This window comes from Anomaloglossus baeobatrachus, chromosome 6 (assembly GCF_048569485.1).
Source record: "Anomaloglossus baeobatrachus isolate aAnoBae1 chromosome 6, aAnoBae1.hap1, whole genome shotgun sequence".
NCBI lineage: Eukaryota > Metazoa > Chordata > Amphibia > Anura > Aromobatidae > Anomaloglossus > Anomaloglossus baeobatrachus.
The window spans coordinates 112410336-113333688 of record NC_134358.1 but is presented as its reverse complement, the minus strand read 5'-3'; the positions used below and the strand labels follow the sequence as shown (position 1 = coordinate 113333688).

The window sequence follows — 923353 nt, the reverse complement described above, 5'->3', positions numbered from 1 at the left end:
CTAAACAATGACAGCAAGTTTGGAAGTTTTTGAGTCCATCTTCAACCTGAAAATGTCCAACTAGTTCATCTTTATTAGTATAAGCTCATAGCAGTACCCCTCTCCACCTTCTTGGTGTCTGTGCGAAGTGGAGATTTGTGCCTGTTACTTATTCAGCCAGCATCGGACTGGCTACTGGAGCAATCTCTAGTAAGGCCAAGCCTGGATTCAGTTACCTTGCATTACACTCCGGAGCTCTCACCTGCAACCTGAACTGATCTCAGAGTTTTCAGGACTGAACCGCGAGTGCCGAGTGATTGATTCCCCGGAGATTGCGGTTCAGTTCATGACAGCTGTGACAGGCCGGGCTGATCTCCGGAGTTCAGGTGAGAGCACCGGAGATCTGCCCGGCCTGTCTGCAGCTGTCATGAACTGAGCCGCAATCGCCGGGGAATCAATCACTCAGCGCTCGCGGTTCAGTCTAGGCTGCCACTCTGGAGCTCAGGTGAGAGCTCCGGAGTGCAATGCAGGTAACTGAATCCAGGCCAAGTATTACTGGAGATTCCTCCGGTAGCCAGTCCAACGCTGGATCCAGCCACGGGACCCATCTATCTGATCCATCAGAAGTCTCTATCTCACCAGTCCATAAAACCTTTGAAAGATCTGTCTTAAAGGAATCTTGTCACTATGTGATAATGCAGTATAATCTGCAGGCTTCATGATAGGAATCAGGAGGAGCTGAGTAGACTGATATTTAGTTCTGTTAGAAAAAATTCAGCATGATCTATGTTTTATTAAAGTAATCTTCTGTTGTTTCTTGGATTTTCCACCCAATTGCCAGTCCTATCAGTGACTGACAGCAATCTCAGTATGCACCCTCCATCATTACCAAAATACACATCACCTGATCTGCTTCATCCAATACTGTATATACAGCTTGAAGTTGGATAACCTGCAGGAAAATGATATGTTAAAAAAAAATAATTTGTCTAATAATCGTGCGAAAGAGTGTAGCATCTGAAAAACAATGATTTTTTTTTTTAAACGGTTAACTGTACTTTCAAATAACTTTTCAAAATAAACTTCCCTGTGTGCGTACATCAAAATTTCTGACCACTATATTATTTGTATCCTGCATTTTCACCAGTTTTCCTTTCTGCAGCCTATATTTCTGATTTGCAATCCACTCTGAACTGATGAACAGTGTGTTAAAGGGGTGGCAGAATCTGCTGTTTGGCTGCTGCACAGCTCGGTGCGCTTCCTCTGCACCCCAACCGCCACTATAGTACAATACAGCATCAAGCACATCCTTTCTTCATGCGTCACAGACACTGACACACTCACAGGATCTTTTAGCCAAACTTCTTTACTTGCTAACATGTACAGTTCTTTTTCTTGCCTTAAGGCCCCGTTACACGCAGCGACATATCTAACAATATATCGTCGGGGTCACAGATTCTGTGACGCACATCCGGCATCGTTAGCTATGTCATTGCGTGTGACACCAACGAGCGGCTGTTAACGATGGAAAATACTCACCATATCGTCCATCATTGACACGTCGTTCATTTTAAAAAAATCCTTGATTGTTGAGGACGCAGGTTGTTCATCGTTCCCGAGGCAGCACACATCGCTATGTGTGACACCTCAGGAATGACGAACTACAGCTTACCTGCGGCCGCCGGCAATGAGGAAGGAAGGAGGTGGGATGTTACAGCCGCTCATCTCTGCCCCTCCGCTTCTATTGGGCGGCCGCTTAGTTTCGCCGCTGTGACGCCGCACGAACCACCCCCTTAGAAAGGAGGGGGTTTGCCAGCCATAGCGACATCGTTAGGAAGGTAAGTCCGTGTGACAGCTCTTAACGATATTGTGCGCCACGGGCAGCGATTTGGCCTTAACGCACAAACGACGGGGGAGGGTGCTTTCACCAGCCACATCGCTAGCGATGTCGCTGCGTGTAAAGCCCCCTTTAGGCAGGCATATTGCTTGAATGTTACAGGGAATGCTCTTATCTTTTTCAACAAAATTTTGTTTTTTGTACAAATATTCCGGCTGACCGTTTCCCTGGTATTTGGGCTTTCGTTGGGGTACCCAATTACACTAACCATGTTAGATTCGACCGTCTTTTCAGTCAGTCAAGACTACTTTTCCCTCTAAGGGACCACTGACTCTTTTCTCACTGAAAGGATTTGTAAGGTCTCCACCAGGGAATAGCCACTCTTTTCCCAGACTGCTCTGTGCATCCGAGAAAAAAACAGATTTGGCCCAGAAGGCCACACCAAATCAATCTTGTAGGGCTTTTTCTTCACTACGCCTCTCACAGACGCAGTATCCTCCTTCTCCTCAGGGCTTCTCCTCACACCAACTGATTTCTAACCACTCTTTTTCAAATTAAGCGTCTCCCCTTCACTAACTCCCTCTAGCCAAAAGTACCAGGGAAGCAGCTTACACACTGTGGCCACCTAGTGGCCGCTTAAACATATTACAGTACACTATAACATAGACTTTATGCTTTACATAACATATACATCATACACACAGGTTCAGGGTGGTCAAGCCTTACACCCTCTTACAAGTGACTAGCTTCTATAAGCTCTGCCGGGGACAACTCTGCAACCTCTCCATTACAAACCCCTCGGCTTGATGCCAGCTGTCAATTCACAGCTGATATCAACCCCAAAAATGTTACCTCGATTGCCAAAGCACCAGTGCAATCAGAAAGAGCCAAGGTGAATCACCAGCATTGATGCATCTAATGTTGCCACTTCTGGGGTGGCTGCAGGCTGCTATGTTTAGGCTGAGAAAGGGCCAAATAACAATGGGCATTCCCAGCCTGATAATACCAGCCCCCAGCTGTCTGCTTTATCTTGGCTGGTTATCAAAAATAAGAGGGATCTCAAGCGTTTTTTTTTTTACTTATTTGTTAATTCCCTATCACATTTGTTTGCAGGGCAAATATTCTGCTCTTACTTCCATTTTAATTCCTTTTTCAGCCTTGTAGCACTTACAACCCAAACATTTTTAACAAAGGAATGGCTTCCTACAAGGACTCAGAAAACCCTGTATGCCTTACAACCCCCCACGCCTTGGTAACAACCTAAACCAAACAAGGGGCATCATCAAGTAAAAGCAGACTTGAGGAGTATGGACTAGAATAAACTCTATAGGAAACTTTATAGGACAATCAAAGGACTGTTCCAGTCTAATTGAACATCATTTAAGAATGTTGAGGAGTATTTGCGCGGCCAGAATGATTTAACTGGAATTTTTTTAATCTTATCTTTCAAAGATGATTGTGGCTTCCAGCCAAAAGGGCTGTTTTTCCACCTACTTGCTCCTCTCAGTCTTCTCCCGTATGAAAAAGACAAGCCATTCCTTTCTCATTTGTAAAAAAAAAAAAAAAAACCCAGCAAGCTTAGGCAGGAATGGAAAATAATGGAATAAAAACTTTATTTTTTTTACCTATTAAAATAATCTGCATTTGCACCAATAGGGCTGATGTGTGGAAAAGAAATCCAAATAATTTTCAATGAATAAGGCATAATTTACTTGCTGGAGTACGTTGGATTTCGTTTCCACACATCAACACTGTTGGTGCCAATGCAGATTATTTTAAAATGTACATTGTACAATAAATAAACATTTTTATCCTTTCATCCCTGCCTAAGCTCGCTGGATTTTGTCTTTTTCTGGATTTACCAGCCCTAGCCTGGACTGACCAGTGGTGGTGAGTTGGCTTTTACTTTTTCTTACTTTTTCATTTGTAGATTTTGCCTGGGTACAAAGGAATCCAATCAAGAAAAAAAGCCAGAACAGAAGCCGTTCAAGGGTGAATACGTCTGCCCTCGATATCGGCATGTTACATATTTGGAAGCCCGGTAAATAATCTAAATATGTAGCTTGCAACACTCAGGAGCATTGCAAACCTGGAGAGGAGCTAAGAGCTCACTGGGGCCAGTGCTATGGAGGAGGGTGGAGGTGGGGGAGGTCAGGACCCAGAGGTAGGTAGCTGGGTAAAAACTAGAAGAAGGGGAAAAGTGTCAAGGAGCTTAGTCCTTATCTGCCATAACTTAGTAAATATGCCTGTTTGGCTGATATTGGGAATGCCGGGCCAGAACTAGGATGTTGCTCCTAGCCATACCTCCCAACTTTTAAAGAACAAAAAGAAGGACAAAGTATGCAGTGTGTACAGCGTGCAGCGGCAAATTTTGGCCGTGCCCCAGCCACACCCCAAGCCACACCCATTTTGCGCTGAAGGATATTCAGCAGATACCCCGGATTGTTCATTCATTCATTCTTTGTTTTTAGCAGCTAGAACTTTCTCATCTTTATGTAGCTTCACTATATGACATGTTCCTTTTTTGAGCCTGGAAGGCCGTAATCACACGTTGCAGAAACTCTGTGTTTTTTTCTTGACTCCAGAATGTCTGACTGAAGGCCTTTGACCTTCCCCGACAACCCCCTACCCCCTAGGGTTCTTATCTAAAATAAACACAAACACTGCGTGACGTTGGATATAAAGGCCACAGCAGCCCCATTTATTCGTAACAGAAACATCAGCCATGTAACAATACAATTCTTCATTGAAGAACCCGAAAAGGAAGGGGGGGGTACCTGAAGGTTAACCAAAATGTTCTTTGCAACATCAGCCCGTCTCCTGACCCTCAGCCGCAACACACCGACTCGAGAGCCCAAGCCAGATGTTGCCCCCACTATGTCCCGCTGAGACTCAACCCAGCAAGGACCCGTTTACCAAACAATTGCACCGCTAGAGGTAACCCGCTCCGGCACTGGGTTCCGTCCTCTCCTCTGTGCAAACCCCCACCTTCAGACACCCCCCTCCTCTCCGCCGCTGCGACAAATACGATCTTCCTTCTTTTCTTCATTGATGTCGAATCCACAATCAGGGCGGGCGGGCGGGAACGATTCCAGTCACCGTCCAGGTAGGAATGGCCCACCCCCCCTCTGACCTGCCCTATATACTACCCCCTATAGCACCACCCCCTGACCAATCACACTGACCCCTGATCCTAACTGCCCCTTAGCACCACCCCCAAATTTCGCGCCCAAACTGACTTCTCCATTAACCCCCTATTAACCCTATGGCCTGGCATCCCTCCTAGTCATGTAGCCCTCCCTTAAGCCCCTTCGGGTCAGCAGTCCGGGCTCTTCCTTGACTCCGGAATGTCTGACTGAAGGCCTTTGACCTTCCCCGACAACCCCCTACCCCCTAGGGTTCTTATCTAAAATAAACACAAACACTGCGTGACGTTGGATATAAAGGCCACAGCAGCCCCATTTATTCGTAACAGAAACATCAGCCATGTAACAATACAATTCTTCATTGAAGAACCCGAAAAGGAAGGGGGGGTACCTGAAGGTTAACCAAAATGTTCTTTGCAACATCAGCCCGTCTCCTGACCCTCAGCCGCAACACACCGACTCGAGAGCCCAAGCCAGATGTTGCCCCCACTATGTCCCGCTGAGACTCAACCCAGCAAGGACCCGTTTACCAAACAATTGCACCGCTAGAGGTAACCCGCTCCGGCACTGGGTTCCGTCCTCTCCTCTGTGCAAACCCCCACCTTCAGACACCCCCCTCCTCTCCGCCACCGCGAGCGCGCATGACCCCTTGTGCGCGCGAGTCCTCCCACACCAACAAAGCCTTCTCAACCCCCTCCATCAGCCCTAAGGCCCAAATATCATTTCCCACCGAATTTAAATGGACCCCGTCCCGGCGCAACAAGTCGGCGGACGCCGCTTCCAACTCCGGGTGCCGAACAGAGACACCCCCAACCCGGGAAATGAACCGCCCAATCTCCCGATTCACTTTACTTCGCGCCCTGTTTACTGCCTCCACCGACCTGGCGTGCCGCCATGTCAGCCGCGCAACCATATCCGACCAGACAATTATTAGACCCGGGTGGGAAGACAGGAGCTGCAGGCAGTCACATTTTATGTCTTGTATCAGGTCCCTGGAAGCCCGTAGACCCAGGTCATTCCCACCCGCGTGTAGGACTACCACGTCCGGTGCTCTGTCCAGCTGCAAATGGTGGCGCCAGGTAGGCAACACCTCACTCCACAGCATGCCCCTGACCCCGATCCATCGCACAGTAGCCTTTTCCCTGGGAACCCCCAACTGGCGGCCGTCCGGTCGTATTCCCGCACGAAACGCCCCCCAATACACGTATGAGTGGCCGAGCACCCACACCAACAACGGTAAACCTACAAAACAAAAGGTGACAACACAGAGGAGGGGGGGGGGTGAGGGGGGGAGTGAGGGGGGGGGTGGGGGGGGGGGAGGGGCACGAGGAAGAAAAGATGGGTAATGATTACCAAACAAATACCGCCCCCGACCCCCCCCCCCCACCAATATCTCACAACAAGTTCGGCCGGACGTAAGATCTAAACCTGGCCGAGTCCCATCGTCCAATCTTACGGAGAGCCTGCGCGCCCAGACCCCAACGAGCCGCCTGAGTCGCAGCCCCAATCCGAAAGGAATGCGACGCGAACTCAGCCTCGTTGAGACCGCAACACTGCAGGCACCTCCGAAAGATGCAGACAAATTGGTAACTAGACAAGGCTGACCCGTCCTGGTGGGACAAAAGGGACCCTGGGCGAGCTCCCCTCACTTCTAAAAACGCCGACAGCCATCTGACAGGGCACTCCGCTAAACCAGGTACACCCCATAGTTCCACCATCCGACCTCTACCCAGCTGGTCCGTCTTTGACCGTCTCAAGCAACACCGTACCACATCCATACCGCATTCCACGTCCTCCAACAACAAACCTCCGTGACTCCTCGTGTTTCTGCTCACCAGTTCACTAATTCTAAACGCCCCAAAGAAGGCCAAAACAAAAGCGGTCCCGAACAACTGGCATTCATACTCCGAACAGCACACCCGAGGCAAAACCGACAACAGCTTGCCCAGCAGCTCAAAAGATACCGGGCGCCGGAGGTCTCGGCGCGCCCCCGCCCTCCGGTAACCCTTCAGCGCCTGGCGCACCCAGAAATCCTTCGTAACATCCTTCCAGCCCAGTAACTTGAAAAAGAAAGCAATGCCCACCAACCTGCCCGCCACGGCCGACCACGAAAGGCCTTCTTCCTTAGCCCTGCCCATCATGAACAAAACTAAATAAACTCTGTCACCTTCAGATACATGACCTCCCACCTCATCAACCAACTCGAGCCAACGGTCCCACGCTGAATTATAGCTGCGCCACGTACTGGGTGCCACCGAATGTCTGATCAATTCCCAGGCCGGCTGCAAACCAGGTCCCACAACCAGACGGGCCACACGGTCTCCTGCTGCTCCGCGTCCGGCGCCAGCATTCGAAAGCGGTCCCACTGGAAGCGAGATAAAGCATCAGCCACAGAATTCAGCACCCCCGGCACATGTACAGCACAGACCCACAAGTTCAACTCCAGACATTTCAGCACCAAATGACGCAAGAGATCCACCACCGGGGGGGAATCAGCTGTCAACTTGTTAACACACTGAACGACCCCCAGGTTGTCACACATGAAACGCACCTTCCTGTCTTTCAAATCCTGTCCCCAAACCTCTATGGCCACGACAATAGGAAAAAGTTCCAACAGGGCCAAATTCCTAGTCAGACCACAAACCCGCCACGAATCAGGCCACCTGCCGGCACATCATCTCCCCCCAAAATATGCGCCAAAACCACTGGATCCCGCCGCGTCCGTATACAGTACCAACTCCTCATTTGACACCACCTCGCGAAGCCACAATGACCGTCCATTATACAGCTGCAAAAAACGGGACCACACTCTCAGGTCCGCCTTGTGCTCCACCTTCAAACGCACAAAATGCAAAGGGTGCAACACACCGGTGGTGGCTTGAGCCAAGCGACGGGAAAAAACTCTCCCCATCGGCAAAATCCTACACGCAAAATTCAACTTCCCCAACAGGGACTGCAAGTCCCGTAAACGAATCTTCTTGGCCTCAATGGCCCCTTGAACGCAACGCCTCAAATCCACCAGCTTGTCCTCCGGCAAGCGGCACTCCATGGCAACCGTATCCAGCTCGATACCCAGGAATTTCAAAACCGTGACCGGACCCTCCGTCTTCTCCGGCGCCAACGGAACGCCAAAGCGGCGAGCAACCTGCTCCACTGTCCGAAGCAAAAGGGAACATTGCGAGGATCCAGCAGGTCCCATGCACAAAAAGTCGTCCAAGTAATGCAACACTGAATCTAGACCCGCCTCTTCCTTAATTACCCATTCCAAAAAACAACTAAACTTCTCAAAATAGGAACATGAAATTGAACAGCCCATAGGCAAACAACAATCTACATAAAACTTGTCCTCCCACCAACACCCCAACAGGTGAAAACTGTCCGGGTGCACCGGCAACAGGCGGAAGGCCGCTTCTATATCCGTTTTCGCCAAAAGCGAACCACAACCCAATTTCCTTAACCATTCCACAGCCTTATCAAAACGGACATACGATACCGAAACCAGCTCAGGATCAATACCGTCGTTCACCGACCGGCCAGTAGGATAGGACAAATGGTGGATAAGCCGAAACTTGTTAGGTTCCTTTTTCGGAACCAACCCCAACGGGGACACAACCAAGTCCGGCAATGGAGGGGCATCAAAAGGCCCCGCCATCCGTCCTAGTTCCACCTCCTTCTGTAACTTATCCGCAACAATCTCACCATGGAGGCGAGTCGACTGTAAATTTTTCAAACGAATCTCTCCCGTCTTAACAACTGACGGTATCTTGAAACCAAAACTAAAACCTTCACTCAACAATTCCGCCGACCCCCGATCCGGGTATCTACTTAGAAACGGCGCCATCCGATCTACCCTCACCGGGGTCCTCCCTTTTTGACGAAGACTCAGCGGCCTTTCCTTTTCCCTTCCGGAAGCACTTAAGGTGACTGTGGGCGCCACCACAGCCCGAACACTCGTGCTTGAATCGGCAGGAGGAACCAAACCGGCATTCCTTTTCATTGAACTGCCAGCAAACGCCCTTTTTGGGCCCCGGCGAGGTGCCAAATGATCCCCCGCCGGTGCCCCCTGGAAAGGACTGCGATGCCGACTTCGGCGCAGCCATCAGCCGCATCCATAGACTAATTTCTTTGTGGTCCCACCGCAAACTGGGTCTGACCGCCTTCCTCTGGCGAAACTGCTCGTCATATCTTAGCCAAGCAGTCCCCCCATAGGTCCTATACGCCTCACAGATAGAATCCAGATAACAAAAAAGCGCCGAACAGTTATCCGGAGCCTTTTCCCCCACCACACTGGCCAGTATCACAAAGGCCTGCAACCAGTTCTGAAAAGTGCGAGGAATAAGGCGATAACGCCGCCGTTCTTCCTCGTCCTTCTTGCTCTCATCCGGTTTAACCCGATCCAGATTAAACTTTTCCAACGGAAGCAATGAGAATATTTCAACATATTCATCGTTCCATATTTTTTCCCTGGTCTCCTGCTTCAGATGCGCCCCCAACGGGCCATCAAAGCAGACATACACTTCCCCTCTCGCCTTGTCATCCAATCGAACAATGTCCACTGCAGCCGCAGCTGCGGCAGCGGGAGCCGCAGCTGCGGCCGCGGGAGCCGCCACCACCGGCTCACCAACCACATTGCCACTAGCAACCCCTCCAACCGCCGGAGTCGCAACCTCCTGCCCCGTCGCTCCCTGCCACACCAAGCTAGGGCCCCCCACAGGGGCAAACAAACCCCTGACCAACCTCAACAACTCGGATGCCACACTGCCGTCACCCGTCACCACATTCATGACCTGCCCACCACTCGGGCCACCAAGCAAACCACCCATACCACCAACCACATTCACGCCCTGCACGCCATCCATATCACCAGACACACCATCCATAGCCAAACCAGGTGCACGAGAAATAGGAGAAACCGTGGTCTTACCAGGCTGACTCCGAGAAGATCCCGAAACAGCCGTCACATGTCCTCCGCGTCGCACTCCAGCCGCTTCACCGACCTCCACGATCTGGTCCCCGGTGTCGTCCTCCGCGGCGTCCTCCTCCAAAGTGGCCTCATCTTCCTCACTGGACCCAGGCCCAGGGAGCCCGCCGTCCGGCAGACTCGACCTTAGGCCCCGTCCGCCCGCAGCACCATCCATCCTCCGCGACGATCCAGACGCTGGCGCCGCCACGTAATCACCGCCTGGGGCATGCCGTCCGGCATCCCCGCATGCTCCAGCTGATCCCGACGCCGTCCCATCGCTGTCCATCCGCTGTGATCCCAGGCCGGGCCCCGCTGATCCGGGCCGTCTCCGTACTGACACCCCCGCCGACCCTGGGACCCCATGCTCCTGCATGGGCCCCGCTCTGCTCCTGGCCCGTGCTGCCGCCGCCACTGTGGCCTCAACTGTGCCCCGCGATCCCGCTGGCCCACGCAACCCAGCTGCCCCCCGTGACCCCGCTGGCTCATACGACCCCGTCGGCCCACGCGACCCTGCCGACCCACGCGACCGCGCCGGCCCACGCGACCGCGGCGGGTCAGGTGACCACACCGGGTCAGGCGAGCCTGCCGGATCGCGGGGACGCGCCGGGACGGGTGAGTACGCGGGGTCACATGACCGCGCCAGGTCAGGTGACCGCGCCCGGTCAGGTGACAGCGCCCGGTCAGGTGACCGCGCCGCCCCACGTGACCGCGCCGCCCCACGTGACCGCGCCACCCCACGTGACCGCGCCGCCCCACGTGACCGCGGCGGGTCAGGGGAGCGCGCTCGGTCAGGTGAGGCCGCCGGAGCACAAGGGGACGCCGGGCCATGCGAGCGCGGCGGGCCACGTGACCGCGCCGGGTCAGGTGACCGCGCCGGGTCAGGTGACCGCGCCGGGTCACGCGGCCGCGACGCGCGCGTCACTTGCGTGCGCCGCGAACCGGAAGAGGAGGGGAGGCCGGCCGTGTCGCTCACCGCCCCGTTGCCTTGGCGCCCGCGGCCCGACTTCCGGCCGGAGCCTCGCGACGTCCCGGCTCCCGGATCCACCGCCGCACGTCCGCTCGGGCTCCGTCTCCGCTGCCGGCTCCTCGGCGTCATCTCCGGGCTAAGGCGCTCCGGGGGCCGCGTTCTTCGCTGCCGCTTCGGAGGCAGGGGGGTCCCATCTTCCTCGCCGACGCCGGACCATCGCTGGAGCTACTCGTCCATCCAACGCTGTCCACGCTGCTCCGCCATCCTCTTCATCCGTGCCATGAAGTCCTCCATCTTCGGGATCCAGCCACAACGATTCCAGTCACCGTCCAGGTAGGAATGGCCCACCCCCCCTCTGACCTGCCCTATATACTACCCCCTATAGCACCACCCCCTGACCAATCACACTGACCCCTGATCCTAACTGCCCCTTAGCACCACCCCCAAATTTCGCGCCCAAACTGACTTCTCCATTAACCCCCTATTAACCCTATGGCCTGGCATCCCTCCTAGTCATGTAGCCCTCCCTTAAGCCCCTTCGGGTCAGCAGTCCGGGCTCTTCCTTTCCTGCCGCTGTCTGCACCAAATTACACAATGATAATATTTCCTGATTATTCCATTTTTGCTGCATTTTTTTATGCCTTTTCCCCACTATTTCATGCTTTTTTGCTACACATGTGAATCTGCGCTTTTAAGTATTTTTATAATACAGAAAAGCTTTGATTCTGCACTTATAAGAGCAGTTTTCTTATGCGGTTTTGAAGCTCCATATAGAAGATATAGACAAAAAAACACCAAAACCGCAGAGTTCAGCAGCATCTTTTCACAAAATTACATCCACTTTGCTTGGACAATTAAACACAACAGAATGTATGTTAAAAAAAAGCAGCAGAAAAACCCAGCATTTACGCTACATGTGAACGCGGACTAAATGTCCAGGAAAAGTAGATGAGATAACATGCAATCTCCACCCTTGGTGCATCCAAAGATGCTGCTGTTTTTTTTCTTTATAGGCTTCTTTGTGGAGCCTAAAACAAAACGTAAGCAAAAAAAAAGTGCCATTGCCATTCTAAGTGCAGAATCAATGCTTTTCTGTAGTACTAAAATGCTTAAAAACCCAGATTCATATCTGCACCAATCATGGATCACATATTGGAGAAAATGCATAACAAGCGCAGCAAACACACAATAATCAGGGAAGATTGTTATTGCGTTCCGTGGTGTAGACACCTGCAGAAAAAACACAGCATTTATGCTATGTGTTTTTTTATGGGTTTTAATAGAGAAATACAATTGTGCCATGTTTTTACGCCATTTACCGATCCCAATAAATAATCTGATTTCTGTGTTGTGTGGAACGTTATATTTACAGGGACACCAAATATGTCCATGTTATTTGCTGATTTGTGATTTTTCTTTTTTTTTTAAAAAGTGCAATAAAAATTACATTATTCTATTGCTTTATTATTATTTTTAGTAATTTTAGTAGAAGAAAAAATATTCTTGTACTCTTCCTCTATAATACAGGACACAGAGATGCATTGTACAGAGCAGTATCTCTATATCCAGTGTAATCTATCTGTGGAGTCAGAGGTGGCGCTGCACCTTCAACAATGTAAAATCTTAGTTTGACCTGCACCAGACCCTGTGGTTCAACAGCTAGGGATGTAGGAAATGTGTGTAAGGGGTGGGCAGACCCCTTACAAAGGAAGCATAGTTTACCCGGAATACTGTTATTAATAAAAATGTTTTTATTATTATTGTATTGTTGTAGTGGGTCCCCCTAGTGGCCGGGTGGGACGGCTGTCGCCACAGTGGAGAGAAGGAGCCGGCAGAAGCAAGGGGAGGGAGGAGAAGTGTTGTGTAGGGTAGTGTGTTTTTTTGAAGGCAGTTGTGTCCGGGACAGGAGAAAGAGAGCAGAGCCGGGGCAGAGTGTGGGAGCTGGAAGAAGTGGGAAGCCGGAGAGACTGGGGGTGGAGTATACCCAAGAGCGGGAAAAATAGGCCCGCCTCCACTTCCTCCAGCATCTCCACTGACCTCGCCGCCATTACCAGAGTTGCCGAGTGCTAATGAGATGGAGAATTCCAGACAGCAGCAAGATGTGGTGGCCGCGCTGGCAGCCACTAACCTGGGCTGTGGACGTCCTAAGCAGGCTGCAGCTGCGGAAGCACTTTCTAGCAACATACCGGCTGTACCAGGAGGGCAAGAACGCCCGACCAAAGTGACCTGGGTGACAACGTGGGACGCCGTGACCGGAGAGACCACGACTGAGGTCCGGGCGACGTATACCGCTCGGCTGCCGTCGGGGAATCGGCCCCTGGGAATCCCATACCCATACCCAGACCGGGAGACACCCCCGCCCGTCGCGGTGGGACCGTCGACACCTGTCCCAGTGCAAGCTCTGGAAGATCCACACGCCCGGAAGCTGGAAAGAGACAACTGGGGTTTTTTCTGGGATCCAATACAGCCGTCACCCCTACCTCAACGGAAGTCCCCGTCCCCAGAACCGGACCCGATGCAGGAGCGACTTCTTGCCGAGACCGTGGCCCGGGAGATGATGGCCGGTTCCCGGAGTGAGGAGTTTGAGCAGCAGTGCTCCACCGGAGTTGTGGTGAAATTCAACCAAAAGGAGGGTTACGGCTTCATTAAAGATGAAGAGACCGGCGATGACTATTTTTATAATAGAGTACACTTGGACGTTGAAGGCCTACCCCAGCGCCTGCACACGTTGTATCCAGGGGAAAAGGTCCGGTTTATGCGAGAAGTGGGCTGCCGAGGCCTCTTCGCAGTTGGTGTAACTCGGATGCCTACCTCACAGGAGGCGGCTCAATGGCAACAAGAGCTGGAGTGGGAGGAATGCCAGTACCGGCGGCGGTCGCAGCCAAGACCGGTGTTCGCTGAAATCTCCCACCCGAAACGCACCTTGGCCGTAACTCCTGAAGTGAAGCCTGGACCGACCGCTGACCCGGAGAAGGGAACCCCGGCGGTGCTGGCTATTAGTCAGAACATCACCACGCATCCGGTAATAGTCATGGAGATACCTCCGCCGCCGCGTGCAGCGACCCCGTCACCCCCATCGGGGATGAGGAGACCAAGACACCGGAGCCCACCGGCGGGTACGAGCCTTTCCAGAGGTTGCGACGGCTGCCTGGGCAGTCCCTGTCGGACTATGTGAGGGCTCAACGAGCCGAATGGAAACGAGTTCTGCACCCGGAGTGAAGTGCCCTGATCGGCTTGTTTGAAGACCGGCGTTGTTTTGAACCAGCAGAAGTTTACTGTTAATCACCGTTCAAGTTGTTAAGCCCGGAGAGAGCCTGCTGCTGGACTGAGCCAGGGGTTCCTCCGCGTCGTTAAGAAGAAGAAGTTTTGTTTCTCGAGTTGTGTTCCGGCTGTTTAACATCTAAGACCGGGAGTGCTGCAAAAGCCTCCGGGCAGAAACTCCACTAAGACCGGGAGTGCTTGCCAACGGCCTCCGGGCACGACTAAGACCGGGAGCTTCCAGGAGGAACTCCGGGCGCTGGACTGGTGCGCCCCTTGCGGTTGCACAAAGGTGACTTTGCTTGCAGTTTTATGGAAATGATGTTGTTTCTTTCATGTGTAGTTTTAGATTTATGCCTTGCCGGGAGGCTCAGGCTTAAAGGGGGAGGTATGTAAGGGGTGGGCAGACCCCTTACAAAGGAAGCATAGTTTACCCGGAATACTGTTATTAATAAAAATGTTTTTATTATTATTGTATTGTTGTAGTGGGTCCCCCTAGTGGCCGGGTGGGACGGCTGTCGCCACAGTGGAGAGGAGGAGCCGGCAGAAGCAAGGGGAGGGAGGAGAAGTGTTGTGTAGGGTAGTGTGTTTTTTTGAAGGCAGTTGTGTCCGGGACAGGAGAAAGAGAGCAGAGCCGGGGCAGAGTGTGGGAGCTGGAAGAAGTGGGAAGCCGGAGAGAACAGGAGAGGACGGAATCTCAAGAGTGAAGTAGACTGGTGTGGGTCCGGTTTGTGGGTAGCCATAGTGGGAGCCGGGTGAAGCGGAGTAGCTGGGCACATCCCCACTGGAGAGGACGTCAGGGCAGACTTTCCCCCAGCTAAGGAAAAAAACAACGTGAAGTCATCTGCAACTGCCGGTTGATTTTGTGAAAATAAAGAATGTCTTTTATTTGCACCAAAGCATGCCTGGAGAGTGTTTATACGTCGGACGACATCTGCACCACCACACTCTGCCCCACCATGACATCTCCTGTCCCCAAAGTGACGGCGGAGCCAGGGGTAAGCCTGATAGCAAGGGCCACGACTACAACCCCCGAGGCGCCCCTGGCACCCCGTTACATGTGTATGAAAGTTGCTGGTTTGATTCTGGGGGGGAATGTGCAAAAAAAATAATTATATTTTTATTTTTTTCTCACTTCTTTATACAGTAGATTTATAGGAATACAAGAATATGAGTTCTTCCTTCAGCTGCAATCTTTATTTTAATGTAGCTGAATAACCTGCTTCTGGCTGCTCTCCCTGCATTACATGTCAAGATTACAAAATCCTCCTCTGTTTCACAGTATGGGCAGTAACTCAGTGGTAGAGCTCAGACACTCCTAAGTTCGAGTCCCAACTGGGAAACCAGAACCAATGAGAATTAAATTTATGCACTGCTCTGAGTTAATTTATTCACTGCACTGAGGGGAGGAACCTGGTCAGTATATGCAAAAATATACTGGCAAGCACAATCTATATAAAGACATATACATGAAATTGCCACACCCCTTCCATTCCATGTTCAACCCTCCATCCATTAACCCCTTCACAAACAATAGCGCTTGTCAGTATATTTTTGTATACCATGAGTAAGGCAAAGTAAGCCAAAACGCATAGGTTTAACCCCTGTGTGGAAGGTATCAGTGGATCTTTTGTATACATCCATGTAATGTTTTATTTTTTGCAAATAAACCTGAAATTTTACAACATCCTTGGGTTGGATTTTTCCGTCTGCATCGCTGGAATCACAGTTTTTTCCTGTCGTTGAGTACTCCACTCAGAGTTGTCTGAGCAGAACAGATAGAGAAGAGCAGTCTCTAAAGTGAGCTGACAATGGATGTTTTCAGTTTGCTTCAATAGGATAATTATAGAGGACAAAGAAAAGGCTGAGATATTAAATAGGCATTTTTCATTAGTGTTCACTAAGGAACTAACTGTTGCAGGGATCATTCAACAAAGCAAAAATCAAAGTTCTCCTCATGATATAACTAATTTAACACAAGAAGAAGTATGCCTGCATCTGAGTAAATTAAGCATTTATAAATCCCCTGCCAGATGGCATTCATACACAGATATTAAGGGAACTGTGCTCAGTAATTGACAGACCGCTGTCTCTTATCTTCTTAGATTCTCTTGTAAATGGAAAGGGTTCTTTATAGTTAGAGCAGTCAGATTGTGGAATGCCGTAGTAGAACAGGTTGTAAGGGCAGACACTATTAACAGTTTAAAGAAAGGGCTGGATGATTTCCTCAGGACACATAACATTGCTGGTTATAAATGATTTAGTGACAAAATGTATAATTGATGGCGGAAGGTTGAACTAGATGAACTTATGTCTTTTTTCAACCTATGTAACTATGTAAGCTTACTGTATATCATGTGCTAATTGTGGTAGCAGCAGTCATCCATCATGTCTGAAGTTCTACCTGAAGCTTACATCCAATGTCAAAGCCTTGAGGTGAAAGTGCATTGAATGCAAAACCTGTAGTGCCTGTAGGATTCAAGGGAAAAATGCTCATAATTTGTTTTTTTTTGTGATTCTTGTGACAATGGAAAGGAGAGGTCAGTGTGTAATGCATGTGCCATAAGAGGGACAGTGTGTGTGTCATACTTTGTGCAGGGAAAACACTGAGGGCCAATTATTTATTAAGGCGCACAGTGTAGGGAAAATAGTTTTATTCAAAAGCATTATAATTATTTTTCTATTTTTAAGTTCATGTGCTGCAGACAACCAGTGAAGTTGTAAATATGGAGAGGCAAGCTGTGATTGTGAAAAGTCATCATGGCGTCTGGACAAGATGAAGAAAAGAGAGAATGACTCAGATCAGAAACAACATTTTCAATAAGGTACCTGGATGAAAATGATTATTTGTGACTTACTAATTCTCATCAATACTGTGATTCCTGTATGGTCTGAAGTCTGATTATTGATAACAACAACTCCCAGCAACTCTTTACCATTGTTAAGGACATACTGAGAGTTGCACTGTACTGTTGGTGGTTCTGGTCATGTATTCTTGTGCTAATATTAGTTCTGATTCTGTACATATGTAACATTATGTAACTTGTTAGATTACGTTATATATGGCTATGTTAATAAAGTATTGTGCTGTCTGGCAAGTTAAAGGTTGCTATGGTTTTTTGTTTATGTTAGGAGCATTAAAGGGATTGCCCAAGTTTGTGATGAGTCTGCAGTCACTATATGTGACTGCAGACTTCTGAATTCCCACAGCTTGCACTCCACACTGTCAGGATTCTCTGGTGCTGGCGGTGAGAGTGGGAGGTTATTAAACCACACCTATGCAAGTTGCATACATTCGGTTATGTTACAACTAGACATTCATGGCCTTGCTCAATACAAGTGAACTGAATGAGGCCAGAAACGTCTGGTCGGAAAGTGGCTACAAGTATGCAAAATACATAATTGCACACATATAACCGTCCACTCTTGCAAAAAACGTGCTTTGTGCGCTCTGCAAGAATTCAGAATTATGCAGTCACCTACAGTGATTGCAGACTTTTGTCACAAACTTAGACTAGCCCTTAAATTATAAAATGAAGCATTGTAGCATTCCCAATTCTAACAGCGTGTAATATACTCACTCTAAGGACTCAGCTCTGCTTGCTGGTTCCAGGATCAAATTACCACGTCACTCATATGTGATTTTCATACTTATGGTCATGTATCCAGCTGTTCCTCCTGCTTCTCTCTATGAAGCAGGGGCTGCAGTTTTCCACTGAACATTGAAAAAATTATGAAGAGCAGCTCATCGGCACATGACTGTAAGAGTGCAAATTACATGAGTGAACCGTCACATGATAACTACTCAAACTCCATGCGGAGGGGGAGGGCAAACTGAATTCTTACCCCAGGTGCTGGAAAACCTAGATCTGCCTCTGCTTTAGGCCGCCATCGTATGCTTCTCCCTTAGCTAACAAGCTTTTTTAATGAGGGGCAACAACCCATGAAATAGCTACAAATGGAGTTAATTTCCCTTTGAAATAACAAATATTAACTTCTAAGATTGCTACCTCTAAGGCTTCCTTTACATGTCCATGTTTCCAGTATGTATGGTGTTCATTTTTTATGTGGATACCACACACACCCATTATAACTAGGAATGATCGAATACCTCAAATATTCGGCTTCGCAAATATTTGCCGAATAGGTCGCAGCTATTCGACTATTCGTGAATATTCGATGCCCAATGTAAGTCAATGGGTACCTGAATAACAACTATTTAGAACTATTCGGGCTTCGCATAGACTTACATTGCTCATCGAATATTCACATAGTGGCGATTTATTTGTCGGATATTCGCGAAGCCGAATATTTGAAGTATTCGATCATCCCTAATTATAACCTATGTCTGTGTGAAACACATGGAGACATGTCTGGCTTTTTCCAGCAGCATGGATGACAAGGGCTAATACAAGTCTATGGGTCTGTGAAAAACATGTACAGTCTTCGGATGGCATCAGTGTGTCATCCGTGTGCTGTACGAGTTTAACACTGAAAAATATAAGAGAAGCTTTGTAATTTCTTTATTTCTTTAGTTTTCCGTGATAAACACTGATGACAAAATGATGGTAAAAACAGACACACTGATGGCACGCTGATTATACACTGATCCAAAACACTGATGATATCGGTACCATTTTTTCATTTATGTGTTTAAATACAGAAGGAGGCTTAATAGGTGGTCCCAGAGACCCCAGTACTAATTGCATAATCTTGGGTGTATTCATATGTAATAAATCCGTTATGCTCTACATTAGTGAGGGATACATGTAATCACAGACATTAAAACGCTTACTTATTATCGGATGTTATAAAATAGAAGTGTAAATATTTATTTCAACCTCACAAACAGCTTTTACCACAGGGATGTTAAATTTGCTTTATGATTGTGAAATGCAGGGGGGGGTTATTTTATGAAGGGTCCGGCTAATGTGTTAGTAGTTAATCAGGTAATAAAATATGTCCTTTTAATGCATTTTAGAGATCAGTAGCCTTATAAAGGTTATATATTTTTTACTTTTCCAGTGACAGATGTGTATGACACTTGTGTTTTCATTGTACATGTTGCATTTTCAGTTGTGTGTCTATATGGATGGCGATCAGGTTAGCATCAAACTTGAATTAGTTTTTTTAGCAGTGAGAAAAAAAAATCAGTCATTGCTTTTTTTAAAATATAATTTTAATAATAATACAGTATAATTATATGTTTACTGCTTTGCATGATTATGGTGACAGAAAATTGCATGTTTTGAATTGTGAGAGAATACAAGCCATTTTGTATTGTATAGAAACCATCTTGTCTTACGACTGAATGATGTCAAAGGGCTCAGTTAACACTGGTGGGCGGTGAAGTTTCACATTTTTACACACCCCTACGGCTCTTATTGGTGCATAGTAATTTCTTTGTTTGGGATACTATATAAGCTGGTCACATGATGTAATAAAACAGGAAACTCTCAGTACACCACAAGTGTGTGTGCTGTTTTGATTTCTCCAAGCGCTTGTAAAACAAATCTTATTAATTTGGAGTTCCAATTCCATAAAAGGGGTGGATTTCACTCACAGTATGTTTGATTTTGTTGTTGAAAATACACATTTTTTTCCCTTGATTTTTCATATTTTCCCTTTCATTTTATCCTGCCCGTCTTCCAAGAGTCATAACTTTTATTTTTTGACATAACCATATAGGGCCTGTCTTTTGTGGGTTTTAGTTTTCAATTACACAATTCAAATTACTATATTATGTTCAGGAAAAACAAGAAAACAAATGAGTTAGAATTTATAAAAAAAAGAATTACAAAAAAACAGCAATTCCCATATTGTTTTCTGGGGCTGTGTTTTTTTCAATATTCACTTAGCAATAAAAATGGTCTGGTAACACTGTCCTACAAATCAGTATCTTTATGGTGTTGCTACATATAAAAAAAAAATTGTTTTTAACACCATATACTGCGAGTCAAAAAGTTGTATTTTTTTAGAAAATTAAACTATATGAAGGCTTGTTTTATTTATAGATGAGCTGTGATTTTCATTGCTACCTTTTTGATGTCTTTATAACACTTTGATCTTTCACTTATTTGTTTTTAGGGGGGTATGACATTTAGATTTTTTTCCCATTTCAGCAATCATATTATGGAATAAATATTTATATATTTCATTATAAATAAACACATTTGGGCACATTTATCAAGCAAATGCGCCAGAATTCTGGCATAATTTGCATAACAAAACCTGTCTTTTATGAATTGCACTTTGTCTTACAGGTTTTAGAAACTTTTTCTACTTTGTCCAATGAAGGAATGTGGTCTCACTGAAAAGGGTATCGGTGGTCACAAAAAAGGCAAGGCGTAATATATGAGAGTGCACCAAAAATTGCGCCAAAATTGATGCACAGATTTTCTCAAACTGAGCCAACTAGTAAAACTATACTTAGACTAGACAGTGTTTAAATAAGCTAGATTTATCAAACCACATGAACTATTCTGACATATTTTAAGATTATCTAGATGTAGCACTATTTAAAAATTAGACATTTTTGATAAAACATAACTCAATGAACTTTATTTTGGCTTATGTTTTAGAATTTATGAAGAATGTCATCTATATAACTAAACATAGGACACAGGGATTCAAAACAAAAGGCCATGCAAATAGATTTGCTTTCATTTCCATAGACGTCAGTGTTCATAACTGTGCTTATGTCAGTCAAAGAAAAGCACTTTATAACATATGTGGTGCACTAAGTCTGGAAGTATTGATGACTCAATATTGGCTATCACTGGTCTAGTTATGGACATATGAATGCAGTATAGTGAGTTTCATGCTTTGGACTTTCCTTGAATAACTAGAGAATAGAGTCACTGCAGAGAGTTAAACTCCCTAGGGTAACTATTTCGTCCATGTATCACATGGCCAACACACTGCTATTGAGGTTATCTCGTTCTTATTTCAGGGGTGCACCCTATCAGCTTTCTGATTATTAGAGGATGGTGTGGGGATGGGGACTGATTGACAGTTTTGACCAATACTTTTCAACTTAACAAGCAAAATCAACTTTTGTCTATCAGAGTAGCAAAGTGACACTGAAGCTTGCCAGATCCAGCAATCCAGCCAGCTTCAGAGCAGTGTTTACAAACTCTGTAGAAAAGAGTTTGGAAGTGCTGCCCTTCTGGTAAATTGGAGTGGTAGCCAGTAACCTAGGAAACGAGCAGTAAACAATAAACTTAAAAATCTCTGTTCTTGTGAATTAAGATAATTTTTACAGACAGTAACTTGAAAGCTGGTTATTTATACATTTAAGATGTTAAGACAACCCCGTTGAGCTAGCGCCAATCAGGAATTATCCCTGTAGTGGTCATTCTGATTCAGCATGAGAAAAAAATCACAGCACGTTACCAGTTTTCTGCGCAAATTAGATCACACACACCCATTTAAGCCCATGGGTGCATGTAAAACATCAGACTACACTCGGATTACATGGAAGCTTTCATCACTAAATGACTAGCGATGAGCGAGCACTACCATGCTTGGGTACTGGTTACTGGAGTATTGTCGTATTTAAAAGAAATTGCACAGCATGTTGCATATTGTGTTTTCTACAGACACCCTTCTGAAAATGCAAAATTTGGGGCTAAATTAGGGTTTATGTGAGAAAAAAGTTTTAGATTCATTGCTTTATTTCTTGTGAAATATCTAAAGGGTTAATACATTTCTTGAATGTGGTTTTGAACAGTGGGAGGGGTGCAGTTTTTTTTTAGAATAGAGTCAGTTTGGGTATTTTGTGCCATATAGGCCTCTCAAAGTCACTTCAAATGTGATCCCTAAAAAATGTTTGGTAAATTTTGTTGAAAAAAATAGAAATTACTGATAAAATGTTAACCCTTCTAACTTCCTAACAAAAAAAATTGTGCTGATGTAAAGTAGACATGTGGTATGTAACATAACTCTCTGGTTAGGTCTCTGATATATCCTTTTCTGGTCTTTTTCTAATGACTTCTTCCTGTGTCATCAGATGGCACTTATTCTGCAAATGGTTCTAATAATAGAGATGATGGTGTTTCTTGACTATGCAAATACACTACCAATAAATATATTCTTATTGCTGTATGACTAGAAAACCAAAATAAATAATCAAAAAAGAGGAATGAATAATATAAAGACCAAAGAAAAAAATCCCCTAAAACAGTACTTTATTTCTATTAATTAAAATAACCCAGAATCATCAATATAATTCTATCAGACCGTAGTCAAGTGAAGGGGGTGAGGTGCAAAACGTAAGGTAGGGTACGATAAAGTTGTAAACGGGGTGACAGTGTTCACCGCTACTTACAAAGATTATATTAGTAATCAGGGGCACTATGTCTGTCAATTGGCCCTCACTGTCACCTGCCTACCAGCGGAGTTGCACCATAATGTTTAGGGTGCCCCCCGCTCCTCATCGGCTGTTCTCTACCTGAACCTAGTATAATATTTACCAAAAATTGACCCCCCATCACCAAAAGTAATTTGTGAAGATAATTGTGCCAAGAAATCTGTCAGAGGTCAAAAAAGACAAAAATTAAGTCCTCCTCAATAATGAGGGACTCAAACTCACCCTGCCTAAATCTCTAAATCTACAAATTAGACAAATGCTCAAGAACCAAAAACATCAGATGTATATTAAAGTATATACAGATAATAGAATGTAAATTCCCAGCAGGGACTTATCTGCCAGTATCCACAACATTTTTTTGATTTGCATATTTCCCAGGGAGCAATGCACCTAGGATTTCACTGTGTTGAGGGCCCTTGTTGGCTGCCGACAGTGTTTTCTCTGGCTGGTCTCCCCGAGATCAGTGATTGTTTTGTCTTGTTGGTCTACTAGGCATTGCTCCCACCTGGCCAGAATCCTACTCCACACTAACGAGGGGCAAAACCCCAAAACAGCTGTCTGTGGATGGATACCTGGCCTTGGTATTTCCCTTGTCATATCTTTAAACTTGTCAAAGAGTTGGATATTGACTAAAAGGTCCACTTAATATGGTAGTTATGGTGGTCTCCTAAAAAGAGCCACTCCTTGGCTACGTCCTTCTCGGAGGAATATCTGGCTAGTTTCTGTGTCGAGACTCCTAACAGAGGCTCCACGTACTTTTTTGATTAGTATCCACAAAATGTCTCTGTCCCAACACGTTTCCCCCCCGAATTTCTTGGGGTTCATCGGGGGACCTTCACAGGACAATAGTCCAGGAACAAAAAGGCCATCTAATGGTGTCCATTCCAGGTGTAGACAATACTGATACTGTTAGGGCCAGGTGGACGGGCAGACCCAGGAGGTGGATCCACTGGGCCGAACACCTTACTGAAGGCAAGGGGTCCGGTAGCCGGAGCACTACAGGTAGCAGGACAGTCCGTGCAAAAGAGTGGAATGCAGAGGTCCCTGGGACCACGGAGTCACTGATGGTAGTCCGGGTGACGGAGCTCAGGTTCGGAGGCCGAGATGTTGTCAGGCAGAGTCCGGAACCAATGGAGCGAGAAGACGGATCACCACAGGGATCAAAGATGGTACGGACTGACGGGATGGCAGATAGTCAGCGTTCGGGGTTCGGGAATTGGCAGGACCGGATGGCGAGGCAGGAGCGGCTCTAGAAGAGAGATAGGTGAGTATATCACAGAGACAAGGAGACCTGACTCCTAGCTTAGGAAACACGAAGAACAGGCCCCGCCCACTTGGACATTAAACCCCTTTATACCCTGTACCTGTGTGTTCAATTTCCTGTCAGTGGACGCTGGCCCTTTAAGAGAGGGTCAATGACCGCGCGCGCGCCCTAATGCGCATGCGCGAGGCCCGGGTGCCAGAAGCCAGGGCAGGGAGCGGTGAGCTGGAAGCAGGAGAGCCGGGCTGGGGCTGAGTAGCCGACGGGCGCCGGGAGCGGGGACCGGGCCGCCTGGGGACCGCAGGCGATGGAGGCTGGAGACCGGGGAGCGGGGGACGCCTGACAGAGGAGCCGGGTATCGAAGCAGGGAAGCCGGGGAGCGTGGCAGGTGAGCCGGGGAGCAGAGCAGGGGACCCGGAGAGCGTGACAGATGCCTGGGTAAAGTCCCAAGATTGAGACTATTTCATGCCCACTGCAGGGTGACAGGGCACTCCAACCGTCAGGTATATAATAAACCACTTATCGTACCCTACCTTACGTCTTGCACCTCAGCCACTTCACTTGACTACGGTCTGATAGAATTATATTGATGAATCTGGGGTATAATGTTTTAATCAATAAAAATAAAGTACTGTTTCAGGGGATTTTTTTTCTTTGGTCTTTACTGTATGACTAGAACTAGAGATGGGCAAACCTGAACAGTAAAGTTTGTTGTGTGCACCGAACACAGACTTTACCAAAAAAATAATGTTTGAGTTCGAGTGCTTTACGTATGATACTGTCACGCTCCCCGGGTCCTCGGCTCCCCTCCCCGGGTCCTCAGCTCCGCTCCCCGGCTCACCTGCCACGCTCCCCTCGTCCCAGCCTCCGGTGCCCGTCCTCCATAGGTCCTCTGGTCGCCGATCCCGGCGTCCGACATCTTCCCAGGCCCTGGCCGGCTCTCCTGCGTCCTCCTCGCAGCCTCCTTCCCTGGCTTCTGGCACCCGGGCCGCGCGCATGCGCATTAGGGCACGCGCGCGGTCACTGACCCTTTCTTAAAGGGCCAGCGTCCAGTAACAGGAAATGAGGTTAGTCAGGTTCAGGGTATAAAGGGGGTTCTTGTCCAAGGGGGCGGGGCCTGATCTTCGTGTTCCCTGAGCTAGGAGTCAGGTCTCCTGGTGTTTATGTGCCTGTACTCACCTATCTCTCTTTGTAGAGCCGTACCTGCCTCGCCATCCAGTCTGCCGTATCCCGAACCCCGCACGCTGTCCGTCTGCCATCCGACAGCACCTGCCATCTCGGATCCCTGCGGTGACCCGTCATCTTGCTCCAGAGGTTCCGGACTCCGCCTGATATCATCTCGGCCTCCGAACCTGAGCTACGTCACCAAGACTACCTTCTGTGACTCCGTGGTCCCAGGGACTCCTCCGCTGTCTTCACTTGCACGGACTATCCTGCTGCCCTTCAGTGCTTCAGCTGCCGGACTCCCTACCTCCATCTTAGAGTTCGGTCCAGTGGATCCACCTCCTGGGTCTGCCCGACCGCCCGGCCGTGACAGTAAGATCAGGCCATGGATCCCGCTGCTGCACTAATGGCCCTGCAAGAGGAACTCCAACGCCAGCGTGAAGTCCAGACCCGCATGCTGCAATTCATGACCTCCGTGGACACCCGCCTGTACACATTACAAGCATCAATGACGCCTGCGGCACCCAGGTCCCCCGCCAGGCAAGCCATGGCTCCCGTACCAGTGGCAGCCTCTTCAGATGCTTCCCGACTCCGTTTGGCGTCACCTCCTCGGTATGCTGGAGATCCCAAGACCTGCAGGGGCTTCATAAACCAATGTTCCCTTCACTTCACGCAGCTGCCACATCTGTTCGCCTCCGACCAAGCCAAGGTCGCCTTTATAATGTCCCACCTAGAGGGCGAGGCGCTGGCGTGGATGAACCCCTTGTGGGAGAAGGAGGACCCCATGACCAAGGATCTTCAACAGTTCCTACAGGCCTTCCGCAGTACCTTTGACGAGCCAGGACGCGCCTCTGCCTCTGCCTCATCACTCCTCCGCCTACGTCAAGGGACACTGACGGTGGGTCAATACGCCATCCGTTTCCGCACTTTGGCTTCAGAACTCGGGTGGAATAATGAGGCCCTAACAGCCGCCTTCTGGGAAGGACTCTCGAGTCGCATCAAGGATGAGTTGGCGGGTCGGGACGTGCCCTCCACCCTAGATGCACTGATCGCCCTAGCAACTCGTGTGGACATACGTTTTCAGGAGCGCTCCAAAGAGCTATCTCGGGAGAGACGCCCGGTACGGCATTCTCCTCCTCCGCAGAAGTCCTCCGTTCCTCAGTCATCAACAGCTGGGATTCCCGTCCACGAGCCCATGCAGATCGACCGAGTGCGGCAGTCTGAACGACGTCGAGCAGAGCGGCTCGCCCAGGGCCTCTGCTTTTACTGTGGTGAGGACACCCACCTGCTACGCTCCTGTCCAGAGAGGCCGGGAAACTCCAAAGCCTAGGGTTGGTAGGAGAGGCCACCCTAGGTGCTGGGACCCTCTCTGACCCAGTTACATGGACAGTGCAAGTGACCACGGGAGAGACGCGGTTCACGGCTGATGCCTACCTCGATTCCGGGGCAGCAGGCAATTTCATCCAGCAGGCCACGGTGGACAAGTACCGGGTGCCTGTCATACCACTCGACAAACCCCTAGTGATTGCCTCGGTGGATGGGAGGCCTCTCTCTGATACCATCTCCTTGATCACCAGGCCTGTCGAACTACGCATCGGTGCCCTTCACACCGAGAACATCGCTCTCTACGTTCTCCCACACATGTCCCACCAGATCCTGTTGGGACTCCCATGGTTGCGGACACATGAACCATCGGTTAGCTGGGGTACTGGCGAAGTCACCCGTTGGGGCTCTTCGTGTCATGAGAGGTGCCTAAAGTCCATACCACCCCTCCGACGACCTCCGGTTCCTGAGACCCTAACGGGGCTGCCTTCGGCCTATTGGTCCTTTGCCGATGTCTTTGACAAAAAGGAATCCGAGGTACTGCCGCCACATCGTCCATACGATTGTGCCATTGACCTGCTTCCAGGGACAACCCCACCTAGAGGACGGATATATCCTTTATCTCCAGCCGAAACCAGGGCCATGTCAGATTACATCTCAGAGAGCCTAGCAAGAGGGTTCATTCGGAGATCCTCCTCTCCTGCTGGAGCAGGTTTCTTCTTTGTCAAGAAGAAAGAGGGAGACTTACGCCCATGCATAGACTACCGGGGTCTCAATCAAATCACCGTGAAAAACAAATACCCCCTGCCGCTCATTCCCGAATTATTTGACCGGCTTAGAGGAGCTCGTGTGTTCACCAAGCTGGATCTTCGGGGTGCTTACAATCTGGTACGCATCCGCTCTGGTGACGAATGGAAAACCGCGTTTAATACGCGCGATGGACATTATGAGTACTGCGTGATGCCCTTCGGTCTGTGTAACGCTCCTGCCGTCTTCCAAGAACTGGTGAACGACGTGTTTCGGGACCTTCTCTACATCTGTGTGGTTGTTTATCTAGATGACATCCTTGTCTTCTCTCCGGACCTCCAAACCCACAGAGAAAACGTACAGCTGGTCTTACAAAGACTGAGAGAGAATCGCCTGTACGCAAAGTATGAGAAGTGTGTCTTTGAGCAGTCTTCCCTCCCCTTTCTGGGGTACATCATCTCTGATACTGGACTGCAGATGGACCCCAAGAAGGTCTCCGCCATCATCAACTGGCCTCCGCCTTCTGGACTGAAGGCAATCCAACGCTTCCTGGGATTCGCCAACTACTACCGCCAGTTTATCCCGCACTTCTCTGCCTTGACCGCTCCTCTCTCCGCTTTGACCAAAAAGGAGGCTAATCCTAAGGACTGGTCACCTGCGGCAGACGCCGCATTTTGTTCTTTGAAGCGAGCATTCGCCTCCGCCCCTGTACTCCACCGACCGGAGTTAAACCGCCAGTTCACCTTGGAGGTGGATGCCTCCTCCTCAGGAGCCGGAGCAGTGCTCATGCAAAAATCCTCCTCCGGGAAGATGGTGACCTGCGGTTTCTTCTCTAAGAGCTTCTCAGCACCCGAACGTAATTACACCATCGGTGACCGAGAACTACTGGCGGTCAAACTGGCTCTGGAGGAGTGGCGCTACCTCCTGGAAGGAGCAGTGTACCCCGTGATTATCTACACGGACCACAAAAACCTGGAATACCTGCGGTCCGCTCAGCGACTGAACCCACGGCAAGCCAGGTGGTCCTTATTCTTTGCCAGGTTTGACTTCCAGCTCCACTTCCGACCAGCGGACAAGAATGTACGCGCTGATGCCTTGTCTAGGTCTCTCATGCCCATGGAACAGGAGGAAGAGACTATCCAGCCTATCATCTCTCCTAGCAAGATTGTTCCGGTGGCTCCTGTCACTCTGGCCCAGATACCACCTGGGAAGACCTATGTCTCGGAGACCGACAGGCTAACGGTCTTACACTGGGGTCATACCTCAAAAACAGCCGGCCATGCAGGCCAGAAGAGAACATGGGGTGCGATTGTACGCCATTACTGGTGGCCATCTCTTCGCACGGACGTCGCCGCCTTTGTCTCTGCCTGCTCCTCTTGTGCCAGAAACAAGACGCCCAAACACCTCCCACATGGCCGCCTTCTGCCTCTGCCGATACCTTCGATTCCGTGGCAACACATAGCAATGGACTTTATTACGGACTTGCCATTGTCATCCGGGCACACAGTCATATGGGTCGTGGTGGACCGGTTCTCAAAAATGGCCCATTTCGTTCCTATGGCTGGACTGCCCTCTGCTCAGGAACTCGCGGACGCTTTTATACAACACATCTTCCGCTTGCATGGCTTTCCATTACACATCGTATCAGACAGAGGAACTCAGTTCACCTCCCGCTTCTGGAGGGCTCTCTGTAACCATCTGGGAGTGACTCTGGACTTTTCATCTGCATACCATCCTCAGTCTAATGGCCAAGTAGAGAGGGTCAATCAAATCTTGACCTCATTTCTACGTCACTATGTTAACGCCCATCACGACGACTGGTCCGCTCTTCTACCTTGGGCTGAATTCTCCCACAACCACCACATCAGTGAGTCGTCCTCCAGCTCTCCCTTCCATGTTGTTTACGGACTTCAGCCTTCCATCCCATTGCCTGTATCCCCCTCTTCGGATGTCCCTGCTGCAGATACAGTAGCCCGTGACTTTGCCACCATTTGGGACTCTGTCAAGGTGTCTCTAGGACGTGCTTCCCTGCGGATGAAGAGACACGCAGACAAGAAACGCCTGGATCCTCCGTGTTTCTCTCCTGGAGACCTCGTCTGGCTTTCTTCCCAGTACGTCCGCCTGAAGATACCTTCATACAAGCTGGGTCCTCGCTACATTGGGCCGTTTAAAGTCCTCGCCAGGATCAATGAGGTCTCCTACAAGCTGCAGCTCCCGGCCACGATGAGGATACCCAACTCGTTCCACGTCTCCCTGCTCAAGCCGGTGGTCCTTGGTCCCTTCTCCGCTGCTGCCAGTCCAGCTCCTCCACCTATTGCCGATGATGACATCTATGCGGTAAGGGATATCGTGGCCATGAAGACCGTACGAGGTCGGCAGTTCTTCCTGGTGGACTGGGCAGGGTATGGTCCGGAGGATAGGTCCTGGGAGCCCAGGGAGAACGTAGGCACTCCTCTTATCCGTGCCTTCATGTCCCGGTTGCGGGGAGGGGGGCGTGGGGGGGGGGGGTACTGTCACGCTCCCCGGGTCCTCGGCTCCCCTCCCCGGGTCCTCAGCTCCGCTCCCCGGCTCACCTGCCACGCTCCCCTCGTCCCAGCCTCCGGTGCCCGTCCTCCATAGGTCCTCTGGTCGCCGATCCCGGCGTCCGACATCTTCCCAGGCCCTGGCCGGCTCTCCTGCGTCCTCCTCGCAGCCTCCTTCCCTGGCTTCTGGCACCCGGGCCGCGCGCATGCGCATTAGGGCACGCGCGCGGTCACTGACCCTTTCTTAAAGGGCCAGCGTCCAGTAACAGGAAATGAGGTTAGTCAGGTTCAGGGTATAAAGGGGGTTCTTGTCCAAGGGGGCGGGGCCTGATCTTCGTGTTCCCTGAGCTAGGAGTCAGGTCTCCTGGTGTTTATGTGCCTGTACTCACCTATCTCTCTTTGTAGAGCCGTACCTGCCTCGCCATCCAGTCTGCCGTATCCCGAACCCCGCACGCTGTCCGTCTGCCATCCGACAGCACCTGCCATCTCGGATCCCTGCGGTGACCCGTCATCTTGCTCCAGAGGTTCCGGACTCCGCCTGATATCATCTCGGCCTCCGAACCTGAGCTACGTCACCAAGACTACCTTCTGTGACTCCGTGGTCCCAGGGACTCCTCCGCTGTCTTCACTTGCACGGACTATCCTGCTGCCCTTCAGTGCTTCAGCTGCCGGACTCCCTACCTCCATCTTAGAGTTCGGTCCAGTGGATCCACCTCCTGGGTCTGCCCGACCGCCCGGCCGTGACAGATACCTACTTGTGCGAGCATCGTTGTTCTTGGGTACGCTTGATGCGCAGCCCAGTGCGAGCTGCTTGCAGTGTTTGAATGGCTTTCACTCGGGGTAACAACAGCGTGATGGGATCTAGTGTGCACCAAACAAAAAATGAAAAAACCCTACTCACCCTCCCCCAGAGGTGATCTGTTTATGGCTGCCTGCATGTAGGCAGAGACCCGAACTTTCCAATCAGTGACTTCCATTGGGGTTCATATAAAGTTCGAGTGCAGGACAGAATTTTATCTACAGTGCAGTTGAACTCGACAAACCGAATTTCAATGGGTCCACTCATCTCTAACCAGGACTTGTGTTGTAGCCCAAACAGGAAATATGTAATATCTGCAGAATAGCTAGTCAGCAGATATAACTAGTTCTCTGCTGTTAGCTATGACCCCTCTCATTTAAAACTCCCAGGAGTTTATCATTACAAGTATATACTGAGCCTGGCTTGATTTGCTTGATTTTATGCTACTCTGGATACCTGCTTCTCATCTTAATCTGTCTTAGTGTTTAGGGGTACTTCTCACATAGCAATATCGCTAGCGAGATCGCTGCTGATTCACAGGTTTTGTGACGTACCAGTGACCTCATCAGCGATCTCGCTGTGTGTGACACTAAGCAGCGACCTGGCCCCTGCTGTGAAATCGCTGATCGTTAAACACAGTGCTGGTTCATTTTTTGCTCGTTGCTCTCCCACTGTGAAGCACACATCGCTGTGTTCGACAGCGAGAGAGCAATGATCTGAATGTGCAGGGAGCCGACGTCTGGAAGCAGCGGACGCTGGTAACCAAAGTAAACACCGGGTAACCAAGCGAAGCGCTTTGCTTGGTTATCCGATATTTACCTTCGTTACTAGCATACGCCGCTCTCAGGCTGCCAGTTCTGGCTCCCTGCTACCACATGGCTGCACATGGCTGCTCCCTGCTCCCACATGGCTGCACATGTAGCCAGAGTACACATCGGGCAATTAAGCAAAGCTTAGCAACCCGATGTGTATCCTGGCTACGAGTGCAGGGAGCCAGCACTAAGTGGTGTGCGCTGGTAACCAGGGTAAATATCGGGTAACCAAGCAAAGCATTTTGCTTAGTTACCTGATATTTACCTTGGTTACCAAGCGCAGCATCGTTTCCATGAGTCGCTGCTGGCTGGTGGCTGGTGGCTGGTCACTGATGGGCCTGATTGAAAGCTCACCAGCGACCATGTAGCGACGCACCAGCGATCCTGACCAGGTCATATCATGGTCGGAATCGCTGGTATGTCGTTTAGTGAGACGGTACCCTTACACTTACCAGATAATTATCCTTCTTATTCCACTCTACTTGACCTTGGCTACCTCCCTGATATCATCTCAGTCTTCTAATTTTATCATGTATCTGCCCTTTCTGGCTTTGACAGGGATAAACAATTATCATCTACCAGCTCGCTCCACCTGCCACCAACTGCTGGATACAGCCAGGAATCCCTGATACAGTTAGGTCCAGAAATATTTGGACAGTGACACAATTTTCGCGAGTTGGGCTCTGCATGCCACCACATTGGATTTGAAATGAAACCTCTACAACAGAATTCAAGTGCAGATTGTAACGTTTAATTTGAAGGTTTGAACAAAAATATCTGATAGAAATTGTAGGAATTGTACACATTTCTTTACAAACACTCCACATTTTAGGAGGTCAAAAGTAATTGGACAAATAAACCAAACCCAAACAAAATATTTTTATTTTCAATATTTTCTTGCGAATCCTTTGGAGGCAATCACTGCCTTAAGTCTGGAACCCATGGACATCACCAAACGCTGGGTTTCCTCCTTCTTAATGCTTTGCCAGGCCTTTACAGCCGCAGCCTTCAGGTCTTGCTTGTTTGTGGGTCTTTCTGTCTTAAGTATGGATTTGAGCAAGTGAAATGCATACTCAATTGGGTTAAGATCTGGTGATTGACTTGGCCATTGCAGAATGTTCCACTTTTTTGCACTCATGAACTCCTGGGTATCTTTGGCTGTATGCTTGGGGTCATTGTCCATCTGTACTATGAAGCGCCGTCTGATCAACTTTGCAGCACTGGGCTGAATCTGGGCTGAAAGTATATCCCGATACACTTCAGAATTCATCCGGCTACTCTTGTCTGCTGTTATGTCATCAATAAACACAAGTGACCCAGTGCCATTGAAAGCCATGCATGCCCATGCCATCACGTTGCCTCCACCATGTTTTACAGAGGATGTGGTGTGCCTTGGATCATGTGCCGTTCCCTTTCTTCTCCAACTTTTTTCTTCCCATCATTCTGGTACAGGTTGATCTTTGTCTCAACTGTCCATAGAATACTTTTCCAGAACTGAGCTGGCTTCATGAGGTGTTTTTCAGCAAATTTAACTCTGGCCTGTCTATTTTTGGAATTGATGAATGGTTTGCATCTAGATGTGAACCCTTTGTATTTACTTTCATGGAGTCTTCTCTTTACTGTTGACTTAGAGACAGATACACCTACTTCACTGAGAGTGTTCTGGACTTCAGTTGATGTTGTGAACGGGTTCTTCTTCACCAAAGAAAGTATGCGGCGATCATCCACCCCTGTTGTCATCCGTGGATGCCCAGGCCTTTTTGAGTTCCCAAGCTCACCAGTCAATTCCTTTTTTCTCAGAATGTACCCAACTGTTGATTTTGCTACTCCAAGCATGTCTGCTATCTCTCTGCTGGATTTTTTCTTTTTTTTTCAGCTTCAGGATGTTCTGCTTCACCTCAATTGAGAGTTCCTTAGACCGCATGTTGTCTGGTCACAGCACCAGCTTCCAAATGCAAAACCACACACCTGTAATCAACCCCAGACCTTTTAACTACTTCATTGATTACAAGTTAACGAGGGAGACGCCTTCAGAGTTAATTGCAGCCCTTAGAGTCCCTTGTCCAATTACTTTTGGTCCCTTGAAAAAGAGGAGGCTATGCATTACAGAGCTATGATTCCTAAACCCTTTCTCCGATTTGGATGTGAAAACTCTCATATTGCAGCTGGGAGTGTGCACTTTCAGCCCATATTATATATATAATTGTATTTCTGAACATGTTTTTGTAAACAGCTAAAATAACAAAACTTGTGTCACTGTCCAAATATTTCTGGATCTAACTGTATAAGTCCAGATACTTGCACAAGTGTTCAAAGGTGAAGGCCATTTTACCTCTGGGACCTGCTAAACAAAGTGGCTTGTACAAAGTCTAATCATGGAAGCCTGATTAAGAACTGCAAGGTTTCTACTGTCTACATACAGTCCCAGTTCTTTAATGTTGAGTTCAGTAGTCATCCATTAGAATAAATCCGTTAGCAAAAAAAAGTTGTGCAAACATAACTTTTTTGTCCGGTTTGAAAATATTGTTTTGTGGAGGTTCCGTTTTTTGAACATAGGAGTCTATGGCAATTAATCTGCTAACCGATTACTATTTAGTCATAAGTTTGCCTTCCATTTGTAACAGATACATATTTTCCTTACTGTATCTATTTCAAATGGAAGATTAACCGCACTCCGTTAATGGATCCATTTTCCATAGCCTTCAATGTTAAAAAAAAGGGATCCGGCAACAAGAACTATTTTCAAAACAGACAAAAACTTTGTGTTTGCACAACTTTTTTGCCAATGGATACATTCTAACAGATGATTACAGGACCTGTGAACTAAGTGTAAGGCCCGTTTCACACGTCAGTGAAAAACACAGACGTTTTTCACTGGCGTGTAAAACACGCACATGTCCCTGCGTGTGCCGTGAATCTCGGCACACGTGGGTTGTCTAAGTGCAATCCGGGCTCCGTTCTCCGTGGCCCGTGATTGCACTTAGAAATCAACTCACCTGCGCCCGCTCCTGCTCTCCATGGTGCTGAATCCTCCCGTGGTGCAGCATCCGGCCGGCGCTGACCCCTGCAGCAGCTGCTTCCGGGTCGGCTGTGTCGCGCATAATGAATATGCGCGACAGTAATCAGCCGGCTTAGAAGCAGCAGGGAAAACAGGCTGCAGAGGACATCACTGGACGCCGGGTGAGTTAAAATGTTTTTTATTTTAAAAGCACGTTTTTTTCTGGCACGTGTTTCACGGACCACACCACTGCGTGGTCGGTGGGACATCAGTGATGCCAGAAAAAAATGGACATGTCTCTGTGCGGCAAACACGCACACGCGGGTACGCCGCATGGAGACACGTGCAGTGCAAAATCACTGACGTGTGAGCAGACCCATTCACTAGAATGGGTCTGCGTATGTCAGTGATTCTGGTACGTTTAAAAAAAAGCACAAACGTACCAGAATCACTGACGTGTGAAAGGGGCCTAACAAAGACAAATCTGAGCTGTTTCTGTTCAAAGTGGATAATTAGTTCAGGAGCCATGGATGAAGGGGAGACGTGGCTCTTAACTGGAGAAAGAAACTGAATTCTTTGATAAGATTTACTACAAAATTTCTTATTTTAGCCTGTATTATTGATTTATGCCAAGTTTCTTATAATGACCGTGACCATTTAATAAAAGAAGATTAATCTGTTTCCTATTAATCTGTTTTCCTGTAAATTAAGCAACCAACTGTACTAATGTTTGCACACAGATGATAGTGGAGGGGAATACAATAATGTATATAGGGCTATACACATCCTGTTCTGTCAACAGAGTAAAATTAACAAAAACAGGTTTATTCTATAAAGAATACATCGTTCATTATATCAAGAAGGAAATATTCCATTGAATTCCCTCTTTTCATTAAATTACCCTTTTAATGATTAATTTTAGCAAATGACAGATCTTTTTAACATAAGTGTGAGGGAAATCCTGGGATATTAAGAGGAATGATGATGTCCAGTCATCATTTCTCTCATCACCCCCCTGAGGGCAACCCCCCTCCCTTGTCCCTTCACACACTGAGGTACTTCTCAGATGCCAGCATCTGGAAAGGTGTGAAGTCCCACTTACACCTCCAACAGCCATCTCCTCTGATATGGAGATTGCTTGTTCTCTCAGGCCTCTAAAACACAGAGAGAGGAAGACCCCCTGGGAGCTGTGTCCACTCATCAAAGAGAGTGGGCAGGGACCTAGCAAAACCAAAAGCAGCTAGTCCCCGCAGGAGAGCATACTGCTGGCTCCGTAATATCATACCCAGTTATGATATTACCGTGCGTCTCAGCCATACACCTCCTACATCGTTAGAATCGGGACTTCAAGCCGAATCTGTGCATATCCTCGACGTCTATGTGGCACCCTGGGGCGGCGAGATATAGAGAACTGCTAGTAGGAGTCCGGTAAATGAGTCGTGCTTGGACTCAAAATGCAGAGGGGACCCGGGCGGATCTGATGGCACCAGAACCATCCCGATCGGACCTCCCAGTCTGGAGTTGCAGGTAATAGCCCCTTCTGGGATATTACTCTGACTCAATGCAGGGGGAGTGGCAGTGCTTCCCTGTGAGGTCACTAAGGTAGGAGGGGACCTGGATTTGCCCAGGTTGATAACCCTACTTCGGCCATTTCCCAGTGTTCTTTTGCTCGGGGGTCTGGTCAGGGAAGACCTGTGTGAGAGATCCTGGAAACCTGGTCCACGGCGTCCCCCTGTGGCCAGACGCACAAGGTAACTGCTCGAACTGTGTATGCCTGTTTGCAAACCATGCTTTAATTGTAACTGTACTCTGACCTATGCACTGTATATATTCTGTAGATTCCGTAATGTATATATTGTAGTTCTAGTGTGCTTTAGGCTGATTAAATTATATAATTAATCTTGGGCTGTTCTGTTATCTCGATCCTGAATCCCACGTCTGTGTGTTCGGCTAATAGTTACCGTGAATCGGTTGGTGGCAGCGAGTGTGTGCTAAGGATCATTGTGGGGCGGCCAGTGAGAGGCAAGGAGGTTCTTATATATTCTGTCCGCGGAGGTCGGGGGAATATATACCCTGCTCTCACCGGGAACCCTTCAATCATCGGCACAGGAGAATAGCGGCCTCCTTGCTTATTTTCGGGCAATTCCATAATTGGCCTGACTATAAGAGGGGCGCTAGAGAGCGCGTCACGTGCTCTGTCTGTCGGTCGGGAGGTATAAAGGAGGAGTGACTCCTGCTTGTTACCCCCCGATCGTGACATTGGTGGCCAGCACGGGGGAGTTCGGAGTGACCCCCCCTGGTGGTTCGTGACATATTGGTGGCAGCGGTGGGATCGAGATAATAGTGTGTGTGAGTGTGAGACCCATACTCCCAGACACTAAAGACTGCCTGCAGCAGCTGTGGCTGCTGGGGTCTTCAGACCAGACCAACACTAGAGTGTCAGAGTGCAGATACTGTAAGGTGTGTGGGTGCATCGGGTGGCAGTTCTGTGTCAGTGATCAAAGTCTGCAAGAATGGCTGATGGCACCAGGAGCAGAGCTATGGAACTGGCCAATGCTAAGGCAGGAGCCGAAGAGAGGGAGGACGGTGCTGTGTACAGCAATGAGGAGGTTGACCACGAGTCCTCCAGGAGCCCGACGCCAGAGAACCGTTCTGCAGAGGACAGCGCACAACCTGGCAATTATGGACAAGATGAGGAGCAGCTCACCCAAGGGTCCTCAACGAGCCAGATGCCAGCCCTCCGCTCTGCAATGGACAGTGAATCACCAGGCTCCGCAGCGGGCCGCAGATCACCACGTGCCATTCCACCGAGCCTGGCAGGCTTGGATAGCCTTCTTCAAATGGCTATGGCCCTACTCCAGGCTGGAGACCGGGAGGGCTACAAGGAACTCATGACAGAGAGCAAGGCAGAGCGTGAGGCTGCGGAGCGAGAGCGCAGGGCAGAACGTGAAGCTGCGGAGCGCAGGGCAGCGTGTGAGGCTGCGGAGCGGCAGGCAGCGCGTGAAGAGCGAGAGCGACAGGCAGACCGTGACCACCAGCTGCATCTAGCCAAGCTCCAGCCCTCATCAGCCACACGTGACCTTCAAGACACCAAACTTCCAAAGGTCCGTGTTGAGGACTTCCCAGTGCTGGCGAAGGATGGAGACTTGGACTCTTTCCTGACCGCTTTTGAACGGACTTGCCTGCAGCACCATCTGGACAAGGATCAGTGGGCCAAATACCTGACCCCCCGTTTAAGGGGTAAGGCCCTGGAAATCCTTGGGGACTTGCCTACTGAGGCAGATCAGGGCTACGACACCATCAAGCAGGCCCTGATCCAACAGTACAACCTCACTCCGGAGTCCTACCACAAGAAGTTCCGGACCCTGCAGAAGGGACCAAAGGACTCCTGGGCTGACCACCGGCGGGCACTTGCCCGAGCTGCCGACCACTGGACCCAAGGCCTGCAGCTTTCCACCGGACCAGAGATCCTAGACTTGGTCATCACAGAGCAACTCTTATGGAACTGCCCGGAGCATCTCCGCCAGTTCATCCGAGACCAGAAGCCTAAGGAGTCCACGGCTACAGCTGCCCTGGCCGATGACTACACCAACAATCGGGCCCCTGAGGCCAGGAGAGCAGCCACCAGCAGCACCTGGAGAGGGGGTAAGATGAATTCTGCTACTGCCCCACCTGCCCCTAGACCGCAGGGGGTGTCCCCCTCAACTCCCCTCTCCAGGCCCGTGGCAGAACCAAGACGGTATAAAATATAGAAATGTGGCACTCCTTCTATAGTCGCTGGTGCTTGGATAGGGTCCCACCCCAGATCAAAAAATTGAAAAAAATCCAGCACTTAGTGCTGGATTTTTTTCAATTTTTAGAACCAAGACGGTCCCACCAGTGCAACCAACCTGGACACTTCAAGGCCATGTGCCCTCAGCGTCCCAAGGCCCTGGCCACGTCCCCGTCCCAAGGGCCGCCCAAGGTGTGGGTGGGGGTGGTGGTAGGTCCCTGGACGGACAGCTTACAACCTGTCACCGTCGGCCAGTCTGTGACCATGGGACTGCGAGACAGCGCCTCGGAGGTGACTCTGGTGCGGCCTGAGATGGTGTCCCCCCAAGACTTGGTACCCGCAAAAACCCTCGCTGTCTCCGGAATTGGAGGCATTGACCCGGCGTTGCCCATCGCCAGCGTTTATATGGACTGGGGCGCAGGACGAGGGGTGAGGGAGGTGGGGGTAACTGATCGGATCCCTGCAAACGTGCTACTTGGGACAGATTTGGGGCAGATAACCTCCCAGTTTGGGCCCCCCCCCAAGGGCTGAACCTTCAGCCAGTACTGACATGACTCCTGACAATGTTAATGTTTTATCTATGAATGATGTAAGGGAGGAGGGAGTAAGCTCTGATTTTTCTGCTTGCACAGACACCATAGACACACACACAGCTGCAGCTGTGACAGGAGGGGAGGGGGTCAGAGAAAGGTGTGACAATGCCTCTACAAGTAATCAGCCAGTGAGCTGGGATCTTTTGCCCTCTGCAGGGATAAGCAGAGAGCAGGGTGCTGCAGGGGGAGGACCAGTGTGTGGGGTGGGGGCTACCACAGCAAATGTGGGGTCCCCAGAGATTTCACAGCGGGGTTCTGTTTCTGCAGGGGGGGAACAGGCAGGTGAGATTGGGGCCGGTCCCGGAGCGGAAGTGCTCCCAGGTAAGATCTCGGTGCATGGTTCCCCCACAACCGGGGTGTCAGGAAGCCAGGTAGGTCTGCCTGAACCGGCGACTTGGTCAGGAACGGAGGAGGAGCAGGCACGACCCACGGTCGCAGCGGCTGTGGCCGCTGTCACCCGCAGTGGGAGTGCTGGAAGCCAAGGGGCCTCCCGGAGGTCCGATGGCTCTTCCCCTTCTGACCAAGTGGCAGCCGAGTCAGGCGGAGGCCAGGACACAGGTCCCGGGGTACAGACCGAAGATGTGACAGTCTCGTCGATTCTGGCCACATCTAGTCAGGGGTTTCAGGCAGCGTTAGAAGCTGACGACAGCCTGAAAGCTCTTAAGGAGCAGGCGGCACAGCCTCCCTCAGACTCGGACCAGGAGCGAGTGGTCTGGGACCAAGGACGGTTGTACCGGGTCACGTTCCAGCAGGGTTCACCGGAGGCGTGGCCCAGGGACCGACAGTTAGTGGTACCCTATCCGTTCCGGACGGAGTTGTTGCGGATCGCACATGAGATTCCGATGGCCGGACACCTAGGGATCGCTAAGACCAAGGCCAGGTTAAACCAGCATTTCTACTGGCCAAAAATGGGGGCCGATGTGGCTGCCTACTGCCATTCGTGTGAAACCTGTCAGAGAGTGGGGAAGGCGGGGCCACACCCCAAAGCCCCACTGGTATCTCTGCCAATCATCGATGAGCCTTTCAGGAGGGTGGCTGTGGATCTGGTCGGCCCGCTGGCCATCCCCAGCAGCTCCGGGAAACGCTTCATACTGACGGTAGTGGACTATGCCACCCGGTACCCTGAAGCAGTGGCCTTGTCATCCATTCGGGCTGACAAGGTGGCCACTGCATTGCTGGAGATTTTCTCCCGAGTGGGTTTTCCCCAGGAAATGCTCACTGACCGGGGGACCCAATTCATGTCACAGCTGATGCAGGCCCTCTGTAAGCAAGTCCAGGTGCAACATCTGGTGGCCAGCCCGTACCATCCACAGACTAATGGCCTGTGCGAGCGGTTCAATGGCACCTTAAAGCAGATGCTTAAGATGTTGGTCGACTCCCACGGGCGTGACTGGGAGCGGTATCTCCCACACCTGTTATTTGCTTACCGGGAGGTTCCACAGGCTTCAACAGGATTCTCACCGTTTGAGCTCCTGTACGGGCGACGTGTGCGGGGCCCCCTGGCTCTGGTGAAAGAGGCTTGGGAAGGGGATTTGGCCACCCCTGGAGTGTCGGTTATCGAGTATGTCATGCGCTTCCGGGACAAAATGCAGGCCTTGACGCAACTGGTACACGACAATATGGCTCAAGCCCAGGCCGATCAGAAGCGTTGGTATGACCAGAACGCTTGTGAGAGGACCTATCAAGTGGGTCAAAAGGTGTGGGTACTGGTCCCCGTACCACAGGACAAGCTTCAAGCAGCCTGGGAAAGCCCATACCTCGTGTACCAGCAGCTCAACCTTGTGCCTTACCTGGTCACCCTGGACCCTGCCCGTGGAAGGCGGAAGCCCTTCCAAGTGAACATGATGAAGGCACATCATGAGCGGGAGGCGTGTGCGCTCCCCGTGTGCAACCTGCCCGAGGAGGGAGAAGCGGAAACCCTTTTGGATATGCTAGCCCAGGTTAGGGCAGGCGGATCCATTGAGGATGTGGAGGTTGGCCACCAGCTCTTGGAGGACCAACTGTCCCAGCTGTGGGCCACCCTACACCCCTTCCGGGGGTTGTTTACCAACCAGCCCGGAAAGACTGAAGTGGCTGTCCATCACATGGACACTGGGGATCATCCCCCGATCCGGCGTTCAGCATATCGGGTCTCCCTGGAGGTGCAGCGACACATGCGCCAGGAGATTGACGAGATGCTGAAGCTGGGGGTGATCCAGGCATCCAACAGCGCTTGGGCCTCACCTGTAGTCCTCGTCCCTAAAAAGGACCAAACCACTCGGTTCTGCGTGGACTACAGGGGGCTCAATGCTGTCACGGTCGCCGATGCGTACCCAATGCCACGCATCGATGACCTGCTTAATCAGTTGGCCGGGGCTCAGTACCTGACCATCATGGATCTGAGCCGGGGATATTGGCAGATCCCCCTGACTCGCAAGGCCAGGGAACGCTCTGCCTTTATTACCCCATTTGGACTGTACGAGTCCACGGTGATGCCATTTGGGATGAGGAATGCCCCTGCCACTTTCCAGCGGATGGTCAACACCCTGCTCACGGGACTTGAAGGGTACGCGGCCGCATACCTGGATGACATTGCCGTCTTCAGTCCCACCTGGGAGGACCACCTAGAGCATCTAGCACAGGTGCTCAGGCGGATCCACCAGGCAGGTTTGACCATCAAGCCGGGAAAGTGTCAGCTGGCCATGAGCGAGGTCCAGTACCTCGGTCACCGGGTAGGCGGGAGAATACTGAAGCCCGAGCCTGAGAAAGTGGAGGCCATCGCATCCTGGCCCACCCCCAGGACCAAGAAGCAGGTGATGTCCTTCTTGGGGGCCGCCGGGTACTATAGGAGGTTTGTTCCACGCTATAGTAGCCTGGCAAAGCCCTTGACGGACCTCACCAAGAAGAAGCTGCCCTCTGCAGTCGATTGGACAATGGACTGCGAGACAGCTTTCCGGGCCCTAAAGGACGCCCTGTCCAGCCCGCCCGTGCTACAGGCAGCCGACTTCACGCGGCCATTTGTAGTACAGACCGATGCCAGTGACTTCGGCCTCAGTGCGGTGCTCAGCCAGGTGGACTCTGCGAGCCAAGAGCACCCAGTCTTGTACCTGAGCAGGAAGCTGTTACCGAGGGAGGTGGCCTATTCCACGATGGAAAAGGAATGCCTGGCCACAGTGTGGGCCCTGCAGCGTCTGCAACCCTATCTATACGGGCACCACTTCATGGTGGAGACGGACCACAATCCCCTCAGCTGGTTACACACCGACTCTGGGACAAATTGGAGGTTGTTGCGATGGAGCCTTGCGCTCCAGCAATACCACTTCACCATTCGCCACAAAAGGGGCCATGACCACGGTAACGCAGACGGGCTGTCCCGACAAGGAGAGGTCGCGGACGGGCGCATGGGGGAACACCGGGGTGTGCTGCCCCCTAGCGCCCTCAAAAGGAGGGAGGTGTGAGGGAAATCCTGGGATATTAAGAGCAATGATGATGTCCAGTCATCATTTCTCTCATCACCCCCCTGAGGGCAACCCCCCTCCCTTGTCCCTTCACACACTGAGGTACTTCTCAGATGCCAGCATCTGGAAAGGTGTGAAGTCCCACTTACACCTCCAACAGCCATCTCCTCTGATATGGAGATTGCTTGTTCTCTCATCCCTCTAAAACACAGAGAGAGAGGAAGACCCCCTGGGAGCATGTGTCCACTCATCAAAGGGAGTGGGCAGGGACCTAGCAAAACCAAAAGTAGCTAGTCCCCGCAGGAAAGCATACTGCTGGCTCCGTAATATCATACCCAGTTATGATATTAACGTGCGTCTCAGCCATACACATCCTACATCATTAAAAATCGGGACTTCAAGCCGAATCTGTGCATATCCTCGACGTCTATGTGGCACCCTGGGGCGGCGAGATATAGAGAACTGCTAGTAGGAGTCCGGTAAATGAGTCGTGCTTGGACTCAAAATGCAGAGGGGACCTTGGCAGATCTGATGGCACCAGAACCATCCCGATCGGACCTCCCAGTCCGGAGTTGCAGGTAATAGCCCCTTCTGGGATATTACTCTGACTCAATGCAGGGGGAGTGGCAGTGCTTCCCTGTGAGGTCACTAAGGTAGGAGGGGACCTGGATTTGCCCAGGTTGATAACCCTACTTCGGCCATTTCCCAGTGTTCTTTTGCTCGGGGGTCTGGTCAGGGAAGACCTGTGAGAGAGATCCTGGAAACCTGGTCCACGGCGCCCCCCTGTGGCCAGACGCACAAGGTAACTGCTCGAACTGTGTATGCCTGTTTGCAAACCATGCTTTAATTGTAACTGTACTCTGACCTATGCACTGTATATATTCTGTAGATTCCGTAATGTATATATTGTAGTTCTAGTGTGCTTTAGGCTGATTAAATTATATAATTAATCTTGGGCTGTTCTGTTATCTCGATCCTGAATCCCACGTCTGTGTGTTCGGCTAATAGTTACCGTGAATCGGTTGGTGGCAGCGAGTGTGTGCCAAGGATCATTGTGGGGCGGCCAGTGAGAGGCGAGGAGGTTCTTATATATTCTGTCCGCGGAGGTCGAGGGAATATATACCCTGCTCTCACCGGGAACCCTTCAATCATCGGCACAGGAGAATAGCGGCCTCCTTGCTTATTTTCGGGCAATTCCATAATTGGCCTGACTATAAGAGGGGCGCTAGAGAGCGTGTCACGTGCTCTGTCTGTCGGTCGGGAGGTATAAAGGAGGGGTGACTCCTGCTTGTTACCCCCCGATCGTGACATTGGTGGCCAGCACGGGGGAGTTCGGAGTGACCCCCCCTGGTGGTTCGTGACAATAAGCAATCAGTTAAAATTAATTTATAAAATTTATTCATTGTGGGCAGTTTTTGTTTGTTTTTTTAGCTAAGATGTTATGTTTAGACAAAGGTGTATCTAGGTTTTCTGGCACCCAGGACAAGAATTCCGTTTTCTCATGCAGTTTGAGTAGTTGTCATGTGAATGCTCATTCATATATAATATGCACGTACAGTCATGTGTCAATAAGCTGCTCTTCATAATTCTCTAAATGATCATTGGAAAACTACAATCCTGCTTCATAGACAGAATTAGGCTGGTTTCAGACGTCCGTGTTTTAGGTACGTGTGACATCCGTTTTTAACACAGTCATGTGTCGATAAGCTGCTCTTCATAATTCTCTAAATGATCATTGGAAAACTACAATCCTGCTTCATAGACAGAATTAGGCTGGTTTCAGACGTCCGTGTTTTAGGTACGTGTGACATCCGTTTTTAACACGGCTGTCACACGTACCCATGTTACCCTATTGTGCACTCTCACACGACCGTGTTTTCACACGGACTGTGTGGCCCCATTATTTCACACGGAGACGTGCCAGTTTTTCTCCAGCAGCACAGGTGTCACACAGACCGTACACTGATGTGATCCGTGTGACATCAGTGTGACACGTACTGGAGAAAACACGGGTTTTTAAATAAAAATATTTTCTATATTTACCTGTATCCAGCGATGCTGTCTCTGGCTCTGCTGCGTCCCGCTCCTGACCCCCGCTTATTATTTTCATTGCTTATTCACCGCGTTGAGCAGCTGGGAGCAGGGGCATCGCGGTGACAGCGCAGGAGACAGCACCTCCGAGGACAGCATGGCTGGGGACATCGCTAGTGACAGGTGAGTATCCTGCCAGCAGTGTGTGTTCAGGGACGTCCAGGAGGTCATCGGATTTCCCAGTGAACTGTGATGACCTCCTGATGACACCCCTGCGACAACTGCGTTACAGCGAGTGTCACAATGGTGACTTCCAGGGGTTCATGAGAGTTCATTGGGAACCCTGATGAGTCCCTGGATGTCACTGCACAAACTGCTATATACTCACCTGTCACCGGCGATGTCCCCGGTGATGTCCCCAGCAATGCTGTCCTCGGCTGTGCTGTACCCAGCCTGTCCCCGCGATATTCCGGCTTCCAGATCCTCAGGCAGTGAATAATCAATGAAAATAATGAGCGGGGATCAGGAGCGGGACGCAGCAGAGCCGGAGACAGCATCGCTGGATACAGGTAAATGTAGAACATCTTATCATTACAGAGACACGTGTTTTACCCGGTACATGTCACACGCATGACACACATATGACACACGTATGACCATAACCATGCGTGTGACTGGTACCTGATTAAACACGGACGTCTGAAACCAGCCTTAGGAAGAATAGCTAGATGTCACGTCCCCATAAGTATGAAAATCGCATGAGTTGAGTGGCCATATGATGACTGCTGGAATCAGAAGGCAGAGCTGAATCCTGACAGTGAGCATAGTACAATCTGTTAGGATTGTATATGCTACAGTGCTTAATTTTATAGTTAAAGACTAGAGCTTGTCCAGGCTACAGTGCTTAATTGTATAATTAAAGAGCCTGTCCATGTTTGTGATGAAAGTCTGCAGTCACTCTAGATGACTCCAGACTTCTGAATTCACAGTGTGCACTTTTTGGATTCTACCATGCTGGTGGGAAGACTGGATGGTCATGTGAGTGGATGTGTGGGGCCCCGAGGTTCGGTGTCGGTGCAGCGGTGCATTACCTTCAGGGACTCCACTCGGCTGGACCTTGTCACAGGTAGGAACTCCTCTATGTTGATTGTCGTGACGCCACTCTCAGAATTGCGGTCAGTGGGGACCGCCACTGCAGGTTAGGGGTGCCTGGGGCTGATGGTAGGTGCAGTGAGTTGTAATAGCCTCCTGAGAGTGAGGCATGCCCCAGGGTCCCGTGTAGGTGTGTGGAACTACAAGTCGCAGAATAACTCACACGCACAAGCAGGATGTCTTTCAGGGATTTTACTCACTGTTGGTGGCAGGGTGAGTAACCCGGGCGTAGCTGGGATGAACCAGGCTGGAACCAGGTGTCCTTCAGGCTGACTTATGAGGGTGGCTACCAACTCGCCTTCCTTAGCCCGTTGTCTTTTGGGGTAACCCCTGCTTGAAGCCCTGCTGGGGTCGCCCAGGGAAGTTGCTGGTGCCTCTCTCCCCTTCTTTTGGCCCGTTTGCTTGTAGCCTGGACCAGGTCACTCCGGCTGCTTGCCTCCTGTGAACTATGGGCCCTCGCTTTGCTACGTGGCTGCGGACTCTGTAGTGTTGTCTTGGGGGTGTAAAGTGCCCCCTCATGCAGGTTTGGCAAAGGACAGGTGGATCTATCCCTGCCCCGGGACCTGCTACCCGTTTGGGCCTGGTAACTCCCTGACAGTCTCCTTACTTTCCACTCCGTTGCTCTCTCTTTAGCTGTGTGTGGATTTCAGGCAGCACTACCAGGTGACCGTTCTCCCCCGTCGGTAGTCACTGCGCGGACGCTGTTAGACTGCAACAGCTCCAGGGTCTGCTCCTCACGTCTGCTCTCCCTGAGCTGCACACTAAACTGGCTCACTGCTCCTCCTCTCCTGTTCTTGCCTACGTCACCTAGCAACCAGGCTCTCTACCACACCCCTTGAGTGGAGATGGAGGCTTCGCCCCCTCCACCCCTCGAGTGGAGATGGAGGCTTCGCCCCCTCCTGGGATCCCCAGGGGTCCTCTCAAAGGTACATGTGTGAGACCTGATCACTATGCGCCTGTGTAGTCACACCTCGGTCAGCCTTCTGGATTACCTGTTTTGTACTGTCCCCAGCATGGGTGCAGTACTCAGTGGTGCCTGACCAAGTCAGGGGCGCCACATTCCCCCTTAGTTATCACCAGCACGTCCTCGGGCTGCAAGACAACATTTTAAAATGCGTAAAACAGTAAAACATGGTAAAACGTTTTAAAACCCTCAGGTACCATACATCACCACCCTCCACCCACAAGTCCGTTAACCCACCCTAAACCCTCTCAGGCGGCAGGTCACCGGTTTCTTTTGGTAACCAGGTCTGGGCCATCAGCTTCCCCAGACCTTTCTTCCCATCTGCCTCTCCCGTTGGCCGCGCCTTCAGCCACTTCTGGCAGGATGTAGAGGCGGCTTTCATGGTCTGGTGGTTTCAGGGTATACCTGGCCTGGTGGAGCCGCGCCTTCAGCCTCTTCTGGCAGGATGTAGAGGCGGCCTCCACAGTTGGTGCTGACCAGGTACCCTCTTTGTGGTGGAGAGCCAGGCCCCATAAACAGGCGTGCTCCCTGGTAGTGGTTGTACCTCTGGGGTAACTATAAACACTGCGAGAGTTTGTGGCTATAGCCAGTTCATAGCCTTAAGGTTCATGGGTTAAAGTGCAAAAAGAGGTTTCTCACATTAGTTCATGTGGGCACATTTCTTGAACATGTAAACGTTGCAAAACTGTACTTTAACTTGCTGTACTTCTTACTTTACTTTACATGGACTTTGCTCCTTCTTCCTCCTCACCAGGGCTTGGGCCTGTAGGGCTGTGGCACCTGTCGTCATCATCTGTAGTGGTTTCATCAATGGGTTCTTTGTCTTTTCTTTCCTCTTCTTCTGCGTCTGTTTCTTTTTCTCTTTCTTTATCTTGTAGTGTTGAGATAGCAGGTTTACTGTAGGGATTTTTGGGGCATGGTGTAACATCTAGTGCGTACCATCCTCTTTCTCCTTGATGTTTCGTAAATTCTACTGAGTCTCCTATCTGTAGGTTTCTTCCTGGATGTCCTCTAGGTAAATGTGCTCTAACATCCCTTCTGTTCACAAAGATGCCTTCTTTCATTCCAGGTACAACTATAAAGCCATATCCTGTTTTTAAACTAAAGTCTTCCACTACTCCACGACAAAGGGGGCCTCTGACCTGGGATTTAGCTCTCCTTAATGACTGCTTCTCCTCCAAGTCTCTGGCTGTTACTTCGTCTTTTCTATCTGGAGATTGCTGTGCAGGGGAAAACTTTGTTCTGCTGCGGCGCCGTGTCTTGCGGGCTGGGTCCTGCCTGGCTGCTACTTCACTGCTTGCAGGCTCCCAGGTGAGGTATCTGGGCAAATCTTCCTCAGCGGAGGATGTCGGGCCCTCTTCATCCCAGCGGGAGTACGGCAGCATCTCTGGCTCTTGGACTGGCGCTGCATCCACTGCTAATGGCTCTGGGGTCAACTTCTCAGCTTCCTGGCCTCCCCTCCCCCTTAGTTCTTCTGGGCACTCCTCTTGTGGCAGCGCTAGGGATGGATTTTCATCAGCAGGCCAGGGCGGGGGACCCTTTGGCATGAATGTTGCAGGAGTCTTCCTGTGAGTATGCGGAGGGAGCAGATACCGGTCCACCATCTCCTTTGGGAAGTGGGCCTCTAGATCAGCCTTCAGCTTCCAGTATTCGGGGTCCTCCCCCAGCAGGGACTTCCTAGCAGGGACTTCCTTGGGCTGGGGAGCGGTGTCTGCTCTGGCCTTGCAGGCCGGGGTAAATGATTGTACAGCCTTGTCTTGGCGGGCCGAGCCTGGCGTGGCAACGGCCTGGTCTTGGCGGGCCGAGCCTGGCGTGGCAGCGGCCTGGTCTTGGCGGGCTGAGCCTGGCGTGGCAGCGGCCTGGTCTTGGCGGGCCGAGCAGGGCATCGCTGCGGCGGCCTGGATTGGCGTCGCAGCTGCGATGGGATCTGTGCGGGCCGGGCTGGGCGCTTCTGCGGCCTGGATTGGCGTCGCAGCTGCGATGGGATCTGTGCGGGCCGGGCTGGGCGCTTCTGCGGCCTGGATTGGCGTCGCAGCTGCAGCCGGTCCTTGGCGGGCCGCACCTGACGTGGCTGCGGCCTGGTTCAGCACCTCACTTGCGGCGCGGACGAGCGTCGCTGCGGCGGTGGGGTCTTGGCGGGCCGGGCCTAGCATGGCGGCGGCCTGGGTCAGCGTCACACCTGCGGCGTGGAGGAGGGTCGCGGCAGCAGCCGGATCTTTACGGGCCGGGCTGGGCATCGTTGCGGCGGCCTGGGCTCGGCGGGCCGCACCTGGCGTGGCTGCGGCCTGATTCAGCGTTGCAGCGCCGGGCGCCTCTTCAGGGACCGCGGGCATGGCAGCAAGGGTCGGGGCACTCGCGCTGACAGGGGCAACACCGGACTCACCCATCGGTAACATCGTCGGGGTCTGAGTCGTCGCCGCTCGGTCTGGCACTCGTCGTGCGGTTCCCCTCTCATAGGCCTGAACCGCTGCAGCCATCTCCAGAAGCTCCGTACGTCCCTCGCTGATCTGCCATACGACCCTGGCCTCCAGTTGGTCGCAAAACTGGGCAAGTTCCCGATACCACCAGGCAGCGGAGCCTGGTTCTGGGTCTCTGCGTTCAGACGCCATTTCCTCTGCGTCTCCTTCTTCTAGTAGCAGGCTTCTGGCTCCCTTTCTTTCCCGACGTCTCTGAACGCCTCCGCTCTCATCACTCGCGAGGCCAGGACCCTTCAGGGGATCTCTGGGTAGCCACACCTCTTCGTGGGCGGTAACTTCTCCCAGCACGGGCTGCTGTTGTTTTTCAGCGCGCTTTTCATGGTGGCAATATGGCGGCGCTTCCAATTTTCCAAGCGGACCGCCCAGGCACATGGTCACCTGTCTGAACAGGTCTAGTCCTTATCCTGTTCGTGACGCCAGATGTGTGGGGCCCAGAGGTTCGGTGTCGGTGCAGCGGTGCATTACCTTCAGGGACTCCACTCGGCTGGACCTTGTCACAGGTAGGAACTCCTCTATGTTGATTGTCGTGACGCCACTCTCAGAATTGCGGTCAGTGGGGACCGCCACTGCAGGTTAGGGGTGCCTGGGGCTGATGGTAGGTGCAGTCAGTTGTAATAGCCTCCTGAGAGTGAGGCATGCCCCAGGGTCCCGTGTAGGTGTGTGGAACTACAAGTCGCAGAATAACTCACACGCACAAGCAGGATGTCTTTCAGGGATTTTACTCACTGTTGGTGGCAGGGTGAGTAACCCGGGCGTAGCTGGGATGAACCAGGCTGGAACCAGGTGTCCTTCAGGCTGACTTATGAGGGTGGCTACCAACTCGCCTTCCTTAGCCCGTTGTCTTTTGGGGTAACCCCTGCTTGAAGCCCTGCTGGGGTCGCCCAGGGAAGTTGCTGGTGCCTCTCTCCCCTTCTTTTGGCCCGTTTGCTTGTAGCCTGGACCAGGTCACTCCGGCTGCTTGCCTCCTGTGAACTATGGGCCCTCGCTTTGCTACGTGGCTGCGGACTCTGTAGTGTTGTCTTGGGGGTGTAAAGTGCCCCCTCATGCAGGTTTGGCAAAGGACAGGTGGATCTATCCCTGCCCCGGGACCTGCTACCCGTTTGGGCCTGGTAACTCCCTGACAGTCTCCTTACTTTCCACTCCGTTGCTCTCTCTTTAGCTGTGTGTGGATTTCAGGCAGCACTACCAGGTGACCGTTCTCCCCCGTCGGTAGTCACTGCGCGGACGCTGTTAGACTGCAACAGCTCCAGGGTCTGCTCCTCACGTCTGCTCTCCCTGAGCTGCACACTAAACTGGCTCACTGCTCCTCCTCTCCTGTTCTTGCCTACGTCACCTAGCAACCAGGCTCTCTACCACACCCCTTGAGTGGAGATGGAGGCTTCGCCCCCTCCACCCCTCGAGTGGAGATGGAGGCTTCGCCCCCTCCTGGGATCCCCAGGGGTCCTCTCAAAGGTACATGTGTGAGACCTGATCACTATGCGCCTGTGTAGTCACACCTCGGTCAGCCTTCTGGATTACCTGTTTTGTACTGTCCCCAGCATGGGTGCAGTACTCAGTGGTGCCTGACCAAGTCAGGGGCGCCACATTCCCCCTTAGTTATCACCAGCACGTCCTCGGGCTGCAAGACAACATTTTAAAATGCGTAAAACATGGTAAAACGTTTTAAAACCCTCAGGTACCATACATCACCACCCTCCACCCACAAGTCCGTTAACCCACCCTAAACCCTCTCAGGCGGCAGGTCACCGGTTTCTTTTGGTAACCAGGTCTGGGCCATCAGCTTCCCCAGACCTTTCTTCCCATCTGCCTCTCCCGTTGGCCGCGCCTTCAGCCACTTCTGGCAGGATGTAGAGGCGGCTTTCATGGTCTGGTGGTTTCAGGGTATACCTGGCCTGGTGGAGCCGCGCCTTCAGCCTCTTCTGGCAGGATGTAGAGGCGGCCTCCACAGTTGGTGCTGACCAGGTACCCTCTTTGTGGTGGAGAGCCAGGCCCCATAAACAGGCGTGCTCCCTGGTAGTGGTTGTACCTCTGGGGTAACTATAAACACTGCGAGAGTTTGTGGCTATAGCCAGTTCATAGCCTTAAGGTTCATGGGTTAAAGTGCAAAAAGAGGTTTCTCACATTAGTTCATGTGGGCACATTTCTTGAACATGTAAACGTTGCAAAACTGTACTTTAACTTGCTGTACTTCTTACTTTACTTTAGATGGACTTTGCTCCTTCTTCCTCCTCACCAGGGCTTGGGCCTGTAGGGCTGTGGCACCTGTCGTCATCATCTGTAGTGGTTTCATCAATGGGTTCTTTGTCTTTTCTTTCCTCTTCTTCTGCGTCTGTTTCTTTTTCTCTTTCTTTATCTTGTAGTGTTGAGATAGCAGGTTTACTGTAGGGATTTTTGGGGCATGGTGTAACATCTAGTGCGTACCATCCTCTTTCTCCTTGATGTTTCGTAAATTCTACTGAGTCTCCTATCTGTAGGTTTCTTCCTGGATGTCCTCTAGGTAAATGTGCTCTAACATCCCTTCTGTTCACAAAGATGCCTTCTTTCATTCCAGGTACAACTATAAAGCCATATCCTGTTTTTAAACTAAAGTCTTCCACTACTCCACGACAAAGGGGGCCTCTGACCTGGGATTTAGCTCTCCTTAATGACTGCTTCTCCTCCAAGTCTCTGGCTGTTACTTCGTCTTTTCTATCTGGAGATTGCTGTGCAGGGGAAAACTTTGTTCTGCTGCGGCGCCGTGTCTTGCGGGCTGGGTCCTGCCTGGCTGCTACTTCACTGCTTGCAGGCTCCCAGGTGAGGTATCTGGGCAAATCTTCCTCAGCGGAGGATGTCGGGCCCTCTTCATCCCAGCGGGAGTACGGCAGCATCTCTGGCTCTTGGACTGGCGCTGCATCCACTGCTAATGGCTCTGGGGTCAACTTCTCAGCTTCCTGGCCTCCCCTCCCCCTTAGTTCTTCTGGGCACTCCTCTTGTGGCAGCGCTAGGGATGGATTTTCATCAGCAGGCCAGGGCGGGGGACCCTTTGGCATGAATGTTGCAGGAGTCTTCCTGTGAGTATGCGGAGGGAGCAGATACCGGTCCACCATCTCCTTTGGGAAGTGGGCCTCTAGATCAGCCTTCAGCTTCCAGTATTCGGGGTCCTCCCCCAGCAGGGACTTCCTAGCAGGGACTTCCTTGGGCTGGGGAGCGGTGTCTGCTCTGGCCTTGCAGGCCGGGGTAAATGATTGTACAGCCTTGTCTTGGCGGGCCGAGCCTGGCGTGGCAACGGCCTGGTCTTGGCGGGCCGAGCCTGGCGTGGCAGCGGCCTGGTCTTGGCGGGCTGAGCCTGGCGTGGCAGCGGCCTGGTCTTGGCGGGCCGAGCAGGGCATCGCTGCGGCGGCCTGGATTGGCGTCGCAGCTGCGATGGGATCTGTGCGGGCCGGGCTGGGCGCTTCTGCGGCCTGGATTGGCGTCGCAGCTGCGATGGGATCTGTGCGGGCCGGGCTGGGCGCTTCTGCGGCCTGGATTGGCGTCGCAGCTGCAGCCGGTCCTTGGCGGGCCGCACCTGACGTGGCTGCGGCCTGGTTCAGCACCTCACTTGCGGCGCGGACGAGCGTCGCTGCGGCGGTGGGGTCTTGGCGGGCCGGGCCTAGCATGGCGGCGGCCTGGGTCAGCGTCACACCTGCGGCGTGGAGGAGGGTCGCGGCAGCAGCCGGATCTTTACGGGCCGGGCTGGGCATCGTTGCGGCGGCCTGGGCTCGGCGGGCCGCACCTGGCGTGGCTGCGGCCTGATTCAGCGTTGCAGCGCCGGGCGCCTCTTCAGGGACCGCGGGCATGGCAGCAAGGGTCGGGGCACTCGCGCTGACAGGGGCAACACCGGACTCACCCATCGGTAACATCGTCGGGGTCTGAGTCGTCGCCGCTCGGTCTGGCACTCGTCGTGCGGTTCCCCTCTCATAGGCCTGAACCGCTGCAGCCATCTCCAGAAGCTCCGTACGTCCCTCGCTGATCTGCCATACGACCCTGGCCTCCAGTTGGTCGCAAAACTGGGCAAGTTCCCGATACCACCAGGCAGCGGAGCCTGGTTCTGGGTCTCTGCGTTCAGACGCCATTTCCTCTGCGTCTCCTTCTTCTAGTAGCAGGCTTCTGGCTCCCTTTCTTTCCCGACGTCTCTGAACGCCTCCGCTCTCATCACTCGCGAGGCCAGGACCCTTCAGGGGATCTCTGGGTAGCCACACCTCTTCGTGGGCGGTAACTTCTCCCAGCACGGGCTGCTGTTGTTTTTCAGCGCGCTTTTCATGGTGGCAATATGGCGGCGCTTCCAATTTTCCAAGCGGACCGCCCAGGCACATGGTCACCTGTCTGAACAGGTCTAGTCCTTATCCTGTTCGTGACGCCAGATGTGTGGGGCCCAGAGGTTCGGTGTCGGTGCAGCGGTGCATTACCTTCAGGGACTCCACTCGGCTGGACCTTGTCACAGGTAGGAACTCCTCTATGTTGATTGTCGTGACGCCACTCTCAGAATTGCGGTCAGTGGGGACCGCCACTGCAGTTTAGGGGTGCCTGGGGCTGATGGTAGGTGCAGTCAGTTGTAATAGCCTCCTGAGAGTGAGGCATGCCCCCGTGTAGGTGTGTGGAACTACAAGTCGCAGAATAACTCACACGCACAAGCAGGATGTCTTTCAGGGATTTTACTCACTGTTGGTGGCAGGGTGAGTAACCCGGGCGTAGCTGGGATGAACCAGGCTGGAACCAGGTGTCCTTCAGGCTGACTTATGAGGGTGGCTACCAACTCGCCTTCCTTAGCCCGTTGTCTTTTGGGGTAACCCCTGCTTGAAGCCCTGCTGGGGTCGCCCAGGGAAGTTGCTGGTGCCTCTCTCCCCTTCTTTTGGCCCGTTTGCTTGTAGCCTGGACCAGGTCACTCCGGCTGCTTGCCTCCTGTGAACTATGGGCCCTCGCTTTGCTACGTGGCTGCGGACTCTGTAGTGTTGTCTTGGGGGTGTAAAGTGCCCCCTCATGCAGGTTTGGCAAAGGACAGGTGGATCTATCCCTGCCCCGGGACCTGCTACCCGTTTGGGCCTGGTAACTCCCTGACAGTCTCCTTACTTTCCACTCCGTTGCTCTCTCTTTAGCTGTGTGTGGATTTCAGGCAGCACTACCAGGTGACCGTTCTCCCCCGTCGGTAGTCACTGCGCGGACGCTGTTAGACTGCAACAGCTCCAGGGTCTGCTCCTCACGTCTGCTCTCCCTGAGCTGCACACTAAACTGGCTCACTGCTCCTCCTCTCCTGTTCTTGCCTACGTCACCTAGCAACCAGGCTCTCTACCACACCCCTTGAGTGGAGATGGAGGCTTCGCCCCCTCCACCCCTCGAGTGGAGATGGAGGCTTCGCCCCCTCCTGGGATCCCCAGGGGTCCTCTCAAAGGTACATGTGTGAGACCTGATCACTATGCGCCTGTGTAGTCACACCTCGGTCAGCCTTCTGGATTACCTGTTTTGTACTGTCCCCAGCATGGGTGCAGTACTCAGTGGTGCCTGACCAAGTCAGGGGCGCCACACATGAATGTGATTTGTATACTTTCGACCACATTCTGACAAGAAGTGTCCAGGCTCACTCAATTCACTTCTATTGTGCGAGACCAGGCATTTCTAGTTGGTCTGTAACTGCATGTATGTAAGTCACAGAGGTTTGGTTTCGTGACCTCCCATTCTCACCGCTGGCACCAGACTATTCTGACATTGTGCAGTGTTCATAGAGTGACTGCAGAGTTTCATCACAAATTTGGACAAGCCTTTTAATGCTCTTAACATAAATAAAAACATAATAACCCTTAACTTGTCGGAAGGCACAATAATTTATAATCATTGCCATGTATTACAATCTTACAAGTTATGGATTGTTATATGTGTACAAGATCAGAACTAATAACAGCACAGGAATTTATCACCAGAAACACAGCATCACAACCCTCATCAGTACAGAAAATTTTCACCAGAACCACCATCAGTACATGGTACATCAATTGTAATGTTAGCTCAGAAACATATACATTTGTATCTCATGAATCAAGTAATCTCAGTATGTTTTTAACAATAGTAAGAAGATGCTGGAGGTTATTATCAGTCATCATCAGACTGTGGACAATTCAGGAACCACAGTACTGATAAAAATTCAGTACCTCAAATAAACATTTACATCCAGGTACCTTAGAAATTACATTGTCTCTGATCGGAGTCGTTCTCTTTCTTTTCTTTATATTGTCAAGACACCATGATGATTTTACACATACACAGCTCGTCTCTGCAGGCTTCAATCTTCTCCGGTCTTCTGCAGCATGTTCCAACACAGTGCCCTGAAAAATAGCAGAATGATTATAATGTTCTTGAAGAAAAAATATCTGCCCTATGCTATGACCCTGAATAATTAATTGCCCCTGACTATGTTTCCTGCACAAAATGCGATGTACACACTGTCCCTCTTATGGTACATACCTCCCACACTGCTCTCTCCTTTCTATACTGAGCCTGCTCCTCACACTAAACTGTAACCCCCTATACTTCCCAGTCATTATACTGTTTTCCCTCTTCAGACTATACCCCCTGCATACTATTACCTCCTGGCTGTGCCCTTATTCTGTCTTCCTAATACTATTTCCTCATACATGCCCCTCCTCTCTACGCACTCACCATACTGCATCCACACCAATCACCATGGCATACTGTTTCATCATAAATCTAACCTTGCTCTGCATATTGTGTCCTCAAATCCCCCCTTCTCATCATACTGCGTCTGCACCCATCTCCTTTACAGCCACTATTTTGTGTTCACATACATTCCCCCGCTTGCTCCCTATCCTATGTCCTCATATATACCCCTTACGCCTCATACTGTGTCTGCACTCATCCCTCCCACTTGCTCCTCATACTGTGTCCTCATATATCCCCCTTGCTTCCAATACTATGTCTGCACTCATACCCCGTAACTCCGCACACTATATCTACACCCATCCTCCCCTCGCTCCCATACTTGTGTCCTCATACATCCCCCCTCACTCCTCATACTGTCCACACCCTCACTCCCCATACAATGTCCTTTTACATCCTCCCACTCCCCTTACAGTCCGCAACCATCCCCCCTCGCTAGCCATCCCCTCCCTTGCTTCCCAAAATGTGTCCTGCCATCCTCTTCCCCCACCTTGCTCCCTATTCTCTATTAGCACCCATATTCCTCTCACTCCTCATTCTGTGTCAGCACCCATCCCCCCAATGCTCCCCAAGTTATATACTCAATTAATCCCCCACACACAATTACAATAAATCTTCAGCTCTACTGGAACACTTACCACCAACACTGTGTGCACTTCTGTGACACCGGTGAGTGAAGTCAGCAGCGTGATCAGATGGCCTGATCACGCTACTGACATCATCCTGGCCCAGAAGTGCCAGTGGTCAAGGCTTCAATTGTACTCATGCCTGAAAGACGCAAGCACAATTGGCCACTGGGAGCTGGCGCACTGCACTTTCTCTGAGCCAGCTGTAGACTTGAAAGCTAGTGTAGAGAACGCCAACTCAAATTACAGGTGGTGGCAAAATGCAGCCTATGGGCAGACACTTTTGGCCACCGCATCAGATGATGCTGGCTGCACCAGGGGTAAATGCCCTGTTCGCCCTCCCCCTTCAGATATGCCGCTGGTTTAAAGAATAAGCAGTAGCAGTAATCTTACATAATAGTAGACAGCTCAGAAAGAGTGGCTATCTGAGTTGAAATATGTATCTATAAAAATAAGCATTACAGGAAGAGTTGTTGACACTCTATTACTCAAGAGGGATTAATACTCTACATTCTTACTAGGAAAAAGGTATTGTTAATGGTATAATGCTGTAAAGCTTATAAAATACGTTCTTAGCATTGTGTAGTCGTACAATTGATCTTGTGGTCAAAATGATGTAACGTAAAACATTTGCATTACACTATAAAAGTAAATTGCACTTAAAGGGGTATTCCCATATCCAAGATCCTATCACAGTATGTAGTTGGCTTAATAATAATAATAATAATAATAATAATAATAAATAATTAATAATAATAGCAAATAACTCCTATTACAAATTTAGTATAGTTCTCCTGATTAGCTATGTCGCTTATCTCATGCACAAGACATTGCAGCAGATTAGGTATCCATGAATATGACCACTAGAAACAAACCGTCACTCCATGAGTGGTCGTAACTATGGAAACCTAATTTCCTACAATGCTCTACACATGAGGTAAGCAATATAGCTATACAGGAGAATTATACTATATTTTGAATTGGAGGCGTTTGCTAATATTATTATTATTATTATGCTTATTACATATTGGGATAGGATCTTGGAGATGGGAATACCACTTTATTGTTATCTACTAGCAGAGTTGGATCAACTTAGTTTAGGCCCCATTATAAGCCATGCTACACCGGTGTACTGCGAGTGCAGTGCGATTTTTCTCTTGCCCCATAGACTTGAATGGGTGCGAGAGAAACAAGGATCACATTGTACCCACAGCATGCTGCAACTGTTTCCTCTGTCCGATTAGGGCTGAGAAAATAATCGCTCATGGGTGCTGGCACATAGGTTAATATTGGTCCGAGTGGAATGCGATGTTTTATCGCATTCCACTGGTTCCGATTTTCATGTCGTGTGGCTTAGGCCTTAGGGCTGTTCCAGCTCTTACCTAAGTAATTGGACACTTCCCCTTGCTCCCACAAGTCCCAAAATAGTACAAAGTCTTGGCCTATTATAATGGCCTATTATAATGGGATGCGGTAAGTCCGGGACTATACCCGTGGCTGTCTTAATAGCCACTTAGGCTACCGAATATTCTTTACTGTCCCCATAACAACCGCTGACTTTAATCTTCTTTCCAGGAATTAAGTCTACATAGAGCTTGGCACTTACCAGGTTCATCAAGCTCATTGAGCATGTCCTTTGCACATTAGTAATGGGCAGGTGGCATGGGCCTGTACCTCTCCTTAATGGGTGGATGAGCACCTGTGGGTATGTGATGTTGTACCATTTTAATTCTCCCAAACTCTAGTGGGTGCTTGCTAAAGACTTGTTTGTACTCCTGTATGTAAAGCGCTGTGTAATTAACAGTGCTATATAAATGAATAAATATTTTTATTATTATTATTACTCCTGTACTACCCTTTAGACCCCCTGTTTGTGGTGTGAGGGTGTAGAGTCTGTGCCTACATGTAGCTCCTGGCACCACTTTTCTAACTGTCCCTGGGAACTATCACTGGAGGACTCGTCTGATGTGTTTGGGGAATTTGCTGTATGGATGGAATCTGTGTTTACTGTGAATAGCTTGGCAATCATGGCAAACCTGGGCAATCTAACCTCCTCCCCACAATTCAACACTCGCACAGGCACCCTCACCTTCCGGACATCGACTACCCCTCTGGCCGTCAATACTGTGGGCCAATGCTCTGAGGGCAGGGGCTCTACCACTGCCTGGTAATCTTGTCCACGGGAGCCTACAGCTGCCCTGCACCTTATCATCATCTCACTCCGCGGGGGTACTACATGAGGGGCTATATCCATTACCCGTACACTGCCAATTTCTCCTCCAGATAGATTTACCTGTTGTCGCTACAGGAGGGCCCGGATCTCCCGTTGCAGGACTCTTTGTTGCCCTGCTCCTGCAGTCTCAGATAGCTGTTGGAGTAAAAACAATACTTCCCCCATACAGTTCTCAATGACATTTTTTCCCAAAATTATCTTAGAGTTCCGGTGCACGACTATGAGTCCTTGGCGCTCTAACTCCACCCGGCCCACCTTAATGGTCACCTCCTTGAACCCAATTTGAGTTACCGGTAACCCATTGATGGCGTAGATGGTAATACTGTCATCTGGTGGGGTGAGGTCATCATCTGACCAAAACTTCTTATACAGCACATAAGAAATAGTCGTTACCTGGGAGCCGGTATCAAGGAGTGCAGAGGTCGGGATCCCATCCAGGGTGATGGACACGATGGGCCGTCCTTCCACATACCACTCCCACCAGTCCGCTGGGCCTTGTGAGTTTATTCCTGGGGATTGGGCCTTGGCCCCAGGGGTTGCTCGTTTAAAGGACAGAACCGGGCATAATGACCAGTCTTATTACATTTATAACAGACAACTGTCCATACCGGTCGCTGTTTTTTCCTCTGTGTGTCGAGGTTCTCCCTTTCATCCAGGGGACATCCTCCGGGCAGTCGGCTAGCTGGATCTTCCCGACTGGCTGGGCATTTGGCTTGAGCTGAAATTGCCTTTAGTATATTTGCAACATCACTGCTCAGCTGCTGCACCTGCAAAGACATTTCACTGGTTCCACCTATGGGCACTGCCGGAGGTGTTGGCTCTGGCAATGCTAAGGCAGGACGTTTCACATGTAGATGGGAGGCATCAGCTTGCCAGGACTGAAGGAGAGAGTCGGTAACCTCTGGGGGCTGCAAAGCTTTGATAGCCATTTGTTTCAGAGTAGCAAAGTCCCGTGTAGGGTGCTCTAGGGCCCAGAGCCATAGCTTCTTGCATTCTTCCATACACCCCAGGCCCTGCAGGAACTGCTCCACAAGCATCTTGTTCCCCTCCTTTTCACTGATATTGTTGAAAAATTTCAAGGTCCGATGCGCCGCTTGCAGTTTCAGGGCGTAGTGTCTAATGTTATCTTGAGGATGCTGTTTGCAGCTGTAGAATCTCATCCTCAGCTTAGCCTCGGTGTGTGGCACCCTGACCTAGCCAGGTCGTCACAGATAACACACAAACACCCCACCCCCAGTAGACAGGGACACCAGCCAAACACAAAACCCCTGTTGCCTCCCTCCAGGGTCTGATGTCCACACCAGATGGGGGCGGAGCCAAGCGGTTGGCTCCACCCACCGAGAAGTTCACAGGCCTGGAGGCGGGAAAAGTGTCAGTTAGAAGTTGGAGTGGAGTTCAGGAGGTTGAAGTGTGAGGAGTGACCACTTGGGTTTCTGGGTTTGTGGCCCATTCACCAACAGCAAGGTTGGCAGATGGTGGTGGCCGTCTGCAGGAGTGGTGAAGCAACGCGGAACCGTAGAACCGGGGTCGGGCAATGGCCCGCCGGTACCGACCAGGGAGCGAAGTGAAGCCAGCACACACAGGCAGGGCCATCGGACCCCGACCAGGCTTGGAGCCGCCGACAATAGTCAGATCCAAATGTGACTGGAACCCCAGGGGTTTCTTAACAGTAAAAGTACCGATTGAAGGCAACCGCCCACACCGTGAGGGTACACAGCTACCGCCTAAGGCTAGAAACCCAAGGGCCAGCGCCTGCGGGCAAACGGGCTCCTTCCGTACCCATACACCGGGGAGCGGACTACCATTGGGGATCCATAGTAGTCAAAGGAGAACATCAAGGTGCAGGGAAAGACAGCTGTCCGGGTAGAGATACTGCAGCCGGCTGCGGGACCCGTCCATCCAGCCACTTGGTTTACTGAGGACTTTGTACCTTTCTTGCTGAGTGAGTACACCAGTGCCACCTGGCACCGCGCCACGCTGTCCCTGCAACCCTGCACCTCACCGACCCTGCCTCCCCGTCACATCATCGGGCCCCGGGACGACTGACCCCTACCCACGGAGGGGTAAGACAACATCCCAGCTGCCCCCTACCATCGCTCCCGGGATCCCCGTCACCAGCAGTGGTGGTGCTCATCTTCACCACGACCCGTGGGTGGCGTCACGGACTAAATCCCCCAAACCAAACACCCCTTTCACTCACGGGCAAGGAGCGCCGCTCGAGTCCCCTGTTCCGGCCCACCGCTCGAGCCACCGAGCAGCTGCAGCAGCGCCGGACCCGAGCGTTAGCGAGAGCGCAGCAGCGGCGGCGTCCTCCTCATCATCATCCACATCATCTTCCACTCATTCTTGATCCCTGCCCTCCTTGATGTGCCGTGGTGGTTCACTGACCGTGTGCACTAGATCCACCACATCCTCATACTCAAACTGAACAACTGGTTGGGCATCAGTGCACTCAATCTCTGCCACTTCTGGGGTAGGACCAGGTGGATGGCCCGAAGAACCCAAGCTAGCAGCATCATAAAAAAGCACATATAATTGCTGCATGACTTGTGGTTTAGACTTCTTGTCTGATTGCTAGGAGGTGAGGAGGAAGACAGATTCCCCAGTGCTGCAGGTACAGACTCTGTTCTTTCAGCAGGGGACCTGGTGGAAACCAAAGGAATTGGAGGCACTCTCAGTCTTCCAATGTAAAACCGCTTTACTTGTTTTTGGCCTCACCATTCATGCAGCGGTACTTGGTCCTAATAAATTACACAGAATATCTTATTGCTTGCAAGCAATAGAGTAAGGTCTTTCCTTTGTGTTTATAGCAGGCATAAATCGACTACGTCCTCTCCCTGCAGCAGCGTCACCACAACCATGCCCCATATTTGATGCTTTCCTCGTTCCTTGCACCCCAAAAAGTACAGAATGTTACACAGCCTGTATACAGAGAGAGAGAGAGAGAGAGAGAGAGAGAGAGTGCCTAGCATATTATTACATTGCCTATATTCAGATTGGCCACACAGACCCTTTTTTAAGAGTGGCCCCTCAGAGCCTTTATTAAAATTCCCCATATAGACAGTTTTTAAGAGTACCCACACAAAGCCTTTTTTAAGAGTAGCCCCACAGAGACTTTCTTAAAATTCCCCATTATAGACCCTTTTGTTAGAGGACTCCTACTCCTAGTGTAGAGTGGCCACACAGACCCTTTTTAGGAGAACCCCCACAGACTCTTTTTTAAGAGTATGTACTCCCACAGAGCCTGGTGCAGAGTGGCCACACACTAATAAACTCTTAAGCTGGGTTTACACACTGCAACATCTCAAACGACATCGCTGTAACGTCACCGGTTTTGTGACGCAATAGCGATGTTGTTTGCGATGTTGCAGTGTGTGAAACTTATCAGCGACCCGGCCCCTGCTGTGAAGTTGTAATCGTTACAAATCGTTCAGGACCATTCCTAGGTCCTTTGTTTCCCGCTGTGCAGCATGAAGTTTCAGTGTGTGAAGACTTTGCAGAGACTTTGTTAGCAACTTCCCTTTCAAAAGGCTGCTTATCAACGTCCCCAACAACCAGCTAAGTCGCTCTGCAGGTCCGGATCGCCGTTGAGTTGTTGGCCAGGTTTGCCTGTTTGACAGCTCACCAGCGACTTAGCAGAGACTTAGGGAGGTCGCTGTTACGTCACAAAACCGGTGACGTTACAGCGATGTCCTTTGCGATGTTGCAGTGTGTAAACCCAGCTTTAAAGTATGCAAAAAAATCCCAGACCTCTTGGCTCTCTTGACCAGCAGGCTTACTACTGTTTAATTAATTAATTAATTATTAATCTGTCTGGCTGCTATTAAATTTTTGAGGTTCCTGTTTCTTCTATATACCACAATGGAATCAATTGGCACGATTTTGGATAAAATGGGATCAACCCTATGAACCCCTCTTAATTCAAATTAACCAGTATTTCTTCAAAATTCCTTTTACCCTTCTATAAAACTTGTTAAAAATGGTTATGAAACTTGATTTGAACTTCTTACTGTTAGATTAGGCAGCATTATCTAACTTCTTAGATCTATAATGAGACATGTCACTTTATTTTAGCACACTAGTCCTCCTAAAAGCATCTTGTATCAACAACCTGGGATATTCTTTTTACAAAAATGTCTTTACAGAATTTTTGATTCCTTCTCAAAATCCTGTTTCTAATATGCCAAAATTGGCCATATGGTATATTTTTAATCCAGCGAGGTAGATGACCACTGGAGAAGTCAAGGTAGCTATTAACATCTACCTGTTTGAAATAAGTACATGTATTGATTGTTCTAAAATCATGTCTAGAGATTAATAAATATAAAACTTCAAAGGAAATCCAGGAGTATGTGAAGGTAAGTTGTAATCCTCAATGGTTATTATTTACACCCCTAACAAAATCCTTTGCCTACTCCAAATGCCAGACTGTCACGTCTCCACCAGAGTTTATTGCTGTGACTTCTGCTTCGAACACCAGACGCTGCTGTATTCCCACCATGGGCAGTGCTGGTGATAGGGGAAGGAGTCTGTACCAGCTGTTCTGTTGGGCACAGGATCCACCCATCCACTAAGCTGGGTTTTGCTGGGACCTGCACTACCACTGGCTGACTGTGATGGCATGTGCCTTCCAGCTGGTTACCATCTTTCAGCCAGGGCCAAAGGGAAGGCACTACACCCTTATTATTCCTCCTCCTGTCTGCTGGTGGCTGCCAGATATGGTCTTGTGGTATAATGCTGTGCCTCTGGTTCACACCCTGCTCTTGAACTTTTGATAGCTGTGTTTTTTTACCTCTGCCGGCTCATTGATGACTCTCCTGCCTGCCATTTTTTGTACTTCGCTGCCATCTCTGGTTTAACCTTAGCCTGATTTCCTGACTATGCCCTTGCCTGCCAATGTTATCCCTTTTTTTGTACCTCCTGGTTTTGACCCTATCTGATGACCATTCTTTCCTGGATTTCAGTCTTCCATAGACAGCAATCTCCTGGACCTTGTAATTCCAGATCCCTGTACAGGGTTTAAAGGGTTTTGGGGCTCTCAGGATCCTGCTGAGTGGGCGGATAGCCTTTAGTCTCTCTGTGAGTCACCGTGACAGTCATCCTGAGTCTGTGGTCTTGGGCAGACATCACACACACCAAATAAAAAATAAATCATTCATGAAGTCTTTGTAAAACATGATGTGACTTTATAAAAAAAAATAATAGTAGTATTATTAAAAGGCTGGATAAAGGGTAAAGCCCTCATTAATATTTATTAGCATCCCATATTGATTAGAATGGGTTACTTACCAATGCTCCATTGACATAGAGATCCACCATTTTACTGCATCTTGGTTTTTGGGTCCAGTCCCATTATGGAATCTATTTTTGTATGTCTGCATAAAGCTGTATTCACAAAATGGTATAATGTTTTTAATCAAGATATTTTTAATGGTATTTAACTTTTTTTTTTTTGATCAATAAAACCATTGGTTACTAAGCGGTTCATGTGCTTTGGGTTTAATAATGCTTAAGACTCTGCCTCTAAAGCAATAAATGTTATTACAAGTCAATATAAAAGATGTTTACACTTGTAATAAACCTAGTTAAAAAGAACTTAACTCACTATGATTCAGCAAGAAAAATGTTGAGAGAGACATAATCATATTGAGAATGTTTTTTCTTGCTTCTTAATATAATTTGTAGGAAAATTTGGTGTTTTAATAAATCCAATTTCCCTCACATCAACATTTAGTAATGCTTATCAAGTATTTTATCTTGTGGAGCAGATGTGGAGTGAAGTAATATTGCTTCCGCACATGTTATACTGTATTTATTTCCTAAAACTGAAAGCATTTGTAGATTATTTATTATGAAGACAATGTAACTTTCATACTTGTCTCCATCTGACATAAAAACATTTTGACTCATTAATGGCTTTGTTCATTTTTTATAGTAAAAATACATACATTTCTGGGTAGGACTGAAAAAAATTTAGCCCACATGATACTCAACGGTGCCAATGACAAAGTCAGTGGGAAATGGAATATCCATAATAATTATTTCAGCCAACTAGGAGAGACGCTGAAGCCAAGGACATTCAAGGTGATATTTTCAGAAATACTGCCAGTGTCACAAGCATCACTAGAAAGGGAGCCGAAACTTGGGGAGATAAATAAGTAACTTATCAATTGGTGCTCCCCACCTAATATCTGGTCCTCTTCTTTCCACTGTCACTGCATCTGCAGCCTATTCACTGTAGACCAGAACTTCCGGCCGTGTCAAGGCCTTGGAGGCTACTGCATGTCATCTCCTTGCTAACCAGAACACCATAATGTCTGTCTGCTATTTCATCCTTTTTTATCTCCTCAATTTCTAAAACATAACATGGAAAAAATGAAATTCACTGTTACAGATGAGCGAATCTGTCAAGGTTCAGTTTGATTCATGCTCACTGGCTTTCGCAGTGTTCGCCAAACAGGTCAATGAACAGCTCGACAAACATATCCGAACACCATTGAATTCAATGAGAGGAAAAACTTATGTGTTAGCAAGGGCTAGAGAGGCTAGTGTTAGTAAGGGCTAGCGATAGTAAGAGCTAGGGGGGGCTGCAAAAAAAAAGAAAAAAAAGGAATAAAGCATATGCGCTATACTTATCTATTCTCTCGTGCAGCTGTTACACTACTTCCGGGGCCATTCATTATTCCTCATACATATGCACGGCTTTCCTCGCCCACCGTCTGTGATAGTGTCTGTGATTTGTGGAGTCAGACAGCCGGTGTCTCTGATTCGTTACTCTGTCTGCCCGAGTGAAGTGTAAGAATAAATAAATAAAAAAAATGGTGTACGATCCCCTGTATATTGTTACCAGAGCAGATAAAGCATATGGATACAGGCTGCTGCCCTCAGCTGTGCGCAACATCTTGGCTGTGTATCAAAATAAAAGTGAACCCATGCAGCTATTGTTTAATTATTTAAATAAATCATTTAAAAAAAACGGCGTGCAGTCCCCCCCAATGTTGATACCCAGCCATGATCAAGCTGCCAGCTGGCGGCTGCTATTCTCAGGCTGGGGAGGCCCATGATTATTGGGTTACCTCCAGCTCAAAAATAGCAGCCCAGAATTGTCACATCCATTAGATGTCACAATCCCAGTAGTTTACCCTGCTCATCTCAATTGCCCTGGTGTTGTCGAAATTGGGGAAATAAGGGGTTAATGACAGCTCACTAAGCCCTAGATTAGTAATGGGAGGCGTCTTTAAGAACCCCCCATTACTAACACTGTAAGTGAAAAGAAATAAACACAAACTCAAAAAAATCCTTTATTTGAAATAAAATACAAGATTTCACCCCTTTAATAACCCCCAAAGCACCCAGGTCTGACGTAATCCATACGAGGTCCCAAGAAGACCCAGCTCTGCTACATTACTAAATTCATAGTGTGTGGGCACATTTGAAAACATATCCACACATTTTGGCTGCAGGCAGAGACCGAGAGCCACAGCTGTTGAATGCCTGTAGCTGTTCTCAAGCCAAATATAGTGAACAGTTACTGAACAAAACCGATCTTTGACGGTTTTTGAGAAAAGTGTTAGTGAATTTAAAAAAAGTGAAATTGTGGAATTTCATTTTTTTCACAATTTCTCCACATGTGCAACTTTTTTTTCCATTTTGTAATAATATATATGGTAAAAAAAATGGTGTCATTCAAAACTACAACTAGTCCTTCAAAAAATAAACCATCACACGTCAATACTGACGGAGAAAAGAAGGGGATGAAGAAACGAAAATGAAAAACAGAAAATTGTCCGTGAGTGAAGGGATTAATTAATAGATTTTTGTAATAATAATAATAATAATAATAATAATAATAATAATAATTTCCACCATTGGATGTGTTTAAAAAACCTTTCCTGTCCTGAGAATCTTATATATGTGCCCCCTGCTATGTACTGTGTAATGGCCGTGTCTGACCACAGGGACATGGTCTGATCATACCACATCTCCTGGACAGGAGAGGAGGCAAAAATGTATGCAAACATTACAGCATGGGATCAAAAATTGTTCTCTCTTTAATATAAAACATTATGAAAAAATAAGCAGGGAAATGCTTTAACTCACAAAAAGAATCAGCTGTGATCCCATGTTGTGCTATCTATATATTCTGTTTTGCGTCCATCCCAGCCCAGGAGCTATGATATTATCAGACCATGGCCTTGTATGGTCAAACACATCCATTACAGAGTAATTACATTCCATTTTTTTTTAAAACATCCATTCGTAGAAATTATTATTTCAAGATCTGTTGATTAAAATCAACTTTAAAATTAACTTTGTTGGAAATACCCCTTTAATGCTGTTTTTAATTACCGTATTTTTCGCTTTATAAGACGCACTTTTCCTCCCCAAATTTTGGGAGGAAAATGGGGGGTGCGTCTTATAAAGCGGTAGCGGGGGGGGGGGGGGGGTCCTGTCTGAGGCGATCGGGCGGGTGCCTGTGGCTGCATGCAAGCGCCCGGGTACCTGTACTTGCATGCAGCGGCAGCCGGGTACCCGTGGCTGTGTACGGGCGGCAGCGGGTGCTGTGTGGGGTCGGCAGCCAGGTACCTGTGCTTGCATGCGGTGGCAGACGGGTACCCATGGCTGTGTGCGGGCGGCAGCCGGGTGCTGTGTGCGAGCGGCAGTCGGGTGCCCGTGCAGGTACTCGGCTGCCGCCCTCACACAGTCACCCATCTGCCGCCCGCACACAGCCATGGGTACCCGGCTGCCACCGCACGCAAGCACAGGTACCCGGCGGCTTGTACGCGGGGTGGGCGGGCAGCCTGCTGGCTGCCACTCTGTGCATGCGGGGCGGGCGGCTGTGCAGCTTACCAGTTGTCCGCGGTCCCACTTTCAAATGATGGCGCCGGTGGAGCTCTTGGATGAGAGCTCCATCTGCGCACGCGCTGCTCCGGGAGTCAGCGCGTGCGCAGATGGAGCCCTTGGATGAGAGCTCCATCTGCGCATGCGTCGCTCCGGGCGCCATTACTTGAATCGGGACCGCGGACACACTCCACCACTGAGCCGTCGCCGCCGCTCCCACTACTGAGCCGCCGCTGCCACCACTGAACCGGGACCGCGGACACACGCCACCACTGAGCAGTCCCTGCCGCTGCCACCACTGAGCAGTCCCTGCCGCTGCCACCACTGAGCAGTTGCCGCCGCCGCTGCCACCACTGAACCGGGACCGCGGACACTCACTGCACCGGCCTGCTGCACGGCTCACACGCCACGGCTGCTGCCGCCACCACGGACCCCACGGATCCTGCCACCGCGGACGCCACCGCGCCTGCAACCACGGCACCTGCAACCACGGACCCCGCTGCCACTGACCTGCCGCGCCTGCCAGCACAACCTGTGCCTCCTGTGACCCCGCTTCACCACCACTGCTGCCCCCCTCCGGTAAGAGAACACCGGAGTATAAGACGGACCCCATTTTTCTTTTTTTTACCTTTTTTATGTCTAAGTTTGGGGTGCGTCTTATATTCCGGTGCGTCTTATAAAGCGAAAAATACGGTAATGATGGCTCCTACCTACCCTTTAAGTTTGTAGGATTTTAGCTCTGGAAAAGTATGTTATTAGGTTAGATTCCCATCAAAGAAAGGTATGCTTTGTCACAGCTAACATCTGGCTACAGACTACTGTCGGCCTGAGCACTGCGGTTTTAGAAACCTGCCTTTGAGCCTGAAAATATAGTACTGCGGGAAAAGAAAAACTCGCTGCAGTAAGTTATTCTTAACCTCTTCACCCCAGGGCAACTTTCCGAATTCCGTTTTTTTTCTTCCTCTTCTCCCTAGAGCCATACCTTTTTTTTTTCTGTCAATATTGCCATATAAGGGCTTATTTTTGCAGGATGAGTTGTACATTTAAATGAAACCAATAGTTTTACCATATAGTGTACTGGAAAATGGCAAAAAAACCTCCAAGTTCAAAAAAATTGCATAAAAAGTGCAACTGTCCGATTGTTTTTGGGATACTTTATGGTAAAACTGATGTGTCGGTGTGCTGTCTCAGGTCGGTAAGAGTTCATAGACACCAAACATGTATAGGTTTACTTTTATCTACAGGGTTAAAAAAAATCTCAAGTTTGTCCAACAAAAGGCGCACTTTTTGCCCCATTTTCCGTGATCCGTAGTGTTCTCACTTTTTGGGATCTTTGGCTCATTGATGGCTTATTTTTTGCGGCTCGAGCTGATGTTTTTAACGGTTCAATTTTTGCGCAGATGCTGCTTTTTGATCGCCTGTTATTGCATCGTGCGCAAAATGTGTGGCGACCCTAAAACGTAACTTTGGTGTTTGGATTTTTTTTCCACTAAGTCATTTACCGATCAGATTCATTGTTTTTATATTTTGATAATTGGGCATTTCTGAACGTGCTAATACCAAATGTGTTTATATTTTTTCTTTTTTTAATTTTCAATACGGCTAATGGGATGTGATTTGAACTTTTAGGATTTTTTAAATTTTTTTTTAAACTTTTTTTTAATTTTTTTTAATTTTACTAGTCCCCCTAGAGGACTATAAGGATCAGCAGTCTTATCACTTATTCCTTTCTGTAGATCAGAGCAGCATTGCTCTGATGTGCAGAAAAGCTGCTTCCTTTCACACACAGCCCTCTACCGGCTGTAAGAGGAACTAACTCATCATAGCTACAGGAGTCATCACATGACCCTGTGCTACCATGGCAACCATCAGATCCACGTGATCACATCACGTGACCTCCAATGGCGCTGGGTGTTACGGTGAGGCTGCCTGATAGGATAATATATGGAAATAGGCTCCAATCAGCAGTCAGGGTCCACCGTGCAGTGGTGTAAAACTGCAGCTGGAGGCACAAGGCCCGACAAAGAATCAGCAGAACACCCAACAAAGGTGTGCAGCTATCGTGTTAAATGTCACACGATTGCTGTCTAACAAGAACACCTGATCCTCTGTTAACTCACAGTCAGATATTGAAAACTAAACTAAACCTCTGTTACCTCACAGAGATTGGTATATGACATTCACAGAATGTAAGTAATTATTGTGCTAACCGCACAAAGGAAAGGAACCCAGAGAAGGCCCTAAAGGAGAGAACCAAGACAGCCTACCTGGCTAGCTTTAACACTATGGAAGTACAGATACCACGTCTAGCGTGGCCCTAGGAACCAACAGCTTACTGAGGGTGCCCACACAGACAGTTAACGGTCTGACCTCCGATGCCTAACCCTGACCTGGTACTCAATCTTTGACTCAGTCCAAAGGAATAACCATAAGATTCTAGCATATAAAGAGTTAAATATACAAAACCAAAGAAAACCTCTAAAAACAAACTTTATTTCGCTATATTGATATCAATTTTGATTTGGTTAAAACCATCAGGGAAAAGTATCCATACAATAAGATGTCAGACAGATGTCATATGGCAGTGAGAAACACTCAGTCCACTGGACCACGGCACCTAGCCCTGAGTCAATAGAGACGACTGGGAGTGTGCATAGATTAGCATACTGCTCCACACAAAGGGACGACTGCGTGCCCACATGTGGTCTCCAGGGAATCTTAAAACCTCCGCTCCACCTCAAACAAGGAGGAGCTGCAGCCAGCCAGGTCCATGGCCAATGAATGGTAGCCACGTGGCAGTGACGTCACCCACAACCAATAGCATGGCAGCGCATCAGCGGTGACGTCACCTGCAACCAATCAGGTCCTGCCATGTGGTACACATGCGCAGATAGCGGTAAGCAGAGCACTAGTCTCCCACGCATGCGCCGTAGCGTTCTTTTCCAACTTAGGTGCAGAACGCCAAAATGTCTTACCCACAATATGAACAGCAGCCAGCCACATAAAGCACCTTTGGGCATGAGTCAGGGTCTCGGGCGTCAGCCTTAGGACGGCAGGGGTCCTTATAGGAGGCGATCGAGGCACCTCTGCACCTTGGTGTGTAACACTGGGTAACTGAATGCTTACCACGGCGCACTGTTTCAGCTCACTGTCACATTTTGACAGTGAGATACAAGGGGTTAACAGGCGTGAGTGGGTCCCAGACGCACTCTTGTCTGATAGCTGCACATGTCAGCTGTTCAAATCAGATTAACCTGACATGATCCATGACGTACCCAGTACGTCATATGTCGTGAAGAGGTTAACACAGATTTTCATTACACTGCATGTCTCGTCACAGTGGGGAATTCATAACTTCTCAAACTATATTTATAGAACTCAAACAGTGGGGGGTCTACAGTATACATCACATCACATATATACTGGGACTGCTAAACACATATCACATAAGAGACACTAAGGCGGGCTTTGCACACTACGACATCGCAGGCCGATGCTGCGATGCCGAGTGCGATAGTGCCCGCCCCCGTCGCAGCAGCGATATGTGGTGATAGCTGGCGTAGCGAAAATTATCGCTACGCCAGCTTCACACACACATTCACCTGCCGTGCGACGTCCCTGTGGCCGGCGACCCGCCTCCTTGTTAAGGGGGCGGGTCGTGCGGCGTCACTGCGACGTCACACGGCAGGCGGCCAATCAGAGCGGAGGGGCGGAGATGAGCAGGATGTAAACATCCTGCCCACCTCCTTCCTTCCGCATATCCTACGGAAGCCGCAGTGAGGCCGGTAGGAGACGTTCCTCGCTCCTGCGACTTCACACACAGCGATGTGTGCTGCCGCAGGAGCGAGGAACAGCATCGGACCGTCGCGTCAGCGTAATCATGGATTACGCCGACGCTGCACCGATGATACGATTACGACGCTTTTGCGCTCGTTAATCGTATCATCCAGCCTTTACACACTGCGATGTCGCATGCGATGCCGGAAGTGCGTCATTTTCAATTTGACCCCACCGACATCGCACCTGCAAAGTGTGCAAAGTGCCCCTAAGACATCTGTATACATCACATAGGAGACACTGAGACCGGTGAATATACATCGCATAGGAGACAACAAAACTGCAGTATTCACAACATGGGCGACACAGAGACTTCTGTATATAACACAGGTGACACATAAGGTGCTGTATACATCACATAACAGATGCTGGAGCATATACATTACATAGGAGACACCGAGACTACAATAATTTTATATATATATATATATATATATATATATATATATATATATATATATATATATATATATATATATATATATATTATATATATATATCTCACATAAGATATACTGGGAGACTGGTGCATATACATCACATTGGAGATGATGGAAGACTGTTGTATATACATCCCATAGGAGACACTGAAGAGATGCTGAGATTTGTACTTCACATAAGGGACATTGGGGCTTCATCCTGTACATCACATTGGAACTGCTGGGGCTACCTTTTCTGAGAGCACCATGATGTATGCAAAAAGACCCTGAATACAGTGATGTATCATTCAATTTACTGGATGCAGCGGTTGTGACACAATAAGAGTTTTTAGATATAGCAATGCAGCAAAACTAAAAAAGCTGCCCGCGCTCACACCAGTCTCTCTATTTACAATGTCCATAGCCAGTGAGCTGCTAATCACATAAAGGGCATGTCCGACTGCGAGGCATGAGGCAATATAGTCCAGCAATGATAAGGTCCTGAATAGAGATGAATGAACCAGAGATGTTCGGTGTTTAGACTTTTATGAAAAACCTGAGTTCAGGTTTGGAGTTTGGGTACTTTATGTGTGAACTTCACTCGCCCGAGGATCACTGTGCTCAGATACACACTTGGTGCTCAGCCCAGTGGAAGCTGCTTGCAGCATTTGAACTTCACATACTGGTGGTAAAAACAGAGTTATCCTATGTAGAGTACACCCCCAAAAAAATGGAAAAAAACCCGCCTACTCGCCCCCGGAAGTGATTTGGTTATGGCTCGTTGCATGTGGGCGGAAACCCGAACTGCCCAATTAATTACTTCTATTGGGGTTCAAGTCAAGTTCGGGTCCCAAACCAAACTTTAAAATTTAAAGTTCGGCTAACCCCACCGAACTGAACTTAACTAGGTCCACTCATCTCTAGTCCTGAAGCTAAAAAGACATTGCAAGTAAACTACAGCTCAGACCTTTAGTATAGAAATATTTCTGAATTCTATGTTTTAACCCTCACAGACCCTCTGTCTTCAGACTTCATAGCAAAAACCTGCTGACACATTCCCTTTTACCAGCTAAAACGATCATCTAAAAAACCCTCAAACATATAGTTAGCTCCTGGTCCTTGGCTTTCCAATGATGCTGTCAGTGAGTCTCCCTATGATCATGTGACATTGTCAGAGCAAAGGACCACTCTGACAGAATATCAAAGGCTCAAGTATCCATGACCACTGAGAGACTTAGGGCTGACATTGGAGGAACAGTGCCAAAAAGTCAGGAGACTCAGAGCTACCATCTGAGGAACAGTGCCGGTCTGCCTCCTCATGTTGTTGCCCATATGGCGTTGTATTGTTGCCCAGACTAATCTCCGTTGCATCTAATATAAAAAAGGGACTCATTACTGAAAAGCATAAACCTCCATTCCAGCCTCTATTGTCTAGCTCTGCACCCTTTTAGCCAGACCAGTGACCAGTGACCAGTGGGGCGAGCTGGGCAGGGGGGGATGGCACTAGGCCCTCCTAGCACATGAGCCCCATATTGTCCGAATGGTCAGCTATTATGGACAGTACACCCTGCCCTATAGTCTTCATTCCACATACACTAACAGCTCCGTGTTAAATTGACTTTGACGTGGAAACAGTGGTAGAGACATTTCTCCAAAATGTCCCAGTAGCCATTTTTCAACACCCAAAGCATACTGCTAACAACATCCAATAATGTCTAAGAGCAAAGCATTGGACTATTTTGAAGTTGCCTTGTATGAGGCATGATCCTATTAAATATACCGAATGTGGAAAGAGTTGAAACATGCCATCTAGAGAAGGCATACTTCAAACATAAGACAGCTGAAGCGGGTTACTCGTGAGGAGTGGATCCAACACCCGTGTAGGTGCATAAGAGTCACAGAAATTGTTTGCAGTGATTGCCTCGAAAGGTTGTGCAACAAAATATTATATTAAGGGTACCGTCAATTTGTCCAAACCATTGTCATTAATGTTTTATTATTTTTTATTGAACCAAACTTCTGATTTTCATTATATTAAAGTCAGTGAATTTAAATTGTCACTTTCAATTTATTATTATTTAAGTGACCATTGTGGGTTTTTCTTACTTTAATAGAAGGGTACCAATAATTTTGTCCACATCAGTAATTATGGACACTCCTGAATATAGTTAAATACAGTAAACTGTCATATAATAGCCAACTATCAGCTGAGAAATGGATACCACATTATCCCATCTAGCCAATGTTCTTTGACTGACAAAGGTCAGGTTTACACAACCTAATCTTACAAGTTAATGTGTGTTTCTTTTCTAAATGCAATGATAAATAGAAAGATCTTCACTCTTTATTATGTATTTAAAGAGCATCATATTTGGCACCAACTATTACAATGTGTTATTCAGCAGAGGACTGGCTCCATTGTCTACATGTCAATCACTTAAATATCAATAAAACATTCCCAGATCTTAACGCATTGGTTTACTTGGAGTTTACCATGACATATTGAAAGATAAGAGAGTTGGCAGCAATAATACTACTGTATGTAAATATTACTGTACATCAGAACAACAATATACAGTGTATTTTTCATTTAAACCCTTTACAACCTGGCGATTTTCCACTTTTCATTTTCGTTTTTTCCTTCCCGTCTTCCAAGAACCATAACATTATTTAGTCAATATAGCCATATGAGAGCTTGTCTTTTGAGGGACAAGTTGTACTTTTAAATGACACCATTCATTCTGCCGCATGAAGAAAATTCCAAGTGCCATGAAATTGAAAAAAAAATGCAATTACACAATTGTTTTTAGAATTTTTTTTTACCATGTTAACGATATGGTAAAGCGTAACTTTCTCATTTTTCAGGATCTTGGCCTGAATTATGGCTTATTTTTTACATTTTGAGCTGACATTTTAAGTATACCATTTTTGAGTGGATACAATGTTTTGATCGCCTGTTATTGCAACCAAAAAAAACATCATTTATCATTTTAGCGTTTTGATATTAATAGCTCGGGCATTTCTTAACCCGGTGATAGCAAATATGTGTATTTTTTTTAATTGTTTTATTTTCAATAGGGAAAAAAAGAGTGTGATTTGAACTTTTAGCTTTTTTTTTTTTTCTCATATTTTTAAAACTTTTTTTTACATTTTGTATTGATTTTACTAGTTCCCTTTAGGGGACTTGAAGCCTGTACTGTCCAATCACTTTTGCTAATCTGAGCGGTGCTTCAGGATTGCTCTGATCAACAGAAATTCTGTGTTGCTGTGAGTTCTGTTGCTCTTCCGGCATTCACAGCAGGTGAGTCATGACAGAGACAGGGGTCAATAGTTGATCTAACACTGTCATGATAACATATTGGCATGTTGTAATCATGGCAAGGGGCCGCTGATGACAATCCCAGACGGAGAGCATTAGATCACACTGTCAGAGTTTGATAACGCAATTTAAGGGAATAATAGGTGCCAGTGGATCAGAGATCCACCTGCTCCTGCTAAATACACATGTCTGATGATCAGATCACCAGACATGTGTTGGAAATAATGTAGGCTCGCCATGGGAAGCTGTATTAAAAGGAGAGAGGTGACCTAGGACATATAGGAATGTCCTAGGTTTTAAAGGGGTTAATGCTAGTTTTTTAGTAAACATGAAGTGTGAGACAGATATGCAATAGTTAACTACTTATTTTTGTTTATGAAATGTAAAAATGAAACAAAATGTCAATATTAAGAAAGTGAAAACTTTGGGCTAATCTCATTGAATTGCAGTAGAAAACAATCTTCAGAGGGAAGAGAATCAAATGAGAGTGTACGTTCAGACGTTTTCCTAAATTTTAAGTTAAAATCTATATATATAATTGCCTTATTCTGTCTGTCTGTCTGTCTTGCTCCAAAATGACGTCATTACAGTGACAACCGTCGCCACAGCGCATGCGCTAAAGAGAATGCAACCAACGGCTCAGCTAAGGCTCCCTGCACACGTAACCAGGGTACACATCAGGTTACTAAGCAAAGCGCTTTGCTTAGTTACCCGATATTTACCCTGGCTTCGTGTGCAGGGAGCCTAACTGAACAGCCCGAACTACAGGCCGACAGGACGATGCCCGACACTTCCCCGCTCGGCTCCGCCCCCCCGCACTCTGCATGTATACACTGAACACATACACACACACACACTTGGATAGTCACCTGTCCCCAGCCATGGAGTCCCCGGCACTGATGTCCTCAGTGCCATGGGCCCACTCGGCTCCACCCACACCGCACTCCGCCCCCCGCACACATTAGGCTGCTTTCACACTTGCGTTGTGAGGCATCCGTCACAGTGCGTTGTGTGACGCATATGATGGATGCGTTGCAAATAGTGTGCTAATAAAGTCACGGATTCCTGTAAAAGAACGTTTCCGTTTTTTTTTTTTTTTTTTCAATGTTTCACCGGGAAAAGGAGATTTGCGGTCCGGAGGAGAGAGAGAGAGGTAACCACAAATCCCCTGAGTGACTGCAGTGAGCTGCATGATCAGCTGTGCCGTCACTCAGGTGACCCGCGGTAACAGCTGCAGTCCTCCACCCGAGAGCTGTGTCCGTGGGTCACCCGAATGAGGGCACAGCTGATCGCGCGGCTCACTTCAGTTGCTGCGTTGAGTTGATAGAGAGCGGTCGTGTTCTACTGCCGCTCCTGTCAGCTTCATGTAGCAGTGCTGAAAGCGTTGTGGGACCTCTGTGGATTACGTCGGGCCTGGAGAGGTATTTGGTGGTTTAATAAAGTGGTGAAAGAGGGGTTTTTTTTGTCTTTTACTCCAAGTAAAGGATTTTTTCGGGTTTATGTGTTTATTTTCTTTAACTTACAGGTTAATCATGGAAGGTATCTCGGGGAGACACCTGCCATGATTAACCTGGGACTTAGTGGCAGCTATGGGCTGCTGCCATTAACTCTTTATTACCTCGATTGCCACCGCACCAGGGCAATTCGGGATGAGCCGGGTAGAGTCCCAGGACTGTCGCATCTAATGGATGCGGCAATTCCCATCCAGTCCATTCATTACCTTATTATTCCATCTGCTAACCTACATACAAATTCTAGACTACCCGATACGTTAGAATCGGGCCACCGTCTAGTATTTATATAATGTTAATATGTTAAATATTTATGTAATGGTAATTTTATGGTTAATTATCAATTTTTATTGTTGTTGTTACTGAAAAATTCACATATTTTTATTCTTGAATCAAAGAATCCTAAAATCTCACAACTGATATCAGTGAAGAAAGGAAGCTATTTTAATTCTCAAATACAAATGTAAATGTTTTAAAGCGGGCTTTACACACTACAATACATCTAACGAGATGTCGGCATGGTCACGTCGTAAGTCGTAAGTCACGTCGTAAGTAAAAAAAAAAAAAAAAAAAAGTGACGCACATCCGGCATCGTTAGTGATATCGTAGCGTGTGACAGCTATGAACGAGCAGAAATACTCACCTCCATCATTGACACGTCGCTCATTTTCAAAAAATCGAACGTCCTGTTGTTCATTGTCCCAGAGGTAGCACACATCGCTCCGTGTGACACCCCGGGAACGATGAACTGCAGCTTACCTGCATCCCGCCGGCAATGCTGAAGGAAGGAGGTGGGCGGGATGTTTGCCTCTAGCTCTTCCCTCTGCCTCTAGCTCCTCCCTTTACCTCTAGGCCTCCCTTTACCTTTAGTTTTTCCGTCTGCCTCTAGCTCCCCCCTTTACCTCTAGGCCCCCCTTTACCTTTAGTTCCTCCCTCTGCCTCTAGCTCCCCCTTTGCCTCTAGCTCCTCCCTCTGCCTCTAGCTCCTCCCTTTACCTCTAGCTCCCCCTTTATCTTTAGCTCCTCCCTCTGCCTCTTGTTTCTCCTTCCTCTGGTTTACATACAATCTCATCAGTAACAGCTGTCATCTCCTATCTCAGTAATGGGAAAGTCTTCACTGAATACAGATTTTACCTCAGAATTGAGAATTTTGATAATGACTGATCAAATCTGGCAGAGAAAGAAGCAGAGTTGTCTGATAAGATATACTACAAAGTTGCTTATTTTGATGTGTACTATTGATTTATGAAACACAATTTAAAATAGTATGATTTAATGGTCTGAAAGACAATGGAAGACACCAAAAGTAGATAATTGATAAATTATTTTCACAACTTCTGCAACAACACTATCAAGAGCTCTTCTAATTTCAATAATCAAAAGCCATCTTCATGAATGTAAATCCAGAGAGTTCACGTCAAAAAGCAAAACATACCAGCATGATGCACAACTAGCACAACTAGAACTGTGCATGTATGTGCACAGTTCTAAAATTAAGTAGCCGCCACCCTCAAGTAAAAAGGTACATTACTCGCCCTTCATCAGGGTTCTTTTTTAGCTGCCTAATCTCCCTTATTTAGCAATATGGATTTTACATGCTGCTGCAAATTGGTGTGTGAACCTATCCTAGTATAAGTAAATAGATGGCCTCCTTCCATACCTCTAAGAAAACTTTCTTCTGTTCTCTGCTATTTGTTTGTAATGTTAGAATAACGACGTGGGTTGAATGCTGGTGTATTTTCGCCAAAATAACAATTCGTCATGTTACCTCATGTTTATTATTTTATTGATTTTGGAGGATGTGGTCTGACATTGTGTTGTTGAGGAAGAATTGGATGTAAGTGCTTGGTGGCCCACATGATCTAATAATGCAAAAGCCACCAATAACACTCAGGTATAAAAAGGCCAGACTTTGCTAGAAGTCATCTAAATCCAGTTCCATGGCAAAATACCAAGGACAGATGTAACCAAGGTTAACCCCTTTCAGACAAATGCCGTACTCGTACAAAGAATGTCAAGTGTGTGTTTGGAGGGGGAAGGGATAGGATGGAACTTCCCAGTAGCGCTCGATAATGACGAAACTACTACAATTTTGTTTGATATGTTTTAAGATGTTTTTTGTTTTTTCACTATCTGTATTAAAGGGATGCACTTTACAATCCAGAGGAGAGCTGATTAAACAAATAAGACATTACAGAATATCACATAACTCAACAAACACCAAGAGGAGTGAGGGCCCCAGTCACAAGCTTAGAATCTATGAGGAAATAATGGTGGCACACAAGGTAAAATGTTCTTGTATAGTCCAGTTATGATTTAATAGATGAATAGGGGTATTCAATAATACTTTATCAAGTCATCAGCCAGTATTTGTAATGTACAGATATTAATGTTATAGCAATGAGGTGAATTGATAGGCCAGACTGAAGAATTGTGCTTGTAGAGCTCACTGAAAACTGTATAGCTGTGGGTACTGGAAATTACCCAGATTGTCTGTAGTAGTGCATTCCAGAGAACTGGTAAAGCACGAGATAAATCATGCATCCTGTTCTTTTCAGTGGCCACTTGCAACAGCAGCAATAGACTTTCTCTGACCCGACTGCTTTGTAAAAAAGTAATTTTTTTTGCTTTTCCCCTGATCTGGGCAAAGTTCATTATACAGGGAGAAGGAGGTGAGCTGTAACATCCCCTTTTGTAAATGGGGGATCCTTAATTAATAATAGAGGTGCTACCATTCATTATAGTCCTGTCTGATAGGATAATAAGACTGTTGAAAAGTCATCTGTAAATAACAGGAAGTAAAAACATAACATTTATCCTAATGGCTTGTCATGATTCCACCACTTATGATGTCCTATGGATGCTGTGAGTGACAGATCAGCCATTCTATAGGATCAAGGGTGTGCTGGGCTGTCAGTATTTTAAGGGACAGCTCAGTCATCCAATCTGAGGCAAGGGCTGTGAGGTTTCATCCAGGTGTCACCCATTCAGGGTTTATTACTTGGCTGTTTAGCTGGATGGCAGTGTTCAGACCATTGCCAGTAGTAGCTTTGCTCAGTGGTGTATTTGCTCTGTGTTCTGATATCCTGATCTTTGTACCCTGATCTTGGATTTACTTTTTGACCACTGATTTGGATTACCCCTTTTGCCTTGACACACTCTGACCTTAGTTACAACTCCCCAGATTTTGCCTCTGACTATCTGTTTGTCTTATCCCTTTTTCTTCGATGTTCTCTCCTGGCTTTTGACCCCTGTCTTTTGACTTGCCCGCTTTACGGATTATCCACGAGAAATAACTCAGTGGCACATGATCAATGTAATTTTCTTAATATAATAATATAACGTAATATTTCTTAATATTTTAAACGCAGATTTTTTTATATAGCTATTGATATGGAGATTGAAAAACAAAACCATTATCTATACATTTAACATTAAAAGGTGATTTAAACAATTGGTTCTTTTCTGATTGCAGATTGTCAAGGCTGCTTATGCTCCAAAATACCAATCCATGCAGACCTCACCATTGCAGTTCCAGTACTGACTTTCTAATGCTCCTCATCAATGTGTTGTCAGGGCTAAAATGTTGATGCAATATCTACAGCTCATATACCATATTTTTCAGATTATAAGAAATTTGGGAGGAAAGTGAGGGGTGCATCTTATAATCTGAATGTAGCTTACCAGGGTAGTGGAGAGTGGTCTCAAGAGTCCGGGGGAATGCTGCAGTGGCTGTGTGGGTTCTGCGTCGGCTAGTGTGGGCTCTGCGGTGGCTGGTGCGGGGTCTGCGGCGGATGGTGCTGGGACAGCTGTGCGGTGCCTGCAGACGCTGTGTCGGTTCTCCGGCAGCTGCTGCCGTGGCGGCTATGCGGTGTCTGCAGCCGCTGTGACAACAGCATTTATTAAGAGGTGTATTCCTGGTGGTGTGTTTTCCCCTACTGAAACATGTTTATGGGGGGTGGGTTTCCATAAATGCCATTTTCGCCATAATCCTGCTACTGTGAAGCCTAGCCACAGACTGTGATTATCATATACTGCAGGTTCAATGGGAAAGAGAAGAAAGAAAGAAAGAAAGAAAGAAAGAAAGAAAGAAAGAAAGAAAGAAAGAAAGAAAGAAAGAAAGAAAGAAAGAAAGAAAGAACATCTTTTCCCAATAAAAAAAATGTAAAAAATCCATCCATAATATAAACAAATAATTAAAAAAAACTTAAAATTCCAGAATTGCTGCATGGCATTTCCCTAATTAAAAAAAAGTAATTAAAAAAATTCAAAGTATATGTACCGCAGAATCGTAAGGCTCTGCAGGTAAAAACAGGTCCTTATTAAATAGCTCCATTGACAAAAAGAATGAAAACGTTATTGGCCTCAGAATATTCAGAATATTTTTAAACATCTAAAGAAATAATAAAGAGTAAGTTTAATATTGCCATAATGGTACTGTTCTGGATAATCATGTTTCCAGGACATTTTTACTGCACAATGAACACTTTTAAAACAAAACCCAAAAATCAGTGTCTGAACTAGTGCATTTTGGTCATCAATTTACCTCAATTGAAATGTTCTTCCTGTTGTTCGGTAAATTATATGATAAAATGAATAGTGTCATTCAAAACTACAATTTGTCCCACAAAAAAACCTTGAAAGAAGTGGAGAAGAATCCAAACTGCAAAAAACATTGGCTGCATCTTTAAGAGGTTAATGTACTGTTCTTTTAATACTTTTAAAATAAGTCACATTTCATGGTACTTTCTTGGAAAAAAAGTTTGTGAACTAAATATGTAATCTTTCTCTAGTGACTTTACCCTGCCAATGATCATGTTTCATACTTCAAGAGTAAAGTGTTTGTGAAGACAAATGCTCCTTATTAGCACCTGCTACATGGGATATTGATAGTTGCAGCTGTTGCATAACTCACTTCTATAAGTATATATTTCCTTGGATAGATGAAGACAATGTCCAAGCTTCATAAATGCAGAAGGATTGTACAGACTGATGACATTACATTTCTGAGAATAGATATTACTGAAAGTCGTCATATTGTACAGAGTGCACTAATTTAATGTGCACAGTGCACTTTAAGATTAGAATTAGTAATGAGTGAGCACTAAACTGCGGGAGTGCTCGTTACTTGAATTGAGCAGATCCGAAACTCTGACAGGCTGAGTTCGATCAATTAATGTAATGGAACGCAAGCATTTTTCCAGCTGATCCCCTTAGGAGGGTCGGTGAGGCTGGAAAATCACTGATATGGATGAAAACAGAACTCATATGTAATGGACACAGCATGGGGAAGACACCTGGATGCATCCCTGACTGCCAGGTAGCTGCTGGGAAGTATATAAATAAATAATTTTAAAAAAGGGGTGGGGTCTCCCCTATTTTTGATAACCAGCCAAGGTAAGGCAAAAAGCTGCAGCCTGGTATTATCAGGGTGGAAAAAGCCATGTTTATTTGGCTCTTCCCAGCCTTAAAATAGCAGCCCACAGCCACCCCAGAATTTGCACATTCAATTCTGGTGCTTCACTTTGGCTTTTCCCGATTTCCCTGGTGTGGTGGTAATAGGGGTAATATTTTTTGGGTCTGATGTCAGCTGTGTAACGTGAGCTAGCATCAAACCCATGGGTTATTAACCCCTTCAGCCCCGGGGGCACTTTCCGTTTTTGCGTTTTTGTTTTTTGTTCCCCTTCTTCCAAGAGCCGTAACTTTTTTATTTTTCCGTCAATCTTGCCATATGAGGGCTTGTTTTTTGCGGGACAAGTTGTACTTTTAAATGAAACCATAAGTTTTACCATATGGTGTACTGGAAAACAGCAAAAAAAATTCCAAATGCGGAAAAATTGCAAAAAAAGTGTGATGGCACAATAGTTTTTGGGATGTTTTATTCACGGTGTTCAATATATGGTAAAACTGATGTATGGGTATGATGCCTGAGGTTGGTGCGAGTTTGTAGACACCAAACATGTATAGGTTTACTTGTATGTAAGGGGTTAAAAAAAATTCACAAGTTTGTCCAATAAAAGTGGCGCACGTTTTGCGCCATTTTCCGGAACACGTAGCGTTCTTATTTTTTGGGATCTATGGCTCAGTGACAGCTTATTTTTTGCATCTCGAGCTGACGTTTCTAATGGTACCATTTTTGCGCAGATGCTACGTTTTGATCGCCTGTTATTGCATTTTGCGTAAAACATGTGGCGACCAAAAAACGTAATTTTGGCGTTTGGAATTTTTTTGCCACTATGCCGTTTACCAATCAGATTAATTGATTTTATATTTTGATAGATCGGGCATTTCTGAACGCGGCGATACCAAATATGTGTATATTTATTTATTTTTTAACCCTTTAATTTTCAATGGGGGCAAAGTGGGGTGATTTGAACTTTTAGGGGTTTTTTTTTATTTTATTTTTTAAAACTTTTTTTTTTACTTTTTTTTTTATTTTACTAGTCCCCCTAGGGGGCTATAGCGATTAGCATTCCGATCGCTATTATCTATCTGCTGATCACAGCTATACAGCTGTAAACAGCAGATACAGTCACTTTCTTTTTCCCTCTGTTCCGTGCCGAGGGAAAACGAAAGTGAAACATCATAGCTGCAGGCGTCATCACATGACCCTGTGCTACGATGGCAACAACCGATAGTCACGTGATCACGCATGTGACTTCCGGTGGGGGCGGCGGTAAGTAAAAAACATGGCCGCGCGCATTTAGATCTTGCTGCCAGACTTTGGCAGCAAGATTTAAGGGGTTAATGGCCGCGGGTGGAAGCGATTCCACCCGCGGCTAGCAGGCACACATGTCAGCTGTTGAAAACAGCTGATATGTGTGCCGACCGCCGCCGCCTGCCCGCGGGGCTTAACGGGACATGCTCCATGACGAATATATCCGTCCATGGTCGTGAAGGGGTTAAAGGAGTGGTGTCTATCAGGCACCCCCATTACTAAACCAGTAAGTGTAAAGTGAAAAAAAACACACACAGGAAAAAGTAGTTTATTTGAATAAAGACTCTCCCATGCAATCGTTCGCCAATTTATTCTTTTTTAAAAATCCATGATGCTCTTGCATAATCCATGGTGTACTGGTCCCACGACGTCCACCAATCGGTACTCCAAAATATGGAGCCTTATTTGGAGAATGATGCTTCATAGGTCACTCCCGGTCAGCATCAGATCCGGAATTTCTCACGCTCGGTGATGTCAGAAACTGAGTGACGTCACCACACGTGATAAATTTCAGGTCTGGTGATGACCAGGAGTGACCTATGAAGCCTTGTTCTCTGAATAAGTCTCCATAGAAAACTTCCGAGCAACACCAGACTCGGAATTTCTAACACGGGGTGATGTCACCGCATGTGAGAAATTCTGGGTCTGGTACTGACCAGGAGTGAGCTGTTACATCCTGGATGTGGATTCACTGGGCCGTGCAGCGGATTCCCCCAGAGAGGCAACCTGGAGCTAACCCCTGTACAGGGACTGTCCGGTCACCCCGCCAGAGGGCCTAGATGCACGGTAGCCGGAACACGGGAGGTACGGAGTCCAAGTCCTACAGAAGTCTGCAAGAGTCCAAAGGGAACCGTAGGCAGGATGGATGGCTGGAACCGGGTTCAGGTGCCAAGTAGGAACAACAGACAGGATCCAGATCCAGACGAGATGTGCAGAGCGAGGTTACCAGGAACTGGTGACTGGATCAGACTGACGGATGATGGCGGGATCCACAGCAGACAGTCACGGGACACTTCCTGCGGACTCTGCAATCGGGACAATGTCAGAACAGCAGACAGGCTCTGAAGAAGAGACAGAGTTAATCTGGAGACAAAGTGCAAAGGGACCTGAACACCTAGCTATGGGAACACGTTGATCAGGCACCGCCATAAGTAACAGGAAGTCTTTTATACCCTGCAATCAGCTACATCCTGTTCCAGGGATGCTGGCCCTATAAAACCAGGTGACTGAGCGCGCCTGCACCCTAACGCACATGCGTGAAGCCCGGGAGCCAGAGGAAACACAGAAGGCCGGGGACAGGGCGCAGAGGAACCGGGGACACAGAGACCGGATCAGTGGGTACAGAGCGGTGCCGGGACACAGAGACCGGATCAGTGGTTATGGAGTGGTGCCGGGACACAGAGACCGGATCAGTGGGTACGGAGTGGTGCCGGGACACAGAGACCGGAAGCATGACAGTACCCCCCCTCACGCCCCCCTCCCCGTGGCCTGGACAGCAATGGTCTCCCGGGGTTCCCAGGACCGGTCTGTGGGACCGCAGCCCTCCCAAGCAACAAGGAAGGACTGCTTACCCCGCACCGATGTCATGGCCACTATATCTCTTACTGCATACACTTCGTCGTCAGCAATAGGAGGAGGAGGAGTACCGGCATCAGAAGAGAAAAGACCAAGGACAACCGGCTTGAGCAAGGATACGTGAAAGGAGTTAGGGATCCTCATCGAGGCTGGGAGCTGCAGTGCGTAGGAGACCTCGTTGATCCTCTTGACGACCTTGAAAGGACCGACGTACCGCGGACCCAACTTGACAGATGGACACTGCAACCAGACGTATTTGGAGGCGAGCCACACCAAATCCCCAGGAGAGAAGCGAGGGGGACAACAGCGTCTCTTGTCTGCAGGTGTCTTCATCTTGGCAGAAGCATAGTCAGGAGGGACATCAGAAGCAGAGGATCCCAGTAATGGAATGGAAGGCAAGTCCGTGATAAAGTCCATGGCAATGCGCTGTCCTGGAACGGAGGGAATCGGTTTGGGCGTCTTGTTTCGGGCACAGGACGGACAAGCGGAGACAAAGGAGATGACATCCTGATGAAGAGACAGCCACCAATAGTGGCGAACAATAGTGCTTTGGGTTTTCTTCTGACCGGCTTGTCCGGTTACTTTTGAAGAATGCCTCCGTTGAAGGACCTTGAGTCTATCAGTCTCCGTGATGAAGGTTTTCCCAGAAGGAATCTGTGCCAGGGTGGCAGTTGCCACCGGGATGACTTTACCGGGACCAACACTGGTTTCTTCTTGTTGTTCCTCCGGCATGAAGGACTCCGGTGCCAGTGACTGAGGAACGGGCCGTACGGGCTATAGACAGTTTTCGTGGCACAACGTGCCCCAACGAGTGATCGCTCCAGAGCGCCAACTGACAGGTTCATGTACTCGTAACCAGGGCAGACCCAGCAGGAGCAAGTGAGCCATTTTCGGGAGGACATATAGAGCAATCTTTTCGGTATGCAGAGCGCAAACACGGAGTTCCACGGGTTTGGTAATAAACAACATGGGTTCGAATAAGGGCTTTCCGTCCACGGAGGCGAGCACGAGGGGTTTAGCAAGCGGGATGACAGGTACCCAGTATCTGTCCACCGTGGCCTGTTGGATGAAATTGCCCGCTGCCCCCAAATAAATGTGAGCCTCTGCCGTGAACCGGGTCTTCTCCATCGTCACTTAGACAGTCTGTGTAACTGGGGCAGAGGGGGTTCCAGTACCTAGGGTGGCATCTCCCACCAACCCTAGGATTTGGAGTTTTCCCGTCACACGCAATGACGTCGCTAACGATGCCGGATGTGTGTCACGGAAACTGTGACCCCACCAACATATCGTCAGATAAATCGTAGCATTTATACTCTGAACGAGGCTCCATAGGTTGGAGTACTGATTCAGGGGATGTCATGGAACCAGTACACCATGGATTACATGAGAGCTTCAAAGATTTTTTTACACTTACTGTGTTAGTTATGGGGGTGTCTGATAGATGCCTCTCCATTACTAACTCCTGGACATGATGCCAGCTGACAATTCACAGCTGACATCAACCCCGCAAAAAATATTACTCTGATTGCCAATAAAATCTAGAAGAGCCAGGATGAAGCCCCAGAATTGATACAACTAATGGATGTGCCAATTCTGGGATGGCTCTGAACTGCTATTTTTATGTTTGGTAGGTCCAAATTACCATGGACTTTCTCAGCCTGATAATACATGCCTGTAGCTGTCTGCTTTACCTTGACTGGTTATAAAAAATAAGGGAACCCCGTTTCATTTTTTTAATTATTTATTTTTCAAGTAAAACCAAACTAAAAACACCCTTTAGTGCTACATGAAATGCACTAAAGGGTATAAGTGTACAACACTGCCTATATGCCTGCTTTACTTCAAGCTCTCCCTCCTAAATCAACTATCCCTGAACTGCTTCTAGAGAAGAGTTTGCTGAGCCTCGCCCCCCATCTCATATAAGACTCGATGACATGATGTGACTGGACAATCACAGTATTGTCGGTAGGCAACAAGGCTATGGCATTACCGTGTATGGCAGGGAATCCTTGTATAATGAGTGTCCATCTAACAGCCACAAAACATGCTTATGGTAGAAAACCACATTATTCAATCGAGTAAAGAGTGTGTCTGAGCAACCTGATGCTCGATCGAGTATCGAGCAGTGGCAAGCTCACTCATTCATCACTAATTAAAATGAAAAGCTTATATTAGTGTATTCTCTGAGTTTAGTCTCTGAGAGTCAGTATTCAGACTCATTGCAAACAGAATTTAAAAACAGTTTTCATCAGGTGAAACTGAACTATTGCTTCTATCATCTAAATAAAGAGCTTCTGTAAGGACTGGCTCCATAAGAAGCTTCAATGTCCTGGTGTGGCCTAGTAAGTCTCCAGACCTGAACCCAATAGAAATTATTTTAAGGGAGCTGAAACGCAATGCTGCCCAGTGACAGCCTCGACACCTGAAAGATCAGGAGAAGATCTGTATGGCAGAGTGAGCCAAAATCCCTGCTGCAGTGTGTGCAAACTTGGTCAAGAACTACAGGAAACATCTGACCTCTGTAATTACAAACAAAGGTTTCTGTAACAAACAATTTCTGTTTTTCTGTTGTATCAAATACTAATTTCATGCAATAAAATACTAATTATTTATTTACAAATCATACAATTTGTGATTTTCTGGATTTTTTGGGGGATTCTCTGTCACAGTTGAAGTGTACCCTTGATAAAAATTGCAGACCTCTCTATTCTTTGTAGGTGAGAAAATGCAAAATCTGCAGTGTATCAAATACTTATTTTCCTCACTGTAGCTATGTTCTCCGTCAACTAGGGTTTAGACATTAATGGGACATAGATGCACTAAATTGAATTTAGCATTTAAACATACTAACAGTTTTATTTATGTATTCTAATATTATAGAGGATTTCCTCCAAAAAGTAAAATGGGCCAATATTAGTAAAACAGAGGTGTTTACAGTAGTTTGTTAGGATCTGGTTAACAGTTGTGTTTTTCATTTCTGTACTTTTTGCAAATTTGAAAGGCTGTACATTTTAAGAAATTCTAAAAGGAATATAATTTATAGTTCTGCCGAACAGGAAAATGCATAGGAAGAAAAATGCAATCATGCTATATGTAGTGATAAGTGGATTTATTTGGCACTATTCATTTCTCGCACGAATATTAAGGTATTCAGGATATTCATTACTCGTCGTGTATTTTGCTTGTCATCCTGGTGAGTTTTGAGTCCAACCCCACATGTTTGGTGCCTGATTTTCAGCCACTAAACATGCGGGGGTTGCTTACCAATCACAGTAATGTTGTAGCCATCTTTGCTACTGGCATTACTGTGATTGGCAGGTGCAGTGAAAAAAAAATATGTAAAGTCATTAAAGCAGGAGAATTATACTTACAGAGTTTCCCATGGCTGTCACACTGGTTCCAAATCTGATCATTAACCTTTTGAATATTCACTGCTTCCCCCGCCCACCCTCTGTGCCAGAATCTGTGAATAATTGCCCTCACAGTAGCTGTTTGGGTCCCAAAGTGAAGTGTAAATAAAAATATATTGAAAAAATGGCATGCCGTCCACCGTATTTTGATACCCAGTGCACATAAAGCAGACAGCTGGAGTCAAGGAACCCCATATGGCTTTTTTAAAAATTATTTAAATAAATACCGTATTTTTCGCTTTATAAGACGCACTTTTGTTCCCCCAAATTTTGGGGGAAAGTAGGGGGTGCGTCTTATAATCCGAATATACGGGAGGGGGTGTGTGTATATATATATATATATATATACAGAGTCCAGTGGAGGTGCGAGCAGCTCTGGAGTGGTGCTGGGGGCTGCCTGGGGCAGGAAAAGCTGGGAGCGGCAGCGTTTGATCTCCTGCTCCCGCTCATGTAATATGCACAGCCGCTGTCCATCAGAAGCGTGGTGCTGAAACTGCATCGCGCTGATGGGCTGGGGGAGCTGCACATATTATATCTGCCTGTGCTTACCTTTGATCGCACAGGATCCCCCCTCCCCCTGTGTTAGCTATAGCCTCCCGTGCTGCTGCCCATAGTAAAATAATAAACTCTTTACTCATCTCCTCCAGCGTCTGCCCGGTCTCCCTCCTGCTGCTGTGATTAGGCACACAGAGATATCTCTCTGCTGTCCCGATCACATGACCTGCACTAGAACCAGGAAGTAGGAAGTGCAGGAAACACTGGAGGAGCTCAACCCAGAGGAGGGAGACACAAGACAAGACAGTGCTGCAGAAGGTAAGGAAAGAGTTTATTTTACTAAAAGCAGCAACATGGGGCGATATGTAACAGAGGGTGATGTCTGCCTGCCCCAATGGGCCTGTCTGCCTGCCCCAGTGGGCCTGTCTGCCTGCCCCAGTGGGCCTGTCTGCCTGCCACAGTGGGCCTGTCTGCCTGCCACAGTGGGCCTGTCTGCCAGCCACAGTGGGCCTGTCTGCCTGCCACAGTGGGCCTGTCTGCCAGCCACAGTGGGCCTGTCTGCCTGCCACAGTGGGCCTGTCTGCCTGCCACAGTGGGCCTGTCTGCCTGCCACAGTGGGCCTGTCTGCCTCCCACAGTGGGCCTGTGTGCCAGCCACAGTGGGCCTGTGTGCCAGCCACAGTGGGCCTGTGTGCCAGCCAGAGTGGGCCTGTGTGACAGCCACAGGGGCCGTGTGCCAGCCATAGAGGATGTGTGCCAGCCATAGGGGAAATGTGGCATCACTGGGGGACGTGTTCAATATAAGGTGGCCATATCCAGATTAAGGGGGCTAATTTTAGGATGAGGGGGCTATGAGGGACATATACCCTATTATTTCTTAGACGGACACTGGCATTATAAGACGGAACCCATTTATTAAAAAATTCTCTATTCCTTCACCAAATTTGGGGGTGCGTCTTATAATCAGGTGCGTCTTATAAAGCGAAAAATACGGTAATTAAAAAAAAACCTGGTGTGAGATCCCCTCTATTTTGGTGCCCAGCCAAGATAAAGCAGACAGCTGGAGGTTCGTATTCTCAAGCTTGGGAGGCCCATGGTTATAGGGTCCTCCTCAGCCTAAAACTAGCAGCCTGCAGCTGCCCCAGAATTGGTGCATCCTCTAGATGTGCCAATCCTGTAGCTTTACTCAGCTCATCCTGATTGCCCTGGTGTGGTGGCAATCGGGGTAATTTAAGGGGTTACTGACACCTGGGATTTGTCAAAAACTCAAAGCTGTCATCAAGCCCAAGGTTAGTCATGTGTCTATGGGGTCTATGAGATCCCCTCAATGCTAATCATGTAACTAAAATCAAATAAACACAAAATACAGAGAAAAATCCTTTATTTAAAAAGCCACAATCTTTCTCCAATTTGTTAAACCCCAAAACACTCCTGCAGATCCAACTTTAATCCACAGACATGGCATCCCATGATAATCCTGGCTCTGCTATATCCTGAGGTCGCAGTCCTTGGTCACATTAGAAAACGTGACCAATCATTGCTGCGCCAGTGACACACTGACGGAGACGCAGCTGTGAGTGGTGAAGTCAGTGAGTCCACCTGAGATCACAACTGGGGTTCCTATGGTACCTCAGCTGTGACCTCAGGTGAACTGACCTCATGTGAGTTAATTGCGTTCACCTGTGGTGAGTTCACTGAGTTCACTGCAGCCCCTTGAAGAAAAACGCACTGAAACCGTATGAAAAGTGCATGTGGTTTAGGTGCGTTTTTTGCCAGGAGATGCAGATTTGGTGCAAAAATGCCTGCAGACAAATACTCAACATGTTCACATAGTCTAATCTGATAATTCAGCATTGAGTTCAATGACTTTACAGTCTCGATGACTTTTTTGCTAAGAAATGCAGATTTGGTGCAGAAATGTCTGCAACCAAATACTAAACTTGTGCACATAACCTATTTCGGCATTGAGTTCAATGAATTCACCTGATGTGAGGTCACTGAGTTCAATGAGTTCACCTCAGGTGGGAAACACAGCTGTGACCTCAGGTGAACTCACTGACGTCACCCCACACAAAGCTGCAGCTCCATCAGTGTGTCCCTGATGCCACATTGCTCAGTTACATTTTCTAACGGGATTAAAGAGGGACCTCGTGTGGATTACGTTGAACCTGCAGGTGTGTTTTGGGGATTAATTAATTGGAGAAAGAGGTTGTTTTTATATTTGTTGTTTTTTTAAATAAAGGATTTTTCTCTGGTTTGTGTTTATTTATTTTTATTTACATGATTACTAATGTCTCATAGACCTCTACCCATTACTAACCTCGAGCTTTATGACGGCTGTGATTTTTTGACAAATCACAGCTATAATTTACCCCTTATATTACTCCTATTGCCACTACACTAAAGCAATTTGGATTTTTGTGTGTTTGTGTTTTTCTGGTGGAGTCTCATAGACACCTCCCCATTACCAACTCAGGGCTTGAAGGCAGCTGTGATTTTTGACAAATCCCAGCTGACATCAACCACTTATAATACCCCAATTGCCTCAATACTAAGAAATCAGGATGAGCCAGGTAAAGTGCCCCAATTAGAGCATCTAAGGAATGCACCAATTATGGGGTGGCTACGGGCTGATATTTTTAGGTTGGGGAGAGCCCATAAACTGATACTCCCCAGCCTGTGAATACTAGCTCTCAGCTGTTTGCATTATCTTGGCTGGGTATAAAAAATGGGAGCCCCAACAACGTTTTTTTTAAATTATTTATTTAAATAATTTAAATAAATGCATGGGGGCCATCAAATTTTGATTCAAGGCAAAGATAATGTACACAGCTGGGCTCTGCAGCCTCCAGCTGTCTGCTTTATTTGCTCTGGGTATCAAAATATGGGGTACTGCACACAATATTTTTCAATTTTTTATTTATTTTACGCTCCAGTAACTGACCTAGACAAATAGCGTGAAGGCAACCAATCACATGCGCTTGCACAAAGGATGGGTGGGGGAAGCAGTCTCTCACCAGCGCGGACTGCACAGACCTACAGCAGGTTCAAATATAGGCTGTTAGCCATTACCCCAGCTCACTATATGAATCCCCAAGGCTTGATATGGATGTATCTTACTCTCTTCACACTCTCTAGCAGGCTGATGAAGTCATAGGCCTGAACATTATTCTTGAAGTATTGAGGACCCTAACTATTACGTCTATTGGACTGGAGTCGCCAGTATATTATGGTTGTTCTATACTTGTCCTTAGTCTTATTTGTTCATTTACCTCTGCCTGGGATTCTGTCTGTGCACAGGCTTTCAGACTCCATTTTTACGGGCCCCCACTGGTTCTATTATGTCAGCCTGGAAATCCGTTTGTGTACAGGGCAACATACACTGACTGTGTTAGTTTTGCATCAGAAATCTCCCTCTCCAACTAACAATCACAATATTCATACACAATATACCTAACTCTACTTTTGTTAGAAGTTGAACAGTCCTCTTACATCCTACCTCTCATGTGAATACCCTACATTCACTATATACCCATAGATAATTAATCCTTGATGAAGGCCAATTTTAAGGCCAAAACATTGGATTTCATTAACTGTCTGTAATTTTGTACCTATATCACATTAAAGCATCAACAAAAAAAAGCAACTCTACGATTTTTTTTAATCAATCTACACATTTTCATCTACCAATCACAGACACTGTTACAGAGAGTGGGCTGGTGAAGCAATCAATACTCATAAGAGTTAATAATCGGACCTGGAAGCAGTGTGATAGCTGCGAGGAAAATCGATAAGTATAATTATCCTCCTTTAATCGCCATAATACTCTGGCAACATTGTTCCCAGAAACCAATTGTCAGTCAGAAATGCATCCAGGCATCTTCCCCTTGCTGTTCCTATTCAGTTTCTGCACTTTCCCATCCGTTACAGCATTTTTACAGCCCTCCCATACCACCTTCCAAGATCCTCTGAAAAAATATTTGGGTTTCCTATTGACTTGCATTAGATTTGCTATTTGTGACGAATACACGAATAGTCAGGGCTGTAGTTACCACTAGGCACTGGAGGGCACGTGCCTGGGGCGGCGCCAAAACCAAAACAAAAAAAAAATAAAAAAAAATTTATTTTTTTTTAAATCTTCCTCCCTCATCCAAACTCTTCATTAAATCCTGCGTCTTTTTGGAGGAGTGAAGGGGCGCCGCAGTCATTTATATTCGTGTCTATTACCCAAATATAAATGAAGCTGTGAGCGTGCCGGCACTTCCAGGTCAGCAAGGCTCCAATCAGCTCTCAGCCCCAATGTGCGGCCATGCAGTGCGCTCACTCTGCAGGGGTCACAGCAGGGCGAAGAAGCGCCACACGGAGGATGACGGGAGATGGAGCTGCCGATGATGACGGGAGATGGAGCCGCCGCCACCGAGGACCGGAGATAGAGCCGCCCCCGCGGACTGGAGATGGAGGAGCCGCCGCCGAGGACCGGAGATTAAGCCGCCGCCGAAGACCTCAGCCTAAAGTAGGTAAGCGCTTTACAGCCGAAGACAACGTGAACAAACAACCTGGGGGGTGGGGGTGGAAGTGTGTTCACATGATGAGGGGGCACAACATGGAGGATGGGGGGGGGAGTATGATGTGGGGGCGCAACATGGAGGATGGGAGGGATGAAGCATGACGTGGGGAAGCAACATGGAGGATGGGTGGGGATGAAGCATGATGTGGGGGCGCAACATGGAAGATGGGGAGGAGATGAAGCATGATGTGGGGGCGCAACATGGAGGATGTGGGGGTGAAGAATGATGTGGGGGTGCAACATGGAGGATGGAGGGATGAAGCATGATGTGGGGAAGCAATATGGAGGATGGGGGGGATGAAGCATGATGTGGGGGTGAAACATGGAGGACGGGGGGGATATGAAGTGTACCGCCCTGATAGGGGCCCGGCCGCTTCTCCGCTGCTCGGACCGAGCCGCTCGAGGTCCGGACTCGGGTTGTTGGTGGCACAAGCAACTCCGGACTGGGGGCCACATCGCTCTGTTGAGGGGGAAGGCAGTAGGGTGGTGGTGGTGTGGGACAGGCGCGCAGCCAGGGAGGGTCACGTTGTCGTCCAACGGGTCGTGACGCCACCCACGGGTCGTGGTGACGGGATACACCCCCGCTGTGGCTGGAGTGAAGGTGGGCTCGTCCGGGATCGGTGTTGCAGCCGCAGCTTAGATGTTAGCCCCTCTGTGGATAGGGGCGGTGTGTCCCGGGGCCCGGTGGGGAGGGACTGGCGACGGTGTTGTTGTCGGGGTGCAGGGTGCCGTGCTGCTGTGCAGTGTCGTGCCCGGATGGCACTGGTGTACTTACGATTAATTCACACTCAGGCGGGCTTTGCACGCTGCGACATCGGTAACAATGTGTTACCGATGCTGCAGCGATAGTCCCGCCCCCGTCGCACGTGCAATATCTAGTGAAAGCTGCCGTAGCGATTATTATCACTACGGCAGTTTCACACGCACATACCTGCCGTGCGACGTCCCTCTGGCCAGCGACCCGCCTCCTTCCTAAGGAGGCGGGTCGTGCGGCGTCACAGCGACTTCACACGGCAGGCAGCCAATTGAAGTGGAGGGGCGGAGATGAGCAGGATGTAAACATCCCGCCCACCTCCGTCCTTCTCATTGCAGCCGGGAGGCAGGTAAGGTGATGTTCCTCGCTCCTGCGGCTTTACACACAGCGATGTGTGCTGCCGCAGGAGCGAGGAACAACATCGCACCTGTCGCTGCACCGGCATTATGGAAATGTCGGAGGCTGCAGCGATGATACAATAACGATGCTTTTGCGCTCGTTCATCGTATCTAAAAGGATTTACACGTTGCGATATCGACTGCGACGCCGGATGTGCGTCACTTTCGATTTGACCCCATCGACATCGCACGTGCAATGTCGCAACGTGCAAAGCTGCCCTTAGAGTCACTGGTAAACCAAAGTTCGGGTATGGTCGGGTCCCGCAGCCGGCTGCTTGTGTCCCCTGTGAGGTTGTTGGTGGCCCCTTTCCCTTGCACCTCTTGTTGTGTATTTTCGGCTCCCCTGCCTGGTCAGTGGTAGCCCGCTCCCCGGCGTTGAGCGGCCGGAGGAGCCCTTGGTTGCTCGCAGGCGCCGGCCTGTCAGATGTTTGGCCCTTGGCGGTGGGTCTCATCCAGTATCGGTGGGCTTTTGCCTTCTTTCGGGACTTTGGGTGTGGATGAACCTGTGAGGTCCAGCCAGCAATCAGTCAATTTGCCTAAACTCAGTGGCTTCTAAGCTAGGATGGGGTCTGAGTCCCCGGTTTCTGGTGCTCCGGTACCCGGTTGACTCCACGGTTCAGGGCCGGTGGGCGCCAACCCTGGCCCGGTCCCTACGGTTCTGCCGGTTGCTGTACCGGTACACCTTCAGACAGCCACCACTGTCTGCCTGCCTGACGGTTCAAGGGTCCCAGGCTCCTACCCGGGTCCCTGACAGCTCTACAACTCCGCTCCTCTCAATGTCACTGTACAACAAGACTAACTGTATTTCCTGCCTTAGGAAAGTAATCTCCTCGGTGGGCGTGCCTTTCTGCCTGACTCCGCCCGCCCACCTGGTGTGCCCTACTGGCCCTGAGGGAGGCATCAGGACTCCCTTTCGGGTGACGGGTGTATCCTCACAGGGGATTGGGGGTGTGTGTGTGTAATGTGGTAGGTGTAGTTACCTGTGACCCCTTGGGTCCAGGGCGTCACAGAAGCATGATGTGGGGGCGCAACATGGAGGATGGGGGGATGAAGCATGATGTGGGGGCGCAACATGGAGGATGGGGAGATGAAGCATAATGTGGGGGTGCAACATGGAGAATGGGGGCATGCAGCATGATGTGGGGGTGCAACATGGAGGATGGGGGGATGAAGCATGATGTGGAGGCGCAACATGGAGGATGGGGGGATGAAGCATGATGTTGGGGCGCAACATGGAGGATGTGAGGGGATGAAGCATGATGTGGGGGCGCAACATGGAGGATGGGGGATGAAGCATGATGTGGGGAAGAAACATAGAGGATGGGGGGATGAAGCATGATGTGGGGGCGCAACATAGAGGATGTAGTGGATGATGCATGATGTGGGGAAACAATATGGAGGATGGGGGGATGAAGCATGATGTGGGGGCGCAACATGGAGGATGGGGGGATGAAGCATGATGTGGGGGAGCAACATGGAGGAGGGGGGATAAAGCATGATGTGGGGGTGCAACATGGAGGATGGAAGGATGAAGCATGATGTGGGGGTGCAACATGGAGGATGGGGGATAAAGCATGATGTGGATGTGCAACATGGAGGATGAGGGGATGAAGCATGATGTGGAGGTGCAGCCTGGAGGATGGGGGGATGAATCATGATGTGGGGGTGCAACACGGAGGATGAGGGATGAAGCATGATGTGGGGATGCAACATGGAGGAGGGGGGATGAATCATGATGTGGGGGTGCAAAATGGAGGATAGGGGGATGAAGCATAAAGTGGGGGACCAACATGGAGGATGGGGGGATGAAGCATAATGTGGGGGCACAACATGGAGGATGGGGGGATGAAGCATGATGTGGGGGCGCAACATGGAGGATGGGGGGATGAAGCATGATGTGGGGGCGCAATATGGAGGATGTGGGGGGATGAAGCATGATGTGGGGGTGCAAACTGGAGGATGGGGGGATGAATCATGATGTGGGGGTGCAACATGGAGGATGGAGGATGAAGCATAATGTGGGGATACAACATGGAGGTGGGGGGATGAAGCATGATGTGGGGGTGCAACATGGAGGATGGGGGGATGAATCATGATGTGGGGGTGCAACATGGAGGATGGGGGGATGAAGCATGATGTGGGGGCGCAACATGGAGGATGGGGGGATGAAGCATGATGTTGGGGTGCAACATGGAGGATGTGAGGGGATGAAGCATGATGTGGTGGCGCAGCATGGAGGATGGGGGGATGAAACATGATGTGGGGGCGCAACATGGAAGATGGGGGGTGAAGCATGATGTGGGGAAGCAATATGGAGGATGGGGGGGATGAAGCATGATGTGGGGGTGCAACATGGAGGATGGGGGATGAAGCATGATGTGGGGGTGCAACATGGAGGAGGGGGGATGAAGCATGATGTGGGGGTGCAACCTGGAGGATGGGGGGGATGAATCATGATGTGGGGGTGCAATATGGAGGATGGGGGATGAATCATGATGTGGGGGTGCAATATGGAGGATGGGGGATGAAGCATGATGTGGGGATGCAACATGGAGGAGGGGGGATGAATCATGATGTGGGGGTGCAACATGGAGGATGGGGGGATGAAGCATGATGTGGGGGCACAACATGGAGGATGAGGGGATGAAGCATGATGTGGGGACGCAAAATGGAGGATGGGGGGATGAAGCATGATGTTGGGGTGCAACCTGGAGGATGGAGGGGATGAATCATGATGTGGGGGTGCAACATGGAGGATGGGGGATGAAGCATGATGTGGGGGTGGAACATGGAGGAGGGGGGGATGAAGCATGATGTGGGGGCGCAACATGGAGGATGTGGGGGGATGAAGCATGATGTGGGGACGCAACATGGAGGATGGGGGGATGAAGCATTATGTGGGGAAGCAACATGGAGGATGGGGGGATGATACATGATGTGGGGGTGCAACAGGGAGGATGGGGCGATGAAGCATGATGTGGGGGCGCAACATGGAGGATGTGGTTGATGAATCATGATGTGAAAGTGCAACATGGAAGATGAGGGATGAAGCATGATGTGGGGATGCAACCTGGAGGATTGGGGAATGATGCATGATGTGGGGGCACAACATGGAGGATGGGGGGATGAAGCATAATGTGGGGGCGCAACATGGAGGATGGGGGGATGAAGCATGATGTGGGGGCGCAACATGGAGGATGTGGGGGGTGAAGCATGATGCGGGGGTGCAACCTGGAGGATGGGGGGGATGAATCATTATGTGGGGGTGCAACATGGAGGATGGGGCATGAAGCATGATGTGGGGGTGCAACATGGAGGAAGGGGGATGAAGCATGATTTGGGGGCGCAACATGGAGGATGGGGGGATGAAGCATGATGTGGGGGCGCAACATGGAGGATGGGGGGATGAAGCATGATGTTGGGGCGCAACATGGAGGATGTGGGGGGATGAAGCATGATGTGGGGGTGCAACATGGAGGATGGGGGGATGAAGCATGATGTGGGGAAGCAACATGGAGGATGGGGGGATGAAGCACGATGTGGGGGCGCAACATGGAGGATGGGGGATGAAGCATGATGTGGGGGTGCAACATAGAGGAGGGGGATAAAGTATGATGTGGAGGTGCAACATGGAGGATGAGGGGAAGAAGCATGATGTGGGGGTGCAACATGGAGGATGGGGGATGAAGCATGTTGTGGGGGTGCAACATGGAGGAGAGGGGATGAAGCATGATGTGGGGGTGCAACCTGGAGGATGGGGGGGATGAATCTTGATGTGGGGGTGCAACATGGAGGATGAGGGGATGAAGTGTGATGTGGGGGTGCAACATGGAGGATGGGGGGGATGAATCATGATGTGGGTATGCAACATGGAGGAGGGGGGATGAATCATGATGTGGGGGTGCAACATGAAGGACGGAGGGATGAAGCATGATGTGGGGGCACAACATGGAGGATGGGGGGATGAAGCATGATGTGGGGGTGCAACATGGAGGATGGGGGGATGAAGCATGATGTTAGGGCACAACATGGAGGATGGGGGGATGAAGCATAATGTGGGGGCGCAACATGGAGGATGGGGGGATGAAGCATGATGTGGGGGCGCAACATGGAGGATGTGGGGGGATGAAGCATGATATGGGGGTGCAACCTGGAGGATGGGGGGGATGAATCATTATGTGGGGGTGCAACATGGAGGATGGGGGATGAAGCATGATGTGGGGGTGCAACATGGAGGAGGGGGGATGAAGCATGATGTGGGGGTGCAACATGGAGGATGGGGGGGATGAAGCATGATGTGGGGGTGCAACATGGAGGATGGGGGGATGAAGCATGATTTGGGGGCACAACATGGAGGGTGGGGGGATGAAGCATGATGTGGGGGCGCAACATGGAGGATGGGGGGATGAAGCATGATGTTGGGGCGCAACATGGAGGATGTGGAGGGATGAAGCATGATGTGGGGGCGCAACATGGAGGATGGGGGATGAAGCATGATGTGGGGGTGCAACATAGAGGAGGGGGATAAAGCATGATGTGGGGGTGCAACATGGAGGATGGGGGGAAGAAGCATGATGTGGGGGTGCAACATGGAGGATGGGGGATGAAGCATGATGTGGGGGTGCAACATGGAGGAGAGGGGATGAAGCATGATGTGGGGGTGCAACATGGAGGATGGGGGGATGAAGCATGATTTGGGGGCGCAACATGGAGGATGGGGGGATGAAGCATGATGTGGGGGCGCAACATGGAGGATGGGGGGATGAAGCATGATGTTGGGGCGCAACATGGAGGATGTGGGGGGATGAAGCATGATGTGGGGGCGCAAAATGGAGGATGGGGGGATGAAGCATGATGTGGGGAAGCAACATGGAGGATGGGGGGATGAAGCATGATGTGGGGGCGCAACATGGAGGATGCGGGAATGAAGCATGATGTGGGGAAGCAATATGGAGGATGGGGGATGAAGCATGATGTGGGGCGCAACATGGAGGATGGGGGATGAAGCATGATGTGGGGGTGCAACATAGAGGAGGGGGATAAAGCATGATGTGGGGGTGCAACATGGAGGATGGGGGATGAAGCATGATGTGGGGGTGCAACATGGAGGAGAGGGGATGAAGCATGATGTGGGGGTGCAACGTGGATGATGGGGGGGATGAATCTTGATGTGGGGGTGCCACATGGAGGATGAGGGGATGAAGCGTGATGTGGGGGTGCAACATGGAGGATGGGGGGGATGAATCATGATGTGGGTATGCAACATGGAGGAGGGGGGATGAATCATGATGTGGGGGTGCAACATGAAGGATGGAGGGATGAAGCATGATGTGGGGGCACAACATGGAGGATGAGGGGATGAAGCATGATGTGGGGGTGCAACATGGAGGATGGGGGGATGAAGCATGATGTGAGGGTGCAACATGGAGGATGTGGGGGGATGAAGCATGATGTGGGGGTGCAACATGGAGGATGGGGGGAAGAAGCATGATGTGGGGGTGCAACATGGAGGATGGGGGATGAAGCATGATGTGGGGGTGCAACATGGAGGAGAGGGGATGAAGCATGATGTGGGGGTGCAACCTGGAGGATGGGGGGGATAAATCTTGATGTGGGGGTGCAACATGGAGGATGAGGGGATGAAGTGTGATGTGGGGGTGCAACATGGAGGATGGGGGGGATGAATCATGATGTGGGTATGCAACATGGAGGAGGGGGGATGAATCATGATGTGGGGGTGCAACATGAAGGACGGAGGGATGAAGCATGATGTGGGGGCACAACATGGAGGATGGGGGGATGAAGCATGATGTGGGGGTGCAACATGGAGGATGGGGGGATGAAGCATAATGTGGGGGTGCAACATGGAGGATGGGGGGCTGAAGCATGATGTGGGGGCGCAACATGGAGGATGTGGGGGGATGAAGCATGATATGGGGGTGCAACCTGGAGGATGGGGGGGATGAATCATTATGTGGGGGTGCAACATGGAGGATGGGGGATGAAGCATGATGTGGGGGTGCAACATGGAGGAGGGGGGATGAAGCATGATGTGGGGGTGCAACATGGAGGATGGGGGGATGAAGCATGATGTGGGGGTGCAACATGGAGGATGGGGGGATGAAGCATGATTTGGGGGCGCAACATGGAGGATGGGGGGATGAAGCATGATGTGGGGGCGCAACATGGAGGATGGGGGGATGAAGCATGATGTTGGGGCACAACATGGAGGATGTGGGGGGATGAAGCATGATGTGGGGGCGCAACATGGAGGATGGGGGGATGAAGCACGATGTGGGGAAGCAACATGGAGGATGGGGGGATGAAGCACGATGTGGGGGCGCAACATGGAGGATGTGGGAATGAAGCATGATGTGGGGAAGCAATATGGAGGATGGGGGATGAAGCATGATGTGGGGGCGCAACATGGAGGATGGGGGATGAAGCATGATGTGGGGGTGCAACATAGAGGAGGGGGATAAAGCATGATGTGGGGGTGCAACATGGAGGATGAGGGGAAGAAGCATGATGTGGGGGTGCAACATGGAGGATGGGGGATTAAGCATGATGTGGGGGTGCAACATGGAGGAGAGGGGATGAAGCATGATGTGGGGGTGCAACCTGGAGGATGGGGGGGATGAATCTTGATGTGGGGGTGCAACATGGAGGATGAGGGGATGAAGCGTGATGTGGGGGTGCAACATGGAGGATGGGGGGGATGAATCATGATGTGGGTATGCAACATGGAGGAGGGGGGATGAATCATGATGTGGGGGTGCAACATGAAGGATGGAGGGATGAAGCATGATGTGGGGGCACAACATGGAGGATGAGGGGATGAAGCATGATGTGGGGGTGCAACATGGAGGATGGGGGGATGAAGCATGATGTGAGGGAGCAACATGGAGGATGTGGGGGGATGAAGCATGATGTGGGGGTGCAACATGGAGGATGGGGGATGAAGCATGATGTGGGGGTGCAACATGGAGGAGGGGGGATGAAGCATGATGTGGGTGCGCAACATGGAGGATGTGGGGGGATGAATCATGATGTGGGGGTGCAACATGGAGGATGGGGGATGAAGCATTATGTGGGGGTGCAACATGGAGGACGGGGGATGAAGCATGATGTGGGGGTTCAACATGGAGGATGGGGAGGGATGAATCATGATGTGGGGGTGCAACATGGAGGATTGGGGATGAAGCATGATGTGGGGGTGCAACATGGAGGATGGGGGGATGAAGCATGATGTGAGGGCACAACATGGAGGATGGGGGGATGAAGCATAATGTGGGGGTGCAACATGGAGGATGGGGGGCTGAAGCATGATGTGGGGGCGCAACATGGAGGATGTGGGGGGATGAAGCATGATATGGGGGTGCAACCTGGAGGATGGGGGGGATGAATCATTATGTGGGGGTGCAACATGGAGGATGGGGGATGAAGCATGATGTGGGGGTGCAACATGGAGGAGGGGGGATGAAGCATGATGTGGGGGTGCAACATGGAGGATGGGGGGATGAAGCATGATGTGGGGGTGCAACATGGAGGATGGGGGGATGAAGCATGATATGGGGGCGCAACATGGAGGATGGGGGGATGAAGCATGATGTGGGGGCGCAACATGGAGGATGGGGGGATGAAGCATGATGTTGGGGCACAACATGGAGGATGTGGGGGGATGAAGCATGATGTGGGGGCGCAACATGGAGGATGGGGGGATGAAGCACGATGTGGGGAAGCAACATGGAGGATGGGGGGATGAAGCACGATGTGGGGGCGCAACATGGAGGATGTGGGAATGAAGCATGATGTGGGGAAGCAATAAGGAGGATGGGGGATGAAGCATGATGTGGGGGCGCAACATGGAGGATGGGGGATGAAGCATGATGTGGGGGTGCAACATAGAGGAGGGGGATAAAGCATGATGTGGGGGTGCAACATGGAGGATGAGGGGAAGAAGCATGATGTGGGGGTGCAACATGGAGGATGGGGGATTAAGCATGATGTGGGGGTGCAACATGGAGGAGAGGGGATGAAGCATGATGTGGGGGTGCAACCTGGAGGATGGGGGGGTGAATCTTGATGTGGGGGTGCAACATGGAAGATGAGGGGATGAAGCGTGATGTGGGGGTGCAACATGGAGGATGGGGGGGATGAATCATGATGTGGGTATGCAACATGGAGGAGGGGGGATGAATCATGATGTGGGGGTGCAACATGAAGGATGGAGGGATGAAGCATGATGTGGGGGCACAACATGGAGGATGAGGGGATGAAGCATGATGTGGGGGTGCAACATGGAGGATGGGGGGATGAAGCATGATGTGAGGGAGCAACATGGAGGATGTGGGGGGATGAAGCATGATGTGGGGGTGCAACATGGAGGATGGGGGATGAAGCATGATGTGGGGGTGCAACATGGAGGAGGGGGGATGAAGCATGATGTGGGTGCGCAACATGGAGGATGTGGGGGGATGAATCATGATGTGGGGGTGCAACATGGAGGATGGGGGATGAAGCATTATGTGGGGGTGCAACATGGAGGACGGGGGATGAAGCATGATGTGGGGGTTCAACATGGAGGATGGGGAGGGATGAATCATGATGTGGGGGTGCAACATGGAGGATTGGGGATGAAGCATGATGTGGGGGTGCAACATGGAGGAGGGGGGATGAAGCATGATGTGGGGGCACAACATGGAGGATGTGGGGGGATGAAGCATGATGTGGGGACGCAACATGGAGGATGGGGGGATGAAGCATGATGTGGGGAAGTAACATGGAGGATGGGGGGATGATGCATGATGTGGGGGCGGATGGGGGGATGAAGCATTATGTGGGGAAGCAATATGGAGGATGGGGGGATGAAGCATGATGTGGGGGCGCAACATGGAGGATGGGAGGATGAAACATGATGTGGGGGTGCAACCTGGAGGATGTGGGGGATGAATCATGATGTGGGGGTGCAACATGGAGGATGGGTGATGAAGCATGATGTGGGGGTGCAACATCGAGGAGGGGGATGAAGCATGATGTGAGGGTTCAACATGGAGGATGGGGGGATGAAGCATGATGTGAGGGCGCAACATGGAGGATGGGGGGATGAAGCATGATGTGGGGGCACAACATGGATGATGTGGGGAGGTGAAGCATGATGTGGGGGCGCAACATGGAGGATGGGGGGGTGAAGCATGATGTGGGGCCACAACATGGAGGATGGGGCGATGACGCAAGATGTGGGGACGCAACATGGAGGATTGATGTGAATGTCAGTTATGCTTTTGCTGCTGTGAGGCTCCCTCTTGTGGCCAGGAATGGTTTGGACAGAGATTAGGTGTGTTGCGCAATGGGTGTTTCCATTGCTATCTCACTGCCTATTTAAACCCTGGTCTGCTGGCAGGCTATGCCGGATGTCAGTTGTTCTTTGTTCACCAGCCTGCTTCATCCTTCATCCTTCACCACTTCTACCCCAGATAAGTGCTTGGCTCTTTATTTGTTGTTTGGTTCTTTTTGCTCTTATCTGATGTTGCCATTTGCTGTGGTTGTCAGTTTATTAGCAGGCAGGAATCTTCCCTCTCAGTTGCTTAGCTGGGAAGCTCCCTGCAGCTATGTTTGGACTATTGCTCCTATAAGTCCATGTGTTTGTTGTTTCTTGAATTTGTAATGGTTCCTGCTTTCTGTTCATTGGTCTTTCCTTCCTTTAGGATAGCTAGTTCTCCGGCTGGGTTTGCGGTGTACAGGATGTTAGTTCACCCCTCGGCTACTTCTAGTGTTGATGGTTAGTAAGGGGATGGCGGCCAGATTAGTTGCCAATGCTCTTGTCACCTTTTTGCCAATGATTTATGGTGATCTTCCATGTTTCCGGATCATAACAGTACATCCGGCCAACAAATTTTAAGGGTACTCTTAAGAAGGAAAAAAAAAGGTCTGCTGAAAGATTTTTTTTTCTGGTGTTTTTCCTCTTTTTCTTTGGGTTCCGTGGAAGATTTATTTTTCCTAGCATGGATGAATTGGGTGAGCGTGTTGCTCATCTTGATACTAAGGTTCGTCGTATAGAGGCTTATCTTTCACAGACTCCCCTTGCAGAGCCTAAGGGGTACTTTTGCACACTACGACATCGCAGGTGCGATGTCGGTGGGGTCAAATTGAAAGTGACGCACATCTGGCATCGCAGGCGACATCGCAGTGTGTAAAGGCTAGATGATACGATTAACAAGCGCAAAAGCGTCGTAATCGTATCATCAGTGTAGCGTTGGCATAATCCATAATTACACTGAATCGATGGTCCGATGTTGTTCCTCGCTCCAGCAGCAGCACACTTCGCTGTGTGTGAAGCCGCGGGAGCGAGGAACATCTCCTACCGGCATCACCGCGGCTCCCGTAGGATATGCGGAAGGGAGAAGGTGGGCGGGATGTTTACATCCCGCTCATCTCCGCCCCTGCGATCCTATTGGCCGCCGGCCATGTGACATCGCAGTGACGCCAAACGACCCGCCCCCTTAATAAGGAGGCGGGTCGCCGGCCAGAGCGACGTCCCAGGACAGGTGAGTCCATGTGAAGCTGCCGTAGCGATAATGTTCGCAACGGCAGCTTTCACAAGGATATCGCAGCTGTGACGGGGGCAGGGACTATCGCACTCGGCATCGCAGCATTGGCTTGCGATGTCATAGTGTGCAAAGTGCCCCTAAATCCTCAGGGAATCCCAAGCAGCAGGTCAAGATTGTCATCTCCCTGCTGCATGGTGACCCTCAGGACTGGGCCTTCTCTTTGGAGTCTGATGATCCAATTCTCAGTGATGTGGACTCCTTTTTTCAGGCCTTGGGTTTATTAAGCCTTTTTTACACGCTGCAATGTATCTTACAATGTGTCAGCGGGGTCACGTCGGAAGTGATGCACATCCAGCATCAGTAAAACGTTCATCGCATAAACATCGTACCTTTCTCTAGAATTGCACGTCAGATTGTTCATCATACCTGGGGTAGCACACATTGCAGTGTGTGACACCCTGGGAACGATGAACAGATCTTACCTACGTCCTGCGGCTCCCGGCCCACAATGCGGAAGGAAGGAGGTGGGTGGGATGGTTACGTCTTGCTCAGCTCCGCCCCTCCGCTTCTATTGGCCGGCTGCCATGTGATGTCGATGTGACGCCGAACATCCCTCCCACTCCAGGAAGTGGACGTTCGCCGCCCACATCGAGGTCGTATGGAAGGTAAGTACGTGTGACGGGGGTTAATTGTTTGTGCGGCACGTTCAACAAATTGAAGGTGCCACATATACGATGGGGGCGTTGCAAATCGCATACGATATCGTATGTGAAATTGCAACGTGTAAAGCAGGCTTTATATGACGAACCCCATATTGTGGACCAAGCAGAAAAGGCCTTGTTGTCCTTAACTCAGGGTCTGGATTCTGCAGAAACTTTTTGTCAGAAATTTCAAAAGTGGGCGGTCCTTACTAAATGGAATGATGACACGCTGGCGGCTCTTTTTAGGAAGGGTATTGCTGATACTGTGAAGGATGTAATGGTGGGATTCCCCGTCCTTTCTGGTCTTGATGCCTCTATGACCTTAGCCATTCAGATTGATAGGCGTTTACGTGAGCGCAGGAAGATACCTGCTGGTTTTGTGCCTGTGGAACAGCCTTTGGAGCCTATGGAGTGTGATAGGGTCCTTTCTAATGCTAGTCGGCAGGGGTTCAGACAGAAGAATAGACTTGTCAGGTTTCCGGGTTTTCCAGTTCTCTTTTGACAAAAGCTTGCCCTCGGTTAACATGGAGTTTACTGTTCTGTTGCCCTACTTCCTGTCCAGCTGCTTAAAAGGCCGCCTCTAAGCCTAGTCCAGTGCCTGAGTATACTGCTTGCTGTGTGCTCCTGCTTTGCTGCTTCTATTTCCTGATTGCCTTTGGATCCTCCTGAAAGAATACCGACCGACTCTGGACCTTACCCGGTTTCTTCAAGCGGTGCCTGGACTCCGTCTGCCGTCTGTGTTCAGCACTTCTGCCCGGTTTCCTCCCGGTTTGTAACCACTCTGGACTATCATCCCGTACGGACACTCCTGGACTTTACCACTTGCCCCTTGTGTCCCGGCTGCTGCGCATTTAGGCCTTCCGGGGTGATTGCCGGACAGTCCCTGTATAGGGGTTCGCTCTGGTGGTCTCCCTGGGGGAGTCCGGTGCGTGGCCCCGGGAATTCCCTTCGCTCCGTTTCGGGAAAGTATTCCGTGTGTTTGTTCTGCTGTGTTTGTTCCGTTCTGTACCTACCGTGGTTACATATTATAAACATCTTGTACCAAGAACTCGTCTCTGGTTGTCATTGCCCTAACGCTATCGAAATCCTCAGAACATACAATAGTATTACATTATACTCAGGCCATAAGAGGATTTCGCTGGGGCAATGACTGAGACACGAGTAGATCAGCTCTTTTCCATGATTAACTCCTTACAGCAGGAGATGGAGGCGGTACAAACTAAACTTAGAGATGTGGAGGCACAGCTGGGCCATGATCACCAGGTACTGGGTCCGGCTATTCAGGATTTGCAAGTCAGGGTGGAGGCTCAGGAAGCCGTCCCCACTACGTCCGTATCAGCTGCCGGTATGCCTAGGTTACCCCCATTCCGTTTCAATGGTGATCGTAGTCAGTTTCGTGGATTTGTTAACCAATGTATACTGTTTTTTGATGTACATGCTGATTATTACCGTTCTGACCGGTCAAAAGTGTTATGTATAATCATGTTATTAACCTCACGAGCACTGGCTTGGGCTAATCCTATGATAGAGAATCGGGACATTCGTTTAAATCACCTGGATGACTTTCTGACCGCAATGGCGCAAATGTTTGATGATCCGAATCGCCGTGCTACCGCTGAATCGGCTCTCCTTTCCTTACGTCAGGGAAAGCGTTCTGTCGTTGAATACGCCACTGAGTTCAAGAGGTTAGTGGTAGACACCGACTGGGGAAACAATGCATTATTGTCTGTTTTCAGAAAAGGGTTGTCCGGTACCATCAAGGACGAGTTAGCTCGTTCCGAATCTCCAGGGGATTTTGAACTGTTTCTCCAGCACTGTGTGCGTATTGATACCCGCTTGACGGAACGTAGACAGGAAAAATGGGCAGCTGTAAACCGTGTAAACAACTTTGCGTTTCCTTCCAGAGAACCCGCTCTCAGGACGCCACGGGAGGCCGAGGACGTTCCTATGCAAGTGGACTCTCTGCAAAAGCGAGAGACCAACGAACGTCGTGAACACCGGCTCCGTGAGCGTTTGTGTTTCTATTGCGGTCAATCGGACCATTTCTTGATCGACTGCCCGAAACGTCCAAATCGCCCAAATAAGGTATTGGCAGCCATGGCAGAGTGTGACAACACGGACGCAGAGTCCGATATCTCTGAGGCAAGTGGACACTTGGATGCGGTATTTCCCTTGACTGTAATGTCAACCTCACCGAAGGACTCAGAAGGGAAATATACCCATTGCTCGCTTCCCATTCAGATCCGGTGGGAGGGACAGCTAATACCTACCTCTGCAATGATAGACTAGGGGCAGGGGGAAATTTCATGGACTCTTCTTTTGCCAGGAAACACGGTATCCGGACTCAGCAAAGATCCTCACCGGTTACCATGGAGACGGTAGACGGATCTCCGTTAATCTCTGGACCAGTTGATCGGGAAACAGTACCGCTAGAATGCGTGATGAAGCCAGGTCAGCAGGAGACCCTTGTTTTCATGGTAATTTCTTCTCCTCATTTTCCGATTATTTTAGGTATTCCGTGGCTACGGTCTACAAATCCTGTCATCGATTGGGAGACTAAGGAAATATCCTTTCCACCGCAGAGTGGTCCGACCATTAGTCCAACTGTTCCGGTTTCAGTAACACCGAATGTGGAGGGCACTGTACAGGTACCTGTTTTACCCCCGGTTTATCATGACTTCGCTGATATATGCGACAAAAGAAAAGCCGATCAGCTTCCCCCGCATAGACCGTATGATTGCCCCATAGACTTACTCCCAGGGGCGGAGATCCCGTTTGGTCATGTCTACCCGTTGGCGGCACCTGAGCTAGAAGCACTAAAAGAGTACATTGATGAAAGTCTAGCCAAGGGATTTATTCGCCCGTCTACCTCACCAGCAGGGGCACCCATCTTTTTTGTGAAAAAGAAAGAGGGGACTCTGAGACCCTGTATTGACTACCGGGAACTGAATAAAATAACCATCCGGAACCGGTATCCGTTACCGTTGATTCCTGAGCTATTGGAGAGGGTCCAACAGGCAAAAATATTCACTAAATTGGATCTCCGTGGGGCATATAATCTACTTCGCATACGTCCCGGAGACGAGTGGAAGACCGCGTTCCGATGTCGGTATGGACATTTTGAGTACCTAGTGATGCCTTTTGGACTTTGTAACGCTCCCGCGGCTTTCCAACATCTAGTTAACGATATTTTTAGGGATATAATGGACCAATTCATGGTGATTTATCTGGACGATATCCTAATCTTTTCTGATTCCCTACAGGAACACCAGGAGCACGTCAAGACCGTTCTTACCCGGCTGAGGGAAAACCACCTGTACATTAAGCTGGAGAAATGCGAATTCCTTTGCTCACAAATACAATTCTTAGGTTATGTCATCTCTCCTCAGGGACTGAACATGGAGTCTGGCAAGATACAAGCAATTCTAGACTGGCCGGAACCGGGAAACATCAAAGAGGTACAACGCTTTGTCGGTTTTGCCAACTTTTACCGACGCTTTATCCGTAACTTTTCAGAGATCGTTCGTCCCATCACTCTGTTAACCAAGAAAGGACAGAAGTTTGTGTGGTCCACCCAGGCCCAGGAAGCTTTCCATCGTCTCAAGGTTTGTTTTACCTCAGCGCCAATATTAGTACATCCGAATCCCGCTCTTCCCTTTATCGTGGAAGTCGACGCTTCCGACTATGCATTAGGGGCCATCCTTTCTCAAAGGACTGGGGACAAGAGTCTCTTGCATCCGTGTGCTTTCTTTTCCCGCCGGTTGTCCCCTGCAGAAAGGAACTATGACATTGCGGACAAGGAATTGTTGGCGATTATTTCAGCTTTTAAGGAATGGAGACACCACTTACAGGGAGCCGCGTAGCAAGTGATAGTACTCACAGATCATCGTAATCTGGAATTTCTTAAGTCTGCCAGGTGCCTGTCTCCACGGCAAGCCCGTTGGAGCCTATTCCTTAACCAGTTCAATTTTATCGTTACCTACCGTCCAGGTTCACGTAATGGGAAAGCCGATGCCTTGTCCCGAATCCACGCCGTGGACTCCGTGCCTGGAACCCCGTCTCAGACCATGTTATCGGATGCCAATTTCGTTGGAGTAATCCAGGACTTGTGGAAGGACATCAAGCTGGCCTATGATGGTGACGTATTTCTTGCTGCCCCCCCAAATGATGTAACTCTTGTTCTTCGGAATGGTGTGTGGTTGAGAGAGCGACGCATTTATGTCCCGGAGGCCGTAAGACTTCGGGTTCTCAAGTTAGTCCATGACTCCGTGTTGGCTGGTCATAGGGGGGTACAGAAGACGCAGGAATTTTTGAGCCGTTTTTTCTGGTGGCCTACCTGTTTAAGGGATGTAAAGGACTATGTCCACTCATGTGTGGTTTGTGCCCGGTGCAAGGTCCCTCGTGTGGCTCCTACGGGACTCCTCCAACCGTTACCCGTGCCATCTCGCCCTTGGGGGTCTATCTCAATGGATTTTATTGTGGAGTTGCCGGTCTCAGGCGGTCACAATACCATTTTAGTGGTGGTGGATCGGTTGACAAAAGCTGCTCACTTTATTCCGTGTACTGGTCTTCCCTCAGCCGCAGAGACAGTGGATTTGGTCATCCAGAACGTATTCCGATTGCATGGGGTACCAGACGAGATCATCTCTGACCGGGGCGTGCAGTTCACGTCTAGGTTCTGGAAGGGGTTTTGTACGGCACTCCAGATTGATGTCTGTTTGTCTTCTGCATACCATCCTCAGACAAATGGGCAAACCGAACGGACTAATCAAACCCTGGAACAATACCTTCGATGTTATGTCAGCCATCTGCAGGACGATTGGTTGAAGATGCTTCCGTTGGCGGAGTTCTCGTATAACAACACTCAGAGCAGCTCCACTAAGGTAACGCCCTTTTTTGCTAACTTGGGTTACCATCCGAATGTTTTGCCTAGGTCACCCGTAGCGGGTTCGGTGCCAGCGGTGGAGGACCGAGTGACAGAGCTACGACAAAATCTGGAGATTCTAAAGAACACTGTGGCTACGGCTCAGGAGCGTTACAAGAGGTCGGCAGACACTCACCGGAAACCGGCACCCATGTATAAGGTAGGGGACTCTGTATGGTTATCCACCAAAAGCCTGAGGTTGGGTGTTCCTTCGCAGAAGCTGGGACAAAAATTCATCGGTCCGTTTAAGATCACCGGGATCGTGAGCCCTGTGGCCTGTCGGCTGCGGTTACCGCACCATCTGAAGGTACACCCGGTCTTTCATGTTTCTCTCCTCAAACCCGTTTCTCCTAATACATTTCATGGTCGTGTCGTGCCTCCTCCTCCGCCTGTGATGGTCGACGGCGAGGAGCAGTTCGTGGTTGAGGACATTATTGACTCCCGGATCCATCGTCGTCGGCTTCAATATCTGGTACGTTGGCAGGGGTACGCCCCCGAGGACTCTTCCTGGGAACCGGTGGGTAACATTCGGGCACCCCGGAAGATTGCTCAGTTTCATCGACGGTACCCGGACAAACCTGGCCCTGATCCGTCCTGAGGCCGTTTTTGGGGGGGGGGGGAGTAATGTCAGGTTTCCGGGTTTTCCAGTTCTCTTTTGACAAAAGCTTGCCCTCGGTTAACATGGAGTTTACTGTTCTGTTGCCCTACTTCCTGTCCAGCTGCTTAAAAGGCCGCCTCTAAGCCTAGTCCAGTGCCTGAGTATACTGCTTGCTGTGTGCTCCTGCTTTGCTGCTTCTATTTCCTGATTGCCTTTGGATCCTCCTGAAAGAATACCGACCGACTCTGGACCTTACCCGGTTTCTTCAAGCGGTGCCTGGACTCCGTCTGCCGTCTGTGTTCAGCACTTCTGCCCGGTTTCCTCCTGGTTTGTAACCACTCTGGACTATCATCCCGTACGGACACTCCTGGACTTTACCACTTGCCCCTTGTGTCCCGGCTGCTGCGCATTTAGGCCTTCCGGGGTGATTGCCGGACAGTCCCTGTATAGGGGTTCGCTCTGGTGGTCTCCCTGGGGGAGTCCGGTGCGTGGCCCCGGGAATTCCCTTCGCTCCGTTTCGGGAAAGTATTCCGTGTGTTTGTTCTGCTGTGTTTGTTCCGTTCTGTACCTACCGTGGTTACATATTATAAACATCTTGTACCAAGAACTCGTCTCTGGTTGTCATTGCCCTAACGCTATCGAAATCCTCAGAACATACAATAGTATTACAAGACTGTGCTTCTATTGTGGAGACGCTTCTCATAATATCTCTGTCTGCCCTAAACGTGTAAGGAGATTGGCTAGTTCTGTTACTGTGGGTTCTTTGCAACCAAAGTTTCTTTTGTCTGTCACATTGATTTGCTCATTGTCTTCCTTTTCTGCATTGGCCTTTGTGGACTCACAGGCAGCGCTCAATTTGATGGATTTTGGGTTTGCTAGGGATTGTGGTTTCCCCATGGTTGCTTTGCAAACTCCTATTCCTTTAAGGGGCATTGATGTTACCCCTTTGGCAGAAAATAAACCCCAATTTTGGACCCAGGTGCCTATGAGAGTTGCACCAGTGCATCAGGAAACTTGTAAATTTTTAGTATTGCATAATCTACAGGATACCTTGGTACTGGGATTTCCGTGGTTGCAGACTCATAATCCAGTTCTTGACTGGAGATCCTTGTCGGTAGCTAGTTGGGGTTGTCAAGGTGTGCATCAGGACCTTTCCGTGTCGTCCACGTCTGCTCAGGCAGTTGATGTTCCGACCTTCATGTCTGATTTCCGTGATGTATTTAATGACCAGGAATCTGATTCTCTGCCCCCACACCGGGACTTTGACTGTGCCATTGAGCTGGTGCCGGGTTGTAAATTTCCCAAGGGGTGGATTTTCAACTTGTCTGTGCCCGAACATGATGCCATGCGGTCATACATCAGGGAATCATTGGAGAAGGGGCACATTCGGCCCTCTTCTTCTCCTTTGGGTGCTGGCTTTTTCTTTGTTGCTAAGAAAGATGGGTCGTTGAGACCTTGTATTGATTACCGTCTTTTTAATAAAATTATGATCAAATATCAGTACCCTTTGCCTCTGTCTGATCTTTTCTCTAGAGTGAAGAGTGCCAAATGGTTTACGAAACTGGATCTTAAGGGTGCGTATAATCTCATCCATATTAAGGAGGGTGATGAATGGAAGACGGCTTTTAATACTCCTGAGGGGCATTTTGAGTACCTAGTGATGCCTTTTGGGTTCACTAATGCCCCCTCCGTCTTCCAGGTCTTCATGAATGATATTTTTCGGGACCTTTATTGGTAAATTTTTGATTGTCTATTTGGATGACATTTTGATTTTTTCTGATGATTGGGACTCTCATGTTGGGCAAGTGCGGGCTGTTTTTCAGATATTTAAGGATAATACACTGTACGTTAAGGGGTCAAAGTGCCTCTTTGGGGTGCAAAGGATTTCCTTTTTGAGCTTCATCTTGTCTCCCTCCGCTATCGAAATGGACCCGGTTAAGGTTCAGGCTATTTACGACTGGGTGCAACCGACTTCTCTAAAATCCCTGTAGCAGTTTTTGGGGTTTGCTAATTTTTACCGTAAGTTTATAGCCAATTTTTCTGCCATTGTCAAACCTCTGACAGATTTGACCAAGAAAGGAGCTGATGCTGAGCATTGGACCCCAGAAGCGATTGTGGCCTTCCAGGAGCTTAAAAGGCTATTCACTTCTGGCCCAGTCCTGCAGCAACCTGATGTGTCTCGCCCATTTCAGGTTGAGATCGATGCCTCAGAGATCGGAGAAGGAGCTGTTCTGTCTCAACGAGATGCTACTTTGGGTAACCTTAAGCCCTGTGCCTTTTTCACTCGGAAGTTTGCTCCTTCTGAATGGAATTATGATGTGGGGAACCAGGAATTATTGGCTATGAAGTGGGCATTTGAAGAGTGGAGACATTGGTTGGAGGGGGCTAGACATCAAATTGTGGTGCTTACAGACCATAAGAAACTTACCTATCTGGAATCTGCCAAGAGGTTGACTCCTCGGCAGGCCAGGTGGGCTTTGTTTTTTACCTGGTTTAATTTTGCGGTCTCTTTTTTTTTTTTTTTGTCTGGCACCAAGAATGTTAAGGCCGATGCCCTTTCCAGGAGTTTCTGTGCTGACTATTTGGAGGTTGTCGAGCCGTCTACTATCCTGAATGATGGTGTAGTTCTCTCGGCCATTTCGCCTGATCTGTGGTTGGCACTGGCGGAATTTCAGGGGGATAAGCCTGAGAGATGTCCTATGGGGAAACTGTTTGTCCCGGACCAATAGAGAGACCGAGTTGTCTCTGAGGTTCATTGCTCTGTTTTGGCAGGTCATCCTGGCATTTTTGGTACTCGGGACTAGAGTTGAGCGCGGTTCGTGGTTCGTGGTTCTCCAGTTCTAGGCTCGAGTGATTTTGGGGCATGTTCTAGATCGAACTAGAACTCGAGCTTTTTTGCAAAAGCTCGATAGTTCTAGAAACGTTCGAGAACGGTTCTAGCAGCAAAAAAACAGCTAAATCCTAGCTTGGTTTCTGCTGTAATAGTGTAAGTCACTCTGTGAATCACACTATTATGACATTTCAGTGTATACTGTGCGGGAACAGCGCCTTCAGATCACTGCTGTTTGTATAATGGCGATCGCCATTTTTTTTTTTTTCTTGTCTTCCTTCCCTAAGCGCGTCTTGTGGGGTGGGCCAGCATGTCAGCCAATCCCAGACACACACACAGCTAAGTGGACTTTTAGCCAGAGAAGCAACGGCATGTGTGATAGGATGTCCATGTCACATGTCCCTGCATTATAAAAACGGACATTTTCCTCCAGGACGCCATTATCTCATCTGCGTCTTTGGTGTCAGACATCACTGTCGCAGCTCCGTCCTCCTGAGTCCTATCGCCGATACAGCTGTATGCGCTCCATACACAGCGCTGGACAGCATAGGGATAGCACTTTCTAGCAGTCCTTTTTAAGGGCTCAAACCGGCAGGGTCAGAGTTAAGGTGACAGGTCCTGAAAACAGCGCCAGCGTCTGTGTAGCCAAGGTCAGGGATTTCCTCCCTGCATTTCCCTATTAGGAGGGATAGAAAGGCAGGCTTCCATTCCTCTACCCAGAGCCCCAAAATCCTGGCACTGTACCCTCGTGTCCTCTGCATACTCCAACTCATTATAACTAAGCCATTATACTAGCAAACACTCAGTGTACCTAGTGGCATCCTATACGTGGCTATTGGACTTTGCTATAGTCCCACTAGTGCAAAGACATTTGCAGAGCGCGTCTGCCTGCATTGCACACTCCAACTCATTATAACTAAGCCATTATACTAGCAAACACTCAGTGTACCTAGTGGCATCCTATACGTGGCTATTGGACTTTGCTATAGTCCCACTAGTGCAAAGACATTTGCAGAGCGCGTCTGCCTGCATTGCACACTCCAACTCATTATAACTAAGCCATTATACTAGCAAACTCTCAGTGTACCTAGTGGCATCCTATACGTGGCTATTGGACTTTGCTATAGTCCCACTAGTGCAAAGACATTTGCAGAGCGCGTCTGCCTGCATTGCACACTCCAACTCATTATAACTAAGCCATTATACTAGCAATTTTTGCTGCCAGTTTAAGGGCCGTAGTTGCATTGTCAGGGATATTTATTCTTTATTATTCTGCTGTTAATAAAGCTAGACCACCACTGCAATCTTCACCACCTCTCAATTTTTACTACCACATTTTCAGTTCACAATCTTGTCGCAATCAACATGAGTGGCAAAATGACAGATGCTGGTGGAAAGGGGAAGAGGCGTGGTGGAAAAGGCAAAAAAGGTTTTGTCTGTGGGGAAGGTGGCAAAGCTCCATTATCATCTGCTGAAGATAGACCATCTACCAGCAAAAGTAAGATGTCTACTACTTACCGTGGACAATCCGATGTGCTCCCTTTTTTACGGACACGAACAACAGGAACAAAGGTAGATGATGGGCAAAAAAGGAAAATGCTTGAATGGATCTCAAGTGGTCCAACAAGTGCCCTCTCAGCCACTTCAAGTACCGCATCCAAAAAACACCAGTCCTCTGAGTTGTCATCCCAATCACACTTGATTTCTCCCAGCTCTGAAGTCTCCATCAGCCCTGCACAGTATGGTGGAACTGAGATGGCTGAGTCTGCAGAGCTGTTCAGTCACACTATAGCCTGGGAATCAGAGGTCTGCTCCCAAGCTACAGTGAGTACAGAACAGGAAATGGTCTGCAGTGATGCCCAGAACCTTTGTGACTCTGATTCAGGCCATGAGGACCAAGTTTCTGAGCATAATGTTGACCCTTTGTCACAAACTGTAACACCTGTGGTTATAGACAATGAGGAACATACTGATGAAGATGAGACGCAGATACCCGATTGGGATGACAACTTAAATATTCGGTCAGGGCAAGAAGAGGCTTGGTCTGAGGGGGAGGGGAGTGCAAACACAACAATTGATGATGAAGTTCTAGATCCCACCTACTGTCAACCCCCAGTCAGGCACTCGAGGAGGTCAACAGAGGCGGTGGAGGAGGATGCAACCGACGACGAAGTTACCTTGCGCCTTCCTGGACAGAGTCGGAGCACTGGTAGCACGTCTACAACTGCATCCTCAGCCACCACTCTGCCTATGAGCATTATTCGGGGTGGATCAACAGGTCGCATGGCCTCTAAGCCTTGCCTAGCCTGGTCCTTTTTTGACATAGAAAAAGATCGCCCAAATTATGTGATCTGTAAACTTTGTCATGATTCTCTTAGTAGAGGTCAAAACCTCAGCAGTTTGACAACTTCTTCCATGAATCGTCACATGAATAAATATCATAGGTCCCGGTGGGAAGCTCACCGTGCTGCAATGCGGCCTAGCGGAGCGAACCATCCACCGCCTGCCCCTTCCAGTGCATCCGCGCGCTCTTCATCTTCTAGGACTGTGGGGACAGCTGTCACACCTGTTTTTCCACGCACAACTTCCACCACTGTAACCGCAACAGGCAGTTTGCTTGGTAGGTCGTCAGTTGGTTTGGAAGGGGAAACAAGTGAGTGTGTACAGCTCTCTCAGACATCGATAGCACCAACGTTGGATGAAGGCAACATCATGTCTCCGCCTACACTTTCCTCACAAACCTGCATTTTTCCAGGGACACCCTACTCAACACCGTCTACACACAGCAGCCAGATCTCTGTCCCTCAGATGTGGTCAAATAAAAGGCCACTTCCTGCGACCCATGACAAAGCTAAGAGGTTGACTCTATCCCTCTGTAAGCTGTTGGCTACCGAAATGCTGCCTTTCCGCCTAGTGGACACACAGGATTTTAGAGACCTTATGTCTGTCGCTGTGCCCCAGTACCAGATGCCTAGTCGCCACTACTTCTCTAAGAAAGGTGTGCCCGCGCTACACCAGCATGTCGCACACAACATCACCGCTTCCTTGAGAATCTCTGTGTGTGAACGGGTGCATTTCACCACCGATACTTGGACCAGTAAGCATGGACAGGGACGTTACATGTCGCTGACTGGGCACTGGGTAACTATGGTGATAGATGGTGAAGGGTCTGCTGCACAAGTCTTGCCGTCCCCACGACTTGTGTGTCAATCCTCTGTCTGTCCAAGTTCCGCCACTGCTTCTGCATCCTCCACCTCATCTGGGTCCTCCACCTCCGCCCCAAGCCTGCCTGGTCAGGCCACCAGCGTTCTCACTGCGCAGAAGGAATCACGCACCCCTCATTACTATGCTGGCAGCAGAGCGCAACGGCATCAGGCGGTCTTTAGCTTGACATGTCTTGGGAATAAGAGTCACACAGCTGAGGAGTTGTGGTCAGCTCTGCGGTCCGAGTTTAATAAATGGTTGTCTCCACTCAACCTGCAGCCTGGTAAGGCCGTGTGCGACAATGCTGCAAACCTGGGTGCGGCCCTTCGCCTGGGCAAGGTGACACACGTACCTTGTATGGCTCACGTGTTGAACCTTGTCGTGCAGCAATTTTTAACACACTATCCCGGCCTAGATGGCCTTCTGAACAGGGCACGAAAACTGTCTGCTCACTTCCGCCGTTCAAGCGCCGCAGCTGAGCGACTTGCATCGCTCCAGAAGTCTTTCGGCCTGCCGGTTCATCGCCTGAAATGCGATGTGGCGACACGCTGGAATTCAACTCTCCACATGTTACAGCGACTGTGGCAGCACCGCCGTGCCCTGGTGCAATACGTCATGACGTATAGCCTGGGCCAACGAGATGCAGAGGTGGGGCAGATCACCCTGATGGAGTGGTCTCAGATCAAGGACCTATGCACCCTTCTGCACAGTTTCGACATGGCGACGAATATGTTTAGCTCTGACAATGCCATTATCAGCATGACGATTCCAGTCATTTACATGCTGGAGCACACGCTAAACACTATTCGGAGTCAGGGGGTGGGACAACATGAAGGGGAGGAACTACAGGAGGATTCATATGCGCAAGGGACAACAACATCACCAAGGTCCAGACGTTCATCATCACCAACGCAGCAGGCATGGGACCATGGGGGACAGGGATCGACAAGGGCGCATAGTAGCAGGCGAAATGTTGAGCAAGGTGCAGGAGAACATGAAGAAATGTAGGACAAACTGTCCATGGACATGGAAGACTCAGCGGATGAGGGAGACCTTGGTCAAATTTCAGTTGAAAGAGGTTGGGGGGAGATGTCAGAGGAAGAAAGAACGGGTAGCACCTCTATGCCACAAACACAGCGTGGACTTGGTCCGCATGGCTGCGCAAGACACATGAGTGCCTTTTTGTTGCACTACCTCCAACATGACAGTCGTATTGTCAAAATTAGAAGTGATGATGACTACTGGATTGCCACACTATTAGATCCCCGGTACAAGTCCAAATTTTGTGACATAATTCCAGCCATAGAAAGGGACGCACGTATGCAGGAGTATCAGCAGAAGCTGTTACTCGATCTTAGCTCGGCTTTTCCACCAAACAACCGTGCAGGTGCAGGGAGGGAATCTCCCAGTTGTAACTTGACAAACATGGGACGGTCTCGTCATCTTCAACAGTCTACCCGTACCAGTAGGACCGTATCTGGTGCTGGTAACAGCAATTTTATGGAATCTTTTCATAATTTTTTTAGACCCTCTTTTGCAAGGCCACCAGAGACAACAAGTCTGACACATAGTCAATGGCTGGAGAGGATGATACAGGAGTACCTCCAAATGAACATCGATGCCATGACTTTGCAAATGGAGCCTTGCTCCTTTTGGGCTTCAAATCTAGAAAAATGGCCAGAGCTCTCCAGTTACGCCTTGGAGATTTTGTCGTGTCCAGCTGCCAGCGTTGTCTCTGAACGTGTCTTCAGTGCTGCTGGGTGTGTGCTCACAGATAAGCGCACGCGTCTGTCCAGTGACAATGTGGACAGACTGACGTTCATCAAAATGAACAAGTCATGGATCCACAAGGAATTTACTACCCCTGTGTCATCCTGGGGAGAGTAAATGCTTGTGGATTTGGAATGTGCTTGATGCAAATCAAAACATCCTGTTTGCAACTAGGGCACAAGTGCTGCCACTGATGGGGTGTCTGTGTGGCCCAATTTTTGGAAAAAAGGGAGACTCCGCTTGGAGTAACCCTTGCTTGCTGTGTTTTTAAAAGAAGCCAAGATGAACAGAGCTGGGATCAGGAAAGACTTTGCTACCTACCCCGATGTCATCCTGGGGACGGATAAGAATGGCGTATTTTTGAATGTGCTTGATGCAAATCTAGCTGTGAAGTGTACAACTGGGGCACAACTGCTGCCACTGAAGGGGTGGGTGTGTGTGGGGCCCAATTTTTGGAAAAAAGGGAGACTCCGCTTGGAGTAACCCTTGCTTACATTGTTTTTAAAAGAAGCCAAGAGGAACAAGTCATGGGTCAGCAAAGACTTTATCTACCTACCCCGGTGTCATGCTGGGGACGGTTAATTATGGCGTATTTTTGAATGTGCTTGATGCAAATCAAAACATCCTGTTTGCAACTAGGGCCCAAGTGCTGCCACTGATGGGGTGGGTGTCTGTGTGGCCCAATTTTTGGAAAAAAGGGAGACTCCGCTTGGAGTAACCCTTGCTTGCTGTGTTTTTAAAAGAAGCCAAGATGAACAGAGCTGGGATCAGGAAAGACTTTGCTACCTACCCCGGTGTCATCCTGGGGACGGATAAGAATGGCGTATTTTTGAATGTGCTTGATTCAAATCTAGCTGTGAAGTGTACAACTGGGGCACAACTGCTGCCACTGAAGGGGTGGGTGTGTGTGGGGCCCAATTTTTGGAAAAAAGGGAGACTCCGCTTGGAGTAACCCTTGCTTACATTGTTTTTAAAAGAAGCCAAGATGAACAGAGCTGGGATCAGGAAAGACTTTGCTACCTACCCCGGTGTCATCCTGGGGACGGATAAGAATGGCGTATTTTTGAATGTGCTTGATGCAAATCTAGCTGTGAAGTGTACAACTGGGGCACAACTGCTGCCACTGAAGGGGTGGGTGTGTGTGGGGCCCAATTTTTGGAAAAAAGGGAGACTCCGCTTGGAGTAACCCTTGCTTGCTGTGTTATTAAAAGAAGCCAAGATGAACAGAGCTGGGATCAGGAAAGACTTTGCTACCTACCCCGGTGTCATCCTGGGGACGGATAAGAATGGCGTATTTTTGAATGTGCTTGATGGAAATGTAGCTGTGAAGTGTACAACTGGGGCACAACTGCTGCCACTGATGGGGTGGGTGTGTGTGGGGCCCAATTTTTGGAAAAAAGGGAGACTCCGCTTGGAGTAACCCTTGCTTGCTGTGTTTTTAAAAGAAGCCAAGATGAACAGAGCTGGGATCAGGAAAGACTTTGCTACCTACCCCGGTGTCATCCTGGGGACGGATAAGAATGGCATATTTTTGAATGTGCTTGATGCAAATCTAGCTGTGAAGTGTACAACTGGGGCACAAGTGCTGCCACTGAACGGGTGGGTGTGTGTGGGGCCCAATTTTTGGAAAAAAGGGAGACTCCGCTTGGAGTAACCCTTGCTTGCTGTGTTTTTAAAAGAAGCCAAGATGAACAGAGCTGGGATCAGGAAAGACTTTGCTACCTACCCCGGTGTCATCCTGGGGACGGATAAGAATGGCGTATTTTTGAATGTGCTTGATGCAAATGTAGCTGTGAAGTGTACAACTGGGGCACAACTGCTGCCACTGAAGGGGTGGGTGTGTGTGGGGCCCAATTTTTGGAAAAAAGGGAGACTCCGCTTGGAGTAACCCTTGCTTACATTGTTTTTAAAAGAAGCCAAGATGAACAAGTCATGGGTCAGCAAAGACTTTATCTACCTACCCCGGTGTCATGCTGGGGACGGTTAATTATGGCGTATTTTTGAATGTGCTTGATGCAAATCAAAACATCCTGTTTGCAACTAGGGCCCAAGTGCTGCCACTGATGGGGTGGGTGTCTAGGTGGCCCAATTTTTGGAAAAAAGGGAGACTCCGCTTGGAGTAACCCTTGCTTGCTGTGTTTTTAAAAGAAGCCAAGATGAACAGAGCTGGGATCAGGAAAGACTTTGCTACCTACCCCGGTGTCATCCTGGGGACGGATAAGAATGGCGTATTTTTGAATGTGCTTGATGCAAATCTAGCTGTGAAGTGTACAACTGGGGCACAACTGCTGCCACTGAAGGGGTGGGTGTGTGTGGGGCCCAATTTTTGGAAAAAAGGGAGACTCCGCTTGGAGTAACCCTTGCTTACATTGTTTTTAAAAGAAGCCAAGATGAACAGAGCTGGGATCAGGAAAGACTTTGCTACCTACCCCGGTGTCATCCTGGGGACGGATAAGAATGGCGTATTTTTGAATGTGCTTGATGCAAATCTAGCTGTGAAGTGTACAACTGGGGCACAACTGCTGCCACTGAAGGGGTGGGTGTGTGTGGGGCCCAATTTTTGGAAAAAAGGGAGACTCCGCTTGGAGTAACCCTTGCTTGCTGTGTTTTTAAAAGAAGCCAAGATGAACAGAGCTGGGATCAGGAAAGACTTTGCTACCTACCCCGGTGTCATCCTGGGGACGGATAAGAATGGCGTATTTTTGAATGTGCTTGATGCAAATCTAGCTGTGAAGTGTACAACTGGGGCACAACTGCTGCCACTGAAGGGGTGGGTGTGTGTGGGGCCCAATATTTGGAAAAAAGGGAGACTCCGCTTGGAGTAACCCTTGCTTGCTGTGTTTTTAAAAGAAGCCAAGATGAACAGAGCTGGGATCAGGAAAGACTTTGCTACCTACCCCGGTGTCATCCTGGGGACGGATAAGAATGGCGTATTTTTGAATGTGCTTGATGCAAATGTAGCTGTAAAGTGTACAACTGGGGCACAACTGCTGCCACTGATGGGGTGGGTGTGTGTGGGGCCCAATTTTTGGAAAAAAGGGAGACTCCGCTTGGAGTAACCCTTGCTTGCTGTGTTTTTAAAACAAGCCAAGATGAACAGAGCTGGGATCAGGAAAGACTTTGCTACCTACCCCGGTGTCATCCTGGGGACGGATAAGAATGGCGTATTTTTGAATGTGCTTGATGCAAATCTAGCTGTGAAGTGTACAACTGGGGCACAAGTGCTGCCACTGAACGGGTGGGTGTGTGTGGGGCCCAATTTTTGGAAAAAAGGGAGACTCCACTTGGAGTAACCCTTGCTTACATTGTTTTTAAAAGAAGCCAAGATGAACAGAGCTGGGATCAGGAAAGACTTTGCTACCTACCCCGGTGTCATCTTGGGGACGGATAAGAATGGCGTATTTTTGAATGTGCTTGATGCAATTCTAGCTGTGAAGTGTACAACTGGGGCACAACTGCTGCCACTGATTGGGTGGGTGTCTGTGTGGCCCAATTTTTGGAAAAAAGGGAGACTCCGCTTGGAGTAACCCTTGCTTGCTGTGTTTTTAAAAGAAGCCAAGATGAACAGAGCTGGGATCAGGAAAGACTTTGCTACCTACCCCGGTGTCATCCTGGGGACGGATAAGAATGGCGTATTTTTGAATGTGCTTGATGCAAATCTAGCTGTGAAGTGTACAACTGGGGCACAACTGCTGCCACTGAAGGGGTGGGTGTGTGTGGGGCCCAATTTTTGGAAAAAAGGGAGACTCCGCTTGGAGTAACCCTTGCTTGCTGGGTTTTTAAAAGAAGCCAAGATGAACAGAGCTGGGATCAGGAAAGGCTTTGCTACCTACCCCGGTGTCATCCTGGGGACGGATAAGAATGGCGTATTTTTGAATGTGCTTGATGCAAATCTAGCTGTGAAGTGTACAACTGGGGCACAACTGCTGCCACTGAAGGGGTGGGTGTGTGTGGGGCCCAATTTTTGGAAAAAAGGGAGACTCCGCTTGGAGTAACCCTTGCTTGCTGTGTTTTTAAAAGAAGCCAAGATGAACAGAGCTGGGATCAGGAAAGACTTTGCTACCTACCCCGGTGTCATCCTGGGGACGGATAAGAATGGCGTATTTTTGAATGTGCTTGATGCAAATCTAGCTGTGAAGTGTACAACTGGGGCACAACTGCTGCCACTGAAGGGGTGGGTGTGTGTGGGGCCCAATTTTTGGAAAAAAGGGAGACTCCGCTTGGAGTAACCCTTGCTTGCTGTGTTTTTAAAAGAAGCCAAGATGAACAGAGCTGGGATCAGGAAAAACTTTGCTACCTACCCCGGTGTCATCCTGGGGACGGATAAGAATGGCGTATTTTTGAATGTGCTTGATGCAAATCTAGCTGTGAAGTGTACAACTGGGGCACAACTGCTGCCACTGAAGGGGTGGGTGTCAGTGTGGCCCAATTTTTGGAAAAAAGGGAGACTCCGCTTGGAGTCACCTTGCGGTGTTTTACATGACTTTAGAAGGGCGTGCCATGCCTATATCTGTGTGTCCTCCTCTTTTTCCTTGTCCAGCTGTTTTGTTTTCGCATGAGTATATGTCCTTGTCACTTTCCCATGTGTTTGAGTTTTTTGTCACCTTTTGGACACCTTTTAGGGTGTTTTCTAGGTGTTTTTCTGTGTTTGTGATTGCCTGCCATTGTTTCCTATGCAGTTCGAGTTCGGTTCGTCGAACGTTCGACGAGCCGAACTCGAACGGGACCTCCGTTCGGCGAACCGGCCTCGAGCCGACCCGGGACCGGTTCGCTCATCTCTACTCGGGACCTTGTGAGCAGCTCTTTTTGGTGGCCTTCCCTGTCCCAGGATGTCTGTAGTTTTGTGCAGTCTTGTGGAGTTTGTTCTAGGTCCAAGCCCTGTTGTTCACGTTCTAGTGGGCTATTATTGCCTTTGCCTGTACCTAGGAGACCTTGGATGCACATCTCTATGGATTTTATATCAGAGCTTCCTGTCTCTCAGAACATGACTGTGATTTGGGTGATCTGTGATAGATTCTCCAAGATGGTCCACTTGGTTCCCCTGTCTAAGTTGCCGTCTTCATCAGAGTTGGTGCCTTTGTTTTTCCAACATGTTGTTCGTTTGCATGGTATTCCTGAAAACATTGTTTCTGACAGAGGGGTGCAGTTTGTATCCAGATATTGGAGGAATTTTTGTTCCAAATTGGGTGTTCAGCTGTCTTTCTCCTCAGAGTTTCATCCTCAGAGAAAGTAGAGAAAAAAAGTATTCAGCTCACCTATGTAAGGTCCTCCAGTCTGCGGTTGATGCACGTAGTCCTGCGGACAGGCAGGTCCAGCTTCAGAGTAAACGGTAATAGAAAATGAGTGGGACTCAGCACCAATATGGATGAATAAAAATCTTCATGCTTTATTTGTAAAGTTTAAAAATAAAGAAAAGGGTCACAAATCATCCAAAATCGCCATGCGACTTGCCGTGCGGCTTGACGCGTTTTGGACACAAAAGGGGAATTTAAAAACAGTCCTTAATCATAAGCCATGTAGGATGGGAGGCAAGAGATATATATAGCACCTTAAGAAGCAATGAAGTACAAGAGCAAGATGGAAAACAGGAAGGGAGTCCACCCGAAAACATGCAAATTAGTAAGAGGGTTGGTATATCGTTGGATTCTCTTAACCCCATATGCGTATGTATATCTACTGGGGAATTCAATGAAAAACAATTCTTAGATTACAAAAAGACCTCAAAATAAGGTCAATGCAAGCATACATGTGTATATGTGCACCATTCCACCCACCCATATATTTCGTATAGCAATTATTTCACTAAGGAAACAAGAAGATTATTTCATTGGTCTATGAAAAGATGTTCATGCAGATATTATAATAAGTGGATATATCTTATATAGATGGTATGTGTACACATGCATATAAATGCATGTGCTCTGTGGGTGCAGGGCAAAGAAAAAGATAGAGATAGATAGAAATAGAAATACATGTATGTGGACTAGATATTATATCGTTTCCAGTATAGGATTTTATATATTATAGACATATGAAAAAAAAAAAATATATATATTTTTATCTTAGTTTTTATTTCTATATTTTATATGTGTAGCTATATGAGCTCTATGTACACATGTGTGCAGTGTGTACACATGTGTACGATGGAAGAAACATATAAAACATAGGATATCCAGGAATTCAGTTATGAGAATTATATTAAAAAAAAAAAAAAAAAAAAAAAAAATATATATTTTTATTTTAGTTTTTATTTTTATTTCTATATTTTGTATGTGTAGCTATATGAGCTCTACGTACACGTGTGCAGCGTGTACACATGTGTACGATGGAAGAAACATATAAAACATAGAATATCCAGGAATTCAGTTATGAGAATTATTAATGAGATTTATATCCTACTCTGAGATATGAGTAATTCTCCAATAAATTCATATTATCCTTTTGTGTTAATATTTAAATCTTCTGATTGTTTCCTCAGTATATATCTATCACACAAAATGTTCATATGGCCATTGATATTGGAGGTGAGGTAGAATAAAAAAAAACAAAAACCTATGATTGTATTTCATATATATATATATAATAATCATATGACATAGCGTAGATCGGAACGATAATTAAGTCCCTTTGGATGCCGGGTATCGAGCCGTAATATCCATTTGGCCTCGGTGTAGAGAAGTTCACGAAACCAATCGCCTCCTCTTAGAGGTTTTTTGACTTGCTCGATGCCTACAATGTTCATAGTGGAAAAATCACCGTTGTGAAGGTCAAGAAAATGTCTGGTGAGACCTGAAATAGATCTTTTATATTTCGGCGGATTCGAAGAAAGAGTTGGGAGTGGGATGTGGGTATGCTCGGATATCCTTTTTCTGAGAGGCCTGGAAGTGCAGCCTATGTAGTCCTTCGAGCATATGGTACAAGAGGCCTTATATATAACATATGTAGTAGAGCAATTTATGAAAGCAGAAATGTTATAGGAAATGTCACCCACTGGAAAAGACAGCGTTTTTCTCATAAATTTACAAAGTCCGCATCGTGGCAAAGCGCACTTGTGGGAGCCTTTTGTACTAAGCCAGGTCTCTGTTTTATTTTGAGAAATGAAAAGACTAGGAGATATCATATTGCCTATGGTTTTGGCCTTCCTGGCCACGACATTGACACCATTGGATAATATTTGAGCTAACTAACATGTATGCTTGCATTTACCTTATTTTGAGGTCTTTTTGTAATCTAAGAATTGTTTTTCATTGAATTCCCCAGTAGATATACATACGCATATGGGGTTAAGAGAATCCAACGATATACCAACCCTCTTACTAATTTGCATGTTTTCGGGTGGACTCCCTTCCTGTTTTCCATCTTGCTCTTGTACTTCATTGCTTCTTAAGGTGCTATATATATCTCTTGCCTCCCATCCTACATGGCTTATGATTAAGGACTGTTTTTAAATTCCCCTTTTGTGTCCGAAACGCGTCAAGCCGCATGGCAAGTCGCATGGCGATTTTGGATGATTTGTGACCCTTTTCTTTATTTTTAAACTTTTCAAATAAAGCATGAAGATTTTTATTCATCCATATTGGTGCTGAGTCCCACTCATTTTCTATTACCGTTTCATCCTCAGACCAATGGTCAGACTGAAAGGGCTAACCAGATCCTGGAGACCTATTTACAGTGTTTTGTTTCTGCGGATCAGGATGACTGGGTTTCGTTTTTGCCTTTGGCTGAATTTGCCCTTAACAATAGAGCTAGCTCTACCACATTGGTGTCCCCATTTTTCTGCAAGTTTGGGTATCACCCCAGGTTTCTCTCGGGGCAGCTTGAGGCGTCTGACTGTCCAGGGGTGGATTAGGTGGTAAACAGAATGCAGCAGATTTGGGGGCAGGTAATGGATAAATTGTTTCAATCCCAAGAATCTGCCCAGAAATTTGCCAACCGGCGTCGGACTGTTGGTCCCCAGTTTAAAGTGGGGGACATGGTGTGGTTGTCCTCTAAAAATATTCCTATGAGAGTTCCATCTCCTAAATTTAAGCCCAGATTTAGTGGACCTTATAAGATTTCGGAGATTATCAACCCTGTATCTTTCTGTTTGACTCTGCCTGTGTCATTTAAGATTCACAATGTCTTCCATAAGTCCTTGTTGAAGAGACATGTGGAGCCTACAGTTACTGCAGGAGCACCTCCTGACCCTGTTTTGGTACAAAGGAATCTGGAGTATGAGGTTGAAAAAATTCTGGATTCCCGTCGCAGTAGGCAAAAGCTTCAGTACCCTGCGAAATGGAAGGGTTATTGGCAGGAGGATAACTCTTGGGTTGTGGCTTCTGACATTCATGCGGACAGGTTGGTTCGTGCCTTCCATTATGCTCATTCTGAGCAACCCGGTGGCGTTGGTGAGGGTTCGGTGACCCCTCCTCAAGAAGGGGGTACTGTTGTGAATGTCAGTTATGCTTTTGCTGCTGTGAGGCTCCCTCTTGTGACCAGGAATGGTTTGGACAGAGACCAGGTGTGTTGAGCAATGGGCGTTTCCATTGCTAACTCTCTGCGTATTTAAACCCTGGTCTGCTGGCAGGCTATGCCGGATGTCAGTTGTTCTTTGTTCACCAGCCTGCTTCATCCTGCTCCAGGCCACTTCTACCCCAGATAAGTGCTTGGCTCTTTATTTGTTGTTTGGTTCTTTTTGCTTTTATCTGAGGTTGGCATTTGCTGTGGTTATTGTCAATTTATTTGCAGGCTTCCCTTCTTCCCTCTCAGTTGCTTAGCTGGGAAGCTCCCTGCAGCTATGTTTGGAGTATTGCTCCTATAAGTCTATGTGTTTGTTGTTTCTTGAATTTGTAATGGTTCCTGCTTTCTGTTCATTGGTATGACAAGAGTGCCTAATATAGGATGGAGTTCAGATCTAGCGATCTGAGGGCTTTTTGTACTATCAGGTTTTTGGATTCTGGTAGGGTTTTCTCTGGCTACCATCAGTCCCTTTCCTATCCTGTCCTATTCAGTCAGTAGGGCCTTACCTTTTGCTAATCCTATCATCTATCTGTGTATTGTGTTTTCCTATATCACCGCAGTCTTTGAATGTGGGGGGCTTGCTATTCTTTATCTATTTTCTGAGGCAGAGAGTTATTCATCTTTCCTTCCTTTAGGATAGCTAGTTCTCCGGCTGGGTTCGTGGTGTACAGGATGTTAGTTCACCCCTCGGCTACTTCTAGTGTTGATGGTTAGTAAGGGGATGGCGGCCAGATTAGTTGCCAATGCTCTTGTCACCTTTTTGCCAATGATTTATGGCAATCTTCCATGGTTCCGGATCATAACACAGGATGGGGGGAGATGAAGCATGATGTTGGGGCACAACATGGAGGATGGGGGTGGATGAAGCATGATGTGGGGGCGCATCCTGGAGGATGGGAGGATGAAGCATGATGTGGGGGTGCAACATGGAAGATGGGGAAATGAAGCATGATGTGGCGATGCAACATGGAGGATGAGGGGGATGAAGCATGATGTGGGGGTGCAACATGGAGGATGGGGGGATGAAGCATGATGTGGTGGTGCAACATGGAGGATGGGGAGATGAATCATGATGTGGGGGCGCAACATGGAGGATGGGGGGATGAAGCATGATGTGGGGGTGCAACATGGATGATGGGGGGGAATGAAGCATGATGTGGGGGGCGCAACATGGAGGATGGGGGGATGAAGCATGATGTGGGGGTGCAACATGGAGCATGGGGGGAATGAAGCATGGTGTGGGGGGCAAAACATGGAGGATGGGGGGATGAAGCATGATGTGGGGGTGCAACATGGACAATGGAGGGATGAAGCATGATGTGGGGGTGCAACATGGAGGATGGGGGGATGAAGCATGATGTGGGGGTGCAACATGGAGTATGGTTGGATGAAGCATGATGTGGGAGTGCAACATGGAGGATGGGGGGGAAGCATGATGTGGGGGTGCAACATGGAGGATGGGGGGATGGAGCAGGATGGGGGTGTGCAGTATGGTGGATGGAGCAGGATGGGGGTGCGCAGCATGGGGGATGGAGCAGGATGGGGATGCGCAGCATGGAGAATGGGGGCATGAAAATGAGGGTGGTGGACAGCTTAGCAAATGGGGGTTGCAGTATGGAGAATGGGGTAGCATGGGGGGGGAGGCATCGTATGGAGAATGGGGTAGCATTAGGGGAGGCATGGTATGGAGAATGGCGTAGCATGGGGGGGCTCTGTATGGGGAGGGCTTTGTATGGAGGGAGCTTGATATGGAGAAGGGGCAACATGGGGGGCCTCGGTATGGAGGGGGTTTGATATGGAGAAGGGGCATCATGGGGGGCTTGGTATGGAGGGGGCTTGATATGGAGAAGGGGAAGCATGAGGGGACTTGATATGGAGAAGCGGCAGCATGAGGGGACTTGATATGGAGAAGGGACAGCATGGGGAGCATTTAGTTTGGACCCTGGGAGGGCCCGGTATGCAGAATGCGAAGTAGAAGGTTCATTATAGAGTGGGGACAGCATGAGGGGGGCAGTGGGTGCTGCATGGAGAGGTTGGGACAGTAGAGGACATAGTTCATAAATGAGGAAGGTCTGGAGGGTGTAATTCATAGTGGGGAGGACAGTGGGGGTTTTCATTTGAGGGAACAGTGCAGTGGGAATATGTTATAGGAGAGGATAATGTAGAGGCCGTATACTATAAGTGAGTGTGAGGGGTCATTTTTTGTTCTGTGAGCTCAGTGATGGGCAGTTATTTATTCTTGGGCACAGCCTAGGGCTTACTTATGGTGGTTACTCTTTAGTGAGCAGTATTATATTGACACTGTTTGTCTTAAAGAGAGTCTGTCACCAGGTTTTTGCCACCTAATTTGAGAGTAGCATAATGTAGGGGCAGAAATCCTGATTCCACCGATGTCACTTACTGGGCTGGTTAGTGTAGTTTTGATAAAATCACTGTTTTAATCAGCAGTAGCTTATCATTACATGACTACTTGGTGTGCTGCAGGTAGTCCCGCATATTCATGAGCTCTGTAAAACTGCGAGATCTGCAGCAGAGAAAATTACAGCAAACAGCTCAGTAAGTAATACACTGCTGGAATCAGGGTCTCTGTCTCTACATTATGCTGGTCTCAGATGGGGGAGCAAAAACCTGGTGACAGATTCAAGTTAAGGGCACCATTTCAGTATGTGGTGCAGCAAACCAAACAAGAGGGAAGTCTTGGGAGACGCAGGACAATGTGTTGCTAAGAGCGATGACATTTTACTTTTACTCCCAAAATGGCAATTAATCTACAGACACATTTATACAGGGGTCGTCACTCTGGCATATACAGTTTTAACTTAATATTTTATTATATATATGCAGACGGTTCTGTCCCCCCTGGTGCGGCCGATGTCTTGGTGCAGAGGTGCATGCTTCCATTTGCATATTAAAGACAGTCCCTCGTCCTTAGGTGAGAGTCAGTGCTGTCTAAAATCACTTAGCATTTCTGCACCTTTCGTGACACTGGAGGAGCAGAGTAGTACTCCAAGTGTCAATGTGGGTGCGTGCACAATGTGACTGCAGTGTCAGTGTGGGTGTGCACACACTGACTGCAGTGTCGGTGTGGGTGCGCACACAATGTGACTGCAGGTACATTCTGACACCTGGTTGCTGCCTGTATATGACTGCAAATTCAATGAGGAAGGGTGTTGAAGTGAGCAGACAGCAAATCACAGCGCCGTGTCCCCCTCCAGACTGTAACCACTCACTTGTTAAACTTCCAGGTGCATCAAGTGGCAGCTACAGACACAGGATACAGGCATCAGAACGCAGCACTGATGCTTGGAGTGTACTGCTCTGCTCCTCCAGTGTTGTGTGCACAACTGCACTGACACTTGGAGTGTGCCACTGTGCTCCTCCATTGTTGTGTGCACACCCGCATTGACGCTTGGAGTGAGCCGCTGTGCTCCTCCAGTGTAGTGCGCACACCTGCACTGACGCTTAGAGTGTGCCGCTGTGCTCCTCCATGTTGTGTGCACACCTGCACTGACACTTGGATTGTGCCGCTGTGCTCCTCCTGTGTTGTCTGCACACTCGCACTGACACTTGTAGTGTGCTGCTGTGCTTCTCCTGTGTTGGGTGCGGTGCAGACAGGAGATATGATGTTATAGTGCTCACTCTTACCAATGGATCACTATTAATCAAGACAAAGGCTTGGCTATTTTCCTATATTCGGTGGTATTGGTGCACCCAGGCTTAGGCCGCGCTGAGGGTGCGCAGAAATGTCCTCATTTTCATATCAAATATATGTGACTTTTTCAGTAAATATTAAAGGGAACCTGTCACCGTTTTTCGATATTAAACTGCCCCCAATCTCTTGTTAGTGACGCAGTGTAGGCGATGCACATTTTCTGACTAACAAAACATTTGGGTTACTTTAATATTAAAAAAATTATGTGACCGGTTCCTTTTAAGCTGAACTCTATATGGGTGGCATTATTTCTCCACAGACCACGTCCCTCATATAAATATTTCTACAGTCTAGGTGTCGTTTTGAGGTGACAGATTCCCTTTCAGTCAGCTTAAAAATCATCTCACCCAACGAATGAAAGTTTTTGCTCGTGCATCGGGTGATGGACACTGTTTAGATAAATCAGTTTCCCATCTTTGGATGAAGTGTTAATGCTGCTTTAAAGGGTTTTTTCACATTGGAAACTTATCCCCTATCCTTGCGATGGGGAATAACTTTCCCATCGCTGGGGGGTCCAACCACTGTGGCCCCCAGTGTTTCAGAGAACCAGAACATGCAGACAGAATGGATGCCGGGAGTAGAATTTCATAGTCCTGTCTCCTGAGCTGTGCACTTAAGAGGTCTTTTGAACATTTGGTGGGGGTCTCAAGTCCCACCCCATGAGGCCACTTCTCCCTACTGAGCCCACCTCTGCCCTACTAATCTACTCAGAATTAATGGACCCAAACATATAAGATATCCTCCAAAATTTAAGTCTACTGCCTTTGACTAATCAGTATTGTGGTTCCTATATGGTCCACTGTCTAATGATGGCTGGTAACAACTACCAGCATATCCTTACCATTGTTAAGGACATACTGGGAGTTGTACGTTAATGCAATACATATATGTGTATGGGTCTAACCTGACACTGCACATGATTGCTGTACGAAGTTGGCAATGTATCCATGTACTAATGGTGGTTTTGGTGATGTATTATTGTCTTTAGGGTGGTTTTGGTGATGTATTACTGTATTGACAGTAGTTCTGCTGATGTATTACTGTACTAACTGTGGTTTTGGTGATGTATTCTTGTATTTAGTGTGGTATTAGTGCTGTATTACTGTACTGATGGTGGTTCTGGTGATAGTCATGTGGCTGTTGTAATCTTTACCTTATCAGTCTTGATCCTAAAACATAGGGCAGTGTGCTGGACTAAAATTACAGCTATTTGCATGTCTGTCAGCCGAATAAGTAAGAGACTAAACCCCCCATACACTATAGTCTGATCTTTTGTCCGACACCTATCTTGCTCTGCTCTCCAATATACAGGAGCACTCATTCTGCAAAGTGTTCCTATGTTCTTTATTAGAGCCGCTGCTAGACATCTCCGGCAGCAGCTTATCATTTAGAGGATAATAGGATCTACACTCTGTAATTAGACATGCTGGATCCTTATTCCCCTGACAATCAGAAGTTAGAGCCCCCATTCACATTGGACTGTACGCAGAACCTGTCGATATTTGTGGGTTTAGACAACTTTAGGTTAATGTGTATGGAGGTTATAACTACTATCTGAAGGCTTTGGGCACCCTCAGGGCATGTGTACATGTCTTGTAGATGTCTGTGAACCCCCTGAGTTATTGAGACACAAGACATTTGAGGACATAGTCGTCATTTTATCCTGAAGCAACTTTTTTTTTGCTGTTGCTTCTTGGTTGTTTTTTCCAACATCTTTTAGCTACTGGATTTTACTTATTTTTTAAATAAACTAGTAAGCGGCATCCAAGCAGCAGCCGCCATATAATGGACCGGTCACTTATAGACGCTTCATGTGTGAGGAAACCTAACCCAGTTAAAAAGCTCCAAAGACTGAACATATGGACAGCAAGTCATTTTTATATTGCAATGTATGAGTTCATTCTTTTTATATTTAGAGTTTGTTTTTTTTTGGCAGGTTACAGGGCGGATCTGTCTGAAAACAAAACGCTGTGTGCACTTACCCTTAATCTGACTGATCAGAAGGGGGCGCCACCTCTGACAGTGCCTAGGGCAGCATGAACTCCAAATACGGCCCTGCAAATAGTACAAATTTTTCAGCATGAATAATCCGAAACTGAGTATTTTACTTTTCGCCCATCACTAGTAATATGCAGAGTTGTTGTTAAAATCTAGAAATGTTGTTTTGTAACAGTTCCAAGACATCCAAGCAAAAAACAAGTACAATCCGCCTTTCTCCAAAAAAAAAGAAAATAATAAAAAGAAGAAAACTCCTGCGGTGGGAGGAATATAAACCTGTGGTGACTACCAATCACATTCAGAGAATGTTTTTTAAGCTTTTAGTAAATATTACTGGTAAACGGGTGTAACTAAAATACTTGCAGGGGTTGCAATTGCACCAGAACTCTGGAGCCTTGGGGGGCCCCAGAAGTTCCTATATGAAAAGACCAATGCTATTAAAAACTTTCAATAATTGGGGACATGAGCTTTAAGTTACACCACTGCTATTAACCACATATTCACTGCGGACTTAAAATATTTTCACATCTTTTTTGAATAATGCAGATTAAAGTGAACATGTTACTATTTTCAGTGGTAATGTTTTATAATTTACACCTGGATGAACGCTGATATTAGACTTTCACATGTCTAAACATTTAACTAAGCTTGGTTTATTAATTGTCTAAAACTGACCACATAGTTACCGGTTTCCTTCCTACTAAATGTTGGTAGCGTGAAATATTCTGCTCCCCCTAAACTTGAAATCTGTTTGTAAATTTGTGGTTTTTCCTGTATACAACCTCTGGGCTCACACAGCATTTTATATTACTAAACAATATTATATTGGTTATCATGTGTTCTTAAATTAAAAAAAAAAAATTCAAATGTTATATGTTAAGCACTAAAAAAATCATAGGACCAATATTAAAACTCAGAATGGCACCCCCCCACATCTAATGGCTTTGCAAAATGATCTTTTTAAGAGCACATGTCCCTTTGAAAATTCAGTCCAATCTGTAAGCACCATGTTATAGAACAGGGGGAGATGAGTTGATTGAGATATCGTTTTGTTTTTTTTTATAAAAGATTCAGTATAATTTGTAAATCATTGAAACATCTACTATTTCTGGGATGTTTGGTCCAGTGGGCGGTCTTATCAGCACTTGACAGCGATCTCTGTGTGCCCACTTATACAAACAAAGCTGTCAGTCATTGTTAGGACCACCCACTGGACCAAACTTCCAGAAATAGTAGATGTTTAAATGATACAAACACAGATTACACTAAATCTTTTCTCACAAAACTACACTGAACAAAATTATAAGCGCAACACTCTTGTTTTTGCTCCCATTTTTCATGAGCTAAACTCAAAGATCTAAAGGGGGTGTTACACGCAGTGATATTGTTTGCGATATCGCTAGCGAGCGTCCCCGCCCCTGTCGTTTGTGCGTCACGGACAAATCGCTGCCCGTGGCGCACAAAATCGTTACACTTACTTATCTGCCTAGCGACGTCGCTGTGTCCGGCAAACCGCCTCCTTTCTAAGGGGGCAGTTCGTTCGGCATCACAGCGGCCTCACTAAACGGCCGCCCAATACAAGTGGAGGGGCGGAGATGAGCGGAACGTAACATCCCACCCACCTCCTTCCTTCCGCATTGCCGGTGGCTGTACTTCGTCGTTCCCGAGGTGTCACACGTAGTGATGTGTGCTGCCTCATGAACGACGAACAACCTGCGTGCTCAACAATCAACGATTTTTTGAAAATGAACGACGTGTGAATGATGGATGATAAGGTGAGTATTTTCCATCGTTAATGATGCCGGATGTGCGTCACGAAATCCGTGATCCCGGCGATATATCGTTAGATACGTCGCTGCGTGTGACGGGGCCTTAAGAGTCTTTCTATGTGGACACGAGGCCTTTTTATCTTAAATGTTGTTCACAAATTTGTATATATCTGTGTTAGTGAGCACTTTTCCATTGTCGAGATAGTTCATCCACCTCACAGGTGTGGCAGATCAAGATGCTGATTAGACAGCATGACTATTGCAAAGGTGTGCCTTAGGATGGCCATAATAAAAGGCCATTCTAAAATGTGCAATTTTACAGTCTTGTATGGGACCGGAGGGGTCAGAAAGCCAATCAGTATCTGGTGTTAACCCCATTTGTCTCACGCAGTGTAACTCCATTGCATAGAGTTGATCAAGTTGTTGATTGTGGCCTGTGAAATGTTGGTCCACTCCTCTTTAATGGATGTGCAAAGTTGCTGGATATTCGCAGGAACCTGAACATACTGTTGTATACACTGATCCAGAGCATCCAAACATGCTCAATTGGGTGATATGTCCAGTGTGCATTCTGGCCATCCAAGAACTGGGATGTTTTCAGCTTACAGGACTTGTGTACAGATCCTTAAAAGATTGGGCCGTACATTATCATGCTGCAACATAAGGTGATGGTTGTGGATGAATGGCACAACAATGGCCTCAAGATCTCATCACGGTATCTCTGTGCATTCAAAACAGCATGAATAAAATGCATCTGTGTTTATTGCCCATAACATACATCTGCTCATACCATAACCCCACTCGCCACCATGTGCCACTTCATTCACAATGTTGACATCAGCAAACCACGCACCCACACAATGCCATAAACACAGCCTGCCATCTGCCCTGTTCAGTGAAAAATGTGATTCATCCATGAAGACATCTCTCCAACAAATTGCAATAAAGTGGCAAGACCCCAATGAGGATGTAGAACATGCATATGAGATTCCCTGAGACATTTTCTGGCAATTGGTGCAGAAATTCTTTGGTTATGCAAACCAGTTGTTGCAGCAGCTGTCCAGATGGCTAGTCTCAGATGATCCTGGAGGTGAAGATGCTGGATGTTTTGAGGACTTGGGCTGGTGTGGTTACATATCGTCTGTGTTTGTGGGGCCTGTTGGACGGTCTGTCAAATTCTCTGAAACGTCTTTGGAGACGGCTTATGTTAGAGAAATTATCATTCAATTCATGGACAACAGCTCTAGTGGATATCCCTGCAGGCAGCATGCCAATTGCATGCTCCTTCAAAACTGGCAACAGCTGTGGCATTGTGCTGTGTGATAAAATTGAACATCACTGTGAGGCTATGTGTCCACGTTGCTTTTTACCTGCTTTTTTGCTGCTTTTTCAACTGCAGCGTTTAATGCCAAATGGATGGGTTTCTTGTGCACACTATGCGGTTAAAAAAGGTGCCTTTTTGTGGCAGAAATTTGGGCAAAAACTCTGCTTTTCAAAGAAGCAACATGTAAATTGTTTTTGCCATTTGCGTTTTGAACTGCAAAGCAGAGTTTTGCCCAAATTTCTGCCACAAAAAGGCACCTTTTTGAACAGCATAGTGTGCACATGAAACCCAAATTCCCATAGACTTTGCTTGAAAAGCAGAACACATCCATTTTGGCATTAAATGCTGCAGTTGAAAAAGCAGCAAAAAAGCAGGTAAAAAGCAACGTGGACACATAGCCTGACGGTGGTTGGTGCATGGCCCCGCACCTGTAGAGCATTAAAAAATTTAGGAACCCACTCAGAGGTTCACCGTGATGTGGCAGTGGGCTTCATACAGTCTGATCTGAATGTTAAACCAAGAACCTCATGTTCAGCTATATAAATTTTTGCCTAGCGGCATTAGATCAACTGGTGATTTTTGGATGTGCAGTTCATGTCTATTTCTTCAGTTATGTTGCATTGCATGGTCTGTCCCCCTCTGTTTTTTTACTTGGCCCAGTACTCCTCCCATTTGGCACAGGTATTTTTAATTAGCAGGACGGGTTCTGACTTTTTTTGCTCTCAGTTCACCGACTGGGAGTTTGTGGAAGGTGACTCTACCAGCTTCTTTCACAGGGTGTTTGGTGCAGTGTAGCAGCCATTTTTGTCGTGGTTTTGTGTCAGTGGGGTGGTGTGGCCTTGAGTCATAGGGACTCAGCCTTGCAGCATGGGTGCTGTGAGGCACCAGGTCACTTGCCCCACAAGTGCATTGTGGGGTTTCTTAGGACTGCAAGAAATGCTCATCTGGTGGTGAAAAACCTGGCTTAAGGTCTGTGTTACCTCTACAATAAGTATTAAGCTGTATTAGAGGACTCATCCACTTTTCTTATATCTGATGATGAACTCTTAAGGCCGCTTTACACACTGCGATATCGGTACCGATATCGCCAGCGTGCGACCCGCCCCCATCAGTTGTGCGGCACGGGCAAATCTCTGCCCGTGTTGCACAACATCGGCCGGACCCGTCACACGGACTTGCCTGCCCTGCGACGTCGCTGTGACCGGCGAACCGCCTCCTTTCTAAGGGGGGCGGTTCGTTCAGCGTCACAGCGACGTCACAGCAGCGTCACTGAACCGCCGCCCAATAGAAACGGAGGGGAGGAGATGAGCGAGACGAACATCCCGCCCACCTTCTTCCTTCCGCATTGTGGCCGGGAGGCAGGTAAGGAGAGCTTCCTTGTTCCTGCGGTGTCACACGGAGCGATGTGTGCTGCCGCAGGAACGAGGAACAACTTCGTTACTGCTGTAGTAACGATATTTGAGAATGGACCCCCATGTCACCGATGAGCGATTTTGCACGTTTTTGCGATGATGCAAAATCGCTCATAGGTGTCACACGCAACGGCATCTCTAAAGCGAGCGGATGTGCGTCAGAAATTCCGTGACCCCAACGAGATCACTTGAGCGATGTTGTAGCGTGTAAAGCCCGCTTTAACCTCTGTTTTAGTATTATATCTGTTTAGGCCTGATGAATTACCCTTAAATATAGTGGGACACCACCTCACAGTGTATATAAGATTATCCCTGACATATAGTTGATTGTTTCATAAACAGGACTACTCTTAGGGGAAGATTAGGGACAGTGACATCTTCCTTAAATAATAGTGAATCTGAGAGGGTTGGTCAGACAAATTTTCTTTGAGTCCTGTTACCTGAGGCACATAAGTTTGTATATGATTTATTTTAATGATGGAAATAAAATGAATATTTTAGGAGTTTTTTTATTCTGTGAATTGATATAGGTTTAACAAAAACCCTGTGTTAAGCCTGCTTTACACGAGTCGATCTAGTGCGATATCACGAGCGATCGTACCCGCCCGCGTCGTTTTTGCGTCACGGGCAAATCGCTGCCCATGGCACACAAACTCGTTTAACCCCCGTCACACGCACTTACCTTCCGGACGACCTCACTGTGGGCGACGAACGTCCACTTCATGAAGTGGGAGGGACATTCGGCGTCACAGTGACGTCACACGGCAGCCGGCCAATAGAAGCGGAGGGGAGGAGATGAGCGGGATGTAAACATCCCGACCACCTCTTTCCTTTCATTAAGCCGGTGGGTGCCGTTGGACGCAGGTACGCTGTGTTCATCGTTCCCGGGGTGTCACACAGGGCAACGTGTGATGACACGGAAACGAACAACCTGCACCCATGAAAATAAACGATATTATGAAAGTTAACGACGAGTACACGACTCACGATTTGTGAGCGATACTGCGTCGATCGGAGGTGTCACACGAGACGACGTGGTGCGCTATGCCGGATGTGTGTCACGAAAACCATGACCCCCGACGACATATCGCACGATATATCGTCTCGTGTAAAGCCCGCATTACTGTTAGCGGTGATTTTTCACTAGAACTGAAGTGCACCTGCTTGACCTCCTCTCCATTCATCTACTAAACTATGGGACTGTTGAAGCAAGATGAGTATAGCTGTGACCAAACGTTTTTAGACTGACACAAATTTTGGCTTTCACAAAGTTTCTATTTCATTATTTTTTGATCAGAGATTTGTGTAGCATACAAAAGCACAATTATAACTATTTCATAAGTTTTTAACCTTTTATTTATAGATACATCAAGTTTATTCAAAGGTTCGATATTTACAGTATGTTTACCCTTATTTTTCAAGACGTCTGCCTTTTGCCCTAGATATCAACTTCAAGGCCAAATCCTGAATGATGAAGACCCATTCGTGCCTATCAGTACTTGAAGTTTTTCACAATTTGGGTACGGTTCAACTTGCGCATACCTTCCGATGCGAGAGCATTGGAAGTGATATGCTAATGACCCTCTGCTGCGAGTGTGAGCCGAGGGTCATGTGTACTGCCCCGGCAGCAGTCGAACCGCTCAGATCCAGGTGTCGCTACTCGTGGCTAGAGGGTCTCCGAACCCGGGGGCTCAGGGTCACTCTAAAATGTGATGGGGGATTATTTACAGGGGATTAGTTAGTTTGTGACGCCACCCATGGTGTGTGGTAACGGGGAGTACCGACGTTGCCAGTAGGAGTACCCGGGGTGATGGAACGGGGCAGCTAGATAACGTTACCCTGCACAGGTAGGGAAGGCCCCGGGACTCTGGATGATGGGGGGCATTGCAGGGGAGCGCAGGCTTGCTGAGAGCAGGGGGTGATCAGGTACTCACTCAGAAGAAAAGCAGACGCTGACAATGTAGTAAACCAAGTCTCTGGGTGCCGCTGCCCTCTTGGGGGACCTCGTCCGGGTCTCCATCCTCTGAAGTACTGCCTGATGGTCTGGAGCCTGCCTCCGTACACAAATTTTAGTAGTGTCCAAGTGGCCTGTAAGCTTGAAGCTGTCCGGCCCCGCTCCCCACTTTTTGGTGTGAAGAAGCTGTGCTCTCAGGAGCTCACACTTGGGATTTCAGTGGGATGCTTTGGTTGGAAAGCCCTATCCCCCTCATTGCGCTAGTGCCCCTGATCTCTGAGCTTCATGAGGACAGTCCATAAAGGCCCTGTCCTCTGCAGATTAATTGCCGGGTTGCTTGAAGCCTCTCCCTGATCTAGGGTCCAGTACACCAACGTGCTTTCGGTCCGAGACCGACTATTGTACTTGAGCTACCGACCGTCCGCCGAGACTAAGTCCAGGTCTGGACTCCTCCGGAGTTGTTACAATAGCAGCTGGTTCCCAGAACCGGCAAGAAACAGCTCCGACGACCAAGTTCCCTGTATTCATTTGTGTTAGTGTCTTTAAGACACTAGCACAAATGAATCCCCTCCATACGTGCCACACTTCCGAGTACAGTGGAGCCTGTCTGCTCCCTGACCCGGCGTGCAGCGACGCGCTGACGCTGCAGAGAGGTCACAGCAGAGTGAGGAGAGAGCTCCTCCTCCTGCCGTCTGTCAGTGTAAAGAGTGCCGCGGAGGAGGATGGGAGACACAGGAGAGGCCGCCGCTGCTTGGAGCAGGTAAGCGCTCAGTGAGCCGAAGATGCAGGGAGAGGGGCCATATTAAGATGGCAGCTATATGTGGCTAAATGGGGAGAGGCCACATAAGATGGGAGCGTTATATGGGGAGAGGGGCCACATTAAGATGGGAGCTATATGTGGCTATAAGGGGAGAGGAGCCACATTAAGATGGGAGCTATATGTGGCTATATGGGGAGAGGAGCCACATTAAGATGGGAGCTATATGTGGCTATATGGGGAGAGGAGCCACATTAAGATGGGAGATATATGTGGCTATATGGGGAGAGGAGCCACATTAAGATGGAAGCTATATGTGGCTATATGGGGAGAGGCCACATAAGATGGGAGCTATATGGGGAGAGGGGCCACATTAGATGGCAGTTATATGGGAAAATGAGCCATATGGGACAGGATCTGCAGGGGAAAAGGAGCACTTGGGATGAGATCTGCTGGGGAAAGAGGCCATATTGGGATGGGATCTGCAGGGGAAAGAGACCACATGGGATGGGATCTGTAGGGGGAAAGGAGCCACATGGGATGGGATCTGTATGGGGAAGGTCATCCATTCCAATTTTAGCAGGGCTCCTTTAGTAATAATTTTTAAAATCTGTAGAAAAATCATTTAATACAATATGACTGACAGTGACTGGAACATCTGGTGCTGGACAGGAGAGTGAAGGTATATGAGGGGAAGAAGGGGAAATAGATTTTACTTTAAATTACTTGCATTTTTTGGTTGAGGAAAGTGCGTGAAAATGGGTGTGGCTAATCAGAGAACCTGTTGTTAAAAATTTGAATCCCACCCCTGCTACCACTCAACTCTCTCTTCGCTCCATTGGAGCCAACTGACTTGTCACCTCCCACCTTCCTGCCTGACCCCTAGGTTGACGGCCCTATTCCAGCTTAGCAGCCCACTGGTGTGCCTGACAGGGTGTGGTGCGAGGTGTGATTGGGATTTTTGGATGCTGATGGAGGCAGTGCTGCAGGTTGGGAACTCAGAACCAAGAGGGGTTGAGTTCTGCACTAAGAAAAAAGAGCATGCAGTCCCCTGTGACGCCCTGACTAGTCTAGGGGTGTCACACATGCGACTGTGCTGTGATTGCATCACAGCTGCGGAGAGGGAGGGAGAACTTTCTGCCCATTTCCTCCCTGACTTGTCTCTGCGTACATCGCACTGCAGTTGAATGACATGCGAATTCAGTGCGATGTTTCACGAGCTCCTATAGACTTGTATGAGGGTGCGTGAGCCTTGACTCGCTGCCAAACACAGTATGCTGCGATTCACTCCGCATGCTGCTATGGCATGAGAAATCAATCGCAGATGGACACTGCCCCATAGTTTTGCACAAGAATGAGAGCGATGGGATGTTCTATTGGATTGCACTCGTCCGTGCAAAACACAAGTGGAACCGAACCCTTTATGTGTATTTGTTCCTCTTCTCCACTTTCTGATCATTGACTACAGATTTTCAATTGAATTCAGGTTTCTCACCTTGAAACCAAAATGTCAGTGTCTTGTTATCACGCTAGTTATTACTTTTACTCTGTGACATGGTCTCCATCATGCTGGAAAAAGCATTGTTCATCACTAAATTGCTCTTTGGTCATTGGACAAACTTAAGGGTGCGTTACACGCTTTGACATCACTAGCAATTGCTAGCGATGTCGAGCGCAATAGCACCTGCCCCCGTCGCTCGTGCGATATTTGGTGATCGCTGCCATAGCGAACATTATCACTATGGCTGCGTCACACGCACATATCTGTGCAGCGACGTCGCTGTGACGGCCGAACAATCCCTCCCTCAAGGGGGAGGTGTGTTCGGCATCATAGCGACGTCACTAAGCGGCCGGCCAATAGAAGCGGAGGGGCGGAGATGAGCGAGACATAACATCTTGCCCACCTCCTTCCTAATTCCCGGTGGAGGCAGGTAAGGAGATGTTCGTCGCTCCTGCGGAGTCACACAGAGCGATGTGTGCTGCCGCAGGAACGACGAACAACATCGCTACATACGAGACAACGATTGTTGGTGTTTGGACGACCTCTCCAAAACCAATGATTTTTGTCTCTTTTGCAATCGTTTAAGGTCGCTCGTACATGTTACACCCTGCAATGTCGCTAACGACGCCAGATGTGCGTCACAAACACCGTGACCCCGACGATAAATTGTTAGCGATATCACAGCGTGTAAAGCCCCCTTTACTCTTGAAAGATTATTGATATTATTCTTTATCTATAGCAGTGTTTTTAGGTAAAATAGTGAGTGAGCCCACTACCTTGGATGAAAAGCAATCCATACACATACCTCCCAACCGTCCCGGATACAGCGGGACAGTCCCTCTTCTGAGCCTTTGATCCCGAGTCCCGCCCGTGAGGCTGTTTGTCCCGTGCTCCGCCCACCCACTGTAGCCCCGCCTCGCTGTTTCTCCCTTCTATTCATTACAGAGTCGAGCGCGCACCTTGAAACTCCTGTGACTGCTGCTGAGGTATGAATCACCCCCTGCAGCAGAGCCGCCCCCCCCCCCCCTGCAGCAGAGCCGCCCCCCTTCCCCAGAGCGGACATCCCCAGCCCGGAGTGGATCCTCTGCACCAGAGCCGACCCCCCCTCCCCCAGAGCGGACATCCCCAGCCCGGAGTGGATCCCCTGCACCAGAGCCGACCCCCCCTCCCCCAGAGCGGACATCCCCAGCCCGGAGTGGATCCCCTGCACCAGAGCCGACCCCCCCCTCCCCCAGAGCGGACATCCCCAGTCCCGAAGCCTGCGTTTCTCTGCAGCTGTTCTCTGATTCCCCGTGTGCGGCTTCTCACTCCTGCAGACACGCGGGGAGTCAGGAAGCAGAGGAGAAGACCGTGCAATCAGCACTTCTCTCTCCTGCAGATAGCACTGACAATAACCTATGCAGAGTGACATCTGCAGGCTTCTATTAGCTTACCGATCAGTGGTCTCCTGCCTGTGGAGCTGCTGGGTCCTAGCTTCCCAACAGCTTCAGCTCTGCTTTATCCTGGCTGCCCTACCAGTTAAAGGGAAACTGTCAGCAGAAATTTCACAATAAAAATAAAAGATTCCCCTCTGCAGCTCCTGGGCTGCTTCTAGAAAGGTTCCTATTGTTATTGTGCCCCCTTTGAGACCTACAAAAATACTTTATGAAGTCTTACCTTTTTGTATGCAAATGTGTTTTTATGGTCACGGGGTCGGGCTGTCTGGCGTCCGTTATTCCCCCTCCTGCCGCTTTACGCAGTCCCCCATTGCTCATTTACATACACAAGGATGCGTTCCTCATGTAACTGTCCTCCCGAAGTTTTGCGCATGTGAACGCTTTTTCAGGTGATTGCGCAGGCACGAGATTATGGGCGGCGCTGTGATTGTCATCAGCAGCGTTAACCAAGTACCCGCCCATAATCTCATGCCCGCACTTTTCCCTCTGACTCCACCGTTATGCGCAAGTGCTGGCCATATGAACCATGTTACCTATTACCGCTTGCACGAGATTATGGGCGGGTACTTGGATGACTTTGCTGATGACAATCACAGCGCCGCCCATAATCTCGCGCCCACGGTAATAGGTAACATGGTTCATATGGACAGTGCTTGCGCATATCGGTGGAGGCAGAGTGAGAAGCGTGGGCACGAGATTATGGGTGGGTACTTGGATGACGCTGCTGATGACAATCACAGCGCCGCCCATAATCTCGCACCTGCGCAATCACCTCAAAAGCGTTCACACTTTGCACAGTGCTCACTCCCGCGAGAGTGGCACTGGGCATGCACAAAACTTCAGGAGGACAGTTACATGAGGAAGGCGTCCTCATGTATGGAAATGAGCAATGGGGGACGGCGTACAGCGGCAGGAGGGGGAATAACGGACGCCAGACAGCCCGCCCCCGTGACCATAAAAACAGATTTGCATACAAAAAGGTAAGACTTCATAAGTATTTTTTTAGGTCTCAAAGGGGGCACAATAGCAACAGGAACCTTTCCAGAATTCAGCCCAGGAGCTGCAGAGGGGAATCTTTTATTTTTTTTGCTAAATTTCTGGTGACAGGTTCCCTTTAAAGGGAACCTATCAGGTGCAATCTGCACTCAGAGCCAGGAGCCGTTCTGGGTGTATATTGCTAATCCCTCCCTAACTGTCCCTGTATACGCTAGCATAGATAAAGGCATCTATAGAAAAAGTATTTTTAAAGAGCTTATATCTTATGCTAATTAGCGCGGGGACTAGTCCCAAGGGCGTTACTTCACTTGGCTAGTCGGCTCACATAGCGTGTTAGTACTCACACAGGGGCGTAATAACATGCTAACATGCTATGCGAGCCGACTAGCCAAGTGAAGTAACGCCCTTGTGACTAGTCCCCGCGCTCATTAGCATAAGATATAAGATCTTTAAAAATATTTGTTCTTGATCTCTTTATCTATGCTAGTGTATACAGGAACGGTTAGGCAGGGATTAGCAATATGTACCCAGAACTGCTCGTGGCTCTGAGTGCATATTGCACCTGACAGGTTCACTTTAAAGGAAACCTGTCACCAGATTTGGGGCCTATAAGCTGCGGCCACCACCAGTGGGATCTTATATACACATTCTAACATGCTGCATACCTCCCAACCGTCCCGGATACAGCGGGACTTTCACGCTTTACGTTGTTTGTCCCGTTGCCACGGGCGGGACGGCCGGCTCCCGGGCTCCGCCCACCCACTCTCTCTCCGCCTCCCTGCTTTTCCCTCCTACCATCCTAGTAGACGTGGCATAGAGAGGAGCGCTGCCTGTGCTGCTGCTGGTACAGTAAACGAATCTCCCCAGCGCTGATTTCCCTCCCTCCCCCCTCACCCCCGGCCGGAGCCTGTCTGTGCGGTCGGCCGGCCGCCTGTCTGTGCGGTCGGCCCGCCACCTGTCTGTGCGGGCGCCCCCCTGCCGCCTGTCTGTGCGGGCGCCCCCCTGCCGCCTGTCTGTGCGGGCGCCCCCCTGCCGCCTGTCTGTGCGGGCGCCCCCCGCCGCCTGTGTGTGCGGGCGCCCCCCGCCGCCTGTGTGTGCGGGCGCCCCCCGCCACCTGTCTGCGGGCGCCCCCCGCCGCCTGTCTGTGCGGGCGCCCCCCTGCCGCCTGTCTGTGCGGGCGCCGCCCGCCGCCTGTCTGTGCGGGCGGCCGGCCGCCTGTCTGTGAAGGCGACCGGCTGCCTCTCTGTTCGGGCCGCCTCTTTGTGCGGTCGGCCCGCGCCTCTCTGTGCGGCGGCCCGCCACCTGTCTGTGCGGGCGCCCCCCGCTGCCTGTCTGTGCGGGCGGCCCGCCGCCTCATTGTGCGGGCAGCCGGCCGCCTCTCTGTGCGGGCGGCCCACCGCCTGTCTGTGAAGGCGGGCGGCCGGCCGCCTGTCTGTGAAGGCGACCGGCCGCCTCACTGTGCGGGCGACCGGCCGCCTCACTGTTGCTGCCTGCGTGTCCGTGCTGGAGGCCCGCCGGCTGCCTGCGTGTCCGTGCTGGAGGCCCGCCGGCTGCCTGCGTGTCCGTGCTGGAGGCCCGCCGGCTGCCTGCGTGTCCGTGCTGGAGGCCCGCCGGCTGCCTGCGTGTCCGTGCTGGAGGCCCGCCGGCTGCCTGCGTGTCCGTGCTGGAGGCCCGCCGGCTGCCTGCGTGTCCGTGCTGAATGGGTGTGGATGGGGAGTGGATATGGGCGTGACTGTGAAATGGGTGTGGTTAGGGGGCGTGTCCTAAAAATTTGCCGCGGCGCGCTACGCGCGGCGCTAACTTTGTCCCTCTTTTCCTTCTTTAAAAGTTGGGAGGTATGCATACATGAACCCAGCAGGCAGGTATCAGTACATCTGTACACACAGTGAGGTGAAGACAGCCACTTCTTTCCAAGAAAAACATGAGGAATAGACTGATATTTTGTAGAAAATACAGGGACTGGACTAAAGAAGACTGGGTTAAAGTTATTTTCTCCGATAAAGCCCCTTTATTAATGTTTGGGACATCTCAAAGAATGTCTGAAAAAAAGGTGAGTGCTACCATGAGTCCTATGTCATGCCAGCAGAGCATCCTGAAATTATTCAAATGGGAGGTTAATCTTTTACCCAGTGGAATTTCAATTCTATGTATTCAGCCTCTCATTCATCCCACAGCACTCCAGGAGCTATGGAAGATATTTCACAATAATGATGACTCCTTCCATTTAATCTACTGTATGAGTTTAACAATTGCTTTTTGAACTCAGATGACATTGTGCTAGAAATGTAAGACACAATTCAAATATCAAGATGTGTTGCTGCTAGTTTTGTCAGCCATGGTACTGGTACTAATAGTGGCATTCTGAGTCATTGTAAAAGTAGGGGTGGTAAGCAGATGTGGGGTCAAGAAGTTGAAGATATTTCCAATACTGAGATACTGTAACTGTTATCCAAACCAGGAATGATGATTATGATAATTGTATGGTAGACAAGTCTTGGCAATCAGATCGGGTGCCGAGGAGGTATTGTCATCAGATGAGGAGGGTGCTGGCCTTGGCAATACACAGTAGAGGTGATTACCAGCTAAAAGATCATCCATGGGTTTATCTGCTTTGGTACTGGGTGATGCTGGTGGTGGAAGAAGCTCAACAGCATCTTCAAGCTCAGGTCATGGTTATGATAGTTGCGAGTTCTAAATACGGATCATTTGGGTGTGGGAATTAAGCACATGAAACAATATCACCTGCTTATTTGGGAAAAACAAGTTGTCCAGATATATGAGAAAGGTTCAACTTGTTCTCCTACCCGTTGTCCGCAAGCATTTTTTCCTGGTAGCCCAGCCACATTCTCAAACAGTACCTGGTCAGTGTCTTCATCACCATCGTCATTCACAATTACTGCTTGTTGTACTAGGACTACTCCTCCACCCCCTTCTCCATCACACTCCTACAGTATTAGCTAATATGAGACAGAAAGCTTTAGTTGTTTACAGGTTACCGCAAGATGTTTTGTGACATCAGTGACTATTATATTCCTTGCTCTAACAGTGATCTTTGTTAGTCGACCACTGCGAAAGTTAATAATGGTCTTACATTTCTTTCATTTGTGCACAATCTTGGACTGGTGAAGTCTAAATTGTCTAGTGATGGTTTTATAATCTTTTCCAGCCTAATGAGCATCAACAACTCTTCTGAAGTCCTCAGAAGTCCTCAGAAATGTTCTTCGTTCATGCCATGATACACTTCGACACATTTGTTTTATGAAAATCAAATTTTCAGACTTTGATAGATCTCTATTCTCAAAATAAAGCCGCTCGCCCACTCACATTTGATTGTCATGCCCTGAAAACTCTAATTTCACCTTCAAATTATCTGCTAATCTTAAAGGGAATCTGTCATCACATTTGACCTATCTAATCTATTAATATAGGTTATAGACTGCTGAAAAAAGTCCTACCTGTCTGCTTCATATCAGATGCCTTGTTGTGGATAAATAATCTTTTATCACATTATATAAATGAGCTCTTCGAGGCTATGGGGCGGATGGTGCCTGAAAGATAACTGCGCCTCTAAGAGGGTTTGATTTTTTTTTAAATAAAGGATTTGTGTTTTTGTGGTTTTTTTGGTAGAGTCTCATAGACTCCTCTGCATTACCAACCCAGTGCATGATGTCAGCTGTGATTTTTGACAAATCCCAGCTGACATCAACCCCATATAATACCACAATTGCCTCTGCACTAGGGAAATCATGCTGAGCCAGTTAAAGAGACACAATTGGAGCATCTAATGGATGCGTCAATTGTGGGGCGATTGCGGGCTGCTATTCTTAGACTGGGGATGGACCTTCCCAGCCTGAGAATTCCAGTCCCCAGCTGTCTGCTTTATCTGCACTGGGTATAAAAAATGGCCAGAAGCCCCCATCGTTTTTTTCTATTACTTATTTAAATAATTGAGAAAAAAATGTCGTGGGGGAGCCTCTATTTTTGATAACCAGCCAAGATAAAGCACACAGTTGGGAGACTGTATGTCTTTTTTTTCACTGCGCCTGCCAATCACAGTAATGCCAGTAGCAAAGATGGCTATGGCATCACTGTGATTGACAGGCAATCTCCACATGTTTAGTGGCTGAAAATGAGGGGCCAAACATTCGGGGAGGAGACTTGCAACTCACAAGTGAATACCAAAATACTCAATGAGTAACAACTATCCCGAATACCTTAAAATTTGTGCGAGTAATGAATAGTGCCGAATATATTGGCTCATCACTAACAGACACCTCTCTATTAGTAATCTCTGGGCTGGATGCCATCTAATTTTACACAGCTGACATCCACCCCCAAAAATTTTACTCCAATTGCCACTGTACCAGGGCATTCCGGAAGAGCTGGGAAAAGCAGCAGAACTTACGCATCTAATGTGATGTCCCAATTCTAGGGTGGCTATGGGCTGAAATTTTTAGGCTGGGAAGGGTCAAATAATTATGGACCTTGCCAGTTTGATAGCTGTCTGCTTTACCTTGACTAGTTATCAAAATACCGCAACATTTTTTTAAATTATTTATTTAATCCCCAGCAGCAACCTGGGAGTCAGACATGGATCTAGGCATCTTCCCCATGCTGTTCTCAATCTATTTGAGTGTTGTTTCTATCCATCTGAATGATTTTTCAGTCAACCCAGCCCTTCTGTTAGAAACATGCTTGCATTTCCCATTGATTTCCGTTATACTCTTAGTCGAGACCGTGCTAGCTGTCATCCGGCTCTATTCAAGTACCGAGTACTCAAGAATTTTACTGCTCTCTCATAACTAGAAATGTACAGTCTCTTTGCAAGCAGAGGTTGATATGTTTTGAAGATACAGGTGATGTAAGGGTACATTGATTTGTGTAATGCATTAATCTTATTAATACACTAACCAAATGTCTTTTTTGTTTTGCATTGGCTATGAGGAGAGCTAAATATTCATTATATAACCTTTGTTTGATAGCTTAGGTATGATACTTTGTACCCTTTGAAAAGTTAAAATGTAAAAATGTCTGGCAAATAACTATACAGTCTGACCTCTGTAGAGACTATACATTACATGAACATAAACAAAAGAAAATGCAAAGTTCTATTTGTACAAAGCAAAGTCATGGTGACTAGCAGTAGGCAGCATTATTTGTACAGTATTATTGGTACTAGAATATTCATCAGCGCTGCAATACAAATCAGCTGAACTTTCCTGCCATTATATGCAGTTATTTTACCTCCTGTCTGGCAAAATTCGCATCACCTGTTCTGTTACATAGTTACCAGACAAACATCTTTTTGGTTATTTGTTGATACTTTACCTGTCCTAAAATGCTTAGCTATTGTCTATTCAAGAATCTATGAAAGATAGCCGGGGACAGTTAGTGGCTTTCTATACACATTAGTTTGCTGGCAAGTCCAGCAATACTGTGATGCTCAGCCACCAATTATCTTATATTTAGGAGTCTTAAAGGGGTTGTCCACTGCTCGATCATTTTAGAACACCAATTAAATTAAAAACAATTGATACTCTTCTACTCCAGTGGCGCCATTCTAGCCGTATCGGCACCGCTATTCCTGTAGAGGGATGTGACTTCTGTCACTGCAGGATGCAGTAACGAAGCAGCCATAGTTTGGATGCAGATCATCAATAGTCTGCGCTAATGAAATAGTAAAAGCTGCCGCTTACGAGTGGACGTTCATTAGCTGCAGCCTGCATTCTCCATTAACAACATCACTGATTGAGCTGGAATGGCACTGTTGCAGGAGGTGAGAAGGGACTATTTTTAATTTTATTGGGGTCCTGATATGATTCAGCTGGGGTTGTCCAGTATCGGACAATGCCTTTTTTTATTATTATTATTATTATTATTATTATTATTATTATTATTATTTATATATTTATCAAGCCCCATTGATTCCATAATGCTGTATATAGGGGGTTATATACAAAATAAATTTACAAGTTACAATAAACAGACTGGTACAGAGGGCAGAGGACCCTGCCCTTGCGGGCTTGCATTCTATAGGATATTGGGGAGGAGACAATAGGTAGGGCAGTGGTGAGGCGGCAGCTCCGGCGGTGGTGAAGTGGTGGGGCATGGGAGATTGTAGGCATTTCTGAACAGATGAGTTTTCAAGTTCCGTTTGAAGCTTGCAATCTTGCCTTTAAGAAAGAAAAAAACAACTGCTTACGTCTAATAAATTATTATTGTATAAACTTAACTCCTTAAAGGGGTTTTCCCAAGGACAAAGTTGATGTTAAAGTTCATTTCAATCAATAAGTCTTTGAATAATAATAAGTTCCACAATCAGATGTGTTTAAAAAAGTGTTCCTGTGCTGAGATAATCTTATATATGTCCCTGCTATGTTCTGTGCAATGACCGTGTCTGACCGTACAGGGACATGGTCTGATCATACCACATCTTCTGGGTAGGGGAGAAAGAGTATACATAAATTATATAAAGGGATCATAGCTGATTCTTTTTGTCAGGTAGAATATTTCACAGTTTTTAAAAAATGTTTTACCTCAAAGAAATAATTGAGATCCCATGCTTTAATGTCTGTATAGTTTTCTGCGTCCTCACCTGCCCAGGAGCTGTGGTATGATCAGATCACGTCCCTGTACGGTCAGAAACAGCCATTACACAGCACATAGCGTGGACACATATATAAGATTATCTCAGCACAGGAACTTTTTTTTAAACACATCCAATTGTGGAACTTACTGTTATTCCAAGATCTATTGAGCAAAATTAATTTTGTTCATGGGAAAAACCCCTTAAATCATCAAAGTGTATTTTTCTTCTTTAAAGTTATTAGAGGTAATATATGAATAAAAATGCAAATTAACATAAAATTATTAAATTGAGGGATAAAGCAGAGTTTACTTAATGCCCTAATGACGGAGCCAATTTTGACCTCAATGACCAGGCCAAAGTTTAGAAATCTCACCATTGTCACTTTATGAGCTAATAACTCTGGAACACTCCTACGAATCCCAGTGCTTCTGAGAATGTTTTTTCATGACATTTTGTACTTCATGATAGTGGTAAATTTAGGATGATATTATTTGTTTATTTGTGAAAAAAAACGGAGGTTTGGCAAAACATTTTGATAATGTAGCAATTTTTAAATTTTTAATTTTTATGCCCTTTGACTAGGGAGTTATGTCCCACAAAACAGTTAATACATAACATTTGCCATATGTCTACTTTACATCAGTACAATTTTTTAACTTAATTTTTTTTTTTTTTGTTTGGAAGTTAGAAGGGTTCACAGTTGATCAGTAATTTCCCATTTTTTAAACAAAATTTACAAAACCTATTTTAGGTACCACATTACATTGGAAGTGACTATGAGAGGCCTAGGTGATAGAAAATACCCCAAAATGGCGTCATTCTAAAAACTGTACCCCTCAAACTGCCCGAAACCACATCCAATAAGTTTACTAACCCTTCAGCTGCTTCACATAGATGAATCTAACTTGGAATAAAAAAAGTTATATTTTACATAAAAATGTTCCTTTTGCCACAATTTATTCTCTTTTACAACAAATAACATAACAAAATGGACCTGAATATGTATTACTGAGTTTCTTCTAAGAGTGCTGATACCCCACGTGGTCGGAAACCTGTGTTTGGACAAATGGCCGGGAAGGAGTGCCATTTGAATTTTGGAACACAAATTTGGCTGAAATCAATTGCGGGGACTATGTTGCATTTGCAGGACTCCTCAGGTACCTAAACACAAAAAACCCCCACAAGTGACTACATTTTAGAAACTAGATCCCTCAAGGACTTTATCTAGGGGTATAGTGAGCATTTTGAACCCACAAGTACTTCACAGAATTTGACAGAATTAGGTCGTCATATTGAAAATTTTTATTTGTTTCACAAAAAAGTTGCTTTATTATCAAATTTCGCTCTTTTACAAGAAGTAACACCAAAAGGTGGAAAACACAGTTTGTTAACCATTTTCTTATGAGTGTGTTGATACCCAACATGTAGTCAAAAAGTTGTCTTTGTTCAAATGGGAGGAATTGGAATGGAGGGAGCAATATTGGAATTTTGGAAAGCAAATATGACTGAAAATGTTGAGCATTTTGAAACCATAGGTGCTTCACAGAACGTTTTAAAATGTGGATATGAAAATTAATTTTTTTTTTCCACTGAAATGTTATTTTAATCCAAAATTTGTCATTATGAGAATGGATAACAAGAGAAAATGGACCCCATGTTTGTTATGTTTGTTACACAATTTCTCCCAAACACGGTAACGGTACCCCATATATGGTCAAGAAATAAAGTTTGAGCTCACAGCAGGGCTCAAAAAGCAAACAGCTCTATTTGATTTTTGGAATTCAAATTTGGACATGTTGCATTTGCCGAGCCCCCGAGGTGCCAAAAATGTAGAAACACATGTGACCCCATTTGGCACACTAAACCCTATAATGAATATTGGTGTATTTGGTGTGAAGAGTATTTTTAACCCACAAATAGCACATAATTTAATTAGATTGGGCTGTGAAAACAAAAATCGGAGATATTTTCTTCTAAAATTTTACTTTAGCCTCAAAAATGTAATTCACACAAAGGGTAACAGGAGAAAATAGACAGGACAATTTGTTAAGCAATTTTTTGCTGAACATGGCAGTGCCCTATATGTGGTTGGACACTACTATTTGAGTACACAGCGGGGATTGGATGGGAAGGAGCGCGACTTGATATTTAGAACACAGATGCCATTTGAATAGATTGTGAGCTCCATTAGACGAGCAACTGAGATGCCCGGTCAGCAGAAACCCGACAAGTAACCCCATGTTGGAAACATCACTGTGTAAGGAATTCATCTAGGGGTGTAGTGAGTATTTTAACCCACAGTTTGCCTCCGAAAATTTTATAACATTGGGAAGTGGAAATATAACAGTTTAGTGGTAAAAATGTAACTTTTTTATTAACTGCAAATTTGTCAGTTACAAAAGTGTTAATAAGTGAAAATGGACCCCACAATTTATTGCGCAATTTTTACCGAATGTGGTGATGTCCTATATGTCAGCAGAAACTATTGTTTGGCCACACGGCAGGGCTGAGCAGGAAGGAGCAATATTTGGCTTTCTCTTTCTCTCTCCTTTTCTCTCATACCCCCCTCTCTCGCTCTCATATCTGTTCACTAACAACATACAACTCAGTCTTTAACCATTTGTTGTTTATTGTGAGCCTTGGACAGACTGCCCATCCACAATTTCTGTGTCTTTTAGTGCTTCCTGCTCTGCTTGTCTGCCTGCTGTCCTGCATATCTTGCTGTCTTGGTCTTTGTTGATCCACATACCATTTTTCATGTCCGGTATGCTGGTCCATCACCCTCTGTCTATGTTGCTCACCATGACTTAAGCGGGCTTTACACGCTACGATATCGTTCATAGTATCATAGTTTTAAGGTTGAAGGGAGACTCTAAGTCCATCTAGTTCAACCCGTAGCCTAACATGCTGATCCAGAGAAAGGCAAAAAAAAAAAAAAAACCCCAATGTGGCAAACATGTTCCAATGGGGAAAAAATTTCCTTCCTTCGTCCACATCCGGCAATCAGACTAGTTCCCTGGATCAATACCCTGTCATAAAATCTAAAATACATAACTGGTAATATTACATTTTTCAAGAAAGGCGTCCAGGCTCTGCTTAAATGTTAGTAGTGAATCACTCATTACAACATCATGCGGCAGAGAGTTCCATAGTCTCACTGCTCGTACAGTAAAGAATCCTCGTCTGTGATTATGATTAAACCTTCTTTCCTCAAGACGTAGCGGATGCCCCCGTGTTCCAGTCGCAGGCCTAGGTGTAAAAAGATCTTTGGAAAGGTCTCTGTACTGTCCCCTCATATATTTATACATTGTGATTAGATCCCCCCTAAGCCTTCATTTTTCCAAACGAAATAACCCCAAGTTTAATAACCTGTCTTGGTATTGCAGCCCACCCATTCCTCTAATAATCTTGGTCGCTCTTCTCTGCGCCCTTTCCAGTTCAGCTATGTCCTTCTTATATATCGATGACCAGAATTGTACACAGTATTCTAAGTGCGGTCGCACTAGTGACTTGTACAGAGGTAGAACTATATTTTTTTCATGAACACTTATACCTCTTTTAATACATCCCATTATTTTATTAGCCCTGGCAGCAGCTGCCTGACACTGTCCACTAAAGTGAAGTTTACCATCCACCCATACACCCAAGTCTTTTTCTGTGTCTGTTTTACCCAGTGTTCTACAATTAAGTACATAATCATAAATGTTATTTCCTCTACCCAAGTGCATGACCTTACATTTATCTACATTAAACTTCAATTGCCACTTCTCAGCCCAATCCTCCAATTTACATAAATCTCCCTGTAATATAAAGTTATCCTCCTCTGTATTGATTACCCTGCAGAGTTTAGTATCATCTGCAAATATTGAAATTCTACTCCGCATGCCCCCAACAAGGTCATTTATAAATATGTTGAAAAGAAGCGGGCCCAATACTGACCCCTGTGGTACCCCACTATGAATTGAGACCCAGTCCGAGTACGTACCATTAATAACCACCCTTTGTTTCCTATCACTGAGCCAGTTTTTAACCCAGTTACACATATTTTCCCCTATCCCCATTATTCTCATTTTATGTACCAACCTTTTGTGTGGCACCGTATCAAAAGCTTTTGAAAAGTCCATATACACAACATCCACTGCATTTCCCTGGTCCAGGCTTGAACTTACCTCTTCATAGAAGCTGATCAAATTAGTTTGACAGGATCGATCCCTCATAAACCCATGTTGATACTCTGTCATAAGGTTATTTTTCGGTTATTTAAGGTTATTTTTTATCGTTAATGAATTATCGTCGGGTTCACAGTGTTTGTGATGCACATCCGGCGTCATTAACGATATCGCAGTGTGTGACACTTATGTGCAACCTAAAACGATCGCAAAAATCGTTTGTCGCGGAGAGGTCTTCCTAAAACAAAAAATAATTCTCTTCTAATTAGTGATGTTGTTCGTCGTTCCTGCGGCAGCACACATCGCTATGTGTGACACCGCAGGAGCGAGGAACATCTTCTTACCTGCCTTCACCGCCAATGCGGAAGGAAGGAGGTGGGCGAGATGTTTACGTCCCGCTCATCTCCGCCCCTCCGCTTCTATTGGACGGCTGCCGTGTGACATCGCTGTGACACCACATGACCCGCCCCCTTAGAAAGGAGGCGGTTCACCAGCAAGAGCGACGTCGCAGGGCAGGTAAGTCCGTGTGACAGGTGTTAGCGATATTGTGCACGACGGGCAGCGATTTGCCCGTGACGCACAACCGACGGGGGCAGGTACGATCGCTTGTGATCTCACTAGCAAGATTGCAGCATGTAAAGCTTTACAGAATCTACCTAACAAGGTAATGCCATATCACCAACATTTTTGGCCCTTTCTTTTCAAATTGCAGCAAGCCTACATCCTGGAGGAGGCTACAACTTGTCAAATACTCTATATCGTCTCTGCTCTTACCAGAGAGGTAGCTGCACTATGTGTACTTTAAACTGAGAAGAAAAAGAAACAATGACTTGATGTATATAGTCACTTAAAGTGTTTCTCTTTTTAATATATTTGTGTTTGTGTGTGTGTAAAGGATTAGATGTTATGGTGGGAATGACCTCAATGTTAGAATGAGGGAAGCAATTGCAAAAAAGTCAATTAAAGTATGTCAACCTACACGGATCAATGATCAGTCAAGATGCAGCAACAACTCCGGAATCAAAAGGAAAAAAAATATGGAGAAATCAACAATGAAGTCACTGGACAAGATTCTGGAATAGAGGAATATATCACTGGTTACAAAGACATGGCTCATACATAGTCTGGTCTTTTCTGTAGTGGATGTGAAACCTGGACATTAAAGGAACAAAACAGAAGAAGAATCAATGCCTTTGAAATAAAGTGCTGGAGAAGGATATTATTAATACCATGGATGGCAAACAGAACAAACAAATCAAGCCAGACATGTCCCTTGAAGCAAGGATCACCAAGCTACGGCTTGCCTACTTTGGACACATCATACAAAGAGAGCAATCATCAGAGAAGGATAAAACCTATACGGTGGAATGAGTTTAAGGAGCCAAGAATTTATACAATAAAATAGAAATCTTTATTACAATATTATTAAAAACAGGAATTTAAAAAGAAGAGGACACTGACAGAGTGTCGAGGTTGTCAGAAATATAATAAATACAGATACAAATATATTGACAAGTAGTATCAAAGCACACAGGAGATAATAGAATATGAAATAAATCTATCTCTGGAAGGAGAAAGTGAATGTTCAAGAAAAAAAAAAACTCACAAAAGTGCTGGAAACCAAATAAACAAGCAGAATACTGCTGAACATACACTGATGTAAAAAATAGACCCTCCTTAAAGAGATTAAATAAATAATGCCAAAAAAAAGAGAGATTTTTCCCAGGGAGACCAAAAGTCTAAATGCTGGTGTGAATTTCCACAAGGATTAAAAGGAGTCCTGGAAGGAAAATGTGAGATAACTGGAATAGGAACAAACAGGACTTGGAAAAAATTCCCAATCAAAGACAAAAAATAGCAGTCAAAGGGTAAATGTATAAAGTCTCTGTTGCCACAAAAAACTTTTGACCATAGGTATAGGTATAGGTTTTTTCCAAGTTTTTGAGTAAGAGCCTCTGCTCTGTATTTCGGGTCTCATTTAGGTTTTCTTCATCAGAGAAGGATATTGTGGTCAGAAAAATAGAAAGAACAAAGAAGGCAAAGAGGAAGACAAGTAATTCGATGGCTTGATACTATCAATATAAAGGTGGAGAAGACCTATTTAGGCTTGCCCAAAATAGATCTTTACAGAGCCTTCATTCATCAAGTCACAATGGCTCAAGATTGAGCTGAAGGCCATTAAAAGAAAAGAAATGAGGCATTAGTGGTTGTGTTCTAAATTATTTTGTTAAATACCTGTTTTTTTTTAGAGAGGTGAATGAATGAATTGACTTGTTATATGTCTCAATTTTTTAATGTACAATATTAAGTAAAATCAAGGTATTTTGAATTCTGAGTATTATTTGCTGTATTAACAAAACTTTCTCAATATACATACAATAAAGCTTTGGAACACACCAAAAACTACAATAACACCAAATGTTAGGAGTTCAGCCAATACGGTGTTAACTCTATGTATAATTTATTGGTATGAGGCACTTTCTTTGTACAAAATGGTCAAAGTGGATAAAGGATCATGACATGATGGAGTCAAATTTAAAATGCAATAGAGGTAGGGGTATTGTTTTTTTGCTTGGCCTACTGTATTACAAGAAGAAAAATCATAGTATTAGTCATAATAATATTGGCATGAGCTTTGTATGGAAAAGGGGCAAAACTAATATAATAAAAGCAATGTACCGAACAAAGCTAACATCCCAACTAAACCAAATAAATATGATTTATAGAGCCTGGGAAACTAAATGTTGCTATTTGTATGAGTATACAAACTAATCTTGTGTCTATTGTGTATTTATTGGAAGAAGTGTGCAGTATTGTGTAAAGTTTCATTCTTCAGTCAATAGAAACTGTAAGAATAACTAAAAAGAACACAGTATCTTCTCAAAGCTCTTCATAACCCTCAATCAAGCTGGAGTTTTCTTATTTGGTACAAAGTCTACCTTCTAATAAGGAATGTGTTGATAATACTGAGAAATACTTTACAGTAAATAGTGCACCACTGATATTTTGGTGGCCAGTAAGGTGGACCACATAAACATACTATGACCATGGAAAGAGGTTGTAATGGATCTGTGACATAACTAGTGTGCTGGCATGCTCACAGGAGAGCATGAACTCGGACCAATGTTATTCAATGAGGAAGAGCAACTGGTCAGCTTTTTTCTCATCTAGACTCTGAATGAGAGAAAAGTCACAGCATGCTGCAATTGTTAGCGAGGGCCGTATCACTCGCACCCAAACAGGTTTTTGGGTGCGAGTGAAACATCAGACTGCACTTGGATGATATCTGAGAGCAGTGTGATAATGGAAGAGATGGGGAGATTAATCCCTCCCTCTCATCTCTTGTGATCTGATCACAGGATCAGATCACAGTCTCATGAAATTCAGACCACACTGGCAGCACAGAGGGAGCCGAGAGTCATTAGCATATCGCATCTGATGCACTCACATCGGATGCCATACCATCATGTGAATCCAACCTGACACAGTAAAAGATATGGTGGTTAATGGGAGATATTTTCCACCTAGCAAATGCCTTTTGCAATAGTGAGCAGCAGGGAAGGAGGTGAAACCTGGCATAGACCTTCTCTACTAGTCCAGGTTTTGGGAGCAACGCCCAAGGTGCATAGTCGCAGGATTAGCGTAGCATAAATTAGCATCCAGAACCTCTCAATGTGGTGGGTGTTTGGGCTGGAAAGCTGAAGCAGGTTCTGTGGGAATGATATAGCTGAATGGACTGGCACGTCCAGAACCTTTGCTATGCTATTTGACAAGCTAGACTTTTACTTTGCATTCCTGTCTGAAGTAAGACTGTTGACTTATGTTTGTAGTCAGTGTGAATAAAACACTGACTTTTTGGACTGAAAACCTGTGTATGCCTCTTTACTGCATCCCTGTCATCACCTACCAGAACTGATTCCCTACACTAGTTAAACAAATTAGCTAAGAAACACAACTTTTACATAATAATGTACATAACCAGAAAAACATTTATCTCTGCTCTTATATTGAATGTTTGGATTGCATCAGCATGAAGGACATTATACAGCACAGTATTGAGCTGTGTGGCTGTGAATCCAACACTGAAGTGGTGTGGTATCTAACTGCTGTCACAGAACAGGTAGCAATCCCAGTTGGCCTCATTTCTTCATAAAAGAATGGTTTGAGGATGAATGATGAGGTGAAGCAACACCAAACGGTTACTTTTGGCGAATGCAGCGGAACCCCCTCGATCACATGCAGATTTTTGGTAGCCAATATGGGACAGCTTTGTGTATTCACCATTCCATTCAGGAAAAAATGCTCTTCGTTGCACTACAGAACATTCCATGGCCAATTGCCATCTACTTCCACTCTCGCCAGAAACATGAATGCTAATGTCATGCGGGTATCATCATAACGAGGAAGAAGTTGTTGATGATGGCTAATTTTCTACAGGTATGCCCACATAACCGTTCGGAGAAGTTTCCACACTGTGCTGTACAGGAGCCCCAATTGCCTGGAAACACTGTGTGCACTGCTGTTCCCGGCAGGGTTGTTTGTGCCCTGTTCCACGATGACAGTAGCAATATTCTCCACAACCTCTCTGCTTACCAGTCATCGCCTGTGCCCTGGCTGAACACTCAGTAACCCTGTTGCCTCAAAATGTGTCATCAGCTGTCTCAGCGAATTGACTGCCATTGGACTGCTACGTGTGTGAAGGTCTTTCAAACGATGAAAGGCTCTCAGTGCAACTGTAGCATTCCTGGAATTCTCATAAAACAACCGCACTAACAGTGCACAATCTGGCAAAGAGACAGGCATCTTGCAAACCAAGGCGCTCTCACTGTACAGCGCCACTTTTTCACCTGGTAGGGAGTTTTGGTATAACTTTTTTTAAGATTCCCTCCATTTCCACATGCCTTGAAAGCATACATACCAATTTTCAGTCAATTCTTTCCACTGGGTCAGTCTGCACATGGCTCCAAACACCTTAGGTTATTTTATGGCCACCTTGTATAGTGCTGCCATCAGTACCAAACAGACTGAACATAGATTCATCCGACCACAACACCTTATACCAATCTGTCTATTTCCATTGGCTGTGTTCTTTGGCAAACTCAAGTCAGACCTTCTGGTTCTTTGCAGAGATGAAAGGTTTCTTGACTGGAACTCGTGCGTTGAAGCCTACAGCAATGAGCCGTAGCACCACAGTTTGGTGACTCACTTTGACCCCATATTCTTTGTTCATTTTGTGCGAAATCTGTACAGCACTTTTATGGACATCAGATACAGACTTTTTATTAATGAAGTCATCAACTTTGTAGGAGGTTTTCCATGGTCGTCCACTCCTAGGTTTGTCAGCTGTTCCATAACTTTCTTTTTCTTTCTTTATTATATGAGACACCTAACTCTGAGTACAGTTGAATGCCATTGCTACCTCTTTTTGGCTTTTGCCTGACTTCACTCTCAGAATAATAATAAGCTTCATGGCATCTGGTAATAAATTTGGCTTTGTCTTTGCCATGTTTATCCAAAAAAACACACAAAGCAACAACAAAAAATAAAATTAGGCAAAATTAGACTACTCATTACAAAATATGCAAAACATTTGACCCAGCAAATGTGAAACACATAAAGGGATAACATACTGTCAAACACAATTTTCATCCTTAGAGCTGATAGCCATTTGCTTCTGGTTTACTAAAATCCCCAGGAAAATAGCGTCACAACAACCAGACAGAAGTAATCACAATTTTTTTTAAAATGCAAAACTTTTGGTTGCTACTATATGTCACAGAAAGCAGTGCTTGAATGCCCAAAGTTAGACAGAAAGTAATTATAAAGTAAATATGTTCAGAAAATGTCACAAAAAAGCCCAAACTACTAGAATGTGAAAATATTTGAAACAATATCAAACATATAAAACATATATTTTTGGTGTTATTGTAATGCAGCAAGGAATACAGTTATGATGTTCTTCATGCTGTAAACAATGGAAATTATAAAAGATGTCATTTTAAATTTGTAGATAAATCCACCTTAGATAAAGGAAAAGTCTTCAGGAAACAGGTAAAAATATCTGTGAACGAAAAATAGTAGATTTAGTGTTTTTAATGAAAGAAGGTATGCCACTAGGTTAAAAGTAGGCAGTGTTCGCTATTATTTTATCCCTATGTTCCTGAGTATTTGGGGGGCGGGAGGTTGGAGTGGGGGGAGGAGTTTTTGATTGTTTGTTTTTCAATCCGCCATATGTTTCCAGAGATATGGGTTTTTATATTTAGTGCTAACTTTTATGTTCTTTACCAATGGGCGAGTCTTAAGGCTGCTTTATACACAGTGACATTGCTAGCGATGTCGCTGGTGAATGCACCTGCCTCCGTCGGATGTGCGTCACGGGCAAATCGCTGCCCGTGGCACACAACATCACTAGGACCCGTCACATGTACTTACCTGCCTAGCGACGTCACTGTGGCCAGCGAACCGCCTCCTTTCTAAGGGGGCGGTTCATGTGGCGTCGCAGCGACATCACATGGCAGCCATCCAATAGAAGCGGAGGGGCGGAGAGCAGCCGAAAGAAAGTGACGCCCACCTCTTTGACTGAGGATGCAGGTACGGTGTTGTTCGTTGTTCCTGGGGTGTCACACGTAGCGATGTGTGCTGCCTCAGAAATGACGAACAACCTGCGTCCAGCACTAGCAACGATATTTGGGAGTAGAATGACGTGTCAACGATCAACGATTAGGTGAGTAATTTTGATCGTTAGCGGTTGTTCGTACGTTTCACACGCAACAACGTCGCTAACGAGGCCGGATGTGCGTCACGAATTCCGTGACCTCAACGACATCTCGTTAGCGATGTCGTTGTCTGTAAAGCCCCCTTTAGAGGATTCACTAAGGGCCATATCTTTAGCCTGCTCTACATTGTTATGCCATGAACCACACCCCCTTGCATAGATTACAAAAATTAGCTGTAAATAAATAAGTTCATATATCCTGAATCATATGGCGGATTTGAAAAAAGCAAAACTCGATGGAGCAGTAGGAATATAATAATACCAAAAACTGGACACTTTTAACTTTATGACGTTTATTCTTTAAGAATGTTACCTAGACAGCCACCGAAGCAGCTGGAGACATTAAGTGCCAGCAGTAAACAGTGTTCAGTCCAAAATGCTTTTTGAAAGTATACAGACATCTAACCAAACACTTTCCGAAATGATTTAGACCTAAGCCGAGATGGACAGTGAGTATAAGCTCCTTATTTTTCCATTAAATACATTCCCATTAAGGAAACCACAATGGTAGCTAAGACGTTGTAATGCAGGAAGTATCTCGGTTTGATTGACCAAAACTTCTCTGCTCCTAATGCAATCTCTGAATTAATTTTAAAAGGTGGTTGAATAATTTAGAGAAAAGTGTCACATTTCTTTAAAAGGTTTAAAAATAATTAAGAAAAGTGCAATGTGTCAGAATCATGCTTTAAATACAAGAGATGCTAAAATCTTCTGTGGCTGCTATTATATTCTGGGAGACATTTAAAGGAAAATATTTTATTGAAGTTGCTTCCGACATGTACTTGGCGTCAAGCATTTGATAATCAACAATACCTTTGTGCAATTTTGCATCAACTCTTGGGCTTCAGTTTCATCAGAAGCCTGCCGTTAAAACTTTTTGAAATGTTGCAACGTTCTCCTGTTTTTACACCAATCCTGGAGAGCTTCACCAATGTTTTGAAAAGTGTGTGAAGCTTAGTCAGGTGGGGGCCTAGCTAAGTGCATCCAACAATTCATCATTATTTACAATAAAAAAATGGCGTAAAGTATGACAAGAAGGCTATGACTATGATTATGACTAAGGACTGGTTTTAATTTCCCCTTGTTTGTCCGAAACGCGTAAAGCCGCTTGGCAAATCGCATGGCGATTTTTTTGATGACCTGTGTACTCTTCTTTTAAAAAAATTCCGAATAAAGTTCCAAGTTTTATTATTACCACATTGGTGCTGAGTCCCATACGCTTCTTTTTCTACATCTATTCTGAATTACGGACTGGCCTGTCCGGGGACTGCGGGCATCAAACTTCCCCTTGAAGTCTGCATACGCGTGAGCTGAAATCTCTACTATTTACCTCTTACCTTGGCAGGGCTTATGACTAAGGACTGGTTTTAATTTCCCCTTGTTTGTCCGAAACGCGTAAAGCCGCTTGGCAAATCGCATGGTGATTTTTTGGATGACCTGTGTACTCTTCTTTTTTAAAAATTCCGAATAAAGTTCCATGTTTTATTATTACCGCATTGGTGCTGAGTCCCATCTGCTTCTTTTTCTACATCTCTCCTGTTTTTACACCAATCCTGGAGAGCTTCACCAATGATTTGAAAAGTGTGTGAAGCTTAGTCAGGTGGGGGCCTAGCTAAGTGCATCCAACAAATCATCATTATTTACAATAAAAAAATGGCGTAAAGTATGACAAGAAGGCGCTTCAATCCTTGTCTAGAGTACATGTCTTGTGTGGGTGCATGGCAGCAGGGATATGTGCCAAATTCATGAAGAGAGTCCAATGTTGCCTTCATCAAAATTGGCAGATGTATTATATTCTGCAGATGTCTGTGGAATAGAAAATATATCTGTATTTTTATATCTTTTATCAGTCTGTGGGACATTTTGGACCCAGGAGCTGTTTGTTGCCCAAGGCCAGCTGGTATCAATTGAATTTATTTATCCAATAGAAATTGACTACTCCCTACTGCACTTCGGTCCCCTGTATGCAGATATACACTTGATTTTGACACTTAGGGGTACTTTACACACTGCGACATCGCTAGCGTTTGCTAGCGATGTTGAGCACGATAGCTCCCGCCCCCGTCGCTCGTGCGACATTTGGTGCTCGCTGCTGTAGCGAACATTATCGCTACGGCAACATCACACGCACATACCTGGTCAGCGACGTTTCTGTGACCGTCGAACAATCTCTCCCTCAAGGGGTAGGTGCGTTCGACGTCATAGCGACATCACTGCAGCATCACTAAGCGGCCGGCCAATAGAAGCGGAGGGGCGGAGATGAGCGGGACGTAACATCCCACCCACCTCCTTCCTTCCACATTGCCGGTGGACGCAGGTAAGGAGATGTTCGTCGCTCCCACGGTGTCACACACAGCGATGTGTGATGCCGCAGGAATGACGAACAACATCATACCAGTGACTGCAGCGATATTAAGGAAATGAACGACGTGTCAACGATCACCGTTTTGGAACGATTTTGTGATCGTTGATCGTCACTCATTAGTGTTACACGCTGTGATGTCGCTACCAGTGCCGGATGTGCGTCACTAATGACGTGACCCCGACGATATATCGGTAGCGATGTCGCAGCTTGTAAAGTACCCCTTACCAGTACTGTGATCTAGTCTTCAAGTTGCCATGAAGCAACTGGTCAAGATCAGGAGTGTAAAGGGTACTTTACATCCTGCGACATCGCTACCGATATATCGTCGGGGTCATGTCGTTAGTGACGCACATCCGGCACCAGTAGCGACATCGCAGCGTGTGACACAAAGGAGCGATGATCAATGATCACAAAATCGTCCAAAAACGGTGATCGTTGACACGTCGCTCCTTTCCTTAATATTGTTGCTGCTGCAGGTACGATGTTGTTCGTCGTTCCTGCGGCAGCACACATCGCTGTGTGTGACACCGCAGGAACGACAAACATCTCCTTACCTGCGTCCACCGGCAATACGGAAGGAAGGAGGTGGGCGGGATGTTACGTCCCGCTCATCTCCGCTCCTCCGCTTCTATTGGCCGGCCACTTAGTGATGCCACAGTGACGTCGCTATGACGCCGAACGCACCTCCCCCTTGAAGGAGGGATTGTTTTGCAGTCACAGTGATGTCGTTGTCAAGGTATGTGCGTGTGACGCTGTCGTAGTGCTAATGTTCTCTACGGCAGCGATCACTAAATGTCGCACGAGCGACGGGGGCAGGTACTATCGCGCTCGACATCACTAGCAATCGCTAGCGATGTCGCAGCATGTAAAGCACCCTTAACTCATATTGCATTGCTGTCAACCATTCATTACTACTATGGATCCCATTCTTATGGGCTTAAAAACGCCCAATGCTAGGAGTTATTTACTGCTTTTTCTCCATTAGATAAATGTTGGTATCGCTTGCAGCTCCTATGTCTTTTACACTTACATATACTGTAAATATGTACATGGTTTAGTGTGGGTTCAATTTGGACTTAAACTAATTCAGGGGTAAGGTTTGAGATAGGATTTAATTGTGGACATTAGAGATGAGTGGAATGATTCGGGGAGGAATTCCTGAAATTCACGATTTCACATGAACTCAAACATTATGAGATTCAATTCACAGATAACAAAAAGTGATAAAAACTTTCCCAACATAATCTCCCACAATGCTAAAGCATCAGACAGCTGACTGGTGTCCTTTTGTGTAGCCATGCGGGCCTGGACATAATGTCCTACAGCTATGACATCTTACGGATTATCATACTTTGTACAGTCATGGTCAGTACCTGGGCTTTTACAGATCAATGGTTTCCCAGCAGAGCTCAGTTTGTACTGTAGAGTTGTTTTCCATCTCCAGAATTCCTTGGTAAGAATCTCTCTGTAGAGTGTAAGCTATTATGATCAGTGGGGTCGCCTCTCTTGCCTGTAAAGTGTAAGCTTTTATGGTCACTTGTGCTATCTCTCTCTCTATCCTCCCCCTATGTGTCTTTTCTGAGCAATTACAAGCTTTCCATTTTGGGGAAAAAATCTATTGGAGAAAATTAGGGAAAGCCATCAAATTCAAATTTTAAAAGATTCTGTCATCTATAGTGGATATGATCACTTATACATTTATTTTATTTACTAGAAGGTGGCCCGATTCTACGCATCGGGTATTCTAGAATTTACGTATTGTGTAGTTCATGTATGATTTTTGTTATATATATATATATATATATATATATAGATGTTGTTGTGTGTAGTTACCAAGTGTTTGTGTAGGGGCTGTACATGTTCTGGGTGTTGTCTGGGTGTGGCGGGGGGTGAGAGCGGTGTTGTATGTGTGTTGCGTGTGTTGCGTTGTTTGTGGTGCGCTGTGTGTCTGTAGCGTTGTGTGTGTGTTGCGCGGTTTGTGTGTGTGTGGTGTGTTTTGGGGGGAGGTATGTTTTGTGCAATGTGTGTGTTGTGCGGTATGTGCATAGATTTGTGTGTGCCGCGGTGTTTGTGTGTTGGGTGTTGTGTGTGTGCAGCGTTGTCTGTGTGTGTGGGTGTCTGTGTAGGGCAGTTGTTTGTGGTTCCTAGTGTGTGTGTGTGTGTGGTGTAATGTGCAGTGCGCGTGTGTGTGTGTGTTGGGGGGAGGTGTGCACTTCCCATCGTGCTCCATCCCCCATGCAGTGCACTCCCCATCGTGCTCCATCCGCCATGCTGCGCACTTCCAAACGTGCTCCATCCGCCATGCTGCGCACTCCCAAACGTGCTCCATCCGCCATACTCCGCACTCCACATCGTGCTCCATCCCCCATGCAGCGCACTCCCCATCGTGCTCCATCCCCTATGCTGCGCACTCACAAACGTGCTCCATCCGCCATGCTGCGCACTCCCAAACGTGCTCCATCCGCCATGCTGCGCACTCCCAAATGTGCTCCATCCGCCATGCTGCGCACTCCCAAACGTGGTCCATCCGCCATGCTGCGCACTCCCAAATATGCTCCATCCGCCATACTCTGCACTCCCCATTGTGCTGCATCCCCCATACTGCGCACTCCCAAACGTGCTCCATCCGCCATGCTGCGCACTCCCAAACGTGCTCCATCCGCCATGCTGCGCACTCCCAAACGTGGTCCATCCGCCATGCTGCGCACTCCCAAACGTGCTCCATCCGCCATGCTGTGCACTCCCAAACGTGCTCCATCCCCCATGCTGCGCACTCCCAAACGTGCTCCATCCGCCATGCTGCGCACTCCCAAACGTGCTTCATCCGCCATGCTGTGCACTCCCAAACGTGCTCCATCCCCCATGCTGCGCACTCCCAAACGTGCTCCATCCGCCATGCTGCACACTCCCAAACGTGCTCCATCCACCATGCTGCGCACTCCCAAACGTGCTCCATCCCCCATGCTGCGCACTCCCAAACGTGCTCCATCCACCATCCTGCGCACTCCCAAACGTGCTCCATCCGGCATGCTGCGCACTCCCAAACGTGCTCCATCCGCCATGCTGTGCACTCCCAAACGTGCTCCATCCGCCATGCTGCGCACTCCCAAACGTGCTCAATCCCCCATGCTGCGCACCCCCCATCGTGCTCCATCCTCCATGCTGCACCAGCATCAGCCTCTCTACCCGCAGCATCAGCCTCTCTCCTCCCAGCATCAGCCTCTCTCCTCCCAGCATCAGCCTCTCTACCCGCAGCATCAGCCCCTCTCCTCCCAGCATCAGCCTCTCTTTCCCCAGCATCAGCCTCTCTCATCCCAGCATCAGCCTCTCTCATCCCAGCATCAGCCTCTCTCCTCCCAGCATCAGCCTCTCTCCTCCCAGCATCAGCCTTTTCTGTCCCCAGCATCAGCCTCTCTCCTCCCAGCATCAGCCTTTTCTGTCCCTAGCATTAGCCTCTCTCCTCCCAGCATCAGCCTCTCTCCTCCCAGCCTACCCCAGTCTCAGCCTCCCCCAGCATCAGCCTCTCTCTTCCCAGCATCAGCCTCTCTCCTCCCAGCATCAGCCTTTTCTGTCCCCAGCATCAGCCTCTCTCCTCCCAGCCTACCCCAGCCTCAGCCTCCCCCAGCCTCAGCCTCCCCAGCATCAGCCTCTCTCCTCCCAGCAACAGCCTCTCTCTTCCCAGCATCAGCCTCTCTCCTCCCAGCCTACCCCAGCATCAGCCTCCCCCAGCATCAGCCTCTCTCCTCCCAGCATCAGCCTCTCTCCTCCCAGCATCAGCCTCTCTCCTCCCAGCATCAGCCTCTCTCCTCCCAGCCTACCCCAGCCTCAGCCTCCCCCAGCATCAGCCGCTCTCCTCCCAGCATCAGCCGCTCTCTTCCCAGCATCAGCCTCTCTCCTCCCAGCCTACCCTTGTCTCAGCCTCCCCCAGCATCAGCCTCTCTCCTCCCAGCATCAGCCTTTTCGGTCCCCAGCATCAGCCTCTCTCCTCCCAGCCTACCCCAGCCTCAGCCTCCCCCAGCATCAGCCTCTCTTCTCTCAGCCTCCCCATCCCAGCCTTCCCCAGGATCAGCCTCTCTCCTCCCAGCCTCCTCCAGCACGCCGTGCTCCTCTGCCGACACTCACAGATCCGATCGCATACACTCACACACACACACACACACACACCCACCCCCGATCGCATACACTCACACACCCGATCGCATACACTCACACACACCCGATCGCATACACACACACCCACACCCACCCCCGATCGCATACACTCACACCTACCCGATCGCATACACTCACACACACCCGATCGCATACACTCACACACACACACATTGACGATATTGCACATACGCGCCCATACTCACAACATCCGGAGATACCACATGCTTCTGGCCATGTGATCCTCCGGCAGGTCTTGGAAGCTCACAGCACAGTATCGCCGCCGAGAAGCAAGCGATATCCCAGGATGTTGTGAGTATGTGGATGCGATGTGATGTGTGTGTGATGTGTGTGTGTGATCTGATGTGTGTGTGCTGTTATATGTGTGCATGTGTGTATGTTCCGCCGCTGCAGGACCTTGATGTGTGGATGCGATGTGATGTGTGTGTGAGGTGTGTGTGAGAGTGAGTGTGATCTGGTGTGTGTGTGTGTGTATGTGTATGTGTATGTGTGTGTGTGTGCTGTTATGTGTTTGTATGTTCCGCCGCTGCAGGACCTTGATGCGCTGGTAACTATGCTACCATGGTTACTAGCGTATCTCGTCCCCCGCTCGCACGGGAGCCCACACCAGCATACGCCGGCCAGCCCCAGCAATGCGAGGGTATGTGTCGGCTGGTTTGACGGCGTACGCTGATGTGGGCTCCCAGGGGTACAGTACTCACCTGGTAGTCGTGGCTTCATGACCGTGTCGGTTCGGGGAATGCGTGGGGGGGGCGGGGCCAGAGCTAGCGTGCATTGCGTGAGGGGGGGCGGGGCGTGGCCGAGTTGCCAATGCCTGCAGGGTGCCGGGGCGAGAGGCCAATCTGTGGGGGGGCGGAGCCTGGGCGAGCGGCCGGCCAATCCGTGTGGGGGCGCAGCCTGGGCGAGTGGCCAATCCGTGCGGGGGGGCGGGGCCATGGCGAGCCCAGCGGCCAATCAGCTTTGTGTCACCGTAAGGACACAATTTTGGAGCAAGACAGACAGACAGACAGACAGACAGATAGACAGACAGACAGATAGACAGACAGACAGACAGACAGACAGACAGAATAAGGCAATTATATATATAGATTTTAATATAATTTTAAAGTGGATCTGAAACTAGATTTTGAAATATAAGCTTCATATATTGCCTTATAGATTTCTTAGACCTGATGAGTATCGTGTAGTCACTGTCACAATAAATATCAAAATGACTGTATAAACCTCTAAAATCGTATGCTTTATCTCCACCCATCCAGCCATCTCCTCACTGTCCTCTTACCTGCTGAGATCTCACCATGCTTAGTACAAGGTGCAACTGTCAGTCGAGCTAAGTGCATTGAGACTGAATATACTTGTATTCATGAGCTCTTTTACTCCGTGGCTCAACTCCAATGCTCATTTTAATATTAGGATTATACAGTCATTATGGCATGGATTTTCAAAACCAGTATACCAGCCTCACAGGGTCTCAGAAATCTATTAAATAATGTATACAGTTTGTTTTGGGAAATCTGGTGACAACTATGCTTAAAAATGCTGTTGAGTATATCTGTTTTTATTAACATTGTCATGGGTTCCTTCGTCAATATCACACAATCAACAGAGCGAGAGATGAGCGAACAATCCAAAGAACCTTTATTCCATTCAAATCAGAAGGCCCACAAAATAATCTCAACAGACAGAGTGTGAAATAGTCCAGTAATGGGATAAATGTCCCCGGGATGAGTCACACTCCACCAGCAGCCTTTTCCAGGGAAATCAGGGTTTCTCAAAGTCTCTTTGGGGTGCTGGGCTTAGCTTCAGCTTCCCACACAGAGAATAAATCTTGCTTCTCTTTTGTCCTTCTCAGGCAGCATCCCTTTATCCCCGAGAAAGCAGACAGGTTAGATGACTTTCAAGCCCCACACCCCACCCCCAGACCTAGAGATGCAGGCACTGCAAGGGGTGATTTCCAGTATTTGGAGAGTTGGGGAGTAATGAATAGAGAGTCAGGACCTGTCAGCAGGGGTTCAACAAAAGGCAATAAAATGATAACTGAGGTAAGTTAATTAACGTACAGACAGGACAAGAAATACACAGAATGAACAAGGCAACACTCCTAAAATACGAACAGACTCAAATTGCTACACAACCTATCATATCACACCATCACAGACATGTGTAATAAACATGAGAAATCTTGCAATTTCTAAACTGGCTTCTGGGGATATTTTAAAATGTAGCTTTTTGTTTTTTCATTAGTAGCTTACATCAGCTTCCCTATCATCTGAGGCAGGATCTCCCCCTGAAACATATCCTGCACGTGCAATATGAGCTTTAATCAAATTTGCAGCAAAAGAGATAATGCCTTTGCCTAATTTACAGTATGCAAGTGTAGCAGTAAAAGTTAACACCTTATTTGTATGGACGTGTCTATAATCAGTGCAACAGAATATGTTACTGCAATGTGTTCATTATTCAAAAAAATACAATTAAAACTTTTACAAGTATGTTTAAATATCTGTGAACAGTTCTAAGTACAATATATTTTATGACGTGGGTTTTACTTGTTGATTGTATATATTGAACATTAGATTATTAAATGCTGGTTACAGAGAGTAAATTGTATTCTTATTTCATCTTTCATAAACAAGGAATCTGGAGAATATTGTTTTCTCAAGTGATCTATTTTTTTACTTCCTCTTTTGTCATGGGACATCCTGTTTGGAACTTCATTAAGGACAAGGAATGTTGTTGGAGCTTTAGTTACTAAACTTTTGATATACAGTCATAACCAAAAGTGTTAGCACCCTTGAAATTATTCCAGAAAATAAAGTATTTCACCCAGAAAACTATTGCAGTTAAACATATTTTGTTATATACGTTTATTTCTTTTGTGTGTTTGAACAATACAAAAAAAACAGAGGAAAAAAAAGCAAATTGTACATCATTTCACGACAAACTTCAAAAATGTGGCAGAAAAATTGTTGGCACCCTCAAACTTATTATTTGGTTGCATACCCTTTGGAATAAATATCTGCAATCAATCACTTCCTATAACCATCCACAAGCTTCTTACAAATCTCAACCGGAATTTTGGACCACTCTTCTCCCAACAGCAATTTTAGGATCTCCACAAGTGTTTAATGAGATTTACAGTAGATCCAGACTAATTGTTCCCACATCAGAACTCTCCAGAGCTCTTTCCATCCATATCTGGTTGCTTCTTGAAGTATGTTTGGCGTCATTGTCTTGCTGGACTCATAACCTAAGACACAAACCCAGCTTTCTGACACTGGACGCTAAATTGTGACCCAAAATCCTTAGGTAATTGGCAGGTTTCATTATGCCTTGACCACAGTCAAGGTACCCAGTGAAAGAAGGATGGAAAGCAACCCAAAAAAATATTTGAACCTCCACCATATTTGACAGTAGGTTATGTGCTCTTTTCATAATGGGCGGCACGGTGGCTCAGTGGTTAGCACTGCAGTCTTGCAGCACTGGGGTCCTAGGTTCAAATCCCAATGACACCATCTGCAGGGAATTTGTAAGTTCTTCCCGTATTTTCGTGGGTTTCCTCCGGGTTCTCCGGTTTCCCCCCACACTACAAAGACATGCTCATCGGGAACCTAGTTTGTGAGCCCCAATGGGGACAGAGTTGTCATTGTATGTAAAGTGCTGTGGAATTAACAGCACTATATAAATGAATAAATATAATTATTATTTATTTTTATTTTTTTGTAGACCTCATTCTGTTTTCGGTAAACAGCAGAATGATGTGCTTTACCAGAAAGCTCTATTTTGATCTCATCTGTCCAAAAGACCTCTCCCAAAAAGGATTTTGTCTTAAGCGCGCTTTACACGCAGCGACATCACTAGCGATGTCACTTGTGAATGCGTCCGTCCCTGTCGTTTGTGCGTCACGAGCTAATCGCTGTCCATGGCGCACAATATCGCTAGGAGCCGTCACATGGATTTACCTTCCTAGCAACGTCGCTGTGGCCGGTGAACAGCCTCTTTTTTAAGGGGGCGGTTTGTGCGGCGTCAGAGCGATGTCACACGGCAGGCATCCAATAGAAGTGGAGGGGCGGAGAGCAGCCACATGAAAGACACGCCTAACTCGTTGCTAGAGGACGCAGGTACGGTGTTGTTCGTCATTTCTGAGGTGTCACACGTAGCGATGTGTGCTGCCTCAGGAACGACCAACAACCTGCGTCCCAGAAGATCAACGACATTTTGAAAATGAACGATGTGTCAACGATCAACGATATGGTGAGTATTTTGTATCGTTAGTGGCCGCTCGTACGTGTCACACGTAATGACGTCGCTAACGAGGCCGGATGTGCGTCACGAATTCCGTGACCCCAACGACATCTCATTAGCGATGTTGTTGCGTGTAACGGGGCCTTTAGTCACATACATTTTGGCAATCTGCAGTTTACATTTTTTATGTCTCTGTGTCAGCATTGAGGTCCTCCTGGGTCTCCTGCGATAACATTTCATTTCATTCAAATGTCCATGGATAGTTTGCAGTGACACTGATGCACCCTGAGCCTGCAGGACAGCGTGTTGCAATCTTTCATCATTTTTTCTTTGACGTCCACATCCAGAGAGATAAGATCTAGTGCCATGAGTTGTAAACTTCTTGATTATTTTGCGCACCATTGACAAAGTAACCTCAAGATCTCTGGAGATTGACTTGTACCCTTGATATTGTTCATAGTGTTCATGAATTTTGGTTCTCAGGTCCTCAGACATTTCTCTGCTTATCCTTCTGTTGTCCATGCTTAGTGCGGCACACACAGATACAGATTACAAAGATTGAGTTAACTTCTCCCCTTTTTTATCTGGATTCAGGTGGTATTTTTATACTACCCATACCTGTTACTTACCATGGGTGAATTTAAACGAGCATCACATGCTTAAAACATAATTGTTTACCCACAATTTTGTAAGGGTACCAACAATTTTGTTTAGCCAAATTTTTGGGGGGTTTGTGTGAAATTATGTCCAATCTTTATTTATTTTTTGTATTGTTCCAATACACTGAAAGCAAATAAACTTGTGTATGACAAAATGTGTAATTGCAATTACTTTCTGACAGAAATAAACAACTTTCTGGAATAGTGTCAAAGGCGCCAACACTTTCGGCCATGACTGTAGCTATGGACAACATAGCAAAACTAAGGAGCCAAGAAGCATCATACATCAGTATATTTTTTAAAACAGTAGATCCTTGGGAAAAAATGCAAATGGATTCATGTGCAGAGTATCAGTGATATACATGAAAGAAATTGAAAAATATTTGTTGAAAAACATTTTGATAAATTTAAGTGTAAATGTCCCCTGGAATAAATGTCAAAAAGACTCTGAGAAAGGGTATTATCTATTATTTCTAGTGATGAGCAAGCGTGCTCACCACAGCTCAGTACTCGATAGATAGTATCTTTGTCTCGGGTACTATGCCCCATTTCCCGCCAGATTTTATTGAAGTGCCACATTTTTATAAGTGCCCTGCAGTAAAGGTCCAGTCACACTAAGCAACTTACCAGCGATCCCAACAACGATAGGGATCGCTGGTAAGTTGCTAGGAGGTTGCTGGTGAGATGTCACACTGCGACGCTCCAGCGATCCCACCAGCAACCTGACCTGGCAGGGATCGCTGGAGCGTGGCTACACGAGTTGCTGGTGAGCTCACCAGTGACAAGCCCCCAGCGCCGCGTGGAAGATGCTGCGCTTGGTAACTAAGGTAAATATCGGGAAACCAACCCGATATTTACCTTGGTTACCAGCTCACGCAGCTACACGTGCAGAGAGCAGGGAGCAGCACACACTGAGCGCTGGCTCCCTGCTCTCCTAGTTACAGCACACATGGGGTTAATTACCCGATGTGTGCTGCAGTTACACGAGCAGGGAGCAGCGCACAGTGAGCGCTGGCTCCTTGCTCTCCTAGTTACAGCACACATCGGGTTAATTAACCCGATGTGTCCTGCAGCTACATGTGCACAGAGCAGGAGCCGGCACTGACAGTGAGAGCGGGGGAGGCTGGTATCAAAGGTAAATATCGGGTAACCAAGGACAGGGCTTCTTGGTTACCCGATGTTTACATTGGTTACCAGCCTCCGCAGAAGCCGGCTCCTGCTGCCTGCACATTTAGTTGTTGCTGTCTCGCTGTCACACACAGCGATCTGTGCTTCACAGCGGGACAGCAACAACTAAAAAATGGCCCAGGACATTCAGCAACAACCAACGACCTCACAGCAGGGGCCAGGTTGTTGCTGGATGTCACACACAGCAACATCGCTAGCAACGTCACAAAAGTTGTTCGTTAGCAGCGATGTTGCTAGCGATGTTGCTTAGTGTGACGGGGCCTTTACACATAGTATGAATCTAACACTCATCTTTCTTCTTTTCTTGCAGTTATTAATCTCATTCATGAGCTTTGTTTAACACAACTTTAGGCTTCTGCCACACTCACGTGAAATTCACGCACGTGCCGAGAGACACGTATTTTCCCTGCGTGTTGCGTGCAGGTAAGTACGTGTCTCTGGTACGTGCGTGACACATGTGTTCTACGTGTGCTATCCGCGATAGCACACGTAGAACCGGTAATTATTATACTCACCTGGTCCTTCCTGATGTCCGCGCTGCTGTCCGTGGTGCTGATCCTCGGTCTCCAGCCCTCCCGTCTCCCCGCTGCTGCTGCTGCCAGGCAGTGAAGTGAATATTCAATGAGAATAATGAGCGGCGGTCGGCAGCAAGAGGCAGCAGCGGCAGAGACAGGAGGACTGGAGAAGGTGAGTAAATGTTTTGTTTTTTTTTCACTGACATGTGTGTTTTCTCCGGCGCGTGTCACACGGGACCGCATCCACACTACACCCGTGTGGTACGGGTGCGGGCCGTGTGACACCCGTGCTGCCGGTTAAAAAACGGACATGTCAGCGCTTTGAAATACGCACACACGTACAAACGCACACGGACACACGTTCCGTGTGGTTTTACGTGTGTGTGCCTGCTACCATAGGGTGCTGTAGTGGGGGAGACAAGAAAGGCGCAATAGGGTTTTACCCGGTTTACAGAGTGAAAGAGGATAAAAACAGTGCACTCACCTGGCCGGGTTGTGCCAGTCACAACCCCTTTATTAGCATGGATGAGCGCTTGGGTGGTTCTGCAGCGGCCCCGTTATAGAGCAGATTTTGAATATGAAGGACTGGAGAAAACGGGTTTATTGCCGCGCTAAAAACCACGAGCATGTATAAGTCAAAATATTCTCTTTATTTAGATCATTCCTACGCGTTTCTGAGGCTCATCTGCACTTAGTGAAGTCCATCAGGGCACTCACATTGCCCCGGTCCAACCTAGGGCAGAGTGACCTGCAGTAACCTCATTCCAGAATATGAGAGGCTTGCTCACAGAACGTACCCCCCTTTTCTAGAACAGCAGGCTATCCATGTGAGGAGTGTGGCTGCAGATTACTGCACTCACTCTCCCCCGGTCCACAGTGCAGCAACGAGGTCAGTGTCCCTGCTTGCAAGGATCCAGCTGACAGCCGCTGTCTGCACATGCGCCGCCAGCTTTCTAGAAGGAGGCGGAGTGATTGCGGGGACGGAGCAGAAGCCAGGTAACGGGGAAGACCGGGGGCTGACGGGGGGTGACGGCGGGAGACCTGGCGACAACTTTTCTGTCGCATGTGACGTGTCACATGCGGCAGAATGAGCAGGATGAATGCGGCCGCGCGCTACTGTGCGCTGCACGCCGCCATCTTGCATGCTCCGGCGGGGGGAACGGGGGGCTCTTTGGAGAACCGGAGGGGGCTCCGGTGGACTAGACAGCTCCGGTGTACCGGAGGAGGGGTCAGGGGGAGGACATTTCCCTCCGATCTGAAATGTTTTATCATTTCAGATCGGAGGGAAATGAATGCAGAGCCGGCGGCGGCGGCAGTTTTTCGGTGCTCTTCGGCGCCATTTTGACTTCTGGAGGGGGGGTAGGGGTGGGGGGGACTCTCCGGTACCGGGGGCTTTGGGGGCACTAGGGTTTTATATTTCTTTCTTATCTGACATGTTTGATCACGTCAGATGAAAAAGAAATCCGTTTTACCGGTCATTTCTTTTTTTTTCATGTGTTCGTCGGTATACGGTGTATACCGACGATCACATTATCGGGGTCCAAAAAAAACACCCCGATTCATAATCTGGGGGGTCTCAGCTACCCCCGGTAGCTGAAACCTCCGAGATTTTCGGTCGCTGGGGGGCGCTACAGGCTTTTTTCAGCCCGCCGCTTTAAAGCGGCGGAACAGAATAAGTACCCTGTTTTGCCGCCGCTTTAAGTCGTACGGCCGTCGTTATGAGGTTAAATATTAGAGGCAGGGTTCATTGTGTTACAGTCCTCGATGCTGTCACGTACAACCAAAAGTCATTTTCAGGGCTTATTTAAATAGACTACTTTTATTTTTACATATATACATATATATATATATATATATATATATATATATATATATATATATATATATATATATATATACCATACAGACCAAATGTTTGGACACACCTTCTCATTCAAAGAGTTTTCTTTATTTTCAAGACTCTGAACATTGTAGATTTACATTGAAGGCATCAAAACTATGAATTAAAACATGTGGAATGAAATACTTAAATAAGTGTGAAACAACTGAAAATATGTCTTATGTTCTAGGTTCTTCAAAGTAGCCACCTTTTGCTTTCATTACTGCTTTGCACACTCTTGGCTTTCTCTTGATGAGCTTCAAAAGGTAGTCACCGGAAATGGTTTTCCAACAGTCTTGAAGGATTTCCCAGAGATGCTTAGCACTTGTTGGCCCTTTTGCCTTCACTCTGCGGTCCTGCTCACCCCCAAACCATCTCAATTGGGTTCAGGTCTGGTGACTGTAGAAACCAGGTCATCTGGCGTAGCACCACATCACTCTCCTTCTTAGTGAAATAGCCCTTACACAGCCTGGAAGTGTGTTTGGGGTTATTGTCCTGTTGAAAAATAAATGATGGTCCAACTAAACGCAAACCGGATGGAATAGCACGCCATTGCAAGATGCTGTGGTAGGCATGCTGGTTCTGTATGCCTTCAATTTTGAATAAATCCCCAACAGTGTCACCAGCAAAGCCCCCCACACCATCACACCTCTTCCTCCATGCTTCACGGTGGGAACCAGCCATGTAGAGTCCATCCGTTCACCTTTTCTACAAAGACACGGTGGTTGAATCCAAAGATCTCAAATTTGGATTCATCAGACCAAAGCACAGATTTCCACTGGTCTAATGTCCATTCCTTGTGTTCTTTAGCCCAAACAAGTCTCTTCTGCTTGTTGCCTGTCCTTAGCAGTGGTTTCCTAGCAGCTATTTTACCATGAAGGCCTGCTGCACAAAGTCTCCTCTTAACAGTTGTTCTAGAAATGTGAAGGTGTTTCCAAACTTTTGGTCTGTACTGTTTATATAGTCTATTTAAATATATATATTTTTCATACATACATATATATAAAAAGGACATTATTACTACCCTGAGAATCCTGAAAGCTATTTGGCCAGTTATTACTCACAGCCCATTTCCAAAGAAATACATCAGCAACCAAGAAATGAAGAAAGAGAACAAATTAATTTATGTCCTTTTACTCTGTTGTCTGTCCAGAATCCTGTGTCCATTTAGTCAATTAACAGAACATACATTTCTTGTACTAACTACAAACAAGATCAGGAAAAATGATTTCTTGAAGCATTTCCGAAAATCTTCAGGATGAAGGGTAAATTAGTATGGTGGATAATGTGGTCAGATGCTTTTATTACCCATGTAATAACAATCCTGATGTGTAAATCTACTAATCCTCTTACATAATACTGTATACCATTGTAACACAGGTATTGAAAAGTTCATTAATCATACATGTGCCTGGAAATTAACTATAGAAATGCACATCCGTATATGATAATTTCTATGTAAGATACAAATCAAAACATATCTTAGTTTCTATGCATATTATTGAGTGACATATGTTCCTCTCACTAAGAAAATAAGACACCTTGCACTGCCTTTATGCCCCCATGCTTCTTCCTCAATTCAGCAGTTAAAAGCCCACAGTTACTAATAAAATCTGGTTTATGCTCACAAACTCGTCTTTGTAGCCCCTCGTGATTTTTCGGTACTTTGGGGCTTTCAATGGTACACATTTATTTAGAAGAATATACTGTAAATAGTTATTATTTAGATTATGCAGCAGTTAATATCTACAAAAACCAGAAAAATTATAATACCCAAAGTGTCACTTAACTCTACCCAATTCAGAATAAAGCACTGGTTGGTTGAAAAAAATGGAAAAATAATGCTAAAAGAGAGCCGATCCCCAATGAACAGAGCACAGCTCTGCACCGGGTTGTGCTGTGTATAGCTTGGTGAATCAGGCATGATCTTGTGATGACATTGTTCCTGCTGTGCCAAGCCTCAGATTATACAGAAGATATAGGCTGAATGGTGGAGGTAAAAGCTAATGGCTACTGTGAAACTTTCATGCGCTATAAGGGAATAACTGTGGACAAGGGCTCCTAGACTGGCCTTGGGGATGGGGGCTCTAGCTGTCCCCTATGCCATAGATACTTCTGATGATGAAGAGTTCTGGACTGCCGGCCCTCTTACTGGCCAGTTCTGCTCTCATACTCCACCTCCCCATCAGGAGTAGAGGGCCCGGACTGAAGTGATTAATCCAACTCTAATAGATAGACAGGGGAAAAACAAAACTCAAGCTCACTGCAAGCACACATGTAACACCCTGGCAAAACCAGGTAGTCACAGATGACTGTACCCCCCACCAAAGGTACAGGAATCGCCTCCTCCTTGGGAATCTACAACACACTTCCCTCACACAGGAACATCAGCCACAAATCCTAGTCGCCCCCCCATGGCACACAGGAAACACCAGTGTGCGGGACCAGGCAGATGGGAGCGCCCACCTAGGGGTCTTGAGGTGACACGGGGAGAGAACCAGTCAGATCAAGTGAGGAGTTCAAGTTCTGAGATCAAGTGAGGAGTTCAAGTTCTGAGATCAAGTGAGGAGTTCAGTGAGGAGGGTAGAGTGGAGTGCAGCTGAGGGGCTGTGGAGTTTGAAAGTGGAAGTCGGAGCGCAGTGTGGTCGGGTTGGAGCCCTGGGACCACGGGAGGACTGACTAGGTGGCAGACGGCTCTGTAGGGCCACAGGAGACGGCGACTCGGTCGCGGGAGACCCGAAGTGGACCGGAGCAGGGACTTAGCCCTCCAGTACCGACGGAGGGAATCCGGTCCAGAGACCGTGCACGGGCGGGGTACCTGGACGCTAGGACGAGGCAACCTTCAAGCCCCTTGTTAATTTACCAGCGGGACAAGGTACCAGGCCTTGTTCCAGAGGAGAGAAGCCCAGATAGAGCAGACCGGCAGCCCAACGTGGGGGACAGGGTGTCCGCTAATAACCCACTGAAGTCCCACGGGTCAGTGTCTGCGGGCAACGGCTCCCTCTGCGTCCAAAACTGCAGGGGAGCAGATTTCTCCCGTTCCAAGCCGGGTTAATCCACACACTAAAAGACACAAGTGCAGGAGGAAGGGCCCCTACATTGTCAACCCGGGTGCAGGACCACCCCCCCCCTCTAAAGGCAACTGACATCCGGCCTTGGTTTACAGTACGGACTCTGTGTGGATTATTCATAATCGTGAGTACACCAGTGTCACCCGGTCCAATCTGCCGATGGCGCCCCAGCCCTGCTCCTTAAGTACACCTTGGTCCCGGGACCACAACAAACCCCTACCCATGGAGGGAGAACCATCTTGCTGCCCCCCTACATCACCGGTGCCGGACATCAGCCCCGAGAGGCAGCGGTGGTGCCACCATCCCATCACCGCAACCCACGGGTGGCATCACAGACAACCTCCCCTGTAAATACCCCCTCTTTCACTGTTTGCGTGGATGGTTGGTTGCGCGAGCCCCGGGTCCGATCACCACTCGAGCCCCTAGACACGATCCCGGACCCGAGCGTCACTCAAGCAGCCCTGGTTGCCGCAGCGGAGGCGACACCCATCCACGACAACACAAAAACTGGCATCACAAACAGGATTCTTACCCCATCAGTAGATGTCGTGCGCCTTGCTTTGAAAACCGTGAAGCGCTCCAAAATCTTGAATTGCCGCCATCTTGCCTGTCATCTTTGGGGCCAAAACAACAACATCATTGTCATCCCCAAAAAAGTCATGAAGCCAAAGCCCCGCCCCCTAAGAACGCGGGCGGAACCCAGTGACCCCCAAGACAGGAAGTTGCAAAGGACAGTGGGTCTCGAGAGACTGCTGTTGAAAACCAAGGGGGAGCGGCATGTAAACCGAGGGGATAAAGGGCAGGGACACCAGGACTTAGCCAAATCCCATTCCTGGACAAGAAAGCAGCAGGATCTCTCAGGGAGCCGACAACCAGCATGTGGAGGGGCCCATTCCCGGGACCGTCGACTGGATTGAAGCGCAGGCGGAGAAGATGTGCCGGAGAATCCAGGCCCATGCACATTTCATCATTTCATCATGACACGGTGGACCACTGAAATGAAGGGCCTGGCTGCAGCTGTAAGGGCGCGCGAGATGGAGATGTCCTCAGAGGAGCTGGTAAGCAGTGACCCACGCCCCTATGTTCTCCAGGAACCGGCCGCCCCGGCTGAGGGGTCCGGGCTGCCCCTGTCCGCCACGTCGCCTCCCTCGCCACCCGTGTCCGCGGCCAACACCCCGATCGGGCCGCTACCTCAAGCGTCGGCAGTGGAATCTGTCCCGTCTAAACAGGAGGACCCAGCAAATGGGGACCTCGGGTCTTACCCGCTCCAGCGATCTGGCACCCGTCTCGGCCCCGAGCCAGGCCGCAACCCTGACGACATCCCATCCGGCCGATAGCCAGGTCGCAGCCTCGATGACTTCATCCCCGGCCCCGGCTGTCTGCCCGGCCGCAACAGAGATCACAACGGCTCCGGCAGTCCGCCCGGCCGCAACAGAGATGACAACGCCTCTGGCAGTCTGCTCGGCCGCAACAGAGATGACGACAACTCCGGCAGTCCGCCCGGCCGCAGCGGAGGCGGAACCCGAACGGAAGTCTACTTGGTCCGTGGTGCCGACCGTTCCCAAATGCCCCATCCCGGCTGAGGAACAGCGGGCGTGTCCCTGCCGGGAAGAGGAGCAGGCCACTGAACGATGGGGCCCACGGTAGAGAGAGAGTCCGGTTGTCGCTGGCGCCGAGGGCATCCGTATGGGCCTGGCTCCCGAGCAGGAGGCGGAGCACGGAACCCATGCCCCATATTGGGAGCGGCAGCAATGACAGCAGCGCCACGAGATTGCCGCCCGTAAGAAGCGAAAGGCTGAGGTGCTAGCCCGCACCTACAAAGAAAAAGACCACCTGCAGCAGTCCACTTTCCGGGTCCGGGGCCTGACCTACCGAGGGCAAGTTCACCACTTTGACCCCCAGAAGGGATGGGGGTTCATCTACGAACCGGGACTGGAAGCCGAAATATTCGTGTCCTGGAGGGATGTAGCCCCGCATTTACCCATTAGCCATCCAGGTAGGAATCTGGAACCCGTAGACATGGTCAGTTACACCAGACACTGTGGAGAGTGGGGGTGATTCGCCCTTGATGTGAAAAAAATGGGTGGTGGTAAATGGGACCCCCTGCCTCGCCTCCCACCGTTTCTTGTATGAAGAAAAGAAGTAAGGTAGCGGTACCCGGCTTCCTCTAGTTACAGTTGTGAAAATTGTTTTACCCCGGTTTAGTAGTTAAAAAATTGACCATGGTGTCAGGACTGCAGACACCACCCCAAAAAGTTTCTTGGGTCATGTAAATAACCACCCATCTACCTTCTTGTTACTCACCGCTAGAAGGCGGCACCCGCTGGAGAGGTCGATTGGAGGTCCAGTCACCACTGAAACCGATGACTACCCGCCAGGCCAAAGGGTCCCGGTCCAAAGGACCCTTTGAAGCAATAATGGGTACAGAACTTTGACCCGGACACCAACAAAGACACCCACCAGAGCACGGAATGGTGTGATACCTGACTAGCGGGGGCACCAGGGGAGGGTACAGGTGTTTTGGGTGGCGGGAAAAAGGGGTAGATGGTAAAATCTTTTATCAACGTTTAAGATCTGTGCCTCCCATAAAGGGAAGAAATGTTTTAATGTTTAAATGTTATCCATGTTTTACCTCTTTGCAGAAGCAGAAAAATAAACTCTGGTGCCGGACAGCCCGCGGACGGGCTGTTTTTTACCTAGGGGGAGTATGATGTCCTGGCAAAACTAGGTAGTCACAGATGACTGTACCCCCCACCAAGGGTACAGGAATCGCCTTCTCCTTGGGAATCTACAACACACTTCCCTCACACAGGAACATCAGCCACAAATCCTAGTCGCTCCACCATGACACACAGGACACACCAGTGGGCGGGACCAGGCGGATGGGAGTGTCCACCTAGGGGTCTTGAGGTGACACGGGTAGGGAACCAGTCAGATCAAGTGAGGAGTTCAAGTTCTGAGATCAAGTGAGGAGTTCCAAGTTCTGAGATCAAGTGAGGAGTTCAGTGAGGAGAGTAGAGTGGAGTGCAGCTGAGGGGCTGTGGAGTTTGAAAGTGGAAGTCAGAGCGCAGTGTGGTCGGTGTTGGAGCCCTGGGACCATGGGAGGACCGACGAGGTGGCAGACGGCTCTGTAGGGCCACAGGTGATGGCGAATCGGTCGCGGGAGACCTGAAGTGGACCGGGGCAGGGTCATAGAACGCCGGTACCGACGGAGGGAATCCGGTCCAGAGACCGTGCATGGGCGGGGTACCTGGACCCTAGGACGAGGAAGCTTGAAACCCCTTGTTAATTAACTAGCGGGACAAGGTACCAGGTCTTGTCCCCGAGGAGAAGCCCAGATAGAGCAGACCGGCAGCCCAACGCGGGGGACAGGGTGTCCGCCAAGAACCCACTGAAGTCCTACGGGTCAGCGTCTGCGGGCAACGGCTCCCTCTGCGTCCAAAACTGCAGGGAAGCGGATTTCTCCCGTTCCAAGCGAGGCTAATCCACACACTAAAAGACACAAGTGTAGGAGAAAGGGCCCCTACATTGTCAACCCAGGTGCGGGACCAGCACACCCCTCTAAAGGCAATCGGCATCCGGCCTTGGTTTACAGTACGGACTCTGTGTGGATTATTCATAATCGTGAGTACACCGGTGTCACCCGGTCCAATCTGCCGACGGCGCCCCACCCCTGCTCTTTACCCACACCTGGGCCCCGGGACCACAACAAACCCCCACCCGTGGAGGTTGAACCATCTTGCTGCCCCCCTACATCACCGGTCCTGGACATCAGCCCCGAGAGGCAGCGGCGGTGAAACCATCCCATCACCGCAACCCACGGGTGGCGTCACAGACAACCTCCCCTGTAAATACCCCCTCTTTCACTGTGTGCGTGGACGGGCGGTTGCGTGAGCCCCGGGTCCGGTCACCACTCGAGCCCCCAGACACGATCCCGGACCCGAGCGTCACTCGAGCAGCCCCGGTTGCCGCAGTGGAGGTGGCACCCGTCCATGACACACACAGAGGTACAGACAATATGTACTCAGGAGGAAAGAAAGAACAAGTGGGAAATAAACAGACAACGAGAATATTTACTCAACACAACAAATAACGCACAAAAGATCTCCAGAAACTAGATCACCACAGCACAAGCACTGGTATCACAATACGCTATAATCAGCGTGCGAGGACCAATTCCACCATCTTAATAAGGGCAGGGAGTAGCTGTGATAAGTCTCTAGCAACATGTGACTCCAGATACAATCACCAGGCTAGCAAAACTTAACTCCTGGAAGCCTAAACTAAAGAGAATACAGCTTACTTGATGACCAAGCCTGTCTGAGAAACGCAGAAGCCTAGCAAGAAACTTAGTGTGTAGTGTCATAGTCTACTGTGTGAAAAGGGTCAGATGCCGCCCTGACGTTTGGTGAGTTTTGCGCTAAACCCCATGTAACAGTACCCCTCCTTCTACAAAGGGCCTCTGGTCCCTCTTGACCAGGTCTCTCTGGATGATGGTGATGGAAAGCTCCAACCAGGCGCTCCACATGGATATCCAAAGCTAGCACCCAAGTCCTTTCCTCAGAACCATAATCCTGCCAATGAACCAGGTACTGTAGAGAACAAAAGAGTTTAGTATACTCACCATGGATTAGTAGCAGCCTCGTATATTGATGAAAATTCCAAGCTAACCGTCGGCAGGGTAATAAGTACAAATCCATAAACCCTTCAACTGGCATCCACTTGTAAAATCCAAAAAGGTTTCTTTATTCAAGTAATTTTAAAAGTCAAACATGAGGACAGGGCAAGAAGTTGACGCGTTTTGACTCACAACGAGTCTTAACTTTGTTATTAACAATGCTTTATTTTTTAAATTAAGTTTCCTCCAATCCCCTCCCCCTAGGTGTGTTGATTTTGACAATGCCATAAAAAGTAAGATAATTTAAATTGTCTGCGTAAACCTCCAAAAAATGCTTTGACGCACCAGATGTATTCACATTCTTTCCCTTTCTTATGTCTGCCATGTGTTCCGCTATTCTGACTTTTAAACGCCTAATGATACAACCAACATACATTATCGACGCTGCTACTAATCCATGGTGAGCATACTAAACTCTTTAATTTACTTTCATGGTTTGACTGTGTGCTGCCCCCGTGCCAGCAGCCTGCCGCTGCTCGGGTCCAGACCTTCCGGTGAGTGGCTCGAGGGTCTCCGGACCCGGGGGATCCCACGGACACTCCGAATGAAAAGGGTCTGGGGGTGGTGGACGTATATATACGGGTTGGGCCGTACTAGGTTCGTGACGCCACCCACGGTATGGGGTGATATTGGCCACCACCGCTGCAATTACGGGGCACCCAGGGGAGATGTTGTGCAGCAAGTTGTTAACCCCTCCGTGGGCAGGGATGGTGGCCCCGGGACCCGTTGGGGTTGGTGGTGCAGCGAGATGGGTGACCGCTGGGTGCTGGTGTACTCATTATTAAGAAAACACACAAGTCTCTGGTAAACCAAGGTGATGGTGGTCGGTGCCCGCAGCCGGCTGCGTTCTGGTTCCCCCACCCGACTGATGGTCTCTGTCTTTCTCCTGCACCTTTTTTAGAATGGTGGTCTGCCTGTGCTTGCAACTTCAGGAGTCCACTCCTGGCTAGATGTGGCCTAAGGAGCCCTTGCCCGCAGACGCTGACCCGTGGGATCTCTGAGCCCTAGCTGTGGCCTGTTATCCCCCTCAGTGGGCTGTTGCCTTCAATCGGGACTTTGGGTGAGACAGGACTTCTAATCCTGGCCACAATCAGTTAATAAACCAGTTCCAGTCGCTTCTGGACCTAGCTTCAGGGTCTGGGTACCCCCCTGTTTGCTCTGGTTTCCGAGTCGGTTCCCCGGGTCGGTACCAGCGGGCTACAGCCCTGTCCCGGTCCACCTCGGTTCCACCGAGCCGTCTTCCCGGCTCCTGCAGATGGAGACCGCCGTCTGCTTAATAGCCAAAGGTACCAGGGCTCCTACCCTGGTACCTGTCAGTTTTCCTTCAGGCCTCAGACACAGGCCTGACCTCCCCTCTCCTTGAACTCTACAACTGATCTCACTTTTCTCCGCCCCGGGCTGTCTAAAACTCCTAGGTGGGCGTCTTCCAATCGCCTGGTTCCGCTCCCTGGTGTGTCTATTAAGCCCTAAGGGGGTGACTAGGGTTTTGAGGTTGGCTGAAGTCACCTGTGAGGGAAGGGTGTTGTGTAGAGTCCTATTTGTGACTACCTGGCCCGGCCAGGACGTCACAACTGGGTTGTCCACCGTGAACAAGATTTGTACGTATTTTATATATGTAGCTCTCATTTTTCTATAATCTGGAGTATTTCAACATGTTGTGAATGGAAGCAAACAGATTGGCCAGATTGGACCAAGTATTTCAATCTTAGTAATTCCAAACACATTCAAACAAAAAGTTTAAAAAGTCACACAGCTGAATTACTGAATAAGTCTAAAACTAGTGAATCTGGGAGAAATTAATCTACTATAAACAGACCAGGTCTGAATTTTGGTTCTGCCTATAGTGAACAATTTAATTAGGCTAAGCACTAGAGTTGAGCGATGTTCGAGTCGAACGGTTCGCCAATTTCATGCTCAAGTGATTTTGGGGGGTTTTCGAGTCGTTCAACGAACTCAAACGATTTGCTAAAAGCTCGGCAGTTCGAGTTACGTTCGAGAACGGTTCGATCACCAAAAGCGTGGCTTTTCACAGTAAAGCTATGTGCACATGTTGCGTATCTGCATACGTCCTGCGTCGCCAGCACAATCCCTTTCTCTTTCCTACTCACCAATCATGGGCACCTCGCTGCACAGCTGTCAGAAATCTCCAGCGGCTTTTCCTCTTTTGAAAATGTCTGCCGCTTCATTATTCAATCAGGTATTCTGTGCTCTCCCCGCCCACCAGCGCCCATGATTAGTTGCAGTCAGACACGCCCACACGATGAGTGACAGCTGTCTCACTGCAACCAATCACAGCCGCCGGCGGGCAGGTCTATATCGTGCAGTAAAATAAATAAATAATAATAAAAAAAAAATGCGGTTCCCCCAATTTTGATACCAGCCAGGATAAAGCCATACGGCTGGAGGCTGGTATTGTCAGGATGGGGAGCGCCACATTATGGGTAGCCCACCACCCTAACAATATCACCCAGCAGCCGCCCGGAATTGCCGCATCCATTAGCGCTCTATCAGACTGTGCTTTCATTCTTTACTGCTGCTTTTCCCCTCTGTGGGTTCACGGCAAGAGCTGCTTGGTACGGAGGTCAGATTTCCAGAGACGCCCAGTGATATGTCACGTGACCAGCTTTTCAGGAATTTGCTTCCCTGGATGGACATCGTGGTCTAACAGGTCAGAAGATTACTGACATCACACTCCTGTCTTATACCGTGGTTGTGCGAGGGCTGCACAACCACATCTGGTGAGCAAATTCTTTTTCTCCTCCTCACCGCTATCTCCCAGACCCTTCACATGCGCTCCCTTGTTTAATTTTTTATTCATTAGAGGCAGTGGCTCAATGGTTAGAGCTACCGCTTAAGAAGCATTAGTTCACGAATTCAAGTCCTGGCCGCCCCTGTAAAGAATTTAATTTACTTTAAATTATAATTATTATTCATTTATAATTATAATTTAATTTAATTTAATTATGCACTGAGGGGAGGAGTTGGACATCAGCTGTGAGCCGCGAAACACCTCTAAAATCGGAGGAGTTCACGTAATGAGGCTCCATTGCTCTCTCCTCTCTCCTCTCTCTCTCTCCTCTCTCTCTTCTCTCTCTCCTTCCTCTCTCTTCTCTCTCTTCTCTCTCTTCTCTCTATCTTCTCTCTCACCTCTCTCTCTTTCTCTCCCTCTTTTTCTCTCTCTCTCTCTTTCTCTTTGTTTCTCTCTTTCTCCCTCTCTCTCTCTCTCATTTTCTCTCTTTCTCCCTCTCTCTTTTTCTCTCTTTTTCTCTCTTTCTCCCTCTCTCTCTCTTATTCTCTCTCTTTTTCTCTCTTTTTCTCTCTCTTTTCTTCTCTCCTTTTCTCTCTTTCTCCGTCTCTCTCTTTTTCTCTCTCTCTCTTTCTATTTTTTTCTCTCTTTCTCTCTATTTCTCTCTCTCTCTCTTTTTCTCTCTCTTTTTCTCTTTTTTTCTTTTTCTCTCTTTTTCTCTCTCCCTCTCTCTCTCTTTTTCTCTCTCTTTCTCTCTTTTACTCTCTTTCTCCTTCTCTCTCTCTTTCTCTCTCTTTTTCTTTATTTTTCTCGCTCTCTCTCTTTTTCTTTCTCCCTCTCCCTCTCTCTCTCTTTTTCTCTCTTTCTCCCTCTCTCTCTGTTTCTCTTTTTCTCTCTCTTTCTCTCTCTCTTTTTCTCTCTTTTATTCTCTTTCTCCCTTTCTCTTTCTCTCTCTCTCTTTCTCTCTCTCTTTCTCTCTTTTTCTCTCTTTCTCCCTCTCTCTCTCTCTTTCTCTCTCTCTTTTACTCTCTTTCTCCTTATCTCTCTCTCTTTCTCTCTCTTTTTCTTTATTTTTCTCGCTCTCTCTCTCTTTCTTTCTTTCTCCCTCTCTCTCTCTTTCTCTCTTTCTCCCTCTCTCTCTCTTTCTCTTTTTCTCTCTCTCTTTTTCTCTCTTTTATTCTCTTTCTCCCTCTCTCTTTCTCTCTCTCTCTCTCTTTCTCTCTCGCTCTTTCTCTCTTTTTCTTTCTTTCTCCCTCTATCTCTTTTTCTCTCTTTCTCCCCCTCTCTCTCTCTCTTTCTCTCTCTCTTTTTCTCTTTTTATCTCTTTCTCCCTCCCTCTCTCTCTCTCTTTTTAAGTATTGTTCTCTCTTTTTCTCTCTTTCTCTCTCTCTTCTCTCTCTCTTCTCTCCTCTTCTATCTCTCTCTTCTCTCTCTTCTCTCTTCTTCTCTCTCTTCTCTCTCCTCTCTCGCTCTTCTCACTCTCTCTTCTCTCTCGCTCTTCTCTTCTCTCTCCTCTCTTCTCTCCCTCTCTCTCTCTTCTCTGTCTCTCCCTCTCTCTCTTCTCTTTTCTCTCTCTTTTCTCTCTCCCTCTCTCTCTGTTCTCTTTTCTCTCTCTTTTCTCTCTGTTTTCTTTCTCTCAGACCTGGCGATGATCAGCTGATGTGGTCACGTCACAGGATCAGCTGACACTATTAGTCGAGCAGCGAGGCCGGCTTTTTACCGCCCGGCCGGCTTAACTATCAGCTGCTGCTGTCGGACAGGAGTCTGCACAGAAGTGAGTAGTTTGTTTGTTTTTTTTGCACTGATGCATCAGCTGATTGTATAAAAGCTGTTTATACAATCAGCTGCTGTGTCATGTGATTCAGGCCCTTGAACCTGACACATCATCTGATCGCTTTGCCTTCCAGCAAACCGATCAGATGATATTGGATCCAGATTGGACAGCTCGGGACCCTTGACCCAGGATTACTGCTGAGGGGGGTTCTTTATTTCAATAAAGATGTAGTCACTAATTGTGTTGTGTTTTATTTCTAATAAAAATATTTTTCTGTGTGTTGTGTTTTTTTTTTATCTGTACTAGAAATTCATGGTGGCCATGTCTAATATTGGCGTGACACCATGAATTTCGGGCTTAGGGACAGTTGATAATATACAGCTAGCCCTAACCCCATTATTACCCAGCAAGCCACCCGTCACCAGGGCAGCTGGAAGAGTTGGATACAGCGCCAGAAGATGGCACTTCTATGAAAGCGCCATTTTCTGGGGCGGCTGTGGACTGCAATTCGCAGCAGGGGTGCCCAGAAAGTTTGGGCACCCTGCTCTGCGGATTCCAACCCCCAGCTGCCTAGCTGTACCTGGCTGTACACAAAAATTGGGCTAAGCCCACGTCATTTTTCTTTTTAATTATTTCATAAAATTCATGAAATAATTAAAAAGAAAAAGGGCTTCCCTATATTTTTGGTTCCCAGCCGAGTACAAATAGGCAGCTGGGGGTTGGGGGCAGCCCGTAGCTGCCTGCTGTACCTGGCTAGCATACAAAAACATGGCGAAGCCCACGTAAGTTTGGGGGGGGGGAAACTCCTGCATATAGTCCTGGATGGAGTATGCTGAGCCTTGTAGTTCTGCAGCTGCTGTCTGCTGTCTGTCTGTATGGAGGAGAGCAGACAGCCGCTGCAGAACTACAAGGCTCAGGCATCCTCCATCCAGGACTGTATGCTGGAGGGAGAGTCAGGAGGAGCAGAACTACAATGCTCAGCATGCTCCATTCACTAGTGTATGCAGGAGAGCAGACAACAGCTGCAGAACGACAATGCTCAGCATACTCCATCCAGGACTGTATGCAGGAGTTTTTTGCCCCCCAAAAAAATGACATGAGGTTCGCCATATTTTTGCATGCTAGCCAGGTACAGCAGGCAGGTACGGCTGCCCTCAACTCCCAGCTGCCTATTTGTACCCGGCTGGGAACCAAAAATATAGGGAAGCCCTTTTTTTTTTTAATTATTTCACGAATTTCATGAAATAATTAAAAAAACGACGTGGGCTTCGCCCAATTTATGTGTCCAGCCAGGTACAACTAGGCAGCAGGGAATTGGAATCTTCAGCACAGGTTGGCCCGAGCTTTCTGGGCCCCTCTGCTGCTAATTGCAGTCCGCAGCCGCCTCAGAAAATGGCGATTTCATAGAAGCGCCATCATCTGGCGCTGTATCCAACTCTTCCAGCAGCCCTGAAGCCAGGTGGCTTGCTGGGTAATAATGGGTTAATACTAGCTTTGTTTTACTAGCTAGTATTAAGCCAGAGATTCTTAATGTCAGGCAAGTTTGACCCAGCCATTAAGAATCTCCAATAAAGGGTTAAAATAAAAGACGCCACACAGAGAAAAAATACTTTAATAGAAATAAATACACAGACACATTAGAGACTCAATGTTTGTTACTCCCTCTCATCCCTCCACGATCCTTGTCTTCTGTCTTCTTTCTCCTTCAACCCATGCAGCTCTGCTACATCAGACAGCACTGAATGTGAGGAAGACGCTGCTGCGCCGTGCAGTCTAATCACTAAGTGAGTGAGCAGAGGCTCCGGGCTGTAAGCGGTGACGTCACCGCTGCCACCGTTACTATAGCAATGGCAATCTCTGATCACATGATTCCCGGTGCCTTTATTTACCGGCTGTGGCAGCCAGTCCCTGCATGTGGGCTGACTCTGTAAAGAGCGCCCACATGTAGGAACGGGGAAGCCGACCATGTGCCAGAGCATTTTGCCGGTACACGGAGATGCTGGAACGAGCACCGCGTACCGGAGAGATGCACTAACAGGACCTAGCATGACATCATAGCCATGTGACCAGTCTGTAGCCAATGAGATAATAGACACGTAACTGGTCACATGTTATTTTGACATCAAAATAGGTACTATCATCAGTGCTGGTTACCGGGAGGACGCAGCGATTATCGGAAAGAAAAGCGGCAGGAGACAGAGTGCAGGACGCATCACGGGGACCTGTAAGTGTTATGGCAATGTTTATTAATAGTATGTGTACATGTATAATGTGTATTTATGTGTTTGTGTTTGTCTGCCATTGTTTTCAATGGAGTTCGAATCGGTTCGTCGAACGTTCTTTGAATGTTCGACAAACTTGTACTCTGTTCGACGAACCGAACTCGAACTCTAGGGGGGTGTCTCATCTCTATTAAGCACATTGTAAAGTTGGCAGTGAGCCCTGCACATGTCAGCTAATTTAAACAGCTGACATGTGCGGCTATCAGGCATGAGTGGATTCGCTAGCCACTCGCGCCTGTTAATTCTTTGCATCTCGCTGTCAAAATGTGACAACAAGATGAAATAGCATGCTGCTGTAAACATTCACTTATCCAGCCGCCATCGGAAGTCCCATGACGTGATCACGAGGATCCAATGGTTACCATGGTAGCACAGTGTCATGTGATGACTCCTGTAGCTATCATGAGTCAGTTCCTCTTACACCCGGCAGACTGTGGTGTCTACTAGAAGAGCTGCTTTTCTGCAGATCTCAGCTGTGTAGCTGTGATCTGGAGAAATGGAAGAGGGATCAGACTCCTGATCCTTATAGTCCCCTAGGGGTACCAGCAAAATAATAAAAAAGTTAAAAAAAAGTTTTAAAAATTAAAAAAAATAAAAAGACCTAAAAGTTCAAATCACCCCCCATTTGCCCCACTACTGGTCAGACTATACGGTTTCCCTGGTTCTTTTTAGTCCAGCCTGTGGGAGTGTTTTTAGCCCTACATGTGACCTCACATCCTGACTTCAAGTTACTTTCACTTTTAGTCAGTGCATTGTGAGGAGCACATTTCTGTCCTTTGGGCTTCAGAAAGGAAAAGTTTTTGATCACGGTAGCCGCTCTAGGATAATCATCACAAGACTTCCACAGTTACAGCCACTTGAACCACTATATTGCTGCACGATTTCATTCATGGAGAAAAAAAATAAACCACCATTGCTTCACCTCAGCCTGTGTTCATTTGAATCCATCCACCCTGGCGCGCTCTGGTCATGTTTGCCTCACCTAGCGAAAACGAAGATAAGACTCCTCATATCTCTACCCAACTACCTGCCTTCAATCGCCTCTAAGTGGGGCTAGAACAGTGTGTCCAAAGTTTGTTACGGACACTCAATTTTAGCAAACAACCTGACAGACGAGAGTGCGTTGTCTTAGAGCACACACAGGTGGCAAATGCAGACACATAGGACACCACATCCCTCCGGATCTTAGGTCACCAGAAACAACTCATTAAAAGATCCAAAGTACCATTTACATCAGGGTGACCAGCCATGACTGAATCACGATGTACCCCTGAACCTTAAGGTGAATATTCAGAAGGACAAAAGATTTGTTAGATTTAAGTCCTAATGATGTCTCATCCTGAGCATCTGCAATCTCAGATTCCACCTCTGTGCTAAGAACTGACACCACTATTACTTTTTTCAGGATGGGCACAGGTTGCTCACAAGGTTGCCCCCAACCCCGGAAAACGCCTGGACAATGCATCAGCCTTTGTATTTTTAGAACCTGAATGATAAGTAACAGAAAATTAAATCTATTTAAAATGACCACTCAGCTTGTCTCGGTGTGAGACATTTTGCAGACTTGAGATACAAGAGATTTTTATAGTCTGTAATTACAGTAACCCAATGAGTAGACTCCTCCGAAAGTGTCGCCACTCCTCAAATGCCAACTTGATAGAGAGCAATTCCCTATTAATAATGTCATAATTATGTTTGGCCAGAGAGAAATTTTTATAAAACAATGCACATGGACGAAGTTTGCCAATGGACGGACCCTGAAACAATAAAGCTCCAACCCCTACCTCTGATGCATCAACTTCCACGGTGAAGAGAAGAGATACATAAAACTGTATCAACACAGTTGAAGATGCAAAACATTTTTTAAGATAGTCAAATGCATACAAAGCACCTTGAGACAAGTTAGAGAATTCTGTACCCGACAATTTTTTAATAAACGTTCTGTAATAATTTGCGATCGTTAAGAAGCATTGCAGCACTTTAAGGTTCTTGGGACTTTCCCATTTCAAAATAGCCTGCACCTTAGAGCGATCAATCTTAAAATCAGAAGGGGAAATTATGTAACCTAGAAACAGAAGTTCTCAAACGGCGAATACACATTTCTCTAGTTTTGCGCACAATTTGTTTTCCCTGAGAATCTGTAGAACCTATTTGAAATGATTCATATGTGACCCAAAGTCCTGAGAATAAATGAGAAAATCATCTAAGTATATGATAACACATTTCCCCAACAGGTGCACAAATACATAATTTACAAAGTGCTGAAAAATCACAGGTGCATTTGTTAGACCAAAAAGCATCACCAGATTTTCAAAGTGACCCACTGGGGCATTAAACACCGTTTTCCAATCATCACCCTGACAAACCCAAACAGATTATAGGTTCCCTTGAGATCAAGTTTGGAGAACTGTGATGCCCTGGGCAAGCCAGGGGTCACAGGTCACAACACCACCACACCCCACACCCCAGGTAGGCACATCACAGCTAAACTACAAATCCTTGTTGCCTTCCTCCAGAGGCTGATGATTCACACCAGGGGGTGGGCCAGGCGGTTGGCTCCGCCCACCAAGGAGGACACAGCTCTGGAGGCGGGAGAAACCAGGCAGTTGAAGTCTAGCTAAGGGCTAGAGAGGAGTCAGCTCAGGGACGAGCTTGAGAGAAGGAGTCCAGTGAGGGACATGAAGGAGTGAACAACAGAGTCTAGTCCTAGGAGAGGAAGAGTGAATGTCTGCAGAGAGGCAGACAGAGCCAGGGGCCTAGGTTGGAGCCTAGGGCCTCGTAGAAGAGAGTCCGGCAGACGCTAGGTGCCGTCTGCAGGGAGCCGGGGAGACAGCTGGTGGAACCGCAGGTAGCCGGGGCTGGGCAGTGGCCCCCGGTACGGAGTCGGGGAGCCAGCTAGAAGCCGGAGTGCAGGAGAAGGGTGCACGGAAGTAGAAGAAAGGACTTACACCACCAAACTGGGTCAGGGGAGAAACAACAACCGCAGCCGTCTGAGGGTACCCGTCCATCCAGCCGAGTGTTTTACTAAGAACTGTGTCAGTGTCTCAGGCTGAGTGAGTACCACAGTGCCGCAAGGCACAGCGCTGCCCCCGCGTCCCTGCGAACACCAGGCCCTGCACCTCCCTCACCATCACCGGGCCCCGGGATCACCAATCCCTACCCACGGAGGGGCAACGCAACATCTCGCTGCTACACACCATCGTCCCCGGGCCTATAGAGCAGCGGTGGTGAAATCTCCACAACCGTGGGTGGCGTCACGGACAATAAACTATCCCCACACCCAACAAACCCCCTTTCACTCACGGGCGAGGAGTGCCGCTCGAGAACCCCCGGGATCCGGCCCACTGCTCGAGCCACCACTGAGCAGCAGCCGCCGGACCCGAGCAGAAGGGGTGAGCGTAGTGTGCTGACACCCTCCTCCCCGCCCGCTACAGAACCATTTAGCATCATAAATCTGGTTAAATAAGTCTGGAATGAGTGGCATAGGATACGGCTCACAAACTGTAATCTGGTTTCGCTCATGGAAATCCAGACACAATCTCAGTCTAGCACCCTTATTTTTTTACAAAGAAGAAACCCGCAGCTACAGGGGACAAAAACGGCCTAATGTGACCACTAGCCAAACGCTCCATAATGTACTCCTTGAGAGCTTGTCTCTCTGGACCAGAAACATTTTACAATCTGCATTTGGAGAGCTTGGCCCCTGGCTTCAACCTTATGGTGCTGTCATAGGGTCTGTGAGGCAGCAGCTCCTCACACCGCTTTTGAGAGAACACACGACCAAACTCTGAAAAAGGCTTCGGAATACTAGTAGTAATCCCTGTGATACAGATACCTAGACAGTGTTCATTACAGTAAGAACTTCACTATGTCATGGGTCTTCCAGTCAACCACCGGGTTGTGTAATATGAACCAAGGGAAACACAATTTGTGCAGGAAGTTCTTTAAGCACATTGCAATTCATGCGCTCAGAATGGAGTACCTCAATGCAGAGTTTCAATCCCAGTACACACTCCTTGAAGACACCTTGGGAGAGAGGTGACAAGTCAATGGTAAAGATCCATATAGGACTAGGTAACTTGTCAACCCTTAACCCAGAGGAGGGAGCAAGGTGTTTGTTGATTATGTTGGCCCCAGAATCACTATTAATAAACACAATTATCGACACCTCTTTTTACCCCCTATTTTTACCTTAATGGACACTGAGAAACCATGATGGAGGAGATACGTAGACCCAGGTTAGAATTCCCCAACCCCATGTGCCTAACAGTCTTCCTATGGCCAACCTCTCTTTGGGCACAAAGAGAGAAGTGTGATGCCCTGGCGCCGCCAGGTGGTCACACAGTGTAGGCCCCTGCACAACACCTTCCCTCACAGGGTTAAACCTTGCCAACCAAATCCTAGTCACCCCCCCAGGGTAGGAAAGGCACACCAGTGGGTAGGACCAGGCGGATGGAGAACGCCCACCTGGGGGTCTAGAGAACCCGGGGCGGGAAAGTAGTCAGTTGAAGTTGAAATAGAGAGTTGAGTTGAGAGGAGTATGAGTTGGAGTGGAGCAGTAGGAGAAAGTCTGAAGCTCAAGTTCAGAGAGCAGAAGCATAGGGATTGGAGCCCCGGCGTCTTGGCTGGGTGGCAGACGGTGGTCGGTGTCTGTCAGGAGACAGGAAGATGACAGCCGGAGATCCGAGGTGGACCGGGGCAGGGTTGGAGCCTGCCGGTACTGACACCGGAGACCCGACCAAGAAACCGTGCACAGAGGGGGTACTTGGACCCTGAAGCCTGGACCGGAACCAACGGCATAGCTAATTAACCAATTGAGGGCAGGATTATAGGTCCTGTCCCAATCAAAGTCCCAAAAGCAGACAACCACTCACCGAGAGGGATAGGGCATCCGCCAGGGCCCGGTAGATCCGACGGGTCAGCGTCAGCGGGCAAGGCTCCTAACAGAAGTACCGGGAGCAGACTCCCGTGTTCCACACCGGGAAGTCCACCATACCAAAACACAGTGCAGAGGAAAGTGACACAGACCATCACCCCAAGTGAGGGACCAGAATACACCTGGTCGAGGCGGCCGGCCACCAGCACCTTGGTTAACCATTGGACTTGCCTGATTTATTTAATCGTGAGTAAACTGAGACTTCCTGGTCTGACCAGGTGCGCCGGCCCCTGCCATCACCATCCCCCCTGCACCGAGACACCATCCCTACCCATGGAGGGGTTAGCAACCAGCTGCCATCCCATCGCCCCCGGGTGCCCCACAACAGCAGCGGTGGTGCGACGCTTCACCACACGCCGTGGGTGGCGTCACAGACTGACTACGGCAAATCCCGTACAAATACGTCCCCTTTCATTTGACATGTCCGCGTGACCCCCGGGTCCGGAGAATCCCTCGAGCCACACTGCGGATCCGGATCCGAGCAGCCCGGCTGCTACCAACGTGGGGGCGGCACAGAAGCACTAATAAAATTTCCTTACGTATCACCAAGCTGAATGAACTCGAAAGAGGCCTTCAGTGGTGAAGCTGGTGTGACGCCCTGGGCAAGCCAGGGGTCACAGGTCATCACACCACCACACCCTACACCCCAGTTAGGCACATACAGCTAACCCAAAATCCTTGTTGCCTTCCTCCAGGGGCTGATGTTCACACCAGGGGGTGGGCCAGGCGGTTGGCTCCGCCCACCGAGGAGTACACAGCCCTGGAGGCGGGAGGAACCAGGCAGATTAGCTGAGGGGGAGCTTGAGTGAGGAGCTAAGTGAAGGAGTAAACAGTGAAGTGTAAAGAGAGTGAAAAGTGACAGAAGTAAAGCCTGAAGTTGGTCCGGCTGTGTGCCAGGACAGTGTCAGCAAGGTCAGCAGATGGCAGTGATTGTCTGGAGGGGTGACTGCTCGGAGGTTGCTGGAAGGACCGCGGATGGGTAGTGGCCCGGCGGTCTGGAGCAGTATACAAAGGACAGTCAGCACCAGGGCAGGGGCCTTTCGGATCCCGGCAAGGCTAGGAGTCGCCATAATTTGCCAAATCCGTCAGTGAAGGGGACGACTGTCTCCCAACAACCAAGTCCCGATAGAAGGCAACAGCCCAACCGTAACGGAGAGACACCGCCACCGCCAGGGCACCACTTTCTCAGGGCCAGCGCCTGCGGGCAAAGTAGGACTCCTCCGGCCCATATCCAAGCCGGGGAGTGGGTTACCGGTGGGAACCCATCGCAACCAACATCAACTTAGGTGCAGGACAGAGGGACCGTCACCATCACCTACTGGGGAAAGCAAGTGCAGCCGTCCGTGGGAACCGTTTTTCCAGCCGTGTGTTTTACCGAGAACTGTGTCAACGTCTCAGGCTGAGTGAGTACCACAGTGCCGCAAGGCACAGCGCTGCCCCCGCGTCCCTGCACCCCACCAAGCCCTGCATCACCCACCTAATCACTGGGCCCCGGGATCACCAACCCCTACCCACGGAGGGGCAACACAACAACTTGCTGCTTCACACCATCACTCCCGGGATCCCCATACAGAGCAGCGGTGGTGTCAACAAATCACCACAACCGTGGGTGGCGTCAGGGACAATAGACTATATCCCAAAACCCAATCCCTTTCACTCACGGGCGAGGAGTGCCGCTCGAGACCCCTGGGATCCGGCCCACCGCTCGAGCCACCACTGAGCAGCAGCAGCTGGACCCGAGCAGAGGGGTGAGCGCAGTGCTGACACCCTCCTCCCCGCCCGCGACACTGGTACTGCTGCCCCCTCCAGGTAGACTTGGTGTTATTAGACCTCTGACGGAACCAGCAATCTATTCAGATTACAAAAGCGATGGCACACTGAATAGAGGAGGGAGTCTCATACATGATCAACGCCTCCTTTACCCTCTTGGACACGTCCTGAAAAAACTGGTTCTTGAGAGCAGAGTGATTTCACTGTGTGTCCTCTGTGTGCCGGAATTCAGAGTAGTAATTCTCAGGTGGTTGAATCGGCTGTTACAGTAAATGGATGTTAGACTCGGCCAATGACACCTTATCTGGATCATCGTAGATGAGACCGAGCACAGAAAAAGAAATCCGTCCACTGACCCAAACACAGAAGAATCAGGAGGCAAAGAAAAAGTCCAACCCTGTGAGTCACCGTTAAGAAGTGAGACCACAATACCCACTTGCTGTGCCTCACTCCCAAAGGTGAAAATATAATTTACATGCCTCCCTGAAGGAAACAAACTGGCTGTACTCCCCAGCATAACGCTCCGGAAGTGGTAATTTAGGTTGTGGCGATCCGAAAAACCAACACAGATTGTGCCAAGGTAGAACACTGAACCTGATACTGAACCATCCCCTTTAATTTCACCACCTGGAGAGACAGCGCCTGCAACTGCCTTGCAAGAGACGCTATGGGGTCCATGCAGAGATCTAAATATGGCTTATTATAATGTCATGCGCTATAAGGGGATAACCGTGGACTAGGACTCCTAGACTGGCCCTCAGGCTCACCAGGCTAGCAGAACTTAACTCCTGCAAGCCTGAACCAAAGAGAACACAGCTTGGTCGACGCACAATCCTGTCTGAGAAACTCAAAAGCCCAGCAAGAGGAGTAGTGTGTAGTGTCAGACACTGCTGTGTGAACAGGGTCAGATGCTGTGGCGCCTCTGAGTGTCAGGTGCCACAGGGTACTACATCTAACCCCGGATTCCTGGAAGACCAGTGCCGGTAAACACCACAACATACATACAAATCCACGCCCTTTTCCCCAGACTGGGTAACAGGCTAGAGACGAAACTGATGGATGGCCACCTATTGGTCGGGACTCATCCAAGCCACTAGTCAGAAATCTGGGAGGAGGAGGGGCTAGTCAGTGGAGTGATGGGAAACAGACATCTTGTCAGACAGAAGTCACTTAGACGTTAAGTGAGTAAGACGTTAAGTCAGAAGTCAGTACACAGACTGAGGGTGTAAAGTGACTGATTGAGTAAAAGGAGTACTGTTGCCAGGGAGAGTACGATGCAAGTACTCACTGGACTGAGCACTGGTGGGGCGCAGAGCCCTAGTTTAAGAAAATGCTTCAGGCTCACCTAATAAGAATCTGCCCGGTGAGGGGACCATCAAGGACCTTACCGACGTTAGTGTCCAGGGCACAGCAGCAGAGAGGGAACCTGGGAATGGGGACAGAGGTCCAACCCAAGAGAGGTTCAAGCTGCCTGCCATTTGGGCCAAGAAGGAGACACCAGGAGGGGACCCCAAAAACACTTCATGGCACAGGGACCCACCGACTACAGACGGGTGCATGGAAGTAAAGCTCACCAGTTCACTACACAGCTGTACCGCCCCGTGGCTCGGCTGCGACCGCCGAGCCACTCGGATCCGTGCTCGTACGGTGGGTGGCTTGAGTTCCTCACGGACCCGGGGGTCACGTCACTCTGCAAGGGGGTTGGCGCTACACGCAGGGACTTCAGTGGGGAGTTCCACGGCCGGGGCCGCGGTGGTTTGAAAGGGATGTAAGTTCATGATGCCACCCACGGGTTGTGGTGAATAGATGGATACTACCGCTGCCATTAACTAGGCCTCCCGGGGACGGTGTTGCGCAGCTTGGTGTTGACCCCTCCATGGGCAGGGGAGTGATGGTCCCGGGGGGCCTGAGGGAGGTGTTCAGGCGGGGGAGCGAGTGCGTACTGGGTGCTGGTGCGGTGCAGCGCGGTGCGCGGCCCAAAGGCACTGGTGTACTCATTCTGACACAATACACTGGAGTCTCTGGTAAACCAAACGGGATGATGAACGGGGCCCGCAGCCGGCTGCAGCTTCTCCCTGAACAGGTTGGTGGTTTCTGCCTTTCTCCTGCACCTCTTTGTGTGAATGTTTTGACTCCTATGCCTAAGCAACGGTAGTCCGCTCCCCGGCTTGCTGGTTGTCAGAAGAGCCCTGTTTGCCCACAGACGCCGACCCTTTGGGTCTCTATGCCTTGGCGGTGGCTTTACCCTGTATGGTTGGGCTGTTGTCTTCTAACGGGTCTTGTGTGGGAAAGGTCCTTAAGTCCAGTCCTCAATCAGTTGATTTGACTCTGCCCTGTCAGTTCGGGGCTTCGTACTGGGTCTGAGTACCCCTCCTGGTGCTCCGGTTTCCAATTGGTTCCCCGGTTCGGTACCGGCGGGCCACCGCCCGACCTCGGTCCCTACGGTTCCACTGGCTGTAATCCCAGCTCCTGCAGGCGGCCACCACCGTCTGCCTCCTTGTCAGAGGTGACTGGGCTCCAACCCAGCCACCTGAGTAGACTATTGGCAGGCCTGGTCACAGGTCTGCCCTTGAACTCGACCTTTCTCCTTCACTGTCAAGACTCATCTACTTGTGCTCTAGAACTTGTGTCTTTTTCCCACCTCCAGGCCTGTGAACTCCTCGGTGGGTGGAGCTAACCGCCTGGCTCCGCCCCCCTGTGTGGTCATCAAACCTGGAGGGTGGTGACAAGGTTTTTAAGGTTGGCTGCTGTCACCTTTTAGGGAGGGGGTGTGTGTGTGCATGGGACTACCTGGGACGACCTGACTAGTCCAGGGCATCACACAGGCACTGGAACAAAGGGAACACTGGATTAGTAAAGACCAGCACCAGCCAGGTTGCCGCAACTCCAAACCAGTGAGTGAAGCACAAGTTAAATTGCAGCCACTGTGTTGTCTGAATTCTTCCTACACCTCTACATCTGTATGCTACAACCACCATCTTCCTCCCCTGGGATCTAGCTCTACTTGCGGAGAGCCATCACATCTAAGCTGCCTAATACCACCATCCCCAGCAGTGAGAGACTTTGCAGCGGTGGCTTTCCACTTATAGCCGCATGACGCAAGTGGCGTCATGAAAAACATTTTATTTTTATTTTTCCCTTGTACAATCCCCTTTTTAAGCGACCCTCAGGGTCACGGAACCGGGCAACGGCTACCTGTGATACGTCCCAGTGAATACAAGGCCCGAGACCGAGTACCCCAAATCCCTGGGGTGCGTCACTGCCCTGACACTCAGTGAGTTTTGAACTAAATCCTGTGTGACAGAAACTCCATGGACAGCATCTCGTATCTAGGAATGTCTTGTTGAATGCCTTATGATTGAAAAATATGTGCATGGGCTATAAAAAAAAATAATTTTCGACTTTAACAATTTTTAGTGGTGCCTGTTTTTGGATATCTACTTATTTTATATGCTTAGGTAGCACCATTGATTTCACAGCACTTTACAGACATCATCACTGTTCCCATTAGGGCTCACAATCTAAATATCTTATTAGTAGGTTGTTGGAGTAGGGGAGGAAACCCACAGAAACATACAATGTACATAAAAGCTCCTTGCAGATGTAGTCATGTCATCATGCGGCCCAAACATCTCTCCATCATTACAACCAAAAATGATTATAAACTACAGTCTAGACCCTCTGACCTAATGCACACCACATAACAGACATCCACACAGTAACAAAGATGACAATGCAGAGCCCACAAATACAGAACACACATCAGACCTCTATAAACTATTATGCAACACACCCACTAAGTAAATATAGACCAGAGAACGCCAGGACAAGATGCCCAAAAGACTCCAGACCCTCAAAACCTCTTTAATGCAGAGCCCTTAATAAATACTGGTACTCAATAAAACTCTTAAACTGATAGCAACCCCAGCCCTCCTACCTTCCAAATATAGATACCTCCACATACCTTAATAAATAGAGATTAGAGATGAGCCACCCCCCTAGTGTTCAAGTTCGGTTCGTCGAACGGCGGGTGCGTTCGTCGAACGTTCGACGAACACCTTCGAACTCCATTGAAAACAATGGCAGGCAAACACAAACACATACAAACACATAGAAAACACCTTCTAAAGCCCGCTTTACACGCTGCAATGTATCTTACAATGTGTCGGCGGGGTCACGTCGTAAGTGACGCACATCCGGCATTGTAAGTACATTGCAGTGTGTGACAGGTACGTGCGATTGCGATTGAACGTTAAAACGTTCATTGCATACACATCGTACCTGTCTCTAGAATTGCACATTAGATTGTTCATCGTACCCGGGGTAGCACACATTGCAGCGTGTGACACCCCGGGAACGATGAACAGATCTTACCAGCATCCTGCGGCTCCCGGCCCACAATGCGGAAGGAAGGAGGTGGGCGGGATGTTTACATCCCGCTTAGCTCCGCCCCTCCGCTTCTATTGGCCGGCTGCCGTGTGACATCGCTGTGACGCCGAACGTCCTTCCCACTCCAGGAAGTGGACGTTCGCCGCCCACATCGAGGTTGTATGGACGGGTAAGTACGTGTGACGGGGGTTACTCGTATGTGCGGCACGTTCAACAAATTTAACGTGCTGCACTTTCGATGGGGGCGTTGCAAATCGCATACGAAATCGTATGCGAAATTGCATCGTGTAAAGCGGGTTTAAGGTGTCCAAAAGGTGACAAACAACTCTCAAAACACCACAAACACATGAAAAAGTGACAAGTACATATACTCATGTGAAAACAAAAGAGCTGGACGAGTATAAGGAGGAGGAGACACAGATATAGGCATGTCATGCCCTTCTAAAATCATGTAAAACACAGCAAGTGGACTCCAACCAGAGTCTCCCTTTTTTCCCAAAATAGGGCTCCAGACACCACTTAAGTGGCATCAATTGTCTCACAGTAGCAAACTTCAAATGTTGATGTGCATGTGTTGCGGGCGGGGGCCGCTGACGCTTCTGGGGGCCACTCGGATCCGGGTTCGCTGCTGCGGCTTGAGTGGTGACCGGACCCAGGCTCGCACGGCCATCCGTCCTCACAACCGTCGGAAGGGAGAATATTTACCGGGGTTTTGATGTGTCTGTGGCACCACCCGTGGGTTGCGGTGAGAGATGGTGACATGGGGCGCCCGGGGCTGATGGAGTGGGGCAGCAAAATGGGATCCCCTCCATGGGTAGGGGAGGTGTAGTCCCGGGGGCCCGTTGTTGGTACACGGGAGTAATGGCTGTTGGAGGTGGCGTGCCGTGTTGGATCGGGGATCAATGGTGTACTCACAGTTCAGTAATCACACACACAAGTCCAGTGGTAAACCAAGTTGCCAGTGATGGGTCGCCATTGGGGGGTGTATTCGGGTCCCCCACCCCGCTGTAGCAAACATGTGTTCATCCTCCTGCACTCTGTGTTTGTCTCTTCTATGGGACAACTCCGCATGGAACTGGGAAGTTCACTCCCGGTACTGCGTATGTTTGGGTGCTGTGGCCCGCGAAATCTGACCCTTGGGATTTCTGTGGGTTCTGACGGATACCCTATCCCCCGCATTGTGCTTCCGTTTTGCACTCTGGGCTTCTGGAGAACAAGGCCTGAAACCTCGCCCTCTGCTGGTTGATTAACAAGAGGCATGCAACCTTCCTCGTCCTAGGGTCCAGGCACCCCGTCTGTGCACGGCTTCTGGACCGGATTCCCGCTGTCGGCACCAGCGGGCTACAACCCTGCCCCAGTCCACTTAGGTCTCACGCGACCGGATCTCCGTCGCCTGTGGCCCTGTTCACTGTCTGTCACCTAGCCAGGTAGTCCAAGGGCCCCTACCCCTGACTACACTTCTCAGTCCTCACTTCACTCCTCCACTGTTCGAACTCAAACTTGATCTACTGTGTTCCTGCCCCTGACACCTCAGGATCCCTAGGTGGCCGTTCTCATCTGCCTGACCTATTGTCACGAGGGAGTGGCTAGGCTTTAATGGTTGTGTGTTGTACCTGGGTGTGGGTTTTTGGTGGTATCAAGGAGGGTGGACTACTTCTGTGACTACCTGGTTTTGCCAGGGCGTCACACATGAAGCACAATCAAAAATCCACAAGACTTCACCTCCGTCGAGTAAATTTCCGGGCTGCATGAAGCTACTTCCCGGCCTAGGGTCCACGTACCCCGTCATGCCCTGGCCCCTGCCCGGAGATGGCTCAAGGCCGCCGGCTGCCCTCCTCGGCAGATCTGTGCCCCTTGACACAATCCCCTGCGACCGGGGTTCCAGCTCCTACCAGGCCCAGACCAACCTATCAGTCTGCCACCTAGTATTCTCCAAGGAGTCCTGCTCCTGACCTCCTCTCTCCTTCCCCTCCAACACTTCACTTCTCACTGACTTCTAACACTTCTGACTCAAGTGGGCGGCCCTATTCCCTTCAGGCTCCCCAATGGTGTGTCTGGTGGGTGTGGTGCAGAGTGTTCCTAGGGTTTTGACTGGCTAGGCTCTTAGCAACACCAAAGAACAGGGATCCGTAACAAAGGAGGATGTGAATACTGTGCAGAATGGCAGGTTGCACAATACCCTGTGACGACATGATAGGCCAGGGCGTCACAGTAGCAAACTTCACATGTTGATTTGCATGACGCACAATCAAAAATCCACAATCCTTTCTTCTCCCCAGGATGACACAGGGGTAGAAAAGTCCTTACTGATCCATGACTTCTTCATCTTGGATCATTTAAAACACAGCAACTGTTCTCCAACAAGAGTCTCCATAGGGGCCCAGATACCACTTAAGTGGCATCAATTGTCCCACAGTAGCAAACTTCAAATGTTGATTTGCATGAAGCACAATCAAAAATCCACAATCCTTTCATCTCCCCAGGATGACACAGGGGTAGAAAAGTCCTTGCAGATCCATGACTTGTTCATCTTGGATCATTTAAAACAGAGCAAGTGGATTCCAACAAGAGTCTCCAGTTTTTACAAACATGTGGCCACAGAGACCACTTAACTGGCATCAATTGTCCCACAATAGCAAACTTCAAATTTTGATTTGCATAAAGCACAATCAAAAATCCACCAGCCTTTACTCTCCCCAGGATGACAAAGGGGTAGAAAAATCCTTGCGGATCCAAGATTTGTTTATCTTGATGAACGTTAGTCTGTCCACATTGTCAGTGGACAGACGCTTATGCTTATCTGTCAGCACACACCCAGCAGCACTGAATACACGTTCCAAGAGAACGCTGGCTGCGGGACACGACAAGATCTCCAAGGCGTAAGTGGCGAGCTGAGGCCATTTTTCCAGATTGGAAGTCCAAAATGAGAAAGGCTCCAGTTGCACAGTCATGGCATCGATGTTCACTTGGAAATACTCCTGTATCATCCTCTCCAGGCATTGACTATGTGTCAGACTTCTTGTGTCTTGTGGCCTTGCAAAGGATGGTCTAAAAAATTCATGAAACTATTCAATAAAATTGCTGTTACCACCAGATACGGTGTTGCTGGTACGGTTTGAGTGATGACTCGACAGTCCCACTGTTGGCAAGTTAGAACTGTGAGATTCACTCTGTGCACCACTGGTGTTTAGTGAAAAAGCCGAGCTAAGATTGCGTAACAGCTTCTGCTGATACTCCTGCATACGTGCATCCCTTTCTATGGCAGGAATTATTTCGCCAAATTTTAACTTGTACCGGGGATCTAAGAGTGTGGCAACCGAGTAGTCAGCATTACTTCTAATTCTGACAATCCGAGGATCATGTTGTAGGTAGTGCAGCAAGAAGGCGCTCATGTGCCTTGCGCATCCAGGAGGACCAAGTTCTTGCTGTGTTGGTGGCGGCGAGGTGAGAATCATGCTTCCTTCCTCTGCCCTCTACCCCCAACCTCACACAACAGAAATGTGATCAAGGTCTCCCTCATCTGCTGAGTCTTCCATGCCCATCGCCAGTTTGTCTTCCATTTCTTCCTTTGCTCCTGCACCTTCCTCAACAGTTTGGCTGCTACCATGCGCCCTTGTTAATCCCTCTCCCCCACCGTCCCATGCCTGCCGCCTTAGTGCTGCTGACCATCTGGACCTTGGAGATCTTCATATCCCTTCCGCATATGACTGCTCCTGTACTTCCTCCTCTTCCTCTTGTCCCACTACCTAACTCCGAATACTTTTTAGAGTGTGCTCCAACATGTAAATGACTGGAATTTTCATGCTGATAATGGCATCGTCAGCGCTAAACATCTTCGTTGCCATGTCGAAACTATGCAGAAGGGTGCATAGGTCCTTGATCTGAGACCACTCCATCAGGGTGATCTGCCCCACCACTGGATCTCGTTGGCCCAGGCTATACGTCATAACATATTGCACCAGGGCTCAGCGGTGCTGCCACAATCGCTGCAACATGTGTAGAGTTGAATTCCAGCGTGTCGGCACATCCCATTTCAGTCAGTGAATAGACAGGCCGAAAGACTTCTGGAGCGATGCAAGTCATTGAGCTGCGGGGTGTGAATGCCGGAAGTGAGCACATAGCAACCGTGCCCTCTGCAGAAGCCCATCTAGGCCGGGATAGTGGGTTAAAAATTGCTGGACAACAAGGTTCAACACATGAGCCATACAGGGCATGTGTGTCACCTTGCCCCGGCGAAGGGCCACACCCAGGTTTGCAGCATTGTCACACATGACCTTCCTTGGCTGCAGGTTGAGTGGAGAACACCATTGCTGAAATGTTGAGGAGAGCGATAAGATGAAATACTTGAGTAACCTCTGGACATAGAGTACTGTGAGAAGTGTGTTCAATTAAATCAATTCTCTATACATAAGCCAGTCACTCTTCAGAGGAACCCAAAATGGCCCCCGATGACATCACAGACCCTACCATCAGCATGGATCCACCAGATGACGTCCCTCCCATCATCATCACCATGGATCCATCCAATGATGTCATCGACCCGCCTACAATAACGCCCACCAATCAGCTCATGGACTAACACATTGTTCGACCCACTGACCAATGAACACATCTGGACATGCCTCTTTGCAACGCTATATCAGAGCAAGCTCAGTTGTAATAAAGGCAGAGCATGGGCTGACTTCGGTCGAGGAAAGATGAATATCCGACTGTGTCTGATCTCATTTTTCAAGCATGCACTCGATCCACACCAATTAGGCTAGGCAGTAGGCAACTAGTGATCTCTGATTAAGAGTTCACCCTAACATTAATGGCGCCCAACGTGGGGCCAATAGACGAAGACACCTGAAATCCTGATGAACCGGCAACTGGAATGGCATGACGTGCCGTACACCCCAGGAATTTGATCACTTCCTAACGAGAGTGCGGTAAGTCCGTTGATTGCTTGACTGTGTCCGGTTTGTTGGCGTATCTGTTGACGGGCAGACGGGTCTCACGGCTATTGGCCATATTAATCTCAGAAGAACCGTCACATATTCAGTTGCCTGCTGTCTATTGTGTATTTGTCTTGAGGGGAGATTGACTGGTAGTTAGGATAGCAAGTGGGTTTTTGAGCGGTGTTTGGAAATGTGGAGGATGCTCCATGTGGTATGGTATGTGGTTGTTGCCTGTGATATGGTTTGTGGTTCTAGTGGAGACTTAAGTGGTTAATAAGGTTTGGTACAAGGCCTAGAGTGAATGACTCGGCTCGAGGTGTAGTAAATAGAGTTTTGGCTTCAGGCCTAGAGTGAATGACTCGGCAAGAGGCCTAGAGATATAGCGCAGTTTTAATTGGTCAGGTAAGGCGCGTGTTTTTCATGGGTTCTCAAATTTGTTGATATGGTTTTGTACAAGGCCTAGATAAGAGGCTGGTATGTAATGACTAGAGATAAAGCGCAGGTTTTAATTGGTCAGGTTAGGAACGTGTTTTTCACAGGCTCTCAAATTTGTTGATATGGTGAAGGATATTGTCTGTGGTATAGTATACGGCTGTCGCCTCTGGTACAGTTTATGGCTCTGTAAGGAAATACGTGGGACTGCTGGTACATGGTAATCTTGGGGCCTAGCGTAGTGTAGCGTGGAGTGGCTGGTACGGATACCATTGGGGCATAGCGTTTAAGTTGCACATTGTGGCTGGTACGTGGTAGTCTTGGGGCCTAACGCTGGACATGAAATGGCTGGTACGGATACCATTGGGGCTTAGCGCAAGCTTGGGTGATATAATTGGTATGAGGTGTCTTGGGGTCTAGAAAGAGCGCTGGACGTGAATCGGCTGGTACGGGCACCATGTAGCCAGAGGTGACACCATTGGTGTCTTTATGAATTACGGACCATGTAGAAACTGGGCAAGGACACCGTGATAAGGCGCCTGCTGCAGACTTAACAAAAACTTTACTTAGTGTTCAAGTTGTGTGTCAGTTGTGAGTCATCTCCTCCTGTCTTTGTTTGTTTGTTTTGTTGGTGTTGTTTATCTTGAAAGAAAAATTGAGAAATTGATGTTGTGTCTAGTTGTGGTCAGAAAAATCCAGATGAGAGTGGACTTTGTTGGGATGTGGGGATTCTAGGCCGCAATCCTGTGATAAGCCATGTGCTAGTCATGGAGGCAGACATTTTAGGTCAGATTTTAAAATGGTGGATGAAGCACATGGTGGCGAGGCATGCATGGTTTAAATAAAGAAAAGGAAGTGAGTTGGGGGATGTGTGAAGAAGACCATGTGCTCTGCAAATGTTTGAACAAAGACTGGGTGTAGTACTACATACTTAGACAGAAAAATAAATGTTTTTATCTATAATTAGACTAAGATCATGGGCATATATATGTATGTGTGTGTGTATAAATATAAATAAGTAGAGACTACAGAAAATAGGAGAGTTTGAGCAGATGTGAGGTCAGTTTTTCGCTTTTCCCTGCCACATGCTAAAATGGTGGATGAAGCACATGGTGGTGAGGCATGCATGGCTTAAACAAAGAAAAGGAAGTGAGTCGGGGGATGTGTGAAGAAGATCATGTGCTCTGTAAATGTCTGAACAATGGATTGGATGGAGGACTATATACTTGGATAGGGAAAAAAAAAATGTTTTTAACTGTAGGTGGACCAGGACTGTGGGTATATGAATGTGTGTGTATATGATATATATATATATATATATATATATATATATATATATCAGTACGTGCATGTATGTATAAAACACAGACTATGGAATATAGGGGGAAATAGTTGAGGGAAAAAAAAATCAGTTTACCTTCCCCTTCCCCCACATGATGCTACAATCCCAACAAAGAGAAGGAAATCACGTGCTGTAGGGCCATTTTCTATAGGCCTCAGTGGAGCTGACAAAACTGCAGCCACTGAATAACATGAAGTGTTAGTAAATGTTTATAGCACTAAAAGATGGAATATTGAATGATTGGGTAGTTGTGGAAGACACATAATATAGATCCAGTGTGCAGGTTGGATTGAGTCAGGACAGTCACAAGGAGCAATATCTTATTAATTAATAAGCAATAAAAGAATAAGAGAAAAACCTTAACATAAACGTACCTTTGCGGCAGATGACATGATAAATAATACATATTCCAATTATGAATGTGGCAAATAAATCCTGAGAGCTGCATGTTTTAGAAAAATGAAAAAAAGAAAAAAAAAAAAAAAAAGAAAGAAAAATCCAACAGAAGGGAGATGTGACTTGTGTCCAGCAAAAATCAGCAGTGTGCTTCTGGTTTTGGGGGAGGAACAAAAAAAAAAACAAAAAAACCTGTAGAGCAGGATTTTTATCTCACCTTGGATCTATTGTGAGTCAGCTGTGAAAAAGCAGGCCAAACATGGGGGTTTTTCCACATTTAATTCATTGTAAATTATAGTGGAAAAAGTAATTGCAAATAGTTTATTTTACTAATTAAATCCCAAATGAATAAAAATTAACTGCGTACATGTTTAGATTTATTGATAATATTCGTGCATAGAAGTCTGTTATCCAGAGGTTGTGTTACGTTATTATTGTTGTTATTAATAATAATAATAATAATAATAATAATAATAATAATCTTTATTAATAATATATTTATTAATAATTGTAATAATTTGGTTTCAAAGTATGTGGATGATTTATGGCATTCTGTGTTTGATATATAATGTATTGAATCATCTGTTTTCTTTTTTATAGAAAGAAAGATTGTAATGCAGATTTCTGTGGTTCAAGCAAAGGTTAAAAAAGCCATTGAAATAGTTTTCCATTATAAGGTTACACAACATGATATTTATGGTGTTCCCGGTTAGGTACAATCTATACAATGTGACTTTCATGCTTAAATGTAGAGCTCCGGGGCCTCACACTTTTTTAATCTAATTATGTTTTGCTTAATAGATTCAGAAAGGGGGGGATGATGATGTGGAAAATCACACATATTATTTAAGGTTTTAATTTGTTCATCAAATTGAGTTTTTCTATTAAGTTGTCTTTATATTTTTATCTGTGAGGAGGATACAGCAGACATACATATATCTCATGATTGCTCTGATGTAACAAGAATTGTCAGGTTTTGAACATGTCTTAGATGAGGCCATTGCTAATGCAGATTTTGAGTTTTTCCGTAGATGGATCCAGATACCAAGATGCTGGTTGATGCTACACTGGATATGCTGAGGTTACGCAACATGAGGTAATAAAAATCGAACCACTCGCTCCTCTCCCATCGGAATAGGAGAACGAGATGAAGATTTGTGATCACTGTGGTTTGTAGAGCGGAGGGGGGGTAAGATAGAAAAATGTGCATATAGGCAGCGGATCTTTTCTAGTGTGACGTGATAAATCTATAAAGACCGTAGAGAGTGTGTATGAGCCCAGGTGGAGGCGCTCTCCTGTTATCAAAGGAGTCGGTGACTGATGGAGCAGACAACAAAGAAGCAGTGAATGGGCCTAGAGTTGAGAGTCCTTTACCAATGCAGAGCAGTACTATACCTTGGTGGCTCCTGTCACGTCATCCATGACATCTGTCACTCCTTTTGTTCTTAAATCCTTAGAGGAACAAGTGATTCAGCAAGGAACGGAGTGTGAGATGCAGGGAGCCAGTGACCGAGGAAGGTCTGTGGATAAAGGGCGGTAAGCTTTCTCTTCCATGAGCGCTCTACTCAATAATGGCCCAGATAACACATGTGACAAAGAGTGTGGTGGTGGACAAGATATGGGCAGCACCACTGCTTCAGTACCCAGGTGGCCAGACACATTCAGTTTTGTAAGACGTGTGCCTATTAAGGTAGAAAAACTGTAAAAACCTCGTAGCAACACCCCCCTCATCCGCTCTACTGCTCCGGTGGTTGCAGATTAGTCATATACATCTACCATGAGTAAGTTTATATGAGTTTTGTGCGTGTTGTGTGAGTTTCTTTTCAGGTCTGCTCTGAAACATATCCAGTATGGAAAACATTACTGCTGAAAAACTCATAATGCTGGTGGTATGTAAAAATGGAGTTCCTAAAAGTGGTAAAATTACATATTCTATAGCAGAGGTCATTATAGAGATCAGTACCTGGGGATGCCCCTGATGAAACCGTCTGCCATTGTGAAGAGTGGAGAAACGTGTTGGGCTTCTTTCAAGCTAAATGTCTGACAAATATGCATTTATTTTATTAGTTTGAGTGTGAATTGGATAGTGGAGGGTCTGTGATTGGATAAGATCTCCTCATGACTTTGCCTGGCCTTATTATTATTATTATTATATATATACAATGGGTACATGTTATACATGAGAAATATTTAATTTCTTTTAGGGTTTGGTCCTTGAATTTGCTATATCATATTGATTTAAGCTACCAAACAGCTGTAAAATACAGAGTTTGAATGTTTAATCTTTGGGAATGAATTGGATATATACAGTGCCTACAAGTAGTATTCAACCTCCTGCAGATTTAGCAGGTTTACACATTCGGAATTAACTTGGCATTGTGACATTTGGACTGTAGATCAGCCTGGAAGTGTGAAATTTACTGCAGCAAAAAAGAATGTTATTTCTTTTTTTTTTTTTTTTTAAATTGAGAAAAGTTTATTCAGAGGGTCATTTATTATTCAACCCCTCAAACCACCAGAATTCTGTTTGGTTCCCCTAAAGTATTAAGAAGTATTTCAGGCACAAAGAACAATGAGCTTCACATGTTTGGATTAATTATCTCTTTTTCCAGCCTTTTCTGACTAATTAAGACCCTCCCCAAACTTGTGAACAGCACTCATACATGGTCAACATGGGAAAGACAAAGGAGCATTCCAAGGCCATCAGAGACAAGATCGTGGAGGGTCACAAGGCTGGCAAGGGGTACAAAACCCTTTCCAAGGAGTTGGGCCTACCTGTCTCCACTGTTGAGAGCATCATCCGGAAGTGGAAGGCTTATGGAGCTACTGTTAGCTTTCCACGGCCTGGACAGCCTTTGAAAGTTTCCTCCCGTGCCGAGGCCAGGCTTGTCCGAAGAGTCAAGGCTAACCCAAGGACAACAAGGAAGGAGCTCCAGGAAGATCTCATGGCAGTGAGGACATTGGTTTCAATCAATACCATAAGTAACGTACTCCACCGCAATGGTCTCCGTTCCAGACGAGCCCATAAGGTACCTTTACTTTCAAAGCGTCATGTTAAGGCTCGTCTACAGTTTGCTAATGATCACTTGGAGGACTCTGAGACAGACTGGTTCAAGGTTCTCTGGTCTGATGAGACCAAGATCGAGATCTTTGGTGCCAACCACACACGTGACGTTTGGAGACTGGATGGCACTGCATACGACCCCAAGAATACCATCCCTACAGTCAAGCATGGTGGTGGCAGCATTATGCTGTGGGGCTGTTTCTCAGCCAAGGGGCCTGGCCATCTGGTCCGCATCCATGGGAAGATGGATAGCACGGCCTACCTGGAGCTTTCGGCCAAGAACCTCTGCTCCTCCATCAAGGATCTTAAGATGGGTCGTCATTTCATCTTCCAACAAGACAACGACCCAAAGCACACAGCCAAGAAAACCAAGGCCTGGTTCAAGAGGGAAAAAATCAAGGTGTTGCAGTGGCCTAGTCAGTCTCCTGACCTTAACCCAATTGAAAACTTGTGGAAGGAGCTCAAGATTAAAGTCCACATGAGTCACCCAAAGAACCTAGATAACTTGGAGAAGATCTGCATGGAGGAGAGGGCCAAGATAACTGCAGAGACCTGTGCCGGCCTGATCAGGTCTTATAAAAGACAATTATTAGCTGTAATTGCAAACAAGGGTTATTCCACAAAATATTAAACCTAGGGGTTGAATAATAATTGACCCACACTTTTATGTTGAAAATTTATTCAAATTTAACTGAGCAACATAACTTATTGGTTTGTAAGATTTATGCATCTGTTAATAAATCCTGCTCTTGTTTGAAGTTTGCAGGCTCTAACGTATTTGCATCTTATCAAACCTGCTAAATCTGCAGGGGGTTGAATACTACTTGTAGGCACTGTATACTTGCAAATTGACGCCTCTTTATCCCCTGTATCTCACGGTTTCTATATTCCCTCACTGACATTAGCAGCACGTATTAGCTTAGCAGTGTAGGAATAGGGAGGGTGAGCCGTCGGTGAGTGGGGGCGCCAATTCGCTTTATAGGGTGCCGAACTCAGCTGTTAGGTAGGGAGAGTTTAGGGCTATTGCTCCAATCCTTGCCCCCTTCTATATTTGAATATTTAATTGTGTCTATAGTTACATGGGTGTATGTTTGGAATTTTAATGATTATAACATAAACATGTATCGATCCACAAGATAATGGTGGACGCTGGCAAATCATGTAACAAATGTTCTTTTTCTTAATTACATCTTTATATAAGATATTTTTAGTTTAGCACCTACAATGTGATTATATTTCTCATAGATACTTCAGATACAGTGTGATATCCTGACCAGTGATGTACGAGCCTTATACAACTGCCTATATAGTGTGTTAAACATGTGTATCCTCCAATTCCAGATCCTAAATCAGTGTTAGGAGCACTTGGTCTCAAGCCAGGAGACCGGGTGATCCTAAAAAGACAAGTCAGAATGAGCCATGAGTCAGAATCAGATGGGCCAGTCCAGCTTTCCCAACCACAGCAACTTCCATGAAGCTTGAGGGAAAACCCATCTGGAGACAGCAGCCGCTGTAAAGAGTCATCGTACCGGCAGAATGAGAGTCACAACACACAGTGCTGGATTATCTCACATAGAACCTTATGGAGAATTTCTAGATTGGGGATGAAACATGGGAAATAACCATGATAAGGGAACAATGGGTACAGGAACATTACACAAATAAGGGCTCATTGTGGGAAAAATATTATCTGACCTAAACCAATCAATTAGTTTAAGGGTTTAAGTGACTTTTTAAGGATAATATACACTTGTAGGTAACTGGTATTGTCTTATTTGTTGGTATTTAAAGCCGTAAAAGTGCTACTCTGTGTTAGTGAAGGTAATCGGATCCATGCGTAAGGGAAATCTTGTTAAAGGTCTCCTGGTGGTAGATTATGGACCCGAGACAAGAAGAGATCCATTAGAGTTGTGATCATGTGTATTCAGGTAGAAAAGTCTCGAGGATGCGGACAGGACTCAGATGTTGACTGAGAATCAGTCTTTCAGAAACAGTAACGCTAAAAGCTGCAGCATAACGGTAAGAAGCTTATTCTTACAATTGCCTTACTTTTTCTAATCGATTAATCTCAAAATCTGGGTGAGCTCTTCAGCATTAAATAGTCTGTTCTAAGGACTGGGACATTACCTGTGCCTCTGTGAACTGTTTGTGCGGGATGTGATCAACTCACTGATCAATAGTCTGTACCAAGGGGGCATAGGCTTAGTATTGCTTGTATAGCGGATAGCAAAATGAAAAAAAGTTGCAGTTAAAGCATTAGAGCTGATGTGTTAGAGGACTACGGTAGGGTCAGAAGGTTAATAAAGTATTGAGGGGGGACTGTTGAGGAGAGCCATAAGATGAAATACTTGATTAACCGCTGGACATAGAGCACTGTGAGAAGTGTGTTCAATTATATCAATTCTCTATACATAAGCCAGTCACTCTTCAGAGGAACCCAAAATGGCCCCCGATGACATTACAGACCCTACCATCAGCATGGATCCACCAGATGACGTCCCTCCCATCATCATCACCATGGATCCATCCAATGATGTCATCGACCCGCCTACAATAACGCCCACCAATCAGCTCATGGGCTAACACATTGTTCGACCCACTGACCAATGAACACATCTGGACATGCCCCTTTGCAAGGTTATATCAGAGCAAGCTCAGTTGTAATAAAGGCAGAGCATGGGCTGACTTCGGTTGAGGAAAGATGAATATCCGACTGTGTCTGATCTCATTTTTCAAGCATGCACTCGATCCACACCAATTAGGCTAGGCAGTAGGCAACTAGTGATCTCTGATTAAGAGTTCACCCTAACAGAAACTTGGTCTCCAGAGCTGATCACAACTCCTCAGCTGTGTGACTCACATTTCCCAGACATTTCAAGGTAAAGACTGCCTGATGCTCATTGAGCTCTGCTGCCAGCATAGTAAGGAGGTTTGCGGGATTCCTTGTGCGCAGTTACAACGCGGGTGGTCTGACCAGACAGGCTGTGGGCGGAGGTGGAGGACCCAGACGAGGTGGAAGAGGCAGAAGCAGTGGAGGAACTTCTACATACAGAGGATTGACGCACAACTTGTGGGGATGGCAAGACTTGTACAGAAGACCCTTCTCCATCTCTCACCATAGTTACCCAGTGTCCAGTCAGCGACATGTAACGCCGCTGTCCATGCTTACTGGTCCAAGTATCTGTGGTGAAATGAACCCTTTCACACACAGAGTTTCTCAAGGAAGCATTGATGTGTGTGACATGCTCGTGTAGCGCAGGCACACCTTTCTTGGAGAAGTAGTGGCAACTGGGCATCTGGTACTGGGGCACTGCGATGGACATAAGGTTTCGAAAATCCTCTGTGTCCACCAGGCAGAAAGGCAGCATTTCTGTCGCCAACAGCCTGCAGATGCGGAAAGTCAACCTCTTAGCTTTGTCATGGCCAGGAGGGAATGGTCTTTTACTTGTCCACATCTGAGGGACCAAGGGCTGGCTGCTGTGCTGAGACGCCGTTGAGTAGGGTTTTCCTGGCAAACTTCTGATCTGTGAGGAAGGTGCAGGCGGAGATAGAATGTTGGCTTCATCCAAAGGTGGTGCTCTTGATGTCTGAGAGAGCTCAACACCAGCAGCTGTTTCCACTTCCAAAACAACTGACGACCTGCCAATCACACTGCCTGTTGCGGGTAAAGAGGTGAAAGGTCTGCGTCGAAAAGCATGTGTGACTGCTGTCCTCCCAGTCACAGAGGATGAAGAGCGCGCGGATGCACTTTATGGGGCAGATGGTGGTTGGCACGCCCTGCTAGGCCCCATTGCTTCAGAACCATGTGACCGTTCATGGACGAAGTACTCAAACTAGTGAGTTTTTGGCCTCTACTTAGAGATTGGTAACAAATCTTACAGATGACATGAGTTGGCTGATCCTTTGCAATGTCAAAAAAGGACCAGGCTAGGCAAGGCTTAGAACCCATGCGACCTGCAGAGCCACCATCACTTCTGCTCAGAGGCAGAGTTGTGGATGAGGATGCAGTTGTTGACGTGCTTTCAGTACTCCGTCTCTGTCCAGGAAGGCGCAACCTAACCTCGTCGTCAGTAGCATCCTCCTCCACCTCCTCTGCTGACCTCATCGACCGCCTGACTGTGGGTTGACAGTAAGTGGGATCTACAACCTCATCATCACCCTGTGTGTTTGCACTCCCCTCGTCCTCAGAGCCAACCTCTTCCTGCCCTGACCGAATACTTAAGTTGTCATTCCAATCAGTCTTATCAGCTTGTTCCTCATTGTCTTTGTGACGCCCTAAACTAGCCAGGTAGTCACAGACAGGCCCTTGCACAAACACCAGTCCCCTAAAAAGGTAACAGCAGCCAACCTAAAAACCCTGAGTCACCCCTCTCAGGCTTTGACGTTCACACCAGGGGTCGGAGCCAGGTGATTGGCCACGCCCACCGAGGAATTCGGATAGCCGGAGGCGGGAGAAGCAAGCAGATGAAGTTAGGGAGGAGAGGAGAGCAGTCTAGGAGGTGAAAGGAGAGGCGTTAGAAGGAGAAAATGTCTGTTGGGGATCTGGGTCGTAGCCCGGATACCCTGTGGCCAGGAGGCAGACGGTGGTTGCCGGCTGCAGGAGCCGGTAAGACGGCTGGTGGAACCGTAAGGGACCGGGACAGGGTAGTGGCCTGCCGATACCGAACCGGGGAACCAACTGGAAACCGGAGCACCAGGAGGGGTACTCAGACCCAGAACGAGGCCCAGAAACCACTGGACCGAGTCAAATTCACTGATTGGGGTCTGGACCTTAGGTTCTTTCCCACCCAAGTCCCGACTGAAGACAACAGCCGAACGAGGGGGATAGAAAGCCACCGATCAGGCAGAGAGATCCCACGGGCCAGCGTCTGCGGGCAAACGGGCTCTCCCGACACACACAAAGCCGGGGAACAGACTCCCGTCGCTGAGGCGCAGGTGGTCAAAATCTACAAACGAGGTGCAGGAGAAAGGCGAGGACCACCAAACTGGGTGGGGGACCATACGCGCCCAGCTACGGGCACCGACCACCATCTTTTTGGTTTACCAGAGACTCCGGTGTATCTGTCATAGTGAGTACAACAGTGCCCTCAGGCCGCGCACCTCCCCGCATCACGCCAACACGCCTGCACCCCCGCATACTAACCCCAACAACCGGGTCCTGGGACCATCAACCCCCTACCCACGGAGGGGTCAACACCTGACTATGCAACACCGTCCCCGGGAGCCTAGTCAACGGCAGCGGTGGTGTCCACAGTCACCACGACCCGTGGGTGGCGTCACGAACTTAAACCCAAAAAACTACGGCTCCGGCCGTGAACCTCCAAACCAAAACCCCTCACATAGCGCCAGCCTCCCTTCAGAGTGACGTGACCCCCAGATCCGGAGGCGCTCGAGCCACCCACTGACGAGCCCGGTTCCAAGCGGCTCGGCTGCGGCCGAGCCCCGGGGCGGTACATCTCCACCAAGAGGAGTTAAGCCTGCTTTACACGTTACATTTAATCGTGCTATCGCATTTGCGATTGCACCCGCCCCCATCGTTTGTGCGACACGGGCAATTTTCATTGTCAGCTCAACATGCCTCTGACAGTATAACCTCCAATTCCCCTAATGAATTGCTGTTGAGGAAACGCGTCGGGAAGGAGGACGGTGAGTAACACTGGTGTTGCCTGGGGTAGTGTGTGGTATGCAAAAAGTGTAAGGTAACACCAGTTTTATTGGTTTGCGGTGGGATAAGCGGTGAGCAGAAATCCCACTGCTACCATTTATTTCATTATTTAGCACTTTGAGCACATTTGTCACTTTAAATCGTTATTTTTCTCCCTGTTTGCCAATGACCAAATGGTCATATGATTATAGATTATTTGCACATAGCCACTTTATAGGAGTGATACTATCTGAGCTAAGTGCAATTGTGGAGGAAAAACGGTTTTGCACAATGTCACTTTAAATTTTTGTGGATGCACATGAGTGTAATGGAGGTGATAATAAGAAAGCATAATTAGCTCCCCTGTGTTTTGTCTCATGTACATCTATTTTGGATTTTTGTGCTAATACACCTTGTGGTATCAATTGTTGGGTGTTTCGAATTTTTAAATATATATTAATAAAGGTTATATTTTAATTATCAGTGCTATATACATTTTGATAAATTGGTAATAAGGTTTTTCATAGACATGTGACATGCACAGCCAATGAAACATGCCCTTGCTTGTCTGGCAAAAATCCACTTTGCTGTGTGTGTGTCTATGATTGGCTGACAGCCTGGCCCGCCCACTGTACGCGCGGTTAGGTAAAAAACAATGGCGATCGCCATTCTTCCAGCACTTAGCAGCATTGAGCTAAACCCCGTCCCCCCCCCACACACAAACACTATACGCTGAATTTTGATATCATTATTAACAGTGATTGACAGTATTACAGTGAAAAGCCAGCTATAAATAGCTATGCTTTTGGTGATCGAACCGTTATCGAATGGTAACTCGAATGGTCGAACGTTAAGCAAATCGTTCGAGTTCGTCGAACGACTCGAACATCGCCCAAAGCAACTCGAATTTGAAATTGGCGAACGGTTCAATTCGAACACCACTCATCTCTAATAAAGATGCCCAAGAGCCCCTGAACTAATAAAGTTCACAGATCAGACTCCCTTATTAGATACAACCCTGTGCAGACTTAAATCTAGACCATCTGAATCAATACAGAACTCAGACCAAATCCCCTGAAAATACAGACACCCTGTATACAGGCCTGAGATCATATTCAGTTAATACAAACATAACCTTAATATGTTTTAATATTATTTTTTTATACAGGATGAAGATGTTCTGCATCACTTTACAATTGAGCGGGGGCATGCACAGACATTAGAGAGTAACACATAATTGATCAGTTACAGGAGGAATGATGACCCTGCTCACAAGCTTGGAAACTGGAATGAACAAACAAAAGGAACAAAATGGCAAAACCTCAACAAAAGCATGGGCGCATATGCAATAATGAATCGGGTGATCTCTGCAAATATGACTAAACACATTTTTAAAAAGTCACCTAACAAAATTAGCTTTTATATTTTTAAAATGAAAAATGTGATCCACTTGCTTTTTTCCTGTGTAACCTCTTCCACAAATAGGCAAACAAGAATTTTATTTTAACATCTCCCGATTTAAAAAACCACATGAAGGGTTTTTCCAGTGAATTGCCATGGGTTTGTGGCCCATCTATAAGCTAGTTTTTAAAGGGGAAATATGTAAAACCAGAGCCAATGGAAGAGGGGCCCTGTGCAGGAACAATGTGCCCTTTAATGTTCAATCGCTTTTCATAATGCACAATTCCAGCTGTTGTGAATGCGAATGTGGGTCACCTGTGCGATTTAACAGGTTGCAGCAATGCTATATCCACCCCTGACTAGCGCAGACTGGCAATTTAGGTAAAACCATGCAATCAAAAATCTCATATGAAAGTACACTCTTTACACTGACTGTTGCGAATTGTATCCATGGTGCCTGAAGAATTTTTTGCACATGCCAATAGGCTAGCATATTTCTCCCAATGGCTCCTTCAACCAAATAGAACTTTGTTTTCCTATATTTGTAGTTTCTTCTGTGCATTTTTTTCAGCTATGCATTGTTATATCCCAATTTGTCCACAAGATGTCTCCCTAGCTCAGCAGAACTGTAATGCTCTCTCCAATATGTTTCTTTATCAGTTTTCTTCAGTCACTATGACCCCAAGTAGCTAAGTCTCAACTATAACAACTGTATGCTATCTCTAGAGATTTTTAGCTTCTGACCTTATATTTTCTCATTCCCTTAGAAAAGCTGAGGAGTCGTATGCTCCAATGCATGAGGACCCTTTAAGACTACATGCACACAATGAGTAATCGGTGTGTTTTATACCTCAGTATTTGTAGCCAAAACTAGGAGTAAAACAATCAAAAGGAAAAATATAATAGAAACACAAGCATCACTTCTGCATTTTTTTCCCACTCCTGCTTGTGGCTTACAAATAGAGATGAGCGAACCTCCTGCAGTTTGCTTCGCTGAACCAAACCGAACAAAGGGTAATTTCACCGAACCTTTATCAAACCAAACTTCGAAACTTTATCGAACCTTTCCAAACCCATTTGGATTCAATGGGAGGACAAACGTAAGGCACAGAAAACACCTTTAGGGATAACGAAAAGCTTCAAAAACAGCAAAAATATGTTTTACAGTTCAGCACCACTGTTTTGGCATAGCCATTAGCTTTGTGGCGCCCCTGACCTGGTCAGGCACCACAGAGTATTGCACCCATGCGGGAGCAATGCTTCCAGGTAATCTCCAAAGGCCAGGATGAGGTGCACACACAAACATATAGTGACCAGGCCTCCCACATTACCAGAGGGGACCCTTGGGTAGCCAGAAGGGGTTAACTTTCAATTCCCAGCTGGGGGTGTGTTCAGGGGCTGGTTGCTAGGAAGCAGGGCAGAGAGAGAGAGGAAGAGGAGAGTCTGGAGGAAGAAGTTGAAGTGTGTGGAAGGGAGCAGAGGAGCTCTCGTGTCAGACAGGTCCTGAGGAGTGCAGTAGCTGAAAGCGGGGGAGAAAGGAGTACCGTGGGTCGGCCTGAAAATCATCCAGAGAGAAGGGTGGCTGAGTACGGAGATCCCGGTATCCGAGCACACAAGGGGAACTAGATCCCCAGTACAGGCAGCAGATCATCCAGAGCTGCTTAACCTACAGGTGGAGGGGGTACTTCATGCCCTCACCACGACTACACAGAGCTTGAGCCAAGCAGCAATCACCAGGCCCATAAGGGGACAGGGCCAGAAGCCATCCCACCAAGGCCACGCTGCCGGCAGACGAGCCAGAGAGAGGGGAGCAGGGTGGTAACAGCTTCCCTGGAGGGGTCCTACCACGCTTCAAGCAAAGGATCCTCCTAAAACAGAAAGAGTGCAAGGAAGGCGAGTGGACAGCTACCCTCAGAACGGCCTCCTGGAATTCCTGGTTCCACCTGGTTATCACAGTGTCGCCCGGGCATCTCACCGTGACCTCCAAACAGTGAGTAAACACGTTGAAAGACTTCTTGGACTGTGTTTGAGTCATTCTGCGACCTGTGGTCCCACACACCTACACCGGGGCCTGGGGCTTGCCTCACTCTCAGGGGGCTAACATACTGACTGCACCCACCATCAGCCCCAGGCATCCCCTTAATTTGCAGTGGCGGTCCCTGCTGACCGCAATACTGAGAGTGGCGTCACGACAATAAAAGAAGGTTCCGTACCTGTGACCAGACTGTTCCATCCACGTGGAGTCCCTGAAGGTACTGCACCGACACATACTAGCGGGGCTTCACAACTTCTGGCGTCACGAACAGGATAAGGACTAGACCTGTTCAGACAGGTGACCGTGTGCCTCAGAGGTCCGACCGCAAAAATTGAACCGCCGCCATATTGCCATCTTCAAAAGCGCGCGCTGCAGCCCGCGCGAGGGAGAAGAGCACCGCCCACGAAGAGGTGTGGCCGCCCCAGAATCCCCACAATTCAGAGAGCGTACTGACCCAGGAAGTGGAAAGGGAGCGCGCAGATTTTTGAAGAAAAATGGACGCTGCAGGAGGTAATGCCCCTGGTCAGGGCGACGCAGCCCAAGCGAGGCCAGCCCCCGTCACGCTAGACGCAGCAGCGCCTGGTGCCGGTGCCGCGGTCGCAGCTGCGCCGGCCGAAATCTCCCCCATAATGCCAGTTTCCTTGCTGTATGTCCCAGGAGCGCAATGGCTGCCCCAATACGCCGATAAAATAGACACGCTGACCGGGTTTAAGAAGAAGATCAACACCCTGCTAGACATGCACGCGATGACTGGTAAGCAGAGGGCCGCTGTGGTGCTGGGACAATTGACTGAAGCAGCAGAATTGGAAGCTGAGTCCTGGACCAATGATGACCGGAGCTCTGTTGAGACCATCTTTGCCAAACTAGCAGCTGCTTTTGAACACCGCACCGAGGGAGAGCTGAGGACGGACTTCTATAACTGCCGTCAGAAGCCCCAAGATAGCATAAGAGCCTATGCCCTCAGGCTGCAGGCTGCACTACGGGCTCTCAAGCTGGTGGACCCTGTCAGTGATCAGGAAAGAAACCAGATGATGAAGGAACAATTCTTGCGGGGCCTGCGCTCTCCTGAGGATGGGAAGCAGATGAAGCTGTGGTCCCTGGAACACCCTGACGTGGACTTTGCCATTCTGAAAGACAGGGCAGTGAAAGCACTCCAACCTCCTGTGGACACAGACCCCGTCGCACCAGCATGGCCTGCCAGTTCCACGGCTGCAGGAGCGGAATCCTCCTCGCAGACCCTAATAACTGCAAAAGGACTCAACGCGCCAGCAGAGACCATAAGTACGCTATCCTCCCAGGTGCAACAGCTCACTAAGGACGTCGCACAAATCCTGAAAGCAATGCAGTTGCCCTCAGAGACCAAAGTCCCTCATCGGATCCTGCTAGCTGACAACCCAGAGGACGTCCCTTGGATGCGGAGGAGAAGAGGTCCCCCAACCCGAGGCAGGAGCAGTGATCGCTATGACTCATCTGGACAACCCATCTGTCGTCGTTGCCAGGAGGCGGGACACTATGCAAGGGTCTGTCCTTTAAACGAGCCAAACCTGGGGCCGGGGGCCAGTCCTCAGGATTAAGAAGATCAGGCCCAAGTCGCTGCTGTGATCAGTACGTGGGTGGACGTCCTGTCCTGTCCATCGTCCTGGACGGGATCCCTACCCCGGCGTTATTGGACACCGGCTCTCAGGTCACCACGATCCCGTATGTCCTTTATCGGAGGTTTTGGTCGGATGACGATCTCCGACCCCCGGACCCCTCCCTCACCATCTATGCTGCCAACGGACAGCCTATAGACCAGATCGGGGTCAAAGAGGTAACCATAAAGGTGGGAAGGCAGGAAATGAAGGGACAAGGACTGATTGTTGTGGACACTGATATTAGAGAAAGGAACCCGCAAATGATTTTAGGCACTAATGTCATAGAAAATTGCCTAGGGGAAGTGTTGTTGTTGCTTCATCAGATTGTTGAAGGTGCTGAGGGCAGGTCGCAAAGAGCCTTGCAAAAGGAGATCCGAATCATTCTGAGGAAGCAACAGGTAAAACAGACTGGCGGTGAGATTGGTAGTGTACGGGTGATGGATGCTAACCCCATTGTGATACCCCCACGGAGTGAAATGATGATGTGGTGTAGAGCAGCGGTAGGTCTCAGAGGACAAGATTACCAGGCTGTACTAGAGCCCACTCATTCAGACCACTGGCCCACGATTCTGACAGCCAGGGGGGTAGTTGATGTACACAAGGGACGAGTGCCTGTACGAGTGTTGAACTGTGGGGAGGAGGAAGCCAGACTACCAAGGTACGCTACCATAGCCAAACTGTTTACATGCTCAGATGACGCCATAACACCTGTAGGTCCCCTGACACAAGCTGACTCAAAAGAGGGCGAGACCTCCCAAAAGCAGTTAGAGGATTGGTGCCAGAAACTACACGTGGGGACTGACTCTACACCCGACTACCAGAAACATGGGGTTTACAGGGTCGTGCAGGAATACGAGCAGGTCTTTAGTAAGAACCCACTAGACTTTGGTAGGATCAAAGGGGTGCAACATCACATACCCACAGGCAGTCATCCTCCCATTAAGGAAAGACATAGGCCTATTCCACCAGCCCATTACCAGCGCACAAAGGACATGCTGAAGGACATGAAGGAGGCAGGCGTCATAAGGGACAGTTGTAGCCCCTGGGCGGCTCCCCTGGTCCTGGTAAGAAAGAAGGATGGCACGATGAGGATGTGTGTGGATTACAGACGGATAAATCAGATAACACACAAGGATGCCTACCCTTTGCCAAGGATAGAGGAATCCCTCGCTGCCTTGAAAACCTCTAACTACTTTTCTACCCTAGATCTTACTAGTGGCTACTGGCAAGTATCTGTAGCAGAAGAAGATCGGGAGAAGACGGCCTTCACCACCCCAATGGGCCTCTGTGAGTTCAACAGCATGCCATTTGGACTCTGCAATGCCCCCGGGACCTTCCAGAGGCTTATGGAATGCTGCCTAGGGCACCTCAACTTTGAAACCGTCCTGCTCTACCTGGATGATGTCATCGTGTACTCCAAGACCTACGAGGACCACCTGAAACACCTGGCTGAAGTCTTTGAAGCGTTATCCCGATATGGAATGAAGCTGAAACCATCCAAGTGCCATTTACTGAAGCCAAAGGTCCAGTACCTAGGTCACGTGGTCAGTGCAGAAGGAGTAGCACCGGACCCAGAGAAGGTCACAGTCATCCAGGAGTGGCCCACACCTACTACCGTCCGGGAGGTACGCCAGTTCCTTGGCTTGGTAGGCTACTACAGAAGGTTCATCAAGGGCTACACGAAAATGGCAGCGCCTTTGCAAGAGCTCCTGGTAGGCCACCCAAAGAAGAAAGGAAAGACCTCCGGCCCGCCATTTCACTGGGGAGAAGCAGAAGAACACTCCTTCAGACAAATGAAAGGGGCCTTGACGGGTGAAGAGATCCTAGCCTACCCTGACTACAGTCTACCATTTGTACTGTATACAGATGCCAGTAATGTGGGACTGGGAGCAGTGCTTTCACAGGTGCAGGAAGGCAAAGAGCGTGTGATTGCTTACGCCAGCAGGAAGCTCAGGCCTACTGAAAGAAACCCAGAAAATTATAGCTCATTTAAGCTAGAGTTCCTGGCCATGGTATGGGCTATCACAGAGCGGTTCAAGCACTACCTGGCAGCCACCAAATTCACTGTCTTCACGGACAACAACCCCCTGACCCACTTGGATACTGCTAAATTGGGTGCCATGGAGCAGCGTTGGGTAGCCCGGCTGGCGAATTATGACTTTACTGTCAAGTATCGAGCTGGCCGCAAGAACGGCAACGCAGATGCTCTGTCCAGGATGCCTCACCTAGCAGACGAGGGTGAAGATGTAGATGATCTTGAAGAGATTGAGCTGCCAGCGTTCCATCGCCATGGAGCAAAAAAGTGCCGGCAGTTGCGTGCCAACCGCCAAGAGGTGACCCTGAACCCACTACCTCACTACAACTGGAAGGAGACCCAGGAAAATGATCCAGCGGTAGGCTTGGTAAAGAAACTGATCAGCCAGCCGGGCGCCAGCCTTGACAAAGGAGCCCCACCTGAGGCACAGTACCTATGGAAGGAGAGGGGTCGATTATTCATCTATCAAGACAAACTTTACAGGAGCATCATTGACCCGAGGACGCATGAGAAGGTGTGGCAAGTGATTGTACCACAGAAGGATACGAGGATGGTGCTAGAAGCCTATCACAATGGTGCAGGCCACTTTGGTTGGAAGAAACTGGAGGCCCTACTTAAAGTAAGATTCTACTGGGTGGGCATGAGATCTGCCCTAGAGAAGTGGTGTCGAAACTGCGGGCCCTGCAATCTTAGAAGAAGAGACCAGCACAGCCAGAGAGCACCACTCTAGCCAATCCAAACTAAACGGCCTCTGGAGATCGTGGCCCTGGACCATGTAAAGTTGGCACCCAGCAGACAAGGCTACAACTACGCTCTCACTATGGTTGACCACTACTCCAGATTCCTGGTGGTAGTACCAGTCAAGGACTTGACAGGTCAAACTGCAGCCAAAGCTTTCCAAACACACTTCTGTCGACCACATGGCTATCCAGATCAAGTGCTCACTGACCAAGGACCAGCCTTTGAAGCTGAAGTGTTTAAGGAGTTTTGTAACCTATACGGCTGCCAGAAGATCCGTACTACGCCTTACCATCCTCAGACCAATGGCATGTGTGAGAAGATGAACCACATCATTCTCGACCTTCTGAAGACGCTCCCACTAGAAGAACGAAGTCAGTGGCCGGAAAAACTGCCCGATCTAGTGGACATGTATAACAACATCCCTGTGAGTTCCACGAACTGCACACCGGCATACCTGATGAGGGCCAGACCAGGGAGATTGCCAGTAGATCTGGAAATGGGAGTTGAGACCCCTGAAGACCATCTACAAGGTGCTGATTGGGATTCCAACCGCCAAGCCCAATACAAGAAAGTACAAGAGTGTGTGGAGCGAAGCCTGACTCAGCAACGTGAGAAACAAGAAAAGGCCTACAATCGAAAAGCACCTGCTGTTCCTTTGATGCCAGGAGATATAGTTCTCAAGAGAAAGAGAAGACATCATAAACTTGACAATCACTGGGAAGAAGAACCCTATACTGTGTTACCATCGACGCTTAGCAATGAAAAGACATGCCTTATCAGCAAAGATGGAGGAAAAACAACAGCTGTCGTTTCTAGAGATCGCTTAAAGAAATGTCCTGAACAACTAAGAACCCCTGAAGAAATTCCCAACCCTTTGCCAGTTCAAGAACCAAAAGAAAAGATGATCCATACTGTACTTGGAGATTTCCCAGCAAGTTGGCCTCAATACAATGGAGCAGTAGTTATTCCAGTCATTACATTCCCTCAATCTAGAGAAGTAAGAGAACCAGAAGAACCTGTTCAGAACCTGGAAGAGCCAAATGTAGCTGAAGCAGAAGACCATGCATTGGTATCAATACCCAGTACACCCATTATTCACATTGAGACACATACATCGGGTGGGAGGACACAACCTCAGACAGATGACAGTATAGTACTGCGTAGGTCAACCCGCAGCAACTTTGGTCAGCTCCCATTACGCTATAGAGAAAGTACAGTTTAGTTCAAAGTAACGGTATGAAATGTAATGTTTAACCTGTTATAGTTAAGTAACGTTTAAGTGAAATGTGCCCAGAAGGACTATTGTGAGACCTCTTTAAAATGTTTTCTTTGCACTAGTTCACGTGCACTTTTAAAAAATGGACCACTGGTTATGACCTGGCTTTAACCACAAACTCTTGCATTGTAAAAAGTTGCCTTCTTGGTATCAATCCCAGAGTCTGCCTGTTGAGGGGCATGGCTCTGCACCAACAAGGGGGCACGCCTGTTTATGGGGCCTGCCCTCCAACACTCGGAAGCGGGTACGCCTGTTTATGGGGCCTACCTTACACCACTCTCCTCAGGAGAGGAAGATTGGAGGAAAGGTCTGGGGAATGTGATGGCCCAGACCTGGTCACCAAGAGGACCGGCGACCTACCTCCTGGAGGTTTTTGGGTGGGGTTCGGACATGTGGGTGGTTGGTGGTGGAATGGTACCTGGTATGTTTAAATGTAAATAATTGCCCCTGTGTGGGAAAAGTTTGTATTTACCTTTTTCTCTTGTCTTTGCAGCCCGAGGACGTGCTGATGATAACTAAGGGGGAATGTGGCGCCCCTGACCTGGTCAGGCACCACAGAGTATTGCACCCATGCGGGAGCAATGCTTCCAGGTAATCTCCAAAGGCCAGGATGAGGTGCACACACAAACATATAGTGACCAGGCCTCCCACATTACCAGAGGGGACCCTTGGGTAGCCAGAAGGGGTTAACTTTCAATTCCCAGCTGGGGGTGTGTTCAGGGGCTGGTTGCTAGGAAGCAGGGCAGAGAGAGAGAGGAAGAGGAGAGTCTGGAGGAAGAAGTTGAAGTGTGTGGAAGGGAGCAGAGGAGCTCTCGTGTCAGACAGGTCCTGAGGAGTGCAGTAGCTGAAAGCGGGGGAGAAAGGAGTACCGTGGGTCGGCCTGAAAATCATCCAGAGAGAAGGGTGGCTGAGTACGGAGATCCCGGTATCCGAGCACACAAGGGGAACTAGATCCCCAGTACAGGCAGCAGATCACCCAGAGCTGCTTAACCTACAGGTGGAGGGGGTACTTCATGCCCTCACCACGACTACACAGAGCTTGAGCCAAGCAGCAATCACCAGGCCCATAAGGGGACAGGGCCAGAAGCCATCCCACCAAGGCCACGCTGCCGGCAGACGAGCCAGAGAGAGGGGAGCAGGGTGGTAACAGCTTCCCTGGAGGGGTCCTACCACGCTTCAAGCAAAGGATCCTCCTAAAACAGAAAGAGTGCAAGGAAGGCGAGTGGACAGCTACCCTCAGAACGGCCTCCTGGAATTCCTGGTTCCACCTGGTTATCACAGTGTCGCCCGGGCATCTCACCGTGATCTCCAAACAGTGAGTAAACACGTTGAAAGACTTCTTGGACTGTGTTTGAGTCATTCTGCGACCTGTGGTCCCACACACCTACACCGGGGCCTGGGGCTTGCCTCACTCTCAGGGGGCTAACATACTGACTGCACCCACCATCAGCCCCAGGCATCCCCTTAATTTGCAGTGGCGGTCCCTGCTGACCGCAATACTGAGAGTGGCGTCACGACAATAAAAGAAGGTTCCCTACCTGTGACCAGACTGTTCCATCCACGTGGAGTCCCTGAAGGTACTGCACCGACACATACTAGCGGGGCTTCACAGCTTCCTAGGGTATTGACAAAAAAAATATAGGGGTGAATGAGAGACAGGGGTATGGTTGGTGCTCACATACCCCTACCAGTACAGACAAGAGACAATTTTGAGACCTATCTAGTAGTCTTGATATTTAAAAACCTTTCAGGCACAAAGCAGTACAGTACCATCAATTACCCCCTCACCATAGGGCTTTAAAAAAGCAGGTAGGTACGGGCCATGCAACATACAAGCTGTGGCCCAGCATTAGTATTTGAAAAGCAAAGGCAATGTGTAGGCCTCTTGTTCCCAGAACAAGACACAACAAGACACAAACAAAACTACCCACAAGACACAACCTGGACAGCTATCTTGTAGTCTTGACATCTAAAAACCTTTCAGTTAGACAGCAGTACAGTAGCATCAATTGCCCCCTCACCATAGGGCTTTAAAAGAGCAGGAAGGTATGGTACATGCAACACACAGGCTTTAGCCTGGAATTTGTATTTAAAAAATGAAGACATGCTACAATGATTGGTGTAGGCCTCTTGCTCCCAGAAGACTGGCACGACAGACAAAAGACAACTTGGAGACCCTACTTGGAGTCTCCACATTTCAAAAATTAAGGTCAGACAACAGGAAAAGTGACAACAATTGGCACTCACTACAAATAGCCCAACAAAGCAACATGGCTGCGTGGAACCAGCCCTGGAACAAGGCCTGAACCACCATTTCTACCTTCACCAGAGACAGCAAGATGACAGACAGGTATAGGCCTCTTGTTCCCAAATTACTGAAGCTGCAGTGAAAATATAACTTTGAAAACCGACTTAGAGTGTTCAGATTTAAAACCATTTCAAGCAGACAGCAGGACAGTGACTTCAATTGCACCCCTATTATACCATAGTGTATTTGCACAGCTGAGAGGTATGGTCCATGCAACCCACAGGATGTAGCTTGGCATTTATATGATAAAAATCAAGAGATGCGTGACAGACAGGTGTAGGCCTCTTGCTCACAGAAACCTCGCACTACGCTATCACCTAGTCTGCACAGTCTGGGCCTGGGGTGGCAAAGTCACTGGACATCCACAACTTATTCATCTTAATGAACGTAGGGGGTCTACGCTTTCAAGGGATCATCACAATCTAAAACTAGAAAATGTGCTGCTATTGTCCACTAATCTCGTGTAAAGATAGTGGATTTAGGGCAAACCAAAATTCTTGGCAAAACCTTGTTAATGACAACTTTTTGTGGGACACCCAAATACTTGGCTCATGAGGTGTTGATCACAGGAAGATGAAGGAGAAACAGACACGGTTAATTTGGTGGCCGGTGGTTGGGTAGGCCCAGTAGTCCACATTTTAGCGCAGTGAGATTCCCAGAGTCATGCATGTTGTTTGGACATGGGCATGTTTATGTATGTAGTAGTCAAATTATTTGAATTTTTGCCTCTACTGAGTTGTTGTTTACAACATTGGTGTCACATCCTCACCAGAGTCCGCTCCTGCGAGTTCTGCTTCAGCCACCAGGCACTGCCATATTCCCACTGTGGTCTGTGATGGTGATGGGGGAGGAGCCGGTGCCGGTGGCTCTGGTGGGCACAGACTCTGCTCATCCACTAGGCTAGGTTTTCCTGGTGTCTGCAGTAACACTGGCTGAGTATAGGGGGTGTGTGTCTTCCAACTTATGTTGTCACAATTCTTCTTCAGCCAAAGGGAAGACACCACACCTTTTTTATCCCCTCTCTGTCTGCTGGCCATTGCCAGATAAAGATTGTATTCCTACTAGACTCTGGTTCCCCCCTGCTCTGATTATCGATTCTTGCTTTGACCCCGGCCTGCTCTCTGACTACTCTCCTGCCAGCCGTATTTGTACCTTGCTGCCCGATCTGAATTTGAACTCTGCTTTGTTTTCTGATTACATCCTTGCCTGGCTGATTCTGTCCCTGTTTTACATTTCCCGGTTTGACCCTGCCGAGCTACTACTCTCATTGGACTGCAGCCTTCCACAGGTAGTTATCTTCAGGGCCCTGTGTAATTCCAAATCCCTGTAGAGGGGTTAAAGGGTTTCAGGTTCTCGGGATCCTGCTTTGTGAGTAGCTTTCCTCTAGCCTATCCATTACTGCTAGTCTGAGCCTGTAGATCCAGGTAGGTGTTACTGTTGGCAGATAACGAAAGTTGGGTAATACTTTGCTGTCTCAAAAAATGCCCAGGCTAGGCAACTCTTCCTTTGTGTTTGTGCAGAAATCGCTAATGTAGCATCCTTACCTTCTTCCTCCTCCTCCTCATCTGCTTAGCTACACAGCTGCATGACTCTGTGTTCTCACTAAGTTGGATGTATAACTTCATCATCAGGCTCTATGTCGTCCCCCTCCTCCTCTTCCTGACCTGACATCACAGGACAGTACATGTGCGCCTCAAGTATCTGAGTCTCAGTATCATCACCTCAACCCCCGGGGGTTAACATCAGTTGATGAGGGTCGGGATCCTGCTAGGACCCTACTTCATCCGAGCCAGGATCCAACTTACATTGGTGCAGATGCTTTCCTCTTCTTCAGTTTGTAGAAAAAAAGATTCCGGTCTTTGTGAGTAATAGATCATTGGTCTTTGATCTTTTAAGAAATTTGGCTTTATTATTAATAACATAAAGCTCTTGTATTAACACAACGCGTTTCAGCAAGATACACTTGCCATGCTCAGGTGTCTGACACCAGCTGAGACAGTCCCTCATCCCCCAGAGGAATTATACATCTAACACCGGGGTTGTGCGAGGGCGCACAACTTAACCAGGTGAGCAATTCTATAATATAAATATACAGAAATCACTCCACGGGTGCTTCTCATATGCGCTATATTTTTATCTCTGCAGTGATCTTCCTCAGTTTGGGAATCTTTGGAGAGGACCTGTGATGCCCACGGGATACAATGTGTGAACAGCTCTTGAGACTCACCCATGTGTGGTTCCCACAGTCAGTTTGCCAGTTGTCAATTTGTGATGCGGGAGCAAACAAGTGTAATTGGGGTGGCACCTCTGAGGAATGAACTGTGTGTGATGTGGAGGTGCAGGAAGAGGAGAGGCCACTTGATGCAGTGCTTGCCATCCACTCCAGCACCTGCTGTTTATCAGCCTCATTTCAAAGTTGAAGTTGAAGCGATGTGCGGCTGCCAAAGAAAGCTAATTGAGTAGGCTGTCCAGTAATGGAAGTTTTTCTCATTTCTGTGGGGCTAGGATGAACCGGCGTTTGCTCAATATTCCTTTAACTAACAGAACTTCCCACACGTACACCTTCAAAACCCCGACTATACCACCTTCCACAACAACCTAGTTGTGATTTACCAATTACCACTCATGGTTAATCTTTAGTGATGAGCGAGCATGCTTGTAACTACTCGGTACTCGCACGAGTATCGCTGTACTCGGGCTGCTCGGCGGGGACCGAGTAATCTCGCGATACTCGTGCTGTACTCGTGGTCTTCATTTCTGCATGTTGGCGCTCTTTTGAGAGCCAGCCCTCATGCAGGGATTGGCTGGCAGACCACTGCAATGCCACAGGCCTGTTAGTTGTGGAATTGCAGTGATTGGCCGGCCTGCACAGCGTGACCGAGCCTTTATACCGGCCGGCGCGCTGTGCTCTGCTCACAACTATCCAGACAGTCAGTGCAGGGAGAGTGTCGCTGATTCAGGGAAAGCTTTGTGGCCCTTTATAGTTAGTTCCGGAGCAGGGCTGCAAACAGTGTGACCAGAAGTCCTTCTCAGGACTATTCTAGTTGTATACAGGCAGGCAGGGTATAGCCAGGTCGGAGTACAGTAGCAGAGTCCTTCTCAGGACTATTGTTGCTATATACAGGCAGGGTATAGCCAGGTCGGAATACAGGCTAGTGACCAGAAGAGTCCTTGTCAGGACTATTGTAGCAGTATACAGGCAGGCAGGCAGGCAGGGTATATAGCCATTCCTAGTCGTGACCGTATACCAGCCTTCATCATATCTGGGGCTGGTGTACACAGTCTAAAACAGTCCAGATAGTGTCAGACTTCTCAGTAATTGTCGCTCCTAAAAACCAGTTAGGTTCTTATTGCGTCCGTGCTTGCATTTAAAAACAGCACGTGTGTGTCTGTCGGTGGCAGCGTACAGGTGCGCGTTTTGCACAAACTATTATATAACGCACAAGTCTAGTGTATAATACACGTCAGTCAGCAGTGTCTGATAGAGTCAGACTTCTCAGTAATTGTCGCTCCTAAAAACCAGTTAGGTTCTTATTGCGTCCGTGCTTGCATTTAAAAACAGCACGTGTGTGTCTGTCGGTGGCAGCGTACAGGTGCGCGTTTTGCACAAACTATTATATAACGCACAAGTCTAGTGTATAATACACGTCAGTCAGCAGTGTCTGATAGAGTCAGACTTCTCAGTAATTGTCGCTCCTAAAAACCAGTTAGGTTCTTATTGCGTCCGTGCTTGCATTTAAAAACAGCACGTGTGTGTCTGTCGGTGGCAGCGTACAGGTGCGCGTTTTGCACAAACTATTATATAACGCACAAGTCTAGTGTATAATACACGTCAGTCAGGAGTTTATGATAGAGTCAGACTTCTCAGTAATTGTCGCTCCTAAAAACCAGTTAGGTTCTTATTGCGTGCGTGCTTGCATTTAAAAACAGCACGTGTGTGTCTGTCGGTGGCAGCGTACAGGTGCGCGTTTTGCACAAACTATTATATAACGCACAAGTCTAGTGTATAATACACGTCAGTCAGCAGTGTCTGATAGAGTCAGACTTCTCAGTAATTGTCGCTCCTAAAAACCAGTTAGGTTCTTATTGCGTCCGTGCTTGCATTTAAAAACAGCACGTGTGTGTCTGTCGGTGGCAGCGTACAGGTGCGCGTTTTGCACAAACTATTATATAACGCACAAGTCTAGTGTTGAATACACGTCAGTCAGCAGTGTCTGATAGAGTCAGACTTCTCAGTAATTGTCGCTCCTAAAAACCAGTTAGGTTCTTATTGCGTCCGTGCTTGCATTTAAAAACAGCACGTGTGTGTCTGTCGGTGGCAGCGTACAGGTGCGCGTTTTGCACAAACTATTATATAACGCACAAGTCTAGTGTATAATACACGTCAGTCAGCAGTGTCTGATAGAGTCAGACTTCTCAGTAATTGTCGCTCCTAAAAACCAGTTAGGTTCTTATTGCGTTCGTGCTTGCATTTAAAAACAGCACGTGTGTGTCTGTCGGTGGCAGCGTACAGGTGCGCGTTTTGCACAAACTATTATATAACGCACAAGTCTAGTGTATAATACACGTCAGTCAGCAGTGTCTGATAGAGTCAGACTTCTCAGTAATTGTCGCTCCTAAAAACCAGTTAGGTTCTTATTGCGTCCGTGCTTGCATTTAAAAACAGCACGTGTGTGTCTGTCGGTGGCAGCGTACAGGTGCGCGTTTTGCACAAACTATTATATAACGCACAAGTCTAGTGTATAATACACGTCAGTCAGCAGTGTCTGATAGTGTCAGACTTCTCAGTAATTGTCGCTCCTAAAAACCAGTTAGGTTCTTATTGCGTCCGTGCTTGCATTTAAAAACAGCACGTTTGTGTCTGTCGGTGGCAGCGTCAGGCTCCATATTGTCCTTGGATAGAGACGTGCATGATGGCCTGTAAACATGAAGTGCCCATTGTAAGGAAGTGGGTCTATTGTAGTATAGCCCTTAGGCAGGGCAGCCAAAAATTTGGAGGCTCCACATTGTCCCTGGATAGAGATGTGCATGAGGGCCTCAAAACATTGTTCCCATTGCAAAGGAGCGGGTCTCCTGTCGTTGTAATGCCCATTCAGAAAGAATGGGCGAAAAAATTTACCACTGGGGGTATACCTGAAACAACGGCTTAACTATTGTAACGGTCACCATGATGGCGCATGAGGAGAAGGAGGAGCAGTCCAGCGATTAGCCAAAGTCCAGAAGTGTGTTACCATGGGTGAGTGGAGGTACATGGCAAATTCCCGTTACAAACTTTAAATTCCGCTGTCATTTGCTGTTGGTGTGTGGTGAAGTCTGGCCAAATCCAACCCTTGTTCATCTTGATCAGAGTCAGCCTGTCAGCATTTACAGTTGACAGGCGGGTGCGTTTATCTGTAATGATTCCACCTGCGGCACTAAAAACACGCTCTGACAAAACGCTAGTGGCAGGGCAGGCCAGAACTTCCAAGGCGTAGAGACTAAGAGCCAATTCATGCCACGTGTCCAGCTTGGATACACATTAATTGTAAGGCACAGAGGAATGTCAGAGTACAGTTGTTTGATCTGCAACGTACTCCTTGAGCATCTGGCCAAACTTAGGATTTCTTGTGGCACTACCCCTCACCTCAGGGGCTGTGGTATGTGAGGGGCTGAGAAAACTGTCCCACATCTTAAAGACTGTTCCCCTACCTCTGGCGGATTGGACTTGTGCCCCTCTCGGCTGTACGCCTTGGTTGTCCACTGATTCCTGACCTATGCCGCTAGCGTTTTGTGAGGGGAATGCTTTGCCTACTTCCGTGACTATGGCCTTCTGGAACTGCTGCATTTTGCCTGACCTCTCCGCCTCGGGAATAAGAGACATAAAGTTCTCCTTTTAGCGTGGGTCTAACAGTGTTACCAACCAGTAATGATTGTCGGCCAAGATGTTCTTAACGCGAGGGTCACGAGACAGGCAGCTTACCATAAAGTCAGCCATGTGTGCCAGACTCTTAACAGCCATCACTTCAGTATCCTGACCAACACGATGACTGAACATGCTGTCCTCCTCCTCCTCCTCCTCATCATCTACCCTGTCCTCTGGCCAGCCACGCTGAACCGAGGATATGACTGCATGTCATATCCTCAATTTGGCCAGAGAGTTGCTCCATGTCTTCATCCTCCTCCTCGTCATAGTCCTCCACTGCACGTTGTGATGAGACGAGGCTGGGCTGTGTGTTATCACCCACACCCACTACTGTTTCTTGCTCAAACTCATCGCGCTCCGCCTGCAATGCATCATGGTTGTTTTTTGAGCAGAGACCATTTTAGAAGGCAGAGAAGCGGTATGGTGACGCTAATAATGTCGTCATCGCCGCTCACCATCTTGGTGGAATCCTCAAAGTTTTGGCGGATGGTGCATAGGTCGGACATCCATCTCCACTCCTCAGGTGTTATGTGTGGAGTTTGACCCATTTCCCGACGGCTTAGGTGATGCAGGTACTCAACAACTGCCCTCTTCTGCTCACATATCCTGACCAACTTGTGCAGAGTTGAATTCCAACGCGTGGGGACATCACACACCAGTCTGTGTGCCGGAAGATGCAAACGGCGTCTTAAGCCGGCAAGGCCGGCTGAAGCAGTAGGTGACTTTCGAAAATGTGCAGACAGGCGGCGAACTTTTACCAGCAGATCAGACAGCTCTGAGTATGACTTTAGAAACCGCTGAACCACGAGGTTGAGCACATGGGCCACGCATGGAACATGTGTCAGCTGGCCTCGCCTCAAAGCCGCCACCAGGTTCCGGCCATTGTCACACACGACCTTTCCTGGCTTTAGGTTCAGAGTTGTGAGCCAGTGATCTGCCTTCTGTTTCAGAGCTGTCCACACCTCTTCTGCATTGTGGGGTTTGTTGTCACCTATGCAGATTAGCTTCAGCACTGCCTGTTGCCGCTTCGCCGAGGCAGTGCTGCAGTGCTTCTGTGTCGCCCTGGACAAGGCAGGGGCCACAGAGCACAACACTACACCCCACACTCCCTGCAGGCATATCATAGTCAAAACACAAAATCCTTGTTGCCTTCCCCAGGGGCTGTTGTCCACACCAGGGTGTGGAGCCAGGCGGTTGGTCTCCACCCACCGAGGAGGAGGGAAAACACAGGCAGTGAGAGTTAAGCTAAGGAAGTGGAAGGAGGAAAGTAGTAGAGAGGAGAAAAGTGACAGCAAAGAGCCTGAAGTTGGTCCGGGTGTGTGGCCCGGACAGGACAGCAAGGTTGGCAGGATGTGGTGACCGTCTGCAGTGGAGGCCGATTGGAGTCTGCCGTAAGGACCGTGGACGGGTGGTGACCCGGCCGTACCGGACCGGTATACAAAGAGAAGCCAGCACCATTGGCAGAGGACTTTCGGATCCCGGCAAGGCTTGGTGTCGCCGTGAATTTGCCAAATCCGTTAGTGAAGGGGACCTCAGGGTTTCCAAACAGCCAAGTCCAGATAGAAGGCAACCGTCCAACCGTGAAGGGGAGACACCGCCACCGCCAAGGGCAACCGTCTCCCAGGGCCAGCGCCTGTGGGCAAAAGGGGCTCCTCCGGCCCATATCCAGGTCGGGGAGCGGGTTACCGTTGGGAAACCATCACTACCAACACTTAACTTAGGTGCAGGGAGAGACAGTCATCACTAACCTGCAGGGAGGAAAAACCGCAGCCGTCCGAGTGACCCGTCCATCCAGCCACTTGTTTTACCGTGAACTGTGTCATCATCATTGGGCTAAGTGAGTACCTCCGTGCCGTGCGGCACAGCGCTGCCCCTGCGACCCTGCACTTCATCAGGCCCCGCAACCCGCCTGTCATCCATCTCTACCCCATCACCAGGCCCCGGGACAACCAACCCCCCTACCCACGGAGGGGAGAAATAACAACAAAGCTGCTCCCTGTCACAGGCTCCCGGGATCCCCGTCCAGAGCAGCGGTGGTGTCCACACAATCACCACAACCGTGGGTGGCGTCACGGACAATATCCCCAAAACCCAAACCACCCCTTTTCACTCACGGGCGAGTAGCGCCGCTCGAGTCCCCGGGATCCGGCCATCGCTCGAGCCAACGAGCAGCAGCAGCCGTAGAGCTGCGTCAGCCGGACCCGAGCAGTGGGAGAGCGCACCGTCCCCTCCTCCGCCCGCGACACTTCCAGCTTGGGACTGGTGTGGAGGGTAAAGTGGATCAGGATGCGCAGGAGGAGGAGGAGGCTGAGGAGCATGACATTCCGGAGCTGTAGAGTGTGTGTGAAACCCTGACTGAGGTAGGGCCTGCAAAACTTGGTGTGTGAAGGACGTGTTCCGTCCCTCGCTCAGACTGGGTCCCAGCTTGCACAATATTAACCCAGTGTGACGTCAACGAGATGTAGCGGCCTTGCCCACATGCACTTGTCCACGTGTCTGTGGTTAGGTGGACTTTGGCTGAAACAGCGTTGTTCAGGGCACGTGTGATGTTTTGTGACACGTGGTTATTATGCAATGCTGGGACGGCACACCGGGAGAAATAGTGGCGTCTGTGGACCGAGTAACGTGGGACAGCTGCCACCATCAGGTCGCGGAATGCTTCTGTCTCAACCAGCCTAAAAGGCAACATTTCCAGCGCAAGCAGTCGCGAAATGTTAGCATTTAGAACTGTGGCATGTGGGGTGTTGGCAGTGTATTTGCGCCTGCGTTCAAAGGTTTGCTGAATGGATAACTGAACGCTGCGCTGGGACAAGGACGTGCTTGATGATGGTGTTCTTTCTGCGTAGGCAACTGCAGGTGCAGGAGTGGAGGAGGCTTGTTCGCAGGCAGCATGGACAGGGGATTGGCTCGCATGCACAACCAGCGAAGACGTAGCAGTGACATCAGCAAGCACTGCTCCTGGACTCTGTTGTACTTCCCACAAAGTCGGGTGCTTGGCTGACACGTGCCTGATCATGCTGGGGGTGGTCAGGCTGCTAGTTTTGGTACCCCTGCTGATGCTGGCATGGCAGGTGTTGCAAATGGCCTTTTTAGAATCATCTGGAGCCAACTTAAAAAACTGCCAGTGTCAGAGTTCCGGGTTTTCCAGTTTTCTTTTGAAAGAGCTTGCCCTTTGTTAACATGGAGTTTTCTGTTCTGTTGCCCTACTTCCTGTCCATCTGTTTAAAAGCCGCCCCTAAAGCTTAGTCCAGTGCCTGAGTGTACTGCTTCCTGTGTGCTCCTGCCCTGCAGCTTTTGGTTCCTGATTGTTATTCGGATCCTCGTGGAAAACAACCGACACCGACTCTGGACTTCATCTGGTATCATCTAGCTGTGCCCGGACTCCGTTTGCCGTCTTTGGTCGGCACTTCTGCCCGGTTCCTTCCGTTTAATACCACTCTGGACTCACATCACGTACGGACATTTTTGGACTTACCTATTGCCCTTTTGTGTCCCGGCTGCTGCGCATTTAGGGCTTCTGGGGTGATTGCCAGACAGTCCCTGTATAGGGGTTCGCTCTTGGTGGTCTCCCTGGGGGAGTCCGGTGCGCGGTCCCGGGAATTCCCTTTCGCTCCGTCCCTGGAAGGTATTTCCTGTATTTATGTTCTACTGTGTTTTTGTTCCGTTTATGTACATATTTGCTGGTTGCATATTATAAACGTATTGCACCAAGAACTCGTCTCTGGTTGTCATTGCCCTAACGCAATCGAAATCCTCAATACATACAATAGTATTACAGCCAGACTCGGGAAGACCTAACATTTGTACAGGCACCTTGTGTCGTGTTGTTCCGGGGAACAGTTGCCTGACGTCTGCCTGGGGCCACCACTCTGATTCTTACTGCCTGTTGGGATGCTACGCCTCCCTCCCCCTGTGCACTGCTGTCCTCGCTCTGCATATCCTCCTGCCAGGTTGGGTCAGTTACTGGATCATCCACCACGTCGTCTTCCTCTTCCGCACCCTGCTCCTCCTCCTGACTTCCTGACAATTGTGTCTCATCATCGTCCACCCCTTGTTGAGACACGTTGCCAACTTCGTGAGAATGTGGCTGCTCAAATATTTGGGCATCTGTACATACAATCTCGTCATGGCCCACTTCAACAGGAGCTGGCGAGAGGCCAGAATTTGTGAATGGAAACGTGAACGAACAGCTCTTCCGAGTGTCCAAGTGTGGGATCAGTAATGTCCGTGGACGTGTACTCGGCCTGGTGGTAGGAAGGAGGATCAGGTTCTGAAATGTGCGGTGCAGTATCACGGCTACTGACACTTGACCATGTGGAAGACAGAGTGTTTGTGGTGGTGCCAATCTGACTGGAAGCATTATCCGCTATCCAACTAACAACCTGTTGACACTGGTCTTGGTTCAAGAGCGGTGTACTGCAGCGGTCCCCAAGAATTTGGGACAGGACGTGCGAGCGACTAGATGTGGCCCTTTGTTGTGGCGAAATTAGAGCTTGCACACAACCTCGGTCTCTGCCTGCACCACCATCACGTCCACTTCCTTGTTCGTTGACAACGCCCTTGCGCATTTTGCAATGCTGTGCTGATGTGTATTCACTAGACTTGTGCGTTATATCCAAGTTTTTGCAAAACTCACACAAATGCAGCGGAAAGCTGCCACCAACAGGCACACACGTGCGGTTTTTAAATGCAAGCACGGAGGCACTAAGAACCTAACAGGTCTCTATCCAGGGACAACGTGGAGCCTCCCAATTTTTGGCTGCCCTGCCTAAGGGCTATACTACAATAGACCCACTTCCTTACAATGGGCACTTCAGGTTTACAGGCCATCATGCACGTCTCTATCCAGGGACAATGTGGAGCCTCCCAATTTTTGGCTGCCCTGCCTAAGGGCTATACTATAATACACCCACTTCCTGACAATGGACACTTAATGTTTTGAGGCCCTCATGCACGTCTCTACCCAGGGACAACGTGGAGCCTCCCAATTTTTGGCTGCCCTGCCTAAGGGCTATACTATAATACACCCACTTCCTGACAATGGACACTTAATGTTTTGAGGCCCTCATGCACGTCTCTACCCAGGGACAACGTGGAGCCTCCCAATTTTTGGCTGCCCTGCCTAAGGGCTATACTATAATACACCCACTTCCTTCCAATGGGCACTTCAGGTTTACAGGCCATCATGCACGTCTCTATCCAGGGACAATGTGGAGCCTCCCAATTTTTGGCTGCCCTGCCTAAGGGCTATACTATAATACACCCACTTCCTGACAATGGACACTTCAGGTTTACAGGCCATCATGCACGTCTCTATCCAGGGACAATGTGGAGCCTCCCAATTTTTGGCTGCCCTGCCTAAGGGCTATACTACAATAGACCCACTTCCTTACAATGGGCACTTCAGGTTTACAGGCCCTCATGCACGTCTGTATGCAGGGGCATTGGTGAACCTCACAATTTTGGACTGCCCTGGCAAAGGAAAATACTACAAAGACTCACTTCCTCAAAATGGGCACATTAGACTCAAGAGGCCTTCATGTACGTTTCTTCTCAGGGACATCGGAGTGCCACACAATGTTTTCACGTAAAATCTTTCATGTATTAATCTCAAAAAGTAACATACACAAGCTCTATCTCACTATTGGGTATGTGCCCTTAACATTTCCGCCATGAAAAATCATTTGGGGTCATTTTGGAAGGTTTTCTGGTGAGTCCGTAAAACGCTGACAAAATTGTTCACAGCTGTGACGTTTCAGTGATAAATGCTTCAAGGGGTCTTCCCCATGCTGTTGCCATGTCATTTGAGCACTCTTCTGAGACTTTTGTGACATTTTTAGGGTTTCTCCATGCTGCCGGGGGGTCATTTCACAAAAATACTCGGGTCTCCCATAGGATAACATTGGGCTCGTTGCTCGGCCCGAGTACACGAGTATCTTGGGAGGCTCGGCCCGAGCTTCGAGCACCCGAGCTTTTTAGTACTCGCTCATCACTATTAATCTTCCCTTCCCTTTTCAAAAAATGTCAACCATATTCCCACACCTGTCAGACACCTTACACAAAAGATAAATTATTTATTTCCTGCCTCAGTTGGCAATATTGTGAAGGCACTAAAAAGTACCACTACCTACAAACGCGATTCACTGCGTAATTTGGAGCAGACACAATAAAGTGCAAGAAGACCTTTTTAGCTTGTTCAGTAGCAAATTTTCAGCAGACACCACTAACAATACCTAGACATGTAATTTACTACGTAATTTTGAGCAGGCAATTAAAGTCACAAAGACACAATTTTTAGATACTTCCTTAGCACCTTTTTTAGGCCAGGCACTAACAAGTAACAAAATCTATATTGCAGATTTTTAGTTACATAGTTACATTGGTTGAAAAAAGACCTAGGTCCATCTAGTTCAACCTTCCTCCACCAATTAAACATTTTGTCATTACGTCATTTATAACCAACTATATTGTGTGTGCTGAGGAAATCATCCAGCCCTTTTTTAAAAGCTGTTATAGTATCTGCCATTACTCATGCGGTAGGGCATTCCACAGTCTGACTGCTCTAACTGTAAAGAACCCTTTCCTATTTAGCTGTCGGAATCGCTTTTCTTCCACTCGCAGTGTATGCCCACTGGTCTTTAGTATTGTCTTTGGGAGGAATAAGTCATGTGCCAGTTCTTTATATTGACCACACGTGTATTTATACATATAAATGAGATCTCCTCTGAGACGTCTTTTTTCTAAGCTAAACAAATCTAACTTTTTCAATCACTCATCATATGTGAGGCCTTCCATTCCTTGTAGTAGTCTAGTTACCTTCCTTTGAACTGACTCTAACTTCTGAATGTCCTTTTTAACCCCTTCACGACCATGGACGGATATATCCGTCATGGAGCGTGTCCCATTAAGCCCCGCCCCCTGCCGCGGGCAGGCGGCGGCGGTCGGCACACATATCAGCTGTTTTCAACAGCTGAAATGTGTGCCTGCTAGCCGCGGGTGGAATCGCTTCAACCCGCGGCCATTAACCCCTTAAATCTTGCTGCCAAAGTCTGGCAGCAAGATCTATATGCGCGCGGCCATGTTTTTTACTTACCGCCGCCGCCACCGGAAGTCACGTGGGTGATCACGTGACTTTCGGTGGTTGCCATCGTAGCACAGGGTCATGTGATGACGCCTGCAGCTATGAAGTTTCACTTTCGTTTTCCCTCGGCCGCGAGCAGAGGGAAACAGAAAGTGACTGAATCTGCTGTTTACAGCTGTATAGCTGCCTGGTGATCTGTGACCTGCCTCCTGGCACTAAGTTTAACTTCAGCATGGTGGCCCAGTAATCTGAAACTTGCCAGGCCCCGCTCCCCACTGTGGCTAAGTGTGGGAGCTTGCTCTCAGGGCTCACACTTGGGATTTTCTAGACCGCTTGTTTGGAAGGCCCTATCCCCCTCGTTGCGCTAGTGCCCCGATTCTGGAGTGGGTGGGAACAGATCATAAAGGCTCCGTTCTCCTCAGGTTAATTGCCAGAAGCTTCTCCCCGAGAAGCTTCTCCCTGACCTAGGGTCCGTGTACCCCGCCGTGCCTTTGGTCCCGGACCGGTGATAGTGCCAGGCTGATGACCATCCTCCTTGACAGGTCCAGGCACCTAGCCGCAATCCCCTGCGACCGGGGGTCCGACTCCTCTAGGCCCAGACCACCGTCTGCAACCTAGACAGCTTCTCTTGGGAGCCACCACTACCAACCTCCTCTGAGCTCCTCACAGCTCGAGGGCTACTTCACTCCTCTCCTCTCACTGACCAACAACTCACTGACTACACTCCTCACTTACCCTCCCTGACCCCCCCAGGTGGGCGACTCTATTCCACTCAAGCCGTCCACTGGTGTGCCTGGTGGGTGTGGTGCAGGGTGTATCTAGGATTTGATTTGCTGTTGGGGGCAACACTGCAAGATAGGGACCCAGAACCATGAGGGACTTGGCATACTGCACGAAAGGGCAGGTTGTGCAGTACCCTGTGATGACCTGATAATCCAGGGGCGTCACACTTGGCACATATACTTGCACTACATGTAAAATACAACATCTCATTTCATTATTTTCTGGAAGTGTAAGCTGAAATTATATAATAGAGCAGTGTCACATAGTTACATAGTGTCTCCTATCACTGGTCAATAATATTTGCATGTCATGGTAGAGAGGACCCCCAAATGAATGCTAAAAGTGGGCCCTTGGTGTCTCAGTCCATCAATGATATCAGATTGTGAGGAGCAGATACAGATACAGAGCCCCATTGAGCAGCTTATGTGACGCCCTGGCAAAACCAGGTAGTCACAAAAAGAGTTAATCCTCCTTGGCACCAACACAGTCCTCACACAGATATACACCAACCAATCAGGCCCTACTCACCCCCTCCCCAGGAAAATGGGAGGGAGCGAGAGGAGCTTAGGAAGTGCAGAGAGGAGTTAAGTTTCAGTTTGTGCTGTAGTCAGTGAAGAGCTGACAGGGGAAGCTTGGAGCTTCCTGAAGAAGGTGGTAGTCGAGGTTTGAGCCCTGGACTAACGGACTAGGTGGCAAAGAGGGCCACAGGCGACGTAGATCCAGTCGCGGGGAACCTGAGGCGACCGGGCGCAGGGTTGTAGCCCACCGGTGCCGGGAGAGGGGACCCGGTCTGGAGGCCATTCAAGTGTCACGGGGACTAGTCCAGACAAGAAAGAGATAGACAGAGAGTGTGGGAGAAAGGGCCCCTGACTGTATATCTGGGTGTGGGACCCGAGCACACCCCTCCAAAAGGCTCCCGGCATTTGGCTTTGGTTTACAAAAGGACATCCACATCAGTACAGCCTCATCCAGCACTAGGACAACAGAACTGTGAGTTCCTATTTCTTGCCTCCTAAAGACTGCTCCCTGCAACCCCAGCACAGAGACACTGGGCCCCGGGGCATCCATCCCTACCCACGGAGGGGTTAACATCACGCTGCCATCCCATTGCCCCCGGGTGCCCCACAACAGCAGCGGTTGTGCCACACCTCACCACACACCGTGGGTGGCGTCACAAACAATCTCCCTTGTAAATATCCCCTTTTTCACTTGTGGGCGGCGGACCACTGCTCGAGCCCGGGTCCGGTTCCCACTCGAGCCACAGTAAAGCCCCAGATCCGAGCATCCCCTTAGCTATGGTCTGGCCCCCGCCCGCATTTATTTGTTTTTAATCTTCTGGACAGACATGGCAACTTTCTCTATATATTCCTGTTCTGCTGCCACCTTTCTTTCGGGTACTTTTCCTTATACAAGCCCTCACCCTGGGTATTAGCCTTCCAGTAGCCAAGTCTAGACTCCTGTTTTCCTCCAATTCTTGTTCCTATGGCTTCCCTGGTCTGCTTCACTACCTCTTGACTTGTACTGTATATGGGTCCGCCAGCGTAACACTTGCTCTGATGGCCGACTGGTCCCCGGACTCACCTAAGTTTGTCACGAGGTGAGCCGTAGGCTCCAAATTGTTTGAGAATACCACCTGGTTCCGCAACGGTCTCTTGTACAGAGCTTGTTCTTGCTTCAGCAACCTTGTGGCAAAACTGACTCTTCCTGGTCTGTCTCGCTAACAAACCCTCTGCTCTTTCACACTCCTCCCAACCTGACTCTAGTTCCCGCGGTAACCGAGATGTATCTTCTACATTACACATACTAAAATCCTTCAAGCTAACATCTCTACTTAACATTTCAGAATTAATGCATTAGCCAGGTTATGCTATAAAAAACATTATACAGTAATACACATAAAAATGTCAGTCAGTAGAGGGTGCCGACCCCTGCACTGCTCTGCTTAAGTTTCTCACCTGCCGTACTCTGCGGCAGTAGCACTTAGACATTAAGGTCAGAGTCACAATTGCGTTTGACACGGGGAGTCGTGCATCAGGATCACCTGACACAGCCGCACACTCTCGGATAGGAGCAGGTCAGCTGCATGGAAATACATGCAGCTGAGAAGCTCCTGTCAGGAGAGTGTGCGGCCGCCCCGGGTGATCCCGAAGCAAGACTCGCCTAGTCAAACGCAAGTTTGACTCTGACCTTAAACAAGATATGTACATCATAGGAGTTGGGAGATCTGACCACCCTCTACACTTGCATGTGAGGCATTTGGACTAAGTACCCAATAACAATCTTCTCAGGTTGTTATATTTTTTCTGCGTTTTATTCTGCTTTTTCCCTTTTAGGTAATACATTTTCTCTGCAGATTTGAAGTAGTGTTTTTAATGTATTTATGGTACAGAAAGATGTTGTTTCTGTACTTAAAAAAGCAACTTTTTTTTACATTTACATACACTTTGTTTAGACAGCAGAATTTCTGTGCAAAAAAGCAAACAGAAGAAAGAATGCAGCATTTACTCTATGTGTGAACATGGCATAATGCCGGCGTCACACGGGACAATATATCGTGCGATCGCCTGAGCGATCGCACCCGCCCCCATCGTTTGTGCATCATGGGCAATTTGTTGCCCGTGTCGCATAAACCCGGTAACCCCTGTCACACGTACTTACCTCCCACACGACCTCGCTGTGGGCGGCGAACATCCTCTTCCTGAAGGGGGAGGGACGTTCGGCGTCACAGCGACATCACACAGCCGCCGGCCAATAGAAGCGGATGGGCGGAGATGAGCGGGACGTAACATCCCGCCCACCTCCTTCCTTCCTCATTGCCGGCGGGGTGTAGGTAAGCGGTGTTCGTCGTTCCCGAGGTATCACACGGAGCAATGTGTGCTGCCTCGGGAACGATGAACAACCGGAGCACAGAAGGAGGACCGACATTTTGAAAATGAACGACGTGTCAACGAGCAACGATAAGATGAGCATTTTTGCTCGTTCACAGTCGTTCGGAGGTGTTACACGTTACGACATCTCTAACGATGCCGGATGTGCGCCACGAATTCAGTGACCCCGCCGACATATCGCACGATATATCGTACCTTGTGACACCGGCATTAATGTCAAAGTAAACTGGATATGATTTTATGAAAACTCTGCCCACTGTGTCTAAAGACGTGGCTGAGCGTTTTTTGCTTTTTTTTATGTATAGGCTTCTATGTGGAGTCTGAAAAAACATGCAAAAAAAAACCCAGATACTATATAGGTATATAGAAATGTACTTATATGGAGATGTAAGGCTGGTTTCACATTGTGTTATTACCTACCTTCACTGGTCCCATCGGAGCTTCCATCCCATCCCCCAAGCAAAACGGGTTTCAGACGCATGCGCCAATGGGGGCCATTGACTATAATGGAGCAGATGGAGTCAGCGTGTGCTCTGTCTTGCACCATTTTTCAGTGTATACGATTTCTGCAGGTGGACACCCAAATGTAGTAGAAGGGGCCCTATGCAACATTGCTGTACACATGTTCCATCCCATGTCATATCTTTATACCACTGCAGGGTTCGGAAATGTTTTACTTTGAGTCCAAGACATGAATTGTGTGCATCTTCTTGAAGAATTTGGTGCTAAACAAGACCTATTGGCCCAAAGTCTTCTACAAACTTTGCCCTAAATAAAAATTTATACATTTTGGCAACATTTGACAACCTAAGAAGGCATAAAAGCCACCGTACTAGACTAAGAAATATGAATCCAGTAGTGAAATTACATCTTTTCAATGATAAAATAAACCAGCATGGAATCAGTTTATTTCTGGAAATTACTTTATTAATTACAATAAGCTCTTCCTCTATGATGCAGAGCAACACAGATCCACAGACATCTGGTAATAATTATCTTAAACATACAGCAACATCAGCACTTTAATTAAATAATCAGGAAACATCATAATTCAATTATTTGATAAAACCAACAAAACCTACAATGTACTGTGGTCATTAGAGGAGAAAACCGCTGGTATAAAATATATCAGCAGATATCAGGCAATACTACATATGTGTTTTTTACTACCTTTATTTTTAATGGCAAAAAAAGAGAGATTATTCGAATTGTGTTTTTTCATATTTAAATTTTTGTTTTTTTACTTACAGGTCCTCCCTTTGATCTCCAGTGGGTGCTGCACGCCGTCCTCCCCTGCTTCTAGCCGACACACACAGCAGATCGCAGATTTCACACACACATACGCACACACGCACACACACACGCACACACACACACACACACACACACAGACACACACACATCACATCCAGCGCTACAGAATGCTTCCAGCCGCAGGGAATGATGGGAGGAAGTCACGTGTGTATGCAGGTCCTGTAAGCTAGCATTGCGGCAGGTCCTTGCGCTCCACTGCACAGCCTCTCAGGATTCTGCCAGCGAGAAGAAATTGCTGTCACTAGATATGGTGAGTATGTGTGTGATACGATGCGTGTGTGATTCGATGTTTGTGTGTGTGATCTGATGTTTGTGTGTGCGATCTGATTATGTGTGTGATCCGATGTTTGTGTGTGTGATCCAATGTTTGTGTGTTCAATCCGATGTTTGTGTGTTCAATCCGATGTTTGTGTGTGCGATCCGATGTTTGCTGTGTGCGATTTGATGTTTGTGTATGCGATCTGATGTTTGTGTGTGTGCGAACTGATTGTGTGTGTGTAAGATCGGCTGTGTGTGTGTGAGTTCAGATGTGTGTGTGATCCGATGTTTATGTGTGTGAGATCGGATGTGTGTGTGAGATCGGATGTGTGCGGGGATGCGATCACTGCAAGTCCTCTACTCAGCGTCTGAGGAGTATGATTACGGGGTGTCTGCTGTCTATAATGAAGTGTCCTGCAGTATCTGTAACTTTTTAGCTGCCCGCACACTTCATTATTGAACCGGGACTAGGGCTTATTTTCGGGGGAGGGCTTATATTTAAGCCTTGCTCCGAAAAAGCAGAAAATCCCTGCTAGGGCTTATATTTGGGGGAGGGCTTATTTTTGGAAAAACACGGTAGTATGGTAGATACATATATGACCTCTTGTTAGTCTGGCAAAATCTGCTAAATCTAGCATCTCCCTTAAAGAGGAAATTACATCATTTGATAGATACCTTAATAAAAACAACATGAATTTTCAGTTCAAAGTGGGCAGTCACACCAATGTTGCGCCTTTCCTTGACATTTTCCTAAAAGGCAGTTATAAGTGTAGCATTATACACGCATCCTTGTAAAGAAAATCCACCAGTAAGAATTGTAAACTACATGCAGACATCCACAGATCCACATGTGATCCACAATCTTCCAGTAGAAGAATCTATTAATGCCCATCATATGTGTTCCACAGACATTGACTTCAATCATGAGAGTAGAATTATCATACAACATCTCTCTGAACAGGGCTGAAAATCATCTATATTAAGTAGAGCATCATTGTTACAGGATTTTCTGACTCCAAAAAAAGGACAGAAGTAGCAATAAGTCTCTGACAACACATTCCGCTATTTTTTCCATCCCTTTCAGTCTAGATTATAACAAAATCATTAATTTACTTCATAAATACTTACACATGTGTCACCAAGATGAAAGTTAATCCAAAATATCAGCGGGCATCAGATGTGTGGTTAAAATTTTTTAAAAAATAGGGAATTACGTTCCTCCTAGTTTATATACTAATAATAGCAAACACAGTCCTTGGCTAAAATTTAAAGGCTTATATAAGTATGTGGGTACCAATTGTGGCTTTTGTAAGTATATGCACAAAACATACTTTTAATAGAAATACCAACAATACATATAATATTAAATCATACATAAACTTCAATAGCACTCACCTTTATATGGCTACTTGCATCCTTTGTGACAAATACTATATTAGTTGCATTACACATATCTTTAAAAAAAGATGGGCTGAATATATCTTTACCTCCTCCCCGAGCCCTACACTAACGAGTTTCTCATCCTCAGTATTATCTAAACATTTTTGAGAAATTTATAAAGGTAACATCACCTCTCCCTGAGATAAAAGTATTGGATGGGTTAACAAATCAAGTAGGGGAAGGAATTGGCCAAAAGCGCTTTTCATAAGGGAAGTGTTTTGGATACTCCAACTAAATGCACATTTTCCTATGGATTTAAATCATCAAAATGATTTCATGTATTTCTTTTAGGGTTAATGTCTTACATTTCCTTTCTGATAATTCATTTTGCCAAATGTATTGTTTGTTTTATATTCTTTGATGTACTTAAGGGGGAGAGAGGCTTAGGCGGGCTTTGCACGTTGCGACATCGCAAGCCGATGCTGCGATGTCGCACGCGATAGTCCCCGCCCCCGTCGCAGGTACAATATCTTGTGAAAGCTGGCGTAGCGAAAATTATCGCTACGCCGGCTTCACATGCACTCACCTACCCTGCGACCGTCGCTCTGGCCGGCGACCCGCCTCCTTATTAAGGGGGCGGGTCGTGTGGCGTCACTGCGACGCCACATGGCAGGCGGCCAATAGGAGTGGAGGGGCGGAGATGAGCAAGATGTAAACATCCCGCCCATCCCCTTCCTTCCGCATAACCTACGGAAGCCGCGGTGACGCTGGTAGGAGATGTTCCTCGCTCCTGCGACTTCACACACAGCGATGTGTGCTGCCGCAGGAGCGAGGAACAACATCGGACCGTCGCGTCAGCGTAATTATGGATTACGCCGACGCTGTACCGATGATACGATTACGACGCTTTTGCGCTCGTTAATCGTATCATCTAGGCTTTACACACTGCGTGTCGCATGCGATGCCGGATGTGCGTCACTTTCAATTTGACCCCACCGACATCGCACCTGCGATGTCGTAGTGTGCAAAGCCCGCCTTAGTATCCTTACAGCGTCAGTTCGGAGCGTGAATAAGTATTTATCTTTTTTAGATACACCATACCTATGAGTAATGACAGCAGTGTCTGAAATGCATAAGGTTGGCCTTTTTTTTTTATCTCATACATTTATTATAATGCTCTACATAAACTTGATATAATTTTTAACTACTGTGGTGCTGCATTGTATGACCTCAAGAATTTTCTTTCAACTATGTTGGACACAGGCATGGAAAACCATGCACTTAAATCAGAATTCATGGATATTTCTCAGGCCTAAAACACACTTCCGCAAAAAAAACGTACGTGTCTCACGGTCCGTTTTTCGGGTCCGTGTTCCATTTTTTAGGCACGTTTTTCCGGTACGTATGGCATCCGTGTGATGGCGTATGCGAGCCGTGTGTGCGTATGGAATTTCCGTATTGACATAAAATACGTACGTGTGCTGTCCGTGTGCCGTCCGTTTATAAAGGCCCGCATTCAATTTCTTACCCAATTAACGTTGTTAATCATTCATCATGAGGTCCTGGTGTTTTTGTTTGCCATCAATTGACCTGATAGATTGGTAACAAGTGTTTAAGATTTCGTGATTAAAAACGGACACGGACGATACGTGCTGAACACGGACATACTCCGTGTGCGGTCCGTGCAGGCACGGACCCATAGACTAAAGTGGGTCCGTGCCTGCGTGCTGCCGGCCAAAAATGGACATGTCGTCCGTGTAGAAAAGCGCACACACGTACTTACGACACGGACACACGTTCCGTGTGATTTTACGTGTGTGTGCCATCTACCATTGAATAACATGGGTCTCCATGTGTACGTGTCTCCGGTACGTGCAAATACGTACAGCACACGTACAAAAAAAAACGGATGTGTGTTGCGGGTCTCAGGGATTGTGGTGAGCATATACAGTACAGACCAAAAGTTTGGACACACCTTCTCATTCAAAGAGATTTCTTTGTTTTCATGACTCTCAAATTGTAGATTCACATTGAAGGCATCAAAGCTATGAATTAACACATATGGAATGAAATACTTAACAAAAAAGTGTGAAATAACTGAAAATATGTCTTATATTCTAGGTTCTTCAAAGTAGCCACCTTTTGCTTTGATTACTGCTTTGTACACTCTTGGCATTCCATTGATGAGCTTCAAGAGGTAGTCACCAGAAATGGTTTTCACTTCACAGGTGTGCCCTGTCAGGTTCAATAAGTGGGATTTCTTGCCTTATAAATGGGGTTGGGACCATAAGTTATGTTGTGCAGAAGTCTAGTGGACACACAGCTGATAGTCCTACTGAATAGACTGTTAGAATTTGTATTATGGCAAAAAAAAAAGCAGCTAATTAAAGAAAAAAGATTAGCCATTATTACTTTAAGAAATGAAGGTCAATCAGTCCGAAAAATTTGGAAAATTTTGAAAGTGTCCCCAAGTGCAGTGGCAAAAACCATCAAACGCTACAACGAAACTGGCTCACAGGAGGACTGCCCCAGGACAGGAAGACCAAGGGTCACCTCTGCTGCGGAGGATAAGTTTATCCTAGTCACCAGCCTCAGAAATCGCAGGTTGACAGCAGCTCAGATTAAAGACCAGGTCAATGCCACACTAGTTCTAGCAGCAGACACATCTCTAGAACAACTGTTAAGAGGAGACTTTGTGCCGCAGGCCTTCATGGTAAAATAGCTGCTAGGAAACCACTGCTAAGGACAGGCAACAAGCAGAAGAGACTTGTTTGGACTAAAGAGCACAAGGAATGGACATTAGACCAGTGGAAATCTGTGCTTTGGTCTGATGAGTCCAAATTTGAGATCTTTGGATCCAACCACAGTGTCTTTGTGCAACGCAGAAAAGGTGAACGGATGGACTCTACATGCCTTGTTAATACCGTGAAGCATGGAGGAGGAGGTGTGATGGTGTGGGGGTGCTTTGCTGGTGACACTGTTGGGGATTTATTCAAAATTGAAGGTATGCTGAACCAGCATGGCTACCACAGCATCATGCAGCGGCATGATACTCCATCCAGTTTGCGTTTAGTTGTACCATCATTTATTTTTCAACAGAACAGTGACCCCAAACACCCCTCCAGGCTGTGTAAGGGCTATTTGACTAAGAAGTAGAGTGATGGGGTGCTACACCAGATGACCTGGCCTCCATAGTCACCAGACCTGAACCCAATCGAGATGGTTTGGGGTGAGCTGGACCGCAGAGTGAAGGCAAAAGGGTCAACAAGTGCTAAGCATCTCTGGGAACTCCTTCAAAACTGTTGGAAGACAATTTCCAGTGACTACCTCTTGACGTTCATCAAGAGAATGCCAAGAGTGTGCAAAGCAGTAATCAAAGCAAAAGGTAGCTACTTCGAAGAACCTAGAATATAAGACATATTTTCAGTTATTTCACACTTTTTTGTTAAGTATTTCATTCCACATGTGTTAATTAATAGTTTTTATGCCTTCAATGTGAATCTACAATTTTCAGAGTCATGAAAATAAAGAAAACTCTTTGAATGAAAAGGTGTGTCCAAACTTTTTGTCTGTACTATATATATATATATGTGTAAATAATCAATTTTTTGTAATATACCTCATCAGAGAAATCTGTTCCTTTCTCTACCAGGACAAATCATTTAGTATCAAAGCTCTCAATTCATAAGTAAAATCTGTACTCAGTGAAGATAGATTGTTACATCACTGAGATAGGAGATGGAAGTTGCTACTTATAAGATTCTATAGAAAAACCAAAATAATGTGCTAGAACATGAGTTGGTATACATGCAAAGTATAAGCGCATGTTCACACTGGTCATTATTTAAAGAGAACCCAAGATGAAAATAATATGGACACCCTGCTGTAAATACATAAAAGTAATTGTGCATATAAATATAGGGTACTTAGTAAACACTATTTTTGATCAAAAAAACATAAAGCCATCCTACCACAACAAGGTGTACCCAAATTGGGATGGTAACTAACACTCTCTAATGGAGAGTGTTAGTGTCCATTCTGACACATGGTAAGGTTTTAATACTTGAGAGTGTTAGGTACCATCACGATTTGGGTACACCTGTCATGGTGGGATGACTTTATGCTTTTTTGATCACAAATAGTGAATACTAAGCACTCAATGTTTATTTTTATACACTATATTGCTATTTACTTATTTACAGCAGGGTATATGTTTATATTAAGGTTCTGTCTAGAGTGGAAGAAAAGGATTAAGGAGGAGCTAGAGGCAGTGGGAGGAGCAAGAGGCAGAGTAAGTAGCTAGAGGCAGAGGGAGGAGCTAGAGGCAGAGGGAGGAGCTAGAGGCAGAGGGAGGAGCTAGAGGCAGAATGAGGAGCTAGAGGCAGAATGAGGAGCTAGAGGCAGAGCTCCAACACTCCTCCATGTTCTATCTGCATAGAACCTCATCAGTAACAGCTGCCATCTCCTATCTCAGTAATGGGAAAGTCTTCACTGAATACAGATTTTACTTTAGAGTTGACAGTTTTGAAAATGAATGATTAGTTCTGACAGAGAAATAAACAGATTTCTCTAATAAGATATTTTTCACAGTTGATTATTTTCACCTGTAGTATTTATTTATGAAATAAAAATTAAAATGACAGTTACGCTTTAATCAAGGTTATTTGATTAGCAGCACCTGGTTGCTGCTAACCTTCTTATTTCCTATGGACAGAAAATTATTACTTCAACTGATTGCGGCTAAAGATGGTTCTACAGATTATTGATTCATGGGGTGTTCTTGGTTTTTTACACACTGCTTTTGCATTTTGTCATAGTTGTTGTAAAAATAAATGACGCAGTTTAATTTGTCTTGTGTTGCTTCTGTAGGAGGTTATATTTACCTAATAATTTAAGGACCAAATTTTCTTTTATGTCCCTATGCATAAAACCATTGAATTTAAATTATGAGCACTTTATTTTTCTCATGACTGTATTTTAAAAATAACTATAATAGACCAAATGTTTTTGCATGGGGCATTTTTCTCTTACTGACGTATATCTCACATTGAAAGACCAAAGCGGAGGTCGGATCACTAAATGCACAGTAAACATATCCCGAATTTACCTTTTATGATGACTTTCCATTCATTTTTATTGCTGTTAAAAGCTAGAAAATATCTAAAATGTCATTGAACAGCCAGCTTCTCTGCGGCATTATTGCCTTGATCTGTTTGTGATTATGAAGCTTATGAGTCACCAGGAGAATATTTCCCATCAATACACTGAACAAAATATATTGTCTGGAGAGAATTACTGGTGGCTGGCTTTGTTTGCTGCCCACATGATGAGCACCATTGTCATATAGGTGTGTGCAACAGCATAGAATATGCATATTTGGTCTGCTGAATGTACAATGACAATGTCTGAAAACACAATGGATGGCTTTCATTCCAAGCACTTCACCACTCAGACTTACACTACTCTCAGTAAATACTTATCTTGCTATAGAGGACATAGTTAAATGGAACATGTCACCTCGGCATATGCCGCAATTTACCTGCAGATAAAGGGTTAATCTACAGATACATATGGTTACAATGCTGCCGAGTCACCTTACTGAAAGTGCAACTGCCTGGATAAAATTAAGCCAGCTTTGCAGCACATCTGTGTAGAAAGAGCCGTCAATCAAAGTGAATGATTGTGCTATCTGCCGCCACCAATTGATCTAAAAAATATAAAAACAAGAAACAAGCATAAAGTGGAAGGTAAAAAGTCCACCCAATATGTATAAATATTAGACACATGTCAATGGAACCGAGTCCTTGGTTGCAACAGATACACTAGGATGACAAGACGTTTGTTAAAGGGAATCTGTCCGGAGGATTTTGCCTAAAAACTACTTATATGTGTATGTAGCTCTTTCCAAAAAAATTCAACTGTCCCTTTACATGGCCAGTATGTTCCTCCATTACTGAGAAAAAAGAGATTAAATTGATAGGCAAATGAGGCTGAAGATCTGAAGCCTCGGTCACTTCAGCTCTATTCTCCAACCAGAAACTGCCTCCTCCTGCATGTCCAGTGTCACTGGAAGGGATAGAGGTAACCAGGAAATAAGGGCTCCTGGACTGACCCTCAGGTGAGGGAGGCCCTGGCTATCCCTGATACCAGAATTACTTCTGAAGATGAGGACGTGTAGGCTGCCACCCTGGCCCTGCTCATAACCAATCCTGATCTAGTGCCCCCTCTCCCACTACCCAAGAGGGGATCGGGGTCTTGGAGGTAACAGAAAATAGACAAACAGGGGGGAAAACCAAAACTCAGTCGCACTGCACACAAACACAGAGCAATAAGACAACAAATGGAAGAGGGGAAAACCAAAGTAGGGAACAAAATACAAAATAAAGGATAGCTCCACAACAACAGCAAGCATACAGCAACACTTGCACAAGCAGATGCAAAGCGATTCCCTCACTCCACAGCAGAACGTGGTAGAATGCATCTACAACCCCTGGCAAAAATTATGGACTCACCTGGCTCTGAGGATGTTCATTCAGTGGTTTACTTTTGTTTAAAAAAGCAGATCACAGAGATGGCACAAAACTAAAGTCATTTCAAATGGCAACTTTCTGGCTTTAAGAAACACTAAAAAACATCCTGAAAACATAATGTGCTAGCCAGTAACGGTTACTTTTCAAGACCAAACAGGGGGGAAAAAGTATGGAATCACTCATTTATGAGAAAAAATTATGGAATCATGAAAAACAATCAAAAGAACACTCCAATACATCACTAGTATTTTATTGCACCACCTCAGGCTTTTATAACAGCTTGCAGTCTCTGAGGCATGGACTTAATGAGTGACAAACAGTACTCTTCATCAATCTGGCTCCAACTTTCTCTGATTGCTGTTGCCAGATCAGCTTTGCAGGTTGGAGCCTTGTTGGACCATTTTCTTCAACTTCCACCAACATTTTCAATTGGATTGAGATCCGGACTATTTGCAGGCCCTATCATTGACCTTACGTGTCTTCTTTCAAGGAATGTTGTCACAGTTTTTGCAATATGGCAGGATGCATTATCATCTTGATAAATGATTTCATCATCCCCAAACATCCTTTCAATTGATGGGATTAAAAAAAGTGTCCAAAATGTCAATGTAAACTTGGGCATTCATTCAAGATGTAATGACAGCCATCTCCCCAGTGCCTTTACCTGACATGCAGCCACATATCATCAATGACTGTGGAAATTTACATGTTCTCTTCAGGCATTGTTTAGCTTTTCTGAATGTAAATCCCATTTCCTTTAGGCGGTTTCTTACAGTTCAGTTACAGACATTGACTCCAGTTTCCTCCCATTTGTTCCTCATTTGTTTAATTGTGCATTTCCTGTTTTGGAGAAATATTGCTTTAAGCTTCCTGTCTTGACCCTTTGATGTCTTCCTTGATCTAATAGTAGGTTTGCCTTTAACAACCTTCCCATGTTGTTTGTATTTGGTCCAGATTTTAGACACAACTGACTGTGAACAACCAACGTCTTTTGCAACATTGCGTGATGATTTACCCTCTTTTAAGAGTTTGATAAACCTCTTCTTTGTTTCAATTGACATCTCTCATGTTGGCGCCATGATTAATGTCAGTCCACTTGGTGTAACAGCTCTCCAGGGTGGGATCACTCGTTTTTATATGCAGATTAAAAAGCAGATCTTATTTGATGCAGGTGTTAGTTTTGGGAATGAAAATTTACAGGGTGATTACATAATTTTTTCCTCATAACTGAGTGATTCCATAATTTTTTCCCCTGTATGGTCTTGAAAAGTAACCGTTACTGGCTAGCACATTATGTTTTCATGATTTTTTTTAGTATTTCTTAAAGCCAGAAAGTTGCCATTTGAAATAATGTTAGTTTTGTGCCATGTCTGTGATCTGATTTTTTTAAACAAAAGTAAACAACAGAATGAACATCCTCAGAGCCAGGTGAGTCCATAATTTTTGCCAGGGGTTGTATCAACTGCAAGGAAGAGGTGGCTGGGGCTTTTTAAGGAGGAGAGGAGTAGCCAAAAAAGGTTGCAGCTGAGCTCCAATTAAGCAACTTGCAGCAAGGGAAAACTAACATTAACCCTTGCTGCACCAACAAAAAGCAAAGTACAATTAATATTAGTCTCCAGAGTAGGGAGAAAGCTCAAATAGTAGAACCGTCAGATATCACTCCATGCTAAGAACTAAACATGACAACAGGCAGCCACTGTGCCGTGTGATCATCACCTTCATTTACATACTAGTAGAGATGAGCGAGCAGTAAAATGCTCGGGTGCACGATGCTCAGGTCGAGCATTTTAAAATGCTCGGGTGCTCGACCCGAGCACCGAGCCCTATATTAGTCTATGGGAAACTCAAGCATTTTTCTGGCGCCACCCCCACTGGTCTGGAGAAAGCTCAAAAATGTCACAAATCTGTAATAGCAGTGCTCAAATGACATGGGAGCAGCATGGGGGAAGACTCCTGTAAGCATTTCTGACTCCCATGTCACTGCTGTGAGCAATGTTGTCTGAGTATTAGGGAGAGGAAAAATCCTGTGTTCCTCCTCCCCCGTGTGATCTTCCAGTAAACCGATCAGATGATATTGGGTTCGGATTGGACATCGCAGGACCCTCGACCCATTTTCTGTGGCAGCTGCGGACTGCAATTCGCAGCAGGGGGGGCCCAGAAAGATTACAATCCCCAGCTGCCTAGTTGTTCCTGGCTGGACACAAACATTAGGCGAAGCTCACATTGGTTTTTTTATTATTTCATGAAATTCATGAAATAATTAAAAAAAAAAAAGGGCTTCCCTATATTTTTAGTTCCCATCTGGGTATAAATAGGCAGCTTGGGGATGGGGGCAGTCCGTACATGCCTGCTGTACCTGGCTGGTATACAAAGATATGGCAAAGCCCATGTCGATTTTTTTTTTTTTAATCATTAAAAAATAAAATAAATAAACAAACAAACACATGCATGGGCTACCGCTACAATTTCTATTGCTAGCTAGGGGTAACCCAAGCAGCTACTGGCTGTTAACCCCCACTGCTTGGTGTTATCTTCACTGGCAAAGGAAAATACAGGGAAGCCCTTTCTTGTAAGTTTTTTTCCAAAAAACTTAAGCAAAAAATGACGTGGGCTTCGCTATATTTTTGTATGCTAGCCAGTTGCAGCAGGCAGAAACGGGTTGCCCCCAACCCACAGCTGCCTATTTGTATCCAGCTGGGAACCAAAAATATAGGGAAGCCTTTTTTTAATTATTTCATGAATTTCATGAAATAATTAAAAAAAGAATGACGTGGGCTTTGCCCAATTTTTGTGTCCAGCCAGGTACAACTAGGCAGCTGGGGATTGGAATCTTCAGCACAGGTTGTCCCAAGCTTTCTGGCCCCCCCCCTGTTGCGAATTGCAGTCCGCAGCTGCCACAGAAAATGGCGCTTTCATAGAGGCGCCATCTTCTGGTGCTGTAGCCAACTCTTCCAGCGGCCCTGGTGCCAGGTGGCATGCTGGGTAATAAGGAGTTAATACCAGCTTTGTTTTACCAGCTGGTATTAAGCCTGAGAGCCTTAACGTCAGGCCAAGTTTGACCCAGCCATTAATAGTCTCCAATAAAGGGTTAAAAAAAGACACCACACAGAGAAAATGTACTTTATTAGAAATAAATACACAACACATTTAGGGACTCCATCTTTATTACTCCCTCTCACCCCTCCACGATCCTGGTCTTCTGTTTTCTTCAACCAATGCAGCTCTGCTATATCTCACAGCACAGGGAGGAAGAACGCTGCTCCTCCCCATGCTGTGTAATCGAGCAGAGGTTGCAGCGGGTTGTTAGGTGGTGATGTCACCGCTGCCACTGTTGCCGTAGTAACCTACTGAGCGGGTTACTACAGCAACGGTGATCTCCGATCAGCTGATTCCGGCTGCTGCTATTCAGCGGCTCCTGCATAAGCCGCTGAATAGCGGCGCCAGTAAACAGGGATTTAACTCCTGCGGCTCCTGCCGGAGCCAGTGCATAGCGGCCCTGGTAATCAGGTGATCGAAGATCACCGATGCTATAGTAACCTGCTGAGTAGGTTATTATGGCAACAGTGATGTTACGTCTCCTAGTACCTACACTACCTAAGACACACATTAAAGTCTGTCCCTACTCAGCAGCACCTCCCCCTACACTAGCTGATTGTGGATCACACTGCCGAGCACAGCGGCGTCAGATGTCATATGGTTGTGGCATTACAGTGTGTGACAGCCAATCCATGCATGTGGGCTAACTCTGTAAATACCGCCCACATGTAGGGAGGGGGAGCCGAGCATCTGCCCGAGCATCTCATATGTACTCAGAGCTCGCAGAGCACCGAGTAGCGGCGAGCATGCTCGCTCATCCCTACATACTAGTACAAATGCCGATTTCTCTGTAATGAGGAACAGACTGACCATGTATAGGTACTCCTGTTCTGTACTTTTATTTGAAAGAGCTACATGCACTTATAAATAGTTTGGGGGTACAATCCTGCTGACAGATTCCCTTTAAGTACAGTGATACCTGACCTCATTATAAAAATGTAAATTTTCTATTCAAAAACTTTGTCTGTGTGTTATTATATTTGAGTAATTTTTATCAGTGCTCAATTAGACTACATCCCGCTGACTTCACTTTGCATTCCATCTGGACTCCCCCAACCAGAACTGCCCATGGCTCAGTAGTTTTTCCATACTTCATGTTAAAATTCCAAAAAAACTGGGTGACCATTTACTTATCATTCATCAGTCCCCAAACTAAATTTAAAGGGGTAATCTAACAGATACAAAAACAAATAAAAAAGCTCCTTTTAATCTTTGAGCTTTGTTGGTAAGAAACCTAAACTTGGCCACTAGGTTGTGCACATCTACCAGGATTGCCATTTCGTTTCTTTTGTGTGCTCTTGCAGCAGTAGTACACCGAATAAATAAGAGATCTAGTGTTGGTGCAGTGCCATCACCTCAGGGAGGTCTACACTGATGTCGGCACATTGAAAATTCAACAGATTCAGGCTCTGAAATCCCTGTATAAGATGTTCACAGCTCAGAGCTGAAAAGAGTAATTCTCTTTTATGCTTGCTGATACAGTATAAAGAATTAGAAAGTGCATGGAATACACAGTATATAACCTGAAGTTTTCATACCTCTCAACTTTTTGGACGGACGAAAAGGGACTCCTATGTTTATTATGTGAAAGATGGATTTTTCGTAGTATTTATACCGGAATCATTTTTAATTTGTAGATGAATCTGAAGATTCAAATATATTTAAAGAATATACAAGTTGGTGTCTAATGTGATTATGCCCAGTAAGGAACTATACTGAAACGTTTTGGAGAACTATAACATATTGTTTTAATGTGAATCTATTTATTAACTTAAAAAGAGGGACATATAACTAAAGAGGCTGAGAAATTTGGGTCAAAAGTAGGGATTGTCTCTCTAAAAGAGGAAGTATGAATTTTCATTACAATGATAGTCACCCCATCATACTGGCCATCAACTCCATTGTCTCTTTCCCACAATCGTTGAGGCAGTTGTTTTCTATTTTTTTAAATTGTTCACTATCTGTTAGATTTATCCACTGGTTAATGACCTATTTTTATTAATTTTCCCCTCTACTCACTTCCACCTTTTCCTTTGCAAAACCAGGACCACTTGGTATATAAATCTCCACATATTACATCCTGAAGTTGCGCCCGCCTCAAGGGACCTAAGCTCCTCGCTGGAGAAACATTGCTGTCAGTTCCACGTTGGCCACCTTGTCCACACAACCCAAAGAATTTAGGAAAAAGAAAAGAAGCTGAAGATACAAAGACAGGGAATGACACTCCGCTCCATCTCTCACATTCAATATTAAGTAGTTTATCGGAGTGATTGGCGAGAGTGACAGACACAGTAGGGGAGTGAGAAAACACTTGGTGTCCATATTGAACTGCCCTGCATGGTTCCATGATGCCTGATATATGCTGGAAGATATTATATCACGGTTAGTTACAATTGTCTTACATTTATTAGGAGGTGTGCATATTTTACTAAATCTGTTTCAATTCTCTCCAACTATCTATATAGACCAGTCTGCCGCTATATCTTGATTTTGCATGTGCTGCTTTTGGTTAATTTCATAAATTTGAAAAAACGTATATTTAGGACAACTCTGTCTCAGGCTGGTCGCCCCGAGAACAGTGATTGTTTTGTCTTGCTGGTCTACTAGGCATTGCTCCCACCTGGCCAGAATCCTACTCCACACTGATGAGGGGCAATACCCTGAAACAGCTGTCTGTGGATTGATACCTGGCCTTGGTATTTCCCTTGTCATATCTTTAAACTCGTCAAGAGCTGGATATTGACTAAAAGGACTTTATATGGTGGTTATGGTGGTCTCCTAAAAAGAGCCACTCCTTGGCTATGTCCTTCCCAGAGGGATATCTGGCTATTTTCTGTGTCGATACTCCTAACAGAGCCTCCACGGACATTTTTTGATTTATAAAACTACCCAGAAATAAATCAAATCAAATTTGAATCATAATTCATCTTTATTACAAGAAAAAAACATAATATAAAAATACACAGCAGTATAAAATGTAAAAATGATTACGTGTCACATGAAAATATCTAATAATAACAAAATGTACATCTGTCAATATATATTAGACCACAACAAATGTTAATAACTAACATGAAAATTGACAGTGTACAATAATACATATTTTCCTAATCACAAAGTAGTGAGAATAATAAAAAATATATCAGATACTAAATGTGCCACAAACTTATATGTAGTAGAAATTACATTCATTGTAGGATGACAAAGGCATAATATAGTAGCAATGTGGAGTGGATGAAAATAAGATGGCAGATGTAAAATAATAATGAATATATCAGGTGAAAAGTATTTTAACTTGATAGTAACATAAAATTAAACTAACAAGTGCCAATAAACAAATTATGCCACATTGCTACATATTAACAAAACCTTACCAATGAGACACCCTAGGGTGGTGTATGCTGTGGTTTCCTACTTTATGGACTTCTGTTCTGGATATCTCTTCTCCTCGTCCACGTGCACCCATTACCATTTCTTCTAAAAGGAGGACTGAGACTGTTCCAAGGTATTCGGTATAAGGTATTGAACGGTTCGGTGTGGAACCGCTTCTGTTTATTGCATAATCTGGCAAATGCTGTCACCTTTTTTTCCTCCATATATTTAAAAGCAAAATTATCTTTATATAAAAATTAGAATTGAGGTAGATTTCACTTCTTTTTCTTCTTTCTCTTTCTCTCTCTCTCTTCGCTCTCTCTTTTCTCTCTCTTCTTTCTCTCTCTCTCTCTTCTTTCTCTCTCTCTCTTTCTCAAACCTGGCGATGATCATCTGATGCGGTCACCTGACGGCATCATGTGACACTATAAGTCGAGCGGTGAGGCCGGCTTTTTACTGCCCGGCCAGCTAAACTATCAGCTGATGCTGTCGGACAGGAGTCTGCACTGAAGTGTGTAGTTTGTTTTGTTTTTTTTTGCCCTGATGCATCAGCTGATTGTATAACAGCCATTTATATAATTAGCTGCTGTGTCATGTGATTCAGGCCCTTGAACCTGACACATCATCTGATCGCTTTGCCTTCCAGCAAACCAATCAGATGATATTGGATCCGGATTGGACGGCACGGAACCCTTGACCCAGGATTACTGCGGAGGGGGGTTCTTTATTTCAATAAAGATGGAGTCATTAATTCTGTTGTGTTTTATTTATAATAAAAAAATGTTTCTGTGTGTTGTGGTTCTTTTTATCGGTACTAGAAATTCATGGTGGCCATGTCTAATATTAGCGTGACACCATGAATTTCGGGCTTAGGGCCAGTTGATAATATACAGCTAGCCCTAATCCCATTATTACCCAGCGAGCCACCCGTCACCAGGGCAGCTGGAAGAGTTGGATACAGCGCCAGAAGATGTCACTTCTATAAAAGCGCCATTTTCTGGGACGGCTGCGGACTGCAATTCACAGCAGAGGGGCCCAGAAAGCTCAGGCCAACCTGTGCTGTGGATTCCAATCCCCAGCTGCCTAGTTGTACCTGGCTGGACACAAAAAAATGGCGAAGCCCACGTCAATTGTTTTCAATTATTTCATGAAATTCATGAAATAATAAAAAAAGGGCTTCCCTATAATTTTGGTTCCCAGCTGGGTAGAAATAGGCAGCTGGGGGTTGGGGGTAGTTCGTATGTGCCTGCTGTACCTAGCTAGCATACAAAAATATGGCAAAGCTCACGTCATTTGTTTTTTAATTATTTCATGAAATTCATGAAATAATAAAAAAAAAGGCTTCCCTATAATTTTGGTTCCCAGCCGGGAGCAAATAGGCAGCTGGGGGTTGGGGGTAGTTCGTATGTGCCTGCTGTACCTAGCTAGCAAACAAAAATATGGCAAAGCTCACGTCATTTGTTTTTTAATTATTTCATGAAATTCATGAAATAATAAAAAAAGGGCTTCCCTATATTTTTGGTTCCCAGCCGGGTACAAATAGGCAGCTGGGGGTTGGGGGCAGCCCGTAGCTGCCTGCTGTACCTGGCTAGCATACAAAAATATGGCAAAGTCCACATAATTTTTTGGGGGGGCAAAAAACTCCTGCATACAGTCCTGGTTGGAGTATGCTGAGCTTTGTAGTTCTGCAGCTGCTGTCTGTCTGTATGGAGGAGAGCAGACAGCAGCTGCAGAACGACAAGGCTCAGCATGCTCCATTCACTAGTGTATGCAGGAGAGCAGACAGAAGCTGCGGAACTACAAGGCTCAGCATACTCCATCCAGGACTGTATGCAGGAGTTTTTTGCCCACCAAAAAAATGACGTTGTCTTCGCCATGTTTTTGTATGCTAGTCATGTACAGCAGGCACCTACGGGCTGCCCCCAACCCCCAGCTGCCTATTTGTAGCCAGCTAGGAACCAAACATATAGGGAAGCCCGTTTTTTTAATTATTTCACTTATTTCATTAAATAATTAAAAAACAAATGACGTGGGCTTCGCCATATTGCTGTGTCCAGCCAGGTACAATTAGGCAGCTGGGGGTTGGAATCTGGAGCACAGGTTAGCCCGAGGTTTCTGGGCGCCTCTGCTGCGAATTGCAATCCGCAGCCTCCCCAGAAAATGGCGCTTTCATAGAAGTGTATCCAACTCTTCCAACAGCCCTGGAGCCGGGTGGCTTGCTGGGTAATCATGACTTAATGCTAGCTTTGTTTTACTAGCTAGTATTAAGCCAGAGATTCTTAATGTCAGGCAAGTTTGACCTGGCCATTAAGAATCTCCAATAAAGGGTTAAAAAAAAGACACCACACAGAGAAAAAATACTTTAATAGAAATAAATACACAGACACATTAGAGACTCCATGTTTATTACTCCTTCTTATCCCTCCACGATCCTGCTCTTCTGTCTTCTTTCTCCTTCAACACATGCAGCTCTGCTACATCAGCAGCGCTGCATTGGAAGAAGATGGTGCTGCTTCCCGTGCAGTCTTTCCACTCCGTGAGTGATCCGAGGCTGCATGCTGTTAGCGGTGACGTCACCACTTACAGGTGCATTGCTATAGCAACGGTGTTCTCCGTTATTGACCGGCTGTGGCAGCCGGTGAATAAGGGAACGGGGAAGGAGACCGGGAACCCCACCGTGTGCCAGAGCATGTCGCCGGTACACGGAGATACACAAACGATCACCGCGTACTGGAGAGATGCACTGACAGGTCCTAGCATGACGTCAAAGCTATGTGACCAGTCTGTAGCCAATGAGATAACAGACACGAGACTGGTCACATGCTATTTTGACGTCACAATAGGTCCTATCATCAGTGCTGGTTACCGGGAGGACGCAGCGATCATCGGAAGGAATAGCGGCAGGAGACAGAGTGCAGGACGCTTCTCAGGGACCGGTAAGTGTTATGGCAATGTTTATTAACTGTATGTGTACATTTATAATGTGTTTTTATGTGTTTGTGATTGCCTCCCATTGTTTTCAATGGGGTTTGAGAGGTTCGTCATACGGCTCGCCGAACCGAACTCGAACGCGGCGTCCGTTCGACAAACTGAACCGAACTCGAGCCTCTAGAGGCTCACTCATCTCTAGTCAAGAATTATCTTTTCAAGATTCAAACTCAACCGATGATTCAAATTTTCGAGTAGAACGTCTAGACAACAAAATGTCCACAAAAAAACCCTCTGATATATAGCTCATGTTTTACATACATGATTAAAATCAGCACAGTGTAATCTACCAATACAGTTCCACAAAATTTGCTTTGACATACTTGTATATATATATTTTGACTAAGGATTCATTTTTTAACAAAGCAATATAAATACAATATTGCGACATGCTAAAAAAAGCCTTCAATGGACCCTAAAGCAATTCACAACCACTGGGTGGCCAATACAAATATCTAGCATAAATATCTTGAACTATTGAACAGTGTTGCAAAATGTTGTGTGCCTTGTCTATTTGAAAGGAAGTTTTTAAGGATGCGCATGTCATCCACTATCATTTCAGAAATTCAACTCTAAATCTACTCGTCTACTCTTCGCTGAGAAGCAATTTGAGAGGATAATCTTTATTGGCCTGAGCCAGCTTGGACCTTACGATTACAGGGAATCTGTCAGCAGGCTTTCACTATGTAAACTGAGAGCTCCATTATGTAGGGACAGAGACCCTGATTTAAGTGATGTCACTCTCAAGGCTGTGTTTTGCAGTTTCAATAAAATCAGTGAGTTATAAGGCGATTATATCACTAGAGGACTAGGTGCCTTTTGCCTCCTGGTCCAACCACATTCATTCCACTAATTAACAGCTTTGTGTCAATATACACAGAAAGGTGCCAATCAGTGGTGTGGGTGGGATTTTAAACAGCTCAGCATCTCAGCTCAGCAGATAAAACTGTGACTACATCATAACTGCTGTTAGCAGTAAACTGACACATCGCTGGAATCAGGGTCTCTATCCCTACATCATACTGCTGTCAGATTACATAACAAAAACCTGCTGACAGATTCCCTTTAATCCCTTCACTATCAGACATTGTATGTTGGTATTTTTAGTAAACAAAATAATCTTTTTGATAGGAAAAGATATGGCAGCTTTACGTGAAAACTCAATGGTGATATTATTTAGCCACTGTATGGAGGCATTGTTGTAGAAATAGATAGCGATAATGTATTATTATTATTATTATTGTTTTGGTAATAAAAGCCAGCCAACAGTTGTGTGAAAATTCAATAGACGTAATACTTGGTATAAACAGTTTTGTATAAAAAAAATGAAAAAAAAAAAGTTTACCTTTTAAAATAAATCATCCATACATGATCAAAGCTCCTTTAACTTCTTTGGGTGAAGTTGCCTCTGCCTTCATCTTGTCTGCTGTGACCGATACACGTCCAAAATATTGAAGAAGTGTGAGCCCTTTATGTGTTCACATCGCATAACTTTATTTTAGATATGTTTGAACATAATTATAAAATAATTTACTGTATTGATTCAGCCCAGCAGGAACTGAAGGTCATGAATATAAAATCTGAATAACTTACATAATTATCTATGTAGCTCTACCCTGTCGGATAATCCAATTGTTGTCTTCAGACCTTCGCTGTGAATGTTAATTTACAACACTATTTATAGATTCCAAAAATACAATGGAAAATGTTAGCAATAAATAAATCATTGTTGGACAAAGTATTTTAAATGCTGCACATTTAATTTGTAGACACTTATGTATGTGATTGCTTATGTGGCATGGCATATGTACTTTCCTAAATGACCTTCTAGGTATTACCTTTAGTGATGGATGAACCAGAACTGTAAAGTTCGGGGTCTGTACTGGATACCTAGTGTACATGCATGGACCCCAAACACAGACTTTCCCAGGGAAATCTATGGTACTCTTCAGGTTTGGCCACCCAGGTAATTGAAAAAAAGAAAGGAAAAAGAAAGAAAATAAGGAATAAAGCCAGATCGTTCAACTTACCGGCCTTTCCCACAGCTGTCACAGTGCTTCCAGGTCCGATTAACTCTCATACATATTCACTGCTTCCCACACCCACCATCAGTCCCTGCATCTGTGATTGGTTGCAGTCCCACCCTGTGTGACAGAGTCTGTGATTGGTTGGACTCACACATGCTGTCTGCAAACCTATGGTGGTGTAAAATAAATAAATAAACTAGCTTATGGTCCACCATATATTGTGATACACTGTGCAAATAAAACATATGGCTGGGGGCTGTAGCCCCCAGCCGTGCACGTTATCTTGGCTGTGTATCAAAATAAGAGGGACCCTTATGCGTCTGTTTTTAAAAATTATTTAAATAAATAATTTTAAGAAATGTTGTGCTGTCCTCCCCAATTTTGATACCCAGGCAAGATAAAGCTGACCGCTGGTACGCTCAGGCTGTGGAGGCCCATGATTATTGAGCCCCTGCAGCCTAAAAATACAGCTTGGAGCCACCCAGAATTGTTCATTGTTCCATTAGATGCAATAATCCCAGCTCTTTACCTGTTTTTCCCAATTGTCCTTGTGCGATGAAAATCGGGGTAAGGCTACGTGTGCACAGTGCGTTTTTCGCGGCGTTTTTGCGCGTTTTTCGGGTGCGTTTTTGGCCTCAAAACTGCAGGACTTTGCTTCCCCAGCAAAGTCTATGAGTTTTCATTTTTGCTGTCCGCACACATCTGTTTTTTTTACCTGCGTTTTTGAGTTAAAAAAAAAAAATGGACATGTCAGTTCTTTCCTGCGTTTTTCTGCGTTTTCCCCCCATGCAATGCATTGGAAAAACGCAGCAAAACGCAGAGATCAAAAACGCAGCCAAAAACGCACCAAATCGCGGCAAAAACGCATGCGTTTTTTTATGCGTTTTTTCGACGCACAAAAACGCAGCGTCAAAAAGACGCAGTGTGCGAACCTAGCCTAATAAAAGGGGTTAATGACAGCTCACCGCTGCCACTAAGGCCTAGATTAGTCATGGGTAGGGGTCTACGAGACCTCCATTACTAATCCTGTTAGTGAAAATAAACAAACACCGAAGAATCTTTTATTTGAAATAAAATACAAAAAAAACCCCACCCTCTTTCTCCAATTTATTAAGTCACCATACACCCAGGTCCGATGTAATCCACACGAGATCTGGCTCTGCTACATCCTGAAATAACAGTGAGAAGGCACATTACAGAACTCATTGAACTCAGTGACCTCAACTCAGGTGAAATCATTCAGGTCAATGAGATCTGCATCTCCTGGTTTAAAATTGTGGGGTTTTTTTGCCAAGAGATGAAGATTTGGTGCTGGAAGTTATACACCAAATTCCTGCACCAATACTGCCTCTCCTGGAGAAAAAATGCATCAAAAAGCAAAGTGGTTTTGATGTGATATTTTTTAAGCAGGAGATGCAGATTTGGTGCTGAAATTGATACACAAAATTCCTGCACTACACCAAATCTAGATTTCTGGCAAAAAAAAAATCACAGGAGACTCAGTAAGTATAATTGTCCTCCTCTAATCCCCCTAGCCCTTTCTACCCCTATTTTACAGCACAATGTTATCATCCCCATAGACTTATGGCAATGTAGTAAGGCTAGGTCTGTCTGAATGCACCTTCATATGGCAGAGCCCAGTAATGTAGTAGAGCTGGCTAGGACAGGTGACTTCTTGGTGTAGTAGAGCCTAGCTGAAAGTGTCCAAAGCGATGGAGAGGACACCAATTACATGGCTACTCAGGTTGATATCTGCCTCCTGAACTGCTCATTACAACAGAGGTGGACTATATTTGAAACTTGATAAGCAAAATAGCAGAGAAAGCTGGCAGCAGGAGGAGGGAGGAGTAACATTAAAGGGAACCTGTCACCAGTTTTTTGCCCTATAACCTGCGGCTACCTCCAGTGGGCTCTTATATATAGCATTCTAACATACTGTATATTAGAGCCCAGACCGCTGTGTAGAACATAAAAAACACTTTATAATACTTACCTAAACCGGTTGCTGCGGTGGATGTGGCTCAAATGGACGTCTTCATCCTCCGGTGCCGGTACCTCGTCTTTCAGCCATCTTTGTACTCCAGTGGGCTCTTATATACAGCATGTTAGAATACTGTATTCAAGAGCCCACAGGTGGTGGCCGCAGCTTATAGAGCAAAATACTGGTGACAGGTTCCCTTTAAAGGAGTTGTACAGGATGTTAACATTAATTACCTATCCTTGTTTGATTGGACAGAGTACAACATTCGGCACTCTTACCGATCAGCTGTTCTCGGTGCTGCTGCCTGTCGGAACTCACAGTTGCATACCACCACAGCACAGCTATGTCAATGAATAGTAGCTGCAGTCAGGTTCTGTATATCCAACCGTATTGATTCAAATAGGGGCCAGATAGGTAACAGTACCCAGCTGTAACCACATTTGACAGAGCTGTGCTGCTACGCAACCAAGCAGTTCCAGACAGCTGATTCTGAGGATAGGTCATCAATGTTAAACTTCAAAACAACCTTTTAAAGGAGCTATACTCTTGTCTCTTGTAACCTTGAAAGGAGAATTGCTCTGCTAACAAACTTGATTCTCTTGAATGGCAAATTACTTTGCCTAAGGCCTCCGACACACATCCGTTAAAATCATGCACGTGTAATACGGGCCGTTTTTCAGGTTCGTGATCCTTTTTTATGTCCATTTTTATGGTACGTGTGGCATCCATGTGAACAGCGTTTGCTAGCCGTGTTTGCGTGTGGAATGTCCGTGTGTGCGTGAGATACATAACTGACATGTGAGTGTGTTTTGTCCGTGTGAAATGGTACATATGTGATGTAAAATGTTGTTGATGCATACCCGCTGACAGCAGACAGTGTCGCACATAGAGAATGAACTCAGGTGAACTTCACCTGACTTCATTGTCATACCGCGGCTCTGTCTGTGTTGCGTACTGATTAGTAGTCACCCATGAAGGAATCACCGGTGACCGCTAATCCCCAGAGTAACTGAAGTGAGCAGCGCGATTATCGCTGCTGTCACTCAGGTTACCTGCGGCCAGCTGGAGTCACCCACCCGAGACCACAACTCACCTGTGACTTCATCTCTGTCACCCGGGCGACTTGCTGTCACAGTTGGAGGATCCAGCGGTGGCCGCGAGTTACCTGAGTGACGTCATCGTTGATCGCGATACTTACATCAGTTGCTGCATGGAGCTGCCAGGAGCGCCGGTATTCTTCTGCAGCTCCTTTCACCTTCATGTAGCAGAGCTGGAAGCGACGCGGAACCTCCGTGGATTACGCTGGACATGGATGGGTATTTGGGGCTTAATAAATTGGTGAATGAGGGTATTTGTTATTGTTTTTTACTGAAAATAAAGGCTTTTTTGTTGTGTGTGTTTATTTACTGTAACATACAGATTAATCATGGAAGGTATCTCGGGGAGATGCCTGAAATAAATAATCTAGGACTTATTGGCAGCTATGGGCTGCCATTAACTCCTTATAACCCCGATTGCCAACACACCAGGGCAATTCGGGAAGAGCCAGGTAGAGTCCCAGAACTGTCGCATCTAATGGATGTGGCATTTCTGGGCGGCTGCTGGCTGATATTGTTAGGCTGGGGGGCTCCCCATAACGTGGAGCTCCCCATCCTGAGAATACCAGCCTTCAGCCGTGTGACTTTACCCTGGCTGGTATCAAAATGGGGGGGACCGCACGTCATTTTTTAAAATTAATTATTTATTTTTTTTACTGCACATTATAGACCCGCCCACCAGCGGCTGTGATTGGTTGCAGTGAGACAGCTGTCACTCAGCGTGGGGGCGTGTCTCACTGCAACCAATCATAGGCACCAGTGGGTGGGGAAAGCAGGGAATACGAGATTGATTAATGAGCGGCCGGCTTTTTCAAAATAGTAAAAGCCGCCGGAGCAGTGTGAACGCCGTGCAGTGCCGCGTCGGTGATCGGGGATGAGTAAGTATGAGAGAGGGGGGAGACTGATCGACAGAGAGAGAGAGACAGACAAGACAGAGAGAGAGACAGTCAGACAGAGAGAGACCGACCGACGGACTGAGGGAGATTGACCGACATACACAGGAAAAGAAAGAATGACCGACATCGCTAGAAAAAAGCACAAAACATACACAGAGCATACTGGGATGCATCCGTGTCACGTACTTGTGCGCACATAAAAATTGACTTTCATGGTGTCCGTGTGTGCGTGTTCCGTGCAGAAAACGGACATGCTGACGTGAAAAACGCAAGTGTGACCTCAAACATAAATTAACATTGGTGCACGTTTGTCCGTGTCTCCGGTATATACGGAAACGGACCAAATACGCACGTGTTTCACGGATGTGTGTTGGAGGCCTAAGACAGATACATTCTTCATAGTCATCAAAAAGCCTTTATGCTCCTCAATCCTTGTCCTCTACAAATGGCAGCACTCTTTCGTAGGTGAGCTGGTTTCTTTTACTTTGGACAATATGAAACCAATTGTAGCTCAAGTTAAAGCATTTTTCACTCTCTATTGTGGCTCTCTGTAAGCTCTGGAGTGGTGGACTTTGATAACCAGTACTACTCACCTCCACTTGCTATCTAGCCATGATGCAGGTGTTTCCTTTTTGTTGCACAGTTTCTCCTTCCCTGCCTGTCTGCATGATCTCAGTATATCTTACCTCCACTGATGGGAAATCCTGACCTTTAAGTCCCCTGGATGCTAAAAAGCTAGGGTGATGCATGCTAATTCGGTTCTTATGCTGCCCTCTGATCTAACAATCTCACCAACAACTCCAGTGCATATTAGCACTTAAAGGTCAGGGTAAGATCCTCCTTCCTTTCAGCACTTCCTCAGACTAGAAAAAAAACTACCAAGTGACATCCAGCATCAGGCGTTTCTTGACTCAGAGTATCTCCCAAATATTCCCCAGCGCTCAGTCGCATCTTTCATGTAGTATATTGCATATCCATATTGCACATTTGTTGCATAACATACATAATAAATGCCTTTGGTACTGCACAGTGAAAATAGATTATAAGGGCATTGTGCTACCTAGTAAAAGTACATTGATGGTGGCACACAGCATACGACATATATTATTACATCATAAATAGCAGCACATTGCATGGCATATAATATACAAATGTGAATCAAAAATGGATCAGTCATTATCAAAATTCTCAATTCTGGGGTAAAATCAGTATTCAGTGAAGACTTTTCCATAACTGAGATAGAAGATGAGAGCTGTTACTGATGAGATTCTATGTAGATAGAAGAAGAAGGAGCTAGATGCAGAGATAGGAGCTAGAGGGAAGTGTTAGAGGCAGAGGGAGGAGCTAGAGGCAGAGAAGAGGTAGATGCAAAGGGAGGAGGGAGCTAGATGCAAAGGGAGGAGCTACATGCAGGAGGGGAGCTAGATGCAGAGAGAGGAGCTAGAGGCAGAGAAAGGAGCAAGAGGCAGAGGGAAGCATTAGAGGCAGAGAGAGGAGCAAGAGGCAGAGAAATGAGCTAGAGACAAAGGGAGGAGCTAGATGCAAAGGGAGAAGCTAAATGCAAGGGGAGGAGCTAGATGTAGAGAAAGGAGCTAGAGACAGAGGGAGAAGCTAGAGGCAGAGGGAAGCAATAGAGGCAGAGAGAAGAGCTAGATGCAGAGAGGAGCTAGATGCAAAGGGAGGAACTAGATGCAGAGGGAGTAACTAGAGCCAGTTCTCTACCTCCTCCTTCTATCCACATAGAATCTCATCAGCATCAACTGCCTTCTCCTATCTCAGTAATGGGAAAGTCTTCACTGAATACAGATTTTACAGAATTGAGAATTTTGAAAGTGACTGATCAATTCAGGCAGAGAAAGAAGCAAGTTTATCTGATAAGATATATTAGAAAGTTAATATTGATTTATGAAGTAAAACTTAAAATGACGGTTACCCTTTAACCCCTTCACGACCTTTGATGGATCTATCTGTCATGGAGTGTGTCACGTTAAGCCCCGCCCCCTGCCGCGGGCAGAATTCGGCGATCCGCACACATATCAGCTGTTTTCAACAGCTGACATTTGTGCCTGCATGTTACGAATGTAACCCCTTACATCTTGCTGCCAAAGTCTAGCAGCGAGATGTATATACGCGCGGTCATGATTTTCACTTACCGCCGCCCCCACCGGAAGTCACGTGAGTGATCACGTGACTTTCGGTGGTTGCCATGGAAGCACAGGGTCATTTTTGTCCCTGATGAAGCCTACTGGCGATACACGTGGGGCGTATCCCAGGGTCTCTACAGCTTGCAGCTGATACATGTAGATGGGTTACTACTGGTCTGTATGTTTGGTTGGGGCCACTTTGTATTTTCAGCCTCCTTCTATGCTTGAGATCCTTTTACCTTAGGAGGTTATGGGTTGTGGCTGGCTCCAACAGATATGCTGATTGCTCTTACTCTATTTATAGTTGATTATATGGAATGTTGTAAATTATGGTGATTTTGCATGTTTATTGACCACAGTGAACATTCCATTTATAACACTGCTGTAATCTATGGAGAGACTCTGGTGTGGGTATATGTTTTTAAGTATGTTTTAATTGTTTATGCAATTCAATAAAATTCTATTTATTTATATGATAGTTGGGTGTGCTTCACGGTTATGCAGTACTTTTTCTCTTCCCCTTCAGATGTTGTTAATACTGCTTGTGGCAGCACCCCATTAATACTATAAGTTTATATATATTGCTGTGCACCCAAACTCCTTAGTACTATGACGCCTGCAGCTATGACGAGTCACTTTCACTTTCACTCGGGCCGGAGGCCAGTGAAGCAGGAAGTGACCTATCTGCTGTTTACACATAGATAGATCAGAGCGATTGGATTGTTGATCGCTATAGCCCCCTAGGGGGACTAGTAAAATAAAAATAAAAAGGATAAAAAAGTTTTAAAAATTTTTAAAAAAAACCCCTAAAAGTTCAAATCACCCCCCTTCCACCCCATTGAAAATTAAAGGGTTAAAAAAAAAAATATATACACATGTTTGGTATCGCCGCATTCAGAAATGCCAGATCTATCAAAATATAAAATGAATTAATCTGATTGGTAAACGGCGTAGCGGCAAACAAATTCCAAACGCCAAAATTACGTTTTTTCGTCGCCGCAAGTTTTACGTAAAATGCAATAACAGGCGATCACAACGTAGCATCTGCGCAAAAATGATACCATTAGAAACGTCAGCTCGAGACGCAAAAAATAAGCCATCACTGAGCCATAGATCCCAAAAATTGAGAAAGCTACGGGTTTCGGAAAATGGCGCAAAATGTGCACCACTTTTATTGGACAAGCTTGTGAATTTTTTTTAGCCCCTTAGATACAAGTAAACCTATACATTTTTGCTGTCTACAAACTCGCCCTGACCTCAGGCATCACACTGACACATCAGTTTTACCATATAGTGAACACCGTGAATAAAATATCCCAAAAACTATTGTGCCATCACACCTTTTTTGCAGTTTTTCCGCACTTGGAATTTTTTTGCCGTTTTCCAGTACACTATATGGTAAAACTTATGATTTCATTTAAAAGTACAACTTGTCCCGCAAAAAACAAGCCCTCATATGGCAAGATTGACGGAAAAATAAAAAAAGTTACGTCTCTCGGAAGAAGGGGAGCAAAAAATAAAAACGCAAAAACGGAAAGTGTCCGGGGGCTGAAGGGGTTAAGTCCTTATTTTGTAAGTCTCCCATTTAACTGTTTCACAAGCGGGTACTGTGCAGAAAGAAATGCATATACAATCACATTACTGTAATTGTACGGTAAAGTACAAATTAATATAAATTTGCCATGTAGATATTGTCCATATGCCACATTGTGAAGGATTGTCTGCATATTAGCATACAACCTAAATTCTTCTCAAAGGCTGGTATGTGATCACTGGCAATACAGTGAAAAAAGTGGTCATCTTCTGAAAGATGTTGTCTTTTAGTGAGGTTTCACTGCGGGTAATTGGAATTGGGAAGCAGAGGGCGCTGGATAGTTACCCTGTAATCCTGCCGGGGAAATATATTATCAGGAGCACAACTTTGCCGTATTAGTCTCCCATCAACACTGAGCTACAAAACCATCGACCCTGTGCAAAGTGTTAATTTTACATTGCAATTTCACCTTTAATGAAGCGACTGTTATTTTACAATCACCATTATAAAACGGAACATGAATGGAAATGCTCATCTAGTTCTGAATAGCTTCACCGATTAATGGGCAGAGTTTCCATTTAGACGTCCTTTCCATTTTGGTTCTCCAGTTTTTCTCATTTTACATATTCTTTGTAATGAAATGTACTGGAAGAGTTGTCTTACTAGCACATTTGATCTGAGCCGCAGTTTAAATAATTCAAACAGTTTAGTCTTGAAGGGAGAGGAGAAGGTGGACTACGGAGGATAAATCACAAAGGCTCTCTGCTCCCGCCTGTAATAGCGCTTTATCGAGAAGTTTAATCTTAAAATTGCTGCATTGTTCTCGTTAAATCCTCTTTTCCCTTCATCTGGTTTTCCTTTTGTTTTCATTCCACTACGCTGATGAAAAAGCAGTTCTTTTCATTTAATGGGAAATTACGTTTACTGTCATTATGATGTACTCTCTCTGATTTACATTCAGGTACTTTTCCTAATCTGGAAAGTATATCAGTATATGAGTAATCTGCAGCCACTCAAAGGCAAATTTTATCTACCATGTAATTTGATGTTTTTTAATCTCTGTGTAGTACAATTTATTCAGTCAGTATACAGCAAAATATTTGTGTGTATGGGTATACAGTGTGTCCACCCATATCATGTCCACCGCCGTTAACCTGAGAATGGTGGCAGCTATAGGAAAAGAAGTGGTGTCCAGGTATAGTAAAGTAGCCATGTGCTACACAATGAAACCACCTATAGCGCCACCTGGTGGAAAACAACGGAGTTAGCATTTTTATCTCGAAAATGGAACGAGATAGAGAAAAAAGGTGAATTAAAAAATTGTAGGGCATCATCAATTCAATACGATTCGACAACTTGCATACAGAAATGCTATGATATGAAACCCATGACCCCCACAAAACATTGAATGCTGGTCACGCATATGGCGCTCATTTAACTTAAGGCCCCGTTACACGCAACAACGTATCTAACGATATATCGCTGGGGTTACGGATTCTGTGATGCACATCCGGCATCGTTAGCGACGTCGTTGCATGTGACAGCAAGGAGCGACTGTTAACGATGGAAAATTCTCACCTTATCGTCCATAGTTGACACGCCGTTCCATTTCAAAAAATCGTTAATTGTTGAGCTCACAGGTTGTCCGTCGTCCCAAAGGCAGCACACATTGCTACGTGTGACACCCCGGGAACGATGAAGTACAGCTTATCTGCGGCCACCGGCAATGCGGAAGGAAGGAGGTGGGCGGGATGTTATGTCCCGCTCATTTCCGCCCCTCCGCTTCTATTGGGCAGCCACTTAGTGACACCGCTGTGATGCCGAACGAACCGCCCCCTTAGAAAGAAGGCGCTTTCCCGGCAACAGTGACGTCGCTAGGCAGATAAGTCCGTGTGATGGCTCCGAACGATATTGTGCGCCTTGGGCAGCGATTTGCCCATGACGCACAAACGACGGGGGCGGGTGCTTTCACCAGCGATATCGCTAGCGATATTGCTGCATGTAACACCCCCTTTAGATGTTCAAAGTGGCCACTGTCAGTTGCAGGACGGTGAGGCAAGGCCAGCATCCTGAATATCAGCGGTGCGGGCTTTAAATAATGGCCCGGAGTCAGCACATGCGCAGATGAAGCTCTCGGCTCAAGATCTCATCTGCTTACGCCCTGCCTTTGGCCCATTGATCTCCCAGTTGTGGACTTAAGGAAAATGGGGTCCGGAGGTGACAAGTGTGCAGATGAGTTCTCGGCTTGTGATTGAGCCGATAGCTCAATCTGTGCATGCGCTGACTCCAGGCTCCATTTGTTTGACGCCCAGCCTGCCAACAGTTTTACCTCCTGCCTCACAGTGCTGCCATCCACAGTCAGCATCTGGGACACCAGCAGCACCGACGGCAGCATCGCCCTACTCCAGCACTGCCCCTGCCTCCTGTGACCCCGGTCCACCATTGCTGCCAACCCCCCCCTTGGTAACACACCACCGGATTACAAGTCAGACCCCATTTTATTTCCTTTTTTTTCTCCAAATTTGGGGTGCGTTTCATAATGCAGTGCATCTTATATAATGAAAAATATGGTACATTTCGAACTGAGGAAAGGGCATCATTGAAAATGCTTTTCTATCTTCTTATAGCTTTCTCCGGCTTTTTGGTCCTCCATCATTTTCATTTTCAGAGTGCTAGGCAGCAGGTTTTTTATAAAGCTGTGAAATTTGCATCACCTGGCCTCTCCTAATGATGATGGTAAACAAGCCATAAGTCTAACAGGTATATTAAGGTCTGAAACCTTGGTCAAAGTTATCTGAAAATACAAATCTCCAGGGGTGTCCAAACATTTGCATTGGCCCAATTTATTTTTTTTTTTATTTTTTTTGAAATGTACAAGATGAAAAAAAAATGTTTTTGCTTAAAATGCAAAGAAAATGTGTCATCTTTAACTGTATGCCTTTTAGAGATCATTTCATCTTCAACCTGCTTAACTATTCATAATAACAGTCATTTTGGCCAGGGGTGCCTAAACTTTTACATGCCGCTGTATGTGTAAAGGCCGCTTTACACGCAGCAATGTCGTGACCTATATCACTAGCGTGGGTACCCGCCCCCATTGTTTGTGCGACATGGGCAAATCGCTGCCTGTGGCGCACAACATCGCCCAGACCCGTCACACTACTTACCTGCCCTGTGACGTCGCTGTGACCGGCGAAACGCCTCCTTTCTAAGGGGGTGATTCGTTCAGCATCACAGCGACATCATAGCTGTGTCACTGAACTGCCGCCCAAAAGAAGCGGAGGGGCGGACATGAGCAGGACGAACATCCCTCCCACCACCTTCCTTCCGCATTGCGGGCAGGAGGCAGGTAAGGAGAGGTTTGTCGTTCCTGCGGTGTCACACGTACCGATGTGTGCTGCCGCAGGAACGAGGAACAACTTCGTTACAGCTGCAGCAACGATATTTGAGAATGGACCCCCATGTCACCGATGAGCGATTTTGCACATTTTTGTCACGATGCAAAATCGCTCAAAGGTGTCACACGCAACGGCATCGCTAAAGCGACCGGATGAGCGTCACAAATTACGTGACCCCCAACGAGATCGCTTGAGCGATATCGCAGCGTGTAAAGCGGCCTTTAGTGTAATGTATTCTCATTATATAAACTGTAGTTAAATAAGCAGGTAGCTGGTTTCTTCAATCTGAAACTTTCAAGAATATCTGCCCGATAGAATCCCACCCTCAAGTTGATAATGTCGCGTATTTGCTCTCATGTAACCTTAGAGAAACAACCTGCCCACACTGTTTGGATGGGAATTATTCCATAGTAATTACACAAACCAGTGTCGTTTGTTTGAACAACTACATACATTTGCATGTACTAGTAAAAACATCTGGTTCTAGCATTATAACCTGATCTCTGCATATATTATCTGCACTATTTTGGTCTGTTTCCACTTCAATCAGAGCTACACTTTGCATTTTCATTATCCTTCATTAATATGTGTTTCATATAGTGCCAAGAAATTTTTCCACATGGTGTCTCTTGTTCTATTAAGACCTTTTCAGCGTAGGTTCAAGTATTTTGCTAATCTAGCCAATATTTTTTTTATACAGACATAACAGATTGGATACCCAGAGAAAGATGACATTAAACTGTGAGTCAAAGGGTTCTGCAAATAGTGACATTTACAGTTTGGTCTAGAAATATTTGGACAGTGACAAGTTTTGGCATTTTAGCTGTTTACCAAAACACTTTCAAGATATGATTATATAATCAATGTGGGCTTAAAGTGCAAAATCTCGGCTTTAATTTGAGAGTATTCACGTCCTAATTGGAGTAAAGGCCCCGTTACACGTAACGACGTATTAACGATATATCACCAGGGTCACGGATTCCGTGACGCACATCCGGCGTCGTTAGCGACATCATTGTGTGTAACAGCTCCGAGCGAGTGTTAACGATCAAAAATACTCACCTAATCGTTGATCGTTGACACTTCGTTCATTTTCATAAAATCGTTGCTGTTGCAGGACAGGACGCAGGTTGTTCGTCGTTCCTGCGGTAGCACACATCGCTACGTGTGACATCGCAGGAACGAGGAACATCACCGTACCTGCGGCCGCCCACAATGAGGAAGGAAGGAGGTGGGCAAGATGTTACTCCCGCTCATCTCCGCCCCTCCGCTTCTATTGGGCGGACGCTTAGTGACGTCGCTGTGACGCCACATGAACTGCCCCCTTAGAAAAGAGGCAGTTCGCCGGCGACAGCGACGTCGCTAGGCAGGTAAGTGCCGTGTGACGGGTTCTAACGATGTCGTGTGCCACGGGCAGCGATTTGCCCATGACGCACAACCGACGGGGGCGGGTGCTTTCACCAGCGACATCGCTAGTGATGTTGCTGCATGTAAAGCCTCCTTCAGGCTATGTGCCCACGCTACAGGATTTACCGCGGATTTACCGCGGATTTTGCCGCGGATTTACCGCGGATTTGCCGAAAATCTGCAGCAGCAGCACTTCCAAGCCATTTCAATGGCATTTTGGAAATCCTGTGCCCATGCTGCAGATTTTTCCGCGGCGGATTTGCCGCGGATTTTGATCCGGAAAAATCTGCAGCATGTCAATTGTTTGGTGCAGATTTGGTGCGGATTTTTGGCTTTGAATGGGGAAAAAAAAAAAAAAATCCGCATCAAAATCCGCGGCAAATCCGCGGTAAATCCGCGGCAAATCCGCGGCAAATCCGCGGGTGCGGATTTGCCGCGAAAGTCGCGGATTTTCAGGCAAAAAAATCCGCAGGGACATTCTAGCGTGGGCACATAGCCTAAGGGTTTAGGAATCAGAGCTCTGTAATATGGAGCTGCCTCTTTTTCAATGGACCAAAAGTAATTGGACAATTATCTCAAAAGCTCCTTTATGGGCTGCATGGGATATTCTCTTTTAACCGCTTTTGGACTGCCGACAGTATATAAACATCGGCTTCTGCTGGGCTTTGTGCAGACCCGACGTTTATCAACGGATCGCAACCCCCTGCATGCTGACATCACCGGGTTTCTGGTGCAGGATGGTAGTTCTGCCCTGAGACATCACCAGGACCTGATTGGATTAGGTCCTGGTGATGTTAACCCTTTGTGATCGTCTATGTGCCATGATCAATAGTGATCACGGCACATAGACGTTTCATAGGTACAGAGAGCTGCTTATCTTACCTCTCCTGGGTCTCCTGTGTCACGATCATGGAGGACCTAAGGGTTGTCACAGCAGCCGGAGGTCACATGAACCTCTGGGTCTGCTATGTATGGCGGACTGTCAGACTCAGCCTGCATCAGGGTCTGGCAGGCGATCTGCAGTCTGACACTGCCTGTATAATGCATTAATATGCTGCTGCATGGCAATGCAATAATGGCATTACCAGCGATCAGACTAAGAAAAGTAAAAATCCCATATAGAGACCAGGTATGAGAGTTAAGAGTTACGTAAAAAAAAAAACTTGCTAAATGTAAAAAAAAAAAAATCACAAAAAAATTATACCCCAAAATTTACTTATATAAAACAGAAATGAACAAAAAAAGTGCACGTGTTTGGTATCGCCGTGTCCGGCCCGACCTGATCTGTAACACTTTCACACTAATTAACCCCTCCAGTGGACAATTTAAAAAACTGCATCAAAAAATTGATTTTTCCTCATTGCAGAAAAGAAAGTTGAATAAAACACAATAAAAAAGTTGAACATAAATTTAAAAATTATAATACTAAAAATTACATCTTGTCCCACAAAAAAACAAACCACCACACAGCTTCATCAGCGGAAAAATAAAAACAATATAGCTCTGAGAATATAGCAATGAAAAAAATTTTTTTCTAAAAATTGTTTTTATTGCGTAAAAGCGGCAAAACTTAAAAAAAATTATAGAAATGTGGTATTGGTGTAACCATACTGTCCCGAAGAATACACCTGTGCTGTTACTTTTACCAAACAGTGAACAAAATAAAAAAAAAAAATTGCAAAAAACAATTCCTGAATTGCTGTTTCATGTTATTCTACCTACCAAAAATTAGAATAAAAAATGATTAAAAAATGTACTAATAGAAACGCCAATTCGTCCAGCAAAAAACAAGACCTCACATGGATGGCTCTCCAAACGCAACATGGCGTCTGCTATCTATTTCAGACAATTGTGCGTTCTAAAATTCACATGGCGCCAAAATAGTAGCATTCCACCAAATATGAGGCATTAGCATACTCAGAAGAAATTGCAGAATACATTTTATGGTGCATTTTTTCCTGATATCTTTGTGGAAATGCAAAATTTGAAGCAAAAGTAACATTTTTGTGGGAAAAGGAAAAATTTTCATTTTTGCCTTCCATATTTCTTTGGTTCCTGTGAAGAACCTAAAGGCTTAATAAACTTCTTGGATGTGGTTTTGAGCAGTGTGAGGGGTTTGGTTTTCAGAATAGTGTCACTTTGGGGTATTTTCTGTCATCTAGTTCTCTTGAAGTCACTTCAAATGTGATATGGTCCCTAAAAAAATGGTTTTGTAAATTTTGTTGGAAAAATGAGAAATTGCTGATGAACTTTGAACCCTTCTAACTAACTAATAAAAAATGTTGTGCTTCAGAAATTACGCTGATGTAAAGTAGACATGTGGGAAATGTTACTTATTAACTATTTTATGTAACATAACTTTCTGGTTTAAGGGCATAAAGATTCAAAGTTTCAAAATTGCTAAATTTTCAAAAATGTTGAGAAATTTCCAATATTTTCATGAATAAATGCTAAAGATGTCATCTTAATTGTACCCCTATCCTGCAGTACAACATGTCATGAAAAACAATGTCAGAATTACTGAGATCCATTGAAGTGTTCCAGAGTTATAACCTATCAAAGTGACACTGGCCAGAAATAAAAAAATTGGCCAGATCATGAAGGCAAAAATAAGCTCTGGCGTAAAAGGGTTAATACATCATTATTAACCAGGTAAAAGGTCTGGAGCTGATTGCAGGTGTGGCATTTGCATTTGGAAGCTGTTCTTGTGAACACACAAAATGCAGTCAAAGCAGCTCTCAATGTAAGAGACACAAAACATCATCAGGCTGAAATTTATATTTTTTTTTTAGTTTTCAGCCCCTGAAAAAAGGTGTCTTTGTAGAAAAATGGTTTCAATTCCTGAATTTTTCTCAAGATATTTTTATTCAATTCATTTGATTAAACCTGGAAGTCTAAACTTCAACTGGATCTTGGTTGTTTCATTTTAAATAAAAAATAGTGGCGTACAGAGGCCAAATCACTGTCCAAATATTTCTGGACCAAACTGTATATCATGTTGATAAGTTGTGCAATGAATACTTATTTTGATTGAGAATCTGTAGTCAGCCCCAAAAGGTGTCTGCACCCTCATTTCTGGCAGACAAACTTGAGCAATAACTTTCTTTTATGGGCAATAAGAAATCATTTGAGTGACCTTTATCATCCAGAGGGTAGATCTTATGTACCATCGATGAGTTTTTGTGCTTACTCGGTTTGACCTTTCACCAGGTCAAAAACATAGTAAAAATTTGGAGAATCCGAGGCATCAAATCAATTCTTGTGTGGAAAAATGTAACTTTTATTCCATCCTTTAAAACTACATAGTAACAAAAAAAGGCAACATTTCACCCATATTTGGGCTTTTTCAGGTCTCGTAACAATGATAAAAATACAGCTTTTTGAGTGACCTTCATCAATGAAACATACACTATTAGCCTAACACTATGAAAATGTCCCTCCTGATTAAGTTAAAATATTTTAGTAACACATAGCATAAAAGTTCATATAGTGAAGCACATAACCTTACACTTTCAATGGACAAACAAAAAAGTTTTATATTGGACTTAGATTCTAACAAAAAAAAAAACAGTGTTTCATTATTTACTAAAGAGTTCCAAAGTATAGAGGGTATATTGCCTTTAGCCACAATAATGTTTCCCCATACTGCATTTTACTTATGAGACCTATGTAATTTTTTTGTGCAGGGTCTTATGAAACTAGGCGTAAAAACAAGCTAAAAACTAAACATTTGTTTTTGGCCCCTGCTGCCATTTTCACAAAACAAACAATCACAAAAAAATCAACTCAAATACCCAAGTAGGTGGTCCTCTGAGCCCCAAAGAACATCATTATCTCCTTGTTATGATTCTCTGATATCTTCTATTTTAAAGAAAAGCCCTTTGTTTCATATAATCGCGGAGATTTCAGTAGGTAATAAAACGCATAAGATGACCATGTTATTATATGTCACTTCTCCATGGATTTTCATTTCAGTGAAAATAGTGATATTTAAACATATTTTTACCTTGTTTTAAAGTAAATATTTCTAAGTTGGAGATTCTTAATATAAATATAACTGGGACCGAGGCCTTTCACCTTAGTTCCTTCGGTTTAAATGGTGGAATGATCACATAAACAATTTAGGGAGCACGATCCTGGCTGATTCCACTCAGTTATAATCTCTTAATTTCTTACCTGTTCTTCATCATATTGTAGTGGGGTAAGGGTTATGCCCACCCCTGCAGAAGTAGCTGGCACACTGATGGTCTAGGAATAATGTAGAAGATGTAAGACTAATAACCCCACCATGAAGTGTTATGATCCGGAACCATGGAAGACCACCACAAATCATTGGCAAAAGGTGACAAGAGCATTGGCAACTAATCTGGCCGCCATCCCCTTACTAACCATCACAACTAGAAGTAGCCGAGGGGTGAACTAACATCCTGTGCACCGCGAACCCAGCCGGAGAACTAACTATCCTAAAGGAAGGAAAGATGAATAACTCTCTGCCTCAGAAAATAGACAAGAATAGCAAGCCCCCCACATTCAAAGACTGCGGTGATATAGAAACAACACAATACACAGATAGATGACAGGATTAGCAAAAGGTGAGGCCCCCGCTGACTAAAATAGGAAAGGACAGGAAAGGGACTGATGGTGGCCAGAGAAAAACCCTGCAAAATACCAACTTCATGATAGTACAAAAAGGCCCTCAGATCGCACGATCTGAACTCCGTCCTATACCAGGTGCCCTTGTCATACCAATGAACAGAAAACAAGAATCATAACAAAGTCAACAAGCCACAAACACATGGACCCAAAGGAGCTATACTCCACACAGAACTGCAGGGAGTTCCTCAACAATCCACTAAGGGGGAAAATCCCTGCAAGCAAGTAAACTGAAACCAACCACAGCAAATGATAAACCCAGATAAACAAAAGAACCAGACAATAAATAAAGAGCAAGCACTTATCTGGGGAAGATGTGGTGTAGAGCAAGATTAAGCAGGCTGGAGATACAAAGAACAACTGACATCCGGCAACAGCCTGCAATCAGACCAGGATTTAAATAAGTAGAGAGTTAGCAAAGGAAACACCCACTGCACAACACACCTGGTCCAAGTCCAAACCATTCCTGGCCACCAGAGGGAGCCTCGCACCAGCCAAAACATAACTAACATTCACAACAATGAAGATTCTGATCCTCTGTGTCGCCCCTGTGGCCGTGACATGCAGGATCTGGTCCGGATTGGTCAAACGTGTCCCCCAAGGAGAGGGGTTTAGTCCAACGGTCGGGGGTCTGGCATCCGTTTCATCTGGCTGTTAATACTTAGAGAATTTCTCACTTACAGAAAGGTCAGTGCACCCTCAGGTAGAAGGGTATGGCTGGATGGCCTGGGCATGGATGGGAGAGCCCTGTCAGTTGCGGTCCTTCTCACATATTAACGTCCCCTGAGGGTGGGGAGAAGTGGCCCAATGAACTTCATGACCCGGTTTGTCTCAGTGTTAAGTGTAGTGATGGAAGGAGAGGCCTAGAGGTGACAGAAAGTACCCAGGTGCCAGAGATATGGACTGCTGCTAAATTATGTATGAGAGGAAAATATGTAAGGAACCCCTATGGATAGAATACCGCTGCTGGCAAAGTGCAGACCAAGATGTTACGGAAGATAATGGAAATTAAAGTAGGCTTGTTTTGAGAAAAGAGACTGTGACAGGACTTTATTTCCTGAGAAGGTGAATGTGGTGTCGCCTGGAACTGATACGGAATCCTCCTGTGTGTGGTGCAGTGATGGGGAGGCGATGGGTTAATGACAGACTATGCTGTGACCTGTCGTTCCCCTTGCACTCATAACCACTACCGCTGCCTGCCCCATGCCCTCCACTACAATATTACGAGGGACTTATTGAACTAGTCCAAGCTCTTGCTTTCATAGTTTGAGAGGGTTAACGTTCTGAAGATGGGCGTCTTACCAAGGATCCTTTACCTTTTCCAGACTATCCCCTTCAATCTTCCCAGTTCTTTCTTTCTAACGCTTACATTTTTATCTTCCTGGTTTGTTTGGGGTAGCTTGAGGTCCAGAATTTCATACTCAGTGCTGATACGCTCTAGGGCATGAAGAAGGGTGAGTGTTTCAGATATATAGATAGATAGATATATATATATATATATATACATATAAATATATATATATATATATATATATATATATATCATAAAGCCTCCATGCTTGATTGTATTTTGAATATAATCATAAATCCCTCTGATATCTCAAAATATGGACTGAGTTGTAGGAATCTATGAATCCTATCTCATTAGTTAGACTTCTCTGGGGGGGACAGGCTCTGCATTCTGGAGTGTCATTCTTTTCACCCTCATATCAAACTGTCATATCTATTTGTGATCGGGTAATCCATAAGTATAATATCTCTTCTATACCTGGTCCTATGTCTCTGATCATATGAGATAAGCAGAGAGCTAATACTTTTAGATTCCCTGGATCTTTGAAAATCCAATCTCCCAGATAATACATGGTACCTCGGCACAATGCATGGTGCCTATTGAGAACCTAATATCACCTGGTTGCGCTTACAATCAGGCTTTGATGGAGTTTGGTCACATATCTAGTCTCTTCCATTCAATCCCATGTCAAGATGTTTGGCTGAGACCCTTAATGGAGTTTGAAAAACTTTATATCAAAGAAGGAGTTTCTTCCCATTGTGTTTGTCTGCTAAGTGGTTTGTTGAGGGATGCCGAAAGCTTAAATACCATGGCTCCATTTCAGGGGGCATAGGAACAGTAGCTCAATAGATTATTTACCCCTGCCAAGTGGGATAAGATCTTTACCCTTACTCATAAGATTTCCATATCTTGTCCTATCCAAGAGACAAAAGATCTTGTCCAATTTGTATAGGCCTTCAAGCACATTCATCACATGTTCCCTGATACCTTTAATAAGTGTTGGAGATGTGACTCAGCTGGAGGTGATATTACTCATATATGGTGGGCCTGTCCGGGTAACAAACTGTAGGACTACATTTTTTACAGCTTTAATAAAGTTTTTAAGCAGCTTTACTTTCGGTACTTCCAATGTCAAGTTCGACCATCAAGTAAAGACTCTTCCGAATATTTTTGGCAACAATAAGACAAGTCATTCATAGACACTGGAGATCATCTACTCCCCTCTCTTAGCTAGAGTTGGTTAAATCTGTGGACTTTTTTAATTACAGATGTAGTATCTAACAATTTCAGATGATTGGCTCCATTCTGAGTCTTATGAATGTATGAGGTCTTGTTTTAAGAGCTCTCCTGACTTTGCAAATTGGTTAAACAATCTTTGTTAAATCTAGTAATGATATATGCCAATTTTTAGAAGAACTGGTACTTTCCTTTTCCTACTATATTCCCTAAACTGTTTTCCTATTTTATGTTTTATGTTATATGTGCTTCTTCCCGGCCCCCTGATCCCTTTTGTTTGATGTTGTTCTGTCTCTGGTTTCCTATTCAATATGCTATTTAATTTGATAATGTCTTATTTCTTCACGTTTTTTATTTGTTTGTAAAACATATTTGTAATTATTAAATGACTAAATAAAACCTATTGAACCATAAAGGAGCTGCAGGAAATTCTGGAAAGTTCTGGTTGTGTTCTGCATGAGACAATAATCTCTCGTATTCTTCATAAGTCTGGGCTCTGGAGTAGGGTCGCAGGACAGAAGCCTTTTCTTGTAAAGAAAAACATCCAAACTCATCTATGCTTTTACAAATTTACATCAAGATCACCAAATTACTGAAAAAGACAAGGCGCAATATGGGGTCTTATCCTTGTGGAATAAAGAGACATAAAAACAGGGAAATGCTCACCTAGTTGGGTTGTGATCAGTCACAACCACAGTATAAGCTTAGAAATCCTTGGCTGCAGCAGTCCCCATATGATGGATAACCGTAGATCAAGAAGTGAGGGGGTTAACATTGTGCTGCCAGGGTCATGGATCAGACAGAAATTATTGAAGGTGATTTTGTTACACGTTTCGGAGGCTATGCCTCTTTCCTCAAGACAAATCACATGTGTACAACAAGCCAGTATAGTAATAAGGTATATATAGAAAGATAAAATCAATTTGGAATTCATAAACGGCGCATAGGTAATAGCCTGGCACCTGACTAGGCGCCACCAAGCTGTTACACGTGCCGTTTTTTACAAGTTATCATAGACTTGTATTTGAGTTGTGATCTTCAGCTCGCTCCATTAAACACTGGAGCAGCCGGCAGATCAAAAAGTGCATGAGACCTACAAGAGCGATGCTGAAAAAAGATGAAGATGCCAGAGGGTGAGTATAAGACAGTGGGCAGGGGACTAAGATTTTAAGCACCACTCCAGTGCTGGGCAGCATTTGGAGATGTTATAGTACATATTGTTATGCTTGCCGAGCGAGCAGAAATGTTAGTGAACCCACAACACACCGAAAATCCAGAGGAGCTTGACCACAGACCAGGTCTTCTCTAGAGCCCCTAAAGGTGAGAGTGTTACGCTGCAGGTATGAGATGGGTGCCACTTGGGAAGACTGATTTTGCATTGGCTGGCCTCAGGTGAACAGGAGCAACTGTCTCTGGCAATAGGTTGCGACAGCAGCAAGTGTAGAGATTCCATCCGGGATGGATGGATGATACAGCAGCAGTGTCTGATGTGGATACTTGCGGCAGCAGGAGACGATACTTTGTGGTAGCGGGTATTGTGGTAGGCAGCTGGGGTAGCGTCTCGCAGCTGGTAGGGATACGGCGGCAGCACTCTGTAATGCAAACAGGTATAAGCAACAGAACAAGCACAGTGTATTTGTGGCAGCAGCAGCACAGAGCTAGGGGACTTGAGAACTAGCAACATAATAGACTTGTTGCCCAGGCACCACTGATAGGGCAGAGATGCCTTAAGTACCTGCGGCCTCCCAGCTGACCTGGGAGCCACTTCTGGGCTAGGATGATGCTGGCCCTTTAAGAAAGGGGGCATGGAAGTGGGCACAGCCTACGGGCAGAGGTCGGGAACCTGCCAGGTCTACAGGCACATGGACTGGGATGGGACTACCTCCTGGACAGGTGAGGAAACCAACGTCCTCGCTGGGGGAGGGGAGCAGAAGAGTGCAAGAACACCGGCATGGGTGTTAGACATATGGAGTAATAAATTAAGAAACTTAATTACAGACATTGTTCACAATTAGAAAATGCTTCTTTTTCTCACCAGAAAATGTGAAAATGTCACTGGTGCCCATGTACAGTGCTTGTTTTTCCAGTTTATCTTTATTTAAATTCTCCAATATCACACACAGCCCATAGAGGCTTAAAAAAAACAAAAAAACCCCTTTAACCACTAGCCAATTTTTTTAAGGATATTTTCACATGTGAATTTTTCTCTGAAGATTCTATTCTGACTTTTAAAAATAAATTGTAAAATTAATAAATAAATAAATGAATAAAATGTGATAAAAATGTGTGGGGAAAACATAATTTCTAAACAACCCCTCAAAGCTTTTATTAATTCTAATTGCGCCCCTGTATATCCTTCAATAGGCAGAAATCAGTTTGTTGATTTTTCTTTTTTAAGGATTTCTATGGCAGCAGTTACAAATTTGGATCTTGTATTTTGTCCAGCTCCACATAGCAGAATATACTGACACTCCACAGGGGCAGAGTACCGCATCTCACAGATTTCCTATTAGTCTCTATTACATGCATGATTCCTGAAAAAATGGTGCACAGCTGATAGCCTTTACATCATTGTAGCAGACCAACAACTGGTAAAAAACAATAATATTTTTCCCAATAAGTTTTTTTATTTTACCTAATATGTAACTCTTCATGTATATTTATGCTTTCTTTATTCTTAGTTTGATGAAACTGTTCCCAGATAGAGAATCTTGAAGGTGATCTAAAGGAGTGAAGAAATATTCTACCTTGACAATGTCAGTGAGATGCTAGTTGTCATGATCCAGCTGTCAGTGAGCTCTGAATGAAGCTCCATAAGTGTGAGTCATACATGATTAATGGGATATTTATATATGGGATAATGCACCTCCTTGCCTAAAATATAAGGCTGCTAGAAGTCAGTGGGACGGAAGTAAGGAGAGGTCTATTGGTTCAGTAATTTTGTATGAAACAGAAATTGTGTGTCTTTCATATACGCTTATATTTTATAAAATTAATGATATGTCTTATTGTATATTATTTCTACTTGTCACTTATATTTAGGGAAATGCACACCATCTCTGATACAGTAAAAGTCATAAATTCAAGAAGTCTTTCTATATGTTTTTACTCTTTTAGTAAAACATTATGTTCCACCATGCATGACATTGTAGGTATTATATTTTTCAAATTTTAAAGAGAGGCTATCCACCACTACTCAGACATCCCCTTCCTAAATACCATATTCCCCTTGTAGAATAAAATATTCTTTACTGATGTCCAATACAGCGCCACTCCAACTATGTTGTTTGGGTCTCCTGAGGCTCGTGTGACGTTATATCACATGAGCTCTGCTACCATAGTGTAAGCAGTGCAGCTACCAATTAGCTACACTGCTTATGCTTACACTATCCCTGGACATCCGGACATAAGAGCACAGCAGCTCAACAAACAGCAGCCATCGACTGGCTACAAGGCTCACACACCATAACAATGTCACATGACACTCAGGAGACCCAGCACTGACATCGCTGGATATTGAAAAGGGTTTATTCTATTAGTGGACTCCCCTTTTAAGTCAAAAGTATAAAAAGATTTTCTAAGATGTAAAACCTAAGCTTTATTAGCCTTCAATAATAATAATAATAATAATAATAATAAAAAAATAATATCTTCCTTATTGCTCAACAGAGCCATAACAATCACAGTCATAGAGAGTGCAACCATGACCAGGCTCATGCAGGAGTGGGGCCTGCCAACAACAGCCCCGTTACACCACAGAGAGACCCAAGATCCCTGCACTTCAATAGCTACACAAGCCAGCAGCTGATGTCAGCATGCCCGTTGTTGGTGTCGCATAATGTCACTGCAATGCACCACTTGCCCCCCCATGACAGCAGGGGGAAATATGCTACTTCTCGCTTGCAATTGTGGATAGGTAAGTAGAATTGTTTGTTTTTTTGTTTAAAAGTGTTTGAGTAGAGTACCAGAGCGGGCAACATTATTAGAGGATGAGGTCTACGATGAGGGACGTTATTACATAAAGAGCCCAAGACAGGATCTTTATTACAGGAATGGGCACAGGACGGGGACATTATTATAGCAAGGAGCTCAGAATGGGAGACATTATTGCATAAGGGGGCCATGGGTGTTTTTATCACAAGAAGGGGCCCAGGTCTGGGGCCTTTATAACAAGAGGGTGCTCAGTATGTGAGCCATTATTTCAGGATGGGACACAGTATGGAGGACATTATTATTGAATGTGGCCCAGGACAGGTAGCTAGTATTACAGGAAGTGGCTCTGGATAGAGGATATTAAAGGAGGTCCCAGGGTAAAGGACATTTCAAGAAAGAGCAAAGGATGGGGGATATTATTATGGGGACATTATTATAGGGAAGGGGGGCATTACCACAGGACAGAACACATTATAACAGGGGTCCAGAGATCTGACCAACATGCTGTTGTGGGACCCTATCCATATTTTGCATCGGAGACCATAGAACTCTAGATACGCCACTGCTGCTCAATGTCTATGAAACTCCTTCATGACATTTTGTCTATAGTGATTACGTGTCACATTACAAAATAAAGGCTAATGTGGAGCACAATGCCATCAGCAATTAGGTGCCTAAAGGTAAGAAGTTAAGGTGAGTGGATCAATCACTCAAATCTGGTCCACAGTCCAGATCAATGCTCTCTGGCTATGGACAGGAGCTCCATAAATTTCTGTATGCTCCAGGATCCAAGGCTCTGCTTATAATGTGTTGGGCTGGCGAGACTTCGCTTGCGTGTTGCTGGCTGCACAGATGTCACGCAAGGCAGACAAATATTAAGGAAATTCGTATAGCTCCTCTCCATGGCCAGAGGTCACTGACCTGGACCATAATCCTCTCATTTCTAAGGAGAAGCAATAATGACTCCTCTTTCTTAACAACATGTAGTGGAGGACAAATGAGATTAGTAAGTAATTGTACAGAATTGGTTTTGTACATTAAAGGAAAGTTTATTATTTTTCTATTAAGACCCTTTAAAATCCTGCTTTAAAAAAAACAAATTTACTGTATAGAAAATGGGATCTAATTTTAATATTAGGGATCATTTTACATACCTATATTTTCATTTTGATTGGCAGTCTGTCAACGGTCGCAAACAACCAATTATGTGAATTTGCCCAATCATTGGCTCATGTAAAGGGGTCTTAGATTCAGTACTCAAGATTAAACAAAAAATAACAAATCCTCAACTTGTCTTAAAAGTCCCTATCTTGGCTTTCAGAATGAATAGTCATTAATTGACTCCAATAATCCAAGTAATAGTGCCAACTTACTTTTGCAAAGAAGATAAAACCATCCAATATTGTGGTTTGTAATCTGGACAATAAGTTATTAAAAATAATTTTATTAATTAATTATTTTTTAAAAATTCTTTAATATGTATATAACTATTTCTATTAAGTAGAGAAATAAGTAGAAAATAGGGTTTAACTGTGATAATCCATGGTCTCAGCACTAGGACAAGTCAGGGAACCGTGAGGTAACTGCTAGAGGTCCGGAGCCTATGCTTCAACCTGACATGCTTAGAGAGTCATCCGGCTAGAGAGCAGTAGGTGCCCAGAATCGGACAAAGGTAAACGGAGTTAGTGGAAAGGAAACACAGACCCTGGAGCTTGAGGTTGAGATCAAAGATAGCAGGGGTCAGATTGAGGAGCAGTACCCCACAATGAGAGGAAGGAAGGAAAGGAAAGCTATGCCTGTCAGAACAGTGTGAAGAATAAAAGTGAACAATTTTGGTTGGCTAAGCGAACTCCGGCATTGGGTGTGTTACTAATTGTCTATGACGACGACTGCCAGTGGGGCGATGGACACCGGCCTGAAGAAACCAATAAGTGTTATGCACCCTACCCAAAGTCAAAATTGCAAACCGAATCTCATTGGCGAATAGAGTGTGGCCCCTGAGTGACCAGGGACCCTCCACTTCAGAAGAATTCAGCTCAAGGAGGCTACCTCACACCTCAGTTAGATGGAGTGGCTTGAGCCAAATCTATCAGATCCCAGATTAACCCCAGCTTTCACCCTTTAATCCCTCTCCTGGAATCTCAATTTACAATGGGGTCCTCTGGGTTGTATCCTTGGTGTAGCTGCTGGTTTGATGAGTGAGTCTAAGGTAAAGATGGTTAAACAAAGTCAGATTCAGAAGAGACAAAACCAGGTATGGTACAAAAATGGTAAACTAAGTCAGAAGGAAAACAATGGTCAGATGCTAAGAAGTAGGTCAAGAGCAGGGTAGACAACCTACGGTCAGAAACAGGAGTGATTACAGAACAAATGTGGGTCATGGAAACTATCACCAAAGATGTAGGAAAAGCAAGGAATATCCTTCAACTCCCAGCTGTATGCTGGGAGTTTAACTAGGGTGTGTTGCTGTCTCACTGGCTTCAGTAAGGAGCTGTTTACACCTGTTGAGCAGTTGGACAGCTTACATGTTAATTTAACATGAATGGGAGGCCCCAAACGTCAGTCACATCAGTATATCTAGAAGAACAGAGTCGGTGCCACCTTCGGATATTAGCCATAATATCTCCTCTATTACCAGTGCCTTGTGCAGAATGCAAGCAGCATTGTCTTTTCACTGAGACAGACATCACTGGAGCAGGTCTAGCTAAATATGTAAAATGAATCAAGCTAAATTCAGAAGAACAGTGGCATTTACACCATGTAATAATATTACATTTTTTATGGCAAGTGACAGATTTTCTTTAAAATTTCTTTCTTATAGATGTGGAGGTTGCCCCGTGTCATGGTCTAGATGTTAAAAGATTAGAAAGGTCTCTGTACTGTCCATTTCAGTATTTGTACATGTTAATTAAATCACCCTTATGCCTTCATTTTTCCAAATTAAATAACCTCAAGTCTGTTAACCTGTCATGGTACTGCAGTTTACCCAAGATCTGTCAGTAGCATTTTGGTCTCTTAAAAGGGACTGTCCGCAGGTTTTTGCTATGTAATGCGAAGACAGCATGCTGCAAGGGTTAACATACAGATTACAGAATCAAAAGGAAAAAATCCAGCTCCATAATACTCGGATAAAAATTATTAGGTTTTATTACAAAACCTGCTCATAAAATCCAAAATGGCAAATAGCAAAGGGTATAAAATTATATGATATGACCCCAAGGTGGTAGACAAAAACCCCATAAAAGTAAACGGCAACGTGTTTCAGACACACGGTCCTTTATCAGAGCTGGCTCTGACAAAGAACCATGTGTCTGAAACGCGTTGCCGTTTGCTTTAATGGTTTTTGTTATATCCCCTTTGGGTCATATCATGTAATTTTATACTTTTTGCTATTTGCCATTTTGGATTTTATGAGCAAGGTTTCTAATAAAGCCTAATAATTTTTATCCGAGTATTTTGAAGCCGGATTTTTTCCTTTTGATGCTGCTACTCCACACCGGACAGGGTGTTTCTATGCCCCATGGAGGGGATGCCCAGGGACAGGTGAGCTGGCTATCTACAATGGTTTCAACATACAGATTACAGCCAGGCATCTCTTATCACAAAGTGTGTTTTGTTTACCTGCAATGTTAGTTTAAGGCTGGGTTCACACATAGCGACAGCGACAACGACGTCGCTGTTACGTCACCATTTTCTGTGACGTTACAGCGACCTTGTAAGTCGCTGTTATGATCGCTGCTTAGCTGTCAAACACAGCGACGCAGCAGCGATCATAACGTCGCTACATCTGCAGAGAGCAGGGAGCCGCGCACACTGCTTAGTGCTGGCTCCTTGCTCTCCTAGCTACAGTACACATCGGGTTAATTAACCCGATGGGTACTGCAGCTACATGTGCAGAGAGCAGGGAGCCGCGCACAATGCTTAGTGCTGGCTCCTTGCTCTCCTAGCTACAGTACACATCGGGTTAATTAACCCGATGTGTACTGCAGCTACATGTGCAGAGAGCAGGGAGCCGTGCACACTGCTTAGCGCTGGCTCCCTGCACTCCTAACTACAGTACACATCGGGTTAATTACCTGATGTGTACTGCAGCTACATATGCAGAGAGCAGGGAGCCGGCACTGGCAGCAAGAGCGGCGGAGGCTGGTAACGAAGGTAAATATCGGGTAACCAGGGAAAGGGCTTCCCTTGGTTACCCGATGTTTATCTTGCTTACAGCTTACCGCAGCTGCCAGATGCCGGCTCCTGCTCCCTGCTCACTTCATTTCGTTGCTCTCTCGCTGTCACACACAGCGATGTGTGCATCACAGCAGGAGAGCGCCTTTGAAGAAAACGAACCAGGGCTGTGTGTAACGAGCAGCGATCTCACAGCAGGGGCCAGATCGCTGCTCAGTGTCACACACAGCGAGATCACTAATGAGGTCACTGTTGCGTCACCAAAACCGTGACGTAGCAGCGATTTCGGTAGCGATCTCGCTATGTGTGAAGCACCCCTAAGCTTCAGTAGCTTTATCATTAACACAACAGAAGTTTTTCCAGCCCACCACTTATCCAACCCACAGAACCACATAATATCTGCAAGGAAAATCCCTGTCCAGGTAGGTAAAGTCCACGAAGAAAAAGCGAATCCAGTGGATCACAGAAAGGAATTAAATAAAATAGTTCCTTTATTTCAAGCTTTAAAATCCATCATGCAGCATTAGTCTCCACAGATCTGAAAGTGCAAGACTTGCGATCCAACGCGTTTTGACAAATAGAGAATTAATATGTCTTAATCATGGATCCATGATTAGGACATTAATTTTCTATTTGTCGAAACGCGTTGGAGAGCAAATCTTACACTTTATGTTCTGTGGAGACCAATGCTGCATGACGGATTTTAAAGCTTGAAATAAAGGAACTATTTTATTTAATCCCTTTGTACGCATAGAATAATAAATCACAATTTTATCCTCGAGTGATCATCTTCTTATTCTACACGGCAGCGCGGGTTAACCATTTTCCTTCTTTCCTTCACATATTGATCATAGTTAAATTTGACTTGCTACTATTTAACATATGATTACTTATTCAGATTCTTATGTCACTGTATGGTTACTGTTTTGCTACTAAAAATCTACATTTCATTTTTTTTTATTTTGTTTGTATGTTGTAAATCCACGATCGGCTTTCAACACTGCCTCAATCCTTCTGGGCATACCCTCGATCAGATTCAAGCATGTCTTAATCCAGATCTGATCCCAGGTCTCTAACACATTCTCAATGTTGGTGCATACTGGTCAACTCACTTGGGTATGTATACAGCTTTTTCTACATCTCTACCCACAAATGTTCAATTTGATTGAAGTCTGGGGACTGTGCAGGCCAATCCAGCACCTCTACTTCATAGGAATCATAGAATGTTAGAGTTAATTGTCCTTGAAACATTTTTTCGCCAATCTCGACAAATGTATTGGATCATTGACCTACTGAAACACTTTGTCATCTTTTTATATACTCATAGTTGTCGAGTGTTATGATTCAGGGACCAAGAAGGATCAAAAAATGTGGAAACACAAAAAGTAACCAGAGTGGCTGGAACCTTAACGGACTGCAGACCTAATCCTGACACACAACTAGAAGTAGCCGTGGGATGAGCCTACGATGACCTAGTGGTCTCGACACAGCCGGAGAACTAAATATTCTTACAGATAGAAATATAAGATAAGCTAATCTGCCTCAGAGCAATCCCCAAAGATCTAGATAGTCCCCCACATGTAAAGACAATACAAAGCTAGAAAACAGATTCAGCAAAGATGAGGCCCAAACTATCTTTATAGGAAAGCATAGGAAAGAGCACTTTCTGCAGACTTAAAAACCCTAAAAAACCTCAGCACGCCTGACATGGAACAACCCTGTTGGCAAGTAAAAATAATTACAGGCTCACTGCTAAATAAAGGTGCTTAAGGGTAAACAAGGGTACTCAATTTAAGTTAGTATATTCCCAGCACTCAAAGAAGTAAGGGAGGACAAAATATAGAATGCAAGTGCATTTATTATGACAGACTGCAAAAAGTGAAACCTCGACTAGAGCAACACCGACGTTTCGGCTTTTATGCCTTTCTCAAGGTTATTGCCATAAAAGCCGAAACGTCGGTGTTGCTCTAGTCGAGGTTCACTTTTTGCAGTCTGTCATAATAAATTTACTTGCATTCTATATTTTGTCCTCCCTTACGTCTTTGAGTACTGGGGTTATACTAACTTAAATGGAACAACTCTGAGACCACACGGCCTCTCCCCCACTAATACCAAGCATGACAAAACACAATACATCGCAGAATCATGGAGCTAAATATACAGACACTCCATGCAGGGAATGATCCAATTCCACCAGGAACTCCACACAAGCAAAATAGGAATCAAGCAATAGTATCAAAACAGAAAAAACAACAAGAAAGTGGAAACAATAAGCAGAGGTACAAAGACCAACTTATCTTGAAAGGAGTTCTGGTAGAGAGCAGGGCTGGTTTCAGAATGTCCTTAAAACACAGGAAATCAAATGAGCACCGGCAAGTAACAGGAGAAAACTACTCAGTTATATAGTCCCAATCTGAAAGGCCTGATTGACAGTCCTCCACAGGTGTGTGGCTCTCATTCCACAAGTCAACTGCACTGCCAGCACTGACCACAAGAGGGAGCCCCAAACTGGAAAATGTATCCACAACAGTACCCCCCCTTGAAGCCTTGAGGAGGGGTCACCAAACCCTCACCGGAACCCCTGGGTTTGTCAGGATGGGCTTAATAAAAAGCACGGTTCAAGCGATCAGCATGTATGTCAGAAGCAACCACCCAAGAATTATCCTACTGACCATAACCTTTCCACATGACCAGATACTGGAGCTTCTGTTTAGTAATACGGGTATCCAAATTTTTTCCACTACATATTCCAGATCCCCTTCGACCAACACAAGATCAGGAGGCGCAGCCATGGGCACTACCTGTTCAACATATTTTTTCAACAAAGACTTATAAAAGACATTGTGAATCTTGAAAGTCTCTGGAAGAGCCAAACAGAAAGAAAGAGGATTAATTGCAAAAAAAGGAGACATCAAAGTAGCCGAACTAGCTCTATTATTAAGAGCAAACTCAGCCAAAGACAAAAAGAAACCCAGTCGTCCTGATCAGCTGACACAAAACATTGCAAATAGGTTTCCAAAGTCTGATTTGTCCTCTCAGTCTGTCCATTGGTCTGAGGATGAAACACAGAGGAGAAGGACAACTCAACTCCCAGCCTAGAACAAAAAGCTCTCCAAAATCTAGACACAAACTGGACTCCCCTATCGGACACAACATTCTCAGGAACACCAGGCAAACTAACCACCTGATGAAGAAACAATGGTACCAACTCCGAAGCTGATGGCAACTTAGGCAGTGGCACCAAATGAATCATTTCGGAAAATCTATCACAGATTACCCAAATAACCGTCATCCCCTGAGAAACAAGGAGATCAGAAATAAAATTCATTGAGATGTGAGTCCATGGTCTCTTAGGCACCGGCAATGGCAATAATAATCCACTAGAACGAGAACAAGAAGACTTAGAGCTAGAACAGATCCCCCAGGACTGCACAAAACTTCTCACATCATGAGACAGAGAAGGCTACCAAAAGGACCTACTCACCAAATCCCTGGTGCCAAAAATCCCAGGATGACCAACCAACACAGAACAATGCAGTTCAGACATCACTCTACTCCTCCATTGGTCAGGAACATACAATTTCCCCCAGGACATCGTTCAGGTTTGTTCTTCTGAAATTCCTCAAGAGCAAGTCTCAAATCGGGTGAAATCGCAGAGAGAATCACTCCCTCATACAGGATGGTATAAGACTCGGTCACATCCAGAGAATCAGCAAAGAAACTCCTAGAAAGGGCATCCGCCTTTATATTCTTATTACCCGGAATATAAGAGACCACTAAATTAAAGTGCGTGAAAAACAAGGCCCATTTAGCCTACTTAGGATTCAAGCTCCTGGCAGATTCAAGATAGATCAAATTCTTATGATCAGTGAGTACAACAATTTGATGTCTCGCCCCCTCCAGCCAATGTCGCCATTCTTCAAAGGCCCACTTCATAGCTAGAGATGAGCGAACCGGTCCCGGTTCGGCTCGAGGTCGGCTCGATGAACGGGGGTCCCGTTCGAGTTCGGTTCGTCGAACGTTCGACGAACCGAACTCGAACGTATAGGCTATAATGGGAGGCAATCACAAACACATAAAAATGCATTGTAAATGTACACAAACAGTTAATAAACATTGCCATAACACTTACCGGTCCTCGCGATCCCTTCTGCACTCTGTCTCCTGCCGCTATTCCATCCGATGATCGCTGAATCCTCCCGGTGACCTGCACTGCCAGCAGAGAAGCAGGACCTATCGTGACGTCAAAATAGCCATGTGACCAGTCACGTGGCTATTATCTCATTGGCTACAGACTGGTCACATGACTATGACACGTCATGTAGGACCTGCGAGTGCATCTCTCCGGTACACGGTGCACATATGTGTATCGCCGTGTACCGGCGACATGCTCTAGCACACGGTCGACTCCCCGTTCCGTTAGGGACCGGCTGACACAGTCGGTCATTAACGGAGATCACCGTTGCCATAGCAACGCAGTTAGCGGTGACGTCACCGCTAACCGCGGCTCCGAGAGCACCGTTGCTATGGTAACGCGTCTGTCAGCGTTACCGCTAGCAGCCAGCACTGATCACTCACAGAGTGAAGGCTGTACGCTGCTTCCCGATTGTAGTGAGCATTGTAGTGAGGATGGAGGTTCCCCAGCCCCAAGTGATGAGCTGGTGAATCTCATCCTCACTACAATCGTCACTACTACTACACTAGAAAGAAAGAAGACAGAAGAGCAGGATCGTGGAGGGCTGACAGGGGGTAATAAAGATGGAGTCTCTAATGTGTCTGTGTATTTATTTCTATTAAAGTATTTTTTCTCTGTGTGGTGTCTTTTTTTTAACCCTTTATTGGAGATTCTTAATGGCCGGGTCAAACGTGCCTGACATTAAGAATCTCTGGCTTAATACTGGCTGGTAAAACAAAGCCAGTATTAACTCATGATTACCCAACAAGCCACCCGGCTCCAGGGCTGTTGGAAGAGTTGGATACAGCGCCAGATGATGGCGCTTTTATGAGAGCGCCATTTTCTGGGACGGCTGCGGACTGAAATCCGCAGCAGAGGCGCCCACAAACCTCGGGCTAACCTGTGCTGCGGATTCCAATACCCAGCTGCCTAGTTGTACCCGGCTGGACACAAAAATAGGGCGAAGCCCACGTCATTTGTTTTTTAATTATTTCATGAAATAAGTGAAATAATTAAAAAAAACGGGCTTCCCTATATTTTTGGTTCCCAGCCGGGTACAAATAGGCAACTGGGGGTTGGAGGCAGCCCGTGGCTGCCAGCTGTACCTGGCTAGCATACAAAAATATGGCGAAGCCCACGTCATTTTTTTGGTGGGCAAAAAACTTCTGCATACAGTCCTGGATGGAGTATGCTGAGCCTTGTAGTTCTGCAGCTGCTGTCTGCTCTTCTCCATACAGACAGACAGCAGCTTCAGAACTACAGGGCTCAGCATACTCCATCCAGGACTGTATGCAGAAGTTTTTTGCCCCCTGAAAAAATTATGTGGGCTTCGCCATATTTTTGTATGCTAGCCAGGTACAGCAGGCAGGTACGGCTGCCCCCAACCCCCAGTTGCCTATTTGTACCCGGCTGGGAACCAAAAATAAAGGGAAGCCCTTTTTTTATTATTGCATGAATTTCATGAAATAATTAGAAAACAAATGACGTAGGCTTTGCCCCATTTTTGTGTCCAGCCAGGTACAACTAGGCAGCTGGGGATTGGAATCCGCAGCACAGGTTGGCCTGAGCTTTCTGGGCCCCACTGCTGCGAATTGCAGTCTGCAGCCACCTCAGAAAATGGCATTTTCATAGAAGCGCCATCTTCTGGCGCTGTATCCAACTCTTCCAGCACCTGCCTGCTATACCTGGCTAGCATACAAAAATATGGCGAAGCTCACGTCCTTTTTTTGTAGTTTTTTGGCAAAAAAAATAAAAAATGCTTCCCTGGATTTTCCATTGCCAGTGAAGGTAACACCAAGCAGTGGGGGTTAGCAGCCAGTAGCTGCTTGGATTACCCTTAGCTAGCAATACAAAAAATGCAGCGGGAGCCCATATATATTTTTTTTAATTATTTATTTAAATAACTAAAAATAAAATGGGCTTCCCTGTATTTTGATTGCTGGACATCACAGTGCTGTAAAAATAAATCTTTAAAAAAATGACGTAGCGCTCCCCGGTATTTTTGATTCTCAGCGCAGATAAAGCAGACAGCTATGGGTTGCCACCCCCATCTGCCTGCCGTTACCTTGGTTGGCAATCAAAATACAGGGAAGCCCATTAATTTTTTCTATTTAAAAAATAGTTAAAAAAAAAAATTACGTTGGGTCCCCCCATTTTTGATAGCCAGCTAGGGTAAAGCAGACGGCTGTAGCCTGAAAACCACAGCTGGCAGCTTTACCGTGGTTGGGGATCCAATGTGGAGGTCCCCTCAGGCTCTTTTTTATAATTATTTTATAAATATTAATAATTACACAATAAAAGTAGGGTCCCCCCCAAATTGGATCACCAGCCAAGGTAAAGCGGACAGCTGTGGTCTGGTATTCTCAGGGTGGGAAGGTCCATAGTTATTGGGCCTTCACAGCCTAAAAATAGCAGGCCGCAGGCACCCCAGATGTGGCGCATCCACTAGATGCGCCAATCCTGGCGCTTCACCCCAGCTCATCCCGTGCCCTGGTGCAGTGGCAAACGGGGTAATAAATCGGGTTGATACTAGCTGTAAAGTCACCTGAGATCAAGCCCAGCAGTTTGTGATGTCATGGCGTCTATTAGATACCCAACATCATAAACTGTCAGTACTAACAAAAACAAAAAATCGACAAAAGAAATTTATTTGAAAAAACAGTCCCCAAAACATTTCCTCTTTCACCAATTTATTGTAAGAAAAAAAATAAAGGGGTCCCACGACGACTCTGGACCGTCTAGAATATGGGGGGGAGACACTCAGGGAACGTATCCCCCATTTTCTAGGAGTGTGGACCCTTCATGTGAGGAGTGTGGGTGCAATGAATCTGCACTCACTCTCCCCGGGTCCACAGCAGCAGAGTCCATGTCGTAATGGTTGCTACCAAAGCTGCAATGCCCTGCTCATGAGGTAAGGGCATGCCTAATCAGGAGAACTACTGTAGAGGAAGCTCTGCTCACTGGTATATAGGTGCTCAGAGGAAATAATAGATAAAATTAGTGATTAACCTCGGCACTCTATATCTCCCAGACTAAGTCAGTAAGTCACAATGGATAGTAATGCAAAATCACTCTTTATTGGTCCGTATTAAGAAATTTTTTTTTTCATAAGCATATATGTTTTTGTCCAAAACAAGTTACAAATGACGTTTCGGCCTGAGCCTTCGTCAGATTGGACTTATCTGCATGTAATCATGAAAAATGACAATAATCAGTATCACATAAGAGTGAGAGAACAATAACATAAACTCGAACAATGTAGAGGTACAATTGGGATGCAGCAAAAAAATTGCAACACAGCAAGAAATGAAACACATGATACAAATGTCATAATACAGTACAAGGACAATATAGTAATGACAAATATGGGGTCAGAGTAGGCTTAGACAGCTCTGGTACGAAAGAGATGTCAATCATAAAGTAACATGTGCAGTAGGTGTAGAGCTACAGTATGCATGGCAGAGCTAATGGGTAGACTGACCATAGAAAAAGAACGGAGAAAAAGTGGAGAAAAAGTGGAGCATAAGAGGAGAAAAAGTGGAGAAAAAGTGGAGAAAAAAGTGGAGAAAAAAGTGGAGAAAAAGTGGAGAAAAAGTGGAGAAAAAGTGGAGAAAAAGTGGAGCATAAGAGGAGAAAAAGTGGAGAAAAAGTGGAGAAAAAAGTGGAGAAAAAGTGGAGCATAAGAGGAGAAAAAGTGGAGAAAAAAGTGGAGAAAAAGTGGAGAAAAAGTGGAGCATAAGAGGAGAAAAAGTGGAGATTAAGAGGAGAAAAAGTGGAGAAAAAGTGGAGCATAAGAGGAGAAAAAGTGGAGCATAAGAGGAGAAAAAGTGGAGAAAAAGTGGAGAAAAAAGTGGAGAAAAAAGTGGAGAAAAAGTGGAGCATAAGAGGAGAAAAAGTGGAGAAAAAGTGGAGAAAAAAGTGGAGAAAAAGTGGAGCATAAGAGGAGAAAAAGTGGAGAAAAAAGTGGAGAAAAAGTGAAGAAAAAGTGGAGAAAAAGTGGATCATAAGAGGAAAAAAAGTGGAGATTAAGAGGAGAAAAAGTGGAGAAAAAGTGGAGCATAAGAGGAGAAAAAGTGGAGCATAAGAGGAGAAAAAGTGGAGAAAAAGTGGAGAAAAAAGTGGAGAAAAAAGTGGAGAAAAAGTGGAGAAAAAGTGGAGCATAAGAGGAGAAAAAGTGGAGCATAAGAGGAGAAAAAGTGGAAAAAAAGTGGAGAAAAAAGTGGAGCATAAGAGGAGAAAAAGTGGAGAAAAAGTGGAGAAAAAAGTGGAGAAAAAAGTGGAGAAAAAGTGGAGAAAAAGTGGAGAAAAAGTGGAGAAAAAGTGGAGCATAAGAGGAGAAAAAGTGGAGAAAAAGTGGAGAAAAAAGTGGAGAAAAAAGTGGAGAAAAAGTGGAGAAAAAGTGGAGAAAAAGTGGAGAAAAAGTGGAGCATAAGAGGAGAAAAAGTGGAGAAAAAGTGGAGAAAAAGTGGAGAAAAAGTGGAGAAAAAGTGGAGCATAAGAGGAGAAAAAGTGGAGAAAAAGTGGAGAAAAAGTGGAGAAAAAAGTGGAGAAAAAGTGGAGAAAAAGTGGAGAAAAAGTGGAGCATAAGAGGAGAAAAAGTGGAGCATAAGAGGAGAAAAAGTGGAGAAAAAGTGGAAAAAAAAGTGGAGAAAAAAGTGGAGAAAAAGTGGAGCATAAGAGGAGAAAAAGTGGAGAAAAAGTGGAGAAAAAAGTGGAGAAAAAGTGGAGCATAAGAGGAGAAAAAGTGGAGAAAAAAGTGGAGAAAAAGTGGAGAAAAAGTGGAGAAAAAGTGGAGCATAAGAGGAGAAAAAGTGGAGATTAAGAGGAGAAAAAGTGGAGAAAAAGTGGAGCATAAGAGGAGAAAAAGTGGAGCATAAGAGGAGAAAAAGTGGAGAAAAAGTGGAGAAAAAAGTGGAGCATAAGAGGAGAAAAAGTGGAGAAAAAGTGGAGAAAAAAGTGGAGAAAAAGTGGAGCATAAGAGGAGAAAAAGTGGAGAAAAAAGTGGAGAAAAAGTGGAGAAAAAGTGGAGAAAAAGTGGAGCATAAGAGGAGAAAAAGTGGAGATTAAGAGGAGAAAAAGTGGAGAAAAAGTGGAGCATAAGAGGAGAAAAAGTGGAGCATAAGAGGAGAAAAAGTGGAGAAAAAGTGGAGAAAAAAGTGGAGCATAAGAGGAGAAAAAGTGGAAAAAAAGTGGAGAAAAAGTGGAGAAAAAGTGGAGATAAAGTGGAGAAAAAGTGGAGCATAAGAGGAGAAAAAGTGGAGAAAAAGTGGAGAAAAAAGTGGAGAGAAAAGTGGAGAAAAAGTGGAGAAAAAGTGGAGAAAAAGTGGAGCATAAGAGGAGAAAAAGTGGAGAAAAAGTGGAGAAAAAAGTGGAGAAAAAGTGGAGCATAAGAGGAGAAAAAGTGGAGAAAAAAGTGGAGAAAAAGTGGAGAAAAAGTGGAGAAAAAGTGGAGCATAAGAGGAGAAAAAGTGGAGATTAAGAGGAGAAAAAGTGGAGAAAAAGTGGAGCATAAGAGGAGAAAAAGTGGAGCATAAGAGGAGAAAAAGTGGAGAAAAAGTGGAGAAAAAAGTGGAGAAAAAAGTGGAGAAAAAGTGGAGAAAAAGTGGAGCATAAGAGGAGAAAAAGTGGAGAAAAAGTGGAGAAAAAAGTGGAGAAAAAAGTGGAGAAAAAGTGGAGAAAAAGTGGAGAAAAAGTGGAGAAAAAGTGGAGAAAAAGTGGAGCATAAGAGGAGAAAAAGTGGAGATTAAGAGGAGAATAAGTGGAGAAAAAGTGGAGCATAAGAGGAGAAAAAGTGGAGCATAAGAGGAGAAAAAGTGGAGAAAAAGTGGAGAAAAAAGTGGAGAAAAAAGTGGAGAAAAAGTGGAGCATAAGAGGAGAAAAAGTGGAGAAAAAGTGGAGAAAAAGTGGAGAAAAAGTGGAGAAAAAGTGGAGCATAAGAGGAGAAAAAGTGGAGAAAAAGTGGAGAAAAAGTGGAGAAAAAGTGGAGAAAAAGTGGAGATTAAGAGGAGAAAAAGTGGAGAAAAAGTGGAGCATAAGAGGAGAAAAAGTGGAGAAAAAGTGGAGCATAAGAGGAGAAAAAGTGGAGAAAAAGTGGAGCATAAGAGGAGAAAAAGTGGAGAAAAAAGTGGAGAAAAAGTGGAGAAAAAGTGGAGCATAAGAGGAGAAAAAGTGGAGAAAAAGTGGAGAAAAAGTGGAGAATAAGTGGAGAAAAAAATGGAGAAAAAGTGGAGAAAAAGTGGAGAAAAAGTGGAGAAAAAAATGGAGAAAAAGTGGAACACCCTTTGGTACCTTTCATGTGGCACTAAGGGGTGCTTAGCTTTGTATTTAGCCAAAAAAATGAAAAAAATATGACGTAGGGTTCCCCCTAGTTTTGTAGCCAGCTAGGGTAAAGCAGACGGCTGCAGCCTGCAGACCACAGCTGGCAACCTCACCTTAACTGGTAATCCAAAACTGAGGGCACCCCACGCTGTTATTTTAAATTAAATAAATAATTAAAAAAAAAAACACGTAGAGGTCCCCCAAAATTGGATCACCAGCCAAGGTAAAGCAGACAGCTGGGGCCTGATATTCTCAGACTAGGGAGGTCCATGGTTATTGGAATCTCCCCAGCCTAAAAATAGCAGGCCGCAGCCGCCCCAGAAGTGGCGCATCCATTAGATGCGCCAATCCTGGTGCTTCGCCCTAGCTCATCCCGCGCCCTGGTGCGGTGGCAAACGGGGTAATATATGGGGTTAATACCAGATGTGTAATGTCACCTGGCATCAAGCCCTGGGGTTGGTGAGGTCAGGCGTCTATCAGATACCCGACATCACCAACCCAGTCAGTAATAAAAAAAAATAGACGACAAACACATTTTTATTTGAAAAAACACTCCCCAAAACATTCCCTCTTTAACCAATTTATTAGATTGAAAAACAAATCCAGGTCTGGTGTAATCCAAGGGGTTGCCATGACGATCCACACTGTCCCAGTCAATGAAGAGCAGGATGTTCCCCATTGGCTGGGAGAGCAGTGCAGTGACCTGAGCTAACATCAATGGGTCAGCCCAGGTCACTGCAGGGCATGACAAGTGCTGCTGTCAGCGAGGTACATTACCTGCGCTGATCTCCAGCACACTGACAGCCCCTGTCACTGAGTTCAATGACCGGCGCCTTCCCCTCAAGTATCGCGAGAGGTCCGTGACGTCACCGCTAGTCAGTCTCGGGTCGGAAGCGAGAGGTGATGTGACAAGCGGCGGCCATGGAGGACAGTGACAGCGCTGAGGTCGGGATGGCGGGACTTCATCACCGCAGGTAAGCCGAGCGGGGGGGGGGGATGTGTGTGTGTGTGTGTGTGTGTGTGTGTGTATGTATGTGTACATGCCGCGGGCAGGAGGGGGCGGAGCGAGCTGAGCGGAGAAGTGTGGGCTTCCTGCACGTAACTAAGATAAACATCGGGTTACTAACCAAAGCGCTTTGCTTGGATACCCGATGTTTATCTTGGTTACCAGCTTGTGGCAGGCTGCCAGCGATGGCTCCTGCTCACTGTAGCTGTAAAAAGCCCTGCTTTTTGCTGCTAGAACCGTTCTCGAACGTATCTAGAACTATCGAGCTTTTAGCAAAAAGCTCGAGTTCTAGTTCGATCTCGAACAGCCCAAAAATCACTCGAGCCTAGAACTGGAGAACCACGAACCACGAACCGCGCTCAACTCTATTCATAGCCAATAATTCCCGATTCCCCATATCATAATTTCACTCTGGTGGTGAAAAAAAGCACAGGGTCTAAGTTCAGAAGTCACAGGGTCTCTTTGAGACAAGATAGCCCCAGCTCCGATCTCCGAGGCATCGATCTCCACCTGAAAAGGAATAGACACATCAGGCTGCCGCAAGACTGGAGCAGAAGTAAACCTCCTTTTATGCTCCTGAAAAGCCAAGACTGCCTCTGAAGACCAATTCACAGCATCAGCTCTCTTCTTGGTCAAATCAGTCAATGGCTTGACTATACTTGAAAAATTGCCTATGAATTTATGATAGAAATTAGCAAAACCCATAAACTTCTGAAGGGCTTTCAAAGAAGTAGGCTGAACCCAATCATCAATGGCCTGGACCTTGACCAGATCCATCTCAATAGAAGATGGGGACAAAATAAACTCCAGAAAAGAGATCTTTTATACACCAAACAGACATTTCAATCCCTTGACATATAACGCATTGTCCCTGAGAACCTTAAACACTGTCCGAACCTGTTCAACATGAAAATCCCAGTCGTCAGAAAAAATCAAAATGTCATCCAAATAGATCTGGCCAAGTGCCCAATGCCTTTTGCTGTTAAACAACCCCATATGACCAGACTTCCTCCACTGAACTTGATAGTTCTTTCAATTTCTCGATCCATTAGCCCATATTTCTCTTGTTTCTTTCAGACCCATTTGCATCCATCAGAGCTTAGTATGCTGATTTTTGTCTCATCGCTTCAAATCACCCATTTCCAATCTTCTACTGTCCATTTTTCGTACTTTTTTGCAAGCTCGAGCCAACACTTCGTATGACAATATTGAAGTCAAGGCTTCTTCACCTTTATTCTTGCCACCATTCCAGACTTGTATAACATGCGTTGCACAGTGCTTGCATGGACGTCTATGATCTCATTATTGCAAAGCTTACTGCCACCTCCACTGCCAAGTTTGTCGCACCAGAACTGATAGATCTTGTGATGAGCCAACTAGTTAACTCCGATATTTTACCTGGATGTCCACATCTTGGCTTTTGAATGGATGTAGGGACTTCATTTTGTATTTCTTGGCTAAGAGATTGCATTCGATAAGCTGGATGATGCTGTTGCTCTTTTTTTGGGGAATCTTCTTCATGATTGCTCTGCAATTCAAACCAGTGACCTTTCTCCAGGAAATCTACCTAATAACACATTGTTCTGTTAGGGAATGTGAGAACAGGTTGTAATTTGTAGTATACAGGAAGAAAAATATTTTTCCGCCACCAAAAACAAAACAGTAACAATGCAGTGACTTGACAAGAATCTGTATAACTGATCATATGCTAAATAGTTGCAAGCCAAATTGACATATGTCATAGCCCACATCATTGTCTATAAAATGAAAGGGAAAAGTTGAAACATTATTACCTTTTTGCTCATCAGTGTATACACACATAAACACACACACACACACACACACACACACACAATGACCATACATAGACGTATATATACACACACTAGCTCATAGGTACATATCAGTCTCTTTTTTCTTTAGTTCCAGTAGACTCCCACAGTTAAAGGATCTTTGGCGACATTATGGTCACATGACCATTATGTCACCAAAGGTGCTTAGGTAGTCTAAAGGCCACTTTACACACACTGCCGCTGGTGAAAGCACCTGCCCCCGTCGGTTGTGCGTCAAGGGAAAATCGCTGCCCGTGGAGCACAACATCGATTACACCCATCACACATACTTACCTGCCTAGCGACAACACTGTGGCCAGCGAACCGCCTCCTGTCTAAGGGGGCGGTTCGTTCAGCGTCACAGCAGCGTCACTAAGCGGCCGCCCAATAAAAGCAGAGGGGCGGAGATGAGCGGGCCGAACATCCCGCCCACCTCCTTGCTTCCTCATTGCGGGCAGCCGCAAGTACAGTGATGTTCCTCGTTCCTGCGATGTCACACATAGCGATGTGTGCTGCTGCTGGAACAACGAACGACCTGCGTCCTGCAACAGCAACGATATTCGGGAAAGGAACGACGTGTCAACAATCAACGATTAGGTAAGTAATTTTGATCGTTAACGGCCGTTCCTGCGTTTCACACGCAACGACGTCACTAAGGAGGCCGGATGTGCGTCACGAATTCCGTGACCCCAACGACATCTCGTTAGCGATGTTGTTGCGTGTAAAGCCCACTTTAACCTCAGAAGAGAAATGCTGGAGGCCTGTAAAAGAGAGGGGGTCTTGAGCAATTGCCCAGTGGTCCCCCCTCTACTCCCTCCAGCAGCCCAGACTGTAACTAGAGCTTATTTTTGGGATAGGGCTTATATTTTAAGTATACCCCAACAATCCTGTTAGGGCCTATTTTCAGGAAAGGTCTTATTTAAGGGAAACAGGACATTTTAACACAGAATATGTTTAGTGAAGTAGAGATGGTGTTACTATCATAATACAGATCTTAAAAAGTAGCCATAACAGAGTCAAATGAATATAAACTAACCTTCTTTTTTTGGTATCATCAGCCTAATTGGAAATATAGCATGAACCTTTCTCTTTTTCATGATGTACATATCTTTGAAGCGATACTGGTTCCTGCATGGAAATGTCTCGCTATGTCAATTTGAAAATATCATGGGGGTAAAAAATAATGTTTTCTAAAATTTGCATAGGATGTTTTCGTCACTGTACATTTCTATGTCCAGCATTTCACAGCTTTATGACATGTTCAATCAACAGAAACATATGTTGGAAATTCTTTATCAAACAGAATTCACAATGCAATGTTGAAAGACTTCTGGAAACAGCTGCTAACAGCGGAGTGAGATGTGCTGGCTGCTGAAAAGAGAACATTTCATAAATGAAGACTAACCTTTAATGCATTAGATAGCATACAGAACATGCATATTAATTCAACATTCGGTCTTGAATACAGGCTATAAGTCTGTAAGCTATAGTATTTTACTTGATAAAGAGCTGCTGTAGGTAGCAGACAAAAGTACTTTTGTTTGACATAAATTGAAGTTGCCTCAAGTTAAAAGAATTTTGAAAAATATGGAATCTCCTGCATCTAATTTTTTAAACAAAACATTTTTCTTAAATTTTAGAGAAGCGAGAGTAGAGTTAAAAAACCCCTAAGGCTATGTGCCCACCGGACTATGTACCTGCGGATATATCTGCAGGTACGTTCGCAGGTTTCCCGCAGCTGATCGCCGGAATCCGCAGCTATCCATTGCTGTGGGATTCCAGCTATATATCTGCTATATATCTGTAAACCTGTGGACATTCATGCGACTTACCTGCGGAAGTCCCGGCCTCTATCTCCATAGTGGAGAGGCGGGATTTCCGCAGATATTTCCACAGCCATAATTGACATGCAGTTACGTGCGGCTGCGGGACAGCGCATACCGCAGCATGGACACAGCACTCCCCATGTCCCATAGGATAACAAGCGGAGTGTCTGTACTTGCTAAAACCTGGGGATCTATCTAGAAAATCCAGATAAATCCGCAGGTTTCCCACGGCAAAATCCGCGGGTACATAGTTCCGTGGGCACATAGCCTTATAGTCCTGATCCCCACCCACCATCCAGGCCTCCAAAATTGTCTGAATATGACTTTGTACCCCAAAGGAAGGAGAAGAAAGGCTGCAGCAGAGGGACACGTGAGCAGCAGGGGGATGAATCTTTTCTTTTCTTTTTTTACACCCTATGTTTATTATGCTCTGGGAAGGCCTTAGAACATAATATGGAACAATCTACTCAAAATTTACAGCTACATTTGACCGATTTACCGAATTAGAATGTCAGAAGATTCACTCATCTTTAGTAGCTAGACTTATTTTTGAGACACATTTCGCTGTCAAGGCATGTAGATTAGATCAACAAATTAGGCGGCTCTCACATCAGCGGTATTTTTCCACAAAACCGGATCCGTTACAAATGCGTTTCAGCTCAATTCATTTCCAATGGAATCACAGCAAGATGCGGTCACATGCGGTTGCGTGCGTCATACATTTGGCAATTAGAACTCCAGTTTCTAACAATATCAATCTGAAACATTCTCACATTGAAAAAATGAGGAAATATTTATCAAGCTAACCGCACCAGAATTCTGGAGTAATTTGGGCCAATAAAAATTTCATGATTTGCATCATATTTATAAAATGCTTTACATTCATCTTAAAAACAAGGGTTTGCTGAACAGGAGCATGCTTAACTAGAAAAATGGGTTGATGTACAGTGTAGTGTCGCAGGCTAAAAAATGTGCCAAAATTATGGCATTGGTTTCTGGACAAAGCAAGCCATCTAATTTGTGGTGTAAATGTAGAGTAGATAGTCTTAAAACTTGCCAGAGTTATCAAAACAGAATGATCTATGTTCATAAATGTAGCATATTTTATCACTCTCTAGCCTGTTTGCACTGTCTAAAAATGTGGCAGTATTGATAACTATTCACCAAATAGTATAAATAAAACCCAACAGATTAAAATGGTTTTTTTTTCATTTTTTTCTTGTTTTTTACAGAAGTCATTTTTGTATATTAAACACGTCAATAGCATATTAAATTTCTTCCCTTAATAGATAATAATAGTTAATCGCCTTCTACATGTGGTTACTCTTCAGTACCATATTTTCCAGACTATAAGACGCACCTTTTTTTCTCCCAAAACTGGGGGTAAAATGGAAGTGCATCTTACAATCCGGATATGGCTTACTGGGGCGGCAGTGTTGGAGTGGGGTCATAGGAGCCAGGGTTGACGATACTGAGGGCTCAGAGGAGCCGTGGAGCGGCTCAGGAGGGTAACAGAACGGGGTGTCTCGGAGGCGGGTGAATTGATCTGACTGCATGCTCCATTGCATCGCCCACGGATGACGCAATGGACATCAAGAAAATGGCCATGGAGGCGGCGCGTGCGCAGATTGACGCAACATACTTCAAGAGTCCTATCTGCACACACACCGCCTCCATTTTCTTGAAATCCAACTCATCAACCGCAGGCAATTCAACAGAGGTCGCACTCAGATCAAGGGCTTCCTCCACCAAGACACCCCATCCTGTGACCCTCCACTGCAGTGACACTCCTGCAGCCCACCGGCAGATCAATGGCACCCGCGGCGACACTCCCGCAGCCCTTTGACAGATCAATGATGCCCGACAACGCGACAGCCTGCTGTATTGATGACACTCTTGAGCTGCAACACCCTCTTCTCTGACCACGCAGCATCACTGACCCTGCCTCTTGTGACCTTTCTGAGCTGCTCCACCACCGCCGCTCCCCGCTGGTGAGCATTAGGATGAAGACGCACTAGGATTCTAAGATGGACCCTCATTTTAACATTAAAAATAGTTTTTCCTGTTTTCCCCCTCTAAATTTGGGGTGCCTCTTATAATACGAAAAATAATTATGTTAAATGCGTTTGCTTTATTACATTTTCAATCCCCTAACAAACCAGTTAAACATACAGTGTGCTCATATTTGACTGGGATTTCAACTCAGAGTGCAGAAGTCCAGATGTGAATGCTGCTCTGACGTATAATAAAGGCTGAAACGTCTGTAACTTATGAGAACATTTTATTAGATTGACTTTCCTTTATGCCCTTCTAAACTGAAATTGTACTAGCTTTATCCCTCAGTTCTTATTGTGTTTTGTAGTACAATTCAGAACAATTTTTAGGGTAAAAATGGTAACTTGTAATTTACTTAGCAAATTTTCTCTATAGTATAGGGAATATCATTTGCACATCATTCAAATAAGTAAAACAGGTGAAGAGTACAAGATGAAATGTGTATCTGTAGCTGCACCTGCAGCGCCTGAATAGTCTCTATACACTGAAGTCATTGAATAAGGGTTTTATATAGCTATAAGACAATCTCTCCAAATACAATTATACATTCATAGCTTTAAGGGACGTAAATTCACACTTTACATCTTACTACATTCCCATGTGGCAGAGTTTCAGACATTTATTGGAGATTTTTGGTGTAAATTTCCCACCACAATCACAGCACAGTGTAAGTGAATGGGGTTTTATAAAGTTTTCAACATTCTTAGGATTTGCTCACATCTGAGATTCTTGGCCAGAAAAGTAGGCAAATGTCAGGCGTTTTATTCCTGTAGGGAGTGTAACCCCTATGAGAGACTTGGATATACTATTTTTTTTTGGGAACAGGGCTTCCCTGCTAAGCGCAATGGACTGTCCCAAGCCTCCCCTTCTGGTGTTATTTTGGTTCTGCCCAGCAGGAAAAGTGCAGGAAAAAGGAGGAAGTGAGAGAGGCAAATCGTTCCGGGATGTTCCCTGAAAAGTGGACTCAAAGAGTCGGTACCTGACCTGGTAGAAGACATTGCCTGGACGAGCCCATCTGTCCTGTGACCCAAGGAAGGAAAAGCTTCTTCTGCTCATCTCAAGAGAATTGCGCACCAACCAGTTAGGGTAGTTAGGGTAGAGGTCAGAGTAGAAAAATCCACTGTTTACATTTTGTTAATATGTTGTTTATCTATTGTTGGCTGCCGTGATAGTCGAGGCAACAAAGCCGTTCACCCCCGCTAAAAAGTTCAATTGTATATTGGTTTTTTCCCGACCTTTTATTATTTATTTTCCCTGCTGCTCGGCAGCCTGTGTATGCAACAGTTAATAAATTCACCATGGTTTTATCTGTCAACTCGTCTGGTATTGTACCCTACTCTGTCTGCGATGGTCCCTTATGATCGCTTCATTTCTTGCCTAGCATCCATATGTCATGTGAGTACACTGCGAGCGTGTGTTTTTTACTTGCCTAATATCATATGACATGTATATGCCATGCCTGTGCAATACATTTTTAACCTCATCTTTGCTTGTTAAACACACATTGCATATGGATGGCGTATTTCTCAGTTCTTATACCAGATTATTTAATACAAAAATAACTCACCTGGATGAAAAATAGATCAAACTCAAATGTGTAAGAATTAAGCTTCTTACCTTATGCTGCAGCTATTAGCATTACTTTCCCCACAGTTTCAATTCTAACTCGAGATCCTGATGGTATAATGTTTGTCTGGGTCCCTGTTCATGACACTATGTTTGTTATTGAAATACACTCCTTCTATGCCAATGGAGATCCAAATTAGTAACATTTGTTTTACAAGCGCTTGGGAAATCATTGCAGCACACACGTTTTATGGGGTAATGCAAGTTTCTGCTTTATTACATCATGTTTATATAGTATCCCAAACAAAAAAATAACTTCTCAAGACTATACACCAATAAGAGCCCCAGGGGTGTGTGTAGAAATGTGAAACGTCCCCATCCATCAGTGTTAGCTGAGCCCTATGACATCATTTAGTTATAAGACAAGATGGTTTCTATAAAAACAAAACGGATTGCATTCTCTCACATATATACTTCAAATGTATATTACCAAAGTGTGAAAACCAAAAGGGAGAAAAACTGAATGACTCTGCATGATGAATTCCAACTCCAGGAAGAATTGAGTGCCAGATCTGTTACTATATTCTAGGAAACTTCTGGTAAGATTGTAATAGGAGACATTTTACACATGGAGAGGTCAGACTCATCATCACTAAAACTTGCAACTATAAAAATGACAAGACAACACAAAATTAGATAAAAATGCAGACAAACCAAGATATGAACTCACTTGCAAAGCTTAATTTTTCATTCAGACCATATGGTGCCATGGAGCCAAGGGTGACAGTCCAGTGATGCTCAAGTTGCACCAAAAGGTGCTTGTTGTTACCCCATCCCTTTCGCAACCACACCATAAATGAACAATACCATGGATTTTCAAATAGTTCGGATTACAATCATGAAAATTCTTAAAGTAGTTTAAAAAGTGTTGTCATGTCATCAAACACACGTTCGTTCTTGAGGGTACAGCCTTGTAGCTCCCTATATGTAAGGTCAACATAGAACAAAATACATGTGCACGCAGCATAATAAATGATGAAAGATGTATTACATGATATGTATTCAGTCATTTTGCAATCCCTTGAGGGATCTGCGGAATTGAAAGTGTTTGCATAAAGTATATTTTCGCAACAAAGACAGTCACCACAAGGGAAACAGACCCATTTTGGACTTCTTACACCAAAGATATGAAACGCTTTAGCAACTGTGAGGTTGCACACAGTTCACACACTGTATAATGGTAGGTTTTACTCACTTTGCTGTGATGCGAGGTAGACTCAGGAACACTTCTTTTTAAAAGTTCACCAAGTTTAATAACGACATAAACTGCACTGGCAACATAAGCACAAAGCCTCGTTTGGCTTAAAGGAACATACATGGCATTAAAGTCCTTTTAACTGTGGCATCAACCACATTGAATTGGATACAGTCCTTAACATTAGTATTCCACTGACCCCAGCCAGTATTCACAGATGGCTTCTAAGATCTTTACCTTCACCACAGGTTTCTTTCCAGGACATTGCAGCCCTCCATAAACTGACTTCTGTCAGGATATGTACAGGAGGCGCCTTCCTACAGTCCAGCACTATCCATACCTACCTGTATCACGCAACACCTCAGACACATCCATGAGTGGGGTATGTGGATGGCCAGTCCCACCCATCTCTCAGCCATCCGTGATTCTGGCCCTGTGAATACTATAGGAAACATATCTGGCACGAAAAGTACCAGCACAAACTTCCAGGATCACACCATTTATGTGGTACATATCGGCCATTCAACTATATAACCAGTTGCTATCTCACATACCCTCCCTCTCAGACCAAAGCCGTGGACTTTGGCACCTTGACATACCAGACAAGAGAACCTTCTCAGTAGACTTTTTTTGCTTCAGTTCCTGAAACATAGTCTGACACTGTCACCAAATTATTTTTTGTGAACAATGCTCTGTCAGACTCAGTCACTTCATCTATTTAAGTCACCTCTTTATTACACCTGCCCTGCCCCCTAGCGGTTAGAGTGGTAGTGTGATTCACTTGCCCCATATCTACTGTCTGGGCTGATTCTGGGTTCTCACATAAGTTATAGGGTTTCTTGACTGTATCCCTCAGCATCAATATAACAGAGGATTCACTACCTCTAAACCTATTGCATCCACTTTCTTTAGGATGTCTGCTGGCAATTTCTTCTTTTGCCTTTCTTCACTAGCGATCTGTCACTCCATTTTTCTCTTCTTTCGGTTTTAGCATTCAACTTATCCAGAGAACTCCTTATTTTCCGTATACTTTGGGTTGAAGGCAGCCCCCATCTCCTATCCTATTTGACAAAGTTGTTCATCATTTCACAGTCTTTCAAGCCTTAAAGGGAACCTGTCAGGTGCAATATGCACCCAGAACCACGAGCAGTTCTGGATGCATATTGCCAATCCCTGCCTAACCTTCCCTTTTTATACACTACCATAGATAAAGGGATCTTTAGAAAAAGTATTTGTAAAGATTTTTTATCTTAAGCTAATGAGTGCGAGGACTAGTCCCAAGGCATTATATCCCCCAACTAGCTACCCTCTTACCATGTTAGCACACCCACAGGGGTGTACTAATGTGCTACTCAATGCAGCATCACTAGCGGTGCTGCGCATACCTGTGTTCGCTGTGACAGCGGTTCTGAATGTTGGTCACTTCAGGTCATGCGTAGTATGAAGCCAGGTGTATGTGTCCTGGCTTCAGAGAGGTCTACTGTGCATAACTGGAAGTGCATTCAGACGCACGGTGACAGTGAACACAGGTACTCGTCGTGACAATGCTGGTGACGCTGCATTGAATAGCATGTTAGTATGCCCTTGTGGGCATGCTAACATGCTAAGAGGGTGACTTTTCGACAGATGTAACACCCTTGGGATTAGTCTACATGCTCATTAGCATAAGATAAAAAATCTTTAGAAATACTTTTTCTAAATATCCCTTTATCTATGCTAGTGTATATAGGGACGGTTAGGTAGGGATTAGCAATATGCACCCAAAACTGCTTGTGGTTCTGGGTGCATATTGCACCTGGCAGGTTTCCTTTAACTGCTGTACTTCTCTTATGCATGCCACACGATAGTCATGAAGAATCTACACATTGCTAAAGACTCTCCAACATTACCACAAGAAAGAACAGAACTATGCCAACTTCCCTAGGCATCTTGTCTTCATTATCACCGGGAATTCATACTCTTGCCACTCCGGACTTATCCACTATTTCCTGCATGACTCGTCCAATTTTTCCAATGACTTTCCTCAACAGAGCACTAGGTACCTGGACAACATCTTTCACAATACTTCGAGTTTTCCACGCATGCTCCAGCCATCTAGCAACCTCTTTATTCCTCAACTGGATCATCCGCTGCGTGCGAACATATCTTAAGTGCATATCACTCAGAATAGCCACCCACTTCAATGTGACTTCAGTTGTGGACAGTATAACTTACTGTTTAGCCTCGGGTGACAAATACACCCTACATGCTCCCACAGCCTTCTTAAATTCTTCATGCACAGACTCACTGGCACACACTTTTCACAAGGATTCGGGTACATCTTCTATGCACTTGAAAAGAGAAGTCCTCTCCTTTTCGACAGTCACTGGCCAATTGTCCTGTTCAGCTTTCAGAGCTATCTCTCTCTGAACTTCACACTCTGCAAGACATTTTTCCAAGACTGAAATCTGTCGCCCCATCTTCTTCAAAGCTGCCTCATTCATTCACTGACACACTGCCAGACAACCACTGAGCTTTGACACTTCTTTTTCCAGCTTATCTGCTTGGCTCTCATCAGCCTGATTCAGGAACTATTCTTGCTTCAGATGGTCTTTTACTGTTTCCCTGACCATCGCTATTAAATGTTCACCTGGGATGACTTGACAATACTCCCGTCGTCCCTTCAGGGTTATCTCTGCTCTTTCATCCTCAGGAAAGAGCAGCTTTCATCCTCTGATGAGTCCTCTGGTTCAGTCCTCACCTCTTCAGTGGCTTTTGCCACTTCTGCACATACGACCTCCTCTTTGGGTTCTGTAGTGGCACTATCAAGCTTCTACTGGGGCCCTGCAGCATCACCCTCAGTTCTCTCTCTGGTATTCACTGTTTCATCTTCAGCCACCCCAGAGCTGGGTGAAACACCAGACTCACCGTAATCTTCATGGAAGTTTGCTTTAGCAATGTTCCACAGGGCATCTTCCCCTATAGCATTCTCAAGGACATCTTCGCCTAGACCGCCCTGTACTGGTAGATTACCAGCTGTTCGCTCAGCAATTAGAGGAGAACACCCATTCTGTCTTCTCGGTTGGCTATTTCTTCTTGACTTCACCTTGGAGACTACCGTTGTTACAATGTGTCAGTTTCTCTTGCAGCACATTTTTATCGGCCTCTAAGCCAGCAGTTGTCACTAGCCACGTGACCTCCCTCAGAGGCTCCTTCCTACAGCGCAGCACTACCCATACTGGCTGCAGTCTCCCTCCACCTGTCAAACACATCCAGACTCCATTTTACCTGTAGCATGTAACACCTCAGACACACCCATGGGTGGGGTATGTGGATGGCCAGTCCCACCCATCTCTCAGCCATCCGTGATCCTAGCCCTGTGAATACTATAGCAAATATTTGTGGCACTAAAAGTACCAGCACAAACTTACAGGATCACACCACTTATGTGGTACATATTGGCCATTCACTATATTGCCAGTCGCTACCTCACACAACATAGGGACTGCCACGGTGAGTGGTCAAAGAGGTATTAGGATGAAATATAGATAAAGTTGGTTCCATTTTTAAAATTGACCAATATTTAGTAAGCATCCTTCATATAGGCCCCACTTACACATAGAGATGTATCGGATCTTAAAATCTTTACTCCGTTTATTTATTGTATTGGACGTAAGTAAATCACTATGGCTTGTGCCTCTATCATGATAATAGCCATGTTTAATACTTCTCTTGCTTTACGCTCTGGTAAGGAATCTTTCTATTAGGTCGCAAAATTGTTTCTCAAAATATTTATCAGAGGAACAGATCTGTCTTATTCTTAAGAAGTGACCCACTGGAATCGCAGGTATGGTGGAGACGGTATAGGCTGAAGATGCATGTAAGAATGAATTCAGGAGGTCTCTTTACAGTACACATCAATATAAATTATATCATTCTCCTGAACCATCTGCTTGACATCCAGAAACTCAATTAGTTTTTGATAGTATTTATATGTGAGCTTGATACTAAGATCATTATTATTAGTTTCAGACATGAAATATTGTAATTTACTCTCTGTTCCCTGCCAGATGATCAGAAAGTCATCAATAATAACGATCTTAATATCAAGCTCACACATAATACTGTAAAGAGACCACGGTGAATTCACTCTTACATGCATCTTCAGCCCATACCGTACCTCCTCAACCATACGTGCGATTCCAGTAGGTCAGCTCTTAACCCCTTCAACACCAGGCGATTTTCTGTTTTTCTGTTTTGTTTTGGGGTTTTTTGCTCACCTTTTTCCGAGAGCCTTAACTTTTTTATTTTTCCGTCAATTTTGTCATATAAAGGCTTGTTTTTTGCAAGATGAGTTGTACTTTCAAATGAAATCATGAGTTCTACCATATAGTGTACTGGAAAACAGGGTCATGCACACAGAGCCAAAATTCAGCATTGGACACGATGGCGGCAGAGAGGGGAGATCATCCTGTGACACTGCGTATTCATTAGCATGATAGCACACCCACAGGGCGTGCATGTAATGCTACGTTTAAAAATTGTTTACTCGCTGCCATATTCTATCTATAACATTTTTACTGATTGACCAATAGAGCTGTATGATGGCTTAGTTTGGGCAACATGAGTTGACGTTTTTATTGCCACCTTTTTGAAGTACATAACATTTTTTAATCACAGTTTATTCAGATTTTTTCAGACAAAACAAGCTCAAAAAGTAGCAACTCAAATATAATTTAAAGTTATTTTTTTACGCTGTTCACTATGTGGTAAAAGTGGTGGATGCTTTTTTTCTTTAGGATAGTACAATTATATTGATACCGAATTGTTTTATATACTTTGCTACTTTTGGACACTAAAATAAAACCAATATTTTAAAAACATTAATTTGTTTTTGTAATGTTATATTTTGAGAACTTTCATTGTTTCATTTTTTGGGTGAGACTGCAAAATAAGGGTTTATCTTTGGTGGAAAGATTTGATGTTTTCATCCATACCTTTTTTACATGTTACTTTTTGATCTGTTTTTTATTCTAATTTTTGTGTGTCAGTGTGATGAAAAAAATGACATTTTTATCAAGTTTTTAATTTCTTTATGGTGTTTGTAATACAGAAAAAAATGTGACAGTTTTATAAATTTGGTCATTCCGGATGTGATGATAACATTTATGTGTATATTTTTTGATTATTCTTATGTGTAGTCAAAAGCTGCATTGCAATTGGCTTTTCTGTGATTTTGTTTGGTCATTATTTTTGTTTTTGTTTACATTTTAAAAAGAAAGCCCCACCCCGAAAATAAGACTAGCGTATTTTTCGGGGCAAAAAATAATATGATAGTGTCTTATTTTTGGGGGAAACCTGGTATTAGGGAATGCCACTGTAGTTGTAAATATGATTACCTAGTTAAAGGCCCACTCAAAAGTTCCCCCCACCCCCACCCCCACACCCTGAGCAAAAACCTTAACTACATCTCTATGAATTATTATTATTATTATTATTGTTTATTTATAGAGCACCATTGATTCCATGGTGCTGTACATGAGAAGGGGGTTACATACAGAATACATATACACGTTACAATAGACAGACTATCACAGAGGGAAGAGGGCCCTGCCCTTGCGGGCTTACATCCTAAAGGATTTTGGGGAGGAGACAGTAGGTGGGGTGTAGGTTGGGCGGCAGCTCCGCACGGTGGTGGGGCGGCAGCTCCGCACGGTGGTGGGGCGGCAGCTCCGCACGGTGGTGGGGCGGCAGCTCCGCACGGTGGTGGGGCGGCAGCTCCGCACGGTGGTGAAGCAGTGAGGTCATTGAAGGTTATAGGCATTTCTGAACAGATGAGTCTTTAGGTTCCGTTTGAAGTTTGCAAGTGTAGTAGATAGTCTGACGTGTTGAGGCAGCGAGTTCCAGGAGACTGGGGATGCTCGGGAGAAGTCTTGGAGTCGGTTGCATGAGGAGCGAATGAGAGAGGAGGAGAGAAGGAGATCTTGGGAGGACCGGAGATTACGTTTTGGAGTGTAGCGAGATATTAGTTCGGAGATATACGGAGGAGACAGATTATGCACAGCTATGTAGGTCAGGGTTAGTAGTTTGAATTGGATACGATAGAAGATTGGGAGCCAATGGAGGGACTTGCAGAGGGGAGAAGCGGGGTGGTATTGAGGAGAGAGGTGGATCATTCGGGCAGCAGAATTAAGGATGGACTGGAGAGGGGCGAGTGTGTTAGCAGGGAGACCACAGAGGAGGATGTTGCAGTAGTCGATGCGGGAGATTATGAGGGCATGCACTAGCATTTTTGTAGATTGGGGATTGAGGAAAGGGCGGATTCTGGAAATATTTTTGAGTTGAAAACGGCAGGAGGTGGTGAGGGATTGGATGTGTGGTATGAAGGACAGGGCAGAGTCAAAGGTCACTCCGAGGCACCGAACTTTGGGTGCTGGGGAGAGCGTGATGTTATTAATTGTAATGGATAGGTCAGGTGGAGAGTGCAGGGGAGATGGAGGAAAGATGATCAGTTCAGTTTTGGCCACATTAAGCTTTAGGAAGCGAGAGGAAAAGAAGGAAGATATAGTCGATAGGCACTCTGGGATTCTGGACAGCAGAGATGTGACATCTGGACCAGAGAGGTAGATCTGAGTGTCATCGGCATATAGGTGGTACTGAAAGCCATGGGACTTTATGAGTTGTCCCAGGCCAAATGTATAGATGGAAAAAAGTAAGGGTCCCAGGACAGAGCCTTGAGGGACACCAACAGAGAGAGAACGGGATGAAGAGGTTGTGTGGGAATGGGAGACACTAAAAGTGCGGTTGGAGAGGTATGAAGAGATCCAAGAGAGGGCGAGGTCTCTGACGCCAAGGGAAGAGAGGATCTGTAGTAGCAGGGAGTGGTCAACAGTGTCAAAGGCTGAAGATAGGTCTAGAAGTAGGAGTACAGAGAAGTGGTTGTTAGCTTTGGCAGTAAGTAAGTCATTTGTGATTTTAGTCAGGGCAGTTTCAGTGGAATGATGTGGACGGAAGCCGGACTGTAGGTTGTCAAAGAGAGAGTTAGAGGAGAGGTGGGAGGAAAGTTCAGCATGGACGTGCTGTTCCAGGAGTTTTGAGGCAAGTGGGAGTAGTGATATGGGTCGATAGCTGGTAGTAGAGGTTGGGTCGAGGGAAGGTTTCTTTAGGATAGGTGTGACTGTTGCATGCTTAAAGGCAGAAGGGAAGGTACCAGTTGTTAAAGATAGGTTGAAGGTTAAGGCTGGAATTAGGATAGTGGCGAGGTTGGGGAGGAGGTGGGATGGGATGGGGTCAAGTGCGCATGTGGTGAGGTGTGCTTTTGAGAGAAGATGTGCAAGCTCTCCTTCGGTGATGTTGGGGAGGAAGTTTATGGGGGAGGAACAGTGGTCTGTTATATGAAGGGGTTGTGGTGGCTGAGCAGAGAAGACTTGTCTGGTTTGGTTGATCTTTTCTTTGAAATATGTGGCAAATTCTTCTGCGGAAATGTGGGAGGTTGGAGGGGGCAGTGGTGGGCGAAGGAGGGAGGTAAAAGTATTAAATAGCTGTTTGGGGTTGTGTGTTAAAGAGGATATGAGGTTTCTGAAGTATTCCTGTTTAGCGGAGGTAAGGGCCAAGCGAAATGTGTGAATTGTATTTTTGAATGTGGTGAAGTCTTCCTGGGAGTGCGTTTTCTTCCAGCGCCGCTCTGCAGCCCTAGACACTTGCCGTAGTTTTTTAGTGAGGCTGTTGTGCCAGGGTTGTCTATTGATTCGTCTTGCTCTGCTGTTCACAAGAGGAGCGACTGAATCAATAGCTGATGTGAGAGTGGCGTTGTAGAAAATGGTGGCACTGTTTGTGTCGTGGAGTGAAGATATGGAGGACAGCGGTAGGATAGAGTCAGAAAGGGTGTGTATGTTGACGTGTGCGAGGTTTCTGCGAGTCTGTGATACGTGCTGGACAGGAGGGGCAGGTGAGGAGGACTGGGCTGAAAAGGTCAGCAGATGGTGGTCAGATAAGGGGAGAGGGGGGGTAGTGAGGTTAGATAGAGAGCAGAGACGGGTGAAGATAAGGTCTAGTGTGTGGCCGTCTTTGTGGGTGGGAGAGGCGGACAACTGAGTTAGACCAAAAGATGAGGCGAGGGAGAGGAGTTTGGAGATGTACAGTGTATAGTTTGTGTCCATAAAGGTTGGCCACTAGTTCATGGCTCAGTGTGCACAACAGTTACATTGTAAAGAAAAGGGTTAACTAATAACAAACCAGCCACCTCTCTCCAGCCCCTTGATTTCTATACAGCAGTCAGCTACTCCTCTCCCCCCTCTCTCCCTTGCAGATCTTGAAAAGATACTGTTATGTAGCTTGAAAAGTCACTAGCCATCAGCATGCTTCCTGAGCAGTTCTCCTAATCATGGCTCTCACTGTTCCGCACTGTGTGCTTGTTTCAATGCCCTATTATCTCTATATGTAAATATTGTTATAATAGGGTAGACTTCAGAAAAAAACACTGATAAGTGAATATTTACAGCAGAACCAGTGCTGGGCTTTATAATTCTACTAATACAGTAATACTATAGCTGTGATACTTGCCAGAACTGTCACTCAAGGGGGAAAGCCCACCGAGCCAGAAATTGTGAAGTAAGGAGACAGCATAGATCTGAGTTACTCAAAAGACAACTTGAGAATACCTTTTTAAGTAAGCATTGTACTCAAAGGATTTTTTCTAAATCTAAGCATCTTTGCCAATATATTCCTTTACTTAATGTCTAGGCTTACAGTGAATAGCCCCTTTAAGTAAAATAGTGTTCAGCAGAATTCAAATAATACGTTTCTTTTCTGTACACAAATCTTGTGTGATGGATATATTGCAATTTATGATATCAACTAGCTATAAACAAGAAGTCGTAATGACAGTAAATCTATATATTATTCCTTGTCTGGACCATGATGTCTATCAGATTAAATAAGCTTGATAATTTAACGTCAACAGTTGCCATATATCATTGTAATGTGATCAAAAAAAAAGTACAGGGTAATAAATACATTTAAAACCATGTGCAACCGCAATCATTAATAGCAAAATGTTTTTCTATTGAATTGAATGTGGTGAAACGGTAAAGTTCTAAAATGTTACCTTATCACTTAAAGGGGTGGTTCACCCATATTTATAATTTGCTAGATCAATATTATGTTGAGAAACAATGATTCTCTCAAATACCTTATGTTGGCAATAGTGCCTGTAAGAGGTGCTATTGTAGACCGCTGTTCCCCATCACCTGACCCCCAGGCTCCATGACCTCAGGGATCCGATGATGTCACGACAACTTCTTGCTCATGTGACATCAAAGCGGCCGGCCCCAGTCTTCCTCAGTCACTGAGCTGTGGGCAATGTTTCACCACTCGTCACAGCCCAGTGTGTCTCCTGTTTGCAGCACTTTGCTGTGAGGGAGGGGGGAGCAGGGGGCTGATGGGATCTCACGCTGGGCTGTGCTGAGCGGTCAAACATCGCCCACAGCCAGTCACTCAAGGAGCCGGCCGCCGGCCGCTGTGATGTCACATGGTCAGGAAGTTAACGTGACATCACCGTATCCCCGAGGTCATGGAGCCTGGGGGTCAAGCGATGGGTAAGAGCGGACTGCAATGATGCCGCTCACAGGCACTATTGCCAACATAAGGTATTTGAGAGAAACCTTGTTTCTCAATATAATATCAATCTAGCAAATAACTAATATGGATGAACCACTTCTTTAAAGGAAAACTGTCAACTGATTTTTGCTACCCCATCTAAGAGAAACATGATGTAGGGGCAAAAACCTTGATTGCAAGAATATGTTTTATTATCAAAACTGAAGCAAGCAGTAAATTACTGTTTTATCTGCTGCAGATCTACTAGTTCGTTAAATGGTGAGCTCTGTGTAACCTGCCTATATCAGTGATTGACAGCTTTGTGTGTACACTATGAATAACAAACAAAATGGAGAAGATATGAATTCAGGAGGAATCCAAAGCAGCTCCTTCCACCATGGCTGCCAGAATACAAATGAATTTGTATAATCAGTAAAGACTGCTTGGAAGCCCTGCTACTTAAACACAAAGTGGTGTGGCTACAGAGCAGCAGCAGCTGACTTGCACTGCTGGAAAGCTGCTAGCAGCAAAACTGACATTAACTGTTTCATCACCAAGAGAAATAAAACTACATTTAAATGTAGAGTCCCAGATGGAAATGAGAGGCTCCAGTCCTAAAGCTGTCATTAGTCTCTAAAAATAGGGAGACAACCGCGACAGTTATTTTTCTTCTTTTGTATTCCCATGCACCCCTTCCCACCCAATAAAGGGTATATGGTTCATAGTTTCTTCATTATCTCTTTGTCCTCTTCCTCCTCCTCCATCATATTAACAGGGTCATTATGCAGCTCTTGCGGGTGTGTATGATGTCTTCCTTCAAAATGTTTTCAGGATGTGTATGAGTCCTCTTCCTACAATTTTCTTAGGCCCCTTCACACACCAGTGAAAACACACACATCTTTCACTGATGTGATTAAGGTGCGTATGTCTCTCTGTGTACCGTGATTTTTGCACACGTGTGATCTCCATGTGGTATCCATGATAATACACAGAGATTAGGCACTGTATATTAGGCACTGTGCACCTGACTACGCCACTGTTGTCCATGGTGCTGAAGTCTCCCACATTGCTGTGTCCGGTTGTCGCTGTCTCCACTCCGCAGCTACTTCTGGGTCGGCTGTGCAGTGAATATGTGACGCCCTGGGCAAGCCAGGGGTCACAGGTCACAACACCACCACACCCCACACCCCAGGTAGGCACATCACAGCTAAACTACAAATCCTTGTTGCCTTCCTCCAGAGGCTGATGATTCACACCAGGGGGTGGGCCAGGCGGTTGGCTCCGCCCACCAAGGAGGTCACAGCTCTGGAGGCGGGAAAACCAGGCAGTTGAGTTCAGGAGTCAGCTCAGGGAGGAGCAGGAGTGAGGAGCTAAGTGGAGGAGTGAGCTAAAGAAGTGAAAGTAGTGAAAGTAGAAGTGAAGTGACAGTAAAGAAAGAAAGCCTGAAGGTCCAGCTTTGTGTAGGGCCAGATCAGCAAGGTCAGCGACGGCGGTGACTGTCTGGAGGGGGACCGTTTGGAAGTTCCTGGAAGGACCCCGTTGGCTGTGTGCCCGGTGGTCTGGAGCAGTGTTCCGAAGGACAGTCAGCACCAGGGCAGGGGCCTCTCGGACCCCGGCAAGGCTAGGAGTCGCCAAATTTGCCGAATCCATCAGTGAAGGGGACGTAGATCCCCCAACAACCAAGTCCCGATTGAAGGCAACAGCCCAACCCGAATCGGAGAGACACCGCCACCGCCACGGCACCAGTTTCTCAGGGCCAGCGCCTGCGGGCAAAGTGTAGGGCTCCTCCGGCCCAGATTGAAGCCGGGGAGCGGGTAACCGGAGGGAATCCATCGCTACCACAAGTGAACCATAGGTGCAAGGAAGAAGGACATCACCGTCACCTACCGGGAGTGCAGGTGCAGCCGTCTGTGGGACCGTCCTACCAGCCGTTTGGTTTACCGTAAAACTGTGTCCACGTCTCAGGCTGAGTGAGTACCACAGTGCCGCAAGGCACAACGCTGCCCCCGCGTCCCTGCGCCCACCAGGCCCCGCACCTCACAAACCTTCACCGGGCCCCGGGATCACCAACCCCTGCCCACGGAGGGGCAACACAACACCTGGCTGCTCCGCATCACCATCCCCGGGATCCCCTTATCGAGCAGCGGTGGTGAAATCACCACAACCGTGGGTGGCGTCACGGACAATAATCATCCCCACACCCAACAACTCCCTTTCACTCAAGGGCGAGGAGTGCCGCTCGAGAAACCCCCGGGATCCGGCCTACAGCTCGAGCCACCACTGAGCAGCGGCCGCCGGACCCGAGCAGAAGGGGGTGAGCGTAGTGTGCCGACACCCTCCTCCCCGCCCGCGACAACTTGGCGTCACGAACAGGATCTTACCGCTCTGCCGACTGGTAGAGGTGCGCCTTGTTACCGCCGGAGGTATCCGGCAGGAAAATTTCAGAAGCCGCCATCTTTGGCGCGAAAAGTTCCCGCTCGAGCGTCTTCCCGAGCAGTAGAGGCGCGAAGGTCAGAACCCCGCCCCGAGAGAGGAGGGGCCGGAAAGAGCTAAGGGGGACGCGATGGCGGCTGGCTGCATGTAACAACGCAGCTAAAAAGACGGGAACACGAATGGAGAAATGGCAGCGTCCTCGAATTGGAGTGCGGGAATACCCGCCACCGGAGTACCCAAGCTCTGGGGGAAACGAGGCGGAGTAGCTTTTGAGGACTGCGGCCCGGGTGAGCTCCCCGCTGGGACCGCTGCGTGGCTGGAGCGGGAGCTGGGCTGATTCTGCGTGAAGGTGAGGGCGCAGAGCCTGCAGCAGTTGATGGATTGGAAGGCGGAGATGCGAAGGATGGTTGCCGTAGTGGGGGCCCGTGAGCAAGGGGCCGCTGCGGCCGTGCCGCGTCGCGATCAGTCCACCCAAACCCCAGAACCGGCCCTGATTGAGTGGGAGACAGATATCAGCACCGCGGCTGGAGGTCCGAAGGGGATGTCGTTGATGGAGGAAGAGGTCCCAAGTATGCCGCCTCCACCGCCATTCCTAGCGGCTGTCAGTGGTTCGGGGTTGAACTGCCAGTGGGAGGAAAATCCCATGTACCGCTCGGTCTCGGAGTGGGCCGACCCCCTGCAGTGGTAGCCGCCTCAAGGGCAGCGGATGCCCGTAGTACCGTCCCCGTTGGGACCACCACTGAGTTGTTGTTTGTTTAAAAGTTGAAAATGAAAAATGATTGATCCAAGAAGAAGTTACCTGATTGTCTGTAGTGATTGAACCGGCCGGAGCCGGCACCGTTGTCCCCGAGGGGACCATTTAAAAGTTGCATAAGGGACTCCTTATGGACAAGCCCGTGAACTTGCAGGGCACCACAAACGTTAAGTGGCTTGTAAATATGTTGTTTACCGTTACCGTTTTCCACAATGCCGCCTCCGGAGAGGCAGGTTGGAGGGAGGGCCCTGAGCAGAGCAGGCTAGGGCCCAGCCACCAAAGGAACCGGTGGCTACCCTCTGGAGGGGAAGGACAGATCCCGCTCGGGTAACTTGTGCTGGACTGTGGGTCAAGGGGTGCTGCCTGGGTTTTAGGGGCAGCATCAGGGCCAGGTTGCTTGGGTGGGAGAGAGCGGAAACCGTAACCGTAAACCGTTTGTAACGTTAAAAGAAATGTGCCTCCCGTCTTGGGAAGAGTTATGATTAAAAATGTAAATATGTTAATTTCAAATGTTATCTTTTTCAGAAAAAAAAAAAAAAATAAAACCGGTGTAGGACGGCAGCCCGCGGACGGTCTGCATTTTGCTAAGGGGGAATGTGACGCCCTGGGCAAGCCAGGGGTCACAGGTCACAACACCACCACACCCCACACCCCAGGTAGGCACATCACAGCTAAACTACAAATCCTTGTTGCCTTCCTCCAGAGGCTGATGATTCACACCAGGGAGTGGGCCAGGCGGTTGGCTCCGCCCACCAAGGAGGTCACAGCTCTGGAGGCGGGAAAACCAGGCAGTTGAGTTCAGGAGTCAGCTCAGGGAGGAGCAGGAGTGAGGAGCTAAGTGGAGGAGTGAGCTAAAGAAGTGAAAGTAGTGAAAGTAGAAGTGAAGTGACAGTAAAGAAAGAAAGCCTGAAGGTCCAGCTTTGTGTAGGGCCAGATCAGCAAGGTCAGCGACGGCGGTGACTGTCTGGAGGGGGACCGTTTGGAAGTTCCTGGAAGGACCCCGTTGGCTGTGTGCCCGGTGGTCTGGAGCAGTGTTCCGAAGGACAGTCAGCACCAGGGCAGGGGCCTCTCGGACCCCGGCAAGGCTAGGAGTCGCCAAATTTGCCAAATCCGTCAGTGAAGGGGACGTAGATCCCCCAACAACCAAGTCCCGATTGAAGGCAACAGCCCAACCCGAATCGGAGAGACACCGCCACCGCCACGGCACCAGTTTCTCAGGGCCAGCGCCTGCGGGCAAAGTGTAGAGCTCCTCCGGCCCAGATTGAAGCCGGGGAGCGGGTAACCAGAGGGAATCCACCGCTACCACAAGTCAACCATAGGTGCAAGGAAGAGGGACATCACCGTCACCTACCGGGAGTGCAGGTGCAGCCGTCTGTGGGACCGTCCTACCAGCCGTTTGGTTTACCGTAAAACTGTGTCCACGTCTCAGGCTGAGTGAGTACCACAGTGCCGCAAGGCACAACGCTGCCCCCGCGTCCCTGCGCCCACCAGGCCCCGCACCTCACAAACCTTCACCGGGCCCCGGGATCACCAACCCCTGCCCACGGAGGGGCAACACAACACCTGGCTGCTCCGCATCACCATCCCCGGGATCCCCGTATCGAGCAGCGGTGGTGAAATCACCACAACCGTGGGTGGCGTCACGGACAATAATCATCCCCACACCCAACAACTCCCTTTTACTCACGGGCGAGGAGTGCCGCTCGAGAAACCCCCGGGATCCGGCCTACAGCTCGAGCCACCACTGAGCAGCGGCCGCCGGACCCGAGCAGAAGGGGGTGAGCGTAGTGTGCCGACACCCTCCTCCCCGCCCACGACAACTTGGCGTCACGAACAGGATCTTACTGCTCTGCCGTCTGGTAGAGGTGCGCCTTGTTACCGCCGGAGGTATCCGGCAGGAAAATTTCAGAAGCCGCCATCTTTGGCGCGAAAAGTTCCCGCTCGAGCGTCTTCCCGAGCAGTAGAGGCGCGAAGGTCAGAACCCCGCCCCGAGAGAGGAGGGGCCGGAAAGAGCTAAGGGGGACGCGATGGCGGCTGGCTGCATGTAACAACGCAGCTAAAAAGACGGGAACACGAATGGAGAAATGGCAGCGTCCTCGAATTGGAGTGCGGGAATACCCGCCACCGGAGTACCCAAGCTCTGGGGGAAACGAGGCGGAGTAGCTTTTGAGGACTGCGGCCCGGGTGAGCTCCCCGCTGGGACCGCTGCGTGGCTGGAGCGGGAGCTGGGCCGATTCTGCGTGAAGGTGAGGGCGCAGAGCCTGCAGCAGTTGATGGATTGGAAGGCGGAGATGCGAAGGATGGTTGCCGTAGTGGGGGCCCGTGAGCAAGGGGCCGCTGCGGCCATGCCGCATCGCGATCAGTCCACCCAAACCCCAGAACCGGCCCTGATTGAGTGGGAGACAGATATCAGCACCGCGGCTGGAGGTCCGAAGGGGATGTCGTTGATGGAGGAAGAGGTCCCAAGTATGCCGCCTCCACCGCCATTCCTAGCGGCTGTCAGTGGTTCGGGGTTGAACTGCCAGTGGGAGGAAAATCCCATGTACCGCTCGGTCTCGGAGTGGGCCGACCCCCTGCGGTGGTAGCCGCCTCAAGGGCAGCGGATGCCCGTAGTACCGTCCCCGTTGGGACCACCACTGAGTTGTTGTTTGTTTAAAAGTTGAAAATGAAAAATGATTGATCCAAGAAGAAGTTACCTGATTGTCTGTAGTGATTGAACCGTCCGGAGCCGGCACCGTTGTCCCCGAGGGGACCGTTTAAAAGTTGCATAAGGGACTCCTTATGGACAAGCCCGTGAACTTGCAGGGCACCACAAACGTTAAGTGGCATGTAAATATGTTGTTTACCGTTACTGTTTTCCGCAATGCCGCCTCCGGAGAGGCAGGTTGGAGGGAGGGCCCTGAGCAGAGCAGGCTAGGGCCCAGCCACCAAAGGAACCGGTGGCTACCCTCTGGAGGGGAAGGACAGATCCCGCTCGGGTAACTTGTGCTGGACTGTGGGTCAAGGGGTGCTGCCTGGGTATTAGGGGCAGCATCAGGGCCAGGTTGCTTGGGTGGGAGAGAGCGGAAACCGTAACCGTAAACCGTTTGTAACGTTAAAAGAAATGTGCCTCCCGTCTTGGGAAGAGTTATGATTAAAAATGTAAATATGTTAATTTCAAATGTTATCTTTTTCAGAAAAAAAAAAAAAAATAAAACCGGTGTAGGACGGCAGCCCGCGGACGGTCTGCATTTTGCTAAGGGGGAATGTGACGCCCTGGGCAAGCCAGGGGTCACAGGTCACAACACCACCACACCCCACACCCCAGGTAGGCACATCACAGCTAAACTACAAATCCTTGTTGCCTTCCTCCAGAGGCTGATGATTCACACCAGGGGGTGGGCCAGGCGGTTGGCTCCGCCCACCAAGGAGGTCACAGCTCTGGAGGCGGGAAAACCAGGCAGTTGAGTTCAGGAGTCAGCTCAGGGAGGAGCAGGAGTGAGGAGCTAAGTGGAGGAGTGAGCTAAAGAAGTGAAAGTAGTGAAAGTAGAAGTGAAGTGACAGTAAAGAAAGAAAGCCTGAAGGTCCAGCTTTGTGTAGGGCCATATCAGCAAGGTCAGCGACAGCGGTGACTGTCTGGAGGGGGACCGTTTGGAAGTTCCTGGAAGGACCCCGTTGGCTGTGTGCCCGGTGGTCTGGAGCAGTGTTCCGAAGGACAGTCAGCACCAGGGCAGGGGCCTCTCGGACCCCGGCAAGGCTAGGAGTCGCCAAATTTGCCGAATCCATCAGTGAAGGGGACGTAGATCCCCCAACAACCAAGTCCCGATTGAAGGCAACAGCCCAACCCGAATCGGAGAGACACCGCCACCGCCACGGCACCAGTTTCTCAGGGCCAGCGCCTGCGGGCAAAGTGTAGGGCTCCTCCGGCCCAGATTGAAGCCGGGGAGCGGGTAACCGGAGGGAATCCACCGCTACCACAAGTCAACCATAGGTGCAAGGAAGAGGGACATCACCGTCACCTACCGGGAGTGCAGGTGCAGCCGTCTGTGGGACCGTCCTACCAGCCGTTTGGTTTACCGTAAAACTGTGTCCACGTCTCAGGCTGAGTGAGTACCACAGTGCTGCAAGGCACAACGCTGCCCCCGCGTCCCTGCGCCCACCAGGCCCCGCACCTCACAAACCTTCACCGGGCCCCGGGATCACCAACCCCTGCCCACGGAGGGGCAACACAACACCTGGCTGCTCCGCATCACCATCCCCGGGATCCCCGTATCGAGCAGCGGTGGTGAAATCACCACAACCGTGGGTGGCGTCACGGACAATAATCATCCCCACACCCAACAACTCCCTTTCACTCACGGGCGAGGAGTGCTGCTCGAGAAACCCCTGGGATCCGGCCTACAGCTCGAGCCACCACTGAGCAGCAGCCGCCGGACCCGAGCAGAAGGGGGTGAGCGTAGTGTGCCGACACCCTCCTCCCCGCCCACGACACATATGCATGAACATAATTAGCCGGCCTAGAAGCAGGAAACAGCATTGGCTGAAGACAGCATCGCTGGAGATGGGACAGTTTAAAAAGCTTCTTATTTTAAATGTACGTGACTTTTCTGGTACGTGTTTCACGAACTACACCACTGTGTGGTCCGTGGGACATCAGTGATGCCAGACAAAAACGGACTTGTCTCCATGTGGAACACTCGGACACGTATGTGCACTGAACGGAAGCATGTTGGTGAGAAATCACTGAAGTGTGCACAGACCCATTGATTTTAATGGGTCTGTTCAGTCTTAGTCCATATAACAGGTAGCTTGAACCCTGTGGGGACGGTTTTTCTGGTCCTGTTCCCCGGTTCTCCTGTTGCTACTGTGTCCTGAACTTTATGGTCAGGGAGGTTCTGGATGGTCCCCTCACTGTACAGATTTTATCAGGTCTGCCTGGATCGTTTGCCTGACCTAGGATTCTGTACCTCGTTGGTGCTATGGTTCTGGGAGTACTCCACTGTACTCCACCGGCAACCACATGCCTGGATCACTGTTACACTCTCCTGCCAGTGCGGTTACGTCTGCCTCCTTACACTTCCACTTACTGACTGTCTGACCCCTCCTCCCTGGTTGTCGTCTAGTGGACTGGATCGGCTCCACTACCTGTATCCTTTCTGCACCTCTGCTTTGACTGCTTAGGGAGGTTTCTGCATTGGCGGCTCGCTCCCCGTTTGTCCCCTGATGATTCCCTCGTACCTATGGGATGAAACGCGTCAAGACGTCTTCTTAGGACAACATCCCAGATAAGTTTATTTGGCTCACCCTCTGATTGGAATGGAGAGTCTCTGTATTCTCTAAGGGGCCCTTTGCACACTACGACATCGCAAGCCGATGCTGCGATGCCGAGCGCGATAGTCCCCGCCCCCATCGCAGCTGCAATATCATGGTGATAGCTGCCGTAGTGAACATTATCGCTACGGCAGCTTCACATGCACTCACCTGCCCTGCAACGTCGCTCTGGCCGGCGACCCGCCTCCTTCCTAAGGGGGCAGGTCGTGTGGCGTCACAGCGGCATAACACAGCAGGCTGCCAATAGAAGCGGAGGGGTGGAGATGAGCGGGACTTAAACACATCGGCCACCTCTTTCCTTCCGCATTGCAGACGGGACGCAGGTAGGAGATGTTCCTCGCTCCTGCGACTTTATACACAGCGATGTGTGCTGCCGCAGGAACGAGGAACAACATCGTACCATCGCTGCAGCCAAAATAATGAAAATGACCGACACTACACCGATCATACGATACTGACGCTTTTGCGCTCGGTAATCATAGTTAAAACGATTTACACACTACGATGTCGAGAGCGACGCCGGAAGTGCGTCACTTTCGATTTGACCCCACCGACATCGCACCAGCGATGTCGTAGTGTGCAAAGGGCCCCTAAGTGGTGTTTGTATGTGCTGTGCAGAGCCTATTAGGGACATGCAGGGTTTCCCGTCGGTGAATCGGGGCGCCATAACCCTAGGGCGTCATACCCTCCATTGCTATGTAGGGAGAGGCTGACTAGGGCTGATTCAGGGGCAGTCTGTGTGTTCATCCACCCTCCTAGCATTTGCTACCTCATGTTCGGCACATCATCTATTTATGTTTGTTTGTGAAATTGGTCTCAGACCCTTTTAGTAATAATATTAAAAGTTATATTTTAATTGAGGTTTATTCTTTACTGTTTTTGGGTCCTAAATGGGAAATTAATGAGATGAGCTCTTTATCAACCCCACTAAACACTATAGAAGACACAGGGGGAATAGCACTACTTATCATTAGATGACTCAGGTAGAAGTTCAGCAGAATTTTCAACAATGATAAGGTGGCTAAAGCGATCTCGTTGGGGTCACGGAATTTGTGACGCACATCCGGCCGCTTTAGCGATGTCGTTGCATGTGACACCTATTAGCGATTTTGAATCGTTGCAAAAACGTTCAAAATCGCTAATCGGTGACATGCCCCCCTCTTCCCAAATATTGTTGCTGCTGCAGTAAAGGATGTTGTTCGTCCTTTCTGCGGAAGCACACATCGCTCCGTGTGACACCGCAGGAATGAGGAACCTCACCTTACCTGCGTCCCGCCAGGAAGGAAGGAGGTGGGTGGGATGTTCGTCCCGCTCATCTCCGCCCCTCTGCTTTGATTGGGCGGCCGCTTAGTGACGTCGCTGTGACGCTGAACGAATCGCCCCATTAGAAAGGGGGCGGTTAGCCGATCACAACGACGTCGCAGAGAAGGTATGTGCATGTGATGCTGCCGTAGCAATAATGTTCGCTATGGCAGCGATCACCACATATCGGCCGTATGATGGGGGCGGGTGCTATCATGCTCGACATCGCTAGCATCGGCTAGCGATGTCGCAGAGTGTAAAGCGGCCTATACCACAGAGGGGTATAAACCACCTGCTTGCAACCTTGGCTTGAAAGAATGGAAAATATCACCAGCACAGTCCAAAGGAAGTAAGGGGTCCAAAAGAGAGAGAGATGAATCCAGCAGGAAAGCTACCTATACCAATGAATACTGACAGCAGGAACAATTGAAAGTCAGGGACCATTCTACACAGCTAATTAAGAAATAACGTTTGGAACACCATGCTAAGTCTGAACTGGGTGCAAAAAAACCCCAAAAAAACTTAACTATCTAAAGAGAAGGGCTGCACACCAGCGCCAGTGCAAGGGGAATAAATGTAAAGCAGAAACTGCTGTGTGAATACTGACATGAAAAATACAATAGCTATATGTAAAAATAAAAATATGACAATGGTATCTGCCTAACTGCTATGACCTTTAAGAATAAAGAGAAATGTAGCTATTGAATTGATCAATACAACAGAGCCCCAACACCTCTTCACGGTATTCTCTTACATCGGGGTCCCTCCCTAGCTAATGTGTGTCCTCTCTTGCAGTTAAAAAAATGAGTATAATAGCTATTGTATTTTTCATGTCAGTATTCACATAGCAGTTTCTGATTTACATTTGTTCTCCTTGCACTGTCGCTGATGTGCAGACATTCTACGCAGTTAGACGCTGTGGCCTTCTATGACCAAAAACCACATGACTGTCTATCACATTTGTCAAACCCATGACATCAAAAGAAAAGAAAGCTTTGGCACACTCAATTGAAGAAAAATTATGAAACAGAAATTCTCTGCACGTGATTTTATTGCAAGGCAATTTTTTTTTTTAATTAACTGACATTTCAGCTCATAGAGCTTTTATCAGGGTAATACTAACAAGGCATATAAGGGCATAAACCATATGTTATATGGATCAAATGGATCAAAATGTGGTTGTTGAATATGCCTAATATTGCAATATTACAAGTAAACGTAAAAAGGAGTGGTGATGGTGCAAATTTATAGTGGCAATTGTTGGCAGGTACCGTATTTTTCGGACCATAAGACGCACCCTGGTTTTAGAGAAGGAAAATAGGAAAATAAAATTTTAAGCAAAAAATGTGGTAATAACACACTGTTATGGGGCGAGGATCTGCTGCTGACACTATTAAGGGGGGAATATCCCCAAATTCTCTACTAAGGTACCCCATCCTGGTAGTGATCCTCCTGCCTTGTGTATATATTTATGTCCCTCATCCTGGTATAGCCCCATCTTGCTATATACTGCATCCTGGTATGTGCTCCCATCCTGCTATATACGCCATCATCCTGCTCATATATGCCATCATCCTGCTCATATACCCCCATCATCCTGCTCATATACCCCCATCATCCTTCTATATGCCATCATCCTGTTCATATACTCCCATCATCCTGGTATATTGCCCCATCATCCTGCTCATATACCCCCATCACCTGCTCATATACCCCCATCATCCTGCTATATGCCATCATCCTGTTCATATACCCCCATCATCCTGCTATATGCCATCATCCTGTTCATATACCCCCATCATCCTGGTATATGGCCCCATATTGCTCATATACCCCCATCATCCTGCTATATGCCATCATCCTGCTCATATACCCCCATCATCCTGCTCATATACCCCCACCCTGCGGCACACACAAAAAAATAAATAAACGTTTACACTCACCTTTCCTCGTTCCACGCAGCGTCGCTCCTCCCCCTGTCTGTGCCGGCAGTGCTGTGTTGAGCCGGCCATGTTCCCTGCAGCACTGCGATGTATTGTCCTCCAGTCTGCCGGCGCGGCTGTGAAGACACACGTGCGCACAGCGATGACGTCATCGCTGTGAGCACCGCTAGTCTCCAGTCCACATAGTGCGGCAGGCAGACTGGAGGACATCGCGATGCTGCAGGGGAACGGTGAGTACATTGATTCACTGCACCCCGCGTGGGGAGCAGTGAATACAGCCGAGCATGATCACTCCAGGCTGTAGTTGCCAGGGGTGATCACACGAGCTGGCTGTTTACTATGCGCGCGTCCCCGCCCATCATCCCGCCCACCTATCAGCCCCGGCTTCAGTGCTGAGAGAGGGGCGGGAGGATGGGTGTGCATATGTAATGAGCGGGCCCACGTGGTCATGGCAGGCGCTGCTGCTGCCTGCTCGTGCCCCCAATGACCCGCTCCACCGCAGCACCCTCATTTCCCGCAGCCCTGCCCTACATTCAGACCACTAGATGCACCCCCCACTTTCCCCCAACATTTGGGGGGAAAAAAGTGCGTCTTATGATCCAAAAAATACAGTAGCTAGCCAGGTCTTTCACCGGGAAGGAACAACCACGGGAAGGGCAGTCTCCAGTCAAGGAAACCACCTATGCCAAACATGGTATGCATCCACAGACAGCTGTTTCGGGGTATTAGCCCCTCATCAGTGTGAAGTAGGAAACTGGCTAGTGGGAGCATTGCCTAGTAGAAGACTACATAAGCAAGGATGATTGACCTTAGGGAGATCAACATCCAACACTGCGGAGACACCATCACGTGTTTCTCAATGCAGTGATTCTAGAGCAATGCCCCCTGGGAAATATTCAAAACAAGAAAGCCTGCGGAGACACCATCACATGTTTCTCAATGCTGGCAGGAAACTAGCCAGGTCTTTCACCGGGAAGGAACAACCACGGGAAGGGCCTTCTCCAGTCAAGGAGACCACCTATGCCAAACATGGTATCCATCCACAGACAGCTGTTTCGGGGTATTTGCCCCTCATTAGTGTGGAGTAGGAAACTGGCTAATGGGAGTATTGCCTAGTAGAAGACTACATAAGCAAGGATGATTGACCTTAGGGAGATCAACATCCAACACCGTGGAAACACCATCACGTGTTTCTCAACTCAGTGATTCTAGAGCAATGCCCCCTGGGAAATATTCAAAACAATATTTGAATATTTCCCAGGGGGCATTGCTCTAGAATCAGGATTCTCATTGACTTGGCTGGCATCAGGATTCCCTTCAGGCTTTGTGACAAATCTGCACTCAAAAACACATCTAAAAACGCAAAGTGTGAACACAGCTTAATACTCTGACAATATTATTCCCAATGGTAACCCTGGAGGCAGAGATGCGTTGAGGCATCTTCCATCGTCATGCTGTTCAAATTCAATTTGAGTGCTGTTTTCATCCATTTCAGCTATTTTCCTGACCCCCTGCCCTCTCTCCACTCAAACATTTTAGTGCTCACTCATCACTAATGTTTATTATGACGAATGATGATAAAATTCATTTGGAAGAAAAAACTCAGACCAACATCTTTTGTATTAATACTTTGTCCAGACAAATACACTATTATAGATATCCATAGGGGTCATCAAAATTTCAAAAAAGCAAGGAAATATACCCCAATAAATTATTTTATTGTTTAATAGAATAAAATCAGATCAAAATACACCCACTGGGTGTATTTTGATCTGATTTTATTCTATTGAACAATAAAATAATTTATTGGGGTATATTTCCTTGCTTTCTTTAATACTTTGTCCAGACAACTCTAAGAACTCAAGAAGGCAAAACCCATATGGTTTGGTTTTCTGAAATCGGATTATATTGATTTGCTAAATATCCTAAGTTCTTTTGTGACAATATTAATTGCATTTTAAGATAAAAAAATTAAAAAATATATTAATGATTTTATGCTATGTTTTGCTGACAATGGAAATCTTGCAGCGGTCAGTTGAATGATCATGTCATGAAAAAGTCGCTTTCATCCCCTGCTTGCTGCCCCGGCAGTCATTTGCTTGCATATTATGTTTTCGGAAAGTGCAAATATTACAGGCATTGTTTTGCTGCTACATACATAAATACATAAAAATAATATCTACTCTTCAATACTTATTTATTTTATCTAAATAATTTTACAGTTCTGCACAGAATAATTTTTAATTTATCTTAATAGCATAAGCAGAAGTAAAAAACAGAAAGCTGGCTGCCTGCATTGGCTGGGGGAGTTGAATACACCATGCTATGTTATGTTATTCTTACCTTTAAAGGCAATAAGAATAGGAATACAAAAACAACTGGCAGTACTGCACTACATGCAACAGCATCAAATGTGACCCTGATCTTAAGGAGCACCTGTTGTTTTCCAGCAATGGTGCCCCATTTATTTCTTGCGCCCTGTTTTTTTCACTTAAGGCTGCTTTACACGGTACGACCGATTGTGCAATTTCACAATCGATCGTACCCGCCCCCGTCCTTTTTGCGTCACGGGCAAATTGCTGCCCGTGGCGCACAAAGTCGGTAACCCCCGTCACACATACTTACCTCTCGTGCGACCACGCTGTGGGCGGCGAACGTCCACTTCCTGGAGTGGGAGGGACGTTCTGCATCACAACGACGTCACACGGCCGCCGGCCAATAGAGGCGGAGGGGCGGAGATGAGCAGGATGTAAACATCCCGTCCACCTCCTTCCTTCCACATAGAGCCGGCGGCTGACGCGGGAGGCAGGTACGCAATTTTCATCGCTCCCGTGGTGTCACACGGAGCAACGTGTGATGCCACGGGAACAATGAACAACCAGCGCCCGATTTCAGAACCGATATTATGGAACCTAGCGACCAGTACATGACTCACGATTTGTGAGCGATACTGCGTCGCTAGGAGGTGTCACACAGGCCGGCATCGCCAGCGATGCCGGATGTGCGTCACAAAAACCGTGACCCCGACGATCTATCGCACAATAGATTGTCTGGTGTAAAGCAGCCTCAAGAGTATCAATCATTTTCAGTTTTATTTGATAAATTATTAGAACAATTGAAAATAAGTAACTTTGTAATATATATTATTAAATAAATCTGTTTTTTTCTCCTGCAGGACTGATTAATTCTCAAAATTCTTAATTTAGGGGTAAAATCTGTATTCAATGAAGAAAGTGAAGATAGGAGATGACAAGGTGACACTTGGTTCAGATAAGATTCTATGTAGATTTTGAAGGGAGCTCTTCTCTTCCTCTCCTTCTTTCCTCTATATAGAATCTTATCACTCCAACTGTCATCTCCTATCTCAGTAAAGTAATACTGAATACAGATTTTACTCATGAAATGGAGAATTTTGGGAATTATTGATGAGTCTTGTGTGAGAAAGAAGCACGTTTCTCCAATAAGATAGATTACAGTATCATGTGTTCTAAAAATGTACAAAATAAAATTAAAAACGATGGCTACTCCTTAAAGACCCCTTCACATTTCGATGTTAAAAATGCACAGATTGCACGGTCCATTTTGGACATCCAAAATCTGACGCTGTACTTGGCTCTGCCTGTTGCCCTGGTGCAGTGTAAAATAGGGTAATATATGGGGTTGATGCCAGCTGTGAATTGCCAGCTCGCATCAAACCGATATTAGTTATGGGTGGGCATCCAGAAAACACCCCCATTACTGATCTAGTAGTGGAAAATAGAAAAAAAATATTTTGATCAAACACCCCTGACTACAGCCTTTATTCACCAATGTATTAAAAATGTAATTAAAAAAAGTCCGCCATAATCCATAGTAATGTCCCACGATGTTCCTCAAAAACTAACTAGAAGGTCATAAAAAGAGAATATTATTAAAGAACCAAAGGCCGAAAACAAACTCATTTACCAATTTATTCCCCTGCAAAAACCCTAATCTAGGTCCACCATAATCCAATTAGAGGGTCCCATGATGATGCCATATTCACTGTCCTAGCTAAGGAAGAACAGATCATCCCTCATTGGCTGAGAGATGTGGGGAAATAGAAAAAACAGCGTTTCTGTGTGGACCTTCTGAGGGTGGTGAGTGTAAATGGAGTATGGTGTACTACTCACCCCAGTTGTTGTGCACTCCTGCACAACTACTGGGATACCCTGATTTGGGACATGGTCACTGAGAAGAATCTGTGGCTGCTAGTGGAGCGCGGTGTCTCGACATGTAGTGAAGGTGGGAGTTGTCAGTTTCTTCTCAAGCTGCTGTGGTCGGGCCCATGATACCGGATGCGGTCAGATGGCTGGTAAGGCAGGGGAGCTAGTCTAATTGCGAAAAATCACCTCCTACCTGCAGAAGTGTATGAAAACCCTCCTGGGCCACTGCTGCACCTTACATTTCCCAATTGCAACTAGTGCAAAGGGATAGACAGTGAGAGATACCAACAAAAATAGTGTATATCAGGGCACTACAGGCCATGGGTACAAGGATCAAAATTTATTGCACTTCATGTTTCAGGGACTTGTACTGTCCTCTTCCTCTGATGCTCAGAAACGCATAATGCAATAAATTTTGATCCTTGTACCCATGGTCCGAAGCACTCTGATATACACTATTTTCGTTGCTAGCGCTCATTGACTGGGAGAGTAGCCACTGCAGGCTCACACACTGTGCTGTGTAATGGAGTAAAGACAAAATCCCTTTCGGCGCTTCCGGAGGATAAATGGATTATCAGTGCAAGTTTGCAACAACTTCAAGAACAAGGGTTTATTAAGGGTTCAATAAAAAACGGACAATTACGGACAACGCGTTTCAGCTAACAAAAGCCTTCATCAGGTGTAGTTTACATTGCTGGTATTAAGAAAATCTAATTTATAGACTGATCTGTCTATGTGTATGATGTAGGCGGGTATGAGGAACATGGGTGTGTACTTCCAATTAGATTAGCACTCAACCTCGAAGAGGTAAATGGTGGTTCTTGTGCTGAAATCCTTATATGGATCATGTGTAGGGGCAAGCAAATATTGCTGCTATGCATGAATGATACAATTTATGAATGAAAAGAATAAAAATTCTAATTGTTAATAAGGAAAATTTTGGTGTTTAAAATATGCGGTGATATAAAACACATAATAAATTATTCAGATTAAAAACACAATTTTTTTTTTTTTTCCCTTTTTCTTTCCCTTTCCCTCCTTTCCTTTCCCTTCTTTCCTCTCTCTCCCTTTCCCCTTTTGCTCTCTCCCTTTCCTTCATTTTTCCTTTAGAGAATAGTTTAAAATTCATGCACTTATATAAAAATCACTTCCAGATATATTGCATTTATAAATGCAATATATCTGGAAGTGATTTTTATATAAGTGCATGAATTTTAAACTATTCTCTAAAGGAAAAATGAAGGAAAGGGAGAGAGCAAAAGGGGAAAGGGAGAGAGAGGAAAGAAGGGAAAGGAAAGGAGGGAAAGGGAAAGAAAAAGGGAAAAAAAAAAATAAAAAAAATTGTGTTTTTAATCTGAATAATTTATTATGTGTTTTATATCACCGCATATTTTAAACACCAAAATTTTCCTTATTAACAATTAGAATTTTTATTCTTTTCATTCATAAATTGTATCATTCATGCATAGCAGCAATATTTGCTTGCCCCTACACATGATCCATATAAGGATTTCAGCACAAGAACCACCATTTACCTCTTCGAGGTTGAGTGCTAATCTAATTGGAAGTACACACCCATGTTCCTCATACCCGCCTACATCATACACATAGACAGATCAGTCTATAAATTAGATTTTCTTAATACCAGCAATGTAAACTACACCTGATGAAGGCTTTTGTTAGCTGAAACGTGTTGTCCGTAATTGTCCGTTTTTTATTGAACCCTTAATAAACCCTTGTTCTTGAAGTTGTTGCAAACTTGCACTGATAATCCATTTATCCTCCGGAAGCGCCGAAAGGGATTTTGTCTTTACTCCATTACCCACGTGGGAGCACCTGTTCAGGACTCTCATTGCTTTTCCCGAGGATTCGTGCTGCATACTGGAGGATTAATAAGAGAGTTGATCCACTACACGGATCATACTAGCGAAAACAGAAGAAATCTGCACGGTGAGTGTAAAATTCGTATGATCATACAATCTGTGTTTACATACATCTACACTTAGATTTGGCGCCCCGTTGTTCTCTTCTTTTTTTCTTTCCTTTACACTGTGCTGTGTGGGAACCACAGCTGTGAACTGCGATGACTTCTTGAGGTCACCCTACGTCACAATAGTGGGTCACACAGTAGTGTGTGAGCCGCAGAAGGCAGTAATAAGTGGTGACATCATGAGTTCACTGCAGGTCAGTGCCCGCTGCAGTTCTCACACCAAGTATCATAAACGCCCATGGTAATAAACTTCAGCAAACTCATGAGTTCAACTCAGTTCAGTGTCAGAGTTCTCACACAAAGTATTGCGTATCTGACCTCGCAAAAAAGAGACATATCTCCTTGTGGAACACATGTACACATGGATGGTCCACAGGGACACACGCACCGTGTGAAAAGATGGAGGTGTGAAGATCTCTATTGACTTTAATTAGTATGCATGTGAATGTGTCTCCAATAAGTGTTAAAAAGGACACCACACGGACTGGAAACAGAGATTTCATGGGGCAAGGATAAATGTAAGAATTCCTCTTCACTGAAACCAGTTCCAGGTCAGAAACATGAGAGTTCTAAGATGTCTGAAGCGATATTAAAGAAGTGTTCTGTGACTGTGATATTCCTAGTCTAAAGAGATTCAATTCTGTCACCTGGCGGTGCCCATGGTCAACTGATTGCTGACGCACTGCTCCAGCCAATGTTGTGTCTTCATCATTGTTTTGGTATGCCCAACTACATTTACTTAATAGCCACAGAACTACAACTCACTGCAATACCAGGCACAGTGGCAGCAAAATGCACTGATTTGTGCTTGATAAAAAAATAATAGTGAAGTCGTGCCTTCTTAAATTCGTGAAGGTGCTAGCAGTCAGAAACCAACTGATTTGATATTAACTTATTCTAAGACAACACCATCAATATCAAAGTTCTAAAAAACTCCTTTTACCCCTTCCTGACATAGAATGTTCCATATATGGCAGGTGTCATCACTTCTCTCTATCAGCAGCAATTGCAGTTCCCATCCTGAGCCCATTGCCCCCATATCTGCTCCACGATCACGAGTGTTGATGGATTCCCAGGACTCTATAGGAGATAATCATTTATTCCATTTGCTGTAATAGTATTGTAGTACAGAACAAGTGATTAAGGTTCAAGTCCTCTAAGGCGACAAGAAAATCAAGTGAAAATGGCAAAATAAAGCATAAAAATAGGTCTAAAAATGTTACCTTGGAATTTTCCCCCTTTTTCAGTGCATTATATGGTAAAGTAAGTGGTGGCATTTAAAATTACAAATTATTGGACAAAAAACAAGCACTAATATTGCTATGTCGATCCCAAAAAAAGGGATATGTAGTGTGGGGTGAGCGTGCTTGGCCCCGCTCGGTACTCGATCAAGCATCGGGTGTGCTCAGCACACTTGATACTTGATCGAGTATCCTTGTGCTCGGGCACCATGCTTGAGTCATAGCTCAGCCCATTTTACATCTGTTTTTCAGCCTCTAAAGATGCGGGGATTGCATGCAAATCATGGTAATGCCATAGCCATGGCATTACTGTGGTTGGCCCGCAGTATTGCGTCATCGGGTCTATATAAGAAATATATGTATATAATGTGGTGAGAGTTTCTGCTGGAGAAGGAATAGTGTATTAGGCCTGAAACACACTTCCGTTAAAAACACGCACGTGCCGCGAGACATGTATTTACCCTGCGTGTTGCGTGTGGTAAGTACGTGTCTCCGGTATGTGCGGTCCACGTGTGTTCTACGTGTGCTATCCACAATAGCACATGTAGAACCGGTAATTTGCATACTCACGTGGTCCGTGCTGCTGTCCGTGGTGCTGATCTTCGGTCTCCAGCCCTGCCGTCTCCCCGCTGCTGCTGCTGCCGGTCGTAGTGAAGTGAATATTAAATGAGCATAATGAGCGGTGGTTGGCAGCAAGTGGCAGCAGCGGCAGAGACAGGAGGGCTGGAGAAGGTGAGTAAATGTTTTTGTTTTTTCACTGACACGTGTGTTTTCTCTGGCGCATGTCACACGGGACTGCATCCACACTACATCCGTGTGGTATGGGTGCGGGCCGTGTGACACCCGTGCTGCCGGAGAAAACGTGGACATGTCAGCGTGTAGAAAAACGCACACACGTACAAACGCACACGGACACACGTTCCATGTGGTTTTACGTGTGTGTGCCTGCTACCATAGGGTAGCATTGGTGTACGTGTATCCGTGCCGCCGGGACGTGCAAAAACGTACCAAACACGTACCAGCGGCACGGATGTGTGTCGGAGGCCTTAGAGGGATGCTAGCCTTACAATCCTAGCTTCCGAAACGTAAAAAAAAAAATCTATTATATTCTCTCATAATACCACTCTTTGCTGCACTTAGTGTACGGCAAGCTGCTGGAAGAGGGATAGTGTATAAGAGGTATGTAGGAAGAGATTTTAACCTTATAGACCTTGTTGCTGCTATGTTAATCCAAAAGTCTTTTTCAGAGCTAATTAAAATCTATTTGGTTTTCAACTAATACCGCTCTTAGCTACAATTAATGTAGGGAGAGCTGCTAAAGAAGAGATAATGTATTAGAGCAAGTCTAGCCTTAAGGCCCCTTTACACACTGCAACATCGCAAATGACATCGCTGTAACGTCACCAGTTTTGTGACGCAATAGCGACCTCCCCAGCGACATTGCAGTGTTTGAAACACATCAGCGACCTGGCCCCTGCTGTGAGGTTGCTGATCACTACACATCTCTCAGGACCATTCTTTGGTCCTTTGTTTCCCGCTGTGCAGCATGATTGCTAGAAAGTCTCAGTGTGTAAAGGGGACTTTACAGCGACTTTGTTAGCGACTTCCCTTTCAAAAAGCTGCTTTACAACGACCCAATGATTAGCTAGGTCGTTCTGCAGGTCCGTATCGCTGTTGTGTCGTTTTCCAGGTTTGCATGTTTGACAGCTCACCAGAGACTTTGTAGCGATCCCGGCCAGGTTGGGATCGCTGGTGGGATCGCTAGAAAGTCTCAGTGTGTAAAGGGGCCTTTACAGACCTTGTTGCTGCTATGTAAACAATCTCTTCTATAATAATATATTGTTTATCTGCATTTAGTGTAGAGCAAGGTGCTGGAGATGGGATAGTGTATTAGAGGCATGTAGACAGAGATTCTAGCCTTACAAACCTTGCTGCTCCTATGTTAAACCAAAAATCATTTTCAGGGTTAATTCTAATCTACTCTATTCTCTAATAATACTGCTCTTAGCTGCAATTAGTATAGGGAGAGCTGCTGGAGAAGGGATAGTGTGTTAGAGGCATGAAGGTATTGGTTCTAGCCCTACAGACCTTGCTGCTGATATGTAAACAATCAATTCTATTCTATAGTAATGCAACTCTTAGATGAAAATAGTGTAGGGAGAGTTGGTGGAGAAGAGAAAATCCGTTATATCTTTGATTTTGCATGTTTTATTGTCACTCCGTAAAAGTGGTGTAACATTGTTCCCAGTAGTGACCTGGGAGTCAGAGATGCATCCAGGCATCTTCCTCATGGTATTCCCATTCCATTTGAGCACGGTTTCCATTTATTTCAGCAATTTTACTGCCCCCCCCCCCCCCCGTATCCAGCCCTTCTGCGAGGGTCTTCCGGAAAAATGCTCGAGTTTTCCCTTGATTTCCAATATACCCATTACTCAAATCAAGCACCTGAGCAGTCTAATGTTCTTGATTTGAGTAAAAGGCATCTGAACATTTTAGTGATTTCTCATCATTAGTTACAACACATTAACGAAGTCAAGAGAAAAACAAACATGAAGATAAAAAATTAGACAATGATAAAGCCATTAAAATACCATTAAAGTTTTGGGTGCACAAATTCCCCCTAATAGTGTCTGTTAACAGAATTTTTATAAACAATAACCTGACCTCCGTAAGGGTTTTTTTTTTTTTTTTCAATTTAGATGGCAAAGAGAAGCTTTATTGTCTATTAGAATATGATTTTGCCTAATATAACATACACTGAAGTCAGGACATCAATGTGAACACAGTCTTTGCCCAGTAAAACATTATTCTCAACGAATCCCACCATAAATATGTCATTGTTTTTTTCTCATCACCTGTTGATAAACATGGCATTCATAGCATTGTTCTAGCGCTGTCACTTAGTTCTGGAGAAATAATGATGACGCGCATGGAAATGACTTTACTATTTTTAGGGTGAGATTTCTTGTGGGAGGAAATCATGACCAGAAACTTTGATCATATGTTCTCCAGTAATTGCATCACCTTCGTATATCATATGCAGGGATTTACATTGCTATAGTCAGACAGACTTTAATACATGTTTTATATTTTCATTACCAACAACTCGACAGATTAAATTTTATTTAATTTTATGCTAATAAAGTAATTAATAGCCTTAAACATTTCAATTATTTATGTAAGCAGTTCATTTACTTTCTATAAATACTGTATTAAGGCTCAAGTTCAGTGCGACTTACAGTGTACACAAAATTGAGTACACCCCTCACATTTTTTATATTGTATATCTTCTCATATCTTCTCATGGGACAACACTGAAGATCTTACACTTTGATACAATGTAAAGTAGTCAGTGTACAGCTTGTATAACAGTGTAAATTGGACATTGGATGGAAGACATTATTGCGTGTGGGGCAAACATCTACAGTATGTCTTAATAGGATTTAGAACACTAAAATAGCCATACATCTGACCAACATCCAGGGGTGGCCCAAGTCCAGGCTTTGCATCAAGACTCTAGTTAGACCACTGAAAAGAAGTCAGTGTTACATACATTGCTCCAGCATCATCTGTCTCCACTATGTAGCATAAGGAGCTGACAGCTGGGACTCTGGCGATGAGGTTATCACTGGGCGGTGTGTTCAACATCACGTTAGTAGAGTGATCTCTCCTACAGCTGGGAGGTGCACTATACCCTCTTCTGCTAATTTTCATCCGGGGAAGTGTTCTAGTAACTCAGCCTAGCCTTGTTCTATGACTCTTCCTGCTTAGCAGTGTTAGGACTGTCCAGTCATTTAGCTTTAGTTATTTGTAATTGAACTAGGTCTTCTGAGAAACCAGTGCAGGGCAGGTCAATATAAACAATATTGATACTAATGGCATGACTATGTTCAGCAGCCAACATGACGTGTCCTACGTCATCCACACAAGCTGACACTGGGGTCCTGCGCAGGCGCACTTAGATCTGCCCTGAGCAGGGCAGATCAAAGTATTGTAGTGCGCCTGCAAGGGACCTCAGTGCCGGCTCTTATGCATGACATAGGACGTGTCATGCACCCAGGCTTCAGAAGAAGGAGGACAAATATGGCCGAAAGAGGAGGCACCGGTACCAGAGAACGGAGACACTCATCAGACCAGTCTGCACTGCAACGCCCCTTAGGTGAGTATTCTAAATTGATTTTTACATTCTACACAGCGGCCTGGGCTCTTATATACAGCATGTTAAAATGCTGTATATAAGAGCCCATTGGTTGTAGCCGCAGCTTATAGGGCAAAAATCTGGTGACAGGTTCCCTTTAATGCATAATCGTCATTTTAATATTTATTTCATAAATCAATAGAGCACATGAAAATAAGCAACTCTGTATTATATCTTATCAGGCAAATTTGCTTCTTTCTCTACCAGAATTGATTGGTCATTATCAAAATTCTCAATTCTGAGGTAAAATCTGTAGTCAGTAAAGACTTTCCCATTACTGAGATAGGAGAGGGCAGTTGATGCTGATGAGATTCGATAGATAGAATGGGGGAAGGGGGAAGGGTGGAGGTTTGTTTTTTGCTTCTCCCTCTGCCTCTAGCTCCTCCTCTGCCTCTATCTCTCCCTTTTCCTCTAGCTCCTCCCTCTGTCTCCAGCTCCTTCCTCTGCCTCTAGCGCCTCCCTCTACCTCTAGCTCCTCCTCTGCCTCTAGCTCCTTTCTCTGCCTCTAGCTCCTCCCTCTGCCTTTAGCTCCTTCCTCTGCCTCTAGCTCCTCCCTCTGCCTCTAGCTCCTCCCTCTGCCTCTAGCTCCTCCTCTGCTTCTAGCTCCTCCCCTTCCCTCTAGCTCTTCCCTCTGCCTCTAGCTCCTTTCTCTGCCTCTAGCTCCTCCCTCTGCCTCTAGCTCCTCCTCTGCCTCTAGCTCCTTCCTCTTTCTCTAGATCCTCCCTCTGCCTCTAGCGCCTCCCTCTGCCTCCCACCTCCCATCATCATAGAATCTCATCAGTAACATCTGCCATCTCGTATCTCATTAAAGGGAAAGTCACTGAAGTTTGATAGTGACTGATTAATTCTGGCAGAGAAATAAGCAAATTTGTCTAATAAGATATATTACAAAATTGCTTATTTTCATGTGCACTATTGATTTATGGAATAAAAATTAAGATGACAGTTACACTTTAATGATTGAATTTGGTTCTACCCTGAGTATAAGTTCTGACACATTTACTGATGAAGACACAATGTTCATCATCTACATCTGCTTTCGCTGGTATTGAAGATGATAAAGCATCTGGAGTGTAATTAGATATTAACACTGACAAGAAAACCAGATGAGGACAGAACTGAACATCTGGATGAGGGTTTGGGCAGCAGGAGAAGTTCCTGACCCTCGGCTTGGTTTTCCCTCCCCATCGGTGAATGCTCTGCAGAGGTCGTCCTAATACATTGAATGTTCTAATTGCACTTTTCCAGAAAATGCAAATGTAATCTATTGAAACATAATTAGCTTGATTTGAAGTAATGTTGTTCTTCAATCACATTGATCAAAGGCTTCTCAGTTGCATATGTATTCTGAGCATCAGCCTGAATGCTCTGTGCTGTTTAACATTATGACCTTATGACTTTCTATTCTACTCCTTTCGCTTTATGAGTGGCTTTTAATTGGTTCTTGTGCTGTTAGGAGCCGAGGTACAAACCTGTGTCTGTGTTTTCTTACCAGAACAACAGTTTTCATTTCAATATTTTCCTGTGAAATGTAATAACCTCGTCACTACTGATATAATGCGCAGACATGGCTCCTATAGTCAAAACATGGTTTCAGTAAAACACGTTACCTGTCAGCCAAACCAAAGTCTCATTTGCATCATATCTACATATAAGTAAAGTGCACATTTGATCACTGTTGCATATATTCCCATTACTATAGAAAATATAACCAAAAGGAATGCTACACACAAAATGAACACATACCCTATAATAAAGTAAATAGGTAAACAATAGTAGTGCTTGAAAAATAACATAGGATACTTGGTTAACACTGTTTGATCAAAAAGTGTAAAAGCCATCCCACCACAACAAGGTGCACCCATCGGAACGGTCCTACACTAATATTAAAACCTCCCCTTGCATCAGGTGTGAACGTGCCCCTATTGCATATATACCAACTTATGCTCTGGCTCCTTTCTTTTGCTTTTTTTCTGTATTTTTTTGTTCTCTGTACAAATGGGGGTGTGGTCCCTCCCTCTGAGCTGGGCACTTCATCTACATATCTTCCCATGGATAGGTTGGTCTACGCAGAGCACTGAGCTTCTCTGCCCTTATTCACATTGATGTCACTGACACAAGGTAAGGTTTCAACCCTTTGACGACGACGAATTTCTATTTTTTTGTATTTTCGGGGGTTTTTTCCTCCTCTTCTTCCCAGAGCCATAACATTTTTATATTTCTGTCCACATAGACATATGAGGCCTATTTTTTGCGAGACGACTTGTAATTTTGGATGTCACCATTCATTTTATCAGATAGTGTACTGGAAAACAAACGAATATCCATGGACCTTTCCAACCTGATTACACCAGCCCATAGCTGTCTGCTTTACCTTGGATTGTTACCAAAAATAGGAAGAATGTTTAAGTTACTTACTTATTAGATTATTAGATTAAACAAGGCTAAAAACATCCTGTGGTGCTACATGAAAGGCGCTAAAAGGTGCACAGTATAGTGCAATAGAAATTAAACCCTGCCTATATGCCTGCTCTAATCTAAGCTCTTCCTCCTAGATCAATGCGCTCTGAACTGCTTTAACAGAACAGTGTGCAGAGCATCATGTTTCGTATAAGGCCCAATGATGCAATCCAGCCAGGCAATCACAGTAATATCAGTACCCAACATGGTTACAGCATTTCTGTGTATGGCAAAGAATTCCAGCATCTGGACTGGCTATCTAACAGCTGCGAAATATGCAGGGAAGGGACTTGAGCATGGGACTCAAGCACCCGTGATACTCAATCATGTAATGAGTATACTCAAGCACCCTGATGCTCAATCGAGTATAGAGCAGTGCCGAGCACGCTCTCTCATCACTAGTATTTAAGTTGTATTTTTCAAAAAAGGGACTTATAGACTTTTCACTTTACAAAGTATATTCTTTCTGCACACTATAATGGATATTCTGCCAATAAGTGAAGCAGGATAGTTAAGCTCAAATGAACAACTTCTACTTAATTACTTGAAAAATTCTTGTACATGGAATTACTTGAAAAATTCGTGTATTCTTGTATACATCATAATTGAGGGTGGATGCACACCAGAAACGCGTTAATGCATACACTACCATTTGTAAATATTTTATGTCCTGTGTACAAGAATTTTTCAAGTAATAAAGGAGAAGGTGTTCATTTGAGCTGGACTATCCTGTTTCACTTATTCAATAACAAGGCCATGGCGGAGCCTATAGCGGGCTTTACACGCTACGATATTTCTAGCAATTGCTAGCGATATCGTATGCAAAAGCACCCGCCCCCGTCATGCATGCGATATGGGAAAAAGAAATCCAAACCTACAAACCTACAGGGCCTTGTGTGAAAAAGTGATTGCCCCTAAATCTAATAACTGGTTGGCCCCCACTTAGCAGCAAAAACTGCAATCAGTTCTTCAAAAAGACATACAAATGGAGGTCTGCCTCTAAAATTATATATTTAGGGGACTCCGAATAACCAATACCAACCAGAAAAAGAGGAGAACACAGTCTCAGTAGACAACTAGAAAAGAGCACCTGTTGGAGAGAGTAACCAGTTCATGAGATCAGCAAGTTCTCGATTTAAATACCATTAAAGATGATTTATTAACCTTAATAAACCATGAGTCCTTGCTCTTCTTGCCCTTCTAGCTGTTAAATATGTTAGAATAGATACATTTGTCACTATAAATTTATTATGAGGGATAGAGAAAATGATAATCTGGAGTTGTGAGTACATAAAAAATCCCTTTTACAAAAAGATAATCAGTCGTGATGGGCAATTAATAGTAACTATTCATGTTCAGATAATTCTTCCACTATTAATTTGATGACTTGTATGACTGATTATTAGAGATGAAGAAAATAGTAACTATTATATTATTATTATAATATTCATCACGAATAATGAACCTAATGCAAGTTAATGGGAATCTGAGGATTTCTCTTGTCGTGTTGACTTGTCGTGTAGTACTCTGAGATTCGTTACGAATAATCCGAACATGAATAGTTAGTATCAGCCCATCACTCATAATCACATATACAACATGTAACATCAGCTGGAGACCCCACGGCTATAGTGGGGTTACAACACCTGAACCCTTGCGATCGCCATTACTTAAAAAAGAGCATAAAAAAAAGCAGGAAAAAAATACAAGTGAAAAAAAGCACAAACACAATTAAAAATGCACGTTTTTTTCAGCTGCTTTTTTCCTACCAAACATGCTTTTTTGTGTGCAGAAAAGAAGCACACAAAAAAGCACTGTGGTCACATACAGTGCCTACAAGTAGTATTCAACCCCCTGCAGATTTAGTAGGTTTACACATTCGGAATTAACTTGGCATTGTGACATTTGGACTGTAGATCAGCCTGGAAGTGTGAAATGCACTGCAGCAAAAAAGAATGTTATTTCTTTTTTTTTTTTTTTTTAAATTGATTAAAGATTATTCAGAGGGTCATTTATTATTCAACCCCTCAAACCACAAGAATTCTGTTTGGTTCCCCTAAAGCAGGGGTGGGGAACCTTTTTACTGCCGGGGGCCATTTGGAATTTCCTACTAACCTTTGGGGGCCGCACAACATTATCAACTTGAAAAATAACCCAGCTATATTTGGTCAAACGATTAATTAACTCACCCCTACTGTGGAGGCAGGAGCTGCTTCTGTTTGGTGTGACTGTGATGTTCGGTGATATTGATCATCTTGTTTCTCACAGCTGCTTTTCTAGGTTTGTCTCGGTCTGGAGATGCTGGGGGCATATAGATCACAGGAGGGGCTGGGGTGCATAAATTACAGGAGACACTGGGAGTACACATCACAGGAGGGGCTGAGGCATATATATCAGTAGGGGGGCATGGACAGCCTTGGCTGTGGCACAGACAGCACTAGGTGGCTGCACGGACTGCACTAGGTGGCTGCACGGACTGCACTAGGTGGCTGCACGGACTGCACTAGGTGGCTCCACGGACTGCACTAGGTGGCTGCACGGACTGCACTAGGTGGCTGCACGGACTGCACTAGGTGGCTGCACGGACTGCACTAGGTGGCTGCACGGACTGCACTAGGAGGCTGCACGGACTGCACTAGGAGGCTGCACGGACTGCACTAGGTGGCTGCACGGACTGCACTAGGTGGCTGCACGGACTGCACTAGGAGGCTGCACGGACTGCACTAGGTGGCTGCACGGACTGCACTAGGAGGCTGCACAGACTGCACTAGGTGGCTGCACGGACTGCACTAGGTGGCTGCACGGACTGCACTAGGTGGCTGCACGGACTGCACTAGGTGGCTGCACGGACTGCACTAGGAGGCTGCACGGACTGCACTAGGAGGCTGCACGGACTGCACTAGGTGGCTGCACGGACTGCACTAGGTGGCTGTACGGACTGCACTAGGAGGCTGCACGGACTGCACTAGGTGGCTGCACGGACTGCACTAGGAGGCTGCACGGACTGCACTAGGAGGCTGCACGGACTGCACTAGGTGGCTGCACGGACTGCACTAGGTGGCTGCACGGACTGCACTAGGTGGCTGCACGGACTGCACTAGGAGGCAGCACGGACTGCACTAGGAGGCTGCACGGACTGCACTAGGTGGCATCACTAGGGAGACACAGAGAAGTCTGGGGGAGCATAGACATCAACAGGAGGGCACAGACAGCAGTAGCAAGTTCAGAGCACTGGGGGGTACATAGTACTGAGGGGTGGCACACAGCACTGGGGAGCACGGACAGCATAAGGGGGCACAGACAGCACTGACCGTGGCATGGACAGCACTGGTGGCAGCATGGACAGCATTAGGTGGTGCGGACAGCACTGGGGGGGCATAGACATCACCCAAGGGGTACAGACAGCACTAGTGGAGCACACACAGTACTAGGGGGTACACACTGTACTAGGGGTGTACTCAACATTAGGGGGTACACACAGCATTAGGGGGTACACACAGCATTAGGGGGTACACACAGCATTAGGGGGTACACACAGCATTAGGGAGTACACACAGCACTGGAGGGGTACACACACCACTGGAGGGGTACACACAGCATTAGGGGGTACACACAGCATTAGGGGATACACACAGCATTAGGGGATACACACAGCATTAGGGGATACACACAGCATTAGGGGATACACAGCACTGGGAGGTACACACAGCACGAGGGGGTACACACAGTACTGGGGGGTACACAGCATTAGGGGTACACAGCATTGAGGGGTACACACAGCACGAGGGAGTACACAGCACTTAGCGGGGGGGGCGGCAGCGATGGGTTGCGTACACAGTGAGGGGAAGGAGGAGTCACACACAGCAGGTCCGGGAGGCTGGTAAATCTGCTGCAGCTCTTCTGTGACATATCGCAGCGTGCTGCTTACCCCGCCCACCAGAGCACACTAGCACAGGCTGGGGTTAAGCCTAGAATGTATGGGCTGCAGTCAGGTCCTGGAAGTCAGGATCTGGATAGAGCCCGTACATTCTAGCATCTACCCTCAAGGCATCAGGCAGTGAGATTTAAAGGGCCGGCAGCCGGGAAAAGCGCGGCTGCTGCCAGAGCACAGCGGTCCCCGGGAATGTGCCCGGGGGCCGCATACAAAGTTGTCACGGGCCGTATACGGCCCGCGGGCCGGAGGTTCCCCACCCCTGCCCTAAAGTATTAAGAAGTATTTCAGGCACAAAGAACAATGAGCTTCGCATGTTTGGATTAATTATCTCTTTTTCCAGCCTTTTCTGACTAATTAAGACCCTCCCCAAACTTGTGAACAGCACTCATACTTGGTCAACATCTGAAAGACAAAGGAGCATTCCAAGGCCATCAGAGACAAGATCGTGGAGGGTCACAAGGCTGGCAAGGGGTACAAAACCCTTTCCAAGGAGTTGGGCCTACCTGTCTCCACTGTTGGGAGCATCATCCGGAAGTGGAAGGCTTATGGAACAACTGTTAGCCTTCCATGGCCTGGACAGCCTTTGAAAGTTTTCACCCGTGCCTAGGCCAGGCTTGTCCAAAGAGTCAAGGCTAACCCAAGGGCAACAAGGAAGGAGCTCCGGGAAGATCTCATGGCAGTGGGGACATTGGTTTCAGTCAATACCATAAGTAACGTACTCCACCGCAATGGTGTCCGTTCCAGACGAGCCCGTAAGGTACCTTTACTTTCAAAGCGTCATGTCAAGGCTCGTCTACAGTTTGCTCATGATCACTTGGAGGACTCTGAGACAGACTGGTTCAAGGTTCTCTGGTCTGATGAGACCAAGATCGAGATCTTTGGTGCCAACCACACACGTGACGTTTGGAGACTGGATGGCACTGCATACGACCCCAAGAATACCATCGCTACAGTCAAGCATGGTGGTGGCAGCATCATGCTGTGGGGCTGTTTCTTAGCCAAGGGGCCTGGCCATCTGGTCCGCATCCATGGGAAGATGGATAGCACGGCCTACCTGGATGTTTTGGCCAAGAACCTCCGCTCCTCCATCAAGGATCTTAAGATGGGTCGTCATTTCATCTTCCAACAAGACAACGACCCAAAGCACACAGCCAAGAAAACCAAGGCCTGGTTCAAGAGGGAAAAAAATCAAGGTGTTGCAGTGGCCTAGTCAGTCTCCTGACCTTAACCCAATTGAAAACTTGTGGAAGGAGCTTAAGATTAAAGTCCACATGAGACACCCAAAGAACCTAGATAACTTGGAGAAGATCTGCATGGAGGAGTGGGCCAAGATAACTCCAGAGACCTGTGCCGGCCTGATCAGGTCTTATAAAAGACGATTATTAGCTGTAATTGCAAACAAGGGTTATTCCACAAAATATTAAACCTAGGGGTTGAATAATAATTGACCCACACTTTTATGTTGAAAATTTATTAAAATTTAACTGAGCAACATAACTTGTTGGTTTGTAAGATTTATGCATCTGTTAATAAATCCTGCTCTTGTTTGAAGTTTGCAGGCTCTAACTTATTTGCATCTTATCAAACCTGCTAAATCTGCAGGGGGTTGAATACTACTTGTAGGCACTGTAGCTTTACTCCACAGGACCCTCTGCGGCCGACCCATTCCTGGTCTAGATACATTACTAAGTTCACATTTACAAATTTAATTTCTTTTTGCGAAAACCTATTTAGAGCATTGTTCCCTATGCTTCAATAAATAAGCTCAATTAAATCAGCTTAGTGCTGGAGCCACAAATAATAAACTGCGGAAGAATGAAGTGAAGTGCCTGCCATAGCAGCTCTAGCCTTAGGTTAGGAGTAGAGTAAGTAACCCGAAGCATTATAACATAATGTATTTATTTTGGCGGAAATTGCCTAAAAACATGTAATTGCATTTCAGCTCAATTTACTTTTCTGGTTCAATACATCTTGTTTCCATGTTGATCTCTTTAACTTGGGACCTCAGGCAAATTGGATGTTTTTTACCTTATTTATCTTTTTTTACATTATTGTTTTATGCAACAATAGAGTGTCAAAAAAGTTTTGTGTGGATTACTATTATTGTAAAAGAAATCACAAATTCCAAATATATTTGCTGCAAAATCTTTTTTTTGTATGTTGTATTTTCTTTGCTAAAGAACTGCTGACAAACTGTCTTAGTAGCTGTTGACTGAAATGCAATTAGGCCTGCCGAAGTATTATTACGTAGTAGATGTATTATTATGTCGAAAAAGAAAATGCTACCACAAAGTAGTGCACAAACGTTAGTGACAAAATACACTGTTCATATCATTAAGACCTAAGACACACGGCATGAAAATCGGACCGAGTGGAATGAGATAAAACATTGCATTCCACTCGGACCATATTAGCCTGTGTGTCAGCACCCATGAGCGATTATTTTCTCGGCCCCAATCAGACCGAGAAAACAATCGCAACATGCTGCGATTGTAATGCGAAACTCTTTCTGTCGCACCCATTCAAGTCTATGGGGCGAGAGAAAAATCACACTGCACTCGCAGTACACCGGTGTACCGCGAGTGTAGTGCGAGAATGGCAATAGCCGGCTACAGAGGAGAGAGGGAGATAAATCCCTCCCTCTCCTCCTCCGTGCCGGCCTGCCCCTCTTCAGCACTGGCCCGCTACTCCTCAGTGCCAGCCCGTCCCCCGTAGCTGAGGTTCCATCGCATGATCGGACCTCAGTCGCTGTGACACTCCTGTATCACCCCCGTGCCAGCAGCCGTGCTGCTCGGATCCGGATCTTCGGTATGGCTCGAGGGACTCTACTGGACCCGGGGATAACGTGGACACTCCGAATAAAAAGGGGGACGTAGTTGTACAGGGGTTGTTGAAAACTGTCTGTGATGCTACCCACGGTGTGTGGTGAGATGTGGCACCACCGCTGCTGTTATGGGGCTCCCCAGGGTGATGGGCTGGCAGCTAGATGTTAACCCCTCTGTGGGCAGGGATGGATGCCCCGGGGCCCAATGTCTCTGTGCAGGGGATGATAACGGCAGGGGCTGGCACACCTGGTCAGGCCGGGAAAGTTACTCACAGTTGAATCAATCACACAAGTCTTTTGGTAAACCAAGGTGATGGTGGCCGGCTGCCGCAGACAGGTGTATCTGGTCCCACACCTGGATTGATGGTCACTGTCCCTTTCCTCTGCACTTTGTGTTTGGTTGTGTAACGCAGGAGTCCGCTCCCGGTCCTCTGGTTGGGAGCCGTGTCCGTCAGACGCTGACCCGTGGGATCTACCGGGCCCTGGCGGACGTCCTATCCCTCTCTGTGGGTGGTTTTCTACTTTTCAGGACTTAGGTTGGGACAGGACCTGGAATCTTGCCCTCAATTGGTTAATTAGCTAGGCCGTCAGTGCCGGTCCTGGCTTCAAGGTCTGAGTACCCCCTGGTGTGCACGGTTTACGAGTCGGTTCTCCGGTGTCAGTGCCGGCGGCTACAACCCTGTCCTGGTCCACCTCGGATCTGCCGCGCCATCTTCCCATCTCCTGCTGGCAATGACCACCGTCTGCCACCTAGCCTTTGTGTCAGGGCTCCGACCCTGACACCTGTCAGCCTCACTTCCCTCTTCTCCACTCCAAACTCATCTGAGCTTATCTGACTGTTTTCCTGCCCCGGGCTCTCCAGACCCCTAGGTGGGCATTTCCTTTCCGCCTGGTCCCGCCCACTGGTATGCTTGTCCTTCCCTGAGGGGGTGACTAGGGTTTTAGGTCGGCTGATTTAACCCTGTGTGGGAGCGGTGTTATGCAGGTACCTATTCTGTGTGACTACCTGGTTTTGCCAGGGCGTCACATTTCCCCTTGGTTTAATACAGACCGTCCGCGGGCTGTCCGATCACCACCATTTATTTAACCAGAACTGTAAAAAGTAGAAAAAGACAGAATAACAAGTATAATAACAATGGAACAATTTCTTCCCTTACGGGAGGCACATATCTTAAACGTTACACATTTAAACCAGTACAGGACGGACCGGGCCACTTCTCACCGCACCCCCACCCAAAACAACCTGCCCCCTGGTGCCACCGCTAAAAACTGGTGCGCACCCCTTTGCTCAAGTCCAGTAACAGGTTCGGGTGGTGCCCTCACGGACCGGGTAAAAAGTTCATTACCCGGCAGTCTATCTCAAGGGCCCCCAATCCGGGGACCCCTGGGGTGGAGGGTAGTCACCAGTTTTGGTAGTGACTGGGCCTCGGCCGACTCTACCGCAGGCCCTTTCTCCAATCAGCCTCTCCAGAGACTGTGGCGGAATGAGAAGGGTTGTCAGAATGTTCACAACCTTAAAACGCCGCTGCCAGGACAGCCTCCTTCCGCAGCTTTCCCACAGACCTCCACCGGTCAGCACGAGTCCAAAATGCCACCTTCACTCATGGGCGGCACTGTCCAAAAGACTCCGTCTTCAGCTGCCGACACTGCGGGTACGACTGCTCCTCCGGACCTGGCTCCATCCTCCACCAGGGGCTCCGACCCCTGATGGCCTCTTCACTTTTGAACTTGCAGGGGTGAAGACATTCAACAAGAACGGAGCGCTGCATCATTCAACTTTTCTAACTGCCCTGCCACCCCCCACCTGCGGTGCAGATGGCTTCCTCTGGGGAACATGAGGACGTTCCAGCGAGGCCAGGAGGGTCTGCATTCCTCTCTCCTGATGCGGCACTGTCTGGGTGGCTCGACTGTCGCGGGCCCACACCATAGCCACCATTCTCCGAACCTCCGCTTTCCAATCTAGCACTTGTTGCAGCGACTGGGCTTGCACCCGGATACAGAACCTCGCCAGTTCTCGCTCCAGCCAGGCAGCGGTCCCCTGTGGCAAGCGGTCTGATTCTTGCTCCTCGGCATGGAACGCTACTCCGCCTCTACCACTTCTGAGCGCCGCCGCTCCAGCGGCAGGCGCTACACCGCCATCCATATTTAGCGCCAACATCTTCCCGCTTCTCCCCCTGGTTTTTCGGGAGCAGTCTCTAAACGTGGCTTGTTAGTTTCATTTTTGGCCTCCGGGATTACCTTCCGGCTTTGTTCCCAGGGGGCGGGGCTTCAACTTTGCGCACTTTCTCAGGGAAGAAGACGGGTTGTCCTTTTTCGCGCCTAAAAATGACGGCTAAAATGGCGATTTTCAAATACTTTACAGCGGAGCACTGCTGACTGTCCCAAACAAGGCGCACTTTCACCAAACAGGTGAATGGGTAGGGATCCTGTTCACAACACCAAGGTTTTGCCAGGGCGTCACACTTACATTTCACTCAGCTCCCGCTGTGCTGCCAGCGTGAGCAGAGTGTCATGCGAGGATCACATTAGTCCCTATGTGGCCCTGGCCTAAGTCACACAGTAGTACTGAAATTTTATAAACAAAATCAAATCTTTGATCGCACTTGGAAGATGCTGATGTCTGATTCTTAGTGACCCAGTCCTCGTTGTTATTTTTATTTATAAAGGGAGTTTTATCAACTACGGTCGTCCCTTTGTTCATATGTAGCAAACTACTAGTATTTAAGTATTACTTTCCGAACCATACCTGGCACGTCTCATCTATTGTGATATAATATTTCACCTAGCACCTTCACAGCACTTGTGTTATAAAGAATTTAAAGGGAAAATACACTGATACTGATACTGATACACTTGATACACTGCCAATTTTGCAAATTTTCCCACCTACAAAGAATGGAGAAGTCTGTAATTTTTGTTGTAGGGACACTTCAACTGTGAAAAATAAAATGAAAAAAATCCACATTGTATGATTTTTAAATAATTAAGTTGCATTTTCTTGCATGAAATAAATATTTGATACAATAGAAATACAGAACTTAATATTTGGTACGAAACCTTTGTTTGCAATTATAGCATTCAGATGTTTCCTGAAGCTCTTGACCAAGTTTGCACACACTGCAGTAGGGATTTTGGTGCACTCTTCCATACAGATCTTCACAATACTTCTGGGTCCAATCATTACATCTCGTGTGTATTCACTGCTTCACCCGCCCATTGTCTGTGAGAGCATCTGTGATTGGCTGCAGTCAGACTCCTAACATCGCTAATTGGCTGCCCTCACAGGGGCTGTCTGTGTCCCCTAATGGATTATAAAAATAAATAAATACAAAAAATGACAAGCCCGGAGATATGAGCATGGAGGCATGAGGCACAAGCCCCAAGGCACGAGGCACAAGCTGTGAGGTATGAGCCCATAGTCATAAGGCAAAAGCCCAGAGGCACAAGGCACAAGCCTGGAGACAGAAGGCGTGAGGCCGAGAGCCAGGGGCATGAGCCGTGAAGGACTGAGGAGCAAGCAATGAGGCCAACGTGAAGCCAGAACCACAAAACCATGAGACCGGGGCCGCAAAGCTGTAGGGTCAGAGCTGCAAAAGCAGGAGCCATGAGGCGCTAGGCCGGAGCCATGAGATGCAAAGCGGAAGCCATGAGGCTTGGGGCCGAAGCTGTAATGCATGAGGCGAGAGTTGTGAGGCATGCGGCCAGAATCACACTTAATAGAGTAAACTATCTGTGGACTCTTTGAGCGGTACATCTCAATTGTCCAACCACTCTTACCCGAACGATTTAATTCACCCTGAGGGTTAGCTAAAGGGCAGTTTGCCTACAAGAGATAATGTGCTACATCCACATTATACATACTTTTACAGAAGAAGTAGTCAAACAGGACCTAATCAGGTGAGATAATAGTGGAAACATCTGTGTGTTATTCAACCACAAAATGAGGACAAACATGAAGTTCCAGCAAAAATTAAACTCTCAAGCTGAATCAAGAGGCCCTGCTACACTCAGCCATAACATGAGGCAGAAATCTCAGACATGTAGCCTAATCTTAGCTCAAAGATTTTAGATCTTGCCAAACTGAAGACATGCAGCTAGTATCAGCTTAGAGGCTTAGCACATTGAGACATTCACAGTGCACTTACCTGTGCTGACTCTAGTTTAAGCCAAAGCTTCCCCCCATACTTCCACATCATAGCTCATGCCTACGGAAACACTTTAGAGGAACAGCGCGGCCTGGTAATGCCAAGAGTCCTTCATGGAGAGAAGCGGCATCACAGTGAGGAATACTGCATCATTCCAGATGGTGCACTGATGGCTGAGGGACCCCTCCCAGAGAGACGTCAGCCCCGGACCACTTGACAGGGAGAAGGGAAAGTCTAGACCCCTGATCACCCTGAGCTTATATTGATACAGCAAGTGATGGCTGAGCGATATCTCTTCGAGAGGTATAGGCCCCAGACTGTTTCACAGGGAGAAGGGAAGGCCGAGACCCCCAATACCAGAGTCTGTATGATGAAATTCAAAGAATAAAACATCTCCACTCTAGTAGCACTTCTCATGCGACTGTCTCCTGTAGGGACAGGAAATATACTGGAGGGTGGAAGTGGGAAGGGCCTTTTCACCTCTCTGTGATCCTGTCCCTGTAAAAGTCAAGGGAGATTACTTCCTCCTGGTGTGCTGTCCAGTGTGCTGGAAAATTTATTTTAATTTATATATAAAGGGGGAGGTTCACGGTCCCCTTGAAATGGCAAAGGATTGAGTGCACTGTTATGCCCCTTTAATTTGCATTTTTGGGATTTCCCCCCCTTTAAATTAACAGCACTCATATGCCCAGAGCAAGCGTTCCTGAAGTCAGCCACATGTCTGTGCATGTACATGTGATGCCCTGGCCTATCAGGTCGTCACAGGGTATTGTGCAACCTGCTGTCCTGCACAGTATCCACCCTCCTTGGTTAACGGATCCCAGTCCTCTGGTGTTGTTAACCGCTAGTCCAATAGAAATCCTAGGAACACTTCACTTGAACCTGCCAGACACACCATTGGGGGGGCTGTAGGGAATATGGCCGCCCACATGGGGGGTTGATAAGGAGAAAGTGAGGACAGTGACAGTTGAGAGTTGATCCAGGCCGTCCCCTGCTTGCGGTGAGCGCTCCACGGCCGACTACTCTGTCCTCGGCGGACGCAGAGCTGTCCCCATTAACCCCGGCAGCGGAACCTTCAGGATGTCTACCAGAGCCTCCAGCTGCAGAGATGCAGAGCAAGGCCCTCATTCCAGCCACGACAGTGGTCACTCAGATACCGGCCAGACTAGACCCGGCCGCATCACCGGGCCCGTCATCTGAGGAGGAGCACCCAGACCCTGCAACCCCGGCTGCGGAGCAGTCGGTTGATCTGTCTACACCAGCGGCAGCGGAACGAAGATGTCTGCCTGTTCTGCTACCACGTGGCATCCCTACGGCTGTTGGGGCCGCCAGACTTCAAATCAAGCCAGAGCCAAATAGGGAGCGGAGGCCGGACGCTGATGCCCCCTACTGGGAACGACAACCACACCAGCAACAGATAATACCAGTGATGACCACGCAAGAGCGACAACAGCAGGAGATGCTTGCCCGAAGCTGGAGAGAGAAAGAGTACCGGGGGAAGGCCACTTTCCGTATCCGTGGGCCGCAGCACATAGGGTACATCCGGCGGTTTCACCCTGAGAAGGGATGGGGTTTTCTGTGGGAAGCAAACCTCTCAGAGGAAGTGTTTGTAACCCGTTGAGATGTCGAGCAGCATCTCCCTAGTTTCCACCCAGGTCGTAACCTGGAGGCCGGAGAAGTGGTTAGCTACACCCGCCATTGGGGTTAACGGGGCTGGTACGCCTTGGATGTGAAGTGGCTCGCTATGGTTGATGAGCGAGTGGTACCAGCCGCCGCTGTTCATTACCTGCACCCCAGTGAGCGTGAAGAATATTAAATGCTATAGTACTAACAGTTGCGATGCCATAGAATGTTAGGTATCGGTGTTTAGTTTGTTATTTTCCATAGTTTGTTATTTTCCATATAGAAAATATTAGTGAATCAACCAGTTTCTAATGAAAAGAGTGACACTGCGTTACCATTCACTATTCCCATCTATCACTTATTTTTCACTTACACTTACACTGCATTGTATATATTTTTCACACTGTCCCTTTACTATTTTTCTTGTATGACCTGCATTCCCCGTATGATGATTGTGTGATGTCACCACTGGGGGGTTTCCCAGTTCCATACTGTGTCCATGCCATGAACAATACATGCTGTATTATTACTTTGTACTCTTTATAGTTTATCTCTATAATATGGAGGACGCTGTGCGGGTGATTCAACCTTCCAGTGTTTCCTTTGCGGTATGGGCACAGCATGTGAACGGAGCGACATGCCTTCCGATTTACGCTATTCAAAGAGACGTCCCAATCCATGTCTTATAGGGACTATCCTGTGCGCATGCGCTTGTCACACGCAACACTTACTCCTTCTGCCGCCGCTTCCTATCTCGGGATCGCGCTTATCATTGCCGCGGTCCCGAGACCGGAAGTGACGACAGACGCCGCACGGCCGTGCATGTGGTGCCTCCGGACCCAATACATTCTTTAAAAGGCACCCTATTCTACACACACCTATGTTTCCCTTGATAAAGACGGCGAAACGCGCGTTGGGAAGCCTCCCAGTGGTCCCCTTGACTGATTGATTGATACTTTATGCATTTATATGTATGCCTTGGTACGTTCCAGGCCTGATATTCCCACCAGTTCATCTGCTCTTTCGTGGCTTCAGGGATATATACATATATAACTTATAGCTATAGTCCTTCATTGCATTACTTGGTGCATTGGGCATTTCATCCTTATTTATACCAACTTGGTAATATATACTTCTATTCCTGTATGATATACATCTTTGCTTTGGATGAACACAAATGTTGAGCATATCTTTTGCCTGTTGTTAATGAGTGATGCTATATTCCCTGGTCTGATGGATTATAAATGGAATCCATACATATGTATTTATTTGATTGACTCAATTTTCTACCTTTTGATAAGTGTCTAATTCTAAATTATAAGATACATACCTATATGTGCCTTCACGTATAGGTTCCTTTGTAATAACTAGTTTACTGGGCACTCTATACCTAACTAGTTCTCTATCTGGTTATACCTATATACGTTGCCTTGGTCAACAACTTTGTTAAACAATTATACCCCTTTTAAATGATTAATGTGGGCCCTCTGGTTAGATGGAGCACATGTGGAGTGTTCATGTATATATTTATTTATTTACACTGCATATAATTATGTTGGTATGATTCAGTATTCATATATTTAAGCACTGTCTTTTCTAGGCACTAACTTATCCATGTTTGACATACTCCATCTCTGCTCCATCTGCCAGTGAGAACACACTGTTGTTTTATACATTATTAAAAAGTATTTTCTGATGTGACCTTATTCGCTGGTCCAGTCTACATACAGGAGTTTAAAGAATTCTTCCATCAATCCAGGGCTTTGATCATCTTCATATAAATTTTATACAAATATACATGGTCTCATGCAAATTGAATTTGTCCTCCTACAAAAGCCCCTTTATCATAGTCAGGAGTACTTATACTCCCTAGACATCTACCAATGGTAACTATGACCTTATATGATTAACTATTTATGCTCCTTACTTTCTATACATCCGTATTTACGGTTTTATATGAGCTCTAGATCACATCATGTTGCATGGACTAATTCAATTTTCATCATTCCATAGGTATACCTACCAATATTTGCATTGATTGTTTATAAATTCTCTTTACAAACCTTGGGTGACCAACTGGGGGTCATTTCGTATAATCACTGTTTTGTATATTCTCTCCCTCTTTTCTTTACAATTTCTCTTTTGTAATTTTAAACTCTTTCTTACAAAATTTATTCAATAATAAAAATTATTGTTTTTACAGCGTGTGTTTCAGTGTTTTTCCTGTAGGTTTTCATGTTTATGTACACTGGAACCACTAATATGTTTTCCTGTTTATTGAAGGAGATATTGTTCGGCAGTCACAGTGACGTCGCCAAGCAGGTATGTGCGTGTGACGCTGCCGTAGCGATAATGTTCGCTACAGCAGCAATCACCACATATCGCATGTGCGTCGGGGGTGGGTGCTATCGCGCTGGACATCGCTAGCAATTGCTAGCGATGTTGCAATGTATAAAGCCCCCCTAAGTCCCACATATAACTATACAGCTTGAGAAATTAGCTAAAACATTGCTGTTTTTTTCCAAAAACCATGTCATACATAGTATTCGTTTTAAAGAGGACTTGTTAACAGGATTTCAGGCACCAAACTATTTATATGTGGATGTAGCTCTTTCAAAGACAAGTCCAGCAATATTTTCACATGCTTCCTCCATTCCTCCCTTACTGAGCAATTAGCTTTCGAATTTATTTGCAAATGAAGCCTCTGTCACTCCAACTCTATTCCGTGCTCAGAGCTGCCTCCTTTTTCAATGACAGCCTCTATGCTGTGTGACTTCACATAAAGGAGAGGGAGGCAGTGCTGGGTGGGGAATAGATCTGGAGTTACAAAGGCTTCAGATCTACAAATTGCTCTTCTGCCTCATTACATTTCATTTCAAATGCTGATTTCTCAGCCATGGAGGAACATACTAGCCATGTGAAGGTATTGCTGGACTTGTCTTTGAAAGAGCAACATGCCCATATAAATAGTTTTGGGGTGAAATCCTGCTGACATATTCCCTTTAACAAGGAAAAGCTTTAATATCAGACACATACTGTGAACAGGTGTGACTCTCCTAGAATGAAGCAGAAATGTTTTTCCAACCTTGTACATCCCTCTTATCTGGAGACCTCATCATATTAGCTGAATAGTAGAGTATTTATAGCTGACATGGAACAGGACGATATCCATTGCTTCATTACTGTATACAGATTACATTATTCTATTTTCTAATAAATGATGATGACAGGACAAGCTTTACTAGAGCACTCTGTTCTTTTGTCAATCGTTCCTCTTATTTTTATAGTAGCCACGTTCCTTTTCTATTAGTGTCATCATTAGAGCAGCGCAGGACCTATTGTCACTCAAGTTACAGATAAATACTGTCAATGAGCTAGAAAAATATGGTAACATTGAGTCGGTAGCCATAAAACAATGAGCAGTTGTGCTGTACGAAAGTAGGAACATAAATTATATGAGCAAAAAAAGATTGATAGAGAAATCTAAAAATGAACCAAAATGAACCAAAATGGTTTTTAAATAATAAAAGACAGACACTGATGAAACGAAATGTCATTTCTAGGCCGGCAGATCTATTTGGACTTATAATGTAGTCACAGTTGAAAACTACTTGTCTGTAGCACATACCCAGCAAGTGCTAGAATACTATTCATGATGACAGTTCTATGCACTAAAACACAAGATAACACCAGAGAGACGGGATGAACTAAGAGAGTCATTACTGATAGTGATGAACAAGCTGTACCATGCTCTGTAGTTATTAGGAGCAGTCGAATGCTCGGATGAGTGCAATTCGAGCACTCGAATATAATGGAAGACAATGGGGGACTCAAGCATTTTGGAAAAATGCTGGCATCACCAATTGACTTCCATTATACCCAGTACGGGACTTGAGCCCATCCAAGCGTCCAACTGCTCGTTATAAGTACCAAGCACCCGAGCATGGTAGTGCATGATCATCACTAATCACCAAGGTTAGGACAAGTTCTGAAACTAATTCAAACTGATTTTCCTCTTGCTGGTGAGTCTGAACATTTTGCATCTTTGCAGTGATATACAGTATGCTTAAATATAGGTAATTTGAAGGTTACAGAAGATGAATGGATAGATCGATAAATAAAAATAGATTGATAGAAGTAGAAAAATAAAACCAACAATTTTCCATACAATGATAGGTGCAAATCCCCCGAGATTGTCGCCAAAATCTCTTACATACAAAAACTATAACAAAACGTGACAGCATTCCAAAGATGATAAAGAGTAAAATTTAATCCGTCCATGTGATGTTTCGATGGAAAATGACAAAGGCCTATCATTTTGAGCCAAAACATCACATGGGATAATTAAACTTTGACTTTCCATCTTCTTTGGAATGCTGTCATGTTTTGTTGTAAGAATAGATAGATAGATAGATAGATAGATAGATAGATAGATAGAGAGATAGATAGATAGGTACAATACTTTGCCATGCAATAAACAGTTGACTTTGACTATTTGGAAGTGCTGTCTGTTTTTTATTTTCTTAGATAGACACTTTTTTGTCTTTTAAGTTTGGCTTAAGTCCTTCTTCGATCACTTTTTCCAATAAATAAATGGAAAAGTGTCCACAAAAAACATTTTATGTAGTGATGGGCAAACAGAAAAATGTTTGGGTGCTTATTAGTTACTTGAGTCAAGCAGATTAGATTCTCTCATGGGCTCAACTCGAGTGACGAGTATAAAGAAAGTCAATGATTGAGCAGTTTGGCCCTCCTCCTACATACAGCCAGTCATATACAGAGCATTTCTGGGAGGGAGAGTGGGGTGTGGTTTCCTTTTTTTTGGACACCCTATAGCCAAAATGTTGTTTTAACCCCCAGTGAGAGCCATTCAGAGACTGTGACTGGCTCTCCCTGGGCTGCCTGCTGCCATCATGCCTGTGCTTTGTGGTCAATGTTTCATGTACGAAACATCAGAATACCCGGTATACTCAGCCAAGCACCGCGAGTTTCTGAGCACTCTGATGCTTGATTGAGTATCGAGCAATGACAAACACATTCAGTTCACCCAACATTAATTTTATATTAAATACTAAGCTTAAAAAAATTATTTTTTACGTGTTACAAAAACAGGGTACAGCAGCTCAGGTGTTTTCAGAGCCCTGTTTCTTGTGAGTAGCATATAGCACGTTAGAGCAGAATAACTCTTTGAATTTCTTGTTATTTTTTTTTATACAGAGTGAACATTCTTACATTTTTACATTTTACATTTTTACCTAACTGGTTGAGCTGTTTTGCATCCATCATTATCATCCTACAATCATTATTGACATCTCTGCATGGACGTATTGGGACAATACAGAACACATCCCGACTCTTGGTTACACTTTGATATAGCCATCGATGGTGGTTTTTGCCTCATTGATTCTTACAGTGATTTATATTCACCCAGTCCACAGTATGTGCACCATACAGTTAGGTCCAGAAATATTTGGACAGTGACACAATTTTCGCGAGTTGGGCTCTGCATGCCACCACATTGGATTTGAAATGAAACCTCTACAACAGAATTCAAGTGCAGATTGTAACGTTTAATTTGAAGGTTTGAACAAAAATATGTGATAGAAATTGTAGGAATTGTACACATTTCTTTACAAACACTCCACATTTTAGGAGGTCAAAAGTAATTGGACAAATAAACCAAACCCAAACAAAATATTTTTATTTTCAATATTTTGTTGCGAATCCTTTGGAGGCAATCACTGCCTTAAGTCTGGAACCCATGGACATCACCAAACGCTGGGTTTCCTCCTTCTTAATGCTTTGCCAGGCCTTTACAGCAGCTCAGGTGTTTTCAGAGCCCTGTTTCTTGTGAGTAGCATATAGCACGTTAGAGCAGAATAACTCTTTGAATTTCTTGTTATTTTTTTTTATACAGAGTGAACATTCTTACATTTTTACATTTTACATTTTTACCTAACTGGTTGAGCTGTTTTGCATCCATCATTATCATCCTACAATCATTATTGACATCTCTGCATGGACGTATTGGGACAATACAGAACACATCCCGACTCTTGGTTACACTTTGATATAGCCATCGATGGTGGTTTTTGCCTCATTGATTCTTACAGTGATTTATATTCACCCAGTCCACAGTATGTGCACCATACAGTTAGGTCCAGAAATATTTGGACAGTGACACAATTTTCGCGAGTTGGGCTCTGCATGCCACCACATTGGATTTGAAATGAAACCTCTACAACAGAATTCAAGTGCAGATTGTAACGTTTAATTTGAAGGTTTGAACAAAAATATGTGATAGAAATTGTAGGAATTGTACACATTTCTTTACAAACACTCCACATTTTAGGAGGTCAAAAGTAATTGGACAAATAAACCAAACCCAAACAAAATATTTTTATTTTCAATATTTTGTTGCGAATCCTTTGGAGGCAATCACTGCCTTAAGTCTGGAACCCATGGACATCACCAAACGCTGGGTTTCCTCCTTCTTAATGCTTTGCCAGGCCTTTACAGCTGCAGCCTTCAGGTCTTGCTTGTTTGTGGGTCTTTCCGTCTTAAGTCTGGATTTGAGCAAGTGAAATGCATGCTCAATTGGGTTAAGATCTGGTGATTGACTTGGCCATTGCAGAATGTTCCACTTTTTAGCACTCATGAACTCCTGGGTAGCTTTGGCTGTATGCTTGGGGTCATTGTCTATCTGTACTATGAAGCACCGTCCGATCAACTTTGCGGCATTTGGCTGAATCTGGGCTGAAAGTATATCCCGGTACACTTCAGAATTAATCCGGCTACTCTTGTCTGCTGTTATGTCATCAATAAACACAAGTGACCCAGTGCCATTGAAAGCCTTGCATGCCCATGCCATCACGTTGCCTCCACCATGTTTTACAGAGGAAGTGGTGTGCCTTGGATCATGTGCCGTTCCCTTTCTTCTCCAAGCTTTTTTCTTCCCATCATTCTGGTACAGGTTGATCTTGGTCTCATCTGTCCATAGAATACTTTTCCAGAACTGAGCTGGCTTCATGAGGTGTTTTTCAGTAAATTTAACTCTGGCCTGTCTATTTCTGGAATTGATGAATGGTTTGCATCTAGATGTGAACCCTTTGTATTTACTTTCATGGAGTCTTCTCTTTACTGTTGACTTAGAGACAGATACACCTACTTCACTGAGAGTGTTCTGGACTTCAGTTGATGTTGTGAACGGGTTCTTCTTCACCAAAGAAAGTATGCGGCGATCATCCACCACTGTTGTCATCCATGGACACCCAGGCCTTTTTGAGTTCCCAAGCTCACCAGTCAATTCCTTTTTTCTCAGAATGTACCCGACTGTTGATTTTGCTACTCCAAGCATGTCTGCTATCTCTCTGATGGATTTTTTCTTTTTTTTCAGCCTCAGGATGTTCTGCTTCACCTCAATTGAGAGTTCCTTAGACCGCATGTTGTCTGGTCACAGCAACAGCTTCAAAATGCAAAACCACACACCTGTAATCAACCCCAGACCTTTTAACTACTTCATTGATTACAGGTTAATAAGGGAGACGCCTTCAGAGTTAATTGCAGCCCTTAGAGTCCCTTGTCCAATTACTTTTGGTCCCTTGAAAAAGGGGAGGCTATGCATTACAGAGCTATGATTCCTAAACCCTTTCTCCGATTTGGATGTGAAAACTCTCATATTGCAGCTGGGAGTGTGCACTTTCAGCCCATATTATATATATAATTGTATTTCTGAACATGTTTTTGTAAACAGCTAAAATAACAAAACTTGTGTCACTGTCCGAATATTTCTGGCCCTGACTGTATACAGTATGTATTCAATCATCTCCTGAGAAGGGTTTTTTTTTTGCTTGTTCATGAAATAAATAAATTATGACTTGACCCCAACTCTTAAACATCTGGCCTGGTGGGCTCCTTACATCATTGTTAAGACTTGACCACATATAAAATCTGTCATTCTAAATATAACAAAATTCTAAATAACATTTTATACATTTCCTTTTTTATATAATTCTAGAACCATTTCAAATTTATACATATGGCCTCAACTATCGCTGACATAACCAAAAATTACAAAGCTGAGCATTATAGAGACCCTTTTACAAGGATACAATGGCACGGCCATGACTTTGATAGTCTTGAGGGCGGCAGACCATTCAATGTTTGTCTAACATGGCATCTAGAAGTTTATGACATGTTATATTCAGATTTGTTGCCTTCTTGCCTTAAGGTCCAGGTATAATTTTCACCGTTTTAGTTATGTGTTAGTTTAATAGGGAGACAATTTTTTTCTTTTGAGCTTCTAATGTGATTTATTTTGGTTTTTTTTATATGCAAACTTTTTATTTTATGTAAGAGTACTAAACTATAAAGAATGCCTTTCACACCTGGCGGACACGGTCTATTGATTGCAATGAACTAGGTGTAATGCCTAACTTTCCCTGTAGGTGGCGCTGTAGAGAAATTGTACACCTGCTGCCAAGTTATCCTACAGATTACAGAAAATTTGGGGGGATTTACACTAGTAGGACACCCTGCGATCATCCAAAAATCACAAATTATGAAAAGCAAACCTTATAATGGCACAAGAAAATTCCTATTGCAGAAACATCCATTATAACCACTGGTATTATCTGAATAACGGCTTCTATTAGCAATAAATGAAGATGCATCAATGTTTATAATAATAGCAATAAATTCCGGTAGGCAGAAAAATTATATGTAGAAATTATCTAAGTACACAATTCAATGAAAATACACTGGAAGTGAAATTGGAAGGACAAATTTAATAGACTATTTTAGTGTTTGACTTTTATAGCAAAACAATAGATTATGTGGCTATACTAGAACACTTTTCTTCAATTTGTCATATTTTATGAAAATTTCTGCTGAATTTTCTGTCTGTATGTCTGCACTCACTATTAATCCATTGATTTTTTTTTTTTTGACTAATGGTCCACTAGGCAATTCAACACATCGTCCTTCTATTTTTGGATCCTTAAAAGGTTTCTATCTCTGCCTCAAGAATCTTTATATTACATAAGCTGTTATACTTCCCTAGCAAATAGTCTATGAACAATTTCGCCATTTTTCATCCTATATAAATTAAAATGTGTACATTTTAAAACTAACCAGCAGGCCTTATACACTATACTATATTCCCGAACTGTGGTGCTGTCTATGAATTCATTTTCAGCATCACGTCATATTACTTCTCCATCCTGTCTTAGAAGCAATACGAGATGACTGTCACATGTAACAGACAGTCATGTGGTTTCTGGCCATCGAAGGTCACAGCTGTGCAGAATCACTGACTTGCATTGTTCCTGCTGTCATTGCATAGGTAACTTTCCTGCTGGATTCATCTCTCTACCTTTTGGACCCAGCAGGAGCTCACCTTCCACCCAGCTGTAGACTGTCAGTATTCCTTTGGTGTTTAAATACCCCTTCCTTCCTTCCTTTGGACTGTGCAGGTGATATTTTCAGTTCTTTCAAGCCTAGGTACATGAAAGTGATATGTACTCCTCTGTGGTATCGTCGCTGAAAACTCTGACCTGAATCATCTAATGATAAGTAGGTCATGCTTTTCCTCCTTGATGTTCCCCTTGTGTCTTCTACAGTCATTTAGTGGAATTGATGAAGAGCTCATCCCACCCGCTCCTTATTTAGGGCCCAGCACTAGGGATACCTAGGGTCAGGTATCCAGCTTGGCGCATAGGTGCGGAACCTATCTAGGGTGGTGGGGGACCCAAGGGACCAACAGTAGTTCGGTCAGAGATCAACATCTTCCCTCTCTAGATACAGGATTTCTCTTCCTTTCCCTTTTGCCATGCGTATGGTACTTCCCCATACCTAGGGTGACAATGACATTGTCAGATGGACATAGGTTGCTTGCAGTTCTGTAATAATGCCATAGATTTCATGCACAAACTGTCTGTATTTCTATTTTAGATAATCATTTATATAAATCACCATCCCTATCCTATCCTAAATTACACCTGGCAGAAGACACAAACATTGTTTATGGCATGTGTCTGACTCGACCAGTTGCCAGACTTTCAACTTTCACCAATTGATGTAAATCCCAATAACTATTAAAATTAAAAAGCAAATTAGTGACGCCCCTATTATTATATTAGATTAGGTGTGCACCCCACTGGGACAGACACTCCAGTTTACAAGGCCAACATAAATAGGCTTGGCAGCATTCTGCAATAAAATAAATATAAGCAGCAAAAAATATATATAGAAACAATATATGAGCTATTGGTCGATCAATAGTTATATTCCTAATAATTACCATTATACAATGTAAGGCTGGATTCACATGTCCTGTAATGATCCGTTTATAACAGATCCCACGTAGGTCTTGGATTGTCCAAACAGATCACTTTTTTAACGGATCCGTTATCATTATATTCAATTAAACCAATAATGAATCCGTTATCATTTTAGATAGATAGATGTGTAACACATATATAATATTCCACCCTCTGCATATTGTAAGCTTGCACCCTTTAGTGTCTTTCATATGGCACTAAAGGGTGTTTAGCCTTGTTTTTAGCATCAAATTCAATAAATACATTTTTTCTTGACAGCTAAGGTAAAGCAGACAGCCACTGCTTGCAGACCGCAGCTGGCAGATTTACCTTGGCTGGTAATCCAAAACAGAGGTTACTCCATGTTGAAATTATTTATTAAAAAAATTAAATAAATATTTATGTTTTATTTTTTTAAATTTTTTTTAAAAAAGGGGGTGCCCCCAAATGGATCACCAGCGAAGGTAAAGTGGACAGCTGGGGTCTGGTATTCTCCAGCTGGGGAGGCCCATGGTTATTGGGCCCTCCCCAGGTATAAAAATAGTAGGATTTTCTTTATACCACCACACTTTAAGGGACATGATCTGAACCTGTACAATTTGACAGCACCGCAAGTATACAGAATTTACACCAAACGCTCTATATATACATACTTCAAGCTTGTATTGCAATTGCAGACACCTATTTTATATATATACAGTTAGGTCCAGAAATATTTGGACAGTGACACAAGTTTTGTTATTTTAGCTGTTTACAAAAACATGTTCAGAAATACAATTATATATATAATATGGGCTGAAAGTGCACACTCCCAGCTGCAATATGAGAGTTTTCACATCCAAATCGGAGAAAGGGTTTAGGAATCATAGCTCTGTAATGCATAGCCTCCTCTTTTTAAAGGGACCAAAAGTAATTGGACAACGGACTCTAAGGGCTGCAATTAACTCTGAAGGCGTCTCCCTCGTTAACCTGTAATCAATGAAGTAGTTAAAAGGTCTGGGGTTGATTACAGGTGTGTGGTTTTGCATTTGGAAGCTGTTGCTGTAACCAGACAACATGCGGTCTAAGGAACTCTCAATTGAGGTGAAGCAGAACATCCTGAGGCTGAAAAAAAAGAAAAAATCCATCAGAGAGATAGCAGACATGTTTGGAGTATCAAAATCAACAGTCGGGTACATTCTGAGAAAAAAGGAATTGACTGGTAAGCTTGGGAACTCAAAAAGGCCTGGGAGTCCACGGATGACAACAGTGGTGGATGATCGCCGCATACTTTCTTTGGTGAAGAAGAACCCGTTCACAACATCAACTGAAGTCCAGAACACTCTCAGTGAAGTAGGTGTATCTGTCTCTAAGTCAACAGTAAAGAGAAGACTCCATGAAAGTAAATACAACGGGTTCACATCTAGATGCAAACCATTCATCAATTCCAAAAATAGACAGGCCAGAGTTAAATTTGCTGAAAAACACCTCCTGAAGCCAGCTCAGTTCTGGAAAAGTATTCTATGGACAGATGAGACCAAGATCAACCTGTACCAGAATGATGGGAAGAAAAAAGTTTGGAGAAGAAAGGGAATGGCACATGATCCAAGGCAAACCACATCCTCTGTAAAACATGGTGCAGGCAACGTGATGGCATGGGCATGCATGGCTTTCAATGGCACTGGGTCACTTGTGTTTATTGATGAGATAACAGCAGACAAGAGTAGCCGGATGAATTCTGAAGTGTACCGGGATATACTTTCAGCCCAGATTCAGCCAAATGCCGCAAAGTTGATCGGACGGCGCTTCATAGTACAGATGGACAATGACCCCAAGTATACAGCCAAAGCTACCCAGGAGTTCATGAGTGCAAAAAAGTGGAACATTCTGCAATGGCCAAGTCAATCACCAAATCCTAACCCAATTGAGCATGCATTTCACTTGCTCAAATCCAGACTTAAGACGGAAAGACCCACAAACAAGCAAGACCTGAAGGCTGCGGCTGTAAAGGCCTGGCAAAGCATTAAGAAGGAGGAAACCCAGCGTTTGGTGATGTCCATGGGTTCCAGACTTAAGGCAGTGATTGCTTCCAAAGGATTCGCAACAAAATATTGAAAATAAAAATATTTTGTTTGGGTTTGGTTTATTTGTCCAATTACTTTTGACCTCCTAAAATGTGGAGTGTTTGTAAAGAAATGTGTACAGTTCCTACAATTTCTATCAGATATTTTTGTTCAAACCTTCAAATTAAACGTTACAATCTGCACTTAAATTCTGTTGTAGAGGTTTCATTTCAAATCCAATGTGGTGGCATGCAGAGCCCAACTCGCGAAAATTGTGTCACTGTCCAAATATTTCTGGACCTAACTGTATATATATATATATATATATATATATATATATATATATATTTATATATATATATATATATATATATATATATATATATATATATATATATGTGTGTAGAATTATTAGGCAAATGAGTATTTTGATCACATGACACTTTTTATACATGTTGTGCTACTCCAAGCTGTATAGGCTTGAAAGCCAACTACCAATTAAGTAAATTAGGTGATGTGCATGTCTGTAATGAGGAGGGGTGTGGTATAATGACATCAACATCCTATATAAGGTGTGCTTAATTATTAGGCAACTTCCTTTCCTTTGGAAGCGTGTTGGGCAAAAAAGACACAAAATAACTGCCCATGAATTGAGGAAAATCAAGCGTGAAGCTCCCAAGATGCCATTTGCCACCAGTTTGACCATATTTCAGAGCTGCAATGTTACTGGAGTATCAAAAAGCACAAGGTGTGACATACTCAGGGACATGGCCAAGGTAAGGAAGGCTGAAAAACCACCACCTTTGAACAAGACACATAAGATAAAACGTCAAGACTGGGGCAAGAAATATCTTAAGACTGATTTTTCAAACTTTTATGGACTGATGAAATGAGAATGACTCTTGATGGGCCAGATGGATGGGCCAGAGGCTGGATCAGTAAAGGGCAGAGAGCTCCACTCCGACTCAGACGCCACCAAGGTGGAGGTGGGGTACTGGTATGGGCTTGTATCATCAAAGATTAACTTGTAGGACCTTTTCCGGTTGAGGATGAGGTGCAGCTCAACTCCCAGTTTCTGGAAGACAACTTCTTCAAGCAGTGGTACAAGAAAAAGTCAGTATTGTTCATGAAAAACATGATTTTCATGCAGGACAATGCTCCATCACATGCAGTCAACTACTCTATAGCGTGGCTGGCCAGTAAAGGTCTAAAAGATGAAAAAATAATGACATGGCCCCCTTGTTCACCTGATCTGAACCCCATAGAGAACCTGTGGTCCCTCATAAAATGTGAGATCTACAGGAAGGTAAAACAGTACACCTCTCGAAACAGTGTCTAGGAGGCTGTGGTGGCTGCTGCACGCAATGTTGATCGTAAACAGATCAAGCAACTGACAGAATCTATGGATGGTAGGCTGCTGAGTGTCATCATAAAGAAAGGTGGCTATATCAGACACAACATTTTTTGGATTTGTTTTTGCATATCAGAAATTTTTATTTCTAAATTTTGTGCAGTTATATTGGTTTACTTGGTGAAAATAAACAAGTGAGGTGGGAATATATTTGGTTTCTGCACAGTAATAGTTACCTGCACAAACAGATATCCTCCTAAGCTAGCCAAATCTAAAAAAAACCACTTCAACTTCCAAAAATATTAAGCTTTGATATTCATGAGTCTTTTGGGTTGATTGAGAACATAGTTGTTGATCAATAATAAAAAGATCCTCTAAAATACAACATGCCTAATAATTCTGCACACGGTGCGCATATATATATATATATATATATATATATATATATATATATACACACATATACAGACCCCAAGCCTTTCCACTCATTCACAGGCTTCACCCCCAAGTACAAAAATCTTTTAATAATTTTTAAGAAGCAGGGGCACTCTGCAAGAGGTTTGTATGTGTAGGACCCCCCCTAGGATGCCGCGGTCGCCCCAGGGACTTCACTCCACCTTCGGGGACGCCGCGGGGGCTCCCATTGTTGGTATTTTTGGCTACAGGTATGCCAGGTTTATTTACATGGGAGTCGTGACGCCACTCACGGTTTGCGGTCAGGGTTATGGGTGACCACCACTGCAGGTTTAATGAGCGTCTGGGGCTGATGGAGTCTGCAGTCGGATGGTGTGGCCTTCCGTGAGTGAGGCTGGCCCCAGGGGTTCTGGTGTGTAGAACAACAGGTTCCAGAATAACTCAGTCACAGTCCAAGATGTCTTTCAACTTGTTTTCTCACTTTCAGATGTTTTTGTGAGGTGACCCGCGCGGTGCTGAGATGAACCAGGTGGAACCAGGTATCCTTTAGGCTGGTCTAAGGGTAACCGTTAACTCGCCTTCCTATCACTTCTTGATTTGGATAACCCCTGACTTGAAGTACCGTGGGATTCATCCAGGGAAGTCGCTGCTGCCTTTTCTCCCCTTTTTGGCCCGTTTGCCGGCAGCGTGGACCAAGGAAGGCTACAGGCTACAGGCTCGATCCTCCTTATGGGAGCCCTCGTTGCTGCTGAGGCTCGGACTCTAGGTGGTTGGTGTGGGACTTGTGGTTCCCCACACCGGCAGGTTTAGCAGACCAGTAAATGGACATCTAGTCTAGGGACCTGTTCCCCGTGAGTGCCTAGTCACCAGGAGTCTCCGTACTCGACCAGCTGACCTCCTCAGCGTCTTTCTGACCGACTTGCTGGTAACCATTCTCCCCCACTAACGGCTACTACACGTGCAGGGTCTGACTAGCGTGTCCACACACGTCTCTCTCCTGCCACATTCTGCGCTTCCCACCTTCAGACTGGCTAACTCCTCCTACTTTCCTGACAGCCACTGCCACCTTAGCTTCTAGCTCCTCCCCTACACCCCTAGCTGAGATGTGGAGGCAAGCTCTCTCTTGGGTCTGCCCAAGGTTCTGCTCTAAGGTGTGGGAGACCTGGTTGCTATGTGTCTGTGCATACACACCCTATTACAACCTTTGGATTACCTGAAGGTACTGCCCACAGCATGGGTGCAGTACCCAGTGGCGCCTGACCAGGTCAGGGGTGCCACATTCACCCTTGGTTATTAACAGCACGTCCTTGGGCTGCAAAGACAAGAAAAATTAAATACAAACTTTCCCACACAGGGGATATATTTACATTTAAAACACACCAGGTACCATTCCACCACCACCCACCACCCACAAGTCCTGGTCCCACCCAGAAACTTCAAGGAGGCAGGTCACCGGTCCCTTTGGTGACCAGGTCTGGGCCATCTGTATCCCAGACATTTCCTCCAATCTTCCTCTCCTGAGGAGGGTGGCGTAGGGTAGGCCCCATAAACAGGCGTACCAGCTTCCGTGGGTTGGAGAGCAGGCCCCATAAACAGGCGTGCTCCCTGTGTTGGAGAGCAGGCCCCATAAACAGGCTTGCTCTCTGGTGGTGCAGAGCCAGGCCCCATAAACAGGTGTGCTCTAAAGTTGGTACCACTGAGGTAACTTTTTACAATGCGAGAGTTTGTGGCTATAGCCAGTTCATAGCCTATCGTCCATTTTTAAAGTGCACGTAACCAGGTGCTAAATGCAATCAATACTCAAACAGTTCACACAAAAGTTCTTGTGGGCATATTTTCTTAAACGTTACTGAACCTTCAGAGAAACATTTTTAAAACATTTTTATACCTTTCAAACTAACCAGACTTCCTTGTCTCAAGATCAGGGCTCTTTCCTTCAGTGCTCTGATACCTGGAGGGTGCTTTTTGGGTGTCTGCATTTGCATGATGTTCGTTTTGGGCATTTTGGGCATTTTGGGCGTCCCCTGATGGTGGCGACCCTGGGGACCTGGTATAAGCAGTGGGGGTGAAGTCTTAACTCCTTAAGGTTTCCTTTGGACATTGAACCACGTCCAAGGCAAACCAGCCTCTCTCCCCCATATGCCTAGTGTACTCTACTACATCCCCCACATAGAAATCACGACCAGGGTGACCCTGCTGTAGATGGGACTGCACAGCCCATCTGGAGACAAAGATCCCCTCATTCTCTCCGGCCTCCACTATAAAGCCCCACCCTGTGCGGCAGTTGAATTCCTCCACTACCCCACAGTGGAGGGGACCTCTGGCCTGGTGTCTGGCCTGCCGCAGGGATTGCTTTTCCTGCAGGTCCCTGGCCTCCACTTGCTCTCTCTCTGGGGTGGGCTTCTCAAGGAGGTGTCTGGCTCTCACACTACGCTGCCCTCTGCAGGCTGGTCTCCGCATTACCATTATCTGGTCATCAGCAGGTAATCAGGTCACATACATGCTCGGGCTATATGCAACCAGGTATTCCTCCCTGGCAGGAAATGCTGTAACCTCCTCTGGTCGATGGGGGAATAGCAGCACGACCTCCTGGCCTCCCTCTCTCGCAAAGGGTGCTGCGTCCTCCTCCAGTTGCTTAGAGAGTAACTCTGGGGATGAGGATGAGCTCTCATCAGCCTGGCAGGACAGTGAATCCCTCTCCAGCGGAGAGGGTGCTGTCACCGCTTCTGGTCGGGATGGCAGCTTGCGGCCCATAGACTTGGCAAATAGGTCAGCCCAGGGCAAAGGCTTTGATTCTTCCTCTGGCTGATGGGGCACTGTGCCCACTTCAGATCGGGGCGCAGGTGCTGGTCCCTCAGTCAGCGACTGGGGCGCTGTGACCACCTCTGGTCGGGCAACTGAGACAGGAGGCGTTGCGGCCTGGTCTGGTCTTGCCGGGACAGGAGGCGTTGCGGCCTGGTCTGGTCTGGCCGGGACAGGAGGCGTTGCGGCCTGGTCTGGTCTGGCCAGGGCAGGAGGCGTTGCGGCCTGATCTGGTCTGACCGCGGGCGTCGCACCAGGTGTTGCATTGGGTGTCGCACCATACATTGCACCGTACGTCGCATCGGGCATCGCACCGGACATCGCACCAAGCATCGCCTCAGGCATCGCATCAGGCATTGCACCAGGCATCGCACCCGGCATCTGATAACAATGTCTTCCAGACCGTCGGCAATTCTTCCCACTTCTGCCTTCAGTCATGGGCCTGGTCCAATTAATCAACACATAAGTCCCAAACTCCAAAAGTAAGAAGCATCACTCACTTTAGACACTTACAACATTGTCACCAGATTTCAGATCCGGAGACATAAAGAGTGTGTATATGCATATTAATAAGTTCAGTAACTTCTTTTAGGATAAAACCCAAACTTTATTGATAATTAAACATACAAATATTAAAATTCAACAGGGAGACACACCTTGTTGAAGGACGGTTATAAGCCCCTATTGACTATGCACATCAGTATTAATCGTCAGATATAAAGTCAAAGACACTGATTTTTTATCTCTTATTTGTACATTCAATCATTTATAATTAATCTAGGATCGCTATTGTCGCCTAGATGTTAGTACCATATGACTGCTGTATAGTGCTACTCCAATTTCGATTTTATATAGCACTCAAACAGGACTTCCATTCATCTAACATCATAAATAGTCATAACTAGCACATGGGTAGAGGCACGAACAGCAGCGCATCAAATGATGTTTTATTTGGTATCATTATAACCATACAGATACTGCGTTATCCATGCGTTTAGGTCAAGTGCCTACAGATCGCAGATTAAATTTACACGCATGGATAGAACAATTGTGAAATAATGTATCATTTATACTCAAATCGATGCGCTGTCGTTAGTGTACTCACACCATGTGCATCCACTAACCCAAAAGGAATTTTTCTGCATCATTACAAGCTAGTACATATGCATACTTGCAGATATATTTTTTCTATTCAAAGTGTTAATGTAAATTTTGGCCCATAATATCTTCAAAGTCATGCATGATTTTAATGAATCAAACGGCATAAATGTTAATTATGATCATAATATTGTAGCACCAGTCATACATAGTACATATTTCCAATACATCTCCACGTTGCTAAATTACCAGCACTTATAATTAGTCTAGGATCGATTTTATTGCCCAGACATTGAAATTGTACAGCTGCAATATGCTGCAACTTTTGTTTTAATTATCTATAGCACTAAGTCAGGGTCATAGCAATTCTATTCACCTGACATCATAGCTTGCACATAGACAGAGACACAGACGGCAGCGCTGCAGATGATATTATTTTATTTTTTTTATTTATTTTTTGTTATAGTCATATAAACACTGCGTTATCCATGCGTTTAAGTCAAATACCATGATTTATTGACTCAATTTGTACACATGGACAAGTCAGCTATCAAATGGTATATCAATCCTATTAAATTTATAATCAAATTGGTGCGCTGTCATCAGCGTGCTCACACCATGTGCATCTACTATCTCAATAGAGTCGCAAAAGCATTTTTTTATTATTTATTATATCGCATCGTGGACATGCATATCTAAATACTGGCACAAATGTATGAATATGCTTTTTATAGATAAATTCAATATATTATTTTCTATTTAAATTTATTTTCTTCAAAATCATGCATGATCATAATGAATCAGAAGGCATATATCCGGTTATAATCACAACCCTGCAGCCAAACTAAATGTGGTTCTCATTGTATCTCAACATTGCTTGATTAACAATAGCTGTGCAACACACAGAAAAACGCAAGTTTTAACCACATGCTACATTATCTAATATATGCCTATAAAGGAAGCCATATATTAGATAGCAAGAATATACAATTGTTTCTAAAGCATATGAGCACGTTTCACTAATGCTTCTTCAGAAAGAGGCGCCTCTTTCTGAAGAAGCATTAGTGAAACGTGCGTCAAAGGTGGAAGGACGGGTGCCCCACACTCAGGTAAATGAATTCACGTCAGTTTGGCTCATATGCTTTAGAAACAATTGTATATTCTTGCTATCTAATATATGGCTTCCTTTATAGGCATATTTCTATAAATTAAGTTGTGCTACCCGATATCTATGTACGCTGGGTGATTATACATACTTGTGCTTGCTACACCTTGTATTTTGCATACTCCAATTAATACAATGGCGACTAGCCCTATGTAATGTAGCATGTGGTTAAAACTTGCGTTTTTCTGTGTGTTGCACAGCTATTGTTAATCAAGCAATGTTGAGATACAATGAGAACCACATTTAGTTTGGCTGCAGGGTTGTGATTATAACCGGATATATGCCTTCTGATTCATTATGATCATGCATGATTTTGAAGAAAATAAATTTAAATAGAAAATAATATATTGAATTTATCTATAAAAAGCATATTCATACATTTGTGCCAGTATTTAGATATGCATGTCCACGATGCGATATAATAAATAATAAAAAAATGCTTTTGCGACTCTATTGAGATAGTAGATGCACATGGTGTGAGCACGCTGATGACAGCGCACCAATTTGATTATAAATTTAATAGGATTGATATACCATTTGATAGCTGACTTGTCCATGTGTACAAATTGAGTCAATAAATCATGGTATTTGACTTAAACGCATGGATAACGCAGTGTTTATATGACTATAACAAAAAATAAATAAAAAAAAATAAAATAATATCATCTGCAGCGCTGCCGTCTGTGTCTCTGTCTATGTGCAAGCTATGATGTCAGGTGAATAGAATTGCTATGACCCTGACTTAGTGCTATAGATAATTAAAACAAAAGTTGCAGCATATTGCAGCTGTACAATTTCAATGTCTGGGCAATAAAATCGATCCTAGACTAATTATAAGTGCTGGTAATTTAGCAACGTGGAGATGTATTGGAAATATGTACTATGTATGACTGGTGCTACAATATTATGATCATAATTAACATTTATGCCGTTTGATTCATTAAAATCATGCATGACTTTGAAGATATTATGGGCCAAAATTTACATTAACACTTTGAATAGAAAAAATATATCTGCAAGTATGCATATGTACTAGCTTGTAATGATGCAGAAAAATTCCTTTTGGGTTAGTGGATGCACATGGTGTGAGTACACTAACGACAGCGCATCGATTTGAGTATAAATGATACATTATTTCACAATTGTTCTATCCATGCGTGTAAATTTAATCTGCGATCTGTAGGCACTTGACCTAAACGCATGGATAACGCAGTATCTGTATGGTTATAATGATACCAAATAAAACATCATTTGATGCGCTGCTGTTCGTGCCTCTACCCATGTGCTAGTTATGACTATTTATGATGTTAGATGAATGGAAGTCCTGTTTGAGTGCTATATAAAATCGAAATTGGAGTAGCACTATACAGCAGTCATATGGTACTAACATCTAGGCGACAATAGCGATCCTAGATTAATTATAAATGATTGAATGTACAAATAAGAGATAAAAAATCAGTGTCTTTGACTTTATATCTGACGATTAATACTGATGTGCATAGTCAATAGGGGCTTATAACCGTCCTTCAACAAGGTGTGTCTCCCTGTTGAATTTTAATATTTGTATGTTTAATTATCAATAAAGTTTGGGTTTTATCCTAAAAGAAGTTACTGAACTTATTAATATGCATATACACACTCTTTATGTCTCCGGATCTGAAATCTGGTGACAATGTTGTATGGGCCTGGTCCAACCCTGCTCTCCCTGGTCACCTCTTGCAGACGCCATCTTCTCTCTGTCGTTGCTCATCAGGTTCTGGTCACGCTGTAGTCTTCGTTTCATTTCTCGCTGTTATCCTCCCTTTGGACTGGGACGTCCCTGCTGTCTGGAGACAGATCCGCCCCCATCTTCTCTGTTCCCTTTGCCAGAGCGCTCCCTGCAAGCTGGGGCAGCCACACCTCTTCGTGGGCGGTTATTTTTCTTCTGTGCGGGCTGCAGCTTCTAAAATCGCACGCTTTTAACATCAAAATGGCGGCAGTTCAAATTGTTTTTTTTTTTTTTTGCTTTTTTTTCGATCGCTGAGGCGCACTGTCACCTGTTTAAACAGGTCTAGTCCTTATCCTGTTTGTGACGCCAAAAATGTGGGACCCCCCCCGGACGCCGCGGTCACCCCAGGGAGTCCACTCCACCTTCGGGGACGCCGCGGGGGCTCCACTTGTTGGTATTTCTGGCTACAGGTATGTCAGGTTTATTTACATGGGAGTCGTGACGCCACTCTAGGTTTGCGGTCAGAGGTATGGGTGACTGCCACTGCAGGTTTAACGAGCGTCTGGGGCTGATGGAGTCTGCAGTCGGATGGTGTGGCCTCCCATGAGTGAGGCTGGCCCCAGGGGCTCGGGTGTGTAGAACAACAGGTTCCAGAATAACTCAGTCACAGTCCAAGATGTCTTTCAACTTGTTTTCTCACTTTCAGATGTTTTTGTGAGGTAACCCGGGCGATGCTGAGATGAACCAGGTGGAACCAGGTATCCTTTAGGCAGGTCCAAGAATAACCGTTAACTCGCCTTCCTAGTACTTCTTGTTACGGATACCCCCTGACTTGAAGTACCATTGGAATTCATCCAGGGAAGTCGCTGCTGCCTTTTCTCCCCTTTTTGGCCCGTTTGCCGGCAGCGTGGACCAAGGAAGATGGCTACAGGTTCGATCCTCCTTATGGGCCCCCTCGTTGCTGCTGAGGCTCGGACTCTAGGTGGTTGGTGTGGGACTTATGGTTCCCCCACTGGCAGGTTTAGCAGATCAGTAAATGGACGTCTACTCTAGGGACCTGTTCCCCGTGCGTGCCTAGTCACCAGGAGTCTCCGTACTCGACCAGCTAACTTCCTCAGCGTCTTTCTGACCGACTTGCTCGTAATCGTTCTCTCCCACTATCGGCTACTACACGTGCAGGATCTGACTAGCGTGTTCGCGCATATCTCTCTCCTGCCACATTCTGCGCTTCCCACCTTCAGACTGGCTAACTCCTCCTACTTTCCTGACAGCCACTGCCACCTTAGCTTCTAGCTCCTCCCCTACACCCCTAGCTGAGATGTGGAGGCAAGCCCCCTCTTGGGTCTGCCCAAGGGTCCCCTCTAAGGTGTGGGAGACCTGGTTGCTATGTGTCTGTGCATACACACCCTATTACAACCTTTGGATTACCTGAAGGTACTGCCCCCAGCATGGGTGCAGTACCCAGCGGCGCCTGACCAGGTCAGGGGCGTCACATATGTTCTTCCCTTGTTTGTGTGAGTTTCCTCCGGGTTCTCCAGTTTCCTCCCACACTACAAAAAAAAACAGATAGGGACCTTAGATTGTGAGCCCCAATAGTGACAGAGTTGCCAATTATGTAAAGTGCTATGGAAGTAGTAACGCTATATAAATGAATAAATATTATTATTATTATTATTATAATCCCATTGTTATTGCTGGTGCCACAAATCACAACCACCTTATTAATATATTAATATACACAGTACATTCCCATGTATCATAGAAAGACAAGGAAGAAGTGGCAGCAGATAATGGACAGATAGGCAGCATAGGAGGTATGACAGGATGGCAGACTGTAAGAACTTACCGTATTTTTCGCTTTATAAGACGCACCTGATTATAAGACGCACCCCCAAATTTGGTGAAGGAAAAGAGAATTTTTTTTTTTAATGGTAAATGGGGTCCATCTTATAATGCCAGTGTCCCTCTAACAAATCATATAGGGTATATGTCCCTCATAGCCCCCCATCCTAAAATTAGCCCCCTTAATCTGGATATGGCCCCCTTATATTGAATATAGCCCCCTTGTGATGGCACACGTTCCCCTGTGCTGCCTATGGTCCCCTATGGATTGCACACGTTCCCGTGTTAGATAACGCCCCCATGCTGCTGCCCATGGCCCCTATAGATCGCACAAGTCCCCCTGTGTTAGATATTGCCCCCATAGTGCTGCCCATGGCCCCTATAGATCGCACAAGTCCCCCTGTGTCAGATATCGCCCCCATAGTGCTGCCCATGGCCCCTATAGATCGCACAAGTCCCCCTGTGTCAGATATCGCCCCCATAGTGCTGCCCATGGCCCCTATATAGATCGCACAAGTCCCCCTGTGTCAGATATCGCCCCCATAGTGCTGCCCATGGCCCCTATATAGATCGCACAAGTCCCCCTGTGTCAGATATCGCCCCCATAGTGCTGCCCATGGCCCCTATAGATCGCACAAGTCCCCCTGTGTCAGATATCGCCCCCATAGTGCTGCCCATGGCCCCTATATAGATCGCACAAGTCCCCCTGTGTCAGATATCGCCCCCATAGTGCTGCCCATGGCCCCTATAGATCGCACAAGTCCCCCTGTGTCAGATATCGCCCCCATAGTGCTGCCCATGGCCCCTATATAGATCGCACAAGTCCCCCTGTGTCAGATATCTCCCCCATAGTGCTGCCCATGGGCCCCTATAGATCGCACAAGTCCCCCTGTGTCAGATATCGCCCCCATAGTGCTGCCCATGGGCCCCTATAGATCGCACAAGTCCCCCTGTGTCAGATATGGCCCCTAGGCTGCTGCCCAAAGTAAAATAAACCCCTCTTTCCTTATCTCCTGCAGTGCTGAGCTCCCTCCTGTCTGCTCCGTGCTTCTGTTCTTCCTTACTTCCTGGTTGTCAGTGCGGTCATGTGATCGGCACAGCAGGCTGAGATCTCTGCTTGCCTGATCACACTGGAAGCAGGGGCACGAGGAGAAACGCTGCAGGGTGAGTAAAGATTTTTTATTTTAGAATGAGCAGCAGCCTGGGGGCCAAATCTAACACAGGGGTGGGCATGTGCGATCACACTGGGACGCAGGCTCATATAATATGCACCGCTCACCAGCCCCTCACTGCGTGCGATTTCAGCACCATTGGAGATGGACAGCGGCTGTGCATATTATATGAGCGGGTGCAGGAGATCAAAGGCAGCAGCCCGCAGCGTTCCACTGTGCTCCAGAGCTGCTGCCCCCACCTCCCCTGGACGCTGCAGGGTACATATATATATACCACCCCCCCTCCCCCCCCCCGTATATTCGGCTTATAAGACGCACCCCCTACTTTCCCCCAAAATTTGGGGGAACAAAAGTGCGTCTTATAAAGCGAAAAATACGGTACTCTGTGAACACATCATTTCACATGTTGGTTCCTTAGTAACCATCATTCAAACTTACTTAAAGCTAGGGAAGACAGTGTTGGATATTTTTGTTTTAGATGTGTGTATACCCCCTAAGTAGTGTTATGTACTCACTGGATATGTACACCAGGCCCTGAGAACCATTAAAACACTATCTTAGTAGCAAGGATCAAATTATACATTTTAGGAATCAAGGATTTTTAACAAGTATAGATCTGGAGGAATGCTAATACAAGAAAGCATATATCATAGTATCATAGTTTTTAAGGTTGAAGGGAGACTCTAAGTCCATCTAGTTCAACCCGTAGCCTAACATGTTGATCCAGAGGAAGGCAAAAAACCCCAATGTGGCAAACACGTTCCAATGGGGAAAAAATTTCCTTCCTGACTCCACATACGGCAATCAGACTAGTTCCCTGGATCAATACCCTGTCATAAAATCTAATATACATAACTGGTTATATTAAATTTTTCAAGAAAGGCATCCAGGCTCTGCTTAAGGCCTGCGCCACACATCCGTGCCTCCGGTACGTTTTTGGCATTTTTTGCACGTACCGGAGACACGTGCTGATGTTGACATACTATTTTTAATCTAAAAAGCCTCACGTCAGTGTTTGCGCACGGAGCGTGTGTCCGTTCCGTGCGTACGTTTGTGCGTGTCGAAAAAGCGCTGACATGTCCGTTTTCCACCGGCATCACGTCCTCACGGATCCATTAAATCCTATGGGTCCGTGTTTACACGTACGTGATACGGATGGCCTCCGTATGCTATCCGTGTGGTCCGTGTCCGTGTTTTAATTAGAAAGTTTGTTACACTCTGAAATACTTTCAGGTGGCGTAGCTAACATATTTTTTTGCACAAAACTAACTGTGCATTTGCAGAAGGAGTGAGCAAGCAAGAAGTTGTAGTTCTGTGTATTGCAAGATCTATTTTGAGCAAACTTTCGTCTTCGAAATATAATAATAGCACCACGGGTGGACACGGAGAAACTTATAACAGCTGTCGAGACTCACCCACCATTATGGGATACACGTGTAGATGGTTACCATGACCGACTGACAGTTGATCGCCATTGGAATCAAGTAGCTGAGGAAGTGTACCCCAATAATGCATGGTCTAGATGTTCTCCTGCAAAGCGTGCTAAATATGGTAAGTTGTTGTATTTTTTTATAGTTATTTATTTAATATCTATATTTAGATTTGTTCATACTTTCAAACTGTGATTGTTTTGGCATAGTTATGTTGTCTTTTAGTGTAAAATCCTATGAGAAGAATTGGTCTATGTACTACTCAATATATTGAGTTCCTGTACACTTTTTTCATAGTATCACCAAACTTTCATCAGTGTCAAAAATCGAAGTATACTTAAATTTGTAATCTGACTTGGAATTCTTCATGAATTTACTTAATTAACTGATTAAACTGTCATGTTTTTTAAAATTCCCTGTTGTATTAGTCTAAATTTAGTATCACACTTGAAAATGTTGGTTTTTTTTTTTTTTAAAATAAAATTGTTTAAAATGACATGTCAATATCATTACCTACATGTATCAAATAATATTTCGAGTAATTTATAGCCAAATGTCATTGCAAAAACACCAAATTATAATTTAAATATAGATGACAATTACTTAAAATATAATTATTCAGAAATATTATTTGGTTATGTGTGAATGTCTAAACATGTTTTTGAATGATGAATATCTAAATAAATTATATTTCATCCTAAGTATTTGACCAACATAATTGTGTTAAATTGTATATTAAATTTCGCAAACATTATTTAAATTAATGTGTGCAGATTTATGGAGAATGTTGCAAGTGACATATTTGTTAATTTTCCACAGTTGACTTGGTAAAAAGGCGTTGGCGTTCAGCCCGTGATCAGTACCGAAGGGAGTACAACCCTATGCCATCCTCATCCAGCCAAGGCCGCAAACGCAGATATGTCTACTATGAACAAATAAGCTTCCTAGCACCCATCTTAGAAGTTACACAGTAAGTTTTTTTTTTTCAGAAAAAAAAAAAACCCCTGAAGATAATTGGACAAAGATAAATGTTAAGATTGTAATATGTTTTTTCATTTCTTATAGAACGGAGGATAATCTTGACGAATCAGATGATGAACCAACAGCAGGTCCCTCTGCTACAGCCACCTCAGCATCAGAACAAGAACCTGGCAGAGAAGACATTGAAATTCCTGAGACTCAACAAGATGCAGCAACTGAATCACATGAGGGTGGGACAGAGAGTGCACAAACCAACACCCAAGGCTCTTCAACGCAACAAACAACCACACCAGCTACACAAGCAACACAAACAAATGTACTTCCACGTTTTGCACCACAACCTCTACGTGCAAGAAGAATCCGCAGACCTGAGGAAATGAGATCCTTACCGGAAATAATTGACACACGCATTATTCACATAATGAACACTTTAATTCCAGAAACAGATGCCGAGCGTTTTTGTCGCTCTTTATCAACTAGCTTAACCAAAATTCCTTCAGATAGGCAGGAACGTGTAAGAGCTGCTATGCTGACCCTACTGTCAGCTAGTCAGGCAGAACAGGAACCAGTGAGAGTGTATGAGGCCATAGAAAATTGGCGTACCATTATGCAACAACATACAGTCCCAAACACAACAGACAATCAAAATACAATTTCAACACAAACAACAATGGCAACTGTAATAGTCAATAATCCACTATTACAACAATCTGGACAACCTTCAATTGCTTCAAGTACGTTATTCCCAACACCAATTAGACAAGGGTATGTTGCAACCAATACTGGTGCCTTAAGCACAGTACAAAGTGCTACCTCTCAGCAACCCATGAACTATATGAATTTACAACCAACTCAAACTACTAGTTACTTTACTCAACCCACAAATATTGGTGGTTTACCTAATTTGTTTCCAGGTTCAACATACCCACAATCATTCATGATGCCTCATTATCCAATCTCAACTATGTTACCTACACCACACTTACAAACATCAGTCAACTATCCTCAAGGTCAACAACATACACACACACAATACCCAATTACCCATGTAGATCCACAGGTGTACTCAACCACAGGCAATGTGTTGGGACAAACCAGCATGCAACAGACTGTTCCACACACTACTGTAGCTAGTAATAGGAATGTTGTTCAGCAAACAACTGTTTCCATTCCTGAAAATACCATTTCTGAGGCCACACAAAACAACATACTCAGCAACACTCAGGTTACTTCACTAGAAGATCTTGTTGACTTGTGATGCACATTTTTGTTAATCTTAACAATCAAACAACAAATCTGATGAATGTGTCAAAATGTTAAAAAAGAGGGATTTCCAAAAATGTGCTAACTCAAAGTTGAAAAGATTTTAAAAACATGTGTGATTATACTTAGTGACGGATCACATATATGTTTTATGGCCTTTTTTTTTGGAAATTTATTAACACATTTTTACCCAACCAATTTGATGGTTAGATTATTTCTAATATTCTGAAAACACAGTTTACAATATTTTGGTCTATGACAATGTCCAACATGATAGCAACGTTATTGGCCGACATTTTTCAACATTGTAAGCAATGCACACATTTTCTTTACAATTACTCTTGTATGTAAAGTATATTTTGTATGTTATGAAGAATACCATCAAAATTTACATTTAGAAAAATTTAACACAAGATGAACAATATGTACATTTTTAATGTGGATGTGAAAAAATAACATCCTTACTTTATGGATTAATATGCTTATTCTTAATAAAATATTCTGTTTTTGAAGAAAAGAAACATGTTTATTATTGATATTTATTAATAATATTGCATTTTTTCTATAGACGATTAACATTATTAATGTTGTAAGTTTAAAATAAGTTTCCTAAAACATGATAGTAACACAGAAATGTACATACACATACATACAACATTCAGAAAACCATGTTGCTAACAGAAATGTCAGTTTATGATTAACGCATTTGCCCTTTAATACTAGTTTGATTTAAGCTCTTAGATGTGGAGAAAATTTAACCAAGTTCCTATAATAAAAAAAAATTATATTTTTATCAACACAAAACCATCACAATCTTAACAATCATCACTATTATTAGTATCATCAAATCAATTAAAGTAATCAGTAAATAAATTTCTAATTTGTAAACCAGATGTCACGGAATTATGAGACATAGGTTCACCTGTGGGATTAACAACATGGTTTATCTGAAATTCATCATCCACATAAGTTCCTCCTTCATGTATCCGACAGTAATTGTGAAGCACTATGGTAGCCTTGAGTACAGATGTGACAAAGGTTGGCTGCAACTGAATCGTTGTCTGATAAATGCGCCATTTGTTAGCTAAAATACCAAATGCACACTCCACATAACGTCTTGCTTTAGTTAGCCGATTATTAAAGTACTGTTTCCTGTCATCAATGGATCTCCTTGGATATGGTCGCATAACATGTTTGGATAATGCAAATCCTGCATCTGCTACCATCACATATGGTGCCAACGGTCCAGATGTACCAGGTAGGGCAACTGGAGGGGGGATCAATAATGAATTTTCTTGCAGGCGTTGGGCTAATCTTGATGAACGGAAAATACGGGCATCTGAGGCACTACCATAGGCCCCAATGTCTGCATAAATAAATCGGTATTCTGTGTCAACCAATGCCAAAATAACAACGGAAAAAAACTTATGAAAATTGAAATAACGTGACCCAGAGTTTGGTGGCTTTTTTACTCTGAAATGCTTGCCATCCAAAGCTCCTATGCAGTTAGGAAAGTCAACAGAGTCCTTGAAGCCCTTAGAGATTTTCAACCAATCTTCTCTGTTTGGCTGAGGCATCATTTGTTCTTTTAAATGTTGCCATATCATGTCGCATGTGTGACGTACTATACTGGCAATGGTTGATCGCCCCAACAAAAAATCAAAATGTAAAGCACTAAAAGATTGACCAGTCGCCAAGAATCTATGAAAACAAGACAAACAATGATTTACAATTAACACTATGTTTTTTTAAATTAAAACAATCATAAGAAAACACAAACATTGAATCAAAAATGAGATTACATCAATAAAGATCAATTACACATTTCACTGTGAAAAATAACACATTTACACAAATTACAAAAATAACAAATATATTACCTCAGAGTCACCATAAATCTCTCCTCTGGGGAAATGGAAAGCCGCATCCAAGTGTCCTGATGTTGCAAATGAGGTCGTAAAATATTTAGTAAGTAATCAAAACTCTCAACTGACAACCGGCAGTATGAAAAAAACTTATCTGGGAAATTCCGTAACTCAAAAAATAAAGTATGGAAATGACCATGCATAGGCCGCATCATCATTAGTGGATGCACCCACAATCTGGTTCTTCTTACATTATCATAATGCAACATGTGCCGTCTAACGCCAAAACGACGAGATATAATCCAACATAAAAACACTAAGGCCTCCGTGGATAATGGCATTGCCACTATTTTGTCTCAACACATAGGTGCTCCAAGGCATAATACAAGCAGGAAACAGTTTATAGTTAACTTATATTTATGTCCTAATCACATACACCTATGTGTCATTTAATTCCAAGTAATCACCATTATCTCAATGTGTGAAACATGTGAAACACGCACAAAAAACGGACTGCACACGGAACACACACTGACGTATTTCACGCACAGGAAAACGCACACACGTACACACGTATGTCACACGATATGCATACGGACACCACACGGAGGGGAAAAACGGACTGCAAATACGGAACACGGACACAAAAAACGGACTACACCAAACATACGTTTTTTACACGTGAGTGTGGCAGAGGCCTAAATGTTAGTAGTGAATCACTCATTACAACATCATGCGGCAGAGAGTTCCATAGTCATATATATATGGTCATATATAACACAGACCTCTTATCCAGCCTGTATTACTGGGTAGGACACTCCCACAAAAGAAAAATCTGAAAATTGGATAGCCTGGAAATTTTTTAACATGAGGTCTGAAAATGATTGAAGGAATAAAACTTGAAGACTTACACTTAGTGTAATTTTATTAACTAAAATTATTTTTTTCATGGTAAAGGTCTCTACAGTCTTTAAACAAAAAAGATTGATTTGGTGGAGGTTAACTGCTGGATTCTCACATTACACTGTCAGGTTATCCTATGAATAGACAGCAAGGCCATATCAAAAGGCAATAATAACAATATAAAAATAATAATTTATAAGTAACGTAAATATCACTTGGTAAATATCTGTGAATGACGTCTTTCCTGTGGACTAATGTTACAGGATAACAGGTTGAACTTGATGGATGCATGTTTTTATACTACACTATGTTACAATTAGTTCATATGTCCAGTAATTATCCGTTAGAAAGGATCCTGCAGAGATCCGTTGGCAAAAGGATTTCTGCCGGATCCATTTTTTTAACATTGGAGTCTATGGAGAATAGATCCGTTAACGGATTACTATTTAATGCTGTAAGAAAAAAACAGATTTGTTACAAATGCAGGAAAAACAGATCTGTTTTCCATAGATTACAATGTTAAAAAACAAAACAGATCCGGCAGACATCAGTTATTTAACAAAGGACAAAAACTTTGTGTAGTTGTGCAGATTTTTTTTCCCAATGGATCTCTGCAGGATCTTTTCTAACAGATGATTACTGGACATGTGAATTCTGCCTTACAATGCTACGGAAGACAGCTGATATTTTTTACAAAAATGTCTGTGCCTTGTAATAAATATAATATTGTATTGAATATTTTTGTCTGACTGCAGCCAATCACAGATGCCAGAACTGACAGTGGGTGGGGAAAGCAGTGCATATGTATGAGCGATAATGAGCAGCCTGGAGACTGGTAAGTATAGCGTGCTTGCTCCAATCCCCCTATACCTTCTACCACCATTTTTAAGCATCGGATTCTGGCCCCCATAGACTTATATGGGGACCGGCTTCTGGCCAGATATCTGGGATCAAATCTGGGCTGGAACCATTTTTTTTTTTTAATTTTTTAATACAGTTAGATCCGATCCCAGTTATCTGCGAATCCGCCCATCACTAGTACTAAACAGTAGGGGAGGCAAAAATTAAGTTAGCACATTCTACAATAATAAATTAGTATTCCCAGAAACTGTGTTATTACTATAAATTAAAGTTATCTCCCATTCCACGTAAAGGGTATTGGTGAGAGATATAAAGATACAGAGTGAAAACATAAACCGGCCATAATTAAATCCGGCGGCAGATGGAAGCGGCAGTACAATTGGAAGGATTAACTATATATAAATGTACTCAGTAATAAAATTAAATTAGTAAATAGAAAGAGTGAGAACAGTTTACAAATGCAATTTTATCAATTAGTTGTGAACTACATGTTGACAGAAGCTGACGATAACTCAGTATAGTGCGGCTCTAGCCTAGGTAGAGTAGCATGCCCTCATAAATAAAATAAGTAGATTAACTTCCATTTTATGATGGTGGTAATTGAGAAGTAACGTTGACTTCATCACGTTCGGGCACCATTCACACTTCACACCCAGTTTACTTTTTTATAACTACATTTGTTCCCTTATTAAAAAAAGAAAGTTTTGACTGCTAACAGTGCAGTTTTTAATCTAGTTAGTAAGAAATTAAATTTGTATTTCCAAATGCACCATTAATCATGTGAAAAGTAGTAGAGAAGGCTCAATTCAGCAGTTTATACTTTGGCTAAAATAAGGTTTCATCTCATAATGCTAATGTGTGGATTAGATAGATCCCATCTCTACTTCTCATGAAACTACCGTACTTTAAAAAACAAAACAATTAAAGGTCTCATATAGGTATTCCCTGTTCATACACATAGGGGTATATTGACATCACAGAGGCGGGAGGTCCTGCCTCAATGTACCAAAATGGAAAAGTCATTTATTACACAGTCAGTGATGCGGGGAAATTTCTGTATAGAAACATCATTCACAATAAGCATTGATTGCCGAGAGTTAGAAAAGCTGGATCTGACACACCCACGGGATCTCTGGGGTTACTTGTCACTGGGCCAGTGTCGGTTTGGGTTGTCACAGCGGCCAGGCCCGGTTCCGTTACCCTGGCGGTGTCAATAAAAATGGGGAAGGGGATGATGGGAGTAGTTATTTGTGACGCCACCTGTGGTATGCGGCCAGTTATTAGCCGCTGCTGCGGGAAGTTTCTCTCTTCTGGGGCGGATGGTGACGCAGCTCGGGTGTTGCAGCTGTCCACAGGTAGAGCTAGGCCCCAGGGAGGATATTGGAAGCAGTAGTCGCCTATGGCGCAGGGGCGCAATGATGGGAGCGCCGGAAAGGATCAGGCGACACAGAGGGTACAGTTCAAGTTCTTTACTCACTGAAGTCACACCGCCCTTGGAGTGCCATGTCTCGCTGTGATGGGCTCCAGCCAATCCCAGACAGTGCAGAGGTCAAGGCCGGTGTTTCCTTCTGTGTGTCCTTTCCAGTGGTCTTCCCTCCACTCCAGCCCCTGGGCCATGGAGCGGGTCACGGGTGCCCGCAGCACTCCCCGCGAACCCTGAGATCCCCCTTCTTCTTAAGAACCGGGGTCGAGCCTCCAGTTCCAGACCATGGGCCCCTGTCTGTCCTTGTCACCTCTGACTGTTGTCTCTTCCTGAGTGCGACCTGGTGCTTGCTGCACCTGGAGCTAACTGAATGCTGTGTCAGATGGCTCCTTACTTCACCTGCAGGTGCCCCGCCTCCTGGGTTGCGTAACTAGTGGGCAATAGGTCCCATACCTCATGATGGCTACCCCCGGCACCTACCCTGGCCCAGTCCCAGTGACAGAGCTCCCGTGTTAAGTGTTGGATGTGTTGTGGTGGTTGTTTACTGGTGATGACCTACTCCATATCTGAGATGAATTCTGCATGGCGCCTGAAGCCGCAGGGGCACCACAGATCCACTATAATCCACTGTTCTCCATGCCTAAAGCACTTTCGAAAAGAGGTTTTCTTCACGAGAAAAATCGTTAATGCCCACGAATATGTCCCCTTTACAGTGTTGTAAAACCTCTAAATCAAGAGTCTTAAATTAAGACAGGTGATTGGGCCACACAAAAAAAAACACATTTGAAGTTGATGGGCCAAATTCTTGATGAACGAGATGACATTTTTATTGATAGTCATGTTCAAGTATTGGCGTCCTTGAAATTGTTCCTGAAAAGAAGTATTTTTCATAGAAGATGATTGCAATTATACACGCTTTGTCATACACATGTTTATTTCTTTTGTGTGCATTGGAACAACACAAAAAAACTGAAGAAATTGGATTGTACATAATTTCACACAAAACCCAAAAGTGGTCTGGCCAATAATGTTGCTACCTTTTCAAAAATGTGGGTAAACAACTTTGTTTCAAGCATGTGATGCTCCTTCAAACTCACCTGTGGCAGATAACAGGTGTGGGCAATAAGAAAATCATATCTGAGACCAGATAAAAAGGGGAAGAAGTTGACTCAATCTGTGCATTGTGTCTCTGTATGTGCCTCATAGTGTCATGATAGTTTCTGACACTAATTCCTTGTTAGCACCAAATGCACCTTTTTTACACGGGTTCTAATACCACTATTACTAGTGTCGTGGGCGGTGGGGCGCCGCGCTCACCACGCTCGGGTCCGGCGCTGCTGCTGTGGCTGCTCGGTGGCTCGAGCAGTGGGCCGGATCCGGGGACTCGATCCGGCGCTCCTCGCCCGTGAGTGAAAGGGGGGTAGTTTCGGTTTGGGGATTTGGTCCGTGACGCCACCCACGGGTTGTGGTGAGGTTGGGCACCACCGCTGCTATTGATGGGGATCCCGGGAGCGATGGTAGGGAGCAGCTGGGATGTTTCTCTCCCCTCCGTGGGTAGGGGGTTGGTGGTCCCGGGGCCCGGTGAGGTGTCGGGGAGGCAGGGTCAGCAAGGTGCAGGGTCGCTTGGACTGCGCAGCACGGTGCCGGATGGCATGGTAGTACTCACTCAGCCACAAATGGATGCAAAGTCTCTGGTAAACCAAACGGCTGGATGGACGGGTCCCGCATTCGGCTGCTGTGGTTTCTCCCGGACGGTTGGTGGTGGCTGCCTTTCCCTGCACCTTTGTGTATGTTCGGTCCCGATGGCTTCCCACCGGTAACCCGCTCCCCAGCGTGTATATGTGCCGGAGGAGCCCTTTTGCCCGCAGGCTCTGGCCCTTGGAACTCTAGCTGTGGCGGTAGCTGTATTTCCTTTTGCTGGTTGGACGGTTGCCTTCAATCGGGTCTTGGCTGTTAGGAATCCCCTGCGGTTCCGGTCACTGATGGATTTGACCTATTTAACGGCGACTGCAAGCCTGGTCGGGGTCCGCAGGCCCTGCCGGTTTGTGCTGGCTTCACTTCACTCCCCGGTTCGGTACCGGCGGGCCACCGCCCGTCCCTGGTCCTACGGTTCCGCGTTGATCTGCCTCTCCTGCAGACGGCCACCACCGTCTGCCAACCTTGCTCTCGGTGCCCGGGCCACGTACCTGGACACAGTCAGTTTGCTCCTCTACTACCACTTTTATTCCTCACTCTTCCACTTCCCTAACTGATCTCTACACTGACTTCCTTTTCCCGCCTCCAGGACTGTAAACTCCTCAGTGGGTGAGGCCAACCGCCTGGCTCCACCCCACCTGGTGTGGACATCAGCCCCTGGAGGGAGGCAACAAGTATTTTGTGTCTGGCTGATGTGCCTATCTCGGAGTGGGGGTGCATGTTGTAGTACCTGTGATGACCTGTGACGACCTGGCTAGTCCAGGGCGCCACACTAGATGAGAAACTGTCTCTTTCTTTTCTCTTCTTTTTTTCCTATATATATATATATATATATATATATATATATATATATATTAATTTGAATTCAAAATTCTTTTGCTTTCTCCATTTTTATTAACACATTAAACTGGTATAATTCCCTTTATATATAGGGCACGGTGGCTCAGTGGTAAGCACTGCAGCCTGGGGGCCTGGGTTCTATAATTAATAGCGCTATATAAATGAATAAATATTATATTATTATTTATATATATTAAAAAATCCTCACTATTGTCAATGAACAAATGGTATGCGACTTGTCATGTAACGGTCAATTACTTGCACGGCCTTTTTCGAAACAGTAACAACCTATACAATGATGTATTTTGATTACCTTTCAATGTACATAGCTGCTGTTGGTTCCTGACAAAGGCTGCATGACACCTGGGGGGGCTGGCTGCATGACACATAGAGGCCCTGGGGGGGTGGCTGCATGATACATGGAGGCCTGGGGTGGCTGGCTGCATGACACATAGAGGCCTTGGGAGCGTGGCTGCATGACACATAAAGGCCCTGGGGGGGCTGGCTGCATGACACCTGGGGGGGCTGACTGCATGACACATAGAGGCACTGGGGGAGGCTGGCTGCATGACACATGGAGACCCTGGGGGGCTGGTTGCATGACACATAGAGACCCTTGGAGGGCTGGCTGCATGACACATGGAGGCCCTGGGGGGTTGGCTGCATGACACATGGAGGCCTGGGGGGCTGGCTGCATGACACATGGAGGCCTGGGGGGGATGGCTGCATGACACCTGGGGGGGCTGACTGCATGACACATAGAAGCCCTGGGGGGATGGCTGCATGACACATGGAGGCCTGGGGGGAAGCTGCATGACACATGAAGGCCTGGGGGGCTGGCTGCATGACACATGGAGGCCCTGGGGGGGCTGGCTGCATGACACATGGAGGCCCTGGGGGGGCTGGCTACATGACACATGGAGGCCCTAGGGGGGCTGGCTGCATGACACCTGGGGGGGCTGGCTGCATGACACATAAAGGCCCTGGGGGGGATGGCTGCATGACACATGGAGGCCTGAAGGGGGCTGGCTGCATGACACATAGGGGCCTTGGGAGCGTGGCTGCATGACACATAAAGGCCCTAGGGGGGCTGGCTGCATGACACCTGGGGGGGCTGACTGCACGACACATGGAGACCCTCGGGGGCTGGCTGCATGGCACATAGAGACCCTTGGGGGGCTGGCTGCATGACACATGGAGGCCCTGGGGGGTTGGCTGCATGACACATGGAGGCCTGGGGGGGCTGGCTGCATGACACATGGAGGCCTGGGGGGGCTGGCTGCATGACACATGGAGGCTCTGGGGGGGCTGGCTGCATGACACATGGAGGTTCTGGGGGGGCTGGCTACATGACACATGGAGGCCCTGGGGGGGCTGGCTGCATGACACCTGGGGGGGCTGGCTGCATGACACATAGAGGCCCTTGGGGGGCTGACTGCATGACACATAGAAGCCCTGGGGGGATGGCTGCATGACACATGGAGGCCTGGGGGGAAGCTGCATGACACATGAAGGCCTGGGGGGCTGGCTGCATGACACATGGAGGCCCTGGGGGGGCTGGCTGCATGACACATGGAGGCCCTGGGGGGGCTGGCTGCATGACACATAGAGGCCCTGGGGGGATGGCTGCATGACACATGGAGGCCTGAGGTGGCTGGCTGCATGACACATAGGGGCCTTGGGAGCGTGGCTGCATGACACATAAAGGCCCTAGGGGGGCTGGCTGCATGACACCTGGGGGGGCTGACTGCACGACACATGGAGACCCTCGGGGGCTGGCTGCATGGCACATAGAGACCCTTGGGGGGCTGGCTGCATGACACATGGAGGCCCTGGGAGGTTGGCTGCATGACACATGGAGGCCTGGGGGGGCTGGCTGCATGACACATGGAGGCCTGGGGGGGCTGGCTGCATGACACATGGAGGCTCTGGGGGGGCTGGCTGCATGACACATGGAGGTTCTGGGGGGGCTGGCTACATGACACATAGAGGCCCTGGGGGGCTGGATGCATGGAACATAGAGGCCCTGGGGGGGCTGGCTGCATGACACATGGAGGCCCTGGGGAGCTGGCTGCATGACACATGGAGGTCCCGGGGGGGGTGGGATGCATGACACATGGAAGCCCTGGGGGGGCTGGCTGCATAATACATGGAGGCCCTGGTGGGGCTGGCTGCATGATGATCCATGGAGGTCCATGGGGTTGCATAATACAAAATGAAGGACACCTTACACATGGGCTAGGGGTGCACTATACATTGAGGAGTATGGGGCTGCATAATACAATATGAAGATTTATGGGGCTGCATTTTAGTACATATAGGACTATGGGGTCTGCATTGTAATATATGGAGGACTATGGAGGCTACCTTACATATGGACTATGGGGGTGCGTTATAAAACATGGAGGACTATGTGGTGCAGTATAAAATATGGAGAGCTATGGGGTGAATTATAATATATGGAGGACTATGGGAAATGCATTATAGTACATGGAGGACTATGGAGGTGCATTCTAATATATGAAGGGTTATGTGGGACCCTTTATACTATATGGAAAGTTATGTGGGGGCCATTATAGCATTTGGCGAACTATATATGAGGGAGGACAAAGATACAAGCATGGGATGGGAATGTTTTGGGCTCTGAGAAAAAGGCTCTTTTCCTCAGCACCTAGCTTTCCCATGCTCTGCTGTACATGTCGCGGGCGGAGGAGGGGACGCTGCGCTCTCCCACTGCTCGGGTCCAGCTGCCGCTGCTGCTGCGGCCGCTGCTGCTCGGTGGCTCGAGCGATGGGCCAGATCCCGGGGACTCGAGCGGCGCTCCTCGCCCGTGAGTGAAAAGGGGTTTGGGATTGGGGATTTATTGTCCGTGACGCCACCCACGGTTGTGGTGATTTTTGGTAACCCCACCGCTGCTCTGTATGGGGATACCGGGAGCGGTGACAGGGAGCAGCAGAGTTGTTAGTTCTCCCCTCCGTGGGTAGGGGTTGGTTGTCCCGGGGCCCAGTGATGGGGTGGAGGATGAGGGATGGCAGGCCAGGTGCGGGGCCTGGTGAGGTGCAGGGTCGCGGGGGGCAGCGCTGTGCCTCACGGCACGGTGGTACTCACTCAGCCTGAGACGGTGACACAGTTCTCGGTAAAACACACGGCTGGAAAGACGGTTCCCACGGACGGCTGCTGTTGCTTTTCCCCGGTAGTTAACGGTGACTGTCTCTTTCCCTGCACCTTGTGTAATGTTGGTAGCAATGGGTTCCCACCGGTAACCCGCTCCCCGACTTGGATATGGGCCGGAGGAGCCCCTCTTTGCCCGCAGGCGCTGGCCCTGAGAAACTGGTGCCTTGGCGGTGGCGGTGTCTCTCTCATACGGTTGGACTGTTGCCTTCAATCGGGACTTAGTTGTTTGGAAACCCGGAGGTCCCCTTCACTGACGGATTTGGCAAATTTACGGCGACTCCTAGCCTTGCCGGGATCCGAAAGGCCCCTGCCAATGGTGCTGGCTTCTCCTTGTGTACCGGTCCGGTACCGCCGGGTCACCACCCGTCCACGGTCCTCACGGCACCTCCGATAGGCCACTCCTGCAGACAATCACCGCCGTCTGCTAACCTTGCTGTCTCCGTCCGGGGCACATACCCGGACCAACTTCAGGCTCTTAAGCTGTCACTTTCCTCTTTTCACTTCCACCTCTCAAACTCAACTCCAACTAACTCCTCTGCACTCAAGCTCTGCCTGAGCTCAACTCTCTCTTTAACTGCCTGTGTTTTCCCTCCTCCAGGACTGTGAACTCCTTGGTGGGTGGAGACCAACCGCCTGGCTCCACCCCCTGGTGTGGACAGCCCCTGGGGAAGGCAACAAGGATTTCTGGATTTCTGGTCTAGCTTTGATGTGCCTAACCGGGGTGTAGGGTGTGGTGATGTCATTACCTGTGACCCCTGGCTTGTACAGGGCGTCACATTCCCCCTTAGCAAAATGCAGACCGTTCGCAGGCTGCCCGTCCAACACCGGTTTTATTTTTCTGTAGAAAGATAAGAAAAACGGTAACACATACAATTATACTAACTTCATCCCACAACGGGAGGCACTTTTCTTAAACGTTATGGTAACAGTTTCAAACGGTTACGGCTTCTGCTCTCTCCCACCCAAGAAACCTGGCCCTGATGCTGCCCCTAAGAAAACAGGCAGCACCCCTTGACCCCAGTCCTGCACCAAGTTACCCGAGCGGGATCTGTCCTTTCCAGGGGACCCACGTCCATGGGGAGCCCCTGGAACCCCCAGAGGGTAGCCACCGGTTCCGGTGGTGGCTGGGCCCCAGCCTGCTCCACTGCGGGCCCTCCCTCCAATCTGCCTCTCCGGAGGTGGCAACGGTGGAAGCTGCAACAACATTTTTATTTACATCCCACAAGTTTGTGGTTGCCCTGCAAGTTCACGGGCTTGTCCGTAAGGAGTCCCTTACGCAACTTTAAATGGTCCCCACGGGGACAACAGTGCCAGCAACGACCGGTTCATTCAGCGGTAGTAGACAATCAGGTGAACTTCGGTTGATCACTCATTTTCATTCTTCAAAAACTTTTAAAACTTTAAAACACACATATGGTCCCAACGGGGACTGTGACAACGGTGCTCCGCTGCCCTACTCAGAGTCCTCGGCATCACTTTGGGGGAGGGGCGCGGCGCTCACACGGGCCTCCTGGCTGCCCCTTAGCTTTGCATCCAGCGCAAACCACCCCCTCTCCCCGCAGTGCCGGGTGTATTGCACCAGGTCCCCTGGCATCAGGTTGCGGCCTGGGTGCTCTTCTGGCAGGTGAGCATTAACATCCCGCCGGGTTATAAATACTTCGGCCTCCAGGCCCGGTTCATAAATGAATCCAAAGCCCCGGCGGACATCAAACCGCCTCACCTGCCCCTCATACAGCGGGCCCGGACACGGAAGGTCGCTTGCCTCAGGCTCTCCTTCTCCCAGATTGTACGGGCTACCATCGCGGCCTTCTTTCTTTCCCTCTCTTCGATTTCCGGGCCCAGCGGTACTGGCTCCCTCTCCCAATATGGCGCTGCTGCAAGCTCCGGCGCACGGGTCGGGCCCTGCAAGACCTTTTGAATACTGCCCACTACTGGCGATCTGGGCGGCAGGACCCGCGGTGACTTGGCCTTGGACGCCGCCTTGCAGCGACAACCCGGCGCAACCTCAGCCGAGGTGTGGGGGACGGGCACAGGGGCTTTCCGCTGCTGGGCCTTCTTTACGGAGCGGTCCACCGGCTCCGGCTCAGGGGATTTCTCGGGGGACGCCTCCGGTTCGGGATTCGGGGCTTTCCACGGCAGCACCTCCGGTCGGCTACAGGCTCCGGCTACAGGTCGGCCCGCCGGGGCGGGCATGCGGGGTATCGCTACCGGTGGGGGTGGCAGCGGGCCTAGTGGCGGGGTCACGGCTTCCGGGACGGGTGGCGAGGGAGGTAGCAGGGTGAGAGGGTTTAGACCGGGTCCCGCAGCCGCGATGACCGGCCCTTCAAGGGCATAGGGGCGTGGGTCACTCACCCTCCCTTCCGCAGCTTCCTCCTCGCGTCTTCGCATGGCCGCTATGACCTCCACCATGTCGGTCTCCCACTCCTCCATGAGGAGCTGCATCTTGACCTGCAGCCTCTGGTAGAGCTGCGCGGTCCGGATCTCCACCCACGCCGCGGTTCCAGGCGCGGGGGCTACAGTGCTACAGGACGGCATAAACATCTTGTTGGCGGCCTCTCCCAGGAACAAGATGGCTGCAGAGTCCTGGCGTCCCTGCCTCCACAGCCGCGGCTACATGCGGCCAGCCGCCATTTCGTCCCCCTTAGCCTCTTTCCGGCTCCTCCTCTATCGGGGCGGGATTTTTGCCTTCGCGCCTCCACTACTCGAGGATACGCTCGAGCGGGAACTTTTCGCGCCAAAGATGGCGGCTTCTGAAATTTTCTGGCCGGACACCTCCGGCGGTAACAAGGCGCACCTCTACCCAACGGCAGAGCGGTAAGATCCTGTTCGTGACGCCTAGTTGTCGCGGGCGGAGGAGGGGACGCTGCGCTCTCCCACTGCTCGGGTCCGGCTGCCGCTGCTGCTGCGGCCGCTGCTGCTCGGTGGCTCGAGCGATGGGCCGGATCCCGGGGACTCGAGCGGCGCTCCTCGCCCGTGAGTGAAAAGGGGTTTGGTTTTGGGGATTTATTGTCCGTGACGCCACCCACGGTTGTGGTGATTTTTGGTAACACCACCGCTGCTCTGTATGGGGATCCCGGGAGCGGTGACAGGGAGCAGCAGAGTTGTTAGTTCTCCCCTCCGTGGGTAGGGGTTGGTTGTCCCGGGGCCCAGTGATGGGGTGGAGGATGAGGGATGGCAGGCCAGGTGCGGAGCCTGGTGAGGTGCAGGGTCGCGGGGGGCAGCGCTGTGCCTCACGGCACTGTGGTACTCACTCAGCCTGAGACGGTGACATAGTTCTCGGTAAAAAACACGGCTGGAAAGATGGTTCCCACGGACGGCTGCTGTTGCTTTTCCCCGGTAGTTAACGGTGACTGTCTCTTTCCCTGCACCTTGTGTAATGTTGGTAGCGATGGGTTCCCACCGGTAACCCGCTCCCCGACTTGGATATGGGCCGGAGGAGCCCCTCTTTGCCCGCAGGCGCTGGCCCTGAGAAACTGGTGCCTTGGCGGTGGCGGTGTCTCTCTCATACAGTTGGACTGTTGCCTTCAATCGGGACTTAGTTGTTTGGAAACCCGGAGGTCCCCTTCACTGACGGATTTGGCAAATTCACGGCGACTCCTAGCCTTGCCGGGATCCGAAAGGCCCCTGCCAATGGTGCTGGCTTCTCCTTGTGTACCGGTCCGGTACCGCCGGGTCACCACCCGTCCACGGTCCTCACGGCACCTCCGATAGGCCACTCCTGCAGACGGTCACCGCCGTTTGCTAACCTTGCTGTCTCCGTCCGGGGCACACACCCGGACCAACTTCAGGCTCTTAAGCTGTCACTTTCCTCTTTTCACTTCCACCTCTCAAACTCAACTTCAACTAACTCCTCTGCACTCAAGCTCTGCCTGAGCTCAACTCTCTCTCTAACTGCCGGTGTTTTCCCTCCTGCAGGACTGTGAACTCCTTGGTGGGTGGAGACCAACCGCCTGGCTCCACCCCCTGGTGTGGACATCAGCCCCTGGGGAAGGCAACAAGGATTTCTGGTCTAGCTTTGATGTGCCTAACCGGGGTGTAGGGTGTGGTGATGTCATTACCTGTGACCCCTGGCTTGTCCAGGGCGTCACATACATCTTCTCTCAGCACCCAGCTTTCTCATGCTCTGTTATGGAAAAGCTGGGTGCTGAGGGAAAGATGTATTGCAGAGCATGGGAAAGCTGGGTGCTGAGGACAAGATGGATATCAGGTCATGGGAAAGCAGGGTGCTGATAGAGGAATTTCAGATCATGGGAAACCTGGGTGCTGTGGTTAAAAGCCAAGTGTCAGCATCATTATCCTGTACCCCGAGTGTCAATTTCATTATCCCGTAGCCTAAGTGTCAGTGTACGAGCAGGGGCATCCCGGTCCAAATTTTGCACCAGGGCCCATCAAATTCTAGTTACGCCACTGCTTTCACACCTTACCCAGGTGAGTGATTTCCTGCACCCTCTTACACTGGTTCCACTAGGATAAGACACCAGGTTTGCACCTCTTGTCTGTTCAGCTCCTTCGCACCAATACTGGTATATATGTTCCCGGTCCTGGTATTATGTTCCCCATCCAGGATCCATCCTGGTATTAATGATTCTATTCACCTTCCCTCCACTCCCCATGCGCGACATCTTCTAATGTTGGCAGCTGAAATCGGAGTGCATGTGATGGACAGTGCAGGATGTCTCTGCCATGCGCCCCCCTAAGGCAGGAGCAGTGTCACAACTGGAGGAAGCTGGCGGCAGGAACACTGTGTCACACCTGTGACCCACACGTACCTTTCTGCTCACTGCGGGCATTGCCCTGTGCATGGTCAACTTGTTCCACTCCCTGCCGAGAGGGGGGCGGGATTGTGAGCATGGGGAGCAGTGAATATTAATTTTCCTTTAATGGTGAAATTAATGTTTACTGCGCCCTGCAGCAGCAACCCTGCTCGTGCCTCCTGTGTCCCTGTTCCACCGCTGCAGCCCTCTCTACCCCACAGCAAGCCAGGTACATTTGAACAATACAATACACCTTCATTTTACTCCCAAATTTGAGTGGGAAAAAGGGTGTCTTATAGTCTGAAAAATATGGTATATCAAACCATTTTAACTTAAATTTAATTTTTCACCTTTATACAAAGCCTGACACAAAATAATCCTGGCTTTAAATTAGTAATGCCATTAGTGTGGTTGAGAGTTCTCACTCATTAATGTGTAAAAAGGAAAGTTCCATACTCTCTTGATGAACCAGCGTTATTTCCATCTTGAAAACTGATGGCATATTTAAGTTTTCCTGTGAAGCGCCAGTCACCGCCATCTGGTTGTACTTTGGATTGTAGCTATTCCTATTCACGTTAATAGAAGTTTACTCAAAGCTGGGGCATCCTAATTTATAGAAATAGTCAAAAGTCCAATAGGTGTAACCCACACTAATCATAAAGTGATGGTATATTTTACCGATATACCATCACCTTGCAAATGGTAATATGGTACCCCTTTCAAAAACTATACCAGACTATTCTGAATATACAAGACCTTATGCACAAGGTTTACCCTTATGCACAAAGTTTACCCATATGCACAGAGTCTGCATGGTGGAATACATGGTCCTCCCAATTTATACAATGACCTCATAGATACGCCATGCACTGCTGTGAAATGGGCTTTACATTATTATATTATATTATGGAGTTATCCCCCTCTCAAAACAATGCTTCTAGCTAAGAATAGTTTTATAAAGGAATTTGAATCAACCTTTTACATATAGATATGAATAAAATAATATGAAACCAACCCCTGCACCCCCGCCCGATTTTCTGTTTGCCAAATTTTTCTATTTCGCTCCCCTTCTTCTGAGAGCCGTAACTTTTTTATTTTTTAGTCAATCTTGTCATGTGAGGGCTTGTTTTTGTGGAACGAGTTGTACTTTTAAATGATTTTTACGATATAGTGTACTGGAAAATGGCAAAAAATTCCAAGTGCGGAAAAATTGCAAAAATGTACGATTGTATGATTGTTTTTTAAATATTTTATTTACTGTGTTCACTATATGGTAAAACTGATGTGTGGGTGTGATGCCTCGGATCGGTACAGGTTTGTAGACACCAAACATGTATAGGTTTACTTTTATCTAAGTGGTTAAAAAAAAAATCTGAAGATTGTCCAAAAAAGTGGCACACATTTTGCGCCATTTTCCGCAACACATAGCGTTCTCAATTGTTGGGATCTATGGCACAGTGACAGCTTATTTTTTGCGTCTCAAGCTGACGATTTTAACAGTACCATTTTTTGCACAGATGCTACATTTTGATCGCCTTTTTTGCATTTTGTGCAAAATTTGTGATCACCAAAAAACATAATTTTGGCATTTGGATTTTTTACCGATCAGAGTAATTGATTTTATATTTTAATAGAAAATATGAGTATATTTTAATTTTTTTTAACCCTTTAATTTTCAATGGGGCGAAAGGGGAGGGATTTGAACTTTTAGTTTTTTTATCTTTTTTATGTTTTAAAACTTTTTTTAATTTTTTTTATTTTACTAGTCCCCCTAGGGGACTATAAAGATCAGCAGTCTGATCGCTTGTTCATATCTGTTGATCACAGCTACACAGCTGAGATCAGCAGATATGCTCATCTCCTGTCTCCCACAGCACTCGGCCAGGTGAAACAGGAAGTGAATCATGATTGCTACAGGAGCCATCACATGACCCTGTGCTACCATGGCAACCATCGGCTCCATGTGATCACGTCATGTGACTTTCGATGGCGGCCGATGAGTAAAGCTTTACCTCGACCGCCAATCAAATGGCCCCATCACATTTTGACAACACCATTTAAGGGGTTAACAAGCACGGGAGGAACGCAGATCCACTCATGCTTGCTAGGCACACATGCTAGTGATGCACCCCAGGGCCTTGGGGTTATGAATTACTGCTGGGGATTCTCACGAGTGGCCGGTGCCCGGTTCTGTGACCCTGGAGGTCGCTTAAAAAGAAAGGGGAAAAATTAATAAAATGGAAAAATAAAAATAAAATGTTTATCATGACACCACTTGTGGTATGCGACTATATGGGGAAAGCTGCCACTGCAAAGTCTCTCACTGCTGGGGCTGGTGGTATTGAGCAGCTTGGTGTTATAGCTCTCCGCAAGCAGAGCTAGGCCCCAGGGGAGGATGATGGTGGTGGGAGTATGGTGAAAGTTAATGATGCAGCGGTGCAGGAAGAATTCAGCCAACCCAGGGGCTGCGGTTTAACTTGTTCTTTACTCACTGGTTTCATGGAGCTGCAACCCAGCTGGTGCTGGTCTCTACCAATCTTGGTCTCAGGTGATTCGGTATTCCCTTGATCCCAGTGCCAGTGTAGTGATTTGGTGAGCTTTACTTCCTTGTACTCATCTGTAATTGGTGGGTCATCGTGGCTTGGAGCATTCTGGGGGTCCCCTCCTGTTGTCACAGTCCTGGCCCGTATGGCAGGCAGCTTGAACCTCTATTGGGTTGGACCTCTGTCCTCGTTCCTGTGTTCCCTCTTTGCTGCTGTGCCCTGGACACTAACGTTAGTGAGGAACCTTCGTGATTCCCTCCCCTGGCAGATTTATCAGGTGTGCTTAAAGTGTCGTCCTGAACTAGGGCTCTAGTCTCCACCCCGCCGGTGCTTCTGGTCCCGTGAAAATTCACACATACTCTCCCTGGTGACCGTACTCCTTTCGCCCAACAAGTCACTTTACACTTATTGTCTGACCGTTGACTTCTGACTGACTTAGGACAGACCGTCTGACTCACTTCAGACTCTCTGTCTGTCAAGATGTTGGTCTCCTGTCAACTGACTGACTGGCCCCTCCTCCTCCCAGGTTTCTGACTAGCGGATTGGATAAGTTCCGACCAATAGGTGGCTACCCATTAGATCTGCCCTTAGCCTGTTACCCAGTCAGGGAAAAGGGCAGAATTATGTGTGTTTGAATGGTATTTACCAGCACTGGTCTTTCAGGATTCCGTGGTTATCACCGCACCTGTTACTGGATGTACTACCCTGTGGCACCTGATGCCTCAGGGTCGCCACATTAGCTGTACAAAATAGTTAACATTTGTGTGGATCGCCACAGGCTGTCTGCAGCAGCCCGCCGGGATTAACACTATGACCGCTAGGGTGTAATTTTACTGCTCGCGGTCGTTAAGGGGGCTAAGAGCTCATCTGGTGAGGCGGAATCTCAATATGAGGTCAGGGCGAGCCACATGGACCAAATGCAAAGACAAAGTAAAGCCTGATGGCATGTAAATCTGTGAAGACCAGGACTGTAGAGCAGACAAGCAGAGCAGGAAACAAAAGAAACTGAGCCAGAAGTATGGATATACCTAGAAACCCAAAATTAATAGTTAATCCAGGACTTTCAGCAGTCAATTTGTTAAAGGCAGAATTGTATGCTATCAGCAGACAGATGGTTATTACTGTAAGACAGTAGTGATGAATAGGCAAACTGAATATGTTCTGGTAGAGACATAACTGTCTGTTGCAGCAACTATGTGTACAGTAACAGTATGAGCAGAAAAGTTTGTTAAACTTAAAACAGACAATGTTTAACCACATACTGTATCTGAATTAGGAAGTAAATGCTGAAAAGGTGATTATTAAATGAGTGAAGTAAATGATGAGGCAAACTCCTGAAATACATATAAAATGAATAATATTCTACCATAATACTCAGACAACATATACTATAGCTGACTGAACCAGCCTTAAAAGGCCTTGGGTGAAAGGTGTTAAAGGTGAAATAAACAGCTCAAATCCATCTTGCTCTGTGAAGAATGCGGAATAGAACGCAACGTGCGCACATAGCCTCACTGTGGTGTCTTCATACTCTATTGAGAAAGGAGTAAGAGGGAGAAGCAGCGAGAGGAAACAAATATAGGGAAACAAATACAGGGAAACACCGAAAGATCGTGCTAAGCTATTTAACATATATTTTGCCTCACAGATTCTTTGATCCACATTTAGATAACTGTGCTTTATTATCTCCTCCATGCTGCTGCGTCTCTCTGTGTTCTAAGAAATAAAAAGCAGGAGTCCATCTCTGTGTGCTGTGCATGGGAGACATCATAGCAGCAAGTCTTCTCTCACCAGCTCAGAGTGGAATGCAAATTAAATGATGGAGCAGAAAACTTGTGAAAATGAAGTCTTATAATAGTCAAAGTTAATATTATTCCCCATGTATATGCACAGAACAGCTTATTCTAAATCATTACTTGAACGTGCTCTTTAAATTATTGGAAACCTTTAAAGGGAACCTGTCACCAGATTTTGCAACTATAACCTGCAGCCACCACTAGTGGGCTCTTATATACAGCATTCTAACATGTTGTAAATAAGAGCCCAGGCCGCTGTGTAGAATGTAAAAATCACGTTGGGTGTCTCAGTTCTCTAAGTGCGGCACCTCCTCTTTAGGCCATCTTTGTCCTCTTTCTTCTGAAGCCTGGGTGCATGACGCGTCCTACGTCATGTACAAAGGTGGACATTGGAGTACTGCACAGGCACACTTTGATCTGCCCTGAGCAGGGCAGATCAAGATATTGTAGTGCGCATGAGCGGGACCTCAATGCCCGCCTGTATGCATGACGTTGGACGTGTCATGTGTCGCGGGCGGAGGAGGGGACGCTGCGCTCTCCCACTGCTCGGGTCTGGCCGCTGCTGCTGCGGCTGCTGCTGCTCGGTGGTGGCTCGAGCGGTGGGCCGGATCCCGGGGACTCGAGCGGCGTTCCTCGCCCGTGAGTGAAAAGGGTGGGGATTGATTGTGGGGATTTGAGATTGTCCGTGACGCCACCCACGGTTGTGGTGAGGTTGTGACACCACCGCTGCTCTGGACGGGGATCCCGGGAGCGATGACAGGGAGCAGCCTGGGTGTTAGTTCTCCCCTCCGTGGGTAGGGGGTTGGTTGTCCCGGGGCCCGGTGATGGGGTAGGGATGGATTGCAGGTGGGTTACGGGGCCTGGCAAGGTGCAGGGTCGCGGGGGGGCAGCGCTGTGCCGCACGGCACGGTGGTACTCACTCAGCCAATGATGTACACAGAGTCTCCGGTAAAACAAACGGCTGGATGGACGGGTCCCACAGACGGCTGTGGTGTTTCTCCTCCCGGCAGGTTGATGGTGACTGCCTTTCCCTGCACCTGTGTAGTGTGTACAGTTCCAATGGGTTCCCACCAGTAACCCGCTCCCCAGCTTGAAGGTTGCTGAAGGAGCCCTTTTTGCCCGCAGGCTCTGGCCCTGGGAACTTTAGCCTTGGCGGTGACTGTGTTTCCCTCTCTCGGTTGGACTGTTGTCTTCTGTCGGGACTTGGCTGCTGGGAAACCCAGGAGGTTCCCTTCGCTAACGGATTTGGCAAATTCACGGCGACTCCTAGCCTTGCCGGGGTCCGTAAGCCTCTGCCGGATGGTGCTGGCTTCTCTTTGCGTACCGGTCCGGTACCGCCGGGCCACCGCCCGTCCACGGTCCTTACGGCTAGGTCCAATAGGCCACTCCTGCATATGGTCACCACCGTCTGCCAACCTTGCTGATCCGTCCGGGCCACACACCCGGACCAACTTCAGTCTGCTCCTCCACCACTTTCCTTCCTCTCACTTTCACTTCCAAACTGAACTCCTTACTTTTCCCGCCTCCAGGACTGTGAACTCCTCGGTGGGCGGGGCCAACCGCCTGGCCCACCCCCTGGTGTGAACATCAGCCCCTGGAGGAAGGCAACAAGGGTTTTTGTCTGACTTCGTTGTGCCTGACCGGGAGTGTGGGGTGTGTTGGTGTTGTTCTGTGATGACCTGGCTTGTCCAGGGCGCCACATTCCCCCTTAGTAAAATGCAGACCGTCTGCGGGCTGCCCGTCCATCACCGGTTTTATTTTCACAACTGAAAAGAGATAAACGGTAAACAGATTACAAGCATATTAACTTCTTCCCACATCGGGAGGCATATTTACTTAAATGTTGCTAAATGGTAACGGCTTCCACTCTCTCCCACCCAAGTAACCTGGCCCTGATGCTGCCCCTAAGCAAACAGGCAGCACCCCTTGACCCCAGTCCAGCACACGTTACCCGAGCGGGTTCTGTCCTTTTCAGGGGACCCACGTCCATGGGGAACCCCTGAAACCACCGGAGGATTGCCACCGGTTGCGGTAGTGGCGGGCCTGGGCCATCACTTCCCTCCAGGCCCATCCTCCAAATCAGCCTCTTCGGAGGCGGTTCCGGAAAAGCCACAAAACACATTTTTATTTACAAACCACAAGTTCGTGGTTGCCCTGCCAGTTCTCAGGCTTGTCCGTAGCAGTTTCTACGCATTGGTTTGTAAGGGGTCCCAACGGGGACCAGTTGCCGGCAACGACCGGTTCAAATCAGGGTTTGTTAATCTGGTGTCATCTTCGGTTATCATTCACTTATCATTGGTTAACACTTTTACAATGGTACTTTGGTGGTGGTCCCAACGGGGACAACTTGCAGCGGGGCTCCGCTGATTTTGGAGCGGCTACCACCGCAGGGGGTCGGCCCACTCGGGGACCGGTCGGTACATTGGGTTCTCTTTCCACAGGCAGTTCAGTCCAGAACCACTGACGGCCGTTAAGAACGGTGGCGGGGGCAGCGTGGTCGGAACCCCCTCCTCCATCAGCAACATTCTCTCTGGACCTCTAGCTGCGGTGCCGGCCCCCGGCTCCCATGCAATCAGGGCTGGTTCTGGGGTTTGGGTGGACTGGTCGCGACGCGGCACGGCCGCAGCGGCCCCTTGCTCACGGGCCCCCACTACGGCAACCATCCTGCGCATCTCCATACTATGAAGAAAAAGACATGGATCGCACATCCCAAAAATACAATGATCTAAAGCCGCTAGGCAAAAAATTAAATAGAACATGAGGTTGTTTTGTTACCATTCTGATCAGATTGTATATTTATATCAGTCTATCCCCCTCTTTTTTTGCTTGGATCTGCACTCTCCCCATTTGGCACAGGTGATTTTAATCAGCAGGAGACTGCAAGAGGGGTCAGCCTTCTTTTTGCTCCCAGTTCACATATGGGAGCCAGTGGGAGGTGAGTGCACAGCTCCTCTCACTGTGTGCTGGTGCTGTGTGGTGGCTGCTGTTGTGGTGATGTGGTGTCGGTGGGGCGGCGCGGCCTGGAGCCTTGGGGGCTTTGCCTTGCAGCATGGGTGCTGTGAGGCACCAGGTCACCCGCCCTGCTGGCGCTTTGTCGCTGCAGCGGTGGTCAGTGCACGGTGCCACACAAAAAGGTCAGATTAGGGACCCACTCAAGAGGTTTGCCGTGACGTGGCAGTGGGCTTAATACAATCTGATCAGAATGGTAACAAAAGAACCTCATGTTCTATTTAATTTTTTGCCTAGCGGCTTTAGATCATTGTATTTTTGGGATGTGCGATCCATGTCTTTTTCTTCATAGTATGGTATCCTGCGCATCTCCGCCTTTCAGTCCAGCACCTGCTGCAGGCTCTGCGCCCTCACCTTCAAGCAGAACCGGCCCAGCTCCCGCTCCAGCCACGCAGCGGTCCCGGCGGGGAGCTCACCCGGGCCGCAGTCTTCAAAGGCTACCCCTCCTCGGTGCCCCCAGAGCTTCGGTAGCGGGTACTCCCGCGTTCCAATTTGAGGACGCTGCCATTTCTCCATCCACGTCCCCTTTAGTCTCTTTCCGGCTCCTCCTCTACAGGGGCGGGGTTTTGGCCTTCGCGCCTCCACTGCTCGAGGAGACGCTCGAGCGGGAATTTTTCGCGCCCAAGATGGCGGCTTCTCCAAATTTTCGGCCGGACACCTCAGGCGGTCACAAGGCGCACCTCTACCAGACGGCAGAGCGGTAAGATCCTGTTCGTGATGCCAAGTTGTCGCGGGCGGAGGAGGGGACGCTGCGCTCTCCCACTGCTCGGGTCCGGCCACTGCTGCTGCGGCTGCTGCTGCTCGGTGGTGGCTCGCGCGGTGGGCCGGATCCCGGGGACTCGAGCGGCGTTCCTCGCCCGTGAGTGAAAAGGGTGGGGATTGATTGTGGGGATTTGAGATTGTCCGTGACACCACCCACGGTTGTGGTGAGGTTGTGACACCACCGCTGCTCTGGACGGGGATCCCGGGAGCGATAACAGGGAGCAGCCTGGGTGTTAGTTCTCCCCTCCATGGGTAGGGGGTTGGTTGTCCTGGGGCCCGGTGTTGGGGTAGGGATGGACTGCAGGCGGGTTACGGGGCCTGGCGAGGTGCAGGGTCGCGGGGGGCAGCGCTGTGCCGCACGGCACGGTGGTACTCACTCAGCCAATGATGTACACAGAGTCTCCGGTAAAACAAACGGCTGGATGGACAGGTCCCACAGACGGCTGCGGTGTTTCTCCTCCCGGCAGGTTGATGGTGACTGCCTTTCCCTGCACCTGTGTAGTGTGTACGGTTCCAATGGGTTTCAACCGGTAACCCGCTCCCCAGCTTGAAGGTTGCTAAAGGAGCCCTTTTTGCCCGCAGGCTCTGGCCCTGGGAACTTTAGCCTTGGCGGTGACTGTGTTTCCCTCTCTCGGTTGGACTGTTGTCTGCTGTCGGGACTTGGCTGCTGGAAAACCCAGGAGGTTCCCTTCGCTAACGGATTTGGCAAATTCACGGCGACTCTTACCCTTGCCGGGGTCCGTAAGCCCCTGCCGGATGGTGCTGGCTTCTCTTTGCGTACCGGTCCGGTACCGCCGGGCCACCACCCGTCCACGGTCCTTACGGCTAGCTCCAATAGGCCACTCCTGCAGACGGTCACCACCGTCTGCCAACCTTGCTGATCAGTCCGAGCCACACACCCGGACCAACTTCAGTCTGCTCCTCCACCACTTTCCTTCCTCTCACTTTCACTTCCAAACTGAACTCCTTACTTTTCCCGCCTCCAGGACTGTGAACTCCTCGGTGGGCGGGGCCAACCGCCTGGCCCACCCCCTGGTGGGAACATCAGCCTCTGGAGGAAGGCAACAAGGGTTTTTGTCTGACTTCGGTGTGCCTGACCGGGAGTGTGGGGTGTGTTGGTGTTGTTCTGTGACGACCTGGCTTGTCCAGGGCGCCACACATGCACCCAGGCTTCAGAAGAAAGAGGAAAAAGATGGCCGAAAGTGGAGGCACCGCACTTGGAGAACGGAGACCCCCTTGTGACCCGTCTGCACCACATTGACTATTTAGGTGAGTATTATAAAGTCATGTTTACGCTCTACACAGCGGCCTGGGCTCTAATATACAGCATGTTAGAATGCTGTGTGACGCCCTGGACCCCAGGGGTCACAAAATAACATCACATACACACACCCCCTCCCCAGGTCAGGAACATCAGTCAAACAAAACCCTTGTTGCCTCCCTCCAGGGTCTGATGTCCACACCAGGTGGGGAGGAGCCAGGCGGTTGGCCCCACCCACCGAGGAGTTCACAGGCCTAGAGGCGGGAAAAGTAGTCAGTGAAGTTCAGGAGTATGAGTGGAGAGGTGGAAGTGAGAGGAGGAAAGTCTGTGTGTGTCTGGGTCGGAGCCCAGGCACAATCGGCAAGGTCGGCAGACGGTGGTGGCCGTCTGCAGGAGTTGGTGGAGGTCAGCGGAACCGTAGGGCCGGGGTCGGGCAGTGGCCCGCCGGTACGGAACCGGGGAGCAGATTGAAGCCAAGCACCAAGGCAGGGTACTCAGACCCCGACTAGGCTCGGAAGCCACCTTAAAGGTCAAATTTTCTGATTGCGGTCTGGACCTCATGGGTTCATTCCCAACCAAGTCCCGTCAGAAGACAACAGCCCAACCCGTCCGGATTAGAGCCTCCGCCAACGGCTAGAGATCCAAGGGCCAGCGCCTGCGGGCAAAACGGGCACTCCCAACACGTACACGCCAGGGAGCGGACTACTCGTGGGAAGCCATAGGAGTCAAACACATACACATAGGTGCAGGAAACGACAGCCACCATCAACCCGTCCGGGGAGAGTGAAAACACCGCAGCCGACTGTGGGCCCCGTCCATCCAGCTGTTTGGTTTACCAGAGACTCTGTACTTGTCTACCTGAGTGAGTACACCAGTACCATCCGGCACCGCGCTGCACCGCAACATTACACCCGCGTCCACGCTGCCTCCCCGCATCTGGCATCTGCACCTATCCCTCCTCCCTGCTCCCCAACCGGGGCCCCGGGACCAACAGCCCCTACCCACGGAGGGGTCAACACCTTAGCTGCTCTCCGCCATCGCTCCCGGGATCCCCCGTCACCAGCAGCGGTGGTGCCCACCATCACCACAACCCGTGGGTGGCATCACAACCGACATTCCACCACCAACCTCCCCCCCCTTTTCACTCGTGGGCGAGGAGGCGCTGCTCGAGCCCCGGGTCCGGCCCCGTGCTCGAGCCATCGAGGAGCAGAAGCACCGGACCTGAGCTCCAGCGAACCCCCCAGGCGAGCGGCGTTCCCAACCCCTCCGCCCGCGACAGCTGTTTATAAGAGCCCAGTGGTGGTGGCCGCAGCTTATAGGCCCCACAACTGGTGACAGGTTCCCCTTAATTGCGATCATACAAAAGTGCAGCTTGGCCAGCAGATTTCTATGGAAGTTGCCTTATGGCTTTATACAACTCAGAACTTGTACAAAGCTGTAATATGGCTGTGTGAATAAAATGAAAATTAGCTTAGCTCTGCGACATGAATCAAAGAAAAGACAAACCTTCCCAAAATAAAATGTGATTATCACAGTTATATATCGAAATCATAGATTTCATACATCTTCATCGCAATCAAGACGCCAGGTAGATGTTGGATTTACTGAGAAAACAACAATGGCTAATTGGGGACACCCAGCAATAGCTACCAAGCATGCTGAGTGCTGTAGTCCACAAAAGAGACAAAGCCATAGGATTCCTAAGAAATAGCACTGTGCGTGCTGATTTTAAGAGAAAAAGAGATGACAGCCTGTCACATCCTTAGCTGTGCTTGAGGAAGGCTGGCAGCAGAGATTGTGGGCGGCACGGTGGCTCAGTGGTTAGCACTGCAGCCTTGCAGCGCTGGGGTCCTGGGTTCAAATCCCACCAAGGACACCATCTGCAAGGAGTTTGTATGTTCTCCCCGTGTTTGCGTGGGTTTCCTCCGGGTACTCCGGTTTCCTCCCACACTCCAAAGACATACAGATAGGGACTCTAGATTGTGAGCCCCAATGGGGACAGTGTTGCAAATGTATGTAAAGCGCTGTGGAATTAATAGCGCTATATAAATGAATAAAATTATTATTATTATTATTATTATTATTATTGTCAGGGAGGAATCTACTGCTAGAAAATGACGGCTTGGGAGAGATAGAATTAGCCCCAGGGCTGACTGCGGGAGCCACCTGCTGTGTCTTTAAGTAAGACTTGCAGGTAAAAGAAATTGAGTTCCAAGTGATTTTAACACTTTTATCTCACCTCAAGTGAGTTCTATTTGTAAGTACAAAATGTGCAGATTAAATATTAAAAACTAAAAATAATTTCTTTTGCAGGATAAAATATCACACAAGCCCCCTCCGAGTAGCTCTGCAGTCAAGACTACCACATATATCAAATAGGAAGGCACCCAGGTAGGAAATGTTTAAAGTGTAACTGATCTTTATTTCATAAATCAATGGTACACATGAAAATAAGCAACTCTGTAATATATCTTATCAGACAAATCTGCTTCTTTCTCAGCAGGAATTGATCAGTCATTATCAAACTTCTCAATTGGGAGGTAAAATCTGTATTCAGTGAAGACTTTCCCATTACTGAGATAGGAGATGGCAGCTATTACTGATGAGATTCCATGATGAGAGGAGGAGTTAGAGGCAGAGGGAGGAGCTAAATGCAGAAGGAGGAGCTAGAGGCAGAGGGCAGAGTTAGAGGCAGAATCACTGAATACAGATTTTACCTCAGAACTGAGAAGTTTGGTATCACAGGTCTGCAAAAAAATTTTTTTCAAGAGCTGTTTTGGTTATTCCACGTAACCTTTATGTTTTTGAGTGCGCCAAATCCAAAAATGACCTCCGTTTTGTCATAGGACATCATATTTTCTGACAATTTAAGTAACTAAGACAATACCTCAAAATAAATGAAAATAGACTCATAAAATTAATTTTTTATTACAAATGTTTCATGAAAATCATTTTTTTAACTGCAATGAGCTCACTAACACTCACTAAAATCGATTCTTCTTCCCTGTGAGGCTTCTCTTGGTACATTTACGCTTGTGAGTAGCATCTGTAATGTCTCTCTGAAGTGTCCAACAGTAGTCTGCCATCATTGTAATGCTCCATCTTCCCTGGTATCTTCTTGTAGTCTGCCATCATTGTCATGCTCCATCTTCCCTGGTATCTTCTTGTAGTCTGCCATCATTGTCATGCTCCATCTTCCCTGGTATCTTCTTGTAGTCTGCCATCATTGTCATGCTCCATCTTCCCTGGTATCTTCTTGTAGTCTGCCATCATTGTAATGCTCCATCTTCCCTGGTATCTTCTTGTAGTCTGCCATCATTGTAATGCTCCATCTTCCCTGGTATCTTCTTGTAGTCTGCCATCATTGTAATGCTCCATCTTCCCTGGTATCTTCTTTCCATCTCTTTAATGTCCTGGTGGAATCGTTCACCTTGCTCTTCACTCACAGCTCCCAAATTTTCAGGAAAGTTGTCAAGGTGTGAATGGAGGAAATGCACTTTCAAACTCATCAGGCAACCTAAAGCTCGAAATGCTTTCAGCATTCGTCCGACAATTTGTTTGTAGTCAGGGCCTTTGTTATTGAGTAAAAATTTCTCTACGACCTCTTTAAATGCAATCCACCCTTCTTTTTGAGGATGCGTCATGGTATTGATAAACTCTTGATCAGCTATAAGCCTTCTAATGTCTGGTCCGACGAGCAGACCTTCCTTCAATTTTGCCTCCGAGAGGTCTGGAAACTTGGCGACCAAGTATTTGAAGCATTCTCCATCTTTTGGAAGTGATTTTACGAATTGCTTCATCAATCCCAATTTGATGTGGAGAGGTGGTAGAAGAACTTTATGGGGAGGAAACAAAGTTTCTCGGAGGACATTTTTTTCACCAACTGTGAGCACCCTCGGCTGCCAATTCTTCTTGGTCCAGTGATTTTGTCGGTCTCGACTGTCCCATAGACACAGAAAACAAGGGTATTTGGTATACCCAGCTTATTGTCTGAGCAGCATGCACAAGACTTTCAAATCCCGGCACACTTGTCAACCGTGGTCTTCATTTTTAAGTTTATGAAGAACCAATTCCAAGTTCTTGCAGGTTTCCTTGAGGTGTACGGAATGACCTACAGGGATGGAAGCATAAAAACCGCCGTTGTGGAGTAAAACTGCTTTGAGACTTCTTTTTGAATAATCTATAAAAAGACGCCATTGCGCTGAATCATATTGCATTTTGAACTGACCCATCAAACCTTCGACATCGATGCAATAAACCAACTTATCTTCCTGGGCAAAGTAAGGAACAAACTTGTCTTCACAATGTCTGAACCATGAAAAAGACACTCCTAGCAACAATAAATTCTTGCTTTTGAGCCTTGAGCCGACATCTTTGGGAAGATTTAAGTATCTTACCAAATCATTCATCTCCTGGGAAAACAATTTTGGTCTTGTATCATCTTCAAAGTCAGAACTTGATTAATCTGGTTCAGGTATGACTCCACCTTCATCGGACTTAGTTATCTCTTCCAAGGTAGCAGGGGCCTTGGGTACTGGTATATCTGTGCCATGGGTGATGGGACGAATTGCTGAGTGAATATTGGGGTATGAAATGGAATGCTTCAATTTTGAATTATACCTTTTCACATCGCATGAACAAAAGTAACAATCGTCACTATGGTTCTTTTGCTCTCACCATATCATAGGAATCCCATAACGAAAAGCTTTGTTTATTACCCTTAAACCAATTTCGGAGGTCCTTAACACACCGTTTGCACACGTTATGAGGCACCCAAGCTTTATCTTGATCTCCAAGCTTTAGTCCGAAATGTGCGAAGTATACTTTTTCACAAAGTCGTTAATATTCAGCTGTTGCTTCAACACTGTATATTCACCACAAATGTAACAGAAATTGTCAGGTGAATTAATACACTTCCGCTGAGCCATAATGCTAATTTTGGGAAACACGGTTGAATATGAAGCGCTAACACGAAGTGTGAACAGGCAAGAACAAAGATAAAACAATTGAAACAAGCCCGGGCATGTCAGAGCCCGCTCATTCAGCTTGCAAAATGTTGATGCTGGTTTCATTAGCTCACTCTGAAAGTTCTTTTCTTTGAAAGTTATATTTTATTGGCATTATACAGTTAGGTCCAGAAATATTTGGACAGTGACAAGTTTTGTTATTTTAGCTGTTTACAAAAACATGTTCAGAAATACAATTATATATATAATATGGGCTGAAAGTGCACACTCCCAGCTGCAATATGAGAGTTTTCACATCCAAATCGGAGAAAGGGTTTAGGAATCATAGCTCTGTAATGCATAGCCTCCTCTTTTTCAAGGGACCAAAAGTAATTGGACAAGGGACTCTAAGGGCTGCAATTAACTCTGAAGGCGTCTCCCTCGTTAACCTGTAATCAATGAAGTAGTTAAAAGGTCTGGGGTTGATTACAGGTGTGTGGTTTTGCATTTGGAAGCTGTTGCTGTGACCAGACAACATGCGGTCTAAGGAACTCTCAATTGAGGTGAAGCAGAACATCCTGAGGCTGAAAAAAAAGAAATAATCCATCAGAGAGATAGCAGACATGCTTGGAGTAGCAAAATCAACAGTCGGGTACATTCTGAGAAAAAAGGAATTGACTGGTGAGCTTGGGAACTCAAAAATCAAAAAGGCCTGGGCGTCCACGGATGACAACAGTGGTGGATGATCGCCGCATACTTTCTTTGGTGAAGAAGAACCCGTTCACAACATCAACTGAAGTCCAGAACACTCTCAGTGAAGTAGGTGTATCTGTCTCTAAGTCAACAGTAAAGAGAAGACTCCATGAAACTAAATACAAAGGGTTCCCATCTAGATGCAAACCATTCATCAATTCCAAAAATAGACAGGCCAGAGTTAAATTTTCTGAAAAACACCTCATGAAGCCAGCTCAGTTCTGGAAAAGTATTCTATGGACAGATGAGACAAAGATCAAACTGTACCAGAATGATGGGAAGAAAAAAGTTTGGAGAAGAAAGGGAACGGCACATGATCCAAGGCACACCACATCCTCTGTAAAACATGGTGGAGGCAACGTGATGGCATGGGCATGCATGGCTTTCAATGGCACTGGGTCACTTGTGTTTATTGATGACATAACAGCAGACAAGAGTAGCCGGATGAATTCTGAAGTGTACCGGAAAATACTTTCAGCCCAGATTCAGCCAAATGCCGCAAAGTTGATCGGACGGCGCTTCATAGTACAGATGGACAATGACCCCAAGCATACAGCGAAAGCTACCCAGGAGTTCATGAGTGCAAAAAAGTGGAACATTCTGCAATGGCCAAGTCAATCACCAGATCTTAACCCAATTGAGCATGCATTTCACTTGCTCAAATCCAGACTTAAGACGGAAAGACCCACAAACAAGCAAGACCTGAAGGCTGCGGCTGTAAAGGCCTGGCAAAGCATTAAGAAGGAGGAAACCCAGCGTTTGGTGATGTCCATGGGTTCCAGACTTAAGGCAGTGATTGCCTCCAAAGGATTCGCAACAAAATATTGAAAATAAAAATATTTTGTTTGGGTTTGGTTTATTTGTCCAATTACTTTTGACCTCCTAAAATGTGGAGTGTTTGTAAAGAAATGTGTACAATTCCTACAATTTCTATCAGATATTTTTGTTCAAACCTTCAAATTAAATGTTACAATCTGCACTTGAATTCTGTTGTAGAGGTTTCATTTCAAATCCAATGTGGTGGCATGCAGAGCCCAACTCGCGAAAATTGTGTCACTGTCCAAATATTTCTGGACCTAACTGTATATCTTCAATGCATTGATGTGAATTAATTAATAGTAATTTTGATTTTTAAAACCCTAAAAAAAAAAAAAAATTAAGAAAAATTTACTAAATTTGAAGAGAATTTTGCATTAGGTGGCAAATCCTGACGTCCAGGATTTTTTTCAATAATTTTTCATTTTCAGCACACCAAAATACATGGAAATTAGATGAAAAAAATCAAACAGCTTTTTACTCGCAGACCTGTGTAATGACTGATCAATTCTAATGCGGACTTTACACGAGATGAGCTATCGTGTGATGCATCGTCGGGGTCACGGTTTTCGTGACGCACATCCGGCATCGTTCACGACGTCGTCTCATGTGACACCTCCGAGCGACGCAGTATCGCTCACAAATTGTCGTGTACTTGTGACGCCCTGGGCAAGCCAGGGGTCACAGGTAATGACATCACCACACCCTGCACCCCGGTTAGGTACACCTAAGCTAGACCAGAAATCCTTGTTGCCTTCCCCAGGGGCTGATGTCCACACCAGGGGGTGGGCCAGTCGGTTGGTCTCCACCCACCAAGGAGTTCACAGTCCTGGAGGAGGGAAAACTGGCAGATAAGTTTTAGAGGAGGAAGAGAAAGGAGTTAGAGTGAAGCTAGGAAAGTAGTAAAAGAGGAGCCTGAAGTTAGTCCGGGTGTGTGCCCCGGACTGAGACAGCAAGGTTAGCAGACGGCGGTGACCGTCTGCAGGAGTGGCCTATCGGAGTTGCCGTGAGGACCGTGGACGGGTGGTGGCCCGGCGGTACCGGACCGGTACACAAGGAGAAGCCAGCACCATTGGCAGGGGCCTTTCGGATCCCGGCAAGGCTAGGAGTCGCCGTGAATTTGCCAAATCCGTCAGTGAAGGGGACCCCCGGGTCTCTAAACAACTAAGTCCCGATTGAAGGCAACAGTCCAACCGTATGAGAGAGACACCGCCACCGCCAAGGCACCAGTTTCTCAGGGCCAGCGCCTGCGGGCAAAGAGGGGCTCCTCCGGCGCATATCCAAGTCGGGGAGCGGGTTACCGGTGGGAACCCATCGCAACCAACAGAAGTACTAGGTGCAGGGAAAGAGACAGTCACCGTTAACTACCGGGGAAAAGCAACAGCAGCCGTCCGTGGGAACCGTTTTTCCAGCCGTGTGTTTTACCGAGAACTGTGTCAACGTCTCAGGCTGAGTGAGTACCACCGTGCCGTACGGCACAGCGCTGCCCCGCGACCCTGCACCTCACCAGGCCCCGCACCCGGCCTGCCATCCAAAAAAAAAAAAAAAAAATAACCTGTATACCGGGCACACTGCCTCATATATCCCTGCATACCGCCTCATATACCGTGTATACCGTCTCATATATCTTGTATACCGTGTATATTGCCTCATATATCCCTATATACTACCTCATGTATCCCTGTATACTGCATTAAAAAAAAAAAAAAAAAAAAAAAATATCCTGTATACCGGGCACACTGCCTCATATATCCCTGCATACCGCCTCATATACCGTGTATACCGTCTCATATATCTTGTAACCGTGTATAATGCCTCATGTGTCCCTGTATACTGCAAAAAAAAAAAAAAAAATATCCTGTATACCGGGCACACTGCCTCATATATCCCTGCATACCGCCTCATATACCGTGTATACCGTCTCATATATCTTGTATACCGTGTATACTGCCTCATATATCCCTATATACTACCTCATGTATCCCTGTATACTGCATAAAAAAAAAAAAAAAAAAAAAATATCCTGTATACCGGGCACACTGCCTCATATATCCCTGCATACCGCCTCATATACCGTGTATACCGTCTCATATATCTTGTAACCGTGTATAATGCCTCATGTGTCCCTGTATACTGCAAAAAAAAAAAAAAAAAATATCCTGTATACCGGGCACACTGCCTCATATATCCCTGCATACCGCCTCATATACCGTGTATACCGTCTCATATATCTTGTATACCGTGTATACTGCCTCATATATCCCTATATACTACCTCATGTATCCCTGTATACTGCATAAAAAAAAAAAAAAAAAAATATCCTGTATACCGGGCACACTGCCTCATATATCCCTGCATACCGCCTCATATACCGTGTATACCGTCTCATATATCTTGTAACCGTGTATAATGCCTCATGTGTCCCTGTATACTGCAAAAAAAAAAAAAAAAAAAAAAAAAGGAAAAAGGGGTAGAATAGCAAAGTTGATATAAGAGCAATATGAAATAAATAATAAGGCCGATTAAGGCCATAGGATCATTTTATACATTTTTGGGTGATTTTTATATTCAGCGCCAAGGCTGTTCAATGGGTGCAAAATTTTCACCCTCCCTAGCTTGTATTTATATGCATTGGTGGGAGGAACAGTATATTTTCACCTTGTCCAACCCTTTTTTGACAGATACCGCCTTAACTTTCTGTCTGCTCCTTCCTCCCCTTCTCTCCGCCCACCATTGTTCATGTCTGATTCTTAGCTTATTTTAATCAGTCCATTTCATTCATTAGCTAGAGACAGACTAAGAACTATACAGTTCGAAACGCGTCCTCTCCGTTTCTTTGCTCTGGACCCTATTTGGACTTTTTAATATGTTTCAATAAACGTCATTAATTTTTAATACATTTCCTGGATTCGGTGCTGGATTTTTTTTGAAAGAGCAGCGGTGGTGTCCACACAATCACCACAACCGTGGGTGGCGTCACGGACAATAAATCCCCAAAACCAATCCCCCTTTTCACTCACGGGCGAGGAGCGCCGCTCGAGTCCCCGGGATCCGGCACATCGCTCGAGCCACCGAGCAGCAGAGGCCGCAGCAGCAGCGGCAGCCGGACCCGAGCAGAGGGAGAGCGCAGCGTCCCCTCCTCCGCCCGCGACATACTCGTCGCTCAGTTTTAAAAAATTGTTTAATTAAAATGGCGTTGGTTGTTCCTCGTATCCAGGGTAGCACACATTGCTCCGTGTGACACCCCGGGAACGATGAACACAGCTTACCTGCGTCCCATGGCTCCCGGCGGCTATGCGGAAGGAAGGAGGTGGGCGGGATGTTTACGTCCCGTTCATCTCCGCCCCTCCGCTTCTATTGGCTGGCTGCTGTTTGACGTCACTGTGACGCCGAACGTCCCTCCCCCTTTAGGAAGAGGATGTTCGCCGCTCACAGTGAGGTCGCTCAGCAGGTAAGTACGTGTGACGGGGGTTACCGACTTTGTGCGACATGGGCAACAAATTGCCCGTAACGCACAAACGACGGGGGCGGGTATGATCTATCGTGAAATCGCACAATTGGTCGTCTCGTGTAAAGCAGGCATTACAGAGAAAAAAGTAAATTTGTCTGATTAGATATATTACAAAGTTGCTTATTTTCATGTGTACTATTGATTTATTAAATAAAAATGAAAACAATGGTTACACTTTAAGTACGGCTGTTAGAATAGGGGATTTTTTAACATGACAAGAATGAAAATATATTCTTAGATGCTGTATATTCTATAGAGGAAATGTGAATGTGAAAAAAAACAGCTTACCCACAGTCCATGCCTGCTTGATGCTCCTTATCTCACACTCTTCTGTCTATGAGAACAGAAGCTGTCAGCTCACCGGGTGAAATATGCTGTAATGATAGTTAAAAAGAAGCTTCATATCTTCTTCCTAGTGCAAAGTCCAGCACTATATAACACAGCCCCATTTTGTTCTTTGCTATGGACCCTCCTTTGATCAATGTATGATGTAAAGAGGGATCCAAATAAATCCCTTCCAGAGCTTCTGAAAACTTCAGATCTTTTTTATCCATATATTAATCTATAAAACAGGAAAAGGTGCAGGCAAACAAAATCTTTGTCTGTAATATTTGAGCTATAATTTGTTTGCCTACATCTCTTTCTCTTTTATGGATCAATATATCTATAAAGAAAATCTGAAGTTTTAAGAAGCGCTGGAAGGTTCTTTTGTATCCATCTGCACAGCATACATAGATGAAAAGAGTAAACCAACTATAGTTGTTGTGATTTTAGCAAGGTAGTCGCCCTATGATTATGGAAGGGGGGGATTTTTTCTGTCCCTCCCTGTCGCCTACCTGCCAGCGGAGGTGCACCATAAAGTATTGGGTGCCCCCCGCTCCTCGTCGTCTCCCCCTATTCTCTCCCTGCAACCCGCCAGTTACCAAGGGAAACACCCACCACCAGAAGAGGATAAATGGTGCCAGTTGTCACAGGTCAATAGATATTATTCAAACTAAGGTTGCCATAAATATGACAACCATAAACCAGCTGCACAGGCACATAAGTCTACGCAGTCATGCAAAAAAGATACTTTATGTGTATAATCACAGTAATCTAGAAGAGATAATAACAAATCCCAGCAGGGATAACTTATCTGCTGGGACCATCCAGTGACATATCCCGACGCGTTTCCCCCCCTATATGTTTCCTTAGGGGTTCATCAGGGGAAGTTCAATGGGTTTCATATCCATTCCAATCCAAATTTTTCTTCTTGGACAGTCTGATAAACTTGCAACCAAAAAGCGATATCAATGGCCTATGATACAGGGCAAATCGTCTTCCATGCGATGACTGGTTGTGCTGCAGGTATAGTAAATCCCACGGTGCCGTCTACCTGCAGGTATAGGTGAAAAGAGGCCAACATAGCAAAGATCAAAATGGTGCTTGGTTATCATGCTGCACTGGCAATGCGAGAGAAATATTCAGTTTCCTACAGAGAAGAGTCTTGCATTTCAGTAGCAGAGTGCATGGGATCAACCCAGATGCATGGTTTTCCCCATTAGTGTTGTTGATGTACAATTTCTAAATATTCAGTACAGACCAAAGTTTGGACACACCTCATTCAAAGAGTTTTCTTTATTTTTATGACTCTGAAAATTGTAGATTCACATTGAAGGCATCAAAACTATGAATTAACACATGTGGAATGAAATACTTAAAAAAAAAGTGTGAAACAACTGAAAATATGTCTTATATTCTAGGTTCTTCAAAGTAGCCACCTTTTGCTTTGATTTCTCTTTGAATGAGAAGGTGTGTCCAAACTTTTGGTCTGTACTGTAGGTATAGAATTTATAGTTACATAGTTACTTAGGTTGAAAAAAGACCTAGGTCCATCTAGTTCAACCTTCCGTATATTAAAAAAAAATCACAACAAAAAGGTTGCTTTAAAAACAATCAAAATGATTTTATTATTTATATTAAATTTTTTTAAAAAGACATATATGCAAAACAAAAAAAGTCATAAAAAATATATAGCGCGTGCTAAAGTACACAAATAGGGGGACAACTCAACATCCACAGTTCAGAGTATCATAAAAAAAAAATCCATAGATGTGTGCGCATGCGTACCCGGCTCACTTTGTCTCAGTGACATTTAGGGATGTATAGCGCATGCGCCGCCATAATATGGCAGCGGTGTGTTTGCGTTCCACCGTCCACGAGACAATGAACTGCTTTAGAGATTAGTACAGATCACGCAAGCGCCGTTCCCCCTGAATTCTGTGTTAAAACTCAATGTGATAGGCACACATGCGCAGTATATGCCGGACAGCACTCTAAGTATAATCACAATCAGGTGAACTTGACCTATAAAAGCATGGTATACCCCCTCCCTATGTACGCTCCCTGATATAGATAAGAGCGAAACGTACGTAGGAGCGTGTGGGGGATATACAAAGCACAGTCTGAGATCAGTAAGCACTGTTTTATCTATGTAAACCTTTTTGCACTTGCATAATTTATTGACTAAATGTTTATTTATTTGTTTGGCGGATAAGGAGCAAGATTTAAAAGCATTAGGCACTTTTTATCAGGTTCACACCAATGTTGATTATCTGGGTAAAGATTTTCAGGAAACATTAGACACTTTATTTGTTTGTTATCATTATGGTTTATCATTATATATTTATAATATTTTATTTATAATGTTCTATATTTATTTAATTGTTGTTGCTGTTATAGTGATATAAAATATTGCTTTTTAATATTTTATTTTTTGCACTTTTTGCAACTAGTGAGTTTTTCTAATATATATAGCACTGAGGCACTTTTTAAAGTATATTTAATATACTATTTTTTTCACCTGAATAATATATATTTTTTAACACCCTTACTATTTTACATATATTACACTTTATATAATTAGTTATTACATATTACTATGGAACTGTGACACTAAATAAATATAGTATTTTTTCACAAAAAAAATGTTCTTTTTTTATATAAATATATTTTTTCACCCTATTTAATAAATTATTTATTTTGTTCTAGTATATTATTTATTTATGCTCCCCAGATTAATTATACATTTTTATTTATGTTGTGTAATTGTTATAAGTGGATTTTTTTACTTTTTTATGATACTCTGAACTGTGGACATTGAGTTATCCCCCTATTTGTGTACTTTAGCACATGCTATATATTTTTTTAGTTTTGGATATGTCTTTTTAAATAATTGAATATAAATAATACAATAATTTTGGGCCTAGTTTTTGTGATTTTAGTATTGGTGGTTCTTTTGCCCAAAAAGTTACTTTTTAGTATTATCTATAAGAGAATTGTGTATTTAATAGAATTTATATAGCATCTGTCTATATTTTAACTCATGTAGGATCTCAATTAATGTGGTTTTCTCATAAGTAAATAAGAAGAAAGATAAAGGGGCACTCCGAAAAATTTAACAAAAATAAATATTTAAAATAAAGTACATTTAAATATTACAAATTTTACTAAACACCTTTATTACCCAAACAATTATCAAAAAGGTAATTTTTAGTTAATACATTTGAAATTTGGTTGATGAGGTGAGGGACGGGACCTGCCTTTTGCTCCTGTCTTCTCCTCTTCCCTCCTTTCTAAATAAAATGTTTTCAGTAACAACTGCTATCTACAATCTTAGTAATGTAATAATCTGTCTTCACTGAATACAGATTTTTTTCTGGGAATTGAGAATTTTGAAACAAAAAGACCAGGCCTTGGGGAAAAAAGCAGATTTCTCTGAAAAGATATATTATTTTTTTATTTTCATATGTACTATTGATTTATTAAATAAAATTTAAACAAAGGCTATTCTTTAACCCCTTTGCGACATTTGACATACACTTATGTCATGATAGTAAATATATGTCATGGCAGTCATACGGGCACAGTAATCAGATTACACTGCAATCAGAGTACGGGCTCTTGTCCACTTGCGATTAAAAAATCTCTCCGATACTCACCCAGAAAAGTGAGTCGCGTGTCCTGCGTATGGTCTGCATATGGTGACCGTTTTTTTCTCACCTAGCAGCCCTATGACATGCGAGTGTCATGGGAGTGCCATGTGAGTGCTATGCAAGTCTGTCGATTTTTAACACCAAGGATCCGTGTGACATGCGTATGCCATCCGTATTGCGATTTTTTTTTTTTCTCGTTCCCATAGGCTTGCATGGGGGTGCGAGAGCTGAGACTCGGTACAAAATGCACAATGCTGCAATTGCACCGAGAGAACGATTCATGTGGAAAAAAACAGGAAAAAAGAAACTGCATGATTGATTAACACTGGTGCGAGTGCAATCCAATTTTGTCAAGTGGACAAGAGCCCTAATAAAAGATAATGTCCCATATAGTGACTAAGTAAAACAAGATAAAAACTACTCCACTGCCCAAAATGGAGCCCATGAATTTGTAGAACCAAAGTCACCTGGCTACATGTCTCACTGTGCTCGCTCGGTCAGCTTCCTAAGCTTGCCGCTATCTCTTCTCAGTGGTTACCAAAAGTAGGGTGCTGCTGTCTGGGATAGTTGGCCCTGTATGTCCCAAAGTTACAAAGATTTTAATCCTTGACAGGCCAGCGGAAGGATGAGATCCTATCTCTTGTACCATCTTATGTTCTTGCTAAGAATGTACTTTATGCTATTGACTGTTGGTAACCCAATAAAGTCTTACCAAGTTGTGGAGCCTTCACCCTCTGTTGTCTGGGTAGTGTTCTGCACACAGGGAAGGAGTATTAGCGTTCAGTGGGATAAGCTGTGGTCCCTGCAGTCTTTTTAAAGACAGAGCACCTGCTAAAGGCCGCTTTACACGCTGCGATATCGTGACCGATATCGCTAACGTGGGTACCCGCCACCATCGCTTCTGCGACACGGGCAAATCGCTGCCCGTGGCGCATCGCCCAGACCCATCACACATACTTACCTGCCTAGCGACGTCGCTGTGACCGGCGAACCGCCTCCCTTCTAAGGGGGCGGTTCGTTCAGCGTCACAGTGACATCAAAGCAGCGTCACTGAACCGCCGCCTAATAGAATCGGAGGGGCGGAGATGAGTGGGACAAACATTCCGCCCACCTCCTTCCTTCCGCATTGCAGGCGGGATGCAGGTAAGGAGATTTTCCTCGTTCCTGCGGTGTCACACGGAGCTATGTGTGCTGCCGCAGGAACGACGAACTACATCGTTACTGCAGCAGCAACGATATTCGAGAATGGACCCCCATGTCACCGATGAGCGATTCTGCACGTTTTTGCGACGATGCAAAATCGCTCATAGGTGTCACACGCAACGACATCGCTAAAGCGACCGGATGTGGGTCACTAATTATGTGACCCCAACGAGATCGCTTGAGCGATGTTGCAGCGTGTAAAGCGGCCTTTACTCTCATGTCTCCACACGATCAATGATAATCTCCTGGTGCTAAAACAATTATTGCAAGTAAACAAAAGCATAGAGCTTGATAAGAGTCATATTACTGAAATCTGTGTTTTAACCCCTATGGCATGCTGTCTTCAGACAACATAGAAAAAACCTGCTGACAGATTCCCTTTAATAGAATCACTTTCTTCTTAGGCTTGAAACACACATCCGTGAAACACGTGCGTGTTTGGTACGTTTCCGTGTATACTGGAGACACGGCCAAACGTGCACCAATGTTACTATATCTCTGCGGTTACAATTACGTTTTTGGTTATGTCCGTGAGTCCGTCTCCGTGATGCGTTTTGTGGGCCGTGTCTCACGCCAGCATGTCCGTTTTATTCACGCAACACGCAGCACGGACCCAATGAAAGTCAATGGGTCTGTGCGCACGTCCGAGTGACACGGACGCATCTCTGTTTGTTCCCTGTATGTTTTGTGCTTTTTTCATGTGATGTCAGTCTTTTTTCTTTTTATGTTTCGTTCTCTCCCTCAGTCCGTCGGTCGGTCTCTATGTCTGTCTGTCCCTCTAGCTGTCTGGTGGTCAGTTCCTCCCTCTCTCATACTTACCATTCCCCGATCTCCGGCGCAGCGCTGCACGGCTGTTTTAAAAACTCCAGCGGCTTTTCCTCTTTTGAAAAAGCCGGCCGCCCATTAATCAATCTCGTATTCCCTGCTTTACCCGCCCACCGGCGGCTGTGATTGGTTGCAGTGAGACACGCCCACCACGCTGAGTGACAGCTGTCACACTGCACCCAATCACAGCAGCCGGTGGGCGTGTCTATACTGTGCAGTAAAATAAATAAATAAATAATTAAAAAAACCGGCGTACGGTCCCCCCCCATTTTAATACCAGCCAGATAAAGCCATACAGCTTAAGGCTGGTATTCTCAGGATGGGGAGCTCCACGTTATGGGGGGCCCCCCACCCTAACAATATCAGTCAGCAGCCGCCCAGAATTGCCGCATACATTATATGCGACAGTTCTGGGGCTGTACCCGGCTGCGTGGAGGTGACCGGAGCGGCGGTGTCTTCTGCTGCTCCTGTCACCTCCATGCAGCAGAGCTGGACACGACGCTGGAGGACCGTGGAGTACGCCGGACATGGAGGGTTTGACGGGGTTAATAAATTGGTAATGAGGGAATTTGTTTGTGTTTTTTATTTCTAATAAAGGATTTTTTCGGGTGTGTGTGTGTTTTTTTACTGTAATTTACAGATTAATCATGGAAGGTGTCTCATAGACGCCTGACATGATTAATCTAGGACTTATTGGCAGCTATGGGCTGCCAATAACTCCTTATTACCCCGATTTGCCAACGCACCAGGGTAAATCGGGAAGAGCCGGGTACAGCCCCAGAACTGTCGCATATAATGTATGCGGCAATTCTGGGCGGCTGCTGACTGATATTGTTAGGGTGGGGGGCCCCCCATAACGTGGAGCTCCCCATCCTGAGAATACCAGCCTTCAGCCGTATGGCTTTATCTGGCTGGTATTAAAATGGGGGGGGACCACACGCTGTTTTTTTTAATTATTTATTTATTTATTTTACTGCACAGTATAGACACGCCCACCGGCTGCTGTGATTGGGTGCAGTGTGACAGCTGTCACTCAGCGTGGTGGGCGTGTCTCACTGCAACCAATCACAGCCGCCGGTGGGCGGGTAAAGCAGGGAATACGAGATTGATTAATGGGCGGCCGGCTTTTTCAAATTAGAAAAAGCCGCCGGAACAGTGTGAACGCCGTGCAGCGCCGGGGATCGGTGAGTATGAGAGAGGGGGGGACACTTCAGTCACTCTGGGGATTAGTGGTCACTGGTGAATCCTTCACAGGTGACCGCTAATCAGTACACGGCACAAAGACAGAGCCGCGGCATGACAATGAAGTCGGGTGAAGTTCACCCGAGTTCATTCTCATCCCGCTACTCTGTCTTCCGACATGTAGTAACGACATTTTGCATCACACACGTACATTTCACACGGACAACACATACACATGTCAGTTATTTCACTCACGCACACACGGACATTCCACACGCACATACGGCTAGCATACGGGATACACACGCAGGCCACACATACCATAAAAACGGACCTAAAAAACGGAAAACGGACCCGAAAAACGGCCCGTTTTACACGGACGTGGTTTTCACGGATGTGTGGCGGAGCCCTTACACAGAGTATTATATTATCAGCAGCACATCCGGTGTACAGCAGGATGATGTGCTACCAAAAATGCTGACTTTTAAGCCAGTTGAAATAACATTGCATCCAACTAACAAGCATCTTTCTTGTTAGTTGGATATTTGTCAGCCTGTTTGGAAAAGCCGATAATCAGGAATGTTCATTCCCAGATTATGGACCTGTCTAAATGAGCTGTCAATCTGTCATAAGTATTTGTTACGTTACATCTTATCTAATCAATCTCATCTGGATAATTAAGGATTTACTCTTCCAGCTATTTCTTGTTGTTTTATAAATGTCCATTTAGTCTAGCACTATATGTTTCTAGTCCTTTGTGTTTCTTATTCAGACACTTTGGTTTTCAGTTCCTCCTGATTAAAAGTCCTAAGTTGTCTTGAAAACTTATTTGTCTTGATTTCTATATTTCTATTAGCAATTAAAAGGTATCATGTCTGTAAAATAAAACTATGCTTATTTAAGGCAACCAAATGAAAATTTCCTCTATAGTGTAAGGAGGAGGTCGCTTATCGGAGGCTCACCCTTGAAGACGCCGACCATGGTTTTGTATTGTGAACTTTGTCATGTAATATATAATCTGAGAAATTTCTGTGTAGTAAGAAAATAGAAAATATCAGTGTTCTGCAGATATAAATGTAGCAGAGTCAGTTGAGTATAAGGTAAAAATGTTTTGAAAATAGGAAAAGTGCTGCTAACTGGGATGCTGGTCTGGGAACTCAGCCAACACCCTAGGGCAGGGACACTAGGGGTTGCTGACAGGTTTAGTCCCACAAAGTGGCCATTTCCATGGGATACCAGAAGTATAGAGTGTTTCCCACACATGTTGTCATTTTCTATGTGAAGAAACCATAAAGGGAGTACACTTTTACATCTTCTGTTGACCCCATGGTTCTTGTCCCCTGTGGAATCCCTGGCATCTTCTGGGAAGAAACGCGTCGGGACTGTGCGTCTGAACCATACTTCAGATAAGTACCTTTCTTTTTTCCCCCATTATTGCATTGCAATGGGGTCTACTTTTTATTCTGTTTGGTGTTTTGTTAGGGTGGAATAGGGTCAGTGAGGGTCTCCCGTCGTTGAATGGGGGCGTCACAACCCTAGGACGTCATACGCTCCATTGCCAGGTAGGGAGAGACACTATAGGGCCAATTAGCCAGTGTCTTCTTTGTCTAATTGTATGCATATCTCCCACCCGGTCACCATTAGGGTACTTTCACACATCCGGATTTTTGCTCTGCGGCACAATACGGCGTTCTGCAGAAAAACCGCAACCGCAGGGGCTTGCGTTCGGTCCGGTTTTTGCCGCATGCGGCAGATGTAGCCGATGCGGCGGCCGGATCGAACGTTCCCTGCAACGTTTTTTGCTCCGGCAAAAAACACCACATCGCGCCGCATCCGGCCGCTGCGGCGCATTTTTCAATGCATCCCTATGGAGGCCGGATGCGGCGCGATGCGGAAAAAACCGCATCCGGTCGCCGCATGCGGTATTTTCCACTGCGCATGCTCAGTAGCATGCCGCAACCGGAAAAAACCGGACCGGCCGCATGTAAAAACTTATGCAAAGGATGCGGTGTTTTCACCGCATCCGTTGCATAGTTTTCACAGCCGGATTGAGCCGCAGGGCTCAAACCGGATGTGTGAAAGTAGCCTTATTCTACAGTGCTATGCAGAAGTTTGAGCACCACTGGTTAAAATTACTGTTATTGTGAACAGTTAATCTAGTTGAAAATGAAATAATCTCTAAAAGGCATAAAGTTAAAGATGACACATTTCCTTTATATTTTAGGTAAGAACAAAAAAAATATTTTCATCTTTAACATTTTAAAAACTACAAAAATGAAAATGGGCCAATGCAAAAGTTTGAACACCCTTGGAGATTTGTGTGCTCAGATAACTTTGACTATCATTTCAGACCTTAATTAGCCTGTTAGGTTTGTGGCTTGTTCATTATCATAGTTAGGAAAGGGCAGGTGATGCAAATTTCACAGCTTTATAAAAACCCAGCTTCCTCTAACCTTGTGCAAATAAAACAACAGCCATGGGATTTTCAAAGCAGCTGCCTAGCACTCTGAAAATCAAAATGGTGAAGGCCCACAAAGCAGAAGAAAGCTAGAAGAAAATAGCAAAGCATTTTCGAGTTGCCCTATCCTCAGTTCGAAAAGTAATTCAGAAATGGCACTTACAGAAATAGTGGAGGTCAGGATAGGTCTGGAAAACCAAGCAAACTTTCTGTGAGAGCTGCTCGTAGGATTGCTAGAGAGACAAATCAGAACCTTCACTTCACTGCAAAAGTCCTTCAGGAAGATTTAGCCGACTCTGGAGTTGTGGTACATTGTTCTACTGTTCAGAGACACCTACAGAAAAATGGCCTTCATGGAACAGTCACCTGAAGAAAACCTCTCCTGTGTCCTAACCATAAAATTTCGCATCAGAAGTATGCAAAATAACATCTAAACAAGACTGATGTATTTTGGAAACAAGTCGCGTTAACTGATGAGGTTAAAATAGAACTCCTTGGCCACAATGATCAAACCAAATGTTTGGGGAAAAAAGGAGACAGAATGTCATGACAAGAATATCTCGCCAACCATTAAGCATGGGGGTGGATTAATCAGGCTTTGGGTTGTATTCTATCCAATGGCACTGGGAACATTTCACGGGTAGAGGGAAGAATGGATTCAATTAAAGTTTAACAAATTCTTCAAGCAAACATAACACCATCTGTAAAAAAGCTGAAGTTGAAAAGAGGATGACTTCTACAAATGGATAAGGATCCTAAACACAATTCAAAATCCACATTACCCTATGTCAAAAGGTACAAGCTGAAGCTTTTACAATGGCCCTCACAGTCCCCTGATCTGAACATCATTGAAAATCTGTGGCTAGACCGCAAAAGAACAGTGCATGCAAGAGGACCCAGGAATCTTACAAAACAAGAGGACTTTAACAAGGAAGAAAGCATGGAAATCCCTCAAACAAGAATTAAAAGACTCTTGGCTGGCTACAAACAACATTTACAAGCTTTGATACTTGCCAAAAGGGGTGCTGCAGGGTACTAACCATGCAGGGTACCCAATATTTTGCATTGGCCAACTTTATTTTTTGTTGTGAATTTAAAAATGTAAAATATATATATATGTTTTTTTGTCTAAAATGCAGAGGATATGTGTTATCCTTAACTTTATGGCTTTTACGGATAATTTCATGTTCAACTTGCTTAATTGTTCAGAATATCAATAAACTTGACCAGGGGTGCTCAAACATTTGCATGCCACTGTATACCCTATTTTTTACTATTTTTGTGTGTCCTCTGGTCATCTGACCTTTTAATCATAATATTAAAAGTTATATTTTAATGGGGTACTCCCTTTATGGTTTCTTCTATTATTTACCCTGATTTATTGGCTGCGGCCTGGTTCTAAATAGTCATTTTCTATGTATATTGTATACTGTAGCATATTGTGAAACTTGCTCACAGGCAGCACTCAGAGGGTTAAACTTCCCCTCTGCAGTCAGCCAATGCCTGCAGCTGGATGAGTCACATGCAAGTGGGAGGAGCTAACTCCGGCTATGCAGTGAAGTCTAGAGTCGGTTGGGAGACGGCAGTTGAGAGAGAAAAGAGGGAGTTGACGTCCTCCATTTTGGGAGGATTTCTAATGCATCACTAGTAGGATTTGCTGTCTTAGAGGTGACGCACAGCTCAGCCCAATATAAGGAGAACTGAGTGAGAGTCACCACAGAGACAGTGACCTGATCTAATATGAGAAGTTTCCCCTCAGGGGTCTGCCTGTCTGGTGTGGGTCAAGCTTCAACTGTAAGTGTGGAAAACACTGAGCAGCCATCACAACCTGGAAATAGTTATCCATCTTGTTATCTCCAGTAAAGAGACTGTTAATTTCCAAGGTGTAGTTGTTTCCTTCATAATTGAAGATTAACTGCACAAACCACTATCACCCCCATCAGATTCTACCTGAAGGACAGCTACTGTGCAGACACTACATCCCACTGTTATATTCCCTTTCTACTCGGGGACTTTATGTGTGTGCAATTTTGAGGGGATCCACTGTGATAATAAGCTTGGCCACCATGAGGTAAACTACAGACCACAGAGAGCACAACCCCTGCTGTGCACCACACGAGCTTACCATATTAGTCCTGTGGGAGGAGTCTTTAGGAGGTTAAAGGGATGTGTGATGTGTGGCCTAGGAACCCCTTCCTACCCATCCCTGTGTTGTAATATTGTGTAATATGAATGTATAAAAAAAGTCTTATTGCTTAAATGTTCCCTATTAGAGATGAGCGAACCGGTCCCGGTTCGGCTCGAGGTCGGCTCGACGAACGGGGGTCCCGTTCGAGTTCGGTTCTTCGAACGTTCGACGAACTGAACTCGAACGTATAGGCTATAATGGGAGGCAATCAAAAACACATAAAAATGCATTATAAATGTACACAAACAGTTAATAAACATTGCCATAACACTTACCGGTCCTCGCGATCCCTTCTGCACTCTGTCTCCTGCCGCTATTCCATCCGATGATCGCTGAATCCTCCCGGTGACCTGCACTGCCAGCAGAGATGCAGGACCTATCGTGACGTCAAAATAGCCATGTGACCAGTCACGTGGCTATTATCTCATTGGCTACAGACTGGTCACATGACTATGACACGTCATGTAGGACCTGCGAGTGCATCTCTCCGGTACACGGTGCACATATGTGTATCGCCGTGTACCGGCGACATGCTCTAGCACATGGTCGACTCCCCGTTCCGTTAGGGACCGGCTGACACAGCCGGTCATTAACGAAGATCACCGTTGCCATAGCAACGCAGTTAGCGGTGACGTCACCGCTAACCGCGGCTCCGAGAGCACCGTTGCTATGGTAACGCGTCTGTCAGCGTTACCGCTGTTACCGCTGACAGCCAGCAGTGATCACTCACGGAGTGAAGGCTGCACGCTGCTTCACGATTGTAGTGAGGATTGTACTGAGGATGAGGTTCCCCAGCCCATGATGGGCTGGTGAACCTCATCCTCACTACAATCGTCACTACTACTACACTAGTGAGGATTGTAGTGAGGATGAGATGCCTCAGCCCATGATGGGCTGGGGAACCTCATCCTCACTACAATCCTCACTACTACTACACTAGAAAGAAAGAAGACAGAAGAGCAGGATCGTGGAGGGCTGACAGGGGGTAATAAAGATGGAGTCTCTAATGTGTCTGTGTATTTATTTCTATTAAAGTATTTTTTCTCTGTGTGGTGTTTTTTTTAACCCCTTATTGGAGATTCTTAATGGCCGGGTCAAACGTGCCTGACATTAAGAATCTCTGGCTTAATACTGGCTAGTAAAACAAAGCCAGTATTAACTCATGATTACCCAACAAGCCACCCGGCTCCAGGGCTGTTGGAAGAGTTGGATACAGCGCCAGATGATGGCGCTTCTATGAGAGCGCCATTTTCTGGGACGGCTGCGGACTGAAATCCGCAGCAGAGGCGCCCAGAAACCTCGGGCTAACCTGTGCTGCGGATTCCAATCCCCAGCTGCCTAGTTGTACCCGGCTGGACACAAAAATGGGGCAAAGCCCACGTCATTTGCTTTTTAATTATTTCATGAAATAAGTGAAATAATTAAAAAAAACGGGCTTCCCTATATTTTTGGTTCCCAGCCGGGTACAAATAGGCAACTGGGGGTTGGAGGCAGCCCGTGGCTGCCTGCTGTACCTGGCTAGCATACAAAAATATGGCGAAGCCCACGTCACTTTTTTTGGTGGGCAAAAAACTTCTGCATACAGTCCTGGATGGAGTATGCTGAGCCTTGTAGTTCTGCAGCTGCTGTCTGCTCTTCTCCATACAGATAGACAGCAGCTGCAGAACTACAAGGCTCAGCATACTCCATCCAGGACTGTATGCAGAAGTTTTTTGCCCCCTGAAAAAATTATGTGGGCTTCGCCATATTTTTGTATGCTAGCCAGGTACAGCAGGCAGGAACGGCTGCCCCCAACCCCCAGTTGCCTATTTGTACCCGGCTGGGAACCAAAAATAAAGGGAAGCCCTTTTTTTATTATTTCATGAATTTCATGAAATAATTAGAAAACAAATGACGTTGGCTTCGCCCCATTTTTGTGTCCAGCCAGGTACAACTAGGCAGCTGGGGATTGGAATCTGCAGCACAGGTTGGCCTGAGCTTTCTGGGCCCCACTGCTGTGAATTGCAGTCTGCAGCCGCCTCAGAAAATGGCATTTTCATAGAAGCGCCATATTCTGGCGCTGTATCCAACTCTTCCAGCACCTGCCTGCTATACCTGGCTAGCATACAAAAATATGGCGAAGCTCACGTCCTTTTTTTGTAGTTTTTTGGCAAAAAAAATAAAAAATGCTTCCCTGGATTTTCCATTGCCAGTGAAGGTAACACCAAGCAGTGGGGGTTAGCAGCCAGTAGCTGCTTGGATTACCCTTAGCTAGCAATACAAAAAATGCAGCGGGAGCCCATATATATTTTTTTTAATTATTTATTTAAATAACTAAAAATAAAATGGGCTTCCCTGTATTTTGATTGCTGGACATCACAGTGCTGTAAAAATAAATCTTTAAAAAAATGACGTAGCGCTCTGCGGTATTTTTGATTCTCAGCGCAGATAAAGCAGACAGCTATGGGTTGCCACCCCCATCTGCCTGCCGTTACCTTGGTTGGCAATCAAAATACAGGGAAGCCCATTAATTTTTTCTATTTAAAAAATAGTTAAAAAAAAAAATGACGTTGGGTCCCCCCATTTTTGATAGCCAGCTAGGGTAAAGCAGACGGCTGTAGCCTGAAAACCACAGCTGGCAGCTTTACCGTGGTTGGGGATCCAATGTGGAGGTCCCCTCAGGCTCTTTTTTATAATTATTGTATAAAAATTAATAATTACACAATAAAAGTAGGGTCCCCCCCAAATTGGATCACCAGCCAAGGTAAAGCGGACAGCTGTGGTCTGGTATTCTCAGGGTGGGAAGGTCCATAGTTATTGGGCCTTCACAGCCTAAAAATAGCAGGCCGCAGGCACCCCAGACGTGGCGCATCCACTAGATGCGCCAATCCTGGTGCTTCACCCCAGCTCATCCCGTGCCCTGGTGCAGTGGCAAACGGGGTAATAAATCGGGTTGATACTAGCTGTAAAGTAACCTGAGATCAAGCCCAGCAGTTTGTGATGTCATGGCGTCTATTAGATACTCAACATCATAAACTGTCAGTACTAACAAAAAAAAAAAATCGACAAAAGAAATTTATTTGAAAAAACAGTCCCCAAAACATTTCCTCTTTCACCAATTTATTGTAAGAAAAAAAATAAAGGGGTCCCACGACGACTCTGGACCGTCTAGAATATGGGGGGGAGACACTCAGGGAACGTATCCCCCATTTTCTAGGAGTGCGGACCCTTCATGTGAGGAGTGTGGGTGCAATGAATCTGCACTCACTCTTCTCGGGTCCACAGCAGCAGAGTCCATGTCGTAATGGTTGCTACCAAAGCTGCAATGCCCTGCTCATGAGGTAAGGGCATGCCTAATCAGGAGAACTACTGTAGAGGAAGCTCTGCTCACTGGTATATAGGTGCTCAGAGGTAATAATAGATAAAATTAGTGAGTAACCTCGGCACTCTAAATCTCCCAGACTTAAGCGGGCTTTACACGCTACGACATCGCTAATGCGGAGTCGTTGGGGTCACGGAATTCGTGACGCACATCCGGCCGCATTAGCGATGCCGTTGCGTGTGACATCGATTAGCGATTTTGCATCGTTGCAAAAACGTGCAAAATCGCTAATCGGCGACACGGGGGTCCATTCTCAAATCTCGTTACTACAGCAGTAACGAGGTTGTTCCTCGTTCCTGCGGCAGCACACATCGCTGCGTGTGACGCCGCAGGAACGAGGAAGCTCCCCTTACCTGCCTCCCGGCCGCTATGCGGAAGGAAGGAGGTGGGCGGGATGTTACGTCCCGCTCATCTCCGCCCCTCCTCTGCTATTGGGTGGCGGTTCAGTGACGCTTCAGTGACGTCGCTGTGACGCCGCACGGACCGCCCCCTTAGAAAGGAGGCGGTTCGCCCGTCACAGCGACGTCGCCGGGCAGGTAAGTATGTGTGACGGCTGTGGGCGATGTTGTGCGTCACGGGCAGCGATATGCCCGTGTCGCGCAACAGATGGGGGCGGGTACCCACACTAGCGATATCGGGACCGATATCGCAGTGTGTAAAGTAGCCTTAAGTCAGTAAGTCACAACGGATAGTAATGCAAAATCACTCTTTATTGGTCCGTATTAAGAAAAAAAAAATTTTCATAAGCATATATGTTTTTGTCCAAAACAAGTTACAAATGACGTTTCGGCCTGAGCCTTCGTCAGATTGGACTTATCTGCATGTAATCATGAAAAATGACAATAATCAGTATCACATAAGAGTGAGAGAACAATAACATAAACTCGAACAATGTAGAGGTACAATTGGGATGCAGCAAAAAAATTGCAACACAGCAAGAAATGAAACACATGATAATACATGTCATAATACAGTACAAGGACAATATAGTAATGACAAATATGGGGTCAGAGTAGACTAAGACAGCTCTGGTACGAAAGAGATGTCAATCATAAAGTAACATGTGCAGTAGGTGTAGAGCTACAGTGTGCATGGCAGAGCTAATGGGTAGACCGACCATAGAAAAAGAATGGAGAAAAAGTGGAGAAAAAGTGGAGAAAAAATGGAGAAAAAAATGGAGAAAAAGTGGAGAAAAAGTGGAGAATAAGTGGAGAAAAAGTGGAGAAAAAGTGGAGAATAAGTGGAGAAAAAGTGGAGAAAAAAATTCTCCACTTTTTCTCCATTTTTTTCTCCACTTTTTCTCTACTTTTTCTCCACTTTTTCTCCATTTTTTTCTCCACTTTTTCTCCACTTTTTCTCCACTTTTTCTCCACTTTTTCTCCATTTTTTTCTCCACTTTTTCTCCACTTTTCTTTGTCGCTCTATTGGGAGACCCAGACAATTGGGTGTATAGGCTATGCCTCCGGAGGCCGCACAAAGTATTACACTTAAAAGTGTTAAGCCCCTCCCCTTCTGCCTATACACCCCCCGTGCTCCCACGGGCTCCTCAGTTTTTTGCTTTGTGCGAAGGAGGTCAGACACGCACGCACAGCTCCACAGATTGGTCAGCAGCAGCTGCTGACCATGTCGGATGGAAGAAAAGTGGGCCCATATAGGGCCCCCAGCATGCTCCCTTCTCACCCCACTCTTGTCGGCGGTGTTGTTAAGGTTGAGGTATCCATTGCGGGTACGAAGGCTGGAGCCCACATGCTGTTTTCCTTCCCCATCCCCCTCAGGGCTCTGGGCGAAGTGGGATCCTATCGGTCTCCAGGCACTGAGACCGTGCTTCATCCACAACTCCTGTGGAGCCTGCTGGATAGGAGCCGGGTACCGTTCAGGGACATGGCCCTGCTACTTGAAGGTACTCTGTATCCCTGTGGGGACCGCGCACGGCAACACCTCAGCTTTGCTGGGTGTGCTAGTGCACCGGGGACCGCGGCGCTGACCGGGTTAAACTGTGCCATTACACACTCAGCGTCGCTGAGTGTGTTTATATGTAGGGGCTACCGCGCTAACCGCCGCTGCCATGGGAAACTGCGGCGCGGCTGGGACTTGTAGTTCGCCGGGGACTTAGGCGCCGGCCGCGCTTTTACGGCGGCCACGCTTATACTCGAGTCCCCGGCTTTCTTGCGGCCTAGTTTCCTTTTCTCCCGCCCTTAGCCCTGACAGGCAGGGGAAGGGCGGGACGCTGCATGGAACGAGCAGCACTGAGGGCTGGAGTATGATTTGCATACTCCACCCCCCTCACTGTGCACAGTGTGAGCACCAGTTCCCGCACTTTCTCGGCCACGCCCACGGCTCCCTCCTCTCGTCAGGACGCCGCAGCCATTCCTGTCAGTTCCTCCGACGCTGCAGAGAGGGACAAACCCTGGGAGACCCAGACACGGTCTCTGGTGGCCTCACAACCGCTTTAGGCGGGTGGTAAGCAGCACCTGTTGGTGCTAGCCCCATGGTGCTGTAGTGTATTGATACATTATTTGTTTATAGTATATTCTTTACACTGTATGAGCACAGTTCATTCTGGCTATATACCCTATTGTGTTGCTCAGGGAAAACAATAGCATGGCGCCCACAAAAGGCAGGGGTGCCAAAACACAGGCTTATTATGCTGCCTGCGCCGCTTGTACGACCCAGCTGCCGGCAGGTTCCACTGACCCTCATTGTGTGCAATGTTCGGCCCCTGTGGCACTTCTTCAGCCAGAGCCTCTGCTAAGAGGGGCCCAGGGGGAGCCACCTGTTGACGCTGTTCAGGTGACGGGGACGGAGTTTGCAAAACTCTCTGAGACTATGGCTAAGATACTAGAAGCCTTGCAGTCCAGGCCGGTATCTCAGCAAAGGGACTCTGTTGCATCATTGTTCCCTGGCCCCCCTCAGTTGGACCAACAATGTCCTCCCGGGGTATCTCATACATCCCAGGCTGAGGGTTCTGACTTAGACCCCAGTCCCAGACCGACTAAGCGGGCTCGCTTAGAATTTCCCTCGACATCATATTGTTCAGGGTCTCAGCGGGGGGAATCTCTGGTTGATGATGCGGAGACAGCTGATCAGGATTCTGATCCTGAGGGCGCTCTCAATCTTAATACTCCAGACGGGGACGCCATAGTGAACGATCTTATTGCGTCCATCAATCAAATGCTGGATATTTCTCCCTCAGCTCCTCCGGCGGAGGAGTCAGCTTCTCAGCAGGAGAAATTCCGTTTCAGGTTCCCCAAGCGTACACCGAGTATGTTTCTAGACCACTCTGATTTCAGAGAGGCAGTCCAGAATCACCATGTTTGTCCAGATAAGCGTTTTTCGAAGCGCCTTAAGGATACACGTTATCCTTTTCCCCCTGACGTGGTTAAAGGTTGGACTCAGTGTCCCAAAGTGGATCCTCCAATCTCCAGACTGGCGGCTAGATCCATACTTGCAGTGGAAGATGGGGCCTCGCTCAAAGATGCCACTGACAGGCAGATGGAGCTCTGGTTGAAATCCATCTATGAAGCTATCGGAGCTTCTTTTGCCCCAGCATTCGCAGCCGTATGGGCGCTACAAGCTATCTCAGCAGGTCAAGCGCAAATTGAAGCAGCCACGTGCACGTCCGCGCCACAAGTGGCATCCATTACCACCCAGACCTCGGCATTTGCGTCTTACGCTATTAATGCTGTCCTGGACTCTGCGAGCCATACGGCGGTTGCGGCCGCCAATTCGGTGGTACTCCGCAGGGCCTTGTGGCTACGGGAATGGAAGGCAGATTCTGCTTCCAAAAAGCGCTTAACCAGTTTGCCAATTTCTGGCGACAGGCTGTTTGGCGAGCGTTTGGATGAAATCATCAAACAATCCAAGGGAAAGGATACATCCTTACCCCAGCCCAAACAGAACATACCCCAACAGAGGAGAGGGCAGTCGAGGTTTCGGTCCTTTCGGGGCGCGGGCAGGTCCCAATTCTCCTCGTCCAAAAGGTCTCAGAAAGAACAAAGGAACTCTGATGCATGGCGGTCTAAGTCACGTCCTAAAAAGACCACCGGAGGCGCCGCTAACAAGGCGGCTTCCTCATGACTTTCGACCTCCTCTAGCAGCATCCTCGGTCGGTGGCAGGCTCTCCCGCTTTTGCGACACCTGGCTGCCACAAATAAAAGACCGCTGGGTGAGAGACATTCTGTCTCACGGTTACAAGATAGAGTTCACCTCTCGTCCCCCGACTCGATTCTTCAGGTCATCCCCGCCTCCCGAGCGAGCCGAGGCTCTTCTGCAGGCGCTGCGCACTCTGAAGGCAGAAGGAGTGGTGATCCCTGTTCCTCTCCAGCAACAGAGCCACGGTTTTTACTCCAACTTGTTTGTGGTCCCAAAGAAGGACGGGTCTTTTCGCCTGGTCCTGGACCTGAAACTGCTCAACAAACACGTAAAAACCAGACGGTTCAGGATGGAATCCCTCCGCTCCGTCATCGCCTCAATGTCCCAAGGAGATTTCCTTGCATCGATCGATATCAAAGATGCTTATCTCCACGTACCGATTGCTCCAGAACACCAGCGCTTCTTGCGCTTCGCCATAGGAAACGAACACCTGCAATTCGTGGCACTGCCGTTCGGCCTGGCAACAGCCCCACGGGTTTTTACCAAGGTTATGGCTACTGTAGTAGCGCTCCTACACTCGCAGGGTCACTCGGTGATCCCGTACTTGGACGATCTGCTGATCAAGGCACCCTCTCAAGAGGCATGCCAACGCAGCCTCGACGCTACCCTGGAGACTCTCCAGGGTTTCGGGTGGATCATCAATTTTCCAAAGTCAAATCTGACACCGGCCCAATCGCTGACATATCTTGGCATGGAGTTTCATACCCTCTCAGCGATAGTGAAGCTTCCGCTGATCAAGCAGCAGTCACTACAGAAAGGGGTACAATCTCTCCTTCAAGGCCAGTCACACCCCTTGAGGCGCCTCATGCACTTCCTGGGGAAGATGGTGGCAGCAATGGAGGCAGTCCCTTTCGCGCAGTTTCACCTGCGTCCCCTTCAATGGGACATCCTACGCAAATGGGACAGGAAGCCGACGTCCCTCGACAGGACCGTCTCCCTCTCTCAGGCGACCAAAGCTTCCCTTCGGTGGTGGCTTCTTCCCACTTCATTATCGAAGGGGAAATCCTTCCTACCCCCATCCTGGGAAGTAGTCACGACGGATGCGAGTCTGTCAGGGTGGGGAGCGGTTTTTCTCCACCACAGGGCTCAGGGTACGTGGACCCAGCAAGAGTCCTCGCTTCAGATCAATGTTCTGGAAATACGGGCAGTGTATCTTGCCCTGAAAGCGTTCCAGCAGTGGCTGGAGGGCAAGCAGATCCGAATTCAGTCGGACAATTCCACAGCGGTGGCATACATCAACCACCAAGGCGGCACACGCAGCCGGCAAGCCTTCCAGGAAGTCCGGCGGATTTTGATGTGGGTGGAAGCCACGGCCTCCACCATATCCGCGGTTCACATCCCAGGCGTGGAAAACTGGGAAGCAGATTATCTCAGTCGCCAGGGCATGGACGCAGGGGAATGGTCCCTTCACCCGGACGTGTTTCAGGAGATCTGTTGCCGCTGGGGGGTGCCGGACGTCGACCTCATGGCGTCCCGGCACAACAACAAGGTACCGACGTTCATGGCACGGTCTCAAGATCCCAGAACTCTGGCGGCAGACGCCTTAGTTCAGGATTGGTCGCAGTTTCAGCTCCCTTATGTGTTTCCTCCGCTGGCACTGTTGCCCAGAGTGTTACGCAAGATCAGGGCCGACTGCCGCCGCGTCATCCTCGTCGCTCCAGACTGGCCGAGGCGGTCGTGGTACCCGGATCTGTGGCATCTCACGGTCGGCCAACCGTGGGCACTACCAGACCGACCAGACTTGCTATCTCAAGGGCCGTTTTTCCATCTGAATTATGCGGCCCTCAACCTGACTGTGTGGCCATTGAGTCCTGGATCCTAGCGTCTTCAGGGTTATCTCAAGACGTCATTGCCACTATGAGACAGGCTAGGAAACCAACGTCCGCCAAGATCTATCACAGGACATGGAAAATTTTTCTGTCGTGGTGCTCTGCTCAGGGTTTTTTTCCCTGGCCATTTGCATTACCTACTTTTCTGTCCTTCCTTCAATCTGGACTGGAAAAGGGTTTGTCGCTCGGCTCCCTTAAGGGACAAGTCTCAGCGCTCTCTGTGTTTTTCAGGAAGCGCCTAGCCAGACTTCCACAGGTACGCACGTTCCTGCAGGGGGTTTGTCACATAGTTCCACCTTACAAGCGGCCGTTAGAACCCTGGGATCTAAACAGGGTGCTGATGGTTCTTCAGAAACCACCATTCGAGCCAATGAGAGATATTTCCCTCTCACGACTTTCGCAGAAAGTGGTTTTTCTAGTAGCAGTCACTTCTCTTCGGAGAGTGTCTGAGCTAGCAGCGTTGTCGTGCAAAGCCCCTTTCCTGGTGTTTCACCAGGACAAGGTGGTTCTACGTCCGGTTCCGGAATTTCTCCCTAAGGTGGTATCCCCCTTTCATCTCAATCAGGATATTTCCTTACCTTCTTTTTATCCTCATCCAGTTCACCAATGTGAAAAGGATTTGCACTTGTTAGATTTGGTGAGAGCACTCAGACTCTACATTTCTCGTACGGCGCCCATGCGCCGCTCGGATGCACTCTTTGTCCTTGTCGCTGGCCAGCGTAAAGGGTCACAGGCTTCCAAATCAACCCTGGCTCGGTGGATCAAGGAGCCAATTATCGAAGCTTACCGTTCGGCTGGGCTTCCGGTTCCCTCAGGGCTGAAGGCCCATTCTACCAGAGCCGTGGGCGCGTCCTGGGCTTTGAGGCACCAGGCTACGGCTCAGCAGGTGTGTCAGGCGGCTACCTGGTCGAGCCTGCACACTTTCACGAAGCACTATCAGGTGCATACCTATGCTTCGGCGGATGCCAGCCTAGGTAGACGAGTCCTTCAGGCGGCGGTTGCCCACCTGTAGGAAAGGGCCGTTTTACGGCTCTCTTACGAGGTATTATTTTACCCACCCAGGGACTGCTTTTGGACATCCCAATTGTCTGGGTCTCCCAATAGAGCGACAAAGAAGAAGGGAATTTTGTTTACTTACCGTAAATTCCTTTTCTTCTAGCTCTAATTGGGAGACCCAGCACCCGCCCCTGTTTTTTTGTGTACACATGTTGTTCATGTTGAATGGTTTCAGTTCTCCGATATTCCTTCGGATTGAAGTTACTTTAAACCAGTTTATAATTCTTTTCCTCCTTCTTGCTTTTGCACCAAAACTGAGGAGCCCGTGGGAGCACGGGGGGTGTATAGGCAGAAGGGGAGGGGCTTAACACTTTTAAGTGTAATACTTTGTGCGGCCTCCGGAGGCATAGCCTATACACCCAATTGTCTGGGTCTCCCAATTAGAGCTAGAAGAAAAGGAATTTACGGTAAGTAAACAAAATTCCCTTCTTTCTCCACTTTTTCTCCATAAGTGGAGAAAAAGTGGAGAAAAAGTGGAGAAAAAAATTGAGAAAAAGTGGAGAAAAAGTGGAGAAAAAAAATGGAGAAAAAGTGGAGAAAAAGTGGAGAAAAAAATGGAAAAAAAGTGGAGAAAAAGTGGAGAAAAAGTGGAGAAAAAATGGAGAAAAAGTGGAGAAAAAGTTAAGAAAAAAATGGAAAAAAAGGGGAGAAAAAGTGGAGAAAAAAATGGAAAAAAAAGTGGAGAAAAAGTGGAGAAAAAGTGAAGAAAAAATGGAGAAAAAGTGGAGCAAAAGTGGAGAAAAAGTGGAGAAAAAAATGGAAAAAAAGTGGAGAAAAATTGGAGAAAAAGTGGAGAAAAAAATGGAGAAAAAGTGGCGAAAAAGAGGAGAAAAAGTGGAGAAAAAGTGGAGAAAAAAATGGAGAAAAAGTGGAGAAAAAGTGGAGAAAAAAAATGGAGAAAAAGTGGAGAAAAAGTGGAGAAAAAAATGGAAAAAAAGTGGAGAAAAAGTGGAGAAAAAGTGGAGAAAAATTGGAGAAAAAGTGGAGCAAAAGTGGAGCAAAAGTGGAGAAAAAATGGAAAAAAAGTGGAGAAAAAGTGGAGAAAAAGTGGAGAAAAAGTGGAGAAAAAGTGGAGAAAAAGTGGAGAAAATGTAGAGAAAAAGTGGAGAAAAAGTGGAGAAAAAGTGGAGAAAAAGTGGAGAAAAAGTGGAGAAAAAGTGGAGAAAAAGTGGAGAAAATGTAGAGAAAAAGTGGAGAAAAAGTGGAGAAAAAGTGGAGAAAAAGTGGAGAATAAGTGGAGAAAAAGTGGAGAAAATGTAGAGAAAAAGTGGAGAAAAAGTGGAGAAAATGTAGAGAAAAAGTGGAGAAAATGTAGAGAAAAAGTGGAGAAAAAGTGGAGAAAAAGTGGAGAAAAAGTGGAGAAAAAGTGGAGAATAAGTGGAGAAAAAGTAGAGAAAATGTAGAGAAAAAGTGGAGAAAAAGTGGAGAAAAAGTGGAGAAAATGTAGAGAAAAAGTGGAGAAAAAGTGGAGAAAAAGTGGAGAAAAAGTGGAGAAAAAGTGGAGAAAAAAATGTAGAAAAAGTAGAGAAAAAGTGGAGAAAAAAATGGAAAAAAAGTGGAGAAAAAGTGGAGAAAAAGTGGAGAAAAAAATGGAGAAAAAGTGGAGAAAAAAATGGAAAAAAAGTGGAGAAAAAGTGGAGAAAAAGTGGAGAAAAAGTGGAGAATAAGTGGAGAAAAAGTGGAGAAAAAAATGGAGAAAAACTGGAGAAAAAGTGGAGAAAAAAATGGAAAAAAAGTGGAGAAAAAGTGGAGAAAAAGTGGAGAAAAAGTGGAGAAAAAATGGAGCAAAAGTGAAGAAAAAGTGGAGAATAAGTGGAGATAAAGTGGAGAAAAAAATGTAGAAAAAGTAGAGAAAAAGTGGAGAAAAAAATGGAAAAAAAGTGGAGAAAAAGTGGAGAAAAAGTGGAGAAAAAGTGGAGAAAAAGTGGAGAAAAAAATTGAGAAAAAGTGGAGAAAAAAATGGAAAAAAGTGGAGAAAAAGTGGAGAAAAAGTGGAGAAAAAGTGGAGAAAAAGTGGAGAAAAAGTGGAGAATAAGTGGAGAAAAAGTGGAGAAAAAAATGTAGAAAAAGTAGAGAAAAAGTGGAGAAAAAAGTGGAGCAAAAGTGGAGAAAAAGTGGAGAATAAGTGGAGAAAAAGTGGAGAAAAAAATGTAGAAAAAGTAGAGAAAAAGTGGAGAAAAAAATGGAAAAAAAGTGGAGAAAAAGTGGAGAAAAAAATGGAGAAAAAGTGGAGAAAAAAATGGAAAAAAAGTTGAGAAAAAGTTGAGAAAAAGTGGAGAAAAAGTGGAGAAAAAAATGGAGAAAAAGTGGAGAAAAAAATGTAGAAAAAGTAGAGAAAAAGTGGAGAAAAAAATGTAGAAAAAGTGGAGAAAAAGTGGAGAAAAAGTGGAGAAAAAGTGGAGAAAAAAAATGGAGAAAAAGTGGAGAAAAAGTGGAGAAAAAGTGGAGAAAAATTGGAGAAAAAGTGGAGAAAAAAAATGGAGAAAAAGTGGAGAAAAAGTGGAGAAAAAGTGGAGCAAAAGTGGAGAATAAGTGGAGAAAAAGTGGAGAAAAAAATGTAGAAAAAGTAGAGAAAAAGTGGAGAAAAAAATGGAAAAAAAGTGGAGAAAAAGTGGAGAAAAAGTGGAGAAAAAAATGGAGAAAAAGTGGAGAAAAAAATGGAAAAAAAGTGGAGAAAAAGTGGAGAAAAAGTGGAGAATAAGTGGAGAAAAAGTGGAGAAAAAGTGGAGAAAAAAAATGGAGAAAAAGTGGAGAAAAAGTGGAGAAAAAGTGGAGAAAAATTGGAGAAAAAGTGGAGAAAAAAAATGAAGAAAAAGTGGAGAAAAAGTGGAGAAAAAGTGGAGCAAAAGTGGAGAATAAGTGGAGAAAAAGTGGAGAAAAAGTGGAGAAAAAAATGGAGAAAAAGTGGAGAAAAAAATGGAAAAAAGTGGAGAAAAAGTGTAGAAAAAGTGGAGAAAAAAATGGAGAAAAAGTGGAGAAAGAAATGGAGAAAAAATGGAGAAAAAAATGGAAAAAAAAGTGGAGAAAAAGTGGAGAAAAAGTGGAGAAAAAGTGGAGTAAAAAGTGGAGAAAAAGTGGAGAAAAAAGTGGAGAAAAAGTGGAGAAAAAGTGGAGAAAAATTGGAGAAAAAGTGGAGAAAAAAAATGGAGAAAAAGTGGAGAAAAAAATGTAGAAAAAGTAGAGAAAAAGTGGAGAAAAAAATGGAAAAAAAGTGGAGAAAAAGTGGAGAAAAAGTGGAGAAAAAGTGGAGAAAAAAATGGAGAAAAAGTGGAGAAAAAAATGGAAAAAAAGTTGAGAAAAAGTGGAGAAAAAGTGGAGAAAAAGTGGAGAAAATAATGGAAAACAAGTGGAGAAAAAGTGGAGAAAAAGTGGAGAAAAAGTGGAGAAAAAAGTGGAGAAAAAGTGGAGAAAAAGTGGAGAAAAAGTGGAGAAAAAGTGGAGAAAAAAATGGAGAAAAAGTGGAGAAAAAAAATGGAGAAAAAGTGGAGAAACAGTGGAGAAAAAGTGGAGAAAAATTGGAGAAAAAGTGGAGAAAAAAAATGGAGAAAAAGTGGAGAAAAAGTGGAGAAAAAGTGGAGCAAAAGTGGAGAAAAAAATGGAGAAAAAGTGGAGAAAAAGTGGAGAAAAAAATGGAGAAAAAGTGGAGAAAGAAAATGGAGAAAAAGTGGAGAAAAAGTGGAGAAAAAGTGGAGAAAAATTGGAGAAAAAGTGGAGAAAAAAAATGTAGAAAAAGTAGAGAAAAAGTGGAGAAAAAAATGGAAAAAAAGTGGAGAAAAAGTGGAGAAAAAGTGGAGAAAAAAATGGAGAAAAAGTGGAGAAAAAAATGGAAAAAAAGTGGAGAAAAAGTGGAGAAAAAGTGGAGAAAAAGTGGAGTAAAAAGTGGAGAAAAAGTGGAGAAAAAAGTGGAGAAAAAGTGGAGAAAAAGTGGAGAAAAAATGGAGAATAAGTGGAGAAAAAGTGGAGAAAAAAAATGGAGAAAAAGCGGAGAAAAAGTGGAGAAAAAGTGGAGAAAAAATTGGAGAAAAAGTGGAGAAAAAAAATGAAGAAAAAGTGGAGAAAAAGTGGAGCAAAAGTGGAGAAAAAGTGGAGAATAAGTGGAGAAAATGTGGAGAAAAAAATGTAGAAAAAGTAGAGAAAAAGTGGAGAAAAAAATGGAAAAAAAGTGGAGAAAAAGTGGAGAAAAAGTGGAGAAAAAAATGGAGAAAATGTGGACAAAAAAATGGAAAAAAGTGGAGAAAAAGTGGAGAAAAAGTGGAGAAAAAGTGGAGAAAAAAGTGGAGAAAAAGTGGAGAAAAAGTGGAGAAAAAATGGAAAAAAAAGTGGAGAAAAAGTGGAGAAAAAGTGGAGAAAAAGTGGAGAATAAAATGTAGAAAAAGTGGAGAAAAAATGTAGAAAAAGTGGAGAAAAAATGGAGAAAAAGTGGAGCACCCTTTGGTGCCTTTCATGTGGCACTAAGGGGTGCTTAGCTTTGTATTTAGCCAAAAAAATGAAAAAAAAAATGACGTAGGGTTCCCCCTAGTTTTGTAGCCAGCTAGGGTAAAGCAGACGGCTGCAGCCTGCAGACCACAGCTGGCAACCTCACCTTGGCTGGTAATCCAAAACTGAGGGCACCCCACGCTGTTATTTTAAATTAAATAAATAATTTTAAAAAAAAAACACGTAGGGGTCCCCCAAAATTGGATCACCAGCCAAGGTAAAGCAGACAGCTGGGGCCTGATATTCTCAGACTAGGGAGGTCCATGGTTATTGGACTCTCCCCAGCCTAAAAATAGCAGGCCGCAGCCGCCCCAGAAGTGGCGCATCCATTAGATGCGCCAATCCTGGTGCTTCGCCCCAGCTCATCCCGCGCCCTGGTGTGGTGGCAAACGGGGTAATATATGGGGTTAATACCAGCTGTGTAATGTCACCTGGCATCAAGCCCTGGGGTTGGTGAGGTCAGGCGTCTATCAGATACCCGACATCACCAACCCAGTCAGTAATAAAAAAAAATAGACGACAAACACATTTTTATTTGAAAAAACACTCCCCAAAACATTCCCTCTTTAACCAATTTATTAGAATGAAAAACAAATCCAGGTCTGGTGTAATCCAAGGGGTTGCCATGACGATCCACACTGTCCCAGTCAATGAAGAGCAGGATGTTCCCCATTGGCTGGGAGAGCAGTGCAGTGACCTGAGCTAACATCAATGGGTCAGCCCAGGTCACTGCAGGGGGGTGACAAGTGCTGCTGTCAGCGAGGTACATTACCTGCGCTGATCTCCAGCACACTGACAGCCCCTGTCACTGAGTTCAATGACCGGCGCCTTCCCCTCAAGTATCGCGAGAGGCCCGTGACGTCACCGCTAGTCAGTCTCGGGTCGGAAGCGAGAGGTGATGTGACAAGCGGCGGCCATGGAGGACAGTGACAGCGCTGAGGTCGGGATGGCGGGACTTCATCACCGCAGGTAATGAAGGTGTGTGTGTGTGTATGTGTACATGCCGCGGGCAGGAGGGGGCGGAGCGAGCTGAGCGGGGAAGTGTGGGCTTTCTGCACGTAACTAAGATAAATATCGGGTTACTAACCAAAGCGCTTTGCTTGGATACCCGATGTTTATCTTGGTTACCAGCTTCTGGCAGGCTGCCAGCAATGGCTCCTGCACACTGTAGCTGTAAAAAGCCCTGCTTTTTGCTGCTAGAACCACTCTCTAACGTATCTAGAACTATCGAGCTTTTGCAAAAAGCTCGAGTTCTAGTTCGATCTCGAACAGCCCCAAAAATCACTCGAGCTTAGAACTGGAGAACCTCGAACCGCGAACCGCGCTCAACTCTATTCCCTATGTAAATAAGCAGAGGGTTTAGTCCCCTGGGCGTCGCATTGCCTCGTGGGCGATTGCATGCTTTCCGTGGTATCACACCCCTGTGGGTGTGATACCATGGATTTACATGAGCGAATTTACATGAGCGACGTCACTGTCAGCTCATTGAGATCCCACGCGTGCGCACTTGCCATTCCTGCAGTCTTGTTATCCAGGTGCTTACTTGTCAGCTTCAGACGCACTCTGCGAATGGTCGGAACCACAGGAGTCTTCTGAGCATGCGCAGTGTGCGACTGATGCCAACAAGCAAGCACTCGAATAACAAGGCTTCGGGAAAAGCAAGCGGAGCTGACGGTGACGTTGCTCTTGTAAATCCATGGTATCACGCACACAGGGGCATAATACCACGGAAAGCATGCAAACTCCCAGGAGGCGATGCGACGCTCAGGGGACTAGACCCTCTGATCATTTTCATAGGGAACACGTAAGTAATAATACATATTTTTATACATTCATACACACAATATTACAACACAGGGATGGGTAGGAAGGGGGGTCTAGGCCACACATCATCTTGCTTGTAGGTTATAACGCATATGGGACCTGACAGGTTCCCTTTAAGTCCCTGAGACAGGAAGAGGAAAGGAGGAGTAGCAACAATGGCAGCATAAATAAGGGACAGGAGGTCCGGTGGTGTAATTGGATCAGACCAGATCCCCTTGGATGTCGGGACACCTGGATGCAAATGTGACGCCCTGGGCAAGCCAGGGGTCACAGGTCATCACACCACCACACCCTACACCCCAGTTAGGAACACCAAGGCTACCAAAATCCTTGTTGCCTTCCTCCAGGGGCTGATGTTCACACCAGGGGGTGGGCCAGGCGGTTGGCTCCGCCCACCGAGGAGTTCACAGCCCTGGAGTCGGGAGAACCAGGCAGTTCAGTGACTGAAGTGAAGTGGAAGGAAGGAGTAGTGAAGCTATAGAGAGAAGCTGAAATGACAGTAGTAAAGCCTGAAGTTGGTCCGGCTGTGTGCCCGGACAGTGACAGCAAGGTCAGCAGACGGCGGTGATAGTCCGCAGGGGTGACTGCTCGGAGGTTGCTGGAAGGACCGCGGACGGGTAGTGGCCCGGCGGTCTGGAGCAGTATACGAAGAACAGTCAGCACCAGGGCAGGGGCCATTCGGATCCCGGCAAGGCTAGGAGTCGCCATAATTTGCCAAATCCGTCAGTGAAGGGGACGTCTGTCTCCAAACAACCAAGTCCCGATTGAAGGCAACAGTCCAACCGCAACGGAGAGACACCGCCACCGCCAGGGCACCAGTTTCTCAGGGCCAGCGCCTGCGGGCAAAGTGGGGCTCCTCCAGCCCATATCCAAGCCGGGGAGCGGGTTACCGGTGGGAACTCATCGCAACCATCATCAACATAGGTGCAGGACAGAGGGACCGTCACCGTCACCTACTGGGGAAAGCAAGTGCAGCCGTCCGTGGGAACCGTCTTTCCAGCCGTGTGTTTTACCGAAAACTGTGTCAACGTCTCAGGCTGAGTGAGTACCACAGTGCCGCAAGGCACAGCGCTGCCCCCGCGTCCCTGCGCCCACCAAGCCCTGCATCACCCACCTAATCACTGGGCCCCGGGATCACCAACCCTTACCCACGGAGGGGCAACACAACAACTGGCTGCTCCATACCATCCTTCCCGGGATCCCCATACGGAGCAGCCGTGGTGTCAACAAATCACCACAACCGTGGGTGGCGTCACGGACAATAACCAATCCCCACACCCAAAATCCCCTTTCACTCACGGGCGAGGAGCGCCGCTAGAGTCCCCGGGATCCGGCCCATCGCTCGAGCCACCGAGCAGCAGCAGGCCGCAGCAGCCGCGGCAGCCGGACCCGAGCAGCAGTGGGAGAGCGCGGCGTCTCCTCCTCCGCCCGCGACACAAGGGATATGGGATCCTGGAGGTACAGGAAGCACAGAGCTGGGACACTGGAAAGAACAGTTAGGGCGACGTCACTCTGTGAAGTTTACGAGAACAACTCTAGTAGTTCAGGTGGAAATTAAAGAGGAAAAGTGAAAGTGCTACGTGTAACCTGTGAGAAAAACTTTATCTGAAGTAAAAGTTCTGTTTTAATGAAAAGTAACTTAGTGTCGTCTGAGTTTATACGTCGGACCCTCAAAGACAGAAAGGGACCAACATTCAGCAGCCATCAAGTAAGTGAACGCACCTGACACATTCATTAGGCTCACATACTGTCTGTAGCAGATCGGGGGGAAGAATACAGCCACCAGCCAGACTACAGCGCCCACTGGCACAATGTTACAATAGAAAGCATAAGCGCCCACAAAGAGTGGTATAGTCATGTGTGGAATCACCACTGCACACTATGGTGGAGAGTCTGTAAACCTCTGGTGGCAACCTGCCACACTATGTTCTCCTACCTCTCATGGATGCCTGGCACACTAGTACTTCTCATTGATCTCTGTTGGGTATAGCTTTTATAGACACCTCATAAATGGAGGCTGGTATAACAATGATATAGAAGATAATGAATGAATGACAATAACAAAGAATGACCATACACAATAAATAACTGTCAGCCAAGAGGGCTTCTAAGCCATCATAGATATGAAGGGAGGGCTTAGTCAAGTGATAAAGTGTACTCCAAATGAAGAGAGAAAAATGCAGCTTCCTTATAGCCTAAAAAAAACAAAAGGAAAGGGCATTTAAAACTAATGGTCCAATCCTTAAGAGGAATCTGTCAGCAGGTTTTTACTATGTAATGTGGAGACAGCATGTAGTAGAGGTTAAAATACATAATTCAGAGATGTGTCTTGTAATGCTATTTACTACCCATGCACAAGCTGTGAGGTAGGGCAATCAAATGTTCCGAGGTCAGATACCAAGAGAGTACAAAGAAAAGGGAAAAGACAAAGGTGTAGTCAGGTGATGGTCTGAGGTCAGAATACCAGGAAGATAGTGGGTCAGAGTAAAGGGGCAAGGCAAAAGGATGGAGAGAACGCGGTCCAAGGCCAGGCAGCAATAGATCAAAACACAGAGCACAGGAATACATGGCAAAAGCATCATTGAGCTAATGCTATGATTGGCAATAATCTGGGACTAAAGCGGGCTTTACATGCTACAATATCGCTAGCAACTGCTAGCGATATCGTACGCAAAAGCACCCGCCCCCGTCGAGCATGCGATTTCGTGTGATCGCTGCCGCAGCGAACATTATCGCTACGGCAGCGTCACACGCACTTACCTGGTCGACGGCGTCACTGTGACTGCCGAACAATCCCTCCCTCAAGGGGGAGGGACGTTCGGCATCACATCGACGTCACCGCGACGTCACTAAGCAGCCGGCCAATCAAAGCGGAGGGGCGGAGATGAGCGGGACGTAACATCCAGCCCATCTCCCCTTCATTCCGCATTGCGGCCGGCGGCAGGTAAGGAGACGTTCCTCGCTCCTGTGGTGTCACACACAGCGATGTGTGCTGCCGCTGGAGTCTCAACCACATCGATAATCAACCATTACCGATTTTTGGTTTTGGGACAACCTCTCCATGGTGAACGATTTTCACCATTTTTGAGGTCGCTTAAGGTCGCTGGTAAGTGTCACATGCTGCGATATCGTTAATGACGCCGGATGTGCGTCACTAACAACGTGACCCCGACGATAAAACATTAGCGATATCGTAGCGTGTAAAGCCCCCTTAACTGCTCAGCTAAGTAGCTGAGCAATCACAGAGAACTGGAAAAACTGAAGCATCACCCAGTCTATTATTGAACAGCTGTGTTATCAATCAAATACTGACAGATCAGGATGATCCAGCACTAGATGGGATGAATGAACTGTCACTCACCAAATTGATAGCCCAGCACAGCCCTGATTTCAGAGTGCAGCAAAATAGTCACTCACAGAGTGGAGAAATTCTGACATGTCTCTTATCCAAGTACATGCCGTTGTTTAATGCAATGATTGTTTGAGCAACAGGAGATTATCATTGCTCAGAGTACAGCCATGTGTGAGTTGTCGCGGGCGGAGGAGGGGACGCCGTGCTCTCCCACTGCTCGGGTCCGGATGCTGCTGCTGCGGCCTCTGCTGCTCGGTGGCTCGAGCGATGGGCCGGATCCCGGGGACTCGAGCGGCGCTCCTCGCCCGTGAGTGAAAAGGGGGGATTGGTTTTGGGGATGTATTGTCCGTGACGCCACCCACGGTTATGGTGATTGTGTGAACACCACCGCTGCTCTGTATGGGGATCCTGGGAGCGGTGACAGGGAGCAGCTTTGTTGTTATTTCTCCCCTCCGTGGGTAGGGGGTTGGTTGTCCCGGGGCCCGGTGATGGAGTAGGGGTGGATGGCAGGCCGGGTGCGGGGCCTGGTGAGGTGCAGGGTCGCGGGGGCAGCGCTGTGCCGTACGGCACGGTGGTACTCACTCAGCCTGAGACGTTGACACAGTTCTCGGTAAAACACACGGCTGGAAAGACGGTTCCCACGGACCGCTGCTGTTGCTTTTCCCCGGTAGTTAACGGTGACTGTCTCTTTCCCTGCACCTTGGGAAATGTTGGTAGCGATGGATTCCCACCAGTAACCCGCTCCCCGACTTGGATATGGGCCGGAGGAGCCCCTCTTTGCCCGCAAGCGCTGGCCCTGAGAAACTGGTGTCTTGGCGGTGGCGGTGTCTCTCTCATACGGTTGGACTGTTGCCTTCGATCGGGACTTAGTTGTTTGGAGACCCGGAGGTCCCCTTCACTGACGGATTTGGCAAATTCACGGCGACTCCTAGCCTTGCCGGGATCCGAAAGGCCCCTGCCAATGGTGCTGGATTCTCTTTGTATACCGGTCCGGTACCGCTGGGCCACCACCCGTCCACGGTCCTTTCAGCAACCTCCGATCAGCCTCCACTGCAGACGGTCACCTCCGTCTGCTAACCTTGCTGTCTCAGTCCGGGGCACACACCCGGACCAACTTCAGGCTCTACTCCTGTCACTTTCCTCCTCACACTTGCTCCTTTACCACTCAACTCCTAAACTCATCTGCCTGGTTTTCCCGCCTCCAGGACTGTGAACTCTTCGGTGGGCGGAGCCAACCGCCTGGCCCACCCCCTGGTGTGGACATCAGCCCCTGGAGGAAGGCAACAAGGATTTCTGGTCTAGCTTAGGTGTACCTAACCGGGGTGTAGGGTGTGGTGATGTCACTACCTGTGACCCCTGGCTTGCCCAGGGCGTCACATTCCCCCTTAGCAAAATGCAGACCGTCCGTGGGCTGCCCGTCCAAAACCGGTTGTATTTTTCTGAAAAAGATAAAAAACACCATACAAGTATAGTAACATCATCCCACAACGGGAGGCACTTTTCTTAAACGTTGCAAATGGTTTTTAAACTGTTACGGCTTCCGCTCTCACCCACCCAAGTAACCTGGCCCTGATGCTGCCCCTAAGAAACAGGCAGCACCCCTTGACCCCAGTCCAGCACCAAGTTACCCGAGCGGGATCTGTCCTTCCCCTCCAGAGGATAGCCACCGGTTCCGGTGGTGGCTGGGCCCCAGCCTGCTCCACTGCGCGGGCCCTCCCTCCAATCTGCCTCTCCGGAGGCGGCAACGGTGGAGCCATAACAATAAAATTATTTACAAGCCACTAACGTTTGTGGTTGCCCTGCAAGTTCACGGGCTTGTCCGTAAGGAGTCCCTTACGCAACTTTAAGCGGTCCCCACGGGGACAACGGTGCCGGCAACGGCCGGTTCAATCACTGTGGCAGACAATCAGGTTACTTGCTCTTCAATTACTCATTGTCATAATTTTTCAAACTTTCAAAACTTTTTAAACAGTGCTTTCAACACACATATTCACCCCCACCTCTAAATACTAGTTTCCCTGTACCTAAGTGGGGGTCTACCTAGGTTGGGGCGAGTGGACCTCTGGGGTCCAGTGTCAGTGGTGACAGGCAGCGGGGGAGAGGGAACAATCAGTCCCCCTTCCCTGTTATTATGTGGGGTAGGCGGAGGCATAGGGGAGCTCGGCACAGGTTCATCCCTGGGCACTGGCACTGGTTCTGGCTCACGGTTGACCACTTCCATCATTTCTTCATCCACGGGTTGTGGGAATAGTATCACTGGAAGAATCACCGCGCCGTTCTGTGTAGGCCAGTCCACTGGGAAGTCACCCATCACGGTGTGAATTACCTCTTTTGCCTTCTCCGCTGGTGGAGGAACCGGAACTTCAGCCATTGCCCTCAATGCTGGTGGGCACCTTTTCAGATGGTCCTGGGAAACCGTGGCCAAAGTGCCCCCTTGGTCACGACTGATCTGGTAGGCCTTCCCATCTTCCCATCCTGTGGGCTGTATGACGTATGGGGTTTGTTCCCATTGATCATCCAGCTTGTGGGTTCTCCTTTTCCGCTTCAGCACCACATCTCCAGGCTGGAAAGGGCCAGCAGACGCCTTCTGGTTGAAGCGCCGCTCCTATTGTTCCCGACTCCGACTTAAATTCTTCTCCACATATTCCTGAATCTGTCGGTACTGAACCCTCCTCCGGGTGTCCCATTCAGTCGTCGAGGGGAGTGTTTCTGGGGCTTCCAGTCCCATTTCCAGGTCCACCGGCAGTCGGCTGGGGCGAGCCCTCATCAGATATGCTAGGGTGCACTTCGTTGAGCTGGACGGGATATTGTTGTACACATCGACCAAGTCAGGCAGCTTCTCCGGCCACAGGTTCCGCTCTTCTAGCGGCAACGTCTTGAGGAGGCCAAGGACCAAATGGTTCATCTTCTCACACATACCGTTGGTTTGGGCATGGTAAGGCGTGGTCCGGATCTTCTTGCAGCCGTACAGCTGACAGAACTCATGGAACACCTCCGCTTCAAAGGCTGGGCCTTGGTCGGTAAGCACCTTCTCAGGGTATCCATGTGGTCAGCAGAAGTAAGCTTGGAACGCTCTAGTGGCGTTACGGCCGGTTAGGTCTTTGACCGGGACAACTACCATGAACCTTGAGTAATGATCCACTATGGTCAGAGCGTAGGTGTACCCACTTCGGCTGGGGGTGAGCTTTACATGGTCCAAGGCAACCAGCTCCAGCGGCTGATGTGTAATGATCGGGTGTAGGGGCGCCTTCTAGCTAGCCTCGTCCTTCCTCCTCAGCGTGCAAGGACCGCACTCTCGACACCAGGCCTCTACAGACTCCCGCATCCCACTCCAATAGAACCACTCTCTCAACAGCATCTCCAGCTTCTTCCATCCGAAGTGTCCGGCACCATCATGGTATGCTTGCAGAACGGTGGGTACATTAGCTTGGGGAATCACCAACTGGCGGATTTTCTCATGAGTCTTCGGGTTGATCAGCTCACGGTACAACTTCCCTTGGTGTAGATACAGCCGGGTCCGTTCCTTCCACAAGCGTTGGGCTTCAGCTGGGGCGGCAGGGTCTATCCCAGCAGCGCCTCGCTCCACCAGGGTCTTGACTAGGCGGACAGCGGGCGCCTGGTTTTGAGCTTCCTGCCACTCCTGACTTGGCAGCGGGTCCAGGTTCACCCGTTGTTGGTGGACATGTACCTTCTCAGTTGGCGGCTGGTGAAATGCAGGCAACTCGATCTCTTCAAGGTCGTCATCTTCACACCCTTCTTCTGACAAATGGGGCATCCGAGAGAGTGCATCAGCATTAACGTTGACACGACCAGCCCTGTATTTGATTGTGAAGTCATAGTTGGCTAGCCTGGCCACCCACCGCTGCTCCAATGCACCCAACTTGGCCGTGTCCAGATGAGTCAGCGGATTGTTATCCGTGAAAGCGGTGAATTTTGCTGCGGCCAAGTAATGGCGGAACCGCTCGGTGATAGCCCATATCAACGCCAGGAGTTCAAGCTTGAAGGAGCTGTAGTTCTCAGGGTTCCTTTCAGTCGGCCGGAGCTTTCGGCTACCATAAGCAATCACTTTTTCCTTCCCGTCCTGAACCTGGGATAGGACTGCCCCCAAACCCACATTGCTGGCATCAGTGTAGAGGATGAATGGGTGGCTGTAATCAGGGTACGCTAGGACCTCCTCTCCGGTCAAGGCCGCTTTCAGCTGGCGGAAGAATTCCTCATGCCTTTCTTCCCACACCAGTGGAGCTCCGATGGGTCTACCACCTTTGGTCTGTCCCACGAGGAGGTCTTGCATGGGGGCAGCCATCTTCGTGTACCCCTTGATGAAGCGTCGATAGTACCCCACCAGACCCAGAAACTGCCTTACTTCCCTCACTGTGGTTGGTCTTGGCCAGTCTTGGATGGCAGTGATCTTCTCGGGGTCGGGGGCGACACCTTCCGCACTCACCACATGCCCCAGGTACTGCACTCTGGGTTTCAGCAGGTGACACTTAGAGGGCTTCAACTTCATCCCGTATTTGGCAAGGGACGCGAACACCTCGTCCAGGTGCTCCAGATGGGCTTCATACGTCTGAGAGTACACAATCACATCATCCAGGTATAACAGGACGGTCTCGAAGTTTAGATGCCCCAGACTGCACTCCATCAGCCGTTGGAAGGTTCCAGGTGCATTGCACAGCCCGAACAGCATACTATTGAATTCACAGAGCCCCATTGGGGTGGTGAAGGCAGTTTTCTCCCGGTCCTCCAGTGCCACCGCTACTTGCCAGTACCCACTGGTGAGGTCAAGGGTAGAGAAGTAATTCGCAGTTCTCAGTGCAGCCAAAGACTCTTCAATACGGGGCAGTGGGTAAGCATCTTTATGCGTTATCTGGTTAATCTTCTGGTAATCCACACACATCCACATGGTGCCATCCTTCTTCTTGACCAGTACCAACGGGGCGGCCCAGGGACTACAGCTGTCCCTAATAACCCCTGCCTCTTTCATGTTCCTCAACATATCCTTGGCACATTGGTAGTGTGCAGGAGGAATAGGCCTGTACCTCTCTTTGATAGGGGGGTGCTCACCGGTGGGGATGTGGTGTTGGACCCCTTTGATCTGCCCAAAGTCTAGTGGATGTTTGCTAAAAACTTGCTCATACTCCCGGACCACCCTGTATACCGCTTCTTTGTGATGTGTAGGGGTATTGTCAGTGCCCACGTGTAACTGTTGGTGCCACTCATCTAACTCCCCTTGGGGCGGGTGAGGGCTGGTAGCAGGTGGGGAAACTGGAGGAGCTTCCCCGTGGATGGTGTGGGGATCCAGAGTGAGCAACTTGGCAAGGGTAGCATACCGGGGAAGCCTGACTTCTTCCTCCCCACAGTTCAGCACCCTCACGGGCACTCTCCCCTTTTTTACATCTACCACCCCTCGGGCGGCCATTACAGTGGGCCAGTGCTCGGAGGGCATGGGCTCTATCATGGCAGGGTAGTCACGCCCCTGAGGCCCTACTGCTGCCCTACACCAAATCATCATCTCACTCCTAGGGGGCACAATCAACGGAGCAGCATCCATCACTCTCACTCCACCAATCTCTCCTCCTGTTGAGTTTACATGCTGACGGTACATCAAAGCTCGGATCTCACGCTGCACAGCTCTCTGTCGGCTTCCCGCCGCCATGGCGGCCAGCTGCTGCAGTAGGGCCAACACATCACTCATACAGTGCTCCATCACATTGGTTCCCAGCACTATCTTCGGGTTATGATCACTGGGTTCATTCATGATCACAATCATATCCTGGTGTTGCAGTTCAGCTCGCCCCACCGTCATGGCCACTTGTTTATACCCCACTTGGGTCAGTGGGAGTCCATCAGAAGCAATCAGTGTTATACTAGTATCTGGGGGAGCCAGCTCATCTGTCCCCCAATACCGTTGGTACAATGTGTATGGTATGGTGGTTACCTGTGATCCAGTGTCCAAGAGAGCCATCACCGGTATGCCGTCCACAGCCACGGGGATGATGGGCCGGGCCCCGATATACCGGTCCCGCCAGTCTGGGGGGCCACGGGGTTCTACTCCTGAGGATTGGCCCGTAGCCCCAGGGGTTGCTTGTTTAACGGGCACTGTCGGAAGTAATGGCCAGGCTTGCTGCACCTGTAGCAGGTTGGAGGTCTGTTCCGCGAGTTGTTAGCACTTCTCCGTTGCATCCAGGGAACATCCTCAGGGCTGTCGGCGAGCTGTATCCCGGTTGGAGGCTGGGATCTGGTCAGAGGTTGGAGTGCGGCGAGAATCTTGGCGAGGTCTCCATCCATGTGACGGACCTGGGCAGCCAGCTCTTCTATCGTGCTGCTTGGAGCTGTAGGTACTGGAGAGGTTGGTAGGGCAGGGGCCACCACGACGGGGGCTGTCTCAACTGGCCACGAGCTGGTTCCAAGACTTCCGAAGCTGGGGGTTGCAGAGCTTTAATGGCCCGTTCCTTTAATACAGCAAAGTCCACATCAGGGTGTTCTAGGGCCCACAGCCGGAGTTGTTTGCGATCCTCAGAGGACCTCATCCCCTGCACAAATTGCTCTAATAACATTTTGTTGCTGTCCGCCTCATTGATCGCTTCAGTGTGCGGAGGGCGGTTTGCAGACGTAAAGCGTAGTCCCGAATGCTATGCACAGACCGTTGCCGACATTGGTAAAACTGCATCCTCAGCTCAGCCTCGGTACGGGTCTCAAAGGCAGTCTGTAGTTTCTCAAAGATGGTGGCTACAGAGAACCAGTCCCCCTCGGCCCAGGTCTCCGCCTCCTGCTCAGCCGCGCCGGTTAGCTGGCCCAGCACTACCGCTGCACGTTGCTTATCAGTCAAGGGGTACAATTCCAGGAGCGGGTTAAGCTTTTTCCGGAAGACCTGTAACGCATCAGGTTTCCCGTCATACTGCGGTAGCCAGGTAGCTCCGGGCACATAGGGCAAGGAGAACGGCATCACCTGAGCGAGAGCTGGGACTGCGGCACCCCCCGCCAGCGCGGCCGGGACCTGGGCAGGCCCATTCCCATCCACGGGTGCCACTGCGGCTGTGACCACCGCTCCTCCAGCGGCTCCGTCGGGCGCAGACATCTTGTTTCCGTCCCCCTTAGCCTCTTTCTGGCCCCTCCTCTATCGGGGCGGGGTTTTGGCCTTCGCGCATCCACTACTCGAGGAGACGCTCGAGCGGGAACTCTTCGCACCAAAGATGGCGGCTTCTGAAATTTTCCGGCCGGACACCTCCGGCGGTAACAAGGCGCACCTCTACCAGACGGCAGAGCGGTAAGATCCTGTTCGTGACGCCAAGTTGTCGCGGGCGGAGGAGGGAACGCCGCGCTCTCCCACTGCTCGGGTCCGGCTGCCGCTGCTGCTGCGGCCTCTGCTGCTCGGTGGCTCGAGCGATGGGCCTGATCCCGGGGACTCGAACGGCGCTCCTCGCCCGTGAGTGAAAAGGGGGGATTGGTTTTGGGGATGTATTGTCCGTGACGCCACCCACGGTTGTGGTGATTGTGTGAACACCACCGCTGCTCTGTATGGGGATCCCGGGAGCGGTGACAGGGAGCAGCTTTGTTGTTATTTCTCCCCTCCGTGGGTAGGGGGTTGATTGTCCCGGGGCCCGGTGATGGGGTAGGGGTGGATGGCAGGCCGGGTGTAGGGCCTGGTGAGGTGCAGGGTCGCGGGGGCAGCGCTGTGCCGTACGGCACGGTGGTACTCACTCAGCCTGAGACGTTGACACAGTTCTCGGTAAAACACACGGCTGGAAAGACGGTTCCCACGGACAGCTGCTGTTGCTTTTCCCCGGTAGTTAACGGTGACTGTCTCTTTCCCTGCACCTTGTGAAATGTTTGTAGCGATAGATTCCCACCGGTAACCCGCTCCCCGACTTGGATATGGGCCAGAGGAGCCCCTCTTTGCCCGCAAGCGTTGACCCTGAGAAACTGGTGCCTTGGCGGTGGCGGTGTCTCTCTCATACGGTTGGACTGTTGCCTTCGATCGGGACTTAGTTGTTTGGAGACCCGGAGGTCCCCTTCACTGACGGATTTGGCAAATTCACGGCGACTCCTAGCCTTGCCGGGATCCGAAAGGCCCCTGCCAATGGTGCTGGCTTCTCTTTGTATACCGGTCCGGTACCGCCGGGCCACCACCCATCCACGGTCCTTTCAGCAACCTCCGATCAGCCTCCACTGCAGACGGTCACCACCGTCTGCTAACCTTGCTGTCTCAGTCCGGGGCACACACCCGGACCAACTTCAGGCTCTACTCCTGTCAGTTTCCTCCTCACACTTGCTCCTTTACCACTCAACTCCTAAACTCATCTGCCTGGTTTTCCCGCCTCCAGGACTGTGAACTCCTCGACCAACCGCCTCGCCCACCCCCTGGTGTAGACATCAGCCCCTGGAGGAAGGCAACAAGGATTTCTGGTCCAGCTTAGGTGTACCTAACCGGGGTGTAGGGTGTGGTGATGTCATTACCTGTGACCCCTGGTTTGCCCAGGGCGTCACAGAGTCCTAGTCAGCCACTCTCCTTTTGTGATAAGCAGCTCACTATAATCAATATACATTGAGTGGTGTGAGCGGGGTTAGCTTTCTCAGCTCTGCTGCATTGATAAATCTAAAAAGCCTGATTGTGTCAGAAACACTACACCCAGTAAAGTAAGTGATACATTGTTGGATTCAGGGTCTCTTTTCCGACATTATGCTGCTCTAAGATGAGGTGCTAAAAACCTTTGAATATATTCCCTTTAACTCTTCCGGTATTAATGGAAAGTTATGAAGCCCCCGTACATATTAAAGAGACCTGACACCTTGGAAAATGCTATTTACCTGCAGTTATGTTAAAGGGGTGTTCGGGTGCCACGGTAGGTGTACCGCCCTGAGAGGGGCCTGGCCGCTTCTCCACTGCTCGGGCCGAGCCGCTCGAGGTCCGGGCTCGGGATGTCGGTGGCACGAGCGCCTCCGGACCGGGGGCCACGTCGCTCTGTTAAAAGTGTGGGAGGCGATGGGGAGGTGGTGGTGTGGGATGAGGCGCGTAGCCGGGTGGGCCGCGTTGTCCTACGGGTCGTGACGCCACCCACGGGTTGTGGTGACGGGATGCACCACCGCTGCGGCTGGAGTGAATGCGGCTGGAGTGAAGGTGGGCTCGTCTGGGATCGGTGTTGCGGCCGCAGCCTAGATGTTAGCCCCTCCGTGGGTAGGGGCGGTGTGTCCCAGGGCCCGGTGGGAGAGGTAGGAAACTGATGGCGACGAGGTGGTTGTCAGGGTGCAGGGTGCCGTTTTGCGGTGCAGTGTCATGCCCGGATGGCACTGGGGTACTCACGATTAATTCACACTCAGAGTCACTGGTAAACCAAAGTTCGGGTATGATCGGGTCCCGCAGCCGGCTGCTGGTGTCCCCTGTGAGGTTGATGGTGGCCCCTTTCCCTTGCACCTCTTGTTGTGGTTTTTTGGCTCCTTTGCCTGGACAGTGTTAGCCCGCTCCCCGGCGTTTAGCTGCCAAAGGAGCCCTCGGTTGCCCGCAGGCGCTGGCCCGTCGGATGTTTGGCCCTTGGCGGTGGCTCTCACCCGGTATCGGTGGGCTTTTTCCTTCTTTCGGGACTTTGGGTGTGGATGAACCCGTGAGGTCCAGCCAGCAATCAGTCAATTTGCCTAAACTCAGTGGCTTCTAAGCTAGGATGGGGTCTGAGTACCCGGTTTCTGGTGCTCCGGTACACGGTTGACTCCCCGGTTCAGGGCCGGCAGGCTTCAACCCAGGCCCGGTCCCTATGGTTCTGCCGGTTGCTGTACCGGTACTCCTGCAGACGGTTACCACCGTCTGCCTGCCTGATGTTACGGGGATCCCAGGCTCCAACCCGGGTCCCTGACAGCTCTGCTCCCCTACACCTCCTGTCACTGTCACTGTACAACTTAAACTGTTTGTGTTTCCTGCCTCAGGACAGTAGTCTCCTCGGTGGGCGTGTCTTTCCGCCTAACTCCGCCCACCTGGTGTGCCCTACTTGCCCTGAGGGAGGCATCAGGTCTCCCTTTCGGGTGACGGGTGTGTCCTCACAGGGGATGGGGGTGGGTGTGTGTGTAATGTGGTGGGTGTTATTACCTGTGGCCCCTGGGGTCCAGAGCGTCACATTGGCACAGCAGAGTCTGCTGTTCAGCCACAGCGTGGCCCTGGGATGTGACTCTGCTCCGCGATCGCCTCTTTAATGCAGGGGGAGGTTTGCTAGGACTTGTGGTGTGGGGCACTTACTTTCAGGCTGGAGGCCAGGGCTGGTTCTTTCTTCAGGACCGCTTCTCAGCTGCCACTTGCAGCAGTTCGCAGTACCCTTAAGTACCATAAAGAGACACAGTTCTTTCTCAATGGCAAATGTTCTTTACTATACAAAACATAATCACATCTTCCATGACGCCTTCGGCAGATACATCCTTCCTTAGTTACAGGGGTCACACAAGTCATTTGCCATAATGTCCTTACTGTACACTCCGGTCCCCCGATGAGGTTACCAATAGCAACCAGAGTCACTCTCAATTTGCCAGCCAACCACCTCCCTGGTACTCGGGCTTCCGAGCTCCTCATTCCCTCTCTCAACTTCACTCTGTTGGGCACACTCAAATAGTCCTCTGAATATCCCATTGTCCCATCCACAGGGATTTTTGTCTATGAGCTAGGACAGTCCTTTTCAGGGACAGCACTCCTCTGTATCTGGTTCGTCAGGACCTACTCCCGCTGTGGGAGCCCACTCACTATCCGCTGATTAAGGGAGTTTGTTGGGTATCTGCCAGGGGGTGACCACAATCCAGGTCATCCGGACTTCACCCACTTGGGACATGGTTAACACAGCCCACTCTCACTAGGGCCCCATGGCTCCGGCACCAGGATTCGACGAAGCGGGTCAGCCTAATTAGCTTCTCTTGGGGGTTTGCATGTATCACGCTCCTTGGGGACTCTCCTGCCTCTTCCTGTGTCCCTCTCTAGCTCTGAGTACCAGGAGGAGCTGCCAGCCCAATGTGGCCACCTAGTGGCTGCACATAAATTTCACCAATATATAACATCGCAGTACACCTTATGTATGAAAGATTTGAAGGTCTGGGATGGGCAGAGCCCAACACCCCCTTATAGTTATACATTTCACCGCAAGTAAATAGCATTTCACTAAGTAAGTACTGTGAAAGTGTGGCTACCAAGAGAAAGTGAACGTCTATCCTCCTGGGAGCTGTCGGCTTTCAGTCACCCACAGAGTGCCTACAATTGCTGCACACAGCATGCCCCAACACTTTGATTGACAGCCGACTCTGCACAATTGTGCTTTGAAATGTTACTTTTAGTATTTTTCAAGTTGAAAGGTTCCCTTTAAATGGTAAGCCAGTCTTGCTGAAATTGGTGGTTTGAGACAGTATTGTCCTAGTGCAAGACCAGTTTGAGATAAACAGTATATTCTTGAGCTGTCTGAAAGAACAACTTATATCTTACATTATGCATAAGCAGGCAAGCATTTGCAAGCAAGAAGCCAGTCTAAGCAATACCTTCCCTCTTATGACCTATATGCACTGGCATGCTATTGAAAGAAGATAAAAGGAATCTTAAAGTTATATAAAGCAATACAATTCCAACCGCTTTATCCAGGGATACAACATTTATTTCTGCAAAGCAGTGAAGCCCCTTTAAGATACATTTTGACTAATGTCTTTTCAGCACCATGGACAGAGAGCTGAATTACCACATACACCAATCATTCATACCATTTAAACCACTGACAGGTTAAGGTAAAAACATTGATTATCTCTTGACAATGGCACCTGTCAAAGGGTTTGATATATTAGGTTAGCAAATGAACAGTCAGATCTTGAAGTTGACGTGTTGGAAACAAGTAAAATGATCAAGCGTAAGGATCTGATCAGCTTTGACAAATGACAAATTGTGACAGCTAGGCGGCTCTCCAAAACAGCAGGGCTCGCATACTGGCATGGGGTAGTAAATATATACCAAAACTGATAATGGGTTAACTGGAAATAGGATCACAGGCTTTCAAGGCTCATGGCATTCCTGGAAAGTGAAGGCTAGCCAAACTGATCCCATAGAAAAACTCTGGCTAGTTATGTTAGCTATAATAGACACATCTTAGAAGACAGTACATCACAGTTTTCTGTGAAGCAAAAAACTACTCAGATGCTCCTGAGATCCCTGTTTACTATAGAAAAGACTTGCAATGCGCACCTATGCATCAGAACTTGAGCATCTAATCATACGTATCTAAGCTTCAAGTGGATGACCAGGTGTGGTGCGCCACTTATCATGGGAAGAGAAGACAAGTTGATTAAGGCCTCTTTCACACGTCCGTGTCTCCGGTACGTGATTGGTCCGTTTCCTCACGTACCGGAGACACGGGCACATGTAGACCCATTAAAATAAATGGGTCTGTGCTCACGTGCGTGTTCTGCCATGAACCGTGTGTACGTGTGGAGCATACATGTGCCCGTGTGCTCCACACATAGACATGTCCGTTTTACTCCGGCATCATGGGTGTCACACGGCCCACATATGGACCACACGGAGGTGTTCCGTGTGACACGCACCGGAGAAAACACACGTGTCTGAGAAAAAAATAACAAATCTTTACTCACCTTCTCCAGTCCTGCTGTCTCTGCCGCTGCTGTCACTTGCTTCCGACCGCCGCTCATTATGCTCATTGCATATTCACTTCACTGTGGCCGGCAGCAGCAGCAGTGAGTCGGCAGGACCGGAGACCAAAGATCAGCACCACGGACAGCAACGCCAGGGACAGGTGAGCAGAAAGTTCCCGTTCTCTGTGTGTTATCACGGATAACACACGGAGAACACAGATGTGCCATAAATACAGCTCACGGAAGGCAAAACGCACCTTTGACACGTCCGTGAAAAAGGCCTATGGCAGTGAAATACACTGAACAATTCATGCCTAGGATTTCTTGAGTCCCGTCATTCCTTTGGATCTTACTTGGACTCACATCACCATTATAGCTTTCGTTTCCACTGTCAGACTATGGAATCACCAGTGGGGCCTAATCAGGGAGGTTTGTTCTATATGAGCTCCAAGAAATACTGTTGCACACAAATAATGGGAAAGGTTGTTTGTTGAGACTTTGAGCAGGCACCTTACACCATTGTCAGACAAAGTGATGCTTCATGTAAAGTTCTCATGGGAAACTCCACCATAACCCTTACTCTCAGGGGTTTAGTACTCATAAAAATCAGTTCACATCCCTTTTTTAACATACTCCCTATCTCAAAATGTTACATATGAGGTCAGTAAATATTAGACAACATATGAGCGTAGAAAACACTTCTATATCTACACTAGAGATGAGCAAACCTTTGGAGGTTCAGTTCGCTGGCAGCAGACAAGCCTAGCTACACAGGCTGGAGCTTGACTCAAGCCCCAGATCAAGTCAATGATTGTCAGTTTGAGTTTCCACTCACATACGGCCAGCCATAAGCAGAATACTTCAGGGGGAGAGGGTCTTTTTCAAACTTTTTTTTTGGTGCACACTACATGTGATCACGCTGTTATTACCCTCAGTGTGCACCGTTCAAACACTGCAAGCGGCTCCCACAGGGCTGAGCACTGAGCGTACCTGAGCACAGCTTTGCTTGCGCAAGTTTTATTTGCATGTAAAGTATCCAAACTCCGAACCTGAACCTTGATTTTCAAATTTGGAGTTCGGTTCGAAAACCAAACCTCAGGTTCACTCATCTCCTACCTAGACATTATAACCAGCTTCAAAAGTATTTGCTAATGGTATAGCCTTGAAGTCTTAGAGGTATTTTGCCATTTTTAAAGGGATTGTCCATTAGTCGGACAACAACCTCTTCATAAATATTACATTCCCCAGAGTAAAATAAAAACAACAGATCCTCACCTCCAATACTGGCGCCTGTTCCCGTGATGTTGTCTCCTGGTATTCCATGGCTCATGTGAAATTGAAGGGATGAGTAAGTGATGTAGCCAATCTTAAATAGCCTGCAGTTGTCTCACTTCTTTATGACAAGCTCAGACATCTGAGGAAAGTTTTGTTCAGTGGCCGTTTATAGTTTTCAGTTCTCCAAACTATTAGTGGCCACTGAACAAAACCAAAGTAATATGGTAGAACACGTTAGTATAAGTGCAATGTGTAGGTACACCACATTCCCATTGTGGCTATTAACAAACAAAAGCTAAAATAAAAACAAAATGAGCAAATACCCTACAGTAAGTAAATAAGTAAAAAGTAAGAGTACACATAAATAACAAAGAGTAATTTCTTAATACTATATTGATCCAAAAAGTGTAAAAGCCATCCCACTGAGGCAAGGTGTACCTAATCAGGATCATATGTCTAGTATTAAACCTGTCTAAGTGTCAGCAAAACTCAGTAGATGGGGCAGAGCAGGAGCATGGTCTAACTATATAAATACCTATGTAGACTAAATGCACACCCAAAAAAGGATGACCCACATGAGTCCAGATTTGCTCTACTGCTTATAAGGCCTAACAATGTCACTCGAGCCCTGGGAGACTCGGTACCAGCATTGTTGGATCAGGGACACTGCTGGAGTTGTGTGTCTGTTTTTGATTATTGGAAGATATAGTATCTCAGAAGGGACAAAAGGAAAATAAATCCAGCTCACCCACTTTAGATGTACACTCAATTCTGGGACGGTGCACGGACAACAAAGTCGGCCAAACTGTGTAATCCAGACAGGAGGAAAAATTCCAGCATCCACGTCCACGATATATAAAATTTCTCCTTTATTGGATATACATTAAAAACATTCCATATTCTATGAATAAGGACACAAGACGTCCGAAACACATTCTCTTACTATGAGCTATTTGTGGTTTTAAACTGCATGGAATTTTTTTAATGTATATCCATTAAAGGACATTTTTTATATATCGTGGACCTGGATGCTGGAATTTTTCCTCTTGTCAGTATCTCAGAAGGGGTTGTCCGAGTTGGGGAGAACTCCTAAAGCCCCCGTCACATTTTGCGACTTACCAGCGATCCCGAAATCGATGCGACTTGATAAGGATCGCTGGTAAGTCACTGGGAGGTTACTGGTGAGATGTCACACAGTCAAACCTTACCAATGACTCAGTAACGATACAGGTCGCAGTAGCGACGTGTATAACGATCTCTGCTGTCATTGGGACCCTGTCACACAGTGTCAAACATAGCGATGCGTCCTGCTCAGCAGGACATCGCCTTTGAAGAAAATGGTCCAGGACATTCAGCAACGACCGGCGACCTCAGAGCAGGGGCCAGGTCGTTGCTGGATGTCACACACAGCGACATCGCTTGCAAGATCGCTGTTGCGTCACCAAACCCGTGACTCAGCCGCGATGACGCTAGCGATGTCGCTTAGTGAGACGTGGCCTTTAAAGTGGTGATAGCTGATTGTGTATTTTAAACTATGGAAAGAAGTCAACATTGTCTAAAAGCCAAAGTCTACTTATCAGTATATAGCACGGTGGCTCAGTGATTAGTACTGCAGTCTTGCATCGCTGGGGTCCTGGGTTCAAATCCCACCAAGGACAACACCTGCAAGGAGTTTGTATGCTCTCCCCGTGTTTGCGTGGCTTTCCTCTGGTTTCCTCCCACACTCCAAAGACATACTGATAGGGACCTTAGATTGTGAGCCCCAATGTAGACAGTGTTGCCAATGTATGTAACGTGCTATGCAATTAATAGCGCTTTATACAGTAAGTGAATAATATTATTACAGTTAGGTCCAGAAATATTTGGACAGTGACACAAGTTTTGTTATTTTAGCTGTTTACAAAAACATGTTCAGAAATACAATTCTATATATAATATGGGCTGAAAGTGCACACTCCCAGCTGCAATATGAGAGTTTTCACATCCAAATCGGAGAAAGGATTTAGGAATCATAGCTCTGTAATGCATAGCCTCCTCTTTTTCAAGGGACCAAACGTAATTGGACAAGGGACTCTAAGGGCTGCAACTAACTCTGAAGGCATCTCCCTCGTTAACCTGTAATCAATGAAGTAGTTAAAAGGTCTGGGGTTGATTACAGGTGTGTGGTTTTGCATTTGGAAGCTGTTGCTGTGACCAGACAACATCCGGTCTAAGGAACTCTCAATTGAGGTGAAGCAGAACATCCTGAGGCTGAAAAAAAAGAAAAAATCCATCAGAGAGATAGCAGACATGATTGGAGTAGCAAAATCAACAGTCGGGTACATTCTGAGAAAAAAGGAATTGACTGGTGAGCTTGGGAACTCAAAAAGGCCTGGGCGTCCACGGATGACAACAGTGGTGGATGATCGCCGCATACTTTCTTTGGTGAAGAAGAACCCGTTCACAACATCAACTGAAGTCCAGAACAGTCTCAGTGAAGTAGGTGTATCTGTCTCTAAGTCAACAGTAAAGAGAAGACTCCATGAAAGTAAATACAAAGGGTTCACATCTAGATGCAAACCATTCATCAATTCCACAAATAGACAGGCCAGAGTTACATTTGCTGAAAAACACCTCATGAAGCCAGCTCAGTTCTGGAAAAGTATTCTATGGACAGATGAGACCAAGATCAACCTTTACCAGAATGATGGGAAGAAAAAAGTTTGGAGAAGAAAGGGAAAGGCACATGATCCAAGGCACACCACATCCTCTGTAAAACATGGTGGAGGCAACGTGATGGCATGGGCATGCATGGCTTTCAATGGCACTGGGTCACTTGTGTTTATTGATGACATAACAGCAGACAAGAGTAGCCGGATGAATTCTGAAGTGTACCGGGATATACTTTCAGCCCAGATTCAGCCAAATGCCGCAAAGTTGATCGGACGGCGCTTCATAGTACAGATGGACAATGACCCCAAGCATACAGCCAAAGCTACCCAGGAGTTCATGAGTGCAAAAAAGTGGAACATTCTGCAATGGCCAAGTCAATCACCAGATCTTAACCCAATTGAGCATGCATTTCACTTGCTCAAATCCAGACTTAAGACTGAAAGACCCAGAAACAAGCAAGAACTGAAGGCTGCGGCTGTAAAGGCCTGGCAAAGCATTAAGAAGGAGGAAACCCAGCGTTTGGTGATGTCCATGGGTTCCAGACTTAAGGCAGTGATTGCCTCCAAAGGATTCGCAACAAAATATTGAAAATAAAAATATTTTGTTTGGGTTGGGTTTATTTGTCCAATTACTTTTGACCTCCTAAAATGTGGAGTGTTTGTAAAGAAATGTGACAATTCCTACAATTTCTATCAGATATTTTTGTTCAAACCTTCAAATTAAACGTTACAATCTGCACTTGAATTCTGTTGTAGAGATTTCATTTCAAATCCAATGTGGTGGCATGCAGAGCCCAACTCGCGAAAATTGTGTCACTGTCCAAATATTTCTGGACCTAACTGTATATAGTACAGTCTATATATTGCAATCATGGAAGCAGATATTCTTGGACAAGGGGTTGAAGAAATCTATAAATTCACAACTAGAGTCTGATTTTGGTTTTACCCTCCATGTAGATGGGAAGCACGTCTGGAGCATGTCCTGGAAGGTTTCAGATGGTTAAAGTGAAGAATGCAGGGAAATCCTAGAAGAAAACCTGCTGTCCTGGGCATGAAAATTGCATGTTGGGATACAACTTAGTTTTCAAGAAGACGACATCCAAGAATAATATTGAACAGAAATCTACACGGTAAACCTGAAGTCCAATTTACATTTCCAATCCAATTAAGAATCTGTAAAATGAAAGCAACAGATCAGTTTTCCTTCATTTCTCAGTATCCATACATGTGTACCAGATAGAAACCAGCTATCCACAGCCCTCCAATAACATCATTTTGGATTATTACATTTATTAAAATATAGAAAATCAAGCCTGTAGAAGCCTGTAGAAATTGGTCTTCAGATTGCGCCCCCTAGTGGGTAATAAATCAGTGCATACATAAAAACATCTGTATCAAAAAACTGTAAGAATCCTTTTTCATTACGGCATCAGATGAATTACTGTGACCTCAGGCATTCATTTATGTAGTAAAAATGTTATCTGACACTTAAAAGTCCAATGGGAAACATTCATTTATACCAAGTCCTTCACATGAGGGAAGGTTTAACTTGTAGTTCACCCGGATAACCTACACTTACGTATCAGACAATGGTGAGTGGTGACAAATCCCCCCTAGGATAACACATTTCGGTGATTGCTATATGGTACACTGGGGATAGCCCCTCAGAGAACATAAAACATGATAATAACCACACACAAAGGTCCGTGTAAAAGTAGACATAATAGTCATTACAGTAGGATGGATGTAGTCCTGTATGGATAGGTAGGTCTCACAAGTTGAAATCAATGGAGAGATCACAGAGATTTATATTGCCTTATGGGGATTGTCTGTTATAGAAAAACAATTTTCAAACAATGAATCCTAAGCTAATATGGCATTTAGAAGCTCCGTCCATTAGCCACAGCCAAGGGCGACTATAAAGAGGATGCCTACGTGCTTTAAACGGCTGATCGGTCCATTTATTTCTACGGGCACAGTTCTCCCCTGTAGTGGTGCTGCAGGGAAATTAAACATTTGCTGCCGCAATGATAACAGCAGAGGGTCTGAGCATAGTCAAGAAACCCTGCGAATATAAAGAGATTATACACTTAAGAATGAAATTAAATTGACAGGGAGCTGTAAGGAGGAGGTCTTATGCACAATAAGAAATGGAAAGTCCTTTGGTTAGGTCTTTGATAACTGAGGCCTTCACCTACCCCAAAAATCATGGTCAGACATATCAATGGTGCAACCTGTGGGGTCGCACATGGGCCCAAGAGGTCAGTGGGCCCATTTCTACCTCCAAAACAGGTTGAAATGTGCATTTTGTTGAGTCATTGAACTGTTTTTGCACAGGGGCCGTTTTTGTCTGTGTCCACAAGAGCCAAAAACAGTGGTCTCCAACTTCCTTATGTGAGTGACGTGGTAGTCTGCTATCATCACCATTGCTCCATTCACTTATTTAACACTGATGGAGGTAGCCAAATCGCCAGTCAACTAGAAGGGAATGGATTGATGGTTACACGTCCACACTACCACTCCATTCACAAAGGGACTAATGGATTCCTGTTCTCCGGACTGGTGCAGGATAGGAGTCGAATCCGCAGGGATCATACATTTATTATTTCTTCGGTGGATAAGGTATAAATGTTACTTATGGGAGAAGCCCTTCGCGTAGCAGAGCTCTCAATATGCCCAATATTTGCTAGCAAATGATTATATTATTCTCAGATATCTTTCCTTTTTTCAGTCTTTTTTCCGTTTTGTGATTCCGTAACAGGCAGTGGCAAGGGTTAACAGCCACACGAGCAGAAGCCACCGGCACTGACTTTATAAAACATTGTATCCACCAATAATGTGCTTCTATAAACACCGCCATGCAATATTAATGTGCACAGCAGCTACAATAACAAATATGATATAAGAGCAGCATGCGGCTGATATATTGGGATGCAGGAGGGCAGGAATACACAGGCTGGAGCTTGGTGCTGATGAGATATCCCAGCCCTGATAAATGGCTGCTGCACTCGCTCTCATACAGTACAGGGAGCCAGTGGGGTTTTCCTAGCAACCTTAACACCGGGATTCCTCCTCCTCCTCCTCCTCCCAGTGCTCAGACTGATTAGCAGTGAAGCGGCAGAGCCTCATCCACTGTGTCATCATTCATGACACACGTCGTCTTTTTTTCCCCCTCTTCTTCCTCCTGTAAATCAATAACGCACTCACACCGCCAGAAAACTGAGCTTATTTACAGTGTTCTCATATGAATGTCTCTGCATGTGACCTTTATAAAGCAAATAACCACATATAATGTTCCCCTTCACCCTGGGCCTTGCATTTTCAAGCCTACCCTATGTGATATATAATTGCATACATGTAGCTACTGTATGCTATACTTTCCATAGGATAGAAAACAAAGAGTTAAGAACCATTTTCAAAGAAATACAATGTAAACACGCGTCTTAACGATAAATCAGCCTGTGTAAATGAGCAAAGCGGCAATTCATATAGGATGAAAATGTCATATATCACGTAGATCATGTAAACATAATGCAAATCATTAAATTCTGCTGTGGATATGATCATTTTCTATGTAAAAGGGAGGTGATAAGCTATAGATACAGTTGTGTCCATACTTAGGAAAATGTACAAATCATGCAGGGATTGAGCTCAAATCTTGTGGAGGTGACAAACAACCTCTTATGATATTATTAGGACATGGCACAATTGAGTTACTTTTGTGAAAATGACCGTTCATTACTCCTGATGGTTAGGCTAGCAATTCTGAAGCATTTTTTCTTAGAAATCTGCATTGCGCTGACCCTCTGTTATTTCTCCTAAAAAAGTTATGAAGAAATTGACAATTTGGTGTTACCAGTTGGGGATATGTCCCCATACAGTCTGACTCTGTCCAATCAGTGCCGCCTAAATTGGAACACACCCCTTTGAAAAATAGTAACACCTAGTTGTCAATTTAATCCTACATTTTTGGGAGCAATAACAGAAGATCAGCAATAGGGATGATTGAATACCGCAAATATTCGTCAATGCCCATATTCGCCGAATAGGTCGCCGCCATTCGACTATTTGCGAATATTCGATGCGCAATGTAAGTCTATGGGAAACCCGAATAGTTGCCGAATAGCACTATTCGGGCTTCCCATAGACTTACATTGTGCATCGAATATTCGCATAGCAGCGACCTATTCGTCAGATATTCGCGAAGCCGAATATTTGTGATATTCGATCATCCTTAATCAGCAACAATGCAAAGTTTTCAGAATTGTTGTTTTATGGGTTTTTAAATCAGCCACGTCATGAGAGGCGACCACTCCTCTTAAAGAATTCTGCTAAATGGGGCATTATTTATTAATCAAGGGGAATATCCTTGCCCCTTTAAGGTCTACAGTGGTCCGTACAAGATACATTGAATAAGACAATGACCGGATTGAGTCTACTAAAGCATTTAAACAATTAGTTATGTTTCAGACACAGCCTGAGGATGCACTGCTGTCTTCTGAGGATGGTATTGTATTACCGACCCTCGATATTTCACATAAGTAGAAGTCTTCTGGCAGCATTGTGTGGAGTGTGTGTGTGACCCTTTCTTATTTATAGCTGAACGGCAAGCTCAGTCACCGCCATGCCTGTCACCGCCATGCCCATCACCGCCATGCCCGTCACTCGCGCCCCCTATATACCAGTGCTGAGCGCACACACGGACGTTTCCTGTCCTACTCTGGGGAACCATAACAACCAAGCACATCGCTATAAAAAGGCAAATATACCTTAACCCTTTACAGTAGAGAAGCAGCTGCATTGTACACGTGACCTGATCTCCCACAATAATTGTCCTAATACATGCACAATCAGACAGCGTACAATATGCAAAGTGTGAAAACTGAATTGCTGACATAAAGCTGTGCATTTTCAGTTAGATTTCTGCAATTGGATATATTATTGGACTGTGTCCTTTTGAGTGCGACACTCAGTGAGTTAAGTGCTGCAGTCTGGTAAGGGATGATTGACAGTAAACGTCTCATAATTAAAGGACTACGTATCTAATATTTGCTTTCTAGATAATTAGCACTTTAGCTCTCACAATGTCCAGGGTCACCTACATTTATATCCTTTTCTTTAAGATTGTTTTTATTAGTTTTAAATGTTACGTCATAAATATTTATTTATGATATTGTACATTTCAATAACTAATACAACATAATTCTACACGAGATTGATATAATGTGTGTACTATAACAGAGGTATCCATATATTTGAGTGATAATGGTACATCTTTGTAAAAGCTTCGGAGCACGCTGCTGCTTTAAGCTCGGAAACTCCAGTACTGCAAGGGTTAAAGCTGTGCTCAGAATAGGATTCCCCCGGCCCCCTCCTCTCCACCCTGTGCTTGTTCTCCTCGGGATTTCTTGGCTTTGGTGAGGAGCACTTGCCGATCTGTTGCTGCTGTCCTTGGTGATGCAGAGCTCAATCCAATTAGCTTTCACCTCTAGATCCTCTGAGCCAGATTGTGGGAGATCCAGGCCGGTCCATCCCTTGTGCTTGTGTGCCTGCTGTACAGTGAGTGTGTGATGGTGTGAATGTGTGCGACTATGTCTCTGCAGTTCAGTATCTCTAAGCTGAGCTGAGCTGCCTGCTCTTCCATTCCGCAATCTATCCACAGCCGCAGGACTAAGCAGCCCATCTCCATCATCATCATCATCACCACCACCACCACCACCATCACCACCATCACCATCACCACTGGAGGAGGATGCACTAAATCTTAAGACTAATCTTCATGGCACTCTACAGCCACTGTCCCTCTCTAGACTTGTAGAGCCCTGGGATAGGTCCAAGAAGCAAGACATGGGACAAAAGCTCAGTGTGAAGTGTCTTCTCCTGGAGAACATCTAACAAGCTCTGGTTAAGACATGAACCGATCCTTTCCGGGGCTGGTCAGCTTGTCTTTAATCCACTTTAAGCAAGGTAAGTAGATGGGGTATTTCTCCTCCAACACTGAAGAGTATATTTGTACTATATATCTCTGATATGAGCAGTTTACGGAAGAGAACATTGTTCCTCTCCTACTTTATATGCACTTTTAATGATTAACATTATGTTTTCTATTATTATTATTATTATTATTATTATTATTATTATCAATGTTATTATTATTTCTTCTTATCATTTTTTATATACTATGTAAAGAGAAAGGTGATAAAACATTGCATGGGTTGTGCCATCGAATTGCATATATTATCTACTTATCCTTCGTCCACATTATGTTGTTATTCGAGAGGCTAAAACAAAAACAATAAAGTGTTTTATTAATGAAACCCTGATAAGACAATACTCAGTGTGTCATAATCTACAGAATACACATGTATGGATGTATGTAGAGGGGAATACAATTCCGTCCTGTAATCCCGGCAAATCAAGTTATGTAACATTTAATCTTGAAGAAGCTGCCGGTTCGTTGAGGTTATACAATGAAAATCTTTTAATAGTTGGTTCTCTTCCGATGCTGAGACTAAGCGAAAGGGAGGATCCTCTGTAAATTATCAGTAATGGGAGTTCAGTACTAAAACATAAGACAAAAAAAGGGGAAGAAGTCTAAAGGAGAGATGATTTCAATCAATAATAATCCTATCCGGTGCTGCTCAAGAGCTGGCAGAGCTCGTGAAAAGAAATACGCCAGCACAAAATGTACTGGTCTAAAAAAAAAAGTTTTAAAAGCGTGTGGTTTTGTGTAAGTTACAGGTGAGATCTGTCATTACTTCATCCAACAATAGGCCCATATTGCTTAGCAACACTTTCGAGGCCAATAGGGCATCTAATCTACCAGAACAGGTGGAAATCCAAGGAAAGAGCATCTATGGTGGTGTGGTCATGATCAGGTTGTGACCTTCATCCCAAGGTGAAGATCACCCAATACTAGTGTAAGGCTGTGATTGTCCGTAGACTGTTCTTGGTGAAGTGAGTAATCCCTCAAATACAGTAAATATGAACATCTACCATATCTTCAGTATATACAATAACGGCGCAGAGAACAATGATGATCTGTAACCAAAGGCAACCAGACACTACGGTGACTTACAGCACTTTATTGTCAGGTTTTCCAGCTTTGTAGGCTTTTTCTAAAATGAGACATGCTATGACATTGTCATTTTCCAGCCTTTGTTACTTGCCAAAGCTAAATTTTTATGATTTAGTTTTTTAATTTTATTTCCACGTGTATCATTGTGTTGTCTTGGCACGAGGTCGGACATGTGACAATGAAGCAAAACTGAGTTTTATCACCTCTGATTTTCAGGCTTCTGGTTAAACATAGCAGGCCACATTTATCCAAAATGGCTCAATTGCTGCCAAATCTTTAGTGTACTTACTTCAATGCCACCACTCCATATTTATCACATATTATACGTAAATTTGGGAAATATTATGCCTGCACAACTGCCCCAATGAAAGATAAGAGCAGAGACCAGTTAATAAAATCATGTAATTTTCAATTTTGCTCAAAATGTGACTTTTTAGGCATCTTAAAAATTAAAGTAGTAAAATAAAAGTATTTGTTTAATGCACTGTCTAGAATAATGACTTTTCTGCAACTTTTGCATATAAAGGCCTTCATAAATTTGCATTAGTACTTTATGCTAAAAAGATAACCATGCCCCATTTTCTCAACATTTTTAATTTTTGGCGCAAGTACTAATAAATAGTGTATTAAATGTTGTAAAATATTGATAAATGTGTAGTTACAAATAATATTTATATTTGACATTATGAGTTTTTTATTCAATTGGAAAGAAGAAGGACATTTTGCATTGGCTTAGATGAAACAGTCTTTGATATTATAAAGGTGCTTGTCTGAAAACTGTTCTTTGGGAACATTAGGAGTTTACTTTATATGATTTTATACACTTTTAAAGTATTTTCTTGAATTTTTTTCAAGAAAACGAATCAAATCAGTCCAGATTATAATAAAATAATCACTTCTTTATTTCTATTGAGCACGTTAGTCTGATCTTAGTGACCAGTTCAGGTCAAGAGGCCTCAGAGATAAGTAGTATACTTGCTAATGATGTGACCGGATGGTAACTTGGAAAGGCCTGATTAGTGAATACAATGAATAAGCTTTATTTATATAGAACTAGCATATTTCAAGGTGCTTTACTTTTCAAAGAAAACATTTATAAAGGATATCAGAGAAACAAACTAAGGCTGTGGTCAGACATCCGTAAATTCTCTCATCCACGAGAATCGGGCCAATTATGCAAAGCATCAAATTCTGATCAGAGTGTGTTCTGATTCTCTCGGAAAAGGAGAAGATTGAGAAAGAAAATTCTCTATTTTCTTCATTGTGATATTCCATGAAAATCGGATTTACTCAGATGTCATCTGAGTGGAGTCCAATGTTTTCTGTCGATTCATTGACTTGCATGGCCGAGTACGATCTCCAATCAGGTCCAACTTGGATGCACTGCGTTTTTATCCTTAGACAGAGGCAAGAGTCACACTTGTGAGTGACTCGCATGTAACCTCTCTGGACAGCAGCAGGTCAGCCTCATGCATTTCTATTCAGATGACCCGCTACTGTCCGGAGAGCAGCAGGCAGTGCTGGGTGACGCGATGCGAGACTCGCGCGGGTTATGCGCGAGTCACTTGCAAGTGGGACTCCAGCCTGACTCGAGGATGTGCTCAGCCCCATAGAATAACATTGGTCCAAGTGCGATTCAATGTTTTGTTGGATTGGACTCAAACCAAAAATATGGCGGTGTGTGCAAGTCCTTTGTATTATGGCACTGTAAACACTAACATTTCTAAAACTTGGCTAAAGGGTTAAAAATAAAAGAACAATGTATACTTACCTCTTATATTCCCTGCCAGATCAGTGCTCCGGTGATTCCTTCCATTCTGTGGTTAATTCCTGCAGCAATCAGGTGCAATACATCATTCACATGGCCTCAGCAGTCAGACAGTGATTGGCTGCGGCAGTCATGTAGATAATGTGAATGATGGACAGCACGTGATCACTGCAGGAAGAAATCAAAGACTGGGGGAGACCAATAGAGCAGCAAGGCTGAAATTATTAGAACTAGAGAGGTAGCACAGACATCCAAACAGCCATGTTTGTATTACAGAACACTTTGAACACATTTTTGTGAAATGTTCAGGATGATAAAATGTTGTTTCAATTTGTTCCTTTTTTTAATTAGATATAACATAATTTCTCTTTCTGGAGAATACCTCCTTTCATCCACTCTTAGGATATGCTCAAATGCAGTTTTTGGTGCTCCAAAATTCACGTAAAAAATGATTCATATTGTCTTGCAGCAGGCATTCCTATTATTTGGATGAGTAACACGTCTATAGCGCACGTGTTGCATTTTTTCAGGCATATTTTAATTCAATATATTCTGCCTTGGAAAAAGACTGCACGTCGAAACGCGCGTAGGGTGTCTGAACAGAGCACATATTGGGTCAGGTAATGATTTTTTCTCAGTGATCCAATTGTTTTCTACTCCCCCATGTGACTATTTATTTATGTGAGTAGTACATATTAACCTGTTGCGTGGACTGGATCTTGACTCTACCCTTATTATTTTGATACGCCGGGTTTTGCCATTTTCTGTACATGTGCACACACTGTAGTGCTGGGCAATAGCACTCAATTTTTCGCTGTCTGGTCCATTGCACAGTTATGGAGATGTCATTAATATATATTTGGTGGCAGTATTACCCCATTCACTACTTACACTTTGCTATTTAATTCTATTGATTTTGGGGGTTTCTGTTTAATTATGATTGTGTTCATTCATAACGATTCCATGTGATATTTTGTTTATTCTATGGATCTTCTCATTTGTTAAACTATGCCTGCCCTCATGTGTCTTCTGTCCATATTGTTCTACTGCTGACTTCATGTCCACTTTATGATTTTTTAACTATATTAATAATAAACAATTAATATTTTAGTCTAGATGTTTATATGCGCATTTTTACTATATGAGTTTCAGTTGTGTTGCACTGATGCAGGTCTTGTACTGAGTTTTGGCTTTGTCAATTGTTATTGGCCTTTCTTTGAGCAAGGTTTTTGATCTATAGGTATGATTTATGTAGGGTGTAACTCTTAAGGGGGCTTTACACGCAATGACATCGCTAACGAGATGTCGTTGGGTCACGGAACTCGTGACGCACATCCAGCCTCATTAGAGACGGCGGTGCGTGTGAAACGTACGAACGACCGCTAACGATCAAAATTACTCACCTAATTGTTGATCGTTGACACGTCGTTCTAATCCCAAATATCGTTGCTGTTGCAGGATGCAGGTTGTTCATCGTTCCTGAGGCAGCACACATCGCTACGTGTGACACCTCAGGAGCGAGGAACAACACCGTACCTGCGTCCTCCGGCAATGAGGTGGGCGTGTCTTTCTGCTGCTCTCCGCCCTTCCACTTCTATTGAACGGCTGCAGTGTGACGTCGTTGTGACACCGCACGAACCGCCCCCTTAGAAAGGAGGTGGCTCACTGGCCACAGCGATGTCGCTAGGCAGGTAAGTATGTGTGACGGGGACTAACGATATTGTGCACCACAGGCAGCGATTTGCCCATGACGCACAACCAACAGGGGAGGGTGCGATCAACAGCAACATAGCTAGCGATGTCGCTGCATGTAAAGTAGCCTTTTGGATATGCTCAAATGCAGTTTTTGGTGCTCCAAAATTCATGTAAAAAATGATTCATATTGTCTTGCAGCAGTCATCCCTATTATTTGGATGAGTAACATGTCTTTAGAGCACGTGTTGCATTTTTTCAGGCATATTTTAATTCAAGCATCATGCCAATTCTTTGGCACATTTTTTGTATTTTTGCCATGGTTTTTATCATGGTTTTTAGTGCTTTATTTTTGGTGTGTGTGCTTTGTGTAACAGAAATGAGCCAAAAAAAAACCTTACTACTTTAGCCCATATTAAAGATTTATAGAAAACCACAATGGAAAACCAAGTAAAAAAAAGTATCAAAGCAGCATAAAAAAATGTGTTCTTATAAAAATGCACCAAAAAAAAACGTGTATTTTATGAACAGTTTTGATGCATGGAATTTTCAGGCAGAAAAATCTACATAAAACTTTATGTGACTATACCCCTGGGGCTTGTACAGACGTGGAGGAACTGTTCGAGATATTCCATTTGAACTTTCACAGGGAAAACATGCAGAAGAATCCAGTAATAGCAAAGAGGATGAAATTTCAACAAATCCATATGCTATGGGTATTTTGCTCTTGGAAATTGATATGTGGTGCTATTTTTTAATTCTGCACAATGTCAGTTTCATAATAATAGGTTCAATGGTGGGAAAAAACCTATAGCAAACTCAGTTTTTTTCCCCATTAGATTGGAAAGAGTCTGCCGCAAAATGTTCAAGTCTCCGCCCCCTGCAAACCCCCTGCAAAAAAAATAAAAAAACAAAACCCTCTTTTCAAAATTTAAAATAAAAATAGAAACTATTTTCATCTTCCCTGACATTTCGTAGACTCCCTTGTATGTTTGCGTGATCAGGATCAGAGTGGCCTAGTGGGATGCCAGACGATGCTCCAATGGGCCCTAGGCTCTCAGTGGGCCCCCGAGCAGAATGTAGAGGGGGACTATCAATAACTGGTCCTCAGCAGCAAAAAAATGTTGTCTTTGCTGGAGGCCATTTTAACGACTACTCTGGATTTGAACGAGAAAGAGGAAGTCACTCAGTAACAGTAGCAAGGTGAATGTGAGTTGTTTTTATTTTTTATGGTTTTCTTTTTCTACATCTGCTGGTATACAGGAGGCTATGTGGGGGCTAATACTGTGTGTTTCCTTCCCCTCACCTCCCGCTATGCCTGTCAAGTTGTTCACTTGAATAAAGTCACGTTAAGCTGGTGAGTGCCTCCAGCCTATCTATTTGATGGGGGCTAATACTGTCTACAGGGAATTATGTGGGGCTATGTGTGGGTTAATGCTGTTTATAGGGGACTATGTGGAGTTAATACTGACTATAGGGGACTATCTGGGGCTCATACTGTACATAGGGGCTATTTGGCGGTTAATACTGTCTATAGCAGGCTATGTGGGGTCTTATACTGTCTACAGGGAGCTGTATGATGGATCATATTGTATATAGTGGGGCTGTTGGGTGGCTTACACTGTATACAGGGATTATCAAACTGTATTTAGGGGGGCTATGTGCGACCTCATATTTTATATAGGGGCTGTGTTGGGGCACATACTGAATATATGGGGGCTGTGTGTGGGTCATACTGTATATCAGGGGGCTGTGTGTGGGTCATATTGTGTGTAGAAGTTTGTATATGGGATCATAATATATATAGGGGACTATATGGAGGCTCATATGGGAGCTATGTGGAGGCTTATGTAGTATATAGGTTACTGTGTATGAGCTTATACGTTATATGGAGGGTGTTAGTATACTTAATTCTGCTCAATAGTAAGTGATACAATTACAACAGTCATGGTTTCTCATGTGGCCTTTAGGGAAAATTTGTCACGTCTGTTATCTACTATATACAGAGCTCCAGTGTATAATGGTGGTAATATTAGTGTTATCATCATTGTGGCTTTTATTCATGATCAATATTGAATTATTTGGTTACCATGTGGTCATAATATGTGGTCTGGTCATGGTGTGGAGGTATTTCTCCCTTGTATGTGGCATTATTCAGTCACTATATGGTAGTAATATGTGGTCTGGTCATGGTGTGGTACTATTTGTCCCTTGTATGTGGTATTATTGGTCTTGGTATAGTGGATTGTGTTGCGTATAAAAGTCATTTGTTCTATCTGATATTAATTAGGAGATTTTTTATTTCCATTACAGATTGAATACTTGGAAGTTTAACCCCTCTCTGTCCTGTGACTATTACACAGCAGCAGAGATGCACTTACAGGGGTTCTCTGCTGAAAACAAGTAATTACCTCTCCACAGGATAAGTGATAACTTATTGATCTTGAGAGTCCAACTGCTGGGACCGCACCGATCGGCAGCATGGGGAACTATTATCAAGCACTAATCATTCATTCCCTCAGTTGTTTCGAGCACTGTACTTGGCTTTTTCTGGCAGCCCCAAAGAGAATGAATGGAGCTGTGGCTACACATCCCACCTGCCGCTGCATTGTAAAATGGTGATAAAAGTGCCCTTTCAGGGTTACAGTTCCTTTTTCTTAAGATCAGTTTGGTTTCCAATGGTCAGATTCCACCAATTAATAAGTTATTACCGATCCACGGGATCCACAAGATTGGTGATAACTTGTTTTCACCATAGCACCTATTTGATGCAATCTACCTTAATTGTACATCGCTGTTATGGAGAGCGCACAGTAGATGAGCAGGAATCTTCTGTATTTTATTGGTGATGCTCAAATATAATGGGGTTTACAGCTAACAGGTATTTCCATATATTTGTAGGGTGGACCACTAGAGTCAGTTCCTCAAGTGCGCCCAAGACACCCCAGCCCGACTCTGCCCTTGATCATCTTTGTGTAATCCGGCCTTCTGTGATGTGTTCCATATGAACTAGCACTCAACTGTTTTCCACAATCAGTGCCAAATGCTTATGATTGTGTGCACATCGCTGTATATATTCCTACTGATTCTCATGAGAATTTTCTTTATTATATCTAATATCTATTAATGTTCTCTAAGGCCTCATTTAGATGTCCTCCTATATTCTCATGTATGTTCTATCAATTTTTTTCATGGCCATGTACTTATAGTCTGTGAGCCATTTCACACATCCAATTTTGACCCATTTAGCAGTTAAAACTCCCTCATTCAAGGGAGTCCATATAAAGAATGGTCAGTGCATGGTTGCAATCCGAGTTCCTCCTGTTTGTTGTCCAATTTTCCACTAAAGTCTGATTAAGACAACAGTAATTTTTTTTGCTTCCCAAAGAATGTTTAGAGTTTCGTTCTTTAGTTTTGGATCTGATTTTCATGTGTTTCAGTTTTTTCCCATCAGTTTTTCAGTGGTGATTTTATTGTATGCGTAAAAAATAAAAACATTTCTAAGACTCTCTTTCCCATTATAATGTTAAAAATGGACACCACACTGACATCCGTGTGCTGTTCTACATTTTCATGGGTCCATAGATTTGTGTGAGTGATTTTCTATCCATGAAAAACACAATTAGAACACGTATGTGAAGATCATACACCTTAATTACACCTAATGCTACAAGAAGGTTGGGAATCCTCCATTAGTTTTTGTCTTCATAAGAGAAAAACAAATGACACACGGATGGTTAGAATACACTGAGACCAAAAACAGATGAAAATGCTGTCCATAGTCCTTTTTTTTGCATTGGAGAAAAAAAAACCTGTCACACAAAAGAGACCCTAGACTGATTGTCCATCATTAGTTGCTATCATTTTAGGGATTGTGTTACAAATTGGAAAGATAAAGATGCAAACTTATGTTTGGAACCCCTCAGGAATATGCCTGCTATTTGCTTTCAATATTTGTATACAGCCAAAATTTTTTGCATGACAGGGTGACTCAATCTGCATCATTATAGTTAATGGCCCTGTCGGTGCATACGGGGCCACTGAACGTAGGAAAACTGTCACACCGAGGCGAGGGACCGCTCATTGTGTGGTGCAACACAAATAGAAAACCAGGGAAGATGTAAAGGAAGGCGCTGGCAATATGAAGAAGGAAGCGGGGTCATCTTCTAACACTAATCTGAGTCTGATCCCTGTACTCACTAATGTCCCAAGATGGGTCCTTGTTCCCCTGCACTATCACGTGCTTAAGCCCTATTTGGCCCTGAACACACCCTGACTAGTACACACCCTGACTAGTTTGTAGGCCAGCAAGATACTAGTCTCACTACTACAATAAAACAACATGAGGAAGGTAAGACAAATGGGTACTAAAAGATACAACAAAAAACACTGCTCGGTTTTCTTGCAGGAAACTGCACAGCTGCAACTGAAGCAAATATCTCAGCTTCTCTAGAAACAGATTCCTCCAAAGTAGTCAGTATACAAGATCTGTCACTGGCATGGAGTGAACCCAGGAGTGGGTAAATATAGAGGAAGGGTGTGAAGATAAGATGCTGCAGCTGTGACTAAAGCTGGTGTCACACATAACGACGACGACAACGACGTCGCTGCTACGTCACCATTTTCTGTGACGTTGCAGCGACGTCCCGTCGCTGTCGCTGTGTGTACCATCCAGCAACGACCTGGCCCCTGCTGTGAGGTCGCCGGTCGTTGCTGAATGTCCAGCTTCATTTTTTGGTCGTCACTCTCCCGCTGTGACACACACATCGCTGTGTGTGACAGCGAGAGAGCGACGAAATGAAGCGATCAGGAGCCGGCACTGGCAGCTGCGGTAAGCTGTAACCAGCGTAAACATCGGGTAACCAAGGGAAGACCTTTCCCTGGTTACCCGATGTTTACGCTGGTTACCAGCCTCCGCTCTTGCTGCCAGTGCCGGCTCCTGCACTGTGACATGTGGCTGCAGTATGCATCGGGTAATTAACCCGATGTATACTGTAGCAAGAGAGCAAGGAGCCAGCGCTAAGCAGTGCGCGCGGCTCCCTGCTCTCTGCACTGTGACATGTAGCTGCAGCACACATCGGGTTAATTAACCCGATGTGTGCTGCAGGAGAGCAAGGAGCCAGCGCTAAGCGCGGCTCCCTGCTCTCTGAACTGTGACATGTAGCTGCAGCACACATCGGGTTAATTAACCCGATGTGTGCTGCAGGAGAGCAAGGAGCCAGCGCTAAGCGCGGCTCCCTGCTCTCTGAACTGTGACATGTAGCTGCAGCACACATCGGGTTAATTAACCCGATGTGTGCTGCAGGAGAGCAAGGAGCCAGCGCTAAGCGCCGCTCCCTGCTCTCTGAACATGTAGCACAGCGACCTTATGATCGCTGCTTCTGCTGTGTTTGACAGCTAAGCAGCGATCATAACAGCGACTTACAAGGTCGCTGTTACGTCACCGAAAATGGTGACGTAACAGCAACGTCGTTGTCGCTGTCGTTTAGTGTGACACCAGCTTAAGGCTTTGAGTAATCTCAGCCAGAAGGGAAAGGGTCCTTGACTACTTCAGCATCAAATAAAAGTAAATCCACTCCATGTGGATGAGACAGACATGACAAAAAATGCTAAGTGATTGCCTCTAAAGCTTGGGTCACACTAAGCGACAGCGACAACGACGTCGCTGTTACGTCACCATTTTCTGTGACGTAACAGCGACCTTGTAAGTCGCTGTTATGATCGCTGCTTAGCTGTCAAACACAGCAGAAGCAGCGATCATAATGTCGCTGTGCTACATGTGCAGAGAGCAGGGAGCCGCGCTTAGCGCTGGCTCCTTGCTCTCCTAGGTACAGTACACATCGGGTTAATTAACCCGATGTGTGCTGCAGCTACATGTCACACTGCAGAGAGCAGGGAGCCGCGCGCACTGCTTAGCGCTGGCTCCTTGCTCTCCTTGCTACAGTATACATCGGGTTAATTACCCGATGCGTACTGCAGCCACATGGGCACAGAGCAGGAGCCGGTGCTGGCAGCAAGGGCGGAGGCTGGTAACCAAGGTAAATATCGGGTAACCAGGGAAAGGGCTTCCCTTGGTTACCCGATGTTTACGCTGGTTACAGCTTCGCAGCTGCCAGACGCCGGCTCCTGCTCGCTTCATTTCGTCGCTCTCTCGCTGTCACACACAGCGATGTGTGTGTCACAGCGGGAGAGTGACGACCAAAAAATGAAGCTGGACATTCAGCAACGACCGGCGACCTCACAGCAGGGGCCAGGTCGTTGCTGGATGTCACACACAGCGACAGCGACGGGACGTCGCTGCAACGTCACAGAAAATGGTGACATAGCAGCGACGTCGTTGTCGTTGTCGCTGTGTGTGACACCAGCTTAAGGCCTCACAGACTTCCTTTGATACATCCTTCCAAACAACCTTTCATGTGATACTCCAAATTATGCTATTACAAGTGAGTGTACAGTAAAACTTCTGAAATCCAGCATTCAATAATTTAAAAAAATCTGATAGATCTGCATTTTGATTGGAATGCAATATAAATAGGGAATTTTAAAAAATTAGAGAAAGAAAAGAGAATTTTCTAATTAGGAATTTACTCTGCTTAGAAATATTTTGTTATTTTATTCCTATTTTCTGCATTACTGAAAATTGTTAGATTCATCGATGATGGAATAAAGGAAAACAATGAAGCGTAGGGTCTCTGTGCATGCAGATGTATGCCCTCACATTACAGCGGTCTTAATATTTTCTCTGCTGCAAACAAAAGGGTTGAGCACCAAAGAGTTTCATGGAAAATGTGTGTCCATTTACATGTTGACCTCTAGATATCGGTTTCATGATGGTGCTTAGCTGTGCACGATGGGCTGATATTAGTGAGAGTATAGAATATAATAAATATTGGATATTGCAGTTTTCTCTGTCACAGGAGACACTGCACTCCGGTGATGACCAAAAACTACACAATTTTTTAAACTATATACATCTTTACAATAACACATTTGATAATATCATAAAAATACATAAAATTCACTAAAATGGTAATTTTAGATGGATGAAATAAAATGGAATTATCTCAATGAAATTGTGAGGTGCCCGTGTCTTCTAATTACATATCTGGAATGGATGTCTTGGAATACATGGAACACCAATGCATTTTATTTGAAAAGTAATACAGGTAGAAAATAGTTCAGTATAGGAAGAAGAAATAGAGAACAATACAGTACATATGGAACAGGTAGAAAGCATTATTGTGCATTGCAGTACATGTAATGCCGGTAGGGAGCAGGTCCGTTCATGTGGTAATGGTAGAGATCAATCCAGTACATGTGGGTCAGGTAGAAGGAGGGTCTGTGCTTTAATATGTGTAGTAAGCAGTCCAGTACATGTGAGTCAGGTAGAAGGTGATACTGTGCTTTAGCATGTGTCGTAAGCAGTCCAGTACATGTAGTACAGATGTTTATGTGACACAAATACAGAACAGTATGGTGAGTGACAGGTATCGATGAGTACAGATCATTCAGCTTAGGTATGAAGCAGTATAAGATATATACTGTAGTACCGGTAGGGAGCAGAATAGTACATCTAATATATAAAGCTGAGTGTATGTGTGTGTGTGTGTGTGTGTGTGTGTGTGTGTGTCCACTAAAGGAATCTGCACCGTCGCATTTACAATCACGCAATTTTGCACAGACGCCTCATGTGACCCAGGGAACGTCGTAGACTATTTTTTGACAGAAAAATGTAACCCCGTGCTTTACAGTTAGTCTCTAAAATCCTGCCACCATTAAACTGAATGAAGGTGGGAGCTATAGGTTATTAATAGCAACTGTCAGTGGTTGCTATAGGAACAAAATAAACTGTTAGTTGAAGCTTATGCGTGAGGTGATATGATGTCGGTGGTGAGATGGATAAAGAGAGACAGAAAAAGACAGACAGACAGAGACACAGACAGATGGGGAAAGAGACAGACAGACAGACGGGGAAAGAGACAGCCCTGGAAAGAGACAGCCCTGAAAAGAGACAGCCGGGCAAAGAGACAGCCGGGCAAAGAGACAGCCGGGGAAAGAGACAGATGGGGAAAGAGACAGACGTGCAAAGAGACAGACATGCAAAGAGACAGACATGCAAAGAGACAGACGGGGAAAGAGACACGTGCAAAGAGACAGACATGCAAAGAGACAGACGGGGAAAAAGACAGACGGGGAAAGAGACAGACGGGAAAAGAGAAAGCCGGGGAGAGAGACAGCCGGGGAGAGTCAGCCGGGCAAAGAGACAGCCGGGCAAAGAGACAGCTGGGGAAAAAGACAGCCGGGGAAATAGACAGACGGGGAAAGAGACAGACGTGCAAAGAAACAGACGTGCAAAGAGACAGACATGCAAAGAGACAGACGGGGAAAAAGACAGACGGGGAAAGAGACAGACGGGGAAAGAGACAGACGTGCAAAGAGACAGACATGCAAAGAGACAGACGGGGAAAAAGACAAACGAGGAAAGAGACAGACGGGGAAAGAGACAGCCGGGGAGAGAGACAGCTGGGGAGAGAGACAGCCGGGGACAGTCAGCTGGGCAAAGAGACAGCCGGGCAAAGAGACAGCCGGAGAAAAAGACAGCTGGTGAAAGAGACAGCCGGAGAAAGAGACAGCCGGGGAAAGAGACAGCCGGGCAAAGAGACAGCCGGGCAAAGAGACAGCCGGGCAAAGAGTAAGACGTGCAAAGAGTCAGCTGGGCAAAGAGACAGACAGGCAAAGAGACAGACGGTCAAAGAGACAGATGGGCAAAGAGACAGCCCTGGAGAGAGACAGCCCTAGAAAGAGACAGACGGGGAAAGAGACAGACACACACATAGAGACAGATACAGAAATAGAGAGAGACAGACACAGAGATGGAGACTGATAGACTGATACAAATAGAGACAGAGATAGAAATAGACAAACAGAGACATAGACACAGACAGACAAGGAAAGAGACAGACATAGACACAGACAGACAAGGAAAGAGACAGACAGAGAGACAGACAGACAGCAACACACAGACAGAGACTGGGAGACAGACAGAGAGACAGTTACTATCCCGGGCAACGCCTGGGTACTACAGCTAGTATAGTATAAAGAACAATACATGTAGCATCATGATAGAACAGTACAGCGCATGTAATACAGATGGGAAGCAGTACATAATGTATAGTAAAGTCACAGAACAGCACAGTACAGGTCGAAAGTACTACCAAGCATTTAGAACAAGTAGTAAGCTGTACAGTACATGTAGTGCTGGTAGGGAGCAGTTTGGTGTATGTAGTACAGATAGAGAATAATACAGTACATGCAGTACAAGTATGGTGGAGTTCAGTAAATGTAATACAAATAAAGAAGAGTACAGAGGGTGATAAAGAGCAGTATATTCAGCACAGTACATATATCACAGGTAGGAAGCAATACACTATGTATAGTATAGATAAAGAACAGTACAGTACATGTAGTATAAGTAGAGAACAGTACAGAACATGTAGTATAGGTAAGAAGCAGAAGAGAATGTGTGGTAAAGAAACAGAACAGTACAATACATGTGGAACAAGTACATATAGGACAGGATATGGAATACAGTACATATAATACAAGTATGGAAGATGTTCAGCACATGTAGTACAGATATGGGGGAATGGATATTGAGTAGATGTAGTACAGGTATGGAGGATGTGCAGTACATATAGTACAGGTATGGGGGATATTGAGTAGATGTAGTACAGGTATGGGGGATGCTCAGTACATATAGTACAGATATGGGGGATGTTCAGTACATATAGTACAGGTATGGAGCATGCTCAGTACATATAGTACAGGTATGGGGGATGTTCAGTACATATAGTACAGGTATGGGGGATGCTCAGTACATATAGTACAGGTATGGTGGATGCTCAGTACATATAGTACAGGTATGGGGGATGTTCAGTACATATAGTACAGGTATGGGGGATGCTCAGTACATATAGTACAGGTATGGGGGATGCTCAGTACATATAGTACAGGTATGGTGGATGCTCAGTACATATAGTACAGGTATGGGGGATGTTCAGTACATATAGTACAGGTATGGGGGAAGCTCAGTACATATAGTACAGGTATGGGGATGCTCAGTACATATAGTACAGGTATGGTGGATGCTCAGTACATATAGTACAGGTATGGGGGATGTTCAGTACATATAGTACAGGTATGGGGGATGCTCAGTACATATAGTACAGGTATGGGGATGCTCAGTACATATAGTACAGGTATCGGGGATGCTCAGTACATATAGTACAGGTATGGGGATGCTCAGTACATATAGTACAGGTATGGGGGATGCTCAGTACATATAGTACAGGTATGGGGATGCTCAGTACATATAGTACAGGTATGGGGGATGCTCAGAACATGTTGTACAGATGGACAATAGTACAGTTGTATTTAGTGAGAGCAGGACACTGCGTGCATTAAAGCTGCGCTGCAGAGGCCGGTCACAGTCATCAGCTCAGTCACTTAGTTCCCTCTCACAAGTCTTTCCAATAATTAGCGTCTTCCGGTTAATCACGTGCCACAGATCTGACACTGAGTGTGGGTTTAAGTTTTAATGACCCAGCAAAAGTTGCTGTAAGTGAAAATGCTAGTAATGTGGGGACCCCAGCATAGTGCAGCGCTGGATCATGGACCCAATCACATCATCACTTGAGTGGGCACTGAATTTTGAGTGATTTTAAAGCTATGGTTATATATGTACGACCCGCTCCTAATTTCCCCAGAGTGAGTACAGTATCGAGCACAGCTCACGCATTACCAGGCATCATGGCGGCTCTGGTAGGATCATTAGTCTTAGTCCAACTTCAAAACTCCTTGTGTTCAGTGATTTAGTAAAAGTCACATATCTGCCAAGAATGGATCTGCTGTCAGGAAAATGCACGATAATGCAGTAATGAGTTTATAATCAGCCTCTTCACAGCTCGGATGCATAATTGTAATTTAGTTACATGTTAATGACGTTATGTGTTAGACCGGAACCATCTTCTATCTGGCCACAAATGTATTTCACATAATGATAAACCTCAATATTATGGTGCTATAAGTATGCCTTAGAAAGTAATGCATGTCATCCAGGGACAGGAGAGGGATTTGCCAAAAAAAAAAAATTAACTCATTAACAATAAAGCAATGGCTCCATTTTAGGATGTTGTTTGGAGGAGATTGTACAGGAGTAATGCAGCCATAAATATATACAAGTAGGTAATTAACATAGCTAACGTTGTAGTCAGAGGACAGAATGTAGCCGAGAATTAAAGGCCACGTACAAAAGCTTAAGAAACATTGGATTACGCTTCAAAGCGTAAAAATAGATGATTAAGCCATTAAATGAGTCTGTAAATAAAACATATCAAAATGTGTTATACTGCGCGCTTCATCTGGTTATCACCACTAACATTGGTTTGTACACCATGTACATTCATACAAGGGATTTTGTGAATACAGGGCATTCTACTAAGTTTGGACAGAATGTTCAGACATCTGGCACCGGCCTAATATCTTCTGCAAATTCTGGATTAATTTGCGTTAGTTGTGCCATAAAAGTGATTATGTGTGCGCATTTTATCTACAAAAGGTGCTTTAACTAATTACAGGTCACATTTTAATGACCTTTTGGCCAGGCCACGTATTCCATTCAGATTTATATTTTTGCACAAAGGATATACATATATTTTGCAAACAAAACTCCTGTCCAGTTTGTGTTGTCATGGTAACAGACTACAAACAAAAGTTGTCCTATCCCACATTTATACTCCTAAGGGTACTTTCACACTTGCGTTGTTTTCCTTCCGTTACAATCCGCCCTTTTGGAAAACAGCAGAATCCGTTAACGGATTCCGCTGTTTCCCATAGACTTGTATGGTTGACGGATTGTACCAAAAGGACCTGCGTTGCTTCCGCTGGGCGACGCTCCGTTGCTTCCGCCCAGCGGGAGGAACGCAGCATGTAACGTTGTTTTGAGCAGCGGAATCCTCTGGATTTCACTGCGCATGCTCTTTTTTTTTTTTTTTTTAAATCACAACTTTATTTTGGCTCGCGGTGGCCGAACGTTCAGCTGAGCACCCGCCCGCCGGCATGCCCGGGCGCCGGCAGGTGACAGCGCTCAGCTGATCACCCGGCAGTCGGCTGCAGGGAGCGATCAGCTGATCACCCGGCGGCCGGCAAGTGACAGCGCTCAGCTGATCACCCGGCGGCCGGCTGCAGGGAGCGATCAGCTGATCACCCGGCGGCCGGCTGCAGGGAGCGATCACCTGATCAACCGGCGGCCGGCAAGTGACAGCGCTCAGCTGATCACCTGGCGACCGGCTGCAGGGAGCAATCAGCTGATCACCCGGCGGCCGGCTGCAGGGAGCGATCAGCTGATCAACCGGCGGCCGGCAAGTGACAGCGCTCAGCTGATCACCCGGCGGCCGGCTGCAGGGAGCGATCAGCTGATCATTCACAATAGTCTGCCGCCGGTAAAACTGTAAAAAAAAAAAAAAAAAATCAAAACGGATTCCGTTGTTTTGCAGCATCCGTTGCATCCGTTGCATCCGTCACACAACGCAATGCAATGTATACCGTTCAACGCAAGTGTGAAACTAGCCTTACCATTTTTATTTTTTGGGGTTCTTAGAAACTTTGTGATACTGCTTACATTAAAAAATGACACTTATTTACAATACAAAGTCCAATAGAGATAATCAGGCAGGCACTGCTTTCACTGTGGTGCACATATCCTGGGGTGGCAACCCCAAATATCACAATTATCTTCAATTATTGTTCATTTATTCCATAGTCTAAAGTCCAAAGTAACACGTTTCGGCACAACCGTGGTTGTAAACTGAAATGCGTCACTTTGGACTTAGTTTTTTTTAATATGGATTAAATGATCAATAATTGAAGATAATTAGGAGCGTCAGTCTTTTTTATTTACAAGACAGGTGATACATTTATGATCTCATGGGGTTCACAACTGCCTGCGGAAATAAGCACAGATCATACATGTGATTTGTTGCTCCTTTTATTCTCAATGAGACCTAGGCGTCATGTAAGACTAAAGGCCCCGTCACACGCAGCGACGTATCAAGCGACATATCGCCGGGGTCACGGATTCCATGACACACATCCAGCATCGTTAGCGACATTGTTGCGTGTGACACCAACGAACGGCCGTTAACGATCAAAAATACTCACCTTATCGTTAATCGTTGACACATCGTTCATTTTCATAAAATCATTGATTGTTGAGGATGCAGATTGTTCGTCGTTCCCAAGGCAGCACACATCGCTACGTATGACACCTCGGGAACAATGAACTACAGCTTACCTGCGGCCACCGGCAATGAGGAAGGAAGGAGGTGGGCGGGATGTTACGGACGCTCATCTCCGCCCCTCCGCTTATATTGGGCGGCCGCTTAGTGACGCCGCTGTGACGCCGCACGAACTGCCCCCTTAGAAAGGAGGCAGTTCGCCGGACACAACGACGTTGCTAGGCAGGTAAGTACGTGTGACGGTTCCTAACGATTTTGTGCGCCATGGGCAGCGATTTGCCCGTGACGCACAAACAACGGGGCGGGTACGCTCGCTAGCGATATCGTTATCGATATCGCTGCGTGTGACGGGGCCTTTAGGCCACACGAGCATTTAGTATCCAATGCGAGAGCATCACATACGTTATGCTAGTGACCCCTGGCTCCAGCTCTGCTGTGAGTGTGAGCCGAGTGTCATGCCACTGTAATACAATCCTGCGATTGGATCACAGCTGCGGAGGAGAGGGAGGGATTAATCTTCCCATCTCCTCCATTATCAGCTGATGTGATTATCGCACTGCACTACGGTGTCATCCGAGTGCAGTGCAATATTTTTCTTGCCCCAATAGACTTGTATGGGTGCGAATGAAACTGGATCGGATTCCACCCGCAGCATGCTGTGATTGTTTTCTCAGTCCAGTAAGGGCTGCGAAAAAAAATCGCAGATGGGAGCAGCCTCATAGAGTAACATGGGTCCGAGGAATGCGATTTTTTTTTTTATCACATTCCACTCGGTCCGTTTTATTTGTCAAGTATCCTAGCCCCAAAACGTCCCTGAGTCATGCACATGTTCTGTGTTTTCACAGATAGAACACATATTTGTTATAGTCTCTGGGGTTTGTTTACATGGTCACATGTCCGTGTTTTTTGCAGAGATAGTGATCCATAAAAAGTCACGGTAATATGTCCATTTTTCATCCGCACCACAGCTCAAAATTTACCCATACAAGTTTATGGGTCTGTAAAAACCACGACAGCACAGGGTACAGTCTGTGTGCTGTCCATGATTAACATTGCAATGTATGGGAGAAACTGTTCCATTTTTTTTTCATACTTGAAAATCACTGATGGTGAAAACTGAAACACTGAATACTGATACAAAACCGATGAAACTCGGACCGTTTTTTGCTTACATGAAAAATAACTGACACCTGAATGAGACCTATCAGAGGTAGATGAGTACATCCCCTACCTCCAAAGGTTCCATAGAGAATGATTTATCGATCTACGATCTGTGTGCCATTTTGACAGGGCACATAGTAATCCCTATTCATGTGATCACTGGGGGTCAAAATGGTTGGACCCAGCAAGATCAGAAACACATCACCTATCCTGTACATAGCTGATAAATTTTGATTGCCAACTCCATTAATTTTGCTAAGCATATAACTACTGTGTGTCTGTAAACCTTAAAGGGAACCTGTCACCAGATTTGGGGCCTTTAAGCTGCGGCCACCAGCACCGGGCTCTTATATACAGCATTCTAACATGCTGTTGTGAAGCCCCACAGGTGTAGTGTCGGTGTCGGTGCATTACCTTCAGGGACTCCACGTTGCTGGACCTCCGTCACTGGTAGGAAATCTTCTTGTTTGATCGTGACGCCACTCTCAGTATTGCGGTCAGTGGGGACCGCCACTGCAGGTTAGGGGACGCCTGGGGCTGATGGTGGGTGCAGTCGGATGTATTAGCCTCCTGAGAGTGAGGCAAGCCCCAGGGCCCGGTGTGAGTTTGTAGTACCACAAGTCGCAGAATAACCACACAGGCAGGAATGTCTTTCAAGGGCTTTACTCACATTTGATGGCAGGGTGAGTAGCCCGGGCGTAGCTGGGATGAACCAGGTGGGAACCAGGTATCCTTCAGGCTGACTTTATGAGGGTGACTACTGACTCGCCTTCCTTAGCCCTTGGTGGTTTGGGGTAACCCCGACTTTGAGTCCCTATGGGGGTCACCCAGGGAAGATGCTCCAAGCCTCTCTCCCCTTCTTGTTTCGCCGTGTGCTTGTTCCCCGGACCAGGCCACTCCAGCCTCTTGCCTCCTATGACCTATGGGCCCTAACTGCGGTTACGTGGCTGCGGCTTTTGTGGTAATGTGGTGTGGGCTTTAGGAGCCCCACACCGGCAGGTTTAGCAGGGAAAGGTGAATCTATCCTCGCTTCGGGATCTGCCGCCCGGTTGGGCCTGGTGCTCTCTAGCAGTCTCCTTACTTCCCACTCCGTTGCACTCGCTAGCTGAAGCTGGCTTTCAGGCAGCACTCCTAGTTGACCGTTCTCCCCCGTCTGTAGCCACTGCGCGGGCGCTGTTAGACAGCAACAGCCCCACAGGTCTGCTCCTCACTGAGCCCTATGGAGTTCTGCTCTAACCGACTCACTGCTCCTCCTCCCCTGTTCTTGCCTACGCCACCTAGCAACCAGACTCTCCACCACACCCCTTGAGAGGAGATGGAGGCTCTACCCCCTCCACTATTCCAGTGAAGGTGAAGGCTTGCCCCCTCCTGGGATCCCCAGGGGTCCTCTCATGGGTACATGTGTGAGACCTGATCACTATGCGCCTGTGTTCCACACCCCAGTCAGCCTTCTGGATTACCTGTATTGCACTGTCCCCAGCATGGGTGCAGTACTCAGTGGTGCCTGACCAGGTCAGGGGCGCCACATTCCCCCTTAGTTATCACCAGCACGTCCTCGGGCTGCAAGACAACATTTTAAAATGCATTAAAACATTAAAACGTGTAAAACATTTTTAAAACCACCAGATATCAGACATCACCACCCTCCACCCACAAGTCCGTTAACCCACCCAAAACCCTCTCAGGAGGCAGGTCACCGGTCCTTTTGGTAACCAGATCTGGGCCATCTACTTCCCCAGACCTTTCCTCCAATCTTCCTCTCCCGTTGGCCGCGACTTCAGCCACTTCTGGCAGGATGTAGAGGCGGCTTTCATGGGCTGGTGGTTTCAGGGTATACCTGGCCTGGTGGATCCGCGCCGTCAGCCTCTTCTTGCAGGATGTAGAGGCGGCCTCCACAGTTGGTGCTGACCAGGTACCCTCTTTGTGGTGGTGAGCCAAGGCCCCATAAACAGGCGTGCTCTCTGGTCGCAGGTGAGCCAAGGCCCTTTTCTACGGACGGGCCCCCCTGGTTGCAGACGAGCCAAGCCCCTAAATAGGCTGGCCCTGGTGGTGGTGCCACTGGTGTAACTATTTACACTGCGAGAGTTTGTGGCTATAGCAAGTTCATAGCCTTAAAGTTTATTTCTCACAATAGTTTTTGTGGGCGCATTTCTTAAACGTTGCAAACAAAACTTGTCAAAACTGGTCAAAACAGTAACTTCTTACTTTCCTTTACTTTACTCCTCTTTTTCACTAGGGCGTGGGCATGTAGGGCACCGGCACCTGTGACTTTCTTGCTCTCCGTCGTCGTCCGTCGTTGTTTCATCTGTAGGATCTTTGTCTGTGGTTGTTTCATCTGTAGGATCTTTATCTTTCCTTTCTTGGTCTTTGTCTGTTTCTACATCTGGTTCTTTATCTCTGTCTTTTCTTTCTTGTCTTTCTTGTCTTTCTTGTCTTTCTTGTCTTTCTTGTCTTTCTTGTCTTTCTTGTAGCATGGGATGGCTATAAGGTTTGTTGGGACATAACGCTACGTCCAGGGCATACAATCCCCTTTCGCCTTGATGCTTGGTGAACTGAACTGAGTCTCCCATCTTTAGATTTCTGCCAGGGTGTCCTCTAGGCAGATGAGCGCTTACATCTCTCCTGTTAACAAATATCCCCTCCTTGATGCCAGGGGCTACAATGAATCCATAACCACTTTTCAAGTTGAAATCTTCCACTACGCCATAACACAGGGGTCCTCTGGCCTGGGCTTTGGACCTTCTTAGGCTCCTTTTCTCCTCCAGGTCTCTGACCGTGACCTCTCTCTGCTCTGGAGACTGTGGTGTTGGAGGATACTTTGTTCTGCTGCGCCGTGTCTTGCGGGCTGGGTTCATGTCTGCGGGCTCCCAGGTGAGGTCTTTGGGCTGATCTTCGTCTGCAGACGGTGTCAAATCTTCCTCATCCCAGCGAGAATAGGGCAGCATCTCTGGCTCTGGGTATGGGTCCACTGCTGGTGGCACTGGAGTCAGCTCCTCAGCTTCCTGGCCTCCTCTCCCCCTTAGTTCTTCGCTGCACTCCTTTGGTGGCAGTGCTGGGGATGGGCTTTCTTCAGCTGGTCTGGGCGGTGGACTCTCTGGCGCAGCTGCAGGGGTTGTCTGAATCTCCTTGGGGGTATACGGAGGGAGCAGGTACCGATCCACCATCTCTTGTGGGAACTGGGCCTCTAGGTCAGCCTTCAGCTTCCAGTATTCGGGGTCCTCTCCTATCAGGGTCTTCCTAGCAGGGACCTCTGTGGACTGGGGAGCGGTGTCTGCTCTGGCCTTGCAGGCCGGGGTAAATGGTGATGCAATCTCTTTGCGGGCCGCGCCCTGTATGGCGGCGGCCTGGTCTTGGCGGGCCGCGCTCGGCATGGCGGCGGCCTGGTCTTGGCGGGCCGCGCCCTGTTTGGCGGCGGCCTGGTCTTGGCGGGCCGCGCCCTGTATGGCGGCGGCCTGGATCGGCGTCGCAGCTGTGATGGGATCTGTGCAGGCTGGGCTGGGCGTCGCTGCAGGGACCGGGTCTTGGTGGGCCGAGCAGGGCATCGCTGCGGCGGCCGGGGCTTGGCGGGCCGAGCAGGGCATCGCTGCGGCGGCCGGGGCTTGGAAGGCCGCACCTGGCGTGGCTGCGGCCTGCTTCAGCGTCGCCGCACCGGACGCCTCTTCGGGGACCGCGGGCGTGGCAGCAGGGGTCGGGGCACTTGCGCTGGCCGGGGCATCACTCGACTCACCCACCGGTGGCAGCATCGGGGTCTGCGTCATCGCCGTCCTGTCTGGCACTCGGCGCGCGGCTCTCCTTTCATAGGCCCGAACCGCCGCGGTCATCTCCAGCATTTCCATTCGTTCTTCCCGGATCTGCTCCACAACCCGGTTCTCCAGTCGGTCGCAGAACTGGGCCAGCTCCCGATACCACCAGGCAGCGGAGCCCGGTTCTGGATTTCTGCGGTCAGACGCCATTTCTTCTGCGCCCTCTTCTGCACGACTCTCCAGCTGTGGACTCGCCGTTGCCTCTGATAACAAGCTGCGCAGTTTTTGCTCTGCTTCTTTCAGCAGCTCCTCTCCCAGCAGCAGGCTTGTGGCTCTCTTTCTCTCCCGCCGTTTCTGGACGCTTCCGCTCTCTTCATCAGCGAGGTCAGGACTCTGCAGAGGATCTCTGGGTAGCCACACCTCTTTGTGGGCGGTAACTTCTTCCAGCGCGGGCTGCTGTTGTTTTTCAGCGCGCTTTTCATGGTGGCAATATGGCGGCGCTTCCAATTTTTCAAGCGGACCGCCTAGGCACATGGTCACCTGTCTGAACAGGTCTAGTCCTTATCCTGTTCGTGACGCCAGATGTGAAGCCCCACAGGTGTAGTGTCGGTGTCGGTGCATTACCTTCAGGGACTCCACGTTGCTGGACCTCCGTCACTGGTAGGAAATCTTCTTGTTTGATCGTGACGCCACTCTCAGTATTGCGGTCAGTGGGGACCGCCACTGCAGGTTAGGGGACGCCTGGGGCTGATGGTGGGTGCAGTCGGATGTATTAGCCTCCTGAGAGTGAGGCAAGCCCCAGGGCCCGGTGTGAGTTTGTAGTACCACAAGTCGCAGAATAACCACACAGGCAGGAATGTCTTTCAAGGGCTTTACTCACATTTGATGGCAGGGTGAGTAGCCCGGGCGTAGCTGGGATGAACCAGGTGGGAACCAGGTATCCTTCAGGCTGACTTTATGAGGGTGACTACTGACTCGCCTTCCTTAGCCCTTGGTGGTTTGGGGTAACCCCGACTTTGAGTCCCTATGGGGGTCACCCAGGGAAGATGCTCCAAGCCTCTCTCCCCTTCTTGTTTCGCCGTGTGCTTGTTCCCCGGACCAGGCCACTCCAGCCTCTTGCCTCCTATGACCTATGGGCCCTAACTGCGGTTACGTGGCTGCGGCTTTTGTGGTAATGTGGTGTGGGCTTTAGGAGCCCCACACCGGCAGGTTTAGCAGGGAAAGGTGAATCTATCCTCGCTTCGGGATCTGCCGCCCGGTTGGGCCTGGTGCTCTCTAGCAGTCTCCTTACTTCCCACTCCGTTGCACTCGCTAGCTGAAGCTGGCTTTCAGGCAGCACTCCTAGTTGACCGTTCTCCCCCGTCTGTAGCCACTGCGCGGGCGCTGTTAGACAGCAACAGCCCCACAGGTCTGCTCCTCACTGAGCCCTATGGAGTTCTGCTCTAACCGACTCACTGCTCCTCCTCCCCTGTTCTTGCCTACGCCACCTAGCAACCAGACTCTCCACCACACCCCTTGAGAGGAGATGGAGGCTCTACCCCCTCCACTATTCCAGTGAAGGTGAAGGCTTGCCCCCTCCTGGGATCCCCAGGGGTCCTCTCATGGGTACATGTGTGAGACCTGATCACTATGCGCCTGTGTTCCACACCCCAGTCAGCCTTCTGGATTACCTGTATTGTACTGTCCCCAGCATGGGTGCAGTACTCAGTGGTGCCTGACCAGGTCAGGGGCGCCACACTGTATATAAAGCCATGTGTGCACTTTGCGTCGAGGTAGTTGCAGTTCTAACTGCATCCTCTGGCAGAAATTGTCTTTGTCAAATTTGGTCTTGACCATAAAAACACTATAAATATGCGTGCGTTTTTACCGCGTTTAGCCACGTTTTTACCGCGATTTACCTTCTTTTTCAGTGCTTAAAGTCAGATGCGTTTTGACTATAAATACACTACTAAATAAAGTTTAAACATTCAAACACTTTGAAGAAAATGGAAAAAAATGATAAAAAATATAATGATTAAAATCATACAGAAAATTAATTATTTTATTAAAATGATAAATGTGTGCTAATATTTATATATAAAATTACATTTATTTATTGATTTTCATACATTTAATTGTCGGACTATGTGTGTGTAAAGGGACATATCATGCCATTAATATTTTGTCAAAAACACATGAATTTAATTGGTCCAAAAAGCATGTTTTCTGCATCAAAAAAGCATGTAAAACGCCAACATTTTGAAGTAGATTGCGTTTTGCAACTTCTCATTGACTCCAATGTTAGCAAAACGCTGCCAAAATAGCAAAAACAAATGACATGCTGCTTCTTTAAACGCTGAGTTTTTGCCAAAATTTCTGCAACTAAAATGCTGTGTTTTTAACAGCAAAGTGCGCCCAAGAAATCACAATTTCCCATAGACTTTGCTTGAAAATCAAAACACATGCCTTTTGGCATGAAAACGATGCAGTTCAAAACGCTGCGGAAACACAGGTAAAAACGCAAAGTGCGCACATAGCCTAAGAGCCCAGGCCGCTGTGTAGAACATAAAAAACACTTTATAATACTAACCTAAACGGTCGCTGCGGTGGAGTTGGACCATATGAGCGTCTTCATTCTCCAGTGCGGGCGCTTCCTCTTCAGGCCATCTTCGTCCTCCTTCTGAAGCCGGGGTGCATGACGCGTCCTACGTAATACACACTCGCCGGTCCCACGCAGGACCTCAATACTGGGGCGTGTGCATAACGTAAGACACGTCATGCACCCCAGCTTCAGAAGAAGGACGACAAAGATTACCGAAAGAGGAAGCTTCGGCACCGGAGAACTAAGAAGCTCATCTGACCCAACTCCACCGCAGTGACCATTTAGTTGAATATTATAAAGTCATTTTTACGTTCTACACAGCAGCCTGGGCTCTTATATACAGCATGTTAGATTGCTGTATATAAGAGCCCACTGGTGGTGGCCGCAGCTTATAGGCCCCAAAACTGGTGACAGGTTCCCCTTAAATGGCTGTAAATTAGTCAAGGACCCCTGTTTATTCAATTAAGGAGCTGATTTAAATTAAAATGGATATTCACCTTACAGAGCGGTGGCATTCCTGCAATGTTGGCACCACTATTCCTGGCGGGTGAAATGATGTTGTGAACACTGCAGCCAATCAACGGCCGTTGTTTGGCTGCAGCCTTTATTATTTCAGCAGAGAGGGATTTAGCCCCGATGGAGACTGAATGGCGCCGCTGTGAGAGGCGAGTACACGTTATTTTATTTTAATTGGGGTCCTGAATTGATTAATCTGGGGTGGTCCAGTAGTGAAAAAGATAAATATTTGCACAAAGAAGCTGTATAGAAAAGCTTCTATATAATTTATCTAAATTAGCTGCTACATTTTTTTTATTGTGATGCAATGGAGCAGTAAAAATAGCTGTGAAAGCATAGATAAGATTTACAAAGTAACCGTCATTTTAATTTTAAATTTTAGAAATCAATTGTAGACAAAAATAAACAATTGTAATATATCAAGTAAATTGGCTTCTTTCTCCTCCTAGATGGATTTTTCACTCCCAAATCATAGATTAAATCTGTAAAACCTGTCTTCAGTGAGGACAGATCTTCAAATTCCTGAGATAGGAGGTGATAGTTGCCATTTTTTTAAACTCATCGGAGCAGGAGGATCTGGAGGCGACACAAACATTCTGCTGGAATTTCTCCTGGAACGACAGTTACAGTTTTTCAAAGAACCTTATCGGCACCAACTGTCACCTGCTATCTAAGTAATGAGAAAATCTATGGATGGTTCTAGATGAAAGCATCTTCATGTGTGTGAATGGCCCAATTAGACTCCAGACCTAAATCCTATTGAGAATCTGTGGCAAGACTTGAAAATTGCTGTTCACAGACGTCTCCATCCAATCTCACTAAGCCTCTTTCACACGTTCGTGCCTCCGGTATGTGTTTGGCAGTTTTCTCACGTACCGGAGACACTTACACACGTAGACCTAGGTATTCCTATGGTTTTGGATACACGTAAGTATTTGGGCACGGAACGTGTGTCCATTCCGTACTTACGTGTGTCCGTGTGTTTCTCACGCCAACATGTCCGTTTTCACGCAAATGTGTCACACGTAATGCAAACGGACCACATGGATGTGTTCCATGTGACACACACCGGAGAGAAGACATGTGTCTGTGAGGAAAAAAAAAACAAACTTTACTCACCTTCTCCAGCCCTCCTGTCTCTGCCGCTGCTGTCACTTGCTGCCGACCGCCGCTCATTATGCTAATTGAATATTCACTTCACTGCGGCCGGAAGCAGCAGCAGCAGGGAGTCGGCAGGGCTGGAGACCAAAGATCAGCACCACAGACAGCGACGCCAGGGACAGGTGAATAGAAAGTTCTCGTTCTCCGTGTGTTATCACGGATAACACACGGAGAACACACGTAGTCCATAAACACGGCTCACGGAGGGCAAAACGCACCTCTGACACGTCCGTGAAAAACGTGCGTGGTTTTTCACGAACGTGTGAAAGAGGCCTGAGCTAGGGCCATTTTTCAAAGAGGAATGAACAAATTTCGATCCTGTGGATGTGCAAATCTGGTGAAGATATACCCGAAAAGACTTGCAGCAGTAATTGCAGCGAAAGGTGATCCTATAAAGTATATGTCAAAATATTCAGATTTATATTTTTTAAATATTTAGAAAATCATCTATCATTTCCTTTACACTTCATAAATACTTGCTATTTACTGGTGGTATCTCATATAAAATCCCAATAAAATACATTTAAGGTTGTGGATGTAATGTGAAAAAATGGGCAAAAGTTCACAGGGTATGAATACTTTTTTAAGTATCCTTTTTTTATAATTTTCTATCCACTGCTTATTATCAAGTGTAATCCATACCTATCAATAGAGTATTCCTTGTTCCCGCATGTCTCTCTGTTCACCTATCAAACTGCATACAAAATATAGCAGTTCAAGGCAGACAAGCGATGGGACATTGGCATATGTAATATACTGTATTTTGGGAAGTGAGAGAAAGTAAGATCCAGCACCTATTATCATAGAATCATAGTATCATAGTTTTTAAGGTTGAAGGGAGACTCTAAGTCCATCTAGTTCAACCCGTAGCCTAACATGTTGATCCAGAGGAAGGCAAAAAAAACCCAATGTGGCAAACAAGTTTCAATGGGGAAAAAATTTCCTTCCTGACTCCACATCCGGCAATCAGACTAGTTCCCTGGATCAATACCCTGTCATAAAATCTAATATACATAACTGGTAATATTAAATTTTTCAAGAAAGGCATCCAGGCTCTGCTTAAATGTTAGTAGTGAATCACTCATTACAACATCATGCGGCAGAGAGTTCCATAGTCTCACTGCTCGTACAGTAAAGAATCCTCGTCTGTGATTATGATTAAACCTTCTTTCCTCAAGACGTAGCGGATGCCCCCGTGTTCCAGTCGCAGGCCTAGGTGTAAAAAGATCTTTGGAAAGGTCTCTGTACTGTCCCCTCATATATTTATACATTGTGATTAGATCCCCCCTAAGCCTTCGTTTATCCAAACTAAATAACCCCAAGTTTAATAACCTGTCTTGGTATTGCAGCCCACCCATTCCTCTAATAATCTTGGTGGCTCTTCTCTGCACCCTCTCCAGTTCAGCTATGTCCTTCTTATATATCGGTGACCAGAATTGTACACAGTATTCTAAGTGCGGTCGCACCAGTGACTTGTACAGAGGTAGAACTATATTTTTTTCATGAACACTTATACCTCTTTTAATACATCCCATTATTTTATTAGCCCTGGCAGCAGTTGCCTGACACTGTCCACTAAAGTTAAGTTTACCATCCACCCATACACCCAAGTCTTTTTCTGTCTGTTTTACCCAGTGTTCTACAATTAAGTACATAATCATAAATGTTATTTCCTCTACCCAAGTGCATGACCTTACATTTATCTACATTAAACTTCAATTGCCACTTCTCAGCCCAATCCTCCAATTTACATAAATCTCCCTGTAATATAAAATTATCCTCCTCTGTATTGATTACCCTGCAGAGTTTAGTATCATCTGCAAATATTGAAATTCTACTCCGCATGCCCCCAACAAGGTCATTTATAAATATGTTGAAAAGAAGCGGGCCCAATACTGACCCCTGTGGTACCCCTCTATGAACTGAGACCCAGTCCGAGTACGTACCATTAATAACCACCCTTTGTTTCCTATCACTGAGCCAGTTTTTAACCCAGTTACACATATTTTTCCCTATCCCCATTATTCTCATTTTATGTACCAACCTTTTGTGTGGCACCGTATCAAAAGCTTTTGAAAAGTCCATATACACAACATCCACTGCATTTCCCTGGTCCAGGCTTGAACTTACCTCTTCATAGAAGCTGATCAAATTAGTTTGACAGGATCGATCCCTCATAAACCCATGTTGATACTCTGTCATAAAGTTATTTTTCTTGAGATACTCCAGTATAGCATCTCTCAAGAAACCCTCAAGGATTTTACCAACTGTAGAGGTTAAACTTACCGGCCTATAATTTCCCGGCTCAGTTTTTGTCCCCTTTTTGAATATTGGCACCACATTTGCTATGCGCCAGTCCTGCGGTACCGACCCTGTTATTAAGGAATCTGAGAAGATTAAAAATAATGGTCTATCTATCACAGAACTCAATTCCTGTAGTACTCTGGGGTGTATGCCATCCGGGCCCGGAGATTTGTCAACCTTAGTGATTTCGAGGCGGCGTACTTCCTGCTGGGTTAAGCAGGTAATATTCAAGGGTGAATTTATGGTATCACTGGTCATGTCATCTGTCATGGCATTTTCTTGTATAAAAACCGTAGAAAAAAAGTCATTCAGCAGGTCGGCTTTACCTTCATCCCCTTCCACCATTTCACCAAGACTATTTTTAAGGGGGCCAACACTATCGCTTTTCAGTTTTTTACTGTTTATGTAGCTAAAGAATATTTTAGGATCATTTTTACTTTCTCTCGCAATGAGTCTCTCTGTCTCAAACTTAGCTAACTTAATTTGCTTTCTACATATTTTATTTAATTTTCTATAATTATATAATGCCTCATCACTACCTACCCTCTTTAATTCTTTTAAGGCTTTCTGTTTTTTTTTTATTGCTTCCCTTACAGCTCTATTTAGCCATAGGGGTTTCCTCCTATTTCTAGCATGTTTGTTCCCATAGGGTATATTTTCTGCACAAGCCCTATTCAGGATGCTCATAAAAGTCTCCCATTTGCTTTGTGTACTTTTATTACTTAGTACATCATCCCAGTTTATTGCACTAAGATCATCTCTCAACCATTTAAAATTTGCTTTCCTGACGTTTAGTGTCCTTGTAGCCCCTCTACTAGACATCTTACTAAAGAATACATGAAAACGTATTATTTTGTGATCACTATTCCCCAAGTAACCCCCAACTTGTATATTTGATATGTGGTCTGGCCTATTGGTTAGTACAAGGTCTAGTAGTGCTCCCCCTCTTGTGGGGTCCTGTACCATTTGTGAAAGGTAATTATCTTTCATTGTTATCAAAAATCTATTTCCTTTGCTGGAACTGCAAGTTTCTGTTCCCCAATTTATATCAGGATAGTTAAAGTCCCCCATAATAATTACCTCTCCGAGACTCGCTGCTTTATCAATTTGCTTTATGAGGAGATTCTCTACCTCTTCCATAATATTCGGCATCTTATAACACACCCCTATCAGTATTTTATTATTCATTCTCCCCCCCCTTATCTCCACCCATAGGGACTCTACATTCTCAGTACCCTCACATATGTTGTCACGCAGGATGGGTTTTAAGGATGATTTTACATATAGACACACACTTCCCCCTCGCTTATTTGTACGGTCATTCCTGAATAGGCTATAACCCTGTAAATTAACAGCCCAGTCATAGCTCTCATCCAGCCATGTCTCTGATATCCCCACTATATCATAATTTTCTTCCAACAATATTAATTCTAATTCCTCCACCTTATTTGTGAGGCTTCGGGCATTAGTGTACATGCACGTTACGTATGACTCTGTACCTATATTCCTGCTTACTGCATTGACTGTCCTAACCCTTCCCCCCGTACCACCCCCAATTTCATTACTTGTGCCCTGGTCACTATCTGCACTACATTCCCCTTCTATAAAGTGAATACCCTCGCCCCCCATTCCTAGTTTAAACACTCCTCCAACCTTCTAGCCATTTTCTGCCCCAGCAGAGCTGCACCCTCCCCATTAAGATGCAGCCCATCCCTAGCATAGAATCTGTAGCCAACTGAAAAGTCGGCCCAATTCTCCAGGAACCCAAAACCCTCTTTCCTACACCAATTCCTGAGCCACCTGTTAACCTCCCTGATCTCTCTTTGCCTATCTGGTGTGGCTCGTGGCACAGGTAGTATTTCCGAAAATACCACCTTTGAGGTCCATGCTTTAAGCTTACAACTTAATTCTCTGAAATCATCTTTAAGGACCTTCCACCTACCTCTAACTTTGTCATTTGTGACAATGTGTACAATGACCGCTGGGTCCTCCCCAGCCCCTCCCAGTAATCTGTCAACCCGATCAGCGATGTGCCGAACTCGATGTGCCGAACTCGATGTGCCGAACTTCTATTATGCTGGTAGAATTCTAATAGAGAAGTACCACCCAAAATGTGTGAGTCATAAGTTATAGAGAATGATAATTGGGACAGATCTTAGACCTATTAAACTGTTATGTGCACCAAAAGAGAGAGGGGAGCCAGCATGATCTGAAATTGGCATGCATAATATAAAAAGTGAAAATTCACAGATTTATTCCAACTGTACTACAATAAAAAAAATGAGATTTTTAGCAAATAATTGATCAATTTTTTGAGCCACCCCTGCCAACGTCACGGCAAATCTCAATAGGGGGGTCCTACTCTACATTCTGTATTTCATGTGCCATGCGGCCTCCTAGATAAAGTTAAAAGCAGAACCATAATAGAGCACACATACCTGTAACCTGTATATAACCGCTTCTATGTTGCAAAAAAGGCACTTGTGGATAGAGACCAGCCCAGGTCCCAGCATGTGGAGCAAGCCCTACACATACCAGGACTATATCAGAACTGATCCTCCCAGTGCCAAACAGCAACCATTGATAAAGGCGAACCAGATCCAAGATGGTGCTTAATTAGCATTGCCTGTGGAAAGGGGTGAGGTAACTGAATCTGAACAGCTACCAACAGGAGGAATACATAGCAAACCAAAATCAGGCATGCATGGCATGGTGGTAACCGGCCACCAGAATTTGTAGCATAACTACGACCAAACAGAGAGAGAGGGGAGCCAGCATGATCTGAAATTGGCATGCATAATATAAAAAGTGAAAATTCACAGATTTATTCCAACTGTACTACAATAAAAAAATGAGATTTTTAGCAATATATTCCTCCTGTTGGTAGCTGTTCAGACTCAGTTACCTCACCCCTTTCCACAGGCAATGCTAATTAAGCACCATTCTTGGATCTGGTCCGCCTTTATCAATGGTTGCTGTTTGACACTGGGAGGATCAGTTCTGATATAGTCCTGGTATGTGTAGGGCTTGCTCCACATGCTGGGACCTGGGCTGGTCTCTATCCACAAGTGCCTTTTTTGCAACATGGAAGCGGCTATATACAGGTTGCAGGTATGTGTGCTCCATTATGGTTCTGCTTTTAACTTTATCTAGGAGGCCGCATGGCACATGAAATACAGAATGTAGAGTAGGACCCCCCTATTGAGATTTGCCGTGACGTTGGCAGGGGTGGCTCAAAAAATTGATCAATTATTTGCTAAAAATCTCATTTTTTTATTATAGTACAGTTGGAATAAATTTGTGAATTTTCACTTTTTATATGATGCATGCCAATTTCAGATCGTGCTGGTTCCCTTTTTTTCTATGTGCACCAAAAGTAGTTTTTGCTCATAGGTGGCGAAGGCAACAAGACTATGCTTTACTATAGGTTTTGTGCTTTTACAATGCAATCTTTGTTGATTCCTTCAGCTAATGGCCCCATTAACAGCTGTGATGTCTCCTCCTCTCATAGTTAAACCTTTGATAGTTGATGTTTTGTTCTACATCATGTTATGTGGGTGTTATACATACCAGTAGGTGAATATTGATTCATATTATACTGTCTACAGAATGGTTTATAAACATATATATACCGTGTATATATATATATATATATATATATATATGCTATATGTATATATAGCACTGGCTATATGGACCTATAATTTCCCTGACTGTGTAGTATAAAGCCATTTGTGAGCATTAGCTATACACTATGTTTATGATATTTTTTATTTAATATATATTGAATCTACGGATTTATGCTCTTCTAATGCGGGCGTCACACGAGACGAGCTATGGCGCGATGCATCGTCGGGGTCACGGTTTTCGTGACACACATCCGGCATCGCTTGCGACGTTGTTTCGTGTGACACCTCCGAGCGACGCAGAATGGCTTACAAATCATGAGTCGTGTACACGTCGCTTATTTTTAAAAAATTGTTTATTTTTAATGGTGCCGGTTGTTCATCGTACCCGGGGCAACACACATCGCTCCGTGTGACACCCCGGGAACGATGAACACAGCTTACCTACGTCCCGCGGCTCCCGCCGGCTATGCGGAAGGAAGGAGGTGGGCGGGATGTTTACGTCCCGCTCATCTCCGCCCCTCCGCTTCTATTGGCCGCGGCTGTGTGAGGTCGCTGTGACGCCGAACGTCCCTCCCCCTTCAGGAAGTGGATGTTTACCGACCACAGCGAGGTCGCTCAGCAGGTAAGTACATGTAACGGCGGTTTAACGACTTTGTGCGCCACGGGCAACTAATTGCCCGTGACGTACAAACGACGGAGGCGGGTACGATCGCTCGTGCAATCGCACGATAGATCGTACCATGTGAAGCCCGCATTACATTGTGTGCCTTTTTTATTTGTATTTAAAGATTTTTCGTTAGTAGCTGGCAGAATGAAAAAATAACTTTTACTGTGATATACAGTCAAAACCAAAGAAATGAACCGCAGCATAAGTTAGTATACATGCACCTTGTAAGAGCATGTTCACACTGTGACCATTCAATATACAAAACAAAATGAGGACCATCCCGATTGGGTATACCTTCTCACAGTGGGATGGCTTTTATGTTTTTTTCAAATCAAAATCATGTTAGCCAAGTACCCTATGCTATTTATATTTATTTACTGCCGGATTTATGCTTATTAGGTTTTAATCTTAGTTTTTGTGATATACAGTCAGTAATGTAACATTTTGTAGACTATGGCCCCCGATTCATCAAAGGCCTCATTCATCAATACGAATGTAGTTCACACCAGAGTTGATTGAAGGGGTGTGTTGGAATCAGAGGTGCTTGATTCAATAAGAGGCACATGTATCTTTAAGGAGTTCTCCATAATAAGATAAAATGGCATTCTTGGTATAATTAAAATTGCAGACTGTCCTAGTCATATCTCAGTATAGGCTGCAGACTGAAGATATATAGCTCCCAAAACATATTTATCAACTGGCAAAAGCTGTATCACATATAGCTCAGTTAGGCTGTCTTTTGTGAAGAAATATCTCTTTGTCGCTGAGCACAACGGCATTTTCTCAAGGATTTCAAGGCTGATTGTACTCATTTGTTTTCCAGTTGGGCGCACAGACAGTCTCCGTGCACTGCTATAAAGCAGTCAAACTGACCAAGGTGGGGGATGAAGCTAGAGATCTCATCAGCATGGGTTAAAATATTTCTCTACACATTACAGGCAGTAGCTGACTGAGGTATGTGTGATACAGCTCTTGCGAGTTGAACAAATGAGCTATATATCTTCAGTCTGCAGCTCGTATTGACACGTGTCTAGGACAGGCTGCAGTTTGAATTAAACAGGAATTAAATTTTATCTAATTCTTGGAGAAATCCTTTAATTTCGCCCCCAGCTGGTTGTCCTAGTCACCGGAGAATTCCCATACTTCGTTATGGCCAACCGCCTGCCTACCCTAGCACAGCTCCCCAGAGAGAAGGCTCCTAAGCTACCGGTATATGTAAAGTGTGAATGTGGAACACCGGTGATTAACGCCCTCCTTACCTGGAGGCGAATACTGCAGCTTAAATGAGCTGCAATACTCTATGGTGACTGAAGCCTCAGGGGCGCCACATGTATATAATGAGCTTTGATTTATTCTATGCTACAAATATTACTCCACTCTCACACTGGAGTAGGATTTGGGGCAAGGAGCATGGAGGCGCATGGCTCCTACTGAATAAGGCACTTTGAGCTCCAGCATGTCCTCTCAAGATTCAAGTGAACAATGTTGTTCTTCAGCAATCGAAACCAATATATTTAAAGCATTCCTATAAGAATTTGTTAGCTGCAAGGAGTTTGTATGTTCTCCCCATGTTTGCGTGGGTTTCCTCCAGGTTCTCCGATTTCCTCCCACACTCCAAAAACATACTGATAGTGGATTTAGATTGTGAGCCCCAATGGGGACAGTGTTCCTGATGTATGTAAAGCGCTATGGAATCAATAGCGCTATATAAGTGAATAAATATTATTATTATTTCAAATAATGCACTTTTGTTTTATTGTGGAGTCGTGGTTATGTCACTCGAGTTCACATTTGAGATATTTGTAGAACTAATTAGCAAACTGGAAAATTTCTGCAGTTTCCTACAGAATTTTGGTAATATTCTAGAATCCTCTCATTCTAGACATAATATCCTCCTGTTAAAATGTTCCTAGATGATGATACTTAATTATTCATCAGAACTGATATAATCAGATACCAGCCCGGAAGGTGGTTCGAAAATAAACGAAAATGTCATTGGCCAGTGTTTGCAATCTGCCCTAATGTGTATGTGTGCTGTAAACATAGATATTATAACCTCCATTGAGATCGGGCATTTTATATATAGCTATATAAATGGGTAAAAAAGGAACCTCTTTATTTTAGGGGTAAAAGGTGTTTTCTGCCTTGTTGTTTCCTTGACAATAAGCTTTTCACAAAGCGTTTGCCTGCTGTGACGACCGTACCCCTTTAATGTTTATCTATTGAACTAGCTATTGGTTTCTATCACATATGATGACATTTGTAGCTTTTTGTGCCATATAGCCATATATAAATCAATAGGTGTACATTGGTATACTGTATATTTTTCATTCATATACACTGAACAAAAATATAAACACAACACTTTTGTTTTTGCTCCTAATTTTCATGAGCTGAACTCTGAAAGATCTAAGACTTTTTCTATGTGCTCAAAAGGCTGTTTTCTCTCAAATATTTTTCACAGAGTAGTCTAAATCTGTGTGAGCTCTTCCCCTTTGTGGAGATAATCCATCGCCCGCACAGGTGTGGCATATCAAGACTCTGATTAGACTACATGATTATTGCACAGGTGTGCCTTTAGGCTGGCCACAATAAAAGGCCACTCTAAACTGAACAGTTTTACAGTATTGGGGAGTTCCGGAGTGATCAGAAAACCAGTCAGTATCTGATGTGACTACCATTTTCCTCATACAGTGTAACACATCTTCAATGCATAGAGTTGATCAGGTTGATGATGCGGCCTGTGGATTGTTGGTCCACTCCTCTTCAGTGGCTGCGAAGTTACTGGACATTGACAGAAAATTGAACACACTGTCATATACACCAATATAGAGCATCCCAAACATGCTCAATAGGTGACATCTCCAGTGAGCATGCTGCCATGCAAGGACTAGGATGATTTAGCTTCCAGAAATTGTGTACTGATCCTTGCACCATGAGGCCGTACATTATCATGCTGCGACATGAGGTGATGGTTTTGGATGAATCACACAACAATGGCCTCAGGATCTTGTCACGGTATCTCTGTGCATTCAAAATGGCATAAATAAAATGCACCTGTGTTTGCTATCCATAACTAGAGTTGAGCGCGGTTCGTGGTTCGTGGTTCTCCAGTTCTAGGCTCGAGTGATTTTGGGGCATGTTCTAGATCGAACTAGAACTCGAGCTTTTTGCAAAAGCTCGATAGTTCTAGAAACGTTCGAGAACGGTTCTAGCAGCCAAAAAACAGCTAAATCCTAGCTTGGTTTCTGCTGTAATAGTGTAAGTCACTCTGTGAATCAAACTATTATCACATTTCAGTGTATAGTGTGCGTGAACAGCGCCTTCAGATCACTGCTGTTTCTATAATGGCGATCGCCATTTTTTTTTTTTTTTTCTTGTCTTCCTTCCCTAAGCGCGCGCGTCTTGTGGGGCTGGCCAGCATGTCAGCCAATCACAGACACACACACACCTAAGTGGACTTTGAGCCAGAGAAGCAACGGCATGTGTGATAGGATCTGCATGTCACATGTCCCTGCATTATAAAACCGGACATTTTCTTCACGAACGCCATTATCTGCCTTCTGCGTCTTTGGTGTCAGACATCAGTGTCGCAGCTCCGTCCTCCTGAGTCCTATAGCCGATACAGCTGTATGCGCTGCATACACAGCGTTAGACAGCTTAGGGAGAGCACATTCTAGCAGTCCTTTTAAGGGCTCAAAGCGGCAGGGTCAGAGAGCCATAGGTGACAGGTCCTGCAAACAGCAACAGCGTCTGTGTAGCCCAGGTCAGGGATTTCCTACCTGCATTTCACCATTAGGAGGGAATAGAAAGGCAGGCTTCCATTCCTCTACCCAGAGCACCACAATCCTGCCACTGTACCCTCCTGTCCTCTGCACACTCCAACTCATTCTAAGTAAGCCATTATACTAGCACACACTCAGTGTACCTAGTGGCATCCTATACGTGGCTATTGGACTTTGCTATAGTCCCACTAGTGCAAAGACATTTGCAGAGCACGTCTGCCTGCATTGCACACTACAACTTTTTTAAACTAAGCAATTTTACTAGCAAACACTCAGTGTACCTAGTGGCATCCTATACGTGGCTATTGGACTTTGCTATAGTCCCACTAGTGCCAAGACATTTGCAGAGCGCATCTGCCTGCGTTGCACACTCCAACGAATTATAACTAAGCCATTATACTAGCACACACTCAGTGTACCTAGTGGCATCCTATACGTGGCTATTGGACTTTGCTATAGTCCCACTAGTGCAAAGACATTAGCAGAGCACATCTGCCTGCATTGCACACTCCAAGTTTTTTAAACTAAGCAATTTTACTAGCAAACACTCAGTGTACCTAGTGGCATCCTATACGTGGCTATTGGACTTTGCTATAGTCCCACTAGTGCAAAGACATTTGCAGAGCACGTCTGCCTGCATTGCACACTACAACTTTTTTAAACTAAGCAATTTTACTAGCAAACACTCAGTGTACCTAGTGGCATCCTATACGTGGCTATTGGACTTTGCTATAGTCCCACTAGTGCCAAGACATTTGCAGAGCGCATCTGCCTGCGTTGCACACTCCAACTAATTATAACTAAGCCATTATACTTGCACACACTAAGTGTTTTTTAGTGGCATCCTATACGTGGCTATTGGACTTTGCTATAGTCCTACTAGTGCCAAGACATTTGCAGAGCGCATCTGCCTGCGTTGCACACTCCAACTAATTATAACTAAGCCATTATACTAGCACACACTCAGTGAACCTAGTGGCATCCTATACGTGGCTATTGGACTTTGCTATAGTCCCACTAGTGCCAAGACATTTGCAGAGCGCATCTGCCTGCGTTGCACACTCCAACGAATTATAACTAAGCCATTATACTAGCACACACTCAGTGTACCTAGTGGCATCCTATCTGTGGCTATTGGACTTTGCTATAGTCCCACTAGTGCAAAGACATTAGCAGAGCGCATCTGCCTGCATTGCACACTCCAAGTTTTTTAAACTAAGCAATTTTACTAGCAAACACTCAGTGTACCTAGTGGCATCCTATACGTGGCTATTGGACTTTGCTATAGTCCCACTAGTGCAAAGACATTAGCAGAGCACATCTGCCTGCATTGCACACTCCAAGTTTTTTAAACTAAGCAATTTTACTAGCAAACACTCAGTGTACCTAGTGGCATCCTATACGTGGCTATTGGACTTTGCTATAGTCCCACTAGTGCAAAGACATTTGCAGAGCACGTCTGCCTGCATTGCACACTACAACTTTTTTAAACTAAGCAATTTTACTAGCAAACACTCAGTGTACCTAGTGGCATCCTATACGTGGCTATTGGACTTTGCTATAGTCCCACTAGTGCCAAGACATTTGCAGAGCGCATCTGCCTGCGTTGCACACTCCAAATAATTATAACTAAGCCATTATACTTGCACACACTAAGTGTTTTTTAGTGGCATCCTATACGTGGCTATTGGACTTTGCTATAGTCCTACTAGTGCCAAGACATTTGCAGAGCGCATCTGACTGCGTTGCACACTCCAACTAATTATAACTAAGCCATTATACTAGCACACACTCAGTGAACCTAGTGGCATCCTATACGTGGCTATTGGACTTTGCTATAGTCCCACTAGTGCCAAGACATTTGCAGCACGTCTGCCTGCGTTGCACACTCCAACTAATTATAACTAAGCCATTATACTAGCACACACTCAGTGTACCTAGTGGCATCCTATACGTGGCTATTGGACTTTGCTATAGTCCCACTAGTGCCAAGACATTTGCAGCACGTCTGCCTGCGTTGCACACTCCAACTAATTATAACTAAGCCATTATACTAGCACACACTCAGTGTACCTAGTGGCATCCTATACGTGGCTATTGGACTTTGCTATAGTCCCACTAGTGCCAAGACATTTGCAGCACGTCTGCCTGCGTTGCACACTCCAACTAATTATAACTAAGCCATTATACTAGCACACACTCAGTGTACCTAGTGGCATCCTATACGTGGCTATTGGACTTTGCTATAGTCCCACTAGTGCCAAGACATTTGCAGCACGTCTGCCTGCGTTGCACACTCCAACTAATTATAACTAAGCCATTATACTAGCACACACTCAGTGTACCTAGTGGCATCCTATACGTGGCTATTGGACTTTGCTATAGTCCCACTAGTGCCAAGACATTTGCAGCACGTCTGCCTGCGTTGCACACTCCAACTAATTATAACTAAGCCATTATACTAGCACACACTCAGTGTACCTAGTGGCATCCTATACGTGGCTATTGGACTTTGCTATAGTCCCACTAGTGCCAAGACATTTGCAGCACGTCTGCCTGCGTTGCACACTCCAACTAATTATAACTAAGCCATTATACTAGCACACACTCAGTGTACCTAGTGGCATCCTATACGTGGCTATTGGACTTTGCTATAGTCCCACTAGTGCCAAGACATTTGCAGCACGTCTGCCTGCGTTGCACACTCCAACTAATTATAACTAAGCCATTATACTAGCACACACTCAGTGTACCTAGTGGCATCCTATACGTGGCTATTGGACTTTGCTATAGTCCTACTAGTGCCAAGACATTTGCAGAGCGCATCTGCCTGCGTTGCACACTCCAACTAATTATAACTAAGCCATTATACTAGCACACACTCAGTGAACCTAGTGGCATCCTATACGTGGATATTGGACTTTGCTATAGTCCCACTAGTGCCAAGACATTTGCAGCACGTCTGCCTGCGTTGCACACTCCAACTAATTATAACTAAGCCATTATACTAGCACACACTCAGTGTACCTAGTGGCATCCTATACGTGGCTATTGGACTTTGCTATAGTCCCACTAGTGCCAAGACATTTGCAGCACGTCTGCCTGCGTTGCACACTCCAACTAATTATAACTAAGCCATTATACTAGCACACACTCAGTGTACCTAGTGGCATCCTATACGTGGCTATTGGACTTTGCTATAGTCCCACTAGTGCCAAGACATTTGCAGCACGTTTGCCTGCGTTGCACACTCCAACTAATTATAACTAAGCCATTATACTAGCACACACTCAGTGTACCTAGTGGCATCCTATACGTGGCTATTGGACTTTGCTATAGTCCCACTAGTGCCAAGACATTTGCAGCACGTCTGCCTGCGTTGCACACTCCAACTAATTATAACTAAGCCATTATACTAGCACACACTCAGTGTACCTAGTGGCATCCTATACGTGGCTATTGGACTTTGCTATAGTCCCACTAGTGCCAAGACATTTGCAGCACGTCTGCCTGCGTTGCACACTCCAACTAATTATAACTAAGCCATTATACTAGCACACACTCAGTGTACCTAGTGGCATCCTATACGTGGCTATTGGACTTTGCTATAGTCCCACTAGTGCCAAGACATTTGCAGCACGTCTGCCTGCGTTGCACACTCCAACTAATTATAACTAAGCCATTATACTAGCACACACTCAGTGTACCTAGTGGCATCCTATACGTGGCTATTGGACTTTGCTATAGTCCCACTAGTGCCAAGACATTTGCAGCACGTCTGCCTGCGTTGCACACTCCAACTAATTATAACTAAGCCATTATACTAGCACACACTCAGTGTACCTAGTGGCATCCTATACGTGGCTATTGGACTTTGCTATAGTCCCACTAGTGCCAAGACATTTGCAGCACGTCTGCCTGCGTTGCACACTCCAACTAATTATAACTAAGCCATTATACTAGCACACGCTCAGTGTACCTAGTGGCATCCTATACGTGGCTATTGGACTTTGCTATAGTCCCACTAGTGCCAAGACATTTGCAGCACGTCTGCCTGCGTTGCACACTCCAACTAATTATAACTAAGCCATTATACTAGCACACACTCAGTGTACCTAGTGGCATCCTATACGTGGCTATTGGACTTTGCTATAGTCCCACTAGTGCCAAGACATTTGCAGCACGTCTGCCTGCGTTGCACACTCCAACTAATTATAACTAAGCCATTATACTAGCACACACTCAGTGTACCTAGTGGCATCCTATACGTGGCTATTGGACTTTGCTATAGTCCCACTAGTGCCAAGACATTTGCAGCACGTCTGCCTGCGTTGCACACTCCAACTAATTATAACTAAGCCATTATACTAGCACACACTCAGTGTACCTAGTGGCATCCTATACGTGGCTATTGGACTTTGCTATAGTCCCACTAGTGCCAAGACATTTGCAGCACGTCTGCCTGCGTTGCACACTCCAACTAATTATAACTAAGCCATTATACTAGCACACACTCAGTGTACCTAGTGGCATCCTATACGTGGCTATTGGACTTTGCTATAGTCCCACTAGTGCCAAGACATTTGCAGCACGTCTGCCTGCGTTGCACACTCCAACTAATTATAACTAAGCCATTATACTAGCACACACTCAGTGTACCTAGTGGCATCCTATACGTGGCTATTGGACTTTGCTATAGTCCCACTAGTGCCAAGACATTTGCAGCACGTCTGCCTGCGTTGCACACTCCAACTAATTATAACTAAGCCATTATACTAGCACACACTCAGTGTACCTAGTGGCATCCTATACGTGGCTATTGGACTTTGCTATAGTCCCACTAGTGCCAAGACATTTGCAGCACGTCTGCCTGCGTTGCACACTCCAACTAATTATAACTAAGCCATTATACTAGCACACACTCAGTGTACCTAGTGGCATCCTATACGTGGCTATTGGACTTTGCTATAGTCCTACTAGTGCCAAGACATTTGCAGAGCGCATCTGCCTGCGTTGCACACTCCAACTAATTATAACTAAGCCATTATACTAGCACACACTCAGTGAACCTAGTGGCATCCTATACGTGGCTATTGGACTTTGCTATAGTCCCACTAGTGCCAAGACATTTGCAGCACGTCTGCCTGCGTTGCACACTCCAACTAATTATAACTAAGCCATTATACTAGCACACACTCAGTGTACCTAGTGGCATCCTATACGTGGCTATTGGACTTTGCTATAGTCCCACTAGTGCCAAGACATTTGCAGCACGTCTGCCTGCGTTGCACACTCCAACTAATTATAACTAAGCCATTATACTAGCACACACTCAGTGTACCTAGTGGCATCCTATACGTGGCTATTGGACTTTGCTATAGTCCCACTAGTGCCAAGACATTTGCAGCACGTCTGCCTGCGTTGCACACTCCAACTAATTATAACTAAGCCATTATACTAGCACACACTCAGTGTACCTAGTGGCATCCTATACGTGGCTATTGGACTTTGCTATAGTCCTACTAGTGCCAAGACATTTGCAGAGCGCATCTGCCTGCGTTGCACACTCCAACTAATTATAACTAAGCCATTATACTAGCACACACTCAGTGAACCTAGTGGCATCCTATACGTGGCTATTGGACTTTGCTATAGTCCCACTAGTGCCAAGACATTTGCAGCACGTCTGCCTGCGTTGCACACTCCAACTAATTATAACTAAGCCATTATACTAGCAAACACTCAGTGTACCTAGTGGCATCCTATACGTGGCTATTGGACTTTGCTATAGTCCCACTAGTGCCAAGACATTTGCAGCACGTCTGCCTGCGTTGCACACTCCAACGAATTATAACTAAGTTACATTGTCAGGGATATTTATTCTTTATTATTCTGCTGTTAATAAAGCTAGACCACCACTGCAATCTTCACCACCTCTCAATGTTTACTACCACATTTTCAGTCCACAATCTTGTCGCAATCAACATGAGTGGCAAAATGACAGATGCTGGTGGAAAGGGGAAGAGGCGTGGTGGAAAAGGCAAAAAAGGTTTTGTCAGTGGGGAAGGTGCCAAAGCTCCATTATCATCTGCTGAAGATAGACCATCTACTAGCAAAAGTAAGATGTCTACTACTTATTGTGGACAATCCGATGTGCTCCCTTTTTTACGGACACGAACAAGAGGAACAAAGGTAGATGATGGGCAAAAAAGGAAAATGCTTGAATGGATCTCAAGTGGTCCAACAAGTGCCCTCTCAGCCACTTCAAGTACCGCATCCAAAAAACACCATTCCTCTGAGTTGTCATCCCAATCACACTTGATTTCTCCCAGCTCTGAAGTCTCCATCAGCCCTGCACAGTATGGTGGAACTGAGATGGCTGAGTCTGCAGAGCTGTTCAGTCACACTATAGCCTGGGAATCAGAGGTCTGCTCCCAAGCTACAGTGAGTACAGAACAGGAAATGGTCTGCAGTGATGCCCAGAACCTTTGTGACTCAGATTCAGGCCGTGAGGACCAAGTTTCTGAGCATAATGTTGACCCTTTGTCACAAACTGTAACACCTGTGGTTATAGACAATGAGGAACATACTGATGAAGATGAGACGCAGATACCCGATTGGGATGACAACTTAAATATTCGGTCAGGGCAAGAAGAGGCTCGGTCTGAGGGGGAGGGGAGTGCGAACACAACAATTGATGATGACGTTCTAGATCCCACCTACTGTCAACCCCCAGTCAGGCACTCGAGGAGGTCAACAGAGGCGGTGGAGGAGGATGCAACCGACGACGAAGTTACCTTGCGCCTTCCTGGACAGAGTCGGAGCACTGGTAGCACGTCTACAACTGCATCCTCAGCCACCACTCTGCCTATGAGCATTATTCGGGGTGGATCAACAGGTCGCATGGCCTCTAAGCCTTGCCTAGCCTGGGCCTTTTTTCACATCGAAAAAGATCGCCCAACTCATGTGATATGTAACATTTGTCATGATTCTGTTAGTAGAGGTCAAAACCTCAGCAGTTTGACAACTTCTTCCATGAATCGTCACATGAATAAATATCATAAGTCCCGGTGGGAAGCTCACCGTGCTGCAATGCCGGCTAGCGGAGCGAACCATCCACCGCCCGCCCCTTCCAGTGCATCCGCGCGCTCTTCATCTTCTAGGACTGTGGGGACAGCTGTCACACCTGTTTTTCCACGCAAAACTTCCACCACTGTAACCGCAACAGGCAGTTTGCTTGTAAGGTCGTCAGTTGGTTTGGAAGGGGAAACAAGTGAGTGTGTACAGCTCTCTCAGACATCGATAGCACCAACGTTGGATGAAGGCAACATCATGTCTCCGCCTGCACTTTCCTCACAAACCTGCATTTTTCCAGGGACACCCTACTCAACACCGTCTACACACAGCAGCCAGATCTCTGTCCCTCAGATGTGGTCAAATAAAAGGCCACTTCCTCCGACCCATGACAAAGCTAAGAGGTTGACTCTATCCCTCTGTAAGCTGTTGGCTACCGAAATGCTGCCTTTCCGCCTAGTGGACACACAGGATTTTAGAGACCTTATGTCTGTCGCTGTGCCCCAGTACCAGATGCCTAGTCGCCACTACTTCTCTAAGAAAGGTGTGCCCGCGCTACACCAGCATGTCGCACACAACATCACCGCTTCCTTGAGAAACTCTGTGTGTGAACGGGTGCATTTCACCACCGATACTTGGACCAGTAAGCATGGACAGGGACGTTACATGTCGCTGACTGGGCACTGGGTAACTATGGTGATAGATGGTGAAGGGTCTGCTGCACAAGTCTTGCCGTCCCCACGACTTGTGTGTCAATCCTCTGTCTGTCCAAGTTCCGCCACAGCTTCTGCATCCTCCACCTCATCTGGGTCCTCCACCTCCGCCCCAAGCCTGCCTGGTCAGGCCACCAGCGTTCTCACTGCGCAGAAGGAATCACGCACGCCTCATTACTATGCTGGCAGCCGAGCGCAACGGCATCAGGCGGTCTTTAGCTTGACATGTCTTGGTAATAAGAGTCACACAGCTGAGGAGTTGTGGTCAGCTCTGCGGTCCGAGTTTAATAAATGGTTGTCTCCACTCAACCTGCAGCCTGGTAAGGCCGTGTGCGACAATGCTGCAAACCTGGGTGCGGCCCTTCGCCTGGGCAAGGTGACACACGTACCTTGTATGGCTCACGTGTTGAACCTTGTCGTGCAGCAATTTTTAACACACTATCCCGGCCTAGATGGCCTTCTGAACAGGGCACGAAAACTGTCTGCTCACTTCCGGCGTTCAAGCGCCGCAGCTGAGCGACTTGCATCGCTACAGAAGTCTTTCGGCCTGCCGGTTCATCGCCTGAAATGCGATGTGGCGACACGCTGGAATTCAACTCTCCACATGTTACAGCGACTGTGGCAGCACCGCAGAGCCCTGGTGCAATACGTCATGACGTATAGCCTGGGCCAACGAGATGCAGAGGTGGGGCAGATCACCCTGATGGAGTGGTCTCAGATCAAGGACCTATGCACCCTTCTGCACAGTTTCGACATGGCGACGAATATGTTTAGCTCTGACAATGCCATTATCAGCATGACGATTCCAGTCATTTACATGCTGGAGCACACGCTAAACACTATTCGGAGTCAGGGGGTGGGACAACATGAAGGGGAGGAACTACAGGAGGATTCATATGTGCAAGGGACAACAACATCACCAAGGTCCAGACGTTCATCATCACCAACGCAGCAGGCATGGGACCATGGGGAACAGGGATCGACAAGGGCGCATAGTAGCAGGCGAAATGTTGAGCAAGGTGCAGGAGAACATGAAGAAATGGAGGACGAACTGTCCATGGACATGGAAGACTCAGCGGATGAGGGAGACCTTGGTCAAATTTCAGTTGAAAGAGGTTGGGGGGAGATGTCAGAGGAAGAAAGAACGGGTAGCACCTCTATGCCACAAACACAGCGTGGACTTGGTCCGCATGGCTGCGCAAGACACATGAGTGCCTTTTTGTTGCACTACCTCCAACATGACAGTCGTATTGTCAAAATTAGAAGTGATGATGACTACTGGATTGCCACACTATTAGATCCCCGGTACAAGTCCAAATTTTGTGACATAATTCCAGCCATAGAAAGGGACGCACGTATGCAGGAGTATCAGCAGAAGCTGTTACTCGATCTTAGCTCGGCTTTTCCACCAAACAACCGTGCAGGTGCAGGGAGGGAATCTCCCAGTTGTAACTTGACAAACATGGGACGGTCTCGTCATCTTCACCAGTCTACCCGTACCAGTAGGACCGTATCTGGTGCCGGTAACAGCAATTTTATGGAATCTTTTCATAATTTTTTTAGACCCTCTTTTGCAAGGCCACCAGAGACAACAAGTCTGACACATACTCAACGGCTGGAGAGGATGATACAGGAGTATCTCCAAATGAACATCGATGCCATGACTGTGCAACTGGAGCCTTGCTCCTTTTGGGCTTCAAACATAGAAAAATGGCCAGAGCTCTCCAGTTACGCCTTGGAGATTTTGTCGTGTCCAGCTGCCAGCGTTGTCTCTGAACGTGTATTCAGTGCTGCTGGGTGTGTGCTGACAGATAAGCGCACGCGTCTGTCCAGTGACAATGTGGACAGACTGACGTTCATCAAAATGAACAAGTCATGGATCCAGAAGGAATTTACTACCCCTGTGTCATCCTTGGGAGAGTAAATGCTTGTGGATTTGGAATGTGCTTGATGCAAATCAAAACATCCTGTTTGCAACTAGGGCCCAAGTGCTGCCACTGATGGGGTGGGTGTCTGTGTGGCCCAATTTTTGGAAAAAAGGGAGACTCCGCTTGGAGTAACCCTTGCTTACATTGTTTTTAAAAGAAGCCAAGATGAACAAGTCATGGGTCAGCAAAGACTTTGCTACCTACCCCGGTGTCATCCTGGGGACGGTTAATTATGGGGTATTTTTGAATGTGATTGATGCAAATGTAGCTGTGAAGTGTACAACTAGGGCCCAAGTGCTGCCACTGATGGGGTGGGTGTCTGTGTGGCCCAATTTTTGGAAAAAAAGGGAGACTCCGCTTGGAGTAACCCTTGCTTGATGTGTTTTTAAAAGAAGCCAAGATGAACAGAGCTGGGATCAGGAAAGACTTTGCTACCTACCCCGGTGTCATCCTGGGGACGGATAAGAATGGCGTATTTTTGAATGTGCTTGATGCAAATCAAAACATCCTGTTTGCAACTAGGGCCCAAGTGCTGCCACTGATGGGGTGGGTGTCTGTGTGGCCCAATTTTTGGAAAAAAGGGAGACTCCGCTTGGAGTAACCCTTGCTTACATTGTTTTTAAAAGAAGCCAAGATGAACAAGTCATGGGTCAGCAAAGACTTTGCTACCTACCCCGGTGTCATCCTGGGGACGGATAAGAATGGCGTATTTTTGAATGTGCTTGATGCAAATCAAAACATCCTGTTTGCAACTAGGGCCCAAGTGCTGCCACTGATGGGATGGGTGTCTGTGTGGCCCAATTTTTGGAAAAAAGGGAGACTCCGCTTGGAGTAACCCTTGCTTACATTGTTTTTAAAAGAAGCCAAGATGAACAAGTCATGGGTCAGCAAAGACTTTGCTACCTACCCCGGTGTCATCCTGGGGACGGTTAATTATGGGGTATTTTTGAATGTGATTGATGCAAATGTAGCTGTGAAGTGTACAACTAGGGCCCAAGTGCTGCCACTGATGGGGTGGGTGTCTGTGTGGCCCAATTTTTGGAAAAAAAGGGAGACTCCGCTTGGAGTAACCCTTGCTTGATGTGTTTTTAAAAGAAGCCAAGATGAACAGAGCTGGGATCAGGAAATACTTTGCTACCTACCCCGGTGTCATCCTGGGGACGGATAAGAATGGCGTATTTTTGAATGTGCTTGATGCAAATCAAAACATCCTGTTTGCAACTAGGGCCCAAGTGCTGCCACTGATGGGGTGGGTGTCTGTGTGGCCCAATTTTTGGAAAAAAAGGGAGACTCCGCTTGGAGTAACCCTTGCTTGATGTGTTTTTAAAAGAAGCCAAGATGAACAGAGCTGGGATCAGGAAAGACTTTGCTACCTACCCCGGTGTCATCCTGGGGACGGATAAGAATGGCGTATTTTTGAATGTGCTTGATGCAAATCAAAACATCCTGTTTGCAACTAGGGCCCAAGTGCTGCCACTGATGGGGTGGGTGTCTGTGTGGCCCAATTTTTGGAAAAAAGGGAGACTCCGCTTGGAGTAACCCTTGCTTACATTGTTTTTAAAAGAAGCCAAGATGAACAAGTCATGGGTCAGCAAAGACTTTGCTACCTACCCCGGTGTCATCCTGGGGACGGTTAATTATGGGGTATTTTTGAATGTGATTGATGCAAATGTAGCTGTGAAGTGTACAACTAGGGCCCAAGTGCTGCCACTGATGGGGTGGGTGTCTGTGTGGCCCAATTTTTGGAAAAAAAGGGAGACTCCGCTTGCAGTAACCCTTGCTTGATGTGTTTTTAAAAGAAGCCAAGATGAACAGAGCTGGGATCAGGAAATACTTTGCTACCTACCCCGGTGTCATCCTGGGGACGGATAAGAATGGCGTATTTTTGAATGTGCTTGATGCAAATCAAAACATCCTGTTTGCAACTAGGGCCCAAGTGCTGCCACTGATGGGGTGGGTGTCTGTGTGGCCCAATTTTTGGAAAAAAAGGGAGACTCCGCTTGGAGTAACCCTTGCTTGATGTGTTTTTAAAAGAAGCCAAGATGAACAGAGCTGGGATCAGCAAAGACTTTGCTACCTACCCCGGTGTCATCCTGGGGACGGATAAGAATGGCGTATTTTTGAATGTGCTTGATGCAAATCAAAACATCCTGTTTGCAACTAGGGCCCAAGTGCTGCCACTGATGGGGTGGGTGTCTGTGTGGCCCAATTTTTGGAAAAAAAGGGAGACTCCGCTTGGAGTAACCCTTGCTTGATGTGTTTTTAAAAGAAGCCAAGATGAACAGAGCTGGGATCAGGAAAGACTTTGCTACCTACCCCGGTGTCATCCTGGGGACGGATAAGAATGGCGTATTTTTGAATGTGCTTGATGCAAATCAAAACATCCTGTTTGCAACTAGGGCCCAAGTGCTGCCACTGATGGGGTGGGTGTCTGTGTGGCCCAATTTTTGGAAAAAAGGGAGACTCCGCTTGGAGTAACCCTTGCTTGATGTGTTTTTAAAAGAAGCCAAGATGAACAGAGCTGGGATCAGGAAATACTTTGCTACCTACCCCGGTGTCATCCTGGGGACGGATAAGAATGGCGTATTTTTGAATGTGCTTGATGCAAATCAAAACATCCTGTTTGCAACTAGGGCCCAAGTGCTGCCACTGATGGGGTGGGTGTCTGTGTGGCCCAATTTTTGGAAAAAAAGGGAGACTCCGCTTGGAGTAACCCTTGCTTGATGTGTTTTTAAAAGAAGCCAAGATGAACAGAGCTGGGATCAGGAAAGACTTTGCTACCTACCCCGGTGTCATCCTGGGGACGGATAAGAATGGCGTATTTTTGAATGTGCTTGATGCAAATCAAAACATCCTGTTTGCAACTAGGGCCCAAGTGCTGCCACTGATGGGGTGGGTGTCTGTGTGGCCCAATTTTTGGAAAAAAAGGGAGACTCCGCTTGGAGTAACCCTTGCTTGATGTGTTTTTAAAAGAAGCCAAGATGAACAGAGCTGGGATCAGGAAAGACTTTGCTACCTACCCCGGTGTCATCCTGGGGACGGATAAGAATGGCGTATTTTTGAATGTGCTTGATGCAAATCAAAACATCCTGTTTGCAACTAGGGCCCAAGTGCTGCCACTGATGGGGTGGGTGTCTGTGTGGCCCAATTTTTGGAAAAAAAGGGAGACTCCGCTTGGAGTAACCCTTGCTTGATGTGTTTTTAAAAGAAGCCAAGATGAACAGAGCTGGGATCAGGAAAGACTTTGCTACCTACCCCGGTGTCATCCTGGGGACGGATAAGAATGGCGTATTTTTGAATGTGCTTGATGCAAATCAAAACATCCTGTTTGCAACTAGGGCCCAAGTGCTGCCACTGATGGGGTGGGTGTCTGTGTGGCCCAATTTTTGGAAAAAAAGGGAGACTCCGCTTGGAGTAACCCTTGCTTGATGTGTTTTTAAAAGAAGCCAAGATGAACAGAGCTGGGATCAGGAAAGACTTTGCTACCTACCCCGGTGTCATCCTGGGGACGGATAAGAATGGCGTATTTTTGAATGTGCTTGATGCAAATCAAAACATCCTGTTTGCAACTAGGGCCCAAGTGCTGCCACTGATGGGGTGGGTGTCTGTGTGGCCCAATTTTTGGAAAAAAGGGAGACTCCGCTTGGAGTAACCCTTGCTTACATTGTTTTTAAAAGAAGCCAAGATGAACAAGTCATGGGTCAGCAAAGACTTTGCTACCTACCCCGGTGTCATCCTGGGGATGGATAAGAATGGCGTATTTTTGAATGTGCTTGATGCAAATGTAGCTGTGAAGTGTACAACTGGGGCACAACTGCTGCCACTGAAGGGGTGGGTGTGTGTGTGGCCCAATTTTTGGAAAAAATGGAGACTCCGCTTGGAGTCACCTTGCGGTGTTTTACATGATTGTAGAAGGGCGTGCCATGCCTATATCTGTGTGTCCTCCTCTTTTTCCTTGTCCAGCTGTTTTGTTTTCGCATGAGTATATGTCCTTGTCACTTTCCAATGTGTTTGAGTTGTTTGTCACCTTTAGGACACCTTTGAGGGTGTTTTCTAGGTGTTTTTCTGTGTTTGTGATTGCCTGCCATTGTTTCCTATGCAGTTCGAGTTCGGTTCGTCGAACGTTCGACGAACCGAACTCGAACGGGAGGTCCGTTCGGCGAACCAACCTCGAGCCGAACCGCGACCGGTTCGCTCATCTCTATCCATAACATACGTCTCCCCATACACCATAGCCCCACCACTACCATGGGCCACTAGTTTCACAATGTTGATGTCGCGGGCGGAGGAGGGGACGCTGCGCTCACCCACTGCTCGGGTCCGGCTGCTGCTGCTGCTCGGTCGGTGGCTCGAGATGTGGGCCGGATCCCGGGGGCTCGAGCGGCGCTCCTCGCCCGTGAGTGAAAGGGGTGGTTTGGTGTAGGGATATTGTCCGTGACGCCACCCACGGTTTGTGGTGAGGTTGGGGCACCACCGCTACTCTGTACGGGGATCCCGGGAGCGTTGACAGGGAGCAGCTGAGATGTTTTCTCCCCTCTGTGGGTAGGGGGGTTTTGGTGGTCCCGGGGCCTGGTGGTGGAGGTCGGAAGGTGGAATGTGGGGCCTGGCCGGGTGCAGGGTCGTGGGGTAGCGCAGTGCCAGACGGCACGGTGGTACTTCCTCAGCCAGTAACGCACACAGAGTCTCTGGTAAAACAAACGGCTGGATGGACGAGTCCCACAGACGGCTGCGGCGGTCACTCCCGGTAGGTCAGCGGTAACCATCTCTCCCTGCACCGGTGTTTTGTTCTCGGCCCCAATGGCTTCCCACTGATAGCCCGCTCCCCAACGGTATGTTGACTAGGGGAGCCCTTCCTTTGCCCGGAGGCTCTGGCCCTGGGAGCTCTAGCTCTGGCGGTAGCTTTATCTCCCTCACGGTTTGGACGGTTGCCTTCGGTCGGGTCTTTAATGCTGGGAAACCCCGGAGGTTCCCGTCGCTGACGGATTTGACCGGTTTTACGGTGACTCCTAGCCTGGTCGGGGTCCGTAGGCTCTGCCGGATGGTGCTGGCCTCTCTTCGCTCCCCGAGCCGGTACCGGCGGGCCACCGCCCGTCCCCGGTCCTTACGGTTGTACATCAATCAGCCTCTCCTGCAGACGGTCACCACCGTCTGCCAACCTTGCTGTCAGGTGCCCGGGCCACGTACCCGGACACGGTCAGTCAGTTCCTCCACTACTACTTCCTCACTCTACAACTCCTAAACTGTTCTGCCTTCCTTTTCCCGCCTCCAGGACTGGGAGCTCCTCGGTGGGTGGAGCCAACCGCCTGGCTCTGCCCCACCTGGTGTGGACATCAGCCCCTGGAGGGAGGCAACAAGGGTTTGTGTTTGACTTCGGTTTTCCTAACCAGGGTGTAGGGTGTGTTGTTGCAGTACCTGTGACATCCTGGCTTGTCCAGGGCGCCACATTGACATCAGCAAATTGCTCACCCACACAATACCATACACACAGTCTGCTATCTGCCCTGTACAGTGAATCATTGAAGAGAACACCTCTTCAATCTTCCAGATGCCAATGAATGTGAGCATTTTCTTACTCAAGTCGACAATGAATTTCCGTTAGGTGTGGACCCCGATGGGGATGACGAGCAGCAGATGAGTTTCCCTGAGACGGATTCTGACAGTTTGTGCAGAAATACTTTGGTTATGCAAATGGTTGTTGCAGCAGCTGTCCGGATGGCTGGTCTCACATGATCTTGGAGGTGAAGATGCTGGATGTTGAGGTCCTGGGCTGGTGTGGTTACACATAGTCTGCAGTTGTGAGACCGGTTGAATGTACTGTCAAATTCTCTGAAATGCCTTTGGAGATGGCTTATGGTAGAGAAATGAAGATTAAATTCACATGCAACAATGGTGGTCATTCCTGCAGTCAGCATGCCAATTACATGATCCCTCAAAACGTGCAACATCTGTGGCATTGTGCTGTGTGATAAAACTGTACATTTTAGAGTGGCCTTTTATTTTGGCCAGCCTAAGAGACACCTGTGCAATAATCATGTAGTCTAATAGTCTAATCATCATCTTGATATGCCACACCTGTGACATGGATAAATTATCTCTGCAAAGGAGAAGAGCTCACTAACACAGATTTAGGGAAATTTGTGAATAATATTTGAGAGAAAAAAGCCTTTTGTGAATATCGAAAAAATCTAAGAGCTTAGAGTTCAGCTCATGAAAACTGTGAACAAAAGAAGTGTTGGGCTCACGTTGTTGTTCAGTGTATATATCATATATATATATATATATATATATATACTGTATATATATCCATATCTTTCTTGATGACAGGGATGTCTCTGTCCTTGTACAAAACCTAGTTATTCTAGGGTGTAATTAAAATTAGTTAGTAATATAATATAATTGGTGGTTGAAAACAAAAGGATTTCTTCTTGCATTGTCCATATTATTGTGATGCTTTTTTTATAAAAAGTTGTTTTAACATCTATAAACTTTTACAGATGTAATGTATCAAGGGTAAACTGAGGACAAGCAACAATAAATTAACAATAGGTGATTTACAGAGTAAATAATAAGGCACTGAAATTGTACCTGCTCGTAAATATAATGGCGGCTGTCACTTTGCAAACGATTCATTATTCATTACTATACAACCTACCAAGTTCACTGAGAATAGCGAGGCAAATCCAGGAGCCATACATTTTATTGTCATGTATAGCTTTTCTGCCCACAAAAAATTATTATGGGTGATAAATTTCTACTCTTTGCAGTTGTATACTATGAATATAAAAAAATCTAGATTTTATTTATGATATCAATGCACAAAATGCATCATATTACACAGACAAAATCAGTACTGTCCCTATCGGGGCTCACAATCTAAATTCCCTATCAGTATGTGTTTGGAGTGTGGGAGGAAACCGGAGAACCTGGAGGAAGCCCATGTAAACACGGGGAGAATATACAAACTCCTTGCAGATGTTGTCCTTGGTGGGGTTTGAACCCAAGACCCCAGAGCTCATTAGGATATGTTGATCTAATAGGGGTCCCTAAAAAGGATTACCATCTCTTAGCAAAACCTGTATGTAAACTTTTACTTCTGGTAGGTTCCCAATGAAAATTTTAAAAGGCTTTAATATTAGCCATATCCAGAAAGCCATGGAACCCATAGGGTGTAGGGGCGACATGACAGCCCGGAGGGTAGGGAGTTGATGGGGTTAAACAGTGTTGGTTCGTTTAACAATGAGGAAAAGAAGGTGATTGGTTAGGGGGTGGAGTGTGGTGGAGTGTGGTGGAAGGAAAGGAGGGAGCTTTATGGTGTATATAATAGGAGGTGGGAGTCCATTACCTCCTCTTGCATTTCCTGGATGACAGCTTGGACGGGCTGGGGAACCTCCATCATGACATCCAGCATGATGGATCCGGACATCGCAGATCTGCAGCTTGGACGGGCTGAGGAACCTCCATCATGATGTCCTGAGGAATCCTCAGATCTGGTCAGCATGGCGGTGCAGGGCGCCCAGGTAGTGCAGTCCTACACCCAGGCTGCCTGGGTGTCTCCTCGGCACCTTCCCCTCCCCCCCCTCTTTGCTGTAGTGCTGGCAGTTTCAGGACTCGCTGGGGTCTTTTGGGGAAGGTGGGGGTGAGGAGGACAACGTGAGAGCCCCCACTCCCGTGGGGACCCTCCGCAGCTGGGTGGGCAGCGGTAGCTTGCAGCGCCCGCTCTGGCTGTCGGGAGGAATCTCCTGCAGGGCCGCGACGGCCAAAAAGGGGGCGTGTCCAGCCCGGGGGCCTACTTCCGGTGTGAGGCCTCAGGCTGGATTTTTTGAGCGATGCGGCCGCTCCCGGCAGGGAGCGCGCCCAGCGGCGGTGGATGGACAACACCCCCCTCCCTCCGCGGGGGGGCGGAGGACGGCTGCCTACAGGGTCACCTCACCTGTGTGGCTTGGATTATTGGGACCGGAGGACTGGGCGCAGAAGGCGGCGGCGAGGAGGAGACAGGAGGCGCCTGCAGGGTCACCTCACCTGTGTGGCTGGATTATCGGGACCGGAGGACTGGGCGCAGTAGGCGGCGGCGAGGAGGAGACAGGAGGCGCCTGCAGGGTCACCTCACCTGTGTGGCTGGATCGGGACCGGAGGACTGGGCGCAGCAGGTGGCGACGAGGAGGAGACAGGAGGCCTGCTGTCTATCCTGGAGCAGGCATTGGGACAAGGGTGCAGCTCTCATCAGTAGCGGCTTCCCCCAGGAGGGGAGCGCCCAGCATTGTGGAGGCAACAATCGGCCCAAACAGGGCATGTGGACACGGTGCTCCTGGCGTCAGGGGGCGAACCCGGCGGGCATTCGGTGCCTGCAGCTTGAGGGACTGTCCCGGGATCAGCGACGGACGACTGGCGAAAAGGACGGTGACGGCTGATCTGAGGGCGTCGTCTGGAGGCAGCCTGGCGCGGTAATCAATTTAAGTTTCAGCCTTTTTGTAGTGGTGGGGGGACAGTCGCTGTAGTGGAGTAGTGTCTGGAGATATGGGTAGCAGCTGGGGGGGTTTGGAGCATGTGGTTAGTTCATAGGTCGGTTGGTTGTTCTGGAGGCCAGGGGCAGAGCTACGGACGGGGTGGTCTCATGGCAGCGGGGCCGTGAGGGTGCAGGTGGCGTCAGGTCCGGTGGTTACAGTTGCAGGTTGGGGATGGCGAGGTTCGGCGTTTACCGCAGTTTAGGTCTTGTGAGACTTGGTTAAGGGGGCTGATGATTGCGGCACATGTGAGCGGGTGAGACGGCGCAGTTATTGAAGGTTTGCTGGGGTGTTTCATTATTAATCTTCTGATGCATGGTGGTTCTTATTGGATGAATTATGGTGGGTAAGGTAAAGGGGCGAGGGGTCCCGCGGTACGGTGTGTTCGAGGAGTTTTCAGGGGTTTTTTGTGAGTGATGTGTAGGTGCGGGGCCCCGGTATAGCGCGAGGGTTGCTGTGGATAAGTGAATAAAGGAGAGCGGAAATGTAGGAGAAGGTGAAGTGTTGGTTGCTGTAATGGGTTTGTAGGTTTGCAACCGCATCAATGGTAACATGGGGTTAATTTGTGGCTAGTCAGCATGTTATCCCATTGTGGAGGTTGGTGCTGGGAGGAATGTTGAGTCCAGCGTGACTGAATTGGTGTTAATGTAGGTGCTGGGCAGCTTTGGGCTGCTGTGATTGAACTCGGTTAATCAGCAATGGTGGGCTGCGGACGGAATAATGGAGTTCTTCGGACAGCCGTGATTACGGGTGGGGACTATGCGAGTTATGGTTTGGACTAGAGGATTGGGTACTAGTGGTGGATAGAGTGTAAGTCGGATAGCTTAGGGCCATCTGGTATTATTGGGTGTTTTGCATGGGTGGACTCCTGGCATCTATGGGCTGGTGGAGTCTATTTAATATTCATATACAATTTAAAAAAAAAAAAAAAGGAATGCTTGGCCCGGTGGTAGGTATGGGCATCTGGGTAAGGGTTTGCTTAGGGAGTCGTGGTGCTCCGGTCTCACGGCACGAAGGTATTTGGTTTGAAGGTGCAGTTGTGCGTTACGGGAAAATGGTGGTACGCCCCACGGTGGTCGGCTTTGAGCGGTGTGGCCAAGGTTTTAATTTATCTTGGGGTGTAATATGAGAGCTCAAAGGGGGTTGCGTGTCACAAGGTTTTCCTTGAGATCGAAAGGCCCGGACATGGTGTTTGGTAAAGTTGTGTCTCCTGATGCCCATAGTTGCATATGGAGTCAATCGGGCCAGTGGTGTGGCTGCAATTTTCCGGTGGGCATTGTAGTACAGGGAGCTTGTCGTGGTCCAGTTTGCAGAGGCAAGCGGATTATGCATTATGGTTGGAGGTGTTGTTGGGGACCTTGGGATCGAAGGTAATGCTTCAATATCTTCGCCTCAGTAAGGGGTACAGGGCGATGATTGCGGTTGTTTTGTTTTTTGAGGCCGTATTCATTTTGGGGTAGAGCATAGTTCCGTTAGGCCGTGTGGGCCTCGTTGAAATGAAGAAGGTCCATTAGTGTGGTAGTTGAGTATGTGGGAAGATTTTGGGATTTTCTGGGGTAGACAACTCGAGCCTCTGTTGTTGTCAGAGGGTGTGATGGCGGAATAAATCGGTCAGGGGAGACCGGTAGTGATATTTGGCTCTGGGGAAGCTGCAAGGTCAGCTGTAGGGGAAATTTCAAGGCTATGGATTGCAGTCGTTTTACAGCGAGGTTTCACTTTAGCGGTTTCCTGGGAGAACTAGGTTTGGGGTGCGAAGTGACCCAGTAGCATAAGCAGTGTGAGTGTCATCCTGTTGTTGTATCTCAACCCCAGTGGTGGTTTAATTCAGCTGGAGACAGGAGGAGGACTGACTGTACAGGGTGACTGTACAGTGGTTCTTTGGCCGGTACTGGGGAGGACGATGGTACAGTCGGTACTGCATTTAATTGGTTATAATAAGGCCAGCGGGGCATGGTGTGGATTCCGGTATAGTTTGGGAGCTTGTGGCATGGTGGGCCTGAGTGGCCGTCAGAGGGACCCGGTGGCTCCTGCCACCAAGGATCAGGGGAGTGCGGTGCAGTAAGGTGGACTGGGTACGCTGGATGGTGCATATATGGGATGCTCAGAGTTTAAGTGATAGATGGAAAGGTTTTAATGGTTGGTTTGGCTTGCAAGTTGGGGGAGCAAGCGTTGGGTGTGTGGGGGTCCAGGCCACGCAAGGTGTCACGTGGCCTGTTCTGTGGTGGGGGTAGGTCTGGTCCAGAGGCGGTTTAACGGATAATGTTATTTGATTGGAGAGTCACTTGTAGGATATAGTGGCTCCGGTTACAAGGATCTTGCAGGCATGGGTCCTGCAAGGTGGGGGGTATTGATCCGTAGGTGATTCATACCTCATCTCCAGCCCGGTGTGTGTTGCGGCCAGGGATCATGTTTTGGTGGTGGAAGGTGGTTTCTGGACCGGGCCTACCCAGGGTTACGTATTGTATTACGTACTGTATTATTATGGTATTACCTATTGTTAAATGTTGGGGACGCCCGTTGGACGGCGCCCCCTTGTGTTAGTGTGTAAACAATAGGCAATAAAGGGCTGCTGTGGCCATTTTTTACCAAGTCGCAAGCAGTGTCCGTGTATTATTGATACCGGGTAAGGGTAATTGGGAATAATATAGGAATCAACGACCGGAAAATCCCTCCTGGAAATGTCATGAAGTCACAGTCCATCCACACCATTTCCGCACCTCTCCACCCTCATTGCATTCTTCCCGTTGGCCTTTTTCCTACCTCAATTAATGAGGAAATTTCCAAGAATAGATCATTTGTGGAGGTCTCAGTCAGTTTCAAGGAGATCATGGGAATTTGCTGCTTCTTCTTGGAGCTCCCCAAAAAGAAGTCTGTCACTCCAAACTTACATATTAAACTAAGCATTTTGCGTTGAGAAATATAACTCCTAAAAATATGTTGCTGAAAAATTCCCTGTGAATAGGGACAAAAGAAAATGCAACGCTATCTGAGCATAGTACGCAATTAGTAAAATTGTGTAGTGGGAGCAGTAAATACAGGTTTATCGTGAAGACATTCCAAGTGGTGGTCCAAACAGAGGAAGCACTAAGGAAAGTTGGCCGGTAGTAGCACTCTCCATCTCCAATGACAGAGATATGATGAGATAAGGGGGGATTAGATTCCTGTTATCCGGTAAAATAGTTTATTAAAACTGATAAAAATACAACGCGTTTCGGTTGGGAACCAGCCTTTTTCAGGTGACCAATCCTTGATTATATTTGGATAAAACTGCCTCCTTTCTTGATTGACAGCACTCCCTTACCCAAAGTGAGCAGTGTTTGCAGAGAGTCCTCACTCATGAGCTCACGGTGTGAGGTTTGGGGCAACGTACACAGCTCCTTCCACTCTATAACACTTCCAGATGTACCTGTGTAACTTGTCCATTCCAGACCTCACATAGTGAGCACAGATACTAATATTTGCTTCAGACAGTGCTCACTTGGCGTAAGCAAGCACTGTTAATCAAGAGAGAGGAGTGAAATTTCATGCAATTAACAGTGACCAGTTTGCTGCATTCAGTTACTCGACAAAACCAAGCACCCCAATTATCATATGGAATAAAATGCATTTTTTTCTTATTACAAAGGGGGCAATTTTAATGGAAGCTATTTTATAGGGGCTGTATATGTCGCGGGCGGAGGAGGGGACGCTGCGCTCTCCCACTGCTCGGGTCCGGCTGCCGCTGCTGCTGCGGCCTGCTGCTGCTCGGTGGCTCAAGCGATGGGCCGGATCCCGGGGACTCGAGCGGCGCTCCTCGCCCGTGAGTGAAAGGGGTTTGGTTTTTGGGATAGTTTATTGTCCGTGACGCCACCCACGGTTGTGGTGATTGTATGGGCACCACCGCTGCTCTGTATGGGAATTCCGGGAGCAGTGACAGGGAGCAGCAAAGTTGTTAGTTCTCCCCTCCGTGGGTAGGGGGTTGGTTGTTCCGGGGCATGGTAATGGGGTAAGCAGGGAGCAGGGCGCAGTGCTGCGGTGCGGTGCCCAAGGGCACGGGCGTACTCACAAGTATTTCACACAGTCACTGGTAAACTAGGAATTGCCGGTGTCCGCAGCCTTCGGTACGGGGGGTGTTAGTGTCCCACACACGGTGCAGCAGCTCCTGTTCTTTCCCTGCAGCCAGGTGCCTTTCTCTCCACTCTCTTCCTCTTTCTCCTCAGCCGGGAACGGGGAATCCACTCCCCTGCAGTGATCCGGGTCACCCTAGGTACCGGCGGGCCACTACCCTGCCCCGGCTACCTCTGGCCCCTTCCTCACTACAGCCTGTCCCAGCCCTTTCGGAGTACGCTTCACTATCAGCCTGGGAGCTACAACTCCAGACTCCTCTTCTGTCTGTCTCTCCAAACACTCTGCTCCAGCCCCTCCCCTCTGCTCTGCTTTTCTCTTACCCTGGGGGATGTGGTTTGTCCTGCTGCACCGGTGTGGGATCAGATTACCAAGGAGGATTAACTCTTTCTGTGACAACCTGGCTTTGCCAGGGCGTCACATATAACCCACAAGGCAATATGCCTCATTACTATGTAAGCAGGGAGTGGCAAACATCTCTAAAATCAGGAGATGCTGGGACATTACGGGAGGGGTAGCAAATATGGGCTATATTGGAAATAATAGAGGTTTCCATGTAAAGGGGTTATCTGATCAATAACATTTATCACCTGTCCACAATAGAGATTCTGATTTGTGTGGTCAGTGGGGGTCCAGCCTCTGAGACCCATCCTAATCAAGGGAATAGTGGTCCAATGACAACCCTGTGAATTTTAGCAGTAGTGCGCAAGCATGACGGAAACATACAGTATATTAACTGTGTGCACACTACTGCTCCCACAGACTCATAAAAGTGGTCAGATGTCATGGTCACTGGAGGTCCCAGCAGTCAGACCATTTGTGAAAATGTCTTGTGAATAGGGGAATATAAATTATTATTTTTTTATTACACACATGGAAGAGGGTGTAAGGTTCGGCTGCCCCAGTCCTGCAAACCACCATGTAGTCATGTGACTGAGTAATGTTTGAATTTGATGTTATGGTGTAACGTGTTCATAGAACCACTAGGTGGCCACAATGTATTAACTGCTTCCCTGGTACTCTCGGGCTAGGGAGAGTTAATGGCAGGAAGGAGGTTAATTGGTAAAAAGGTTAAGAACAAAGGAAGGAGTAGGAGAGTCCCTATCAGAGAGAAACAAGCTGCGTCTGTGGGAGACGTGGTGAGTGGAGAACCTCATAGATTTCAGTTTGGCCTGACCTTTGGGTCCAATTCAGGTCACAGACCCGCAGGGTCCTAGTGAGGAGACTACTGTCTGAACTGCGCCCCAAGGTGTGGGTCACGTTCATGTGGCTTGGGTGATGACCATTCCCTGATATATATCCAACATACCTCCTCAGTCGGCGGAAGGTCAGTGTGCTCTTAAGCGAAGGTCACCCCTCGACCCTGTAGGTGGGACAAGGGGTGACCGGAAGGACTTTTTGATTCTGCTGTGTAAAATTAAGCTGCGGGAGAGGTTGAGGGTTCGGAGGCTCTATCAGAAGCCTGAGTACAAGGGAAGTGGTCAGCCGAAAAAATAAAGCATATCCCTGTTGCTAACAGCAACCCCCTCGGGGGCCTGAAGCGTGATGAAGAATTGTATTTGAAGGTTACAAGTAAAGACGTTATGTTGAAGGAACCTATGGGAGTGTCAGTGTTTGTGTCACATCAAGAGAAAGTAATTATATCACACAGTTGCACTGGAGAGGCGATCGGGGTGCAAAGAAATACCACCGGGCTGCACCGCAGCCGAACAGCTTCTGCTACGATTACCAAGGCCGCCACTCCAAACCACATAAGAGAATGGCTAAACACAGCTAATTCAATCAGGCAACCAGTATAGGACACAGAAGGGCACAGAAACAGTAGGACTCATTTTCTATCAGAAAAAGTGTCCTAAAGGTCAAACACAATGATTAATACAAGCAGATATATAAGCTGACAAAATGTAATGACTAAGTGTATGTATATATAATTAAGATAGTTGTGCCAGAGTGCAATTAATGAGATGACTTAGCAGACCTGCTGGGTATTGTCTCGGGATGAAGTAGAGCTTCTTGATGACATAAAGTTGATGATAGCTTATGGACAGAAGACCAATCCCAACATTACAGCTGGGACTGAGCGTTAAAGTCACGCACAGAATTTTGGCATAAGGGAGTGCCTCCTGATTGGTCAGTTACACACTGAGGACACATTCTTTCTTATACTGGCATTAGAGTATTGTTCTTTCAGTTTTATGCTGGTGATGTCAGGTATAATGACAGTATGTATAAATCCATTCAGGGCCTAACAGACATCTTGGAGCCTTTTGGAACAAATGATTAGGTACTAGAGGTGACCAAATAAATTATTCTGATTGAATTCTACAGAAATGTTACAAAAACCCACATTTACCAAACTGCTGATTTTTTTGTAATTCCCTTCTGCGCAGATTCAGCAAAATGGCAGCTACTGATCACCATTTTTCTGAGCCATAAAGTACCATCAATAGGTTAATAAAAGAAAACATTTTCATACTACCTATACTGCTTATCTCTATACAAGTTTGGTAATGCTGTAACCGTACTGACGTGAAGAATCGTCTTGTCAGGTCATTTTACTGCAAACTGAGCATTGTAAAAACATTATTCAAAAAACTATGGCAGAAATATTTAACTATTTCAAGACACTTGCGTTTGTTTTACCCATTTTCAGCACATTATGTCGTAAAATGAATAACATTAAAGACTGCCATTCGCCCAGCAAAAACAACCTCTTATATGCCCCTTGGAAAGCAGAAGGATAGGAAAATGGGGAGCAGTGCACTCCTGAAGATAAGAATTTCAAGTAGGAATATAGGAACATGGGGAGCAGTGCACTCCTGAAGATAGGAACTTGAAGTAGGAAGGTAGGAACATGGGGAGCAGTGCACTCCTGAAGATAGGAACTTGAAGTAGGAAGGTAGGAACATGGGGAGCAGTGCACTCCTGAAGATAGGAACTTGAAGTAGGAAGGTAGGAACATGGGGAGCAGTGCACTCCTGAAGATAGGAATTTGAAGCAGAAAAATAGGAGCATGGGGAGCAGTGCACTCCTGAAGATAGGAACTTGTAACAACCCCTTTTAAGCTTGTTAATACTATTAAACCTATTAATAGGCTGAAACACGTCATACTAAAACGCTGAGAATATTACATGTTTGGATAGCTTACTTTATTTATGATGTGCAGATGGCTTTTCTGGGGGTCATTTACAGAAAAAACACAGAGCATTTAAGATCCTTAGTTCCCATGCTATTAAAGAGAACAGAATGTTTTTTATAAGGTCTATCAGAGTTCAGACAAATATAGTTCATGAATACTTTACAAAAACTCAACCGGACAGTAAAACAAAGAATAGAAACCAAAATCTGAGCTCTAAAAACATTTTTTTCTTGTAGATTGCACACCTGAGTAGATACCAGGGCTAGGGGTCCCATCACATGGTGGGTAAAGGTCTACATTAGTCACGTATATACAGAAAGCCTTGTTTGATTCTAAACATATACCTGGAATAGTGTTTGGTTGTAGTGTAAAACTTCTTTTCTTGCACTAGTTTCCATAAAAGAGGCCAAATCATGTTTATTTCTATTATTATTATTATTATTATTAGGCTTTTCCAGGGAAGTATGGGAAAAGCTGGAAAGTAGATAATTAGCATTCAGGCCCTTATTGCTCTGTTGGACTGTTCTTTTATTGTTTGTATTAATGCATTGTAATTATTACTTTATGATGCTTAAATGTTGCTGATATCACTTCAGTATCCATTAGGAGAACGTGCACTGTGTATTTTGTAATGGAAATTAGAAATCAGAAACCTGCGGAAAGGCAGAGTGCTTGGCCTCCAGCCTGTGCACTTATATCATCGAACCTCATCATCACTTCAATACCTTTATAATTATAACTAAACAATCATGGGTGTCATATCAGAAATCACAGACAATCTAAGGTGTTATTGCTTGAAGCAACCTTGAACTTTTCTGCTTCCATTTTTCTAGAAGAATTTATCAAATATAATTGATTAGTTGCATTGGAAAAGTTCTGATAATTATGCCTTATTATTCCACTTACTATCAGCTGCAGAGAATACCGGACAGTCACAACACAATGGGTGGCATAAAAAACGGCCACTTTTTAGAAACGCGTTGACAGTAGAGTAAGGCTCAGTTCACATGTCCTGTAATCATCCAATAGATTGGGATCCTGCAGAGATCCTTTGGCAAAATGATGTGTGCCGGAGCTACCAGATTTTTTAACATTGGAGGCTATGGAGAACGGATCCGATAACAGATTGCTATTTATCTTCCATTTGTAACAGATCCTGCTTGAAGAAACGGTTCCATTACAAATGCAAGAATTACTAAATGTCAATCCGTTAACAGACCCGTTCTTCATAGACGCCAATGTTAAAAAAAGATACGTTTTTTAAAAATAGACAAAAAGTTGTGTTTGCAGAACTTTTTTCCAAACAGATCTCTGCAGCATCCGTTCTAACAAATAATTACAGGACACGTGATCTCAGCCTAAGGCCGGGGCCACACGGGGATTACTGCGATCCTCGCATGACACTCAGCTCACGCTGGCAACACAGCAGAGCCGAGTGTCATGCGAGTGTCCATGCGACTGAGGTCCAACCGTGCGATCGGACCACAATTGCGGGGGACGGTCCAACACTGAGGAGGGACGGGCTGGCTCTGAGGAGAGACGGGCCGATGCTGCGGAGGGGAGGGAGGAATTTACTCCCTCTCTCCTCCATTGCCGGCTATTGCCATTCTCGCCCTGCACTCGCAGTACACCGGTGTACTGCAAGTGCAGTGCGATTTTTCTCTCGCCCCATAGACTTAAATGGGTGCGAGAGAAACAAGGATCGCATTGCACCCGCAGCATGCTGCGATTGTTTTTCCGGTCCGATTGGGGCTGAAAAAATAATCGCTCATGAGTGCTGGCACATAGAGTAATAATGGTCTGAGTGGAATGCAATGTTTTATCGCATTCCACTTACTACGGTTTTCATGCCGTGTGTCTTAAGCCTGACAATGATAAAAGTCAGACATTTTCCCCAAAAAAATCTTCTAAGTTGAGTGCACAGTGTACACAGAAATCTGTCAAACAGTGGTGTAGGCGGGTGTAGCACTATGTTATATGCTGTATGGCCTCTAGGGTTTTCTCTACTAGTATGTGTGCATCACAGAGAAGAGGGAACAATAATTAAGTAATTCAGAGCTCAGCCGTCAGAGAACTGGTAGATCAAAAGCAGATAAAACCGTGATTTATCCAAAGTGTAGTAAACAGCTCAGTAAGTGACACATTACTGGAATAACCAGAAAAATCAGCTCACCCACTCCAGATCACCTTTCCTCTTCTCCGCGTCATGGACTATCAGCAGGGCAGCCATAAGCAGTTATATAGTTGTATCCAGCACATATATATATATGAAATATATATATATGGTAGGTACAGGCAGCCTCTAGACGGGGAAAAAAATACGAGTCACCACGCATTTTGACCATAAGACATGGTCTTACATGACTAAGAGGTACTTTGCACGCTGCGACATTGCTACTGCGATATCGTCGGGCTCAAATCGAAAGTGACACACATCCGGCGCCTGTAACGACGTTGCAACGTGTAAAGCCTAGATGCGCCGATAAATGATCGCAAAAGCGTCGACAATCGGTGATCTGTGTAGCGTCGGTCATTTTCATAATGTCGCACCAATAGGAGATATGATGTTGTTCCTCGTTCCTGCGGCAGCACACATCACTGTGTGTGAAGCCGCAGGAGCGAGGAACATCTCCTTACCTACCTCCACCGGCTATGCGGAAGGAAGGAGGTGGGCGGGATGTTTATATCCCGCTCATCTCAGCCCCTGCGCTTCTATTGGCCGCCTGCCGTGTGACGTCGCTGTGATGTCGCACGACCCGCCCCCTTAGGAAGGAGGCGGGTTGCCGGCCAGAGCGACGTCGCAGGGCAGGTAAGTGCGTGGGAAGCTGCCGTAGCGATAATGTTTGCTACGGCAGCTATCACAAGATATCGCATGTGCGACGGGGGCAGGGACTATTGCGCTCGGCATCGCTAGCCGATTCTAGCGATGTTGCAACGTGCAAAGTACCCCTAATACAGTCAAAACGCGTCGCAAGTCGCATTTTTTCCCTGTCTAGGGCTGCCTGTACCTACCATATGGAATAAATTACATGGAAATCTTACCTGGAGAGTGCCTTCCTTCCTGTGCTGGATACAACTATATAATTACTGGAATCAGGGTCTCTGCCCTTACATGATGGTGCTCTCAGATGGGATAGCAAAATCCTGGTGACGGATTTCCTCTTATGGTTCATCAGTTACATTTGTGCTGACTACATTAGGTATTTTGTGGCATGCTTGGGTAGGTTATACAGACATGACATCAATTTGGTTTAATCTAAGTTTCGCACACAATTATATGTAAATACACAGCTTCTTTTTATTTCAGGTCATGCAGCCTATTATAAAAATGGGCTCTAAAATAACAATTCCCTAATATAATTAGAGTACCTGCAATAAACAGTAACCTGCAGTCCATTAATGGATCCGCGGTGCATGGGGGGGCGGCAGTTAAAATCCTCATCATCTTATTATTAGTATATTACTGCTCAGGGAACTTACTCAAAAGTAACACCCCTGTCTGATAGGTTCACAGAAGGTGAGCCCGCGCTTTACTATCCCTCAGGCTGTATCTTACAAAGCATGTCTGGTCGCCATTCCTTCTTTTTCAAACAGTGAAAGAAAGATGGTGTAATGAAGTATATTTGTCTAAATGTACTGAAAATGTAAATTCTGTTATCAAACTTCAATCGATCCTAGAAAAGCTTAATTTATCATTTCCCCCTGTGGAATAGGTCAGTGATCTAGCCAACGGCATCACTCAGACTTGTGGCCTCTATAGAAGTGAAGTCAATATTTTTAATAACTCTACTAAGTTTGATGTATTTATTTCTGCCAATTTTTGTTGGTAGGAGAGTTTTATCTATTTGTTGTTTGTTGAATTAGACAATTTATTTAAAAAAAATTCCAAAGGTTTTGAGTCTGAGTTTAAGGGCACGCTCACAGTCATTAGCGTGAAAAAAGTTGGCCCCATTCCGCTCCAGAAAAGTTGGACGAGTGGAATCCGTTTGAGTAACCTTTTGTCATGCGAGTGCAATGCGAATGATTTTTATGAAAATTCTTGCTAATTTTCAAAAATAATAAAGCAATCAAATCTAAAACTACAAAGAGATGATAGATAGATAGATAGATATCCTGCACATAAATAATGTGCCAACCCCCCTACATATTATACCAGGAAAGTGTCAGGAAGTGTTTTTTCAAATTATTTTTATGTGTGTTATTGCTCTTTTCACTTACAGGTTTAGACAAAACAATCACTGATCTCAGGGAGACCAGCCAGAGCAAACAGTGCCGGCAGCCAACAAAGGCGCTCAAAACAGTGAAATCCTAGGTGCATTGCCCCCTGGGAAGTATGCAAATCAAAAAAGGTCCGTGGAGCCTCTGTTAGGAGTCTCAACACAGAAAATAGCCAGATATCCCTCCGGGAAGGACCTAGCCAAGGAGAGCCACTCCTTGGCTAGGTCCTTCCCGGAGGGATATCTGGCTATTTTCTGTGTTGAGACTCCTAACAGAGGCTCCACGGACCTTTTTTGATTCACTTACAGGTTTAGTAATGGGAATGTGTAATAAACGCCTCTCCATTACTAACACCAGGGCTTGATGCCAGCTGACACTACACAGCTGACATCAACCTCATAAACCATTACCCCGATTGCCACCGCATCAAGGCATTGAGAAGACTGAGAGGAGACTTAATAGTTGTCTACAATCAAACTATCTCAAGGACTTTCACACTGTAGAGGGATCAGCCCTATTCTCATTTGCAAAGACTAGAAGCAATGGGATTAAACTGGTTGGGAAGAGACACAGATTAGATATTAGAAAAAAAACTTTTTGACAGTGAGGGTGATCAACGAGTGGAACAGGCTCCTACAAGAGGCAGTGACTTGCCCTTCAATGCAAGCCTTCAAAAAGAGACTGGACAGACATCTATGTGGGATGATATAGTGAATCCTGCTGTGAGCAGGGGGTTGGACCAGATGACTCTGCAGGTCCTGTCCAAGTCTAACATTTTATGATTCTATGATTCTAAGAGCCGAGGCGAGGAGCCATAATTGTACCATGTAATATGATGTGCCACTTTTAGGGCTTTTCAGTGGCCATGTGGCATCTACTCACAAGACCCTGCAGCAGCCACTGGTCTCGGTGATCTCAAGCCTCAGTGATCTTGTGTTCTCCAACTTGAGGCCAGCGAATAGCTGCAGAGGTCATGTGGATAGATGGCAGAGACTAGCCAGGAGCTCAGGTGAAGTGACACTGGAGCGACAAGGGAATCATAAGGTAACTAATGCTTGTGTCTTTTTGTTCTTTTTTTTATTATATTTTATGGCATTCGACCAAATTTATAACTATACAAAAAAATTCATACAAACCTTGAAAATTGTAATCTATGCACACTAACATACAAATGACATTGATCCTATTATCTTAAGGATGAAGCAAGTAAACAATTGAGCCCACCAAACATCATCCTGTAGTGCCCATCTGGGGACTGGAAAACTACTTAGTCATATACTAATATCTGTTCACTGTGTTGCTGTCATTTTTTGCTCTCCTACAGTGGGCAGATCTGATACGGGTCATATCATACCCTTCCATGTAGGCGTAGACTGTATTCCTCTGAACATTTGCCATCCCACATCCGTTATTAATAAATAACCATACAATTTGTTTGTTCTTTTTGGGTTTTTTTGCAAAATTTCAATTTAGAAGTTAAGTGTGCGGTCATATTACTTTCGAAGAATTATCATTAATCTGTCTTTCTGTTTATTGCAGCTTGAATTGTGGGTCTCTCTATATTATCGGTAACCAGCCTAAGTTTTGTGATATCTCTACTGCATTTCCCATGATTACCAACTCCAAGAAGCTCAACTAAGCCCTGTGTGTCACACAATATGGCAGAAAAGGCTCCACCGGGGCTCAACAGAAAGTCCTCAAGGTCAACTCTTTCTCTTCCACCAGAGCCAGTGGAGATAATTCGAAGCAAAGCATGTTCTCGGAGAGTGAAAATAAATGTAGGAGGCTTAAATCACGAGGTCTTATGGAGGACTTTAGACCGTCTACCAAGGACTAGACTAGGAAAGCTAAGAGACTGTAACACTCATGAGAGTCTACTGGAAGTATGCGATGACTACAATCTAAACGAGAATGAGTATTTTTTTGACCGTCACCCAGGAGCTTTTACTTCTATACTAAATTTCTATAGGACAGGGAAACTGCATATGATGGAGGAGATGTGTGCATTATCATTTGGCCAGGAGCTGGACTACTGGGGAATTGATGAAATATATTTGGAGTCTTGCTGCCAGGCCAGATATCATCAGAAGAAAGAACAAATGAATGAGGAGCTCAGAAGAGAAGCAGAGACTTTGAGAGAGAGGGAAGGAGAAGAATTTGATAATACTTGCTGCCCCGAGAAACGGAAAAAGCTTTGGGACCTACTGGAAAAGCCAAACTCATCAGTAGCGGCAAAGGTACTATATACTGTTATCATCCTATGCAATTATACTGTCATGTAACATCTTGTTGGAGGGAGGGTTATTGGTAGTTGGTTGTGCCACAGGTTTTTCTGTAGTCCTATGTAAAACAAAAATGATACATTATAATGTCTGCTGTGTCTCTATGATTTCATCATTTTATAATAATCCAGAAGGAAGATGTATTAATATCATATACCTTGTGCTTCCCATATTTTGTTTTCAGAGGTTCTATTCTTACTATAATACTTTTGAATGAACATACTGTATATATATATATATATATATATATATATATATATATATATATATATATATATATTATCACTGCAGTCTTTTGTGACTGATGCCACTGATTATGTGCAAGTCTTACCCCTATCAGTGTAAGTGCTACGGAACATGAAAGGTGTAATGGGTGGGTATAGTGGGCATCATGTATGGGGAAGAATGTAAATAACTTCTATGTTCTTCGTCATGTCAACTGCTTATTTTGTAAGGTAATGGTTACATTTTGAAGACTATCTCAAAATTTGTTTCTTACTTTATGTGGCGCAAGCATGTCTGTACAATAACTGGGTGTCAGCCAAAAAAGAATATACCTACCCTGCATCGTATGTCATTGCTAGACATTGGGACCGTCAGCAATAGAGAGTTGAATATATACTGTAATCCTAGAATTCAATTATAGAAATTGGGATTGATTTAGTAGACTCAGAATACTTTTGCATGTAATGGCAAAAAACTGGTACATTACCGATGAGTGGATCACTTCATGCAATCCGGCCACAGGCCAGGTCAGTGCTCTCTGGCTGTAGACAGGAACTGTGTGAATTTCGAGAGCTCTTGGGTTCCACGGTGCAGCGTTTGATTCATCAGCCTGCCATGATACCATCTGTGTGGCACATGGGTGACATCTCGCCAGCATGGCTAATGATAAGGTAATATTGGATGTCCACAGTCAGAGAGCACTAACCTGGATTGTGAAGTGGGGCTTCCTGAAGCGATCTGCTCATCTCTAGTGTACACCATACATCATATATATGAAATATTTTACACACTTTTTGTGATGAAAGGCATGGATTTTAGGGAAATGAGTGTGAGTTTGTGGAAATGGGCATGGCTGAAAATAGTACACTGTGTGTGTCAAAACGTTTGGCCCAAATTATTGTGCAAATTAAGCCAACCTAGAGGTGGTGTAATAGAATACAAAAGGGTCTAAAGATGCTGCAAATTTATCATCGAGCATAAGGCTTCCACTATAATACATTTTATGCACTTTCAGACTGTTACTATAAGATTGTTATTATTACTTATTATAGCGACATTTATTCCTTGGGCTTTACATGTAAAACAGGGTTATACATAATAAAAAAACCAGCACAATAATCATGAAAAATACAAGACACAGACAGGTACAGGAGGAGATAGGACCCTGGCGTTGAGGGATCACAGTCTACAAGGGATAGGTGAGGATACAGTAGGTGAGGGTAGAGCTGGTTGTGCAGCAGTATAATGGACTGAGGGTTAGTGCAGGTATAAGGCTTGTTGGAAGACGTGGGTCTTCAGCTTCCTTTTGAAGGTTTCTATTGGAGGATAGAGTCTGATATGCTGTGGTAGAGAGTTCCAGAGTATGGGGGAGGCACGAGAGAAATCTTGTATGCCATTTTGGAAAGAGGAGATGCGAGGGGAGTAGAAAAGTAAGTCTTATGAGGATCGGAAGTTGCGAGCATGTAAGGACCAGGAGAATAGGTCACATATGTATGGAGGAGACAGGTTGTGGATGACTTTATATGTCATGGATAGGGTTTTGATAGGGTCTTTGGGCAGTGGACAGACAGTGAAGGCATTGGCAGAGTGGAGAGGCTGGGGAATAGCAGGGGGAGAGGTGCATTAGTCAGGCGGTAGAGTTTAGGATAGATTGCAGGGGTGAAGAGTGATAGAAGGGAGGCCACAGAACAGAAGGTAGCAGTAGTCGAGGTGGGAGGTGACGAGGGCATAAACTAGTGTTTTTGCAGAATCTTGGTTAAGAAATGTAGAAATCCGGGAAATATTTGTGAGTTGGAGTCGGCAGGTGCTGGAAAAAGCTTGAATATGTGGCTTGAAGGAGAGAGCAGAGTTAAGGGTTACCCCAAGGCAGTGAGCTTGCGGGAATGGGGAGAGTGAACAGCCATTGACCTTGATGGATAGATCTGTTGGTGGGGTTGAGTGAGATGGGGGAAAGATGATTAATTTTGTTTTGTCCAGGTTATGCTACCTAAGTATTAAACAGAGTTAAAGAAAAGGGTCAAGAAAAGGGTCTAGATAAGCATGGCTGCTTTCGTTAAAATGTTTTCATTGAATGTACGTGCAGTTAAACTTCATTCACATGAATGAGACTGAGATTTAATACCAAATATAGTCTGTCGACAAAAGTGACCATACAGGGACATGGTCTGATCATATCACATCTCCTGTGATGTGGAAGAAGTAAAAAAGTATAACGACATTATAGCATGGGAATGGAAATAATTCTTTCTTAGAAGTAAAACATTTTTAAAAAATAGGTATGGAAATGTTTTACCTCCCAAAAATAATAAGCTATGATCACATGCTGTAATGTCTTTATAGTCTTTTGCATCTTCCCCTGCCCAGGAGATGTGGTATGATCAGACCGTGTTCCTGTGAGGTCAGACACGGCCATTACACAGTACAGAGCAGGGGCACATTTATAAGATTATCTTTGCACATGAACATTTTTTTGAAACGCATCCAATTGTGGAACTTATTATTATTCCAAGATCTATTGATTAAAATGAAATTTAAAATTAACTTTGTTAGTGGGAAAACCCCTTTAAGGAAAAGAGCCTACAAGGACTTAAAAAGCCTTAGGACCATATACAGTATATTTTATTTTCACCATTAACAAAAGTCAAAGAAGAGTAGTGGTAAATCAATGAACATTTGCTGTCTTGACACTTTCCAGAGCGGTATTAGTTACATATACTGTATGGCAGTATTTTATCCTCTAATCTCTAATGCGTGGCAAATATGGTTCTGTAACAGTGAAATTGGTCCATATTTCACCATAGTGCTTTTTTGACAATGGCGGTGACGGCTTCAGATTGAAATACAAAAACGTAATGCTGAAATCAGCACCAGACATGAAAATTAGAAGTAATATTTTCCCTTTATAAAACCATTTTCCGTGGTGACATTTTAGCGGTGAGCTTGATAAAGGCCACATCTCATAAATGACCGGAGCCGTCACTGCACAGAGGACACCACGCTCCAGAAAACTCTTACACTAAAAGCAGACCGGAATAAAGTGTGAAGTTTTCGGAACTTCTTAGACAATCAGTAGAATAACATATAAACTTCAGCTAGCACAGGCCAGAAACTGCGCTGTGTAACTGCTGCCATGCAGCTGTCAGCCCATTGTCAATCCATTCTTTATAAGATCAGTCTTTTCAAATTTTTGTTGCTAAGGTTACACTTCCTAGCAACCAGAAGACATTTTTTAATTCATTGTCATAATGTATATCCTTAGTAACCACAGCCAGTCTCTCAGATTTCTGATGTTTTCAGTGAAAGGATGATTTGGGAACATCTATATGTGCATGAAAAGACACTTTGATTTCCCAAATGTTTAATATCAGTGACTTATCCTTACGTACAGCTGTAATTGTGCCTAGTCCTGCAGATTAGTCTTATATGACCCACCTCTTCCGACAAGCCTACAACCTCCCGTAACCCACAGTCTGATACAGCGCCGCACAATCAACTCTACCCTAACCTACTGTATCCTCACCTATCCCTTGTAGACTGTGATTCTTCGCGGGCAGGGACCTCCATCCTCCTGTACCTGTCTGTGCCTTGTATTGTTTATGATTATTGTACTTGTCCCTATTATGTATACCTCTTTCACATCTAAAGTGCCATGCAATTGATGGCGCTATAATAATAAATAATAATAATATTTAATAATAATATACTATATACATACAGTATGTGATGAATCAGCCCAATGATAAGGCCATTCACATACTTTTGTCTGATGCTTAGCATATATGTAGGAGAGCTCTTGACATATACTCTATATGTGTCCAAATGGGACAATTACTGTATGTGGAGCAATAGAGTGTCCTTTTGGTCACCATATGGCTGGTAAACAATAATATACCGAAAAAAATAGTTCAGTAATGGCGTAGAAGACTACCAGATAAAAGTAGCATGCTCTCCTACAGGAATTAATAGACAGTGCTGAAATATGGCTCCTAAAACATTGTTTTCTTCTCATAATAGGTAAGCTGACAACTGAGGCCACCGAGAGATTGGCCCTCTCTATCTATGTCGGCAATACAGCATAAGGCCTCAGTTCCACATGTGTTTTGCACGGACAAGTGTAATCCAATAAAAGATTGCTCTCACTGTAGTGCAAAATTATAGGGCAGTGTCCATCTGTTATTGATTTCTCATGCCATATCAGCATGAGAAATGAATCTCAGCAGGCTGCGTTTGGCAGCGAGTCACGACTCACGCACCCCCATACAAGTCTATGGGAGTGTGTGAAACATCGCATTGCACTCGCATGTCATCCGACCACAGTCCGATGTATGCAGGGACAGGCCGGGGAGGAGATGGGGAGAAAGTGCTCCCTCCCTCTTCCTCGCAGCTGTGATCTGATTGCAAGATCGGATCACAGTCTCATAACCCTTGGTTCACAGTCGCAGCAGAGGGTCATTAGCATATTGCTTCCGATGCTCTCACATCGGAAGCTATGCCCAAGTGAAATCATAGCCAGGCAGCTCCTATAGATGTATGTAGAAAAAGTTCCAGCTGCTTAAGACATCCAAAATTTTATTTCAAAATATTTTAAAAATCCATAATAAAAGCAATGCGATTTGAACGTAAACATGCGTTCTTTTTCAAGCTCCTATGGATGGACTATGTAAACACTGTGAGGCATCCGAGAAGGTCCAGTGATAACTGTCCACATGGGGTGTCCTAGGTATTCATTAGAGGTTCCTCAGCTATAGCAGCAATGGCAAGGTAATGTGGGGGTTGTTTGTATAGAGAAGGCCATATAGTCAGCGTATTCCTACCAAATGTGTTTTGAACAGTCATTAATAAACAAAATTATGATTAAAGTCTCTTGAATCTCTTCAACTGGGCTGCCAACTGTCCAGAAATTCCAGGACAGTCCATAAAAATTGAATACTTTTTTGCTCTGTCCATAAAAAAAAAGTAAGGTGTTCATGAATTTTTTAAGCTGCAGAAATATAAACAAATTAATTTGATTGTAATTACCATAATTTTACAGTTTACAGTGAATGCAGCTGATATTTATATCACAATTCAGGGCTATAGGCAGAAATCACTTATAATCATAATGATTTATTATGGTTTTCCAATTTGCCCGTAAAATAGATTGTCTCTCTGGGACTTTTTGATAAGCCATACAGAAAAAATAAAAAGTCAAGTTGGCAACACTGCTCTTCAACACATTTCATTTCCCTGTAAGTCTGTTTAAATCGTAATAGTCAGTTGTCTTCTGAAACTCCGTAGTGGCCTGAAGAATTATATTTTAACCCCTTCACGACATTTGGTGTAAGTTTATGTCATGATCAGCAATGGAGTACCCATAAAATGAAGTAAATTGATGTCATGGTGATCATGTGGGGGCTATGCCCTCACGATCACCACACGGAGCTCGGCGTAACTTATAGTCGAGCTGCGGCTGTCACTGCTAGGGATGATGCCCACACTGCCCCTGGCTGTTTACCCCCTAAAATGACGCAATCAATAGCGATCACAACATTTAGGGAGCTGGGGGAAGGAGTGCGGTCCATGTCCCACCTCATTGGGAAGCACGCAATGTAGTCACGGAGGCCCGATCATTGTCATGGCAACCTGAAGGCATCATAATTGACTTCTGGGTCAGCCAGCTATGGCAAGCCTGTTGGACCATGCCAGAAGCATGCTCTAAGAGGCTTTTGTCAGTGCAGTGCTGACAGATATAATGTATTGCAATGCTATTGCACTGCAATCCATTATACCAGCAGTCAGACTAATAAAAGTTAATGTCTCATATAGGGACTAAGGCAAAAAGTGAAAATAATTGTTAAAATGTATAGTTAAAAAAAATCTAAAAATAAAGAACAAAAAAAAGAAAAAAATATAATATATCAATAAATCTGTATATTTCTGCAAAAACAAAAATAAACAACAAGAAGTACTTAAAACCGTCACACTAGTTTACTCCTTTAATGAACACCATAAAAAAGTAAAAAGAATAAAGCTTTCTTATTAACTTTATGACAAGGCTACTTCCCTTTTGAGCCGTTCCGTCCTCCCAAACTGTAGTTTTCCACCACATATGGGGTAACAGAGTGCTCAGCAGCAATTGCACAACAAATTGTGTGGTTCACTATCTCCTGTTACTCTTGTGAAAATGAAAAATTTGGGGTTAAAGCAACATTTTTTGTGCTAAAAATGTATTTTTTCATTTTCACGGCTCAACGTTATAAAATTCTGTGAAGCACCTGGGGGTTCAAGGTGCTCACCAACCATCTAAATTAATTCCTTGAATAGTGTAGTTTCTAAAATAGGTCACTTGTGGGTGGTTTCCACTGTTTCGGCACATCAGGGGCTCTCCAAACGCGACATTGTGTGTGCTCTTTATTCCAACCAATTTTGCACTCCAAAATTCAAATAGCGCGTCTTCTTTTCTGAGCCCTGCCATGCCAAAAAATTGTAATTTTGCACCACATATGAGGTATCAGGGTACTCAGGAGAAATTGCACAACAAATTGTATAGTCTACTTTCCCCTTTTACCCTTGTAAAAATATTAAATTTGAGGTTAAAGCAAAATGTTTGTGGGAAAAAATAAAATTTCAGTATTTTCCTTCCACATTGCTTTAATTCCTGTGATGCACGTAAAGGGTTAGTAAATGTCTTGAAGATGGATTTGAGCAGTATGAGGGGTGCAGATTTTAGAATGGTGTCAAATTTGGGTATTTTCTGTCACGCAGGACCCTGAAAATCACTTCAAATGTGATGTGGTCCCTAAAAAATAGTTTTTTGTAAATTTTGTTAGAAAAATGAGAAATTGCTGATAAACTTTAAACCCTTCTAACTTTTCACAAAAAAATAAATCTTCAAAAAAGGGTGTTTATGTAAAGTAGATATGTGGCAAATGTTATTTATTACTGATGTTGTGTTATATAACTATCTAGTTTGCTAAATTTTCAATTTTCTTTGTGCGATTTTTGTTATTTTCATAAAAAAGGCAAATCATATTGACCACCAAAATTTGCCACCATTATGTGGCAAATGTGTCACTAAACAAGAATCTCAGAATCAATGGGAAATACTGAAGCGTTCCAGAGTTATTACCATATAAATTGACACTGGACAGAATTGTAAAATTTGGCTTGGTCAGGAAGGTGAAAACAGGCTCAGGGGTGAAGGGATTAAAGGGAACCTGTCATGTGATTTCTGCTCCGAATATAATTTGACGGCATTATTGCAGTTGTGTATTTTATAATACAACATTGCGATGTTTGAGAAAAAACAAAATTTGCAAAGATGTCCAGGTATTATGGGTCTCACTGGAGAGCGATGCACAGAAATGATTAAGAGTAGCATGCAAGATTCTTGTCAAAAAGGCTACTACAATCAATGACTGGAGTAGCATTTCTGGACTGGGAAAGGCCAACACTTTTGCCGAACTTAACGGTCACAGCCATGTGCTGTCCTGCCCCAGCTCCTTCTCAGTTCTGCCCATTTTGGTTAAGCTGCTTCAAATTGTCATGGAAACACTAAAAATTGCTAAATTTCTACACCAGTTTTCTGGCATAAAAGCTTTGATGAATTGAGCCCTATGTGTCTCGGCTGATTAGTTCGAGATCAGTCCTTGTCGGCTTCTTCCCGTCATGCTTCTCTAAATTGTCAGGTGTCTACCTATATTTGAACATATGGAGAGATCTGTCAGACTAAATGATCAGAGGAGGGCGACTATTCAGTTGCGACTTTCAAGGTATTTTTTCACTGAAATAGTGCAGTGTTTTAGATTAAAACATATATTGATTCAAGAACGATGCTAGACTCTGTTTCATGTTGCCGTAGTTTGGGCAGCATGAATCAGATGACTAGTGCTTTAAAGCAGTAGGTTTTTTAAGCCATTTTAATTATTGCGCAAATCGGTATAGGGCTGCCATATCACGCATACTGTATTCTAGCTAAAATCTCCTCTAAAAAGTAAGTACACCCCTAGTGTGCGACTGGTACTCACAGATCAGCTGCATGGCCAAGCACCTGGGGAGCTTGTAAACTCCATCCTGGCATGGAGATGGTCACGTTAGTCAGTGGAGTGGAGATAAGTGGACCTAGGATGATGCTACCGTCACGTGACAGTTTCATGGAAACCTATCATTCCATGGTGCTTCTCATGTGAAGTGAACTTACATACATAAGATAAAGCAAGAAGAAAAAAACATGACAAACTGGTACAGAGAGAGAGGACCAGACCCTTCCCTCCAGGATTACAATCTACGAAGTATAGGAGAAGGCGGTAGCAGGTCCTGGTGTTAGGGGCAACTCAGGTGGTAATGAGGGGGCAGCAAGGTTATTGAAGGATGTAGGCCTTCTGGGTGGGTTTTCATTCATGGTGGATAATCTGATGTGCTGAGATTTTACCCCAGGGATTAGCACAGTAAAACTTTGTGAGGAACAAAGAAGAGGAAAACAAAAAGGGGAGCAAATATCATGTGTTATGATCTGGTAACCATGGACAATCATGAAAAATCCCATTAATCAGGAAAAAAAAAACAAAACACAAGAGTAGCTGTAAACTGAGCTGACCGCAATCCCCTATCTATCAAACAACACTAGAAGTAGCAGTGGGATGTTCCTAACAGACCTATACACATCGTCACTGCCTGAGAAACAAGCTACACCTCAAATATAAAAATGAGGAATCCTAACTTGACTTGGAGCAGTCCCCAAAGAAATAGCAAGCCCCCAACATGCAATAACGGTGATGTAAGAAAACACAATACACAGATAGAAAAGATAGATCAGCAAAGGTGAGGCCCAACTTACTAGATAGAACAGGACAGGACAGATAACTTACTGTGGCCAGCAAAAAAACCCTGCAAAAAATACCAATCTCCTGATAACCAAAAAAATACTGAGACTACACGGACTCTCACCCACTATATCAGGTACTTTTGTGCTAGACACTTTAAATAGAACTGCAGATATAATGGGAAGAAACAAAATCACAGAACAAATAATATTCTAAAGTGCAAATAATCCAAACATGAACAGAGAGCAAGCTCCTTTTCTTGATGAAAGAACTGCCCTGATCACCAAAAGCAGACACACAGATCCTCACATACAAGAAACCAAACGCAGAACCAAATGGAGTATGCAGAAACACTCTTAAGTGCAAATCCATCAATTAAGCACAGAAATAGTAAACTTATCTGGAGTAGATTCAGGCACCAAATAAATGGGAGAAACAAAAGGGAAATCTCCCAGCCATCTTCAGAAGCAGGCAGGAACATCTATCACCGGTGACCACCAGGATAAAATGCTCTCCTAAATACACTACTATTTCCTGCATTACCAATTAATGCTATCACCTGTCTGAATCACAGATTCAAACTCAGCTTCATTACCATTCCTGGCCACCAGAGGGAGCTCCACACTAGCACCCACTTGGATGACATTCATAACAGTCATGCCTGTTGCGACTTTTTGGAAGAAATATTGAATGCATGGTATTACCATAGTCATTGCTGTAGAGAAGGAACATGAGCCTTCCCGAGCCAGAGGGCCAAACAGCAGCCATCACTCACATATAGTATATATTACACCCTGTAATGCTGAGTATTTATTTCACATTTCATACTACATCTTTGTAAGTGTAGTCCAGGAATACATGGCAGAATACATCACTTATTCATCTCATACTCTTGCTTCAACTCATTAGTCAATAAAAGAATAAAAGCGTTTGACGTACTTGTCCACTAAGTTGTAAATAATTGAGTCTGTATAGGGCCTGTACTTTATCAACTAGCTGGATTACTGATGAGTTTGTCAGCCAAACGCCAAATAAACCTTATTTTATTGATGAATTTCTTGCTGTATCTGATTTTCAGCACCTACTTTATTTGTCTAATGGAAATATTCTTTTGCAAACTTTTCAGAAATGTACTTTGCCCAGAGCGGTGTAAATAAATGTTTATATTATTGTCAGGCTCGGGAAGAGAGTCTGAGTGTTCTGGAGACACTAAGCATTTACGTGCGTTGTCACAGTGTTATGTTCTAAATACTTACCAGAATACAGCGCCATCTTTCACATTAGCAATTTGTATTTTTGGGTATTTTAATGTACTTACGAAACAGAAATCTGAAAAGGAAAAAAAAAATCATTTTCTATATTCAAGCTGAAACGTCAATAAGACTTCTGCTAAGATCTCCAGCACAATTGGCGTCTTCTATGAAAATGAATCACCTTCTTACGTCATTATTTCGTATAATGCGTGACCCACAATTCTTAGCACGATCACATGACAGAAGGGTGGTATAATTACTGAGCTCTCTGCTTTCGCAATTCAGGAAAGAATTGTGGGTGGAAACATAGAATAATAAAAAAGAACTTATACAGATGACATACGGAGGTGGATCATTTACATAGAAAGCAATGAATGTATTAAACACAATAGCTATCAATTCCAGCTGAAAAAGATGCATTTCCCTAAGCTTTACATAACGGGAAGAGCGACGTCAGTTCTGCTGCTTCAGAATCTCGCATGCGTGCGCTTACCATTCTCGTCGCCTTCTCATCCTGGCGCGTGCTTCTCGGCTTCTGACGCGCACTGCGCATGACCGGAACCACAGGCATCTTCTAAGCATGTGCAGTGCGCGTCAGAAGCCGACACCAAACATCAGGATGAGGCAGCGAGAATGGTAAGTGCGCACGCGAGAGATTCTGAAGTAGCGACGGTCACGTCGCTGATGTAAATCCATGGTATCACGCCCACAGGGGCGTGATACCATGGAAAGCATGTAGACCCCCACAGGGCGATGAGACACCCATGAGGCTAGAGACCCTGTCATTTACATAGGACATATGAAAGTAATAAAACGTTATTTAATTACCTTCATATTACACAATATAACAACACAGGGATGGGTTGGAAGGGGTTAGCAGCTCACACAGGCTGCTGCATGTAGGTCAGAACGCTTTTTTGACCTGATAGGTTCCCTTTAAATAAACATGGCAAATAAACAACAAATCAGACTTTGACAAAACAGGCATCCCTGAATTTTGTTTTAACCCTTGTAGAATTCTGGTTTCAGATTACATATTAAGAACCTGCTGACAGATTTTCTGTAAAGTAACGGTACCGACACAGAATTTACCAAAGATGATAAATGTTTTTACAAATGGTCTGTGCATTTGGAGCAACACCAAAATTGTTTTCAACCAATGGAAATCTGGTCCATTAGCCAAAAAATTGTTTATAGATGTTGGAGATTTCTATCATGGTAAACACTGGGCTATAGTTCTGTGTGTGCAGAAGTTTTAGAATAGTCCATAAAAATATGTATAAATTGGACCATTCCTCCTAGACTACGCTCAAGGCATTGTCTATGTATTTAATGCAGAAAACACTACACACTGCGCATGTTATCACCAAGAGGCAGAAAAGACAGACTGATGACAGGAGCCATTTATCAGTACTTCCAAGTGGCTGCTGACTGTTTGAAGTAATGAATTTGTACTCATGTGAAGGCAGTAGAATTATTTTACATTATGAAGTGACTTACTTATACAGGTCACTTTGCCATCACACTTATATTGCTGCCTATTTTCAACATGTCCTTGTCAGGTACAGCCAGAAAATGAGAACACTGATAACAGTTACAGCTTAGCTTCTTTTTTATGCAGTGTAAACTGACCTCTGATGCATGTTAGATCTTCCCCATAGAATTGCATTAGAGGCGGAAATTTTAAAAACAGTTAATATATGCATAGTTGTTTTTATTGTGTTTCTGCTGCAGAAATGCACCAAAAGCGCATTTAATCGGCACATAATGGTATCAATAAAGTGTTGTCAAACACCAGGATGTATAAAAAAAACAAAGCAATTTTATTTAAAGAAGACCAACCACCAGGATTTTCATATATGAACTAAAGCCAGTGTTATACTGGTGCTATCATTCTGATTCTTAATATAACTTTACTTGTCAGCTAGGATGTATACTTTCTGAAATACAGGCAAGTAAAGTTTGATTGATAGGTGCTACAGAATATCTAATAGGTAGATAGGTAGGTAGGTCTGCCTGCCTGTCCTTTCCTCCCTCCCTCCTCCCCCTGTAGTAAAAGAGACAGGGGGAGGAAGGACAGGCAGACAGCGTCGGGAATAACTAGCAAAATCCAACCCACCTTTAGATATTCTGAAGCTACTAACAATCAAATAACAGTGCATTTCACTAACTTTACTTACCTGTATTTCAGAAAGTATGTGCCACCCCCGTGCCAGCAGCCGCCGCTGCTCGGGTCCGGACCTGCTGTGTGTGTCTGTGGCTCGAGGGATCCTCCGGACCCGGGGGTCACGCGGACATGTCGAATAAAAAGGGGGGACGTAGATGTATGGGCTAGGCCGTATTAAGTTCGTGACGCCACCCACAGTGTGTGGTGAGGTGGGACTCCACCGCTGCTGTTGTGGGGCACCCGAGGGAGATGTAGTGGCAGTTGGATGTTAACCCCTCCATGGATAGGGATAGTTGCCCCGGGGCCCAGTGTCTTTGTGCAGGGTATAGCGACGGCAAGGGCCGGCGTGCCCGAACAACCATGGGGATGTTTAGTTACTCACAGTAAATGAATCACATGAGTCTTTTGGTAAACCAAGGTGCTGGTGGCCGGCCGCCGCGGACTGTTGCATTCAGGTCCCCTACCCGGGCTGGTGGTCACTGTCCTTTTCCTCTGCACTTGTTTTGTGTATGGTGGACTGCCTGGTCTGGAACTCAGGAGTCCGCTCCCGGCTGGCTGTGGCCTAAGGAGCCGTGCCCGCAGACGCTGGCCCGTGGGATCTATGGGCCCTGGCGGTGGCCTTATCCCTATTGGTGGGCTGTTGTCTTCTTTTAGGGACTTTGGGTGGGACAGGATTTATAATCCTGCCCTCAATTAGTTAATTAGCTAGGCCGCTGGTTTTGGTCCTGGCTTCAGGGTCCAAGTACCCTCTCTGTGCTACGGTTTCCGGGTCAGTTCTCTGTGTCGGTACCGGCGGGCTACAACCCTGTCCCGGACCACCGTATGCCACCTAGCCAAGGCACCAGGGCTTCGACCCTGGCACCGTTCAACTTGAACTTCCTCTGCTGGAGCTACACCTAGCTCCAGTCCACACTCCTCTCAACTTGAACTCCAAGCTAATCTGCTTGTTTTCCCGCCCCGGGCTGTCTAGACCCCGGGGTGGGCATGTCCAATCGCATGGTCCCGCCCACTGGTGTGCCTATCTTTCCCTAAGGGGGAGGTGACTAGGGTTTCAGGTCGGCTGTGTGTTACCTAGGTGAGGGAAGGTGTTATGCGGGGCCTATCTGTGACTACCTGGTTTTGCCAGGGCGTCACATATACATCCGATCTCACAACTAAAGGTATGTTTAGAATCAGCATGATAGTGTCAGTATAGCACTGGCTTTAGTTTATATAGGACAATCCTGGTGGTTGGTCCTCTTTAAAGCATGACACGCTTAAGGCCACTTTACACGCTACGACATCGCTCAAGCGATCTCGTTGGGGTCACGGAATTTGTGACGCACATCCGGCCGCTTTAGCGATGTCGTTGTGTGTGACACCTATGAGCGATTTTGCATCGTCGCAAAATCGCTAATCGGTGACATGCCCCCCCTATTCCCAATTATCGTTGCTGCTGCAGGTACGATGTTGTTCGTCGTTCCTGCGGCAGCACACATCGCTATGTGTGACACCGGCAATTCGGAAGGAAGGAGGTGGGCGGGATGTTCCGCCCGCTCATCTCCGCCCCTCCGCTTCTATTGGGCGCCCACTTAGGGACGTCGCTGTGATGCCGAACGAACCGCCCCCTTAGAAAGGAGGCGGTTCGCCGGTCACAGCGACGTCGCTAGGCAGGTAAGTAGTGTGACGGGTCTGCGCGATGTTGTGTGCCACGGGCAGCGATTTGCCCATGTCGCACAACCGATGGGGGCGGGTACGCACGCTAGCGATGTCTGTAATGATATCGCAGCGTATAAAGCGGCCTTTAGACTATGATCTCAGGAGGATCTTTTGGTGAGTTTTTGAAAAGTAGAATAGTAGAGCTATGTGTATGAAGTCTGCACGATACCGCATAAATGCCTGCAGCTCTGCCATACACGGCTGTTGCACACCATACTGCACTGTACAATGAAGGCATGCTTCATAATACATCTTAGGATGGAACAAGGAAATTATTTTTTCTCCTAGATTTAAGATGGATTCAAAGGAAAAAAAATACATATCCTTATGCCTCCACATCAGAGGCCAATAGACGTCTTTGAAAGTTATATGATAGATAGAGTTGAGCGCGGTTCGTGGTTCGTGGTTCTCCAGTTCGCGGCTCGAGTGATTTTGGGGCATGTTCTAGATCGAACTAGAACTCGAGCTTTTTGCAAAAGCTCGATAGTTCTAGATACGTTCGAGAACGGTTCTAGCAGCAAAAAGCAGGGCTTTTTACAGCTACAGTGTGCAGGAGCCATCGCTGGCAGCCTGCCACAAGCTGGTAACCAAGATAAACATCGGGTATCCAAGCAAAGCGCTTTGGTTAGTAACCCGATGTTTATCTTAGTTACGTGCAGGAAGCCCACACTTTCCCGCTCAGCTCGCTCCGCCCCCTCCTGCCCGCGGCATGTACACATACATACACAAACACACACACACACACACATCCCCCCCCCCCCATCCCCCATCCCCCCCCATCCCCCCCCGCCCGCCCGCCCGCTCGCTCGCTCGCTCGCTCGGCTTACCTGCGGTGATGAAGTCCCGCCATCCCGACCTCAGCGCTGTCACTGTCCTCCATGGCCGCCGCTTGTCACATCACCTATCGCTTCCGACCCGAGACTGACTAGCGGTGACGTCACGGACCTCTCGCGATACTTGCTGTGAAGGCGCCGGTCATTGACCTCAGTGACAGGGGCTGTCAGTGTGCTGGAGATCAGCGCAGGTAATGTACCTCGCTGACAGCAGCACTTGTCACCCCCCTGCAGTGACCTGGGCTGACCCATTGATGTTAGCTCAGGTCACTGCACTGCTCTCCCAGTCAATGGGGAACATCCTGCTCTTCATTGACTGGGACAGTGTGGATCGTCATGGCAACCCCTTGGATTACACCAGACCTGGATTTGTTTTTCAATCTAATAAATTGGTTAAAGAGGGAATGTTTTGGGGAGTGTTTTTTCAAATAAAAATGTGTTTGTCGTCTATTTTTTTTTATTACTGACTGGGTTGGTGATGTCGGGTATCTGATAGACGCCTGACCTCACCAACCCCAGGGCTTGATGCCAGGTGACATTACACATCTGGTATTAACCCCAAATATTACCCCGTTTGCCACCGCACCAGGGCGCGGGATGAGCTGGGGCGAAGCACCAGGATTGGCGCATCTAATGGATGCGCCACTTCTGGGGCGGCTGCGGCCTGCTATTTTTAGGCTGGGGAGATTCCAATAACCATGGACCTCCCTAGTCTGAGAATATCAGGCCCCAGCTGTCTGCTTTACCTTGGCTGGTGATCCAATTTTGGGGGACCCCTACGTGTTTTTTTTTTTAATTATTTATTTAATTTAAAATAACAGCGTGGGGTGCCCTCAGTTTTGGATTACCAGCCAAGGTGAGGTTGCCAGCTGTGGTCTGCAGGCTGCAGCCGTCTGCTTTACCCTAGCTGGCTACAAAACTAGGGGGAACCCTATGTCATTTTTTTTTCATTTTTTTGGCTAAATACAAAGCTAAGCACCCCTTAGTGCCACATGAAAGGTACCAAAGGGTGTTCCACTTTTTCTCCATTTTTTTCTCCACTTTCTCTCCACTTTTTCTCCACTTTTTCTCCATTTTTTTCTCCACTTTTTCTCCACTTTTTCTCCACTTTTTCTCCACTTTTTCTCCACTTTTTCTCCACTTTTTCTCCTCTTAATCTCCACTTTTTCTCCTCTTATGCTCCACTTTTTCTCCACTTTTTCTCCACTTTTTCTCCACTTTTTTCTCCACTTTTTCTCCTCTTATGCTCCACTTTTTCTCCACTTTTTCTCCACTTTTTCTCCTCTTATGCTCCACTTTTTCTCCACTTTTTCTCCACGTTCTCTCCACTTTTTTCTCCACTTTTTCTCCTCTTATGCTCCACTTTTTCTCCACTTTTTCTCCACTTTTTCTCCACTTATGCTCCACTTTTTCTCCACTTTTTCTCCACTTTTTCTCCACTTTTTTCTCCACTTTTTCTCCTCTTATGCTCCACTTTTTCTCCACTTTTTCTCCACTTTTTCTCCTCTTATGCTCCACTTTTTCTCCACTTTTTCTCCACTTTTTCTCCACGTTTTCTCCACTTTTTTCTCCACTTTTTCTCCTCTTATGCTCCACTTTTTCTCCACTTTTTCTCCACTTTTTCTCCACTTTTTCTCCTCTTATGCTCCACTTTTTCTCCACTTTTTCTCCACTTTTTCTCCACTTTTTCTCCACTTTTTTCTCCACTTTTTCTCCTCTTATGCTCCACTTTTTCTCCACTTTTTCTCCACTTTTTCTCCACTTTTTCTCCACTTTTTCTCCTCTTATGCTCCACTTTTTCTCCACTTTTTCTCCACTTTTTCTCCACTTTTTTCTCCACTTTTTCTCCTCTTATGCTCCACTTTTTCTCCACTTTTTCTCCACTTTTTCTCCACTTTTTTCTCCACTTTTTCTCCTCTTATGCTCCACTTTTTCTCCACTTTTTCTCCACTTTTTCTCCTCTTATGCTCCACTTTTTCTCCACTTTTTCTCCACGTTCTCTCCACTTTTTTCTCCACTTTTTCTCCTCTTATGCTCCACTTTTTCTCCACTTTTTCTCCACTTTTTCTCCACTTTTTCTCCACTTATGCTCCACTTTTTCTCCACTTTTTCTCCACTTTTTCTCCACTTTTTTCTCCACTTTTTCTCCTCTTATGCTCCACTTTTTCTCCACTTTTTCTCCACTTTTTCTCCTCTTATGCTCCACTTTTTCTCCACTTTTTCTCCACTTTTTCTCCACGTTTTCTCCACTTTTTTCTCCACTTTTTCTCCTCTTATGCTCCACTTTTTCTCCACTTTTTCTCCACTTTTTCTCCACTTTTTCTCCTCTTATGCTCCACTTTTTCTCCACTTTTTCTCCACTTTTTCTCCACGTTTTCTCCACTTTTTTCTCCACTTTTTCTCCTCTTATGCTCCACTTTTTCTCCACTTTTTCTCCACTTTTTCTCCACTTTTTCTCCACTTTTTCTCCTCTTATGCTCCACTTTTTCTCCACTTTTTCTCCTCTTAATCTCCACTTTTTCTCTTCTTATGCTCCACTTTTTCTCCACTTTTTCTCCACTTTTTTCTCCACTTTTTTCTCCACTTTTTCTCCACTTTTTCTCCTCTTATGCTCCACTTTTTCTCCACTTTTTCTCCACTTTTTCTCCTCTTATGCTCCACTTTTTCTCCACTTTTTCTCCACTTTTTCTTCACTTTTTCTCCACTTTTTCTCCACTTTTTCTCCTCTTATGCTCCACTTTTTCTCCACTTTTTCTCCTCTTATGCTCCACTTTTTCTCCTCTTATGCTCCACTTTTTCTCCACTTTTTCTCCACTTTTTTCTCCACTTTTTTCTCCACTTTTTCTCCACTTTTTCTCCTCTTATGCTCCACTTTTTCTCCACTTTTTCTCCACTTTTTCTCCTCTTATGCTCCACTTTTTCTCCACTTTTTCTCCACTTTTTCTTCACTTTTTCTCCACTTTTTCTCCACTTTTTCTCCTCTTATGCTCCACTTTTTCTCCACTTTTTCTCCACTTTTTCTTCACTTTTTCTCCACTTTTTCTCCACTTTTTCTCCTCTTATGCTCCACTTTTTTCTCCACTTTTTCTCCACTTTTTCTCCTCTTATGCTCCACTTTTTCTCCACTTTTTTCTCCACTTTTTCTCCTCTTATGCTCCACTTTTTCTCCACTTTTTTCTCCACTTTTTCTCCACTTTTTCTCCTCTTATGCTCCACTTATTCTCCACTTTTTCTCCACTTTTTCTCTACTTTTTCTATGGTCGGTCTACCCATTAGCTCTGCCATGCATAGTGTAGCTCTACACCTACTGCACATGTTACTTTATGATTGACATCTCTTTCGTACCAGAGCTGTCTAAGTCTACTCTGACCCCATATTTGTCATTACTATATTGTCCTTGTACTGTATTATGACATTTGTATCATGTGTTTCATTTCTTGCTGTGTTGCAATTTTTTTGCTGCATCCCAATTGTACCTCTACATTGTTCGAGTTTATGTTATTGTTCTCTCACTCTTATGTGATACTGATTATTGTCATTTTTCATGATTACATGCAGATAAGTCCAATCTGACGAAGGCTCAGGCCGAAACGTCATTTGTAACTTGTTTTGGACAAAAACATATATGCTTATGAAAAAAAAATTTTCTTAATACGGACCAATAAAGAGTGATTTTGCATTACTATCCGTTGTGACTTACTGACTTAGTCTGGGAGATATAGAGTGCCGAGGTTACTCACTAATTTTATCTATTATTACCTCTGAGCACCTATATACCAGTGAGCAGAGCTTCCTCTACAGTAGTTCTCCTGATTAGGCATGCCCTTACCTCATGAGCAGGGCATTGCAGCTTTGGTAGCAACCATTACGACATGGACTCTGCTGCTGTGGACCCGGGGAGAGTGAGTGCAGATTCATTGCACCCACACTCCTCACATGAAGGGTCCGCACTCCTAGAAAATGGGGGATACGTTCCCTGAGTGTCTCCCCCCCATATTCTAGACGGTCCAGAGTCGTCGTGGGACCCCTTTATTTTTTTTCTTACAATAAATTGGTGAAAGAGGAAATGTTTTGGGGACTGTTTTTTCAAATAAATTTCTTTTGTCGATTTTTTGTTTTTGTTAGTACTGACAGTTTATGATGTTGGGTATCTAATAGACGCCATGACATCACAAACTGCTGGGCTTGATCTCAGGTGACTTTACAGCTAGTATCAACCCGATTTATTACCCCGTTTGCCACTGCACCAGGGCACGGGATGAGCTGGGGTGAAGCGCCAGGATTGGCGCATCTAGTTGATGCGCCACGTCTGGGGTGCCTGCGGCCTGCTATTTTTAGGCTGTGAAGGCCCAATAACTATGGACCTTCCCACCCTGAGAATACCAGACCACAGCTGTCCGCTTTACCTTGGCTGGTGATCCAATTTGGGGGGTCCCCTACTTTTATTGTGTAATTATTAATATTTATAAAATAATTATAAAAAAGAGCCTGAGGGGACCTCCACATTGGATCCCCAACCACGGTAAAGCTGCCAGCTGTGGTTTTCAGGCTACAGCCGTCTGCTTTACCCTAGCTGGCTATCAAAAATGGGGGGACCCAACGTAATTTTTTTTTTTTAACTATTTTTTAAATAGAAAAAATTAATGGGCTTCCCTGTATTTTGATTGCCAACCAAGGTAACGGCAGGCAGATGGGGGTGGCAACCCATAGCTGTCTGCTTTATCTGCGCTGAGAATCAAAAATACCGCGGAGCGCTACGTCATTTTTTTAAAGATTTATTTTTACAGCACTGTGATGTCCAGCAATCAAAATACAGGGAAGCCCATTTTATTTTTAGTTATTTAAATAAATAATTAAAAAAAATATATGTTAGCTCCCACTGCATTTTTTGTATTGCTAGCTAAGGGTAATCCAAGCAGCTACTGGCTGCTAACCCCCACTGCTTGGTGTTACCTTCACTGGCAATGGAAAATCCAGGGAAGCATTTTTTTTTTTTTTTGCCAAAAAGCTACAAAAAAAGGACGTGAGCTTCGCCATATTTTTGTATGCTAGCCAGGTATAGCAGGCAGGTGCTGGAAGAGTTGGATACAGCGCCAGAAGATGGCGCTTCTATGAAAGTGCCATTTTCTGAGGCGGCTGCAGACTGCAATTCGCAGCAGTGGGGCCCAGAAAGCTCAGGCCAACCGGTGGTGCGGATTCCAATCCCAGCTGCCTAGTTGTACCTGGCTGGACACAAAAATGGGGCAAAGCCTACGTCATTTGTTTTCTAATTATTTCATGAAATTCATGAAATAATAAAAAAAGGGCTTCCCTTTATTTTTGGTTCCCAGCCGGGTACAAATAGGCAACTGGGGGTTGGGGGCAGCCGTACCTGCCTGCTGTACCTGGCTAGCATACAAAAATATGGCGAAGCCACATAATTTTTTCAGGGGGCAAAAAACTTCTGCATACAGTCCTGGATGGAGTATGCTGAGCCTTGTAGTTCTGCAGCTGCTGTCTGTCTGTATGGAGAAGAGCAGACAGCAGCTGCAGAACTACAAGGCTCAGCATACTCCATCCAGGACTGTATGCAGAAGTTTTTTGCCCACCAAAAAAATGACGTGGGCTTCGCCATATTTTTGTATGCTAGCCAGGTACAGCTGGCAGCCACGGGCTGCCTCCAACCCCCAGTTGCCTATTTGTACCCGGCTGGGAACCAAAAATATAGGGAAGCCCGTTTTTTTTAATTATTTCACATATTTCATGAAATAATTAAAAAACAAATGACGTGGGCTTCGCCCTATTTTTGTGTCCAGCCGGGTACAACTAGGCAGCTGGGGATTGGAATCCGCAGCACAGGTTAGCCCGAGGTTTGTGGGCGCCTCTGCTGCGGATTTCAGTCCGCAGCCGTCCCAGAAAATGGCGCTCTCATAGAAGCGCCATCATCTGGCGCTGTATCCAACTCTTCCAACAGCCCTGGAGCCGGGTGGCTTGTTGGGTAATCATGAGTTAATACTGGCTTTGTTTTACCAGCCAGTATTAAGCCAGAGATTCTTAATGTCAGGCACGTTTGACCCGGCCATTAAGAATCTCCAATAAAGGGTTAAAAAAAGACACCACACAGAGAAAAAATACTTTAATAGAAATAAATACACAGACACATTAGAGACTCCATCTTTATTACCCCTGTCAGCCCTCCACGATCCTGCTCTTCTGTCTTCTTTCTTTCTAGTGTAGTAGTAGTGACGATTGTAGTGAGGGGCATCACTTGGGGCTGGGGAACCTCCATCCTAACTACAATGCTCACTACAATCGGGAAGCAGCGTGCAGCCTTCACTCCGTGAGTGATCACTGCTGGCTGCTAGCGGTAACGCTGACAGACGCGTTACCATAGCAACGGTGCTCCCGGAGCCGCGGTTAGCGGTGACGTCACCGCTAACTGCGTTGCTATGGCAACGGTGATCTCCGTTAATGACCGGCTGTGTCAGCCGGTCCCTAACGGAACGGGGAGTCGACCGTGTGCTAGAGCATGTCGCCGGTACACGGCGATACACATATGTGCACCGTGTACCGGAGAGATGCACTCGCAGGTCCTACATGACGTGTCATAGTCATGTGACCAGTCTGTAGCCAATGAGATAATAGCCACGTGACTGGTCACATGGCTATTTTGACGTCACGATAGGTCCTGCTTCTCTGCTGGCAGTGCAGGTCACCGGGAGGATTCAGCGATCATCGGATGGAATAGCGGCAGGAGACAGAGTGCAGAAGGGATCGCGAGGACCGGTAAGTGTTATGGCAATGTTTATTAACTGTTTGTGTACATTTATAATGCATTTTTATGTGTTTGTGATTGCCTCCCATTATAGCCTATACGTTCGAGTTCGGTTCGTCGAACGTTCGACGAGCCGAACTCGAGCCAGACCCCCCGTTCGGCGAACCGCCTCGAGCCGAACCGGGACCGGTTCGCTCATCTCTAATGATAGATCTGTATGGTTTAGAACTTGCACAGAATTGAAAAGGAATATATATAGAATTTGACAGGTTAGGGTGGATATACAGTATATAGACACATTGCCATGTCATATGCCTAATGCAGTAGACAACAATCCTGTTCTGGTGAACACTGGTTAGGTTTCCAGTGTTTGTTTCCTCATGTATATACGGTTTTGCATATAATTTGGTTTGTAAATATCCTAAAAGCAGGTCTAGTGATAATGGAAATATCACAGTATTAAGGTTTCTCCAAACAATCGCATGATAAATATTCGATAACAAAAGCTGCTCAGATCAAAGAGGAATATATATATTAATATGTATTGAATTGCTTGTGTTAAGGTAATGGTGATTTTGACAATATGGCAACCTATAACAATTTAAAGTGGATCTGTCACCAGATTTTGCAATATAAAGTTAATATTCTACAGGTGCTGGCTTGTCTTTATATGGGAAAAATCTGGTGACCGGTTCCCTTTAATTAAATTGAGTTAAATAGATCTTTTGGACCTGATGAGTATGGTGTACTTCCTTTGAAAATTCATGAACGAACAGCTGTTTAATATTAAAGTGAAAATCTTAAAAGTCCAGCATTATATCCTCATTTTAAAATTAGACGGAAGCGTTCACAAAGAATTATACAGCCGTACTGACATGGATCTCAAAACAATTACAGCAGTTCCATCAGGTCTAACATCTAATTATTAATATACTGTCTCATCAGGTCCAATAATAAATGTAAATTATGCAGCTAACCATAGAATTACGGTATATGGTATCCATTTAGCCCTATGGATAAATATGTTACATAATATTATATGTTATGCACACACTTAGCCCTATAGATATACTGTAAGTAACTAACATAATATTGCATGGCATGCACTTGGCCATATACAGTTAGGTCCAGAAATATTTGGACAGTGACACAAGTTTTGTTATTTTAGCTGTTTACAAAAACATGTTCAGAAATACAATTATATATATAATATGGGCTGAAAGTGCACACTCCCAGCTGCAATATGAGAGTTTTCACATCCAAATCGGAGAAAGGGTTTAGGAATCATAGCTCTGTAATGCATAGCCTCCTCTTTTTCAAGGGACCAAAAGTAATTGGACAAGGGACTCTAAGGGCTGCAATTAACTCTGAAGGCGTCTCCCTCGTTAACCTGTAATCAATGAAGTAGTTAAAAGGTCTGGGGTTGATTACAGGTGTGTGGTTTTGCATTTGGAAGCTGTTGCTGTGACCAGACAACATGCGGTCTAAGGAACTCTCAATTGAGGTGAAGCAGAACATCCTGAGGCTGAAAAAAAAGAAAAAATCCATCAGAGAGATAGCAGACATGCTTGGAGTAGCAAAATCAACAGTCGGGTACATTCTGAGAAAAAAGGAATTGACTGGTGAGCTTGGGAACTCAAAAAGGCCTGGGCGTCCACGGATGACAACAGTGGTGGATGATCGCCGCATACTTTCTTTGGTGAAGAAGAACCCGTTCACAACATCAAAGTCCAGAACACTCTCAGTGAAGTAGGTGTATCTGTCTCTAAGTGAACAGTAAAGAGAAGACTCCATGAAAGTAAATACAAAGGGTTCACATCTAGATGCAAACCATTCATCAATTCCAAAAATAGACAGGCCAGAGTTAAATTTGCTGAAAAACACCTCATGAAGCCAGCTCAGTTCTGGAAAAGTATTCTATGGACAGATGAGACAAAGATCAACCTGTACCAGAATGATGGGAAGAAAAAAGTTTGGAGAAGAAAGGGAACGGCACATGATCCAAGGCACACCACATCCTCTGTAAAACATGGTGGAGGCAACGTGATGGCATGGGCATGCATGGCTTTCAATGGCACTGGGTCACTTGTGTTTATTGATGACATAACAGCAGACAAGAGTAGCCGGATGAATTCTGAAGTGTACCGGGATATACTTTCAGCTCAGATTCAGCCAAATGCCGCAAAGTTGATCGGAGGGCGCTTCATAGTACAGATGGACAATGACCCCAAGCATACAGCCAAAGCTACCCAGGAGTTCATGAGTGCAAAAAAGTGGAACATTCTGCAATGGCCAAGTCAATCACCAGATCTTAACCCAATTGAGCATGCATTTCCCTTGCTCAAATCCAGACTTAAGACGGAAAGACCCACAAACAAGCAAGACCTGAAGGCTGCGGCTGTAAAGGCCTGGCAAAGCATTAAGAAGGAGGAAACCCAGCGTTTGGTGATGTCCATGGGTTCCAGACTTAAGGCAGTGATTGCCTCCAAAGGATTCGCAACAAAATATTGAAAATAAAAATATTTTGTTTGGGTTTGGTTTATTTGTCCAATTACTTTTGACCTCCTAAAATGTGGAGTGTTTGTAAAGAAATGTGTACAATTCCTACAATTTCTATCAGATATTTTTGTTCAAACCTTCAAATTAAACGTTACAATCTGCACTTGAATTCTGTTGTAGAGGTTTCATTTCAAATCCAATGTGGTGGCATGCAGAGCCCAACTCGCGAAAATTGTGTCACTGTCCAAATATTTCTGGACCGAACTATAGCTATACTGTCATACCTCCAAACTTTGAATGATAAGAATAAGGTGGGAGACTTTATTTTTCACTAAGTCACTACCTTAATCTTGTCCAGTCCTTTAAATCTGCCCACACAGAAATAGTACTCCTAGTGAGGCAAATTAGTGTTGCCATAGAGTATGTTACCCCAATCATGTCCCCCACAATGCCCCTCCAACACAGTATGATGCCCCTGTAGTTCCCCCTTACAGTATGATGTTCTCACAGTACATTTCCCCACACCTAGTATGATGCCCCTGCACATGGTACAGTCCCCCAAAGCCCATCCAAACACAGCACAATGTCCCCATGACTTGCCCACCCCAGGGCTGTGGTAAACCCGGTGCCGGGCCGGACTAGTCCGGGGGTCATCAGTGGTGGCAGGGCCCGACTCTGTGACCCTGGCGGGAGTCAATTAATATGGCTTCAGTGGGGGTGATTATTAAAGTTTATATTCGTGACACCACCTGTGGTTTGCGGCTATTAAGCCGTCGCTGCTGTATGGGGCCTCCGGGGCTGATGTAATGGCAGCTTGGATGGTCCTGCTCCCCACAGGTGGAGCGGTGCCCCGGGGCAACTGTTGGTGCTCGTAAGAGTCTATGCAGTGATGGAAGTCTATGCAATGATGGAAATCTATGCAGTGCAGATGAAATAACAGAGGCAACACCAAGGGTGCAGTTTCAAGATGTTTACTCACAATGGTTGTTCAACACGGCAGCTGTCCGGTTGCCCACTGGTGTGCTGGAATCCCCTGTCAGGGACCTCCGCTGATCCCGGGTAGATCTGGGAATAAAAGCCGGTGCACCCCTCTATTGTGTTCCTTTCTTCAGCTGACTTCTAAGCCTTGCCTTTGCTGGATGAACCTGGCTTGGCTTCCACTAGAGCCTCCGAGCCAGGGCTTGCCTAGTGGGTATTCTACCCCCTTTCCAAAGGTTCTGCTGTGGGCTGTGGCCCTGGGCGCTTGCAGCCACCCTGGACCTCGTTTTTTTACTTTTGGAATTGACTTCTCTTCCTCCAGTTTCTAGGGACCGTCCCCTGTGTGCAGCTCGATCCCTCCACCTGATTGCTCTGTGGAACAGGCCACCAGCTTGGAAGCTTTACAGTGGCACTGGAATCCCTTCTGTTCTGCTTGGTGTCACCTGGGCCTAGCCGGGCCCCAGGGTCTTCACCAGGAAGCGTCACTTTCTCCTTCTTGCTCCTGACTGATGAGAGCACTTCTCTTCTTACTCCTCTCCTCCTTCTCTGAGGTAAAACTCCAAACTCACTGCTCCTTTGCCTCACGCAGACCTCCTCACTCCCCTCCTCCCTGAGGTAAACTGAAACTCTCTCACTTGACCTTCCTGTAACTACTCTTCTCTCGGCTGGCTCCTCCCACCCACCCAGTTGCTAAGCTCCCACCCTATGGGAGAAGGGATGGGTCTTACGGCCCCTCCCATGCTGCATGCTGGCACTGTCCCTGGTCCCTGTGTGTACCTAACAATGGGTGTAGTGCAGATTTGCCTGTGGACCGGCGTTCACTCCTTTCCTTACCCAGGATGGGACATCACACCTCTGGCTGGGGTGCAATGTTCCTGTGGCGACGGAACCCTCAGGGGTGCCACACCCACATAGTATGATGCTCCCACACTACATTATATTCTCCCACAGACAGTATACTCCCCCCACAGCCACCCACACAGTATGATGTCCCTTATGTCCTTATGTTCTGGGAATACAAATACAGTTCAGGTGTGGACCTCCCAGAACAGCTCTCCAAATTTGAGACTGTCTAGCTAGCTCTGAATGCTTTGAAGGTATGATACTGTATGTAACTAACATAACTTATATGGCATGCACTTTGCCCCATATATATACTGTGTGTAACTAACAATAACCTCATATAGCATGAACTTAACCCTATAAATGCTCTGTATTGTATGTACTAACCATAACATTGTGCAAATTGCACTTAACACAATAGATATACACTGTACCATATGTAACTAATAACATTGAATATAACGTGCTTTGCCTTATAGATATACTGTACTGTATTTAACTAACATTGCATTGATTGGCACGTGCTTTGCCCTATAGATATACACTACAGTATGTAACTAACATTGCATTGATTGGCACGTGCTTTGCCCTATAGATATATTGTACTGTATGTAACTAACAGTGTATTGATTGGCACGTGCTTTGCCTTATAGATATACTGTACAATATGTAACTAATATGGCATTGATTGGCACGTGCTTTGCCCTATAGATATACAGTACAGTATGTAACTAACATTGCATTCATTGGCATGTGCTTTGCCTTACAGATATATTGTACTGTATGTAACTAACATTGCATTGATTGGCACGTGCTTTGCCCTATAGATATACAGTACAATATATAACTAACATTGCATTGATTGGCGTGTGCTTTGCCCTACAGATATATTGTACTGTATGTAACTAACAGTGTATTGATTGGCACGTGCTTTGCCTTATAGATATACTGTACAATATGTAACTAATATGGCATTGATTGGCCCGTGCTTTGCCCTATAGATATACTGTATGATATGTAACTAACATGGCATTGAATGGCATACACTTTTAGTCTTGTTCTTGTTAAACTTTCTGCAGGTGGCTTTATTAGTCTGTTAAATGGATTTTCTGCTTTCAAAAGTAAAGTCACATTTTAGTAATGAAATTTACTGAAGATTGGTGGGCCTTCCTTTTACTATACTCTACATATTGATCTAAACTAATTGGTTCCAAGAGACCTCAAGGAGCAGTATTTGCACTTCTGTATGTATGTGTAGGTTCCGGTGTGTAACAAAAGTGAGTATCAGGAAAAAGATCACACAATCCTTAAAGGCTTTTTAAATCAAACATTGTGCCATTGAAAAGAAAAAAAATCACTTAGGTGGGCTTTGCACGTTGCGACATCGCAAGCCGATGCTGCGATGTCGCACGCGATAGTCCCCGCCCCCGACGCAGGTACGATATCGTGTGATAGCTGGCGTAGCGAAAATTATGGCTACGCCAGCTTCACATGCACTCACCTGCCCTGCGACCGTCGCTCTGGCCGGCGACCCGCCTCCTTCCTAAGGGGGCGGGTTGTGCGGCGTCATAGCGACGTCACACGGCAGGCGGCCAATAGCGGCGGAGGGGCGGAGATGAGCAGGATGTAAACATCCCGCCCACCTTCTCCCTTCCGCATATCCTACGGAAGCCACGGTGACGCCGGTAGGAGATGTTCCTCGCTCCTGCGGCTTCACACACAGCGATGTGTGCTGCCGCAGGAACGAGGAACAACATCGGACCGTCGCGTCAGCGTAATTATGGATTACGCCGCCGCTGCACCGATGATACGATTACGACGATTTTGCGCTCGTTAATCGTATCATCTAGGCTTTACACACTACGATGTCGCATGTGATGCCGGATGTGCGTCACTTTCAATTTGACCCCACCGACATCGCACCTGCGATGTCGTAGTGTGCAAAGCCCGCTTTATACTCACCTCCAGGACCGCAGCATCTGCCATTACTTATGTCACATTGTTATGTCATATGAGTGCTACGGCCAAGACAAACAGCATACGCTAATGGGCTGCTTCCCTCTTCATTACTTTGAACAAAATTTGGATTTCCAGAGGAGGTGTAAGACCTGCAGCCCCATAGTGGCCCCTGAGCTCACGGGACAATATCATGAGTGCCGGAAGATATAATGCTGCATGGATGGAAAGGCTCCAATCCGTGGGGTGAGTACGATATTCTTTTTAATAGGATCATGTTTCAGTTATGAGGGGGTTGTCCAAGTAGATGACAATACACATTAGCCTAATTTATCAAACCTGTCTCACAAGTAAATGTCTTTGTTGCTCATAGCAATCAGTCAGAGCTTTACTTTACTTGTCCGTTACTTTAATATTGAGGGCTTATCCTTAGAAGAGGTCATCAATATCTGATTGGCCGGGGCCCGATACCCACAACCCTTGCCGAGCATTTCCAGCTCCCTGCTTCCTCCGCTGGGACTGAGAACTGCTGATAAGTTGGGGTTTGGGGTGCTGGACCCCGGCCAATCAGGCATTTGTGATCTATCCTAAGCATAGGCCATAAGTGTAAAAGTAGTGCTCCAGAACAGTTTAAAAATGAAAGCAGAGCTCTGATTGTTGATATGGGTAACAAAGACATTGTAAGGCCTCCAACAAACTCACGTGAAAATCACGCAGTGCCGCAAGACATGTATTTACCCTGCGTGTTGCGTGTGGTAAGTACGTGTCTCGGGTACGTGCGGGCCACGTGTGTTCTCCGTGTGCTATCCACGATAAGTTTATCTTAAAATGTCAATTATTTTTGCAAAATTCATTAAGGATGTCACCTTTTCAATACATAGGGTAAAAGCCTGTAGGAATTCTGCAACCAAATCTGCACCAAAACCTGAATGTATCACACTGTGTGAGGCTTTACCAAGAGATTCACAGCAGATTTGCTGCAAACAAATCTGGTGCATTATAACGGACCCATCCCTCCGTGGTTTATCTGTGCAGATCTCGCTTACTATAACCTATATTGATTTACTTGTCTCGTGTGCTCTTGATATATTGCAGTTCCAGTAGTTTAGTCAATGAAATCACAACTATAATTTCTGTAGTGACATTCTGGGAAATCTGCCAAATTTAATGCTGGTACCTTTCATATTATATATATTATTGGTTCATTATACTAAAAATAGAAATAACGATGTATCATTCGACTATTTCATGTTGTACACGTATTATATGGATGTAGGATGTAACTATTTTATGCAGGTTGCAATGAATGGGCCAAGTACAAGCAATCAGTGTAGTGTAATTTGGTCTCCATAAGGTGCACACTATATCCACAACATGCATATAATATCTAAGAATAACTTTACACATCATATACCGTATATATCAGTGATTTTATGCTTTATGCTACTTCACTGCCCATCCTTTTATCTTCAACATGTGTTTGATTTCAATAAATGTATAATTGTAGTTATTTTGATTACTATGGTTCTCACGATGCTTCCTTAGCCCTCATGTGACGTTCAGCCTAAGGCCAGGGTCACACGAGCGTACAGCATCCGATGCAATATGCTAATGACACTCAGCTCAAACTCTGAGCCGAGTGTCATCTACTGTGCTTAGATTCTTGCTTTGTTCTATTTGGAGATACAGTGGAACCTTGGTTTACGAGAACAATCTATTCTGGGAGTGTGCTTGTAGTCCGCCGGTACGGGATGTGTATCGGGTAACCATCGCAGCCGGTGCTGGAGCTTCCGCTGCCAGCGCGCTGACGTCAAAAGGCATGTGCCGCTTGCCTCTGATTGGTCAGCGCGCTGCCTTTGAGAAGCGGCTGACAGCGGAAGTTCCTCCATTGTTGCAATGGTTACATCCTGTACCGGCGGACTACAAGAACCAGGAGACTGGCGAGGGAACGGAAGGCAAGGTGAGCATAATAAGTGTGTGTGCGTGCTTGTGTGTGTTTGTGTGGACTGCAAGAGCGGGTCAGAAAGTATGGAACCGGAAGTGTGTGCGGTGAGTATTTGCTCGTACAGCAAAGATTGCTCGTAAACTGAGTTACAAATTTACAGCAAGCTTTGCTCGTATAGCGAAATACTTGCACACCAAGTTACTCGTAAACCGAGGTTCCACTGTACAGTTTTTTGGGGTTTTTTTTGCAGTATATACTGTATATTGGACATGTAGACAGCCTCTTATTCTGACTGTGTTCTCCTCCTATAAGCCTCAATTAGTGACAGAGCCTACATTCCCATATATTTGTAGACTTTTAGTCTAGGATGGGTATGACACTAGTATAAGGTCCCATCAAAGGAAGGTCACCTTGCCACAGGTGATGGGCTCTCATGAAATGGCGAAATAATGCGCTAAGCATCTTCATTTTTCTAAACATATTCTTATAACATTAATACAGTTTACATTTCATATATTCTATGTTTGCATATATCTTAGAGCTTGCAGAGTGCTGCTGTATTCTTTTGATTGTGTTTTGTAATCCGATTCTCTTGCATGTGAGAATTAGAGCACAGGTGCGGAGAAGAAGATTAATTTCTCCATCTTCTCCTCTGCCTGTCTGTGCATATATTGGACTGTACTGATGTCATCTGAGTGCAGTTTGATGTTTCACACGCACCCATAGACTTGTAGCTACCGGTGGAATGAAATGATGACATGAATAATTCATTTGACATCATCATTGCAGAACCAGGGGAATCACCAGAGCACCAGTGCTAGAGCAGCCAAACACTGAATGGGTTAATATGGTGATTAGTTTTATTTTATTCTGTTTCTTGCAACTTTCTGAAATTAACAAACAGACTATTTAACTGTAAGACAGCTATGCAATTATAAGGCGAGATTACCCGGATCTCCTTTAAGAACCCAATTGACAACTATATTAGTAGAAGAAATTTCTTTACTTTTCACTCACACTGTGGAACAATATGCTTGCGAGTGACAGTTGACATTGAAGCACAATTAGCTTGATGGTTACAATGGATCTTTAGTGGCACAATATGCTTTATGGTTGTTGGTAGAAAATACTGTACGTCATGATTGCTCAACACTTTTAATAACAGAAGCAGTTTTTGAGTGATCATTGATGGGCCAGGAACCATTAGGCTGGGGTCATACTAGCGTGTCGCATCGGATGATATGACACTCTGCTGCGAGCCTGAGCTGAATGTCATTTACTGTTCTCCGATTCCTGGGCCGAACATATCATTGGTGCAACCTGTACGGCTGTAAAGGGGTCCAAAAGGTAAAGGGGCATACTTCTACCTCCAAAGCATGTGTAATTGTGCATTTTTATGAGTTTTTGGGCTGCAAATGGCTCATATATTATTCTTGCACAAGGGCCCTTTTTTGTCTGCATCCACCAGTGTCTGATTCTCTCGCATGCAAGAATCAGATCATAGAAGATGGAGTGATGTCTCCATCTTCTTCATTCCCTGTCTCTCTGTATATCGGATTGCATCCGGATGACATCGAAGTGCAGTTCAAAGTTTTGCCAATCACACTATGCTGCAATTTTTTTTTCTCATGACGAATCGGCATGATAAAGAAAATTGCAGATTTGCTATCCTCATTGAAATACATTGGTCAGAGTGCAATGCAATTTTTCTCGCATTACACGCCACTGTATTATACGCCAGTATATCCTTAGTGTATTTTTGGAGGAAACTGGAGAAACGCCACACTAACTTTGTGCATCTGTTGCCTGGGACAGATAGCAAACTGATATACTAGTATGACAAGGCAGTGATGTTAACCATTGAGCCACCCTCAAATTTTCATTACAATTACACATTAATTTCTGGGTTTTTTTCATAGGTTATTGTTGTTGTCTGTTATCATGACTTTGGCCATGAGTTGCATAGCAAAGATTACTGTATGCAGCTCCTACTTCATACCATAGTACAAGAGAACATTGCGACAAGCAGGTTGCAAAATGTATGTTTTGTGACTTGCTTGTCTTGGCACCTTTTTGGGGTCATAATTTGACTCCATTAATTGGCTCTATACTCCTAGCAGTGGCATACAGCAATCATTGTTTGGGCAAGTGATGTCATTACAAAACTCGCTGTGTTGCCTAAGCTTAGATTAACTATTCAATACTGACTGTTCGCCACTTCTTACTAGTAGTGATGACCGCGCACTACCATGCTCAGGTACTCCTCAGTACTCATAACGAGTAGTGATATGAGTGAGAACTACCATGCTCAGGTGCTCGGTACTCGTAATGAGTAGTGATATGAGTGAGCACTATGATGCTCAGGTGCTCGGTACTCGTAATGAGTAGTGGTGAGTGAGCACTACCATGCTCAGGTGCTCGGTACTTGTAATGAGTAGTGGTGAGTGAGCACTACCATGCTCAGGTGCTCGGTACTCGTAATGAGTAGTGGTGAGTGAGCACTACCATGCTCAGGTGCTCGGTACTTGTAACGAGTAGTGGTGAGTGAGCACTATCATGCTCGGGTGCTTGGTACTCATAACGAGCAGTTGGATGCTAAGATGGGCGAGATTTGAGTACCCGAGTATAATGGAATTCAATGCTGAACTCAAGCATTTTTCTGGGAAATCTCCTCATTGACTTCCATTATTTTTTAATCGAGAATGTAGGAGATGTTTTCTTATCCAGATTTTTTACACCATTTCCTAATTTGCAATGTTTTGAATTGTTGCTGAATTCACCTCCTACCGTCTAGTGGAAGGCCAAATCGGTCTCATTTTGTTTTTTGGCATTTGAAGACTAAACTTGTGAAGTTTTAAAAGATCATGAAACCTTTTGCTGGGGGGAAAAAAGGTTAAAGACAAAAAAAGGCATTTTGGATTTTGCGGCGCTATCTGAGTGCAAAGCGTTTGGTAAATATGTGGGGGTGAGCTCATGATTGTCCTAACGTTTACTGCGGGTAAATCAGGCATTGAACAATGCTCACAATAGAGCCTTGAAAGTACTACTCCTCTGGTAGATGAGGAGGTGTATCCTGGTGAATCTCTGCAGACCAGACTTTGCTGTAAGTGAATCAGGCATTGAACATTGCTCACAATTGAGCCTTGGAAGTGCTGCTCCTCCCGTGGACGAGGAGGTGTATCCCAATGGACCTCCGCAGACCAGGCTGTAATGCAGGAAAAGGTATCTGGATGTAGCGCTCTCCCAGGAATGAATGGAGACTATGTGGTTCTCCAAGAATTTAATTGGAAGTTGATTCCAACAAAAGTTTATTGCTAAAAGAATTTATGGATTGATAAAATCTTATATATAGAGCTGAGTGTATGTATGTACGTGTCTATATCCACACCATCGCATTTACAATCACGAAATTTTGCACAGCCACCTCATTTGACTCAGGGAATGTCATAGACTATGTTTTCAGTTGAAAATTTAACCCCGTGCTTAACAGTTATTCACCAAAAACCTGCTCACATTAAAGTCAATGGAGCAGGTTATAAATAGCAGCTGTGATTGGTTGCTATAGGCAACAAAGGACATTCTTACTATGAGAAGCTTATGTGTGAGGTAATATTATTTTAGTGGAGAGACGGATAGAAAGAGAGACGGAGACACAGAGAAAGACAGACAGAGAGAGACAGAGAGACAGACAGAGAATGAAACAGAGAGATACACAGAAAGATAGAGAAAGAGACAGAGAGAGAGGCAGACAGGGAGAGAGACAGAGACAGACAAATAGAGAGACAGACAGAGAGAGAGACAGAGAGACAGACAGGAAGAGAGACAGATAGAGAGAAACATACAGAGAGAGAGACAGAGAGAGAGAGACAGGGACAGACAGACAGGGAGAGATACAGACAGAGAGAGAGGGAAAGTGAGATAGACAGAGACAGGCAAACAGAGAGGGAGTCAGGGAAAGTGATAGAGTGACAAAGAGTGAAAGTGGGAGACAGTCACTTATTTACTATCCCAGGTAGCGCCGGGTACTACAGCTAGTTATTAATAAAATTATTAAAATACATGTTTCGACTGATCCTCATCAGCCTTCCTCAGGAAACATATACCTGAAGAAAGCTAACGAGGTTCAGTCAAAATACGTAATTTAATAATTTTAAAAATAATTTTATCAATTCATAAATTCTTTTATCGATCAACTATTGTTGGAATCAAGTTTCAATTATACTCTATTAGAGAGCCACATTGTCAGACTCACGAGCCACATCCTGATACCTTTTCCTCCATTAACGCACCTGAACTATTTTGAAGCATTTGTTGCAGAAAATGTCAATAAATATCACAAGACAAAAGAAGAAAAGTCACAAAAAAAATCTCAACTGATGAATTGTTGAGTTTGTGTACTGTATATGAGCAAACCTATTCTCATATAAAACTATTGTCCTGATGTAATATTTTAATTTTAATTGTATTTTCTGCAGAATATCAGCCAATATTAATTTGGAAAACAGGATGATATTAGGCGACTCCAATTATCTAGGTTTCTTGCGTAAAACTACTTGTCATTGAAGTGCATGCCTGGTTTGTAGCCACTTTTCCTACATGATCTTTAGGGCATTGAGAGCAATTTCCTATTAGTACCTAAGACTAGAATCGTTCCTTTATTATTTCTTTTCTTTTTACACAGGCCTGTATTGAATGTAGAGCACTGCATTGTCCCTTAAAGGTCATTGTGGCTTTAACAACGGGGCTTGCTTTAGCTCCAAGATTTATATGAAGCCCAGCTATGACATCTGGTATCATGTAACTATCGATTCTGTTATTTTAAAGATCTCGAAATATCCTGAAACAATATCTTACAACAATGGCTGATCTTTACTGGTCCTGGAAAAGATCCAGCTTTCCTGCCTTGGTGGTGAATCATTGTTTGATCTTCTGCACATGATACGGGTCACATAGCCCATGAAGGAATGGTTGTAAGCACTGATGTCCTCTGCAGAAAATGCCTGCTATGTTATAAAGTTTCCGTCGGAAATTCACAGAACTAGTCCCTCATTCCCACACTACTGTAATAAGTGAAATTTACGGCTAATGGGGAAAGGACTTGGAGACACAGTATGTCCTTTAGGAATAACCCAATGACCTTCCTCTTAAAAGGATATTCTCATATCGTACTTTTATCGTAGATGGACAGAATATGCCATAAATGTGTAGTAGAGGTGGATCCGACCAATGGGTTTTGCATCTCTCATTAATAGGGCTGTAATACACACTTGGCTTCTATCAGTGGAGAAGTGGTTGAAATTCCCATTAATTTGTAAGATAATGTCAACCATCCCTCTACCGACAGCAGCACGGGGGGCCGATTCCCAAGCAGGGTCGATTTGATTGGCTCCACATCTACTATACATTTGTTTTTTTGGATAGATCTTAAATATTCAAGATGAGAATAGCCCTTGTCCACCTAGTTAAACTAATATCTTAGGTCTCATTTACAAGAAATTCATAGGTGCCACCAGGGCTTCTGAAAACTGATTAGTGTATTTGCTGCAAATTAGCCAATTTCTCCAAATATTAGCAGGGTATATCATATTTCTTGATATCTTGGAAGACAATTGCATTTGGGATGCATGCATGACATAAGCTTAATAAAATTAAATTTCCTCCCGGCAGCGGGGCTTTCAGTGCAGGTTTCATGTAGAATCAGAATGCTAATAACCTGGAGAATAATGCCACATCTGCAGGGTAATAGCGTTTTTTTTCTTGACAGATTTCCTTTAAGGATAACCTGTGTCAGTTGTGCTATTTTTCTCATCCAACATTCCAATAATATGTGTATTCAGCCCAAAGGAAAAAGTAAGATACTGTTGAAATTAGGTCTGGTATTTTAAAAAGTTCTTTAGACCTGATTAATGAAAAGACAAAAAAAAATAAATATAAACAGATAAAAAAAACACTCCAGCATCCAATTATTATTATTATTATTATTATTGTTTATTTATAGAGCACCATTGATTCCATGGTGCTGTACATGAGGGGGTTACATACAGAATACATGTACACGTTACAATAGACAGACTAGCACAGGGGGAAGAGGGCCCTGCCCTTGCGGGCTTACATCCTAAAGGATTTTGGGGAGGAGACAGTAGGTGGGGTGTAGGTGGGGCGGCAGCTCCGCACGGTAACTAATAATTGCAACCAATACAGGAATACCTCATATCAGCCCATATATGGGACACTGTCAATGTCAAGCAGCAGCTGCAAAAGCAAATAAGATTTTAGGGTGTATAAAAAGAGTGATAAGATCCCGTGATCCCAACGTATTGTTACCCCTATAAAAATGACATGTAATATGGGTTATTCACATCTAGAATATGGGATCCAGTTTTGGGCTCGATATTTTAGAAAAGATATTCAGAAGTTAGAGTCAGTTCAAAGGCGGCAAATAGATTATTACAAAGAGTGGAAGTCTTCCCATATGATGAGAGGTTGGGAAAGTTGGATTCGTTTAGCTTAGAAAACAGATGTCTCACAGGAGATCTCATTTATATGTATAAATACATGTGTGATCAATATAAAGGACTGGCACATGACTTATTTCTTCCAAAAACAATACTAAAAACCAGGGGGCACTCACTGTCAGTGTAAAAAATGTGATTTTGGCAGCCAAATAGGAAAGGTTTCTTTACAGTTAGAGCAGTCAGACTGTGGAATGCCGACCACAAGAGGTAGTAATGACTGACACTATAACAGCTTTTAAAAAAGGGCTGGATGATTTCCTCAGTATACACAACATTGTCAGTTATAAATAATTTAACGACAATATATTTAATTGGTGGAGGAAGGTTGAACTAGATGGACCTATGTAACTATGTGTGAGGGCCAGGGAGGACTGGTAGGCCCAGGAGGTGGATCCACTGGACCGAGCACCCCACCTGGAGGGCAGGGTACACGGTAGCTGGAGCACTAACGTGGCAGGAACGGGTGCAGGTATCAGGAAGCAAAGACAGGACCAGGTCACTAAGGTCACAGCGTACTTTAAGGCAGTAATAGGAAACAGGAACAAAGACCTGAGCACTTAGCTCACAAGACAAGGCATAGAAACACAAGCGATGATCAGGCGCCGCCCACATGGAAAGGCCAGTCTTATATACTCAGCACAGCCTCAGGTCATTTCCTATTGCAGCAGTGCTGGGGCTATAAGACCAGGTGAGTTGGCGCGGCCCGGTCCTATACAAAACATTAGTCAGAATCAGACTCCTGAGACCAGGAACAGGACTCTGGGGAGCATGAGCGTGAATGGCAGGCGTGACCGGTGGACGCATGGACTGGATCAGTGAGCACGGAGCGGTGGCGTGACGCAGGTGTGACTGGCTCAGTGGTTACCGAGCGGTGCCTGGATGGTGAGACCGGCTTAGTAGGTAAGGAGCGCTGCTGGGACACCGGGAGCGTGACACTATGTAACCAACAAAGTGTAATGTTCGCAGTTGGAGCAGCCATCAGGTGACCACAAATATGCAAATCACATACTTGCAATCATGTGCTAACTAGTTTCTCATCTGCTCCTCTCAACAGAACATTGCTGACTAGCTTCTCGTCCATTTTCTCAAAATTCTAATGAGAGAAGCAGATGAGAAATAAGTGACACACAAATAGCTAGTAGAATGGGTTAGCAGAGACAATTCCTAACAGTGAGTGTTAGGCTGCTTTCACACTTCTGTATTTTTCCATCAGTCACAATCCGTTTTGTGATAGATGTGACTGATCCATCGCAGATAGTGGTAAAAGTGATGCGACGGATGCTGTGAAAAAACAGATCCATTGTATATTTTTTTTTAGCCGGTTATTTGTCATTGAAAACCTATATGAACCCATCCGAGAGAGAGAGAGAGAGAGAGAGAGAGAGAAGAATTTTTGTAACCAGAAAGGAATTTACACATCTGAGGATTCTCGGTTGCTAAAAGACGGATCCATCACCGGAATCTGTAATTTGATGGATTCTGCCGCATTCCGCCACCCTAAGGCTTCCATTATGCCACACAACGGACGCCGATGCATCCGTCGCTCACAGTTTTTTCGGCGCACATAAAAAAACGTTACATTCTGCGTTGCTTACGCCCGATGGTCAGACACTCCACGACTGATCCGTAGCGCAGCGGATGCAATGCAAGGCCATCAGTCGCGTGACTGATGGAAAAAGACGGAAGTGTGAAAGCTGCCTTAGGGTGGCTTTGCACACTACAACATCGCAGGTACGATGTCGGTGGGGTCAAATCGAAAGTGACGCACATCCGGCGTCACTTGCGATGTCGTAGTGTGTAAATCCTAGATGATACGATGAACGAGCACAAAAGCGTCCTTATCGTATCATCGTTGCAGGCTCCGACATTTCAATAATGCCGGTGCCGCGACAGGTACGATGTAGTTCCTCGTTCCTGCGGCAGTACACATCGCTGTGTGTGAAGCCGCAGGAGCGAGGAACTTCACCTTACCTGCCGCCAGCGGCTATATGGAAGGAAGGAGGTGGGCGGGATGTTTACATCCTGCTCATCTCCGCCCCTCCACCGCCATTGGCCGCCTGCCGTGTGACGTTGCTGTGACGCCGCACGACCCGCCCCCTTAGGAAGGAGGCGGGTCGCCGGCCAGAGCGACGGTCGCAGAGCAGGTGAGTGCATGTGAAGCTGGCGTAGCGATAATTATCGCTACGCCAGCTATCACAAGATATCGTACCTGCGACAGGGGCGGGGACTATCGCGTGCGACATCGCAGCATCGGCTTGCGATGTCGCAATGTGAAAAGCCCGCCTTAGAGAGATGAATGGATCGATGTACTGAGGATTGACTTTTTGCGGAATTCAGTGCCACATAAATATAAAACACTTTGTGATATAATTCACGAGGATTGCAAAAAAAAAAAAATCCTGCCACCATTTCACAGACTGCTGTGAGTGGGCTAATTATATTTTGCATGGCCACGCACACTTCTCCGTAATGTCCTGCAGCTATGACATCCCATGGTCTATCCGTGCCTACCAGTGGATTATCAGACCTAGTATGGCTGGGCACAATACTTGTGATATTTCCTATTGTTAATATTATTTCTCCTCTCCACATACCAGGACAGCACTCAGAATACTTCCCCTGCTTCTTTAGCATCACTGAGATCAGAGATCAGGGGGTCCCAGAGGAGCACAGCCGGGGAGATGACTGGCAGTTTATACAGTACAGTTAGATTCCATCTCCACATTCACCAGGGTGGAAAAGTCTTTTCAGTAAGATGATAATGTCCGCTATACATCATACAACATCGAATTGTATAATTCTTGGGGTCTCTCTCACTCTCCTTTCTATTCAATTACAGTCTTCAGTATTGTGATTTGCGACAAATTTATTTTTTTAAAAGAATTCGGCAAACCTCGCGAATATGAATTTCAAACAATCTGTCTAAGCCCAGTGTGTATGTCGCGGGCGGAGGAGGGGGCTCCGCGCTCTCCCACTGCTCGGGTCCGGCTACTGCGGCCTGCTGCTGCCGCTGCTCGGTGGCTCGAGCGATGGGCCGGATCCCGGGGACTCGAGCGGCGTTCCTCGCCCGTGAGTGAAAGGGGATTGGGATTTGGGATTGTTTATTCTCCGTGACGCCACCCACGGTTGTGGTGATTTGTTGACACCACCGCTGCTCTGTATGGGGATCCCGGGAGTGGTGGTATGGAGCACCTAGATGTGAGTCCTCCCCTCCGTGGGTAGGGGGGTTGGTTGTGCCGGGGCCCAGTGATGAGGTGGGTGATGCAGGGCTTGGTGGGGTGCAGGGACGCGGGGGCAGCTCTGTGCCTTGCGGCACTGTGGTACTCACTCAGCCTGAGACGATGACACAGTTCTCGGTAAAACACACGGCTAGAAAGACGGTTCCCACGGACGGCTGCACTTGCTTTCCCCAGTAGGTGACGGTGACGGTCCCCTTTTCCTGCACCTAAGATGATGATGGTTGCGATGGGTTCCCACCGGTAACCCGCTCCCCGGCTTGGATATGGGCCGGAGGAGCCCTACTTTGCCCGCAGGCGCTGGCCCTGAGAAACTGGTGCCCTGGCGGTGGCGGTGTCTCTTCGTTACGGTTGGACTGTTGCCTTCAATCGGGACTTGGTTGTTAGGAGACAGACGTCCCCTTCACTGACGGATTTGGCAAATTATTGCGACTCCTAGCCTTGCCGGGATCCGAAAGGCCCCTGCCCTGGTGCTGACTGTTCTTCGTATACTGCTCCAGACCGCCGGGTCACCACCCGTCCGCGGTCCTTCCAGCAACCTCCGAGCAGTCCCCCTGCAGACTATCACCGCCGTCTGCTGACCTTGCTGTCACTGTCCGGGGCACATACCCGGACCAACTTCAGGCTTTACTACTCTCACTTTTTCTGTCACTTCAGCTTTTTTCCTTAGCTCCACTACTACTTCCTTCTACTTCATCCTCCTAAACTGAACTCCTCTGTTCCTCACTCAAGCTCTGCCTGAGCTCAACTCAGTTCTGCCTGGTTCTTCCCGCCTCCAGGGCTGTGTACTCCTCGGTGGGCGGAGCCAACTGCCTGGCCCACCCCCTGGTGTGAACATCAGCCCCTGGAGGAAGGCAACAAGGATTTTGGTAGCCTTGGTGTTCCTAACTGGGGTGTAGGGTGTGGTGGTGTTATGACCTGTGACCCCTGGCTTGCCCAGGGCGTCACATGTACATTACACACCATTAGTATTTGCCCTGAAAGTTTGCTCTGAGGTGGAAAACCTCTTCAATTGTTTTCTGCTCTTGTAATTGCTTTGGTCTACAGTATTCAGGCATATAAAATGTAGCAGTGTATATGTAGCGCCCCTGAATACATGAGGGTGCTACAGGGAACTGCATCCTTTTCCCAGGGTGCAGGACCTACCCCCCATGGTTCCAAGTTCCCAGAAACCAGTGTCACCTCCATCAGCACCACAAATTCCAATCAACACCTCACATCATGACCTGTCAAACACACCAGTGGGTTCTTCTAGCTGGAAAGGGGCCACCCACCTAGGGGTCAGGCAGGCTGGTAGGAGGGATGAAGTTAGTCTAGTGAGAGCCCTCAAAGTGAGAGGAGCTGGAGTGTTAGCTCCCGGGGAGCTAGAAGGACCGAGGTTGGGTTGCAGACAGTGGTCCAGGACCAGATGAGTCGGGGATCGGTAGCAGTGACATTGGAAGAGGGTGTGACGGACATAGTCTTGAAGGACTGTCAGCACCAGAAAGCCCAAAAGGACTGGCCGGTACCGAGCACAACGGGGTACAGGACCCTAGGTCAGGAGCCGATTCAACGTCCTGACAATTGACCTGCAGAGGAAGGGAACCTTCAGGGACCTTCCCAGAGAGCTCAGAGATTGAGAGCATCAGCACACCGCAAGGGACAGAGTTTTCCAGAGAAAGCATCCCACTAAAGTCCCAAGTGCCAGCCCTTGGGAGCAAGTCTTCACTTAAAAACTGAAGAACGGGACCTTACAGCTTCAAGCTATAGGGACCCACACAGACACGAAACTATGCACAGAGGCAGGCTCCGGATTACTATGTGACACCAGTGGGACCGGGTACTTGGACGGGCTCCCCGAAGTGGCAGCGGCACAAAGAGAATTTGGTTTACCTACAGTGTGTGTGTTTCTTTTATAAACCTCATCCATCACCACAACTACCCACAGTGAGTACCCTGGTCCCCTGCACCCTGCGCTCCCAAATAGCTACCCTGAGCCCGGAGCCTTCCCTACCTGTGGAGGGACATACATCAGGCTGCTTAACTCCATCTGCCCCGGTACTCCTTACAGCAGCGGCGGTACTCCCATTACCACAACCCACAGGTGGCGTCACCCACTTCCCCCTGTAAATATCCCCTTTCTACTGTTCAAAGTGTCCGCCAAGCCTGGTCCAGACCCCTCAAGGAACAACGATCCCGGATCCAAGCAGCCCGACTAACTCCGGGGCGGAACACCTATTCTTCAAAAGGAGAGAGATTTCACTCTCCGATGTATCAAAGCAGGTAGTTTAGTCCAGATCTGCTAAAAATGGAGGAGCTGGGGTGGGAGAGTGATACTAAAGGTTGCCTTATTCATGGTCAATGATGGTATACCGTACCCCAGAAATTTACCCCAGAAATTTGGCTTCAGTCTCTATTGGGCAAATCTTAATGAATCAGGAGATTCTGACTCCAACACGCCCCTCTCATCAATACTGTCGTGAAAAACCCTGGTCTTAAAGGGTTATTCCCATATCTGAATATGTAGTGGGTGTAGTAATAATAATAATAATAGCAAATACCTCCAATTAGAAATGTAGTATAGTTCTTCTGAAAATCTCCGTCACTTAACTCATGTGCAGGGCATTACAGAAGCTTAGGTGTCAGCCGCGCATATAGGGACAGTTAGTTGCTAGTGGTCGTAACCATGGATACTTAAGCTACTGTAATGCCCTGCACAAGAGGTAAGTGATATAGCTTTTCAGGAGAACTATAGTACATTTCTAATTGGAGGTATTTGTTAATATTATTATTATTTTACCTACTACATATTGGGATAGGATTTTGGAGATGGGAATACCCCTTTAATGAATCTGGGTCTTCATTTTATTACATTTTATTAACTAGACCTGGAAATTCCTTTGTCCATAGATAGTATAGTGGTAGAACACAAACTCCTAAGGCAATGGTTTACCGTTAAATGCTAATAGAAGGCTGTAGCTATTTCCTACCAGGACTCTTTAACCTTTTTCTCTGGGATAAGCCCCTGTGGCAGGCCGAGGTTTAACTACTTTCTGCTAGTTCTACAAGCGTGCCTCTGGGATGGGGCGACCTGAGGGAAATCTATAGACTCTGTGCTGTTAGAATTAGTTTAGGGCAAGGTCGTTTGAATCCATGGAATGATGAGGCGGAGTGATATAAAACAATGGAATATTGCAGTTTGACATTCAGCCATGGTTGTTATTTCTGATTTAAGAGCAATGAGAGGAAATGATGGCATGTGTAGGGAGATATGAATGTCTCAGAGCTGGAAATGTGTGGTAGTAAATTGGCAATTCATGATATACAGTGCGCCTCGTCCTCACCTATAAACAAGTGGCCTATTTTGAGAACATGATGTTTTCCTGTGCATCCTCCACATACATATTGATTACACAATGTCTATTGAGTCCTTATGTAATCATACATCAGCGCTCTATAAATAGCTCCGTACAGCACATAGCAGTCACAGCAGCACCGAGTGACGGTGATATACTCCCAAATGTCACATGGTGTTCCTAAGGTGTCCTCTGGTGGATGGAAAAGGACAAGTGAATGGCATCTATCCACGTATGCCTCTATTTATTACAGTGGTGTAGTTATACTGGGTGAAAAGGAAGCAGTCTCCCAGGATTATGGTGCCTGAGAGGGCATATTGACCCCCATACTACATGAAAAGATGCCAGTATTCTAAATACTAATCCTATTGGAGATTTTAATTGGAGCCCAAAAAAAACAAGTTATCGATCAATCTATCTATCTATTTATCTATCTATCCATCCATCCATTTTTTTTTCCATCGACTACCGGTCACAGACAGAAGAGGGCCCCTGTGCAAGAACTTTATAAGGGTTTCTTTGTAGTCCCAAAGATCATCATAATACACAATTCCACCTGCTTTGAAGGTGACAATGGGCCCTAAGACCTCTTGTGACCACACACACCATTGATATGGCCATCCCTACATCCATCTAGCCATCTTTGTTATACATATGTACTGAGGTGTGTGATGTAAAGCGATGGTTCACTACTTAGTTTTCCCAGCCACATATATATAATGTTGAGAAACAAGGCTTCTCTCAAATACCTTGTGTTGACAATAGTGCCTGTGAGAATTGCTGTTGCAGGCCACTCATCCCCATCACAAGACACCCAGGCTGCGCGACCTCTAATGTCCGGTGTTCAACTTCCAGTTGACCTGACATCACCGAGGCCCAACCTAATCTCCATGACTTACTGGGATGTAGGCACAGTTTCACTGCTCATCACAGCCCAGCATCGCTGTTGCTTGCGGCACTCTGCAGTGAAGGCGAGAGCACGGAGATGCTGGGCTATGATGAGCAGGGAAATGCCACCCACAGCCCAGTCACCCATGGAGACTGGGGCCAGCCGCAGTTATGTCAGGTCACCTGGAAGTTGACGTGACATCACTGGACATCAGAGGTCACGCAGCCCGGGGGTCACACCATGGGGATGAGTGGACCGTAATAGCACCACTTACAGGCACTATTGCCAATGCAAGGTATTTGAGAGTAGCCTTGTTTCTCAACGTTATATCGATGTGGCTAGTAATGCTAACTCGTAAACCACACCTTTAAAGCATCTGGGCCTCAATGCAAATCTGTAATGTAGCTGCTCACTAATAGAGATGAGAATCAGGCGGTTTTTCCAAAATAATTCTATTCATGGATAAGTTATTCTCTGTAAATTTATTGTCCCATATTACATAAGCAATATGACATGGCAGAAAAAAAGATCCCTTTACTCCGCTTACTGCTTACCTTTCCGTCCCCTCTGCTCTTCACCAGCTTCGATGGAGGTTGGGAAGGTTTGGACAAGATCACACCACACTCCATGTCATCATGATGCCATAACCTTTCGCACATTTAGATAAAATTCTCCTGGGCTCCTTCAAACCTGGAAGTCCTGGTCTCATGTGAGAGGGATGGGGATTTCAGTGTAGTGAGGACCAGACAGGTGACAAGGAGGAGCCGGTGAGGTGAGTATAGAAAGTGAGGGTTTTTATACATTTTGATGGTCAGTGGCTGCCATTTTGCTGAATCCGCATGGGAGGGAAGTACAAAAATTTGGCAAATGCGTATTATTGTAAACATCAAGTAGAATTGAATCCTCCTCTAATTCATTCACTCATCTCTACCCACTTATCATGTATTATATATAATTATATCACCTTAATATGTGACTGAGCCGCCCCCTCCAACACCATGGTTCAGTATAGTTTTCTAATGCTTAGAACCATTGGATTCTTACATTTATAACACTCCTTCATATATACAGCCATGGTTTTACTATTGAGTAGTGCGACTTATGTCGCGGGTGGAGGAGGGGATGCCGCGCTCTCCCACTGTTCGGGTCCGGCTGCCGCTGCGGCTGCTGCTCGGTGGCTCGAGCGATGGGCCGGATCCTGGGGACTCGAGCGGCGCTCCTCACCCGTGAGTGAAAGGGGATTGGGTTTTGGGGATAGTTTATTGTCCGTGACGCCACCCACGGTTGTGGTGATTGAATGTACACCACCGCTGCTCTGGCTGGGGATCCCGAGAGTGATGGTGTGGAGCAGCCAGTTGTTGTGTTGCCCCTCCGTGGGTAGGGGTTGGTGATCCCGGGGCCCAGTGATGGGGTTGGGATGGTGGACAGGCGGGTATGGGGCCTGTGGAGGTGCAGGGGCGCGGGGGCAGCGCTGTGCCGCACGGCACGGTGGTACTCACTCAGCCCAATGAAGCACACAGAGTCTCTGCTGAAACAAACGGCTGGATGGACGGGTCCCACAGGCGGCTGCGGTGTTTTTCCCCTGACCCCAGGTTGTTAGTGTAAGTCCTTTCCTTCACCTCCGTGCACACTCTTCCTGCTCTCCGGTTTCCAGCTGGCTCCCCGATTCAGTACCGGGGGGCCACCGCCCAGCCCCGGCTACCTGCGGTTCCACCAACTGGCTCCCCGGCTCCCTGCAGACGGCCACTACCGTCTGTCTGACTTTCTGCACAGGGGCCCTAGGCTCCAACCTAGGCCCCAGTCTGTGTCTGCCTCTCTGCAGACTTCCTCTCTACTTCACTCCTGAACTTCTCTCGGCTTGTTTCCTGCCTCAGGCCAGCTCACTCCAGGGTGGGCGTCCCCCTCTCCTGACTCCGCCCACCTGGTGTGTCAGTCTGAGCCCGAGGCAGAAAGCAGGTCACTTTGGGGATGTCTGCTGTCAACTGCTGGGGGTGGGGGTGTGTGTGTTGTTACCTGTGTCCCCTGGCTTGTCCAGGGTGACACACTTATACAACACATAGTTAATGGACGTCAAATTAGAATAAGCGTAATACAGTTGTTCACATCTGTATAAAGTGTGTTCATTTGGCCACATTTTGCCACATTTCTACGTATCTGTCTACGGCAGCTGTTTATCCATCTATACACCAAACCAGCACACTGTGTGAGCGAACATATGTGCAAACACTGAATATAGGACTTTTAAACTGCATTACTGCCATTTACACTATAATTACAATGTTGAGATACTTAGTGCACAAATTGCCCAATTCATGGGAGCCCACCAGCCACAACAAGGCATTTATTTCTTTGATGGGACCCAAACTCTATCAGAATTACTTCTACTGGGCCAATGCCTACAAATTTAAAGGACTTAAGCCTGCTTTACATGTTGCAATTTCGCATATGATTTCGTATGCGATTTGCAATGCCCCCATCGTATGTGTGGCATGTTCAATTTGTTGAACGTGCCGCACATACGAGTAACCCCCATCACACGTACTTACCCGTCCATACGACCTCGCTGTGGGTGGCGAACGTCCACTTCCTGGAGTGGGAGGGACGTTCGGCGTCACAGCGACGTCACATGGCAGTCGGCCAATAGAAGCGGAGGGGCGGAGCTGAGCGTGACGTAAACATCCCACCCACCTTCTTCCTTCCACATTGTGGGCTGGGAGCCGCAGGACGTAGGTAAGATCCGGGGTGTCACACACTGCAATGTGTGCTACCCCGAGTACGATGAACATTCTAACGTGCAATTCTAGAGACAGGTACGATGTGTATGCGATGAACGTTTTAACATTCAATCGCAATCGCACGTACCTGTCACACACTGCAATGTACTTACAATGCCGGATGTGCGTCACTTACGACGTGACCCCGCCGACACATTGTAAGATACATTGCAGCGTGTAAAGCGGGCTTAAGGAACCAAATCTAGTTAAAAATAATATTACATTGATGGGAGGCTTGGGCAACAAACTATGGAGGCAGTTCCCACCTCCATCAATATTCTAAAAAAAAATCTGACCATCACCTTCTAACAAATTAGAGCCAATGTGAAATATTGCTGTTCTACACTTTGTGCAACAAAATATATTCAAATACTGAATATAGGAAATATAAACTGCATTGCTAGCAATTACTAGCATATACAGGGCTGCATTTGCCAAAAGGCACAGAAGAATAGGTGCCTAGGGCAGCAGGTTGCAGGGGACAGTGGCATCTTGAAGAAAAAAACAAAAACAGTTTTTTTGTTATTTCCTCTTCTCTGCCCCTATAGCTTGTTCCCAGCATTCATTTGCATACATGTCATTAAGACACAAATGCAAATAAATATGTGAGCATGCCGGTGCTTCTAGGGGTAGAGGAGCACTAGTCTGCCCCCCGCCCTGACGTGCAGTGGCGTCATCATGCTTCTAAAGTAGCTGAAGCACAGCAAAGTCACTTCATCACTCTGCAGAAGAGTGGCATTTATTATAGACAGCGGATGGGATCATAATACAGATTGAGGGACTGTATGAGGACACAGTAAGGAGAGGGGGCAGCATAGATGGAAAGACAGTGTGGAGAGAGGGTTCACAGGGCCTTGGTGCAGTGCTAAGTATGGAGAGGGGCAGCATGGCTGGAAAGACAGTGTGGAGAGAAAGCTCACAGGGCCGTGGTGCAGTGTTCATTATGGAGAGGGGGCAGCATGGATGGAAAGACATTGTGGTGAGGAGGCTCACAGAGCCGTGGTGCAGTGCTAAATATGGAGAGGGGCAGCATGGCTGGAAAGACAGTGTGGAGAGAAAGCTCACAGGGCTGTGGTGCAGTGTTCAGAGGGGCATTATCAGGGGACAGAGCAGCATGGAGGGGATGGTATGAGGAAAGAGTAGCATGGGGGCTCAATATGAAGAAGGAGCAGCTTGGAGAGGGGAGAAGTATGGAGAGGAGACAGTGTGAAGAGGGGGCTTAGCATTGAACAGGGCAGCATTGAGGGACAGTATGGATAGAGAGCTCAATAGAGAGAAGGGGTAGCATGGTGGAGGGACAGAGTGGAGACCACAGTTCATAAGGGAGGAAGGTGTGCTACATATAAGTCATAAGGGTGGACAGTGTGGCAGTTATAGTATAGAAGAGAGGACAATGCGGAATAAATATTTTATATAGGACAGTGTGGAGGCAATGGGCCATAAGAAGGACAATGTGTGAGTAATTTTTTTGTGTCAACCAACGACGACAAGGTATAACTTTCTTTGATGGGACCGTAATCTATTCTTCCACCTATGTATCATTCTGGACATAAAAGATGATTCACAACAGATAGTCACACACCTAATTTATTTAATTCTAATCAGTTCTTCATTAAGAAATGGTTGCCTGCTTAAAATATACATACAGGTCAGGCTTTAGTAGTTGCAATCAAAATGATTTAGTAATATTCTTGTTCATTGTCCCGTAACCCATCAGTAATAATTAATAACACAGCGAGGATTAGTGCCTCAGCAATTACTTACATATTTATTGTTATTTATTATTTATCACGAAAAAAACTAATTACAATTTCATGTCAGCTGTTTGCCATCTTAGCCTTTGACTCGTCCTACTATACAAGGTTTACGACTTCATTTTTATTTTTTTCTAGACAATTTATTCAACAATCATAGACCAACAACATTTTTTACACCCACAAAAAAACTAATAATCTATTAAGATTGTAAATCATGTATGTCTGTAGATTCGAAGACTGATATGAAGACCGTTATCGGCATTTACTGTAATCTGTAAAATCATGAGAATTACTATCACAATAATCTGTGCAAATTCCATAAATTTCTAAAAGAATCATGGGCGTATCAAAGTGTCCCTAATTTTAGGGACTGTCCAGGAATTTCTGGTTAGTTGGCCTACTGCTTTTTTATATAGACCGCATCCAGAAAAGATTTGGCAGAGGACTGTGTGTTGGTTGATAAGTGTGTTTCACCTTACATTATAATATATAGAGGGATTTTCATAATCCGTACACTGCAGGACCATGAGTGGTATGTGATCATCAGGGGAATCTAGTCCTGATATTTTCTCTAGTCCAGAAGCTGGATATATCTATTCTATGGGAAGCTGTCAACTTGTAAATGTTGTTCAGTCTATGGGAGCCATGTTAACCCCTTCAGCCCCCAGCCTGTTTTCACCTTAAAGACCCGGCCATTTTTTGCAATTCTGACCAGTGTCACTTTGACAGGTTATAACTCTGGAACGCTTCAACGGATCCTGGCGATTCTGAGACTGTTTTTTCGTGACATATTGTACTTCATGTCAATGGTAAATTTAGGCCGATATTTTTTGCGTTTATGTGTGAAAAGTTTGGAAATTTGGCGAACATTTTGAAAATTTCGCAATTTTCAAAATTTGAAATTTTATGCCCATAAATCTGTGAGATATGTCACACAAAATAGTTACTATGTAACATTTCCCACTTGCCTACTTTACACCAGCGCAATTTTCGAAACAAAATTTTTTTCCGTTAGGAAGTTAGAAGGGTTCAAAGTTCATCAGCAATTTTTCATTTTTCCAACAAAATTTACAAAAAAAATTTTTTAGGTACCACATCACATTTGGAGTGACTTTGAGAGGCCTGGGTGACAGAAAATACCCAAAAGTTACCCCATTCTAAAAACTGCATCCCTCACACTGCTCAAAACTACATCCAAGAAGTTTATTAACCCTTTAGGAGCTTTACAGCAACCAAAGCAATGTGGAAGGAAAAAATGAAAATTTTACTTTTTTACACAAAAATGTTACTTTAGCCATAAAATTTAGCATTTTCACAAGGGTATCAGGAAAAATGCACCATAAAATTAATTGTGCAATTTCTCCTGAGTACACTGATATCTCATATGTGGGGGAAATCAATTGTTTTGGCGCACGGCAAGGCTCGGATGAGAAGGAGCATCATTTGAATTTTTGAAAGCAAAATTGTCTGGAATAATTAGCAGATGCGATGTTGCGTTTGGAGACCCCCTGAGGTGCCTAAACAATGGAGCTCCCCCACAAGTGACCCCATTTTGGAAACTAGACCCCTCATGGAATTTATCTAGATGTTTATTGAGCACTTTGAACCTCTGGGGGCTTCACAAAAGTTAATAACTTTGAGCAATGAAAATAAAAAAAAAAAAAATTACCACGAAATTGTTACTTCAACCAGGTAGCTTTTTTTTCACAAGGGTATCAGGAAAAATTGCAACATAAAATGTATTGTGCAATTTCTCCTGAGTACACAGATACCTTATATGTGGTGGAAATCAAATGTTTGGGCGCACAGCAGGGCTCGGAAGGCAAGGTGCGACAATTGACTTTTCAAACGCAAAATTGTCTGGAATCGTTAGTGGATGCCATGTTGTGTTTGGAGACCCCCTGAGGTGCCTAAACAATTGAGCTCCCCCACAAGTGACCCCATTTTGGAAACTAGACCCCTCATTGAATTTATCTAGATGTTTACTGAACACTTTGAACCCCTGGAGGCTTCACAAAAGTTAAGAATGTTCAGCCGTGAAAATATATATATTTTTTTTTTACCATGAAATTGTTATTTCAACCAGGTAGCTTTTTTTTCCACAAGGGTATCAGGAAAAAATGCACCATACAATGTATTGTGCAATTTCTCCTGAGTACACAGATACCTCATATGTGGTGGAAAGTAATTGTCTGGGCACACAGCGGGGCTCAGAAGAGAAGGAGCGCCATTTCACAGCAAAATTGGTTGGAATTATTAGCGTACGCCATGTTGCGTTTGGAGACCCCCTGAGGTGCCTAAACAATGGAGCTCCCCCACAAGTGACCTCATTTTGGAAACTAAACCCCCATGGCATAAATCTACATGGGTAATGAGCACTTTGAACCTTCATGTGCTTCATACATTGAGGCATAAAAACAAAAAAGTACTTTTTTTTTCCACAAAATGTTATTTTAGGCTCCATTTTTTAATTTGTACAGGGGTAACAGGATAAAGTGGACCGCAAAATTTGTTGGGCAATTTGTTCTGAGTACGCTGATACCTCATATGTGGCAGAAAAACACTGTTTGGGCGCACGGCAGAGCTCCAGAGGAAAGGAGCATCATTTGACTTTTTAAATGGAAAATTAGCTGGAATCGTTAGCCGCACCATGTCGTGTTTGGAGATCCCCCTGATATGCCCAAACAGTGGAGCTCCCCCACATGTGACCCCATGTTGGAAACTAGACCCCCCCAATACAAAGAAATATTAGTTTGGCATAATAAAAAATACAGACGTCAGTAAAAAAAAAAAAAATATATGCACCTGCAACTGACACTAAGGCAAGCGCCACACGTGAGAGCAATGCACAAATCTCGCATCGCATCACGCGGCACAGCTGCACACTCCTGTCTGGAAGAGAGCGACCGTGCCGGATGATGCGGTGTGAGACTCGAGCATCGCTCTCATGTTTGCACTGGGCTGACCCTTACAATATTCAGTAAAAAATACTGTAGTTGATGATTACTACAGTATAATTTTACTGGCCCTAAACTAAGTTTATTTGTATTTCTTTCTTAGTTTACAGAAAAAAAAATTAGGACGAACGCACAGATGTACTGCAAAAAGGGGGGGACTAGGTGGGATGGAAAAAAGATGGATGGAGGATAGAAGGGCGCAACGGATGCAGGAGCGGCGGAGGATGGGTGAGGGGGCACGGCGGAGGATGGGAGGGCGTGGCGGATGGAGGAGCGGTGGAGGATGGGTGAGGGCACAACGGATGCAGGAGCGGCGGAGGAAGGGGGGGCAAGGGGAAGGGTGGAAGGGGAGTGGGAGATGAGATTGGGGATAGCTACCTTACAGAATGGATCTAGGCAGCAGGATTGCAGCAGATCCGGGAGGGGGGAAGAGGGGGCAGAGGATTAAGGGGATGGGAGAGAGCAGGCAGCAGATCAGGGAGGGGGCAGAGGCTGATGGGGGAGTGAGGTGGCAGATGCAAGGGCGCAGAGGCTGATTGGGGAGTGAGGTGGCAGATGCAGGGGCGCAGAGGCTGATTGGGGAGTGAGGTGGCAGATGCAGGGGCGCAGAGGCTGATTGGGGAGTGAGGTGGCAGATGCAGGGGCGCAGAGGCTGATGGGGGAGTGAGGTGGCTGATGCAGGGGTGCAGCGGCAGATGGGGAGAGTGTGGTGGCAGATGGGGAGAGTGCGGCGGCAGATGCAGGGGCGGTGGAGCAGCTGATGGGGAGAGTGCGGCGGCTGATGCAGGGGCGGTGGAGCGGCTGATGGGGAGAGTGTGGCGGCTGATGCAGGGGCAGTGGAGCGGCTGATGGGGAGAGTGGAGCGGCAGATGCTGGGGAGTGCGCAGCGGCAGATGCTGGGGAGTGCAGCGGCAGATGCTGGGGAGTGCAGCGGCAGATGCTGGGGAGAGTGGAGCGGCAGATGCAGGGGAGAGTGGAGCGGCAGATGCAGGGGAGAGTGGAGCGGCAGATGCAGGGGAGAGTGGAGCGGCAGATGCAGGGGAGAGTGGAGCGGCAGATGCAGGGGAGAGTGGAGCGGCAGATGCAGGGGAGAGTGGAGCGGCAGATGCAGGGGAGAGTGGAGCGGCAGATGCAGGGGAGAGTGGAGCGGCAGATGCAGGGGAGAGTGGAGCGGCAGATGCAGGGGCGGTGGAGCGGCAGATGCAGGGGAGAGTGGAGCGGCAGATGCAGGGGCGGTGGAGCGGCAGATGCAGGGGCGGTGGAGCGGCAGATGGGGAGAGAGCAGTGGCTGATAGGGAGAGTGGAGCGGCAGATGCAGGGGCGGTGGAGCGGCAGATGCAGGGGCGCAGAGGCTGATTGGGGATGAGGTGGCAGATGCAGGGGCGCAGAGGCTGATGGGGGAGTGAGGTGGCTGATGCAGGGGCGCAGCGGCAGATGGGGAGAGTGTGGTGGCAGATGGGGAGAGTGCGGCGGCAGATGCAGAAGCGGTGGAGCAGCTGATGGGGAGAGTGCGGCAGCTGATGCAGGGGCGGTGGAGCGGCTGATGGGGAGAGTGTGGCGGCTGATGCAGGGGCGGTGGAGCGGCTGATGGGGAGAGTGGAGCGGCAGATGCTGGGGAGTGCGCAGCGGCAGATGCTGGGGAGTGCAGCGGCAGATGCTGGGGAGTGCAGCGGCAGATGCTGGGGAGAGTGGAGCGGCAGATGCAGGGGAGAGTGGAGCGGCAGATGCAGGGGAGAGTGGAGCGGCAGATGCAGGGGAGAGTGGAGCGGCAGATGCAGGGGAGAGTGGAGCGGCAGATGCAGGGGAGAGTGGAGCGGCAGATGCAGGGGAGAGTGGAGCGGCAGATGCAGGGGCGGTGGAGCGGCAGATGCAGGGGAGAGTGGAGCGGCAGATGCAGGGGCGGTGGAGTGGCAGATGCAGGGGCGGTGGAGCGGCAGATGGGGAGAGAGCAGTGGCTGATAGGGAGAGTGGAGCGGCAGATGCAGGGGCGGTGGAGCGGCAGATGCAGGGGCGGTGGAGCGGCAGATGGGGAGAGAGCAGTACCTGATGGGGAGAGGGGAGCGGCAGATGCTGGGGCGGTGGAGCGGCAGATGCTGGGGCGGTGGAGCGGCAGATGGGGAGAGAGCAGTGGCTGATGGGGAGAGGGGAGCGGCAGATGCTGGGGCGGTGGAGCGGCAGATGCTGGGGCGGTTGAGCGGCAGATGCTGGGGCGGTGGAGCGGCAGATGGGGAGAGAGCAGTACCTGATGGGGAGAGGGGAGCGGCATATGCTGGGGCGTTGGATCGGCAGATGCAGGGGCGGTGGAGCGGCAGATGGGGAGAGAGCAGTACCTGATGGGGAGAGGGGAGCGGCAGATGCTGGGGCGGTGGATCGGCAGATGCTGGGGCGGTGGATCGGCAGATGCTGGGGCGGTGGAGCGGCAGATGCTGGGGCGGTGGAGCGGCAGATGGGGAGAGAGCAGTACCTGATGGGGAGAGGGGAGCGGCAGATGCTGGGGCGGTGGATCGGCAGATGCTGGGGCGGTGGAGCGGCAGATGATGGGGCGGTGGAGCGGCAGATGGGGAGAGAGCAGTACCTGATGGGGAGAGGGGAGCGGCAGATGCTGGGGCGGTGGATCGGCAGATGCTGGGGCGGTGGAGCGGCTGATGGGGAGAGAGCAGTACCTGATGGGGAGAGGGGAGCGGCAGATACTGGGGCGGTGGATCGGCAGATGCAGGGGCAGTGGAGCGGCAGATGCTGGGGCGGTGGAGCGGCTGATGGGGAGAGAGCAGTACCTGATGGGGAGAGGGGAGCGGCAGATGCTGGGGCGGTGGATCGGCAGATGCTGGGGCGGTGGATCGGCAGATGCTGGGGCGGTGGAGCGGCTGATGGGGAGAGAGCAGTACCTGATGGGGAGAGGGGAGCGGCAGATACTGGGGCGGTGGATGGGCAGATGCAGGGGCGGTGGAGCGGCAGATGGGGAGAGAGCAGTACCTGATGGGGAGAGGGGAGCGGCAGATGCTGGGGCGGTGGATCGGCAGATGCTGGGGCGGTGGATCGGCAGATGCTGGGGCGGTGGAGCGGCAGATGGGGAGAGAGCAGTACCTGATGGGGAGAGGGGAGCGGCAGATGCTGGGGCGGTGGATCGGCAGATGCTGGGGCGGTGGATCGGCAGATGCTGGGGCGGTGGAGCGGCTGATGGGGAGAGTGCAGCGGCCGCCGTGACGCTCTCCTCCCGCTGCGCCACCCCCTGCATCTGACGCCGCTTGCTCTTACTGCTGAGTAGCGGCGTCACATGCAGGGGGAGAGTAGCGGCGTCACATGCAGGAGCGCAGCGGGAGAGCAGGGGGCGCAGCACATGGAGCAGGGCAGCGGTGGATCGGGGGCTGTGACTCACAGATGGGCACCCGCAGGGATCGCTCTCCTCAGATTCCACGGAGGGAGACGCTGAGGAGAGCGATCTCCTACAGCGAGCTCACCCGGTCCCAGAGGCACGGTGCTGCTTGGAGAAATCGGTCACAAGGCCGATCTCTCCAATCAGAGCTGGGGGCGGGTGCAGTAAAGCTCACTGAGCTCCAGCCAATGGCCAGTGCTGCAGCAGCACTGACATAGCTGGATTTCAATGCTTCAGCCATTTTCATTGGCTGAAACATAACACTGGCTGTGATTGGCTGACGAACGCCATTCAGCCAATCACAGTCTCCGTAGGTCCGGGAAGGAGACACCACCCCTCCTGAGGTCAGGTACAAGTCCTCTCCTTCCCAAATCTACAGTTTTTTAAAACCGATCGCGGTGCCCGGTGCTCCGGGGCCGCGATTTCGCCATGACGGATCTATCCGTCATGGGTCTTTAAGTACCAGGGCACCATGACGGCTAGATCCGTCAAAGGTCGTGAAGGGGTTAAAGAGAAGGGAAGCCAGTTTTGAACTTAACGGTCCAGTAGGCTGTCCTAGTCAGTAATTGACAGCCTTACTTAAAGGGAACCTGTCACCAGATTTGATGACTATAAGCTGCGGCCACCACCACTGGGCTCTTATATACAGTATTCCAGAGTACTGTATATAAGAACTCAGGCCGCTCTGTAGAATGTAAAAATCACTTTATAATACTCACCTAAACGGTCGGTGCAGTGCAGACTGGTCGGATGGGTGTCTCCGGTTTCCGGGTCCAATGCCTCCTCCTTCAGCTATCTTTGTCCTTCTTCTTCTGAAGCCTGGATGCATGACGCGTCCTACGTCATACACCCTCACCGGCATTGAGGTCCTGCACAGGCGCACTTTGATCTGCCCTGAGACCTCAATGCCGGCCTGTGTGCATGACATATGACGTTGCATGCAGTTTTTCACAAACTAGTTTTATCTATGTGTTTTGTATGAGTTTTATTATAGTCTATGGCACTGGTGGACACTAACATAAAAGGGCCTCTGTGCAATAACAATTTATGTGCCCTATGGAGTCCAAGAGCTCATCAATTCCACCTGCTTTGCTGATAGAAATGGACCCCTTACCTCTTGGGCCCCAGGTTGCACCAATGATATGTCAAACCCTGATATAGGGAGCTGGTCACATATCCATGTATGTTTGCAAATCGAGGGATCCGCAGTAAAATTTTGAGACTTGTCCATTTTGATCCAACTTTTTTTGATCTGATTCATAGATCAAACTCGCCTATTCAAGCCTATGGGTCTGTGAAAAAATTGGACTACACTCAGATGCTATCTGTGTGCTGTCTGTTTTTCACTGATTATTTGCTAGGAGAGTTGTGAGAAACCTACCTCCCCCCAACACCTAGCACTCATGCCTTTCCAAAAAGACAATTTGAGCTCTCAGTGAGAATAATATTAAAGGTAGATCAATACATACAGTAGGTGTTAAGAAATAATATGGCCTCCTTACCTAGCAGATGGACCCTATTGAGCATTGTAATGTGCCTGTACATGTCAGCCCTCTCCATACTGGGCAGGTGCTGACTGTGTTATGCACCTGGCATTTGTATCTAACAGTAGCAACTGTAAATTCAAAAATAAAAAATACACATATTTGGTATTGTTCTGTCCCTAGAAGTCCAATCTATCAAAATCTAAAATTATTTAAAACTACTTAACCCATGTGTTAAACACAAAAAATCAAAATGTCAGGGTCGTAGTTTGTTGCATTGCTACACTTCCCCAACAAAAATTCATTAAACCTTGATCAAAGCATCGCACATATCACAAAATTATGTCAATGAGGGTACAGTTCCACTTGCATTTTGCACGGACAAGTGCAATCCGATAAAACATCAGATTGCCCTCGCACCAGTGCAAAACTATGGGGCAGTGTCCATCTGCGATTGATTTCTCATGCTATATCGGTCTGAGAAATGAATCGCAGCATGCTGCATTTGGCAGCGAGTCTCGGCTCACGCACCCCCATACAAATCTATGGGAGCATGTGAAACATCGCACTGCACTCGCATGTCATCCAACCGTAGAGCGGTACATGGAGCGATGTACGCTCCCTCCTTCTTCTCCGCGCCTGTGACCTGATCGCAAGATCTAATCAGTCACATGACTCTCGGCTGACGCTCGCAGCAAAGGGTCATTAGCATATCTCTTCCAATGCTCTCACATTGGAAGCTATGCGCAAGTGGAACCGTACCCTAAAACTACAGCTCACCACACAAAAAAATAAGACCACAAAAAGTGTCAAAGGAAAAATAAAAAAACTATCGGTTTTAGAAGACGGAGACACAAACTCATTTTCTTTACAACATTATGAATTTTTTAACAATTAAAATAATAAAAAAATATAATTTTGTTTTGAAGTAATCATATGAACCTGATAAATCATTTTGCCAGGTTATTTTTACTGTTCTATAAACGTTATGAAAACTAAACCCAAATATAATGGAGGAATGTTTCACTTCATTTAGAATATTTTTTTCTCTTTTTTCAGTAATTAGGTGGTAATACGAATGGTGTTAATCATAACATAAAAAATAAGCCCTCATACGGTTACATCAACAAAAAAAAATATAATTTAGGTAGAAAAGCTTGATACATATATTGCAGGAGCGATTTCCCTGCTCTTTAGTGTCACTTAATAACATAAGCCACTTATTAGTTTGGGACTATGTTCATTATAATGCCATCTTTTCGACTCAAGAGTCAATTTGGCAGCTGAACTTGGCAGCTAAACTTCCGACTGTGTCTTAGCATTTTAGATTTACCTTCATAAGGACATATACCAAAAGACCCTGACATTCTTACAAGATCATTATAGATTTCAGATTGTTTGTTGTTATCTGACTTGGCACCATGCAAGTTGTCACTTTCACCCTGTACATCTAGTGACTGCATTTTAGCTCTTTACTGTTATTTTCTGTGACACTTTTTGTGGTCTTATTTTTTTGTGTGGTGAGCTGTAGTTTTAGGGTACGGTTCCACTTGCGCATAGTTTCCAATGTTTCAGATATAATATGTTGTTACATAGATACATTGGTTGAAAAAATACCTAGGTCCATCAAGTTCAACCTTTCTCCACCAATTATATATTTTATCAGTAAATCATTCATAACCGACAATGTTGTGTGTACTGAGGACAATCATCAAGGCCTTTTTTAAGAGTCGTTATAGTGTCTGCCATTACTACCTCTTGTGGTAGGGCATTCCACAGTCTGACTGCTCTAACTGTAAAGAACGATTTCCTATTTAGTTACTGGAATCACTTTTCTCCCACTCGTAGTGTATGCCCCCTGGTATTGCCTTTAGAAGGAATGTTATGTGTGAGTCCATTGTATTGAAAACACATGTATTTATACATATAAATGAGATCTCCTCTGAGATGTCTTTTTTTCTAAGCTAAACTAATCCAATTTTTCCAACCTCTCATCATATATGAGGCCTTCCATTCCTTGCAATAATTTTAGTTGCCGCCTTTCAACTGAGTCTAACTTCTGAATATCCTTTTTAAAATGTAGAGTTTAAAACTGGATCCCATATTCCAGATGTGGCCTTACAAGTCATTTATAGAGGGGTAACAACAATAGGTTGGGATCTCAGGATTTAATCTCTGTTTTTGTACATCCTAAAATCTAAAGGTCCAGTCACACTAAGCAACTTACCAGCGATCCCAACAACGATAGGGATCGCTGGTAAGTTGCTAGGAGGTTGCTGGTGAGATGTCACACTGCGACGCTCCAACGATCCCACCAGCAACCTGACCTGGCAGGGATCGCTGGAGCGTCGCTACACGAGTTGCTGGTGAGCTCACCAGCAACCAGTGACCAGCCCCCAGCGCCGCGTGGAAGATGCTGCGCTTGGTAACTAAGGTAAATATCGGGTAACCAACCCGATATTTACCTTGGTTACCAGTGCACGCAGCTACACGTGCAGAGAGCAGGGAGCAGCGCACACTGAGCGCTGTTCCCTGCTCTCCTAGTTACAGCACACATCCGGTTAATTACCTGATGTGTGCTGCAGCTAAATGTGCACAGAGCAGGGAGCAGCGCACAATGCTTAGCGCTGGCTCCCTGCTCTCCTAGCTACAGCACACATCGGGTTAATTAACCCGATGTGTCCTGCAGCTACATGTGCACAGAGCAGGAGCCGGCACTGACAGTGAGAGCGGCGGAGGCTGGTAACAAAGGTAAATATCGGGTAACCAAGGACAGGGCTTTTTGGTTACCCGATGTTTACATTGGTTACCAGCCTCCGCAGAAGCCGGCTCCTGCTGCCTGCACATTTAGTTGTTGCTGTCTCGCTGTCACACACAGCGATCTGTGCTTCACAGCGGGACAGCAACAACTAAAAAATGGCCCAGGACATTCAGCAACAACCAACGACCTCACAGCAGGGGCCAGGTTGTTGCTGGATGTCACACACAGCAACATCGCTAGCAACGTCACAAAAGTTGTTCGTTAGCAGCGATGTTGCTAGCGATGTTGCTTAGTGTGATGGGGCCTTTATACCCAAGTCCTTCTCTTGTTCTTAGTCCTGAGTTTACTTCCATTTAATGTGTAGAAATAGGATTACTCCATCCAAGGGGCATTACTCTAAATTTATCAACATTAAATCTCATTTGCCAAGTGTCTCCCCATCCTGACATCTTCTCCAGATCATGTTGCAATATTGTACTGTTAAGGTCAAATTTTAATATCCTATAGAGTTTGGTGTCATTAGCAAAGACTGACATTTTAATCCCATTCTCAAGGTCATTAATAAAGAGATTGAAAATAATCGGTCCTAGCACAGATCCCTGCGGCACCCCACTGCTGACTATAGCCCATTTAGAGAATGTACCATTTTTGACGACTCTTTATTTCTTATCTTTTAGCCAGTTCCTTATCCATCTGCTTATAGTTTCCTCTAGTCCTTGGTTCTGGAGCTTCAGTATAAAGCTGTTATGTGGTATAGTATTAAATGTCTTGGCAGAGTCCAAATAAACAACATCAACCACATTACCAAAATCTAGATTTGTTCTTACCTCCTCATAGAAACCCCAAATGTTGGTTAGACACAATCTATCTTTCATAAGCCTATGCTGGTTGTCAGTTATATTATTCTCTGTGATATATTTTGGATGTCAGCTCTTATATTTCTCTCAAAAGCTTTGCACACCACAGAATATCCAGGCAGTAGATGGCTGGATCCACCTTCTTAACCTTCTTAATTATCGGTTCCACGTCAGCCATCCTCCAATCCTGTGGCACCCACCCTGTTACAAGAGAGTCTAATAAAATGAGATACAGCGGTCTTTCAATACTGAGCTCAATTGTCTCAATATTTGTGGATGAATACCATCTGGCCCGTAGGATTTGTCAATATTTAATTTTCTCAGAGGCAGGAGTCATTTTTCTTGTGTTAAAATAGTTATATCAGGTGGCGAACTTTAATTTTTACCTCATTGAATGATCCCTTTGGTGAAAACGGATGAAAAGTGCCTGTTTAACATCTCAACCTTTTCTTTTTCCTCTATAAATATGTTGTTATTATCTGTTAAGGGGCCAATATCATCCATTTTTTTTCTTTTTAGCATTGATGTAGTTAGACAATTTTAGACGATTTATTTTAAAGTTGCTGGCAATTTGTTTTTCAGAGGCTAACTTTGCTAGCTTGACTTCTCTTTTACATTTACTATTGAGATTTTGATACGCCTTAAATGCTAGTTTTGTATTCTCAGCTTTCAAAATTTTGAATGCTCTTTTCTCTTGTCATATTGTACTTTGTACTGTCTTATTTATCCATGCTGGTTTCTTTTTATTCCTGGACATTTTATTAACAGAGGGTATAAGTATTCTAGGAGATACAGATTTTTTTTTTTTAAAAGAGAGCAGGGTCCCGCCAGTCCCAGTTTTATGCTAATCTGCCCAGCTCTAGTTAGGTTCCAATTTGATTTTTGGTTATTCCCATCTGATCAAGTCATTATTTGTCCACATAATAGGTGATGCGGATCTCTATCTCCAGCAATTCAAAACACAAGGCATGGACCAATGAAGCACATGTAGACCACCCCCATTCTAATGACCCAATTTAAAGCACTTTTCTTTAGCTCTATGGGGTTACCAGCAGTGCTAATCTCAGTTATCAGTAAGTTATTACCTTTCCCATGGAACAATCCTTTAATCACCATACAAAATGAATGAATAAAAATATATAGTTTCCTCATAGTCTCATAGTTAATATACTTAGAACTTAATTGATTGGCAGGCCCCATTTCTTAGAATTATGAGCTCTGAGGGAGCATTACAGATCACAGAGTGGTGTGCGGGGGTCCTTCCTTTTAGGCTACATTCACCCATGTACCCATTCACTAATGTGTAAAGTGTCTGTATGCTTCAGTACAAAATAAATGGGAACAAAAATAAAACGGAAACCACTAGGATGACACCTGAGAAATAATTGGTTTGTCTTTCTGAGATGGTAATAAACTGGAGTGTGAATGAGTCTTAGAAACAGAATTGTGCTCCGAGGATCCCCGATCTTAAGCCGCAGGAGTATTGAGCACACGGTATCACACTGAATTTATGGATGCTGAAATACAGATTTAATACCAAGTCCACTAGGAAAGCTTTGCATGTAATAATTACTTCACTCCGCAATCATGTTGTGTTTGTCCCCTTATTTCATTTCCCACCAGTATTTCTGCTTTATGGTCTATGAAATTAAGAATAAAAACGTTATTACAAATGTTCCACTACAGAGATATTCCGGAGGTCAGGCCTGCTGTTTCAGGTTTTCATTTTGCACTTCCCTGGAAAATAATCTCATCACATTTGCGCACGCTGTGTACCGCTATCTATTCCGGCTGCAGATTGAACAGGGAAAGTAGTGTTTAGTTTTTAAAAGCTTTGGAATTGTTTGAATACAATAGGAAGACGCTCCAGTTATATTATAAAACATTTACATTAAGTTGTTAGTGTTCGAAAATCCAGCATGGGCCATTTTCTTCAAACACTTTGGCATTCTGCATCGTGATTATCCTGTTTTACTGTAAAAGTGTTGATACATTGTTGTAATACCTTTTGTAACCACAAGGTTTGCTGTTGAAGCACATGTGTAATATGGTGCAAACAAATACAATGCCACCTAGTGGATAAGATCTTTAGTGCAATCAGTTACGTTAGGTTCTGCAAAACACAAGTTATACTTTCCGATGTGTTCTGTCAACTTATCCCAGCACTGGAAGTTCTTAGCACCTACTGTTTTAATAGAATTTTCTCCTATATGATTGAACTCTTTAAATATTTATTGAAAAGCTACATTATACACAGTATATGTATTACATATAATGTATTATAACCTCATAAAGGGCTTGTTTATACGCTGCATTTTTCAGTATTAGCAAAGTGAATGAGTTGTCTGAATTTTCCTGCACATGTTGCTTCTTTTTTCCTTGCGGATTTAAAAAAACTCAAGTAAAAACACATCAAAAACAAGCACAAAACGAGCCCAAAATGTGTGTTTTATGCAGAATTTTTCCTGCCAAAATCCGCTGCAAATACTCAATGTGTTTCAATAATTTGTTTTTTGAAAAAATTGTTTGAAAACAAAATAAAATAGGTCATTGGTAGGTAATGCCTTAAAGTATCAAAAGAAGTATTACCTAGTCATTAAACCCAATGTCCCTCGGCACTGTCTAATGGAGGAATTTTTGGACAGGAGGTGACGAAGCAGCGAACCAAAACGTGCGTCGAGGTGAGACGCCATCCATCATTGCAAAGTTATTCATGTGCTGTTCCTTTGTATTTCTGGTTACTTACTGTATCTGTGCTGCCATTGTTGACCATCACATTTTGCTGCCTCTGTGCTCAGTATATGTGTGTATTTGGCTCATTGCTTTTTCATCAGGCACTTGCCTTTGGTGATTATTTAGTTATATATGTGTGCACACGTTCTTTATCTGCAGACTTTCTATTATTAATCTTCAATTTAGCTGTAGTTACAGTTGATGCCGCCGCAGGCAATACTCCTTCTACCTCTCCCATTCGTGTGTCACTATATCCCTCTTGCACTTTTATTTTGTGATTTATTACATCTTGTCCATATTAGGTATATTTAAGCTATGTGCACGCGTTGCTTTTTTATGTGCTTCTTTTCTGCCCACAAAAAAGCATGTTTTGGCATGAAAAAAGCAGCTGAAAATACAGTGCCTACAAGTAGTATTCAACCCCCTGCAGATTTAGCAGGTTTACACATTCGGAATTAACTTGGCATTCTGACATTTTGACTGTAGATCAGCCTGGAAGTGTGAAATGCACTGCAGCAAAAAAGAATGTTATTTCTTTTTTTATTTTTTTTTTTAAATTGTGAAAAGTTTATTCAGAGGGTCATTTATTATTCAACCCCTCAAACCACAAGAATTCTTTTTGGTTCCCCTAAAGTATTAAGAAGTATTTCAGGCACAAAGAACAATGAGCTTCACATGTTTGGATTAATTATCTCTTTTTCCAGCCTTTTCTGACTAATTAAGACCCTCCCCAAACTTGTGAACGGCACTCATACTTGGTCAACATGGGAAAGACAAAGGAGCATTCCAAGGCCATCAGAGACAAGATCGTGGAGGGTCACAAGGCTGGCAAGAAAACCAAGGCCTGGTTCAAGAGGGAAAAAATCAAGGTGTTGCAGTGGCCTAGTCAGTCTCCTGACCTTAACCCAATTGAAAACTTGTGGAAGGAGCTCAAGATTAAAGTCCACATGAGACACCCAAAGAACCTAGATAACTTGGAGAAGATTTGCATGGAGGAGTGGGCCAAGATAACTCCAGAGACCTGTGCCGGCCTGATCAGGTCTTATAAAAGACGATTATTAGCTGTAATTGCAAACAAGGGTTATTCCACAAAATATTAAACCTAGGGGTTGAATAATAATTGACCCACACTTTTATGTTGAAAATTTATTAAAATTTAACTGAGCAACATAACTTGTTGGTTTGTAAGATTTATGCATTTGGTAATAAATCCTGCTCTTGTTTGAAGTTTGCAGCCTCTAACTTATTTGCATCTTATCAAACCTGCTAAATCTGCAGGGGGTTGAATACTACTTGTAGGCACTGTACATGCATTTATTAATGAATTTGCAAATTTTTTCACTTGCTTTTTTCCTGCTTTTTTGGGGCTTTTTTTCACTCATGGCGATCTTGGGTGCTCATTCACTGTACCCCCATAGTCGCTGCCGGGTCTCCTGATGTTTAACCCCCTGAATGCTGTGGTCAGTGCGATGGCAGCATTCAAAAGACAGGGAAAGGAATCGCTTACCTCTTCCTGGCAATTGGGTCCCTGTAATGCGATTACAGGGATACAATCACTGCCATAGTAACCCTGGGTCATCACCATAATGACCCCAGGTTACTGCGCTACGGAGAGCCTCACACACCATACTCTCCGTAGCTGCGATATAATCCCCTGTAGTCGTAAAGCATTGCAGGGGATTATAGAAACGCAGAAAATAAACACAAACAATTGACATGCTGCTTCTTTGTTCAGCAACAAAATTTGCAAGGAAAAAAGAAGCAGCGTGTGCACAGCAAGTCACGATTCTCATAGACTATCTTAGGCCTCTTTCACACGTACGTGCCTCCAGTACATGTTTGGCAGTTTTCTCACGTACCGGAGACACGTACACACGTAGACCTATGTATTCCTATGGTTTTGGACACATGTAAGTATTTTCGCATGGAACATGTGTCCATTCCGTACTTACGTGTGTCCGTGTGTTTCTCACGGCAACATGTCCGTTTGCTCTCCTGCATCACGAGTGTCACACAGAACGCAAATGTGTTACACGTAATGCAAACGGACCACATGGATGTGTTCCGTGTGACACGCACTGGAGAAAAAACGTGTCTGTGAGAAAAAAAACAAATCTTTACTCACCTTCTCCTGCCCTGCTGTCTCTGCCATTGCTGTCACTTGCTGCCGACCGCCGCTCATCATGCTCACTGAATATTGACTTCACTGCTGCCGTAAGTAGCAGCGGGGAGTCAGCAGGTCCGGAGACAGAAGATCAGCACCACGGACAGCGACGCCAGGAACAGGTGAGCATAAAGTTCCCATTCTCCGTGTATTATCACGGATAACACACGGAGAAGACACGTGTGCCATACACACGGCACACCGAGGGCAATACGCACCTTTGACACGTCTGTGAAAAACGTGCGTGATTTTCACGGACGTATAAAAGAGGCCTTTGGATGTTTTTCCCTTCCTTTTATTAATTAAAATCTGCAAGGAAAAACGCATTAAAAATGCAAAAAAGAACCCTGCAACATGTGCACACAGTCTTACCTATAATTTAATACGCAGTGTGCATCTTTACTATAATACAAATTATTTGATATCAACCTATAAATTAATATGCAAGGTGCATCTTGTTTATATTCATTTCTATATGATTTATTGCAAGCATTTGTTTGACTTATTTATTTTTTCATTTCAGTGACACTTTTTTACCACTTACAATTTTAATTGTTTCTGCTTTATCGATTGGTGTAGTTTCCTGAGTGATGGTGTTTTCCATCTCCCAAGTTTTTACTTTTATTTATTTATTTATTTATTTAATAAAGTATAATTTTTATTCATCATGTGTACTTTTATGTTGTTATTTTTTTCCTTTGTTATGCATTTAGTTTTACCGCCTTATCCTCCGCAGTTATGTCCTATTTCATTTCACACTACACATTTCTTTATAAATCTACCTAGTTCTTACATTATGATTATTTTTGTGTAATGTTGACATACTGTATATAGTTCTCTTTATTGTGCTCATCATGAATTAGTATCCAGTGTCAGTATCACAGATAGTTGCAGTCGACTATGGGAATTCACACTTTATTACTTCTGTTCCATATTTTTTATTTTCAGAATTTTAAAAATGCTTTTCAGAATTTTCAAATTTATCACATAAGGAGTTTTAGCGATGGCTTGTACCCAATATATTAAACTACACATACTGATCATGGGGGTCCAGCCTCTTACTTCCCCACAATCCGCTGAATGAAGCTTCCCATTGCTAGCTTTGTACAAAATTTTCCTACACATGTTCCTGGCCAACCATTTGTCACGGGTGTGTCACAGATAACAGACAGTCATGTAATTTCTGGCAATAAAAGGTCACAGCGTTTAGCTGCACAAAATGCTCCCTAACTTTCTATTGTTCCTGCTGTCACTATTCATTGTACTAGGCAGGTCGCTTTCCTGTTGGATTTTCATCTATTCCCCTTTAGTACCCAGGGGAGCTAAACTTCTGTCCAGCTGCTGATTATCAGTATTCCCCTTGTGCTTACACACTCCCTTCTTCCCTGAACTTGTGATGGTGATATTATTCAGTTCAGTCAAGCTCTAGTTGAAAGCAGGTGGCTTGTACTCCTCTGTAGTATCATCATTGCTGTAACTGTGCTGAACGTCTACCTGAGTCATCTGTGGATAAGTAGTTCATACATTTTCCCCCTGTGTGTCCTCCTTGTGTCTTCTATAATGTTTAGTAGGGTTGACAAAGAGCTCATACCATCCGTTCCCTATTTAGGGGCCAGCACTAGGGATACCTGGGGTCAGGTATCCGGCTCAGCATATAGGTGCAGAACCTATATAGAGTGGTGAGGGACCCCAGAGACCAGCAGTGGGTTTGGTAAGGGGGTCACCATCATCCTCTGCCCTAGACACAGGGTTTCCATTCCCTTTCGATGTTTGCTTGGTATTTTCCCAATAATGCTACAACATACCATGGAATAGCCTCTTCATAGAGAAAAAGGACTTGAACTCTTGTGCTATCTATTGGTTGTAGTAATCCTAAAACTTAATATGGGCCCTTTAACGAACCTTACCATATGACTCAGGGTAAAAGCCAAACTAGTCATTTTGTAGACACATGTTTCAGGCTGTTTGCCCATTATCAGTGCAAAGCAGGTGTGCTAAGCAGTGTGGTCTGCTTTTCAGTGCACTGAGTATGGCCTCTGATGGGTATGGCTGCCTCTACACAACTGCACTTTACTGATAGCTCTTGCTGTGAGGGGTCTCCCTGTTACAGTAGTTGAGGTTTTCTATTATTATCTATTGTGCTACTTAAAGGGTCATTTTCATAATTGAGTTTTTTCTAAAATTATTACCTTGTTATTTATTCTTATTATCATGCTTTAGATCTCTGGATTAATTTACACATTTATGTAAGAGCTGAACCCCCATTGTTTGATTAATTCTTAGTATGTGGTATTGACTATAATGAGCCATGGTGTGATTTACTATTCACCACACTGCATCCGCTTTTTGGGGTTTTTAATAGAATCTTTGTGATGTTTTCAGTCTTCTAGTATTTGTGTATTCAGTTATGTATAATTAGTTTCATATATATATATATATACCTATTCCAGTCTGTTTTGTACTGTTAATGATTGTTGTACGTATACCCTCTTTCACTTGTAAAGCGCCATCAAATGAATACATTTTGTAGTAAAGGTGAAAAATTTAACCCTTTGATTTGTTAGGCTGTTGTTTAATTATATGTCTAAATCCGTTAAAATTGTGGTTGAACCATCATCTCAGTGAATCCGCTTGTTTTTGATTGAATTCAAATGAGAAACATATATGGAAATTTCATTAACATAATTTAATAAATTAATTTAATATGCAGATGAGATAGGTGGGTCAGTCACAAAGGAAGTAATCCACTCATTGTTTGTATATATATGTGTGTGTGTGTGCATTCATTTAATCTATAGATGTGAAAAAGGCTCACTATTAGCCGAAACGCGTATTACGCCTGTATGATAGGACGGAATAAACTACAAAAATATTTCAGAAGATTTGGAGTGCCGGTCCTTTGTATTAATTATACTGTGTGTGGATGCCTTCCTTGGACACATGGATTGTGTGCCGCCTGGAACTTCTGTTTCTGTATATATATATATATATATATATATATATATATATATATATATATATATATATATATATATATATATAAATATATATATAGAGAGAGAGAGAGATTATTGACACTTATTTTATATATACTGTATATATATATTTTTTTTTATTTTTTTTTTTTATTTTTTTTTCATTTTTGGGTACTCACAGAAAGTTTGTCTAATTTTGGTTATTTTTAAGATGAGGGTTTTTTGCTCAGGTTTGGATACTAAGTGCAAAACATGAGGTCTAGTTGGCTGGGTGAGAGGCCTCTAACAGAGTGCCTAAGGAAATTTCGTCCTTGTGGATCGTGCCAATCTGGTGTAAGGAGACTTGGAGGTAATGCAATATTCAATATTGACTTTTAGGATTGTTACCCTACATAGGTGGCAGTTCATCATCTTTCTCTCTGAAGAGAATATTTGCATATATAATTTCCCAGAGGAGCACATCGTGGCCTTTAAGTCTCCTTACACCAGCTTGGCACTTTCCATAAGCAGAAATGTCCCCCCTTGTACCATATTATTCTATATTAGTTAGACATAATGGGTACAATGAGTCTTATATTTGGATATTTATTTTTTTTTTTTGTCCGTATGTTGTTGTCTGTGCTCGGCTCCGGAGAGGCTTGCTTGTTTCCTCTAAATACCATTGAAAACGTTTAGCCATTTACACTCCAATTCCCATTAGCTATTTAGCTTTTTCTTACAAATGGCTTACTAGAAAAGGATTTGTACAAAAACCAGTGATAATTGATGGCTTTTTTTCCTACTTATGTTTAACAGTTTAGAGAGTGTAGCTGCACAATTCTGTTTTCCTGTGGCCACTTTCTAGAATTCATTATTCATGTTTTCACTCCTGTCAGTTGTTGGCAGCACATTCATTTAGAGAAAATTTTAAGAAATTGTGTTCTAAGTGAAAGCTTCAGTGATTTATATTTGTCACTTGTTTTATAGATAAGATACCTTACAGCAAAAGATACAGTACGACATTTCATTACCCACTTAATTGCAGATCACGTTTTACCATCCCTGAAGACAAGGGGTGGTACCTTGCCAATGCTCAGCAGATGTGTGCTGAAATCTAGTGCTGGACTATCAGAAAGTGTGGATCCTTGTGTGTTGCCCAGGACTACGGGGTACTCGGTCCCGGGCTGTATATGTACGGGGATGCTGTGTCACAGTTGTATAATGGCCGATGCCTGGTTCCATGACCCTGGGGACGCTTTTTAAAAGGGGTTATGTAAAGGGGAATTGAAATAGTTTGTATTGTGACGCCACTTGCGGGTTGCGGTTATGGTGATGTAACCGCTGCTGCACAGTCTGTTACCTCTGGGGCTGATGGTGGTGGCAGCCTGGGTGGTAGGCCCTCCACAAGTAGGGCTGGGCCCCAGGGAATGAATGGAGGGGTCCGTCGCAGAAAGAAGGGAGACCACATGATGGGGATGCAGTGCAACTTCTGTTTACTCACAGTGATGTTGAGCGGTGGCTTGTTTAGACCCCTGGTTCCTTTTGTCCCAGTGCCAGTGTGGTGACCTGGTAGTCTCTTTCGCCGGCACCTCTCACTGGTTGGTGGGACCCCATAGCCTGGAGCGTTTATGGGTCCCTTACTGTCTGTCGGCAGTCTCTCGTCCGTACGGCGGGCAGTGCAAACCCTGTAGGGTCGGTGTTCTGTTCCAGTCCCTGGCTCAATCTTTACTGCTGGAGCCCCAGGATTCTTGGGTCAGTGAGGTCCGTGAAGGTCCCGTCACTGTGCAGGTATTTGTCAGGTTGCCTGAAGCTGTTGCCTGATCTAGGGCCCTGTGCCCCATCGGTGCTCTGGTTCCAGGGGTACCTGGCTGTACCCTCCCTTGCAACTACTCTCCTTTGCCACCTCGGTCACCGTTACATAACCCCGTCTGGAGACACGTCCGTCCCCTTCAACTGTCACTACCGGACTCCCTCGTTTGAGTGTCTGTCTGTGTCTGTTTGTCCCATCCCGCCGGCCTGCCCTCTAGTGGACTGGACTGGCTCCGCTTCTGGGTCCCGGACTAGTCAGTCATCCCTAATGGGGAGTCGGAAACTGGGGATGTTATGTGTTCAGGTTTTACCAGCACAGGTCTTCCAGGTCCCTGGGGGTAGGCCCTGCATCTTTGTCAGGATGCAGTACCTAGTAGTGCCCTGAGGGGTACAGGGGCGCTACACCTTCAACACCTAATTTTTGTTTTTGTTTGTATCAATGTAAAGCTGATCATACACATTAAGACTCAAGCTACTGATTTCAGAGATAGGCAATGATTACATAATATGCATAAAAGCCTTTGGACTCTCGCAAGACGAATGTTGTCAAGAAAAATAGGATCAGCCGTGTTGAGTTTTAACGCACAATCTTTGGATCCTCAAGGGAGACAAACCATTATGAGAGGTGTCTGACAGCAGATTACTCTCCACTTATTGACATCATATGCACACTTATCCAAATGAAGTATGCAGGAGGGTTGATGTTGGCTTAGTGAGTATTGAAACCAACAGCTATCTAATATGTATGGCCACTCTAAGGCCTTTAAAAAACCTCGCAGGTTCCCCCAAGCCTCCCAAAGAGGTGACATAGGCCAATTCCTGGTTTCTAACAAAATCATTGATAACCATTTATACCTTTGCAAAATCAAATTTTAATGTATTACTTTTCATATGCTAATTAGCTAGGATTAGTCCAGTGGGATGATGCTTTCCCAAAACTAGTCTTGCCTCAGTTCTTGGCCCTGTCATCTCCTCAGCGCTAGGCATCGTTTGACTACAGGAGATTTCCTTCACTGTACAGGCCGCAATGAGAGGGAGGAAGGTGGCGTTATCACATGATCCTAGGCAGACTAGTCTGGGGAAAGAGTACTTTGGAATGACACCATTCATTTTACCATATAGTGCACTGGAATATTGGAAAAATTACAAGTGCTGTGAAATTGCAAAAAAAGTGCAATTACAGAATTGTTTTTTGTGTTTTTATTTAACATATTTCCTATATGGTAAAACCGACCTGGTAATATGATTCTCCAGGTTAGTACGAGTACGCAGATACCAAACATGTATAGTTTTCTTTTTTATTTAAATGGTGAAAAAATAATTTAAACTTTGTAAAATAAACTTTTTCCAGTTTTGGCACTATTTTCCGAGAACAGTAACATTTTTATTTTTCCGAATCTGGGGCTAAGTGATGACTTTTTTGTGTGCCTTGAGCTGACATTTTTACAGATACCGTTTTTGGGTACATAGAATGTTTTGATCGCCTCTTATGCTAATTTTTTTTTTTTGTTGTGGCAGCCAAAAAAGACGTAATTCTGGTGTTTTGGATTTTTTTTCGTTACACTGTTTAAGATAAATTATAATAATAATAATTTTATATTGTGATAGATTGGACATTTGTGAACTCACCAATACCAAATATGTTTAGTTTTTACTTTTTTTATTGGTTTATTTTTAATTATTTGTAAAACCTTTTTATTTTACTTTTTACTGTATTTACTAGTCCCCTTTGAGGACTTGAAGCTGCGATTGCCCGACTGCCCGTACTGTATAGATCAGTGCATCAGCACCAGCACCGCTCTGTATAGCAGAAATCATGATCTCCTATGAATGTCGCTTGGATCGTCATGACAAACACAGGGTCATCAGCTGTCCCCTGGCTGTCATGACAACCCATTCATGCCCCGCAATCACGTCATGTGGTCGCCGATGGGAGCAAGTAATGTCACGGACCCCTGCTGGCACATGTTAAATCTCACTGTCAGAGATTGTGAGTGGGATTAAACTGGTTAAAAGCCGCACATGTGGATCTCTGATCCACCCACACCTGTTAGTGGCATGTGATGGTGGCGAGAAAGATGCGGGCTCACCTTGTGAGCGCACATCAAAGGCAGAGAGACAGCCAATGACATACATGTACATCATCAGTAGTGAAGGGGTTAAGAGGATAAAAACGTTGATGGTAGTGCTTCTTTAAGGCTTAAATAATTTAAATAGTGGCTTAGGCACTCCTCAACCAATTTTATGTTTGGCAAAATGTGGAATATTACCTTACAAAGGAGCAGAAAACATTAATTACTAGTTGAGGAAATATGATTCCCACTGCTAAATAGGAAAGAGTTCTTTACAGTAAGAGCACTAAGACTGTGGAATGTCAACCGTAAAAGATAGTGATGGCAGATAATATATCAGCATTTAGAAAACGACTAAATATTGTCATCACAACAAATGGCATTGTGGATTCTAAATATCTAAAGACAGAGAATGTATAACGGAACTTCATCTTGATGGGCTTATGTATTTTTTTTTCAACCTATGTAACTTTCAGTATAAGTGCAGTATATTTAGTTTCAGGACGCCCTATTGATTTGTTTGTGCTATAAAACATTGGCCGGCTATGGAAGAAATCTGAAATAAGTATTGTAGGAAAAGGAAAGTTTTCCGGAGTGACTGCATCAGAAAACACTTGTATATTAGTTGTGCTATTTATGTCTGTGGAGTGAGGCTCCCTGAGGATTGCAGCACATAAAAGAGAGGGAAAATGAGGTTTTGAAAGTTATTATTGAGGTAACACTTAATTGGAATTACCTTACGTATTCTAATTTATTAATCGGAGCAGAGGGGAATTCAAGATCTCATATACCATGTTTCTCCAAAATAAGACAGGGCTTCATATTCATTTTTGCTCTGAATGATGGTCTAGGGCTTATTTTCAGGGTTATATTTTTTTTACTCCATGAACAAGCAATCCACATTTATTTTTGAGCAAAAAAAAACCCAATATTCAAATATAGTCAAATTACATTCTGGAACATCAAGATACTTTCCAAACCCTCTATCTATCTATCTATCTATCTATCTATCTACTGTATATATATATATATATATATATATATATATATGTGTGTGTATATATATATATATATATATATTTCTTCTCTATCCATCAATCTCTTAAATATCCTTTCATGTATTATCTATCCTATCTATCTATTAGATAGATAGATAGATAAACAGATAGATAAATAGATAGGTAGGTAGATAGATAGATATGTCTTTCTGTATCTATCTATGCACACATAAACACACATGCGCTGCACATACAGTACATACCAGCCTGTCTAATCTTCAGCTTTAGGCTCCTGCAAATAAGAGACCTTTGGTCACATGACATGATGTCACAAAGGTCCTTAAGCAATGTTATCATCAGGATATGAATGTTAGGGCCCCTAGGAGAGTGGGGGCCATGTGAAATTGCCCACTTTGCTCTCCCTGCCCCCTGGTGCCAGTCCTGTATGCCAGTCTGTCTTCTGTTCCGTTGTTTTAGACTCCTGCAATTAAGAGACCTTTGGTCACATGACTGTGAAATCATCAAAGGCCCTTAAACAATCTTAACCTTGGAATACAAATGCTGGGGTCCCTAAAAGAGTGGGGGCCCTGAGAAATTGAGCCGCTTGACTCCGCTTAATGCCGGTCCTGACTGTAACTAGGGCTTATTTTTGGAGTAGGGCTTCTATTTGAAGCATACTTCAAAAATCATGTAAAATCATGTTCATGCTAGGACTTATTTTTGAGGTAGGTTTTATTTTCGGGGAAACAGGGTACCTGTTGTGAAGAGAATTACTGCAGAGGACGGTTATTTCACCTATAGAGATATCCTTGGAGGCTGAGGTCTATAGCCTAGGGCAAAAGTTTGGAATATTATACAAATTTTGTTTTTCACAGTTTGTTACTACATTGTTTTCTAATCTTTTTAGCTATATATTTCCATAGTTACGGAAGTACACTTATAAGCATTTGAAACGTTTTTAAACTTTTTATTAACAAACTCATCAAGTTTATGCAAATACTTAATATCTATAGTGTTGACCCTTATTTTTCAAGATTTCTGTCATTTGCCCGGGCATGCTGGATATCAGCTTCTGAACCAAATCCTGACTGATGACAACCCATTCTTGTCTAGTCAGTGCTTAGATCTTACCACAATGTCTGTGTTTTTGTTTGTTGCTTTTTAAGGATTGATCACAGATTCTCAATGGGATTGAGCTTTGGGGATTTTCCCGGCCACAGACTCAAAATGTCAAAGTTTTGTTCACTCATCCACTTAATTAACAATTTTAAATTTTGACATAGTGAACCATCTTACTGGAAAAGCATTGGTCATCACCAAATTACTCCTGGATCGTAGAGATCAATTGCTCTTGGAGGATGTTTCGATATTATTCTCTATTTCTGGCAATGTCTTAGGCAAAATTGGGAGTGGTCCTAATCCATGGATGAAAAGCAACCACACATTAATGGTGTCAGGAGGAGGCTTTTCTTTTGGCATGATTTCTTCTCCAGGCAATCATTCTTCCAGTCCCCTGCAGGATAATCCCTGTACTTCATACAGAAGATCAGTCTGGACTTGATTTACTTGATGTTTTTACTGGAGCAAAATTACTTCTTTGTTTCAAACTTTGAGAAAACCAACATTTATGTCACTGTCGGAACAATTGGCAGTGACTCTACATAACTTCCGCAATATATATGTGTCGCCCTGGGCAAGCCAGGGGACACAGATAACAACACCACTACACCCCACACTCCAGGTAGGCACACCTGCTAACCAGAAATCCTTGTTGCCTTCCTCCAAGAGTCTGTTGATGCACACCAGGGGGTGGGCCAGGCGGTTGGCTCCGCCCACCAAGGAGCTCACAACTCTGGAGGCAGGAAGTTACCAGGCAGATTAGCCCAGGCAGGGCTTGAGTAAAGAAGCAGTTTAGCTCAGGAGGAGCTTGAGTGAACAGCAGAGTAGCCCAGGCAGGGGCTAGAGGAAACAACCAGAAGTGAAAGTGAAGGAAAGGAAAGTGGAAAAGGAGGAAAGCAAGAAGTGGTGACAGAGCAGAGAGAAGGAGAAGCCTGAGAGCCCAGCTGTGTGTAGGGCTAGAACAGCAAGGTCAGCGACGGCGGTGACTGTCCGGAGGGGGACCGTTTGGAAGTTCCTGGAAGGACCCCGTTGGCTGTGTGCCCGGTGGTCTGGAGCAGTGTTCCGAAGGACAGTCAGCACCAGGGCAGGGGCCTCTCGGACCCCGGCAAGGCTAGGAGTCGCCCAATTTGCCGAATCCGTCAGCGAAGGGGACGCAGATCCCCCAGCAACAAAGTCCCGATTGACGGCAACAGCCCGACCATTACCGGGGAGACACCGCCACCGCCAAGGCACCAGTTTCCCCAGGGCCAGCGCCTGCGGGCAAAGTGTAGAGCTCCTCCGGCCCAGATTGCAGTCGGGGAGCGGGTAACCGGAGGGAATCCACCGCTACCATCAGTCAAACAGGTGCAAGGAAGAGAGACGTCACCGTCACCTACCGGGAGTGCAGGTGCAACCGTCTGTGGGACCGTCCTACCAGCCATTGGTTTACCGTACAAACTGTGTCCGTGTCTCAGGCTGAGTGAGTACCACAGTGCCGCAAGGCATAGCGCTGCCCCCGCGTCCCTGCGCCCTCCAGGCCCTACACTTCACATCTCTTCACCGGGCCCCGGGATCACCAACCCCTACCCACGGAGGGGCAACACAACACCTGGCTGCTCCCATCACCATCCCCGGGACCCCCACACTGAGCAGCGGTGGTGCCATCACCACAACCGTGGGTGGCGTCACGAACTATAATCCCAACAAACACCCCCCTTTTCACTCACGGGCGAGGAGTGTCGCTCGAGACACCCCGGGATCCGGCCCGCAGCTCGAGCCACCAGGAGCAACTGCCGGACCCGAGCAGAAGGGGTGAGCGCGGTGTGCTGACACCCTCCTCCCCGCCCGCGACAACTTGGCGTCACGAACAGGATCTTACCGCTCTGCCGTCTGGTAGAGGTGCGCATTGTTACCGCCGGAGGTATCCGGCAGAAAAATTTCAGAAGTCGCCATCTTTGGCGCGAAAAGTTCCCGCTCGAGCGTCTTCTCGAGCAGTAGAGGCGCGAAGGCCAAAACTCCGCCCCGAGAGAGGAGGGGCCGGAAAGAGCTAAGGGGGACGCGATGGCGGCTGGCCGCATGTAGCTGCGGCTATACAAGCAGAGACGCCAGGACTCTGCAGACTGATTGGGTTCCTGGAAAAACCTCGTTACCAAGATGCAAGATCCTACCCGCAACGAGGAAGCCCCCGCGCCCGGCACGGCGACGTGGTTGAGGGACCGGACCGTCCCGCTGAGTAACCGTCTGCAGGCCCATATGCAACTCCTCCTGGAGGAGTGGGAGACCGACATGGCGGACGTAGTGGCTGCTATGTGGAGACGCGAGGCAGAAGAGGATTTGGAGGAGCGGGTAAGCGACCCACGCCCCTGTATTCCTGAAGGATCGGCCGCTGCGGCTGAGGGGCCCGGCCGGCTTCCGCTCACCCTGCCTCTCTCCCCGCTATCCGTGATAGCTGCTGCCGCCCCGCCATTAGGCCCGCTACCTGCCCAACCGGTAGCGATACCCTGCCCGGCCGCTCCGGCGGACCAGCCGGCTGCAGACGTCCAGGACGGCCCTGAAATGCACCAAGGGGAACCGCTAGAACTGCGGCCCCTTAACAGCATGGTGCCAGACGTCCCAATAGAGACTGTGCCAGACCCTGAGCCCGGGACCGTGGCCTGGATGAAGGCCCGGGTGATACAATTCCACCAGCGTCAGCAGGATCAGATCTTCCGGATGCTGGAGCAGTGGACCAACGAGGTGGAGGAGCTGATTACAACTGCCCCGAGGTACGGAGGGGGAATGGATGTAGCAGAACCGACTGGTGACCCACGTCCCTATGTCCTACCTGGACCGGCCGCTGCGGCTGAGGGGCCCGGCCTAGTTTCGGCTTATACATCATCCTTACCGTTATCTATGGAGCGCCTCCGTGTAAGCTCGCCTAATCTGCTGCCCCGTGCTACCGTAGAGGGGTCTGAGGTGTTGGATACTGGGGGCCAGGAGGCTGCGGCAGCTGGCGGCAACCCGCCTGACGCAGGACTAAGAGATGACGACTCCTGCCCCAGCTCCAGGTCCGCTGTTGCGGCTGAAGGAGCAATTGAGCGCTCCTGCTATGTGGGGGACCCTGTGGTTTATCATACCCCGCGTACCGGTGGAAATGGGTACCGGGTACCCCTGTCACAGCAGGCATGTCAGTGCCTGTTTGGTGTGCTGGTGGCAGAGGATGGGTTCGCCTTAGCAGAGGAGCCGGAGTAGGGCAATGGATGCCCGCAGCACCGTCCCCGTTGGGACCATCATTGAAGTTGTTTGAAAAAGTTTAGAAAGTTGTGAAAAATGATAAGTGAAATGATTATACCGAGTTTGTCACCTGATTGTCTGCAGTGATTAGAACCGGCAGGAGCCGGCACCGTTGTCCCCGTGGGGACCGTTAAAGTTTAAAATGCATGGGAACTATCCATGGACAAGCCCGTGAACTTGCAGGGCAACCACAAACGTTAAGTGGCTTGTAAATATGTTGGGTACCGTTACCGTTTCCGCAATGCCGCCTCCGGAGAGGCAGGTTGGAGGGAGGGCCCTGAGCAGAGCAGGCCAGGGCCCAGCCACCAAAGGGACCGGTGGCTACCCTCTGGAGGGAAGGACAGATCCCGCTCGGGTGACTTGTGCTGGACTATGGGTCAAGGGGTGCTGCCTGGGTTTTAGGGGCAGCATCAGGGCCAGGTTGCTTGGGTGGGAGAGAGCGGAAACCGTGACCGTACACCGTTGAAACGTTAAAAGTAAAATGTGCCTCCCGTCTTGGGAAGAGTTATTGAAATGTATGTTTTGTTTAACCCTGTTATCCCCTTTTTACAGAAAAATAAAACCGGTGTAGGACGGCAGCCCGCGGACGGTCTGCATTTTGCTAAGGGGGAATGTGTCGCCCTGGGCAAGCCAGGGGACACAGATAACAACACCACTACACCCCACACTCCAGGTAGGCACACCTGCTAACCAGAAATCCTTGTTGCCTTCCTCCAAGAGTCTGTTGATGCACACCAGGGGGTGGGCCAGGCGGTTGGCTCCGCCCACCAAGGAGCTCACAACTCTGGAGGCAGGAAGTTACCAGGCAGATTAGCCCAGGCAGGGCTTGAGTAAAGAAGCAGTTTAGCTCAGGAGGAGCTTGAGTGAACAGCAGAGTAGCCCAGGCAGGGGCTAGAGGAAACAACCAGAAGTGAAAGTGAAGGAAAGGAAAGTGGAAAAGGAGGAAAGCAAGAAGTGGTGACAGAGCAGAGAGAAGGAGAAGCCTGAGAGCCCAGCTGTGTGTAGGGCTAGAACAGCAAGGTCAGCGACGGCGGTGACTGTCCGGAGGGGGACCGTTTGGAAGTTCCTGGAAGGACCCCGTTGGCTGTGTGCCCGGTGGTCTGGAGCAGTGTTCCGAAGGACAGTCAGCACCAGGGCAGGGGCCTCTCGGACCCCGGCAAGGCTAGGAGTCGCCCAATTTGCCGAATCCGTCAGCGAAGGGGACGCAGATCCCCCAGCAACAAAGTCCCGATTGACGGCAACAGCCCGACCATTACCGGGGAGACACCGCCACCGCCAAGGCACCAGTTTCCCCAGGGCCAGCGCCTGCGGGCAAAGTGTAGAGCTCCTCCGGCCCAGATTGCAGTCGGGGAGCGGGTAACCGGAGGGAATCCACCGCTACCATCAGTCAAACAGGTGCAAGGAAGAGAGACGTCACCGTCACCTACCGGGAGTGCAGGTGCAACCGTCTGTGGGACCGTCCTACCAGCCGTTGGTTTACCGTACAAACTGTGTCCGTGTCTCAGGCTGAGTGAGTACCACAGTGCCGCAAGGCATAGCGCTGCCCCCGCGTCCCTGCGCCCTCCAGGCCCTACACTTCACATCTCTTCACCGAGCCCCGGGATCACCAACCCCTACCCACGGAGGGGCAACACAACACCTGGCTGCTCCCATCACCATCCCCGGGACCCCCACACTGAGCAGCGGTGGTGCCATCACCACAACCGTGGGTGGCGTCACGAACTATAATCCCAACAAACACCCCCCTTTTCACTCACGGGCGAGGAGTGTCGCTCGAGACACCCCGGGATCCGGCCCGCAGCTCGAGCCACCAGGAGCAACTGCCGGACCCGAGCAGAAGGGGTGAGCGCGGTGTGCTGACACCCTCCTCCCCGCCCGCGACATATACAATCATGTAAAATAAAGCTGTCAGTGCTAAGTGTTGGCAAAGTCGGACCCATTGAGTGCTGTACCACCAGATATTTGTGTATAGGTGAGGAAAGCTGCGAATACTTAGGCCCAGGTGTACTGTGACTTGTTTTGTCATATATAATGATGATAAAGCTGGTTGCAGAGAGTTTTAGACCTAGTCCTTTGTACTGGAGTGGAAGCCATTGGTGTGTCAACCATCTTATCCAGAAGATGACCATTCTATGGTCACCACAATGGGAAGCAAAAATATCATGATCTACTGACTAACATGTTATTGACATTCATGGGACTGGCTGAGCAAGTAATCCATGAACAGCCTACACTAGAGACATAGCTGCTCTATATGAGAAGCTTTCAACTTTGACACATACACGGAGTCACAACTCTTTTATGATGTACTTATACATTAATATTAAAAGGGTGTCATGGCTCACATGACCGATTTGGAAAGTGACTGGACAGGGGGGTCCCTGCACTTACTCTCAAGCTAAGGGGGTTCCCTAGGCTTACACTCAACCCAGAATTACACCTGAATGTAGCGATGTCTGAGCCCCTAGCCTCTTCCTTTCTCCTGTCCTGGCCCTGATGATAATGTACCCTCTGCACCCACCACCCAAGGAGATGGACCAGAACGGAGATTTCCCAAACCCCCACCAACAAAAACAACAACAGACAGGGGGGCAATTACAACACTCAGACACCCATAGACAAACAGCTGGGAAAACACATGGGGTGAACAGGAACCAAAAAAGGAAAGTGGAAAGTAACAACACCAGGGATAGATTTCACACAAATAATCTCCAGACAACTGCAGCAGCAAAGGAATGTGTGTATCCGTCCACCTATGGGTCAAGCTCCAGAATGATCCTGAATAACTGGCACCCCATGCTGGGAGCAAAGGGTTTTTATCCAGGCTAGAAGTGAACATCAGCTGCATTGAGGAGTCTGCTGCAGCAACAAAAAAACAGGCATTAACTCGTGTGCCTGAAGAAATAAACACATTTAATGTGTATGGTCTAAGATGGTATGAGAGAGACCCCAAACCTGAGCTTGTCACAAAAACTCAACAAGAGACGACTCAACATGGGCTGTTGACTCCATGCTGACTCTTTGCAACGCATTTCCATTTTTCTTTTTTTTTTAAAAGGAAAAACTATTTATGGACAGATTTAATTATTTTCTAGATGCTACTTGACGTCAGTAACATAGCTTCTGATATTACTATTATCAATCACAGCTTTACTTGCTCTTTGACCCTAATGGACCAGCCATTCATCCAGACCCATAGGCCTGGATACAGCAAAATTTACAGTCATTAATCTAAGTTCCAGGCAGCCTGCTTCAGCCTCATTAGATCTCATCATTGAATGACATTTATCCATTATCTCAATGTTTTCTAACAAATTGAATTCTGTACTTTAGTAATATACACGGAAATGACACATATGTTCCAAACATATAAATCATAAATGAACAGATGGCTCGTAAAATGAAATAGAAAGGGCGGATACTAAAGACAAACCCGACCATTGTCTTTATGATTTTTATTCCTTTATTTTCATGAGATACAATAAAATAAAGGTTTATTTGCTCCCAGTGTTTATGTAATCTTAGAACCTTCTGAATAGTGTCTCCTGCGGAGAGAGTGCCTATATGTTTTCTTGTGTGATCTAATTATAAGGTATTTATCTAAGAAAACAGTTGGCAAACAAAGACATTTTATTGGATGCCTTGTGTTTGTGTGGCTCACGGATCATATTATTGAGAAGCTGTAGATTAATACATCATGGGAATCAACAGTAAACGTGCATTTTCACAGGCCGACATCGGGAATCTCCTTCCGGACTAGCATGATGCACAATCAATGGGTAATTGGATCAATTATGCTGGTATAAAAAGTCAGTGTTAATGGCAGCACATCTCCAGGAGAACACAGAGGATGTGCTGTCGATAAAATAATACTGTACGCGGGACAATTCTGTTCCCAATACTCATCGACCTGTGTAAACAGAAAAATTAATGGCTGCTGAGCAACTGATATGTAGTGAATCATGCTTGGTTGTGGGCCTAAACCGTCCTCTTAAATGTATTCTAACTAGGGTTCATTAAACGAGTTCTCAAGACAAAAGGTAGCCATACCCATTAAATAGCTGTCCACTTAATCTTCATTTGGGCGACAGCTCATACAAAGACATACTCAACCCCAGCAAAGTGTTCATATGTTTTCAACAGGGAGAGGAGAGTAAGTCCAAACAAACATCTATGGTAGCAGCCTATCAATCCTAGGAATAAGAGGATTGGGCATTGAACTTAAAACAGGTGATGTTGAGACTCGAGAAAAGTCCCCCGTTTACCCATACACATTAGATAGTCATCTGATCTCAAGTTAACCTGTGGATTGTGCACACATTACTCCAATGCCAGCTTTAGGATAGCCCAATAATGTTTGGTTGTTGAGGGTCCTACTTCCAAGATCTCATTAAGCACAATGGAGTGGCTACAGTGTCATAGATACAACAGATCGTCCGTCCTAATGGCTGTCTCTGATACTGCACCTTGTCCCTTTCCTTTTCTGATATAGATCATCCAAGTTACTCAGAGAACTTCTTTAACTTACCATTCAGGACAATGTTTACAATGTAGTAATGAAAAAACGGTCCAGAGGTTTCCAGTATACCTACCTTTTTAGACTATTGTCTGCATTGAATTGCAGGAATTGTATTGAAGGGCCTTTGGAAACTCAGTTTAGTTCTATTATTATTACCTTTACCATAGAAAATTTATACCTGTAAAGTAGAAATTATCAAAAAGATTTGCATTACCCAGTTGTGATCTCTGGTGTGGTCCTCTGCTGCATCAGGGATACACTTTTTGATCCAATATCTTCAGAATGCTATTTCCTGGGTGTCTCTATCAATTCTCATGGCATAACACAAGTCATGACATTGATTGGGAGACTAATGACTAAGCCTCACACTATATCATGACATTACTTGGAGACTAGTGACCAATCCTCATGCTATGTCATGACGTTAGTTGGAGACTAGTGACAAATCCTCATGCTATGTCATGATGTTACTTGGAGACTAGTGACCAATCCTCACGCTATGTGATGATATTACTTGGAGACTAGTGAACAATCCTCACGCTATGTGATGATATTACTTGGAGACTATTGAACAATCCTCACGCTATGTGTCATGACGTTACTTGGATACTAGTGACCAATCCTCACGCTATGTGTCATGACGTTGCTTGGAGACTAGTGACCAATCCTCACGCTATGTGTCATGACGTTGCTTGGAGACTAGTGACCAATCCTCACGCTATGTCATGGCATTACTTGGAGACTAGTGACCAATCCTCACGCTATGTCATGACATTACTTGGAGACTAGTGACCAATCCTCATGCTATGTCATGATGTTACTTGGAGACTAATGACAAATTCTCACGCTATGTCATGACGTTGCTTGGAGACTAGTGACCAGTACTCACACTATGTCATGACGATGTGGTGTCTACAAAGTGATAGAAGTGGCCAAGAGATGTTCAAACAAGCATTCTGGTCATTTCATACAGGAGAATGCTCAATTACAGGCATCAAAGTCTCCACTGCTTGGCTAACAATTAAAGCTCTAAGAGATGAAAGAATAATTACATATCCTCTTTCTAACCTGATCTATACCCTATTGTGAACTTGTGGACCCTTCTTAACCCTTTGACGACAAATTATGTGCTATATATGTCATCGGTCGTTTTCCTGCCTTTGATGCAGGCTCGTACAGCGAGCCTGCATCTTTTCCTGCATATGCCAGCTGATTTAATCAGCTGATATGTGCCTCTTAAGGCCCAGTCACACTAAACAACTTACCAGCGATCCCAACAACGATCCAACCTGATAGGGATCGCTGGTAAGTTGCTAGGAGGTTGCTGGTGAGCTGTGACACTGCGACGCTCCAGCGATCCCACCAGCAACCTGACCTGGCAGGGATCACTGGAGCGTGGCTACACGAGTTGCTGGTGAGCTCACCAGCAACCAGTGACCAGCCCCCAGCCAGCAGCGCCGCATGGAAGCGATGCTGCGCTTGGTAACTAAGGTAAATATCGGGTAACCAACCCGATATTTACCTTGGTTACCAGCGCACACCGCTTAGCGCTGGCTCCCTGCTCTCCTAGCTACAGTACACATGGGGTTAATTACCCAATGTGTACTGCAGCTACATGTGCAGAGAGCAGGGAGCCGCGCACACTGCTTAGCGCTGGCTCCCTTCTCTCCTAGCTACAGTACACATGGGGTTAATTACCCGATGTGTACTGCAGCTACATGTGCAGAGAGCAGGAGCCGGCACTGGCAGCGTGAGAGCGGCGGAGGCTGGTAACGAAGGTAAATATCGGGTAACCAGGTAAGGGCTTCTTGGTTACCCGATGTTTATTGTGGTTACCAGAGTCCGCAGAAGCCGGCTCCTGCTGCCTGCACATTTAGTTGTTGCTCTGTCGCTGTCACACACAGCGATGTGTGCTTCACAGCGGGAGAGCAACAACTAAAAAATGGCCCAGGACATTCAGCAACAACCAACGACCTCACAGCAGGGGCCAGGTTGTTGCTGGATGTCACACACAGCAACATCACTAGCAACATCGCTGTTACGTCACAAAAGTTGTTTGTTAGCAGCGATGTTGCTAGCGATGTTGCTAGCGATGTTGCTTAGTGTGACTGGGCCTTAACAGCCATAAGTGTATCAGTGATCCGCCGCGGCTGTTTACTGATTAAATCCCCTTGTCAATCTCTGACAAAGGTATTTAAAGGACACCAGCAGGGGACCACACTCTAGTTGTCATAACAGCCGGGGGTTAGCTGATGACCCCTGTGTCTGTCATCACGGTACTCCTATGAAAACCAGCCTGTGTTGGGCGTTCAAAGGAAACTGTGATTTATTCTAAATAAAAAAATCAAACAATTGCAGAATTTCATTTTTTTTTTTGTTATTTCGCCACACTTGGGATTTTTTCCCAATTACCATTACATAATATGATAAAATGAATGTTGTCATTCAAAAGCACAAGTCATCTTGCAAAAATCAATGCCTCACATGGCTATATTGACGGAAAAATAAAAAAAAGTTATGACTCTTGGAAAAAGGGAGGAAAAGACGAAAGCACAAAATCAAAAAATTGAGAGGTCTTTAAGGGGTTGAACAAGAGATTAATGGTGAAATTTAAAAAAAAAAAATATGGAAAAATAATAAAAAGACCGCCCCAACCAAATGCAGTACTCAGTGCCAAAATCACTTAGTTTTCAGAAAACCCCTCTTTTTTAATACAAACTGTAGCTGTAGATGAGGGGCATGTTTTTGTGAGAAATGCATTTGGCTGTGAGTCTTTGAGGTCGCTCCTTCCCTGGCGCCTTAGGCAATGCACAAAGTGTTTCTCTATCCATGCTTATACATTATTATTTATGTTTCAAAGAATATTTTCCACTACCTTAGTATAGATTGATGCCACCCTCTCAACTACATAGTTATTACCACTGGAGAGGGGCGAGCACTAAGGGCCGTTTCACACCTCCGTAATTTTGCCAGAACCCGGATCCGGCACACATGCAGTACAGTTACATTCATTTACAATGGAAGCGCGACACTATGCGGACGCACGCTTCAAACACAACCGCATGTGTCTGCATGGTGTCGCGCTTCCACTGTAAATGAATGTAATTATACTGCATGTGGGACAGATCCGGCTTCCGGCAAAATACCGGAGGTGTGAAACGGCCCTAAAATGCTCGGGTGCTTGGTCCTTGAGTCGAGCAAGTCAGACGCTCTGAATGTGCTCATCTCGAATAACGAGTATAATGGAAGTTGATGATTGGGCAGTTTTTCTTTGTCCACATACAGCCAGGCATAGACAGAGTATTTCCAGGGGAAAGAGAGGGCAGGTTTTTTATTTTCTTTTGACACACTACATCTGAAAACGTTTCAGCCACAATGAGAGCCATTCAGAGACTGTGGCTGGCCCTCCCTGTGGTGCCTGTACACATCATGCAGTGAAGTGAGCCTGTGCTTTGTGGTCGTTGTTTCACAGATGACACATCCGAGCACCCACAATACATGGCCGTGCACTACAAGTACCCGAGCACCTCATTGCACTTGAGTACCGAACAGTGGCCAGCATGCTCACTCATCACTAACACAACGTATTACTCAATAGTCGGCCTCTATAGCATCCACAGCTTACAGGTCAGTAATAAATTAATAAATGTGAGCATTAGAAGTTCAATTCCCAGTGATGCGTAAAAAGTAAAAAAATGAACATGGTTAAAGTAAATTTGCCAACCGTTTTTTGCTACCCCCATCTGAGAGAGGCATGATGTAGAGGTAGAAACCCTGATTCTAGCGATGTATCATTTACTTTACTGGGTCCTGCAGTTTTGATAAAATCCCTGTTTTCTCCATTGCAGCTCTACCAGTTCTCTGTATAACCCTGCCCACACCACTGACTGACAGCTTTCTTTATATACACTGTAAATAAGCAAAAGACTGCCAATCAGTTTTGGGGGCAGGGTTGACTATCTTCCAGCAGGCCAAGTAGTCCTCTAGTGATAATCTCCTGCTAATAAAACATCGATTTCATAAATACTACACTGGTGCCCAGTAAGTGATTCATTGCTGGAATCAGTGTCCCGCTCCCTACATTATGCTGCTCTCAGATTAGGTAGGAAAACCTGATGACAGATTCCCTTTAATCATTGTTGAGCTAATCACGAGATCCTCAGCATTTTTAGCTCTTTAATTACAATGCGACAGGCTAAACTTGGCATGTTTTATAGGAAACTGGTGGAGTTACAGACTGTATGTGGAATATGGAGTTAAATCACATTGATTTCCAGGCTAGGATTGCAGTATCTGCAGAGAGCTGCACATCAAAGGGAAGGTGATGGACAGGCCAAGGACATTCATTGCTGGATTTTCTTAGAGTGCACATGTGAACATATTTCTGCACTTGCAAAAATAGGATTTTACCTTGTTACAGAAAATTAACTAAATTAGATAAAGGGGCAGAAGTAGGTGAATACGGAAGGTCCTTGGTGCAGGCTTAACCTAAACGCACACATAAGACATTAAATTTGCTAGCAGCATTGATGACAGTGACACATTTTTTACATGCAGATTTTTCTCTTTAATGTGCTCTAATGAGTCAAACTAATGGTGTCATGTTGAAACTATTACCAACAATGACACTTCCTTAATAAAATATTGGCATGTTCCAAGTTTACAATAGATGTAAGTAAATTTAGCAGAATTACCATTCTCTATTAACCAGTTTAGCTAGGGTGGGATATACTGTATATCTTGTGAGATGTAACTCAAGAAAGTGACTTTGAGTATTTTGCAGACTAAAGGTCCAGTCACACATAACGAGATTGTTACTACGTCACAGTTTCCGGATCGTTGGTGAGATCGTTGGTGAGATGTCACACAGTCATTTTCCCAACGACTTTAGTAACGATGCAGCGACCTGTATAACGATCTCGTTGGTCGTTGGGACCCTGTCACACAGCAGCTATGTAATGATTCCAACCTCGAATAGGGGCGTAGTGTTTGACGCTGTGAGCCACGTAGGCGTGCATATGCGTCGCCTTTTCCATACCCCTCCGCTCCAATTGGTGGCCAATAATGCGTTCTGATTAGGCGGCCGTCCCTTTTTGGGCCTTGCTTTGAGGATAGAACCTGCGACTCCACCCGGATTCATTCGTACGTTTTTCCCGGTTGCTTGCTTGCTTTTCGGATCAAAGCTGCATCTGCACCCGGATTCATCCCTCCTTCAGTGTTTGCTTACTCTTCTCAGCGCCAACCAATCGGTGCAGAGGGGGCGCGGAAAAGGTGATGCAACTACACGCCTACATGTCACAATTTAAGTTCTCATCTAGGTCGTTAACGAGATCGTTGGTAGGTGTCAACACACAGATTCATCCTGCCCAGCAGGACCCCAGCGAGCAAAAAATGGCCCAGGACATTCAGCAAGAACCAACAATCTCCCAGCAGGGGGCGAATCGTTGGTACGTGTCAAACATAACGAGATCGCTGGTGAAGTCGTTGTTTCGTCACAGAAACTGTGACGTAGCAACGATGTCGTTAGCGATCTCGTTATGTGTGAAGTGGCCTTAAGTTGATAGGTAAGGCAAAAAACAAATAATTGACTGCTGTCTGTTTGTTTTCTTAATACCACCTTTACAAATATAGTGATTGTGTTAATCAATACAGTGAGTATGAGGCAGAATACAAACAGGAGCGAATGAATGGTAGCAAGGATCCCGTGAAATTTAGATTGTGTGACCTTTGGTAACTTGAAAGGTCAATTGACCATGTCATGTACAGGTCATGTGGGAGTTTGGCAGGGTGTCAGATATCAGGTGGCATGTCACATATAATAGATCCTATGAGCAACACACCATTTCTCTGTAGCTCAATGACAGGTAAGGAATAAAACATCGGCCATAACGCACTACACAGTATTCTTTCCCTTGCAGACAATTTTTTACATAATAAAGAAGGACACTGTAATGAGGGACAATGTTATTGTTAATAATGGAGGCCAATATGTATGACAGTGTATTATACAAAATAAGGGAGGACACTGTAATAAGAGACAGCACTATACATAATAAGAGAGGACATTGTTTAACAAGGGATGATCTTAAAATTAATAAGAAAGAACATTATATAATAAGGGATAGCACTTAACATAATAAGAGAGAACCACTATGTATTAAGGTATGAGGTAATTAACGAATATTACTACCATCGTCTCTTTGGACACCATACTGTATAGATACAGTATAAATATTTAAATTCATAGATTTACCAGCGATGTGTCATCAGATTTTTGTTGATCAGACTTTCATGTTGATATTTTGGAGCCACGACTCGACTCGTCACTACAAAGTTTAATAATATAAAGACAAATAATCCTTTATTAAATACATCTTCTAAAAACATTGTGCAGATATAACAAACACTAAATATATAAAACTGGTGAGTGATCGAGTGTGGGAACCTCTGGAAAATGAAATTCCAAGTGCATGTGCACATAAGTTACATTTAAATATGCTAAAGTGCCTAGTGTAGAGGAATTCATATGTCTATGCATACATGTAAGTCCATATGCGTATATAGTGCATCACATAATTACCGTATATGTAAAATTCAAAAGGTAATTGTTGCATATATACACACGCACACACAATATATATATATATATATATATATATATATATATATATACATACATCCAAACAAATGAATGCACAGAGAAATAAATATATACAGTCAAGATAACATAATATCAAATACAAGCTATTTTCAATTGCAACCAGTGGAGCTGTGGAAAGGCACCAGCTCTCTGACCGACGATGCACTAATAAAGAAATCAATTGTAATGGGAGCAATCTGGTCTTGGGTTCCTCCGGCACAGATTGCCCTCATTATAATCCACCCCTGAATACAGGATACAACCCATGAACAGACATGGAAAACATGACATATGTGGTTGGTAGTCTTTTAATTTACCATTCATCTTTTGTATCATTTTTTGTGAGCTCCTTCCTTTTCTCTGTGACCTACAGTATATGTCCCTCAGATCCATAAGTGACCCTTGCATTATTCAGTCTTGGTGAACCCTATACACTGACTAAGGCTGCTTTCACACATCCGGCTTGAGCTCTGCGGCTCAATCCGGCTGTGCAAGCTATGGAACGGATGCGGTGAACACACCGCATCCTTTGCATAAGTTTTTCCTTTGCGGCCAGTCCGGTTTTTGCCGCTTGCGGCATGCTACTGAGCATGTGCAGTGGCAAAAACCGCATGCGGCGGCCGGATGCGGTTATTGCCGCATCGCACCGCATCCGGCCGCCATAGGCATGCATTGAAAAATGCGCCGCATCGGCCGAATGCGGCGCAATGCGGTTTTTTTGCCGCACGAAAAAACGTGCCAGGCAACGTTCCATCCGGCCGCCGCATCGGCTAAATATGCCGCATGCGGCAAAAACCGGACGGAACGCAAGGCCATGCGGCACAATGCGGCACTAATTAAAGTCTATGCAGGAAAATCGCAACCGGCAGCAAAAAAAAACGGTTGCGATTTTCCTGCAAAGTGCCGGAGTGTGCCGCATTGCAGAAACCGGAGGTGTGAAAGCAGCCTTAGTCAGTCATATCTGAATGGTGAAGATGGTGAAGATACTCCATTGCTCTGCCTGAAGCTCAAATGTTATAGCCACTATGGCCAGTAAAACCCATCAATTAAAAGGCGCTGGATAGCAATCACTCCCTAGTGAGAAATGTGGAGCAATATCCAGCTGAAAACAATTTATCCAACAAAATAGAAATCAGCGTCTCACGCAGGGGTTAGACACTTTTTGCTGCCATTATATTAAATTAGTAAATAGAGGACAGATCTAAAGTAGAGCGCTCATTCAAAAGTCTCCTAACCCAAATTATCCTTTGGTTGTGAAAGTGGCAAACTATTCTTTTGTCCATAGAATCAACTGCTTCTGCCCTCAATATCCAAAGGTCATAGTTTATCCTCTAAAAAAATTAAAAAAAAACAATGATCTAAGCTCATTCCAGCAAGAAACTTTTTAGGCTATGTGCGCACAGTGCGTTTTTCGCGGCGTTTTTGGCCTCAAAACTGCATGACTTTGCTTCCCCAGCAAAGTTTATCAGTTTTCATTTTTGCTGTCCGCACACAACTTTTTTTTTAAGCTGCGTTTTTGAGCTTGAAAAAAAAAATGGACATGTCAATTCTTTCCTGCATTTTTCTGCGTTTTCCGGCCATCAATGAATTGGAAAAACGCAGCAAAATGCAGAGATCAAAAAGGCAGCAAAACGCAGCCAAAAGCGCACCAAATCGCAGTTTATCGGCCAAAAACGCACAAAAACGCAGTGTCAAAAAAACGCAGCGTGCGCACATAGCCTTAATCTGTTACAATCCCTGATGATATGCTGCCATGACCACCATAAACGAGGGCTGTGTATACTCTGTATACCTATGTGCAAGGATTTTAGATTTTTTTTTTTGTACTACTGAGTTTTCAATTGAACGTGAGTGACCAAGCCAAATAAAAATATATATAATCTTTATTGAAAATCATTAAAACAAACATGTAGGACAAACAATGATGAGGACACATTCAGTTAACCTCAGGTAAACAGAAATATACAAACAATAAATAGCAAATATGCATACTGGCCGTGTGTCAAAAAGGCATAAAATAGTGCACCAGAAAAAAAAAAAAAAAAAAAAAAAACTGTCAAGTTTCTTAGGGAGCCGAAAGTCTTTGGGTAGATAAGAAATGTCCCAAAGAATGCCTATGAAATAGGACTATATTAAATGCAAGCTGAACAAAGCTTAGTCCTTCACTAAAGACTAGAAGTATGAGATCCGCATTCCCATTACCGCAACACGTGGCATATATCAAGGAAAGCCAAGAGAGCATATGTCTATGATAATAACAGGATTGTAATCCTATAGGATGTAAGTGTAATGGTTATAAAAACATAGAAAAATCAAGTGGTATAACCACAAAGTGTTTCCCAAATGCCTACAGTCCCAAAAGGGAGGGACAGGATCTCAACCACACATATAGGGATGAAGACAGAAACCGACACAAAAAAAAAAAAAAAAAAAGTGCCAGAATGACACTGTAGCAACAGGGCTAGACTAAGGAAGTCATATTCCCAGTGTTATAATGCATGAAGAGGATTATAACAAACAAAGAAGGCGGCATGGCTTACAATACCAACAGTGTTTACACCTTACAAAGGCACAAAACCAGCCATAAAGACCCACCTTAACACTGGGTTATCAGCCCACAATGACACACACCAAAATGATGTTAACCTGAGGGTAGAATACCCCGACACGTGTTTCGCAGAAAAGCTTCTTCCAAGGCGCTCAATCACAGCTCCACCATTGTGCACATGGGGTCTGGCGTCTGACATCATCATGCTCCGCCCATGTCAGACTCGTCATCACATGGGAGGAGCATGGCGAAGCAGGAAGACACGTCGCCCCACAGCACAAAGGGTGGGCGGAGAAATGAGCGCTCCACACCCGCTGGGAAATACTGCCATAGAAACAAGGCAAAACAACAATGTGTCAGTGTTGTTTTGCCTTGTTTCTATGGCAGTATTTCCCAGATGCCAGACCCCATGTGCACAATGGTGGAGCTGTGATTGAGCGCCGCTGCTACACATCACGCTGATGGATGGGGGTATATATACCTGGGTATTGACTGGCATCAGCACCCCTTGGAAGAAGCTTTTCTGCGAAACACGTGTCGGGGTATTCTACCCTCAGGTTAACATCATTTTGGTGTGTGTCATTGTGGGCTGATAACCCAGTGTTAAGGTGGGTCTTTATGGCTGGTTTTGTGCCTTTGTAAGGTGTAAACACTGTTGGTATTGTAAGCCATGCCGCCTTCTTTGTTTGTTATAATCCTCTTCATGCATTATAACACTGGGAATATGACTTCCTTAGTCTAGCCCTGTTGCTACAGTGTCATTCTGGCACTTTTTTTTTTTTTTTTTTTTTTTTTTTTGTGTCGGTTTCTGTCTTCATCCCTATATGTGTGGTTGAGATCCTGTCCCTCCCTTTTGGGACTGTAGGCATTTGGGAAACACTTTGTGGTTATACCACTTGATTTTTCTATGTTTTTATAACCATTACACTTACATCCTATAGGATTACAATCCTGTTATTATCATAGACATATGCTCTCTTGGCTTTCCTTGATATATGCCACGTGTTGCGGTAATGGGAATGCGGATCTCATACTTCTAGTCTTTAGTGAAGGACTAAGCTTTGTTCAGCTTGCATTTAATATAGTCCTATTTCATAGGCGTTCTTTGGGACATTTCTTATCTACCCAAAGACTTTCGGCTCCCTAAGAAACTTGACAGTTTTTTTTTTTTTTTTTTTTTTTTTCTGGTGCACTATTTTATGCCTTTTTGACACACGGCCAGTATGCATATTTGCTATTTATTGTTTGTATATTTCTGTTTACCTGAGGTTAACTGAATGTGTCCTCATCATTGTTTGTCCTACATGTTTGTTTTAATGATTTTCAATAAAGATTATATATATTTTTATTTGGCTTGGTCACTCACGTTTTATAGGTTTTTGTTATTGAATGAGTGTAGCTATCTTTACCTTTTGGTCATTTAATTGGTTCTCATTGAGTTTTCAATTGGTAATCTAGGCTGTTCCTTTCCATTTTAAATTTTATATTTGCCATATGTTGGGGTCGGACAACGAGGGGTCGGATGAAACGCCGCCAGCGTGACACTGTTGTTGTCTTATCCGTTTTATATCCATTGAAAAAATTGATGGCAATAAAGTGCTTTTAGAGTTTGGTCCCATGTTGTAGCTGGTGGCATAGCCGAAACGCTGCCCACCTGAAATGAGCCAATGGCCACATGATTTTTTTTTCACAATTATATAGTTATTGACCTGCCAATGGGAAGGAGGGTGGAGTTTCTGCCACATTGCCAACTGCATCATATGGTACTCAAAGAACACTTTGATTTTTCCTATGTATTGTATTATGCAGAGAGATACCAGCATTACTACACATCCTATGGTTTTCTTGCTTTTTCTTGAATACTGCCGCAGAGTCTCGAATTATTGCTACAGCTCCAAAAATGTGTTAGAATCAAATATCTCCAACCCGAAAAAGAACCTCCAGATTAGTGATTTCAACCTTTCAACTAATTGTTCTTCTTCTGTTGCAAAACTACAAGGCCAACAGCCAAGACATGCTGAGAGATGTAAATTCTCAACAACTTGAAGTCACTGCTGTAGACTATGAAAAGTCAGCTAGTAGTCTGTGTCTTAAGGAGGATTTAACATCACTCTCTGCTCCCTGCTGAGCGCTCTGTAGGGATGCTCCATCTGTTTGCTTGGGAAACGGTATGCAGCCATTCCTCCAATATTGTCATTGAGTTGAATAAGGCAAACAGAGTTTAACACTAGAAGTCCCATAAATTTCAAGCTCCCCCCTGAAGTCCCAAAAGAGGGTCAAATGACCCTTAGTCCAAACTGAATAGAACTAACTAGAAACTAAATGGCTAAACATAATGGAAAACAACAACCTCCTGTGGTGCGACAGTAATGGCCTTAATAACAGAACAAAAGACGGTGATTATAGAATGTTAAAATCCTTCAGGTCATTCGACCCATCTCTGGTTCCAAAGGTAGAAATGTTAAATGACCCCTCTCTAGGACTTCTAGTGTTAAAAAGATACTTTGGACTTTGTTTCACTTTTCGTGTCAGTCTTTTTTGCTGCATGTAGTAGCATAGAGTAAAAAAACTATTGTATCTGGCAAATAAGAGGGGCACTATCAGGAAGCTGGCTTAATCAGCAGGGAGACAAATATGATGGGAACTCTCCTTTATTGGCAAACGATAGGCCATCTTAAAGTGAACCACCTGTCAGGTGCAATATGCACCCAGAAGAACCACAAGCAGTTCTGGGTGCATATTGCTAATCCCTGCCTAACTGTCCCTGTATCTAGTAGCAGAGATAAACAGAGCTTTAGAAAAAGTATTTCTAAAGATCCTTTATGATATGCTAATGAGCACAGAGACTAGTCCCAAGGGCGTTACTTCCCCCGACTTGTCCGCCCTCTTAGCATGTTAGTATGCCCATAAGGGCGTGCTAACATGCTACTCAATACTACTCAATGCAGCATCACCAGTGGTTTTGTGCGTACCTGTGTCCATGGTAAACACTGAGCTGAATGTTCTGCACTTCCTGACTTGCACACTAGACCTGCCTGACGATGGGATACATACACATGGCTTTATACTGCACATGACCGGAAGTACGGGGCATTCAGTTCAGCATTCAACGTGGACACAGGTATGCAAATCACTGCTGGTGATGCTGCATTGAGTAGTATGTTAGCACACCCCTGTGGGCGTACTAACATGCTTAGAAGGAGGACTAGTCGGGGGAAGTAATACCCTTACGACTAGTCCCAGGCCTCATTAGCATATGATAAAAGATTTTTCAAAATACATTTACTAAAGATCTTTTCATGTATGCTACTAAATATAGGGACGATTAGGCAAGGATTAATAATATGCACCCAGAACTGCTAGTGGTTCTGGGTGCATATTTCATCTGACAGGTTCACTTTAAAGGGAATCTGCCAGCAGGTTTATGCAATGTAATCTTAAGACAGTATGCTGCAAGAGTTAAAACAGAGAATTCAGCCCTGTGTCTGTTATCTCACAGTCTTTTTTTGTTTACCTGCAATCTATATATATAATTGCCTTATTCTGTCTGTCTGTCTGTCTGTCTTGCTCCAAAATTACGTCATGACAGTGACAACCGTCACCACACCATGCGCGCTAAAGAGCCTGTGACCAACGGCTCAGCTAACTGAACAGCCCGAACTACGGGCCGACAGGACAACGCCTGACACTTTTCCCCACACCCACACGGAGCCCCGCCCCCCCCGGTGAGTGCTGCACCCCCAGGAGCCCACACCAGCAACCCAGCCGACACATACCCACTGCTCGCCTCCTCCCCCGCACACATTACCCCACTCGGCTCCAACCCCCGCAGTCCGCCCTCCGCATGTATACACTGAACACATACACACACACGAATAGCCACCTGTCTCCAGCCATGCAGTCCCCAGCACTCACGTCCTCAGCGCCATGGCCCCGCTTGGCTCCACCCTCCCCGCACTCTGGCCCCCGCACACATTACCCCACTTGACTCCGCCCCCCTGCACTCCGCTCTGCGCATGTATACACTGAACACACACACACACACACCTGGATAGTCACCTGTCCCCAGCCATGCAGTCCCCGGCACTGACGTCTTCAGAACCATGGCCCTGCAGGATGGGGGAACATGTCAGGATGGTGGCTGCACCATGATGGGGGCACATACCAGCATTTGGCCACATCACAGCATCAACATATTTTTACTAAACTTTACACTGTTCATGGCTTTCTTTCATTACAAGCCATGGACATCATTAAACATTAGACTCATCTATAAAAACTGTTCCTTCTGTTGTTTGTCGTTTTAAAACCAATAAACAATTATAAGAATACTAAATTAAAACTAGCCCATCCAGTTCATTCATTACCTTATTATTCAATCTGCTAACCTACATACACATTCTAGACTGCCCGATACGTTAGAATCGGGTCACCTTCTAGTGTTAGTATAAGTCTCTTATCGTTATCATTAGTGGGTCTCCGCGGCATGTGAGTTGTAGACCACATCCAACTCCTTCTGTGATTAGCAGCTTCTGTCTATGGAAATATGCACTGAAAACCTGGTGTGGGTGGGGGCAGGTTTTCCTGCACTGCTACATGCAAAATCTAAAATCTTTCACCGTGTCAGAATGGCTACACCCAATAATTTAAGTGATACATTGTAAAACTCACAGTCTCTTTGCCTACATCATGCTGCAATCAGATGAGGTAGCAAAAACTTGCTGACAGATTCACTTTAATGTTGTGTGGCTAAGGGACCACCGTTCAGAGTTCAATTACGGTACGCAAGATGAGGTTGCAGAAACAAGGGTACAACGTTATTTACAGGCAGGAGATAAGTGTTTATGTAAGTGCATGAGGGTGAGTAATCTGGTAACAGTAAAGTTTTACACACTGCAGATTCTAGCTGGAGCGCTTAAACTATATATTGCCCCAGCTATTACAAAGACCAATTCAACAGTACAAACAGGCAAGCACAAAATGTTCACAACTTAGCACAACTGCACTGTGCTAACATCCTAGCTGGCCTCTGCTACTCAGGCCGCGCAGTTACCACACTCTGGCTAGAGAGGCCTATGCTACACCCTATTACGTGGCACACCAGTAAAGACTCACAATACAGTCGAGAGGGAACAGGTCAACTCTCAAGAGGTCGGTGCTGTGATGCTCGTTAGCGCGCACTTCTCCTTGCAGGGCAGGGGGAACTCCTCTGGGTGACGTTTTTTTCTTCTGTACGGATTAGCCATCCTAGGAGCGTCTAAGTCCGATACTCACTCGATGGTGACCAAGGCTTTCTCATGGTCCGGCTTGCTATATCTCTTGCAGCCAGCACCGTATCTTTTCCGAAACCACCATTCTCGGAGAGACCACAGGCAGTGTCTCCAATCTGTCATACTTTCAGGTGACCTGACTTCTCCTGCTCCTGTATAAAAAAACAGACCATAAGAGCCTATTCAGATGATGTACGTGCACACACAACGTATCATCAGCATCGTGTACCTGGGCTGCGGCCATCTTTACTAGAAGGGTTTGCCATGTTCTGTATGTGTGTGTACATCATCTGAATTGGCTCCTATGGTCTGTTTTTTTATATAGTTCTATGTGGTTTTTCCAAATAATTGAGTGTAGGGACTCGCAAGTATAAGAATCCGTGACGTGTATTGCGAGCTTACATATTTTGAGCCAAAATATCAACTAATATCTCACTATTTGAGGTATGGCACATTTTATCTATTTTTGCAGGATGTGTGTGGACCTTCTGAATTCAGGTGGTTAAATGGTGAGTCCGTCATGTAATATGCACTCATATAGTGCTAAGTAACCTGCCTGACCTGGTGTTGTGCGTCATTTATAGGCCATAATTCAGACACTGTGCATCTTGCGTGTGAGATGCACTCATGTAGTGTTGATTAGCCCGCCTGACCTAGGTTTCTGGCGTCATTCATAGGTTACAGTTCAGACATTGTGCATCTCGCTCATCTATATGACGGGCTCCCAATGCAAGCCTTATTAGTGTGCATGTCATATGCTAAAAAGCTGTCCCTCCCCTTTAGTGTGGAGGTTTGAGTGGCTGTATCATCAGAATCATGCAACTGGGCTGCGGCCATCTTTACTTTACTTTATCTTTACGTGGAGGGTTTGCCATGTTCTGTGTGTGCGTACATCATCTGAATTGGCTCCTATGGTCTGGTTTTTTTTATATAGTTCTATGTGGTTTCTCCTATTCATGCCTAAACCCTTCTCCCGCTCATCTCTCTTTCTCTCTCCCGCACTTTTTGGACCAGGTTAGTCCAAGTCTGTAATTCAGAGGCCCATAACACAAAAAAAAACGGGAGCACTGCCTCTTAAAGTCATAGCACTCTTAACAGTTTTGAAGGGGCAATAGCCCTACTTTAACCTGTTATATTATAAATGGGCAAAAGTGGAATATATAAAGCACCACTCCAGTGTTTTTTTTTATTTTACCACTGGAATAGTGATTAAGATCTAAGCCCTCTGGCCCTAGTCTTATACTCAATCTCTGGCATCTTCATCTCTTTGCGGAACCTCTCCGATAGGTCTCTGGCAATTTGTGACCTGCCAGCTGCTCCAGTAATTCATGGAACGGGCAAGAGGTCATGCTTCAATGTAAGTTTAGAAGAGCCTCGTTCTGTACTTATTCTGGCTCTCATAGACTTGCATTTAGTGTTTGTAACGTAACTTCTGATTTCCGGACAGTCAGAAGTTGTGGTCACAAGATGGCACCGCGGGACTGAAGCGGTATCCGTAAAAGAGGAAGATGCCGGAGGATGAATATAAGACTGGGGGGCAGGGACCTTAAGTTAAAAGCACTGCTCAAGCAGTGAAAAAATATATTCTGGAATGGTGATTTGAGATGTGCACCGTTACTATGCCTATGTTCCAATTTCTAGCCAAATTTTAAAACCAATCAACTGCAAAAAATATGTACTGCATATTTAAGAGCGGAAAACATTCTCCACCATTCATTAACACCAAGCAATACTGCACTTCATTTTACACTGCGTTATGATCTTGTAAGCTCTACAAAAGGAGACCAGATATTATTTAATTTCAATGCATGGTCCATCCAGGGAGCGTGGGTTCTCCATTAAGTGGAACATTTCTCTGACAATATCAAGCTGTGCTTTAAATAATTTAGCTAATGCTGGACATAAATTATAAATGAGACAAATTTACTTTTAATGTCAATAATTAACAGCTACCAAGAAGTCTGAATTTCATGGTAATAGTAAAAAGTGAAAATTTCGACTGGCTTAATGAATTAATTAATTAATGTATTGTTAATTAGAAAAGCATTAAACTTTTCAGAACCTAATAGAGTTCTTAATAGTTGCTGTTAGAGCCTGGAGTAGCCAGAAACAGCAGTAATATTTTTTAATGGGTCATTTTACTATAACAAGGTTTCGATCCTGCTCCAGAGTGTTTGCTACCTACTGTATGTTTCTGGCTAAAACTATAATAAGATTCAATAGAGAAGTGAAAAGATTTTCTTATTACAGTACAAACTAAACATCAAAAAATGCCAATTAAAGGCAAGTTGGGCAACCCTTTTGATTGCATGTAAGCCACACTTAAGACCCATTTACACGCAACGACATCTCTAACGACATGTCGTTCTGGTCACGGAATTCGTGATGCACATCCGGCCTTGTTAGCGTAAAGTAATCACCAAATCGTTAATTGTTGACATGTCGTTCATTTTCAAAATCTCGTTGGTCGTTGTGGACGCAGGTTGTTCGTCGTTCCTGAGGCAGCACACATCGCTATTAGTGATGAGCGAGTATGCTTGTTACTACTCGGTACTCGCACGAGTATCACTGTACTCGGGCTACTCGGCGGGTACCGAGTAATTTCGTGATACTCGTGCTTTACTCGTGGTCTTCATTTCTGCATGTTGGCGCTCTTTTGAGAGCCAGCCCTCATGCAGGGATTGGCTGGCAGACCACTGCAATGCCACAGCCCTGTTAGTTGTGGAATTGCAGTGATTGGCCGGCCTGCACAGCGTGACCGAGCCTTTATACCGGCCGGCGCGCTGTGCTCTGTACACAGCCATCTCATATTCCCTGCTTTCCACGCCCACAGGCGCCTATGATTGGTTGCAGTGAGACACGCCCCCACGCTGAGTGACAGGTGTCACACTGCACCCAATCACAGCAGCCGGTGGGCGTGTCTATACTGTGCAGTAAAATAAATAAATAAATAATTAAAAAAACCGGCGTGCGGTCCCCCCAATTTTAATACCAGCCAGATAAAGCCATACGGCTGAAGGCTGGTATTCTCAGGATGGGGAGCTCCACGTTATGGGGAGCCCCCCACCCTAACAATAACAGTCAGCAGCCGCCCAGAATTGCCGCATACATTATATGCGACAGTTCTGGGACTGTACCCGGCTCTTCCCGATTTACCCTGGTGCGTTGGCAAATCGGGGTAATAAGGAGTTATTGGCAGCCCATAGCTGCCAATAAGTCCTAGATTAATCATGTCAGGCGTCTATGAGACACCCTCCATGATTAATCTGTAAATTACAGTAAATAAACACACACACCCGAAAAATCCTTTATTAGAAATAAAAAACAATAACAAAGTCCCTCATCACCAATTTATTACCCACAACAAAACCCTCCATGTCCGGTGTAATCCACGGTCCTCCAGCGTCGCGTCCAGCTCTGCTGCATGCAGGTGACAGGAGCTGCAGAATACACCGCCGCTCCGGTCACCTCCACGCAGCTAATGAGGTGAGTATAGCGATCAGCTGAGCTGTCACTGAGGTTACCTGGATCCAGCGGTGGATGCAGCGGTGGCCGCGGGTAACCTCAGTGACAGCAGCTGATCGCGCTACTTACCGCCGCTCCGGTCAGCTTCACACAGCAACTGAGGTGAGAAGCGCGATCAGCTGCTGTCAGTCAGGTAACTCGCGGCCACCGCTGGATCCAGCGGTGGCCGCGATTAACCTCAGTGACAGCAGCTGATCGCTATACTCTCCTCAGTTGGTGCATGGAGCTGACCGGAGCGGCGGTGAGTAGTGCGATCAGCTGCTGTCACTGAGGTTACCCGCGGCCACCGCTGGATCCAGGTAACCTCAGTGACAGCTCAGCTGATCGCTATACTCACCTCATTAGCTGCGTGGAGGTGACCGGAGCGGCGGTGTATTCTGCAGCTCCTGTCACCTGCATGCAGCAGAGCTGGATGCGACGCTGGAGGACCGTGGATTACACCGGACATGGAGGGTTTGTCGGGGTTAATAAATTGGTAATGAGGGACTTTGTTATTGTTTTTTATTTCTAATAAAGGATTTTTCGTGTGTGTGTGTTTTTTAACTGTAATTTACAGATTAATCATGGAGGGTGTCTCATAGACGCCTGACATGATTAATCTAGGACTTATTGGCAGCTATGGGCTGCCAATAACTCCTTATTACCCCGATTTGCCAACGCACCAGGGTAAATCGGGAAGAGCCGGGTACAGCCCCAGAACTGTCGCATATAATGTATGCGGCAATTCTGGGCGGCTGTTGGCTGTTATTGTTAGGGTGGGGGGCTCCCCATAACGTGGCGCTCCCCATCCTGAGAATACCAGCCTTCAGCCGTATGGCTTTATCTGGCTGGTATTAAAATTGGGGGGGACCGCACGCCGTTTTTTTTAATTATTTAATTATTTATTTCACTGCACAGTATACACACACACCGGCTGCTGTGATTGGGTGCAGTGTGACACCTGTCACTCAGAGTGGGGGCGTGTCTCACTGCAACCAATCATAGGCGCCGAAAAGCAGGAAAGCAGAGAATACGAGATTGATTAATGACCGGCCGGCTTTTTCAAAAGAAGAAAAGCCGCAGGAGCAGTGTGAATGCCGTGCAGTGCCGCAGCAGTGATCGGCGAACGGTGAGTAAGAGAGAGGGGGGAGAATGACCGACAGACTGTGAGAGGGGGACAGACAAGACAGAGAGAGACCGACAGAGCGAGACCGACCGACGGGAGATAGAATGAAAAAAAAAATGACCGACATCGCTAGTAAAAAGCACAAAACGTGCGTTTTGGACATCGGAGTGCCACACAATGTTTATGTAAAATCTTTCATGTATTAATCTCAAAAAGTAACATACACCAGCTCTATCTCACTATTGGGTATGTGCCCTTAACATTTCCGCCATGAAAATTCATTTTGGGGTCATTTTGCAAGGTTTTCTGGTGAGTCCGTAAAAATGGCGTAAAACTCGGACAAAATTGTTCACAGCTGTGACTTTTGAGTGATAAATGCTTCAAGGGGTCTTCCCCATGCTGATGCCATGTCATTTGAGCACTCTTCTGAGACTTTTGTGACAGTTTTAGGGTTTCTCCATGCTGCCGGGGGGTCATTTCACAAAAATACTCGGGTCTCCCATAGGATAACATTGGGCTCGTTGCTCGGGCCGAGTACACGAGTATCTTGGGAGGCTCGGCCCGAGCCTCGAGCACCCGAGCTTTTTAGTACTCGCTCATCACTAATCGCTATGTGTGACACCCCAGGAACGACGAACAACACCTTACCTGCGTCCCCCGGCAACGAGGGGGACGTGACTTTAATGCGGCTGCTCTCCGCCCCTCCGCTTCTATTGGACGCCTGCCATGTGACGTCGCTGTGATGCCGCACAAACCTCCCCCTTAGGAAAGAGGCTGTTTGCCGGCCACAGTGACGTCGCTAGGAAGGTAAGTCCGTGTAATGGGGCCTAGCGATATTTTATGCCACGGGTAGCGATTTGTCCATGACACACAAACGACAGGGGCGGGTGCTTTCACGAGCGACATCGCTACCGATGTCACTGCATGTAAAGCAGCCTTTAGTTGTTCATCAGAAGTTGTATACTATTCATACCACGTCCGGTGTGCTGCTTTTCTTCATTTTGACCTATGATTTTTTTTCCTAGATGTATTCCCCTATTGTGTTCTACACTACAGTATATAAATAAATTGAAGACAATCTAGTATGAAAAATAATATAAATGATACAGGGATGACATCACAAATGCCAACTAACCTACGTAAATACAAAAACAAATCTAGAAAAATACAAGTGTTAGACATTTACAGTATAATAAGAAAATATACAAACTTCATTAAAGACTCAGTAGTAACACATTAATTTATAGATACTGTATGTTCTATTTCCTAAATGTGAATACAAATAATGACATACAGATCATAATATATAGTAAGCCATTGCAAAAATAGACGATAAATCTAAGCAATATCCAACCTGAATAGGAGTACGGAGAGGGCATCGATCCCAATGTGTGTTTCAGGCTCACAAGTCTTCATCTGGGGTTATTTTAATGAGATTTTGGCTCATTGTGACCTTGTTAGGTTATATAGAAGTAGTATCATAATGCAGCTTCTGCGTGTTTCACCTTTGCAGATCTATTAAGTTGTATATTTTAGGATGTTTTGATTTTGAACCCTATCTAAACACATTTGTCCATTAGCCCCGGTACCCCTTGAAATTGCTAATATATGGCAAAACATGTCAGTGGGACTTATACCTTAAAGAGGTTGTCCATTACTTTTAATGGTCCATCCTTAGGATAGGTCATTGATGTCTGTTCATCCTGGATTCGACACCGGGCACCCCTGCCGATCAGCTGTTTTCGATGTTCTTACTGGGAGTAGTTAGCCTGAAATGCTCAGTTTCGGTGCTGCCACGTCTTCTGATAGCAGCCGGGTACTGCACATCCGCTTTCTATTAATTTGAATGGGAGGCAGATGTGCAGTACATGGCTGCAGCCACTATCAGTTGACGGGGCAGTTTTGGAATGGAGCATTTCCGGCTGCTGCTGCCGCCGTAGGCACTGGGAACAGCTGATCGGCGGAGGTGCCGAGTGTCGGACCCTGGCCGATCAGACATTGAGGACCTATCCATAGACAATGTCATTAAGAATTTCCTTCAGCAAAAACAAGTGATGATTTGTGCTAGCCTACATTCACAGATCTGTGGCTAGTTCTTCCAAATGTTTGGAACCTTCCTGTCGAGTTCCTTTAAACACTGTTGTCAAGTATATTTAGAACAATTGATTCTTTGTTAATGGCGGTAACACCAAATATTGATTTGATTTATATTTTGTTTATTCATTTTGTATGTTGCTAATAAAAATAAATTAGAAACGCTTCTATTTGTAAAACTTTCTTACCTTGCAGAATTTTTTCCACACTTGTCCAGAATTTTTGTACATTTTTATATAATAAAAGTGAAGATTACGTATAAGTCTTCTGAATGGTAAAGTTTGGCAATAGTGATTCTCTGAAAAAAAAGATATTTCCTGTTTAAAATACATAACCGAAGCTCTAGGGTTACTGAAATTTTCTATTTTGATCTCAATTTAATAGCAAAAGTAGAAAGACTAAACCATTTTGTGAGATCATGGCATAAAGAATTACTTTCTTGATATGGTAATATTTGACAATATTTTCCTGGAATATACACTACAGTTAAAAAGTTAGATATTTCCTTATTTTTTAAATAAAAGCACATTTTTTTTCAATGATGCTAACATTAAATTAAATAGAAATACACTCTATACATTGTTAATGGGTAAATGACTATTGTAGCTGTAAACGTCTGGTTTTGAATGCAATATCTACATAGGTGTATAGAGGCCCATTTCCAACAACCACCACTCCAGTGTTCCAATGGTACATTGTGTTTGCTAACTGTGTTAGAAGGCTAATGGATTTTTAGAAATCCCTTGAAAACCCTTATGCAAGTATGTTAGCCCAGCTGAAAACAGTTTTGCTGATTAGAGAAGCTATAAAACTGACCTTTGTTTGAGCTAGTTGAGAATCTGGAGCATTACATTTGTTGGTTCCACTAAACTCCCAAAATGGCCAGAAAAAGAGAACTTTCATGTGAAACTTGACAGTCTATTCTTGTTCTTAGAAGTGAAGGATATTCCATGAGAGAAATTACCAAGGAACTGAAGATTTCCTACAACAGTGTGTACTACTCCCTTCAGAGGAGAGCACAAACAGGATCTAACCAGAGTAGAAAGAAAAGTGGGAGGCCCCGCTGCACAACTGAGCAACAAGACAAGTCCACTAGAGTCTCTAGTTTGAGAAATCGATGCCTCACAGGTCCTCAACTGGCAGCTTTATTAAATAGTACCCGCAAAACGCCAGTGTCATCGTCTATAGTGAAGAGGCGACTCTGGGATGGGCAGAGTGGCAAAAAAAAGTCATGAGACTGGCTAACTAATAAAAGGAAAAGATTAATATGGGCACAAGAACACAGACATTGGACAGAAGAAGATTGGAAAAAGTGTTATGGACAGACGAATCGAAGCTTCAGGTGTTTGGATCACACAGAAGAACATTTGTGAGGCGCATTACTACTGAAAAGATGCTGGAAGAGTGCCTGACACATCATCTGTCAAACATGGTGGAGATAATGTGATGGTCTGGGGTTGCTTTGGTGCTGGTAAAGTGGGAGATTTGTACAATGTAAAAAGGATTTTGACTAAGGAAGGCTAAAACAGAACAGTGAGGTGAATTAAACCTCCGAAGAATCCAAGCAAAGGAAGAAAGGCAGCATCTCACCATGAGGTTTTTCAGCTTTATTCAAAGCATGTGAATTACAGCATGTGGGGGACAGGGGAGTGCGGGAGCGGCAAGTGAACGACGGCCGTTTTGAGCTGTAACAAGCGCTTTGACTAGTCCACTGCACTGCAATGTGCGTTTTTTTCTTTCTTTTTTTTTTTAATTAAACCTACATTGACAGGCAGGGGCAAGTTTAGGGAATTGTAGGCCCTGTCCCCTGAACATCCAAATACCGGTGTAGCCTTGCTGTTTTTTTTAGTAGAAGTGACACTACTGCACACACTCAATTTTGCTCATTGCCCAATCCAGGATCTCACCGTGTGTTTTTTTGTTTTGTTTTTTTTTTTGTTATATACACTTCATGACATTAGTCCGTAACCTTACAAATGGGTATGGCCCTTATGTCTAAATTATTTGACGGTACTATTTTAATGAGATTTAAATAAACCTAATGTTTTAGAGGATTTTTTTTCTTTTTGGTTTTCTAATATTTGATCCTGTATTGATCAGACTCTTCTATGGTTCTAACAAAGATTGAAGGAGAAAAAATTATTATTTCAAGTAAAAATCATTATTTCTAACCTAATCAATGTCTGGACTATATTTTCAATTAATTATGCAACTCATTTGATAAATAAAAGTATGATTATTCATGGAAAAGACAAAATTGTCTGGGTGACCCCAAACTTTTGAACTGCAGTGTATGTATTTAGAATATAGAAACACTATACAAATATTCTCTGCTTAACTATACAATTCTAGTAAAGTGTAAAACCCTATTTTAGTAATAAAAAAAAAATCTGTATCCATGATGTATGTATAATAAAAGAGAGCAAAAACTTAACAATAAATTCATGATTAGAGGGGTTGGACCACAAATGAACTTTAATTTTCTCTGTTAAATTCCTCTTTTAGAAGCTCCAGGTACACGTGTCTCCTGCTCGTTCTCACACGCTGAGCAGCCTATTCTCCCTATCTGGCTCCTCTTGGGTTATTATGCGAGCCATCTGATGAAGACCGACACAGTAGAAGTTACTTTTCTTCACCAGAACTAGACACAATGTAGAAATTCTGAGAGGGATTATAAAATACACCAGGGAGAGTCATTACACATATGTAAGAGGAATTTCTAGAAACACAAGCAATTTATTAATAGTTTCTAATTGAATCATTGATATATTTCACTTTCTCTAAAGTAAATATTATATAAAGGGAACCTGTCAGTTGAAAAAACGCTAATAACCTATGATATGGCATTAATTTGCAGCTTAATAGCGTCTTGAGCCTACCCAATGTCCGCACTTAGACCCTCGCTGCTGTGAGGAAATTACCTCTTTTCATCCTGCAGTGTTCGGCTACCAGGCATAGGGTGGAATCGGCACGGGTTCTGTCATTGCTCAGTGTAGAGGAAGTAACTGCATTGACTGACAGCTCACTCAGCTTTAGAGCTGGCTGCCAGGAGGAATAAAGATAATTTCCTCCTGGCAGCTGGGCTCTAAGTGCAGGCACTGGACAGGCTGAGACTGCTATTAAACTGTAAATTAACCCCATATATGCTGATTAATAGTGTTCTTTTACGTGACAGCTTTTTTTCAATCAAAACCTTTAAAGGGAACCTGTTAGCTACTCACCTGCTCTGGCGATCCAGTGTGATGAGCATTGCTGGACTTGACCCGGCGCCTCATCGTTTCTTGCGATTGCCAACCTCCTTCTTGCTTTGTGCTAATGATGCTTCCTACGTCATCCACTCAGTGTCCTCCATTGTGCTTCTACGCACTTCACTCCGCCTGGCTAAGGGCAGATCAACACATTGTAGAGCGCGTTATGTACTTTGACCTTTCCCTGCGTCTGCGCATTACAGTATTTTGTTCTGCCTGCAACAGCGTAGAGAGAGTTGCGCATGCGCAGGAGGACAATGGCTATGTGGCTGATGTAAGGCGTGTCATCCACACAAAGTAAGAAGGAGGAAGGTAACTGCAAGAAACAAGGAGGAGCCAGGTCAAGACCCTCAATGCCCATCGGATAGGACTGCCCCACAGGTGTCTAGGTTACTGATACCCTTTAAGTGTAAACTTTATTCTCTGTGGACAGTGATTATGCACCAGAACTCCACATTCCAGTTTTGTGATTTTTTTTCTCACTTTTTCTATATAAGGGTTTTCTGGTCACAATGCACTGATGATCTGCCTATAGAAGAAGTAATCAATATCAGATTAGTAGGGAGGGATCTCCACCAATCCGCTGTTAATATTTAATCTTTACCTGCATGTATCCATTGACTGGAGCTTCATTGTGCCGTTCTGTATAATGTGTAGCAGCCACTGCAGGGTACTGCAGGTCAATTCCTATTCATGTGTAGCAGCTGCTACAGGGTATTGCAGGTCACATCCTATTCATGTGTAGCAGCTGCTGCAGGGTATTGCAGGTTAGTTCCTATTCATATGTAGCAACTGTTGCAGGTTACTGCAGGTCACATCCTATTCATGTGTAGCAGCTGCTGCAGGGTACTGCAGGTCACTCCTATTAATGAGTAATAGTCGCTGCAGGGTACTGCAGGTCAGCTTCTATTCATGTGTAGCAGCCGCTGCAGGGTACTGCAGATCAGATCCTATTCATGTGTAGCAGCCGCTGCAGGGTACTGCAGGTCAGTTCCTATTCATATGTAGCAGCTGTTGCAGGTTACTGCAGGTCAGATCCTATTCATGTGTAGCACCGCTGCAGGGTTCGGTAGGTCAGCTCCTATTCATGTGTAGCAGCCGCTGCAGAGTACTGCAGGTCAGCTCTTATTTATGTGTAGTAGCTGCTGCTTGGTACTATGTCAGTTCCTATTCATCTGTAGTAGCCGCTGCAGGGTTCTGCAGGTCAGCTCCTATTCATGTGTAGCAGATACTGCAGGGCACTGCAGGTCAGCTCCTAAAATTTAAACTTTCCAAGACTTTCAGTGAAACTTATTTCTTATCTAATACTGTGCACTGATTTTATCTAGCACACCAGTTCTCCCTATGGAAAATTCTTGTGAAAGACCGAAAGATCTTTTACATTTGATTTAAATATTGACATTAAGCATAGCCGCCAACAAAAGCTTCAAATACCATCTGGGCTTCAGTGCTCCAAAAGATCCTTTGAGGTCAAGTGCAGAAATTTTGATTAGTAACATAAAATGTACATGCACTAAGTGACACTCTGGCAATCAAAGTAAAATATACACTTTCAAGATCTTTAATCTAACGCAATGCTTAAGAGATTGAGGCTTTATAGTTCCATAAAATATCTTGAGCAATGTTATTATAAAGTGCAGCTCATCTGCAGTAGCTTCGTTATGGTCTGGATTTGTAATGATTGCCATTTTATACACTAATCTTTAATTCCTATTTAATAAGTAAATGTATTACCGCGGTGAAATCTCTGCCTACCTTATAAAAAAATAATGCAATTTTAATTTCAGCTACACAAAAGTACCAATATTCAATTATAGCACGACTTCATTCTTATGAATCTCATATTAGTATTTATTTCCAATACTTTACTGTCGGTTTCTGTAGAGTTCAGCTACAAACTAGAAGAGATCAGGTTAAGTCATTGCCAAGCCCCGAAACTAAGAGCAGCAACAGCATCTTTGATAAAGAAGTATTCATCTGAATATTGATTGATAGGGTAGGTGATAAGTGAGTGATCACCATAGGGCCAACATCTTGGACCACACAACAATTATGGTATATATTATCTAATAAATTATATCTATATTTTTCTCTTCATTCAGAGATTTTGTTTTATATATATATATATATATTTAGTCTGTTAGACTATAATTTTTAGTTTTTTATAATCTTAAGCCTTTTAAGATTGCAGATGTTTTGAGATCTTAAAGTGAACCTATGAGGTGCACTATACACCCAAAACCAGAAGCAGTTCTGGGTGCATATTTCTAATCCCTGCCAAACTGTCCCAGCCTATAGTAGTATACATTAAGAGATCTTTAGAAAAAGTATTTCTAAAGATTTTTTATGATATGCTAATGAGGCCAGGGACTAATGAGGGCAAGGGCGCTAGTTCCCTTGGCTAGTCGGCCCCCTTAGCATGTTAGCACGCCCATGTGGGGCGAAGCGTTAGAGGCATGGTCCCTCTCACCTCTCTGCTGTCACCGCTGCTTATTAGCTCAGTGCACATGACCAGAATATCCCCGGACTTCCAGTCATGTGCACTACAGCAGTTTGAAGCTGGGACACGTACACTCGGCTTCATAGTACACATGACTGGAAGTTGGGACTTCTGATCATGTGCACTGAGCTAAAATCCAGCGACGGGCACGGAGGCAGTAGAGAGTTGTGAGATCAACCATGCCTCTGATGTTGCGATTCATTAGCATGTTAGTCTCTGTGCCCACGTTGCATATTTGCGTGCAGTTACGCTGCGTATTGCACTGCAGCGTAACTGCATGCGTCCTGCGTCCCCTGCACAATCTATGAAGATTGTGCATAATCCATGCGCATGTTGTGTTTTAGAACGCAGCGATTTGCATGCTGCCAATTCGCTGCGTTCTAAAAAGCAACATGTCACTTATTCCGTGCGCTTTGGATGCAGGTCCCGCTCTGTCTATGGTGGGGGCTGCATCCAGAGCGCATGAAATCGGCTTTTTCACTGCATCCATTACGCAGTGTTTCTGCAGCGATTTGGAGCGCACATGTGCTGTTCAAATCGCTGCAGAAATTTCTGCAGGGACACAATGCAACGTGAGCACATAGCCTTAGTACGCTCACAGGGGGTAGAAAGAAGAATAAGAAAAAAATTGAAAAAATAAGAAAAGTATGGATTTCACTAGAACAAGACATCAAATCACAGATATCAAGGTATCATTTTATTCATCTTCCTATGACGTACATGCCCATAAGACAGCTTAGAAGGGTAGATCCTACTGACAGATTTCCTTTCATTTTTCAATCTTTACAAATGGCCTTTAAAATGCATAATTAATTGTTTTTTTCACTATTGCAAATAGTTATCCTCTGTTATTGTATGGTTAAGTGAACCCTCCCGGTGAGCGGAAAGTAACATAATGATCACTGTGATGATCAGCAGAGCGCCACAAGGTTGGCTTCCAAGACCTCTGTGAAAACCATTGACCTTAGGCTGGACTCACATGAGCGTATGGCATCCGATGCGAGAGCATCGGATGCGATATGCTAATGTCCCCCGGCTCAGGCTCTGCTGCGAGCGTGAGCCGGGTGTCATGCGACTGTAACCCGATCTTGCGATCGGGTCACAGCTGTGAAGCTGAGTGCAGGCGCTGCGGAGGAGAGGGAGGGGTTAATCCTCCCATCTCCTCCACTGTCAGCCTGTGCGTAGATCGCACTGCACTGGGATAACATCCGAGTGCAGTCCGATGTATCTCTCGCATCCATTCACTTGAATGGGTGCGAGAGATACGGCTCTCGCAGACAATCGCAGCATGCTGCCGCTTTTCTCGCATCCAGAATCTGGATGCGAGAAAAGCTGACCAACAGCTCAACCTCATTGCCTAACATTGGTCAGAGTGCAATGCGAGAATTTCTCGCATTGCACTCGTCCGATTTTCACGGTCGTGTGAGCGTACCCTTAGAGGGAAAGTTGCTATTGATTGATCAGTTTCCTTGTAGCAGCTTTGTAGTAATACATGAAGACTATTCACAAAAAGGACTTTCCATATGATACCTGAATGGCATTAGTCTGTCAGAAACATTGCTTCCTAGCACCTTTTTGTTCTGGCTCACTGGGGTAGTCCCAAGCTGGAAAACCTTCTATAGAACAGGAATCCTGAAAAAAAATCACTTTAATGTAGTGTCCTGTGTACATGGGTGTAATATAAGACAATATATCATCTCCAGTCCTCAACCTTGGCCCCCAACACCAGCACCATTTATCTACTTGTCCAGTGGTATACAATATGATTAACAATACAGTTGCAACATGTTACTTTATTTGTAGCATTTACATTAATTTTACCGTGAATTTGTGCTATGAATTGTTTCTTATATTTTTTTTGTCACAAAATGATTTCCATTCTTTGCATTCAGAACAGTCTTGTTCCGTTAGCGAAAATTGTGACAGGCAATTACATTACTAAAATCTTTTATATTTGCTTTAATAATTATATGTTTGCTGCTTCTATTTACTGTGAGCTTCAATGTGTGGTGAGGAATAGAAAAGGAGTTCGAAGAAAATCATTGTGACTTAAAAAAAAATGCTAAATTGAAAGATATGCCAGACTTCAGGGTATGAAATGCTGCATTCAAAATAATTCAAACATTGATAGAGCAAGAAGAAATAAGAGTAATGTCCAGGAGCATATGGAAACAACTTGGACTTTTCAATTCCTGGTCTGTATTATAAAGAAAAATTACAGTTTCCCCAAAAATAAGACCTACCCCCAAAATAAGCCCTAGTAGGATTAGTTTTGGCTCATTGGAGTATGCTAAAATTATAAGCCCTAATCCAAAAGTAAGCCCTAATTGCAGTTCAATAAGGAGTTGTCCAAGCAGCTAAAAAGGTTAAGGAATCGAGAAGGACTCTTCATCAAAGCAAGCAGACATCGCCAAATAAATCAGACACCCCTAAAAGTACGCCCTTGACCCAAAAAAGAAAAAAATATTGCAGTCATCAGACCTAAAACAAGTACAGTTTGTAAGTGCTGATAGTGGAGGGGCTCTCACACAGAGATTTGCATCACTGTCTGTTCCCCCGCCCTTCCAGCTGCATTGCACTCCACGGGAGGGATACGGCTTCCAGTCACCAGGGGGAGCCAACTGCTGTAGAACGCAGGAGTACCTGACAGTGATGCAAATTTGTATGTGAGAGACCATTCACTTGCAAACTCTAATTGTTTGGGGCCTGGTAAGAGTGATTGTTTTAGGGGTGTCTGTTTTCTTTTGAGGTAAACATAGGAGTACATATAATAAATATAAGATGGTAATTTCAACCATTGTAATGTAAATGTAAGAAAATGTGCATCTGAACCAGTACTCAGATTACCACAAAATGTTGATGTTCCAGAATGTGATGACATGATTACATTTGAATAAATGTTTAATAATAAATGTGGATTGATGTTCATGGGAAAATATGACATTTCCTGAAAATAAAGGCTGCTTTACATGCAGCGACATTGCTAGCGATGTCGCTCGTGAAAGCACCCGCCCCCGTCTTTTGTGCATCACGGGCAAATCGCTGCCATTGGTGTACAAAATTGCTAGTACTCGTCACACATACTTACCTTCCCAGTGATGTCGCTGTGGCCAGCAAACAGCCTCTTTTCTAAGGGGGGAGTTTGTGCGGCATCACAGCGACATCACACCGCAGGCGTCCAATAGAAGCGGAGGGGCAGAGAGCAGGCGCATGAAAGTCATGCCCACCTCGTTGCCAGAGGACACAGGTACGGTATTGTTCGTCATTCCTGGGGTGTCACACGTAGCAATGTGTGCTGCCGCAGGAACGACGAACAACCTGCGTCCAGCACCAGCAACGACATTTGGAAAATGGATGAAATGTCAACAGTCAACGATTTTGTGAGTATTTTACATCGTTAGCGGTCACTCGTACGTGTCAGACGCAACAACGTCGCTAATGAGGCCGAATGTGCGTAACGAATTCCATGACCCCGTTGCATGTAAACCCCCCTTAAGCCTTAGCGTATCTTTTGGAGCAAAAAATGAAATAAGACCCTATCATATTTTCGGGGAAACACAGTAGAATGACCTTATAGTGAACAATAGCTACCGGTGGACACAGAGAGAAGAGGGCCCCTGTGCAAAAACAGTATATAGGCCCTTTTCTGTCCAATAACTCATTAAAATGTCCCCCAAACTGTTGGACTCCTGTGCGGCTACACAAGTTGCAGCAGTGATATGTCAGCCCTGACAAGACCTATGACTTGGCATCTCAAATATCCAATTAGTAGTGATAATGCCTGTGATGCCGACATTTGCTTATATTAATCGCATTAACAATAATACACTATATAACACTATTGAAATTGCAGCACCAAGAAAAAAAGTCGTAGAATTCTGAAAATCACAGGATGAATAGACATATTACAGATATGTAAGTGATGGGGATGGGGTTCTTGGAGATGGGCTCAATGGAGAGCACTGACCAACAGGTCTGATCACATGCCCCTCTAAAAGAGACTATACCCCCATCTCCAAAGAAGCCCCACACAGTTATTAATTACTTACTACTGGTTATTAATAAATTAGGCTGTTGTAAAGAAAGGCGCTGCATTATACACAAGAGGATATTGGGGCAGATCTGGTAATAATTTTATAGTTTTAGTTATTGGATTAATTGGACTTTTAAAAAAAAAAATAGCAACAAACCATTTTAAATTTAGTACTATAAGGAACAGTAATAAGCATCTATTTTTTATATTCATTTTCTTGTGAAAAACATCATTAGCAGAACTAATTCTTCTGGCTGTAATGTATTCCCTGAAGGTCCTGAGCATGTTGGCCACAATTTATCAAAGCTTTATGAACAGAAAACTGGCGTAAAACAGTTTCAAAAGTTATAACATTTCTGTGTAGTTGCACAAACATTTTGCAACTTTTGAAATTCTCACAACAGTTTTGACTTCTTCGACCAAAATGTGTGGGTTTGGGTGGGACAGGGGTGGGATGGGGGTGACATCGCCCACTCACCTAATATATGGTGAGATGTGGTATAACTTGCAATATAACTCTTACTCTAGTTGATGACAGGAGTGAAATTTGAGGGAAGGCACATGCCACTTTTCAGAAGTGTCTGATTCATTAAGAGGCATTCTTAATGAATCAGGCTGTAATACTATTGTATGTTTTGAGGATTTCGATAGCATTAGGGCAATGACAGCCAGAGACGAGTTTGTGGTACAAGATGTTTATGATATGTAACCACGGTAGATACACAACGGAAATACACAGTATAACAAACACATGAAAATACCTTTCCGAAACGGAGCGAAGGGGATTCCCGGGGCCACGCACCGGACTCCCCCAGGGAGACCACCAGAGCGAACCCCTATACAGGGACTGTCCGGCAATCAACCCCGGAAGGCCTAAATGCGCCGCAGCCGGGACACAAGGGGCAAGCGGTAAAGTCCAGAAGTGTCCGTACGGGATGAAAGTCCAGAATGGTTATGAAGCGGAAGAAACCGGGCAAACGTGCTGACCAAAGACGGCAGACGGAGTCCGGGCACAGTTTGAAGAAACCGGGTGTGGTCCAGAGTCGGTCGGTAGATTTTCAGGAGGATCCAAAGGTAATCAAGTAGCAGCAGCAGCAAAGCAGGAGCACACAGCAAGCAGTATACTCAGGCACTGGACTAGGCTTAGAGGCGGCCTTTTAAGCAGCTGGACAGGAAGTAGGGCAACAGAACATAAAACTCCATGTTAACCGAGGGCAAGCTCTTTCAAAAGAGGACTGGAAAACCCGGAAACCTGACACAGGCACTTCTGACTGCAGCACACCCCCGTATAGAGACGAGTGTGAACAATGGTGATCTTGATTGATCCATCCCAAAATTTTCCATATGAGCAACATATGGATCCTTTAAAGTCATTATCTATACCTTGCAATACTCTTTGCGACTTTTACAAGGTACAGGTCATAAGAAAATAAAAAAAAATATATGACTTATACATCACTTCAGCACAGATAGTCTGGTGATCTCCATCTGGACAGTAAGTGATAATGTCCCATCATAAGTCATATGACCATGAAGGCCACTTATTGACTGTGCTAGCCATGTGACTAATGGATAGACTGTCATGATTTCCTGTTCCAGCAGGGACCACCACAGCATCAGGGTTGGAGCCTTGGAAGACTTTCATGGTAAATAACACTGATTTCTTTATTTTAGAAATATCTCTGTCAATATTTTAAAAATCCTAGAAAGCCCCTAGAAGGAAGTACTCCCATCAAAGTTTGTCCCTTGCACCTCTACAACTTCTGATCCAGCTGCTCCCTCCATGGACTTTTGCGGTGATGACTCATGCGGGGAAATGAGTTGAAGTTAGAGGTACTTGATGGCTGATTAAATCAGCTGTTAATTGCCGGGAAAGATGTGGGCACAGCGTGTGAGCCCGCATCAAAGGCAGGGACATGTACATCATCAATCGTATAGGGCTTAAGACGTGAAAAACTTTCATGGGAGGGCTTTTTTAAGGTTTCAATAGTCATTATTAATATATTTAAAGGAGGAGGGAATAGATATTTGGTCTTGACCCCAGAATATTAGCACGATATATAACCACGTAACATTCTTGAGTTAAGGCGCGAGTTGTCTGCACCTCTCACACGCATGTACACGCAATCAAGCACGCAAGTGCAAAACCACAAATGCAAATACATGTGTGAGTTTGTATGTGCTGCAGATAATTCCTCTTTTCACTCAACAATACATTTTTAATGATTATGAAATTTTCCTCCCATCATGCCATGAAAAGTTTGGCCAGGCAAGGGGCAAATCTCTACCTCATAGAGGCTCCTACTGATTGTCACAAAAATATTCATTACTAAATCAAACTTAGTTGTGTTTTTAAAGAAATCCTACAGTCACTGAATTATTTTATATTACTAGGATACTAGTAGTATATGCCAGGGTGGAATGTGGCTGTATTTATTTCCAGGTCATGTGGGCTACAGGAATAAAACACCGTCACATCACGGCGGGTCACATCACAACTTCTTTATACATCAAATTAATACAATCCAGTCCTGAAAACAGACTCCCAGCCCAATATTCCTTTATTTTTCTAAAAAAAGAGTCCTACTTTAACTTTTTTAACCTGCCCTAAAGTACATAATTTTGAACGAAACTGCGCTTAAGCCTCTAGTTAAGTATTATGTGCGCACATAAACAGTGCGGTTATACCTGTTATATTAAAGCACTAGATCAAAACATACAATTTTCTATTCTGCAAAATGGTGACTCATAGGCCACACAATGTGGCCAAAGATCTAACTGCAAATTACTATACAGTATGACTGAAGCAGGGAAAAAGGCAGGATCCGCCAAAATCCTTTCAAACCAAGTCCTATAACGATTAGACCTGGATTTAAGTTTGGTCTTGATGAGTAGTGATACATTTCCACAGAAATGGCAAAATGTATTGTTTTGCTTAATATTGTAAATTTAATGGTATAGTATTTTTTTAATAAATGTATTTTTTGGGAGAGGAGGGTATATATTGTTCAAATTAAGTTAGATACTAAAAGAAATTAAATTATGTTTTCAAAAGAAAACACAGTATAGATGTCTTCAAGGCTACTGATCCTCCAAAACTAAATCAAATGACAAATGTCATGATTTTTTTTAAATTCAGGATCCTCTTCTCTGATAGTTTTGGCAGAAATATTCTTTAATAATAAGTGCAGTCTGGTGACAAGAAAATACCAAAGCACCAAGCAAACTTTTATTTTGGTTAAATATTTCAACCTTAGGGGTTTTGTACTGTACTAGGGCTGCCTCCAAGTACATAGATACATACATACATATATCATGCAACACACTGCATCAAATTGGTTTGCTGTCCCAGAAGGAAGCCTCTTCTAAAGATGATGCAGAAGAAAGTCTGCAGTTATTTGAGGATAAGCAGACTAAGGACATGGATTACTGGAACCATATCCTGTAGCCTGATGACACCAAGATAAACTTATTTAGTTCAGATGGTATCACGTGTCTGGCGGCAATTAGGTGAGGAATCTTTCCTACAGTCAAGCATAGTGGTGGAAGTGTCATGTTTTGGGGGCTACATGAGAACTGCTGGCCGTGGGGAGCTACAGTTCATGGAGGGAACCATGAATGACAACATGTACTGTGACATTCTGAAGTAGAGCAGGATCCCCTTACTTTGAATTCCAACATGATAACAACCCAAAACCCACCCTCAAACCGACCACTGACTTGCTAAGGAAATTAAGGGTAAAGGTGCTGGACTGGCCAAGAATGTCTCCAGACCTAAATCCTATTGAGCATCTCTGGAGCAAGTGGAGAAGCACATAGTCTCTAACATCCACCAGCTCCGTGAAGTCATCATGGAAGAGGATTCCAGTGACTACTGTGAACTCCATGCCGGAGACAGTTAAGGTAGTGCTTGAAAGTAATGGTGGACACATAAAATATTGACACTTTTGGCACCATTTGGCTATTATCACTTAGGGGTGTACTCACTTTTGTTGCCTGCAGTTTGAACATTAATGGCTATGTGTTATTTAGAGGACACCAAATTTACACTGCTATACAAGCTCGACACTGACTACTTTACATTGTATCAAAGTGTCATATCTTCAGTGCTTTCCATGGAGAGATATATTAAAATATTTACAAAAATGAGTATTTACAAAAGTGTATTTACTTTTCTGATATACCATAAATAGACTGTAAATTATTGCCAAAGTTATAATTGCTAAGAATCATTTACTGTTAAACGTAGAACTAAAGTCTCATGGGTTTTATAATTACTTTCCACAATTTTTTTACCCCTGTAAGGGCCCTTCATACACCGTTATTCTCCAAGTTCAGTGGTCCCGTTGGGGCTTATATCTGAACCCCCCACAAAACAGTATTTGGACGTATGTGCCAACAGGACCATTAACTATGATGGTGCAGACAGAGTTACTGTGTGGTCTGTCGTGGACTGCGTCTGGCTGTCCACCTCCAGTAGGTGTATATGCATGAAAATAATGCACGACAGAGCACAAGGTGACTCCGTCTGCATGATTATAGTCAATGACGCTGTCGGCGCATAAGCCCGAATCTCATTTTGTGGCGGGTTCGGACGTGAACCCCGATGGGACCACTGAAGATGGAGAAGACCACACTGTGAAAGGGCCCTAAGAAACTGTTTCATGACTCTTGACACATCTCATCTACCAGCTTTTAGCTCTAGTCTGCATCATTACATCCTAATGTACTAAAGTAAAGCTAATCCAATTGTTTGCAGTTATGGTAAATGTCTTGCAAATTAACTAAATAGGAATCAAATTATATTTATACTCTACTCCCACATGTACATTATCTGCATTCTGAGGCTAATGCCAAAGTGTTTCTCAAAATGCTTGCAAGATTCATCTTTTGTTGTCTTAGTGAACAGATAAAATTAATTCTGGATGTGAGTACATGGCTGTAAAGACAGGCTAAAGTCATCTGAAAGCTGCATAATCAGTACTCCTTACCTATTTTACTAGGGTTAATATTGAATAATAATCATGCTTGCTAATCATCCAATAATAAATAATCCAATAATAATATAGTGTTCTTTAGACTTCCTTAAAGGGGTTTTCTGAGACGATTTTTATTTTTTCCACTATGGGCCTAAGGACTACCAGGCAGGTAGTTCCCAACTACCTGCCTGGTTTACTCGGTGCCAGCTTAGAGTGGTTATGGACTGCTTCTGCCGGTGATTCTGCGGCTTCACATCAACAAAGCAGCTGTTCTTCTTCCGGGTTGCTCTGTTGATAGGTTGTGACTGATAACGTCATGCTGCCGACAGTTAAACAGTGGGAATCTGGCTGTCAAATGGCATGACATTAGCAGTCACACTGCGTCAACAGAGCAAAGCAGAAGAGAAGCTGCTGCTCTGTTGCTGTGATTACAGTGGAATCCGCAGAATGTTCCGGCAGAGATATGCACCGGGCAGAACAGGCAGGAAGTTAGCAACTACCTGTATATTTGTTTTTTGGACGATAGTAGAAAAATGTATATTTCTGGACAATCCCTTTAAAGGGTTTATCACAAAAGAATAGGATATCTCATATCCATAGGATAGAGGATAGCATAATTATTGATGGGTGTCTGGCCGCTAGGACCCCCAGCAATTCAGAGTATGAGATTCTGGAACCTGGGAACTTAGCTCTGCAGAGATATGCCTTGATTGGAGAAAAGGTGAGCATGATTGGAGCAGAGATCGAGCATGCTCAACTCACCTCCACTTGATATAGAGTTTTTGTTCCCAAGTTCTAAAGCCCCAAAATTAAGATGACAGGTGGGTCCCAGTGGTCACTCTACAATGCGTTTTTTGGCTAACGTTATTATTCCAGATTTAAAAAAAAAAAAAAAAAATGGTGCACACATTTGTTCTCATATTTTTCATCATTTTTAGTAGGTCTTTTCATTTTTTTTTTTTAAATTGTTTAGGACATAAGTTTTTTGGTAATGTTTTTAAATTATTATTATTATTATTATTATTATTATTATTATTATTATTATTTAAAATGCATTTTTCATTTTCCAAATCATGTGATTGGCAGATTCCTCTTGAAATCACTTTAATTTTAAATAAAAAATGCAATAAAAACTACCACCATAATATCACGCAATGATAGCGTAGGTGAGAAAATGCAACAAAGTGGCGGAAAAAAAATCTGCTAACATTCAGAATGCTGCAGAAAAAATGCCACTGCTCCTTTAATGTCGTCAAGAACAGCAGCCAGGTATGTTTACAACAATTAGAAAAAATCTAAATCAGTTACAATCTGAAAACAAGGAATATATAAAGCATTTCTATGCTTGTTTCCGCCAGAAAAACCTAAGGGGCAAACTCTTAAAGGAATCAATAAATCAAACTAACCAGAAGAGATTCCCCAAGACCTCCTTTCCAAAGAAGTGCATTGTCTCAGCAGATATTTTCCTTGTGAATGTTATATGTGGAATAAATCTTGTTTTTTCTCAAGCAAAAGACGTTCCAGTTTAATCTACATTATAATATGCACAGATACCATGTTAGGTCAGAAGCGCATTATCTTCTAGGATCCAGATGCTGCTATCCTCGCACAGTATAATTTACGGCAATAGGCACTTTTGATGGCAGTATTTTTTTACTTGGAGTTTTGTTAAAAATGTTCAAACATTTAACTTCTACATCCTTTTTGTGTTACAGCACATAGTAGATTGACAAATGAATCCATCACTAAACTCATCTGATTGCAGAGTTTGGTGTAATCATAAATCAGTTTACAGCACATATTGCAAACCTTGTCCGGTGGGCTGATGTTATTTGGCCTGTGATGCATGAGGCCCATTATTCTATATGGAGGATTATGTGAGGCCCATTATTCTATATTGAGGACTATGTTGGGCCCATTATTCTGTATGAAAGATTATGTGAGGCCCATTATTCTGTATGGAGGATTATGTGAGGCCCACTATTCTATATGGAGGATTATGTGGGGCCCATTATTCTGTATGAAAGATTATGTGAGGCCCATTATTCTGTATAGAGGGCTATGTGGGGCCCATTATTCTGTATGGAGGATTATGTGGGGCCCATTATTCTGTATGGAGAGCTATGTGAGACCCATTATTCCGTATGGGAAGCTATGTGTGACCCATTATTCTATATGGAGGATTATGTGAGGCCCATTATTCTGTATGAAGGATTATGTGGGGCCCATTATTCTGTATGAAGGATTATGTGAGGCCTATTATTCTGTATGGAGGGCTATGTGAGACCCATTATTCCGTATGGGAAGCTATGTGAGGCTCACTATTCTATATGGAGGATTATGTGGGGCCCATTATTCTGTATGGAGGGCTATGTGAGACCCATTATTCCGCATGGGAAGCTATGTGAAGCCCATTATTCTATACTAGAAGGTGGCCCGATTCTACGCATCGGGTATTCTAGAATTTACGTATTGTGTAGTTCATGTATGATTTTTGTTATATATATATATATATATAGATGTTGTTGTGTGTAGTTACCAAGTGTTTGTGTAGGGCGCTGTACATGTTCTGGGTGTTGTCTGGGTGTGTCGGGGGGTGAGAGCGGTGTTGTATGTGTGTTGCGTGTGTTGCGTTGTTTGTGGAGCGCTGTGTGTCTGTAGCGTTGTGTGTGTGTGTGTTGCGCGGTTTGTGTGGGTGTGGTGTGTTTTGGGGGGAGGTATGTTTTGTGTAATGTGTGTGTTGTGCGGTATGTGCATATATTTATGTATGCCGCGGTGTTTGTGTGATGGGTGTTGTGTGTGTGCGGCGTTGTCTGTGTGTGTGGGTGTCTGTAGGGCGGTGTTTGTGGTTCCCAGTGTGCGTGTGGTGTGTTGTGTGTGTGTGTTGGGGGGAGGTGTGCACCTCCCATTGTGCTCCATCCCCCATGCTGTGCACCCCCCATCGTGCCCCATCCCCCATGCTGCGCACCCCCCATCGTGCTCCATCCCCCATGCTGCCCAACCCCCATCGTGCTCCATCCCCTATGCTGCGCATTCCCCATCGTGCTCCATCCCTGATGCTGCGCACCCCCCATCGTGCTCCATCCCCCATGCTGCGCACTCCCCATCGTGCTCCATCCCCCATGCTGCGCACCCCCCATTGTGCTCCATCCCCCATGCTGCGCACCCCCCATCGTGCTCCATCCCCCATGCTGCGCACCCCCCATCGTGCTCCATGCTGCGCACTCCCCATCGTGCTCCATCCCCCATGCTGCGCACCCCCCATCGTGCTCCATCCCCCATGCTGCGCACCCCCCATCGTGCTCCATCCCCCATGCTGCGCACCCCCCATCGTGCTTCATCCCCCATGCTGCCCACTGCGCACCCCCATCGTGCTCCATCCCCCATGCTGCGCACTCCCCATCTTGCTCCATCCCCCATGCTGTGCACTCCCTATTGTGCTCCATCCTCCATGCTGCGCACTCCCCATCGTGCTCCATTCCCCATGTTGCGCACCCCCCATCGTGCTCTATCCCCCATGCTGCGCACTCCCCATCGTGCTCCATCCTCCATGCTGTGCACTCCCTATTGTGCTCCATCCTCCATGCTGCGCACTCCCCATCGTGCTCCATTCCCCATGTTGCGCACACCCATCGTGCTCCATCCCCCATGCTGCGCACCCCCCATCGTGCTCCATCCCCCATGCTGCACACTCCCCATCGTGCTCCATCCCCCATGCTGCGCACTCCCCATTGTGCTACATCCCCCATGCTGCGCACCCCCCATCGTGCTACATCCCCCATGCTGCGCACCCGATCGTGCTCCATCCCCCATGCTATAATAGTTCTCCTATTATACTCAGAGAGGAGTATAATAGGAGGACTATAATAGGAGGAGTAGTCCTGGGGGGAGAGGAGTATAATGCCGGCTCCCTGCACATGTGTACCGGGAGCCGGTGTACGCTTGTAATTATGATACACATCGGGTAACTAAGGGACCTTAGTTACCCGATGTGTATAATGGTTACCAGCGTTCACCGGCTCCGTCACGATCCCAGCATCGCAAGGGTATGTGTGGCGCTGCTGGGATCGTGACGGAGTCGGTGTACACTGGTAACTATGATACACATCGGGTAACTAAGGGACCTTAATTACCCGATGTGTATAATGGTTACCAGCGTTCACCGGCTCCGTCACGATCCCAGCATCCCAAGGTTATGTCTGGCGCTGCTGGGATCGTGACGGAGCCGGTGTACACTGGTAACTATGATACAAATCGGGTAACTAAGGGACCTTAGTTACCCGATGTGTATAATGGTTACCAGCGTTCACCGGCTCCGTCACGATCCCAGCATCGCAAGGTTATGTCTGGCGATGCGTGCGGAGGGCCGGGGCGAGCGGCCAATCCATGCGGAGGGCGGGGCCAGGCCGAGGCGAGCGACCAATCTGTGGGGGGGCGGAGCCGAGGCGAGGCGATCGGCCAATCCGTGCGGGGGGGCGGGGCCATGGCGAGCCCAGCGGCCAATCAGCTTTGTGTCACCGTAAGGACACAATTTTGGAGCAAGACAGACAGACAGACAGAATAAGGCAATTCTATATATAGATGGAGGATTATGTGGGGCCCATTATTCTGCATTGAGGACTATGTGGGAACCATTATTCTGTAAGAAGGACTATGTTGTGGCCATTATTTTGTATTGAGGACTATGTGGGACCCATTACTCTGTATGGAGGGCTATGTGGTGCCCATTATTCTGTATTGAGGACTATGTGGGGCACATCATTCTGTATGGAGGACTATGTTGTGCCCATTTTTCTGTATTAAGGACTGTGTGGGGCCCATTATTCTGTTTGGAGGAATATGTGGGGCACATTATTCTGTATGGACGACTCTGTGGGACCCATTACTCTGCATGGGGGACTACGTGGGGCCCATTATTCTATATGGAGGACTATGTGGGGCCCATTATTCTGTATTGATGACTCTGTGGGACCCATTATTCTGCATGGGGGACTACATGGGGCCCATTATTCTATATGGAGGACTATGTGGGGCCCATTATTCTGTATGGATGACTATGTGGGGCCTATTATTCTGCAAGGAGGACTATGTGTGGCCTGCAACTAGGTTGGCCCACTCCTTTGTAAAAAGTTTTTAACTTTGGCCCTCTGTGTATTTGAGTTTAACATCCCTGGCTTACAGGATTTTCTGAGTGAAAAAATAGGAGACCCAACCTTCAAAGCATGATAGATTAATTGATGATTCTGCAGCTGGCTATGTACTGTGATAAATACAGTCTGTAGAAACAAATACTCCAATTCATTTATCTCTATTGCCAAAATGCTTTATATATTTCAGTAAAATACATGCATTTAAGCAAAAAATTCCCTCAAAGCAGTTGATAACATTTCAACATTATATACTTCATATTTTACTAAACTCGACAGGCAAAAAAAATATTCTTTATGGTAGAACAAAAAATAATAATACTCTGATATGATATGATCAAAATGCATTTTATAAGACATTTAATTGCTTATAAAAATGTTGGTGATATTGTGAATGGTGTTGAAGGCTGAACCCTCCCTTAAGAGAAAAAAGCTGAGATTTTTGTTGGCCACATATTTCTATGAGAAAGATGTCATCATTACAATGTATCTATTAAAATGAACAGGTGAAAATTTAGTAAATGAATCTGAGAGTCTGCCAGAGATATAGGTGATCTTTTAAAGCCCCTCTCCAGCATTTTTTTTCATTGCATCGCTGGAGTAGTGGTTTAAATCTAAGTCCCCTGACTCCATATTTTAATCACCCTCCGGCAGCTTAATCTTCTATGACCACTGATCCGATCAGTCTCTGGGGATTTCTCATCTGCCGGCAACTCTAGTATTTCATGGAGGTCACAACTTAATACAAGTCTATGAGAGCCTCGTTCTGGCCTCATTTTGGTTCTCATAGACTTGCATTGGGAGCTTGTGATGTAATTCTAACCTTTGACCAGTTAGAAGTTACTTTCACAAGATGATGTTACGGGAGCGGATCTGCATCAGTAAGAGGTGAAGCAGCTGGAAAGTAAGTATTAGACAAGGGACAGGGGGCTTATATTTAAAGCATCACTCCAGCACTGAAAAAAAAGCTGCTAAAGTGGTGCTTTAATCTTGTTTCCAAGTGGTGGCCCCACCTGTAAGAAAGGTACATGCGACACTGTGACAAACCTTTAGGCTAATATTACTCATGAAGAATATATTGTTGGTTTGTACTGTTTTATTTTAGCACCAATCCAAATAAAAACTTTAGCCTGCCTGTTCTCATGCCACAGGCCAAATAGCTTAATGTATGTATATTCTAAATAAAAAAATAGCCAATTTTTTTTTACCTAAAACATTTTTTTTCCTTTGTATTTTCTTTTTTTTTTTGCCTTATTTGTGTACTGTTTATATAAGGTTAATTGTTGATGTGCAGTAATAAATAGGGTTAATCAGTATACCCGAGAAAAGATTTTATAAGAATGGAGCGGGGAGAAATCTAGGTATAATATACAGTGATAACCATGCTCATGGGCCCTAGGGGTTTTAGCTGATTGTATGATCCTCTATGAATAAGCGCCATTCAAGCTTAATAAATACCTATTTATATTAATCATGCAATAAATAAAAAATATACTATTCAAGTATATAAGAGTAAAATGATGTATGTAAAGCACTGCGGAATATGTTAGCGCTGTATAAAAATAAAGATTTATTTATAAAGATTATTTATTTATAAAAGAAGCTAAAATCGGGAAAGTACAGAAAGGATAAATGGTGGTACTCCTGGAAAATAATACATTACAATAGTCAATGATAGGACACAAATCAGGGCTGCAGTCAAATAAGTTATACTATAATAAATACAAATAAATATAAATATAAGAAAAAAGCTAGAAAACATTTGGTTTCCTGTATGCATATGGAGACATACCATGAGATATATGGCAATAATATAACAGCCACTGACCTTTGTTTCCAAATAAAGTGAAATCAGTATACACACAGGGAAAGTCAAGTCACAGTATACAGTATATAACAAAGTGAGTACAACCATCACATTTTGTAAATATTGTATTATATTGCCCTGTAATATTATTGCCATATATCTTATCTTATGTCTCAATATACAGGGAAATAATTATTTTCGTTCTCCCTCCCCCATTATACTTAACTTATTTACCTGCAGCACTACCATTGTTGTAATTTATTTTCCAAGAGTACCACCCTTAATAGTTTCTATACTGTCCTAATTATATCTTCTTTTACTCTTTTACTTATGTCTAATTTTTAATTATTTCCTGATTAATAAAGATATTTTTAGCCATATAGAAAAGCCTGTTTTTAAGGTATTTATTTAAATGAACGCTTTTTGGTTTTAATATACGGATTGGGGATATAGTTGTATCTATTCAAGCTTAGTTACAACTATTTAAGGCCACTTTCACACTGCGTTATAACCTACGTTCACTGGTCCCGTTGGAGCTTCCATCCGACCCCCCCCAGCAAAACGGGTTTTGCACGCATGCGCCGGTGGGGTCATTGACTATAATGGAGCAGTCGGGGTCACCGTGTGCTCTGTCTTGCATCATTTTTAGATGTATTAGCTTTCTGCAGGCGGACACCCAGACTCAGCCTACTACATCTTGGTGTCTGTCTGCAGAAAGCGTATATGCCCAAAAATGGTGCAAGACAGAGCATACGGTCTGCTCCATTATAGTCAATGACTCCATCGGCGCATGCATCCGAAAAACGGTTTGCTGGGGGGTTCAGACAGAAGATCCAACAGGACCAGTGAACGTAGGTTATAACGCAATGCGAAAGGGCCCTAAGACAACATTCTTATTTCTTCTTATTGCTCAATATGAAGACTCTGATGCTATCCTTTAACCTTATTAGTTGTGTAAAACATTTTTATATTGATGGTTTCACAAGAAACATTTAATATTTGTAAATCCTAATTAATTTTCTAAATTATATATTTTATCAACAAAGGTAAAAGCTATTGATGTGTTCAGTAGCTGCACCTTTTATTTGCCCTTCCAGTTGTTTTTTTCTTTAGATATAAAGCTCAGACTCATTTATTACTGATGAATAACTTAGAGAAAAAAAGTAATGTGTCTTTTTCTCAGAGGTGCATACATCTCGAAAAGGCAGCCCTGGTTCCTCAGGCTAGTGTCTCTGTTGGGATCTGGTACATAAACTGTACTCAATCATCTTGCATGCTTCTTGGCTGAGGCATAAGGTAAATGATACTGACATTTTTTTTCAAATTAGTTGTATATTTTTAAAGTAACTGACAGATAGTATATTATTTCAGTCTTCCCATACACTACTGTATAACTAAATTCAAAATAATACGAATAACATTCAAATAATAATATTAAAATGTGAATTTTGCCATTAAATCTCAGGGAGGGTCACTTTAAAGGAACAATGTCTGAAACTGCTTCATCTATCATTTTGTCATATGTATCCATATAAACAGACACAATAAAATATTGCAGTTTTCGCATGTACTGACACCTAGTGACTATCGTACAGGCTAGCTCAAATAAAGTACCTTCTTTTGCAATGAAATTGAACACCCTACCTGTATTACACATTTTTCTGGGCTCACTGTGGCTGGTACTCGTCTTGTAGGCAATGCATGTTGGCGTTGCAATGTGAACCATGTGGCTAGATCTGTCATAGGGCACTGTTACTGGCATTACAGCCATTCCCCTGTGCCTGGATTGAGGGTGAGGGCCTCTCATTGGTTGTGTGGCTGGCTCTGTTATGGGGGTAATGTAGCCATTAATATGGAGGTATTGTGTCAGGCACTCTTGCCGGCTTTACAAAAACGCTTTGTGCTATTAACTGTGATTGAGTTTTTTTACTTTATTACTGTACATCACTAAAAGTGTTGACACCCTTGAAATTGTCCCAGAAAATGATTGCACTTACACATGTTTTGTTATACACGGGTTGATTTCCATTCTGCGTATTGGAACAACACAAAAAAAATGGAAAAAATAAGGCAAATTGGACATAATTTCACAAAAAAAAAATCCAAAAATGGGCACCTGCAATTTAATATTTGGTTGCACACCCTTTGGAATAAATAAATGCAATCAATCACGTCCTAAAACCATTTAATAAGCTTCTTACACATCTCAATTGGAATTTTGGATTTTTTTTTCACAAATTGCTCCAAGTCTCTCATATTTGAAGGCGTCTTCTTCCAAAATCAATTTTAACATCTCTCCACAGGTGTTCAATGGGATTTAGATCCGGATTCATTACGGCCACTTAAAATCTGTCCAGCACTTTGTTTCTCTCTATTTCTGGGGACTTCTTGAGTATGTTTGGGGGTCACCCACCCATTGTTACTGTTTTAACCTAAAAATCTAAATTTTAGTTTTTATTATTTTGTTAGTATTTTGTAAATTCACCTTTAGCTTTCAACACTGCCTGACTGCTCGTCATGCTCTCAATCAGATTCAAGCATGTCTTGACCGAATTCTGATATCAGGTCTCTTCTACATGTTCCCAATATTGGTGCATACTGGTCGACTCACTTAGGTATGTATACAGCTTTTTCTTCAACTCTACCCACTGTTCGATTGGGTTGAAGTATGGGGACTGTGGGGACAGTCCAGTACCTCTACTTCATTGTCATTGAAACATTTAATCACCAATCTTAATGTATGCTTCTAGTCAATGTCCTACTGGAACACTGTGTCATCCTTTTCACACCCATAGTACTCGAGTGTACGAACTAACTTGTTTTGTAGGATACTCACACATAGCTCAGCATTGATACCACCATCGATCCTGGACAAGTATGCAATGGTTTTGGCTGTGAAACAACCCCATATCATTAGACTTCCTATACCAACTTGACAATTCCTTCAATTTCTCAATCCATTAGTCCCTTTTCCTCTTGTTTTTTCCAGACCCATTTGCACCCATCAGAGCCTAGTCTATTGACTTTGATCTTATCGCTCCAAATCACTTATTTCCAATCTTCTATTGTCCAATTTTTGTACTTTTTTACAAACTTGAGCAGACGCTTCTTATGATGATATTAAAGTCCAGGATTCGTCACCTTTTTTCAGACAAACCTTCCCAGACTTTTGTAACGTGCGTCACACGGTACTTGAATGGGTATCTGTGATCTCTCTATTACGAAGCATACTAGACACCTCAACAGCCATGTTTGCCGTGCCAAAACTGATAGACCTTGTGATGAGCCAACTTATTGACTCTGATATTTTTTCTATATGTATAACCCTTGGCTTTTGATTGGATAGATAATAATATTTATTCACTTATATAGTGCTATTGATTCCACAGCACTTTAAATACATTATCATTAATGTCCCCAGTGGGGCTCACAATCTAAATTCCCTATCAGTATATTTTTGGAGTGTGGGAGGAAACCAGAGTACCCGGAGGAAACCCACACAAACACAGGGAGAACATACAAACTCCTTGCAGATGTTGTCCTTGGTGGTACTTGAACCCAGGACACCAGCGCTGCAAAGCTACAGTGCTAACCACTGAGCCACCCATGCACTTGATTCTTCCAACTGTCATGGAAATCACATGATGCAGTTTGGCAATTTTCTTAGCCAAGAAACCGATGAGCAGGATGATGCTGTTTCACTTTTCTTGGGAAATCTTCATGACTGCTCTTCGATTGAAACCAGTGACCTGTTGCTTGGGAATCAACCTAATAACACAGTGAGCTATTAGGGAATGTGAGAACAGGTTGTAATTATTAGTATACAGTCAAATTTACATATGATATATCCAAGATGATTGTCTACAAAGTGAAGGTAGTCTCTGGTTCGAAGCTGTAGTGAATGGTGAGATATGGAGCTTGAATGTCAAAAGTTCCAAACATTGTTACCCTTTTGCTGGTCCGTGTAACTGTGCACAGATTGGAGCTGAAGTTCTTAAAGGACTTGATAAGAAAAATGAATAGGATAGTCTTGAAGGTAATACAACTTCTAAACATGTACATTTTCCCGTTATTACATTGTTTTTTGCAATAAACCATTTTTGTAAACATGTTGACATTGCTGCAGTACAACAGACCATACTTGCTTCCCAGGCCAAGCATTGGCAGTGCTTCCATGACTGGGCGTACGGTCATAACATCATGTGATATGAATAATTCAGCTTTAGGTCATTGACATTAGAGCACACTGATTAATTTCTGCTCGCATGGACACGAGGAAGATAAACATTCCTGCTTATATAAAAATTTCCAACTGACAGCAGTTTATCAGTGTCCTACTTGTATTTTCTGGTGTTATAGAGCCGGTTGTGGGCTTACTGTAAACTGTACTATTAAGTTATATAATCATATACAAAACTAAGATATGAAATGAGAGGGTTAACCTAGTGGACGATGACAGTGTGGGAGGTTGTGCACGGAGTCTGCATAACAGATGGATTTGATGTCAGGGCAACACAGTGTGAGGAAAGCCGTGTCTGTCAGTGTGCTCCAGGCAAATAAGCATCACCAAGAGAGATCTCAGTAATGCTGATTTGTCAAGTGTCACTGTAAGGGCTCGCTCACATGAGCGTATCAATCGGATGAGTGCAATTCAATGCAAAAAGGGATTGCACTCAGACCAATGTTATTCAATGAGGCAGAGCAGATCTACGTCTTTGTCTCAGCTGTATTCAGTGTGAGGAAAAATCATCAGCATGCTACGATCTGACTCAGAAATCTGTTTAGTTTGAAAAAAATATGCCATACCGGCCATCAGTAGGCCATCCGATTTTTATCGATAAATTATAATTCTATAAGATGGGGAACTGTAAATTCTCCTGTAAAAAGATTAATAGCTTCTGAGTAAAAAAAAAAAACAGATTGCATGCAGAGGACAAGTGATGAGAATGGGTCTGATTTTTTTATACGCTCATGTGGTCCCAGCCAAAGGAGACATTCTCTCCTCCGTATTTGGTGAGTTTTTTACCTCAGCAGTTGTAAGGCCACGTGCATACGTTGGGTATTTGGTGTTTTTACCTCAGTATTTCTAAGGCCTCGTGCATAAATTGAGTATTTGGTGAGTTTTTTACCTCAGTAGCTGTAAGCCACGTGCATGCATTGAATATTTGATTAATTTTTTACCTCAGTATTTGTAAGGCCTCGTGCATAAATTGAGTATTTGGTGAGGGTTTTTTTTACCTCAGTATTTGTAATTCCACATGCACACCTTGAGTATTTGGTGTTTTTTTACCTCAGTATTTACAAGGCCTCATGCACAAGTTGAGTATTTAGTGATTTTTTTTACCTCAGTATTTACAAGGCCTTGTGCATAAATTGAGTATTTGTTGAGGTTTTTTACCTCAGTATTTGTAAGGCCGCATACACACATTAAGTATTTGGTGTTTTTTTTTCCTCAGTATTTGTAGCCAAAAACAAGAGTGGAAAAATCAGAGGAAACGTATAATTTAAACCCGCCACCACTCTTTTCCCGTTGGTGTCTTTGGCTTATAAATACTGAGGTAAAAAAGAACACCAAATAGTCAGTGTGCATGTGGCCTAATACGGAGCCTTCTTTCAGTTTCTTACCTCTCCAGTTCATATGGTATACAGATGCCACCTACACCTGCCATCTATAATTACTATTAAAGCCATAGCATTTTCTACAGGTTACAATGTAAATGGTATAAAGGCTATGGAGATATCAGTGGGTAATTGAATTCTGATCTTGTCTAACAGCTTGGGTCTGTAGCCCGTATCCCTCCACTCCTGAAGCTACAGAACAATTTTTAAAGCTGATTTATTACCATACCAAAGTTCAGCTTTGATTTAATTATAGCTAAGCTTATAAGATTGTTACAATGTTACATAGGTTGAAAAAAGACACAGGTCCACCAAGGTCATCCTTTCTCCACCAGTTACACATTCTCTGTTACTAGATTATGTATAACCCATAATGCCTATTGATGTGAAGAAATCATCCAGCCTTTTTTAAATGCTTACCTAGAGTCTGTCATTACTACTTCTTGCAGTAGGGCATTCCACAGTCTAACTACTCCAACTGTAAAGAACCCTTTCATATTTTTATGCTAGAATCGCCTTTCCTCCACACGTAATGAGTGCCCCTTGGTCCTTTGTAAGATTTTTGGAAGGTATAAATCGTGTGCCAGTCCCACACATATATTGGAACACATAAATCAAATCAACTCTAAAGCGGGCTTTACACGCTGCGATATCGTTAATGATTTATCGTCGGGGTCACAGTGTTTGTGACGCACATCCGGCGTCATTAACGATATCGCAGTGTGTGACACTTATGTGCGACCTAAAACGATCACAAAAGCGGCCAAAATAGTTTCCCGCGGAGAGATCGTCCTAAAACAAAAAATAATTCTCTTCTAATAAGCGATGCTGTTTCTCGTTCCTGCGGCATCACACATCGCTATGTGTGACACTGCAGGAGTGAGGAACATCTCCTTACCTGCCTCCACCGCCAATGCGGAAGGAAGGAGGTGGGCGGGATATTACGTCCTGCTCATCTCCACCCCTCCGCTTCTATTGGACAGCTGCCGTGTGATGTCGCTGTGACGCCACACTACCCGCCCCCTTAAAAAGGAAGAGGATCGCCGGCCAGAGCGACGTCGCAGGACAGGTAAGTCCGTGGGATGGGGGTAAGCAAGGTTGTGCGTGACGGGCAGCGGTTTGCCCGTGTCGCACAACCGACGGGGGCGGGTACGATCGCTTGCGATCTCGCTAGTGAGATCGCAGCATGTATAGCGTGCTTAAGCTAAACAAGGCCAACTTTTTCAACCTTTCACCATATGGGAGGCCTTCTATCCCTTGTAATAATCTAGTTACCTGCCTTCGAAACGACTCTAACTTGCAAATATCCTTTTTATAATGTGGAGCCCAAAACTAGATCCCGTATTCCAGATATGGCCTTACAAGTGATTTATAGAGGGGGTAACAATACGTTGGGATCACGGGATCGAATCTCTCCTTTTATACACCCTAAAATATTTTTTGCTTTTGCAGCTGCCACCTGACATGGAGTGCTGCTGCTCGGCTTACTTGTAGCCAGTATACCCAAGTCTTTAGCCTGTTCTGTAGTCCCGCATTTACTTGCATTTAATTGATATGTTGCAATTGGAATACTCCACATTTATCAAGAATCGCTGTGCATGAACACATGTGCACATCGAGAATAAATATGGACAATAAGTTTACATATTTAATATTAAAAAAAAACATTTTATTACAATTAATGCCAACCACTAACAATTATTGCCTATATTTATTCTTGGTGTGCACATGTTGTCAAGCAGAGCTTTTCTTGTGTCATTGTCTAATTTCTGCATGAAGTAGTACCCGTGATTATTGTTATATAGCAACGTTGATGCACCCCACACTAATAACTTTTACTACTCCACATTTATCAACATGAAACCTCATGAGCCAATTGTTGCCCATGCAGACATCTTATCTAGATTGTTTTATAATATTGTTAAGGAGAGTAGAGATAGGAGAGGTAGGACCAAGCAGCCTGAGTGATTTTACTATGAATGGCAATCTGCAGCTGCCTATGTGCTAGTATAGTAGAAGTAAAAAATGCTTTTCAGATACAAATATGATATACTGTACACAATTATATTGTGGTACCGTTTTACACAGTCAAATATTAAAGCATTACCCTCCAAAGGAGTCCATAGCTATAAAGGCTATTTTTTGCAAAGATTGTATAAATGTGGGCTAGATAGTTTCTAAAAGTAGCAGCATTTTCTCTACCATATCATAATTTTAATGTATTCTAGAAAATTGTTACACGAAGAAGAGAAGAATCGGTACATCTAGGAATATAAAATTTTCTTGCTTATTTCCACATTAAATTAAAAAGTCCATCCAAACATAGTATCCTGACGCATTTCTGGTGTGAAGGAGCTCCCTTAATCATAAGATGTATGGTGACTCACATTCTCGGGCGTGTCCAGCTTTCCCTCTGCCCTTTGTTTTACATCATTGTTACTTTAGCATAACTCTGAAGTTGGTTGGACCGCGGGATGTGACTAGTCTTAAGGGGGCTTTACACGCTACGATATCAGTGCCGATTTCGCTAGCGTGAGTACCCGCCCCCATCGTTTGTGCAACACGGGCATATCGCTGCCCATCGCGCACAAAATCGCAAACCCCAGGCACACGGACTTACCTGCCCTGCAACTTCGCTCTGGCCGGCGATCCGCTTCTGTTCTAAGGGGGCGGGTCGTGCAGCGTCACAGCGACGTCACACGGCAGGCGTCCAATAGAAGCGGAGGGGCGGAGATGAGTAGGACGTAACATCCCGCCCACCTCCTTCCTTCCGCATAGCTGGTGGAGGCAGGTAAGGAGATGTTCCTCACTCCTGTGGTGTCACACACAGCGATGTGTGCTGCCACAGGAACGAGGAACAACATCGCTAATGAGAGGTAAACGATTTTTTGTTTTGGGACGACCTCTCCGCGGCAAACGATTTTGGCCGCTTTTGCGATCGTTTTAGGTCGCACAAAAGTGTCACGCTGCGATATCGTTAATGATGTGCGTCACTAACAACGTGACCTCGACGATAAAACATTAACGATATCATAGCGTGTAAAGCCCCCTTTTACATAGTTACATAGTTACATAGTTACTAAGGTTGAAAAAAGACCTAGGTCCATCTAGTTCAACCTTCCTCCACCAGTTCTACATTTGGTCACAAAGTCATTTATAACCAACAATGTTGTGTGTACTGAGGAAATCATCCAGCCCTTTTTTGAAAGCTGTTATAGTGTCTGCCATTACTACCTCTTGTGGTAGGGCATTCCACAGTCTGACTGCTCTAACTGTAAAGAACCCTTTCCTATTTAGCTGTCGGAATCGCTTTTCTTCCACTCGCAGTGAATGCTCCCTGGTCCTTAGTATTGTCTTTGGAAGAAATAAGTCATGTGCCAGTCCTTTATATTGACCACACATGTATTTATACATATAAATGAGATCTCCTCTGAGACGTCTTTAGTCTCTCTGTGCTCTTCCTAAGTTACAGAGTTAAAGCTGCCTCCACTAGCACATGGAAGAGCGCCCAGTTCAGACCAGTGGTGACAACATGATGCTGGTCCGAACAGTCACTCATTGGAAATGCACTGAACCCGACAAATAGGAAGTCGGGAGGAAGAGGAGCTGTGTACTCCTGAAGAAATAATATGAGACAAACCCATTAAGACTCCATTTGAGACTGAATGAGATTCTTATCAAATTCTAGACATACGTATATAGCAATCAGAAACATCACTAATGAAAGAACTAGGGAACAGAAAACAGTTTACAACCTCCAGTACTGAGCAGTACAAGCCTCTCAGTGGCAGACAGGGCCCATTGATGATGCAGAACTGTAGATCGAGGGTTGAAAAGCGTCAATTTATTCACTGTGTCAGCAGATATAAACCGCAGTTATAATCTCTGAAGAAAAAAAAAATCAAGGTCAGTAAAAATTGTCTCCCTAGTGACAAAGTAAATGGTTGTATACAGAGATGCTACACACATGCCTTGGGGATCCTTCAGGCTTCAGTTGTCCTTATAATTGCTCACCTATCTTTTGGTGTTTGCAAAGTTTCTTCTTTCAGTTGTCTGTTGCTTGATGAAAACTAATTCAAACAAGAAAATATTTCCAATTCAACAATGTAAACAAGATCATTTTCCATGAGATTAATGTGTGGTGATCATGAAAGTAGTAGTAAGACGAGTCATTAATATTATTTATTGCTTCTAAATCTTTAGATCGTTAATATTTTCTGCCATATTTCAGAACCAGCACAGAATACAGATGTACGGATCAGATAAAATTAAAATGTGCCTGTTCTTGCGGATTTTCTAGGGAAACTCAATTTATAGTTACTCTCCACTAATTTAAATTTTCTCTATTATTGCACAATTTATTTTTTTTTACTTACCAGGTTCGCTGTATGATAAAACTGACCCGGCAGTATGATTCTCCAATTCGGCACGAATTCGTGGATACGAAACATGTATAGTTTTATTTTTTCTCAAAGTGGTGAAAATTTTTTGCAGAAGTTTGCAAAAAAAAAAAGTAATTGCGATTTTTGTCGCCATTTTCTGAGACTCGTAATGTTCTTAATTTTTGGGATCTGGGGCTCAGTGATGGCTTATGTTTTGCATCTTGAACTGACATTTTTAACTATACTGATTTTGGGTAGATGTGATGTTTTGATCACCTGTTATTGCATCTTAATGCAATGTCTTGGCGACAAAAAAACGTAATTCTGGCACTGTGATTTTTTTTTTCTCCGCTATGCCCTTTATCGATCAGATTACTGATTTTATATTTTGATAGACCGGGCATTTGTGAACATGGAGATACCAAATATGTGGGGGGGTTTTAAATTATATTGTTTTATTTTCAATGGGGCAAAAGAGGGGTAATTTGAACTTTTAGGGGGTTTTTATTTTTTCATAATTTTAAATCTTTTTTTACATTTTTATTGATTTTACTAGTCCTCTTAGGGGACTTTATGCCTGTAATATCTGATCTCTTTAGCATCCCTTCAGAACAGCAAAACTGCTGATCTCCTGTGAATGCCAGTGCTCTGCCGACATTCACAGGAAGTGAGTCATCATCTGACCCGACGCTGTGATGACAAACCATGATCGGGTCATGGGGCTGCCAGTGGCAGCAATGAACAGCACGATCCCTGTAGATCCACCAGCCCCTGTTAGCTTCACATGCCTGCTGATGAGGTCCTAGGTTGTAAAGGGGTTAAATGAAATTCTCCTTTTTGTAAAAATAGAAAACATTGGCTATTAGTTAACCTTTATGGAGAACCATGATAACAGCTTTAGAAACATATTATTTACTGATTCATTCGTATGCATAAAATGTAACTGACCTACTAAGAGGTGAGCGTTTTCTGGGACAGTGTCAAGAAATTTGGCCCACGTTATGGTTTAGAGTCCAGGCTATAAGTAACATTGTAATTGTTTCTCTTGTGTGTTAAAAAAGTTTATACGTAGCATGTTTTGGTGTATGAAATGATTTTCACTGAGGCCACAGTAATGGAATTAAGTGCTTGAAATCTATTTTTATGTTCCCCCTGGGACGCTTCCATTTGTAATCTATGTGTCAACTAAACATTTAACAAAAGAAAGAAAACTTTCCAGCGTTTAACTTGCTCTACCTCCTTGTTCTTCTTGGTAGTAGTCAAGTGTAGGATCTAGTAATATAGCACTTTAATCCCTTTTTTGTGTTATTTCTTTCATTTGAAGGAAGCAAATTAATAGTCTTTCAAAATAAGCCTAAGGCCACTTTCAAACAACTTATCAAAATTCTCATTAAAATTTAAAGTAAAAAAATGCAAGCTGTTCAACGCACTGCAGTACATTAACTGCAGGCTACAACATTGTCATCTGTTTCCAAAGATCCACTTATAGGTACGTACTTAGGTTTAATTACTATAGAAAAGAGCTCAATTAAGCTTACTCTCCACTCCATCTTCAAAGGTGGTTCTGTTGGGTGCATGGTTAGACATTGTGGATATCAATTAACCTTACATTGACTTTGCATTGAATTAATGCAAATTTCACATTGCAAGTTACATTTGTAATAAGCTAAGGATAAAAATGGATCTCACCATCAATATTGTAATGTGTAAGTACTATAAATGCAGTCATGGTGTCTGTGGCAGGAATTTTAAGAAGGTGAGCTCTAGTTCGGTTTTGTCTTATGATTGGGTTATAAATTCGCAAAGGGCACCCTTTCATCATTTCCTGCAATGTTCTATCTGGAATTGTTCCCCTTTCAACAAAGGCAATGTAGATATGGAGATCTGACAATTAGGGGACTGTCTGGTTTGGGAAGAGCCGTGGTATTGTGAACTATCACCAGGAATGAGTAGGCTATATTATTCAAATTGGGTTTATATTAAAAAAGCACAACCACTAATTAAAAGGTCCTTTCCTTTTTTAATTTTAAAAATTGATACTTGCCTTGTGGAACGACACCATTCCTCTGCACTCAACATACTTTGCATCCCTTGCTTTTCTGCTGGTTTCTTTTTTGTTGCTAAAAAAAATGGTCTCACACCAAGTGTTGACTTTCGGGAACTCAACAAAATTACTGTGAAGAATCAGTACCCTCTGCCACTCATCACTGATCTCTATAACCAGCTGTTGGAAGCAAACTTAATCTCAGGGGTGCGTATAACCTGATCTGTATCAGAGAATGAGACGAATGGAAGCCAGCATTTAACATACCTGAGGGTCACATTGACTATCTTCTGATGACTTTTGGGCTAAGTAATACATGTTATTTTTCAAAATGTTGTTAATGACATATTCAGAGATATAAATCGTCAATATGTGGTTGTCTAACTGAATGATGTCTTAATTTAGTCACCTGACATTGTGTCAGACATCCAATATGTACAAAACATAATCCAAAGACTTATAGACAATTTGTTATTTGGCAAGCTTGAAGAATGTGTTCTTGGTTTAAGAAGTACATTTCCTGGGGTATATCTTAGTCTGCAAATCGTTTCCAAATGGATCCCCCTCTAGCTGTTAAGGAATGGGTACAACCCAAGTTCCTGAAGGCCTTGCAATGTTTCCTTGGGTGTGCCAAGTACTATTGTAAATTTATAAAAACAAAAATCCAAAATTTCCAAACCACTTACTGACTTGACCAAAAAAGGGGCAGATGTGGCTATCTGGAAGCCAGGGGTTAGCCGTGCCTTCATGAAATTAAAAGAGCATTTCCAATTTCTATTGATACAGCCTGACTTAGAACATCCTTTTAGAGTGGAGACTGATGCCTCAGAGATTAGAGTGAGAGTGATGTTGTCACAGGTGCACCAACTCCCACTCAACTCCACCCGTGTGGCTTGTTTTTACGAAAGTTTTCATCTGCTGGAAAGAACTATGATATTAGCAATCATGAATTGTTGACAAACAAATGGCCCTTTGAGGAAAGGTGTCACTTCTTTGAAGACGCCAAACATAAGGTCACGGTTATTACTGACCCCAAAAAATTGATGTACCTTGAGTCAGCCAAAAGACAAAATCCTAGGCAAGCTAGATGGACCTTGTTCTTTTCTAGGTTTGATTTTGTAGTGACATTTAGAATTGGAACACAAAACATGAAAGTCTGCTCATACCCCGACTCAGATCAAGTTTCCATTCTAGCTGAGGCTATAATTGCGGTCTCAATAGATTTTGTTGCAGAGATTAGTAAAAAATCAAGAATTAGCCTCTGACAATACTACTCAAAAATTGCTTGTTCTTCTCCAGTTTCATCTACGAGTGCTCTAGAAGTCTCATAATTCTGTCCTTGCAGGTCACCGTGGAATTAGCAATACTATCCAACTAATATCCAAGAGTATGTTAATGCTTGTGAAATGTGTGCCCAAACAAAAACTCTAAGTTACTGCCCAGCAGGACTTTTTCAGTCCTTACCCACTCCAAAAAGTCCCTGCACCTACCTCTCCATGGATTTCATTACTGATTTCCCACCCTCAGAAGGTAAAACAGTAATTTGGGTAGTGGTGGACAGATTTAGCAAACAGTGTAATTTTGTTCCTTGTCTGGGTTGCCAAACTCCCAAACTGTAAGTTGTTTATCAAACACGTTGTATGTCTTCAAGGTATTCCAGAAAATATTGTTTCCAATAGAGGAATTCAGTTTGTTTCTAAAGGGCTACATTTTAATACAGAGGGCTTTCTGTATTAAAATTAATATTGAATAATCCTTTTCATCAGCTTATCATCCAGAGACCAATGTTTAGACTGAATGTGCCAACTAAATATTCAAGCAATTTCTTCATTGTTATGTCTCAGACCTTTAGCTGAGTTTGCCATAAAAAAATCTATATCAATAATACACTAAGGGGCACTTTGCACAGAACGACATCGCAAGCCGATGCTTGCGATGCTGAGCACGATAGTCCCCGACCCCATCACAGCAGCGATATCTTGTGATAGCTGCCGTAGCGAACATTATCGCTACGGCAGCTTCACATGGACTCACCTGCCTTGCGACGTCGATCTGGCCGGCGACCCGCCTCCTTATTAAGGGGACGGTTCATGCGGCGTCATAGCGACGTCACACAGCAGGCGGCCAATAGAAGCGGAGGGGCGGAGATGAGCGGGACGTAAACATCCCGCCTACCTCTGTCCTTCCGCATAGCCAGCGTGAGCTGCAGGACGCAGGTAGGAGATGTTCATCGCTCCTGCGGCTTCACACACAGCGATGTGTGCTGCCGCAGGAACGAGGAACATCGTACCTGTCGCAGTCGCGTAATTCTGGATTTCCCAGACACTACACCGATGATACGATTACGACGATTTTGTGCTCGTAAATCGTATCATCTAGGATTTACACACTACGATGTCGAGTGCGACGCCGGAAGTGCGTCACTTTCGACATGACCCCTCCGACATCGCACCTGCGATGTCGTAGTGTGCAAAGTGCCCCTAAGACTTCTCCATTCTTCTGTAATCTTGGGTATGATCCACATTTTGGTTGCTTTGCGACCTCTGAAGTTGAGACTTCAGTGGCTGATAATTCTATAGACAAGTTGATGTTTGTCTGGTCTGAAGTCAGAGAAAACCTGAAAAGTGCATAGAATAGACAGACCTCATCGGCTAATAAGAGGCGCATTGATGTGCCAAACTTTGCTATTGGGGACAAGGTGTGGTTATTTTCTACAAACTCAAGATTCCCTCTGCTAAGTTGGGTCCCAATTTCATTGGTCTGTATGAGATTATTGAGGTGTTCAATCTAGTAGCCTTCCATTTGAAACTTCCCCCCTCATTACGGATTCCCAACGTCTTTCAAAAAAACTTACTTAAGAGATATGATTTTCCGGTGCACCCTGTTGATAACCCCCCTCCACCTGTGTTGGCTGGAGACAGCCTAGAGTATGAAGTGGAAAAAATCCTTGATTCCAGGATAGTAAGGCAATCGTTGCAGTACCTTTTTAATTGGAAAGGCTATGGACCAGAAGAGAGAGAGAGTGGGTATAAGCCAATAACATCAGTAAATTCCATCATTCCATCCCTGGTAAGCCTAGTTCTAAGTGTTTGGAGGCCCCTCGTTATAGTGGGGTACTGTAACATCTGTGACGATTTCTGATTCAGCCACTAGGTGGCTCCACACTGTTGTTGGACTTGAGGTTCTTTCCAGTCTGGAAGTTTAAAGGGTTAATCTGTTGTTTTGTTTTTTGTCTGCTGTAAGCACTTGGTGGGGCTGTTCAGAGAACAAGCTCCCACTGCCAGTCACTAGGGATTCTTTCCTGGTTTGTGCCTCTGTTCAGTGTTTTGACCTGTTAATTACTGATCATTGACCTTACCTTGCCATTTGACTACCTGCTTTTTTTATTCTGTTCCTGACGTGACCTCCTGGATCTGACCCGTCTTCCTGACTATCCTTTTCAATTTGCATCAACCTACAGCAGCTGACTCTATGGCCTTTATCCAAGGACCACTGTTTAATTCCAGAGCCCCGTACAGGGGTTAAAGAGTGAAGGCCAGGCAAACTGCTGGGTTCTTGGAAATTGAGTAGCTTGCACCAAGCCTGTTTGTGTTAGCCATTTTAGAGCTACCAGGTGACTATTAACAGTACCTACAAGACAATAAAATTTACAATAACATTGGTGTCTTCAAAAGGGAACATGGGCAGTATGTCCACCGTCTGACACAGTAATCCCCTGTGTTTGCCCCAACAGTAGGCATAGTGTGTACCTAGCCTAAATGAGATAATAGAACAGTCATTATTTGTTTGATAAATTCCCTACTTCTATAGTGTTGACTCTTCAGGGCTCCTCGCTAGTTTTTGTCTTTACCTTCTGGCAGCAGTCATAGCTGTCTTCTCACTGCAAAATGGTTGGGGAGTACCGGAACAGCAGCATTGGAGCTATTTTTTTTATTTTATACCAATGGTTACATTTACCTTACCATTGAGTGATCCCAAAGAACTAATTTATTGAAAGCTCAACAATTTATTGCAACATCTAGAGTTTCTATTTTAATAGAGTAAAAAGAGGATATGTATGACCTAGATACTTTTCTCCTATGCAGAAGCTCTCTGGTTGTCACTTTTACATTTTTAGCTTTCATCTTTCATCTTCACAAGTTAAATGTAAACAATATTTTATTAGCTTTTCTTTTCTTATAATACTTCATTCCAAAAGTTATATAATATGTGAAGCTGCCTTGTCAGATCTTATATATTCTCTGTTAATTAAAATGAGAAGCTTTGATATTTAGGTGAGACATTCTCAGTTACTGTGAATAACTAGGTAGTATAAGTTATTGCAATTCTTCAACAAGCTACATGGATATCAATCCTAGCAATGCTTTCCATTATATCCTGTTCTTCATTAATTTTGAACTATTTTCTATAGGTAATAACCCCAACACTTGACAGAGCATGAAAAGAAATGGGAATATAATTGAAACAGGCTGGATCATATGATGCACCACATCTATGACTTTACCTGTATATCTAAGCTCTATCTCTTCATCTCGTGAAACATCCCACGTATATATACAGGTATACAGTTAGGTTCAGAGATATTTGGACAGTGATTGATGAATCCTCATAATTTTAGCTCTCCATGCCACCATTTGTTATTCAATATGAAACAACTGAGATGCAATTGAAATGTAAACTTTCAGATTTAATTAAAGGCTTTGAAAATAAATATCCTGTGAAACATTACAGAATTGCAACCATTTCTCTACAATTAGAAAAGGTTTGGCTTTGTAAAATGCCTCACCGTGTATTTAGTAACAATGGTTGATCATATATTAATATGCATGGATCCAAACCAAAGGCCAGCAGTAATGTATGCAAAAGAAGAACATGGATCCGCATGTGAGTTAAAAAATAGCCCAATCTTTATTACATCATATTAAAAGTATGGCTATGGCAAATTCCATTTAAAACTGTTCATTAGTGACGCGTTTCTGGCATACCAGCATATAAAAAAAGCAAAAAAAGAGGGATAAAATCTCCTCCAAAAATTCAGCAATTTCTTACAGCAAATAGAGGGCAGCAGTTATAACCTGCCCAAGCCAAGGAACAAATGCACTAGCAGGATGAAGCAAGACCCCCAATAAGGTGGAGGCATCACAGGTGCAACAGAAGCAAATCACTCACACACTTTCAATCGATGGAGGGAGCGATTGCTGGATGATAAAATTGCACACAAATGGCTTGTATAGGGTGCCGTTCACACATGTAGGTGCAGAGTAACTGGTTAGCAGCCTATTAGTCATGCCCATACTATTCGACCAGGTGGGCTGCGCCAGTACTATCCAAGTGCACCATACAGGGAGAGGCACTCCAATCTACAAAGCCTACATTAAGGGGCCTGGCTGCATCCTGTATAAAATGTCCTGTGCAAAAAATATATATAAAATATATATGAGGTATTAGATAGTATTATGGCCAAAATACGGTAGCCCAAAATCCACGTTACGGGTCCTCTTTTTGTTTTTTTTTTATATCAGTGTAAGGACCCACAAGCATGAGGACCTGTGACGTGGTTGTGGGCAACCGTATACTGTCCATACAAGCATATAGTTTTGCTTTGAGCAAAGAAACTATTTAACATTAGCACCTTCAATGATCAAATAGAATTAATTAATGGGGTTACACCTTCATTAGAATGAATTAAATTAACTGAGAATTACTTAATTGCTGTATTTGAGAAAAACACCTATGTGTATATATATATAGTAAGAAAGTATAGATACATCCTTTAAATATAATCTAATGTAATGCACCTTAAAATTTGTAATATTAACCAACACAGAATAAACTTGTACTTCAAACAATATATACAAAAAGAAAATAAAAAAAAAATAAACAATGATAGTATATCATAACATAAAAAAATAAATAAAAAATGCAATACAGAAAAATATACTGATATTAATAATACAATAATTCATCACTATAAATGTTATATATTATTCATTACTAATGCTGCTAATAAATAAGCATAGTATCTTTTTATAGATCATCCCTTTAGGTATTTTACTATCCAACCTGGTGATCCAGAGAGTTTATTTTAGCTAAAATACCTATATGAATTAACTTTTGTCTTAAGCATGTAAAATGCAGCTCAATGTAGTAGAGATCTGGTGACTCACTTGGCCATTACATAATATTCCACTTCTTTGCCTTAAGAAACTCCTGGGTTGATTTTGCAGTATGTTTTGGGTCATTGTTCATCTGTACAGTGAAGCGCAGTCCAAACTACCGTGCTAGATTTGGTATGATCTGAGCAGAAAGTATCGCCCTGCACACTTCAGAATTCATCTGGCTGCTTCTGTCTTCAGTCACATCATCAATATACACTAGTGGCCCAGGGCCACCGGAAGCCATGCATGCCCGGCCATCACACTGCCTCCATCATGTTTTACAGAGGATGTGCTATGCTTTGAATCAGGAGTCATTCCAAGCCTTCTCCATACTTCTTCACATCATTTTGGTATAGATTGACCTTAATTTCATCTGTCCAAAGAGTGCTTTTCCAGAACTGGGCAGCTTCTTTAGATTTTTTTTGCAAAGTCTTATCTAGTCTTTCTATTTTTCAGGCTGATTAATGAGTTGCAGTGGTGAACCTTTTGTATTTGCTCTCATGAAGTCTTCTCTTTATGGTAGACTTAGATACTGTAACTTCCAGTCACAAACACCACACTCCTTCCAGCCTCTGCAGCCATCTCCACACTTCACATGGGCATCCAGCAACCTGCCCCCTCCTGCTGCATCCCCCATCCACTCCAAGAAGCTGGAGGAGGGGATTCAGATACTCGGACATAAATTCCCTTGTAAACTTGTAGCTACCAAGAAGCTGGAGTAGGTGATTCAGATACTCGGAGATAAATTCCCTTGTAAACTTGTAGCTAGGACCAAGAAGCTGGAGGAGGTGATTCAGATACTCTTAGATACTGAAACACCTACTTTCTGTAGAGTGTAGAGTGTTCACTTCCAAAGTCAAATGCCTCACCTGGAATCAGCTTCAGACCTTTTACTTGCATACTTGATTGATTAGCAAGGAAATAGTCTATGCAGCTCATTAGAGTGCATTTGAGATAATTGTCCAATTACCTTTAGTCCCTTGAATAAAAAGGCAGCTACATTCCTAGACCCTTACTCCAATTAGAATGTTAATACCCTGAAATTAAAGCAGAGAGTCTGTATCATGACTATGTTTTGGTAAACAGCTACAATGTCAAAACTTGTAATGTATCTAAATAGATAGAGAGGGTATTCTTTATGGAGCCTACTAAAAAGAGATTAAAAATGAACTATCATCTGAATGTTTTTTTTAAAATCAGTGCAGATTTATGTCCTCAGATGATCCCAACTGATCACCCAAAAAAAATCAGCTAGACAGTGCTGAGCTTTTTCCTGACCACACACACACAAACTCTGTTATTTGGGGGTTTTTTTTGGAAAGTCTGTATTCGGCCTGAAAACCAAACACCATACATCAGGTTTGCTCCTCTCTAGTCACAATAACCACTGGGAAAAATGGCGCTACATCGCTGGAGCAAAGCTTCTGCAGGAGGTGAGTACACACTGGTTTTATTTTAATTCAGGTTCTGAATTGATTAAACTGGGGTCATGCAGTAGTGGATAACCCCTTTAATAATACCATACCTTCTACTACGTTGTCTATAAATCTTCACCCTATTACTCCATCCTAATCCATTTTCCTTTTAATTGCTCTGCAGGTATTACGAATTATGCCAACTGCTGCGTTTCGTCCAGTATACGGGACATATTTTATGTACTGTATATTCATGTTTATTGTATTTAAAGCAGGATAAAAGAGGATTATAAAATATAGATCTGTCAATGTGTTTGATGTTATGGAAGGATAATTTGCAGGTCAACATATGAAACTCTGGCAGTTTTCAGGGTGGAAATATCAGCAAAAATGAAAATCACATCAGAGTGCATTTTCAGAGACAACTTAAATATGATGACGCACGAAAGGGGAATCTTACCTTTTCTCTTTCTAAAATGTGTGATATTCTACTTTCTGGAGATGAGGAAATGTGAGTTCTTACTTCTCTGCAGTATACTCTGCATAATTATGGGGAGGCTCATAGTTAGGGTGCTCTTATACTCCTGCACGCAGCACGTTGAATATAGTATGGTGCACCGATACTTGAGCTCCACCAGGTTTCTAGAAAGAAATATCCTTTCATCCCACGAAATCTAATGAGAACATTCACTTTCATTCTCACAAGACGCCTCACTTGGTCGTTCTGGACAGCAGGGCCACTTTTCGTTTAGATTGTTTTGAGACATAAGTCCCATGTATCACCTCCATTATGAAATGAAAAATTCAGGGGTGACATTGGTGTCTTTATCATGTTATTTAACTTCTTGATGACCGTAATCATGGCATGGCAATTTTTCTATTTTTGATAGCCATAATAATCAGATATTTGAGAAAATACATTCGGTTAAAGCATCTCTTTAAATTGTCCCCTGTTTTTTTGAGTTGGGAGCAAATCATGGGGATAATTTATGTTCCATAGGAGGCAAGGTAGTTGGGCAAGTCTAAGGGCAAGTCTAAAGGCCGCTTTAAACGCTACGATTTATCTGACGATATGTCGTCAGGGTTCACGGTTTTCGTGACCCACTTCCGTCATCGTTAGCGACGTCGTTGCATGTGACACCTACGTGCAACTCCAAACGATCGCAAATAGGGTGAAAATCGTTGATCGCTGACACGTCGTTCAGTTTCAAAATATTGTTCGCCGTTTGGAACGCAGCAGACATATTGCTACGTTTGACACCCTGTCAACGATGAACAACATCCACACGACCGACAATATATCGCTGAACGATGTAGCGTGGTTTGTGAGATGTGTACGTGTGACTGCTACAAAACGACCTATGAGCGATCTCGGCAAATCTTAACAACGAGCGTGTCACATCGCTAACGAGATCATTAGCGGTATCGTTGTGTGTAAAGCAGCCTTTAGTCTAAGTGATCTATTGCATTTTGAATTTTTACTTTTCCACCTATGATAGCACACCCACAGGGGCGTACTAACATGCTAATGGAGCGGACTAGCCAGGAGAACTAACATCCAGGGGACTAGTCCCCTTGCTCATTAGCATACAATAAAAGATCTTTAGAAATACTTTTCTAAAGATCTCTTTATCTATGCTACTAGATGCAGGGACAGTTAGGCAGGTATTGGCAATATGCACCCAGGACTTCTCGTGGTTCTGGGTGCATATTGGACCTGACAGGTTTCCTTTAAGACTCCAATTTCCCTCAAAAGTAGCTCTGACTCCATGACTACGACTCTACAGCCCTGCTGATGGGGAGCGCGGGTGATCGGTCGGTATGTAAGTATTCTCTTTTGATTTTCACTCAATGCGGAGTCCAGTTTATTTAATTTTTAAAGAAAAAAAAGCAAAGCAGGACAGCATCTTTCAGAGCCACACGCAATTATTGCATCTATATAAGGCACCGAAATGTTATCAGCTGCCACCAAGAAACTATTTTTTTTTGCTTTTTTTTTTAAAAGTAAATGACAAATATCAGAGCCAGGAGGTCCACCAGCAAAGTGACTCATATGCAAAGTCTCATTCGACACCTCTCCTGGCATTGCAGATGTAATGTGCCATTTTATGTGCAGCTTCACAAAAGAAAAGCTTCCGTGTTACACTTACACCATTCATTACGACAGGTTGTCATGGCATTTGCTTTGTTCTTTCCTCTAACCCCCATCAATTGTGCTGCCTGCTTCAATAGTCCATTTTCATTTTGTGGGTTACATTGTGTGACATTCAGCACAATTCACCCTAGAAAGAAAGGCATTTGGAAATGTCATGCTGTCTATTTTTAGCTGCCGAGTATCATGATGCACAATTGCTGGCCATATTTAAATGAAACACATCTCCGCTTATCTCCGCTTGCTTGTTGTCTACTTTGTGTTTCCAATTTTTTTTAGCATGAAATTGCGCATTGTGAAGTATTTCTTATGCTCTAAAATGCTCGGATTTATCCTAAAGCATTGGCTAACCTTGATGCGCCATAGAAGAACCTACCTTTATGTTATACAATTGCTTATGCACTCCCCTTTATGAGCTGCCGTAATTCAATAGGAACATTACAACATTTAGCAACATATATTCCTTAAAAAATGATTTAAGTCATTGGCAAACTCAGGCAGTTCTATATCAGAGAGTAGTCTAATGTTCTCACGTTATGTTCACCTAAGAATTGAATGCTTCCAAAGCAGAAATTGGTTCACCAAATGGCATGTGATGCAACAAATGATGTGCAATCCATTTTGAGCATATTCACTTGAATCTGAGGGTAGATTCAATTCAGGTCAAATAAAATTTGTCTAATGTGAAAGCACCCTAATTGTATGAAAGCTAGGAAATAGCGCAATATGGTCTTACCCAATAAACATATGAAATCTGAAAAGGAATAGTGGTCACCTCGTGTGGCTATGTGACACACAATCAGTATCAAAGCACGTAATCAGCTGCTACAGAGTCCACGCGCACAAAAGCCGGTATAGATCAGGAATTGAATAAAGGTGAAACTATTTCTGCGCTGCTGTAAGAATGACACAAATCCAAAAATACTGAAATATAGTTGTTTTTATTCTACGCATTTCAAAGTGTGTCCTAACTTCTTCCTTCATAGGTGGATTTTCATGATAAAGAAGTGAGGACACACTTCAAAACGCGTAGAATAGAATTACCTATACTTCAGTATTTTTTTATTTGTGTCATTAATACAGCAGTGAAGAAATAGTTCCACCTTTATTCAGTTCCTTATCTAGCACCCTAATTGAGGCTTAGAGGCACTTTTCACACTACGACATCGCAGCTGCGATGTCGGTGGGGTCAAATCGAAAGTGACGCACATCCGGCATCGCAGTCGATATCGTAGTGTGTAAATCCTTTTTGATACGATTTATGCGCGCAAAAATGTCCAAATCGTATCATCGGTGTAGCGTCGGTCATTTCCATAATTTAGGAAGGACCGATGTTACGATGTTGTTCCTCGTTCCTGCATCAGCACACATCGCTGTGTGTGAAGCTGCAGGAGCGAGGAACATCACCTTACCTGCCTCCTGCGGCTCACGCTGGCAATGCAGAAGGACGGAGGTAGGCGGGATGTTTAGGTCCCGCTCATCTCCGCCCCTCCGCTTCTATTGGCCGCCTGCCGTGTGACGTCGCTGTGACACCGCACGACCCGCCCTCTTAATAAGGAGGCGGTTTGCCGGCCAGAGCGATGTCGCAGGGCAGGTGAGTGCATGTGAAGCTTCCGTAGCGATAATGTTCGCTACGGCAGCTATCACCATGATATCGCAGCTGCGACGGGGGCGGGGACTATGGCGCTCGGCATCGCAAGCATCGGCTTGCGATGTCGTAGTGTGCAAAGTACTCCTTAGTATGCTCTGAGCTATCTCCAGACCGCAAAGCATAAAAAATGAATGGGGGAAGGGATTTAAAAATAAAAAGACACATTATACTCACCTATCATAGACACTTACTTCAATAATATACATATCCCTTCATGTCATCAAGCAGGGGTCTACAAAATACTTACAACTGCACTCTAGAATGCTAACATTGAATAATGGAACTCTGCTATTGCATTACTACTATAGGAATATTTGAAAAAAGAGATACTTGGCTTATGTATTGGCCAATGAATGTGAGCCCATAACCAATGGTAAGGTGATCTCAAGATACTGGGACTCTAACTTAAATGTCTCTATCTGGGTTAAAAACCTACATGTCTGGGCAGGAAGGATCCAGCTATAAAGGAGGATGGACACACCCTGGTTACAGTGCGGAGTGCTCAATCAGAAAGAAATGCACTACAAGTATATATATAAAAAAAACTGACCTGCACATCCAACAAGTGTGAACAGGTGCTGGCTGAAAACACAATATAACTACAAAAACACATACAGCTGCACTCTAAAATGCTAACAATGAATAAGGGAACTCTGGTATTCCATTACTGCTATAAGAATATTTTAAAAAAGAGATACTTAGCTTATGTATTGGCCGAAGCATGTGAGCCCGGTACCAATGGCATGGTGATCTCTTATATATCGGAACCCTAACTTAAATGCCTCTATCCAGATAAAAATCTACATGTCTACGCAGGAAGGATCCAGCTATATAGAAAGATGGACAGAGCCTGGTTATAATGAAAAGTGCTCAGTCAGAAAGAAATGCACTACAAATATATATATAAAAAAATTGACACACACATCAAATAGGTGCTAGCTGAAAACACAATGTAACTACATAAATACATACAGCTGCACTCTAGAATGCTAAAAATGAATAAAGGAACTCTGGTCAAGTAGGTGTCAGCACCCAAAGAACTCATAATCCTCATTAAGGGCCAGGGAGCTGAAGGAGAGGTGAACCTTAATGTCAGCATCGCTCCCTCCAGGGCCTGCACATGGCCAGAAGTCTTGAAGAAGGAAGAGTAGGTGGGTAGCTAATAAGCTATTATTTCTTTTTGACTAATACTCACATCTCCAGCTGCCCTGTGGTTGCTGTCCGGTTCTCTTCTTTCCGTCATTGAGCATGCTGCATCTCCAGTCTCTTCACCAAAAGCCAAGATTTCTGGCTGTGTCCAGGCCGGAGCTTAGCGCACGTCATAAAATTTTGATGATCACGCGACCTTATTATATGTGTTGAACTCCGACCTTGAAACGGCTAGGCTTCCTGGACTATAGTAAAGAAATTCTAGATGCGGCACGTCGACGGAAGAAAGAAGACCAGATGGAATTTGGAGAAGTCAGCAATGATGTATTAGGATTTTTTTGTTTTTCTTTTAAATGCTTGTAACTACGGTAGGGGTCATATAAAAGTTGGATGTTGTTTTGGTGAAATGTCACACTATTTGGTATACAGCTCTTATGTGCATTCACAAGCAGAGGGGTGTATAGCTACTATAGTGCCGTTACAGACTACAAACAATTTGTGTATACTTTAAATGCTTGGCGCTAACCTGCTGCTGAGCCATGTAAATTAGTCACTAATATCCTTCCTAGGTATGTTTTCTCGTGAGCTTCAAAGTTTTCACAAGGATGACCGAAAGATAGGGATAAGTAAACAGGTACACAAGCCAGAGTACTGAGATAATTGGTGGGGGAGGTGTAGGCATGCTACATAAGTAAAAGCAACTGAGCACTGAACTGGCGGTTCCACAAGCAGGCATGTCAAATAAATAAGGTCTTCAAAATTCAAGACGAAATGTAGAACTCAACCAGCAACAAAATACGATTTTACCAGGTACACAGATCCACATTTGAAAGACATTTTACAAGTCAACTAAAATGTAATCGTTCTTGTCTAGCCATAACAAATACAATTGTGAAAAACATGCTTTTAAAAAAACATAGTATGGTGTAATGAATTGGAAAACAGGCACATGACATTACACATATGTCAGTGCATTACCTTACGGTATGTTCACAATTTCATTAGTTACCCTTAACAGATATTAAAATAGCCTATGGAGAGAGCTCTGGGCTTTTGACAACTATGTTAAACAGGTGACTGCTGTTAAACTATTATACCATACGGAGAATCAGGCTTTGAGTTTAGTGCCAGACAGAGAGGCATCGGATGCCTCGAGCATTTTACAATCATTGTCCAACAATTTCCAGGGGTGCTCCCAGTATATTCTATAAATAGATGGTTCCTGAGAAATGTCTATAGAGGAATGTGTTCTGCCATGTGTTACATACACAGCAATTGGAGAATATTTTGATCTATTATTATACTCATTTATAAAACAGATGAAGAACACCATAATAAATATTTTAATTTTATTTAGTTTATTTATGTGTAATGTGGATGATGCCTTGGTACCTAAACCATGCATTGAAGTGTAAAGGCCGCTTTACACGCTGCGACATCGCTAGCGATGTCGTTAGCGATCACACCCGCCTCTGTCGTGTATACATCACGGGCAAATCGCTGCCCGTGGCGAACAATATCGCTAGTACGCGTCACACACATACCTTCCTAACGACGTCGCTGTGGCTGGTAAACAAACTTTTTTTTAAGGGGGAGGTTCGTACGACGTCACAGCGATCTCACACAGCGGGCCACCAATAAAAGCGGAGGGGGAGGAGCAGCCGCATTAACATTACTCCCACCTCGTTGCCAGAGGACGCAGGAACGTTGTTGTTCATCGTTCCCGGGGTGTCACACGTAGCGATGTGTGCTGCCTCAGGAACGATGAACACCCTGCATCCAAAATGAGCAACGATATTTGGAAAAGGAACGACGTCTCAACAATCAATGATTTTTGCCGTATTTCGGATCATTAGCGGTCGCTTGTAGGTGTCACACGAAATGACGTTGCTAACAAGGCCAGAGGTGCGTCACGAATTCCATGACCCCAGCGATATCTCGTTAGTGATGTCGTTGCGTGTAACGGGGCCTTTAGAGTTTGCAACCTCTCAATCTAAACACTAGACTCGGGTTAAAGGGAACCTGTCACTTGATTTGTCCCCTCTAAGCTATAGCTACCCCCAGTTATCCCTTATATACAGCATTCTAGAATACAGTATATAAGAGCCCAGGCTGATCTGTATAACATAAAAAACATCTTTTATTATAGTCACCAGCGTAGCGGTCTGATCTGATGGGCATCTTTGGTCTTCATTCGGCACCTCCTATCTTCTTGCGATCACTGTCCTCTTTTCCTGCTTAGAGTGGATGACACTTCCTACATCATCCACACATCGTCCTCCATTGTGCTCCTCCGCAGGTGCACTTTTCTATTCCCTGCTGAGGGCAGATCAAAGTATTGTACTGCGCATGCACAGGCATTATTTGACCTTTCCCCGCACCTGTGCACTACAGTACTTTGGTCTTCCCACAGCAGGGCAAAGAATGGAGCACCTGCACAGGAGCGCAATGGAGGACACTGTGTGGATGATGTAGGAAGTGTCATCCACACAAAGCAGGAAAAATGGACAATGATCACAAGAAGTAAGGAGGCGCTGGACCGAGGCCAGCGACAGCCATCAGACTGAACCATCCTGCAGGTAAGGGACAAATCTAGTGACAGGTTCCCTTTAAATGGGGTTGCCACATTTGAAAAAGGACTGTATTTTTCTGGAAATAGTGCTACTCTTGTCCATGGGCTGCAGACTGGTAATGCAGTCCATCGCCATTCAAGTAAAGAAAGCTGCATTGCAATACCGAAAAAACCTTGTAGATCCATAGACAAGTAGGCAGAAAAGTTTAAAAGCCACCATAACGTGATAAGATATACCCAATCGGATGTCCTATCTCTAGTAGTCTACTTGCCGGGAGGCCTCAAAATAGTTAAGGCCAGAGCAAAACCCAGACTTGACCGTTTTAACACCTGATCATGGAAAGCTATATAGACTGAATGCACAAAAATGGGGAGCCATGCCCTTGTATGTATGACATACAAAAACTGAAGCAACAAAAATAGGCAGGAACACCTTTTGGAATAAGTGCAACATTTAGGTGCACATTCACACTGGCCAATAACAGACAAAACCCCAGAATAAAAACAAAAGGAGCAAATACCCTGCAGCAAGTAATAGTACATGTAAATAACATAGAGTACTTAGTTAATTAATACTATTTTAATCAAATGAGCATAAAAGCCATCAAATCATGGCAAGGTGTACCCAAATCAGAATGATCCTTTTTTTAGTATTGAAGTAGGAAACAAAGCAATTGACCAATAATCATCCTCCCTGCATAGTCTCTACAGCAATCACTAACCCTGCATATATGTTAGGGACATCACTGAGCATGGTACAAGAAATATTAAACATTTGTCTAAATAAGGCTGCTTTCACACTACGTTTTTTTAACATGTGTCATGAACGTTTTATTGCTGTAAAAGTGGATCCTGTTTTTACAAAGAAAAACGCATGCAAACGCATGTGTTATTTTGCAGGATCCTGCCACTTGAAGTTTATGGGCGGGCATTGAAGTCATGTGATCGGGAGTGAGGGGAACTGAACATGATAGACTGGGAGCCGGCATCTGACAGCTGCGGATGCTGGTAATCAAGGTAAACATCGGGTAACTAAGCGAAGTGCTTTGCTTGGATACCCGATATTTACCTTGGTTACGAGCGTCCGTAGCTGCTAGGAGCCGGGCTGCCTGCTCCCTGCACACGTAACCAAGGTAAACATCGGGTAACTAAGCGAAGCGCTTTGCTTGGTTACCCGATACTTACCTTGGTTACGAGCGTCCGCCGCTCTCAGGCGGGGGAGAGAGAGAGGAGAGAAAGGGAGGGGGAGAGAGGGAGGGGGAGAGAGAGACTGATCACGCCAGGCTGGTTTCTGGGCATGCTCAGTAGAGCAAGCAGGATCCTGTCTATCAGCATGCCAGCGTTCACATGCGTTTGCGTGCAGTATAGTCAGGATCCAGTGAAAAACAATATTTGGACGCAGCTCAAAAATGCTACAAGTAGCGTTTTTGAAAAAAGTAAAAAAACTGCAAGTCGCTGGATCCTCACTATAACGCACACAAACACATGTGAACGCATGTTGACGCGTGTCCATTGCAAATGCATTGAAATGAAAACGCATTTGCACTGGATCCGTTTTTGCGTTAAAAAACCGTTCATGTTAAAAAAAATTTAGTGTGAAAGCCGCCTAACATCATGAATAAGAAGGACAAGAAAGAACTTTTCGAATGTAAATATGCCTATACAGATAATGGTTATCCTAGAGGGTGAATGATCTAAAGACTTTCTTCCACTGCATCTATATTTACAATGTAGACACTTTATAACAGGTGTCTTTTTTCAGGTTCAATAGAGATGTCAGTGTTATTCGTCCATACAATGTATGTACATAAAGCAGTTTACTGTCCGCTGCTTTCGCTCCAAGCAGTAGTGCTGTCATGCATAGGCTATTTATTATAGGTTGAACTGTCATCTTCAATTACTGAAATGTGGGCAACCTTTGTCTCCAGTAGATGTTGTAGATGGAGAATACTTCAGGTCCTATAATAAAGCAGATTATTACACAGTCACATCACAATAGCTTAATGAGTGTTGTCTGGGATTTGATACTCATGATCTATCTTTTGGACAGGTCATCAATATCCAGTTGTGGAGGTGCAACACCCAGCACCCCCACCATTACTGTTATTGGTACCAGTAGTGGCAGGGTCCTACCTTTATGAATATAGCTGTTCTGCAGCACCTGGCAGCAGCCACTACACCTTGAATAGAGCTATGCTGTTTAGTTTCATTCAGTGTTTAGATCTGGCCATTATTGGAGTAATAACAACTGACTTAGGTGCCGGACTTACATCGAAACAACGATGGCCTATCTCAGGGCTTTTCGTACAAGACAAGCCAAGATACTTCCTAAGCCTTTCACACAAACTAACATGAGACTTGGACCTCATCATCTGTAGTAGAAGTCAATACTAAAGTTATTGTACAGCAAATGAACACTTCTATGAAAACTGCCTCACAGGCTGTGCTTCACCAACAACTGACCAGCACCTCACTGGCAAGGCCTGGCTAACCATTCTGAGAAGCACTTGGCCTATCTTAAGGCCAGATCATCAATATCTTGTCATTTTACAACCCCTTTAAAGAGGATCTGTCATAAATTGAAAAGTGGTCAATATTTGCTCTTACTTTATTCCAGCTGCTTTCTTGAATATTCCATTCTTATTGTTTTTAAAATCCACCATATAATACTAGAGATATGGACTTTTTTAATTAGTACTAATTTTTAAGGTCCTTCACAGTAGGCAATGCTTTTAGGGTAGTAATGTAGAGTAGTGTAAAGAGACGCCCCCAAAGGACTCTGTGCCCGCCTCCAGATACTCCTGTGTAAGGACCATAAACATTAGCACTAAATAAAAAGATCCATATGTCAGGAACTATAAGCGGAATTTAAAAAAGCAAAAACAAAACAAATAAAATGGAATACTGTGGTAATAAAATAAGAAAAAAGGCCACTTTTGACCTGGTGACAGGTGCTCTTTAATTTTTCTCCTTGTTTTGTACTATTGTGCCTTGTAAGAAGAATCACAATGTAGTTCAGATGAACCATGTGAATAAAACTAATTTTGCATTTTTAACTGTAGGAAATGACCGCAGACAGCAGATGCAACAAGATTATCTGATACTCAAGAAAGTATAACTGTATAAAAAGTGTTGCAGTGGCAGGTATGGTTTATAAACAAAATTAAACATGCCGATGTTGGCGATAGAAGTTACTTGAAGTTCTCCAACACCAACCCCTGTGGATTTAGCTGGTGCTCTGGTGGTCTGCACCGGGTAAGGAAGCGGTGATAACTGACTGCTATGCCTGTGATTGACTGCTGTGTTCAGATGACTGAAATGCACATCTCTGTGAATATCACTTATTTTATTGTCTAAAAACTATCCCTTAAGTTAGGTCGGGGCCACACGGGCCACTAGTGCGATGCTCGCACAACACTCCACTCGCGCTGGCAGCACAGCAGGAGCCGAGTGTCATGCGAGTGTCCCTGCTACTGAGGTCCGACCGTGCGAGCGGACCTCAGCTGCGGGGGGCGGGCCGGCTGTGAGGAGGGGCGGGCTAGCGCTGCGGAGGGGCGGGCTGGCATGGAAGAAGGGAGGGAGGGATTTCTCTCCTTCTCTCCTCCGTAGCCAGTTATTGCGATTCTCGCTCTGAAAGCGCAGTACACCAGTGTACTGTGAGTGCAGTGCGATTTTTCTCTCTCCCCATTCACTTGAATGGGTGCGAGAGAAAAATGTCTCGCATTACAATCACAGCATGCTGCGATTGTTTTCTCGGTCCGATTAGGGCTGAGAAAATAATCGCTCATGTGTGCTGACACACAGGCTAGAATTGGTCCGAGTGGAATGCGATGTTTTATCGCACTCCACTCGCACCGATTTTCTCGCCGTGTGGCTTAGGCCTTAAGATTTTTGTAGCAATCAGACCCCTTTTAGTGTACTAACTTTTTTCTACTTATATATGTTTCTGGGAAGTGCTTATTGAACCTTATGGCCAACTCTCAGAAGGGTTCGCTTAGATTTCCTAGTTTCCAGAATGACAATTTGACCTAGTTACATAGTAATAAATCCCAACATAGACCCAGAATCATTGTACACAGAATAATGGTGGTTATTACAGTGATATATTGGAAATTGTCATGCTGACGTTTTTGTGGCCTTTATTTAAAGGGAATCTGTCGCCAGGTTTTTGCCACCTAGTCTGAGAGCAATAATATTTAGAGGCAGAGACCCTGATTCCAGCGATGTGTCACTTACTGAGCTGCTTGAAGTCATTTTTATAAAATCACAGTTTTATCAACAGGAGATTATCATTACAGGACTAGTAAATCTGCCGTAAATGATCTCTGTATAACCCCACCCCCACCTCTAATTGGGAGCTTTCGGGCTAAGCACAGTGTATGAAATGCCCACGCTGGAGCCTGCAGGGCTGACACGGTCACCGGGCTGGTGGTGGTTGGGATCAGCTGTGAGTGGCCCGACCCGGCTTCCGTGACCCCGGCGGTTTTCAATAAAAGAAAGTTCGATAGTCCGGTGTGACAAGGGGGTAATGGGAGGAGGGTGACGGGGTTCCTGGGGAGCATGTCACCGGTTGCAGCGACGACTGGGGTCTCAGCCTCCTCTGCCACGGACCCCCTCCCCCTGCAACTCTTCTCTCCCCCAGGAGTGGTATGGGATGGGAACGAGGGTTGCTAGCAGTGCCACCCGTGGTATGTGGCCAGGTGATTAGCCGCCGCTGCACAGTCTCTCTCCAGGGCAGGTGTTAGGTGCAGCCGGGATGGAATCGCTCCTCACGGGTGGAGTGCGGAAGCACCGGGAGGTTAGTGAGAACCGGGGGTGGCAGTCCACGGGAGCACTTGGTCACAGGGTGGTGGCATTTACTGACAGAGTCACCGGGTTCAGGTTCCAGATTCTTTTATTCACTGGTCTGTTCAAAGTCGCACCCGGGTGCTGGTTCTCGCTGTTGTAGCCTCCGGTCAGTCCCGGGCAGGGGCTGGCAGGGTAATCTGAGGGTCTTACTTTTCTGTTGCGGTACCCGAGGCCTGGAGCTCTTGGGAGTTGCCCGCCTTTCTCTCTCTTCTGTAGCAGCCTGGCCATCTCAGGCGCTACCAGGTACATCCCCCTGATCACTGGTACCGGTTCCCCTTCCTCCAGGTATTACTAGCCCTGGTTCGGCTGGTTCCCCTCTGCAGGAGCTGTCCCCGCAGAGGTCCGTGCTGTTTCACATCCCAGATGGTTCTAACACTATTTCCTGTCTGCTCTGCACTGTATCCCAGCTCAGGCCACCTCCCTCCCAGGAATTCAACATGTTGTCATGGGGACCTGTCTATGTGAGGCCACCTGCTTCCCACCCATTTAGGAGACAGGATGTGTTATGCAAACCTAAGCTAGGTGCTGAAAAATTATTAACTCTTTCCTAGTGGTGTGCGTGTGAATTACCAGGGGGACCTCTCCCTGCCCGGGAAGGATATTATACAATACCCTGTAACGACCAAGCTACAGGGGCGTTACATGTACACAAAAAGCTACCAATCAGGGGTGTGGGTGGGATTATATAAAGCTCAACATTCAGAAAACTGGTAGATCTGCCGCAGGTAAAATAGATATGTTATCATAACTGCAGCAGCTGCCCAGTAAGTGATCATTGCTGGAATCAGAGTTTCTAGCTATATCTAAAATGGTAAAGCAAAAACCTGGTGACAGATTCCATTTAAATTAAAATGTAATTGCCCCAACACCAAAGAGTCTCATTAATTGCTTATCTGAGCTCTATATAGCATGAGAAGTACTTTTTCCCCCAATATTTTTAAGAAAAAAATATAGAATTGATTGACAATTCTAAGAATGTAAATCACCAGAACTACAAGCTTGTTTGAGCACCAAGCCAGCAAAGAATGCTGGGAAATTTTATTCTGAAATGTGCAGAATTTTGACTACAGCTCTTGAGCATAATACAAGCTGTAACTTACGATTAATATGAGATAAATAATGCACAGGCAAAGGTAATCAACTTTTTCTGCAAACTATTTCTGTAGACAAACTGTAAAGTATTATGTAAGTGAACATAAGACATTAAGGAAACATGAGACTTAATGTGACCTCCTGTGACCGGTCATCTCAGTATTTGTAGATTTTATTATGAATATAAGGATTGTGTGATCAGAATCTGATTTGAAATAGATTTATGCCTTTCTAACGGATTCTGCACGAGAAAAATCAATAAATATAGCAATTAAAAAAACGTTAAAATAATGTACAGCGAAAATCCATCAAGGAGACTTTATCGGTATTGTATACATCACTTAGCTCTAATTCCTGTCTTGCTTTGTTACTAGCGTTGCCAGAAGCTCTCCATTCCCTGTATTTCAGATTACTTAATGGGGAACTGATGCAGGATTGTGTAAAGAATGAACTCCGAGAATCTGCTCTCTCGGGAGCATCTGTCCATAGACTGCTATGTCAAAGCCAATTAGAATACAGGAAGAGTGCAAAGCTTTACCATTGTCAAAAGAAATGTAAAATCTTCAGCACTTAAGAATCAGCCTTTAAAATCATCAACTAGAAAGAAAAACAGTTTCATCCTTGATGTTTGTAGCTTAGTTGGACAATAGCCCTCAGTAAAGTGCAAACAAATGGGTTTATTTTTGTAAGCTGCTAATAATTTTCCAAAATGTTACATTGATTATCCTCTTTCAATCCTGCCTTTTTTATCAGCATGCTTGCCGGTAGAGAGGGATGTGGCTATGTTTTGAGAGAGAGGGGCAATACATAGCCCATTGTGGCAACTATCATCCTTGGTTGGCCGTCCCTACTTGTAGCCATGGTCTAGAACTACATTTTATATCACATAAGGAGTCTGAGCCACAACCCATAGCTCAGATGACTTTCAAACAACTCATGGACTCATGTGGGACCAGCTCTTCTCCTCCCTTGACCTCTGTCATATTGACAGTAAACGCAGCATCAAATCTTGTCCCTTTCCACATCCTCTTACCTAGAACCACAGGTACTACTTTCACATTTCCGTTATTTTCCCTCAGCCAGAATCCGTCGCTTTGAGGAAAACTGAATCCTGCAAAATAATTTGCAGGATTCCGTTTTTTCTCATAGACTTGTAATTAACGACTAGGGATGATCGAATACCTCAAATATTCGGCTTCGCAAATCTTTTACGAATGAATTGCCGATATGCGAATATTCGATGTGCAATGTATGTCTATGGGAAGCCCGAATAGTTCTGAATAGTTGTTATTTGGGTTTCACATAGATTTACATTGCGCATCGAATATTCGCGAATAGTCAAATAGTTGTGACCTATTCGGAAAATATTCGGGAAGCTGAATATTTGAGGTTCTCGATCATCCATATCAATGACGGATTGTGATTGATGGCCTTGCGTTGCATCCGTTGCGCGTCTGATCAGTTGTGGAATGACTGACCGTCGGGCGGAAGCAACAGACAATATAACATTTCGCCGAGCGTCGAAATGATGCACTGTGCAGGATTCTGTCACAATCCGTCAAGAGGTATAATGGTTGTCTGTGGTGCAGGATTCTGCTGTAATCCGTCACACGACGAAATCCAGTGTTGGATTCCGTCATTTTCTACTGATCATGCCCAGTATGTACACAATCACATTGCAAGGCTCCAAAGCTGGTACGACGGATCCGTTTTTTACAGGGATCCGTCGCATTAGTCACAAAACAGATTGTGACTGATGGAAAAAACTGATGTGTGAAAGTAGCCTAATAGAGGGGCAGCTGCAAATGGAGGCAAAGTCTCTGTGATGAGAAAGTAATTGAGAAAGGGGACTCACCTGGTTTTCAAACACAAGGCCTTTCCTCAATAAAGAGAAGAAGCCACTGGTGGACACAGACAAAAAAAAGGGCCTCTGTGCAAAAACAGTAAGTGGGCACTACCTTCACCCATCTGGTCCTTGCTGCATCTTCTTATCACAGCTGCCAAATTATTCTGGACTCATTGACAGTGGTAAAAAGATGTGCCAAGGTCAGAACAGTTGACCATGATGAGATGGAAAGGTGAGCATTAGGTGAGCATAAGAATTGTTCTTAACCTTTTGATGGCCCTTTACAGTTCAGCAAATTAGCAGCCAGGTTGCCGCCATTTAGCTGATTTGAACGGAAGAAAATAAAAAAAATCTGTATTTTGGCGAATGAGAATTGTGAGTGAGCTCTAACACTGACAGGTATAATGTATTGCAATGGATGTGCATTGTAAGACATTATATCAGCGATCAGAGTAATAAAAGTTAATGTTCCATATAGGGCTAAGTAAAAAAGGAAAAAAAATTATAAGCATAGGAAAATAAAACTAAATAAAGAACAAAAAAAATTACACCAATAAATACGTATATTTATGTAAAAACAAGAAGAAATAAAAAAGTACACATATTTGGTATTGTCATGTCCAGAGCAACCCAATCTATAAAACTGTCACACTAGATAACCACTCCATTGAACATCATAAAAAGTAGCAAAAACTATGTCTTTTCTTAATACAGCTCACAAAAAAGTGTAATAAAATGTGAACAAAAAGTAATATAAATAAAAATATCGCTAAAAATGTCATCTTGTCCTGCAAAAAAACAAGCCGCCATACAGCTTCATCAGTGGAAAAAAAAACAAAAAAGCTGCAGCTCTCAGAATGTAGCAATGCAATTTTTTTTGTTTAAAATTGCTTTTATTGTGTAGAAGCAGAAAAACGTAAAAAAAAACCAATATAAATATAGTGTCGCTGTATTCATACTGACTTGGAGAAAAACAGTGAATGTCGTAAAATAAAAACAAAAAACATACCTAAATTGCTTATTTTGTTTGATTCTGCCACACAAAAAGCAGAAAAGAAAGCGATCCAAAAATATTATGTGGCCTAGAATGGTACCAACTCATCCCGCAAACAAACAAAACCTCAAATGACACCCTTGGCAGAAAAATAAAAAACTATAGCCTTTAAAATTCAATGATGCAAAAAAAACTTTATGCTGTAAGAAAAAGCATTTTTTTTTTGTATTATAGTAGCACAAACAAAAAAAACCAAAACGATATACATTTGGTATTATTGTTACTGTACTGACCTGAGGAATAAAGCCGCATTATCACTTATAAGGAAGTCGAGCTGCGTAACAAATAGTGATAAAGATAATTCTTCAACAGCTATTGATTTGTTCTTTCTGCCTCCTAAAGATCACGGTAAGGCTTGGCTCACATTCATTCTCCACTCTGTGCTGAGCAATTTGTAATTCTGCAACATTCACTGCGATTGACTGTATATGTGTTTTCCAGAGACAAAATCATCACTACACCGGCAGATGAATTCTCGGAGTGGTGTAATTTAGAAAACATGGTCACTTGAGGGGGTTTCTGATTTTCTGGCACTTAGAGGCTCTTCAAATGGAGTCTGCAAACTATTCTAGGAATATCTGTGTTCCGAGAGTCAAACGTCACTCCTTGCCTTATTTTTATAGGTAAGGGGGCATATGTGGCACTGTATGGAGGCATTATCTCTCTACAACTCACAATGGTGGCTTTTGAGCCAGTTCATTAAATGGCAGTTGTATTGCATAAATGGCTGCTGACTGATTCCAAATCATTGACTAAAATTTAGGGAACCCCCAGGTGGAACTTGTCACCTAGAACAGTATCTGCTAGCTGTTCCCCTCATACATTCATCCAGCCCCCCCGGCAGCTGCCCCATTTACTTTTAACGTTTTTGGTTGGTGGTAGAGTTGGTAAAAAATTGATACCCATGTCAGTAACCTGTGGTTGCTGTACAGGAGCCCTGATGGCATCTGTGGCTCTGCTTTGATTAGCCGACCTGGCGCTATGTGACCATTGTGGCGTGATGCATAAGTGATATCGCGTCAGGCCGGCTAATCAAAATCAAAAATCAGATTTATATTTGTATTTTGTATGTAGACCCTTTTCACATGTACAGAATCATGGAATCAATGGTGGTCTAAAAAGAAATATTAATCATAGTAATAATATAAGGACAACATCTGCAAGGAGTGTGTATGTTCTCCCTGTGTTTGTGTGGGTTTCCTCCAGGTACTTTGGTTTCTTCCAACATTCTAGAGACATATTGATAGGTAATTTAGGTTGTGAGCCCCAATGGGGACAGTGATGATAAACTCTGTAAATAAGGGAGTAAAATAAATAAATATTAATATATTGGTAACAGGAATAACCTTTTTATACTCTCTGGGTAGTTGCGTTCAATATTCTGGATAATATATCTCATAGCTTTCAAGTGGCGGGGAGGAGGACAAAATAAAGCTCTTTACAGTACATATATTCTAACTACTAAACTACGTAGAACGAAAAGTATCAGCACATTTTCATCTCAGTTTAGTCAAACTAATGCTTCCATTGAATGATCTATAAATCCACTTAAGTGCTGGTTACATTTTTCTGTTAAAAAGAAATGAAATCATACGTAGTTGTTGTATTAATCACCACTAATTATTCCGCTAGAGGAAATGGAACATTAAGTTTCAGTTTATGTACATTTTCTTCCTGCTATGCTGTTCTTTTAGGCACTTGTTTTACAATGGCTTCTATATTGCTGGCATCATTTCGAAGTACAAAATAAAAAAATAAATAAGTAAATACAAGGGAATATTTTACAGTAAAATATGTTACGGAATGGTAAAGAACTGTGAATTGAGAATAGCAGAGCAATGAAAAAACTAGAAGAAAATATTGCATACATATTTCCATTTGGAAGAGAAACTGCACAAATATGTTAGCAATTGAAGACATTCGGAAAGTTATCAAGAAATAGGGAACGGTAGCATGACTGCAGTATCAGATTACATAGGTTATGTTTATAGTCAGTTACCATGGAGACACATATAGTGTATCACAAAAGTGAGTACACCCCATATATCGTTTCAGGGGACAACACTGAATATATGACACTTTGATACAATGTAAAGTAGTCAGTGTCCAACTTGTATAACAGTGTAAATTTGGTGCCTTCAAAATAACTCAACACACAGCCATTAAGGTCTAAACAACTGGCAACAAGTACACCTGTAAGTGAAAATGACTAAATTGTGCCCATTTTTCCTTTCCAGTGTCATGTGACTCATTAGTGTTACAAGGTCTCAAATGTTAATGGAGATCAGGTGTGTTAAATCTGGTGCTATCTCTCACACACTCTCTCATACTGGTCACTGGAAGTTCAACATGGCTTCTCATGGCAAAGAATTTCTCTAAGGATCTGAAAAAAAAATTGTTCCTTTACATAAAGTTGGCCTAGGCTATAAGAAGATTGCCACCACACTGAAACTGAGCTGCAGCAGAGAGGCCAAGACCATACAGTTGTTTAACAAGACAGGTTCTACTAACAACAGGCCTCGCCATTGTCGACTAAAGAAGTTGAGTGCACGTGCTCAGCGTCATATCCAGGGGCTGTCTTTTCAAAATAGATGTATGAGTTCAGCCAGCATTGCTGCAAAGGTTAATCGGGTAAGGGGTCCACCTAAAGTTGGCCTGGGCTATAAGAAGATTGCCACCATCCAGAAACTGAGCTGCAGCAGGGAGGCCAAGACCATACAGCTGTTTAACAAGACAGGTTCTACTAACAACAGGCCTTGCCATTGTCGAGTAAAGAAGTTGAGTGCACGTGCTCAGCGTCATATCCAGTAGTTGTCTTTTCAAAATAGACGTATGAGTGCAGCCAGCATTTCTGCAAAGATTAATGGGGTAGAGGGTCCGCCTGTCAGTGCTCAGACCATAAGCCGCACATTGCATCAAATTGGTCTGCATGGCTGTCATCCCAGAAGGAAGTCTTTTCTAAAGATGATGCCAACAGTTATCTCATGCGTATAGCCAGCTAAAAGGGAGTTTGTCAGCACAAAAGGACTGTTCAAACCAAGCACAGGTGCTCATTGCACCCTCAGTGCAGCCAAGCAGTTCAGTTTTCCATCACACCTTCTTGCTTTAAATCTGTGCTTGCCCTCTCTTCCTTGATTGACCACTCTGTCTTTACAAGAGCCAGATCAGGGCAGTGATAGATGCACAGCAATTATGTGGGAAGGTGCACTGAACGGCACAATCACACCTAGGGTGCACCAAAAACCTGCCCTTGGTTTAAACAGTCATATTGTGCTAATAGACGTTATACTAGATAATTCCTAGAAGTTTTAAATTATATTTTTTTTATTAACATTTATTATATTCAGAATGAAACCAAAATGTCCCCATCCATATCTGTCTATCCATCCATTTATGCTAAAATCCATCCATGTATCTACTTATCATAAAAAGCATAAACCATATAACGTAAGTTTTACTCTATTCAACTGATATGTACTTTGTTTAATGGGATGCTCATTGATGTCTCTAATAAGGATGCATGGTGCAGTTATTTCGCTTGACTGCAGATTTCAATTGTTAATTGTTATTTGTTGTAATTTCTTAATTTGTTTGCGATGTGTTATATAATGAAGAACATCAATTATTTTAATTATCCTTCTGATAAAACATTTAAGCAGCTTTGATTGATTTTTGCAATAAATAAGAATATGTTTTTTTTAATATTAAGTACCACAATGATTAAAAATATATAAGCATAAAAGGGTAAATAATATGTTTTGTGATATTTGGTTACATATTACTGTGGATCATATGGGCACACTCACAATTCAGCCGCTATGTCTGGCATTGAACACAGGTGTCAATAATGTCTGTCTATGTATGATACCTAAGGGATCATTTAATTCCAACATTTTTTCTATACTTTCCAAATTAAAGGATGCTATATGCCAGTGTGACCCTAGCCTTAAACTGACAGAATACCTGTAAAGGGGGCTTTACACGCAACGACATCGCTAACGAGATGTCGTTGGGGGTCACGGAATTCGTGACGCACATCCGGCATCGTTAGCGATATCGTTGCGTGTGAAACGTACCAAGAACTGCTAACGATCAAAAATACTCACCTAATCGTTGATCATTGACACGTCGTTCAAATCCCAAATATCGTTGCTGTTGCAGGACACAGGTTGTTCATCATTCCTGAGGCAGCACACATCGCTACGTGTGACACCCCAGGAACGACGAACAACACCGTACCTCCGTCCTCCGGCAATGAGGTGGGCGTGTCTTTCCTTCAGCTGCTCTCCGCCCCTCCGCTTCTATTGGCCGCCTGCCGTGTGACGTCGTTGTGATGCCGCACGATCCACCCCCTTAGAAAAGAGGCAGATCGCCACCCAGAGCGACGTCGCTAAAAAGGTAAGTATAGTGTGACGGGTCCGAGCGATATTGTGCGCCACGGGCAGCGATTTGCTGACGGGGGAGGGTTCTTTCACGAGCAACATCGCTAGCGATGTCGCTGCGTGTAAAGCAGCCTTTAGACCATGCTGCTGGCATGGTCTAACAGGCCACCATAGCTGGCAGATCCGGAAGTCATTATTAGACCTTGGGTTGCCTTGGCAATGATTGGGCCCCCGATCGAGTGAGAGATGGAGCACACTCCCATCTCCCAGCCCCCTAAATGTTGCGGTCTCTATTGATCACCGAATTCAGAGGATGAAAGAGCCAGGAGCAGCGTAGGGAATGACCCTGGCTGTGACTGCCGGAGCTTGGCTCACTTAAGCTCAGCTCCCAGAGCAGTGATCGTGTAGGTACAGCTCCTGTGCTCGGGTGATCGCCATGATGTAAGTTTACGTAATTTTGTCGGAACCCCTATCCGACCATGATGTAAACTTATGTCAAATGTTGTGAAGTAGATAATCCAAGGTTTTTTTGTAAAGAAAAAGCACCTATAAATCTAAAAAAACAACACATTCTCCTCAGTGCAGAGCCTCCTTCCTACTAATATTATGGCGTGCAGAAGTCAATGCAGTATTTTTAGCAGCACTGAGATATGGTTGCTATGCCATATCCATAGATATAATAGGCCCCTTCCTATACCATTAGCCTGGATTGGCCAGTAGCCTAGGTAGCAATTAGCTAAGAGAATATGACTTCAGAGTAAACACGTTTTATGGGATCTACTGTTTGCTAAAAACATAAAAACTCTGGAATTTTATCATTACAGAAATGTTTTCCCTTTTGTGGTCACATATTGTGAATGCTCTGAGGAAATAGAACTCATGAATCATTTTATTTCTTTTTTTAGTTACATTTATGCTATGTTGATAACTTTCAGTTTGATGTAAATATTATAAAACTGCAATATATACTACCCCAGTACATAAGGTTATATCATTTTGTCAGGGGCGGACACAGAGTGAAGAGCCTACGTGCAGGACTTGTGTCTGGGTATCACCAGCCGACACATCCTACCTACATATACACGTGCACATTTACATGGATAATCACATCAGGCATATATATATACAGTATATATATATATATATATATATATATATATATATCCATGCTGATACATTATACATACAGTAAGGCCCCCTTCACACGGGAGCACAAAAAACACGTGTGGCACGTTCCGTTTTGTTCATCTTTGTGACTCTCCATGTGTACATGTGTGTCATCCATGTGTACGTATGTCATTTGGGTTACACGTATGGGAAAAACACACATGACACTTGTCACATGGTGTCTGGTTCACAACTCGCCGAGTGTCAGGACTACATCTGTTCACACAGCAGAGTCGGACACTCCACATGATGCTGCTTTTGAGTTGCACAGAGTTGGGCATCGACCAGCTGTGCTCTTGATAGTAATCGAACTTTTAGGAGTTAATTTCTGCTAGCCTGTGGATTACTGCTTGAGTCACAAGTTGCAGGAGACCTATCACAGTCACCTCGGCCCTTTTATGATAGTGGAGCCTGGTCTCCCACGCTGATGATACCTTTATGGAATATTGGTCCTTATCAGGGCCGGCTCCAGGTTTTTGTGGGCCCCGGTTGGAAGAGTCCCAGTGGGCCCCATCCACACGCAGACACACATGTACACATACATATTTAAAGACAAACTCACAAAAATACATATAGAACTGACACATCTATACAGTCATATACACTGACATACTACATAGATACACATCATACATGCATACATACAGACACATACAGCTCTGCTACATACACACACACATAGCTCTGCTACATACACACATAGCTCTGCTACATACACACATAGCTCTGCTACATACACACATAGCTCTGCTACTGTACATACACAGCTCTGCTACATACACACATAGCTCTGCTACTGTACATACACAGCTCTGTTACATACACACATAGCTCTGCTACTGTACATACACAGCTCTGCTACATACACACATAGCTCTGCTACTGTACATACACAGCTCTGCTACAGTACATACACAGCTCTGCTACAGTACATACACAGCTCTGCTACAGTACATACACACATAGCTCTGCTACAGTACATACACAGCTCTGCTACAGTACATACACAGCTCTGCTACATACATACACACATAGCTCTGCTACATACATACACACATAGCTCTGCTACTGTACATACACACATAGCTCTGCTACTGTACATACACACACAGCTCTGCTACATACACACACAGCTCTGCTACATACATACACACACATAGCTCTGGTACATACACACATAGCTCTGCCACATACATAGCTCTGGTACATACAGAGACACACATAGCTCTGGTACATACACACATACCTCTGCCACATACATAGCTCTGGTACATACAGAGACACACATAGCTCTGGTACATACAGAGACACACATAGCTCTGGTACATACAGAGACACACATAGCTCTGCTACATACAGAGACACACATAGCTCTGGTACATACAGAGACACACATAGCTCTGGTACATACAGAGACACACATAGCTCTGGTACATACAGAGACACACATAGCTCTGGTACATTCAGAGAGACACACACACACACACACACACACACACGGCTCTGTGGGGCCCACACACGCGGCTCAGGGGGACATACACGTTAGGGGGGGGAGAAGCCCATACAGCTCACCGGGACCCATAAATCGGTCACGGTGGAGAGGGGGCCCACACAGCGCCGGAGAGAAGCGCTTTGCTGGGGGTCGCTGGTTGTCCTGCATCTCCTTCATCTGTGGGACTGAGCAGACGCCGGTCGGTAGCTCCGCCCACAGATGAAGTTCAAACCAGGAAGTCTGCGCGCCTTAAAGGGACAGCGCTGCAGATTATTCCTGCCGAGGACTGCGGTCCCCGGAACTCGGCCCGGTGGCAGCAGACTCAGGCGAGTGGGCCCCCCCGGCTCTCCAGGGCCTCGGCATTTGCCCGGGTATGCCGGGTGTTGACGCCGGCCCTGGTCCTTATGCATTGTTATCCTGTTGCTGGTGAACTTTTGTGTGCTATTTGGTGTATTGTGGATATACTGTTGTCTGATTATTTCCTCCCTTTCTTTAGTTTCCTCCTGATGATGCATTGTCTATACCTCTGTGAGTGATTGCTGTGGAGTTTGAGTTTTGTTTTCCCCCATCTGTTTATTTGTGTGGCAGTAACTGCTGCTGTCCCTGCTTTCTCCTGGGTGGAGGGAGGGGGGCCACTAGACCAGGGTTGTACAGGAGTTAGGGCAAGGAAGGCGGCCCAAACATTGTCACCTTCAGATGTATCTTTGGGATCAAGGTAGCTAGGTTTCCTCTAGCCTGAGGGCCAGTTTAGGCTGATGTGTTCCTAGTGATCCCGTCACACCCCATGACAACACTGAAGTGAATGTTTTTTTATCTGTTAAAGATGTTCAAAGATAAATGATAGATAGATAGATAGAAAAAAAATACTATATTCCTTATGCATTCTAACCTATAAGCAGGGTGGTATGGGGCCTAGAAACCCCTTCCTACCCATCCCTGTGTTGTAATATTGTGTAATATGAATGTATAAAAAAAGTTTGATTACTTACGTGTTCCCTATGTTAATGATCAGAGGGTCGAGACCCCTGGGTGTCGCATCGCTCCGTGAGTGTTTGCATGCTTTCTGTGGTATCACACCCCTGTGAGTGTGATACCATGGATTTACATGAGCAACGTCACTATCAGCTCCTTGAGATCCCGCGAGTGCGCGTTTGCTATTCTCGCAGCCTTGTTATCCGAGTGCTTGCTTGTTGGCTTCAGATGTGCATTATGCATGCTCAGAAGACTCCTGTAGTTCCGACCATGTGCAGAGCACGTCTGAAGCCAAAGCAAGCACCCGGATAACAATGCTGCAGGAATGGCAAGCGCACACGCATGGAATCTCAAGGAGTTGATGGTGACGTCGCTCATGTATACCACGAAAAGCATGCAAACGCCCACGTGGCTAGGCGACGCCCAGGAGACTAGCCCCTCTGATCATTTACATAGGGAACACGTAAGTTATAAAACTTTTCTTATACATTCATATTACACAATATTACAACACAGGGATAAGTAGAAAGGATTTCAAGGCCACACATCACCCTGCTTGTAGGTCAGAACGCATATGGGACCTGACAGGTTCCCTTTAACCTTTAGGGAAATATTCTCTTGATGTGATGCGATTCTTTCCTGGGCACTAAATATACGTACTTCTACTGCCTTGATCCATATTACAGCCAGGTGCCGCCATGGCTTCTATGTATGTTTTATTATGTATCTTGTTTGAAACTGTTTGTGATTCTGCAATCTCAGGAGATTTCATTTATATCTCCCTGAGGCATTGTAAATGAACATCACATGTGCGGAGAATGCTGCAAACATGTTGCTTACATTCTGGGGACGCTAGACATCCATTTTACTGCCCAGGTCTTCTCATTTACACACGTGGCACATTTAACTGATTATTAGATACAGTATTTTTTTTATTTTTTATTTTTCATACTGTAACCTAGTGCCGTTCCATGGGGACTCCCAAGTCTCGAAACCTCCGAGATTTTTCAGAACTCTTCTCTGATACCCCCAATTCCGCTAGCAGCAGTGCTCAGCTCTTGTGTGAACAGGAGCATAGAGCAGTGTACAGGCTCGATAGAAAGTCTTTGCGAGAATGTAAAAGCTGAGCCCTGTTATTTGCAGAAATGGTCAGTGGTAAAAAATCATGTAAAAAAAAACCCAATGATTTCCCGGCATCAACATTGATCTCCCGGCATCTATGTTTTAGTAATTACTCGTATTCCCATTGATGGAATGTAAAATTCGGCATTGTGCCATTCCTCTGTTACTAATCTTGGATATATATGAATAAATTGACAACTGTGCTACTATTCCCTTGTTATCAAGGCATGTCTCTACAGTGTCTGTCATATAGCAATCGCCTATAATAGTGTCACATTGTGTAGGCACAAAAGATAATGCCTACTTGTCACCTGGGGGTTACAGAATGGCACAACACAGATTTCTGGGTACAGATACTGCAGAAATATTATAGTATGTATGCAAAGACAGATCCTTATAGAATAGGAGTATATTATAATTATAAAGTCCTAGAAGACCTGACACGTGTCACATACCTGGTGTAAGTGCCACGGCTCTTCTGAATCTGGCACCGTTTTCCTTTTATTTTTGTGCCGTTCTATTTCTGAGATAAAGCCTCATCTGCCCTGTATGTAAATCTAGTCTTTTTAGCCAACTAGGCTTCTCTATGGGAGTTTTCATGAACACCACTCCCAGTTGTGTAAAAACTAAATTTATACATAGGGGAAAAGGGGAACATATGTTAAAAATGGCAAGGCATGAAAAAGTCAATTTTCCTTTGACAAAAAATAGAAAATACTGTTATTTAGTATTTTAAGTTTGACAATTGACTTGTCTCAGTTTTCACAAAAGAAATATGCAACTTTCAAATTGTGTTATATGGATAGTGCCTTAAGAGGTATTCTCATCTTCAAGCTCTTATCCCAATATGTAGTAGGTGTAATAATAATAATATTAGCAAATATCTCCAATTATATATGTAGTATAATTCTTCTGAAGAAGTGATAAGTAAAATCAAAAAACCTTTATTCAAATTTTTGTGGTTGATGCCTTACCAGAGGATCTGGCACCGATTTCCCATCTCATAGACTGAAGCTGGTACATACAGTGTGGTGAGCTTCCGCTTTTTTCTTTATAGTTGTTCTGATTCACTATGTCGCTTACCTCATGTGCAGGGCACTGCAGGACCTTAGTTATCCATGGTTATGACAACTAGCAACTAACTAACTGTGACTATATGAGTGGTCGTAAACATGGATACCTAAGGTCCTGCAATGCCCTACACATGAGGTAAGCGACTGTTACACTAGGTATAGTGAAGCAGCAGGCGTACGGCATCAGGGAATGGAAACCCTATGTCTAAGTACGGGGGAGAGGGTGACCCCTGACCAACCCTTCCGCTGGCCCTACATAGGTCCCCAAGCAGGATACCTGGCTCTGGCTAACTGTGAACTGGGCCCTAGATAGTCAACCCCACTAATTTCCAAAGAAGACACAGGGAGAAAATGCAGGGGAAAGTATACAAACAACTTATCTCCAGGATGACTCTGGGAGAGGTACAGCAACCAACAACAATGTTTCTTCAGAAGAATAAAAGCCAACTTCTTGCAGTCAAGGCCTGTACAGGAATATACCTCTATCTCCAGCAAACAACAAGGGGAAATGTGGATATTTAAGGACATAAGAAGTGATGATGATCAACAGCTAAAAAGGTGAGGATATCCACAGGGTCCTAAGAGGAAATGTATTAACCTCAAGCAGGGAAAATACATAAGATGCCATTTAAATCACAGCAGGAAGAATAGAATGTCAGGGAGCAGTTTGTGTAGCCAAACAATGTGACCTTCTACCGCCGGACACCAGTGGACTGTCTGTCATCCATGACACACCCGTGACAGCGACATAGTGAATCAGAAAAACTATACTACATTTCTAATTGAAGATATTTGCTAATATTCTTATTATAACACCTACTACATATTAGGCCTCTTTCACACGTATGTGCCTCCGGTACGTGTTTGGCAGTTTTCTCATGTACCGGAGACACGTGCACACGTAGACCCATGTATTTCTAATCTTTTGGACCCACGTAAGTATTTTCGAACGGAACGTGTGTCCGTTCCTTACTTACGTGTGTCCGTGTGTTTCTCACGCCGACATGTCCGTTTTTCTCCGGCATCACGGGTGTCACACGAAATGCAAACGTGTCACACGTAATGCAAATGGACCACACGGATGTGTTCCGTGTGACACGCACCAGAGAAAAGCTATGTGAAAAACCAAACCTTTACTCACCTTCTCTAGCCCTGCAGTTTCTGCCACTGCTGTCACTTGCTTCCGACCGCCGCTCATTATGCTCATTGAATATTCACTTCACTGCGGCCGGAAACTGCAGCAGCGGGGAGTCGGTAGGACCGGAGACTGAAGATCAGCACCACGGACAGCAACGCCAGGGACAGGTGAGTAGAAAGTTCCCGTTCTCCATGTGTTATCACGGATAACACATGGAGAACACATGTGTGCCATAAACACGCCACACCGACGGCAAAAACGCACCTCTGACACGTCCGTGAAAAACATGCGTGATTTTCACGGTTGTGTAAAAGAGGCCTTAAGATAGGATCTTGGAGATGGGAATACCCCTTTAAGGATTACTGTATTTCTTTTTAGTTTTTGCGTTTTGTTACGTTTTGGAAAATGTAAAATGTAATGAAAAGGTTTTTCAATGAAATTCTTAAAAAATGGTGAGTTCTAGGTACACAAAAATAAACAATGCTAGATGCAGAAAAGCGCCATGCAAAAAAAATTATGTAGTTTTAACAATTGACTCTCCCTGATGAAGGCTTTCCATGCCGAAACGGCCGTCGGGTGGAAGCTGGCACTCGGTCTCCCGGATCTCCTTTGGTATGTATAATCCATGATGGGCATTTGCCCTTTGGACCTTATGTGATCTCTTGGCTTTGGGTGTTGTATTATCAGCAACTGCTACTCTTTATTAAAAACAATTCCGGTCTATTTAGTTCTATTAACTTTGGTATATTTACCTGTGATCCTGTTGGTTGTTCTCACCCATGCTTGATAGCATCAACATTTATGTCTATACTAGGTATAGGTTCACCATCTCTCTATACTGTGTATATGTATCTATCTATTTTTATTGACTTAGTGAACAATCACTCTGTTTTGATCTGGGAATCCCTGATGTCAGCGCTCCTCTTGCTATTGTGCCGCTCACCAAATACCCTAATAAAGATTCACCTTTGCAATTGGGCTTTTTTGGTCGTCTTTTTTCTCTCTCTGTCTCTAGTTATAACAAGTGACCGGTCCTCATTAAATGAATGGGATCCATAGATAGATATGTTGTATTAGCAAAGAGAGAAAACAGAAAATGTGAGCCCAGCCTTATGAGAGCTTTGTTTTGAATAGTTCATTGCCAGCTGAAAGAGCAATGCCGACATCTCCATATAATAAAGACATTGTGCATTGGGAAGAGTGACATGAAACGAGTGGTGGTTATAAATACCGCTATTTTATCAAAGAACCTAATTATGTTGTGTACAGAAAGTTTCCTCTCTGGATGACAGTTGAACTGCACAGGTTGAAACAAGAATCTTATTTTAAATGTGTCATCATAATGTACGATACATGTTAGAGCAGGCAAAAAGCCGTTCATTAAAATTTTATCTATCACTGAAGACAACCCCGCTTCCCAATGGAAGGAAGAAGCATTAAGGATGAGCAGCCGTTTCTTACCTACAATCAATAGAATTTTCACACTACAAATGTCACTATGATATTCACCTTTCATCTACACCACTCGTGTCACAGAGGGGACAGGCTTTTTGACCTGGGAGTGATGCATTTACAGTTTTGAAAAGTGTGGAAAAAAAAATTGAATGTGGCTAAAAGGTGCCTCAAATGACTCTGACTGCGATTTTTCACAGATCTATCTATCTTCACACCAGTGCTGTTTGACCCTGAGGGTTAGGAGCAATCCAGGACTTGGGTTTAAGTGATCCTGACAGCTGATACATGCTGCCTGATCCACAGTCAGCATGTATCAGGCACTGGCTGTAGGATCTCAGCAAGGTATGACTGACTCTAAAACACTGTAACGTTCCAGAGAAAAACATTTTAAAAGTCAAATGGGAGACTAGTCGGACAGCGGCTTTTCCTGGTCCACTGCCCTGGATCGACAGGTCTCTGCCTACTGTGTATATGAAAAATCTGTGGACAAATGAGCGCAAATAGGGTCTTACCTAAAAATTGTTGCTATTTAAGTGAGATGGTCACTAACTTTTTGTGGTTGTGTCTCACACAACACTGAACAAAGCCGAGAACAAGCTGCTGCAAAAACCACGAGCCGTAAGGCTGAGGGCAATCCAAAAGGAACCAGAATGTTGATGTGGCTGCCTCTGCGCTGCTGGAAATGCTGAAATAGCCAATATGTAGAACCTGTATAAAGGTGGTTTATTCAACGCAAAACTATAGTTTCAAATGAAGTCTTTGAACTTTGACACTGTCTTGTGCTTCCTTGGCATCAAGTTTTTAAAAAATCTGCATTCTACTTAAACTGTCCCACTAACACCATATTGTAACTTGGTGGCTCTCCCAATGAAGAAGTGAAGAGCACTTCGAAACGCGTTGAATAAACCACCCTTATTCAGTTTCTATGTTTCGGCGATTTCATCATTTCCTGCAGTGCAGAGCCAACCACATCACCATTCTGGTTCCTTTTGGATTTCTACATGCATATATGAAACACCTGTCAATCCACTATTTCTGCAGGTAAATAGCATTTCTGGAGGTAGCAGGCTCCCTTTAACTTAGAGCCCCACCCTTACTATGACAATGTGAGCAAACAAGAATAAAGTTCTGAACAGACAGACTCTCTTCTGTTTTACAAGAGGTTAATAGCAGGTTATGTCAAAAAACATAAGCCCTTCTGCTCCAAGAATGGAAGTCTGAGATGCTATATCGCTGTCAAAAACAAAGATTTCCAACTCCTGCTCATTCCCACTGGGAATTCATGACTTATCTATATTATGGGGAATCTGTCAGAGGAAACTTAAGGGGGCTTTACACGCAACGGCATCGCTAACGAGATGTCGTTGGGGGTCACAGAATTCGTGATGCACATCCAGCCCCGTTAGTGACGTCGTTTCGTATGAAACGCAGGAATGACCGTTAATGATCAAAATTACTTACCTAATCATTGATCGTTGACACGTCGTTCCTTTCCCGAATATCGTTGCTGTTGCAGGACGCAGGTTGTTCGTCGTTCCTGCGGCAGCACAGATCGCTATGTGTGACACCTCAGGAACGAGGAACTACATTGTACCTGCAGCCGCCGGCAATGAGGAAGGAAGGAGGTGGGCGGGATATTCTGGCCACTCATCTCTGCCCCTCCGCTTCTATTGGGAGGTCGCTTAGTGACACCGCTGTAACACCGCACGAACTTCCCCCTTAGAAAGAAGGCGGTTCACCGGCCACAGCGATGTCACTAGGAAGGTAAGTACGTGTGACGGGTGTAAGCAATGTTGTGCGCCACTGGCAGCGATTTGCCCGTGACGCACAACTGACGGGGGTAGGTGCTTTCACCAGCGACATTGCTAGCGATGTCGCTATGTGTAAAGTGGCCTTAAGTCTATTCTCCAATCAAGCTTTCTCCAATCACAACCAGTGTTCAGTTGACTAAATTCTCACTCAGCACATTCACAGGCTGAACAAGATGTCAACCAACTAAATAGTGTGCATGCGTAGAACAATCATGACTACTCTCTGGCCTTAATGACGCGGGGTGCAGTGTGATTATAATGTTGATCCTTGCATTACTTAAAGGTGATGTCACACACAGCGATGACGACAACAACATCGCTGCTAAGTCGCCATTTTCTGTGACGTAGCAACGACCTCAACAGCGACGTCGCTGTGTGTGACACAGAACAACGATCAGACCCCTGCTGCGAAATCGCTGCTCGCTCCTGAATGTTCCAGGTCATTTCTTGATTGCTGCTATCCCGCTGCACCATGATGATAAGCTCAGCATCCTTGTGTTTGACACCGCAGCAGTGACAGTCGCAACGACGTTGAAGGCAGTGACGTAGGACTGAAGGCAGGACAAGGGCGTGTTTTTGCGGTGTATTTTGCAACGCCCCTATGACTCCGATTGGTGGTTCCAACAGCGTTCCGATTGGGTAACTTGCCGAAGGCGTTACAGTGATTTCATTCTTTAAGTTCCATTCTTTGTTCCACGTAGTAGATTCTCTGTCTGGTGTCGCTAGTGTGTTGTTCTTTGTGGATCTGAATGAAATGAAATAGAATGAATGAAAGCACTACTGCATCTTCCTTTGCTTGGCACGGTCACCCAATCAGGCGCCGCTGTAGTGATCACCAATCGGAATAGAGGGGCGTGAAAAAAGGCAACAGAAAGGCACTGTAGTGATCACCAATCAGAACAGAGGGGCATGAAAAGAGGCAACGCAAAACATGTCTAGGGGTAAACACCACGCCTCTATCAAGGTCTGAGTCGTCGCTTAGCGACACGTGTGACACCGCACAACGACCGTCGAGGTCGCTATGATCGCTGTTCCGTCGCTGCTTAAAATTACATGTTTGACAGCTATCTAGCGATCATCTATGGTCGCTGTTACGTCACAGGAAATAGTGACGTAACAGCGATGTCGTTGTCGTTGTGTGTGAACCCAGCTTAAGGCTACCTATCACACAGACATACTTTGGATGCTAATTACTACCCCAAGCCTTTTATGCTTTTACTTAGATAGGGAATCCTGAAGTGACAAGTTGCCATTAAATGCTCACTGTCCTTTCAACAAACTTTGCATAAATGTATAGTACAAATTAAATTATTTAAAACTTTGTTATATATCCTATTATATAAATATGATTCTTTCTCCACCTATGAGCCATTTTTTCTTCCCCATCTCCAAAACTTATCATTCATTGTTTAAAAAAAATGTGTAAAATCAGTTTTGCTCAAGATAGGATGGACTGCCATCATTGAGGGTTCAAATTACAGCTTCAGAAACAGGAGGGAGAGGAGAAGTGATTTACCTTCCCTCAGTGCTGGACTCCCAGCTACATTGCTCAGTAATTCTGTGTAATGTTCTCCATGCTGCTGCTGTTTCTGAGGATGAGCTGCTTAGACAAAGGAGAGCAGGAATCCCTCACATCGGAGTAACTGTTTATATAAGGAACATTATTGCAACTGACAAATGGAAAATAGAGATAACACCTGCCAAAGGGAAAACTGGGGAAAATGCTGAAATAGCGTATTTTTATGTAAGGTCATGACAGCTTATTAAAAAAATCAACTGAAATGACAGGTTACTTTAAGACAGAAGTTGAATAACAGTTAAATGGGTTTTCCACTATTAATGTGACCCTCTTAACTCTTCTTACTTAACACTTTCCTAATATACTTTTGCTACCTGCCCCACTCCTGTAAGCTGATTTATCTGAGATGTGTATATCCCCATGTTGATGTTTTAGCTTTGATCCTTCTAGTCTGGAGACTGGAATCGGACCAACTGAGTAGGTAATTTCACTGATAGGGGCGGGGTTGCCTCTCTGTGAATGACAGCAGTTGAGCACGCATTCCCAGATTACACGTCACTCTCCTCTCTGTCTGGTTTAGAGAGTGATGCTTTGATGTGACAAGGGCTGTAATCTGCAGATTGTGCAATGTGATATACTATCTAATGATCTGCACATCGCAGCGCTTGTGAGATGAAAGCACCGCACTGTAAAGCAGGCTGAAAGCAGAGTGGTCTGCGCTGCAATGTACCGATCATTAGATAGATCAGTTTGTCCAATCCCAGTCTCCAGACTAGAAGGATCAAAGCTACAACATCAACATAGGAATATAGGAGTCGCAGAGAGATCAGCTTACAGGAGCAGGATCAGTAACAGAAGTATATTGGGAAAGTGTGAGTTAGGAATAGTTAGGACAAATAATAATAATATTTATTCACTTATATAGAGCCATTAATTCCATAGCGCTTTACATATATTAGCAAATAAAAGGGGATCACATTAATATTGGAAAACCCCTTTAAGGATGCTATCCTACATTACCTGAAAACAGTATAGCCTTACTTATGTCATTCAAACAGCACGATCCCATAAAGAGTTATGTGCAACCTACTAGAACCTCCAAGAGCTTTGCTCTTGTGCTTTGACTATATCTGGTATAGCATTGAACTGAATGGGGTTTAGCTGCAGTACCAGTCCCAAAACATAGACAAGTGTTGCATTGCTCCTGGGGAAAATTCGTACCACATTGTCCTGACAAACAGAGTTGATCCTAACTATTCCCAATTTTAAGCCTAGAATGAAAATTAATTTCTTGAAGGAAACCTCTATCAAATAACCACATTCCATAACAACCTGACTTTGGACAGATGTCTCAACTCTGTATTCCTTTATCATATGACTCTTCACTTATATCTGTATTGGAGGACACACTCGCTGGTGATGGAGTCATGATTCTTTTTTTTTATATAGCCCTTACCAATACACGGTGCTGGTTGTTGATTAAAATTATCCTTCCGTCTTGTTTCGATTTGTAAGCTCCTGTGGGCAAGGACATCTCTGCTTTCATTTCATTGTTTCTTCCACAAATTTTAAGCACTGCTCGAGGTATGTTGGCGCTAGGTGAATAAAGGTTGCTATTAATAATATTAAATACATTTTTGGATTCCATTCATTAAGAGTAGAATACTAAAGTAAGCCACCGAGTGCTGGAAGAATAATGAGTCCTGCTAAAACCCTCCCATTATATAAGGAAATCCCCCTTATTTGGATGTTACAATATCTGTTCGACAAGCAAGACATGAAGCATGGTCATTAAACGTGAGGCGGAAAGAAAAGTTAAAGCGTTAGGCATTTAACCATCCTGTGCCATGATATTTAAACAGCAAACTCATAAGCTGTTTACAGGGGAAGAATGCAAAGCACTGGGTTAATCTTCTCAAATCTCCCAGAGCCAGATGTTCCAAGGACTGTGTAGACCAGAGGTCACAGTTAACCTGAAGGCTTTCTCAGCAACAGCGCCTTATTCCTTCTGATGAATCAATCTCGAAGGGAGCTTAGGCTGCCTCCAACAGTATTTAATTTCTTTGGAGCTGCACAGCCAAGAGATTGCATCACTAGGAGCAACATTTTTTTTTTAAAGAATCAAAACATCATCACATCATTTTTGATGGGCATACAATATGGCAGATAGAAACCACCTATGGGATTAGGTGAATGGCATGGATATAAAACCTATAACAGAGAAATTATTTATTAATATACTTCCAACTTGGGCTCAGGAACAAATGTAAAAAAATCTTAAAAAAGTTTTTACTATATAGTAATAATAATAATATTAATAATAATAATAAAAAATCTTTATTTCTATAGCGCCAATATATTCCGCAGCGCTTTACAATTCAGGAGGTCTTATACAAACAAATGACAGTTATAGAAAATACAATGATTAGAGTAAGGAAAAAAAAAGAGACAACCCTGCTCGTGAGAGCTTACAATCTAAAATGAGATGGGGGGTGATATAGCTTGGCATGAGATGGGGGGTGATATAGCTTGGCCTTCTCATGTTATAATGTTATAACATTACAATTTATCATCAGTTGGGATCTGCTCTTATGGACATGGACAGAAACAATGATGTACAGGAAAAAAATGTTGGAGACCTCATTCTGGGGATCGCTCCACATCGACACTTTTAATGGTAAGAAACAAATTAAGTGGTTTCTTGTGTCCACCTTTAGTTTCCAAGACCTATGCCTGCTGAGAAAGTAACAGTTCTTTCAATTTTTATGGCTGAAACCAATAGTACACATGAAAATTGGCAACTTTGCTATATATATTATCAGTGAAATCTGCTACTTTCTCTGCTAGGACTGATTTTTCTTTCTTAAAATTCTCAATACTTGACAAAATCTGTATTCAGTGAAGACCGATTGTTACATTACTGAGATAGAAGACAGTTATTACTGATGAAATTCTATGCATACGGGAGGAGTAAGGAGCTTTTTTTTACTTAAATTTGTTGATGCAAAAATTAATGCACCCCTCATCAAAAACTACTGGTAGGGATGAGCGAGTAATGCTCAGGTGCTTGGTACTCATAACGAGCAGATCGTCGGACGAGCTCAACTTGTTTACCGAGTATATTGGAAATCAAAGGAGAACTTGGGAATTTTTCCAGAAGATCTTCCAGAAAAATGCTTGAGTTTCCCAAGACTTTCATTATACTCTATAAATGAGTTGAGCCCCTCCGAGAGTCCGACTGTTCATTACGAGTACCAAGCACCCAAGCAAGAAAGCGCTTGCTCATCACTAACAACTTCACTCAATATTTTGTATGACCTCTATGATTTATAAGGACAGCGCCAAGTCATCTAGGCTTGTAAAGAACAATTTGGTGACATATTGCAAACTCTATAGTTTTCCATTCTTCAAAAATGACCTCCTTTAGAGCCTGGATGCTGGATGGAGAATGATGCTCAATTTGTCTGTTCAGAATTCCCTATAGATGTTTGGTTGGGTTCAGATCAGGAGACACTTGACCACTGAATGACTTTCTCCCAGTTCTTCATCAGAAATGCAAACAGATGTGTATTTTGGATCACTGTCATGTTGGAAAAGTGCACGTCTACCAAGAGCACAGAGTGATGGTCACATCTCTTTTAATATGGAGCAGTATATCTGACAATTCATGATATCATCAATCACATGTAGTTCCCTGAAACCAGCAACACTCATACAGCCCCCTCATAAAAACACAGCGACCACCATGTTTCACTGTAGGCACAATACATTTTCCTAAATTAATTTCTCTAAATATCCCTAATCCTAAAGTTTTCAGACTTCAAGCATGAGACCAATATATTAAAAAAAAAAAATATGCAATAAACATTACCACTCCCATCTAAGCTAAAAAGAGTTTATTCTGTATATGACCAATACAACAGACCCACTTTTGTGTGTGTGCCCACTGCTTCTTTTTTGCATTTCTGCAGTATACAGAATGATTTCATATTTAGTCTCTGACCCCTACGAGTAGTGCTGAACATCCTTTTTCCCCTTCTCTGCAAATTCTTAGACATTAGGAATTATTTTATAAACTGACGATTTGGTCCTTTTTGGCTTCAAAGAGGAACCTGGTGGATTTAAGTCCATGGATCGAAATGTATTGAGCTGTCTACAAACACTAAATCTGTGATTTTATTGCAGAAATCGTTCTCTGCACGGCATCTACTTACACTTGCATTATCAAAAATACAGTATGTGTAATGTACATTTAAACACTGCAACAAATTTGTACCCCTACTGACTACATTGCCTACATATTACCAAGGAAAAATAAATCCAAACTTTAAATATACTTGGCTGTTTAGAGACAGTGCGACTACAATAGTAAAACTTATACAGCACAGTGCATGAGTAGAAAATTGTATTCAAATTCAAGAATGAGTACTTTAATCTATCAACAAAAGACATATGTACTGCTACAGGATGAGTAAATAAATATTCACAAATTTCTACATTATATATACACAAACTAGAACAAAACACCGAATTTAAAGGGAACTTGTCACCAGGTTTTCCAATATGAACTAAAGCCACCATCTTAAATGCCTTTTTTACATCAGTCAACCAAGCTGTAGATAAGCCTCAACTCCCTCTGCATATCCCAAATAATACCTTTTCTAATCCTACCAAGAGTCATAGTCTGGTTCAATGGTCTAACCAGGTCCTGCTCCTCTATCCCCACAATTATCCTCCTGCCCTGCCTCATGTGGATGACATGTCCCACGTCATCCACACAAAACCCCAATGTCACTCCTGTGTAGCTGTACCTTGCTAGAAATCTTTATATATATATATATATATATATATATATATATATATATATATATATATATATATATATATATATATGTAACTATACAAATGCAGGTCACATCATATTTCAATAGACGGAGCTCATACATCTTCACAAGCTTCTCCTCCTATCGGCCAGATATACATAAACACTATGGCCCTGATTCATCAAGACTGGCCTTGTTCATGCTGATCTTGATGAGGTGTTGTGTTGGAGTCATACACTACTGATTCATGAGGAGGTGTGGTTCAGGATCATCGGCTAAGTGAAATACACCTCTGTTGCACCATGAATAGATCTATCTCCAATCCTTGCTGGAGTATTATTTGTGGTATAGTGAAGGCCGCCATTGATCATTAATTTGACGAGCGGAAGTCATCATCCACCTGTCTTGCCCCAGCTCCTCCTACTTTGTCAGAGTTGAATAAAAATGGTGCGTGAACACCAAAAGTTGCTAAATTTTAGCACTGCCTGACATTGTGAAAAAACTTGAAATTGAATATTCTCGATGTCTCTAAAGCCAGGAATACACATTGGATAGCTGTCGGATGAACGATGCTGTGCTCTCTGAGACCTGCCAATAGACACTTATGCTGCCAGCCTATATCTGGGAGAACAAAGGGATCGAAAGTCTGCAATTAGTCATGCATGATTGACATTTCCCTTGGCAATCAGTCGGCTAATGCCACCATACATTGGATTTTTGGCTGAACCCCTCGATATCAGTGGGTTTGGCCGACATTATGCCTAATATATATGGAATTCTTTACCTTGACATCATGAGTAGGGTAAGATGGAAAGCCATTATTTCCTGTATTAGATAGTTGGCTAGACCAGGTGAAATAGCCAGGTTTGGCTCACTCTGTGGTGTTTGGGCACTTTAACGTCTAGAAAATTTAGACAAAATTTTGATGGGAGCATACACAGTGGAGAGGACATAGACTTTAAATAATGATGTCATTTTCTGGCACTGGATCATACTAGGATATTCTGTCCAAGTGACTACAGCAAGAACTACCCTCAGTCTCCAACATTTATGGATGGATAGAAGGATTACCAGACTACTTATTCTTTCCTTTGATAACATATGGGTCACTTGCTTAGACTGGAAACCTAATCTCCACAGAGCCCTATTGGTGTACTCCTAATTTGGAAGGTGCCATACTATATATTTATTTATGATTATTTTTACAATATTCTACTTAATTTTCCACATTCTCTGCATATAGGCCCTTAAAATGACAGTATCACATGCAACTATTGTCATCCTCTGCTGGATTAATAAAAACTCAGACTACTGGATTAATGAAAGTCTAATATATAGTGTCAAGATTATCAATCCAAACCCCCATCAGTTATGTCCATAATCATGTTCTGTGCTTAAAAAATACATAATGCTATTTTCAGCTTTGCATTGAATGAGGAATGCAATGACAGAATGCATTACCATGATCCTCAGCTTTTTAAAATAAACTTTAATAAAGACGTGAAAGCCTCATCCTACGGCACCACGCAACACACAATTAAAAATGTGTTAATAATTTATATAGCAGTTACAGGCCCATTAGGCAGGCAAACCCTCCAGCCTAGCTGTACACACTAAGACGTTAAACACAAAATGGCTTTTTCAGAGCAGATGGCATTTATGTTCTACGTAGTAAATTATGATTGCTGATATTACTACATTAAGTCCTTTAAAAACTAGGTCAAGATGCTTAATATCTGCAAGAGTATAGTATAAGAAAAACTTCAAATAGGTTATATGCCATGTGACCAGGAGACACTGTTTAGTGGACTCCATGTTGTACACCCATAATTATGGATATGGCATTTACTAAAAGGAGTTTTTAAAGTGTTACTGCATTTTATAAAGTCTTCATAAAACAATTCTTGGGGACCCATCAGAGGTTTTACCTTGTTGGTAAAACATGACTTGTCAGCAGGTAGCAGAGCACCACCCTTCTTCACGACTGGAGACAAGCTCTATACAAAATCTGAGTTTGTCTTCTTTCTCAGAGGATAACTTTACTCAGTTGAGTGCTTCCTTACCTTTGTTTTAAGAACCTTAGGAGGTCTCAACACCTGTCATACGACAATTTGCACAAACTTCGCCGACTGTCATGGTGGCATTGGACTCTGTTCAGACTGCAGATTCTAACACTCTGCCCGATGGTTTCTCTTGTGTCAGGATCAACATAGGCAGACCTGTGCTGATTCATAGACAGGCTATCAAGATTTAATCTCTGCTAGTGTGCTTGCTCCTTTAATCACATGTTGTGGGGAGACCTATAACATTTGCTCCCATTCTGTTTATGCTGGTTGAATCCTTCCACCAATGCCAGCTATAGTTTATTCTGTGTTGATCTGTGAGGTGTGGTGTCCCAGACTCTCTGATGAAAGTTGTGCTCATTGCTTGGAACGGTTGTGGAGTTTACCGCTATTGTTTTGTAGCTTCCTTCTTGCTCTTGTTTTTCCTCCTTAATTGCTTATTGTCTTCACCTTTGTGTGTGCGCACTGTGTGACAGTTTTTTTTATTTTATGAGGCCTACTTTTCATCTGTAGGATGATGCACCATCACATCTGTATTCTTCTGCCCCCTTTGTCCAAGTACTTATTCCTCTTGTGTAATGAATATTGGATGGTACAGGATATTTAATTTACTTTAAACTTATACAACTGAAGCCACTATTGAGAAATTATCTTATTACTTCTTTACTTCTTAATATGAAGTTGACAACATTATGTGGGTCACAGTGAAATGGGGCTATGGAATGAACAGAGAAGCTGACCATTATTCATTGTCATCTTTAACATTCTTCTTATAGAATTACAATTTACATGAAATGACCTAAATAATACTAGCAGAGGAATTGTTTTATAGTATCAAAAATGAATTTTACGATTGCTTTTAAACTCTGGAAAATAGGGCCTCAGCCATCCCAACTCATCATCAAAATCATGAGGGAAATCATAAATGTATAATAAAGGTAATGGGCCTGATTCATCAAGGCAGGCGTCATTGACCCCAGTCTTGATGAGGGTGCATTTTGGAGTCAGATGCTCCTGATTTGTGAAGTGGTACACACTTCTATCAATCAAGAGCGTCTGACCAGTGGTGTATGACTCTGTGTGCTATGTCAGAAATCGTACTCCTGTGAGGGACTGGAGTGAGATTCCTTGCTTACAGATCCACACAGTTCATAATGAATCAGATGAGCTGTGGCATACTACCCCCACTGTCCCATACTACCCCCACTGTTCTGCACCAGGTTCACCCATTTTTTCAGAGCTGGAAGAAACTGTTGTAAAAACACCAAACAGCAAAACAGCAGAACCTAAGATTTGTGACTTTTGAAAGCTTTTAAAGGAAATCTGTCACTAGGTTTTTGCCATCTAATCTTAGAGCAGCGTAATGTAGAGCCAGAGATCCTGATTTCAGCGACGTGTCACTTACTGGGCTGCTTAGTGTAGTTTTGATATAATCACTGATTCATCAGCAGGAGATTATCATGACAGGACTACTTGGTGTCCTGCGAGGTAGTCCAGCATATTCATGACCTCTTTATAACGGCTAGATCTGCAGCAGAGAAAACTTTGATTTTATGAAAATGACAGCAAACAGCTCAGCAAGTGACACATCGCTGAAATCCGAGTCTCTTTCTCTACATTATGCTGTTTTCAGATGGAAAGGCAAACATCTGGTGACAGATTCCCTTTAAGCCAGAATTCTGGTGCAAAAGCTTTAATTAATCAGGCCCAATATGTCTATACTGTATTTTACCAATACAATTCAGTGGATTCTACTCCCTATAGCTTTATGTACCTTCTCAGGCTGGAGATCATTGGCTCCATAAACTTTAGCAAAAAAAAAGAAAAAAAAACAAAAAGGGGCATTTGAAAAATAGAAGAATAAAGAATCTAAATATATAATTGCCCTTTCTGTCTGTCTGTCCAAGAAATGACGTCATACGCTGAAACCGCCTAAACCACCCCCACACAGCTCCAACAGGCTGAACCCCCACACACCCATCCCTCACTCCACCTCACCCAATCAGCAGCGGCCCTGCATCACCCCTCCCCACACACCCACGCCTTACTCTACCCACACCCAATCAGCAGCGACGACCGCTCAATTAGGACACGCCCACTCGCCGAAACCCTGACAACATCCTCATTGCACATACACCAGCACTACCGCTCAATCGGGCCACCATCAAATATATATTTATATATATATATATATATATACATACAGTACAGACTAAAAGTTTGGACACACCTTCTCATTCAAAGAGTTTTATTTATTTTCATGACTAAAAATTGTAGATTCACATTGAAGACATCAAAACTATGAATGAAAACATGTAGAATGAAATACTTAAAAAAGTGTGGAACAACTGAAAATATGTCTTATATTCTAGGTTCTTCAAAGTAGCCACCTTTTGCTTTCATTACTGCTTTGCACACTCTTGGCATTCTCTTGATGAGCTTCAAGAGGTAGTCACCGGAAATGGTCTTCCAACAGTCTTGAAGGAGTTCCCAGAGATGCTTAGCACTTGTTGGCCCTTTTGCCTTCACTCTGCGGTCCAGCTCACTCCAAACCATCTCGATTGGGTTCAGGTCTGGTGACTGTGGAGGCCAGGTCATCTGGTTTAGCACCCCATCACTCTCCTTCTTAGTCAAATAGCCCTTACACAGCCTGGAGGTGTGTTTGGGGTCATTGTCCTGTTGAAAAATAAATGATGGTCCAACTAAACGCAAACCGGACGGAATAGCTCGCCGCTGCAAGATGCTGTGGTAGCCATGCTGGTTCAGTATGCCTTCAATTTTGAATAAATCCCTAACAGTGTCACCAGCAAAGCCCCCCCACACCATCACACCTCCTCCTCCATTCTTCACGGTGGGAACCAGCCATGTAGAGTCCATCCGTTCACCTTTTCTACAAAGACACGGTGGTTGGATCCAAAGATCTCAAATTTGGACTCATCAGACCAAAGCACAGATTTCCACTGGTCTAATGTCCATTCCTTGTTTTCTTTAGCCCAAACAAGTCTCTTCTGCTTGTTGCCTGTCCTTAGCAGTGGTTTCCTAGCAGCTATTTTACCATGAAGGTCTGCTGCACAAAGTCTCCTCTTAATAGTTGTACTAGAGATGAGAAGGTGTGTCCAAACTTTTGGTCTGTACTGTATATAATATGACTTAAATAGTAATCAGATGAGTTGTTATATATATATTTTCAAATCAGCATGAGTCAATTTATTCAGCCCAGTTCACTAAATTAGGATTAATTATTTGGTAATATTTCTGTTACTACTTGTGTAATCTGTAAATGCAGTTGTACAGGCATACTTTACCATACATTTGGGGCACGCTTCTAAAACATATTCGAGAGTTAGTATTTGCAGTTAGCCCACATCTGTAAGGCCATGTTCACATTCCTGATTTGTTTTTACCAAAATGCTGTAATTATACCCCATTTTAACAAATCTTGGGCAAAAAACAGTCTCCGTAATGCAACTTCTAATCATGGCCTAATGGGCGTCTTTAATGTTTGCTACTCTTTATCTTCTACTTTTGTAAGGGAACAGAAAAGCTAAGAAACAACTAAATAGCTGAATATCCAAAACCCTTCTCCACCAAACGTGCGCCTATCCCAGGTGACATGTGAGAGACAGTCATGGTTTGGCTTTGACACAAGACAAACATCGTTAATTCGTCCCTACTAGACAGCATTGTGTGATGAACCATCCTGTGTGTTACAGATAATTACTCTCGTCCTAATTTTTAGACTTCTTGATTAATCAATCATAATCAGGAGAAGACATTAATAATTTCGCTTGTGGTAGAGCAATAACAATCTGAGCCAATTAAGACAGCAAAGTCCAATCTAAATATTTGTTTCCCTCTCCTATACAAGTCACACACTTCTCATGTTTTTCTTAATACGTCACCTACTTATCATCGTCTAACAGATCCACTTTCAATAACAGAGCCGCAGTAAATATGGGATTTTGAGTGTTTTTTTAATTACTGTATATCTCTTAATAGAGACTAAGGGGTACTTTACATGTTGCGACATCACTACCGAAATATCGTCGGGGTCACGGTTGTTGTGACGCACATCCGGCGCCGGTAGCGGCATCGCAATGTGTAAATCCATGGAGCGACGATGAACAAGCGCAAAACAGTCAAAAATCGCTGATCTGTGTCACGTCGTTCATTTTCATAATGTCGGGTCGACCGCATGTACGATGTTGTTTGTCGTTCCTGCAGCACCACACACCGCTGTGTGTGAAGCCACAGGAACGACAAACATCTCCTTACCTGCCTCCACAGTCAATGCTGAAGGAAGAAGGTGGGTGGGATGTTACGTCCCGCTCATCTCCGCCCCTCCGCTTCTATTGGCCGGCCGCTTAGTGATGTTGCGGTGACGTTGCAGTGACGCCGAACTTACCTCCCCCTTGAAGGAGGGATTGTTCGGCGGTCACAGCGACGTTGCCGATCAGGTATGTGCGTGTAATGCTGCCATAGCGATAATGTTCGCTACGGCAGCAATCACAAGATATCGCATGTGCGATGGGGGCAGGTGGTATCGCGCTCGACATCGCTAGCCGATGCTAGCGATGTCGCAACGTGTAAAGTACCCCTAAGGGACAACTACTAATGGCTGTTATTTCAGCCAACTCAGGAAAGCAGATTTGTCAGCTGGCATCATATTTGAAAAGCAATAATACCTCAATCAAGCTCCTTCATATAAAAATGCATAGAATTTGGGGGACTTGGAGGTTCATTCCAGGTGCCATTTACATTTGTCACTTTTTAGCAAACTTTATCAGCAGCTAGAATCTCTCTTCATATATACATTGTAATGTAAACCGAATTCGTCGATGTTGAAGGGTGTGGTTGACAATCTAATGTGTATAAGACCCTCGCCAGGAGTCAAGAATCCGCCATGTTTGATTTTAAACCTCTAATCATTTTGTGGGACCCCCGCCAGGAATCAGGGATCCGCCATGTCTGACTTCGGACTTCCGATCATTTTGCTCTGTCTGATATAAGATGCCATCAGATGTGTCTGTCATTGGCTGTCTCATAGAGAATCTAGGAGCGCTTGGCTGAACTATCATTCCTGTGTATGATGGAAATGACTGATATGGCTGCCAGCTCAACAATCAGCTGAACCATCATTCAGGCTCGCAGCCATCTAATGTCAAGGCTTAGATAATACACTTGCATTTAGCAAGGCTGCGCCCATTTAGTCGGATTCTACATATTGCATACTCACGGCCATGTGACCGTCATTCTAGGCTCTGACACCAGAGCATCCTCACAGTACACACTGTGCACACTGTGAGGATTCACAAGTCTGCAGTCACAAAGCGTGACACATAGACTGCAGACTTTTGGATTTAGACCTAAAATCCCTTTAAGTTCAGGCTATTATCCATTTTGATTAAACTAAGTAATGGCTTTTCTCGATGATATGCTTGTGTGTGCTCACCGGCCTCTGCTCCTAGCCGCTCAGTGGGGCAGCGCGGTATACCATGCGTGTGTACCGGTATGGTGTCCTCCACCACCGTCGCTGTTCCCCAGCCCTCACCGCTCCGTCCCCACCACCACCAACCCCCCCTGCTGCCTCCGCCACCGCTCCCCCACTTGTGTGTGCTCACCCCTGGCCTCTCCTCCTAACATCTCAGTGGGGCAGTAAATCTCCCTGGTTGTGTCAGTCTGCAGAACATTGCTCCTCTTGACACATACACAGGAATAGCCTGCAGAGCGTTGCTCCTGACACATGACACAGGATGAGCGACGCACTGCAAGCTATATATCCCTATGTATGTATGGTTTCCACTCACTGACTGCTAGCAGAGATGTGGGGGAATGTTTCTATTCACTGACAACAAGCACAGATGATGGGGAATTTTTCCACTTATCCTTTTGGAAACAACCAGATTGGGAGGGGGAGGTGACATCACACACAGGCGAGCAGACTCTGCCCACTTTTACTGCAGCTGTAATGTGAGCTATTTCTACAGTGGGATTTCTGTACGATTTCAGCAGCTGCTCCCCCTAGTGTTTAAGAGTGGAAAATATCAAACTTTAATTTTTTTTTTATATTTTTCTCAATTAAAAACAAATAATAAACATAACATTAAAACATTAATACTTTATATTTTTTCAGTTATTGAAAAAAAAAATTTGACGACACCTTCCCTTTAAGGTTGGGTGGATCTTTGTTTGTTAGCTCCTGCTCTCCTGTCTGATAAGGCCATACAGGCACAAGAGAGGCAGGACTTCAATTCAGGATATGCAAATCATTAGAGAACAGGAGAAACAATGCATGATTGGAATTGAAGAAAAAAAGTTCCAGGACCTATGGTGCTGACAGAATGTTGATTAAAAGAAAATGCCCACTCAAGAATAGTAAATGATAAGTTATAAAGCTTGGTAATCAGGACAGTTCCTGGACATATTAGACTGGTATCTGCTCCAAAATCAGTCTTATGTTGTGGATGATGAGGACTAGGAGACTATTGTTTTCTAAACGTAACTTGTGAAATAATAATTATGATGAAAATGGATTTCAGATGGCAGAAAGAGTTAATAGTAAAATTCACAGTGTGTTACAAAGTATTTCATAACAGGGGAAATCATTTGCAGCAAATCCTATATGATGTTGGCAAGCCTGTTGCTATGGCTCCCTCGCTAAGCCGGTGACAAGCAGAACAACCCTCCTTCAATGAACAGATCTGTCTGCATTTTGTACAATCCACAATTTATAATCTGAACATTTGTTACAGAAGATAAATCAGCATAGTGGAGCAACTTAAAGGGGGTGTGAGAAGTTAAAGGGAAACTCTGCAACTCTTAGCGCACCCAGGACCTTGATATCCTTCTATCTCTTGTATAATAAATATTCTGCTTTTTTTTGTTCAAATAGTTCCAGACAATCCTGCAAAAAGGGCCGGAGGGGAAGCTTTGTTTGCATTGAACAAGGATTCCTTGACAATGGGGTAATTTAAGATTGAATAGTTGTGCGGCTTAAATCCGCCAGTGATTTGTGAAGTTTATTTATCAATTCATATCTAAAGATAATTTCAGAATGTTGTCCATTTTTTTTTTTTTCATACCAGCTGAATATTTAATCAGGCATGGATATACACAAAAAAAAAGTTTATTGATAACTTATTCGAGGGGCTGCTGATAAGTCTTTGGCGTTACCCAGAAAGAAACGAGATAGGATGATGAAACTTTACATTTATTCCACATACTCTCCACTGATGTCAATACACTTCTTACATCGATATTCCAAGTTCTGTAAGCCTAGGAAAAAGAAGAATTTTGGTTGTCCCTCAAACCAGGCATCCGTAGCGGCCATGGCATCAGAAATGGTGTGAAATTTGGTACTTTTGAGGTATTTATTCAGGTTTAGAAATAGATGTTAGCTGGAGGCAGCTATATATGGTGAATACGGTGGGTGGTCAACCAGCTTGAAGCCCAGCTCTGCCAGTTTTGCTGTGCTCGCTTGTGTAGTGTGAGCGGAGGCGTCTTGCAGAAGCAAGATTCCTTTGAACAGATTGCCGCACCTTTTGGCCTTCAGAGCTGCCTTCAGTTGGTCCAAAAGTTCAATGTAATACCTTGCATTGATGGTGGAACCCTTTTAAAGGTTGTCCACTAGCAGCACGCCCTCCTTATCCCAGATAAGCCAGGTTTAGGTTCAGTGCACATGATCAGAAATCTTGGCACTTCTGGTCAAGCACATTAGATCTCTCTGAAGCTGGAACACGTACACACGTACATGACCGAGCTGGGACTTCTGACCATGCACCCTGATTCTGAACCTGGCATCTGAGGCGATGACAACAGACACAAGTATACACATGTATGTCGATGACGCTGAGAATTGAATAGCATGTTAGCATGCCCCTGTGGACGTGCTAACATGCTAAGAGGGTGGACTAGTTGGGGGAAATTATGCCCTTACAACTAATCTCCTGCACTCATTGGCATATCATACAGGATCTTTAGAAATACTTTTTCTATAGATCTCTTTATCTTCTGTCCTCTCCTATCGTACCATCACCCATTCCCTGTAGACTGTGAGCCCTCGCGGGCAGGGTCCTCTCTCCTCCTATACCAGTCTGTTTTGTACTGTTAATGATTGTTGTACGTATACCCTTTCACTTGTAAAGCGCCATGGAATAAATGGCGCTATAATAATAAGTAATAATAATAATAATCTATGCTAGTGTATTTAGGGATGGTTAGGCAGGGATTAGCAATATGCACCCAGACCTGACAGGTTCCCTTTAAAGTTTAGAATCCCTATCCACATTTTAGAATTCACAAAATACTTTATTACATCTTCTCATATTCTGCCGTTACAGTCTGTATTATAGAACAGGGTTGCATAAAATATTGTCTTGCTTCAGATCTGAAATCTCAATTATTCCATTTTGCGCAGAGTTTGTCCTTGTGAGTTGGATTCAGGGATGTGTCATATTTACACCAAGCTAATCTGACATGAAAAAAAAACTGCCTCAGTGCTATATAAGAGCTCAGATCAGCCGGTATTAAAGTGTCAGACAACTAACTTGTCTATGTTTAATGATGATCAGAACTGTGAATGCAGCTATGGCTCTTATATAACTTTACTAAGTGATTTCACTATTTACCTAGAATGTGTCTAAATATAAACTATGTGATCAAACTATTAGTAAAAAAAAAATGTTTGCATTTTGTGGGGAGGATTTATTAAACTTAAAGGGAAGTTGACTCGCCCACCCCAGGGCTATGGGACACCCGGTGCCGGGCCGGACTAGTCCAGGGGTCGTCAGTGGTGGCGGGGCCCGGCTCCGTGGCCCTGGTGGGTGCAAATTTAAATATGGCTGGTGACTTGAGGTTTGAATAAAGTTTGTGTTCGTGACGCCACCTGTGGTATGCGGCTATTAAGCCGCCGCTGCTGTGTAAGGCCTCCGGGGTGATGATATGGCAGCAATGATGGTACTGCTCCCCACAGGTGGAGCAATGCCCCGGGGCACTGCGGTGCTCGTGAGAGTCTATGGTGTAGTGAAAGTCTAAGCAGACGGAATAACAGAGGAAACTCCAAGGGTGCAGTTTCAAGTTCTTTACTCACATGTCCTGGTAGGAGCTCACTGGTGCCCTCAGACGACTGGAACTCACTGTCAGGGACCTCCGCCGTTTCTGGGTGATTCTTGGAGTAAAAACCGGTACCCTTCTCTCTAAGGTGTCTCTGTATTCAGCTGTCTTCCTAAGCCTAGCTCTTTTAGGATGAACCTGCTCGGCCTCCACTACAGCCTCCAGGCTGGAGAGTAACCTGTCGGATGATTATCCCCTTTCTAGAGGTTCTGCTGTGGGCTGTGGCCCGGGGAGTTTACAACTTTCCCTGGGCCTCGGTTTTTACTGTTTGGAGATGATTTTGCACTCCTCCGGTTTCTAGGGACCGTCCCCTGTTGCAGCTTGATCCCTCCACCGATGTTCCTGTGGAACAGGCCACCACAGCTCTACAGCTATCCGTGGCCCTGAAATCCCTTCTTTTCTCTGCTTTGTGTCACCTGGACCCTCTGAGTCCCAGGATCTTCACCAGGAAGCGTCTCTTTCTTCTTCTCAGCTCCTGACTGACTAGAGCTTTTCTTCTACTTCTCCTCCTTGCCTGCCTCCTGCAGACCTCCTACTCCTTCCCCACTCTCTCTCAGACTTCTGTTGCTTTCTCTGTGCGGACACTCTGAGCTCACAGAGCTCCTTTCTCTTTCACAGCTACATGCTGTCTCCTCACTCTCTCACTCTCTGAGGTAAACTCCAACTAACTTGACCTTCCTTTCTCTGACTGCTCTCTGGTGGCTCCTCCCACCTCCCCAGTTGCTAAGCTGTACCCTAGAGGAGCAGGGATGGCTCTTACGGCCCCTCCCAGCATGCAGCATGGGAGGGTTACTGCCACTGACCCTGGTCCCAGTATGTACCTAACAATGGGTGTTGTGTAGATTTACCAGGGGACCGGCGTTCACTCCTCTCCTCACCCAGAATGGGGCATCACACCGCTGGATGGGGTGCAATGTCCTGTGGCGACGGAAGCCTCAGGGGCGCCACAAATGTGTCAGCAGGTTTTTGCTACCTCAGCGACTTGTGATGAGTGAGTGTAATCATTACTATTCACTTCTCGCACGGAGAGCACAGTATTGAGTACTCGCCTTGCGATATTCGGATGTCCCACCCAGCAGGATTGGCGCCTGATTTGCAGCCACTAAACATGCTGGGCTTCTTAACCAATCACAGTAATGCTGCAGCCATCTTGGTTTTGGTATTACTGTGATTGGTTGGCCGTGCTTCATACTTACCGATCACGGGAGAAAGAGAGAGACAGAGACACAAATGCATGCAGACATATTCTCCAGGCTCTCCCCATTCAGTTTCATCACTTTCCCATCCACTTCAGCTTTTTCCTCAGGCCCCCAGACCTCTTTTTTGGGTCCAGCAGAAAATTACTCGCATTTCTCATTAACTTGCATTGTACTTGCTATTTGGAACGAATATGCGAGTATTACAAAATACTCATTACAACAAGTATAGCGATTACGAATATTTCAGTACTCGCTCATCTCTAACAGCAACATAATGTAGCCAAGGAGATTCTGAATCCAATGGTGTATCACATAGATTACTGGCTGAAGCCATTCTGAAACAATCAAAGAATATAGATTCATGAACACTACAGAGCTGTCCCACCCACAAAAGGCTCTCAATAGAGGTTGTGCATTGACTGTGATGTGTCAATCAGAGTAAGAGGCGGGTCAGACTGGCATGCTTGACTCTGAGGTGTCAATCACAGCAAGAGGCGGGTCAAACTGGCATGAGCATGAGTCCAGTAATGGTAATAACAGAGCATTAAACCCTTTAGTTTACGTAAACAATTGCACACACTGATAAGAAAAGCACAGTTGTTTTTTGTTATTTTAACTGCTACAGCATGCTGTCTTCAGCTTACATAGTAAAAACCTTCTGACAGATTCCCTTTAAAGTCTGGTTTTACTTGTTTTGAAGGCGAGTAATTGTAGAGGAACTACAAAACAGGGTATGTTGACTGACATATTGAAGACAATAAGAGTTTTTACCACACAGTGGAAATAAAAAGTCGACACTCCCTTGTTAAAATGCTAGGTTTTGTAATATAAAAACATATACTAAGAAGAATCATTTCAAAACTGTTTCACCTTTAATTCCACCCTTATTCAATACAATTCAATTGTAAAAAAAAAAACCCTGAAATCTTTTTGGGTGGGAATAGAAAAATAAAGAACTAAAATTATGTTATTGCATAAATATGCACACCCATAGGTTGGGTTCACATAGTAGCAAACGCTATGTTCAGTGGCTATGTTGGAGTTTGCATCTGAATCCCCACAAAATAGGAGTTGGGTATATGTGCTGATGGGTCCATTGACTATAATGATTCAGGCAGAGTCACCGTGTGCACTTTGGTGCTTCATTTTCAAGCGGATACGCTTATTGAGGGTGGACAGTAAGATGTAATAGACTATTTCTTGCTGCCTGCCTCAGGTAGGTGTATACAGCCTAAAATGATGCACAACATAGCACACTGTGAGTTTGTTTGTATCATTAAAGTCAATGGTCCCATCAGCTCATTTGCCAGAATCTGGTTTGTGGGTGTTTGGGTGTAAGCCCCGACAGAGTCACTGAATGTAATGGCAAATGCTATTGTGGCGCCCTGGACAAGCCAGGGGCCACAGAGAACAACACCAACACACCCCACACTCCCGGTCAGGCACACAGAAGTCAGACTAAAACCCTTGTTGCCTTCCTCCAGGGGCTGATGTCCACACCAGGGGGTGGGGCAGGCGGTTGGCCCCGCCCACCGAGGAGTTCACAGTCCTGGAGGCGGGAAAAGGTAGAGAGATCAGCTAGGGAAGTGAAAGTGGAAGGAAGGAAAGTGGCAGCTGAGCAGACCAAAGTTGGTCCGGGTGTGTGGCCCGGACGGATCAGCAAGGTTGGCAGACGGTGGTGACCATCTGCAGGAGTAGCCTATCGGAGTTTACCATAAGGACCGTGGACGGGCGGTGGCCCAGCGGTACCGGACCGGTAGAGAAGCCAGCACCATCTGGCAGGGGCTTACGGACCCCGGCAAGGCTAGGAGTCGCCGTGAATTTGCCAAATTCGTTAGCGAAAGGAACCTCCTGGGTTTCCCAGCAGCCAAGTCCCGACAGAAGGCAACAGTCCAACCGAGAGAGAGAAACACAGTCACCGCCAAGGCTAAAGTTCCCAGGGCCAGAGCCTGCGGGCAAAAGGGGCTCCTCCAGCCCATATCCAAGCTGGGGAGCGGGTTACCGGTGGGAACCCATTGGAACCGTTTACAGTACATAGGTGCAGGGAAAGGCAGTCACCATCAACCTGCCGGGAGAAACAACACCGCAGCCGTCTGTGGGACCCGTCCATCCAGCCGTGTGTTTTACCGAGAACTGTGTCCTCATCATTGGCTGAGTGAGTACCACCATGCCGTGCGGCACAGCGCTGCCCCCGCGACCCTGCACCTCACCAGGCCCTGTAACCCGCCTGCCATCCATCCCTACCCCAGCACCGGGCCCCGGGACAACCAACCCCCTACCCACGGAGGGGAGAAATAACATCCAGGCTGCTCCCTGTCATCGCTCCTGGGATCCCCGTCCAGAGCAGCGGTGGTGTCACCAATATCACCACAACCGTGGGTGGCGTCACGGACAATAACCAAATCCCCACAATCAATCCCCCCTTTTCAATCACGGGCGAGGAACGCCGCTCGAGTCCCCGGGATCCGGCCCACCGCTCGAGCCACCACCGAGCAGCAGCAGCCGCAGCAGCCGCAGCAGCAGCGGACGGACCCGAGCAGTGGGAGAGCGCAGCGTCCCCTCCTCCGCCCGCGACACTATGTGAAACCAGCCTTAAACTAATAATTTGTTTAAGTACCCTCTGATTTTATGGCAGTTATTAATCTTTTGGGGTATGAATCTATCAATATGGACTTCAAGAATTGTCAATTCTTACCTACCCTTCCTTACAGTAGAGTTCCAAATCTGTCAGACTGTGAGGGTATCTCCTAGGTACAGCACCCTTTTCAGATCAATCCACAGATTTTCAATTGAATTCAGGTCTAGCCTTTGACTGGGCCATTTTGAAACCTTGATCTTTTTCTGGTGAAGTCATACTTTTGTTGATTTAGAGGTATACTTTGTGTCATTGTTAAGGTGAAAGGTGAAATTCCTCTTCATTTTCCGCAGTTTAGAAGAGATCTGAAGGTTTTGAAGCAAAATTGACTGATATTTGGAATTGTTTATAATTCCCTACACCTTGACTAAAGCTTCAATTCCAGCTGTCGATAAAGAACCCCAGAGCACAATGCTGTCTCCACCATGCTTCATTGTGTGGATGGTGTTTTTTTGATGATGTGCAGTGTTGGCTTTGTGCCAAACATTCCTTTTTTAAATTAAGGCCAAAAAGTTCAACCTTGTACTCATCAGACCATATTACTTTTTTGCACATGCTTTTGGCAAACTGTATCTAGATTTTGGCAACACATAGCAAAGCTTCAATGTTTTTCTTTGTAAGAAAGGGTTACCGTCTTGCCACCATACCACACAGGCTACACGGGAAGAATATCGGAGATTGATGTCTCATGCAGTACACAACTAGTAATTACAAGAAATTTTTGAATCTCCTTTAACGTTGCTGTATGCCTCTTGGCAGGCTCCTGAAACAATTTTCTTCTTTTCATCAATTTTTAAGGGATGTCAAACATTTAGGTAATGTCACTGTTGTGCCAAATTTGAGACACTTTTTGATCAGTCTTTATAGTGTTTCACATCTATCTAATGACTTGGAATGTTGTTTGTGCCCTTCTCCTGACTTTCAACACTGAGATCCCTTTACCTTGTTGTAAGCTGTTGAAGGACCATGGCTTTTGCTGTAAAACGCAAGTCAATCATAATCATTCTAAATGAAGGCAGCTATGTACTGGCTTTCTATTACACTTTTCCTCTGATTGTTCTACTCCTGGTTTTATCTTACAAATACTGATGTAAAATACAGACCAAATACTCAACGACTTTAACGCGGCCTTAAAGTGGTCTGTTGAAGTTTCTGTCATTTTGATGTCAAAAATAGCGTCCCACGTTGCATTATTTTAGCCATTAAAAATGGGACTGGTAAGATTATTATTATTATTATTATTATTTATTATTATAGCGCCATTTATTCCATGGCGCTTTACAAGTGAAAGAGGGTATACGTACAACAATCATTAACAGTACAAGACAGACTGGTATAGGAGGAGAGAGGACCCTGCCCGCGAGGGCTCACAGTCTACAGGGAATGGGTGATGGTACAATAGGTGAGGACAGAGCTGGTTGCGCAGTGGTCTACTGGGCTGAGGGCTATTGTAGGTTGTAGGCTTGTTGGAAGAGGTGCGTCTTGAGGTTCCTCTTGAAGCTTTCCACGGTAGTGGAGAGTCTGATGTGCTGAGGTAGAGCGTTCCAGAGTATGGGGGATGCACGGGAGAAATCTTGTACACGATTGTGGGAAGAGGAGATAAGAGAGGAGCAGAGAAGGAGATCTTGTGAGGATCTAAGGTTGCGTGCAGGTAGGTACTGGGAGACTAGGTCACAGATGTAGGGAGGAGACAGGTTGTGCATGGCTTTGTATGTCATGGTTAATGTTTTGAACTGGAGTCGTTGGGCGATGGGAAGCCAGTGAAGGGATTGGCAGAGTGGCGAGGCTGGGGAGTAGCGAGGGGAGAGGTGGATTAAGCGGGCCGCAGAGTTTAGGATAGATTGGAGGGGTGTAAGAGTGTTGGAAGGGAGGCCAGAGAGCAGGAGGTTGCAGTAGTCGAGGCGGGAGATGATGAGGGCATGCACTAATGTTTTTGCAGATTCTTGGTTAAGAAAAGCACGGATCCGGGAGATATTTTTCAGTTGTAGTCTGGATGAGGTGAAGAGGGCTTGGATGTGTGGCTTGAAGGATAGAGCAGAGTCGAGGGTCACTCCAAGGCAACGAGCTTGTGAGACTGGGGTGAGTGAGCAACCATCAAGTTTGATGGAAAGGCTTGTTGGAGGAGATGAGTGAGGAGGAGGAAAGACAATAAACTCTGTTTTGTCCATGTTAAGTTTTAGGAATCGTGCAGAGAAGAAGGATGAAATAGCAGACAAACAGTGTGGTATTTTGGTTAGTAGAGAGGTAATGTCAGGTCCCGAGAGGTAGATCTGTGTGTCATCGGCATAGAGATGGTACTGGAAGCCGTGGGACTCTATGAGCTGTCCCAAGCCGAAGGTATAGATGGAGAACAGCAGGGGTCCAAGAACTGAGCCTTGAGGGACACCAACAGATAGGGGGCGAGATGAGGAAGTGGTGTGAGAATGGGAGACGCTGAAAGTTCGGTCGGTTAGGTATGAGGAGATCCAAGATAGGGCCAAGTCTGTGATGCCCAGAGATGAGAGAATCTGTAGTAGGAGGGAATGGTCTACTGTGTCGAAGGCAGAGGACAGGTCCAGGAGGAGGAGGATAGAGTAGTGTCGCTTGGCTTTGGCGGTTAGTAGATCATTGGTGACTTTGGTTAGGGCAGTTTCGGTGGAATGATGTGGTCGGATGCCAGATTGAAGCCGGTCAAAGAGGGAGCAGGAGGAGAGGTATGAGGACAATTCAAGATGGACATGCTGTTCCAGTAGTTTTGAGGCGTAGGGGAGAAGGGATATGGGGCGATAGTTTGACACAGAGGATGGGTCAAGGGAGGGCTTTTTGAGGATGGGTGTAATAGAGGCATGTTTAAAGCATGAAGGGAATACACCACTTGCTAGTGATAGGTTGAAGAGATGGGTTAGGGCTGGGATGAGGACTGCGGTGATGTTGGGGATGAGGTGCGATGGGAGCGGGTCCAGGGCACAGGTGGTTAGATGTGATCTTGAGAGTAGAGTGGAGAGATTGTTTTCTGTCATGGTGGAGAAGCTGGATTTGGAGGAAGAGGGATGAGTAGCTATGATGAGGGGCTGTGGTGATTGTGGGCCAAAGCTTGCTCTGATGTTGTCAATCTTCCGCTTGAAGAAAGAGGCAAAGTCTTCAGCTGAGATGAGAGGAGAGGGAGGTGGTGCCGGAGGACGGAGGAGAGAATTGAAAGTGTTGAATAGCTGTTTAGGGTTGTGAGAGAGAGAAGATATGAGGGATGAGAAGTAGGTTTGTTTTGCAGCAGTGAGTGTGGACTGGAAAGTGGTGAGGGACTCTTTATATGCAATGAAGTGCTCAGTGGAATGAGACCTCTTCCATCTGCGCTCAGCAATTCTGGAAGCCCGTCTAAGTTCTTTAGTCTGCCTCGTGTGCCAGGGTTGCCTGTTGATTGTGCGGGTTTTGGTGTGTGTGAGGGGGGCAGCTGATTCAAGAGCTGCAGAGATTGTAGTGTTGTATAAAGTTGCAGCGGCATCTGCATCATGTAGAAATGCAATGTCTGTGAGGGGGAGAAGGGACTGAGAAAGGGCGTGTAAATCAATGTGTTTGATATTTCTGCGAGGGTGTGAAAATTTGTGGAGGGGGGTTGCATACTTGGAGAAGAGAGGGAAGAGAATGTGAGTAGGTTGTGGTCAGACAGGGGGAGAGGCAAGTTAGAGAGGTTAGATAGGGAACAGAGGCGAGTGAAGATGAGGTCCAGCGTGTGGCCATCTTTGTGAGTAGCTGCAGAAGACCATTGGGTGAGGCTGAAGGAGGAAGTGAGTGTTAGAAGTTTGGAGACAGATGAGTGGGAAGTGTCAATGGGGATATTGAAATCACCCATGATGATGGTGGGGATGTCGGTGGAAAGGAAGTGTAGTAGCCAGGTGGTGAAATGGTCAAAAAAGGCAGTGGCTGGCCCTGGAGGGCGGTAAATGACAGCCAGCTGAAGGTTGGAGGGGGCGTAGATGCATACGGAGTGCACCTCAAAAGAGGGGAGCGTGACAGAGGGTGGTAGTGGAATTGGTGTAAAGGAGCATTGGTCGGACAGGAGCAAACCAACTCCTCCACCATGCTTGTTACTGGGGCGGGAGGTGTGAGACAGTTGGAGACCGCCATAAGAAAGTGCAGCAGGAGAGGCTGTGTCAGAGGGGGTGAGCCAGGTTTCAGTGATGGCGAGGAAGGAGAGTTTATTAGTGATGAACAGATCATGAATATAGGATAGTTTGTTGCAGACAGAGCGAGCGTTCCATAGAGCTCCTGTTAGTGGGACTGGGGGAGCGGGGGCTGGGTGAATGGGTATGAGGTTGGTGAGGTTGCGGAAATTTTTGTTAGGTTGTTGAAGAGGGTTTGAAGTGACAATAGGGATGTGGTGAGGAGGTCCAGGATTTGAAGCAATATCCCCAGCAGTGAGGAGAAGCAGTGAGAGTGTGAGTAGGTGGGAGCAGGAGAGGCCATGAGATGGACGTGTGTGTCTGGAGACACTGGGTGAAATGTGGAGGAAAATATCTGAGGGGAAGGTGAGGTGGGTGGGGAGGATGGAGGGAGAGATGAATAGTTCATTACTGGGTTTAGGGATCAGAGGGGGCAGTAAAAAGTGAACTATTATAGGGGTGAGAGTGAATAGAAACACAAACATTGTTAACAGTGACTATGTTTCCAGTTACCTTCCGGTCACTTCCGGCCCAATTCTGGCCTAATTCAATGCATCATACTTATATGGTGCATACTTGTATTGGTGCAGACAAAAAGTCTTGTGCAGACTTTTAGTTGCCCCAATATATACATATTCAAGTGCAATAAGCTGTGAAAGGGTGGGTTGCAAGACTAACCCCTTGATCACTCAATCAAAAAAAAAAAAAAAAAGATGCAGCTTAACATAGGCAAAATAAACAAAGGTCATAAAAAGGGGGGGGGGAACAGGGGGGAAAGATCACACTGAGATGCTGGAGGATGTCACGAAGATATTGAAGCAAAGAAAGAACAGGTCAGATATAGTGCAAAAGTAGAGTGCATGAATTGACATACCAGGTATTAGCACACACAGCAGAGCAAAGTGGAGTGAAGATCAGTTCATGGGAAAGTAGAGTGCATGAATTGACATACCTGTGGGAAGATAGACATGGTGGTTAGATGATGGCAGATGATAGATGACCAAGTGCATCATAATATCTCTGGCCTAATTCAATGCATCATACTTATATGGTGCATACTTGTATTGGTGCAGACGAAAAGCCAAAAGCCAAATAGCAACGTGAATAGAAACAGACCCACCGATTGTTATGCAAGAGGAGATGAGAAATTGAGCCTGGGTGTGTCAGGGATAGTAACTGGAATGAATTCTACAAAACCTTTGGATCATTTCACTTGTATTGTTGTCACGCTGAACCAAGGGCTGGTAAGACATAGTACAGTGTATTCCCCACTAGGTGGCAGCAGAGTGGTGAAGGAGAATCAAAGTAACACTGTAACAGAAAGGCAGCTGAAGTACAGCAGAGTAACTTCAGCAGGCAGTTCACAGGCAAACCACAAGGGGGCAATAGAGTAGTCAAACAGTCAGGGTCAAGCCAGGAAAGTCAAGTCCCTGCAAAGAGAGGATCAAAATCAAGTCAGAAAACAGAACTGAGTCATAAGCTGGGAGATCGGGTATGCAGAGGGAAACACAAACAACTGACAGGAGCAGGAAGTCAAGGACTGGGACAGACGGATGAACGGGGGAGGTACAGGTCAGGGCACGGTAACAAGGAGTCAGATCAAACAGAATATCTCACCATAGCCAGTCACAGGCTGCAGAGCAAAACTATAACCAGCACAGGAATGCAAGTGCAGAGACCATATAAAGTGTCTCCTGAAACCAGAACAAGGCTGAAGGGAGTTAACCCCTGACATGACCAGGCCGGGTCTGTGAAACTCTGGAGCAGAGAATACCGGTCCTGGATCATGACAACTATATTTTAGTAATTCAATGATATGTTAGTGAAGGTTGTAGCTCTCTGATTCTTATTTTATAATTTTATCATTCATGTCTGCACTTGTCTCTGGAATGAATCTAAAACACTGTGCTGCCATTCAGCAAGAAATATTTGTATATCTGGATATGTGTTCATGTATTACATTTTGATGACGTATTAATGGGTTTCTCTGGGAACATATAACTAGGACCGAAGCAACAGAGGACTAGACAAGATCTTATTATCTAGTATATCATCTTGTAAATTTAACTCTGATTTATTGAGTGTTCATCATTATCAGTTGCTTGTAAGATACTGACATATTCCACATATGTCAAGCCATGCAGGCAAATAACTCTCCTACTCAATGTGGCTCTTATAATTAAATGAAAAAGAATACGTTGGCCCATAATTGTACATCAATTGTTACTGACCAAAGTCACCATATCATGAAACATCTTTAACAAAATTGACTCTGTTCATAATTATAATACATAATAATATGTTGTATTATAATTATGAACAGAGTCAATGTAGCTCTTATAGTCTGAATATTAACAAGCAACCTATTGACAATTTTGCCATGTACCGTAAGTAAAGGATTGTTCAAGAAGTTGTTGCTTTTTAGGTTTGGCTTCCTTTTGGATTTTACCTATGGTTGCCTTTTTTCTTTTCATTTTGGTGGAGAATGATCAGCTGATTCATTGTATAATGAAAGATTATATGGTTTTCCAGTTTACCTTGTTTATCTATTCCTCATGGTTTCAAGATTGCTGCTTGAAGTCACTGAATGTAAATCTTCCATGTTTTAGACTCTCTTATTTAATGATTTCTAGGCATGTTTACAGTTTTTTTCAGTCCATAAGTAAAGGAGATCCACTACCCCAAAATCATATTCACTTAGGTCCTACAATGATGGGTTTTACTCTTTCCTTTTAGCCATCACATTGGCACCAGGTGGAATTACCATCTGATCATTTTCAGAAACCTCTTTCAATTTACGTTCTTCTCTCATAACTAGAGATGAGCGAACCGGTCCCGGTTCGGCTCGAGGTCGGTTCGCCGAACGGAGGTCCCGTTCGAGTTCGGCTCATTGAACGTTCGACGAACCGAACTCGAACTGCATAGGAAACAATGGCAGGCAATCACAAACACAGAAAAACACCTAGAAAACACCCTCAAAGGTGTCCAAAAGGTGACAAACAACTCACAACACATGGGAAAGTGACAAGGACATATACTCATGCGAAAACAAAACAGCTGGACAAGGAAAAAGAGGAGGAAACACAGATATAGGCATGGCACGCCCTTCTAAAATCATGTAAAACACCGCAAGGTGACTCCAAGCGTAGTCTCCCTTTTTTTCCAAAATTGGGCCCCACACACACCCACCCATTCAGTGGCAGCAGTTGTGCCCCAGTTGTACAATTCACAGCTAGATTTGCATCAAGCACATTCAAAAATACGCCATAATTAACCGTCCCCAGCATGACACCGGGGTAGGTAGATAAAGTCTTTGCTGACCCATGACTTGTTCATCTTGTCTTCTTTTAAAAACAATGTAAGCAAGGGTTACTCCAAGCGGAGTCTCACTTTTTTCCAAAAATTGGGCCCCACACACACCCACCCATTCAGTGGCAGCAGTTGTGCCCCAGTTGTACAATTCACAGCTAGATTTGCATCAAGCACATTCAAAAATACGCCATAATTAACCGTCCCCAGCATGACACCGGGGTAGGTAGATAAAGTCTTTGCTGACCCATGACTTGTTCATCTTGGCTTCTTTTAAAAACAATGTAAGCAAGGGTTACTCCAAGCGGAGTCTCCCTTTTTTCCAAAAATTGGGCCCCACACACACCCACCCCTTCAGTGGCAGCAGTTGTGCCCCAGTTGGACACTTCACAGCTACATTTGCATCAAGCACATTCAAAAATACGCCATTCTTATCCGTCCCCAGGATGACACCGGGGTAGGTAGCAAAGTCTTTCCTGATCCCAGCTCTGTTCATCTTGGCTTCTTTTAAAAACACAGCAAGCAAGGGTTACTCCAAGCGGAGTCTCCCTTTTTTCCAAAAATTGGGCCACACAGACACCCACCCCATCAGTGGCAGCACTTGGGCCCTAGTTGCAAACAGGATGTTTTGATTTGCATCAAGCACATTCAAAAATACGCCATAATTAACCGTCCCCAGGATGACACCGGGGTAGGTAGCAAAGTCTTTCCTGATCCCAGCTCTGTTCATCTTGTCTTCTTTTAAAAACAATGTAAGCAAGGGTTACTCCAAGCGGAGTCTCCCTTTTTTCCAAAAATTGGGCCCCACACACACCCACCCCTTCAGTGGCAGCAGTTGTGCCCCAGTTGGACACTTCACAGCTACATTTGCATCAAGCACATTCAAAAATACGCCATTCTTATCCGTCCCCAGGATGACACCGGGGTAGGTAGCAAAGTCTTTCCTGATCCCAGCTCTGTTCATCTTGGCTTCTTTTAAAAACAATGTAAGCAAGGGTTACTCCAAGCGGAGTCTCCCTTTTTTCCAAAAATTGGGCCCCACACACACCCACCCCTTCAGTGGCAGCAGTTGTGCCCCAGTTGGACACTTCACAGCTACATTTGCATCAAGCACATTCAAAAATACGCCATTCTTATCCGTCCCCAGGATGACACCGGGGTAGGTAGCAAAGTCTTTCCTGATCCCAGCTCTGTTCATCTTGGCTTCTTTTAAAAACAATGTAAGCAAGGGTTACTCCAAGCGGAGTCTCCCTTTTTTCCAAAAATTGGGCCCCACACACACCCACCCCATCAGTGGCAGCACTTGGGCCCTAGTTGCAAACAGGATGTTTTGATTTGCATCAAGCACATTCCAAATACACAAGCATTTACTCTCCCCAGGATGACACAGGGGTAGTAAATTCCTTGTGGATCCATGACTTGTTCATTTTGATGAACGTCAGTCTGTCCACATTGTCACTGGACAGACGCGTGCGCTTATCTGTCAGCACACACCCAGCAGCACTGAAGACACGTTCAGAGACAACGCTGGCAGCTGGACACGACAAAATCTCCAAGGCGTAAGTTGCGAGCTCTGGCCATTTTTCTAGGTTTGAAGCCCAAAAGGAGCAAGGCTCCAGTTGCACAGTCATGGCATCGATGTTCATTTGGAGATACTCCTGTATCATCCTCTCCAGCCGTTGACTAGGTGTCAGACTTGTTGTCTCTGGTGGCCTTGCAAAAGAGGGTCTAAAAAAATTATGAAAAGATTCCATAAAATTGCTGTTACCAGCACCAGATACGGTCCTACTGGTACGGGTAGACTGTTGAAGATGACGAGACCGTCCCATGTTTGTCAAGTTACAACTGGGAGATTCCCTCCCTGCACCTGCACGGTTGTTTGGTGGAAAAGCCAAGCTAAGATCGAGTAACAGCTTCTGCTGATACTCCTGCATACGTGCGTCCCTTTCTATGGCTGGAATTATGTCACAAAATTTGGACTTGTACCGGGGATCTAATAGTGTGGCAATCCAGTAGTCATCATCACTTCTAATTTTGACAATACGACTGTCATGTTGGAGGTAGTGCAACAAAAAGGCACTCATGTGTCTTGCGCAGCCATGCGGACCAAGTCCACGCTGTGTTTGTGGCATAGAGGTGCTACCCGTTCTTTCTTCCTCTGACATCTCCCCCCAACCTCTTTCAACTGAAATTTGACCAAGGTCTCCCTCATCCGCTGAGTCTTCCATGTCCATGGACAGTTCGTCCTCCATTTCTTCATGTTCTCCTGCACCTTGCTCAACATTTCGCCTGCTACTATGCGCCCTTGTCGATCCCTGTCCCCCATGGTCCCATGCCTGCTGCGTTGGTGATGATGAACGTCTGGACCTTGGTGATGTTGTTGTCCCTTGCGCATATGAATCCTCCTGTAGTTCCTCCCCTTCATGTTGTCCCACCCCCCGACTCCGAATAGTGTTTAGCGTGTGCTCCAGCATGTAAATGACTGGAATCGTCATGCTGATAATGGCATTGTCAGCGCTAAACATATTCGTCGCCATGTCGAAACTGTGCAGAAGGGTGCATAGGTCCTTGATCTGAGACCACTCCATCAGGGTGATCTGCCCCACCTCTGCATCTCGTTGGCCCAGGCTATACGTCATGATGTATTGCACCAGGGCTCTGCGGTGCTGCCACAGTCGCTGTAACATGTGGAGAGTTGAATTCCAGCGTGTCGCCACATCGCATTTCAGGCGATAAACCGGCAGGCCGAAAGACTTCTGGAGCGATGCAAGTCGCTCTGCTGCGGCGCTTGAACGGCGGAAGTGAGCAGACAGTTTTCGTGCCCTGTTCAGAAGGCCATCTAGGCCGGGATAGTGTGTTAAAAATTGCTGGACGACAAGGTTCAACACGTGAGCCATACAAGGTACGTGTGTCACCTTGCCCAGGCGAAGGGCCGCACCCAGGTTTGCAGCATTGTCGCACACGGCCTTACCAGGCTGCAGGTTGAGTGGAGACAACCATTTATTAAACTCGGACCGCAGAGCTGACCACAACTCCCCAGCTGTGTGACTCTTATTCCCAAGACATGTCAAGCTAAAGACCGCCTGATGCCGTTGCGCTCTGCTGCCAGCATAGTAATGAGGCGTGCGTGATTCCTTCTGCGCAGTGAGAACGCTGGTGGCCTGACCAGGCAGGCTTGGGGCGGAGGTGGAGGACCCAGATGAGGTGGAGGATGCAGAAGCAGTGGCGGAACTAGGACAGACAGAGGATTGACACACAAGTCGTGGGGACGGCAAGACTTGTGCAGCAGACCCTTCACCATCTATCACCATAGTTACCCAGTGCCCAGTCAGCGACATGTAACGTCCCTGTCCATGCTTACTGGTCCAAGTATCGGTGGTGAAATGCACCCGTTCACACACAGAGTTTCTCAAGGAAGCGGTGATGTTGTGTGCGACATGCTGGTGTAGCGCGGGCACACCTTTCTTAGAGAAGTAGTGGCGACTAGGCATCTGGTACTGGGGCACAGCGACAGACATAAGGTCTCTAAAATCCTGTGTGTCCACTAGGCGGAAAGGCAGCATTTCGGTAGCCAACAGCTTACAGAGGGATAGAGTCAACCTCTTAGCTTTGTCATGGGTCAGAGGAAGTGGCCTTTTATTTGACCACATCTGAGGGACAGAGATCTGGCTGCTGTGTGTAGACGGTGTTGAGTAGGGTGTCCCTGGAAAAATGCAGGTTTGTGAGGAAAGTGCAGGCGGAGACATGATGTTGCCTTCATCCAACGTTGGTGCTATCGATGTCTGAGAGAGCTGTACACACTCACTTGTTTCCCCTTCCAAACCAACTGACGACCTACCAAGCAAACTGCCTGTTGCGGTTACAGTGGTGGAAGTTTTGCGTGGAAAAACAGGTGTGACAGCTGTCCCCACAGTCCTAGAAGATGAAGAGCGCGCGGATGCACTGGAAGGGGCAGGCGGTGGATGGTTCGCTCCGCTAGGCCGCATTGCAGCACAGTGAGCTTCCCACCGGGGACCTATGATATTTATTCATGTGACGATTCATGGAAGAAGTTGTCAAACTGCTGAGGTTTTGACCTCTACTAAGAGAATCATGACAAAGTTTACAGATCACATAATTTGGGCGATCTTTTGCTATGTCAAAAAAGGACCAGGCTAGGCAAGGCTTAGAGGCCATGCGACCTGTTGATCCACCCCGAATAATGCTCATAGGCAGAGTGGTGGCTGAGGATGCAGTTGTAGACGTGCTACCAGTGCTCCGACTCTGTCCAGGAAGGCGCAAGGTAACTTCGTCGTCGGCTGCATCCTCCTCCACTGCCTCTGTTGACCTCCTCGAGTGCCTGACTGGGGGTTGACAGTAGGTGGGATCTAGAACTTCATCATCAATTGTTGTGTTTGCACTCCCCTCCCCCTCAGACCGAGCCTCTTCTTGCCCTGACCGAATATTTAAGTTGTCATCCCAATCGGGTATCTGCGTCTCATCTTCATCAGTATGTTCCTCATTGTCTATAACCACAGGTGTTACAGTTTGTGACAAAGGGTTAACATTATGCTCAGAAACTTGGTCCTCACGGCCTGAATCAGAGTCACAAAGGTTCTGGGCATCACTGCAGACCATTTCCTGTTCTGTACTCACTGTAGCTTGGGAGCAGACCTCTGATTCCCAGGCTATAGTGTGACTGAACAGCTCTGCAGACTCAGCCATCTCAGTTCCACCATACTGTGCAGGGCTGATGGAGACTTCAGAGCTGGGAGAAATCAAGTGTGATTGGGATGACAACTCAGAGGACTGGTGTTTTTTGGATGCGGTACTTGAAGTGGCTGAGAGGGCACTAGTTGGACCACTTGAGATCCATTCAAGCATTTTCCTTTTTTGCCCATCATCTACCTTTCTTCCTGTTGTTCGTGTCCGTAAAAAAGGGAGCACATCGGATTGTCCACGGTAAGTAGTAGACATCTTACTTTTGCTGGTAGATGGTCTATCTTCAGCAGATGATAATGGAGCTTTGCCACCTTCCCCACAGACAAAACCTTTTTTGCCTTTTCCACCACGCCTCTTCCCCTTTCCACCAGCATCTGTCATTTTGCCACTCATGTTGATTGCGACAAGATTGTGGACTGAAAATGTGGTAGTAAAAATTGAGAGGTGGTGAAGATTGCAGTGGTGGTCTAGCTTTATTAACAGCAGAATAATAAAGAATAAATATCCCTGACAATGCAACTACGGCCCTTAAACTGGCAGCAAAAATTGCTAGTATAATGGCTTAGTTATATGAGTTGGAGTGTGCAACGCAGGCAGATGCGCTCTGCAAATGTCTTTGCACTAGTGGGACTATAGCAAAGTCCAATAGCCACAGATAGGATGCCACTAGGTACACTGAGTGTTTGCTAGTATAATGGCTTAGTTATGAGTTGGAGTGTGCAATGCAGGCAGATGCGCTCTGCAAATGTCTTTGCACTAGTGGGACTATAGCAAAGTCCAATAGCCACGTATAGGATGCCACTAGCTACACTGAGTGGACTGAAGGACTGCTATAAAGTGCTCTCCCTAAGCTGTCTAACGCTGTGTATGCAGCGCATACAGCTGTATCGGCGATAGGACTCAGGAGGACGGAGCTGCGACAGTGATGTCTGACACCAAAGACGCAGAAGGCAGATAATGGTGTCCTGGAGGAAAATGTCCGGTTTTATAATGCAGGGACATGTGACATGGACATCCTATCACACATGCCGTTGCTTCTCTGGCTAAAAGTCCACTTAGCTGTGTGTGTGTCTGGGATTGGCTGACATGCTGGCCCGCCCCACTACACGCACGCGCTTAGGGAAGGAAGACAAGGAAAAAAAAAAAAAAATAGCGATCGCCATTATAGAAACAGCAGTGATCTGAAGGCGCTGTTCACGCACACTATACACTGAAATGTCATAATAGTGTGATTCACAGAGTGACTTACACTATTACAGCAGAAACCAAGCTAGGATTTAGCTGTTTTTTTGCTGCTAGAACCGTTCTCGAACGTTTCTAGAACTATCGAGCTTTTGCAAAAAGCTCGAGTTCTAGTTCGATCTAGAACAGGCCCCAAAATCACTCGAGCCTAGAACTGGAGAACCACGAACCACGAACCGCGCTCAACTCTACTCATAACCTAACAGGAAACAGAAAGGTCCATATTTCTATGAATCGCCTCTTTATATATTCTACCACAAAAAAAAAATGTATGGTGTCCCACAACTTTTGAGAGCCCTGTCCAGCACCCTGGAGTTTTTTGTGCTTTATAAGAAAATACTTGTATAACATAGTGATCAATAATGCACAGTGAGACCACTGAGGGTCCAGGGTTTGAGACCTTGGACTTCTAGGAGTGATAACCTTTCATGTTTCATTAGAATAAGCTTAGCGTTACATGGTGAACTGTGGCCGTCCAATATTGGGATTGTGAATATTTCTCTGCCAGTTATATGCAATATTAGTAATTATGGTTGTGCAGAAATTCATCATCATTGAGCTAATATCTACTGTTGAGTCACATTTGAGGCAACTTGCGAGTCACAACACAATCACATTTACTATCATTAATTGCAATATAGTAGTAGTATATTCTTTGCAACTACAAGTTCATGTATAGCCTAATCCCTAATAAATCATTACCAAATAGGATACACACCTAAATGTAGAGTAGTCAGGCATCTGATGTTATACACAATATATCATAAAAGTGAGTACACCCCTCACATTTTTGTAAATATTTTATTTTATCATGGGACAACACTGAAGATACGACACTTTGATACAATGTAAAGTAGTCCATGTAAATTTGGTGTGCCCTCTAAATAACTCAACATAACTCAGCCATAACTGAAAATAGCCAAATTGTGCCCAAAGTATCAATATTTTCTGTGGCACCATTATTTTCAAGCATTGTCCTTAACATTCTTAGGCATGGCGTTCACTAGAGCTTCACAGGAGCCTCTGGATCCTTTTCCATCCTCCATGATGACATCACGGAGCTGGTGGATGTTAGAGACCATGAGCTCGTCCGCCTTCTGTTTGATATGCCTCACAGATGCTTAGTAGAGTTTTTTAGGACATGCTTGGCCAGTTCTCCACCTTTACCCTCAGTTTCTTTAGCAAGCTAGTGGTCATCTTGGAGTTGTGTTTTGGTTCTTTATGTTGGAATACTACCCTGCAACAGTTTCCGAAGGGAGAGGATCATGCTCTGCTTCAGTATGTCACATGTTGGCATTCATGGCTCCCTAAATAAACTGTCGCTCCCCACAGCTGGCAGCACATATACAGTCTGAAACCATTACACACCCACCACTATGCTTGACTGTAGGCAAAACACACTTGTCTTTGTACTCCTCTCCAGGTTGCTGCCACATACGCTTGACACCATGTGAACTAAATAAGTTTATCATTTTCTCATCAAACCACAGAACATGGTTCCAGTAATCCATGTTCTCAGTCTGTTTGTCTTTAAACTATTGGAGGGCTTTCTTTTGCATCATCTTTACAAGTGGCTTTCTTCTGGGATGACAGCCATGCAGACCAATTTGATTCAGTGTGTGGCGTATGGTCAGAGCACTGACGGGCAGACCCCCTACCACATTAACCTCTGCAGCAATGCTGGCAGCACTCTATCGTCTATTTTGAAAAGACAACTTCTGGATATGATGCTGAGCACGTGCACTCAACTTCTTTGGTGGAGAGGCCTGTTCTGCATGGAACCTGTCTGATTAAACTGCTGTATGGTCTTGGCCACCGTGCTGCAGCTCAGTTTCAGGGTGTTGGCAATCTTCTTATAGCCTAGGCCATCTTTATGTAGGGCAACAATTCTTAATTTCCGATCCTCAGAGAATTCTTTGCTGTGAGGAGCCATGTTGAACTTCCAGTGACCAGTATGATAGAGTATGTGAGCGATAACACCAAATGTAACGCACCTGCTCCCTGTTCACACCTGAGACCTTGTAACACTAATGAGTCACATAACACCGGGGAGCGAAAATGGTAATTGAGCACAATCCGGTCACTTTTACTTAGGGGTATGCATTCTTCTTGCCAGCGATTTTGACATTAATGGCTGTGTGTTGAGTTATTTAAGTTATTTAGAAGGCACACTTTACATTGTATCAAAGGGTCATATCTTCAGAGTTGTCCCATTAAAAGATATGATAAAATATTAACAAAAATGTGAAGGGTGTACTCACTTTTGTGATATACTGTAAGACTTCTTGTGGAAAACCTAGATATTGGGCTTTCTAAGTATTATAGGCAGTACAGATATATTTCATCTCCATTAGATTGAGTATAGTCTATGAAATAATTGCAATAATTGAACTTACTGACTACACACTAGTTTCAGTTTTAATTACAGAACTTTCTGTATATTATTTGCACCAAACTTCTCTTCATTATACGACTATCCTTTTTATTAATTAATCAAAGTAAAATAATGACTGTCCCGTCGCGTTCCTTGAAATGAATGACAGTGCAGCGTTATTAATTTTACATTGTGCCTTTGTTTGTTTTTTATTTCTTGGCTTTCTGGCTTCTGTGATAACCCTTTGCCAAGTTATTCTTGTCATGTTGTTATATAACTTCTGAAATAAATCACCGACGCACATCCAGGCTTTCAGTATTTACAAGAAGAGTAATGTGAAAGTGGATAGAGATAAGGCATATGTCATCAGCAAACCAATTATATCCTGGCAACTTCTGTATTATAATCCAGAGCTGAATTCACAATTCTGCTGGTCATTGGAATGTTCACTGTCATCCGGAATACATGATAGGTAACTTACAATTTAGCTAAGCTCCTGGGTTTTTTAATGGTAGATTGCTATAGAGGTACAACATATCAAAAATCACATTTCAGAAGTCAAATGAAAGCTTTGTACTAAATAATACTTTGTATTAAAGGGGTTTTCCTATTACAAGTAGTATTAGTCCATAGGCTCAGTAACATAAAAAATAACAAATTGAGTTTTTATTCAATCAACAATGCCTCTGCTGCTCCAGACTTTGTTGATCGGCTGCAGTGTTAACATAACGTCTACACCACTGCAGCCAATTAATGAGTTTATCAGCTATGCCAATGTAGATAGTACAATATATGGTAGAGATGCGTGTGACAAAACAGCATTGATAATAAGAGCTGGAGGAGCTTTGGATGCGGTTCCTAGGAAACTTGAGTGTAACAAATATGTAGATACTCTAGAATCTGATTGCCTGGCATAGAATGAAACTGAGACAAGGGTTAGGTAAATACTCTGTATTAACAAATAATAAACACAGTGTAAATAACAGAATAACAGAAAGCAACTACAAATTAAATGTAAGTGCAACCGCACTAATATGTGAATGTTCAGACAGCATGTGTACTATTGCGCACAGCAAACAAATACGCAAAAGTCCAGAATATTATGCCAAAGTATGCTCAGCAAACTAGTGATGAATGTCCAGAATAATTTGCGCAGCAAACAGGTGGTGAATGTCCAGAATAATATTCACAGCAAACAAGCAGATAATGTCCTTCCTAGGGCTGAATAAAGTCACGCACAAGTCCAGCACACAGCCCGTATAGATTGAGTTCTAGATAAGAACACTGATCACTAACCGAGAAGATAGTTCTTACTGTCCAAGGAAGTCCAGCAGTTTTAGCACTTCTACTATGAGTCTTGAAGGTAGGTAACAAAGCAAGGATCAGGACAATGCCGTTGACTGCAGTCAGCTGAACAGTACAGAGGCAGAGGACAGGATAAACACGCAGCAGCAAGAAGTCCAGAAATGACTCACAAGCCAGCAGCACAAAATACTCAGGCAAGGAAAGGATCCTGGACTGGAACTTATAAGCAGTGCAGACAGGAAGTTCAAGGGCAAGATGAGGCAAGAGACTCCATCTTGGACGAGGGCAAGCAGACACAACAATTCCATGGAAAACCCAGAACCTTACACTGGGTATGATACGTGTATTTTCCAGGAAACAGGAGTACCTGTGACTTCCACCAAACTTATTCTCCTCAAATCAAATTTTTGGGAAAAAGTTGCCAAAGTTGGTGATTTTGAAGTTCAAAAGATTTGATCATCTCTAACAACTGTTGTTTTATAGGTCACTGAGACTATTAGCTAAAAATATTGGAAATTATACAACATCTTGAATCTCTTCAAGCTTCATGATGTACCATTACATTATGCAGTAGGTGCAGGAGTATGCAGGCTCAGGAGCTGAGCCTGTTGCACACAAGGCAAATCCAGCTGTGATATGAAGCCAGCATTTGCCCTATAATAGCAGTAGTAATAAAAAAAGTTTATAAAAAGTATTGAGACAATAAGGCCATGTGCGCACACTGCATTTTTGCTGCGGTTTTGAGTGCAGAATTGGTGCAGTTTCTGTTCATAAACTTCATGCAGCCCTTCACCAGCAAAGTCTATGAGAACTCCAAAATGATGTGTGCATGTTGCTTCTTTTTTCCCTTACAGGTTTTGCTGCAGTTTTTCTGCAGCAAAAAGAAGCAGCATGTCACTTCTTTTCTGCAGGTCCCTGGGTTTCTCCCTGCAATTTGCCATTGACATTGTAAAAAAAAACGCAGTGACAAAAACGCACCAAAAAACACACCAAAACACAGCAAAAACGCACCGAAAATGCCGCAAAAATGCATGCGTTTTTTGGCCAGAGGGTGCGTTTTTCGCTGCAGAAACAAAACTTCTGTGTGCGCACATAGCCTAACAAAAGATCCTTTAATCACCCCTCTTTTTCTCAAGGAAAAATAAGGAAAGTTAAAAATGAAAAAAATATACATATGTATCCATAACAGTTTGATCTATCAAAATATTAAATTGTTTAACATGTATGAGAAATTTAATAAAGAAAATAATATATTTTGGTTACAGCACCACCAACAAAAAAAAACAAGAAATCAAAGTATAGTATGCACCCCAAAGAAATACCCGCACATAGAAAAACAAGCCCATGTATAGTTCCATCAACTGAAAAATACAAAAAGGTAAAAATCTCTGGAAATGATGACACACACTAAATTTCAAGATTTTTTTTTTATATGTTTGATATCACTGTAATCATACTGACCTGAAAAATCAATCAAAACTGTAAAAACAAAACCTAAAAATCAATGGCAGAATTGCATTTTGCATAATTTTTCAATTAATTATATGGTAATATGAAGTTTCAATCAAAACTACATCTTGTGCTGTAAAGTTATTAAACCCTTATGCAGCTACTGTATATTGATGATAAAGCCATAACATTTGTATTCTTTTTAATAAGGGGAAAAAAAACTAAAATAGAAAAAAAACCAGTTTGCTGCTTCTATAGGATGTTAATGTTAACCCCTTCATGACCATGTCCTTGCCCTTCACGACCATATCACATGCCGAGTCATAAAGTGCCTCTAACATGCTGCAGTGTGGGCAGATGGAATAGCATAGCCTATAGTGTGGAAAGATGGAATAGCATAGTCTGAAAGTATGAGGATATGGAATAGCATAGCCTGTAGTGTAGGAATATAGAATAGCATAGTCTATAGCGTGGGGAGATGGAATAGCATACCCTGTAGTGTGGGGAGATGGAATAGCATAGCCTGTAGTGTGGTGATATGGAATAGCATAGCCTGTAGTGTGGGAAGATAGAACAGCATAGTCTGTCATGTGGGAAGATGGAATAGCATAGTCTCTAGTGTGGGGAGATGGAATAGCATAGCCTGTAGTGTGGGAATATAGAACAGCATAGTATGTGTTGTGGGGACTTGGAATAGCATAGCCTGTAGTGTGGGAATATAGAACAGCATAGTCTGTAGTGTGGGGAGATGGAATAGCATAGCCTGTAGTGTGGGAATATAGAACAGCATAGTCTGTAGTGTGGGGAGATGGAATAGCATAGCCTGGAGTGTGGGGAGATGGAATAGCATAGTCTGTAGTGTGAGAAGATGGAATAGCATAGTCTGTAATGTGGGGAGATGGAATTGCATAGTCTGTAGTGTTGGCAGATGGAATAGCATACCCTGTAGTGTGGGGAGATGAAATAACATAGTCTGTAATGTGGGGAGATGGAATAGCATAGTCTGTAATGTGGGGAGATGGAATTGCATAGTCTGTAGTGTTGGCAGATGGAATAGCATACCCTGTAGTGTGGGGAGATGAAATAACATAGTCTGTAATGTGGGGAGATGGAATAGCATAGTCTGTAGTGTGGGGAGATGGAATAGCATAGTCTGTAGTGTGGGGAGATGGAATAGCATAGCCTGTAGTGTGGGAAGATGGAATAGCATAATCTGTAGTGTGGGAAGATGCAATAGCATAGTCTGTAGTGTGGGGAGACGGGATAGCATAGTCTGTAGTGTGGGGAGACTGAATACATAGTATGTAGTGTGGGAGATGGAATAGAATAATCTGTAGTGTGGGTAGATGGAATAGCATAGTCTGTAGTGTGGGAAGATGGAATAGCATAGTCTATAGTGTGGAGAGATCACAGAGTGGGTGGAGAGGTCGGGTTAAATGCTGCGCTAGAAACCACAAATCCAGGAGATGTGATGAATTCTTTCCTTTATTAACACAGGTCAACGCGTTTCAAAGGCATCTCCGCCTTCTTCATCAGGACATCCGCCTTCTTTCTTTGTCCTGATGAAGAAGGCGGAGATGCCTTTGAAACGCGTTGACCTGTGTTAATAAAGGAAAGAATTCATCACATCTCCTGGATTTGTGGTTTCTAGCGCAGCATTTAACCCGACCTCTCCACCCACTCTGTGATTTTGACTGCATCATCGGGGCTGCGGCTGACCACTCTCTGCAATTATTTTGCTTTATGCCTTCAAAGGAGTTGTGCCTGTCACAACTCTAACAAGTGAGTACCTGTCCTACTTTTTATATCCATCTGTATACCAGATAAGACCCTATCTGCGCTTTTCTTTCTCCACAGCGCTGTTTGAGTGTGGAGAGATGGAATAGCATAGTCTATAGTGTGGAGAGATGGAATAGTATAGTCTATAGTGTTGAGAGATGGAATAGTATAGACTCTAGTGTGGGGAGATGGAATAGCATAGTCTATAGTGCGGGGAGATAGAATAGCATAGTCTATAGTGTGGAGAGATGGAATAGCATAGTCTATAGTGTGGAGAGATGGAATAGTACAGTCAATAGTGTTGGGAGATGGAATAGTATAGTCTATAGTGTGGGGAGATGGAATAGCATAGTCTATAGTGTGGGGAGATAGAATAGCATAGAGTGAAGGAAATAATTATTTGATCCCCTGCTGATTTTGTAAGTTTGCACACTGACAAATACATGAACAGTCTATAACTTTAAGGGTAGGTTAATTTTAACTGTGAGAGAATATCCAAAATAGGATCCAGAAAATCACATTGTATAAATTTTATAAATTTATTTGAATTTTGCAGAGAGAAATAAGTATTTGATTCCTATGGCAAACAAGACTTAATAATTGGTGGCAAAACCCTTGTTGGCAAGCCCAGCAGTCAGATATTTTTTTATAGCTGATGATGAGGTTTGCGCACATGTCAGGAGGAATTTTGGTCCACCCCTCTTTGCAGTTCATCTCTAAATTATTACAATTTTGAGGCTGTCACTTGGCAACTTGGAGCTTTAGCTCCCTCCATAAGTGTTCTATGGGGTTAAGGTCTGGAGACTGGCTAGGCCACTCCGTGACCTTAATGTGCTTCTTTTTGAACCACTCCTTTTTTACTTTGGCTGTATGTTTTGGGTCATTGTCCTGCTGGAAAATGCAGCCACGACCCATTTTTAATGTCCTGGCGGAAGCAAGGAGGTTGTCACTCAGGATTTTACGGTACATTGCTCCATCCATTGTCCCATTGATGCAGTGAAGTAGTCCTTTGCTCTTAGCAGAGAAACACCTGCAAAACATAATGTTTCCACATCTATGCTTGACAGTGGGAACAGTGATCTTTGAGTCGCAGGCAGCATTTCTCTTCCTCCAAACATGGCGAGTTGAGTTAAGGCCAAAAAGCTCAATTTGTGCCTCACCTTCTCCCAATCACTCTCAGAATCATCCTGGTGTTCATTGGTAAACTTCAGATGGGCCTGCACATGTGCCTTCTTAAGCAGTGGGACTTTGCGGGGAACAGCAGGATTTTAATCCATTATAGCGTAATGTGTTACCAATGGTTTTTTGGTGACAGTGGTCCCCAACTGCCTTGAGATCATTAACAAATTCCCCCCAGTGAAGTTTTAGGCTGATCTCTCACCTTGCTCATGATCCTGTATACTCCTCGAGGTGACATTTTGCATGGAGCCCCAGATTGATGTCGATTGACACTCATTTTGTATTTCTTCCATTTTCTTACTATTGTACCAACAGTTGTCTCCTTCTCACTCAGCATCTCACTTATGGTTTTGTAGCCCATTCCAGCCTTGTGCAGGTCTATGATCTTGTCCCTGACATCCTTAGAAAAGCTCTTTGGTCTTGCCCATGTTGTAGAGGTTAGAGTCTGACTGATTAATTGAATGTGTGGACAGGAGTCTTTTATACAGGTGACAATTTAAGACAGCTGTCATTAATGCAGGTAATGAGTTGATTAGGAGCGTCTGACTGGTCTGTAGGAGCCAGAACTCTTAATGGTTGGTAGGGGATCAAATACTTTTTTCTCTTTGCAAGATGCAAATAAATGTTTGTTTATTTTGGATATTCTATCTCTTACTGTTAAAACTAACTTACCCTTAAAATTATAGACTGTTCATGTCTTTGTTAGTGGGCAAACTTACAAATTCAGCAAGGGATCAAATACTTATTTCCTTCACTGTAGTCTATAGGTCAATAGTATGGAGAGATAGAATAGTATAGTATATAGTGCGGGGAGATGGAACAGTATAGTCTATAGTGTGGCGAAATGCAGGAAAAATAAGGTAACATTTATATGAATTGAGCCTAAAAATTATCTCATATTTTTCAATATGGCCTTACGAGCAAAGTATGATGCTGTCTGAATTCCATCAATTTCTACATGATACAATTTGAAAATATGACTTTGGTTTATCTTACTTGTTTTCTCCTGAATCCAGGACAACATTAACATAAGCACAGTAGGGGTCCATTATATTGATAAACCAAAGATAGATTCCTACAGCCTGAGAAAGGCCTTTGCAGCATATAATCACTTCTGTCAAGCCTGCCCCTCCTCAGCCATGCCTCACCGACAGCTGGGCGATTCCTGTCTCCCACTTTGAGAAGCACTCCCTCCTAAATGTGTCTTCATTATTTACCAGTATGAAAAAGGTCTAAGAGAAACTATTCACGCTAATCTCCTGCTATCTCGTAAGACAAAAATAATTATGATAATAATAGTAGGATTTACCTGCTCAACAACAGGACTTAAGGTGGTGTCACACACAGCGACGACGACAACGACGTCGCTGCTACGTCACCATTTTCTGTGACGTTGCAGCGACGTCCCGTCGCTGTGTGTGACATCCAGCAACGAGCTGGCCCCTGCTGTGAGGTCGTTGCTCGTTGCTGAATGTCCAGCTTCATTTTTTCGTCGTCGCTCTCCCGCTGTGACGCACACATCTCTGTGTGTGACAGCGAGAGAGCGACGAAATGAAGCCAGCAGGGAGCAGGAGCCGGCGTCTGGCAGCTGCGGAAAGCTGTAACCACTGTAAACATCGGGTAACCAAGGGAAGACCTTTCCCTGGTTACCAGATATTTACCTTCGTTACCAGCCTCCGCCGCTCTTGCTGCTAGTGCCGGCTCCTGCTCTGTGCACATGTAGCTGCAGTACGCATCAGGTTTCCAGTTGTCACATGCCCAATGATTACATATTGATGACCTATACATAGATGACCTGTCCACGAGATAGGTCATTAATATGTAAGACCCTTTTAGTCTACTCAATACAGCTGCCACATTCCACCCAATTGACCATAAATTATGGGAGGCAGCCATGACAGTATGACACATTATTATCAACAATCATAATACAGTAGAAAAAAACATCTTCTCTAGAATGTGTACAGTAATAAAGGGTTTCCACTTTATAAGTGGCATATTCAATACCGGTCATAGTCTCTAAGAATAACATAGCTGAGTTTATCACATCAAGAGCTCATTGCCATTCACACAACTCCTATGCCCTATTTCATCAGTTTGTGCCAGAATTCTGGTGGTAAACTGTATGAAATGTTGGCAACATTTGCAACACCCAGAGTTGCGTACAAATGTTGCGAATTTAGCAACTGAGTAGTGGTTGTCCGAGTAGTGGATGACACCTTTAAAGTTAAATTTACAGCCATGATACTGATAATTTAGAAATATGTGTTAAGGCTACTTTACACACTGCGATATCGGTCCCGATATCGCTAGTGTGCGTACCCGCCCCCATCTGTTGCGCGACACGGGCATATCGCTGCCCGTGCCGCACAACATCGCCCAGAGCCATCACACATACTTACCTGTCCGGCGACGTCGCTGTGACCGGCGAACCGCCTCCTTTCTAAGGGGGCGGTCCGTGCGGCGTCACAGCGACGTCACTGAACCGCCGCCCAATCGCAGCGGAGGGGCGGAGATGAGCGGGACGTAACATCCCGCCCACCTCCTTCCTTCCGCATAGCGGCCGGGAGGCAGGTAGGGAGACGTTCCTCGCTCCTGCGGCGTCACACGCAGCGATGTGTGATGCCGCAGGAACGAGGAACAACCTCGTTACTGCTGAAGTAACGATAATTGGGAATGGACCCCCGTGTCGCCGATTAGCGATTTTTCACTGTTTTGCAACGATGCAAAATCGCTAATCGATGTCACACGCAACGGCATCGCTAATGCGGCCGGATGTGCGTCACGAATTCCGTGACCCCAATGACTCCGCATTAGCGATGTCGTAGCGTGTAAAGCCCGCTTTAGACCATGTTAGAACTACACCATTATATGTCTGTATGGTTTGATGCATTAATTATCATTAACTACCTATTTCCGATCAGACATCCGTCAGACAGAAATTATCACATATATTAACAAAGTTCTCCACCACACATTCAGCTTTACTGTAGGTGTTTATATCTTTTTAGTGTATAATGAAATATATGCACGGCAGTATCAGGGTCTTAGCGAGGCATCTACTGAATTGCAATGTTATCCGATAAAGTTAGAACACAGTAAATTAGGATGTGCCCATCTTTGATTCCTTAGTAACAGCTGCAAAGTTGCCTATCCTGGTTCTAGGTGATCATAATCATATCCACTTATATTGCCAGCAGAGCTTTGTGACACTAATTATTGCCTGGTAAAGGCACAGCCCTGCAAATGACAAATGAACGGCTGCCACCTAATAATCACTGAAGCATGACATCATTGAAACTACCAGCAAAAATAGATTATGCACCTTGTACTTAGCATAAAATACAGGGTAAAAATACACTAGGGAAAAAAAAACACGTTACGCTCTGAGCACCTGCAACGACACGACTGATACGTAATCACAGGGTGATGAGAATATGCAACGCGAACACTCAAAGGTCGTCCTCATTCAGACCATCATAATGAGAGGCTATAAATAATACGCCTGGTATTCTGGAATGACTGTTCAGAGAAATAGGTGTTATTCCCATCATAGAGCTCAGGTTATTATTAAATTCATTTTTTATATTGTTAAGCGGACATAAAAGGGAAGAAGAGCTTAAAGGGAAGGCACTCAGCAGCCGGTTTTCAGATAAAAGTGATCTACATAAGAAAGCATTGCTTCAATGCTGCTGTTGTAGACAGGAAAAAAATCAGTACATTAATGAAAAGACCAAAGCGCTTAGATGCTACGGGAAATCTTCTGCTTACTTAATAATGTATAAGAGCAAAGTCTGTACTAGTCAAATAGCATATTATTTCTAAAACATATATTCCTAATGTATCACCCTAAAATTACAGACAAGAGGATTGCAAAGCTTTTACACTAAACAATTTTCTAAAATTCGAGGACCTTTATTATTTATACATTTTGATTTTCTTCTCAATTTTTAACTGAGAACCAAAAGTTCAGTTCCTAATACAGATAGAGACATTAATGTTTTATATTCCAAAACTGGGTCCTTCTTCCTAAAGGTAGGTGCACACATCCAACATTCATGGTCCAACCTGTGTGGGGGTGGTGCGGGGCTGTAGTCAGGGGCGAGGGGGTACGTCTGCTTATAGGCAATTCTCCATCAATGTTCTGCGTTCCAACCACCTCCACAGAGCAAGGGCAAAGGGATTGGTTGTGGTGATCCTGGCTGGGTGTGTGGTCTTTGTGTATGCAAGCAATACCTGTAACTAGGCCATCGTGCGCACCAGGATTTTCCCGCTGGGGAGTCAGGGACACAGATTCTGGTTTCTCTCTCAAAAGTCCTTTACTAAGAGTGCTTTCACATTGCATTTCTCTCCCTGTTCAATGGTCTTGTCAGGGCTTCAGTCCGAAACTCTCGCAAAACGGGATTCAGACTTATGGGCCAACAGGGCTACTGACTACTTTACTGATCAATACGGAGTCATCATGTGCTCTGTCGTGCACCATTTCTAGGGATATACGCTTACTGGAGGCAGACACAGTCTATGTCTGGGTGTCCACCTCCAGTAAGCGTATACCCCTGAAAATGGTGCAAGACAGAGCACACGGTAACTCCGTCTACACCATTATAGCCAGTGGCCCTGTCGGCACATACGTCTCAATCCCGTTTTGAGCCAGGTTCCGATGGAAGCCCCAACAGGACCACTGAACAAGGAGAGAAGCACAATGTAAAAGCACCCTAACAGATACACACCGCATTTCTGACACATCATTACTATAAACACAACATTTTCGGTATGGTTCATTTAACTTCAAGGCACAATTTTAGTGCAGGCTGCTCCATAGTTACTGGTACTACTGCTGCTGTTTATCTGTCCTCCTCCTCCTCACTGTCTGGCATCATGGTTTCACACAATAAAGTCATATAGTCCTGCATAGCCATGGTCTCATCCCACCCATTGGGACCTGTATTGAATAACGTTTTTGATTGCAGTTGGACAAGGATTGTCTACTGGTGATTGTGTGCTGACTTGTTTGCTCAGGTCTATGCCAAACCTCCACTTTAGGGCTAGTACCACTGGAGCTAGTCACAACCAGTGAGTCTTCTCTAGAGTTTGGGCCTGATACTCAGGAATTGGGAACAGAGGTGACCCTCGATCCATCCATGACTGGAGTCCTTTCTGCATGCCCTATTCCAAGGGTGACCCTGAAGGTCAGGTAAGGTCAAATTACAAATACCACAGGCACCCACTTTCTTTGGCCTAAGGTATCTGACTGACTTACACACTTCTTCTTCCTATACTGCCCACAAGTGCAGCTTTCTCACTGCTCCTCCTCGACTGACTAAACTTAGATGGATTCAGCCTACATCCTGCGCCTCGCTCCTCCTCCTGTGGATGACCCACAGAGATTAACTATTCCTTGCCTATTCTCTTTACCAGGGAGCAGTATCTAAACCAGCCACTAGATGGCCACACTTACATTTTATGCACAAATATATTGCATACACTAACAATTCACATTATTATAATTTAACTGCGATCGGTGTCTTCAGGGCAGGGGCACATGGGCCTAGCATTGCTTACATCTCCTGATCGGAACTCAACAACCTTGTCTATATCTGCAGCTGCCCATTACTATAGTTCTGTTTTACAAAGCTGTAAGCACTACATATAGCCCTATACTGTAGAGCCCCTATATGACACCATATTTTTCCATAGAGGCAATAACTACTTAACACTATACAATTGCTACACAAGTTCTGTCTTTGCTATAAAGAAGGGGTAAACTGGTGGTTCATTACATTTTTAAAAGTCAAAAAACTTGTCAGTCTGTGAAAAATAAACCATATTTTCTAATCTACTGCCACTTTGAGAACAAACATACAGAACAAAGTATTAGCATTAGGGGGAGTATTACTCTGCACTGTGCAAAACTGCAAAATGACATTTTTGGTGCCACGGGGAAGCAAGGTGCTCCACTATAGTAAATTTTGGCATTGCTGGGAATGTAAAGGTATAAAGAAATTATGAAGTTTCTCTTATACTTTTCAGTTTTAAACACAAGCAGCACACTGATAACACACGAATGCCATCCGTAGGCTGTACATGTTTTTCCACTGACACATAGACTTGTATTGGCCTTTGTCATCCGTGCTGCTGGTAAAAAATGGAAATGTCTAAGAGTGGTTTGGACGGACACATGAGGTATCCATGAAAAGAACGGATACCACACATATTAAAAACATGGATATGTGATGGGGCCTTAAGGGTGCTTTACACGCTGCGACATCGCTAACGATATATCGTCGGGGTCACGTCATTAGTGACGCACATCCGGCACCGTTAGCGACATCGCAGCGTGGGACACCAATGAGCGACGATCATCGAATGCAAAAACGTGAAAAATCGTTGCTCGTTGACACGTCGTTCATTTCCTTAATATTGTTGCTCCTGCAGGTACGGTGTTTGTTCGTCGTTCCTGCAGCAGCACACATCGCTATGTGTGACACCGCAGGAACGACAAACATCTCCTTACCTGCGTCTACCGGCAATGAAGAAGGAAGGAGGTGGGCAGCATGTTCCGGCCGCTCATCTCCGCCCCTCCTCTGCTATTGGACGGCTGCCGTGTGACGTCTATGTGACGCCGCACGAAATGCCCCCTTAGAAAGGAGGCGGATCACCGGTCAGAGCGACGTTGCAGGGAAGGTAAGTCCGTGTGACAGGTATTAGCGATGTTGTGTGCCACGGGCAGCGATTTGCCCGTGTCGCACAACTGACGGGGGCGGGTACGCTCGCTAGCAATATCGGTACCGATATCGCAGCATGTAAAGTACCCTTTAGGTATATTGATATACTAAATAGGGATGATCGAATACTTCGATTATTCGGCTTTGCAAATATTTTCGGAATACTCGCCGCTATTCGACTATTCGCGAATATTCGATGCGCAATGTAAGTCTATCGGAAACCCCAATAACAACTATTTGGTACTGTTCGGGCTTCCCATAGACTTACATTGCGCATCGAATAGTCGAATAGCGGCGAGGTATTTGGAAAATATTCATGGAGCCGAATATTTGAGGTATTCGATCATCCCTAATCCTAAATTATGAAGGTTTTACGTCGCAAATTAATGTTTGGTTACTGTAGTAAAATGATTTGGAACATGGTTAATGTCAAGCTTTCTGATCCTCGTACACGGCATTGCAAAAACAACCAAGTCAAAATATTTGAGAAAGATATATAGCTTTAGATGAAAGAGAATTGTTTTGCTGCAGACTGCTGCAATCTTCAGTTTTGTGAATATTTTGGTTTAAGATTAATGAGTAGGCTGGCACAATATGTGTGCGCCTGTGTCTTTTCATCCGTCATTCACCTTTTTCAGTCACATTTGAATTGGCATAAAATTTCTCTATTTAATGATCTGAGTCAAATATCAAACACATAATTAGCTTCTGACATGCTGAGTAACACTAATCCAAAGGAAAAAAGAGGCCATTACAATCTATTTTAAAGCCTGGCAAATAAAAATTAAATCATTATGTAATTAACCCCAAATCATGATGCCAGGTGACAATGTGTGTTCTTTATCCGGATCTCATTTTATGTTTGCTGCCATTAGGAGGTATATATGTGTGAAATATTATAGGAAATAGTAGACTGTTTATTATTGGAAATGTTATTTCTACAGTAGGTTGATGGATAGATAGATAGATAGATAGATAGATAGATAGATAGATAGGTAGATAGATAGATAGATAGATAGATGTCCTTGTCACTATATCAAAACCAAAATGAGTAGAAGGTGGAATTGTCATGTACTGTAAGGTAATTGTCAGGTATTGTTAACCCTAGAACGCGCAAGCAATTCAATCTACCATAGAAAACAAACGACCTAGCAGGCCTGCGAGGCCCCAGGTATGCGTTCTAGGGTTAAGGGTATGTGCGCACAATCAGGACCCGCTGTGTTCTGGACGCAACAGGTCCTGACCTGTAGGGCCACAAGTCTCCTCCTAAAAGACCGAAAAATCCTCTCTAAAAACAGATATTTAAATATAGTTTTTTTCGGTCTCTCTTTGTTAAATTTCTAATGTTCTTCCGCAAGTCTCCTCCACAGGAGACCGCAGCTGCTCATGCCCACGATCCAGGCTCGGGCAGCTGCGGTCTCTCTCTGTTGTACCTGTGGAGAACACTTGCTTGAGACATGCTGTGGCTCGGAAAGCCACACCGCAAGTCATGTTATGCTGCAGGCAGTACACGCACAGTAGGCACAGGATTTCTAGAAATCCCATCCACTGTGCTTGTACTGTTCATCTCAGCGTTTTGGACTTAGCTGAAACACACTGCGTCCAATGTTGTGAACCCTGATTATGGGCACACAGCCTAAGGATCATTTAAGATATCTGGGTTTTTTTCCCCAAGTACGAGAAAATAGACCCATTTTTTGTGATCAGATTTTGTGTCATGAATTTTTCTCATACATGGAGGGGAAAAAAGTTTCTCCATCTTTTCCTTCTGCCAGTCCATGAAAATCGGGCTACACTTGGATGTCATCCGGATGTGGTGGGATTTTTCACTGAATAATAGACTTGCATTGCTGATTTTGATTTGACTCTCAGATCAAACTTGGACATGTCTCTGCAATTTTGTGTGGACCACATGGTGTGCAAAAAAAAAATAACAGATGTGAAAGCCCTATAGACTAAGCCAGGTACGAGTGCCATCAGTCAAAAACACGCAGGAATCAGACGTCTAAATGAACTGTTATGCTCAACTTCAACTAATTTACACCCCAATGCCTACCATAGTTGTGGTCTCATATGTAATCTTGTGCTCTGTAGAATACCATTCTGTACCAACAGCTTGATTTGTAAAATAGGGATATACAAGCTCCTTACCTCCAAGGAATTGTCTAAAAAAAGGACACTAATGCTCACCTTTGGGCAGGGCTAATATAAACCTGGCCTCTTTACAGACCTGGACCTGTCCGAATTCACCTGGATTTAAAAAAAAAAAAAAAAATCAGGAGAGTCCTGGCAAGTGTTTAATAGTTGGCAACTATGCATACAGTATAATTGGAAATAAATATATAATCTATATTCTGTTTTTATTGATTTTCCACCTTGGAAAGACAATGGTCATAATCGACTATTTAGTTCCTTGCATTCTTTATTTCATGATTAGTCTTATTAATGATATTTTATTAAGATACATTTCACAGTCATTTGCTAAGGAGATTTTGTATTGGTCTAGATAAAATCCTGCAATTTGTTGCAAATAAATTACTATGAAAAGAGGCCACGTAATATGCTGCTTTGCATCGTCAATACATTAGCTTTTGGTCGCTTAGAACAGTAATATATTTAATGTGCACTTAGTAATATAAGTTCAGCTTAATTTCTTCGGATATTTAAATCCAATCCTAGAAATATAGGGAAACATAATGCTTGGTTGGGAGCTAGTTAAGCCTGCCAGATGGATCTGTAAAGCACTTGGGCCACATAATACACAATGAGGCCGCAACACCATAAAATTAATCCGGAAGTCAATGAGGTTTGTTAAGCTGCATAAAGAAATACATGGGATCTGTGACTTTCTGAGATTGAAATCCCTGACAAAATATTAAGGGATGGACAGTACTAGAGAGTAAAAAAATCAATTTCTGCTTTGAGATTGTCCTCCACAATATATCGCAAGGCCCCGGCTTAAAGGAACGCTTCACATGAAGTGGCTTTTGTTTGTGATGTACAAAAGGAAAGAAAGTCATTGTTGTGTTCAGGAGTCTTCTTAAGGTCAGGACATTGCACCTTATACACCTTCTTAAAAGGCCTTGGGCAGAGAATAAGTCATAATAGAGACAGCCGCACAGAAAGACATTGTTGAAGAAGGTGCCAATCAGCAGTATAGTGGGTCTACTGCGGAAAAGACCTTTACGGAATTGATTGGAAGGAGAATGGAGGGTCAGGTGAAGAATAGCCCTCCGTATATTAGGAAAAGTCAGCCACCTTTATTGTCCACCCATAAAAAAGAATAATCTGTCAGTGTTAGCTTTTATGTTGTTCCAAATTACATATATATATATATATATATATATATATATATATATATATATATATATACCCGCATCAATACCAGATGTCCCATGGCTTTGCCAGACACAGAGAGCTCTCGCTGGTGACTAATGGACTTTGCGTGACGTGTAAGTGGATGACTAGTACTCTAACAAGGCGCTAGAAATGTAACTACAGAAATAGCACGAGAGGAGTGGGGAGCATGTTATTTGTTAAAAATAGCCGAGATGAAACGTACCAATAATTAGAACAAGTAGACTGTATAAACGACGTTTTATCACCAACTGAGAACCTCATAACTACACGTCGAAAATATACAAAATAGAATGGCAAACAAAGAAGCCACTCGGAACTTGTGACATATATCCCATACTTGTATTGATTGGAGATCCTTTTGTCTGTGAAAAGTCTGGCTATGGTTACCATGGTAACAGTCTAGGCCACCGTTTCTATGGTGACAGTCTGGGAAATCTGCCATGTTAAATGCTGTTAGTGATTTTGTTACATTATTATTGGTGTGGAGCCAGCTTTGCCACAGCCATGAGACACGAAAAATACAAGTATATTCCTTTGCACAAAAAAGTCTTGCTCTGTCCTTTATTGCAATCAGTTTGCCATCATAATTTTTGTATACCAGAAGAGCCAATCTATGCGGCTGTCAACCATATGGGCACAGAAATGCTTGTTTGTCAGGAAAAGTACATATGAGCTGCCACAGACACAGAGAATAGTAACGACATGCAACTGTCACACGGAATTTTGCACAAACGTCACCGACTATCATTGCGGCACTGGACTCTGTTCAAATTGCAGATTCTGACACTTTGCGCAGTGCTTTCTCTGGTGTTTGGGATCAACACAGGCAGTCTCAGGCATTGACCTGCTGTGTGCTGATTCATAGACAGGCTAGCAAGAGTTATCTCTGCTAGTCTGCCTGTTGCTTTAATCACATGTTGTTGGGAGTCCTATTGCATCTGCTCCCCTCCTATTTATACTGTTGGTATCCCTCTACCCATGCTATTATTTATTCTGGGTTGGTCTGGAAGGTGTGGTGTCACTTGCCCCCATGTTGCTCGCTACAGTACTCCCAATTGTTAACCACAATGTCGTCAACAACAATAAGGGCGGCGTTACATGAGATGATTTATCGGGTGATCGCATGAGAGATCGCACCCGGCCCCGTTGTTTGTGCGTCACAGGCAATTTGTTGCCCGTGGCGCACAAAGTCGTTTACCCCCGTACACGTACTTATCTCCCGAATGACGTCGCTGTGGGCGGCGAACATCCTCTTCCTAAATGGGGAGGGACGTTCGGCATCACAGCGACATCACACAGCAGCCGCCCAATATAAGCGGAGGGGCGGAGATGAGCGGGACGTAACATCCCGCCCACCTCCTTCCTTCCGCATTGCCAGCGGGACGCAGGTAAGCTGAGTTCGTCGTTCCCAGGGTGTCACACGGAGCGATGTGTGCTGCCTCGGGAACGACGAACAACCGGCGCGCAGAAGGAGGGCCGACTTTATGAAAATGAATGACGTGTCAATGAGCAACGATAAGGTGACTATTTTTGCTCGTTCACAGTCGATCAGAGGTGTCACACGCTACGATATCTCTAACGATGCCGGATGTGCGTCACTGAATCCGTGACCCCGACGACATATCGCCCGATATATCGTAGTGTGTGATGCCGCCCTTACTCCAGAGTCACTCTCTTTTACTGCAGTACCGTATTTAGGAGTACTAAGCAGTACAGCAACACACTATAAGGGTTAAAGACAAGATGGCACTATTAAAAAAGTTGTCCCCTACTGGACGACCCCTAATGGATAACTCTACAGTCCAAAAAAATGAAAAAAAAATACATACCTCTCGGGGCAGTGTCTTTTCTTGATACTGTGTTCCCTGGCATTATTTTGCTTGACCACTTCACCCAATCAGCGGCAGACTTTCCTGTAGCCTACAAGGGGTATTCCCATCTATAAGATCCTATCTAATATATAGTAGGTGTAATAATAATAATAATATTAGCAAATACCTCCAATTAGAAATGATAGTTTTTCTGATTCACAATGCCGCTTACTTCCTGTGCAGGGCACTGCAGGACCTTATGTATCTATGGTTATAACCACTAGAAACTAACTAACTATGACTATATGTGTGGTAGTGACCATGGATACTTAAGGTACTGCAATGCGCTGCACATAAGATAAGCAACATAGTGCATCAGAAGAACTATACTACATTTCTAATTGGAGTTAATTGCTAATATTATTAGTATACCTGAAACAAATTAGGATAGGATCTCGGAGATGGAAATAACCCTTTCACTATTCTGGTACAGCCATGGGACACAGTGCTGACATTTGGGCAAAGGCATTGGTCCGGGAGGTAAGTATGAAGATTTTTTTTTATTTTGGGCTGCACATAGTTGCATGCATAGTTGAGCTATCCATAAGAAGTATGACTGTCAGTCTTGATTCTAGCAATAGCAGTCATTACAATTTCTCAGGAAAGAGAGAAGAATGAGGAAAATTGCCAAGAGTAAATGGGACTTTTTGGGGTGACTTCAGGCTACGTTTCTGGAGCAGTATGTGATGTAGATATGGTTCTGGAGCGGCACCATATTTATCCTGTGTGTTAGGCCTGAAACACACTTCCGTTAAAAACACGCACGTGCCGCGAGACACGTATTTACCCTGCGTGTTGCGTGTGGTAAGTATGTGTCTCGGGTACGTGCGGTCCATGTGTGTTCTACATGTGCTATCCGCGATAGCACACGTAGAACCGGTAATTTGCATACTCACGTGGTCCGCGCTGCTGTCCGTGGTGCTGATCTTCGGCCTCCAGCCCTGCCGTCTCCCCGCTGCTGCTGCTGCCGGCCGCAGTGAAGTGAATATTAAATGAGCATAATGAGCTGCGGTCGGCAGCAAATGGCAGCAGCGGCAGAGACAGGAGGGCTGGAGAAGGTGAGTAAATGTTTTTTTTTTTTCACTGACACGTGTGTTTTCTCTGGCGCGTGTCACACGGGACCGCATCCACACTACATCCGTGCGGTACGGCTGCAGGCAGTGTGACACCCGTGCTGTCGGAGAAAACGTAGACATGTCAGCATGTAGAATAATGCACACACGTACAAACGCACACGGACACACGTTCCATGCGGTTTTACGTGTGTGTGCCTGCTACCATAGGGTAGCATTGGTGTACGTGTATCCGTGCCGCCGGGACGTGCAAAAACGGACCAAACACTTACGGATGTGTGTCAGAGGCCTTAGACATATTCTGCGCCTTGTCTGACGTGGTGTGTGGTTGTGTGGTTTAGATTATCCCCTTCAGCCCCAGGGCGTTTTCTGTTTTTGCGTTTGTTGTTTTTTTGCTCCCTTTCTTCCGACAGCCGTAACTTTTTTATTTTTCTGTCAATCTTGTCATGTGAGGGCTTTTTTTTTGCGGGACAAGTTGTACTTTTAAATGAAACCATAAGTTTTACCATATAGTGTACTGGAAAACAGCAAAAAAAATTCCAAGTGTGGAAAAACTGCAAAAAAAGTGCGATCGCACAATAGTTTTCGGGATATTTTATTCACCCTGTTCACTATATGGTAAAACTGATATGTCATTGTGATGCCTGAGGTCGGTGCGAGTTTGTAGACACCAAACATGTATAGGTTTACTTGTATCTAAGGGGTTAAAAAAAATTCACTAGTTTGTCCAATAAAAGTGGCGCTTGTTTTGCGCCATTTTCCAAAACCCGTAGCGTTCTCATTTTTCTGGCTCTATGGCTCAGTGATAGCTTATTTTTTGCGTCTCGAGCTGTCATTTCTAATGGTATCATTTTTGTACAGATGCTACATTTTGATTGCCTATTATTGCATTTTGCGCAAAACTTGCGGCATCCAAAAAACGTAATTTTGGCGTTGGAATTTTTTTGCCGCTACGCCATTTACTGATCAGATTAATTGATTTTACAGTTTGCTAGATCAGGCTTTTCTGAACGCGGCAATACCAAATATGTGTTTATTTTTTATTTTTTTAAACCTTTAATTTTTAATGGGGCGAAAGGGGGGTGATTTGAACTTTTAGGTTTTTTGGGTTTTTTTATTTTTTTAAAAAATTTTTCTTACTTTTTTTTTATTTTACTAGTCCCCCTAGGGGGCTATATAGATCAACAATCCGATCGCTCTGCCCTATCTACAGATCTCAGGTACAGAGCTGAGATCTGCAGATATGCTGCTTTACTTTCCGTGCTGGCACTATCCCGGCAGTGAGAGGAAGTGACTCATGTTAGCTACAGGCATCATCACATGACCCTGTGCTACCATGGCAACCACCGAAAGTGACGTGATCAAGCACTTCCGGTGGGGGCAGCGGTAAGTGAAAGTAATGGTCGCGTGCATATACATCTCGCTGCAAGACTTTGGCAGTGAGATGTAAGGGGTTAAAAATTGCGAGTGGAATGCGATTCCACTCGTAACATGCAGGCACATATGTCAGCTGTTGAAAACAGCTGATATGTGCGCGGATCACCGCAACCTGCCCACAGCAGGGGGCAGGGATTAACCTCACACGATCCATGATGGATATATCCGTCATTGGTCGTGAAGGGGTTAAAAGGCGTAATATGTAATACCAGGTGCCAAAAATACGCCAAAATTGTGGTTAACATTTGTGGCATAAACTAAGTTGATTAAGGCTATGTTCACACAGTGCATTTTTGTATGTTTTTAATGTTTTTTTTTTAGGTTACAAAGATGCACCCAAATGCATTTTGCTGTCCATACTCGGCATCTTTTTTTGGCTATGTTCACACAGGGCATCTTTTGCTGCATTTTTGGTGCGTTTTTGAGGTCACAAAGATGCACCTGAATGCATGCATTTCCTTCTCCCAGCAAAGTCTATGAGATTTCGATTTTGCTGTCCACACTGGGTATCTTTTGTTGGCTTCTTCTTGGCTGCATTTTTGAAGATGCAGCATGTCAACTCTTTTTACTTTTTTACATCGTTTCCAACGGTAAAAAGGCTTCAAAAATGCATTTTTGCCGCGGTGCATTTTTGGTGCATTTTTGGGGCCAAAATTGCTGCATCTTTGTGGTAAAAAAAATATGTCGCGTGTGAACATAGCCTTTGTCTGCATCTTGGCTGTGTTTTTGAAGATGAAGCATTTCAATCCTCTTTGCATTTTTCTAGTGTTTTTGATCCCTTCCAGTCAATAGATATGACTTAAAAAGCGCTTTGGGCAAAACCCGGCAAAAAACACATTCATTTTTTGATGCGTTTTTGCCGCTGGTGCGTCTTTTGGGGCCAAAAAACACTGCATCTTAAGATGCACTGTGGGAACATAGACTAAAATATGGAAACTTTGACTACACAGTCTGCATATACATCACACTTAAACAGCATGAACCTCTATGATAAATCTGGTGCATTTTCACATGTTCGTACCATCTGATCTACAGTGAGTATGCATTGTCTAAAGGCCACTTTAAACACAGAGATAAATCTTTGGCAGATCTGTGATTGTAGTGAAATCATGGACATATTGTTCCATTTGTACACAGCCACAAACCTGGCACTGATTGTCCACAATTTCACTGCAACCACAGATCTACCACAGATCTACCACAGATCTACCACAGATCTACCACAGATCTACCACAGATCTACCACAGATCTACCACAGATCTACCACAGATCTACCACAGATCTACCACAGATCTGCCACAGATCTACCACAGATCTGCCACAGATCTACCACAGATCTGCCACAGATCTGCCACAGATCTGCCACAGATCTGCCACAGATCTGCCACAGATTTGTCTCTGTGTGTAAAGTGGCCTTAAGGGCTCTTCTCCACTTGCGATTTCTATATGTGAGTGCGATCTGATAAAAAATAGGATCGCACTCGCAACAGTGTTAATCAATGAGGCCATGTCCTCTTGCTAAATGTTTTACGGCACGTCTCGTGCTCTCGGTGAAATCGCAGCATGCTGCGATTTCACCAAGTCTCAGCTCTCACACCCCCATGCAATCCTATAGGAGCGAGAGAAAAAATCAGAATCCGGGTGGCATGCGCATGTCATACAGATGGCATACGCATGTCACACGGATCCTTGACACTTGCATACCGCGTCAGACTGGCTACCGGAGGAAACTCCAGTAAGGCCTCTTCTCCACTAGCGTTTTTTTTCTCCAAATTCCATCGCATTGAGAAACGGATTGCAATCTTGCAAATTGTTTCTAATGATGCTGTCTCCATTTCCCTGTTTTTCTCAGACGATACATGGGCTCTCCTTGAAATCGCAGCATGCTGCGATTTGATGCGATTCTCAGCTCTCTCACCCCCATGCAAGTCAGAATCCGGGTGGCATACGCATGTCACACGGATCCTGACACTTGCATACCGCATCAGACTGGCTACCGGAGGAATCTCCTGTAAAACCAGTCCTGGCCGCGGTTACATGCACTGAACCCCGGAGCTGTCCCCTGAGCTCCAGAGTGCAGCCTGAACAGTGAGCACCGAGTGACGGATTCCCCGGCGATTGCTGTTCAGGTCAGCACAGCTGCAAACAGATCAGGCAGACGCTGGAGCTCAGGTTATAGCTCTGGAGCTGAGTGCACGTAACAGCGGCCAGGACTGGTTTTACAGGAGATTTCTCCCGTAGCTAGTCCTACGCTGCTTACCTAAAAACTCACATAGCACTCGCATGACGCTCACATGTCATACGGATGTTATGTGAGGAAAAAAACACACACCGTACGTATATCACACGCAGATCACACGCAGGATACTCGACTCACATTTTGAGCCGAGTATCGCTGTGATTTATAAAACGCCAGTGGAGAAGAGGCCTAATACCAGTCCTGGCTGCGGTTACATGCACTGAACTCCAGAGCTGTCACCTGAGCTCCAGAGTGCAGCCTGAACAGCGAGCGCCAAGTGATTGATTCCTCGGCGATTGCTGTTCAGCACAGCTGCAGACAGACCGGGCTGATGTCTGGAGCTCAGGTGACAGATCCGGGGTTCAGTGCAGGTAACCGCGGCCAGGCCTGGTATTACTGGAGATTCCTCCGGTAGCCAGTCTGACGCGGTATGCATAAACACTCACATAGCACTCGCATGACGCTCGCAAGTCATACGGATGCTATGTGGGGAAAAAAACACACACCGTACGCAGACCACACACAGGACACTCGACTCACATTTGTAGCCGAGTGTTGCTGTGAATTTGTAAACGCAAGTGGAGAAGAGCCCTAAGAATCAGACACTTGTGATAAATCTCCCTAGTGCCTAGAGGGAAAAGGAAACACGTGTGAGGCAGTAGGCTCCAACTTGTGCCTTTTCAGCTGGTTTATGGAAATTCATAAAGTGAGAGAATGATTAGCTGCCAGATACGTTTGCCACCATCTATTCCAGTATCCATAACCCGTACACATTACTCTGGAATCTCCATTTAAAACTTTAATTTCTAAGAATCATTTTAAAATACAAAATCTGTCACTGAAAGCCGAAGAATGTCTCTGGGCACAGCTTCTTGCTAAAAATGGCCCTGACAATCACTTGAAATTAGTTAGACGCTCTTCATTACTCCTACACTACTTTGTTCTTAAAACTATCTTTTGAGATATGTAACATTATATACGCCATTTGAAACAAAAGCAAAATATGAAAGCATCCATCAGACATTAAAATGTTATTCTAATGACGCTGGTTCATAGTGCTGCTCATTTAGTATATTTCATTTGCAATGTCTGTCCCTGGAAATAACCTATTTGACTATTTACACAATGCATTATGCATAAATAACATGTTTTACTTATTCATTCATGAATAATATATATTTAAAAGGTTGTTCAAGATAAATGCACTTCTTAATATGAGTGGATCCTTTTAATTTAACATATGCACAAAAAGCATTGTCTATCTATGTATCTATCTACAGTGGATATAAAAAGTCTACTGTAATGCCAGGTTTTAATCATGTAAATAAAATCATACCAAAAAGAATCATTTCAGAACTTTTCCCACCTTTAATGTCACCTATCATCTGTACAATTTCATTGAAAAACAAACTGAAATCTTATTGGGTGGAAAAAATAGCTAAAATAATGTGATTGCATAAATATTAACACCTTTAAGGGGGCTTTACACGCAGCGACATCGCTAGCGATGTTGCTCATGAAAGCACCCGCCCCCGTCGTTTGTGCGTCACGGGCAAATCACTGCCCGTGGCGCACAATATTGCTAACATCCGTCACACGTATTTACCTTCCTAGCGACTTCGCTGTGGGCGGCAAACAACCTCTTTGTTAGGGGGGCGGTTCGTGCGCCGTCACAGCGAGGTCACACAGCAGCCGACCAATAGAAGCGGAGGGGCGTAGAGCATCCACATTAACAACACGCACACCTCGTTGCCGGAGGACGCAGGTAAGCTGTTGTTTGTCGTTCCCGGGGTGTCACACGTACCGATGTGTGCTGCCTCAGAAACGACGAACAACCTGCGTCCTGCAATGACCAACGAGATTTTGAAAATGAACGACGTGTCACCGATCAACGATTAGGTGACTATTTATGATCATTAACACTCACTCGTAGCTGTTACACGCAGCGATGTCGCTAACAACGCCGGACGTGCGTCACGAAAACCGTGACCCCGACGACATATCATTAGCTATGTCGTTGCGTGTAAAGCCCCTTTTAGGCTGGATTCACACAATGGTATGGCATCCGAAGTCAGTGTATCAAATGTGATATGCTAATGACTCTCAGCTCCCATTGTGCTACCAGCATGAACCGAGTGTCATGTAACTGTGATCGGATCGCAGCTATAGAGGAGAGGGAGGGAGTGATCTCCCCATCTCCTCCATTGTCAGCTGATGCGACAATCACACTGCACTCGGTTGTCATCCGAGTGTAGTCTGATGTTTCACTTGCACCCATAGACTTGTATGGGTGGGGGTGACACAGCTCTCACAGACAATCACAGCATGCTGCGACTTTTCTCTCATCCAGAATCTGGATGAGAAAAAGCTGACCATCTGCTCTCCCTCATTGAATAAATAGATTTTCTCGCATTGCACTCGTCTGATTCATACGCTCGTGTACCCTAAATATAATACTTGGTTGAAGCACCCTTTGAATTTGTGATATTATTGAGTCTTTTTGGGTAGGAGTCTATCAGCAAGTCACACCTAGAATTAGTAATTTTTGCCGTCCTTACAGTAGCTCCAAATCTGTCAGATTTTTTTTAATGATATTTTAAACTGTTCATAATTCCCTCCACCATTTAAAGCCCCTGTTGCAGCTGATGTGCGGTGTTGGATTTACCTTTTGGAATCATGGGTAAAAAATGTAACCTTTGTCTCATCAGACCATAACAGATTTTTCTACGTGCTTTGGGTAGACTTTACAATGATGAGTCAAAGGGCACGGCTAAGTTCACATGTCCTGTAATCATCTGTTAGAACAGATCCTTCAGAGATCCGTTGTCAAAATGATGTCTGCCAGATCCATTGTTTTTGAACATTGGAACGGATTTGTTAATGGATTGCTATTTATCTTCCATTTGAAATGGATCCATTACAAATGCAAGAAAAACGGATGGCTACATAGCAATCCATTAACGGATCTTTTCTCCATAGACTCCAATGTTAAAAACGGATGCAGCAGACATCAGCTATTTAACAACGGACAAGAAAAAACTTTTTCCCAAACGGATCTCTGCTGGATCTGTTCTCGCTCTGGGAGCCATGTTTTATAATGAAGAGCTATTTATATTTTTAAAGAAATTTTTAGATAATAGGAAGTTGTCATATTTAGTATTTTTAATTATCTCACAATGATTACTGGACGTGTGAACTCAACCTAAGAATGTTTTGAACTTTTGACTTTCAGGCATAAAAGTTACTTCTAAATACAGTGAAAAAAGAAAGGAGGATCCAGCATTCACGGAGAATACCGCTATAAAAAATGAATAAGGACCATATTTATTAAGTCTGAAACTCGTCAGACAGCATATATATATATATATATATATATATATATATATATATTGGCAGTATTGTCCATGAATGCTGGGTCCTCCTTTCATTTTTTACTAACTTCACCTTTCTAGATACACTAATCCAGATAATATCCATGCACCACCTCTCTACAGGACTCAATTCCCATGGAATTACAGTAGGCTGAAGTTTTTGTTGTTTTTTCACTTCTAAATACACCCTTTTATTGGCAATTGAGTGCTATGTTGGAGCTGTTTAATTAGGAAACTGCATTAATGGCCAATGACAGAATCCTTAATTGTGCTATAAATAGTGATGGGCAGGTCCGGACTGTAAAAGTTTCAAACGAACCCGAGTGCCAGGCCTGGGCCTGGAATTTTCAGGGAATTCCAGCTAAAGATCCTGATCCATAACTTGGGAAATAAAAAAACTAAAGGAAAAATAAAGAAAATAAGAACGAAGCAAGCGTGCTATACTTACCAAGGCTCTGGCGCAGCTGTAACTGCTCCAGGGGCAGCTCATTCTTCTTCCCGAACCGCTCATTATTGCTCATCCATATGCGCTTCTTTCCCCGCCCACCAGTAGTTCCAGCACCTTTGATTGGTTGCAGTCAGACACTCCCTCAGCCTGTGTGACAGCGTCTGACTGCAACCAATCACAGGTGCTGTCTGCAGGTCCCTATCGTGGTGTAAAAATATGTAAATAAAACAATTGGCATACAGTCCCCCCATAGTATGATATCCAGCACATATAAATGCATTTGGCTACAGACTGCAGCCCCCAGCTGTGCACTTATCTTGGCTGTGTATCAAAATAAGAGGAAACGCATGTGGCTTTTTTTACATTATTTCAATAAATAATTAAAAAAAAAAAAACAGTATGCAGTTGGTTCCCCCCAAATTTTGATACCCAGCCATGATAAAGCCCAACAGGTGGTGCTGGTATTCTCAGGCTGGGGAGACCCATGCTTATTGGGCCCCCAGCCTAAAAATAGCAGCCTACAGCTGCCCAGGATTGTCTATTAGATCCATTAGATGCGTCAAGCACGACGCTTTGCCCGGTGCTTTACCCAGCTCTTCCCGAATACAAGTATTCACTAAAATAAACATGTCAGGAAATCTGATAGGTCCCCTATAAAGGGTTTGTCCTTAAGATAGGTCATCAATATCTGATTAGTGGGGGAGTTGATAAGGTGTTCCCAATGCCGGCGGATAGGATGACCCCCTATAGATTCGAATAGTGCTAGCTCTTCAGTCACTGTACCATTGATGGAGCTGTGCAGCTGCACAACTGAGCACATGTCTTCCGATGGCTGTTCAGAGGGGGTCTGGTATTGCCTCAACACCAATCAGACATGGATGACCTATCAATAGTCCAGGACATTAATATAAAAGTGCTGGACTACTGCTTTAACACTATGTCCTAAAAATTACACATTGAGTTTGAGACTAACTGGCTTAGACGGAATGCAAGAAAAAAGTATCTTAATGATTTAATCTAATTTAACCAGTTATGAAATAGTTGTGAAAAAGCCTGTGGAGAGGTTAATCCCCACGGCCTTAGCACAGTCCAGGTTTTAAGTCACTATGTTTAATGTGTATTTTTCTGTCCCAGCAATAGATCTGCAGACATTTACTACATATTCAGTAAATGGCCTTAAAGGGTTTTAAATCTGATTATTGCATTGCCATCTTTGTTATTTCAGCATTGTTGGAACACAGAATCCCTTAGGGACCTGTTTATGGTTCATATGACTGAATGTTCAGAACTAGAATAATTTGATGATTGATTATCGCGCAGAGACAATCTCTGAATCTGCTGAATAATTTTATAGCCACTGGATAAAAAACAAACATTTGTAAACTGTTATTCCATTAAGCGTTCCGGCAGAAACACAAGTACACAATGGTCTCATTGCCTTTAGTTAGTACATTATTATCCTTAACTGCCTTAGGCCAGTGTCAGGATGACTCTGGGATAATGTGGAAACAGGGCTCTTAAGCTGTCCCTAGGGGGCCCTATTGACCCGCCCCAGGGCCGTGGGGTACTCAGTTCCGGGTGTTGGTTAATGGGATTATGTCACGGGGGCCTGTGCCCGGTTCCGTGGCCCTGGTGGTCGCTGAAAGTCAATAAATAATAAAATAAAAAAAAATAAAAAAAATAATAAAGAAAAAAATAAATAAATAAATAAATAAAAGTATTTTGTGACGCCACCTACGGTTCCAGTATGGTTACTAGGGCTGCAGGTCAGACCTCTGGGGTGATGGTTAGGCAGCCAGTTGTTTACGCTTCCCGTAGGTAAAGCGGGGTCCCCAGGGCAGTTTTTGTAGCCTTACACAGAAATGGCGTTTTTTCTTCACAGCCTTTTCAACTGTCACTTTAGTGCAGCAGCCTATGGCTCCTCAGATGAAGAAATAAAGTGTGTCACACCAATTCATTAACTCTGACCAGATTTTACTTGCAGGTGTTAAAAAGGGGTTCAGTTTCTGATGTTACAGTTTTTGGGTGATCTGGGAACAGTTCAGGATCTCTGCACCAGGTTAGTTGTGTGGCCTCCCTGCTGCGCTGTGTCTCTCCTTCGTACTAGGCTGCCTGTAGCTATACCTTGTCCCTCTCTCACTGTCTTCACCTGTATGGCAGGCGGCGGGAGCTTCTCTAAGGGGCACTGCTGTACTCACTGCGGTCCCTAAGCTCTGTGTAGCGGCTTTGCCTTCAGGTGCTGGTGCGGCCAGGAGATCTGCAGTCTCCCTGGCCCCCGGTCTTTATTGCTGGGCAGATTAGATCCCTCACAATCTCGGACGCCGGTGTCCGATAATCAGCGCTGTTCCTTGGGGATGAACCGATCTGGCTCCACCTCCCCGGTCTCTCCTCTTTTGCCTCACTCTTGATCCCTCAGGCGGTCACCCAGTTACTTGTGCGAGCTAAGCACTGCCCTCTCCACTTTGATGTCTTCCCTCACTCTCTGCTCGCACAGTCTCCTTTTCTCCAACTGTCAACTGTCTCTCTGACTCCGCCTCCAAACCTGGCTTTAAAGGGGACCTCACCTGAACTCGACTTGTAGAGCTCCCCCCCAGACTTGGAGTGGAAATGTTGTATGTGGGATTACCTGATGTGGAGATCCTTCCCTGCCCAGGTACAGGTATATTTGTGGCAACTGAACCCTGGGGTGCCACATTATGCTATCCTTATTCTCAGGGATACACCTAATGGTGGTTATTTGCATAACAGGAAATTCAATTTTGGCATGAAATTTGGGAACTTCTTGTATATTGATGCCAGTCGCAGCAAGCTGCACCAAGTTGGCTGGGACATATGCGGGAAGGGTACATGGTAATGGCGTCCAATCTAAATCATGACCGGACGTGGCGAAACCTACCTTAGAAATCTTACTCCAGTCTCTAACTGGAGTAAGTTATCTTGTGAGGTGCACGGAAGTGCATGCCACTTGCAATACATGCATGATTTATTAAGTGTGATGAACCACTTAATGAATCTGTAACCTCTTACTCAACCACGTCCTTAACCAAAACTGACGTGTATGCCATTTTTAATGGATTGGGACCAAACTGTGCATTGTGAATACAATATGCAAAAGAACAAAATGTTCATCAATACCACATTGTAAATAACTTTAGTGTACACTATACTACTGAGAACTTTTCAGAAATTGTAGTGCTTAATTAAACTGCCGTGTCCCCTAGAAACCACAAAGCAATTCCTAGAATTATTCTTAAATATTTTTAGGCATTTGGTGGTGAACTGACCCTGTGCTCATTTTTCTATCCAACATGTGCTATTAAATCCAATTCTCCAGACTCTCTGTTACTAAGCCTCCGTCCCATTACTATAAATGTGGCAATGACCTGATCTTCATCTTTGTCTCACTGGTGCTTTAGTAAACTGTATTCTAATCAATCTACCGTTCTCAACAAAAGGCTCTGAGCTAATAAACACACAAAGAGTAAGTACTGAAGAACATAAATATTAAGTATGTGTCATTAAGGGGTACTAATTTTTAGGCTGGGAAGGGGCCAATAACCATGGACCTTCCTAGCCGGATAATATCAGCCTGCAACTGTCTGCTTTACCTTTGCTGGTTATCAAAATTAGGGTGGACCACATGTTGTTTTTTTTTAAGTTTTTTTTATTACGTTAAACCAGGTTAAACACCCTTTTGTGCCATATGAAAGGCACTAAAGGGTGCAAGTGTATAATATGTAGGGGGTTATGACATTATTTATCTGCAAGATTTCTATATATTTTATCTATCAATCTATCTATCCCATATCTCGCTATTAATCTATCTACTGTCTCTATCTATCTATCTATATATCTATCTATCTATCCCATGTCTCTCTTTTTCTCTCTCTCTATCTATATATCTGATATCTGTTTCTCTATCCCATATCTATCTCTCTATCTAATATTTATCGATCTATCTAATATCTATGTATTCTCTGTATCTATGTATATAATTTGATTGCTTGATTATTTCTGACAACTCGCAAGAATTTACATAGAGTATTCCTTAATGTAAAAGATGATGTTAAAAAACGCATGTTATATGGATAATAGGATAGAAAAAAATTGCTCACTCATATAGCACTCCCATGACATACAAAGCGAAATACGCACGAAACTCGGCTCACTTTTCTGGATGAGTATCTGAGTGATTATTTATATGTTGATGTGAGGGAACCCTAAAGTGAATCTGTCAGGTGCAATATGCACCCAGAACCATGAGCAGTTCTGGGTGCATATTGCTAATCCCTGCCTAACTGTCCCTGTATCTGGTAGCATAGATAAAGAGATCTTTAGAAAAAGTATTTCTAAAGATCCGTTATGATATGCTAATGAGGAGCGCAGGGACTAGTCGCAAGGGCATTAGTTCCTGCAATCATTCCACCCTCTTAGCATGTTAGCACACCCACAGGGGCGTGCTAACATGCTATTCAATGCCCATTGTCCAGCGTCATCGGTGGGTGACGTGCATACGTGTGTCCATTGTCACCACCTCTCAGACACTGGGTTTAGGGTCAGTGCGCATGATCAGAAGTCACGGCACTTCTGGTCATGTGCACTATGAAGCCGGGTGTACGCGTCCCGGCTTCAGAGAGGTCTAGTGCGCATGACCAGAAATGTCGGGACTTCTGATCATGTGCACTGACCCTAAGCCCAGAGTCTGAGAGGTGGTGACCACAGACACAGGTACGCACGTCACCCCGTGGTTGTGCTAACATGCTAATAGCTCGGAATGAGCGCAGGAACTAAAGCCCTTGCAACCCGTCCCTCTGCTCATTAGCATATCATAAAAGATTTTTAGAAATACTTTTTATAAAGATCTCTTTATCTATGCTACTGTATACAGGGACGGTTAGGCAGGGATATGCTGCTCATGGTTCTGAGTGAATATTGCACCTGACAGGTTCCCTTTAAAAAGAATATCTAAGTTGGTACCTATGGAGGAAGTTTACCTGACACTTATCTTAACACTTATTCTTTGGTTGTGCCTGGGTCAGGTCTCAGGTTCACTTTTATCTTTAATACAGTTATGAATGTGTATTTTGGGGGGTGAAATTAATTGAACAAAATAATACATATTCATTATTAAGGCTGTGTCACGGTTTCCCTTCCCCGTCCACATGGATAGGGGGTGGAGCCTTCTCCCGGGCCTCACTTCCGGAGCTGGGATGCTTTAAATACTGTCATCTCCAGTGAACCAGCACCGGCTATAAGCTTAGCGCTGCTTTGCCTGTGAGTGCTGGTCCCTGTAAGTGTGATCCTGATCCGTCCCCTCTCTGTGCCCTAAGCCTTTGTCTGTGTTCTGTCCCCTAGTCGTTCTGCCATTCGTCTGTCCCATCTCCTTCCTTCCCACTCGGCTGTTTCCTCTGGTACTGACCTCGGCCTGATCTCGACTCCTCCTCTGCTAGTTCCTCCGGTCTTACTGCTGCCTGTACTGTGTATGACCCGGACCCGTCTGACCATCCCCCGCATGCAGGGCCGGCTCCAGGTTTTTGTGTGCCCCGGGCGGAAGAGTCCCAGTGGGCCCCATAAACACGCAGACACACACACATACACAGATACATACACGCACATATACATATTTAAAGACAAACTCACAAAAATACATATAAACAGACAAATCTATACAGTCATATACACTGACATACATAGATACACATCATACATGCATACATACATAGAGACACACACTGCTATGCTGCATACATACATATAGACAGACACACACATACTGCTCTGCTACATACATACATACAGACACACACACACTGCTCTGCATGCATACATACATATAGACAGACACACACACACTGCTCTGCTACATACATACATATAGACAGACACACGCATACTGCTCTGCTGCATACAGACACGCATACTGCTCTGCTGCATACATACATGCATACATACAGACACGCATACTGCTCTGCATGCATACATACAAACACGCATACTGCTCTGCATGCATACATACAGACACGCATACTGCTCTGCATGCATACATACATGCATACACGCACACTGCTTAGCATGCATACATACAGACACGCATACTGCTCTGCTGCACACATACAGACACGCATACTGCTCTGCTGCATACATACATGCATACATACAGACACGCATACTGCTCTGCTGCACACATACAGACACGCATACTGCTCTGCTGCATACATACATGCATACATACAGACACGCATACTGCTCTGCTGCATACATAAATGCATACATACAGACAGACACACATATTGCTCTGCTGCATCTATATATACATACATACAGACACGCATACTGCTCTGCTGCATATATACATACATACATACAGACACGCATACTGCTCTGCTGCATATATACATACATACATACAGCACGCATACTGCTCTGCTGCATATATACATACATACATACAGACACGCATACTGCTCTGCTGCATACATACATGCATACATACAGACAGACACGCATATTGCTCTGCTGCATATATATACATACATACAGACACGCATACTGCTCTGCTGCATATATACATACATACATACAGACACACATACTGCTCTGCTGCATATATACATACATACATACAGCACGCATACTGCTCTGCTGCATATATACATACATACATACAGACACGCATACTGCTCTGCTGCATATATACATACATACAAACACACACCTTGCTCTGCGGGGCCCACACAGGCACGGGGGGACAGGGAGGGGCGGGGAGGGAGTGATGTCCCACACATACTGATCAGGTCACGGTGCAGATGGAGCCCACACAGCGCTGGAGGGAAGCGATGTGCTGGGGGTCGCTGGCTGGCACTGTGACTCCTTCATCTGTGCGACCGAGCAGGACGCCGGGCGGTAGCTCGGCCCACAGATGATGCTCAATGCAGGAGAACACAGTGAATGCTGTGGTCTGCGGGCCTTAAAGGGCCGGCAGCCACAGTTTCCACTGCCAAGGACTGCTGTCCCCGGAACTCAGCCCGGGGGCAGCAGAACTGACGAGGCCGAGTGGGCCCCCCCAGCTCTCCAGGGCCCCGGCATTTGCCCGGGTATGCCGCGTGCTGACGCCGGCCCTGCCCGCATGCTCCACAGCTTTAGCTGTCCGGCTGATGCTGGCAGACACTGCATTAGCACACACTAGGAGTTCCCCTCCTTGCTCATTCAGCTCCGTGTAGTGTCTTTCCCTGCAGGACTCCAGCTCCCCCTGCTGGCAGCTTGATAGGCTGGTTTCCAGATACATAACCAAATAGTCATATATACAGGAAATTATATCGGCTAATTATTCTATGGTCAATAAACCATACAAAAACCTAGATCTGAAGCAGCTAAGCCATAATCATGTGTTGTAATCAAATGTTCTATTGGATCAATTTGTGTTTAAATGACCTCTGCCAATCTATACAGATGGGATTTGAGAACAAAGTTTTAAGTAAAGTTTGATATTCTCACAAAGCCTATTTTGCCGGGTGAATATTGCGTCTTTATACAGAGCCTAAATGGAAAGCTGTTCCTTATTGCAGTTTGCTGTTTCGCTGTAGGCAGTTTTCTGCATTACCATCCAAATTTCTTTAAAATGCTAATGCATGAGTGCATTTCTCTGAACGGTTAATCACCTTCTGTTCAGTCTTCACATTTGCCATGCACAATATTTTTGTAATTATATTTGCAAGGGTACATAGTTTCTCTATTCTGGGAAGATATATGGGTCTGTGTTCACACCAGATTACAGAAGACTGTATGGCTTTTCTCTACCAAAAACTACAACATGCAACAGTGTCACATACCAGGTCATGGACTGGCCATGGACTTTTATAGTAAAAGAAGTCAACTTTACTTTATAGCTGCAAATGTCATAAAACAACTATATAACCATGCAATCCTTAAGTATAGACAAAAATAAGTAGTAGCTTGGGCAATACTGAAGAATTCAATAAATCACAATGTTGCCATTAGTTCATAAAGTCTGCACTAAATGTGACCTGCCAGGGCTGCTTGAGTATTTTAATATTTGTACAATATTTTTTATTGTATTTATCATTCATGGAAAAGTAAGTTAATAATTTAGACAGAAATAGGAAGAAACATTAAAGGGAATCTGTCAGCAGGTTTTTGCTACCTCCTCTGAGAGCAGCATGATGTAGGCAAAGAGATCCTGAATCCAATGATGTAGCACCTAGATTACTGGCTGCAGCCGTTATGAGAAAATCACAGATTTTAGTTTTATCATGTAGCAGAGCAAAACAAAATCTTGCAAAATAAGACGCGGTGATTTTCTGGATTTGTTTTCTCATTTTGTTTCTCATAGTTGGGGTCTACCTATGATGTCAATTACAGGCCTCTCTCATATTTTTAAGTGGGAGAACTTGCACAATTGGTGGCTGACTAAATACTCTTTTCCCCACTGTACATGTTTAAACACATACCTGAAAAAATTGTACTTGTGTCATCAGTGTTTTGTGACCAGTATCATCAGCTGCTGGGTCCATTTTTACCATCAGTGTGTCAGTGTTTTTCATGGATGCAGAAATAAATAAATTACATATCTTCTATCTTCTGCAATGCTAAATACATACAGCACACAGATGCCATCCATGTGCTGTGCATAATTTTCACAGACTCATTATATTGACACTTTTCATCTGTAATACCAGATAAAAACAAACGTGTTTGTGTTTGGGAACGGTTCCACTTGCGCATAGTTTCTGATGCAAGAGCATGGGAAGCAATATGCTAATAACCCCCTGCTGAATGACCCCCTGCTGAATGACCCCCTGCTGCGAGCGTCGTGAGACTGGGATAAAATCTTGCAATCAGATCACAGCTGTGGAGAAAAGGGGGATGAGCACTATCTCCCTCTCCTCTGCTGCCTGTCTCTGCATACATCGCACTGCAGTCGGGTGACATGCGAGTGCAGTGCGATGTTTCACATGCACCCATAGACTTCCATGGGGGTGCATGAACTGAGACAAATGCAACATGCTGCGATTCATCCCGCATGCCTCTATGGCACAAGAAATGAATCGCAGATGGGCATTGCCCCATAGTTTTGCACTAGAGTGAGAGCAATTCGAAGTTATTTAGGATTGCAGTCGTCCGTGCAAAACGCAAGTGGAGCTGTACCCTTTTTCATGGACGTACGGTCTGTGAAAAAACACAATTTTATGAAAAATTCCATAGATTATAACTAAGGATGATCGATTATTAGACTTCCATGGGGGTGCATGAACTGAGACAAATGCAACATGCTGCGATTCATCCCGCATGCCTCTATGGTACAAGAAATGAATCGCAGATGGGCATTGCCCCATAGGTTTGCACTAGAGTGAGAGCAATTCGAAGTAATTTAGGATTGCAGTCGTCCGTGCAAAACGCAAGTGGAGCTGTACCCTTTTTCATGGACGTACGGTCTGTGAAAAAACACAATTTTATGAAAAATTCCATAGATTATAACTAGGGATGATCGATTATTCGGTTTCGCGAATATTTTCTGAATACCTCGCTGCTATTCGACTATTCGAATATTCGATGCGCAATGTAAGTCTATGGGAAACCCGAATAACAACTATTCGGAAGTATTTGGGCTTCCCATAGACTTACATTGTGCATCGAATAGTCAAATAGCAGCGAGGTATTCGGAAAATATTCGCGAAGCCAAATAATCAAAGTATCCCTAATTGTAACAAGTACGTGTTGTACCTGTGAAAAATATGGATCCAACACATAAATGCAACATGGATATCTAAATGAGGCTTTAAAGTAAAAACATTGGAAATCTTCCATAAATCCACACAGAAAAGGAACAAAATGGAATAGGTGTTTTGTTTTAGAATAGAACTAACTTGAAGCATGGCATTGAGAGTTTCCGTGTTTTTTTATAATCTTTTTATAAACATTTAATTTCAAACATATTTATAAAAGAAACACAAGAAAACATGGGGGCCATATATTTCATGAATGCCAGTGACATAATATCATCATTTTAACTAGTTTTATTGGGCGCTCACAAATGTCTGGTAGAAGTTAGAGAAAAATACACTTCGGTTTTGGCGTGACAGTTTCTCAAGTACGAGGTGTATAAAATTGGTTTTACAAGTTTGGTGTGATAGAAATTGAGAGTCCAAATTTGTGTATTTTCATCAAATATACATCAGCCCGCATTGCCCTGTGTTCCATCTAACTGATGCTTTTGAGAATGAATGAACAAGTCCCCAGAACTATGTTCCAAAATGTAGAGGAACACCTGTAATGAGTGGAGGTCATTGTATCAGCAAAGGAGGAGTTGGTCTCTTCTATATTTCACTCTTGCATTTTTATTAATATTTGATGTATTTGTGTACTCTGTAGAAGCATGTATTTTAAAAGGACATCTTTATACCATTACGATTAGTGATGAGAGAGCACTACCATGGTTGGGTGCTTGTTACTCATTAAGAGCAGTTGGATGCTCGGATGGGCATGACTTGAGCACCCAAATATAATGGAAGTAAATGGAGGACTTAATCATTTTTCTGGGAAGTTTTCCTTAAAAATGCTTGAGTCCCCTTTTACTTCCATTATACTTGGGTACTTAAGTCTCGCCCATCCGAGCATCCAACTGCTCTTACCGAGTACAGAGCACCCAAACATTGTAGTGCTCGCTCATCACTAATTACGATGCTTGATGATGTCTCACCTATTGGAAAAGTGCCCCTTACCCCTTACCTTTTCACATATTTTAATAGCATAGTAAAAGCATAAATTGGGCGGACCACATTAATACTCTCAACAGAGTTGAGTGAATACCTAACTATTCGTACTCGCTATACTCATAACGAGTACTATCTAATACTCCCGTATTCGTTCATAATAGCGTGTGCAATGCAAGTCAATGGGGAAAAATGTGCAATGTAACGAGTAACACGAATGCTATTTGTGTGAGTAGCAAAAAGTGAGGAATTCGGGTTACTCGTTACATTGCTAGTATTCCCCATTGACTTGCATTGCACACGCTATTTGGAATGAATACGCGAATATTAGACAGTATTCATTATGAGTATTGCAAGTACGAATAGTTAGGTACTCACTCAACTCTACCTCAAGAATGTAGTGTAAAATATCAATTTATAAGGAAGCGGTTCGATTTTCTAAATTGACCCATAGTATAAGTCTTCTTGATATTGTTATAAAACTGTGAACAGGTGGTTGCTGACAAAAATAAATTTAGCTGAAACTCTTCTGTTGCGACTACAAAATAATGCCAGCGGCATGCACATATAGCACAGGCACAATAGGCAACCGATGACTATCTGATAATATCCTCTTAAGAACTGACTAGATATGAATTTCGTTACTCACTGACCGGTGTTGATGTACCCTAGGCTTGTCATCACAGATTCCAAAATTTGCCAATTTTGCGTTATGTTTATGATGATTAATTTATCAGTGAACATCCAGCAGTCCCATGTCTGCTCCTCTACATAGGTTTATTATCCAAACAACATGACAGCTCGTGATCCAACTCCGTGTGGTCATCTTAAGAGCTATCAAGACAAGGGCAGTAAAACAAAGGGAGCACTACTGTATACTTCTGGCTCCTCATTCCATTTTAGCTTCCTCAGCTGAACTGTAAATTGCACATTTCGGCTTCTTTTATAATAACACTGAAGTGCTGGAACCAGGATCTTAGCGATAACAGCTATCAGCCTGTTTATACAACAGTTTGCAAGTAATGCTTTCACTGAGGAGATTACATGATTTGCTCCTCACATGAGATAATAGAAACATAGCATTTGACAGAAGATAAGGACCAATTGTTCCATCTACAAGACAGTCTGTTTATCTCCTTTCCACTCTTATAATGTTATTTCTCATCCTTATTCCGGTCCCAGGACAGACCCACATTCATCCTAAATATTTCAAGTGTTGCTATTATATTAGTGTGTCTGGATGTGTCGAAACATTGTACATCTTCATCTGAGTCTTGAAAATGTAACACATCCATTGAGGTGCTGTTACAAGGTCTTATTCATTAGCATCTATTAGCGCTTTCTTATCTTAAAGTGGTTATCCAGCTTTTTTAATGCTGATGGCTTTTTCCTAAAATAAGTTGTTATTATTAAATTGAGGGTCCAACGATTGGCACCCCCACTGTTGTACAGGCTGTGGTGCCTACTTTTTAATATTTATTGTGGCTTGCAGACTAGTTTGTACTGCATCACACATTTTATAGCCGCCATGCAAGATATTACACAGTTGTTTCATTGCAGTGAAAAGGACGACACCGCAATGCTTTGCATCCCCACAGTAAAAAGCAGAGGCAAGTGTGAACCAACCTACCAGGTATTGGATACAATGGTCTCAAGGTATCAAAGATTCTACATAAAAGCTATCAAATATCTCTAAATTTTATGCTGCGCTAAAATTTGATGACTATTGTCATTTCTACGCTATTTTTGCCCAGCTCAGAGAAAGTAAGGGAAGCTGTTGCGGAACAAGGACATAGTGAGAAGTTCTCATCCATTTCATGAAGAGAGGTGGCATTACTAAGCTACAAATCTTATTGGGAACATAAGATGTTCCCTTCACACCATAGAAGGTGAAATAGCTGGAATCTCTTTATAAAAAGCAATAATCCCTAGAAAATATTGATTATGTACCAGCTCTACCTCCTTTACAGACATACCTCCCTCCCACCCCTTACATACATCCATCCCCTCCCCCCTCCGTGGTGTTTTTTTGTTTTTTTTTATTTTCTTCTTCTCTCTTTTTCTTGTTCTATTTCTTTCTCTCTTTTCTTTCAATATTATACCTAGATTAGTTTTCAGTTTCCTGTTAATTATAATAAGGTTAAATCACCAATATTAATTAGATACTCATTTATTTGAGAAAACTATGCACTGTAATTAGTAGGTGATTGTTCTTCCTTATCCTTTCTCCTTCCAACTTCTCCATCCCTGTTCCCTTGTTTCCCCAAATAAAAAACCTTTTCCTTAATTTTTCCACCCCATCTTTCCTCCTCCCCTCCAAGATATTGTTAATCTTTATGCTTAGTTGAAATGTTATATTATATGTATTGACAATTGCTTACTCAAAAAATCTCAAAAATGTTGTTCAATTCTTTACTTTGCCTAGAGATTAATAAAAATTATTGAAACACATAACATTTGTGGTGGGGTACACATAGAGGTGCACATCAATTGTCAAGAACACCCGTCTTGATGAATTGGGGCCATTTATATGAATGCCATAGCATCTTTATACAACTGATTGAAGGGTATGTCAATAGTCAAACCCCCACCAATCTAATATTGATGACCTATCCTAGGCATACACCATTAATTTTACATGGATAATCCCATTAAAGTCACAAAATCGACTCTAAAGCTGGTGTCACACACAGCGACAACGACAACGACGTCGCTGCTACGTCACCATTTTCTGTGACGTTGCAGTGACTTCCCGTCCCTGTTGCTGTGTGTGACATCCAGCAACGACCTGGCCCCTGCTGTGAGGTCGCCGGTCGTTGCTGAATGTCCAGCTTCATTTTTTGGTCGTCACTCTCCCGCTGTGACACACACATCGCTGTGTGTGACAGCGAGAGAGCGACGAAATGAAGCGAGCAGGGAGCTGCGGTAAGCTGTAACCAGCGTAAACATCGGGTAACCAAGGGAAGACCTTTCCCTGGTTACCCGATATTTACCTTCGTTACCAGCCTCGCCCTTGCTGCCAGCGCTGGCTCCTGCTCTGTGCACATGTGGCTGCAGTACACATCAGGTAATTAACCCAATGTGTACTGTAGCAAGGAGAGCAAGGAGCCAGCGCTAAGCAGTGCGCGCGGCTCCCTGCTCTCTGCACTGTGACATGTAGCTGCAGCACACATCGGGTTAATTAACCCGATGTGTACTGTACCTAGGAGAGCAAGGAGCCAGCGCTAAGCGCGGCTCCCTGCTCTCTGCACTGTGACATGTAGCTGCAGCACACATCGGGTTAATTAACCCGATGTGTACTGTACCTAGGAGAGCAAGGAGCCAGCGCTAAGCGCGGCTCCCTGCTCTCTGCACTGTGACATGTAGCTGCAGCACACATCGGGTTAATTAACCCGATGTGTACTGTACCTAGGAGAGCAAGGAGCCAGCGCTAAGCGCGGCTCCCTGCTCTCTGCACATGTAGCACAGCAACGTTATGATCGCTGCTTCTGCTGTGTTTGACAGCTAAGCAGCGATCATAACAGCGACTTACAAGGTCGCTGTTACGTCACCGAAAATGGTGACGTAACAGCGACATCGTTGTCGCTGTCGCTTAGTGTGAACCCAGCTTAAGACTGTGCCCAATTACTGTTTATAAATTACCCATCCCCACCTTTTTTTCATGCGCTCGGGATGCTGCCCCCACTATGATCCTTCTGTAAATATAAAGGGGTTGTCCACAACTTAAGACACCTTTTTAAATGCCCTCATGTCTTCTCCATCTAATAACCTTCCTAAACTAAATATTTTCCATGTGTAGTTCTACCATTACTCCCCCCTTCCCCGCTGTCTTGGGATTATATTTGACTCCGATCTTTCCTTCACTCCCTACATCCGATCACTTGCTTGATCATGTCACCTACACATCAAAAACATCTCTACAATTCTACCTTTTCTTACATGTGACTCAGCAAAAACTCTTAGTGTTGCTTTGATTTATTTCTGTCCGAATCACTGCAATTCTCTACTAATCGGTCTCTCTCCCTCTCTCATACTAAACTCCCCCCTCTCCAATCCCTCTTGAATGCAGCAGCCAGGATTATATTCCACTCAAACCGCTTCACCGATTCCTTCACCCTATGCCAGTCACTCCACTGGTTGCCGATCTGCTGCCGAGTCCGATATAAACTTATCATTCTCCACCACAAAGCCCTCCACAGTTCTGCACCGCCCTACATCTGCTCCCTCATTTCTGTCTATTTCTATAATGCCCTCCATTGTGCTAATGACCTAAGATTAACACCCTCAATAATCTAAATTTTCCAATCCTGTCTCCAAGGTTTCTCGTGAGCTGCACCAATTTCTGGAATGTATTACCCAGGACAATTCAATTGGTTGTCAATACCCAAGCGTGCCCTAAAAAAAGCATTTCTTTACACTGGCCTTTCGCCTCACCTTAACTTTTCTCATTTTGAATTTACAAAAATTTCCCCCAACTCTAGTCCCTTGTATAATTTGTTTGCACCCTCCATGCACTTAATAGCCCTCTGTATCTATACTTGTACACATACTGGCTGGTGACTGGTTCATGCAGTGTTATGGGAATCCCCTATTTATTAAATTGATGTCTGTACCATACAATACGAGCATATTTTACCATTTGCCCTTTGTGCCTCTCCTATTTCCTCATAAATTGTAAATTTGTGAGCAAGAATCTCACTTATTTTGGTATCTGTTAAATTGTGTTACTCTATAATGTCTGATATTGTCTGAACGTGTCCCTTCTGAATTGTAAAGTGCTGCACAATATTTTGGTGCTACAGAAAATAAAAATGATCATTATTATTATAATTACTATTAAATGCCAAAGTGCCAAAGTATAATAAGAAAAGTTTATTAACCCCTACTGTACATATACCATTCCAGTGATGTTGGTGCAGGGTCTCCATGTGCTCACGTAATATTGGTATGTCATGTGAGCACTGCAGCCAATCAGCCACCACTGACTAACCACTGGCGGCAGCATTTCCTATTTTGTCAGAGTGGACAACTGTTCTGATGCAAACTTGATAAGCAGTAGATCAGCGACTGCTGATTGGTTGCAGGGCTCACGTGAATGGCGCAGGAGGTGAGTATACATGTTCTTATTTTATTCAAAGGACTTCGGAATTTAAATAGGGGATGTCCATGTAGTGAACAACCCTTTTAATAAAAGTCTAAAAAAAATCTTTATAGTGTATTTAGCATTATTCAAATAACCAATATTCCCACAGGTGCCTGGTTCAAACTTTGTGGCAGAGGTGTAACGCCTGCCTGGATCCACAGGCTCAGACTGGCTGTGATGGACAGGTTAGAGGAAAGCCGCTCACAAAGCAGGACCCCGAGAACCTGAAACCCTTTAACGCCTATACAGGGATTTGGAATTACACAGGGCCTGGGAGATCACTACCTGTGGTAGGCTGCAGTCCAATGAGAGTAGTAACCAGGCAGGGTCAAACCAGGAAATGCAAAACAGGGACAGAATCAGGCAGACAAGGGCGTAATCAGAAAACAAAGCAAAGGTCAAATCCGGATCGGGCAGCAAGGTACAAATAAGGCAGGCAGGAGGGTAGTCAGAGAGCAGGCCGGGGTCAAAGCAAGAATCAATAATCAGAGCAGGGGGGGGACCAGAATCTAGCAGGAATACAATCTATATCTGGCAATGGCCAGCAGACAAAAGAGTGGACAAAAAGGGTGTGGTGTCTAGCCATTGACGGAAGCTGAATAGTGGCAACCTCAGCTGGAAGACACATGCCACCTACACTCAGCTATTGGTACTGCAGGCACTAGGAAAACCCAGCCTAGTGGATGAGCGGAGCCTGCGCCCACCAGAGCCACTGGCACCGGCTCCTCCCCATCACCAGCACAGTCCACAGCAGGAATACAGCAGTGCCTGGTGACTGAAGCAGAAGTCGCAGGAGCAAACTCTGGTGAGGACGTGACAATAGGGTTCTTAGCATGTCAAGCAAGACTCCTTTAACCAGTCTAGTGTCTCAGTAGTAAAATGTTGCTAGTTATTACAAGATCTTGTGACTGACTAAAAGAGCTCTGCAGGTAGTATTTATATAGCACTTATTGGTATATACATTGACGTTTAAGAGCAGTGCTGGATATATCAGGAACCCCTTATGTGGAAAGTTGGACCTGACTTCTGTGGGTGTACTGATATTTTGTATAATACTCATAACACAATATTTTTCACTCAGGCTTGGCAGATACTTGCCCTAGGACAACCTCAATAAGAAGCATGAATCCATACAGCATATATCTCTACTGACATAGGATTAATATGAGTTCAAGCAATGTGCATGTACGCCAGAGGTCGTGTCCCTGCCTTGATGTGTGCTCGCATGTTGAGCCTGCATCTTTCTCCGCACATGACTACTAATTTGATGAGCCATCATGTGCCTCTAACAGCGGCTGGTGGATCGGAGTTCCACCCACTGCTGTTAACTATGGCGCCCTGTGCGTGACGCCACAAATAATATCATACAATTACATGTATATCGCCATCTGTTTAACATGTATTGTAAGCCTCAGTGAGAGTATGGTTTTCTCTGCTGCTAACAACAGAACACACATTTACATACACTCCCTTACTGGGGTTATTCACTTAAGAGAAAACCAAGTCTTGAGTGATGAGCCCTAGAAGGAGAAAGAGGAGGAGCTTAGTTGTGAGGTAAATTTGAGTGGGTGACAGTTAGTCTGAGCTGATGTGAGGTGAAGTGAGGAGCGTACTGAGGGGAGGTCCTGTCCTGAGGTGATTTTCAATAACCTCTGGACGCGCCAGCTACACTTGTAAGGGTATTAGTTCCCAGGTCATCGGTGCCTTCAATGTCGGTGACAAAACTGAGAGACTGCAGCCTTTTTAATAATGGGCAGTGAAATTCCTGGGATCACACTGTCACATGTGAGTCTGGAAGCTTCTAGAAGAAATAGAGAATCTTCCTTCAGGTAGGGAAATAGTAGCAGGAGAAGTACATTATCATCACACAGCAGAGAAGGCCAAACTCCCATAGGGGCAGGGAAAACCACCATCATTGTAAGGCCATATGTGCACGTTGCATCCAGGACCTTGCAGAAATTAATGCATTCCTCTGGCAGAATTTGTCAATGTTTTTCTTGTGTTTTTGCCGCGTTTTGACCCTGTTTTACATGCATTTTCTGTGCTTAAAGTCAGATGCGTTTTTAATACAAATACACTACTAAATTCAAACAATATGAAAAAAATGGAAAAAAAATGTCATGCTTTAAATCATACACAAAATAGCTAATTTTAATAAAAAGAATATTGTGATTTAATATTTATGTATAATATAACGTTAAATTATTGTTTGACTCTTTTTTTATAGTCAGGCTGGATGTGAGGGCAAAAGGAAACGTTATGACCTCACTATCATGCCAAATATGCATGCTTTGATTTTTACAAAATGGGGCGGGACCGCACGCCGTTTTTTTTAATAATTTTTTTTTTTACTGCACAGTATAGACCCGCCCACCGGCAGCTGTGATTGGTTGCAGTGAGACAGCTGTCACTCAAGGTATGGGCATGTCTAACTGCAACCAATCATGGGCGCCGGTGGGCGTGGAAAGCAGAGAATACGAGATTGATTAATGAGCAGCCGGCTTTTTCAAAATAGTAAAAGCCGCCGGAGCAGTGAGAACGCCGTGCAGCGCCGCACCCGTGATCGGGGATCGGTAAGGCCTGTTTCACACGTCAGTGATTCCGGTACGTTTGTGCTTTTTTTTCTACATACCAGAATCACGGCACATGGAGGGACATGTGCGTGTTTTACACGTCAGTGAAGAACGTCTGTGTTTTTCACTGACGTGTGAAACGGGCCTAAGTATGAGAGAGGGGGGAGACTGACCGACAGACAGAGAGAGGGACAGACAAGACAGAGACAAGACAGAGAGAGAGACAGACAGAGAGAGACGGACCGACGGACTGAGGGAGATTGACTGACATAGACAGAAAAAGAAAGAATAGCCGACATCGCTACAAAAAAGCACAAAACGTACACGGAGCATACGGAGATGCATCCGTGTCACGTACTTGTGCGCACCAAACCATTGACTTTCATGGTGTCCGTGTGTGCGTGTTCCGTGCAGGAAATGGACATGCTTCTGTGCCAAAAGGAAACACATACGGATCACAGACACTGACACACGGACATGATGAAAAACGCAAGTTTGACCACAAACATAGATTAACATTGGTGCACGTTTGTCCGTGTCTCCGGTATATACGGAAACATACAAAACACGCACGTTTTTAACGGATGTGTGTCGGAGGCCTAAAATGCAGGAGCAATTGAAAGAAAAACATACCGGGCTGCAATCTTGGTCTGATTCCTTCTACCCGTGGCTTGAGCATCATAAATCGACTGACAGGTTCCTTTAACCCATAATATATGTCTCTTTCAAGAGCGTCTAAGTCTGGAGAGGATTCATTGTCTTGTCTGATGAAGCTTTAAATGATTATTGAGCAGTAATACCTTGTGTGACTGATACGATGGTCTATTGAACAGGACGGCACACAATTGTTTCAGCATCCCTCTACATAGAGCTGTTTTCCTTTCATATTAAAAGGCAACTAACTCTGCCAACAGAAGCCGATGAGTCTGATGAAGATTTAAGACTAGCGCTTCTATCACAGATGTCACCTCCATACTTATATAGTCACTCAACTATATTTAGTTCCTTTTTGAAGTGGCGATGGATGCTGATGTTTCCCAGCAGGTCAATGAAAAATTCTTTTTGATCAAAATGTCATGAAAAGTTTACAAAGTTTATACGCTGTCACCAAATATAAGTTTTGTATTTGATCTAGAAGATAAAATATTTTAAAGCGCATCTGCATCTGTCAGCAGATTTCACTATTTAAACGGCATACATTATTAACCCCTTACAGACATGTCAAGTTGTTGTGTATGGAGCAGGCTCAAGAACTGAGCCTGCACTATCCAGGGTAGATGCCGGCTGTATTATACAGCCAACACTTACATCTAACAGTATCAATTTGCACTAGCTCTGTATAACCACTTAAATCTTATTTCAACCACTTCAATCTCCTTTTCCCAAGGGAAAAATAAAGAAATTAAAAAAACAAGGATATTTGTTATCACCAAGAATCTTATGTATAAAAATATGAATTAACCCATATGGTAAACAGCATAAAAGATAAGATTGAAAAGGCTCCAATTTTTAAGTCACTACTTTTCTGTAAAAGATACAATAAAAGTGATTATGGTAAATCATCATATGTACCCAAAATGGCAGCAATAAAAACGATAGCTCGCCCACAAAAAAACAAGCTCTCACATACCATCATCAAAAGAAGATTTTGTGTAAGAAGAAATTACACAAAGCATTTTTTACCTAAACTATGATTTTTTTTAACTATCAAAAGTTCATGTACAGACTCTTTAATTGATATTCTGCATATACCAAGCGACCCAGAATTGGGTCGAATCGTTGCTTATGCTTTTGTCATTTTCACTCTTACCCAAAATCCGCACCAAAATCCGCAACAATAATTGACATGCTGCAGATTTTTCTGGATCAAAATCCGCGGCAAATCCGCCGCGGAAAAATCCGCAGCATGGACACAGCATTTCCAAAATGCCATTGAAATGGCTAAGAAGTGCCGCTGCTGCAGATTTTCGGAAAATCCGCGGTAAATCCGCGGCAAAATCCGCGGTAAATCCGCAGCGTGGGCACATAGCCTTAGGCCTTAGGCTATGTGCCCACGCTGCGGATTTACCGCGGATTTTGCCACGGATTTGCCGCGGATTTACCGCGGATTTTCCGAAAATCTGCAGCAGCGGCACTTCCAAGCCATTTCAATGGCATTTTGGAAATGCTGTGTCCATGCTGCGGATTTTTCCGCGGCGGATTTGCCGCGGATTTTGATCCGGAAAAATCTGCAGCATGTCAATTATTGTTGCGGATTTTGGTGCGGATTTTGGGTTTAGAATGGGGAAAAAAAAAAAAATCCGCATCAAAATCCGCGGCAAAAATAAGGTGCGGATTTGCCGCGAAAGTCGCGGATTTTCATGCAGAAAAATCCGCAGGTACATTCTACCGTGGACACATAGCCTTAGACCTGATGAATGGATGTCAGAATGGTTGTATAATCCTTTGTATTATGGACTAGCTGTAGTACCCGGGCGTTGCCCGGGATAGTAACTGTCTCTCTCCCAGTCTCAGTCTGTGTGTCACTGTCTCTGTCTCTCTGTCTGTCTCTTTCCTTGTCTGTCTGTGTCTATGTCTCTGTTTGACTATTCCTATCTCTGTCTGTATTTGTATCAGTCTATTGGTCTCCATCTCTGTGTCTGTCTGTCTCTATCTCTGTGTCTGTCTCTATGTGTGTGTCTGTCTGTCTGTTTTTCGTCTGTTTTGGTCTGTCTTTAAGGGTATGCTCACACTAGCTATATTCTCTTATGCAATAGAATCAGATGGATTATGCAAATGACACTCGGCTCAAACTCTGATCCAAGCGTGAGTCGAGTGTCATCCACTGTGCTCCAATTCTCTCTCATGCGAGATTCAGATCACAGGTGAAGAGAAGATAGGGAACTTAATTTCTCCATCTTCATCATTGTTTCTGTCGTCATATATTGGACTGCACTCGGATGACATCAGTGCAGTCCGATGTTTTGTTTGCACCCATAGACTTGAATGGGTATGCGCCGTCTGATATACGCTGTCAATCGCAGTATACAATATTTTTGGATTGCCGGATCGGCATGAGAAAAAAAGAGCTGGTGGGCACTGCTCCATGGTATAACACTGGAGCGAGTGCTATCCAATAAAACATGGGTTAGCACTCATCATGTTATGCGCCAGTGTGAGTGAGCGCTAAAAAAATCTTTATACAACACTGTCCCTGTACTGTAACCTGCGCCAAGCTATCCAATGGGTGGGTAGAGACAAACCTCCACACCTGCTATCAGCTTGCTCTCCTGGCCCATCTGTGATAAAACAGCAGCATTTAAAGATAATTTCTGCAGGTATGCCAGGGGCGCACACAAATGATCATTAGGATCCTAGTTAGATAAAAGCATAACTGGCAGCAGTTTAATAACCGTAAACTTGATGACAGGTTTGCTTTAATATAGGCAGTTAGAATTGTGAAATCTGGTGAGGAATCTACTTTAAAATAGCTTCACTGGGTGTAAGAAAAACATATTTGAATGCATATGAATGAGCCTCTAGATCACAATAGGGTTATATGGTTATGTCTGTATAGTTTAGAGAACACAGGAATTTGGGTGTTGTGACTATAATTTGCCAGAGATTATATACGCTGTATACTGTATACAGTTGAAGCCAGAAGTTTACATACATTTGTGCCCATTCCTCCTGACAGAACTGGTGTAACTGAGCCATGTTTGTAGGTCGTCTTGCTCGCACCTGCCTTTTCAGCTTTGCCCATTAATTTTCAATAGGATTGAGATCAGGGTTTGTGATGGCCACTCCAAAACATTGACTTTGTTGTCCTTAAGCCTTAGTGTCTTAGGACCCCTAGCACATCCCTACATTTTGTCAATGTTGATGTGCAGGAAAGTGAAACAGCTTATTTTACCCCAAAAGGACTGTGTCCTATCTGTATGGCAATGGGACAGGAATACAATTGTAAAAAGAAGGTACCGAAACAGCTTCTTCCCATTCTTTCTTAAGATTGGACGGGATGCCAATTATCCAATTGCCATTATATACTGGTGAGCAATGGGTTATCAAGATCAAAAGTATTTGTTTAGAGGCATTAAAGGCATTGTTGGATATGATTTGTGCCAATTTTTTCTGTAGATATTTCTTTATTTAGTGTTTTTATGAGCGCTGTATTTGTTATTTTCACCCTAAGCATTCTCCTAAACATCACTGCCCAAACTAAGGTTAGAAATAAGAAATGTTGTAAAACACACAAGGAAAATAGGAAAATAAACATATCTTCATGCGTGCACCGAGCTGCCCCAGCCAAGTACTAAGCTTGTCTACTTGATAAATACAGCACTTGTTTTTACCAGATTAAAATGTAAATCTTGTCGAGTTTGTGCTCATCTAATACACCCACACAATAAGCAACATGAAACATTAGAAATGGGAACATCATTACATTCTTCATCTGCCCTGTAACTACATTTTTTAAAATGTGCCTTAAGTGTCTCCACTTTTCAGTTACATTTCCGAATATATTTGGAAAATGAGGAAATTGCTCAGGCTGCCATTCCCAAATAGGAGGTTATCAACAGAAGAAAAAAGACAGGTATTTTGCCGCGCTTGAAGACCATAGACTATGATGTCAGGCAAATGATTCTTTTTATTTCATCCTACGCGTTTCGGAGACCACAACTGTCTCCTTCTTCAGGGAAAGGAACTATTACAGAGACCAAGGAAGAGTGCTTTTATAAAGCAGTCAAAAAAAAAAAAAAAAAAAAAAAAAAAAAAAGGGGGGGAGGGAAAACAAAGGAAGGAAACCCTGCCCATGACATCAGCTCACCATGTGCTGCAGGGCCATGACTCATAGCCACATGGAGCAGAGCCGTGTCAGGATCACATTAGGGATTTCCATAAATTACAAGATAAAACTCGCTGAACATTAATCATCCATCATAAATAAATGTCAAGGGTGCACAGATAACTGTGAAAAAATTGTTAGACATATTCATATCAAACTATGCACACAGATATACATATGATATAGAAAATATGAAGTGAAAAAACACAAAATATAAAGCATCCATTAAACATAAACCAGACATAAAAATAAAACTTAAAACATGAACATTGAAAGCTGCCCCACAGCCAAGGATATGACTGCAAAAACAGTTTCTTACTAATAGCTAATGGTCAGCTGTAATCAGCACCATTAGCATACGGACATAAAAAACATTGCATAAAGTGCAGGTGAGCATACTGAGTTATTAAGTGTCTCTATTTGTTGGTATTGCTGATTTTAGATTTTACTGCTATTACGCAGCGTAAATGCATGATATTATGCAACGTGAGCATGAGCCCTTAGTATCCTTTATCCTATACACATATGTTATTTGATGAGGCATGGTAACAAAAGAACTGTACATTATGAAAAAAAGGGTATAGCTGGGACTTCACAAAAATAACCAAATTTTCTGAAGCACTAATAGGCAGGTAGGTGCTACCTACCTGCCTACCTATTGTGCCCGACACAGATTGGTCACAGTCCGCTCCTGCTGGCGATTCAGCAGCTTCCGCTGATGTCATGTCAACAGAGTGGTGTTTTTTATCTGCTGTGCTCTGTAGATGGGGTGTCACTGCCAACGTTATGCTGATTGTCAGCCGGCTCCTCCAGTCAGGCAGCAGGTAGCCGGCTGGTAATCAGAATGACATCAACTGTCCAGCCCTGTCTAGACAGCAGAGAAGATAAGAAGCCTCCGCTCGGTTGATGTATCCATTGTATCGTCAGTAGGAGTGGTCTGTGACCGCTCTGTGCTGGCAGTGAACAGTGCCGAGCACAACAGGCAGATAGGTAGAAACTAAGGCGGGCTTTGCACACTACGACATCGCAGGCCGATGCTGCGATGTCGAGTGCGATAGTCCCCGCCCCCGTCGCAGCAGCGATATGTGGTGATAGCTGGCGTAGCGAAAGTTATCGCTACGCCAGCTTCACACACACACTCACCTGCCGTGCGACGTCCCTGTGGCCGGCGACCCGCCTCCTTGTTAAGGGGGCGGGTCGTGCGGCGTCACTGCGACGTCACACGGTAGGCGGCCAATCAGAGCGGAGGGGCGGAGATGAGCAGGATGTAAACATCCTGCCCACCTCCTTCCTTCCGCATATCCTACGGAAGCCGCAGTGAGGCCGGTAGGAGATGTTCCTCGCTCCTGCGACTTCACACACAGCGATGTGTGCTGCCGCAGGAGCGAGGAACAACATCGGACCATTGCGTCAGCGTAATTATGGATTACGCCGACGCTGTACCGATGATACGATTACGACGCTTTTGCGCTCGTTAATCGTATCATCCAGGCTTTACACACTGCGATGTCGCATGCGATGCCGGATGTGCGTCACTTTCAATTTGACCCCACCGACATCGCACCTGCGATGTCGCAGTGTGCAAAGTGCCCCTAACTGCCTGTTAGTGCTAAGGCATTTTTTTTTTACGTCTCGGATATAGCCTTTAAATCCCTTCTGACCTTCTTACTCTACGGTGTGTCATTTCATGGTGAGACTCAAATGAGTTTTTGCAGTCATTACATATCATGGAAGTACAATTGTAACTATAGTAACCCAAAGGTTTGGGGGCCACATGTGCCAGAAAAACACTGTGAACTCTGTCTAGAAATTACATTACAGGTGTGCCACCCCTGTGCCAGCAGCCGATGCTGCTCGGATCCGGATCTACGGTACAGCTCGAGGGCTTCTCCGGACCCAGGGACCGCGGGGACACTGCGAATGAAAGGGGACGTAGTTATACGGGGTTGGTTGTACAATGTCTGTGACGCCACCCACGGTGTGTGGTGAGATGTAGCACCACCGCAGCCATTGCGGGGGCTCCCGGGGATGTTGGCCTGGCAGCTGGATGTTAACCCCTCTGTGGGTAGGGATGGATGTCCCGGGGCACAGTGTCTCTATGTTGAGGATGGTAATTGCAGGGGCCGGCACACCTGGCCAGGCCGGGGATGTTACTCACAGTCGAATAAAGCACACAAGTCCTGTGGTAAACCAAGGTGATGGTGGCCGGCTGCTGCAGACGGGTGTATCTGATCCCACACCCGGGTTGGTAGTCAAAGTCTCTCTCCTCTGCACTCGGTGTGTTGTAGGTAGGACTTCCCGGTTTGAAACACAGGAAACCCCCTCTGTGCACACGGTTTCCGGGTCGGTTCTCCGGTGTCGACACCGGTGGGCTACAACCCTGTACCGGTCCACCTCGGATCTCCAGCAGCCGTGTTCCCGTCTCCTGCAGACTCTGGCTAGCCTCTGCCCCCTAGCCAAGGTGTCAGGGGTCCAACCCTGGCACCTGTCAGCTTTGCACCTCCACTCCACTCCGACTTGAACTTCCACTTCGACTTCAACTTCAATTAATTGTTTTCCCGCCCCGGGTTCTCTAGTCCCCCAGGTGGGCATTTCCTAACCGCCTGGTCCCGCCCACTGGTGTGTCTGTCCTTCCCTGCGGGGGGGTGACTAGCGTTTCAGGTCGGCTGATTTAACCCTTTGTGGGATAGGTGTTGTGCAGGGGCCTATGTGTACATCTACCTGGTTTTCCAGGGCGTTACACAGGGAGAACCTGTTAGAAACTTTAACAGCCTCTTACTCACCTCCAAACCATTAATATGACTTTGTAGCCCTTTAAAAGATAAGTTGATCAGTCTCTTTATGACCCCAAAGTGTTTTCAGCAGCGCAGTGCAATGAGGTTTGATGATGCACTTACAGCTCCTTAGCTTCCTCTGTATTCCTATATTAGCAGCACCCTCCTCTAGCTGATTGACAGGTGCTCTGGTATACTGACCTTTGATCTGTCAATCAGACAATGAAGGGTTCTGCTAGTTTAGGAATACTAATTTAGGAAAGCTAGCTTAGGAATTCTAAGAAGCTGTAAGTGCATCATCCTGGCCCAAAGCCTTCACACTGAACTTCAAAACGCAATTTCTCACAGCTATACAGACCTTTGGGACTATAAAGGATCAACAGGTTTAGTATTTAAAGGGCTACAAAGTCATCTTAATGGTTTGCTGGGGTTAGCATTTCTGACAGGATCCATTTAAGGGATTTTTCCAAGGTACTGTACACATTTTAGCCAAAGTGAAGAGCTACAAAGGGTGTCTGTAGCTCTGGGCCACGTGGTATGTCTGCACTGCCCAGACTTCCAGTTTATTTAAATGGCAGCTGTGTAATTTTTCACTTCTCCTGTGGGGGTGCTGCAGGAAAATTAAACACCAGCTGCAGTGTTTTCCCCACAGTTTATTGATGATCACTATGGACACCAGTGCTTTGTTTAAAGATCTGGTATCTGAGCTACCATATAGATGAATCTCTTCACATTATCGCAGTCCCTGTCATAACAGGATGGCACTTTCTTGATCGGAGGATGTATCTTAGTCACATAAGGATCATTTACTATAAACTATTCGCCATCATTTTATTTTTCAAGCACAGAAAATAGATTTATTTCCAGCTGCAATTACATTCTGAATTCTCTTGTATATAATATCAAGAGTCCTACATTTTCCATGCAACTTTATTTATTTATCACATTGGCTTCTGTCTCCACTGAATCTGAATCTAATGAATGTTTAATGGCTTATTCTTTCCTTAGCATTGGCAGGGAAATGTCAGAAAGTATTTTTAGTTTTTTTTAACCACTAAAACCACTTATTAGAAGTTTGTCTTCATGCAGGATTCACATTTTCATTGTCATCCCGTGGCCCAATAGACACACCTAGCTCTGTGTCTCACACCAGACTATTGAGGCTATGTGCCCACGGGACCTTGTTTCTGCGGATTTTGCCGCGGAAAACCTGCGGATTTTTCTGGATTTTCCAGATAATTCCGCAGGTTTTAGCATGTACAGTCAGCCCCCATGTTATCCTATGCGACATGGGGAGTGCTGTGTCCACGCTGCGGAAAGTGCAGCTGCCGACCATGCTGCGGATGTAGGCATCCGCATGTATAATTGCATGTCAATTATTCATGCGGAATTACCTGCGGATGTTCCGGCCCTCCGCTATGGAGATAAGAGGCCGGGACGTCCGCAGGTAAGCCGTGTAAATGTCCGCATGTTTCCCGCAGCTATTCCGCTGTAATCTAGCAGCTAAAAATAGCTGCGGACACCGGCGGGCAGCTGCGGGAAACATGCGCTCGTACCTGCGGATACATCCGCAGGTATGAGCGCCCGTGGGCACATAGCCTCACACTATTAAGCCCTTCACCACCCAACGATTTTCCTTTTTTCGTGTTTTCTTCCCCTTTTCCCAAGAGCCATAACTTTTTTACTTTTCCGTAAATAAAGCCTTAGGAGGGCTTGTTCTTTGCGGGACGAGTTGTACTTTTGAAAGAAACTATTAATTTTACCATATAGGGTACAAGCAAATGGAGGAAAAATTCCAAGGATGATAAAATTGCAAAAAAAGTTTAACTCCACAATTGTTGTTTTTTTTTTTTTTTATTTACCATGTTCACTATATGGTAACACTGACCTAACAGCATGATTCCCCCAGCAGTATGAATTTGCAGATACCAAACATGTATAGTTTTTCTTCAATTTAATTGGTGAAAAAAACAGAGGTTTGTAAAAAAAGAAATAAATAAATTCCGTTTTGGAGCCATTTTTCAAGACTCATGTTTTTTTTTCATTTTTCAGGATCTGGGGTTGTATGATAGCTTTGTCACACTGTACTGAGGATACACTGAAGAAGCTGGAGATTCAGCTTCAGTGCGCAGTAAGCAGACAAACCACTAGAGGGTGATAGAGTAGACAGTAAGCCAGGTATGCACCAGGAGGTCTCTTCAATAGTACTGGAGAAAGCAGAATGCGGTCAAGTGAAAGCCAGGGATCAAAATCCAGGAAGTCACATAAACAGCAGAAGGATGAGACGGAGCCGAGGTCAGGAACAAGGACACAGGTCAGAGGCCGGGAAATCAAAGTAGCATACAAGGGAGTGGGAGTGACGGGTTGAGACCGGGGTCAGACAGACAGGACTTGGGTAAACAACAGGCAGGACTGGGGAGTCAGGCATCGGGATGTATGAACAGAGAGGAAGACGCAGGTCAGGACAAGGTAGCAGGGAGGCAGGACAGATCAAGCATAACTCACGAGAGCCAGGCACGCACGCTGCAGAACAGAAACTATTACTAGCCATGTTCTGGAGGAGCGGTGCAAGGATATAGTGACCTGTCCTCTGGAATGAGGCAGAATGGGATTAACCCATCCCATAACCTGTAAACCCTAAGATAGAATACAAGCCAAGGCTCAGCAGCAGCTGAGCCTTGTATGGATCATGACAGGCCTATGTTTTGCGCTCTACACTGACGTTTTTACTGATACAATTTTGAAGTAGATGTGATGTTTGATTGCCCCTTATTGTATTTTATGGTAATGTTGCAGCAGATCAAAAAACTTAATTCTGAAGTTTGGGATTGTTTTCCCATTACTCTGTTTACTGATTGGATTAATTTATTTTATATTTTGATAGATCAAACATCTCTGGACACAGTGATACCAAATATGTGTATTTGTATTGTTTTATTTTCAGTAGGGCAAAAGGGGAATGATTTGAACTTTTATGTGTTATTTCTTTTCATATTTTATAAAACAGTTTTTCTCACTTTCTATCCCTTATGAGACTTGAAGCTGCGATCATCCGATTGCTTATGCTGTACCGAGCAGCGCATAAGCATCAGCATTAGCACTGCTTTGTACAGCAGAAATCACGATCTCCTATGAACATCGGCTCGCAGCCAGCGTTCATTGGAAAATCATCATGACAGACACAGGTATCATGATCATGAGCTGACCCCAGCTGTCATGTCAATCCATCGGTGACCGGCGATCGTGTCATGGTGCTGCCGAATGGAGCGGGGGAACAGCGTGCTCCTCGCCAATGCATGTTAAATCCTGCTGTCAGAAAGAGACAGCAAAATGTAACTGGTTAACAGCCGCTTGGTGTAAAAAAGCACATGTTGGCTGATCAGATCTGCCGACATGTGCAGGGATAAATGAGTCCTCGGCATTCAAGTCCGCATAAAATGCAAGGACACAACCTTGGGCGTACCAGTGCGTCGAAGGTTATGAAGCTTTAAGGAATCTGTAGTATGAATAGATATTTCTTTATTAAAAAGTGTAATTAAAGCCAGCCACATAGGGAAACATATTTTTGTATAATGTTTCTTTTTATTGCAGATTTTCTATTTTATTTTCTATTCATGATTATGTGAGTGAATTTCTTGTCTGTGGTTGTTAGTAGTGTTCAGAGAGCTTTACCGCAGCCACATTGATATCGGAGCCTGTAATCTAGAAAGGTTCATTGACATCTTTTGGAAAGTGTAGTATGCATGCACCTTGCTCTGTGCAGAGGTCACTGTGAAGACAGAGGAGATGCACAGCCATCCTAAAAGATGTGATACTGTGCTATCTATATATAGATGTTACCTTTCATTATAATCCTCCCTGTGATAAAGATAACTGCTGAATACTGATCTCTACATAATATGAAGTATTAGCTCAATATTAGGCTTAGTGACCAGAGAAAACAATTGAATGATTTTAGGATTTTTTAATATAAATAGCGATATGGAAAATTACCAAAAAAAGAAACACTGTCAAAAATACACAAAGGGCCTCAATTCATCAAAAGCGGACCCGTGGAGGTTCGGTTCGGCAGAATCAGCTGGACTTCAGCTAAAGTTTGGTTTGAAACCTGGACTTGACCTGAACCCCAATGAAAGTCACTGATTGGACAGTTCAGGTCTCCGCCTTCATGCAGCCAGCCATAAGCAGATCACTTCCGGGGGCGGGTGGGCGAGATTTTTCCATTTATTTTTTTGTTTGTACCCACTACATCTGATCGCCCTGTTGTTCCCCCTAGTGTGCACCATTCAAACACAAGCGTATTGCACTGGGCCGAACACTGAGCACAGCGATGCTCGCATGAGCGGTTTGCAAACGTAAAACAACCAAACTCCAAACCCGAACTTTGTTTTTTTTTGTAAAGTCTGTGTTTGGTATGAACACCAAACCTCAGGTTCGATTGTCACTAATCTGGGGTAAAACAGCATTTTGTAACTTTTGGAATTTTTATGCCAGTTTTGCCCAACTCTGCCAATATGGGCAAAGCTGGGGTGGAGCTTGTGCATTGAAGAGACGTGATGCCACAGTTGACCTAATTCATGCTGACCTGTACCTTACGCTACCATTCCTACTCTAGACGTTGGGTGGAGTAAGGTTTATGGATAGACACACGGAAGCATGACATTTTTCAGATGTAAATAATTCATTAGCAGTTGTCTAACTCCAGCATGCTCCCTTATCAAGACTGTGGTGAACAATAACGGACTTGTTAAATCGAGGCCAACATCATTTTCATTTTCTGATGATACTTTATTTAACCATTATTGGAAAAATAACATAAATATTAAATATCTGATAAGTTTTAATACAATAGTAACATTATACCTAATGCTATCTAAAACTTACTTTGGAAATTGTGCCTTTCATTCAATTTTTAACTAAATATAATCTTGCTAAATTATTCCAATGTTTCTTGGTATTTATTAAACTACAAAGAGCCTAAAAGCAAGGTGAAAATGTTCTAACCTTTGTGTACAGTCTTTAATGGCAACTTCTGAAAAAATACAGAGATTTGATGCAGGAGTAAAGCAAATAACAAGAACTTCACATGAAACCCAGTAGATATTAGCATTCATTCTGTCTGACAAAATAAATAATTGCAGAGTACTTACAAATCCTTTATTCTGAAATGACATTGTGGTAAATTAGTATTATAATTTCCCTTATGTGTTTTCAAAACTTTTCATTTACTTCCAAGCCGTTTTTGCCTCCGGTATGTGGTTAAATGTGCTGACCTTATCTAGCCATGACTGCCTTTTATTTTTAGTATTAATTGGCAGAGTGTCCTTCGTACAATGACATTGATACCTTAAATCTCTATTTAATAGAGTGCCTGAGCGCTTCTGCAAACACCATTGTAAGTCAAAGCTTATCCAATTATAATCTCAGTGTGTAATTATGAAATTTGCTCAGAAAAGGATAGGTGCTATTATAAAGTGCCAATTACCTTTCTTCTCCCTCGTGGCAAAAATATGTTTAAAGTGAAAATGTTATTGAAAAGTATAAGCAAACATAACAAGCATTACCTCTGATGGCGCTATGAAGTCCACCAATGCTTTTAACCCCTTAATGACCCATGATGTACTATGTCTGTCATGGGTCATCTCCTTGCTTTTCATGCAGGCTCACATGCCAAGCCTGCATCTTTCCTTGCTCATGTCTGCTAATTAAATCACCCAACATGTGCATCTAACATCCGCGGATATAGCAGCACTCCACCCTTGGCTGTTAACCTGTTGAATGACGTTCTCAATCTCTGACAGCAGTGTGGCGGTAGTGAGGCTCGCTCTTCTGACCTCTCATAGGTGCATACTACGCTATCGTGGAACGACGATGAGTTGTCATGACAGCCAGGGGTCTGCTAAACACTAAAGATGAGCGAACCTAAGGTTCGGTTTTCAAATCAAACCTCAAATTAAAATAGCCAGGGTCCGGGTTCGGAGTTTGGATGCTTTACGTGCGAACTTAACTCGTGCGAGCAACGCTGTGCTCAGCCCTGTGTGAGCCACTTGCACTGTTTGAATGCCTCCCACTAGGGGTAATAACAGTGTGATTAGATGTAGTGTGTAACAAAAAAATTGAAAAAGCCTGCTCGCTCTCGCCCGGAAGTGTTTGGCTATTGGCTGGCTGTATGTGAGCGGAGACTCAAACTGCCAGTGATTCCGAACCTCCTTGGGCCAAGTTCAACCAGTGGAGGTTCAGTTAGTTTGCTGCCAGCAAACCAAAGCTCCAAAGGTTCACTCATCTCTACTTAAGAACCCCTGTGTCTGTTATCTCAGTACTATGAAAGCCAGCCCATAGCCGGCATTCATAGTAGACTGTGATTTCTTCTATATAAAGCAATGTCACAGCATTGCTGTATAGAGAACAAGTGATCAGACTTTTGCTGGTTCAAGTCCTCTAAGGGACTAAATTAAATACAGTACAAAGTAGAAAGATTTAAAAAAAAAAAAAAGGAAAAATATATATGTATAAAAGTTCAAATCACCCCCCTTTTACAATATAAAAAAATACACATATTTGGTATCGCTGCATTCATAAAAGTCTGATATATCAAAAAATTTAAATACATTAATTCAAATGGTAAACAGAGTAATGAGAAAAAAAATCAAAACTCAAGAATTACAGTTTTTCGACTGCCGTAACAACAGAAATAACAGTAATGTATTAACAGTCAATAAAAATATCCTATAAACACCACTTAAATAAAACAAAAATTATAGATTATTGGTATCTACATAATCATACTCACTTGGTGAATCATAGTGTCAGGTCCCTTTTATGGTAAAATTAACTATGAAAATAAAAAAAAACAAAAATATTTGCAGAATTTCATTTTTTTGCTATTTCTCCACACTTGGAATTTTATTTCTGCTTACCAATACATCATAGAATAAAATGAATGATGTCATTCAAAAGTACAACTGCTGCTTGACACTGCTGCTGCATGGTGTTGCTGGCTCCTGTTACTGGGTACATCTCTGGTTTTCACACAATCTTAAAATTGTTTACATTACCATTTTCTTATTAACCTTGGTCATTTTGAATAAGACGCTGCTCTATACTGTGCTAATATACATTGCTGCATATATTTGCTCCAGTACGTATAATTTTGTGAGTTGTTTGATGAAGGCCACTACGTGGCCGAAACGTCACATGTTCACAACAAAATTCTTTTGAAAATAAACTTTGTTTAAAGTATACCCTGAAGAGTGCCTTGTTTTATCTTGGATAGTTCTTCTGAAAACTGTATGGTGCAGGTTATCGTACATGTACACTGATGCTTTATTAAAAATCTATCATGTTTGTGAAGAAAACCGAGAGCATCTTTTCTCATGCAGTATCCTTAGAGCTCTAGAATTAGGAAGTAACAAATGAGTAGATGCGCAGTCAGTTGCTGCTTCCTTCTAGCTGTAATGCCATAGTTATGTCATGAGAAGAGAACCAGAGAAGAGAACCAAAGAGAACCAAACAAGACAACCAGAGAAGAAAACCAGAGAAGAAAACCGAAGAAGAGAACCAAAGAAGAGAACCAAAGAAGGGAATTAGAGAAGAGAACCAAAGAAAACAAACAAGAAAACTAAACAAGAGAACCAGAGAAGAGAACCAGAGAAGAGAACCAGAGAAGAGAACTAGAGAAGAGAAGAGAACCAAAGAAGAGACGAGAACCAGAGAAGAGAACATAACCAGGGAAAGAACCAAAGAAAAATACCAGGAAAGTAAATTCCCTGTTCTGGCAATAGGTGAAAGTCCTGGAAGTGTGCCCCTAACTCTCTGACCATAATTACTATTCCAGTGTCTAGGTGATAATTTATTCAGTCTGGAAAATTCTTTTTAACAGATAATGCAAATTAGGAAGGCCGTATATAGTTTGTCACTAACCTGTACTATTACCAATGTAATTATGTCATTACCCAATGTACTACTGGACGTTTACAACTTTATTATATTGGTCAGAAATCCTTCAAAACCTCCTTATAAATTTAATTTAAAACAATATATTTTTACATATTTTTATTACACGTTTCAATGTAACAAAAGCCAAGTTCATTTTCAATTCATTCTCTAGGCGGGTTCCTATAGATACTATGGATAAAATATCTAAAACGGAGCAAAGCAAAGTTGATATCTTGACATGTTTTTAAGGGTATCTTTGTACGGATGCTCTTAGCAAGGATATTCTTGCTCAGAAGAGCTTATTTTGTAAGGAGATCAGGGTATTAACTGTAAACACAAGGGAAACGGGCTGAAAAGTTAGTTAAAGTCTAAAGGCATTTTCTTGTTTAATAATTTCTATTAAATGTAAGCAGCCTGCTGGAGTTATATCTATAATGTACCACCTATTAGTTTTAATGGCTGCTTCATATGTCTTCATGATTATTATCCATGATCAGGCAATATCTCTGATGTGAAATCTACTTGGCTTCCCATGACAGAAAAGTTAATTCATCTCCCAAAATAGCTCCTTGAGTCACATGTGTTCGAGCCGCGGCTGTAAATTAAACATCAACAGCTTTCCATTGGCAGCAAGTGAGGGATTAATGTCTAGGTCTATTGAATGCTCATCATGTACCCATACAGTGTGTAATTGTTCTGTCACCATCTTCTGGGCTCATGCTGATGATATAACTTTAAATATAAATTGAAATTTATAAATCACGTTTGCATAAGAATCCATGGGAAAGAAAATGTTAGATCGTGTCCACTCTTATTTTGCAGCGGTGGCTATTTTCTTTTAGAAGGATGCTGATCTCTAGATAGTGCTTGGACAGCCAATGATAGGTTCTAGGTTCCCCAGTGTTACACAAGCAATATCTTGCAGGAAAGATTAATTATTACTAGTGGAAAGTATGAAGAGTGCACCAGTCTCCCCCCCAGTGCAGTATACAGCATATTCGGAAACAAGGTGCCCACCTTGTTGGTAGATGTCATAGCGCTAATACAATGGCATCTTGAACCTAACATTGAGTTCCACTACTTGGTCATTATGGCCAAAGAGTTCAATTTTAGTTTCGTCAGACCATAGGACATGTCTCCAAAAGTTAAGGTCTTTGTTCTTATGTGCATTTGCAAACATTAATTTGTCTTTTTTATGTTTCTTTTGGAGTAATGGCTTCTTTCTGGCAGAGTGTCCTTTCAGCTCATGTTGATATAGTACTGGTTTCACTATGAATAATGAATGACACAATCTAACCAGCTTTCTCCAGCATCTTCACAAAGTTTTTTTCTTTTCTTCTTGGGTTGATATGCACGTGTCTCACCAAAGCATGTTCATCTCTGGTACACAGAACCCATCTCCTTCCTAGGTGTTATGATGGCTGGACATTCCCATCTTATTTGTACTTGTATATCATTGTAAAGATGAACGAGGCACCTTCAGGTATCTGGAAATTGCACTCAAGGATGAACCAAACTTGTGCAAGTCCACAACTCACTTCCTGAGATTTTGGCTGATTTCTTTTGACTTTCCCATGATGCTACGCAAAGAAGCATTATGTTTCACGTGTGCATTAAAATGCATCCATAGGTGTGTCTCTTATTAATGCAGATGTTGCCAATAAACCTATTAGCAGCTTCCAAAGACATGGCATCATCATATGGGCTAGTACTCTTAGTGTATGTAAACTTTTGACTTTGGAGAAAGTAATAAAACTACGTTAAAACATTCTATCTAATTGTTCTGGCATTTAGCAAATATAAATAAGTTTGGTAATTCTAATTGACCTAAAATGGGAAAGATTTATTCTGATTTCATGTCAGATAGTGAGAAAAAACATGCATATTTGTCTTTTTAGATAGTGACTGTAAACTTTTCCATGTAAAGGAAGCGGCAATGAGAATGTGCAGCCACTGATCCACTCTATGACTTTAGAAGTGATAGTTATGCATGCTCACTACTGCTCTATTCATATTGAAAAATTTGGGCCATGTATTCCTAGGATTGGAGAGTGGTTTAGCAGATGGACCCAAATGAGTATGCATATACTGTACCATCTATCCTGTAAAGTGAGAATGAATACTGTTTATGGGACTCTTTGAGATAATTTTACCTTAAAGGTGTTCTTTTAAGGTAAAAGTGGCACAGAGATTTTTACAAACGTCGCCAACTGTCACGGCGGCATTGGCTTCTGTTCAGGCTACAGATTCTGTCACTCCACCAAATAACTTCTCTGGTGTGTGTGATCAATGCAGGCAGACTAAAGCATCGACCTTCAGAGTGGTAATTCATAGACTAGGAAGAGTTCATCTCTGCTAGTCTGCCTGTTAGTCTCCTTTTATCACATGTTCTGGGGAAGACAATCACATATGCTCCAATCCTGTATATGCTGGATAAATCCTTCCATCTATACAAGCTGTTGTGAATGTCAGTTATGCTTTTGCTGCTGTGAGGCTCCCTCTTGTGGCCAGGAATGGTTTGGTCAGAGACCAGGTGTGTTGAGCTATGGGCGTTTCCATTGCTAACTCTCTGCCTATTTAAATCCTGGTTTGCTAGCAGGCTATGCCGGATGTCAGTTGTTCTTTGTACACCAGCCTGCTTCATCCTGCTCCAGACCACATCTACCCCAGATAAGTGCTTGGCTCTTTATTTGTTGTTTGGTTCTTTTTGCTCTTATCTGAGTTTGTCATTTGCTGTGGTTGTTTTAAGTTTATTTGCATGCAGGGATTTTCCCTCTCAGTTGCTTAGCTGGGAAGCTCCCTGCAGCTATGTTTGGAGTATTGCTCCTATAAGTCCATGTGTTTGTTGCTTCTTGAATTTGTATGGTTCCTGCTTTCTGTTCATTGGTATGACAAGAGCACCTGGTATAGGACGGAATTCAGATCTAGCGATCTGAGGGCTTTTTGTACTATCAGGTTTTTGGATTTTTGCAGGGTTTTTCTCTGGCCACCATCAGTCCCTTTCCTGTCCTGTCCTATTTAGTCAGTAGGGCCTCACCTTTTGCTAATCCTATCATCTATCTGTGTATTGTGTTTTCCTATATCACCGCAATCTTTGAATGTGGGGTGCTTGCTATTCTTTATCTATTTTCTGAGGCAGAGAGTTATTCATCTTTCCTTCCTTTAGGATAGCTAATTCTCCGGCTGGGTTCGCGGTGCACAGGATGTTAGTTCACCCCTCGGCTACTTCTAGTGTTGATGGTTAGTAAGGGGATGGCGGCCAGATTAGTTGCCAATGCTCTTGTCACCTTTTACCAATGATTTATGGTGGTCTTCCATGGTTCCGGATCATAACAGTACACCCCCTCTTGTGTACTGTTATGATCCGGAACCATGGAAGACCACCATCAAAACCATCAAAAACACAAGCAAAAACGCATACATTTTTTTATGCATTTTTTTTTCAGCCAGACATGCGTTTTTAAGCCAGAGGTGTGTTTTTGCTGGAGAAACAAAACTGCAAGTGTATATGTCACGAACCACCGGGGGGGTCACTCAGAAATCCCCCGCGCTGGCTACCAGTACGTCACAATCGGGGGGTAACAAGTGGGGGTCACCCCTCCTTTATACCTCCCGACCGACAGACAGAGCACGTGACGCGCTCTCTAGCGCCCCTCTTATAGTCAGGCCAATTATGGAATTGCCCGACAATAAGCAAGGAGGCCGCTATACTACTTATGCCGATTATTGAAGGGTCCCCGGTGAGAGTAGGGTATATATTCCCCCGACCTCCGCGGGCGGAATATATAAAACCTCCCCGAATCTCACTGGCCTCCCCACAATAATCCTTGGCACAACTCGCTGCCACCAACCGCTTCACGGTAACTATTAGCCGAACACACAGACGTGGGATTCAAGATCGAGATAACAGAACAGCCCAAGATTAATTATATAATTTAATCAGCCTAAAGCACACTAGAAACTACAATATATACAATAGGGAATCTACAGAATATACATATGTCAGAGTACAGTTACAATCAAAGCATGGGTTACAAACAGGCATACACAGTTCCAGCAGTTACCTTGGGCGTCTGGCCAAAGGGGGGCGCTGTAGACCAGGTTTCCAGGAACTCCCTCACAGGTCTTTCCCAACCAGGCCCCCGAGCAAAAGAACACTGGAAAATGGCCGAAGTAGGGTTATCAACCTGGGCAAATCCAGGTCCCCTCCTACCTTAGTGACCTCAGAGGGAGCACTGCTCCACCCCTGGCTGGAGTTATGGACAAAATCCACAACATGGAATATGGCCATAACTTGGCCTGGGAGCGTCGTAGGCGGACGCCGACGCTCTCATTGTGACAGCTATGAATTTAGCTACAGAACGAGAGGACTCATGACTTGTCTACTAGTTCCCCATTGGCTGATATCACGCCTGGGGTATTTCCCCAGGTCCTGCTCCCATAAAAAGGGTGTGCCAGCATCGTCCGCATGCGGAGACACCATTTTTATGGTTGCCATATTTATCGGAAATATGGCTTGCGAGATATGAACCATTTTTTACTGGAGTCGTCCTGTCTGGATACTTCCAAGCTTGCTAACTAGATAGCAGCCCCTACTACAGGGTCACGGCAGGGAGTCATCCTGTGTCCATTGTTCCCACATCACCTAATCTCCATATCACAGGAGATGGCCATGGGATGTGTTGCTGGGATGTGACACCTTCCCAGATGGTGGACATTGAGAACAAGAAGGGAGGGGGCACTGCCAGGGAGTGATGAGAGCGATTATGACTGGAAGTCATAATTCATCTTCATATCCCAGGGTTTCCCTCACAGTATACACATACCCTCAGAGGCAACCCCTATGAGTACGCAAAATGGTGACCACATTGTCATCTTCTTATCCTCATTGCAAAGAAGAATTTTACTATAATAAAAGAAACTACAGTGTTATACTACAGTATACACCTACCTATACATGGTGCAGATCTGGTGGTATTAACTATAGAGGTTACTGTGTATTAATTTATGCTTTTCAGAACATTTAACAACTGTGCCCCATAATGTAGAATGACCAAATACTGATGCCCCGTTTGCCCTGTAATAAAGCTGACTGATTAGGGTTGCTCCTTGACACCCATATCCACTCAAACACCTCCAGTACTAAACTTATTTATGTGGGTTTCGTTGCTCCTGCCCTGGCCCTCTCCTGGTGTGCAGGAGAGGGGGTGTTAGACCAGAGCTACACAGGAGTCAGGGCTATGTTGGCCGTCCAGACCTCTCCACCATCAGGTGTACTTCTAGGATGAGGGACAGTGTAGCACCCTAGTCTGGGGGTCCTTATCCCTGGTTTTTGTGTCATACCTTGTGTCAGATATACTGTATACCCTTAGGATGTGTTTTTGCCAAAAATAAATACATTAAAATATGCAATAAAAACAGTGTCAAAAATATAAGTTTTGTTGTGGTTTATCTTGGGAAAATGAACCAAATTATGGACATTTTTTTTAACACACTTTCAATAGGAACCAAGGTGTAGGATATAGAGGTCATCGCCTGAACTCCTGATCAAACTTTTATTTAGTGATAATTTCTATGTTCTTTTTCTTTACCAACGGGGCTGTGCTCAAAGTATAATTATTCAGTGCCATCTAAAGACAAACCCCAGAGAGTCGACACCATAAAATTTAGCATTACATAAAAAGGCTGTACATCTGGAACCAGATTAAAAAAGAAAATAAGAGGGGAAAAAAACAAGGAAAAGAGAGTATTCAGGGGAACGGTAGGAATAAACTGGCCACTATTCTGGTCCTCTTTAAAATGTTGTTCACTATGTAATTTACAAATATAAAAAAATAACCTAAATTCATAATCTGCTGCATTGAGCAGTGTATTATTGCTACTAATATGAACATGCTGCAATGTCCTGAAACCACATACTAGAGATCATTACTTGGAGGAAGCTATTATAAGACAGACTGACAAGTGAAGGTCACAGAAGGGACAGTCTCTCTAAGGATAGGCCATGCAGAAAAACATCGCAGAAGACGTCCTTACAATTTTAAGAGTTTTAGACTAGCAGGATTTTATATCAAATCTGTTCTTTTCTCTTTATTCCCTCAATAACCTAACTATATACTGATACTTTATAGAACATACAGAATTTTCAAATTCTTGTTCATAATGATATAAATAATATATAAGGATCGACCTACCTAGGGATGTATAAATTCTGCTGCTGCATCTGTCTAAGAGCAAACCTATCAAATGATTTCCTAAGTTATTATGTAGGTAATGTAATATAGTAAGTTACAGCATATTAGATATAGCTAATTGTACTTTGTGTAGATCTAATGCTATATGTATAACAAAGCATCACTACCCCATCTATGTGCCATTTACATGTACAATTATTAATCTAAGGCTGGGGCCCCACAAGCATATGGCATCTGATGCGAGTGCATCGGATGCGACTCCCAGCTCCCGCTGTGCTGCAAGTGTAGGCCAAGTGTCATGCCACTGTGATCCGATCCTGCGATTGGATCACAGCTGCGGAGGAGAGGGCAGATGCTGCGGAAGAGAAGGAGGGACTAATCTCCCTATCTACTCCATTGCCAGCTGATGCGATTATCGCACTGCACTCTGGTGTCATGCGAGTGCAGTGCGATGTTTCACTTGCACCCATAGACTTGTATGGGCTCGATTGAAAATGGATCAAATTCAACCCACAGCATACTGCAATTGCTTTCTCGGTCCGATTAGGGCTGAGAAAATAATCGCAGATGGGAACAGCCCCATAGAATAACATTGGTTTGAGTCGAATGCGACTTTTTATCGCATTCCACTTGGATTGTTTTACTCGTCCTAGTTCTAATAGATTGCATAGTGCTTTACTTTGGCAGGCACAATACACTTTATAGCTGTGTGCACATATTTTGTTTTTTTATGTGTTTTTTTATGCAGATTTGGTGCATATTTTGACACAAATCTGCATGTTTATCCTTATGCCAGCAAAGTCAATGAGAATTCTGAATACTGTGTGCACGTTGCTTACTTTTTCCTTGCCGATTCGGTGCAGAAAATAATCTGCAGCATGGAAGTTGTTGGTGCGTTTTTTACCGGCGTTTTTTAGCCCTTCCACACATTGACTTCATTAAGAAAAACGCATGCTACAAAAATGCACCAGTGCATTTTTTGGTGTGTTTTTCTGCCAAAAAGTGCAGATTTGATGCAGTAAATTTCTGCACTAAATCTGCAATGTACGCACATAGCCTATTACTTAGGTAACATAGTGTATTTTATAAGGTGAAAAAGGTGAGAAAGTAAAAAAAAAAGTATATTTAAAAACAGAAACTAAAATCCTAGTTATTAAATCCCCATAAAAAGTTTGTATTTTGCAAAGAAAAAGTCAAACAATATACCGTATTAGTCACATGCATAACTACCTATTTAATAAACTGATCTCAATCATTCTCATGACCAATAAAAAAAAATTACAAAATTGCTCAACATTGTTCTTTTGATTATCCTGCCTCGGAAAAAAAATGCAACAAAAAGTGATTTAAAAAAAAAAAAATTGTGTACCCTAAAATTGCACCAATGTGTTGTCATTTATTCTGTTAGGGGTACTTTGCACGCAGCGACATCGCAAGCTGAGGCTGCGATGCTGAGCGCGATAGTCCCCGCCCCCGTCGCAGGTGCAATATCCTTGTGATAGCTGCCGTAGCGAACATTATCGCTACGGCAGCTTCACATGCACTCACCCGCCCTGCGACGTCGCTCTGGCCGGCGACCCGCCTCCTTATTAAGGGGGCGGGTCATGCGGCGTCACTGCGACGTCACACGGCAGGCGGCCAATAGGAGTGGAGGGGCGGAGATGAGTGGGATGTAAACATCCCGTGTGGCGCCCTGGACAAGCCAGGGGCCACAGATAACAACACACACAGACCCCCACCCCCAGCAGTTCACAGCAGACATCCCCACAGTGACCTGCTTTCTGCCTCGGGCTCGGACTGACACACCAGGTGGGCGGAGTCAGGAGATGGAGACGCCCACCCAGGAGTTAGCTGGCCTGAGGCAGAAAACAAGCCCAGTCTAGTCTAGGAGAGAAAGAGAGAGGAGGTCTGCAGAGAGGCAGACGCAGGCTGGGGCCTAGGATTGGAGCCTAGGGCCCTCGTGCAGCAGAGAGTCAGGCAGACGGTAGTGACCGTCTGCAGGGAGCCGGGGAGACAGTTGGTGGAACCGTAGGTAGCCGGGGCTGGGCGGTGGCCCACCGGTACTGAATCGGGGAGCCAGCTGGAAGCCGGAGCGCAGGAGGAGTGTACGGGAGGTGCAGGAAAGGACTTACACCACCAAACTGGGTCAGGGGAAAACACCGCAGCCGTCTGTGGGACCCGTCCATCCAGCCGAGTGTTTTACTAAGAACTGTGTCCTGATTTCTGGCTGAGTGAGTACCACCGTGCCGTGCGGCACAGCGCTGCCCCTGCGACCCTGCACCTCACCAGGCTCCGCACCCGGCCTGCCATCCACCCCTACCCCATCACCGGGCCCCAGGACAACCAACCCCCTACCCACGGAGGGGAGAAATAACAACAAAGCTGCTCCCTGTCACCGCTCCCGGGATCCCCATACAGAGCAGCGGTGGTGTCCACACAATCACCACAACCGTGGGTGGCGTCACGGACAATCTCCCTTACCAAATCCCCTTTTACTGTGGAGTCTGGGATCACAGACCGGGTCACGCTACCGTGATACCCACAGGAGTGACCCCGTGGCCCGGATCTGAGTACCCCCTGGTCCCCGGGCGACACACCCGCCCACCTCCTTCCCTCCGCATATCCTACGGAAGCCGCGGTGACGCCGGTAGGAGATGTTCCTCGCTCCTGCGGCTTCACACATGACCCGCCCCGGGGCCGTGGGGTACTCGGTTCCGGGTGTTGGTTAATGGGATTATGTCACGGGGGCCTGTGCCCGGTTCCGTGGCCCTGGTGGTCGCTTAAAGTCAATAAATAATAAAAATAAAAAAAAATAAAAAAAATTAAATAAATAAATAAATGTATTTCGTGACGCCACCTACGGTTCCAGTATGGTTACTGGGGCTGCAGGTCAGACCTCTGGGGTGATGGTTAGGCAGCCAGTTGTTTACGCTTCCCGTAGGTGAAGCGGGGTCCCCAGGGCAGTTGTAGTAGTACACAGATATGGCGGCCGTTTTTCCTCACAGCCTTTTCAACTGTCACTTTAGTGCAGCAGCCTATGGCTCCTCAGATGAAGAAATAAAGTGCGCCACACTAATTCATTAACTCTGACCAGATTTTACTTGCAGGTGTTAAAAAGGGGTTCAGTTTCTGATGTTACAGTTTTTGGTGATCTGGGAACAGTTCAGGATCTCTGCACCAGGTTAGTTGTGTGGCCTCCCTGCTGCGCTGTTTCTCCTTGGTACTAGGCTGCCTGTAGCTATACCTTGTCCCTCTCTCACTGTCTTCACCTGTATGGCAGGCGGCAGGAGCTTCTCTAAGGGGCACTGCTGTACTCACTGCGGTCCCTAAGCTCTGTGTAGCGGCTTTGCCTTCAGGTTCTTGCTGCGGCCAGGAGATCTGCAGTCTCCCTGGCCCCCGGTCTTTATTGCTGGGCAGATTAGATCCCTCACAATCTCAGACGCCGGTGTCCGATAATCAGCGCTGTTCCTTGGGGATGAACCGGTCTGGCTCCACCTCCCCGGTCACTCCTCTTTTGCCTCACTCTTGATCCCTCAGGTGGTCACACAGTTACTTGTGCGGGCTAAGCACTGCCCTCTCCATTTTGATGTCTTCCCTCACTCTCTGCTCGCACAGTCTCCTTTTCTCCAACTGTCAACTGTCTCTCTGACTCCGCCTCCAAACCTGGATTTAAAGGGGACCTCACCTGAACTCGACTTGTAGAGCTCCCCCTCCAGGCTTGGAGTGGAAATGTTGTATGTGGGATTACCTAATGTGGAGATCCTTCCCTGCCCAGGTACAGGTATATTTGTGGCAACTGAACCCTGGGGTGCCACACACACAGCGATGTGTGCTGCTGCAGGAACGAGGAACAACATCGGACCATCGCGTCAGCGTAATTATGGATTACGGCGACGCTGCACCGATGATACGATTACGACGCTTTTAGCGCTCGTTAATCGTATCATCTAGGCTTTACACACTACGATGTCGCATGCGATGCCGGATGTGCGTCACTTTCAATTTGACCCCACCGACATCGCACCTGCAATGTCGTAGTGTGCAAAGCCCGCCTTAGTCAGAATTATAAAGTGAGATTGTCATTTATACTTGCCCAATGAACTCTATGAAAACAATTCCTGAAATACAATAGTGAAATCGCTGTTTTTCAGCACGTTTTTGCCAAAGAAAAACTAAATTATACCATAATTGCTATATACTCCAATACAACTACAATTAACCCATTCCCGACCGGTCAAATGTTGGAAAGGGGTTAAAAAAACACAATAAAAAAATATAATTAAAAAAAAGAAATACCCCATTTGGCGATGTGGAAAATAAAAAAAAACGTTTAAAGTGCATAGATAAGAAAAAAAAAATACCTGCGTCATTAAATACAGAACTAAGCTTAATTTTTAATAAGTTAAAAGCAATCCGTGTGTCTGTTTTCTATGTGACAGTAAGCACACTTTTCTGTAAGTACAATGTCATCTCATTTAGTATGCATACAACAACGTCAACAGATAAAGCCACAAATTGGTTTACATTTCAGGTACGGTATTATAACCTGCCATGGAGTTGTTTAGCGGCAATGTATAGTGAATAGGTATTTGTCAATATACTGGTATAGTATACAATAATTATGGCAGATAACAATAGGGAACTGCTGCACAGCGCTGTACAAGTGTCGATAGTTCAACTCCACCATAAAAACGGAGTCTTGGTTCAGCCTGTGCGTTTATTTATATAGAGAGAGGGAAAAATATGCCTGACCCTTCTTTCCCCCAAAGTCTTCCTTAGAGGGACAGCTGATAGGCTGATAGTTTCCATAGATATTTATTTCGTTGGAATTGGCCTACAAATTAATAAGGTCTACCATCAGAAATCGGTACCTTTTTTGCTACTTTAGCAAATTGTCTATGCATGTGTGATGTCAGAACATTCCTACAAATATACAGTATATGGACAAAATGATTAAGAAACCCCCACAGTGTCGTACCACCAATAGCAGCAGACCATGCAGCCACTATGTGGCCCATGAGTTGGGATGGCATGAGGCCAGCTCCGGTACTGAGCCACCCCCGCCTCCCCCATCCAGCATCACGCTTTCAACTGTATCAGCGACACGGATGCCAATAAAGTTAAAAGCATTGATGAAAGAGGGAGCGCTCCACTCCCTCCTTCATCTTTCTCCCACTCTGTCTGATGTTTCCGCGTGGCTGGTGGGATGATGTCACTATTGCGTGCCTGCTGTGTTGAGATGTGCAGCACTGCGGACCTATCACTAAGGAGATAGGTGCAGCGGGGGAAGAGGAGAGGTGAGTATTTATTTTTTTGTCAGTGAGTACACTGGTGGAGGACTATGGGGTGTGCATGATAATATATGGAAGACTATGGTTGTGCATTATACTATTTGGAGGATTATGGGGCTGCATTATACTATATGGAGAACTATGGGGGTGCATTCTACAATATGGATGACTATGGGGGGGTGCATTATACTATATAGAGGACTATGGGGTGCATTATACTATATGGTGGACTATGGTGTCTATTATACTATATGGAAGACTATGGGGGTGTATAATATTATATGGAGGACTATGTTGGGCCAATTATACTATATGGAAGGCTATGTGGAGGCAACTATAATATTTGGAGGGCTATGTGGAGGTCAATATACTATTTGGAGGGCTATATGGGGGCCATTATAATATTTGAAGGGCTATTAGAGAGCATTTTTACTTTAAAGAGGTTTATTTGATTGCAATTATACTGTATGCAAGCAATTGTAGTTTTGTTGTGGGGGCTATAACATAGTGTGAAGAGGTGTGGAGGCCATTATGCTGTATGCAGACCTATTATACTGCCTGAAAGGCTGTGTGGAGGTCACAGTTGAGGATTATACTTTGTTATGGGAGGTACAGTAGGGTCATCATACTGTGCATGTGGAGGATCTCACTGTGTGGGTATCATACAGTGTTTATGGAGCACTTTTGTCAGCATCACACTTTATGGGTGCAATGAAAGGGGAATCTAGGTGCTTCAACGGGAGAAAAATATTTTGCAAGGGCTGTAAAGTTGTGAGATATGTTCTCATGTGACCCAGATGATAAATATTAATTTAATTATTGTTTGGGGGAGAATTAGAATTTCTACCATTGGGCCCCATGTACACCCCTGCACCTACACGTTACACTTACAGGAGCTTTTATGATTTCCCATTCTAAATCCCTTAATATTTTTTTGACCCACCATTTGCAGGTATAAAAGTTCTTCTGGGAAGCCTTTCTTTGAAGCCTTTGGAGGTATGTGTGGGAATTTTTGCCCATTTGTCCACAAGAGCATTTATGAGGTCAGACACTGATGGCCTATTTCAAGCTAGAAGGCCTGGCTGACATGCTATGTTCTAGTTCACCCTAAAAATGGTTAAGGTAAGGGCTCTGGTGACTTTATGGAACTTGCTGTGTATTGAGCCACAGTCTTGCAGGAACAGAAAAAAGCCTTCCTCAAACTGTCTTCACAAAGTTGGAAGCGTACAATTTACCAAAATGTCTTTGTATGCTGAAGCATTTAAGGGGTTCTCCAGTTTTACAAAACCATTACCCTGGGTGGTTTGTTTAAAAATCAACCAAACAGTGCTTTACTCATCTTCACTGGCACCAGCACTGAATCTCTGCTGCATCAATGGTCCATCAACCCACAAAACACGTTTCCATTACTCTAGAATTCATCTTACATCACTCTTTCCAATGCTTAGAATTGTGTTTGGAGCTGTAAGCCTTGCGCGCAGTTGTTCAGGTCCTAGAAGATCATGTCATGAAGCCCTCAACACACACTTTTTGTGGTGACACCAATACTAGAGGACGTAGGAGGTTCTGCAATTGGTGACTTTTATGGGCAATGCAACTCAGCATTTGTCGATCTTGCTCCGCAGCTTTACATGGTCTGCACTTTGTGGCTAAGTTGCTGTGGTTCCTTCTGCTTTTCAAAAATACCACTCAGTCAATTATGGAAAATTTAGGAGGGAAGAAATTTCAAGAACTGACTTGTTACATTGGGGGAGTCCTATTAGGAGCCACGATGGTATAAGTGAGCTTCTTGGAATGACCTATTCCGTCACAAATATGAGTATAGGCAAACTGTCAGGAAGGAAGATCTTGAATTCAGATATTAAGACATGCAATACTTTTGACCATATAGAGTATATATTGTCATTCTACTTGTCTGATTAATTAGATTTATTCTACAAATAGATCACTTAGTAACTTGTCGTCTCCCTGTTTCAGGAGACTAGTGACAGCTTCCGGACTGCAGCCCCTCATCTCCATCTGGTTATCCACATTTAAATGTGGTTTTGTTTCCTTAAAAGGTTAATGTTAGTTTTACTGCTGGCAGCTTCTCCAGCAGCCTCTAGCTGAGTAGTTCAGCTGCAGTAGCTGTGTAGTCACGCCCTTCAGGATTAAATAGAGGTGTTACCCAGCAATCCTTGTTGAAGATACAAACTCATTTGTATACTGGCCAGTTGGAGCATTCCAAGAAGCAACCTTTATCCTTTTGTGTTTCAGTATTTCCTCTATTTGTTTTCCTTCCTTTGTGTTTCCATATTGTAGTGGCGTGTCTAGTGAACTTGTCGGCCTACTCACTAGGCAGGTTGAGTTTAGAGCTAGTTCAGGGCCCATGGTATCCTGCTTGCTGACAGGTTGAAAAAACCTATATAGGGACACTAGGGAGCTCAGGAGTAAGCTTGAGGTGAGTTCAGGAGGTGCCCTCTCACCCCCCCTCCCAAGCGGCAGGGAGCTCCGTTGTATTGTGTCCCCGGTGTTCCCCCCAGTTTGTGGTGTTTTAGTGCTTTATTCATTGTGCGTCAGACTTCGGTCAGTGTGAAAATGCTTGCCACGCCCATAGCGTGATAGAAATTAGAGGAAATATTACTTTCTATAATAATATAGAGCCAAAAAAACAAATGCAAGAAAAAAGATGAGCTTCAGAATTTAAGCAAATAGAGAAAAAAACAACTATTGCTGTATGACAGCAGTGGTTAAGATGCTAGAACGACGATTTCCAGATACCTGAGACTACAGAAAATAAGTCTCACACAGGCCCATATTGTTATGTGAGTTGAAAATTTGCTTACCCTAAAAAGGAACCATTTGATGATGACTCCATTACAAAGAGGCAAATTATGCAAAGCATTGTGTGGCTACCAGAAGGACCATTGCATTGTGCGATATGTTTGTGCTCTGTATTCACGTGGTGCAGTACTTAGCTGTATTCATAAAATCAATGACACAAGCCGGGTAATCTCTGTTCTCTGTGAATACTAAACCACGAGGTGCATTTTCTGTCAAATAATATACTCGGCTTATCCGCAGCTCTGTAGCTGACATGTCTGCGCCACTGCCTCATTATTGTACTCTCACACTAAGTAGGCCAGTGTATAAAAGAAAAGTTTGCTTGGAGTAGTGCAGCCGAGATATTACAACCTACAGCTGCCGGAGTTTTAGGAATAAATATAGTGCCTTGTGGAGCAGAAATGTCTTGGGAGAGCTATAATTAGGCAGATAACTACAAGGCACTCAGCTAAGCTAAACTAATGGTATTCTTACAGGAATGATTGCATTAAGCATTACAGGACACACAGCAATGATGTACAACATGTGTGCTTCCCTCCTATGGAGATATTTGATACATTTTCAGTCAAAACAGTAAATTAAAGAAGAAAGACTAGAAGACATTTATTAAAAGATGCGTTAGCAGGAAGCATGTCTCTTAATAGTCTAATCTTCTGCTGATATAATTGTTTACAGGCCCAACGCCTGAGGAAGCCCCATTGAGACAGCCTGAAGCATTGTCATAGCAACCTGGTGGAAATCCAAAGCATGATGCACACATACCTGCCACAGGTCAAGCCGGTTAGGACACCTACATTATTGGATTGGGTGATTTGGATGGCATGAAGTTACTATGACAGCACTCTACCTAATACAAATCAGAAGGGTCATCAGAATATCACTAGTGCAACCTCAGTCATATCTCAGTATTAAGGTAAATTAGTTAACAACAATGAGTCTTTGACGCTGCTCTTGGTTTCTGGTATTTTGTGCAGTCCTGATGTCACATCTTTACAGCCAATCAATGAGCTCAGCGGCTCTGCCGGGGTTAAAAGCATGAGCTGCTTAGAGTTACTGAACCCGCTGGATGCTCTGCAAACAATAAGACTATGTGCCCACGATCAGGCTTCCTTGCATTCTGGATGCAGCGTCCTTCTTTTAGCGGAGACGCGAGTGTTCTCTACGGGAGAACACAGCGGTATGTGTCCACGATCAGGCTTCCTCATGTTCTAGACGCAGCGTCCTTCCTCTTGCGGAGATATGAGTGTTCTCTGTGAGAGAATGCAGCGGTCCGTGCCCAATGATCAGGCTTTCTTACATTCTGGATGCAGCATCCTTCCTCTTGTGGAGACGTGAGTGTTCTCTGTGGACAACGTAGAGGTCCATGCCCATGATCAGGCTTCCTCACGTTCTGAACACAGCATCCTTCCTCTTGCAGAGTCATGAGTATTCTCTGTGGGAGAACACAGCGGTCTATGCACATGATCAGGCTGCCTCGCGTTCTGGACATAGTGTTTTTTCTCTTGTGGAAAAGCAAGTGTTCTCTGTGGGAGAACGCAGCAGTCCGTGCCCATGATCAGGCTTCCTGGCATTCTGGATGCAGCATCCTTCCTCTTGTGGAGACGCTAGTGTCCTATGTGACAGAAAGCAGCTGTCCGTGCCCACGATCAGGATTCTAAGTGCAGTGTATTTTCCCTCTCTTCTGCCACTGAGACTACTCGCGTCTCCGCAAGCATAAATTGTCATACTGCAGCTCAGAAACCCACGCCACAGGTCAGTTTACGGAGCGTTATAAAGAAGCCCAGTGGGAAGGAAATTTCTTTAAATCCCATCTACTGTTCTTGTACTGTACAACGCAGCATTTTGGAAGCAGAAAAAACAAAAAAAAAGACCCTAACCCTTTTTTCAGGGCAAAAAAAAAGTAGACAGTGTCTTATTTTTGGAAAAACACCATGGTAGCACCCCCATTGGCATGTGTCACAGCTTGTAAATTCTTTTTGTAGCCAGCCAAGCGTCTTTCTATTCTTGTTTGAGGGATTTTCATCCATTCTTTTTTGGAAAAGTCTTCCAGATTCCTGGGTCATCTTGCATGCACTGCTCTTTTGAGGTCTAGTCATAGATTTTCAATGATCTTCTGATCAGGGGACTGTGAGGGCCATTGTAAAACCTTCAGTTTTTGCCTTTGAGGTAATCTATGGTGGATTTTGACGTGTTTAGGGTCATTTTACATTTGTAGAAACCATCCTCTTTTCAACTTCAACTTTTTTTCAGCTTGGTCTTATGTTTCCATCAAGAATTTGTTGAAATTTTAGTGAATCCATTTTTCCCTCTTCCCGTAAAATATTCCCGATGCCACTGGCTGCAACACAACCCAAACGTATGATTGATCCACCCCCATGCTTAGTGGTTGGTGAAATGTGCTTTTCCTGAAATGTTGTGCCTTTTTTTCTCCACACATATCTTTGATCATTGTGGCCAAAAAGTTCTATTTTAACCTCATCGATCCACAGGACTTGTTTCCAAAATGCATCAGGCTTGTTTAGATGTTCTTTTACGTAATTCTGACTCTGGACTTTATGGTGAGGACGCAGGAGAGGTTTTCTTCTGATGACTCTTCCAGGAATGCTAAATTTGTGCAGGTGTCTCTGAACAGTAGAACAATGTATTACAACTCCAGATGTGTTTTTGACGCTATGTATCATCACTGCATCAAAAACACTGTCTCTTACATTTTCTGCAAAGTGAATGGGATTTATTGATATCTCATGGCCACTGTGGTTTCTCTCCTGCGAGTATGCTGATAGAATTGCATTACATGTGGAAAATTTGCAGGTAAAAAAACGCATATAAGATTTTAGTGCGTTTCCTTTGCGAAAAAACATCAAATCCGCAAGTAATCTGCACATGACTTTATCAATAAAGTGTTGTGAAACCCAAATACGAAGAAGTATCTAAAACAAAGCAGCTATATTTAAAAATTGATACACCAAAAAGAGAGAAAAACCACAGTGTAAAAAAACGCAATGAAAATACATTTAAAAAAGACATAAAAGTCCAATGAAAAAAAGAAATGCTGTAGAAATTCTGTAACATCAAAAACTGAGCAAATACTCATTGTGAGAACGGACCCAGTCGGTGTGCACTGTGTATAAAGCAGGCTTGGCTTTACGTATGGAGGATGTCGGAGGACATAGTTAGGGAAATATGGCATATTTTTTCTTATTTTTTGCTTTCATTAAAAAATAGGGGAAGGTTTAAAAGTTCACCTGCACGCCACACTTCTTTCACACCTTCACCCATCCCTCGTTTGAAAAAATGGCATACAGTGTGTGCACGAAGTTCAGTCGTAATTACTATAGAATGACTGTATGATGTAAAGACCACTTGTAATGATTCCCTTGGTTTTCATTTATGTGGCGCCCCTGAGGCTTCCGTCGCCACAGGTCATTGCACCCCATCAGCGGTGTGATGCCCCATTCTGGGTGAGGAAGGGAGTGAACACCGGTCCCCTGGTAAATCCACACTACACCCATTGTTAGGTACATACTGGGACCAGGGAAAGTGGCAGGCAACCCTCCCATGCTGCATGCTGAGAGGGGCTGTAAGACCCATCCCTGCTCCCATAGGGTGGTAGCTTAGCAACTGGGGAGGTGGGAGGAGCCACCAGAGAGCAGATAGAGAAAGGAAGGTCGAGTTAGTTTCAGTTTACCTCAGGGAGTGAGAGAAGCAGCATGTAGTTGGAGGAGAAGAACGGGAGAAAGGAGGGAGGAGGAGGCCTGCTGAGGCAGGCAAGGAGGAGAAAGAAGAGAAGGAAAGAAAGGGTCGCAGGGCCGCGGGTAGTCCTGTAGGTACCACGAGCTGTCCTTGTTGGGTACCGAAGCCGAGGGCCCAGAGGCGCTACGAGTAGCTGCAGGCTGCGGTGGCCTGATCCACAGTGACATCGGTGGAGTGATTAGCTGCGACAGGGGACGGTCCCTAGAGACTGGAGGAGTGAAAAGACAATCTCCAGACAGTAAAAACCGAGGCCCAGGGAATTGCAAGCTCCCAGGGCCAGAACCCAGAGCAGACCACCAGAAAAGGGGTAATCAGCCGACAGGTGACCCCCCAGCCTGGAGGCTGTAATGGAGGCCAAGCCAAGTCCATCTACCTAAGGCAAGGCTAGTGAAGACAGCAGAGAAAGAGACACTAAGAGAGAGGGTACCGGATTTCACACTCTGAATCACCCAGAAGACGGAGGTCCCTGACAGAGGTCCCAGCAGTCCAAGGGTCCTGCCTGCCCTGACAAGAACTGTGAGTAAAAGAACTTGAACTGCACCTCTGAAGTTGCCTCAGTTATTTCATCTGCATAGACATTTACAAGCACCAACTGTGCCCCGGGCATTGCTCCACCTGTGGGGAGCAGTACTACCATTGCTGCCATAATATCATCCCGGAGGCCTCACACAGCAGCGGCGGCTTATTAGCCGCATACCACAGGTGGCGTCACGAACACAAACTTTAACTTAAGCCACTTATTCTACTGACACCCACCAGGGCCACGGAGCCGGGCCCAGCCACCACTGACTACCACCGGACTAGTCCGGCCCGGCACCGAGTGTCCCATAGCCCTGGGGTGGGCGAGTCATTTACACATGCCATAATGATAACCTGGTATACCGGGTGGTCCGATTGCATAAAGTTTCCAAAGGTCTGTTGCTAGATATTGTCTTTTAATAATAGTTTGGACTAAAACGACTAGAGAGGAGCAAAGGAACGTCCTGGTGGCATTTTCCTGACACTAGATAATGTTTATACAAACAGATGATAACAATGACACTGCTAAAAATAGTGTCAGTCAATGTAATCCCTTCTTATTACTGCCAAGTATCCATCAAGATAATTTATTACTAAACTACCGAATAACCTGCTCCAGATTTTACACAGACTTGTCATCCATTACAATGTTCTTTGCTATACTACCGGCAAAATGATTAAAACCTCCCGAGATTTATGTACAGCACAGGAAATCCCTACAATGGCTATTAACGACGCATAAAGCTATTTCAAGTGACAGGTTATGGTGACCAGATAGATGAGCTTCGTCTACACTTGTTCTATTTAATATTCAACATGATGGAATCAGTACTAGTCATATTATTTATGCTGTAATGTTTATTATATGTTTTTTTTTACTTCGGTTTAAGGTTGATAGGATTGTTGCCCGGAGCTTAGTACTGCGGTAATATACATATATATTCTTTAATGCACTGGGAGAGTTAGTTGTAACTGTGGAGCTTCAGTTAGTAAATGCTGCGATATTCCGGTATTGTACCAACCCTACGAAAAAATGATATAAAGCCTAAAGGCTCAACGTAGGGATCATGTTGTGTATATTCACAATGGTTATGTCGGATCTTTGAGATCAATACAGTCATCACTATAATGTTTCATGTTTGGTCTGTTGGGAAAATTGCTAAATCTGAATCCTGTGACTTGTCCCATAGCGTTTAATTTCACACAGCCACAAACCAAGAGGAGGAAGGTCATAAACATAATATACAACTGGCTTTATTGGCACCTTGCTTGTGTATAGTGATAGGCGGACTCGCAGATAACCAGGATCAGCAAGACTAACCGGATTTAAAAAAATAAAAAAAAAAATGGGTCCAGCCAAGAATTGATCCCGGATATCTGACTGGACGCCGTTCCCCATATAAGTCTAAGGGGACCATAATATGGCGCTTAAAAATGGTGATAGAATGGATTGGAGAAAGTGCGCTAAAGTTACCGACTCTCCCGTGCTACTGTGACTGCTTCCCGGACGTTCATTCTACTTCTGGGGCCATGCATTATCGCTCATACATATGCACTGCTTTCCCCGCCCACTGTCAGTCCTGGTATCTGTGATTGGTTGCAGTCAGACGCGCCCCCAGCCTGTGTGATAGCGTGTCTGGCTGCAACCAGGGTCTGTGGGTCACTATTGTGATATACAGTTAGGTCCAGAAATATTTGGACAGTGACACAAGTTTTGTTATTTTAGCTGTTTACAAAAACATGTTCAGAAATACAATTATATATATAATATGGGCTGAAAGTGCACACTCCCAGCTGCAATATGAGAGTTTTCACATCCAAATAGGAGAAAGGGTTTAGGAATCATAGCTCTGTAATGCATAGCCTCCTCTTTTTAAAGGGACCAAAAGTAATTGGACAAGGGACTCTAAGGGCTGCAATTAACTCTGAAGCCGTCTCCCTCGTTAACCTGTAATCAATGAAGTAGTTAAAAGGTCTGGGGTTGATTACAGGTGTGTGATTTTGCATTTGGAAGCTGTTGCTGTGACCAGACAACATGCGGTCTAAGGAACTCTCAATTGAGGTGAAGCAGAACATCCTGAGGCTGAAAAAAAAGAAAAAATCCATCAGATAGCAGACATGCTTGGAGTAGCAAAATCAACAGTCGGGTACATTCTGAGAAAAAAGGAATTGACTGGTGAGCTTGGGAACTCAAAAAGGCCTGGGCGTCCACGGATGACAACAGTGGTGGATGATCGCCGCATACTTTCTTTGGTGAAGAAGAACCCGTTCACAACATCAACTGAAGTCCAGAACACTCTCAGTGAAGTAGGTGTATCTGTCTCTAAGTCAACAGTAAAGAGAAGACTCCATGAAAGTAAATACAAAGGGTTCACATCTAGATGCAAACCATTCATCAATTCCAAAAATAGACAGGCCAGAGTTAAATTTGCTGAAAAACAGCTCATGAAGCCAGCTCAGTTCTGGAAAAGTATTCTATGGACAGATGAGACAAAGATCAACCTGTACCAGAATGATGGGAAGAAAAAAGTTTGGAGACGAAAGGGAACGGCACATGATCCAAGGCACACCACATCCTCTGTAAAACATGGTGGAGGCAACGTGATGGCATGGGCATGCATGGCTTTCAATGGCACTGGGTCACTTGTGTTTATTGATGACATAACAGCAGACAAGAGTAGCCGGATGAATTCTGAAGTGTACCGGGATATACTTTCAGCCCAGATTCAGCCAAATGCCGCAAAGTTGATCGGACGGCGCTTCATAGTACAGATGGACAATGACCCCAAGCATACAGCCAAAGCTACCCAGGAGTTCATGAGTGCAAAAAAGTGGAACATTCTGCAATGGCCAAGTCAATCACCAGATCTTAACCCAATTGAGCATGCATTTCACTTGCTCAAATCCAGATTTAAGACGGAAAGACCCACAAACAAGCAAGACCTGAAGGCTGCGGCTGTAAAGGCCTGGCAAAGCATTAAGAAGGAGGAAACCCAGCGTTTGGTGATGTCCATGGGTTCCAGACTTAAGGCAGTGATTGCCTCCAAAGGATTCGCAACAAAATATTGAAAATAAAAATATTTTGTTTGGGTTTGGTTTATTTGTCCAATTACTTTTGACCTCCTAAAATGTGGAGTGTTTGTAAAGAAATGTGTAACATTCCTACAATTTCTATCAGATATTTTTGTTCAAAACTTCAAATTAAACGTTACAATCTGCACTTGAATTCTGTTGTAGAGGTTTCATTTCAAATCCAATGTGGTGGCATGCAGAGACCAACTCGCGAAAATTGTGTCACTGTCCAAATATTTCTGGACCTAACTGTACAAATAAATAAATTGGTGTAGGGTCCCCCCATATTATGATACCCAGCACAAATAAAGCACCCAATCTGCGTCTGACTGCAGCCAATCACAGACAAGAGGACTGCCGGTGGGCAGGGAAAGCAGTACATATGGATTAGCAATTAAGAGCGGGGCGGGAAGAAGAGTGAACGGCCGAGAAGCAGTATTAAAGCCATGTGGAAGACTCAGTAAGGATAATACGTTTGCTTTATTCTTACTTTCTTTAGTTTTCCTTTATTTCTTTATTTTTTTATTTGCCAAGCTGCCAGACTCCGCTCATTACATAGAGTTCCCTGAGAACTCTTGGCCCAGGTCCGGCAGCCGGATACTTTTGAAACCGCGCGGATCCGGACTTTTACAGTCTGGGTCCACCCATCACAATTTGTGTATAAAACTTTTATAAAATATATTTATCACTACTAATATGAAATTAGTGCCTAAATGTTATGAATGCAATCACCTAACTCTCAATATTACCATATCATGCTCCATTCACATGTCCATATGTCTTCCACTTGTAATGAGTAAAGGATTAAAAAATAATCCAGATCCATTATAAAAGGAGCAAAATGGAAACCAAAGTTTTTGAATGTATCTGACTTTAAAAAAATGGATCTGCTTTAAAAACTGACACATTGTTTTTTTTTTCTTTTTTAATGGATCCATTGTTATTAGCAGTGTCTCTAAACAGCTTGATTATTCTGGACATGTGCAATGTTAAAAAACAGATCCATTGATACATGACCTAACAAATGACCATCCATAATGATCTATTTCCCATGAACTTCACTGCTTAACAAATAAAAGGGATCCGTTTGCTTAATATTTTTTTGCTTGGACAAAAAAGTTATGCAGACTAAAATGTTTGTTCTGGTTAAGAAAAAATGGTGATTAAATGGAGGCAAATGGCAAACATGTTATAACATTTCTGTTCCTATTCAAATAAATGGATCCTGTACTGAAATATTATTTCCGCTTCTTTGATTTCAAAAACAATAAAAAAAACTACCTATAGGTGAACAGAGCAAATACATAATCAGCTAAAATTGTCAAACTAAAAACAGCACATATCTAAAAGTATTCTACTATTCATCCAAATAATTTACCCAGCATTTGGATGTGTTCTATTTAGATCATTTTATGTAATTTTTATGTTATGGTTGAGACTTATTTAAAATGTCACAAAAACAGTCAACTGTCATCAAATCAATTGTTTCAACATTAAAACAGAACAGTTATGGAATTTTGGAAATCACTGGATCTTCATTGCGTTGCCCAAGTGGTCTCCAGACCAATTTGTGGCTATAATAGTGTCCAAGATAAATGCAGGACTAGAGATGAACCAACCTGTGCAAGTTCGGTTGTGTGGGTTCCGCCGGACTTTAGACAAAGTTTGGTTTGGGACCCGGACTTGACCTCAATTCCAATGGAAGTCACTAATTGGGCAGTTCGGGTCTCCGCCCACATGCACCCAGCCATAAACAGAGCACTTCCGGAGAGGGTGGTTGTGGTTCTTCCTTTTTTTTTTGCTGTACACTACATCTGATCACCCTATTGTTACCCCCAGTGCGAGTGGTACAAACACTACAAGCGGCTCTCACTGGACTGAGCACGGAGTGTACCAAAGCACAGCCAAGCTCACGTGATTGGTGTTTATACATAAGGCATGCAAACTCCGAATCTGAATTATGTTTTTTTTTGCAAAATCTGTGTTTGGTATGAACAACAAACACTGAACCTCGGGTTTGCTCATCTCTATGCACAACTCATAGTTGAAGAGGATAGACCTCTATTCCAACCCATGTCCTCTATGTAACATCTACGAGAGCACCAATATGAAGATACCTTAATAAAGGAACACCACATCAGTCCTTGCTCTTGGGATTATGATGGGGAGTTGCATAAGGTAAGATAGTGAACCTTGAATGAAAACTGGAAGGAAAACGAACAGCTTGGCGTTATATTGGTTTAACACTAGAACTACTGAGGTAGTCATTTTGACTACTTTGCACTATGTATTTCTATATAGGTGTCACGAGTCCAGTAGTTCTAGTGTTAATCATAAAACCAGTGGCACAGCCTTTTCTGCAAAAGCTCCCAACAGCTGTTTGTTAACACGATAATGCCACCAGGTCGCCTGTTGCTTGTGTCACAGTGAGTTGTCTGCTTGACCTAAACTTACTACTGTAACCTGCAGCGTTTACAGACTTGTCTCCCATTGAGCACACATGGGACATCATTCATTGGCAATTGCAAATGGTGCAGCTAGCAGAGTACAACCACTATTAACCTCATTGATAGCAGCCATGGCTTGTATGTGTGTGTATTATTGTGTGAGGTGCTCATAACTGATACTGAATAAAATTAGATGTTTTGAAAATGTTGTTTCCATTCTTTTCATCATTTTTATATCAATAAGATGTCTAAAAATCTTGTGATTTCCATAATTCCTTCATGGTGTTGCAATTTCAATGTTGAGGTGGTGTGTATATATGAGTAATATTTTACACAATTTTCTTGATACCTAGTAGATAAGAGAGCCAGGTGTATTTTATTTTAATTGTTTGGGTGGTGTTGTGTGACAGGTGAGCCACCCACATTTATTACTTATATAATAGTCTCCAGCATTACCCCAGTATTCCATTATAGAATTTATAGGCCAAGTCAATTTTACAAGCCAAGATTCTTGTAGAGTCGCACAAGACCAGTGCACGTAGATTCCAGATACATAAAGAAAAAAGCTTTTGAGCCTTTAGTTTTGTGGGACACTGCGCTTTATGCAAACAACATGCTTAATATTTTGTTGTGTTACAGTGATGATTGGTGTTATGGATTTTGATCAAGCTGTCAATGTTGTAGAATAATCTTTCTATAATTTTATAGTATTCCATATCACTAAACATGCAGAAGGAGGTAAACATAACAAACAATTTACAATGGAACGAAAGGAGAGGGGACCCTAGCAATAAGCGCTTACCATCTACTGGATATAGAGCAACATGGTAAATGAAAGCCATGACCTCGGAAATTGCATTCCATAGATTGAGGGACATGTAGAGAGCGAGCATTCACGTCAGTCTCCATCCCTGTTAAGGGTCACAATCTAATTTCCCTATCTTGCACAAACACATGTTAAGGCTAATTTATAAGAATCCTATCTTTAGCTTGTAGGAGACAAGAAAACCACAATGAACATGCGAATTAGGGGTGCTTCACACACAGCGAGCTCACTGCCGAGATCGCTGCTGAGTCACGCTTTTTGTGACGCAGCAGTGACCTCATTAGCGATCTCGCTGTGTGTGACACTGAGCAGCGATCTGGCCCCTGCTGCGAGATCGCTGCTCGTTACACACAGCCCTGGTTCGTTTTCTTCAAAGGCGCTCTCCCGCTGTGACACACAGATCGCTGTGTGTGACAGCGAGAGAGCGACAAATGAAGCGAGCAGGGAGCAGGAGCCGGCGTCTGACAGCTGAGGTAAGCTTGTAACCAAGATAAACATCGGGTAACCAAGGTGGTTACCCGATATTTACCTTAGTTACCAGCCTCTGCAGCTCTCACGCTGCCTGTGCTGCCGGCTCCGGCTCTCTGCACATGTAGCTGCTGTACACATCGGGTTAATTAACCCGATGTGTACAGCAGCTAGGAGAGCAAGGAGCCAGCGCTAAGCAGTGTGCGCGGCTCCCTGCTCCCTGCACACACAGCTAAGCGGTGTGCGCTGGTAACTAATGTAAACATCGGGTAACCATACCCGATGTTTACCTTAGTTACCAGTCTCCGCAGCTTCCAGACGGCGGCTCCGTGCAAGCGCAGCGTCGCTTGCACGTCGCTGCTGGCTGGGGGCTGTTCACTGGTCGCTGGTGAGATCTGCCTGTTTGACAGCTCACCAGCGACCATGTAGCGATGCAGCAGCGATCCTGACCAGGTCAGATCGCTGGTCGGATCGCTGCTGCATCGCTAAGTGTGAAGGTACCCTTACTCACAAATGGTATACGCCGGTTAAATCCAAACTCTTGCTCTGAGAATACAACCTTCTGCTGATTTCATTCTTTATATGTATGTTATACAGCGGCAACATATTTCACAGCCCTCTACAGACATTGTTAATCCTCACTGTCATACATGCTAAATTTTGAAAACTGCCATTTACATGCCTTCTCCTCACCCATAAAATAAAAAGCAATGGTAAACAAAATCAGAGGTACATTATAGTTTCCGTAATATAGTAGATGTCACCTGCAGTCTTGTAACACTATGTATAACACACAGTGATAACTCTCTGTGCACAGACAATGTATTACATTAACCAAGAATCTGCAAAAACATTAGTGCATGCCCTCATCATCTCCCGCCTCGATTACTGCAACCTCCTGCTCTCTGGCCTCCCTTCCAACACTCTTGCACCCCTCCAATCTATCCTAAACTCTGCGGCCCGCTTAATCCACCTCTCCCTTCGCTACTCCCCAGCCTCGCCACTCTGCCAATCCCTTCACTGGCTTCCCATCGCCCAACGACTCCAGTTCAAAACATTGACCATGACCTACAAAGCCATGCACAACCTGTCTCCTCCCTACATCTGTGACCTTGCCTCCCAGTACCTACCTGCACGCAACCTCAGATCCTCACAAGATCTCCTTCTCTGCTCCTCTCTTATCTCCTCTTCTCACAATCGCGTACAAGATTTCTCCCGTGCATCCCCCATACTCTGGAACGCTCTACCTCAGCACATCAGACTCTCCACTACCGTGGAAAGCTTCAAGAGGAACCTCAAGACCCACCTCTTCCAACAAGCCTACAACCTACAATAGCCCTCAGTCCAGTAGACCACTGAGCAACCAGCTCTGTCCTCACCTATTATACCATCACCCATTCCCTATAGACTGTGAGCCCTCGTGGGCAGGGTCCTCTCTCCTCCTATACCAGTCTGTCTTGTGCTGTTAATGATTGTTATACGTATACCCTCTTTCACTTGTAAAGCACCATGGAATAAATGGCGCAATAATAATAAATAATAATAATAATAATAATAATAATTACATGTCACTTATAGTCCTATGTGACATTATTACCACCTTACAGTGAATCGATAGTGGTACAAAGGCACTCTGCAGACTGTGTACTATATGTGTATAATGTACAGATAAATCCAGTGATTCACAGATGATGTTCTCTGTGATCGAACATGCGACCAAGCCTCCATAACGTCTTCTATCCATCTCTCATCTCTGCAGAATGTAAGGCACAGATATCTTTGGCTCATCGTTTTTCCAGCCCCCTTACCACTTTTTCCTCACCTCTACACACTACAATGTGCTATAAACATCTAAAGTGCCTCGTACAGTCATAATGGCTTATGGTACATTGCACAATAATACTACCCTCATTTTGTTCCTCTCAACAGTAATAGTGTTCTTTCTGAGTTTCCACACAATATTAGTACCCAGTTTTGTGCCTCCATACAGTAATAGTGTCCCATCTGGGCTTCCACATGGTTATTATGCCCCTTTAGTACCCTCACTCAGTATTAAAGGGAATCTGTCACCAGGTTTTTGCCACCTAATCTGAGAGCAGTATAATGTAGGAGGAGATATCCTGATTACAGCAGTGTGTCACTTACTGGGTTGCTTAGTGTAGTTTTAATAAAATCCCTGTTTAATCAGCAGTAGATTATTATTACAGGACTACTTGGCGTACTGCCAGGTAATCCATCATATCCATGAGCTCTGTATAACTGCTATATCTGCAGCAGAGAAAATATTGATTCTATCAAAATGAAAGCAAACAGCTCAGTAAGTGACACATCGCTGGAATCAGAGTCTGTCTCTACACTATAGTGCTCTCAGAGGAAGAGCAAAAGACTGGTGACAGATTCCCTTTAAATGGAACCTGTCATCTCAGGAAATATTTCTCAGCTAATAAAGGATTACTCTCCAAATAAATAAAGTAAAACTGATACTTTCCTGTGTTACTGTAAGCAGGGCTACAAAGAGAAAATTAACTTGTATGCTCCCTATAGCTGCTCAGTTATAGTCGTAGGGGTGTGCATGGAGTAGTTAGTCATCCCTCTCTACACTATAATTATTGCCAGCACTTTGATTGACAGCTTGCTCTGTAGCATGGTTGCAGCATTTGTGTGCAGAGCAGGCTGTCAATCAAAGTGGAGGGGAGTGATTATAGCTGTTACTCACTATATAAAAAGCGGTGACTGTAACCACATTGCGAATGCCCCCACAGGGAAGATAAGTTATTTTTCCCCCTATAGCCATGTTCCCAGTAAGGCAGGCGGGCATGATACTAACACTATTTACCTGCAAATTTACCCTATATTTACAGATAAATAGCATTTTCTAAGATGATAGGTTCCCTTTATTAGTGAGAACCCACAACATTAATAGTGCTCCCACATGGCAACATCCCCAATCTGTGACTCAACGCATCAGTACGGCATCGTACCGCATGCGGTAGTGATGTGATTTTTTTGCCAGGATGTGTACATTGGGTGCAGGAATATGGTGTAATCATTTCAGCACCAAATCTGCATCTCTTGGCAAAAAAATGCAATTTTCTGTCAGGTGATGCAGGTCTGTGAACTCAGTGACATTTCATTGAGGTTACCTGGGGTCAGGTTACCTGCGATCACACGTGGAGGACAGTGGGACCCTCCAGCTTTTACCGTGACTATCCTGACTGACATCCCCGCTGATTGCAGCTCAGTCTCTGCCTGAACCTCACAGCATTCGGTCATGTTCCACGATTGCGCGCTGTGCCTTCAGTAATGTAGCCGAGCTGAAATCATCATGGGACCTTGTGTAGATTATGTCAGACCTGCAGGGGTGTTTTTGGGGTTAGTATAGTGGTGAAAGAAGGTGTTTTCGTGCCTTTTATATCAAAGGATTTTTTCGGTGTTTGTGTTTATTTACTTTCACTTATAGATTAGTAATGGGGGGTCTCATAGACATCCCATTATTAATCTAGGATTTAGTGGTAGCTGTGGGCTGCCATTAACCTCTTATATTACCCCGATTGCCACCACACCAGGACAATTGGGAGAGCCGGGAAAGTGCTGGGTTTGTCGCATCTAATAGATGCGGCTATCCTGGGCAGCTGCAAGGTGCTATTTTTAGGCCAGGGGCTCCCAATAACCATGAGTCTTCTCAGTCTGAGAACACCAGTCCCCAGCAGTCGGGTTCTATCTAAGCTAGGTATGAAAATTGGGGGGAATGCACGCTGTTTTTTAAAATTATTTATTTAATTTTATTTAAAAAAAAAAGCAGAATGTGGTTGCTCCTATTCAGATACACAGCCAAGATAAGCGCATGGCTGGGGGCTGCAGCCTGTAACCGTATGCTTTATCTGTGCTGGGTATCATAATATGGGAGGACCCTACCCCAATTTTGTTTATTTATTTATTTTTATACGATAGACACACATAGTGCCTGTGATTGGAAGCAGTCAGCTGACACACTGCCACTCAGGGTGGGGGCGCATCCAACCAACAACAGATGCCAGGACGGCTGGTGGGAGGGGAAAGCAGTGCATATGCATGAGCTTAATGCACGTCCCCAGAAGTGAATGGATGGCCACGAGAGCAGTGTACATTTGCACCGTAGCCTCGGTAAGTACAGCCCGCTTGCTCCTATCTCCCTATCCCTTCTACCACCATTTTTAATCACCGGATTCTGGTCCTCATAGAATTATAAGGGGACCGGCTTCAGGCCAGATATACGGGACCGGAAACAATTTTTTCCCAGTCTGTTTAGTCCTGCCGATCTCGGATATCTGTGAGTTCACCCATCACTAATCCTGAGCCGTGCCATGCATTGCTTCCTCTGTGCAGAAAGGTACAGAACTCGTTCTACAGAACTGACATATGTAACTGCTGTCATATGCATATCAGGGACACACAGGCCCGCCGCACATACATCATAGTTGAACATTCCCCATATTAAATGAGGTTGTTCTCCATGACTGATGCTTTAATCATACTGCAGTATATCTATTGCACTGACAAGACACCCTTGAAACAAATGCCCTCTATAACCTATTATTTCGTCTTTCTCTCATACAAATGGAAACTGGATCTGGTTAAGGATTTTTAATGATAAATCATACTGATTAAATAAACATTTGCAGTTACTCTCGTCCTCGCTGTAACAAACGATTAAAAATAGCAGAACAGACTTGCACCGCTACAAACAGATCATCATATGTATTACTGCAAAATGTAGATGCACTTCCTCATAACATTCTAAAAGTAGAACAATCGCCATAGCAACCCTTTTTCTCTGTGAAGTGTAATTAATAAGGAACTTGAAAAGTACATTACACATACATATCCTGTTGTCTTCAAAAACTGAGGAAAGTTCTACTTATCTGTAAAATTGAGTTCTCGCTGAGCATCTCCCACAAGATTCAAGTAAAATAATATACAATTAAGCAAAAGAACAGCATTCTCTGCCCAAGTCTTTATGTTAACGCTTTCTGTGATAGCTTGTCTCTTACTGTACATGTGTGCAGGTTTTTAGACCCCAAAGTAACATCATCCCAGTAAAGTTCTTGTGCTGATGATTCTTCCATATCTTTATATTATATGTCCATGCCTCCGATGTCTCATAATCCATTGGCAAATCCTTATGTAAATGAGCTCCCAAGCGCAAGGGCGTCACTTCTTCTTTGTCCTCCGATGATGGCCTCCTGCCAGTGTCCTCAGTTGAGACTTTGTGCAGGTGCCATCATTGCCACAGCTCTCTCAACATTAACAGTCCATTACTGCGCATGCTCTACCCTGGGAATGACGGTGCCTGCACCAGGATGTTAGCCAGGGGAGCAGAAAACAATAACCTATTAATCACCGACAGGAAGCCAGTGCAAGGAGGGGGCGGAGACCTATAAGTGTAGGCCCAAGCTCATTTGTCAATGGATTACGAGACATCAGAGAGCAGACTTATAAAAGTATAGAAGTAATCATCATTGCAGGTACTTTACTGTCAAGACGATATTTTGCAGACGTAAAAAACCTCTGACAGAATACCTTGAAGCAGCGGCTGCTTAGGCTTGAAAATGTTGAGCTAAAGTCCCCTCATAGGGTTACGAGTTGCTTGACTTGTCTTATCTAAAGTTAAAAGGATTAACTGGAGGAAGTAAAATAAAGATATAATTATAAAGAATAGTTTAAAAATGAGTGGATCAGACAGAATTTGAATATGGCCTCTGCCACACTCACGTGAAAATCACACACGTGCCGCAAGACACGTAGTTTCCCTGCGTGTTGCGTGTAGGTAAGTACGTGTCTCCAGTACGTGCGGGCCACGTGTGTTCTCCGTGTGCTATCTGCGATAACACATGGAGAACCGGTAATTTGCATACTCACGTGGTCCTTCCTGCTGTCCGTGGTGCTGATCTTCGGTCTCCAGCCCTGCCGACTCCCCGCTGCTGCTGCTGCTGCTGCTGCTGCTGCCGCCGGCCGCAGTGAAGTGAATATTAAATGAGCATAATGAGCACGGCGGTCGGCAGCAAGTGACAGCAGCGGCAGAGGCAGGGGGGCTGGAGAAGGTGAGTAAAGGTTTGTTATTTTTTTTCTCTGACACGTGAGTTTTCTCTGGCGCGTGTCACACGGGACCGCATCCACACTACATCCGTGTGGTACAGGTGCGGGCCGTGTGACACCCATGCTGCCAGAGAAGAACGGACATGTCAGCGTGTTGAAAAATGCACACACGTACAAACGGACACACGTTCCATGTCGTTTTACGTGCGTGTGCCAGCTACCATAGGGTAGCATTGGTGAATGTGTCTCCGTACCGCCGGTATGTGAAAAAACTGGCAAACACGTACCGGTGGTACGGATGTGTGTCGGAGCCCTATGACTGTTTGCGCATTTTGTACTGAGAAATTCGATTCACAGATAAATTATTTTCTGCAAATGTAACATCTCTTATTATGCTTCGGGGTCCCTGCAGACACTCAAAAGTCATAACCATGATAAGTAAAAGATAAGAAAAAATCCTTCTACTAACCTCACCGCTCACCTCTCCAGCCCCTCCACTATTCACTACCAAATGTCTGGTGCCTGTTGCATCTCTGGATCGCTGTCGGTGTGACTGAAATCCTCGGGATCTCAGTTTCTATGCTTCTGCACATGCAACGTGATGTTAGTGGATGCAACGTTTTCAGGATAATTTGCAGAACCCTCCCGGGCACCGCCAACCTAAAGATGTGACAAGGGCCGAAGTTGGGATGGTGAGTAGCTGAGGGACCAGAGAGGTGAGTATAAGGGTTAATTTTTGCTTCAAATTTTGATGGCCTTTTTATGGTTTGAGAAATGGTGGCCATGAAGAAGGGAATTGAAAAAAAAAATCAGCATTCTGGCGAATTTGGATTTTTGTAACATTTGGATAGAATTCAATTCCATTTAAATTTATTTGGTCATCTCTAAAATAGTTATAAACCAAACACAAACAGCCTTTCTTTACTAACAGCCAAGAGTACTGCAGCAAATTATTGACCTCAACGAATTAGTGATCTCAACTGGACATGAACAGGGAAAATACCAATTTGTTACGGTAATCACGTGTTGGCCGCTTGTAATCCAAGACCAAGAAGACCGTTGATGCTTCTGTGCTAATTGCAATGAGGAGCATCATGTTTTGTTTTGCTGTTACTTAATTTATAATATATGCTGTAATTTTTCTTTTTTTTTCCTATCAAAGGTGAGATAACCACTTTAAACCTTCTTAAGCATGTTCACATAGGGTTCAAAGGCTTCTTCAGCTGTTTCATATAAGGATAAAGTCGGCTTATGCATGATCATATCGGGTCAAAAGCTCCTTTAACAGGCCCATATAAAGTTTAAAGGCTGTTTATCTATAGAGCTAATTGTTATAGTATTTTTCTATTCAAAAGTCTATACATAAAAACCCATCTATATATAAAAACTAGCTGTAATACCCTGCTTCGCCCGGGTTAATAACTGCTGTTAACAAAATAGAATGTATTAACAAAAATGTATTCTGCACACAAAAACCACAAAACAAATAGATAGAAATGTAATTATTAAAAGGCAAAAACTAAGCTAATAGAAGCATTTCACAACATATATTTCAACACCACAGATATTCCACACAGATTTAACTAAATTGGCCAAGTAATGTGCTCCGTCTGTCTCTTTCCAGTTCTGTCTTTTTCCCCGTCTGTCTCTTTCCAGGTATGTCTCTTTCCAGGTCTGCCTCTTTCCTCGTCTGCCTCTTTCCCTGTCTGTCTCTTTCCCCGTCTGTCTCTTTCCCCATCTGTCTCTTTCCCTGTCTGTCTCTGTCTGTCTCTTTCCCCATCTGTTTCTTTCTCCGTCTGTCTCTTTCCCCGTCTGTCTCTTTCCCCATCTGCCTGTCTCTGTCTGTCTCTTTCTTTGTCTGTCTCTATCTCTCTGTTTCTTTCCCCATCTGTCTCTTTCCAGGTCTGTCTCTTTCCCAGGTCTGTCTCTTTCCCCGTCTGTCTCCCCGTCTCTTTGTCTGTGTCTTTTCCTGTCTTTGTCTGTCTCTATTTCTCTATCTCTTTCCCCATCTGCCTCTATCAAGGTTTGTGTCTTTCCCCATCTATCTTTGTCTGTGTCTCTGGCTGTCTCCTCCTTCCCTGCCTGCCTGTCTCTCTCCCTGTCTGCATGTCTGTCTGTCTCTTTCCCCATCTGTCTCTTTCCCCATCTGTCTCTTTCCAGGTCTGTCTCTGTCTGTCTCTTTCACCGTTTGTCTCTGTCTGTCTCTGTCTGTCTCTATCTCTCTGTCTCTTTCCCTGTCTGTCTCTGTCTCTCTCTGTCTCTCTCTATCCCTCTCTATCCGTCTCCCCACCGACATCTTATTACCTCATATATAAGCTTCTTATATTATGAATGTCTTTTGTTCCTATAGCAACCACTCATAGCTCCTACTAATAACCTGTAGTTCCAGGCTCCATTATCTTTAATGAAGGCATGTTTTTGGAGAGTAACTGCAAAGCGCAGGGTTAAATTTTCCTGTCAAAACATAGTCTACGACGTTTTCACATGAGCTGTCTGTGCAAAATTTTGTGATTGTAAATGCGACGGTGCGGATACACTTTTTGTTTCACTTTTTACCCATTTTCTGGATAGGGGCAAAATTGATTGGTAAATTGGAACGTGTGGGGTAAAATTTCGCCTCACAACATAGCCTATGACGCTCTCGGGGTCCAGAAGTGTGAGTATGCAAAATTTTGTGGCTGTAGCTGCGACGGTGCAGATGCCAATCCCGGACATACACACACACACACACATGCATACATACACACATTCAGCTTTACATATTAGATATATAAAAATGTCATCCAGGATTTGTGGTGGACTGAGCTGTTGGGCAAGTTAGCATTGTCTGGGGGCCCATCTGCTTCACGCATCATGTACTAATATAGAATCCATACGTTTACCCCTGCAAGAAGCATACTGTCAGATTTCAGTGTGTTGGGTTAGCATTCCTGCTTTGCAATTGTGGATTTCTAGTTGGACAACATCTGTAAAGAGCCTGTGTGTTCTCCATGTGTTTTCGTGGGTTTCTTTCTAAAATTCAACCGGGAAGCTGCAGAATATATTGGTGCTGTATAAATAATTCTCTATTTACATTCAAGGCCTATGAGAAGAGAGCACGGGACATGATAAAAATGAATCCTCTATCATCCCATATCTCAGTAGTCATTTGTAGCCAAAGTGTACCTGTCACAAGGCAACATATTTCCAGAAAACAGGGAAATGAAGCAGGAATTAAACTGCAAAGAAAAGACAAAAAAAAAAAAATTTCAAAACTATTCTAGATGTTTAAATGCAATTTTCTCTTAATTCTGCAGCTTTACTAAATCTGTGAATTTAGTGCACAGTCCCATAATATATTCCTATTATTATAATATCTTATTTTAAGTGAAAGCATTCTAATAACAGCGGAGAAATTGCAGGAAATTCACATTCTTGTCACATTGACAACTAGAGGTGTTTTTTTTGTCGTAGGTTCTATCTGCTTCCGTTTAGAGCACAGGCTGCCATAACCAGCAGTCTGTATTCTGCTGTGGGACACACAGGGCAGCAGTGTCAAGTCCACTGTGTGCGTCGTGCATCACTAGATTATTTGCATCCTAAAGGGATAATCTCATCATTATAAATGGGTAACATTGCAAAATGTTTGTAAAAATTAACCTTGCAGTTATATTAAAAATCCTTCCTGTTCTCAAAAACAGAGGAATATTTAATGTCATTTTTTACTGCTTGTTGCCTAGGATATCAGCTACTGCTATAGTCTATTTCCTAGGCAAGGAGTCCAGCACTTACCAGCTTTTTTCACTACAGCTTGTAAGTGCTGCTTGCAGTTTGCTGGCCCTTGCACTCTTCTAATGCTGGCTATCAAAAAGGCCCCTGTAGAATGGTGAGAGGCAAATCCCCATTCAAAGGGGTCAATGGTGACATAGAAAACAATAAATCATGTAAATATATAAATCATTTTTATTTCAAATTATTAAAAATCAATTTTAAATAACCAGGGTATATGTGCAAACAAATTGTTTTAAAACAGAGTCAGTTCCCACGAGGCAATACAAAATAGGATGAAAAATATGAGGCCAAGCAGGTTATGATAAATCAATGTATATTAAGATTTTCATCATAGAAAAGAAAAAAGGAAAAAGGAATAGAGGTGAATTACAATAAACAACAATGAGTTAACCGCCATCTACATTAAACAATCGACCAACCACCCTGGTAAACAATCATATCAGGTATATATTGTTGCAACTTGGAGAAACCGCAAGGCCGAATTTTCTATTTTATAACTAATTTGTGTCGCCTTGAGGCCGGACTAACCTAACATCTTCCAACAGAGAGAATGTTAAGAAACAAAGAACGTTAAGAGACCAAGAAAGCATATACAAGGAGGCCAAACAGGTTATATAGTAAAAAAGGATAAATTAAGAAAGTATGAGTTATGGTGCAGTTTGAATTTTTATAAAAAATATTATACGTTGTTCAAAAATTACAGTATCAAGAATAAATAATCAGAATGCAAATATATACTATAAATAGTCGCTCAAGTATTAAATATTATAAATTACATATTTACACAATTCAAGTACTGTATAAAATTAAGTTGAATTAAATTAAATGCCCAGTGCTAAGTGCCTAATAGTATTAAGGAAGCTAGTGCTTTACCTTCCAAAATTAATAGGCAAAGATGTATGTGGGCAATTAAAATTATAATGAACCATGTGAATATGGCGTTCAAAGGCTGCACAATTACCTGCTGTGAGGGCTATTAGATTTGTAGGCCTCCGTTCCCGATACGTGTTTCGTCTATCGTGGACTTCCTCAGGGAGGTTAGGTGTGAGACTTCACATTTTTCATCCCATTTTGTATTGCCTTGTGGGAACTGACTCTGTTTTAATACAATTTGTTTACACATATACACTGGTTATTTAAAATTGATTTTTAATAATTTGAAATAAAAATTATCTAGATTTTTACATGATTTTATTGTTTTTTTTGTCACCATTGACCCCTTTGAATGGGGATTTGCCTTCACCATTCTACAGGGGCCTTTTTGATAGCCATTTGTCCATTGAGGGACATTCCTGATTAAGGGATTTTTGAAATATTACTCTTCTAATGCTGCAGATGCAAAGCTGCCTCTGCTTGCAGCATTGGACAGTGCACAGAGCTGCTAGTCTAAACTGTCAAGCAGGATGACGGGAGCTAGGGAGCAGTGCCCCCCTTAAGAACTAAGGTGAGAAAAACCCTTTCAGTAAGAAATTCTTGCTGTCTTTGCCATACAGTAAATGAAGATACACATTAAGGGTATGCTCAGACTAGCGCATATCTAGTGTATAAGTCGGACAAGAGAGATCTGATGTTTAATTGGAGGGCTCTGCCTATGGGGCACTGCCGACTAGTCGTCATGTGTAAAAAAAAAAATCACTGCATGCTAAATTGGCAGCATATACCGGACGACGCACACCCATACAACTCAATGAGTGCATGCAAAACATTGGACTGCACCCAGAGTCATCCGAGTGCAGTCCGATATACACGGACACAGTCAATGGAGAAGATGGAGAAATGAATCTCTCCATTTTCTCAGCACCTGTGATCTGATTCTAGCATGATCGCAGTGAATGATACGCTCGCACAGAATTTCAGCCATGTACATTAGCATAATCTGACACATACTCTTGTATGACAGAATTATCAGATGCTATATGCAAGTAAGAGTGAACCCTAAATCTACTGTTGCCTATACTACGCATGTGTAATATACAGAGGCTTGAGGCAATTATGTTCACAAAAGTAAAAAACCATAATCCCCTCTACAGTAAATCTTCTGGGATCCCATTCTTCGTATGCCAGGGATGATAATCTGTAATTATAATTTGCGGGGACTGCTTTCTTGTTAACACAGTATTTTTATCTGCAACAAGAGACTAGTTCCAGTAACAGGATCCTTATGTTATCTACTGTATGTTTCTCGAAATAGGCCACAAATACAATAATGCCTTCTAGTTCACACCAGTGAATAAATCAGATTGCACACTGCAACCGTTACATATTTATGTATAGATCTGGTATAAATCAATGCAATTTACTGGGCGTTTAGCAGAGCTGTAATCAGTTATGCTAGTAATAGGTCTTTCCAAATAAAATGTGCTGACATGTTCTTTGTTATTAACATTTATAACAATCATGGCCACATTTATGAGCGACATTCTCCAAGAGGGTCCAATAAATTGTGTCTGAACGAACAATAAAATTCAGTGTTTCTTCCAAGATGGTTTCAAGATATCTTCGTTGCAGAATATATTGTTTCATGATTTACATCAATAATAATTCTCTATTAAGATCCCTGTTAGCAGTATTTGTATATTAGCCCATATGAGAAAGGCTTAGAAGTGTGACACGGTGTTTGGCTCAAAACTCGCCGAGTGTCAGGACTACTTCTGATGCTGTTCACACCAGAGTCAGACACTCCACACGATGCTGCTTTTGAGTTGCACAGACAGACTCAGGTGTCTACCACCCATGCTCTTGTTAGTAATCGATCTTGCAGGAGTAAATTTCTGCTAGCCTGTGGATTACTGCTTGAGTCACGTGTTGCAGGAGATCTATCACAGTTGCCTAGGCCCTTTTCAAATGGTGGAGCCTGGTCTCCCCTGCAGATTATAGCTTTCTGCGATTCCAGTCCTTGTGTTTGATATCCAGTTTCTGGTGAACTTCTGTTTGCTGTTGGATATGTTGTGGAAATACTTTGTCTGATTATTTCCTCCCTTCCTTTAGTTTCCTCCTGAGCACGTATTGTCTATACCTCTGTGACACTGGCCCCAACACTCTCCTGGGTGGAGGAAGGGGGGCCACTAGACCAGGGTTGTTCAGGAGCTAGGGTTAGGAAGGCGGCCCAAACATCATCACCTTTAGACGTATCTTTGGGATTAGGGTCAGCAGGGGTTCCCCTAGCCTGAAGGCCAGTTTAGGTTCCCTGTTCCTAGTGATTCTGACACACCCCGTGACAGGAAGATACCTTGGAAATTGATCACCTCTCGGAGAACAGAAGAGTTGGGCTTTTAAATCTTAACTGCTTGACCCTTATTTGCACTAACATCATCAATCATGAAAGACTGGGGAGGTCTCCAAACATGTTAAATGATGACTCACTTCTGCCAATATTGGCAGGTTCAGTTTCCAGTAATCCAATAAGTATGGTGGCCTACCAGATAGACCATCATTCTGTGTATGGATCTTAGTGATGAAATGCAGGCATGCGTGACGATACTAAAATGGCTGTTAAAGTAATCAAGGGATAAAATATTAAGATCTACTACAAATACTGGAGTGTTGGCAAGAAAAACACTGGCTCAAATATGTTCTTTTTCTATGCTTTTTTTAAATCTTTTTTTCCCCCCATTCATTTCAATGGTGAAAAACTGAAAATATTGACTAGCTGCAGATTTGACACTGCTTCAAATTTGCAGGTAAAAAAATAAGCAGCATCTGAATTAGATTTCAGAAATCAAATTCATTTTGCTGATGCATAAAACCATATTTTTGCAGCAAAAATGTGGGGAAAATGCCGCAAAAACGCTACATATGAACATACCCAAATTAAAGGGAAACCTGTCAGGTCCCCTGTGCCCTCCAACCCAGCAGTATGTATACCTTTATGCCCAAATTCCCTCCCTAACCAGCCGTGTATAACGCTATTTACTAATATGAATGCTTAAAAAAATATTTATAAACCTTGCTTACTCTATGCTAATTAGGCCTGTGACTAGTCGCAGAGGCATTGTTACCCAAGACAAGTTTTCCTCTTTTCATGTGATCACATTCATGTGGGTGTGATAACATGATTTTCACAAGCTGGCATCACCACCACCCCCTGGAAATCTTGCGCATGTGCACAGCTCATTTCAGCGGCTTCAGTGTGCTTTTGAAGCCGGATGTACGCTTCCCGGCTTTATTTGCACAGTGTGCATGGCCAGCAGTTCCGAAGACAAGTACATGAATCGGCTTTTGAACTTCCGCTCATGCTCAGTGCACCTAATGAAGCCGGGAAGTGTTCACCCTAATGAAGCAGCGGAAATGAACCGCGCGCATAAGTGATATTTCCAGGAGCTTGCGGTGACACTGACTCATGAAAATCATGTTATATCACCCACAGGGGTGTGATAGCAGGGAAAGAGGGAAAGAGGGGTAACTAGTCAGGGGAACTAATGCACCTGCGACTAGTCACAGGCCTAATTAGCATAGGGAATGTGAGGTTTATAAGCTGTATTATTAAACATTCATATTAGTAAATAGCATTATACAGGGCTGTTGGGGAGGGAATTTGGGCATACAGCCATGAATGCTTCTGGGGGCATAGGGGACCAGACAGGTTCCCTTTAAGACATTTATATGAGTTATATTTAAAGATTACTGGTGCATGCACAGAAGCCTAATCTGAGCTCCTATAGGGAGTGTCAATGTTGTTACAGGTTTGTGCCTGTGGAAAATATTGGAAAAAAGGTAACAAGTGCCAGAAGAAAAGCCTGCTGGTACAGTGCATGAGGTGACCTACTTTTTGTTATGGAGAGTATGTGTATGCTTTTGATAAGCAGAATTCAATTTGGGAGGTGCCAAGGGAGACCCATTCCCAACACCACAAGAGTTGTAGCAGTCTATAATTTCCTTTGCTAGAACCACTAGAGAGAGAAGAACTGCAGTAATGTATGCAGCCATTCATGTAATACCTGGAAGGTCAAAATCATTGTTAACGAATAGTTTAGAGGCTTCTAACAACATGGTCCACCATCAGAGAGGGGTCTTAAGTGTTCCCCAGAGGATTCATGTGCTCAGTTTGCTTTTTCACCAATAGCTTGTACTTTCTTTTTCCATTTACTTTATAGTGAAAACTGGGATGGGATGAGCCCTCTGTATCTATAATAGCAATCTTATTCTTCTAAAATAATGGCTGCACATTCTGCACAGACAATGGTTAAAACTCGTACAAAGCATTTCAAAGGAGAGCTTCAAATATCTTGTTTGCATAGAGAATATGTAAAAGGATGAAGGCATAGAAAAACGCAACTGAACGATACAAAATGACTAAGCCCAAGTGGCAACAGGCTTTGAATTTACTGTTACAAAGAATACACTTATCACAGAGGAAACATATTAATCAGAATTCACTTACAGCTCATATGAATATAAATCAGTTTGTCTGGAAATCTGCAGCATTTAAACCTATGTAGGTTTTTATGTGAACTATGTTACTTTGTAAGGATTCACGACAGGGGTAGAATTGCGGCACAATAGATGATGGCGTTCAGCGTGAAACAATACACTTTCCATTGTATTACTGAATTCACAAGAGCTAACAGTATTATACTATGTGAGGTGCTCCTTGCTGGTTGCCAATTACTTTAAAGAAAGTTGATCACCTGAATTTGTATCACTGTGTTTATGCCGCCTTATGTCTTCTACTAAAGGCGGCTTTACACGCTACGATTTATCTGACAATATGTCGTCGGGGTCACAGTTTTTGTGACGCACTTCCGTCATCGTTAGCGACGTCGTTGCGTGTGACACCTATGAGCGACTCCCAACAATCTTAAAAGTAGCGAAAATCGTTGATCGTCATTCATTTTCAAAATATTGTTCGTCGTTTGGAACGCAGCATACATATTGCTACGTTTGACACCCTGCCAACGACGAACAACATCATTAGTGTGTCCGTCATCAGTGATGCAGGCGTGTCTTTACAAGCAATGCTCCACGCCTCCTCCGCTCTGATTGGTGGTACCAACTGCGTTCTGATTTGGCAGGCATGGTTGCTAAGGCGGACACAATTATACGCCTCTGTCAATGCTGGAATCGTTGCGAGGAATGCTGTGTGACTGTGTCCACAGGACCGCCTTGGTCAAACAATATATCGCTGACCGATGTTGTGTCGTTTGTGAGATAGTTAAGTGTGACCGCTACAAAACGACCTTTGACCGATCTCGGCAAATCGTTGCAACGATCTGGGCGTGTCACATCGTTAACGAGATCGCTAGCGATGTCGCTGCTTGTAAAGCCCCCTTTATTCTCCTAAACCACAGAAATGTAAATATTTTTTGGGTTGGCGAGCATCAGCTATCAATGTTTTAGAAAAGTAAATTTTTGCTTTTAGTCTATCCAAATATCAGGCATTTTCTGCTATAAAGCCACTTCAAAAAGCCTCCTAGGTAGAGATGAGCGAACCGGTCCCGGTTCGGCTCGAGGCGGTTCGCCGAACGGGGGGTCTGGCTCGAGTTCGGCTCGTCGAACGTTCGACGAACCGAACTCGAGCCCATAGGAAACAATGGCAGGCAATCACAAACACAGTAAAACACCTAGAAAACACCCTGAAAGGTGTCCAAAAGGTGACAAACAACTCACAACATAACACAAACACATGGGAAAGTGACAAGGACATATACTCATGTGAAAACAAAACAGCTGGACAAGGAAAAAGAGGGAGACACACAGATATATGAGTATATGCAAAGAAACATCGATTCCATTATTGTGCAACTTGAGCCCTGCTCATTTTAGGCTTCCAATCTGGATAAATTGCCTGAGCTCGCCACGTACGCCTTGAGGATCTTGTCGTGTCCTGCAGCCAGCGTTCTCTCGGAACCTGTCTTCAGTGCTGCTGGGGGTCTGCTGGCAGATAAGCACACGTGTCTGTCCACTGACAATGTGGACCTGGCTCTCAGAGGACTTTTCTTCCCCTGGGTCAGCCAGGGGAGGCGAAAGGCACGCGTATTTTTGAGAGTGCTTCATGCAAAGCATCTTTTTCTTTTTCAAAAGGGGGCTCAACCGATGCCAGTCAAGTGGGGTGTGTGTGGCCCAGTTAGTGGCAACGAGGGAGACTGTGGTTGGAGTCCCCTCGCTGTGTCTCTAAAAGAACCAAGATGAACAAGTCATGGCTCTCAGAGGACTTTTCTTCCCCTGGGTCAGCCAGGGGACGGGAAAGGCACGCGTATTTTTGAGAGTGCTTCATGCAAAGCATCTTTTTCTTTGTCAAAAGGGGGGCTCAACCGATGCCAGTCAAGTGGGGTGTGTGTGGCCCAGTTAGTGGCAACGAGGGAGACTGTGGTTGGAGTCCCCTCGCTGTGTCTCTAAAAGAACCAAGATGAACAAGTCATGGCTCTCAGAGGACTTTTCTTCCCCTGGGTCAGCCAGGGGACGGGAAAGGCACGCGTATTTTTGAGAGTGCTTCATGCAAAGCATCTTTTTCTTTTTCAAAAGGGGGCTCAACCGATGCCAGTCAAGTGGGGTGTGTGTGGCCCAGTTAGTGGCAACGAGGGAGACTGTGGTTGGAGTCCCCTCGCTGTGTCTCTAAAAGAACCAAGATGAACAAGTCATGGCTCTCAGAGGACTTTTCTTCCCCTGGGTCAGCCAGGGGACGGGAAAGGCACGCGTATTTTTGAGAGTGCTTCATGCAAAGCATCTTTTTCTTTTTCAAAAGGGTGCTCAACCGATGCCAGTCAAGTGGGGTGTGTGTGGCCCAGTTAGTGGCAACGAGGGAGACTGTGGTTGGAGTCCCCTCGCTGTGTCTCTAAAAGAACCAAGATGAACAAGTCATGGCTCTCAGAGGACTTTTCTTCCCCTGGGTCAGCCAGGGGACGGGAAAGGCACGCGTATTTTTGAGAGTGCTTCATGCAAAGCATCTTTTTCTTTTTCAAAAGGGGGCTCAACCGATGCCAGTCAAGTGGGGTGTGTGTGGCCCAGTTAGTGGCAACGAGGGAGACTGTGGTTGGAGTCCCCTCGCTGTGTCTCTAAAAGAACCAAGATGAACAAGTCATGGCTCTCAGAGGACTTTTCTTCCCCTGGGTCAGCCAGGGGACGGGAAAGGCACGCGTATTTTTGAGAGTGCTTCATGCAAAGCATCTTTTTCTTTGTCAAAAGGGGGGCTCAACCGATGCCAGTCAAGTGGGGTGTGTGTGGCCCAGTTAGTGGCAACGAGGGAGACTGTGGTTGGAGTCCCCTCGCTGTGTCTCTAAAAGAACCAAGATGAACAAGTCATGGCTCTCAGAGGACTTTTCTTCCCCTGGGTCAGCCAGGGGACGGGAAAGGCACGCGTATGTTTGAGAGTGCTTCATGCAAAGCATCTTTTTCTTTGTCAAAAGGGGGGCTCAACCGATGCCAGTCAAGTGGGGTGTGTGTGGCCCAGTTAGTGGCAACGAGGGAGACTGTGGTTGGAGTCCCCTCGCTGTGTCTCTAAAAGAACCAAGATGAACAAGTCATGGCTCTCAGAGGACTTTTCTTCCCCTGGGTCAGCCAGGGGACGGGAAAGGCACGCGTATTTTTGAGAGTGCTTCATGCAAAGCATCTTTTTCTTTTTCAAAAGGGGGCTCAACCGATGCCAGTCAAGTGGGGTGTGTGTGGCCCAGTTAGTGGCAACGAGGGAGACTGTGGTTGGAGTCCCCTCGCTGTGTCTCTAAAAGAACCACTTTTCTTCCCCTGGGTCAGCCAGGGGACGGGAAAGGCACGCGTATTTTTGAGAGTGCTTCATGCAAAGCATCTTTTTCTTTTTCAAAAGGGGGCTCAACCGATGCCAGTCAAGTGGGGTGTGTGTGGCCCAGTTAGTGGCAACGAGGGAGACTGTGGTTGGAGTCCCCTCGCTGTGTCTCTAAAAGAACCAAGATGAACAAGTCATGGCTCTCAGAGGACTTTTCTTCCCCTGGGTCAGCCAGGGGACGGGAAAGGCACGCGTATTTTTGAGAGTGCTTCATGCAAAGCATCTTTTTCTTTTTCAAAAGGGGGCTCAACCGATGCCAGTCAAGTGGGGTGTGTGTGGCCCAGTTAGTGGCAACGAGGGAGACTGTGGTTGGAGTCCCCTCGCTGTGTCTCTAAAAGAACCAAGATGAACAAGTCATGGCTCTCAGAGGACTTTTCTTCCCCTGGGTCAGCCAGGGGACGGGAAAGGCACGCGTATTTTTGAGAGTGCTTCATGCAAAGCATCTTTTTCTTTGTCAAAAGGGGGGCTCAACCGATGCCAGTCAAGTGGGGTGTGTGTGGCCCAGTTAGTGGCAACGAGGGAGACTGTGGTTGGAGTCCCCTCGCTGTGTCTCTAAAAGAACCAAGATGAACAAGTCATGGCTCTCAGAGGACTTTTCTTCCCCTGGGTCAGCCAGGGGACGGGAAAGGCACGCGTATTTTTGAGAGTGCTTCATGCAAAGCATCTTTTTCTTTTTCAAAAGGGGGCTCAACCGATGCCAGTCAAGTGGGGTGTGTGTGGCCCAGTTAGTGGCAACGAGGGAGACTGTGGTTGGAGTCCCCTCGCTGTGTCTCTAAAAGAACCACTTTTCTTCCCCTGGGTCAGCCAGGGGACGGGAAAGGCACGCGTATTTTTGAGAGTGCTTCATGCAAAGCATCTTTTTCTTTTTCAAAAGGGGGCTCAACCGATGCCAGTCAAGTGGGGTGTGTGTGGCCCAGTTAGTGGCAACGAGGGAGACTGTGGTTGGAGTCCCCTCGCTGTGTCTCTAAAAGAACCAAGATGAACAAGTCATGGCTCTCAGAGGACTTTTCTTCCCCTGGGTCAGCCAGGGGACGGGAAAGGCACGCGTATTTTTGAGAGTGCTTCATGCAAAGCATCTTTTTCTTTTTCAAAAGGGGGCTCAACCGATGCCAGTCAAGTGGGGTGTGTGTGGCCCAGTTAGTGGCAACGAGGGAGACTGTGGTTGGAGTCCCCTCGCTGTGTCTCTAAAAGAACCAAGATGAACAAGTCATGGCTCTCAGAGGACTTTTCTTCCCCTGGGTCAGCCAGGGGACGGGAAAGGCACGCGTATTTTTGAGAGTGCTTCATGCAAAGCATCTTTTTCTTTTTCAAAAGGGGGCTCAACCGATGCCAGTCAAGTGGGGTGTGTGTGGCCCAGTTAGTGGCAACGAGGGAGACTGTGGTTGGAGTCCCCTCGCTGTGTCTCTAAAAGAACCAAGATGAACAAGTCATGGCTCTCAGAGGACTTTTCTTCCCCTGGGTCAGCCAGGGGACGGGAAAGGCACGCGTATTTTTGAGAGTGCTTCATGCAAAGCATCTTTTTCTTTGTCAAAAGGGGGGCTCAACCGATGCCAGTCAAGTGGGGTGTGTGTGGCCCAGTTAGTGGCAACGAGGGAGACTGTGGTTGGAGTCCCCTCGCTGTGTCTCTAAAAGAACCAAGATGAACAAGTCATGGCTCTCAGAGGACTTTTCTTCCCCTGGGTCAGCCAGGGGACGGGAAAGGCACGCGTATTTTTGAGAGTGCTTCATGCAAAGCATCTTTTTCTTTTTCAAAAGGGGGCTCAACCGATGCCAGTCAAGTGGGGTGTGTGTGGCCCAGTTAGTGGCAACGAGGGAGACTGTGGTTGGAGTCCCCTCGCTGTGTCTCTAAAAGAACCAAGATGAACAAGTCATGGCTCTCAGAGGACTTTTCTTCCCCTGGGTCAGCCAGGGGACGGGAAAGGCACGCGTATTTTTGAGAGTGCTTCATGCAAAGCATCTTTTTCTTTTTCAAAAGGGGGCTCAACCGATGCCAGTCAAGTGGGGTGTGTGTGGCCCAGTTAGTGGCAACGAGGGAGACTGTGGTTGGAGTCCCCTCGCTGTGTCTCTAAAAGAACCACTTTTCTTCCCCTGGGTCAGCCAGGGGACGGGAAAGGCACGCGTATTTTTGAGAGTGCTTCATGCAAAGCATCTTTTTCTTTTTCAAAAGGGGGCTCAACCGATGCCAGTCAAGTGGGGTGTGTGTGGCCCAGTTAGTGGCAACGAGGGAGACTGTGGTTGGAGTCCCCTCGCTGTGTCTCTAAAAGAACCAAGATGAACAAGTCATGGCTCTCAGAGGACTTTTCTTCCCCTGGGTCAGCCAGGGGACGGGAAAGGCACGCGTATTTTTGAGAGTGCTTCATGCAAAGCATCTTTTTCTTTGTCAAAAGGGGGGCTCAACCGATGCCAGTCAAGTGGGGTGTGTGTGGCCCAGTTAGTGGCAACGAGGGAGACTGTGGTTGGAGTCCCCTCGCTGTGTCTCTAAAAGAACCAAGATGAACAAGTCATGGCTCTCAGAGGACTTTTCTTCCCCTGGGTCAGCCAGGGGACGGGAAAGGCACGCGTATTTTTGAGAGTGCTTCATGCAAAGCATCTTTTTCTTTGTCAAAAGGGGGGCTCAACCGATGCCAGTCAAGTGGGGTGTGTGTGGCCCAGTTAGTGGCAACGAGGGAGACTGTGGTTGGAGTCCCCTCGCTGTGTCTCTAAAAGAACCAAGATGAACAAGTCATGGCTCTCAGAGGACTTTTCTTCCCCTGGGTCAGCCAGGGGACGGGAAAGGCACGCGTATTTTTGAGAGTGCTTCATGCAAAGCATCTTTTTCTTTTTCAAAAGGGGGCTCAACCGATGCCAGTCAAGTGGGGTGTGTGTGGCCCAGTTAGTGGCAACGAGGGAGACTGTGGTTGGAGTCCCCTCGCTGTGTCTCTAAAAGAACCACTTTTCTTCCCCTGGGTCAGCCAGGGGACGGGAAAGGCACGCGTATTTTTGAGAGTGCTTCATGCAAAGCATCTTTTTCTTTTTCAAAAGGGGGCTCAACCGATGCCAGTCAAGTGGGGTGTGTGTGGCCCAGTTAGTGGCAACGAGGGAGACTGTGGTTGGAGTCCCCTCGCTGTGTCTCTAAAAGAACCAAGATGAACAAGTCATGGCTCTCAGAGGACTTTTCTTCCCCTGGGTCAGCCAGGGGACGGGAAAGGCACGCGTATTTTTGAGAGTGCTTCATGCAAAGCATCTTTTTCTTTTTCAAAAGGGGGCTCAACCGATGCCAGTCAAGTGGGGTGTGTGTGGCCCAGTTAGTGGCAACGAGGGAGACTGTGGTTGGAGTCCCCTCGCTGTGTCTCTAAAAGAACCAAGATGAACAAGTCATGGCTCTCAGAGGACTTTTCTTCCCCTGGGTCAGCCAGGGGACGGGAAAGGCACGCGTATTTTTGAGAGTGCTTCATGCAAAGCATCTTTTTCTTTTTCAAAAGGGGGCTCAACCGATGCCAGTCAAGTGGGGTGTGTGTGGCCCAGTTAGTGGCAACGAGGGAGACTGTGGTTGGAGTCCCCTCGCTGTGTTTTACATGCTTTTAGAAGGGCATGAAATGGCTTGGAGGTTGACTTTCATCATATGCAAACTGTTGGCTACCAAAATGCTGCCTTTCCAACAACTGTGGTTATAGGCAATGAGGAACATACTGATGAAGATGAGACGCAGATACCCGATTGGGATGACAACTTAAATATTCGGTCAGGGCAAGAAGAAACTCGGTCTGAGGGGTAGGGGAGTGCAAACACAACAATTGATGATTAAGTTCTAGATCACACCTACTGTCAACCCACAGTCAGACACTCGAGGAGGTCAACAGAGGCGGTGGAGGAGGATGCAACCGACGTCGAAGTAACCTGGCGCCTTCCTGGACACAGTCGGAGCACTGGTAGCACGTCTACAACTGCATCCTCAGCCACCACTCTGCCTCTGAGCATTATTCGGGGTGGATCAACAGGTCGCATGGCCTCTAAGCCTTGCCTAGCCAGGTCCTTTTTTGACATAGAAAAAGATCGCCCAAATTATGTGATCTGTAAAATTTGTCATGGTTCTCTTAGTAGAGGTCAAAACCTCAGCAGTTTGACAACTTCTTCCATGAATCGTCACATGAATAAATATCATATGGCCCGATGGGAAGCTCACCGTGCTGCAATGCGGCCTAGCGGAGCGAACCATCCACCGCCTGCCCCTTCCAGTGCATCCGCGCGCTCGTCATCTTCTAGGACTGTGGGGACAGCTGTCACACCTGTTTTTCCACCCACAACTTCCACCACTGTAACCGCAACAGGCAGTTTGCTTGGTAGGTCGTCAGTTGGTTTGGAAGGGGAAACAAGTGAGTGTGTACAGCTCTCTCAGACATCGATAGCACCAACTTTGGATGAAGGCAACATCATGTCTCCGCCTGCACTTTCCTCACAAAGCTGCATTTTTCCAGGGACACCCGACTCAACACCGTCTACACACAGCAGCCAGATCTCTGTCCCTCAGATGTGGTCAAATAAAAGGCCACTTCCTGCGACCCATGACAAAGCGAAGAGGTTGACTCTATCCCTCTGTAAGCTGTTGACTACAGAAATGCTGCCTTTCCGCCTAGTGGACACACAGGATTTTAGAGACCTTATGTCTGTCGCTGTGCCCCAGTACCAGATGCCTAGTCGCCACTACTTCTCTAAGAAAGGTGTGCCCGCGCTACACCAGCATGTCGCACACAACATCACCGCTTCCTTGAGAAACTCTGTGTGTGAACGGGTGCATTTCACCACCGATACTTGGACCAGTAAGCATGGACAGGGACGTTACATGTCGCTGACTGGCCACTGGGTAACTATGGTGATAGATGGTGAAGGGTCTGCTGCACAAGTCTTGCCGTCCCCACGACTTGTGTGTCAATCCTCTGTCTGTCCAAGTTCCGCCACTGCTTCTGCATCCTCCACCTCATCTGGGTCCTCCACCTCCGCCCCAAGCCTGCCTGGTCAGGCCACCAGCGTTCTCACTGCGCAGAAGGAATCACGCACCCCTCATTACTATGCTGGTAGCAGAGCGCAACGGCATCAGGCGGTCTTTAGCTTGACATGTCTTTGAAATAGGAGTCACACAGCGACTGAGTTGTGGGCAGCTCTGGAGACTGATTTTGATAAATGGTTGTCTCCACTCAACCTGCAGCCTGGTAAGGCCGTGTGCGACAATGCTGCAAACCTGGGTGCGGCCCTTCGCCTGGGCAAGGTGACACACGTGCCTTGTATGGCTCACGTGTTTAACCTTGTTGTCCAGCAATTTTTAACACACTATCCCGGCCTAGATGGCCTTCTGACCAGGGCACGGAAACTGTCTGCAGTGCTCACTTCCGCCGTTCAACCGCCGCACCGGAGCGACTTGCATCGCTCCAGAAGTCTTTCGGCCTGCCGGTTCATCGCCTGAAATGCGATGTGGCGACACGCTGGAATTCAACTCTCCACATGTTACAGCGACTGTGGCAGCACCGGCGAGCCCTGGTGCAATACGTCATGATGTATAGCCTGGGCCAACGAGATGCAGAAGTGGGGCAGATCACCCTGATGGAGTGATCTCAGATCAAGGACCTATGCACCCTTCTGCACAGTTTCGACATGGCGACGAATATGTTTAGCGCTGACAATGCCATTATCAGCATGACGATTACAGTCATTTACATGCTGGAGCACACGCTAAACACTATTCGTAGTCAGGGGGTGGGACAACAGGAAGGGGAGGAACTACAGGAGGATTCATATGCGCAAGACACAACAACATCACCAAGGTCCAGACGTTCATCATCACCAACGCGGCAGGCATGGGACCATGGGGGACAGGGATCAACAAGGGCGCATGGTAGCAGGCGACATGTTGAGGAAGGTGCAGGAGGACATGAAGATATGGAGGACGAACTGTCCATGGACATGGAAGACTCAGCAGATGAGGGGGACCTTGGTCAAATTTCAGTTGAAAGAGGTTGGGGGGAGATGACAGAGGAAGAAAGAACGGTTAGCACCTCTATGCCACAAACACAGCGTGGACTTGGTGCGCATGGCTGCGCAAGACACATGAGTGCCTTCTTGTTGCACTACCTCCAACATGACCCTCGTATTGTCAAAATTAGAAGTGATGATGACTACTGGCTTGCCACACTATTAGATCCCCGGGACAAGTCCAAATTTTGTGACATAATTCCACCCATAGAAAGGGACGCACGTATGCAGGAGTATCAGCAGAAGCTGTTACTCGATCTTAGCTCGGCTTTTCCACCAAACAACCGTGCAGGTGAAGGGAGTGATTCTCCCAGTTGTAACTTGACAAACATGGGACGGCCTCGTCATCTTCAACAGTCTACCCGTACCAGTAGGACCGTATCTGGTGCTGGTAACAGCAATTTTATGGAATCTTTTCATAATTTTTTTAGACCCTCCTTTGCAAGGCCACCAGAGACAACAAGTCTGACACATAGTCAACGGATGGAGAGGATGATACAGGAGTATCTCCAAATGAACATCGATGCAATGACTTTGCAAATGGAGCCTTGCTCCTTTTGTGCTTCAAATCTAGAAAAATGTCAAGAGCTCTCCAGTTACGCCTCGAAGATTTTGTCGTGTCCAGCTGCCAGCGTTGTCTCTGAACGTGTCTTCAGTGCTGCTGGGTGTGTGCTGACAGATAAGCGCACGCGTCTGTCCAGTGACAATGTGGACAGACTGACGTTCATCAAAATGAACAAGTCATGGATCCAGAAGGAATTTACTACCCCTGTGTCATCCTGGGGAGAGTAAATGCTTGTGGATTTGGAATGTGCTTGATGCAAATCAAAACATCCTGTTTGCAACTAGGGCACAAGTGCTGCCACTGATAAGGTGTCTGTGTGGGGCACAATTTTTGGAAAAAAAGGGAGACTCCGCTTGGAGTAACCCTTGCTTGCTGTGTTTTTTAAAAATGATACAAGATGAACAGATCTGAAGGCAAGATGAAGCCAACATCATGTCTCCGCCTGCACTTTTCTCACAAACCTGCATTTTTCCAGGGACACCCTACTCAACACCGTCTACAGACAGCAGCCAGATCTCTGTCCCTCAGATGTGGTCAAATAAAAGGCCACTTACTGCGACCCATGACAAAGCTAAGTGGTTGACTCTATCCCTCTGTAAGCTGTTGGCTACCGAAATGCTGCCTTTACGCGTAGTGGACACACAGGATTTTACAGACCTTATGTCTGTCGCTGTGCCCCAGTACCAGATGCCCAATCACCACTGCTTCTCCAAGAAAAGCATGCCCGCGCTACACCGGCATGTCGCACACAACATCACCACTTCCTTGAGAAAATCTGTGTGCGACAGGGTGCATTTCAACACAGATACTTGGACCAGTAAGCATAGACAGGGTCAGTACATGTCACTGACTGGGCACTGGCAAACTATGGTGAGAGATGGAGAAGGGTCTGCTGTACAAGTCTTGCCGTCCCCACGAGTTGTTTCAATCCTTGTTCTGTATGTAGAAGTTAATACACTGCTTCTGCCTCTTCAACCTCGTGTGGGTCCTCTACCTTTGCGCAAACCCTGTGTGGTCAGGCCACCCTTCCTTGCAACTGCGCACAAGGACTACCACACACCTCCTTACTATGCTGGCAGCAGAGCTCAATGCCATCAGGCGGTCAAAGTTTTACTTTGAAATGTATGGGAAATGTGAGTCACACCGCTATTACAGAGAATAGTAGTCAGGCAGGGTCAAAACATTAATTGAGGAACAGGAACAGAATGGGACGGCCAGGACTTAATCAGAAAACAAGCAGAGGTGAAATGCGTATCGGCCAACAAGGTACATAAACAGCAAGCAGGAAAAGTAGTCAGGTAACAAGCACACAAAATCATAAAACTGAACTGGGGGTAAAATTAACCAGAGGTTCATAGCTATGTCTGGCAGTGGTCTGCAGACAGGATGGGCATAAAAAAGGGTGTGGTGTCTTCCCATTGGTTGTAGCTGAATGATGGTATTTCATCTGTGAGATACCCACCAGCTACATTCAGCCAGAGATTCTGCATCTGTCAAGGTAATGCAGCCCAGTGGGTGAGCATAACCTGCGTCCACCTGCGCCGCTGGCATCGACTACTCTCCCATCATCAGCACTATTCATGAAAGGAACACGTTGTCACCTGGCGACCGGAGTACAAATTGACGGAGCGGACTCCGTTGGTGACTTAACAGCCGTGTGCGGCAATGATGCAAACCTGGCTGCGGGCCATCCTCAGGGCAATGTGACACACGTGCCTTTTATGGCTCACGTGTTGATCCGAATTCTCCAGCAATTTTTAAAACACCATCACGGCCTACATGTCCTTGTGCAGCGGGCACGCTCGCTATGTGCTCACTTCCATCGTGCGCACACAGCAGCTCAACAACTTTCATCACTCCGGAAGTCTTAGGGTCTGGCAGTTAAACGCCGTAAATGCGATGTTCCGACACGCAGGAATTGGAATCTGCACATGTTGCAGCGTGTGTGGCAGCAGCGCAGAGCCCTGCTGAAATACGGTAAGACATATAGCCTGGGATAAGTTGATCCAGAGGTGGTGCCGATCACGCTGCTGGAGTGGTGTCAGATCAAGGACCTATGCACCCTGCTACACAGTTTTGAAATGTCGACGAAGATGTTTAGCACTGGCAATGTCATTCTCAGCGTGACAATTCTGGTCATCTACATGATGGAGCACACTGTAATTATTATTCGGAGTCAGGTGTTGGGACAAGAGGAAGGGGAGGAAGTACAGGAGGAGTCATATGCGGAAGGGATAACAAGATCTACGAGGTCCAGATGGTCAGCGGCACCTATGCGGCAGTCATGGTGAGGGAGAGGGATTAACAAGGGCGCATAGTATCAGCAAAAAGTGTTGATGAAAGTGCAGGAGCCCATGAAGAAATGGAGGACGAACTGGCGATGGGCATGGAAGACTCAGCAGATGAGTGAGAGCTTGCTCACATTTCGGTTGTGCGAGGTTGTGGGTAGAGGGCAGAGGAAGGATGCACGATTCTCACCTCTCTGCCACCAACACACCAAGGACTTGGTCCTCCTGGATGCACAAGACACATGAGCGCCTTCTTGCTGCACTACCTACATGACCCTCGGATTGTATGAATTTGAAGTAATCCTGAATACTGGGTTGCCACACTGTTAGATCCCCGGTACAAGACAAAATTTGGCGAACTAATTCCTGCCATAGAAATAGACGCACGTATACAGGAGTATCTGCAGAATGTGGTACGCAATCTTAGATCTACTTTTCCACTAAACACCAGTGCTGCACAGAGTGAATCTCAACACTTTGTCATGGATAGGAGGAAATGGTCTTTTACTTGTCCACATCGGAGGGACCGAGGGATGGCTGCTGTGCTGAGATGGCGTTGAGTACGGTGTCCCTGCACAGTTGCACTTTTGGTCATATCCCAAAATGAGTTGAAAAAGGACAGATGCTGTTGGAAAGGGGAACAGGTGTGTTGGAAAGGGGAAAAAAATTTTGGTCCGTGGATTTGGTGGTTAAACAACTGTAACATTTGCTGAAGAAACAACATCTGTTACAGTGGGACTGGCAGATTTGGATAAAGTGGTATATAATCTGTGACCGCTATATAACAAAAATTAATAAGAAAAGAAAGAGAAAGGTATATATCACCTTCAGCAGTCAGTGTCCACCGTGCTCCCAGTTGGAAAAGGAGAGGTTGGCAACTTGAAGGTTTGGTGGAGGATACAGAGCTGTGTGGCTATGAAACTAATAGTAGCCTGAACCGAGTTAGACGCCATTCGGATCTGGAGACTGTGAGCCCTGTTAGCGTCACAGGGTCCACATGCCCACCCAGCCCAGGAACTCCCTGTTAACAACACAGGGGCCATTGAGTACGCTGACCGTGTGCGTAGGGGCCACACCTGTGGACAGCAGGCGCATCAGCAGCAGCAGGCCTGTTAATGCCACTGGGCTGCACAAGCAGGACTGTTAGGACAGGAGCTGGTCTTAACCGTTCTGCGTTACCAACTGTGGTGGTGGCCTGCATCCACCACCCTATCCCTGCCTACCTCTGGCCTAAAGCCGCAATGGGTTCAACACATGGAGGTGTGCTCTTTCGGAGCATAATAGAAGACTGCGCACCTCCTTGTTGGCTCCAGCCCCTTTTATAACCTGGGTCCGCCCCAAACCAGGGTGAACCACAATGCACCTCCTGGAGACAAAAGCAGAGTGACACGTCATGAGTGGCATAACTAGCGTCCTATTTGGAAACGCAACTTCAATGATGACCTCATGGCTGCCATGACCCAAACACCTCACCAGTCATCGTCTGACCATCAATAATGCGGTGACAAGTCATAGGTGTGGGCCTCTGCAAGCCATTTGGGAGGACACCTGATGCCCTGTGGTCTATATGGGACCCCCACATCAGGGCCAGGGCCAAAGAGTTCATTACCGGACCTAGTCTCTGATGCAGGAAGTGCCTGAGCATGCTCAGTAGCATGAAATACAGTCTCTGAAAAAAGACTATCAGCTTTAGCATGGTGTCTAGGCACAAAACAGGACTTAGACCCGGCACAGAATGCAAGCACCTGTGCAAAGAGGCTTTTCACACTTAGTGTGGGAGCATGCGCTGTATCCCGAAATGAAGACTTAGCGTCAGGAATGGCACAGTCAGGCTGAGCATACTCACTAGGCGAAACACTGTAATTATGCTGCAGCTGGGGTACATCGGCACACGCATGCGCACTAGCTGCCTCTCCACACTTAGACGTGGAGGGGAAATTTGTCTTGGAGATGCTGTCTATGAACAGAAGGAAAAGCTAAAGGAAGCCTGACTTTCTATCCCTCCGAATTATGAAATGCAGCAATGAATTCCATGAGTTTGCTATAACATTAGCGTAGCTAAATGTGCATGAGGGTGTGATGTAGAGGTGCTAGAAATAGCTTGTCACCAGTGGGGCACTAATGGAATACAACAGCCAGTTCTATGATGCCACAAAATGGCAGTATTTTGTGCTATCATTATAGCTTATTAAAAACAGAGCACGAGGTTGTCATGCAGAGGTGCTGCACATAGATTTGCAGTAGTGTGAATAGACAAAAGTACAATAGCCACGTTTAGGATACAACTAGGTACACTGAGTGTTTGCTACTATAAATGGCTGAGTTTAAAAAAGTTTGAGTGTGCAATGCAGGCAGACGTGCTGCAAATAACGTTCCAATACTGTGAATTGACAAAAGTACAATAGCCACGTTTAGGATACAACTAGGTACAGTGAGTGTTTGCTAGTATAATGGCTGAGTTTAAAAAAGTTTGAGTGTGCAATGCAGGCAGACGTGCTGCAAATAACGTTCCAATACTGTGAATTGACAAAAGTACAATAGCCACGTTTAGGATACAACTAGGTACAGTGAGTGTTTGCTAGTATAATGGCTGAGTTTAAAAAAGTTTGAGTGTGCAATGCAGGCAGACGTGCTGCAAATAACGTTCCAATACTGTGAATTGACAAAAGTACAATAGCCACGTTTAGGATACAACTAGGTACACTGAGTGTTTGCTACTATAAATGGCTGAGTTTAAAAAAGTTTGAGTGTGCAATGCAGGCAGACGTGCTGCAAATAACGTTCCAATACTGTGAATTGACAAAAGTACAATAGCCACGTTTAGGATACAACTAGGTACAGTGAGTGTTTGCTAGTATAATGGCTGAGTTTAAAAAAGTTTGAGTGTGCAATGCAGGCAGACGTGCTGCAAATAACGTTCCAATACTGTGAATTGACAAAAGTACAATAGCCACGTTTAGGATACAACTAGGTACAGTGAGTGTTTGCTAGTATAATGGCTGAGTTTAAAAAAGTTAGAGTGTGCAATGCAGGCAGACGTGCTGCAAATAACGTTCCAATACTGTGAATAGACAAAAGTACAATAGCCACGTTTAGGATACAACTAGGTACACTGAGTGTTTGCTAGTATAATGGCTGAGTTTAAAAAAGTTAGAGTGTGCAATGCAGGCAGACGTGCTGCAAATAACGTTCCAATACTGTGAATAGACAAAAGTACAATAGCCACGTTTAGGATACAACTAGGTACACTGAGTGTTTGCTACTATAAATGGCTGAGTTTAAAAAAGTTTGAGTGTGCAATGCAGGCAGACGTGCTGCAAATAACGTTCCAATACTGTGAATTGACAAAAGTACAATAGCCACGTTTAGGATACAACTAGGTACACTGAGTGTTTGCTACTATAAATGGCTGAGTTTAAAAAAGTTTGAGTGTGCAATGCAGGCAGACGTGCTGCAAATAACGTTCCAATACTGTGAATTGACAAAAGTACAATAGCCACGTTTAGGATACAACTAGGTACAGTGAGTGTTTGCTAGTATAATGGCTGAGTTTAAAAAAGTTTGAGTGTGCAATGCAGGCAGACGTGCTGCAAATAACGTTCCAATACTGTGAATTGACAAAAGTACAATAGCCACGTTTAGGATACAACTAGGTACAGTGAGTGTTTGCTAGTATAATGGCTGAGTTTAAAAAAGTTAGAGTGTGCAATGCAGGCAGACGTGCTGCAAATAACGTTCCAATACTGTGAATAGACAAAAGTACAATAGCCACGTTTAGGATACAACTAGGTACACTGAGTGTTTGCTACTATAAATGGCTGAGTTTAAAAAAGTTTGAGTGTGCAATGCAGGCAGACGTGCTGCAAATAACGTTCCAATACTGTGAATTGACAAAAGTACAATAGCCACGTTTAGGATACAACTAGGTACAGTGAGTGTTTGCTAGTATAATGGCTGAGTTTAAAAAAGTTAGAGTGTGCAATGCAGGCAGACGTGCTGCAAATAACGTTCCAATACTGTGAATAGACAAAAGTACAATAGCCACGTTTAGGATACAACTAGGTACACTGAGTGTTTGCTACTATAAATGGCTGAGTTTAAAAAAGTTTGAGTGTGCAATGCAGGCAGACGTGCTGCAAATAACGTTCCAATACTGTGAATTGACAAAAGTACAATAGCCACGTTTAGGATACAACTAGGTACACTGAGTGTTTGCTACTATAAATGGCTGAGTTTAAAAAAGTTTGAGTGTGCAATGCAGGCAGACGTGCTGCAAATAACGTTCCAATACTGTGAATTGACAAAAGTACAATAGCCACGTTTAGGATACAACTAGGTACAGTGAGTGTTTGCTAGTATAATGGCTGAGTTTAAAAAAGTTTGAGTGTGCAATGCAGGCAGACGTGCTGCAAATAACGTTCCAATACTGTGAATTGACAAAAGTACAATAGCCACGTTTAGGATACAACTAGGTACAGTGAGTGTTTGCTAGTATAATGGCTGAGTTTAAAAAAGTTAGAGTGTGCAATGCAGGCAGACGTGCTGCAAATAACGTTCCAATACTGTGAATAGACAAAAGTACAATAGCCACGTTTAGGATACAACTAGGTACACTGAGTGTTTGCTACTATAAATGGCTGAGTTTAAAAAAGTTTGAGTGTGCAATGCAGGCAGACGTGCTGCAAATAACGTTCCAATACTGTGAATTGACAAAAGTACAATAGCCACGTTTAGGATACAACTAGGTACACTGAGTGTTTGCTACTATAAATGGCTGAGTTTAAAAAAGTTTGAGTGTGCAATGCAGGCAGACGTGCTGCAAATAACGTTCCAATACTGTGAATTGACAAAAGTACAATAGCCACGTTTAGGATACAACTAGGTACAGTGAGTGTTTGCTAGTATAATGGCTGAGTTTAAAAAAGTTTGAGTGTGCAATGCAGGCAGACGTGCTGCAAATAACGTTCCAATACTGTGAATTGACAAAAGTACAATAGCCACGTTTAGGATACAACTAGGTACACTGAGTGTTTGCTACTATAAATGGCTGAGTTTAAAAAAGTTTGAGTGTGCAATGCAGGCAGACGTGCTGCAAATAACGTTCCAATACTGTGAATTGACAAAAGTACAATAGCCACGTTTAGGATACAACTAGGTACACTGAGTGTTTGCTACTATAAATGGCTGAGTTTAAAAAAGTTAGAGTGTGCAATGCAGGCAGACGTGCTGCAAATATCGTTCCAATACTGTGAATAGACAAAAGTACAATAGCCACGTTTAGGATACAACTAGGTACACTGAGTGTTTGCTACTATAAATGGCTGAGTTTAAAAAAGTTAGAGTGTGCAATGCAGGCAGACGTGCTGCAAATAACGTTCCAATACTGTGAATTGACAAAAGTACAATAGCCACGTTTAGGATACAACTAGGTACAGTGAGTGTTTGCTAGTATAATGGCTGAGTTTAAAAAAGTTTGAGTGTGCAATGCAGGCAGACGTGCTGCAAATAACGTTCCAATACTGTGAATTGACAAAAGTACAATAGCCACGTTTAGGATACAACTAGGTACAGTGAGTGTTTGCTAGTATAATGGCTGAGTTTAAAAAAGTTAGAGTGTGCAATGCAGGCAGACGTGCTGCAAATAACGTTCCAATACTGTGAATAGACAAAAGTACAATAGCCACGTTTAGGATACAACTAGGTACACTGAGTGTTTGCTACTATAAATGGCTGAGTTTAAAAAAGTTTGAGTGTGCAATGCAGGCAGACGTGCTGCAAATAACGTTCCAATACTGTGAATTGACAAAAGTACAATAGCCACGTTTAGGATACAACTAGGTACACTGAGTGTTTGCTACTATAAATGGCTGAGTTTAAAAAAGTTTGAGTGTGCAATGCAGGCAGACGTGCTGCAAATAACGTTCCAATACTGTGAATTGACAAAAGTACAATAGCCACGTTTAGGATACAACTAGGTACAGTGAGTCTTTGCTAGTATAATGGCTGAGTTTAAAAAAGTTTGAGTGTGCAATGCAGGCAGACGTGCTGCAAATAACGTTCCAATACTGTGAATTGACAAAAGTACAATAGCCACGTTTAGGATACAACTAGGTACAGTGAGTGTTTGCTAGTATAATGGCTGAGTTTAAAAAAGTTAGAGTGTGCAATGCAGGCAGACGTGCTGCAAATAACGTTCCAATACTGTGAATAGACAAAAGTACAATAGCCACGTTTAGGATACAACTAGGTACACTGAGTGTTTGCTACTATAAATGGCTGAGTTTAAAAAAGTTTGAGTGTGCAATGCAGGCAGACGTGCTGCAAATAACGTTCCAATACTGTGAATAGACAAAAGTACAATAGCCACGTTTAGGATACAACTAGGTACACTGAGTGTTTGCTACTATAAATGGCTGAGTTTAAAAAAGTTTGAGTGTGCAATGCAGGCAGACGTGCTGCAAATAACGTTCCAATACTGTGAATTGACAAAAGTACAATAGCCACGTTTAGGATACAACTAGGTACACTGAGTGTTTGCTACTATAAATGGCTGAGTTTAAAAAAGTTAGAGTGTGCAATGCAGGCAGACGTGCTGCAAATATCGTTCCAATACTGTGAATAGACAAAAGTACAATAGCCACGTTTAGGATACAACTAGGTACACTGAGTGTTTGCTAGTATAATGGCTTAGTTAAAATGAGTTTGAGTGTGCAATGCAGGCAGACGCGCTATGCAAATGTCTTTGCACTAGTGGGACTATAGCAAAGTCCAATAGCCACGTATAGGATGCCACTAGGTACACTGAGTGTTTGCTAGTATAATGGCTTGGTTTTAATGAGTTGGAGTGTGCAATGCAGGCAGACGCGCTCTGCAAATGTCTTTGCACTAGTGGGACTATAGCAAAGTCCAATAGCCACGTATAGGATGCCACTAGGTACACTGAGTGTTTGCTAGTATAATGGCTTGGTTAGAATGAGTTGTAGTGTGCAATGCAGGCAGATGTGCTCTGCTAATGTCTTTGCACTAGTGGGACTATAGCAAAGTCCAATAGCCACGTATAGGATGCCACTAGGTACACTGAGTGTTTGCTAGTATAATGGCTTAGTTAAAATGAGTTTGAGTGTGCAATGCAGGCAGACGCGCTATGCAAATGTCTTTGCACTAGTGGGACTATAGCAAAGTCCAATAGCCACGTATAGGATGCCACTAGGTACACTGAGTGTTTGCTAGTCTAATGGCTTGGTTAGAATGAGTTGTAGTGTGCAATGCAGGCAGATGTGCTCTGCTAATGTCTTTGCACTAGTGGGACTATAGCAAAGTCCAATAGCCACGTATAGGATGCCACTAGGTACACTGAGTGTTTGCTAGTATAATGGCTTAGTTAAAATGAGTTTGAGTGTGCAATGCCGGCAGACGCGCTATGCAAATGTCTTTGCACTAGTGGGACTATAGCAAAGTCCAATAGCCACGTATAGGATGCCACTAGGTACACTGAGTGTTTGCTAGTATAATGGCTTGGTTTTAATGAGTTGGAGTGTGCAATGCAGGCAGACGCGCTCTGCAAATGTCTTTGCACTAGTGGGACTATAGCAAAGTCCAATAGCCACGTATAGGATGCCACTAGGTACACTGAGTGTTTGCTAGTATAATGGCTTGGTTAGAATGAGTTGTAGTGTGCAATGCAGGCAGACGCGCTCTGCAAATGTCTTTGCACTAGTGGGACTATAGCAAAGTCCAATAGCCACGTATAGGATGCCACTAGGTACACTGAGTGTTTGCTAGTATAATGGCTTGTTTAGAATGAGTTGTAGTGTGCAACGCAGGCAGACGCGCTCTGCAAATGTCTTTGCACTAGTGGGACTATAGCAAAGTCCAATAGCCACGTATAGGATGCCACTAGGTACACTGAGTGTTTGCTAGTATAATGGCTTAGTTATCAGTTGGAGTGTGCAGAGGACAAGAGGGTACAGTGGCAGGATTGTGGTGCTCTGGGTAGAGGAATGGAAGCCTGCCTTTCTATTCCCTCCTAATGGTGAAATGCAGGTAGGAAATCCCTGACCTGGGCTACACAGACGCTGTTGCTGTTTGCAGGACCTGTCACCTATGGCTCTCTGACCCTGCCGGTTGGAGCCCTTAAAAGGACTGCTATAAAGTGCTCTCCCTAAGCTGTCTAACGCTGTGTATGCAGCGCATACAGCTGTATCGGCTATAGGACTCAGGAAGACGGAGCTGCGACAGTGATGTCTGACACCAAAGACGCAGAAGGCAGATAATGGCGTCCGTGAAGAAAATGTCCGGTTTTATAATGCAGGGACATGTGACATGCAGATCCTATCACACATGCCGTTGCTTCTCTGGCTCAAAGTCCACTTAGCTGTGTGTGTGTCTGGGATTGGCTGACATGCTGGCCCGCCCCACAAGACGCGCGCACTTAGGGAAGGAAGACAAGAAAAAAAAAAAAAAAAAATGGCGATCGCCATTATAGAAACAGCAGTGATCTGAAGGCGCTGTTCACGCACACTATACACTGAAATGTGATAATAGTTTGATTCACAGAGTGACTTACACTATTACAGCAGAAACCAAGCTATGATTTAGCTGTTTTTTGGCTGCTAGAACCGTTCTCGAACGTTTCTAGAACTACCGAGCTTTTGCAAAAAGCTCGAGTTCTAGTTCGATCTAGAACATGCCCCAAAATCACTCGAGCCGCGAACTGGAGAACCACGAACCACGAACCGCGCTCAACTCTACTCCTAGGTATTTTTTTTCCCGCATTTTGTAAGCATGTTTGAGGTATTTTGACACATTAAGCGCTAGAGTATATTATTCATTGTTTTCTGGATTTTCAAAAATGTTAGAAAATCACCCACAAAATTTTTTAAAAACAGTAAAGGAAACCGCTAAAAAAACGATTACAAAAAACACTTCAGAAAATGTTAACAAACTGGTAACAAAATAAATAAAAAAAACGAGGACAAAAAATACCTAGAAAACACATAGCAGGAACATTTTATGAAGCAGTTTTTGCTTGTAAAACCTCTAGTTTTTCAATGCCTCAGCATCGATTTGTGAACATAGTCTATGAATTCAATAACAAGTTTGATGTGAACTTTGTGAGGAATCTGCAACAATAATAATTATAATAATTTTTATTTATAAAATGACAACATATTTCCCACAGCACTTTACAGTTCAGAGGGGACATGTAAAGACAATATGAGACAATAGAAAATAACAAAATTAAGATACCAAGAGGAGTGAGGGCCCTGCTCGTAAGCTTACAGTCATTGACGAAATAGGGGACGCACAAAAGGTGAATGGGGGGAGGGGGAAAGAAGTGATATGCCACTCCTTTTTTTTTTCTGCAGCACACTTTAAAACCTGATCGAAAAATGATTGCTGCTGTGGTTTACCCAATGAAATCAATAAAAATAAGTATTTGACATAGTTGTTTGAAAATCCATGAAAACTATCAGCGTAAATGTACCGTAAGGGACTCCTATAATTTCCTAATATACTCTCGCAAATTATAGTCTAACGGCTAAAGGGATTTACGTACATCTGATCCACAAACTCTCAATATCTCCATATGGAAGCATAAATATGAGAATATTGAATTATCCAGTTCTTCCCCTTCAAAAAAGAATAAACATTTAAAGGTGTTGTCCACTCCTTAAACAAATCCTTCTCAATCACTATATAGTATAGTGTAAGGTATTGTAATATAAGATGTATCTGAGTTGAGAATGTTACTATGTAGAGGTATAAAAGTATTCATAATGTAATCTCTGTGTATTGGTATAAGGTGTAATGTTATGTTGTATATAATGCGTTCAGAACGCAGCGAGTCCTGACCTGCAGCACCGTGCGTCTCCTCCGCAGGAGACCGCAGCTGACTGTGCTCACGATCAGGGTTCAGTGCGCTGCGGTCTCTCGCTTGTGTTCTCCCTACAGAGGACACATGCAATTCCGCAGCAAACAATTGACATGCTGCGGTCTGGAAACACGTACCGCAGGTCAGTGTTTGCTGCGGAAATAAGAAGCATAGTAGGCATGGGATTTCTAGAAATCCTGTCCACTATGCTTGTACTGTACACTGTAGCGTTTTGGACGCAGATGAAGCATGCTGCATCCAAAACGCTGCAAATACTGATCGTGGGCACACATCCTAATGCATATGAAACGTCCAAGAAACAATATGCCCACTTTCGTGTGTATAGTATTATCATCATCTGTTCAGTAAAGACTTTATGTTATTAATGTAGTGGTGACTTCCTTTCCCGAGTGAAGCAACAATTGGTTCTGGCAAGCCAACACTAATGGCAACATGCAGCCTGCACGGGCGTACTGCCCACACTACAGAAACTCACACACCCAGCCAGGACCCCATCTTTCGTGTAGAGTGCCAGGATGCAGCAGACAATTACCTCACCCATGACTGCCACCCTGTGCCATGTTACAGTGTGATGGATTTGAAGTGGCCACTAATTCGCTACAGAGTTCACATGACATAACGTGAACCCTGCAGCCAATGTTGGCAACTGGTGTCCTGGGGCTCACATGACATGACATAACAATGTCAAGTGAGCCCCAGGACACCAGGTACCAGGTGCCAACATTGCTGGAACGATGCCGGCAATGAAGGCGAATATAATTGTTATTGTTTTACATGGTGAAAATATATTGACTGACTAAGGGTTGTTCAGGAACTGGATAAGTCCTTTAACCCCTTAACGACTCCTCATACACTATGTCCATCATAAGTTTTGCTTTTGATGCCGGCTTCCATGCCAAGTCTGCATCTTTGCCAGCAGATAATGGCAATGTTAGAGTGCAGTCTGAGGGCCTTATAACTCGGTGGACGATTGCATCACAATGCTTCAATTGGCCGGCGGCTCTCCTGACCTAAGCGTGACAGGATGTATTTCTATGTAGCACTCATAATCCTATTTCACCACATTTGAAATGTTTTCCTGTTTTTCATTACATCAAATGATAAAATGAATGAAACAATTTAAAAACAAATCCACAGACCAAAAAACTCCTTAATTTTATAAAATTAAATTTTATTAACAGAAGCAATCAGATAAAAAACACTTCCACAGTATATAGCAAACAATCCATTTAGTACCAAACAAACAATAGAGACATATATCCCCCTTCTGATTATATTCCTATGTGTTTTCCCTATTTAGGAGCAAAAAACAAATGTCAGTTAAGCATACCACAAAATTATATCCCTAAACAGTCCTATAGTCAAGGGTCCTCCAGTCAAGATCCCTAAGGGCAACACTTTACCCTAGATTAGTTGATTCTGCGAAAGGGAATAAAAGGGAATCATGAATGGACATGTCATAAATAGGTGACATCGTCATTCACCCAGAATCTACAACTTTGCTCCAGGCGAGGTGATAAATAACATTAAGAGAGATAAATAAGTTGTCTTGTAACATCTACACTGATACCTTATGAAATTCTGCATCACCTGGCACCTTTCTACTCTGAGAATGCGCTATAACCAGAGGAGATTATAATGATCATGTTTACACCTACTATATAACTTGAGAATAATTTGTATAGTATACATATCATTTTCTATACGAGGAGATTACAAAAATCATGTCTATACTTACTATATAATTGGAGGATAATTTGTATAGAATATGTATCATTTTCTATTCTGCTTTTGAATGACCCCTGAAGAACCTCCTGTTGGGAGGGGAAACGCGCCGGGTCGATTAGGGGTTGAGGGTTGATAACATCACAACCTCCTCACAAATATAGTAATTGCCAATATATTCAGAACTAAATCTCACCGTAGAATCAACTAATCTAGGGTAAAGTGTTGCCCTTAGGGATCTTGACTGTAGGACCCTTGACTATAGGACTGTTTAGGGATATAATTTTGTGTTATGCTTAACTGACATTTGTTTTTGTTTTTTGCTCCTAAATAGGGGAAACACATAGGAATATAATCAGAAGGGGGATATATGTCTCTATTGTTTGTTTGGCACTAAATGGATTGTTTGCTATATACTGTGGAAGTGTTTTTTTCTGATTGCTTCTGTTAATAAAATTAAATTTTATAAAATTAAGGAGTTTCTTAAGGCCCCGTCACACTAAGCAACATCGCTAGCAACATCGCTGGTAACGAACAACTTTTGTGACGTTGCTAGCGATGTTGCTGTGTGTGACATCCAGCAACAACCTGGCCCCTGCTGTGAGGTCGTTGGTTGTTGCTGAATGTCCTGGGCCATTTTTTAGTTGTTGCTGTCCTGCTGTGAAGCACAGATCGCTGTGTGTGACAGCGAGACAGCAACAACTAAATGTGCAGTGAGCAGGAGCCGGCTTCTGCTGAGGCTGGTAACTAATGTAAACATCGGGTAACCAAGAAGCCCTGTCCTTGGTTACCCGATATTTACCTTTGATACCAGACTCCTCCGCTCTCACTGCCTGTGCTGCCGGCTCCTGCTCTGTGCACAGATAGCTGCAGCACACATCAGGCAATTAACCCGATGTGTGCTGTAACTAGGAGAGCAAGGAGCCAGCACTAAGCAGTGTGCGCTGCTCCCTGCTCTGTGCACATTTAGCTGCAGCACACATCGGGTTAATTAACCTGATGTGTGCTGTAACTAGGAGACTGGGGGCTGGTCACTGGTTGCTGGTGAGCTCACCAGCAACTCGTGTAGCCACGCTCCAGCGATCCCTGCCAGGTCAGGTTGCTGGTGGGATCGCTGGAGCGTCGCAGTGTGACAGCTCACCAGCAACCTCCTAGCAACTTACCAGCGATCCCTATCGTTGTTGGGATCGCTGGTAAGTTGCTTAGTGTGACTGGACCTTTAGTCTGTGAATCAGTTTTAGCTCTCCTTTCATCAGTTTTTTGTGAGAAACAATTTAAAAACAAACAAACAAAAAAAGTCACACAGCTATACAAAAAAAAGTCACATGACTATATTTCGACAGAAAAATAAAAAAAAATTGACTCTTGGAATAAGGGGAAGAAAAAATGAAAGCACAAAACCAAAAGATTGTCTGATCCTTAAATAGTTAATAGATAAAAGAACCTCAATTAGTTATTTAACAGCAGCTTACAGTATATACAAACATTTTTAAATGGGTCATTTGACTAAAAATGAAATATAGAGGTTTTCACCGTAAGTAGCAAAGGATAGTTTAACAACTGAAGAAATAAACTTCAAAAATATCTATAAACTTTATCATTTTAACAACCGACAACTGGAAAGAATTAGCATGGATTTTCTGTACTGATTGAAGGCAAATATGATTTTACTAGTAAATAAGCATAAAAGGTACATGGAATATGTAAAGATGGTTTGAACAAGCAAACAAAACAAAGCATATGCCAAGCAGCCAGGTGAGACAGCGCCGTCCATTTACTGCACTAGGGAATTGTTTCATCACTTCTGTAGATTGCGGAACAAAAGCCCTGGAGATTCCTCTACAGTATTTACTAAAGATCTTATTCTCTACGTATTCACAAAAATGTAACATAATTCAGAAGGCTTGCTTCATTTTTTTAATTTAGGGATTTTTTCGTGGCTGTATGAATTCTCATTCCTTATGTTCTTAACACAAGGAGTATTAATACACAAAGTAACTTAATTAATTATAAGACTCACAGTTTTGTAAAAAAAAAAGAAAGAAAAAGTTTATATATACACACACGCACATAAAAAAAACCTTGCGGTCTATAAATTTTAGGACAGTGCCATCTACTGCCTACTATATTTATAACAGGTAACCAATATAAATTCTCTAATTTTATTTAATCCAAAATACTCATAAAGATGCCATCACCCACAGTGATATAGTAAAGGTTTTTAGCAGTTTTTGCTTCATGCATTGTGCCAAAAAAACCTGTGGTCAGATGTTTGCTGAATTTAAGTAGGAGAATTCAAAACGCGATACCTCGCTTAACGAGTAACCCACTTAACGAGACTTTCGCTTAACAAGCAAAGCTTTCTGTAAATTTGTAACCCGCTTTACGAGAAAGCTTTGCTGTACGAGCGAAATCCTCACTGAATACACTTCCGGTTCCGTACATCCACCGCGCTCTGACCCACACTTGCAGTCCACACAAACACACACATGTACGCCCAAACACACACAAACATACACGCACTCACACACATACAGTATTATGCTCACCTTACCTTCCGTTCCACCGCCGGCCTCATGGTTCTTGTAGTTCCCAGGTACATCGCGGCGAACAACAAGTACCATGAGGCCGGCGGTGGAACGGAAGGTAAGGTGAGCATATAATATCTGTACCTTCCGTTTCATCGCCGGCCTCCTGAGTCCTGTAGTGCGCCGCTCTGCTCTGCTCCGCTCCGCTCCAGGCATCGGCATCCATGACAACGAAGCAGGAACTTCCTGGTTCCTGTCACCGCTTGTCAAAAGCAGCGAGCTGGCCAATCAGAGGCAAGCGGCTCTGCCTTTGACGTCAGCGCTCTGGCAGGAAGTTCCGCCCTCGTCGTTATGGTTACCTGATACACGGCCCGCACCGGAGAACAGCAAGTCCCAGGAGACCGGCGATGGAACGGAAGGTAAGGTGAGCATATAATATGTGTGTGTGCGTGTGTGCTTGTGTGTTTATACGTGTTTGTGTGCGTTTGTGTATGTGTAGAATGACAGAATAGGGAACCAGGATGGGACATTTAACACATTGTGGAACGAATTGTCTGCATTGCAATGATTTCCTATGGGAAATCTTGCTCTGCTGAACGAGTAACTTGATTAACAAGCACAGTCCCAGAACGCATTGTTCTCGTTAAGCAAGGTACCACTGTCCATAAATTGAGCTTGTTTTACATCACATTTTTTGTGAGTTTCTTTATATATTTTTTATGTTTCTGGATATATTTTAAAATAATGGCTTGGTATATATATTGTATAGTTTTGTTTTTGTGGCATTTATTGTTGCATTTTTGACAATATAAATCGTGAGTTTTAAAGAAATCTTGTAAACTCTTGAATTATGATTCACATATTTTGTAATAATGGCTTGGTATATACAGTATATTGTATATTTTTATGCCATTCATTGTTGCATTTATGACAATATAAATCATGAGTTTTTGAGAAATCTTGAAAACACGATCTATAATTTACAAGACTTGTAATGTTGAAAATGCAATCAAAATAACTAAAAAAATGCAGAAAAACACATTACAAGAAAAATGATCCAAAAACATCTAGAATTACAAAAACTGCATGAACAGATTATCAACTTTACATGTTTTTTAGGCAATAGAAACACTGTTAAAATATTTGTCTTTCTAACTTTATAATTACGGAAAAAAATATTGCAAACATTTTAGGTAAGTGTGAAATAAAGGCTTTAAAAAATAGAAGTGCTAAGAGTATATTTATTTTTATCTATTAATAAAATGCAAAGTGAATAGCAAAAGAAAAATTCAAATCAATATTTGCTGAGACTACCCTTTGCCTCACATACAGCATCAGTTTTTCTAGATACACTTGCACACAGGTTTTGAAGGAACTCAGCAGGGATATTTTTCCAAATACAGTACACACAAAAGGTTTGGGATATTTGGTTTTCGGGTGAAATTTATATAGGGCATTTAAGTAGAAGAATGTAATGGTGTTTTCCTCATCTCAAACTATTTATTGAAACAAAAGTCAACCCCCCAAAAAATAGCAATGTCTTAATAACCTGTCATGTGGCCTTGAACATCAATTATAGCTTGACAACGACATCTCCTGCTGTTCAGAAGTGGCTGCGGAGGCAAAGCACCACATTCTTCTAGAAGGGCAGTCCTCAGGTGATTGAGGTTCTGGGGCACAGAGTTTCAAGCCTATACATGGCGACTCTGCTGTTCCCATAGGTTTTCTATGGGCTTCAGGTCTGGAGAAAGTGCAGGCTGCTCCATTTGAGGTATGCCAGTATCCGGCAGCCATTCCCTAGTTATGCGACCTCGATGAATTGAAGCATTATTGTCCCTGAAAAGGAAATTAGGTCTTTGTTGTTCATGCATAGGCATAATAACTGGATTATGTTATTCAAATAATAGGGACTTGTCACTGTACCTTTCACAAAGTGTAGTGCAGTTCTGTATTAACTAGAATAACCTGTTTACACCGTAACACCACCACCACCAAAAGTCTCGTCTGGTGACAACAGTGGCTGATGCATAGCACTCTCTTTGACGTCTCCAACATTGCCGACACCCATCATTTATGCTCGGCGTGAATGGACTTTCATCCGTGAACAGCACTGAGACCCACGTCCAGCAAGACAATGACACCTGTGTCTGGTGGTGTAGTCATGTAGCCTTGCAGCTCATCTGGCATGCAAACCACGCTGACGTAAACGGTTTCAAATGGTCTGACATGACACTTGGGTCCTTTTCAACTTCTTTAAATATGCCTGGAGTTGTGTGGCATTCATCATCCAAAGGGCATTGTTCACAATGAAGTGGTCATCGGTGTAGGATGTGGCCAAAGGACATCCACTTTTATGCCTTTCTGTAACTCTTCCAGTCTGTTGATCAATTGCTAGGTGTCGTCTTGGTCTCATGATGTCAAAATGTGTACCAATTCTAAATGAACCCTAAAATTTATTGGCTGACTCATGGATTAAATACCTGTTGTGAATTTTGTGCAAAAAAAGTACTGAAACATTGAACAATTGGACATTTGCATTCAAATGTTTTGAGAAGGTCACATTAAGTTCACCTGAAATGGTTAGAGTACATTTTAAGATCATCCTGAAATTTCACTTAAAAGCCAAATATTCCAAGCTTTTTGTGAGTAGTAGAACAAGATGAATGTAGCTGGGTCACCCGGATTGCTGCCAGTTGTAATCTGATAGCAATGCTGAACATTTACCAATTTTGAAGAGAAGTACCCATGATATGTCTTTCATCTGCTGCATTAAATTTCCTTAGCTAACCACTGCCTCTACGGCCCTCAACTTTGCCCTTTTCTTGGTACTTTTTCAAAAGAACTTGAACAGCACATCTTGAAACCTCAGTCTGGTTTGAAATTTTTGCCTGGAAGAGACCTTGCTGATGCAGTATAACGATCTTGTGTCTTATTGCTGTGCTCAGTCTTGCTATGGGGTATGACCTGTGATATGAAACCATTTTCCACAACCTTACCTGTGTAGCACAATTTGGCTGTTCCTCTGATAGTCTAAAACCTTCTACACAGCTGTTTCAGTAAATGACGGGGTTTCTATCTAAAAATGAAAATCATGATCAGTATAACCTTTTAGGTTTAAGTAGTTATTCGTACACCTGCTGATAATCCTATAAAATGCCTCACTTTGTACAAATGTGCCTAAAAAATCTAATGTTGTTTTGAAGGCAAAGGGCAATTAGACCAAATATTGATTTGATTTAGATTTTCCTTTTGTTCAATCACTTTGCATTTTGTTACTTGATAAAGCTAAACTATCAACATTTCTTACCACTTTTATTTTTGGAAGCATTTTTTCCACATCTGGCTAAAACTTTTGCACAGTATTATATCTATATTTATACTGTATGTAGTAGAAAAATGTAACAAACTTAACAGATACATGCCAAGTCATATCCCTGATGTGAACAGAGCCTGTTCGGAAAGTTATATTTGCCATCTGAATCGACTTTGCACATAATAAGTTTACTCAGACGTGCTTTATTCAATTACCGTATTTTTTCGCTTTATAAGACGCACCTGATTATAAGACGCACCCCCAAATTTGGTGAAGGAAAAGAGAATTTTTTTTTTTTTAATGTTAAATGGGGTCCATCTTATAATGCCAGTGTCCGTCTAACAAATCATATAGGGTATATGTCCCTCATAGCCCCCATCCTAAAATTAGCCTCCCTTAATCTGGATATGGCCCCCTTATATTGAATATAGCCCCCTTGTGCTGGGACACATCCCCCTTTGCTGCCCATGGCCCCTATAGATGGCACACCTCCCCTGTGTTTGATATGGCCCCCATACTGCTGCCCATGGCCACTATAGATGGCACACCTCCCCTGTGTTAGATATGGCCCCCCATACTGCTGCCCATAATAAAATAAAACACTCTTTCCTTACCTTCTCAGCGCTGTCCCTCCTCGTGTCTCCCTCCTTGCAGTTGAGCTCCGGCTTCTTCCACTTCCTGGTTCTTGTTGCCTGTCATGTGATCGGCACGGCAGAGTGATATCATCTCTGCATGACTGATCACAGACAGCAGCAGCAGAGACACCGGGAGATCAGCGCTGGAGGTAAGTAAAGCTTTTTTTATTTTACTATGGGCAGCAGTATGGGGGCCATATCTAACACAGGGGGGATCATGTGCGATCAAAGGGAGCACAGGCAGATATAATATGCCCTGCTGCCCCAGCCCATCAGCGTGATGCGGTTTCAGCACCACGCTGATGGACAGCGGTTGTGCATATTATATGAGCGGGAGCAGGAGATCAAACGCTGCCGCCCGCAGCTTTCACCTGCCCCCAGCACCGCTCCAGAGCGGACACTGCAGTATGCAATATATATATATATATATATATGTATATATATATATATATATATATACACACACACACACACACGTATATTCGGTTTATAAGACGCACCCCCTACTTTCCCCCAAAATTTGGGGGAACAAAAGTGCGTCTTATAAAGCAAAAAATATGGTAGCTACTTATTTATATTCACTTTTGTTGATGGGCTATGTATTTAATTAAAGTTCTTGTGACACAGGACTGAAAAGTTATGAAAAAAAGAAGCATTTTTTAAATCTGAGCAATATCTTAAAATGTCGAATACAATTGTGAAGTTTCTATTTTTCCTTCTTCCTAACATTTTGTACTTAACACCAAGGAATCTGCTGTATTTAATTATATTTTCACGATGCTTAGTCATACTTGTGTGCATGCTGCTGTTATTAAACTTTACAAATGCGGTAGACGCTATTGATCTGCCATTTATATTTTAGCATTTTTCTACTGCAGGGTTTTAAGCTTCCCCAGCAGGCGTAAGACTACAATAATACATGTAAATAATGCAATTAATCTCGGTACATGAGGTCTCTGTTTTTACAGACTTTGCATATAATCTTGATTGGTTACTGTTTTAGGATACTTCTTGTTCAATTCTTTGTATTGTTATTATAAAAATGTCAGACTGACTATTGCTGAGTTTTACAAAATAAAGTCTAAGAATAAGCAGTGGAATAAAAACTGCCAATTATTTATATATAGAGTCTTTATTCCTGTAGTATTGGCAATTAAAGAATTTAAAGGAGTAAAATCCCATGTCCTGTAAGGTTTAAAGCACCATTCCAGCATTTTGTTTGTTTTTTTTACTTCCCTGCTGGTGTAGCGTTTAAATCTAAGTTCCGTGCCCCCAGTCTTATACTCACCCTGCAGCGTTGTCATCAGTTATCACCGCAGCTCTGGTTGGTTCTGTAGTCTGTGATCTGCTGGCAGCTCCAGTGTTTCTTGGAGAGAGCTGAAGGTTACAACTCAATACAACTCTATGGGAGCCTCATCCTGGCATTCATAGACTTGTATTGAGAGTTTGTGAGGTCACTTCTGACTTATCAGTCAGAAGTTAAGGTCAGAAGATTTGTGCCGCAGAGTGAGTACATAACTAGGGGCAGGGACCTTAGATTTATAGAACCTCAGTGATGAAAAAAAACCCACTGGTGTGGTGCTTTAAGAGATACTGAGTGTAGTGGCAATATTGAAAATACCAAAGTTTACAAGTTTGGGAATTGTTTGGCTGTGCGTAGTACGGTAGCTCAATTCCATTCCATTGACGGTATTTCACGGGTCTGACTGAGGGGAAATTTACACTACTGGACAATCACGAATGATGCTTGTTAAAAATGCTTGTTCCATGATTGATTATCTTGCTGTGTAAACAGGCTGCCGATCAACTTTTGAACGAGAAAAATACTTGTCCATTAGGTGAAATGATCTCTTATGCAATCTAGTATAGATCGTTCAGTGGGCATCGTTAACAGTGGTCTGCCTGTGTGCAATCAGGCATTCAACCAACCGCCGATTGGTAGAAGGTTACCGATCTTGCTGTCTGTTAACCTGTGTAAATGGACCCTTTTACTAGCTATACATATATAGACAATTGAAAATGTTGGACAAACCCTTGAAATATACTGACAGAACTGCTTTTATGAAAAAACAAATTCTCATTTTTTACATTTGCGTATTCATATCTCATGCATACTATGCTAATTTTTAGGATTCTATTGCTAATATACCGAACATCATAATCTTTGAGTTATCAGATTTTAAACATATAATTCAAATTCCCACTAAATACATAGGAAAGAGAATTGCCATACATAGAAATATAGGGATTATGTAGTTTGGACCAGCTCCAATGTAGCAATAAGGATCTGATCACGTGAGTTCTTTCTACTAACACTACAGGAAAAATGGGGCATTGTACGACACTTAATGAAATCAATGGGTCATCCATTTAATGCTTAAACTAACTGTGCACTCCAGAAATAAAAGCTTCAAGAGAGTAATTTTCAAGGAAGGGGTTGGAAAAATAACATATGCAATAAATACATCCACTGGTGGTATATATATAATGGCAATAAGAGTGTGTTACAGATATTTGGGTGGTTTTTAATATCTAATTTCTTAGACACATAGTTGATTAGTTATGCAACATGACAAGGTGATAATAAAGAGTATCTGCAATATTAAGAATTTTATATTTTAATTGTTATTATCCAACATTAAATCCTTTTTTTTCAATCTTGTCTTTCAGATTTTGGCGATTATATCAATCCTGTTTATCGTGCTTTCAACCATCGCATTATCACTGAACACACTACCTGATCTGCAAGAACCAGATGAATTTGGGCAACCGAATGACAACCCTCAGTTGGCACATGTAGAAGCAGTTTGCATTGCGTGGTTTACAATGGAGTATCTATTGCGATTTCTTTCTTCACCCAACAAGTGGAAGTTTTTTAAAGGCCCTCTGAACATAATTGATTTATTGGCCATTTTGCCATATTATGTGACAATTTTCCTTACAGAATCCAATAAGAGTGTTCTTCAGTTCCAAAATGTTCGTCGAGTGGTTCAAATTTTCAGGATTATGAGGATATTACGTATCCTTAAACTTGCCAGACATTCAACTGGTCTACAATCCCTAGGATTCACACTCAGGAGAAGTTATAATGAACTTGGATTACTGATATTATTTTTAGCTATGGGAATAATGATATTTTCTAGTTTGGTGTTTTTTGCTGAGAAGGATGAAGATGCTACTAAATTCACAAGTATACCTGCATCATTTTGGTGGGCAACGATAACTATGACTACAGTTGGGTATGGAGATATTTACCCTAAGACATTACTTGGTAAAATAGTTGGGGGTCTTTGTTGCATCGCTGGAGTCTTAGTGATTGCATTGCCAATTCCTATCATTGTAAACAATTTCTCTGAATTTTACAAAGAGCAGAAAAGACAGGAGAAGGCAATAAAAAGAAGAGAAGCACTTGAACGAGCTAAGAGAAATGGGAGCATAGTGTCTATGAACCTGAAAGATGCATTTGCTCGCAGTATGGAGCTGATCGATATTGTTGTAGATAAGTCTGCCGATGGATCTAATAAAGTGGAGAACGCTAATGATAATCATTTGTCTCCTAGCCGATGGAAATGGGCAAGGAGGACAATGTCTGAGACAAGTTCAAATAAATCATTTGACAATAAATATCAGGAGGTCAGTCAACATGACTCCCAAGAACTATTAAACAATTCTTCTTCCAGCCCACAACATCTCAGTGCCCAGAAACTAGAGGAGCTATACAATGAGATCACAAAAGCACAGTCACATCCTAGTGTTAACTCTGCCTATCATGAGCAATCAGTCATTCCACCTGCATATGAAGAGGAAATAGAAATGGAAGAGGTTTCTGCAAAAAGAAACCAGTTATCAGTTGCTCCGAAAGATATGATAACTGACATGAGAAGTGTCTCAAGTATTGACAGCTTTGCCAGTTGCGCAACAGATTTTACCGAAGCAGAAAGATCTCCTCTTACACCATTTCCTGGGAGTAACCTTGAAATGAGGTTCCCTGCATATACCGTTAGTGAAGAAGGTGGGAGGGAGGTTAAAACATCTCACTTTCAGCCACGTACAAAATACCCAGGTTTTGCCCCCAAAGATGTCACATTTGAGTATAAGTTATCAGAAGCCTCAGGTAGGAGTGAATGTGGAACCCCAAAGATACTTCTCCAAGAACAAATTGGTGCTGAGCGAGAGGATAGTCAGAGTTCAATGAAACTGAATAATCCAATTAGGTCTAGATCGTTAAAAGTTAATTTCAAACAGTCAAAGGGCAGCACTCTCCCAAATCCAGCAAATATCACAAGTGCAATGCCAGCTAAGACAATAGAACACCCATTATACACTCATCTTCAACTAAGCACACTTTTTCTGCAAGACTATTCATCCTCCGAGCAACCAACAGAAACAGAGTCTCCAGGTGTATTTCCAAGGCCTCCTACACCACCTTCTCAAAATCCCAAATTAGTTTCACTCTCTTCCAAGAAGAGAAGCAGCTTCACAGAAATAAACACAGAAGATGATGACTTCATGCAGGTTTGTGAATCAAAGCACGATACTCAGGAGGACATCAAAAATAACTGCGTTGAGGAAAAGAATGATGGCAACTATGCTACAGCAGACACAGATGTGCACTCGTTGCAGAAATCAATCAATCAAAATTGTACTCAGGACATTTACTTGGCCGGAGAGGACCTTAAACAGGACAGTAATCAGGAGGAAAGTAAAGTGGAGAATCATTTATTTGTCCCAGAAATCCCTTCAGACACCGGTGAAACAGGTTATTGTCAGACACGTGAGACCAGCATGTGACTAGTTGCAAGAGCAATAAGGACTTTTTTTCTTAAAAGCACTAAGGTTGGTAAAGCCTACGAACTCAAAAGGAAAAGCCTCAAAGACATTCATAAACTATTAATTTTGCATGGCATGAAGAATTGCTTAGTAAAATAGTTCAGGAACTACCTTTTGTAACAAAACATATAATGACTCAGCAGCAGTGTGTAATTATGAAAGCCCTTCCTAAGAGCCAGTGTATTGCAAATCCTGACATTCTTGATCCTTTAATCCATGATTGTAGATGTGTTTTGGAACATTTAAAAGCAGAGTAGAGTTTGTTCAAGAAAGGATTATGGGTCACTGCATGCATCAAAGATGGAAATGAGGTTCTGTGAGCTTTAAGAAAGCCTATATGTGTACATATGTTAGCTAGGACAACTGAATATAAATAAAGTATGTAAAGCGAACCTATTACTATGGACACAGGTATAGTACTTCCTTCACAGTCTACTGTTTGGAGGACTTGTACAGACTTATATTATGTTGCAGAATTGCAACCTTGTCGTTAGCTTTTCCAGTGATATTGGTGTGAGAAATACAACATGGATACTGTGTTGGAAAGCTCACGAAAAACTGGAATCGTTATGCAACTGAAGTAAATGCTTTCTGTTCAGAGATCATTGTTGGTTTAAATTAAGAAAATATTTTTTATTTTTTGTGCTATAAACCACTGCAGATTTTGCTGTGCATAAAATTGTTTTTGCATTTCTTATTTAAAAAAAAATAAAGTAAAAAAAAAAAAATCAGGTAAGATGAAACAACCACAAATGCAAGTGTGAAGACTGATATTTAATGTGTTAACTTGCCAAAAATGTTATTAATAATATTGTCCCAATGTCGAGTACTCAAGAACAGTTCTTGGCCGCCACGTAAATAGTGCCAACTGCTATAAAATACTTCATTTTGCAATTTACTTACTGGATATTATCTTGTGTATCCCTGTGCAGTCTATATTTGTTGCTCCAATGGGGCTATTCTTGAATGAAGAACATGTTAGAATTGGAATTTTCCTTGAGAGCCGCCATAAATATGTTCATTGTTCCTGGTCATTCCAATAAAGCAACAGTATCAGGGATTAATACTATTTTTAAAAATAAAGTGACAGCCTATTCATCCTTCATAACGGGACAATTAATGACATTTTCATCTTCAAACGTGAAGAATCAATGACTCATAATATCGGGTCTGTCCACTAATGCAATCATTTTTAAAAGTCTCAATGAGATAATGGGCCCGATTCATTATTACATTTGTGTCTTTGGTTGTATTTTTGTTGGTTTTGGCCTACTCTTCATATGCACCTTATTCTTTTCACTTGCACCTTTTTTAACGTCTATTTTATATGTGTTTCTTTCTTTTTTAAGTTTGCCATTATGAGCAATATTAGGTATCTCCAGGGGTTTTTGGTTGATTCATCAATTGCGACTTTTCTAAAAGTTGTGAAATTTTTGCACACATGTACTTCTGTTCTTCCTGGAGTAATTTTATATATGTCTGAATTTTTTTGCAATGTTTTAGTAAAATATGCAACTTGTTGCTCTAAATAGGTAATAGACAAAACAGAAGAGCATTTTTTATTTTGCACACGTGCCATTTTGAAGAGTTTGGCGCAAAAAAAATCAACTAGTAACATAACACAAAAAAAGTAAATTAAAATAAATAGAACATAATGAATCGGGCCCCTTTTTTTAAGGTTTGAAATAATATGTTGAAGGTTTGAGATGATGAAGTGATAGAAAGACCTGACCAAAAATTCAGCTGGCTTTATGTATATGAGGACCTTTGAGTGGGAATCTGGGAGCTGAGAACCTTAATATTCAATAAGAGTGCCAGTGCTCAATTTACTCCTGTTATCCTCATATACAGAAGGCATTTCTAGGTAATTTCCATCTATGGCCCAACAATGACTCATCTCAATGAAGCTAAGAAAAACCATGTGGTCTTGAAGGGGCCTATTGTTCTTATCAGCATCTCAAACTATTATATCAATTGATGGGGATCTGAGACTCAAGATCTACATCAATACTTTCTCAGAAATCTATAAAGCATGTTCTAATATTGATTATTGCTCAGGATTGTGGAGAATTCTTCACTCTAAGGCACTCAGTTTTCTTTTATTTATATGTCTGATTTTGGGGAAATGTAGAAGACAGTATTAAATGCTTTAATATTGGGCTTCAAACCAAAGACTTAACTCAATCCACATGAATTAGAGGTGGGCGATCTTTTTACAAAGATATTAGGAATAGTGAAGAACGAACACTACCATGCTTGGGTGCTGGGTACTCGTAACAAGCAATTGGATGTTCGGATGGGCACGATGCGAGTACTCGAGTATAATGGAAGTCGCAGGGGAACTCAAGCTTGTTTCCAGAAGATTTCCTGGAAAAATGCTCAAATACCCAGTTAACTCCAAGTATCTGAGTATAATGGAAGTCGAGACCGTCCGAGCGTCCGACTGCTCGTTATGAGCACCGGAGCATGGTAGTGCTCATCACTAATTAGGAAGGTTTATGAATATATTTTGCTCCTTTTGCAAATCTATGCCACTGAACAGAATCAGGGCAGGTGGCTACAATGACATAGACATAACCTTTTTTTAGGGTGGTATTTTTGTATTATAAGATAAAACACCACCTAATATTACTTACATGAAAATACTTAGGAAGGAAACGATTAACACTTCAGTGGAGAATTACACCATATATGTTTCATTTAATTTTGGAAATTCCCAAATTAAAAATGTATCACTCTCTGCCACCATTATTTTAAGTCAAAGGAGAATTCGGTGCTGACCTGATTACAGTATGAAAATAGGCATACTTTACAGCACCCTATGGGCTTTTAGTCTCTCGAATTTGCAAGTTGATTTATAGTGATAATTACAGTATATTAAAGAATTGTCCAGAGGTTCATTTTCAGTGGTTTGGGAAACATTTGTCTTTTCAATGAGGATGTTAGAATGTAGAGAAAAATAATGAAAACTTTCATACTTCTGATGATATAGATTACGCATGACTGCTTGCATATCTGCATGAAGTCACATTTCTAGGCACTATTTGCTTGTCAATGCAATAAAACTATTGCATTTTTTCAACTGACATGAAGGAATTTTAAACCTTCTCTTCTTCACTCTCAGACACCTTAAGCCATGAATGAAGATCAACTAGTAGTTTTAGGTAATAACTTAAACATAATAGATTTTTAATACGTTTTATGAGCTGATCTAAAATGATAGCATGTGAACCAATGTAGACCAGACTGGAGAAAATAGTGCTTTTGGGCATATTGAGAGGAGGTAATGGCACATAGACTATAGTTTAAATCCTTTCAATCACAATTAAATGGATCTCCCACTAGGAGTAAGCAAAAAAAAAAAGTAAGGGCATATTCACCTACTATAAAGCCACTGAAACTGCTGAATAGGGGCTCAAACGTTCCACCTTCTAAATGTGAATAGCATGTGCTGACGCTCAAGGAACTCTCCCAGTCTGTCAAAAGGAATAACTTGGCTCAGAAGATGCCTGGTAGATTTCTTCAAAGTAATTTCTCCTTCAAACAAGTCTTGAAGTATGGAGAACTATTCTTCTTGCAGAGACTGACACACCAATCTAGCATGCCACTGGCATACTGAATTGGCGTGTCAGTATCCGCAAAAAGAACAATTTTCCGCTTAACCTCACCACTGGCATGCTGGATTGGTGTGTCAGTCTTTGCAAGGAGAATAGCTTTCCCCTTAACCCCACCACTGGCATGCTGTTTTGGTGCATCAGTCTCTGCAAGGAAAATAGCTTTCCCATTAACCTGCCCACTGGCATTCTGGATTGGTGTGTCAGTCTCTGTAAGGAGAATAGCTTTCCCCTTAGACCCAGTCTTAGCCTCAGATACAGCCAGATCAGATCACATACTTTGCATTGACAAGGTACAACCATCTCGAAACATTGTGTCTGAAAATTGAGGTTCTGATCTGGCCTAAATCCTAAGTCATATGACAAGGCTCGTTAAAGGGTCACTTTTGACTTTTAGGATTGCTACCTCCTATAGGTGGCACTAGAGTTTGTCTACTTTCTCACTGAAGAGACAATCTGATGTAGGGAAACAGACTTTTGAGCCCTGTTACGACTTTTCACCATCTCAAAGTCTTATTAGCTTGCTTCTATTAGGGTTAGTGTTCTTCATTAATGAGCACTACTTTTTACCTTCACATAAAATACAGCCAGTGTCCATGGGTGCCATCTTGCCCTTAAAAAATGATGTAAATCAGGTTATAAAGCTGCTAAAATGGATCCTGACAAATCCTTCTTTTTCTCTAATTATAAATGCACAAAATGCAACAAACAATTGCATTTTGTGTCTTTAAAATCAGAGAAAAAGAAGTAACATGAATAAATTTGTATTCTTTATCACTTATGTCACACTGCAAATAAATTTTAAAGTAGTATTGCCTGAGATGTTATATTTTATTTTCAAGATGTTAACTGTAATTTTTTCTATTGTGACAAAAACGGGTACTGTGTGTAATATTATTCTGGCATTTACAACTGTTATGTAGCACAAAGAGGTAAGATAGAAATTTGTTCCCTGTTGCTGAGCTGATGTTTTTATATTATACAGTATACTTATTGTACTGGTTTAACTATGTTTCCCATTTTAACAGGCAGGATTTTGGAAAATTACAATTTGATCATCATCTGTAGTTTAAATGCATTGACTAACCTGCAATCAGAGGGAACAACACAATATATATTTTCTGTAAAATTATTAGAATTGAGCTAATCGATCCACCAGACCCTGGTCCAGCAGCCCGGTCACTATTTTGTGGTTATTGGATAAGAGCCCTGCCAACCTCCATCTATCTGCCAGCATCCTTGAATCATGTTTTGATTAGCTCGCCTGGTAAGACATCATCGTTGTAGAGTAACCCGGCGTTGTGCAGGCCTAGTAATTAAAAGAAGAACTTGTAGTTAGGTCATTGCTTACAAGCACTACCACTGAACCAGTTTTTGCTCATCTCCAAAAAATTATATAGAATGAAAAGAAAAATAATAAAAAAAAGTAAAAAGACTTGGGGAAAAAAACATTAACTAATAAAGATATAAAAATAACTATATTTAAATACTGTCCAAATTAACAAAAAAAATAAGGAAAATAAATCTAATTATGAATGTTTTACTTGATTGTAGGTTTTTAATTTCCCTAAGGAATAGAATATACACTTGAAATTCAACTTCCCAATGAAGACTTAAAAATAGCTATAAATGCTATTTATTTTCTTTATTCACTTGCAGACTGAACACTGCATCAATTTCAATAATGGAGCAGAGTAGGAGGACACTGGAATTACTACAGATCTTTGCTTTCTCCATGCCAAGAGATACAAACATAACTTTAGTAAATTAAAGAGAACCTGTCAGCAGCATTTTGTAATGTAAAGTAAAGACATGACTCTAAAGGCCCCGTCACACACAGAGATAAATCTTTGGCAGATCTGTGGTTGCTGTGAAATCATGGACATATTGTTCCATTTGTACACAGCCACAAACCTGGCACTGATTGTCCAAAATTTCACTGCAACCACAGATCTGTCGCAGATTTATCTCTGTGTGTGACAGGGCCTTAATACTGATTAAATTTATATCTTTGATGAAGAAATCCATGCTTTGTTGTTGTTCTTTAATCTCCAGTTGAAGTTTTCTGCAAATTAGATTTTGGTACACAGTGGCCGGACAGTACACTGGGGCTTCTCCTCCCTGTCTGTTATTCTCTGGCTCCTCTGGTCTGTGACTGACCTGCCTCCTCTGGTTGAAATCTCAGCATTGACCGGTCATTCAAAGACCAGAGGCAGATGGAGAAGTGAGGGAATAAAAGTCAGGGAGAAGACCCCCTGTACAGTCCAGCTCCTGTGCATTAAAATCTTATTAGCATAAAGGTTCAAATGCTGATCAAAGAAAAACAACAAAGCAGATTTCTTCACCAAAGATATCAATTTAATCTGTATTACAGTTCCATTACAGCCATGTTTTCACTTTACAAAATCGTGCTGACAGGTTCTCTTTACTCAAGCAGGATATTTCACAGTAGTGCGTATCTGTAAAGCTTATTTTCTCTATTCTTGTTAAATCCACTACTGATTTTGGCTAAAAAAAACCCCGTCATGTGTGATTCCAGCGTATAGCTAATAAAGTGCCGTAATTACAGCAGCATCAACAATAACCCAGTCTCACTCGCTACAATGTGAGAGAGTAGGGTTGGAAGCATAATGTGAGCCATATTAAGAAGAGCTCTCACATATTTAAGACACGACATGTAATACCTTTGTCAGTATGCATTGTAAACCATGAGATTGGCCCCCTAAAAGGTATAACTTTAAGTTTGATTTTTTGTTTGTATTTTTTTTAATCACAAATTGGATTTTGCCCAGTATACAACATCCCACAGGTCGTCACAATTTTTAATTTAGACTTTGAATTAAAGAATTCACTGTATGCCACAAATGTTTTTATATTCCATTGCTCGGCTTCATTGAAATGCTTTAATATTTTATTGGGGATATGAGTGATACAGATTCCAAATACTGTCATGGTCATAGGGATTGAAGCAATTTCCGACCAGTCTCATTTTCTAAACCCAAGAGCAAACAAGCCTGGCTCTTGGCCTTGCAAGATTTCTAGCATCCACTCCTGAAAACAATAGATGACTACTATTCCCTGTCACCAGCAGGATACACTAACAATCAGCAGGTCTTTGCTTGGTGCTTTTTGAGAAATGGAGCTGTCCAAACATACAGTATATTGTAAGTTAATAGACAGCCTTGACCATTGTTTTAGCCATTGTAAGGGGCTGAGCCTCCACATCCCTACAGATCATATATAGGAGGCATCTCCTTGATGTGCCATAAATGAGTATAATCCTTGTAACATTGATTTTCACTAAATATATCCCATATTGATATACCGTAAATGTTGAAAGTGGGAAAAGCCTTTTGGCTTCTGCACATTTCCTACAAAACAATACGTACATATTATGTTAAATTCCGATATATGATTCATGTAAAAATAACTCTTACACATGTAACATAAATTATATAATTTTGAAGAAAAGGATTAATTAATTCATTATGTTTTCTAGTAATTGTGTACTATATTTCAACAACATTATATTGCAGACTGAAGGCGGTTGTCTTTACTGTGACATAAGCAATAAATTGCAAAAAAACAATTTTAAAAGGGGTACACCAAAATTGAAACCTAAAATCTGTCCAGGGGATAGGTGATAAGTAAGTGGTTGAGATCTGACCGCTAGGAACCATAAGATTGGAGGTTCTTTGTTCTCCCTTAGAAAGGAGCAACATGAGCGCTATCGCTCTACTCATTGTCTTTGGGACTGGTGAGATACATTTTCTGTAAATCTGATCGAGGCTACCAATCTTATGACTAATTGGCTTTCCAGATCTCAGGAATTATACACTTATCGCCTGGGGCTAAAGGCCCCGTCACACTAAGCAACATCGCTAGCAACATCGCTGGTAACGAACAACTTTTGTGACGTTGCTAGCGATGTTGCTGTGTGTGACATCCAGCAACAACCTGGCCCCTGCTGTGAGGTCGTTGGTTGTTGCTGAATGTCCTGGGCCATTTTTTAGTTGTTGCTGTCCTGCTGTGAAGCACAGATCGCTGTGTGTGACAGCGAGACAGCAACAACTAATGTGCAGTGAGCAGGGAGCCGGCTTCTGCGGAGGCTGGTATCCAATGTAAACATCGGGTAACCAAGAAGCCCTGTCCTTGGTTACCCGATATTTACCTATGATACCAGCCTCCGCCTCTCTCACTGTCAGAGCCGGCTCCTGCTCTGAGCACATTTAGCTGCAGCACACATCAGGTAATTAACCCGATGTGTGCTGTAACTAGGAGAGCAAGGAGCCAGCACTAAGGATTGTGCGCTGCTCCCTGCTCTGAGCACATTTAGCTGCAGCACACATCAGGTAATTAACCCGATGTGTGCTGTAACTAGGAGAGCAAGGAGCCAGCACTAAGCATTGTGCGCTGCTCCCTGCTCTGTGCACATTTAGCTGCAGCACACATCAGGTTAATTAACCTGATGTGTGCTGTAACTAGGAGACTGGGGGCTGGTCACTGGTTGCTGGTGAGCTCACCAGCAACTCGTGTAGCCACGCTCCAGCGATCCCTGCCAGGTCAGGTTGCTGGTGGGATCGCTGGAGCGTCGCAGTGTGACATCTCACCAGCAACCTCCTAGCAACTTACCAGCGATCCCTATCGTTGTTGGGATCGCTGGTAAGTTGCTTAGTGTGACTGGACCTTAAGTAATAAGTTGCAATCTTAGTACAACCCGTTTACACATATAGATATGATTTTCATTTATATATTAGGAAACAAGGTAATTAGTTTAATACATTAAAAGGATAACTTGAAAAAAGTGATACATTGTGTTATGTCCAATGAAAGGCTTAAGGGGGCATGTACTGCCTATCTAGGGCCTGTATGTCCAACAATAAGACAGAAAACATGTTTTTTTTCTGCAGTGTTCCGTTAAATAGATGATTACGTTTATAACATTCATTTAAAAATAATCACTTAATGATGTTCTATTTTTAAAAATGACTATATAAAAACTACAAAAATATAGCTGTATGAATATGAAATAAGCTTTTTAAATGTATTCTATTATACTACCATAAAAGAATCATGTTGAAAAGAGAATTTGCCATAGTAGGACAAGATTTATTAATGCATTTTGCCCAGTGCCTTGAAAGTTTCTATGCCTGATAATGGCCATCTTCCAAAATACCATTATCAGAATATTTGCACAATCCAGATCTTATCCTGACATTCTCGACAAGAACTTCAGTTTTATGAGAAATTAATTGGTTTGTCTGTGACAGATTCTCCTTAAAGTGTAACTGTAGTTTCAGGTGAACTTGCAGCAACATGCCTATATCTGCCTCTGGCTCTTTCCTCCTCACCCTGCCCTTGCCATATAACGATATCAGAAAATCTGTGTTCACTGAAGACAGATTTTACCTGTGAATTAAAATTATTGAAAATGAAAGGTAAGTCCAGAAGGAGAACGAAGCAGATTTATCTAAGATATATTACAAAGTTTCTTATTTTTCACTTGTACTATTGAGAAATACAAAACTATTCATAAAAACATAATTTTTATTCTTTAACTGGAACCTATTAGATCATTTTATCACCCTAAGCTACCACCGAATGATACCAAATTGCCTGAGAATCTCTCTAAACTTTCCTGTCTTTTTTAGATATAGAAAAAGTTATAAACATCAATTTTTAAAATTTTATAGCCTAGTAAAGAGTCTAGTGGATAATCATACTGTACGGAAGAGTCATGCTGTCTGGTGTCTGACAGTGTTCCTTTAGTTTTAAAGGACATCCCCCAGATCTTTGCAGTCATCACTAGGTTCACCCAACTTTCCCTCATGCACTTTTTACTTTTGCTCCATAAGCCTTCGAAGTATTATCTGGCTTAACTGATGAGACCAGGCGCAGTACAACATGCTGTTCTGCACCAGCCGACGGACTGTATGACTCTTCATGGAAGCCCATTTGGCTTCTCAAATTTCACTAGCATCAAACACACAGTTTGTATCCAAAAAAACAGACAGCAGCATGTTTGGAAATATTGTGAGGTCAGACAAGGCATAGTTGCGGTTTAAAGAGGTAAAGATGATCATACAGATTTTATTTAATGACTGACTCTCCTACAGTACCTGCATACACAAATATGTCTATTTTTTTTAAATTGTATTCTTTCGCCTGTGGCATGTTAGATTACCTAATATTTGCATTCCTGGGTTGATTATTATAAAATTATATAAAGCTAATTGAAGCGAAGTAGTAATTGAAAGCCATATCTACTTACTTCTCCATGCTAAAGTGGTATATTTTAGGTTCCGGTCCCACCATCTGGCAAGAAGCAGGATAACAGAATGTAAAAACTTCAATCTTCAGAACAAAAATCAGATATTAGGGTAAACTAGGACCTTGTGCTAAGAAAAACATAACTGCCTGTATATCACATCCCCACTATGCCAATAAAGGCCCCAACTGCCATCTTTCCACTTTTATGGACATAGCCATCTTTGCGTTCATAAAAATGGTGGCAGTCGCAAGACTCTACTACCTGACAGCCTTGACTGTTTCCACTTCCATACAGACTTGTGTAGATACATGCAGCAGGATCTGCTGTACCTGCACAAGTGCTGGATGTGATAATATCTGAGCAGAAGTAGAGACAAGGAGGTGCTTTTGTCAGAAATTTACACAACTTCTTGAAGAGTTGGTGGTGTGAATGGCTTACCAAAATATTATTACTGTTATTGAAATGTATTAATTGAACTATTATTTATTCTTTTTTTATTTATTAAACCATTGATCTACATGAGTACAATTACAGTTCGTTAAAACATCCATTATTTTTCTAAAAACCATCAGCAGTTACCTGATTACTGTAGGTAGACAAGATGGAACCGAATCCAGACGGCTTTTATACAAACTCTAAGGTTGTTCTGCATAGAGGAAAAGGGGGATTATTTAGCACTACATAAGCTATATACACACACATTTATCACAGATGTACAAAAATTTGAGTGGATTACTAATGAGTGACCCATTCACTAGCATGTGCATGTAGCATCAACATTTTTGACTAATAATCCTGCTTGTTTTTTTAATTATATAGAATTTCTAGATGTACGTTTAAAAGGAAAGTTCAAGTTAAATTATTTATTTTTTAGCACAATAACATTAATTTATATATTACCTCATGAACAATGCTACTTTTTTAATCCTTACAGTGAAATAGTAGAGAGTTCTTTATTTACACACAATATTTCTTGAGTTATCTATTATGCACAGATGTACTGCATTTGACACTTCTACGAAAAGATATAGAACATATTTCCTTTTACTCCTTCAAAAGACTGAATGCTTTCCTCAGCACAAATGGCATTGTGGGTTATATATCATTTGGTGACAAAGAATGTATAATAGTGAAGACAGGTTGAACTTGATGGACCAAAAGTCTTTTTTTCAACCTATGTAACGATGTATTAAATCCAAAGGCTAATAGGGAAACCAAACCATAGCACTGTATACGCTATAGGGCATGTGGAGTGGTCTATGGAAACCTCTACAGAGCTCCTCAGATTATATGTATTAAAAGAAGAAAGAAGGAATTGGAGTGAGTGATATATCACTTTGTCCTCCAACAATAGATGACAGGAAGTTAGGGCAAATAAATACATGGCCCTTCCACCCCCAAAAAAGTCAAATTAACCAAGACATAGAAAGGTACACATTTTATGAACATGTCAAAATAGTATATTATAGTTCAATTGGTATTAAAATAATTCACAACTGAAATCTCAAGGAAGTACCAACTCTAAAATGATGTATTTCAGATCTCCAGTTGAGTTTTGATCAAATCTTAATGATCAGTGATCCACAGTGTGTGTAGTTCTATCCAGATAGGTATCTAAAATGATAACCAGCAGTTTATCACCAAAAATAACACTAAGAGAAGGAATGCATACTCGAAAGGTATGTCTATTATCAAGATACCGATGGCAATATATCATTGATTTCAGTCCATGACATTTCAAAACCATCAGGGATACTGTATAACAATGACTGAATGAGTCAGAGCAAAAATTAGACTTCTTTCCACTCTGTCACATATCTTATTTGAATTTCACATATCAGAGATCTCCAGCACTCTCCTATCTGACATGAGAAAAAGTGAGTAGGCCAGCACCAGTTTAATAAGCTTGAAACACATAGACTGGGTCTACATTTGGTTTATATCTTTTCATTTTTAAAGAATCTTCAATAAAACGTGATGTTTAGAGGTGAGCAACCCTGAGGTTCGTTGTTCGTACCAAATACCGATTTCGGGTGCTTTATGTATGTGTGAGCATCGCTGTGTTCGGTACGCTTGCTGCTCTGCCCAGTGCAGTTTCAAGGGGGCTTTACACGCTACGATATCGTTAATGTTTTATCGTTGGGGTCACGTTGTTAGTGACGCACATCCGGCGTCATTAACCATATCACAGCATGTGATACTTACCAGCGACCTTAAGCGACCTCAAAAATGGTGAAAATCGTTCACCATGGAGAGGTTGTCCCAAACTCAAAAATCGGTAAGGGTTGTTTATCCATGTTGTTCATCGCTCATGCGGCAGCACACATCGCTGTGTGTGACACCGCAGGAGCGAGGAACGTCTACTTACCTGCCGCCGGCCACAATGCGGAAGGAAGGAGGTGGGCGAGATGTTACGTCCTGCTCATCTCCGCCCCTCCGCTTTGATTGGCCGGCCACTTAGTGACGTTGCAGTGACGTTGCGGTGACGCCGAACGTCCCTCCCCCTTGAGGGAGAGATTGTTCGGCAGTCACAGCGACGACGACGACCAGGTAAGTGCGTGTGACGCTGCCGTAGCGATAATGTTCGCTGCGGCAGCGATCACACGGTATTGCATGTGCGACAGGGGCGGGTACTTACACACTCGATATCGCTAGAAATTGCTAGCGATATCGCTACCGTGTAAAGCCCCCTTTAGTGTTTGAATGGCTCACACTGGGAGTATCAACAGCATGATGGGATGTAGTGTGCACCAAACAAAAATATGGAAAAACCCCGCCCACGGAAGGGCTCTGTTTATGGCTGACTGCATGTGGGCAGAGAACCGAACTGCCCAATTAGTGACTTCCATTGGGGTTTTGGTCAAATCCAGGTCCCAAACCGAACTTCATCTAAAGTCCATCTGAACCCGCCGAACTGAACTTCCTTGAGTTCGCTCATCTCTAGTGACGTGTTAAATTTGGGAGCCTGTCTCTTGCGGTTGCTGGACTACTCACTTTTTCTCATGTGGCCACTTCCATTCAGGAGGTCGGACTGGAACTCCGTGCATCTCTTCCCCTCATAATTGGTGAGCTGATGTACTTCTCTTTACTTCTAACTCTCCTATCTGAACCTCAATGTTCCATCAACTAAGAGCTTTATGTTTATGAGCCTTTTGGGAGTCTGTTTCCAATTCATATTCCATGGTCTCAACAACACTGCTTGCCCACCATGTGCAGGTATTAGCCACCTAGGACAGAGCTATATTTCCAAAAGCTGAGTTAGATAAATAACCTCACTAAATTTTCAGTTTTTGAGCACAGTTGCTCTGTAGCAACACAATGTTAAAGCATAATTATGTTAATAACATTTTAGCAAATTGACAGCTCATATGAAACCACCCATAATATATATACATATTAACACGATAGACACCTTACTCCAACCAATGCAGTAACTGCTTCTGCAATAGGATATTCATTATACTTGTAAAATATCCATACACCTTAGACTTATTTATACTGTAGTCAAAACATTTTAGTGAGCTAAAGAAAGCCAGTGTACAATAATAAATAGAATGGAGCATGTTTAGTACATGGAATCAATCCACAATGGTTCTTATTTTTATAAAATGGGTGATCCAACTCTAAACCTAGCAATGGTGATTAATATTAACACTTAGATTAGAATGCACCAGACACAAAGCTTAAGTGTTCATGATGTCTGACCGCATCAGTAGCACCAAGTTTCTGTGTGAGTTCTCTTTTTTTCTGTATATTATTTAAGTTGTCAAATAGTTTTTTTCTTTTTTTTGCTCTGTAAATATATATATGTATATACATATAAATTTATATTTGTACGATATTCGTTTCAGTAACTATCCTGAATGCTGCAAAGAACAAAAAAAAAGCACAAATGCTACTTTTACATCATCACACATATCTACCAATACCTTTCTGACCTTCCCGATGAAGAAAGATTTAATAATGTTTCAATAATGTTTGTAATGCATTTTTTTAAAGACAGCAAGTATACAAACGTCACAATGATTGTAGGTAAGATCGTAAGTATTGAGCATCATTGTATAGTTGCAGAAAAGAGCACAAGAACCAGGATGATGTTGTTGCATCATCTTTCCAAGGTGTTCAGGTTAATGTTAGTAACTATCAATTATAAGGTTGAGATCTTTGTTTACTGTGTATTACTGGAATACAGCATGTTCCATTATAAGTCAGCCATTCTGTCTGCTCCTTCATCCTTCCGGCCAAATGAACCAAAATACTTTTTTTCTACTCTTCTTCATCCACATCAACGTAATCTGCATTAGCTTCTTCTCAAATGAATCTAACAGCTTTTATCAATGTTTCCATTCTTGCTGCCTTTAATTTACAGGAAGAGGAAATGTGACTTTGTACTAAGTAGGATGTTGATTACCTCCATACCAATCGTCCTTTGAATTCTGTATGCATGCATGTAATTGTTGAACATTTATGTCAAATGTCTGTACAATGACTGCATTACTTTCTTCATTTCAGTCTGAATGCATATGCAGGATAGAAATAAATGTATAAATGAATCATTTATGTCTCATCTCAATTCTCTGTCATTTACATTAGCATTACACCATCATATCTGCGATGCATTAAAACAAAATCATTTCCAACAACACGAGATATGCAGTTTTCCAAAATCGGACAAGAGTGGAGAAAAATGGGTGAGGTTATAAAAGACAGACATTATTTACTTTTCAACATTATTGCTTAAACCCTGTTACTCCAATGTCATCTCTTTTCATGCCAATCTTTGCCTTTCGGGGCTGCAGTGTTGACATTCCAACAACACGTTTAACAAAAAAAAAAAACAAGACCACTATAAAAGTTAAAGTCTATTAATATATTTTAAAATCATCAATAATAATACCCAAAACAACCACCATTTGCGTGCAAGGCACAATGAACAGACTTGGGAAAAGGTAAGGCTAAAGGGAACCCTAGGTTATCCCTGAAAAGCTCTGTCCTGCCTGTCAACGAAGGGTATGAGAGCCTAATGTTTATGGGCACCACCTGTTCAAAGTCGTCTTTTCCTGTGCTGACCCTACTGGTATAGGATAAAACATTAGGGTGTTATACCCTCCATTTACATGCAGGATAGAGCTTTTCAGGGATAACCTAGGGTTCCCTTTAGCTTATGTTCCTCCTTTTCCCAAGTCTCTTCATTGTGCCTTGCACTCAGCTGGTGGTTGTTTTGGGTGTTATCATTGATGGTTTTAAAAAATATTTTATAAACTTTACCTTTTATAGGGGTTTAAGGGTTTTTTGTTAAACATTTATATTACCTGTTCAGATTTCAAATTCTTTTTTCTTTAATTATTGACATCCCAAATACAACACATGTCTTCTGCAACCAATTATGCCAGATGCATACAGCAGTCATATATTGCAGACAGAATGTCATCATTGCAGCCATGTAAACAACAATAGCAGAGTTGGTGCTGGTGCATCAACAGGAAAGTAATGCTTATTTTATAATTTTATGGCATTTACCTACCTTTTCTCTAATTTTGGCATAGTCAAGACAACTCTGTAATTTACAGCTGTTTTTTATGTCTTTTATTAAACTACATATCTATAAATATTCATGAAATGTGTGCTTTACGCTGTTTAATTTAAGATACAGTAAGGAAAAAGATTTTTTTTTAAACACTTTTACAAATGTAGGTTGACACAATAACCTGTCTGTTATACAGTCATGGCCAAAAGTGTTGGCACCCTAGAAACTGTTCTAGGCAATGAAGAGTTTCTCCCAGAAAATTATTGAAATTATAGATATTTTCTTATACACGTTTATAGTTTGTGTATTGGAACAACACACACAAAAAAAAACAAAGGAAAAAAGGCAAATTAGACATTTCACCCAAAAACTGTCAGGACAAAATTGTTGGCACCCTCAACGTAATATTGGGTTGCACACCCTATAAAAAATAATTGCAATCAATTGCTTCCTACTGTATAACCATCAACAAGCTTCTTACACCCCTCAACTGGAATTTTGGACCACTTTTTTTTTTTGCAAACTGCTCCAGGTGTCTCATTTTTAAAGGTGTCTTCTCCTGACAGCAATTTTAAGATCACTGCACAGATGTTCAATGGGATTTAGATCCAGCTGGCCACTTCAGAACTCTCCAGCGTTTTGTCTTCATCCACTTCTGGGGGCTTCTTTAAATATGTTTGGTGTTTGGGCTCATTGTCTTTTTGGAAGACTCAAGACCTAGGACGTAAACAACTTTCTGACACTGGACAACTTCATTGTAACCCAAAATCCTTTGGTAATGTTTAGATTTCAGAATGTCTTGCAGACAGTTTCAAACACTTTAAATTTCAATGTGTGATCATTTAAAAAAAAAAAAAACGGATTTTTGTGTACTCACCATAAAATCGTTTCCTCTTAGCCATTTATTGGGGGACATAGGACCATGGGTGTTATGCTGCTTATCCATAGGAGGACACTAAGTAGATGCAAAGATGTTAGCTCCTCCCCTGCAGTATACACCCCCTGGCCCAGCCAGGCTACTTCAGTTTTAGTACACAAGCAGTAGGAGAACAAGTAACAAAAACTGTGAGTGAATACTCCTAACAAAAAAGTACTCAGAGAGAAAAAACTAAGGCCCAACAGGGAAACAGGGAGGGTGCTGTGTCCCCCAATGATGGCTAAGAGAAAACAATTTTACGGTGAGTACACAAAAATCCGTTTTTCTCTGACGCCTCATTGGGGGACACAGGACCATGGGATGTCCTAAAGCAGTCCCTGCGTGTGTAAACAATAAACAACGCAACCCAAGGACTAGGAACTAGTCCCAGATACCCAGGAGTGCCTACTGAGATAGGTGCTCCACTGTCGTTTGCAGAATTTTCCTACCTAGGTTTGCCTCAGCCGAAGCCTGGGTATGGACTCGGTAATGTTTTGAAACAGTATGTAGGCAAGACCAGGTCGCAGCCTTACACCCCTGTTCCACTGAAGCCTGATGCCTAATGGCCCAAGAGGCGCCAACTGCTCGCGTGGAATGAGTCTGCAGCCCACTAAGAATGGGCTTGAGTTGCAAGCAGTAGACTTCCTGGATCGCAGAGCGAATCCAATGAGCTAGAGTTGCCTATGAAGCTGCCTGTCCTTTCTTAGGCCTTTCAGGAATGACGAACAAGGAGTCCATGTTCCTAAAGGGGCTGTCCTGGATATGTAATATCTGAGAGCCCTCACAAGGTCTAGCGAATGTAGAGACCTATCCAACCTATGGACTGGGTGTGGACAAAAGGAAGGCAGAACTATAGGGTGCTTTACATACTGCGACATCGCAAGCGATCTCGTTAGCAATGGGACATGCCAGATTGCAGATGCTATCTGCTGAGATCCCACATAGGTCGTTTTTATAGCGCCGATCACATGTGCGATCTCGGTAGATCGCATCTGCGATCTGGCTTGTCCCATCGCTAACGAGATCGCTAGCGATGTTGCAGCGTGTAAAGCACCCGTTAGAGTCAGTGGCGTAACTAGAGTTTGATGGGCCCTGGTGCAAAATTTGGACCGGGCCCCCCCTCCACGTACACCGACACTTAGGGTAAGGGATAATGACACTGACACTCGGGGTATAGGATAATGATGCTGACACTTGGCTCTTACCCTCAGCACCCAGGTTTCCCATGATCTGAAATCCCTCTATCCAAACACAGCTTTCCCATGTTCTGATATTCATCGTGTCCTCGGCACCCAGCTTTCCCATGCTCTGCTATACATCATTCCCTCAGCACCCAGCTTTACCATCAGAACATGGGAAAGCTGGGTGCTGAGAGATGTGTAACAGAGCATGGGAAAGCTGGGTGCTGAGGGAAAGAGTCTTTTTCCCTCAGCACAAAACATTCCCATCCCATGCTTGTATCTTTGTCCCCCTCGTATATAGTTCTCCAAATACTATAATGGCCCTCACATAGCCTTCCATATAGTATAAAGGGTCTCACATAACCCTTCATATATTAGAATGCACCTCTATAGTCCTTCATGTATTATAATGCATTTCCCATAGTCCTCCATGTATTATAATTCACTCCATAGTTCTCCATATATTATACTGCACCACAGTCCTCCATGTTTTATAATGCGCCTCCATAGTCCTCCATGTATAAAGTAGCCTCCATAGTCCTCCATATATTATAATGTAGCCCCCATAGTCCTATATGTATTACAATGTAGCCCCATAAACCTTCATATTGTATTATGCAGCCCCATACCCCTCCATGTATAATGCACCCATATAGTCCATGTATAAGGTGTCCTTCATGTTTATTATGCAGCCCCATAAACCTCCATGTATAATGCATCCCCATAGACCTCCATGTATCATGCAGCTCCATAGCCCTCCATGTATCATGCAGCCAGCCTCCCCAGGGCCTCCATGTGTCATGCAGCAAGCCCCCCAGGGTCTCCATGTGTCATGCAGCCAGCCCCTTCCAAGGCCTCCATGAGTCATGAAGCCAGCCTCCCTCCACCAAGGCCTCCATGAGTCATACAGCCAGCCCCCCCAAGGCCTCCATGTGTCATGCAGCCCCCCCCCAAGGCCTCCATGTGTCATGCAGCCAGCCCCCCCAGGGCATCCATGTGTCATGCAGCAAGCCCCCCAGGGTCTCCATGTGTCATGCAGCCAGCCCCTTCCCAGGCCTCCATGAGTCATGAAGGCAGCCTCCCTCCACCAAGGCCTCCATGAGTCATACAGCCAGCCCCCCCAAGGCCTCCATGTGTCATGCAGCCCCCCCCCCAAGGCCTCCATGTGTCATGCAGCCAGCCCCCCCCAGGGCATCCATGTGTCATGCAGCAAGCCCCCCAGGGTCTCCATGTGTCATGCAGCCAGCCCCTTCCCAGGCCTCCATGAGTCATGAAGCCAACCTCCCTCCACCAAGGCCTCCATGAGTCATACAGCCAGCCCCCCCAAGGCCTCCATGTGTCATGCAGCCCCCCCAAGGCCTCCATGTGTCATGCAGCCAGCCCCCCCAGGGCCTCCATGTGTCATGCAGCAAGCCCCACAGGGTCTCCATGTGTCATGCAGCCAGCCCCTTCCCAGGCCTCCATGAGTCATGAAGCCAGCCTCCCTCCACCAAGGCTTCCATGAGTCATGCAGCCAGCCCCCCAAGGCCTCCATGTGTCATGCAGCCCCCCAAGGCCTCCATGTGTCATGCAGCCCCCCCAAGACCTCTATGTGTCATGCAGCCAGCCCCCCCAGAGCCTCCATGTGTCATACAGTCAGCCCCCCCAGGGCCTCCATGTGTCATGCATCCAGCTCCTCCAGGCCTCCAGGTGTCCTGCAGCCAGCCCCCCAGGGCATCCAGGTGTCCTGCAGCCAGCCCCCCCAGGGCCTCCATGTATCATACAGCCAGCTCCCCCAGGGCCTCCATGTGTCATGCAGCAAGCCCTCCAGGGTCTCCATGTGTCATGCTGCTAGCCCCTTCCCAGGCCTCCATGAGTCATGCAGCCAGCCTCCCTCCACCAAGGCCTCCATGAGTCATGCAGCTAGCCCCCCCTAAGGCCTCCATGTGTCATGCAGCCCCACCACGGCCTCCATGTGTCATTCAGCCAGCCCCCCAGGGCTTCCATGTGTCATGCAGTCAGCACCCCCAAGGCCTCCATGTGTTATGCAGCCCCCCCAAGGCCTCCATGTGTCATTCAGCCAGCCCCCCCAGAGCCTCCATGTGTCTTGAAGCCAGCTCCTCCAGGCCTCCATGTGTCCTGCACCCATCCCCCCAGGGCCTCCATGTATCATGCAGCCAGCCCCCCCAGGCCTCCATGTGTCATGCAGCCAGCCCCCCAGGGACTCCATGTGTCATGCAGCCAGCCCCCCAGGGCCTACATGTGTCATACAGCCAGGCCCCCCCAAGGGCTCCATGTCTCCTGCAGCCAGGCCCCCCAAGGGCTCCATGTGTCCTGCAGCCAGCCTCCCCGTGTACTCACTGATTTATAAAAAAAATATAAAAAAACAAATACTCACCTCTCTTCTCCTTCCACCGCAGCTCTGTCCTCACCTCTGTCCTCGTTCCCCCGTGGCTCCGGTCGGCATCCTCCTGTGCTCTGTGCTCTCACCACACACAGCAGTCGCACAGGAGTGACGTCACCGCGCAGGCACGGGGGAAGACTGATGATGCATAGAGCGGCGCCGCCCGCTCTATGCAATATCAAAGCAGTGTGCGGTGATGGGAACGTGGTGACAGGAGTGCGGTGACGCCACTGCTGACACCAGGCAGGGGGGCTTGGTGTCAACGGCGGCGACCGGGTCATATAGCGGTCGCCGCGCCGCGTGGTCTGCGGCAGAATAGCGCAGCTCCTTTCAAAGAAAGGAGCTGGCTGCTGATCTGCCGGGCGGCCGCGGGCCCCTAACCTCCCGGGCCCGGTCGCAATGACGACCGCTGCAACCGCTGTAGTTACGCCCCTGGTTAGAGTCTGAGTCATGGAGTCGGTGTTCATATTGTTGGAGTTGGAATGGACCAGCTCCAACTCCTAAAATATACTGTATAATAAATTGGCTACAGTAGTTCAATGCAGTATGTGCTAAATATTTTTTCATAAGAATTTGGGAAAGTTCTGAAATGTCCCATAAATTGTCTGTTCTATTCCTGATCAAAGGATCTAGGCTTTTAGTTGAGATGAGTTTGAGCTGAAACCCTTTCTTGTAGACATGGCCAACCTGTAGGTAATAGTGATGAGCGAGTATGCTTGTTACTACTCGGTACTCGCACGAGTATCACTGTACTCGGGCTACTCGGCGGGTACCGAGTAATTTCGCGATACTCGTGCTGTACTCGTGGTCTTCATCCCTGCATGTTGGCGCTCTTTTGAGAGCCAGCCCTCATGCAGGGATTGGCTGGCAGACCACTGCAATGCCACAGCCCTGTTAGTTGTGGAATGGCAGTGATTGGCCGGCCTGCACAGCGTGACCGAGCCTTTATACCGGCGGGCGCGCTGTGCTCTGCACACAGCCATCTCATATTCCCTGCTTTCCCCGCCCACAGGCGCCTATGATTGGTTGCAGTGAGACACGCCACCACGCTGAGTGACAGGTGTCTCACTGCACCCAATCACAGCAGCCGGTGGGCGTGTCTATACTGTGCAGTAAAATAAATAAATAAATAATTAAAAAACCGGCGTGCGGTCCCCCCCAATTTTAATACCAGCCAGATAAAGCCATACAGCTGAAGGCTGGTATTCTCAGGATGGGGAGCCCCACGTTATGGGGAGACCCCCAGCCTAACAATATCAGTCAGCAGCCGCCCAGAATTGCCGCATACATTATATGCGACAGTTCTGGGACTGTACCCGGCTCTTCCTGATTTACCCTAGTGCGTTGGCAAATCAGGGTAATAAGGAGTTAATGGCAGCCCATAGCTGCCACTAAATCCTAGATTAATCATGTCAGGCATCTCCCCGAGATACCTTCCATGATTAATCTGTAAATTACAGTTAAAAAACACACACACCCGAAAAATCCTTTATTAGAAATAAAAAACAATAACAAAGTCCCTCATCACCAATTTATTAACCCCGACAAACCCTCCATGTCCGGCGTAATCCACGGACCTCCAGCGTCGCGTCCAGCTCTGCTGCATGCAGGTGACAGGAGCTGCAGAATACACCGCCGCTCCGGTCAGCTTCACACAGCAACTGAGGTGAGTAGCGCGATCAGCTGCTGTCAGTCAGGTAACTCACGGCCACCGCTGGATCCAGCGGTGGCCGCTATTAACCTCAGTGACAGCTCAGCTGATCGCGATACTCACCTCAGTTGCTGCGTGGAGCTGACCGGAGCGGCGGTGAGTAGTGCGATCAGCTGAGCTGTCACTGAGGTTACCCGCGGCCACCGCTGCATCCCCCGCTGGATCCAGGTAACCTCAGTGACAGCTCAGCTGATCGCGCAGCTGTCTTCAGTTGCTGTGTGAAGCTGACAGGAGCGGCGGTTTCTTCTGCAGCTCCTGTCACCTTCATGCAGCACAGCTGGATGCGACACTGGAGGACTGTGGGGTACGCCGGACATGGAGGGTTTGTCGGGGTTAATAAATTGGTGATGAGGGACTTTGTTAGTGTTTTTTATTTCTAATAAAGGATTTTTCGGGTGTGTGTGTTTTTTAACTGTAATTTACAGATTAATCATGGAAGGAATCTCGGGGAGACGCCTGACATGATTAATCTAGGATTTAGTGGCAGCTATGGGCTGCCAATAACTCCTTATTACCCCGATTTGCCAACGCACTAGGGTAAATCGGGCAGAGCCGGGTAAAGTCCCTGAACTGTTGCATATAATGTATGCGGCAATTCTGGGCGGCTGCTGACTGATATTGTTAGGCTGGGGGGCTCCCCATAACGTGGAGCTCCCCATCCTGAGAATACCAGCCTTCAGCCGTATGGCTTTATCTGGCTGGTATTAAAATTGGGGGGACCGCACGCCGTTTTTTTTAATTATTTAATTATTTATTTCACTGCACAGTATACACACACCCACCGGCTGCTGTGATTGGGTGCAGTGAGACACCTGTCACTCAGCGTGGGGGCGTGTCTCACTGCAACCAATCATAGGCGCCGAAAAGCAGGAAAGCAGGGAATACGAGATTGTTTAATGAGCGGCCGGCTTTTTCAAAAGAGGAAAAGCCGCCGGAGTTTAGTGAACAGCAGTGCAGCGCCGCGGCAGTGATCGGGGAACGGTAAGAAAGAGAGAGGGGGGAGAATGACCGACAGACTGTGAGAGGGGGACAGACAAGACAGAGAGAGACAGACAGAGCGAGACCGACCGACGGGAGATAGAAGGAAAAAAAAAATGACCGACATCGCTAGTAAAAAGCACAAAACGTGCGTTTTGTACATCGGAGTGCCACACAATGTTTTACGTAAAATCTTTCATGTATTAATCTCAAAAAGTAACATACACCAGCTCTCTCTCACTATTGGGTATGTGCCCTTAACATTTCCGCCATGAAAATTCATTTTGGTGTCATTTTGGAAGGTTTTCTGGTGAGTCCGTAAAAATGGCGTAAAACTCGGACAAAATTGTTCACAGCTGTGACTTTTGAGTGATAAATGCTTCAAGGGGTCTTCCCCATGCTGTTGCCATGTCATTTGAGCACTCTTCTGAGACTTTTGTGACATTTTTAGGGTTTCTACATGCTGCCGGGGGTCATTTCAGAAAAATACTCGGGTCTCCCATAGGATAATATTGGGCTCGGTGCTCGGGCCGAGTACACGAGTATCTTGGGATGCTCGGCCCGAGCCTCGAGCACCCGAGCTTTTTAGTACTCGCTGATCACTAGTAGGTAACACTAAACGAAGCTCAATGGACACAGGTGGCTGAATTGAAAGAATTGTTTCGTCACTCATTTACAGTGACGAAAAAAAATTACAAGCTGAGGATTTAACTCCTGGCATTTTCATAAAGGAGTGGAAGAAGTTGCTGTTTTAACTGTCCCAAAGAGGAGGTTTAGCATGGATGGAGAAGTAAAGAGGTTAACACCGTGCTGCCAAATTCATGGATCAGACAGAAAATATTGAAGGTGGTTTTATTCTATGCCTTTCAGAGGCTTTGCACCCTTCTTCAGGACAAGTCACAAATATACAAACCCTGGCAAAAATTATGGACACACCTGGCTCTGAGGATGTTTATTCAGTTGTTTAGTTTTGTTTAAAAAATAAAAAAGCAGATCACAGACATGGCACAAAACTTAAGTCATTTTAAATGGCAACTTTCTGGCTTTAAGAAACACTAAAAAAACAAATCATGAAAACATAATGTGCTAGCCAGGAACGGTTACTTTTCAAAACCAAAGAGGGGAAAAAATTATGGAATCATGAAAAAAAAAAAAAAAAAAAACCCGACTCCAATACATCACTAGTATTTTGTTGCACCACCTCTTGCTTTTATAACAGCTTGCAGTCTCTGGGGCATGGACTTAATGAGTGAAACAGTACTCTTCAGTAATCTGGCTCCAACTTTCTCTGATTGCTGTTGCCAGATCAGCTTTGAAGGTCGGAGCCTTGTCATGGATCATTTTCTTCAACTTCCACCAAAGATTTTCAATTGGATTGAGATCCGGACTATTTGCAGGCCATGACAATATTATTATTATTTATTATTATAGCGCCCAGGGCTGTATTTTGCCTTCGTGCTGCCCTAGGCACTTTAAGTGGTTGCGCCCCTTAGTGACAACGTAACACTTAGTTTTCGCACACGACATCTGTTTAAGGCAGATCTACTCTGTAAAACACTTGAAAAAGTATCAGTGAGAAACGAAGGGCACTAACCCCCCCCAATGGGGATCACCACGGGCACATCAAAACATAGCATGAGTATAAAATATTCCCACCACACCGTCCCCACTTATATACTGTGACTGTCACACTGCCCCTAATAAACTACACACTGCCCTCCCTTATAAATTATACCCACCACACCTTCCTCAATTATGAAATATGATCTGCACATTGACCTCACATAATGCTGCCCCCTCCTCACAATGTCCCATGCATGCTGCCCCCTCTTCACAATGTCCCATGCATGCTGCCCCCTCCTCACAATGTCCCATGCATGCTGCCCCCTCCTCACAATGTCCCATGCATGCTGCCCCCTCCTCACAATGTCCCATGCATGCTGCCCACTCCTCACAATGTCCCATGCATGCTGGCCACTCCTCACAATGTCCCATGCATGCTGCCCCCTCCTCACAATGTCCCATGCATGCTGCCCCCTCCTCCCAATGTCCCATGCATGCTGCCCCCTCCTCCCAATGTCCCATGCATGCTGCCCCTTCCTCACAGTGTCCCATGCATGCTGCCCCCTCCTCACAGTGTCCCATGCATGCTGCCCCCTCCTCACAATGTCCCATGCATGCTGTCCCCCCTCACAATGTCCCATGCATGCTGCCCCTCCTCCCAATGTCCCATGCATGCTGCTCCCTCCTCAGTTTCCCATGCATGCTGCCCCCTCCTCACAATGTCCCATGCATGCTGCCCCCTCCTCACAATGTCTCATGCATGCTGCTCCCTCCTCACAATGTCCTATGCATACTGCCCCCTCCTCACAATGTCCCATGCATGCTGCCCCCTCCTCACAGTGCCCCATGCATGCTACTCCCTCCTCACAATGTCCTATGCATGCTGTCCCCCCTCACAATGTCCAATGCATGCTGCCCCTCCTCACAATGTCCCATGCATGCTGCTCCCTCCTCACAGTTTCCCATGCATGCTGTTCCCTCCTCACAATGTCCCATGCATGCTGTCCCCCCTCACAATGTCCCATGCATGCTGCCCCTCCTCACAATGTCCCATGCATACTGCCCCCTCCTCACAGTGTCCCATGCATGCTGCCCCTCTCCATGAGCTCCTAATGCTGCCTTCCTCTTTTCCATAATGACACCTCCATGCTGCCCCATTCATCATACTAAGACCACCACACTAACGCTTATGCTGAGACACCCCTCCCACACACACACACTACCCCACTCTTGATATTGACTCCCCTACATTGCTCCACTCCATACTGAGCCCACACATGCTGCCCCTTCTCCATAATGAGCTCCCAATGCTGCCCCCCTCTCATTCTGAGTCCTTACACTCCCCCCTATCGATTTTGTCATTGCACTATCCCTCAACCCTTGTCCTCTGTCTCTAGGATTGGCCCCTCTCCCCCGCCTTCACCAGCAGCCTCTCCCCCAGCATCAGCCTCTCTCCCCCCAGCCCCCCCAGCATCAACCTCTCTCCCCCCAGTGTCCCCCAGCATTAGCCTCTCTCCCCCCAGCCTCCCCCAGATTCAGCCTCTCTCCCCCCAGCCTCCCGCAGCTTCAGCCTCTCTCCCCCAGCTTCCCCCAGCATCAGCCTCTCTCCCCCAGCATCAGCCTCTCTCCCCCAGCTTCCCCCAGCATCAGCCTCTCTTCTCCCAGCCTCCCCCAGCATCAGCCTCTCTCCTCCCAGCCTCCCCCAGCATCAGCCTCCCTCTCCCAGCCTCCCCCAGCATCAGCCTCCCCAAGCATCAACCTCCCCCAGCATCAGCCTCTCTCCTCCCAGCCTCCCCCAGCATCAGCCTCCCCCCTCCTAGCCTCCCCCAGCATCAGCCTCCCCCTCCCAGCCTTCCCCAGCATCAGCCTCCCCCAGCATCAGCCTCTCTTCTCCCAGCCTCCCCCAGCATCAGCCTCCCTCAGCATCAGCCTATCTCCTCCCAGCCTCCCCCAGCATCAGCCTCTCTTCTCCCAGCCTCCCACAGCATCAGCCTCTTTCCTCCCAGCCTCCCCCAGCATCAGCCTCCCCCTCCCAGCCTCCCCCAGCATCAGCCTCCCCCAGCATCAGCCTCCCCCCTCCTAGTCTCCCCCAGCATCAGCCTCTCTCCTCCCAGCCTCCCCCAGCATCAGCCTCTCTCAGCATCAGCCTCTCTCCTCCGAGCCTCCTGCAGCATCAGCCTCTCCCAGCATCAGCCTCCCTCAGCATCAGCCTCTTTCCTCCCAGCCTCCCCC

General features: G+C 45.1%; 2 protein-coding genes across 2 annotated transcripts; both read left to right on the top strand.

Annotated features, from left to right (window-relative positions):
• The first annotated feature begins 388794 nt into the window (after positions 1–388794).
• On the top strand, positions 388795–532379 carry LOC142243826 (uncharacterized). The gene is made up of 3 exons (XM_075316029.1): positions 388795–388968; positions 389064–390055; positions 532195–532379. The coding sequence occupies exons 1-3, from the start codon at positions 388880–388882 to the stop codon at positions 532377–532379; spliced, it is 1266 nt and encodes a 421-aa protein (XP_075172144.1). The 5' UTR covers positions 388795–388879.
• KCNB2 (potassium voltage-gated channel subfamily B member 2) lies at positions 478951–902882 on the top strand. Its single transcript, XM_075353177.1, has 3 exons — positions 478951–479521; positions 548151–548848; positions 894818–902882. The coding sequence occupies exons 2-3, from the start codon at positions 548270–548272 to the stop codon at positions 896936–896938; spliced, it is 2700 nt and encodes an 899-aa protein (XP_075209292.1). The 5' UTR covers positions 478951–479521; positions 548151–548269; the 3' UTR covers positions 896939–902882.
• The last annotated feature ends 20471 nt before the right edge of the window (positions 902883–923353 follow it).

Coding starts and splice junctions, on each gene's coding strand:
- LOC142243826 (XM_075316029.1), top strand. CDS start 388,880: ATGCCATCCTCATCCAGCCAAGGCCGCAAACGCAGATATGTCTACTAT. Junction 388,969..389,063: donor CCCATCTTAGAAGTTACACA/GTAAGTTTTTTT, acceptor CATTTCTTATAG/AACGGAGGATAATCTTGACG. Junction 390,056..532,194: donor ACAGGTGTACTCAACCACAG/GCAATGTGTTGG, acceptor TCAATCTTCCAG/ATGCCAATGAATGTGAGCAT.
- KCNB2 (XM_075353177.1), top strand. CDS start 548,270: ATGGCAGAAAAGGCTCCACCGGGGCTCAACAGAAAGTCCTCAAGGTCA. Junction 548,849..894,817: donor ACTCATCAGTAGCGGCAAAG/GTACTATATACT, acceptor CTTGTCTTTCAG/ATTTTGGCGATTATATCAAT.